The 1,153,433-nt window shown below is 41.9% G+C and overlaps 1 protein-coding gene and 1 long non-coding RNA gene across 4 annotated transcripts; both read right to left on the bottom strand.

The window, feature by feature from the left end:
- Positions 1-191,061: 191,061 nt before the first annotated feature.
- Positions 191,062-1,124,304, bottom strand: CTNND2 (catenin delta 2). 3 transcript variants are annotated; one of them, XM_053202070.1, is made up of 23 exons: positions 1,124,018-1,124,304; positions 965,169-965,305; positions 773,098-773,210; positions 619,584-619,618; positions 619,077-619,193; positions 603,715-603,887; positions 588,996-589,560; positions 566,513-566,707; positions 554,802-555,057; positions 444,335-444,467; positions 410,671-410,884; positions 361,654-361,837; positions 327,862-327,979; positions 322,090-322,275; positions 306,707-306,880; positions 293,381-293,455; positions 292,194-292,344; positions 240,364-240,574; positions 235,086-235,170; positions 209,866-209,992; positions 205,594-205,725; positions 199,597-199,670; positions 191,062-192,233 (listed from the first exon to the last, which is right to left on the bottom strand). In XM_053202070.1, exons 1-23 carry the CDS (start codon positions 1,124,052-1,124,054, stop codon positions 191,973-191,975), a joined length of 3,753 nt encoding a protein of 1,250 aa, XP_053058045.1. In that variant the 5' UTR covers positions 1,124,055-1,124,304; the 3' UTR covers positions 191,062-191,972. The 3 variants fall into 3 exon arrangements, with proteins under 3 accessions (XP_053058045.1, XP_053058052.1, XP_053058053.1); XM_053202077.1 differs by lacking the exon at positions 1,124,018-1,124,304 and adding an exon at positions 1,123,336-1,123,357; XM_053202078.1 differs by lacking the exon at positions 293,381-293,455 and having other exon boundaries at positions 1,124,018-1,124,303.
- LOC113603806 (uncharacterized) lies at positions 801,050-806,517 on the bottom strand. The gene is made up of 2 exons (XR_003425517.2): positions 804,296-806,517; positions 801,050-802,068 (listed from the first exon to the last, which is right to left on the bottom strand). It is a non-coding gene; the product is annotated as an uncharacterized LOC113603806 (long non-coding RNA).
- Positions 1,124,305-1,153,433: the final 29,129 nt, after the last annotated feature.

Genomic DNA, 1,153,433 nt, shown 5'->3' with positions numbered 1-1,153,433 from the left:
CAAACAAACAACCCTTGCTCACATGTTATGCAAACCCTGCTCTGCAATCAGCCTGCTTCGGAGTTCTTGGCCCCACAGAGAAGAAATCTTTGAGGTAGGACGTTAAGGTCCAGGGTGCCGCTGTGCTCACGCCTGTGTCTTCCAGTCATTCGTCCTCTGGCATATTTATGTAAATAGCATGTCTTCCCTAAACGCTGTATTTCACCTCATGAAAAAAAATCAATAGAAAGAAAACGAGTAGGCTGTTCGGTCTGTATTTCTAGACATGCTAATAAATGATCAACTCTCACTATATTGACACTGTTTCACAGGGAAATAGCTATTTGCGCCTTACTCCGCTGGAACTCTCGCAGAAAAGTGTGTTCCATCTGCTCCCCAGCCAAGTCTCTCTCTCTCATCCTCTTTGTCCCTTACGGAATGACTGGATATAAAGACGGGGCCTCCCAGGTTTTGTGGTGGAGGAAATCCCACAGGCCCACGCTCTCCTACTCGATACTGAGTTCAAGAAATGTCCAAAAACTGAAAGTTTCCTTTAACTCAGACGGAAGCAAAAGTTAACCTGAGCTGACCCAACTCTGTAAATTTAAAAACATCATACACAGATTCCAATATGCTGCCTGAGGCCCCACTACGGGTGCTGCGTGTTCATGGTTTCATCCTCTCAGGACCCCCAAATTTCTCAATTCTGAAATAAATTGGGCCCCAAGGTTTTCGGATACAGGACTGTGGACCTCTAGGAGAGTTACTGATGCTGTTACGTTCCAAACATGGCTGTGTGAAAATAGCCAGTGAGGCAGGCAATTCTAGAATTTTCTTTAACTGAGCTGTCCGCACAGAGCCCGACGTGGGTCTCGAACTCGTGAACTGCGAGATCACGACCTGAGCCGAAGTCGGACGCCCATCTGACTGAGCCACCCAGGCGCCCCAACTGCCTCCTTCTTTTAAAACAGAACCTCGACATGGCTGATCTCATGATTTAAAACGGGCAATAATCGCCCAGAAAAGTTTGCCCCTACTTTTGTTTGCCCCCAGGTGACTGCACTATAACTCATACCCTACAGGGACGCGTGGGGTTTCTGAGAACATGGATGTCTTTTCAGGGGACATGTGTTCTTGGGAGCTACTCTTTGGAAGCCTGGCCTGTTTGGGCCCTGTTAGACCCAGGTTTAAATCCCGGATCCAATAACTTGCGAGGCACATGGCACAGGCACGTGGACCTGTGTCCCATGTGAAAATTGGGGAGATTTTCAGTTCAGCAGGACTGTTGGACTGAAAGAAGGAGATGTGCAGAAACATGGGTTAGCTACCTTCCAGACCCTTCCCACGCTGACTTTCCTCCTCCAGCCGGTGGAGACACCCTCCGGGGACACGGCGTAAGGCAGAAGGCCTGGGGTTCACTCTTTTTCGCAGACAAGCTCAGAGAGACGGGTATGTATTTGTGGCCCACGTTTGCATATTACAGGGTGGAAAGGAATAGATTTGCAGCGAGGTTCTGCAGCCAAACCCGACATCAGAACCTCCCAGGAAAACTGGGGGCACCGCAGACAGATGAGCTGTTGGGGACCCGGGGAGTGAGGGGCAGAGAGGTCATTTAAGGACACCTGGGCGCTCCTCAGGGTGTGGCCTCACTGGTTTCGATTGGGCTGAAGAACCAGAGTCCAGATACCTGTGGACAGTTTTAAATCCGTAGCTCACTGTCCTAGCTGCACAGATGCCAGCCCGCCCCAGAGATTCAACCAGAATGGCGTTTTCACAGGTCTCAAGGCGATTTCAATACTGTCGTGGAAACTGAGGGCACTGCCCATGGACTGACAGTAAGCATACGCTCCGCCTGAGTCAGGGCAGAGGCTCCAGATGCCGCTTCTCCCGTCTGGGGACAGAGCCTCACTGAGTAGGAAAGAAAGAAACACGCGGCGCAGGACCCCACAGGGCGAGGGGTCACCAGACGTGCAGGGGGGAGAACAAACCTCACGTGTAACCGAGTGACGCGGCTGTGAAACACACACAGTCGCCCGCGTGCTCACCTGGGACTCTCCCATCCCTGGTCGTCCTTGTCTTTCTCTTCTTTGGTGTCTCCCGAATGCGGGTGCTTCTGCACGATGCGCATTCCACCAGCTTTCACTACAACAGAAACAGAGCAGGGTGTGATCGACGAGGCAACGCAAGCACCAGAGAGAGGCCCAGGGGAGCTAGCTGGAAAGGTTCGCCTCCCCCCACGGCCACACGTTAGTCCCGACGACCGGGCAGTGATGACGATTAACGACAGAGGTCAGTGTGAGGACGACGTGGCAGCCAAGGCGATCTTTGACTCCAGATCCACTTAGACGCTTTCCAAGGCTCTTGTTTGTTCCATTTGTTTCTTACAAGAACTTTGCAAGAGCAGGAGCGGACCCGGAGGATAAACCACGTGGACAAGGTGGCTGCTTGCTTTGGGTTCTTTCTGCACATCGTCTTGACTCGACGGGGTCCCCCTTAATCCCCGCCCTGTGACATTTTCTCAAACACCGATGATGCCGTGGATGGGACGATGCAGCCACAGGTGACACGGGACAGCTGCTGTGCCACGGTCACAGAGCCCACGCGGGCAGAAGCCAAAACGTCTGTGGCAGCCGTTCCCAAACTACATTGTGAAGCCTCATTGTGGGCACACATTAACTGTTTTTAAAAGTGGCCTTCCTGACACATAATTCACACACAAGCCACCCGCCCACGGGGCACAATCAATGGTTGTGAGTGTGCTCCGAACTGCTGTATGGTGATCGCCACAATCGACTCCAGCACGCCGTCATCACCCCAGACAGAAACCCCATACCCGCTAACGGCCCCTCCCCAGGCGCCCCTCCCCCCAGCTCATAGCAGCCCCTCGTCTGGCTTTGCCTGTTGTGCGTATCTGGCCTGCTTCTTTCACTTGGCATGTTTCCAAAATTCATCCATGCACCAGCCCGTGTCAGCCCTTCATTCCTTTTTATGGCTGCATGGTGGTGTTCTTGGCACGGAAGACCACATTTTCCGTGTCCCTTTGTCTGTTGGACATCCAGGTTGTTTCTGCTTTGTGCCTAGTATGAAGGATGCAGCCATGAGCGACGTGTGTCCAAGTTTGTGTGTGGAGACGTGGATATACACCTTCCCTCCCGTGGGTGCACACTTAGGAGTGGAGTAGCTGTGTTCCACGGTGACTGTACTCATCCTTCTGAGAAGGACGCCAAGCAGCTTTCCAAGGCCATGGCGCCATTTCACATGCCAACCGGTCTGTGGGTTCCCGTTCCTCCGCATGCTCCTCGACACTTGTTACTGGCTAACTTTTTCATTGTAGCCATCCTAGTGGGTGTGGAGTGTTATCTTATTGTACTTTGACTTGTGTTTCCTCAATGGCTAATATGTTAATACTTCCTTCCAAGAAAACAAACAAAAACAAAAACAAAACACCAAAAATGGGGACTCTAGGATCTGTTAGTGTGGGAAATGCTAGGTTGAACAAATTAATGCATTTCCTCAAGACAGATTTTCTTGGCCGCTAGCATGCATTGTGAGCTTTATGAGGGGCACAGGGCAGAGCACCTTCCCCAAGTTCATATGACGCCACAAGTCCCTCCCACCCCAGTAATGCTGGTTCTCATCCTTCAGGACCATAGTCCTCCACAGAAGAGTTTGGAAATGCCGGCCTTATATCCTCAAACAGCCAGCCTCCCGTGACTGTCACAGGCACGTGCTGTGGGGTCAGTAAGCCACAACATTGCCCTCAGCTGTATGGTTTTGGACTATTTAGCCCCTCAAAGCCTCGCTGCTTCATCTGCAGAAAGGGGGTAAGAGATGCATCCTGAGATCTTTAAATAAGAGAAGCTGTTGAAACCTTACCCCCGTGTGACAGTGTTTGGAGGTGGGGCCTCAGGGAGATGATTAGGTCATGAGGGTAGAGCCCTCCTGGATGGGATTAGGGCTCGTATGAAAGACCCCCAGCCCCCACCCCACCGAGGTACCCTGTCCTTTCCCCCGTGTGAGGACGCAACAAAAAGATGGCTATCTACGCACCAGACAGCCAAATCACTAGCCGCCGAACCTGCTGGTGCCTTCATCTTGGACCTCTAGACTCCAGCACCACGAGAGGCTTCTGTTGTTTATAAGCCATCAGTCTGTGGTGCCCCGACACAGCAGCCCAAACAGGACTAAGGCGGCGAGTACTTGAAACAAAGTGCAGCCCAGTGACCGGTGCTCACCGCCCTCAGGGTCGTGGTGTGGGGCTCTCCATGTAGCCCCCCCTCCTCCGCACAGCTCTGATCACAGCCAACGTGGCAGACCGTGTCCTCGGGCCCCTGCTGAATTAAGAAAAGTCCAGGGCAAGCTTCCTTATGATTCTAAAGAACAGGAAGGAGAATGTGAAAAACACGCTCAGGCTCCCACACTTGGGGGTTATTAGTTTTCAATTTCCCAGCCAGAGTTTGCGGCCTGGGCTTCAGGACGCCGACAGCACCTGCTTCGAGGCCAACAGCGCCTAGCAGCAAGCAGCCCGTCGGAAAAATGCAAAGCAGAGGGCGGGTAACATAAAGGACTGTGTCTGAGGACACATCTGCCACCAACACGAATTCTCTTCAAGGGGACCTTCTACTTGGAAAGGAGGAAATATAATCCTGTGTGGGAATTCTTCCAAAAATCTGTTTTAAAAAAATTTTGATGTTTAGTTTTGAAGGAGAGAGACAGAGCGCAAGTGGGGGAAGGGCAGAAAGAGAGGGAGACGAAGAATCCGGAGCAGGCTCCAGACTCCGAGCCATTAGCACAGAGCCCGACGCGGGGCTCGAACTCACAGACCGTGAGATCATGACCTGAGCCGAAGTTGGATGCTTAACCGACAGAGCCACCCGGGCGCCCTTTAAAGTTTTTTAAAATTCATTTCCTCCCCATATATCCCACCCTTCGCCCACACCCATTAGAAATTGATCAAAGGTACTATGGGCTGTGTTGTGTCCCCCGAGTTCACATGTTGAAGCCCTCAGCCCTGTCACCTCAGAATGTAGTTGCAGATAGGGCCTTTAAAGAGGTGAGGAAGTTAAAATGAGGCTGTCAGGGTGGGTCCTAATCCAACAGGGCTGGTGTCCGTCTAAGAGAAAGAAAGGACGCTGGGGATGCCGCCACAGAGAAAAAGTCACACGAGGACACAGCAAGAAGACAGCCGTCTGCAAGCCCAGGAGAGAGGCCTCAGGAGAAACCCGCCAGCACCTTGATCTTAGCCCTCCAGTCTCCAAGCACTTTGAGAAAACGAAACCCCACCTGTGGGATTTTGTTACAGCAGCTGGAGGTGACTAATACTCAGGCCCGTTTAAAAAACAATGCCTGACTCGTGTCAACTTGGCAGACATAACACTTTGAAACTACAGCTCACAGATATGTTCTAGAAATGGACGAAAGTGAAAAGGGCTGTATAACCATACAAAGAAAGCCGCCCATGAAGGTCCAGTCGACATTTGAAATAAGCCAGCCCAAAGCTCCACGGCTCTGTCGAAGTCGCTACACGTCAAGGCTCAGTCACCCCCCCGTTAGCACTTCATTTAATTTGGTTTATAAAAACAATGAACTTCATCAATCCCTCACAGCGTGTGTGGTGATTAATGCAGGAATAAAAAGTGGCAATAATAATAATAACTCAACACCGAGGCAGATTCATTTCCACTGGCGATAACTGCCAAAATCTACGACAGCATTTATTGTGGCTGTTTTATCGCCGTCACTAGAACTCCTCATTTGTAAAAAATACAAAGGCCAGAGTTATTTTTGCAGAAATCTTTGCAAATGTGAGTATTTTTAGGAGACATTAGGAAAAAAAGAACTCGGAATTTCTCTCAAATGAAAGAATCCCAGATGCCCCTTGGAAGCGCTGTGCGCACGTCAGGGGCATGATCCTGGAGTCAGATCCCTGGGTTCCAATCCTGGCTCTGCCCAGGTGTGTGCGTGCACACGCATGTCGCTTCGCCCGTGTGTGTGTGTTGCTGCCATTCTCTGTGGCTCGGGGTGCTCCGTCAGGGAGGAAGGGGAGACCGTGCTCTCCCAGCAGGGGGTGCGGAGGACTAAATGACTTAGCCCATGTGACACGACTCCCCCAGCGCCTGGCAGGTGGCGAGGGCTTGGCCGGTAGCTGCTCCTATTAAATGGGTTTTAACCCTCAGCATCTAGTACTTAGACCTCCATAGCCTGTGTCCTCGGTGCTGTCCTTTCCCTCATGACAGTCACCTAAGATGTAAGACGGGATGAAGGTCCAGGCTTGTGGGGATGGGGGATGGGGGAAGGGGGAGACACCCTGTAAAGCGCTCCGCTGATGTGGTCAGCTACCCAACAGCAGGACCGTTGTCAGTGTATCACCATCTAAGTGTGGAAGCTTCCGGGGAATCAGATCCCGGCTCATTCTTCAGCTTCACTCTTCCTCACCATTTCACCATACGGCTAGGTGCAGGCACCTTTCTCACCACTGGCCTCATGATCTCCCACCTCACAGGTACTGAGGGGTGGATCCTGAGGGTGAGGCGGGGGGAGCCGGTGGGCCGAGCCAGCACAGAGCAGGATCCGGCCCCGCGGCCTGTGCCCTTAACCGCACCCTGCAGGCCTTTCTCTGCTTGGACCTTCCAGAAGACAGAGAGCATCACAGACCGCATAGAAAGACACAGTGATGGCCTGGGCAGGCTCTGATTACTGCCACCAGGCTGGGGAAGACCATGAGTTTGACCTTCAAAGCTCTCTGCAGAGAGCTTCCTGCCTAAGGGGTAAAGGGAGGGGGGGAAACATCTTCCTTGGTCAGACTTTGCCAGGGGGGACATATTGAGCACACTCTCCTGTGGCCGGGGCATCCCCTCAGGGGTCGGGGTGTGCTGGCTGTAAGGGGGTCGCTGGCGGCTTTCTCTGTCCCTGCTCAGTAGCAGGCTAGAGGGCCCCACAGCTGGAAGTCGGGCAGGGGGACGAGAAGGCTCTCCCTAGGATTACTCACGTCTCAGCCCCCGTTTCACACAAATATCCCCAAAGCACTAACTGTAGGTGTCCCAGCACATCGTGAAAAGTGTACCGCACCTTTGTTCTTACCTGACAAGAGCCGCTGAAATGTTATTCGAGGGAAAGCTAGTCCAGCAAAAAGAAGGGGTCCGAGGGTCCCAGAACTGTTCAGGTGAGAAGAAAAGAAACCACACCAGAAGCCAGCCGGAAGCTGTAGGTTAGGAGCAAACCCAATAATCTCAGGCAGGGCAGGTGAGCCGGGCCCCCACCCCGCCCCCCAGGGCTGGGAGGTCAGGTGGAGATGGGGGCAAAGGAGCAAGGTCCACGGCAGTTAGCAGCTACAGCTCCCCAGGAGCGGGCACGGAGAACTCACTGGCCAGCAGTCCTGACAGGGGCTTCCAGGTCCACAGGCAGCGGCGGGGGGGGGGGGGGGGGAAGCAATGACTTGTGCTAAAAAATGAGCCCCTGAAAAATTTCCAAACTTACCCCTGATGGTTTGATCCCTAAGAGAGCAGAGAAGAATGGAGGGAAACTGCTATTCTGTGCCTAGAATCGAAGACGAAGGTGGCAAGGCCCTGACATTATACAGGGCAATCCGGTCACTTTCCAGGGGTGGAAATGAAGTTCGGGGTCATGGCGTGATGGCCAGGGCCTTGGAGCTCTGGATCAGACCTAGGCAGGCCGGGCTGCCCTCCACAGCCGTGCGCACTCCATTCTGCAACGGGGCTGTGACCCAAAGGACAAACTGCACGGTGACTGGACCAGGATGGGGACCCTGCTGGGCAGCCTGGGCCAAAGCTGAGGAGGGGGTGGGGGCAGCCACACGGGTATCCTTCAGTTTAGGGAAGCCAGTCCCTAAATGTGCAGGGAGGATAGGGTCCGAGCCTGGAAGCCCAGCAGAGAAACCTGGCACCAGCGACTGGAGCATAAGGCTAGGGGTTCACTCCCCATCCCAGCCGCCCTTGCAGGTGGGCTGGAGCCACTGAACTGGGTTCTGGCCAAGGCTGGCTACAGCAGCCAAAGAAAAGTGATGCAGTGACACGTGGAAGTCACAGGTGTGACCGTAAGCCCCCCCACCATGACCTACACCCACTGTCCCCTCCGCACAGGCCATGCCAGAGGGGGCCCCGGCCCCTGCACTTGCTCCTTGCGGGAGGGCCGCCTGCCCGAAAGGGAAACAAACCTCGACCAGTTCAGCCCGGGATTCTGGGGTGTCTGTTACGGCAGTGAGCACTATTGGACTTACTGATAGAACTGTAATTAACACTTCATACTTTTAGTATAACTGGGACTAATACAGTACTTGATAGAATAGTGAGTGTTCCCTATATAAACACAAAGATTCCCCAAGCGGGGAAGGGGAAAGCATGTCCCGAACCAAGCACGAATGCATGGGGCGTCGTCCTGAATGGAAGGAACATACACAGAGCACGAAGCAAAGTCCTGAAGAGCAAAGTGAAACCTAAACTGTGTTTTAGAAATGCTGCGTTCCACCCCGACTTGAAGCGTCTGAAAAAAAATGCAGTGACTAGAAGGGTCTTTTTTTTTTTTTTTTTTTTTCTTTTTCTTGGCATGTCAGGAGCGAAGGCAGACCTCTTCCCTGTACTCTTCCAGCATTAATCAGTGACTGGGTTGAGGACACTGGGGGCAAGCTCGGCAAATCTGTGGCTTTATGCTTTAATACAATAAAAGACAAATTAGTCTTTCATTGCTAGCAATACACTGGCCTCGGTAACATGAAAAACCTTCTGGGGATGATTTAGGGAGAACCATCACCCACAATCTTTTAAATGCATCCTTAACTCACATTTGAGTGATTGATGTAACAAAGAATTCAATTATCGTGAAGTTACTAAAAAAAGTAGTCTACTTCCCGTTTTACTTTAAATAAATACAGTCGTGTTTATGTTTCCGTACGACTCAGCTCTAGAAGGGATGAGAAGTCTACTTTTCAAAGAAAACCGTATGTAAAATTAGTAACGCTCAAAGCTATCCCATAGATGTACGAGAACTTTACTGACATACGGTTTTGGCTACCCTGGGAGATGGAGGGGAACGGGGCCAGCAAAATGTATTGAAGAGTGAGATTTTATGCACGTCGCTGCCCCAAACTCCCGAAGACAGGCGGAAATGAGTAACAGCGTGTCTGATAATTACGTTCTCCTTTCTGCTGTGGCGCACTGATCCTGCTGTGTGATGCAACAGAACCTCGCTAATTCTAATTTTGCTAATCTGTATTTGCAAGAACGCTCATAAAACGAGCCGTCTCAGCCCGTTTCTCCGCAGATACTTTGTAGCTGAGAGCAGTGGCGAGGTCTGCAATCGTTAAGACTTCATTACTTTTACCAAGGGCCCGGCCAAGATGACAGGAGCACTGTAGCCTGGGAGGTGATGCCTCCACCAGTCTTGCCCCGAAGCTGGTATTTAAGGTGGTGGTTTGCGCCACTTTGGGGAGCTACTCCGTTTTCCTTGGTCTCTCCCATAAGTACAGGAGGCATACGTGTTACCAAACTTCTGTTTGCTTTTCTCTTGTCAGTCTGTCTTTTGTGAGCAGTAGGAGGGTCCTCAGCCAAGAATTTAGAAGGGTGGAGGGAAACACTGACACCCGGTAACACTCGGCACAGGCTGGTTGCTACTTCCGCTGCTAAGATGCTACCTAAACTGGCTCACAGCCTCCCTGCATCACTACGGACTCCCTGGAGGCAGCTCAGAAGTTCAGGGACCTTAAGGATCCTGCATGCTCTGTCTGGGGAAAGTGAGAGGTGAGAAGAGGCTCGGCTTGGGAGAAACTCACTAGGGAGCTATTTATTATTTTGTGCCTGACACTGTGCCAGCCCCCCGGGGGATGAAGATCTCAGTAAGTCCCAGGCAGAAGCAAGGAGAAGAGAGGCGGACAGGAGCATGTAAGTGTGACAGTAAGGAAACGGAATGTCGTAGGGATGCACAGGAGGGTCCCTGGTGCAGACAGCAATAACGAGAAAACACAAAAGAACATGAAGACAGTCATGGGACAGAATTTTATTGTTTCTGATTGAGGATGTAGGCACAAGTCTTTGTCATCCAACTTAAGCACTTAATGAGAGGGTTCCTAAAGTTTTTAAGGTTGTTATTTGATTTATGAATGGTGCTCTTGGCTATCTTTGATGATTATTCTTTATTATAGCAGGTTTTTCTTTTTTCTTTCTTTCTTTCTTTCTTTCTTTCTTTCTTTCTTTCTTTCTTTCTTTCTTTCTTTCTTTCTTTCTTCTTTCTCTCTCTCTCTCTTTCTTTCTTTTTAAATTTTTTAATAACATCTACTCTGCGGAGCTTCCTACTCTCTGGCCGGAGTAAGCAAGCAGACCCTGAGCTTCCCCGCAGGGAACTCTGTGATCTGGGAGAGTGCGCTGAGGGGCACTACTGGGAAGCAAAATACCGCAAGCCAAGCCGTAGAAAGCAAAAGGCCCCTTTCTAACCTGCGCCCCTGGGCCAGGATGCCAGGCCCTTCCTCCGACTCTGGCTAAGAGTGACCAGTCTCAGAAAATGCAGAATAACAGTGACAGATCCCTAAGCAGCTCCTTCTTGACTGGGAACCCAAAGGCTGAAGGACCTGTCCTGAAGTCACTTGAGTTTACCTGTGGGGTTAAAAGCCCTTTGGCTTTGATCCTGATGGATGGAAGGGACTGAACTGAAGAGTGTCCTGGGCTTTCCCAGAGGAAGGTCAGCTGGCCCAACCCTCCCATTTCAAAGATTAGGAAAAGTTAGCCCCAGAGAAGTGACAGGCCTCAAAACTTAGAACCCCAGGTTCACTGCTCACCAGCACAAAAGTTGGTTCCTTGCACCTCAGGGCATAAATAAGCTATTCAGTTTGTAATTCGCAAAGCCTAGCTGTTCACAATTCACAGAAAATCAGAGTCCTTTAAGAAATTTCTCCCAGGGAGTTAACAATGTACAGTTTATACCTCTGATCTTAAAAATCTCCATATGGATATGTCTCTCCATGCAATTTAATTACTGCTACGTGGATTTGGTATCATTCCAACAGATATGCTTTAATGCCACTCATTCCCCCCGGACAGGGGAGCCATGGGCAGACTAATGCCACATAGTCCAAGGACATGACTGCAGCCGGAGGGGTTCCTTCCTGCAGAACTGCCCAGGTGAGCAGGCAGCTGGACGTGGATCCCTAGCAGGAGGAATCCAAGGTCAGAGTTATCTTTAAAAGAAATCCCTCTGAGGTCCTGTTTTTTGTAACTAATGCAATACAAATGGCCCCAAAGCCTGTCTTCCCCAAATCCCACGCCTCTTAAGTCCCCACACGGCAGTCAGCCATTTTTCTTCCCTAGTGCCAGTTAGCTTTCCTGTTGTTGAGAGCTTTTTTCACCAGTGAAAAATATTACCTACTCTGGAATGCACCTTACTGAAAAACTGCTCTGTTGCCCCTGTTGAGGCAGAGACTTAGTGTCCTAACGTGAGGACAGCAGATGGCCATTGGTCGACTCTACTGGAACAAGAATGGGCCCAAATGGGGCACAGAAAGCAGCCACGTTTCCACAAGGCTTCTGTTACTAGAAGGCTGAGTTCATAACACTAACGTGTACAGTTTAGACTCTGAAAGACCCACACACACAGAGGCGCCGGTAGCCTTTGAGTCTCTCCCTGTGTCCTTCCATATGGATCGATTGTCATTCCAGAGACAGCGACCCATTTGGACAAAGTCGAAAGAACAAACGGGAACCCTGCTCCGAGAGGGAAGAGGTGGGCCCTAGGAACTTAAAAAGTCTGCTTAGATTCGTTGTTTTTTTTTTTTTTCTCGAGAAAGCTGACTCTTTATCCTGGATTTAATTAACTTCCTTGGCTCATAAGTTCAGGATTTGCAATAACAACAAAAAAAGTCCGAGGAAAAACTTTTAAGAAAAAGCTGGATGCGAAAGAAAGTCGGGAAGGGGAGGGGGGGAATCACACTGAGTGATTAATGATAAAAATTATTTCCGCTTCTCTAGTTCTTTTATCCGCACGAAATGCTGTCAGACTACAATTAATCGTCATCACGACACGACACACATGGACTTTTCAGCGTTCCGGCTGCCCGTTTTCCTAAGACATCTGTCTGTCCCTTCTAAGTACGCACTCGGCCCAAACTTTCTCGGGGGAAGCTGTGCAAGCGACTTTCTTCCAATCATTCTGATTTGCATGCAACTCCCACGGGCCGGCGAAGCCGGGGGCGCTCGGAGCCCAGGCGGAGCCCCCGAGCGGAGCCCCCGAGCGGCCCCCGCGCCCCGCAGCCCGGGCGGACGCCCCCGCCCGGCGCCCCCTCCGCGCCCCGCGTCCGCAGGTTCGAGCCCGCCCTCGCGCCCCGCGGCGGGAGAGAAAAGTGGGAACGAGTCAGTACCGGCGGGCGGATGTCCGGCTTTCGTCTCTAGCTTCCCCTCGGGAGGCGAAGACATGATGTGACCGCGCGTTCGAGGGGCTGCGACGGCGACCACGGCGGGCTCGCGAGCCGGGAAAGGGGCGCGCGCGAGCTTGAGCGCCGGGCTGCGAGGGAGGCGCGCGCGGGGGGCGGCGGGGCCGCGCACGGAGGCAGCAACTGCGGTCGCCGGGAGGGGGCGCGGCCGCCGCGCGCCGACGTGGCGCGTCCCCCTTGCCCGCGGCTGCGCGTTGTCGTCACTGCGCCCGGCCCCGCCCAGCCGGCCCCGGCCCCTCCCTCCCGCTCTGTGCACTGAGCATGCGCGGCTGGCAGCGCCACGTTGGAAGCTGAGGCCGCGGGCGCCGGAGGAAGAAGGAGGGTGAGGGTGGGGTGTTTGCGGTTAGAGGAGGCGGGGCTGATGCTGGCACAGACTCCGACAGGAGATCGAAAGGGCCCAGCGGGAGGGTGGCCCCTTCTCGCGCCGCGCTTCACCCCGCCCCCCCGCCGGAGGGGCGGTGACGGAGGTGCGGAAACTGCCGCCGGGGTGGCGCGCGCAGGGGGTGATGCAGGTTGTCTGGGAACCGGCCCGCGGCCAGGTGTGCACACCCAGCTCACACTTGGAGCGACTAATTATGTCCGGAAATGAGACCCCACGTGGGACCGACTAGGAGCCTGAGGATTGCAGGGATTTGCTCAAAGACCCTGCATATGGGAGTGCCCCCCGCAGCCCCCAGGAGAAACACAGCGCTGTGAAGCCAGGGACCAGGACTGAGTTCTTGCGCTGCTGCCTCTGTGCGCCCCCCCCCCCCCCCCCGGCGTGCTGTTGCGATGGATCTGGGTTCTGTCCAAAGCTGATCCTTAGCCTTCGTGCCCTGCTTCGCATCACTCCCGCCTTCCCAAGCGCTTTGCAATTGCAGGTATCCTCTCCTGCACCATCCATCCCGCCTTGCCGAATTAGCGTTCAAACATGCCCAGTGGCTTCAGGAAAGGAAATACCACCGTCTCTCTTGGCTGTACATCCTACCCTTGGCAATACAACTGATCAAAGAGGTTAAACACCTCGCTCCCCCTTTACCCCTCAGCCCAGTCCAATCCAGCTGCCCCCGAGGTTACCCTCAAACAGGCATGGTTCTTTTATCAAGGTTACTTATGACCTCCATGCTGCCCAATCCGGTGGTCACCTTTCCATCTCATCCTACTTGGCCTGTCAGCATTGACCTGGCTGACCGTCCCTCTCCTCCTTAGCCTCCTCCTAACTCTGTTAGGTGTGTTGGCTTTTCTTCTAGATTTATAGACGTTTGAATATTCTAAGGCTCATCATCAGCCTTCTGTCTGGATCTTGTTTTATGGCAACATGCAGGCCCATGGGTATGACTGTCATTCATTTACTTACGGATAACAAATCTGCAAACCCATTTCTCTACCCCTGTTTCTCAACTAAGCTTCAGACTCCCACTGTCTCCTTGACCTCTGGGTGCCTAACCCAACGCTGCCCAAGTGTGCATCACAGCATATATGCATGTTCTACCCACTGGGGCTTTCTCCCCACCTTTCAATAGCATTAATAGCAACATAGTTGTTGGCCAGGCGGCCGTCATGATGTAGTTGTCATTCTTTTACATTCATTCACATCAAAACTCGCAGACAGGTGTCAGCAGCTTAGAAGAAAATCCGAAATAAATAGCAGAGCGCTCTTTTTAAGAGGTGAGCCATCACTAACACTCTAAATGGAACAGTGAGAAAATCCACAGACACTGTGGATATGGATCCTGAATGGAAAGAACCTTTAAGGATACCTAACCAATTAATTGTATGAAGATTTTCCTTTTTATGTATGTGCATGAGTGCTATGTAAAGACTCAGGTCTTAATAATTCTGAAAGAACCATTTCTAAGAAGTATAAAATAATTCTAGAAAATATTGTGTTATAGTTTAATTGGCAGCATTTTTGCCCCAAGTGGGACATAAAGCTGCATGTGAAGAGTGATGACGTCTTCAGGGGCATGTGGCATTGCTAGGGAAGCCTGGGGTAAAAGAAGGAGGCTTCTGAGGAGGGAGTCAAGCTACTCAAGGACCTTGGTGGCCCCACTGGGCTGCCCTGAGGCCTGTTCTGGGACTACGCTGACTGGAACACTCTGGAGTGATAGTCATGTCTAGTTTTACACGTTCAAAGCAGCATTCCTGATTCTCGCACCTAGCCCCAAATACCTTTCCACCTAGAATAGCATCCAGACTACGGTGTGGGGTACCTGCCTAGTCAATAGCATTACTACTGAAGAAAATGTGGTTGTGTAAGGAACTTGGCTTGGAAAAAAACCGTCTGAGTTTTTCCCAGCCTCCCTTGCAGCTAGGGGAGGGCACATTCTGCCATGGAAATGTAAGTGGAGGTTTGTTGGGAGATTTGTGGCAAAATTTTGCACGTTTAGTGTGAAAACTGCTCTTTCTCGTGTTGACCTCGTGGCTCACACTGCCTCGAATTCAGACAGCAGGTGCAAAGCAGAGCAATCCTATCGCAACCGTGAGGCAACTAAGGGCATGAATGCCATGTGCTCAGGGTGGCAGAATACACGGGCTTGAGGTTCTTGGTCGGGTGTGTGTGTGGGGGGGGGGCTCCGCAGAGCAATGGACCCGCTTCCAGACCATTTAGATCAAGTCCCTGTGGTTGGTGTCTTTACATGTGGCCAAATGCAACCCCCAGCACATGTGGCCTCCCAGGCCCTGTGTGATGGGGGCTGTGCCCGCCTCTAGGAGCTCATCTCTCGTGGCCCGTCTGGCCACCCTGGCCTTTCTGATACTCCTTGAGTGTGATAAGCCAATTCTTCCCTTTGGGCCTTAGCATTAGCCATTCCCTCCACCTGGAACTGTTTCCTCCAGATTATTCCCCCAGAATCCTTCTTATTGTGGAACCAGCTTTTCCATAGGGCCTCCCCTGCCCACCAGATCTGAAGCAGCCAGTTAGGTACGTGACTCTCATCCCTTTGTCTTCATGGCACCTCATCCTCCTCCAGAATCCCTCATCCGTCTTCTGGGTGTTAGCTGTCTGTCTCCTCTGACTAGCACTGGTTGAGTGCCAGCCCCAAAAGAGGAGAGATCTTGTCCAGTTTGCCCACTGCATGCTCAGCACCCAAAACCAAGGTGGGCACATCAAAAGCATTCAAGGGATGCCTGGGTGGCTCAGTCGGTTAAGCATCCAAGTCTTAATTTTGGCTTAGGCCATGATCTCACAGTTCATGATTTTGAACTGACAGCGTGCAGCCTGCTTGGGATTCTCTCTCGCTCTCTCTCTGCCCCTCCTCTGCTCGCGTTCTCTCACAAAACTGAGATAAATAAACATTAAAATAAAAAGCACTCAATGGATATTCTCGCCCATAACTCCAGAGCATGGATACATTTAATTTCCCACGATTGTTACCAAAATGAAGAGCAGTGAATGAGGACTATGCAGGGAATGACAACATCAGTACAGATGGCCGCTTGTCCTTTCTAACATTTGCTCCCACCGTGAACACGTTTGTGTATGCATGTGTGTACGTGCATGCGTGTTTGTGTGTGTGTGTGTGTGTGCGCGCGCTCACATGCATATGCATGGGCGTGTCCAGCCTCACCAGTCCCAGATGCCTGAGGATAAATGCCAGGCACCACCCATTGGAAAGTTTCTATATGGCCATGCACACTCAGATTTTGTTAGAGTTGCTGGGTGACTAATCTTATTTGAAGCTCACTGTAATTCTGAGAGCAAGGCAGTTTTTTACCAAGAAAAACAAAAGCAAACAGAAAGAAGAAAGGATTGTTGGGGTGATCTGGGACACAACTCTTGACTGCACACTGGGACCAGAAGCTGGATTTTTGAAGCCCCAATACCATTTTCTCCCACTGTTGGCCGCCTTCCAAATAGAGTTTTGTGAGCTATTTCCCCCTTCTTCTCTAAGTAGACTTGTCCAATCCCAAATGGTGCTGGAAGAAATGGTGCTGAATGTAAGACACTTCTTTTTCAATTTAAAATTTTTTTTTAATTTTAGATGAGAGTGTGCAGGGGAAAGGGGCAGAGGGAGAGAGAGACAGAGACAGACAGAGAGAGAGAGGGAGAATCTTAAGCAGGCTCTGTGCTCAGCTCAGAGCCTGATTTGGGGCTCGATCCCATAACCCTGGGATGATGACCTGAGTGGAAATCAGCAGTTGGACACTCAACTGACGGAGCCACCCAGGCACCCCTGCAAGATACTTCTTAATGTGAATACTGTAAGCACTGGAAAAAGCATTGGAAGAAGGAACAGAAAATGCAGACTCTCTTTCTCATGTGTGCATGTTGTACCCCGGGCTACCTCCCTGGAACTTTCTGAGCCTGTTTCCTTATCTGCACAATCCCTCAGAGAGGTGAACACTAACCTCCCCCAAGACTGGTGTGAGATCAGGATTGAGTGCTGCCTGTGCTCCATGTAGCTCTGCCTCACCACATTAACCGTCCACGAGATCCTGAGACCCAAGGACTTCTCCGCCCTCATTCATGGAGAAACCCAGTCTGCGAAAGGCCAAGCATGGGAATCGGTGGCTGGTACCTGGAGACCCAAGAGAACCCTGTGCTGGCCACCGTCCTGCCCTGTAAGCCTCAACATACCGTAGAATGTAGTGTTACTACTACAAAGGGAGTTTTCATGAGAATTCATGGAATCCATGAGCTATCCTATAGCGTATTGAAATAACCCCACCTATCAATCACTGTGGTGAACATTGCTTCTTTATTCCAGACTGGCCCGTACGTTATGTCTTCTCGTGCTGTTTGTCTGATGGATGAGAGTTTTTATATTCGTACTCACTATGCAGAATTTGTTTTCCATTGTTGATATTGCTCAGAAAGGGAGGGCAGCATTCTTGACTTTGTAACATCCAAGGTATTTCTTACTATATTATGGAGGTTTTAAATAATATTAATTTGAATATAACTTATATGACACCCCCCACACCCACATACAGTACCTGAAAAGAATATGCATGTCCTAGAGCCAAATAAAAATCATAGAACACCACACATCTCACACACACACACACACACACACACACACACACACACACACACGAGGAATCCTTTGGGATTTCATTGGGCTTCAACTTGTCAGTCACAGGGTAATTGAGAAGCACTTTGAGGCATTTTTCAAAAGTAATTTAACAGCTAATAAAAGACACGGAGGTCGATTTTAGTCGCATATGAGGTTACCCCCGGCTAAGGATGTTTGAAGAAAAAAATAAGCAGCCTGAATCTTGGCAACACATTTTTATCTGTATTTGGACGTTAGAAAATAGAAGTCGCAAAGAGGATGAGAGCGCTACTGCCGTGAATACTGATTTCCCACGGAACCACACCTGCTACGGAGGCAATTTATGAAAAGTGTGTTCCAGCAGGGAGAAATGGCGTGGGGGGGGCGGGGGCAGGGACAATCTTGTTTCCGGCTCTTTCGCAGAGTCATTATTTGACCTTGTGCCGCATTCCGTGATTGTGGTTCCACAGTGGAGGCCATAATACGAATCCTACTCGGGGATTCAAACAGTTATTCAATATTATGCCTTAGCATTTATCTCCTTATATAAAATTCTTACAAGGGTGTATGAATTGCTATAAGTACAAAAAATAAACATGACAAAGGCATCAAGAATAAAGAGGCTTTCAGCAAGATAAAATCATCTCCAGGGAGTCTGAAATTGAAGAACAACATATTTTGGTTAGCTTTTCTTTTCTTTTCTTTTTTTTTTTTTTAATCTATTCAGGATTCAGTGGTACTAGGATATTATTTTACCCTTTTCCCATTAAGAAAATTCAAAAGTTTCCTCAGGGGGAGTATGTCATTGTTAGAGAGCTTAAGTGAAAGACGAACAGGATGTTGGGGGGCTGCTTCTGCCTTTCGGCCGTGAGCCTCTGCTCACACCGTCCATGTGGGATCGGTCTGGGAAGGAGAATCTGCAAATGACGGAGCGCTCGTCTTGGGGGCTGCAGACCAAGGTTTGAGACCCAACCTGATCACACTATGTGTGGCATTGGGGAAACACTATCCTCTCTGGGTCTCAGAGCCTCCTCCCACCCCGCCTGAAAAATGGGAGTAATCATACACCCCTCTAGAATGTTTACAAGAAGTGCATGGGATCACATATTGAAGATGCTTGGTAAACTTTAAAGAACTAAATACGAGTCTGCCCAAAGCACATGACTTGTTGGAGATTTTAGAGAAATCGCAAAATAAACCTACACTTGTATACTCAAGAGGGAATGAAAGTGGAAAAAAAAAGCAAAAAGCATTTCAGTATCGTAAAAAAAGATAGTTTTGACCTCATAGCTCCCCTGAATGGGTATAGGGAAACTCCAGGAGTCCCCACACCACATTTTGAAGACTGCTGTTCGAGATCATTCTTTAGACACATTGATTTAAGATTAAGAATAAAAAAGCATTTAGGTTAAAAAACAACCACCACCCTGTAGTTGGTGGAGATGTCAGCCTTACACGATAGGCTCGAACCGCAATGCCACAGGCACCCCCTAGCAGTGGTCCAGGTTAGCCGGTGGGCACTCAGGACTGATTCACAGGTGCTGGGCCAGCCAGGTCAGATGCGGGGGTGGCGTGGGCTTGTCTTCCCAAATGATAGCTGCAGCCCCCACTGGCTGGGCTTCCCCACTCCCCACCGCTGTTTCCAGACGGGCAAAGCCCTCCTGTTGTACTGCTTGCTTTCAGAAAAGCAGTTTGAGAAATCTTAGAGGTTCGATAGCCTTACTGACACCGGTTTTCAAAAGAGCTGTTTTCACAGGCTTTTTAAAAAAAACAAACATATAATTGACATATAACATTGTATAAGGGTAAGGTACACAATGTGATAGTTTGATATATTTATATATTATAATATGATCATCACCTTAGCATTAGCTAACATTTCTATCGTGTCACGTAATTATCATTTGTGTGTGTGTGTGTGTGTGTGTGTGTGTGTGTGTGTGGCCAGAACAATTAAGACCTAGTCTTTTAGCAGCTTTGAAATTTATAATAAAGTGTTTGTGACTGTAATCGCTGTGCTATGCATTACATTTACAGAAGTTATTTATTTACTGGTTCCAAGTTTGTGCCCTTTTTCTTTTTTTTTAAAGTAGGCTTCGTGCCCAGCACAGAGCCCAGTGTGGGGCCTAAACTCATGACCCTGAGATCAAGATCTGAGCCGATGAGATCAAGAGTCAGATACTTAACCAACTGAGCCACCTAGGCACCCCAAGTCTGTACTCTTAAACATCTCCCCAATTCCTCCAACCCCCAGCTCCTAGCAACCACCAATCTTCTCTCTGTTTCTATGATTCAACTTTTTTAGATTCCCCATATAAGTGATATCACACAGTAGTTGTCTTTCCCTGACTTATCTCACTTAGCATAATGCCCTCAGGATCCAACCCATGCACATCCCATTAACTAAGGAAGTAAAAAACCTGTACAATGGAAACTACAAGAGTTTGGTGAGAGAAATTGAAGACACAAACGAATGGAAAGGTTATCCCATGTTCACGGATTAGAAAAATTAATGTAGTTCAAAAGTCCATACCACCCTAAACCATCTATAGATTCTAGGGGGTCCCTGTCAAAATTTGAATTGTTTCTCACAGAAACAGCGAAAACAATTCACAGACTTTTAAATAAGAAACGGCAGAAGATCTCAAAGAGGAGGCTATTGGCCATTTCTTTCCCCTCCAAAGCTGCGAGTTGTGCCTTCTCTTAATAAGCACAGATGTTTTGACTACTACATAGGAGATATTTGGACACCTTTCATGTAAGAGCGCTTTTTATAAACACATTAAAAAATAAAATTAATATACTTTAGAAAACCTAAATAATAGAGCAATGCCCAAAGGAGAATTTGGACACTTCTTGGTGACACATGTCCCCACTTCTTAATAATCCTATCAGCATTAGGATGATAACATTTAATAACATCTGGCTTCCAGAAAAAAAATAGATAAGGATTCTTTTTAACTGTCTTATTTTGTGCACTGTCCCTCAGTTTATGTTAGTCTGATGTTTCCCTCTTTCCCTGTTATACAGGGGTTATGGATTTTTGGAAGGAAGACCATGGAAGGGAAGCGTCATTTTCTCTCCACATAATTTCAAGGGCACATGCTATCAGTATAAGTTATCATAGGTGAGGTTATTTTATAGATTTAAGTTAATGTACTGGTAAGTTCAGCTATTTATTAGGAATCAGTGTGAACAGGGGCTAAGTTATTTGTGTCATAACTTTCAACTGATAAGCCTGTATCAATAAGCATACACATGGCTATGATTCTGGAAGATTCTGGAAGATACCTTTGGGCACTTCTTCACTTTCTCCCTCTCTCTCTCTCTCCTTTGCTAATGAGAGGAAGAGAGTTTTATTCTCTCTCACTATTCTGAGGTTAGAGTTGGCAAATAATTGCCCTAACAAATTTAAAGCCTATTTTCCCTGCTGAGGTTACCTGGGTTTCCTTTTAAGCCATCTTTCTTCCCAGTGAAGTGATTTAACAAAACCGATTAATTATTCCACTCGGGTGGAAGTATCTGTGTGTGACTTTGCAGGCTAGAGAAGGCTGTAAATAATGATTTCGGTGGGCGTCCTCCTTCTCACCATGTTTGCGGAAAAGCCAGCTCAGCTTTTGCTCAATTTTTAGGGGAAAGTCCGAGCTTGGGAAATACAATTGCGATTGATCTAGATAAGAACGAATCTCAAGCCCATCCTTCAGGCTTGGAGGGACCCTCTGGGGCACCATTCAGAGCTTTTTACTGACATAAATTAATAAACTGCCTTTGGCCATGGAAAAGATAAAAGAAAATATGCAAGCTTCCGTAGCTCGCTTGAGACTTACAACATGACCATTCATCTTCCTAACAAAGAACCACGGAGTGTTTGGATAAAGAAAAGTTACACTGAAGGGATCCCTTGCAGGGTCCGTGGAAAAGGTGATGTGACTTCACACCCACAGATAGCAGAGAGGGGTCTAGTTTTTCCTCCTTTGCACCCTTACAAATTGCACATAAATAAAAAGCAGTGCCCCTAATGGATTCATTACACAATTTGAAGCCTTGCTGCCCACCCTCTCCCTGCTCCCCTGCACCCGCCACCCCCCGCCCCCGGCAATTCTACCTTGCTATTTTTTTTCTGATACTGAAGTCTGTCCTATCCCTTTAGACCCACCGTTTACCGCAGACTCTTTCCATCCACTGCCCTCTGCTTTGATCCCAGGTTCCCTGGGATTCATTTCCAGCTTCCCCAACTTTCACTGAGCTCATTGGAGAACTGGATGTTCCTTGAGATTCCAGGCAGAAGGCTGGTGCTGCTATGGTAGCTGAGAGACAGAAAGGAGCCCTGTCCTTATCTACTCATGAGGGGGTCCTGGGAGACATGTGCTGGCCTGAGCTCTCTCCTGGGGTCCTTGTCCTCTTCCTATGATCCCAGGGGTTTAATGGCAGGGGGCGGGAGGCACAGTTGGCTACCGGGCCCTGAGGATAAATCTAGGAATCTCAAGACTCGGAAGGAGTTTATCGATTTCATAGACTTTGTTTCATTCAACAAATATTTTTGAGGACGTACCCTATGCCAGGCCCTTTTCTAGAAAGTGAAGATAAGGTCTCAGCCTTCTTAGAGCTTACATGCTAGTCTGTCAGAGGCTGAAACTGTGCATAGTGAGCGACAGACATAAGCGTGTGATATTCTCCTCTAAAACAAACTAAAATGATGAACAACTTCCCAGTTTCTGAAGCTTTGCAGTGTTAGCATGCTGGGTTGTTTCTAAACAAAGACTTCATAGACTTCCTTGAGACGCATTTTAAGAGATAAAATTCAAGTGTCATGTCATCCCCGGTTCTCCGTGCCTTTGCCGGTAAGATCCTTCAGGAAGAAATGTGGGGTGGGGAGAGGCTGTCTTGTGCTCCCCTTACCCTTTCAGGCATCGCTTATGCCCTGCAAGCTAGGGGTGGTGGCAGTCCTTTATCCTCTGGAGCAGGAGTGGGCAAATTCCCTTGTACCCATGACTGGTCTGGCTCTGGTTTCTAGAAGCTCAGAATTGAAAAATCATCACAAGCAAACCTCTTCTTGTATTAGAAATAATTAGAAATTATTTTTATGAGCATTTCCTCCCATTTACATTACCGGTATCCCCTCAACAGATGGGATTGTCATGGTTGGCCCAATGTTCTTTTGTTGTGTCATTAAGTAAAATAAATGAATGGAAGTTCTCTTCTAGGTGACTAGGTAGAAATTCATCATTAGGATGGCGAGGGGAACCTTTCAGGCAATTCCAGGCCTTCCACACTCACCCCAATGCCTCAACAGTCACACAACTTCTAACGTGATTCTAGGCGACAGGACAGTTCAAGGTCACGTGTTCTCTATTTTGGATGATGGTGGTCAATACAGATTCGATATGATTTGCGTGTGTTTACGATGAAGCATTTACTACATGTGTCACCTGAATGCCTTTGTCAGAAACAGTAACCTGCTAGCTCTACTTTTACTGCTAACTTCTGTTTTATTCTCAAATAGAATACGGGCTATTTTCTGTGACACTTGGCAAACTACGACCTGTGAATAAAATTTTGCCTGAGGTCTGCTGTGTAAATAAAGTTTTATTGGAACACAGCCATGCCCATTTGCGTACATGTTGCTCCATGCTACTTTCGTGCTACCATGGCAAGGTTGAGTAGTTGTGACAGAGGTCACGTGGCCTCCTAAGCCAAAAATACTTACTGTCTGGTCCTTGGTAGCCTGTTTGCTCACCCCTATAGACTACAGGATCAACAAAAAGTAGAAGCAAAGGGATTTGCCCTCGGTAAATATTCTGATAACGGATCACTTCGGGGTTTATGTCTAAGCCTTTATTTCTTAGGAAACGTGACACAGGTAGACCCTTCCAGAGAGTGCCATCTTTCCGATCTGTGACATGGTGACATGTGCCGTGAGGAACAGTTTATGGTGGAACGTAGGAAGACCTTGTCCCAGGGGCCACGTTGAAACTCTTCTTTGACTCAGAATATGACAGGCAGCCTCACAGATAACGTCCCCCCAGTCCCCTCCTCCTTGCGATAATATCTTTGTATAAGACGCTTCCCTCCGGTGTGGGCTGGGCCTAATGACTCGCTTCCACTGGACAGAATATGGCAACAGTGACGATTGTCGCTTCCGAGACTCGGTTATAAAAAGACTGTGGTTTCTATCTCTTGTTCTCTCTTGCTCGCCTCGTTTGCTTGCCTTCGGCAGAGCCAGCCTGGGAAGCGGTCCTGTGAGGATGATACCCGCGTGGTAGGAGACGGGGCCCTGACAATAACCATGTGAGTGAACTGGAAGCTGATTCTTGGCACCCGCCCCGGATGAGACCCCAGCTCTGTCCAACAGCTTGACTGCCTCCTCCCGAGAGGCTCTGAGCCAGAGGCACCCCGCTAAGGCGCCCTGGATTCCTACCTGCAGAAACGGTGAGATAATTAATGTGTGTTGTTTTAAGCCACTACATTTTGGAGGTAATTTGTCATGCAACTGTAGGTAACTATTACCCAGGGAAAAAAGACTGGAGCTGAATTAGGGAATGATATAGCTTTTGGGCTTATATAACTTACTCAATCTGCTTTGTTTAAGTTGAATGAAATTAGACACTATTACACAGGTAAAGTAGTGACCTTTCCAAGTGCACTGTTATTTTCCACGAGTTCCCATACCCCACCTGTTGGCAAACACTCACGGAGGCTACATGTCCTGGCCCTCGCATAGGCTGACACACTGCTCGGGGGCGGGCAGGACCCTCCGGTGGGTCTTCCCCTGTCTTTACTCAGACCTGGTCCACGGGGGCCCCTGGTGGCTGCCTGGGTGGCAGGGGCATCAGGGGGCGCTGGGAGGCTGTGGCTGGAGCTGCGTGGGCAACGGAGGCAGGACGCTGCCGCGGCTGCTTGGGCCTGGATGGAAGCCGATTTGGGCGGAGACAAATCGGTTCATTTTGTTTTCTTCACCTTTCTCTTCTCATGTACGTTCGTGGAATCTTGACGTGGGGACCCTTTCCGAATCTGGCATATGCTTAGAACGACACAGGCACGGACGCCTGGACCCACACAGACACACACGTGTTGTGCCCACACCTTGCACGACAAGGCGGAGGGCTAACAGAGCTGGAGAATTACTTCGAAGCTTGGCCGGCCCTAAACCAAGCCTCCACGTGCTGGACCTTGCGGCTGTTTTTTCAAAATGCGTATCTGGGACCTGGTCTGACCTAATTGAATCAAAGTCTCCGGTCAGCCCAGGAGCCTGTATTTATAGGGTGGCAATCTGGTCACGTCCGCCCCAGCCCCCACGGGAGGCTGCCGCGTGTTTGGTGAGTGGGAAACCTGTTTCAGTTTGCTAGGGCCGCCTTAACAAACAATCACAGATCAGGGGGATTAAACCACACAAATTTATTGTCTCTCAGTTCTGGAGGCTGGAAGTCCAAGGTCAAGGCGTCAGCGCGTCGGTCCCTTCTGCGGTTGGGAGGGAGAGTCTGCTCCAGGCCCCTGTCCTCGGCCTGCGGAAAGCCCTCTTCTCCCTGCATCTCTGTGTGTCATCTTCTGTTTACGTGTGTGAATGTTCACATTTCCCTATTTGCAAAGACAATAGTTATATTGGATTGGCTTCCACTCTAATCACCTCATGTTAATTGGATTACTTCCGTAAAGACCCTGTCTCCAAATAAAGCCCTAGGCTGAGATACCGGGGCTTAGGGCTCCAATACATCTTTTTTTTTGCGGGGGGGGGGGGGGGGGACAATTGGGCCCCTATTAGCACCCCTTTACATAATAGAGGACTATGTCATGAGTATTCCATAATGTTGAGATGATCAGAGCTACTGTTTTTGGGTGCTTACTCTCTGTGCTAAGTGTTTTCCATGCGCTTCTTAATTTAATTTAATTTAATTTTGCTTTACTTATTTTTATTATTTTTTCAAATATAATGTATTGTCAAATTGGCTAACATACAGTGCGTAAAGTGTGCTCTTGGCTTTTGGGGTAGATTCCCGTGGTTCATCGCTTACATACGACACCCAGTGCTCATCCCAACGAGTGCCCCCCTCGATGCCCATCACCCACTTTCCCCTCTCCCCCACCCCCACCATCCACCCTCAGTTTGTTCTCTGTGTTTAAGAGTCTCTTACAGTTTGCCTCCTTCCCTCTCTGTTTGTAACTATTTTTCCCCTTCCCCTCCCCCATGGTCTTCTGTTAAGTTTCTCAAATTCCACATATGAGTGAAAACATACGATATCTGTCCTTCTCTGACTTATTTCACTCAGCATAATACCCTCCAGTTCCATCTACGTTGCTGCGAATGGCATGATTTCATTCTTTCTCATTGCCAAGTAGTATTCCATGGTATATATAAACCACATCTTCTTTATCTATTCATCAGTTGATGGACATTTGGGCTCTTTCCATAATCTGGCCATTGTCGAAGCCGCTGCTATAAATATTGAGGTGCACGTGCCCCTATGTGTCAGCACTCCTGTATCCTTTGGGTAAATTCCTAACAGTGCTATCGCTGGGTCATAAGGTAGATCTGTTTTTAATTTTCTGAGGAACCTCCACACTGTTTTCCAGAGCGGCTGCACCAGTTTGCATTCCCACCAACATGCACCATTTAATTTTAACCTTCACTGCCAACGTTGACGAAACTGCTATGTTGCCCAATTTGGAGATAATAGCTGAGGTTCACAGAAATTAGCTAACTTGCCCAAGGCCTCGCCACTAGCAGATGGCAGTGCAGGGATGATGCGGACGCCATGCTTGCTTTCTGCTGTATATTCAGTTGTCCAAAGCTCTGACTGGTGCAGAAATCCTCTTGCCCTTAGCCAGTATTTGCTTTCCTATTTCCTTGGCCTAAATTCTTTGTTCTGCTTGGATGGCAGGGCGGCTGCGCTCCTCCTCATTGTCAGACCCTTGTAACTTTCTCGGCCCTTTCAAGCCTTCACTTTTCCAGGGTACACACCATGGGTCCTCTGACCACAGTGGTTCCATCTTCCCAGACCTCTCCAGTTTGCTGATGAGCACTTTACGGTGTTGTCCCCAGTGCAGTCTGGAGCTGGGCTTGGACACAGTCCTGCTCCAACTGTGCTGGCTTGTTATGCTCAGAGGAAACAAAAATCTCCCAGCTGCACGTGCATGGTGTCCCATCAGTCCAGGGCACACGCGGTTTCCGTCCTTTCTGTGTAAGTGCATCAGAATATAGGCTAAGCACACATTGCAAGCCAGAACTCCATGCATGCGCCCACTGTGTAGACCAGGGCAAAGTTATAAACTGAAGCACGTCAGGCCTAGTGTTCCAGACAGAGCGAAGGCCCTACTGTTGGGGTCGTTGCCCAGGTTTCCAGCTCACTGGGCTGTGCCAACATCAAACTCCCCGTGAGCAGGGCTCTCAGGGTGAGCAAGCCAGCAGCGTGGCTTTGCCGATGGCGTGTTTGGTTTCTTCCCTCTCCCGGGTGACTGCAAATCTCCTGTGTATCTGAAACCAGGAAGGACTTTCCTCTTCTCCATCTTACTGTCTTACTTTAGCTAACGTAGTTGCCCTTTAGGTAACTTTCGAGAGATGGTTACTGTCCCAGACCTGTGGTTTTGTACTTGGCCTTCTGAACTATTGAAGAGATTGACATCATCACCCTGAGCGTGGCCTTGCAGCCTGCCTGGTCTTAGCACTTACTATGGGACAGGTGCCTGGCTGCTTAGCCCTCCCTCTCTTCCTCACCAACAGTGATGGGCTCTGGTTCCAGGCATTGTTCTAGATCCCAGGGATCCCGGGTTGAACAAGACAGACAAGGTTCCTGCTCTCAGGGACATTCTAACAGTGGGTCAACTGGTGACAACGAAGTAAACCAATTAAGTGCATTCAGGTTGTGCGAACAGCAGTGTTGGAAATAAACAGGACAATGAGGTGTGTGTGTGCGTGTGTGTGTGCACCTGTGTGTGCATGTGTGTGGGTGTATGTGCATAAGCCTCCTCCTTCTAGATTCCTCCAATGCTAAACTCTCCAGTTTCTAATTTACACGCCATTAGCCAAGTTACATTCTATTGACCCACCTTTATGTCAGCACCCGGTCACCTGTGTCACCTCCCTTCATTTGCCAGGTAAGGGTCATGCAAAGTAAATTTTGAATTTATCCCAATTGTGGAATTAAAATGATTAAATAAGCACTCAACCACCAGACAATTACAAGTGGGTCTCGCCAGTGTTCTTGTCGAGTCCTGAATGACTGTGGGCATGGGGTATGAAATGACCTGCTTGCTAGCACCTCCCTTACGCAAGCATCCATGGAGGCAAAGCAGCACCTGGAGAGTTTGTGGAGTCGAGGAAGGGGATCTCTTTCCTGTTGCTCTGCCCCCCATCTCCTCCACTTATCCAAATAAGAAGAGAGTGGCCATCCCTGGCTTACCGTCAGATGAAAACTTGGGACCGGGGGTGCCGGGCCTGGGACTCTATCCAGAAATGAAGCCGGTGCATTTTTCTGGAGCCTCTCCATTCCTCATGCTTGGGGACCCCAAGCTGGCCCACTGAGTCAGGGGCTCCAACGGGCCCTTGCATGGGGAAAGAGGATCTGTGAGTGAGGCTTGGAGGCAGCCAGGAATGGGATCCTTATAAGAACAGGGGCACTTGGGTGGCTCAGTCGGTGAAGCATCTGACTCTTGGTTTCTGCTCAGGTCATGATCTCGTGTTTCATGAGATCCAGCCCCAGCATTGGGCTCTGTGCCAACAGCACGGAACCTGTTTGGGATTCTCTCTCTCTCCCTCATTTTCTGCCCTTCCCCCCTCAAAATAAATACATAAACTTAAAATATATTTATATTATAGAAAAAGCACTGTCGTTCCAAGGGGCAAGAGGCCCTCAGACCCTGGGAGGAGAGATGGCTCTTACCAGGTCCCTGTTTTCCTGAGGCTCAGCAGGAAAGGACTGAATATCCCAACCCCTTGCATGGAGCCCTTACTGAGGTGGACAGCCTTGTAGGCTCCTTCCTTCCTTCCTTCCTTCCCTCCTTCCCCCCTCCCTCCCTCTCTCCCTCCCTGCCTGCCTCCCTTCCTTCTTTCCTTCCTTTTTCCTTCCTTCCTTCCTTCCACATTTCAGGCGAACAATCTCATTGGAGTGGGAGGCCCTGGCCTCTTTAAACAGGCACTAGCAGACTGAACTGCCTATCTCCTGAGCATCGAGGTGATGGTGTGGGTGCTGCTCTGAGCCCAGCCCCAGGTGCCTCTGAAATCTTGCCTTGGGTTGGAGTAGTCCTCAAAGGAACCTCGCAGCCTGCTCTCATGTGGCCCCTGGATGGGGGATGAGGCTAACTTTTGGGCCATCACTGCTCTTTCCAGGCTTCTGTACACATGTCCCCACACACGTGGGGGTAGGGGCAGCTTGGCTCCCTCTGCTGCTGCCCATGACTGGAGCCCACTGTTTCCTTGGAGTTTGCTCTGTGAACCGGCTGCCTCCTTCCTGGCTTTCCCACACTGGCTCCCTCCCTTCATTGCCATCACTGAAGTTGGGGCTCCCCTCATTAACCTTCCTTTAGCCCCTGTTCTTTCCTCCTTCCAGGCAAAGGTTTCCAGCTCTGCAGAGCTCATTTCCTGTGAACCTTCTGTCCATCTTCTGTCCAAGCCTCTGCCATCTACTCTGAGGCAGAGGTGCCAGGAGTCCTTCATTCCTGATGCTTTGGACTTTGGCCAAAGCAGAAAGCAGGAAGTGAGAAGCAGGGAACAGGAAGTGAGAAGCAGGAAACAGGAAGCAGTTGTTTTTTGCTGCTTCAGGTGTCCTTCCTCTGGGGTCCAGGAAACTTCAGCCTGCCCAGGGCCAGTAAGATTAGGGAGGCAGAGAACCCTGCCCTTGGGGCTAACCTGCAGAGAATATTCAGGAAACTTGTTGACCTGCATGCTGATTTCAGCTACTAGAGAAATAACAGTATGAGATAAGAAAAAAATATATATTGAGATCTATTGTAGAAGTAATTCCAATCACGGTTACTTGAATGAACTACTGGTCATTCATGCCTATTTGTCATGGGGTAGATAGACCCTCGTGCACACTAACAGAAGTCTACTGAACTTTGAGGCAAGTTTTCTTCAATTATAAAGTCAAATCTGGCTCATACTTGCACCCACCTTCCTGGTATGTTGCTTGGGTACCATGGTCTAAAAAACAGAGAGACACTGGCCTGTAATGAACGTGGAGCAGGGACCCCACTGTGGACATTTTATCAAACAGGTTACTAGTGTTTCTTCCTTTCTGCAGTTGACACATCATGGAAAGTCTACGTGCAAATAAAAGTTTCCCGTCAAATAGTATCTCAAATGACCTTTAACATCTGTCTCTAAACCGTGCATTCTCAAAGGGGAATCCTCAAGAGAGCATAAAAGTCATACTCCTTTGTACATTGTTCATACAGGTTTTTATGTGTCAAGCACAGATATGCATCCAATACATAGATAGATAGTGTGTCTTTAACATTAAAATTTCATTGGGGGAAGGGATTTGAACAAAAATGTCTTAAACGGCTCATGACGGGGGGTGGAGAATAAAGGTTGAGAAATGTGCCTAAATGGGTACTTTTAGCATTCTTCTATTTTACAGTATTACCTTCTAATTAGTTATTCAATAGAAATGTGGATTTTCGTATCTTGCACTTGCTTAAAGTCAGACAGATCCATTGAAAGTCTGTTACTGCCAGAAGGCAACATTCTTAGCCATTGCACAGTGGCCCCCAGGAGAGTCTTCTAGCTGGGAAATCTGCCATGCTATTATAAAATAATAAGGCTGCTTATTGTCCACAGCTCGTGGAAGCAGTCTCATTATTATTTTATGGTCAAATCTCTGGCGATAATAGTACTGATAATTATAACGCCGTATTTCATGAAAGCGAGACTCCATTGATTGTAAGATGTGCCATTAAAATTTGACACAATGCTAGGATGCTGCAGACTGTCAGTTTCACTGAAGAAATGTTAAAATGTGGGGAAGTGGGGAAGCACATTTTCGGGCCAATGGAGAACAGAAATGATAGCTGATAACCTCTGACTCTTTACCACGTGCCTGGTTTATCTCACTGAACACTCTCAACAGGGTGATGCCTGTTACATATGATGACACTTATTATCCCCATTTCTTAGATGAGGACAACTGAGATTCATATAGGTTAAGTAACTTGCCCAGGATTGCACAGCTCCAAAATGTTGGAAGAAAGAATCAACTCCAGGACCCTCATGCCTTAGCCTTCTGGTGAACATTAGGCTACATCTTCCTTTACCCCTCTTCAACTCCCAGTTGCCCCAAAAAGCAGATGTACTTCAGTTCACTCAACATACAAGTTTCTAGAGGTGGCACAAAATAGAATGCTCATATCTCACAAATTCACAAGGGGCATTTTAGTTTTCAAAGGCATGCTATGGAAAGAATGCTTTGGTGCTGTGGCCTCCCCACTCCCTTCTGATCTGCTGGAATGAGAATTGACCTTGAAGACAGAAGGACCAGGGTTTGATCCTCACTTCTGCACATACCTGCAGTGATAACGTCGCTGAAAGTTCACCTTTCTGAGTTTCAGTGTCTAAGTATGAGTCTTGAAGCCTGTGCCTCATAAATCCAAGCTCTCATAGCCACATGGCTTCATTAATAAACTCCTGAAGGATGAGAAGTTAAACCCACACTCCTAATAGGTTTATAGCTTTCTGCTTGGGGGTTGCTGTCAGCGAGAGGTGTTCTATTTTTATCTCTCTTTTGCCTTTGTTCTGATTGCTATTCTGTAAATGATCTCGGCCTTCCAGAGTGTATTTAGCTCATTCGGCTGGGACACTTCCTTAATGGTATAGAGATAACCAATTGTAGAGTTTATATTGGACTAGAGAATTCGCCTCCCTCAAGAATATTATAATCTTAACTTATTGTTTGAGGCTCCATTGCTTTTGGGTAAATACGAAAATGTGTTTTTTCTTTCTCTATTCCGGTGGGCAGTTTTTCAAATGGACTGTAACAGAAGCTTCTCTGTTTGCACTGGGAGTCATCTCAGGTTTACGTTCAGAAAACCTAATAAAAATGTGAGCAGGAAACAACCGAGCTAAAGCAGGAATGAAAAGAAATTGTTTGATGAGGATTTTGCAGAATAATGGCCCAGGGCTGTCCTCACAGTAGGACTTGGTGGTTTCTTGGGAAAGGGGGCAGGTGTGTGTGTTCACCCCAGGTAATCATTCCCAAAGCTTCCGATGCCCCTTAGTCCCTTGTGCAAAACTACACACATTAGTCAGAGGATCCTTCCACACTGGCCTTGCTTAGATTTGGGTGTGTTTCCAGTAAGTTCTTCTTCTTTTCTGACTTTGTGTGCTATAAAGCTGTTTGAAGTTACTTTAAACCAGACTCAAAAAGATAAAAAAAAAATTCCATAAGAAATGGTGACTGCCAGAGATTGCCCAGTAATACTTATTCTGCCGATTTCTGGAGAGAAAAACGTTCTAAATTTGTTAACTATAGGTTTCGCCAAAAGTCAAAAGGAAGGTTTTCTCTTCCCTAATATTCTTCTATAGTTTTAGTTTGCTTGAGTAAATATTGTCAACTGAACAAATAAACTTTGGCCTGTAGCTGGGAAGGTGTTTTGGTTTTGTTTCTTCCTAGGGTTTGGCATCGTGGTCTCTGACCGGGAAGACATCTGCTCCCGTGGTTCACACTGGTGCCTCTCTGGCCCCTGAACCATTGCCGGAGCTCCTGGAGCTGTCTTTGCTGGTGTCTCTCCCAACCTGACTTTCAGTGATGTCATGCTGGTAGCTTGAAACTGACCTCGAGAGAGTTTCTACACCACAGAAATCAACAAATCCTACAAGCCAGGGCCTTCTCCCTGCCCCTCTCCCACCTTGGGAACCCATGTTAAATACTGATGGTCCTCCAGCGCCTATGGTGTCAAATCTTGGTGACAAACCGTGGAGGACACGTTATAAGTATTGGACGGAAAGTCACTGTTGGGACTACATGAGTCTCATTTTAGACCTCGAGACACCTGCACGTTGAAAGTAAGGTGATGGGGAATCACGTGTCATGCTAATGGAGCATCAGCTAACACACAAATTCAGTACAGTCACAGGATACAAAATCAATGTACAGAAATCGGTTGCATTTTTATACACCAATAATGAAGCAGCAGAAAATCAGAATCGATCCCATTTACAACTGCACCCCAAACCATAAGATATCTAGACATAAATCTAAGCAAAGAGGTAAAAGATTTCTACTCTGAAAACTATAGAACACTTGTGAGAGAAACGGAAGAGGACGCAAAGAAATGGAAAAAAATTCCATGCTCATGGGTTGGAAGAACAAAAATGTTTTAAATGTCTATATTATCCAAAGGACTCTACACATTTAATGCAATCCCCATCAAAATAACACCAGAATTCTTCACAGAGCTAGAATAAACAATCTTAAGATTTGTATGGAACCACAAAAGACCCCAAATAGCCAAAGCAATCTTGAAAAGGAAAAGCAAAGCAGGAGGTATCACAATTCTGGACTTAAAGCTACATTACAAAGCTTTAGTCATCAAGACAGTATGGTACTGGCACAAAAACGAACACATAGATCAATGGAACACAATAGAAAACCCAGAAATTGACCCATAACTATATGGCCAACTCATCTTTGACAAAGCAGGAAAAAATATCCAATGGAAAAAAGATAGTCTCTTCAACAAATGGTGTTGAGAAAACTGGATAGCGACATGCAAAAGAATGAAACTGGACCACTTTTTATGCCATACATAAAAATAAATTCAAAATGGACGAAAGAGTTAAATGTGAGACAGGAAACCATCAAATCCTAGAGGAAGTCAGAGGCAGCAACCTCTTTGACCTTGGCCGTAGCAACTTCTTACTAGACACATCTCCGGAGGCAAGGGAAACTAAAGCACACATGAACGGTTGGGACCTCATCAAGATAAAAAGCGTCTGCACAGTGAAGGAAACAACCAACAAAACTAAAAGGCAACCAATGGGATGGGAGATGGTATTTGCAAATGATATATCAGATAAAGGGTTAGTATCCAAAAATCTATAAATAACTTACCAAACTCAACACCCAAAAAACAAACAATCCAATTAAGAAATGGGCAGAAGGCATGAACAGACATTTTTCCAATGAAGACATCCAGATGGCTATCAGGCACATGAAAAGATGCTCAACATCACTCATCATCAGGGAAATACAAATCAAAACCACAATAAGCTATCACCTCACACCTGTCAGAATGGCTAAAATTAATAACTCAGGAAACAACAGGTGCTGGTAAGGATGCAGAGAAACAGGAACCCTCTTACACTGTTGGTGGGAATGCAAACTGGTGCAGCCACTCTGGAAAACAGTATGGAGGTTCCTCAAAATTTAAAAATAGAACTATCTTATGACCCAGCAATTGAACTACTAGGTATTTACCCAAAGGATACAAAACTACTGATTTGAAGGGGTACCTGCACCCTGAGGTTAATAGCAGCATTGTCAACAAGAGCCGTATTATGGAAAGAGCCCAAATATCCATCGACTGATAAATGGATAAAGAAAATGTGTTATGGATATACAGTGGAATATTACTCAGTCATGAAAAGAATGAAATCTCGCCATTTTGCAAAGATGTGGATGGAGCTGGAGTGTATTAAGCGAAGCAAAATAAGTCAGAGAAAGACAAATACCGTATGATTTCACTCATATGTAGAATTTAAGAAACAAAGCAGATGAACACAGGGGAAAAAAGAGAGAGGCAAACCATAAAACAAACTCTTAACTATAGAGAACAAACCGAAGGTTGCTGGAGGGGAGGTGGGCGGGGCAATGGGCTAGATGGGGGATGGGCATTAAGGAGGGTCCTTGTGATTGATAAGCACTGGGTGTTGTATGCAAGTGATGAATCACTAAATTCTATGCCTGAAACTATTACACTACATGTTGACTAACTAGAATTTACATAGAAACTTGAAACAAACAAAAAAAATATTTAAGTTGTTATACAGATGAACGCTACTTAAATTTAGTTGCTGGAGGCTTAGATTGGAATATTTTGTTTTCTTCAGAAATATTTTCATCAAAATGATACTAATTATACATGAGTTATATTTTCAAAAAATATATGAACAAAAGCAAGTCACTGTCTGGGAACCTGGTCTGGGGGTTTACAAGCAGGTGAGTAAGCTGGGCATTATGATTGCCATCACTGCTGCCGTCACTCAGCTGGAAGCTGTCGCTGTGCCCGTGTGTGTGTGCGTGTGTGTGTGTGTGCAAACCTGTATCTGTATGTGAGAAGCTGTGTGTGCCCCTATGTGTGTGCCTGTGTGGTAGAACCTGTGTGTGTGCACGTGTGTGCATTCATGCAGGTGTCTGTGTGTACGTGTGAGGAGTGTGTGAGCGTGTGTGTGTGCGTGTACATGTGCCCCAAAGCTCCTGAAAGCGAGTGCATATAGCAGCCCCCCTTGGATAGGGCTGGGCGTTCATGAGCCATGGCAAAGAGCTCCTCAGGGCTGTGCACGGCTTTGTGGGAGTGGCCATCTGGAAGAATATGAGGACGGGGGAGACTCTGATCACGTCAGTCCCCCTTTTCTTGCCTACTGCTCCTTCCTGTCTGTTAAACTTAACATTCAGGAACTTTTAAGGAGGAAACGGTGCCCAACGGGGAGGCAGGTGGAGGATGAAGGAGGAGGGAGTGTTAGTGCTGCCTATTTGCCTGGCAATGGTGGGAGTTGAGGGCTGGCTGTGTGTCGGAGCCTCGGGGCTTCTCTGGAAACCTCCAGCTGGGCTTCTCCTTGCTCATCAATGAAAATGAAGACTGACCTCAGGTCCCTGCACCTTTGTCCTGCGCTTGGTTGTTGTCTGGCCACTGCAGCTACTGTTCAGGCTCTCAGGCCTGAGTCATCGCCCAGAGTTAGAGATGTGGGCAGGAGCCCCGGCCTCCTCTTCGTGCCCCGAGGCTGTGTTGTTCCAGTCCTTACATGCCCTTGTTACGGTTTGCCTCTTTGCTCTACAATCCTTACACATCACTCCCGCCGTAGCTAAACCTCACAGGGATCCACTGGGGTAGGTCCTTTATAATCCCACTTAAGTGTTGGGGGAAACTGAGGTCCCAAGACACGAAGCAACTGGCCCCAAATCTAAAAGTCAGCAAGTAGCAGAGGCAGGGGTGGAAGCCAAGTTTCCAGACTCTCGGCCACACTTCTGTCTTCTCTGGAGGCCAGAAGCAATCTTTCTGTTTATTTGCAGGGTTCTAAGATCCCTAAAGCGACTCGCTTCAACGCATTTTTTTAAATATTCTGTTTTTGTTTTTGTTTTTTATTCTGAGAGAGGGAGAGAGAGAGCATGTGTGCATGAGGGAGCTGGGGGGGGGGGCAGAGAGAGGGAGAGAGAGAATCTCAGGCGGTTTCCTTGCAGAGTCTGATGCAGGGCTTGAACTCGTGAACTGTGAGATCATGACCTGAGCCGAGATCGGGTGCTTAACTGACTGAGCCACCAGGTATGCCTCTCTTCAAACCATTTTGTGTGTTAAGCATAACCAGCAGAATCCTTCCTTCCCAGGCCAGCGTGAGGGTCTTGGTGTGGGTTGGCTCCAGTTTCTTTCTTTCTTTCTTTTTTTTTTTTTTGAAATTTTTAAATGTTTATTTACTTTTGAGAGAGAGAGAGAGAGTGGGGGGGAGGAGCAGAGAGAGAGGGAGACACAGAATCTGAAGCAGGTTCCAGACTCAGCTGTCAGCACAGAGCCTGATGTGGGGCTCGAACCCACGAAATTATGACCTGAGCCAAAGTTGGACGCTTAACCAACTGAGCCACCCAGGCGCCCCTGTTCCTTTTCTTAACTGGAACCACTTGTCTGTCTGAGCATCGCTGTCGCTTTACTGCCTGCTAGTAAAAGGGAATATGATAACATTTTACAAGTTTATGAATTTCATAAATTTTTGATTTTTAGCAGGGGCTTCAGGCCGATTCCCCATCTTCCTCCCAGTAAGTCGTTGCTCTAAAGGCAGCACTTTCTACTGAATCATAAAAATGTTCACCGTGGACAAGGCAGCGACATGATTAGAATCATTGAGAGACGTCCACTTTTGTTCCACTTGCTTACTGTTAACAGATGTCAGAGCGAAGCTGTTCTTCAGCATTCCGTAAAAATTTTGACTATTGGTACTTAGGTAATCACAAAAATATGTTGGGAATAACATATTCCAGACATTATCTGTTTCTAATGGCTCATGTCCGTTTTGAACAGAAGAATGTCAAGCCTTGAAGTATTCTAGAGCTCTGTGGGGCTTGGTCGGAAAGAAGGATGTTCTTTGGTGGGATGCAAAGTATAAAATGTACTCCTTTTCCCTTTGCTTTGGGGGGAGGAGTGTTCTTATACGACACATCTCACATGTACCTGACAGCTGCTTTCTCCATCAGAGCGCTCAAAAGTTTCCTGACTCAAACTCGGAGAGAAATCTTAGAATGTTCCTCACCTTGAGGTGTTGTGGGGTCACACACAATGATGTGTGCCAAGACCTCTTCATATGTTGAGCATGAGCTACTGGATATGGTGAATGTTCCAAACCTCCTGAGCGGCCTTGTTCCAGGTGCTAGTAGCCCTGACCTTGGCCAAAGCCATTGTTCTTGATCTGCTCTTTTATTTTTTAGGTGTGTGGACGGCTATCCTCTCTCACGCAAAAATATCCCCTTGACCTCGGAATCATCAACAAGTCTCAAATAATGTCTTTCCAGTGGTCCTACTCAGCAAGCATTTATAGGTCACCAGACCAACCTGTAACCATTTTCCACATGGTGGGATTAGGATGATCTTACACATGGTTTTCTCTCAGCCCTCACAATTCAACTTGTGGAATGGATCTCAATTCCTTACCCCTCCCACTTCCCAAGCCCTTCGTCAAGTGACTTTGCTGCCCTGTTTATCAAGATGTGATATCTATTCCCCGACCCCTGAGTATAGGTCACCTTGAGACTTGCATTGTCTCAAAGACGGCAGATGGGACAGCGTGGCAGGGACCTTGCGTACTTCTGTTCTTTCTCATGCTGGGCTACTTTGCCACGAGGACATGGCTAGGCTAGCCTGTTTGACGACTGTCCCAGCCACGGCCACCCCAGAGCAGCATGTCCCCAGCCACCCTGCCCACTGATCACAGACTCATGAGCATGCCAAGCCGAGAACAGCCCGGCCCAGATCACTGGAACCACACAACTGACTCGGAAACGATAAACAGTTGTAGTTTTAAGGCACAGAACTTTGGGACATTTTGTCACTCATCAATAACTAACTGATACGCTTCAAGCACAATAAGCATTTGGTAAATATGGCTAGTACTTTCATTTTTTATTCAGCTCACCGAACAGGTCCTGGTTGCACCACAGTGACCCTCCCCTTTCCGTGTGACTTTCCTCTCCAGTCCTCCTTTCCCTCTGCTCTCTGTGCCAAGCCCGTGCCTCACAGCCCCTGAACATCGTCCACTCCCCGCTTTCCATTTCCCTCTACAGAGCTCAAGAAAACACAAACTGAAGACCTTCTTCCTAGTAGAACAAAGAGCAGACTGTATCAAATTCCTGGCACCACGTTAAATTTACATAACAAATGAACAGTGAAACGTGGCTTGAATCCCATCACTGGTGTCTGACATCAATTGGACCTCTTTCCGTGTCTTTTAAGCAGGAGCATGAACAAAGTCCTCATCCTCGTGGCTGTCCAGGCAAGCCCAAGAGTGCCAAGCACCAAGGGAAGACTGGAACAGAGTTGAACTTGGTGGCGTTGAATTCGGTGGAGAGACACCCCGTCTAGCTGGGTCTCGATCCTACCCGTGCCAGCTGCCATTCGACCCCGGCCCAGTCATCCTCTCTAAATGTGCTTCTCGCCCCGTAAAGTAGGAATAATTCTGTCTGCTCTCCTTATCTCCTACTTCATTGCAAGGATTCAATTAGGTGGCATGTGTGGAAATGCTTTGCAAACTATTGTGAACTCTGCAGTGCTATGTGAGGCACTGTTGTGATTGTTACCATTTCAGGTCCAGCAGGGAGCTTGGATCTGGGAAGAAAAGCATTGTGACTCCTGTCAGAAAAGATGCCTGGCAAACACGAAGAGCATAGTCTGGAGAAAGCTGACGAGCCCACAGTTGGGATTCTGCACTGGGGTTTAGAAACACGAGCACCAGGACGCCGAAAACATTGGAAAGAGTCCAGGGGAAAAGCGACGTGAGTCACTCCAGAACAGAAGGGCCAACTTGGGAGGGAGTCGGCAGGAAACGTGTGCGCTTTGGCTCCCGGGAATTTGTACTTGTTTTCCCAGGTTCTTCCAAGGCGAAGCTGTTTCAGGGGTATGAAACCTGCTGTGGCGTGAGGGCTGATGTACAGAGAGGGCCCTCCGGACTCTGCTCCTAGTCTGAGTGAAGGCAACAGAGATGCACCAGAGGAAGGGGAGCCAAACTCTTCCACGTGGACCAGTGAGAGTTACACGGATTGGGGTACTTTTGGCTGCAAGCAACAGACAAGCTAACAGCAACATCAGCTGGGACTCAACTCACCGCCCCTGCCCCCTCTGCTATCCTTGGTGGCCTGGCTTGTCCTGCTAGGCTGGCTTCCCTCACCGTTCAAAGATGGCTGCTGCAACTCCAGGCATAGCACACAGTTGACAGTCCTATTTTGCGAGCAGGGAATAATTTCTCAGATGTTTGGCAGCAGATCCCCCCCTCCCATCGTACTTGACCATGACTGCATCTCCCTTCCAAACCTGAATCAGCTACCTACATGGGGTATAAAATGGTAGTGACTGGCTTAGACCAATCAAGATGCGTCCTGGGACTGGAGAGAGAGAGCCTGGTCCTCACAGGCACAGGGCGTTCCAACTGCTGAACACAGTTGGGATTCTGATGGCGAGCGAGGAGGAGAGAAGCTGCTGGGGGCATCGGCCGCTAATAGCCGCGTCCCCGTGGCCCATGTGACCCATTAATGATCTGAGCCCAATTCAAGACTTGGCTGCTCAACTGACTGAGCCATCCAGGCACCCCTAATGGCTTCCGGTTTCTTAACATTAGGGCAAAATTCTTCTCCCAGGCCTTTAAGGGACCTTATGATCTGGCACTGACCTATTTTTGCTGTCTTCACTGCTCGTGTATCCACCCTCCATACTTTGCTCACACTAGATTGGCTTCGGTGCAGTGGCCATGACCTGTGTTCCCCTACCTCTGGACCTTTGCGCAGACTGTCCCCCCTCCCCCAGAAAATATGTTTGCATTCCCCAACCATGTCCCTCATTCCCCAACCCATTCCTGTTGAAATTATGTCCATTCCTAAAGCCTGGCCTGAATGCCTCCTGTAGGTCACTCTCAACACCCCCCATCACTTTGCAAAATTCTCATGATAGACATCATATTCTGCCCCACGTTGTACTTAGTGGGTTGTGGATTAACCTCCTCTGTTAATTCTGTAAAATTCTTGAGCACGGACTCTACATCTCGCTCAGCTTTCCATCTTCAGTTGAGGATGGTTAGACACGTAGTGTATTTTCACAAATATGAGGAGAATTACAATGACAGGCCAGACTGAAAACTAGATCGAAACTAGGGCCCAGCAATGAAAACAGTGTCCGTAAAAATAAGAAATCCAAAAGAAGGACTAAAAGGGAGTCAGTTCTGATATGACCCAGAGGAAGATGTGAAATCCTGGGAAGAAACCTGAACAGAAGAAAGACAGAATGACTTCCCCCTGGTATTGCTGCTGTATTTTAAAACCCAGGCTATTCAAGATAGCACTTTGGCTGAATATTCTAGAATGTTTTCTGAAAGGGAAACATTTGATCTCTGGAGACAACTCCCCAGAAGCTTTGCCTTGGAAGGCTGGCTGGACAGCGGAGCTTCTGAAGTCTTTTTACTCTGGATTGACTTGCCTTTGCGATGCTTCAGTAGAGAGTGAACAGCGGTTTTCAGCAGGGAGCAGCAGGCTTCCAAGTGCACGCGTACGCCCTGAAAACCATCTACTCTGCGGACACGTGGAAACCATTTGTAAGTCGTAAGTGTGGGTTTGCCTGGATCTGCAGGAACACAATCAAAGGGAAAGTGATTTATATAATCTCTCCCTTCCCATGTGCTTTTGGGGCCGGACTCGAGTGAGGCACTCAATCAAAGGTTAGAAAAAATAATAAGAAAACAAAACACAAAAGTCACACCTCTCCCCCCAAACACCTGCAAACTGAGAGAGAACACTTTCTTCTCACTGAAAGAGAAAACTGGGAGATAAACCTGTTAGCCACGTGAATCTAGTGGGAAAATGGGTGGATGCTTCCCCTAGTGAATCTTAAACCAGTAAGATTCGCGCCCCCCCTTTCTTTTCTTTTTTCTTTCTTTTCCCCTTCATCTGTCCATTAGCGAGGCTTGCTCGCGAGGACTTGAATAGCTTCTCTAATGATCCCCAGGCATCCCCAGCACAGCGGCACATTAAAATGCATCGAGAAGCTGAAAAAAGGGGGAAGGAGCCATAGCATCAATGTGGCAATTCAGTGGGGAGTAAAACGGGCTGACATCCCTGGGGCTCTGCTTTGTGGCTCAGCGGAGAGGTGGGGGTGCTCTGTGTCCCTGGCACATGCCTGATGGTGTTGGATTTCTGGGGGATTTCTGTTGGATTTCTAGTGTCCTGGCTGTCAAAGCCACGAGGTTTCTGGGAGGAAGGAAGTCAAGCTGGAGACGCGGAGGTGGGGATGATGTGACATTGGGGTGAGTGCGGGAAAGGCCCCCACCCACCCAGACGCTCTCACTCAGCTGCTAAGCGTCTAGAGTCCGGCTCCTGGAAGCAGAGCCTGATACGGGGAGGCTGGTGCAGGGGGTTGATTGAAATGCTCTCGGGACAAGGGAGGAAGGCATCCGGGGACGAAGGGGGGCGTGGGGGCAGCTGAGCGAGGGTGTGGGCTCCACTGGAGGCCAGCCTCAGCCCGATCCCACGGGAGGCCCTGAAGCATGAGTCATGCCCCACAGTTGGTTTCTTCTGAGGCAAGAAGGCTGGGCTTTTGTCTTTCCATGGCCACCGATCACTGGCCATGGGGGGTGGCCAGGCGGGGTGACATCCGCCAGGAGAGCAGGGATGCTCAGGAGAAGGAGCAGGAGGGAGTTACCCCCCGCAGTCGTGTCATGGGGTTGTCGTCAAAGAGCTGCAGACCAGAAGCTTCCACAACAGACATTTACTGTCTTCCAGTTCTGGAGGCCAAATCAATGTGTCTGCAGGGCTGGTCCCTTCTGAGGGTGGTGAGGCAGGATCTGTTCCAGGCTTTTCTCCGCGGCCTGCACACGGCCGCCTTCTCCTGCGTCTCCTCGCCTCATCCTCCCTCTCCGTGTCTGTGTCTCCTTTCTATGAGGAAGCAAGTCATACGGGGTTAGGGCCCACCCTAATGACTTCATTTTAACTTGATCACCTCTGTAAGGACCCGTCTCCAAGAAAGTCACAATACGAGGTACTGGGGTTAGGCGTGCAACTGGGGGATTTGGGGGGGGGAAGGAAAAACACGATTCGACCCATAACACCAGGCAGCATTCTTCTCAGCAGTGGGGGGGATGGGTGTGCCCACCAGCCCGTAAGGAGGAGCTGGGCAGGGCCCCCCAGTGCCCGCTCCACACAGAACCTGAAAAGCGAGCTCCGGAGTTGGGTCATTTTAGTCATGACCCCTGCTTTCACCTGCTAGGAAACCGCTAAGAGCCGTTAAACACAGGTTCGGTGCAGAGGAGCACTTTTCTCCACAAAGACACCATGTGACTAAGACGCAGCGTGTGGAACTGGGGGTGGGGACGGTTTGGAGGCTAAGGTGAGAAGCCAGGACCAACCAAGCTCCCCAGGTGGCCTCAGGCCAGCTCGGGAGTGAGGGAGCCACACTGTCGGGAAGCAGTTGGGGTCTCCTGCTCTGACGGGAAGGGATGATGAAAATTAGGGTTTAGGGAGAAACGGTGTCATCCCGGAGATGAAAAGGTAGAAGTGACACGGAGGAGGGTAACAAGACACCAGATTTCTCCCTGTCTGGGTAGAGCTGCCCGGCTCCCAAATTCCACCTGCTGCCTGCACCTTGGCTCCCCCCTCTGGCTCCTGTCCTTGTCCAGGAACCTCAGACCCCCGGCTGGTGACCCTCGGCTCCCCCCTCTGGCTCCTGTCCTCATCCAGGAACCTCAGACCCCTGGCTGGTGACCCTCGGCTCCCCCCTCTGGCTCCTGTCCTCATCCAGGAACCTCAGATCCCTGGCTGGTGACCCTCGGCTCCCCCCTCTGCCTCCTGTCCTCGTCCTGGAACCTCAGACCCCTGGCTGGTGACCCTCAGCTCCCCCCTCTGGCTCCTGTCCTCGTCCAGGAACCTCAGACCCCTGGCTGGTGACCCTCGGCTCCCCCCTCTGGCTCCTGTCCTCGTCTCGGAACCTCAGACCCCTGGCTGGTGATGACCGATGCTGCCAGTGGTCGCATAGATCCACACTTGAAATCTGTCCTGCTCTCTGACAGGCTTCGCACAGGACAAAGTTGAAAAGGCTGGGAACCGTGGCCACTTCTGAGGGTCCGAGGGGAGTTCTTGGGCACAGTGGGCACAGTGGGCACAAGTAGGTTTTCACAAGCTCCTTATTTGACACTGAGCAGGGAGAAACTGCTTCCCTCTTCTTTCAGAAAGAAAAGGAGCAGCGTTTCTGATCGAAAACACTTTTTAGTCTTGGGGGTTTGATTCTTGCAGAGAAAAGACACCCTTTGCAGGGACCTTTCTCTGTTGCTATTTGGTGAAAAGGAGGCTGTGGGCACAAGGGCAGGAAAGGACAGATGGAGACCACCGGAGGTGGGTAATGTGGTGCAGAGGTGTTTCTGGCTTTACAGAGCTGGCTTGGGAGCAACTTCAATTCCTTGCTAGGAGTTTAAGATAGGTAAAGTATGTAAGTGTGCATTGTGTACTATGTATCATTCCATCTAAACAAAAGTAACAGGAAAGACTTCACATCAGGAATGAGTGACTATTATTAAACGCCCAGGTTGTGCTCCCCTCCCCACCACGCCCACGGGTCTTGGCTTATAGATGTTACATTTGTGTGTGTGTGTTTCTTTTTTGTTTAAGAGAGAGCTGGGGGGTGGGGGCTGGGGGTGGGTGGTGGGGAGGGGAAGGAGCAGAGGGAAAGAACCTTGAGGTGGGGCTGGATCTCACCACCATGAGATCATGACCTGAGCAGAAGTCAAGAGTCAGATCCTTCACAACTGAACCACCCAGGAGCCCCTCTTGTTTGTTTGCTGGAATCAGGGTGCTAGCAAGGCCCCGGGCAGGGCTCTGGGTGACATCTCTCTTACAGGGTCTTAATACATGGGTTTCCCCCCGCAGTTATTGGCTGATGCCAATAGCTTTTATCCTGTAGATTCTCCAGCAGTCTGACTCTTGCTGACTCATCGTCCTTGGGACCCTGAACCTGTCCCTCTGTCTGCTGTCCTTCCTATGAAGTGGTAGGAGACTGGAGGGTCAGAATCAGATTTGATCTATTTGGCAAGGCTGCTCCTGTGTGCTGGGGTGAGCTTCCTTCCACCGGAAAGAATCAAGGATTACCTACCTGGCTGTCTGTGGTGTTGGACACTGGTCGAGCATATTCTTCTTGTTTTTTTTTTTTCTTTTATAATTCTCTAAAAATATAAAACCATTCTTAGCTTGAGGGCTGTACAAAACAATCCCCAATTGACTAAATCCATTACTTTATTAGAGATGGCAAAATGGTCTCACTCTCCAATCTTCATTTAGTAGCTGGATTATTTCTATAAAGTAGAAGTTTCTCCTTATCACCGATTTGATAACCCTGAGGGACAGTTCATTTAAGAAGGGCAGAATAAATGCTTGGATTTTTTCTCTTTACTTACTGCTTTTAATAATAATGAGTTCCTAGACTTTTCCCCAAAGAAAATCAAAACTTTAAAGAACATTATTATGAATGTATGGATTTAACCATATGTCACATGTTCTCATCCAATGTATTGATTGTCCTTATTGAGAATCAAATTTGCTGCCTTGGACCACATTGGTCCCTGATTTTTTTTTTTTTTTTGAGAAGGAGAGCACAAGCATGCCCATGAGCATATGCAGGGAAAGGGCAGAGGGAGAGGGAGGAAGAGAATCTTAAGCAGGCTCCATGCCCAACGTGGAGCCCGATGTGGGGCTCGATCCCACGACAGTCATGATCTGAGCCAAAATCAAGAGTCAGACACTTAACCGACTGAGCCACCCAGGCGCCCCCTTAATTTTTAAGATAATTTTATTGAGGTGCATAATTCACATGCCAATTCACCTATTTAAAGGATTGTTTTTAGTATATTGTTTTTACTATATTCGGAGTTGCACAGTCATCATTAAGATCAAGTTTAGAACATTTTGTCACCCCAAAAGAAACCCTGTATCCATTAGCTCTCACTCCCAGCTGCCCTCTGCCTGCCTCCTCCTCCTTCACACCCCCAGACCTAGGCAACCTCTAATAGACTTTCTGTCCCCATGGATAAGCCCATTCTGGAGAGTCCGTACAATATAATTATACAACATGTGGTCTTTTGTGCCTGGATTCTTTTGGCAAAATGCCTTCAAAGTTCATCCATGCTGTAACAGGTGTCTATACTTTGTTTCCTTTTATTGCTTAATAACACTCTATTCTATGGGTATACACATTTTATTTACCCATCCTTCCATTGATGGACATTTGGGTTGTTTCCATTTGGACCCCAAGTTATTTCATAGAACCCTAGCAATTCTCGATAGCTTCCCTGTTTTCTGGTGTGATAAGATGTTCAGACTCATCTCATACATTAATGACCCAGACCCGTAAGAGCCTATTTTCCAAGGAGTACTTACTCCCTGAAGTGGAAAAATTGAAGTCAAACTCTGGGTGCTGGGGATTCTCATTGCTATTGGGCTGGTCATTGATTCTGGGACTTGCAGCAGACAGAGATAGGAAATATTTTTGTGTATTTATCTGCTGTTTAAGATAAGCTCTATCCAGAGTTCATGCTTAAACTTCCAATTCAAAGTTTAGGGCCATTGTTTCTACTTAGCCTCATCAATCTTACATTTGGATTTTTTCTTCTACGCTAAAATTCAGGATCTCAGTGACACCAATGCAATTAATCATTTGCATTATCCCACAATGCACACATACAAATTTCAAATCACAATATCAACATTTGCAGAAGCAATATATTTACTGAAAACAATTTAAGATTTGTTTGAAGTTATTTTTGCCTTAGAGAGTTGTCACTGAAGATGTACATTCCTTTGTGTGGTTATGCTATCTCCTCGATATCATTTAAGTTCATTTGGTTCACTTTATTTTTGATTCTTAGGGATTGTTTTTCAAGTTAATTTTGTTTTATAGCTATGCTCTTAAGTTTAAATCTACAGAATAAGATTTATTCGAAGGAGTCTAGCTTTAATCTCTATCCTCTCTATTCTATTCCTTCTTTCCATAGGCCCCCATTAATGTTTTTAAAATTTTAAGTAAATTCCCATATATATTCATATTTTCCTTTTTCTTAGCCTATCGTATTTACTATTCTCCACCTTTCTTTTTCCATTTGATTATACATCTTAGAGATCACCTCATAATGGAAATCTTCCTCATTCTTTTTTTTTTTTTTAATTGTTAATGTTTATTTATTTTTGACGGGGGGTGGGGGAGAGAGACAGAGCGACAGAGAGACAGAGCATGAGGGGAAGAAGCAGAGAGAGAGGGAGACACAGAATCCAAAACAGGCTCCAGGCTCTTAGCTGTCAGCACAGAGCCCGATGCAGGGCTCGAACTCACAAACCATGAGATCATGACCTGAGTTGAAGTTGGATGCTTAACCGACTGAGCCACCATGACGCCCCACTTTTTTTTTTAAATACTGCAAAATAGGGGCGCCTGGGTGGCTCAGTCGGTTGAACATCCGACTTCAGCTCAGGTCACGATCTTGCGGTCCGTGAGTTCGAGCCCCGCGTCAGGCTCTGGGCTGATGGCCCAGAGCCTGGAGCCTGCTTCCGATTCTGTGTCTCCCTCCCTCTCTGCCCCTCCCCCGTTCATGCTCTGTCTCTCTCTGTCTCAAAAATAAATAAATGTTAAAAATAAATTTAAAAAAATACTGCAAAATACCTTAGAACTTTGTAGATGTATCTGGTTAATTCACCTTGAGTCTAACTCAATTGGACAATTGGGTTGCCCCAAGTTTTGTGCAATCTCACAAATATTGCTGTAATGAACAGCCTTTTGAATATAGGTTTTCAAATTTTTGCCAGTGTATCATTGGGTTAGATCCTAGAAGTGCGACAGGTAAAGGAAAAGCACATATTGTCAGATTTGGGGATTTTGCCAATACATTAATTCATGAAGGGTTGCAAATGGTGATATTTAAATTCCATCATTCATGTATTAGCTGGGACAGCTCCATAAAGAGAAAACTCCTTTTATCACCTTTTTGATTATAGTAAACAACAGTCCATTTAGGAAAGGCAGGATAAATGTTTGATCCTTTCTCTTCTCTTCCTTAGTTTCACAGTAATGAATTGCTTCTCAGGCATCCTCCAGGGAGGAACAACAAAGACTTTTGTGCCTGTATGTGTCATTATGAACATACAGATGTAGCCACATTTGATGTGTTTCAATCCAGTGGTATTTCAGTATAATTTTAATTTGGATTTCCCTTATTATGAGCTAGGTTGAACATCTTTTTATTTGTCTAAGAATCAGTCACATTTATTTTTCCATAAACCACATATATCTATCTATATCTATATCTAATCTATATCTATATCTGTCTATATCTATATCTATATCTATATCTGTCTATCATCTATCATCTATCTATCTATCTATCTATCATCTGTCTATCTATCTATAGATAGATGACATTTCAGTAGAGTTCTTGGCTTTTTTTCCTCTTATTTTTAGAACCTCTTTATCATTAGACATTGACTCTCTGATGCATTTTCATGTGGGTCTCCTGTCTTCTCACTTCGCTTATGCTTTTTTTTTTTTTTTTTGCCATAAAAGTTTTTCTTTTGTAATGAGACAAATCAATCTTTTTCACTTACTGCTTCTAGATTTTAAGTCTTAGTTAAGAAAGTTTTATTCACTTTGAGTTAAAGAGAAATTCAGTCATATTTTCTTCTAGAATTTTGTGGTTTTATCTTTTTTACTATTTAAATAAACACCATTCACCATTTATCCTGGTGTACAGGCAGCATGAGCAGAGAATTTTTTTCCCCCCCATGGCTATGCAGTTAGCTCCACACCACTTGTGAAAAAGTCCGTCTTTTCCCTACTGTATTAAGATGTTGTCTTTGTTGTTTGCTAAATTTTCATATCCATGTGCATCTGTTTCAGGATTTTCTGTCCTGGGTCATGTATGTTTATTCAAACACCAGTAGAAACCCTTTTAGATCATAGAAGCTTCGTAGTGTGTGTTAATATCTGATAGGTCCAGCCACCCTCCCCTCCCCTCCCCCATTCCTGTCCTTTTCAGGGTTCTGCTTGCTTGTTTGTTATTCCTTTTTTTAACGTTTAGTTTTTAATTCATTTTTGAGAGAGAGGGAGAGGAGGGGTAGAGAGAGAGGGAGACACAGATTCGAAGCAGGTTCCAGGCTCTGAGCTGTCAGCACAGAGCCTGACATGGGGCTCAAACTCACGAACCGTGAGATCATGATCTGAGCCAAAATCAAGAGTTGGACTGAGCCACCGACTGAGTCACCCAGGTGCCTGCTTGTGCATTATTCTAAATCAACTCTATAACCAGCCTGTCTCCCCAGAGAGAAAAAATTCTGATAATTTTTAATATTTAAATCACAATAAACTTATACATTAGCTTAGTGAAAACTGATTCCTTTTTGATGCCAAATCATCCTATCTGAGAGTGTGGAGTGCCTTCCTGTTTGTTCGAGACGATTCTTGTGTCATTTGGGAGTGTTTTCTAGTTTTCTTCACTGGGTTTCAGACGTTCTTTTGCAAGATTTGTGCCTAAATATTTTCTTCTTTTTGCTGTCATGAATGTGGTCTTCTTTTCTATCTTTGTACTAGTTTTTGTTTATGATATATAATGGGTATCTATTTTTCGTTGTTAATTAAAAAAAATCACTACCTTACAAAGTCTCTAATTGTCATAGTAGCTTTTCCTTTGATTCTTTTCAGTTTTTTTTCCCGATACATAAATATGAAGTGAAAACATTTTTTTTTGTATTAGCAGCTCTGAAGAAATGTTTGAAATCGGAATCTCTGAGAGAGTACGCCTCTCGTGAACCATGTGAATGGAATCAATGTAATTTCCACCACTGTTGGCAACTAGGAAAACTGTCTGCAAGGAAAGAAAATGCAGCTTTTTGAGTGTTCAGACTGGCATCTCCAAGTTATAAAGTTGGCTTTTGCGTTGCGAAAACGTTAGTTTTCTCTCCTTTCTCTGAAGGCTTTTCCTTCTGTCTTTACCCCATTTCCTTATATATTAACATGCATCCAGGAATGTCCTTCCTGCACAGACCCTTACAGCTTTTTGCTCTTTTCGATTTCTTCCTGTAGCCAGTCTTTACTGTTTGGCCAGTCTCTGATTCATTATAGTTCTCCTTCTCTCTCTTTTTTGGTCTTACGCTTTCATTTTTCGTTATTTTCTCCTTTCTATCCATTGACGAGAACATTGGAGAATAATGAGGACTAAGTAAAAAAATGAAATCCGATCCAGGAAAAGAGGTCTTGAAACTATTATATGAAAACTTTTTACTATACGTGTTTGTGGGTTTGTTCCTAGAAAGGCTGATTTTTGTGTGCAATGTAAAGCCAACAGTACGTAGCTTAGCTTATCCTGAAGATCCCAGATAATAAGAATAATGGTGAAAATCCTCATTTAGTGGGCAGCTCCCATGTGCCAGAATCTGTGCTGGAAGGTCATCCATTCACTCAACTAATATTCATTGAGTTCCAGGAACCTTCAACGTGCTGTGGATAAAGTCTGAATTCTCAGTCCTCCCTGAGCTTACACTGTAGGAGGAAGACAGAAAATAAATGACATCAGTCAACAAAATATATGAGACCCATCGTCGCCCTGCTCCTCTAGAAGTTAAAGGTTGTGGCCAGAGTGGGGAGAATATTCTTATAGGGACATTGGCTTTTGCTTGGCAGGAGTTGAGAAGCTGCTGGAGGGTAGTCTTACAGCGGACGGGTGATGTAATCCGACGTATGTGTTTTCACAGGGCAGTCACGACCCTGCAAAGTCAGTGATTCAGGCTCCAGAAATGTGATAATTTCCTGATTGTCACACAGAGAGAGGGTGGTGGAGTTAGGACTTGAAATCGGCTGCTCTTGGTCAAAAGTCCTTGCTCTATCTACTGGGAATATTTCCTTCCAAATATGTTAGTTGCAAAGTTTTTTTTTTTATAAGAATATTTTTTATTTGTATTTTGAAAGAGAGAGAGGGGGTGGGAGGGGCAGAGAGAAAAGGAGAGAGAGAATCCCAGGCAGGCTCCCATCAGTGCAAAGCCCTATGCGGGGCTCGATCCCACCAACCGAGAGATCATGGCCTGAGCCGAGATCAAGAGTCTGACACTTAGCCAGCGGAGCCCCCCAGGCGCCCCACTGGCTGCGAAGTTTTTAATCCACGCGTCTCGTTTATGCCTCCTTTCAGGCCTGCATATTTCTGCTTAATGGAGAGTGAAGTTGGATTGGGTCTGCATTCTTTCACTCAGTCCAAAAGCATTTATTCACCTCCTGTCAAGCGTATGGCAGTGTAAACTGTACTGTGGTGAATGAAAGAGGCAGAAGACAAGGTCTTGACTCTCAGGAAGTTTATAGACAAGCTGGAAAGAGAAGACAGAATTTGTCTGTAAATTATTTAAATCCAGTGATTTTTATTTTGGGAGGTTCTTACTTGTTTCATTTAACCACCTGACAGAAAATTGCTATATTATATATATATATATGTGTGTGTGTGTGTGTGTGTGTATACATATGTATATATAGTGATATATATAATATAGCAATACAGCAATATATATTATATATATAGCAATATATATATTGCTATATATATAAATATATATATATATATATATATTTATATATATATATTTTATATCTATTTTTTATATATAATTTTTATATATATTTATATAAATATAATAAATAAATATATATATTTTTTTGAGAGAAAGCCCCACCTGAGAACTGGAAACAGACAAAAGTATAGGATTTCCTCTTGGCTTTTATGGATTTTGACTTCCAGCCTGAGTACTTAGCACATGAAAAGATGATTCCCTCCCTCTCCAACCCCGAGCCTTGCGAACCCAACCCGAGATCAGAAAATCCAGCTGTGCACTGGCTGTTTCTCACCTGGTCGCCAGGAATAGAGATTCAGCAATCCCCGCTCAACTGACAATGTTGCCAGCGACACCCAAGGCCAAGGAAAAACCAGATCAGCAGCCCTGCAGCGGCGGAGGCAGCCGGCTGGGGCCCGGCGTCAGGCAAAGCAAGCTGGGCTGGCGGGGAAGAGCTTGTACCGAAGTGGGCAACAATGTCCCACGTCAGAATCTGCCCTCTCGCTTCGGTGAGAAGATGTGCCTGGGCAAGTGTTGAGTCGAGTGACTGTTCGGTTTACCTTCCGTCGCTGTGTCCATTATTTTCAGGACATGAATCCATCAGTCCTGCCCCTGGCCTTCCTGCGGGAGGACTCAGGAAAGCCTTATGCATTAGAGAACCAGCTCTGGATATAGATTGAGAACACAAGGGTTTGAGATCTACCCCTCCTGCGTTCTGCCTATAAATTAAATGTGCAATCTCCAAGAAATGATTCATGAAGTCATTCAATTTTGCGAGTAACCCACACGAGCTTTATTTAGGTCTTGCAGAGTCCGTAATGGGAAGCCAGCAGAGCTGTACCTGGGCTCTGTAGCTCTTAAAATATCCCAATTTAGAAAGCCCATCTGTATTCTGCTCGAGTTTGCCTCCCTGCTCTATGTGAACATGCACCAGCTCTCTGGCTTTACAGATTAGAATAAATCCATGACCTCTACAGGAGACAAAGATCTCCATCTTATCTAACTTGTTCCCAGATAATGCATCCTATTAAGTGGATGTCCACACCAGTTTCTTATAGCCACTATTTAATGTCCTATAGTCCTGGGATCCTTTGCTTTATCATAGCTTCTTCTTATGTGGTTGTGGGACACATCCATCCAGCCGTCCCTCTATCCATTCAGTGAATAAACATTTATTAAAAGCCTATTACTTGTCCAGTGTTATGAAACCCGGTATCTATCCCTTCCCTTTGGGAGGCTGATGCTTCAGGGGGTTCGTACTTATGTCTTTTGCTTTCCTATTGGAGTGTCTTTGGTATGAACGGTTTACAAAAGGGGAAGTCTTCCAAGGACGTATGGTTTCTTTACTGATCAAGTTTCTACACCTCAGAAATCGTCCAAGATTCTGTACTAGAAATCATTACAATCAGGAAGTTTTGATTTATTTGCAAGGAAAAATCTACTTAGTAATGGTGAATTTTCGCTCTTCTTCCCCCAAGCTAAAAAATATAGAAATGAATTTTTACAATGAGTTTTAATTTCTTTAAAAAAAAAAGTTGTTTGGACAAGTTTCTCTTGGTTACAAAAACGTGAGCAATATTGGTTTTGGGTTTTGAAATAAATCTGAAGAGGGCCTCCTGGGAGGCGTAGTCCATTGAGCATTCGAGTCTTGATTTCAGCTCAGGTCATGATTTCAGGGTCGTGGGACCGATCCCCAGGTTGGGCTCTGCACTGGAGAGTCTGCTTAAGATTCTCTCTCTCCCTCTCCTTCTGCCCCTTCCTCGCTCTCTCTCTCTTAAAAAAAAAAAAAAGAAGTCGGAAGATATGAATATCATAGTGACTACTTGGAAATACATTTGAAGCATGCAAAATGAAGCCTGCCAAATAGATTTGCACTGATTACGGAAAAAATTAGATATTTTTGTGTGTAACAATTGAATTCAAATATGGACCTACCAAAAAGTATACACGCGTAAGAATCTGGTTCTCTTCAATTCTTGTATCACTTCACTTCATTTGTCATTAAAAATGTAGTTTTACTGTCAATTCCCATTTAAATTAAATTGTGTGTGTGTGTGTGTGTGTGTGTGTGTGTGCAACTGTGTATTCAAATGCAAGTGATATAGCGGATTGTGGTAACAGAAGGATACAGAGGCTTGGGGAAAAGAGTTTAACGGGGTTCACGCTGCATGATCCTTTCCAGTGAGAAGGGCCCCAGCCCTCCCTGGAACCATCAGGCACTCTCAGTTTTCCTAACCTGTTCCTCTGTGCGTGTCACTGGCCGTACAGTGTGACAGGAGACAGAACAGAGCAGGAGCGATAAGAATGCTCTGAAATCAGAATGTGTCTTACAATTAATGTCTCTTAGAGTTGATGAAATGCAGTGACCAGTGAGCTGGAATGCAGGAGGCTTAAGGCTGACCGGCTGATCAAAAGTGGCTGTGGCTGCTTCAGCTTGGAATCCCCACTGTCCCCAGCACAGAGCCTTATACACTCAGGGTAGATTCTCAAGTACTTGTTATTGAAGACAAATATTGAAGAACTATAGCTGAAGAATACTAGATGACCGGTAACTCTAGAGATTAGAGGCAGCTAATTTAATCAGGCAAGAAAGAGAGCCATCCCTGGAGTAGATGAATAGTCTCATTCAAATACTGGCATCCATAAGTGGCCCTTGATGTACTACCCACTTACAGACTCTGCGTTGAATAAAAGGTACTCATGAATGTGTTTGCACGCTCCCTGAACTCTGAAAGTCTTTCTTCAAGCTCTCAGGGGATTCCCAGGCATGATGACTCCTGAGAAGCCGATCGGTTTCCAGGACCACCCAGCAGTGAGACAGTACCTTGGAATCCACTAGATCCAAGGGTGGAGAGGACTCCTAGGGGTCTTCCGGTGGCTTCCCCAGACAAATATGTGTTGCATGCCTCCCATGTGTGCTAGGGATATAGTGGTGAGCAAGACAGATGACGTCTCTGCTCTGATGGAACCGAAGTTCTAGAATGCTGCGTAACGCACATAAAAGCATGAGTGCACTACCCAGCATTCGGGAGGTGTGCCAGGAGTGTTCTTTTCTTTTCTTTCCAGGTAAGGTTCCCAAGCCGGAAATGGCAGGGAGGCCCTGCACCTCCCCATCCCCACTCCCATCTGGCTCCTCAATGCCTTGGTACTGTTTTCTTGTAAAAACCGTCTGTCTCGGGGCACTGGACGCACACATGTGGTTGCTGCTGAGGGGAGCCCGTCTGGAAGAAGCTGCAGCAGACGTCCGTCCATATTAGTCTAAGAAAGTGTTCCCAGTCCTTTAAGAAAACCATTACTTGGCTCACTGCAGGCTAATTGCATTTGTTCAGTCATTGTGAAATGGATGCAGATGGGATGAGGAGGCTTAGAAATACCCTACTGTTAAATCAGAAATAAAGCCACTTGTTCAGGGGACCCTATTCCCCAGGATGAGGTTTTCACCAAGAAGTGGGAAATTGCTCGGTAAATTTCTTTTTTCTGCTCAAGCAACTCTTTTAATTAATTTTTACTGACCTACTCCTCCTTTAACACACAGAGTGTGAGCGTGTGAAGAATTGGGCTTGTTGATAGGACCGTACAGAGTTGGAAGGGGAAGACGAGGGAGACGGATTTGTTCTTTTCAGTCTGGGACAAAGCCTCGGGGTGTGAGGCAAGGTTCATAAGGAGCCACAATGGATACGACGTTGTCTTATTATCTTAGTGTGTCTGTGTTGGTATAAAAAGATCTCACTTAAAAAAATTTTTTTTAATATTTTTATTTATTTTTGAGAGAGAGAGAGAGAGAGAGAGACAGCACGTGAGCAGGGGAGGGGCAGAGAGAGAGGGAGACACAGAATCCAAAGCAGGCTCCAGGCTCTGAGCTGTCGGCACAGAGCCCGACGCGGGGTTCTAACTCCTGAATCCTGAGATCATGACCTGAGCTGAAGTCAGATGCTGCTTAACTGACTAAGCCACCTAGGCTCCCCTAAAGATCTCACTTTTAAAATATGGGAATAACAACCAAAAAATGAGAATCAAATTTTAATGGGAGGAGTGCACAACATTTTGATAGAAATATGGGAGATCTTCCTATTTAAAATTGTAACATTGTTTCTTCTATCACATGAAGCCATCTTCTCTATTGGTTTGATGAAATGATGCCGTATTACTCTCTTTTCAGTAGTAATTAAACATGAAGGTGTAGTGTCATTTCGTAATTTACTACGATGTGGTAGAAATTCTAAAGGGTTTCAGAGTTTGGGGAGAGATGTTAATCCTATCAGGGAGTAAATGCTCTAGGAAAGTGTTGTTCACTAACCTCATCATCCCTTCGGAAACCTCTCGGTAGCCTGAAGAAAAATGTCCGATTGAAGCACTGTATTATTGCCTCACGTGGCCCAGTATGTGAGACACACAAGCCTATGAGGGTTGTTAGGAGCAGAGTTAACAGCATGCAGCTCGGAAAGGATAATACAAAGAGTTGGACGCTTGGGAAGAGAACTTCAGCCCAACCTACCAATTGGCTGGTCAACCAGTGGCTGGTCCACCACGTAGGTGAACTTACTTACTTCAGGTCACACAGCCACTCAGAGCAGCACCAGGACAAGAACCCCGGTCTCCTGAACTACCCCAGGGCTGCTTCCACCTTAAAAAAAATGTTATGGTCACTTCTTTTAAATGGTGTATAGGGCCTGTGATGAAAGAACCCTCTGAAGTCTCGTTAATTCCAGGTCTCTTTATGGGACAGGTTTAGGAACTATGTATTCTGTCTTCAATGATTTCGTTTCCAGTTCCAAATGGAAAATAAACAAGGTTCTTATGTTAGGGTCAGGGGATAAATGGGTTTTAATGGTTTTCTTAAGGTGCCAGAGACTTCTATCAAGAAAAAAGGCTCTATTGTGAATAATGCTGTGGTAAACAAGGGGATGTAGATACCTCTTTGAGATCCTGTCCTCACCTCCTTGAAGAATATATCCAGAAGTGGGATTGCTGGATCATACGGTGTTCTATTTTTAATTTTTTGAGGGCAACGTGGGTGGTCCTGGAAGCTTCATGCTAGGTGAAATAAACCAGAGAAAGACAATTCCTGGGGGCACCTGGGTGGCTCAGTCAGTTGAGCGTCCGACTTCAGCTCAGATCATGATCTCGCAGTCTGTGGGTTAGAGCCCTGCATCGGGCTCTGTGCTGATGGCTCAGAGCCTGGAGCCTGCTGCGGATTCTGTGTCTCCCTCTCTCTCTCTGACCCTCCCCTGCTCATGCTCTGTCTCTCTCTCTCTCTGTCAAAAATAAATTAAAAATCTTTTAAAAAATTAAAAAAAAAGAAATAAAAAAAAAGACAATTCCTGTATGACACCACTTACATGTGGAATTTTTAAAAGCCAGGCTTATAGAAACAGAAAGCAGAAATGGTTCTTACCAGGGGTGGGGGAATTGGGGAGATGTTGGCCAAAACATAGAAACTTTCAGCTAGAAGATGAATAAGTTCTGAAGATCTAACGCACAGCATTGTGATTATAGACAGCAATACTGTATTAATGTACTTGAAAGTGGCTAAGAGAGTAGATCTTAGATGGTGTCACCACAAAAAAGAAATGGCAGTTCTGTGACATGATAGAGGTGTTAGCTAACACCGCCATGGTAGTCATATTGCTGTGTATAAATGTATCAAATCAATACTTAGGTCAATTACATCTCAGTAGAGTTGGAAAAAGAAAAGAAAAAGCTAACATCGCCATGGTAATCATAATGCGGTGTATAAATGTATCAAATCAATACTTAGGTCGATTACATCTCAATAGATTGGGAAAAGAAAAGAAAAAAGGATTCTACTTCTACTTAATAGCAGCATTGAAAATGCTGAGCTGAAATGCTGAAAATGCTGAGCCTAAGTCTCTTGTGGCTTGGGTAACTATCTGTCCTGCTTGGCCTGGGAACGAGAAATTTCCCAGGAATCCGGAACTTCCCAGGGCTAACACTGGGAAAGTTCTGGACATGCTGGACCGAGTTGCTCACCGTGTCTGTGGCAGGAGGGAAATCTCTACATTCCACACTGGAAATACACGCACACGCACACGCATGTATGATCCATGGGTCTAAGCTTGGAATGTTAACCTGCCCGTTAGCATCCTAGATACTCGATCACAAAAAAATTAAAAAGGTTGTAAATACTTTGGCCAAAATCCTGTTCCAAGTTTGCAGATCTATAACTGTCTGTTCTCTGTGTCATGATTTGAACATGATGATGGCTTTATACTGCTGGCCACCTGAGATCTTCAGCACCCAAGTTTGCGAAGTGAAATTTTATCCTTCTTTAAGCTTCTCGGAGTTTTAACAATTCCGTACAGGCGATGACAGATTTCTCCAAATTGCAGCGCAGCTAAAAATTCTTTCTTCCCGGGTAGCGAAGCCCATCTGTTTTTAAACTGTGAGGGAGCTGCTGTCACTTTATTAAGCCGCTGTTTTCCTTACATTGCAGTTATCTGAAGCGACACTTCCCCCCCCCCCCCCAATCCTGTTTTCCTGTGTGCAGTAACCATAACTACTTCTTATTTGGGAAATTGCATGTGGCTGCTCCATCACTGGATTAATACACGGAGTCAATATTTTTTGCTGTATTTTGCAGCATCCCAGCGGATGGCTGTGTTTCTTGAAGATTCGCTTTATCCTCCTCTCTTTTTCCCTTCTCTTCTGCTGTAAGAGTGGGAATACTGGACATTCTAAAAATTTTTTTAATGTGTATTTACTTCTGAGAGAGACAGAGACAGAGCGCAGACAGGGGAGGGGCAGAGACAGAGAGAGAGAGAGAGAGAGAGAGAGAGAGAGACACAGAATCCGAAGCAGGCTCCAGGTTCTGAGCTGTCAGCACAGAGCCTGACGTGGGGCTCGAACTCATGAACTGCGATGTAATGACCTCAGCCGAAATAGGACGCCCAACCGACTGAGCCACCCAGGCGCCCCAATGGGCGTTCTAGTTCTAGCAGGAGGAAGAAACCAATGTTTAGAGAAAGTTTGGTTTGCAGTTTATTGATGAGACTTCTGTGAGCATAAGCTGCAGCATCCATAGACATATCTCGGATGGATGTCCATGCAGTTCTTGAAAGGATGCAGGGGAATCTGTACTCAATTACTTGACTTTTTGGTGAAGACCACTTCTTCCTGAAATTTTAGCTTCTCTCTCTCCCTCTCTGTCTCTTTTTTTTTCTGGCTTTCTGGTTTTCCTGCAGATCAGTCTACCTTTCTCTGGGCCCTGAACTTGTATCCCTCTTCTTTCCTACTTGTGCAGGTGGATGTTTGAAACATACACAATGTGAGGGGCTTTAAATATCATGTTGTGGCTGAGCCACAGTATCTGAAAAGAATACTGGTTAGGGACAGTGTCCCAGGGAGTCAGCGGATTCTACAGATAAAGTCTCAGTTTCGTGCTTTTGTTACCTTATTCATATGTTTTTGTTTTAGAGCTGTCCTCGGTTTACTTTTTTTTTTTTTAATTTTTTCTAACGTTTATTTATTTTTGAGAGAGAGACAGAGAGAGAGAGAGAGAGAGAGAGAGAGAGAGAGAGTGAGAGCGGGGGAGGGACAGATAGAGAGGGAGACACAGAATACGAAGCAGGCTCCAGGCTCTGAGCTGTCAAGAACAGAGCCCAATGTGGGGCTCGAACTCACAAACTACGGGATCATGACCTGAGCCGAAGTTGGACGCTTAACCGACTGAGCCACCCAGGCGCCCCCTCAGTTTACTTTTAATCATTGTATTGAGAAGAAAAATGAAAGACATAAAATCAAACGAGAAGTTGAGTGGTCTTGGAAGGATCAGAGAAGGTGAAACACTGTGCCTCTGAATGTTTGGGATCTTTCTCTTCTCTCTCTTGAGCCTCAGTATTTCCTTCTCACGCACCTGCTGGTCAAAGCCCACACTCGATGCTGGGGCAGAAACTCCAGCTTAGGTGGTAATTCGGGACACCCCCAGGCCAGGGGATGGACAGGAAGGACGTGGCGGCAGAGTTCTGGAGATCTGCGCAGCTTAAGAATGGCGTCTGCCGGGCAGGCAAAACCCGGGACATCGCACAGAGCAGATTTCCAGGAGAAGGAGACACCTGCCGTGCGGAGGTAATTCCCTGAGTGTGTTTGTGAGTGTGGGAGTGCGTGCCCACTGGAAAAACGAGGGTGCCGGCAAAGCGAGAAGCCCCAAACGAACCAAAACTAACACAACTACACTCATGGACTTCTTATTGCTTATTCCGAGTTAGTGCAAAGCCAAATTTCTGGTAGGTGTAGTGCGTCAGGTTTACCTTGTGGCAAATTTACTCCCCTGCAAGAGAATATTCTATGCAAGTCTAGCTCCTGCATGTGTGGAAACGCACACAGATTCTTCCAGATGGATGGACCCCAGGGATGACGTACGTTACAGGCTCAGGGTTCAAGGGCTACAAGATTCTTTACATGTCCAGAACTCTATCCACATGTCCTACCCTCCTAGGCCCGTGTTGGAGAAGGAAGGGAGATTAAGAGAAGGGGAGGGCAAGAAGGTGGGGAGGGAAGGCAAACGTCCACATTTCCTCTTTCCACCCCACCTCACAGACTTTCTGAAATGACTCCAGCCAGGTTATCCAAGGACATGGCTTCACAAGCGCTAAAAAGGTGTTCTCGTTGCACACCAAATCTCCACTCATGGCTTCAGCTGAAATCTTCACTCATTCATCCAGACCAGTGTAGACTGAGCCTTGTTATATAAATACGATGGGACACAATGGGTTGGTATACAAGGCGAAATGCCAAGGTACAAATGATGGCATCAGATCCTATCCTGTTTTAATGGGGGACAATAAAGGCACAGCCTGGACAGCAAGGGGTAGAAAAGAAAAGGTAGAGATTGTAGGGATCTCAGTTCCACTTCAAGGATCTAGCTGTGTTCTCTTCATCTGGCTTCGTTTATTGATGTTCAAGGCAAAAGGTAACCTTAAAGGTCAGCTCGTTCAATAGAGTCATTTCACAAGTGAGGATCACGTGTTCCCCAGAGGTTAATGCCTCACCAAGGGTCATCGGGCTGGTCAATGGCAACGTACAAGGAGCAGCTCTCTTGATATGCAGTCTTGTGCTCTTTTCATTGCAATATGTCATTTCCAACATTCATGATGGCAAAATAGAAACCATGGGCCACATTCCCCGCCAGAGCTTTGTGCAGAGGGCAGGCCCCTTAACAGGGATGGGAGGGGGAAGGGTAATGAATTATCAGCTGTTCCCCCCCCCCCCAACTACTTCTTCCTGTGAATCCTCCCCAGGACCCTGCATCTATAGTCTGCTGGGGATTTAACGTAGCCCTATTTGTAAACTTTCAAGTTTTTAATATTTTAATTCTGGTCTGAATTTGATAATTGGGGGGTATTTGTTGTAGCTGGATTTTTTTTTTTTTAATTCTGATTTTGTCTGAACAATCGTATTCTGCCTATCTTCCCCATCTTTGTTTTTTCTAAGGTGTTCTGTTAGGTTCCATTTTTCAAATTCAGCTGGGACATACCACTTCCCCACCATCCAACCCTGTCTCTGTTGAGTGCCCAGTCTCAAATTCAGACATCAAATGAATGCAGACCTGGGCACCACGGATCACGTGGAGAAGACATCGTCTCAGGTCAACACACGCTCTTTGTCACGTGATGGATGTGGGAACTCCGAGGCGGTTTGTTACCTTGGCACTGTTTTATCATGCAACCTTAGGCAAATAGCTTACGCTCTCTGGGCCTAACGCTCTTCATCAAAGAATGATAACAGCTCGAATAGCTCTGTTCAAGTCAGAGTTGTGAAAATAAAATGTAGATAACAAAACAAGGTCATGCATTAAAAAGTACTGTGCAAATAGTAAATACTGCATAACTGCACCCTGCATTTTCATACTTTGAGAACCTCAAAGGTCTGTTGAAAACAGTTAAATTTAACACCGAATTTATTTTAGAAAACAAGCTTTTATTTTTTTTAAAGAATTCACGTTCTTAAAAAATGAGACATCCAATCATTTCAAGCAAAGGAGAATGGTTCTGTTTTAGAATTCTCTAGTTATCCCCTGCCTTCTCGGAGTATAATTGAGTGCTATAATACTGTTTATTGCTCTCTATTCCTCTGGGTGTTGCAGTATATTGAGTAAATTGATAGAGTGCTATGAAGTAGCTGGCCAATTCTCTGGATTACAAATGAGAGGATGAAAAAGCTGCTTCACTGACCATTTGTTCCAGGGGTTCCCATTATGGGGCCATTTTGATGAGTCCATCAAATCAGGGGCATGGTGGAGTAGGCAGCCACATTCCATGGATCTCCACACCCAAAGGTATTTCCATGTTGTAAGGGCATCACAGGATTGCAGAGTTGATAGAATCATTAGATTATATCTGATCCACTTTCATTTTAAAGCCTACAAGATGGAGGTGTAGACAGACTGGGAGTCCGGTGTAGACCATAGAGCCATGGTCCTCAGCCTTGCTCCTATTGTCTGAAAGCTCTCCCAAGGATTCCAGGAGACGGCCGTAGCCCTTAGTTTGGGGATATAGAAAAATACTCCAGAGCAGTGGCCCTCAATCAAGGGGCTTTTTTGCCCCCTCTACCCTCAGCAGACACTGGCAATGTCTGCAGACATTTTTGCCACGATCGGGTGGCTAACGGTGCCACTGGCATCCAGTGGTTCGAGGACAGGGATGCTGTTAAACGTCCCACAGTGCACCATGAAGCCCCCACAACAAAGCAGTATCCAGCTCAAAATGCCAGTAGTGCTAAGGTTGGGACACCCTGGTCTAGATGAGCTGTTAACTTGGGGACTGAAAAGATTTACATCCAAAATCTGGATCTATATTCTCCATCTTTCTGAGTAGGTGAATTAACCTCTCTTTTCCCTCGTTGCTTCGTCTATAAAACGGGCATCATAATAGTGCCTGTTGCATAGGATTGTCACGGGGGTTAAACAGAACACTGCACATAAAACATAGGGACTGTCCCGTGTTGGTGTTAAATAAATGTTAACTAGGATAACTAGATGAATGTCAGTAAAATCAAATAGGGCTTGTGTCAGTGCCTTTAGGCACTGTTATGACAGCTTGGTAGGGCAAACAGACCCCTAAATTCTGCTTCCAGTACCCTGAAGGGAGGGAGCAGCCCAGCAGCTTGGAAACGCTTTGAGGACAAAGATTGTCTCTTTCCCTGCCTGTCCCCAGGATCTAGCACAGGATCTCACTAACTGGTGAGCAAATAAGTGAATGAATGGAGAAATTAGGGAAGCTCCTAGGAAAGGTGCTTCTTGCTTGAATCGGATAATAGTAGCATAACTTAAATAATAAACACTAAGGTGACACAAACAATGAACCCGAGGAACATTGTCGATGTGTGAATTATCGGAGTGGGGGGAAATGGCAGTTCGGGGGTGCGGGATGGGCACACAGTGCCCAAGAAGGGCTGAGAGTGAGAAAGAGCTAGATGTTCTCGGGGAGCCTCAGGCGCCCAAGTGTGAGCTTTCTACCCTTCAATGTCTATACAGTGGGTGACGTTGCATCCAGAAAAACATGCATCTGCCCCGCTAGCTTTCAGGAGGTAGTGCTGGCAGCTATAGGCTCAGGGCCACCCTGCTCTTGGAGACAGATGGATTTGGGAATATATGCTTTGGGGAACCTAACCTGTTTTTAAGGATAAGGTCCTTGGCTGGGAATCTCACTGAGGCTGCATATGTACTCATGTGGGAATTTGGGGAGTTAGGGCCTGAAGGGAGGATGGATGGTGAAGCCCTGGGTGCCATACCCAAGGTATTAAACTTGACCGGAGGGTTGATGTCCCAAGTGCACCGCAAGAAACAACGACAGCTAACAGGTGCTAGCATGTATCACACAGTGACAGCACACTTTGTGACAGGCCCCTTCTCATCACCTTGTAAGTATTGGCTCACGTAACCCTCAGAACAACTTCATCAGTGTTTTCCCTGTTTCACAGGTGGGCCAGCTGAGGCACAGGGCTTCAGTGGCAGTTGGTAAGAGGCAGATCCAGGATTTGAACTTCCACATTCTGTTCCAGAGTCCATGCTCTTAACCACTATGTTGCTCCTGAACTTGGTGATGGTACTGAGTACATATTATTGGGGCCCTCGTCAGCAGTGGGGAGAGTAGGGAGAAAGCTTTGCAGAGCCAGGGAGAAAGGCGAGGGGAATGAACACCGAGAAAAGGGCAGCAGGCATGACGTGGGGGAGGGAGTCCAGAGCTGTTCCGGAACCACTGACTATGGGTGGCCTGAGACACAGGGGGGCTCAAGTGTACTCCACCAGCTTTCAGTAAAGATGCCAGTTGGCTATTTTGATTGTATTTTTTAATGTTTATTTATTTACATTCAGAGAGAGCATGAGTGTGGGAGGAGCAGAGAGAGAGAGAGGGAGAGAGAGAATCCCAAGCAGGCTTTGCACTGCCAGTGCAGAGCCTGATGGGGGGCTCAATATCACCAGCTGTGACCTGAGCTGAAACCAAGAGCCAGATACTCAATTGACTAAGCCACTCAGGTGTCCCTAGTTTGATTGTATTTTACTTGAAGCTGAGAAGTTGTCAACATTTATCCAGAAGCTGGTGTGAAAGTTGTCCAACACTTCAGTGCTGAAACGACGGAACAACCCCCCAAGGAATGCGGCTCATGGTTATCCAGGCCATCCCTCTTCTAGCCTTGACTTCCACTGGGCAGCCTGTGCATTTAGTTTGGCTGTCAACTTACTAAAAACCAGTTTACTGTTTATGTGTGAATTATATTACTGAGGTTTTGACAAGCTGGGTTTACATTCTTATGATGTCAAATCTGTTGCCCATATTGTCGAAAGTTCTTCAGTTGCTTTTTTGTCTATCAGAAAGTCATTCTGAAGGGGGCATCTGGGTGGCTCAGTGGGTTAAGCATCCAACTTCGACTCAGGTCATGATCTCATGGTTTGTGAGTTCAAGCCCCACATCAGGCTCTGTGCTGACAGCTAAGAGCCTGGAACCCATTTCGGATTCTGTGTCTCCCTCTCTCTCTGGCCTCCCTCCTCTGCTTGTGCACTCTCTCTCTTTAAAAAAGTAAATAAAATTAAAAAAAAAGAAATTAAAAAAAGAAACTGATTCTTCACACAGGCTAATTTTTCCCCAATATTCTTTAGCTTCATGTGCCTTTTGTATTTAAAGCTTGAAGACATCACAAACCTATTTTGCTGTGAGGATTTCTGTACCTGATTTGTTTCTAGTTCCATTCATTGAAAAATCGATAGCTTTTTGTCTTTTTTCAGGATATGTTTGAGGTCCATCTCTCCTTTTCCATTCATTTATTTAATTCTGGCACCATACCGTGCTTTTAAATTATTATAGTTTTTAATATGTTTTAATATTTATTAATGAAAACCTTTCTCCCTCCTCTTTAAAAAATTAATAATTCTCATTGTGTTGGGCTTTCATATCTTCTTTTTTTTAAGTTTATTTACTTATTTATCTTGAGAGAGAGAGAGAGAGAGAGAGAGAGAGAGAGCACAAGCGGGGGAGAGAGGCAGAGAGAGAATCCCAGGCAGGCTCCACGCTGTCAGTGCAAAGCACAACGTGGGGCTCAAACTCACAAACCGTGAGATCATGACCTGAGTGGAAACCAAGAGTTGGATGCTCAACCAACTGGCCACCCAGGTGCCCCTTTCATATTTTCTATTTTTAATATTATTGATTTATTTATATTATATCTTATTTGTAAGAGCTATAACCAGGTAGATTATAAGGATCTGATCACAGCTTTGATGGGGGTGGATAAAGAAGCAGTTCAGAGAACTCCAGGCCACTCAGTTATGTGTCCCAAGGAGGAAAGTAGGACATTTCATATGACAAAGAACAGAAAGGAGAGCTCTTTGGGGGCTGGGTGGACACGAAGGACACGGGAGGAGGGTGTGGCAGGTTGGCTGGGGTCAGAAACATTGCGGTCAGTTTTATACTTGCTAAAACATTCAAGAGGAGGGTTTCACTGAAGAGCCCCCCACAGACATACTGGTTTGGGAGACAACATCATTCAGTGTGCACTGAAGCCCCGGGTTTGTACTCGGGGATTCCTCCCCCGAGCGCAGAGGGCTCCAGGGAGGGTTTCTGAAAAACACCTTCAAGAAGCCAGTGGAGGAAAAGGATCCGAAGAAGTAGACTGAAGAGAGATAGGGAGACAAGTGGGAAGAGAGTGGAGGCACCAAAGCCCATGGAGGTCAGAGGAAGGTGATGGGCAAACCCTGCTTCCAGTACCAACAAGACGAGTAAGGGGGAATGGCTATTTGATTTAAAAACACTGGGGCACTGGTGTGGGGTTTCAGGGGTGTGGTGCGTGCAGAAACAGGTCAGCACTGCGGACAGAGGCGAGAAGGATAAGAGACCCAGGGGCTGGTGAGGGGCAGGCTGGTCAGCCCACTGGACAGCCTCTGTCTGTAGCCACCGCATACACCTGCTGGATCGATTACAAATGGGGAGCGTTCCCATCTCCTGGGGCTCTTGGGCGATCAGTGCCTTCAGGATAGAAGTCCACCTTAAGACTACTTTCTGATATTAGCACTGCCAAGCCAACTTCCTCTTGCTTATTTTTAGCTCGGTGTGTCTTTTCCATCCCTTTTCTTTCAAACCTTCTGTATATTATATTATATATCATATCATATTATGTTAAAGTTTCTATATGTTCAGGTTTTTGTTGGACAAGTTCAACAATAATCTAAATCTGCTAAACCAATGGTCTGTCCTCAAGACTCCTCTTACTTGACTTTTCCACAAATTTCAACGATGTTTTCCACAGTTACTCACTCCATCATATTTGAAACACAGCCCGGGAGTCTGTGTGGGGAGCAGAAAAAAAATTATAGGCCTCCTGAGAGAAAGTAAATCTTTTCCATAAAGTGGCCTGTTACAGCACCCACACATACACTATTCATGTGGGTGAGGAATCCGAAGCCAAGAGATTAGTTTAAAACAGATGTCAGGACAGGAACCTTGGGATGCCCAGCAAAGCAAAGGCTAAACCAGTCTTGGGGACATTTCCACCACCCGAGAAGGTGGGAGTCCCAGGGAAGACAAGATCACAATTAAGTAAAATGCAGAACACAGGGAAAGAGATCTACTACAATACATGCACTTGACTTTATCTTGCTGGAGACCTGGAGAGCTTTTTGAATCTGAACGTCATGTATTTCTTTAAAAATGCCAAGTTCTTAGCCAGTGTCTTTTAAAATGTTGTATCTCTCCCATTTTCTCTATTTCTTCTTCTGAAACTATTTTCTAGACATGTGTTGGACTTTCTTATTTTATTCTATGTGATTCCTAATGATGTCTTTATATACGTGTGTATAGACACACATATGCATGCACACACACACACATACATGTATATATATGCAGTTTAAATTTCATTTTTATTAAAGTAATACATGTGGAATATTTAACATGCAGTTTAGTGCGTTTCTTAAAAGTTTATTTACTTATTTTGAGAGAGTGAGAGCAGGGGAGGGGCAGAGAGAGAGGGAGAAAGAGAATCCCAAGCAGGCGCCACAATGTCAGAGCAGAGCCCGTTGCGGGGCTCAGTCTCAGGAACCCATGAGATCATGACCTGACCCGAAACCAAGAGTTAAGATGCTTAATGGACAGAGCCACCCAGGCACCCCTCATGTATAATATTTAAAGCCAAATGGTTCTACAAGATTTGTGACAACATAAGGAAGAGTCTCTGCTTTACAGTAGATTCCATCTTCCAAACAACCATTTTCAACTCTTCATTTCTTCTGATATTCGCCTCTGTATTGCTATAATACAATTTCCAAGCCAGAGGAATTAGCTCTTTTTTTTTAAAATAACTTCTTTGATGTGTTCCTCTTCCTTCCACTCTCTTTCAAACTTGTCATGGAAGGTTTTCTTTCTACTGTCATATTTTTATTTTCCAAGAAATTATTTTGTTCCCCAGCTGTTTCCTTTTTGTTTGTGTCCTGTTCTTGTTTAGTGTATGTGCTGTCTTCTCTTATAACTCTGAGGATGTTATAGTTGTTTTTTCCTTTTTCTTTTTTTACTTTTTTGCCTCAATTCATTGTTTCTGTTTCCTTTTCTGTTCCCTTCACTACCCTTCCCTTCCTCTCCTTTCATCTTTTTGACACACAGAGCTTCCAGTTAATTTTTTAATCCTCAGTCTTAAATACAAACCCAGCCAAAGAGTAGATGTAGGGGCACATGAGTGGCTCAGTTAGTTGAGCGTCCAACTCATGACTTCAGCTTGGGTCATGATCCCAGGGCATGGGATTGAGCCCTGCGTTGGGCTCTACACTGAGCATCGAGCCTGCTTGGGATTCTCTGTCTCTCTCTGTCTCTGTCTCTCTCTTTTTATCTCCCTCTCCCCATCTCCCCCACTTACGCTCTTTTTCTCTCTCTAAAATAAAAAAAGGAAAAAGAAAGGAAAAAAAAAAGAGTAGATGCTTTCTCTGGAGCTGCTCAGTTTCTCAAAGGGCACGCCCTGCATTTTCCCTTCTGATTGATAGCTCTTGGCTGCCAATGTTTTCAAACTCAAATGTGGGGCAGGGACAAGAAGGGACCCATTGTGCAGTAGGCAGAATTTCATTTACTCCCTCCATTTTCAAGCACAGTCCTTGCCTGAGGTTGAGCTGGGTTCAACTTCTCCAGGGAGTTTTCTGCTAAGGAATGAGGATGAACTAGATCCAACCTCTTCTCACTCAGTCTTCCAGCCAGTTCTATTCTGACTTCTACACACACTCTTGCTCCCAGAGGTAACAGAGGCTTCACAGTGTGAACCAAACTGCATTCATGTTTTGCCAGTTTTGGCTTAGATTTGGCAGAGTTTTCTCCAGTCTAAGTGATTATTACTAATGTTTATCATTGCATCTTCTCTCCCATTGTTTGTCCTTTTGGGTTCCCGCTTTCTTTGACCACTATCATGTTAATGGAATTTTCAGGAAGGAGGTGTGATACATGTTTATGTTAAAGCTGCCATGTTTTACTAGAGATTCCCCATCCCCTTTTTAAAGAGGCCTCTTTATCTCCCTTGCTGCATTCTGGTTAACTTGTTCAGATCTAGAGCTTTTGTTGGTAAATTCTATCTTTGGTTTTATCTGTTTAGCCTGACCACTAAGTTTGTAATTTTAATGACCATATGTTTTTCCTTTTCACCCATTAGAAAAATCTGCCTCTCTCTCTCCATGTTTTCTTGTGTTTTTCATTACAATTATTTTCCTTTATCTTTCATCTATCTTCTTGTTGACACTTTTTAACAGATGTGGCTTTATGATCTCTTCAAGATTTTTCTAATCTCTCAAGCCCTTGCAATTTTTTCTTTCTTTCTTTCTTTCTTTCTTTCTTTCTTTCTTTCTTTCTTTCTCCCTCTCTCTCTCTCTCTCTTCCTTCCTTCCTTGCTTCTGCTTTTGTGATTGCTGAGTCACCATTATGGTAAAGCAGGTCCTCTTCTGTTCTTTAATTTTTGACAATGAGCTCATCTTCACTGGAGGCTTACTTCTTTCTGTGGGAGGCCCTGGGGTTACACAAGAGTCCCTGCTGAGTGTTGTAGCATTTGCTCTTGCTGGTAACCACAGGGTTCGTTGTCTGAGATTTTTGTTATTTGTTGAGATTCCTGTATTATTTGGATAGTGTGAATTTAGACCCACACTGAATATTATTTTTCACCCAGACCCTCATGTAGAGAGAAGCTACTTATTCAGCCACCTTCTTGGGCCAGTAGGAAGATATTCTTTATTGCCATTTGTGCTGGTTATTCAGCTGGAGGCTCTCAGCTTTACCCCCTGCTTCTATACTCTGTTTCTGATGCCAGGGATGGGATTCTGCAAGCCACATTTTCCCTATGCCATCTGGCTGTCTTTCAGCTTTTGCCAAAACGGCCTCACAGAGAGAATGGAAGGCAGAAGGAGAGAGAAAAGATTTCTTGTTTGCTCACTGTTCCTGAAGCATCATTTTGGCTATGGCTCATCATCCCAGTGATGGCAATGGTTCTAGTTTCTGGCTTTTTTTTATACCACCGGTGCCAGTCTCACCCCAAGATACCAATATCAGCTGGGCAGTACTTCTTCCTTCAAGCTCTGGGTCTCAGGTCTTCAGGAACCCCCCCCCCAAAGTTCTAGTTTCTAATAACCCCACTTCTGGGCAAGAACGTATGGGTCCAGACCAATAAGTATGTGAAGCAGTTTCTAAGATGGCTCCCAATCATCTTTGTCTCCTGGTTTTCATGCCCTTGTATAATCCCCACCCCTTGAACATGAGCTGTACCTAACAAACAAACAGAATGCAGCAAAAATGATGAGATGCCACTACTGAGATTAGTTCAGAAAGAGTTTGGCTTCCATCTTGCTTCCCCTCTCTCACTCTCTTGCTGCTTGCTCTGTTGGAAGTGGGCTACCATGTTTCAAGCTGTCCCATAGGGAGACCCAGTGATGAGGAGTGAAGAGAGGCCTCTGGCCAATACGCAACAATAAGCTGAGGCCCTCAAGCCCACAGTACATGAGGAACTGAATCTTGCCAACAGGTGCATGGGTAAGTTGGGGGTGATCTACCCCCAACTGACACCCTGATGGCATCCTTGCGGGGAAGCCTGAGTCAGAGGGCCCAGCTAAGCCACACCAAGATGCCTAACCTACAGAAACTATGAGATAATAAATTTTTGTTGTTTTAAGCTAAGAGTTTTTTGGGGAAATTTGTCACACAGCCATGCGTAACTAATCCTACCCCACTTCTGATAACAGAATAGCTTTTTGAGGGAGGCAGAAGGTCTCCAAAGGTGCTGGGAGTCCCAGTTGTCTCTAGTCCTCAAGGCCCCAAGACCTCTCTGGCTCTCCCAACACGGTCATTAAAACCTTGTCCCTCAGGTGTTAAGGCTCATGTTCATGATCCACATCACATAGCATCATGTCTCTGCAAGCTCCGGCTTAGTTTCTGGCAGCCTGGGAAAATTTCTTTTATGTTTGAACTTGACAATGCACTTCAAAATATTTTGTAATATCTACCCCAAATTTCCCTGTGTTTGAGGAAGAAACAGACACCCTCACCTGTCCAGTGCCCCTTATGGCCAGAAGTCCAAGGTCAAGCAGAAGAATCTGGATTTTTACACATAAAATCGGGAAGTCTCTGTATTTTAGTTCTCAATATTTAAACAGATTGATCTTTGCCAGTTGTTAAAGCACAAACTCTAGTTCATAATATGAATGATCTCCCAGGATGAATGCCATTAGGGCAATCTGGTGGCTTAATTGCTTCCTCCCTGATGACTTATGACTTGGAACAGCTACGAAAGTAGGGTATCCAAACAAATACTTGAAGGCCAAGGATAAAAAATGTTAATAATTAGTAACAGCTAGAAGCAAAGTTAATTCTCAGTGGGCCCATAATGCCAGCTATTTAATGCAAATTAACAAATGGCATTTTAATGTAAAGGACTTGAAAGCTAATATTTTAATTTTCCATGTAAGATCAATAATTCAACAAACAATAATGTGTAAGAGGAAGGAATTTAAAATTAGAGCGATGACTTTATTTCAGACATAAGTGAAATGTTATGTGACGTTTATATTTGTGGATCCAAAATTAGACCAAATTAGGCTTAGGTGCCACATGCATTGGAAGAAAGGCCTCATAAAAATGAAAAGTGCCAGCGATAGCTGATCACAAAGTGATAAAATTGGTCTTATGATGCCAAATAATGAGGCAATCTCTTTTTTTAGAAGGATTATGAAGGATAATTCTGAATTAAAATGGTGTTGTTTTGAATTCTTGGGTCTTGCCCTTTAGACAAAAGTTTAATAAATGAATAATGAACCAGAGTTCCAGTTTCTGACCTCGGTTGTGCTGGGTGGATGATTGTGACCTGAAGTGTAAAGACACACCTGTATATTCAGACTGTAGCCTCACCGTGGCCACAAGTGGCATTACTTTTGTGGCTGGTTTGTACAAGATGCCGGCGGGGGTGGGGGGGGGAGCACTCAAAAGGAGATCTTCCATTTGTGTAGGACCAAACATCTTCCCACACTTTCTCTCATTTGATCTTTAAAAAAATTTTTTTAATGTTTATTTATTTTTGAGACAGAGAGAGACAGAGCATGAACGGGGGAGGGTCAGAGAGAGAGGGAGACACAGAATCTGAAGCAGGCTCCAAGCTCTGAGCTGTCAGCACATAGCCCGACACGGGGCTCGAACTCACGGACCGTGAGATCATGACCTGAGCTGAAGTCGGACACTTAACCGACTGAGCCACTCAGGTTCCCCTTATTTGATCTTTAGAATAAGCCTGTGTGGTAGGTATTCTTAGCCTCATTTGACAGATTAAGGAATGGAGAAATTATGATTTGACCAGGGTCATGCAATTTGCAAATGCAGAATTCCTCCCGGGAACCTCAAGTGCATTACCACATTCTAAGTGGTTTCCCCATACACTTGGGTTTTTCAGGTCTATCTGGGCATTTTGCTCTGTAAAGCCATGTGAGTGGTCTTCATTATCATTTTTCAGTGTTTTCTTAAAGAATTAAAAAAATATATTTGTTTATTTATTTTTGAGAGAGAGAGACACAGAGAGAGAGAGAGAGAGAGAGAGAATGCATGAGCAGGGAAGGGTCAAGGAGAGAGGGAGAGAGAGGGGGGGTGGGGAGAGAATCCCAAGCAGGCTCCATGCTGTCAGCACAGAGCCTGACGAGGGACTAGAACTCATGAACTGGGAGATCCTGACCTGAGATCAGGAGTCGGATGCTAACCACCTGAGTCACCCCGGAGACTCTCATTCTCCAGTGCTTTAACGTGTGTTGGATCCTCCAGCTCTCCTACCTTTGTTTACCGTGTTTGATTTTGAATTTGCTTTTTACCAGACAGAATTCGAATGCAACTTTACTGACAGTGGACTGTGAACCACCGTCTTCTGGGACACACTCTGCACTCCTCTTCTCTGGGTCTTATTTTCTCTCCCCAACTAAAGAAAGAAAAATTTTTCCTAAAATATACCCCGTATACAGAAAGATTTCACATGATAAACTGTCAACAGTGGAGCACAGGCTTATCTATGAAGTTCGGGGCACGAAACAAAGTTTTTAGCCTGTCAGAAACCGTCCTGTGTTCTCTCTCAGAAACCATGCCCTTGAAGGGTAATCGCTGGCCCGAAAGCTAAGTGCACACGTTAGCTTTGCCTGCTTTCATTCTTTGTGTACGGACATCTCTTGTGACTGGCTTCTCTTGATGGATAATATGTTTAGGAAGCTCACCCATGCTGTAGGATGTAGCTGTAGATCATTTGTTTTCAGTGCTGCATAGTACTCCCTGGTGTGAACTTCAGTATTTTATTACAGTGTTATTATTATTATACACAAAATGATACTTTGTAATGGAGTCACCAACTAATAGACTAGACAAATATTCTCGAATAGCTTTATTCATCATTCCACACATGATGGGCATTTGGGTGCTTTCCCATGTGGGCTATCATTAATCGTTCTCATCTGAACATTCTAGAATAGGTTTTATGAAGAACATAGTTGCACAGCTTTTTTGGTAAATGTGATCCAAAGTTTGGATCCCCGACATTCTTCTACTGGCATAAATAAAAATATATCAAGAGTATAATTTTCCATTTATGTATTTTATGTTAATAATTCAAATCATAATTTCTGGCAAGTTAAGAGCTCTGATGGCAAACATACTTCCTTTATTTAGACTTCATCGATTTAAAATTTATAATCATTCAGACTGGAACTCAACCCACATCTCTTTTATTTATCAAGCATTTTCTTTACAGGTAATGTCAATTAATATTTCAGTATGAGATATATATTTCAAACTCAAGAGCTAGTCATCAACTACTTTAGAAATGACATTCAAATATATAACTCCTAAGGTAATTGCAAGCAGGTCTTATCTAGAAATAAAAGCAAGGTATCTCAGGAAATGTCCTTTACAATAATAAGCTTTGTTAGTGGGTCTGAGGTGGTGGTACTTTAGTATTGTTGACAATTTCTTTTAGAAGTAATTCTACATCCTGTCATTTTAAATTATCTGATTTAGATGTGGCACTGGCCTAGAGTAATAAATCTAGCTAGCATGTAAGCACAGAATACTTATCAACATGTAGACCTTTTCCCCCGATTAATCAAGAAGGACAGAGGTAATAAGGTAGCCATGTTTAAATATTCATCGAGAAATCTGTGCACGGAAGCCATGATATAAACTGTAAAGTGCTCTATTTTGGATAGATATTAGTGATTATGATATGTCCTCCTCTCTCCCTCCATCACGTTCTTTTCTAAAGGCTTCTTCTGCAGAATTATAAACATGGAGTGTGGTCATTTCCAACATTTTCTCACCAGATACCATCCCCCCAACCCTGCTTTTGTGGGTTTTTTGTTTGTTTGTTTGTTTTATTTTGTGTTTTTTTGCCCTTCTTGATAATCCAGCCCCCTGGCTTAGCAGAGTTCTTTTCTGACTAAGCCAGGCTCTCAATGCTACCACCTCCTGAGAATAAAGCTTTCTCCATCTGCTACACAGTGAATTGTGAAAAGAATCTGGTGCCTTGGGAGCACAGGAGAGAAGCATTAAATTTGCTCCGGGAGGCGGGGGATGGAGGTCATCCAGGAAGATACATCCAGATAGCGTGATTTTTAGATCAAGAACTTGGAAAGTGGATACACACGCAGTGGTGGCGGGATATGAATTAGCCGGTGTGTTTGAGGCAGAGAGGCTGTGTTTAGGATACTCTGGACGAGCGGGGCAGTGATTCTCGCCTTTGGCTGCACGTGGGAATGCCCTGCTTGATGGGTTCTCTCTTGCCACGGCAATGCGGTGTAGCAAATAACCACACAACCACAGTGCGGTAGGATGACGAGTGTTTGTTGCCCACACGTCTGACGTGGCTGGAGAGGTAGGTCCGTGAGATATAGGTTTAGTAGGATTCGTCGTATTATGATAAATCCATGTGCATAATCAGGGAATAAATACAAGCTTTAAAGGAGGCACAGCCGGGACTGGACTCCCAAACACTTGAGTTCGAAGCCTGGCTCACTGTCTCCAAGATGCCTGGTTCTTTATTCGTTGAATGGGAATAATCATAACGCTCAACTCCTGGAACTTTTCTGAAGGTTAAACTGAGATCATACGTGAAAAAGCCGGGCACAGCAGCTGGTCTCCAGTTAGCACTGCAGAGTGGTGGACTGTATTACACGCTGAGCTGGAGAGTGAAATTCTTAATCGCTCTTGAATAAGTTTTGCTCTGTAAGTTCTTTAGAACGTGGTCATTTAGGTTGGTCATTTAGAATAATACGAAGAGCATTCATATAGTGCATTCAAATTCATAAAGTGCTTTCATGTACCTTTTTCAATCAACATCATAATCTGGGTGGTAAATAAAGATGAGAAAATTGAGGTTCAGAAATGTTAAAAGTTTCACACAAGGTTATTTAGCTAATACAGCTCACAGATGGAATCCATATCCTGACTGGATTATAATCATGCTCCAGATGTTCAAATTAGAAGTTTAGAGACTGGAGTCCCAAAAAGGCACACACTGACTTTCCCTTAATTCCCCACAGAACAGTACAGAAGGCAGAATCACACAAGTGGGTTCACAGCCTGACTGTCCCCTAAGATGTCTGATCAGCAGAGATAATATTTGGGGAATCACTTTTTACATCGGACCGTACCAGGCATATTAATTGTAACAATGTCATCCCGTTTTGTTGAAATACGATGTTAACCGACTGCTGTCACACGGCTTGTGTATCACACCCTTTTAACTTCTTGAAGTTTTGCAAAGAAATTTTGTAGTTTCATCCGTGAAGAAAGGTAGATGTTAGGAATGACAGAAGTTAACAAGCATTTGGAAAGAGTAGTTTTTCTGGCTCAAAGTATCCCTGCTTAGCCATCACAAGGGTGACTTACCACCGTGACTGTACTTCATGCCATTTTAGGTTGTGGTCAAGGTAGGGCCCATTAAAGACTCACATTTTATTTATTTATTGAGGGGGGAGGGGCAGAGAGAGAGGGAGAGAGAGAGCATCCCTGGCAGCCTCCACACACTGATGCAGGGCTAGAACTCACGAACCACGAGGTGATCGTGACAGGAGCCAAAGTCGGACACTTAACCAACTGAGCCACCCAGGCTCCCCAGAGACTCATATTTTAATAGAAAATTTCTTTTCTTATCTTTTCTTTCTTTCTTCTCCGTTCTTTCTTCCTTCCCTTCCCTTCCTTCCCCTTCCTTTCTTGAATTACTGATTATGTGTGCATGTGTGTGTGCGTGTGCATGTGTGAAACTGTGTGTCCTTCCACATCTCTGAATTATAACCTCCTTGCATGGGGAAGCCACAATGCAGCCTGTCTTACCTCCCTTATCCACCACAGCCAGTGTGGATCTTTTCTTCCTACCAATGCCTATAGTTTCCTAGCAGAACAGTACTCATGGTACTTAAGCACCAGCACCAGGTAATCAATAGGCCCTGTATTTTTAGATAACAGTCACGACAGCAAACTTGTATTGACTACTTAATTTGTGCCAGGTGCTGTCTAAGCACCTTACTCAAAAGAGCTCACTTAACCCTCAAAACACTCCATTAAGAAGACAATAATTTGTGGGGCACCTGGGTGGCTCAGCTGGTTGAACATCCGACCAGCTCAGGTCATGATCTCACGGTTTTTGAGTTCCAGCCCCGCGTCGGGCTCTGTGCTGACAGCTTGGAGCCTGGAGCCTGCTTCTGATTCTGTGTCTCCCTCTCTCTCTGCCCCTCCCCTGCTCATGCTCTGTCTCTCTCTCCTTCAAAAACAAATAAACATTAAAAATTTTTTTTAAAAAGCAAAAGAAGACAATAATTTGTAAGTGTACATTTTTTCACTCTTCAATAATTTTTAAAAGGGCCTTGAGCTTTAACTATGTTCTTTTGGGGTGGTGGGTAGGGGAGCAGTGAGTTGAAACTTGGATGTGGCAGACGTGGGACAAGGGCTAAGTGACAAATTCACCAGAGGAAGAAAACTTTCCCCATCTTTGCCATCCTCTTTCCTTTGCAGCATTCGATTTAAAAAAATTCAAATATACAGAAGAGTAGGCAGAATCGTACAAGATGTATGTTCTAAGCTCAGCGATCGCTAATATTCTGCACGTACAATTAGACATATACAGTAAAACCTTGGGCTGCGAGTAACTTGTTCTGTGAGTGTTCCACAAGACAAGCAAACATGTCTAATAAATGTTAAATAAGTATAAATAAATAAATGACTTGATAAGCGAGTGATGTCTTGCAGCATCATGCGATGTTGCCGAACGTCACATGATCACCAATGAGCCAGTGGTTCCTCTCTCTCTCTGCGGGATTGTGGGTGATCATCTCCCACGCTCGGCTGCTCGGTCTCAAGCTGAGGTGTTTGGCAGAAATCGGTGATTTTTCGGAATGTTGGAAGATGCCCACAACTGGCACTGGTGTCCTTTTTGTCACTTCCAAGCCCCTGTGGACAGTCCTTTGCTTTTCCATCCGAGAGTAAGCTTAGGAATGCTTTGCTTCTTCTAGGTCAGGCTCCCTGCAGATATAGACCCTTTCCTCTGCTGCCTTATTGCCAGTTACATTAAATACAGTCTATGACAAGAGTTTATTAATACTGTACTGCAGTCAACATCCATGTGAGCGTAACCAATGGCCCCCACGCAGAAGATTCCAATAGACAGCAGTGATTCTGTTAGGGATAGTGACAGTTGTCCCACACAATAACCCTCCCTTCTCTTGTCTCCTTGACACCAGCCACGAAGGTTTTCAAAGGCGAGTGCTGGTTAATTTGTTATATTTTGTGTTTTCTTTATCATTTTGTATTATGTTACAGTATTGCACTCATTTTTTTATTGTTAATTTTATTTTTTTAAATTTACATCCAAATTAGCTAGCATATAGTGCAACGATGATTTCAGGAGTAGATTCCTTAGTGCCCCTGACCCATTTAGCTCATCCCCCCTCCCGCACCCCCTCCAGTAACTCTGTTTGTTCTCCATATTTCTGAGTCTCTTATGTTTTGTCCCCCTCCCTGTTTTTATATTATTTTTGTTTCCCTTCCCTTACGTTAATCTGTTTTGTCTCTTAAAGTTGTCATATGAGTGAAGTCATCATTTTTATGTGAATATTTTGGGGTTTGGGAACGAATCATCTGAGTTTCCATCATTTCTTATGGGGACCTTCGCTTTGATATACAAGTGCTTTGGATTACAAGCATGTTTCCAGAATGAATTGTGCTCGCAAACCAAGGTTTTACTGTATATATGTATAAGGTTTTGCTGAATAATTTGAAATTAAGTTGCTAATACCTTGGCATTTCCTTCCTAAGGGCTACATCACACACCTTCTTAAAATAAGGGCAGTATCTTACATAACCACAATGCTGTTATCACACCTAAGGAAATTAACAAAAACATGGAATATGGTCTGTTTGTTTGTTTTCTCCATCCCTATTTGTCTAATAAAAAGGCAACAGAGGGGATGCCTGGGTGGCTCAGTCAGTTAAGCAACCAATTCGTGATTTTGGCTCAGGTTATGATCTCACGATTTGTGAGTTTGAGCCCCGCATCGGGATTCTCTCTCTTTCCCTCTCTTCCCCTCCCCCCACTTGCACACTTGTGTGTGTGTGTGTGTGTATGTGTGTGTGTGTCTCAAAAATAAATAAAAAAACTTTTAAAAAGGGCAACAGAGAAAAGAATTTTGAATTTGAATTCTAACAAACTAGTATTCTGTATTTTTTGGTGATGTGTAAATATTGTAGTTAGTCTTTCTTTTTACTTGGAAAGCACTTGCTACTTTGATGGGGAGAGAGGGTAGTTTTTAATAGTTTAAAAATTGGAACTCACTCCCTTACTGAGGTAAATAGGAACATGCTCATGGTATGGCTGGGAAAATCAAGACAGAAAATTATAGTGTCAGCCTCTTAAGGATTCAAACTCTGGGTTTTTTCCCCAAAAGTCCAGTTTAATTTAGGGCTAATCAATAATTCACAGATGCAATCCCTAACCAAGAGATTTAACAGTTTAATAAAGAGGAAACCATACACAGGTCCAAAATGTAACCGTTAATAGATGGGACTTCGACGTCCATTTTCAAGACTGTGCGCCAGTGAAGATCCAATTATATCAGTGAGCTAGTGACACATTATGGCTTTCTTTTTCCATTTATGAAAGAAATCTCTACTTTTGCTGACAACAGAAAAATGTAACTTTAAAAATCTTGAAAAAATAACGTGTAAATTTTGCTTCATATTTACTTTCTCCAAGCCAATTAGTGCTTCAAGACTTTTTGTGCAGGTAAAGTTGTCTAACATTCTAGCTTTTCCTCCGAGTATTTGGTGATACTTGATTAAATGCCTGACACTTTTGCTGTTGATGACTGGATTTTTAAAATTACTTTTCGCAGTAATGATTAATATTAGCTGGTCTCTGACAGAGGTAATGTTTATTTCTTTCGTTTCAGGTTTGGAACCGTGTTTAGTCATTCCTAGTTCTCGTGGATACAGGACAATGTGATGGAACATCTTATACAAGAATATCCAGATAACCAGGAAATATGCAACCGTGGTAATCATACGGTGGTAATATTGGAGGAAGTATTAGTTTTGCTTTCATGGAGGGGCTGAACAATAGTGGAAGTGTTCCAAAAGGGAATAGATGTGATGCTAAGACGTGAATTGGAGAGTACCAACTAGATTTTAAATACCTGATATGAAATCAGGCTGCTGTCAGTTGAACTGAGTCCCCCTGCAAAATGATATATTGAGGTACTAAACCCCAGGACCTCAGAATGTGGTTTTTTTTCCTTTTTTTTTAAGAAATGAGATTTTTACAGAGGTAATCACGTTAAAATAAGGTCATCAGGGCAGACCCTAATTAAATATAACCAGTGTCCTTACAAGAAGAGGAAATTTGGACACAGAGAGACATAGAGAATGAATGCCATGTGGAGATTAAGGCAGAGATTCGGGAGACGTCTCTACAACCCAACGAGTATAAAAGATTGCCAGCAAACCACCAGAAGCTCAGAGAGGTGCACTGAATGGATGCTCTCCCCCTCAGCCCTTAGAAGGAACAAGCCTTACCAACGCCTTGGTCTCAGACTTTTAGCCCCCAGAACTAGGAGACAGTAAATGCCTGTGTTTAAGCTGCCCAGCTTGTGGGGCCCTGTGACTGCAGCCCTGGGAAACTGATACCCAGGCTAATTTCTTGAGCTGAAATGCATGAGGGTATGGGGTGTGATTTTTCCTCAGTGACTAGGTTACTACTAATGTAGTGTAAAATTTCCTTTGGGGAACTAAATAGTGTTCCGTATATTTACTTAAGGAGCCTTTCCCTTGAGTTCCTTCAGAGTTAAATTGATCGGTGGTTTTATTTTAAAGGGAATCATGTAGCTGTCCGCATGAAAATTTAATTAGAGAACACAAGTGCCTAGCTACCGATCAGTGCAATATTAGCAATGATTACATCTTTCTATTTTGGAATATTTTTGGTCTGCCCCACCTCTCCTCATCTGGGGAATGTTCCTGAGCCACAGGATAATCCCTGCTCTGCCCACGTCGTGTGGGTGAGGCTGTGAGCTCCAGCTAGTCCGGGAAGCTCCAATAAGAATTCTTCATCTCAGTGATGAGAATGCAACCCACGCTAGACCAATGTGTGTGTTCCCAGGGAACTCACCAGCCTGATCAGAAGATGTGCCCTTTTCATCAGGCATTCTAAGTCCTAAGGTGAGTGCAGACTTCTGTTTGGGGATGGATGGAAGCCGCACTGAAAATTATGGAGCGAGGCTGGGACAGGAGATACAGGCTCAGTCAGAAAATTCTTACCCCCTGGATCAAACTCTCCCTGATCAGAAATAATCTTTTGACGTTCTACTTACAGGAATGAGTCAACGACATCTCCTTTGTACTTAGAGCCATTTTGGGTTGGGTATTTGACACGGACAATTAAAGTGTCTTAATGAACCTGCAAAGCATAATCTTTAGTTTTTGACCCCTCTTGGCCTCTGGAAGTCTTGGATTGTTTCTGTGCTAGAATGTTCTGGAGCATGGTGAGCCCTCAGTAAGAGTTGATTCAGGTTTTTATCCTACATTGTCAGAATAATATCGATGTCCAAATTCATCAAAATGTCAGTGGGATGGTTTTCCTTATAATGTGGGGTGACCACAGTCGTACTTTGCCAACGTCCTTGTGACGGGTTGTGTTTTTCAACAGCTGTGTGTATTCACATAGGTCACCCCGCAGCCTGTTATGTATTACAATGCACTCTCTGCTTTCCCACTGAGACGTGGCCTCCGAGTTTCTTCCTGGTGAATCTGGGGGAGGGTTGGCTCAGGACTGCTCCAACCAGGATAAAATGGCAGAAGTGATGCTCTGTGGCTTCTGAGGCTAAGTCCTAAAAAGGTTGTGGCTTCCACGTGGCCCTCTTCCAGATGCTTTCCCTTGGAAGCCAGTCGCCGTTCTGTGAGGAAGGCCGAGCCAGGAGAAGAGAGGAGCTGGGCCCTCCGCCTCCAGCCGACATCACCCACCAGACACATGAGCGGACGGGGCTTCAGATCGCTCCAGCCCCCAGCCTTTGAGACCTCAGGCATCGTGAAGCAGACATGAGTTGTAGCTACTGTGCCTCATCTGCACCCCGATCCACTGAATACATGAACATAACAAATGGTTGTTTTCCACTAGTAAGTTGTAGGGTGGTTTGTTACACAGCCATGGTGAGGTCATTTGCGACATGTCAGAATTCCCTTTCCCGTATGTTTCCGGTGAGGGTGAGCCACAAGAGAGATTCTCCTGGACGACTTGGCCGGGGAGTGTGAAGCAACAGCCGTTGGTAGCTCACATGTGTTGTCACTGGTTTGTTGGCCCATTGGCACAGGCTGTTCTGGGGCCCGTGTCTGCTCTTCTGGGCTAGTGTGCGGTTAGCTCCACAGCAAAGGGCCAGACTTCCTGGGGACACCTGTATCGTTAAGGTTAGAGGAAACAAAAACTGACACATAATGGGATCCGGTTTGTGCTGTGGGTTTCCTTTTATTCCCCTTCCATTTGTCCCTCGATGTGCACAGTCACTTGCCTCTGGTATCGCTCACCGCTTCCTGCACCTGTTCCCTGTTTACATTAGTATTGCCGCAGTCGTCACTGAGTTGAAAATCTGAATACATTTTGAGGATGTAAATAACCCTGGAACACAAGCTGTGTCTGAGAAGCCTTTCCCAAGTGTATATGAATAGATTTCTATCCCCAATGGACCGGGCAAATATTTCCATATTAAGGAAAAGGCTTGCTTGTTTATCTTCATTTCTTGGATGACCCTTCACCCAACTTTTTAGGCCAAGACGTCTTAGTGTGCTCAGGCTGCTATAACAAAATACCAAAGACTGGGTGGCTTAGAAATAGATATTTATTTCTCACAGTTCTGAAGGCTGGTAGTCCAAGAACAGGGTGCCAGCACGATTGGTTCCTAGTGAGAGCTGTCCTTCTGGCTTGTAGAGTGCTATCTTCTTGATGTGTCCCCACATGGCAGAGAGAAGGCTCTGGTCTCTGCCTATTCTTATAAGGACACCAGTGCCATCATGGGAGCCTCATCCTCAGGACTTCATCTATACCTAATTACCTCCAAAGTCCCACCTCCAAATACCATTACATTGGGGTTCACCACGAATTTGGGGGCAGGTACACAAACATTCAGTCCATAACACAAGATAAAAACCAAATCTTATTAACCTAAGAGGACTTCTCCTGAAGGATTTACATGTTTATTCATGGTTGAGTGTCTTTGGAATTTGACAATTGAAAGAACACTCTGACTACTATACATGGACCAGGAAGGGGAGATAGAAAGACTGTCTGCAGTTCCTCCACAGTCCCTGAGGCTGATGTAAGTTGCCTTTCCATTAGTAGTATTTAGTTGTACATAATGAAGATCCCCTCATGTGCTGAGAAGCTTCCTCATGGAGAAGGAGGCCAAAAAAGCCAAGGGCGCCAATGGACAACATGCTGATGATTCAGAGTAAAACATGGCAACCGTTCAAAGCAGAACAGTCATATTCTCTCCTGGTGGATGTGCTCGGAAAAAGACATGTCTTTACACAACCCAATATATTATATTCTTAGTTCCTGATGTAGCAAGGTTCGTTGACACACTGAGAACATAAACCAAGTAGAATTACTCTTTACAGCAAGAAAGGCCAGAAAGGCACGAAGCATTGATACATTGGGATAAACTGCATATGGAATATGTTTGCCTGGGTTCATGGTGTTCCCTTCTGCTGGACCTGCCCACACCCATGATGGTCTTACAAACCTTCTGGCAACAGTTGGATGGATGAGGTTTAGAAACGTGACCCAAGCTGAGCCGATAAGATTATTCTTTTCCTTGGAGTTTAGATTTTCACCAAAAGATCCTCAATCTATGTGTGTTACTAGAATGATGTTACGGATTGAATTATGTCCCCCCAAATTTGTATATTGAAGACTCAACCCCCAGGTTGGCTATATTTGGAGATAGGGCCTTTACAGAGGTAATTAAAGTTAAATTAGGTCATAAGGGTGGGGACTAATTTGATAGGACTGACATCCTTGTAAGGAAAGGAGGAGGCACCAGATGTCTTTCTCTGTGCCTGCATGCACAGGGGAAAAGCCATGGAGGTTACAGTGAGCAGGAGCCTTGTACAAACTGAGTACAGAAGGAGAGCTCACCAGAAACCATCTGACTGGCACTGTGATCTCAGACTTCTAGCCTCCAGAACTGTGAGGAATAAATGTTTGTTGTTTCTAAGCCAGCCAGTCTATGGTACTTTGTCATAGCAGCCCAAATGGACAGGTAGACATTGGTTTCATCTGACATTAATTAATCCAAAGACCTCATCAAGCTCATACTCTGTGATGGGAAAACAAATGGAATGTTTCTCAGCCTCAGGACAGTCTGTGTGCTTTAGAAGGAAAAGTGACCAAACTGTGTGCCATCATCTGAGACAGAATACGGGGTGTTTGTTGTTTTGGCTCCCAGCTTCTTCTCCTTGCCCTGAGCAACCACTGCCTCACCATTTTCCCATGCCGTATTTGGGGTCAAGTTTGCGTAATGACTCCACATGTAAGGCAATCAGTACATTCCATCCTTCTGATCAGAATGGCTGGCTTCCCATGGTCACATGACACAAATCACATTCATCATGTCTGAGGAGGTTCAATTCCCAGTCTTTTGTTGTCATCGGGGAAGCATACTTCCTTTTCTTGTTGGCTCCTAGGTGAACAGATGATGGCACTGGAATTGTGGCAGCCATCTTGTGAGCACACGGGTCCCGAGTGAGGACTGAACATCGAGGAAGCAGAACTGAGAAATCCACAAGCAGAAGCTCCATCTCACTGAAATAGTCTGAACCTGGATCAAACCACACCTGAAGCTCCCTCTGGGTTTTCGGTTATGCGGGCAAATAAATTCCTTTTCCTGTTCCTTTTCTTCAGCTGGTTTGAGTTAGGGTTTTTGTCACTTGCAGCAGAAAGTACCATAACTAACACAGTTATTGGAAGTTGAGTTGTGGCGTCAGGCAATCTGTAAACTGGGGAGGCTGTGCTACAAACAGGCTCTGAAACTCCAGTAGGTATGTGTTCTCCTTTCTTTGAAATCATAAAACACTTTACTTCTACAATTGATGTAGCATGTATCACATATTGCCTCGAATTGCAATTACAGTTCTCAGACGGTGGGTACAAATCTCACAGCCATAAAACTCTGGTGTGCAGAAATATAACTTTCTTTATTGTTTTATAATGGAGCTTAATTTAGCTCACAAACCCTCATTGCTGCTAATGATGGAGAACTTAATTTTGCTGATTCCACGCAATTCTGTCAATCCTGGTATGAAACTTGGTACCTTTTGGGGGGAAATACCTAGCTAATTCGGGGTTCCTATTCCCTTCACCCCCTATCTGTTTTCCCTGGGGGCTGGTCTATGTTCTAGCAAGTGTGTTCAGGAGGCAAAGTGTCTGGTCTGGGAGTGACCTCCGACCTGGTGCAGACCTTTGTGATTGACCCAGCTGACCGGGCAGCCACTGCTGCCGGCCGTGTCTACACCCAGCTCTCAGCTCAGTTTCTAGAAACTCAGCCATGCCCTTCATCCAGTCCCCAGCTTGGACTGCCCACAGGTCCCTGATCTCATAGCACAGTTGCCTCCCTGCCATGCACACCAGCTCGCAACTCAGCTCCCAGCGACATCCCACTGCAACGTTTGGGGATCCTTGACTCCTTCACATCCTGCAGGAGTGAGGGAGACTTGGGGATGGGGATATGTAGGCCAGCTTTGCTCCCATTTCCGTGCTCCAAGAACCACCCGTGTGGGGGGGTCGGCTTCCCCCAATTCTTGGATGAGCCCGCTCTGTACGATGAGCCCACAATGGCTGCAAACCCATTGTGGGGTGGGGTGGGAGGTAGCTTGATCTCAAGAGCAGACACAGAACCTCACCTCCCTTCCTTGGCTTGCTTGCCCCTCTGTGAGCTCTGCGCCCCTACCCAGGAAGGGTTCTTTGTCATCCCCTTGAACTGGAGGTCAAGCTCTTTACCCCAGGCTGGCTCTTGATATTACTTGAATAATAAGGAAAACCCTTTCTTCTCCCACCGGTGTGGCTCTTACAACAGAAAATTATTGTTTCCAGGACCAGCCCGTGCTCTTGATTCCTTGAAGTTCCCCCTAGAGCTCCCCAGGGGAGAGTCCCATGACTTGTTCTGGCTGTCTCCTTGGGACCAGCTCTTCTCTGGAACCTCACAGTCTGGATCGAGTGGAGGAAGGGATGCAGGGCAAAACAGAAGACCACAAAGCAGAGCTGCTGGGAGGAAAAAGCACTCAGGGACTATTTCACAGTGTGATTTCGCTCAGTGAGCTCCGTGGCTGTTCTTCCAGCCACAACAGCGTCCTGTCTGGCTCCCTGGGGTGTGGGGCATTCACTGGCTGCCACTTTAGCCAACACTTTGGCACCCTTGCAAAGGCCAAACTCCACCCAGTGTACTGAGAACCTCAGCCAGCGGGAGGAACTTTCCAGGCTTTCTCTGTAGGCCAGTTGGCCTCTGGATGATCACTGCTCCTTCAGCCTCTGGAGGTTGGCCTTAATATTTTCCATTAATAATAGGAGCAGCTTCCTGCTACTAAATATTATTAGACAGTATTTTCTATCTAAGAATCGTAGTAGCTTCCTGCTCAAGGATCGACACCGAGTCTCCTGTAGAGTCGGCTTGGCGTGTGGTGGCCCCGGGTGGCACTCAAAGTCATCCTCAGTGGGTCGTGCATTCACCTGTGTCCCCAAATGCTAGTGGAAGTTCTGGGCCCTAGCACCTGTGAAGGTGGCCTTGTTTGGAAATGGAGTCCTCGCAAGCTTAAGCAGTTAAGAATCAAGGTGAGATGACATCAGCTCAGAGTGGCCCCTGAATTCAATGACTGGTGTCCTTCCGGGACAGAGAGAGACATTCAGAGCAGAAGAAGACCACGCGGCAACGGAGGCAGAGACTGGAGCGATGTGCCCACCAGCCAGGGAGCGCTGAGTGTGGCTGGGGCCACCAGATGGTAGCAAGGGGCGGGCAGGACCCTCCCCTAGAGCCATTGAGGCAGCATGGCCCTGCACCCCTTGGTTTCAGACTTCTGGTCTCCAGACAGCCAGAGAGTAAGTTTCTATTGTTTACACAGAAACAATGATTTGTGCTGCTTTGCTCGGGATGCTCCTTCCTGCCTTGTTTCCCTCTCCCCCGGCCCAGGGTCAGATTTTTTTTTTTTTTAATGTTTATTTATTTTTGAGAGAGAAACAGAGTGTGATCAGGGGAGGAGCAGAGAGAGAGGGAGACGCAGCATCAGAAGCAGGCTCCAGGCTCTGAGCTGTCAGCACGGAGCCTGATGCGGGCTGGAACTCAAGAGAGGAGCCGTGAAATCGTGAGCTGAGCTGAAGTCAGACGCTCAACCGCTCAAGGACTGAGCCCCCCAGGCGCCCCTCCCAGGGTCAGACATTCAGAAGGCTGTGACATTGCGGGGATCCAGAGAAGGCTCACCAGAGAGTGAGCTCCAACTGAATCCCCTTTAGAGCGCTGGTTCCCCCAGCTGCTCTGAGTGCTGGCTGCTGAAGGCTGAGCTGCCCTGCTCTCTGGGAACAGCAGCTGCGGCTCTCAGCCTGGAGACTTTGCGCCACCGCTGGAGGGAGGCCGGTCCCCAGGTGCGGGACGCAGTGGGGTGCAGTGCTGCTCCCCTCGCCTCTACTGAGACTGACTCCGGTCTCATTACTCATACTCCGGCTCCGGAACCCCCGCACCCTACCTCCCGCGGGGTCAGGCCGAGGGGCTCTCCTGCAGAGCGCGGCTCTGTTTGCTCCCCTGGCCCGGTCCTGCTGCCCTCCTCCCTCCTCTCGGGTGTAGCTCCAGTCCTCTTCTGCGCCCAGTCCCTGCCTCGGGCGTGGCTTCCGGGGAAGCTGAGCCCAGACACCAGGTAGGGACTCCCCGAGGGCGCAGACTTTCTTCCCTGTGACTATATCCAGCACTGGGTACGGCATGGCCCCGGGCAGTGGTTCTCAAGCTGTAGCCCGCACAGGGGGCACCTGGAGAGTCGCTCAGGTTCCTGGCTTTAACCTCAGAGATTCTGATTCAGGAAGTGTGGGACTGAGCCGAGAATCGGCATTTCTAACAACCTCCCAGGTGTTGCGGCTGCTGCCGCTGCTGATTCAAGGACCACACTTTGAGACCCAGTGGCCCAAGCTGTGTGGCTTGATGGGTGAGACCCGATAGGGCAAGTGTACCGGGCGGGAGAGGTTTGCGGAAATTAACTTGCATGTGAGAGCTTTGAAGCTGGGCAAAGGATGGAAAGAATCTGCGCGATGGGTGGAGAGTCGGGAGGAGGTGAAGGCGGTCCCCCAAACACTTCTGTTGGGCAGAGGGACTAGCTTGACTTAGAAAAGGGGAGCTGGGTATCCCTGGGCGTGCCTGTGCATCTGTGTGCGCACACGCAAAAGCGTGCACGTGCGTGTATGCATGCGAGGGTGTGACACAAGCATGCGGTCGCGGCCTTGTTGAGTGCTCTGAGTCACCTGGGCAAGACAGCCACCACCAGCAGCAGCAGCTCCCAGCACAAAGGGCAAGACAGCCACAGCCCCACCGCAGCGCGCGGGCGCGCACACACACACACACACACACACACACACCTCGTTCTCATGTGGACTCCTCCTCGGGTGCAGCAATCTATTTTTGTCTGAGAGCCTTCACATCCTCATTTGCAGGTCCGGGCATTTTGGGGTTCGCTCCTTCCCACCTCACTCTCCCGCCCAGCCAAGTCCAGGGTTTCATCCTGCTCTGCCTTGTCCGTGTCAATTACACAGAAGGAAGTTTTGAATTTTCTCCGCTTTTGTTGTTCCATTCACCTCTCCGATCGTTTGTTTCGTGGCTGCCGATCCTGCACCTCACAGAGAGGGGATCTGAACGCTTCTGATTCTTTGTTCCCAGAAAACCTGGGCCCCGAGCCACCACCTCTCCGCAGCCTCCACGACGCTTGCCAGCAGGTGGCAGAATGTCCATCCTTCTCGGTTTTTTAGAAGAGAGACAGAGGGGGTGCTTCGAGCCGGCAGTCCATCCCTGCGTGCCTTCCTCTCTTTTACAAATCAAAAAGAAGGGGCTTCAGTTTCAGAGGTTGAGTTAATCATATTCCTATTTCCGGCACATTCTCATCGTCACTCTGAAAAGCAGCTCTTTCTTCGCCAGTCCCCTGTCCTTCCATAGGGACTTAGAATAAGACTTAGACATTAGAATAATTAGAAACATTAGAATAATGTATTCTAAATGTTTGTATCTGTAGTGGATGCTAATGGCACCTCACAGGGACCCCTTCCGGGGTGGAGTACCTGACCCCCTACCACTGTGAGTGCAGTGTCCCTGGATGGTGGTAACTGCTCTCAGGTGGGGAAAGTCTGGGCTGAGAGTTTCCCCCACCCCTGCCAAATGACTGTCTGAAAAGCGGTACAAAAGGCCAGCCCCTTGTCTCGAGGGTGTGCCTTGCGCCCCAGCAGGCCCTGGGGATCTTTCTAGACGTTCCCCAACTCCATAGCCTCACTGAGTTCCTTCACCTGCTGGATCCTGCTTCCTCCCTGCTTTCTCCTGAAAGCCTCCCTCAAAGCATCACATGCATCTGAATCCTGTCTCATGTTCTGCATCTAGGGATCCACATTGAGACAGTGTCCACACTGAATGTGTAGTGGTGTGTGTGTGTGTGTGTGTGTGTGTGTGTGTATTTTAGCTGTTGATCTACCAGCTCACACCCTTTCCTTCTGTTTTCAGGTGGCACCCTCGGTCCAAGAGCCATCCCTGGTGCTATCCATTCATTCAGCAGTGTCCTCCAAATGCTCTTGAACCAGAACTACAGTGACACGGAGATGCGACTCAGTGGCAGCTTCCCTGGGTGCTTGTTGGGGGTGTGCTCATGTCCCCCTGGGAGCTGTCTTCTTGCCAGTGTTAAGAGAATCCTGACCACCCTGGCTGGGGTGTGGTTGGGTGAGGAGAGAACCCAGTGTTGGGACTGCAGAACTTTCCTGTTGACTTTATGCCTCTGGGCTGTGTGAGCCTCAGTTCCCTCATCTGTAAGATGGGGCAATAATACCTACCTCACAAGAGCATTGTGAAGGTTAAATATGATGAAGATAGAAAAAGAAAGAAAGAAACATGCTTCTTTCTGTTGCATGCGTATTCCACAGTGTGTGCCACCACATTCTAGCCACTTCCCTAGTGAGAAACAGATCGATTGCCTCTTCTCCATGGCTGTGGGCATGACCTCAGTGGACACCCTTGTACACAGCCCCTGGGACTTGCATGACAATTTCTCGGGATGGACAATTGGGAATGGATCCTGAGCTCCGGGCACCTGCAGACGTATCTTTACGGAGTATTTTTTATTTTTATTTTTTTTAGAGAGAGGCACAAGTGAGTGAAAGCCAGTGAGAGAGAGAGAGAGAGAGAGAGAGAGAGAGAGAGAGAGAGAGAGAGAGAAGACAGAAGTGGGCTCACCCAAATGGGCTCATGATCACCTGATGTGGGACTTGAACTCAGGAACTGTGAGATCATGATCTGAGCAAGGTCAGATGCTTAACGACTGAGCCACCCAGGCGCCCCTTATCTGTACAGAGTCTTACATGTTACTCCCCTGGAGCTGCCCTAGTTCCCCAAGAGCTGCACATGCCCAGTGGTGACACATAAACCTTCCTGTCTCCCCCCATCCGCTCCAACATCAGGGACTGTCTTTTCCTTTCCTTTTTTTTTCCTTTCTGATGATGGGTTTCCATCATCACTTTCTTTTCTCTTCCATTGCCAGTGACTTGAGCATCTCCGCATGTACCAGTGGCTTTTGGAACCTCCCCTTTTGCAAAGTACCTCCTATTTTTTTTTCCAGTTTAAAGAACATTGTTTATTCTAGACATTAATCTCTTGTTTTATACACTGAAAGTATCTTCTTTGAGTGGGCCATCTGTCTCTTTCCCTTGTTTATGGCATCCTTCATTGAGCGGAAATCCTTAAGAGATACTGCCTTCTGCTCGCATTGTCGTATGGAGATTTTGACAAAATAGCTCATTTATATTTCACCTGCCCTTTGCTGCAATCTTCCAACCATGACTCAGGCATGAATCCATAGGGACCTGGGTTAAGAGATACTCGGAGATACAGCGACCGTTTTCATACAAAGTCATGGACACTTTTTACAACTGACCCATAAATCTGGCTTTTGCACCCTGGTCCTGTCTTCCATGAATCTGAGTTCTTTTTTTTCCGGAGCTTTCCAGTCCCTCATGCATGGGGACTCCTGGTGGACCACCCAGCTGAACCCTAGAGGTGTCTCAGCTCACTTGAACTGCACAGAAAACACATGTTAGCATGCTAAGCTGGTCTCCACTACCACAGAAACAATAGGAGTTAATTCTTCGGCAGACCCTCTTGAGAGGAACTTTTCATTTTTGTGCTTCTCAGTAGGTCCCCAGTCATACACTGTTGCTCTTAGAGTAAGCAAACAATATTATAGCAAACACCCAGGTGGATATACGATGCTGAACAGCCTGGTCTACTTCCCAAAGGTTGAGAACAAAGGTTTTTATTTCTTATTTTGCTTTGGGGACTCCCAGGAGGATCTCAACAGATGATTGGGTACACTTTGGTATGTTGATGCTCCAAGGAAGGAGAAGTGAGAAGGTGACCACGCTTTCCTACATAAGTGATCGCAAGACATGGCGCATAGTAGGCTCTCAGGTAGTGGGTACAGACACGGTATCTCTTTTTTCCTTGACTGGGTAGTTCTTCCAGGGCTTAAACCTGAGAAGAATCCCTGGATGTCCTGAGCTATCAGTTGTAAGGAAAGGCTAAGTAGGGTATCTAGGGTCAGGGAAAGGACTTTCCAACAGTGAATCTCGACCGCAATGGCCGGTGAATGTGGCGGCTCCAAGCTGTTGACATAAGGCTTTCTCCTGCTCTTCATTAGCACTTCTCTGTCACTTAAGTTGGCATCTTCCACCCCACATTTCTGGTTGCCAACTGACTCCTGTCCCCATACTGTCCCTTCCCAGTTTGCTGCCCTGCGCCTCACTGTGTACGGATAATTGTGGCAAATCTATGTACATGTCAGTTCTTGTCCTCTTTATATATTCAAGGTATTTTTGTTTGGAAGAAGGCAGGAATTTGCTTACCCCTATAGAATAAGGTTTGAGTGATACTATGAAAAGTGTACAGACCCTGGGATGACCCTTTGTGGCTCAGATTCACCAGAATGTTCTCTCTCCTTGACGCGACATGGAAAAGTGGTACTTTTATACCAGCAAAATGCTCTACCTAGGTGAGTACCAATCTCTTAGCTGTGTGGGCATATTTTATGGATTTCTTAATGAGAATGAGAATTTTTGCCCAGTGAAAACACACGCTTTCCTGATCTCAGGAATTTTTCATCTACCTTGACTTCAGATGTGTTACAATCGGTAAGGAATAAAGACTGGCAGAACTCTTTTTTTTTTCCAAAGCCACATTGTTTTTTCTCTCCACTTTTTTAAGTTGTTAGAGTTCTCCTTCCAGGATCATTTTTAGCAGAAAATAGTTTACACATGTAACAAAGACTCAGGCTACTGGGCATGACTCAAATAATGACCATGGCATAAAGGAAGAACCCAGGCCTCTTCAAGGTGAGGTCCATTGTAAAACTTAGGTGGCATGGCTAAAATGCAGACTCCTGGGTCCTATATCTCCTGAGTTCGGGCGATGTAGAGGGTCTGTATTTAAGCAAACGTCTCAGGTATGATTTGAGCACAATTAGATTACACTGCATTAATTATCTACTGTGTTCCAGGTATGTTCTTGCATTGTATCATTTAATTCCATAACTACTTTGCATGGGAGCTATTTCTAACCTTATCTGATAGGTTTGGCGATTAAACTTTATAATCATGAGACTGTAAGAAAGAGTTTTTCAGATCTATATCTGTCTGCCTACAAAGCCCTCAGCCCTAAGAATAAAATCTACAGGAGAGCTGGAAAGAAGAAAAGAAGCAGTTTGCTTTTTCAGGGCAAGAAGGAGTTTGAGCTGGAAGACTGGATGTGAAAGACAACTTTATTTCTCCCACCTGAAAAGCTGAGGGTTCTCCTAGTGAGGGCCTTGTTTTCAGTCTGTGTCAGTTAGGAGAGGCTCTGTTTAGCTGCTATAACAAACACTTTTCAGAGTCTTGAGATCACAAATGTTTACTCCTCACTCATGCTGTGTATCCGTTGTGGGTTTGGGGAACCACTCTGGTCAACATAGTCATTCAGGGACCTGGTCAGTATAGCGTTGCTGGTCTGGAAAGTTGCCAGTGGTTGTGAGTGAGAGAAAAGAACACTCACGAGGGGCTTGGACGGGCAATCACATGCTTCTGCCTAAAACTAGCAATCGTCGCTTTGCTCAGAACCTATTGATCGGAAATTGTCACATGGCCTTACCCATGTCCACAAGGGACCCAGGAAGGACAATTCCACCATGTTCCCGGAGCACTAATGACCACACTTATGATCACCAGAGTCCCTCTCAGGGTGGGGACTAGGGTAGAGTAAGATGGCTGAGTTGTTAAAATTGTAATATTTTATTCATCACGAACTCTTTTTTAATATTCATTTTTATTTTTAAAAAGATTGCATTCAGATACAATTTATCTTCATGACTGACTTTTTTGGTACCCCTATAAATTTCACACCTGAGTCCCATCCTTGTGACACACTGAAGGGGGATAAAAGTATCAGAGTTTTAACTGAAATTTTGTTTTCATATTAGGGCTCGAGGGAAAAGCAATACTTAGAGAGAGGTAAGGATATAGATGACATCCACATACATATTGACCAAAAAAGAGAAGAAAAGAAAAAAAGAAAAAAAGGAGAAATACACTCTACAAGCAAAGAGAAGGCACAAAAAAAGGTCAGTTTGAGATGGAGATTCCTGCCCAAATTCCATATTTCATCAGCATTGTGCAGAAAACCTTTTGTGTTTAATTTCCCCAGTGACCTTCCAAGTATATTATGAAGACAATTAAAACCTGTATCCCAGAACCACAAAGTTTGCAGTGACCGGGCTAAGGTTAATCAGTGTGAATTGGGTGAAACAGCTTGCTCAAGTAAAATTGACTGAAATCTTGATGAGCAAAAATGGAAATTTTGCCTGCCAGTCTTGGCTCCCTTTTCTTGAGAACACGGCTGTGTAAGATTTTTTAAAGTACTACTAGAATCTCATGCAAGCTTTTGTAAGATGCCCAAGAAATTGATCGGGGTAAAGACCTAGGATATTTGCCATTTATGGAACTGTAAACATATAGCAATTTAACTGATTTTGATACTTGGTATGATTTTTCCTTTAACCAATGTCTCCCAAATTTTGTACTTATGTGGATTTCATGTGGGTGTGAATCTATAAAATTGACCCAGATTCTCTCTCAGCAGTAGAATTGATCTTTTTTTTTTCCTACGTGCCTTGTAAAACATATCCATGAGCTTGCCTGATGAAACTGAGAAGAGAATTTCTTCAAATACCCGAATTATTTGCTAAATGTGTTTCTAGTTTGAACATCTGTGGACTGTACGCGTAAATATGGAGTCAATGTGAGAGAATCTTGACCATGGTATTGCTTCAATTTTTGGTATTTTATGTTCTTTAGAAAACCCCAATATTCCTAGAGTGTCGCCTTAATGGATACGATCACTACATAATTGTCCATGAAAATAAGAAAATCTCAGGTTTTTGAGAAACTCTATGAGATTCTTGAAACACAATGTGTTATTCTCTGAATGCTTTTTGCTATCTGAAATCAAGTTTTCTTAGGAACTTGCTCATATGGTTTCCTTCTGTATCTTCATAGAATGGCTTGGCAAACAAACTTCCTATAGCTGGAGTCATTTAGCGCTACATTAATAAATCACAGCTAGTGGGCTAGCTTTTCCTCATTGCCTCCCTGGGGATAATTAGGGTCTTGGAGAGATTCATTAGTATCTGCTCCCTGGGATCAAATTTACTAAGAGGGATTCCTGTTGGCTCTTGGGGAAAGACTCATTAAATTGTAATGAGAAATGGCACTCTAGAAGATATTCCAGGTGAAGGAAAAGTGTAAAAGAAAAGGTCCCCCACTTGGGCTACCAATTATCAGAGAATGTGTCACCAGAACCTGAACAGGGTTTGAAAGGATGGGTGGGAGTTCTTCAGTAGGGAGGACCCCTTTCCAGGAATATGAGCTCAATGTCTGCAACCTTGCACTTCATGGCTAAGGCTTATCTGAGACCTTAAGATGATCACCCTTTGCCCTACTCCTGACACTTGTCCTTCCTCCTCCATGAACAAAGATAGAAGTACCTGGATGCCTAAGCAGTACCCTCCCCCCATGCCCCAAGAGGGGGCCCCTGTGTACAAAAGCCAGTCTGCTTTGCTGAAAGGTGGGACAATTCCTGAGGCACAATGTGCACTTCAAAGACTCCCTGGAGTCAGGCTGAACTGGGGACTTTGGCTGCAATTACATCTTTTGTTTGGCGTCTCCGCCCGGGTTGGTTCCACCTACGCGGTTGTGGGTTTCTGCCAGCGTCCTCAGTGAATCACTCGCGCCTGAATCCTTGGCTCAGGCAGTTCTGGGAGAACCCTGCCTTCTATATCAGAGCAGGAACTCTGGGGACGGCTGCAGCAGCTGCATGTTCCGGAAATCATAAATACTAGATCAAATGAATTTATACTGCATGAGAAAACACTCTGTAAACCAGAAAGTGTTTTACTATGTTAACAATTACGTTATAGTTCTCAATTTGTAACTATCTTTCAATACAGGCCTTGAGAATGCTTCTTCAGCTCCCTTCCTCCTCCTCCGGCCTGTCAGCACCCTTAATAACATTCCCTGAGGCTGGAGTGAGCAGGGAGTGGGCGGGGCAAATAGAAACAGATTGCTGAAATCTACATGACAAATCTCCCCTTTGCTGGCTTTGATTCATAGCTTTTGCTTGGCCCACTGGAGCTTTTCTGCGGCTCCTATCTTAGTACTTTGCTTACTGTTGCCGAGTTATATGTTACATACCCACCTTCTAAAGCCAATGAAAAACAATTTCTCCAAGGCAGTTTTTTTTTTCCATTCTGTGAATATGAAAAAAAAAAAAAGGCAGTAAATCAGGAACTTTTCATCTTAGATAGTTATTTTATCTTTTTGGCTCTGGCCCGTGGAGATCAGGGGCCAGAATCAGATAGTGCTCCTCTACTCATTCTGGAGTCTTTTCCCACTTAGGTGACATCTTGGCTGCTATCAAATGTGGCTGGAGGCTGGCCATTGGCTTGATTTAATGCTCTCTTTCACTGTAGTCCATTTGCCCCAGGCTCAATCAGCCATAAAAAATAGATCCTGTGCCAATTTGACAGCCTCTGCTTCAGAGATGTGAAGCCAATGGGAAAACTACAACAGGATGATTTTCCTTTTATTCTGTGTATTTGGAGAAATAACCATCAAATTAGTGATCCATTATAGGGGAAGGTGGGTAAAATTCAGGCCATTGATAGAATTTCCTTGGGTTTAAAAGAACAATTTCTCAAACCTTTCTCTCCCTCCTTCCTTCCTTCCTTCCTTCCTTCCTTCCTTCCTTCCTTCCTTCCTTCCTCCCTCCTTCCCTATCTGTTTCTCTTCCTCCCTCCCGCCCTCCCTCCTTCGTTCCTTCCTTCCTCCCTGTCTCTCTTCCCTCCCTCCCTGTTTCCCTCCATTCCTTCCTTCCTATCTTGGATTTGAATCTGGCTTTATAATCTGTGTGAAGTTTAGTGTGAATTCAGCGGTAAATTTGTAAAAATTTTAAAAATCAATTGGAACCACAGCTCTGTAAACTCTTCCAATAAAAGCCGCTCTGTGCCACTGCTTATCTGCTGGGAGGCAAGAGTGTTCAAGGCTCGGATTTTCAGCAGCAAGCACATGCTGGCCCTTCACTTATGGTCTGACTTTGGGTAAATTTAAGCCTATGCATCTCACTTTCTCAGATGCAAAAGGGATGTAATTATGCCTCCCGCAGTGGATGGTGGAAAGGAAAGAGATAATGTTCTAGCACGGAAAACAGCACATACTAAGCTTAATAAATGATAGGCATCATCATTAGACAAACTTGTGTAAACAAAGAAGTTTGCGTTGAAATGGGAAAGGAAAGGGAAATCTTTTGGGGAAAACGGGATTAATATAATATAGTTTCAAAGAGGCATTGGGACGGTTTCTCTGAGTCTGTTGTAGGAAGAGATCAGCATATGTGGATGTGGGTGGCAGGTGGCCGGAGGGGTGGGGTTGACGGGAATTGCCAGCTCAGGGCTGGGGGGGGGGGGGGGAGGGTTATTATTCTGACAACCTCTAGCCAAAAAGCATCCTGAGTCTACTGGTCAGGGGTGTTGGGGAAATCTCCCCAGTGTACATCAGATTCCCCCTCGAAATGCCCACTGAATTGCATCACAAGGTAGGAGTCAATGTTCCTCTTTTCTTCTTAAACACAGTCTTCCAGTCCAGTTCCTTCTCCTCCTCTTCCCTCTTTGTATAAACCTCTAGTTTAGGGAACTATTTTAAAAATAGTCCTCCCTGTCGACTACAGAGTCAACGAGTACCCATTAGAGCATGTTAAGCAGACAGTCTGCCCAAGGTCAGGATACAAGTTTTGTTGTTGGTGGTGGGGTGTGTGTGTGTGTGTGTGAACCTTTGTGTGATCTCCTTCTGTCTTGTCTGCAGTCAGAAATTGGCATCTGAAAATGCAGATTATGTTTTGTGCCCTTGTGTGGGGATCTAGGGTGAGTCTTGATGTCTTGAGTTGGAGGTGAGAACGATAAAGACCCGGGAAGATGAAAGGATACTCAAGAAGGAGCTTTGTTCCATGTGCAGAAGCTGCACTGAAATTAAAACTCTTGCACAAACACCATTGACACACGCGCGTTCTGATCCTCATGGTGGGTATTATTGGTGGAGTGAATTTCTCCGCAAATCTCTCCTTCTTTAATCCCACTTTACACATACCTTCGCTCTTATAAAAATCAGAGCCTTTCCAGAAGGGAATGCCCTGCAAACTCACCTGTCCTCATTCCTCAGGGAGAACATTTTCAAATACTAACATGCCCATGAGAGAAAGAGCAGGTGGTGGGGTGGGATGGGAGGGCTGAAACACAAATCAGAGAAAACAGTAAAAATTTGCCACTGGAAAGTCTGGCCTTTTAAGCCTCTCCCTTTTCTAGATTCAATCTTTTAAAAAGAGAGGTTAAAACATGGTACTTTAAAGGGAGAATCTACAAACTAAATCGGGAGGGAAATCCTAGAGCATGTACGTGCCCAGCCCCCTTATCACACATAAGCAAATGTTTCCAGTAAATATGTAGGTATCACATCTCTGGGTTAACTGTATTTAGGGGAAATGAGCAATTAAGGCTAGTATCAGAGACTGGACAGGGCGCTTGGGTGGCTCAGTCGGTGGAACGTCCTACTTGGGCTCTGGTTTGACTTAGGCTCAGGTCATGATCTCACGGTTCATGAGTTCGAGCCCCGCGTTGGCTCTGTGCTGACGGCTCAGAGCCTGGAGCCTGCTTCGGATTTTGTGTCTCCCTCTTTCTCTGCCCCTCCCTGGCTTGTGCTCTCTTTCTCTCTCTCTCTATCTCAAAAGTAAATAAACATTAAAAAAATAAAAAAAAAAAAGAAACTGGACAATTCTTAGCACTCTTCAAATTGATTTATTCTATCAAATTAAAAGTAATTTTAGGAATGTACAATAGCCTGATTCACACATATTTGAAAACTTTGCCACCTATTTTTCATTAACTCAGAGTGAAAAGGGTAATAAAGCAAGAAGGTCTCAGTCTGAATACAGAGGTGATTTTAGTTGATATGAAAAAATGGCCTCGTTTAGACCCACGTTTATTAAAGATCTACAGACGTTCGCTGGAGTTTGATCCTGGGTCATAGCGTGAATGTATTGATTTTTGAATCTGTGTCGGATTGTTTCCCAAGCAGAGAAATTGCATTCAACAGCAGAGTTCAAGATTTGAATTCCAAAACTCTACCCAGAGTCCAGTAAATGTCGGTGGTGAAGGTAATGGGCCATACAAATAAAATTCCCATCAAGGAAAAGCAGGCAGTGTGATCTCAACCTAGCCTGGCCTTGCAAGCTTACTTGACATCAGATACTTGGATTGTTCACATGATAAGCCTTTGCCAACATATTCTTGTCTAGAAAGAGTGCTTCCTAGCGTTTGAAAATTTTACCTTACGTGTTTTTTTATTCATTGAACTATAATTGAATACAATGTAGTTTCAGGTATACAGCATAAAGATTCCGTACTTATATACGTTACAAAATCATCACCACAATAGGTTACCGCTTGTCACCCTACAAAGTTGTTACAGTGTTATCACCCATCTAGTCCATCCACCATCCACCTCCCTTCTCCCCTCCAGCAACCCTCAGTTTGTTCTCTGTATTTAAGAGTCTCTTATGGTTTGCCTCCTCTTCTGTTTTTATCTTATTTTATTTTTCCTTCCCTTCCCCTATGTTAATCTGTTTTGTTTCTTAAATTCTACATGTGAGGAGCACTTTACATTTTATTTATTTGGGTCTTGTAAACTAAGAAAATAACATGCTCATGTTAAGAAAAAAATCCAAGCCATACAAAAGGTATGCAATGAAAAGTGAGTGGGCCTTTAACTTCAGACTAGGTTGACCTCAGTGGCCAGTTGGTTACTCTACTCCAGCCCCAGACCTTTCCCCAGAGCTAACCATAGTTACCTATTTCTTGGGTGTCCTACCAGAACGTTTCCACATATGCGATGTGTATTTTTAATGTCAAAGAAAAATGCTATACATGTTTTTACGTACTTGAAATTTCCAGTTACTTTACTTTGACACTCTTTCCTTATCAACACATCCAATTATATGTCTTTTCTTTTAACTATTGTGTGGTATTTCATTGAATGGATATACCATAATTTGTTTGAATTTTCCTTTTTAAAGACATAAACATTCAGAGTATTTCCAGGCTTCTCCTTGCCATTACAATGTAATTGACATCATCATATGTGTATTTCTTTCCCTATGAATATCAGTAGTTTGTTTATAGCTGAGTGGTATTCCATTGTTATCAATATACTACAATTTTCTCCTTTTTTTCCTGTTGATAGACATTTGTTTGTTTCTAGCTTTTAGCTACTATGAATGAGGCTGCTATAAATATTTGAGTATAAATTTTTGTGTGAACGTGTTTTCACTTCTTTTGGGTAAACACTAAGGAGTGGACTTGGTGGGTCGTGGGGTTTGTGTGTGGTCAACTTCAGTAGATTCTGTCAAATAGTTTTCCCAAGTGGCTTATAACTTTACTCACCTATCAGCACTGTGTGAGAATTTAGTTGTTCTATGTTCTTGCCAACTCATGGCATTGTGTCCTTTCCATATTAGCCATGTGTAAAAGGATTTCATTGTACTTTCAATGAGCATTTCCCTGATCACTAATGAGTTTGAGGGACCCTTCATATGTTTATTGGCCATTTGGTTATTCTCTGAATGAATGGGTTGCCTTGTCACATATTTTTCTTGTAGTTCTGTTGGTTTTGCCTGTCTTGTTCTTATTTATTTTCAGAGTACTTTAAGTGTGCTGGAAAGACTTCTTTATCAGGTATATGAGTTGAAAATATTCTCCCTCTCTTTGGGCTCCTATTCACTTCCTTAATGGCGGTTTTTAATGAACACACATTATTAATTTTAATCTATTCCAGTTTAGTCAAATTTTTCCTTGAGGTCAGTGTGCTCTTGTGCTATTTTATGAAATCTTTGCCCATTCCAAATTCAGGTGCATGTTCTCTTATGTGATCGTCTAGGCATATAACCACCGGGAATTGATTTTGTGTATGATGTGAGGGGATAAGACTCATTTTTTGAAAATATGACTATTCGACTGACCCAGCACTGTTTATGAAAAGGATCGTCTCTTCTGCATTGCTCTGTAGTGTCACCTGTTGTAAATCAAGGGCAAGCTTATCTGTGTGTCTGTTCTGTGCCCTCGATGCCGTTTCATTCTATGTAATTTGATTTAGCAAAAATAAAGACTTGTGACCTTTTTTGCATGGAAGTGCCTTGGAGCAAATCTGTACCATTAGGATAACTCTGTTTTGGGTGGAACATGCCGAGGGAGTAATTCCCTATCCCCTTTCCAGGTCTTAGGAGGGAATAAGCCAGTGACAGCTTTGGGGGAGGATGTGCTTTTGGAGAGAGATGAGGGATGTGCTTTTGGAAAGAGATGAGGGGTGGGCTATTTTAATAAGGGGGTTCCTTCAGAGGCTGTTGGCCTATTTCCAGAGCATTCCTCGTGCTGCTACGCCCCAGCACATTCCTCCCTGCCTCAAGAGAACCCCTGATCCGTGTCTCTCCAAGCCACCTTCAAAGCCCTGAATGTTCATTTTCACTGCAGACACCCGCCCCACCCCCCACATTGGGTCTACACGAAGCTTATCCCCCAGTTCTGATACCTTCTAGAAAGCCTCTCCTAATCATGCTGGCCCTTATTGATCTTTCTCTCCTCTGAACTCTACAGCAGCTATTATTTCTGAATCCCTTGTTTTGGCCTTTGGTATCGTTACTAAACATTTCAAACATGTTTCACTTGTCTCTCACGCTGGAAGCCCAGATCTGTGGGAGGTCAAAGCCCCTCTCTTACTCACAGCATCGCTCAATGAATATTTGATCCCGGATGGAAGGGAGAGTGGGCACGGAGGCAGCCTAGCACAGGGCCGCCCGGAGCCACCTGCCTTGGGATGCGGAGAAGCCGGACGACTGCTGCTTTCAGGGGATTCGGAACTATCACCCCCCCATGTGGGCTGCCTGGCTGTCCTGTGCTGCTGCTGCTTCTTTTTTTTAATGTTTATTTATTTTTGAGAGAGACAGAGACAGAATGAGAGTAGGTTACGGGAAGAGAGAGAGGGAGACACAGAATCCGGAGCAGACTCCGGGGTCCGAGCTGTCAGCACAGAGCCCGACACGGGGCTTGAACCCACGAGCTGTGAGATCATGACCTGAGCCGAAGTCGGACACTCAACCGACTGAGCCACCCAGGCGCGCCTGTCCTGTGCTTCTAACGTTGATGTCAGCTGACTGAGAACTGCCCCAGACCCTCGCCTCGTGGCTCCGAATGCTTGACTCAGAAAGACACCAGGGCTTACACGCACGGGCCAGAGCGGGGCACGATCCGGCGAGAGAATGACTCGGTTCTGACTCAGAACTCCTTTTTCTTTGGCTCTCTCCCACTCTAACCTCTTTTTTTTTTTTTTTTTTTTTTAACTGAGAACACACTGAGGGTTGAGGGGGGTGGGAGGGCGGGGAGGGTGGGTGATGGGTATTGAAGAGGGCATCTTTTGGGATGAGCACTGGGTGTTGTATGGAAACCAATTTGACAATAAATTTCATATAAAAAAAAAAAACTCCTTTTTCCGTTTTAGCTGAAAACGGCAGCAATGCTGACATTCTCCTTCCACCCAAGAGCCAGCCCACAACCGGGGAAACTGTCAGGACATGAGGGCCAGGCTGACACCACCATCTCTGGGCCGCTCGAAGCCGCCCCTTCTGCAGAGACAAACCCGCACACCTGCTGGCTGGGCTGACCTGGAAAAAGCCATTCAACAGGATCCCTGGGACGCGCAGTGGGCCTCACGTCCTGATTAAAGGCGCAGGCAGGGAAAGCTGGCGAGTGCAGGCCAAGTGAGACAAATACGGAAAGACATTCCAGTTGTCGGGGACCTGTGTCACTTGCTCCTGGCAGATGTGTTTGGATTTGCGTCCCCAGGTCTTGACGATGGTTCACCGCTTAGACTCCGCGAGGTTTCTGCCGGAATGGAAGAGGCGATCTACCTGTAGTCAGGTTTCCCTTTGGAAAAACATTTTCTGAGACGTGAAAAGTTGAGAAAATAAATAGCGCCACCCCAGTCTCCTCTTATTTGGTGATTTCTAACAAGCGTGCCGTGTAGAGTAAAACCCCCGGCCTGGTTTTGGGGAGCACCTGGGATCATTTGTCGTCACCCACCTGCTGCCGATGGCGGGCTTGTTGTTGGCTCTGGGAACGTTCCAGGGCACTCTCATTCCCTCCTGGATCTCTCTTAGGTCGCAGGCAGAAACCAGTGGAGTTAAGTGACAAGGGCATGAGGCAGGTCTGATCACAAATCCCTCAGGACTCAACGGTCTGAACTTCAAGTCTCCCAGTGTTCTCTGAGCAGAGGGAGATCGCAGGCTGTGCGTGGCGCTCCCGTCTGTCCAGATGGGCGTGTCACTCTGGGGGACTGCTCAGGGCAGGTTCACCTGGAAGTGGAATGGGTACCTGGGTACGTGAACAGGAAAGCTGGGACCTCAGAGGACGCTGCCTGCCCCTAAAAGCTGGAAAAGGGGAGGTACTATGTCCCGAGTCTGGGGCTCCCTCCTGGGCCTGGCTCAGAGGCCAAGTCCCAGCCCAGGCAACGGATGCCATGTGTCCCCAGAACGAGCTCCCCCAAGCAGTGCAGAGGTGCTAACAGAATGTGCGAGGGGTGACTTTGAGACAAATCAAATCTGGTTACTTGTGGTCTTTGGTTACAAACCAAGCATGGGAGGCCTCTGATAACCACCCCCGCTGAGAAGGAAAGGCTGGACGGGGCACAGCCCCTCAGTAACTCCCCTTGGGGCTGGAGAAGGCCAGGTTGATCAGCGGTCCTAATCAGGTGGACGGTGCCAGCTCCCCCAAAGCAGCCCCACGTCAGCCCGGGGAGGAGGCAAAGCCCGATGTGTCACTGGAGCCCTGTACAGATGGTTCTAGCTCTCATACTCTTGGGTTGCAGTTCTAGTATGTGGGTGTCAGGAGGTGCTGTTGATCTGGTCTTAGCTACATAAGAAATGTGGAGATAGGAAGGAAGGACCTGTCTCAGATGAGACACGGGGAGGAAGGCAGTGACCTGTGCAGATGAACAGTACGGCTTCTCCCAAGAGGAGGAACGGGGGTAAGGGGAGGAAGGGCAGGGAAAGAATGTCTCGGATGTCCACCATGTGACAGGCACTCAGCCCCACACTTTGCAACTGATTTCTCATCTTAATCTTTACAGTAATCTCATAAAATAAGTATTATTCCCATTAACTGATTGTCAAAACTGAGACTTGAAGAAGATAAGTAGCTTGCGTGGCCAGGAAGGGATGGGGCCAGGACAGGAGCCCAAGTCTGCAGGCATCAGCAGGTGCCCTGCCGCCCGTACGTGGCAGAAGAGAGCCCACGGGGGGCCCTGCTCCTGCCCCGCATCCCCGGCATGGTGGTCTGCCTCCTCTTGGGCGCTCTTGTGGGTCTCGAGTGCCGCGCATGGACACGCGCCTCACTCTCCTCTCTGGAGCCATTGGTCTTTCTGCTGTTTGCACGGCTCTTGAGGCTGGGGTTCGCTTTTGGAAATTCAGTTCCAGATCTCCACGAGTCACCTTGCTTTAAATCCTTCAGAAGCTCTCCTCATCAAGGGACCAAATCCAAGGTGCTTCGTGTGACCTTGGGATGATAAGAGAGCCAGAGCCAGACAAAGGATAGAGACATAAAGGGTCCAGAGTGACATCAAGATTACTGTACACTGAAAACATTTGGGTTATAGCAGATGCAGAACGAAATCTTATCGCAACGTCCCTTATCTGACTAAATGAGGGCTTCTTGGGAATTCGGCTGCCAGTACCCCTTGCTCCCGTCTTCGAGGGAGTCTGCAGTCAGGGAGGTGACTGACCTTTAACACTGTAACATTTCAAGAACATCATGTAAAAGGGTCCATCAGAACCTCCCATACACACCCACACCCTGCCAAGCGGACCTATAGACCCTGACCCCTGGCTGTTCATGGAGTCACGGCTTATGAGCAAACTCTCTCCGGTAGTCTGTCTGTTGTCAATTACTTCCCAGGCCCCGGACTACTTGAACACAAGTCGGTGAAGGAAAAGTTTTCCTCCGAGCCGAAGGAAATGCAGAATCGGATAGGATATCATTACAATGACAATACGGTTGTGCTGGGGTATAAAAATCCTCAGAACTCATTCGAGTAGTGATCCAAGTAGCTGGCAGATCACTCTTTCCTGTAGAAAACCTCACCTCTTGTTACACTTACCCTGGGTCACCCTGGGCCACTCATCACTGTGACCACAGCTTAAACTCTGTTTTTTCTCATATTGGTTCAGACCTTTTTTGCTTCTGAGAGATCTCCTTCTGGAAACACTTAAAGGCTTTGTCTTGAAGTCTTCTGCTTCTGTATTGCCTTCTGCCAGATGTAATTAAGCCCTCTTTTCTGTTCCCTTGACAATGTAACCATATAATTGCCTCATCTTGGTGTCTTTACCCATCCATCCAATTAGCCTTCTCTCCATTCCTTTATGTAGCCATCGGCCCATCCACTTACCTCTTTTCCATTTGCCCGTGCATCTGTTCATCCAACGCGCCTCCCATCCGTCCATGGAAGAAAGAATTTCTTCAAAATTCTCTCTGTGCCTGACCTGGATTTGATCTTTATGCAGATCAGATTGATTTCATTTGTTCCAAGGCCATAGAGCAGAGAACCAATTCCAGAAAAGACACCAAGAGTATGGCTCTTAATCCCATGTTGAATTTTATGTTGGATTGGTAGAACCTCTCAGCAGTACCAGCTCTGGTTACTTGCCCTCTTGACCAAGGGGGAGCAAAGAGGGAAATATTCAGTCTGAATTTTGGATTAAGAATCCAGGAATTCTGGGTCCTGCTTCTCCCGACCTACAGGACAGGCAGAATAAGTGCAGTGGAGCCCAGTACCGAGAAAACGAAGTGATTGGTCACATCCACTGAGTTTAGCTTTAGGATGCTTATTGATGTAGATAATCATGTGTATTTCACCATCAAACTGATATTCAAGTATCCTTTGTTTTGTAGTCTCAAGAGGAAATGGTCTCTGGTAAGATGGGATGAGGACAAAAACTTTAGAAAGTGACACCAAGCAGTTGGACACAGGGGAAAAAAAACAACAACCCAAAGTTTGGACATTTTAATTCATTGTTCTTCTTTAGATGTGTTCCATCGAGGAGATAAAAAGAGCATGACATAGTTTTTGACTCTGCTCTAAAATTTTCTTTATAGGAAGGGACTCCCACTCTATCTCAAAAGGTGACACATTAATGACCATGCTCCTCGTAAAACATTCGCCAGCTCTTGTTAATACTTGTCAAACCAGAAAGGTCTGGCCTCAAAATAGAACTAGAATTTCTTCCCCACAAATTTCCAAGCTCCTTGTGGGAATTGGGTGTTCATGGTTATTATGAATTACAGGCCCCATTTTTACGGCAACAATTTCAGCCTATATTAACAGATATCAACATTTCTCTAAAAGGCAGGTATTTTTATTTGTTGAAGAATCAGAGTCGTCTTCTATGACTCGGGCACCCATTACTTACAGCCTGCAAATCGAGTGATGTACAGCTCATTCTCCCTCCTCAACCGAGGTTGACTGTCTGACTATTTCATTCATTAGATGTGAAGTGGGAGAAACGCACACTTCATTTTCTTTGTGGCCACTACCTTATTTTCCCTCTTTTGGTCGGAAGAGAACCAATAAACCTTCTATCTTCAAATTTTCAGAGGAGTGCTTTCCATCTAGCTTATTCTCAAATGCTTTTAAATGGAAGAAAGGAGTGAAAACAGGCTGCTGTTTGGGTGATTTGCAAGCTCTCTGAAATTACTGTTTTTCTGCTTCATGGACTCAGTGATTGACAGTGCCTCACCCCAGATAGACAAGTAGTTGGCATTGGCTGGGATGGCGCTGTTCAAAATTACTTGTCTTTTTTTTTTTTTTAAATGCCGGTTACTACTGAATGAAAACTAGAATTAATTTTCATGGGCTAATGGTCTTGCACAGCTACAGTGTACCTGCTGAGTTTATGGACTTTGCAAATGACATTTACTCTCTCTCTCTCTCTCTCTCTCTCTCTCTCTCATTTTACCATCCCTGGTGTCTCTGGAATTTGTTTTTCAGGCTTTTAGCCCTTCCTCATATCTGGCTTACTTTGATAAGAGCAGATCAACTAGCCAACCTGAAATGTGATTTGCAGATGAGGTCCAGTGTTATATTAAGCAACTGGTGCATTGCCCTGGAGCCCAAGGTCTGCACAGAATCCCCTCTGCCAGCTATGTCCAGAGTGAGAAGCCACTGGCCCAAGGCCACTGCACCCATCATCCTTCTTTGTAAACCAAGGTTTCTCAACCTCAGGCACTATTGACATTTGGCCCTGAATAATCCTTTGTTGTGTAGAGTGGTGATGTCCTGTCCATTGTAGGATGTTTAGCAGCATCTCTGGCTTTTATTCAGTGCTTCCTGAAGGGTCACAACCCAAAATGCCTTTGGATCTGGTGACCATTTCCATGAGCATCGTCCCACGTAGTGTGAGCTATCTTGCTACCTTAGGGCCCCCCAGTGAACTGTAGCAATTATGGGCTCCCTGCACCCTGCATTTGTGCAGTTGCCTTCCTTAGCCTCAGTCAAGTCCCTACATTGGTCTTATTAATGTCAGCTTGAAATCTTGTCAAGAGCAGTAAAAAAAAAAAAAAAGCTATCTATCTATCTCTATCTGTCTATCTATCTATCTGTATCTTGCCATCCAGCAAGTGTGCAGAAAATGATTGCTGAATAACTATTTGAACTGGATATTTAAAACTACAAACTATTTAAAAAATCCTTTGGACTGGCTTCTGGATCCTGGCAAGTGTAACTGAATCCAACGAGTATTTAAATGTGTGTATACTGCAAAGTATGAGGCCAGGCATGGTCTTCCTGGCCCTGAAGGATGTTCAATGTGTATACTGCAAAGTATGAGGCCAGGCATGGTGTTCCTGGCCCTGAAGGATGTTCAATGTGTACACTGCAAAGTATGAGGCCAGGCATGGTCTTCCTGGCCCTGAAGGATGTTCAATGTGTACACTGCAAAGTATGAGGCCAGGCATGGTCGTCCTGGCCCTGAAGGATGTTCAATGCGTATATACTGCAAAGTATGAGGCCAGGCATGGTCTTCCTGGCCCTGAAGGATGCTCAATGTGTACACTGCAAAGTATGAGGCCAGGCATGGTCTTCCTGGCCCTGAAGGATATTCAATGTGTACACTGCAAAGTATGAGGCCAGGCATGGTCTTCTTGGTCCTGAAGGATGTTCAATGTGTACACTGCAAAGTATGAGGCCAGGCATGGTCTTCCTGGCCCTGAAGGATGTTCAATGTGTACACTGCAAAGTATGAGGCCAGGCATGGTCTTCCTGGCCCTGAAGGATGTTCAATGTGTACACTGCAAAGTATGAGGCCAGGCATGGTCTTCCTGGCCCTGAAGGATGTTCAATGTGTATATACTGCAAAGTATGAGCCCAGGCATGGTCTTCCTGGCCCTGAAGGATGTTCAATGTGTACACTGCAAAGTATGAGGCCAGGCATGGTCTTCCTGGCCCTGAAGGATGTTCAATGTGTATATACTGCAAAGTATGAGGCCAGGCATGGTCTTCCTGGCCCTGAAGGATGTTCAATGTGTACGCTGCAAAGTATGAGGCCAGGCATGGTCTTCCTGGCCCTGAAGGATGTTCAATGTGTATACTGCAAAGTATGAGGCCAGGCATGGTCTTCCTGGCCCTGAAGGATGTTCAATGTGTATATACTGCAAAGTATGAGGCCAGGCATGGTCTTCCTGGCCCTGAAGGATGTTCAATGTGTATATACTGCAAAGTATGAGGCCAGGCATGGTCTTCCTGGCCCTGAAGGATGTTCAATGTGTATACTGCAAAGTATGAGGCCAGGCATGGTCTTCCTGGCCCTGAAGGATGTTCAATGTGTACACTGCAAAGTATGAGGCCAGGCATGGTCTTCCTGGCCCTGAAGGATGTTCAATGTGTATACTGCAAAGTATGAGGCCAGGCATGGTCTTCCTGGCAATGAAGGATGTTCAATGTGTATATACTGCAAAGTATGAGGCCAGGCATGGTCTTCCTGGCCCTGAAGGATGTTCAATGTGTATATACTGCAAAGTATGAGGCCAGGCATGGTCTTCCTGGCCCTGAAGGATGTTCAATGTGTATACTGCAAAGTATGAGGCCAGGCATGGTCTTCCTGGCCCTGAAGGATGTTCAATGTGTACACTGCAAAGTATGAGGCCAGGCATGGTCTTCCTGGCCCTGAAGGATGTTCAATGTGTATACTGCAAAGTATGAGGCCAGGCAGGCACGGTCTTCCTGGCCCTGAAGGATGTTCAATGTGTACACTGCAAAGTATGAGGCCAGGCATGGTCTTCCTGGCCCTGAAGGATGTTCAATGTGTATATACTGCAAAGTATGAGGCCAGGCATGGTCTTCCTGGCCCTGAAGGATGTTCAATGTGTACACTGCAAGTATGAGGCCAGGCATGGTCTTCCTGGCCCTGAAGGATGTTCAATGTGTATACTGCAAAGTATGAGGCCAGGCAGGCGCGGTCTTCCTGGCCCTGAAAGATGTTCAATGTGTACACTGCAAAGTATGAGGCCAGGCATGGTCTTCCTGGCCCTGAAGGATGTTCAATGTGTATATACTGCAAAGTATGAGGCCAGGCATGATCTTCCTGGCCCTGAAGGATGTTCAATGTGTATATACTGCAAAGTATGAGGCCAGGCATGGTCTTCCTGGCCCGGAAGGATGTTCAGTGTGTACACTGCAAAGTATGAGGCCAGGCATGGTCTTCCTGGCCCTGAAGGATGTTCAATGTGTACACTGCAAAGTATGAGGCCAGGCATGGTCTTCCTGGCCCTGAAGGATGTTCAATGTGTATATACTGCAAAGTATGAGGCCAGGCATGGTCTTCCTGGCCCTGAAGGATGTTCAATGTGTACGCTGCAAAGTATGAGGCCAGGCATGGTCTTCCTGGCCCTGAAGGATGTTCAATGTGTACACTGCAAAGTATGAGGCCAGGCATGGTCTTCCTGGCCCTGAAGGATGTTCAATGTGTACACTGCAAAGTATGAGGCCAGGCATGGTCTTCCTGGCCCTGAAGGATGTTCAATGTGTACACTGCAAAGTATGAGGCCAGGCATGGTCTTCCTGGCCCTGAAGGATGTTCAATGTGTATATACTGCAAAGTATGAGGCCAGGCATGGTCTTCCTGGCCCTGAAGGATGTTCAATGTGTACACTGCAAAGTATGAGGCCAGGCATGGTCTTCCTGGCCCTGAAGGATGTTCAATGTGTATATACTGCAAAGTATGAGGCCAGGCATGGTCTTCCTGGCCCTGAAGGATGTTCAATGTGTATATACTGCAAAGTATGAGGCCAGGCATGGTCTTCCTGGCCCTGAAGGATGTTCAATGTGTATATACTGCAAAGTATGAGGCCAGGCATGGTCTTCCTGGCCCTGAAGGATGCTAAATGTGTACACTGCAAAGTATGAGGCCAGGCATGGTCTTCCTGGCCCTGAAGGATTTTCAATGTGTACACTGCAAAGTATGAGGCCAGGCATGGTCTTCCTGACCCTGAAGGATGTTCAATGTGTACACTGCAAAGTATGAGGCCAGGCATGGTCTTCCTGGCCCTGAAGGATGTTCAATGTGTATACTGCAAAGTATCAGGGCAGGCATTGTCTTCATGGCCCTGAAGGATATTATAATTTGATAGGGGTGTGGAAATGGGGATAAGAATTGACATACAAATAACTGTTGTGGTTAAATATAAGATGAAAGGAGCCATTAAGAGTTGATTGGAGTAAAATGAATGAGAAAACACAACAGATAGGGAGGAGCTAGTGAGGTCCTCCAAGGGTAGATAGTTCATGAAGATTGGACAGAATTTTAACAGAGGGAGCTTGACGAAGTGTGAACTCACAGAGAAAGTGATCCAGGCTCCGTAACCAATAGGGTAACTCACAGGAAAGTGATATAGGCTCAGTAAGCAATGGGGCTGGCTCAGCACATTGCGGTAGCTTTGGGGATTGTGGGAGGTCAGGCCAGGGAGGTAGATAGGGGGCAGGTTCTAGAGCAGAGCATTCTGAATATTGAGTTTGAGGTTTTTTTGTTTTTTGGGTTTTTTCCCCCAAAACATAATTTGCCCCACAATAAGAAAACTGTGTGTTTAAGCTGGGAGTGCCTTATCTGGGGTTGGGCTTTAGGAAGATGAATCTGATGCCAGTTTGTGTTGCTGGAATTAGAGATGTGAGAGGCTGAAAATGCAACAGAGGTTTTAATATCTGAGCCGGGTCCTCTTTTGTCCACATGGAAAGGTTTCCAGAGCAATTACTTTCCTTGTCTGCCTGTGTTCTTGAGAAGAGGACTTCTATCTTGAACGATGGAAATGACTTGAGGACTCTGAATGTCAGACGTGAGAGCCCTCAGCACATCACGAGTGTCAGAGAGCTGGTGATGAACACTTAGAAAAGAGAACACAAACAGTCTGCTTTGGTGAAGGGGATCCTTGAATTGTTGACTCCTAAAATAACACATTACTCGTCTACACAATTGCTTCCATGATGTTCGTCAGTGGATTGGAACTCCTCAAGTCTTCTTTCGTTTCTCTTTCATTTACAAAGATTTACAGAAACTTTCCATGTGCCAGGCACTTTATCAGGATTTTGGATACTCTAGTTCATTATTTAAGCATTCATTATCTAAGATTATTATTATATGCCCTATGATATATCCTATAATCATTATTATAGTCACTTCACTTTATTTATGAGAAAACCAAGGCTCAGGGATATTGAATAACTCTTTCAATGCCACAGAGGCAAAGCAAAGCTTAGGTCTGGTTTTCAGTATTTTTTCTGGATAAATTAAATGCCGTTTACTATCTTCCAGATATCAAGAAGTACCATGTCCCAGCACCTTAGATACATACATTAATTCTCACCAGAAACTCATTATTAGGTAGTATTATCACAAACTGAGGTATAGACAGGTGAAATGATTTGCCCAAGGTCTCTAAGCAGGTAACTGGTGAGCTGGGGTGAGCCCTCAGTAAGTGGGTGGGGGGTAGACACTGGAATTTGGGTCTATCTCACCAAAAGCCCATGTGTTCAGTGTGTTTGAAGGGGATTCCAATGGTCCTTACCTCCTCAGCCATTCATCTAAGGTCTCTGGAGAACCTACTGTATACTAGACACCCTACCTGTTATCACATTTCATCCTGAACCCGTGAGGTAGGCATTCTTCCTTCACAGGGTGGGAATCCAGGTCTCAGAGCAAAGGTGATTCACCAGAATCATTTGCTAGTAAGTGAGTGATTAGAAGATCAAAATCCAAGTGTGTCCGATGAGCAACACTGCTTCGTACAAAAATCCACCTTCTTCTGGATAGACCCGTGTTCCGCAGAGTTACCCTCAGTCCTCCATCTTGTTTCCTGGCTGGACTGAGGGAGGAGGGGTCGCCAGCTGCTGCGTTTCTCCTCAGACCCTCCCAGCCCCACCTCCAGAGTTGCTTCTTCCCTTTCTCACTGAGAACATTCAATGCTTAATGTGCCACACTGTGTGCAAAATGTGAAACCACTGAGATTAAAATCATAGCAACTAACTTGTGCGGAAATATTTACGACATAATGTAAAGTAGAAGGGGCCTGCAAGAAGGTATAAAAATGGAAATGTACATGCACAGATCTGGAGCAAAGGGCACGAAAATGAAGCCGGGGTTGACGCCCAGGAAATGAGTTCCCATGTTATATAAGAAAGTGCCACCAGAGACATGTTGGAACATTTTCTTTTCATGAACTGGACTCTAGTTGATAAGGAGCTGTTAGGAACTCAATCATGTCACACTCAAAATTCGTACCTTGAAGACCTAAGTCCCAACATGACTGTATTTGGAATAGGGTTTTCAGGGAAGTAATTAAGGCTAAATGAGCTCATAGGATGTGGTCCCAATCCAATATGACTGAAGGCCTTGGAAGAAGAGGAAGAAGACGAAGGGGATACTCATGCACGGAGAAAAGGCCATGTGAAAACGTAGTGCTAAGAGGTCTAGCTGTAGCTGAGGAGAGAAGCCTCCGAAGAAACCAAACCTTCCAACGCTTTGAGCTTGCACTTCCAGCCTCCAGGACTGTGAGAAAGAAAGTACTGTTTGTTACCTACCCAGTCTGTGGTGCTTTCCTGGGCTCACTAATACAGGAAGAGCTCCACGTTTGTGCTGTTGCTCTACAACAGCATGCTCTTTGGTCTTTGTGCCTTTGTTTTCCTCAGGTGTAGACGACAGATCCAGTGCGGGTAATTTATCAACTTTCATACTATCATCATTGCATCCCACTTGTTTGGAAAATTTTTGAATTAGAGTAAGATTTATCCTTTTTAAAAATGTTTATTATTTATTTTTGAGAGAGAGACAGAGACAGAGTGCGAGTGGGGATGGGGCAGAGAGAGAGGGAGACACAGAATCTGAAACAGGCTCCAGGCTCTGAGCTGTCAGAACAGAGCCCGATGTGGGGCTCAAACTCACAGACCACGAGATCATGACCTGAGCCGAAGTCAGACGTTCAACTGACTGAGCTACCCAGGTGCCCCAAGTAAGATTTATTCTTGAAAGAGAAACGTTGCAATAACACAATATGGTTGTTCACTCTGGCCTGTCAGGCAAACACTTGCTTAGATTTGCAGTTTGGATTTAGGTTTTTTTTTTTTTTTAATTGAATAACGGAGTCATTGATCTTGATCAGAAAACATAAGTGATTCAGAGTTCATATTTTAAAAAAATTTTTTTAATGTTTATTTATTTTAGAGACAGAGAGAGACAGAGCATGAAAGGGGGAGGGTCAGAGAGAGGGAGACACAGAATCTGAAACAGGCTCCAGGCTCTGAGCTGTCAGCACAGAGCCCGACGCAGGGCTCAAACTCACGGACTGTGAGATTGTGACCTGAACCAAAGTCGTACGCTCAACCGACTGAGCCACCCAGGAGCCCCAAAGAGTTCATATGTTTTGAATGAAAATATTTTTTTATAACAACAAATGGACTCAAATCCCAGTTATTAAAATATCATGGCTTCTTGGAATACCAGAACACCAAAAAGTCCACTTATTGGCTGTGTGATCTAGGATAAGAGACTCTGAATTTCTCCAAAATTCACTTTTCTGAGCTGGAAACAATGCATGTACTGCAGGTTTGTGATCAAGATGAACAATAATGTATGTAAAGGTTGGGCAAAGAGTCTGGCTCACGGAGGATTTGGAACAAATGCTTACTGCTGTTGTCTTGAAGGAGCATGAGACAGAGGGTTCTTCCAGGATGCAGGAATGCCTGGGAGCCATCCAGGCTGGAAAGTCACAGGCCTGGGGAGCCTTCCCTGAGAGCCTTGTCATGGAGCTGGAAAAGCAGCAATGAGTCTGGGGGCAGCTGTCTCTGGCAACTCTGGGCTTGCCTTGCCAGGGCCACTGTGGTCAGGATTATTTCTTGTGTGATAATTAGGCTTGTCAGGGAACTGAAGGCCAAGAGCCCAGCTGTTTATACAACTAGAAGTGAAAAACAAGGTTGACCCAGCAGAGGGTTCTCAAATGATTGTGCACTAAGGCAACACTTGGACTAATACATTTTGTCATTGAGGATGGGGATTGAGGGGGATCCAGGAAGGGAGAGTCATAATGCCTTGTTGTGGGTCAGCATTGGTTTAGGATCGGCCTACAGCAGGCATAGGGTTGCTGGGAGAAAAATATTCCTGTCCACGTTTGCCAACATGGCGAGGCTGTCTGCAGTGGCCATACTGCTCATGGGCAAGGCCATAAAGTAGGTGTTGTCTGAATGTGAACCACTTATATTCCTTATTTTGATGCCCCAAAGCCCAGATGCCTTCCTTAGTGCCCCTAGACCTCATCAGTAATTGTCCTGTCACTTAATGGAATCTCCACTGGGTCCTTCTACCAACTCTTACCCGTGGCATCTTCTTTCATTTAGCCCACCTGAGGAGTGTCTTACTCCCTTCGAGTAAGTTTCCCCCTCTTGTCAATGGCTCCCAATCTGATGACACAAAGAATCACCTGGAGAGCTCATGTAACATGCCAATGGTTGAGCCCCACCCCATGAGGATCTGCTTCCCACGAGGTCTGGGAGGTGGGGCTCGGGAGTCTGTAGTGGAACCAGCACTCTGGTCCTTCTGATTTGTAGTCAGGTTGGGGAATTGCAACTCCAGCAGACTGGGGAGATAATGAGCTCTCATTAGGTACACCAATCTCAGAGGATGCATTAGCTAACTCACTAGCAACCTTCTTAGAAAACAGAATCTGGTGCCAGTGAAAAGCTCTGAGGCTCTTCAGGGGTAGGGTAAGTTGGAGATCTCAATCGCTGTGTTCTGTGCAGTGCAGGAGGGACATACACGACAGATTAGAAAAGCTTTGCTTTCTCAAGTCACGCCAATTAAGTGGTTTATCTGTGGGGTATAGATAGTGACGTCCCGGGGACATCCATGGTCATTGCTGGATGCAATTCTCTGTGTGTTTATATTCACCCCCACTCTCCTCTACAGTGGCCAGAGCAACAGAAAATGGAAACTCAGGAAATATTGTTATCTTGGGGGTGTCGACTGGCATGAAGGGTTGGTAGCATTTTAGCTGCTGTCCCTTCATTTTGGATGAAAATGAGAGTTGAGATGGTCTCCTTTAAGCATAATTTAGGGGCTGCCTGGGTGGCTTGGTCAGTTAAGCATCCAACTTCAGCTCAGGTCATGATCTCACAGCTTGTGAGTTCGAGCTCCGTGTCGGGCTCTGTGCCGACATCTCGGAGCCTGGAGCCTGCTTCGGATTCTGTGTCTCCCTCTCTCTGCCCCTACCCTACTCACGCTCTGTCTCTCATAAATGAATCAATGTTAAAAAATATATATAAAAAAAGAAAATAAATAATTTAAAAAAGAATAACAGGAAATTCTCATTTGTAAGACTAATAACAATAATTAACAATAATAGTAATAGTAATAAACAACTTAGTGTTTTCTACCTTACTTTTGTGCTCAGCTGTCCAGCACAACAATGAGGTCATGAGGTGTTATTTTGTTGATCCCAGCAGGCTGCCCAACTGCCAGGGGCTCTGCATCTAGGCTCATACTATGCCAGAAATGCCATTGTGAAATGCTCTGTTCTGGCATTGAGACTGTCCACTCATTCACTTGCACACTGTGTCTGATTCAGGCAGCAGAGCCCCTACACTGGGCCTCGCCCTACAGGCCCCTACAGCCCCCTCCCCCCACCCCCACAAACCACAGAAATGTCTGGGGGGGTCCCAGTCGGTGAGAATCCCCACTGTCTCTCAGACTACTCCTGGCACCTGGAAATCATCCACGACCCTATGTCTTGATTCTATTTTAGAAAACATGACTACCACAGCATTACACAGATCGGAATCCATATTTCTAGACTTCACCTCCTATCGCAAAATCAGTAGTTGAAAAGAAGTTTCTGGGGCGCTTGGGTAGCTCAGTCAGTTAAGCATCAGACCTTGGCTCAGGTCATGATCTCACGGTGCGTGAGTTCAAGCCCTGCATTGGGCTCTGGGCTGACAGCTCGGAGCCTGGAGCCTGCTTCGGATTCTGTGTTTCTCTCTCTCTCTGCCCCTCCCACGCTCATGCTCTGTCTCTCTCTGTCTCTCAATAATAAATAAATGTAAAAAAAATGTTTAAAAAAGTCAGGTAATTTTGGGGCGCCTCAGTGGCTCAGTCAGTTAAGCAACCGAATTTGGTTCAGGTCATGACCTCACTGTTTGTGGGTTTGAGTCCTGCATCGGGCTCTGTGCTGATGGCTCAGAGCTTGGAGCCTGCTTCGGATTCTGTGTCTCTCTCTCTTTCTGCCCCTCCCCCTGCTTGCTCTCTGTCTCTCTCAAAAATAAATAACATTAAAAAATAAAATACCTTAAAAACACCTTAAAAAAAGCAAGAAAAGAAGTTTCTGAGGCACTTGTTCTTCTGACAGGCAGGCTTTGCAAGGAGACCAACGTGTTCTTGTTCCATATAACACACACTACACTCTCCCTTCCTTAGCCGATTCCCCACACTTCCCACACACTGTCTTTTTATTTACTTTTTTAACCCAAAAGAATACTGTGTTCCCTGCTCGCCTCATATGCACGTTGGAGGAACAACAGCACGCTGTCGGACAGAGGTGGCTATTAATACATTGTGGATAACGAGCAGACAGCTTAACCCAAGGCTCCCTCAGGGAAATAGAAAGGATGGGAGAAATAATGCCATGCTGAGGAGGGTGGGGGAGGAATATCTCAGCGAACTCATCACACAAACATTAAAAATAAAATTAGAATAGATAGCCTGTGATTCCTCAGCAAGGCAGAAGCAACATAAATTGAAAATATTATCCCTAAGCTTTAATGGCTTGTCTCCAAAGAGTGGCCTCTTTTCTTCCATCTGATTACAGCGCTCTTCCTAAAGGTCAGCCTCATGCTCGTCCACAGCCAAGATGTTTGGGGCCTCAGCTCTTCTCTCTCAGGCTAAGGTGGGCAATTACATCGGCCTGAGAGGCAGAGGTCAGTGATGAGGTCAATTCCAGGGCTCATCTTGGGAATAGGATACATAGCACCAATTGTGTTTGTTTCTATAGTGTTGGCGGCAGAGCCCAGGCTTGGAAGGCAACCTGCCTAGTTCCAAAGTCCAGCCCTACTACTTACCCACGCTTATCAGTTGCATTAACTCTTGGTGCCTCAGTTTGCTCATCTGTAGAATGGGAGTAAGGTGGACTCTACTCTATACCTTTGTTGGGGGGCTCAGGGGAGTTGATGCATGTCAAGTCCCAAAACAGTGCTGAGCACGGAGATGTTAGGACTGGTAGTTGCTGTTACTATGTTTATCATTTTAGAGACTCCGCACCCCATTTTACTAAGAAGCAACATGATTCAGTGGAAGGAGTTTGGGGGCACCACAGTGGGGATCTGTAGCCCAAGCGTCCACCCTGCCCAGATGTTTCATGCGTTTGGTGTGTATCCTGACCTTCTGGATCCCGTGTTGTCGGTCCGCAAACCAGGAACACAGCTGCCGGGCCTATGTGTGGATTTCTCTGGATTGCTGTGAAGATAGAATTCGATGCAAAATGCCCGTGGTCTAAGAAGACCTAACAAAGTATGATTTCTCTCCTCCCAATTTCTGATTCCTCTTTCTTTCCTTCCTGCAAAGTGGATCAAATCCAATTCAGGCATCAAATTGGATTGCAGACGGTCAGACACAGAGATGTTAGCTCATTGGACTGCATCGCCATCCAGCTCACTGGACCCTGTATTTTCTGGATTATTAGCAATCTCATGAGTTTATTACAGAATACTGTTCCAAATTTATGTTGGTGTCTCTGACGTGACATGTATCAAATATCAGATAGATCACTTGTCACCGTCTGGCACAACGTGTACCTATGTGCTGTTTGCCAGTTTATGTCAGGGCACCTCTTGCTTGCTCTGGATTGGAAACTTCATTTATTCCAGGCATTTCCAGGGTTGGGGTGTAGGGGAGTCAGGCTAGAGATTAGAACCGACCTTTTCCTGGAGATGGGGATAAAGTAGCATATTTACAGCAGACCTGTTGGGTGAGCCAAGGAAAAGGAAGGAAGGGGAAGGGTTGAGAAGGAAAAGGGTCAAACGCTACTCAGATCTCCATTTACATGATGCCTTCTAAGGGAAGGAAACCATGGAAAACTGTGGAGTCAGCCCGACGTGGGCTGGGCCGAGCGTGGAGAGTCATATTTATTTAGAAGCAGGTTGGCTTGAGTTCATCTGGTGAGGATTACATCCCCCACTAGGGCCAGCATCGTGCCTTCTATCTCTCATTCATCAGCTAATTCCTACAAGTGCTGTGTCCTGGGCTTGTTTTGTTCAAAATACATCTTTTTCCCCCTCAGTGAAATGGAGCAGGGTTGACAAGAAGTTCTGATAATTACTCCCTGAACAATACATCACTCTGCAGCTGAACTGTGTTAACTCAACGTGCGGCATGAATGCGTTTCAAGGGAACCTCTCTCCAGTCAAATGGCAGCAAGTGATGTGGTCACAACTCAAGCAGACATGCAGACAGGGCTGTCTGGAGCCTGGTGCTGACTTCTGGGCTGGTGAGAGCATTCGAGAAGAGCCACTGTGGGGGACCTGGACAGAGAGATGGACTCTGCTGCTGCTTGTCCTTGGAAGAAGCACAGGGATAGGCACAGAAAGGAGGGTCTTCAGTCTTTACTCATTCATTCATTCATTCATTCATTCACTGACTCATCGGACCCAGCTGACATCTGGCCAGCACATGCTCATGTGGGTCACCAGTGTTTGTAGCCAATATCTGTCTGACGGGTCTGTCCTAACTGTTGCTGTCTTTGCTTTACCAGATGTTAATTATTGTATAGCCCCATTAATGCAATTTTGTTGAGCACCCACTATTTTCTAAGTACAATGGAAAGTACTGGAAATATAAAGGTGAATGGCGTGGTGCTTGTCCTCAAGAAACATACAAACCAGTGGGGGAAAACGTAGTTCCTTAACGTGTTTTGAAATGCCTAAACTTGATAGGAGTAGAAGTGGCACCAAGATCAGTGTTTGAAGAACCAAGGGAGGGTTTTCAGGACAGGACACAGTGCATGTGGGATGTTGAAGAAGGAAAAAAAGAAGACGGAATCACAAAAGTGTGGCCCTTGTGGGAAACGGCAGGAGTTTAGGGTGGGTACGTTTAGGGAGTACCAGTGTGACATGAGCTGTGTCTGGGAAAATGGCAGATAGCATAAAGGAGTTTGAATTGATTCTTGTTAATTCCCTAAAAATTCTAAAATTCTAACCAGCAGATGATGAGATCATATTTGCAACTTAGAAAAACCTCTCTAGCTTGAGAATAGAATAACAGAAGGGCAAGAGAGGGAGACCTATTAGAAAACACCAGTCGTTCATTCATTCAACAAATATTCTTTGAATGCCTACCATGTGTCAGGTGACAGCTTAGGTGCTGGGGATATGGTAGTGACCAGGACAGCTTACAATAAGAGAGCCGAGTTTAACTAGACACCAAATAAATTTATGTTTACAAATGGCGGTAAGTGGTATGAATGGAATTCTATGATGTCATAGTCAAGTATGGAGGGGGTGGGTCCACTTCAATGGGTGACCAAGGGAGGGCCTCCTTAGGCAGTGACATTCATTTAGGGACCAAAGGAGGAGTAGAAGTCATCCTGGCTACTCTGCAAAGCACGACTGGAAGCAGAGAAATCTGCTAGGAAGCTGGTTCAGTTGTCCCTGGCAAGGAAGAGGCAGTGGCATTGGCGATGCGGGGAAGACAGCTGATTTGAGATGTACTTTGCACATGAAGTTGGCAGAATCTTGCCAATCTGGGTGGGAAGAGATGAGGCTGTGAGTCATTCCAGTGGGAGGCGGCGTGGATTTGATATGGGTTTAGAGAGGAAAATGCAGAGGGTTTGGTGTTGAATGGGATGGGAGGTAGGTCATGAAGGGTAGAGCCTAGGATAGTTTCTGATTTTCTGGCTCTGTAACTTGGATAGACAGAGGCATGATGGTCCATAAACAGGAGTGGGTCACTCCCAAGATGTGTCTGAGAAGCCCACGGCTCCTCTAGGGAGGGCTGTCTGTCTGTCTATTCAGTCGGCAGGCAAGGCTTGGGCTGGGAATTGTAGTATACAGGAACCAAAGGATGAAGGTAAATGAGTTCACTCAGAATGGGTATAAGATTTGGACGAAAGCAGCGCTGAGCCAGGTGCCCGGAATGTGAGCCAATCCTGTAGTGCTAAGTGCCATCCTTTCATCGAATATGAAGGCAAAAGCAAGACAAGAGTGGTGGCAAATTAATAACTGCACATCGATATTGATATCATTGTTTCCCAGTGACCCAAGGATGGGGGGCAGTCTTAATTTAATGCAATCCCATTCTTTTCATTGAAAGCCCATTACCTAATTAGCAATGGTCATCTCTGGGGCATGACATTAGGAGGAGATGGTTGAGGGGAAAACTTTACTTATAATGTTATAAAATTCTTTTCTTTTTTTTTCAATTTTGTTTTGCAGCAACCAAATTTACTTACTTCTTATATAAACAAAAGAATATGTATGCATGTATTATTTATTTATTTATTTATTTATTTATTTATTTATTTTTAAATACTTATTTATTTTAAAGAACGAGAGAGAGGTGGAGGGGCGGAAAGAGAGGGAGAGACAGAATCCCAAGTAGGCTCTGCACAGAGCCCAATGCGGTGTTTGATCTCATAAACAGTGAGATCATGACCTAAGCCGAAGTCAAGAGTTGGATGCTTAACCTAACCAACTGAGCCACGCAGGCTCTCCAAGAATAGAGTTTTAAATACTCAGTTACAATAGTTTGGGCTTCCCCTCACATGTTAAATAAAACATACCTGCCATAAAAACTTAAATGTTCATCTTACGTACACATAAATCCTTTTTTTTAAAGTTTATTCTTTTATTTTTGAGAGACAGCGAGAGCAGGAGAGGGGCAGAGAGAGAGGGAGACAGAGGATCTAAAGTAGGCTCTGTGCTGAGGACAGAGAGCCCAATGCAGGGCTTGAACTGGTGAACCACAAGGTCATGACCTGAATTGAAGTCAGACGCTTAACCGACTGAGCCACCCAGGTGCCCCCATACACATAAATTCTTAAAGAAGGAAAGAAATGATTCCCCCACTGCATCAGACTTCTGGTTCCTGAATTGGCCACTACAGATGAGTTCTAGTGAATTGGAAATGACCGGAGAAGAAAAGACCAAGATAATCCATACTCCTTGCCCACAGCCTAGGGCTTGTTCAGGGGCATCTGGTCATTCCAGAAATGTACTGAAACATGTTCCCAACATGTGGAGGATTGTCTCTGAGGCCACAGATGGTAGAAATCTTCGGGTGACAATGGGTTGTACGGAAGGAGAGGGGGGAGTAGGAAACCTTGCAAAGAGTGGCCAAATTCCACCTTATCTTGGGCCCGGGAATATCTGCTGCAGGTCAATGATGCATTTGCAAAGAACATTTCCTCACTGCCTTTGTGTTTAAGTGGCTCCTTGAAAAGCAAGAAAAGGACTCATGCCTGCATATGTAATGATTTCTTTCCTAATGAAATCTGGAGAACAGTCAGATCTTTTCTTCTTTAATGGAGCTTCATTGATTTGTTTACGATTCAGGGAAACTTCCCCACCAGACTCACTTCTCCAGCTCTGCTCAGGTTGGTTGTTGTTTTCTTCTTGGGGGTCAAGGATTGTTTTGATTATCTCATTCCTTCTACAAACTAAGGGAGAATATTCAAAGATTGGGACTGATTACAGAGTTCCTTTTGCTATGGTTAACACTCAGTAACATTCTTAAAGAAAGACAAAATGTGCTAATGAGATTCTTTTAAAGAGCAAGATAAAAGGAGTTTTTGCAGAAAGAAACTTGAGAGTTGGGTTTACCATTGAAGAAAAGAGGTAAAAGCAGCAGGCAGCCATCAGCCGGGATTCAACCGGAGTCCAGGATTCTCAGATGTGACTGCTTGTGGTGCTGTGTTTTAGTTCAATTGCGCGTTTTATTCTTAAGCAAAGAAAAACTGAAAGAAGCCACTTTAAAACGAGATCAGGGTAAGAAAAAGGTATTAATTCCAATGAAAGCTGTCTTTTCTCTTTGAGACATCGGCTTCTCCTGTGCCATCTTGCTACTCCGGCCACAACTGCTGGCCTTGTGGGTTAGTAGTGGGAGGAGCAATTGATGAGTTAAAGGAGGCAAAAGAAAAACCAGGCAGTTGGTTAACTGGGGTTTGTTGCTGTTGTTGTTCATCCATTCCTTTGATTTGTCATACCATGGATGCACGTTAATAAGTTGGCAAATCTCTGCCATCTCTGTGATAGTGTGCCGGAAAACTGAGGGAGAGTGGAAAAATAAATCAAAGAAAACGTCCTTTCCTTCATCTTACAGAGAGATAAATTCACTCAAAATGACTTTTAGACATTTCTGAAACTATTTCAAATGAAGTGAGCTGCTAAGGAATTGAAGATAAAGGTAGAAAGAAGACTGGATAGGGAGGAAATTAGATGCTCTTTATTTTATGATTACACATAGGAGCTAAGGGTCGGACCCTCACTCCTGAGAGATGGGTAGGTTGTGTTGAACAAGGGCAACCAAATGAGTAAAGCCTCTCTTTCTGATGATCCTGAATTAGGCCACCTTGCAGGAGCCAGAATGACAAAAGTTTGCTAAGTCATACAGCCAGTTCAGGGGACCTCAAGGTCTAGGGCTTATGTACTGGATGGTCCTGGGGTCACCAGCCTGGGAAGTGAGGTCCGGTCAGTGGTGCAAACCCTTACTAGGCGTCTCTTGTCTAGTAAACAGTTTGTTGAATGTTACAGATTCAGGTTTTTTTCTATGTGTGGGGTTCACCAGACCACATGAATTTTCCAAATTATAACCACTTGAACCCCTACTCTGCTCAGTTATGACACAGTCCATTCTTCTCCCCAAGAATATCTGAGAGGCCTTAGGAATCTCTTAGAAGTTTCCCCCATCTCTCTTGGTTGTCACTTAGCTATCACCTGGCTCAGGAGCATCCGTGATGATCCTGTGTGATCTGCTCCGACCGCGGTCTATACCGGCTCTGCTGCAAATTGCCTCCTGGGCCCTGAGAGCTTCCCTCTGGCTCCTGACACATTCTTCTTTTCCCCAGTCTCATTCATGTCCATTGGGACCTTTAACCAGTTTTTATTAAAAGTGCCAGTGCCTGGCCACCACACGCACAGACCCCAACGACAGTGACAACTTCTGCTCCCTTCAATGTATCGCCAAACCCCCAACTGCTCTTAGAGTGTTTTTGCCTTAATGTTTCCTTAAAATCATGTTACTTCGGTGTTCTAACCCATTATCAGCATTTCCCCCAGTGCACTAATGAACCTAAAATGACCCCACGAGTAGGACGTCAGCCTGAATTGTTCTCAGCCAAGTTCATGTGTTTCCTTTCCGTATTCTCTTTCAGCTTCAGGTGAAGCTTGGACTAGTTCGTCCATTCCGGCATCTCGGGGCTTGTAGTTCTTTCTCTATCACCAGGGGAGACTCCTTGAGCTGGAACACTGGTACTCACTGGCACACACAGCCCCACAGGACCAGCGACGGCAACCTCGGAGAAGTCTGAATCCACACAGAGGAAGGCACTCTTCTGAAACAGCAATAACATCTGCTGGAACATCAGCTGACATCACAAACATGTCCAGACCCAAAAGGAGCACTTGGACTACTTGTGAAGCATCTGTGGTTGGGGACTCTGCAATGATAAGGGGACATGCACAGCCTAGAGACCTGTTTGGGGGTGGACACCCTGGGACAAAGGGTTCCTTCCTTCAAAAGTACATTCCAGTTGGGAGCCTCTCGGTCTTCTCATTTGAGTCTTAAGAGTTGACGGGGCGCCTGGGTGGCTCAGTCGCCTAAGCATCCGATTTCAGCTCAGGTCATGATCTCGCGGTCGATGAGCTCGAGTTCGCGTCGGGCTCTGTGCTGACAGCTTGGAGCCTGGAGCCTGCTTCGGATCCTGTGTCTCCCTCTCTCTCTGCCCCTCCCTTGCTTGTGCTCTGTCTCCATCTCAAAAATAATAAATAAACATTAAAAAAAAAAGAGTTGAGTTCCAACTAGAAAGACTGGCAGTGGTTGCACATGGCCAGCCTAGCCATGGAACCCAAGGGGCTTATGTGCTTGGCCACTCCCAGGCCACTTCACCCACCCATGCATCCGGTATGGACCCTGCTCTAGATGACTCAGTCATAGGTGCTGCCCTCTAGTGGCTTATGGTCAAGGGGCTAGGAGTCCACAAGGGAATAGTCCACACAGTGCTCCCTGCCCCAGCATTAGCCTCCAACACTCCAGCAAATGCTGCCCAGTCCTCCTTGAGCCTCTTTCTGTTCTGCCTCGGGGAGCCTTCAGACAAACAGCCCTTGTGGTCATGGCCAAGTCTTGGTTGCTTACCCATTGCCATCAGCCTTGGCCGAGTCCTGATCTTACCTGGGCACTTGGCCTTCGTTGCTGCTGGCACAGGCCCCTCTTTCACCCTTGCCACTGTGCCACTGTCACCACCTGTGCTGGATGGACAGCTCTGCCCCTCACACAGTCCAAGACATCTCGACTCTTCCAGGCTTTCCCTTCCCTCCACCAGCACGGGTTACAAAATTAGCCATTTTAGTGTTTGCCCACTTGACCTCCCAGGAAGTGGAGTGGTGGGGAATGGTGTCTGTGCTCTGAGCCTGAGCGGGAAGGATCTCACCCCTTCAGAGCTCTGGCTACATCTATTTAGAGAATTAGGAAAATTGCCAGCACAGAGCCAAGCAGTGGTTCAGGCTGTTCCCATATTGTATGCCTCATGAGCCAACATATCAATTGCTGCCTCTTTCAAAGCATATTGTAGTCTTCTGCTTTGGGCAAGATTCTTGCCAGAGTCCTGTATCATCTCCAAACAGCTTCGTGAGTCACCTTGTGGCTTTGATCTGCAAAGCAGCACATGCTAATTGATGCATTCTATAATAACTGTAGGGTACAGTATCTGAGATATAGCTTCTATTTATGGCCCCAGAATAATTAACTTATGCAAGTATTCACTCATCGAAGGAGTCCTTATTGTAAATCTACTATGGACGAGGCCAAGTGGTATGGAAGGTGCCAATAGATGTGAGACATAGTTCCTGTCTTCTAGCAGCTTCTGATCCAGATGGCCAAGTTCACATTGAAATATGTGAAACCATCTTGGCTTCCGTCCTCACCAGCAGTGTGACCTTGGGACAATCTTCTAACGCGTCTGGGCCTCTCAGTTTCCTCAGTGAAATGGAGATTAAAAACACCTGTGATGGCGCAGCCAGCTGGTTCATTTGGAAGACCATGAGACTCTTGATCTCAGAGTTGTGAGTTCCAGCCCCACGTTGGGTGTAGGGATAACTTTAAGAAGAAGAAAAAAAAAAACCGTAAGAAAATCCCCTTTGATGTGTGCTTCCCTGAACTGTTGGGCCAAGCAGGTTTGAGTTGGTCAACACCAGAGAGCAGAACTGGACTGAATGGGGCAAAATGGCAGATTCTCTAAGACGGCCTGAGGAGGGACTTCTTAATCCCCCAGGGTGCTTAATCCCCCCAGGCTGCTTCAGCCTGCCAGTGAGCTCTTGTCCCTGCAGACTCTCCAGCATGGACCCACTGGGTCTTAGTGGAGATGCTGTAGTGAGGTTACAGGACTTACCCTAATCCCCCAGGAGGCTGTGAAAACCGCAAACAAATGCATGAAAATTGCAGAGTCTTGGTCTTTTGATTGGGTTTCTTTTTTTAAATTATTTTTATTTTTTATTTATTTTTAAAAATGTTTTAAATGTTTATTTTTGAGAGAGAGACAGAGACAGAGACAGAGAGAGTGTGAGCAGGGGTGGGGGAGGGACAGAGAGAGGGAGACACATAACTTGAAGTGGGTTCATGAATTTTGAGACCATGGCCTGAGCTGAAATCAGATGCTTAACCAACTGAGCCAGCCAGGCGCCCCTGATTAACTAGCAGACATTCCTTGGGCACCTGCTACTTCCTGAAACCTGTGTGTTCTTCCTAGAGGGAATGAGCAGATGAGAAGAGTGTTGTCCTTGTCTTCACTGTGGTGAACACTTTGTTGAGGAGATGGACACACGTATTGTGCAAGGGAGTGAATGAAAAGGCAAAGAAAGGACACCTGGAATCCAAAGCTTTGGGTTTCCACTCTGGAACAAAGCTAGTGTGTTCTTCCACGTTAGTTTAGAGTCAAGGTTTATGGGAAGAAAAATAATTTTAGTTGGCCTTGGAGCAGGAGGGATATTGTAAATGCCTAAATGAGTGAGCTAGAAAGGAAATATAATACCATGTTCTCAAATTTGAGATGGATGGACCCCATAAAATATTTCATTCTGTTCCTCCAGGGTTGGCTTAAACTTTATTTTTATAAAGCTATTTAAATATAAACATAAGACAAAGTACAGATTTTTAAGGATTATAGAGTAGCGTATTTATGAATTATATATGAATGAAACTATGAAACCAATAACATTTACATCTAATTTAATTTACTTTGATGGGTGACGTTTTCCTAAAACTAAATTGCTTACAAGGGACTTAAGAACGGGTTATCATTCTTTCTTGCCAACTTGTCAGATGACTTTCCCCAGGATGGAGCATCGGTTGAGTGACTGTCATTGTGGAAGGTCAGCTGCATGGTAATTAAAATCATGGATGTGAAAGCCTGAGGTCATCATTCAGTGCCTTGGGCAAGTTGCTTAACTTCTCTGTTCCTGCTGTCCTCATCTGTAAAACGAGGATGAAATAGTAGTGCTTACCTCTTATGGTTTCAGTAGGGATTAAAGGATGTGAAGTATGTATGTAAATAAATCATTATTCAAAGCACACAGAAGAGTGTTGTACAGAGTATTAAACAAATGCACTGTTAGTATCAATTTTGATTGTTTCAGCGTTCCTTTTAAATTATGATCTCATCTTAAATCAGTGATGCATGATCTCAGTAAGCCAATTGATGAAAAGGTGGCCCCCAATATAATGATGAAAAGTAAAAATTCCATGTAATGAAAAACGCCATCACTGCGTATTTGCCACTATGCTCATTGCCAGTGAACTGTCCCAAGAAGGTGAATCTAACCCTGGTCTCTCCCCATGCTTCTTTTTTCAAACTACGGTGAGATCTCTGAGTTGTCTGCTGCCAGGGAATTCGGTCTTCATCTTGCACAGATATCAACACAAGAACAGATGCACAGCCTAGGAGTGTGTGTTCCTACAGCATCATCTTCCTCCGGATAATGACGACATTGATAATATATCAGGAACATGAAATTCTTGTAGACCTCAGACCTTGTTTGAAATACACTATTCCCGGAACTCAGGCAAAGAGCAGATAATGTTGTGTGGCGTCATTAGTCAAGGCCTTTGAGATCTTGTCTAAATACCATTGAAAATGCCAAACGCCATTTATAAATGGTATATATATTTTTAATCCTCAGAACTTTCCTATGGCGGGAAATCTTTATGATGGGCAAACTGACATTTGAAGATTAATTTGCCAGACTTCACTGAAGGAAGGGGAAGAACCAAGAATCTCCAGGTTAGGGGCCTGCAAAGCCACTGCTCTCACCGATCATTCCAGTACCTGCCCCAGAAAGCACAGAGTAAGAAGTAACCCCTCTAGTGGAACAGAGATGACCCTGGTTTTAAAGACTGCAGCTGACTTGTTTCCCCTGCCATACTTGGCCTTCGCCTACTAGCAGGAAAGGCATTGTGTTACCCCACATCACTAGGCCCAGGAAAGCTGAACTCCCAAGTTTGAATTAAAACAAAGGGAGAAGGAGAAGCTGATTATCTTAATGCGATTCTGAGCACATCCAATATTCATTCAGGCTTAAAGAGGTTCACAGTGAGTATTCCAGAATACATGTTGAAAAGTGATAATGAACCTCCAATTACATGAAGCTTGGGTCTTATTATCATTTCTTGGAATTACTAAAACAACAAGATAAAGATTTTTAGTGAATATGAACTGGGGAATTTACAAAATAATAATAACCATCGTAATTACTGCTAACAAAGGCTATGTTGTAAAACGATATGAGGCCACTTTAAAAAGTTAAGAATTATTTACATCAATGTTTTTTGTCTGTGGCACGGAGGGTCATTCAGAATTTTCCACAGGTTAGCTTTGACTTTGTTGCTATGACAGATATTTGGATTTTTTTACTCCTCTGCCTGAAACTATTCCAACCAATGATCTCAGTGGACATCTGCTGTCTACCTCATGGTGGGAACTTGTCAACATTAAGAAAGAAATAGGAATGTGAATGGATAAAGAAGATATGGTATATTTATACAATGGAATACTACTCAGGTATAAAAAAGAATGAAATCTTGCCATTTGTACCTTGAGAGTATTATGCTAAACGAACTCAGTCAGGTGGAGAAAGATAAATACCAATGATTTCACTTATATGTGGAATCTAAACAAAACAAAAGAAACAAGATAAAACAAAACAAACTCACAGGTACAGGGAACAGACTAGTGGTTACCAGAGAGGAAGAGGGTTGGGAGGTGGGTGAAATAGATGAAGGGGTTCAACTGAATGGTGATGGATGGTAACCAGAGGTGGTGATCACTCTGTGTTTTGTGTGTGTGTGTGTGTGTGTGTGTGTGTGTGAGAGAGAGAGAGGGAGCGTGGGGGAGAGGGCAGAGGGAGAGAGAGAGGATCTTAAGCAGGTGCCACACTCAGCATGGTGCCTGATATAGGGCTTGATCCTATGACCATGAGATAATGACCTGAGCCAAAATCAAGAGTTGGGCACTTAATTGACCAAGCCACACAGGTACCCCAAGCTGGTGGTCACTCTGTAGTCCACACAGATGTCAAATTATAAAGCTGTACATTTGAAACTTATTTTGAAAAAACGATGAGGTTCATTACCATCACTCTCTTAAAATTCTGCTGTGAAGAAGACTACTTGTACCTTATCATGTGTCCCCTGAAACCTCTTGGCTAGTTTTCCTTTCTTAGCAAGAAGTAGCTAGTCACTCCATGGTTCTGTGACCGGCTGAAAATATGTGGTCAACCACACTGAAGTTGTCATAACTCGGATAAAAGGCTGGCAGTTTCTCCCCACTCTGCCATCTTTAACTTGGGTAATCCTAACAGGAAGACTGAAGAAGGTGGTGTTATTTTATGAAAGGGAAGTCTGAAAAAAAACCCCAGTTTCGAAATAAAACACACATCGTATAGGTGGTAGTTGAATATGTCTTCAGTTTACACAAGAATGATTTTATCTGCAGCATGACTGTGGGGTGTTATAACTGCAGCTGTACCGTAAGACAATGTCGCCTTTAGATGTCATTCCTAAGGATGAAAAGACAACCAAATAAAGGAGAAAATTAAGAAATTGTCAAAGAAGGACCCCCCCACCTCAAAATGCATGCTTTCCTTGGGGAGTACTTTCACACCTTCAAGGAACTGACAATTCATGGGCTGTATAAACTGTTCTAGAGCAGAAAGAACAAAGCTTCCCTCTTCTTTCCTGATGTCAGCTCAAGCCTGTTACCAATGGGGAGAGCACACCTGACTTCTTCTGAAATGTAGAAGCAGACAGCTTCAATATGATGTGGGCAGGTAAAGCGCAACGGTGTTATTAGAAAAAGAATGCCCAGAGATCAGGGTCCAGGAATAGAAGTATGGTTTCATATGAGAACATCTATTAATACCATATACTCTTTTAATAGATTATATTATATGTGAAAAAATGGTAATATTTACCATGTATACCAGGCCCCAATTCTCATGAGAATAGATGACAGGGTGCCTTCTTGTAAGACATGAGATAGGAAACAATAAATAATAGACACGTGTTACATGCACACACCAATCTCATGCATGTGTATAGCATATTGAACATGTCAGCCACACTCACGCACACAGCACATCATACGTGTGCGCACCTTATACAACACAGGTGTGAACCCATGTATTTTTATATCGTGTCACACATGTCATAGATGTGTGCACAGCACGAAACAAACATCAATCCCATGCATATGCACATCATATTATAAACACACCGATCACATATGTGAGCACACGCATCATACGCACGCCAATGACATCCACGTGCAATCGTATTATACACGTGGCAATCGCATGTGCACACCATATCCCACGTGCCACCCACATGCGTGCACATGATATTATACACACACATCAGTCACGTGTGTATGCATGATACGTCACAGCTCTGCATCACAACAAGTTGACAACCGCCTCGGGAAAATGGCCAGCATCACGTTTGATGGTGAAACACTGAAATAGGCCACTTTTGCCACCACCAACGTTGGGCTGGAGTGCTATTTAGTAAAATTAGGGAGAGGTTTAATCAGAGTTCCATATCCTGGTAAGACAAAGGCAGTTATTTTTTCGGATGATATGATTATCTACCTGGAAAATCCAACAACATCCAGTGAAAAAGCTCTTAGAGGCAAAAGGAAAACTGAATAAGGTGTCTGGTAAAAAAAAAAAGAGAGAATACAGAAACAATAGCATCTTGTCTTATAAATTAGTATAAAATAGTTCAGACACGCAGAATGGTATAAGAAAGCTACAAAGCATCTGTGTGCCCACACCCTGGCTTAAGAAATAGGAAAGTGGGCGATGGGCACTCAGGAGGGCACTTGTTGGGATGAGCACTGAGTGTTGTATGTAAGCGAAGAATCACGGGAATCTACCCCAAAAACCAAAAGCACACTGTGTACACTGTATGTTAGCCAACTTGACAAGAAATTGCATTAAATAAATAAATAAATAAATAAATAAATAAAACTGGTAAAAAAAAAAAAAGAAATACAACATTGCTGATGCAGTTTGCCTGTGTGTTCTCCACAGGTCACATCCTTGCCTCAGAATCTTCATTATGAATTTAATGTGCATTATTTTTGTGCAGCTTTAAACATGTTTGTCAAATAGATCTGTATTCCTCAATTCCATTACTGTTTGTTTGGTGCCTCATGAAGATGGCATCCTATTGAGAAGGTTCTTTTTTGGCCTGCTTGTCCAGGTCAGCATCAGATTTGCGGGGTTCACGTGAGTGGGTACATGGGCTTTTAGCACATGCATTTCATTGCTATGTGTTGTTCCAGGGAATGAATGTAGCTCTACATATCCCACCATCTGCTGTCCTAAACACCCATGTACATGTTCTCTTTTTACAAATGTGGGTGCTCCCAGGGACCCCAGGCATCTAGAGTAGGCACCAAGAACTGGAAAGAATCCCCTATCTTCACTTTTTCTAGGCAGAGACCGATTGTGCTGAGTTCATGTTTGAATCGCAGCATATACAAGTTCTCACTGTTTCACATCCTCACCCAAACACTTTTTTTATCAATCATGTTGTTTATTATATCAACAAGAAATAAGTAGAAAATGTAATGGAAATTAAAAGTCTCATTTACAGCAATAGTGATAAAACTCTTGGGAATAAAATCAACCAGAGCCATGCAGGATTTGTATGAACCACTTTTTATTATTTTATTTATTTATTTATTAATGTTTTATTATTTATTTTTGAGAGAGAGAGAGAGACAGACAGAGACTGAGTGAGAGTGGAGGAGGGACAGAGAGAGGGAGATACAGAATCCAAGGCAGGCTCCAGGCTCTGAGCTGTCAGCACAGAGCCTGATGGAGGGTTTAAACTCGTAGACTGCTAGATCATGACCTGAGAGGAAGTTGGATGCTTAACCAACTGAGTCACCCAGGCGCCCCAAAAACGGAACCACTTTTAAAAAGAATGTAAACAAAGACTTGAGTAAATAGTGAGAGATATATTTTCCTTAGCTACAAAGATCCTAAGTTGGAAAGATAAACTTTTGATCTAAATTATTCTATAAATTCAAAACTTAAAGTCATTTCCCCCTAAGTTTTTAAAAAAAGAATATATACAGTGGAACACAGTACAGAGATTCCTCAACAAGTTAAAAATAGAACTGCCCTACAATCCAACAATCACACTACTGGGTATTGCAGCATTATCTACAATAGCCAAATTATGGAAGCAGCCAAGTGTCCATCGATAGATGAATGGATAAAGAAGTTGTGGTATATATATATATATATATATATATATATATATATATATATATATATAATGGAATGTTATCCAGCCATGAAGGATGAAATCTTGCCATTTGCAATAACATGGATGGAGCTAGAGAGTATTATGCTAAGCAAAATAAGTCCGTCAGAGAAAGACAAATACCATATGATTTCACTCACATGAGAATTTAAGAAACAAAACAGATGAACGAAGGAAAACAAAAAAGAAAGACAAATCAAGACATACATCCTTAACTCTAGAGAACAAACTGATGGTTACCAGAGGGGAGGTGGGTGGGAGGATGGGTGAAAGAGGTGAGAGATATTAAGAGCACACCAATCATGATGAGCACTGAGTAAAGTATGGAACTGTGGAATCACTGTATTGTACGCCTGAAACTAATGTAACCCTGTATGTTTACCAAACTGGAATTAAAATAAAACACTTAATCAAATTAACAACAACAACAACAAAAAGAATGCACATGAGAAAGTAGCCATAAGTTTTTTAAAGGAAAGAAGTGTGAGAAGGGGTAAAGCTAGTTCTACAAGATTTTAAATTATTTTACTACATATTTAAAAGATGCAAAATTACTACATTACTGATGCAAAAAAAGATTGATCAGTGAAATGCTAACTTTAGAAAAAGACTCAAGTATATATGAAAAATGGCATCTCAAATAACTGGAAAAAATATATACTTTATAAATGTTAATTGAGAGTGTTGGCTAACAATTTAGAAATAAACAAAATTGGATCCCTACCTCACAATTTTTACACATGCACACACACACACACACACACACACATAATTCAGAAGAAGTAAATATTTTAATGCAAAAAATAAAACTAAAATGATTGGAAAAAACTTCAGGGGTTCAAAACTGGAAACCAACAAGGAGAAGACTTAAGAACAAGAAGATAAGAATCTTTAGTTCAATGATAAAACTTATGCATATAAAGAAAACCAACTAGGAAAAATATTAATAAGAGATTAACAGTCTAAACATAAAGAATTTCTATGGATAAAAGAAAAATAGATACCACAACAGAAAAACAAGCCAAAAAAAAAGGCAAGGTCCCAAACAAGCGATGTGTAAAAGAAGAACCATGGCAATTTCAATAATAAAAAATACATATTAAAGCAATAATGAGATACCCAAAGATGGGTAAGTTATGGGAAATCTGCAATATAAACTCACAACAGATTTTTTGAGGAAAATTTATATATGTTTCAAAAGTCAAAATGTGTATAGCCTTTGACACAGAAATTCTATTTCTAGAAATCCATCACCAGGGAAACCAAGACAGGAGTAAATGTGTGGGCAGCAGAGTGGGGTATGTGAGAATGCACACTGGGAGTCCACGGGCCTGGGTTTGAATCCCAGCACCATTACTTTCTAAACCTTGGTCTCCTCATGGGCACAACAGATGTGATTAATCACACCTTATGGTCTGAGGATTAAATGAAGCAATGCATGCTGAGTGCTTAACAAAATATGTGGTGTAGTATAAGTGCTCTATAAATGTTTGCTACTGTCATTGTCATTACTATTAAGGTCGATTCATATTGTGCAGCCTTTCAGGCACTAAATGATGATGCAAAATTCTGTTTACTGACACAGGAAGATGTCTAAGATATACTATTAGGTGAAAATGCAATCTATAAATAGCATTTGTAGTATGAATACATTTCTGAAATATATAAAGTCTTGTTACATCAGGGTAATGAATATTAGAGAGTAGCCATTTGATGTAAATCTATTTAAATGGGTAAAAAATTTGGGAGTAAAAAAATGAGAATAAAGAGAGGTATTTTACAGAGAACAAACTGAGGGTTGCTGGTGGGGTATGGGGGGAGGGGATGAGCTAAAGGGGTGATGGGCATTAAGGAGGGCATTTGTTGGGATGAACACCACGTGTTATATGTAAGTGATGAATCACTAAATTCTATTCCTGAAATCGTTATTGTGCTATATGTTAACTAACTTGGATTGAAATGAAAAAAGAAAGGTATTTTATGACTATCTTAACAATTAAACCTAAAACTGTTGACAAATTTTATAGTTTATTCTTTAAAAAATTTAAAATGTAAGGGTAACTAAGCAGTAATCGTTAAAATAAAGAATACTGGACTGCACTGGCAAAACTTTGCCTGCAAAGTGTATAGGGCAGAGGGAAATGCTAGTGCAAAGACCAGGGGCCAGCACTGACGCCGACATGTCTCAGGAGCAACAATGGCGCCTCATGGTTGGGCCAGGGCTGGGGACTCGTGGAGGAACGCACATAATAAACTGAGAAGAAAGGGTCTGTGAGGGAGGACAACCAAAAAAGAATGGTCACCTGGATGCCAACTGGGGGGAAGTGTCTCAGGAGGAAGAGAGAATTTAGTGCCCGGAGAGCAAGTAAATTAAGGACTGAGAAAGATCATTGTATTGGTAGCTTGGAAGCCACTGGATGAGGCCAGCTTCCCTGGAGAGGTGGTGAAGGAATTTATTGCAGTAAGAGAGGAAGTGGAGATTAGAGCAAACAATCCCTTTAAAGTATTTTCCTATAAAGAGGAGCAAAGAAATAAGGCAGAATCTGGAGATGAGAGTGATAAGACAAGGAAAGGGTGTTGTGTGTGTGTGTGTTGGGGGTGTTGTGTGTGCGTCGGGGGCGGGGGGAGATGGGAGAAATAGCAGCATGTTTGAGTCATGCTGATGGGAATGATCCGGTAAAAGGAGGAAAATTGCTGATGTTGGGAGAGAACACAGCGGCAGCCACATCCTGGAGCAGAAGGAAGGACTGGAATCAGGGTCCAGCATGGGCTGGCCTTAGCTGGGAGCACGGACAGTCCATCTACTGTGTTTCTCAAGCCTGACTGCACAGTAGAAGTGCAGGGGGACTTTGAAAAACATCACCGCCCAGTCACAGTTCAGGCCATTTAAATTAGTGCATTGACATAATGAAATCTGGCATCTTGGGCATATTTCTAGTTCTACTTTAGAATCAACTTGTGTTTTATTTGAGTATCCCATAACCAGTGAGAGAGACTGCCCAGCAAAGATTCTCAGTTGACAGGTAGTGTTATCAGGGAGGGAAGCTCAGTGAATACCAATTTCCTAAGTGATCATTTCATTTGCTGATTTTTGTGGTTATTGTTAGTTACGGCATTTACTTTGGTTTTACATATTTTATTATGAAGAATAAGAATATACCAGGATAAGAATATAAGAAGAATAAGAATATAAGAAGAATAAGAATAAACCAGGAAAAAATGATAAAATCTGGAAGGCAATGTACTGCGTTAACATTAGTTTTTGCTGGGTAGCATTACTGGTCATATTACTGGTCATATTTCTGGTCACTCTCCACTTAAAAAAAAAGTTTATTTATTTTGAGAGGGGTGGGAAGGGCAGAAGGAGCAACAGAAGCAGGCTCCACACTGTCAGCACAGAACCGACGCAGGGCTCGATCCCACAAACCGTGAGATCATGACCTGAGCCAAAATCGAGAGTTGGATGCTTAACCAACTGAGCCCTCCACTTTCCACTTTTGACAGCTTTTTTCCGTGAGCATATATAACTTTCTTTGCCAGAGTAAAACCCAAACAAACCTATTTTTATTAAAAAGAAAGAAGAAGGTATGGAAAACAGTATGGCAGTTCCTCCAAAAAATGAAAAATAGAATTCCCATATGATCGAGCAATTCCACTTGTGGGTATGTATCTAAAAGATTGGGAAGCAGGGTCTCAAAGAGATATTTGTAAACCCGTGTTCAGAGTAGCATTGTTATTCACAATGGCCAAAAAATGGGAGCAAACCAAGTGTCCATCAATGGATGAATGGATAAATAAAATGTGGTCTGTACCTACAATGGAATATTATTCAGCTTTAAAAAGGAAGGAAATGCTGACTCCTCTTACAACATGGATGAGCCTTGAGGACAGTATGCTAAGTGCAATCAGCCAGTCACAAGATGACAAATATTATATGATTCCAATCATGACGTACCTGCAGCAAACTTGTAGAAACAAAGTAGAGTGGTGTTTGCCAGGGTTTGCGGTGAAGGGGGTAAATGGGGAACTGTTGTTTAACAGGTATAAACTTTCAGTTTAACCAGGATGAAAAAGTTCTGGACGTTGGTTGCACAACAATGTGAATATAATTAATACTACCGGTTTGTATACTTAAAAATGGTTAAGATGGCAAATTTTATGTTGTCTGTATTCCACCACAGTTACAAATCTAAAGAAGTAGGAAGAAGAAGGACAATGTTAGCTAGCTGTGTCTCTGGGAAGAACTGGGAAGGTCAAGTTGTCATTGGGACAAGGGGATTCTACAGACATCCTCTGAAGGTCCTTTCTAGTTTTGACGATCTGTAAAATGTTAGAATCCTTTCTTCATTCTTGAAAAGAATTCAATTAATTAAAAGATTTTTTTTAATAACATGATTTGTAACCTATATTTTGAGTTTAGACCAAGAACACTTCAAAAGCCCCATCTGAATACAAGTTTTAAAAGTTTGGCAAGTTCAGTCACAAGAAAAAAGACAGATTTTTTGGATTCATTTTCAACGTAATCTATTTTTCCAGTCTCTAGTGTACAATGTGATTCATTTCAAAGGGGCTCTATTTCAGGCAATGTGGTTTTAAGTGGGACTTACATAAAATGAAGCCACTGCATCTAATTAATCATTCAGGAACCCAAACTTTGTAATTATGTGGCCAACCATTTCCAATCATGAGTCAGTTGTGAATCTAAATAGAATGGTTCACCCACTGCAATTACCTAAGTTCCTCTTATTGGAAGGTTGTAATTACTTTGACAGCCCTCATCACTGGCTCTCTTTCAACTTTTAGAGGATACTTCTCTTTGAGATGTGCAGCCGTATCTCTGGGCTCTGTGGTCTGCTTGCTAATTCCGTCATGGGCAGGGTGTGTGTCCCTCAGGACTGGAATCATGATGACCTTCTCATCAAGACATGAAGGTGAGGCTTCCCTGGCCCCCATCATAGTACTTGGAGTATAGACATTATTCAGCCACTGCTCTTTAGGAAGTACATTCTTCAGGGGCGCCTGGGTAGCTCAGTCAGTTAAGCGTCGGAGTTCAGCTCAGGTCACGATCTCGTGGTTCATAGTTCGAGCCCTGCGTCGGGCTCTGTGCTGACAGCTCAGAGCCTGGGACCTGCTTCAGATTCTGTGTCTCCCTCTCTCTCTGCCTCTCCCCTGCTCACACTCTGTCTCTCTCTCCTTCAAAATAAATAAACATTAAAAAATTAAAAAAAAAAAAGAAGTACGTTCTTGAGAAGCCACATCTCCAGTGTAGTATATGTTGGACTTGTATACTATTCAGACATGAGCAGCACAAGTGTTGTGAATTACAGGTTTACAGTTTGCTTGTTTTTTTCTAGTTACTGGAACTTCAAAAGTAAATCAGACTCCTAGTAAAAATTCAAATACTGCAGAGGAGTCTAAAGTCAAACTAAAAATGCCCCCAACCCTCCTAACTCTACCCCTGATGTAATAATTAACAATTAGATACATTTTCTCCCATACTCTTTTCTTTGCTCATACAAACACATATGTTTGCATATTCTTTTTATTTTTATTCTTTTTATATTATTATTTATGTTTTACCGCATCATACTAAACATGGTATTCATTGATTTACTCTTTTCACTTGACCACATCAGAGGTATTTCCTGTGGACTGAATTGCGTCTCCTTAAAAAAAAATCATATGCTGAAAACCTAACCGCCAGTGTGATGGTATTTGGAGATGACACCTTTGGGAGGTAATTATGTTTCCATGAGGTCATGAGGGTAGAGCTGCCATGATGGGATTAGTGCCCTTATGAGGAAAAGAAGGGATCACAGGTTTCTCTTTCCACCATGTGAGGACAGAATGAGAAGGCAGCCATTTTTGAACCAGGAAGAATATCTTCACTAAGAACCTGACCTTGATCTCAGACGTGATGCTCTGGCCTTAGACCTACAACCTCCAGAATGATGAGAAATTAATGTTTGTTGCCTTAAGTCACTTGGTCTACGGCATTGTGTCACAGCGGCTCGAGCAGACTAAGACAGCGTCCTTGAAAATAATGGATGTTGTTGACCTCATTCTTAGCACAGTAGCCCATGGATGGAGGCTCCACAGTGGACTCAGCCATGCAGGTTTGGAGGGATATGTCAGCCGTTTACCATTTCAGACAAAGTTGCCACAGTCCCCTCTTTGCCTACAGTCCTGGACACTGACTCATTTCTAACAGGTAATGTCCGAAAGAAGTGATGCTGGCTCAAAAATATGTGTGTTTTTTACTTTAAAAAACACTTATATGTTCATTTTTAATCTTTTTTTCTTTTTGGCAAATACCGCGGACTTGATATGGATAAATATAGAAAAATTGAAGGTCTTTGTGGGAATAGTGTCTCTCTTGGCTTAAGCTAATTGCTAAATATTTCTAAACATCATAGTAAAGTTTTAGAAAACACAAAAGTGTGTAAGAAATGATTATCTCTCGCACACCTCAAAATTTCATTACCTAATGGTAATTTAACTGCTGGGCTATAAGAGCTCATATTGGGAGTTTAGAGAAATGAAGGAAAGTGATGGCTTGGTATGTACTTATAATGATGTGAAGATGGTGATATTAACAGCCCAGGCTGACGTTTATCTGGGATGTACCACTAGAGCAGAATTTATGGCTGGTATTTATTCTGATTGATTGGTGCCTGTGCTAATCCAGTTGTCACATGTTTTTTACATCATTCCTGAAACAAATACTCTCTTCATTTTAATTGAGCACAATGATTTCATGTAAAGCTCACACCTCAGATGGGAGGTATTATCACATTTTACAGATGGATAAATTGAGGCTCAGAGATTGAGTCACTTGGCCAGACAGGCCAGGCTGGTTGACCACATGCCACTGAATGTGGTGCGTGCATTAGAGCAGGTGGCAAAGACTCCATGGAACAAAGTGACTTGGCAAACGTGTTTAGATTCTAACAATAGACCGGGCAGAGGGAGAGGGCATCCTGGGCATGGTCTGGACAAAGCCTCCGTGCTGGCAAGGAGAAAGGGCCGTTGGGCTAGTCTCCTTCCATGGGAAGACAAGTGTGGGGGTCTTTGGGATTTGGCCCAAACCTGCTTCCTTAAAGTTGTTCCTCACCACTGTGTTTCATGTCCTCTACTTAGCCCAGCAGAACTGTAGAATTCACTACTCTGCCTATATGTCTTTATACTGTAATGTTATTGGTCACACTGGCCCTCTTTCCAAATCTTTGTCTTCCTACGTCTTAGTCACCCTTCAGAGCATATTCAAAATTCGATACCCCTCACAGAGCTCACTACTATCCTCAGAGCCAGAAATAAGATCTCCCTCTTGGAGTCCCTTTGGTCTGAAGTTTGTCCCTCCCTTAAAGCAAGGACTATTTTTATCTTAAATGAGAGTGATCTGTGCACACGTTTCATGGCACTTATTCTGTTGTAAGCTCCGTCTTGTTCATCTTTGTATCATGCCTAGCACGTAGTCCCTAGCACACATGTGTGTTCATGGTGATGACCAATCTGAATATTTCAGCGTAAAGTAAATTTTGAAAGGGAATCTTGGACATGAAGTGAAGGCATCCGGCCAGAAATCTCTGGCTTTATGCAATAGTTACCAGGAGTCACTGTTGATTGTTAAACAAGGTTAATAAATACAAGTGTTAGCATAATTGTTCTGACACTGGTACATGGGGTGAATCTAAAAAGAAAATTCTATTGCCTAGAAGAAGTAGAGTAATGGGACTCACCAAGAATCACGGTGTTGAAGAGTATTTAGAATACATACAGTTCAGAGACAGTAATGAGGAGGATGGGGCAGAGGCTCAGAAGTGAGTTGGAAAGAGAAGAAACGATGAGTTGAAGTCATAAAATAGGCAAAACTGTCATAGAGAAATTGGGACTGGAGGGGAAAAAAAAGGAGAGAGAAATGAATTTCCCAATTTCCATGCTTTTCACAACCCTTAGCATTGTGCAGAGACATATGAAGTTACAGATAAATCTGACACATTTCTGGGGAGTTCATTTTGATCAAAGTTTGGGAAAAAAACATTGTTATTCTATTACAGTCACAAATATCTTAGGAGCATGAAACGTTAACATAAAATGCTAGACTACAAAAAATTTTATTTTAGACTTGGGACTTTTTGTGTTCCAAACTCAGACTACCAGGGGTTATAAATTCACTCTGCTTCTGCTATGTGGATATAATGGGAGCAGCATTCAAAAAGTGCTGCTCTAACCTTGGAGACATCCAGGTGATGTCTGCTACACAGGGGAAAACTGAGGAGAAAGGAAAAGGCTGTAGAAGGATCTTTTCCCAATGTTGGTATGATATTGTGATTTATAAGACATGTGTATTTGGTCAAGTCCCCTTCCTGAAAAGAGCTCCTATAAAGTTTGGAATTTCCTTAGTGAGGACCGCAGTAAAATGTGTTTTGTTATGTTAACGAGGTGACTTTTGGGAGGCTCACGGGGAAACCTAACAATAGGGGCCGGTAACCAGGGGGTCCAAACTTGTGATTAGAGGTTGAAGCTTGCAGTCCCTCCCCAGACCTGAGAGGGAAGAGGGGTTGGAGACTGAGTTCAATCACCAGCGGCTGGTGACTTAATCAGTCGTGTCCATGTCATGAAGTCTCCATGAAAAGCCAGAAAGGGTAGTTGGGGGAGTTTCTGGGCTTGTGAACACACAGAGATTCAAGGAGAGTCGCACACTTGGAGAGGGCACGGAAATTCTTTGCCCTTCCCCATATCCATCCTTGCGCTATGGATCTTTCCTATTTTGGCTGTTCTTGAGTTATATCCTTTCATAATAAACCAATACTCTAGGATGTAAACAGGTTTCCTGGGTTGTGTGAGCTGCTCTAGTAAATTACTTGAACCCAAGAAGAGGTTGTGGAAACCAAACTATAGACAGACTTGTGATTGGTGTCTGAGGTGGGGGAGTGGGGCAGTCTCGTACATCTGAACCCTTACGCTGTGAGATCTGATTCTGTCTTTAGGTAGATAATGCCAGGATTGAGCGAACTGCTTGGTGGTATTGAAAAAAAACACACCCTGAAGTGGGTCAAATAAGATCCTTGCATGTTACACCTGTGCTGGTGGCAGTTTCTTAGCGGACCCAGTGCACCATTCCTTTATTGAGTTTCCCCAAGTCTTGTATTAAGAATGAACACACTCTTTGGATTCTGTGTTTCCCTCTCTCTCTCTCTCTGCCCCTCCTCTGCTTGTGCTCTGTCTCTCTTTCTCTCTCTGTCAAAAATAAATAAACATTAAAAAAACAGAGGATGAGCAGGCTCAGTTCCTTCTAGAATTCCTCATGCTTACTCCTCATGCATTGGTCATTCAGTGAATACTCATTTAATCTCCAACATGCCAGGCACAGTCTGAATAGCCTCATTAGCTTGGTTCTTTTCCAGAATGCCTCCTGTCTTGTCTATACTGCTCCTAAGAGAGATACCTAAAAGTGAACCCAGTCCTCAAGTATAGTTTGGACAATTCTTACTGGGAAAGAATGCTTGCTTTCCTTTTTCAGGACATATGACTTCCGTCTAGACAGGCTAATGCTGTGTTGGCTCACAGGGGGCTGTCTCTTACTGTGATTTCACCATTGACTTGAAAGCCTGGATTTTTTTCCCCCCAGTTACTCCTGTGGATTCATGTCTTCTTGTCCTGTATTTGAACAATTGCTCTTTTGCAGAGTTGGAACTTATATTTATCTATATGACAGCTCATCCTTTTAGGCCCAGTCTGTGGTCTTATCCTGATGTGGTCCTTTTGGATCCTGACTTGGACACGAATATATTTGCCCACCCCCATGGGTTGATGGGCAGGCTTTGTACGTCTGTGTCCCTGGGCAGGTCTGGTGAAAGGTAGCCGATGAGCTGAACAGGAAGCAGTGTAGAGTTTCTCTCTCTCTCCTAAATTTTAAATTTCTAGAGGAAACTTTGTTCTTTCTGAACAAACTTAGAGCACATTTAGTACAAGCAGACTCTGTGCATTCTACCAGGGGCAACGGGAATGGTTAGAAGTCTTGCTGGCAAAACATGGGGAGCGAGCGCCCTGAATTTTTGTGAGAACAATGACTTTTAGAGGGCTGTAGATGAAACGCTGATGAAATGTGTTCTTTTACAGATGACTGACTCTAACCATGTTTGTGTGTTTTTAAATTCGATACAAGTTTAAATTAATTTCTTATCTTAATTAAAAATTCTTATCCATTACCAAAAAATGAAAAGTTCTTTTAGGTTCAGAGAAAGCAAAATAAAGATCTCTGATGTAGTAATTTATAGGCTTACTTTGTCTCTGATCCTGGGCCGTCAGCTGGATGTTAATAAACAGCGGCTGAGAAATATCCAGACAATTTTGCCTTATTATGTGGGAGACTGGCATAGCAGAAAGGGCACCAGAACAGGTAATATCAAGCAGCCACATGACCCTGGACAAACCTCCCTGGGCTTCAGTTTCTCCAGTGGCTCCCTCGTCTGTTTCATAAAGTTTTGGTGAAAATCAAAGAACATACTGGGTAAGAAAAGCACTTTACAAACTACAATCTGTTAGTCAAATGTCAAGGCTTATTCTTTAGAAACTCTTGAAATACCTACCTTATTCAGAGCCCCCACACCCTCACAATGACTGACTCTTAAGCTTACAAAGGAACATTTTAAATGGATCGCATATTCAGCTCAGGTAATAACAAAAGAAGAAAATTCAAACTGAAGACAAAGAAGACACTGGTAATTAGAAAGAAAAAATTATAAGAATGAGCAATCTGAAGCTCTTGGATTAATCAGTTTACAGTGCCAGGAATCTGAAAGTTGGTAAGCCTCTCTCTGATGATACTTCATTGAAACAAAGAGGAAGAGTGTCGGTAGTTGGGACAATGGCCAAGCGTGGTGTTTCTCTTCTTGGTGTTGTTTTCCCTTCCCTTTGCACATGGTTGGTTTTTCCTCCCCAAAACTCATTAATTTGTCTTGCCCACCCACCGAAACACCTCCCTGAAACACCTCCCTGAAACACCTATACTAACCTTTGACAATCTACATTCTTGCAAAGAAAAGGACTAGGATGAAAGGGGATAAGTCCTAGGGTCAAGTAAACAAAGAACTAAAGCCAATATGTAAAAATGATCAGAGCCATGTAAGTGGTTTGTCCGTAGGCCTTTCACCTGTTTTTCTGTTCAGAGTCTCTGTTTGTCCACATGGCATGAAGTGATTGAGTATCTTCCCTGTGCCTTGTTCTCTTTAACTAGGGAGGGAGACCCAGAGAGGCCAGGAGGCCAGCACAAGAAAAGCATATATCCAATCTAAACTGTGAAAGCTATAATGTAAGTGTGTCTCTCCCTTTTCCTTAACTTCGGGAAGGATGGAAGAAAAGTGGGACAGATTGAACAATAAATATACTCACAAAGCAAATGCCTACATCACAGCACATATCATATTTTGACAAGTTTTGTAGGCCTTGAGCTACGAAACGCTCTAAGGGTCTTGTTTTTCATTCTGTTGACTTTAATTAGGCTCCCAAGTTGGACAATTTACTGCTAATATCAGTATTATTTTTTAAAGCCAATATTCTTAACAGTTAAGTTTCCCAAACTCAGCTCAACTTCACAGATTTTAAGAAAAGATACAACCATATATTTTTGTGACGGTTTCTTAGTACCAAGTCAACAGTAAGGCCATAATAAGATATAGTAGAGCCATAACATATAAAAGGTTCTTTAGAAAATGGCTCTTTCAGAAATTCATAAAACATTTGAAAATGAGCCAAAAGGTTTCATACTGTGGAGAAAGTGGAAGATTGCTCAAAAGGATGCATTGCAGCATAAATTGGTAGGTTTAAATGAGGGGACCAGAAATTCCTGATCATCTGTCTTACTTGTCTGCTAGCTATTATAATGAATGTTCTCAGTATTTATTTGGATTTCTGATTTCCTTTCAACCTGCATGCTGAAGATTGTATTTTTAAAGCTAGAGCCCATGTACAAAGGGTGCAGTGATAAAATGTGGAAACAAGCTACCTTAGTCTTCATCCCCTCTCTCTTTCCCCAGAACTCTTAAGTCTTAGAGATTGGAAGTGCCTTTCCAGTGGTGTCTCTGGACCCTAAAGAATTTGTAGACATGTGTGAAGGGGCTCTTCTTGGTCAAGGAGGTACCTGGTCTTGTAAGTGGCTACTTGGGATCCCCAAAATACACATCCAGAGTAGGCATCAGAGAATACGGCTGGGTCTAAGAAGACATCAGTAAGATGTCTGAAATACCCTTGCCAAAATGTCTGACCCATATGGTTTCTCCCAAGGAATTTGTAGCTTCAGAAGTTTTGTTCCAGTTCGGGACTTGACTGGCTCCTTGCTTGAGCAGAATGCTAGGAGCAGCAATCAGCCATTGGCTGGATTTTGTTTCTTCTGTTTTTGAAATCCTGTTTTTTTTTCTTTGAAATCTCCTTCTTTGGGTTTTTTGTTTGTTTGTTTTTCCTTCAATTTTTTTTTTTCTGGGAACTATCCCTGTTCCTAATATTTACACATGGAGGCTTCTTGAATACATGGACTTAATACATGATCACTTAACACCCATCTTGTTTCCTCAGTTAGGGCCATTGAGTGTGTTCACCTGCCATGAAACATTTCAAGCCTAGTATACCATGTAACTAACTGCCAACTCGTGCTGATCCAGGATGGTGTGTAATTTCAATTTAAAAGGGCATCGGTATGGGAGATAAATAACATCATTAGGAGGAAAATCCGGAGCATAAAATTTCTTCAGATCATACAAAAAAGAATTCAGCTTTACCATTTTTACCAGTTTTACATTCACATATTGTGATAGTAGGGCTGATCTAGGCACGTGAGGAGAAAATGTTACAGGCACCTCCTATACTGGAAATAATCTAGTTATTAGCAAAGGTCTCTGAAAGCAGGGAGTCTACTTACATGTGTTTGTAGACACCTGCTGGAATCAGATGCTGAGAAGGTTAAGCTTCCTTTTCCTCTCCCACATTTCTTTGTCCTGTTGTTCATACACTCCTTTCTAAGGGTACCAGTTGAGACCAACTGGTTTCTCTTACTCTGAACAGGTGTCTCTATACCCACTTCTGGAAAGAAAGAGATAAACAAAAACATTAGTGATTTGCTTCTTTTGGATCTCAGAAGATAGAAAGGTCTGTGCTCTTCTGAGGATGAGAGAAGGAATGGTCAGTCTCAGAAACAACAGGACTCTTAGGAGACGCCATGTCCTGGGACTGATCATATTTTGCCAACTCAAAGATCTTGGTTGGGGCAGTTGGTTAGAAAAATACAATCTCTCTGCACAGCTGTTTGATTTTTCCTCAGCAGATGAGATGAGATCTGCAGGTAATTCCTTCTACCAATAAATAAGGATACAACTAGGTTTTGGCTGAAGTAGCCAATTGTCAACATGATGAGGTTGGAGGCTTTCTCCTGATCCTATCTCCTCCTGACTCACCACAGGCCCTGCAATTATCCCAGCTCTCTCCCTCTTGGGATAGGCGGTGATTTCCAACCCCTGGCTTGACATTTGAGTCACATGGAAAGAATTTTTAAAAATAATGATATATCTGGGTCCCACCCTGGCACTATGAAGTCGGAATATCTATGGATGGGCATAGGCATTTGATAAGTTTTGAAGTGCCTCAAGTGAATCTCATGTGCAGAGATGGCCGAGAACACCATTAATCTCTTCTTTTAAACAGAAACATTTTCTGGCAGAGGAAACACATGTCATTGTAAGTCACCGAAATCGTTGACACCTTTGCTGGAAGCATATGGCAGGAGATGAGCCTAGGGCTCCTTAGGACAGGCAGTTGAGGTTGAAGAGAATTGAACAGGAAGGTGAGCAGGGAAAATGCCCATGGCTCTGGAATGTCAGGGGTCCTAGAAGACGATGGTGAAGGTCGGGGCCAATAATAAGGAAGATTAGAAAAAAGGAGGGAGAAAAGACCCATGGAAGCACAATCCAGTGATTCCACAATTTTGCCAGGGCCAACTAGTTGCTGGAATAGGAAGGGGGTTTGGAAGATACAGAGACGGAGCTGAATTTAGTACTTCCTGTTTGGAGGTCAGATGATGTAATTCATTGTGGAGGCTGAAAAGACATAGGCAAACAGTTACCCTTAAAATTTGTTCAGCTGTCGGCATACCACACAGGGACGAACACCCAGGATCTTCTTTATTTTCAAGAGAATGAATAGTCATCATTAGTGTACCATAGTCCAGTAGCAAAAAATAATTGTTTTTTTTTTTTTACCTAAAATATAGGCCTGATAAAATTCTCTTTTGGAGTATAGTTCTCAATTTTACAGTTTTGAGTAGCTAAATCAACCATTCCTGGAGTAACTCAAGGCAGATTGGCAATTTCTTTCACAAAATATAACAGGGCTCCATTGTAACACTAGGTCGGAATGAGGGGCTCTGTGGATCCTAGCAGGAAAATCATGCAGAGCAGTCAAAAGCAGCACCAAGCAAAAAGCTAAAATCTAATGAGTCCTGCTCTCCTGATGAGAAATTTTAGAAAATCGGGACTATTTCAATAATGTGGTTGTTTGTAGATAAATTTTCTTTCCATTAGTATCAACTCAATTCATTCTTAGTTTTATCCATTTATTTTCTCCAAAATATAGTCTAGATCATTGAAAGTAGTAATTTAAGGATGCATAGTTTGTGTATTTATTTGTTTTTTAAGTTACCATCTCTGAAATCAGGATGTGTCCTAAAGTAAATAGGGTCCTGTATTAGGGGAAATAGGGTTGCTCTGCCCGGCCTTACCAATATTCTCTTTTCTCCATGTTCAAGACCCACTATTTCCAAAAGCTGTGACATATCCTTTTAATGACTCATCTCTGGTGGAGCATTCCTTGGACTCATGAATGCTGGATCTGACTCCTCAGAGATTAACAGCTACTCTGGGGTCTTGCCCTTTGTCTTGATATACCTCCCATTAGCCGGTTCATACCAAGTGCCATTGGGGAGCAGTCCTGGACTGATGTCCCCAGGTTGTGGGAGGGAGAGAGCGAGACAACTCTCATAGAAGTTTTCAAGGCATGCAGTTGGCCTCCTTTTTATATTTCAGAAATGCTTTTCTATGCTTCAGTTTAAAAGCTTGGCATTCTATTAATGTTGAGCACACAGGATCTAAGAGCTTGTCTGGGAAACCTCTCCCCGTAGCCATCAGCTTCTTCTTGGTTACCATAGTGGGAACCTTTCTCTTGCTGGGGCAGTCTGTCCATTATTTTATCGTTAGAAGGGTTTCCCCCCAAACGCCCATGATACTCAGCGTAAGAGGGGTCCCAGGGTTCCCAAGGTCTTCAGCCTCCTAAGGACCATCCATCCATATAATTACCAAATACCCAGAATCTAAGACTTTATCTAGGACAGAGTCCTGTCCCTGCTTTAAATACTTCTGAGGAACCCCAGGAATACACACTCTTTTCATTTCACTTCTCACTTCCTACTCCACATGCCTGCTTTTGACCTCTTCCACCATTTTCCATGCACCACCTTGGTGCTCCTATCCATGCTTGCAGCCCTCTTGGATTCCATCTCACATTTGGACACTGACCTTCCTTAATCCCCAAGACATGGTGCCATCAAGAGAGTGTGTTTAAAAATATTAATGAGGATTTGAGAATGACAGAAGAGAATTAGCATGCTGGAAGGACAATTTAAAATTGGATGCCCATGGCTCACTTCTCTTATAGTTCTTCAGGGCCCTGCTGGCTGGGTCCTTCATTAGTCCCCATGTGTTGCCATTTTGCTGGGCCCATCTCTTCAGCTTAAAGTCCACTTCATCATCTCTCTTCTTCCTGAGTCCCAGAGGCCACAGTTACCCTTCCCCCACTCCCATTATAAGAATCTCTTGACGATGTCTGCAATGAAGGTAGCTTTTCACATTAATAAGCAGACTAGTTAACATCTCTGTTTGAAGCACTGCATTTGGAATACATCCCAAAGTTGAAGGCTAGCACAAGGATGACAAATAGGTACTCACCTTAAAATTATTTATAGAAATTACATTGGGAACTCTTCCTATGGACAAATTCTATCTTTAGCTTTAGAAGCAAGAGAAACACATTTCTGATATTTTAACCAGATACCAATTTGTTCCCAGTTCAGGCTGTCAAATATTCAGAAACACTGGGGTCTGGCCACAGGGCTTGCCAAAATACACAGGCTCTGTGTATTTTAATATTATGCTAATAATACCAATATAATATGTTAATATTAATCATTTATAATATAATTATAATTATATTAATATATTATGTTATTATTTTCACATTAAATTAATGTAATTATATATATATATTTTATGTTAAATATAATTTATTGTCAAATTGGTTTCCATACAACACCCAGTGCTCATCCCAACAGGTGCCCTCCTCAATGCCCATCACCCACTTTCCCTTCTTAATATACATTAAAATTAAAGGAAACTAATTTTGACTTGAAATCTTCTTCCCATTATTTGCCACTTTTGCTTCTAGTTTTGCCCTATGAAATTTAGATTAGAACAAGTCTAATCCCTTTTCTATATTAAAATATGAAGAATCAACTCTTGTCTCTCCAAGTTTGCTCTTGAAGAATTTAACCTCGGTGGGGTTGAAGGAGGGCCCTTATGATGAGCACTGTTGAATCATTATATTGTACACCTGAAACTAATATTACACTGTATGTTAACTAACTGGAATTGAAATAAAAACTAAAAAAAAAAAAAGAAATTTAACCTCATGTTGTCACACAGTTTTAGCATGGAGTTTAGGACTATTTTACCCTTTGATCATTAATCGAAATAATGGAAATAGGCCAAATTAGGATTTAGGAATAACAAGAATCTTAGAGGTGAGGTCATCTTTTCTAGCTGCCAGTGATTGGTGTTCCTTTCTGGGTGTCCTTGAAAATATAGAATTTTTTTGTTAAAAAAAAAATTGAAGATATACTTCCCGAAGAATTCCACTGCAATCCTGAAAGAGTGTACTATAATCTGTATCTTTTAACTTCACTAAAGGAAAAGAGAGATTCCCCAAGTATGGTTTAATAAACTTTATTACAGTGCTCTCACATGATTTTTAAATATTTGTAATTGGTAAGATGTAAATAAAAGACTTTATGAGTTTTCTTAGAAATATGGGGCGCCTGGGTGGCTCAGTTGGTTGAGCCTCCAACTTTGGCTCAGGTCATGATCTTGAGATTCGGGAGTTGGAGCCCTGCATCGGGTTCTCTGCTGTCAGCACGGAGCCCACTTCGGATCCTCCTCCCTGTCTTTCAGTCCCTCCTCCTCCTCCTCTCTCTCTCTCTCTCTCAAAAATAAAATAAACATTAAAAAAAAATAGAAATTGCCTGTAGCTCCATAGCTTAGGTGAATACACGATAGAAAGCATACACAATACAAAATGAGGTCCATGGATTATTTATACATGTTGTTTAATTTTTTAAACCTTGGGACCTTTTGGTTATTTTTTGTTAGTGATTTTTAGCCAAATGTCACTGAGATCAGAGACAATATATTATATACTTTTGATGGCTTGAATTTTGTTGAGATGTTCTTTTTTTTTTTTTTTTAGCTTTATTTATTTGAGAGAGAGAGAGAGAGAGAACGAGCAGGGTTGGGGAAGAAAGAGAAGGAGACAGAGGATCTGAAGCAGGCTCTGTGCCTACAGCAGAGGGCCTGATGTATCAGGGGCTCAAACTCAGGAACTGTGCGATCATGACTTGAACTGAAGTCGGACACTTAACCAACTGAGCCATCCAGGCGCCCCTTTTGAAATGTTCTTCATAGCACAGCATACGAACATTTTTGGTAAACATTTCTTATGCATTTACCAAAAAGTGCACGAGTAGTGTAGTATAGTGTGTTGTTGTTTAAATAACAATTACTTCATATTTGTTAATCTTTGTTTCTTTGTATTCCTCCCCCACCCCCTGCCACGTGTGCTAACAGTTACTGAGAGAAGTTGTTCAAATCCCTCTCTATGATTACACATATGTCTATTTTTCCTTTCAGTTTTGTCAATTTTTGCTTTATGTGCTTTGAAGTTATGTTATCAGGTACATACTATTTGTTTATCTTTCTCAAACAGTGACCTTTTCTTCCTCATAAAATGTTGTTATCTCTAGTAATGCTTCTTGCCTTAAAAACTGCTTTGATATTAATATACTTACACCAGCTTTTGGGGGGTCAGTATAATGGTCTATTTTTTCCATCCTTTTCTTTCAATTATTGTGTGTTCCTATATTTCAAATGAATTTCTTTTTTTTTTAATTTTTTTAAATGTTTATTTATTTTTGAGACAGAGAGAGACAGAGCATGAATGGGGGAGGGGCAGAGAGAGAGGGAGACACAGAATCGGAAGCAGGCTCCAGGCTCTGAGCCATCAGCCCAGAGCCTGACACGGGGCTCGAACTCACGAACCGTGAGATCGTGACCTGAGCTGAAGTCGGAAGCTCAACTGACTGAGCCACCTGGCGCCCCAACTTCCTTTAATTGTTTTAAACATGTCACTGTCTTGTTTTTTGGCTTCAGTTAGTCCTATCAAGAGTCAGTCATCCATCTTGCTTTTTGGAAGATAATTTTTTTTTTTCTTTCTCTGGATGCTTTTAAGATTTTCTCATTGTCTTTGATTTTCAACTGTGGTGTACTAAAATATAATTTTCTATGTATTTTTATTGCTGTGCTTATATGATATTTTAAGTTTAGAATTTGATTTCTTTTATCAATTTCAGAAAATTTTCAGCTTTCGCTTTGTCAGATGTGACTTCTTTCCAGTTCTTTCTCTCCTTCATTTCTGAGATTCAGGTATACACATGACAGGTCTGCTCACTGGGTTGCACAGCTCTCTGTTCTTATATTCTCTTGTCTTATTTCCTCTTTTCCCCTCTCTTGGCTTCAGGATGGACATTTTTTTTAAAAAAAAATACAGTTTATTTATTTATTTTGAGAGAAAGAGAGCCTGTGCAAGTTGGGGAGGGACAGAGAGAGGAGAGAGAGAGAATCCCAAGCAGGGTCCTTGCTGTCAGTGCAGAGCCTGATGTGGGGCTTAATCCCATGAACCGTGAGATCATGACCTGAGCTGAAATCAAGAGTTGGACGTCCAACCAACTAAGCCACCCAGGTACCCTGACGATGGACATTTTAAACGACATGTCTTCAAAATCACTACGACCCTTTCTAGCTGTGTCTGTTGTTGAAACATCCCTGATATTGTTAATTTCATTTATTATATTTTTTGGTTCCAGAATTTCTATTTAACTTTTTGAATAGATTTTAGTCCTCTGGTGAGATTCTCCATATGGTCATCTGTTTTCTTGAAACCTAATGGTCAAAATTCAGGTCTCTTAACTCCCCTTAACTTGGAGCACCTGTGGGTATGTTTTTATTGTGTTTTCATCCCTTTGTTATAATTTTGTATTGGATGCTAGAAATTCACTATTCATACCCATTATGGGAAACCATTAGAGGCTCTGGATGATGTTATTTTCCTCTGAATAATTTTTTTTTTTTTTTTTTTACATTTTTTCTTCTGATATGCAACAAGGACAGGAGCATCTTCTATCCAGTTGAGGATGGAATTGATGACCATCTACTCTTCAGTCTTTGTAAGATCTGGTATATTTTTAGTTTACTCTTACTTCTAGGGTATAGTCCCCCAGGGGTCCCAACTGAAACCCTACAATATTGTCCAGGACCCCTCTACTTGGGCAGGGATTCAAGCCTAATTTTTGTTTCTCTAATGCCATGCCAATAGCTGTTTTTAACTTCTTATCCTTTTCAAGTTGTTTTTTTGTTTGTTTTGTTTTGTTTTTGTCATCTCAATTTCCATAAATTGTTTGGCCTGTTCATCTTACATTCAGAGAGTGGCTCTGACTATTATGCCCAGTTTTCTTTACTTTCCTTCATTCCAGGATCTTGGTCTCTCACGCCTGTGTGTCAAATCTCCTTCTTCCTCATGTAAAGATTCCAGTCACTGAATTTAGGGCCCACCATAAATTCAGGATGATCTCATCCTGAGAGTCTTAACCTAATTACATCTGCAAAGACCCTATTTCCAAATAAGGTCACATTCACAGGTATCTGGGGTTACGGTTTGAACATATGTCTTTAATCCACTGTACTCACTTGCACGGAAGTGTAGCAAGTAACTGAACATCGATGTCAACAAATGTGCCACCCCATGCTATATTGGAAGAACATGGTACGTGCCTAAGAATCACATGCTCCCTAGACTCTACAGCAACTTGAAAGTTTCTGGTAGGAAATGTGCCGGACAACATTTCTTACCACGCTTAGTCTCACTACGAGGCTGGCCTCACACCGGCTGGAGGAAATTCTTGAGCATCATCTGATGCAGAGTCTGGCGGCTCCTCACAGTGCTGGATGTGGTTCTATCACCTGCTGCATAAAGCAGTGATTTCGTCTACGAAGTAAATGTACTGGCAAGGCCCAGGCTCGGCTGAATAACAAAACTCAACTTCTCACCCTATCTCTTAGAAACACCTACTGTTGTGGGTTGAATTGTGTCCCTCCAAAATGCATATGTGGAGGACTTACCTTCCGGTTGCTCAGCATGTAACTTTATTTGGAGACAGGGTCTTTACAGAAACAGTTAAGTCAAAATGAGTCATTAGGGTGGGCCCTAATCCAGTATGAGTGGTGTCCCTAGAAACAGAAGAAATATGGAGATCAACATGCACATGAGGAGAATAAACACCATGTAGATAAACGAAGCCAGAGATCACGGTGATGCTTCTACAAGTCAAGGACCATGAAAGAGGATTAGAAAACCATCAGAAACTCTGGGAGAGGCATGGACAGCTTCTTCCTTAGAGGCCTTACAAGAAACCAACCCTGACGATATCTTGATCTTGGACTCCAGGCCTCCAGGACCGTGAACACAAATTTATATTGTTTAAACCACTCAGTCTGTAATATTTTTGCTGTAGCAGCTCTCAGAAAGTAATCACATGTACCTTTCTCATTTTCTCATTAGTATTCTTCTCATTAGAATGATATGGCAAAATAATAAGTGTTCAGATATAAATAATGAATATAGACAGAGATATTTTTTCCACTCTGTACATCTTTTAGTCACTCGGGTTTATTTTTCTGATAAACATGACACGAGGCTAGGGATTTGTCAGGGGCTGTTCTGCCAGTGGTCGTCAGAGCGTGTGATTTTCTCATCTCCCCAGCAATGGAAGAAGTGGGAGAATGTCTGCCGAGGCTCATGATGCATTTATCGTTCTGGAGGTTAACAAATTACACCAGTTTTGAAATGAGGGAATTTTACACACTTCATGCCATAGATTAAATTTCCGAAAACACTGCAAGGATATCTCTTACCGCCAATGATAGGTTTGCCAGTAGAGAGGCAAGTAAGTAAAACAATCCAAATCTTGCTATGTTATTTATTGTAAATTGGATTTAGGCAAGGCTTGCGGTGGTTTATAGTTGCTTCCAGGAAAAAAAAAAAGGCAAAGTAAATTCACTGCCTATTATCCCTGCAAGTTAAAGACGAGAGCTGTGGGGGAGCCAGCATGGAGATTCAAAAGAAGTAGTTATGGAAGTGGGGACCTATCTGTGACATGTTAATGTAGTGCTAGAATTAGAGCTCCACCTGCCTTTATGTGGACATGTTCACGTGTGGTAGGTCCTTTCACATACAATAAAAGGCTGCAAACACCATTTAAGGAGTTATTTATTGGCATCTGGATTTCAGGACCTGTGATGTCTGCATCACCCCCGGTGACTGTCTCATTTCTAACATCCGTTGGAACAATGGGACCAAGAACCAACAAAAAGTCTCCTGAAATTGAGGATCAGGAAACCTGGGACCCAGATGAAACTTTTTCTTGCTGACACCACATCCATAACCCCTCATCATTTCACTTTCCCCATTGCTTCATGGGAACATATAATCGTCTTTGCACCTTATTTAGCAAGAGGAGATGAGGAGATGGGTAATGGTGTTCTTCCCCTTGTTTGGTGGCCTAATGCTTCATAAATATAACATAAAAAATATAATGAATGCAATAACATACATTAATAAAGAAAATAAATTATATATAATAAAATATTCATAAGTGAAATAAAATTGCTAATGCTAACAAATTAGGCTTTTTTGGGGTACTAGTTATTCGGGTTCAAAGGCAGATTTTCTATGGTTAAGCATCCGGTGGACCCAAAAGAGCTAAGTGCTGGTTGTCCTCAAGAAAACTGCTTACTGGGAGTATCAGTAAACCATCGCCAGTTCCAAAGATGCTTTCCTACCCATTTCTTCTGCGCAGGCGTACGGTAGAAAGGGTCTGGAGGGGAGCAGAGGCCAGGGGTCTCAAAATCAGATATTTCAGCAGGAGCTTCTCCCTACACACCGGGGTTTTGAACAGGTGCCCTGAACTCTTTCGCCTGGAGAGCATGAAGTCATGACAAAGATATAAAGCAAGGTTATTGGGTTATTCGCTTGGACAGAGGAATACGTAAGTTTCCTTTTCTGAGCAGCTCATTGGAATTTCAAGCTTCTGATTCCATCAACATGGAGATACATTATTTCACATGTTAGGTACGATGTTTGTTTAAGTCTAAATTTAACTACCTGCTTACATGTACATTTTTTCTTTCTGGGGGTTATCGATCATGGTTCGTTTGAATCAGTAAAAACAGTTCTACTGTTTGGTATTTAGAAGAAACCATTCAATGCCAGTTTCTCCCAGTCTCGGTTGAAATTTGTTTCTAGAAGACCACTATGAGAGAGAACTCAGGAGTTAGCATGTTGGACGGTGCTCATGGTGGCTCCAGAGTTTCTGCCTTCAAAAGCCTTGAGCAGTCACCAAAACAGTATGTTAAAACTACCTTATAGATTTGATGAGAAACACGCCTATTTATGAGAGCTAAGGGGGGGCTGGCTGTGTTCATACAGTGCTACCCTTGGCAACAGGGATACTCTGGTAAGAGATTAGAATCAGAGAGCCCCCATCCATGCTTCTCCCAAAAGTCTTCAATGAAGTAGGTGTACTTCTTTTTGTGGTGGGTCTTTCTAAAGATACACCAGGAACAATATAGACTCGTCCTTCTGTGTTTCTTCCCCATTCCATTTCCATTTAGATAATGATTCATTATTAGCATTTTAGTACAATTTCAGTCATTACATGTTCTCATATGTTGTGTCTGTTACAGTGGGCCAGTAGCTAATGGTTCTGAATCAGTTTTTACTCACACCTTTTAGCCAAGAATAGGCTTGACTTTCATCTTGCTTCAACCTACTTCCATCAGGTCTGCCATTCATCGGGGGAATCATAACTGCTAGTAACCCCTTCCTCTTTCAGAGAAATTGAAAAATAATTGAGATCTCACTTTCCGTTGGTTCACATTGGATACTACTGTAAGACCGCTTTTGGACTGCCAGGCGCATATCCTGGCAAAGTGGTTTTATTCGAGAATAAATTTTTTTGAGAGGCAAAATGGAATCTGAGTCCAAAAATGTCTTCACTGTTATTTTCTTTTAGACTGGCGAGTTCATTGATTCCCAGGGAAGTTCAAATAGATTTGTGGTTAGAACTTCAAAGGCTTCATGTGAAAGCATGTCATTAGAACACATGTGAACACCTTGTCCCTATGTTACTTCCTGTGTTCATTGAATGTCATCACGTTGAGTTTGAGACAACTCTTGCATGTGGAAAATGTTTTCCTCTAAGTATCAGGTTACACTGTTACATAAAAACTTGTTTGGGATCCATAACTAAATAGAAAAAAGAAAACCACCTTTTTTTCATATGGTCAAATATTTTTGTTCCTTTTTAACTCCAAAGCTGATGAAGTAACTATTAGACACGTTTCCTAAAACAGAAAACACAATAAAACTTAACTTGAAAGTCTTTTCATGGTCACCATTTAAAAAATTCTAAAAGTACTTCCAAACCTTTGTCCAAACACATATTTTTTTAATGGAGCTGTCATCATCGCCTATTTATTTCTTTTGTCACTCAATATGATTATAAACATTTTCTGTATTTTGAGGTGGCCGTCCTAACTACATTTTTAAGTCCAGGAAAAATATTTCTTTATGGCTGAATAATATTCCATTATATATATGTAGTACATATGCATATATGTTGTGCACATATATTTCTTGTATATTGTGTGTATATATATATATATATATATATATATATCTTTATTCGTCTAATGATGGACACTTGGGCTGCTTCCAGAATTTGGCTATTGTAGATAATGCTGCAATAAACATAGGCGTGCTGATATCCCTTTGAATTAGTGTTTTTGTATTTTGGGGGTATATACCCAGTAGTGGAATTGTTGGATTGTAGGGTAGTTCTCTTTTTAACTAACAATGTTTAGAATTGTTGAATCACTATATTGTACACCTGGAAACTAATCTAACACTGTATGTCAACTACACTGGAATTAAAATACAAAACGATAAATAAAAAAATAAAACAAGTAGAATATCTCATTGTGCAGATGCACCATCACTTAACAGAAGGAACATGTCTTTGTGTTTTTCATTCCACCCAGCTGTCTTTCTTCCCAGCGTTGAGAATGCTTCAGAGAGCAACAGCCTACACGGAATGCTTTCTCCTATTAAGGAAATACGTTCTTGGACTGTGCTCTCTGGAGTGATGCAAAGGGCCTGGGTATTGACGGTGCTCCTGCCGTGTGCTGCTTCTCATCCCTTTGCAAAAGCCTGTGCCCATTTACAATATTATCGTGGTGGCGAGGTTTACCATGTTGTCTGTCTCTTGTGCGATAACTCTGTGATGGATTTGTCCTTTCTGTTCCTGTTTTCTTTAATGTACCTCTTTTTCTCTATCAATTTAATGTACCTCTCTACCTTTTCCTCTATCCTGGTTATATAAACATCTTCAGCGTGACTGCCTTTTACCTCTCCAATGACAGTGCTGCGTTGAGAGCAGGAAGCGAGCAGGAAGCCGGCAGGAACTGCGGGGGGGGGGAGGGGGTGCGGTGCAGGGGAAGAGCGCATCCTGAGACTCCCTGTGGAACCTGTGGAATCTTCAGTAAAGTCTCATTGTTCGCTAATGTCTTACATGGGTAATTTTATTTTTTGTTTAAATTTTTTTTAATGCTTATTTTTATTTTTGAGAGAGAGAGAGAGAGAGACAGAGCATGAGCAGGGGAGGGACACAGAAAGAGGGAGACACAGAATCGGAAGCAGGCTCCAGGCTCTGCACTGTCAGCACAGAGCCTGATATGGGGCTTGAACTCACAAACTGTGAGATCATGGCTGGGCCAAAATCTGAGATGCTCAACTGACTGAGCCACCCAAGTTCCCCATAACTTCCTTTTTAAGTTTATTTATTTTTGACAGAGACAGAGACAGAGACAGAGCACGAGTGGGAGAGGGGCAGAGAGAGAGGGAGACACAGAATTGGAAGCAGGCTCCAGGCTTCAAGCTGTCGGCACAGAGCCCGACGTGGGGCTCAAACTCACGAGCAGCGAGATCATGGCCTGAGCTGAAGTCGGATGCTTAATCGACTGAGCCACCCAGGCGCCCGGATACTTTTTGAGGAACGAGCACTGGATACTGCTTGAGGTCAGATGACTCTGAGTTGGACAACAGCCATATCTGGTCCTATGGGCACACACTCAGCCTCAGAAGCCCATTTCAGCCCACAGCCAACGATGTAGGGTTGGCAATGCTGGCGTCGTGGGAGATTCTGTATTTTGGATTTATTATCATTCTTTTCTTAAAAAATTTTTAAGTTTATTTCTTTTTGAGAGAGAGAGAGAGAGCATGAGCACGAGTCGGGAAGGGGCAGAAAGAGAAAGGGTGACACAGAATCCAAAGCAGGCTCCAGGCTCCAAGCTGTCAGCACACAGCCTGACACGGGTCTCGAACCCAGGAGCCGTGAGATCATGACCTGAGCCGAAGTCAGACGCTCAACCGACTGAGCCACCCAGGGCCCTGGATTTATTATCACTCTTATGAAATAGTTTCCTTTGTTTCTTTTCTATTTGTCCACACTTAAGTTCAGCCAGCAGACATTTTATTGGGTTCTTACTATTCATTAAGTGCTGAAGGGATGATAAAGATAAAGGTAGCTAATGCTCGTATTCTTCTTTAGAGCTTAAAGTGCTGTCCCGCGTATTAATCTCTTGCATATGATACGAGCTCTGCTCAAAAATAAATTATGTGACATTATAAGAATGCCTTGTGTAACTGACGTCTGGAGTTTGCACAAAATGAAACAAGAGCGAGAGGTGCAGGTGTTAATGTTATCGTGAGAGCAGGCTTTTAAATGAACGGAAGACAAGTTCTTCAAAAAGGCAAAATGGATTAGACTTAATGCTTTATATTAATGAAAGGATTCTGAACGAGCGGTCATGTATTTTTTAATAGACCAAGAAAAATATTCTATTCAGAAAAATAAAGAAGTAAAGTGACTGACAGCTTTACTTGCCTATTTTTGTCCCTTCCTAAATTTATTTCTTTCTGGAGAGAAGAGTGATAATGACAGCCCACAGAGGTGATGGGCACTTGGGGTCATGGGTTTGCTTTGGGGCTGCAAGGAGAGCTTTTGTTTGGATTTGCTGCCGTGGCCTGTGGGAAAGCAAGTCTGTAATTTTAGCTCTTGAAATAGTGTTCGGTTCAAGGTAAGTAAAAAAAAAAAAAAAAAAAAAGCATCTGTCTCTTCTGAACACATTCTGTTTTTGACAAACTCTTCCCAGCTTTGTTGTTCATATGCGTTTAGGTTGCATGGAGTTACATAAATGCCCTTGGTATTAACTCTTAAATTGAAGCTCTCAGGAAACATTAATCTGTGAGAAAATGAGGGCTGTGTAACAAGGATGCCTCTTCAGTGGTACCTAGGATCCAAAAAATACTTTTTGGCAATACGAATGAGACAGAGCATGCCATGATGATGTAGCGCAATGCTCTTTCTGCGTCGTTACGAGGCTGCCGTATTTCAATTTTGAAATCCGCATGTGACGCTGGTGGCGGGCTTCCAGATGGAACCCGGTGGAGGGGGACATCCTGAGGAGGGTTTGGAATTGCTTGGCCGCCTCGTAGTCCGAGAAAAATCGTCCCAGACAGCTCTGGCAATTTACAGAAGACTCTTCAAATTCAGAGAAGTTGGGTCTTGTTGAAAATAAAAAAAGGAGGAACAAAACCGACTCCCTTGTGGAGGGGAAGACACTCTTATTTACGACGTAAAGGAAACGCCATGCATGCGTTCTCTGTGGACCTTCAGAATTCTTCCTGCTCCGGGACCCCAGCACGGGGAATGACTGGTTTGTAGCCAGCGAGGAAAGCAACGGCTACACGGTTTTCTTGGCTAAGCTGTCCCTGTCTCTCTCGTCACATACACGTGCAACGGCACATGACTGAGAAGGGATGGTACCAAGTTCCTCGGCCGCCCTTGTTTCTGTGGGCAAAGCGGCCAATGCACGCTTACTGAGAGCCAGCGGTGCACTAGACGCCGTGCTGGGGTCACCACGAAGGAGTGGGGGGGCCCTCTTGTCTTGCCTGTAATGGAGAACGAAACAGCTTCATCTTGGTGATACGTTTAATGATGGGGAGAAGCAGAGGAGAACAGCGGAAGCGCCTAGTGGGGTGGCGGTTTCCCAGTGGGTGTGTCGAAGCCAGCTTGCAGGGACACGAAGACACTTATCTCCTCCCCTTTGCAGTGACTGGGTGGGGCACGGGGGGACCAGGGGGCAGGGTCTGGTCTTGGTGGCCCCTCACTTCATCTCGATCCGTTCATTACTTGGTGCCAGTCCAGTCCTATCTGGGTGTCACTGCCTGAATGGGGGGAGGTACCGTGGGGAGCCCGGAGGCCGGGAGAAGATAATGGCTAATCCGAGGCTTCCAGTTCAAGAGACAAAGTCTAGGTGGAGGCTGGAGTCTATGGAGGAGATGAGAGACCAGCAGTATGTGATGTCTAGGCAACAGTCTTTGATCCAGATGGAAGGAAGGGGCAGGGGGAAGAGAAGAGGTAGGACAGGGGCCGACAAGGGATGAAGACGCTTATGGGGAGCCTTGACTCTCTCCCAGAGTCTGAGTGGCGTCACAGAAGGATCGTCCCCGAGGCGGCCACACGGGCCGGTCTGTCGGAGGGAGGATACCGCAGATAGAAAGACGTGTGTGAGCTGAATGAGCACCGTGGAGATGGGATTCGAAAGCATCCAGAGCAGATGCGATAAAGGCCTCGACCGAGGCAAAACCATTGTTAGTTTTGCAGATTGCATTAGTGAACTGTAAAAGCTGACTTTAAAATAGGCCGGAGGAGATTGCCTGTATGAATCGCAGATAAGATCTGTCCCTACCAATTAGGGCAATTGAACGTGTTATTGATTCTTCAATTTCAGGCCACAAAGAAATCATGACATGAAGTTAGGAGACTTCCGGCTAAATTTAAAGAAATCTCTGTATTTCATTTTTTTTTTCTTTTTAACAGTGGATTTGGCTTCGCACAGGAGACTGCTTCCCTAGAGCTACACAGAAGTGTCTGACAGAGACCCATCAAAGGTGGTTAGGACAGTCAAGCTAGAAGGAAAAAGGAGGAAGTGACCTCTGTGTTGTTTCTGTCTTCGGTGAATTTATTCTTTAAGTGTGACGGTTAATCCTGCATCGGGGGATTTGTGCGTCGGCCACCAGCCTCCAGGCTGAGTTTCCCCTCACTCCCTGCTAACCAATGACTGGGACGTGGCCCACCGCGTGTTTTGAATCCTCACCGAGACCCGGGACACCGCTGACGAGTGGAGGCGTGGAATGGTGTTACGTTAGGACTATTCTGGAATGCTTCGTTTTCAGAACCTAAGGCTTGGGCAACGGTGTACCGGATTCTGCACCACACTGTAGTGAAATTTTAAGAGTCCTTGTGACCGTCTCTGATCCGTGAGCGTGAACGTCCCTCGTTTGGTAGCATTTGGAGTTTTTGTGAGCGATTCTAGTGCCCAAACCAAAGCGGACGGCCCAAGAAGAGATGGCGGGGCTTTGCTGGGATACGAGAAGCACTGTTCTCCTTGAAATCGCACTTAAAGCAAGTGCTTAAAGCGAGTGCACTTAAAGCGTGTTCTCCTTGGAAGGTCTCTAAGAACCACACAGAGCCAATTCCTGCCCGCAGAGGCTGCAACAGGTCTGACCTGAAGAGGATGGGCCTCCTGACTTCTCAGATATTTTTCAGCCTTAAGTTTTCACTTTTTACGAGCCTTTTATTCAGCCTAACACAGGATCCAACGGAAGTCAGGTTTTTGAGAATAAGCCTTTGAAATCACTACGTTGGGTTATTTCAAGAAGCTCTTGGAATAATGAAATGTTTTATTTTGAGAGCCAGGAGCAAAACACCCATCTATTACTTCCAGGTGAAGTCACAGCCCTGTGATGGTCGTTACTTACGGTAACGTGAAGGCCGTGGTAATGATGAACTAACAAGGGGGGTGGAAATGGAGACTCACCATCTTCGTTATTCTGCTGATGCATACTGTTCATCAGTTTTCGGCTTTTGACATAGTGATAAAGAATACTTCGGTTGGGGTTTAAAACGGGGGTGCATCTAGGGGCGCCTGGGTGGCTCAGTCGGTTGAGCGACCGACTTTGGTTCAGGTCATGATCTCACAGTTTGTGAGTTCGAGCCCCACGTCGGACTCTGTGCTGAGAGCTCGGAGCCTGGAGCCTGCATCTCCTCCTCTCTCTGCCCCTCCCCTGCTCATGCTCTGTCTCTCTCTTTCAACAATAAATAGTGTTAAAAAAATTAAAAAAAATAAAATGAGGGTGCATCTTGGAGGAAGATTAAGTCAAGGCTTAGTTTCTTTGCCTCGACAAGGATATGTGTCATCGTTAAGCAAGGTTCATGACCGGTGATGGGGTTTATAATCATCTCTGGAACAAGAGGTAAGTGCTAAATGGAAGTAACTTTTGACGTGAGCTTTCCACAGGCGGGGCAGGGGGTGGGGTGGGGACGAAGACTATACATCACAGAGGGAACAAGAACATGCAATATTTATCCCTTCAACAAATATTTATTGTGGTCTATTATATGCCAGATATTGTCCTAAGCTCTGGACATAGCAGCAAATTACATGAACAAGTTCCCACCTCCCTAGAAGTCCTATTCAAGTGACAGTGCTCCAAAGATACTAATCAGTATGAAGCATTTGATATCAGACAGGTGGTATCACGATGGTGAAAGGCGGTTACATGCTGGGCCAGGGAACTCGGGTTCCACTCCAGAAGCTCCCCTAGTAAATGTCTCCATGGCCCTGGCCTTGGTAGCAGCAAAGCCTCAGTCGCTCCCTCCAAATTCATCCACTTATTTCTGGGAGCAAGTACCTTGCAATGCCTCTCATGTGTCTGCACAGGTTTTCCACAGCCATTCCCACCCCATCGTTGTCGGCTTCTGCCTTTCCTGTTATGGCTCAGGTGCCCGCTGCCCATGCGATGGCCTCCTAGGTTCCTAGAGAAAACTGCACTCGGAACCCACCATTCAGCCCTTGCCAAGATGGGGTAGGAGGGCTATCACCTCTCCCGAAATTTTCATTCATCAGGACATGCCAGTTGGGCCGGTTTCCCTGCAGAGATGGCCCAAGACCCCAGTGCAGAAACTGCCCGTATGGCCTCTTTCCTTACCATTCCAGAACCCGCCAAAGGGGCCTGAAGGCTGTGTTTCAACCCGAGACCTTTCTCTTGGCTTACCTGCACAAGTCAGAGATTCTGGGAATAGGTGCCCGGGGGCAGCTCTCAGCTGATAATGGATGGGAGTTGAGGATAAATACCTCTACTTCTCGGCAACTTAGGTATTTTGCTCCGTAAATTGTGTCTGCGTTGGTTTCCCGGTCTGGAACCCTGGTCTTGTCAACTCAGGGAGACTGCTGGGCTTCTGTGGGTCCCCCTTCCTGCAGGCTGGAAACCTTCTAGGCAGTAAAGCTCAGTGCCATTGCAGCTTCCTTCTCCCACGGCCCCTGTCCTGAACCGCCTATTGTCTGTTGCTTCATTAATGCTGCCCGGTTTCCAGTTAGTTAAGGGAAACCTCATTCCCTGTGACTCCATCGGGGTTAAAAGTAGAAATCCTTAGTGTCAGCATTCAGTGAAGAAGCATCGGCTTTATAGCATAAGGTGCTGGCACCTGAAATAGCCCTGTGGGAAAATCTGGCCTTTAACCTTTCACTTCCAACATGACACAAATGAACACATAAGCAAGCAAGCAAGCACACAAACAAAAACGACAACTTGAAATGGTCAGAAGCCTGAATATAATGACTAAAACCATTAAGCACAGAGAAGAAGCATAGGAGAAAATCTGCACAGCCCCGTGGTAGGCAAAGATTTCTCAGGACACAAAAAACACTAATCATAAAATTAAAATACGGATACATTTTATCAAATCGGAAAAAAGTTTGCTCTTCAAAAGGCACTGTTAAAAAATGAAAAGACATACTACAAAGCTGGTAAGAAATATATATTTTTTTAAAGTTTACTTACTTATTTTGAAAGAGAGAAAGAGAGAGAACGAGCAGAGGAGGGGCAGAGAGAGAGGGGGACAGAGGATCCGAAGCAGGCTCTGTGCTGACAACAGCACAGATGTGGGGCTCGAACTCACAAACCGAGAGATCATGACCTGAGCCGAAGTCAGGCACTTAACCGACTAAGCCACCCAGGCGCCCCACAATGCTCATAAATGTTTTATTCATAAAGTCACCAAATTGGAACCAAGCCAAATGTCTGTCAACCAGTGGATGATGGGTAAACATGGCGGTGGATCGTGTCGATGGAATATTACTCCGTGACAATACTAATGAAGTCCCCAGGCATGTGTTAAAGAAAAACCAAAGTGGAGGCCACAAGTGGAGGGTTCCAGCGTACCCCTAAGCCAACCACCCATAGCCACATCACCAAAACGTAAACTATATGATATCCCCCAAAGGCTGACTCTGACCTTCAACAAAGTTTAATTTCTTTATGTTGGCACGGCCTTGCGGCTTCCTGGCCGTTAAGCTACAAGCAAGTAAGCTGATGGAGCGTTACTGCACAACCCCCCCTCCGACCACCCCCCCGGCATCCCCCCCCCAAACATCCCCTCCCCCCCGACCCTGAATGTAAGTTTCCAGTTACCAGTCACAGCAGAAAGCTACCTGCTTCCCCATTCAGGCTTTAGTAACTAACTGAGCTGTAACCAGGAAGAGACAGCTTCACTACTTTCCATTTTGAAGTCACCCTATTTGCCAATCCTTGTTTCCCACTCAACAAAATACCCCTATTAAATAAAGCTTCTTCTGACACATGTAACAACTTGGGTCAGAAACAGGAGGCTGAACAAAAGACATGAGTACATACGGTACAATGTTATTTCTTGAAATTCTAGAATGGGCCAAACTCATCCATAGTGTCAGAAAGCAGATCCGTGGTTCCCTGGGGTTAAGTGTTGATGGCAGATGGCTGGACCGCAAAGGAGCAGGATGGATCCTTGGGGGGGGGGGTGTATATTTTTTTAAATGTTCATTTATTTTTGAGAGAGAGGGGGGAGGGGCAGAAAGAGAGAGACAGACAGAGGATCTGAAGCGGGCTCCGTGCTGACAGCACAGAGCCCAATGTGGGGCTCAAACTCAAGAATGGTGAGATCGTGACCTGAGCCGATGTCTGATGCTTACTGACTGAGCCACCCAGGTGCCCTGGGGGGGTGATATTTTATATTTTGATTGGAGTAATGATTACATGAGTGAATATATTTGTTGAAAGTACTCAACTGTTCACCTAAATGAGTACAACTGTACTGTATATAAATTATACCCCAGAGTTCATTTTGAAAGAGTATGAAAATTGTAGTACTCATCTTTTTAGTAGCCTCAAATATTTTTGGTTATTATGGTTATTAAGAATATTTATTTATTTATTTATTCATTTATTTATTTATTTATTTTAAGTAGGCCCCACGTCCAACATGGAGCCCAATGCAAAGCTTGAACTCATGACTCTGAGATCAAGACCCAAGCGGAGATCAAGAGTTGGATGCTTTAACTGACTGAGCCACCCAGGCACCCCTATAATTATTTACTTACTGTGTTTATCATGACTTGGATGCTAAGTGGTTTTCATTAATTACTCCACACTGCATCTAAGAGGGAAACACAATTATCATTCCCATTATGTAGATAGAGAAACTGAGGCTTCAAGATGTAAAGTAAGGCAGGAAATGACCTGAGTCACTGTCACATGGGTGGAAGGCAGCATATGAGCATCTTTCTGCCTCCAATGTTCTTGTTCTTAACCGCTCTATGAAGCAGGCTTTTTTTGTCACAAAGGTTGTAATATTGCTTCCTCAGTAAAATAAAGAATAGCTCACTTCTCTAGCTTCCGCGCTCTGGGGTGCTGGCTGGGGCACCCTGACCCTTCCTCATGGCGTTGCAGGAGCGACAACCCACCCACAGCCCACTGTCCCCATTGCCGCCCTTTCTCTGCACCAGCGATGCTGGGGCTGACCGGCCAGACACCATGGACACGTGGCACTTGGTGAATTGGTCCCAACACTGCCCCAACCAGCTGGGGATCTGCAGCTCACTGCACCCGAGACCCTCTTGGGCTTAGAGAGGTCTCCTCTGCACTGACTTGTCACCTTCCCTTAGTGGTGTCATTCTTCACCTGTGGCCAAAGCTGCCCTGGACTGTCCCTCAAGCTGGCGCCCAGACCAGACTGCTGTCCTTGGAGGGACCACAGCCTGTGCTTGCAGCTCTGCTTACTTCACTGACCACCAGTAAGACCCGAGCCTGAGGGCAGTTCTCACCCCTGGGGAGACAGGACTAGATCTGGAGCACTCCTCTCCTCCCCCACTCTAACCCCTGCCTCTCATTCCACTGTCCCCAAAATGGACCGGACAGCAGCGGAGTTCTGTAGCCTGAAGACTGAGGCCACCCCCACCACCCATAAGGAATCAAGGAGCACTTTGAATTGAAATCAGTTTGGATGTAGAAAAACGGTTGCAGTGCCTGAGCACCTGAGCACATATGGACTGTGTCATCCATTTCTATATACTTGGTGATCTGATGTGCTGGTTTTGGGGAGTTTGGTAGACCGTGGAGGGATGGGCCATGTACCGTGCAGCAACCTTCTAGGTTCTAGATTTTCTAGGAGAGAAAATGCAATAGGAAGTGTTGGCCCCTTATGTGAATTACAACACAGACTCTTGCATGACTGTTTGCAATAGCTCTGAGCCCCGTGTAGGGGAGACGGGGTTGCGGGGGGGGTGGATCTCAAGGCAGGAGCTAGAGAGAGAGGATCACAACTTCTTTAGAAATGCCTAGGGAGAATTGTGTGATCCCCTAAACCTGACTAAATAAGAGACACTCAGAAGAATCTGGTACATGGGGATCCAAGAGGATTTGACCCAATATTCCAAAGTCTTCTGAACTGTTTTTCTACATGTAACTTAATTCCAACTCAAAGTGCAATGTACTTGAAATATACTAAGGTACAATGTGTTCTATGAGAATGTTGACTCAGACTTTGTTATTCCTCTCAAGGCAACAATAATAGGGGGAGATCCACATTACTCAGCTCTGCACCCACCTCCGGACCTCGCAATCTGTATCACAAACAGCGATGGAAGAAGGAAGGGAACCAGAAAGGAATGAAAGCGTCGGTGGGTACAAAAGCGCAGATCAGAAAGAGGAAAGAATGAGAGAAGACGCGTCTCTCTGCGGTTGAGGGGACTGAAGAAGGCTACGGGTTTAAGAGGAAATAACTGTGGTCTCTTGTGGGTCTGCCTTGAAAGGGGTCACACATTTTCCTTATAGGTCCACTTCCTGGCCACCCCTCCTATCCCAAACTCATTTTCACTGGGTCATGTTCTCTCTTCTCTTCTTTATTTGGTTGTTGAGAGAAGAGCATAATTCCCCTGCCATGGTAGAGGAAAAAGACAGGATTGCTAAAGAGCTTTGAGCCTAATTACCAGACCCCTTCAAGTATTTCAGTGCTTTTGTATTAGCATTCCTGAGTACCTGTTACTTTCCTCACTAGAAGCTATGTTTTAATTAAGTTAAGGCTGTCCACTGTCTCACTGTTGATTTTCATTTTTTGAATTGTGCAAGACCTTCCTGTAAGCAAGCAGAATATCCTCCGTTCACATTTAAGGTGGCAGTAATTAGGCCCAGATTTGCTGAGAATGTGGGAATCTTACAACCAAAGTGATCTTAATGGTGTTTTAATGTCTGAACTCTTCTGTCCTTATGTGTGAGGTTACCAACTACATAAAAGAAATGGCTTTGACATCCTGATGGTTATTGAAGTTTGGAAAATGCCCCTGATGGGTAGAAGGTTTGTTTTTCTTTACTAATTGAAAAACAGTTAAACCAAACCTGTACCAGTATCCACAGCGCATGAGGGTTTTTTTTGGGTCTCTTCACACTTACGTACCTTGAGGTATTCTTGGGTAAATGCTTATGTCAGAAGAAATAAAGATCTTATGGATGACAGTACCTTGTAAATCAACAAAAATTAGAAACTGGAAATTTTCAAAGGTTTATAACAGGAGACATGTCGTGTTTTCAAAGGAGAGGTTTGTGTCCTTCAAATAGAGGTACTAGTGTTTGGGGCTTATTTGAGAAGACTTCACATAAGATTTAGTCTTATGAAGAAAAAACCTGGTTCATAGAATAGAAGTCATTTTTATTGGTGTTACCTTCCACATATGATTTCTGATCGATGCTATGAGTAAAATGGAGAGTAAGCAAAAAGAAATTAACCAAAGTAATAGATCACCGTTTTTTCAGACTGTTATCTCTGTTAAAATCTTTCTTATTTTAGGGGACCACGAACAGTTACCTGGCCAATTTCTCTATCAGATGATGCTCTTGTTACCTGAATCCTACAAACTTCACTTCCAATTAAACAATACTAAAATTCTTTCCTGGCTGGTTTCTTTAATATGTCCAAGTCTTTTCCAAGTGTGAGAATTTCTGAGCAGAGACCCACCTCATTATTTTTGTGTAACCAGTCCATTATCTCAGTAGCTTCTCTGCCTGAGAATTGCACGGCACCTTTTTGTGTCACCACGGTTATTGGGAATCAATTATGCACCAGGCATTGTGCGAGGAGCTCAAGGCATCGACATGCCCAGGTTGGACCTCAAGTTGCCTTATCTGTTGAGAACAGCAAAGCAAACCAATGATTATGATGTAGGGTGGGTAGGACATAATAGAGGCATGTAGTAGGTGTCATGGGAGCTGAAGAAAGGGAGCCAAATCAGATCATTGCATCAGAGAGTCATTCCAAAAGGTGACAGGATATAGTCTGAGCCTTGAGGGATGAGTGGGAGTTGAATAGTGATATGCATTCCAGATGCAAAGGACAGAAGGTCATGAAGACTTTGGGTAATGGCCATTGATTGGAATGGATGGTGTAACAGGTATGGTAGGAAGTTGCAGGAGCTACTATAGAGGCAACTTCTGATTGTGAAGGGTCTTGAAGTTCAAAATTTATGCTGAAAGCTCTCAGGAAGGAATTGAAGCAGGGCAGCAATATGAATGGACTTCTGTTACAGAAAGCTAGATCTAGCCAAATTATAGGATATAGGTTGGGAAGGAAACCATTTTAGACAAAGGGAGCCAATGAGGATGTTGTTTCAGTAATCCAAGAGAGAAATAATCAGGGCTTGATAAAAGCAGAGACAGTGGAAGAAAAGGAAAGTGTAGGACTAAGAAATATCCAGAAAATTGAATGGGTAACTGATGTGGGCAGGGGTGATGGGAAAGGGTTTAGAATGACTCCCATTGCTGCCTGGGTGGTGGGGCCATCCTATGAATTGGGGAATGGAGAGAAAGGGAGATTTACAAAGGGTCAGAGGCATGTAAACCAGCATGTACGTGTAAGAAATTCGGAAGAGAAGTTATGAAGGTAGTCTTACACTTGAGGCTGGACCTTGGGACACAGGTCTTGACTGGACATGTGGTTGGAAGTATTGATTTATATGAAGGGAGGGAACAGACAAGTAGAGGAGATGTTTGAGGATGAGGGACATTTAGGAAGTGAATGGAGGAAGAAGAACCTAATCCAGTGCAACACCAGGAAAGGGCTTGTCAGGGAGCTAGAGGTAAGACTGGATTGCTCTGGAACTTTCATTTCATATCCCAGATGAATCTCTGTGGAGCTGACATGTTTCTCCCCACTGCTGACAACTCTGTTTCTTTTCCTCTTCTGAGTTCCTCAAGAACAATGGAAATATTTCCTTTCACTGTACAAGTCCTTAGATTTGGTTAACATTCTCTATAATGATAGGTCCTGTCTGTCAGTGACCTCACGAATATGTAGCGCCATACATCAGTGGGTCTTTCTATGTCTGAAGAAAGGCCACCTTCTTATACTTGGGATATAATTAAAATTACATTCCACGGGAACAAACAGGGCAGGCACATTTCTGATCACCAATAAATATTTTTTAAAAATGGTGCACAGTTTAGGGGAAAATTTAAACAAATAAAAACACCCAGTTACAGTTTATCTTAATGTGCTTTAATACATCTGATCTAATTGTAGAACTATTGTCAATCACTGCTCAGTATGGTGCTTATTTTCATACAAGTTTAATTCACTCTGATATGATTTTATTCCTCAGCACTTGTCTTTTATTGAAAGACCCTAAACCAGTTTTTCCAGGTGTCAAGACCCTATAGCCTTTCTTTCGCCTTCATTTTTACTGTGTGAAGGGAACTCTGAGTACATTATATGCAAAGCCCTTGAGAACAGGCATTTTACTTCTTTGTACTTCCCTAACCTTCTCTACTGGAAATTGTGAATGAATATATATGGATACATTGATCAATGAGTTGGCTGACAGCTTATCAGGGAAATGAGTGATTGGCCCTCTCACTCTTTTGCTGCCAGCTGGTTCATTTTTAGGCCCAGAAGAAATAGAATAACAAAATCACATACTAATATATGCTGGTTTATATGAACACCTCAAGGAGATCCCTTTCTGATAAGAAAGGAGCCTCACGTAAATTTCACTAATTGTTATAAGGTTTTTGCTCTCATTGGATATTTTTATTAAAAAAGTTTTTTAATGTTTATTTTTGAGAGAGAAACAGACAAAGTGTGAGTGGGGGAGGGGCAGAGAGAGAGAGAGAGAGAGAGAGACAGAGAAAGACAGAGAGAGACAGAATCTGAAGAAGGCTCCAGGCTCTGCTTAACCAACTGAGCCAGGCACCCCAGGATATTTTCTAAAAACCTGTAGTGTTGACCTTCATCTTTAAAATTCATTGTTTTTGAATACATAGAGGACTAACCAACTATCTTATTTTAAAAGACAGTTCTGGCATTTTCAGAAAACGCACCCATTCCAACATATTTAACCTGAATAGAGGAATTAAGTAGCATTCAAAATAGAAGTAAAAAAATATTTTCCATTGTTACTCAGTGTGCTTTAATATTCTCTAGGTAAATTATTATTTAAAGTAGGCATGCATGAGAGAAAGTCTGGTGGGCCCAGGTTGGATGGGGTCTGTATTAGTTTCCCATTGCTGCTATAATAAATACTATAAACTCAGTGTGTGAAAACACCACAAATCCCAGATCTTACAGTTCTAGAGATCAGAAGCCTGTCGTGAGCCTTACAGGGACAAAATGCACCAGTAGGATTGCATTCTTTCTGGAGGCTTTAGGCTAGAATCCATTTCCTTCCCTTTTCTAGCTTCTAGAAGCCAACTATATTCTCCATCTCTCTCTCGTCTGCCTTCCACTTCTACACGTGCCCTATTCTTAGTCATTTTAAGAGGACCTAAACAGGAGTCATGATTATATACCTTTAATATTTCAAGGGAATGTACAGCCTGTACATGATAACATGAGCTCTCAAATCTGGATGAGTAATGAGACGAGATAGGGGAGGATACGGGGATCTTGGCAGCCTGACAAATGTCCCATTGTGCACTCAGCAGCAGGCGTGACACCACATCCCCATCGCGGTCCCAGAGCAAAAGCATTTATTGATTTTTATGTTTAAAAATCTTGTCTGTTCAAGTAGCATATTTAATATTACAAGTACAATGGAAATCAGTTAAAACTCCAACAGACACAACAAATCCTACAATATCTTAAAGAAGTAGTAAGTTGTGTCACTATCTGTAAGTTTACTTATAAGTGTGTTGGCTTCTCAGTTATCCATCCTGTTTCTCCCATTTCTTAGTAAACAATGTAAGTTCTCTAGTCCAATTTAAGGACAATCACTCTTAAAATCATACAAAAGCTTGTTGCTGGAGAAATTTCTTCCCACACTGGTTATTTGAGAGTGCCAATTCATTTATTAGCGTTTCTATTGGGATGAAAAAGACCTCTGTTAATAAAATTTTTTAAAGTTATTTAAGTCCAATGACTTGGACTTAAGGGGATTTAAGTCCAAAATGAGAGATGCTTGTCTCATTACCAATAAATAGCAATAGAACGAGGAAATCTCCATTCATCTGTTATTCCGAAAGATTGTTCTAACCACCATGTGAAGTTTTTCCCCACCGTCCCTTTCCTGCTCCTTCTGACTCTCTGTTGACCCTAATTTCCACTTCATCAAGTGTCCAAAGTTATTATGCAGCTCCCAAACTCTCCAAAGCCATTTGATGCAGAACCTCACCTGGGCTTTCCCTTTCCCTCTATTCCCCTCCAACATTTCCATGAAACTTTGGAGATCTTACCTTGGTAGAAATGTCATCAGATTCCAGTTATCACACATTTCACAACCCAGTTCTAGCCAATGTACCTTATTCCATTAGTCTTTCTGGAATGACTAGAAATAGAATACTTTAACAAGGATTCTTTAGAGTACAAGTTTCCTAGCATGAAATAGTTGTCATGTAAAAGCTATGTTTAGTTGCCAAATAAACCTTGAAAATTCATGACGTGCGTTGGCATGTGTGAAAACAAAATACTCCAAATAACTTGTCTAGTGTCATTCAGTACCTCCCATGATATTGTTTAAAGAATCAGGGACAACCTGAGACCACACTTAAAAGATCTTTAAAAATGAGCTGTCTTCCTCAGTGATGAGCAGGCAGTAAAACATTTTGGGGAGAATCAGCACAAAATGAGGCAGAAAAGTTACTCATTTGGTATGTCAGGAGGATTTTAATAGCAAGTATTGGAAAACACAACCCAAACTTTGGCAGAAAAAGGGAAATTAGACATAAATATCTTGAAAAACTTAGGAGTAGACCTGTTTCAGGTGGGGCTTGGCTCTTTAATAATAAGTGATTAAAAAAGTCAACTCAATGTTAAGCCAGAAACGGGGAATTATTGGTTCATTTATTAAAAAACTCAAGGTGAGGCTTGGCAAAGGCGTTCTAACACGACCAGAAGGAGCTAGGTTTCTCTCCATCTCTGCCTCTGACTTCTGTTACGTTGGTTTCATTCTCAGGACTCTGGTGATCTTTGCCAGCAACTGACTCTTATCTCCCTTATTGCTAAAGAGCACTAAAGAAAAGTCTTTGTTTCACTGGTTCTGATTGAATGATGTGATCATTTCTGAACCATTTGCAGTGGTGAGGGAAGTATCATACTCTGGTTGGTCAGATCTGAGTCCCGGGGCCAGAAGCAGGGCCAACTCCACCCAGTGCACACCATTAGAGGGTAGGGGAGGAAGTGGTGCCCCACAGGAAAATTGTGCCATTATTAACAGAAGTAGTGTGAGTGGGTGCGTAGTGGCCAGAACTCAACAAATATCTACTGCACTGGAAAAGGAAACATTAGCTGGCATGTGTCTTTTTTTTTGCATGTATTTAAAGCAATTAAACTGTATAGATCAGTACAAAGTGGTTACTGAATATTCCCACAGTAGATTAGCAGGTTGGTGCTGTGGGTATTCAAGATGCCTGCAGGTATCAGAAAATGCTAGAGAAAGATGTGCCCAGGATAGGGGACAAAGCTCACCCTCTGAAAATACGACTGTCCAAAACTTACCTCACAAAGTGTGAGTCAGAGCAATGCTCCTCCTGGGCTGATTTCTGTAAGGGTTAAGGATGTCAACTCAATCTCTCCACTTAGCGTAATGCTTGGTGCAGAAGGGCTGGTGAGAAGACCATCTTAAACTTAATGAATACATTTGAAGAAATAACTCAAGGGATAATTTAAAAAAATTTTTAAGTTTATTTATTTATTTTGAGAGAGAGAGAGAGAGAGAGAGAGAGCACAAGCAGGTGAGGGACAGAGAGAGGGAGAGGGAGAGAATCCCAAGCAGGCTCCACGCCACCAGCATGGAGCCTGACACGGGGCTTGAACTCAGAGACCACGAGATCATGACCTGAGCCAGAATCAAGAGTTGGACACTTAACCAACTGAGCCACTCAGGTGCCCTAGGGATAATCTTTTTTTTTAAAAGTGTGTCTTAAGATGCACTCATGTCCAGTCAAATGGTGTCCATATTTTGGACCACACTGTGCTAGTTGAGGAAATCTCTAGCCTAATAGCTGTTCCCTAACATGTCTGAAGATTGCGTAAAGATAAGGAGATAAGGGGGTTGGTCTAGGATGAGTCTGGGAAGGGTGGACAAGGACCAGAACTTCTCAGGATCAACGGGAGAGGTGCCCTGTCCAACCTAATTCTCTGCAACTATCTTGTCTCCTGTATTTGTGCTACAAATTCAGGACTTTTTGGCCATCCTAAACTTCGAGCTGTCCTCAACTCAGACAGGTCCTGTTTTCCTCTCTGCTCCCTGGCCGTGTGCTCATGTAGTCGCCGGGCTCACCTTGTTTCCTTCCTTTCATGAACCATAATCCTGTGCAGACCTTTGTCCAAATCCTTTGCATATATTTGGTCTGGTCTTCTAGGTGTTTAAGGTTTTGGTAGGGGGTTGGCAGTGGTAAATCCAGCCTCTGCTCTTTCATATTGGCCCTGGGTATTTACTGGATGGGATCCATTGGATCCATTGGATGGGAGGGAGGTTGGTCCTTGGGAGAAACATGGAATAGACAGAAGCAGCAGGATGATCTGGTTGGCTACAGAGTTCTGACTGCTGGATGTCTTCCTCAGAGCTTCTCCTGGTTCACTGATGAATGCCCGTGGGTAGGTGTGGGTATTTGTCAGGTTTTCTAGAGGGAGGCACTGTTAGGACAGCTTTGCTTGGACTTAATCTAAGTCCAAGCCTTCCCAAGGCCAAGACCTGAACACTTGAACCCTGAGCGGTCTTCGAGGCAGTAGTGTAGACGTGTGACCTGAGTTCAACCCAACAACTTCTGCCATGGGATGTTTCAGTTGGGGAGTGAGTGACTCAAGGAGGGAAACTCTGGGCAGAATCCATTCTCCCACAGCTGTCTGGCAAGGTCCCTCCCTGGTGCAGAAGTCACGTGGATGGGCTGTGCCTTCATGGCCGTGTCCTCCGTATTCAGGCAGCTCTGAGGCTGGGTTTTAGGCACTGCATCCTGAGCCTTACCCACAATTCAGTTTCTATAGCCCTCCCAACAGTCCTGTAAACACCTCCTTTTTCTTCTCCATCAGCCAGTCGGCTACAGTTATTTGGAAAATTCAGTGTCTTGGTTGTATTATCATTTGATTGAGTAGTGGATTATCACCAAAGATGTATGTGAAAAATTGCATATTGCTTTGTCAAATAAAGGAAGGGTAAGCTTAGATAGCTTCTTCCAAGTAGATCAGAATCCTTACCTACATTCCATCTGTGTAAGTCACGGACCGATGCTGAAGACCAGAAAAAAGAGAAGGCGTTACTTATTCCAGAGCTTATCTCTTGCTCTTGTCAACTGTATTAATTTTTCAGTTTGAAGTAAAACCTCTTGTTAGTCAGTGATTGTTATTGGCTATTTTAATGACTGTGTCAGCACTATACAAATCATATATTTTCTGAACAAGTTTCCTGGCTTCATCAACATTTCCATAGATGGACGTTTGTAATCAAGCTATAGGACCGATTCGGTTGACAAATGGCTTTCTCTAACAGGAGACTTGAAACAGCATCTGGTTTCATTAATTTTGTAACTTCTCGTTCCCTTACGTTCAGAACATGTACCCACTACCGTTGTAATTCATTCTTTTGAAAGATGGGCACCCTTGGCATGGTGCAGAGACGAAGGCCATTTTTTTTTTTTCTTATGGGTAAATGCTCATCGTTTTAAGGCACCGTGCACAGTGGTGGCTTATAATCCTGACAGACTCTTAAGGGTGTCAGCTGAGCCAGGATGCTAGTGGGAAAAGCAGCTCCCAGAACTCAACTAGACAAGATGCGGTCGTGGAAGATGGGAAATGCTGTTTTAATAAAGTACCATTGATTTTGTCTCTTTTTAACAGAAAACAACTTCTTTCTCGCTTGCAATTGAAAGCATAGCACTTGGAGTTTCTGATGTGACCTGCTCAGAGCAGAGGTATATATTCAAACGTCTGAATGGGCCGCTTCACTCATCACCAAGAGAGACTTGGGGACATTTTTATGGACAGAGCAGGAGCTACGTGTGTTATGCAAACCTTTGAAAGGGGATGAGAGAGAATGAAAAAATCAACAAGAAAGTAAATGGATGGGCTGTGAACATAATAGGTGAGACATTGAACTAGCTGTTGTTTATGTTTGCAGGAAATTGAGGGTGTTTCCAGATCATGTCTAAATTCAAAACCAAGGCATTATACCAAGCAGTGAACACTTTGTCACGGTTTTTGTTGTGTGAAAAGCAAAACTGTAGGTATCAGAATAAATTCATGGGAAGGGGCCTTAGAGGTCTATCTAGTATAATACTCTTATTCTGCCAACGGGGGAAACTGAGGTTCTGACAAGAAAGTGACCTGTCCAAGTCCACTTATTAGTGAGACAGTGCCAGGCTTAGAAGGCTGCCACTTGAAGGACAGAACATTGTGACAACATTAAGATTGAGGTGTTGACACCTCTCTAATGTATCCATTGTAATGAATAAAAATCTGGGGGACAATGACAAGCTAAAGAGCATGGATCCCGCAAACAGCAAGTTGAGCAATATTCTCTGCTGATAAAATTCTTCAATTCTGAAAAGTGGCTTGGACTTCCACATCCCCGAACAGGCTCTCTCCTATCGAACACGCACCCGAGTGAAGCCCGACAAGGTCAGGTTTATGACAGTGACAAGTGCTTCGATGCCGACTCAAGATGCAAAAAGGCAGAGTTGAAACAAACAAGGTGGAATCCAAGTGCAATTGAGAAGGTCAGATGCACAGGTCCAATTCAAGGAGACAGGGTCCTGATTGTAGAAACTCTACTTGCCAAACCCAAACCAGCAAAACCCCCCAAAATAAAAGCAACTTGGAGTTTTAGTTGATTCAAGGTTAGGATGCACCAAGGGCATGATGTGACTATTGAAAACACTGAAAACGCTGAATTAATTGGGCTCAGTGTCTAAGACACCTAGAGAAAAGAATTTATAGGTGGAATGGATGCAAGGTCAACACAAGAGGGAACTTTCTAGCACCTTTTTGTGTTAGTTCGGGCTGACGTAACTTGGCATGCTTCTCTGGAAGGGTGACAACATCTGGGTGAACGTCTGTCAGGGAGGCTGTAAATTTGACTCTGCTTTGGACTCGATGGCCCCCAAGCCCCACTACAACTCAAGTATATGAGTCCAAAGGCCGACATAACTCTCCAAATCCCACAACTAACTATGTGAACTTAGACAAGTTATTTAACTTCTCTGAGATTCTCTGAGATTCTGAGATTCCTCGGCAATGTGATCAAATATTTATTAATATTTTAAACCATTTTTAATATCAAAATTTTATAAAAACCAAATTAATAGGTGATTAAAATGAATAATATTAATATATTAATGCTATATAACGTATTATATTAATATTAATAAAAAACAAGTTAATAATTTGGGGTGTGTGTGTGTGTAAAAGCATTTTATTTAAAAATGAGCTGCTTGTATAAATCAGTATAAATCCACTACCAACTTCCATCACCTGTGACAGAGAAGAGTGTGGTATTTTTCTGGGCTTGAGGTATAAACTGACATAGTATTTAAGAACTTACCCAGTTGGGGCACCTGGGTGGCTCAGTAAGTTTAGCGTCCGACTCTTGGTTTGGGCTCAGGTTATGATCTCACTGTTCGTGAGATCGAGCCCCTCATCAGGTTTTACACTAACAGTGCAGAGCCTGCTTGGGATTCTCTCTCTCTCTCTCTCTCTCTCTCTCTTTCTCTGTCCCTCCCCTCCCCTGCTCATGCATGTGCACACTCTCTCAGTCTCTCTCTCTTAAAATAAATAAACATTAAAAAATATTAAAAAAAAAAAAGAACTTATCCAGTGGACAAAGCTGGTCAGGACAACCTCTTGGCACCTGCCCTTCCACATTGGGTGATAGAGCCCCACAAACAATAAAGCCCTTAATACGGTGCTTGGTAATTTTAACGATTGGTAACATGATAATTTTTAAACAGTTTGTGTCTCTAGAGCTTTCCATTCTCCCATATCTAATAACGCATTCAGGAATGAGCATGTGACCCCACAACGGCTAATGAGATGCCCCAAGATTTTTGCAGTGGCTTGAGTTATTCTTGCTTCATGGATTTAAAGCTGAGAAGACAGACTTCCTGGAGGTTTGATTACACCTGAACTTGGATAGTGCGGCCAGGACAGGTGGAGACAATTGAGACATACAGACAAACAGGCCCATGGTAACTTTATCTGGTCCCTGAATCCAGCCATGCCTGGAGTCTGCTGACTTCTGGGCTTTTCATTTACAGGAGTAAATTAATTCCATTTTGCTTACTGAAGCCTGGGTCAGGTTCTCAGTCTAGCGTGCAACAAAGATCTGTGACAGACGCAGGCCTGGAGGGAGACATTCTCACATCTTCATAGATTTATTATTATTGCTTAATGTGAAGATTCGACCTGGCAGCCACTTTCTTCCATGCAGGGAGCTGGAGGGGCCACGGAGAGCCCTGCTTTCCTTAATCATCTCCGCTTAGAGCCCAGGGCAGCACCCGGCTTTGATACGTCAAGGACGCGTAGACCTGAAAAGTTGACTTGTTATTTTTGGTGGCTCTTGGCTTTGAGGTGGCACCTTTGAAACCACAGCTGCTGCTTCTTTAGTTCCTCCTCCAGGTGCCAAAAGCCTGATCAATAATGAATCCCTGAAATGTCTTCAAACTTAATTTAGCATCTGGCCCAAAGAGGTAAATGCCAAGCCTGGGGCTTGTGGCAAGCCAAAGTTGGAGCAAAGACAGAAATACTTGGAACTGCTCAGTCACCATGTAGACTTCCAGGAGTTTGTCTTTCTTTCTTTCTTTCTTTCTTTCTTACATTGCTGCCATCATCTGCTCGCTAATGAAGTTAAACTTGCCAAAATGGACACGACACCAGATCTATGGGGCCATCATGGGGCAAGGTTGTTAGAATCACTCGGCTCTTTCTGGTGTCAGCTTGAGGATGCAGAAACTCAGCAATCTGGTAAGTGTAATAAAGAGTCTCCTTATGAACGCCGAGGAGACAGGTAGGTCGGCTGGTCGACCTGCTCTTGAAGGTTGGAGGCACAGGTGCTGGCGAAAGCTTTACGGTCCTACTGATTTCTGTGCCTGTCAGTCACTCGGTGTCAGTGTCTTGCCCAGAGGAGCCTCTTCCCTGTTAGTGTTGTTTGGTCCCCTGCAAATGCACACAGGACCCCCACCTGTGTTTGGATATATTGGGTTTGGGTACATTGAGGTCGATGATTTCCAGGAACCAAGAGAATTTTAGAGGCTTCTTACTCATTCAAAGGACTTCTAGGAAGAGCTGGTGGGCACAAGCAGGTCCAGGTTGACGCAGGCAGAGCAGAGCCATTGAGTTTGGGCCTTTAGAGTAAGTGGCCAAGGGGTGGGACTGCAGGACAGTTCCCAGGTAGGGGAGGCTTAAGTTTCCCACTGTCCCAAAGGAGGATGCGAGCTCAGGGTCTTCTTGTCAATCTGTCCAGATGTAACGCCAAAGAGGAAGGGAGGGTAAGACAGAAAAGGGAGTGCAAAGTGAACTGTGGACACCTGGGTGGCTCAGTCCGTTAAGCCTCCCGCTTCAGCTCAGGTCATGATCCCTCAGTTTGTGGGTTTGAGCCCCCCATGGGGCTCTGCTCTGACAGCTCCGAGCCTGGAGCCTGCTTCGGATTCTGTGTCTCCCTCTCTCTCTGCCCCTCCCCTGCTCGCACCCTGTCTCTCAAAAATGAACAGACATTAACTACCCCACGACCCAGCAATTGCACCACTAGGCATTTATTCACGGGATGCAGGTGTGCTGTTTCGAAGGGACACACGCACCCCCATGTGTATGGCAGCTCTATTGACAGTAGCCCAAGTATGGAAAGAGCCCAGATGTCCATCGAGGGACGAATGGATAAAGAAGATGTGGCATATATATGCAATGGAGTATTGCTCAGCAGTCAAAAAGAATGAAATCTTGCCATTTGCAACTACCTATGTGGATGGAACTGGAGGGTATTATGCTAGGTGAAATTAGAGAAAGACAAAAATCATATGACTTCACTCCTATGAGGACTTTAAGAGACAAAACAGATGAACACAAGGGAAGGGAAACAAAAAGAATATGAAAACAGGGAGGGGGACAAAACAGAAGAGACTCATAAACATGGAGAACAAACTGAGGGTTACGGGAGGGGTTGTGGGAGGGGGGGATGGGCGAAATGGGTGAGGGGCACTAAGGAATCTACTCCTGGAATCATTGTTGCACTAGATGCTAATTTTAAAAAATAAAAAATAAAATTAAAAAAATAAACAAACTTTAAAAAAAATTAAAGAATGAGGTCAGATTCTCCATTACAATTAGATGTAATCTTACCTAAACAAATACATTGGTTTCCTGGGATTGCTATTGCAAATTACCGCAGAGGGCCTTAAAACAATAGAAATGTACCCTCTCGCACTTCTGGAGATTAGAAGTAAGAAATCGATGTGTGGGCACGGTTGGTTCCTTCCAGTCGCTTTATTTTATTCCACGTCTCTTGTTCCCAGTGGCTGCTGGCAATTGTTGGTGTTGCTTGGCCCATGGGTGCATCCTTCCCGTCTCTGCCTGCACCAGACCATGGGATTCTTCTCTGTCCTGTCTTTTAAAAGGACATGCTCTTTGGAATTGGGGCCCGCCCCAATTCTGTATGATCTCATCTCCATAATTTAGATGATACCTGCAAAGACCCTATTTCCAAATAAACTCATATTCTGAGCTTTCAGGAGAACATGACTTTGGGGGACACTAAACTCAGTAAACAAAGTTAAGGCACTTTGTTATGAAATTAAAAAAAAAATCACATTCTCCATCTCAGATTGTTGAGTTTCTGCATCCCTAAATAGGACTGGAGAGAAGGTTCACGGGCTCCTGGGGTGCCCAGGGAAGGCATGATCCTTGAAGAGGGCTGGGGGCCAATGGAAGGGTTTGCACAGAGTGCGGGCAAAAGGGGAAAGGGAGAGATGGGGGGTGCCTTCCACCCAGGACTCCCCTGGAGCTGGGGGTGGTGCACACGGACCCTCCGGGCCTGCCTTCTCAGCAGGAACACCAGCCGAGTCAGGAAACGCTGTGATGTTTGGGGAAGCAACAGGGAGCCCAGTTTCCGAAGCTGGGATGTTCGTCAGTGGCCTGCTGAATGGCCTCAGGACGAGATGTCAGCTTGCTTTCAAATACAGATCTCACCAGAGTACCCATCAAGAAGGAAGACTTGTTGCTCGAGGGCATGTTTCGTTTTTTCGACTTTTCCATAAGCTGATTGGCTTCATGGGTGCCAGCCTTTGATCCCTGTATCAGTCATCTCTGGCTGCCGTAGCCAAATAGCTGGGACCAGAGGCTTAAACAACAGAAATCTATTTTCTCAGGTTCTGGAGGCTGGGATTTGGAGGCGTCGGCCGGGTGGCTTTCTTCCGTGGCTTCTCTCCTTGGCTTGCAGGGGATCTTCTCCCTGGGTCCTCGCTTCGTCCGCCTTCTGTGCGTGTCTGTGTCCAAGTTTCATCTCATTGTAAGGCCACCCGTCGTAAAAAACAAGGTATATCGGGGTCCCCCTCAGCGACCTCGTTTTAGCTTACTTACCATTTTAACAAGCCTATCTCCAAATAAGGATACATTCTGAGACACTGGGGTTTATGGCTCCAGTATGTGAAGGGGGGGGGGGGTGCATATTTCAGTGGAAACCAATCTCTTTCACATTTTGGTACTGAGGTAGCAAAATGCAGCCCTTCTTTGTTGACACATTGCTCTCACTGGAGCCAAAGAAGCATTTAGACATGAGATGGTGGGGCCATGGGGCAAAGCCAGAGTGAGGCCTCAGAATCATGACTCAGGTCAGGAAGCGGGGGCCTGCAGGAATGGGGGGGGCTTACCTTCAGGTACTATGAGAGCGTTCTAGCCATGTGCCCTTAGAGAACCAGGCTTTAGGGATCCCTTTTGGACATTTATACCTTGACTCCTGCCCATGCTGGGAACTTTGATCCACCCCTGCAGTAAGCAGACCAGTCTGCAAATAAGCCTATTTCACTGTATATTGGATGAGACTTAAAAATGTAAGTTTCCTATTATAATCATGATTCCAGTTCAGAACAGAATTTAATGTAAGTCAGGTTAATCACTCTATGGGGGGGATCCTTTCACAAAGGATACATATATCACATCATGACATTGTACACTTTAAATATCTAACAATTTTGGCAATCATACCTCAATAACCCGGGCAAAAAATTCAAACGCTGGGACCTTTTGTTACACTTCTGCAAGGGTTTCCCTTTCCTCTACCTCCTGTTCCTTTTATTTGCATTTAATCTATCCTCCCCCACCCCACCTCAAGATGCATGAATATTGATTAACATAAATAAATTTAACAAAGGAAATCTTCTCTTTTTTTGACCAGAAACGTGTATGAGAATTTCCACCTGTTCAGAGATTTTGGAAATATACTACTATAGGAAACAAATGAGTTTATGCCCCTCCCCAAGAATTTAATATAAACTAGATTGTTTTAAGGCTTTATTTTCTGAATCTAGGTATTAATACAGTTAGAAGCCATTTTAAGACTTTTTTTTTTTTTACATGAATTCAACTATGATATAGCAAGAGCCTGATGTGGTAGACTGAATAAAGACTCCCTAAAGATGTCCACGTGCTGATCTTCAGAACTGGCGAATACGTCATCTTGCATGGCAAAACGACTTTGCAGACATAAGTTAAGGAGCTTGAGTTGGGGACACTATTAATGTCATCAGAAGAGTCCTTATAAGAGAAAGGAGAGAGGTGGAAGACAGAGAAAAGATTTGATCGAAGATGCCATTCCGCCGGCTTTAAAGATGGTGCCAAGGAACACAGGTGGCTTACAGTTGCTGCAAAAAGAAGTGGATTCCTTCCCATAAAGCCCCCGAAAGGAACACAACTCTGCCAACCCATCTTGGATTTCTGACCTCCAGAAGTAATACATATCTCTTGTTTTAAACCACTAAATGTGTGATAATTTGGTCTAGCAGCATGAACAGCGCGACATCGTTGCTGGTGATGGGAACGGTTGGCACAAAGCACTAAAGGTTGCAAACAGTGTTCTACGTCTTTATTTTTCTAAAAGAAGAAATGCGATATGTCATTTTTATGGCCGCTTTCCCTTCTCTGGGCTGTTCCAGAATCCGAGGCTTATGAGCCCTACAACACGAGTGGCCCAGGCACCGGGTCTGTCTTGTGCTACCTGCTGCTGGTCCGGGGGTGGGGGTGGGGGTCCGGGCAGAGAGGGGTGCCAGGGTGCCACCTTGTCCTCTGCTTTGCCAATCGCTCTTGAACACAGTGCCTTTCCTCAGTTCTTCTTCATTTGCGTCCACCTGCAGGCTTTCCTTTCTTCTGTCCTGCAAGCCCGCTGACAGCTCTGTCCCCACCCCAAGAGCTTCCCAACCTTCGTCCGCAGGTGCATTTCTCCTGCCGGAGCAGGGCTCTACCTCTGCTGCCCTCAACCCTGTCCCCGTCCCTGCTGCTCCACACTAGCGTGGGTGACAGCAGCACTGCCCTCCACCTGCCAGGAAGGCGTCACCTCCATGAGGACCTACCACCTTGGCGAGCTGCGGGTGGTTATCCACAGCACCGTGATCCTTGTTAGATCTGTCTCCCAAGGAGCGTGGTATCGTGACTCTTACGTGGCAACTTCAGTAAAGGTTGGCAGGATGAGTGAGTGTTAATGTTTATTCGGACAGCCACTTACAGTGTCACAAGCGGTGGTGTGCAAGAGGAGTCTTGTACAGCTCACGAGACCAGATTGTTACCTTTTCAGGAATACGTAAGCTGGATGTTGAATCCGGCCATACCACGTATCGCATTATAAAAATTTAGAGTTAAATTTAGAGTTATATAAAAAATAAAGGTAATAAATAATCAGTAACCAGCACAACCTGATTACGTTTTTATTACCTGTGCTCTTGAGGTTATTTTGTCTGCTTTATCTGTACCTTGGAAATGACGTGTTGCCACTTCCGGTTTCGAATTCACTAGCATCAAATCGGTAGTTTGAAATTGGTCGTGGCGGGTGCACTTACAGCACAGAAATTGGCAAGTGCTCTATAGGTCAAAGGGGTTTCTCTTTCTCTCTTTCAACTGTTCAGTGTAAGTATGTTCCAAATATCGCACGGGACATTACTTAAACTGAAAAAATTATTGGCTGTTTCACTGAAATTCCATTTTAACTGGACGCCTATATTTTTATTTGCTGGACCCTGCAACCTTGATTAAATGAGATCTGTGTATACATATTAAGAAGATGGAAATATTTCTTGATAGAGTCCTATTAGATTTACAAACTCTGATCTCCTCTCCTACTTACTATGGTCAGTGAAAGGGCGGGCCTACGCCGGCCGACTCCATCTTGTTCTGTGTTCTCCACCTTGAGTGACTACGTCCCGACAGACATGACCCCTTTTCCGGGAAAATCGCAGAAACCTCAGACCGTGCCTCCTCCCCTTGAGTAACCTGCTCACCTGTTCAAACTTCCTGATCAAAACACGCCCAGCGACCTGCGTAGCAGGACTCTGACCCTTCCCCAGCCAATCGGCCAAGGCCACAGCCATTACCTCACCAACTGCCCCTAGACCCCAATAAAACCTTTGTGCTTTTGAAACTCGCTCTCTCTCCCTGGTATCTCACCGCTGCGTCGGTGCAGGTAGGGGATTGAGCTCGAGCTAGCTCGAATAAAGGCTCTTTTGCTTTTGCATCGGACTCGGCTCCCTAGTGGTCTTTGGGGATCACTAATTCTGGGCATAACAGTCAGCTCTATCTTAGTATTCCTTAAATTACTTAGTAACTGGGCTAGTGACCGGATTCCCAACAAACTTTTCATCGATCTCATTTCTGACTCCACCTAAAACCAGTTTTCCTTCCACCTATGTCCATTTCATAACACAGTTTACTGACCCTTTCTCCTGGGTCCTGACCTTGCTTTGTCGGTGCCATCAGCACGCACGGACATCAGTTCTGTCATTCTCAGCCGTTTCTTTTTAGGTTTAAAAGTTCTTGGGCAAACAAGTAAAACTGCCCTTCAGAATCTTGGGTCTTGAGTGAGCAGAAAATCTGGTTGGAATTCTTCCCTAAGGGAGCTCATGGATGTATCAGGGCCACGGAAGCATCACTGGAGGACCCATTATAGCACCTGTCCGCAGGCACCTGGCAATTAGAAGCTGAAGCCATTCACCTGTATCAGCGTTTCACTGGCTGCGAATGTGCCGAGCACTCTATCTTCACAGGGGCCCAAGGACCAGTGTTGGCCAGCTCACCTCCGAAGTGTGGGGCTGGGAATTTGGGAAACAGAGAAGGTGACGGTGCCACTGTATTGATAATGTGTGTGTGTGTGGGGGGGGGGGTGTGCTAGCAGAAGAGGGAGTGATAAAGGGCCATGTAACTTGGAGACATTCCCATTCTGAAATTGTGCGTCCCCAAAGACGACCCAACACAGGGGAAAGCTGCATTATTGGTCAGTACGCCTCACTTTTCCAAACCTTTAATCACCTTCCATTTGATTCCATTTGATCTCTTTGGTTATAGATCATGACGCATGAACAAAATTGCTTAAAAACCCCAAATCAGCTGATATTGCTAGTGTACTGAGGCAATGGTATAGTTTCAAACCCGTATGAATTTGCAGCACATTTTACTTGTGATTAAAAAATAAGGTATATTAGGACAATGACTAGAAAATGTGTCCACGGAATGTCTCCATGCTTACCAAAATTGGTACTTGTGTTTTTTTTTAATTCTATTTTACTGAATTTTAGGAAAATATACTCTTACTCTAAGGAAATGATGATGTGAATATTTAACTCTACCTTGAGATGGCTTTCATCCATCCAGCCTTCTGTTACTTCTCAGCTGAGGTCAGGGGAAAGTCTCTAGAATGTGGGGGCAAGTACTTAATGGTTGTCTGTTGTGGAATATTCTGGGGAATTTGGTGATTCTCCTGTGCTCTGAGAGGAGAGCCAGGTTCTTTCTATCTATCTACTCTGCCTTCCTCAGCTTTGACTTCAGCTTTTTCCGGGCCCCTCACGGTGACAAGATGGCTGCTAAGACTAAGAATCAGGACGTGCTTCCTTGTTCTCATCCAGCTGGTGGAAACACAAGCCCAAGATCCAAACTCTTCCTTCTGACATAATTACATGGCCTTTTATCACATTTTCGTGAGTTGTATTAGTTGTTTGTAACTTCTGATAATAAAACTCATTGCTTTTGCTGTTAAGAAATATTGGCCAAAGTTTGAAAGAAGCTGAACCTATTAAGGCAAAGTGTTATCAGTTTTGTGGGAGACCGTCTGAAAAAGGCAACGCCTGTGTTTCCATCCCTGCATGCTCTGCTAGAATCTTCCCCCCACCCCATCAAGAGATACAGTCCATTTCCTTCCCTACCCTCTGGAACTGAGCAATATTTTGCTAGTGCGTTGACTAATAGAATGCATTTTGACCTTTGAGCCTGGTTCTTTCTCTTGGGACATAGACTTTGGGAACCTTGAGATAATATATAAGAAGACTGGCCCACTGAACCATCTCTGCTGGACAAGCACGTGGAGATACTTCACAGGATGCCTGAGGAGCTGAAGTTCCCCCTGCCCCAGCTAGTTGAGTCGTCCCAGACAGATACTAAGTGATTGAGCCTTTAAGTGGTTCCAGTCCAGGCTTCCAGCCTCCAGGATGATTCCGAGTGGAGTGGAGCAGGGCTGAGCTGTCTTCATGGAGCCCAATCCAGATTGAAAATTCCTGAAGAAAATAAATCTTTCTCTCTTTCTATTTTTTTTAACGTTTATTATTTTTGAGAGAAAGAGCGCGAGTTGGGGAGGGACAGAGAGAAAGGGGGATAGAAGATTTAAAGTGAGCCCTGCACTGACAGCCAAGAACCCAGTGTGGGGCTCGAACTCATGAGCCCCGAGATCATGGTCTGAGCTAACGTCAGACGCTCAACTAACTGAACCACCCAGGCACCTCCCTTTCTTTCTTTCTTTCTTTTTTTTTTTTTAATTTTTTTTAACGTTTATTTATTTTTGAGACAGAGAGAGACAGAGCATGAACGGGGGAGGGTCAGAGAGAGAGGGAGACACAGAATCTGAAACAGGCTCCAGGATCTGAGCTGTCCGCCTAGATCCCGATGCCGGGCTCAAACTCCCGAGCCACGAGATCATGACCTGAGCTGAAGTCAGACACTCAACCGACTGAGCCACCCAGGCGCCCCTACCTTTCTTTCTTTTTAAAAAAATGCTAACTTTGGAGTGTTCTATATAAAGCAATAAGTAAACAGAATGAGTCTAGATCAAATTTTACATGTGTGATTTCTATCCTTGACCATAATTAAGAGTTGTATATGAAAAAAGTCAGTGGTATTGTAATAATTTTTCCATCGATGACAACTTAGCTCATGTAGTTCAAATTCACTTTTCACATGGCCAGTGATTTAGGTTTAATTTCAATGAAGGCCAATTCACTTTGTTCTGTGACTTAACTGTGTGGTTATCTCAGCTGTCTGGTCTTAATTTTGAGAGCATGAAGACACATTGTGGCCATTTGGAGATGGACACCAGGCTTCTCTGCTGAGCTGTTCACTAAGGGAGGTTGCGGTCATGGACTGGACAGGCTCCCAAACTAGAATTTCTGAACAAAAACATCGTGTTGGATCCATGAAGTTCAGGCTTAGGGTAGGTTGGGCATATGAGAAATGAGAATAAATAGCCTGGAGCAGATGGGAGTTGGGTGGGGTATTGAGGATGACTACCCCACAGCAGTAACTGACGTGGAAGGCACTGGTTGTATAGGACGTGTGGTGGACAAACAGATGCCGGGGTCCGCAGACAGACACCCTCCTCTCGGACCTTGGAGTCCCACTGCCTGAGAGTTAGCCTGGTTCCATGGTGTTGAGCAAAGAGTGGGCCCTGGGGAATCAGGCTTTCCTCTCCCCATGGCCCCTTTGCTTCATGACTCCTAATCCTATCTGAAGCCACTGCTTGAACATCACCGTCCCAGAAAGAGCCATCCTGGTGTTATGGTCTATGGTGAAAAAGCCTCGATTTTATGTCCAGCAGCAAAATTTGCCAATTACGTGATATCACCGAGTCTTACTCCCCTCATCTCCAAAACAGGGCAGGTACCTGGTACCTTCAATACGAGCCTACCTGGTAGTGAGTGGGACAAGCAGAACATCTATTAAAACACCATGAAAGCACTAAAATGCTGCACACACTGAAGGAGTTGTTCTTAAACCATTTGTATGAGCATGGAACCTTGCTTTACAAGTTTGCTTTGCTGCCCTAAAATAATTCTTCATTCCATTTGTGATTGTCTCAAGCCAGCATCTTGTCACAATCAACAGCTCATTGCTAAGCTTCCCAGTCCTCTGCCCCCTCCCCTGCTATTCAGTCTCCTTAACCTGCCACTGGAGTTCCCCACTAAGGCCCTGTGTGGTCTCCGAATTACAATACTCACAGGTTTCTTCATTCTTGTCTTCCTTCTTGTCATCTTCTGGTATCAGTGCCCACCAGTGATACTTTCCACTCTCTTTATATGAAATTCCCCCTGATTTTGACAACAGTACACTGGTCTTGTTCTCCCCAAACCCCACCTCCAATATGCTATTGTGTACTCCTGTATCATGTTGGTTGCCAGTGAGCCTTCATCATCCCTGTGATGCTCTCCTCTCTACATCCCCTTTTCCGTGACTGCTCTATCCGTGTCATTTTCCACCTCTCGGCACCAAATCTTGCGCCTCTCGTTCAGCATCCTGGTTGCATTTCAACTGCCTGTTGCAACGTTCTCCCTGGATCTACCATCAACATCTGTAATATGTCCAACATGGAGTGGATTTTCCTTGTCAGAAAGATTTTTCTTCCTTATTACCAGTGGATTATCCCCTGCTGGGCTTCCGGTCACCCAAGCTCACATCTTAGAGGGATCGTTGGGTTCCTCCAGCACTCACCCAGCACTCACCAAGTACTGTGAATTTTACAACTGCAACATTTCATGTTAGTTTTCTCCGAGCTCATGGTCTTATGTTTTCTGGATCATTGTCATCAAAGTTTAATGTTCTTATGAAACATCTGGGGATTTTATGAAAAGGCAGATTTGGACACAGAAAGTATGGAGTGGCACTCGATGTTCTCCACTTCTGATATGCTTCTGGGTGATGCTGAGGCTGCAGTCCCCCAGATTATACTTTAAGTAACAAGGTTCTAGATTATTCTAACAGTTTCAGAAGTGATCTCTCTTGAGACCAGGGGTTCTCAAAGCATAGTCCCTGGACAAGCAACACCAACATCACTTGGGAACTTGTTAGAAATGAAAGTTCTCTGCCAGTCCCAGCCCTATGCAATCATAAACTCAATGTCTGAACAAATTGTTCAGGTGATGTGCTCCAGGTGATTCTGATGCATGGTTGGAGAACCACTGATCTATACCTTACCTGTACAGCCACCACACCCCCCCCTCCTGAATTTTTATAAAATGCTATGAAAAATCTTTAGTGTTCTATAAAATGGCTTTCAGGAGCCTCAAGTTTGTTCACAGCCTGCCTTGTCTCTCTCTCCCTGCTCTTCCCGTTCCTCATTTTAGAATTAATTTTGTTGCATTCTGTTCCCTGTCCATTCCCCATACTTTCCACATCTTCACTCGCATTTTTTCCAGGAACATCTCCAATATTGCTCATCAGAAGCCTATCCGTCCTTTAAGTTCCAGCCCAATACCATCTCCTCTGCATTGTGTTCTCAGATCGCCCACCTGGGAGTGCATCTTTTTCCTTCCTTATGCTCAGTTGTAGTTAGGACGTTGTGCATTGCACCAGAGCAGTGGTTCTGACTGGGGCTGATGTAGCCCTGCCCCAGGGGAGATTTGGAAATATCTGGAGGCTGTTATGATGGTCATAACTGCAGGTGGTGGTGCATCCAGTGAGTATCCAGTGGGTAAAGGCCAGAGACACTGTTAAGTATCCTATGCTGCATCTCCCCTATTTCTCCAAAGAATTATTCAGCCCCAAACATCAATGGTGCATTAGTGAAGACACTCTAGAGTATTATGTGTATGTTCTGTCATCTCTCATGATGGGTGTCAGCACCACCTGAGATGATGTCTCAGTTTTGCATGCACATTGTAGTACAGAGTACCAGGTGCTGATTCATCAAAGCTTTTGTCTTCATTTTATTGAGGAACCAAGCAATGAAATATTGTGAAAAATTTTAAATGTGTGATGCTAATGTAGCCACTGTTGAAGTTCATGCCAAGAATTCCATTGTCTTAACTGAGGATCAAACCCTTGACTCAAAACCCCAGTTTCACCATTATCTAGTGCGCTCAGAAATGTTGGTTGGTTGGCTTGCTTGCTTGCTTTTTTTTTTTTTTTTTTTAACTACTTCATTCTTTGTGTTTGAGGAGACCATAGGTGCAGCCTGGTTGTTTACTATTGAACTGGTGAAGACACAGAGGTCACGTGCCTGCCTTGCCAGTCCTGAACTGGGTACTCGTACCAGTTCTCTGGTTTGAAGAACACAGGCTCATAGCTTGGGAGTGTTGTCATTTGTAAGGAACTGGAGGTCTTTGTCTCTCAACTTTGTATGGCCAAGGATTGTCCCCCCACTCCCAGATCCTTCTTTTTATTTAACTCTGTGGGTTACAAAACAACATTTCGCCCAGAGAGGAGGTGATGTGTTTAAGTTCTTCCAACAAGCTCTCTCCAAGGAATGGAGGCCAGTGCACTTTCATGAAGATCCTGACCTGAGAGGTGCCACTTTCTCTCTGGAGGGACAGAATCACCAGGCAAGAAGGAAATTGGTTCTCGAAGGCGGACAAAATAGTGTCAGACAGCCAAACCTCACTTTCCAAGGGCACAGTTCTCAAGGGTGGGGGGACGGTATCAGGCCCTACAGCAGAGCTGAAGTCAGAGAAATGAGCAAAGCAAATAAATTGAGATTGGTTTTGCTACTGAATTTAAACACTGCTTATTTTTTTTAACAGCAGGTTTTCATAATGTGTGTCTTGCTTATATGAAATGGGTCATCAGTGGTTAACCTTCACCTAGTCTGCACCAAGTGTGATGTGATATCTGTGGCACCCTAATTCTTATGAACCTCTTAGGTATTTTCTCATCTAACTCACAACTGATCATTTGGATTAAAACATAAATGTGTGCTATTAAACCTGAATCAATATGAAAGATCTTATTTTAAAATATTAATATCATTGAAGGGGGTATAGTTTTAAGTGTCCCTTTAATCAGTGCTTGGTGATCAAAACTCTCAGGTGAAGAAAAACCAGGTCTCTTTCTCATACATAATGTCCAGATTTTACAAACTGTTAAATGTACTGGGCATATGTATGGTCCACTACAGGGACTGAGAGGAAAAAAAATTCTAGTTTCCTTTCCTCCCTCCTTTGCTCTGAAAAACACCATTCCCATCTCAGTAAATAATCTGACATCTGGAGGTTCTTATAGACCCAAGAGGCAACTATCTGCGGGGACTTGGGTGGGGGTTAGTATCACACTTGGTCACTTCAGTACAATGAAAGCAAAAACAAACTAAAGTTTCTTGCCATTTGGGGCTTTTATCCAATAATATCCAATTTAATAATAAATTACCAGCTGATCAATGTTTGTTGCCAAGGGAGCCTGTGGGGACTTTAGGTTATTTCACAGTTTATGTAAAATCTCACCTATCTATTATCTACATACTCATCTACCTATCTATCTGGTATCCATCGTCTATCTATCTATCTATCATCTATTATTTATCAATCATCACCACCTATCTACATCATCTTCTATTTATCTATCAATCATTTCTTACTGTCTCCTTATTTACTTCTGTGTGTGTGTGTGTGTGTGTGTATGAAAAGGAGAACAGGATTGGTTTGAGTAACTACAACACTTCTAATTTTCTTTTTCCTACCTCTACCTATGAAGCCAGAGGCTCCTGGCTGAATTGGTTCATTTCAGCTTGGCACCACATGCTGTCAAAGAATCACGGGCAGCAGAGGCATCTTTAGTCTTCCCAGGTCGAAAATGCAGGGAATTCTCGGACTCAAAGAGTATAAAGGAAAATATACAGTTCCCACTAGGAGGGCTTTTCAGCACATGCAGTCATTTCTCCATGCACAATTCAAGCCAGGAATGAGTCCTATCATTCACTTTTGGAAAAGTTAAACCAGCTACTAGGTTATGGATAAGTCATGTCTATGCCATAACCTCTGCCTCGATGAACTTCACTAGTTCACGGATGAGGAGGACACGTTGTGCTCAGTGCTAATTCTCTGTCTCTCCACAGGGGCTGGAGCATTCCTGTGAGGGAACCCACCAATGCCGAATCCAGTCCTAGAATAAACAGTGCAACAGGGTCCAACTTGCAGGTAATTTACAGGACAGTTCAAAAGCAAATTTGTGTCTCCTGCTCTATTTTGGAAATCAGCTTTTCATTTGCAAAAATACACCTGAACAAAAAAAGTTTTTTGATTGTTGCTAAATTTGGAGAAGGAACCACTGATCTTGGACTTTGAGCTGAATTCAACTATGTAGAGTGAAGGGGAGCAAGTTTTAAAGGAAGATGGTCAGCCAATTTCTTTTGTTATTTAATTTTTATTTTTTCCAAGAACAGTTAACATTTACTAGGCACCTACTGGCCTCAGTCACTTGCATCTAAGAGCAAAGCTGATTTACCCACAGCCCGTGTTCTTGTAAATGGTTAGCCTTATTTCTTAGCTCTGTTAACCACTATTCTAACATTGGCTTCAAGTTCAATTTTAATAATCTAATCCATAATGGTCCACTGCTCCCTGCCACATGAACAGAAAGTTTGGGGGTAATAAGGCGAGCAGTTTACATTTCTTGATACTTCAAGTAATTGGCCCCAAAGTGAAATTATTGAGTTGGCCATGGTTTATTGTGTTCCCAGGGCATAAAACGTGGAAGGAAATGGACCTGTAGAAAGAGGTGGTGTCCAAGAATGTGTGAATGTGTGAAAATCCTATAACTTCACTTCAACTGGCCTAATATCCTGAGTCACTAGATGGTCAGAAGAATAGATGGAGTACGAGAAGAACAAAGTGATGTACATTTATACCGAAAACCAGAAACAAAGCTTGTACAAGATGAACAGCGAATGAAGTAGCTTCTATCAAAATAAAATCTCACACAGGTCATTTTTATACATACGTGGACATACACACACCCACACACGCACAGACACACAGGCAAGAATGTGTATTTTGTAAGATAGGGTCCTTGGAAATAGACATTCTTAGCAAATATGGATGACAGATCAATTGTAATTTATTTTCTTTTAACACTGTATCATCATAAAGAAAACTGGTATAAATGAAAAAATCTATTTCAAATATCTACATCTAAAATTTTAGGCAGTGAAAAAGCACTTTGTTGACAAGGAGTGTGGAATGATGTATGTTAATTGTCAGAAACTGCTGAATGCCTTGCTTACTTGCCACAAACAAATTCACATATCAGAACGAACAATACTGCTAAATATTCCTTTTTTCCCATTTTTTTTTTTGTTAAAACATACTGGGAGAAAGAAAAGAAAAGAAAAACTGGAAATCCATACATCTTTCAAAAGTCTGAAATTGAAGCAATATTTAGAACCATAGATGAGGAAACACGGCATGGTGTAATATACACAATGCGCTTCTCTTCTTTAATCTGTAATGTACATCAAATACTTTACAACAATGCATTAACAAAAGGCAAGAAACATCTTGCTGTACAGAGGAACCCCAATGCAACTTGAAGCCTAGAATCACAACGGATGAAGAGAGTAAACAAAGCGTGAGAAGCCGTCCCTCTAAAGTGTGTGAACTACACTGTCCCTTGTGCTTAACTGCAACCTTCACGCCCCACCGCCCCGACCGTCTCCTCTGCTGCCTTCAGCCACGTTCAATATAAAGCACTTTTTATACTCTACAGCTCAAACTAGAAAGGTGTTGCACGATGTCATATTTAGGATCGTTTTAGCTTCCTATTGACTTCCAAGTTAACTTTCGATTCATTTAGCTTTCTAAAATAGCTCTTAATATTTCCTTACTGGTTATCACAGCCTTCCTACGGAACAGGCTTGAACAAACTAAATTTGCAGGGGGGAAAAAAAAAGCAATGTCTTGTGGTATGCATGCACATGCACTGTTCCCGGAGCGCCTCGTGCCGCCCGCTCCTCACACCCAGGAGTCGGGGGAGGCCGGGTAGTGGCTAGTTTCATAGTTCAGTTCACTGTAGGGACGGGCAGCTGAGTAGAAGTCGACATAGTTGCCGGTGGACTTGAGTCCCAGGTGCATGGTGTACTCACTGGCGGGAGGGCGATGGTGGACCTGGTCCTCGAAGAAGGACTCGTCGTAGTTTCTCGTGGAATTCTGAAACGGCTGGTAGGTCTCGTAGTCTTTCCTGCTGGGCTCCTGTGGGACTGGCTGTGCTGGAACCTGCACAGAAAAGAAGATCCACCTGGGCTGGTTCGCTTTCCCTTGATACAACCCCCCCCCCACGGCCAGGCACTCAAGCCTTCCATGTTAAGGGCTGGGCCGTGCCCCCCACCCTCCCGATCGGCCACCATGGCTCTTCTCCAGACACTGCCAACTTCTGATCACCCTTCCTTTTATAAGCTGGTGCCTGGGTCCATGCACTAGCATTCTACATAATCTTTTTAAAAGATTATGATTGTAGTAAAACATACGTTAACATATAATTTGCCATCTTAACCACTTGTAAATGTATACTTCAGTGGCATTAAGTATATTCATGGCATTGTGCGGCCATCACCACTATCCATTTCCAGAGCGTTTTTTAAAAGTTTATTTATTTATTTTCAGAAAGAGAAAGAATGGAGGGGGGCAGAGAGAGGGGGAGAGACAGGATCCTAAGCAGGCACCACACTGTCATCAGGGCTTGAACTCACGAACTGTGAGATCACAACTTGAGCCAAAATCAAGAGTCGGACACGTAACCAACTGAGCCAACCAGGTACCCCATTTCCAGAACGTTTTCATCACCTCAAACGGAAATTCTGGACCCGTTGAGCATAACTCACCATTTTCCTCCTTGCCCCAGCCCACGGCAGCCCATTCTACTTTCTGTCTCTCTGAATTTCACTATTCTAGACACCTCATGTAAGTCTAATCATATTACATTTGTCCTTTTCTGTCTGGCTTCTTTCATCTAGCGTAATGTCCTCAAAGGCCATCCGTATTGTAGCATGGGACAGGATTTCCTTTTTAAGGCTGAACAATATGCTATTGTATGCGTATTTTTTTTGTTTATCCATTCATCTGTGGATGGCCACTTGGGTTGTTTGCTCCTTTTGGCTATTGTGAATAATGCTATAATGAATGTGGGCACACCAGTACATGTTTGAGTCCCTGCTTTCAATTTTCAGGGTATGGACCTAGAAGTGGCATTGCTGGATCTTTTGATAATTTGAGGTGTAACTCTTCAAGGAATTGCCAAACTGCCACAACAGCTGAACATTTTAGTAGATAACCTTTTAAATTAAAGACGCATAGACTAGACGCTATAGAACACAACTAGTTGATCTTCCTCTCTTCTGCATTTTTTTCCCATTACACCTAGGTTGTTGCAATCCCAGAGAAAGAGATGGTGAAGATGTATGAGGTCTAATGGTCACTTGGGTATCTTTCCACCCGCACAGTGGGCTGTGATCAATACCTCTCTGGAGGACGGAGGCTTCCCACTGGTAGGGTCATTCCATCACACCTGCCTAAGTGATCAGAAGGTTGCACAGACAAGCATGTACTGAAAACAGGAAATCCACTCCAAATATAACATATTCAGGAGGATGAAAATATTCCCCAACTTGGTTTCCGTAAGAATTTATTGAACTTGAGAATGATGTGGGGTTATGAAGCTTTTAGTTGAGGAGGAGAGGTTTCAGTACTGTCTCGCATCCCTTCAGCCCACCTCCGTGCTCTTTGCCCTCTTGTCCTTTGCAAGTTACTGTCTGATGTAGGAGGCTTTGAAAATTTAGAGGGGTCACATGAGCCTCTGAGATATGTACAGTCAAGAACTAGTTCCACCTGTTTAGTTTCAAGGACAGTAAGACCAAGACTGTTCATGGGCTGGTAATTAACACCTGTATGTGGAGGTCTGGCTCTCCTCTTCCCTTCTGACTGCCTCTGGGGTCCCTTTTCTAGCACTATGCACCCGAAATGAGCGGAACCTCCCTGCAGCTATGGCACACAGTCACTTGTGAAGCTCTGCTCATGTGCAGTCACTGGGAAGAAGGTCTGGTGTGAATGATAGACCACTTCTAAAGAAACACAGTATGATCACCTCCAGGCAGATTCAGTAATTCCCTATTAATTGAACTAAAGCTCAGCATGGAAACATCCTATAGAAATTGGTCCTGGTTAATAATGACTTGTAATTAGCACGTTGTGTGTAAATGAATGCTTCTAATGACCTGCACATAATTCTTCTCTCAAGTAAGTGAACCTCCCTCTTTTACATGTAATTGATTTACACTAGTAATTGACCTGTTCTTCATCATAGCTGCCATTCACTATGTCCCACACTTCTCGTTAGTGGTGCTGATGAGTGAGGTTTTGGGCTACCTGTGAAACATGTTAGCCTAAGAGCCTGGCCATGAGAGGGATGTTTGGAATTAATCATCTGTAATTAAACAAGGCCAGGTCTACCAAATTACGTGGCTAGGCTGAGGCGCTCTTTGCTATCCTTTGAAGAGCTGTGTGCTATGCTGAACTTCTGTGCTCTAGCACTGTGCTGCTACTAAGCATCGAGCATACGAAGGGTAGGAGCTGGAAGATCTAGAAAAATCACACGGGGAGGGGGCTAGAGTTTACTGTGCTTTTATGTCAGTGGGTGCTATACCCAACATTTAACAAATTCCTCTTTGTTTAACCTTTAATAACAGAAGCGTGTATATATATGTATGTATATGTCTCTATCTATCTCATCATGTATCCCTCCTTCCCTATTGGGATCAATCCATCCATCCATCCAATTCCCACTTTATAGATGAAGATACTGAAGCTCAGAGAAATTAAGAAACTCCTCCAAGATGTCATGGCTAGTGGTGGTGTGAGATTGGACTGTGAATCCATGTCTGGCTGAGTCAGAAGTCCACATTCTCTCCACCACACAAACACAGTTTCGATTGAGCCAAATCGGTCAAGCTTGAGGGCCAGCCTCACTGTGTTGACCCAAGGCTCTATAACAAGAAGGGAGGCTAGTGGACAAAAGTAACCTTGGAAAAGGTCTCACTTCTTTGTGTCAGTCTTATTGGCCAGAGATGGGGAGATCTGCAGGAGAAATCACTCACAGGCTTATGGCTCTCCACAGTGGCTGCTTCTTTCAGGCTTTTGCACAACCTGTTTCAAACTTCTTACTGTTGCCATGTTCTCTCTGGTTGGTGGATGTTTTTAGGTCGGGCACGTTTATCTTGGTCTCTTACCTTGAGGACTTGCCCTCTTTAATTCATCTGTATTGGTCATAAAGTCTCTTGTCAACCCCTTTTAAGAGTTAGTTCTGTGGTTCTGAGAGTGTGTGTAAATGAACTATCCAGGATGGGTGACAGGTGGCACTGCTGTGTTTGGAGGGATTAAATTTGCTCATTGGCCTGGTCGTGCAGATGTTGACTGTGGATGCACATTCACAGTGGAGGAATGTTGGCTCTATTTTATAACTTACTCTAAGGGATAATCTGACAGAGCTCAAAATTGGACGTATTTTGAGCTCCCGAATATAAGCCTTCCCCATAGAGGAACTAAAAATAAATGCATTATTTTTACATTGTACTATTTGCATAAAGCAGACTTCTATGAAGGAAGTAGAATGATGTTCATATACAATAGTGGCATATTCTGAACTTGAGTGTCTGTTGCGGCTCAGTGAGACCGTGGCACAACCAAGGAGCCTGAGGCTGTCTGCTTTTGCCTTAAGGCAGCGTCCTTTCTGGGAAGGGGAGGTGCAACCAGCTGGCTCACATGGGGAGACTGGGCTCTGTCCTGTGGCTCCTGCTCCCATAAAGGCACCTTTGTTGAACCTTTCCTCAATAGGAGAATATTGAGTTTAAATTATGAAGGGTGGTGCCAGTTCTCTACCCCCCAGTTCTGTTAGCACAGTGAGGAAAACTTGGTTGATTCCTCACCAAGTTTGCCTACAACCTGTATTTCTTTCTAACACAAGGGAAATAGCTTCCCATTACAGATCTTCAAACTTGACCACATGGCGAAAGCTGAAGACTCAGGGTGATAATATACAATGAAAGAGGTCATGTGGTAAGGATTCACAGTTCTCAAAGTCTGGTTCAACTGCATCAACATCACTTGGAAGCTTGTTAGAGATGCAGATTACCCACCAAGTCAGAAACTCTGGGGTTGTGGGGGGCCACTGATGTGTGTTTAGTAAGTTGTTCAGGGGATTCTGGCTCATGCTCAAATTTGAGAACCACTGGTAGAGAGGAGACCAGATGGGACAAGAAGGCAGATGAACCAGGTTGGAGTCTTTTCCTTTTCTGAGCTGGGTGACCAAAAGCAAACCCTTATTCTCCTTGAATCTCTGAGGACAATTTCACCTGCTCTTCCCACCTGGCAGTGAAACTGAGGACACCAACCAGGACCTCAAGATGCTGTTTTGATGTCAACGGTAATCATTTTAATGGTGGTCATCAAAACACCAAACCCCTTTGTCTCTAGTTTAGGAACAAAAAATTCTGTTGCTAGCTAGATATATGCAGTTGAATGTGATATTTTTCTTTATCAGCATGTGATAGACTAGTAGAAGCTCAATAACAATTTGGGGGAGTTTAAGTAGTTAATTCTTAAAATGATGTCTGCAACCAGTTGATTGGAGATATAAAAACCAAGGACCACAGATGTTATTTCAGACTAATGGCTATTTCTTCTAGGAATCGTAAGGCTTGGAACTCAGTGAAAATGAGACTGGAATTCCAGGTGGTCTCATGGGAGAGCCACAGCTGAGCAGCCGCTTGGCTCCCTTTCCACTGAGTCATGGAAAGCCTGGCTTATGGCCATTGCCCTGGACCCTGACTCGCCTGCCCATGCATTTGGAGCTGGGGCCACATTCCCAGCTCTTATTGTCATTGACTCGTCTTGGAGACCTACCTCAAACCAGTTTCCCTCAGTGAATTGCTTCTTCTTGGAGATGAGTCACTGTCCAGCCTCTGTGAAGTTCATGAGGCCCAGCGGACGACTGAGACACCTAGGAGACTAGAGCGCTCAGCAGAGGACAAGTGTCAGCACTGAAATGGAACGGACTCTGGCATATTCCTCCTGGTTAAATTGTTCAAGCTGGTCTTTTATTAGCTGTGAGGTTGTGAGGTCACTCTCAACTCAGGAAAATTCCAAAAATGAAAGCATTCCATCCATCTGGAATGACTAGCCATGTCCATGTGGCCAGAAAATCCAAATTATGGAGGCTCGGTACAAGGTTGTCTCTAGAACTACCCAACTGGAAGAGAACCAAGTCCCCTCTTCTTTTGAATGGGTAGGATGGTCATACCTCAAAACAGAGCCCAAGTTTATTCCAGTAACACTGGAGTTTCCTGGAGTGTCATAATGATTTACCTTGGAAATTTTGGGGGGAAAAACAATTCTTTTTGGTGGACATTTTTAATTGCTGCTTGATCTTAGAATGGGGTTAAGAGTCTCATCATCTACTTCCCTTTGCTGGACCTTCTCAGGGACTAATGATGGCACTGAGCTGATGACACCAGGTGCTACTGTGGGACTCAGCTCAACCAGTGGCCTGTCTACAGCATCTCCCCTGTGTTGCCAAATGCTGCAGAGCTCGCACTCCATTCGGCTGGGTTTCCCAGCATTCGCCGGGGGCACCATGGCCTTGACAATTCGCGCTGAGGCTGAGTATGTTCTGGGGCATGCTGGGAAAAAGGTTACATTATGTCACGCCCTCCCTCCAGGCAGTGATGCCATCCTAGCACATTAATTCCAATTGGCTTCATTGTTCAGAATAGGCTCTGGAGAAAAGAATTGCCCATAGAGCCACTGTGGACTTTCCTGTATATCTAGGTTGCAAGCGGTGCTAGGAAACTACTGCAGCCACATTGTAAGATGCCAAGGACCTCTGGGCCACACCAGGACATTTCTTCGCTGCCAGCGCTAGGGGAATCCCATGGAAAGAAATACTGGTGTAGAATATGTTCCATTCTTGTGACGAGCTTCTCCTAACCTGAGGAAACTAAAGACAATTCCTATACTCTTGGATGCAAAGTCAGGGTCCTATCACATCCTGACAAGTATCATTAAGAGCTACAGCCAATTCTCTCACTGTACCTGATATTTGCGAAAATATAAAAGTTGTTTTCCGTGACTGAAGTTGGCATTTCCAATGCATTTTGCTTCCATTTCCTTTCTGTTCCTGCAGGCACGTTGACACGCGGACGGCTGGTGGCCACCCCCGGTGCTCTCTTGTCTAGCGCTCATGCACCTATTTATTTATTCATTGACCTCTTTGCTTTTAGCAAAGACCGGAGCTGAGGGAGGCCAAGTAGATGTTACCAACGTGTCAGGCGGGCCGTGGGGCCTGGGCATTCACCGGGGGTTTGTGAACCACACCAGCTGTCTTCCAGAATGGCTCCACATGGACTGGAACATTGAGGGCAAAGGGATAACTCCTCTACCCACCACCATTTCTCCTGCTGATGGGTGATTAGAGGAAAAGGTAATTTAAGGTCGAGGAGATACTTTTCGTGTCCTCCTCCTTCTTTTGGAAACGGCCCTGCACAAGATATTCTATCTGCTAGAAGGGAGTCCCTTTCCTTTTCAAAGATGCTGCCCCACAGGGTGTTGAGAAATGCTTAAACACAGCACATCTAACTTCCATGTCATCTAGTTATTGCGATCAAACAAACAGCTTTCAGATTTATCTTTCAGCTCATCTTCCCTGACCTGTGGCAGGAATCCCGAGCGTCAGCAGAAGCCAGCTCTAGCAGTGGTTATCAGTGGCCAACAGTGATGAGGAACAGCCGTCTTTCTGTCATGACCACTCCAGGGGCCAAATGTATGAAGCTGTCAGTCAATGGAGGAGCAAAGGCTGTGCCTTTTGCTTTGATAGCTCCCACAGAAGCACAGGGAACACGAGCCTTCAGTGAATATTTGCCAAATAAGACAAACACTCACAAACTTAAGAGCACTTCTGGACGGAGCTACGGCTAGCATTCCTCAAACTTGGACACGCACACGCATCACCTAAACGCCTCGAAAAAAGGCAGCTCTGATGCATTTGTTGCACTGGATGGATTAGGGGCAGGGGTCAGACAAGAATCTCTTCTGCCTTTCTGACAAGCTCCCGGGCCGTGCTGAGGCTGCTGGTTCCCCAACTAGACTGAATAGCGAGGCATTCCTCGACGCAGGTTATTTCATTGTCCGTTATTGCACTTGTTGTCTTTATTTTATTGGAAACCATCATGTATAATGAGCTGTATGTGAGAACTGGCTGGGTTACAGGAGCCACCTAATCCCTGTCTAGTAATTACACACTGTGTCCACTTGCGTATTTGAGCCTTTTGGTCGTGGGTCATAGCCGAGAACTTGCTTTCTACCCTGAGCAGGTGGCTGTAGTGAAATCAAAGTTTGTTTTCAAATTTGAGGCTGTTCTGGTGACCGTGGTCACCCCACGTATGGTATGTGAAATGTGAGTGGAGGAAAGACGATTTTCTTTTTTCGGTCCTTTATGTATGTTACGCAGAAGCTAATTTATTATTTTACAATTCCAGGCTCTTTCACATAAGTCGAAGGGGAAAATGAATACAAATGCGGGCATCTCCTTTACCTGGTTATGTTTGATGTCTTCGGTGGGCGCACCATATGAATTCCTATACAAAGTTGAAATTCCAGTGTTTTGAGCTGAAAGTGAGAAGGAAACAAAAAGTATTAGCAAAGAGAGCAAGATTTCAAGTGAGGAATGATGGTTATCAAGGTGAGTTCTTGCCCTGACAAAGCTTGGCTTCTCTGGGACCATCCCAAGGTCCATTGCCAAGGGGAAGAATTCGTTGGCCCTGGACACTTCATTTTACATGCAGATATTAAGAAAGATGAACAGCGATTCTATACAATCCCCACAGCAGGTGGGTTTTTTGCAATAACATTCAGACTGTCCACAGGGTCAGGGCAGGGGCAGCAAACAACGGCTATCTTGCCAGGGTGACTGCCTTCTTCTCTGGTGAGAACTGGAGGGTAATAAAGGTTTGTCTCCCACATCGAAGCATGCAGGAATCTGCATGAGCAGCTTAGGTTTGAGCTGGAGAACGACAGGAATGCAGTTTCTAATTTGGGCTCACAGAGTGCTTCCTCACCATGTAGACAGTTCGTTTCTCAAAGGCCCCAAGGATGGCATCATCTGCCTCTGCCCTGTGCTTCTGGAAGGCTGCAGCTTTGGGACCCAATAGACACAGGGCCAGGAGCCCCTCCCCCTGTCTTGTGAGCGGCCTGTGGTCTAGCCGAAAGGAAGGAAGGTCTCTTCTGGTGGCCAGCAGCTTCCAAAGACACAGGCAGGGTTTGCCCACCTGCTCACTTAGAACCCTCCTAGAACCCTCGGGGCTCATGCCTCGGGCCCAGAGGAAGGCCCCAGGGCACCACTCCCCTCATAGCCCTTAAAAGGTCATGATTTAAGAGAGCTCTGGAAAAAATTATCAAGCGTCACTGGGGTATAAAATACTCTAGAAATAAAGATGTGCTCGCTTCGGCAGCACCTATACTAAAATACTCTAGAAATAAAGAAAAGCGTTTCTTTAGTTTCCTGTGTCTGTGGAATAATAAAATAGGATATGACACACCATAGCTGTTCTCTCACAGGCACAGTTAACTCGAGACACAAGGCCAGTCATACCTATCACCCCACCCATGACTCTTACTAAAAGCACAAAATAGCTGTGCAGTAAAAGTCCTCTCAGGAAATTCAGCTTAGGAAGTGAGAGCTGAGAGCCCATTCTAGATTTTGAAGATCACCCTGGCATATTCTCTGGCTGGGCGTATGACGCTCCTCTCTCTGTACTGTTGCCTAGACCCTTGCTGTCGAATCTTCCTTGACAACCAGCTTCCGCCCTCCCCAACGCTGCTCCTCCATCCTTCCTGTTCCCCAAAGTAGTGCCACCTTGCTTGGCACACTGGATCATGTCACTGCAAGGCTTTGCCAAGGTGATTGTGGCAAAAGCTGCACTATCGGGGCCCTGTCCGATTTTCCACAGTGTCTCCCTCCATTCTTCTCTCGTCAAGGAAGCCCAAGCTATGCTGGCCCTCTTTCCTTGGTCGAGCGCGCAGAGTTTGTTTGTTCAGTTTCCGGGATGTTGTGCTGGCTGATCCCTCTCCCTGGAACTCACTCCTGCCCCATTCCCCCCCACGCCGCCCTCTGGACTGCCTCCCCTTGGTGGTGGTGGTGGTGGGGAGTTTAGTTTAGTCTCCCATCTCAACCCTGTGAAACAACTCTGCCCCCCCCGGCACCCTGTGGCTTCTGAACCTGTTAATTTTCTCCATCACACTCAACACCATGTGGTCCTAGCTTGTGGGTGAGCTTGCTCTGGTGTCTTCCTTGTGTATCACCTCCCTTCACTGCTCCATGAGGCCAGAAATCAGTATCCCCACGTCTGGGACAGTGCTTGAACTCAGTGAATGCTCCTGGAGTGAGCATTATTTGCGGAGTGAACGAATGAATGAGTAACCCTGAGAAAAGAGGCCCTCAGAGCTATGGTTTGCTGATGGAAAATGTCACATCAAGGTGAAATTTTGTTTTTCTGGGACTCAGAACAAAATGCGTTTTTTAATTGGGGGGGATCATGCACTCGTACTTGACTTGCTCCTCCTTCCTGTCATGGTTGTGGCTTCTGGGCTAAAGATGTTCCTACTGGAAGTTCTTTCCTCCTGCTCTTTGGTCCACTTCACCTGTTTATAGGAGGCTGTGTAGCTGAGATTGAACTTGTAGCTTCTGCAGACACATGAAGCAGATGTCTTCATGGATGCTCTGCCCTTGTATGTCTGACCCAAGAGCACACTCATGAGGAAATGCCTTTCTTCTTCTGTATGGGCCCCGATTTCCAACTGAATCAACATATTGAAGATTAGAATGGCTTTAAAAGGGCATAAGAGAGACACTTACAAAAACGGGCTGGACCGTTTGATGTAAAGGCATTTGGGAAGCTCAGATGGGAGGGCAAAATCCCCTGGGTGAATTTTAAAGTCAGGCCATGCAGCTGCTGGGATCACACAGCCCTCCTCTAATGCATGCTTCTGAACACGTAACGTTCCTAGGGAATCATGACCTCAAGAAATAGCTATAACCGTTCTGCATGCCTGAATGAAGAGCTGACATTGGCTTTCTGCAGGCTCCTCGGTGGCAAAAGAACACTAAGGGAGGAGACATTTCAAAAGACTCCATCTCAGCTCGATAATGAATCCAGAAGAGGTGGGTGGGGGGAGGCTGGCACAAAAACCTCGAAGGATCTTCATTTCTAAGGGCTCAGCAGAGGAGATTTTGAGCCCAGGCAAGGGCCTGCTTCACTTTAAGCTGTCCCATGCTGCATTTTGAGCGTGAAACTTCCCATGGTTTTCCCAAGGTGGAGGGAGTGTTCTCTTTGGGGGAAACGGTAGGACATGCTCTGATGTCTTAGAAACAAGGAAGATGGTAGTTCTTCAGATATTTTTCAAGGTACTATACTGTAAGTGTCCCCTGGATATTTGTGAATGAGAAAAGGTATTGCTCTTGATGTGGCGGTCACAAGAGATGTGACCTGCAGGTGAACACTGAAATGATGGGCGCAAGCAAAAGTGCTGTAGAGCAGGGGCTGGCCATTCGTCCTCTCCATTCCTATATGAAAGCTTGGCTCCCACCTGGCTTGGCTGGGGACTCACTCATGCCACTGTGGAAGGTGGTAAGTAAATGCCTCCTCCTTCCACCACCTCCTCCGTCACCACCTCCTCCGTCACCACCTCTTCCGTCACCACCTTCACCATCACCTCTTCCACCTCTTCCATCACCATCACTATCTCTGCCATCGCCATCTCCTGTGTCGTCACCGTCACTGCCTCTGTCATCACCCCCTCCATCGCCAACATCACCGCCTCCACCATCACCTCCTCTACCCTCACCATCTCCTTTGTCACTACCATCACTGCCTCTATCATCACCCCCTCCACCATCACCATCATTGCACCCTCCATCACCGCCTTTTCCATCCTTCCATCATCACCTCCTCCATCACCACCTCCTCCACCTCCACCATTATCACCTCCACCATCACCTCCTCCACCTCCACCTACTGATTACCATCTCCTGTGTTACCACCATCACCGCCTCTATCATCAACACCTCCATCCCACCATCACCACCGTCATTGCCTCCTCCAACACCACCTCTTCCATCACCACCTCCACCGTCACCATCACCGCCTCCACCATCACCACCATATTTCCACTACCATCAACTTCACCTCTACCTCCGTCATCACCTCCACCCCCATCATCACCTCCACTACCATCACTGTAGATAACAGCAACTAACTTTTACATAGAACTTGGCTTAAAGGCAACCATCCTGTATAAACGTATTGTTCAATAAAGACCTCTGCTCTTCTAGGCGTGCTAGATGAGTGATAGCGTATTTCTGAATTGTTTAAAGTACATTAGAGCAAAGATGGTTAAGCCTTTTAAACAGGTTTGAAAAATTACATATACCTCAATACTGGAATTACCAAGCTCCCTGCCATTTTCTAGGAAGATTAAACATCTGGAAACATGTAAGATTTTATTGTTTATTTTACTATGTGTGCAGGGCATGATTATGTACCATTGGAAGTATTTCAACATAAAAACACCCACATTTAAAAGCCTTGTGAGGGGTGCCTGAGTGGCTCAGTTGGTTGAGTGTCTGACTCTTGATTTTGGCTCCGGTCATGAACTCACAGGTCGTGAGGTGGAGCCCTACATCGGGCTCTGAACTGACAGCACGGAGTCTGCTTGGGATTCTTGCTCTCTCCCTCTCCCTCTGCTCTTTCCCTGCTCGTAAGCTCTCTCTTTCTCTCTCAAAATAAATAAATGAACATTAAAAAAAAAGCCTTTTGAATAATTCCACTGGGCAAGAAAGAAAAATTAAACAACAATACAGTTTCACAATTATTCTTGTAATTATAATCTCAATGGGTCATCTCAGACAGCCAGTGATGTGGCCACCTAGGGCAATAAGAACCACAAAACGAATGGGGCAGGTGGATTTGGTGTCACTACTCTGGAGTAATTGGTACAAATAAGACTCTCTGCTGAATGCGTTGGCTCTAGGGACTCAGCATTCAGATTCATAGCTTTCTTTGTTAATGCTCGGCTAGAACTGGGCCAACATTTAAGGGGGGAAAGCAGCACGTAAGAATAAGAAGGTATATCCTGCATAACGAGTTCAGGCATTAGGCTGAGACGTTCCCTGGTAGGGACTGTACGTGGAGGCAGAGTGCTGACCTGCGAGTTTGCATCGGGAGCATCTGTTTACTGTGCTTTTCTTTTTTGCAGTCATGCGCGGTTACCATGGAAAACACTGCCTCTGGGGTAAGTGCACTTACCATTAGAAAGATTTATCTTAAATGGCCTGGGTCTGGAAGACACCTTAATAAATCATCCAATTTGTCTCTTCTGCTTCCCTGCAGGTCTACACCTAAATAATATCTGAGAAACTCACACTTTGGAGATCCTCTTGATAGGAAGTTCTCAATGTCTGTTTAGGATTCTTCCCTTTATACCCCAGTTTTGTGAATGGCCTCATCCGGCCATGTTACTCACAGCCTATTTTCAAGAGGGATCCATTTCTATGTCCACGTGGCAAAAAAAGGGTGTGGAATCCCTGTTAGAGGTCCTGATGGCTCTGGAAGCTCTGCTTTCCAGGCACAACCTCCTCTACGGCAGAACCTCCAAGTCCTGTCTCTTGGAGGAGGGGAAAACCAGCACAGGGAGGAGTGTGTGGAGAGCCTGGAGGGGATGAGGAATGGGAACAGTGACACTGCCCCAAGGAGAGCTGTTCAGAGCAGAAGGGGAGTTAAGGTCAAGGCTGGTCATGAGACAGGCCAAGCAGCACATGCTGGATGGGTGGTGCTGGGCACCAATTTTTGCCTTGATGGGGTCCCAGCTGATGAGAAAGGAAAGGCAATGGGTATGATTGGGGTAGTGAGGGACAAAGAGCAGAAAAGATCAATGCCTCCGAATAGAAAGTGTGATTATTGGTTTTAATGAATCTTCTCAGGAGTTTGTCACGATAAGAGATTGGTTTCATGTCAAGAAGAGAAAATGTCTCCACAGGAGTTCTGAGGGTTTCATTGAAATCTCTTTCTTTACCGCCCCCCCTCCCTTCCCCCTCTTTTCTTATCCACTTTCCCTTCCTTCTGTTGAGAATAGCAAAGCATAGTGCACCCACCATCTTGGGTCCTCTCCACTCTGGATTATGTCAGTCAAGAAGAAAATCTATGGTGACTCCTCTCTCTCATTTGAGGGAATGTTACGAGATGAGCAGATGAGAAGGAAAGGGGTAGGTAAAGAATGAGAATACAATGTGCATAGAGAACCTTTTCTCTTAGTTATTTTCAGGTATAAGTTATTTTCAGGTATAAGAGGCTCAGTTATATTCCTCTGGCTTAATCTCGTCCCCACTTCCTGAGAATCCTTGCTGTCAAGCTCTCAAGTGACCCTCTAGCTGCTAAGTCCTGCTGAGCTGTCAAGCATGGTTTGAAGTCTCCCGGCCTGGCCCTGTCCCGGATCAAGCCACCGGCTCTGAGGAGAATACGCAAGAAGCTGAGCTCACCTGTCATGGTGTCTTTCCTGGAAGTGTGTTCTCCTTTAGTCCCGTGGTAAGTGGCATTGCTCCCAGTGGATTCATAGTCTGTTTTCCTTTCCTTGAGGCTGATCATTTCCCGAGGTGAAGCTGGGGCACTTGCTACATAAAGAAATCAAAAGGAAGACTTTGTGTGTCTCATTCTGCAGCACGGATAGCTTTTCACACCAACAGCTAAGGTCCTGAAGACATGTGACTCAACCTGAAGCAATATGTGTGCGTGGACCTGCTGATTTGTGTTCTTTTGGCTCTTGTCTTACCCCTTCCCCTTGTCCTTGTCATTTGGTGCTTTATAGTTATGGGAGCATGCAGCTTGGGGGCAGGAAATTAAAGGCGATCTCCTGAGGCCATCTTTCTTAAAAGACATCCTGATGGGGACATGACCCACCTAAGGTGCACAGGACAGTTTTCAGATGAGATCAGGCTTGCTTTCTCTGTCTCCTCTCTTCTCTTTTCCTTCCCTACCCCTCCCTCCCTCTCTCCTTCCCTTCCCCTCTTCCTTCTTTTCTTTCTTTCTTCCTTTTTAAAAATCAGGTGTTTCAGAGGCGCTGGTACTGATGCTGAAGAATGTCTGATTAAAATAAATGCGGTTTTACTTAAACGCCACGTGACTCAGAGACTGCCCTAAAGGAAGCCAGAGGAAGCAACTAGGATGTTCTGTGGGGCTGGCGTGACCCAACTTGCACAGATCAGCCTGTGGAGGGGGCTGGGGCAGGGGTGCGCAAAGACATCCTTGATGAATGCCCCGAGCAATCTCCTACCTACGCCTTGCACCCCGGACCCAGGGAGTGAGCCCTGTCATCTCTTTGGGTCTCCATATCTAAAACAATGGGTTGTAATTAAAGGATCCCTCTGGGAAGTCCTCGAGTTTTTAAAGTGCCCTCAGAATAGAGGAGAGACTAACCTTGGAGGTAGGGAAGCAAACAGAAAGAGGTCTAGAAGATAGAATGGATCGGTCGGCAGCAGGTGAACAGCCCTATGGGTGCCGAGATGGGTCGGAAGGAGTGCAGGTCAGAGTGTGTGGGTGGTAGTGAGGCAGCCGCTGTCTGTGCTCCTCAGTGACACCACTTGGCATCTAGAGCTTAGACAATTGCCCCTATCTCAGTAGAGCTCGGGTGTGGTACTCTTCTGTCCCAGATCTGTCCCCAGCCTCCATGCCCAAGGACAGTGCTTCTTAAACTTGTTTCACCTTAAGACTCATCTAGAATCCAGGGATTCCAGGACCCCACCCCAGACCTTCTGAATATGAATTTTCAGGGGGTGGGTCTAGGAGTCCATACTTAACAAGCATACCTGGTAATTATTAAGGCTAGGGGAGCTCTGGGGAACTCTTGATTTTTTTGGATAAAGCCCTCTTTGCCAGTAGTATCCAAGCCCCTTCCAGTCAATCCTCAGTATATCTTTCAGCTTATCATTCACACCCTCTGCAGGATCCCTCACCTCCAGCCCACCGGGCCTGCCTGTTCCCTCAATGTCCTTTTCTTTTCCGTGTCTGAGCCGCTTGGTGCATTTCATCAAGCTTAGTATCTCCTATGGGCAAATCCCTACGCTAGACACTGGGAACAGAAACCTGAATCATGTCACTTTCTGAACTCGAGGAGGTCAGGAAACAGACATGCAAATAAACCGGTGTCAGAGGCAGAGTGCTTAGCAGACATCACAGCCAAAGGCTGAGGAGAGAAACAGACGGGGCCGTTGCCCCCATCCTTTCCCGAGAGGCACCCTGCCTGCTTCTCAAACCTATCCAAACAAAATTGAGGCTCCCTGCTCAGCTCTCAAAACCCTGAGAGGTTCTCAATCCTGGCCTCCCATTAGAACTAAATCCTTGGAATACTTTCAAAAATACTGGTACTTGAGGGGCGCCTGGGTGGCTGGCTCGGTTGGTTACACATCTGACTTCTTGATTTCGGCTCAGGTCATGATCTCAGGGTTCGTGAGACCGAGCCCTACACTGGGCTCTGTGCTGATGGTGTGGAGCCTGCTTGGGATTCTCTCTCTCCCTCTGGCTCTGCCTCTTCCCCGCTCATGTTCTCATTCTCTCTCTCTCTCTCTCTCAAAATAAATAAACTATAAAAATATAGTGATACTTGAACCCCACCCAGAACCTGTTGGATCGGAATCTCTGGATCTCTGGGTGTTAAGTCTATTGGGGAGACAGGGAAGAAAATGGTGTTTGCTCTACATAACGTGGCTGGGCTGTGTGTATCCAGTTCCTGGGTGTTCTCAGAACATCGGCCACTGTGTCTCCCTCACCTCCTCCATCTCTGCCCCTCTCTTATCTTCAGTTCTCTGTTGTCCTCTCCCGGGAAAGTCCTTTCCCTGCCCTTACTCCTTCGTTTCTAGGTCTTCCTGCATAAAGGCTAGCCTTTTATGAGTCACTGCCAGGAAACCACGAAGGGACAATATTTTGGAGCCATTTGACCAAAGTTCTCAATATTAGCACCTAATAGTGTGCAGATGGTGGGTTTATTAAGCTACGTCAAGTGTGTAATTATCTCAAGACCTCACACACTAGTCTGAGTCGCTAGGAAACTAAGATCGTACTCCTGGAAAAATCCAATCACGCCAACAAGTGTTTGCTAGATGTCTTCAATGTGCCTCACGAGGAAATACCGGGTGGCGGCCTAGCTGAATGGCTGGGATAGCGTCTTGATAAGCCACCGCTTCTCCTTCCAGGCATCTTCCAATCCATTATGCCATTTCGCATCTTCCTAACAATGAGGGGCTCTTCACAGTTAGGGCTTTAGAAAGAACCCATCCTCGTGCTTCTCAGACTCACTGGTCTTTATCTTTCTAAGACATATGGAGGTAAGGAGTGCCTGGGTGGCTCAGTCGGTTGAGCATCTGACTTAGGCTCAGGTCATGATCTCAGGGCTCATGGGTTCGAGCTCCGTGTCGGGCTTTCTGCTGTCAGCACAGAGCCCACTTTGGATCCTCTGTCCCCCTCTCTTTCTACCCGATCCCCTCTCTGTCTCTCTCTCTCAAAAAATAAACAAAACATAAAAACAAGGATGTATGGAGGTAGGACATGTAAAAGGCCACCCCTGTGCTTCTGAGGCAGGTGGAAGTTTCTCCAGTTACACGGAGGTTTCTGATTCTCATCTAGTGGGGGACTAAACGTTAGCAGCAGTAACATCACACTAAAAATAGAAGCTTTCATGGGGCTGGGAGAGAGTGATTTATTTTAGTCAAATATTCCCCATTCATGTCTGATTTTCCTCATCATTTTGACAGTAAAGTGCGGTATAAAGTTTTATGGCAAGTGATCTCAAGGGCAGGGAAGTGCCCTTCTACCATGCCCTCCGAGATGCAGGTCTCGTAGCTCCTCACCAGGGCCAGGGCAGCAAAGAGCAAGGAGACACTCTTAAATAAAAGCCTATATAGCTGTGTGTGTGTGTGTGTGTGTGTGTGTGTGTGTGCGCGCGCGCGCGCGTGTACACATATAGATAGGATTATTTATCCATGCTTCCTTCTTACAACAAAAAAACGCAGAAATAAAAAATTCAAACTTACACTGTGAATAAAAACAATAAAGACTATGTCTCTTATATAGTAAATGATGTGCTCATATTTTGCCTTTAATTTTTTCCTTAATCTTGGGCAGTATATAATGTGATTGTAAAAGGGTATAAAGTGTCTTTATAAGTAAATAAGAACAGTTAGTTCAAAATGTAAGCAATAGAAATGTGACAAAACCAGAAAGAAAATTAAACTGAGTGACTTAAAAGTTACGGTTTTGCTTCGTAACAAGACTTTATCATTTATCAGCTGGTTTAAAGGTAATAACAACAGGCTAATCAGATATGGGGTGGTAATGAGACCCTCAATGGGATATTCAAATGTATGTCATTCTAGAGCAAGAAAGAGCATGCCCTTTCTCCACTACTCTGTTATTCCAGTGATAATCAATACAATGTTACTCAAACTATTCCAAGTTGGAAAAAGGTGCATAGAAAACCCTGATTTGCAAACATCTGACAGCTGTCTTTATTCTTGTCACTGACTAAATGCAGGTCTAACACCTGTTAGAGATTTTTTGAAATCTGTTTGAGAGATTTGCTCTGAGTCTGTGTAAACACAACACAAAGTCACCACCGCTATGAAAGAAAACAGACTCATTTGAGACTTCTAGCAAATGTCCAAGTCGGACAGCTCTCCTCCTGTGGGAGTCACCTAAGGGGTGGGAAGGAGGGCTCTGGGGCCAAGGGACAGCAGGCCTGGCTGGCTACAGGCGTCGCTTACCTGAGCGGTTGTTGGGAGACACACGCACAGGGGAGATGGAAGGCGTGCGGGAGGAAGAGTAGGGCCTTTGCCGATCCCTCTCGATGGTTGAGGATGAGGCTACAAAGTGATACTGTGACCATCCGTCCTGCAACAGACAGCACGCTCCCATTAAGTGGGGAAGGTGGAGTGATTCTTCATCACCTGACATTGCGACGTTCCAAACGCTAGATTTTGCAAAGCATTTCTGCAGTCTGTCAAAAGAGATCACTGAGCCCTGCTCGATCGATCATCAAGGTTCACAGAGACAAGTGTGAACAGAGACCCACCTTGCTCCCTCCAGACAACCTGACATGGGGCGGGCCTGCTTTCCTTCCCAAACGTTGAATAAATGGCCAGAAAATTTGAACGAAAACATGATGCTAAAAATGTTAGATGACCCTGAAACTGTCTCATCTTTACCTACCTGCTTCCAGCTCTGTCTGGCCCTCTTTTCAACTGCCTTGAAGTCTTCCAAAAGTATTTACGCTTTTTATCCCCGAGGACCAATCAGTTTGCAATCACAATGCCAAGCAGCATCTTCCCTGCCAGGCGATCCCCCATTTTTTGCTTTCAACCTCCTTGGCCGCCAACGCCCTGGCCCCACCTGCTCAAGGCCTTTAGCGTGACCGTCACTGTGTCTTCACGCCCAGATGGGTATGTTCTCTGGTTTAACCCAGGAACTATATTTTTCACTTTAGAGCATATTCGAAATGTGTCCTACCAATTAAGTCTTCCATTAAGCCTTCAGTTAATATACAAAAATGCACATGTACCATTTTTTCATTATAAAAGCCAAATAAACACATTGCACATCATATTTTGTGAATTTAGAAAGCATAAAGAAGAAAAAAAAATTGCCAGGAGTTCCACCCTCCCTTCACCCCGGCAAGAACTCATGTTCATGTATATCCTCCCAGTGTTTTCTCTTTTGTAATTCAACTTCATTTGCATCGAAGTCATATGTCAAAGGGACCTAAAACTACAACAAAGAAAAGCAGACACCTGCCTCACCCCCACTCCTGCTTCATAGAGGCAACCACTTCAACTCTTTTGGCTTTTTCTGTTTCTGATTATATTTAGATTTTTAAGGGACTCAATGTTCTATAAAGAATCGTTGCAAGCGTAAATAGACGGAAGTTAATGAAGAATAAAATTCATACTCATTTCAGTATTTCTGTCTTTGTTTATCTAATTCTTGTTCCTATTCTGTTTGGCTGGTAGGAAAAAGCCAAGGTGAGAAGTATGCTATTTTAAAAGCTATTATCTAGCGCTTACCTAGCACTACCTTTGCCACGAGGCAAAAGTTTCTCAACAATCTCATAGGCTGGATACTATTATCCCATTTTAGTCAGCCTTAGACAGTTAATGGGACACCTAAGTCAAACACGAAGCAAGTCAAGAAATATTAACACTGAAATGTGGCACACTTGTAAGTATTTGAAGGGAGACATAAAGCAAGGTTAGGGGATCAAGGAGCGTGGAGTGTGGAGATGCTGGTGTGGCTAGTTTATGGGATATGGTTATGGAATGTGTGTTGCTCTGGGACCACTTAGCATTGTAGCAGGGACCTGGAGGATGATAAGGTGCCAGGTACCGAAGACGCAGGCTGGGGCTTCCAAGCCACGGGAAGAATAGACGGGAACGCGAGTGGATGTGGGCTAAGCGCATGTGAGAGCCACCAGAAGTCCCTGTGGCTGAGGAGCGATCAAGAGGCTCCAGAAAGATAAGAAGCCTTCGGAGTGACTAGAACAGTTTGGGGAGAGCAGGGAGACCAAGGAAGAAACTATCCGTTGGACGAGGGAGACACAACCCTGGCTTGGATAGCAGCAGATGATGGGCAATGGGCAGATATGGCATCTGTGTTGGAGGGTTTGCTGATGACCTGGCTGTTGGGTGCAGGCGAGAGGAGTCAAGCTTTACCCCAGTGTTCCTGGTATGAACAACAGGGTACTGGAAGTGCTATTTACTGAGACAAGGAATACTGGGAGAGAAGTAGCTTTAGGTGTTGAAACCAACTGCCATTTGGGACAAGTTGGGTAGAGATGCCTGTTGCACATGAAAGAGAAGATACAGAATAAAGCAGAATCTGGAAATCAGGGTTTCAAGAGCGATTTTAAGGCTGGAGATAAAATTTTGGAGTTGAGCATAGAGATGTTATTTGAAACAAGGAGAATGGATAGAAATGTGAATGCAGATAAAGGAAGAAAACAGGGGACACAGGAATGAGTTCTGGGATACTCTAGTATTTAGAGGGTGTGAGGAGCCTGAGAAGGGACAGAGAGAGCTGGGAGGAGGACCAAGAAGGTATGAGATCAGGCAAGATTAGGAAAGCTCATGGGTAAAGGAGAAGACCAACCGGATGAGAGGCAGGACCAGCAACTGGCCACTGGCCTGGGGAACATGGAAGCCATTATGACTGGGGCAAAAGTACTTTCTTTGGTCAGGTTGGCAAACATCTAACTGGAGTGGGCTCCACAGATAATGAGAATTGATGAAGGGGAAGGGTGAGCCCAGACCACTTTTGACAAAGTTTTATTATTAAGGGGAGTGGAGAAATGGGGCTTGGAGAGACTTGAGTGACAAAGAGGTATTTTCATAGATCACCTGGGAGATACTGAGCATTTCATTCTTTCCTTGGGAGTGACTCAACAGAGAGGAGGAAAGAGCCGGTGATACCACAGAGGAAGCGAGAAGCTGCAGGGAATTTCAGGGAGGAGCGTGGAGAGGATTTGGGAACAATGGGCTCGTGCGCCATGGAATAGGAGGAGGACAGCCAGGTTGTGTGGTCACAGATGCAGCAAGGAGGCTGTAGATTTGGTGGCGGGAGGCTAAGGACATTCTCTCATGTTTTCTTGCATGTTCTCTGGGTGGGGTGAGAAGTGAGGTCATCAGCGGAGTGTGAGGAAGAGATGGAGCTTAGAGAACAAAAGGAAGGAGGGGGACAAAAGAGAGGAAGGAGGGAAGGTGTGTGAAATGGTTCTTAAGGTAAGTGGGGGGCAAGATGACCATGGCCAGGCGGTCTGGAGGCCAGAATGCTGAGAGGCGACTTAAGGCACGTGGCAATGAATTTACAATGAGACCACAGGTTCGCATCGTTCCTTATTTTTCTCCAGCCAAATTCAGCTGCCCTGTGGCAGGTGTGGAGTTGATTGAATTGGATGGGGGTGGTCAGGAAGGCAACCTGGAAGGAGACAGGGAGTGCAAACAGGATGTCATGGAAGCCCATGGAATCTATGCCTGGGACAAAGGAAAGTGTAAATGTTGAGGAGATGGAGAATGAAAACTAGTTGGTGGCTGCAGATCCTAAAAGGGTCACAGGCTGCTGGGGTGAGGGTACTTCACAGATGCTGGTTTTTTCCTTGGGGAGGGGCGTGGCAAATGAAACAGCCACCACTTGAGAGGGCAGCAGGGTGGCGGGTGTGGGGAGCGTGTGTTCAGGGATATCCCAGTGTCAGAGCAAGAAGAAGGGGTGGGCAAAGCATACAGGGGATTTTGCTGATAGCAGACCATGGGCTAAAGGGGCAAAGGGATGGGAAGCAGGTGAAAGGAAGGTGGGTTACTGGGGCAGATTACTGGCTATCCTGAATCTTTAAATGCTAATGGTCCAGTAACAACAGATGGCCCAAGAGTCTTGAGCGATGCAGTTGTGGTGACTGAGGTGATGAGGGGTGGAAGGCATAAATCCTCCTCAGAGAAAGGTGGGAGTGTGGCATGGTAGGTAAGGGGTAGGTGTCAGGGTAGAAGGAGAAAATGTCTCCATGGGAATTTGTGCATTTCCCTTAAATCCTCTGTCAAGTGGTGGCAAGGATAGGGAAGGGGCAGTCTTACAAGAGCACGTGCAGGATGGGAGCTATTTCAAAAGCGTATGCATCCGAAAAAGTGTATTCATGTATGGGAACAATTTGAAAAATTGTTTAAAAAATATATTCCTTTCTTTTGAAGGTAAAGCTCTGTTGACCACAAAAATCCTTGAATATGATCAACAGAGGCAGATCATGTTATGTTTGTTTCACAATTTAGAAGATACACTTTGGGGTTCCACATAGTGGTTCAGGAAATAGCTTTAATCAAAACCTTGGCTTCTTCGGTCATGAAGAAGTCACAATGCTCCACATGTCATTTAAGGTAAATAAAATATTTCCCAATAAGTCTATCAGCTAACATTTTGTATGTTTTAAGACCAAAGGAGGCGCTAGAGAGAAATGTGGCACAGTTCTTGATCTGGTTTGGTTTTACTTGGTGAGACGGCAATGGATTGCTCAACATCTCTTACAACGTCTCTTACAACAAAGCATCTTTTTGCTCAGCAGTTCAGATTCCATGATGCTTAGATGACAACGGGACCATGGAAGTACTTACATCTCAGGAAATACCAGGAAAGCGCATACTGAAACTGCTCACTCAGGAAGAAACTCTTGTAAGGATGCACCAAACAAAAGCTTTCCAATCCCTTGTAAAACCTGATTCTGGGAATGCAAAGGCATGACAGAGATGTGGCCTTGCAGGGAAGCTGTCTGTGGGTGAGGGGATTAGCACACACTTGAGGAGGATGAGGAGGATGTTTAGAGGCTCCGAGAAGGCCACCCTGCTTCTGACACTTCTGCACATAGCTCACGACTTGTATGCATGTGAACACAGAAACTTTGAAGGGAGGTCGGAGGAGGGAGCCTAGGGAACAGGGCAGAGTGGAAACCCAGTTAAGGCTCTTGATTAGAGAAGTTTCCTGAGCCACTGCAGGAGCAAGGAGGGGTGACCTGGTTACAGCTCATGTCCACCTTCTCTCTCATTCACTGATCCAGAGCGAAGGTGCCGTGACTAAAACATGGAACTCTCACATTGCTACATGCAACCATGCCTAGAAGGGACCCCACAGTTTTAACTCTGATGGTAGGAACTTCCCAATGTCATGGAAAACAGTGTATCAGATGCTAGAGATGACGGTACAGATCAATCAGTAAGTTCTGTGGAATGATTAATTACCTTGAGAAGAAATCTCATGACCCTCCAGATCTTTTAGTGTATGGTTTTTTTTTTGAAATTGCAAAATCGAACATTTTTTTCTGAAAAAATTTTTTTTTTTTTTTTGCTTTCCAAAGAAGGGACATGAAGACATATTTTCTTTGGGAAGTTATTGCTAAGCTGACATTCCTTTTATCCAAATAGCCATGTGTGTATTTGTTATCTAGCCAGCTTGCAATCAATTCATTATTCATTTACTTCCCAGGGCCACTCAGGAAGGCTTGAAGTGGTTTACATAAACACACACAACTTGGGCACATGTCTTTCACATCACTTGCCTCTTAGATTACTATTTTTTCTTCTTAACATTTTAACTCCCTGTAGACCAGATGCTTTTTCCTGAATTTTAGTCTACCAGGTGCTCGACCACAGTCCCCATTCACATCACCCCTTTGCCTTCTAGGTGTTCGATAAGAAACCTCAAGGAAGAAAAACAGAATGAAGGACAGCCACAGCAAACAGGAAAGGGCCGTTAATCCTTAATATTGACGATAAAGGACTCTTTCAACGTCTGTCTTTCGCCTCCAGGAGAATGACCGAGAAGTTGTGCCCTTCAGCTCAAGACCCAGCCAAGCTGTCAAAAAGGTGATATGATATCTGTGCCTCAAATTGGTTTTTATTTTTAACACATTAAACTTAAAACTAGAGGTTGTTCAATTGTTCCAAGTAGATAGAGATAGAAACCTGAAAGAGGAGTTCAAAGTCATTGAACTTTAAATTGCCGCCAGGAATAATCTGATTTTCTTTATCTTCTCCTTTTACTGTCCTTCTACCAATTTCAGTCTCTGTGTTAAAGTTCCCAGCCTGTTTCTTTATGAAACTGTATTATTCCCCAAGGCTACTATCACCCGTATCGGTACTTTCAATGGTTCAGAGCTCGTGAGAATCCGGGCAACGTTCTTCTTCATGGGCTCGAAACTGGTCTTCACCATATGTGCATCTGGTGGTCACTCTGTTTAGTTCTTACGCATCTTCCCCTTAAGTACTTGGAGGTCTCCAATGTATAGGAATATTAAGTTTAGGACCATCTTGTAGATACCTCCAAGAAGACTATCTGATGGGAGAGACTTCCACTAACAGATTTCAGATGAAGGGACAAAGTGGCTTCCAGATTGGTCTGCATGAGGGTAGTGTAACACACACCTGCTCCCATTTTCTTACTCTGGAAAGTGTGCAGCAGAGGTCAGCACCTGAATCTGTTAGGTCTGTGCACAAAGGCTAGCTAGAGCTCTTTGTCAAGGCTGAAAACTGCTTTTACCTGGGGCCTCTCTGTCACCCGAGAGCTGAAATGAGAAGGTCGCCAGGAATCAGCCCTTCTCCCCTGGTCTACGTGAGTATCACAATTCCTGGTAATGTCTGCCTCCATTTCTTTTCCATAAACTAAGGGCAAAAATACTCAATCAGCTTGGGGAGGTTTCAAAATAGTAATGCCTGGGTCTCAGGCCCTGAGATTCCCATTTAAATTGTTCTGAGTAGGGCCCAGGCATTGGTATTTTCAAAAGCCCCCTGGGTGATGTAGGGACAGTGACCTGCTGGTTTGAAGTTTCTGTGCACAGGCCGTGGTGACTAATAGGGATTCAGAATACGTTTTCAAGTGTTGAATCCTAGGAGGCCCTGAATGTCTGACTTCCCTGGGGAATGTCAGAAAAGGCCTTCTCAAGGTTGACGTCTACAGGAACAAAAATAGGTCCCAACCTCAGAGCCGAGAGGTGCCACACACACACACACGGCACCCCAATCACACCCGATTACCCAGCACCCACCGGCCATGTGATTCAATTTCGCATGTCTGCACCTCGGATCAGGCAGTTCCACAACCTGGCACAGCCCCTTCCCTACCTCTTCCTGACAGATCTTATGTATCCTGCACACTTTGGTGCGAGGTAAAGAGGAGGCAGGCAGTACCTGTTCATTAAATCACTATTGCTAAATGGATTATGCCTCCCAGATTTGGTGGGGGGGCCTTTAGCATTGCTATTCTAGATTTTTTGCTTCGCTATGAACAAACTACTTTGCGATCCTGCTACGGACCGCCGCGGTCCCGTCTCCCCAGCTGCGAGGTAGGGTCGGGCCTCGCTTATTTCTGAAGCCCAGGTCCCTGGGCATAGTACCTGCAACACAGAGAAGCTTAAGAAATAGTAGTTGGACCCAGTGATTTAAGAGGACTGCACTGATTATTGTAAAACAAAATGATAATCAATATCATAGGCTTTATAGCCAGCCTCTATAGTTCTTATACTCCATTGTCCTGTAACAAATGAAGGTCATCAGATCTTTATGATGTTTTTATTCTAGCTTAGGGCAACCTCATCAGTATCATCTTCTACCGTCGGTATAGCTGTCTTTTACGACATGCTTACCACTGGGCTGAAGGCTGTGTTAGTTTATTTAGGTAAAATGGCACTTAAAAAAAAAAAAAAAGGCCTACGGCTTGCCTGCTCCATTTTAGATGGTCATTTCTTCCTCAGCTGCCACTGTTTCAGTGTGAGGTATATAAAACAGCCTCCTCTTTAACCGTCTTGTAGATAATTTGAGGCACCATTATACCTGCCACATCTGGCCCCAGATGGGCGCTGATTCCATGCGTGGCTCTCAGAGCACGTACTGAGCCCACCCCCATCTCTGCCGCTTCCTGCAGCACAGAAAACATCAGCACCTGTCCACGGCACAGACACTCAGTTCTCTGCAAACACAAATGCTCAGGAGAGCCAGGAAGGAAGGGGAGAAGGGAGGACGTGTCATGTTTTCTGTTAGCTTTGCTCCAATTTCCTTTAAGGTTGGGTCCAGAAGCCCATACCCATTCCCGGACCGTGCTTCCCCAGACTGAGGGGATGGTTTTTGAATGGGTCTCCTGTGGGGACATTCCTGGGCGGGGAACACTGGTGCCCAGCGTCACTGCCCTGGAAAGTGGGATGCAGGGCACTCCGACAGGAGCTGTGGAGAGCAGTTTGGTAAGATGGAGTGAAGCTGAACCATGGGGGAGTGTTTGAAGATTTATCCCCCGACCCCCCAACTTCTAGGAAACATCCTGTCACCCAGTTGAGCCCCCAACCCCCTGGCCTCCATGCTGAATCACAGAAATGATGCAGAAGGACAGAAAGACACTGTTAGATGGAGGGGGAGGAAAAGGATGAGGGAGAGAGGTTACCCCACGTATATACTACAGAGTTTAAACAGATGGTGGAGGGGTAAATATCTCAGGGGCTGTTGAGAGGATCTGGTGATTAGAGAGAGAAAAAGGCCTGGGGTGCCTGGGTGGCCCAGTTGGTTAAGCATCCGACTTCGGCTCGGGTCATGATCTCATGGTTCGTGAGTTCGAGCCCTGTGTCTGGCTCTGCACTGACAGCTCAGAGCCTGGAGCCTGTTTCGGGTTCTGTGTCTCCCTCTCTCTCTCTCTCCCTGCCCCTCCCCTGCTCACACTCTGCCTGTCAGAAATGAATAAACTTTCAAAAAAATTAAAAAAAAAGAGAGAGCAAAAGTGGTTAGATACCAAATCCTCAGTTACATAGCTCAGGAGATGCGATTAAAGGAAATGGAATTTCACATGAATTCCCTAGAGGTCTCTGACCTCTGGAAGAAGGAACCCTTTGGAAACTAGACAGCAACAGGTGGAGGATGATGGAGTGAGTGAACACCCATCGAATGGGAAGTTAAATGGCGATGTTCCCATTGACAGCTCCATTTTCAAGGTGATGTTTGGAAGTCTTCTCTTCTATACTTAGAATTTAGATTTCATAAATCTTTTCTAATGCTAAGTGACATCTCTGACTTGGACAAAAGCTCCAATCAACAATTAACCTGAAAATGGAGAACAGTTGTTATTTCCACTGAGATAGATGGCAGTGGGAACCCAAGATACATACTAGGACACTGTTAGCCCATCTACGGTCATTGGCGTTTTTCCTCCCTTTTGAAAACAGCTCTGGAACGTCCTTAATCTGATGAGATTTTCTTGGCCTCTAAACAAGGATTTCTCAGTAGGCACACACAGACTATTTGATTCTGAAGTAACAAATACAAGTTTTTTGCGTTAGCTGTCCTTGAAGGCTCTCAGTCCATAAAGCTTGTCAATTCTAATTTGCTTTGAGTGACCTGAGATAGAAAGGAAGTGTGGTAGAAACCCTTTGGGCTTTTAGCAACCCAAGCGCAGTCGCTCATTCAAACTGGAATGCTTACAGCTTGTTTCTTGCATGCACTAACAGGACTTCTTCATCAGGAACCTATTTTTCAGATGAAAGTCAAAACATGAATTGTTGACATCCTTTGAAAAGGCAACCAGCTAAGATATTATGGCTCACTGAGGAAAAACTTGATTGCTCAACATTGTGCCAGTTTTCCAGTCATTTTTAAGTGGAATAAACCCATTAATGTAATCACATGAAGCAGAGAGAGAAGAGGTTCCAAATTAGTGGTAGTTATGCAAACGTACTTCTTATTTCAATGAAAGGTATTTTGTAGAAAAAAAGGGAAGTAGGGTATTCCGGCGGGCGTGATTGAAGCCCAGGCCAGAGTCTGCATGTCAATGAAATCTCAGCCTCCCTTTGCTGTAATAAAACAAGCTCCCATCTCTTTTTAAGGTAAAGTGTTTGTTAAAGATTCATTAAAACTAATTCCATCAACAATTCGACAACAAAACCTAGTAGAGTTAAATATTTAAACTAAATCTTAGGGGCCAAAAGGGAGTATTTGCAGTTTAATACAGAAATAAATACCACCTGACATACCAGTTGTTTTCATTAGTTTGTTTCAGCTCTGGTGCTTCTAATGGAATTTAATTAAATTGATTTGGCTACTTAAAGGTACAGTAAACACGGAGAAGCTTCTTCTATAGTACAGATTTCCCCCTCTATCCAAAAGTTCACTTGACGCCATTTTTTCCCTTATGAAGGACTTACCTTAGAACCTGTTTTCACTAAATGGAAGAAATCCACAGAGGATTTCTGCTTTTATGAAATGGAAATTGCTGCTTCACTTTACACGATTTCAGTTTACAAAAGGTTTTATAGGAGCACTCTACTTCTGGATAGTGGGGGAAACCCGTACCATCTTTTTTTTCAAAGCAAATACCAACTAAATCTATTTCAGGAATTCAATTTACTGCCATGGGTCTAATTCTGAAGAATCAAGATGACTGAGAAGACTCAACAGGCTGGAAAGAAATTTATAGAAGTTGGTCAAAGAAAGCGTGCCATTGTTAACGACCAGTAGTTAACTGGTACCAACAGAATGCAGGAAAAACGCTCAGAAAATTGAAATAAGACCAGTTCAGTTCTTTTGTTTCCCTGGTGTCCCTTCTGAGGCCTTAAAACAAAGACCTGAGGTGGATGATCTTTAACAATGCCCTCTGCGTTCCAGTTCGTGCTGCAAAATTAAATTCGGGGTGAACTGAAGAAAGTGCAGTGTTTGACAAATTCAAATGTCTCATTTCTAGTGCGCCCCATTCTGACATCTGAAAAGTCAAGTCTTTTACATCTGTACTCATCAGTGATCAGCAAGTTCAAAGCTCAGTCCGGGTCCCAACCTTGATGTCTTCCCATCCCCCCCCCCACTGAAACGTGCTGCAGACCGTGGACATGGAAGCAGGGTCACTGAACGCATCCTCTGCTAAGCTTCAGCTCTGGAGTGGGGACATTGCTGGGTTTATTTAATAAACATTAATAAGTGCCTGGCACTGTTCTGGGCACAGGGGCTAGAACAGAGGGAGGTAGCAATGGCTCCTGAGGGGGAGATAGAGGGGAGATGGACATTTAAGACATGATCACATCACATTACTTTTCTGGTAAGAGCCATGAAGAAAAAGTACAAGTAATTATAAGGGTTCTTTACTAGCCTTGGAGGGTTGGAGAGAGGGAGATTTCCTTGAGGAAGTGACCATTAAAATGAGATGGAAATAGATAGGCTTGGTGGGAGAGGAGAAAAGGCATGTTTTGCTGAGGAATGAACCTATGCCCATGCAGTGCAAAAGCCCTGAAGTGGGCACAGCTTTGTGCCTGTAAGGAAGAGCACAGACAGGAGCTAGGAGGCCAGAGTAGCTGCAAGTGACTGAGAAGAGGTAGAGGGAGGTGAGCTTGGAGAGACGAGTAAGGCTTTCTCTTGAGAGATACTGGAAGCTACTGATGAGTTTTAAATCAGGACACTGACAAGGCTAGAACTGGATTTATAAAAGTGTATTCTGAATGCTTAACGGACAACAGGCTGAAGATGGTAAAGTAGATTCCACAAAACCAATCAGGCAGCAACTGGACCAGGACTAGCGGTCCACCATGATGGTGATGGAGGTAATGATGGGAGAGGTAGCTGGACTTGAGAGATATTTAGAAAATAGACCCTGTAGGGCTTGGTGGAAAGTACAGTGGAGATAAGGAAGAAAGAGGTACCCTGAGATAACTCCCGGACTTCTGAAAAGAACCACCAAGTGGGTGCTCTTTACTGAGATGGGCGACAATGGAAGAACAGATTTGGGGGAGATATGGAGAGTGGCTTGTTGGATGTGTGGACTATTCGAGCCTGTGATCTACTGAAGTCGAGATGTCACATGGTCATTGTGTATATAGGCTTGAGTTTAGGAGTGAAGACCATGTAGAGAAATAAATGTAGATGCCATTGGCATTCAAATGTATTTTTAACACAAGGGAGCAGATGAGCTCATCTATAATGGAAGGAATAGGGAGAAAAGCAAAGATGCCTCAGGGAAGACCAGGGGCCCGCACAAAAGACTGAGTGGGAGTGCCTTGGGAGGTCAGAGAAAAACCAGGCAGGAAGGAGTGGGGGCAGAGAAGCCCAGAGGAGATCATGCAAGGGAGGAGGAGATGGTCAGGACTGCTAATCGCTCATCCAAATCCATTTCCTTTTGTTCCTGGACACACACCAAACCCCCATGTTCCAGCTTGCCTTGCAGCTTCCTATGGCTCTGTGATGGGGATCTAGCCCATTGAGGGTGGAGGGATGGGGATGTGCCATTGCTAGTATGGTGGCAGGTCTTACAGCCTTACACACGGTAGGACTCTGGGCTCCGGGCTCCTGAACGTCCACAAAGAGAAGAGCTGATCTGCCCACGTGAACACCTGTCCAGAATGGTTGCAGGAACAGGAAAATAAACTTCTATCAAGTTGTATCATTGGATGTTTAGGTTTGCTTGGCTCAGCTGGAAGCCTTCCCTGATGAACATGGACAGTGGAACTGGTTGAACACTGTGATCAGGAGCAATTTCAAGAGAGGCATGAGGACAGACATCATGTCAGATTTTGGGGGTGAGAGCCTAACACAGAAAGTGAGAAAGCAGGCACGATACATGAACTCCAAACCTTCTAGAAACGTGACTGTGAGGGTGGGAAATGTGAGGACAGGAAGCAATAAGGCAGAAGATGGAGGAGGATGGGCAGGAGAGGACATTTCTTGTTTTTAAGACAGAAGTACAGACAGAATGTGTCCCCACAGAGGAGGAATGATGATTGGGAGAGGCGGAAGAAACAAGAGGAAAATCAACAGAGTAAGGTTCTCACTCAAAGAAGATGTAATAGGAAGCATGGATATTAAGTAAGAAAAACATATTTTGGAATAGGACTCAAGAAAGAGAAGCATAAAATAAAGCAAGCAAGAAATCACGGCTGAAGTGCCATGGTGTATTTGGAAAAGTTAATCCAATAGGTAGATATTTACTTCTGTATTTCCACTACGTACAACAGAGCTTGGGCTAGAGTAGGGACTCAATAAACATGTGTTGGATGAATGAATGAAGTAACTAGGGATGGCCATTTGCTAATAGGATTATGACGATGGCTCCAAGAGAATCACATGTCGTTAAACAAGAAGGGAGAGATGATGGGGGCGTTACAGTACAGACTGGTGCCGAGAAAAAAGCAATTGATGTGTATTTTATATTTTTGATGTTGCCTATTTCAGCTTCATCACAGGGGGCTGCTGACAGCCTGTCAGGGCCACCGTGCTACAACAGAACACGGAGCAACAACAGGAAATGTCTGAGGTGTATCCACACCCCACGACCTCCGCACTTCTTCCCTGGGGTGCAGCCAATATACCTTGCACTGCTCAAGTGACAAGAAGTGTCTGAAAAGTTACTGTCCTTCCTCATTCCTCACTGAACTGGTCTCTCTGCATGGACCAAGGATTCACGGACACGAGACAGTCTTCATAATTGAAGCCAACTGGAAATTATTGTAGGAGGATTTTCAATTTAATGAAAGCACTGGGGGATCTTCTGAAGAATGTGGTTTTTGTAAATACTGGCTACCAATACCAAAAGGCCATTGGTGTTAGCCCACCTCATGTGAATGTGGTGGGGGTAAGCATCTCAGTAGCCTTCTCTTTCATTTTCCCACTTTGCAATAAAAACTCTGTTTTTTGGTTAGCCTCGTTCTCAGCTCCCCTGCAGGGAGGTATGGCCATGTGACTAAGACCTGGGAATACGGAAGCTATGCCCTCCTCTTCTCTCTTCCTCTCCAGCTGCTTGGAATGTGGACACAGTGCTAGCCAATGGTGGAGAATGAACAGAGACGGTGAATACTGATAGAAGGAACCAGAAGCCCTGGTCTGGGAGGTGTGGTGTCAGACCAGGACTGTTACACTCTTATGCGAGACAAAAGACAAAATACGGTCTTCAGGGTTAGCATGTCTCAGGTCCAGAATCTACAAGATCAGGCTGAGAATTCACTAGAGGGCACAGAGCTTGCAAGTGGGGAGAGCTTCCTTGGAGATGGCTGATGGGCTGGGCATTCCCCACTTTCTCTCTTCTGAAGCCTGGGGAGCGAACTACCCATTCAGCATGACCATGGACTCTCTGGAGGGCGGGGTTTGCAGGGACTGGTGTCTTCAGCAGATACACAGACTCAGCGGCAGAGATGGACTGATCATGGAGCTCCAACAGCTTAGATCCCAGGCCTATCCACTGCCTGAGCCCCTTCCGAGACCTGTCCAGAAATGTATATTCACAAAGCCTACGCTTCTTCTGAATCCAGACTTCCAAAACTACCTATGCTACAGAGGCAGAGAACCTGCACCCACCCTGACTTATGTGCAGTAGAGCAGTGGAATCCTGAGGCTGATGGAGAAATCAGAAGAGTTAGCTGGGGGAGGCTAGGCCCAGGCCAGGGGTTCTCAGTTGCGAGGTGGTTCTTCTGAGCAAACCACATCACTGCTCCCACGAGAGAAGGACCAACGACAGGCTAAAACCTCACTGGCCAGGCTGGGCTATGCTCGCCTCTCTTCTTCCTTCCCTTCCAGAGCCTGGTGGGTGGATGGGGTCGGGACAGGGGAAGGAACAGCTTAGGTGAGGGAGAGATAGGAACGGGGAAGAAACTGATCACACTCTTTCTGCTCAAGCAATTAAGGCTCTCATAGACATAAATAACATCATCCCAACTGCTGTCATCCACTAAAAAACAGCAGATAAGGTTCAGCTAATTGCTTAAAGTAAGAAACAAGAATGGTTGTAGACTCACATTAAGCTTAGGGAATTTTCTTGTTCCTGATTCAATCCTTTTTCCCTGCCTTTGGTCTCTGGGGTATTTTTGTGGGTTTTGATTTAAAACGTTATGGGTAAAGCCTCGTGGAAGAGTGGAGGCGCAGAGGAAACGTTCAGTTTGGGCGCCCCTCTGCAGGATTTCCCGACGTGGACATCCATCCCAGCAATAGCTATAACTTAGTCACTTCTTGTTTAGCAACTGCCATGTGCATCGATTTCCACTTTTGCACAATTGATTTTTGCTTCTCTTCCCATTTGTGCCTTTGTTTTTGGACAGATATCATATGATGAGTGTCTGAGAAGTGTCTCAGAGAGGTCAGGGGACCTCATGAAGACAGACCTTATTTGTCGATATAAACGTCAACAAGCGAACGCCCCGATTTATGGAGGAGACAGTATCATAGCTGAGTTTAACCTCTGCCTATTTGTTTCTTACCCCAACTTGACATCAAGTGATTTAGAAAAGAAAGAACCTGAGGAGTTGCGATTATAAGTCTTGAGGATACTGGGCTTGGGTTGTTCCAGAAACTGGCCGAAGTCCTTATGTCCTTCCAGTCATCTCTTGAAGAATTTTCCGGCACATTAGAAAGATTAATAAATTCCTTGATAAAATGACAGCTCTACACTCAGTAGCTTAATTTATGTCTATAGAGGATTTACTGCTTTTCCATCAACATCTTAGATACTCACAAAGCAAAAATCTAATTTTCAAAATGGCAACATGTGAAAGCCCTTCTTACCGTAAAGCTTAAAGATCAAAATTTTGAAATTTTGACACTGTTGTGTTTTTTTCTTGACAATATTTCAAAACCGCTTTCCAGTTCTCACTGGGATCCAGTACTGATTTAAAAGTTTTTTTTTTCATGTTTATTTATTTTGAGAGAGAGAGAGAGAGATAGAGTGTGAGTCGGGGAGGGGCAGAGAGAGAGGGAGACACAGAATCCGAAGCGGGCTCCGGGCTCCGAGCTGTCAGTGCAGAGCCTGACGTGGGACGCGAGTTCAAGACCTGGCCAAAGTTGGACACTTAACCGACTGAGCCACCCACGCGCCCCTCCAGTACTGATTTTTTCAATGTCTAGCAGGTGAGGATGATGAGTCCATGACTCTCGTTTGTGGCAGAGGGACCATGGGCTCGTCTGTGCATTGTGGCCTCCCCAAAGCAGTGAAAAACCACACAAGGGCTGTGTCCACTCTCTCATCCTCTATGGTCTGGACATTGGAGGAAATCTGCAGGCATCCCTCACCCATCTATAATTACTTATTGATTTCTTGTTTTGTGAGTGCAGTGATGGCAAGAGCCAATGAAATGAACACGGCAGCAGTAAGAAAAGGGAGCCCTGTGTGAGACGGGCCGTGAAGGGCATGACTCCAATCCTCCCTAAGCTCATTAGTCACTGGCTGAATGGTGCGCACAACCTGAGAGTCTATCTTCCCGACAATAAAAGGAAGGACGTTTAAAGATTCGTTTTATGTTCTGCTTCTCTCATCCCGACGGCAAGAATGAATACAATATCTCTATCCAGAGAAACACGACTTTACTCGGTTTCCAGCACAAACAATTTGGCATTCCGGGAGATACCAGCTCATTGTGAAAGATAACTGATGTTTCTGGGTGGGGGCCACGATAGGGGTACAGCTGCGAGAACACTGGGCAGTGAATATTAGTGGAAAGAATCAGTCTGGTTTCTAACCCAGATGATTGTCAACACGAGGGCGATTCTGACATCTGATCTGGCTTTGATTTGACTTCTGCATTTATGGACCAGGGATTTTAATTCACTCATGGACAGGTTGAGTGGATGCTGTTCTCTCTGGAGCCCTTCGAATTTCTTAGAGCAAACTAATAAGGCTCGGTATCGTAAGCTAAACACTGTGACCCCCTCCTTGACAATAGGGACTGTTCTCTCCCTTTCCACAGTCTGTTTTAAGAGCCCAGCGTGTTTTCTAAGCAGGAAGTCCAGGCAGAAGCAAAGCAATGCAAGAACAAAGGTACATTTCCCTCATTCCTGATCCTTTTCTTTCTGCACCCGATACTCAGAGGCATTTTCGCTGTGGTGCCCTGAGCCTTCCCGCGACGTCTGCTCCATCTCAGGATATATCTGTGCCTCAGAAGACAGAGCGGGCCCACTGTGCCTGGAGGGCCATGACTTCTCATTGAGTGATCACCTGAGGAGGGTCCCCCTGGCATCACACGAAGCTTTTCTTGGAACCCTCTGGGGTCGTCTTTGTGGGGCACAGTGGCCTCACCAGCTGAGTGCCACTGAGACCCAGAGACCAGCACATGGTCTGGAGGTACAGAGAGACAGAAATAACAAAGAGCTGCGGTGCTGAGCTGGAGATCTAAGAATGAGTCCCGCGCAAGACAGATGCCGTGGCAGGTGGCAGGGAACCTCCTGGCCGGCAACCTGACCGAGGGGCCAACCGCAAGAAGGGGGGGAATAACACCAGCCAGTGAAACCTTCAGGCTTGCTCCTTGGAATCCCTTATTAAGAGGTCATTTTGCCCTAACATGAGCGCGAGCGTGATGACCTCGTTTGCACCTTTACTGACTGAATACTAACATAGAACCGTTTAACTATGATGGAAGAAAGATTTGGATCCAAAGCCTAAAAACAATGTGCTAAATCTGGTTCACATCTGAGTCCCAGCGATAAGCAAGCCTACATTTTCAGTGACTGCTGGGTACAGAACACTTTAAGGCAAAACAGGCCACGGACATTTTAAAACCCAATCCTGTTACTGAATTTGTGTTCAGGAAGATCCAGCAAATTGGTCTTGGACCTAACGCCTCATGAAGACCAATAAAACAATGATCTGTACTGGCTAGGAAGGAGATAAATGCCAATTTTCCATGTCATTAAGCCGAGGGCTGCATACAAAGCCTTCAGACACTGGCAGCCAAGAGGGGAAATCTAGAAGTTTGGAGAACAGAGTAATCAAAGTAGTTCAAGTAAACTAAGAACCTCAAGTTTAAAAAAAGTGGAGCCATCTGGTTTATTTTTGCCCGAGGGATAGACTGGATTTATTCATTTTCTTCCTTCCGATTTTCTAGCACATAGTAGTGCAGCCTCTTTCAGGCAGTGTTTGCTCATTTTGCATGTAATTCAGGATTTTGCTCTTTAGGAGTTGGTATTTTTTTTAATGTTTATTTATTTTTGAGAGAGAGAGAGAGAGAGAGATAGAGCATGAGCCGAGGAGGGGCAGAGAGAGAGAAGGAGACATGGAATCTGAAGCAAGCTCCAGGCTCTGAGCTATCAGCACAGAGTCCGATGCGGGGCTCGAACCCATGAACCATGAGATCATGACCTGAGCCAAAGTCGGACGCTTAATCAACTGAGCCACCCAGGTGCCCCAGGGGTTGATATTTTAATTGTACTAGAGTCAGAGGCAAGTTTCACTGCCATTTCTATTAAGAAATGACTTGTGATATAAGTTCACAATGCAAATCCTCCCACAATTAATATTTGAACCAAGCAAGAAAATTGTTTTCTATAAAAGTACAAATAAATCTGGGGCACCTGGGTGGCTCAGTTGGTTAAACAGCCAACTCTTGGTTTCAGCTCACGTCACGATCTCATGGTTTTTGGGACTGAGCCCTGTGCTGGGCTCTGCACTGACAGTGTGGAGCCTGCTTGGGATTCTCCTCCTCCCTCTCCCTCTCCCCTTCCCCACTCGTGCTTTCTCTCTCTCAAAATAAATAAACATTTTTTTAAAAGTACAAAAAAATCTTTTTAGATATTGAATATTATGGCACCTTCTGCTGCAACCTTTTTAGCTGTAAGCTCAAACTATTCATAATGCTTAGAAGTTTGAATTAAAATTTTTTTATTCATTCAAATGGAAATACCTCCCAGTTATTTGAAATTGTAAGGAATGACCTTAATTCAGCCCTGGAGAAGAGGTCAGAAGGATGATTTTCAGGGTAGGTGATATAGACAATGTAGGACAAATGAAGAAGATTAGGTGGGCAAGTGGGGTGGCAGGGCATGGGCTGTGGAGGGGCTTTGGAGGGTGGGGAGAGAAGGAGGGAAAGTGACCTGGGGACACAGGAGTTCAGTATAGCTGGTGGCTACATGCAGGCAGAAGGCCAGGGGTGAGCTGGGGAGCTAGGCTGAGGCTGCTCCTAAAAGGTCTCGAGGCCTGAACTAAGATGTTTGGACTCCATCCTGAGGCAATGGGAGCCACTGGAAGGTATGGCTCCCAAGAGTCACTTAGTCAAAGTTGCTTTTTAGAAAGTCTGCCCTGCTTGCCCTTTGGAGAATGGCCTGAAGAGGAGGCAGCCCGAGGGTGGAGAACCCAGTTACAGGTCTATGGCAATCATCCAGAAGAAAGAAGCCAGCTGTCTCACGGTCATGACCATAGGAAAAAGCAGACGGAAGCAGAAGCGTGGGGCTTTCTGGTGGGATGGATGCAGACACGTGAAGAAGAAGAGAGAGCCAGCGATGGTTCCTGGGTATGGGCTTAGGTGAGGGAGGATGTAGGATGAGGAGTCAAACCCAGGAGGGTAGGTCAGTTTGAGATCCAGTTTTGTTTGAGGCATCTGAGTAGGTTATCTGGCAGGTGGCCAGATGTACAGACAGACAGACTCAGAAGAGCCCTACATGTGGGCGGTAACTGAAGCCCAGGAAAGAGTCCAGACACCAGGAAGAGGCTGTGCATGAGATAAGAAAGATCTAGACACAGGAGTGCCTGGGTGGCTCAGCGGTTAAGTGTCCGACTTCGGCTCAGGCCATGATCTCGCTGTTCATGAGTTCAAGGCCCGCGTCAGGCTCTGTGCTGATGGCTGAGAGCCTGGAGCTTGCTTCGGATTCTGTGTCTCCCTCTCTCTCTGCCCCTCCCCTGCTCATGCTCTGTCTCTCTCTGTCTCTCAAAAATAAATAAACACTGAAAAAATTTGTTTCAAATAAATTAAAAAAAAGAAAGAAAGATCTAGACACACACCCGGGGGACATCACATTCAAGCACGAACAAGAAGATGAGCCCAAGAATGATGAAGAAGCAGCAATCAGACAACTTGAGGTGACTTAGGGGACAGTGATGTCATAGGAGTCACCAGAAGAATATTTCTGTGAGTGATGCTGTTTTACGACCTCATTTTCAGACTGAAAAACACACAGGATCACAGCAGGGCCCCTTATCAGGGAAACGTGGCATGCTATTTACTAAGTCAGGGCTTGAGCTCATGTCTTCTTTTTGCCGTTCTAGATTCCACCATCCTCTATGTAGTGTTAGTCTTCAGTACATGTGACCTGCACACACACGGGTTGGCACTAAATAAAATAACAGCCTTCACTTCCCTTCTAAAACCATGGCAACTTACATTGTCATTAATGGCCTCCCCGTAAAGCCCTGTGTAACCTGGTTTACTTATACCCTTAGAGTGCAAGCTGGGGCACCAGAGAGGCATCTAGGGGCCAGGAGGAGAGAGGGTAGGGAAACCAAGGAGGAAGAGAGCTATGGAAATGTAGAAGCCAATAATGATCATGATGATGATGATGGTGATGGCCAAATGAAACCCTTGGATCCAAACATCCAGCTGCCTGTGAACAGAATGGCAGAGAGCATTTGTCAGCCAAATGGCATGAGCAATGAACAATTTTAGAACTCCCATGGGCATATGACTTTCCAGTTTACAAAGCTCTTTGATGATTACTGTCCCGTTGGGCACAATCAGCGATCCTATCAGGCATGTGTATCTGTGTTTACTGCACGGTTGAGAAAACCAAGGGGCAGGGTGGGACCGACAGAGAGATGCCCACTGTCTCCATCAAAGGATGTGATGGGTCTTTTGACGCCAGACTGGAACACAAAGGAGAAGGCGAGTATCAAGGAGGCCCAGGCCTCCCAAACCTGTAGGGCCCTGAGGACATGTCCAGATGCCTAGAGAGAGCATTCCACCAGGTAGAATTGCCACAGACCATTTTAAGAGGTTATTCACTTCTCTGGAGACTCTGCATTAGGATTGGCTGGTGACCAGTTTCAGATAAAGGTTATAAGACAACACCAGCACACCTGTGAGCATTGACAGTGAGACCTGGTGAACTGAAGGTCTGTGCGCTGTCCGTCTGCAGGAAGGCACCACAGGGCTGCCCAAAGTCAATTCCTACCTAATAGGCAGGGAGGTCTCAAGGCGCTTGCCATGTCACGCTGCTAGTGAGGGGCAAGCCGCTCCTTGGATCTCTGGCCATGTGACTCTAAGCCTTGTGCTCTTTGTACTTCACCAGGTAGAAGGATGAGCCTCCCCGGCACTCACTTGCTCTTGAACCTTATGGGCAGGTGAGTGGCAGCACCAGGGAAGCCCAGTCTCACTCTCTTTCTTCCATTTTAACTAAATTTGGAGGAATATTCTCATTTGGGGGTGCCCCCTTACAGAAAGGATCCTGACAAACTTGCACGCATGTAGAAAAAAGAGAGAGTCGTGCGAAGGTCATGGAAATGCTGATATATTAGAACTGAGCATGTCTGGCCTGGGAAGGCATGATCTCGTGGAGATGGAATGACTAGCTTCAAAAACAGGAAGGCTATCGTAGAGAAGAAAAATTAGACTTTTCAGAATGGCACTGGAGGGCAGAAGTTGCTGATCAAGAGATTCTTACTTAATGCAAGTAAGAAGTTCTGAATAACCACAGCTACCCTAAAATGGAATAATATGCCTCATTAGACAGTGAATGCAATTGATATTAAATGTATTTGAACACAGGGAAATGACTACTGGAGCTTTTACTGCCTTTCTTCTTCTAGTAAAATAACCACCTTCCTCCCGCCATAAAGTTTAGCGAGGATCACGGCTGCTCGCTTTTCCCATCCTGCCTCGTAGCTGGGTGCGGCCATGCGACTGAGTTCTTGGTGCCGGGATGTGAGCAGGAGTTCAGCACTTTTTGTATCCTTGCTTACAAGGAAGGACCTCACTGGTCCTCACTTCCCCTCTCTCTCTTCCTGTGTGCTGGAATGAGAGACGGCCGAGCTAGGGAACTTTGCCTACAAAGGCAAGGACAACAAGGCAAAGTACAGCAACAAGATGGCTCCTGGAATCACCTGCTGGCCCTGGGCCACCTGCCTACGGTTCCATGAGTGAGAAGTTGATACCTGTTCAGGTGAGCTTCTGAACACTTTTAAGTCTTTCTGTTAGAACAGCATAGCCTGCATCCCAACCGGTATAACTAGGTCTGGGAGATGCCGTACAGACCATTAAGGCATTATATAAGGGTCTGTAAACAATGATTTCTGTAATCGTATAACTCTATGTCTCCCCACCACCCCAATTTTGTCTCCTTTCTTCTAAAACCAGCTGTCCCGATGGTCCTTACCAGGGTCAAACATAAGCACCCCATTATGTCAGTGACCTCAATTTCCTAAAGTACCGAGGTCTGACGAAGTCCAGAATCATTGACCTCCAGTTTGTCCTTCATGCCTATATCAAGGGTTCATCTTCTTTTCCAATACCAAACAGCCTCTGTGATGATACAGAGGATAAAGAAGTTTTAAAGTTCTGTTTGTGGTTATCCAAACTTAAGGACTGGTTAAAAAAAAAAAAAGAAAAAAGATGGTGTATGAGGCATGTGATAAAATTCTTCTGCAATTGTTGATTTTCCTTTAGGGAAAAAAAGTCCAGGCCTCACTAAAGTTGAAGGTTCAGATAATACAAATATGTTTTGGCTCACAATGTGTCAGGGACCAAACATAATTTTGTATTGGTCAACACACCCAGCCAGAAGAATATTCTGATGTATTAAATGTGTCTCTCTATGTAAAATAAAGTCATTGAGCTAATGAAATGAGACCCTGGCCTCTGTGTCTGAGCCCTGGGAGGAAATTAGCCAGTGACAGATGGACCTTTAATTCTGTCTGATAGATATGCCATTTCCATTTCCATTTCTCTCTTTCTACTCATGTTTTCCTCTTACGCATAATGCCTCTATGTCTTACCTCCCAATTTATGAAAACTCCGTGAATTCTTCAAGATTTTGCTCTGTACTTTTCTTAGCCCTAGTGCATCCAGTAAATCTGTAGTACATATCTCTGAAACTATTGAAGTTACGAGTAATTATTCCATATTTCATTAAAAATTATTTTTAATGTTTATTTACTTTTGAGAGACAGAGATAGAGCATGAGCCGGGGAGGGGCAGAGAGAGAGGGAGACACAGAATCCGAAGCAGGCTCCAGGCTCTGAGACATCAGCACAGAGCCCGATGTGGGGCTCGAACCCACAAACTGTGAGATCATGACCTGAGCTGAAGTCGGACGCTCAACCAACTGAGCCACCCAGGTGCCCCATTCCATATTTCATTTTTACCCACATTAGCTACTTCCCACGTCTTATGTTTTCTCTGAAACTCTTCTTCCTTTAAGCCCACGATAGATGTTTAATAAACAGATTTGAAGTGTGGAGAATTAAAAGATACGGATCAGACATTTTTTCAATGATATGCAAATTGTCAAGGAAGAACAAAAAGGAAATCTATTTCCCCACTGATTAAAAACAATTCACAAGCATGAATGAATCTGGTCGTCTCACCAAAGGAGTTTTCAAAGAGAAAAGCTTTTGTGAACGGTGAGCTCTGCTATTATGATATCGAGCATAAAGGTCCTCATTTCATTTCACAACCGCATAATTTGGAAATTATTAAGAACGGCTCTTTCTCCACCTTTTTAAATCATGGGTCAACTGAAAACATCACCACGGGTCAACTGAAAACATTGGCATCCGCTTCTCCAGCTCATCCTCCTTGAATGTCCTCACACGAAACACATTTTAAATCATCTTTAGCTCTTGATTTTTAGCTCCATTAAATTCCTGTCAACACATTTTTCTCCTTCATGAAAATTAAAAGACAATTACACTTTCTGGACTGTATTACCGACACAGAAAGAAACTAAGATGGCAAAGTTGTACTAGTATTCAACAAATAACTTGTAGAGTCTCTAAAAGCAGTTCCCCTTCGATGCACATAAGTAGGGGAAGGTGTATTTCAGCAAACAAATGTTCAGGATCCAAGGGAAAGTGGAGTTTATTTGAGGCAGTAATATTTCATCGAGCTTCCGGAGCCACCGATTCAGAACGACCAGCTCCCTTCTAATTGATAGCGTGTTCTTCATGCCAAGCTGCCTGTTCAGCTGAAGGATCCTGCCCTGGGAGAGAATTCATTTGGCTCCTGGAGGAGTCCAGGAAGGAACGAAGTAGGGATTCTGGGATGTGAATTTCAAGCAAAACAAAACGTAACCCAAAACATTTGAGAGAAGGGCTTACGCTAACGTGCCAAATATTTAGAAAAGAATATAATTAATCTACAACACTCCCTTAACACTGCGTTTTGCCATCTCGGTTTCAACTTAAACACACTTGCTCTTAGCAAATAGGAAAATCTTGAAAGAGAAATATATAGGCTAAACTTTGTAAACTCGAAGTGCAAAGTAATGAGAGCATAAGGGAGATAGAAAGACCTTGGGGTAAATCTACACACAGGCTCCAACTTAGCAGAACCAGTTATTAAATATTTACTCTTTTCCCACTGGCTTAGAAAAATTTCCCTCTGGCAAGATGGGTCTTGCTCTCTGTGATGTGACCTCTTGCCGCGGCCCCACATTCCCAACCCAAGAATGGCAGGCTAGGGGATGAAGGCAGCAGTGACGTTGGCTCCTCCTTCTTCTCATGCCGGTGGCCAGAGGGTGTAAGGAGGTCCTCTCAGCAATTGTTGAGGAAGCCCATGCCCCCCACCCCAGTCCTGTTTAAGCTTTCTGAATCCCTACGGAGATCGATGCCTACGCTATTCTCCCTGTGGATTAACGATGCTCTCTTCCCCTGTCCATCCACTCAAATCTATCATGGGATCATCAATCCTTTAAGCTATCCACATTTGCTGGTCCAAGAACAACAGAAACAACTTCTGAGACACATTGTTAAAAAATTCTCCCCTTCTCACCCTAAAAGGAAAAGTTATACACCCTTTATTTACCATCACTTGGAAATGACATACAGAGCAAAATTTCTAGATGTGACATTTTTCCCTTATGATTTTACACTTGAAACCATTTTGGGGATGAATACACCCTTGCGACATGTATGATACAAACTCCCTCCTGCCTCCTGAGAGTGTGCAGGACAAATGCCTAGCCTCTGCCTCCTGATGTGCAGCCGTCATTAGGAACATCAGGCCTTTCCTGCTGGGCGGTAACTCAGGGACGGTTGGGTGAGGCACACAGGGCAGGCTGTAGGGTCTTCTCCTCGTTGCTCTTGGGCTGTGACACTTCTTGACTTCCTGAATTGCTTTTTACATTTTTTTTTCTGTCTTCTCTCCACCATTATTGTTGATGCCTGTTTTTTCTTTTTTCTTTCTTTCTTTTTTTTTTTTTTTTTGTCAAAATCGTTCAGTTCTTTAATTTTTAGTCTATTGTACAATATGGAAGCTCGGGAAAACAGTTACTTTCATTTCCATGAGACAATCTAGGGTAAGACCCTATGCATATGGGTCTGTCTAATCCAGAAGGTTCTTGGATCTTAGTGTATATTCAGGGACACTTGCTGACCCTTCTCTCCTGCTTCCTCATTGACTGTCCTGCTTTTTAGTTGTGTTTCCATCACTCGGACTGTTGGACAAGCACTTTCCATATCTATAATGTACGTGGTTGTGACCAGATATTTTGTCTTTGGGCTCAGGGTCTGTGTGAACCAGGGACCAAGAAGGTAAAGCAAATCTTACCTTTTTGTAGAGACTCCTCAGATCTCGGTACTGCCACATGCTGTTTAGGACCTGAGATGCGGCCTTGACCACTTTTGGAGAGTGTCTGATAGAGAGAAGACACGTAAGATGGTAAAAGTGGGGCAGCTGGGTTTCAGACTGACACTGACTCATCAGGATCCAGCGTTTACAGAAAAAAACCACATCCGTATGGCCTCCCGGCTCTTTCCCTCCCACCCCTGGGAGTGCAAGGGATGGTCCACCAGTCTCCAACCTTCCTCTCGTCGGCACACCCATGAGGGCAAGAGATAGGAACACAGGCAGTTTGGCAAAGAATTTTCAAAATGCAAAAGGAAGAGCAGAGCCTTGAGTCCGAATGCAAATTTAGTGTTTGACTATAAGGGGGAAAAGAAAGAAGAGAAACACACCGATCGGGAAGGGCCAGATCTGGGAGTTTTAACGGCAGTGTTGTGTAATATCTGTGTAGCAGCAAGAAGAAAAAAAATATTTTCATTTTCTCAGCTGAAGCTTGAGAGCATGTATAGTGTTGGTTCCGCATGCCTACGTGATTACAGGGAGCTGCTCTCCATTTGCCAATGGTACCACGCACAAGGGACCGGCAGCGAAGGAAGATGTGTGTGCGTGCTCTCTCACATGCACATACAGGAAGGCATAAGCATCTAGAAGTAAAGCCCTATGTACAATTAAAGTTCCATCCTGCGGACCATTTTTTTTTTGAGTCATGGCTTTAAAATCGTTATGAAACACACAATGGCTAAATATTTCGACTTTTGGGTCGGTGCCAACCTGTGTCTCCAAACAGACACGAGGTCAATAAATCTGTGTTGCTTTAATGTGATCACATTCTTGGAAGTTATTTTGGCTGGTGGTGGCGGAAGCTATTAATTAATTACCTGTAGATTCTTTATTCTAATGGCCAATTCCATAAACAGCTGCACCCTCTAGTGGCTGTTAGTGCCACTGTGGCCTGTCTCAGGGGCTGGCGCATTTTTCTATAAAGGGTCACATAATAAATATACGCCACTCGGAGGGCCATATGGTCTCGATCACAGCTACTGAGCCCTGTGACTGTACCGCTAGAGGAGTCATAAATAATACATCAGCGAGTGGATGTGGTTGCGTTCCAATAAAATGTTATTTACAAAAGCAGGCAGTGCAAAAGCAGGTGGGATGTGGCCCCTGGCCTGTAGATTGCTGACCCCTGGTCTATGTGTATGGTGACTCCTGGAGTCGGGCAGGACATAACCATTCATGAGGACTCCAAGGTGAACCCACCTGGAGCTGACCAGTGGGGCAGTGGCCCAAAGATTCCCAGAAGAGAAAATCTGAGTTGGGACCAAAAATGCCTTTGAAATAAACTGGCTTTTGGAATAAATAGAAAGTGAGCAGATGGTTAGATGGGATGAGGTTGAGGTTGGATAGGAGAGCCGGAGTAAGTGGAGGTTGTGAGGACATACATTTTGTGATGGAATTATGGGGTGTTAATACATGGTCAATTAAATGTCTGCTATTTTCCTGGGTCTTCAAGTTTGCGATTTAGACCAAGTAAGTTGAAGGTTCCTTCATCCACTTGCTTACTGGTGACAGTAACAGTCATGCTTACTATCTTTATCGCTGAGATGAAATACAATTTTGGCTGTGTTTGAAAACACTAGTTATATCATGCGTTTTCAAAAGAAAAAAAAGTAGCGTTCTCATAAATTCAATTTTTTTCACTATGAAAGATGAAACATATATACGTAACACACATATTTTCCTTTACTAAATGCATGGTTGCTAAATGATTTCAGAATTTTTGTTAGTATCATGCGCTACATGTAATATTAGGTTCCTTTGATTTAAAGACAGAGAATTTAGAGCTTTTCATGGATACAGGTACAGGTGTGTGTTAGCCTTATATAATCAATGCAGGTTATATATATATATAATCAATCAAAGGTTAAATGTTATGTGTTGCTGTATTTTATCCTTGTTAGCTAGATATTTGTCCATGACAACAGTTAAGCAACTCTTGAGGAACATGCATTAATATTCAGATAGTGGTAAGGTAGTCGAGACACAGCATGCAAAAATTCTTCAGAAACTGTAATTTTTTTGTTTCTCCTTCTTGCTTGGGTACAAAATAGAAAAAGACTACAAATGTGTAATGAATAGCAGGTTTTAACCTTTCAATTAAAATGCCAACACATCACAGGGTCATAACAGGCGAAGGTCAAAGACACATTGCTTTTTTTTTTTTTATACTTTAATTTTGACCCATCACTAGACTGATACCATAGCAACTTCTACTTGAAAGACTATAACTATTGATTGAAGGACTGAACAATTGAGTGTTTCTAATGTGACAAGTGATTATAACCTAAGCCGCAATACACAGTTCCTTACTGACAAGTAACGGTTGAGACTGTTAATGGCTTTTCTGTCTCATGACAAAATGCAGTGACACAGTCAACCCTATTTCCTATATAATTGTTAAATTTAGAAAAAAAAAACCCAAATGTACTTTTGAAAGAGATAGATGTGACAGGATGTCCATAATGGGTGTTTAAAATGACGTGAAAAGAATAACTTAAGTTATCCAGACTTGAAAATAGTAAGTATAAGATTCCTATAAGAGTCATTGATGATTATACCACACCTGATCTTCACCAACGCTGTCAAATGAGGGGTGACTGCACCGTTGGTGCAATTCATCGTGGGTGTTGAGCACAGCTACTCAAAGCCGCTGGACCCCAGAACCCCAGTGTTGGTGGTTGTATTAGCAAAACACAATGAGTTGTACAGTTCAAACAGACTATGACTGGCAACTCACCAGTCCGACTCATTAATAGCATGGCATACTTTAAATTTCTGTATATTTAGAAATAAAACACATAAATACATAAAAATGGAGAGTCTAGAGAGGCATGTTTTTCCACCTGTGCCTTATGCTATCTGGAATTTACAAATCAGGTTTGAATGAAACTTATTTCTGTTAATAATTTTTAAGGACATTTTAGGGAGGGCAGATCTGAACAAATTAACCAGAGCAAACTGCTCTCCCTCCATTTTTCAATGATTAATCCCCAATTTTAAAAACTCTCCTTTCAATAAAGAATTTCTATTTTGTTAAAACTTGTCGAAGGCCTTGGGAATCTCAGCGCCTAATGTCATAACAGAATCGAGTGATAAGTGGTGAGTTTAGTGTTAAGATTCAGAACAGTTCTTCTGGATTCCTTTTAAGGGCGGTGAAAAGCAGTAACCAAATTCAAGTGTAGGTGGGAGATGAGGCTATCTGCAGTTATAAAAACCTTGTTTTGATCCCCAAATTAGTCATTATATAAAAAAGAGGTAAATCACATGGAAGGACAGCTGAGATAAGCAGGAAAGTAGGGAAGATGCCTGACTCAACCCAGTTCAGTACTGCTTATTCAACTCGTGTGTAAATCTCGACTATTAACTTTGGAAAAAAGGGCAAGGGCTAATGAAATGAAACACATGACTTTCTTAAAAGAAATTTTCAGTCAAGTCAAAGGACAGTTATGAGATCATCTATAGTGAAAGAAACTTCCCAGTAACAATAATCAAGATTGGACAAGACCTATCAGGACCATTTTCTGGATTGGCATTGTGGATACACACTCTTTCATGGATGGTTTCCTGAAGTGATTTTTAGGTTAGTTTCACCAAGTAATTTTCTTTGACCATAGGACTGATAAAAACACCTCTTCTCTTTAAGGTCCATTTAGTGATGTATACTACAGGAAGGATGTTCACACAATTGGAAGAAATTAACACACGCCAGACCACCCTCAAACTCCCTATTCTTACATTTCAGAGAAAAAAAAATCTTTGAACATCTCATGAATGTGCACAAATAGGTCAGAATGTTTTGTGAACTATGGTTTTATTGTGTGTGTGTGTGTGTGTGTGTGTGTGTGTGTGTGCATGTTTGCTTAAAAAAGCATTGACATATTAAGCTCTTAATGTTCAAAATGGGTAAGCATTTCAATTAGAGATTCCAAAGTTCTACGGAAGCTCTATGAAGAAGAAAACCATGTGGTTTCGTGTTTATGTAGAATAGCAATCTATTTTAAGTACAATATAATAACATACAATTCAAGCCAACTATCTATATGGCACCATTACTGCATGAGTCCAGTGGGGCTTCTCTACTTGATATAAAAAAGTATTCGAATCCTAATACTAAGTTGTTGGTTGAACCTATTTGAAGGTCTTAACCAGAAACCAGAGACTTCTTTTATTATACAATGGTAATATCCTGAATCAAATGAAATAATGAGAGAGAATTTCCAAATAGTCTCAAAGTACATCCTTTACAGCCCTTAATAATGGAAGAAAAATTATTTAGCGTTTAGTTGTGAAGAAATGGGGGGAGGCAGGGAGTGGAAAGTCAAGAAGTAGACCTTGGGTAACAAAAGGTTTACCCTCTTAATCTCATTGATTACATTGAGGGATTTCTAGGAGGCAAAATTTAATTAAGGTTTGTGAATGTTTCTGTAACATTGACAGCTTGCTGATAGACTGACACCCTGGCTTCTGAAGATATGTTTTGGTTGCATGCAGCAAGATACCATTGATTCTTAAATCAAATGGGGGACATTTCCATTTCCTGGAAGTGCAGCTCGTCAGACACAGAGCCTTATCTTTCTTTATTCCACTAGTGTAGAAGTCCTTCCTTACCACCATCCCCTCTGCAGAATTTCTATTCATGCTTTAAGACTTGATTATCACTTCTTGGATGTTAGGGCAGCCCCTTCCTCAGTTTTAGACTGGAAAGGACAGGCACAGTGACTGGTTAAACTAAACTATTTGCCTCAAACGCATGGCTAGCATGGAAAGATGGCAGGTCAGCAATGAGTTCTTGGGCTCCCCACTGTGTGCTCCCTCACCCTCCTTGCATGGCTTCCTCTGTACAGCTGACGAGGGAAAGGGCACAAGGATGTGGATCCATCATGAACACCCGGGCCTGCAACCACAAAGGAACAGCAACCACAAAACACTTTCACATACTCAGGTTAAGCGGGTTGTCTTTCCTAGTGTATGCATGCTGGATTGTCAAATGTATCTCTCCAGTATCATGGCAGTCACCAAGACTACCAGTTAAAATCAGCTTTCACCATGGGTGGGAAGCCTGGAAACCATTTGCTATTTCCCTCCTCTTGAATATCCAATGACATTCAACAATGTTACCCATAACCAATGGATGCTGCGTATACTTAGAACCAATTCTACCAATACCCATTCCACAGTGATATGAAGTTACCGTCTGACTTACTTATCTCCTTTGCTTTTGGAGATGCCAACCAACTTCTCGATGCCGCCCGCATCCCGTAAGGCCTTGGCGTTCTCCATGTTCTTGGTGATCACTTCGTGCAGGGTGCAGCAGACGGCTGTCACCGTGTCATCTGACATGGCCTTGCTCGCTGTGTTGTTGCTGTTGTTCCCACCTGGAAGCCTGTGGACGAGGTCTCGCATGGCATATTTGCCTTTGGGAGAAAAAAGTCAAGGGAAGAATTGAAATGAGGCCAAAATGGAAGACGAGGGGAGAGGCGATGGTAGGAACAGGGGAGAAAAACCGAGAACACAAGAGGCCACATTAATGCATCATTGTCTGTTTCTCATCACTGAAAATTCTCCGTTGGGTCACTGCTCTGTTGGGCATGGGTCACTGAACCCATACAGAGAACAGTTTTTCCCTCATGGTGAGTGCATGGACTTTCTGATGGATGTGGGATAGAATTTCTGGGCAAGTTAGTCCATGACTGTAAGCCTAGGCTTTTTAAACCTGTACAGCAAGAACACTAATGGTACCTATCTCACAAGGCTGTTGCAAAAATTAAATGAGTAAAAGTGTGTAAAGTATGTAAAACACGAGGAGTACTGAGGATGTGGGACTCTGTAGATGTGAGCTGTCAATGGTTCTTGAAGTCAAGAAAACATATGGTATTCGAACATCACATCAAAAATACCTTGATGGGAACTACGTTGGGGCCTGAATTATTTAACAAGTCAGAGTCAAACCACAAACATATGGACAGCATGATCATATACGTAACTTCCGAGTTCTGGCCCTTATAAAACAAAGAGAAACACTCAAAGCAAGGGAGAGAGGCTTTACAAATGATGTGTAACTAGGTGTCCTTGGAACTCTGGTAACCCAATGATCCACCTGTCTTTCTGATGGGATTTATTGTCTGGTTCTACCATATAACACTTACTAATTTGACACATTCCCCTTTGTGTGAAAAACAAAGAAAATAAAATCCAACTTTGCTTCCTTAATTTGCTTCATCATTATTAATCTTGCTGCTCTCAATGATAAAGGTACTTATAATGACATCTTTATGGAGTACTTTTAGTTTACAAAGCATTTTAGGCATTACCAATAACCCTGCAAGACATTAATTCATCCCACCTGCAGCTTCCAATTCTGTTCCATTAATTTACTTCTGGAACTAAGTAAATGAGTGCCTGTAGCAAAGTTGGCTGTTCTTAAATTTTTCAGATGGAATTGGCACGTGTCCAAATTAAAATCCCTTCCTTGTCTCCTATCCCCCAATTAGACATATTCAGCTAGCTCCCGAAAGCCATTTGAAATACTTTTCCTCCATACATGTCCCTAAAGGATAGCCTCTTCTGCTGTTTAATCCTCCAGTGCGAGGTGCCTGGGGTAAGGAAAGGGAACTCATGGGAGAAGGCAATGGCATCTCCATTCCAGGCATTGATAAATAAAACATAGGCCCATATCATTTTGGTATCTGCTCTTATCCTATGTTTAGGTGGCTTATTTTAGCTTAGGCCAAAAAAAATGCTGATGTCTAAATTACTGAAATAGGAAAATGTCTTCGTTCACTTGGTGGTAGCTGAGAAGTATCTGACAAAAATGCTTTGCCTGAAAACCCCCAAGCGTAGCATATTTATTTTCTAAAGACAATATCTAAAATAGTTAGGAGAAGATCCTTTGTGCATGGGCAGTTCTCTGAGCAACTTGCTGTATGTATTTATCATTAAATCACACTCGGCTCTGGCTAAGTTTTTCCTTTTGCTGAGCTCAGCATGCCTGGGCTTCATCAGGTCAGTAACCCCCAGAGATTATATCGTAAGGCAAATCTGAGTTCCACAGATGTGAGAAGATGGATGAATGGGGGGATGGATTAAAATTTTTCTTCCTAAGGGAAGTGATAGAGGAAGGGAACAGAAAGCTATTTCAATCACTGGGCATACACGGGCATTCACGCTCCTGACGGAGTATGGAAGACTGTTTGTGACCTTGAACATCACTGAGGTTGAAAGCAAAAATGAAAAGAGAGAGAAGATTCGGCTGCAGCATTTTCCAGTTTTTGTTGTTACGGTCAGTTAAAAAGTTATCTCAGATAAATTTGAAGGTGTGTTTCATTTTGCATGCTTTCCAAATCCAAGAACGAAATACAAGGTGTCCCCATAACATTCAGGTGACACAGGCAACTGCTTCCTCCCAGAGCAGCCTCCCCCACCTGCCCCACGACGCTGTATAAACACTGTTTTCCATTCCATGGAGAATGATAGGAGTCACCGCCATATATTACCTACCATCACCTGTCAAGGAAACCCATTGGAATGATTTTATTTCTAATATTTCCAATACAGTTCACGGACATTTCACTGGACAATTGGAGATTTTTCATATATCTATTTATTAGTCTATGTGGAGGGGTACATTTTAGTCTAAATTTTTGACCATCCAAGTGAAGAAACAAATCAAGTAAAATCATTCCACAGAGGGGGAAACTTCTGGACACAGTTTGTTAATTCTCTAAAGGGCATACAGTTGTTTTAGCCTTCGATTATGCTTCTGAGAAAAGATGTCTTCTCATACTAGAACTTGAATCCTATCATCATGTGAAATTTGCATAGCAAGAATAGCTGTGTGTGTGTGTGTGTGTGCGCGTGTGCGTGTGTTCAGAAACTTGGAGGCTAATTGGGTGGGGAAAAGAGAAAACAGGAGCATAGAATAATTACAGCCATAAGTGACCTTGTGTGGCAGGCTAATAACGGAAGTCCAGGGAGGGGAGACTGCACTGGGGTTACCATGGAGGGACTGACATGGGAAGTCAGCATTCAGATTTTGTTCTATGGGTTCGGGGAGCTCCAAGACCAAGTTGATATCCTACAAAGAGAATTCTGGTACCGCAAGAAGGAAGGTTTCAGAATAGAAAGACTGAAGTTTGGAGAAACATGTAGTCTTTCTCTTGACAATAAAACTCTGTTTCTCTGAACTTCTGCTGAAATTCTGAGCATTACAGCACAAGGTGGCTTTTGCCTATAATTATTCAATGTCACATATTTTTTTTTTGTTCCCTAAGTTTCTAAACATTAGAAAGAGCTAAGAAGACTTTGCTACTACCAATAAATAAGAGGTACTCCCTCTTCTGCCCCCCAGTCAAGCTTTTGGGTCTCTGAGGTCTGAGGTTTCTTTGGAGGTAAAAGGAGTTAATCCTCAGGTGCCTGGGTGGCTCAGTTGGTTACGCATCCAACTCTTGATTTTGACTCAGGTTCATGAGATGGAGCCCTGCATCAGTAGGATCTGAGCTGACAGCATGGAGTCAGTTTGGGATTCTCTTTCTCCCTCACTTTCTGCGCCCCCCCCCCCCAGTTTGTGCTAAACAAACAAACATTAGAAAAAAAGCAGTTCTTGAGATTCTCTCTTTCCCTCTCTCTCTGCCCCTCCCCTGCCTGCACTCTCTCTCCCTCTCTCTAAATCAATAAACATTAGAAAAAAAGGAGTTAACCTTCTTTAGGAACTAATTTTTGTGCCACAGAGGCAATGAGAAAAAGTTGTGAGGCAGGTGAGCCAAACTGCAAGTTTTTCAGTCTAACACCACGAAGGGGATCAGGTCGGTTTTTGTTTTGTCTCAGTTTGGTTTCAGAGACAGAGATGGACAGAGGGAAGGTTCTTCACAGGCTAAGGAGGAGCGTGGCTGGATGCCCAGGTGGATGGCATCTCCTTAGGAACCTGGAGGAGGAATACTGGAGGTTCTTCATGGGTCTGGAATGTCAAGGACACCTGGAGACCAGCGGCGCCCTTGTGGTGCATTGGGATGCATGTGGGTGCAAAGGAGATCATAAGCAGACAGGTGTCACCTTGGCATTGAGTCTGGCAGGAGGCACGGGAGCTGAGGCCACGGAAAGGCCAGTGGCATCAGCAACCACTGCAGAGAGAGCCACTCCCCCTTTCTCTGGATTTGATTGGCTTAAAAATAACTGAATGGGACGGCACAGACTGAAAGTCACAGAATGATTCATTCATAGAATGATTCAATTAACAGTCAACTGTAATATTTTGGAACAAAAACAAGGACTTGTGACCACAAAAAGGTGGCTGTGGGTCAGGGACAGGACAGCAGCCAGCCATCATGGAGAATCCCAGGATGGAACTGACACGCGAAACACTGGTGGTGGTGGGGGAACGGAGGAAAAAGGGGTCAGAAGTCTCTCGCTGGAACAACGAGGTGGGTCGTGAAAACCAAGTGAATTTAAAACTTTTAATAATAGCGGACAAGTTAGACTCTATCGTACTTTCTTCGCACAAAGAAAAACACGCAGAATTATTTAACCTGATATGTGATACGGGAGAACAACACAGCAAGGTTCCATCAGGGAGACCCCACTGGTCATCAGGTTCCAAAGACGCCCAGATTTGTGAAACCCAAGTGGATGCCTTGGCCTGCCTCCGTTTGCAAGAACTGTGCTCCCCAGTAGCCACTGTCGTAGAATCGCATGTGAGAAAAAGAAAAGAAAAGCACGCTGCTCCCTCAGATTGAAACAAAACAAAACACAACTCCGCCACCACCAACACCACTGCCAATGAACAGATTGCTCCGTTTTGCTCAAGTTCCTGGTAGAGACGCATACGTGGGTCATTTCTTCTAAGTTACCTCGTCTCTGCTGAAAATAACACTATTTCTGGTGTGCAATTCTGGTATGAAATGACCAGCAGAGATATTATGAGTGTGTAAGAAATACCCCGAGTTTCCATCGATGACAGACTAACTGTAACCTTGTAACTTTGATACCCTTTCCTCCATGCACCTGTGTGCCTACCTGTGTCTCTGTGTGTTCCCTTTAAACACTGAAGTGTTTAAGATCTGTTGTGGGGTGCCTGCGTGGCTCAGTCCGTTAAGCATCCCACTCCTGATTTTGGCCCAGGTCATGATCTCACAGTTTGTTAGATGGAGCCCTGAGTCAGGTTCTGCGCAGACAGCATGGAGCCTACTTGAGATTCATATTCTCTCTCTCTCTCCTTCTCCTGCTTTTGCTCTCTCTTTCTTTCTCACTCTCTCCTCTCTCTTAAAAAAAAAAAAAGATTTGTTGAGCTAGTTTTCTAAATTCAGAATCTCTAAAAAATTGAAAAATAAAAATATTTCTTTAGAATGCTTCTTTCTGGAATCATCCGTTTAGAGTGTTGGGCCCACAAAGGCGCAGACGGAATTGGGGACCTGAGCAACTATGCTGTCCAAGAAGGGCACTCTTTGCAGAGCAAGTGCAGACGAGGGCTGGTGGAGATTTCATGACGGCGCCACAGGGCTCCGTTCCTGCTGGCTGCTTCTGCTCCTGGGTTGTCTGTCTGTTTATGATTCTGCTTCTATTTCCATTTCAGGACTAAGTTTATTTGTGGTATTGATCTGTGCACCACTACTTGGTTCCCCGTCGGTGACAGCAATATTGAGCAGTGCTTTGTGGTCTAGCCGCTGTAAGGTGGCCGACATCACAGAAGTCACTGGAGTCCCTTCCTACATTGATTATGTATCTCTTTTGATCATTGATAGAGTCCGCTGGATAGCTGGTCTTTGTGACGACTCACATGTCTTTCTAAACTTAAATCTCTCTCAAAGCAATGTTAGAGAAAAGATAATTTTAACAACGGCTGGAATGGAGAGCAGTGCTGGGTCAGGAACATCATGACCCCTTCAACTGAGGCCTTAACACCTCTTTGACTTCTTTGTTTCTGGGGCTGCTAAGCCTGGCCCTATGAGTTTTTGCCAAGATGCTCTAAATTTACTCTTTTCTTTTCCAATTTTTCTCCTTCTTTTTTTTTTTTTTTTTTGTGCTGTGGCAGAATACACATATAAAATGTAGCATCTTGTCCACTTTTAAGTATACAATTCAGTGATATTAAGTAAGTCTGTATTGGGCAACTATCACCACCATCCATCTCCAGAACTGTTTTCATCTTGCAAAACTGAAACTCTCTATCATTAAACAATAACACCCTAACATTCTACTTTCTATCGCTATGATTTTGACTACTCTAAGTACCTCATACAAGTGGAAGCATACAGCATATATCTTTTTTAAAAAATATTTTTGAGAGAGAGATAGTGAGAGCACAAGTGGGGCAGAGACACAGAGAGAGGGAGACAGAGGATCTGAAGCAGGCTCCATGCTGTCAGCACAGAGCCCAGTGTGGGGCTCGAACTCACAAACCATGAGATCATGACCTGAGCTGAAGCTGGACGCTTAGCCCACTGAGCCACACAGATGCCCCTAGTATACATCTTTATGTGACTGACTTATTTCACTCAGCATGGTATCCTTAAGCTTCATCCATATCGTAGCATATGTCAACATGCCTTTCCTATTTAAGGCTGAATACTGTTCCATATATGTATATACCACATTTTGCTTCTCCATTCATCTGTTGACGGATACTTGAGTTGCTCCCTCATTTTAACTAGAGTGACCAATGCTGCTGTGAACATGGGTGTACAACTCTTGTTTCACTTTCCATCTGTTTATGTCTTTGTGTTAGGTAGAAGCTAGACCTGAGTGGTGGGAGGAACACCCGGGGGCAGAGTCCCAAGTCTTTGAAGGGGAATGACAGAGACACGAGTTGGAGGCAAGGATGGTGACAAATAAGCTACCCAGTAGAAGTCCTGGGGCATGACATCCTGACCTTGTGGCTTCCAAGACCTTGGGGCTGCCAGACCAAAGAGCCAGAACAGGTGCAGAGCACATGCTCTCCTCTTCCACCTCTGCCCCAGGGTAATCCCTAGACTCATTATAATTAATTTGCATTGTGGGAACAGCCCCAACCAATGGAGGAAGGCTTCCATGACAGCTCCTCTACAAACCTTGTAGGGTCAAAAATTCCCCCTCTCAACCTGTGGAAGGAATCTCCCAAAGCACTGGAAACAGTCCCCGTTAGAGACCACCCCACTGTAGGTCACACTCCTCCCAGTCCGGAGAGACCCAGTAACACCCAATCCCAAAACACCCTAGAGGCCATTTCCACCTCATGCCCAGCTCTCCCACCTTGAGAGTGTACTTTCATGTTAATAAACTGGTTGGTGCTAATTTCCTTCTAGCTGTCATTATTCTGAGTGGAGACGCCCATGTAAATCTTGTGGGGACTCCAAGGATCGAGATCTCCATCCACATGACACAGACTCTCTCTCACCCGCAACATTTGGATCTAAAGTGAGTCTCCTTATAGACAGCCTATAGTTGGATCATGTTTTTAAATCCATTCTGCCATTCTGTTTTTTGACTGGAGAGTGTAATCAATTTATATTTAAAATAATTACTGATAAGGAGGACCTTACTTGTGTTACTTTGCTATTTGTTTTGTATATAGATTATGGCTTTTTTTGTCCCTCATTTCCTGCATTACTGTCTCTTTTGTGTTTATTTGATTATTTTTATAGTGAAATGTTTTAATTCCCTTATTTATTTTTGTATATATTCTGTAACTATTTTTGTTGTGGTTACCATGTGGATTACATTTAATACCCTGAAATTATAAAACTCTAAATTTATACCATCTTACTTCGATAACATATAAAAACTTGCTCATATGTAGTTCTACCCCCACCCTTTTCAGTGATGGACATCACAAAATTCCACCTTTGTATATCGTATGTCCAAAAAACATAAAATAATTGTTTTGGGGGGGGTGCTTGGGTGGCTCAGTTGGTTAAGTGTCTGACTCTTGATTCCGGTTCAGGTCATGATCTCATGGTTTGTGGAATTGAGCCCCACATCAGGCTCTGTGCTGACAGTGTGGAGCCTGCTTAGGATTTTCTCTCTCCCTTTCTCTCTGCCCCTCACCTGCTTGTGTGCACACTCTCTCCCTCTCTCTCAAATAAATAAATATTTACAAAACAGTTTTAAAAAATGAATGTTTTTCTTAATGCATCAATCTCTTAAATCATGTAGAAAACATGAAAAACAGGAGTTACAAACTGTCATTAAAATAGTACTAGCTTTTATAATTACCCCTTGTATTTAACTTTACTAAGATCTGTATTTCTTCATATGGCTTTGAGTCACTTTATTCCAAATTTCAGGATTACCTTTCCTTGTAGGAAAGTTCTAGTGATAAACTCCCTCAGCTTTTATTTACCTGGGAATGTCTTTCTTCTTCACTTTTGAAAAATAGGATTCTTGATTGATAGGTTTTTTTCAGCACTTTGAAAATATAGTCCATTACCTTCTGACCTCCAAAGAATCTGATGAGAAATCTGCTTATAATCTTAATGGGGATCTTTTTTTTTTTTTTAATGTGATGAGTCACTTCTCTTTTGCCAATTTCAAGATACTCTCTGTCCTAGTCTTCGGACAATTTGATTATGTGTGTCTGTATGGGTCCCTTTGGTTTATCTTACTTAGAGCTGGTTGAGCTTCTTGGATGTTTATATTCACATCTTTCATCAAATTTGAGAAGTATTCAGGCATTATTTCTTCAAATAATCTCTCTGACGCTTTCTCTTTCTCTCCTCCTTCTGAGACTTCCACAATGTGTATGTTGCTCTGCAACATTTTCACTTTTCTTCATTTTTTTTTCTTTCCATCCCTAGGATTTGATGATTTCAGCTGTCCTGTCTTCAAGTTCACGTATTCTTCCGCTTACTCAGAGCTACCTCTGAATCCCTCTAGTGAAGTTTTCATTTCAGTTATTGTAATTTTCAGCTCTAGAATTCCTTTCTTAAATTTCCTTTTAGATTTTCTATCTCTTTAATAATATTTCAATTTTATCCCTACATCATTTGCTTGGCTTTCTCCACATCAGTTTTTAGTTCTTTGAGCATCTTTAACATGGTTGCTTTAAAGTCTTTGTCTAGTAGGTCTGCCATCTGGTCTTTTTCAGGGATAGGTTTGTCGGCTTATTTTTTTCCTTTGAGCGAGCCACACTTTCTTTATATGCCTTATGGATTTGTGTGTGTGTGTTTGTGTGTGTGTGTGTGTGTGTGTGTGTGTGTGTGTGTGTGGACATGTGTACAAGTAGACACTGGAATCTTATTGTGGGGAATAAGCACAGGAATTCCCTGAGCTTGCAACGATGGAGGTTAACAAGGCATAAAGAAATAGAAAGCCACAGGATGTATGCATCAAAGATTCGGTAAAACAAGATTAGGTAAACAGGGCAAAGGCCCCCAGTATAGGACAAAGGCATAGGAATAGGAAATCTCAGGATGGAAACATCCAAAATGAGGTAAACAAGATTAGGTATTCAGGGTGGAAATGTCCCCCAACTTAGTACAATAGCAGAAAGCTGCTTTCACAGGACGGAAGGACCAAAATAGGTAAACATGTAAACAGGGCTATAGAGTGCAGCAAGGCAAAGTTGCCCAAAGTGCAGCTAATTAGCAAAAGAAGAGTGCCTTGTTGACCCTGAGGTAGCATGCTCTGTCTTTCTTTTCCCCTAGGCAGTTTAGGTAAACAGAGGTGGCACCTCGTTCCTGGTGTCAGGATTTTGTTTTGCATTGACCCAAACCCCAAACATCGCATATCTTCAATAACTCCTTTTCCCCTCATTCCCATGAATTAGTGTTCACAGTTTCATTGTCTCTTTGTGCACACCTATCATGCTTGCAAGCCTTCTGATCCTAATAAAAATGGAGCAAGGACCCTGACTTGGGGCTCTTATCTCCTCCTGAACATTAGCCTCTCTCACATTTCAATCCTGCATCTGTTCTCTTGCTGGATAAGACAGAACTCCAGACCCAGAGTCTACGACACCTTATGTAACCCTGGAAATTAGATTCTTCCCCTTCCCCAAGTTTGCTGTTTTTTTAGTTTTTGTTTTTGTTTTGATTGTTATAGGCGTCCAGAGGATCAGCCTGAGGTATAAACCTGAAAGTCCTCTCAGGTCTTTTCTGAATTTGTGCCTTTCTCCAGGAATGTGGGGGGCTGTTAATTTCCTCTGCATATGCATTTGCTTATGAATCTCCTAGTCCTTACAGTCTTGCTCCCAAAAGGGAAGAAAAATGAATTGAAGGGGAAGGGAGGGTTCCAACACTTGAAATCCCCTGGAAGTCACCTCGGCCAGAGGGGAAGGGGCTTGCAACAGTGTGAGGTGTGCAAAAATGGCTGCCTATCTCTATGTCAGCACCTCCATTATCAGAAGCAGCAGTGATCAGATTGTAGATCCCTTATACTTGGAGGGCAGAGTCCTCAATGCCCACCCTGGTTCCCACCAGCTGCACACAAGTTGCTCAGGAACACATACATAGCAGCCTGCCAAGGGGTTTGGGGTGAGGGATATGTACTTGATACTGTGCTAAGAGCTGACATTGACTGAAATTAATATCAGTATTTACCCTCCAAGTTTTCCTTGCAAGTTTCCAGCTTTCATTAGACTTCAGAGTTCCAAAATACATCAGATAGATTCTGCCAATGTGGGTAGCCAGATTCCTGGTGCTTCCTACTCTGCCACTTTGCCAGAATCCTCTCTCCACTCTGAAGTTACTTTTGATCGGTGGTTGAAGATATGAAAGTGAGGTGCTGATTTTAACGTGATTGTGTGTCTGTAGGTAAACGTGAAAAAAGCCTTTGCCCCCTTTGCCAAAGAGTGAGTGCTAGCCTTTTACAATGCTCTGTCAATAGCCATAGCTCTTTATATAATGTGACCAGGACCTTTTCTTTCTCCTTGGGGAATGACTGGCCCTCATGTATCATAAAATCTGTCACTGTATACATTATAAGGGTATCTATAAAAACAGTTTATTATAAAAGAGGAGAAAACATATGCCAAAAAATCTGTATTATAAAACTGGCTTCTGTGGCTTACAGACCAAAGAGGTGAAGCATTCAAGATGGTATTTCTTGGCTATTGAAAACGTTTGAATTCTTGTTCACATGGGAAAATTCTGAATCAAGCTGCAGTTATTTCTTGTCTTTACACACTAAAGACTTATATTCGTATCTTCTGTCCCCTGAGAACCCTTTTTGAAATTGTCTTCCCCAAGTCTACACCCCATCGTCAAATTAATAAAACTTTAAACAATGTCTTTTACATCTAAAATCATCTTAGGGTTCCCGGACTGTTGCTGGGTAATATCAAGGAGTTTTCTTCCTGACTTTATAAAATAAAGATGCTGGAAATAATGAGGGATATTTGCACTTTTGCAGGTTTTTATTTGGTTTAATACCAGTGTGGGAGATGTACTTTCATCAGGCTTCCAAGACAAAAAGACCTAGCAGATAAAAACCAGAGAAACTTGACCTCCACTTAATCATGACAAGTAGTATTATTCTGCCTCAGCACTTATGAACCTTCCACTTTGGTTAAAAGCATGATTCCTTTTGTGTTAAAGAATGGCACAGGGATGGTCAACAAGTTTTTAAAAGAAAGGTTCAATTTCTAGGTTTCAAAGATCCTAACGTCATCTTTATGGGATAAACAATGAGGTCCTGGAGTTTTTCAGTGCCCTCCCTGTCCACAATGTATACTGACTTTCATGCTAGTCCCTAACACCTTATAAAGCTAAAATTGTCTCAATTTTATTATTATTGGTTGTGATGAGTAATCACAGCCATTCAGCCCTATCATCAACGGGTGGGTTCTGGTTTTCTCTCATGCTTGCCTAAAGACCCCTGCAGGACCCACAGGTCTGTAATTGGGTCAGTTGGAAGAAACATCAAAATAGCCTGATTAAAGGGCTCCAACACATCCTCTTAACACTTGATAAAATAGAAACTAGGCTCTTGGCTACAGGTGCCCCTGCAGAAGTGATATCGTCAACCAAATGAACATCTCTCAGACTGCTAAGAGATTCAGTCAGGCTTTCCGGAACTCATTCACTTTGAAAGACTGCTAACTAACCCAAGATCAAGAGAACAAGGATTAATTACTTAGACTAAGTGAAACAAATTTAATTGTCGTTAATGTTCTACTTTGAATTGGGCATGTTAGAAGCTTCCTTATTTCTACTTCTTCTGTCTTTATAAACGCTTGATTTCACAGGTTATGCTTCTAAAAACTTGATAAAACAATCTTTAAATGAGATTTTGTTGTAATTAATCATTCAGAATTCGGAAAAAATATACTAAAAATTTGTTAAAATAGGTAAGATAATAAATTACCAGGGAGAGTTACTAATAATTCTGTAAATATAATGACATGTTGATGGGTCTTGTTTACACAAGTTAAAACAGTAGTTAAATAATATAAAAAATTGCCTTGACCAATTTATTTACTTTCTTTGACCCTAGGTTTTCATGGAGAGAACTGGAATCTCTTTCTTTCTAGTAGAGCATAACTGAAAAAATCAAATCTGTATCCATAGATGTCACAATTAAGGAAAATATAATATAATTAGGCATGACAAGCCCATTAAAAGACAAGCACTTTTCATTGGTGGAATTAATGCCTACAACCTCCTCCCAGGCTTGGCTACTGTTGTATGACCCAAGGAGCCCTGCCCTCAGGCAGCATGGCCAGGGCACTGAAAAGTCACAGCTCAGAGAGATACAGGGGGAGAGGGTGAAGACTGGCAGAGGTTGACTCTGAGAGTTCTGGGTTACTGGTCCCTATAGATGAGCTGAAAGGAAATGCAATATTTCTGCAGAATAACGTGGCCAAAATTACAAACCCAGGAGCTATATACCAACAAAACAAAAGTTAACTTTCAAGATTTATTATCATATAGGTCTAGCTTTGATAACCATACAAAGAAGTCTTTGTGAATGAATCCACGCTGCTTGCTATACCTACATCTGTGTACTGGTCAGATAAAGTAAACCATCAAAGTGATGGATGGTCACAAATAACAAAACTGCTAAGCTGACATCTTCATCATAGGAGCGGAACTTCTGCATCAGGAGGGGCTGTGAAGGAGCACCGGTACCACGTTCCATCTCCGTCATGACCATGTGCATATCACGAGCTTATCACAGAGAAGAATCAGGAAAACAAGACAAAACCAGAAAATCAACCCAGGGAAACAAATCAAAAAAAGAAAAAGTATTATGGGATGGTCCTTCTAATCCTAGTACCCCAAAATGAATGTTTGGATCATTTGTTAGCCTTTGCTGACTTCCCGGATCAACCTTCTCTCTGACATTCACAGTACCGACCTGCGACAGATGCCATGATTATCTCATGAGAACACCACTGTCCAGCATGAAGTGATCAACCAATAAGCTTACAAACCATGGTAAGATTGTACTTTTTAATTTTGTTATTATTACTATTTTTATTTTATAGATACAGAGAGAGTGGAGAAGAGGGGTCGGGGGGTGGGGAGAGCATGAGAGAGAGAGAGAGAGAGAGAGAGAGAGAGAGAGAATCTTAAGCAGGCTCCATGCTCAACATGAAGCCTGAGGTGGGGCTTGATCCCACAACCCTGAGATCATGACCTTAGCCAAAATTAAGAGTCAGATGCTCTTGAGAGAGAGAGAGAGAGAGAGAAAGACACAGAGAGAGAGAGAGAGAGAAAGGCATAGTAGAATGGGATAAGCTGGAGCCAAGGTATCAGTGGTTGCTGTGGGCAAAAGTTGAGACAAATTCTGGAAGAAACCCAAAAATTCCTTAGGCTTTTTGTCTCAAAACTATGATTTTAGAAAACAAGTGCAGCCTTATAACACATATAAGGACCTATTTCACATGCCAGGATTGATAAGCAATTGGTCTGCGAAAATGATTCAAACAAGAACTCAGCCCTCTGAATGGAAATAATATTAAACAATGCAGAATTTTATAGGTTTCTAGTGGATGGTGCACAGTTCTCTCAAGACTTATTACCGCCAAAAAAATAACCCCTTCCACCTGTTTAGAAGACAAAAGGAATTGTACCTTTTAGCACCTTGAGCTCTTATCCAGAGGATTTCACTGTGTTAGATTTTGAAAAATTGTCATACTTGTTGAGAAGTAAGGTAATGAGTAGAAATACGGACAAGGAGGTGGCTAAGATAAGCATATTTAATCTGTATAAGAATTGCTCTAAAAATAAAAGTGGCAGTTAATTAAAAAATGGCAGGAAGCTTGCTGAAGCACCTTTTGAACTGGAAATAAGATGATTTTGGGGAAATACTGAAAATGAGTCAAGCAACTGATATGACACATTATAACAGGTTTTAAATAATTTGATTAAATATTTAGCATGATAGCCAAAAAAATTGTGCTAATTCATTGTCTAATTTTAGCAGAAAGGAGGTAAAGGTGAAAACTTAAACTCACTGACTCTAGCCTCAGGGGAGAAACCTAGGAAGGCTCTTTATTTTTAGGTCAAGATTGTTATCCAGCAAAGACCTAAGAACTCTCCCAGGATGAAAATTTCAGCAGACAATAGCATGAGACACGATGAGATTGGCATTTTCATAAGCTAAGTTGGTTTTCAGGAAGAGAACCTGAAGGTAGTCCTCTGACCTGACATTGGCGCTTTGGGATAACAGTAACACAATGATTAATGTAAATAATGGTGAATTACAACACTGCAGTCCCTTGTATTGCCTTCTCAAATCCATCTACCCGTCTGCCAAAATAAAAACTAGTCTCAACAAAGGTCACAAAGACAGGGAATCAGCTACAGGTTTTCTTCATATGCCACTACTCATCGGTTACATTATAGAGTAGCTTAACTTTTTCAAGAAAAGTCACATCTATTGTTTCAATTTCTACTTAGCATTTCTGTGGGGGCATAAGAACAGCAGGTGCAATTCACAACGACAAACGAAGCCCAGAGAGATTAGATGATGTGTGTAAGGTCGCAGAGCTAACTGTCTCTTGGCTTTGGTCCCTTTCTGTGAGTCTCCCAGCTCGAAGCTCCCCTCTCCGACCAGCCCTCCTCTCTCTTGCCTCTGAGCTCTTTCCACAGGTATAATCTTCCTTTCTAAAAAGGTTTTTTGAGTACAGATTACACACAAACTACATTAGTTTCAGGTGCCCAACATAGAGACTCGTCAGCTCTATATGTTATTCATGCATGCTACACAGGTAAAATCACAGGTGTAATTTCACCTCCTGTGTGACACCTGCCATGTAATTCATCTATCCGATCAGTCGTTCTACAGTCACAGCGTAGGAGCTGTGTCTCGTTAGCTTAAACATGTCACAGACGTTCCCAATGGTAATGCACACTGAGGACAGGGTGACATCTAATAACGTGTTTGCTGATAAATCAATAAACAATTTACACGGGCTCTTTGACTACACAACGTAAGAAGACGCAACAACAGTGCTTGGCTGAGAACTGGGCTCACACCCACCCTGCGGCTTTCCCTCCTCTATGACAGATCCCAGGAATACCAGTGCTTTAGCATGCTGTGTTCTAGAAAAGGTTTCTCTGTAGCCTAAGTGTGGGAAATGCTGCGCCTGACCCTCAGAAATTTGCCATGCATAGTAGCAAAGGAAGGGCCCCGTCAGTCCTTCAGTGAGACAAAATGAAACCACTTGGTGAACTTCGTTTAATCTAGACTTTCCCAGATATCTGAATATTGTATCCGAATAAGGAAATCTTGTTGTGCATGCCACCCATTCCTGTCCCAAAGAACTGGGATTGGGAGGGACTCACCCTGGGTGGCCCTGCTGAATGAGGGCAGCCACGTTCCTGTTCCTGTTTCTATGCCTGCGTATCACCGAGGACTCACAGATCTTCAGCACCAAAGAAATCCTAATTTCATAACAACTTGACGCAATGTCGATAAAATCACAACTAAAAGAATTGCTCTAACTCTACAAAAGACATAGCCAGAGACAACGGACAGCAGTGTATTTTAAGTATGGGCTGACAGGAGTGCCTCTCCCAGAGTGTACCTTATTCCTAAATGCGACAGTCTTGTTCTGATTTCATACACCCCTTACCCTCATACTTGGTTCACAGCAGACTTCATAAATCAGAGACATAAATGTCACAGAAGGAGGATATAAATTCTTTGGCTATGATTCCCTTTCTTTGTTGACCAATGAGCTGCGTATGGAAGAGCAATTCCTAGTATAAGTTCTCGGAGGAAGTTCATTGATTGAAATTCACTTAATTTTGTTTCCCAAGTTGCTTTCCTTCCTAGTACAGAACAGCCAAGCCACGTACTGATTTCCACTAGGCAATTCTAGTTCTAATTTAAATTACTGAACTGAGCTTTGGATGCGAATGGATCTTATTTGGCTTTGGGTGATGGGTTCCTCAGGGTCTGACTTTGCTTACATAAAACCTGGCTATGGGTCATCTACCTTCATAGCTGAAATAAACCTCAGATGACAGGTAACTCAAGGCAGCTTGGGGCTGTCCGGATCATCAATCAGTCTGTCCCTCTAACGCACCTCATGGGCCCTAAATTATATGCCAGGGCCTGAACTTATCCAAATCTTATAAAATTCCTGCCTCCCTTATGCTTAGGAGACAATCTCCTTCACTAGGACACAAGAAGATTCAGAGCAGTCCCTACTAACAAAAGTGAGAACATTTTTTTACAACACTTTTTCTTTAAAAAAAAACAAAACAAAAAACTTCTCATCACTTTGAGATTGATTTTTAATAGTGTTACTTTATAAAACTTGATGTCTACGTCAGAGCATGTCTTTTACTTTCTGCCTGTGGATTTTGTTTTTCAGAGTAAACAAACGTGGCATATTTTGTATTTTTATAGTACACAGAATTCCAATTTCAAAAGAAAGAACACCAGAACCCAAAGATATTGACAAATTATTTTAATGAAAATTGGTTTGTGTTTTAGCTATCTCTCTAAATTCCCTAGGTAGGCAAAACATTTCTCGGATGAACTGTAAAATTATCTTGGGCTATATAATATACCCTGTTTTCTTTTATTAATTAACCACAGTGAACGTTTCATATGGAATTGTTGGCATTTCTGATGCGTTCACAACTCCAGTGTTCATATTGTAGGCTTACGTTGTGTGTGTAAAACTAAAACTTAAAGGATTTATACATCCAATGAGTTGAAAACTTTGGTGGGTGTGTGCTATACTAGAAAAACAAGAAATAGGAAAAGAAGGAGGTATGAAGATAAAAAATTTAAAAAGACTAGATATAAAGATAGAAGCAAATAATGAGTCTAGAAAACTAAAAATGGACCAATTTGTTTCTGTGAATCCCATTCAACCAAAAAGAACTCAATATTACATCTGAACCCAACTGACGGCATCTTTATAACAAGTGACATTTAATACTGCAAATTCTAGGAAAAGAAAAAAAAATCTGGATACTCCTTCGGCAATTTATTGTCGTGGGATTTCATTTGTAGCCAAGGAGAAAGATATGGCAAACAGAAGGAATTGCACGAAGGTTTAAAAAAGTAGGAAACTATTAGACACATTGCTCAGGCAGGTCAGTTGCCCTAAAGCCAAGCTAAGGGGCCGGTGTTTGAGTTTTCTTATCTAAACTGTCACAGTTTGGGGGAACCCTAATTGCCTATTTGTGTCGTGCACCATGGAGCCCAGGCAGGGGAGAGAGGCTGTCAGGCACGTTTGTCTAGAGTGACGGGCTCACAGACACCCACCCGGCATCGTCTCGCAGGTTGCACAGCGGGATGGCAGCCGTCGCCTGGCAGGAATCTGATTTTCCCGGCCATCTGCTCTCCCTACAGTGAGGTTTGGTGACGGGGGTCCATTCACTTGGTAAGGATGACTTCTTCGCAGTGTCACCTTCTAAAACGGAGACACGAAGTATGTCCTGCAGGCCCGGCCCAGGAACTCTGTTGAGCCTGATTCAGCATGATCTAAAAGGATGACTCAAGAGCCTACATAATGGCCTACCGACAGTTTCTCTGTTATTATTAATGATTATTGTTAGCACCATCAAATCAAACCGAAACAATCCAAACCGTCCAAATCTAAACCAAGCATCAAGCAAAAACAATGAGGAGTCTTCCCATTATAGAAATGCTTTTTATGTACACCTTGTAATCCACCAAGAGCAGTCTCCTCTACCTTCTTTGCAAGCCGATAGAAATTTCAAGTAGGCTTTCAAGCATGTATGGGCTGTTAGCTTGTCTGAAAGCATGAGGATCAGTGGTGTCTGTTGGGCCTGACATAATTCCATTAAGCTGCACGTAGTTCTCAAGGCGATTACCTTCCCACCAGTGAAGGTAACGCACAGGAGCTGAGTGATGGGAGGGGCTGGAATAAATAGCCATGTTCAAGGAAGGGAAACCACGTTTTCTCATGGCGCTCAGAATCCTCTGGTGGTTCTGTTCTTCCTCAAGGAAGCAGGCCAGAGCAAAGCTGCAAAGGGTTTCAGGACTTCAGGGTGGTGCCCCCATAGGCCACCACTGGTGACATCTGGGCTCCCTGGAAATAGTGCTTTTTTTCTTTCCTTCTCCAGTAGTTTCCTGTGATGGCTTTAACAAATTCCCACAAATGGGGTGGTGTTAAACATCAGAAATTAATTTTCTGGGGCGCCTGAGTGGCTCAGTCGATTGAGCGTCTGACTTCAGCTCAGGTCATGATCTCGCTGTTCGTGGGTCTGAGCCCTGCATAGGGTTCTTTGCTGACAGCTCAGAGCCTAGAGCCTGTTTCAGATTCTGTGTCTCCCTCTCTCCCTGCCTCTCCCTCGCTCACGCTCTTCTCTCTCTGTCTCAAAAATAAATAAACATTTAAAAAAAATTTTTTTAAAGAAAATGTTCTCACACTTCGTGGGGATGGTAGTCTGAAATCAAAGGTGTCAGCAGGAGACGATCCTTCTGGCCTCTTGAAGCTTCTGGTGGCTTCCGGCATTTTACTGGCTTGTGGCTGCACTACTCTGGTCTCTGCCTCCATCTTCTCCATGGGTCTGTGTTGTGCCCAGTTCTGTCTCTTAAAAGGACATTTACCCTTGGATTTAGGGCTCAGCTGGGTAATCCAGGAGGATCTTATCTCAAAGTCCTGAACTGAATGACATCTGCAGAGACCTTTTTACCAAATGAGGTCACATTCACAAAGTCCAGGGACTTGAATGTGGACATCTGTTTCGGGGGCCACCATTCACCTCACTGCACCTTCCTCCCCCCGCCCCCTTTGTTTTTCTTAATGAATGTTCTTTTCTCTTTTCTGAGTTCTCTCCTTTCCTTCTTCTCTTTAGTCAGAGACTCAGGACTGTCATCCTCACTGGTTTTAACCAAAACAATTCAGCGGCTCGCCCCATCCTGTGGTGAAGAGCACAGTGGCTGCCTGCTTAGCAGTTGGTGGTTCACTTTGGTGTGGAATGGGAGTGAAACCAGGGAGGTGGCTACTTATGGGCGAAATTGTGCACCACCCCCATTCATACGTCGAAGTCCTGGGTTCCACTGCCTCAGAAAGTGGCCTTATTTGGCAATGGGGTGGTTGCAGGTGTCATCAGTTAAGGTGAGGTCACACTGGAGCAAGTTATATTACCCAGTATAACTGGTATCCTTATACAAAGGAGAACTTGGACACATACAGAGATTCCCACGTGAAGATGAAGGTAGAGACGAGGTGATGCTTCTACAAGCCAAGGAATGGCCTAGATTCCCGGCAAACCACCAGAATCTAGAGGAGAGCAGGGAGCAGGTTCTCCCACACAGATCCAGAAGAAACCTGCCCAAATCCTTTAGCCTCCAGAAAGACAAGACGTATACTTCGTTTAATCTACCCAGTTAGTGGTACTTTGTTACGGCAGCCCTAGGTAGCTCAACATTGGTGTTTGGTCCGGTTTAGGACAGCTACTTTGGAGAGACCACACACAACAGTTAACTGTCTTTTGTTTTATTTGACAGATATTCACGTGTCAGCAGTCTCAGGCAATTCCACGTAATTTGGCATTCTGCTTTTAGCAAGTTCGGGAACCTCCTTGAGTGACATCCCCAGTTTCGAGGTCTCTAAGATTAGTGTCTAAGCCAAGATAACAAAAGGAAATCAACACTATTTAAATAAAAATGAGGATGTATCAGCCCCCGTAACATCGGCTGTAATCATTGTTGTCACACCCCTGGATTCTGCTTCATGGTAACCCGTTAAAAAGTAAACTCACTTTGCGTTCCCCAGAGTCAACTACACACAGACCCAGCACCGATGTGTTGGCAAGCTCAAGACTAATTTCTCTAGAAAGTTCTGAACAGCAACATAAAGCTCTGATGTTTTCATGGGGATAATCCCCAACACTACTGGGAACAGAAAATAAAGTTTAAAATTCTGTCACAAGAAGTTACTCCTTTTAACAGTCTCCTCATGAATTTTAGGAGGGTTAATTAGACAGGTTTCATTACTGCTAATACCTCTGCAGTGATTCTCTCAGGGAAGTGAGTGACTGCACAGGATCTCTATCTCGGAAATCAAAGATTACTTGCAATTGGAGCACCACATGCTTCTGAGAAGCCAGGGCGCCCCTCTACCTAGGAAATAGGAAGTCTAGGAAGTCTAGAAAGAAGAAGTCACAGGAAGGGGGCTGGGACGTTGGTTCTGAAGGAACACAGGAAATAAGTCCTGTCATGCACAGTCTTCCACCAACAGCAATGAGCGACAAAACAAAACAAGAACAATGGTTTTTGTTTTTGTCTAGTTTTTCCCATTGTGCTGGGCTCCAGATTTATAATAAGGCAAGCAATGATCCACCGAGGGGTTTCTTCTCTGCCTGAAGGAGGGACAGACTACATGTAGATTTAGGTGTAGGGAAAAATTGGAAAGCGTACATAAATACCTTGACTTTGTTCCTTGGGAGGTCAATAAAAACAGAAAAATCAGCTGATTTCATTGTGTGATACTGTGTTATGGGTCTGAATGTGCCTTAAAATATGCAAACAAATTATGTTTTCATCCTAGCCAAAGTAAACTGAACAGCACATGCCTGTGTGTGTAACTCTTCTGCTGACCGCGTCTTAGCGAGCTCCACTCATTTAGCAGACAAAACATATGCTTTTTGGGGCCCCTGCAGGTCTCGGGAGCCTCTCTCCTCCGACCAGGCGTCCCTGCTTATAATTTTATGAATATTGTACAGGAGTTCATTGGGGTTTAACTCCCTTTGTTTTTGCTTCCTGTGTCGTTCACTCCTTTGTCTGGTTAACTCTGACTTCTCCGTGTCATTTAAGAAAGAATTCCTGTTTCCCTTTCTCCGAAGCTGCTTTAGTGCCCCCTGCCCACCCTAGACGCACACCTATCTCTTGCAGGGTAAAAGGGTCTGTTGACCTAAGTAACCTCCTTGAGGCAAGGGATAAGGGTGCATACCATGGGTGCTCCTAGCACTTGGGATTGGCCTGGATCAACGTAGACTTCCACAAACACTACAGTAAACAACGCATAATCCGATCTCTACATTTGAAAAGTAACCATGAACAAACAAACCAGAACCCCACCCAACCTCGGGCCCAAAGCACCACAGACAACAGTCAGTCACCTCAACACAGTACTTAAAACGGAAGCATAAGCTGTTCCTCAAGGGAAGGTGGTTGCTTGTTTTATTTTCACCACAAAGATCTTGCATGCATGTATTTGTCAGTAATGCACTTAGTTGCCTGGGAAACCAAAAGGGTCTTTGTAGAGTGAGATAAAGAGTTTGGAAAGAACTGGCCACAGAGTGTTTCTGGGCCATGCTCTCACGGTGCAATCATGCATCTCAGGATGCACATCTTATGTGTGTGAGCTGCTAGAACCCCCCGACCCTGCTCAGTTTCTGTGGTGAGCCAACAGGGAGAGGAAGAGGTGGAGGGAGACTCAAGCATGTATGAGGGGACACAGCATGGTCATTTGTAGGGGTCCACCTGTGCGATTTCCAGCTAATGTCACCTGGTCCACCAAGAGTTGCGCCTTGATGGGTTTTCTAATTGGGGTGGTTTTAAGAATTATCGTAGGAAAGGCTAATGCTATTGGGGAGAGAGGGGAATTTTCAGGTTTCCAGGGATTCTAAGGAGATGGCTGTACAGGATCTGGAACAGTTCTCCTCAACTTGGGCATCATTGCTATTTGGTGTGCATCCTGCTTTGCTATGGGGGCTGTTGGGCTCTCCTGTATGTTGTAGGATGGTTGAGAGCATCCTTAGCCTCTGCTCGTAGATGCTGCTGGCAAACCCTCTCTACCAAGGTAAAATCTCTCCAGATATTGCCAAATATGCCCCCTGGGGGTTGGGCAAAGTTGCACCTCATGGAAAGCCATTGCTCTCGAGATTCACAACAAGGTGACTTAGTCATCTTGGGCCGTTCAAACAAAGCCCCATAGACTGGGTGGCTCAAACAACAGACAGTAGACATTTGCCTCTCATAGGTCGGATGATGGAAAGTTCAAGATCAAGATGCCAGCAGATTAGGTTCCTGGTGTTCCAGGCTTATTGGATAGCATTTTCTCTGGGTGTGCTTATATGGCTATTTCTCAGTGCATGTGTGTCCTCCTATAAAAGGGCACTAATCCCATCATAATGATCTCAACCTCGTGACTTCCTCTAAACATAATCACCCCCCAAAGGTTTCAACTCCAAATACATACTGGGGGCTAGGACTTCTCCATATGAGTTTTGGGGGGGACACAAACATTTACATGAGGTAACTGCTGGAAATAAGTGGAGGTGAGTCACTTCCTGAAAGTCATGGGATAGTTGTATTAAGTGGCTGAAAGGAAGATTCTTTTTGCTAAAGTCTCCTCATGTCTATTCTGTACTTCTCACTTTGCCTCAATAACGTCCTAAGCCCCTGGAACTTCACGCCTCATGGGCTTTGGGAGGCTTTTGTGTGATTAGGGGGGCAGACAAGGGATGTGATTTGGTGTAACTGACATAATACAAATTGCTTGTCAAATTTCCTCTCTCACTTGTCTGCAGAGCGCAATGGTGGGAACAAGCATGCAGAGAAAAATAAATGTCTAAACATGCATTGGCATGGATGGTGTATTAACTTTCAACCTGACAAATGAAAATGTAGGAGTTGACAAAAGTGTTATGATAACTCCCTTGCTCACCAGAGCAAAGGAAATAGCACCCTCCCCAAAAAGACCCTGGGGAGCCCTTGACTTTATATCACTCATAAGACATATTTAACCATCTACCAAGGCATTGCAGATATATGTGTCTATCCCCTATCTATGAGGCTTCCCAAAATCCTTTCAAGTCCAGAAATAGTTTCCATCTTCCAGACACCCAACCCAGTCCCTTGTGCCTGGTATGTATTCAATAAACAACTGGTTTCAATACCATGCGTATCAAAGTAACACAAAAAAGTGTTTTTTTCTTTAAGGAGGAAATAGCTCATCATTGATATCTTCTAGTAGTCAGTCATTCCAATTAAATGCTAAATTTATAAGGCACAAGCAATGTTACCGTCTTAGTGAAGATACATACTGTTTTTCTTGTGTGGTTACAAACAACTGTTAACAGATAATAATGCGGCATTTCAATGAGCTATTCTTAGCAACTTGTTATTTAAGTTTAAATGGTTTAGACGATAGAATTCTGTCTATATTATCTAGCCTGTGGAATTTTAACTCAATGCTCTTTCCTTGTCCCTCCCTATCAATCTCTGATATATTTCCTTCTTCTGTGAGGCCCTGTTCTTTATCCACCCAGGTCTGCTGGTCCCTAGACCTTTAAACCAAGAGCTCACAAACACTTCCCCCCAGGGAACACATTCGGAGGTATCCACCAACTCAGGCCCCAAGGCAAAACAGATCCGGGGAGACACTGAGTTATGTTCCTCTCTCCCATTCGCTCCCTCCCTGGCTCCTGTATTTCCACAGTGCTTTCCTTTACAATTCATACCCGTTGCTACGGACTGGCCTATATACTTCGTATCTGATGGAGAAAACCCTAGAAGAGAAAACTGATTCCAAATAACCTGTGTTTAATTTTATTACAACTCTACCTAAAAACTAATTTACAATAAAGTGTATTTCAGAGTCAGGGCTCTGTTACATTATAACTTTCACATATATTCCCAGGAAGAGACTGAATATATGAACAGACAATGGCCAGGCCATGTACAAAAATAGAACTTGGATCTACAACCTGCAGCAGCCTGTCCAGGAAGCCGGCCCCTTATCTTCAGTAAACCCAAGAAGCCAGCCTGCTGAAAGTCAGACTTGCAGGGAACCAGACTGCTATCCTTAGTGACATCCTAGGAAGCTGAACAATAACTTCTGTAACAATTGGCCCCAATGGCCAGTACCTGATTAATAACTAGCAGCACCCTTGACTTGGGGATCAACTTTGGACCAATCAGAGAAAGCCAAATACACACCCCTAACACATAGGATGCCCTAATTCTCATTGGTCCTCCCACTTCCCCATGCCAACTACCAATCAGGGCACATCTGAATCCTTCCCTTTTCTCTACTCTGAAGCTTTCCTTTCTGCTGCCTGCCTTTGAGTCTCGGCCAAATACAAGTGAGGGATGGTGGCTTCCCTTGCTATAGGAAGCTCAGAATAGATAGCCTTTGTTTTTTCCATTTGCTTGCTCTTTGTTTATTTCCACGCCTTCCACTTCCCCCTGTCACCACCAGCATGGGAATGTGTGAATTCTTACATACATTGTCTAGATTGGCCGGTTACTTTCCTTCCCAAGGGTCCCAAGGAAGCTCTTTAATAAAAATGTTAACATCTCTAGGATACAGCACAATGTCTGCCCAGTGGCTAAGAGCACCGGTGGGCACCCATGAAGAGTAGAACATGCAGAGAGGTAGAAAAGCTAATGGAAATTTAAGAGAATTCTGGATGAGGGGCAAGGACTCAGCCGTACTGCGGTTTGGCCAGAGCAACGAGCATGTGAAAAATGGAGGATTCCCTAGTTAATCTTACAAATATTGGGAGAGAGGGAAGATGAATCGACAAGAACCCAGACCGACAGGGGCTTTAACCACATTCGGAGCCACTTATTCAATCTGTGCATTCGGAACATCTTTTGGGATGCCTAATTCTAGTAGAAAGGAAGTGAGAGAGAGAAAAATATAGACATTTGACTCTAATAAATAAGCTTGAAGGATATATGAAAATGTTCTAATAGCTGGAAAATCAGAATTGCTAAAGATTCTCTTTATGAGAACTGAGACGTTTCCCTGTTTTTTTTAGAAACAGATTTATGGGCACCTGAGTGGATCAGCTGGTTGAGCGTTCAACTTCTGCTCAAGTCATGATCTCGTGGTTCATGAGTTCAAGCCCCACATCAGGCTCTGCACTCTCAGCTAAGAGCCCACTTCGGACCCTCTGTCTCCCTCTCTCTTTATCCCTCCCTCGCTCATGCTCTCTCTTTCTCAAAAAGAAATAAACATTGAAGAAATAGATTTTTAAAGCTACAGATCCTGTAATGTCTCTTCTCTATGAATATAAAGCTTAAATACCAACTGTCTGTTAATTCAACAGATATTGATTGATAGCCTGAGATTTTGTTGATCTTGGACTTCTTCAAAAGGCAAACAGGAATGACATGAGGAGACTATGTCCCTCCAAAATGAAGAATAAACTTCAAAATAAATTTCACTTAAAAATACTCCATTTTCACTACTGTTTCTTCAGAACGTAAAGCTGTTAATTGACTAAGCAATGTCACTGCATTATGTTTATCTTCTGTGAACTCCAACAGCACCAAAGTGTGCGCTGTTATCTGAAAAGTCTATGGATATATGTGTGTGGTTTGAAATGGGCTGAAATGGGTCTCCAGCTGAATGGCCCACTCCCTGAGAACAGAGATCCCCTGTCATACTCATCATGGCAATTTGAGAGACGGTAGTTGTGGGTCAAGAGGTGGGGACCCCGAAGCCTAAATGCTGTTAAAGTTAAATGCAAATGAATTTGGACCATCATAGCTTTGCATTACCCATGACTTTCTTTGTTCCCAGCATCTGGCTGTCTACCCATTACGAAACACAGCAATTCTCAAGACACAGGTCTCTTTTCAGGCCACAGAAAACTGAAATCCTCTCCCTCCAGCTCTTCCCTCACTGCCCCACCTACACATGGATTGGACAAGGAAGAGACAAGAGCAGCCTGCTGTCTTCATTAACACCACTTAACTATCTCACCGTCCTCATGAACTGCACTTACCATTCATTCTAAGAAGTTCTTGTCCAGGTAAATAACTTGGTTGCTCAACACAAAGACTTGTGGAAAGAACCATCAAGTCTTCAACTGAAAGCATCAACAGAGGCCTTCTTGTCGCCACTCTGAATTCCTGGTTCTACCAGTCAGAGAATGTTGGCACCTTACCCCAAAGTTTAGATTCTTAACAAGATCTGATGTCACCTTACCCCTCTAAGGCACTGGCAAAGCTCCACTGAGTGATGGCGCTTCTCACCATGGTGTGCAGGAAACTCAGCTTTGTTTTAGCAACAGGCTGTGTGGCTGATACCTGGGGAGCCAGCATTACACATGTTTGAGGACAACTTTTTCTATCCAGAAATACAAGTAGGTAAGGGCCTTTGAGGCAACAAGCCTTTTGTGCCTGCCATTCATTAGATATGCCAGAAAAATTATCGTGTAACACATAAGGTTTGTATATTTTAATTACGGGGGCCTTATTTTTGTTCTGTGCCTACGCTGCCTTTTCCCTTGTGTTGATTTTTATCTTCTTATTTAGAATAAACAAGATTCACACAGGGCACTAGCTAGTTGAGTTTTAGATTTAATCAGCCTCTCTTAAAGATATGATTGCATGCAGGCAGTTTACTCAAAGTTTCAAAAGAGAAATCAGAGCAAGAAGAAGACGATAGACATGATTTGCTGTAAGCTTACCGCCGGGCCACCTGATCTTAGATGACTAATCAACTTGGTCTCATTTGAAGCTTAAACTAAAGGTGCTTTTCTTTCTTCCTTTCTAATAATTTCTTTCCAGGCTTTGATCGTTTTGTAAGTGGAGGCAAGCTTATCAGAGAAGTTCCAGAGTGAAAAAAAAAAAAAAAACGAAAAACAAAAAATTAAAAAAAAAAAAACCAACATAAATGGTGCCATGAGTGAAATAGATGAATTTCAATGTCTGGAAGGAGAGGCTGAGCTCTTTGGTATAAAGCAAAGCATATTTAATACCAAAGAAAGAATTCAACTACACTGGATAATGCACTCAAATCCTTCCTCAGATTCCTCATCTCAAAGGATTTGCCTAAAAATGTACTTTTTACCTGAGATGTTTCATGGTTCACTGAAGACACCATAAGATGGCTCTTTTCTCGTGCGCCATTTAGACAGTGTGGCATTAATGATGTATCAAAGACAGACACGGTCACCTGGAAATACAGAGCCTCTTGACAAGTGTACAGGTACCAGGTCACGTATTCGATCTTCTATTTTGTGTTCACGTTTCTGGATTTGTTTCAAGCAAGCTTGTTTGGGCAATTAAAGCCTAGAGTTCTTGGCAGTTTCTTCCTCTTAAAATTAAGGAGTAACAGAGCCGTCCCCCCCCCCATTTTTTTTTTTAAATCAAAGTCTGCACACGTGTAGGAAAATATAATTATAGGTACTTGGGATGCCAGCTCCTTGTGTGATTCGCAGAGAGCTCATTATCGTCAACGCTTTCTCTCACTATTCCAAAATTTACCAGGGGGGCTCCTTGGAATGATAGAGATATGATGCCCAGATCTAAAATCTTGGTGAAAGGAATATATTTCTTACTGGGAAAAATGAAGCGTCTGTGTAAACAAAGATTTGTGCTACAATAAAATGAAAAACGTGCTTTGGAAAAAAGGCCTCGTCACCGTAAGCCGTGTGATAACATCCCACTGCAAGTTTTTCTTCTCTCTCTCACAGAACAGAGGCCCTGAACAACCTTTCCTTGGGAGCCTGCACTGAACCAAGAGAAAGCAATGAAGGCGCATAAGCACGTGAGTAATTACTTCGAGAACTACTTAGTGTTCCTAAGATTGAAGCGAGGCCCAGGCAGTGAGGGCCACCATGTTCCCAGCATTGTTCTAAGCACTCCGTATGTCTTCATTTATTTGTCAGGACAGCCTGAAGAGGTCAACACTATTATTATCTCCATTCCAAACATGAAGAAACAAAGGCACAGGCACACAATCTGCCCGTGGGATTCAAGCTAGAAAATGTACACCACCACTCGTCCCTGAGCCAGAAATAAAAGATAAGCACAGGAAAAAGACACCTTTTCTTTTCTTTATTTATTAAACATTTTTTTTTCAATGTTTATTCATTTTTTGAGAGACAGAGACAGAGCATGACTGGGGGAGGGGCAGAGGGAGAGGGAGACACAGAATCTGAAGCAGGCTCCGGGCTGTCAGCACATAGCCGGACACGGGGCTAGAACCCACGAACTGTGAGATCGTGACCTGAGCTGAAGTCCGACGCTTAACCGACCGAACCACCCAGGTGCCCCAAAAAAGATGCGTTTTAAAGGGACTATCAGAGGTAACATGGGAGGGGGTAAGAGACATGCTTCTTATTACTTCCCTCGAGTGCCCGTGAACCCCACCTCGTGACTGGGACCTCCCTGCGCCGACCCTCAGCCCCCAACCCTGCAGCCTGTCCCAATCCTTGCCTCTCACTCCACACATCACCTCCAGCTTGTCCTCAAAAAACGCACTTGCCTTTTGCCTGGCACTGCTTTCAGTGAAGCTTTAGAGAACCTTCTGTGTGAAAGTGGAAGGCTTGCTGGATGGTATGGTTAACATAATCTAACACTTTCTGGATGACTCATGGTTTCTGTTGGGGCGTCATTTGCTTTTCTGCTTTACAATCATGTTCTTATGGAGGGCTGTTTGCCCCACACGAAGCTGTCCCAGACACTTCTCTGTTTACGTGAATAGGAAGAGTCGTTACATTTTCATCCTCCAACATCGCCTGTTTGGTTCTAGATTCTTACGCTTAGTATACTCTCTAAGGTTAAACAGCAGACCGAGAGCCTCGACAGGCTTCCTCAGAACGATGCAAGGGCTCCGAGACAGCTATTTGGCTGGCCAAGGCCCAGCAGCGCGAAGGGTCCTATTTTCTACCTGTCGCGTGAGTGCTAGCTTGAGGTCTGGCAAGACCTAAATCATTTCTTTTACACCATTTCTTTTACACCATGGACTGAGGAATGAAAAGTGTAAAAAGGTCTGGGAAAATGAGGTTAAGGACATTGGAACGGTAGCCATAAGTAAGGCTGAACAGATACTCCTGAGATCTTGAAGGGACCCAACAGAATGACATAAAGATTACTTTAAACTGGAGACATCTGAAATACGGTGGATATAGAAAGAAGCCTTTTCTGAGCTTCTCTTATCTGACTAAAGGCAGAGCTTTCTGAGAAGGAAGACGCCATAAATCCTCTTTCTGGGCAGCTTCCAGCCACGAAGGCGCCTGACTTTTAGCACTGGGATGAGGAATTGCATAAATAAACTTTATGGAAGCCACTGTACCCTCCATTTGTGTCCCCTAGAAGTCCTGTCCTTCTCCACTCTCCCCATAAACCATAACTCCCAGCTGTTCAGTGACGTACTCAGAGTGCTGAGTCTCCCACATGCGTGTGAAGAAACTTTTGTCTTTTCTCCTGTTAGCTTGTCTATTGTCAATGAACTCGCCACCACTCCTGCCCGCCCCCGCCCCCATCACTGTAGGGGCCTTAGTTGGCTGACAAAGGTTTCCTCTTGACCATCTGAAGCCAGAAGCTGGGCCTGCATGGCTCCAAGTAGCTGGCACTGGGTGGTTGTAGAGGTAAGCCGTGCTTGGTGATCCCACAGCAGGTGGTCTTTGGCTTTAGGGAGAGAAACCACATGGAGGGAAGAGCAGAGGAGAAACTGGCCTGCCGAGGTTGGCCTCCACGTGAGCTTGTGGTGGCCAGCGATGTGTGGCAGGAAGTGCACTGGGCGTGGGGGGGGTGGGGTGGGCCACAAGCCACGTGGCTAGACAGGCTTGCTCATGGCGGGATATCTGCGTGTGGTGCAGACAGGGGAGTCAACATGTAGCACCGCCTCAGTTTGGGCAGGTTTCCTGGCTGCAGACAGAAGCAGGCTCTGTGGTCAGAGCCACACGGTGGTGGTGTGGGATCTTAGATGGCCACACCCAGAAGGACCAAGTTTCATGCTGGGACCCTGGGCAATGGAGGTGAGCCATGGGGGCCTCCCGCTATGTCTGAATTCAAATGAGATGTGTGAACGATGGCTTTCATTTCTGAGAACAAGACCGTCACATCTCAATACTATTAGTGAGTCTCCTTTTGAGAATGTGAATAAACACCTGTCACAGAATCACAGCCCCTAGCCTTGAATATGGCAATCACTCGGTTAATGTTCACAGAGCAAATTAGCTTAGAGTATTGCTAAAGAAGTATTGACAAATGAGATCGAATAAATACATTTAAATACATCCAGGCAAAATTTTAGTTTTACTCCTATGTTAATGTATAATGCAACCTGGTACAGTTCACCTAACCTATTTCAAAATGACATCATTTCCCCTCCAAATTGTGTGTGTATTTTATCACTGTCATCATCATCATCATTATTGTTATTACTTAAGTTTATTTATTTATTTTGAGAGAGAGAGCATGGGGGAGGGGCAGAGAGAGGGAGAGCAAGAATCCCGAGCAGGCGCCACAAATCAGCACAAAGCCCTATGCAGGGCTCAAACTCAAGAACCATGACATCACGACCTGAGCTGAGGTTAAGAGTCAGACATTTAACTGGCTGAGCCACCCAGGTGCTCCTATTATTATTGCTTTTTAATATTTATTTATTTTTGAGAGAGAGGGAGAGGGAGAGAGACCATAAGCAGGGGAAGGGCAGAGAGAACAGGGGAGGGAAGATCCAAAGTGGGCTCCTCCCTGAAAGCACAGAGCAGGATGCAGGGCTTCAACCCACAAACTGTGAGAACATGACCTCAGCTGAAGTCAGATGCTCAACTGACTGAGCCTCCCGGGCATCCCATGTGTGTGTATTTTAAATTCATGGGTTCATTGCACAACCTTAATGGTACTTGACTTGAGTCTTTTTAAGGTGTTAATACTCTCTGTAAATAATAATTCAGAGCTCAGTAAGAAGTAGCCCAGTAAGAGCGAAAAGGGCAGTGCATGTTCATAGGGAGAAATGGCTGACCTAGTAAGAATTAGCACAACACAACATACACGATGGTCAACCTCGACTGGGTATCAGCACTGCCTGGGGAGCAAGGAAAACACAGAGAAAGATGTTCAGGCTCCATGCTGGAGACTCAGACCCAGGGGCTTTGAGGTCAGGTCAGGACATGTATCATTCTGAATTTTCTGAAGGTAATTTCATGCTGAGCATTTTCCACTTAATCTCTACGTGTGGAATCCCTGCCTTGTGTTATATTGCTGTGACATAGGTCTACTTATATAACAATGCCTATCTTTTAATTTGCATTCTAAAAAATTGTGTGCCACTGCCCACATTCTTCTTCCAGCTTATGCCTCTATGTATAGGGATAGCGGTTCCAAAGCTGACATCCTAGGCTACCAGAACCAAAAAGAATCTTCACCGATGAAGCATCCAGAAAACTAGAGGAAGCAGGAAGCGTGCAGGGGGAATACTGATTGTTTAATGGGCTGGATTGTATGGATCATCAACACTACGAACCTGGGTCTCGGTCGTGACTGAAAAAACATGAACAATCTGTTGGAAATATGAAGTCAGAACCACCACTATTTTCCAGTTCACATGAGTCACATACATATCTAAAAACGTCTTGGGCCAAAAGTCACATTTGCTTATAACAACTCTGGTCGCATACAAAGATCCAGTTACATAGGAGATTAAGAAAATCATTCACCCATAGCCAACAGAAATTCAAATACATGAAAAAAAGCATTCAAGTTATAAGAAAGAGTATCACAGAAACTGTCTGCACCCAATATCTGTATCTACACCTGTGTGTATCTATATCCACATACAGCAATAGAAATGAAATGGTAATTTTGTGGAGGCTTACCTAAAATTGAAAAAGAAGAAGGAAGCAAACTATTTTTTTCCTGCAAAATAAGGCGTGTTTGAGTACAAGGTGTCTCTAATGGTCCTCTATCAATTAGATTCGTATCTCCTGGAAACATTCGCCTCACCACAGGCTATTGTCACTTGTAAATGTTTGACAAAGTTTCCTGCCAAGACCTGCACACAGCTGAAAAATGGAAGATAAGTTGACTACCACAGCATTGTACGAGTGGTGTCAAGGGGACATAGCTACCCCTGCTGAATTTATAAACATACTAGCAGCATTTCAGTTATAATATATTCCTCAGAAAAATAGCTTACAGGCCCTCTGAAACAATTTCTGCCACAAGGAACCCCGAACAAGACAGAATGGCTGGGTATGCTGTCCTGTTCACAGGGATTCATCAATTCCCAGAAGCACTATAACAAGGGATGACTCCACACACACACAAATTACTAGAAAGATGAAAATGTCAGTAGTAAAATATGACCATGTGGAATAATGAGCCTTAGGAAATAAAAGTAAAACAAATAATACCCAATAAGAGAGTCTAGACCAGTGGATGGAAATCCAGAGTGCTCATCAGTCAGAACTGGTTGACCCTCTCCCCGCCCCCACCCCTATATCTTTCCCTGGGGTAGATTAAAAGGCATGATTGCGTCCACTGTAGTATAGGAATAAGCGGCTATTCACAGTGCTTCAACAAGTAACACAAACCTAAAAGTGCTTCACAATATGATCTACAGATAATTCTAAAATCATTTGAACATATGTGGTTTTATATTTTCCAGTTGCACTCATGCAAAGAAAGAACATTATCTCTTGTCTGCTTTATTCAAAGAGAAGAAAAAAGAAGAAAATTATGTAAGAAACCTATCTTTGGTTAATGAGCCAAGAAATGCTTGTCTACCTGTGGCTAGGCATTTTATTTTAAGATGAGGCTTCCTGTAGCTGTTTCTGTATTTAGAGAATTAAAATAATTGGACCATGACTTTAAACATATTTTTTTTTTCACTGATGATGCACCAATTAATGTTACCAGTCCTGAGCTTCAAACATGTATTTCCAACTCCCTATGAGGCATCTCCCTCTCATGTCTAAGAGACATTTCAAACTTTCAGTCCAAAACCAAACTCCTAATTCTACCAGCTGATCTCTGTCCTTTTCCTATTTATTATTATTCCTATTCTGTGCTCCATCCATCAACAATTCCTACTGGCTCTGCCTTGAAAAATTCTTTTCCTACCCCTCTGCTATGCTCTGGTGCAGTACAGCAGGATCTCCTTTCCAGACTAGCCAGGTCAAACCTTCACTGGCCTTCCTGAGTTCCTACAGTCTAGTCTCCAACCAGCAGCCAGAGAGGTCTTTAATGCAAATCCCACCATGTGATCCCTCGCCAAAACCTTCAGAGTCTTTATCCAGGCTTAGAGGGATTTCTCACTCACCATCCTCTCTGACCTTTCCTGTCTCATTTACCGGTTGCAACAACATTGACCTTACCATTGTTTCTACCGTATTCCAAGCTCCCCTCCTGCACCAGGGTTTTTGCTGTTGCTGGTCCTTTTGCCCAGAAAGCTCTTTCTCCAAATGGCTTAATGGCTGGCTTTTGTCCATCACGCACGAGCAGGAGTTGCTCAGATGTGACCCCCTGGTAGGGACCATCCTGACTACCACATTCAACATTCTCCTTCTTACCTCACACTCCAATCCCTTAGACTAGTTTATTCACATTGCAGAGCAGAAAATAAATATTGTTAGCTTCTTTTTGAAACTGTTTCCACCCCTAGACCACAAGAGCCATGAAGCAGGAACTTTGATGGTCTACTGTGATTGGCACATAGTAGGCATTCAAGAAGGCATTCCTTCATTGGTCAAATGAATGAATACGGAGATAAATTAATTCTACACTTGGAAGTCACTACACAAGGAGAAAATTATGCTAACCTCTTGAAATACCCAGCTATTTCTTATTTCAATATCTTGGAAACTGTATTAAACAATCACATTAGCTTTTTATGGTATGGGAACTGAATTGTGAAGCTTCCGGTCTGAAAGCTGGACTTCTTTACATTAATTAGTCCCCAGGAAGTTTTAAATACTCTACTCATTGTCCCAATAATGATACTTTATATGTAGATAAGAAATTATGGTCTAGCATAAAATTTGTACTGTAGTCTTAATTAGCTTCAAATGCAATCCTTAAATCTTGGCTGGTGTTTCTCAGCACACAGTTGGCTGCTCTTCTCAATGTGGGAAGCTCTCTCTGGGGAACTTTGGCTCAAAACTGGCCCGTGTAGAAATGGCTTGTGGAAACACAGCTCACCCAACATGAAGTGCATCCTTCTAACATCAACCCTTGGTCATGCGAGAACAATGTGAAGGTCAGAGCTAGCGTTCCGTCAGGGGCACTGGTCTCCAAACTGGGCCCCCATGTGCCCTGTGGTTTCATGAAGAGTTTTCAAGGGGATGCATCATTTGGAGTTTTCAGGGAACTCATTTTTCAGCTCCCTGGCTTCCTTATGCCCTCTTACAAAACCAATCTGCTTGAAAGCACACCCATGCACACGTTCATAGCCTCCTTTCTCTCAATGAACAAAACTAAGTCTAGTTCCTCCCTCTGCCAGAATGGCCAACATTTCCGGAGTCCAAATCAAGGGTCTCAGCAAAGTGTTAGTGTCTGAGTTGAGAAGGAAACAAGAATAATGATGGGCAGTTCATCTTTTTTCCAATTCCTTATTTTCTCCAACATTAAAGGAGAACCTAATCAAGTTGTCATTTGATAGATGATTAAAAACAGGGGCACCTGGGTACCTCAGTCAGCTAAGTGTCTGACTCTTGATTTTTGGCTCAGTCATGATCTCACAGTTTGTGAGTCAGAGCCCCACACTGGGCCCTCTGCCGTCAGTGCAGAGCCTGCTTCGGATCCTGTCTTCTCTCTCTCTGCCCCTTCCCTGCTCACGCGTGCTCTCTCACTCAAAAATAAATAAACATTAAAAACTACTGATGATGGATCCCGATGAGATTTTTGAAATATATAATATCTTCTATTCCCTCTGCCTTATATATGCATGATGTTTCTCAGTATTTAAATCTATAAAGAATTGAGAAATGATTGATACTGAACCCTGTTCATTCAAGAAATAAGTAATATTCATTTTTGATTCTATGAATTGATTGGGATAAAAGGGCTCATTCATCTAAGGAATAAATTTCCAATACAATTTTACTTGTTATATTTAAAATTTTTAATCAAGATTTATTTGATTATTTATTTTGATCAATTGTACCCTGCTACTAACTAGAATAATAACTTAATCCATATGGCAATTTTAATTTAAAAACGAATACCATAAAATATAAACAAAACACTTTTTAATATGTGTACGTCTTGTTTGCTGAAAGAACGATCAGTGAGACTTTTAAGCATAAAATACATCAATCAGGGTACAATTGTTAAGGAATGTGGAATGGTCACATGTTTAAAGAGCAAAGGAATTATGTACAAGTTCTAACATTAATGAGGAACCTGCTCATATATTATTAAAAAGGATAATGCTGGACATTACTATGGTTATCAGATTTCTCAGCTTTATTTAAAACAGGGATGTGTCTTATTTCATTCTTTAAAAAAATTTTTTTTAATGTTTATTCATTATTTGAGAGAGACAGAGATTCAGAACATGAGTGGGGGAGGGGAAGAGAGAGAGAGGGAGAGACAGAATCCAAAGCAGGCTTCAGGCTCTGAGCTGTCAGCACAGAGCCCGACGTGGGCTCGAACCCATGGACCACGAAATCTTGACCTGAGCCCAAGTGAGATGCTTAACTGACTGAGCCACCCGGGTGCCCCGGATGTGTCAATTTCATTTTTTTTTAAATATCACACAGAAAGCCATATCCTTGGCCACACTTTAAATTTAAAAGTGTGAGAGGGGTAAAACAGTTGTCCAAATGCCTTCTAGAAAGTTCACAAACAAAAATATATTAACAGACCTCTGGCTCTTACTAATTACTAGCAATGATTCAAAGTCCTTGATTCTATCAACAAAGTGACAGAGACCCCCTCCAGGCCCTGTGTGGTCAACACTCCTGTTAAGGAGATTACCAGGAATTTGCAAATATCTTTTCCCATTCCACCAGTTGCCTTTTAGTTTTGTTGATTGTTTCCTTTGCTATGCAGAAGCTTTTTGTCTTGACAAGGTCCTAATAGTTCATTTTTGCTTTTATTTGCCTTGCCTCCCGAGACATGTCAAGTAAGAACTGGGTGCTGCTGGTCAGAGTGGCTAAAATGAACAACTCAGGAAACAACAGATGTTGGCGAGGATGTGGATCGAGCGGAACCCTATTGCAATGTTGCTGGAAATGCAAACTGGTGCAGGCCTTCTGGAAAACAGTGTAGAGGTTCCTCCAAAAATTTAAAATAGAACCACCCTATGACCCAGCAATTGCACTACTAGGTATTTATCCAAAGGATACAAAATGCTGATTTGAAGGGGCACATGCACCCCGTTGGTTACAGCAGCACTATCAACAGCCAAATTGTGGAAAGAGACCAAATGCCCATCAACTGATGAACAGATTAAGAAGATGTGATGTATGTATACATACAATGGAATACTACTCAGTGATGAACAAGAATGAAATCTTGCCATCTGCAACAACGTGGATGGAACTGGAGGGTATTATGCTAAGCAAAATTAGTCAGAGAAAGACAGACACCATATGATTTCACTCATATGTGGAATTTGAGATACTTCACAGACGAACATAGGGGAAGGGGAGGAAAAATAAGATAAAAACAGAGAGAGAGGCAAACCATAAGAGACTCTTAAGTACAGACAACAAACTGAGGGTTAATGGGGGTGGGGAACATGGGGGATGGGCACTGAGGAGGACACTTGTTGGGATGAGCACTGGGTGTTATATGTAACTGATGAATCATGGGACTCTACTCTGGAAGCCAGACTACATTGTATGTTAACTAGCTTGAGAATTAAAAAAAAGAGAGAGAGACTACAAGCCAGGGTGGGGAACAAGGTCAGTAGGAATAGGAAACAATAAAATGACTTCAGAACTTCAGGGGCACTATAATAAGAAATATAGTCTTTTATACTTCAAGAAAATTAAATGAATAAATAAATACAAAAAGTGGACAGCTTTTGCAGAAAAAAAAGTCTGAAATTTTCCTTCCTCAATTCAACAACAAAAAACATGTCCTTTACTCTCCTAATGAAATCAACGACTGACAGATGTCCCCAGCAGCCTTGTAATGGTTTCCTTTGGGCCATGATAATTAGGCTTGAGAGAATGAAGATGAATTTTTGATTTTTATAATTCTTTAAATTTCTAACTTTAAGAGTTAAATAAAATCCCACATGCTCTTTGCTAAAAAGAGAGAAAGACAGAGAAGGAGAGAATGAAAAAGAGAGAGAGGACAGAAAGGGAGACAGGGAGGGAGACAGAGAGGAAGGGAGAGAAAGAGGGCTGGGCAGAGAGAGAGGGGGAGAGGGAGAGAGAGAGAGAACTTCAGGGAACATCAGGGAAAAGAGGAATATCAGGGAATGGAGTCCTTCCTCAGGCCTTTATTGGAAGCCTAAGAAGGGAGGTCTCCTCTCATTCTCTTTCCATTGTCCACGCAAAGATACCAACGAGCTTCAGCCCAGTGATGAGGCTAATCTTATGCGTGTATTTGGACCCTCCCCAAATAAAGAATCTGCCAGGTCTCTGAAATGAAACAAACAAAAAAACAACTGAGCAAAGTTGAGGGCTACAGAAACATGAGAAGAGACAGTGTGACAGGAAGCATGGAAGTCACTGGAAGATGTGCCTCCACGATGGGAGGTCCAGTCCACACACCTGTCTGTCCTTCCTTCCCCACTGTCCCCCTCTCATTAGCAGGAGATTCCCGGAACGTTACTCTGCTCTCCCAGAGGATAAGAAAGACCGCACCTGACTGGATCCCCGCCCCAGGCCTGGACCCACCTGGCTTTGTCTGTTCTAGGAGTTAAAAATCCCTTACCGAAGCAACACAGAAATGCAGCATTTGTTTCAAGAAGTTCGGCAGAATATTTAGAGAAAAATAATGGAATCATCAAATTTATAGTGAAGGCTGGACGCATTTCAACCCCCTTGTTCTTGTTAGACTAACTGATTTGTTAGTCCAGTTAGACTGGCATTCAAGGGGGTTGCCTTTTGTATGTGCCACTTTCGATTTGCCCCACGCTTTAGGGAGCAGATGGGTACAGGTTACTTGTCATCAATATTGTCTCTTGTCTGCAGTTCCTTCTGTCTCCCCGGCACTGTTCTCCAGGTACGGCTCCCATTCCACACCCCCCAAACCTCTACTCCATCCCCGCCTATAGCTCAGCAGGCTCGCCTGGGGTTGCCTTTGGAGTCAGTGGGAAACGGAACAAGGCAGGATTGCTGAGATGCTGCCTTAAGCCAACGTGGGAAGATGGCAAAGTCTGAGTCAACCAGCCCGTCCCTTCCCAAGTGTGCCTAGTTACTGCCGACGCAGTCGCGTTTCTACATATGAGCTCCCTCACCCATTTAAGATGGATTTTGTTGCAGACTGTACTTAGTTACTGAATGCTTGGAATTCCTCGTCTGTTGCTCATAGATTGTCAATGTCCAACTGGCTCGTACGGTCACATGCTTAGCATTTAAAACGTTGATCCAGGGGCGCCTGGGTGGCGCAGTCGGTTAAGCGTCCGACTTCAGCCAGGTCACGATCTTGCGGTCTGGGAGTTCGAGCCCTGCGTCAGGCTCTGGGCTGATGGCTCAGAGCCTGGAGCCTGTTTCCGATTCTGTGTCTCCCTCTCTCTCTGCCCCTCCCCCGTTCATGCTCTGTCTCTCTCTGTCCCAAAAAATAAATAAACGTTGAAAAAAAAAATTAAAAAAAAAATAAAAAATAAAATAAAAAATAAAACGTTGATCCAGGGGAGGCCCCCCCTACTTTGTAATTCAACTGTTTTCAGGTAGTTCTAGCCCTTTGCCTAATGGAAACTAGGGAAGTGGAAATTCTGCATTTTCCCCTATAATGACGCTTTAGAAACAACACCCTTTTTCCTCATCAACAAATATTCTTGCCAGTTTCACCATCTACCCTACCTCTTTTTACTCACTACCTCTTCTCTCCCAGCCTGGACCAACAGCGAGAGTTGGTGACAATGGAATACGATTCCAATGTTGCTCCTTTGGGTAAATGAGGTGTCACAGAAGGGGGTGAGGCACACACTATGATGTTGAGTATCAGGTCCATTGAGGAATGTCCAGTGAGGTCGATGGAATTGCTCCTTGGGTCTCGCCATTGCCTGCCATTCCTCAGTTGGGTACATTAGCAGCCCGCCAAAAAAGCAAGGTCAAAAGTCTGATCCTCAGAGGAATCCATAACTTCTCCCTGTAGCTGATGTAGCCTCCATACCCAACCGCAAAGAGCCCCGCGAGCAACATACACTGCTCGTCACGGGTGGGGGAGGGGACCAGATGGAGGGGCATCTGAGGAATCCTGTCACAACAGATTCAAAAGCAACTTGAAGCACACGCTGCCTGGCATCGCCTCTGCATATCAAGGAGAACACATTTTAAAAATCATTCAGGCATAAGGTATAAGGTGGCAGCCAAGAAGAGTATGTTTGGGAAGAGGTAAGTAGCTTTAGTTCAAGAAAAATGGTTCTCCAAAAGGTAAGATTAACACTCCAGCATTTTTTAGTGTTTATTTTGAGAGAGAGCTTGTGAGCCAGGGGAGGGGTAGAGAAAGAAGGAGAGAGAGAATCTCTGTTGTCAGCCCAGAGCCCGATGCGGGGCTGGAACCCACAAACCATGAGATCATGACATGAGCTGAAACCAAGAATTGGATGCTTAACTGACTGAGCCGCCCATGTGCCCCCCCCCCCCCAACTCTAGCATTTCTGAAGGATGGTTTTGAGGCAGGATTACATCTCAAAGTATTAATCTGTAAATTTTCTACTTAGTTTTCTTTTCCTTTGCTTGCTAACAGATACCCTGAGGACCTTTCTTCACCCCCACACCTAGGCGGACACAATCTCGAAGAAGCTATGGGCCTATGCAGGGAAGATTTGGATGTGGCTTGAAGGATCAGGGTTTTGGGTTCCAAACATTAGCTAAGACTGGGGCTGCGGGTGGGTGGTGCTGGGGAGAACAGTACTTTCAAATCTCCCAGCGAACCACGCTGGACACATGCAGGCTTCCTGGGTGGTGGGGGAGCTCAGACACCCTGAGTGAGCAAGGGTGATGTCAACGGCAAAACCCGGCCCCCGTCAGAAGATGTGAGACATTCCCTGTGGTCTTCTAAGTACTGACCTCCATATTCAGTGTTACACTTGTGTGTGATATATTCAACAAGCTCCTTACACTCGTCCTTTTGATTAAATTTGTCTTTCAGCATAAACAGCTTTATTAAGCGGAAAGGTAAAGTGAGAATGTGCCTTGCCACGCCAAAGAAGCTCATGACATGTTCATCTGTGTTCTGAAAAACTGTACTGACACAAGGGAGTAATAATACCCACATGACGTTCCTATGCTTCTGGTCTAGATATCAATATCATTAGTGGTGATATGACCTGAAATGAGCTATTTCAAAGTCATTATTCATTACATACGATACCGTAAGGAAAGTTTGGAGTGGAATAACTTCTGGAGGAAAAATCTTGTGTTCCAATCAAAGAAATGGAATGGTCTTACCAAAAAACGCTTAGGGTTAGACTTGTCGTTATGAATTATTTCAAAATTGAAAGAAGACAGCTTTGCAGGAGATCAGCAGGCTGGTTTTATTTACGACGGGTCTTCGAGAACGTTCTCGGCCTTGGCCGTATATTACAATCTCCCGGGGAGCCTCAAAATAAGTGCTAACACCTGAGCATCTCTTGGGAGTGGGTTCAGGCGATTCCAATGTACAACTGAGATTATGAATCGTGTCCTGACAAAGTGCTTCTCGTCTGCTTTGGTTTGCATAATAAAAATAAGGCATGGAGTTCTATTTTGGGGGATGTAGGGGCGGTGGTATGCTCAGGGTGAGGAAGGAGGGTGAGGGCAGGCAGGTCTCCATTGTCAAAGATGCTGTGGTGTAGGTTAAAACTCCAAACCAATTTTGAATAATTAGGAAAATCTACACAGGGCAATGGGAATTGGGTTTATGAAAGCACAATGTATGACTTCAACCTGTTACTCAAATACCACGTGCCAACAGGGCCCCATTCGGCAGGTGCCAGCAGGTCGTTCATATCGTGGAGGCTACGAGGAGCCCTTAGCCGGAGTACTGCCCAGAGTTCAGGGTGAAGAGTGAGGTGCGGGTGCATCACAGTAAGGTGGAGGGGGCAAAGTGCCCCAGGCAGGGAGCTCCGTGCACACTGGACCCGCCATGGCACACGTGAGACACAGCGGCGAACGACACAGGAATGACACACAGAATTCAAGAAATTCCCTGAAGTACAAGGAAAGCATCGTGATGCGTCTGCAGGGATAAAGAAAAGGAAGAAAAAGACCCCTAGTTTCTATCCATTTCTATCACTGGAAACAGGAAGGCAAGTCAAAGACCAGGGTTTGGGTTAGTATTTGAGGACGAGAGAGATGAGGATTTGAATGCCCAACCTTTTGGGCGCCAGGGAGAGTGACACGGTGACAATGTCTCGTACAGGGTGTGAAGGTGGGAGGTCCGTCTTGGGCAGAACTTCCATATTGCTACCTCAGCATGGCACACACAGAAACCAGAGCACCTGCAATGTGTCGGGGTAAGAGCTCCGTGGGACGACAGCTATACCCCGTCGGAGGCCACGGATCCGGGTGGGTGGGCAGACTCAGGTGCTACCCGGACCGTGATGCGGAGGGCATCACAACCCCAGCACACTTGTCACCCATCCATGGTGCACCCTAGTGGGAACGCTGGTCCAGAGGAGCAAGTTGAAGCCTTGTTCACTACAGTATTCCCCGTGGTCCCAGGAGAGCGGCCCCTCCATGACCATCTGCTGGTGAGAGAAGCCTGTGGGTTGTCTCTCACATACCCGCTGTATTCTGACCTTGTAAGAAAAACAAGACCACTCCTAAAATGGACCAGACTCTCACGCAGAGGCTAGGTAGCAGTTTCTGGAGCTAATTAGTATTCAGTTAAAACCTTTAACCCCACCACTGTCCATGTCATGGCTACAATTTTCCTTTCGGATGAGGAAATGAAACTGTTCAAGTCTCAAAGTGAGGACCATGGGGATTTTTTAAAAAATCTTTTGATCTATCTTGCACATTGAATGCCACCTCATGTTGGTGTCGGAATACTCGTGACTCCTAATTAAAAGCAACACATTGCACATTACTATATGCCTGCACCAGCCTGGCTGGTACCGTGTCAAGTTCAGCTGCCTATATTCACTAATAAGGATGATAAAATTTGGCTCAAAGGATATTATGTGCTTTAGGAAACAAGTCACTTGTCCTTTATCGTTCCTCTCCAAAGCCATTTATTTTACCCGACATTGTTCAAAGACACTATAAGGCACAAAACTGAATAGGGAAATTTCATTTGAAATTTGAAAAAAAAACCTTGATTTCTTTTTCTGCTGCTTCATTATTGGGCTAAATGGATGATGGGGATTAAACGGGGCACTTGTTGGAAGGAGCACTGGATGCTACATGTAAGCGATAAGTCACCAAATTCTACTCCTGAAACCAATACTACACCATATGTTAACTAACTTGAATTTAAATTAAAAAAAAAAAAAGAAACGAAAAAAATCTGGACCAAAAGAAAAACAAAGTACCTCACCTTTTAAAAAAGAAATACATTTGGGGGAAAAGGCTAGGCTTTTTTGCTAGACAGTAAATGAACTTTCATGAACTTTCTTAGTTAGAAGAGAAGAAATCTCTGAATTTCACCTAAGTTTCTTGAAACAACTCAATATTTTAGTGAATCACGGCTGGGAATGATTCTTTGCTTCCTCTCTCCTCGGAAGCAAGTATCTCTTTGATTCTAGTCTGATAGGCTGAATGGATGAACTCTGTCTTCTCAAGCTTGCTTCTTCTCAAGGAGCAAACTCTGCTCTTTCTGCTTATGCTATTTCACACACCAGCATCGCAGGTCCTGGCCACAGGCTGCACCTCCATCGGCCATCTGCCTCCTGGGTCCCCAGCCTCTCTTGCCTGAGGCTCCCTGTGTCCTTCCTCCTGGGATGGCTGCCCCATCTCTACACCGTCTGCCTTCTCCTCTTGTATTGCCTCAGATGTCCTCCAGGGCAGAACCACTGACTGGTACACTCAAAGTATGGTACCAGCCTACACACTTTGTTTTAAAACCAGAACCCCCAAGTAATGGCTGTCCTTGCCTGCTCTATAATTCCTCAAATCCAGCACGATAAATACAATGAAACATAAGCCTGGATGCTAAAACGATATTCATCTTTAAACTCTTCAGCTATTTTCTAATCCACTGTTTTTAGTATCAGCGAGTAAAAATATCAATTCTTTCCACGGGATCAAAAAAATCTTTTTTGAAGCAGGCAAGGGGGAAAGATGGTAGTCTACGTGTACAAGGAATACAACTTAAAAACACGACTCTGCTAAAACCTTCTTTTCTATTTTTAGATTCTCAAGATTCGGGGTTGTCAAGACATCCGTTTCATTTCTCATGTATTCTCTTCTTAAAATCATTTTCTCCTGAAACTGGTTGGCTAGGCATAACATGAATATCTAACTAGTCAGAGTAAAGTTAGGTGGGGTTTTTTCCCTCTTTTCTTCGAGGTCTTTAAGTAGAGGTTCTGAAATTCGGATCAACCACAAATTTCAGTCAGTTTTGCCTTTTCCCCACATGGAGTATTTCCAAGGGGTGAATCATTAAGTCTTGTTTAATAAAATAATTATTGGCTCTTCGATTTATTTACAACTCCCCTTCTAAGCAATTCTTATCTGCCAGGCGCAGACACCAAAATTCCCCAACAGGTGTCCAAAGTTAATTAACGAAGATTCTATGGCTCCACTGGAAAGGAGGGCAGCATTCACGAGATTAGGCTCTTGGGTTTGGGGGCTCTAACACAGGCACCTAATCTGAAGATACCAAGTTTTGGCCAAAGCACACAGCTTTCCTGCTGCCTAGAATTTGGCTTTGTGAAATCCAGTTATTAAAGAGCCGGCAAAGAGTGCTCCAATAAATCACCTTGTCTGGGAAACCAGGCTTCCTTTTAAAATGCTAATTGAAATTGCATGTGTTTTAATTAAAACAACATCTGCCAGGGTCTGAAGAAACACGTTTGAAAAGCAGAGAAGGTAGGTCTCTAAAACGTCCTCAAACCTACTCAACAAAGTGAAGCTCACACATTTCCAGGGATGAAAATAACGCACGGCCTTCCGGTTGCATGGCGGTCTCTAGAGCTTCTTGGTCTTTTCCTAGGCACAGGTGGGAGCACCCAGGGTCAAGAACAAGGGTAAAGAAGGCGCCCTCAGTGCTGTGCAATGACTGACCTGTGAGAGCGCTGCCCTCCGCAATGGGATGCCCATATCCCAGAACGTTCTGCCATATGCAAGCCATGTACATGAGATGAGAAAATAAAACACACACAGGCACGCACACACACACACACACACACACACACACACACACACTGACCCTACAGTTTTAGAGTTCTCTGTTCTCTAGTTTTGTCCTGTGGGTACCAAGTGATATTCTCAGTAACACAGGATGATGACCAAGATGTGTTTCAATCCTGAGCCAAAGAATTTCGATAAACTTTGAGTAATGACCTCCTGAGGAATATGTGGAATGCTTCTTGGAGATGGAGACCCTGATTCAGGTGTCTCTTTATTCCCCTGAGCATGTGCTCATGATTCGAGAATTGAATAAAAATGCATCCGGAAGTTTGGATGAAGATTGGTACTGCCAGCTCTGTAATTCCACGGATGCACATCTCAAAAAATTCAGCTGTGAGATCACTAAATGAAAGGAAATGTTTACAAAGCTATGCAGCATTCAGGACAGTATAGACACAACCAAGACTCCCACCCCCCACCCCACCCCTCCAGTTTTCCAAAAGAAAATACACTTCTCCCTAGGTAAAAATGTGGCATGTAGCGGTCATTCTATTGACAGAATTCACTAACTTTTCTTTCATTCAGTCTCTATTTCCACTTGAATGAAACTTTTTATGTTGTCCTTTAAATATGACCAGCAACCGCTGTCTATAAACAGCCTACGGTGGTCAGATAAAATCTTTCACCTGAATATTTCAACATTGTGGCAAGAAAGAAAAAAGATAGGAAGGGAATGCCTCCAGGCCTTTGACCCCCCCTTCCTGCAATGAATGAAAAGGATAATCTGAAAACCCCCAAAAGGGAAGAGAAACAACAATGGATTTACTGTTTAAAGAATAATTAACCCCTAGACAAGAAATCACCCTTATTTTGTTCATGATTTCACTAGTGTTAGAAAGCACGCGATGTCCACCACTAGGTATGTCTGGAGATTTGGGGCTCCCTTCTCATCCATCTCTCCTGGGGGTTACCTGTGTTTGGAGCCAGCACACTCCTTTGAGAAATGGTCCCTTCCCGACCCCAGAGAGAATCAAATTTTGTCTGTGCTCCTTGGAGCTTGGAACCGATCGAGAACGTATTGCTTAGACGGAGGCTCAGCGAGCTGATGAAGTGAGTAGAAGGTGAGTTGAATTAGAAGAATGGATCTGGTAATATGCATGGGCAGGGCCACCAGTCAAAGGAACATTCTTATAGATCATTCCAGATGTGGTGCCCCAACCATCCAAATGATAATAGAGGGAAACAGCTGTGCAAACCAGAGAGGATGAGGTGAAGGGCCGAGGCAAACTAGGGAAGAGCCAGGTTCACGAGGCAGTGGAAGGAGGGATGAAGAGGACCGGGAGGATGCTTCCGGATCCCAGCCCCGGCTCGCCTGCCGGAAAGTGTGACAAGAAGCCACTGCCTGGGAAGCCAAGGGAGGGTGCTCTGCCAGCTTTGCCAATACCACCCGCAGGGGTGGAGACAGTCTGCCAACACGATCTGGCAGTGATCAAGGCACACAGGGAAGACGTTACTATTTCCCACCCAATCATAAGCCTTTTCCAAGGAGGCAGCAGGATGAGTCTGAGTTTGACAAGAGTGCTGGATTTCAGGGAGCAGCTAAGCTGTCTCTCTTCCTATTCCCGAAAGCTGTGGGAAGAAGCTGAAACAGACATTTCCCCCACCCCTTCCTCTCTCTCTTTGGGATTCCCCATTCTCCAGATCATTCTTTAGAATACATACCAGTGTGTTTCACCCCTCAGTGCCTTATTTCAGCACATACGTACTGAGTGCCTGTTATGGGCGGAGCGAAGTGCTGGGCACTGTAGGACATGGAAATAAACATGGTACCCGATCCCTGCTTATCATCTCACTGGGGGATGATGCAGGGCATCTACACACGAAAACCTACCAGATACTGCGAACGTAAAACTGCACGATGGGAATCTAAGAAATCAGGTAGGTGCTGCCCCCCCTGTGCTCTGAATTCAAAGAGTGGCCTTCACTGGGAAGGTCACCCCGAGCTGAGCTTTGAATGGCGAGTGGGAAGTCTGTAGGTGCGTAAGCGGGAATAATGGCGCACAAACTGGTATGGCTGAAGAGTTCGTGAAAAAGCCATTAGAAATAAAAGGCAGCGGGGCGCCCGGGTGGCTCGGTCGGTTAAGCGTCCGACTTCGGCTCAGGTCATGATCTCGCGGCTCGTGAGTTCGAGCCCCGCGTCGGACTCTGTGCTGACAGCTCAGAGCCTGGAGCCTGTTTCAGATTCTGTGTCTCCCTCTCTCTCTCTGACCCTCCCCCGTTCATCCTCTGTCTCAAAAGTAAATAAACGTTAAAAAAAAATTAAAAAAAAAAAAAGAAATAAGAGGCAGTTTGCATGGGCACGGCCTTGTATGGGACACCGAGACATTCACAGACGAGATAATCTTGCCTGCTGGAAAACTCATTTGCAGTGTCCATGTTATACTAAGTAATGGTTTTGATGCAGTCTTGATTTTCTGTGCTGTCTGCAAATGTAGCAAAACAGAACAGCACACAGGATGAAATTACTCTCTTTGGGATTATTTTCCATGGACGGATAGCAGTGGCTTAATGACCAATGTTTGCCAGGTGACAGATAGCTCTCCTGTCTAGTGTTTATGTATGCTTAAAATTTTTCTTATTTTTTAAAATTTTTTTGAGTTCGCTTGTTTGTTGGCAGAGAAGGTAGGGGTTTGGCTAAAATAAATATTGGCCATCTTTATCAGGACCTGACAATGTGCTGAAATGGATGGCATTTTGTTATATTTGTTAAAGGGACACAATATTGTTTACTCTTTTCACTGAAGGTAACTATTACCATTCTTTAAAAAAAAACAAAACAAAACCTTTCTGAATGATGAAAGAACACTTCACTCAGAAGGATAATTACCATTTTTGGAAGGCGGCCAAGAAATGTATGCGTGTCTACTAATCTGGACTACTGCCCCATGACATCATTCAGAAGGACACGAAGGTCTATCTATAGACAGAGAGAGCTAAGTAGATATACCTAATGCCCAGTGTCAGAGACAGACTCAGAATCACGAAAACCCAAAAACGGGAAGAGGCCATTCCTTTTAGATGATCCTCATTAGAGCTGAGGGGGTAGGAGGGCCATCGTCCAATAGTTTGTTGGGTGTTTTCCCAGAAATGGGAGTCCCTGAAGACGAAGCATTCCTCAACCGAAATGTGGTAGCAGCTCCTCCCCCCACTCTAACTAAAAGAACCATCTACAAAGAGCTAAACTGAAACCCCAGAACCAGCGATGGGAAAAACAGTGTTTCTTCGGGAATTCTGAACATCTTCATACATCTAGTAAGTTTTAGGAGGAAAATGAACTAGATTTTTAAAACGATTCTCTTTATTAATATAAAATGTTTTTCTTTAAAGTTTAATTTGCATACTTAAGGTTTTGCTGATTTGGGGTTCATTTTAAGACGATGGCCAGACACGGGTGCCTGGGTGGCTTAATCTTGGTTGAGCGTCCAACTCTTGATTTCAGCTCAGGTCATGATTCCGGGATCGTGGGATCAAGCTCCGTATCGGGTTCCACGCTTAGTGTGAAGGCTGCTGAAGGTTCTCTCTCTTTCTCCCTCTGCCCCTCTCCCCCACTCATGTGCTCTCTCTCTCTCATAAAGAATAAAAATTTTAAAGACGCTAAAAAAAAAGATGATGGCCAGACAGGAAAAATTTTACTTTTGTCATTTATTTAGCAAAATTTTATCAAGTCCTACAATGGATCCAGGTGCCCCTCTAGGCTCATGGGCCACCCCAGGGAACCAATAAGACAGAGCTTCTTGCCCTTAGTGGGCAAATGTTCCGGTGGCAGGGAGATGGACGAAAAACAAGATGAAGAAGTGTTATGCTATATATTAGAAGGTGACTCGTGCTGTGGAGAGAAGCAAAGTGGGGAAGGGGGTGAGATTTGAGAATAGTGGCCAGAAAAGGTTCTACCGGAAAGGAATGCCTGACTGGGATGAGGGAAGAAGCACATGGGCACTTGGAGAATGAGGAATGCAGGCAGAGGGAGCAGCATGTTCATCCTAAGGCAGGATCATGGCTCATGTGAACCACATGTGAACCAGTGACCACAGCATGTTAGTAACAGCGAGAGGGGAAAAGGTGAGTGTGGAGGGGAACCAGAGGGCTGGATTATGTACTGCTATATGTGCCTGATGAAGATTTCACTTCCACTGAGGAGGACAGGACAGGTGACAAGCTCTGGTTAAGGTTTTAACAGGGCCACTTTGGCTGCTGTGTTGAGAGTGGATGGTAGGGGGCGACGGCAGAGGCAGGTGCCATGGTAATAACCAGGTAGGTGACCTATGGTGGGAGTTTGGGGAAAAGAGCAATGAGGGTGAGAAGTGTCAGGTCCTGGAAGAACGTAGAAGAATGATCAGATTTGCTGACGGACCAGGCATAGGGACTGAAGAGTCAAAGGGCACCGCCAGGTGCCTCTCCTGGACCTCGGCAAGGACAAACCGACATTTGCTGTTGGGAATGACTGAGGAGGGACTGTGGTTAGGGGGAAAGGTAAGGAACTCAGGTCTGGAGATGTATCTGGATGCCTGCTGGACAGCCAATGGAGACGGGGGACAGACAGCTAGACCCAGAGATGTGGGACTCGCACCAGAGATACCCATCTGAGCGTCATCGGAATATAGATCTTCGACACCATGAAACTACAAAACCACCAAAGCGTTGACTGAGAAGTGACAGAAAAGAGAAGTCCAAGTTCAACTCTTGCCCTTTGTTGCTGTTCTTTGTTCAAAGTCACTGCAACTTTCTTTTCAATGCACAAAATTCTGTATAGCGTTTCCTATAAAAATCACTACTGTGATACAGTATTTAAAGTCAAAGAGCTGGCAGAGGTCACATTTCCATTCTTCTACATGGAATACACAGGTGTGTTGTTGGTTTTTTTTCTTTTCTTTTTGTTGTTGTTGTTGTTAAATTCTGCTTTTCTCATTCGAGAAAAAAAGTTATTGATTCCATAAAGCCAGTGACTTGGATATTTTCACTTCTATTTTTAAGTGACTGGCTCCCTTTCCTGGCTGGTGACATTTGATAGTAAAAGCTTAATTTAACATGGGCAATATGGAGCTCCAAATGTTCCTGCCTCAGAGAGAGTCCCGAATAACGGGCTTCTGAGAAAGAAGAGGTGTCTGGAAGCTAGAAAACCAATCAATAGTTCCCTATTTTGTTATATTTTAATCCAGCAAAAGAAATAAAACACGCAGACATACAAGACCTAGTAGTTAGTATCCAGGCAGCGGACTGATTAGCTATTGATTTTTCCTCCATTTTACACAGGAGCGACAAGATCTTATCAGAAGCCCCAGCTCTGTCCCGTCTGAAACAACTCCATAAGGAAAGGAAGAGCAGATATGCAGCGGGTAACCTTCTGAGTTAATGGCCTAATTTAAATATACAAAATCCACAGCGACACTTAAGTTCTTTTCAAACTAACTATAAATATCAAATTGAGGGACGCCTGGGTGGCGCAGTCGGTTGAGTGTCCGACTTCAGCCAGGTCACGATCTCGCGGTCCGTGAGTTCGAGCCCCGCGTCGGGCTCTGGGCTGATGGCTCAGAGCCTGGAGCCTGTTTCCGATTCTGTGTCTCCCTCTCTCTCTGCCCCTCCCCCGTTCATGCTCTGTCTCTCTCTGTCCCAAAAATAAATAAACGTTGAAAAAAAAAATCAAATTGTGAGTCTAATTTTCATGATTTATAACATAGTGCGAGCTTAAAAAGATACTTGCATTTATTAGGCAAAGATTTGAAGTCTTTTTTCCCTGTAAATAAATAATGGACAAAGGTCCACAAATACTTTTGATTTTATTGGAGGATATGATGGGTATTACGAAACGGCACGAAAAAAGTATCTGGTTTCCCGATCACAAAGGGCTTGGAACGCCATGCTCAGGAATGAGGACAGCACAAATAGACCCATGTCTCTATGTGAAATTTGTGTATGACATTTAGACCCACGCCTGGGACCCCAACTGTCCCAGGAATGGAAACTCGACCCTCTGCCCACGCTCACTCACTTTCTCCCTTTCCCCTGGCCCAGAGTCGGTACCATGTGAATCTTTGGCATGGTGGCTGGTCCAGCTCCCTGCTACCCAAACTCCAGTGACACCTGTTACCTGCACGGAGGCTTGCCAGGCTTCATGAGGCATTGACCAAAGACCCTACTGGAATCCCCTCTTTAATCTCAGATGCTCTAGCAGGAATACATTGTGCGGAGGCTTGTGTCTCTTCTGGGGGAGGGAGTTCTCCTGGTTCACCACTCCTCCAGGCATCCATCGGCCTTGGCCTGGGATCTTCCTACCTGCAGAGGGGAGGAACCAGGAGGCCTCTCCCACTTGGGCTCCTACCACACTCTGCCCCAGACACAAGCGGCCCCTTGAAGACCCTGAACTCACCACCCAGCTCCCAGCTCCCCCACCATTTGCCCTTCCCCCTAAATGTCCACAAGACCTACTCTCACCTCCTTCAAGTTTTTGCTCAGATGTAACCTTCCCACGACTACCTTGACTTTGACCTTCCACTTAAAATCACAACCCCTTATGCTGAGTGGAAGAAGCCAGACGCAAAAGCTCACATACGATATGACTCCATTTACATGAAATAGGCAGAACTGGGACGTCTGCAGAGACAGAAAGGAGACTGTGGCTGCCAGGGTCTTGGAGGACGGAAAACGCCGGTGCCTACTTAACGGCTACAGGGTTTTCTTTAGGGTGGTGAAAAGGCTTTGGAATTTGACAGATATGGTAGTTGTACGACATTATGAAAATACTAAATGCCACGGTAATGGTAAACTCTGAAGGGGTTAATACAATGTTATGTGAATCTCACCTCGATGAAAAAAAACACCGCCTCACAATGATGGTTTCCTTTACCCCATGTAAGGTTTCTAACATACCGTCAAGTTCCTGCGAATGTATATTTTATTCGATGCGTCTCTCCCTTCTCCCAAATATAAACCCCACAAGGGTGAGCCTTCCTGTCTGTTGTGCTCACTGATAAAATCTCCGAGCCTAGAACAGGCCTGGAACAAAGCAGGTCAGGGATAAACATCTGTCGAATAAATAGATGAATATACGATCTCCTTAATGCTTCATTAATAAAAGATCTCCCCTATTTCTTGAGTACCGAATTAGAGGAAGAGGAGTCTTTTACAAATAGGATTAAAGGGCCAGTATGCTCTAATCCAAAACAGATCTTCAAACAGATAGGGGAAGAGATGTGGCGTGCAGCCATTAGAGTCCCAGGTCACCACGTGGAAAGCAAACAAACAACCAGACAGAGACGTAGAGGCTCAGGACAGTGGTATCCAGTGCCGAGCACTGTGGTCGTTTTTAAGTTGCAAGGATTAGGAATGTCAACATACATTGCATTTTCCTGTAAATTCTAAAAGAGAAATCAGCTCACTGCATTTAAAGAAGGTGGCCAGCTGACAAAACGTGACCTCTAATAAATGCACTGTGTTTTGCACGTGCGGTTGTCTTGCCTATGGATTCGGCCACATGCACCTGCCAGGAAATGTTTTCATTTAGATTCTGAGACACTGTGAATTGCAGAGAACGTACCAATGAGCTCCTTGTTTCTGACGTCCAAGGCCATGTTCCGGAGTGCCGTGGCCACCGCGCACACCACACGGTCGTTATCTATTCGGAGCAGCTCCACGAGGATAGGCAGGCCTTTCTCTTTTCGGACAGCAGCTCGGATATATACTGACCACTGCAACGAGAAGGAAGGCCAAGGCGTTAGAAGCGGAGGTGGAAAACCCTAGAAGCTAACAGCACATGCAGGCTTTCAGACGGCTGCTTTATAGGAGCCAAAAAGGATGAATTATCACGACCTGGTTGTAGAATGGGCTGAATGCGGTAGGCATGTACTGAAATGTCTTAACTTTATTTTCTGCCTTCAGTATATGCAAGAGGTTTTGGGGTTAATCAGTTATTGCCACGCTTATTTCTCTGATGCTGGCATTTGCAGTCCTTGACTTGGGCAAGCCACTTGATGCTTTAAGATGCGGAGGGCTAGGACAGGAAGGGCTAGGACAGGAAATGCTAGGACAGGAAGGGTGGGCTGGTTTTTTGGTGTTAGGAGGAATAAAAAAGAACTCCAGAAAAGGTAAAAATGATAAAAAGTTGAGGACAGGTCATTTTTTTAAGAGACCTGCATTTGGAGGTGGGGCACGCAGGTGGGTTGGTGAACATACGGTCACTAAATTGTTGGCTGAATAATAAAAAGTCAATGAGTCAGAAAAAGGTAAGGGTGAGGAGAGGTAAACATGACACTTAAAGTCAAGAGTAAAAACCGTCAGATTTTAAAGAAAACATTTGGATCAAAATGTATTATGTCTGGGGCCGTTATTCAATGTCCATTTCATAAAGTAAGACATACAGTTTGTTTTGGATTGGTGGTTGTCGGCTTTAATGGAACACACCTACTTTTTATCTGAAACGTATTTGCAACTTCAGGATGATAAAGCATTCAGATTCATTTAACGGAATGCAGGGAGGTCCACGTTTTCCGGACATTCACATATATACTTCTTATTGTTGTACAGTACTCCAGAGAAGAGTGTGCACAATAAAAACCAAGCAATGTAAGGGTTTAAGAAAATGGCATTCATGACATGAAGTTCTGGATTCTGTGGCAGAGTCCTTCAGGGAACCACCAAAGGTGGGACCGAGTCCCCACCCCTCCCCCACCAGGCCCTTCCATCCCCCATTCCCATCAGGGCAGGCACCCCAGAGCTGGCTCTCACCTGTGGCAGGCAGGGAGCCCCCTCTGGCAGTGAACGTAGGGCATACGCCATGCCTGCCACATCCTCAGCCCAGCCCTGCATGAAATATGAGATTAAAAAACACACACAACTTCATCCTGTCCTACGTCAGAAGTCACATTCACATAGTTTCTTATCACCGTCAACTCACACTGTATGGTTTTTCTCCTGCCCCCACTCTGTCCTTCAAGCTCTAGGAAGCCTGAGGGGCTTGGGGAAACAGACTGAATTCAATAAAGCATCTTTTGATTGCAATGGACTGGTCCACAGCCCCACTCTCAGGGAGCAAAGAAATCAACAGTCAGAAATCCTTAGACATACAAAAATCTCAAGGTTTGGAAACTTCTCACTGAAATTTGGGTGTCTGGATGGGATATCCCTTCTGAGGGAGGGAGGCCCCTCGTGAAGACAGTACAAAACCACTTCGTGTCATCAGAAATTTCACTTGCAATGTGACATGCTGAGATATGCTTTTCATCCACTTCCTCCACTACCTGTGAACCTTCTTGTCTCCAGTGCCCGGAAAAGACTAGAAACCTGAGCTTATGCAGCCCACTCATTGTTGGCTTTCTTCCCTAAAACTAAGAAGAGAAGCTAGAAAAAAGAAGAAAACGGAAATCAGATGTAGGGTCAATGTCTACGTATTATAAGATGAACGTCAACGATAAACTTTACTGCTGGGGTGATATTCTGGACCTTTTAAGACACCACAGGGAATGTTCTCAGTCACTTAAGCAGGCTGAAGCATAAGCCCTAAAGATGACCTCTTTGGCACCTGTTTCTAGGCCCAGGATGCTGGCTCATATATTACTGATCTCTCTTAGTTCCCCAAGGCCCTGGGGGGTTGGCATTAGCATTCTTATTTTACGGATGGGGAAATCTAGACACAAAGATGTCAAATACCCTGCCTACGGGGGCCACCTGAGCCTGGTCCTGTTACTCTACATCTGCTTCTCTTTATGATGCCGCCGATACTTCCTCCTCTGCCATCACCTCTCTCTCACCTGATCCCCTGTGCTCAGTCTCCCAGACACTGCCTCGCCCTCTCCTTCATCCTTCCAAACGTAGACAGAGGGGAACCTGGCCATATCTGAAATGAGCCAAGAAAGGAAGGCTTGGACTTTGTTTTTTCTTCTTAGAAGTTCAGCTATTACATCCCTCCCATGTTGGATGGAAAGATGATCTGGTGTTTGGAAAATAATGACAATCCTTAAGCCTTCCTGGGAAGTGATTTTGGAGTAGCAAAAAATGGCTATAGATAGCCCCAAACGTGTCTGAGTTACAGATATGCCTCTTTGGCATGGGAAAATGGTCAACAACAGTGGTATGTTCTCCCTAAGTGAAAAGAGATAATCAGATAATGGATTTGACCTTACATTATTGATACACAGAAAAGAACTTTTATTTTGACACTTTTAGTTCTGTGTGCTTGCACATACAGTTGACCCTTGAACAACACGGGATTTGGGGCACTGACCCCTATGTGGTCAAAAATCTGCATAAAACTTTTGACTCGCCCAAAACGTAACAGGCTGCTGCTGACCTAAAGCCTTACCAACAAGACAAACAGTAGATTAACACACAGGTTGTATGTTACATGTATTTATACTGTACTTTTTTTATAAGAACGTAAGCTTAAGAAAGGATATTATTCAGAAAATCATAAGGCAGAGAAAATACATTTATAGTACTGATGTATTTATTGAAAAAAGTCCATGATTAAGTGGAGGTGCATAGTCCAAACTCATATTGTTGAAGAGTCAACTGTATATGAAAAATTCTCAATATTAGTTCCATACAAGATGACTCAGAATACGTTATTTACATTCCACTCAAGAGATGTTGCAAGTTTCCACAAGTTTTATTGATGTGCAAAGTGACACGACAGTGATGGTTTCTACGTAGTAATCAGTCTTGGAGTAGATCACGTGTAAGCCACGTATGTAACCTGTATGAAACCCAGCAGAAGGAGTAAAAGAGTGCAGGGGTGGAAAGAGGGAAAGGAATTCAGTAACTGGGGAATGTTTCACAGGTGCACTCAACACAGAAACATGAAGCTCGTTTAGAGGTTTTCTGGAAAAGAAGGGAGTTGCCTTGAAAAGCATGGCAGCCTCTGTTGTGCTTAGAAAGGTGTGCGGGTTGCCAAAAGTTTGGTGATAGGAACAAAGTAGGAGTACCACTGGCATAAAAACAGCTGAACAAGAGAGAAAAATGCTTCATAACTCACTGTGGCTGAGTGGCTCTTTGGGTGGAACCTTAACTTCCCGTAAACGGAATACGAGAGCACTGTGCACAGAGCACGTCAGTGTAGAGGGAAGGGCATGGACCAGGATGCCTTTAAGAAAAGTGGTCCATGAACTGAAGAGACGATGCTTGATGATTCAAAGAGAGAAGAAGGAAGAGGGGAAGGAAGGGGAGGAGGAAGGGGAGGGGGGAGAATGACAAGAAAGATGGAAGAGGAGGAGAAAGACGAGGAGAAGGATCCGGTCCAGGAGAAAAGAGCACAGATATGTTTCAAACTCTTCTTGGTGAGATGCTTTCCCAGTGATGATCCCAGGAGAGCCACGAGTCCTCAAAAACAAACTTAACACTTCAATCAACTGTCAGGCACTGCTCTAATGTCTTTATATATATTAACTCATTTAATCCCCATCTCTACCCTATGCAGTAGCCACTATGGTAACTTCCACTTTACAGATGAGGCAAGGGAGCCACAGCAAGGCTTCTCAGCCTGCAGACGCTTGGGCAGGTCTTGAACCCAGGGAGCGCTGCGCCAGAGTTGGTGGGCTTGGCCTCCATTCTCATCTGCCTCTCAGAAAGACATCTGCACTCATGGTTGATATAATCCTTACAAATGTACCAATTAATCTTGGTTTAATAGGGGATGCTATTACTTAGGACTTGCAATAAATAGCCCATCTGGCACTCTTCGAAACTCCTGAGTTAAAGACCCTTCAAGTGCTATGAGTGGAACTACTGGGCATTTCAACCCTGTCTTGAGAACAGCCTGTCCAGATTTAGCAGATCTGATACAAGAAGTTGCATATGATTGGAATGGCAAAGAGAAAGGCCTCGTTTGTGTCAGGAAAGGATGCTTCTGTGCATGTGATGTGACAGCAATTCAAACCACCGAATGCTCTTCCTTCTCCTCCTTGCTTACGGCTCTCCCTGAAGACAGGTCCGCCATTATTTGACCCAGGTGTTCTCAGGATGGGACAGAGCATAAAGCAGAGAATGTTGACTTTAAGGGTGGAAGGCACAGATGTAGGTAAAAGGTTGGGACATATCTGGAAGGGGATGAGAATAGGCAGAAGACAATTTGGCCTCTCCTCAGGCAACACGGAGCCTCCAAGTCATGGAGAGAAAGGGTCCGGGTTGGAGAGGAAGCAGGAGGTGTGAGAGCATTGTGGGGGCTGCCACCAGATGCGCCCCCAGACAAGTCGTGCTCTGTGTGAGGAGCTGACAAAGATCCCTGGAAGATGAGAGCTGAGAAGACCGAGGCTGTGCTGCCCACCCTGCTCACGGCAGTGTCTGTTCAAGAACCAGCGAAGTCCCTGCATCATCATGGAGCAGCGGCCACAGAGCCACCAGCAACAGACTTGGGGGGCAGGAAAGGGCTCCTGTGGCTCCAGTGTGGCATAGAATAGCCTCTGAGCATTTCTGTTGTCTCCAGTGGGTGGGCCATGTAAGTCAGCTGAGGAGGAAAGGCTGAGGACCCAGGGCTGCAGAGGGGGGTTAGTCGGCCAGGAGGAGAGGACACATCAGAACAGTAGGTGTGGACAGTGCTTGCCTGGGTTAAGGAGTGGATGTGGCTGCGTCTCAGGGGAGCTTACAGGTTGTGGCTATATCTCAGGGGAGCTTAATAGTTATGGGGGGGTGGGGCGGTGTGGGCCAGAAGAGAACCTTGGACCAGAGAGAGTCCTATCACCAATTATCATATCCCGTCTGAGAGCCCAACAGGACAAGGAAGTTTGTCCTGGGCAAGAGCAGCTTAGGACAGAGATGATGCCACACTGAAAACAGACACCCAATCCCTGTCCCCTGCAGGGATATTTCTGTAAGAACCCCACCCCCCCAAGTTTAGCATCAACTGCAGGGGGCAGGAGAGGATGAAGGCTGACAAACATAAATATGGCCAAGTGTTAAGCCTGAAGAGACTGAAAGATAGCTGCATTTTATTGAGTTTACCTAGAAAGGTCTAGATTATTTTCTTTTCTTCCCATTTTGCATTGGACACAATGCAAGTGCAGAGATGAAACCAAACTGAACTACACAAAATAAAGAAAATTACATGAGTTTTTGTTCCATAATGTTCCTCACTATCCCCATGGAGGATTTGGTAATAAAGTGAAGATAGGAGCGTCTCGGTGGCTCAGTGGGTTAAGCGTCGGACTTCGGCTCAGGTCATGATCTCACGGTTCGTGAGTTCGAGCCCTGCATCAGGCTCTGTGCTGACAGCTTCAGCCTGGAGCCTGCTGCCCAATCTGTGTCTCCCTCTCTCTCTGCCCCTCCCCAGCTCGTGCTCTGTCTCTCTCTCAAAAATAAATAAAAATATTTAAAAAATAAAGTGAGAAGAATGCTTTTTAACCCTTTCCACTCAGGCTACCTCAATCTGATGTGGATTCTCAGAAGCTTCACTTTTCAAATTCTCAGCCCAGCCATAAACAGGATTGATGGCTACAATTTTTCCAAAAATTTCTCCCCTGCTTAAGCCCTGGTTAAGGCTTACTTATGTTCCTAAAAGAAGATCAACACTGTAATTTAACTAGCTTTTCCCTCTTGAAATCCTAATAGTGTGCTAAATAAGTAGAGATAGTGGTTTTTTTTTTTTTTTTGGTACTTAATATTCTATTAAGAGGCTGAACCCATGATGGTGCTAAACTTCTGACTTTGTTGATTAATATCTCTATCCACATTAAATATTAATATTTTTGATGAATATCTTACAAGTTCTCCTGCTTTAGAAGCACAGTCAGCGATTAAATGGTTTTCTGTTGCGTGACGGTTTCCCCGTTGAATTCCTTTATCAAATTCCCTACGTTTCCTTTTGATATGGTAAAGAAAAGTCACGTTTTCAAACCAAATCCTTCCAAACATAATTTCACCTTTCAGATGCATTTTGGCATCGTCCAGTGTCACAGGACCACAATGTGCTAAAATCTGACAGCTGTAAATTGAATAAGTTGCAATGAATTTTGCACAGATTCCACGAGACTTTGAAATTTGTTTCTGAATTCACTTATGATGCTATGTTATTTACCGCAGTCCTTCATTCTCGCGATATGAGGGCAGAAAGTATCAAAAAAATTCTCCTTCTTCCGTCTCATTCTAACTGACAGTTTACTATAAAAAGAATGTTCAAAATACTCAGAAACTGTGTGGCTTTTGTTGCATGCGTCACATTATTCTCTCTAGTGTGGATTTCTACCTGGATTACCATGCTCATACAGGACTGTGGCTGGTGATCACAACAGGATTTATGAAGCAGCTGGTAACCTCAACCACAAGGCCCTCAAATGCTGGGGTTCGGCTGCGGTGGAGACAGGACATAGGTGTCCCCTGTTTAAATTCAGATCTTGTTGCAGGATTACATGTTTTTGTTTTCAAAGTCCATTTTAAAAAGTTGTATCTGTAATGAAGAGGGCTAGCGAGGAACTCCCTTGTGCCGTTAAACCAATAAATCAGTTTAATAAATAAAATGTTTAATTAAGGTCATGGCAGCTATTGCATACGTAAAGCGTTTGTTTGTATTTTTAAAACGTAAGTCAGGTTAGTGCAAAGACTGAATTTTACTGCAAGTGTTTATGCGATGCTGAAAATTGAAGTGCAAGCAAGAGAATTTCCTGGCGGGGGCGGGGGAAGCATGTAGATATGCTTTTGTGGTAAGAACAAATAAAGAAGGTCAAGCTCACATAAAAGCCATGGAGAAGACGCATTCACTCGACTGACAGTAACAAGTACACCTGTCCCCCTACCTCTCAGGCCGTCTCCAGGATCAGCAATTCTCAATGAAAAAACATACCTTTAACAATGGGCCTTTCTGAACACAGAGAGTCTTTTTTGGTGACTGTTATCAAATATGTCTTCACTGTGTGCAAATGGTATTTAGAAATGCCTTCTGGGCCACAAAATGTGACGCTGTTAGATCACAGGTGTGGTGTGTCTGAGAGGACGGATGCCACAGATCTTATTCTAAGAGTCTGGCACGTTCTCTAGTGACAGGGCTGTGTAAACATCCCACTGGGAAGGGGATATGGACAAGAATGAGTGTTCAAGTGAATCTGCTTCCTCCCCTGCTTTTTTGACAGCAAAGATGGTGACTGGGAAGTGTAGGCAGGGAGAACTCAGGGATTCTTTATTCAATATAACAAAATAAAAGTAATTTAATTGTTCCTCATCCTCACTTATTAGATGCTAAATCAGAAAGCTTTTCCTTTATTGCATCCTTCTTTTTTTTCTTTATAAACATGGTGATTCATGGGGAGAGGGAGTTACATCTCATATTTTTCTCTTGGATCCAGAAAACATATTATTCGGGGGACATGAAGCACAGTCTGGAGGGACTGTGCTGATACAAACCCTCTCCGTCTTGCAAATACAAGGCACACCTTTGGTTGAAGACCTGGCTAGTAAGGTACCTAAAGTGCCATTGGTTTTTACCAAGATGTTAACAGTTTTATTTTGTAACATAAATTGAATATATTACCAAATCTCTGTCCCTTCAGAATGAAGAATTTTACTCTTTTTGAATCTGGATTCAGATTACTTTATGACTGGGAATTGGTTTTCACTGTCAGGGGCCTATGAATGTAGAGAAAGCATGTGTCTACTGGAGGCTAGGAGTTGAGCCCAGATTATGCGAGAGGGACACACATGTAAGATCTTGACTCTCGTAAGGGAACATTTCTGGTTGTGGGTTTGTGTTTTTTTTTCCACTTCTTGCTGGTAGATGGTGACCACAAGAGTAGCCTTGGAAGGCACGTGTTGAAGATGGCAGAACGGCTGTTGTGAGGCGGGGTGAATTAATTCCTGGAGGGGAGCTTCCCTCTTCACACACCTGCCCATACCTGTTACATCAGAGAAGATAACTTCTGTCTTCTATCTTGAATTAGCCCTTGCGTATTTGGGACCTCTTTGCTATGGCGTTGGCATCCTTCTTAAAGGAGATCTGCTAGTGTATTACAGTGAACTCTAATCATGGACTCCTAGCCCTAAGGTGTTAGCTAGTGACGTTGGCAGTGTACTTCCTCATTCCTGACCTCTTCCTTGTAAAACCGACTCCAGGAACACTCTTGTGCCTAGTGCAGACATACACCTTTGTGTATACGTTCCTACCATAGCATCCACAATGGGTTTTGAACTTCTCGTTTACATGTTTATTATACTGGAAGGTACCAGGGGGAAGGTACCAAGTCAAACTCAGCTTCCTGTTTCAAGTGTCTTCCAACTAACGGCTCACAATCGGAGAGTAAAAAAGTGTTTACCTGATGAAAGATCATATTAGGTTAATTTTTAGAATCTAGTGGTTATTATTTAAGAATAGCACTCTCCACTGAAAGGAACTAATAAAAAGGATCAAAGCTACCACAATTTTTGAAAGGGCCAGCAAGTTGCAGCCACTTCCACAGAAACACTGTTAGGGCTTAAAGTGCTCACATGCTCCTTTACTGGTCTTTTCTAAAGCCAAACTAATCCCTTAATCCTGTGGTCCCTGTGTGTGGGGTTAGACCCTGACACGGGGCCGATGAATACTTGCTTATCCTCTGGACTGGAAGAACAGAATACCGAGTGGCAAGACCTGAGCCCCACAGCTCTGATGATGCAAGAACAGTTAACCTGAAGTTTTTGTTTGAATTCCCACTGACCCACCTGCTCAGATAATTAATAATGCCAGTTCCCAGGTTAGCCCATGTCTTAAACTGTGCTCAAATGGGGATTAGGTTCCTGATCGTGTTACAACTGTCCTAGGTATAATCTGTGCCCCTGGGGTTCCTTTAAGAGCAGGTTGTGCCTGGTAGATACCGAACCAGAATCAGTTTTATATGTAATTGGCCCCGGCAGATTCAGAATGTTGCTTCACTGTCTTCTCATTGTCATTGTTGCTGATGAGAAATCAGCTGTCACTCTTCTCTTTGTAAGGACAAGTCTTTTTTTCTTCTAGCTGCCTTTTTTTTTTAATAAGTCATAATTTTTTGTGTGTGTGCAGTTGACACACAATGTTACTCTCCAGCTGATTTTAAGATGTTCTGTTTACTACTGATTTTGATCAATTTGACTGATGCACCTTAGTACGGTTCCTTTATGCTTCTGCTTGGGTTTTCTTGAACTGCTTGGATCTGGGAGTTTAGGGTTTTCATTACATTTGGGAAATTGTCAGGTATTATTTCTCCAAATATTTTTGTTCTCTTATCTTTCTCCTTTCTCTCTCCTTTCCTTTGGGATTTTTTTTTTAAGAATTTTTTTTTTTACCTTTATCTGAGAGACTGAAAGAGAGTGTGGGCAGAGAGGGATTGAGAGAGAATTCCAAGCAGGCTATGTGCTCTCATCACAGGACCTGACAAGGGGCTCGATCTCACAAACTGTGAGACCATGACCTGAGCTGAAATCAGGAGTCAGATGCTTAACCAACTAAGTCACCCAGGCACCCCACCTTTGAGGATTCTAATTACATGTGTATCAGGCCACTTGAGGCTCATTGATAATTTATGGGTTTTTTTTTCTTTGTGTTTCATTTTGGGTAGTTTCTGTTCAGGTTGTAAATCTTTTTCTTCTGCAATAGCTAACCTTCCTATTATCCCATCCCATCCCATGTGTTTTTTATTTCATACATTGTATTTACAACTCTAGAGGTTTTATTTGAGTCTTACTTACTTTCCATGTTCTAATTAACTTCTTGAACACAGGGAACACAGTTGATAGCAACTGCTTGTCCGCTAATGTTAACTTCTGTGTCCGTTCTGAGTCGCTTTTGAATGATTAATGTTTCTCCTTATTATGAACTACATTCTCCTCTTTATTTGGTTGTAAGCTTATTTTCAACTAAGATGCCAGACATTCTTCATTTTAATCTGCTGGATGCTGCATGCTTTTTGTATTCCTACAGATATTTTTAAGCATTGTTCTAGGATTCAGTTAATGTGGAAACTATTGCTACTTTTGGATCTTACTTTTAAGATTTTATAGGAGAGACCAGGTCATATTTAGTCCAGGGCTAATTATATGCTTAGTATCAGGAGACAAGACCCTCCTGAGCACATACCCAGTGGCCCATGAAGTACGAGGTTTTCCTGTCTGGCTCTTCGTTAGGCACACTATACCCATCCCTGTGTGAGTCGAGTTTAATTCTCCCTAATTGCACGAGCTTCTTTCCTCTGCTTTGGGCATTTACCTCACATGCATTCACTGATAGTTCCCTGCTGAATATTTGAGGGGAATCCTCTGTGTGTGGCTTTCTCCTGTCTGGAACTCTGTCCTATGAACACCAGGTGCCCTGTCTCCCCAGATTCCCAGCTCCGTCTCCTAGGCTCAGTGTCTGCTGAGCTCCTCTGGAGTTCCCAGGTCTTGGGCCATGGTCTGCAGACTCCCAAGGCAGTGTGCTGGAGCAATCGGAGGGCTCACCTTGCTTGTTTTCTGTCTCTCCTAGATCACTGTCCTTCACTGACTAATGCTTGGTGTCTTAAAAACCATTGTTTGTTATATTTCTCTAGATTATTTGTTGTTGTTGTTGTTATTCTTCCTTAAAGGTAGGTAAACCTGGACCTTGTCACTTCATCTGGGCATCTTGGCTGGAAGTCCCCCCAGGTGTAGTTGTTTCTATAACTCACGGCTTTGGAAATCAGATCGTTCAATGACGATGACGAAAGTAATGCCAAACTCCCAAGAGCCAGGTTTACTCTATAGTGGATTTGGATGTATATGGCACTCACAAGACAAGTGCAGTCCTTGCTATCAGGACTAGCTACTGGGGTCTTGTGGGGAAGAAATCACTAAGTCATATGTGATTAAGGCCAGTGACTTGGTTATGACCTAGATCCTCTCCATCTCCTCCTCCTTAGGTTGGGCCCATCCTTGTCCTACCTCAGGCTGGTCATCATGTCCAACTGAATGTGTTGTCTCTAGGAGCCTGTTGATTGGGCAGGATCTTCAGATAACCTCTGTGTTTATTCTGACCCAATTCCTACCTCCTAGGCATCATGCTTCATGCACCATTTTCAAAACTTTGTTTCTTTTTATTTAAACTTTATGCTTCACATCACATCATTAACTAGAATAAGACAATTGTCAAACCATGGTTTCTACTTTTATTTGCTGTACTCCACTGATGCCTGGGTTCACTTTTACATGGTACTCCAACTGCTAAGCTCCACTTAATTCACTGTCCTTGTCAAGGCTGTTGCCCCTGACTCTAGGGACAAGTCTCAAATTTCCCAGTTCTCTTATTTTTTATTCATTTTGGCCACATGGCCAGAGATTCTGTTTCTTTCTTCACTACATCTATGTTGCTATCATGTTACCTCATTAAATATTAACAGCTTAATATCCAAGTATCTCTTTACTCTCTCTTTTTTTAGAAAGTAAATAAAATAAATAATAGATTCTTTGAAAATGGTCACATTTTAGGGGGACTCTACAAAAATATCTAAAGTATCCGACTTAATAATAAGTGCAGAATGTATTTCTATAGTTCAAACCCTAGGTTTGCATAAAGTTCAATTACAACGGAAATAACCCACAAATGCGAGCTGAAAGAGCATTCATTCACATTTTGGAAATCTCCAAAGTACTATATCCAATTGTTTTGATATTCCGTGACAAACAAAATAATTGTGCTGTAAGTGGAAAAAAAAAGTAACCAAAGTCCATGTTGACTATGAAAAAAATGTATCACTCTGCTTCTGCCATTATACCATTATTCTTTTTCTGATGCTCATAAACCAAGTAATGAGTCTCTTAAAGTTTAAAAAGTATTTAAGACCATTATGAAGATCTAGTTTGCTAGTCAATTTGTTACAGAAAAAGAGTGTGCGGGATCTTCCTATAAAGAGAAGTTATTGTTTCGCATGATGAGGTCTATAAAAAGCTGTCTCTATACAGAATTCTGGTGCTTTACACTTTACATTTCTGCTTTTGTTTGGGTCATAAAAAGTTAAGGACACTAAAAAAATGCCACTAAATTTCAACAGTGGCTGTAAAAATACATTCTTAGTACTCTAGGTTTTAGATGGTAGCACTGTCTGCATGAAACTTGATCCCATTGTGAGTCTTTAATCAATGTGTTAATCAGTGAAGACTCTTTCTTAAAAAAATCTTTTTTTTTTATTTTATTTTGAAAAGGAAGGATTTCTCTGTTTGGTTTTTGTACAAGTTATTTTTGATCTTTTAAAAATTATAACCATTTACCAGTATTTGGCTTAATGATGACCCTAAATCATCACTATGGATTGTCTACTTTCCCTTCCCACATATGTCCTTATCATTTAATATGGTGTGTTAATACATTATACAGTAAATGAAGATAATGTGATTGACTATTATGCATGCTTGTGCATTTGTATTTTGATAAGAAAACTCTTAGTAAATAAATATACATATATTTATATATTTATAACTACACACAAATATTCCTTAGCAGTCCCTTGGCCTGCCTGAGGACTACGCCATTTTTCTAGAGTTATTAGGATGGCAAATGCTTTTGATAAGTAGCGTTGACCAAACTTTTGGCCACATGTAATAACAGCCCATTGGCCTGTGGCATCCTGCCACCATTTTTGCATCTAGTGTCAGGATTGATCCGCAAGCTGTGACTTGAAGCAGCCACAGTATTCTCTATCTGAAACTGACACATCCAAGCAGTCAGGCACTATCATTTGCTCAGGGTCACAAAGCTCAGAAAAGGCAGAGACTAAGTTTGAGTTGTAACTTGAATCAAAGCCTCTTAAATTTAGAGGGAGATAAGATCGAACGCAGGGTTCATTCAAGGAAGTGATTTCCATTATTATCTCTTCCCCAGTCATGCAAGGCCCTACTCTGGGACTCCTCCTGACGTGACTCAACTTTTGAAACTTTTCTCTGGTTGAAAGCAAAAGGTAACTTCACTTCAAGTCTAGTCCAACCTGAATTCCTTCTGAGCAACATTGGGGACACCTATGGATGGGGAGGAAAGAGACAGTGATGTTCATTCCTAAGACTCTCAAAAGAAGCGATGGGTCTGCCCATATGTCAGCAGCCAGCTCCTGGGAGGTGTTGTCAGGGCTTGTCCCCAAGGGCTGGGATGTCCCACCTGAGAAAGAAGGCATTGCTGCAGCAGTGGAAACAAAGAACGACAGAGAAGACACAAGAAGGCAGATATTGGAAGCTAGAGCAAGAAGGGAGGATGTAGTTGTGTGACAATGCTGAGGACAGTATGTGCAGTGCCTGTGATACTGAGCTTCTGAGAATTCTCTGTGTCTTATTAACATCGTTTTAAAGAAAGTGAATGCGAGACAGTGATTTATGTGTCTTCCAAGCCCCAGGCTTTTATATTAAATGAAATGAAAAATGGATGGCAGAGGTTCAAACTTCCTCTCTTGATATTTTCCCCATATGCCCTCATTCTCCCATTTGACTACACTCTTCTGTGCAATAAGACAAGTTAGCTCATGTAATGGTTAGTGACTAAACTCAAGAATTCTTTGCTATGGTGAATCCTTTTCTACCCAAAATGAGGGTCGTGGAAATTTTCCATGAAAACCAATCAGGAACAGTGTGTATTTTCAAGAATTCAGAGAAAAAGGCCCTCCTAATCTCCTAATCTCCTTCCCCATTGTCCCTTCTGGCCAAAGAGACCCAGCAATACTATTCTACTCTGTAAGCCCATAGGTTAAAAATGAAAGAGGTTCTTTTCCTTTGGGGACTGGACCAACTACAACATTATAGGGGTTTGCATGGGTTTTGAAACAAGGTGCTTGGGTATTAGCTCCCTTAACAGGAAACAACAGAGCTTGGGAAAGCATCCACATGTCACAATCTCCCCTGAAAACAAAATAGCTCAGCTACACAGATAGAATGGAAAGCATATCACAGCATTTTCAATGACCATACTTACATCTATTCATCTATACTTTGTAGTGATCTTCAAGGACTCCTGAGCCCTTGAGAATTTTTAAAAGGAATACCTTTCTATGTCCAACAGTTCAATGGAACTGGTCTTTCTCTAACATCCTCAAAAACTGTATTGGAATTGCATATCTCACAACTGGATTTCTATTCCTTTCTAAGGACGTGCTCATAATTCCAGATTTCCTCTTTATGATAATGAACTAGTCATACCTTCCAGCTCCCTGCAGCCAAGTTCTGCAGGGCACCTGCCGCCCCTTCCAGCGTGTCTGCGTTTGAGCACTCAGAGAGCAGTGTGAGGTAGGGTTTGACTATTGATGGGTGCCACAGCATCTGGATCCCTTTTGGTGGTTCTGCACAGTCTGGAAGAGGTCCTACTCCATCCCACTGGTGGAAAAAAAAATAAGAGAGTAAACATTTTTAGCATTGTTACACTTCCCAACTTTGCCTCCTGTAAACACGACACACAGAAACAAAAACACACACGACGTCTGGTGAACATCGATTGCGCGCAGGGTAGTGCCTTCGTAAGCCAAAAATGACAGAGCCACTCCCGTCCACCAAGAGCTTAGGATGGAAAGTGAAAGGCTGTAGAGCATGTACATAAGTGAATGTAATTGGCAGGAGAACGCATAAGCTCTGTAAGAACGGTGTCAGCACATTGCTGTTAAAAGGAAGAGGAAATAAATTAATTTTGGTGGGTAGAGTGGACGAAAGCCAACGATCAAGGTGGCATGTCTTACAGTTAGCATACTACTAGCATAACAGAGTACATAGCAACACTCAAATGCCTTCAATTCTTATGCCTAAGTGCCAGCTGATAAATTCTTATATAACTCCTAAAATACGTATTTGTCGGACTTTGAATTCCATCGCTGCATTGTAGACATCACAAAAAGAGACAATTGCTATCGCTTATCAGATGCATTGACCTAGCTAACGGCAAATCTAGATTTTATGGCAATTCTGATCGTTCAGTTGGCTTTGAATTGGATCTGACGAATAATAAAAGAATGTGTAATTAAAAATTAAAACAAATAATTTCAAAACTACCACTTACTGTACAAGGGGATATCAGCAGACCATTAAAAATGGTAGTTATGACGACCGTGTAGCAATGTGTCTGGACAAATAATAAACGTAAAATGAACAAAGCAGGATGCAAAGCGGTATGTGGTTTGTGCTTTACAGCAAGTACAATGCGCCACAGAAACACGCATGGTAATAAAAACTCATTAACAAAGTGTTCATGTCTTTCATTTTTTCCACAGTTCAAGTTTTCTGTTCCTCTTAGGATTTTAAAAATATGAAAAATTACAATAGTGATTCTGATCTTTGATCACAAACAACCTTTGTCTTTTGGGAAAGATAAAGGCAATAAATACAATGAGGGTAGAAATGAAGTAAACTCTATGTTTAGAAAAAATACTCGCGTATTTACCTATGAGAAAAGTCCCAGGAAAACAAAATCATCCTTCACAATTTCAGGGTAGGGACACTAATTTATTTTACTCCTTATTTGTGTTTATTAATGGCTGCTTAACATATAGTCTAAATGACATATACTAAACTTCCCTGCACATATTTGGGCCCATATCTGTACATGTATGTGTGTATATATCCATGTATAAATACACAATCATAGCTGTATTTCAAAACCTGTGTTTCTTAGTTCTGAAAATTTTACTGGAGCACAAGCTTACTTCATACCCTTGGAACATAAAGATGGAAGTGTTGATAGGGAAAGTGTAAAGTTATTTAACTGTCACAAATCATTTTAAGAATTGCATTATTTTCTACGAGAAAAATTAAAAACTCATGTCTTCTTTTTCTCAATTATGCCACAGCTTAGTTTAAGCAAAGGCCAAAGCTCAGAGATGAATATCCCAAGGATGGACGTTGGACATCCCACAAAAGGTCATCTTCAATGAGAATGTCACTCAATTTCAACGTCGTAACAAGGACACTCAACGTGGGGGAATCTGCTTATGCTTTTAACCAAAGCCACTTCTAAACCATTCCGAAATGACTTTGTGCCTGTGCAAGCCTACTAATGAAACCAGTACGTTTCTTGTAAGTACAAAAAGTAACAACATTGGAAGTGAACCAGCCTTGTCACATTGCTCCTGGTTCGTTATTTGAGACGGGCTCGCTACACTGGGTAGAAAGGTCGTGCCAGGGAAAGAGACCAGTCATTCTGCAGGTTTGCTGACTTCCATGATGAAGCAGGGGTAATACTGACTCATCCAGAGAAACCAGTTTGGGGAACTGAATGTCTCTGCTGGTGCAACAGGAAAAGAGGAAAATTACTTTATATAAGCTTTTTTTTCATGGTTTACTTGGTCATCTCCTTAAAACTTTTTCTTGAAGTTTATTTCTTTATTTTGACAGAGAGAGAGACAGAGAGAGAGAGAGAGAACAGGAGAGGGGCAGAGAGAGAGGAAGACCGAGAATCCCAAGCAGACTCTGCACCGTCAGTACAGAGCCCCATGCAGGGTTCAAACGCATGAACCATGAGATCATGACCCGAGCTGAAATCAAGAGTCAGAAGCTTAACCTACTGAATCACCCAGGTGCCCCCTTCAAACTTTTAAGCTACTGTCTTCATATAAAGATTTGGTAATATTCAGAACAATCATATTATGAAATTTGAAACTCAATAGGCATGGCATTTCCCTGTCATGTAGGAAGAACTAATGTAACAGCTGGACGTGCCCAGAAGTAGTATTTGCACGCTGGTTACAAAATGCGATAGCCAAACTCTAAGAACAAAAAGGAGCTGTGTTATCATTTGCTGGGCTCATCTTGTTCTCCTTTCCTAACTTCTTCACAATAAAATAGGATAAATGGCTAAATCAGTAGACAATTTTTTTCTGCTCGGACATGTGATCTATGTAGCTCTTAAATATCTTTTATTACAATCCTTTCTTAATGGCTACAAAGAGAATCTGAAGGAAATAAAAGGAAAACTGATGTGAATACGGATAATCTTTGGTGGCAACTAGAAATGAAGTTCAAAGGGGATTCTCTGCTATTTCGGAACATTGATGGCACCCTGGTGTGTCAATACCAAAGAAAAAGAGTTATTTCAAAGCCACTCAATGTGTGTGGCTTTTATCTGGGTACATTATTTCAAACTTTTACTGAGTTAACAGGGAAAGATTTATCAATTGTCTATTAAAAATAGACTTTTACCACCTATAAAAAGACCTGAAGTCTTCTCTAAGAGTGTGCCAATGTACTTGACATTATGCTGCCTGAAAAATCAACTCCAACAGGACCCTAGGGTGATGGTGACATCAGGATCTGACTTCGGTCATGGACACTCTGCCCATGCAAACTTTTAGGGCTAAGCTTCTTCTGGAGTGAGGGTCTGTGACAAGTCATGGGATATGCAATTTTATCACCAAAGTGGAAATACATCATTTATAAGTTGAACACAAGATGCATCCATCCTAAACTTGCTATAAGACTAGCACGTGGACAGAAGGCAAGTTGTGGCTACATCTTTCATACAATCAACCCACTGATCATCCAGCTATGTAGTCCTACGAACACAGGACTGAATTTGTAAGCCTTAAGCAAACTGTTTTGGACTAGATCTTGAGGGCACATTACCAAACATTGTCTAAGAGCTTGAAATATGAGAAAAATAAAGATGCAAAATGTCATCAAGTCAGGACAGAGAATTTCTTTGTAACAAAGACGGGTCACAGTCAAGAAGACAAAATATTTCCAGGAAACTAACAGGAGCAAAGGTAGCAGAATATTTTTGATTTACTATCTGCATTACTGCCAAATTATGACATACACATGCTTCTATGTATATACATATATTTCAGTATTTACGTATCTTCATTTATCAGGCTGAAGATTAAAAATCAAGCAGAGAGTAGCTAAAGGGAAAGCAAAAGAAAAAGGAGAAAGGCCTCTGCGGTTTAAAAAAAAAATCTGGCTTGGGGGAAGTTTTCAGTGAAACCCTCCCTTATTCTTGGTAGTAAGTTTTACTTTTACCCTCGAGAGTTAACGTTCCTCAGTTTTGTGCACAGTTTTCTTTTCATCGGTTGTATTTTAACAAAACTTGCAAAAGTTCTAGAAGCCCTCGGTTCTTAGAGTTATTACTTAAATGTTCAAACTACACTTTGTACAGGTGATTCACATGTTGTTACACAGGAAAAAAATGCCAGAGAATTTATTTCTGGCATTAACACTGCCCTTACTCATTGTCTGGTTTGTAGTAATTTAGAATTTTACATATACAGTTAGAGCTCAAGAAGCGAAGAACTGAGTGCATTACACCAGAGTCTTTCAGATTTTTTTAAAAGGATAATGCTTTGGAATGAATGTTTGTGGCCCCCTTCCTCCAATTTCTTATGTTAAAAGCCTCAACCCCCAATCTGATGGTGTTTGGATGCAGGGCCTTTGAAAAGTGATTGGGTTTAGATGAGGTCATGAGAATGGAACCCCCATGTTGGGATTAGTGTTCCTATAAAGAAATGAAGTGACCCAGAGTTTCTCTTTTCCATCTGGTAAGGGTGTGGCAAGAAGGGGTCATCTGTGAACTAGGAAGAGGCTCTCAGCAGACACCAAATCTATTGGTACCTTCATCTGGGACTTTCAGATAAATTTCTGTTGTTTAAGTCCTCCCGCCCCCCCCCCCCCCCCCCCACTGTTTTTGGTGTTTTGTTAGGGCAGCCTGAGTAGACTAAGCCATAATCACAGTAAGGACTAAGTACATTTGGTGTAGTAGGATCCTTCTGATCCTTCTGGCTTCCCCATGACCTTTCCGCCATGGAGCTCTCTCGGGGACAAGCTGTCAGCAAAGCAAGGAGAGTGCGTGGCAGGATTATGTTGACAGTAAATCACAGAGCAAATCAATTGGTTTTATCGCCCCAAATAGTGCCACACTCAATAACATACCATCAGCGCTTTTCTCTACTGATCTTAAATGTGTAACTGTATGACTGACATCAATAAAGCAAATCAATCAACAGTCTCTATCATTCATTTTCTAAAACTGCATAGAATTGAAAATAAGGTATTCTCTGTTCAAGAAGGTAATGCTTAAATCTTTTTGGAAAGGAAGAGAATAACAAGCCTCTGTGTTACAAGCCAAGGAGCTGCTGATTTTTGGACCTGATGTTTCTGCTATGGTCATAGTCAGGGGAGGAGAGATCTACTGGCCACAGTTAAGAAATGTCCCCTTGGGAAGAAAGTTACACAGGTGCGGGGCTGTGTCCAATGTGTGGCTTAAACAAACAAACGGACCAACAAAAAACAAGATGAAAGCCTTTCTTTGGACTTGGTTTCCATACTTTTGTTTCCCCACGCAGCTTAAATTCTATTTAAAAGGTTTCTTAGTTGGCTGCAGTATGGAAGAGTAGAAGCCACTTTCTCCTTATATGAAGAGAATGGTGTAAGTTGGGGATAAAAATCCGAACGTTCCCAAACCAGAAAGCAAAGATGTCCATAAACCAAGACTTTGTGGGTTTTTTTGTTTTTGTTTTTAATTTTTTTAATGCTTATTTATTTTTGACAGAGAGACAAGACACAGAGCATGAGCAGGGGAGGGGCAGAGAGAGAGGGGGACAGAGAATCTGAAGCAGGCTCCAGGCTCCCAGGTGTCAGCACAGACAGAGCCCGATGGCGGGCTCGATCTCATGAACCTTGAGATCATGACCTGAGCTCAAGTCAGATGCTTACCCAACTGAGCCACCCAGGCGCCCCTTTAAACCAAGACTTTGTAAACATGGGCTTCTCTCAGGGATGGTGGCTCACAGAGCGCTCTAATTATTGCATTCATAAAAGCCCCTACTAGTGAGAAAAATTAACGAGAGCCTTTCAGCTCTTCCCCTTCTGCCAAGTTTACAACTGCCCAGCCTCCGTTCTGTCACACTGGGCGGGCTTCCACAGAGGTGCAGAGAAGGAGAGCTCCCCGAGGCTGGGGGAAGCATCTACAGTCCAGAGGTGCAGAGATACCCTGCTCCTCTCTCCATATGTCGCAGCCGTGCAAGGCCACGTAAGGAGAAGAGCTTCTCCTGCTCGGCTGTGTCTTCACAAACAGAAAAGCCTTCTTCGCCATTGCGACGCATCTCTGTTGCCCATATTTTCCCACCATTGAGAGGGCATCACCGTCACTACCCTTGTGCAGGCCAAGTTTTGTTCCGAAGGGATCTGGGTGAAATATACAACAGGCCAAGGAAACTGCGTGGATCTTCAGCAGCAGGGGAACACTGACCTTAAAATAAAATCCCACTCTTCCCTCCCAGCTGAAGGTACACCTCGTGTGTCAGAAGAGAAGATAGCTCAGAGATGTGCACTGGCAGGCATGTCCTCTTACACCGGGCTCCGTTTAATCAGGCGTCAGCCTGTACACATACTTTAAAAAGCAACAACATAAACATAAGTCCATCCTCTGTCTGCCAGTTTTGCTTGGCTTGGTTTGAACATCCGAGTTGCTAATAGATCTTCCCTCAACAGGGTTTCCTTAGCACTTCCAGCTTTTGGGGGGATTAAGGGAAAAGGAGGCAGGGGATAGAAGTTCTGGTTATGAAGAAACTCAGAGCAATGCTAAAGAGCCAGGAGAGAGATGATTCTTATGTTGACCCTTGGGAATTTTGAAGAAGAAGGTGGCTCAGGTGTGTGAACTCCCCTGGTCGCTGTTCGGAAGATGTAGATTACAGGGAGGGCGGAATCCGTGCAAAAACGGGACAGAGGTGGTGGCCAAGGAGCCGTATTTATGTGGCACACATGGTCTCTCGGCTCTCCTTGAAGACACAAAGCGTTTTGCATTTGAGAGATTAGAAACCTATGTTCAAGTGGCAGGATTCTTTTCTGAATCAAGTATCAGAATAAAGAGATTCAGGGATAGATAGCCTTGCTGATTCTCTGTCAGTCTGGAGCCAAGGGGCATTGTGTGAGGGTGACGGGCACCCCCAATTGTTTGCTCAGAACCACCCGCCCCTTAGGAAGAGGTGGGAGGGAGGCCGGCGATACTGCCCTGCTCCAGAGACCGACACGATGACACCACTGTGCTGTGCCCCACAGAGTTATCGAGGCTGGGCCACACCACCAGGCTTATCCGCCTTTTCTCCCAGTCATTGTGACGGAACCAACCAGAACACCGCTAAGACCCCTCTAGAATTCTCTCTGCTCCTAACTTCTCATCCACATCTGGGAAAACCTGGGCCAGGAACCTCTCCATTACTTCCTTTTTACTTTTTCCATTACCTTCCTTTTAAAGGCACTCTATCCTTGACATGCCAACCTGCCTCAGAGAATCCCGTAGTCTTGTTTGTTAATATCTTTGCTGATACACCCCTGAAAGATAGTCTCATACAGTGGTTCTTGACTGAAGGGATTTCATCATCCAAGGGAACGACTGGCAATGTTTGAAGACATTGTTGGTGGTCACAACCGGGGGAAAGGGGTACTGTTGGCATCTACTGGGTAAAGGCCAGGAATGCTGATAACATCCTACAAGGCACAGCAAAGCCCCCACAACAGAGAATTATCTGGCTCAAAATGTCAAGAGTGGGCAGGCTGAGGAACCCTGATCTAGTAGTATATAACAGAGTATTTATTAATGGCATGGAGTACTGAATGGTCAAATGTCAACAAGGAAAGTGAAGGGAAAGCCTAGTTTAGAGTTTTAAGTCTGCAAACTCACTAAAATCAGAAATCCAGCACTTTTTTTGCTGATGGGATATAGTTCATATGAGAGGCACAGAAGTAGGAAGAGAATCTCATTCACTCATGCGTAGTGACAAAGGAGAGTCACTGCACAGAAAGGCACGGCCGTGATTTTGCAGGCTCATGTGACTTGTTGCTTGCAGGACATGAAATACCGTGTCTTGGGTCACCAAGCTCCTGGCATACGGTGACGTGAAGCTACAGTGAGACCGAGCGGGAGCCAGCCGGGAGGAGCAAGCAGCCACCGAAATAAGCCGATGGCTTGGAAAAGAAATGGTATTAAGCAGCAAAAGAAAAAGTATGGCTCACTAATAAAATGAAAACTGGAAGAAAGAAAGGCAACCCGTGCTATTCTGAAATGAGAACTTAAAAGCATCAGGAATGTCACGAGGGGCAGATCCATCAGTGATAATAAACCAAATCCAAATGTGCCTCGACTGTCGCTGCCCTCCAGAGCGATTAGGACAAATTCCGGCTTATGTATCCCAAGCCTTGAAAAATGGACTTGGTCTCCACATTTCCCTCCTAAGGATTAATCCCTGAAAGGTGATGACGGGTGTAGGCGAGACTTCACTACACAAGTTTGTCACAGTTTGCACTAACTAAAATTCAGAAGCCGCCAAATTTGCTGCTCATCAGGGATTGGTTCCCACACCACGAGCACGTGGGTTCACGCAGCACACGTGGCTGTAGGTGTGTTCCTACCGCGTGATTCTTGGCAGCCTTTTCCACGTTCTGCTGGTGACTGCTGGCCAGGACAGAGGTCACGCTGAGGCCAGGGATAAACGAGTGCACAACAGTGCGCAGCTGGAGACAGAGTGGGTGCTGCGCTCACCCCTGTCCTCTGTGGCATGCCCAGGTGGGCAGCGGGTGCGGCCCCGAGTGCAGGTAACCAGGGGCTACGCCGTTTGCTGAGGAATTGCAAAACCGAGAAACGAATAAAAAGTGAAATTTTCTTACCATGCGCAGGTAACTCTACACAATATTCCTCCTCCTGGGGACAGAAAGCTCTTGCTGACCCCCTTAAGCATGCCACGACACCCCCTTTTCCTGAGCGAAGGGAATGCCCGAGGGTCATGGCTTCCCCACAAACACATCACACATCCCGCCTACCATGCACTTCGGGGGCTAAGGTGACCCAATGCAGACCAAAGAGGGGGTGAGTGGCAGTGATATATGTGACTTTCAATAGGGCACTCTGCTCTATCCTGTCGACTATGTGCCATTTCTGCTCCTGGACGGCAGACATGAAGAGCCACCTTGGACCACGAGGAGGAGGAATTATCCGAAAGAGAAGAACATGACAGATCTAAGAGCCTCCGAAGACTGCAGATGACGGCGGCCAGCAGCATCGACCTCCACATTACTGGGAAGGGCACTTATCTATTCTCAGGACACTTATAAACCCTAAGGACGCCTACAAAGTCTACGGGTTTGGGTGTCTGACATGTGGCCTGACTCATACGCACAGCAGTGTAGTTAAAATTGCCTTTTGAAGGGTTAAACAAAGCTGTGCATAAATATAGATAGAAGTTTTGAAAGGATATATGCCTGGTATAAATTCCAATCACAGCTCTGTCTAGGAGGGGGATGGTGGGGGCGGGGTGTCTGTGTTACTTTCATCTCGTGGCTTATTACTATTTTATTTCTGTATAACTTACATGTTATGTGTGCACGTATATACCGGTATATTTATGTTTGTTTATAATTAACATCCGTTTTGGCCAAGATAAGGAGAAACTTATTTAAAATTCAAATCTCCAATGTGATCTAACTTAGCAGTGAAATTCGTTTGTGTGCTTTGGGATACTGACCACTATTTAGCGTCACAGTCTCATTCCTGTGCATCCGTCACATCTGTGTGATGCAGTGGGCAATGTGTCACGCTCACAAAGAAGTGATACCAGATAGCAAGTCCTGAAAATCCCAGCAAACTTTTCAGGTGATGGGGTTTCATGACGCCTCACGCCATTTATGTATATCATGCGTTAACGTCCTCAGAACAAAGCATCGTTGAGTCTGGCGTGATCAACAGTGTTGCTTCTCCAGGGGTACTTTGAGACGCACCCGTATCCATTTGTTGACACAAATCCTCAGGTTTTAGATGATCATCACGATGCACAATGTTTGTTAGGTTTGGTGGTCCCTACAGATTCAGAACGTTGAGTAACATCATAAAATACAACACTGCCACAAGAAGCCAGAGAGCAGTTTGGACCAAAAGTGGAGAGAGAAGGTCCATGGAATACCCTTGGCTCACAGTGGCTCCTGTAGCCCAAGTGTCACAGGGAAAGAAATGGATGTGACTGGGACAAGTCACAGGTTTCAATGTCTACTTGACACGATGGGTAGAGGCTGCTGCGGACCCCAGACCGAGCATCACTCAGCACAGCTGGTTCTGGGTGTTGGGCTAGAAATGGACAGAAACCGGATGCACCCAGTCCCCCGTCTCAGCAGATCCACTCTCCATGGGCGTCAACAACTGTACATAACTCACAATGTGACTGGCACGACGGGGGGAGTTTAAATAAAGCCATGTGCAAGTAGATTAGAAGATGGGTAACTTTTTACTTGGAAGAAGTCCTGAAAGAGCGGAAGAGATGTTTTTATTTGATCTTAAAGGACAGTTGTCCAAACAGCAGACAGAGGGGAGGGGAAGACCGCAGAGGAGGAGCATGAGCGAAAGGTTAGAGGCTGGCCTGTGGGACAAAGGATGGGCAGGTGGGAGCCCCTGGAGGTTCCTCCAAGACATGCCCATCGTCATGGGGAACAAAAGAAGGCATTCAAGATTTTACACGGAATCCCATTACTATCGCTTTGGCGTACAAAACAGCAATGGTGGGGGGCGCCTGGGTGGCGCAGTCGGTTAAGCGTCCGACTTCAGCCAGGTCACGATCTCGCGGTCCGTGAGTTCGAGCCCCGCGTCAGGCTCTGGGCTGATGGCTCGGAGCCTGGAGCCTGTTTCCGATTCTGTGTCTCCCTCTCTCTCTGCCCCTCCCCCGTTCATGCTGTGTCTCTGTCTGTCCCAAAAATAAATAAAAACGTTGAAAAAAAATAAAAAAAAAACAAAAAAAACAAAAACAGCATGGTGGTATCATCAGTGAAACTTCCCGCTGGCCCATGCATTTGACATCTACAGCGTAAGAAAGAAGTGAACAGGAGCTTAAATTGGCCACAGCGCACTAGACCGTGAAACAAAGATGGCCGGGAGAGGGAACATGAGCACGCGAGAAGAGGCTCAGAATCGTCTTTGAATTGTCAGAGGTCTATGTCCTCACCCACGTGGATACATCTATATCCACGTGAATAAAACATTCACAAGGGATATTCCAACAGAAGGGAGAAGTTTTGAGTTCTAGGTCATCTTGCTTGTCTTGTTTTTTTTGTTTTTGGTTTTGTTTTTTTCCCCCTCAGCGGTTTCTCTGCACTGTCAAGTTCACACTGAGTGGGGTCTTGAAGCCTCAGGTCTGCTCTGTTCAGCAGCCAGCGGTATCCTGTGACTTCAAGTCCATTTTCGAGTACCACTAACCCCAGGACATCATCCCGGGAAGCTTGGCCATCTCCCAAACTGGAAAACAAAAGATGCTTATTTCTACAAAAGGTGGGAAAGTAAATACACCGATTTTGTCTACTCGCATTTCCCTGGATCCCAATCTCTGGATTGCCCGTCCTGCCCCACCGTGCCCAGCTGCTGGCACAGAGCCCTGCTGGAGAAGGTGGAGCCCCTGCCAGGTGACATGTGCCTTTGGGCACGTGATGTGTACATTGTTTGGTGGGGCGGGGGTAGGGTTCTGCCCGAAAAGGGCTAGAGAGACCAGCAATTTCTTATAATCTGGCAACAGGCACTGAACCCGGAGTCAGAAATTAATAAATTTGCAAAGCCTTTTTGGACCAAAATATGATGCCCAGAAATATTAACTACTTCTACCCTCAGGGGCTCATGGTGTGATGGTTCCAGTATGATTCAACAGCAGCCATTTCTTGAAAGAAGAGCATGAATGAAGCATATCTTTGTACCCTACATCTTCTTGAATTATTTCAATTAAGTATCTGAAGGATAAAGTTTCTGAGATTTTTTTATTATAACTAAATCTGACCTTCATAGTGTCAGAGAATTTTCCTAAGGTATAGAATAACAATGCCAGAGGTAAGATCAACATAAAATTCTGAGATATAGCAAAGCCCCAGAGGCAATCATTAAACCAATTATGATTTTTATCACTTTGGCTTCCTCGTAAAATCACTGGTTTCTCTGTCCTGGGCAGTGTCTGTTGCAGATTAGACAAACTTTCCTTGTACCTTTCTCTGGTGTCTTAAATGGAAAAAGGAAAACAAATACATTCTTATAAGCAAACACTGACTTAATCACTTCATGCTTTTCAAAATATTATTTTCTAGATGGCATTTGAAAAGATTATAAATGTAATGCCTGTTCGAAAATTTGTAAATACAAAAGTATGAAACAATCAGTAGCCTTTGTCTTTGATGTTACTGTACTTTCCCTAGAAATACATACATGTATATATACAAATACAAATATATATAAACATATAATAATGAATATATTATATATAAATAATAAAAATATATACATATGTATTTTATATTTGCATGTGATACACCTTTTGCAAACCTGGCCAGGTTTTATCAACATCATACGTATCTCTATATACACTCCCATTTTTATATCATTTTCCTCCACTTTGTATTCCATATGCTCTCTTGTCACTACATAGTCTTTAAAACCTGACTTCATGAGCAACAGATTCCAGAGACTGGATATCTGACAATCATTAAAGCTGTAAACGTACAACTTTCTGGAAGCTTCTAGATGAGTTACGCCAGTCTGCAGGCTCTGAAGGTAACCTTCTGTTCTGGTGTTAGCAAGGATGGGGATGCTTTGTCCTAGACAGACCCGAGGACATTTCCATTTCTCACCTTGCGGCAACCAGTTAACAGTGATGAATTAGGGCCTTGGTTCCTCCTCTCACTGGAGGCAGCTGGCTTTTAATTCCTTTAGACAACTTGGAATGGCTGCCTGGTTTCCCCAAGTGCAAAGCACATTCCTCAAGAAGCAAGGTTTCTCTGTTGAGACCCAGACTGGTGCATATGCCCATCCTTCCCAGCAGGTGGCGCCATCTAGACTCAGTTCTCTCCTGGGGTCCAGTCACCAGGCTGAGGGCCAACTGGATGTGAGGGCGTCTTCCTCTCCCTCTTCTTCATGCCAGATGCTGGTGCTCTCCTCCCCATCTCCAGAACTTTCAGCTGTGCCTCCCTTCCATCCGTTTTCAATGCAAGATGGCTCCTACTTTTGACTGTTTTTTTCTACTTTTGACTGAACTTGACAAAACATCCTAAATGACTTTCAAACAACCATAATTATTATCTGTTTACACCCTCACTAAAATGTTTCATAAGATACTTTTATTACGTGAGAGCACAGTTCAAAGTCTTTTATGTAACTATCACTTGACTGAAACCATGGCTTTGATGTTTCTTTATAAGCAACAATGTTCTGTATTCTAACATGGCTGTTTCAGCAAAACTTTCTTAAAGAAATCCTTTTTGTCTCCTTGAAAATATTGTGAGAAAAAGATGGGACAAATGACCCTTATAAATTTTCACTTAGACTTTTGGCAAAAATGATAAAAGTGCTTTAATCTCTTCATCTTACTCAACTTAGAAAATGGCTCATTTATGTTGTAAAATATGGCTTGAAGTACAACATTCTAAGGTGGGAAATTGCTCATCATAAGGTTCCATGACACAGCTCACAACGTGAAAGGAGGGATGTGGTTGGGGGTGAAGTCCATGAATATTTTCTTCTGACTCCTGAACTCTCTGGACCCAATCAATGCCTAATATCACCTGTCACTTGAAAGGCTTCAAGCCACGCGAGCACACATTGGCAGCATTAGAAAAAGGGTTCAGGGTCTGAGGCCAACTCTTACTAACGGGACACCAGTGACAGATGCAGGGACCATCAGAAGGATGGTTCAGAATCCAAAAAAGGACTGAAGACAAAACCTTGAAATCAGAGTGAATTCAATCTCAGTTCAAAGTTTTTTGTTTTTGTTTTTTACACCAAGGCTCATGCATTAGTACAATTTCCCAAATCTGCCTTCCAAAGTTGCCTGGGCCCATCCAGGAGGTTCCGAGTCTGTAAGTGGTGGGTAAGACCTGAGGGATTACGATCACTTGACAGATTGGCAAGCACCACATTCCTGCCCATATGCCATTCTTCTTTTCAACCTTTATTATGCTCATTCACTTTCCAGGATAAAGCAGTAAAGGGACAGGGCCCCATGGTATACAGTATTGCAGAAGGAAAGCACGAGAAGGACCCATTATACCTTTGTTAGGCCATGTTTCGCTTGTATGATAATGGAAAGGGTCAGAAGCATTATGGTCTGGCCCCCTTAAGTACTGGGTTGGAAAACTGAGGTATCCAATACTATTTGGCATAATTCCTGGCTCAGTTCAATAAACACCTGCTAGCTAACCACTGCATTCCCCTGAGGGGAGATTTTAAGAAGTATGGCTCAATCCTCTTAAAAGGCTCCTGCAATTCAGGGAGAAGGTGGACACAGAGCACAGGAGAGAAAGCAGGGTTGGGAGCGTCTCAGAGCAGCAGATCACCATCGAAAAGGCCAGAAGCACGTATTTTTAGGTTACAGGTGTGTTTATGCCGGAATGTACAGACCTAGAGGCTGTAGATGTGTCTGGAGCGGCCCCCAGGGGCCACAAAGAGCAAGAGAACTAGAACCTAAAACATGTGAACACTGATGCATTCAAGTTAAATTTAGGAATGATGTTTAAGAATGCATTCCCATGAATCCTTCCTCCAAACAAAATAGCGCCTATAACCCTTACTCAAAGCAAAATGATTTTGAGAACACTTTAAAAAATGATGGGCTCTGATCTAAACAGATACTTTTGCATATTTATTTTGAATTAAAACCTGCTAAGAGACAGTGTTGGGAGTTCTGTCCTGCTCTCTTAGTTGTTCACTCTTGAAGACAGTCAGATCTTGGGTCTGTATGACCGTTAGCAGCTGGGATATGACCACAGTGTCCAGGGGAAGGCTGGACTCATGATCACTGTCCAGGAGAGATGAAGAAACCTCAGTAGTAGGGGTTTCTGGCCGCAGCTACGACTCACACTACTCCCTCAGCTGGTGGGGGGCCGATGGGTGAGGGTTCCGTCTTCCAGAGGCTCCGGGAGAAAAGGCTGGAGACTATCTTGATTCCATCAAGGCCAAGAGTGGCTTCCTATTGGCCATTACCTCAGTGCAGGCAGCCTACTTACAGCCGCCCAAGGTAAAGTCCATCATTTTGGAGACACCTCTCCAGCTGCTCAGCTTTCTGAATTTATCAGAATTGTCCCCCAAGGCCAAGCTTCCAATGCCATTCTGTTGGAGAACTGGGAATCTGAGCCCCCATTTCTAACAATAAATGCAAGATCACATATCAAAACGTTTCAAAACATGCAGTAAAATATGTGTTGGCTGCTTAGCTTCTCTTCCTAGATCACACCTACAGTGTACCTGTGAAACACCTGCAAAGCACCCTCCTGTCCCTGGCCGGGACCTCCATCGAGGTACGAATCAACACACAGAAGAATCAGTGCCCGGGTTGGACTCTCCAAGCTGCTACCTCAGAGTCTACCTGACATGACTCTCTTTGGCAAAGTTCCTATGTTGACTGGGCTGCAGGATGTGGGGGAAGTCATTCGATGTCCCCCTGTCAGACCCCCTCTCCCCACGGGAACACTGTGCAGATGTGTTAATGATTTTAGCCTGCGTTGAAAGTACAGAGCCCCGTACGTGTACACGCAGAAGAAATATTAATGTTGTAATTAGGGGAGGGGATAATTGTGTGGAGCTGCAGAGTCGCCCACATTACCTGATCCTGGGATTTCTTTTTCTTCTTCTTCTTGCCCCAGCACCCGGAACTCTCTGCATCTTTGCCGTTGGCCTCACCACAGAGAAGCCCGTCCAGCTCATCTGTGCCCATGTGCTGTCCCTGAGACGTTTCTGCTGCTAGCCGGTATGACAGGTTCCTTAAGATGCACACACAGTTTTCAACGGTCTGGAGAACCCAAAACAAACAAACAAACAAACAAACAAAAAAGAAAGGAAAGGAAAAGAAACAAAGGAGGAATGAATAAAAACTAACCAGCATCCCTCCTCCACCCAGGAAAGCGAGTCATTTCCATATTCCTGATCCTTTCTGGATACATTTAGCTGTTGGCTCCTAAAGGCGCCCTTGATGGTCGCAGTGGAAAGAATTCAGAGAAGCCCGAGAAGGTCTTGAAACCTTTCCTTATCCAAAGTAGCTCCTTTTATAAGCAGCTGTCAGTGTGGTTGTTTTTGTTTTTGTTTTTTTAAATTGGCAAGTTGGCTAACATACAGTGTAGTCTTGGCTTCAGGACTAGATTCCTGTGATGCAACACTTACATACAACCCAGTGCTCACCCCAACAAGTGTCCTCCTCAATGCCCATCACCCATTTCCCCTGCCCCCATCAACTCTCAGTTTGTTCTCTGTATTTAAGAGTCTCTTATGGTTATGTAAGCAGCTGCCATTGTTGGTTGAAGTTCACTAATGAGTGGGGAAGAATCCACAATCGCCAGAGGTCTCGGATGGTGGCCCACTCACAGGCCACTCCCCTCTGGGGACCAGGGCTCGGCATCACCGAGATTATGGATACTCACGTTTCCATCAGCTCCGGGAGGGAGACACTAACTACTATCTGCCATCCACCAGGGCCCTTTCTGGTAGTAAAATAAGGTAGGAGATATAAAGCTGGGGGGGTCCTAGACAAGCCATGTGCTGGGATCTGCTGGGGGCATAAATGTTTCCATGCTACTGCTTTGTTTTGAGGTGGCTAGTGCTCCTGTTTCCTTAGCATAGGCATTCAACAGTGCTTGAGGACGCAGGTGCAGCTGAACACCTTAGGGCCCTTGGTCTCTGCTGCCTTGTGACTTGGGACGATACGCCCAACATCTCTCTGAGTCAATTCCCTCCTCTGTCAGATGCTCGGAATGGTACCCACATCTTAGCTTGCTGTGAGGATCAGGTGAGCTAGAGTATGTGTGTGCAGTAGGCTGAATGCCTCCCCTGCCAAGATGTCTGCATTAATCTCTGGAAGCTCTGAATATGTTAGGTTCCGAGGCCAAGGGGAATGGAGGCGGCAGACAGAATTAATCCGCTGACCTTCTGTTAGGGAGATTGTCCCGGATTATCCTGGGGGGCCCATGTAACCATGAGGGTCTTAGAAGCGAGGGAGGGTGCAGAACAGGTGTGAAAAGGCGTGACCTCTCATTGCTGCCTGTGAAAATGGAGGAAGGGGCCACAAGCCAGGGAATGTGGGCACCTGTAGAAGCTGGAAAAGACGAGGAATTGGACTCTCCCTGGCGCCTCCAGAAGGAATGCGGCCCTGGCGACACTTTTATTTTAGCCCAACAACACCCATTTGGGACTCCTGGCCTGTGAAACGGTGAGATAATAAGTATGCGTTGTTTCCAGCCACCGTGTTTGTGGTGATCTATTCCAGCAACAGTGGGAAACCTAGTGTGTACGTACTGAAGATAGTGCCTGCCCACGGAGAATGCTGTATGAGAATTCATACCGTGAACAATGGTGCACACAGCACGCTTGGGAGTCCAGAGCATGGGACCCAGAGCCGCCAGTCTAGGTTTGAGCTCTGGCTCTGCCATTTCATGGGCTGTGTCACCTTGGGCAAAGTGCTTAATCTCTCTGTGTTTCCATTTCCTCCCAAAGACCCTTCCTGCCAAAGATCATCACCTTGGAGAACAGGTTTCACACATGAATTTGGGAGGACACATACACTCAGTCCATTGCACTGACCTTTTGACCTTTGTTCCGAATTTGACGAACAGTGGGAAGAAGAAAAATGCACCCAATTCAAAAAATAATGGTGGGAAAAAAACTGAACTGAGCTAAGTTTTATTTTTAAAAGCATGCCAATTTGGCTATGGTTTCTCAGGCACCTGCTGTGTGCACCAGCATTCAAGGCAGGGAACGTGGTTCCATTTCACAGATGAGAGGGACGAGACCTGTAGTCGTCAGGGACTCACAGCAGATTGGGCCACGTCTTCCCAGTCCTGGGCCCAGCCTGGAAGGGATGGGGCTAAGTGCTCCCCTCCCACGACGGGGATCTGGTTAAAGGAAGCATGCATCTTTGACTTGACTACTGGGCGTGTGACAATCAACCAGGAAAACTGGTTTTCAGAATGTATCTCGGGAGCCTTTGCTCCATTCTAGACCTTTCTTGTCAGCTTTTCAAGGTTTCACGGCTGCTAATCCCACAGGCTTTAAGCCAACTTGATTTTCTATTTCAAGCATCCTCTCAGCATCAAAAAAAGGAACCGGCATGAAAGCAGGTAAACACAGGACGATGCATGAAAGAGAGAAAAGTCTCTCCCTGAAAGGGAAATGTTATGGCATAAGTCAGAACGATTTTTAAATCAGCTCAAACTGATTTTTTCCTTACATCAAAGACTTGGGAGAATCAACTTCTTTCTCATCCTGCTGCTCATGTTCCCTGGGGGCATCTTCGTGCCTCTGTTTAACAAATGACTACTGGGGAACACAGCCACAGTTTTGAGAAATGCTTTATGATCTACCTGTGGCTGGGGGATGGTTTGGGAGAAGCCGGAGGCGGGGAGAAAGTGGGGTTGATGGAGGGGTGGGGGTGCAGAGGAAAAGATGGGGCAAGGGAGACACAGAGGCTGAACTCATCCCTCTAGCTCAGCTTGGTGTGGGAGGGCCACCCATTCAAGCTCTTTCCTCGAAAGGAGGGGGATAGGGGACAGAAAAACAGGCAGCCACCGTCCTTCTTTGGGACGCCAGCAGAAGGCATGTGGCAGCTGGTGGCGCTGCTCTTGACATGCACTGCTGTCAACAGCACTTCTAGCTGCTCCTCGTGGTCACCAGGGTCATTTTGACGCCTTATTTTCTATGGCAAAGGGCTAATTTGGAAGTTGTCCATAGACTGCTGAACCATATGTTACCCATTCAACAAACTGTCCCGGTCACAGGAGCCGAGCTGAGAGCTTGTGTGGATTCCAGGCTCTAGGATGCCATTAGCTTTGCTGGCCGTAAAGAGAATGTGCACTCACCTCCCTCCTCTATCCTGTCACTGTGAAAGCTCAGAGGTGACCAGACAGAGGGCTGAGTGGCACACTGTGGGACCATAATACGTTAGAACTCTCTGGCACGTTCTGGCTGGCAAAACACTGCTAAGTAACTTGTGGAGTCTGATCCTTTCAGAAGCTACGGCGATCTTCCTTGTCACAAAGTCGGGGTGCCCAGGTACAATTCTATAATCAGCAGGAGGGTGGGGGCAAATCTACCCAAGCCTGGTGCTCTAGCTGCTGCATCAGAAATAGCCGCGTCTTATGATTCCCGCCTTTAATACTCCCAGGGATTCTAGGTTCCTCTTTTGAAGAGAATGTGGACATTAAAAGAGGTGATCTCCAATGTCTCCCAGGAGTCTGACACGTCAGGAGAAAGGGGTGGGGCCTCACAGCACTTCGTTTTGGGGCCATGCTGCTACAGACTACCTTCCCACCAGCGTGGGCATGGGCGGTTGGCCAAAGCAAGGGGCTGTTGACCCTTATTTTCAACTGCAAGGCCGAGACAACATTAAGCTCTTTTGGCATCCGTTACAGTAAGAGGCTCAGTGTCCCGATGCTGTAGCCTTTCCTGCTCTGAACGTTAAGACCCGCTGCACTGAAGCCTTAGTGAATTTCCTTTGGCAGCTCTTTTAAAAATCGCCTATTGTGTTAACAGACATCTGTAAATCCCCAAGACATCTTGACTGGTCACGTTTTTAGGGACTTCGTTTTCCTATCAACGATATTAAAAGTTCTAAAATGGCCGTTAACAGTGTTTACAAAAGGGGTTGATTACATCTAGAGTCCATCATACTCCATGTCGAAACTGAGGAGCACTTCACGGTAAGCTGATGGATGCAAGCATAAGTCAGTGGCGGCGATCAGATGACAAACTGTGTGCACAACTGCGGTAAACTAGTACTCAAAGGATGGGAATCCCAGAAGGCAGATCATGCCTCCACCACAGGGAGTAGGTCTCAAGTATCAGCAATTTCCTACATTTCTCAGTGGCTCCACTGTGCAGTCAAGGTTGAGAACCCCTCACTAGGTCATTCCCCATGCCAGCTGGTAACCAAAGGGATCAAACCACTCGTACCTGTTCTTTATGTGACTTTACAACTAAATTACATTACATCGTGTTTCTGATGAGAGTCCTTGTCAAAGCTGTATCTACTAAGGTGGGCTCTCAGTCCAGGCCACACATCGAATCACCTGATGAACTTCTAAGGAACAAAAATCTGAGATCAGAGGTAGACGTTCAGAGTCAGAGGGCTGTGATGGGGTCTAGGCAACATGTATTTACTAAGCAGTCCTAATTCTAACGAAGAGCTGGCATTAAAAGCCATGGGATTAAGGACCAGGACCAATTTTGCTCCCTCTGTGGGATATCTGGCAATATCTTGGGGACATTTTGGTTTGTCCCAGCTATGAAGCTGCTGGCATCTAGGGGTAGAGCCCAGGAATGATGCTCAACATCCTACAATGCACGGGGTGGCCCCCAAACACTGAATTATCCAGCCCCAAATGTCCATGGTGTGGCTCTAGAGAAGTTCTCGTTACGGTCTCGCATTTGTCACATGGACTCATCAGTAGAGTCTGTGTTTACATTTGTCACACGGACTACTTTAAAAGCATCATTAGAGTCTGTGTTTACATCAGGACATTATTACTTTGCAGTTTTACGTTCAGAATGAATCGAAACTAATCAAAAGACAAACTGAGGCGAAACAAAATACCTCCAACACTGGAAAAGCCCACCCAACTCTATTTTGGTTTGTGAACTCAAACACTGAAGAGACTCTGATGATTCACATATCACCAGCCTCGTTTATTTAGCATTTTTAAAGCAGTTACTTACCTTCATTGGGCACTTTTTAAAAAAATTTAAAAAAATTTTTAATGTTTATGTTTGAGAGAGAGAGAGAGACAGAGTGGGTGTGGGGAGGGGGTGGGGCAAAAAGAGAGGGAGACACAGAATCTGAAGCAGGCTCCAGGCTCAGAGCTGTCAGCACAGAGCCTGACACGGGGCTCGAACCCACAAACCAGGAGATCAGGACCTGAGCCACAGTCTGACACTTAACCAGCTGAGCCACCCAGGTGCCCCTTCATCAGGTACTTTTAAAATGGCATTTGAACAACTGACATTTGTAAAAAGCTAACTGCTAAGAATATAGAGTTATTCGAAGCTCAGGTAGTTTTAATAGGTCTCTTTCTTTTAAAAGCAGCTTTCAAAAAAATTAAACTGGAAGCTTGTGGGTAATGTAGCATGGAAAAGTTGATACACTCATCCGGTCTGAGTAACTTAAAACAATCCACGTTTTTTATTTATTCGTTATTGAGACTTAGGTGTCTAGTTCTAGGCTAGGATTATTAGAAGCCATCAAGAAAATATAGGAGTCCTACAGGGAGACCACGATAGATTTCAGAGTGAAGGTATTAGGCACAGCATTAGCTCTCCGTTGTTGTTAGCCGTTGCTTAGTCCCTTGGGCATCTTTATTGATTAAGATGTTTAATCTATGCAAAGACAACAAACCTTGCTGTCGATCTCACTGCTCCCCAGTGCAGACTGGATCACGTACAGCAGCGCATCTGTGAGCCCGTCGCATTCCCGCATCCTCCTGCGGGCCTCCTCTCCGGCTGAACTAACATTCCTGCAAAAGCAAAAGGGCACGTCAGCTACCTCCCTGTGGTCCCCAAAAGAACCTTTCTCCCACGCGCAACTCCAGAATGTTTACCGAGAACACGGTTTTAAATAGTAGGGATGGTTTCCACAAATACATCGTAGAACTGGGTAAGTCATAGGTATCTGCATCGTAACTTGTGCAAAGGAGACTCAGAGTTCTGAACATGTCATCTGTGAGGGTCCCGTGGCCGCGGAGAATGGGGCTCTTGGAAAGTCTTTAAGGTTTACTTCACTGACAGCTGACAAGGGAATCAAGCTCTGTGATTCAAAGGCCTCTTCTTTGAGAAATTTGCGAGAGCGTTTTTCAAAGACGGAGCTTCTGACTTACTGAAATATTTTAGAGATCTAATTTCACCTGCTTCAAAAATATACCTACGTTGGCCCTACCAGAAGTCAACTTCTAGAAATTTATTCTAGGCGCATAGGTAGGGGGTTCTGTGAAAATTTAATCACCGGGATGCTCATGGGCACCTTTTATGGGCAGGCATGGCCCAAGTTCCTTCCTGTACCAGCACAAGCTGAGCTTAAGCCAACAGAAGGGGCAGATGGTCAGGGAACAGGCAGCTGGGAAGCAGTGAGATCTTCCACTTCTACAAAAGACATGAGAAAAGCTCAGTCAAGGGTGAATCTTTGGGGTGCTTTTAGTGACTCCACCACCTGAGAGTACATTCTTCCTCTCCTACCCCTGGTTAGGATTTGGTTCAGGCAGAGAACTTCTGTGGCAAGTCATGGACAACACAGCCTGTTGGAGGGATGCTGGAGGTGAGTTAAGGGAAGGTATAAAGGAACTGAGGGAATTTAGCGACCATGGGAAGAGTGATCTCTCGAGAATGATCCCAGTGGGCCAGTGGCTCTCAAACTCGGCTAATATCAGAATCACCCGGAGGAGACTGTTGGGCCCCACTCTGGAGTCTTGGGTGGTATCAGATAACTTCCTATTTGGTGACGCCAAAGTTGAGAACCACCGCGCTGACTCTGGCTCTAGAGAGAGGGTCTGGTTGGGAAGGGCACCCTCTCTGCTGACTGCTGATGGCTGCCACATGGCACATCCCAAGAATCTGTGGCCCTGGACAGAGCCCGCAGGAGGCACCGAATAGGATGAATCTCATGCCCACGTTGTAACTGACGCAGGCATTCCCATTTCATTTTCAAAATGTCCTTCAAGGTTACTTTTCATTCTGTTTTACAGATGAGAACCCTGAGAGAGCTGCCCAAGGCCACAGAGGGAGGAGTTAATGAAGGGGCTGGGATTGAACCCAGTCTATGAGGAGAGGAAGGCAAGGCCTTCAGGCTTGATGTACAACATGGATATACTACTTTTTCTAGGAACGAAAATAAAATAGGGCCGACACTAAAATGCCAATGGCTAAAATGCTATTGAACATAAATGTTTTCTTCGATATCTAGAAGGTTCTGGAGGATGTGTTTAATGTGTTTAAATGCGGAGGATCTCTCCGCGTTTTAATCTAAGACTGGGAAAGGTTATTCAATTCAAATTAGTATTTTTGGCATTTGCTCATCTTAAAATATAAACAAAATTTCTCAGTTCCTCCGATAATATAACTAGGCAAATAGTGACAGCATTTTTAGGTAAAGTGTCAGGACTCCCCCTTGGGGTGGCCAACCCTCACTTCTGACAGGATCTCGGAGAGGGAGGAAGAGCCAAAATTTCTGCAGGAAGAAGTGGTGAGAGCTTTGCTGGTATTACTCTAAACGAGAAGGACGGCCTTTGTGACAGAGCAGTTTTAGACCATCCCTCCTTGAAATGGTTTTCACCAGGTCAGGCTTTGAGGCTGTTAGAGTAATAGGCTTGTCAAAAATCCCAATCAGACCTCTTTGGCCAGAAGAATGCTGGATGGCAGTGTGCCTGTGTGTTTTAAATCTTGCACCTATACTCTGAAGAGGTTGTTTTTCCAAAGAGAGAACGATGGAATGTAGTCTTGAAAGTGCCCGAGGGTAGCTCTGTCCACCCTAGTCTGAAGTCTTCTGCCCTCTTCCAATGAATGCTCAGTCTTGCCCTTGAGTAGCTTTATGGTGAGGGCAGATTGCCTCCTCATTCACAAATACACTTCGTAATGATCAGCCTATTTTCAGTGGTAATCAATGAACAGACAGGGCAACCTGGGAAAGATCATGAATTATCAATCGGTCAACATTATAGTTGTGAATATTAATCTAAGCAGTACCCTTTATTCTCGTTTTTCTTTGATTCTAGTCCACTCTCCTCCAAAATTAAAAAAAAAAAAAACTTACTAACTGGCTGCTATATTAGAATGTATAGGATATTGTGGGGTGCCTGGCTGGCTCAGTCAGTAAAGTATGCCACTCTTGATCTTGGGGTTGTGAGTTTGAACCCCACGTTGGGTGTAGAGATTACTTACAAATAAAATCTTTAAAAAATGTGTAAGATATTGAGAAATGAGAAGACTAATAAGTTGGGTCCCTGTAGAGAAGGGGAAATGAATGGGACACACACCCACGCACACACATATAATCACACACATATAAACACACATGTAAACACACACACACAAACACACCTCTATGATACGGAGGGGAAGAGGGAGTTACCACAGTGTCTTCAGGTATGATGATGCTCAATACATATTTTTAAACAGAATGAGGTGTGCACATGTCTCTTAATCAATGGGGAACAGTGTCCTACAACCCTCTGGGGGGTGAGTTGGCTTTTAAGCAACTACTCCTAAATGAGGGAAACACATCAGAAAAGTACCCCTGGCTTTTCACTCTGGAGGAGAGGAGAGTTTCCTGTTTCTCCTTTCCCCCCACAAAACAAGATCTACTATATCGTGCATGCTTCACTATTTAAAAATTTTTAAAAAACCAACAACATTTTGTGTGTGTAGCGATTAACTAATCATGGTCCTAAGGAAGGGACAATGAGCCAGTGTCCAACCTACAAAGTTCTACCCTCCTGTTGCACTTGAAACCATCTTCTGCCCATCTTGACCGAGGTGATTTTCACGTCTGATGGGAAACCGGTACAGCAAATTTCTATGCATAAACATGACATTCAAACAAATACTGATGGATTATTTGCAAAAAAGCACAAAGATGGCATGACAGCTATGCCTTAGAAATAATCTTTATAATCTTGATTGAACTGTCAGTTGACATGTCATTTGGAGATTTCTGCTTAAAGTAGGTTCTATAATCTTTTTATCTAATTGATAAAAACGAAACTTTTTATTTCTTACAATTAAAAGGTACAAAATCTCTTACAATCTCTGTTATTCAACTGTAACGAGTTAAGCTGCTTTATTTCCCCTCTCTTCAGTGCTGTTTGACATGCTGTTTCTCTTAGCTTCCATCACTCACTGAGCTTATGTAAAACAAATTCAATATACAGAGCCCTCATAGGATCCAAAGAGGCACTTGTAATGCACGTTCAAAAGGAACGCAACCAGCATTTCACATGAAAGACTTCATTTTATGTGCCTCCACTTCAAGATGGTCAGGATATGAACAGGGAAACTGCAGAGAAAACCAATGGATGAGATTGTTAGCAATTAGTCTATTTGAAATGAGCCCTCTCTTCTCCACACTCTCTTTGCTCTTTGACTCTCTCTTAACCATCACCACTGACTTTGTATTAGAATTATTTAGGCTGTGACCTTACTGCTGCATTGGAACCTTCTGGAGGGTAAAAGGCATGTTGCTGTCATTTGTATGCTCCGCATACAGCTGAGTGCCCAACACAGCCTAGGTGCTCAGAGCAAGGTGGCTATTACTCGTGCATTCAGCCCTCCCATCGGACAGTCAACTCGTGTGACTGATTTACCTCCGTGCGCTGTACTCACTGGACAATATTGGATGTCTGCTTCGTCAAGAATACAGGCTTCTTACACTGTGGCTTGTGCCCTGCCACTACAACCCCCATCCTGGATTATTCAGAGCAGGCTCAATTTGGGAAGGAAGAAAAAGACAACAACAGCTGAACATAACTAAACAAGTTTGAGATACGAGCTTTCTTATGACTGTTGACAATACTGATCAGACACACGGAGTGCTGGAGAGAACGGCACAATTTTGCTGCCTGGAGACAATCAGGTATCCCCGAGCCATAGCTCTCTTCACCCCCAGCTTGCAGGAAGAGTTTGGCATTGATCCCATGAACTGTGAGAACTGAAATCAAGAGTCGGACGCTTAACTGAATGAGCCACCTAGGTGCCCCCTCACACACTTTTAGCAAAACAAGGGACCAGCTTGTTGCCTTCTTCTCATTTGATAACTTCAACAAAGGTGGACCCTTTCATGCACCTGGCATGGCCTCATAGCTGGGGCTACCTAGGTGTGGAGGCACATGCCTTGCCTTGGTCTGCTCATCCATAGTGCGCTGATGGGAGCATCTGGCATCACCCGATCGTGTGGTGACACGGCCAAATGCTCAGGGCCTGGTATGGAGTCTACGAAGGAAATGTTAAGTGTTCTAGCTGCTTGTCGCCCAGAGACCCCCATCCAAGAGGGAGAGACACTAGGCGGGGAGCTGCAGGAACCACCTGGAACATGTACTGCAAGCCTGCAGAGAGGATGAGGGGTGTGCAGAGGGTAGAATGGAAGGTTTCCTAGCAACAATGACACCCTCATTTTGAAAATTTTCATTACTGCTTTTTTTAAAAATCTGAAACTATTGTAAAGGTATTCAAACCCTGGGGGAAATACATCAGTAAAAGTGAACATCCTTACTCTCTCTTCTCCCCCTCATCCTTCTGTCCAAGGAAATCACTGTCACCATTTGACATTTATCGTTCAAGATTATTTTCTACTCATACCAATAAACTGTGTAGGTATGCTTTTGCTTTTTACCATAGTGGTTTGTAAAGCACCTTGCTTGCTTTTATGCATTAAAAGCCTACCATAGCCTCTTTTCACGGTAATACCTACCTATGTACCCTATTCATGGAACAACTTTGGGCATTCCGTGTATAAATATATGATGATTTATTACCTAAAAAGTTATTACCCTATTAATGCACATACAAGTTATTTTTAATTTTTTACAGCAATAAGTAACATTGAACTGAAATTTGGAGGAGTTATGGGTTTTGTGAGATACAGTCTATGGAACTAGAAGAAAGGCTAATGGATAGATCAGTTCAAAGCAACGAACTAACCCACCTTGACTGGGTATCGACTCTGCTCCACACCTAATGCCATGTCTTGGGATAAAAAGAACACCTGGCCCTTGACCTTGGGAGCTCCGCCTAGCAGGCAAGCAGAAACATATCTTATGTGCCTAGATCTGATATCATCGGTATGAAAACAGAGGTATGAAGGATTTGGGAACCTATCTCCCTTGGAAGTAATGCCTAGATGTGTCTGGAAAAGAAACATAGGCTGAGTTGGATGGAGGTTTTACTACTCACCTTTAAGTTGTAATTAAAATCTTTGCTGAGGTTGTAATTCTTTTTTTTTTAATCTTTCAATGTTTATTTATTTTCGAGAGAGACAGAGAGAGAGAGAGAGAGAGAGAGACAGAGCACGAGTGGGGGAGGGGAAGAGAGAGGGAGACACAGAATCCAAAGCAGGTTCCAGGCTCTGAGCCATCAGCACAGAGCCCGATGGGGGACTCAAACTCACAAACTGCAAAATCATAACCTGAGCCGAAGTCTGACGCTTAACCGGCTGAGCCACCCAGGCACCCCGCTGAGGTTGTAATTCTATAAATGTGGACATCAATTGTTTTCCTTAACATTTGCTGCTGCAAGTCATAGGTTCTTAAGAAGTAAGAACCCAGAGTGTGATAAACGTTGTCTTATCAAGAAAGCATTTTATGCATATTTCGTGGAATGTACCTCCAAATTTGAAGGGCAAGGCTTAACCTACACATAACAGGCTTAGGGGTGGCTCCAGGTGACCAGAGTGTGGAAATGCTAACCAAGCACAAGCACGCAGAGGTGGGGTCTCCAGGCCACCACTCCTGGCATTAACAGAGGATAGGACCTGTAGGGAGAGGTAGCCGTCTGTGGCAAATGCCAATTCTGGTGTGTACGTCTCCATTTTTACTAAGCCTGGTATGCTATGCCAGCCCCTTGTGTTCAATAAAACCACGGTGGGCTCACGGTTCACCAAGGTGAATCATGCTGATGCTCTTTTGCCAAACCACATTACCTGTGCTAAGTCCTGTTTGCTTGACATCTAGCTGCCCAGTAGCCCAGCCAGGCTGCTCTGAACGCTGGTTAGTGTACCACCAGTGGCTCTCCTGCCTGTTGTGGCTCTGCAGAAATGTGCCATTTGTGACATCTGGGGGTGCCTGTGGTGGGGGGGGGGGGCTCCATCAGTTAAGCGTCCGGCTCTTGATTTTGGCTCAGGTCATGATCTCAGGGTTCATGGGTTCTAGCCGCACATCAGGCTCTGCGCTCACAGTGCGGAGCCTGCTTTGTGGCCCGTCTCCTCTCTCTCTCTCTCCCCAAAATACGTACGTGTTAAAAAAAAAATTTAAAACCATCTGTGACACTTGGCCAATAACCAAGAGGGGACCAAAGCAAGCCTCCCCTCACCTGCCTGGTGAATTCATTCAAGGGGCGTTTCCAGTGTTGACTTTTTGGGACGTCTTACCCAGAGAGCAGAGCCAAGGATGACAGGAGATAAATCCCTTGCCTTGAAATCTAATGGGGATTGCTGGGCGGGATTTCCGAGCTGCTGTGATCCAGTACTCTATTTTATTTTCTATTTCTCCCCTTCTTGAGCTGGCATCTATTATCCTATGCCTGTCACACCAGTGTTTGTTGGGAGAAGATGACCTATGTCTTTGATATCGTAGGACCACAAGGGGAGAAGAATCGTTCCCCAGGAGCTGTACTTCATGGATGACACCTGATTTAGATGCTGCTGATTTTAGACCTTTGGGTCGACCTTTAGGACTTGGACATGATGCTGTCCTGGGATGAGACCCTAGGATGGGATGAACGTATGTGGGATGGATGTGAATCTTTGGGGCCCAGAGGGAGGACTATGGTAGGCCAAATAACGTCCCCCCAAGATGTTTATGTCCTAATGCCTGGAACCTGTGACTAGGTTACTTTACATGGAAAAAGGGACTTTGCAGATGGAATTACGGTTAGGGACTTTATAATATCCCAAATGATCCCTGTGGACCCAATGAGCATGAAGAGCAGGGAGGATTCCCTGGCTGGTGTCAGCGGAGCGGCACAGAAGCAAGAGTCAGAGAGGTCTCACGCATGAGGCTTCAAGTCCCCACTGCTGGTTCTGACAGAGGGGGCCACATGCTAAGTTGTGAGAGAGGCTGTCAGCTCTCAGCTGATAGCCAGCAAGGAAAGGGGGACCTCGGTCCCACAGCCACAAGGAATTCGATCCTGGACACAACCTGAAGAAGCTTGGAAAAATCTTCTCCCAAGAGCCATTAATAAGGAGCACAACACTGTGGTTTTGAACTGGTAAGGATAGTGTCAGGCTTCTAACTCACAGAAACGGGAGGATAATAAATAGGTGTTGTCCTCAGTCCCTAAGTTTGTGGCAACTTGTTACAGCAGCATAGGAAACCAAGAAAGGGCATTAGTTTGTTTTACTCAAGGGTAAATGAAATTCTTCTCAACACCAACCATATATATTTCACACCCCACCCTTTTCTTGGAACACTGCTTCTCTGTAGTGGGTTCACGCAAGTTTCAAGAAGATATTTCTCAATGATCAAATAATTGTATTGTCTTGACCAAGACCAAAATGCCACCTATATATGGAAGTCAGGGGCTCCTGGGTGGCTCCGTTGGTTAAGCATCTGACTTTGGCTCAGGTCATGATCTCATGCTTCCTGAATTCACGCCTCGCCTTGGGCTCTGTGCTGACAGCTCAGAGCCTGGAGCCTGCTTTGGATTCTGTGTCTCCCTCTCTCTCTGCTCCTCCTTCGCTCATGCTCTGTCTGTCAAAAATGAATAGACATGAAAATGCACACACAAAAGAAAATAAAAATTCTTCCTTGGGGCATGCGTGTAGGGGAGGGGTCGAGGGGGTGACATATAAGGCACGTGCCCTCAACTATGCAAGGCCAGGAGATGTTTTATCTACCTCGGAGCAGACAAAAGCCCTCTGCGTAAGAAGCACTGATGTGACGCACTTTTTGAAGTGATGACGCACTTTTTGGGGACAAAAGTACTTGTTTTGCCCCATCCCTGGTCTGATTAGCCACAAGACAAGCTACCAGACACGTGGGCATCAGCTTGGTCCAGACTGCTCTCGTGCTTGGTTGGTACCTTTTACTTCTTCTTCTTTTTGTTTTTTAAAGTTATTTTTTGAGACAGAGAGAGCGCAAGTGGGGGAGGGGCAGAGGGAGAGGGAGAGAATCCCAAGCAGGACCCGTGCCCGTCAGCATAGAGCCAGATGCGGGGCTCAAACCCGCGAACCGTGAGATCATGACCTGGGCTGAAATCAAGAGTCAGATGTTCAACCGACTGAGCCACCCAGGCGCCTCATATACCTTTTACTTCAGCTGGTCTGTTACTGCGGAAGAGGCTCCTGAAAACCTCAGTCTTCACAGCTTCCAGTGAACAGAGAGTGGAGCGGTTGGTATTCTCTCCTGGGGGGATAGTGAGTATGCGGGATCCTAAGGGAGAGAAATGGGCAATGTCCTGGCTCTGTTTGAGTGAAGTCTGTAGTGGGGTCTTAAGTGGATTTCTGGAACCTTATCTGAAACACCAACCTTAAGTGCCAAATGGTATGAATGGTCAAGTTTCCTGTGCTGGGCCAAAGTAGGGTGTTCCTAGGAAACCTTTCACATGCTGAAGTGTGTAAAGCAAAGAAGCAATTATCGTTAATTTACAGGAAAACAATTCTGAGGATTCCCAGACCCTGAAATCTCCTCTCTTAGGCTTTTCTGATACCTGAGGGCACATCGCTAACACATGCACAAAATACATGAAGACAGAGCCCAGATGCTCACAGACGCGGTTCGAAGTTCTGGGCACTGGATGCCAGGACGCTGGCCGTGGTTTGCAGGGAAGGAGCTGGGTGGAGCCGTTCTTGCTGCTCTGGATCCCTGCCTCTGTCCCAGCTCTCTGCAAAACCAGCGCGGGACACAGGTTTTGCTTCTCACCCTTTTCCCCATAGAAGCAAAAGTCCTCTTTGGGTTTCCTTCGGTTTGTGAAAACGGCTACTCGTGTAGGTTTTTTGCAAAAGCAAAGTGTCATGATTCAAACTTTTGACAACTGAGGGACACCTGTATTAATATTAGCCACACCTCTGTACATTTTTATTTGGTACAAGTAACAGAAGGCTGAATTTATTTGAAAAGCTCTTGACTTCTCTTTACACATATGTGTTTCTCTTTTTAAGTTTCTTTTTAATTTGATTGATTTTTTTAAAGAGAGAGAGCACAAGTGGGGGGAGAGGGGCAGAGGGAAAGAGAGAGAATCTCAAGCAGGTGCCACACTCAGTGTGGAACCTGAGGCAGGGCTTGATCCCACAACGCTGGGATCCCACAGCCTGAGCCGAAATCACGAGTCTGACGTTTAAATGACTGAGCCACCCCGGCGCCCCTAGGCGTACTTGTTTCTTAAGGTGGCACCTTCATTACAGCCAAGTCAGAACGATTTCCAGAGAAATAAATTTCCCTTTTTATTTTTTGTCTTTTCTTCTTCTTCTTCTTTTTTTTTTTTAAGATTAGCACAGTCTTGCTTTTGGATTCCTGCTATGCACCTTACTGTCTTCTCGCAAGGAAGGCAATCTCTTTATAAATCAGGACAGTGAGGGCTCGGTAATTGCTTTGTAGAGCTGCAGGGACAGAATGCTTCAGTGGCCTAAAGACCAACTACCTACCGGGCTGGCAAGCGAACACTGAGGCTGAGCTGTCCTCAGGGCGGTGGTCCCTCTGCGTTGACACCCCAGCCACCCTCATGAACATAAGCCAGCAGAGACAGACGGATAGGCTCCTCTTCTGTCGATGATTGAACACTGTCCCTGTTAAGAATGCCCAGATCCCCGCCTTCCGGAGTTGGCCATGCAGCAGGGCGCACTGTTGCAGAGAAGCCCACGGCAGAACCAGAAGTACCTGAGTTAAAAGACACCTATGGCTGGCAAGTACTACCCAGGGTTTTAGCTTCGTGATTCCAATTAAAATTGATGGACGCCACAGAGTTAACTGCTCTAGGAAACGTCTGCCGCCAGGGTCCCGTTGGGCGGAATGACGAGGAAATCCCAGGGAAAAAAGGCGAGCGGCTAAAACCGTTAACCGTGAACCTAATCGCGCCTGCGGTCCTTTGTGGTCCACGCACATCCCGTGGTCGTTTTGTCACTTGCGCGCGGGCGTGAGCGGCGCTCACTTCACTGTGCCCTGACTTTGTAGCTACCGAGCCACACGGCCAGCTTGGAGCACCGCCACGTGGCCCCACCTCCTGGGCCGATGCCCAGCTCCGCCATGTTCCACGAACGCCTGAAACATGTCACTCTGGCACGTCTGTGGCAGGCTCTCTATGCGGACTCAGGACCAGGGAGCATCTCACGTTGTGAGCCCCACGCCTGACCTCGGTCGTGGTTCCTCTGCTTGCCACGGAGGGGGCCTTCCGTGGAGCGTACCCACTGGCACCACCAGCGGCCACGGCAGACACACCCACAGAACAAAACCGGCCGCCAGCCACGGCCCCACTACAAAGCCAACGGCGAAAAGGAAATATCCGCTCAGAATGCAAATTAAGTTACAAAACGAATTAAAAACCAGTGTTTTCTTCTTCTTCTTCTTCTTCTTTTTTTTTTACTAGCCCAAATTACTCCTTATCGACCAGGCACAACTGAGTGTAAGTCACAAAACCTGAGCTTTAAAAATACATACGCTATAAAAAAATAAATTAAAAATTACAAAAAATTAAAAAAATTAAAAATAAAAATACATACAATATATTAATATGCTGGGAAACCCTGCAAACTAGAAATGCAATATTCACTTCACCAACAGGTGGCTTTCAGGCAAATGAGCACCGTGGCTACATAAATGAGGAGCCAGGCCAAGGCCATCCAATTCCTTGTATTTTGAGATCTCTGTCTTCTCAGAAGTAGGAGAACAAATCTGACTGATAAGGGATTATAATGTCTTTTTAAATTAAATGTCAGATTGTGGGTTTGAAGACTTTCAAGATTTGGCATTATGTTCCGGACTATTAATAGCTATTATTAAATTAGCCCTTTAAACCTTCGTTTCAATTCATCACCTAATTCCTTATATGCACTCATGTAATCTTTCAATTTATTTACTTGCGGGAAAATTTTAACAAATCGTACTTCAAAGATTTATTAAAGCTGGGAATGAATGTGACTTCTAAAAGTTCACTTATCTAGATGAAGAGTTGTCCTCCAGGTGCATTTTCTGTTTTCATGATTGCTTTGATCACTCACTGATACCTTATTGGGTTCCAATAATAACAACCAAAAATCTGAAAGTATCTCCAGGGGAAAGAACTGCATTTATTCTTGTGTCTCATCCCCTCCCCGTTTCCACCCCCATCATGTTCTTGTAATTCCCCTGCCCCCCGCACCCGGTGTTTTATTCTGGGTATTCACTGTTGGGTTGGGACCAGCAGCATTTCTCTGAGTTGACTGTTGGCGATCCTTGCCCAGCAAGTTAGGGTGAGTGATCAGAACAGGCAGCCACAGGGTAAGGAAGAGAGAAGAGACCATTCCTGTTACCCCACTGCTCCAGGCTGTCTGCCTATGGTAACCATCCCTCTCCACGTGTGTGTGTGTGTGTGTGTGTGTGTCTTCTTAAATTTTGCTTTGGGAAAAGTCTCCTTAAATTTATGGCCAAATTGCTAATAAAAATAGTCCCTGGATCAAAACAGCTCCAGGCTCCTTGTGTGCAAAGGGAAAGGAAGGGATTAAAAAAGAAAAAAGCACCTTTCTTTTAATCTCTTAAAAATGCTCCCATCTCTCCTAACTGCTGTCCAAAGAACTTAGAAGTTTTGACGACTCACTGAGTAGTTTTCTACTTGGGCCAAAGAACATGATAAATGATAAAAAAAAAAAATGAAAACAAAACAGAACGCAGACTCCAATGACTTCGGCCAGAGATGCTTGTGTAGTTCTAGCTAGGTGAAACAAACAAACAGCCAATCTGTGCTTGGCCAAAGATGAATTAAAATGGCAGAGGGTATCTGTGGACAGCTCTCTTCTCTCCTTGTTTTGAAAGTTAAGTATCTAGTGTGGGGGTGATGAGTGACCAGAGCGAAAAACGACAGGAATACATATAAGCTTCTATGAGAAAAAAATATACAGAGAGCTCAGTAAACTAAGATCATCTGGCCTGTTTATTTTCTGAAAAGGAGAAGAGCATATACTTATTCTTAATTATTGAAATATGTTTTTACATTTTGAAGGAAATTCCTGGAAGACTTACTGAAAAAGTGGGTGCCAGCTTCTGGAAAAAGAAGCCGCTTAGGCATTGGCCTTAATCGCAATTTAGGAATAATTGGAAAAGTCAAAGCTGTTCGAAGAGTCTTTGCATTTTAAAACCAAGGCTGCTTAGTGCCTATGAATCTATAGTTTAATTGTCTGCCTCCATTGTTGTCACGACTGGACTTTTTCTTTGTGGTGGAAGGGAGAATTTGAAAGATGTCCCTTCAAGATTCCTGGTCTGGAGTTGTTCAGCCGAACACTAATCTAGGCACTGCAGTGAAGGAGTTTTGCAGGTGGCATTAAGGTACTGATCAGTGACCTTAGGATAAAGGAAATGATCCTGGATTATCCTGCTGGGTCCTATGTCATCACATGGGTCCTTAAAAGCAGAAGGGTCAGTCTAAAGATGTGGCTGAAGAGGGAACAGAGAGATGAGGGAAGAGATCCTGATTCTCGGACATTACTGGCTTCGCAGGATGACAGAAGGGGCCATGAACCGGGGAATGAGGTGGCCACGAGAAGCCGAGAACATCTCCTAGGCAACAGCCAACAAGGAAGTACCGTCCTCCGTCTACAACTGTAAGAAACTGAATTTGGCCAACCATCCGATTGACCCAGGAAGCAGCTTATTCCCAGAATTTCCTGAGAAAAGCCTGCTGGCAGAGACCTTGGTTTCGAACTAGTGAGACCCTGAGCAGAGAAACCAGCCATGCCCCCTGCACTTCCGAAGTAAACCACATTCAAGCTGTTCTAACACTACGTTTGTGGTAACTGCTATGGCAGCAGTGGAGAAACTACATTTGTACATTCACGTAAGACAATTACAGCCTCCCTGTGATATTTTTCCATCAACGTTCATTTTTAATTTTTCTGCTGAAGTATTTCAAAACTTTCAGATAAAGTTTTTGCATCTTTTAAATGAAGGTGTTTTTAGATGCTCTGTGACAAGACAAAATGTGGTCGTTAGGACTTTTAGCTGCCTCTCGTTGCAGGTATGGTAGGCGGAATGAGATTCTCCCCAACTCCAGGTAACCTGAGAGTGACTGTTCTTGGTTTACTACTACCAGATGGCTTGTGCTTAACACGAGTGTCGGATAACGGCACCGCTGGGTGTACCACTTTCTTTTACTGCTTTAGCCGTGAAGGGAGTAATGTTTCAAAACTCCAAGAATTATAATGCTGCATTGGAAGGTCACCTAACAAAGACACTTCGAGGAGCCTCAGAGCATCATTAAAACCAGGGCACAAGTTGGCCGCGAAGTGTTTAGTTTCATTGTCACCCTAAATATGCACTGGAATCAAAGCGTTCTCCCTGGTTATGGGACTGGGGTTACTCTCTTTGATGTCGGGCAAGTGTTAAGGTTTAAACGCTATGCACCTAACCAGCGCGGTGGATACCCCGAGAATAAGTAGAAAACAAAAAGGAAGAGTCGTGTCTCCACCATCGGCCCAGGGAGCCCATGGCGTGCTGGCTTCACTGCTCTTTGTGAATGATGGCGGTTCTTGAAGCTCCGGAAGAGACTACATAAAATGATTTCTCAGGTGAAATGTCAAGGCATCAATGCACCATGAAAATAATCTGGAATGCATAGTCTAGCAACTCCAGGTTTTTCTGAAGCTCACCCTAATACAGTTACTCTTACTATCAATACTTTTTTATGTGCGAATATGGAAAGCTTTGGAGGTCTGTTCATCAGTGAAGAAAAAATAGTTTTGGAAAAGACGGAGTAGAATTAGTTGATTTTCGCACAAGACAGAGGCAGAAAGAGGATCCTTCTATGTTAGATAAACTGCTACCAGACCAGTAGATCCGGTGATCAAACCCGACATTTCCAACAATCCACTATTTTGCCAAAGTGCTCCCCAGGAATACAACGTACTGTTTGAAGTTTAATCACAAATACCCACCATGGAGTACTTTTTGCAGAATGTACTAAAAATCAAACATACGGTGTTAGCTCACTGCGGTGCCAGAGAAACTCTGAACTGCTGCAGTCTTAGAATGTTCTTCCCACCTTCTCCATGCGGACACACCTGCAGGACCATGTGCTGGTGCCTGGCACTCTCCCGTCGGCACCAGCATTGTGACATGAGACATGGTGGACTGTGGGTCTTACAGGCAGTCCCGGCCAGCCAGCCTCAGCTTCACCCCTGCTCCCCATCGGAGCTGCGTCACAGAGGGCAGGTGGAGATGCACACCCCGAAATGGGTGTTGGTTAGCTTTTTTGATTTGGTTTCTGTGCTGGGTTTTCCTCACTAGGGAGACCCTGAAGTCTACTAGGGCTGGACGGGATGAGAATGACAATCAGGGCGACAAGCGACCTTCACAAAGTATATCTCTGGTCACAGTGACCAAGAGAAGCAAAGGAGGAGGAAATTTCAAAGGCGAAAAGGAGGTAAGAGCAAAATGGAGGAAAAGAAAAGTATCGCTAATCGGAGCCTGCTTTGGGGGTTTCCGTTAAGAGCTATTTTGTTGTTCGCCAAGATACACTGGACAAACACAGCGTTGCTCACCCTGGACTCAGTCTTTCTCATACACCTACATCCACTCAGTCGGCACACCCAGGCAGCTCTGACCGCAAAGCATCTCCAGAATCGTCCTCCGTAGCTACCGACAGGTCCATTACTGCCATGTCTTGTCTCTTAATCGAGTCCTCGTGCTTCTGCCCTCATCCCCCACCTCCCAGGAAAGTTCCTGTGATTCTTCTAAAATGTGCGTCAGCGCATCAGCCCCCCACCCCAAGACTGTCCATTTCACTCAGACTCCAAGTCCCCAGCACGGCACATGCCCAGGACAAGCTTCCCCGTTTTCACTTGGCCAACTTCTACCCATCTTTCCTTCAGGGAGGCTTCCCCTGTCCCCCCCCCCCCCCCCCGAGCAGGTGAAATCCCTGTGTTCTGTGCTCATTCAAGGTGCACCTGCACGTTCTCCCCGACCTGTATTACTTGCCTGCCGCCCGCTGGCGTCCTGTGCTCAGCTCGCAGAGCATCACACGCTTTGGGGAGTCAGAGATGGGCAGCTGGCCGGCAAGAAGGCAAGCTGCGGGGTGAACGGGCAGCCAAGCAAGCTGACAGAGCGAGAGCAAACTCAAATTAGGGGAAGGAAAACCCAGACAGATAGACGCCCGAGGCCGGCTGAGTCTGCAGGCATCAGGCAGCCCTCAGTGGCTCCGCGTATTCATCCAGGGCCGATCTTGGTCTGTGACCAAACAAATATGCATGGCTGCCTGTGATTGATTTCTTTGCTTGTCAGATAGATGATAACTTGCCAGGATGCAAGGAGACAGAAGGACTGAATGACACCAACACTTCGGGACTCCCACCACGGAAGGAAATAAAATTCAAAGCCAGCAACAGAACAGCCTCCTACTCCAGAGAGCCTCCAGCCCTACTCCACAGAGAGTTTCTAGGCAGATCAGACGACATTCTCATCTCAAGCATGTTAGAGGAATTTCAAGCAAGAGACTCTGCAGTTGAAAGCAACAGGGATTGTTGAAGAGCCCGGGGAGAGGGTTATGAACAGGGAGAAGAACATACGAGAGGTACTGTCACACCCCAACCTCAGCAGGTCCTGATTCGTGTAACATGATGTTTATGAATACTGGCATTCACTTGTAAAGGATGGAAGTACTTTATACTCCAAAAGACAGTCTAGGGGAGTAGAGAAGCTTTTGGTGTCAGAGTTCAACTCTGTTATTATCTGCCTGGCCTTGGGCGACACATTAACCTTTCTGACCCTCAGTTTCTCCATCTGTAAAGTGGGCTAACGTTTTGGAAGGATGAGATGAGGCACAGTGTGCAGCACGTAGGAGGCAGACCTATCATCACCCACCGCCCTTTCTTCCCAGACATCTCAGGCAGGCACAGGTGCCTGAGCAAAGGACAGAGAGACCTGTTTTAAGAAAGCGAAGGTAAGAACAAAACACGGGAAGATCCTAGGGAGGTGTACAGAAGATTATCATATTAGTTTCTGGAAGAAGGGAACCTCTTCTCCTGGCTTCGTTTTTCCGAGACACTCTCCAGCATCTCCTCTCCCCTTTCACCAGGCTCTCTCCCCTGTATTACTCTGCACTGGCTGCCTTAGTAACAAAGGACCGCAAACCGAGAGGCTTGAGCAATAGAAATTTGTGCTCTCATAATTCTGGACGGCAGAGGTGTCCACAGGGCTGGTTTCTTCTGAGGTTGTGAGGAAGTCTCTATTCCCCACTCCTCGCCACCCCGAGCTTCCTGTGGTTGGCTATCTTTGGTGTTTCTTGGCTTGGAAAAGCATCGCCCTGATCTCTGCCTTCACCTACACATGGTGTCCTGCCGTACGTGCCTCTGTGTTCAAACTCGTCCTTTTAGTACGGACACCAGTCAGTCATCTTGGATGAGAGCCCACCGTGATGTTCTTAGCTAATGTGCATCTAATGCACATTCTGTACACCAGCAGCCACCTAGTTTCAAATAAGGTCGCATTCTGAAGTAAACTGGGAGTTAGGACTTTAAAATATGGATTTGGGGGTACAACACTTAATCCATAACAGCCCCCAGCAGAAAGAGTGAATTATCTGACTGGGGGGAGGGCGGGCAAATCTCTGCCATCCTTTTGTCGAGATTTCTCGTTTCGTGGGGCTGATCCACCAACAGAACATCCCAGGACTGGGAAGCAGTGATGTTGGGTGTGTCTGTCAGCTCCTCAGATCTCAACTTTTCCCTGGGGCCAGTCTCAAGGTCTACACTGGCAAGGCAGTGCCATCAGTAGATCCTTAGCCTGCTTCTTGGCTGTAGGTAAGAAGGCATGATCTCTGCTCAGCATTCTCAGAGGGAAACAGACTGTCTGGCTTCCATTCACCAGTTTCCTTTGTCTTATTTATCATTTAGTTCTTAACTTAGGACAAAAAAGGGTTATGTTTGTTGGGCCCTCACGTCCTAACATAAGCCCTTAAGGAGGCATCCGTGAGGCATCGGAGGCTCATGGAGGCTTGTGAAGGGTCAAGAAGGTTTGGGAAGTTGCCAAAGGTTCCAACACCTCTTGCCCAAGTCAAGGCTTGCCTAGTCACGGGAGCCTAGCTCTTCCCACTCAGATGTGTCGGCTGCTGCTTCCTCTCAGGATCCACCTGTTAACCTTCCTTGTGTCCTGGGGCAGGAGGGGTTGAGCAAGTGAGGGTAAGGGTTACTGCAGGAGATGTGGAAACCCTGGGGCTCATCCTTTTGAGCTAAAGAAATGAAAACACTAAGTATGAGCATTATGCACCATGGTTCAGATTTCCTTCTATCCTTTTAGGCTATATCATGTCTTATTCATGTTTGCCTCTCGGGTACCTAGCAGAGTCCTGGGAATGTAATAGAAATTCACTGTACGTTTGTGTGGAATGAGAGACGTCATCCAGTTTACCAAGGTGTTGATTTGCCAAGGTGTTGATCTGCCAAGGTGTTGACTTAGCACCGGACCAAGGAGCAGATGATGAGATGGTTACGGCCATTCTCATTATTTACAAGTGGGGCAGAGGGCTGCGGTGTTTCATGCTAACAGGCCAACCCTGAGGCAATGACGTCATTGGGCAGCGCTCCACCTGGATTCTGAAAGCCCAGGCCTGCATCTGGGTTCACGGCTTCCCAACATGGGCTCTAGAACCAACTGCTCAACCTTCCTGAGTTTCAGGTTCTTCTTATTTAAAATTGGGGGGGGGGGGAGAACCCCATAATAACCTCTCCTTTATAAAGCTGTCATGAGATTTAAGTGGTGATTGGTGGTATTAAGGAGTTTTGTCCACATTTATTATTCCACCGTGCTGATCAATCAACAGTCCAATGGCTTCCTTTGGACTTTGTAAATGAGGTGGGTGACGAAATCAGTATTATGAGGAACCATGGGCAATATAAGCAAACTGCAAAGACAAAACCTGCAGACTGTAAGAAAAGGTATGACGATGAAACTAACTGATGTGGCGGTTTTACTTAGCAGAAATATCACAAAAACCCCACACTGAAAGACAAGTACATATGTGGCTGTAACCAGGAGGTTAATCTCATGTGGAAACTGGCGATCGTGCAAAGGAACATTGTCTCTGTGACCGGGAAGATTTTATTAGTCACCAGGAGAACTGAAAGGTTGTTTGCTTTGGTGAAAATTCATACAGGACAGTTCTCGGTCACACAGAAAAGCAGCCAGGGAAGGGCCACTCACTGGTTGCCTCATTCACTCACTAGTTATCAGGGATCTACCAGGTGCCAGCTATGGCCCTAGGGCTGAGTAATCCAGGATGACAATGACATTATCCTCATGTGGATGAGAATGTAGCTCTCTGGCCTTAAATACACAAGCACATGGGCAGAGATGTCACTTCAAATAGTCAGAAGGTCAGATTAAAAGCTCAGAATGCTTTGTAAAGGCATCAGGGAAGCCCTGATTTATATGGCAAGAGAAAGTGCTGGGGAAAGACTCTCTGGATAGGAGGACACTTTTAAGCTGAGATCTGAAGGGAAAGGATAAAGTCTTTCAGGTGCTGGAAGTCACATGCAAAGGTCCCGAGGTCACAAAGACCACGGTGTATAAAGCAATAGAAAGAAGGCCAGTACTGCAAACACAGTGAGGGCAGAGGGGCCCAGCGCAGGGCTGGAGACTCAGGGGATCTGTCCAACTTTGTCCACGTAGCTGCAGTGAGTTGATATCAGTCCTCAGAGTTTTAAAGCAAAAGCATAACATTCACGTAGTACCTTCCTTCTAAGGACTCATGCAGAGTGATATAAAGACAAATGGCCTTAATAATCTAGCAGGCAGAGAGAAAACTTCTCTGGAAAAAAAGGACGCAAGAAAAGGCAAATAATCTGAGAAAAAGAAAACAATCTGGGGCAGAAAATGTAATGCAGAGAAATGCACACGAAATGAGTAGGGCTATGGAAAACCCTTTGCTCCTTAAAAAGTTATATATACAAGTACCACATGATTCAGCAGTCCCTGCTGTTCCTCAGTGCATACCCCAGAGAACTGAACACAGGTACTCAAACCAATACCTGTGCATGCACGTTAACAGCAGCATTAGTCACAGGAGACAAAGGGTGGCCCCAGCCCAAATGTTTATCGACGGTCTATAACACAATGTGGTATATCCACACAAGGGAATATTACTCTGCTCTAAAAAGGAATCTACATCACAGATGAACCTTGAAAGCGTTATGCTAAGTGAAAGAAGCCATTCGCAAAAGACTGTTAGTGCACGATTACTTTCCAATGCAGTATCTAGAAGAGGTAAATTCATAAAGACAGAATGCAAATTGGTGGCTGCCAGGGACCACAGGAGGGAGAATGTGGAGTGACTGCCTAATAGGTACAGAATTTCCTTTGGGGGAAATGAAAATATTTTGGAACTAGATAGAAGTGGTTGCACCAAGTTGTGAATGTACTAAATGCCACTGAATTGTTCACTGTAAAAAAAAAATTTTTTTTTAATGTTTTTTAATTTACTTTTGAGAGAGAGAGAGAGACAGAGCATGAGCAGGGGAGGGGCAGAGAGAGAGGGAGACACAGAATCTGAAGCAGGCTCCAGGCTCTGAGCTGTCAGCACAGAGCCCGACACGGGGCTCGAACTCACGGACTGCGAGATCATGACCTGAGCCAAAGTCAGACGCCCAACCGACTGAGCCACCCAGGCACCCCATGAACTGTTCACTTTTAAATGGTTAATTACATGTTATTGAATTTTGCCTGAAAAAAATTTTAAATGACAGATAAAAAAAATTAGGGAAGAAAATGCTGGAGATGTGAGGGGCTCATGCTAGAATCAAACAGAAGGTGCCCCTTGGGTGGAGGGACACATGTGTGCCGGTCAGATTGATCCACGGGTCAGGTTAATCCGATCTCCACGGTTTATTGTGTTTCTCTGGCTTCACCTGAATTAAAGCCTTCAGAGTATAAAAGGTTTCTAAAGAAAGAGGAGGAACCTCATAGGCCCGAAGAGGTGCGAGGTAAGGGGTTCCCTTTCTCCAACAGCATCCTGGTCCCGCTGGCCACATGAGTGCGTGGACCCTCAGCTCTGCCTTTCTGAGCTGCTGTCCCTCCGGGCCTTTTCTGAAGGTGTCCTTCTAAGCTTGCAGGGGATCCTGGCTAGGTGCTTAAAAGGAAACAACAGGATAATCTGTTTCAATTATCTTCCCTCAAATAGGCACGGGCCCTGAAACATGGTAATAAACCCAGGCACCAATTCCTTTGTGAGCCTATTACTGAAGGTACTGCCTGAAGACACTTGGCTTCATCTGATTTCGGAAGCACCAGCCTCTTAATCTATTTCAGCTGCTTAGGAGTGACAGGGGTCAAGGACAGATGACATCTAATCACGTTTCCTAGTCAGGATGACAGTGCTGCGTGCAGAGGAGAAATAAGTAAGGTTCCTTTACGTTCTAGGAAGAAACTTATCAGTGCTGCTTTCACACATGGTAAGGAGAAGGACCCTTCAGGCCTTATTAGGAGTCTAAGCAAAGGACGAAACCAGTTTTCTGCAAACCACGTAAGCACTCATTCCATGCAAGAGACCATAAACCATGCTTCCCGACAGGCCTTAACAGGACAGAAGGGTTTTTTTCTTATTTGAAATAATTATTTTTTTTACAATAAGCCCCATTGGCTCCAACCACTTGACCCAAACTTGTACAAAATAGAGAGCTCTCAGAGCCGTAAGTACCAATCACAGCGACAATGCTTTCATTTAGCAGGACCCTCGTTTGTTTATATAAATTAGCCCACAATTACCAATTACATTGTTGGTCCAAAATAAGGTCAGGGAAAATGTAACCCTGGAAAGAACAATGGTCTGGACACAAAAAGTCCAGACAGGACAATTACAGAGAATTATGGGGGATGACTAATCAGCTGGCCTCTTCCTGAGTATTGCCACTCTCACATAAAACCTTTGTGCTAACACAGCTACTTTCTGGTCATAAGTTACCTTAAGAGAAATGTAATTAGTTGTTGGGATTCATTAGCTCCAGTCAGAGCATTCAGGGCACAGCATCTTCCTTGCTGGTTGAGTGCTTGTTAATGGGGAATAATGATGTATTTGTACCTCTACAGGATAATAGTGAAGGACGGAGGGAGGGTTGATCCAAAGTCCTGGCATGCCTGTCCTTTTACTTAGCAGACTGAAAAGCTGAAAAAGAATTTATGACACAGGCCAAAAAAAGAAAAAAAAAAAAAAAAAAAAAAAAAAGGACAGTAGTCTAAAAATCGAATGCTGAAGGTTGTCAATCTGCTGGCCCATGTTGTTACTACCTACTGCTTCTTGCGCTTAAATATTCTGGAGGCAAGAAACTGTAGACCCAGCATGAAATCTAGGTAGGGCTGTTCTTCTCTGCCTAAGGAAAGCATTTGAGGTAGTACTTCCAGAATCTTCTGCCAGCTCAGAACAAGAACTTTCCAATGAGAATGAAGAGATAAAGGTTTTTGTATCTAGTAGCTTCCCCAATTCTCTGTTTCCAGAACACGTAACTTCTTATGAGATGGTTAAAATCTTGCCAGAGAAGTGACCAGGAGCGCTACGACATAGGGCAGGGAACCAAGTAGTTATTCTATTCACCCCCACCTGCACCTCTGCTTCCTGTGATCCCCACCCTGCCATAGCTCTCTGAGTCAGAAACCCCACTTGTCACCTCTCCCCATCACAGCGCCAAAGGGCGATGGAGAAGAACCCACAGAATGGGCCATCCCAGTCAGCCTTGACCCGCAGCTGTCCATCAAATGCCCTGAAGCAAACAGTGATGGCTCCGTGACCAGAGGAAGTCATCAACCCAGAAAAGGGGGACAGTGAGAACAGGATGGAAATTCAAACACTTCCCATTTTTTTATTTCAAAGGGTCCTTTGGTCAACTAAGGGACAAGTGGAACTTACTTCAAATATTCTTGGTCAATTAAGGAACACCCAGACTCAAGAAGAGGAGAATGAGGGGGGCAATAGAGTTTAGAGCCAGGTTGTGCAGAGTAGAGTTGTGCGTTCAGCTCTGCACTCTGGAATTCTACAGGATGGTGGGTGGGAGGCGTGATCTCCGAGCCGGTGCTTTGGAACCGCTATTCATGCTCTCACTGGTTATGTTTCTCTTCTCCAAGAGGAATGGGAACTGGAAGCTGGAGGTCTTCACTAACGCCACTGGGTGTGGGCTAGCTTCCACGCGTGCTCCGCCTGTCCTCCTGGATCTGTCCCCATCTCTCTGGTTGTTTTGTCACAACTCTGGCAAATGCTGGCTTTATTTAGTTTCAAATAAGTGCCACTTGGAAAAGGGAAAGGAGAAATGGTATGAAAATGGATGTGTTAAAATACTGGAGAGGATTAGCACGTAAGTGAAACTGTTTAGTGAACTCTTTCTTCTTCAATTTATGGATAATAGACTTGTTTCTTTGCTTCTCCTCCAGGGAAGCCACTTCTGATGCGATGTGATATAATTTGGGAGGCAGCAGGAGGAAAAATTATATTTTTAATATCAAGAAGTTATGAAGGATTTGAAGAACGATCCAGCTCTGACGACTTGCTTTTTATTTATCAGGGAGTTAACACCCTACAACCCAATGTTTTATAGGGATAAATTTTAAACACCATTGTCTATCAATTGGAGATTAACTAAGCTTTTTTTACTTAATCATTTTTCAAAGGAAGTAATTTGTTCATACTAATGGAAAGGTTTGAATATTCATATTCTAATAGGAAGGATGACTACTCATATTGAGAAGATAAAATTTAACATTTGTTTGTCCTTTTAAAAGAAGCCCACACTTGCAACCAGATTGTAAGATACATAATTCAAAGCAAGTTTTAGTTAGATCCTGGAAATTTTCATAATTCAGTAGATCAAATTTTGCAGAAATAAGTTGTGGAAACTTTAAGAAGGAATAGCATGATGGGATATCTTATATTAAAATTTTCTATTTATGGTGAAGTCATTATGCTCTCACTTCCTCTAGCTTGGGAAAACAAAACAATGTTTGGGGCGAAATGATCCCTATTACTATTTCATGGAACATAAATGCCAGAAAGAACTTTGCAAAATTATGGTTAGTCCTCTGGGGGATAGCAATGTCTTCTGAAAGAATTAAAAAATGAATTCTTTTCTAGACTTTTCCTAATAGAAAAGATAAGAGAATGCAAAATCCTGAAGAGAGAGAAAGCTTTAAGACTACAGGATTTAACAGCGAGTCAGTTAAAAATAAACAGTTTCTTAAATGTAAAGAAAGAATGGATTAGTAAGAGAGGTAGGTTGCCCATGAAAACATTGAAAAAAAAAAAAAAGAATATGGCCTTCTGAGGCATTCTTTAGGAGAGACACGCTCCAGCTTTTCCAGTTCTGGGGCAGCCTAATGGAACTTGGAGGCAATCAGGTTGTCTTAATGACATTATGAATCACTTTCAATAGCAAACTCCAAAGACCGTGCCTATCTGCTCTCCCTTGCAACACCCATGCCTACCATAAGGGCCAAGCACATAGTAAGGACTCAAAAGAACAGATGTTGAGACAATGAAGCTTTCAGTCAATGTAACTAGCTCCTCTTGTTTGGATTCCATATTACCAAGCAATTTTCTGGTTTAATGTGACTTCTTAGTAGCTAGTCTATAGAGAACGAAAGCACTGGTAAAGAATTAGGCTTACGTAACGACCATGAAATTACACCCACTCAAATCTCTCACTGCAGGAGCATCACTGACTGATGGTCCAGCTGCTGTGCCCTGAGACTCGTACTGTTTGCCTTCATACTCAAGCCTCACTCCCCATGGGTGCTCCCAGACAGTGACCCAGCTCTGCAGCAGTGATAGGGTAAGCCTTGTCTTGGGAGATGCAAGGCTCCTTGGAACAATGACCTGGGATTAAGAACGCTCCAGTGGTCTGGTTGACATCCCCGAAAGTCTAAGACATTTTCACCCACGCAACCAACATTCCTCCCTTCTTTTCTGCTCTCCTTCACTTGGGGTCAGACCTGCTGCATCATGCATGCTTTGAAGACTCTGTTAAGTTTCTCTGGTTCCCTCTCATTTTCCTCTCCGGTGTTACCCCTAATTAAATATCTTGCATGGACTGCTAATTCTGTCTGGGTGTCTGCTTCTCTTAGGATGTGGGCTGAGCCAGCATCCTAGCCTCAGTGTAAACAAACAAATGTGTTTTGGGGCTGCTCCTTGCCTCTGCCTAATGGAACATGGTGATGTGGGAGGAACCCAGCTGAGGCATCATACAACCCGGGATTTATCTCACCTTTCCCTCTCTTACTAACTGTATGACTTGGGGCAACCTACTCTTATCCTCATGAGCATTAACTTCTTGATCTGTAAAATGGGATAGGGGATCCTACCTCACTAGATTATTGGGACAACTGTACCAGACAGTGTGCATATTAAAGACACATAAAATCACAAAGGGCTTTTAACAGATGTTAAGCCAAAGCTAATTTCCTTCTGATATTATTGGAGCTTTAAGGTCCAGTTTCTGGCCAGGCAAGGTCAAAGGCCAGGCCCTGGAGTCTGTGGCATTCAATAGTGATGCCCCACTTGAGGAAGCCTCATTTGGAGATCCCAACTTGGAGATTTATAAGAAGAGGAGATCAGGACACAGAGGCATGTAGGGAAGACCATGTGAGGACAGGGCAAGACGACCGCCATCTACAAACCAAGGAGAGAAGGCTTGAGAACCACCAGACCTGCTGACATCTTGATCTCAGACTTCTAACTTCCAGGATTGTGAGAAAATACATTTCTGTTGTTTAAGCCGCCCAGTCTGTGGCATTTTGTTACAAAAGCCCCAGCAAAGTAATACTGTATAAACTTGTTAAAACCTATTAATAGAATATAGATCTATTATTATAAAGTAATAAAGTATGAACTTCCCTGATTGGGTGACACGGAGTGAGCTAAAAAGCTGGGGTGCTCCATGGGAGGTGGGAGCCCTCGTCACCAAGGGAGCTGCTGAGGTGGATAGCCCAATTGTCCTCTCGGATGGGGCCCTAATACTCCAAACTCTTTTGGCCACCCAACTTGTTCCCTTCCTTCAAAGAAGACCTTCATTGCTGAGTCATGACTCAACAAAACCATTCACTTTGCATCCATGATAGACCCAGGGATCAGAAGTAGAGAGCTGCTCAGGTGAGGAATAACCTCTGCTTTGGGGCCAGGTATGGGAACACCAGGCGTGAGTGGGTGAGTGGCTCTCCTCTCTTCATAGCATCCATACCATCTACGTCATTCCTGTTTTAAGTCCCTGGATAAAGAGTGCTCAGTTCAGCTGCAACACAAGATTAATCCAGAACTCATAAACAAGACTTAAAAAAAAAAACTGGGGCACCTGGGTGGCTCAGTTGGTTGAGTGCCTGACTCTTGGTTTCGGCTCAAGTCATGATCTTGCAGTTCGTGGGTTCGAGCCCCTCATCAGGCTCTGCACTGACAGTGAAGAACCTGCTTGGGATTCTCTCTCTTCTCTCTGCTCCTCCCCTGCTTGCTCTCTCTGTCTTTCTCAAAATAAATAAATAAACTTAAAAAAATAAAAGAAACACTTTTTAAAACAGATTTTTAAAATTTTTTTTACTACATACACTATGCTGAAGTAAGTCAGACAGTGAAAAACAAATGCCATATGATTGCACTTACGTGTGGAATCTAAACAAACAAGTCAAGAACACCAGAAACCAGCTCGTAAATACAGAGAACAAACTGATGGTTGTGAGAAGGGTGGGTGTGGGGGGATGGGCAAAATAGGTGAAGGGGCGTGGGAGGTACACGCTTTCAGTTATGGAATGAGCAAGTCACGGCGACAAAACCATTCTTTTTAATGGTTGAATAATATTGGCAACCAACTGAACCTAGCTTAAAAGTAATAATAATTCCTCCTCTTACCTATGGCTAATGCCAGGGGCAAACCAAATAAAATAAATGTCCTTGGAGCTTTCCAGCCAGAGTGTGGTTATCAGTAGTGTTACTTGGTGAACGGGTTTTCTCAAGGTCACTCCAGAATGAGTGGACCCATGGGACCAAGTGCTCATCCATTAGATGGGTTAAAGTGACCAATCGAGGGTCTGAGTTTAATTATACTCATAAGCAAAGGCTCAGTGCAGCTCCTTTGATGGGCTTAATAACATTCTCGTGTGCACAAAGATAGATGGAAAAATTAGGGTTGTATATATTGTTGTCCTTCAGGACAAGATGTTGAAGTGGGAACAGAATAATAAAAATAAATAAATGACTCAGAGGCTCTAGGAAATGAGCTGTGGAAGTTAGCAAAGCTAGCCTTATGCAAATACTTCGGCTGGAGATAAAGTCCTAACTATGCATGACAAAACGTAACACAGCCAAACAGTATTGGAATGGAGTTGTCTTACTGAGCTGGCAGATTAAATGGTAAAAAAGGACACTTGGCAAGGCCTCACCTACAGTTCACTCTGAAATGATGATAATGGCCATGACAGGGATCTTTAGGATATTGATCTCTGGTATTTTAAATGGGAAATACAGTCATGTTTCACGCGAAATGCAGAAAGCATTCATCCTGTCCCCAGCTGCTGGAGCCAACTTCCTTAAACAATCCCTAAATGTCATGTGCCCTGCCTGAAAAACCTAGAATGGCTCCTGGCTCCCAGAATAATCCACACAACTTTCAGAAGGTAGTTTAAAGGTTGGAGGAAACGGGAAGTTGGTTCATAAATAGGAGCAGAAAACACAAAAACCAGATCCACGTGTTTCGCGTCTACCCAGTCCAGAGGGTGCACGCGATCCTTCTTTGGCTGAGGCTGGGCAGAGCCCAGTCCTGTACCAGGGATGTCTGGCCTTGCACCTGAGCTATGGAGGAAGATGGGCTAGAGAACAAACAGCTCCCTATCTGGGGAGTTTGTTCTTGTGCCTGAACACTGTTTGGGGACAGGCAGCGTCTGGGAGTCAGCTGCCATTTCCCCCTCCCTTGGCTGTGTTCTCTGGTGGCTCCCTGGATTTGTAGGCCCCTCTGGCTACTTACTAGTGTGACTGTAGAGGTTCTGATGGTGCCAGAATAAGGTACCACCCGCACTGGGCATGGGGCGTGGGGCTTAACACAACAGAAACTTTTTCTATCACAGGTTGAGAGGTTAGAAGTCCAAAATCAAGGCGTCAGCAGGGCCATGCTCCCTCTTGAAGACTCTGGGGAAGAACCCTTCTTTGCGTTTTTCTCATTTCTCATGGCTTTCAGCCATGCTCGAAAGTCCTTGGCTTTTCCCTGTATCGCCTCAATCTCTGCCTCTGTCTTCACGTGGCCTCCTCCTCTGTGTCTATGTCCTCTTATGAAGACACCATCGGGGCACGTGGGTGGCTCAGTCAGTTAAGCGCCCGATTCTTGATTTCAGCTCAGGTCATGACCTTGCAGTTCATGAGTTCAAGCCCCTTGTCAGGCTCTGTGCTGACAGTGTGGAGCTGATTTGGGATTCTCTCTGTCCCTCTCTCTCTGCCCCTCCCCAGCAGGCATGCTCTCTCTCTCTCAACTTCAAATTAAATAAATAAAACAAACAAACAAACAAACAAACAAACAAACAAACACCATCCATTGGATTCAGGCCCACCCTAATTCAGTATGACCTCATCTTAATTTAAATAGTTTTACCTGCAAAGACCCTATTTCCAAATAGGGTCACATTCTGAGGTTCCTGGTAGACATAGCTTTTGGTGGGGGGCGGGGGGGGACACACTTATTTAACCCATTACAACGATCTCAGCTACAAGGAGCTTGTCCTCGGGAGGGGCCAGTCTGACCTTCACTTTTCAGCAACCAGGCTGTGGTTGGGCAATACACGTTATAGTTGAAGCCGATCATTTCGACCCAAGTTAGGAAAAGTATTTGATTATATGTGGTACCATGAAACCATCCTCACGCAGAACTGAATCTCTTTCAAGGTCTGACTTGCCTAATTTAGGCCAAAGGAAAGCCATTTCCTGGAGGACTCCTTCATCATCAAGTGAAGAAAAAGCTAATCCAACAGCTTCATGCATACTTACGACCTAAGCCATACCTAACCTTTTACCACATTCATTTTAGGCCATATTTCAAAATGGTTTTTATCAAACAGTAAAGCTTAAATTGGGCAGTATTGGAGCAAAAGACAAACATCATAAAAGAGGAAGGGCAAGGAAGAGGGGGAGCATTAGTGTGTGTCCGGGGTGGGGGCTGGAAGAAGGATGCTGGCAGAGACGCAGTCCGACCCCCACTAATCACCGGGAGCCATGAACCCCACAATCTAGCCGCCATCATTCTTATCAACTCGCTCCTCCAACAAAATTTAAGAGATTTTTTTTTCCATTTCTATCCTCTTTCCTCAGTGACAGATGGATACTTCAGGAACAAATAGAGATCTGCTTTTGAAAAATTCCATTTCCTACCCCAAAATGAATTTTAAATGGAAAAGGACTAAGGGCATTAACTTTTCATTTTATATGTCATATGTGCTTAAATTTTTGCTATGTCAACATGATATGACATCTTTCCGTGAAGATTTACCGTACCTTTTGAGAGAAGGCAAAGGCAAGAGTCTCTTCTCTTTAGAACACTCCCCATGAGTATGGCCCCTGCTGCAGGCTGGTGGGGCGTGTGGATACCACTAGGTATTGGTACATCTGCCGCCAAAGAGAAGTCTTGAGAAGCTGGACAGAGTTTATTAAGAATGTATACAATTATCTAACGTTTAAACAGTGTTAGCGGTCCAGATTTTAGCTTAGGAAGGCATAGGCTTTCCCCGCCCCTCCTCCCCACCTTAAATTTCACTCTGATGAGCTTTGGAACATTTAAGAGTGGTACAATTTGCATTTATAATATATTTTTTTTCTTTCTGAAAAATGAAAAGATGATGTCTTTTAGAATAGCAATTGCTTAAATGCCTACCCTCGGCTTCCCACTCCGAAATGACACAAACAAATTTGAATCCTGCTAGGAACAAAAATTAAGAACACTGCTCTACATCAGTGACCCGATAAATGTACTTTTACCCACCATCAAAGCTCCTACTGGGGTCAAAAGCCACCCAGGTTAGGAAATACTATCCTGGAAAAAGAGTGGGGCCATCAGTAAAAGAGAATCAAGCCATCAGTAAAAGAATGAAGGAGCCTGAGTACTGGGGAAATAATGTCAACCTTGTTTTCTAGGGTATGTCTTAAAATACAGTCTTATATTTTTAAAAAAGGCATCCATTGCTCTGACTAATTGCCTAAATTAAGATTTAAGGTGGAGGTGGCGGGAAGGGGCTGACGTGAGGCTCCATGACTAACTGTCCACATTGCTTCCCACTCCATACTGGCAGCCTTGGGAGGGAAGAATGGGAAGTAGGAAAGAAGGAGGAAGACGACAGTTGGTAATTTGGATGGGTGTTGGCTGAGATGATGCCATTCAGTGGATGTCCAGAAGCAAGTTAAAGGAGCCAACACAAAGGAGAGCGAGTCCATCCGCCAACTGGGTGCTCAGTGGGTTGTGAGGCTTTGAGCACAGATGTGTTCCTGGCACTTCACAGGACATTGTATTTCCTCTCTGTGTGGCACAGCGGGAGCAGGCTGGACCAGGAGTCAGGATGTGAGTGCAGGTACTGGCTTCCCGACCAACTGACCATAGGCTATTGAACTTATAATAAATATGAGAATAAACAATGTATTCGAAGTAGAAGTTTCTGGTCCCTGGAAGATGGGGATTTTATGAATCAGAATGTTCATTTTCAAAGTCAAAATCTTACCTCTGTCAACAATGTATAAAATTATCCGATAGACATGTTGCCAGGTCAAACCTCGGAATGAACGAACGCACACACACACGCACTCACACAGCTCTATTCTTCAATTTCTCAACAATTCATGAGAAAGGAGAGTTTCCATTCCAACTCAGTATCAGGGAAAATATCACCCGAGGGCAGATAGCTGAATTAAATTTAACTGACATCTCACATATCAAAAATACTTAAACAGTGACTCATGTACCTTGCTACTTGTAATTTTTTTTTTTTAATTCCAAGTGTTGTTTGATAATGAATGGTAATGGGAAAATCACACTCTCAAAATAAGTTTATAAAATGTATAATTATGAAAAGGACTGAATTATATGTAACTCCTGATCCTTAAAGGTTGTGGAGGGTTTCTAGAAGTTGAACTCTATAAAAGCAAATAATTGAAAACAATCTTAATATAATCGGATGGTCCTCAACAATGCCTTAGTTTTAAAAATGATTCCCTAACAAGGAATAAGATCTAAAACAGGAAGACAGTAAGAAATCTTTTGTGCATATTTTACATTATTTTTTAAGGTTACTCATTTTCTTTGCCTTTACAGTGAAATATCCATAAATCACATGAAATGAACTGAAGTATTATCTGCCCGTTGTGACACTGAACGTGGTGTATGCCAACTTAGTCCCAACTTACATCGAATTCCTTATGCACCCACGGGCGGACAGGTGCATTTTGTTGGCCAAATGCAGCTGGCTCTTTCTTAGCAACTAAACAAGCTCCTGAAACATATACTGAACGTTCTAGCCAGATTTCATGGACTATGATAGCAGTGGTCATGACACATTGCAAAATAATTCTAACATGTTTTTATACAACTTAGGCAACTTTCAAAACCAAAGCTATAAATTAATACACCAAAGTATGCAAATGTTACACAAACTTCCTATATCTTTTTTGCTGTGAAAATTCACTGTATCGTTTTTGTATGAAATATAAATTTAGTCCATGAAAATGACAAGAACAATTGCTGAGTTTTTCTTGTTTTTGCTTTGAGAAGCACCAAAGCATCAAATTCTTTCTAAATATTTTGATAGAAGAAAATGTTCTTTGCAAAGGTACAAGTCCAGATATGATTTATAAACTGAGACAATCTGGTTGTTCATATACATTTTAAGGAGTATATTCGAATCGTTTCTGCAGTTCCCAGGGGGCTTTTGCTGAGCCTTGTTTATTTCTGCCTCCCTGATCCCTCTCTGGCAAACACCAGACACTCAGTAAATGCTCATGGTTGACACTGCTGAAGGGCAGGAATAGTGTACAAGGTAATTTCTTTAACATAAATAAAAAGCCAGGCTTTCTTGGAAAAATCAAGAATGCATACAACCTCAACAATTAAAATCTAGAACCTTCCACCATGCTAAAAACATTTGTGACTGTTCTGGTGTGCCAACACTGGTTGTAAGTTACGTGTCAAATGTTAGTTGGAATTTCTTGAACTTTGTCCACTGAGTCTTTGGTAAATTCATTTTCGCCCCTTCCCAAGGCTGTTTTCTTCCTCTCTCAGCTCAACCTGCTCATCCATGTGGAATGATTCACAAACACATTTAAATAAGAGAGGACAAATTATTATTTTCCTGTAGAAAGGCAGGGGTTTGATGAAATAAGGGGGAAATTAAGTATTTACCATATATTGTTGGGTTTTGCTTTGCCAATGACATGATAAACTCAGAAAAGTGGGAAAACCCTTAAACCTGGTTGCATCTTGACTAAGGAAACCCAATTTGACTACAGGAAATTCTTTCTAAACCAGATGTCCCCCCTTTTGCTTCCTATGATGTGTCTGCTCCTGGCCATATTCAGTGTAAGCAGCACATGGCCAACCCGCTGTATGTGTGAACAGAGAGGGATGGATAGTTTCTCTGATCTGATCCTGATCTGACCTATCTTCACCCTGCGTCACATCCCAGATGCTCAACTCAGCCAGATGACTTGCAAAGCAGACCCGTGAACCCACATGGTCTAGCTTCCTCATCTGACTTTTGATCAAATGGTGCTGAAGGTATGCTCTTAATGGAGGTGGCCCACATCCATAAGTCTAACATCTTGAATGTAGAATTGTGTTACTGTATCATTCAGAGAGAATTCTACCTGACAGAGTTCACCAAGTCTTTACTGACCATACTTCTACAATTGATTCCGAGGCACTTCTTCTATGATCCTTATTAGGAACAATGACACTCTTTAAGTCAAAGATGCTAAGAAGGGAAAAAACGACCCATAATAGTCGAAAATAACTGGACTAGAAAAATCAGGTATAAAAAGTTGGAAGTGGCTTACAGCTTTAGCTTTGGGAAGGAGTTATATTTCTTCTGGTGGGGCAGGAGTTTTCTGAAGGATAACAGAATGTAAGAGGTTATAAAATGAATGTCTCAACAGGGAGTTTTGGAGAACTGTACAGTTGGCTTATGGTAAAGCTTAGCCAGAGAAATCATGTCAAAAGATCATTATTTCGTGACCTTGAGGAACAGCAAGATCGTTAGAGGATTTCCTATTCCTGTCTGTGAATGTATGTCGATATTTATGGAGGTAGACTCACTTTATCTCCCTCTACACACACACATTTACACAAACGCACCACCCCTCTCAAGACTGGAGGCCCAGAGCATTGCTATACATATTCATGAGATAATTATTATTAATGTCACCAAGGTGATTTTGTTCCTTCTCAGTAGAGACCAGTTTTTGCCCCTGGAAACCAATCAATTGCAGGCAAGATGACAGCTTTGAGGCAGCTCAGCTAAAACAAACCTGTACATTTTACGTCTGAAATAGAGATCATTTGACTGGGTCCCGTGGGCTGCTCTTGTACTCCCACCTCATCATTAAGTTTATCTAGCAGAGATTTGCAACTTTGGTACCAAATACAGCATCCTTGGGGGCACAGTTGCCCGAGTTTGGAAAAACTGTATCCTGATTATTACCTTCTTTTCTAAGAGCAAAAGTTAAATAAAAATTAAGGTGATTCTAAGACTTCTCAAGAGATTTCTGGGGGATGATTTTTGTAAAAGGGCACTGAGAGAGAACTAGAATGTATTTGCTACTTTCATTATTTAAAAAAAAAACATTTCATACAACAGGCTTTATTAAAAAGTTATCTCTAAGCATTATGGGCTCCGGTAGTCACACAGACAAACTTTTAAAAACGAAAACCAAAATTAGTGATGCCACTTAATTAGCTCCCTACGTATATGTCATAGACTCTCCCCCTACCAACTGGCCTGCCTGGTTATTCTATACGCATGATATACTATAACATGGGAAAGAAACTACTGTGAACTATTGCTTTTAATCAAAGAAAACTAATTACTTTTGGTTGGAATGAAAATGTTTATTTTTTGCCCAAGACTCAAGAAAACATGTTAAATAAAAGACTTATAGAAGAAGATGCCTACACCTCGTCAGTACCTCATTAGAAATGATTTTTGCTAGCCTCTTACCCTTCTTCACCATGTCAACATTCATCTTTCTGGGACGCTCTGATCCTCAGGAAAGCAGCAATGAAAATTGCAGAAGCAGAAAGCATATGACAGCAGCGGGAGGCAGCAAGGGTGCCACTCACCTTAGGCATCCGGTCGCATTTCGCAGCACCTGTGAGGAATGCAGCTGTATTTTCCGATCATCCTGGAGTGGTGAATTTTCCCAGCCCGAATGGGGGATAATCACGGCATTGGTCAACACTGCCAGGGTGTCCTGGATGATTGGCATCTTGAGGGCGTCACAAGACGAGAGGTTCCAAAGGACTCCTGCAAGATACACACAAACAGAGCTTTTGGATGGCCACTCTTTTTTCTCATCTCAAAACCGTTTTCCCTAATCAAGTTAAAGTCAAGGGCAAGGCGGACTTAGAGAGTGTGAACGCATGACCTAGAGCGCACCCTTGATTTTAGAACATCTCTGAGAACCCATTAAAGGGCTGCTGTGAAAATCTGACAAGCGGGCATAAGACTTGTGACACCATTGTCTTTGTTCCATCTCGAAGAGGGTGAGGTCTGATTTGAACTATGGATACCAACCAGGCTTCTGTTCACTTTTAATACAGCAGGCCTACGTATCCAAAAATCTAACCAAGACAAAAGAATTGTGAAAGTTATCTGAGCTATGAACTAGCAGGACATCCTTGTTTTATCCAAGACCTCAATATGCACATATGGACAGTTTGATGCGGCCTCCATTTAGAAATGGCCACCAACACGCAGGACCTTATGAGAGTCCAGCATCAGGTCTGATGCTCAGCAAGGAATTTAAATTCACTGTCACTTGTGACAGCTTTGTCAGTTTTTCTCAGAAGGCAATGCTCGTGGAGGACGCAGAGAACAGGGAGCAGTAGAAAGCAGAGGGCATGTCCGCAGAGGACAGACTAGAACAGAAAGTAATGCAGACAGAGCAAAAGCTAAAGTTTTAGGACAGATGGCATGTTTTAGGGTTTCAAATATTTTTATTAACAATTTTTGATGTTTATTTCTGAGAGAGAAAGAGAAAGACAGAGTGTGAGCAAGGGAGGGGCAGAGAGAGAGGGAGACACAGAATCCGAAGCAGGCTCCAGGCTCCGAGCTGGTAGCACAGAGCCTGACGTGGGGCTCGAACTCATGAACGGTGAGATCATGACCTGAGCTGAAGTTGGACGCCTAACTGACAGAGCCACCAGGGGCCCCTTACATATTTTTAAAGGAAATCTTAAAAATAGGATTAAGTTTAGAAATGTTCGTAAGTACTACGTATAAGTTATAACATCTGAAAATGCTCTTAAAGAATTTTTTGTTGTTGTCCAAAACAGAACATATGAAGGTAAAATAAACAGAATTACATTCTGATTTTTTATGAAAGAAAGATTGTATTTTCTTCTCAAGACTAATCTAAATATACATCATCATTGCAGACATGGAGAATAAAATATTTATTTTTAGAAACACAACTTCCAACTTACTTGTTTAATAAGCTTTCAATAAATGTTAACATGAGATTGCGTTTTATCTACTGTGTTATGAATAGAACAAACACAGGTACTTCTGAAATTTGTTAGTTTTTCATGGCACATGTTGAACTCACCAAGGGCACTAATAATACTCATCTGAGTGTTGACAATGTTTGATTGTTAACAACTGAAGGAACAGTTTTAAATCAGTTCTATAAAAATGTGACTATAGAGACAAATCCTCTCAGTTGTCTTCCAAAAAAACATTTGCTGGGAATTTTACTGAAGTAAATGCAAAGGAAACAAAATGTTTTTGCCGCCCCGTATATATAAACCAATCCTTTAGCACAGGGGGTTGGCTCAAGGGCAAATCCTGCCGGCTTGTTTTGGTAAATCAAGTTTTATTAGAACATAGCCTTGCCTGTTTATTTACATACTGTCTGTGGCCTACAAGGGAAGAGTTGAATATTTGTGACACAGACTGCATGGCCCATAAAGCCAAGATCATTTATTATGTGGCCCTTTATGGAAAGATTTCGCCCACCCTGCTTTAGTATATAGACCATTTTCTATAAACTTCTATGCACATGTTTGCATTACCATTAGAATTGCAGACTGGGTACACACAAAAAAATGCTCAGTGGTACACAGAAGGTGCTCAAAAATACATTCTGATGCGGACGGATTTGAAATGCTAGCAATATTATCACATACATTTATCTTGCTTTAAATAATATATAAAGCTGCTTATTCAGTCCATTAAGAGAGATTTACCAAATTTTAGAAAATCAAAATACAGGGGCGCCTGGGTGGCTCAGTTGGTTAAGTGTCCAGCTTAGGCTCAGGTCCTGATCTCGTGGTTCGTGAGTTCGAGCCCTGCGTCGGGCTCTGGGCTGACAGTTCGGAGCCTGGAGCCTGCTTTGGATTCTGTGTCTCCCTCACTCTCTGCCCCTCCCCCCTCCCCTGCTCATGCTCTGTCTCTCTCTGTCTCAAAAATAAATAAAACATTAAAAAAATTTTTTAATGAAAATCAAAATACATTCATTTGCAGTCTTGTGAAAATTTTCTTTTCTAATAAAACAATTAGGTTTTCAGCTTTAAAAAAGCACATTACAATGAAATTAATATCTACCCAAGTATCTGAAGAAAACTTTAAAAAATATCACATTACAAGGATTGTGTCTGTTCTTCTAAGGATACAATGCACACACATAGAGCCAGAAAATATAATTTTTTTCATTCTTAAATCCCGATTTGAAAATACCAATACATGAAAATTGAGGCATATATGTTTTAAAATATGGATGGTATTTTTTTTTAAATATAATTTATTGTCAAGTTGGCTAACATACAGCATATATACTGTGCTCTTGGTTTGGAGGGTAGATTCCCGTGATTCATCGCTTACGTACAATACCCATTTCTCATCTCAACAAGTGCCTTCCTCAATGCCCCCCCCCCCCGATTTTCCCCTTCCCCCACCCCCCCATCAACCCTCGGTTTGTTCTCTGTATTTAAGAGTCTCTTATGGTTTGCCTCCCTCCCTCTCTGTTTGTAACTATTTTTTTCCTGTTATGGGTGGTATGTTTTGCTCTAAAATACATTTCCTCTAAAACCTAATTAGTAAAAGAAAGTCTTCTGCATTTTTACATGCAATGAATTTAAAAGAATCTAAAGGCATTCTGCAAAAATAAAACAATCTTTACCGTTTTCTAATAAACAGGAAAAAGGTTTAAAGAGGGGAAAATCAAAGTGTGAAGGCCTAATCTAATATCTGACAAGAAGTGAAGGATGGGACAGGAGATGTTCCAAGATAACTCTTTATTGGGCTCTTCTCTTCATTACCTTCCTCATTAATTCATTAATTAGTGTAACCTGATTCAGCATTTAGCATGGACAAAAGTTTCCTTGTTTCCATTCATCCCACCATCCAGACTGGCTCCATCCGTGTTTCATGTTCCAGACAGCTTATCATTGCTCTAGATCCCGCCTCTGAACTTCCTATACTAATTCCCATCTGCAACCCCCAAGTGCTTCCTGACCCGTGAGGGGTGCACTGGACCTGTGATTGGGGGCAGCTTTTATCTCCTCTGTTTCAATGAGGGCTTGGCCAGATGGATGTAATGCGGCAGAATTTCTTTTGAGGGGAATTCAGAGAGTTTTGGTTACATTATCTGGACGTATAGACCCGCTCGAGTGTAGAACCAGAGGTCTCTGGGGGTTATTTGAGATAAAGGTTGACATGTCTGACAGGAGTCAAAAGCGGGAAACAGCCAGAACTCTAAAGCTGTCTTGTTACAGACAGACACACACACACTCACACATACACACACACACACACACATCCATAGTCCTGGCAGACGGGAGAGAGATTACTTGAGAAAAATGGGCATATCTAGGCATTCTCTATAAAGAAATGAGAAGTCATTGTTCTGCTTAAATTTCTCTTCACTCCGTCCTCTTCCTTCTGTGCTGGCTTAACATTTTTGTTATTCTCTTTTTTGACATCCCCTTCTAATCCCGGAGCCCAATCCTTCTCGCTGGGAGTGAGCACTGGACTTAGAGACTTGCCCTAACTGACGTAACATGGTGGAGGTGGCTTTGGAGACTCAGTCACAGAAAAGGTACCGCTGCTCCCTCCAAGTTCTGTCTCAGCTTCTGCTGGTTGGAGGGGAAGCCAGCTGTCCCGCTGGGAAGCTCTTCCAGTGCTGCTCTGAAGAGGCCTACGGGGCAAAGAACCAAGGTCTCCAGCCAACAGCCACGTAGAGACTGCCTTGGGCGCGGAACCTCCGGGTCCAGGTAAGGCTTCAGATGACACAGTCTCATGTGGGACCCTGAGCCAGAACCACCTAGATTTGCCACCCCTGGAGTCCTGACACTCAGACGCTGCATGGGATCCCTTCTCTTCCCCCTCCTTTGTCTCTGTCTCTGGGCTCAGTTTTTTCCCTTCTACCACACTTTTTTCCTGGTTACCTCTCTCATAATTTAGAGCCCCTGGTTCTCTTACCCTCTTCATCTGCTGTGAGAGAACAGAAGATACAGGAAGGAGGATCCACCTAAATACTGCAACTAAATACAAAGTGCATTTTAATATAGATTACAAACGCTGATTTTTTTTAGTACACGTGCTGCCGAAGTGAGCGTGATAAGTGATTGACTTTTAAGAATGTAACCATCTTCATGTTTGCAACTTATTAAATGACCACTTCCTTTAATTTGGAATAATAGTGTCTTAGCTTCCCATTCATGCTGTAACAAGTTACCACAGACATGGTGCTCAAAATGATGCATATTTATTATCTTACAATTCTGCAGATCTGAAGGCTAAATAAAATGCATGAGCAGGGTGACGCTCCTTCTGGAGGTTCTAAGGGAGAATTCCCTTGTCTTTTCAAACTTCTAAAGGCTGCCTGTGCTCCTTGGCCTGAGGCTTGCATCACTCTGTCCTCAGCATCCATTATCACATCCCCTTCTGGGATTCTGAACCTCCCTGCCTCCCTGTTATAATGATACTTGTGATCTCCCTGAGCCCACCTGGGTAATCCGGGATAATCTCCCCATCTCAAGATCCTTAACTTAATCCCCTCTGTAAAGCCCCATTACTACCTAAGATAACATTCACAGGCTCTAAGATTTAGGATATGGACTTCTTTGGAGGGCCAACATTCAATCTACTACACATCCCCCTTTTTTACAAATTTTTTTTAATGTTTTTATTTATTTTTGAGACAGAGAGAGACAGAGCATGAGCGGGGAAGGGGCAGAGAGAGAGGGAGACGCAGAATCTGAAGCAGTCTCCAGGCTCTGACCTGTCAGCACAGAGCCCGACATGGGGCTCGAACTCACAGACTGTGAGATCGTGACCTGAGCTGAAGTCGGACGCTTAACCGACTGAGCCACTCAGGCGCCCCTTACACATCCCCTTAAAATATCGCTATGCTTAAAACAAAGTTAAACCTCTTATTACAGCTTCATGATCAGGCATTTCCCTAAACCTCTAAATTCATCTTGAATCTTTCATTCACTTATTCACTCCATGCACATTAAGGACCTAGGTGCCAGGTTCCGTGTGGGATACTGTGGATACATTACTGAAGAAAACAAACGTCCCTGCCCTCGGGGCCCTTCCATTGCTGTAACTGTAGTCATTTTGCTGCGGGCATCATGGCCATATTTCTTCTCCTTGAACACACAAGCTCCTTTGAAATTCCGATCTCTTAGACCTATGGCTCTCTTAGCCTGGAATATTCTTCTCTAGAGCTTTCCAAGGCTGATCTTTCTTTCTGCTCACGTGGTACCTTAAAGGTGCAAAAACTCAGCGAAAGTTTTCTGGATCACTCTAAACTAGCTTCCCAGACACCTGCTATGAGAGTATTTTAATTTTTAGCAGAGACCTCATCACTAACTCCTATTTCCCATTATTTGAACTTCTGCCATTTCCTCACTGTTCCTCCCCAGCAAGGTCCCAGACACGACATGAAACCAGGGGGCCTGAGTGTTCATAGCATACAGAACACATACAACACACAGAATATGCTTTGACACATATTAGGTGCTCACCATTCAGGTGCTGAATAAATACAAGAATTAATAGCTGGATGACAGACCTTTGTAAGATGACATGTGCTCCAGGCAAATGAAGCCATGATGTAAAAAAATAAAATAGCAGATATTATAAGTAATAAGTCCAAGTGAGAATACAAAATGTTATTTCAACAACACTATAACCTCCACAGAAATACAGATAATATAACTCTACAGAAATTCCACTTTTAGCTAGTAGAGAACAATTTATGCCGCTCAAAGACATTAGTCAATTTAGCATTAGAAGGCTCATCTCCCATGTTGTATCTGAGTAATTATCTTGTATTAACTCCTTGATAATTCTAAATTAGCTAAGGTAGTACTAAAATTTCAATTTGTGAAAAAACCCTGTGGAATAAACTGAATTCACAGTGATATTTGGTATCCATACAAGCTACCTCATTTATTCGTATCTGAAAATAACATAAAAATGTTTTAGTATTTTGGTTGATGGTCACCAGCAAATTTCAATTTACCTGTTGAAAATATGCTAATTTCTTTGAGGTTAAAATCTCTAATAAAATTTTTGTAGCATCTTTCCTTTAATTATATGGATTCAAAAGCTTTCCTTTAAGTATAAAATTATTGCTGTTCCAAATATAATTTTGACAGTAGGTTTAGTTGAGAAGACATTTAAATAACTAATTATGTATACTAAATATATTTAAAATATAGCTTATTTTTATTTCAGGCACAGGGTGGCTCTTTTCCCTGAGATTATCCATATTCATAAGCAGTAATTGGTTTATTAAAATTTCTTTAATAAAATCTTAATTACTTTCATTGGATCCTTTATTTTAATAGAGGGTAATTGTGTGGTTTTTTTTCCCTAAAAGAGGTAAGGGATATCTTAGAAAAAGAAACTCAGATTGACAAAAAATACATTTTAATAACCTTAAGTCTTAAATCATAATAAAATCAAACATTGCCTCTGTCTGTGCAGGCCTTTCCTATGACCCCCTCATTTGCTTTTAATCTTTAGACCTAAAACATAATCTCTGAGCATCAGTGAGGCTCAAACCAAAGAAAAATTATGCTGAATTCATTTTAAATAAACGCTTCAAAATTTATTTTAAATTCACCAGCTAATTAAAAATTAACTTAATATATATGAAGATTGTGTGTGCATGTATCTGAGTATTTGGGTGTGTGATACAGAAACTCTCAACTGTCCCTGAGAAGTCATGACCCTCAAGGTGTGGTTGTGAATTAGGATTGTGTTGAAAGTTCTTCCAGATGGTATGCGGCATAGCTTCAACAAGATTTGCACACAGCCTCATTTAATGCTTTTAAAAATAAAAGCACTGACCTCAAAGATAAAGTCTACCAAAATGTTGCAACAATAATGGGTAGCTGAAAGTAAAAAGCAACTCATGGGACTACATCAAACTAAAAAGCTTCTGCACAGAAAAAAAAAAAAAAAAAAAGAAAAAAAGAAGAGAAAGAAAAGACAGAAAAGAAAAAAAAAATAAAGGCTACCTAGGAATGGGTGAAAATATTTGCAAACCATATATCGAACCAGGGGTTATATCCAAAGTATGTAAGGAACTCATACAACTCAGTAGCAAAAAATAAATAAACAACTTGAATAAATATTGGCAGAGGAACAGAACAGATATTTTTCTAAAAAAGACACCCAAATGGCCAGCAGGTACATGAAAAGATACTCAACATCACTAATCAAATCAAAACTACCGCTGAGATATCACTTCACATCTGTTAGAATGGATATTATCAAAAAGACAAGAGATAAGTGTTGGTAAAGATGTGGAGAAAAGGAAACCCTTAGGAACCACTGGGGGAATGTAAATTGGTGCAGTTGTTATGAAAGACAGTATGGAGGGACCTCAAAAAATTAAAAATAGAAATACCATAGTATTTAGCATTCCAATTCTGGGTACATATCTGAAAGAAATGAAAATAGGTTACAGAAAAGATACCTGTATTTGGTGTTTATTGCAGCATTATTCACAATAGTCAAGATCTAGAAACAACTTAACCATCTGTCAGTGGATGAATGGATAAAGAAGATGTGGTATATATATTCTTAGAATATTACTTGGCCACAAGAAAGAAGGAAATCCCGCCATTTGCAATAACATGGATGGACTTTGAGGACATTGTGCCAAGTGAGATGAGCCAGAGAAAGACAAATACTGTATGATATCACTTACAGGTGGAATCTAAAAAGCCAAACTAATAAAAACAGAGAGCAGAATGGTAATCACCAGGGTTTGGGAGGTGGGAGAATTAGGGGGGTGTTGTTTAAGGGTACAGAAACGCAACTAGTAGATAAATAAGTTCTGGAGATCTGACGCACAGCTTGGTGGTCATGAACAACAATACTATATCATGCAATTTACAACTGCCAAGAGACTAGATTTTAACTGTTCCCACCACGAAAAGAAATGATAATTATATGACATGAGAGATGTGTCAGCTAATACCAAGGTAGTAACGTACCGTGATATATAAATGTGTCAAATCAACACCTTGTAGACCCTAAACTTCCACAATGCTTTATGTCAACTGTATCTCGAAAACAATAAAAAAAATTTTTTTAAATACGCGATGTGAATGTTACTTTGAGAAGAATAATTACAGGAAATGGATGCGACAGTCATTCTGTAGTGCATGCAGAAGAGTGTTTTAAAACACATGTAACAAAGATGGTTATAAGAGCGTGAAATAGAAGAATTTAACTTTAACATGTAGTGTTATGCATCACAGGAAATTTTACTTTATTTTATCATTTTTTAAATGATTTTTAAAATTTTTTTTTCAACGTTTATTTATTTTTTGGGACAGAGAGAGACAGAGCATGAACGGGGGAGGGGCAGAGAGAGAGGGAGACACAGAATCGGAAACAGGCTCCAGGCTCTGAGCCATCAGCCCAGAGCCTGACGCGGGGCTCGAACTCACGGACCGCGAGATCGTGACCTGGCTGAAGTTGGACGCTTAACTGACTGCGCCACCCAGGCGCCCCTTAAATGATTTTTAAAATTTAGTTTTGAGACAGAGCGAGCGAGCACGAGTGGGACAGGGGCAGAGAGAGGTGGACAGAGGATCTGAAGCAGGCTCCACACAGACAGCAGCGAGCCTGACATGGGGCGCGAACCCATGAACCACGAGATCATGACCTGAGCCGAAGTCGGACACTCAACTGACTGAGCCACCCAGGCACCCCTCCATCATAGGAAAATTGAAAAGTAATTGTATAAATTCTTTTTTCAGAAAAGTCGGATTGGATGCTGGATATAGTGACAGAGCCTTAATGAATTTTATCAATGGAATATCAGTATTTCCAGGATATAAAAATTCTCTGTTAAGATTTGAATCTTTATCTTTCTTTTATAAACCTTCCCTTAAGAGCAATCCATTTTTTGATGATAAGTGATTCCCACCACCCAATTTATAACAAATAACTACTTTAAAATAATTTTAAAATATTGAAAAAAGGGTAGTTCCTTAGGCCAAAACTCCTCAAGCTTCCAGGAATCCCAGGAAGCCCAGGAATCCCAGGGCTGACCAGAACAAACGATCTCTGAATTCCCTTCTTTAATATTTCAGGAGAGGAAACTGCAGTGACCACCGGGGCTTAGGTGAAGGTTAATCCTTTTAGAATTGGACTCACCCAATCATTCTGAGTTAAGAGTCTCACCGAGGTGGTGACGACGAGAGAGAGGGCTGCGGGGGCTGATAAATGTGTGGGGAGAGCAGGCAGAAGAACTGTACTGTCAGCCTCGAGAACCAAAAACTGTCACCCTACTAATGCCACTGACAGCTTCTAGCCCAGACATGGAATTCTTTTTTGAAAGCATCACATACACGTTACATGCTGAGAGTCAAGCAGAATTATTCTTGCTTGTTTTCAAAATAGGTACAAAATTTGGTTAACTCCAGAGGAGTGGGATGGTTTTCACATTAGCAAGAAAATCAGATCTTCGCTTTCACAAATGAGGCAAATTCTGGTTTAAGCTGATTAAATCTATGAGGGCTCCCCCTTGAGATGTCTTAACTCCTGAAGTTCTGCAACAGCTCTGTTATTGTCACAGCCATCCATGTTGAGGTGCTGTCTTGTTTCAAAGCCAAAACTGATCCCAGGAACACTCTGATATTCAAATTTTAGTACCAGCAGTGCACCTAACACGTGTAGAACAAGCTGGTATAGATTAGTTTAAACAAGAGGCCCAAACTCGCTTCAAGTTTTCATTAATAATTTAAGAAATGATCCTCCCTGTTTTCAAAGCTGGGACTAATTTAATTGAAAATGAGGTAATTTCACAGACAAAAGAGGATGACTTTTTTTGAAAGGAAGAATCAAAACTCAGGTGTGTCTATGATATCTCATTCCATTTCCAGTTGGCTTCTGTAGATCTCCAATTTTTCAAATTACATTAAATGCTTACAGTAAGGGAATAACAAGCTAGATTCCAGTCATCAGAAACGAGGCTTATCTCCAACTGGGGCCAAGCAGTGCAGCTCCTATCTAAGAAGTAAGAAGCTCTTCCCATGGTAATTTTTTTAAAGTAAATTTTAGTCGAAAATAATTTGGATGTGAACGAAACCAAAACATGCCATCCCCAACCACGTCCCTTTGGCATATGGGTCATTTTGGGAAAAAGGCCACTGGGCACCAACAGAGGTGGAAAAAGTTCTCTAGTCAGCACAGCTTGTCATTTTGTAATGGAAATTTACATTTATAAAGGAAATTTCCATTTGTCAAGATGTCTCTCTCTTCTGTACCAGGAAGAGGAGGAGGACCCTTAGCAACTCTTACAGCATCAACTTAAATATGGAAAACAAACCTTAGCATGGAACCCTATTTAACCGTACTTTTCTTAGTCACCTTCCCATAACTACTTGTTTCCCCCTCCCAGAAGCCCCCAATCCCTTTTCCTTTGTTTAGCCTAAGATGATATTTAAGCATAAGTTCTAACCACCTCTTTGAGCTACCCATCACTGGCTGCTCCCACGTGTATGTGCCATATGCAAGTTAATAAACTTCTGTTTTTCTCTCATTAATTTGTCTTTTGCCTATCTCAGTTACAAGACCCCAGCTGGAGAGCCTAAGGTGGGTAGAGGAAAAATATTTTTTCCTCCCCTATATGATGTCAATGTCTGATAGTAACCATCTGTGAAAGTCATGGGTTCATGTTTGAGCACAGCATTTTGTAAATGAGCCATAGAATACTTTATTTTTCAATTCCCGAGAGATCAAGAGTTAGGAATATAAAATTGGGCTTGCTTGAAACTATAGCCTTCCTCAATGACCTTGGAGAAGTCAGACCTTGAAAAAAAAAGCACACAAGCTGTTTTATAATCTCTGGAAACTGGCCCTGGGCCTCTTTTCCTAAAAGTGACTGTAGTTAAGATTAGGTCATTTCATCTAACAACTGTCATATTCTTCTGTGTAGTAATAAAGATGATTTCTTATACTTTGGTTGTGTTTCTTGGTAGCTGTTTGTACCCCAAATTACATGCATTACATAAAGTAACTTAAGTTTGCCTCTTTCATAAATTATTGAGGAAGGGAGGAAAGAACGGAGAAAAAGAGGGGGCAGGGAGAGGCAGAAGAAGAGACTGAGGGAGGAAGGGAGAATGAGAGAGAGATTTGAAGACATTCAGCCCCATCATATAATGATTTTTTAGGTGGGAAGTGGTATCATCATAATTTCTGGCCCTGGGTTAAATGATGTGGGGACAGACTAATCCAACTGCTTGCTTCAGAAAATACCTGCCTCTGGAAGTTCAGACTGTGAGCTGAGCAGCTTGCTTATCAAAAGTAATAGTTTGCTTATCAAAACTCATTTCATGACCCTTGCCTCTATGTACCACCAGTCCAGAGCTATTACATTATCAACTCTGCCCAATGCCAGTTGTTTTGCATCTTGGAACACCCACCTTAAACAAACTCAGCCAAGGATCTAAGGCCTTATAAATACCAGGCCCAATTTCCCTTTTGACTTCTGCAAGGTCGTGTTCTCCCTTACCATAGTAAATCTAGTAAACTTAGCTTTGCTTAGTCTACAGGTTTTTCTGGTAGAGGAGCTGACAGTTGGCAAACCATGTGAATTACTGAAAATGAGTAGATAGCTAATTTCATCTTTGGTAAACACAGAGTCTGGAAAATTCTTGGAACCGCAGGGCATTCACTAACCATAACATCATGACTTTATCTGTGTGGATGACAATGGGTGTTAAGCTGTTTGCATTTCTATTAGGTACCATAACCCAGAAGTGACAAAGCCCCATACACTTGTTGGTAGGGCCCGAGGCTGCCATTCCAAACTCTCTAGGCTTAGAGTGAGTAGGCAAAGGTGAAATTATACAGCCTTGCACAAAGATAGGGATGGCTAGCTCCTTGAGGATTTCTTTTTAATATTACAGGTAGCACATCCTCCTTACTCCTGCCAAGAATCAACATAAGGACTCAAACTGAGTTTGTGGGAGCATCCTTGGCTAAGAATCCCTGGAAATAAGATAGCTGGGGACACTCTTCTATACCTGGGCCATCTTAAAGTGCAACCTTGGTTCCTAGGGTTCTCACACAAAAAAGCTGCCTTGATGACCACATGGTGGTGGAGTGAGCAAAGAGTGGAAGTTGGGAATCGGACTGAAAGTTTAGTTCAGCTCTCACATAATCAGCATTAAAAAGAGTTTAGTTTCCAGTGGGCTATCGATAGGTGCCTACTGAATGAAAGAACATGGAATGAATGTCATTGTTGAGTCATGATGATGTTCAAGTACAAGGGTCTCACATTTTCAGATTGTGACTAAGCTAGGCATTCAAAATAAGATCACACTGAAAAGAAGAAAACTAGCCAAATATACCTAATATTTTTGCATTATTGTCATACACTAGGAGTTTTGCTATCATCTTGCATGTATTAATTCATGTAAACCTTCAACAAATTCCATTTTACAGATGATGAGACTGAGACCCAGCGAATGGCACTGTACATGTAAGTAAAAATGAAGGTCAGTAGTCTGACCATGATGCATTATGAACAATCAGACAATTGTCAGGCACGTACATCTGCTACTTGAAATTGGAGAGAGGTGATATGGCTTGCAGTTCTTTGAAGCAGAATACACATGAACACAAGAGAATGTTCTGCTTTTCATCTTTGCCCAGTTTCGTGTTAGCCTTAGGTCATATAACTTGAGAAATTTCAAGAAGTCATTTGAGTTCATAGAATGAAGAGTGTTCCATTTTGAAACAACTTTTACAAATATACTTCTCTTGTAAACCTTAATTCTGTTGACCTCTATGAAAACATGCAGCTACAGTCTTCCATGGAGAAAACACTAAACAAAAACCAGATTGAGATGAAGGGTAATTTTAAAACAAATCCTGTCCCTATCCATCACACTAATATTAAAACTGGGTCTTATTTTCCATTAAATCAAAATTGTTTCATATTGCCACTCCATCGTGATGATACCAACGGTAAACACAAGCCCTCATTTATTGAATCATTACCATGTCACATGCACTGTTTTATTAATTCTTTATCCCAACCCTGAGAGAGAGGTACTGCTATTGACTTCATTTTACAGATTCATAACTAAAGATTTAAGAGGTTACAAAAATCTCCCAAGGACAGGTAACAAACAAGAGATAAAGAGCTGGAACATAAATATAGGCTCCCATAGTCCAAATTATCTTGCTTTTTAGAGACACTCCATTCAGAGGTTCTTTTTTATGGAAAAAAATGACGACAGTGGATAAGAACATTAAGACTCAACTATTATCTCTGATCATTCTCAAATTTGTATTTCTGAGTTTCATTTCTATGACTCCAAATTTGAACTTTGTTGCTGTGTATTTTTCTCCAAACATACTTCCTTCCCCCTCACATTCTCCAAGCTAATCTACTACCCAAATCAGAGATTTGGGGAAACTTCCATTTCCTTGTGCCATTTCTATGCTTTTAATTTTTCAGCAGATATTTTACGAATGCCCCAGGAAACAAAGGACTGATAAGCACCCTGGGCAACATACTGTGAATGAGGCAGGGTTTACCTGGGGAGAGAAAATGATTGGGCTGTAGATGATAAAATCCACCAACTATCAGAGATGCTGTGCCATGAGAATTCAGGGAATAAAAGATCACCAAAGGAGAGATCACAGAAGGCTATCTGGGAGAGAAGAGGATCTTTGGTTGGCCCTTGAGGGATAAGAACAATTAGCCAAGGAGTGGGAGTGAGGCATCCAGGTATCCAGAAAAAGCAAAAGCTTGCAGATATGAAGACAGTCTTAATGTCCATGAGATCAGTTGTGTAGACGCCCATTCAAAACTTATTTGAATAAAAAAATACATTTCTCAACAATCCAAAGGGAACGACATTAGGACAATGATAGTCTAACTACCAAAATGGCAGTTTTTCTATCCACCATGGGGAAATTGAGAAAAATGCTTATGTGCAGGCTCCATCTCTGGAGATTCTGATAGAAGTGATCTTAGTGAGGGGCGCTTGGGTGGCTCAATCGGTTAAGAATCCGACTCTTGGTTTCGGCTCAGGCCACGATCTCACGGTTCGTGAGTTCGACCCCTGCCTCGGCCTCTGTGCTGACAGTGCGGAGCCTGCTTGGGATTCTCTCTCTCTCTCTGCCCCTCCCCTGTGCTCTCTCTCAAAATAAATAAATAAACTTTAAAAAAAAATTTTTTTTTAAAGTGGTCTCAGTGGGTCCTGCCACCAGCTTTTTTTTTTTTTTTTTTTTTTTGGAAGACTAGCAAGCCAGTGGAAGTTATTACATCTAAGCTATGGAGAATTTAACTGAGTTCATCACTGTCAGCTTCCGCTGTGACTTCTTTCTGAAGAACACAGAAAAACTACCTGTTCTGACAAAAGGAAAGTGATTAGTGAGCTTCCACATTTGAGATCTTTGTACTTTCATGTCATCAAGAACCGACTGCTTCACTCAATCCTTTTATTTGTTCATTTATTTGATTATTCATCCACTCGGTCAACAGAACATTCTTTGTCTAGCAGAACAACTTCAAGCCTTCGAGTAAGCCATCCCCGAATTCAGTTCCACAAACACTGGGCAATGTGGGTGTGGCTCCCCTGCAGAGCTGGGAGACAGTGAGGGAAATGGGGCAGCAGGGATTTCAGGCCTCAAGGCGTTTCATGGGGCTGCTGAGACCAGGATGGCAAAAGCTCTCGTAAAAGTCAAGTCAGGCAGAGAGAACATTCTACTCAGGGAATACAAAGAGGGTCTGCATGGCCAGATAGTGTGTGGGGCGGTGGAATGGGCCATCCACGTGCTCCCTCTGTGTTTAGCTGGATTTTCAGCAAGGTTGAAGTTAAGACTTCGAGGGTGGGTTGTAGATACTCTATGCTTTAGACTCAAGGGAACCCCTTGTGCAGTTGTGTTACTGTCTTAAGAAAACTGATGTTCAATTATGAATTCAAGGCATTTGATTCTTCCAGGTTCCTACCAACTCACATTGCTCTAAAACAAAACAAAACAAAACAAAACAAAACAAAACAAAACAAAACAAAACATCGAGCTTCTGGGTGGCTAGGTTGGTGAAGTGTCCGACTTCGGCTCAGGTCATGATCTCACAGTTTGTCAGTTCAAGCCCCATGTCAGGCTCTGTGCTGACAGCTCAGAGCCTGGATCCTGCTTCGGATCTGCATCTCCCTCTCTCTCTGCCCCTCCCCTGCTCATGCATTGTCTCTCTCTAAAATAAATAAACATTAAAAGATAAAACAAAACCCCCAAAACCCAACCGTGCCCTTGGGCTGAATCTCCCAGGCACCCAGGCCCTCCCGCGGGCAGCTGGGTTCAGGCAATGGCAGAATTGGTGAGAGAGCATGAGGAGAGAGAGTGCTGAGCTCTTTCTGCTACACACGCTCCCCGTCCTCAGCTCTGCCCACAGGGCCAAGACACTTTGTGGCTAGAGCAGCCCGTCCCCACAGCTCCTGATCTCTGGAATACTGTTTTCTCTCACTGCTTCCACGGGTGACAGTCAGTAGCCACCTGACCGCCCCTGGATCAGTCCCTTTACTCTGCCCATACCTTGGAAAAAAGGCCCTTCACTAAATTCTCTCCAGAATCCTAGCTGAGGGTGCCTTACGTGTCTGGCCAGATCCTTGATTAAAGTGGGTAAGCAGGGAACACAGACTAAAAAGGGCCCCGGACGCCATAGTCAGACATTTCTGTTTTACCCATAAGTGCAGTGGGGTAACAGTGAGCACGTAACTGTCATAATATGTTTTATTATGTTTCATTCCTTCCTGGGGCATCCACAGCACTAAAAGCCAAATATAAGACGCATTCCCAACTAGTCACCCAGCTACAAGGGTAGCTTTAAGGAAATCTTTTTCTAATAACATACGATAAAGCGTTTTAAAGTGTACAAATCAGTGGCAATGAGTACCTTCGCTAGAATGTGCAATCATCTCCTTTAGCTCCAAAATATTTCCGTCACCCCAAAAAGGGCAACTGGTCTTTAAAGACACCGTTCCGGAGGCTTTTTGGCAGAGAACAGGCTAAAATGAGGGAAGAAGTGAGCTGACCGGTGAAGAGGCCACTTGAGAATTCCAGGGGAGAGATGATCAGGTCCACAGCGATGGAAGTCGTCATGCGTGACATAGAACGTCTGGCCCGGCGGGTGGGCTGGATGTAGGGGTTGGGGGGAAATGAGAAGTTGAACAACAGAGGCGAGGAGGCCTGGAGGAACAAGAGGTCGGGAGAGAACTTGGGGATTGCTGTTTGGGATGCGTTGACTTTGAGATGCCAGTTAGACAGCCAGGGGCGATATCCAGAGGTAGCTGGATGCCAGCATCTGGAGCACCGTGGGGAGATAGAAATTTAAAGCCCTCTGCATCTGGATGGTGTTTGGAGCTGCCGGATGGGATGTGGTCACAGAAACAGAGTTCGAGGTAATGATCCTAAGCATACCTACATTTGAAGTCTGGTGGTGAAGGCTGGTTGTCACAAAGGAGAAGAGCGCCATAAAAAATTTAGCTACACACACTGTTAACCTTGGGGAAACAATGCTCCTTTTGAGTCTACGAGCGGACACTTTCCTGTTAGTTGAAGTATATTTATGATTACGATTTTTTTACATCACAGGTGATCTGAAAGGTCAAGTTCTCCTTTTCTTATGCACGTTCCTGAAATGCCTCACAGCCTTTCTCATTTAAAGGCATCTGTTTTAGGCCCACCAATGGGTTGATTGAGGACAAATGAAAACGAGCTGGCCAGCTGATCATGACAGCATGTATTCAGTGACCGTAAGCAGAACAAATGACAGGAGGGGATAAAATCACTTATTTTAGGTATTTCCCGAATCAAAGCAGTAGCAACATAAGCAGAGCGTGGCGAAGCTTGCATAATGGCAGAGCCCCTATTATGACTGCAATGTAAAGCGTGATAGGATTTTCAGAAAACAATTTAGGAAAAGCGACAATCTTGCTTATTTAAATGCCATGTGACATTCGGCATTGCTCCTTCAGGTAAAATTACAAAATTGATAAAATGACTTTTAGAGATATTGTTGGATATGTGGAACACATGTAATGCATTTATCTGTTGACTAACCCTTAGGTGAGTATAAAAACTACATTGTTTCCTGAGAATTGAAGGCGACTCTTACTGAGTCATTATGCAAATGTGTGGAATTTCTGTTTTATTTCAAACCAACTTTTTTAAAAAAAATCTTTTTTTTTTTAATTTTTTTTTTAAACGTTTTATTTATTTTTGAGACAGGGAGAGACAGAGCATGAACAGGGGAGGGTCAGAGAGAGGGAGACACAGAATCTGAAACAGGCTCCAGGCTCTGAGCCGTCAGCACAGAGCCCGACGCGGGGCTCAAACTCACGGACTGTGAGATCATGACCTGAGCCGAAGTCGGCCGCTTAACCGACTGAGCCACCCAGGCGCCCCTTTAAAAAAATTTTTTATTGATTTTGAGAGGGAGAGATAGAGAGTGTGAGCAGGGCAGGTACAGAGAGAGAAGAAGAGAGAGAATCTGAAGCAGGCTCTGCACTGTCACTGCGGGGCTCGATTTCACAAACCGTGAGCCATGACCTGAGCCGAAACCAAGAGTCGGACGCTTAACTGACTGAGCCACTCAGGCGCCTCTATTTCCAACCAAATTTTACAATGCGTCCATTTTTTGACACTAACAATTTCTCTGTATGGATACAGAATATAAGATAAACTCCCTTTTATATTACAGTTACTTTTTTAGATAAAATTTTAAGTTCCCCAAAAGTGCATGTTCTGGCATATACTTAAACATTTTTTAATAAGATACTGGGCACCTGGGTGGCTCAGTCGGCTAAGCGTCCAACTCTTGATCTCTGCTCAGGCCATGATCTCATGGTTCATGGCTCTGAGCCCCGTATTGGGCTCTGAATGGAAGGAGAGGAGCCTACTTGGGATTCTGTCTCTCCTTCCCTCTGTCCCTTCCTTGCTTGTGCTCTCTGAATCTCTCTCTCTCTTAAAACAAATAAACTTTAAAAAAATCTAAGATACTAAGAGCATTATTTTCTTGATTATAAAATTAACACAATAACCTTAAAATCTTCAATCTATTTAAAAAGGACAAAATTTTTTTTAAAAGGAAGAAAAGAAATCCACCCAAAGAGTCCACTTTTGTACACCTTTCTATGCTGCTCACACACCCATGTGTGTTACTCTACAGAAACAGAACCACAGCACACATGCTGTTTAATTTGCTTTTTGCACCTCAACACATGCCATGGGTATATTTTGATATCAACAAATATCTAGCCACACCGTAATTTTTAATGTGTGGTAGTGTTCTATTTGATGGACTCTTTTTATCCAAATGTGCATTGACAGGCATTGTTTCTAATTTGTTTTGCTGACATTAGCTCTTACTGGATGCCAGAGAGTGTTTTAAATGCTTTCCCTATATTAATTCGTTTGCTCTGAAGGTCTTTTTAAAATAGTTTCTCGGGATATGTTCCTAAAACTTGAATTGCTGGGTAAAGAGTCTGCACGTTTTAATACTGAGGCATATTGTCAAAATGTTCTCTGGAAAGACCGTACTCACGACACTTTCACCGACAGGACTGTTCGGTGGTCCCTCGCTAACGCTGCACGCCAGCAACCATTTTCATCTTTGGAGATTTAATGCCAAACATGGTGCCTCCTTCCCATCGGCATTCCTTTTAATTAAACTTCTTTTTACGAGCGTATTAGCTGCTTGCATGTGGTTTTCTGAAATGCCAGTTCATATATTTTTTTGTTATTTTATTTCCCAATTGGGTCATGCATGGGAATAAACACATAAATAAAGCTACTAAAAGCTGCAAACTTGTGAAGACCCTGAAGAATTGAGAAGCTATCAGCACCAGTATTGATGCCCACAATCACTATTTATTTTTCCTATTGCTAATCTTCATTCTTTTGTGACTCTTCATCTGCCGACACCTACAGTTCACTTTTAACGGCATCTTTTAATTCTTTTGTTTCCTAAGACTCACCTTTCCTTTTAAAATCCAGGTGACATTTGTCTTTGCTATTTCCCACCTTTATCTTGTCTCTTGGTAGGGGCAAGCTTCAACAATTATAAAGAGATTGTGTACAAAGGCTTTGAAACCTGTTGCCAACAGACATATACGTTGTTGACAATGGATATGACCATTTACACAGTTTCAAGGGCAAACTCTATTCTCTGTTGGTGGAGTCTGAGAGCATAAAGTTCTATCCATCCACTTCAGTAAGTATATTGCATTTGTTGGTTGAGGGCAGTAACACGGATAGGGTTGAAGAGTAGGATAAACTCACTTGAGGAATGAGTTCCTACTGATCTATCTAGTAATCTCCACCCTCTTCTCCAACCACACTACTGGGAAAGCCCAGTTTCCTTACCTCAGCTTGCAACAATGGGGACTCAGGATTCGTGTAATCTTAACTGGACTCTGTGGTCATGATTCTGATGCATTATTTGTAGCTTGAAATATCACAATAAGCTAACCGTTCTCACCACCTCTGTTTATCCCAAACTAGGCTACTTATTCCAATTCATCATGTCACTGCTGTCAGATTAATGCTCCCACTCCACAGTAGGGATTCATGTCCTACTCAACAACCATCTGTTTGTTCCCATAACCAACAGATTTAAGAACAAATGACACCACCAAGGGCAAATGACATAATTAAAGACCAAGGTGGTAGGATTTGCTGACATGTTTTTAAGTAAATTTGTTACATAAACTCTTACTAATAAGAGTAAGGACAATAACATTAAAATATAACCTCTCTTCTGGGGTCTGAGCTAATGAGGTCCAGGTATGCAATTCTGGACTGAATGTTATAAGCAGATGGAGTTGATAACACCTGTAAAGATGGATCAGTATTATATTTCTTAGCAAACTTCAACAAATCCCAAAACACTTTGATTTTCAGTGAGAACTTATATAAGTTAAAGTTTGGGTTCCAAGTAGAAAGTGAGTTGTAGATATTCTGTTCCTAAGACTCAAGGGAAATCCTTGTGCTTTTGTTTCTAAGTGTCTAGACAGGAAAACTGATGTTCAATGAAAAATTCAAGGCATCTAGGGGTGCCTGGGTGGCTCAGTCAGTTGAGCGTCCGACTTCAGCTCAGGTCATGATCTCACAGTTCATGAGTTCGAGCCCTGCGTTGGGCTCTTTGCTGATGGCTCAGAGCCTGGAGCCTGCTTTGGATTCTGTGTCTCCTCTCTCTCTCTGCCACTCCCCGACTTGTGCTCTGTCCCTCTCTGTCTCTCAAAAATAAATAAATGTAAAAAAGAATAGACAAATAAATTTGAAAAAATTCAAGGCATCTGGGGGTGCCTGGGTGGCTCAGTTGGTTGAGCATCCCACTCTTGATTTTGGCTCAGATCATGGTCTCTTGGTTCATGGTGAGCCCCTCATCTGGTTCTGTGCTGATTGCCCATGGAGCCTGCTTGCGATTCTCTCTCTCCTTCTCTCTCTGCCCTTGCTTCGCAGTCTCTCTGCTCATCCCCTGTGCACGTGCTCTCTCTCTCACAATAAATAAGTTAAAAAAAGTTCAAGGTATGTTATTTTCCGTTTCCTACCAACTCTGTATCTAACAAACTATGTGTAGGCAGTACTCATACTGTTATTTTTTTAAAAAAGACAAAAAAAATCTTGGTCTACTCAAGAACCGAAAGGCACTACTTATTTGAGACTGCAAACTTTTTTAATAGAAAATTAGTCAAAACATATGTACAAATTTATGTACAAAATACATGCACTGCAAATGATTAATGACAGCTTTTACCTATCAACTCCTAGAGAGTAAAAAAAAATATTTAGTTGAAGCGAGAGTTTGAGGGACATCATTTCTTTGGTTCTTGCTTAGAGCTATTAGATCTACGATATGTCCTCATTAAATGACATACAATTAATTATTAGCCAGAAATGCTTGTATCACCCATTAATATTCTAAAACAGATCTTGCGAAACAACCTTTGTGATCTTTGACATTAAGCTGTTCTTTATGGCAATAGTTAGACAGCATTGCCAATTATTTCTTCTGCTGACTTATGATTTGTGATGCTGAAAGCATATCATTAGATGAAAAGTATCCTCAATTCTATGATAGGAACACATGCACCAATTAATTAAAACAATATGTTGTTTCTATCAGATAAATGTATATAAGGTAACTCATCAATTCCTGGTAGCCACTGGTATGGTGGTGGTGAAGGTGGAGGTGGTGAAGGTGGTGGTGGTGGTAGGAGTTGAGGTGGTGGTAGTGGAGATGGTGGGGGTGGGGGTGGTGGGGAGGGGGATGGTGGTAGAGGTAGTAGTGGTGGTGGTGGAGACAGGGATGATGGTGAAGATGGTGGTGGTGGAGACAGGGATGGTGTTGGAGATGGTGGTGGTGGTGGTGGAGTTGGTGGTGGTGGTGGTGGCAGAAGTGGAGGTGGTGGAGGTGGTGGTTGAGTTGGTGGAGGTGGAGGTGGTGGTGGTGGTAGAAGCGGAGGTGGTGGTGGTGGAGGTGGTGGAGGTGGTGGTCGAGTTGGTGGAGGTGGAGGTGGTGGTGGTGGCAGAAGTGGAGGTGGTGGTGGAGGTGGTGGAGGTGGTGGTCGAGTTGGTGGAGGTGGAGGTGGTGGTGGGGGTAGAAGCGGAGGTGGTGGTGGTGGAGGTGGTGGAGGTGGTGGTCGAGTTGGTGGAGGTGGAGGTGGAGGTGGAGGTGGTGGTAGGAGCGGAGGTGGTGGTGGTGGAGGTGGTGGAGGTGGCATAAGTGGAGGTGGTGGTGGGGGTGGTGGAGGTGGTGGTCGAGTTGGTGGAGGTGGAGGTGGAGGTGGTGGCAGAAGTGGAGGTGGTGGTGGAGGTGGTGGTCGAGTTGGTGGAGGTGGAGGTGGTGGTGGTGGCAGAAGTGGAGGTGGTGGTGGAGGTGGTGGAGGTGGTGGTCGAGTTGGTGGAGGTGGAGGTGGTGGTGGTGGCAGAAGTGGAGGTGGTGGTGGAGGTGGTGGTCGAGTTGGTGGAGGTGGAGGTGGTGGTGGGGGTAGAAGCGGAGGTGGTGGTGGTGGAGGTGGTGGAGGTGGTGGTCGAGTTGGTGGAGGTGGAGGTGGAGGTGGAGGTGGTGGTAGGAGCGGAGGTGGTGGTGGTGGAGGTGGTGGAGGTGGCAGAAGTGGAGGTGGTGGTGGGGGTGGTGGAGGTGGTGGTCGAGTTGGTGGAGGTGGAGGTGGAGGTGGTGGCAGAAGTGGAGGTGGTGGTGGAGGTGGTGGTCGAGTTGGTGGAGGTGGAGGTGGTGGTGGTGGCAGAAGTGGAGGTGGTGGTGGAGGTGGTGGAGGTGGTGGTCGAGTTGGTGGAGGTGGAGGTGGTGGTGGTGGCAGAAGTGGAGGTGGTGGTGGAGGTGGTGGTCGAGTTGGTGGAGGTGGAGGTGGTGGTGGTGGCAGAAGTGGAGGTGGTGGTGGAGGTGGTGGTCGAGTTGGTGGAGGTGGAGGTGGTGGTGGTGGCAGAAGTGGAGGTGGTGGTGGAGGTGGTGGTCAAGTTGGTGGAGGTGGAGGTGGAGGTGGTGGCAGAAGTGGAGGTGGTGGTGGAGGTGGTGGTCGAGTTGGTGGAGGTGGAGGTGGTGGTGGTGGCAGAAGTGGAGATGGTGGTGGAGGTGGTGGTCGAGTTGGTGGAGGTGGAGGTGGCAGAAGTGGAGGTGGTGGTGGAGGTGGTGGAGGTGGTGGTCGAGTTGGTGGAGGTGGTGGTGGCAGAAGTGGAGGTGGTGGTGGAGGTGGTGGAGGTGGTGGTCGAGTTGGTGGAGGTGGAGGTGGTGGTGGTGGCAGAAGTGGAGGTGGTGGTGGAGGTGGTGGAGGTGGTGGTCGAGTTGGTGGAGGTGGAGGTGGTGGTGGTGGTAGAAGCGGAGGTGGTGGAGGTGGAGGTGGTGGTGGTGGCAGAAGTGGAGGTGGTGGTGGGGGTGGTGGAGGTGGTGGTCGAGTTGGTGGAGGTGGAGGTGGAGGTGGTGGCAGAAGTGGAGGTGGTGGTGGAGGTGGTGGTCGAGTTGGTGGAGGTGGAGGTGGCAGAAGCGGAGGTGGTGGTGGAGGTGGTGGTTGAGTTGGTGGAGGTGGAGGTGGTGGTGGTGGCAGAAGCGGAGGTGGTGGTGGAGGTGGTGGTCGAGTTGGTGGAGGTAGAGGTGGTGGTGGTGGCAGAAGTGGAGGTGGTGGTCGAGTTGGTGGAGGTGGAGGTGGTGGTGGTGGCAGAAGTGGAGGTGGTGGTGGAGGTGGTGGTCGAGTTGGTGGAGGTAGAGGTGGTGGTGGTGGCAGAAGTGGAGGTGGTGGTGGAGGTGGTGGTCGAGTTGGTGGAGGTGGAGGTGGAGGTGGTGGCAGAAGCGGAGGTGGTGGAGGTGGAGGTGGTGGAGGTGGTGGTCGAGTTGGTGGAGGTGGAGGTGGAGGTGGTGGCAGAAGCGGAGGTGGTGGTGGTGGAGGTGGTGGTCGAGTTGGTGGAGGTGGAGGTGGTGGTGGTGGCAGAAGCGGAGGTGGTGGTGGAGGTGGTGGTCGAGTTGGTGGAGGTGGAGGTGGTGGTGGTGGCAGAAGCGGAGGTGGTGGTGGTGGAGGTGGTGGTCGAGTTGGTGGAGGTGGAGGTGGTGGTGGTGGCAGAAGCGGAGGTGGTGGTGGAGGTGGTGGTCGAGTTGGTGGAGGTGGAGGTGGAGGTGGTGGCAGAAGCGGAGGTGGTGGTGGTGGAGGTGGTGGAGGTGGTGGTCGAGTTGGTGGAGGTGGAGGTGGTGGTGGTGGCAGAAGCGGAGGTGGTGGTGGAGGTGGTGGTCGAGTTGGTGGAGGTAGAGGTGGTGGTGGTGGCAGAAGTGGAGGTGGTGGTGGAGGTGGTGGTCGAGTTGGTGGAGGTGGAGGTGGAGGTGGTGGCAGAAGCGGAGGTGGTGGAGGTGGAGGTGGTGGAGGTGGTGGTCGAGTTGGTGGAGGTGGAGGTGGAGGTGGTGGCAGAAGCGGAGGTGGTGGTGGTGGAGGTGGTGGTCGAGTTGGTGGAGGTGGAGGTGGTGGTGGTGGCAGAAGCGGAGGTGGTGGTGGAGGTGGTGGTCGAGTTGGTGGAGGTAGAGGTGGTGGTGGTGGCAGAAGTGGAGGTGGTGGTCGAGTTGGTGGAGGTGGAGGTGGTGGTGGTGGCAGAAGTGGAGGTGGTGGTGGAGGTGGTGGTCGAGTTGGTGGAGGTAGAGGTGGTGGTGGTGGCAGAAGTGGAGGTGGTGGTGGAGGTGGTGGTCGAGTTGGTGGAGGTGGAGGTGGAGGTGGTGGCAGAAGCGGAGGTGGTGGAGGTGGAGGTGGTGGAGGTGGTGGTCGAGTTGGTGGAGGTGGAGGTGGAGGTGGTGGCAGAAGCGGAGGTGGTGGTGGTGGAGGTGGTGGAGGTGGTGGTCGAGTTGGTGGAGGTGGAGGTGGTGGTGGTGGCAGAAGCGGAGGTGGTGGTGGTGGAGGTGGTGGAGGTGGTGGTCGAGTTGGTGGAGGTGGAGGTGGTGGTGGTGGCAGAAGCGGAGGTGGTGGTGGAGGTGGTGGTCGAGTTGGTGGAGGTGGAGGTGGAGGTGGTGGCAGAAGCGGAGGTGGTGGAGGTGGAGGTGGTGGAGGTGGAGGTGGTGGTGGTGGCAGAAGTGGAGGTGGTGGTGGAGGTTTTGGTCGAGTAGGTGGAGGTGGAGGTGGCAGAAGTGGAGGTGGTGGTGGGGGTGGTGGAGGTGCTTGGTCCAGTTGGTGGAGATGGTGGTGGTGGTGGTGGTCGAGTTGGTGGAGGTAGAGGTGGTGGTGGTGGCAGAAGTGGAGGTGGTGGTCGAGTTGGTGGAGGTGGAGGTGGAGGTGGTGGCAGAAGCGGAGGTGGTGGAGGTGGAGGTGGTGGAGGTGGTGGTCGAGTTGGTGGAGGTGGAGGTGGTGGTGGGGGTAGAAGCGGAGGTGGTGGTGGTGGAGGTGGTGGAGGTGGTGGTCGAGTTGGTGGAGGTGGAGGTGGTGGTGGTGGTAGAAGCGGAGGTGGTGGAGGTGGAGGTGGTGGAGGTGGTGGTCGAGTTGGTGGAGGTGGAGGTGGCAGAAGTGGAGGTGGTGGTGGGGGTGGTGGAGGTGCTTGGTCCAGTTGGTGGAGATGGTGGTGGTGGAGGTGGTGGAGGCAGAGACGGTGGTGGAGAGAGCGGTGGAGGTGGTGGTGACAGTGAGGGGGCGGTGTGGTGATGGCTGTAGAGTTGAAGGCAATAAAGTTGAAAAGGCAGAGTTGAAAGAGACAGTAAGTTGGCCTAGAATCCAAGCCGGGTTTGTACTGTTTGAGATGGAAAAGCTCTCTTTCATTGCCCTTCTTATCCTTGCAAGAGCGTCTGGTACTCTCTACAGAAGCGTTAACGTACTGCCACCCAGGACATCTCCTACGTGCTCTCACTAGGAAAGGAGAGGCGGATGAACAGCCAGTGAAGAGGCAAGTCTGCCACTGTGGTAACCCCCTCTCTCTGGAAGCAGAAAGGGGGGGGACACAACAGTGGTTGCTAGCTGTCTGTCTGAATATGTTTGAGGCCTAGATACTAGATATGCAGCTCAACAAACAAGAGGGAAACCGCAATAGAGTTTCCAACAACGTCTCCCAGGGAAAATTTACCAAACTCCATCTATATACTGGGTTGAGCATCATGGATACGAAGATAACTATGACACTGTTCCTGCCCTTGAGGAGCTTATGGGTTAATATTCGTAATAGAAGGAGTTGAAACTGAATATCTGTCACACGGCATGAAAGGAAAATCTCTCGTATCAACATGGAGGTGGGTGTATGATGAATACGCCTCAATATGAAAGACGGCACCAGCAAATGAAGGGAAGCGCAAATGAGGAAGCCTAGAATATTTGAGATGAGAGAAGTCAGTAGAGCCTGGTAGAATTTTATCATTTTAAAAATCATACGTAACATTAGAAATGTAGAGTATATAAACTTTTGCCATTAAAATTAATTATACCGAGAGGAATCATATTTAAAAACTTTCACCTGGAAAAGAATATAATGATTATCAATCTGGTGTACAAGGGTGATAAATACAAAATATTGGAGATCATTTATGTATTTATTTATGTATGTATATATGTATGTATGTATTTATTTATTATTTTAACAGTTTGTTTATTTTGAGAAACAGAGACAAAGTGTGTGTGCATGCATGCGCATGTGAGCGGAAGACAGGCAGTAGAGACAGGGAGATGGAGAATCTCAAGCAGGTTCTGCACTGATACTGCCTGATTTGGGGCTCGATCTCATGAACCGTGAGATCGTGACCTGAGCTGAAACCAAGAGTCAGACGCTTAAGCTACTGAGCCACCCAGGCACCCCTGTTGATCTTATATTTAAATTTATCTATTAGAAAGACATATTTCTTTCAAAAGGAAAAACCTATGCTTTACTGGTCTCTGAGAACACACAACTACCATAGTTCATAGATCAAAAATTCTTATTTATAATTTTTCTCATGGAGACAGCATACATTTTATAATAATTTATTAATTATGGAGCTGGTATATTTGGTAATAAGCAATTTTTCAAGGCTTGAGTAGACTTTCTCAGTTTCACACGCCCACATTTTTTTTGGATATAAACATTTCAAGATAAATCACATAAATATTTATTTCTAGAGAGAAAAGCAGAGCACTGCACTATATTTCCTAAGATAAGGCTACCATTTTAAATATAAATTATGCCTTTAAACATATGTATTTACATACATAACACTGACAATCTATGATACCTCCAATTCTTTTCAAAAAGAGATTTTTTTGTAAGAGGAGACGTGGTTGTTTAAAACCACACTCTCACCTTTAGTCCTAAAAGTAAATTTGAGGTCTAGGGACATTTCATCTAATTTACACCCTTTCATTAAAAGCTTAAACTATTCCTAGAATAATTAAGCCTGGATAATATCTAACTTCACTCACACACACACACACACACACACACACACACACACACACTTTATACACGAGAAAACGTATTTTTACTCTAAACTGATTCTGTTTAAACAAAGTACAAGGGAGAACTTTTGGTTTGGGACCTATGATGTTAGTCTTTTAATGTTTCCTTCTCATCCCCACGTGTAGATAATGGCAATGACATGCTTCTCATTGCTGGGAATCATGACTCTGCTCTTTGAGGAGAAAACTTAGAACACTGACCTTCATGCAAGGAAGGCTGAGCCTGGGACACCAATTCTGTAACGAGCAAAGGAAGTAGGAAATATGGGCTCAAAATGGAACACATTTACTTTGAAGGTAGAATTCTAGATTAATTGTTAAAGCATTCAGAGAAAAAGAGATAACTGTGATTGGTTGAGAACTTGCTTACAAATTTCACATACTGAAAGCAGAAATGATGTTTGTGCGCCCTCTGTATCGTAGGGTCTGCACCGCGGTGCCTGCAAGAAGGCGGGCTGACTCCTGAGGCGCCAAGTGGTCCCTTGTCTGTCCGTCCCGAGAGCTCAGCTGAGCGAGACCCTCTTGGTCCCCCTTCTCTGTAGCAAACACGGAAACGGGAGTTGGCTCCTCGGGGAACCAAAGTGAGATGTGCACACGATGTGTACTGAGATGTGTACCGGTGTGAACTGGCCACTGCCATAAAGGATCCACGTGCAGCGGGATTGCCGGCTCGAATCCGAGCTGATACCTCTTGCTCACGGCTGAGTTCTGGCAGGACTGACCACTCCAGGCAGCCTGGAGGCCTGGGGCGGGCAGAGTCTGTCAGTAGGCGGGCCCGGGAGGATCTGGAGAACTCAAGCTCTGTGCAGGTTGGGGACTGGGACGGGCCTGGGCAGGTGGGGTGAGCCAGGCAGCTACTGACAGGCAGGGCGGGGAAGCCTCCTAGGAGAGAACTGGTTTGAGTGGAGACCAGGCACCATGAGCAGAGTTCAGTGATGGCGAGTGAGGACTCGAGGACCAGAACGAGAGCCATTACTTGAACTTGTCCCCAGGCCAGAGACTAGGAAAGCACAGAGGGAAAGATGAAGGAGGCTGTTTTTGTAATGCCTGGAGCATGGGAAGCTCTGTTGAGGGATTCCAGAACTGGAAAGCCAAGGGCAGCGGGGCCATGCTTCTACATCTGGGTCACACGCCGCCTCTTAGCTCTGGCCTCCTGGGGGCTCAGGGCAGATACCTGTGGGGCCACTTTGCCCAGGGAGCAGCAGGTGACACCGTGACAGCAGGCAGAGTGCTACACGCCACGCTCAGGGAGGAGCAGCAACCAGGGGGGGAACTGCAAAGCCCTGCGGAAGCCCCAAGGACGTTCGAGCCAAGCCTCGTGCAGGAAACAGATACACAAGGGAAGCTGGGGACCGCAGTCCTTCCAACGCGGGTCTGTGCCCGGCAGAGCGGTGGCCAGGCTGTGAGAGGGATGTAAATGTGTGACAAACACAAGGGCTACTTGCGTGACGTGGGTGCGTAAGCACACCAGCGTGTGTCAACGTGTGCACACGCTTGCACTGCACACGGATGCCCACACGTGTGTGTGCCAGCGCCACACCAGAGGACAGAGATGAATGGGAGACAGTTGGTATTTCAATAGATTTGCCTGCAACCTTTCTCTTCCCTCACCTGTGTCTAGGCAACTCGATTCTTCCACAGCCCACAACCCTCCAGACTCTGACTGCAGGCCACTGCCCTCACCTTACCACTGTTCAACTCTTACTGTTGGAGATCTTTCTCAAGGATTCGGGAGTATTTGTTTACAACAGGCACAGCAAAGGAAACTTGGGGACAGTTAGAGCGGAGATACAATGCCAAGAGAAGCTATGGGCTGGGGTCCTTGCAAATTTCATATGTCAGACGGACTTTCTGCAGCCTAATGATTTTTTAAAAAGTAATTTGCATAGATATAGCTGTTTCCATAGCAACCCAGATAGGGTTACATTTAGCAAAGCTACAGAGAGATGGTGAGAGGGCTCCCTGGAGGTAAAAGCACTTTTAATAAGACCCTGGTGTTTGGAGGTTCATCAGCTAACTGTAGAGAGCAATTCCTTTCCTTCCACTGACTGTGTGGCTAAGTTAATCAGACTTGCTTGCTTATGGGAGAGTTCCCATCCTGGGGTCACATGATCATTTCTTTCTTTTCAATCCCATTTTCATTAGATTCAAGTTATAAATACTTAGTTGTGCTCAATGTGAAGTTTATACATGACAATAAAATTTCACGTCTGTGTTTGCACACTCCGATAGCTAAGTTAATAGCAAGGGCAGTTTTGCAGAAAATTATTAAATTGATAAACTGCTTGAAAATCCTAAATGACCCATGTTCATCTTATCATTGTAACTGTGTGTTAAATACAAATTTCTCTTTCCTGCTAATTTAACAAAACATTAGGGAGTCTACTGAAAGCGCCATGGAAGGTAAGTGACTTACCACTGTCCTGCCTATAAATGTTCTTCATGAAAGGTACGTGTGATCGGGCATTCTAAGTGGTTACATGTATCAGAAAATGCCTCCAGGGTCAGAAGCAAAAAGGAAAGCTTCTACACTCGTTCTGTCTGAGAAAGATACCCCAAAGTTGAGGCTCCACTGCCAAAGAAAAGAAAATGTATTTAGTTTTCTTCTCTCTCTTTGAACTCTCTTTTCTCTCATTGCTGTGAGCGAGCTTGGAACTCATACAAAATTAGACACCTGCTCCATCCAGACTAGGAAATCACTTAAAAAGATAGATGCATAAATCCTCAACAAAATATTAGCAAACTGAATCTAAGAATACATTATAAAAATCATTCACCATGATCAAGTGTGATTTATTCCGGGGACACAAGGGTGGGTCAATAATCACAAATCCATCAATGTGATACATCACATCAATAAGAGAAAGGACAAAAGCCACGTATCATCTCGATAGGGGCAGAAAACGCACTTGATAAAGTATGCTATCCATTCATGATAAAAACTCTCAATAAAGTAGGCCTAGAGAGAGCAAACCTCAGCATAATAAAGAACATGTATGAAAACCCCACATATAGGAACACCATACTCAATGGTGAAGAACTGAGAGCTTGTCCTTCAGGATCAGGAACAAGACAAGGGTGTTCACTCTCATCAGTTTTATTCTACAGAGTACTGGAAGTCCTAGCTGCAACAATCAAACAAGAAAAAGAGAAAAAAGGCATCCAAGTTGGTAAAGAAGTAAACCTTTCACTATTTGCAGACTGCATGATACCATATATAGAAAACCCTAAAGACTCCACCAAAAAACTACTCAGTAGAATGGATAAATGAATTCAGTAAGGTCCTAGGGCACAAAATCAATACACGGAAATCTGTTGCATTTCTATACGCTAATAATGAAGTAGCAGAAAGAGAACAGTAAGAAAAGAATTATGTTTACAGTTGCACCAAAAAGAATAAAATACCTGGAAGAAATGTAACCAAAGAGGTAGAAGGCCTGTACTCCAACAACTATAAAAAATTGAAGGTGACACAAACAAGTGGACAGATATTCCATGCTCCTGGACTGAAGAACCAATATTGTTAAAATGTCTACACTACCCTCAAGCAATCTACATATTTAATGCAATCTTTAGCAAAGTACCAATAGCAGTTTTCACAGAACTAGAACAAATAATCCTAAAAGTTGTATGAAACCACAAAAGATCCTGAATCGCAAGGCAATCTTAGGAAAGAAGAATGAAGCCAAAGGTACTGCAATACTAGATTTCAAGATATGCTACAAAGCTGTAGTGATCAAAGCATAAAACTCCTAGAAGAAAACATAGGTAGTAATTTCTCGGACATCGGCCACAGAAACATTTTTCTAGATATGTCTCCTCAGGCAAAGGAAACATAAGCAAAAATAAACTATTGGGACTACACCAAATAATAAGGTTTCACATAGCAATGGAAGCCATCAACAGAACAGCAAGGAAACTTACTGAATGGGAGAAGATATGTGCAATGACATATCCAATAAGAGGTTAATATCCGAAACATATAAAGAACTTATACAGCTCAACACCCAAAAAACAATCTGATTTTTTAAAATGTGCAGAAGACTTGAATAGACATTTTTCCCCAAGAAGATAGACAAATGGCCGACCAGTAAAAAGATGCTCACCATCACTAATCATCAGGGAAATGCAAATCAAAACCACAATAATAGCTCAGACCTACTGAAATGGCTAGAATCAAAACTACAAGAAATACTAAGTGTTGGCAAGGATGTGGAGAAAAAGGGACCCTCACGTGGTATCTGTGGGAATGCAAGTTGGTGCAGCCACTATGGAAAACAGTACGGATGTTTCTTAAAAAGAATTAAAAACAGAATTACCACACAATCCAATAATTCCACTATTGGGTATTTACCCAAAGAATATAAAAACGCTAATTCAAAAAGATATATACACTTCTATGTTTACTGCATCATTATTTACAATATCCAAGATATGGAAGCAACCCAAGTGTCCATCCATGGGTGGATGGGTAAAGATGTGATATGTGTGTGTTTGTGTATGTGGGTGTGTAGATGTATGAGTGTGTACATACAACATACACAAAATGGAATATTACTTGGTCATAAAAAAGAATGAAACCTTGACATTTGCAACAACATGGATGGACCTAGATGGCGTAATGCTAAATGAAATAAGTCAGAGGGGTGCCTGGGTCGCTCAGTTGGTTGGGCGTCTGACTTTGGCTTGGGTCATGATCTCATGGTCTGTGAGTTGAAGTCCCACATCGGGCTCTGTGCTGATGGCTCAGAGCCTGGAGCCTGCTTTGGATTCTGTGTCTCCCTCTCTCTCTGCCCCTCCCCTGCTCACGCTCTGTCTCTCTCTCTCTGTCTCTCAAAAATAAACATTGAGAAAAATAAAAAAAAAAAAGAAACAAGTCAGAGAAAGACAAATACAAGATGATTTCCCTCGTATGCGGAATTTAAGAAAACAAAGAAAGAGACAAAACCCCAGGCTCTTAAATACAGAGAACTGATGGTTATCAGAGGGGAGGTGGGGGTGAGGGATGGATGAACTAGGAGACGGAGGTCAAAAGTACACTTATTCTGAGCAGCACTAAGTAAAGCTTAGAAATGTTGTACACTTGAAACTAATAGAACACTTCATGTTAATTATACATCAGTAAAAACTAACAAAACTAAAAAAAAATATTAAACGTCTGCTCTACCCGGACTATAAAATCACTTAACGGGCAAACAAAACTGAAACAAAACAAATACCACTACCGCTAATATCTAAGGCTTCTTCTTGTTAATAAAAGTGTTTTCTGACCGCTTTGGAATCCGTATTTCTCAGTCTTAGACTTCTGAGCATATTCCTGCCTCTCACTAACTCTCGATGGAAAGAATTTTGAGTGAAGAGTAAAACATGGAAGACAATGTCTCCTCATCTGAAAACAGATCTTTTAACATAAAACGTGAGGAATGGAAGTAGCCTTCTTACTGCTGACACTTACGAACATAAAAAGTGGTTAACTATGAAATCTATCTGGAAAGCAGATTAGAGTACGTATTCATTTTTCAATGAAGTAACCACAAAGACGGGCTTCAGAAACTCTATTTGTGAACAGACCAGGTGTGCCACTTGACAATGGAGTTGAGTTTATGAATGAAAATCCATTTTCTCAAAAAAACAAAAATCCAACATGCATGAAAACTACACCGAGTGTAGAGCAAATGGCTCTTTTTCCTAATGTGTATCTTTAGTTTAAGTACTAAATGTGTTTGTTATGGGACGGCTTCATGTGAGGTGCTGAATACCGTTATGCCTGAGTTTCTACATTTCCAAAGTGTCTGCAAGAAATCTCCAAACTTTTCAGTCGGACAGCTGTCATTTGTACCCCAAATGAATTCTTGCTCACTATGGTGAATTAATACCATGTGACCCCGGGAGCACTTCTAGTAATATTTGTTTGAGGCAAATCAAGTCACATAGGGAATTATTTTTTTAAACATTTTTCAGTGTGTATTCATTGATTGATTTAGTTTTGAGAGCCAGAGAGAGAGAGACAGGGCTCGAGTAGGGTACGGACAGAGTCAGGGAGACAGAATCCGAAGCAGGCTCCAGGCTCTGAGCGGTCAGCACAGAGCCCAATGCGGGGCTTGAACCCACAAACCGCGACATCATGACCCGAGCTCAAGTTGGAGGCTTAACTGGCTGAGCCACCCAGGCGTCTCAGGTTATGTAAGAAGTATAAAGCGGGACACCCACGACTGCTTCCTCCCCTTCCCCAGAAGAGGCGCCTGGCTTCTTGGAGGGTGTTAGATTAAAAGGCAAATATGCATGGAGACAGAAGACCAGAACTGTCTGAAGCAGGCAGCATTCAAGGAAGGTAGCCACAGCAGATATGCAGATGGCACCTACCCTCTATGGGGTGGCATGTGGGATGCCCCCACATGCACAGGAGTGACACAATTGAATTTATTCTTAGGAAAGGAGGAGCCCTTCTGTAAGCACAGGGTGTGTTTTCTGCTCTTGCTCTCATTATCTGAAAACCAAACTCCCGTCCACCTTTCAAACCCACGACAAACATTAATTTCTTCATTAAGCCTTTCCTGATCCCCTAGATTGAGAATTCCTTTTCCTCCCTGAAGCTTTTCCAGATTTTCTCAGTGCTTACTTTGTAGAACAGTTATCCACGTGGATGTACCCTCTCTCACACTTGATCGACAACTCCTTGGGGCTCGGCCATAGCCTGGCACACACAGGAAAGAAAGGTGGACAGGAAGGCCAGCTGCCGAGGACAACTTCCCTATTTCTCTGGGATTACAAGTCTCCATGGTGCAGGTCCCTGAGTTAGGAAATCATTCCAAAGAGCTTCTTCTTCGGGGCTGTCCCTCGGGAGGGTGCCGCAGTGATGGCACACAGCTTCCGTGAAGGCAAATACGCCACCGATCCTGACGGGAAGCCCACCGGGAGAGTGAGTCACTACGGGAACATGGTTGAGCGCATGCAGACGAAACGGTGGCTCCTTCCCTGCCAGGTGGAGTCTCATCCTCCGAGGGACAACCAGGAAGGAGGCTGATTTTGCACATTTCATTGGGAATAACAAATAAAAACATCTGTTGAAAAGGAAACCAGGTGTTGGGCAGGAGATGTGCACATTCTTTAATTCTCCCCTTTCCCCCAGGATCCGGTAGGGATTTCGACGTTGTGTTCATTAACACTAGTTAATGTAATTTTTGTGATAATTGTAGAGCAAATAGAGCAAACTCTCAAATATAATTAGGGAAAAGTGTTTCTAATTAACTTGTAACTCGTGAGTCGCTAAGTAGAGCCACAAATCAGTTATGCATTGTCACACCGAACAAGTAAAATACACTGTACATTTCCATCCGGGCAAATAAACAAAACAAAACGAAACGCCCTTGGCAATCCTTTCCCGTGAACCTTTACAACGTCTCAGCATTGCTCTGGAACGTAATTGTAGGTAAGCACAGGTGTGTTTCATACCATCGGCACCGGCGATCCTAGGGGTGAGCAATGAAGGCAACCTCACGCAGTCTGGGGACATCCAACATTTACCTCGAGAGCGTGCCGAACGGCGCGCTCGGATGGGTGTGCAGAGGTTCTAACGAAACCCTCACGGGTTCTGTAGGGAAACGGAGACCGTGGGAGTTGCAAGCCCCGTCCCGGTCAACAGCACCCTCGGTGACAGCTGCTTCCCTACGGCTGGCTGTCAGTTAGGGGAACGACTGTCACAGGGGACCACTGCTGCCTTTGTTAGAAGTGCCCTCACTTTCTTCTCTCTCACGTGAGCAGGCACGCTGAAATGAGAGGTAACTTCAAATTCATTCTAATTTGCAGAAACGAGAAACGAGCCGAACATTTTCTTTGGATAATGGAGTTATTACTCCTTGCAACAGATTGTTCTGGCATCTCTCAAGACATACCTGTGCCTCCCACGCCCCCATCCCTCTGCTGCTCGCTGTGGTAACTGCTGGCCTGGAGAGAGCAGAAAGTGATGTTCCTCAAACGTGCACGATCATGACAACTGCCAGAGGGTCTTGTGAAAATACAGATTCCCAGGCTATTACCGTAGAGACCTGGGGCCCAGAAATCTCCATTTGATTGGGGGAATTGGGAGATCGTTGGTAGAGTATAAAGAGAACAGGCTTCGGGAACAGAGGGTTAGGGAATGTATTGCGTGCCAGCTGGGACACTGAGCAAGCTCCTTTAAGCTTGCTCTGGGCATATTCAAGGCACCCAGCATGATGACTGGTAAGTGGCGGGTGTTCAGGAATGTTTATTCTGTCTTGAAACATAAGAATGCAAAGAATACCGTGCTTTTCAGGTTAGGCACATCGGGGAGCAATGAGAATGTAAAACACAGGAAATAACGTAACATATCAGCTCCGGAAACACCTACCAGTATCCTCCTCTATGGCATATGTAATAAAGAAGGGTTCTGATACTGATTTCTACAGTCGACAAGTCTATATTTTACCATAACATAAACTAGAACTCCTTAACAAACACTTTCGATCAAAATGTCTTGCTCACTGGAACACTTCCATCTAAGCTAACATACACCATCATTTGGAGCTTTTCATTTCTTGAAGCGAAGCTTCATTCTAAGTAATAAATTTCCATTACTTTCTAATCTCCTTAGCCTGCTCCATTTTTCATCATAGCGCTTCTTGAAATGACAGGTTTATTGTCTGTCTTGTCCACCACAACACAAGCCCTCTGAGAGCAGGGCTCTGAATTTTAAGTCTGCAACATTCCACAACAGTTCTGTTAATGGATATTAAAATCACACTCAAAGTTTTGATATATTCTACTTCTTTACATGTAAATGAACGGAAACCCAAGACCCCCTCCAGCTATGCCTTTTATTTCTGCCTTCCTCCACCTAGCTCCCTGAACACAAGCATCGCCATCTTGGCCATTAGGAAGAGGGCCATGCCCCAGGGATGGCCTATGGCTAGAAGGTACCTGGGTATTCACCAAACACCTGTATCCAGAGGACCTACGCCTCACTGCCACCCGGCACATGCTCAACAAACATGTGTCTAACGAATGAATGAATTAGACTCATAGCCTACAGACTGGCTTCAATCTCTAGAATTAAGAATGGGGTGAGCAGGAAGGTAATGGTGTGAATTTTCCAACTTGGTTAGACGTGGCCTGGCTGGGGAGGAAATTAGGAATCAGAACTAGTGCTGTGTGGAGGGTTGTAAGTTTTGCTGTTCGCCTTTGGTTATAATCGGGCTATCTGCTATAGAGAGATAATATGGTGAAAATGACAATTTAGAGGAGGCAAGAGCAGACATCTCTCTAAAGAATGTGTGAGCTATGTAGCGGATTAGGAAATGAGTTGGGGGCAAGTGGCAGACCAACCACAAACACCTGTCTCTTCTTCCCTTCGATGGAGTGCTGCGGAATTCTTCAGGCCTGCTGTTTCCTTCCTGTGGATGGAGCACGATTACTGGAGCACAGACCCTCACTCACTCTTCCCCTGGTAGGAGGAGGGACTTGTCCAAACAATGCATCGGTTGACTCAGCTCTGTCTGTCCTTCTTCCTCCTGGGAATGAGTGGCCAGAGGAAACTCTGGTTCCTCTAGTCTCCGCAGGGTATGTCCCGGGGGCTGTCAGAGGAACAGGAAGGCTTCCCTGACCCAACTGCTGCCTGTGCAATAGTGGATACGTCTGCCTAATTCCGGGCTTCATTATTAGCAAACCCGCTTGGTAAACAGGCCTAGAACCTGGCTTCCAATCTGACTTCTAAGAGTAATGATTTGATAATGTGGCTTCCTTCTTCATTTTGTTCAGAACTTGGTGTGGAAAAGAGGGTAAAAGCAAGTGTAGTAGAGGGTTCTACAAACTATGGCCTGAGGGCTAGCTATTTGCCTTTATACATAAAGTTTTATTGAAACATAGCTACATCCAATTTTTTATGTACTGTCTATAGCTGTTTTCACCCAACATAGGTAGAATTGAGTAGTTGTAACAGAGACGTTATAGCCGACGAGCTAAAATAGTTATCATCTGGCCTTTTACAGATAAGGTTTGCCAATTCCTGTTCTGGAATCTAGAGGAATGCTAGAAAGGCATGCTGCTGCCAGAGCCATGCTTTCATGTTTGAAAGCAAAGGAAAAGTAAAGGAAGGCAGGACTCAATTCTAGCCAACACTGCTGTCCCTAACACACTAAAAAGAGAGTCCAAATGCAGAAGCAAGTTCAACAGATGGAAACTTAACTGAACCTTCCTGGAAATTGCAGCAGAGGAGGAGAGGCATCCAGTGACAGCAGCCGAAAGACGTGACCGCAGGCCTGGATCCCAGGGCCTGGAACAGGGACAATCGGGCACAGAGCGGAGGTGCCCCCGGATGCCTGAGTTTCTGTTGAGGGAGACTCTGCAGGCTTTGTAGGGATAGACAATGTCAGGGTTCCACAGGGCAGCTCGGGGAAATAGCCCTGGTGGCAGAGGACTGACATGTGGCAGTGGAGGTGTGCCACACAGTGATCACACTCTGTGTGGCACTGCACAGCCAAGAAACCCAACCTCCAAAGAGGAAATTAAAAATCGAAGGTGTCAAATCTGCAGGAAGGGAATGAAGTCACTTCAGTAAGACCCGGTGTGGCGTGGGGTGGCGGCGGGGGGCGAGAGGGGGCGGTTGTGCTGTGTCAGCCTAGCTGAGCTGGAACGATGCCTCCCAGAATTCCCTTTCCTCCTAGTTTCCAGGGTAATGATGTCCACAGGAGAAACCTGCAGGCAACCTGGCAGGTGCCAGGGAAGCAGCAGGTGCTGAACTCTGACGGCTGTAGGCCCAGGGCACGAAGCTTTGCCGTGGCCTGTGTGCACTTTCATGGCCTCGCCTTCTGGGTGTGGGGCCACGGCCAGCGGCAAAGCTGCCGTTCTCACTACTTCTCCTTCTTCAGCTCTCCGTGTCCTGCAGCAGGCACGCGTGGAACGCCGTGGCCAAAGGAGCCAGGTTTTGTGTTTTTCTCATGAGGCCAATATTCAGCCAACGGGAGGCAGAAGAGGGTGCCTCTCTACCCTCACAGGTGCCAGCTGGTCTTCCTGAGCTTCCCTTCTTCATATCGAGCCTGTCATCCTGATCTCTACCTCCTGACCCACGTCAACTTCACATTCAGCACCAAACACAGCCTTCCTCAGACGTCTTCACTAGCTCCTACATTGTACCAAGTCTCACCCAGATAATAAATCCCTTTACTGTATCACCTACACTGCTCATGCTTTTCCGGTCAAATCACGGCTGAGATGCCTAGTGTTGGGGTGGCTTCCACTGCCAATATCTAAATGTTGCAAGAGGGCAGCAATGTTTCCAATTTCATGGAAGGATTAATCTTCCCTTCAACCAGTAAATGCGTGACACCAAAATCTACCTTTTGCTTGGATTTTGTCCCCTGATTCAATTTAAGCTCACCGATGGTGGACCCTGGAAATCAGGCACCACCAGACTGGCTTCTCCTGACTGACTACATCCAAAAAGATCTCTAATTACTCATCTTCCCTCAAATACTGTGGTTGGCAGAATAATGGTCCTCCAAAAATTTCCGTGCCCTAATCACCATTAGCTATGAATATGTTACCTTTTATTGAAAATGTGATTAATTTAAGACGGGCAGATTATCTTAGAGATTCACTCCTGGCGGCAGTCAGAGGGAAATGTGCCTACAGAAGACTTCTCAGAGATGTCATGCTGCTGGCTCTGACGACAGGGGAAGTGGGTCTCCAGTCAACAAGGGAAGTGGGTCTCCAGCCAACAGGGGAAGTGGGTATTCAGTCAACAGGGGAAGTGGGTCTCAGTCAACAGGGGAAGTGGGTCTCCAGTCAACAAGGGAAGTGGGTTTCCAGCCAACAGGGGAAGTGGGTCTCCAGTCCAGGAATGTGGGCAGCTCCAGTAGCCAGAAAAGGCAACAACCTACCCTAAAGTTTCCAGAAAGGAACACAGCCCTGTTGACATCCTGATTTTAGCACGGTGAGACTTATGTTGGACTTCTAACCTCCAGAACTGGAAGATAATAAACTGCATTGTTTTCAGTGGCTAGGTTTGTGGAAATATGTTGTAGCAGCAAAATGTAACAGATACAGACTTCACTGGGTACCTGTCATGGCCTTGTCTGGGGCTGCTATTGGGGTACACACCTGTGTTGGGATAACTGCTCTCAGGGCTTAGCATGGCTCCTTTTCTAAAGATGATGCATCATGGGCCAGCGTTCACACCCCTGGAGAGTCATGGGTAGGATTTCACACTGGAACAATGCATCTTTGAGGTCCTTAAAGTATATCAACAATTCCTGCGTGAGGTAGCTCTGAGCCACCTAAAGAGGGATGGAGGGACAGTGAAGACTTCTGGCAGAGGCTGTGAGGAATTGAAAGGTTGGGGAGGATGATTTTTATACTTTAGTTAGCTTAAGAATTGTAGACTTTGAACTTTAACACACAATGGCAAGAGATATTGATTTTTAGGTTTTAATTCCTTTGAACTTTAATGTCTTTGGACTCCAACATAAAAGTGGATTGAAACTTTGATTTTTAATTTCTCCTTGGGAATTTGATATTTGGAGGGGTTTATATTAAAATTCGAAGCATCTCTGCATTGCTGGCATTTCATTATTGGAACGTCTCTATTCATTTTTATCTTTGTGATGCTGTTTAATCTTATGGAAGAACCTCCAATACGCTATGTTAGACAACATGGTGGACATTATTTGGGATAAGAAATAAGTGTGGGATTTAATTTTACACTTTGGGAACACAGTGACCCTGGATTTGATTTAAATGATGTGCTACCCGCATCCATTTCAGTGCCTTTTAATATAATATATAAAATGCCCACCAGGAGTCCCAGGTCATCACCGAAAAACCCAGGAAGATAGAGGAAAGGCTACCTTGAAAAATACTTAGCTCCTGCTTTGGAGAGATGAGCCATGCCTCTAGGTGATCACAGCCAATAGGATTAGAAAAAAACAGGTTGGAGGATGCTAGTCGGGAAAATGCTTCCCCTCTATTCCGGTGTCTCTTTCCATGAAGGGTATTTAGTTAATGTTACACCCTAGACTTTTTCTGCAATAGTAAACTCTCTTGGCTAACAGACCTAAAGAAATGCTTCCACGTTGGCTTCTATCAGCAATAGAGACAATACTTAGTAATATTCACACTTTGTCTTATCTATGGAACTGTTCAGAATTCATGCAGGCAAGAGATTATTAATAGGGACATAATGGAATAAAGAAGAGAATGGAAGGAGTAACCCAGCAGATGAGACATTTTATCATGTTTCTGTAAGATGCAAACCAGATGGAGGGGAGTTGGCTGATGAAGTTGCAATGGAAGCCAGCACAGCCCAGGATGAACACAGAGGGGACTCCATGCCAATGATCCAATGTGGTGACTCCCTGTCCTGGTGGAACCTAGGGAAGATTCATGCTCAGAGAAGGCAGGCACAGGGAATGTAGAAATGAGAAGGGAGGGTACCCAAGGGTGACTGATGCAAAGGAAGCAGCTGCCCACCCTCTCATTCTCCATTCCTGCCTGGGTGCAGAGAACACTTCGCCCCCACACTGTCCACTCCTACCCAGGGGGAAAAAATACCCGGCAGCCAGAAAATTGCTGGCCCCTCCCTAAAGGGCAAATAAACAACTCAGAAGAATATTCTCCAAAGAGTTTGACTGCACGGGAGGAAAATGGAAAAGCTAATGTGGATATCTGAGCCTTAGAGAAAAGCTCTCCTCATCAAGATCCTTAAAGGATTCCCCATCACAACAGCTCATGCTTACCTGCTCACCTGAAGTCAAGTTCACAGTTAACAAGCTTCATGGGTAAGCACAGAGCTCAAACTCTCTACTCTTTCTGTCTTAAAAATGAACAAAGAATTCATCGTTTTTCTATGGTTGAGTAATATTCCATTGCGCGCGCGTGTGTGTGTGTCTGTGTGTGTGTATACCAAATCTTTACCTGTTCATCAGTTGATTGGCACTTGGACTGTTTACATAATTTGAAAGTTCACTGTGTATAAACAGTCATTCAAGTAGCATCCTTCCTTAAAATACATGGTTTTATAAATTTATGTGTAGAAGCGTATGGAAATAGCCGTGTCCTCAATTGCTTGAAACTACACTGTGTATAAACCTTTATTAAAGTAACATCTTCTTTCATCAAAAAAAAAAAATGGGTAGACAACTGGTCTCTATGCATTTAAAGTAAGTGTGCAAAATCAATGAGAAGACCCCCATATAAACAAATAGAAAGAAATGACAACAGAGAAAAGTCAGATGATTCATGATGAACAGAAAACAAACCTTAGTGCAAAATAATATCCTGATTAAAATTCCAGAATTGTTTACATTCATAGAATAAGTACAGAGGTTATAAAAAACACAAAGGGGAGTTCTTAAGATTGATATAAGAACACTGTTAATACCACTAATAGTATCTCAGTATATCCCTGCAAAAAACTCCCTCATGGGTAGGTTGAGAGTAATGTGGGATACTGAAGAGATCTCTCACCATGTATGATAAAAAGAAAAAGGGCTCCAAATTATGTAAGCAAATATAACAGAGAGGAAAAGTCCAAGAGGTCCAAAATCTGACTATCAATAATCCTAAAAAGAGAGGATAGAGAAAATGAATAAATTAAAAAAAAATAAAAAGATAGTTTTCTGGCACTGTAGATCATGACTCTTTAAACTGAAAATGTCTAATATCAGTGAATTTTTAAAAAGGAAAATACCTAGATATATCACCACAGACTTTTATGTCTCAAGGATAAAATTATATATAGAAAATATTCCTGAGAAAAATAATTTCTACCCCTCCATATCTAATAAATGTCAATCATGTATGAGGATTTAGCGACATTTTCAGAATTTCATTGCCTAAGCACCTTCATTAATTAATATTTGGAAGTTATAAAAGAATAAACCAAGAAAGAGGAGGGCCTGGGATCTAGGAGATAGACATTCCAAACCTGAAGAGCAATACAGCAGTTCTAGAGAGCAGTCATCTAATTCTGCCCCCAAAATAGAGGGTTCTGTTCATGAGCTCTCTGGAAAACCAGGGAATTAATGATAATAGAAATCATGGACAAAGTTGAGTTGATGGGCATTATAGATGATGAAGGATCTGTTAGATATGATGCCAGAAATGTACTCCTTTGACAAGGATCATTACTTTGGACCCATTGGGAAAGAAATGTGATGGCTGGGTACCACATGGATCCGCTCTTCCATCATAATGCAAAGGCTAATCTCTGGCTTTCAACTTTTCAATCAAGCTATAGAAAACCCTGGAAGACTGACTATGGTGACAGAATAGATTGCAAATACATCCAACCTTGACAATGTCAAAGTCAACTACGGCGACAGAGGTTGTGAAGAAGGGTGAGGACAGAAGAGTACTATTATTTTTATCTTATAATATGGGTGATGAAACCATGTCTTTATTATACAGAAGAAATAGAGGCTTAACCTTGAAGTTACTGACTGAATGTACTGAGGAACCAAAAATAATGGGAAAGGAAAAGGCATGAGTGGTGAAAATGTGAAAAATCCTTCTCCACCATACTAGAAAGTCAGTATGAAAAGACTATGATCATTGAATTATATAGAGTGAAATAAGCATATTATTTAAAGACATGGAATAAACGGGAGAAAACTAAAAGACAAAGCAGAGGCTAAGGCTGAAAGCCTCTGAGAGGCTGCGCGTGTCCAAAACCAGAGGACAGATGAGACAGCTGGGGACTCTTATTTTCATTATAAGCATTTTTATGCAATTTCATTTTTTGACCATATAGATCCATTACTTTGATTAAAAATACTGAAGTGCATTAAATTATCATCTTTGCCACTTCAGATCCTTCACAAGTAATTGCTTTAAAAAGATGCATTATGGGTGCCTGGGTGACTCAGTCGGTCAAGTGACTGACTCTTGGTTTCAGCTCAGGTCATGATCTCATGGTTCAGGGGTTCAAGTCCCACATCGGGCTCCGCACTGACAGCTGCAGAGCCTGCTTGGGATTCTCTGTCTCCCTCTCTCTCTGCCCCTTCTCCTCTCTCTCTCTCTCTCTCTCTCTCTCAAAAATAAATAAATAAACATTAAAAAAAAGATGCATTATGGAATGAGGCCAACAGGGTCTTCTTTATTTTAAACCTGGCAACACTATTACCCCCTCATGGTTCTGCATTTATTTGCATGGTCTTCTTTCCTGGGCCAACACATGTGTTTGCTCACATCTGGGAAAAGATGAAAAACTCCCTCGATCTGGGTCTGTAATAGATTCCTAGGGCTGCCACCGCAGATCGAGTGAACTAAACAACCGAAAGTTACATGGTCAGAGTTCTGGAGGCTGGAAGTCAAAGATGAAGATGTCACTGGCATTGGTTCCTTCCGAGGCTGTGAGGAGAATCTGCTCTGGGCCCCCCTCCTGGGTTCTGGTGTTTTCGGGCCATCTGTGTGGCGCTCCTTGCCTCGCAAAAGCATTACCCCATCTCTGCCTTTATGTTCACATGACCCCTCCCTGTGTGTGTCCGTGTGCAAATTTCTTCTCTTCATAAGGACACCAGCTATATGAGATTAAGGAACCACCCTAATCTAGTATCCTAATTTAACTAATTACATCTGAGTCACATTTTGAAGGGCTACCGGTTAGGGCTTCCACATATGAATTTGGGGGTGGGGTGTACATAGTTCAACTTCTAACCGACACGGCTTGAAATCAACGGACCTAATGCTAGTCAGTAAAATAAACTGAGGCTTATCTCTTTCATTAGTTAAATCAGGATAGACTATTTGAGTATCTGAAACATAAGATGGAAGAAAACACAGCTCTTGGAGAAGCAGAACTCTTCAGGACACTTGCTTTCAACAGAAATAAAAGTTATTTATTAGGTTTTATGGTTTAATAAAAAGTGGCTTATCGTGATTTATAAAGCATTCTGAAATCTTTAGTTGGGCATTTCAAAATGTAGGTTGATTATATCCATATTTAGAGAGAGAAAAATTATATTAGTCAAGCCCAAAGGACATGCAGAATTTGTAACCAAAGTTTATTTGGATATTTCTAGTAATTGCTAGCATATAATAGCTTCAACTGGATTTAAATAAAATTCTGATCATCTCATAGCAATTATTGCATAGGAAGAAAATTATTTATTGCAAGGCCTAATAGGCAGAGGCAGAATATATTCTGCTGTGGATAGACACTGCAGTGCAAACAGGCAGCTTTTTTCTAAAGCATGTATGTCTATGTGTTCAATGTAAATGCATGTAAATAGCTCAATTTTAACATTTTATTATTGTTCAAACAGTTTGCCAAGGAATACTCAGTAAATAATTTAAAGCTCTCCAAGAACATTTCTTTCTTCTAGTTTTTTATTGGTTATAATTTGGCACTCTAGATCCTTCTGGTTATAGGGCTTGGCTCTATCTAATCTAAAAATCTCATTTAGAAACATGCTTTATTATTTTTTTAAAAAAACCACCAACACTGTTCTTTCCAATATTTGTTTATAAAACATCCCAGCTTGTAAATATCTAAAGAGGAATTCAAAGGCAACTTCACCCTCCCAGTGTATTCTAATACGCACTGGTTTTCATGCATTTGCTAATATTCAGGGAGAGGAATGCAAGAGAAAAAGCTCCCTTGTACTGGCAGGGCTCCATCATGTACCATGTTGTTACTCCTTGCTAGACTTGGAATTAGGCCTGCTGAAGAATTACAATGGAAGTAAAGGGCATAGTTGCTTCACTACTTAAATCACTATTTTATTAATTCATGTATGCACGTCTAACCTAATTCCAAAAAGACTTTAAGGAAACTCCACACCCAAAAAACAAATAATCCAGTGGAGAAATGGGCAGAAAACATGAATAGACACTTCTCTAAAGAAGACATCCAGATGGCCAACAGGCACACAAAAAGATGCTCAATGTCACTCCTTGTCAGGGAAACATAAATCAAAACCACACTGAGATACCACCTCACGCCGGTCAGAGTGGCTAAAATGAACAAATCAGGAGACTAGATGTTGGCGAGGATGTGGAGAAACGGGAACCCTCTTGCACTGTTGGTGGGAATGCAAACTGGTGCAGCCGCTCTGGAAAACAGTGTGGAGGTTCCTCAAAAATTAAAAATAGACCTACCCTATGACCCAGCAATATCACTGCTAGGAATTTACCCAAGGGATACAGGAGTGCTGATGCATAGGGGCACTTGTACCCCAATGTTTATAACAGCACTTTCAACAATAGCCAAATTATGGAAAGAGCCTAAATGTCCATCAAATGATGAATGGATAAAGAAATTGTGGTTTATATACACAATGGAATACTATATGGCAATGAGAAAGAATGAAGTCTGGCCTTTTGTAGCAACGTGGATGGAACTGGAGAGTGTGATGCTAAGTGAAATAAGTCATCCAGAGAAAGACAGTTACCATATGTGTTCACTCTTATGGATCCTGAGAAACTTAACAGAAGACCATGGGGGGAGGGGAAGGAAGAAAAAAGTTAGAGAGGGAGGGAGCCAAACCGTAAGAGACTCTTAAAGACTGAGAACAATCTGAGGGTTGATGGGGGGTGGAAGCAGGGGAGGGTGGGTGATGGGCATTGAGGAGGGCACCTGTTGGGATGAGCACTGGGTGTTGTATGGAAACCAATTTGACAATAAATTTCATATTAGAAAAAAAGGAGGGTCCTTGTGACAATGTGACAGCAGCAGTGAAGAGCAGCTTTTATTACTCCATCCTCCAGGGCCATCATGAGCCTTGGTGCTCATCTAATTAAGTTTCTAAAACGTGGACACATTTGTCAGAAACTTCCCTTTTAATATCTAGCAGCCAGCACTACATGGGTGGGAGAGTTCCCAACAGAGCCTCCAACCATCACAGTGGGCTTTGTCGTAAGCATGGCAGTGCCGGTGTGGGTCTGCTGAACATCAGCCCCGCACGTGCAGATGTCCAAGGGTTAGCACACGCCTGATGGCCGCAGAAATTCCAAAGCATCTGAGAAATGAACAATAAGGATGAACGGAGACCGTGGGCTTAGTGTAGCAAAGCATTTGCCAGGCTTGCGGGGAGACAAGAGTCTCAGAGGAGGCGTGGAAAGAGAAAGATAAGAAAAATGGACGATTTGATGTCCTCGAGGTTAAATCAGTTAGCTGTACTAAAATACTGGATTCCCAACGTTCCCCCGGAGCCAACGGAATCCAAGCTTTCATAGCTCACCTTGGCAGATGAGTGCTGGGATGGTGCTGAAGATGAAAATGACCCTCTAAAGCTCTTTGAGGGATATTCATTTGAATCCTTTTACTTTGGTTCAGGAAGTAGAATCAGCTCTCGCTGGATCTGCATCATTGATGCTATGTCTAAACAGAAGTCAGCAGAACCTTGCTGGTTTCCAGGCACCCTCAGATTTCTGCCAGCATGGGGGTTCAGAAGGCTTTGTTATTACAGACTGGCCCGCAGCAGCAATTCCTTCCATGCTGGAATGTTCTTGCACATGCTTGCTTCTAACTTCTCTTTCTAGAGCAGTAGCTTTGCCAAGATGCTTATTGTTTTTCAAGAGGATCTACCAGGGAAACCTCAGAAGCCATGGGCTTCAACCCATCAAAATGTTTTAACAACATGTTTTTCTTTGGGAAAAGTAAAACTCATGCATGAAGTTCAGCCATGCATGATAAGTCTGTGATTCTGGAATGGCAGAAAGTATCTACTGAAGTAGCAAGCACTGTCTTTCCGGAACTGTTCAGCCCCAGTGGCTTGGATGGAGTCCTGACAGAAGACAGCATTTCTTTCAGGAGGGGAAGTGGAATTGAGTTTCAGCCTCCAGCCTTGGTACAAAGCTTTGCCAAGAAAGGAAACTTCTTGACATTCTGAAGAGGTTACCTGCCTCTGATGTTTACACACGAGGCTCACATAGAAATTTCCCATGTTGCCCAGATGCATAAAATGGGAGACATCCGGCATCTGTCAGAAGCAGTGTTTTGGAGTGGCTTCCAATATCAGAAGAGGCAGGAGCATGTTGCAGTGGACGATGTCATGGGACAGAGGTATGCTGTCATTTTCTTTCTGGTTTAAGCCATCAGTCACCTCAGCCTTTTGCATGTGGTCGAATTTCCTTGGCAATGAGGTAAGCCACCAAAGAGGGTTTGTGTTGGGGCAAATCCAAATTTCAGTAAAATCCAATTCTTTTGAAATCATGAAATGGACGCATCATGTGCACAGCACAAGGTGCTGCTTTAGTTCTGTTGGCCTCGTGCTCCCGTTGGCACGGCCTTCATGCCCAGAAGCGCCATGATGTTTTCCATCACACGTATTGAGTCCTTTCTCTCAATATGAAAGTAGGGATGGGGGTTCATAACCATAATGGCAAGGCGCATTTTCAATTATTTAACTTACCCCAAAACGGTCCTACACATCATAATATCTGATAATAATAGTTTTACCTTTAATGACCCATATTAGTTTGGTGTGAACCATCATTTTAATAGCACTGTAAACTTAACGACGATATTCTTCCATGAGGACAATTCTCCACTTAGAGAAATGAAAACAAAACAAAACAAAAGGAACTGGGGTCTAGTTCTATTTTAGCTAAGAGTGCAAAAGAAATGTGACAATAATCTTGAAGGGTGTACCTTTAAGAAAATATGCTGAGGCTGAGAGTCTTGACCTCACATTGAACCAAAATTGATGCCTCTCAGCTTGGGTAATGTATTTTCTTAAATAAACAAGATCACATATACCTCATGAGCATAGCTACAAGGAAGTTTTAGAATCAAGACAGAAGGAAGATCAGTAGCATCACGGAGGATTAAGAGACCCTTTTCTTGAGTCAACTTTGCAATCCGTTTGCCAAACGCTTGCAGGGGAACTTTGATGAACCCAAACCGGAATATCGCCAACAATATGGGTCACCAAGAGGAGTAATCCGAAATCCCATCTTGAGGCCACTTCTGTTGTTAGCATTCCAACAAGTAAAACTGCACATTTCGGAGGTGAGGGATGAGAGTGATGGCATTCACACGGATTTTACTGCATTCACACGTATTCCAAGAAAGGTACTGCTAAATGCTTACAAGTTCTCACTCTTCAAATCCTCGTGGCTCTCTGAGGCGCTACTCTAGTGATCTCCACTTTACAAAGCTCAAAAGTTCTACGTTCACAGAAAGGCTTTCTCTCATGTTCACGTTCGAAAAATTCCCTAACATGTAATCGTATCACCTGGGAACGTGGACTAGGCATACATTTTTTTTTTCAAGAAAATAACTGTTAAGTACACTAAGACCTCTCTTGTTAAGTACACTAAGACCTCTCTTCCTAGCCACGTTATAAACAAGAATATCCACCTTCCTAACGGTCACTCACGTATTTTGTCCTTTTATCAATTTTTGTTAAATGCCATTTTAATGATGACCTATAAGTATTGTAAGATGCTGAACCACTTCCAAATCAAGGGACAGAACTGAAATATGGTCATAGAATTTTAGGAGGGTAATGGTCCTGGATTCTAATGCTCTAATTTGGCTACTCCATGTGTGTGAAATTGGATGATCCGTGGAGTCCCTTGTTCCGCACATGCGTACAGGGACCTGCCCACGGTGTGAGCCCTCTGAGAGGCCCTGCTCAACCATACTTGGTTAGCACTTTTGCTACCATGCTGGATAATGGTGATTTCACCTTGAGAGGCGGGCGTGCTGTTAACAAGGATGCTCACCTGTGACCAGCTCCCGGATCTCCAGGTCGGTGGTCTTGCGGAGTAACCTCACCAGTGCTGGGATGCCGCCGCAGTTTTTCAGGGCGATTTTGTTATCGTCATTGGCCTTCCCATACACCAAGTTTCTCAAGGCCCCACAGGCACTACGGTGGACCTCCGTCATCCGGTGATCCAGCAGGTCCACCAGGAGCTGGATGCCTCCTTGTCTCCTTATCTGCAAGAGCACAGGGAACAACTTTTGCCTTAGAGAGTCAGAAGCTGTCGCCACGTAAACTAAAACAGGTTTTTTCCCCGTGAAGCTGTTGCTACAATGCATTTCACTGAACTGAATTAAAGCCCACAAAGGAAAAAGCAAGCAAACCTGTGTTCTCCTTAGATGTGATTGCCTCACTTTGATGAATACCCCAGCGGTAAAACGTCAAACATACTTCTTTCGAGTTCTAGATTTTAAGAAAGGTGATTGTAACTTCATAATGGGTGGACATTTCTCTATAAAAATATGGCACATACTCATTGCATGAAGTAGATAGGAGGACGAAAGATGTTTCTCACTCCTGAGACTTAATTACATTTAACCTCTGTCTTAACGGGCTGTGGGATTGATGTGCAAAATGTTAAAATTAGGCTTAATTGGAAAATTCTCTCAGCATTTCAAAGGAACCAGAAGCAAATGAGAAACCAGAACGGACACAAGGACTCTCATCTAAGAAGCTCAGGAAAGTAAGAAAGTCACAATTAGAGCCGGTCGGAACACTAAGACCAACGCATGTCATGCTTAACTCAGGTATTAGATTAATTAACAAAGTCACATTAAATTCTGATGTTCTTGTTAGCCAAAATAGTTTTGATTTTTTTAAAATAAGTACATGGGAAAAAAAAAAACAAAACTCCTTGCAGTATGTTTCTAGATGAGTCTTCTCGCTGTCCTTTAAGTTTTAGTCCGATTTTTAAATTAAGACTGAAACAAATGGGTTTGTTAACAGACAGACTGTTTCATGGAGTTTTCATTAGCAAAGCTGTATTTGAATATTTCTGCATTTATATGAAAAAAGAACACAGCTCCTTCAGTAATACTGTCTTCTTTTTTTGAATTCAACGTCCCTCAGGGATTGAAAAATTATGGTTTGGCACGAACCATTATAATTTGGCACTTTCCCTATTCAGTTGTCTTATCACAGAAAACTCATTCATCCCATAGATGTGCCGAGCACATGGCTAAACCCCCACCCTTTCAAAGGTGTGAAAATGTGACTTTCTTTGTGAAGCTACTCCACCCACACTATTTAAAACTGCACCCTGATCCATACCCCTCCCCGATCCAGTTCTTGTTTTCCCTTAATCCGTTACGGAATTCTTCATATCCCTTGTCAGGTTCTAACTTCTTTATTATGTACCTTGTCGGGGACTGTCTGCTAGAATCTTGGTTCTTGGAGGGCGAGTCTGCTTTTTTTTTCCTTTTCTTTCTCAGTATTTATTAAGGTTTTTTTAAAAAAAATGTTTGTTATTTTTGAAAGACAGAGAGAGACAGAGCATGAGCTGAGGAAGGGCAGACAGAAGAGGGGGAGACACAGAATCTGAAGCAGACTCCAGGTGCTGAGCTGTCAGCCCAGAGCCCAACATGGGGCTTGAAGTGAGGAACCGCGAGATCATGACCTGAGCCGAAGTCGGAAGGTCAACCGACTGAGCCACCCAAGCACCCCAATATTGATTTATTTATTTTGGGAGAGAGAGAGAGAGAGAGAGAGAGAGAGAGAGAGAGAGAGAGTGAGTGGGGAGGAGGGAGGGACAGAGAGGAAGAGAGAGAATCCCAAGCAGGTTCCATGCTGCCAGCGCAGACCCTGATGTGGGACTCGATCTCATTATCTGCGAGATCATGACCTGAGCTGAGATCAAGAGCTGGACCCTTAACCAACTGAGCCACCCAGGTGCCCCAGGGCAAGTCTGTTTTTGTTCCCTGAGGGATCTCTTACCCTACCCCAAGTGCAGTGCCAGGCACATAGCAGATGTTCAACAAATATTTGTCGAGTGAATGAGGAGGGAGACTCTATTACCTGTGACAGCAGTGTTTCTCAGATTTGTTGGAACTTGACTTTTCGAAACTGAGTAATATCCCTCATTTAAGGGGGGGGCGAATAAACAAAATGCTTTCTGTGTACAAATGTCTCCAGTGGCTACCGCAGCTCATTATACCAGCTTAGAGATAAAATGAGGGTATGCATCATTCACAGGAAGTGGGCCATCAGATAAATCCGAATATGCTGTAGGAATTACTTTCATCCACCAACAAAACGAAAACAGAAAAAGTTGCAATTCCCCCAGAACTCCTGACCTCAAAGTCCCTAATCTGGGAAACGAATATGGTGTTTCACATATGTCATGTCTCGGCAGAGCAGGACCAGGGACAGAAGAGGGAAGGACATGGGACAGGGCTGTTAGGGAGGGCATTAGCTTCTGTGACGTTCCTGCACAGCTGGTGGTAGTAGGTACAACCCAGGGAAAGTGGCCAAGCATGTCAGTGGGTCCACTAAAAATGCGAGAAGGAAGCAGCAAACAACTTTCCCCTGATGTACAGTTTTACCAGTGCTTGCTTGGTGCCCACTCAAGAGAGATAAAGTTTGTAATCACTGTGACCATGTCCCGTACATGCATCTGGGTGACAGCCACACCCACTGTATCATAATATTTCAGAAAGGATATTCCATTTGTACAAAAGTTTAAACTATAAGTATTGTTTTCTGTATGTGTGTTTATTTGCATGTGTGTGCTTTACTTTAAAATTACTTGGGTTTAATGATCTTAATAATGATGACACCATTAAAAAAGAGTTAATAAAACCATTTCTACAATTGACTGGTTATAATTAAAAGCAGTTGGTGTAGTAAATCTATCTATCTCTATATTTTAGCTATATTGTATAATTAGTATTTAATTTTTAACATATTTCCCATTCATACAACTTAGTGAATTAAGCTATTCAAATATTATTCCAAAGCATTAAAAAGGAAAAAGAATTCAAAACAAATGCAATATCAATGCTTAATGGTTCCATGCGAACACAATGTTTTCGGTGTGGCCCTAATTAATGCCATAGTTCTAAATTTATAATGAAGTCTTAAGTTTTATTTTCATCTACTTAGAGAAACACAAATGAGATGATAAGCTTTTTCTTTTGCTCTTATTTTTTTTTTTTGGCGGGGGGCCGGCGGGGGGGGGGGGGCGGTCACCAGATGGTACACATAAAAAGCTCTTGTTTTCTTGTGTTGAATTTTATCTAAGAATTTTGGAATCCTGAAGTCAAACATTAGTCAGAACTGAGTTCACACACATGAAATGTGATGGTCAGGCCCTTGGTTCTGCCTCCTCCTGTTGTCTCCCACATCCCAAAAGGACCAGGAAGGAAGCGAGAGGTGGACTTTGAGTTCTCTTGAAGGGTCTCTATCCATGGCAGGACTTCTGGGTGCTGTGGATTGCTGTGGATGGGTCCGGGTGCTGTTCTGCACACTTCCCCTCTGCTTTGTCTTTCCCCTGGATCCTGCCTTCCATCAACTTCTCCTGGCACCCGATTCTTCTTGTTTCTGCTTGTACCCAACCTTAAATTCTTATAAGACTCCAGATAAACCCATGTTAAACACTAATAAAGTACAAGTTCCCTTTGAAAAACGATTGGGGGAACTCTCGTCTTCGAAATGACACTGTATTTTCTCTCCCACTAAATGGCCAGCAATCTCTTTTCCATGTATGCTCCCCACTGGGCACTCCACACCCAGCAGGCAGAGGCCTTTGTTCTGCACCCCCCCCCCACTGTCATTCCAGGCCAGTTCACCGTCTCCCCTTTCTCACTCCATCATCCTCATGGAGAAGTCTTCCAAAGTCTACATTTAATATTTACTAAAATAGGGCTCATAAAATGTCATACCATATCATACGTATCTGATATATGTAAAATAGAATAAAATAAAATGCACAAGAAGAACATCTGCCACATGGAAGGAAGTTAGGAACTATTTATCAGATGAATGGAAGAATGGTGCGCTAGGTCATCACATGGTAGCTTCCTTCTCCCTCTTATTTTTGCTAATATAGAATAGACATTATTTTTAGAGCAGTTTTGCACTCAGAGTAAAACTGAGCAGTAAGTACAGAGAGTTCCCATGTGCCACCTGCCCCCACACATACACAGGCCTCCCCATTGTAAAACTTACTGAGTAGCAATGATGACCCTACACTGACACATCACAATCACCTGAAGCCAATGGTTTATATTACAGTTCACTCTCGGTGTTGTAGGCGCTGTACATTCTGTGGGTCTTGATAAATGTATAATGACATGTAACCACCATTACAGTATCATCCAGAATGATTTCACTGCCCTAAAGTGCTCTATGCTCCACCAATTCCTTCCTTCCTTACCCTAACCCCCGAAACCACTGATTGTTTTTTAATTTTCTCCATGGTTTGGCCTTTTCTAAAATATCACAGCTTTAGTATCGTTTGGTATCTAGCCTTTACAGATTGGCTTCTTACAGCCAGTAATACACATTTAAGATTGTTCTCATGTCTTTTCATGGCTTGACAGCTCCTTTCTTTTTAGTGTTGAATAATACCCCATTGTGTGGATGTACCACACTTTATATATCCACTCACCTGCTAAAGGACATCATGGTTGCTTCCAAGTGTTGGCAATTATGAACGAAGCTGATATACACAATCATTCGCATGTTATTGTGTAGACATAACTTTTCAAATCCTTTGGGTGAATACCAAGGAGCACAATTGCTGGGTCATCTACTAGGAGTATGTTTAGTTTTGTAAGAAACTGATAAACTGTCTTCCAAAGTGGCCGTACCATTTTGCATCCTACTAGAAACGAATGAGAATTCTTGTTCCACATCCTTGTCAGCATTTGGTATGGTCAGTTTCTTGGCTTTTGGCCATTCTAATAGACTGTGGTGGTATTTCATTGTGTTTCCTTCTCTTGCAAGGCTGACCCGTGATTCAGATTTACTTACATTAATACAAATAACTGAATAAAAACCAACAATGTTGAAATACATAAAGGGAAAGCAATAGCTCGAGTTAGACCTGGAATAAATTTCCTATCTGCTACTTTCCTGAACTTAATAGATTCAATGAATGGCCGGAAAGGCCTTTTGATACATAACCTGAGTAGACAATCTTAAATTCATTTCTTAAATGATTCTTTGCTAGATGGTCCACGTTGGTCAATTGTTCCTATGATAATAGCTCTTATTTATTTTTATGCTTTGCTGTAAACTTCAGGGATCTAGACTGAGAGATCAGTCTACAAGAAGTAAGGAAGATGGATGCCGATGAACCCCACAGCAGGAGAAATAAAAAGATCACCTCATCAAACAAAGCAAAACTATGCCCTCTGCCTGTCCTTTCAGGTTGTTTAGAGAGCGGGCATTCTTCAGCCTGACACAGACAGTCTCTTTGAGGATGAAAGTTGGGATGTGTTTGCACAGAATCAGTGAAGCTCACCCAGTGTGTATCAGGGAGAGTGAAGACAGCCTCCACACCTCTGCCATGAAATAACCCACTGTTTTAAAGTGTTTTTACAATTTAAACTCTAGACCTAAAAGTATCTAAAAATCATAAAGAGTAGGATGCAATGGTTTTCCCCCTTGTCCTCTCATTACAAGGCAGACTATATATAAGCCTTTTAAATCAGGAAGCAAATGGATGAGCAATTAAATTAAAGAAAAGAAAAATGCAGGTAATGCAATATCACCCATTGTAAAAAAATGGGGCCTTGCCACTTAATGAATTTGTTACTCTTGATATTCTCTGCATTTATTGAGAATAAACTATATTTACCAAGGAATCAGCTATTATCATTAAAATGACATCAACATCAATGAATAATTTAGAACATATCCAATTACAGCAGTGTTTGCAAGCTCAGGACAGTTTTTGTAGAATGATAAATGATGATGATGTATAGTGGGTTAAATAGTACTTTAACAGAGAATAGAATTCCTCTTGGGGGTTCCTATCTTCATTTAGAGAAATACTCTGAAAAGTTGCTTTGAGGATAGCAAGACCCTCAAGGATGGGTTATAGTTGTTCTTGGCAATAAGAGATTGCTCACCCACCCTGCAAATGAAATGGAAGGAATTTGGAATTAGCTGGGAGAAGGAGGAAGAGGTTGGAGTAAGTAGCCTTTTTTTTTTTTAACCTATTGGTGGTAAGATCCTCAAACAGCTGAGGACCTGGGTAGACATTTCCATACCTCTCAAGGATCTGCTTGGTTTTAAGCAAAGTAGATATATCTTTGGGCTTCTGGTTTAGTTCTAAGAGAAACTAAGCTGGACCTGAAACGCAAAGTAAATTTAAATAATGGACTGCAGAATTATAATATATAGTACCTCCTCTCGCTTCAGATATTTATAAGCAATCAACTCACCACGTCTGAGAAATGGTTTACCAAAAGCTGACTACAAAGAGGAACCTCGGGCTTGGTGATTTTAGTAAATTTTTAATTAACTGTTATTTTTCAGTGGGGTTCGTTTAAACAATAAAAATGGATATAGTTGTTTTATATTCCCTATTAATGTTTAAAAATTAAATAATTTTCTCTGCTTAAAAAGCTACTGGAAGAGGGGCACCTGGGTGGCCCAGTTGGTTGAGCGTTTGACTCTTGATTTTGGCTCAGGTAATGGTCCAACAGTCCTGGAATCAAGCTCAATGTCGGGCTCTGCCCTGAGTATGGAGACTGCTTGGGATTCATTCATTCTCTTCCTCTCTCTCTCTTTCTCTTTCCATTCCTCCCTTCCTCCCTCCCGCCCCCTCTCCTTCACTCTCACTCACTGGCTCTCTCTCCCTAAAGTAAAAAAAAAAAGTAAAAAATAAAAAAAGCTACTGGAAGATACAAAGTTTGTGGATCTAAAACCAGAAGCTTAACCAGAGGTACCTGAAATTCACTTTTCAATTTTAATATAGGAACTGCAAAGTTATCAGTTTGTAAAATACATATTTTACCTCACCGGATTCCACCCCTAACCTGGATAGCAAAGTCAGGTAACCGATCAATGTTTCCACAGAGTTGAACTGATGTGTGTACGTGTAGTTGATTCTGCGCAAGACAGAAGTACAACTGATAAAGGCTAAAATCTTTTTTAGTGTTAGGGTGGAAATTATTTTTGAGAATTTTGAGAGAAAATACATCTCTGCAGTCGTGCAAAATGATCTAGTTTCTCCATTCAGTAGCTGAACCAAGATGGGTTATGTTTCTTTTTCAGTTATGTTTTAGGGAGCAAGTGTATTGCAGTGTTTGGAGGGGGTGCTGGCTTTGAGGCGGAAGCAATAAGGTTCAAATCATTCTACTTCTCTTCCACCTGTGTCCCCTGAGGCAAGTTCCTTAAATGTCTGTAAAACGCGAACAAAATGTGAACCTGTCTCATGGGGTTGTTTTCAGGAGTAAATGAAACTTCAAGTGTGAATTATTTAACAAAGAGTTCAACAAATATTATCTGTCAAGGAACCACCCACTGTATTGCCTTGTTAAAGGATATTCTTAATGGACTTATTACCTGGTCAATATATGAATTAACTTAATAATATAATGACGTAACATATGATAGAATCAGTGAAAGGTATACAATTCAGAGTGATAGCTTCATAAATTTTATTTAGTGTGCAGACTGTTTATTATCTACCAGATCATTAATCCAACCTGGTGTATAACTAATGAGATTTAAAAAGAAATATATTTACTCTGAAACTCTATTCTGTAGTCATTTAAAAAAATACCACAGGGTGCTGCATCATTACCATACCTATGACATATCTTGCTAGGTACATTTTCAAGGTAAGTACAGGAATTAATCTGTATTTGAAAAAGAAGAGAAGTGCAATGGTTTGTCTTGTTATGGTAAATTAACTGACCAAAAAAAGGCATTTAAAAATAATTATGAGGTGACACTAGTCACTGGGAAAAAGAAGGTATTTTTCTGAAATACAGAGAGAATTATTAAGCACAAAGAGAGAAAGACCATCTTTTGATTTAACAGATCAATTTCTAATGGACAGATTAAAAAAATGATGCAACCAGTAACAAAAGATCCAACCAGTAGCAAGAGAAATGAATGAGAAGGTTCTAGGCGCATGTAGATTTCCCGAGTGCTCCTCCCCTGCCGTGGTACAGGGCGTGCAGTGGTTTTGGTTTTGACTCCACCTGTGTCTAGCAGGAAACTATTTGGTTTTTGAAAATCATATGGAAAATATAAAGAAGTCTACAAATACATTGTCACTGTTACTTGAATTCCCTTATGCTTCCCATTGTAAAGCCTCCACACATTTCGAGAATCTTTGTCCCCTGTACAGATTTCCAAACCCAGCTCCCATCCTGTTCAATGTGTCCTCAGCAGGTACTGAGGACCATCACTGAGGCAACCGCCTATCCCTATAACAAAATGAACATTTCCGAAGGGTGATTCTGAACATTTTTCCATTTTTTTGCTATCCTCAATTCTAGAGAAGTCGCTGATATTGTCTCAGTTATGGACTGGTAATCGGTTCCTGTCCATAACTCTGGTTAAAGAAAACCATTTCTCATGAAAATCTCTGAAATGACCTATTTTGTAGCAATTCAACATTCTGACTCCTCATCACGCTCATGATCCTGTTATTTAAAGAGATAAAAGAAAGAGGGGGAAAAGACCTTTATTTTAGTCTGAATGGGAATCATGATTGCACACAGTGACGCATTTTACAGGACACTTTAAAAAATCACAAGACACCACAAACATTACATTACCACAGTCCTTGGCCCTTTCCATCCCTTTTTTTGCTAACTGATCACGAACACTGAACTTCTCTAGCCATTTCCCTGTCTCAGAATGAAATGCAGTCAGTCGAAGCGGATGGACATCAGGATCCTGTATTGAAAATCTTGCTGCCCACCAAGGAAGCCAGTGCGGAGGCCAAAGGGGCCTCAGAACTGTCCATCTGGAAGCCGACGCTGACATTCTGCACAAACTCAACTCGGTTCTGACAACTGGTGTGTGCAAAAGGCGGGCCTCCACATTCCTTTCTAAGAGCCCCCAGGAAAGGCCCTTACTTTTCTTTTTTTTTTTTAACAAGAAAGAATTTCAAGCGATTCCACAAATTCCTTTCCTGAAGACCCCACTCAGGCACACTCACCATGTTCCAAATAAGTCTAATGGCTTCTATTATCTGGCATGATGTTTGTGCTTGCCCTTGTAGATATGGAATACAACCTCACAAAGTAGCGGGAATCACAAAGGATGCCTGAAATAAAAATCTCCCTTACTGTGCTCCAAACTGAACTCAATCAACATAATTTCGTGAACCACAATGCTACGTTCACACAGTGTTCAGCATGTCAAAGAGTATTTTAGATGAGCACATATAAATTCTGAAAACACAAACCCCGCAAGGCAGAGATTTCAACTTGGCTATTTGGAACTTGGCTAAATTATGAAAATATCTTAGAGTGTGACTAGAAGAAGCCCACAAAAATTACCCCCCAAACTTTCACTGTTGTAGTGATTAGACAGTCCCTCATTAAAGAACATTTATGGAGTGGACTGTCGGGAGTTGGGGCCGGGGGTGGACGAGTTGAACGAAGCCCCTCCCTCAAAGGAGCTCACATACCTGTACGAGAATTGGAAGTTGAGTAAAGAAACCAGCGAATGGGACCATTTCAATAGTGAAGAAGAGAGATAGCTTTATTTGAAGGAGGATGTAGCAATTTTCTAGTAATAATCTGGATCCTTAAAGATGATCCACCAACATGTATAAGGTTTAAGCCCCTCAAAAACTGGGATCCTCTCCAGGGATAAGAATCATAAAGAAGAAATAGCAGGAGAAAAAGATGGGAGTGTGCAGTCTGAGTACTGTGGTCAGGCGACACTCGAGCAGGGACCAAAGGCCATGAGACGGTGACAGCAGGTGCCAAGCAAGAGCAAGGAGACCGGAGTACAAGGTGTACTCCGGCAAGGTGGCCGGAGTACAGTGAAGGCGAGAGAGGAGATGAGAGTGATTGCCAGGCAGGGCAGGGTTAGGTCTGGGAGGCGTTAGCTGCTGTAAGAGCATTGGGTTGACCTTGAGGAACATGAGACCGAGAGCGTGACTGAACACACCTGTATGTGACATGTAGAGAGCGCACTGTCCCAAAGGCAGAAGCAGGGACACCAGGTAGGGGTCACCGAGATGGTCCGGATTCAAGAAACACGGTAGCTTTGGATAGGAGTAATGAGAGCCCAAGGGCTAAGAAATGGTCAAATTCTAGATCAAATTTTGCAGGTAGAGCAAAAAATATCACTGAAAGCATCATGACCTACTAAGATTTTTGGCCTTTAATTATAATAAACAGGTATGTGGGTAATCAGCACACAGTAGATTTTGGTTGACTGACAGATGGCAAAGCATTTATGAGAGACACAGCCCCTCGTTTAAATTTGTTTCACTGGCATTATAAAAGCACACATTTTAAAAATTGCTGTTCTTTTGTTACTGCAAACAGAAAATAATATGTTTCTAAAATATAAAATTATGCTAAATACATAGACACAATAGAAAAATTATTTTGTACCTTAGATAGCCCATGGTTATAACAAATAATGAGCATTAAAATAAATGTAATATATTCCCTGCAAAGGAGTTACGATAGATGTGTAGAGAAAACTCTCCTATGCATTTATTTTATTTTTAAGTTAAACATTTAAATTTTTGACAATTTAAACTGTATCAAGTAATTTTTTTGAGGAACCTCCACACTGTGACCCAGCAATGGCACTGCTAGGAATTTACCCAAGGATACAGGAGTGCTGATGCGTAGGGGCACTTGTACCCCAATGTTTATAGCAGCACTCTCAACAATAGCCAAATTATGGAAAGAGCCTAAATGTCCATCACTGATGAATGGATAAAGAAATTGTGGTTTATATACACAATGGAATACTACGTGGCAATGAGAAAGGCAATGAAATATGGCCTTTTGCAGCAACGTGGATGGAACTGGAGAGTGTGATGCTAAGTGAAATAAGTCATCCAGAGAAAGACAGATACCACATGTTTTCACTCTTATGTGGATCCTAAGAAACTTAACAGAAGACCATGGGGGAGGGGAAGGAAGAAAAAAAAAAAAAGAGAGGGAGGGAGCCAAAACATAAGAGACTCTGAAAAACTGAGAACAATCTGAGGGTTGATGGGAGGTGGGAGGGAGGGGAGGGTGGGTGACGGGGATTGAGGAGGGCACCTGTTGGGATGAGCACTGGGTGTTGTATGGAAACCAATTTGACAATAAATTTCATATTAAATAAATAAATAAATAAATAATGAGACTGAAAATAAACAATGATATATGTTAAAAAAATAAACTGTGTCAAGTAAGACTTATTCTATTATAGCTATAAAATTGTACAGAATATAAAATTCGCTTAAGACTTTTCTCGTCACGCATATGTCTTTTCTGTTCTAGGTTATCAAGTCACCTATATGTTCCGAAGATCTACCTGCTCATCCAGTCTTTGGTGGTAGTAACGGCCAATATTTACTGGCCTCAAAACTGGCTGGGGAAGGAATTTCCGTCTTGTTTGGCTCAACTGATATTTAGTAATACGCACTGTTGTATGTCCCTTGAGGATCTCGTGGACTAATAAAGGAGAAACTCACAGGAACATACAAGGTGCTGAGGAGCCCACAGAAGTTCATGAAACCAGCCTCCTTGGGAAGTGGAGTGGGTTAGTTAGTTCTGGAAGGCAGAAGAGTTGAACTGATTTTAAGAAGGTTGAAAACTGGGTGGGGGGGCGGGGGAGGTGCGCCCTGAAGGCCCAGTTGGGCATCTGACTTTGGCTCAGGTCATGATCTCAAGGCTGGTGGGTTTGAGCCCTGCATCGGGCTCTCTGCTGTCAGCACAGAGCCCACCTCCGATCCTCTGGCCTCTCTCTCTGACCCTTCCCCGCTCATGTGCATGGGTGCTCTCTCTCAAGAGGGAGAATAAAATAAAAAGACTTTGAAAAAAGAAGTTTGAAAACTAGTGAGCCACACAATTTGAACAGGATTAAACCCTTAAAAGTTTGGGATGCAGTAGGTCTGTACTTTTTAAAGTAGGGCACATGTATGGGAGGGTTGGGGTAAAAGCGTAGTCATCAGTGCATTAGATAGCGAGGTATCTCCTTTGCCCTTAAATTTACCCAAAGACTGAAGGACTGATGGTGTGTGGCTGGGGGCACTATTATTATTGTTATTGTTATTATTATTATTATTATTATTGGTCTTAGATACCTTATGGAGTAGAATATAAAATGTATGGGAGTTTAAAGAAAAAGCACAGAATCTAAGGGAGAGTTTGCAGAAAGCTTCTGTGGCCAACAGTCTGCAATTCCTGCAGCCCACGTGGAGGAGGGCTCTGAAGACGGATGGGCATAGGGGGCTGGAGAAGACAGGAGGCATGCGGAGAAGGGTTGTCCACCTGCACAGAACATCTCCCGGAGGCGAGGCCCAGGGAGTGCTGTGGGATGCCAAGATGAGACCAGAAAAACACAGAACAAGAAATATTTGAGGGGACAGGACATGAGGATCCACTCATAGTTCCTGAGCAGAAGAATGACGTGGGCAGTTGCGGCAACGGGGCAAGAGAATCAATCTGAGAGACTGTACAAAGGAAGACACTGTGGGTAGTGTAGAAGGGTATCTTCGATACGAAACATCCTCAACCGTTTTCCTGGCATTGGGGAATTTGTAAGTAGTTTAACATGCATATGAATTTTTCTACAACTCTCAACCATTTGCTTAAATTTGCTTTGCTTATTCCTGCTGCTCTGTGCTCTGACTGAGCCCCAGCAAGGTGACTGGTAGAGTCCTTCTTGTGATTCTCCATTTAGCTCTCCCCACAGAATCAGTGGGTGGAGGCTGCAGGGGATCCCACAAGCTGAGCAAAAGGGAAAAAACATAAGTTCCACCACTCATCTCCCTGGAGCTCCCCCCCCCCCCCACCCCTGCCAGACGTCTGTCAGATGCATCCATTGTGACCAGTTCTTTTGAGAATCCACACACTGGAACATGTCAACCTTATTTTCTCACACGTTTCTATGGAACACAAAGAAAGCTGTTACCAGGGAAAACCGTCTGCAACACGGCATCGTGAAAGAGAAGTTATTCAATGATGTTGCTCAGCTGATTCAATGTTATTCGCCCTTCATTTTGTCCATCAGCCCAAGCAGAACATCTATATGACACTTGGATCTTGGTATAATAAGAAAATACACTTGTTTGGTGCATCTGTGACCTTTTGCATTAAAAAAAAATTATGTTCTAAGAAATCCCCTCAAGGGCAATGCAGTACATCCTAAACCTATGTGTCATCCTTAACGGAGGAGACTTTATTCTAGGCATCACGTGGGTGGTTATCTCAGAAGTCCTCTCCTGGTGATTTTAGGAAGTGGGTAGTACTAAATCACACATGTCTATTATTTTATATACAGGTGTTATAATATTTGACATACTGTACAATATATAATGAATGTATGTATAATAATATGCATGTATCAATAAGTAAGTCTGCTGCAAATGTATATACCTAAAAGAGAGCAATTCGAAACATCTCTTCTTCCTTCTCCCACAAGACTGTGATGCATTCAGTTCTTTCAATTGTTTCCTTCCAATTTAAATTTTTTAGCAATAAATGGCTTTTTCTTATAACTCACCGAGAGTTGTGGGCTCCAAGAACCTACCCTGTTGACTGTCCACCTTCCAATATAAATAGCCATAGGGACTGAGGTGATTGTTATTTCTTTAACTTAATCATTCCTGTTGAAGGATCTTTAGTCCTGGAGTGCACCAGATTCAATGGCCGGAACTCCAATTATAAATAATAAAATACTCCAGCTTTACTCTATCTCAGGCTTCAGCTCTCAGCAGAATTTCTTACTTAAACTCTTTTTCTTTAAGTTTTTTACGTTTATTTATTTTTAAGAGAGAGAGAGAGAGAGAGAGAGAGAGAGAGAGAGAGAGAGAGAGAGAGAGAAACAGAGTGTGAGTGGCGGAGGGGCAGAGAAGAGGGAGACACAGAATCCCAATCCAGCTTCAGGCTCCAAACTGTTAGCACAGAGCTGGATGCGGGGCTAGAACCCAAGAACTGTGAGATCATGACCTGAGCGAAATTTGGAGGCCCAACTGACTGAGCCACACAGGCCCCCCTTACTTAAACTCTTTTAAAAAAAAATCTTCAACATATGAAATCCTAGATTTAAAAAAAAAATCAAGTTTTTGTATTTTTTGTGTTATCATTTTCTAATAATGCATTTAAAAGAGTACTGAATACATGCATGCTTTTAATTTTAATTATTTTGGTTTGCAATTTTAATTATTTAATCATTTTCAAATGAATTATGTGTATTTTTGCATACAATTTTTGTCTAGACCAAAAGGAAGGTGACAGTTATACTTCCAGCTTTTAATAGGCTGGTCGAGGCCGAGGACTTAGGGAAGAATACTGTTTTGTTTTAAAATTCTGCACACACAGTAGAATCATTGTTTTAAAACATAGTCAGACCACGTCACTCCTGCTCAAAACCTTCTAATGATCTCATCACATTCAGAAGATCCTCAACCTTGGCCTTTGGTCCTATGTGACCAGTCCCTGTCTTCCCTCTGCTTCCACTCATCGGCATTCTTTCTTCTCTACTTTTGGTTTCTGTTCTTCTGGGTTTCTGGAAGTTCCTGAGTGGCTGGAAGTGTTCTCCCAGACTCCACAGAATGGCTTCCTTTCCATCACTCAGGTGTCCACTCAACCCGATTAACCATCAAAAGTAGCCCATCTACCCTGCGCACCCCCCTCTCTGCTGTTCGTCTACCTCTCCTTGGTATTCCTCCTTTGCTCCCATTCACCACCTGATAAATTTCATATACTTACCTGTTGAGTTCTGCCCTACCCCCACCTAGAGGGATATAAGCACTGTGAGAGCAAAGATCTTGCCTAATTTGCTGAATGCTGAATGTCCAGGGCCAAGAGGAGTACCTGGCACATAGCAGGGATGGACTATTATTATTGTTATTATTATTTTAATGTTTACTTATTTAGTTTGAGAGAGAGAGTGAGAGCGTGAGTGAGCACAAGTTGGGGAGGGGAAGAGAGAAAGGAAGAGTGAATCCCAAGCAGGCTCCATGCTGTCAGCTCAGAGCCCAATGCAGGGCTTGATCCCATGAACCGTGAGATCATGACCTGAGCCGAGATCAAGTCGGATGCTTAACTGACTGAACCACCCAGGCGCCCCATACCATGTTATTTTTTTAAAGAACACATTTTTTACCCTAAGCTTCACAATTTTGAAACAAAGGCAATTTTTACAGTCCACCTGTTGGCACAAATGTCCTATGCCAAGCAAATTAGTACTTAAGAACAAAGATTTCTGGTGCCTAAGACAAGATCTTGGAATATCATACAGCTATAAATAGGCCACTAGTTCAGCAAACATTTTACACAATTAAAAAGGTTTTTCTTCTAACTCTTATCTTTTTATTTCACAAGTGAGAGTAATTTTTCCCACAAGTAAAAGCCAACACTAGGCACAAAATGCTTCAGCACTACTTACACCTGCATCTTGTTTATAGGAGCCAATGCTGAATATATTAGCTAATTATAGATATGCAGATGGCTTGTTTTCCTTAATGCAAAAAAGATATAAAATCATGCGAAATCGTGTAGTACTCATGCCCATGGCTGAATATCCAATTTCCATTAGATGAACTTGGGCTCAATGGTAGGGAGACAGATAAAAGTCAGAACAATAAGGAAGATTATTCGTAATTCAAAATCTTCACATTCTGCTGACACTTTTCAGGGTTTAGGACACTAAAATGAAAAAATCTAAATTGCAAAACAAATTATCATCTATTGATTCCTCTCTTATAGCAGAAAAATTAAATCTAGATCTTGTAGACTTAGCAAAAAAGGGGAAAACATCAGCTTTGGAAACTTTTAAAGAAAATATGAGAAATTGTGTGGTATTTATTAATATAGATGCCCATCTTTGCAGGGGTGGGGAAATGGCAAATCTGAATGAGAAAATTAAGGAAATTACGATTTACTTTGAAAATGTTGAAAGGAGATTTTCATGAGAGTTGGCGCTTTCCCAGCATATGATCAGCACGCTTGCTTTTGAGACCAAGTGGTCAAGATGAAATGGAATCGTATGATAAAGCCAACAAACTTAGTCGAAGGAAAAAGTCTTCTTAATGTGGCGGGTTGCACACTGGATGGTTGACCCTGTCTAAATGAGTAACGAATGACTCACTGTCACTGGCACCTTTTCAAAAGGTCATTCAAAAGAATACAACCTGGCCAACTAGGAAGACACGCTCTGGCACTGTGGTTTTGATTTTTGTTCTATTCAAGTTAACTCTCCTATAAAAGAGATTGGAAGGAGGCAGCCCCCAAAGGTGTTCCTTCTCCACTGTTTAGTGTTCTTGCCTCCAAGTCCTGTTACTGCTGGACTTGCTCTGACAAGGAATCGCAGGTCGGTCCCATGATTTCTTCCACCGAGGGTGAAACACCAGAGGAGATAAAGCAGGAGAATCTCAGTTATGAGGGATCCTGTTCATGCATCTGGTGGATGCCTCTGGTATAACCATACTTAAGAGCGTTTCAGCAAAACCCTGCATTTAATCAGAGTGTTGGAACAGACTCTATGTTGTCAGTGTTTTCTGAGGTTCTCCAACGTCTAACAGGGATTCTAGGTCTCAAATGTCTTTCAGGGATGCAAGCAATCTCTATTAGCAAGCCACTTGCCATTTCAAAAAGTGAATATCTAATGGTGGAGACTAAGTCAGCATGGTCAGCCTTCAGGCTGTTTTTCTGTTGCCCCTACTGGCTTTGGGCATGATGTTCCAACCTCTTTGAGTATTTGTCACTGTTTGGGGAAAGCACCTTGTACACCTTAGGCATTCACGGTTACACTCAGTACTCTTATCCACTGAATACCTAAAGAAGCTTCTGCTCTTTGGGGTCATTTTATAATATCCCCAAATATATGACTTCTCCAGGACCCAAGGAGTTCTACAAGTATTACATTTCTTATTCATTTTAGGGGTGCATCTGGGATATATTTTTCATCATTTGGGAAAGATCCCTGATTCTTCAAATTTTGTTAGTTTACCCCGTTACAAATCTGCAGAATTTACAAGCTAGTCTCACTTTGTCATGAGTTATGCCAGTTCCATTTGTCAGCCTTTCTTCTGTAAGCCCAATTATCATTAATCATCAAAGCTGTAGATTAGAATATCTTTTATATCAGTAAGTTTGAGTCCCTTCATAGGAATTCTGGTTACTGGTGAGGGAATTAACATATCATTGTGCAAGAACCGTTAAAATAGAATCTATGGTCTTTCAGGTAAAGGCAAATTGAGATTTTTTTTTTCCTTAGAAACTGGGATTGGGAAAAAAATTTCCAGATCAATGACAGCACTGAACTCTCTAGTGCCTATCGAGCTTCCTTATTAACTTGAACTATATTGGATACTGTCAAAGCCATTGACGGTATGAATAGTATTCTCCCAATAGAATGGGAGAGCCATTCTATTTAGATCCTGGTAATCTATAAAGCTAATCTAGAAAAGTTGACTGCTTTGGTCAAGTAAGTCTTTCATATAAGGAGGTGTCGTGAGCCAGGGTACCAGTCTCTACTGTCCCCATGTTAATGCTGAAATGGCCAGAACCTCTCCAGGAAATCTTTCTTGGTTTAGTTTTGAGAATGTTGGCTCTTGGCTGCCAAGGGACTCTCATGACTTTATACACTCACAACTGGCTTCCAGCATCATTTTACCACAGCTACTCCTCTCATGTGTTATGGAGCCTAAACTCACTGTGGTCTGTACATGTGCTATGTCTGGGCCAGTGGTATGAACAGTCACCTTTTGTTTTTGAACACCTACCTTTCCATGCTCCCTTCAAACAACCTTCAATTCTTTAGTACAATGGCCAGGCAAAATTTCATTGATTAAGCTCAGAAAATAGTGTTTCCCAGCCTTCTGTCAATCCAACAGGCCTCAGCATGCGTCCCCAATTCTCCTGCTCGGAATGTGACAAGAGTGACCTCCCGCCACCCTCCTGCAGAGGGCTACCTGGCCACTAGGTCCTCCTCACCCCTCTTTACACTATAATTCCTTCCACTCATATCTGTTCCTTCTGCCATTACAAGAGTTGAATTCAAATCTTTTCCCAGGATTATTGTGTTTCATGTCTTTCTTAGCCTCCATTAGGGTCTTTTGCAGATCAGTGAAGTGAAGCACAAATACCAGAAATTTTCTAGAACTTTGCGGAAAAGGGAAGAACACCTATTCGGATTTTGTTTTTCTTGAAAGACATTTAAGTTTATCTATCAGTGAACAAGGACTTATGTGGTAGGCTAAATAATTTCCCTCACACAAAGATGGGAAAATCCCTGAAACCTGTGAATATATTACATATAAAGACCCCACAGAGCAGAAGGGCCTTGGTTGCTATAATTAAATTAAGGAATTTGAGATTGAAGATTATTCTGGAGTATCGGGGGTGGGCCCAAGGTAATCCTAAGAGTCCTTATAAGATGGAGGCAGGAGGGTCAGAGTCAGAGGAGAGAGATGTAATGATGGAAGCAGAGGTTGGAATAACCTTGAAAGGTGGAGGAAGAAGCCACACAGCCAAGGAGTACTGGTAGCTTCCAGAAGCTGGGAGAGCAAGGAAACTGGTTCTCCATATAAGGCTGTGTAGCATAGCCCTGCTTACACCTGGACTTCAGCCCAGTGAAACCGATTTCAGATTTCTGACCTCCCTTAATACAGTTCTGCTGTATGAAGCCACTAAGTCTGTACTAATTTGTTACAGTGGCAAGAAAAAGCGAATATAACCTGTGTTTGGTTTCCTTCTTTTATTAATGACCATACAAACACCTCCCAGATCTAATTTGTCTTAGGCTGCCCTGCTCCATTTTTGCCCAGCTTTCCCATAGCTTATGAGTCCCCATTTTCTCGTGACTATTTATGCCAGAACTACAGGATCCAAATGCCCCCTTTATGGTAAGTCAGGCTACAGCGCCTTAACTTTCTCTTGGACATCTTCCACTTATTATAACATTAAGAAATATGACGATTTTCTTAGAGAGGGCTCCTCAAATCACCCTACCATCCATTGTTTGAGTAATAAAGATACTTTCTCCCATTTGATTTGGGGCATGGTCACAGATCAATCAAGTTGGCTCCCAGTTCTCGATATTGCCTTTTACGAGGGGCAAAGATGGGGTTGGAGAAAATACAGATGACGTTACCCTTGCGGTAAGTCTCCAACATCACAGTTTTCACCCAGGCCAGAGGGACGTGGTCTTGGATTTGGCTGCAAGCCACCACCTGTGATTAAGTCTTATTCTACTTAAACTCTGATATCACTAATATTCATTGGAGACTACTAGTCTTTGGCTCACTCTGTGTCCGTATCCCTGGCAATAATTTTTACCTGAATACTTTCCTATATTCCTTGGAAAAACTGCCTTGCTCCTTTGCCCCCAAACTTCTAGAGTCCCACTTCCATGGCCCTCTGGACATGCCTAATAATGACAGACGAGAATAAAGGAAGGCAGATTACTCTTTTAAAGAGAACATTCTACCAAGAGGTAAGTCCACTCATCACATCTCTGACACACCTGTCTGCAACGGAGATACCGGCATGCCAAGTTCAGTTTTCATATTTTTTTTATAGGTCAGATTTTATTTCCTGGTTCAAAGCCTCAGATATCCCTGCTTGTTTGGTAAGAGCCAATGGAAGCAACCTTTTTCCTTTGGATTCTAATTTTTATACAACATAATGTTGCAGATCACCTATAATCAAGGGGATAGTGGACACGTTCCACTGAAATAGTTCTTTTCCTTTACATATATAATGTTGTACGGTCTCCTACTAAGAATCATCTGGCCACCAAGATGACATTATAGAATCATCTCCTTTCCTTCAGTTTCCATGCTTGCCCCAAACGGTCTTAAGAGTCTATGTATCAATATCACTTTTGACACTTACCTGCATGGTTGATATTAATAGTGCTGTGTGTACCCCATAAGAATCTGGGAGGCTGGGGAGTTTAATCACTACCTGCTGGAGATAAGACACATTCTTCTACTTTGTATGGCTGAGTTTCTCCGCAAACTCAAGTACATGGCAAGGGGGTTGAGCCTAAATGGTGCATCTGCTGTTCTTTAGACCTTTTGGGGCATGTCCAACAGGGTCTAGGGGCTAGATTCCAGATATGTGTTTGTAGGTGGAACTGAGAGAAGGGAGGACCAGGCAGCTGGCTCCAGTAGCAAAGCCTTAATGGTTAGGAAGAGGGACAATTCTAGACAGATCGTGATTTTTAACTCTTGGATCAGTCTCCCTCGGAGTCCTACATGGACCACACAAAATCTGGAGGCTGTAATAAAATAAGTAAGTGGTCTCTACTTTACTTATTTTTAGCCATGCGAAAAAAATCAGAAACCCCCAATCAGGAGTGGTATAGAGATATTCTCACTGCTTTTGACATTTTTAGCCTTTGAAAGATCTATCACGTGTGCCATAAAAGCGATGGTTGATGCAAGGGGATGACGGTTGTCATTAGAAGGGGCAACAGTGCCTGGGAAGAGTGACAGAGTTGGGTGAAATACAGTGATAGCGTCAGGTGTGCTTGGCAGGCCGATACAGGAGGCAGCAACTGGAAAAACGGTGGCTTGCCTGTGGGTGCCGTCATTGCCTCCATGGGCATGAGGCACCTTCTCTGTCAGGAGCAGCAAGAGAGGAAAGAAATGGTGCCTTCCATGCCAGAGCTGATAGGTGTGCTTCCAAACAGAGATACCTTCCAGGGGACCACTGGAAACAACTAGTTGTACGTGTGGTATGGACAGGGTGACTCTGGGTTATCGTCATCAGCAGAAAGAAGAAATAGCCAGTGTAACATGAATTCAGAAAACACCCTTTACTGAAAGAACTTTGATAAAATTTCAGAGTCTCTGTTGATAGAGTGCTTTTCCCAGTGATCGGATTTCAGTATCTCTTGGAATAGGGTGGGGCTATTTCAGCCTGCAAACAGGGGGCCCAGTTCTCACCCCACTTCCCCAGCACCACCTGGCTGCTCCCTGGGGAGTCCCCAGACAGCTCCATCTATGAGAAATCTTAGGAAAGCTTTCTGCCCAACTGTACACGCCACCATTTTACCATTTACCAACGTGACATTATTTGTGTCCTCAAGATGTGAATGAAAACTAGAAGTGTGACGCTTATGAGGGAAACCTTTTATTCCTGGTACGCTTATCGCCTGTGAGGGTAGGAGGAATCTAGTCAAATGTCAGGATCAAGTGTATTTGCATTATACGTAAAAGAACAGGGGGCAGCTGGGAAGATGATCTTCTTCTTCCCTTGTGGACCAGAAAAAAGAGAAACTGGCTACAGGAGGTAGCAACAGAAAAGGACAGTAGGAAAAGTGGAATTAAATGAAGGCAGTGGCAGGGAGAGTCCAATCAGGTCTGGGGACGTCACTGGGATTTGCACGTAGTGCAGCTAGGAGTGTCCACTCCTCACCTCTATTTTCCAGTCTCCAGTTTCTGTCCTTCATCCTCGGATCCCCTTCATTCTGTCCACACACTAGGGTCTCTGAAAGCTTATGCACCCCTTCCAGAAATGGCTCTGCCATTGTCTCCCTGCTCCCTCTCATCTGCCTCTGCCTTCCTTGGGCCCCTGGTCCAGACAGCAGATTCCATCACTTATGCTTTGCAGTAAGGATGGTCTCCATTCTCCCCCCAGAATCCACAGGGACTGTGTGGGGAGCACTGGGTGCTAAGCAGTAGAATGCCAGAGATGAATTCCTAGCCTTCAGAACACTTTTTTTGCTTTCCCCACGAATACAAAGAGACTGGATATTATACAGTATTATTCACCCACTGTTATAATTCATATATTTTGGGTTAATGAGGCATTTGTGAGCGGTCCTGGCGAGGCTGGTCTTCTTATATACCACATTTCCAGGGGAAATACTTTGTCAATTGTAAGACTTTCAAGCAATCTTTGGAAACTGAAGGCCGCCCTCATAGATTCGAAGGAAATGCAGAATTCTTTGCATACATAAAGTTAAATACAAATAACAAAAGACCTAATGCCTACTCAGTGTTTTACTTTTTATTCAAGAGGCAAATTAATTAAAAAGGATTGTAAATACAGGAGAGCAATTTGAATTTTGAAGGGCTCTTAACAAAATAGATGTTTTTTTTCTTTCACTTATATTAGAGGTTTGGTTAAAAAGTGCACTGGAACTACCAAGAAAGAATAGTCATCTTATAATGATCACCTACAGCTTTTCTTGAAACATTAAAAAAAAAATTTGTAATGATGAAGTGCACCCAATAGGGAAGAGACGTAACAAAACATCTATGGGATAGTTGTGGTATAAAGACACATTTCTTCCAATAAGAATCTGATTTTGAGTGGCTGAAATATGGGGGATTAGAAATTTGCATACACTCTCGTCAACTGAGGCAACAGCTGAAGTCAGGGGGGCTCTTGTCCTCCATGGGATCTGACTCCCGCCATGTTAAAGGTTTCCAAGATGGTGCATCCAAGTGTGCAGAGAGCAGGTCGGTAATGCATTCGCAAGTGCCATCAGTATGAGGAGATCCACACTCTGGATTCAGAATGAAATGGAGAAATAGCCTTGGTGAAGCTGGAGAAGTAAGTAGTCAGAGGCTCAAAAAAGGGCACGTGCAAGATCATTTACTTACAGTGGATTAACAACAGAGGTTGCTGAAATAAAGGAAAGCACCGAACTGCAATGGAATCTGGGGAGGGAGAAGGAGTGCACGCTATAAGCCACGTGTGCACAGACCTGGCATGGAGGGTTCTCGTGTCGTTTGTATCAGCATCCTGACAAAACATTCTCTCTAGTCTGTGTGCCAGGAAAACCTGGAGACTGGAAGGGAAAGATCAAAAGGATGACAGGCCAACAAAACGCCTCCTCCTTGGTTCAACAGTTGAGAGATTGCTCAATAGGAAACAAAGCCAATGTTGGCAAGTCGGCAGCCCTTAGGAGCCAAGTGTCAGCAGGAGGACACAGGTCAAGGTTCTTCTGTGACCTCTCCCAGGAGTGAAGAAAAGGACGCTACCATAAAGGTCAGCTGAGGTTGATGTTGGACATAAAGCTGGTCTATGCCCCTGAAGGAAGGATTGGTTCTTTAGTTACAGATCTTCTTTTCTAAATTATGATGCAGGAGATCCCATTCAGACATTTGCCGAGAGAAAAATCATTTGCCAGAGGCCTCTGGTTAGAGCCTGGCTCCTACCTGTGATACATACAGAAATCGACTGACATTTGGATGGGTCATTTGTTTCTTTTGTTAATTACTGGGAAGGATACAAACCATTGGGGGGGGGGGGCAGGTACAAAGACAACCCATTAAAATAGAAGAAGAGCATGGCCCAAAGAAGAAACAAAGTTAAAATAACCTAGAGCAAATTTTAGCAGACGCAGCAAGGAACTGTCAGAGATTAGAAAAAAAAATACCTGCTGCATCACTGTTCCTGAGTCATGACCCAGCCTTGGAGACAGCTCTCTGACTCATCACTGTCTTGAAAAGAGAACCTTCTGTACCTGGTGGTTTTAATTAGGACTCTCACTGTAGGCTGGTTACATTTCAACACATAAGTCTGATTCCTTAACTTTCATTCACTTTTGGTTATGAAAATAGTCTCATTCCAGTTTCAAAGAATGAAGCCTATCCAACTTACAACTTCGGTCTTGGCTCCCTCCCCCTCCTCCAATATCCCACCTTCCCTGAGGACTGGACAAGTTACCAGCTTCCCCGGGCGGGGGGGGGGGGGGGGGGGGCGGGGGGGCGGGCAAGCTTCCCAGCTTCCTCCTGCCACCTTGTTCTTCCACTTTTGTTGGCGGGGAAGAGGGGGAGAAGAGAGGTTTCTTCACATAAAGGCAGACCCCAAGGCCATCTTTTTTTTTCTTTTAAGTTTTATTTATTTATTCTGAGAGAGAAAAAGCGTGAGTGGGGGAGGGGCAGAGAGAGAGGAGAGAAGGGGAATCCCAAGCAGGCTCCGTATTGCCAGCGTGGAGCCCGATGCAGGGCTCGAACTCAGGAACTGAACCATGAGATCATGATCTGAGCCTAAGTTGGATACTTAACGGACTGAGCCACCCAGGTGCCCAAGGCTGTCTCTGAACGTTGGTCTCCGTCTGTGTGACCCACAGCTATAGACCGTGTGTGGCAGGTGGCTCTGTCCCCCACTGCACTTCTGATGCCCATGCCTTCCTTCACCACGTGCTGTCTCTTCTCTCCTGCCATAGTTGGCCTTCCTTGAAGGGACCTTAAACTAGAGGAAACACGGTCCTTGCTCCTTAGATCTGACTGAACCTCTGCGCTCTCTCCCGCCCTGTGCTCTGGTGGCACCAGATAAGTCACCAGCTTGGAAGCCAAGCTGACAGCCAGTCTGGAAATGAGACGTGAGTCTTCAGTTTTCACTGCCACCTACAAACTATGGGCTGTTCCCGTCCTATGTCCAGTCTTTCCCAACATGCTTTGCTTCTCTTTCCCAGGTCTCTTGTTAAACTGAAAAAAAAATTTTTTTATTAGTTTTCTTTATTTTTGAGAGGCAGAGAGAGACAGAGTGTGTGGGGGGGAGGGGCAGAGAGAGAGGGAGACACACACACAGAATCCGAAGCAGACTCCAGGCTCTGAGCTGTCCGCACAGAGCCCGATGCGGGGCTCGAACCCACAAACCATGAGATCATGACCTGAGCCAAAGTGGGATGCTCAACTGACTGAGCCACCCAGGTACCCCTTTTGGTCAACTTCTTAATGGAAGAGGCCATCAAACCAGTTTTGTGTCTACTGCGGGAGTTTCCTGTCAAGAACTGGGCCCTCTTTGAACTGGATTCTGGTAAAGATCGACTTACTTCCTAATGGGGGACCATCCCTGCTGCTGTGTCTATTCGGTGACCCCTGGGGCCAGCAGAAGGCACTTATCAGGTGAGTCACACAGAACTGTCACACTGATGTCTGATCCCTTGACAGCGGGGAGGAGAGACCTTGGGCCAGAGAAGCCCTCGGTCTCCTCAGCACTTGGAAAAAGTCACCAAGGCCAGGACAAACCTCTGGATGGGTGATGGGGGCTGTGACAGGCGCAAATTTAGGAGGAGTGAGAAGAGCTCAAAGGGGCAAGAGATGGAACCAGCAGGGCAGAGAGGCAGAAGCACAGGACGTGGACGGAAGGTATGTGGCAGGGACGGACAGAGGGCCATCGAGCCCCAGACATCCTGGCTGTTTCCTCAGGTCCTATTTGCCCTTAAGTATGGAAGGCCACTGCATCGCCACTATTTGGTGCCTCTGGATGCCTTTGTCTCTGCTTCTCCCCACATTTTCCAAAAGGCCGCGATTCTGACTCAGCGCCCCCAGCACGGGGGCATGGCCACCAGCTGGATGCAAACGTCTGTGCAAGCGTATCTGTCCTTCTCAGCTGTAGTTCTGTCCCAGCCTGTTAGCAATACTGTCTACTTGCCATCTATGCCACTGAGGGTGACTCATGGGCCTTTCTGCTGGAAGCACTGGTCCAAAAACTCACGATTCCCCCTCTTCTATCCCTTGTCATGTGTGAAAGACCAAGCCTTCGTGAAAACGAAAAACACGTATGTTGGGCTGTCTTCATTCATTCAGTCCCAGCTTCCGGGCGCAGCGGTGCTCGGCATGGGTCCTATACCGCCTCTCCTGTGTCCACAAGAGCTGAAATCCCTGGGAAGCCTGAACTTCTCCACGGTGCCAACTCCTCCCCACGACCCAGAGCCAATCTCCATCTTCCGACCAATGCGCCCAGCCCTTATCACACTCTGTACTCTCTCCTTCCACCATGGTGGTATTTAAATGCAACGAGATCATGGATCACTCTGGAAACAGGTCTTAGAGCTCCGTGTGTTAGGGTCACTGTCTCTCCCTTTTTCTTTATGCAGACCCACCACCTGTCACTCAGCTGTTTCCTGCCGGCTGCGTGCATAGGACACTACTACTTTCCCAGTCACCCACTTCTCATGCTCCCCCTTCTGCCTCCGGGCCACTTCTCATACTGTTGTCCTGGAAGGTCACGGTCCGCCCCCTCCACCCCTCCCACTCACTGAGATTCTAAGTCTTTGTCCTTGACACTAGAGTCCTCTCAGAAGCTACCCAGACTTCTTTCAGGTCTAGTAAGTCACTTTGTTTTTATCACACTTTTGTAACCACTTTGCGGTCACTCCAAGAGGCCACCTGAGGTTACCTTCCTCCTTTTTTGACTGCCTCTTACAAGCACACCCTTTTACATGTGCCGGGGCAATCCTACCCACCTCATTTATACACTCACCTTCTCCTGATCTTTCCTATCATCAGCTACCCTCTCCTGTGGCCATTTAATGGATTCCAAAAATTGCCAAGCATTCTTTCTTGAAATGCACTGCTTTCTCAACCACTCTGCCAAAAAGCAGGCCCCGGATTTCTCTTCATTGATGGTAAGACCTTCAGCTTGCCAGACCTATGTAATGCAGCCCTGGACTGAGTTACCTCTCTGACCTCATCTTCTAGCCCTCTCTCTAGGTTCCAACCACACTTCTGGCTGCTCCTCATTGTAAGTTGAATTGTGCCAGCCAAAAGATAGGTTAATCCTAACTAATGTGACTTAGCGGGAAACAGGGTCTTTGCAGATGTAATCAAGTTAAGATGAGATCATCAGGGTGGGCCCTAATCTAATATGACTGCTACCCTTATAAGACAGGGGAAGAAACACACAGATTCACATACAGAGAAGGCCCTGGGATGTCAAAGGCACAGATTGTAGGGATGTAGCTAGAAGCCGAGGAATTGCAAGGATTGAGGGCCACCACCAGAAGCTGGAAGAGGCAAGGGTTCTTCATTCCACCCAGAGTCTCAGAGGAAGCCTGGCCCTGCCGACACCTTGATCTTGGACTTCTGTTGTTTTAAGTCACCCTGTTTGTGGTACTTTGTTACAGCAGCCACAAGAAAGTACACAAACAAGCACACTCCTGTCTTGGGCTTATCTGGTTTCTGCATGGAACACTCCTGCTCAGAGAGCTGACTCCATGGTTCTCTCTCTCTTTCTCTCTCTCTCTCTCTCTCAGCCTTCGGGCACTGCTCCAGCACCATTTCTCAGAGATGACCTTCCCGATCACCTTCTGTAAGATTGCAGTGATCCCTGCCTCCACATGCCCTCACCCCTTACCCTAGTTCCCATGCTGTGTTTTCTTCATGACACCATCTCACACGTCACAGATTTCCATCTTTGTTCACTCTTGCCTCCCAGTGGCTCACCTGACTCTAGTGTGTTCACTGCTGGGATGTCAGGGCCAAGAACAGAGCCTGGAACTTTACAGCTGATCGGGGAATATCTGCCGAATGCACATACTCCTGAGTTCCACCTCCACACAATATCAGTGTGTGAAGCATTTGGACCCGTTTGTGTGTTGTTTTATGTTGCCACACGAAAATGGTTCTTTGATTCTAACTTTCTAAAGGCCCCGTGGTTGAATCCACTCGTTTCAACAGTGGCTTGGCATACAGCCACACACAACATGTGCTTTCCATTTCTTTAGTTGACAACAGTAGATTTCAAAATGTGAATGGTGAAAATACAAGTAAAGCAGAATATATAAACCATTCTGTCTCTAACACGAGGAGACTGGTTTTACATTTAACAGTTTGGAAGAGACTTCCTTAGTTTATATTTTCAACATATACTAACAATAACCCACATTCCTTAAGCACTTATGCTGGCTGGCGGTCTATGCGCCTCCTCACTGCAGGGATGTGGATTCTCCGTGCCATTTGATGGTCTGGGAGTCTGATGCTCAGAGAGGTACAGAAACTTGCCCAAGATCCCAGAGCTAGAAAGCAGAAGAGTCAGGGTTCAAGGGCAGGCAGCGTGGCTCCAGAGCCTGTGTTTGTAACTCAGTGGTACACTCTCGACTCACACCTAGCAACTCATAGAGGCTCTTTCTTTAAAAATGCAGAACAATTTATGATGAAGAAGACAAGAAATGGCTCAAAGGTAATCAACTGAAAAGATGGATTGCACCTCCTCTCGAACTATATGAGGTAGAAAGAACCAGGATAAAATAGAAATGATGAAGGTCTTTAAGTGTAGTAGACAGGAACAAGTCAATTTTTTTTAACATATGGAATGTTCTAAATCACTCCAAATAAAATAAAAATTACGGGGGAGGGGGATGGTATGAGTATACACAGAAACCAATTTCTTTCTTTTTTTGAAACCAATTTCTGTGTTATCATCACTCAAGAAAGATGGTGCCAATTTGGAAAAATAGACTAGTGTAAATGGTACAAACACATTGAAACTACATGGATATGTGTATGCGTGTGCACACACATGCATACACACACACACACACACACACACACACACACACACACACTCCAAAGGACTGATACCCCAAATCCAAGCCGTCTTCCATTAATTCTAAGTGGGTATGGCTTAGGCTATATTCTTCTTGCAACTTCTAATTTAAAATTCAGTGTAATCACTTTAGGAAGCAGGCAGTTTTCTCTGACTCCACAGGCTGGGTTTTGTGTCACCACTGTGCGTAACACACGGTGCCATATTACCTGGTTTGTGTGCTGTTTGTCTGGTAGGTTGTGGGTTCCTTAAAAATAGGATCTATATATTATTAATATTCAATTCCCCTACCAACCTAAAATAGGCTTTGGTAAACTTTTTTTTTTCCCACTAGAACTGACAATGCCATTTCTTTAAAAACAACACCAAAAAATACTTGATTGGAGCCAGGATGCTAAGGCAACTTCCCAGAGGTGTGTTGGGAATTAGGAAAGTAAAATCAGCACTGTTTTCCTAGAGGAATCAGGCTTATTATCGAAATATGTGTTTAATATGCAAGCTCTTCAAATACTTGCGGTGCAGATTTGATAGCTGAAGCTAATTTCTCATATAAAAAGAGGTGACCAGGGGTGCCTGGGGGCTTAGTCAGTTAAGCATCTGACTTCAGTTCAGGTCATGATCTCACGGTTTGTGGGTTCGAGCCCCATGTGGGACTCTGTGCTGACAGCTCAGAGCCTGGAGCCTGCTTCAGATTCTCTGTCTGTCTGTCTCTCTCTCTCTCTCTCTCTCTCTCTCTGCCCCTCCCCTGCTCAAACTCTGTCTCTCTTTCTCAAAAATAACTAAACATTAAAAAAAAATTTTAAAAAAAGAGGTGACCAGGTCAAAACCCTAAAAATCTTCATTAGCAGTGGTCAGTGGCCATTTCCATCACAAAGAAATGAACACGGTCAGTTAATAACAACGCTCTACTAATACAGCTCCAGTTTTGTTTAAAAGGTATGTTGTTTAAAGGAATGGTCCCATGATTAGAAGAAAATACATCTTAAAATTATTTTAACACTTAAATACTTATTAATTTTAAACTTCCACTAAATTTAATTCCTTAGTTCATCATAAATTAAAACAGCTAATGTCTTTTAATTTTAAGAAGAGTCCTTCTCACTTGAAACTGTGAAAATAGATTTTTTTTTAATTTCTAGGAGACCTATTATCTTGAACGCTGCCCTACAGCATATATATTATGCTCATTTTTGGTGAATGATTGTCCACGTGCAAGTATGGGGTGCCTAGGTGTGCACCTACCTGTCCTAACGTGTGCATGGGCAGAAACAGGGGGACAAAGCAGGAGGGGCAACATGAAGAAACTTGAATCATTAGAACCCATGAGAGGCACCTAGTATTATCCCCGAGTCGATGGATAATCTTAATATTCTTAACTGGGGAGCACCCGGAAAGAATGAAGAAAGCATTTATGAAAAATACTAAGAGATTATCACCCAGGTACCTCCTAAAAGATGCCAGTGATACACGCACATGAGCAAGTTTTCACGTCAAACAACTCCAGAGATTATGTACAGCTCAATTTACTGTGACAGTCCCAACAGTCTAGGAGACAACATATATGAGACACAGTTCAAATAGTACTGACACCCGTCGGTGCCACTGATACCCCTCCCCTGAAGCAGGAGGGCAGCGACGTATCAGATGTTCATCGGTCTGTGAAAACGAGCTGCACAAACTCAGTGTGTTTGTGGCAACAGCCCAGACCCTATCTATTCTTACCCTTTTTCCTTCCCAGGTCTCTTTAGTTGTTCCTCAACCACTTCTGTTCTGATCTGCGGTCTTGTTTGTGGAGCACCCTCCTGTCTCATTTGTAACTGAACGCTCTAAGCTGGGTCCCCCACTGGCCCGCAGACTCCAGCTCGGTCCCTGGTGGTTGCCAGCCGCCCTCCCCAGCTCCTTCCCCAGGGCGCCACCCCCTCCTGGGAGGCTGCCACCAATCCAGCAAATCCACTGGTCACCAGACCAGGAGGAAAAGTTAGAAACGGGGCTTTCATCTGCTGATTTATGGAAGCAAATTCTCAACTTTGTGCCTATAATATCCGGCATCATTTTGAACAGCACTGAGTTTCTTGGCTTCATTACATGAAAACTGCACCAAGCACTGGAATGAGGAATGAGAAAGGCATGATTTATGACCCTCCCCATATAGGAGATTTAATTCTGCCTTTTGCTCAATGGTCTATCCATTGTGTGAGCAAAGTCAATACTAATAATGAAATGCAGACCGAAGGGCTAAATCAATTCAATAAAATGCAATAGAAAGACTGGGGGACTGAGTACGTTGGAAAGGCGAGTGCCTGCAGGATTAGTATTTGAACAACAGGTAATTACAAAAATCAATACTTGTGTATGAGAACATGACGGGCAGCCATCCGTCACGAAGGGAGAACCATTACTATTGGCGTGGGCCCTGAGTTAGGATGAGGGAGCAAAACAGAACTGTGCAAAATCCCTTCCAGAGGTTCCGTGTGTGTGTGTGCGTGCGTGTGTGTGTACATATGTGTGCTCCCCACGTGAGTGAAGGAGCGAGACAGAGAAACTCAGATGGCTCACTTTGGGTTTTATTTAGGCACGTGCATTGTCCCTGTCCACCGTGGTGGCAGACTGTGCCCTCGGTCCTACACCACTCATCCCTTCCTCCCCATCCCAGGCTCCCGGGGACCTGGCCAACGTTACCCTGAGGTCCTGGCCACATCTTTGGGGAATCTTTGGGGGTGCAGTGGAGCACTGACACCCACCAGATGAGCCCCTCCTCCGAGAGCCAGTTGCTGGAAGATCTCCAGGCAGTAAGAGGGGACACAGGCACCCATGGCAAATTAGGAAAATAAGCACACGTACACATGCAGACATATATAAATACATACGATAAAATAACTTGTATTTTAAATAGAGTAAAATAACTTAAAATGAACATCGAAAAGATAAAATAAAGTAACTTGAATGTTCTAACTGTTCCTGGCCAAAAAAGAATATGAATGAATGAATATGTTACCACTAAGCGGCCAGCATACATTAAGTCACTTAGCCCCACAAAGACTCCACAGTACAGGTATCGGCATCTCTATTTTAAGGGCTGAAGGACAATCGGCTTGTTCCAGGAGGCACAGCTGGTGAGCAGGGAAGCAGCACTGGGAGATGGATGTGTCTACTGGATGCCAACGCGTGTCCCGGTCCCCACCCTCCACGCCCCCGACATCGTGCCACCTCGGATCCACCGCGGGGCAGAGAGGTGCGTCTGATGGGGCCACGCCCAAGTCTGTGGCCAGCTGCCAGCAGTCACTGCTGTTGAGAGACTTTGGCCAGTCCAAGGAGCACGCAGACAGAGCCAGTGGGACCAGTGACTTCACACTTCCCCAGGCCATGCTGTCTGTACTGACCACACAACCCTTTATAATAAAGGTTCAGACTCCGCTTTTGGATGTCTGGCTTCTGATGTCACATCTGAGCAAGGTGATATGAAAGCTTGGATGCCTCCTCTTTCGGCATCAGCAGGAAGTTCAAATCACGCCAGCCCCTGTCCACACTTGAGAACCCTCACACTGGCTCCACCCTATAATCACCACAAAAACTCAAGCCAACCCCCTTTCCTACTCTCAAGACGTTTTCAGTCCCACTTAGGAGCCATGCCGACCATCCCAATAAGCCTCATTAGGTGAGTCACCCAACTTTCCGTACCTTCCAGGTGTATCACAGGGCGTCATCAATCCTGAGATCGGAACCACACTCCTGCTTTTGGGGGTGTGCATCACAACCCCCCTGATCCAACCTTACGTGAACAATGGAATAAAATGCTTCCCTGGCCTTTAAAGAAGCCCTCAAAGTGGTGACCTTGAAAAAAATGATGGGCTGTAATCCCCTAATCAGAAATCTGTCCTTCATTTTGAGTGACTCTTTGGTTTTCTATTAAAGGCATAGAAGGATTGAGAGAATTTCCATTGGGGACAGAACTCAAATTTAACTTTGCTTTATTTGTAGATCATTTATATAATTTTAATAGTATTTTTGGCATTTTTAAACTTATCTTGGATGAACAATATTTTTCTTTATGTGACTGTTGACACCACTGTTGACATTTGGGACTGGATAACTCTTTGCTGCGGTTGCTGCCCAGTGCATGTGCATTTTAGGAAGTTCTGCAGCATCCCTAACCCTACCCATAACATGCTGATAGCACCGCCACGGTCCTCTCCAATTGTGACAACCACAAGTGTCTCCAGATGTTGTCAACTATCTCTTGGGAGGCAAAAATCACACCTGGCTGAGAACCACTGCCCTTTATTCAATCCACAAAGACACGTGACCTTTCTGCTAAGTCCTCTAAGTCCCAGTGGAAGATAGAAAGAAATGATGAAAAGCCATTAGGCTATATCCATACTAATGCAAGCAAGCAAAATCTATAATAAATTGCAATTATATCTCTAAATTTCTTGTTTCCACTCTGAAACCGATTTTGACTGATCCCCAGAACTGCTCCCATGCTAGGGAGATGACTCTTTATAGCTTATCAAATTGTTTTAAAACGTTTGATTACTCAGCAGCTTAATGCAAATACTTGTCCCTTGTCTAAAAAATCAGAGTGAGCTATGCCGACCACTGTGATTTTCTAGAAATACCACGCAGCACAGTGTATATACAAAGTAGTCCAAGAACACCAAGCATGTTAACAATTGTTTACATAATGGGTGCAGACAATATATTCTTTCCTGGACCACATCCACCCGTGTTATATTCCCTAGTCATTCTGTAAATGGCTCAAAATCCTTGATTGTAACACAAAGCTTATCTATTGCCTAGAGTTCTCATCCTGTAAGTGAGTTTTCCAGAAAGGAGAGATGATATCATAGGTGACTGCAGTAATCTTGTAAGTTGAGGAGACAACGTACGATGCTTTTTATTTCTTGAAGATTTAGAGGCAAAGATAACTCCAGGGATGATACTGGGAAGAGGAAGGCAAATCACATGAAAAGTCCAGCATTTGACCATTTTGCCTGTGTTAATACTAGAAGGTATATTTGGTCATCTGCTTCTCAGTATCCAAATATTGAAAAAGAAGACTATGCATACACACGCCAGTTAATCAGAAGGTGCCATTTTGGTCTTACATATGGATCTAAATTTTGGAAACATAACTTTGGTTTTCCTATTCCTTTCCCCTTTCAACACTACTCTATAGACCTCGGTGCTGACGAAATCTACCACCAGTCGCTTAAGAATCCAAGTAGCGCTTACCTCGGCTTTAATTTTATTGTCTCCGAAACAGAGGTGCTGTAAGTAGGCTGCAGCATTAGACTGGACTGAAGGAAACTGGTGTTGTAACATCTGGATCACTTCCGGTAGCTCTGGGTCTCTCCATCCAAATTCTCTGAACAAGGAGAAGGCAGGAGAACATGAGAGAGAAATCCTACCACAGTGTTAACACGCGCTTAACCCATTTATGAAACGTACTTGAGTTTACACGGAACTATTTCACAAATAGCCGGTCTAGTTTTCATGCACGCACATTCACTTAAAAGAATCTGAAAAGACGTCCTTAAGTTGATGGCTTGGAGGTGCGTGTAGGTATACACGTACGTACGTATGCTGAACACACACACCCTATACATATAAAACCTTAAATGTATCAACTGAAGTTACATGTTTATGAAGATTGTGAAAAAAAATGACTTAAAGTGTCACATGATTTTATTAATATACACATTTTTAATTTGGGCTTAAATGGAGAATTTATAAGGTCACATTGGTTTTCTTTTTTTTTAAATTTTTTTTTAATGTTTATTTTATTTTTGAGACAGAGAGAGACAGAGCATGAACAGGGGAGGGTCAGAGAGAGGGAGACACAGAATCCGAAACAGGCTCCAGGCTCTGAGCAGTCAGCACAGAGCCTGACGTGGGGCTCGAACCCACGGACCACAAGATCATGACCTGAGCCGAAGTTGGCCACCCAACCGACTGAGCCACCCAGGCGCCTCAAGGTCACATTGGTTTTCTAATATATTGTTTCATATATTGTTTCAACAGTCTGATTCAAGGACAGCATTTAGCTAAATTATCAGACAAGAGAAAATATAACTGGATGGGGTCCAATCCAAAATCCAAAATGTTGTGATAGAACCTGATGCCTTCTTTATTATTTTCTGACTATTATCACTGTTACTGTTACCATCATCTCTTCTTTAAACGATTCTCCAGAGGGAAAAGTGGAGGAACAAGAAAAATTTATAAAAGGAAGTTCAAGAGTTGGGTTTATTCATACAATGTTAATATGTATTTTTTCACTGTACATTTTTCTCCTCCATGCTTCTTTTCACATCTGAGCTACTCCAAGAAGATGGTTGTTTATTTAATTTTAAGAAACATGCTCTGAGACATTTAAGTCCACCCTAAAACACAAGACTGACTGTACCATGCAAATGAATATTGTTTTATGATCAATCGGCTCAACCAGCTAGGACATGGGGCTAACAGGGCCAATTGTATGGATTCTATTCCTGTAGCAGGGAACCCATTTTTAACAGAGAAATAAAAAAGCAACCTCTGAGACCGCAGATAAAAAGGTGACCCCACGTGCCACAAAAGGGTACTATTTATCCAAAGGATAGGGTGAAAGACAAACGAGATAGCTTGGCAATAACCACTCTACTCCCAGAGAAACAGCTCAAGAGCATCCATCCTGTTGATGCTGGGTCAGTGCTGTCGTTGGAGAAGAGGAGTCACAAAAAAATGGGGCAGAGAAGGAACAGACAAAGGTTAAAAGCGTCCTCGTAGATTGTAACCTGTTCTCTTTATCTTTCCTTTATCACATCCCACAGAGGCTGTCAAGCAAACCTTGAAATGTGTTAGCACTCCCTTCACGGCTCTGAAGACAATCGTCAATGGGATTCCTTTTGAATTAGCTTAGTTTTTCTTGGCAAGATCAAGCATTTGATTTAATGTGCATTAAGTAGTTAATAAATTGACATAAAATTTTAGGTAGCCACACATATTTTCAAAAGGACAAATAGTACAGTAATACATCTGCTACAAACTACCCATAAGTGATTGCTGGTAACAGACAAATTATTACATTTTTTTTTTGGCTATGTGATCAAAGTAGAAATTACAGATTAAGAACACAGGAAGCTTGTGTTACTTTTTTAAGTTTAATGTCCTTCTCTCGCATGATTCTAAACCACTTCTGCAACATCGAGATAGCACCCACAGCCCCTCTGCTCAGAATAGCAGCCAAGTAAAATTGTGTTCTTTGTTCAAATGAAATAAAAATCTACAGAATACCCTATACATTAAGATTAGCAGTGTCCTATAGGTACTGGATGGCTAAGATGAATTCGGGTGAGCCTGTGCTATTGGAAAGTGATTAGTAAAGAATTCATTTGAGCCTATTTTATTAACCGGATAGTAACTGCTCTATATGGCATATATCAGTAACATCTTTGGAACAAGATCTCTAGGGGAACAGTCTGAGGGACCCTCTACACACATGCACACACACGGGTTCGTTTGTGTGGATGCATGTATATACACACGCACATGTACACACACACAGCCCAAACTCAGAGCAGATGCACTTTCTAAGGAATCATGAGCCTAGGGGGAAAAAGGCTATTCAGCTTCCCCTGAAAACTCTGGAATCCCAGACATCCCCTCTGCCCCACTACTCTTTTCCCAGACCTGTTTCTCACCTTTCACCCCGCTGACCAAGCCAGTCACCTCCCACGCACCCTTCTTCCTACCTAAGGCATCGGACTGGGCACAAACACAAAACTGATCGGGCCGCTTCCCTGCTTAAAGCCCTTCAGTGGTTCCCGCTGTCTTCGGGATAAAGACCAGGATATTCCCATGGCTCGTGAGGCCTTTGCTTGTTTTGCCATCTCCCAACTTGCCAGCCTTGCGTCCCGCTGCCTCCCTGGGCTCCCTGCACTGGCAGACATCTGGACGGTGCTCTCGCCCACCTCTGTTCTGGCACCTGGACAGCTCTGGCCCAGCAGTTTCTCACTCAAACTAAGGACCCCGGGCTCCCTGTGATTCCCTCAGGGAGGCCTTCCGTGAGTCCATCCATGCAATGCCTAGCGGTAGTGCCTCCATTTTGTTGTGGACTGCGTCCCATCGCTGCCTCCGTCTCCACACTGTGGTAAGTTCTCTGAGGCCAGGACCGCAGCCCTTTCGGTCATGTTTGCTCACTAGAGCATACAATATCCCCGGTACATAATGAACGTTACATAAATGTGCTTTGGGAGAGTGAAGGCATGAAGGAAAGAGTGAAGGAAGTATCTGGGCAGGGAGTGTTTCCTCAGTTCTCATGACATCTTTTCTCTGGCCAATTGGTCATTCTGGAACGCTCCACCCTCCCCTGACACACCTAGACAGACACACACACACACACACACACACACACACACACTCTCCATACTGCCAAACTGTGCAGTCTTTACTATGCATCAGTAATTCTGTCACCGAAACCTTCCGGTGGCTTCCCACTGCACCAAGGACAACAGCCACCTCCCACACAGAGGACTCCTCCCTGTTCCTGAGCTTCCTGCACCAAGTTTCCTGAATTGCTTCCTTCCTATTGAAAACAGTTCTGCTGTTCCCATCTCAAGATCCTGGTACTCTGGGGGAGGCTCCTCCCTCAGGTCTCTGCATGGTGCTCTCTTGTCTTGACCAGGTCTTAGTTCGTATGTCTCGGAGGGCATCTCCTAGAAGCTTCCAGGCAAACAAGCCTGACCCTTCATATCATCTTACTACCGCCATATTTCATCCACCACACTTATAACTGGCTGAAATTCCCCTCCATCGTTTTTGTTACGATGATTCATCACTCCGCCCTTTCTCTGCTGTAAGCTTCACGGGGACAAGGGTTTTTCCCACAGCATGAAGAAATTCCCTCAGCTGCCATGCTCCAATCCTCCTCTGGTGCAATGACAACATGTGAAAGTGGGGTCCCGGGGGGGGGACTCTGGGACAGAGTGAAAGGGGGTGAGGGAGATCACAAAGCCGGGTAAGACTTACGACAACGGTAAATTAGTGTTCAAAATGACTTGATGTCTCTTAGCCTAAACCAGCTTTCCAGGAATCATGCTGGAGTGGATTGTGCGTCCGAGCAGTTCGCTTCCGGTTTATTCTAACTGGCATTCCCCAGCCTTATCCACAGCAGCAGGTGCTGTCTAAGAGGATACTACTAGTGTTTTCAAGTGCCTCCCTCACTTTCACAAGAGTGATGCTAAAGGTGTACCCCCTCAACAATAAGTTGGGGGGGAACGATTTACAACCAAGTCTCTTTTTCCAGAATGGTTTTGTTTCGCTTAAATTAGATCGCTCGGATTTTTTGTTGTCCATGGAGATAGACTCCAGAGAAAGAACTGGAGGCCCAGAGGAAGTAAAATGTCCATCTCATTTGAACCAGAATTTGGCATATGATATGGTCTTGCATAAGGGTCTTAATCCTCAAGGACAAGGAGTGGCTCACAAGACAAAGATGTTCTGGAAAAGACACATACCAATAAAGGATCAGCACAGGGAGAGGTTCGGGGCTGCGGAGGGGTTGGTGGATTTGGAAAAGGTACATTCTCAGACTAGCCGGGGAATGGCTAAGAAACAGGCTGTGTGGAGGAAGCCTGCCCGGGAGGCCGGATCGTAGAGGCAGGGCTAGAAAGCAAGTTTGGGATGAGATCACGAAGGGCCTTTCACACAAATGCAAAAACGCTGTTTCTGGTCTGCAGTGACTATTGTGGAGAAGAAATCTAAGAACATTCAGATTTGTTTAGGTTTACAGAACAGCCAGAAAAATAACCTTAAGAAACAACAGGAGTGCACTAAAAGTCAGTTGCCATGGTTCCCTGTTCACACGCCTTAACTCTTTAATCCTTAAGTAGCCTTCTGTGGTTTATTTTCATTTTACAGAGGAGGAAATTTGACTTACAGATGGTACCAACTTAAGTGGTGGAGCCAGAATAAAACTCGGCTGTCTGCTTTCAAATAGATAAATTTAACCATATAACTGTGTTGGCTGCTGTAATCACTGCCTTGCAATAACGTCTAGAAGAAGGATTCTTTCTTTAGACAATGTCTCAAAAATAAATATGTTTAGGGGCGCCTGGGTGGTTCAGTCAGTTAAGCGTCCAGCTTTAGCTCAGGTCATGATCTTGCCGTTCCCGAGTTCAAGCCCCGCGTCGGGCTCTGTGCTGACAGCTCAAAGCCTGGAGCCCAGATCCTGTGTCTCCCTCTCTCTCTGCCCCTCCCCCACTTGTGCTCGGTCTTTCTTCTCTCTCTCAAGTAAGTAAACATTTAAAAAAATTTAAAAAAATATGTTTAAAAGAGTGTCCACAGCAGACTTTTGGCAATGACCTAAGACATTTTTGGTTGTCACAACTGGAAGATGTTCCTGGCATCCAGTGGGGAGAGGCCAGGAATGTGGGTCAACATCCTACAGTGCACAAGAAAAAATTCTCCATCCCCGAACTGTCACTAGAGCGAGGGCTGAGAAACTCTGGTCCAAACATGAAGTGTGTCTGATCACTTGTGTTGAGCAAGCATGTTTTAAAGTCTTTTGCTCCTGGATTATTTTAGTAGCATGGACCCAGGATTTGGTACGAGAGTAGCTAGGAAAGCGTTCCAAACTTGATCATCTGGCTTTCTCTCTTCAAGTCCCTCACTGTTTGCTGGGCTTGGTTTCCATGGATCTAATGTGGCAAATAATACCACCTATTTCATGCGATATCTTTTGAAATGACACATGAGATAATGAACGTGAAAGTGGTTGGCAAGGTATTAAGAGCAATAGATAGATATATACAAGCGACTGTTACCCTAAGATTGCTCTAAAGGACATATGTACATATTTACAATATTTATATAATGCCATTTAATTTTTTAAAAATAACCTGTTACTGATGGGTTTATTGACATTAGAGCTGATACTGACACAAAAGAACATAAAGAGAGACACTGCTTTAGCTTATACTAAAAATTCTGCCTGAAAATGTGCCACTTTGAAATGATTTGTTTTGCCCCCTACCCCCTCCAGAGGCAGAGTGCCATGGTGGGCAAAAGTTCTTTGGATGCAGTCAGAGTTGGTTCGAATCCTGCTCCACCCACCATGAACACTTTCTGCAGCCTTGGGCTCCTTCTGTCTGCCTCTGGTTTCCTGCTGAATTTCCACTGGCTGGCGTGCTCTTTGCTTTGAGTCCATCTTTCATAATGAGATAATAATTCCTACCTGGAAGTATTGGTGGGATGATCAGAAATAATATATACGAACCCCTTGGAGCAGTATCTGGCATGCAGTGTGGACCCTTGAGACATGCCAGCTGTCGTATATAACTAGACGACGGAGTAAAGACTCAGAAATAAGAACCATCTACGGTTTTCTACCGGAGCGAACTCATAACTCTCATTTGTTACTGGGCTTCATTTTAGAAATGTTAATGGAACTGGAGAATATGCAAATGTAACCTTTTCTCCATTAAAACTTGTCACATAGACCAACAATATTGTGACAAAATTCTCACTCTTACATGGACTATCTGAGTTGCTAAAATTATAAGCGCTCAGCTCAGAGCTAAATAGCAAAACAGTTTGAAATCCGTTACTATGTTATGCTGGCACAGAAACCGGAGAGCTGATGTGCCGTCACAAGATTTTATCACGTTTACTTCTGCGTTGTAACGGGCCTCAGGGCCAGAGTCTCTGGGAACTCAAAATTTGATTTTCAGCAAAGCTTCGTGTCAGAGACACCTTGCTTACTTTGATTCTTTATGTTGGAGGGACACTGCCCACTTTGCAGCCTCAGTGGTTTCCGGTGGGGCAGGGCTAAATGGACATTACTTAAAAACGTGAAAATCGGGGCGCCTGGGTGGCTCAGTCGGTTAAGCGTCCGACTTCAGCTCAGGTCACGATCTCGCAGTCCGTGAGTTCGAGCCCCGCGTCGGGCTCTGGGCTGATGGCTCGGAGCCTGGAGCCTGCTTCCGATTCTGTGTCTCCCTCTCTCTCTGCCCCTCCCCCGTTCATGCTCTGTCTCTCTCTGTCTCAAAAATAAATAAAACGTTAAAAAAAATTTAAAAAAAAAACGTGAAAATCTCCACCTCTTTAAACTTCTGAACTATAACCAGAAGTTGTATTTTTTAATGTTTACTTATTTTGAGAGACAGAGAGAGAGACCGAATGCAAGCAGGTGAGGGGCAGAGAGAGAGGGAGACACAGAATCGGAAGCAGGCTCCAGGCTCCAAGCTGTCAGCACAGAGCTTGACACGGGGATTGAACCCACGAACAGTGAGAACAGAGCCGAAGTTGGCCGCTTAACCGACTGAGCCACCCAGGTACCCCCTAACTAAAGGTTTTTAAGAGCACATCGGCTTTAACTTTGGCATCTAGAGCCATGAGGTGAGCTGTTTTGTTTCTGATGTGGTCTTGTTAATAAGGTTGGCGGTGCAGACGTGGTGGTCATAAGAACGTTAGATAGGTGGATATTTTATGACGAAACGGAAGTATTTTAATTCTTGTTGACGAACGAGATCTTATCCAATGAGAAACATATGGAAGCATTAGTGTCTTGGTCCTCATTCCTGGATATTTTGTAGCCCAAACCAGAAGCTGCCCTACATGGCTTATCACATTTAGAAAACAAATCTTTGCTTTCAGAGAAAGAGCAGCATTGGAATTATGACTGTCTAGAAAACAAGTTCAACTGTTTTCATTTGTAGAAAGAAATGGCTCTCTCCAAGCTTTACATTTTGGGAAAATGTAATTACCCAAACTGCATCAGTAGCATTAACTCACTGACCCATGATTTCTTGACCTGTCTTCTGATGGAGCAGCAGCCACTGTGCTCCTTGTAGATGTGTTCAGCTCACAGGGACTCAATGCTGTCAAGGACCACCAGCCAGCTCTTCCCTCCTGGGGACGATCTTCATCTTATCTTAAATCTGCGTTATTAATTACACCCTCTCTTTTCACAAAATACTGAGGCAACTCGCACAGACAGGTCATCCATGACGATACGATAAATGAAACATCAAGTACAAAAAAGAGGGGGTTTCAAATGTTATGAGCGTAAGGTCGACGTACTTGCTTGTTTCAAATTGGACCCTTTCCTTATAAGTAGCCCTGCCCTCAGCAGAGAAACTAATTAGGGTAGAAAATGAGTCATTCCTGTTAGTTAAATGAAAGCACAGAATCCCACCACTTCCTGCACTGGGAAATCAGGAAGGAAGAATCTGCAACTCTCTATACTTGTCCCAAGATCCATAGCTGGTCTCTAGTTAGGATCCCTCTGGTGGGCTGAATAATGTCCCCAGAGGTATCCCTCCAACCTGTAAATGTTACCTTATTTGACAAAATGGACTTTGTACATAAGAAGAAGGAGACATACCACTGAAATAAGATGCTATATTGTTGTCTTTGAAAATGAAGGAAGGGGCCATGAGCCAAGAAATGTAAGGAATGCAGCTCTCTAGAAGCTGGAACAGACAAGTACAAGGGTTTTCTCCTAAAACTTCTGGGGGCAGCATGGCCGTACTGACACGTCAATGATAGCCCAGTGAACCTGACTGCAGACTTCTGGCCTTCAGAACTACAGGAGAGTAAATCTGTGTTATTGAAAGTCATCAACTTTGTGTCCATTTGTTATAACAGCCGCAGGAAACAAATGCACATATGGCCTTTTTAAGCTGACAAAAAACCATCCCACTGGCGAGACTCCGAGGAGGTGGAGGGAGCTGCTTGGACTATCCTAAGAGTCACCACCTCCAACTCATGCCTCTGAGAATCCACCCTGTGATCGCTGGTCATGAGGTCGACTCCTCTAGCGATTTACTCTGACTTACCAACCCGCTCGTTTGTCTATTTGAAACACCCACCTCTCTAACCTACGGCCTTCACCTCTCACTGCATCCCTGCAGGCTGCCTGACTTCCTGCTTTGGCAGATTCAGCTATAAACCACTCACTCCCCCAGCCAATGTTCACGGAGTGACCACTGTGCCTCTAGCCACTGGAAATTCAGTACTGAACGCAGCAAAAGTTCCTGTCGCAGGACGCGGCTTCCTAACGGTGGTTGGCAATTCGTTATCAAGAGAGCAAAATGCATTATTTGTCAGTGTTAAGCGTGTGCTGGGTTGAATGGTGTCCCCTCAAAAATTCATGTCCACTTGGGACCTCAGAACATAACCTTATTTGAAATATGGTCTTTACAGGATATAATTAAGGACCAAGATGAGATCCTCATCTTCCTGGACGAGGACAGGCCCTAAATCCTATGGCCGTGTCCTCATAAGACACACAAAAGGACACAGAGAGACACAGGGAGGAGAAAGCGCTGTGCAGACAGAGGCAGAGGTTGGAGTGATGTGGCTACAAGCGAGGGGATGCCAAGGATGGCCGGCAACTACCAGAGGCAGGGAGAGAGGCATGGACGGTTTCTCCTTTAGAGCTTCTGGAAGGAACCCACTCTGCTGACACCTTCACTTGACTTCCGATCTCCTGAACTGTTAGAGAATAAATTCCTGTTGTTTTAAGCCACCTCGTTTGTTGTATTTTGTTACAGCAGCCACAGGAAACGAATACAGGTGTAATGGGAAAATAAAACAGACATAGGCAACACGAGTGTGTGTGTGTGTGTGTGTGTGTGTGTGTGTACGTACATGCACACACACGTGCTGTACAGGGGTTGTTACTGTAAACTCTGTGGCTATGGAAGACCTCCCGGAGAAGGGGACCCTGGAGCATAGACCTAAAGGTGGTGCATGGTGGAAGGAATGTTCCTGAAAGGGAGAACAGCGCTAAGACCCTGAAGAGGAATGTGCTTAATTAGCACGTCAGACAAGAGGGGAGAAGGCCAGTGAGGGAAGTGGCGTGGGTCCTGGGGCCACGTGGAGAGCGGCAGTAAGGCCCCAGATCACACAGGATTCGTCAGTCCTGGAACGTCTCTGGCGTCTGCTCTGAGAGAGACCAGAGACACTGGCATGTTGTGGTCCGATTAGCGTTTTTGGAGAATCACTTTGACAGTGGTTACACGGGTGTGTACATCTGTCAACACTCAGAAACTGCAGCCTAAAACAGTGCATTTATTGTATATAAATCATACTTTGGTGGAGCTGTGTTTACGAAAGGTTCCTCTGGATGCAGGGCTGAGAACAGACTCTTTATGGTGCGGATGGAGCAGGGGAGAGTTTAGTGGCTCGTGTGGGGGACCATGGCAAGGCTGCTGGTGCTGAGAAGTCGGGGGGTGGGGATACATGCTGGGGACAGGGCCAGGTGCACGCAGAGTGTGAAGGCAAGAGCCGGCCCTTCTCCCACCCTCTGCTCACGTGAACCGGTGGCTCCTGTGGCCTTGTCCGTCACGCCCTGCCCGGGGACCACAGGGCGGACTGGCCAGGCTAGGACCCACTTTCGGGGACTGGCATCTATTATTCCAGAACAAGGAGGGACACTTTCGACTAGCAAGTTTTCTACCGGCTGCTGAAGCGGAGAATCGGAAACAGCAAAATCATGAGAAAACTGCTCATTTCCCAACTATTACAGGTGCTGGGTGCCTTAAGTAAATCTTAGCCAAGCAAAGGGCTTCTTCTTGAGAGTCCAACTTATTGGGAATCAAGGTGGGGGGATAATGTAAAATGATTGGCAGAAGTTCATGCTGCTATTTACCATTTTTAATCTCATGTATTTTAAGTACCAGTGAATTTCTGCTTCTACCAAGGGCTTAAATATCCTAAAAGTCCATTAGATTGCAAATAATATTATCAATTATATGGTAATACCTATTCAGTCTCAATAAAATGCAGAATACTCGCTTTTATCTATTAATACAACTAGACATTTTCAATAAAATAGGTTCCACAAGGAAAAATCAACTTCATACACAGAAGCGTTTAGTTGCCCTGGAAATTCTAACAGGCTGTCTTTGGTGGTAATAGCCCAAGGGAACAAAGGACAAATAGTACCCATAAACGTTTCCGTGTAAGCCATAATGACTTTATGGAAAATGTTTATATTCTATGACTATGTACCCATTTTAAAATTAACAGTCCGTGATGCTTCCTAGAAAAATCTGGACCTGTGCACCTCCAGTGGGAACAGAAGGAAGGATCTGACACCCAAGACCCATGAGAGGAGGGCATGATTGTAGGATGTTAGAGCAATAGTTTTTACTCTGTCAGTATCGGCAGAGATCAGGGTTCTGCCTCACATTTATTTATTTATTTTAAATTTTTTTTAACGTTTATTTATTTTTTTTGAGACAGAGAGAGACAGAGCATGAACGGGGGAGGGTCAGAGAGAGAGGGAGTCACAGAATCTAAAACAGACTCCAGGCTCCGAGCTATCAGCACAGAGCCCGACACGAGGCTCGAACCCACGGACTGTGAGATCATGACCTGAGCCGAAGTCCGACCCTTAACTGACTGAGCCACCCAGGTGCCCCCTGCCTCCCGTTTAGATTAGGTATTTGAGAACAAGCCACAAAGGTCTTGCTACCCTCAGAAAGTTTTACTATATGCGTATTAAAGGAAACTTAATATTAAATACTATTAAAAATGGCCTAGCAATATACTGTGTGTAAATTATAGAATGGAGACTGCTTTCTTATAAACTAAATAACGGTATCATCTGACAGTTCTCTGTGAAAAGAATCTTTAAAAAAGAGCTTTTAATGATTCTGTTTCTGAAAACTTCTGAACCTCTCCAAAAACCAAAATGACACGGGTAAATGCATTCTAGAAGAACCCATCTCCAAAGATTGCGTGCTGGTCTCCATGTTTCTGGAAGCAAGAACCTGTCCCACGGCACCTGTCACGTTGTCTTTAGAATGTAAGTTGTGAGTACAGGCTCGAGGGTTGATTGCTATGCAGGGTCCACGGTGGGCATCTAGTGATATCCACTGTTGACCTTGGTCCTGGGAATGTTGCTAGCATGTTTTGCACATACGATTCCATGTCTGTCACCTCATTTTAGTTCTTCAAAGAATGACAACTCAATGTATTTCAGATAACACTGAACAGAGAGACTCCCTTTAAGGAAAATCTTACAGAATCGAAACGAAATTTAGTCTAGAAGAGGCACCAAGTGAGAAAGATGTTTGAAGGCATTCTTTAAAATGAGTAACAAATCCTCTGAAAATAGCACCCACGCATGGTCTCCTTCCAGGAGTGTTTGAGAGGCCTTTTTATGAACCAGGAGAAGTTCTAGGTCCTGCAGATACGCATTGAGTCCTGACCTCAAACCACTTACACTTTAGCAGAGAAGACAACTATAAATAAGCAATGACTGTACGTTGAAGAAAAGATATTAAAGAAATGCCAGACCTGCATTTAAAGACCATCTGGTTGCCTCTTTCCTTTTCAGTAATGCTGGATTCAAATCCATCCAAACGATGGCAGAAACATTATTGTTAACAGTATGAAATAACTATGCCATCGTGAAAAATTACAATAGTGACTTAGTATTTCCAGAATTTGTATATATGCATTTTGATGGCTTTTCTTCATATTTTAGGATGGGAGGGCACTTCAGCTAGCATTTCCCATGTCTATTGTGTAGACTGAGAAACCCAGGTCAGATTGCTTAGTGACCTGACCAAGGTCACAGGTAAGTTAGTGCATGGAACCTGGTGGTCAGTTGTTAAGGTTCAAAGCTTATTCAAAGTTACATTCGGCCAAGATATCTCCTCCCTAAGTCTGTTCTGCAATGCAGACACACTCGAGTTCCAAACCTTGGTTTGTGCCTCTGAACTGTAGTAGGCAATAATGTTGGAGCAGAATTACCTAATTGAAAAAGCATGTTGTGTAAGAAGGAAAAAAAAACAAACACTTATTCTAACTGTGTTAGGGATTAATTTCCTGATAAGCATGGGGCCATGTGCTATAAGAAGGTGGTATTCAGGGAGGGTAAACTTTTTTTAATTAAAAATATTATTTTTTAAGCAATCTACACGCAAATGTGGGGCTCAAACTCACAGTCCCAAGATCAAGAGTCACATGATCTACAAACTGAGCCAGCCAGGTGCCCCAGGAAGGGTAAACTTTAAAAAGCATGTTGCTAGACATGTCAATGTAATCCAACCAACCCTATCAGGATCGCATCTGTGGCTGGCTCTTATTGGCTCTAACAAAAGAACCCCCACTGCAGGATTGTAGGGTAGTTCAATAAGATGGTGTTAAAGCAGACTTACAGCATCTGGGCTTGTGTTAGGGGCTTTGGAGGCAGGGTCTGGTTCTGGATTGGCTGCTGCCGGGATGTAACTTGGTATCTTAAAGATTCTTAAAGATCTAGAAGGAGGGAAGACTACAGCAAGGCTCAAAACTGTGATTGGTAAAGAAAGAGCAGTCATCAAATCAGCTTGGACAGGTGGCTGTTTCCATCAGTTTTGTGATTTGTCAGTTTTCAGACATGACTACGGAGGGGTCTTGATTTTGTCTTGATCCATCATCGTCAGGGTGGCCTTGTGTGATGCTGATGGTCTGTGAAATTGCTTATGCTCAAAAGAACACCAGGCTCTCCTCTTGTCTTTCTTGGCCCCCGGGGCTGGGGCCGCCCCGTTGGGGGAGATCCAGGGGATACCAGAAAGGGAAGGGTAGGTGCCAGAGATCAATGTTCCATTCTGTGTCTGGAGAAGTGGCTCGCTGGGGGGTTGAAGTGGTGTTGTTAAGCTCTGTCAACATGATATCAGAACCACGAGTGAGAAGAGAAGAGAAGATGCTTTGTCCCCATGAAGCCACATTCTGTCTACCTCTTTGTTTTTTTGTATACTTGGCTGGTTATTTTAAAATCTCAGAGACAGCCAATCTGACCCTCGAATATAAGTACTGATGAATGACTTTGGGGTTTACATCTTCCTGCATTTTTCTGCTGTTATTCTTACTGAAACGCATCAGGAATGGCAGGAAAGCTTTTGGGTGTTGTTGCTCTGTAGCTGCTAGAAAAGGAAAAAAAAAAAACAAGCAAAGAACTATAAACAGTTGTTAGTGCCTACATCAGAAAACAACCCAAACACACCTAGCTAGGTTTGTTTCCATTTGCCCTTAAAGGAAGTATAAAGAAGCTATGAATACTTGAGCCAAGCCTTAATACTAGAAAAAGAGAACTACAGTGTCCAAGTGGCCATTCACAATTATTTCTCATTACTAGACATTAAATGCAAAAGAATTCCATGTGAAGACATTTTCTTTTATCCTACTTCACATTACTTGTTGGTCTGGATTCTTCTAAATATAAAATGTGGAAGATACATATGTGTGTATATATATAATATATATATTATTGATATATATCATATCATTATATAATTATACAATAATATATATAATATATATATATAATGATACATATATCCTTCATTTTGAGTAAGGTAACCAACAATGGATATTTATTAGTAATCCCTGTAATCCCTGCAGATCATCAGTGAAAGGGGTACAGACAGGCCAGCTATATACCATTATCCTGGAAGATTCCATATCTGTACAACTGAATGTATTAGCAAGCTTCTTTTTAAAGTGCCATCATAAAAAAAAGAAGGTATTCATTTCCAGATAACAGTGTCCCATTACCTTTAATTTCTACCCATTGATAAAGACTTATTCTCGGCTTTTGTTACCTCTAGGTCTGCCTAACTCTCAGAATGGCTGTGATTAATTTGAAAATTAATTGAAAAGTTTGCAATGAGTTTAAGGATATTTTCTATTATTGCTGCCATAGACCTTTCAAATTTAAAACAGGCAGGAAGGCCGACAGGGCTCATGGAATACATTTGATTACCAAAGAGCAAATGGCAGATAAGTATAGTTTTATTTATGCAAATAATAAAAGCACACATTTCTTTTATCGTTTTCACTAATTAAGAATTATGATTTCTTCATTAAGCATTTCTTTATTCACTAAAAGAACGGTTTAAGTTCCATGCACAGCTGTGAAATGAAGCCACAAGGAAACAAATCACTTGGATCTTGAAAAATGCTAATTTAATATCTAATTGTTTGAACCCATTTGTTTTTTCTTTGTGGGAAGTGACTGGGCAGAGCCCGACTTTATATAACTGCAGAGGTTTCCAATTTTATTGGCACACGGGGTCCTCTTCAGTTCTTCATGGTGTCCCTGGGCCAAAAGAATTGCCCAACCCCTCCATTTATTAAGGAACCCAGTGCGAATAACTTCAGAGTTGTCTATGTCCTAAGAAGCTAGCACCTTTGGGGTGCGACTCTGCTTCTCCAACCTCGGACTCAGACACTGCTGCCTCCTGTTCCTCTCGCGCTGATTTTCACATGGTGCTTGCTTCCCGTGACAGAAATTTCTGAACATCCACATCTGCAAGTTTATGACGTCATCAAAAGGAATGTGAAAACCGAATTCTGAAACTGAACCAACTCAAGTTCATGCTTCTCCTGGTGTCTGACGGATGTTTTATTTCCCTTGAAAACTTAAACTATCCTGAGGAGCCCCTCTGAGTTTGCTGCGTCGTCCTGGGGCACCTTGGAACATGGTTGGGGAACAGCGGTAAAGGAATGGTCCTTCCCATCGCTGTGATCTAAACCTCAATAAAGAATTTTTGCATAATGAGCAATTATTGGGGGAAGGGGAGATGATACGTATTGGAATAGAAAGTTTATCTTGCAAGATTTAAATTGAGAATTTCAATGAAGTGACGCAGTAGTTACGTTCAATGAGCATAAACACTTGTCATTTGGGAAAATGTTTTTACTCTTTTGTAACAGTTTTTCCTTTTGTAAATGTTTTCAAATGCATTATTTAAAGACTTTTAAAGACACAAATCACAGAATTCCTTAATGGTTTGCTATGTATTTAAAAAAATGCTTACAACAGAATTTGGGGAAGATACCAACATTTAAATCTGTCATCTGTCTTTCTATTTTATACCTTAACAAGAGTATAGTACAACAGGATGCAATGCTCATGAAAAAAATACTGCTTTGGTGGCATTGATGTTACTGAGAACATTTATATTCAGCATGCCCTTCACTGTCTGAAATTATCGTTGACGTTTTCATTCTTGAACTTGATTTTGAGAGACCTCCTTCACACCCATTTCCAGTCTTTTCTCCAGGGCTTTGTTGGGCTCTATGGACTCAGACTGCAGAAAAGGAGGTCACGTGAGAAACCACAAGCGCCACAGAAAGCAAATGAGCTCAGCGAACTGAAGACCGCTCTCAGATAAACAGGTACTCTTTCTAGGCACTCTTTCTAGATTTAATTGCACTGGAGTGATCAGAGATTCTATGGAGGTAATACTTTATCCACTACCTCTAGAGGCAATTACAGATTTCTTAATCAGGGAGAATATCTCCTTACATAGTAGGACTTGACTATAAGCCCTGACATGACTTTTGTTTGCACAAGAAGTCAACGTACTGAGAGCTCCCGTTTACTGAGTGAGTCCTGTGTGCTAGCAACTGCTCTGGGTACCTTACCCACTCCACACCACGTTCCCATCAGAGTGGCACCATCAGAACTCCGATTTTATCCACGCAGCAGCGGTGGCACAGAAAAGCTTTAGCAACTTGCCTGAGATCCCAGAGACGACCAAGCCATGGAGCCAGAATTACAACTTAGGTGGCCCCACCCTCCTAACCAAGATGCCGCACTAACCAAACAGTTTTCATTTTCATTTTTACAAACAGCCAGAAGTTGGAATGCATGTCTGTCTCTTGGTACACAGACATTAGAAGAAGGCAAAATTCATTTAATTCAGGACTACCGCCACGTCTGTTATGTATTTTTCAATGGCAACTACTTTGTTTTTATATCAAGACTTGTATAATTTTTATTTTTTTAAATTTTTTTTAACGTTTATATATTTTTGAGATAGAGAGAGACAGAGCATGAATGGGGGAGGGTCAGAGAGAGGGAGACACAGAATCTGAAACAGGCTCCAGGCTCTGAGCTGTCAGCACAGAGCCCGATGCGGGGCTCGAACTCACGGACCGCGAGATCATGACCTGAGCCGAAGTCGGCCGCCCAACCGACTGAACCACCCAGATGCCCCGGGACTTGTATAATTTTTAAATTATCAGTAACACACACACAGACATTTTATGCCATTGACTTTTGTAAAGCAAAACATTTTATGTTCAAGCAAAGTCCATTTACAACTTCAGGCAACCTCACTGTAAGGGTTCCAGGACCCAGAGTCAGGTGGTGGAACAGAAAAGGAAAGGTCTTACCCAGAGAAAGATAAATGCTCTCAACCATTTTTTTTAATGTTTATTTATTTATTTTGAAAGAGAGAGAGAGAGAACGTGCATGAGGCTGCATGTGGAAGCAGGGAAGGGGCCGAGAGAGAGAATCCCAAGCAGTCTCCACTTGGTCAGCAGCACAGAGCCCTGGGTGGGGCTCGATCCCATAAACCACAAGATCAGAGCCCAAAATCAAGAGTCCAATGGCCCACTGACTGAACCACCCAGGCTCCCCTCAACAATTCTTAAACACAATCCCTTTCTTTTCTTTCATGACCTGGTCTCTAAATTGTACTTGGTCCCACCCTGGGCCCATTCCTCCAAATTCCTTCCAAATTAGTTATGTTCTGCATTTCTCTGGCTTTTGCAAGTCACATGGGATTCATTCAATTAATGACTACGATGTCAAATACAGTGAGCTGTCTGGAGGTTTATGTCCATAAAGATTTATGCTGTTTGAGGTATAATAAATAATACTTTCCAGGCATAAAACATTTCCTAATTTGTATTATTCTACTGCCCTTTGTGTTTTCCTGTTTTAAGTTTTCCATAGGGATTGGTCATGCCAATCAAAATCTGCTGGTTGGAATTCAAGACAGATATTTTCTTTAAACAAGGTCTGATATAAAATACTTATCTTTCTGTATCTTCAGTATATTCATTTATTTGTATTTACTGGCATATTATCTTGTCCCAAAACGATTTAGTATTTTCCACCAAAATCCCCTAAAATGACCAATAAAATGCCCTCCAATTAGTGGATTCAGAAAATGACGCATGTATAAACCTAGTAAGCTAAAATCTTGACTGGGTTTTGAAAATTTACATAAAGCATCCAACTTTAATACACAGAGTGATAAACCTTACTAGTTGCTCAATAAACATTAGTGGCCGATTAAGTCTCCTTCCCCATGACTCTGGGAGGCAGGGCTTATCATTAGCTCTACTTTATAGATAAGGAGACTGAGGTTCAGAGAGCTTGAGAGACTTGCCCTTTTTTTAATTAAATTAATTTATTTATTTGGAGAGAAAGAGAGGGAACGCAAGCAAGGAGGGGCAGAGAGAGAGGGAGAGACAGAACCCCAAGCAGGCTCTGCGCTGTTAGTGCAGAGTCTGACTTGGGGCTTGAGCTCATGAACCATGAGGTCATGACCTGAGCCAATATCAAGAATCAGACCCTTAACTGACCGAGCCACCCGGGCGCCCTCCCAATTTGTTGAAAGGAAGCCTGAGAACCACCTTGGGCTTCGATGAGCCGATAGCCTGTGCTTGCTGCATGAAGCAGGGCCCGCCCCATTTAGAGCTGTGGTCCTCAGGGCTGGTTATGGGAGGTGGAATTTGTATGGGCACAAGGGAGGAATAAGGACATAGTGCAAAGGACACTGTCCTCTTTGGCATAACAGAACCAAGCACGCTTGAATTTTCTCATGCTCTTCAGGGAGTGTTTGACTTCCATTTGAACAAGCATCAGAGGTCTGGACTGTGCTCAGAGGCAGAATCTCCAGGAAGGTTTTTATCCACTAGGGTCACGGGAAGTGTGTATTTCCTCAAGTTATGAGAACATTCAGATTCATTCTATGTAGGTGGATACAAAAATAAGAAAGCAGAAGACTTGGTCTAGATTTTTTTTTAACTTCAAGTAGAAGTGTGTAAGACGTGTAAAATATTTCCTGAGTTAGGAAAAGCAGGCATCATCCCCCTTTGCAGGTTTGAGAAGTAATCCTGACTGGTTGAAATAGGACACACATTTTGATAGTCCGGACGTAAACTGCAGAAGGCACTAAGTTTAGGTGAGAAACGTCAATTCAGCTGAGTATCTTCATTTCCCAGAGTAGAGTCAAGTGGCTTAGGTAGTGTTGTTACTTAAAATTTGTATTCTGGACGATGCCAGAGCTACACGTTTGTGGGTAAGTTTTAAACACCTTTTCTTCACCCCTTATTCTACATGTGTAGAAAAACTCACTGAGTTTTTCTCAATATGCCTTGACTGATTTATGTTCTGAGTCTCCGAAATATCTGAGGTTTCAGGTTTACTGCCTATTGCGTGATTTAATACATCCTTGATGGTTAAACAGAAGGGGGAGAGTCCTGAATTAGCAAAGAGGGGGGAAGGGACGAAAGGAAACTTTACTTTATGGAGAATGAGCCATCCCAACTGCAGCAAGGACTCCCAGCCTCCTTCCTGCTACATCTGGGTCTCCTGTTCTTATTTTAGAACATCTTTCCCAGAAAGGAGAATTTGTATTTGCAGGTTTCACACACAACCCAACCAGAACTTTAGGCAGGAAGTGTGTGACAAAGAATCATCTTTGGATCCCGGCGTTTTTCATGTTTGTTTAGCAGTTGGGGATGTATCAAATATTTTTGGCAAAAGACCCTTAGAACTAAAATCACCCTATTCTCACGTAAGAAAATTCAATCTTGTCTCATTTTCTCTGAAATGCAAAATCCACAGAGTTGCCGTGAACATCGAGATTACCCAATCTAGCAGGATGCTGATGAAAGGAAGGACAGGCGTTGTCACCTTGGAGGAACACAAATATTTATGAGGGATTGCTCCTTCAAGAGCTATTGGGAAAAAATAACCCTGCAAAGAAAAGAATGATATCTAAGCTCCTCCCCATCTCTCTCCACGCCGCATGCCATCAGACAAGAGAACTGTAAATTCATTTTCCAAAGCAGTCCCGTGGCTGGAGCCATGGGCCTCAGACTCATTATCTCTTGCTATGAAAACTGTGGTATTTCCTAATGGGCTCTCTGCAGCCTGGAAAAATCCCCACCCCCAGTTTATCCTGCACACCAACACTGCTGCGAGGCTTCTCAAGCAAACCAGAACATCTTACTGACCTTCTGGAAACTCTCCACCTGCACTCTGTCACTCACGGCCCTGTGCTCCAGAAGGGCCCCGTACGTCGGCCCCTGCCTGCCTCTTCCCGCTGCACCGTGCGCAGGTCCCTGCATGGGCCTGGCAGTCTCCCTTCCTCCATTACTAACGTGGGCCATCTCCCTTCTGCTGGGAAATGCTAATCTGCTCGAGAATTAAGACCTGCAAAAGCTCTTTCCTGATGACAAAGTAGCCGATAATATCCACAGGTGATACTGGTACGTTAGCACAGATACTTAAGATATCATCTGTGGGTCACAGCACTCCGGAGACGACACTGCCTAGTCCTTGACACTACGGACCTTTCTCAGGCTTCTTTTGTGGCAGGCACGCAGAATCTGTAGCGCTTGTCCACTGAAATTTTACACTTATCTTCTTGATTGGTTCATGCCGGTTTTCTCCACTGGGGAAGTAAACTCCAGGGAGCAGGGGTCACGTCACGTTGAACTCATTGTATTGCCCCTGGTGGCTACCACGCTGGCTTATATACAGTCAGGTGCACAGTGAACGAATGAAATTAGGCCAGGATAAAAACATCTCAGAGACAAAAACAATACCGACGATAGGATGCAATACTGTATACGCAAATATCATGCAAGTGCTAACTTAATGGTTACCTACTCGCTCGCCTAGAATGCCACCCTGACCTCATTCATTCGCTCATTTGTTCACTGAGTTTTTCTTGAATGTCAGTGAAGTATAGTGGATCATGTACGATCCCTGGCCCTACAAGCTTCCATCTGGGAGGCTGAGGGTGAAGCTAAGGGGAAGAAGACACATGAGTAAGGCAGAGTTTTTGAACGTTGGGACTGTGGATATTCTGGATAATTCTTGGTTGGAAAAAGGGGGTGGGTTTCCTAAAATTGTAAGATGTTTAGGGACATCTCCAACCTCTAACGACTAGACACTAATAGCATCCCCTTCCAGTTGTGCCAACCCAAAATGTGCCAGATATTGCTAAGTAACCCCAGGGGAGTAGGGGCCAAATCACACCCCTGTTGAGAACTACTGGTTTACGGAATATTGCTGACGGTGCCTGACAGAGATCACAGGCAATGAAGCGTCTTTGGTCGTATCATAGAGGCCTCTGTCGACTCTGTTCCTGTTGATGATGCCGTCAAAAGGCAGGGCAGACTTCCTGTACTGGATGCTAGTGAGTTCTGGTCTGGAACGGTGAGCATGAAGGGAAGAGTGGAGAGGACGCGTAGTGGTCACCTCTTGGTAAGATTCCCGTAAGTTGGTTCACCTAAGCGAATGAACAGCTGTCAGCCCAGCCTGAGGCACGGAGGACCACATGTGACCAGTTGGTGGGCAGAGTGGGGACATTCCGGGAGTTCGTTAGCCACCCTGGTGGGAGCCTGCTGGCTGACAGGCCCTCTATGGCACGTCATGCCTCCGTAGTGTTCCATAAAACTGTGGTGAGAACGGATGACTATTTGATGCTGGTTCCTTACACGTAGCTCTGCAGTCTGAGCACATATTTGCAAGGAGAGGTATCTGGGAATCCCTGTACTAAATAACTCTTCTCACGTATTTTAACATCTTCATCATTCTCCCATTACCCTGCCAGACGCTCTTCTGTCAAGGAAGAGAGCTGGGGTAGTGTTTTCAGTCGTTATATTCCTGGGGTGAGTAATGCTTTTCCACTGATCTGGTGTCTCAACCAAACTTAGATTTCACTGAAAGATGCTTCCAGAGCTGTTTCCACGAGCCCCGTGACGGCAGGAAGCCAGCGTCATACCTCAGGCTTAATAGATTTCCTCTAATAAACCCCAGACATCAGAGCAGCGCAAAACCCTTCCCATCAGGGAATCCGGCGTATGCTTCAGTGTAACAAGGTCCACAGGCGACAGGCACGGGGGCTGGAGAGCTGGCAAAGCTGAGAGCATGTGGACCCTGCTCTCCTCTTCCTTCTCTCCAGAAACACACTGGCTTCCATCTGGTCGCCCAAAAACCCTTCACAACATTAACTTGCGCACAACAAGCGAATACTCAGGCACCAGCTGGGTAGGCACATTATTCAAGGTCACACAGGAAATTCTTCAAGAAGCTGAAAATGACCTGCGTGTTCCAATCCCTCCTCCCAGGCAAGGGAATCTGTTCACTGCTAATTCCTTATGTAAATAAAATGACCCAATCGTGGTAAGTTTCACTTTGTCTGCTCTTTTCACTTTCGCGTGCACACACACGATGTGTGTGTTGTTGTTGTTGTTTTTCAATTGAAGACTTTACAAAAACCATTAAGCTGTTTCCTCAGCTTTGGAGCAGGTCACTGCATCTGAGATACGGAATGTAGTAGAACAAGGAGGAAAGTCTGCATTATGATCATGACAAAGAGCAGTCATGCTTCTAAAGTTTGGTAAATAAAAACATTTAAAAAAACCAAGAGTTTTAGGTCGTATTTAAAAGTCTTCATATTTTTTTAAAATTTTTAAATGTTTATTTATCTTAGAGAGAGAGAGAGACAGGGCACAAGCAGGGGAGGGGCAGAGAGAGAGGGAGACACAGAATCAGAAGCAGGACCCAGGCTCTGAGCTAACTGTCAGCACAGAGCCCAACACGGGGCTCGAACCCACGAACCATGAAACCATGACCTGAGCCAAAGTCAGACGTTCGACCCACTGAGCCACCCAGGTGCCCCAAAAGCCTTCCTATTTTTATATTTCATAAAGTTTTGCCCAAGTTGTACGTAAACAGAAACATTCTGTGCATTCTCTGCAATCTTTTCATTCGTTTTGTTGTTGTTGTTGTTGTTGTTGTTGTTTTGCTTCCGATTTCCCTCTGCGTACAGAAGATCTGCCAAGGAGAAGATTCTTGCGCCTCTCTCCTGCCCTTCATGTATCACCACTATATGAACCAGTGTGTCCTTTTTATGGACACCGTGATGTCAACCTGGCTTGGCGACAGTACCCAGTTATTGAATCAAACACTAACCTAAGTGCTGCTTTGAAGGTACTGTGTCGATGTTGTGGACGTGGACAACTGGTTGACCTTAAGTCAACTTAAGATTACCTTTCATAGGAGGTGGGCCTCATCCAATCAGACGAAAGCCCATAAGAAGAAATCTGAGGTTTCCAAAAGAAATTCTCAGAGCAGCCGTGTCAACCCCTGCCTGAGATTCTAGCCTACAAGCCTGTCCTACAGATTTAAGACTTGCTAATCCCCACAATCACGAGACAATTTCTGAAAATCTCTCTTCTTAGTGCGCATACATATATATGTGTATATGTAGAGGCACATATATACACACACATACACCTACACGCAAACTGACATATACAAATGTAATGTACGTATAGTGTATGTTATGTATATAAAGTGTATATTTAGGATAGAACAGAAAGAAATGAGAAACTAAGAATCCTCTATCTAAGCTCTCGAACGGTGGCTGTATTTGATACAGCAGCAAGGCAAAGAGGTTGCCAGTTCCTTCCCCGCCCTGTCCTCACCTCTGCTTCTCACACCGAGAGGAGGGGTCCCTCTCCACGAATCTGGCTGGGCTAAGTGATTTGTCTGCACAACGCAACAGGGCTCTGAGGCCAGGTCGTAAGAAGCCTCGCAGCTTCCAGCTTGGTCTTGCGGGATGTTCGCTCTTAGCCGGTCCCTCTCGGATCCTGGCCCCTGCGCCGTGAGACGCCCAAGCCGCACGGCGTGGGCGTCCCGGTCAGGCGCCCAGCTGAGCTTCCAGATGGCAGCCAGCATCAACCGCGTGCGTGAGAGTGTGCCACCGCGGGGGCCGAAGGCCAGCTGCACACACCGCCTCACAACGGGCCTCCTTGGCATCGGGATTATTTGAGCTGCTCGTTTTTGAGGAACTGCAGACACAGGAGAAGCTCTGAAAACAGAGTGGCAGTCACCCTTTCCTAAGGGAAATGTACATTTCTAAGGGCCGTTTCTATTTGTAAGTCTCCCTCTCTGGACGGGGACGACAGGAGGACTCTTACCAGGAATTTATCGACGGAGAAGACCGGGACTTAACCTGCATCACAGACCTCATCCTTATTCAGCATGTCTTTCCTGATGACCGCCCCCCCCCCACACCTGCCAAGCTCTGCTCCCCACACCCATCATCTCTCCTTGTCTTCAACTGAAGGTGGTACGTGAGGCTGGGGGCGTGGGTCATCTCGGAGAGTTAGTTTCCCTGGGTCTCTCCCATGTGTGCATGAGTATGCGAGTTAATTTTCGTATATGTGCTGCGGAAGCGAGCGTGGAATCTACGCGTTAACAAACTTGTTCTTCTCTTGTGAATCTATATTTTGGGGCACCTGGGTGGCTCAGTCAGTTAAGCATCCGACTCTTGAGGTCTTGATCTCAGTTTATGAGTTCGAACCCCGTGAGGGATTCTGCGCAGACAGCGCGGAGCCTGCTTTGGATTCTGGGTCTCCCTTTCTCTCTGTCCCTCCCCCACTCATTCTCTCTCTCTCTCTCTCAAAATAAATAAACTTAAAAAAATCTATCTTTTATTACAGGGTGGGAGGGGTGTGGCAGCCAATAACTCAGAAGGACAAAGGGGACATTATTTTTTCTCCCCTACAACGTCCAGTTCTGTGTGGCCATTATACATCCCATGAGGGCACCCAGGTGAGGACTACCCAGCTAAGGCCAGTTTACCAGAGGACCAAGACACTAGGATGCATTACGGTTGGAAGCCACTACTTTTCGAGGCGATCACTGGGCGTTGTGCGGGAACAGGTAACTAACTCCGGCATGTGGGAACCGCTTCTGTTACGTTGTTCTCAGGCACCTGCCTTTGTTTCAACCAAGGATACTCTTCACACTAATTATTGAAAACACTGGCCCAAGAATTTTGAAACCATTGAGAGAACCCAATGTGTCCAAATGATGCAGTGACTTTGTTAAATTCTTTCCCAGCAGACGGGAAAAGGTCTCAGAGGAACCATGCTGAGACAGTCTGTTGTTAGGAACCCCCAAGACAGTGCTGAATGGCTGCAGCCCATCTGTGTCAAGACTGTGGGCCTAGCTCATCTCAGATGCTTCTTCACCAATATTTTAAAAGGGGCAGCACATTGTACTGCATATTTAAAAATCTTTCTGTATATTATGATGCTCTAACATCTCAAACCACCTTTCTGGTTGGAGAGAGACTGCTCCTTCATGGGTGGGTGGGGGCTAGATATTTCTTATAGAAAGCAAAGGGCGGGGAGCCTGGGTGGCTCAGTCAGGGAGGTGTCCGACTCTCGATTTTGGTTCAGGTCTTGATCTCATGGTTCATGGGTTCAAGTCCCACATCGGGCTGTGTGCTGACAGCGTGAAGCCTGCTTGGGGATTCTCTCTTCCTCTTTCTCTGCCCCTGCCCTGCTTGTGCTCTCTCTCTCTCTCTCTCAGAAAGAAATAAACATTAAAAAGAGAGAGAGAGAGAAAAGGGCCAATCCTGCAGCATGTCTTGGATATGCAAGCCAACCATTCCAGGCTCAAACCTCCTCTAGCTGGGCTGTCCACCCCAGGATATTAATTTCAAGCCAGTATTCCTTTACTTCACCATCCCAGGGCCAGGTACCAGGCAGCTAGAGGCTTAGAGCCCCTGGAATTGTTCAAACCAGCCAGCCCTAACCTGCTCACCCAGTCGTGCTTAACTTTCTCACATAAACCGTAATAACGGTGTCACAAAAAAACCCCACAGCTCCAAAATGGAGCTGAATACTTAACCTAAGTGTAGTTTTGACCTCCCCCAGAAATGTGGTCTTAACCGGTAGGAGGAATTTCTGGCCAGCACCAATGAGGTCATGGGTCACATGGGCCCCCTCTATCCTCCAAGGGAAGATGAGGTCATCCACCCTTTAATAAGACCCCCACCCCACCCCGAACTGCCCCACAGGGAAGTTGACTTTGCCTAAAGCAATCCTTTCTTTTCTTCGGCTTACTGTCTTACCCCGTTTCTGCCTATAAAATCCTCCCATCTGTACAGCTCCTGGGAGCTCCTTTCCATTTGCTGGGGTGTTGCGGGGGGGTTCTGCCCAAGTCATGAATTGTTTAATAAAGCCAATTTAATCTTTGAATTCAGTCAGTTACATTTCATTTCCTAACAAAGGCCATGGCTAAGTGCTACCCTCCTCCCGGCTTCTGCCTCCCGGCCGCTCTGCTTTCTCCCTCGTGGCCTTGCACGGTGAGCTGGGGCCTCTTGTCCCCAGGACCTGTGAGCAAAATAAACGTTGTTTTCCTGAGCCTCAGCTCTGTCTCCTCTTGTAGCCACGTCTGACTGATATCTCATTAAAGAATGCAAAAACACACACTGTTTTAAGCCAGTTAGAAACTGTCCTAAAACAGAGACATTGCAAATACTGCTTCGCTCATACGTGTCGCTCAAAGGCACTTTGCTGCACTGGGCTGGCTCGTGGAAGTTGACATGGCCCTTCCTTGAGAGATGCATCTAATATTTGCTGCCTGCAGTGATGCAGCTAGGAGTGAAGAGTAGACAACAAAGACCCGAATCAGAAGATACGGAGCAGGTATGCAAATGTGTTTTCAACTGGCTCCCTCCAGCAGAGGCTACAAGTACAAAGTGATACTTCCCGGTAGTTAGATCTCTTTGGAAGGTGTGGTCCGTAAGATGCTATTAAATGACAAGCTACCACTGTAACGTATGAAATAATGACACGTGTTTTAAAACTGTTATTTCTTCTAATGGATCTAATTTAACACCTAATATAAGAAAAATAAGAAAATATATTTATATATATCTAAGAAATATATTTATATATATTATATATGAATATAAATATGTATAAATATAAATGCATATATATATCTAAGAAATATAATACATCTAATATAAGAAAAGAGGCTTAAAAAAGGCAAGGTCTTAAGTGAAAACCCCAGAAGAATCAATACCATAATTTCTTTGAAATAGAAAAATATTTTCAAATATCATGTAATGTGGATTTTTACTATGTAAAAAGGGGACAGTCAAAAATCTGAAAAAGACGAAGGTGACAGCTAAGGATTATTGTTACAGGTGACTGTTAGGGTAGTAACATGAAATTTGGTGTTATTAGAAAGTGTAACAGATGAGTTAGGAGGCCTTTATCTGTATAAAAGTTATTTAATTCTGACGTTTCTCTCACTGAAACCAGCCCAAGACCAGGACTCTGAATATTTTAACTGTCATTGGCTCACGTATCCGGAGGGTCGGGTCTTGCTCTGTATGCAAGTTGATGGGAGGAGGGGTGGACATTTCCACTATGACACCAGCCACAGTCACGCATGTATGTACTCAAACTTCACCTGGGCCCAGAAGGGACTCAAGGTGGCTTCCTTCTCTCTGACGAAAAATTTTAAAATTAATTAAAATGAGGGCTCCAGGGGCACCCGGGTGGCTTAGTCGGTTGAGTGTCCGACTTCGGCTCAGGTCATGATCTGACAGCTCCTGAGCTCGAGACCCTCGTCGGGCTCTGTGCTGACGGCTCAGAGCCTGGAGCCTGCTTCGGATTCTGTGTGCATGTCTCTCTCTCAATAATAAATAAACATTAAAAATTTTTTTAAAATAAAATTAGGGCTCCAAATATAGAGGCAAAATGACTCACTGCACATTAGAAATAGGGTCACGGGTGTGGGGGTCTCTCCTGGCCTTTTATGTACATATCCAGGCCGGCTCTCTTGGCTCTGTGCTGAAGTAGGAAGAGGGATGGGCTTGAGCTTCTTTGCATTCTGGGACCTCCTTCCACCAGAACTTGCTCACAGAAAACTCTGTGATCTGTCGCACGCTGACACTGTGCTGGTAAGCTACCTGTGTCCTCGCGGGTGGTTTGAAATGGAGACTGACAAATACCGCGTTATAAAATCCAAGAACTCTTCCAAGGACAGAATCACTTAGCATTTTTATTTGGCTTCCCATCTCAGACATTAAAGCGGCCTCTTAGGGTCCCGGGGAACAAACCACAGACCATGTGTTCCCACATCTCTGGACAGCAGGACTCCCTGGGGGCAAATCCTCTGGGCTCCTTGGGCCCTGAGGCAGATGTAGAAAGGTGGGAACCTGCTGCGGGCTTTGGCCTTTCCAACCCACCACTAGCACTGGTAAGGGAGAAAGAAAGGGAAAGCCTGGTATCCCCTGGGTTTTGTAGCTTTATGGGCAAGCTAATGGACCCACAATGTTCCTTCCTGAAAGTCAACTTGAAATTCAAATACTAGGATTACATGCCGTAAAGCAACTCAGTGACTACCCAGACCAGTCATTGTAGACAACTACTTAAAAAAAAAAAAAAACAAAAAAAAAACAAACTAGGTCCAAGGCCTAAATTAACCAAGAAATTAGGTGTTTGAATGGATCCCATGTGTAAGCTACTCTGATCAAGTGCATCTGCGAAAGGCACCCAGGTTCACAGGTGCATTTGACATTCATGGGCTGGGTTTCTCGATTCCTCCTCTATTCCTTTCAACAACACAGATTTTAGAAAAACTGTTCCTTGAAAAAAGACCTTCCCATCAGAGTCATTTAAGCCATGTGCATAAGGCCTGCCGTGCTCCAGAAGGAATTTGTGACCCAACATTTCAGAGGCGAAAGAAACGTGGGTATAGCCATGCAGTCCAACTGTCAAACTGATTGTAGAATAATTGTAGAATAATTTAAGTATGTGTGCATGACCAGAGAGGCCCCCTTCCGCTTCAGGATGACCACTGTGAATTTTCTTTTGAACACTGGCCCCACATCTGCATCTCAACCCATCTGGCTTTGTCCCTGGCTTCTGAAACCTCACACGATATCTAAAATCACTTTTCTATGATGTCCAAGTTAGTATCTAAAACTGAACAATCAAGGGGCGCCTGGGTGGCTCAGTCGGTTGAGCAGCCGACTTCGGCTCAGGTCAGGATCTCGCGGTCCGTGAGTTCGAGCCCCGCGTCGGGCTCTGGGCCGACGGCTCAGAGCCTGGAGCCTGCTTCCGATTCTGTGTCTCCCTCTCTCTCTCTGCCCCTCCCCCGTTCATGCTCTGTCTCTCTCTGTCTCAAAAATAAATAAATGTTAAAAAAAAACTGAACAATCAAAAAAAAAAAAAAAAGAATGGTTACAGAATACTATGGCCAGAAAACAGAGTATTTACAGTTATTAAAAATTATGTTTAAACAATATATGTAATAACATGGAAAGGCACTAATAAAATGATACTCACTGAAAAATAAAACCCGAGATACAAATCTCTACAGGAAATATGACCACAATGTGCATGTACGTGCATTGTACGTGAAGGAGGGTAGGGGCGATGAGAGACAAGAGAGAGAAAGAATGGACAAGGAAACAGAGAATTTAAAAGACCAAGAAAATAAATGAACGTGGCAAGAGTATTACCGATGATGGCATCACGAGTTGTTTCTAAAATATTCTTGTACTTTCCAATATGAGCCTTGGATCCAGATCTTTATAATTATTGCGTGCCTCTGTCTTCAACCCCTCCACACTCTTTGTATGTATTTTATCTTTTCTCGGAACACACTTCGGTGTGTGCACCTGCCTCTTTCAGGGACTGCCAGCCTCTGGACACAGCGTCCCAGGTGGGGTGGGACTAGCTCAGGTGGGCTGGGTAAGGTCCCCCTTGCCCTGGACAGGGTCTGTCTATCCATCTGCCTGAATCCCATTCCCAATGGTGGCATGTCACCTGAAGCCTCAAGTTCACTTCGACACAATACACATACGCGTCCCTTTAAAAAATGTATTGCTGATAGCATTTTGATCAGTCTTTTTTTTTTTTAACGTTTATTTATTTTTGAGACAGAGAGAGACAAAGCATGAACGGGGGAGGGGCAGAGAGAGAGGGAGACACAGAATCGGAAGCAATTTCCAGGCTCTGAGCCATCAGCCCAGAGCCCGACACGGGGCTCGAACTCACGGACCGTGAGATCCTGACCTGAGCTGAAGTCGGACGCTTAACCGACTGAGCCACCTGGGCGCCCCTTGATCAGTCTTTTGATTCTTAGTTTCAGCCATTAAAATGATGGAGTGAAATACTTGTTGTAATCATTTGTTTTCATCTAAGATATATTCTAAAATACTAGGATAAGTGTCAATTTTCGAAAGGATAGTTACCTGACATTACAGGTTGATAATACTTGATATGACAATATTTGGGGTTCCCCCCAAAATATATTTTTTGACAAGATATGTTGGTAACATACATTGACGTCTTAACCCCCAGAACCTATGAATGTGACCTTATTTGGAAATAAGGTGTTTTCAGATGTCCTACAATTATGAAGTCATGCTGGATTAGTCTGAGCTCTAATCCAGTGACCAGTGTCCTTAAAACAAGGCGAAATTTAGACTCAGAGATACTCACAGAGAGAAGACCGTGTGAAGACGGACCCAGGGAGACACCGTGACCACAGAGGCAGGGAAAATACAGTGATATGTCTACAAGCCAAGAAATGGCAAAGACTGTAACCACTAGATGCTAAGAAGCAGCAAGGAAGGATCTTCCCCCAGAGCCCTTGGAGAAAGCTTGGCTCTGTTGTGACCTTGACCTTGGCTTTCTCGCCTTTGGAACTGTGGGAAAACAAACTTGTTGTTTTAAGCCACTAAATGGATGGTCATTTTTTATGGCAGCTCTAGGAAACTAATGCATTTTAAAAAGTGTCATGATATCTAATCTTAAAATCAGCCTCTGCTTAAATTATAAACGTAGTCTTGTCTTCAGAAAATACTTTTAAAGAAAATATTTTAGTTGTGATTAATGCGAAGGCTTATGCTACCCCATCTAATATCCCCTTTACAACTAATTTTCTAACAACAAAGTAACACTGGTTTTAATAAAATCATAATAATATTTAAAACCGTCCACAGATAGTGAATGCTTGCAATGTGTCGAGCATTATGCTGGGAGCTTTATCTACATACTACGTTTGTATATGCACACAACATTTATAGGCCTCTGTTATGTACACGTGTGTTTTATATATGTTTTACGTGCAAACACAAATTTAATATTCGAATCTAGGGATCAGCAAACCTTTTCTCTCAAGGGACAGAAGATAAATATTTTAGGATTTGCTGGCCATATAGTCTCTGTTGCAACTACTCAATTCTGCCACTGTAGCTCAAAAGCAGCCATAGAGTAAACATTAAAAATGGGTGTGGTTATGTCCCAATAAAATTTTATTTGCAAAAGCATTTGGTGGGCCAGGTTTGGCTCATGGACTGTGGTTTGCTGACTGCTGCTATCCCCCTTTGAGGAAATAATGATGGTTTCACTTAGTGCACAGGTGGGGGGGGGGGGGCAGAGGCTGGAGGTTTAACATCTTGTGCAAAGTCACACAGTTGATATCAGGTAGCTCTAGGGTTCTGGCCTGGCACCAAATCTCCAGAAACCAGGGTTACGATCACTCGGTAATACCGTCTCATCCCACAGGCAAGAACAACTTCATGCTTTCCTCGTAAGTGTATGAATTAAATAACGAGCTTTAAGAAACTTTCTGATACCAATACTATCGTGGCAAAACAAATGTCACAACATACTAGAAGCAACATTTCATTAAGTCAAAAAAGAAGTAGCTATACATGTTCTAAAGAACATTGCAGATAGGTTAGAAAAGATTTAGGAAGTTCCGATGAAAATTCAGGGTTATTGATTGGTTAGTGTCTCGAACAAACCACGTGTAAGAACACAACCATAATGTAAATGAGAAAAGACAAAAGATGGAAATTGAAGGAACTGGAAAAGACCTGATGCACATCCCCACATTTTCATTCATTTTCTAGCTATAAAAAGCAATTAAAGGGGTTTTTTTTTTGAGGTTTCTTGGAAACACAGAAGAAAACAGTGAGGTGTGATGTCCCACAACACAGGCCCCTTCCTTTTACTGGACAGTCATGCCCTCTATAAAGGACCTTTGAATTCTCAGTGCTTTGCTGGGTCTTTCGTTTTCCAAACTCTCTGGTAGTGTGCAAGCGGGTGTCGAGCCATTCTGCTCAGAGGACTCGTGAACACTACGTTCTCGAAAATTCACTGAAAGGTCGCTCCACATCTTCTCCATGCTTACAAACAGCACCTGTCATTTAGCTGGTCCAGGTGGCACTGATCAATGAACACGGGAAACCCACCTTACTGATAGACTTTACAAGTCGGTAGCTGAGAGGATTCAATGACTAACTTTTCCTTCGCATAAGCACAGCATCATGACCATATCTCTCAGGTTGTTAGAGCTGATAGCTTTGGAACAGAAGGCATATGACTACCACTTGAGCTTATTTTAATTCTAAGTAAAAAGAATTTATTTCCCAGAATACAGTTTTAGTTGAGTGTGGCAAATCACACTGGGACGATGGAGCTTCGCCTCATTTTTATAATTATCATAAATGCACACAAAAGCATAAATAAAGAATGAAGAATTAACTCCACAGATATACTTGGACGAGGGCATAAAGCTGCCGAGTGTTACTGCATTAACTCTCTGCTGTAATAAATGCCACAGACAAACAGAGTTAAATGGGTTAATTAGTCACCAGTGGCCATTTTAATTGTGGTATTGAAACTCCGAGACAGATGAGAGAAGAATTCTCATCACAGGGTTACCTGGGCTTTAATGGGAGAGTTGGACTGGGACAGCGGCATCTCTAAAACATCGCGTAACTGATCGCCTCTCTTCCTCTCCTTTACTTTTCATAATTAGCCGCACACTATTAAGTTAATGCGCATTTATCTACAACAATTCAATTCAGACTGCGAAGAATCTTTCTAGTCTATAATTACACTCCAGCTTAATTAGCATAATTTCCACTGCACATATTTTAATAAAGAAGCTGCCATTATGGGTTGGCTTCCCATGTCGAAACTCTTCCCGGGAACATGGCAAGGAGAGACAAATGTCTCCTGCTCAGGAATCACCACGAATGCACCCAGAAGACCTGAAGTCTACTTTCCATGAATGAGGATGTTGGGAAGGGCACGCCTCCCAAGGAGGAGATCTCATGGAAGCTTCCACACCGCCATCGTCCATTGAGGGCATGAGCAGCAGGGCACTCAGCCTCCGTAATCACCGAGGACCAGGCGATGGGTCATTTGTGTCACGTGGTGCCGGGGTTTGGCCTCATTAGTCTATAAATTAGTCTGAGGTGTGAAAACATCTCCACAGTTTACTTGGGATCTGTATCCCCAAGGGATGGCCATTTGAGTGCCTCAAATCCAGCCGCTACTAGGTGCCATAGTTATTAACTGCCGCACACAATAAATGAGACCTTTTAGAGATTTTTATTAACTTGAAAGACCCTAAGCTACTTGGTTCCTCCTCCAATGCTCCCTTGTGGGAGACCAATTAACAATGAGAGAGAGCCATCCTACATGTCTGGCACTGAAATGGCAAATACTTAGTGTGATTTAATGGCACTAAACACATTTTGCAAGTATTGCAAATCTGTCCTAATAACAAAAATCATCTGATTCAAAGGAAAATCTTCAGTTCTAGTGGCCCATTATATTTTGCATAAACATTTCACTATTGCGATGAATTTACAAAAAAGGGTTTGCCAATGTTTTTGTTTTAACATTTTAACCAAGCCCTTCATTGTTTCTATTTGTTATTCAGAAGAATGAGGAATTTTGCTCACTCTTTTTGCTCACAACTTTTAAAAGTTGGCAACTTTTAAAGGTACAACATAGAAGGAGGGAGGCAAACCATAAGAGACTCTTAAATACAGAGAACAAACTGAGGGTGGATGGGGTGGGAGACAGAAGAAAATGGGTGATGGGCACTGAGGAGGGCACTTGTTGGGATGAGCACTGGGTGTGGTATGGAAGCAATGAACCACGGGAATCTACCCCAAGAGAACGCTATACACAGTCTATGTTAGCCAATTTGACAATAAATTATATCTTTAAAAAATTTTAAAAATAAAGGGAAGTGACAGCATCATACAAGGGACAAGACAATGAGCCTTGACAATGAGAAAGAATGAAATCTGGCCATTTGCAGCAACATGGATGGAACTGGAGGGTATTATGCTAAGTGAAATAAGTCAGTCAGAGAAAGACAGATATCACATGTTTTCACTCCTGTGTATCTTCAGAAATGTAACAGAAGACCATGGAGGAGGGGAAGGGGAAAAAAGTTACAGAGAGGGAGGGAGGCAAACCATAAGAGACTCTTAAGGACTAAGAACAAACTAAGGGTAGATGGGGGGTGGGGGAGAGGGGAAATGGGTGATACGCAAGGAGGAGGGCACTTGTTGGGATGAGCACTGGGTGTGGTAAGGAAACCAATTTGACAATAAATTATATTTAAAAAAAAGAAGATGAGCCTTGAGGAAAGTGAGAAATGCCTGCTGTTGTGCAGAAAAATGTAAAAGAAGTAACCATAATGGAAACAGGTGCATCAAACCGGTGGTGGTGAAACCCAAGAAAACACTGCTTCTGATGTGCTCACGCCAATGGCAGGAGGTGGGATTCAGAGAAACTGTCTGAAGTGGGGGGTTTTACACATGCCTGACATCAGCATCTTTCTGGAAAGCCCAGGTATTCCATGAGACACAGGACGTGTCTCTTACCTCAAACATTTCTGTATTTCCTTTTCCTGAGGTATAACAGAAACTTAAAGCAAAGAAAGAGAGAGAGAGAGAGAGAGAGAGAGAGAGAGAGAGAGAGAGAGGAAGGAAGGAAGGAAGGAAGGAAGGAAGGAAGGAAGGAAGGAAGGAAGACTGAGCTTAGAGTTGTTTCAGTAAGGTACCTAATTAATTCTCTCAATCACTGAAGGGACAACTTAACAGTAACAATGAATGTATGTAAAGCATTATCACACTATTTACACCACATGGAATACAAAATACATAATGAAGGCTCATTTATATTGTCACAATATGTATTTGTTCCATACCATCAGTCTTCAACCATTTAGAGCTCATGAGTCTTGTGAATAGTTACTTAGGTTTGTACTTATTTCTTCAAAATTATGAGGTCTTTTCTTCGGAAATAGGGTTTCCATAACAGTGAACAATGTGCACCCCAACCCTTTCGCGCTTTGGTGCTGTGGCCAAGCTTTTCCGATAGTATTCTCACAGGTGTCTGAAGAGGTCTGGGATGTTAGTTAACAAGACAGACCTGTCTTCACTTCAATCATGGCACTCATGCTCCCTGTGTTCCTTTTCTTTCTTCTATCAAACTGTTTCATTAAAAAAATACACCATAGCTATGAATGCAGCCTTTGAAGGCAGCCTGCCTTGGGTTGAGCTCAGGTCCTCTAACTTAATGGCTGCGAGACCCTGGGCAAGGGATAGGGACTTAGTTTGCTCATCTGCAAAATGGGGACACACCAGCATCTAGCCTACAGACACGCAGAGGAGTGAGGGAGGTATGGGAGGGAAAGGGCTTAGAACAATGCCCATCCCAGCAAGTGATGTGGATTCACTCACCTTCCCCTGTTCCCAAGACTTGAGAGATATAAGAAAGCAACTTTACAACACTTTGGGGGCCCTTAAATCTGAAAAATGTGAAATCTAGTCCGTGCTACAAGGGGAATGCTGGAAAAGTATTTTCTCCTACTTATTGATCTTGACCAAAATAGACAGTACACGGTTTCCTCACTTAAGAATTTCAACCTAAATTTGTGTTTTGTCCATACCATATACTCAACTGGGCCACAGCACATAGTATTGTAAGAGGGTTGAAAGAATGGATCTGGATTTGTATGTTTAATACAAAGAAACACGAAGGTCACAACATACGTTTGGCATAAATGTAAATACTTACAAAAAAGGGGTCTCTTTTTGAAATTGCTGCCAGAGTTCCTCTCTAGACTTGCAGTTTGGAACCCTGCAGAATGATTTTTACAGGAGTAATCCCTCCCCCTCAGAAAACGCGGGACATCATCAATATTTACAGACACATAACATAAGCCAAAAGGCAGAAACGTTCAAAGGGAAGTCTACTTATGAACTACAGAATACAGAAATTCTACTAGTCGTTGTAAATTGTAGAACGTAGAGCCTTGGATCACGTGATTAGGTTAACCTTGGGAATGTTAATCTCTTAACAATGATTTTTCAAAAGCTGCCAAATTTGTAAAACACGGACATTCACACACATTATATTTCACCACTTCTCAATTCCTAGTTACAAATTCCTCATGATGATCTTGAATAAAATTTGTATCTAAGCCCTCAGTTTCGAGTCCATCTTCGATTCATGTTGGAACTTACTAGAATTTGTTCCCGCTAGCACAACTTCCCTAATATGGGGCTCTTTCTATTTTGCTCACAAACAAAAAGTACAATTATGGTAGGATTTTTGCCACTACATTATTTCTAAAGTTCTAGCAAGCAGCTACTAATTTATATACCCAGAGACCCACACAGTAAATAATGCATTTCTATGTAGTTAATATACATCAGCTAATAACAACTGTTGAGATACTACACAGAACAACAATGCAACTTGTCAGATATATTACCGTATTTTTATTAAGTCCTCTCTTTGTGTACAAAGGAAAACAATATGGTAAAAAAAAAAAAAATTCCAGCCACTGTAATTTTGAACTGTGAGAATTCTCATGTTTTTGCAGTGTCAGATTTCTGGCTGGTTGGAATTTTATTCAACAGGGAGACAACAGATTATGTAATGCTCATAAAAAATACAGGATCCTTACTTCAACACAGGGTGCCATTTGAAACGGTATCAGAGAGGGATCAAGCTCTTTTCTCTCTGAATCGGTGTTTAACATTATACTTCTAGACTTTCCTTGGGTGGCATTATTGGATTATTGCAATCCAATCTTCAGCCTTGTTATTGCAAGAAAGCTTAAAATAGCAGATAAGAAACCTACAATAACCAGCAGATAGAAAAAGCTAACCAAATAATAGTCTGAGTGAATGCCATGTGGAACCAAACATAAAAATATTTATCTCCATTAAATTGCAGGATGCATTTCCAGGAAATAATCTACTAATTATAATGCTCCGATACTTGGCAATAAAATAAAAAGTATGTAGGGGCGCCTGGGTGGCTCAGGCAGGTAAGCATCTGAGTCTTGATTTCAGCTCAGGTCATGATCTCACGTTTCATGGGTTCGAGCCGCACCTCGGGCCCTGTGCTGACAGTGTGGAGCCTGCTTGGGATTCTCTCTCTCCCTCTCTCTCTGCCCCTCCTGTGCTTGTGCGTGTATTTTCTCTCTCAAAAATAAACTTAAAAAAAAATGAATATCTACAACAATAAGAGGGACACGTGAATCACTGCTGTCACTATGACTTTAGCAACATTTTTCAAAAATTTTTAGCAATGAGCCACAACACGAAATATTTACACTGTAATTCAGTTCATACAGATCCAAGAGCAGACATAAATGAATGTATAATTAAGGGGGAAAGAAAGTTGTTCTCACTAAGGTAGATGCCCTTTTATATTTAAAATTTTTTAATGTTTATTTTTGAGAGAGAGACACAGAGCGCAAGGGAGGGGCAGAGAAAGAGGGAGACACAGAATCTGAAGCAGGCTCCAGGCTCTGAGGGGTCAGCACATGGGCTTGAACCCATGAACCATGAGATCATGATCATGACCTGAGCCGAAGTCAGATGCTTAACTGACTAAGCCACCCAGGTGCCCCAAGGTAGCTGCCTTTTGATAGGTTACTTTCTTTTTTGTTCTACTTTACTCTGTTTTATTCCATTAAATTATTTTCAGAATACTGTTTTTTTCTTTCTTTCTTTCTTTCTTTCTTTCTTTCTTTCTTTCTTTCTTTCTTTCTTTCTTTCTTTCTCTTTCTTTCTTTCTTTCTCTTTCTTTCTTTCTTTCTTTCTTTCTTTCTTTCTTTCTTTCTTTTTCTTTCTTTCTTTCCTTCCTTCTTTCTCTTCCCTTCCTTCCTTCCTTCCTTCCTTCCTTCCTTCCTTCCTTCCTTCCTTTCTCTCTTTCCCTCTTTCTTTCTTTCTTTCTTTCTTTCTTTCTTTCTTTCTTTCTTTCTTTCTTTCTTTCTTTCTTTCTTTCTTTCCTTCTTTCTATAAAGAGAGAGAGAGCAGGGAAGAGGCAGAGAGAGGGAGAGAATCCCAACCAGGCTCCACACTGTCAGTGCAGAGCCCGATGGGGGCCTCGAACCCCTGAGTTATGGGATCATGACCTGAGCCGAAACCAAGAGTTGAATGCTTAACTGACTGAGCCACCTAGGTGCCCCAGAACACTGTTCTTGACCAACAAAAGTATTTTACTATCCACTAAGGCACCACAATCTGCAGTTTAAACAATTTTATATGTATATAATAAATTTACATATTTATACATATATGTACAATTATGTATACACATACATGTACACATATGTATATTCAAGTATATCTGTATATATTATTATAGGAAAGCTAGACAATCATGCATACCCACTTATCAAATATAAAATATCATATATAGAGTAGGAATTGTTTGACAATTTCACTAATAATTAGGTTTAAAGGCTAAAATTAGGCTGGGGGAAAATGTTTTTTTTATTGTTTTCATTTTGTTTAAATTCCTGCATTACTCAACATTTACCCTTTTTCCTTTCTCCACACTTACAATCTACTTTTCAGAGACACGCGAAGATGATGAGGATAACAGTGATATTGATAATACTGTCTACTTCCATCTGGACACTCATGTCTGTTTTCAGGCGGGCCCATATTTTATATTCAAATGAAGAGGGGACAGTTGACTTAGATTATCCGTGGGGAAGGGTCATGTTGTCCGTCTGAGCATCTCATGTCATCTGCAAATCTGGGTCCAATTACCAGTTGTGTCCCTACCAAGGGCAGGTTGAATGAGAAGTGAATGAAAGGCAGAAATACAGAGACGGAGTACAAAGACTTCATTCTAAGATATGGCCCATCCCACTCAACATAAGGAGGAAAGGACTTACTGGGAAGGAGACAAACTGTGTAAATACAAATGCCTAAGCTGTTTGCAGAATGCAACCTAAAATATTACAAAAATAATTTCCTTCACAGCTATAATTTCCATTTGCTAATAAAGGTAAGTGGTTATAATTTTTAAAATACCAATTCCTGACAAACCCAGAGAGGGAGAATTTATATCATTTCTGCACTCAAATTTGTGCATTAGTTCAGAAAAACAGTTACAGCAACCTGAGATTATTTTCCAGAGAGAAATACGTCATTTATTCATCTGATCTCTCACCATCTACAGTGGAAAACACCACTCCACAGACACTCAAAATATTTTATAGGCATCAATAATGACACAATTTATTTGCTAAAAGCTGGGGGTGTCTGATAATGTTGTTTCTCTGCCAGCATCTAGGAGATTCTATTTTGTTTTTTTTTTTTTTAATATGTCACTTTGGGAAAAGTAAATAGTTCTCAGTGTTTTGTGTATATGTTTCAATTTTTTTAAATGTTTGTTTGTTTGTTTATTTATTTATTTATTTATTTATCTATTTATTCTTGAGAATGACAGAAACAGAGAGCGAGCAGGGGAGGGACACAGAGAGAGGGAGACACAGAATCTGAAGCAGGTTCCAGGCTCTGAGCTGTCAGCACAAGGCCCACTGTGGGGCTTGAACCCACAAACCATGAGATCATGACCTGAGCCGAAGTCAGACCTTAAATGACTGAGCCACCCAGGAGCCCCTGCATATATCTTAAAATATATCATAAAAATATATCTTAGGCTCACACATGCACACACACGCATACCCAAGTCTGGCACCCCTTTCCCAAAACAGCAAACCAAACCTTCCTTACCATGGTAATTGTTATTATTCATGGTATGCTATGCTATGCTGCCCTACTCATTCTTTTCAACGCTGGTCAAAATGCGCTAAGCTGATTTTACTACACATTCATGGGTGGTCCCCAGCTGGAAAACAAAATTGGGCTAATCCAATCAGGCCATGGGCTTCTGAATTCTATCTACATGTCAGACAGAATGCATCTCATAAAAATATCATAGAAATTCATTTTAATCACTCAGACTGAAAGGGCTAGCTTACTAAAACATATGTAAGCAAAGAATCTACTTTTATATTTTACAGAAACATACTAGAATGCTACTCATGAACACATAAAATCAACAGTGTTAGTTAGAGCAGGGTCAGTTCCTGGACCAAATCTGGGCTACCTCCTGCTTTTGTATGGCTTGTGAGGTAACAAATGGTTTCTAAAAATGGACATTTACAATAGATTTGATGGTAGAGAACACTAACTTTGAACCCAAATTAGGCAAAATGTTATCTTTCCTAAATAGCCTCATTCTTATTGAAAGACCTATATCACGGGGCACCTGAGTGGCTCACTTGGTTAAGCGTTTGACTTCAGCTCAGGTCGTGATATCACAGCTCGTGGGTTCAAGCTCCCACATCGGGCTCTGTGCTGACCGCTTGGAGCCTGGAGCCTGCCTCGGATTCTGTGTCTCCCTCTCTCTCTCTGCCCCTCCCCTGCTCACACTACGTCTCTCAAAAACGAATGTTAAAAAATTTTTTTTAAAAAGAAAACCTGTATTACAAAACATTATTAACATTTTATTGTTATATTTTGGATTTCATTAGTAATTATTTTGCAGTAGCTACATAATATTCACAATTTGCCTTTTGGCCCGCAGAGCCTAAAACATTGACCACATACCCCTTTGCAGAAGGCTTGCCAACCCATGCATTCATGAAAGCATCATTTTTAAATTGCTGTAATTATTAATATGCACACCTGTCAACTCAGATAGTGACCTGGCTGCAACCTAACCACACAGGTGACACAGGTGAGCACACAGCTGATATACACAGCAGGTGTATGCCTGACCACCTACAGAGCCTCCCTCCTTGCTGCACGTGAAAAATTTTGTCCCCCTGATTCCAGGGGGGCCGTTCCCCTGAAGAGAAGTCCCTCTCTTTAGCCAAGGAAACTCAGAAGTCTTTGTTAAAAATAACTTGGCTTTCGGTTTCATTAGACGCCATAAGTTCAGTGGAAAAATGGGCTTTTCTTGATGAAACTGCTTTTCACCTAATTCCTGCGGTGGGATGGGAAGGTGCACAGAGCTATGGCAAGAGACTTCGACTTAGTGAGCATCTCAGGAAAGGAAGTAGTTCCTAGCTATTCCGTTCTGGGGAACCGCGCTTTCGGGCACAGATAAATGGCCTATCACACCATCAAGCGTCTACGACATTTAACAAGTTCTCATTTGTTTTTACGTCGACACGAAGCATGGTTTAGCTCTCCGTGTATATTTTCCACTAGAAAAAGAAGTTCTAGTCCATCCTGATGATACACAGTGAGTGTCCCTAAAACGATGTTTTGCCCTTTTGCATACAAAGACTTTAAATTTTAGCATGGGAAAAAACACAATGTGAATGAATACATAGATTTTTCTGGGGAATATTTAGGTTTCCTGCTTTTCATTTCTACCATGTCTTACCTTGACCGCTCCCGCTCATCCACTCTCCTTTCCCTGCTGACATGAATACTTCTCTCTAGAACATACTTAGCAACCCTTGAACAACAATTCCCACCAGTGTTCCTTACTGGCTCTCATGCTAACTAGGGGATGAGCCAAGGTTACCTTCCTGGTATATTTGTGATGGTTTTACTTATCCTCTAGACAACAGGTTACACATTTATGGAAGTCATCCTTACTTTTTACAGGACATACATTAATCAAAGCCTTATTCATAAAGCCTTTAGGTTAACGTGTGGCAATTTGTATGACTGGTTTGGACCCTTATTAAAATTTTTGTTCACTATATGTCAGCTTTAGCTATAAATAATATTTTCTTGCAAAACCACCACCTTATTAAATCCCCATTTCAGGTGAACACGTAGTGAAATAAATAACATTCATCAGTTAAAATGTTAGACAAGCCCAAGGTAGGAAAAAAAACATGTTCAGTATCAAATTGCAAATGTATTTTGGAGCGTGATTAGAAAACAAATACGTGGAAGGGAATAAACAATTTCCACAAAAAAACTGACAAAAACCCAACAGGAATATAGTATGTTAAGAATTCCCCTGAGATAAGATTTATCCAAGCTTTATTTAACTTGGTTTTGCCACATAGATTAAATAATATATGATCTATCTGGAAACAGATTACAAACTCAAATAATCAAGTCTAATAGTGATGATTATTTTCTCCTTCAATAAATGTTTTGGCTCAGTTTTGCTCTTAAGCCTCTGACGGAAATGTTTTTTTTTTCAAGCAAAGATGATTTTTGTCTAACAACGAGCTGCATTTCAAGGACAAAGAATGAGGCAAAGCTAGAACCACAGATGTACAAGAAAATCTAAAATAAATAAATAAATAAATGAATATTTCTTTGCCAACAGCTAATGCACACTTCAAAAATGCTCCTATAGTGGGAAAAAAAGTACATTTTGGGCTTAACCAGCATTGGTCCTTGCAGGGCGTTTCACCACCATTAGCAACCTCATGGTGCAGGGCTGCAGGAGAGCAAAGGAGTCCAGCTATGCAAATAAATGTACACAGGGGGAGACAAGAGGAGGAGCAGGTCTCCCTAGCTCGGCTTCATAAGCGCTGCTGCAAGTGCTTTAGGTATTAAATCCCTCCATTTAGTCCTCACACGACTCTATGAGGTAGGTGCTAAGATCATCCCCATTTTACAGATGGGTAAACCAAGGCACAAGAGCACGAGTAAGTGATCCAAGGTCATGCAGCTGGCAAGCAGCAGAGGTAAGATTCAAACCCTGGCTCTCATTTTTATTTTTATGTAACTTCTCCGCCCAATGTGGGGCTTGAACTCATGACCCTGAGATCAACTGCCACATGCTCCATCAATTGAGCCAGCCAGGTGCCCCCAGACCTTGGCTCTTAATGTAGCACCCCCTCCTGACCAGTGCTCAGGATCCACAGAGGTTTGGCGGTAAAGCGAGAACAAGAGCCGGGCTTCTGACCCCTGCTCTATTTTCACTCTGCAAGTGAGTGAGATGAGCGTATGGAGACAGCGATGGGACAGAAGCCCTGGGTTCAAATCCTGCCTCCATTGATTCTTAGCTGGGTGGTGGGCTTTCTTATGTACTTGTCTTGCTTCTCGGTCCCTTCAACTATAAGGCAGGTAAGATCCAATCCATCCACCTGCCTGGGTTGTTCTACAAACGAAGGAATTCCATTGATTCCAACAAAGAGTCCAGGGTTTTAATCAGGTTAGATGCTTCATGAACATCCTTTCCCTGCCTTACACCGCATATCTTAAACTTTTCTCTGTTCCCTGCTTATTCATAAACTCCTATAGCTCTATATTCACGGGAAACAATAATTTGAAACAACTCGAATTAAAGTTTGCCATGACTTCAAATTAATCATGATTCTATTTTGTGCCAATCCATGGGGGAATGCGCTGAACAAAATGTATTTCTTCAAAAGACGTTTTACTAATTGTGTTTTCTAGTCGATTTAATGTCAGCAAGAGAAACATACAATTTGTAGACTGCTGAATATCTGATTTTAATTCCCAAGTCATCCATTACTTGCACATGATCTAAAAAATACAATTAAAGAATGGTCTCCATTGTTTCTCTGAAACGCAAAGCAACTTTATTTATATAATCATTTTAAGTGGCTTTCCAGGATGCAAAAGAATGATGAACCCCCAAACGAATCACGTCTCAAATTAGAAAACTACATGTAGGGAGGTGCAAAGGGGCCCCTAACATATCTTTCTAAGTCCTCACCTCCAGTACCTGTGAATGTGACTTTATCTGAAACAGGGTCTTTGCACTTGTAATTAAACTAAGGGTCTCAAGATGAAATCATCGTGAATCATCTTCGGACCTCGTTCCAAGGACTGTTGTTCTTATAAGGACATCATGTGTCTTCATGTGTCTCTTCTCCCCTGTGTCTTTGAAACGCAGGGGAGAAGGCGCACAAAGATGAAGGGAGAACTCGGATGGCATAACCACAAAACAAGGAATGCCTGAGGCCAGCAGGAGCTGGAAGAGGCAGGAAGGATCTTCCCGGAGAGCGCTTGGTGGGAGGGAGGCCCCAGTGACACCTTGTTTTCAGATCTCTGGCCTCCAGAACGTGAGAGAAAAAACGTGTTACTCTAAGCTACAGATTTCATGGCAATTTGTTCTGGCGGATCTAGGAAATTAATACACTGTGTTTTTGAAGAGAAAGAGAAAAGCAAGGACCCAAATCCTCTTTCACGTACGGAACAGCTTCAAAGTGCCCCCCTTGCCTCGTGTTTTCTTTTGCAGACCAGTGAGAGAAAAGACTTAAAAACTAATGCTGGAAGCACAATCTGGGCACAACGCAAAAGAAGTTTGGGTTCTACAAGCATTATTCAAGAAAACGTAAGCCAACTGTCCACTTTATCAAGAACAAACATGACTGTTTTTTTTTCTTTTTAGGTTTTATAATTTCCTCCTTTAAGGAACAGTAAATATTTGCCTTAGAAAAGAAAACATTCTGAACCCATTTGTTAATTAACAACAACAACAGCAACGTGGAAGAACTACAGAAGAGCTGTCTTCCCCAAAACCACAGGGGGAAGCCTCCAGGCACTGCCAGAGTTGCGGTGAGGCTGCCCACTTGGGGGACGCCGGCTCCCAGGCACATCCTCTTTCTGAGACACCCAACCCCCCCAACCTCTCCTCGCTCTCAGCAAAGCCCCACGTTCTCCTTTGTGCTGTGAAGCCACTGTCCTCACTTTTCTGTCCGCGTCTTTTGTCAACGACCTCACCTCCACTCCGACACCTCTGTGCTGTGCCAGCATCTTCTCCAGGAGGCCCCGCATCCCACTCGGTGCTCCCCGTGAGCTCAGGGGTCTCTGTGCCACAGCCCCCGGACGCGTCCACCAGCGGTCGCGGGCGACGTGCGAGCCGGTGCTTGTCCTCGGGTGTCATTCTACTCAACCTCTCGGCAGCACTGACGAGCTGCTCCCCCTACTCTCCAGTGTCTGCCCCCAAACTCTTCTCATCTCCCTCCTGCCTCTGAGTGCTCACTGCGCCTCCCTCAAGGGCCGGTCTCCTTTCCGGTCACTCGTTCATTCATTCATTCACTCATCCATTTGACAAAAACTCGTGGAGGGCCTAGATGTGCCGGGCAGGGAGCGGAGAAAGAAGTCCTTTCCCCACGGGGCTTGCATTCTATGGGGAGGCGAGGGGTAGGAAGGGTAAAAGTACACTGGGTTGTCCTAAGTGCTAAAGGGGAGAAGAGCAGGGAAATGACATGGAACAGGAGGAGAAGCTAGTGTCCAGGGCGACTTTGACAGGGAGGTGACGTGGGAGAGACGTCATGGTTGCTGTCATGGGCGGGACGGGGGCAAGGACAGAGCTGAAGCCCAGGATCTGCACTCTTCAGTCACTGGATACAGACGTGGTTACAGGGCAGGCGGGCACACAGGGAAATGGGTGCAGATGACAGCGAGGAGGCCAAGGACTGTGCCTGGGGCGTCCCGACATCGTCTCCCTTCTCCATAGGTGTCTCCATGTGGATTCAGGGGGTGGGGGTTCCTGCTCACAGGCCCCTTCTGTTTCCTGCACTGATTCTCTTTCACTGCTCGTCACATAAATGACGGCAGCCCAGGGGCTCATCCTGTCTCTCCCGTCCTCACCTTCACCCCCTTGACGGCCCTCCCATCCCGTCCATGACTTCAGTCACACTAGGGTGCAGACTAAGGTGACGGATATAATTTGTTGTCAAAACGGGGACACCTCGGAGCCTGGATCGGGGCGATGGAGATGATACACGGGACTTGTCTTGGGCACAGGAGAACGTGTGGTCGCTTGACTCCACGTACAAACGCCTGTTGGTTCCATAGTGTCGTGCAGAGCTCCTCCTCCTCTTCCCGAGTTGGCTGCCTGAGCCTCTGTGCTTCTCCGCCCCATGTGACGTTTCCAGGCAAACTGCGGCTGTGACGTCTCCTCCAGAGCTGTTCCTCTTACCGTCAGTATCTCCACCCATGACCACTCCAGTCAGGCAGCGGCCGGGGCCTAGAGCCTACACGGACCCGTCAACGAAGCCTTCCACCTCCACCTGCAAAATACATCTGCAGTCTGACCACCCATTACTTCCACCCCTACTACACTGGCCCGGGGCCACCATCATCGCTATCCCAGATACTGCGACAGCCTTCCTACTGGTCTCCCTGCGTTGGATCTTGCCCCTTGAATCTCCCTTCAAGAAAGCAGCTAGGGGCGCCTGGGTGGCTGAGTCAGTTAAGCATCCGACTTCGGCTCAAGTCATCATCTTACAGTTTCTGAGTCTGAGCCCTGAATCAAATGATAATGCGGAGCCTGCTTGGGATTCTCTCTCTCTCCCTCTCTCTCCGCCCCTCTCTCACTAGTGTGAGCTCAATCTCTCTCTCTCTCTCTCAAAAATAAATAAACTTAAAAAAAAGAAAGAAAGAAACGGGGCGCCTGGGTGGCTCAGTCGGTTGAGCATCCGACTTTGGCTCAGGTCATGGTCTCGCAGTTCGGGAGTTTGAGGCCCACGTCGGGCTCTGTGCTGACCCCTCAGAGCTTGCAGCCTGCTTCAGATTCTGTGTCTCCCTCTCTTTCTCTCCGCCCCACCCCTGATTGTGCTCTGTCTCTCTCTGTCTTTCAAAACTGAATAAACATTAAAAAAAATTTTTTTAAATCAAGCAAGCAAGCAAGCAGCTAGAACAATCCACCTCAGAGCTAAGTAAGATCCTGTCGCTCCTGTGCCCAACCTCTCTGATGCTTCCTCATTGCGCACGGATGAAGAGCCCACTCAATTTAAAGCCTGATGCTTCCAAGGAGGTAATTAACTTCTGCTTTTCTCTTTCTCATCCGTACAAGCAGCATTCACTGTGGATTTCAGAATACTTACATTCCAGCCGTATCTTACTGTAAATCAAAAGGGACACAGGCCACCAAGGATTAATAGTGATCAATCCCCAAGCAGGCCAGATATCAATTAGTGTACTCCAGCTGCCGTAAAAAGTACCTTAGACTTGGTGACTCAAACACAGACATAATCTGTCCCAGTTCTGAAGGCTGGGAAGTCCAAGATTAGGACTTGAGTCCTAATTGAGTTTTGGTGAGAGCTCTCTTCCTGGCTTACAGACAGCCGCCTTCCTGCCGTGACCTCACGTGGCAGAGAAAGGGAGAGAGAGAGCGCACTCTGGTGTCTCTTCCTCTTCGAAAGAGCACCTGTTCTGCCAGACTGGGAATTCACCCAAATGACCTCCTTAAACCTAATCTGTTTAAAGGCTCTATCTCCAAATAGTCACTTGGACTATGTGGAGGGGGTTAGGGCTTCAACATATGAATTTGGGGGAGGTACAATTCAGTTCATAGCAACAGATTAAAGCGTCTACTTGCACATTCTTCTTATGCTCCCCACTGCAATCACCAAATGCTTTCAGTTGTGGCCTTCAGGGGCTCTTCCTTCCCCAAGTTCTTCCCTGAAGATTTTACCCTGTCCTGCTCTGGAGACGATTAACCGGCCCAGTGTCTTCCTCCCATCCCCCAGCCCCCTCAATTGTGTATCTCCAACTCCCTGGACACAACAGTGAGCAGCCAGGGAAGGGATGTGGATAGCAGTGGGTGGAGAAAGCCTCACTCTCTACCAAGGTGAAAACAGGTGCAACAGCTTGGCGTTGGCGAAAAAGCCATTGCAAAAGAAGAAAGAAAGCAGAAGCAAAAAATATATATACGTATCAGGATTTATCTTCTTTGAAATAGTAGGTAACGTGTTCACTACACACAAAATCATGAAGATAAATCAGAATTAGTGGACTTGTAGCTAGTCAACTATTAAAAAAAAAAACACCCAAAAACCAAAAACAAAAAAGAACCCTTCAAGAAAACAAAAACCAAACAAATGAAAGAACCAAACCGTATCAAACATTTTATCTTTTTGGCCTTGTAATAGTGGCTCTTTGCTCCTTGGGGAAATGTTTCCTTCACGTTTCAGACATAATTACAGACGCTTAGTAAATTCCAGAGGATATAAGCTCAGTGGGTAAGAGGAAAGGTCATGCATGTTTACACTTCAGACTGAAAGAGGCCATGTTTCCGGAGAAGCTTTTATCAAACGTTCTTTTAATGCCTGACACTGTTACCCCATGAAAGATGTTACTGCCAGTGAAACCAGATGATCGTAGGACACGGTATTCTATGAAGCAACAGGAAATAATGGCCAATAGCAAAAACTTGAAGGATTGTAAGAATAAAGTCAACTCTTGGAGATTGGGTCTATTTTCCTAACGTGTAGATTAGTTTGCGAGGGCTGCCAGAACAAAATACCACGGACTGGGTGGCTGAACCAACAGATACTTGTTGTGTCACGGTTTTGGAGATTGGAAGTCCGAGATCAAGGTGTCAGCAAGGTTGGTTTCTTCTGAGACCTCTCTCCTTGGCTTGTAGGTGGTCGACTTCTTGCTGTGTGCTCACATCGTCCTTCTGTGCATGCGCATCCCTGTTGTCTCTCTTGTTTTCAAATATCCTCTTAAAAGGGTGCTAGTCATATTGGATTAGGACTCGCCTAATGGGTTAGTTAACATACAGTGCATATTGGTTTCAGGAGTAGAACCCAGTGATTCATCACTTACGTGCGATACCCAGTGCTCATCCCAACAAGTGCCTTCCTTAAAGCCCATCACCCTTTAGCACATCCATCCACCCACCTCCCCTCCAGCAACCCTCAGTTTGTTCTCTGTATTTATGGTTTCCCTCTCTCTCTCTCTGTTTTTATCTTATTTGTCCTTCCCTTCCCCTATGTTCATCTGTTTTGTTTCTTTAATTCCACATACGAGTGAAATCATTATATTTGTCTTTCTCTGACTGACTTCTTTCGCTTCACATAATACACTCTAGTTCCATCCATGTTGTTACAAAAGGTTAGACTTTATTCTTTACAGCAGTTTTAGGTCTGTAGCAAGACTGAGTAGAAGGTGCAGAAGTTTCTATTCCCCCTGCCCTCACACATGTACAGCCGCTACGAACTCTCCCACCAGAGTGATTCATTTGCTGCAAATGACAAACCCACATCGAGACACCATCACTGCCCAAAGTCCACAGTTTACGTTGGGGTTTGGACAAATGTATAATTACATGCATTCACCATTATAGTGTTTAACAAAGTAGTTTCACTGCCCTAAAAATACTGGTTCGTAAAGGACCAAAGAAGGTATACTTAATACGGGGACTTAAAAGGGTTGAGCATTGACACATCCTCCCACTACAAAGAGATTTTAGGGTTGGTACGGTCCAGAGAATCACGTATCCCTTCATAAAGCACCCTTTTAAAAAGTGGACCCGACTGGCTCCGAGATGATCGCTGTGGCCTCGGTTTACAGGGCACCAAGGACAGCCACTTGTGGTCAGCACTCGGACATGCACACTGCTAAGGTGTGACTGTCGCGTGTTTCCTAGGTGTTAGGAATCAACATTGACTTAGGTCACCCAAGTGGATAGGATTTACATTTCTTCTTTGAATCAATCAATTGTGATAAGAATCAGGCTTTCATGAGTAAATTTAATCTTGCGTTGAGTATTTGTAGAATAATGAATCAGGAGTAAATCTCATACTTCCAAATTATTACTTTTTCATCTTCGTTACACAGGTTTACCTACAACCTTAACTAACAACGATCAATGTCCCTGCTACTGTGTCATCCGTATATCAAATACATCTTTGCAGAAACCTTTTACTCATAACTCGGAAAACCATGTTAAATCTTGCCCCAGTATAGTACTTCCTTTTCCTCACATCTTTTCAAGATCAAAGAGTGACCAATTAACACCCTACAGATGACCCAAAAAGCTTGCCTGATTAAATCCTCAAAACCTCGCCTTAAAATCTTCCCCAAATGCTGTCCCCTTTACAACTGTTATTTGCTCTTTTACTACGCCCTTATCTTTAACCACTTGAGAAATTCTGAGCAATTTTTTTTTTTTACATTTATTTATTTTTGAGAGACAGAGAGAGAGAGACAGAGCACGAGCAGGGGAGGGGCAGAGAGAGAGGGAGACACAGAATCCAAAGCCGGTTCCAGGCTCTGAGCTGTCAGCACAGGGCCCAGTGCAGGGGCCCACAAACTGTGAGATCACAACCTAAGCTGAAGTCAGATGCTTAACTGACTGAGCCCCCCAGGCCCCCCAGTGAGCAATTTTTAACCACACTGCTTAATCCAGTAGTTAACTTGTAGATGAATCCTGTCTTTTAAGTAAGATACAGTATGGATTTTGTCCCCTCCTGTACTGGAGCTGTAATAGCTTGTCCATGCTCAGCATACAAATAAAGAAAGTCTTGGTGTTGCCTTTGATGTGAAGAGTGAAAGTCAACCAAAGAGCAGTACCTGCTTCCTGCCGTTGTAAATCCAGGACAAAAAAACAGAAGAAGGGACTTAATAAATTTGGAATTTAAAATAAGGAGACCAATTTAAAGAAATACATCTTAGGTTATTGAGTAATTTCTACAAACGATAGAAAATAATTCAATCACATATAAAAAATTCAGTGCTGACTTGATTCCTTCCTTCCTCCCTCCTTCCCTTTGTTTCTTCTTTTCTCCCTCTCTCCCTTCCTTTCTTCCTTCCTTCCTTCATTCCCAAAGATCAAAATTTGGGGAGGGGCAGAGGAAGAGAGAGAGAATCTCATGAGAGAATCCCAAGCAGGCTCCACACTTAATGTGAAGCCCTAGGCGGTGCTCGATCCCATGACCCTAGGATCATGACCTCAGCCGAAATCAAGAGTCGGATGCTCAACCGACTGAGCCGCCCAGGCGCCCCAGTACTGACTTGAATTATATAAAACTAAGGAAAATGAATCCCAGCTAAACTGGCGGTTCCACAACACTGGCCTCATGCATTTGTTCACCTCCTCCAATTAGCGTGGAATTGTGTTCCTTGTCCGATTCCCTTGCAGTGAAATTTTGGAAATGTTGGGTATCAGGACACTTCACCATAAAACTGTTCCTCTGACGTGGGGAATAAACTTAGGAATTCCTTGAGCTTGTACCAATGGGTTAACAAGGCACAAAGAAATAGAAAGCCACAGGATGTAGGCATCCAAGATTAGGTAAAACAGATTAGATAAACAGGGCAAAGGCCCCAGTACAGGACAAATATATAGGAATAGAAGAGCCTCAGGATGAAAGCATCAAAGATGAGGTAAACAATATTAGGTATTAAGGGTGGAAACGCCCCCAAATTTAGTACAATAGTAGAAAGCTGCTTTCACAGGAAGGAAGGACCAAAATAAGTAAACACGGAAATAGGACTTTAGACCACAGGAGGGCCAAGTTGCCCAGAATGGAGCTAATTAGCAAAAGAAAGGCTTGTTGACCCTGAGGTAGCAGGCTCTATCTGTCTTATCCCCTAGGCTGGCTAAGAAAAACAGATATGGCACCTCGTGCCTGCTGTAAACAACCATCTGCCGGGTGCCAGGATTCTGTCTTGTACTGATCCACACCCCTAACACCGCATATCTTCAAAACCCCCTTTCCCCCATGCCCATGAGTTAACGTTCAGGGTTTGTCTCTCTGTGCACGCCCGTCATGCTTGTAAGCCTCCTGATCCTAATAAAAATGGAGCAAGGACCCGGACTCCGGGCTTTTGTCTCCTCCCGGGCATTAGCCTCTCTCGCATTTCAATCCTGCGTCCACTCTCTTGCCGGACAAGAAAGAACTCCAGACCCAGAGTCTACAACACTCTAACGTGGAGGCGGTCACTTTGCAGAGAAAGCCCCACAGGCTCCCACCACACAGCAGAGTGAAGTGCCGGGCCTGAGTCCCCCCTCTTCTCCCCCGTGGGCCATGTCTGTGAGGGACACACGGGGCACTCTTGTGCTGTGGGAAGTCTTCAGGCCCACGGAGAGCACGTGGTACACGGCCTGCCCTCTGGGCCGTTTGATGGTCTGAAGCAGCACAGAGCTGTTAGCACCGAGCGCCCAGTGTGGGCCGCGGGGGTGTGGGCTGAGGGCGGTACGGGTCACGGTGGGGGGTGTGGGCGGTGAGGGCGCCAGTGGCAGGTCTCACTCTCAGGCTCCAGCCGACTAGCACACGTGTGTGCTCTCAGCGGGACCTCTGTCTCTCTCGCCGGCTGGGTGAGGTGAGGTGACAGCAGAAAGGAAAACGGGGCTGCCTTTATGTCACAAGCATTTGCAGACGGACAAAGACTCTCCCTGGTGGAACTTGTAGTCAGGATTCTCTGGGCCCTTTGTCAGGTAAGCCTTCACCTTGGCCCTTGTCCTGGCCGCCTCCACTTTGGGCAAGAAGCCTGCTGCCGGTTTGGAGGGAACGCCCCACCCTCGGATCGTACCTTGTCAAATTCTTCATCCCCAGTGGCTCCCAGGTGAGACGGGAGCACGCTGGCTGCCCTGAGCAAGAATCCTGCCGAGTCAGTTTGGCAGCAAGAGCCCCTGCCCTAGGTGCGGCCTCTAGCCATCTGCCATCCACTGGCCTCCTCAGCCCCAATCCCCACCAGTCTGGGCTGTGCTCAAAACTGAGCCCGATTCCACACCCAGGCCTCTCTTCCCCTACTGCAGTCGTTTCTGGATAAGATCTGCTTTTATGGTTTGAACTGCAGTCCAACTCTGGTTCTCTCTGACAGACCCCAGTCTAAAAGTCATCCTGGAAAAGGGTGGAGGCAGGCCAAAGTTCAGGGTACCTCTGGCTCTCACCATATGCTCATTAAACACCCTCACATGTACATCCTCCTTAGCCCACCCACCCCATCAGGGACGGATGCCTTCTCCCTGGCAGGTGGTCCTGCAGTTCCAGACTTCGCTGTCTCCTCTGAACTTCACAATGTTACTTTCAACAAGGAATTTTTGGGGCGCCTGGGTGGCTCAGTCAGGTAAACATCTGACTTCGGCTCAGGTCATGATCTCACGGTCTGTGGGCTCAAGCCCCACATCCGGCTCTGTGCTGGCAGCTCGGAGCCTGGAGCCTGCTTCCGATTCTGTGTCTCCCTCTCTCTCTCTGACCCACCCCCACTTGTGCTCGGTCTCTCTGCTGCGCAAAAATGAATACATGTTTAAAAAAATTTTTAAATAAAAAAGGAAGTTTTTACTACTCACACTGCTGTTTCCTTTTGTTTGTGACACATGTGGCTGGGAGAAAAAAAATCAGATTGGGCCTAAACACAACTACCGAGGTGTAATGTGGCTGTTGGTATGCATGGATTAAATCAGAAGATGTTATTTGAGAAGTAGCTTGTAAGAATCACAATCGGAAAGCCCCATAATGTGTAATCATTTTTTTAGTCTGATTCTTTTATTAAGTGAAATCTGCATTGCCTTGAACACTCTTCTAGCATGCTTTTTTCCCCTTGAATTATTTTCTTATGAGCGTCGTTATTATTTAATTTTAGGGCATTTTGTGTTGACCATCCCTGACTTTTAGGCAACAGTGCAAGGCAGGTGCTTAAGAGCATTAAGGAAGAACACACTTCACATCCTTTGTGCAATGTATGCTCAACAACCTGCTTTGAGTTTCCAAAAAGAGTTTTTTGAAGTGAAGACATGAGTCTGACAGCCAAAGTGTACTTCTTGGAAGAAAAGCTCTGACGGGGGCGGGGGGGGGGGTGGATAGGCTTTTGGAATGATAAAGAAAAACTTGGCTTTGCAAATCGAACATAAGCCTGGCTTGGAGAAGTTACCAAGAGCCTTAGATGTGGAAGTAACGCCAGATGTAATTCCCTCTCGACCGGGGGGAAGCGTTCTGGGCAAAAACCTGGGGAGAGTCCCATGGATGCTAGTGTGAGGTGCCCGTCTATACTTTCTGCCCCCTTAAGTTTAGGGACCTAAAAAGTGGGTGGTTTTCCCCTCGTCCCTTCAGAGAGTGGGCAGGTGGCCATTCTGCCACAAGCTGGCCTGACAGCAGGAGAGCTGAACCAGAGAGAGCCCCCACCCCCGAGCCATCTTCTTCCTCCCCTTCCAACCTGAGTCCTCTTTAGCTCCTGTGAGACCTGAAGCCTTATGTGCTCCCCACAGGAGTAAAGAAGGTAGTTGAGGACTGAAAGCAGGGGTGTATTTCTCAGAGTGGGGCAGGGGAGACCTGCACATATGTTTTAAACACAAGGTGATTTTAAAAATCATTAAGGATAGGGGAGCCTGGGTGGCTCAGTCACTTGAGTGTCCGACTTCAGCTTAGGTCACGATCTCGCGGTTTGTGACTTGGAGCCCCGTGTTGGGCTCTGTGCTGACAGCTCAGAGCCTGGAACCTGCTTTGGAGTCTGTGTCTCCCTCTCTCTCTCTCTGCCCCTCCCCCACTCACACCCTGTCTCTCTCTGTCTCTCAAAAATGAATAAACGCTAAAAAATGAAACAAAATAAAAATCATTAAGGATACGCACCTTAATGTAAGCGTGTATAAGACAGCATAGGTGGATGTTGGTAAATGAGGATGCCACATCCTGAAGGCAAAAGTAATATTACAAATAAAGGAGGCAAAGATACTGAAAAAAAGAAGTGCTTTTCTAGCAAGTGATATTCATATGAAGAAAATAATAATAAAGTTAGATCCCTACCTCACACTATACCCAATAGTAAGTGTGCAATACGTTAGAGAACAAATCTGAAGGGTTATATCTTAACTATTCCAATAATAAAGGAGAATGACAGTATGAATTGAGCGTAGGGTATGATTCCTTTAAAAGAATATATAAAGGACAAAATTTGAATACACTGAAATTTTAAAAGTTAAAAAATAACATAAAGAGATGCATCACAGATTGGCAGAATAGGTCACAATCTAGATAACATCAAGAATGCATAAATATCTTCTCTGTATGTTAATAACAGATTTCATTTTTTGAGCCAACCCCATTTGAGTACTTTAAATATATTAATTAATTAAGAAAATACAACACCTCTAACAAAGTAGGTAACTGTATTAGTCTTATTTTGAAGATTCAATGAAGCTACTGATAATAAAGATTAAATCTGAGCAATTTCATATGACTAGGACATGTGGGATCTTCTCCAGGTAGCCTGATTCCAGAGTCCTCACAAGTAATCCAACCGTAAAAGGGAAGGGGCTATAAACAGGTAGTTCACAGGCAACATGCTGAACACATGCTGAACTTCAGGGATAAAGTGAAACAACAGACCCATCAAGGTGGCAAAGATTTAAAAGGCTGACAACAGGAAGAGCTGGCCGTAAACTGAGAGCAGGAGTGAAAACTGGCACAACCATTTTAGACAACAAATAAAAGGTAACTCTTAAATTGGAAGATGAACGGCCCTCTGGTCCGGCAATTATAATGTCCCACATCCATCCAAGGACACACACAGAGGGCAGTCACTACTTGCTAAATATCCACTAAGAAGAGCATGGAAACCATCTGAATATCTACTAAAGAACAGAGAAATGCTCTGTGGTCTAAGTATGCAATGGAATACTACAAAGCAGAAGGATGCATGAAATACGCATACACACATCCACCATGGATAAAGCTCAGGAACAATGCTGAATCAAAAAAGTAAGTTTCAGGTGGATCTACATCTACAACCATATCCATTTCGATGTAATACGGTGCTGTTATGGTTAATTTAATGGGTCAACTTGGCTAAGCCAGGATATTCAAAGATTTGGTCAAACATTATTCTAGATATTTCTGTGAAAGTATTCTTGTAGGTGAGATTAACGTTTAAGTCAGTAGACACTGAGTAAAGCACATCGTTCTTCATAATGTGGGTGGGGCTCATCTAATCAGTAGAAGGCCTGAATTAAAAAGACTGACTTTTTGGGAAGAAGAGGGAATTCTGTCCACAGACTGCCTTCGGACTCAAAGTGCAGCTCTCTCCTGGGTCTCCAACCTACAAAATCCCCAGGCCGACCCTGCACATTTTGGTCTTGTCGCTGAAGATGTCAATGTTTAAAACACACGAGGCAGTACACGGGCACACACACGTGTGAATGACACACTTCGATCTGCATTTGACGGTGTCCTGCTTAACCATGAGTGTGCATAAAGACAGCGCTGTACAGAATGGTTTTTAAAAAAAAGTCATATTAAGATGAAAAAAGTGCTGGGGGACAGACTTGGACAATCCTGAGAGCTACCTTTAAAGTGAGTTTCATTTTTTAAGAAAGTGAATATGCTTCATCTTCTAGCACAAGAGGAGTCGATCTTCCTCAATTATAATTTGAATCACTGGACCAGTTCTGAAGACTATATAAAAGTGTTATATTAGAATAAAAACTCCACATCAGTCAGTTGATACAATCAATGCAAATTACCTATTTTCCCCAGGCTGTCATTTCTTTTATTTTTATTTTGTAACAGAAAATAATTTATATTCTGATGTGTATTAAAATTTACAATGTGTTTTTTCATTATGAATTAGAGAAAAATATGCTGTACTGGTTTCTGGACTGTGTCAGACATCATTCAGGTATGACAAATAATTCAATGCATTCTAAGTTATTATGCGACTGTAGGCAGATCCATGGCTGCAGGTGATTTCTCTTTTTGCATAAAATATCACACCAATATTTTAAGGTGATGTGGCACGGGGGCTGCCTGTTCTGTATTTAAAGTCCTATGAGATCGGGATTCCAAAAGAAACACAAACACCAAATGACACTGACACATTGCAAATCATCTACATTCACAGTCTTCTTTTTGTACAGAAACAGCTCATAAAATATCTTCTAGAGTGCCTTCAAGTAATTTCTTTAAAGATGACTTGGGAAAAACAATTGCTAATTAATTTTAACACCATGTCAATTATGTTAATAAAATTCTAATTAAAATCCTTGTGATGTAAATCAGGCTTTCTTTGTGTGTTGTGAGACTGTACGTGTGTTAGTTATTATATAGGCTAGCAGCCATCAGATAGTTATCTCACTTTATGGCGAACCTATGCAGTGGGCTTGGTTGTGTACGGATCTTTTGACACACCTAGTTCTGCCTGCCATGAGCTCTGGACAAATTAATGGAGGTAGACTAGTATTTAAGGTACCACAGGGGTAAGCTGATTGATGTTCATTATGGAAATGAAACAGCCTGGAGGGCAGAATGGGACTGAAGGTTAAGAACTAACTTGTTTAAAGGGAACAGGGAACAGAGGATGGGCAGTTTTGGACACTATCATATTTCAGGCTGATTACATGTGTTTGCACAATGAAAACAAACATAAAACTTCAGCAGCATCTACGCTGTAAGCTTAGAAGGGTTACTTGGGGGATATCAAGGACGCCGTGATTTGAGCTGCTGCTGAAAGTGGCAAAGTCCCTATTACTTGCCTGGCCCTGAGCCGGGGTCTGGGGTCACCGCGAAGTAAGACATAGACCCTTCCTTCCAGCAGGGTGCTGCCTGGCGGAGACAGCAAGGCAGGGATGGCCCTTGGGGAGCAGAGAAGTTAACACCTGGCTTCGGGCTCCTAACCTGTCATCTTCACGGTGCAGGAAGAAAACAGAACGCGAAGAAGAAATGGCCCCTCAGAAAGAGAACCCTTATTTCGATGATCGGGTGTCCAGATGGATGGCAAAGTGCTTCTCTGTACACCCACAACAGAAATCAGTGCAAGGAGACATCAGCTTGTCATGAGTCCCAGGAAAACAGAGGTTAACTGGGGTAACAAAAATCCCCTGCCTCTCCATCATACACATACAATCAGTGAACCAATCTATGCCGAGAAAAGCGAGCTCTGGAAAAAGTCCACATGGCACCTATTTGCTTATAAATCTGAAAAGTCTATCATTAGGATTTCGCACCTCTGAATTCCACCAAGGGAAGGAGAAAACATTAAAACCTAGCAGGTTCTAAGGCACTAAATCTTCCTACATGTATGAAATCACTTGTGTTTGAGCCCTCACTTCAGGAGGAGATAAGCCTGATATATATGTGTGCTCTGGAGAACCCACCTGAATGGGGGCCTCTTCTGTATGAGGGACTGGGGCTCCCGGTGCTTTATCCTGCCTTCCAGCAGCATACTTAATTTCCAGGCTGCCTTCTGCCTTCGCCAGCCACCGGATTCCTGAAGTGATCAGTTAGGAGAAGCTGGGGATGTAAATGAACCTTTATGTTCAGCATTCTTCAAAGAAAAACTAAATAATTCAAAGGAGATAGAAAGAATGGCTTTTCTGTGTAGAAAACAAATCATTCTCACTTGTAAATACAGTTTTCTATACTACGAAACAAGGGCCCTCAAGGGAATATCAGATAAATTAGTCTAACAAAAGAAGAACACGCCAAAAAATTTTAAAGCTAAAAGCTGTGATGGCGGCAGTATGGGGTGGTGGGAGGAACAGGCTTGTGTTAGGACTCAGGATCCTGATTCCACTCTGGCTGCTATTACTTCATGAGGTGGACAGCACCCAAGTCCCAGTTGTGTGACAGACATGATGGGTGCCACAGGGGGCGGAGCAGAAGCTTCCTGGTGCCGCATGGCTCCCTCTGATTTCAGCCTCTGCTCCACGGGACGTTTCCCTGTGAGCTCAGATGAGCTCTTGAGTAGCTGCCATGATCTTGTAGCTTTCTGCCTAGGGCACCAAAGCCATGCCAGTCCACCTGGCTACAAGGACACACAGTCCAGAAGTGCAGGAACTTAATGCTCCCCAGGCACCCTTCAGCCGCTGGAAGCTGGTCGTTAACAGATAGCAGCCACTCCCCACCCCCCACCCCCCACCCCCCAACCCCGGACCACTGGGGCGGGCGCTGCTCATGCTACTGAGAAGGATTAGCACATCAAGCCCTCAGTCCACCCCGTCAGCAATGACCTTGACGGGGGACCTTTAGACTACTCTTTCCTCCTTTCTTGTCCCACTCCCTGCTTTCTGGAATCGCCTCCAAAATCCACGCCCAAATCCTTGTCTCAGGTTCTGTTATTAGGGGTCCAAACGTTGGGCAGAGCCAGAGAAGGGAGAACACCAAAGAATTTGTAAGGCTGCTTGGTGAAGGCAGGGTGGTCGCAGAGAAGAAAGAACAGGCCTGGCCAAGGAAGCAGGGTGAGGAGGGTGCTGGAGGAGAACAAGGGCCTGTGAGGGAAGAAGATGCCAGCCCGAAGGTGGTCGGGATTCGCCGCGGGCTGAACATCAGCCTGGACTCCTGAGAACCCTGATGTTTCCCAAGCAGCTGAGTGGTCGGCTGACCGAAAGTCCACCGGGACTCTGGCCACAGCACCTGACCACCATTTTTTCCCCACCACTTTTATTTTGCAACCTATGGTGAAAAGTCCATTTTACTTGGCAGCTGGAGAACCTCACGTGTATGCATCTACATATGTATATCACGATTTACTAGATACTGATTGGACACGTAAATGAAGAAAAAGACCATAAAACTTCGTTCTTCCTACATGTGATGCAATGTGACATCACCATTCTGCCATATGCTCTCTCTCGCAACACTATGTTTTACAAAACTGATTTCACAACCCTTACTTAGTAGGTTGCAATCTGCAGTTTGAAAATTACTGGTCTCAATGAGTCCTCACGGGAATTTGAAGAACTCCTACCTCCTCTCTGGGGCTCCCTGTCTTTCTCGGTACAATAATGGAGTGGACATGAATGAATGATGTGGAAGTTCGCCTGCCTCCCGGAGACTTTTACGATTCTGTGTCAAATTCATGATCAAATGTCAGATCACAGACTCCATAGCCCATTACTCTTAGTAGCTAACGGAAGATGCAATATAAATAAAAAATTGTGTGTCGTGTTATTTTTTTCAGAAACTGTTTACTAAGATGTTGTGTACCCTTTTAGTAACATTACGCTTTCGTATTCAGAATTAGAATACAAATTAAAAGTCATAAAATAGTTGGGAAGACATAGCTTTCGTTCCATTTCTTGATCTCTTACATACTCGAGGCTTTTTGTCCCCCCTTCAAATCATCAGTCCTGCTTCTGCCAACACATTCTTCTTGCTCTATTGCCCTGAAAGGAACCGCATGTCTTCGTACTTAATGGTCCCCTTGTAGAGTTAAGGACAAGCCACCAGTCCCAGCTCCAGTCTGTTCCCCTTGACCGCAAGCTTTGGTAGGCTGCCTGCCCCCCCGGGGCCATGTCCCCATCACATGTCACCGGCACGGGCCTCAGTAGATCCTTAAGCGGTCATTTCTTTATGAGGCTCTGATGCCTCAAGATGAAACCTGTTTCATTCTTCTTAGCATCCGGAGCACCAAACACAGTACCTGACACAATCCTGCAAGAGACCATCAAATGTCCATGACAGGTACAAAATATATTGCCTTCTTTATTTTTACTCCGATGGTTGTGGGTGCCCATACCCTGACCTCAGGCTCTGATGCTGTTTCTCAATGAAAGAGCCACTGTTTAGTAGCACAAAGGAAAACAGGCCACATGTCGTAACTAGGCTGCATATGGTATCTCGCTTTATCAAATTAAACTTGGCCAAAGAAGAACAGTGGAGAACTGGGGAAGTGATCCATGGTCTACTCACAATAGAGCAGTTCCTCACCATCAGTGCAGTGTTCGGCACGAGCAGGGATGAATTCTCCCACAGATCAAATCCTCAGGCATTCTCCTGTATCAGTCAAAACCCTTTGGATGTAAGTGACAACAATACAAGAGGAAAAGGCAACAAGCAAACAGCAACAGCGGCTTCATCACAGCACGTGAGCGTCCGTAACAGAGGAGCAGGAAGGAGCCCCGGGGTTCCTCTCTCCTGGGCCTGTCTCTGCTTCTCTCATCTCTCCCAAGGCCACGCTTGGCTCCCGCTCCTCACCCTTTACCTCCAGAGATAAATGAGGACCATTCTCTTGGGTTCCAAGCCAGGGAAGGGCTCTCAGGGGCTCCACCTGGGGCAGGTGCCAAATCCTGATGCAGTCACTGTTCCCGGAGCATGGGATACTATGTTCGGTCACCTCTGGAAAATCACCAGAACCATGTGGCCGCAGAAAATGGCCACTCTCATTTAAAGTGCTTGGAGAGGGGTACTTGGGTGGCTCAGTCAGTTAAGCAGCCGACTTCGGCTCAGGTCATGATCTCACGGTTCATGGGTTCAAGTCCCGCATCAGGCTCTGTGCTGACAGCTCGGAGGCTGAAGCCTGCTTCAGATTCTGTGTCTCCCTCTCTCTCTGCCCCTCCCCTGTTCATTCTCTCTCTCTCTCTCTCTCAAAAAAGAAATAAATCTAAAAATAAATAAGTAAACTGCATGGAGACAGTATGGAGAAATGTTATTTTCCAGAAGGAAAGGAGCTACTACTTTGGACACATAAACTGGGGGATGTCTCCTGTAAGCTCCTAGAGAATGTCTCCATTTACACGTGGTTTCATAATATTAACTTGTAGCAATTTCCCCCCACTCGGGAGCAATGTTTCATTGTCACTGCCTAAGTAGCTTTAAGTAATTTAAATTTGCATCCTGTTTCTTAAAATACACACACACACACACACAGAGTAAAATCTTGGATTGCAAGTAACTTGTTCCATAAGTATTCCACAAGAGGAGCAAACATTTCCAATAAATTTTAACTCCATACGAACGATGTTTTGCAATACAAATAGTATGTGATGCCAAACATCACATGATCACAGCTAAGCCAATGGTTCTTTTCTCTCTCTCTGTCTCTCTCTGTCTCTCTGTCTCTCTCTGTCTCTCTCTCTCTCTCCCTTGCTGCAGGCTTATAGGTGATCATCTCCCATGCTCAGGTGCTCGGTCTCAGGCTGCAGTATTGCACAGAAAGCGTGATTTTTCAGAACGTTGGAAGGTGCCCACCACTGGCAGTGGTGGATGTTTTGTCACTTCAGAGCACCTATGGACAGTCCTTTGCTTTTCCAGACAAGAGTGAGCTCAGGAATGCTTTGCTTCATTCTAGGCCATTGGATAGGTTCCTTGTTAAAGTTCGCGAAAAGAAAAAGATTCCACTGAGCCAATAGACAGCAGCAATTCTGTTAGTGACAGTGAAAGTAGGTCCCACACAATAACTCTCCTCTCTCTTGTCTCCCTCACAATAGCCACAAAGGTTTTCAAAGCTAAGTGCAGGTTAATTTATTTTTCTTTATATTTTATATTTCATTTATTATTTTGTATTATATTGCAGTACTGTAATCACTTTTATATGAATATTTTTGGGTTGTGGCACGAATGATCTGAGTTTCCATTATTTCTCACGGGGAAATCTGCTTTGATATACAAGTGCTTTGGATTACGAGCATGTTTCCGGAACGAATTACGCTCACAAAGCAAAGTTTTACTGTATATATATATATATATTTTATCTTTTATTTTTTTAAAGGAAGTTCTATACCCAGTGTGGGACTTGAACTCACAATCTCAACCCAAAGATCAAGAACTGCATGCTCTGCCCACGGAGCTGGCTGGGTGCCCCCTGCCTCTTAAACTATATTTTAAGCTATATGAGAACAAAGTAGGTTTTTAATTTTGTGTAGAGCTACGTATAAGCTACGTAACAGGGAGCTCGTTTCACAAGAAGAACCACACTCTTCACAAGAAGACACACGTGATTGTTTCTTCTCGGCACTTTCGATGTGTGGCTCACACGTTGACAGTGCATTCTGCACTCGCCCTCCATTTCAACAATAAAAATAATTGCTTCTCTTTCACCATTGCTATTTCCACCATGTCTTGATTCCTTTAAATAACTATCACTTTTATACTGAGAATGTTTGATCTATATGCGAATGACCTCGTATGAATAAATACCCCTAATTTCATGGTGTCAGATGAAGAAATAATCCTGAATGCAACCATCATTAACTTCGGGTAGGGCTCTTAAAACACTATAAAAGGATTACATAAAGGGATCTGTTTCACTGAGAACATCTGTTTTACCCAGTGTCAGCCCTTCTACATCATTTCTGAAGTTAACCTCGTGCTTTGGTCTGAGTCTCATGCTCAGATCCCTCTTTTACATTAAGAGCAATCAAGATCTGAGACCTTTTAAAAAGATCCTTGTGGTTTCAACAGAAGGTAATATTGGTTGTTTCTTTAACTTAATATAGCAAAGCAGGAGACACTGGGCCCCTAACAAGGGACGTGGGACGGCAGCTGGTTTGGTGAAGTTTAATTAAACTGTTGATTTTTAGCAGAATCTTGGGGAATTAACATCTCACCTCCAGTCGAGTCTTGACAGATTAAGATACTGGGGAGAGAGAAGCAGGACACTTGCAGAGAAGCGAAGAGAAAGTATCTGGTATTAACCACCCCGCGGGGAATGGCGATGGTTCCTGGCGGATGTCAAGTGCTCTCCTGCCACTATGTCACTGCTCCTGAGCCACGTTCACCTCGGGATTCCGCCACGGACACCCTCTGCCAACTGAGACGAGCCGTCTAACCCCGAGAGCCACTTCTTCCCACAAATCATTTCCCCTCTGAATCCCCCTTTATTTATGTTCTCAGTAATACCACACTTTCCCATTGTCCTAGGCTACCCATTTTGTCGTGAATTGTTTGTGTTGTTTCCACATACCGTCCCGATTTCCTCCATGGGGTTTTTCTCCTATTCCCTGGCCCCAAGTTTTAGCCTTCTTGCGGGTGAAGTTTGTCATCCTGTGCGTTCCCTGTGAAGGTGCCCACCACTCTGTTCCCCAAGTATTTCCACATTCGTCTCCCTAAAGCACAGCCTAGCACCTGCCGGTTTTCAGCTCAAAGCCCCCAGTAGCTTCCCACTGCTTTCAGGAAAAACAAATATTCAACCTGAAAAAAGCCTGGTCCTCCTCCACCTGGTTCCAACCCGTCTCTCCAGATGAATCTCTGCAGTTCCCTTGCGGCTGCTGTGAAACCAGAGTATTCACTTTGCTCCAAAAGCATCTCTAGTTTTATGACTTGTCAGCTTGCCAAACCTCCTGAACACCGATAACTTGGAACAAAAATGACCTGAAAACCTGGTACACGATAGTCAGTTGATAAATGTCTGTGGGATGAATGAGAGCGTGTGTATGTAACATACAGACAAAACATTTTATTTTCTGAATGATTTTGGCAAAATCGTATCTTAAGCCCACGTTTCTCCCCAGGTCTGAGTTTACAATCGTTACATGATATGCCACCCAGATATACAAAATTTCCCTAAGTTAAAAAAAAAAACAGTCACACCCTGACTCCTGCTCCCCGACACCCCCAGCACAGATCCTGCCCCCCTTTTTCAGTTTCCACCTCGGTTCAGTTCACGGCAGCAGTCGACAAAACCAGAAACCTGGGAGTTAGTTCCAACTTCTCCTATGCACCATTTAAGAGTCATCTGCATTGCAATATACCAACAAAACAACAATACCAAGATCTCACATTTATGGAGGGTTTGCTAAACGTTAATGGGCTGAGCTGGATCATTCCCAAATGCATATGTTTAAGTCCTAACCCTTCATACTTCAGATTGTGCCCTTATCAGAAACAGAGACGCTGCAAAAAATAGTTAAGAGGAGGTCATCCTGGAGTAGGACGGGCCCCTCACCCAGTGTGACTGGCTGGGGTCCCTATAATAATGGGGCAGTTATTCCTTTATACAGAAGTAAAAGAGACATGATGTCTGTAATTTCCTTAAGTAACTTCTAAGACATATAGGAGAAACTCAAGGGATGTGCTAAGTTGAGTTCGTATGTCTGTAAATCACCTGCGAGGCATGTTGGCCATTAATAAAGGAAGTAGAGCCTAAAAGAACATAATGGCGTGGTTACGCACAGATATACGTGTGGGGAGAATACCTGGGGTTTGGCTGCCACAAGCCAAGGGGCTACCAGAAGCTACCTGAGACACCTGTGGCAGATCCTCCCCGAGTACCTTCAGCTAACTCCTTGACTGCAGACTTCTAGCCCCCAGAACTGTGAGACATTATATTTCTATTGGACAAGGCCACTCAGTTTGTGATCCTCAGCTTGGCTCTGGAAGCTCCAGTGAACTAATACATGAAGTACCGGCCAAGGGGCTAACACCCTTTTCAGACCTGTACTCATTTGCGGCTTGCAGTAGCCACGGAGTCATCTAGAGTTATCCATACAGATGTTACCCCATTTTATTTTTATTTACTTAAAATTTTTTTTTATGTTTTCTTATTTTTGAGAGAGAGAGAGAGAGACAGAGTGTAAAGGAAGAGGAACAGAGAGAGAGGGAGACACAGAATCCGAAAACGGCACCAGGCTCCATGCTGTCAGCACAGAGCCCGACACGGGGCTGGAACTCACAACTGTGAGATCATGACCTGAGCTGAAGTCGGACACTTAACCGACTGAGCCACCCAGGGGCCCCAGATATTACCCCATTTTAAAGCTGTGGAAACAAAGCCTTAAAAAATTAAGTACGTAGTGTGAGGTCACTCAGATAATAAACGGCACAAACCAAAATGGCTGTGATTTCAAAACCCAAGTTCATAACCACTCTCTTCCTGTTGTCTGGAGGGCCTGTCCTGACACTTTTCCAGGCTGGGACAAGGTTACACAGGTGGCCCTCATGTGACACCAGTATGCTATGCTGTAGAGTTTAAGATATTCATTAACGCACTCCATGGAAAGAGAAACTTGAATAAAATAATTCATTGTACTTTAGACAAGACTATGTTTACAAAAAGTCCCAGAGGACCTTATTTTTATCTAATTTATCAGATGTGTTATTTAAAATAAAATGACTCATAAACCAATCTAACATGCCTGGCTGCACATTTTGTAGTATTTATTTTATAATGCAAACAAAGTATTACTATTGCTCAAAGGAATTAAAATCGTAGCATCGCACAGTGCACAAATAAAAATTAAATCCTGAAAACATTTCAAAGTTTGTATTTATTCTTAATAAGTGTGCAACTGAGTGAAAAAGCAACCAACAGCTTAAACATTTCCTTGCTATTCAAAGAGAGGAATTATGTAAACTGAGCACAGAACATAACTGCAGCTTTCTTGAAGCATTTAGCATAGGTAAACACTATTCAAAGAAGTGTGTGCTCTTTCTAAAAAGAAAAAAGAGTATTTCCCAGGGCAGCATTGTGAGTTGTGCTATAAAATTGTCCTTGTACCCAAAGCGGTCACTGATCCAGCACAGACCAGGGCTAATCCGAAGCCATGGTTCTTAAAGTTTGGCCCAGGAACCCGGGGACTCCTTCTGGCATCTGCACGGTTAAGACTATTTCCATAGTGACACTAAAATGTTGTTCGCCCTTTCAGTTTCGTTGACATTGGCATCGAGGCTATGGAATCAGTGTCTTAGCAGGAATCAGGAGAGTGATACCACACTGTTCTCGTAGCCATGACATTCTTCATTGTCACACGCTCACAGTTGAAAAAAAAAGAAAGAAAAGAAGAAAGAAGAAAGGGCCAGTTCCAATTAAGAATGTCCTTGACACAGCAGTCAAAATTATTAATTTTATTAAATCTTGATCCTTGATTGCACATCTTTTTAATATTCTGGGTGATAAAATGGAAAACACACATAAGGCACTTTCACCTGCCGTGGTCTGTCCTGGAAAAGCACTTTCGTGTGTGTTGAGTTGTGAAATGAACTAGCCTCCTTTTTCACGGGGCACTAATTTCACGTGAAAGACTGACAAACTACAGTCATATTGAGTCTTGGGTATTGGCGGGCATTCTCCTATGGACAACAAGAAACACAGGGAGCTTCTCACTTTAAGTGAAATGACTGGCAGTATGCGATGCCAGTGAGAAAGTTTCAACTTTCATGAAAAATGAGAGGATGGGAAAATTTGAATTTAAAAATCTCTTGGTACTTGAAGACTTTCTGATGGGATTGTTGGTAGCCCCAACAAACAGGACTATAAAATGAATATAAAAATGTATCCTACATGAGATATCCACGTTTAGAATATCTGCATAATTCTCCACAGTATATGCCAACGGTACACGAGGGTAAAAGACCTTTCAAAGCACTCAAAATTTATCCAAGACAGAGCAAGGGATTTTCAGCAACACATTACAAAAAGTTCACTGCTAAAATTTACGTTGTTTATTTCAAGTGGACTTGTTTTATTTAATGTTTATTTACTTTTGAGAGAGAGAGCGAGAGAGAGAGAGAGAGAGAGAGAGAGAGCAAGGGAGGGACAGAGAGAGAGGGAGACACAGAATCTGAAGCAGGCTCCAGGCTCCTAGCTGTCAGCACAGAGCCCGACGTGCGCCTTGAACTCACAAATGCGAGATCATGACCTGAGCCGAAGTCAGACGCTTAACTGACTGAGCCATCCAGGTGCCCCTCAACTAAACTTTAAGAAACTACAACTTACAGGGTTTTGTGTGGTTTAAAATAATATCCACAATTATCTAAAGAGCTATGAAAATACTCATTTTCCGACTACATATCTGTGTGAGGCCAGATTTTCTTCATATACATCAAACAAAATATTTTACAAGCTGAACAAAGAAGCAGATATGGGAATGTAGTTGTCTTCCATTAAGCTAGACATTTGAGATTTGCAAATTATAAAAGTGCTGTATTTGGAAAGCTAGTCATTTTATTTTTATTATTGTAATTGAAATATATTTGACATACAATATTTCGTTAGTTTCAGTTGTGTGACTTAGTGATCGGATAAGTTGATACTTCATTCAATGCTATGCTCACAAGTGTAGCTACCATCAAAATAGTTATTATTATTTATTATTATTTTTTGAAGCTTATTTATTTTGAGAGAGACAGAGACAGCATGAGTGGAGGAGGGGCAGAGACAGAGGGAGACAGAATCCCAAGCAGGCTCCACAGTGTCAGCATGGAGCCCGAGGTGGGGCTTGAACCCACAATACTGTGAGATCATGACCTGACCTGAAACTAAGAGTTGGACGCTTAACCGACTGAGCCACCCAGGCACCCCCAAAACAATTACCTTAAATGAAAGATTTATATCAATATGTAATGGGTTTATTATGACTTTAAAAGTAATTCTTTCTAAGTTTATTTATTCATTGAGGGAGGGAGGGAGAGAGAAAGAGAGAGAGTGTGTGTGTGCACATGAGAGAGAGAAAGAGAGAGAGAGAGAGAGAGAGAGAGAGAGAGAGAGAGAGAGAGAGAATATCCCAAACAGGCTCCTTGCAATCAGTGCAAAGCCTGACACAGGGCTTGATCTCATGACCCGAGCCTATATCAACAGTTGGATGCTTAACCAACTGAGCCACCCAGGCGCTCCATGATTTTAAAAGTAATTCTTAATGAATATATTAAATTAAATATTGAAGCACATTTCAATTTTAATCTCTGATACAATAAATATAAATAGATGGATGTAACTCACAGTCAGAAGTTCTGAGTCCTTCTGTAACAGATAGGCATGTGAAGGGAGGGTAGGAAACCAACAAGTCTGAGAACCACTGCCTCCGAAGATTTGAGTGGGACGGGTGGGGATGAGGAAATGATGGGCCAGAAGGGCCATGAGTTTGGATTTTATCCCAGGACACAAATTTATTCCACCTTCCATTGTCTAACAAACTTCCCAAGGATCCTTCCCAAGGATTTTTTGTTATTCTCACCTCAAAATTCACAGTGATAATTGAGAAGAAATAAACATTCCATTGTCCTAATGTTGAAATACCAATTAGCACCTTACACACTGGGCAGGTTAACTAAGAAAACACAACAGCAGTGAACACAGCCCTGCAATGTCCCCTTTCTTTACTTTCTCCAGATGACACCACATTTCAAAGGTAGCAAATTTTGCATAAGGGACTATTTACTACTGTAACTGCATCCAGACGGCAAAACTTCATGCGTTACCACAGGCATGACAATTTGTAAATTATAATAAAATCCTCAGGAAATGGATGGCTGTCTTTTGTTTCACAATTAGATGCTAAAGCTTGGAAATTAATGTGTAAGTCTGGAATGTAAAATTCCTTTTCTCCTAAAGTCTTCTTCATGCTTTGCTTTAAAAAGTGTCTAAATGGATTACCTCTCATTTAGTTATGTCTCTCATCAAGCTAGTCCTATTAATTCTATGATCCTGGTTTCTGGCAATCATATCTACAAACATGTTCCTGAAAAGGAACTTTTCAACTGCTTATGCATTATTGGCACAGTCAGTGAAGATGTGCTTCAGGGCATGGTCTACAACCTTGAACCCAAACTCCACTATAATATGCATTACATATCCATCTGTGCCCCAGGTTTCTTAGCTGTGCAATGGGGCTAATGGTATATTGTACTGTGTTTTGCTAGAATTAAAACAAGCTGTATTTGGTGAACACTCTAGAACAGTGTTTGATCACTCACTATAAAATACTTGGTAAATGTATTTTCTTGGGTCATCTTCCCATTACCAGTGCACAGAAACTCTTGTGGTACAAATGCAAAAACGCTCACCCTGGATGTGAGCTGGGGAGTCTCTTCACGAACTGTTTTATCAGTGAACAAAATCATAGCGATGCATGTAAGCCAGCTCCCAGTCAACTCTTTAGATTGTCTTTCTACTTGTCTCTTTTCTTAACTTTAGCATCTATAGTTGAATCTTGAACAATGTTGGGGATAGAGGTGCCAACCTCTCCACAGTTGAAAATTCATGCATAGATTTACTTAGTTACTAACAGCCTACTGTTGACTGGAAGCCTTACTCATCACATAAACAATCAATTAACACATGTTTTGTATGTTATATGTATCATACACTATATTCTTACAATAAAGTAAGCTAGAGAAAATGTTATTGAGAAAAATCAAAAGGAGAATTCACTTACAGTCCTTACAGTAAACACTTACTGTGTTTATTGAAAAACAAGTCTGCCTATCAATGGACCCGCACAGTTCTAGCCCACGTGGTTCAAAGGCCAGCATGTATTTTGTTTAATTACCAGTGGCTAGGGGTTGAACTTTTCTGCACTGTTTTGTCTAAATGTACCATTTCAATGTTCAACTTGGGAAAGCTTCACTCCCCAAAGTGCATGTATCATTTGCAAGCACATTCCAAGCTCTTTTCATAAATTTGCTTTCAACGAGCTAAGGCCTCCATACTGTCACCCCCATTTTGCAGTTGAAGGAAACAAGGCTCAGCACAGTGAAGTCACAAAGCTTTAAGTAGCCGAGCTGAGACAGAACTTGAGTGTTTTTACTCCCAATTCCACAGAAGCCAAGGAAGCGTGTTGTGTCCACTGTGCATCTGACATTCAATTTTGAGTGGATGTCTCGACTTTTACCTGGCAACTCAGCCCTGCCCCACTCTCTGCTCTGCCTCTCCTTTCCTGAGCAGCCACACCTCCTGCCCCACCCGCCCAAGGGGTCAGACTTGAAGATGGAGAGCAGGGAAGGAGGGGGTCTGGTCTGTAGCACATTCTTCCCTTGAGGTGAGAGAGCATAAAAGATGCTGGTGGGGCACGAAGGAAAAAGAATGAACAGGACCTCACATCTCAGTACGTGGGCCTCCCACACCTGCTCCTTTGTCTGGCATCCAGTGAACAGAAGCAGCTTTGGTCCAGCTGAGACTGGAGGAGCCAAAATGAACTGGGAGAAAAACACAACAGATTCCTCATTGTGTGGTTCCAAGCCTACATGGGGACCGTGGACCATGAAGGGTTCATATCTTTACGAAACTTAGCGCAAACAACCATGAATGGCTTGGTTTTAAAGGAATTTCTCCAACGTTATGATTGTTCCTTCTTTTTGCTCTTCTTTAACACCTCAAAAAGAATAACGCACTGTTTGTTTTCTGAAGATTCATTGAGACAAAGGAAGTCATAAACCCTTAGTCTTTGCTCAGCACTACAGTAAAGGACAGTGTGCAAGCAGACCGTACATTTTTTAATTAAAATGTAACATTTTTTACAAAAATTGTCTAAAATGTACATTTTTTAATATTAAAACCACACACATGTCCACTGGAAGCCCTGCCATTTTTTGCCCCCCACAGCCCAGGGGAAAAAAGGATTCCCTTCTTTGGAAATTCAACTGTCCTAGATTTTCTCATCATCTCTCTATGGGAACGACACTTCTGGAACACGTTGACCCGTAACTGACCTGTTGTGTTCTCTTCTGCCTTGGTTTCAACTCGAACGACTGAACGTGTCCTCGGGCAAACTGGTCACAACGGAGGAGGGCAGGGAATGTCCTCAGTAGGAATGTGGGAGCTGGATCCTCAGAGCACTTGGTGTGGGGAGTTGCATGGGAATCTGATCGTTGTTGAATCTGAAATCCACACTAAATTTGCTTTCCTAGGTTTGTGTGTCTGGCTTTTTGCTTTGTAATTAGTTGGGCATCTATTTTTCGTGGTTTTAGGGGAAAAAAAAACATTTCCCCAAAGGCTGGCCGGTCTCCTCTGTCCCGAGGGAGTGAAGGGGGGGGGGGCTGTACTTCTCAGGGTAAGTGATGCACTCCTAGCGGCTGGGTATGACTGTCACCCCTAATCAGAGGGAAAACCACAGGCACAGGGAAAGATCGACGTGTTGTTCCCACAGAGCCTTCCCCTACCTGGAGATGGTTGTTCTCACCCTGGGGCTCCTCTTGGCTGAAATTCTGATGTATGTGTGCTTATGTCAATGAAAGGGGCTGTTTTCGTACACCCCACAATCCACCCCTTCTGCTGCTTATTGAAATGGGGCCACAGGAGAGAAAGGGACAGTGCACAGCCTTCTTGGGGCAGCACTGGACGTGCACAGTAAATCTGTCAATGCTAAATGTGGGAACAAGAAGCTCACCAGCTTCAGGATACCCAGGAGGGGCAGCAGAGGGAAGAAAAAGACTCCCCAGGTGTCCCCAGTGATTCTCCAGCTGCTCTCTACCGACAGAGAGAAAGATCAGGCTAAAGGGTCACCACGCCAGCACAACTGTGCCCTCTGCATCCCAGCTGTGGGAAGCTGCCTCGAGCTGTTGCTAGCAGCAGGGTGGAAAATCAGGCAAAATGATTTTCCTGGGCAAATGGAGGAGGTAAAAATGCCCAGCTTATGTCACCTGCTTCATGAGGTGTCAGCTGGCAAGTTTCAACAGTGTAGAAAGGAGTCAGGAAGGCCATTCCAGATGCCCTTTCTCTCCAGAAACCCCCATCCTTCCTCCTCTCTGCCCATGTGCCCAAAGGAGTCCTTCTTACATGTCCACACCTGCAGGGGGAGCCACTTTGAATGTGCTGTCTGAATCACTCAATCTTTAGCGGGTGGTGCATGTTACTATGTTTCTGGGTTTCATGTGTGTCTTTTCTCTTCAAGACTGGGAACATCTTGAAGCCATGGGGATGCTACAGAAACTTCCTTTCTCTCCCATGCAATGCTTGGGATAGTTCCTAGCGGTTAGCAGGTTTTCAAAAATATAGCCGACCTGAACTTAACTTCAGTTTAGTATTAGAGGTATAAATTGGGACTGGCATGGGTAAAAAGACTACAGATATTCTTATGATGGAGTTACGTCCTGATAAACGCATCATAAAGTGAAAACACTGTAAGTTGAAAATATGTTTAATACACCCACCGTACCAGCCGCCATAGACTAGCCCAGCCTACCTTAAACATTCTTAGGACACTTACATCAACCTTATATTAGTTCGGCAAAAGTCCTCTAGCAGAAAGCTGATTTTACAATAAAGTGTTGGCTATCTCATGTCATTTACTGGATGCTGAACTGGACCCGAACAACAGAGCGGTGGTATGGGGAGGGCGGGTCAGTGCATGGGCCGCTGACACTTCGTGATCGCGTGGCTGACCAGAGGCTATGGTTTTCTCCATGGCCCAGCATCACGAGACAGGATAGTCCTGCATGGTGCAAACCCGGGAAATGATCCAAATTCAAAATCTGAAGTATTGTACTTCTGAATGGGGTAATGCTTTCATATCATCATGAAGTCAAAAACGCGTGAGTCAAACCCCTGTAAGTTGGGGATGGTCTGTATTCTTCTTGACCTCAGGATATAGTTAATTCCTAATGATTCCCTCTTGTGGGTACAATTTTCTCTGGAAACCCAGGAGGGTCAGCCCAGCATGGTGGCTATGGGTGTGAGCTCGGGAAGCAGATGGCCTCAGTGAGTTCCAGAACTCATCCCACCAGCTTCGTGGCCCTGGGAAAGCCACTCATTGGCTGGATCCTCAGTTTCCTCCTTCTAGAAAACATGGATGATAAAATTACTCCTGCTGATGGGCTGGTGGGAGGACCAGGTGATATAATAGAGGCAAATTGCTGAAAGGGATGCCGGGGCGAGTAAGCCTTCAATGGATGCTAGCCATTAGTGCGTACCTGCTGGCCACAATACAGACGTTAGCCATTAGTGTGTACCTGCTGGCCGCACGCAATACAGTGACTGCCAGTCCTCACTTAGGAACACGCTCCAAGGCAAAGCTTTTCTCCTGATGTCTCTTAGTTTCCATCAAGAGGGCATAGGTGGCAATGGGACCAATCTGGCTTCACATTCTCTTTCTAACTGGCACAGACATGTCCGGTTACTCAGGGGTTCTTGCATCTCACTGTTCTTTCTAGAATGGGGATAATGGGGGGGGGGCACCTGAGTGGCTCAGTCAGTTAAGTGTCTAACTCGATTGTGGCTTAGGTCACGATCTCACCATTGGTGGCACAGAGCCCTGCATCAGGCTCCTCCTTCACTGCTTGGGATTCTCTTTCTCTTCTGTCTCTCTGCCTCTCCTACATGCGCACGCACACACTCTCCTCTCACTATAAATAACCTTTAAAAAATAAAATAAAATAAAATAAAATAAAATAAAATAAAATAAAATAAAATAAATAAATAAAATAAGATAAAGTAAAATGAAATAGAATAGAATAAAATAAAAATAAAATAAAAATAAGTAAAATAAAATAAAATAAAGTAAAATAGAATAAAATAGAATAGAATAAAAATAAATAAAATAAAATAGAGTAAAATAAAATAATAAAATAAAATAAAATAAAATAAAATAAAATAAAATAAAATAAAATAAAATAGGGATGGAGTGCCTGGGTGGCTCAGTTGGTTGGGTGCCCGACTTCGGCTCAGGTCATGATCTCACGGTTCGTGTTCGAGCCCCTCATCGGGCTCTGCAGTGACACAACAGAGTCTGCTTGGGATTCTCTCCCTCTCTCTGCCCCTTCCACACTCTCTCTCTCAAAATAAAGAAACTTAAATGAATAAATAAATAAAATGGGGATAATGGGACCTGACCTTCTGACTGTTGAGGATCAATGCTTTATGAAGACACTGTGAAATGCTGAACAAGCCCTTTTAGGTTTTGTGCGTACTGGCCTTCCTCCCACATGCACGAGTGCACACACACAGATGCCCCCTGCACACCGCCACCTCCTGGCCACAGCAGGCTTGTCTGGCCTCTCTACTCCCTCCAGGTTGCTCAGCAGTGCATTTTCATCCCCAGATAAATCTCCGATTTGGGGGATCTAGACGTATATGATAATTTTGGGCCCCTCTATAAAAGACGTAGGCCGGCAAACACAAAATTAGGCTTTAGAAAGGGATATTTATGTACAATGAGAACCGTGGCAAGGAGCAGTGGTGGGAGGGGGGGGCGTTCCTCACAAGACAGGGGCTGGAGTTTCAGCTCTAAAACTACCCCTCATCCCTCGTCAATAGGAATGTATGCCCCTTTTTTCCAACCCCCGCCCCCGTCAGTTCTGCCCTTGGCAGGTGAATTTGTCTCTTCCTGTCCACTGAGGTCAGAAATCAGAGCCTTTCCCTCTTTTCCCACATGTTTTGCACATCCAGCCATTCTCTCCATCTGCTGGATGTCTCCTCTGTGCATGTCCCACCAGCGCAAACTCAGTGAGGATAAGAGCTGAGGTCAGGAACCCCTGTATCCCCAGTTCCTTGCCGCATGCAGAGGCTGTGTTTGCCAAGCGAATGAATGAATGAATGAATGAATGAATGAATGAATGAATGTGTCTCAGCATCCCGTGCTCTCAGCCACCAGTCAGCAGTCAGAAGTCCTACCAGCATCTCTGGTCCCCATGTTTGCTTTCCCTGATCGCCTCCCTCCCTCACGTCTTTGCTCCCTTTCAGAGCTGGTGTTTTGACACACGGATGTGGATGTAGCTCTTACAATACAGACAAGACATTCTGAGCACCTTTCAAACACTAACTTCCTTCATCTTCAAAACCGCCCAGTGGGGCAGGTACCATCATTACCATCTCGACCTGACAGATTAGGAACCCAGCACACCCAACATGTAAGTGGATGCCCCGGGATCATGCAGCAAGGGAGGAACAGAGCCAGGATGCGATCACAGGATCTATTTCCCCTTCGTGCATTCTGGCACCTGTGCTTGGCCCCTTCTCCCTCCTTGGCTCCCTCCTTCCTTCCAGAATGGAGGCTGGTAGCTCCAGCTCTCAGGCTAATACTGTATTAGCTTCTCCTGTATGTCCCCTGTGTCACCTACCTGCACATACTCCCTCAGGGAAGGTCCCATGTGCCCTCAAGGGCTAGGCCACTCGTTTATCGCACCCTATTGAATTACTTGTTTGTGATTTATGCCTCTCTCTCATGCTCAGTGGCCTCTCTTCTACCCTCCCTTCTTCCACAAAGGTTCCTATCTGCCACGAGCTGGGTACAGACTTTTGGGATAGAGATACTGCAGACCGTCCCACATCAACGAAAAGCACATACATCCTGTGCACAGTGACAAACTATGGTAAGTGTCAAGAAGGAAAGGTTAAGGATGCCAGGGGTCTTTTAACAAAGAATCCAGTTTAGATGGGCAGGTGGTGGTGAGGGTCAGGAACATGGTTCTCCTGCGCAAGCCTGAGAGACCAGTAGGGTTGGCCAAGTGAGGCAGAGGGAATCCTAAGAAAATCTAAGGCAGAGGACTGTGCCCGTGGGAAGGCCTTCAGGTGCACACACGGTGGCCCCCTGGGGCTGGCCCACAAAGCAGAAGTAGTAGGAGTAAATGACACGGGGGTGACAGGAGAGCCAGGAGGGCTAGGTAAGATGCCATCTGATAGGGTATTTTTGTAAAGACGTCAGACCTGATCTTAGATGTAATGGGAAGACAATGATGGTCTGCATGGTGGAGGGCATGCTGACTTCCACACCTGAAAAATAAATCCAAGTAAAACCTTGGATTGCAAGCACCTTGCTCCGCGAGTGTTCTGCGAGACGAGCAAACCTTTCTAATAAATTTTAACTTGATGAACGAGCGAGATCTTAAAATACGAGTAGTACGTGACGCCGTGTCACATGGGCACAACTGAGCCAATGGTTCTTGAAATTCGCTTTGATTTACAAGTGCTGTGGATTACAAGCATGTTTCCAGAAAAAACTGTGCTCTCAAACACGGGTCTTACTGTACTCTGTTGTGAGAAGAATGAGATGAGCCCAGAAGTGCTCGCAGCTAGGAGACTCGTGGTGGGACAGGCAGGGGTGATGCCAGCTGGCGCGGAGCTGCTGTTGGCCATGGACGGAAGCATGGAGGGGAGATGTGAGCAAACGATGACTGTTAATCAATAGGTGCATGTAAATTAAAGAATGGCCTCTGCTTCATCTCCTACTTCTTCTATCCATCCTGCTCGATTTCTACTTCTAATATGTGGCTGATCTCACCCTGCCTGCAAGATAACACCCAAATTTCCCAGAAGGATAATCTCTCAAACCTCAGCAATGTCTTCCAACTTCCCTGTCCTTCCCTGTCACGGCCATGCCACAGTTAGTTAAGTCGCAGTGCTGAAAGTCACGCCATCTTTCTTGCTGCGTGTCTGGGGCTGTACCCCCCTCTTATCCTTCAAAGTCTACTCACCCTTCCAGGCTTGGGGGAAATGTCGGTTCGGTAGCCATTCTGATCCCCCAGTCTCCTCTTTCCTCCATCAGAATATTTTCTCAGGAGTATATAAACTGATTAAGTAAGGCACTGGGACACTGGAACCAGTCCCATAGAATTAGTGTGGGAACACACTGCATACAGTTATCATATTATGTCTATATTTGTTTCTGGCCTCATTTTCTGCAACAGATCAGAGGCTGAATCTATGTTCCATCAAATGTTGTTAGGGCATCTTTCAGGAAGACTATTAGGGAAATAGGCTCCTTGGGCAAGCATGGAGCAGATTCAGGGCTGTCTGTTTTCCTATAGCCATTTTCTAATTGAAAATGTACCAGCACCATCATATCATCTATCGGATTAAGAATCAAGCTATTTGTCATTCAGTTGCCTTGGAAACAGAAAGAATTTAGCTTTCTTGATCTGCTATCTGCTCAGAATGCACAGGCTCACCTTGGGCCCCATGAGGCAAGGCGCAGCGATCTTTAAAACGGAGGGGCGTGCTTTCATATCCACAGGTAGGCACAGGACTGCTTGGTGCTCTGATCTTTTACCATGTTGCTGAGTCAAAATGCCAAAATACCTCAAAGGTTTTGGCTTACATTGTGCCAAATGAAAGGCACAGAGAACCAAGTCAGATCTTCCATTCATACTATCCAATCTTCTGTCCATAGTGACAACGTCCACATTCTGCCTGGAAACAGAAGACTGCGACCTGCACTGGGGACAGAGCTTGCCTTTTGTATGTCACTCAAGGAGAAGGCTCATGGTCTGAGCGTGCAGCTCTCCTGTGCAGCCTGGAAGCAGAGTTTTGGCCAATGTTCTGGGACTGATGTGACTGTTCTCCCCAGAGGAGATCCCTGGCTAGTTAAATGAGGCTACTCCGCTCAGTGTGATCTTGAAACTGCTTTCCCCTTCCTTCCTTCCTTCCTTCCTTCCTTCCTTCCTTCCTTCCTTCCTTCCTTCCTTCCTTCCCTCCCTCCCTCCCTCCCTCCCTCCCTCCCTCCCTTCCTTCCTTCCAAGAGAGCGCACATGTGCGCATGAGGGAAAGAGGCACAGAGAGAGAGAGAGAGGGAATGAAACTTAAGCAGGCTCCTTGCTCAGCGCAGAGCCCAACGAGGGGCTCGATCGCACATCCGTGAGATCATGACCTGAGCCCAAATCAAGAGTCAGACGCTTAACCGACTGAGCCACCCAGCCGCCCCACAAAGCTTCTTTTCTGAACTACCTCCACAGTCATTCATCAGTCCCCAAGGTCAAATTAGTCTTTACGGCTGTAGTAATTCTTCCCACATCCTACACTCAGAAGTGTTTTTCTGCCTTTTTTCTCTGCTTTTGAGTTGCTAACGAAGTGAGAGATCAGAGGCCTAGGCCCTCGATCATACCCAAACCACAAATGGGTGCGTGTGTGCATGTGGCTGTGTGTGTGTGTGTATTTGGCATGCATGTGTGTGTTCGTGGCCGTGGAACACAAAGCAAAGGGAATCACTGGTGGAGGTGCCCTGCTGGAAGGAAAACCCTCTCACTCCCAGCATGAGACAGACCACAGGAGACCCACTTCTTTGACTGATGTGTGGTCCAAAAAAAAAAAAAAAAAGAAAAGAAAAGAAAAGAAAAAGAGAAAGAAAAGAAAAAGAAAAAGAAAAAGAAAAAGAAAGAAAAGAGGAGGGACCAAGGGGCCAAAAGGAGCTCAACTAGTTGAGTACTGCCTATAGTTTTAAATACGTTCTCACTGATAAAAATCGCATAATATTAATTCATTGTTTAATGAAACCATTTTATGCTCATTTTAACTAGAGCTCACCAAACAATTTTCTGGGGGAAAAAATCATGATTCCATAGAAGACATCAGTGGTTTGGTTTGCTTATATAATGTGTGAATTAGAGGAGATTTTTCAGAATAAAGAAAATGTATTCCTTTTAAGTACATTCATTACACTGGATTCATAGTGCTGCCTATTAAAAGCCTTGCTTTAATTACTGTACAGATGTGTAATTAGTGTTTTAAATTGTATGCCTAAGCAACATCACCTTCTGTTTAGATTACAATCACATTTTCTTTTTTTAAGAAAGCTGTCAATCGATTTCATTTGCAAACCCGCTCGTAACTTATCACATCTTGGTTTAGAAGCAGGGGTCAGCAAAGGTGCTTTACAGTGCCAGGCAGTAAATATCTTAGGTTTTGCAAGATCGTTTCTCACAATTACTCCTTCCTCTGTTGTAGTGCAGCGGAAGCCAGGGACGATACGTAAACAAATGAGCGCGGCCTGTGTTACAATAAAACTTTATTTAAAAGACAGGTTGTGGGCTGGAACTATAGTTTGCCAAACCTGATATAGGGCATGTGTGTTCTCTTCTCCCCAGGATCCATTAATTACAAACTTAAAATCAGTGAATGACTGCATGCAATGTGAAATCTATGTTACTTTTTGGAAACGTGTGTTGTGTTTGTTGGTCTGGCTCTTACTTTGGAAACAGGTGTAGCTTCATTCAAGACGAAAGTAATCAGAAGTAATTAACACAGATGAGAATCCAGGCAGCATTTGTAATTGCTCAGACCTTTCCATTTGGAGGTACCAGTCTGTTCGGATCTCTCTTCATTGACCAACATTTGAGCCCTTCCAATGGGCTAGGTCCCATGGTGGGGAGTGGCTGGATCAAAATAAATCAAACTAACTCCCATTGGGGTTCCTACCCTCGTGGAGTCCAAATGCTTTCAGTTCTTTGCTCACTGCAACACCAGCACTAAGCCGGGCCTGGTGCCTAGGAGGTGTTCAAAGAATCTTTGCTGATTGACTGAACTGCCACACCACGTTTGACACATCTAATGTGAATCCTTATCTTCCCCTCAAACTTAATTTCTCCTCTGCCTTCATTGCTTCTATTTATAACATTGTTTTCTGAGGTTTAAAACCCCAAAGTCATCTTTTGTGACAGCTCATGGATCCAACCCTTCACTCCATCCTACACGTTATAATCACTGTAATCTTCCTACAACTCAGTTCTGATTCTGTCAATCCTCGCTCAGAACACCTGGGGAGTCAGCTTTTGGTCTCAAAGACAAAGTCCGATGCTCTGCGATGTGGAATTCATCCATGGGGCCCACACTTCCCTGTCCTCTCTGTCTGACTTTCCCCTGTGACTGGTCCCAGCAGGGTCCCTCTCATGCCGCTCATACCCTGTGAGACACACAGGCACGCGTGCGCGCACGCGCACACACACACACACTACCTTGGAGAACTTGCCTTTTTCACATACTTGGAGCTTTTTCTAAGTGAATTTCTGCCTGGCATTTTATCCTTCCAGACCAACTTCATCTCCATTTCAAGACACCGCGACAATCAACTTCACCCCCACCTCCGCAGCGGAGAGTGGAGGGCCCTGACAGCGCCTGAGGTCTACAGCTCGGTTGTCCTTATCACGTCCCTACGGCCGCAGGCTGACGTCTACACACTGTTGATCGCTGGTGCAGAAATGTGACTGCTTTTTGTCTCCAAACAAACTCCCATTTGTCCCTGAGCTTCTCCTGGCTGGGCCTGAAATTTTTTTTCCATCCTGTTCAGAGTCCAGTGCTTCTCTTGTCAGAGGCAATTCTGTCCCCAAGAGGAAAATCCTCATGCTGTTCAGAGCATCTTCACCCTGGGCAGGTCGCAGGTCACTGGCAGGAAGCAGGGCTAGCGTCTCGCTGGCCTCAGTGAACTCCACGGTGTTCAGGTCAAGGGCAGTAGAAGGCGCTAGCAACAATGTCCACACCGCCCTCGGCCTTCCTGGTCCTGAGACCCTCGTCCAGGCCGCCGATACTCCGGGCCCTTCTGCAGGCATCCTGTGGAAACATCTGGAATTCCCACAGGCCGAGGGGAAGTGGAGGCTCCTTGGTGCCATGCTGCTTTCCTACTCAATGGCTTGGGTCTTCCCAGAATTCCACACGGGAGCAGCCACCAACCCCCCTCTGGGGTTTTCAAGTCTCACCTCCTCCCCACCTTGGATGAAACTCGGGGGTGGGGCCTCCCGGGCACTTTTTTTTTTTTTAATTTTTTTTTTTTAACATTTATTTATTTTTGAGACAGAGAGAGACACAGCATGAGCAGGGGAGGGGCAGAGAGAGAGGGAGACACAGAATCCGAAACAGGCTCCAGGCTCTGAGCTGTCAGCACAGAGCCCGACGCGGGGCTCGAACTCACGGACCGCGAGATCATGACCTGAGCCAAAGTCGGCCGCTTAACCAACTGAGCCACCCAGGCACCCCTCCCGAGCACTTTCATGGGTTTCCAGCAAATCCCAGACTCGTCCTCTCTGAATTTTTCAACTTGCTGATCTCTGCTTGACCTTTTAAACTTCTTTTGAAAATTCAGGAAATCTGTCCTTGGGTTCTCTCTGGATTTCTTGCCTGCTCTCTCTGATCTGCCTTCCAGCTGTGGTTTGGGGACCCCCTACATCTTCTTGGCTCCCCTGCATCGCAGCCTGGCTTTCTAAAAGCAAAGAATCTTGCTGGCATACCCAAATCCACTAACCACGTTTAAATGTCGGTTTGAAACTTAAGGCCAAGCAATGATCCCCTGGGTCTGGGTTCCTTCTCCCCTTGAAGGAACAAATGTCTTGGCTGTAATGTGGGAGGAGGCAAACCAGCATGGCTGACAGGGTGGCCAAAGTGCAAGATGTGATGTCCACTTAAATTTGCATTTCAGATAAACAATGGATCAATTTTTAGTATAAGCATCCCCCACATATTGTATGGATCACACTGTACTTAATACAATTGATTGTTTATCTGAAATTTGAATTTACCTAGATGTCATGTATTTTAATGTACTAATACAAATAATTATTAATTCTAATTTCCCAGGTTTTCAGGTTGGTTGCAGTCATAATGAGCACCCAAAGTAAAAACAGGCATCTCTAGTAGCTGAATATTCACCAGGAATGAAATACATCAGTTTAATGTTTCCAAAATTACGGTCCTCTTAGATACCACACTGAAATATAAAAAGTAGAGAAGATAAAGGGATGATCCCATATAGCAATCTCTTTAATAGAGGAGTACAGCTTTTTGCTATCATTTTACTAGCTTAAAGATACAATTTAGAGATTAGTGGAGACCTTACATTATTTTATACTCCATTATTCTAAAATATTAATTTATGAATAATCACATACATTATGCTAGCTTTCATAGCAAAAATTGCTATCGAGGAAGTTTTTACTTTAGAATTCTCATTGTTAGCACAACCTAGAAGAGTAACTGAGAAATTATAATTAATGCTATTTTCATTTAAAAGTATTTTTTTAATATAAAAGGGGCAACCTGGGTGGCTCAGTCACGTAGGCGCCTGACTTGCGGGTTTGGTTCAGGTCATGATCTCACGGTTCATGAGTTCGAGCCCCGCATCAGACAGCACAGTCTGCTTGGGATTCTCTCTCTCTCTCTCTCTGCCCCTCCCCTGCCCTCACCATCTCTCTCTTTCCCAAAAATAAAGAAAAGTATTTTTAACATACAAATATATGAAGATACATATTTATATGAAACAGAAAGTTCAGGGAGGAATAGATTCTTGTAGCTGAGCAATGGCAAATACACAGCTTTTCGACTTTTCCTTTTTCCACATTGTTCTCCAGTCTGTGCACCCCCATGCTCCTTGATCACCCAGCTTCCTAGGCCCCCTTCCCATGCTCAACTGGGAACCTGGCTTTTCTTCCCAGTGAGAGAACAAAGGCAGTCTCTCTGTTCAACAGATTTTCCAACCCTCCTCCATCTGCACCCATCTACTCTGCCTTTTCTTCTATTAAAACGAATAAAGTGTCCCACTTTCCTTTGATTCCACTGGATCCAGCCTTTCTCCCATATGCAAGAACCATACCTACAATTACCCTCTCTCTCTCTCCTGCACTAATGTTTAATCCTTCACCAATGTTAAAACATGCTGTGAAATCTCTTACCTGTCATAAAACACAGCAAGAAAACACACACACTCAGACACACAAACATCCTCTTGACCCCACACCTCCCTCCAGATACTGTCCCACTTTCCTTTCTGTGCCCTCATTTAGAGCAAAATCCCTACAAAAATAATAATGTCAATAATGACAGTAAACACCTACATAATGCCAGGCAGTGTTTTAAGTGTTTTGTGTATATTAATTATTCCAGGCAGAAATCCTAGAATTCACAATAATAAAGTAAAGGCTGTTATTATCCTCATTTTATATTTGACCAAACTGAACCACAAAGAGGTGAAGGTCATGCCAGCAGGACCCAGATGAGCTGAGGTCTGCACCAAGATAGCTCACACCCTCTCACTGAACACGGTACCGCCTCCCTGAATTGTATCTTTACTTGATATCTGTGTTCCTCATCTATATTTTGGTGAATCAAGGAAAGCAGAGTTTTACATCTCCGGCCACCCCTGTGGGACAAAATCAAATGGTTGGTTGTAGATCCCTCATCACACTGGTCCCGCCAGCAGCCTGCGGCATTCAGGATTACTTCCTCTCTACTTTCTTCTCTTGCCTTCCAGAGCCCAGCACTCTCCTGGGTCTCCTGACTTCACTCTGGGCACCTCCTCAGTTTCCTTGGTTGGATTCTCTTTTCCTCAAAGCCTCCACAAGCTGTGAGGGCTCCTGTGCGTGTTCTCTTGCTTGCCAGGAAAGTCTGGTCTGTTGGGATTTACATGCTGATGCTGCCCAGAGTTTTCTCTCCCGGTCCAACCCCTGACCTCCAATTCCCCATCTCTACTTGGATGAAAAGTAGTATCTCAAAATGGACAAGGCCTGCTTCCGCTATCCTTTCCCCCTGCCTCCCAATCTGCATTCTCTCCTGGGATTTCCCATCTCAGCAAACAGAGCTTTTTTCTTCTTGGTCACTCAGGACAAAAACCGCTCCAGTTGTCCATGCCGCCTCCCCAAAGGCAATTCACCGCCAAATGCTATGGGTTCCACCTTCAAAACACTTCAGTTCACGTACAGCAACCAGGTTTGTGCCCCAGGACTCTTGTACCTCCAGTCCCTCCGGCTCAAAGACTCTTCTCCCAGATACCTGCCAGATGACACCACCTCCTAGTTTTTTAAGTTTATTTATTTATTTTGAGAGAGACAGAGAGCAAGCAGGGGAGGGGCAGAGAGAGAGAGAGAGAGAGAGAGAGAGAGAGAGAATCCTAAGCTGACAGCAAGGAACACAATGCGGGGCTTGAACTCATGAACCATAAGACCATGACCTGAGCCGAAATCAAATCAGACACTTAACTGACTAAGCCACCCAGGCACCTCAGACATCACCTCCACCTGGTATTTGGGCCTGTATTCAAATGTGCAAAGGAATGCTTTCCCCTACCACCTTGTGTAAAGCAGCCTTCCTCTTCATTCTCAGTCGCCTTATTGCTGTTTAGTTCCTTCAGAACGTTCTATCTACTGGTATTTCTTTGTTTAACGTCATTTTCCCCTGGCGTTACGTAAGCTCCCACGCAACAGAAACTGTCCATTTTCCATACCCGGGGCCATGCCCGGTCCACGGTTGACGCTTGATAAGCATCCTTCCGATAAAGAAAGTGACATACCTACACCGTGACTTCACTTCACAAATCACAGTTCTAAGAACGCGCAGAATAGATCTTTGTAAATTAAAACGTGTTTTCAACGGACGTGCTATGTAAAAGCAGTGCCGTGAAATCATCTGCCAGTTATTTCTGTGTGCAGCACAGAGTGTGTCCGCGGCTCTATTTGATTTTTCGTTACTTGGAGTTTCTTCAATGGGCCATCGCGCTATTTTGGGAGATCGCGGTTTACTCCAACACGGACAGCGTGTTCACTCCACCGTCAGGCTCACAACAAGAAGCCACACGCGCCTACACACTGACCTGATACCAGACCACCAGCCACACTTGAAAACACATGCACGGTTCCACGTGGGCTTTCCGTTCAAGCCCCCGGGTCACAGGGCGTCGTCCACTTGCAAGAGAAGCAAATTTCCGGAGGAAGCCAAATTAACGCTCACATATGACATTTTACATAACTCTTTTTTCTTCAGTTCTGGGAAGCCAAGTTGACAGGTTTTGGCAGGAAAAGAGTTTTGGGGGAATAATCATATATTTCACGTTTGGTCACAGAGGAAGAGTCTCTTCAGCTTCTGTTGGTTTGCTTTTCACTATTTGTTTTTCTTTATCTAAATATTGTTGCCCTCGGATAAACCAGTGACTGAATTATGACTTTAAGAAACCTTTGTGGGCGAAAAATCGTACATAACACTGAACGTTTAATCAGCCCAAGGACTGAGATGGAAAAGTATCTCAAAGCGGAACTAAAAAAGGCACTCTTGGATCCCCCAAATTCTGAAAAGTGACATCAGTTCTGTTCTGAGGACGAAAGAAACAGAATTTAACATAGTTTTATGTAATCTATTTTTCAGCCTGATAAAATGAAGATAGCTCCTAAATCCTACGCAGTAAATTGTACCTTCTATGTGAAAATTCCCATATACTATCCCTTTTTTTTCACCAATAAATGCAGGGATCAGCAATGCGTCCCAAACGTCAGTTTTATTACCTTTCTAATACATGTAACATAAAAATAAATGATAACGGACCCACCACGAAGAAAAAGAGAATTAAAACAGTCTGAGCTGCCAGAAATTGGGTAATATTTTTAAAATTGTGATTTTCTACAATGTTATGTTGCTGCATTAAAAATGTATTTACTCCTCCATTTTGTCACTTGCAGGCACCATGTCTGATTAAAAAAAAAAACTTTTATCAAATCAGGATTACACTCTACACGAGGTCCACTTTCTTCTACACCCTGGATGCTGGTTGGCCTGTCATCTGGGTTCACCTCTGTGCTTTGCCCAGGGCCCAGCGGCGACCGGACACGGCTTTAGAGGCTTAAGCAACAGTGGTCAAGCAGGAGACAAGCAGCCGCGAGTTACTGCTAACATTACAACCTCTTCTGTCATGCCCACACCTGCTTCCATTTAAGAAAATCCTGTAATCTCTGCAAAAGACATCCAAAATTAGGGCTTTATCAACACAAGACATTTTGATAATAATGTAATAAAAATGTAAAGTTGGCATTGTGAGAAGTTCCTAAAACCTGGAAAGGAATACAGTTGAAAGAGAAATGATGGGAAACATGAGGTATCAGACTGCCTTATTTCAAAGATGGTACAGAAATCCAGACCACATGCACGTGCGCGCGTGCGCCCACACACACACACACACACACACACACAGCACTGGCCAGTATGTGGTCACTGATCAAGAGATTCCAAACATGGAAGGTTGGCTCATGGCACTGTCCTCCCACAACTGATCCCAAAGCAGAAGCCGGCTTCCTCTGTCCACCGCCATTTTCCACACCCTCTGTGGCCTTGGTTTGAGATACAAGAAATCAAATCTTGCATCCAGTTCCAAGCCCTTCTGAGCTCAGACTCACACGCTGCGCTCCCTCGTGGTGTCCTGTCCTATCCCTCCCCTCCACACACCTGCATCTCCCACACTGGATAACTTTTGCTCTCTACCTGTATCTTTTCTTTTCGCACAAAACTCATCGTGAACCTGACTTAGGAAATGCCCTTCCTCACGCAGTCAGCTCTAGGGGGTCTTCCCCACTTCCTGTTCTCATTAAAGCTCTTGCTCAGACTCCCATGGAATCCCTGCTTAGTGTTCTCAGAGCATATGTATTACAGGACCGAAACCGTGGATCTCTCACTTCCCACAGACATCCCAAAGTTTCTTGAAGATGTGGCTACATCTTACTTATCTCTGTAATTTTAATGTTGTCTCAGTATTCGCTGCAGAGGATCTCTTGACATAATGAAGGCAGAGTTGCATAATAATATTATATAATAAGCACTTGTGAATTGCCTCCAAAAAGACCTGTGACAGACATAAATGCATCATCCCACATGAGAGTTTCATTGAAGTGGCATTTGTGTATGTATAAAAGCAGCAAAGTTACACTGGGGTGATTAACGTTTTCAATATTTTATGCAACTGCTCAATGATATGTACTGTGAGTGGCCTCTTGAATGTATTTACTACGTGAGCTCTTTTCATTTTGACAGCTATAGGATAAAAAGGTATTTTACGATAAGCAGGAGACTTAAAAGTGTGTATGGTAAAAAAAAAACCCACAAAATTTATATTCCAAGTCAAAATAAATTTCTATCAAAGTATGAGTGTTCTTCTTTGGCTGGTAGTAAAGCATATGTATGTACTTTTTTAAGTGAGTTAAATACTTTCAAACGGGCTCATATGTGTACCTACTCTGAGTAGGGAGATACCTGCATTAAGAAAAGGCTACAGAGTATCCTGCTGAAATACTTACAGTTAGAAATTAAAGGAAAAAAGTTACAGTCTTCATGCATCAACAATTTGTGTCCCTGGTGTAGTTAACTTCAGGGATATGTGAGACACCGTTTTAGCACGTATGGTTTATTTCTGATTTCTTTTTTCACACACTCTCTTAAATTCAAAGCTTTGAGAAAGTCAATAAGTCACATGATCCATGAAGACAAAGTAGTAAGACAGGCAACCGATGACTGTGCCATCAGAAAGAAGCAGGCAACAGGTAGCTCACTATGCTTACCCCTTCTGCCACGTGGCACCATTCTGAAAGGAGCTATTTTTTTCTAACATTGTATTTCTTTTCAAAGAGAGAGAGCAGAGGTGCAGGGAGCTGGGAAGGGGCAGAGAGAGAGGAGAGAGAGAATCTGTGCTGTCAGTGCAGAGCCCGACTTGGGGCTCCATCTCACAAACCGTGACATCCTGACGTGAGCCAAAATCAAGAGGTGGATGCTCAACCAGCTGAGCCACCCAGGCACCCCCTGAAAGGATTTAGACTGAATTTGCCCTCCTTGTGTTTGAACTTACTCTACAGAAAGAAAACATCCTGGCAACTTACTAAGAGCTACCAATAAGGCTCCTGGTTGACACCTTCATATCATGTGTTTCATCCAAATACTTCATGCTGTATGTTTACTTTTTCCTTATCTTTAAGATAGTTTTAAAAGACGTTAGATAATAAAGAAAATTCTCTTTAGATTCAAATATTTTAAAACAACCACTCAGTGTCTCTTCTGTACTAGAAATAACTGTCTCACAAAGGTCTCTCTTGTCAGCTCCGATGCGAAGGATGTGATTTTTTAAGGTCCTCTCAAACTTTCCATGTCTGGAAAACCACGGTGAGTTTCGAGAAGAGAATCGGAGTTTCTGTGCACTATTCTATTGTTAAAAGTATAAATGTTGTCAATTAGAAGGTTAATGAAAGTGATGTAAAAAAAGATGCTACAAAGTCACCTGTACAATTAGTAAATGGACTCAGTGGCAGGAAATAGGTTCTTAGAGGAGACAGTGGTAGTTTAATAGACTCTTGAACACCTAAACTAGGTAATCACTAGTTTCATGCCTTCTTTATCCTAACATAAAAAACTTTTTCAAGGGCTTTTTTGGAAAGAAATGTATGGCATCTTTATGAATACCCCTTAATGTTTGAATCAAATAGCTTCATTAAAAACCTAAATTACATTAGTCATCACTCAATATCAGTAAAAATACGATGGTTTTTATTGGTCCCTATTTTTAATGTGCTGGCCAACATTCTTAAAATATGTTCCTGATTTTTTTTTCCCTAAAAGATAAATCTCAAGCATGTTGGTCTCTCATCTCTGGAATCAAACTATCGAACTGAGTGTGTGTGTGTGTGTGTGTGTGTGTGTGTGTGTGTGTGTCTAAAAACAGCATTTGCCAAGTCTTTACTCAACTGGAACACCCTTCACACTTCTTCAAGATTTCTCAAATCCTGTAGGCCCTGGGTTTTTCTCTTTCCTTTGCCTTCCTTCCATTAGACACATTGCAGATGTAGGCAGACCCTCCAGGGGGAGCACAGAGAGAGGCAAACGAGATTATACTTGAAATTGGAAGGATGATTTGAATCTTTCAGAAGTAAAAAAAGGAAGGAACATTTTGGCTGAGAGAAGAGCATGTAGAAAAGCCACTCTATAAAGGGCACGTCATCTCACATGATGGCACTATATTGGTCCGCATGGCAGATACAGGATACAGGAGCAGGGTGGGGGACAGGGTTAGAAACTTGGTGTGCATAGTTTTATTTTGGAGTGGGGATTAATTCTGTAGGTGACCGAGCACGAGCAGAAGCTACCAAGAAGGGGAATACCATGGTCAAGTTAATTTTGAAGATGGTGTTTTTGGCAGCAGGGGGGGAAGACGCCTCAAACTGAGTGAGATGGGTTGAGTGGGACCAGGTAAATGACAAGGGTCTACTTTAAGGGAAAGGCAGTGGGGGTGGACCAGGAATTCTAAGATATTTCAGAGATAAACCTGATGGCCAACATGGTCATTTGTGAGGAGGACGCGGCGGAAGACGACACCGAGGTTTTTAGCTTAGGAAGTGAAAGGCTACCTAGGGTGCAGACTCAAGGAAGCTGAACAGATTTAGCATCTTTAGAGAAAAAATAAGATGCTTTCAAGGTGCCTGCAACAATTATCCAGTAAGTGCAAACATGGCCATCAGGAGAGGAGTCTGGCTTTGGGGATACAAGCTGGCAGATGGGCCACGGGCAGGTAAGCACATGGCAACACAGAATCCTGACTAGCAAGAAACAAGATCCTCACCAAGGATGGGGTTCTAAGGAAGGAAAGGGAACCACCCCAGCAGAGTAAGCACCTTGTCTTAGGAGTGCTGAGCTGTGGTGTTGTGTTTTCAAGGTGTGGCTGAGGCCCAGGGAAGCATGCCATCATCTGGTTATTAGAAGTAGGGGATACGATGGAAATTAGCAACGCAGAAAAGGCCAGGTCCTAAGTGACAGGTGGACCAGCAGGATGCCGGGTCCTTGGAAAGTGAGCAGCCTTGTCTTAGTCATTTTCTGACTTTGGTCTAGATTGACTATAGCACTGGTGGAAAACTAAACCTTCCGGTATGGGCTCTGGACAAGCCCAGGGGACTCTTTTTGTATGCTGATGTGCTGAATACAAGAGTGATCCAAGAGAACAATAAAGACTAATGCCTGACCCATTTTATAGATAACCTTCCCCATTAGGCCGAAATCCTACAGGGTAACACTAACAAGCTCATATATACTAATATGTGCAGGTAATACTACCTGCTCAAGGCAGAACTTTGCCAAGTCACAGCCTGCTTGTCATTCACTACCACTTGAAACTGAGTAGGGAAAACTTTGAAGGGCGTATATTAAAAAGTCATCACGTGCTCTGTTCTGTTGCTGAAACTTACCAAAGAGACTTTTCCCATCAATTGCAATGATCATGCAAAGAAAGCCTTTTCTCTATTGGCATTAACGATCTAGGAAGTATTTGAGGATATTTCCCTATGCTTCTCTTTTTTCGCATAATGATGAGAAAACTCAAATGGAGCCTATCCTAACAGGGCTGGGGGCACATCAGGTTACTGGCAGGGGAGAATTTTGGCTTTCTTGAAAAGATGAAATGCCCTCAGCTTCTCAGCCTGACGGCAGTCTGTCACTGCTGTGCCCGCAGAGAGGGTAACAGGACGGGCACAGTATAGTTGGTCCATTGTTTAAAAAGAACTCCAGACACCCTCATTTGCTGTGTATTAACTGAAAGAAACCATTTGTTTTGTGGCTAAAATAAGTTTGCTTCTGAAATTTGCTAAGAAACGGGTGCTGATTTCTCAGAAAACTCAAGGCCAACTTTAATTTTTCCAGCTTTCAACCTAACACATGATCCTTTTTTTCTAAGGAGTGAAAGCCTTAAATGGAAATCAAAGTCTGAAGCACAAGAACTAACCCTCTTTGCCTGAACTGGTGTTTAACAAGAGCCACCACTATGCATTTCCTTTCTTCTGACAAACTGGTTCAAAGGTCAAGCCTAATGGAAGTCTTCAGAAGTTTTATTTTCCTTTGCAGGCTTAATGAAAGCCTCAGAGTCTGACCCAATAAAATTTAGATTGTGAAGTAGCCTCAGTTGTTGAATGAGCCTCTGTGGTTTTTCCCTTTAAAGTAACCATCTATCGGAGATTAAAAGACGGTGCCTTGAGATTTCATTGAAACAACACATAAACACATCCACACTACACATACATCCTGGCATGCTTTATTTCCTCTGACCATAGAGATCTATTAATTGTTTCTTTTGTTTGGAGTTATTTTGGCTGTTGGTCGTACACAAACTGTTCAAAACCTAGGATTATTAATGCATACAAAATGTGACAGACTGTTATTAAACATAAAATGCAATTTTATTGGAAACACATCCCTTAATGAAATGGATGTGGAATTTTAAAAACTAGTTTATGAATCCACAAATGAATATTTGTTTTATGTTTGTTTGTTTATTTATTTATTTTAGAGAAAGAGAGAGCATGAGCAGGGAGGGGCAGAGAGAGAGAGAGAGAGAGAGAGAGAGAATCACAAGCAGGCTCTGTGCTGTCAGCACCGAGTCCGAGTCTGACATGGGGCTCGAACTCATGAACCTTGACATCATGACCTGAGCCTAAACCAGGAGTCAGACGCTCAACCAACTGAGCCACCCAGGCACCCCAAGAAATGAATATTTTTTGCTAGAATGAGATAGGTCAGTACCAATCTTTCTATTTTTGGCTTTTAGAGATACAAGTATGGAGAAACTTTGTTCATGTAAATAAGCAGCAAGGCTCTGAATGAGTGGGGGGCTGGCCTTTATTTGTAAAGAAGGTGATGAGAAACCATGAGAGGGAGGGTGGAAAGGAGAATGGGTGAAGAGCAGATAGGTGTTGGCAAAGGTGAGCGTCTTGAAATGGGTTGGAATGCTCAGTGACCCTCACCCCAAGGACAGTCCACCTCAGCTCAAAAGCCAGGGGCCCAGACTTTGGGGAAACAACTCCTATTGCAAAGCTCAGAAAGCATCATGACAAGAGAGAAGAAACTACTACTGCCTTCCAGGTGAGTCTCTTTCTCCTCCATCCCAAGGGCTCCAATTTGCTGTGTGGCCCCACCCTCCGGACCCCCACGCTCTCTCACAGCTTAGCCCCAGATTCTCCATTGGGGGTGCGACCTCTGCGTAAGAAATACGAAGGCCTTTCCTTAATGAGACATAATGAAAGTGGTTGGACAACACGGAGCTTCTGATCAGGGCTCCTGAAATGTTACTGTGACATGCATCACTGAGGCATCTTGTTAACGTGAAGATTCTGGTCAATAGGTCTGGGGTTCTGCATTTCTAAGAGCTGCACACTGCAGTGTGATACCAAGGGGCAGGCGCTTTGGCTGAAGAGAATGGTCTTACGTCAGTCCCCACGCTGGAGAGGTGTGCAGCACCCAGTGGACTGAGGGCGTGCCCACTGGGTTTGTAAGGAGCACTCACAAGGCACCACCCGGGCTGTTAACTGGCTCACGACAGAGCATGAAGGGACTATGTCCTTGTTGAGGGGTCACAGGCTAGAGAAAGGGATGATGCTATCTACTGAAGTTAGGGAGACTAGATGTGGCTGAGTAGTGCGTTAGATCAAATGGAGGCCACGGGCAAAGAGAGGGGAAAGAATAAATCTCCAAGCAAGTCTGAGTAATTGTGGCACGATCCATTCGGAAGACCTCAGCTAGCTGAGACAGGCTCAGTAGGAGAAAAAAGAGACATGGGGGTGTGGCTACGGTTCGTGAAGGAGAAGGAATGTTGGTTATCCTTGAAAGACAAACTGAGATTTTCGTTTTTAGCATTTTAGAGGGAACGGCATCATCTCATAAACTCCAATACTCAGATAATAAACAACGAAAAAACTGTCTCTCTAAGACGAGCAGCTGAAAACAATCCATGAGACAATGTGATCTAAGAGTCATGTCACATCTCGTACTTTGGATGTGGTGGTTAAATGAATAAAGTCAGTCTATATATTTCTGACAGAAAGGCTCATCAAGACACATTATGTGAATAAAAGAAAGTTGCAGAATAACACAGGTGTAGTGCAATTACTGTAAAAATAAAAAATAAAGGGAACTGATACTGTGGGGGAACTGTAAGAAGAAAATGGTATCTTCATAAATCTATACTGCAACATTTTGAAAAGCGAGTTTACATTTTGCTGATCACATTATCAACTGTAGACCTAAATTCAGACTTTTGATTAGATAAAACTCTAAGCCTGCAAAAGTCAAATGATCCTAGTGCCTTATTATGCCACCAATGCCACAAGATAATAAAAAGCACATTTGCAAGGTCAAATATGATTGGCATCTTAATTCACAGCTTGGTTTCTAACTTCTGCAATAAACTGGATGCGGTATTTGCGAGAAGTTTCTCACTACATATTAGTGATGCAGACCTTAACGTGCACAGAAATCATCTTGGTGTCTTATTAAAATGCAGAGTCCCCTTCAGTAAATGCACTTCTAGTCATCACCCATGTCCTGGAACACACTTTGGACAGCAAGGCTCCAGAGAAGGTGCTAGAAAGTTTCAGTTCTGGTTATTCTAGTGTTGGTAATGTTTTAAATACGAGATATATTTTAATATAAAATTCCAAATGGGGTAGACTGAACATTTCAATGATTTGAAAACTGAAGGCATGAAACAGAAAACACAGTGATTCTTAATCTGTAGCAATGACTCCCATTTCCACAAGCGGGTATGTCCAATTTATCAAAGCACTAGTGATTTATTACATTATGTGGATTTATTCATACTTTTCATGATTTATGTGTAAAACTAGTAAAACTCTTGTGAATCCCATTCTCTATAACCTACACAAACCTTTTCAAATTTACAGAAGATAAATACACATTTGTTGACTTTCAAGTTATACTTTAAACACTATACAAGGGGCACCTGGGTGGCTCAGTCGGTTAAGCATCCGACTTCAGCTCAGGTCACGATCTCGAGCCCCACGTCGGGCTCTGGGCTGATGGCTCAGAGCCTGGAGCCTGCTTCCGATTCTGTGTCTCCCTCCTTCTCTGCCCCTCCCCCGTTCATGCTCTGTCTCTCTCTGTCCCAAAAATAAATAAACGTTAAAAAAAATTAAAAAAAAATAAACACTATACAAAATTCATCTTCATTAAAGGTACACCTCTATGGGGAAAATGATTGGCCAGCTGGACTTTGGGCTGAGAGCAGCTATCACACCCCCTAGGCCCTCCTTTGAGGACATACATGTGTAGATGATTGTAGAATCCCACCACAGCTAATGCCACTGGAATTCCCACTGACCCACAGGCAGCCCTGCCTAGAAGGGCAACGTCATCTGCCGCTGAGCTCTGTCCAGCAAGTTTTATCTTGAACACCCACTTGTGGCTCCAAACACAGCTTTTTGCATTAGTCCACTTGGACTATCCTACCAGAATTTATCTTCTCACAGTTCTGGAAACTAGAAATCCAAGATAAGGTGTCAGCAGATTTCGTTTCTCCCAAGGCTTCCCTCTTCTTGGCTTGCAGATGGTACCTTCTCACTCTGTCCTCACATGGTCCTTTCTCTTATAAGGACACCGGTCTTACTGGATTAGGGCCCTACCATGATGGCCTCATTTTAACTTAACCACCTCTTTAATATGCCTCTCAACCCCAGTTGCGGGGTTGGGATTTCAACATTTGAATTTCAGGGGACACCCACTTCAGCCCCAAACAACTTTCTTGAGCAAGTTTGAATTCAAGGCACTGCACCGTGACATACAATTGGAGACAGATGCAGACAGAAGACAAGCAGAAGCCGGGCCATTAGCAGCCCTGGCAGTCAGTGCTAAGAGACAAGAAGGAGAAGAGAAAAGAGGTCGGGGGGAAGCGGGGACAGGGAAGAAAAGACCCTACACCGCAAAGCTCTGCATGAGGGCCCAGCAGACTTCTCAGCGCCCTGCTCAGAGTTCCTGCCATGGCCCCAAAGCAGCTTCTGTATCCATGGCCGTGATCTGTTTTTCAATGAGACCTGCCTGGCTGGGGCTGCTGAAACAGCTTCCTGTCTCTTCCATACCCCTCTGGAAACTTACAACAAGCTCCTATTGACTGAGATAACCAGGAGTGCATTTTTATTCGTTGCAATTTGTAAGTTCTCATCGCAGCGAAGGAGCTAATGTTGCATATTACATACAAGCGCTTCAGGAGACAGTATGGGCTTGAATGATAGGAACGTTCCACACTGATGTACGTAAGGGTCCTGTTACATGTTGCAAGCTTTGCCTTTTTTTATTAAAGCAACAGCATGGGATCATCAAACAGGAAATCCTCTCCTTTCTAATGGACAAAAGTGAAAATTTATAGTCATTGAGGGTTGGCAGTTACTTACACAGAGCAGGTCCAGCCGGTGTGTGTGTGCGTGTGTGTGCGTGTGTGTGTGCGTGTGGTTGCATGTGTATGTACCAACACTGCTCAGCAGACACACCCCGCGTTTGTGTTCCTGATGGTCACTTCTACAATATTAACAATATCGCCTGTTCCTTTCAAACTGATTTATAGCAAATTTCAATCTGTTAATGTTTTAGTAACCTTCAAAACAAAGCACAGCAAACACATTGTAAGGCCCCCTGCAGAAACATTTCAGTTTATCTAAAAGAGCCCATGTTTTATATTTCCTCTTTAATGTCAGAAGCACTTTTATTGCAGTGTAGATGTTAATTGCCACTTATCTTAATGAGTTCTTTTCTAATATAAAATAGCCTGGCTTGAAATATAGCAGACTTCTTTGTCAAGGAGAGATAGGGACAGGAATACTATTGGTTCCTGGGAGAAACGGGATGCTTTTTCCCTGCCTGTTTTCTTTATGTTGGTTGAAAGCTTTCTGATTTAGGGCCTCTGAGGTAGGAGTTACTACCTTCATTTCCAGTGCGAGGGGAAATTAACCCCAGTACAAGTCATGAAATAGAACCTGGGCTCTGAAAGCAAAACGCACAGGTAGAAGTGCCTGAGTTATTACACTAGAATTATGTGGTAGCTCGTATAATCCGTTTCTAAAGGCAATTTTTAATAAAAATGTAGCAGATAGTTTTCATTTAAATTTGATTTAGTTTTAAGCTTATATGATTTTAAACGAGATAATTCTTACTTATTTCCTAGTTAATATTCCCATATCATCTCCTATCCAAAAGTTTCCAGTATCCAGAATGGCTGGCTGTTGGTACTCAATGAATATTTGTTGAATGGAAAAATAAATAAACTATTTAAAACTGATCACCATAAGGCACTATTTCTCAACTAATATGAACAATTTTTTTTTTCTGTAGAATAATATTGTGTCAGCTAATTGAAAAAGTTACTTCACATTCATTACTTTAACTAGTCTTATAGCTCATATATTAGGTAATATATTATTTATTTTTATTTAATCGTAAGAAAATGTGGGCAAGAGATTAAATACCTTACTTAGGTAACATATTTGGCAAGCGATAAATGGGACAGGATGCTGTGTGTGCATCTCCCTTAAAAATGGGCTTGAGAGCCCATAAAGCAGCAGAAGGCACTGTTTTGGAAGCAATCATGGAGACTTTTTTTTTTTGAATGTTAACTTATTTCTTTTGAGAGAGAGTATGCGAAAGGGGGGAGGGCAGAGAGAGAGAGAGAGAGAGAGAGGATCTAAAGCAGGCTCCGTGCTGACAGTACAGAGCCGGACACAGGACTCAAACCCACGGACCGTGAGATCATGACCTGAGCCAAAGTCGGATGCTTAACCGACTGAGCCACCCAGGTGCCCCCTGGAGCCACTTCCACTCAGTCGTCCTCCCTGGAGCCCCATCAGGTGCAACTCCAAATGGCCTTAGTTTCTATATGTCAGAAGTAGGGCCTGGACCACCTTTAGCTGGTTCTTTCCTTTTTTCCTTTTTCGGTTCTTTATATTGTGGTCAAGTATACGTAACATGTAATTTTACCATTTCAACCATTTTCAGTGTACCGTTTAGTGGCATTAGGTCCTTTCACACCTGCTGTGAAACCACCACCACCGTCCACGTCTTTTATTATTCCAAACTGAAACTCTGTACTCATTCAACATTAACTTGACTCTTCCCCCTCCTCCAAGCCCCTGGTAATCATCATTCTAATTTCTGTCTCTATTATTTTGACTACTTGGAGTACCTCCAATAAGCGGAATTATATAGCATTTGTCAGTTTATGACTGGCTGACTTCATTTAGCACAATGTTTTCAAGGTTCTTCCACATTGTAGCATGGGACAGGATTTCTGTTTTTCTTTTAAGCCTGCGGAATATTCTGTCGCACGTAAACACTTCATTTTGTTTACCCGTTCATTGGTCGACGGATGTTGGGGTTGTTTCTACTTTTTTGGCTTTTTTCTTTTAAACAAGAAAGGAGGAGGGGGGGTGTTCACAGGAGATACTGGGAGAAAAACCGATAAGTTCAGTGAGATGACCAGTCAGATCAGGCATAACAAATCATCCCACGACTCAGTGGCCGACAACAAGAATCATTTATTATCTTGCTGTTTCTTAGTCAGGAATTCAAGACAGGGAACAGCGGGGGTGACCTGTCCCTGCTGCACAATGTCTGGGATCTAAGCTGGAAGATTCAAAGGCATGACGGGCCCTGGCGGGTCTGCTTGGAAGGTGTCTCACTCACATGGTGGGCAGAGTGTTTCCCTACCCGCAGAAGTCATACACTGACACTCGCACGCCATTCTTCTGGTCACAGGCCAGCTCTGAGTCAGTGTGGGAGGGGACCACACAAAGGTGTGAGCTCCAGGAGATGCGGTGACTGGGCAATGACGCCACAGACACCAGCGTTAATTCCACAGAGTGTACCAGCCACACGGAGATTTTTCAGTAAGGATTAAGATGCGAGAATATTATTGCCGCTTTGAAATACTTGCAAACGTTCAGAAGAAATATCATAATACTAGTCATTCATTTATTCAGTAAATAGCTTTAAAATAGTACATACAGGCAAAGTAAGGTAAAAACTCAGGATTTCTCGTTTACATTCACCGGGACATATGTGAGTATTTGAAGCTAATTTTACATAACTCACATATTCAGAGAAGTGATTTCTTTCATTGTGGCTTCTAAGCCACTGATTTTCAAGCATCTCTTTGCAAACCAACTTTGCTTTTTTCATACGGTCCCTTTCATTCAATTGAAAACACTGTCCTATATTCTAAGGTTATTCCATGTTAGCTTTTCCTGTGTATTAAGCGGTGGTTGGAGGATATTACAGAATAAAAGACTGGGCACCTTCTGGCGGCACCCCAATGTAACCAGCGTATGAATTCCAAAACTGTGGGGAATTTACAGGAATGTGCCAGGTTTCAGAGTTTACAGGAAACACCTGGGGTCTCACTGTGGCCTCCTTCAGTATAGAGCGGCTGACGGTGGGCGGGGTCCCTCGCTTTAGGGGCTTCTCTGCAAATGGTCCAGATATCAAACAGAGTTTTCTTGGTGTAGTGGGTTCATCTCTGAAGAGGACCCCGCAACTGATGGCCCATGGGCCACGTTTTGGTATGAAATTCTAAGTGAGGATACACGTTTCATCTCACTCGATGAGAGGCATTTTAGCACATAAAACATTCTGTATGGCAAGAGGCTTTCCTTCTAAATTTCCCACTCTATATCTTTCTCCTCCTCCTTCCCTTCCTGTTCTTCCTCCTCCTTTTCCTCCTACTCTTCGTAATACAATGATTTGGACTCTAGACCACGCGTGGTTCGTTCAGCAGTCCAGTTAAGGCAGCTGAATGTGGTTTTCAGTAGATGAAAGAATTTAGGTTACTGGATTTGTCAAACCGTAATTTATCATGGCAATGGAAATTTCAGTTCAAAATGTATAGTATTTCTTAGTATCAAATGCTAATTTTATCTCCATAGATGTCAGTGCCTCCAAATTAATGAGCGCTATTAGCTGCAAAATACCTCAAGAAGCAACAAAAATTAATTCCCATTAGTTACAAACTGACAGGCAACTACCACCTTCCTTGTAGGACAATGAAAGTTTTGAAAGCTCCCCTTTTGGCCTCAACCAAATGTTTAAAGTCAGATGGTGAAGAAAGGCGACTTACGACATCGTGAGAAATATTAAAGCTGGTTTGTACATGAAATCACAAAGGAGATTTCAGATTCTGATTGCAGGGGAATCTACACAGAAGGCTCTGAGGATTAGTTAATTGAGATATGCTTATAATGCAATAGGCCTTGAATAGTTCCACAGTAGAAGTCGAAGATAAAGAAAGGAAGTTCTTTTAAATTAAGAACTAGTCAAGTTCTCTGAGAAGGATAGTGTACTTTAAAATGGCACGTAATTGCAAAAGGTTGAGCGGAAACATGTGGATGCCTATTAATTGCGTCAACAAACAACCAGAATGTGTTTTTCAATGTTCTGATAGCTACTGTGAAGGATCCATATTTCTGCAGGGGAAACAAATCTTGAGTTTCTCCGGTTTTGTGAATTTCTATTTTTCATTTTTAACACTCTATCAACATTGATTTAAAGAACGGATTGTTTTTAGAATGTCTTAAAAAAAAGTGGAAAAACAAAATAAAAGCAAAGCATGGTGTGAGAGAGCAGGCCGGCAGATAAGTAGACAAGGAGGAAAATCAGTACCTTGTTACTGTGTCTTTTTGCCACGTGAATAATATTGTGCTTTTGTAAGTTTTGCAAAGTCGTATCTCCAGATAAATGTGTGCAGAGCCAATAAACAGATAACTTGTGTAAAAATATACACATGTGTACACACACACACATAAACTATGTCCGTTTGTATCTATATATATACACACAATCTATACATGCAAAGACACATAATCTATGCAGCACACACACACGTGTGCATGTATACTCCCATATATGTACGTGTATGTATACACACACACACACACACACACACACACACACACACACACAGATGCCAGTTTCATTAATACAATCAAATCTGGGATTGTCAAGATCCCCCTGGAAAATGACAGTCCCTGAGGAATGACTGACCAACGTAGCTAATTCTATCACCCTGAATTTTCTTGGGTTCTCTTTCCTGGTGAGGGCTCCCCACCCCCAGGAACCAACAATGGTGGGGGGGATGTTGTCAGCACTTTTATAAGCTCATTCAATAATGGACCCATACAACATTCCTTTGATTCCCTTTGAAGCACAAAATCGTCTTTTGATTCCTTCAAACTCCCTCCAAGAACCCTAAGCAGTATCAAGTGGGAAGTAAACAGGGAGTATTTGGACATGAAATAAAGGCAGTGCACCCAAATGGAGCATTTGGATCTTGGAGCTTCCTGTGGATCTACAGGTCTCAAATTCTCCATGAGATTTCAGGGAAAGGGGGCCCCTTACTTTTGGTTCTCAACTTGTTTCCAAGGGGCACCATTTTTTAAAAAAAAAATTTTAATGTTTATTTTTGAGAGTGAGACAGAGTGTGAGTAGGGGAGGGACAGAGAGAGAAAGGGAGACACAGAATCCGAAGCAAGCTCCAGGCTCTGAGCTGTCAGCACAGAGCCCGAGGCGGGGCTCGAACCCATGAACTGCGAGATCATGACCTGAGCAGAAGTCAGACCCTTAACCAACTGAGCCACCCAGGCGCCCCCAAGGGGCATCATTTTTAATATTTACATCCCTTTTGTGCTCTGAAATAGTCTGATAAATTCTTTCACACTAAAGATGAAGAGATTGACTTCCTCTGTCTCGTTTGTAGCTTCCTGTCTCAGAGCTCTGTTTATCCTCAGTGATGGGTACAAGGCATGACTTCACCTGCAAGATCCTATACTTTTCAGTATGAAAACATCTAAATCCAACAGGTAAGACACACATCACACACATGAGTCTGATTATCAGTGAAAAAACAGAATAACTGAGAAGCAGGAAGGCACGTAAGTTACTAGTTAAAGTAACACATTTAAAGCATAAGAGTAACCCTGAAAAATAATTGTTCGTTTTACTTAGGAAGTCAATATGCCATTCCTTCGAACCACCAATTACTTTTATTTTTATTATGAGTTATCACTGTACTTACCATTGTTGGGGGCCCTAAATTAAGACTGAAATGCTTGACATTCCACAGAGTGTTGACTTCTAGGGATCCAAGGTACCCTGATGCTGGAAGGTATCACTGGAGTTAGTCTCTCCTATTATTTGGGAAAGATTTCATGATAATTTAATTATTGAATAGAACCTCTCAGTTGTTTTGAATTGGGGGAAAGACAAAAATCTCGATTTCTGGGACACAGAGTGCAGCTGGCTTTAGGCAGAAGGTTAAAGGAAAGTTCTGGGAAGAGTGTATACACTCAATTTACACTGTTAAATCGTTAGACATACAAGTGGAGTGACCGAAGATGAATGTTCTTGGCCGCATAGTGGAACCAAACTGCAGACCATCACAGCCAGCTCTGGAGAGACTGGGCAGGGGGCAGGAAACTTGACAGACAAGAGGGAGTGTGTCGGCTCTACCTAACCTGGATTTGGCTTCTTGACCTAAATGAGGTGGAAAAGTCCAGATTGCATGTAGCCCGCTCGAGACAGATGGGTTCCTCGGACTCATCCACACACCTGGAGGCCTGGCTAGTCTGTTGGGCCTGCAAGGCGTGAGCTCTTGGAGCGGCTGTGGACTGCACGCTCCCCTTCAAACTTGGGGCAGCGTCTGGTTTAGTCAGAGCCCGTGGCCTGGAGGCGAAGAAGAGGTCGGTTCTCAAGAGAAACGTCTGTTTGCCAGGAAAGCACAACACGGAGACTTCCAGCACGAGTGACGGAGTGGCCGTTAACCACGGGCTCGTTAGTACCCTGCGCGTAGTTGCTTGTGAGTCGTGACTCCGTGTCATGGCTCTTTACCGTGGGATGTCGTGGCGCTCCCTGGCCTGAGTCTGCTTTGGTATCAATGAGGTGGGGGTGTCGTTTTAGAAATGAGTTCTGTTTTAAAAGTGCACTTGTTTACTCTTTACGAGTGATTTTTAGGACAGGAGGCAAAACGAGTATCCTTGGCTGTGGGAAAAATCAACACTGGCACAGACAAGTACTGTGTGAGAACACTGCTTTCCTTTAAGCCGATAAAAGGAATTCCGGAAAGGAGGCTTTTGTAAAACAGACCAAAAAAACCATCCTTTTGCAGTGGAGTCTTCCCTTCCATCTTGCACTTTTGTTTCTCCTGCCACGAGGGCTGGGCTCTCAATTACCCCGCCTCCTTGCGCTGGGCTCCCCAGATCCCCTCCCACACTGGCCTCCCAGCTCCTGGGCTCTCTGTCCTTCCAACTACACAGCTCTGGCCTCTCTGCCTTCACCCATGTTTCCCATGGCTCTGACCCCATCCCAGGGGGTGTCTTGATGGCGGGGGGAGGGGGGGCATAGGGGGGAGGGGCCTGGTGGCTGCAGTCCCAGGGGGCGGGACAGCAGCCCCGACACAGCCTGTGATGGGCCTTTCCCCGTGCAAGGAAATATCCCAAAGATGTCAGAGTCTTAACAACTCTCATCTCACAACTTTATGAGGAAGATGACGATACCATCGCTGTTTCGCGTACACGGATGCTAAGGGCAGAGCGTCACTTCCAGGATCGCGATTGGCTGCGAATCCCTTTCCTCAGGTGACCCCCTCCACTCTCCCATTTGAGGTGAGTCTACACTGCAGGGCTGTGCAAGATCATCCGTCGGGCTGAGAAGGGAGAACATTGGAATTTCTACTCAATTATTTAATGAAACAAAATAAAGGAATGAATAACTATCATATTTACTCTATGGATTGGTCCGCTCACTGGTTCTCCCAGTCAGAGGACGGTGCGTCTTCGTTGCAAGCTGCCCATGGCAGAGCTGACTATGACCCCCCTGCTTCTTCCAGCACCTCCCCCACGGCCCCTTGTTGCTGTCGGTGCATTAGCCCATGTGAAGTTTTAGATCTTACCTAGCTTGAAACCAACCCTCACAATATGAGCAAGGCAGCACTAATCATTCAAGCACGCCCAAAGGCCAAGAAAAGAGCTGAGTTCACCCATCTCTCTCCAGCCGGAGCAAAGACCGCCAGCCCTGTGAACCAGTAACAACAGAGATACTGTGCTCAGACCTTACATGTTCAACCATGTCACCCTTCCTGAAGAAATGTCTTCATGACTAAAAATACAAACCGATCTAAAAACTTTCCATTTTGTTGTTTTATCTTTAACAAACCCTATCTCAAGTCCTATCTTCGGTGTACAACTATTTTCTTTTTTATTTAAATTTTTAAAAAATGTTTATTTATTTATTTGGGGGGGGGGTAAGGGGCAGAGAGAGGGAGACAGAGGCTCCAAAGCAGGCTCTGTGCTGTCAGCAGAGAGCCCGATGCGGGACTTGAACCCATGAACCGTGAGACCATGACCTGAGCTTCAGTCAGACGTTTAACCCACTGGGCCACCCAGGAGCCCTGTGTACAACTATTTCATAGTGTAAATAGTGTAAATGTACACTAAGGCTTGTGTGGTTGGCTGAAGAGTGTCCTCCCAGAGTTCACATCCATTTGGAAGCTCAGAACGTGACTTTATCTGAGAACAGGGTTTGGCAGATGTAATTAAGGTGAGGCCACACTGGGTTGGTGCGGACCCTAAATACAATGACTGGTGTGTCCTTATAGGAGGAGGAGAGGGGGCTGGGAGAGACAAAAGCTCGCAAGTGAAGCCTGGGGCAGAGGCAGGAGGGATGCTGCCACAATCCACGGAACAGCCGGGGCCACAAGAAGCTGGATCCTCCCCTGGAGCCTGAGAGGGAAGTTGGCCCTGCACCAACCCCTTGATTTTGGACTTCTGGCCTCCAGAACTGTGACAGAGTGAATCCTGTTGGTGTAAGCTACTCAGTTTGTGGTACGGTGTTATGGCAGCCACGGGACAGTAATACATTATATCTATACTTCATAAGAAACAGATCCTCATATGGGGTATAAGCTAACATTCCCTTCTGTATTACTAAAGTAATACATTTAGAGCATAAGAAGAACACTGAAAATACAGTGAAAACACTGCAAAAAACACTCAGTTGCTCTTCTCTGCTTCTCTGATCATGTCTGTCTTGTTCACACAGGGCCCCGCAGTCACTTTCTTTCTCACATAACTTTGAAAGCTCCTTGAAAAATGAAGCTGTTTTCATGCTGTCATCACACCCACAGAGCTCACCCTAGAATATTCCACCGGGAAGCCACATAGAACACAGGTGCCTTCAGACGGACCTGGAGGGAGAAGCCCAAAGACTGGGGAATACACGCGAGGCTCTGCCTTTGGGCCAGCTCTGGCCACTCCTGATAAAATCTCACTGAGGACATGCATGTATGTCTTCCATGTTTCCAAGGGACACGGAGCAGTGTGTTCAGTAATTATGCTGGATGACAAAACTGGGATCCAGAGATTTCTGAAGCATTGGATACTGGAATGACTGCGAACAAGAAGTGAACTTGAAGCCCCTCATTTATGTTAAAGAGAAAATTAAAAATTCAAGGTAAGAATCATTAATTTATAGCCTTACAAAAGTCACATGTGGAAAGACTACATTTTATGATGACTGTAACATTAATATTGGGATCAATATTCATAGTAGTTATGAACACGAGATAAGAATTTGGACAGGTATAGATCCAGTTTCTAGCGCTCTAGGCCTCCGTTTACCCATATGTAAAATGGGCACTACGAAGAGTTGTGCCATAGGGATTTAGGGGAGGATTAAATTAAATAATGCATATTTAAAAAGTTTAATGCTGTCGTATGATCAATTAGTCTTCAGCAAAGCAGGAAAGAAAAGGCAACAGGAAAAAGTTTCTTCGACAAATGGTGCTGGGAAAACTGGACAGCTACATGCAAAAGAAAGAAATTGGGCCACTTTCTTACACCATACACAAAAATCAATGCAAAATGGACGAAAGGTCTAAATTTGAGACCTGAAACCATAAAAATCCTAGAAGAGAATAAAAGCAGTAACTTCTATGACATCAGCCATGACAACTTCTTTCTAGGTATGTCTCCTGAGGCAAGGGAAACAAAAGCAAAAGTAAACTATTGGGACTACATCAAAATAAAAAAGCTTCCGCACAGTGAAGGAAACAATCAGCGAAAATAAAAGGCAACCTACTGCATTAGAGAAGATATGTGCAAACGGCATATCTGATAAAGGGTTAGTACCTGAAATCTATAAAGAACTTATAAAACTCAACCCCCTAAAACCGAATGATCCAATTATAAAATGGGCGGAAGACATGAACAGACGTTTCTCCAAAGAAGACATCCACATGGTCAAAAGACACATGAAAAGATGTTCAACATCACTCACCATCAGGGAAAGACAAATGAAAACCATGAGATACCACCTCACATCTGTCAGAATGGCTAAAATTAACAACTCAGGAATTGTGTTGGCAAGGATGTGGAGAAAGGGAAACCATCTTGCAATGTTGGTGGGAATGCAAACTGGTGCAGCCACTCCGGAAAACAGTACGGCAGTTCCTAAAAAGTTAAAAATAGAACTACCCTATGATCCAGTAATCACACTCCTAGGTATTTATCTAAAGAATACAAAAATACTAATTCAAAGGGATACATGCACCCTGATGTTTATTGCAGCATTATCTACGATAGCCAAATTATGGAAATAGCCCAAGTGTCCATCGATTAATGACTGGATAAAGAAGATGTGGTACATATATACAACGGAATATTACTCAGCCATGAAAAAGAATGTAATTTTTGCCTTTTGTGATGACACGGATAGAGCTAGAGAGCGTTATGCTAAGTGAATAAGTCAGGGAAAGACAAATACCCTATTAGTTCACTCATGTGTGGAACTTAAGGAACAAAACAAATGAGCAAAGGGCAAAAAGAGAGAGAGAGAGAGAGAAAGACAAACCAAGAAACAGACTCTTAACTATAGAGAACAAAGTGTTGGTTCCCAGTGGGGAGGGGGTCAGGGGATGGGTGAAATAGGTGATGGGGACGAAGGAGGGCACTTGCTGTGATGAGCACTGGGCAATGTACGTAAGTACTGAATCACTATATTGGACACCTGAAATTAATACTACAGTCTACATGTTAACTGTACTGAAATTCAAATGAAAGCTTGAATAAGTAAATTGAAATAAGATAAAAATAAAATAAAAATCCCAAATAGTTTACCACCGAGTACAAAATATAGTACTTTAATTCATTTTTTAAATTACCATCGTTATCATCATCACTGTCACAAACATTCTCATCTTACTGGCAAGAAAACCTACTGTGACCCCCAGGTTGCCCGAAGGTAATGCTTGCTCCCTTCCCGCGCTTCTGGTGATGCAGGAGACGACCGGGAAGGACACTGCAGGGCTCCCAGAGGAGGGCCCTGGAAACCACGGCTCAGGGAAGGGACGCAGCCAGCACAGAGACAGGAGCCCCGGGCATTGGGGAGGTGGTGTAAGTGTCTTCGAGGGCTGGCCTTGGGAGGGAGGACAGGCATGATCTCATGTGATTTCAAAGGTCAGGAACAAGGTCAGGGGATGAACTTATAAGAGGTGCAGGTTTTGTATCACTATAAATTAGTTTATAGGCTTGAATTATTCGAAGAATTAATACAATGCTTTCAGGAGATGGTGAGTGGCCCGTGGCTTAGAGGCATTCAAGTAGAGACTGAATGCCAACTGTTAGGCTTGCTTTTAGCCTAACTGAATAAGTGACTTCCAAATGCTCTTCACATTCAGATGGTCTGTAAATTGTGAATGCTGTATTTTGCCGCAGTTAAATAAATGATTATTGAGCATCTGAAGTGTAAACCAAGCTCCCCAGAGATCCCACCATCTAAGAGAACGGGACAATGAAGAATACCATGTAACTGTGTTCACGATAAACACTTCAGCCATGTCATGTAAGTTACGTAATAGTGTCTTAAACGTTACTAAAGAATTGAAAATTATTTTTCAAATCTTCACCTTTTAAAAAGCATTGTTGTAGTATGTTTTGTTTCCTGAGTATTCATTCATTCACTGTCTGCCGTACATGTGGTTTTGTAGTGGGCAATGAAGAAACAGCCTTTGGAAAACATTCTTAACCTAGGTTTACCTACTGATAAGATGTTTACAAGCAGCATTACTAAATAATATTTGCTAATACAACATGCAATAGTAAAATAACTTTAATCGATTCCTAAAATAGTTAAAACATAGTAGAAATGCAGTAGGCAATTCCTTAGGATTCCTTAGAAAAATGAATATTTTTTTATTATTGTCCAAATATTGTGTTCAAATATTCTATGGAATAGAAGTCTCATAGAACCAACTAGAAGGCAGGTGCAAATCTGGGTCCAAAGTCAGCATTAAAGATGTGCCATTGTATTTATTTCTGTTATGTTGAGTAACAAAAAGAAGACAGCGTTTAAGTTTAAACCAGGTTTATAATAAGTGAGATTCTTTTTTTTTTAACGTTTATTTATTTTTGAGACAGAGAGAGACAGAGCATGAATGGGGGAGGGTCAGAGAGAGGGAGACACAGAATCTGAAACAGGCTCCAGGCTCCGAGCTATCAGCACAGAGCCCGACGCGGGGCTTGAACTCACAGACCGCGAGATCATAACCTGAGCTGAAGTTGGCCGCTTAACCGACTGAGCCACCCAGGCGCCCCTGAGTGAGATTCTTTTAACATGTTTGAAAAATTGCTGGAGATTGTGCACATCACGAATTACAACATCCTGAAAAGGGATTCATCAACAAGATTAAAAGACGTTATTCCTACTACAACCTACACGCTAAGTTATGACAGGAAACGGCTAAGCCATAAGTTTCCTTTTATGGATAAGAACATTTATAGTACTTTTAGTACACACAGGTACGCCAGTCTAACGTTATGTTGTTCTAGTTATTTCATCAATCAGATTTTTAAAATAAGGATGCTATGACTTATCACTCCCAACATCACTAAAACCTCTTTCATATTATTTGATGTTAAGATTTATATTTGACCGATGTGTTTGAAAACAACAGTGTATAAAATTCAGAATTTGGAGGGCACTGAAAATATATTAGCCATGTTAACAATCCTTAAGAGATTCACACATGCAATTAAAAAATAAAAACTTCTTAGAAAACAAAAACATATGGATGTAAATTTTCTCAGGGGTTGCTGACTCTAAAAAGGAAATTAGATTTTATCATCTCTCTGTATAAAAAAGGTTTCTGTGCATTCTTTGTTGGAGTACATCACGGGGGCAGTCAAAAGTAAAAAGACCAAAGTTTTGCCTCCATATACGACGGAGCCAGCATGTGAGAAAAATGCAAGCCTTCAGAACCAATTTTTTGCATGCTGTGGTTCAGAGGAATTAAGAGCTGAGTCTCTGGTTTCAAGTCTAATGACTGAATTGGAGCTATCTTGATTTCAAATTCTTATTTTAAGGTACACTATTTTCTGGAAAGCTTCTCACTGAATAATACTGAAACTCAGGAGCACATGGGTGGCTTAGTCCGTTAAGCATCTGACCCTTGATTTTGGCTCAAGTCATGAACTCATTGGTTTGTGGAACAGAGCCCCACATAGGGCTCTGCTCTGACAGCATAGAACCAGCTTGGGGTCCTCTCTCTCTCTCTCTCTCTCTCCCTCTCTCTCTCTCTGACCCTCCCCTACTTGCTCTTTCTCAGAAAATAAATAAATAAATAAATAAATAAATAATACTAAAACTCTTCCACAGAAAAATACCCTGGTCTGCAGTAAGATACATAAGGCAGGTATTAGAAAAGAAAAGAAAGCCAAAAAAAATAAAAAAATAAAACAAAGACCACTCATCCAGTTAGCAATCAGCAGAGCAAGGAGACCGATCTCCGTAATTTCTATCACTTCTTTCATCATTCCAAACTCCTACACCCAAACACCAGGTACTACCATTCAATCACCCTCTGAAAATAATCATAAGAGACGGGAGTATATTCTTTCCTTTTCCTTTTTTTATGAAAAAATTAAGATGTTCATGCCAACACGTGCTTCCGAGTCCTAAAAGTATGGATTCTAGCCCATGTACCCACCTGCCAGCAATGTGATCTGCAATGTCATTTAACACCTCTAATTCTCCATTTATTCAAGGCACTAAACCTATCATTTTCCTTCCTCAAAGGAGAATTACATCAAAGATGTAAGTAAAAGTGCTTTGAGAATTGTAACGTGCTGTAAACATATGTTGGGAACAGCAGAGGCTTACATGGTCTAGTATTTTAATGATAAATAAAACGTTAAAAAAATTCTCTTTAAAAATGTATGTATAAAAGCTTGAAAAAAGTCTAAGGACCGAAAAGCTTTAAATCATGGGTCACAGTGCCAAAATAAACAATTCTGAACCCTGGAAGTTAAACCTATTAGTTCGAGTAAAATTCACCTGATAACAATCAAAATTTATTATTCAAAGGAAGATGCAAAAATCTCGTCATAGGAGAATCATCGTAATTTGGACTTGAATTTTAGATTTGAGACGTCTGTCAGTTAAATCTGAACACTGTGACATGTTCCCTTTTTTAAAGAAAACTCTACAAGAAAGGCATTACTGTATTATAAGCTCTATCCATTTTTGGATGATGCCAGATTATTAGTTCCTTTTGTATTAACTAAGCCATGACAATCTAGTTCTGGTTCTAGATATGGTTCTGTTTTGTTGTATATCTGAGCTGAGGATGGTGGAATGCTTTTTTTTTTTTTTTTTCAGATTTAACACATAGTTAAGGGCTAACGACTGGCGTTCTTGAAAGTAACGGCGAATTTGTAATTCATATGACACAATGGCTTACACATAAATTTTACACATACACAAAATTAATAGCCAATACTGCCTTATTTATGATTAACACTGCTTATTGGTGTTTCCCTTTTTTGGTTTATAGTGGGCATGCAGTAAATATTGGTGACACAATCCATAACTTAAAAAGGTAAGAGAGCCATAGCAATACACTGAAAGAAGAAAAAAAAAAGGTCGTAAAAATGACAGTAATAAAAAATAGAAAGGATACACCATTTAATAAAATCAAATGCATTTAATATACAGCATAAAATAAAGAGGCTAGGCTGTGGCTAGGGAAACAAGTACATTTGGTTACTTGCTAAGCCAACTTTTCCTAATATGAAAATTTAAAACCTTTCCACTGGAGATAAAATGTTTACCCTCATTTAAATATATGGTGCTAAATAAAGCAATGCCAATTCAATGATGTATTTTTCTATTTACCGTTTCCTAAGAGTTTACTACTCTTCTATTTCTGTATGTTTTCAGTAGCACGTCAAGAACAAATACTAAAGAGAGTACTGAGGTGTTGTTATCTGAAGAACATTTTACCCACGCCAGCGAAAGTACTTAAGGACTTGGGGCAGATTTCAGGACCTTTGAAACTGAAGATCTGGATAAGCAGACTTATTTCTAGTAGTTAACAGTGAGCATTTATTACAATTTATTTTTATCATGGAGCCTCCATCAAATATAATATTCAACATGGACCCTCAAAGCCAGTCTGAATTGTGCTAAAGGAGCTGTCTCAAAAAATACTATGAAATGGTCCCATTATTCCTTTTATGTTTGTAGAAGCGATTTCTTTCCCACAAAAGAATCTATGGAACTCCTCAATACAGTACATATGCACTTGTGTGCTCTATCAGAGAAAATTCCTTGAGACGAATTTTAAGTACACTTACCAGAGCCAAGTGATATGACCTGCTATAAAGAAATACCAGAAATCTGACATATCTATAGTATTCACAGATGCAGATATATATTTATGGGACTCTATCAGCATAAATCAAATGGCTATGAATAAAACATCACTAAACCAATTCTAAACTTCAGAAGTAGAGCACCACTAAATATCTCACCACTGCTGGAAAAAAGGAAGCAAAAAAGAAACACCACTCAGGAATAAGAATTTCTCTGATATTACACCCAAGTTTTTATCGACGCCCAAACAATGTCAACCTAATGTCTATTTTTGGACACAGAAAAATAAAGGTAATTGGATTTTCTAAATTTTCAATTCTGGGTATAACCCGGAAGGCATGAATACAGAAACATGGGTACGCAGTGACCAAACACGGTTCCACTGAGACAAGAAGGCGTTTAGACCGGGATACCTGAAGTCGAACCACTGAATCCCCAACTCCTCAATTTCTGTTGCACGAAAGGGAGCTGTTTCATATCTTATTGGAGAAATTATTATTTGCTGTTGAACCCCAAAAGATACTAGACAGAGACACATGATCAATAGCCGTATTCCAAATCAAACGCAAGATTATAAAACCCAGCCCCAAGCCAACCCTTTCATACTCAGCCAGGAACACGAACGCGATGGTGGGACATGCGTGGAACAATGTCTTAAGGACGCCTGCTTGGAAAACCTCTTTAGACATCGCGGTCGGGAAAAGAAAAGGATTTGTACCCACCTGGGATCCTTCTGAATGCTATCGATGGACGGGGACCTGGCCAAGGTGCCTTCGGGAGGGAGGGCGGGGCCGGATTTGCTGTACGGAGACTCCACAGAGGGACAGTACTGCAGCTGTCGGTAGGGGTCTGCGTAATTGGAGGCTGGGCCCGCGGCGTAGCTGGCCCTCTGGAAGGTGGCCGCGGCGGCGTTCTGCGGGCCATGCTGGCTGCCTGTGCGCTGCAAGGGGACGGAGTCGACACCGGGGGAAGATGGGGCTAGGACAGGAAAGTAGGGACAAAGCAAAAAATTGAGGACCTGCTCACAGAAACGGTTAACCAGGTCTAAGGCAGGGGGCGGGGGGAAATTACACACATAAGAAAAAAAAAAGGGGGGGGTTTGGAAGAATAAAAAAAATAATCTGTCATATTTGAACCAATACATTCAATGTCATCCACTAAAATGATCATTAGCATGCTATCTCCGAAATAAACCTTTCGGCGATGGGGGTGGGTGGGAAATGCATCAGTTGTGTGTTGATGGCTTCCCAATCCCCAAGAGAAGTTTTGTTCATCTCAAAGGAAAATAAAGTCTGTGTAGAACCCAAACGAAGAGGATGCATCGGGGCCATTTATAAGGCATCATGGATGGGTAGTTCTTTATTGTTCAAGTTGAGAAGATTCAGGAAGTGTTCAGGTGATGTCACATTAATTTTATTAAGAGTATAAGGCAAACTTAGTAACGTCGCGAATTTTCCTGAATAAAAGAAAGAAACTGCGGGCCTGGGGGTGGGGAGGTAGGGTGGGGCAGGGCTCCTATTTCCACAATTAGTCCTAGAGCAGTAAACACAGGACTGCTCTAGCTCCTGGAAAGCAATTCCCCAAAGATTTCCGTATGCCTCTTCTTCAACTAAAGCTGTCACAGTAGCAAGTAAATTCGGGGAAGGGTAGGCAGGTGGGAGGAGGTGCCCAACTGCAACCCAGACAAAATAACGAGCCGACCTGGCTTCTCCAGAAGCACCTGCATCTTTTCGAAACGTCTACATTGTTCTGGGAAGAGTCTCCACCAGTTATTCATGTCAGTTTGACTAGTCCCAAACTGAATTTCAATTATGCTTCCTTCGTGGATTCTTGTCAGTCCACTGCATGGCATTGTTTTTATCTGGTTCTCAAAAATATTTGACGTCTAAGGTTTAATGACCAAATACAATGCAAACAGCATCTTTCAATGTTAACAGAATGGGACCAGTCATTAACTGTTGCAACAGTTGTTAGCCATGATCAGCCGTAGACAGTACAATTTCTTTACTGGCATTGCAGATCAAAAGATATCCAAAGAACAGCCAGTGTCTGGATACAACCATTTGTATCCAGGAGTATCCAGGCTCTAAGGAGTAGGATTTCAATTATAAACAATACCCCTCAACTCTGACTACTGAGTGCTTATTAGTGGGTGACAGAGAGTTTATTTTGTCCTCTCTCGCATTACAGGACATATGAAAAAATCAAACACCCAAAAAATTATGTCACATTGAGCAAACAATTATGAAAAGAAGTTAAGGAAATTGTGCCAAATGACAAAAAAGTTATAAAGTGAACTGGAGGAAAACACTCTAATGCTGAGAACTGAGTTTTAATTAAGAGTTCAGGGCTTCTCAGGGCGCCTGGGTGGCTCAGTCAGTTAAGCATCCTACTTCAGCTCAGGTCATGATCTCACAGTTCCTGGGTTCGAGCCTCGCATTGGGTCTGTGCTGACAACGTGGAGTGTGCTTGGAATTCTCTCTCCCTCTCTCTCTCTCCCCCCTGCCCATGTGTGCTCTCTCTCTCAAAATAAATAAATAAACTTAAACAAGAAACATTAAAAAAGAGTTCAGGGCTTCTCATTTCCAATGAATTACAATATTTCACCTTACAATAATCAAAATTAGGAGAACAGCCACTGAGGCATGGTGAAAAGTAGAAACACATTTAAGAAAAACTTTCTCAACAAAAAATGTATGTATACCCTGAGGAGCGGTCTTGGCCATGATGAAGACTGTCCTGATGGCTTGTTTCAAAATGACCAGTTTAGACTAATGACCATTACGTTCAGAACCAGGACGTCTGTCTTATGTCTTTACGCATTTTCTGGAAGAGTTCTATTTTCTCGCAAACTTACAAACATGTGTAGTTAGAATTCATGTTTTAATAACGTATGAACGACGTGTTTTATATCACGATGGCAGGGGTTTAAGATTTAGGCCAGGCCTAACCTTGCTTTTAGAAGAACAAATGTACAGAGGCAAACAAAATTTCATTTTCTAGAAAAGTTGTGATAGGATAGCCAGCAGATCCAGGGCAAAAGCAGAAAACTAAATACACCTGACATTTTTCAGATAAATTCATTTTTTCCCCCTTCAGGAAAGTAATATCTACATTCAAGCTTGCTGAAAATGGTTACTAATACCAGAAAATATACCCTTTTCTATTCCAAAGTGTTAATAGCTAATGGAGTAAGTACAATGATTAACAGGAAAGAAGGACAACATGGCAGAGATCAGGAAATCATACAGAAATCTAAAAAAACAAAAACAAAAACATACTTGTTAAAAAAGTAGTAACAGTAAGGTGAGCGGCCTAACCATGCCAAAAACTCTCCAGGGACTTTAAATTGAAAGACAATATCATGAGAGGGTTTTAAAAAACAAACAAACAAACAAACAAACAAAACCACTTGCAGCAGCAAAGACTGTAAGGACACTGGCTTCAAACGTGAAAACAGGGTGTGAAATGCAGTTAATTAAGCAGAAACAGGAATAGCTCCAGTATTCCAGGAGGAAGAGAAGGCAGAGGCAGATGTAGGAATATCGCCAGGCTCGTATTTGTACTTCACTTTGGCCTGTTTGGGGTCAGGGGCAGGGAATTCATTCAGAGCCTGGCTTCTGAAGTTAGACAAGTGGGTTCCTATCCAGGCCTTCTGGCCAATTCTGGGCATGAGATGAGTGAGTTACTGAGCTTGTTAAGCTCCACCTTCCTGACTGTGGCATGAAGAGAACAAGATGGCCTCTTGGGATCATTATTTGCTTTAAAGACATGAAGGGTATTAAACATCCCATATGTAGGAACTGTGAAACAAGTGAGCTATTGCTATGTCTACCATTAACAATGTTGAAATCAACTGATACTCGACAAGGAAATTGTACCCACTGCACTGGGGGGGTGGGGTGAGGTGGGGGAGACACTTGCCACTGGCTATCAGGCTCCAGAGCTCCCGCAAGGGCTTTCTCTCTGCTAAACCCTATAAGAGACTGAACACATCACTCTCACGTTACAGATGGGAAACTGAGGCACAGAGAGATTATGTAACTTTCCTGAATCTGCCTGGTATCTAGCAGTGAAGGGATCAAGTCCTTGCACCCCGCCTCCAGAGTTTATTCTTACAACCACTGCTGCAACTGGACCAGATTTTAAACTTCAAAATGTGTGTTACTGAATTAGCTTCATGGTAAGACAATTTATGAGAGGCTTAAAATGAAGGGAAATGTCTACTAAAGGCATAGAAGATAGACAGGTTTACAATAGGAATTAACATGAATATTATAGTAAAAATTGGTAAAAGTTCGTGTGTTAATTTAGATCATTTCCCCTCAAATTGAATTTATTGAGATATGCAGAAAAATATAGGGAAAAATTCCTCACATAGAAAAAAAACCTAACTTTGTTCATGTCTATAAAAATCAAAGAATAGGGATATTCATAGTTACCTTAATTTTATTTCAAAGTTTTTTTTTTTAATGTTTATTTCTTTTGAAGATAGAGTGTGAGCAGGGAAGGGGCAAAGAGAGAGGGAGACGCAGAATCGGAAACAGGCTTCTGCACTGGCAGCGTAGAGCTCGATGCGGGACTCGAACTCACAAACCATGAGATCATGACCTGAGCTGAAGTTGGACACTTAACCGACTGAATCACCCAGGCACCACTCAAAGTGTTTTGTTTTTATTTTTTTATTTTTTTTCAACGTTTATTTATTTTTGGGACAGAGAGAGACAGAGCATGAACGGGCGAGGGGCAGAGAGAGAGGGAGACACAGAATCAGAAACAGGTTCCAGGCTCTGAGCCATCAGCCCAGAGCCTGACTCAGGGCTCGAACTCACGGACCGCGAGATCGTGACCTGGCTGAAGTCGGACGCTTAACCGACTGCGCCACCCAGGCGCCCCAAGTGTTTTGGGTCTTAGTTTAATCACTAATACCAGTATAATTCGAAAAAAGAGGGTAGACTCTGAAATCTAAGATGGGTGAACAACTTCCAGAGAGATCTTATTAGAAAATCATAATCGCATGTGTGGCATTTGATAAATGACATTTCAGAAGTTTCCTGAATCCACAGTTTAAACTTTTAGGTCAGAATAAATAGGATGCCTGATGGGAATTTCAAAGTATAAAATGAGAATTCAAGTTGGTACTGCCGAAATGAGAAAAAAAAGAGACTAATCAGTGCAAAGAAAATAATGCAACAAGGAATACAGACGGGGAGAAAAATACACTCTCTTAAAGTGTGGGTCATGCAACCGTCTGTCTTGAAGAAAACGTGTGAGGCTCAAATAGATCTCAAACTAGCCATCAGTAGTGTAACAACGCGATGCCTCGTATTTCTTTATGCACGACATGGAAAAATGACTTCGGCATCACAAATTAAATGCCCCCTTTGTGCCCTACCTGTTCAGACCTCAGCGTGGCACATGCAAACCACGGCCCCCCATTAGTGTGGATCAGCGGACACTGGTCACACCCTTAAAGACTTTCTCCTTTAACACATTGCCTGCATTTCTGTCCCATCACACATTTTCTCTTATTTGAGCTTTAGAGCTCAGCGGACCACGTCACCTGCCTTGCAGGAGGGCTCTATTCAATGGAACCTTCCAGGGCAAACATCTGAAGTGGAAGGCTCCCCGTCAGCGTGTCCAACACTCCCCTCTCTCCTCACCTGCTCCGCAAACGGCCCCTTCTCCCCTCATTGAGCTCTCAGAGCTCAGCGAGCCATGTCGCTGGTACCTTTGGGGAGATTTTAAAAGCAGCCTCTTCAGCAGCTGACTTGATACTTCACCTGACTTCTACACTGTTCACGAAATTACCTGTTTTCTTCAGAGCTACACAAATAAAGGTCTACTGTACAAAAGGGGGAAAGATGTTTTATGTGTGATATTTGCTGGAAATGGGGGAGGAGGGATCCTTTTTCATCAGCCAGACATTCTACTTGGATGATGATAGATGGTCACATCCGTTATTTACTGACCATAAAAAAAAAAAAAAAACAAAAAAAACACAACAGAATAAAATATAAGAATCTGGCACATGAAGAGATTTGGTTGCAGGGGGAATAAAAAGTGCGGTTCAACAAAAGAAGAAAAACCTTTTTTTTGTTTTTTTAATTCTCTTTGCTTTTCTGTATATTTGCATTTGCATAAATATGAAAACATAAACTACACTTACCCTTATTAAATACAAAATAGGAACACAATAATTAAATACTATTCCCTGTGCAATCTCAGAAAATAAAGATAGCTTAGGTGCCATCAGGTCCGAGAACGTGGCCATGAACTCTCTTAAAGAGAATTCGACTCTGTTATTTTAGGGACAAAGAGCTTTTAGCACTCAATCTGCTATATTCCCAGCAGTATTATTATCTAGAACTCAACTGTAAAGGCCTTCCCATTTTCTGCACTCTACACAGGCTGATCCGTGCTAAACTCAATGGGAAAATATTCCTGGGTAAATTTAATGTAATCTTCCCCCCCCCCCCATTTTAATTCCAGTACAGTTCGCACTGAATGTTACGTTGGTTTCAGGTGTACAAAACAGCGATTCAACGATGCTATACATTACTCAGGGCTCATCATGAACATAATCTTTTAACTTCAGGTATTACTGCCTTTGTGGGGAGGGGCATTAATGCAGGGGTTTTACTAGTAATAGAATCATTATTATGGTGCGGGTGTTGATGTTTCTGGATTTTACCAAAAAACTGCTCCTACTAGCCAACACTCTGCCTTCCCTCAGCTGAGCTCAGTTACACTTTTTATTCACATCTCTTTAGGTGGTTTGATATAGGTAAGCTTCTGGAAGCCCTTCTCCATTTTTAGAGGATATTCATCACCAGGTTCATTAAAATTTTCCAATAGGGTAATAATGTGCCCCTGACTTCCTAGACTTAAAAAAAAAATAACCAAGATGTTATGAAGGATCTAATTTGACTTGCTCTAGTGGAAAGCAATCACTTTTACAGTTTGAAGTAACAGCATTTAAGAAGTAATAAACTGTTTTTGTGGACTCCAATGATGATTTTAATTGAAGATGTTATTTACCTGTTAGTGAATAATAGTAATAAAGTTGTATGAATATGAAGGTGCTGTGAAATGCCTCTATACCTTTATTGAGCATTGGCCATTATTGTGGAGAATTTTAAGTTCTTTCAAAGTACTTTCTCCACAGGTGCAAATATTTTCATCCCATTCTTTTTTTCTTTTCATGTTTTAGTATTTGTCAACCTCATAGAGATAGTTAGCAGATTTTCTCCTTGCAACATACCTATGATAACTCATTTTTTATTACAAGCTGACACATTCATCACAGAAAGCTTGTTTTCTCCACTCACTGAGAAATGCATTTATCCCAAAGTAAATTCATGTGACATTCATCATGGCAGACATTGGCCATTTTCATTAGTTTAGAAAGATGCATTTGGAGGGCCGGGATAGGGGGGAGTGTCAGAGTCAAGCATTTGCGTTAATCAAATGACTCCTAAGTTGACAGTTACTGGTATGTTTGAGTTTGAAATAAAAATTTGTGCTACTTAGTTTCTGCTTAATAGACTTTATCATAAGCAAATCCATGAAGATCGCATCGTCCCTGCCTGGCTGTACTTCTTATTATATAAGCTCTGGTTTTGACAAGCCTTATCCCAGATGAAAGGTATGTTTTATTTAAACAGACATCCAAGTTAAAAGTGTGCCTCTTTAAATTTTCATCACGCAAGAAGTAAAGCTTCAGACACTGGGTTGATGTCCTGTAAAAGCAGGTGGGGATATTCGCACTGCCATCAGACTCACTGGCCTGCCTTTTCGGCCGCAGATCACACCATTCCGCCTCCCTGCACAGGGAGAGAACATCGATGGTGGCCCCTCTCATTTCCTGGCTCTACAAGGAATGAGTGGCTGTCACGTCTGGCAAGAGGATGCTTTCCGTTCAGCAGACACCAGTGCTGATTCAGGAAGTGACCCTTTTGCCTTCTCTTAGGCGGCGAGATCTCTGGGGCCACACTGCTGGCTTCTATCTCAATCCCGTCCTCAGGCATGAGGGCGTGCTGCTCTACTTTCCGTCTGCCTTCCTACCGAGAGCACGTCTGGGGCCAGGGAGGCCAGCGGGCCGTCCTCAGAACCTGCTCCCTTATGCCGGAACCGGGTGGGGCAAAGGTCTGTGGTTCTTGTCTTACAATGGCCGGGGCCCATGAGCGTGCGGGGGCAGGGGCACAAGACCCTCTTCACAACGTGCTTCCTGGCACAGCCCTGACAGAGTATCCACCAGCTGAGTAACATCCCACTGATTTCCAGTGTCGAGTCGTGAACCTTGTTTGTATAAGTTTCACCTTCCACAGTCTGGAGCAGAAGGGAGGTGAGAGGTAGGACGTTAGCACCCTGACCCCCTAACCTGTTCATAAATGTACACAAATACATGTGTGTAGGCTCTCTCACAGAAGGGTTAGGTAGCTTTGTGGTTTGGGAAGGCCTTGAGGACCTCTTTGCCTACCCAAAGGTAGAGAGAGGTCCCCATCGGAGTTGGTGTCTCCAATGGAGATTTAAATCAGCCGTCAAACGTTACAAAAAAAGGGGGTGGCCTGGGTGGCCCAGTCGGTTAAGCGTCTGACTTTGGCTCAGATCATGATCTCATAGTTTGTGGTTTTGGGTGCCGCCCTGGGGTCTGTGCTGACAGCTCAGAGCCTGGAGACTACAGCCTGCTTTGGATTCTGTGCCCCCCACCCCGTCACTCCCTCGATTGCACTCTCTCTCTCTCAAAAATAAACATTAAAAATAAAGAAATAAATCAGTCTTCAGAGTAAATAACAGGGGTGAGTGGTTATTGTGGCAGTCAAAGAGACCTGGAGAAGGCACGCAGAGAGAAGGATGGAGTTTCTTTTTTATTCTTTTAATGTTTATTTATTTTTGAGAGAGAGAGAGAGAGAGAGACAGAGAGACAGAGAGAAAGCGAGGGAGGGGCAGAAAGAGGGGGGACAGAGGATCCAAAACGGCTCTGTGCTGACAGCAGAGAGCTCCACGTGGAGCCTGAACTCACGAACCGTGAGATCATGCCCTGGGCTGAAATCAAGAGTTGGGCGCTTAACCAACAGAGCCCCTACAAATACAGTTTCAACCAAGATGAACGTTAAGAGCCAGGTTCCAGAGCAAGACTGCCTGGGTGCAAAGGTTTAAAGACTGGCTCCATACAACCTGTGGGACCTTGGGAAGGTTACTCAACATCTCTGTGCCTCAGTATTCTGTAAAATGAGCATCGTAACAGTACCTCCTTCATGCAGTGGTTCTGAGGATTTGTGAATATGTTCAGAAAATTTAGAATGATCTCTGAAAGCAGTGACCTGCTACATGCTTCTGTCATTCGGACTCACCTGCTCTTACTACAGCGCCATCTAGTAATTCCCTGGTTTTTTAGGCAAGTGCATTTGTCTTCATTCCTAAGTGTTGACTACAACAAGTGCCCCTCAATTCCCGTGGCCCACCTCCTTGATGTGTCCCCTGGAAATGCTTTAGGGGTCAAACTGAAGGAACACCAGTCAGTGCCCTGCTACCCAAGGGCTGAGACCTAAGATAGGTTTTTCAAACCACCTCAGCCACAATGGGAGCCAAAAGTCAGTGGCCCCTGAGTACTTCGGGTCTAAGAGGCCCTAGAAGATCGTCCCAAGAAATTGGGGTATTTGCTCTGGCCCTGGAAACCTCTCAAAGTTCTGCATCAGAAGTCTCCAGTATGGGGTGTGTGCAACACAGGATGTGAAAAACGACCTCCTGGGGGTGCCTGGGTGGCTCACTAGGTTGAACGTCCGGACTCTTGATCTCAGCTCAGATCATGATCTCAAGGTTCGTGGGATCCAGCCCTGCGTCGGGCTCTGAGCTGACAGAGCGGAGCCTGCTTGGGATTTTTCTCTCTCCCTCTCCCTCAAAATAAATAAACTTTCAAAAAAAAAAAATAACCTCCTGGATATGAAAAAACAATCTTAGAATGTTTCTTTATATTAATTTGTAATCCTGACTTTTACTAGATATTATTTAATGATATTGTATACTATGTATACAATTTATAAGTAAAGGGTATACACCCATATTAAAGGCATTTTCCCAAACATGTGGGTTCTAATAGAGACAGTTCCTGGGGTTGCAGGGTTAGCTAAGAAAGTATAAGGATTTGAAATGAAATGAATTAAGTGTAGAAACAGGGAGTGACCCGAGCAGGTGCAGAGGAGATAGAGCCTGTGGCTTTATACTTAGGAGCTGGAGAGAGGTGGGTTCTCCCCACCTGTCACCCCAAGAGACCATCCATGCACTCCTGGAAATGTCAATATTGTTGCATAAATCAGCAGATTTCCTCAAAAGTGCCTCAAGCTCAAAAGGGCAGGCTGGGTTGGGGTCTCGGACATCTAGATGTCACAACCTCAGCAGCTCTCTGCCAGGGCAGAGATTACTGTTACTGAGAACACCCAGGCAAACAGGTTTTTCTCCCTGATGCATTTAGAGGACACTGCTGGCTTCCCTCCTAAGGAGGATGACACCCTTGTTCGTTCATTCAGCACAGTGCTCCACTGATGGCTTAGAGCAGGGGTCAGCCAACTTTTCTACCAAGGGTCAGAAAGTAGTATTGTCAGCTTTACCAACCAGATGGTCTCCACCACAACTACTCAAGTCAGCTGCTACAGCGTGGAAGCAGCTAGAAATGATACGGGAACAAATAGGCATGGCTGTGTTCCAGTAACTTTATTTATAGACACTGAAATTTGGATTTCATAGAACTTCCACGTATCAGAAAATATTATCCATCATTTGGCCATAAACCATTTAAAATGTAATAATGATTTTTAGCTCAGGAGCACTAATCAAACGGGTGGCCAGCTGAATTTGGCCCATGTGCGAGAGTTTTCAGACCCCTAGTTTAGAGAAAATACTAGTTTTGTTTTAAGTGTGAACATCTTCCCCTGTCTTTGATCCGACACAGTAGAATGAAGTATTGTTTTCTTATTGTAGGTAAATTTTTATGAAGCCCCCAGAAGTTTATTAACAAAAGATAATTCGAAGAGCATAGGAATGCAGGACAGAGAATCAGCATATAATCCCCTTTGTTGTCAGTTTTTATGCAAATTACATATTCAACATCACAGAGGTGGTAATCCTTGCCTTTTGTAAGGGGTGCATGGAAATAAAATTGCCTTAGTTACTATTATGCAAACCAACTAATGGTTAAAAGAGCCCAGCCTCACACAGGAGTGGTTCTAGCAGGCTGACAATGAGAGAACTCCGACAGAAGAATAAATGGGTATTCCTTTTCATCTGAACCAAGATATGAATTATTAACGGTGGATGGCATTTATGATGTCAAAAATAAAAGAAAGAGTATTTTGTGCCATTCTTCTTACGGTGCAGTGAAATACTGAAATGTAAATATCAGTAATCAACCATAAAAGCAACTTAACTTGCCTGGGTTTCAAAACGTATAATTTAGTATCATAATGCAGTTAACAAAATTGCTATGCTCTACTTCGGGGTAACTGGAAGTTACAATAGTCTGAAGGTGCAGGGCCCTGTGTGCCAAGTTCTGGACCAGAGCTTCGGTTTTCCCACGACTCAGCCTTGGTTCAAGTGCAGTGTGTATCAGTTGCTGTACGCAAACCAGCGGCATACTATTTTCTAAGTTTCCTTAGCAATGTGAAGCTTTGTAACAAGGGCAGTTCTCAATATCTTAACTGTATCAATTTTATTGTTAGATGAATGCTCTCCAGCACATTTAAGCATGGCATTTAACCAGTTATTTTGCAAATGGCTACATGCTCTGGAAAATGCTTGCCTTTCTTTGCGCAGCCTGTGGTCGTGTTCAATTCAAAATATATATTTAGTCCAGGAGAGCTCTAGGGTTGACTGAATCATATGCAATTGTCAATATCTGACCTTTACACGATAATTTCACATGACTGAACCTGATAGTGCTTATGAAGCAAAGTCTCAGTTTGCCTTACAAAATAATGCGACATTTTCCTAAATAGGTTTCCCCCCAGCCTGCCAGATAGGTAGCCTGTATCATTAAAGAACACTTACCAGCATTAGGCATATGCCTTTTCTGTCCTGCATAATGACTATGCTTTCTTGGAGTACTTAAATTCATCAAATATGTTAACGATGGCACACAAAAAATTAGTTTTCTTTCAGATCGCCTGTTGGACGATCTTACAACCCCCCATTAAACTTCTTTCATTTAAAAGAGACTCAGGTACCTAAATGAATCGTATTTGGTTTCTCTCATTATCATCACAGACATTAATGGTAGAAGCAGGTCATAATGCTGGTGGGGAGAAAGGATGAGAAGGTGTGTGCACGCACATACACACACACACACACACCTTTGATGAGCTCCCGAGCAGGAACCCCCCTCCACCCCCCCCCAACCTACTACGCACAGACCACCCAGGGGGGGCTGAATACACACCTGTGCTCGTGCGGTACGTGCCCGTGTGTGCTGATGGCAGAGGGTCCCCCTGGCTCTGGCTGAGACTCCTCATAGGGGGCTTCTGATAGACACGGTCCTCATAGATGGGGTCTATGTGGTGCTCTGGGGACTGCAGGGCCCGAAGTTCTGGGCCCAGGTGGCCGTGCTGGCTGCTGTACGAGGCCCGGGACCCAGCTGAAATAAGCGAACAGGAGACATTAGGACCCAACCAACATTCAGACAGAACTTGTTTTATCAAAGACATATTTGAATTTGTTTTTTGCACAGAAATGGTGAAATCTGCAGAAAATCAAATGAATAGCATGAAATGGCAGCAATATGTCAAGCTAATCAGCTTATCGGCATCACCCAGCTGCCTTGCTTTGCTCCCAAACCTGATCTCCCTACAAGGATGATAATGATTCTGAGATAAATCCACGCTGAACAGGGCCAGCGAAACATCATTTTTCTCAGCCTAACGAATGTGGCTGGCTTCCTTACTAAAGGAATCAGGCAGACAAGTCGAACCTAAAAACCTCTTCTTATCCCATAGTCCTTGCACCTTAAATTCTGCAACAGAAATTATTATGTAAAATGATGAGCAAACAAATAAGCCATGATGGCAAGCCATCCTGATGTTGTTCCTGAAAAGTGAGCCAGAATTCGTTCTCATCAGCAGTTTCTTCCCGGACAATGAATGAACGGAAATGTTTGGACTTACAACAGCCTACATCTCTAAGAGAAGCAGATTGTAAAGAAATAGGTTTTCAAGTCACATTTCCTTTTACTCTTACCCTCCAAACTGAAGCACCTCATTTAGTCTACCTTCCTCTAAAAAAACGGTACAAGTGGCTGTCACTAACTGGTTGAATTTGTAAACTGAGTCTGCACATCGCTCGCCTTGTAGTATTTGTAAATCCTTATTTGTGTCATTTCCTCGCACTGTATGGGAGGAGGTGTTGCTTTGAAACAGTGCTGTGGACCAGGGAACCTTTGCGGACCCAAGGACAGAGCATCCTGCGAGGGCTAAGAGGTTCAGCTGACACATGGAAAAGACGATGTTGACCGAGAGCCAACACTGCACCTGAGGTACGGTCAGAATCCCAGAAGCATCATCTCCACTGGGGCAGATGGGGTGGAGGACACCGGGGGACAATGAAGGATGCAGGGCAGCAAGGAGAGACGGTTATCTCATGGCGGTGAGCGGAGAACACACACAAGAACCGAATGAGGCGGAGAGCGGACTTTTGGCAACACCCTTCGGCTAAACCTTCAAAGCCGATACCCACACGCCATGCTGGGATTTAACTGTCAGCGGCCTCTGGACAGCGAACTTGGGAGCTCCCCACTCCATTCTAAGCAACGGGATTTTGGAATTCCTTGATTTCAGCAGTGTCTGCGGGCAGCTCTATCTCTGTGTGGCCGTCCAAGGCAGTCACCAGTGGCCACTTTAGAGACAAGATCTTCAATGCTCAGTGACTCTGCACTGCTTCTTCAGGATCATGTAACCCCCAGGATTTTAATATTCTCACCGAGTATATTTGAGAAAAAGCCCATTCCAAAGTTTCGAAATTGCTGGCAGATAAATACACGTTTTATTAGTATATTGTACACAGGGCTGTTTTAAATTTACGTAAACAAAACAGAGCATTTCTGAATGATTGAGGCAGTGCTCAGAATTCTATGAATTCAGCGTTAATAAAAATTACTGAATGTTTTGAGGAAAGGGAAGGAATAGAGCAAGTTAGTTCCTTACCTTTCCCTTTGCTAGTAATTAAATCAACTCTGATTTAGATAGCGTTCAGATGAATGATAGGTTCAAAATAACTGTTTTGCATAATTAGCTTCATTGCATCTGATTTATCAAATGCCAACATCACACTGAATATTATCTCATGTTCATATTTTCCAGGAATATATTTAAGTATGATATGCCTTGAGTTCCTGCCATCAATTCTTCCTTCTTCTGGAGGCTTTCTTAATATTGCCAAAGACTTAACAAGTGTAAAAATCAAGGAAACAGTCATTATATCCAAATGTTATATAGTTAAATGAAAGCCATCCATCACTCATAGATTTAGAGTTATAACTTCATCATGTTCTTGATTCTAAGTCTCTAAAAACACCCAACAAGGGAACCACAAAAAGACCTGATGGTCTGAGTGGGGACAGGATGTGAGGGCCAGCATTTACTGGGCATGAGGAAATTTTTATAGAACCACGATTCAGACATTAATGACCAAGGGTCCTAGGCAAGGAGCAAGAATCTTAAAGCCTACCCTTAGAACTGCTTTTAATGGGTAATTGCAAAGATTGCAGGGATGAATGAAGTCAAAAAGGGAAGGACTGAAATGACCAAGGAAATGCGCAATACTTTTTAGAAAGAGATAAATCTGAAAATTTACAGATTTCAATTAAATCTGAAAATTTACAGATAACACCACTCTGCTAGTCCAGGAGGAAGCCAGCAGCACGGGGAAATAATCACGGAGCAGAAAGGGCTTGTCATGTTCCTCCACGCCACAGTTTCATTGGGTCAGAGTCCAGCAGGCACTGTTTTCATTTGACCAGCAATATGAAAGTTATCGTTTTTAGACTGATGTGCAAATAAATTTCTACATGTTAAGTTTTGTTATCTGTCGTTTACATGTAGCAGGTTAGTCCCTATTAACCAACAGATTGATTCATTCAACACAGGGATAAAGGTACTCAAGAAAAGTAAAGCAGGGTAAGGGGACAGCAGACAAAGTGTGGTGCATACTGTTTTGATAAGGTGGTCAAGAAAGTTCTTTTTGCTTATTTGACATTTCAGCGGAAAACTTCCGAAGGCCAGAGAAAGCCATGATGGAGGGAGATCCACGTGGTTCCCAGACAGAGGGAACCAGCCGCAAGAGCAAAGGCCCCTCTGTAAGAAATTCATTTCACGGTATTTATGGAAGTGATTTTATCAGTACCTATTTAATCCATATTGTCTTTAAAAAGAAACACAGTGTATGGACTCTTCATGAGGTCAGACTACAACTGGTTGTAAGAACTGAACAGATTTCCTTTTTAACTCAAAATTTCACAATCACAATAGCCACATTTATATCAAAGGGATTTGGAATATTCAGTGGAAGATCACACTTAATGAGCTCATGAGAGCAGCACAATCTCTGATTGAGATTCGGCTCAAATTTACATATATGTAAATTTGTATGTATGTATACACATATATATAACACATACATATATATGTATATACATGTGTAATACACACACGCACACACAAACAGCCTTTGAATTTTTGTTCCTTGGAACATGATTAATTCTCAAATCTTCATTTACTTTCCCAAGAATCATCCAGGGAACTCTTTGGAAGGCTGATTCCTGGACATAGCCCCGAAAGATTAGGACTTGGTCTATTGAGCAAGGAGAGGCTGTGTGCCTCTCTTAATGGGCACCCTCTCACCTCATGATTCTACTGCAGAGATGACAGTGAGAGCCCCCCTGTTTTAGATAAAGAGAGAGAGAGAGGAGACAGGCATATTCAAAAGAAAGAAAGAAATGCCTAATAAGTTGTAACATTCAATTTATCATTTCTTGCTTTCTTCTAATAATATAATTTACTACCACATTATACCAATTACTTTACCGGACAAAATGAAACAAATACATTCTGGTTTTAATTGGGACCCGTTTACATTCTTTTGGTTCTATAATATACAAGTTATGACCCTCTAATTTAGTATGAATTCACTCGCTTTTGCAAAGAATAAGTGTTCGCATGATTTCATCTGGAAATATTAATATTAGGTTCTGAAGGACATACTGCCTGCCATTATCTGTTCTTTCCAAATCTGGGAGCCAGTTTCAAATGCTCACTGGCAAAGGGGGCACCTGGGTGGCTCAGTCGGTTAGGCGTCTGACTTCAGCTTAGGTCATGATCTCACATGAGTTCGAGCCCTGCGTCGGGCTCTGTGCTGACAGCTCAGAGCGTGGAGCCTGCTTCGGTCGGATTCTGTGTCTCCCTCTCTCTCTGCCCCTCCCCCTCTAGTGCATGCACACACACACTCTCTCTCTCTCTCTCTGTCTCTCTCTCTCAAAAATAAATAAACATTTAAAAATTTTTTCAGGGGCGCCTGGGTGGCTCAGTCGGTTGAGCTACTGACTTGGGCTCAGGTCATGATCTCACAGTTTGTGAGTTCGAGCCCCGAGTCAGGCTCTGTGCTGACAGCTCAGAGCCTAGAGCCTGCTTCGGATTCTGTGTCTCCCTCTCTCTCTGCCCCTCCCCCACTCATGCTCTGTCTCAGAAATAAACATTAAAAAAATTAAAATAAAATAAAATTTTTTTCAAATGCTCACAGGCAAAAATAAGGACCCAAATGATACAGCAGTCCGTTGGCCAGAGCAAGCTGACTCAGTATTTGTGAACAGGTGGCAGAGACAGGCAGTTTCATTTCTGATCTAAACAACGGTATTCAGAGGAAGAAAAGGCCAAAGTAAAATCTAGGAATTCAGGTTTCTTGAAAATTGTGAATCCAGTTCAACATCGATGTTTATTAGTAAAACTGTATCTTTGAAGTGCAAAATAGAACTTTTTTTTAAGTTTATTTATTCTGAGAAAGAAAGAGAGAGGGAGGGAGGGAGAGAGAGAGAGGGCAGGGTAGGGGCAGAGAGAGGGGTCGGGGGAAGAGAGAATCCCAAGCAGGCTCCATGCTGACAGCACAGAGTCCGACACGGGGCTCCAACTCACAAATTGTGAGATCGTGACCTGAGATGCAATCAAGAGCCAGACGCTTAACCAACTGAGCTACCCAGGCACCCCAAAATAGAACTTCCAAAGAGAACTGTGATTTTTGGAATAGTAGCAGATTTTCCCCTCACAAATTCCCACTGAACTCCTTCTCCCGCTGAATACTCCAATATCAGCGGTTTGATCCCTGCTGATACATTGGAGTCACTAAGCAACGTGGCCAGGCAGCACGGCCCATGCAGGTAGGTAGCCTGTGCTCTGTGACAGTTTATGGCCCCAGAACAGTTATTCTGTAGACTTTGAACCTCTTAAAACTTCTAGCCCTTGATATTTGTCATTATTAATCTCAAGAGGGAAAAATGATATCAACATATAAGCACTTCTAGAAATAAAAAAGCCACTTTGGCTAGTATTATTTCATACATGTGTGCTAAGTAAATTGCTCAAAGATGCAAATATAGCATCTTAGATCTAAGGAATACTTTACCATAATAAAGACTTGTTTAATTCTTGGTTTTTGCTTTGGACTCAACTCAAAATTCCAAAATCTCCTCCCCACTCCTATGCTAATTCACTAGTTAATTTCAGTATTTAAGAGACCCCAAAATATTTCCTATGTATCTTGAGTCAAGTCCCTGCACTAAATTTCATTTGCAAATGATCATTAATTCATTGAATTAGTTAGACATCTTATCCCATGTTGTTGTAAATGTTAAGATATATGAACACACTTCCTAGACAGGCTACCAGCCATATTCCAGACCGACATTTGGAAGGGAGACAATTCATGTATATTCAATGACAAAATCTGCATTGGAGCCTAATAAGTTCAATGCAACAGGCCATCTGATGATATAAAGTGATTCTACAAAAAGTCTGTTTTGGAAACCTTTAGAAAATGCCCTTCTGTTTCATGTATTTCATGAATCCTAGATTTTCATCCGTTACGGTAACTTTGCTATCACAAATAACGTGAATGCTCATACAGTCTCTGACCAGGTACAAAACACAGGATTTATTCCTGTAACTTGATGATGCATTTTCCAATGCAACTTAATTATGAGACCGCACCACACTTTTTACCAAATGAATACTGTATTCTGTTTGGGCTCAAATACTTTCCACCAAGCATATCTTAAAAGTGAAAAATCACTAGTCAGGAAGTAGCATTTACGGTGCCCGTGTGATCGTGTCCCTTAGGATAGCAGGTGTCTCTCATTCTTTCTAGTATTTTCTCTCTTACCACGAGCATTTCTTCTCAAGCTGTTAGAAAACCAGGCTTCTTTTGTTCATTTCCTTTTGTGACAGGCAGGCACGTGTAAAGTAACGAGACAGCAGTAACGGGGAATAACGAGCAATGAGAAGTCTGTTATCTTTACATTCATAGGACGGACCACTTCTATGTTTTCTTTGCAGTGAACGGTGCATGCTTCTGCGTCTGCACCAGAGTGGATGGCATCCTATGGCAAAACTCAGAACTCTGAGTGAAAACACACTTGTCTAAGATGGTACAAATACTAGTGAAACACACCAGGTAAACTTAGTGGTGGCCTGAAGAGTGTCCTCATTATCTGCTTTTGGTTTATCTCAGGCTAGGTAAAGAGCTGCTCCAAATGAACCAGCCATGGATTTCGGTGTTTCTCCAAACACCACTGGCACGAATCTTCTGATTAAAATCTAGGTTCTGGCTCAGGTTTGGGAGAGGCCCCAAAGTTCTGCATTTTTAACAAGTTCTCTGACAATGTTGGTGTGGATGGTCCACACACGTACTGGTTGAGCCACGGACACGTACCTTGGCTGCTAGGGGGCTTCAACTTAGGCACCATACTGAAGCCCTGGGGACTGAACTGTAGATTCCTTATCTCTCCCTGCCTTACTAAGCAAACACGATTGCAACAACAAAGGTGCGGGCCAAGGGTGCAGCCAGATGCTGACCATGCTGATGGGGCCTCAGCAGGAACACTGGCAGCTGGGTCCAGCAGGTGGCTGTGCTGGCCACCGCACGCGGGCATCGTACTGGCTGCCACGGGTTGCCTGGGCCTATAGGTCAGGCTTCCACCTGTGGGCTGCTGCAGAGTGACTGATCTCAGCTGTAGGTGGCCAAGGCTCAGACACCAAGGGGCATATAAAAGCCCATCTTTCCTACAGAGGGCAGACTTTTTACATATGGGTGGCCAGGAATGCTTTTGCTGCTTTTGCTATGCTTCTAGGAGGATTCTGGGGAAGCAAGTCTAGGTTCCCTTCACTGCTTCGGTGCACACCTATGTAAGAGTTCGGTTCGGTGCTTCCCAACCTTGGGAGGACACACATGGCGTTCACCTGGAAGCCTTTTTAACAGTATTGATTTTTGGGGCCCCCTCCAGACTACTGAACTGGGACCTGAGGGGATGGGCCCAGGGAACAGAAGAGTTCAAACACTCCCCAGACGTTTCTAAGACAAGATCTAGCACTGGATGGTTAGGGGCAGGCCTGGTAGATTTGGGGCCAATGTAGGGTCTTGAGGAGTGCATGCCAAGGTTTGGTCCTCAGCAGAGCCCTTAAGACTGCAGATTTAAAATACAGAAATCTCATGGGGCGCCTGGGGGGCTCGGTCGGTTGAGCGTCCGACTTCGGCTCAGGTCATCATCTCATGATCTGTGGGTTCGAGCCCTGCGTGGGGCTCTGTGCTGACGGCTCAGAGCCTGGAGCCTGCTTCCGATCCTGTGTCTCCCTCTCTCTCCGCCCCTCCCCCGCTCTCACTTTGTCTCACTCTGTCTCTCAAAAATAAATAAATGTAAAAAATTTTAAAAAAATAAATAAAATACAGAAATCTCTGTTCTTGGATGGGTGGTGGGGGGAAAGGAGTCACCCCCCTTGGAGGGGGTGCAGGTTCTGAGCTTTGCAGGAAGGCAGCAACGCCTCTGAGAGTGAAAAGGGTACAGAATGCTTTCTGTCCACCTGTGCTATTCACTGTGCTGCAATTGACTTCCTGCTGGGAAGTCCCCCAAGTTCACAGACTGTAGACACGGACAGCCCGCAGGACATTTCCTGCCCCTCCCATCCCCTCACTTCTGTAGGTCTCCAGAAAATGTCTCTGGGTTGGACACAGCGTGGTTTTGGGAAAAGGGGCATTTAGGCTGGAAGGTGCCTGATTTCTTACATCAGGTGAGGGTGGGGTCCTTGCTGTGACAATCATGGATCCTGTGAACACGTAGGAATCTTTCTAAAAATAACTCGCGTGTAATCACAACTATTCAGATAAACGTCCCAGTGAAGCTGACAGAATGACTCCCCCAAACAGTCCATCAAGACACCCCAAATCCTTTTCAGTTGACACCTGGCAGATAAAAAATTGGGAGGGGTGAATCGTGAACTGTAGTATCTTTGTGCAGAAGGGCAACATAATTTGACCTCGGACTTGTAATTAAAGTCTTCTGACATTAACTTGTAAACAAGTGTAATCTGTGAATGTTAATTTTTACCCAGGAGGGGTCTCCTGTTTAAAATTTGCTTCGAACCCCATTTCCGCCTGGAGAGAAGCTTTGGGCAGCCATGTTCAGGGTGAAACGGACCAGGAGCCAGGCTCACCACTATCTTATTGTCCTAATTAACTACTGATGCAGAGTGATCTATGATTCGGTGCTTTATTAATTAGTCACTTACCAGAGTTTTTAATGGCCAGTCTCATATTCACACAGATACTCTTCTCTATCAACAAGGCGGATAAAATTCGATGAGTGTCATTTTATTTCTTGACAGCTGCTTCTCAATACCCCATCAGTGCAATACGCGAACAGTACATCTGGAGTCTGGTTTCAGGACCTAATTACTATGGATAATTACGGATATTTCCATGGAAAGAAGCCCGAACAGGGCGCTCCTGACCCATCTTTTTTTGTTGTTGTTGTTGTTGAGATGCAAAGCAGGACAGATAGACCAGCTTCGGCTGCGAGGGACCAGAGCTCTTCAGAATTGAAGCTGAATTTTCATTTTTTGTGTATGTGCCCCTCAAAGGGCACTGATGAAATTCTCAGTGTAAAGGCAAGGAGAAAAGTTTTATCAGACAAAAGTAGGCTTAAGTTGTTTTCTTCATTAATTGGTTTAAATATTTTGAAATATACATGAGCTAAGATGTTTTGTCAAACACAGGGCTTTTTTATCAGACTGTATTAAATATACCATAGACAGGGTGTGCAAATTCCTTTTCAAAAATTACTTAGCTTTTATAATGCAAAGTTCAGATGTATTCTTCTGTATCATTTTTCCATTCCTTTATATATCTTACTAACACCCACAGGGAGGCTCTGGTGTTAATTCCAGAAGAAAAAGATACCATGAACTTTCAACATAATTTATGGGGGGAGAAATGGCAAGCAAATTGCTTCATAGGTTACTCGTTCCCTATATTTACATTTTATAAATTCTTCGTATCAACACTTTATTACATTTTCCTTATTTTACTCAACATAATATTTGGCATATAAAAAAAGGGTTTGAGAAGAGAGATTATGCTGTGTAATAAACAGTTCTGAGGAGGATTAAAATTTTCCCCTGATTCTGTTCTGGTTAAAGGGCTTTAATAATTGTATCTGTGGGTTTTAGAATCCAATTAGTAATGTATTATATATGTATACTTATTATTTGGATATCAGTTACATTTATTTAAACGTTAAATCCCTAATACAAAGCACCCGGATGAGACCGATGTATAGTTATAACTCCCCCACCCTATTTTCAACGGTTTTCTTTATCCAAAGAAGTTACTATTAAACCATCAATTGGTGTGGCCCAGTAGTCATGTGCGTGATGGTTTTCCAGTCCAGAAATCAATCTGTGTTGACTCTTTAAGGGCAAAACAAATACTACATATTTGCTAGAAGGCTGTCAAGGTGTAGGGGGCTCTTTGGGGTCATGTCAACTATAACCAACTAATTGGCTCCGCCATGGAGGGGACTGGAGTATTATAAGCTTCTAACCAGCTGAGCTTAAGACCTGACAGTACCTGTGTGCATGTGTGTGTATGTGTGTGTGTGTGTGTGTGTGTGTGTGTGTGTGTGTTTTCTTCATTCTAAACAGAAATGTATACAGACTTCCCTTTTCTACATCAATTATTAAAATGAAGCTTATCTTGTAAGGGGGGTTTTGACTTTATCACATTGCCAGTCCATTCTAGGGGAGCTCTAAGGTTGAAGCCAGAAACATGGGGAAATGCAGATATCATTTGGGGTACGGTATGGGCATAGCACCTCTGTAATGGCACAGCACCTGTGTGCCCAGGCACCGTCTGTAACAGCAGAGCACATGCGGGCCCAGGCACCATCTAGGAGGCCCAACAGGAAAAATCAATGCGATCACGTCTATTTGAAGATATTAGCATAGCAAGCAGAAATAGGAGGGGCCACTAGAGTCTACTGAACCAAAATAATTAATGGTTTTCTTTGGGTTCTCTTTGCTGCCAAGTTTCTACCTGCAGGATCCTGGGCACATGCTCAGAATACAGACACCACAGAATAGGAATTATCTGTTTTTATGATTTCTTCTCTACAGCTACACACACAAAGAACTGCTAGCTCTCGAGGTGAGCCTGCGACATTCCTTGGAATGCTGTCCGTGCCTCTGTTAACCCTGCAACAGGAACGTAGAAAGTACAGGAAGCCACTTTCCAAAGAATCAGGAAACTCAGAGGTGAGGACGCAGACACTTTATCTTACAGGTTCTCAATATGCATTGAACCAAGTCTTTCTGGTAGCTACTGGTTAAGTTTTTAATGGTTCACTCATTCTGGGTAGAACCTGGTATTTCTCTGTATTCTCTCTGTGCTAAGCATGACTTCTGGTTACCAATGGGATATACCATTTGCACCCATAAATACTTTTACAATAGTCACTCAAAAATATTTGTTGAACGGGCTCCTGGCTGGCTATGCCGCTATGTGACTCTTGATCTTGGGGTTGTAAGTTCGAGACCCACATTGGGTGTAGAGATTACCTAAAAATAAAATCTTAAGGAAAAAAAAAAGGTTGTTGAATACCTACTAGAAGAGGCTTGGTGAGGAGTTCTGGAAAACTGAACTCTGGAAGTCCCATTAGCTGCCCTCCGGGAGCCCACAACTCCCACTATTCAAATGCTCTGCCAGGATTACAAGATACTTCAAGATACTTTCTGCTTTGTAATGTAAATAAGTTCTTTGGCAATACAGGGCACCACAACAATACATGTAAACCCATGTGGGATTAGCCTTTAGAGATTTCAGATATTTCACATTAGTTATCCACAGGAGATGCAAACTTTTATAGGTATATATAAAATACATACGCATATATGTGTATGTATATGTATAAATAAATGTATCTACGGTAATTTTTGTCATATTTACAATACATATAAATAATAAGAAAAAAACTGTAGGTTTTATGTATACATACTTTATATATATACACACTTTATATGTATGTATATATATATATATATACACACACACACATATACATATAAAGTAAACATACAGAGAGATTTTTAAAAATTACAAAATGCACCTTGGTGAGATACAGTGGCAGGTGGGATTTTGATGCAGCCTTGGTTGCAAATAGACTCCATTTTGAGAGATTTTAGGTTTTTAATTATTAAAGAGTTTTTGTACATCTACTAAGATAGCTGGTCTCCACATCACCCCTGTGGCTTAGGTAGAAAGAAAATAAATATCTAAAAGCATCGTATTTATTAAGGTGGAGCGACCAGGCAACAATCGAACTGATGCTCACGTGTGAGGTGAGTGGCAAAGCACAGATGCCCCTTTGCTTAGATTAACTGACACCTGTGACCCGCAAGGAGCGATCAGTGAAAACAGACCCAGGAATATTTTACCTTCAATGCCCTGCTGACTTGAAGTTCAGCAGCACAGAGCCTGAAGAGCAGGAGAAACCCACACCACGGGTCAGACATCAGCCGGGCTGTCCCCATTGCTGAGTGCCGGGGACCCAGCCAAGAAAACGGTCCACAGTCAGGGCGGCTGATACCCCGGCAGCACAAGAGCGAACAGTGCATCTGCAGCCTGGCTTCCAGACCTAATTACTATGTGTGTCTCCACATCTCTCCTCGCATTCTGTCATTTCCTTCCCTGATGCGGTATTATACCTAAGAGCAGTTTCCCGCGGAACTCCTATTTCTAGCTTCCACCGATCTGATCTGCAGCTCTGGGAAGTAAGTCGGGTGTTCAGGGTTCAGCACCTGCAAAACACCTGACTGCACATTACCTGGCCTGTTTCTCGAAGAGGAAAAGGGAATTGCCTGTGAGTTGGTTCATTTCCGGAAGCCCCAAAACCAGTCCCGTTTTAATCCACTTCTCTTCAAACTTCACGCACACCGTCACCCTGCCTTCAATCCCTCATGTCTCGAAGATCATGTGCATGCTCCTGGGATCCTTAATCCCCAGGTACATGTACCCCCAATGTTTACAGCAGTGCTTTCAACAATAGCCAAATTATGGAAAGAGTCCAAGTGTCCATCAACTGATGAGTGGATAAAGAAGATGTGGCTTCTATATACAATGGAATACTACTTGGCAATGAGAAAGAATGAAATCCTGCCGTTTGCAACAATGTGGATGGAACGGGAGGGTGTTATGCTAAGTGAAATAAGTCAGTCAGAGAAAGGCAGATATCATATGTTTTCACGCATTATGTGGAATTTGAGAAACTTAACAGAAGACCATGGGAGAAGGGAAGGGGGAAAAACAGTTTCAAACAGAGAGGGAGGCAAACCATAAGAGTCTCTTAAATACAGAGAACAAACTGAGGGTTGGAGGGGTGGGGGGGGGCAGAGGAGATTGGCATTGAGGAGGGACTTGTTGGGATGAGCACTGGGTGTTGTATGTAAGCGATGAATCATGGGATTCTACTCCTGAAACCAAAAGCACACTGTATATGCTGTATGTTAACTAACTTGACAACGAATTATATTAAAAAAAAAAAGTAGGATAAAAAAGGTGAACAGAACAAGTAAATGATGGACCCAAGCTAGTAACTGATGTACCCATGTCTGGCCTCAATCCATTCTCTCTCTTAACCATCACCTCCTTTATTTGTGGAACTCAATGCAATGTAGGAACTATTCTTTTTTGTCAAACTGCAATTGAACTCATTATTCTTAACTTGTTCCTGTACTTGTTCAGCTCTTAGATATTAAAATTACCCAGACTCTTTGGGACTTAGGCCAACATTCACGACTGTCAACATTTACGTGTTGAGTCCTACCTTTCCTAGTTGGCTAGCTTACTGCCCAGATGTCTCTGCCCGCCCACCCCCCCCAACCCTGGGGACATCTCTGCACCATCCTGACGGTCAATATACACTGTTCTTGGGTACCATGTTTTCCTCCTGTTTCATGCCCTCATTCAGCCAAGACACACCCACTGAGTGTTGTAAATCTCCAGGCAAGGGGGCCTATATGGAGATCGATTTTATCAATACTTGCAGGACTGAAAATATTTGATTCTGCCTTTATGTGGAAAATTTGGCTAGGTATAGAGTTTAGGTTAAAAATAAGTTTCCCCCAGGGGCATCTGGGTGGCTCAGTCAGTTAAGCGTCAGACTCTTGGTTTCAACTCAGGTCATGATCTCATGGTTCGTGGGTTCGAGCCCTTCACTGGGCTCTGCACTGAAGGCACAGAGTCTGCTTGGGATTCTCTCTCTCCCTTTCTCTCCCTTTCTCTCTTTCTCTCTCAAGAGAAATAAATAAACGTTAAAAAAATAACTTGCCCCCAGAACTCTTGAGCACATCACCTGATTGTTCTTTGCCACCCAGTATCACTGCCTCAATCTGGTGGCATACGTGTTCTTCCTCTCCAGTGGCTTTAGGGTCTTTTGCGTTGGTGCTTTGAAATTGCATGATGCAGAATGCGGAAATGTCCTGTTGCAAACATGGAGCATTTCCTATGAAGGTATAGGTCCCTCGGCTCTGAGGAATTGCTCTGTGTTACTTCCTTGGTAGCTTGCTTCCCTCCATTCTTTCTGGAACTTTCCTAAGTCTTGGATGTGTCTTCCAAGCACTATTATTGCATCATTCTTGTATTTTCTGTCTCCTTCCCTGTATGGCAACCTTCTGAGCGATTTCCTCGACTATTTCCCACTTATTCTATCACTTTTTTTTTTGTTTGGGTGGTGCTATTTTTACAGCCTATAAAGATCTTCTTGTTCTTTGATCCTCTCATGTATCACCCGGTTCTTATTTAATAAACACAAGATCTTCTTAAACCCTTCTCAGTACGGATCCAAAAGTTCTTCCTTGTTTCCTTTAATCTCTTTTATTCTGTAAATTATCTGTTTCTTCTGAGAGACAGTTCATTTTTGCTATTTTTTTTTCATGTCACTAATTCTCTCCAATTCCTCAGTAATCCTTACTAATTTATCATATTTGAGAAAGAAAAACCTGCTGGCAGCTTCTTCAACTACAGCCTAAACGGAAGTATCTCCCACTAAATGCCCCTGAGTTACAATCTGTAAGGTAGGAGGGGCATACGGCCTGGCATTCCTCCTTGGGGATGACAGAAAGAGGGTAAAGAACAGCCTGAGCCCCCTTCCAGCCCACCACCCGCATGACTGTTTGAAATAAACTTTAAGCCATCGGCAGCCAAATCGGAGTCGAACTTTCTCAGACAGCCTGTCCAGTTTCAGGAGACCACCCCCATTCTTCACTTTGGAGTAAGCCATGGCTATAGGCTTGTCATCTTGGCAGGAGAGAGAATATGTAAGTGGGAGCAAGCAGCAGACTTAAAACTGTATCAAGCCCTGACTTCCAGCGAATCCCTCCATCTTTAGCCCCACGTATCTCCCCAGCTTCACTCTGACAATTGAGCCTGTCTAAGGCTTTACTGAAAATCATCAGCCCACCTCTGTCATACTGGCACAGCAGATTCTTGGGAGAAACTTTCAACATTTTAAGTGCTCCTCACTCCTGTGTATTTTGCCTTCTAGAAAATTCCTATCACGGCTTGCTTTCGATGAGCCACAACCACTGGCCTCTGTGTTCTTGTGTCTTTGGTGGCTTACCCACTGAAATTCTGTATTTTTCAGAGGATCTGGACACAGGGGAGGCAGACACATGGACAGAGAATGCCATCTGGAACCACTGTCTGAGATAAAGCATGATCAAAATCATCAAAGCGTCAGAGACACTGGAAAAGCTTTTCACAGAACTGTAGGTAAAGATGCCACTTTCCTACAAAAGTACAAAAAAGACCTGTCTACCCCACTTCAACTAGCATGGTTGCCAATGTGGTAGGAAGGGAAGAGAAGGTATTAATTTCTGTGAATCAACAAAAGTCAGGTAGGCCTTTTGTGGCCACCTAGCATCCCAAACATTTAGTTCCAGGTTCAGCCACTAACTTACTGTAATGGGATGTTCAAATGGCAGTCTCCCTGATGCAAGTTTGCCGTGGACATAAACTGGACAGAAATCAGACACCAATAGGAGTATGATGAGACGCTGCATGGAGTGACTTCGCAAAGGATGTCCCAGTGCCATTTCTGTGTGCCCTGTGCTCTAGGAAGACGGGGGCTGTGAGACAGCAGTCAACAAGTCCAGAGGGGGTTTGCTGACGAGACTTCACTAACCATCCCCTCGGAGGGAAAGCCTGAAGACAGTGGGCTTCTGTGGGACCACTTGGATGTGAGTTCCCTGCTGGAAAATGAGGTTCCAGAATTCTGGAGGGCAAGCGGTTGACAAAACAATCACTTTGTTGGTGGAAGCAGGAGAGGGTCAGCGTGTGGGAACTGGCCTGCACTCTCAGTGTCCACTGGGGTGCAGGATACCAGAGTGCAGCCTGCAGGAGAGAGACTGTATTAAATGCAGATCTAGAAAACGGCCTGGACGGGGACTGAGCTCTGAGAGCAGGAACTACTGAGGAAGATTCTGGGCCTGAGAGGCATGGCCGGCAGGGAATGCCACAGGCTTTCTGTGGCTGCGGAGGAGACCCGAGGGAGGTCTGGTTCCGGAACCCCCTGGAAGTTTTGGCTGAGAACTGGCCTTAACCGCCTTGGAGAGAAGATTAACGTGTTGGTTGGTATCACAGGCTGATCACATTCTAATTAGTAAATGTAAACTAGAAATTTTTGTCTTGTTTAAGGGTGACAGGAAGGTTCGCAAAAACTGTTAGAGGATCACCTTCGGGAAATGTGATTTAAAGGACAGCAGGCACCAAGATCTCGTGTTGCATTGTGACCGCATCCCAAGCGTTGGGTGTTAAACACACTCATTACTTGAGTAGAGTTCATGTTTCCTTTGAGAACCTGACAGTGAAAATGGCAAAGCTTTTATGTGGGATTAGGCTTTTTTTTTTCTTTCTTTCTTTCTTATAGCAGGTGCACCTGGAAGAATCAGCACGTCACAGAATGGAACTGAAATCACCAAGTACGCAGAATTTGAGAGGCATGGCATGTGATACACTCTAAACACTGGGTTTTATGTCCACTAGGCAGAGGTAAAAGATGAACACGTCTTGACCAAAATCCTGTCCATATTAGGCCAATCTGTATTGTAATCATTGGTTAAGAACCTACATTTAATTCATTTCGTTTTTACCTCAAAATAAGCTCCTAATGTTTGGCTTAACTTTAATACCTATTTACAACTCAGATTCCTACTTTTAATAGGATTGATTTTCCTCTAACACAGAAAATGAGAGGATCATGCTGTCTTCTTTACAAAAGGGAACAAAAATGGGTACTGGTAGAGTCATATTCAGTAAGATATTGACACACTTTTGAGATACTTTTGCTTTCTTCAAAATTACTAGTTATTTAAAAAAGCTAAAAAGCCTTACACTGTATCTCTATATTCCTGGTGTTTTTCTTCAACAACAAAAAATATACTGCCTCTCTGCCTTTTCATGTATATTTAAAGGTATAGAGAAGCCACACTCAAAGTGATCTAGGTTCAAATCCTATCCCTGTCACTTCCAGCCAAGTAACCCTGGGCAAGAAACTTATCACTGAGAAACCTCAGTTTCCAAATTTGTAGAATGTGGCAAAAATCACACCTACCTCCTTAAGTTGTTGGAAACTACATGAGATACAGTTTGCAAAGTGCCTGGCATCTCGCAAATGCTTTATATTGCAGTATGGGTTTTTTTAAACATAATTTTATTCATCATCATGCACAAAATGGATATATTTTTTAAACTATAAAAAAGAAAATTAAGCCACCTATCTGTCAAGAGAAAAATGTAAGAACGTTATGCTATTTATTTAGCCTTCTTCCCCTACTATTTATTAGTGATAATTTCTGAACAGTCACATTGCGCACAAGTATGTATGTGTGGGGGGGGGCAGTTTAGACTACTAGATCTGGGAGGGTTATTCCCATGGAAGGGTTATTCCAATGCCTTCCTGTGTCTCTCTGCCTGTTTTGTCTTTTCTTTCTTTCTTTTTTTAATGTTTATTTATTTATTTTGAGAGACAGAGAGAGAGAGAGAGAGAGAGAGAAAGCTCGTGAGCACGAGTGGGGGAGGAGCAGAGAGAGGGAGAGAGAGAGAGATCCCAAGCAGGCTCCACACTGTCAGCATAGAGCCTGACTCGGGGCTTGAAGACACACACCGGGAGATCATGACCTGAGCTGAAATCAAAAGTAGGATGCTTAACTGACTTGGCCACCCAGGCACCCCTGCCTCTTTTTTCTTGTAAAAAGAAATCCTTCTTTCACTCAGTCCCTGGAATGGAGTTTTTAATGTGCAAATATGATCATGTCGGCTGTCTGCCGGAAGGATGAAATAACACAGCTTTTACTTCTCCTCTCCTGCTCCCCTTCTCTCACCACCTGAACCATCCATTTCTCCCTCCAGAAACCCTGATCTGCTGGAAGTCTCCACCCTTACGCTCCCTACCTTCTCTATTCTTGGACTTTGTTCCAGCCACCATTCCTCAGTGGTTCTGCTTACACCACTTAGCTCTGGAGCTGCAACGTCCAGGAAGCATCAACGGCAGACATCGAACACCCACCATAACATGCCCCTGCAGTATGTTCCCACAGTAACCAAAATCTGTCTTAGTCCAGCATGAGGGCTAAAACTGTCCATTCGTTTATCCGTTCTGAGGCTGGGTCTCTTGAGGGCAAAGAGTATCTCTCACTCCTCTTTGTGTGCCCAACACAGAAACTGGCACGTTTTGGGGACTCAAAAGACCTGCTTTTGTCTGAAACAAAAACGAATGGCTTCTTCCTTACGAATCCAAGTTTATATGGTAGGTATTATTAAATAATACGAGTTAACTTTTACTGAGCCAGGAAAGGGGCTAGAACTTTATACACGTTATCTTATTTATGCCTGAGATTATAGAAATAGATACTGTTGTGATCCCCTGGATGAGAGAACAATGTCAAGGTGTAATATACCTAACCTTAGGGGCCTCCCACAAGACAGAGCTAGGTTTTCACTCAGGCACTGTTCTATGATGCAAAGAATTGCAAGAAGGAGGAGGAGGCGGGGGTGGGAGGAGGGGGATAAAACGTTCTAAGAGGTCTTTGGATCCTGATGACCTAACACCTGAGAAATCATACTTTTCTAGGTTTGATCTGAATCGGGGTGTTTTCTCAGAGAGCTGGAACTCTGAGATTTCCGGCCAGACTCTTATAAAGTTTGGCTGTTGGTAAGATCCAGAGGAAAATGTGGCAGCTGTGTTCTTTACCAAGCGCCCACTACCACTGAGGACTTGAAATCCCCAGACAGACTTTGAATCTCTGGAAGTGATTGTAGCTAAGCAAGGAAAACTCCCTGGAAAGGTTCTGCACGTTTTTCGTCTCGAGCTTTCCTCCTCCCGTTGTTTCTTGGGCCACCTCCTGCCTTCAGTAGGATCTCCCCACCATCCTGCACTGAAATCATTCCACCAGTATCATCGAACAGTCTTCCTTTGTCTTGACCTCTTGATTGCACTAGACATAGTTTATTGATCTTCTAACCTTGAGACACGCTCTTCTCTTGGCTTCTAAGAAACGACACTGACCTACACTTCTGGTTATCTCTTTCTTTTGCTGGCTTCTTCTCAACTCCCAGACCTTTACATCTGTCGGGGGCGGTCAGCATTCAGTCCTTGGACCTCTTCTCTCTACACTGACTTCCTAGGTAATTAATGTCTTCTAGATTCACGGTCTTAATATCATCCACCTGCTTATGACTCCCTCATTCAGGGGCTTCTTCTCTGAACTGACCTACAGATCCAACGGTCTGAGTTACATGTGCATTCTGATGCTGACACACAGACATCACATGTTCAAAACCAAGACCTTAACATTCACTAGCACTGCCTCAATCCCAACTAGACTCTCTGTGCCTGGCTCCACCTCAGTCCACGGAGACTGCGTTCTTCTGGCTGTTGGGACTCCCTGAATCTTCTCTCTCCTACCATCACAACCTACTGTGTGAGATAATCTGCTCAGCTCCACCGTACACATGCATCGAGATTACCCTACTTTTCATGACCTCCACTGCTACCATCCTGGCTCAGGCCATCCTCTTTTGCTTAGATTCCTGCAATAACCCTGCTGACCGGCATTCTGGCTTTTGTCCTTGATCCCTTACAACGTCCTCTCCACACAGCAGCCAGAGAGACCCTGTTACAAACTAAGGCAGCTTGTGTCACTCCTCGGCTCAAATCCTCGATGGCTCCCATGGATTGGCCACAGCTGGCATCCTCAAGTCCTCAAGGCTTACCAGTCTCTCCCTAACCTCAGCTTTCACCCTGACCCGGCTGCTCACTCTGCTGACCTCAGGTCATTTCTTTGCCCTCCTTCTCTTTGATCCACCCCCACTCGACTTCCTGCTGTTCTTCAAACATATCAGACATACCCCCATTTACCAGCCTCGGGACTTGCCACTCTTTCTTTTCAGAATGCAGTTTCCCCAGACATCAATAGGGCCAGCTCCCTCACCTCCTTCACAAGGAACTCAAAAGTCACCTTTTAATTAAAGCGTTCCCTGGCCACTCTACCAAAACTATTTATCTCCCTGATTTTCTGTCTCCTCCATTTGAAAGGAGGCCGGGGATTTTGGTTGATATTGATCACTGCTGGATCCCCAGGGTCTTAATCAGTGCTGGTAGGTAAGAGGTACTTAATAATTATCGAATGAATTAAGTCATTCAGTAGCGAAAATCACTACCTATCCCGTAATTTGTACTCCCTAGTTATCAGTGACAAATCTTCAAAATCACAACCCTGAAAATCTAAAAGGTATTTGTCAGTCTTGACTTTCATGGTGCTTTCAACTAGCAAACCAGGTGGATCCAAACTTTACCATGCCAGTCAGGTACGGTACGAAGCACACAGATTGAGGTATGGGGGTCCCACTTGGTAAGAGCTCCAAGTGTCCTGCCTGATCTCTTGCAAATGTTAGAGTCTCTCCCCATATCTTTTCTGGGCCACAGTTTTCTAATTCCTAAATGGGGACTATGATCTTATGCCACTCAAGTATTTATGCAGAGTTATGGAGTAATTTTAAACTCAAGCACCACCAGCAGTAATTTGCATGAGAAAATCTTTAAATGGATATTTAAAAGCATGCATTTTAAACAAAATAATTCAAACATTAAGCATGTTCATTGTAGCTCTAGAATTAAGAATCATCAATGGCACATTGATATTCCCCCTACCCCCGCCCCCACTGCCAGGTAGCAAAAATGAAATATGGTCAGAACATCTGAGGGGCAGATGGAAATGCAGAGGCAGCAAAGGCACGTGGCATTGTTGATCCCAGGGACGGTTTCCCTCTTTCTGGCCAGCACCTCCCTACCTCCCCCCCCCACCCCCCCAACACACATACACACATCCCACATCAGATCCTAGAAACACTCATTCAAGCTTTTATAGAGAGCAAGAGATTTTCACAACATATTTACTCCTAACTTCAGGGACATACCGAGCAGTCAGACTTTCCGTCTGCCCCGTTCACACTCCCGCAAACTCTCCAACAGACCCATACTCCCCGTTTTAACTATGACGATCAAGTGGAACAATCACACGTTTAGGATATATATGTATGTATGTGTGTGTGTATATATATATATATATATACATATATATGTATATATATATATATATATATATGTATATATATACTCAGTAGGAGAAAGGGCTAAGCTCTTGGTTTCCTTCCCCAGGTTTGCACAGGGAATGAAATGGCCATTAGCAATCCCAGGGCTCTCAGGGACTCCTTGGGGGTCCTTGCCCTGTGGCTAAGGAGGACCACACAGGGCTTCCGTCTTCTACAAGTTCTGCTGCTGGTTCCCCCTCCTTGACGGATCTAGTAACTTATTGTACAAATTCATAAAACAAAGTTTCCAAGCTTATAAACACAAAGTTGCCATACATGTCTCCTGGCCACCTTTGCCATCCACACTGTCAAACCTGAGTCCTTACATTTAGAGATTTTGGTCCTGCTACTGGGTTGGCATTAATGATCATCTACCTCCACAATTCTATTAAAGACAGTGGAGTGTGTGAGAGGAAATATTTTCATCTCAGTAAGCACAGCTAACATAAATCGGGGGCAGCTGAATTCCAGCCTGCATCCTGTTACCCCAGGCCAGTCCACACCAGCAATTACCTGTGCTGAATTAAAGAAGCCCTCGGACACCTGCCTTCTGCATGCAACAAGTTCCTTTTTTCTTTTTTTAATCCTATTTATCTTGCAGTCATCTATTTATGTCAAGAAAGGAAACATATGATCATAGCATCTGTTACTAGAGTGACACAATTACCAAATACTTCCATAAGAGGGAAAAAAAATCAACAATAAATCCGGGTGAGTCGTCAGGTGCTTTAGGAGACGAAACAGTCTTTCAATCACAGTGTCCCGTCTAAGCTGAACATATGGTGCTACCAGCAGAGAATCACCAGCTCAGCCTGGTCTTTGACGGGCACAACAACTACAGAAAAGTCACCTCCTCTGAACTGGCAGAGAAAAGGTTTCCTAGCACCAACCCCTCTGTGCCTACCATAAGCAGGTAAATTCAAGGGACTTCATCACTGGTTTACTCCGTGCCCACTGTTGGAATCTATGTGTATGCAATGACAGGTCTGGAGGAATCTTTCACTTTTCCCAGTAACTAAATTTAGATAAAATAGAATAAGTTTGAAGAAATGAGAGCCATAACGAAGTAGTAACAATTCAAAGCAATTAATCCTTGGTTACTTTCTCACTACTATTGAAATCTATGTGAACTGAAAGGCTGCTTTGGGAAAAAAATATATATATATATGTATGTATATATATATAATGTATATATATACACACGTATAAAACCACCAACTGTAGGTGACTATAGGCGATCACTTGGATTCTGCGATTTTTATTTGCGTGGCTCTTTTTCTGGACATTAATCAACAGGTCTGTGTGATTCTTTATTCAATATGACTGAATTGTATGGATGTCTAAGTCTTCAGATTGGGGGGAGGGAGGGAGAGAGAGACTGAGAGGGAGAGAGCGAGGGAGTGAGAGCTGGAGAAATCAGTTTGAGACACAGCATTACTTCTCAAAGAAGTAGCTGGCACATCGTAGTTGAGATACTGGCAAAGCCTAGGGACGCCCAGGCTCCCTCTCCACCCCGCACGCTGCACACTGGCCCAGACACGCCCAGCTCGAGTTGCGCTCAAGCCGCCCCCCACCCCCACCCCCACCCCGGGCGGGGCGCTCGGATCCCGCACGCGCCCCTACCGCGCGCCCAGGTGTCCCCCGCCCCCCACCCCGGGGCGGAGCCGCGGAAGGCGGGCTGGCGAGCCGGTTACCTGCCAGGCTGCCCGGCCTCTGGAGGGTGGCCGTGGCATACAGCTCCTGCGAGTGCTTGCTGTACTGCTCGGACGCGTGGACCAGGCGCTTGGTGGGCGACAGGGTGGCGTACGTGCCGATGGTGGAGCTCAGCTGGTGGATGGGCGAGGAGGAGATGGTGGACTGCACGGTGGGGGGCGAGGTCACGCGGATCGGGGACAGGCCGGCCGAGGACACGACGATGTTGATGGGCGAGCTGGTGCTGTAGGACTTGGCCAGGCGGCTGGGCGACTGCTTGGGCGAGGAGCCGCGCGGCGCGGCGTAGGCGGCGCCCTCGGGGGCCGAGCCGCCGCGCTGCAGCTTGGTGGGCGAGCCGCCCTGCGGCGCGGCCAGCGGGGAGCCCCCGCGCGGCGGCGCGGGCAGCGTGGAGCTCGAGTAGTAGAGCGCGGCGGCGGCGGCGGCGGGCGGCGCGTCGGGCAGGTGGAAGGCGCTGCTCAGGCTGGGCGCGAACGGCTCCCGCGGCGGCGGCGGCGGCGGCGGCGCGGGCTCGGGCCCCGCCAGGTGCGCCGCGCGGCTCGTGGTGCCCTGTGCGCGGGAGAGCAGAGAACACGCGCGCTTAGCCGGCGGGAAGCCCGCCCCCCGCGCCCCCCGCGCCCCGGCGACGGAGCGAAACTCGCGCGCGCGGCAGGCCCGCCGAGCTGCCCTGCGCGCGGGGTCGGGACGCAGAGGCCCCCGATCTTCTCGGGCAGGGTCTTTTCGGACACGAGGGACAACCGGCCGGCAAGGGCCGGCCCACAACGGGATGGGGATCGCGTCTGGCGAGCGGGGCACACTGTTCTGCTTACATATCTAAGATGTTTCTGGAATAGCAGAGGCATCGCATTAGGCGCAGAAAGATTTTCAAAGGCCACCCAGCGGGGCCACCGGGATACACCTGAACGCAATCACGATCCGTTCGTTGTCAAACGAGAAATCGAGGCACTGAATCCCCCACCCCCACCGTCATTTCACTGGATACAGTTTCTGCCTCCAAAATGGGCTCAGTTGCATACTTATCTGGAGAACATCAAGAGCAAACATACTTCTCAGAGTTTATTCTGTTGCTATGGCCTTGTGGATTCTTCTTTGGGGACCAGAAAAGTTAGAAGGAGGGGAAACTATTAAGTCAAAAGAAGTACCCTTAGTCTTTCAGTGGTTTAAAAAAAAGGGGGGGGGGTATCTGGAGGAATCAGAGCCATTGCAAATGAGAGACTAAAAAAGCCTCCCTTTTCTAGATTTTAACGCTGGGAGACAAATCTTTCAGCATCTCTCTCTCTCTAGCTGTCTTTGAAGAGCCCCCTGCAGCTGTGTCTTCAAACTGAAAGCCAGTTGCCTCTCATTTATTTACAAGAACACAAAAGACAACAAGGGCTGGGGTGGAGCTGGAGAGACGGTTGGAGGGGAAAGCGGTTTCCTTGAATCTTGTCCAGAGACAAATTTGCATTCGAATGAGAACACTACATTGTCAACCACTTCTGGGCAGGAGGTCTGGGATCTTCCAGGCTTTCCCGGAGGAGCAGAAAGGTTTTTGAGAGCGGGCTGGTGTGAAAAGGGGGTAGGACTGTGCACCGAGAGAGAAGCTGGGGAAGGAAGGTTTTGAAATTAGGGGTGGGAACTGAGTGGGAAGGAGGAAGCGGGTAAGGTGGAGGGAAGGGGGGGGGCGAGAGCCTGAACAGATGCCATCCATTAAAAGTTTCAATGCTGCCTCCCCACCCGTTTTGGAATGGCAATTGGCAAGTAACAGGCGGGGCACTTCCATCCTCGTGCGTGTGCACGCGCACACACACACACACACACCATTCCATTCCATTCCAAAATTTATCTGGTTGTCAGGTTCATGGGGAGATCCCAAAGACTTAACTGAGTAAAATCAAAATTCTCTATAAACGGCAGTGGGATGAGAGGAGACAGCAGTTGGTTGAAGACACTGTGCGTGTACGATTGTGTGTGCATTTATATACGATGTATGTATTTTACATATCTGTGTATATTTTAGATCAGTCCGCTGACAAAGATTCTCTCCTTGACCAAACTCTGGTGAGGCTCCTCTGAGCTCTTTTCTCAGTTAGACCCTGGCTGGGGGCCCTTCCGTGTTCACCTCTGCTTTGTTCATTTTTAGCAAGAACCCTGCTGAGTCACTTTAGCCGGAAGCCCCCATGCTCCATGCCCGGCCACCCTGCAGATCGGACCTCCTTCCTCAGGCCCCACCACCTTCCAGGTGCCTTTTGAGCACCGGGCTTGCCTTCAGCAAGTACCTGTGAGGTGAATTTAAGTCAGAATCCCCTTCCCCCTAACGTTTCCTCTTTTCTGCCCTGTGACTCCACCCTGCTCCTTGGCCATAAATCCCACTTTTCCTTGTTGAATTAAAGGACTGAGCCTAGTTCATTACCAAGGTCTCTTTTCCTCTACTACAGTAGTTTTTCTTTTTTCCTGAATAAAATCTCTATTTACCACTTTACTGCCCAGCTCTAGTTTTCCTCTAACATCACTGAGCAATTATCTTGAATTTAACGGTAGGAGTGAAAGTAAAATGTAAAATAAACTCCATAACTTTGTTCAATGATGTGTCTCCAGCAACTAGAACAAGGCCTGATCCATAGCACAGATATCACAGATATTTGCAGAAAAAAGGGATAGTTAATAAAGCTGGTCCCAAGACTTTGACACTGGGGGTGCGGAGGGGGGTTATATGTGGAGGATGGTGGAGAAGCTCTGTAAAACTGGTGTGTTCATCCTGAACCCCAGAGATTTATCCCAGCATCATCCAGAGTCCTAAGGGTGCTGCTTACTTCCAATGTTGCTTCCATCCAGGTAGAAGTTCGGAGCATGAAATTTATACAGGCTGGGCTTCTCAAACCTGGCTTCATATTATCATGGGCAAAGGAGATTTTTTTAAAAAAATCTCTGTAAAAAATCTCCGTATCCATGCACTCAGAATCTCTGGAGGTGGAACTCAAGCATCAGGCTATTGGGGAGCTCTCTAGGTGACTCCAGTGTGCAAGCAAACAAGAGAACAAGTTATCCCAGAGCAGTGGTTTCCCAAGTGTGCCCTTGCCTGCAGTCAGAATCAGTATACCCTTCCTGAATCAGAACTTCTGGGATAGGGGCCCAGGGAGCTGTTTTAACAAGTTCCAAAGGTGATTATGGTGCTCGCTAGAGTTTACAAGCCACAGATCTAGAAGAGATTCTGATTCAGGGGTCTGGAGTGAGCCTGTGAGCCTCAATTTCCAGCAGTCTCCCGGGGAAGACAGATGCTGCTGATGTGAGAACCACCATTAAGCTGCAGACAGGGACCTCCTTCCTTCACTTTTCTTCTGAAGCTCTCCTGGGGCCTGAGCTACGTTCGTTTGTGCAGAACTCAGCTGACAAGTGGCAGAAAAGCCTACAACAGGAATTTTCTCTAACCCCTTCCCACAGGAGCATAAAGAGGAGAGAGAACCCCAGAGGCTCACAAGAGAGTTCCCTGCTTATAACAGAACAGATACTTTGAGTTATGTCTTGGATGTGTAACATTAATAACCCTATGTGACATCAGCAATGCTATCACCAAGTGGCACGATTTTTAATAAATACTAAAGTATACAAATATAAATGAAAACAATGCTATGTAGAACTCTAGGATTTAAATGTTAGACTGATGTGGCTACCAGAAAAACCCTGAACACACTTTGCACACATTTAATTTTCTTTTTAATCCGTTGACACTTCTAGTCTCAAGAGTGCTGGCTGCTAAATATTACTGTCTCAAAAGATTCCTTAAATGGCCCCTGAGTCCGTAGAAGTTTTGAGAACTGGCCTACCACCTCCAGATATTTTGACAGGCTATAGCAGCCCATTTGACAATCTCTCTCTCTCTTTTTTTTAAGTTTATTTATTTTGAGAGGCGGGAGGAGCAGAGAGAGAATCCCAAGCAGGCTCCACACTGCCAGCGCGGAGCCTGACAGGGGGCTTGAACTCACAAACTGTGAGATCGTGCCCTGAGCTGAAATCAATAACTGGACCCTTAACTGACTGAGCCACCCAGGTGCCCCATTCAAAAATCTTTTAAATAGCGTAGGATCTTGGTGAAATTTGGCCATTTTTTTACATGAAAATAATTAAAACATAAAAAAAAAATTATATGCTTTTCAAGATTGGTATTGCTCACGTTGTTAATGTTCTGTATCAGCACTGTCCAATATGGTAGGCCACTAAACACAGGAGTCTATTGGGTACTTAACATCGGCATTGGATTTTAACACATATTTAATTTTAATTAATTTGAATTCCAACAGGCAACTGTAGGTGGTGGCCTACCTCACTGGACTGACTATTGCGTACGTCCCGTTGCGGTTTTCAATAAATAACCCTTGGATGTTAGACTCCATTCTGAAGGCTGTGGAGTAATCAAGGCCTAAGAATGATTCTTTGGCTACACAAAGAAATCTGTTTTTGAGCATCAATTAGACAAAAGCAGTAATGTTTTGGAAGCTTGTTTCCACTCTTGTGTTTATGTTTTGTTCCATTCTATAATTTGTCTAGCAACTCTTAGCCAGTTAAGGATACAATATCTGTGCCTCAGATCTAGGCTTATTACTACCTAGGTCATTGGGTTAAAATAAGGCAGATTTCAACACACATAGAATGAATGTTACCCACTTGACTGTCACAGAAGCTCAATTCCACCTTAAAAGTGTGTTTACACTATAAAACTGTGAATCCAGTTTTAAAGGTAGCATTCCAAAACTTCACTTAAAACAAACAAACAAAATAAAACCAGGGATGCCTGGGTGGCTCAGCTGGTTAAGCATCCGACTTCAGCTCAGGTCATGATCTCATGGTTCGCTGATAGCTCAGAGCCTGGAATCTGCTTTGGATTCTGTGTCTCCCTCTCTCTCTGCCCCTCCCCTGCTTGTGCTCTGTCTCTCTCAAAAATAAACATTAAAAAAAAAAAATCCCGAACAACAATATCAACAAAAAACTAATGACTATTACACCTTCTTCCCTAAGGATATTTGGAAATGCAGTAAGAATTGATATAACCTTCTAATTGATGATGAGACCCTTGGGATGATATAAAACTTTTTTTACATACTTGGGGCAGACTGTGCCCTAATACTGTCTTGTAAGACAGTCCTTTGGAGAAGGACGATTTCTGCCGGGGTCTTCATTTTCAGCTCTTGGGAACAGACAACACCCAGAGGGTTACTTTGTTTTTCCTACCCCTCTGAAATAGGAGACCCACCCATGTGAAATTAACAAGGAAGTAGAACATTGCCAAATAGACACTCTGATTAAATAGTTTCCAATAGGCTGAGTTTGGTGCACACTAAATGTCTTTCCTTTCTTGCTTCCCATTATGGAAATTCATCAAGAGAAAAGTGAAACATTATTCCAGTTCCCATGGCTACTTTAAGAACATTATATCTCAAATTTAAAAAAAGTCGGGATTTGTTTTTTAATGACACATGAGCAATATATAAAATTTATGAAAGTTCTTATAGATTAGGTATTTCGTCTGCATAATAGTTTACATAGAAGTTTCAGATGGGTCAGATTTAGCAAATACTCGTTGTGATTTATACATTTATGTTTGTGTGTATACACTTATACACCAAGGCCTCTTGTGTAATTGTGGAGTACCTTTATACCTACTTTATGAAAGTGTTTAAGGGGAGAATGGATTTTCAAAGTGTAGGAAAAAGAGTACTAAAATGGGAATTTAGGCAATGTATACATTATTCCCACCACCCATTAGCCAACAGTATTCAAGATCCATGCTTTAGTTCATTCCCTAACTCAACAAACCATAAACTAGCACCTGCTATGTTCCACATACAAATGAGGACTTTGTTCTTGAAGGCCTCTCTGCGATCGTATTTTACCATGACATTATTGTGGAGACCTATCGTCATTTATACAGAATAATGCCAGGTTAACAATTATGACATCGTTCTTTTCGGGAAGCCCGAATCTCTGAAAACATGGCACTCTTGGACCAGAATGTGGCACTGGCCTCAACAGAGAGCAGAGTCACTTCCTCATCCTTTACATTTTATCTTGCATAAACAGGGTGAGGCTGGGCATGGGGGTGACGTGGGGTAGAAGTTCTCCAAACTTGGAAACTTATTTAATCCTCATTGTCTGGGGATCGGGCAGTGCCAGCAAAGCAAAACAAAACCCAGCCATGCTTCCAGCCAGTTAAAAAAGAAACTTGACAGCCTGGGCTGTCTAAGGAATCTTGACTTCAAACCACAAGTAAGCAGTGTCACTGAGCGACACAACGTTCTATAAAGCAGGCCCATGATTTATGGGAAGTCCCCGTGAAGACGCATTCAGACCTGCCAAGTTTCCTGGAATTGTCAGCGAGACCCCTAACTCTGGGTCAGGAGGAGTATTTGCCCGGAAAGCTGGGCAGCCAGGCCGACACTGTCAGGAATGGGGAACACGAGTGCTTGTTTCATGGCTTCCCAGAGGGAGCCGTCGATCAGCTGTCTGTTTTCCCCACGGGCCACATTCATCACTTTCACTTTCCTGGGATTACCATCAGACTGGTGAACCTAATAGTTCATGGTGCAGACAGTCCTGGTTGTGGTGACTACGGAGGTCCTGGACAAAAACACTGGCAATGAGAGGCGAAGCCGGTGAGCACGTTTCAAAGCAAGGGAGACACCACAGGGCCAGGGCGCCAAAGAACACACATACACAGAGACAACACTGACTCAGTGAGCAAGGGGTGGGCAGCCAGTTGAGGCAAATAAGAGAGTAAAAGCAATGACTGAATAATATTTGTTTGATGAGTTAAGAAGCTTGAATAGCGTTTAAATACTAAATAAATAGGACATGGCTTTAAGAGGACATCTTTTAAAAATGTTTTATGTTTATTTATTTTTGAGAGAGAGAGAGAGAGAGCACCAGGGAGGGGCTGACAGAGAGGGAGACAGAATCAGAAGCAGGCTTCAGGCTCCAAGCTGTCAGGACACAGCCCGATGCGGGTCTTGAACCCACGGACCGTGAGATCACGACCTGAGCCAAAGTTGGACACTTAACCGGCTGAGCCACCCGGATGTCCCATAAGATGAAGTCTCTGAAGAAATACATTTCTAAACCATAACAATCTGGTAACACGATTTAGAAATATTAGCTACATGCTATTGATTAAAATATCTGAGAGCACGGAGAACTCTCCTAGAGTAAGTCTGCATGGGGCTTTAGGTGAGCACACTCAGATGCTCAGGATGACAAAGCCGTTGACCGTCACAACTTGGAAAAGAGAAGAAATCACACCTCCAGAAAGCAGTCGCATTGAGGTATTATCAGAAATGTTCCTACAGTACAAAATAATTAAAATGAATCGACATTCCCCAAAAGTTTTGTGCCCTTGAACTAACTTACTCCCTGGGATGAAATACATCTTCCTGAGCACTACTACCATTGCCCCCCGCCCCCCAATTTTGATAACCTCTCTTTTGAAATTAACTTTAGAAGGAATGTCACTCTTTAAAATAATCCCCAAGGTAGAAAAGTCTGGTGCTGTGACAAAGGTTTGATTTTGGAAATAGCCAAATAGAATCATGAAGACCTTTGTCCAGCAATTCCCTTGAGGAGCACTGGTTTTGGTAAAAACTAACAGGAAACATAAAGAGACAGCTTCTGGTCACAGTTCACACTATCCCTGGAGTCATCACTGCTGGATGAGAACGGAAGCACAGGGTTTACCTGGCGGTGACCTTGTCGTAACAGCAAAAGGTGATACCCAGAGCAAAGTAAACTTAAGTAATTGTAACAACCAAGGAGTTGGGAAGAAATTCCTTCTTCAGAGGAGGACAATTTGATTTAAAGGACCCTAAGAGCTATAATCTCTGAGATAATAATGGAGACCGCACTCACTGCTTTCTTTTTGCAGGAGGGTCTCAAAATTATGAGAGAAAGCGAGAGCGAGTGTGAGACAAAGGGAGAGAGCACTGCTCTTGCAAATCATGTCTGTCACTCAAGTGAGAAGGAGGCACTAAGTGAGCCCTTTTCCAAGGTTTCCCAGACACTATAAAAACAGGGTGGTGCAGATTTTTGCATCCTGGGTGATGGATTTTCCTACCCTCTGACCTCCACTTAATAAAAGTATGATTAGGGCCATTATCAATAAATATTCAGAAAAGTATTTCCTATGGCCATTAAAAGTCTCTATGAATGGAAAGAAAAGAGAGAAAAAGAAAACAGTGCCTTATATAGATTTGTCTTAAAGAATATATAAGGAGGGTTTCTGGATGGCAACTTTTTCAAAAAAACTAAACGGGCCTTGGGAAAAATATACTACCAAGAAAAACGGTTTATTTCGGCAAGAGGTTCATTCAGTATTTACTTCAAGAAGCCAAATCAAATGTGTACTTAGGAGAGGAAATGTTATAGTGCAACACACACCCTCCCTGCAAGGAGAGATGTTTCACCTACTGAAGTCAGGTTAAATATATTTATACTGGAAACAGAAAATGGAGGGGGAAGATTTTAAAGCGGCGCAATGAGGAAAGATTTCCAATAGGTGGTCATCTGAAAACTATCTTAAAAGAACCGCTAGTTTCCCACAGACAAGTCAAGGAAAATCGACAAAATGGCATGATTTCTCCTCTAAATGCTATGCACTGTATATATGCTAAATGCATCCATGTAATTTTGTGTTTCCCAAGGTCATGGGTGACTTTTCTCTTCATTAATGTTACCAAACAACGACTTTGCTCATAATGAAGCAAATCGGAGTGATGTCACCCCAGTTGTCTGTATGACCCTTTTCATTCAGCGGTCAATAAATAGGTGTTTATTGGGGACTTGCTCCTCCTCTACACCACGTGGGTCTCTTTCCACTGAGCCACCATCCCCAGAGCTCTCCACCTCCTTGACCTTCACATCGTCCTGATGTGAGACTGTACCACCTGTAAGAGATGCTCCAAATTCAACAAACACCAGGGCGCTGGCCCAAGTGGGCAGATGGCATATTTATAATTACAATATAGTCTACATGAGCACTTTTAAGACATAAAAGTCGGTGCCACATTAAATAAGCAGCCCGCATCAAAAAGAAATGGCAACTTTGCTTCTGAGAAAGCTTACTGCTTTTCTAGGATATATCCACTATTGCCCAGTTTTATTCTACAAAACCAGCATACGATTCTGACTTTCCTACAGCAAGCAGGCATTTTTCTAGAATTATAAATACGCCCCTACTTACATCAGTTCTGCGGAAGAACATGAGAGCGGTGTTAAAACCTTGAGGGTCCAATGCTACTTTGCTAGTGCCCTTTATACAGGGATATACTTTCTCTCTTGCACATTTTGTTTCTTTGAGGGAAGAAATGCTCGGTGAGACTACTTCATGTTTGCACATGGGGAGACACCGACATTTTTAGAGCGACTCCTCGATGCATTTCATATAATCCACAGGGAATCTGATGTGAGCGGAAGCAGACAAGCCTGGAGGAGAGCCAGCTTCTCTATCAACTCTCTACCCACAACCTCTGTGGTACGACTGTGAAGAGGGAGGCTGGGGTTTGAGGAGCCTGATGGACACCTGGTGAACCCTGGGCCGGTCACTTGGGATATGGAAGTCAACTGTGTGTGGTTCCTACTCTGGCAGCAAAGGCAGTCTGATCGGAAGAAACAGACTCTTGTGTGACTAACTACAGGCGTTATATGTGATACAGTAGAATGATGCTTTCAAGGCCTAAGTCAGGCCATGCAGTGCCTCAGAGTAAAACACAAGGTCCTCACAATAACGGGCTGGGTTTCCAGCCCCTTTGAAAAGTACTGCACCCGCTTTAGCTTCCCTGCTGCTCCATCAAGATGCCAGGCCACCTCCTCCGAGAGCCATTCATTGCATTTGGTGTCCCCACGACACCCCTACATACAGCGACCTCTCTCCCCATCTTCAGGTCTTTCCCAATCCTTACCTTCTGCACAAGGCCCCATATAGCACACCCGGTCCCACACTTTGGATCCTGCTTATCCTGTTCTGCGTCATTTCCTCCTCACAGAAATCATCGCTTTCCAACAAACTATGTAATTTACTTACTCCCCGTGTCGATATTCTGCGTTCTCATTGCTGCTGCTGGAATGTAGGTTCCTTGAGGGCGGGGATTGTGTCTATTTTCTTTCCTGCTCTCTCCCAAGCACACACAACAGCACACGGCTTACAACAGGCACACAAAGCGTCTCAGATGCATTAAAGAATAACCCACGGATGGGGAGACTGGGTGGCTCAGTCGGTTAAGCCTCTGACTTTGGCTCAGGTCACGATCATCTCACGGTTTGTGGGTTCGAGCCCTGCATTGGGCTCTGTGCTGACACCTCAGAGCCTGAAGCCTGCTTTGGTATCTGTGTCTCCCTCTCTCTCTGCCCCTCCCCTGCTTGCACCCTCTCTCTCTCTCTCTCTCTCAAAAATAAATAAACATTAAAAAAAAAAAAGAATAGCCCATAGATACACAAATGTAACTGGGGCACCTCAGGAGAGTTACATAAAGGACAAGGTTGACTTGGAGGAGGAAGGGACGGAGGGAGGGAGGGAGAGGTTATCTACACAGCCTGATTAGAGGTTGGGGCATGGAGACTGCAAGGTGGGGGAAAGAATAACCATAAATTGGCTCATGTTACTTCCCAGAAAGGCCCTGGGGGCTGATAGATAGGGTCTTACCTTCTATGCCTCCCAGTCTCCTAAACTCAACCTAGTGTCTGAGGGGAAGGACTTCCAAGGATTGTAGTTAGGGCAACACCAGAGAATCAATATTCTATTGCACCTTTTGTGACTCATAGTTTTATCTGCAGATACGATGGGGCAATGTAGGTGACGCATGTATTGTCAGGGTCTGGTGTAGAGCGGGTGATGGTCACTCCACCAACATTTATTCTGCTGAATAAGTCAGAGCTTTTTCTTTTTAATTGAAACTAGAATCTTTGAACACACATGATACTCCTTTGACACTGCATGGTGACATGATTTATGAGCCAGACACAAAACCATTTGCTTTACTTTAGAATTACACATATTTTTTAAGACCCACAAAAAAAAAAAAAACCAAAAAAAAAAACAACCAACCAAAAAAAAAAAAAAAGAAATGTTTTTGTGTTGATTGATTATTGACCTTATTAACTTGGTCTGGCATCTGTTGGCAATAATTTGAATTTCTCTAGCCCCGTTGGCACTTTCAAACTACAAGGTATTCTAAAAATTAATCCAGCCTTGAAGAAATGAGCTTTTGCACCAGTCAGAATATTGAAAAGAATGTGTCACTGGGCTCTGAAAAACCACTGGAAGAGAGGGATTCTCGAGATAATCTAAACAAAAGGGATGCTATTGGAATGGGAAATGGTGCCCCTACTTTCTAGGTATAACGCTAAAGCCAAATAAAAATACTGTTTACTTGTTCAATGCTTCTCTGACATTATTTTGAAGTCAGAGGTCCTATAGGGTATTCAATAAAACATGACTTTCCTACTGCAGCACAGAAAAGCTAAAAGTAAATCATGGTACCAAGATCTACCACTTAGTAAAACAAATAAGATTTAGGTATTTGTCAACAGCCTCAATCCTGTTAATCAAGTGGATTAGAACAACCCCCTGCTTTGAATGTTCAGACTTTCCATCCACCCACCTGCCAGAGTAAATGAGTATGCCAGTCACTTTTGGCTCAAACCTAAGTTATCGCTTTGAACATGCACATTTATAGACGTCTTCAAACTATAATTCTGATGACTTCAAATACATAGCTTTGATATCTTTACAACTTTGTTACATTTTCTGATTAAATTTTAAAGCAGACTTTTAATGTGAGGCCCAATCCTGTCATTCTGAGTTTCCACTGTTATACTCCCATGTTAAGTACTGGATGAAAGAATTAGCTCCAAGCAGAACTTTTATAACACGGAAGTAGATAAACCGCCATACTGCTTGTCCACATTTATAGACCTCTTACTAGATCCAAGGTGTTGAAATGGTCAATAATAAAAGGAAACCTATGAAACAGTGCTGGAATCACTAGGCTTCAACTCAGTCCAGATTTTGTGCCCTGTTTTACCACTGCTTCCTTAAAATGGTGTGTGACAACATCTCTAAATGTGATGAGCTTGAATTTTCCCATCTTTAAAGTATAGATACTAATACAGCCCCGTGGTGGGCATGAAATAAGATGATGCATGTAAAACAGATTACTTCTGCGTGCTTAATAAATGGTAGCTATTAATTTTATAAGAAAGCTTTGCTTTAACAGCTAGTCATTATACAGCTATGTGTGAATTGAACTTAGAAGATGCCCACAGATGAGTTGAGAAGTTAACTGATTTTTCATTTTATATTGACATTTCTATTTTCCATGATGCTCAGCTATGGTAATACAGATTTAAAAAAAGAAACTGATTCAGTGTTTCAGCTTAAATTACAGAGGTCTTAGGTATTTATGGAAAAAAAAAAAAAGCCAAACATGAGTAATATGAGTTCAAGATATTTTTTTTTTAAAGATAGAACTTTATTGTTTTACTACCTTTGTGTCTTAGAAGTTCTAGGAGGCTGGTAAAAGCTAAATTCATAACCTTCGCAGGTTAATTTGAGTATAAAATATTCCTCATTTCTGAACGTGGCCTCTTGGACCTAGAAGTATAGTCAGATGTAAGGATAAAAGACGGTGTGTAATATAGTTGCTTGCTTCCAAAGAATTCAAAATTGAGTGCATTCTACCACAATCACTGTATCATGGTCAAAGAGAAGACAGATGAGAAGGAGAAAAATAGTTCCTTTCAAGAATGGGATGCTTTTGAGAAAAAAAAAAAAATCTACATCTACATAGTGAAATCACAGCTTCCATTTTATCTCTTAATAAAATAAAATTAGATTAAAAAAAATCTAACAATATTTCCTATGCTGACAACACCCAGTGTTTCAAACATCACATAATGAATGTTCGTAGGTAATGAAAAAATACGCAGTATTATGTATATGTGATAAATGCATGTGTGTATGATTTTTTTCTAATAAATTAAAAACCATTTTCAGATATTCCCTCGCATATCCTTGCATCTTTCTTTCAGGGAAATAGAACAGACCAGTACATTTAAAGAACAGTGATCCTGGGGTGCCTGGGTGGCTCAGTGGGTTAAGGGTCCGACCTCGGCTGAGGTCATGATCTCACGGTCTGTGAGTTTGAGCCCCATGTTGGGCTCTGTGCTGGCAGCTCAGAGCCTGGAGCCTACTTCAGATTCTCTCTCTCTCTCTCTCTCTCTCTCTCCTCTCTCTCTGCTCCTTCCCCGCTCACGTTCTCACTCTCTCAAAAATAAATAAACATTAAAAGAATCAAGCACCGCAAGGGTCACACACTGCACCACAACAGGGGAGCCGGCCAATCTTCTCAGTGGAATGTTTTATTTACCCCTCCCTTTTATTCACATACCCTGTGCTTGGCATCCCCAAGAAGGTAAAAGTCACAAAGCCACTGATGGACAAGGGTGTTGCCTGCAGGAGGTAATCGTATTTTTAACATATTGCCAGGCCACTAATTTAATAATTCAAATGCACTGAGACTTTTCAGTTCATGCTTTTCTGTGTCCATGTCACTGAAAATCAGCATCTCCCGGTGACTATACCATATGCCACTCTGGCTCGTCTTACCTCCTATCTGTCTGCAGACATTTCCAGAGGGCCACCTGGATGGCTAGGGGCTGCTGATAAAAGAGGAAAATGGCCCTGCCCTCAGGTTGCTTTCAGTTTTTAGGTGGAAAGATCCACGGATGCAAAGTAACGATAAACTGATAACAGACATGGATGGGTTTGGTCGTTGGAAGCCCCCAGATGGGTAGTGCATGCAGCTGGGGAACTGTTCCTGGCGGAGGTAATGGGGTACGGAGGTCCCGAGCCTTGGTGAAGAAAGGATGAAATGAAGCTCATCAGCTTAAAGGGCTACTTTGAAGGTGGCCGGTTCTTCATTCAAGGACCAAACATGCAGAGATTACAGTAAGTTTAAAGTAGCTGAAGAGAAGAGAGCCCTCCAATCAATACATTAATTCTGGTGGGCTGATCAACTAAAGCCTGCACCCCCAAATTAACATGTAAATAACGCTTACATCTCGCATGAAAAACAAATTCAGGTGAGGAGCTAGTTCTCTTTACCAAAAGCTGATCTCAACTGCACCTGATGAATTTGTGCTGTGAAACCACAGGAGAAAGTGTGGGGCTTTAAAGAAACAATTATAGGCACATTTCAAAATCAAACCTGACAACGTGTAACCACTCCTAAACTAATCACAGTTATCTACAGAAGAGTTCCGTGTACTTGATTATGCATTAATACTCTGTTCCTTGATACGATTATGCCCAAGGAATAATTTCATGCTTTTTTTTTTTAGGAGAAAAAATTGGTTCCAGGTGCACTCACAAACTCGGAGTGTCTGTCATATTTATATCCCATATAGACACAGAAATAGTAACGAGACACACATTCACATAGATGAGCCTGTACAAAGTAGACAGCAGGAGTGATCCACAGACATTCCTCAAGAAAATATCTACAATTCGGTGTTACTTGATAATGGTATTTGATCATTCATTTCCTTCACTCACAGCCCTGAAGGCATCTTTCCTAACTTTCCCAAGTTACCGGGCATGCCTGAAGAGGGGAGGAGGGAACGCGGTGGCCAGCTGGCAGCCCTGCTCCCCACCTGCTCCCGTGGAACCCCCGTTCCCACACGTACCTGGCTGAAGCCGTGGGCCGCACCTCGGGCTTGCGCGCCTCGGGCAGGGAGCTGCGAAGGGGCCGTGTCACCCAGGGCCAGGGTCTGGTTGCTATGGTAGCTGGCCGGATACTGGAAGGACCCTTCAGGTTTGGAATTGAGCTGAAGTGCACTCTGGGAGAGCAGGCTGGGCCCTGCATTGAAAGTCATTTAGAGCAGTAAGTGACAGCCTCAGTGAAGCAGAAATGACATGTATTATTTATTGAGAGTAGCCTAGAATTATCACACGCGCATGATTCCAGCCATCTATGCTTTGAATTCTGAGAACTAAAATGACCATATAATTTGACTCCAGCTCTTAAATGAGATTTTTCTTTTTTGGCGGTTTAAAAGTTCTCAAAAGAGTAGTTTTTTTTCAAGTGATCTCATCCTGACCTACATAGAGACATTTCTTATGAGACAAATTAGTTAATCAAGGAGTTATTTTTGGATTACACAATATCAGAAACATTTGAAATAATTTAAAAGTCTACCTTTTGGCTCATGTTAATTGTGTTAATATAATTCTATCTCCTACTTAATTATCAGGATGCTGAAGTGCTCGAAACCTTCCAAGCAGTGGCAAATTGCGCTGTATAAATAGTGATGTAATACCTCAATGCCTGAAGGGTAGACAGTGTTTAAAATATTAATAGGTCTTCAAACAATGCAGAATCCACCCTGATCTCACAGAATAAGCAGCCACTGGCTGGTTATCTTTGCCATCGCAGCCGTGTGCAGAACAATGAGAAGATACAGCGCTCAAATTGGTGTTGCTAATGTGGCTGATATTACAAGTGATGGAGATATGAGACTCAGTTCCTGGCCGTCCTATTTAATTATACTTTGTACGAGAAAGTGCGTTTTATTGTATTCCTTTCTATTTCAATGGGCTCCTTGTGAGAGTTTGCCCACTTTCTTTTTAAGCAAATGTCTTTAATCGAATGTTTTACCGACTCGTCTTGGGGGTTAAAAGAGCCTAAGCACACTTGTGCGTGTCTGAGAGGGGTTTGGGGTGAGGAGGGGGAGTTGGGTGGGAAGGACTTGGCAATACAAGCTTTCTCATGCTATCTGAACCACAGAGCAAAGTCTCTCCCTCTTTTGATAGAGCATAATTATATACACACAGACCACGCTGTAATCATCATCCACCCTTAATCGCCCTCTTTGGCTATTTTAGACAATAGTATCGTTCCTGATAAATGTGGCCAGATTTCAAGTTCCCCACTTCTTTCTTTTCAAGAATATAACATGGCTTCATGTTTCGAATGAAACCACAGATTTGACACGCGATAGTATAAAAGTGATGTATATTTCTCAAAAAGCATCAGTTCCTATACTGTTTGCCATTTAAGAACTTCTTCCGCCTTCCTTCCCTCTAATTCTTTGGTGAGAACTCTAAACAATGCAAATATACCTTCTCATCATTGGATATTGAATAATAAGCCAATTCACGGACACAGGTAAGACTGGGTATTTTGAAATCTGGAAAAAAGTCAAGCAAGGATATAAAAATGCTCCCATCCAGTCCCAATTTCATCATGAAGGGCATAACAAAAGTACAATCGTAATCCTTTTTCTTGTAATTTAGAAAATAGAGTCCCAAGCAAACAGTATATACCAGATGGTGAAGATTGCAATAGCCTGCAAAAAAATCGTGTAATCCATACTGATGGTATTATAGGCCTAATCACCAGAAATACGATGTGTCTATGGGGAGTGCAGTCAGAGTTTCATTGTGGATGCCAGGAACATACTGTCCCCACTGCTGCTGTGGCAACTTCAAGGCACCGACAGAGTCAAGAGGCCCAGGTGAGGGGCAGACTGAGGTACGAAAGAACCCCCAGAAGGAAGAAGAGCCAGGGTGATGGGGGCAGAGGCAGATGGGACTAAATGCAAGGAGAAGGAAGAAGAGGGAGGCATGGTGGGGAGGGGGACAGTTACAAACCGTAGCCAAAGGTGCTCCCCTTGGTCGCTACCCTACTGAAGATCACAGCTCAGCGGAGGAGAGTGAGCCACCGTGAGAGAGGGAAGGCCCTTTAAGATCAGTGGTCACCATTCTACTTGCCACTGGGGGGCTTCCCACAGAGACCTCCCTTGGTTACTTCTCTCTGCCCCGGAGGTCATGGCTTGTCCTGGCCATACCCCCTCCCCCATGACAGTGCATCTCCAGGGCAGTGAAAGTTGAAACACCACAGTGCCCAGACCTTTGGAAACTTCAGTAAAAGTGAAACAAAACAAAATAAAATCTTTAATTTCATGTACACAGTGAAACAATCTATAAAGCAAGAGAACTGTGAGTCCCGGTTATTTGCCTTTGAGGAAGACTGAATGACTTTGCTCTGATGAACTTTCTTGCCTATGAAGTTAGCAAGTGAAACAATTCTGTAAATTCTGAAGAGATTCATAAAATCATCACCAGAAACCTACAAATGCCTTCCAGGCAGGATATTAAAGGTAGCAATTTAAGGTCCCTTTGCAAAGAAATTTCAATTAAAAATGTGATTTATGTGCTCCTGAAATACATATCACATAATAATCAGATCTGCTCATCTTTTATAGAATCAGTGTTGTATTTGATCAATACTCAACGAAAACAAACCGAGATTCTCCATCTCCTGACTTTGTTCACACATCTCAAGCATGAAACCTAGATGCACTCTGACAAAGGTAATTGCAACAATGAGCAATGTATCATAATATTACAGCACTGACATATCACCTGGCAAGGACGAAACAGTCAGCACAATAGCCGAAACACTGTGTGCCTTTTAGAATGATTTTCCATTGCTCACTAGGTTTCAAATGAACAGCATTTATTCATTCCAATTTTAAACAGCAGAGTTATCTCAGAAGATGAAAAAGGTTAAAATTATAGGATAATCCTTAATTACTTTATAATGGAAGTAAAATTTACATATAACTAACTATTGACTTGCTTTATTAACATTACTGTGCATTGAGGTAGAAAATACAAAATTTCCAGGGATTTCGAAAGCATTCACAGTTCTGGATTTTAAATTATGATTTGTTTTTTTTTCTACAGAACTTTTTCCTTCATCAAGTCTTGCCTAGAGGCTCCGGCTAGAGGTAGTATTAGACCACAGTCCTGAGGATATGAAGCATTCTGCTGGGGGATAAGGACGATGTGAGAGGATTTCTTAGGGTGGGGGGTGGGGAGAGACTGGGCTTTAAAATTCCACCTAGGGAAATGGAATGTTGCCTTTAGGGCAATTAACTCTTCCAGAAGAAACCAAAACTATGAGCAACAGCGGATCTCCAAGTCTTAGTAGGTCACAGAAAGCAACAGCTACCCTCTGGTATGGGAAGCATATTTCCAGGGCATTGACTGTGACTTCTTTGACCATTCTGGACCTTCCCCAGGGTGGGATAGTCCTCAAAGCTGAGCCCAGGGGTCTGCTCAATATGACTCAGTTCTGGGGGACTGGGAAGAGGAGGTGAAATGATTACCTGGTAAATAGTTAAAATTCAAGATTATATGCATCCTTGATCTGATCAAGACACAATAATCTAACTGGACACAGGGGACAAATTCCAAGGGAACTGCAGAATAGAGGGACATAAAACCTTCCATTGAACCTAGAAAGGTACCTGAAGCAATGCATCTTGAGTATAATACCAGTATCTCAATAATATCTCTGTGTGCCTTCACATACATGAATTGACTAGAGACCACATAGCAATCTGTGAAAACAACCATCCTTGAATCTTTTTGATTATTCTCAGAAACGCAAACAGAGGTGTGGAGAGGCTGAAGGGTTGGTCAGCCAGTGTCATGCACTTGGTAAAATGAAGATGGGACTCAGATCCTCATCTTCTATCCCCAAGTCTAGGGGTAGGTTCTGTTTAGTATCCAAGCAGTATTAAGTCCTATACACAAACTGATATTTTAAGGTTGAAAAATTCTTCCCTAAAGAGAAGCCAATTTGTTTGCAGGAGAAAGCTCTATGCCTCGGACTGTGGTACACCCCCAAAGAACCTCTCCTTCGAGACTTCGGTATTGGCTGGGGAAGCTTGCTATCCACCGTCATTGGGGCAGAGATCAGCCTAGGCAGGTAGAAAGCTTGAAAGGCTAATTTTGTACACAAAAATTCAGACTCACAGGTTGTATTAACACCTATACTGTAATATATAGTCTGCTTTTTCCTAACTGAGCTAGAAATTCTAGAGTTTTCATGATTATATGCACTTATTCTGCACAGGTTTAAAGAGACTCCTGGAATTGTTCATTCTTGCCTTCTGTAGCTAAATATCGATCTCAGAAACAGTAACCCTTAATTCAGCTACATACTTTGCAATAACACAGAAAAGGCCAGAGACCTGCAGTGCGTTTTTCCTAAGTCATTATGTAGGTCACAGTCATGCCAATGGGGTGGGTTGAAAAGAATCTAGAACTAGAACTCAGTAGACCTCCATGTTTATAAAAGCAGAGATGATGAGGATACTGATGTGTCAGTAATAGAAGCTAACCCTCACTGAGTACTTTCTAGGTTCTGGGGACGGTCCAGAACAGCTGACATCGGTTAGCTCACTGAATCTTCACAAGGAGCCAGTGGGAAGGCACCTCCAACCATTCTGCTTGTGTCAACAGGACTGAGAGGGGCACTGAGGCCACCCAGGGCTGCCTGCAGGTGAGGCATCTGGCTTCAGAGTGTGTGTTCTTAACCACACTCCATTACTGTGTCTCTACAAATGTTAATCTTGGCAAATTTGAGCACCTATGGAGACAATGGATGGGAAAATGTTTGCAAAAGCATAAACTCCTTTACAGATGTCCGTTTTCAGTTAGTCATTAGATCTAATCACATAGCCACGTGGTCTGATAATAACAAAACCTTGATTGGGATTTGTTTGTCCCGAAAACCTTATTCCAGTACTATCCCAGGTATCACTTAATGTTTCCCTTCAACACCTCGTGAGCTTTCATTTTACAAATGAGACATTCAAGGCATAGATCATTAAAGTGGCCTAAAATAAATAAATAAATAAATAAATAAATAAATAAATAAAGTGGCCTGCTTAAAATTGAAAACAAACCCAAACAACACCTAGTCGTCAGAGCCAAGAGATGAGAAAGCAAAGCTTCCCTCTGTCCCCTCAGCTTAAAATTCATTTCTCTGTCAATATCAAAACTCATCCTTAAAGTGATGTTTAAATGTTACCTCCTTCTTGCAGCCTGCCTTGATGCCTGATGGCTCAGAGAGAATTCATCCTACCCCCACCGGGTTGCTTTAACCCTCTGAGCAGCCCAGACTCTTGAGAAATTTTAAGCATTTGACAGGGAGATTTGTACAGTATCACACAGCAATGGGTTCTCTAGACAGAGGGTAATAGGATGGAAGCAGAATTCTGAACTTTTTTTTTTTTAAGTTTAGTTATTTATTTTGAGAGAGAGAGAGAGAGAGAGAGGGAGAGAGAGACAGCATGAGCAGGGGAGGGGCAGAGAGAGGGAGAGAGAGGATCCCAAGCAAGCCCCACAGTGTCAGCACAGAGTCTAGAGCAGGGCTCAGTCCCATGAACAGCAAGATCATGAAATGAGCCGAAACCAAGAGGTGCACACTTCATGGACTGAGCCACTCAGGCGCCCCAGAATTCTGAACATTTACAATGAAGGCAGCGGGACACTGCTTAGATACTGGAGAGACTAGGATTGGGAATTTCCTGCAGTGCAGAGAAAGAAAACCCACTGTAATTGAGGAAGGGAGAGAGGTGCACAGCTGGGAGACGTTTTAAAAGAAAAGCTCACGGGGACTTAGTGACGAAGAGGGCAGGAGTGAAGCCGAGACAAAATGACTCCACCGTGTAGCTGACTGCGAGCACTGCAGTGGGGGCCGGGGAGGTTCGCACAGTGCAGAGTAAGTCTTTCCAGAAAAGCGAGCAGACAGTAATGCACTGGCGTAATCACGCACGTACCTTCTGAATCTGTAAGTTCTGAGGTGATTTATTGGGAGTTGCTAATTCTGGTCTGCTTTACTTGAGCACCTGTCCCAGAATACAACACACACTCACAGGTGAGGGTGGGGAAGCCGAAACTCCCAACGATGTGGCATTCCCAAGCAGAGAAATTCGTGGGTGTGTTTTACGGAAGGATGGGCTTAATTTTTAAATTACAGAGCAGAAGGAGATGGTGAGGATTTATGTAGTTAGAAAGGGACTCTGAGCTGGATTTTAGTACTGGCTCAAATATAACCTGGCAATTTCCAAGATCAAAGTTTGATTGCACGTGGGTGAGACTTGAGGACAGAGACGGAGCTACCAAAGTCATCAATGGTGGAAGTTGAAGCCACAAATATGACAGTTTCTAGGAGCGCCTGGGTGGCCCAGTCGGTTAGGCATCTGACTCTTGATTTCAGCTCAGGTCGTGATCTCATCGTTCCTGAGATCGAGCCCCACGGTGGGCCCTGTGCTGACAGCATGTTGTCTACTTGGGATTCTCTCTCTCCCTCTCTCTCTGCCCCTTCTCTGCTTGCTCTCGCTCTCTCTCTCTCTCTCAAAATAAATAAATACACTTAGGGGGAAAAAAAGACAAGGTTTCTAAGGGGTGATTATCAATTTAACTCCAAAGGGTCATTTTCACCATTAAAAACAAAGCGTTACTAACAAGAATGCACTAAAATAAACCATTAGAATTAGGCAATGCCTCAGACAGGCACTCCATGAATGTTCTGTTGAGGCTGTTAATTCCGGATTATCAAAGGAATAATAAACACGCAAACGGAGACAGACCCTTTCAGGACTGGACACCTGACTTTGGCAGCTTTGTTTAGATTTACGTTTGTCAGGAAGTTTAGAAACATTTACTCTTAGGCTAAATTGAGTCTGTCAAAATGATATAAAAACTTATCTTTACGTAGACCATGAAGGATAACGCCACCAAGATTCACATACATCTATAACTGACAGAATCTGCATCCATTTCTACCCTCTCATTCTCCAGTCTTTCTGGGAGGTTAAGACAGATTTGAAGGTTAAGTGTTATGGTGCTTTAAATGAGCACAAACCCTCAGAGCCACATCAACTGAAGAGAAAGAGAACATCTTGCTTTATAAAAAAAATGTTGACCAAGAATAGAGGAAATGGTTGGTGGAAATTATATAGACACATACAAATGGGCTGTTATGAATCACAAAATCAATGAGATGCTGTCAATTATTTGTAAGATTATCAAATTGATTTTAACAAGCTCATAGCATTTTGGTCATATCTAACTGCAAGTTAACTTTATAGAGTACCAATATTGACTTTTATTTAAATCGAACTACTAATCAGTTTCATTTAGAGTGGCCATTTCCTCTTTGTGAATTCTGGAAAACTTGTCAGCTTAAGCTTACTTGGAATACAGGTGGCTCGTGGTGTTAAACTAGTTATTTTCTTCTAATCTTCACTAGTAACTCTCAAAGCTCAACTGTAGGCATTTCACTGAGGAATTTCCCTGAAAATGGTAGTTAAGCCCATCCACTATTCCTAGAATTAACCAAAGAAAAAAGCTCGAGAAGGTTGTTATGCAAGGAAGCTCCGAGTGATGTGGAATTATTCCGAGGACAGGTGCGTTTCTACACTTGATTTTTAAGTCTGTCTGCAGAATGTCAAGTTTGTCTGGGCAGCTGCTTTCAGTGCGCAATGCTTTAGGTGAAAATTACAACTCTAGTGGTCCCAGGATTAGAGAAGTACTCATTTAGTTTTTAAACTAATTTAGATTCAACCAATGCTATTGTCCTAATCAGTGGGCTTTTTCAAGTTTTCCTATTGTATATGGATAAATAGAAGGTCGGTGATGTACTCACACTTATGCAACAACTCAGTTTCTTTACAGCTGTAACCAATAGAGGGGAATTAACAAAATGACATTTACCACAAAATGAACTTCAAATGTATAACTTTAGTTTAAAATGTATCGCTCAAGCATTTTATTATGCATGGGATTTTACATGATGTTATAATCGTAGAACAGTATTTTTTTATAGCTCATTACAATTCCCAACTATTTCCTTGTAAAGTTTTATCTTCAGATTATTTACCATTTAAAAAACTTAATGTAGCACACAGAGGAAAAGCATTATATATATTTCTTCATAAATTAATTGCCTAAAGATAATAGATCCATATTTCTTATTATCAAGAATTATGAAAAGAAATAGAAAATTAATAGAAACCAGTTTAGCAGGAAACAAAATTTAAAAGCTAAATGCTGAAAACTAATTTATTTATGGAGTATACTAACTTAAAGAACCAGTGTGTGATTTGCCACAAATCACAGACTTTTCCCTTAGAAATCTTCAGGGCTTGGCTGTGCATTCCGTTCAGGTCCCTAATCCAACATCTTCTCCCAACGGAGGTCTTCCTGGCCCTTTGATCATTCTTTCAAAACTGGAGCAGTTCTCATAACACTTTCATGCTTCTAAAAAATCACTGAGGACTGTAACACCACCTGTGTCCATACTGATGCAATAAAAACCCAGCGTATTATGCTTTGATTGTATCCGTTGCTGTTGCAGTGGCTTATTGTTTGACCAGGGGCAGTTTGAGTGTTTTAAGTTCTGGGGGAATCCCACAAGATGTCTCCACAAGGTATTACCAGAACGCCCCTCCTTTCACTGTCTCCTGAGAAAGAGTTTGCTTGTTCTGACTTTCTCACCGGGGCGTTCGCCTCTGTAACTTTTCTTATACTCATGCCAGTTCTGATACTTTCCTTCCTTTCACCAGCTTTTGTTCGATACTCATATTTATGTTTTGGACACCCGTGTTTTGGACACTTTGACAATTCCAAAACCCAATTTTATTTTTATTAAAAATTCCCATCGGGCTTTAAACTCTGTGCTTGATCTCAGGACACCCTACTCACACGGGTGAGAATGATGTTTTTAACGAGACATTTGCATCATGTCCTCCCTTGCTTTGGAAATGGAGAAGGAAGCCTTGGTACTTCATGCCTTTGTTTATCCCTTCGATCCCCATGTTTACTTCTTTGGAAAAGGTAGAACATGACCCTTGAATATCCATGTGATAGAAGGAAATCAGAGAAAAAGAAATTGTTGCAAACCTGACAGAGGGAGCATCTGGAAGAGAAATTAACTACAGCTTCTAGGTGGATATTACTATGTCCTGTGTGTCACCTGGGTGTTTTCTCTTGACTTTTGCTCGTACTTACCATTTCTGCCACTGTTAACTTCCTACTGGCCCCATGACACCAAAGGCAGTAAGGGAAATGGATGTGAGTGAATTTTGAAAGGAAACAAATAGATGCATGTAGTATTTAAAGATAATTTTAGACTTGGAACCATGACAAACTTCTGGAAAGAAGACTGTCATTTGCATTTCAAAAACCAAAGGCATAAGATGGAGTGATTTTACAGGAAATGAACAACCCAAGGAGCAACTCAACTAACTTGAATAAATGCATTTCCAGGAAAAGACTTGGGATCTCCAGATTCTGGGTGATAGTTCTCAACCACTGGTGGAGCAGTGGGAGCAGGAGGACTTTTAAATCCAGGTTTTCTGACTCCAAGGGTGGGATGGGCTGCCTTGTACCCCTTCTCAGAGGCTCTTCATTGGGTCTGCCTAAGGACTGGTTTCCACCATAAAAGAAAATGAAACGAACCAGTTCTCTTTCCCTGAGCGTGATATCAATATTGTGAGCCGTGGTCTATACATTTATTTTTTGATTGTTTTAGTTACTATAAAAACCTTTACTCCTAAAAGTGTTCTGCATCCTTTGGTGCCATGCTTACTGGGAATTATGAAAAGATTCACTTTATAAGGATGTCCCTCACCTTTATTGTTATTACTGCATAAGACTCGACGGAGTTATATTTTACAGTATCTTACTAACTTGATCCCTCAACAATTCTCTTGCTGCATAACGATTAAGAATAATCACAGTAATTAAATAAAAATGACAGACTGTAAATCAACACTAAATAACATATCCACCTCTGTCCAAGTATATATGATTATTCAATTTGTATTCTATCTGCTCAGAATGGTAGGTTACATGATTGATTCTTGATTTTTTTGAATATGTTCTGATTTGAAATCTCAGAATAACCGTCCTTTCTTTGCCATAACATTCAGAATATAATAAGCTCCTAAGTTTTTCATCCTCCCGAATGCTGGGGTTTTCTAGAATGTGGTGGAATTTAAATTTGTCAATATGCTCCAGATAAAAATAATTACTGTTTCAAAATACAATATTTAAACAAATTAACATTGTCTATAAACATGTAAGTCATCTTCTCCAAAGTTGTCCATTCTCTTTCTGATTTTGACTGGCAAATAGTTTCATTAATTTTTGGATAAGATCTAATCACACTTCTCTCTGAGTTTATATCTCCAAAGATACACGGATTAAATAAGGTATTTGGTCCACAGCAGTCTGGATCAAGCTGTACATTATGTGAGAAGCTAAGGTTCTATCGCTGAGGTTCTAGAACTTTTTTTTTTTCCCCAGTAAACAATAGCAATTCTCCTGATGACTCTGTGACACATATTTGTTAGATTTGCACTAACTATATGAAATGTGTCAAAAAGTCACCGGATATCAATGTGTTGCTTATAACACAAGGACACGAACATGGTATGTTGTTCTACTACTTAATGGGATGTTGTGCAGATTGCTTCTTCACTCCCACAGTCATTCTCTGCCCTTTTTGCCATGTAGAGTCTCACGAGGGCCCCTTGCTCTGTGGTTTGTGATCAGATTTGGCCAATAGTAGGCATGGGGGCATCAGAAAGCAGGAGGAGAGAAGTTAGGGTGTTTATCCTTCTGCTGCTGCCACACCTCTTGACTGCTGGTCCTGTTCCCTAGACTTTTCCTGCATGTCCACCGTGGGAAGGGCTGCCCTCTGTTGCTGCTACCTGAGCACCTCAACAGACACCTTTTATTCCCTCGATCTTGCCCACTCCTTTGCAAATAGTCCCTTAATGAACTTCTCTTCGGTTAAACTCTTGAGTAGAATCTATTTCCCAGCTGGACCCTGATACAAATAAAAGAGAAACAGAGAGACTTTTATTTTATGGCCTTCTAAACACTTAAAATTAGCCGTAATTGATCCCTGAAATGATAGCTACCTACCCAATATTTTAAAATTAGTCTCCTAGGATGCCTGGGTGGCTCCGTTGGATAAGTGTCCCACTGCAGCTCAGGTCATGATCTCGCGGTGCATGTGCTCGAGCCACGCATCGGGCTCTGTGCTGACAGCTCAGAGCCTGGAGCCTGCTTCAGATTCTGTGTGTGTGTCTCTCTCTGCCCCTCCCCTGCTCTCTCTCTCTCTCTCAAAAATAAATAAATCATTAAAAAAATTAAAATTAATTTCCCCAATTTTACTTAATTAGTCTGTCTCAAAGTTACTCGGAAAATAAAATAATAAAATGTATCTGAAGAATTACAATAGGGGCACCTGGGTGGTTCAGTCGGATAAGTGTCCGACTTCAGCTCAGATGATCTCACGTTGTTGAGTTCGAGCCCTGTGTCCAGCTCTGGGCTGACAGCGTGAAGCTCAGAAGCTGGAGCCTGCTTCAGATTCTGTGTGTGTCTCTCTCTCTCTGTTCCTCCCCGGCTGTCTCTCTTTCTCTCTCATAAATAAAGCAACATTAAAAAAAAAAGAGTAACAATACTCTTCATTGTGGTTTTTGATCCTTTGGCATAAAAGTTTTGGAAGGTGATTTTATCACCTGGGTTATTTGAGTTTTTTTGTTTTTGGTTTTGGTTTATTTTGCCTTGTTACTTTTCTATCTCAAACAACAAAGCAGGGGCTTGCAGGAAAAACAAACAACTCAAATCCTAGGAGTCTTCAAAAGATAACCCAGTACATAGTAACAGGACATAACTAATCTTTCCAAAAGACAAAAATCCAGCAGTTACCAAATACATTCCAAAAAACCCTACTGGAGTATTTAACTTTCCTGGGACAAAGACACATCTTTTGTAGATAATTTTTGAACACATATTACAGGAAACGAAAAGTGAACACTAAAAATTCATTCCATTTCTCTCATGTGTAGAGAGTGTTTCAATTAGGAAAACTCAGGATTATCAGTTGATTAAAAATTTTTTTAAGTTCCTATATTTACTCCTTTTATCACTTTATCTCTTCTACTATTTTATATTATATTACTTTATCTCTGCATTACTTTTATTATTTCCATCTTTCTAATTTCTTTGGTTTATTTAGCTCTTTTTAAGGTTTCCCCAAAATGAGTAGTACATTCTTTGATCTGATCTTTGTTAAAAATTTTTTTTTTATATTTATTTATTTCTGAGACAGAGAGAGACAGAGTGTGAGTTGGGGAGGGGCAGAGAGAGAGGGAGACACAGAATCAGAAGCGGGCTCCAGGCTCCGAGCTGTCGGCACAGAGCCCGACGCGGGGCTCGAACTCACAAACCGCTAGACCATGGCCTGAGCCACAGTCGGTTGCTCAACCGACTGAGCCACCCAGGCGCCCCTAAAGTTAAGATTGACTGAGTACAGTTTCTCCCCCTTACCCCTGTATTTTCATTATAAAATATCACTATTCTATTTGTTTCTGTGTATTTATTTTTTAAGTTTATTTTTGAGAAGGATAGAGAAAGGGAGGGACAGAGAGGGAGAGAGAGAATCCCAGGCAGGCTCTGCTCCATCAGCATGGTACCTGATGCAGGGCTCAAACCCATGAGCTGTGAGACTATGTCCTGAGCCAAAAAGTGAGAGTTGGACACTGAATCGACTGAGCCACCCAGGTGCCCTATTTTACTTGCTTTTTAAATAGTATGTAACTTTCTTTTTATTTCTATTTTTATTTGTAGATCCAAATGCATTTTCTTAATTTTACCGTGGATATATTTTATCATTTTATTTACTTTTAATTTTACTAGATTATTACCAAAGAAGGTGGCCTTTCTATACTTCTTTTTAAGATGACTTTTTTAAAAATTTTTTTTAACGTTTATTTATTTTTGAGACAGAGAGAGACAGAGCATGAATGGGGGAGGGGCAGAGAGAGAGGGAGACACAGAATCCAAAACAGGCTCCAGGCTCTGAGCTGTCAGCACAGAGCCCGACGCGGGGCTCGAACTCACGGACCGCGAGATCATGACCTGAGCCGAAGTCGGCCGCTTAACCGACTGAGCCACCCAGGTGCCCCATAAGATGACTTTTTTTTTTTTTTTTTTGAGAGAGATAGAGAGAGAGAGAGAGAGAGAGAGAGAGAGAGAGGAAGCATGACTGGGGTGGGGTGGGGGAGCAAAGAGAGGGGAGAGATTGAGAATCACAAGCAGGCTCCATGCTTTCAGTGCAGAGCCCAATGTGGGGCTCGATCTCATGAACCATGAGATCATGACCTGAGATGAAATCAAGAATCAGATGTTTAACTGACTGATGCACCCAGGCACCCCTCTGTACTTTCTAATTTTTAGGATTGTCTTTACTGCCCTATAGCTGATCAAGTCTTCTAAGTTTTCCTGGACATATATAACAAATGTATACTATCATTCAATGGATCTAACTTTTTAGATATAGTTATTACATTGGTTTGTCGATTATGTATTCCAATTTTACGTGTCTTTCTCTTCCTGAATTCTGTCTGATTCTGCACATTGAAATGTTCACAACGGTATTTTTCATCAATTTCTCTGTTCATTCTTAATAATTTTTATTTTAATATTCAGGTATTATTCTGTTTGGTACATCACGTTCACTAGATGTTAGTATGAGTTTATCACATCCTTGTAAGCAAAAACATTTTCACTAGATAATTCCTCTTTGACCTTGCCTAATGTTCCTGCATTAAATTCCACTTCATCTCACAAATTCTTCCCAATCCTAGTTTATATTGATTATAATTGCTGTTACTACTCTGTTCCTTGAACTTCAACACTTGTTTCATTAATATAAATATGTCCCTTATCAACATCACATAACTATCTTATCCTTATTACAAACTTTTTATTCTTTTCAAAGAATTCAGTGTGCTCACCTGTAGGGCTAGACTAATATACTTGATTCATCCCTCCTGTTTCAACTTGTTTGCCTCTTATTTTACTTCTCTTCCTTCTTTTTTTCCGTACCTTCTGTGTATTGAAGGTTATTCCCTCTCCTAAGCTCCTAAGATAATGTTTCTCTATTATCATATGAAAAATATGATATCAAATATCAACTCTCTCCCAAGACACACTATTTTATCTCTATTTTCCTTACTCTAACAAAGGGAGTACATGTGCCTCAAATATTAATTAAATATAAGTCAGACTACAACTACCCCTATAAGAGAAATGCATTAATTGACTGAGAGATAAGTAATGAGGCTACATTCTAAAATAGAAAATACAGATAACAAGGATACTATAAATCATGCATCTTATTTGAGAAGTTTTATTGAGGCGATTCAAATGGGTTTAAATAAATCTGGATATTCATGATGATGTTATCCTAAGAGTAGTGGTATTATAAAAATTGTAGAGAAAGTGAACTAATGTGTAAATTTAATGGTTTCAAGATAAGTATGCTATCTTATTCTTATATCTTCCTTTTAAATAGCAAACCTTGATGGGTATTCAAGGAGACTTTATTTTTTTTAATTAAGAAATGAAATGCTCCACTGATTTCTGATATAGAAATTACCAGTGTGATATATGTTTTAATGATTTCATTTTTAGCTTTTTGTGGGATTTTATTAAACTAAGTCAAGAGAATTTTATGATTTATTAAAGTGAAGCTCATTTCAATTCACAGCACTTTTATTCCTAAGCCTCAACCACTATGGTTGAAAATATATATAATTAGGAGGAGATGAAGAAATTTTAAAATATTCTGTCGAGGTTAATATGCAAATTCAAGGTGGCTACAAATAGAAATACAAGGGGCTACTGCAGAGTACTATAGCATAATACTAAGTAGTTAGTACTGCATATATTACATTGATTCTTTCTATTTTGTTGCATAGCTGTTGTACTGTTTATGATCTCTACCAACAATGATCTGTGTATGTAAAGCATTCACAGTAAATTTCAAACACTGTACTGGTTAAACAAATATATGGTGAGTTCATTCAATGTGATAGTCTAGCTAGGTGCCAAAAAGGGTATCAGAAAATTGGTGAGAATCCCCACTCTGTCAGTAATTTGTGAGAAATCTAGATTCAATTGCTGATTTAAGAGAGACTATAATCTAACGTGAGTTGGGATGGGTAATGTGGGAAGGAATTAGATGAGAGTGGAGTGAAATGGATAAAACATGTACAAACACAGGTTGAAGTCCTCTTAGATATAGCTTTTTATGTTAATTATATTATAATAAAATATACTCTTATATTTTAAAATTGTCTTCAAGCATCATTGTCATTTGACTTACTTTCACTTGTGGAATAATCCTGTGGGTCAAGTATTCCTGATTCCTGCAAGGATCTAATACAGGAGTCCACCAGCTCAAGACCTGTTGTAAGTTCATCTTCGATGTCTTTTTGACCATCTGAAACACAACATTTTAAAGTGATGAACAAACACATGATGCTCTTATTATTAAAGCTTCAGGTTACTCTTTAATAATGGAAAGTATCCTAACCAAAGACATTATCTCATGAGGTTCTCATTAGATTTCGCATTGTAATCCTTGGTCAACCAGTATCAAAAGCCAAGGCCAGCCAATTCCAGGTATCCATGAAAAACCCAAAGGTTTCTAGGGAATTGAGAGAACTCAACTATCAGGGAATCACGAGCTATCACAGGAACATTTAATTTTAGTGTCATGGTGTTCTCATACTCATTTTTATCAGTCTTTTTTCTAAAGTTCACAAGAATATTAATCAGTAGACATACATGTAGAAATGGATGTAAGTTTCATCAAGAAGCTGTACTTTACCTTGTGATTGCCAGTGAAACTGCTCTTCTGCTGAACTGTAAAAAAGAGAATACACAGATATAATGCACCGGTTAGAAACCAAGGACCCTAGACTAGAAGACACAAAGATGCATTGGAGTAGCCATGGTGGCTCCACGGTGTGTCCTTTAGATTTTTACTGAGAAGAAAGATCCCATTTTGATACAATCTTAACTGTAATCCATTTGATGTAGATCTCTTTTGATTCACAGGCACTAGCGTGTTATAAATGGACACTGTTCAGTAATTTTCAGAGAACAGCTCCTTTTTTTTTTTTTTATAAAGCCCAACCTATTATACTCCTCTCTTGCAACAGCTTTTACATAGATGCAGTCCTACCCAATTTTAGTTATTTTAAAATACGAGTCTGACTAGTTTCATATAGACTTTGTGAGATTGTCTAGGAAAGAAATAACCTCCTTTTGCGTTAAAAAGAAGGCTCGATAAATTTATTCCTTCTTCTAGACATATCACATGAGCAGTTCCTTTCAGCTGATTATTAGTTCAAATTAAGTCATTTACAAATTATAACACTTTGCCACCAATTGAATATACAGTCCCGATTTCTCGCTTTACAAATACATCTTATAAGACGACCTAGGGAGAAAGGGTTGTTCATATACACGATGTGCCAAAGACAATGTGCAGAGTTCATCTATGAAGGCGACATAGGTTAATTTTGAATGATTTATTAAATATATAAATAAATTTAAAATGTCTACATGTGCATAACTCTTTCATTACACATGCAAATACTTTCTACATGCCCCTTTTTATATGTCAATGATTGGTAAGAAATCTAGATGCCAATTACAGACAGGTATCATTTTGAGAATGATTTTCTACACTTATTTCACTAAATCTTTTACTCTGATCCAGCAGCTTCTATGAATAGCTCATCAGTTGCACAACAGCAAGTGGATTTTAGACCTTTAATCTGTACCTTAGAGGGGGCTTCTGGATATATTTACAGAGGGAAAAGGAAAGGGAATTCTGGTATGAATCAGTGTTCAGAAAAGCTGCGATCGGTATACATGAACACAAGAATAGTATCTTAAGGGACATGTGACTGTTTCCTGGGCATCTTGCCCCCTGACCAATCCATTTTATCAAACTGGAAAACAGTTGCACAATGGTGAAAACCATACACACAACTGATACATGAAATGATAACTTTACAAATTCAGTCCAATGCAACTTTTTCTTATTTCAAAAAGGTATGTGCCATATAGTGGTAATATGTTATCTATAAAGTTCCACACTTAAAACAGAAAAGTAATCCTAAGGTCAATATTTTAAAAGTTGCATGCACTGGTTCAGTTAGTAGCATTTTATTTTATTGTTTTAATAAATTTAAGTGTATGTATGTATTTATTTTTTTTATTTTTTTTTGAGAAGACAGAGAGAGAGAGAAGGGGAGGGGCAGAGAGAGAGAGAGAGACAGACAGAATCTCAAGCAGGCTCTGCACTGACAGCATGGAGCCTGATGTGGGCTTGAACTCATGAACTGTGAGATCATGACCTGAGCCAAAACCAAGAGTGAGAGGCTTAACCAACTGAGGTATCCAGGTGCCCCAGTAAGTGCGATTTTAAATAGGAATTAAAAAAATGCTTTCACAGTTGTAGTAAGTTGAATGGTGCCCCTCACCCCCAGGAGATATGTCCACATTAAATCTCTAGAAACTGTATATGACTACTAATGGAAAAAGCGCTTTTGAAAAAATATTTTTTAATGCTTATTTATTTTTAAGAGAGAGAGACACACACACACACACAGAATGTGAGTGGAGGAGGGGCAGAGAGAGAGAGGGAGACACAGAATCTGAAGCAGGCTCCAGGCTCTGACTTGTCAGCACAGAGCCCGACGCCGGGCTCAAACTCACAAATCGTGAGATCATGACCTGAGCCGAAGTTGGACCCTTAACCAACTGAGCCACCCAGGCGCCCGGGAAAAAGTATTTTAGTAGATGTTTAAATTAAGGGAAAGGTCTTCAGATGGGATCATCCCAAATCCCATGATAACTGTCTTTACAAGAGACACACAGAAGACAAGGTTATATGAAAAAGGATGAAGAGACTGGAATTAGGCATCTACAAGCCAAGGAATGCCTGGAGCCATCAGAGCCTAGAAGAAATAAGGAAGGATCCGATCCTCCTCCCGAGCCTTTATCGAGACCACAGCCCTGCTGACACCTTGATTTTGAACTTACAGCCTCCAAAGAGTTTGAGAGAATACATTTCTTTTGTTTTAAGCCACTCAGCTGTGGTCACTTGTTATGGCGGCCCCAGGAAACTGATAACAATATTTTTCTGGTACAATAAAGACGGTCTCATGTTAACCCTCTAGGATTTACTACTATCTCTATGCTGCTATGTTTCTTTTGTCAGTATCACCCTTTACTAAGTGCTTACTGTATACCTTGGCTCCTCTGATTCCTGTCAACCACAATGGTCGTTTTGGGAGATGGCGAAAACGGGCTTATTTGGCGTTAGATAACTTGACCACACGGATCATAAGGAACTCAACAAGGATTTAAATTAATCCGCCAAACTCCAAAGCTCATATTTCTAACTCACAATAAAACGTTGTGGAGGGAAACACACACTCAAGTGGCTTCCCACCGGAAACAGTACGAATAAGTCAACAGAAGTCATTGCATTCACCACTCCTCTCCTCGCAGGCGCAGCGAAGAGCGCACTTTATGCGCCTTTGCACGTAGATGGCGCCACCTGAGAGGAAGGGACAAGTGCCACTTCCTGCCCCAAGCACAGAAGGGCAGGCATGAGATTTTCATGCTCTCTCTCTCTCTCTCCTAATCCCCCACTGAGATGGGTCCCTGAGTAGGAGGGAGGAAGATTTCTGCCAACCCAGAGAAGACACAGCACGAGTGAGAAATAAACCACTGTTGTGTGAAAACGCTGGAGCCGGAGGGGGGTTTGTTTCTGTTGAATAAATGTCACACTGAGTAATAGAGACATGTGGCAGTGTTTGAGTTTGTAAGGTGTTTCTTGCTTCTCTAGCTTACATTTCCGCCGTGGAGCGCTGGGAGAAAATGTCTTGGGTCACTCTACCACAAATAAGGTGGTGTGACAGCTTTTACTCATCCTGTGAGATGTATCTGCTCATGTACAATAACGGGTGATTTTATGTGTCAGACCACACATCAGAGTTTCCTATAATATTTACTTTTTGTTCATCTCTTTCAAAAGTGTTTCAATTTGATGATGCAACAGAAACAAGATGAGACATTTTTTTCCCCTTACATTTGAAAGAATGCGGTTCGCAGTGAATATGAAACTATTCCTCTCAAAGCAGAGGAAGCTTCCTTTTCGCCAGATAAAGAGCATCAATCATTTAAAATCCTGATTCCTTTAGCACAGTTAAAATGCATTAAAAGTATGACTGATCACAGAAACTAGAAGTCCCAAGAGAGACCTGGTTTGGATTTTATTTCCATTAAGTGCTCACTTGACTCTCTGTTAGGGGATTCTATGCAATTGTATATCTTATATACTTGATTTCTTCTCCTAAAAGCTGCTTTTAGGTGGATGCTTTTTTAAAAAAGCAAACAAACTATTTATTCATCCGATAAACACAGATTATGCCTGCGTCTCACACATTCTTACTTCAAGTGTTTGGATATTATTCATGGTGAACTTTCTCCCAATTATATCATTCAATTTAGTATAATATAAAAGTTATTTCTGAAACACTTGTAACTTCCATGCATGTTCAATTTTAGAAACTAAAGTTTGCTTTCACTACCAAAATGCTCTTTTTTCAAATAGAAGTAATCTGTAAAGAACTAAATTTAATAAAGATATAGACATAATTTAGATTAGCCAGCATGTATTTAAACATAAAACTATGTACCAGTTCCAGAACCCAATTATTGTGAGAAAAATACATATTTGTAACAAAGATGACCTAACATTTAACCTTTAAATGTATACAGAAATACATCCATAAATCAGTAGTGCTAGTAAAGAGTTTAAAAACAATATATTAAAAGCACAACTCCTAATAGCTAACACATACCTCTAGCTTTCTACCAGGCAATATTCTAGTTGATTTACAGTTAATTTCCAAGACAACAGTTTTGAGACAGGTACTATTTTCCCATTTTACAGATAATGAAACTGAGGTAAAAAGATGTTCAGGAACTTGCTGGTGGTCCCACATCCAGCAAGCAGTGGAGGGAGAATTACGACCCTGGGTCTCTTGCTTCTAGAGGCCACATTCTGAACTACCATTCTATTCGCACATTTAGCGACATCAAAATTACACCCCTATGTGATAAAAGCAAAAACATAAACATAAAACCGTAAACTAAGTTGAAAAAACAAGCCATGTCCTGGGAGAAGATATTGGCAGCGCAGATAACTTACAAATATTGAAATTAAAATTACAAATATTAAAATTAAAAATATTAAAATATTAAAATTAAAATTTTAAGATAAAGATTAAAAAGGTCAAACAAAAGCAAGGTCAATATGTATACATATAGCTGATGCACAGTAGAAAAAAAATCTAGAATGTATGGTTACTGAACATACTAAAAGATACTCAAGCCTATTATCAATTGAAAGAATAAAAACCAAACACAGGCCAATTCTTTACACTCCACAGGCTGTCAAACAATTAGACAGTCTGACAATATTATGTGCTGGAGAGAAGATGGGGAACAAGAACTCTCATACGTTGCACGTGAGAATAAACCAGTCACCTCGGTGACAATGAGGCAATACTTGGTCATGTCCTATATATACAGATGCCTAATCACTCAGTAAGTCTGCTTTTAGGAAGAACTTCCAGGGAAATCTGAGCACCTATGCCCGGAACACCTCTACAAGACTGTTCACGCCTAGAGGTCAGCAGTACCAAAACAATGGAAATAACCTAAGGGATCAGTAATAGGGAATGAACAAATGTAAATAATATGATTGCATACACAGAGAACGTATATATGGAATCAACACTACTCAGCAGTTAAAATAAATTAGCCAAATACACAATGAAGCAACCTAGGTAGTTCTCAAATGTAAAATATAGAGTGGGAAATGCAAATTTCACATATGTATTACATGATCCCAATTATGTGAATTTTAAAAACATTGATTAAATGATATTGTGTATAAATACATATACATATATGTATACACACACGTATATACACAAAGGCTATTCTTTGGTTTAAGCTAGTTTTTCAACTATATGTCTGTCTATCTATTAAGTGAAATCATACAAACATAGATTAAAAAGATACACCGAATTTCTTTTTTAAAAAAAATATGTATATATTTTTTTTTTTTTTAGAGACAGAATGTGTGTAAGCAGGGAAGTGTCAAAGGGAGAGAGACAGAATTCCAAGCAGACCCCATGCTCAGCATGGAGCATGACATGGGGCTTGATCTCATGACTGTGAGATCATGACCTGAGCTGAAATCAAGTCAGTTCCTTAACCGACTGAGCCACCCAGGTGGCCTCGTACACTGAATTTCATGACGGTGGTAGCCTCTGAGGAACAGAGAGAAATGTCTGAGGTGGGTTAAAAGGGAATTTCTCTTTTATTCTTAATGTTTTATTTCATGAAAAATGAGGGAAAATCTTAACATTAACTTAGGAATGCCTTTGTTATTTGGACTAGGAAAACATCATGATTCTTACATCTAGAAATGTCTCCTTAAACGCTTAGATAAATCTTGGTGACCCAGTTCTACATAATATTCTCATTGTTGATAAATCACTCGTAGTTGAAATTCAAATAATGCAAAAAAATATGAAATATGTAAGTCCAAATAATAGAGGAAAAGAATGGTTTTAGAGATGTAATTACTCTTTGTCTCTATTTTCTATGTGATAAAAATGACAGGATCACTTCGGCTATGTCTTGATATAAGCTTAAACATTTCAAGTAAGTAACCAATAACTTTCAAGTTCTGCGGGCAAGATGTTGGGGAAAAACTAGTTGAAACCAAAGAATAACCTTTGAGCTCCTAGAGAAGTGATTTTCACCCTCATCATTTCCAGCATGATAGGATCCTTACCCACCTCCAGGCCACTTCTAATATATATAATATGAAAGTTCAGAGAGTTTGCTTAATGTCAGGAAAAGACACAAAGCAAGCCATTACTATAGCTACTCTGACTGTCACGAAGCTGCACAAATATATTTCCTTATTTTCTTTTTCAGCTTTCTGATGCCCAGAGCATCAATCCCTACACTGTATCGTGTGATGCGTTATTGCTCACAATATGACTCATAATGAAATAAAGGCAAGGAACTATGAGGGTTTTTTTTTCCCTTTTTTTCTTTTTGTTAGTTTGCTTTCAAGTTAAGCAATGTACCTAAAACATAAGCCAGAGAAACTGTTGTGAAATAAAGGTTTGCAGAACTGATGTTGGATCTTCACCTACGGGAACAAAGGCCCTTATATTTACGATGTCAGTATGACCTCAAATTGTACTCTACCATAAAATACTTCTTAGTATATGGTCTTGCATGCAGCCACCTCACAAGAATGTGTATTGGTTGCAAGATAAAATGACCTGGGTCAAAAGTCCCAAATATGTGCAAATGTGACATATTCACTAAAAATGGTGAGAAGCGGCAGCCTGTGGAGCTGAGAGGTAGGCAGCTGTTTAGTGCACTGTACCCAGACCATATTCGTTTGGATATGCAAGGAACCCTGTTCCCCCCAGAACTTCCTGTGGAGCTGTTTTTCTGTCCTTCTACTGCCTTGTGGTCTCTACGTGCATCTGCGATATATTCCCAAATGAGTGTCCTGATCTCTCCGCCATGCAACTGGCATGTTTCTTTCTTCCTTCGATCATACATCCTCTTCCCGCTCTACCTCTTCTCATTAGAAATATAATTTTACAGCTATTATAAAAATGTTCGCAGGGCTACACCACCTAGCTGGAGGACCGCAAAGCTCCCAAACCAGGGGGCCGTGTGTAGTGGCCAAGGGTGTGGACTCACAAGACAGACTCCCTGAGACGGGAGCCCAGCTTCTCTGCTTTCAGTCTGGGACACTTTGGGAAAGTGACTTAAACTCTCTGGGCAGAAATGCAGAGATTTTGTGGGTGAAATAAATTAGTTTATATCAAGTGATGTATTTTCAGTAGATCGGCGCCTGGCACTACCTGAGCAAGGACGGAATTGCTTCTTATTCTATTACACATGGCTAAAATGGTTTACATGGCCTGTAGGTTATGACCTACTCTATTTCATCCTTTGGAGCCCGCTGTGCTCTGTTGTGGGAGGGTTAAAATGGGGACAGACGTGGGGACGTGAGAACAATGGACATTAAGAAAATACCAGGCACGGTGGTGTCGTGCCTAGCCTGTTGGTGACAGCCAGTCCTGGAGAAAATGGAAACGAAGTCAGCACAAACCTGTGGTGAGCGCTCATGGTGGCTTTGGGCATACAGAACAGAGAGACGCAGCGCGGCTCACCAGGACGTTGCAGTCCGCTAGAGGTGTGGGAAGCAAGTGTGCAAAGCTCGGAGAGTCATTGCACGAGAAGGTGTGTTCAAGGCACTACTGCACACAGGACCGTAGGGCCTTTACCAAACCACTTAATCTCTCTAAACATCAGTTTCCCCATTTATAAAATGGAGATTTACTAGAATTTCCCAGAGGGATCTTTAGAAAACCAATGTATGTAAAACCCACAAAACAGTGGGGGAACACAGAAGGCATTATTTTTTTTTTTTTTTTAAAGTAAGCTCTCATTATCACATGCAGAACAGAAGGCTGAGAGAGCACAGCCAACTAATAGAAGTGAAAGTTCCATAGGTCCACCATATGCAATTCAAGTTGTCCACGCTGGGGGCCAATAAATACCATCTCACCAGTATGTTATATATAGCCTTTGTAGAATTTACATTGTCCATCTTTTCTTTTTTTCTACACTAAAGCTGTGGAGAAAAAGAGGCAGTCTGTGATTTCCAAAGAAAGAGGACTCACTTTTAAGCTGTAAGTTTTCCAAATGGTCCAGCACAAAATGCCTCTGCTGGCAACCACTACCGTTCTTCCCGTAGTAAAAAACTTATTTTCAAAACCTTGGAAGAAAATAAATCAGACCCAAATTGCTATTATTAATTTCTTTTATTTTGAGGCAAGGGAAATTCATATTCCTAAGTTAATTTGGATGGAGCTCTTGACTGACAAATTATCTAAGAAACTGATACCGCAAAATGGCTCCCATGCCGTAGCCTGGATACACACGGCTGCAATGTTTATCTCGGAGTACCACAACAATGTCAGGGTTGTGCGCTGGCCAGCCAGAGCTGAACAACAGGAAATGAACATGAATTCTGGTTTGTTTTAATTCCTTCAAAATACGGACTCCAGTTTCTAGCAACGACAAAGAATTAGCCCTTGGCTCAATACCTTAAAGGCACTATCTACACAAAGTCAAGGTCTTACCATGGGAAAGACATATTTTCAAGTTTCTCTTCTTCAAATGCTTTTCTAGTTTTGCCATTGGTTGTAGTTATATTACAAGAGGCACATTGTGCATAAAATTCAATATCAGAAGGAGGAACAAATGGTAAATTATAAACTAGAAAATTCTCACGTTATAGCTCCCTTTGTAGTTTTCTGGGAGATTTCTCATGCATGAGCTGGGTATTTTTTTAAATGCTTATGCGAATGCATCAGAATTTTACAGTTGTTGAAGCAAAATTTCTGAATGCCAGCCACATTAGACAATAAAGTTATCATAATATTTTTGTCAGTGAGCATTCCATCAATCAGAATGTAGTAAATTGCAATTGCAGATGACCAGGGATACTGTTAATGAATTAATTCTGAGATCTTGTAATATTTTGAAATGCCTTCCAAACCACCAGAAACTGAGTGGTTTATGCCGTTTCTGTGCTAAGTGTAGACTCCTGCATTATACATCATGATATTCGTAATCTCCTTTGGGGTCCCTTGCAACTCAGGGTTAGATCTTTGGTGAGCCTGATGGCTTCACTCATGAATATTGAGGGTGAATAGAGAGCTCACTGCGTTTTGCAGTCTGATCATTCATAAGTGATTTCTCAGGCAGGAGAAAAGTAGTAGGTTTGTCTGCTGACAGAGGTGGTACCTATCTGAAGGTTCTCAGATGTTCCAAGTATCAGCCTTTTGCAGTCATTCTTCCAGAATTATCCCTGTTGTTAGGGTCTGCTCAGTGAAGGGAGCACTTTAACCTTGGAGACATCTCTGGACAAAAGGAGGGGTCAAGTTTATATTTTCCTAGCTTCTTGGGCTCATGTGTGAGATCGTGTTCAGGGGTGTCCCTCACTCTTCTGTTCCTCTGAAACTCCCTGCTTTGCTTTGCTTTCATCTGTTCTTGCTTCATAACTGTGTGTCTATTACAGATATGTCAAACCCTGAGTACTGAACTTGTCTGAGAGTGAAATGATTTCATTAATATAAGTGAAGCTAACACTTCTTAGATATTTAATGGAAATTTATGCAAATAACCATTGCCTGTTTCCCAGAAAAGAGAGGTCTGAATCTTTTGTTTTTCTGTCTTTGAGTAGCAACAGATGATTTGTAAAAATAAATTTCAATTTCAGTGTCCTTATGGAGCAGAAATCATGTCATGTTCATGAACAACTCTCATGGCATTATAGGTCTTTACTTCCTTATGATCAGTAGTGGTTTTAAAAACCATTTGAAGGTTCAGTTCAAATGTTTAATGGGTGCACAAATGTTGATAGTTCATTCATAAATGCCCCAAACTAGAAACGACCAAATGTTCTGCAACAGGTGAATGATTCAACACGCTAATACATCCACGCCAAAGGGAGGTATGTGGCAATAAAAAGAAATGGATTATTGATAATATGTCCCAAATGACGTTTTGGAGGGATCTTAAGGGAATTATGCTGAGTAAAAAAAGATAAATAACCTTCTTGAAATAACGAAATTATAGAACTGGAGGATAGATCAGCGGTTTCCAGGGCTTCCGGACGGAGGGTGAGTGTGGGTGTGACTATAAAGGGGTAACACGAGGCCTTATGGTGCTGGAGGCATCCTGCGTGTCCTTGTGGTGGTGGTTACACAAAGCTACTTATCTGATAAGACTGAGCTGAACTAAACACACACACACAGGAGTGTGTGTACAACTGGGGAAAGCCAGCGCCGACGTTGTACCAACGTCAGTTTCCTGGTTGTGATTCTGTACCACATGGTGACACCACTGATGTTGCCATTGATGGGAACTGGAGAAGTTATAGGATATGCCTGTGTGTATTTTATTTTGTAACTTCCCACTAATCTATAACCATTTCAAAATAAAAAGGTTAAAATATAGGAGTGCTTGGTGGCTCAGTTGGTTGAACGTCTGACTTTTAATTTGGGCTCAGGTCATGATCTCACACTCAGTGAGACTGAGTCTCACATCAGGCTCTACACGGACAGCACAGAGCCTGCTTGGGATTCTCTCTCTCCCTCTCTCTCTGCCCCTCCCCTGCAAGCATGCACTCTCTCTCTCTCTTTCAAAACAAATAGACTTAAAAAAAAAGCTTAAAAAACAGTGTGGTTTGGTTTGGTATGCCTTCTTTTCTTTCTCCCCCTGAACTGTTTTCTCTATATGCAATATACTATTTAATTATTTCTATATAATAATTAAAGAAGAATTAAAAAGGCATTGAGAAGAGTGGAGTAAAGACAAAGGAAGGAAGGAACAAAGAGAGAGGGAAGAAATAAAAAAAGAAACCACTGCTAACTTCTGATTATCTTTTTTGTTCTTTATTCAGTAGAACTCAAGTGACTCTGCCCTGGGCTCTTTTCTCCTTTGTTCTGTGAATGAAGGCATTATCCCTGGAGCATAATATACCAATCATACTGCCCACTGTCATTCAGATGCAAGGAATAGTGCTGCTTCCAAATGAAAATTCATCCATTATATCTAAGCTCCCTGCTCATCAGGCCCCTGTATTAACTTCCATTGCCATATGTTTTTGGGGAAAATTAAAAATGGTATTTTGGCTTACAGTCCTAGAGCAAAATACAAGTCTTAATGCATTCTAGGTGAGTCCAAGAGACCTCACATGATACAATTCATTGGCTCTCTGGAAGCATATTTATTCAAGTTAGGCTCACACCTGGCAGACACACTCCCGCTCCTCCCGCCAAGTCACAGGGGAGCTACCCTGGTGCCAATCTGCTTCCACAACCCCCTACCCACTATCCCGACTCCTGGAAATTGGTTTCCTTGGTTACATCTGTCTGTGGCTTTCCGTATTTACTGTGGTGGGGAAAAATTCACACATTAAAAATTGCCTTCTTTCCAGCCAGCCCTTAATATCTGGTGTTTGAAACTGAAAAGCTGGATCAGCCTTTCCATCTTCTCCCTATCTTACCATCGCAGGGCGCCTTTATTTGTCTCGAGTCCTCTTTTGAAGAAAGAATGAGGATTTGAATGTGAGATCTCACTAAACAATTGTACTGCCTGCCAGATGTATAAAACCATTTTAAAATCCATGAATTGAAATATCTATTAATATTCTTAAGATATGAAAGCTTATCTTTCCCAGAATCATTGTTTGGGATCCTTAGCATCTACCCATCAGTTCTGCACTGGAAATGTGCCTTGAAAACCACTCCCTGCCATTGCCTTGTTGGATCTTTTTGTGTTCTCTTCCCTGGTGCTATAAAGAGCTCAGTGACTGAAGGGTAGGTGTTAACTTCCCATCCACAAGGTTCTCTCCTTGATCAAACTTTGGCTAGGCTCCTGCGAGCTCTTTTTTTGACGAGGCCCAATCTTGGGCTCTCATGACCTTCCTGGCAGAGTCTAGTTCTAACAAGGAGCCTTCTGAGCCAGGATAGCTAGATGTCCCCCCACTTGATGTCTGAGGACCCTGCATATCTCATGGGGTTCTTCATCCTCTATCATCCCCCCAGGTGATGTCTGCTCACCTGCCCTGTCTTTAGCGTGAATCTCGGTAGGTCAGTTTAGCCAGAATCCCACCACCCCTCCTTACTCCTTTTTTTTTTTTAAGTTTATTTATTTGAGAGAGAGAGGGGGAGAGAGAGGCAGAGAGAGAGGGAGAAAGAGAATCTCAAGCAGGTTCTGTGCTGTCAGGGCAGAGGCCAACGCCGGGCTTGATCTCATGAACATGAGATCATGATCTGAGCTGAAATCAAGAGTCAGATGCTCAATCCACTGAGCCACCTAGGTGCACCCCCCATCCTTACTCTTGATGGTTGCTCTGAGTAACTTCCCATCCATTGACCCCCACCCTGGTCCTTGGCTTTAAATTCCCGTTTTTCCTTGTAATATTTGGAGTCGGGCCCAATCTTTCTCCCTCACTGAAAAACCCCACTGTATTCAAGGCCCCCCTTGAATAAAGCCTGCCACACCATTCTTTTTAGTTCCTACCATCAATGCCCCACAGCCCGAGGGGAACATGCAAAGTCGCATCCTTCTGGAACCTCAGTCTCCTCCTGGGTACTGAAATAATACTCCCAGGGTGGGCTCCATGGGCTAGAAACCTTGCAGTTGTCTCAAATTACAACTGTGTCATGCTCAGAGGGCCCCCTATCTTTGAACTTGTGTTTTGCAAGTGGAATCCAACAAGACACTGGAGCATAGGCATGAGGATGTGGATATGCACAATGCATGTGTAATTCTGTTCTGTCCTGCCTCATTCACAGAATGCGTGCAGTGCCCTGTTGGAGCCATGATGTGTTGTGGGAGCTGAGCAAGACTCAAGGCGAGTACCAGGTAAACATGTTATGTTTATGACTGAGTAAGCAGGAGTGCTTGCTGACTGCCCCCAAAAGGCCATGCTTACCCTTTGAACCAGAACTTGCTTTGAAAGAAGAAGGCAATGATGTTCTAAGAACCATGAGCAATCAAGGCACCCTATCATATTCTTTCTTACTCATGTTACTCTCCTGTGTCTGCCAACTACTTAGGCTGAACATGATGACCTAGAAGGAAAGGAAAAGATATGACAATCCACTGTTCTATTTCCTTTTTTTTAAATGTTATTTATTTATTTTGAGAGAGAGAGCAAGCATGTCGGGGGGGGGGGGTGGGCAGAGAGAGAGGGAGAGATAGAGAGAGAATCCCGAACAGGCTCTACATTATCAGCTCAGAGCCCGACATGGGGCTCGATCTCACGAACTGATCGTGACTTGAGCTGAAATCAAGTGTTGGATGCTTAATGGCTGAACCACCCAGGTGCCCCCAGTTCTATTTCCATTCAGTCCTTCCTTACGCTTTAGTAAGAGAATGTTGGTAGAATATGTGCATGTTGAGAAGTGAAATAAAAATGGTTGAGGTAAATTGCACAGTGTTTCCTCTGATCTTCCAAGAACAAAATATGTATGCGTGTATGGGCTATGAAATATGAATTATATCATTTCAGTAATTTAACATATAAATTAAGCGCTCCTATATTTGCATTTAAATCTGGCAAGCACAACACAAAGATAAATGGTAAAATTCATGCTAATAGTTTAAAATTTTAATTTCTTTATTTAGAAGAACATTAAATAGTAAATACAAAAACATCATGACCAGGAGAGAGAGAGAGAGAGAGAGAGAGAGAGAGAGAGAGAGCGCGCGCGCTTGTGAGTGTATGTGTTAGGAAAAAGCTTTAGTATCTTTTTAGTACCTTTAATGGCATTCCACTCCCTGGTTTTTAAACAACAAACTCCATATTTTCATTTTGAACTTGAGTGTTGCAGATTATATAACCGGCTCTAAACACGAGTTACCACAGATTGAGATTGTGGAGATTAAATGAAAATAGACATTAAGGTCCTAGGCACAGAGTATCAACCAATCCTTCCCTGTCTCTCCTCCAATTCACTCCACCCAACTGCTTCTCTCCTCTGCCTGCAGTCTTTTCTTCTTCCTATCAATTACCCACCATGTCACTGAAGTCAACATCCTAAAGCAGAAAGCTGATCATGGAAACCAGTAGTTCAAAAGCTTTCAGTGGTTTCCCACTGCCTGTGAGATCACACCCAGGTTCCTCTCCAGAATCTTCTTGGTCTATAAGGACCTCCTTAACCCACTTTGAGGACCCAGCCTCAGCCACCTGCTTTAGATGTCCCGGCTGATTGAGGCTCTGCATCATCTGAGAGCCCAGAGCAGCCTTATCACTTGTCAAAACACACCACAATGACTTGTCTTTAATACTTTGCTAGATGATGACCTCTTTAAGGACAAGAAACCAAACAGTCAGTATTCATCTCTGTATTCCTCAGCAGAAAGCTCTTTGCCTGGTATTCACTACACATTTGTTCATGAATGAAGATCAGCACAGTTAGTACAAGTCAGGACCTTCAACTTCATATTCGGAGTGTCCTCTTGTTTCACTGAATTTTCTCTTCTTCAGAGTTGCATCGTGACAAAAAGGGACTACACTCTTTTACTATACTTCTATCATAAAACATCAGTGGAATAAGTCAGTCACCCACTGAGTGAGTGTTTTGATTTGTACAACCCCAATTGGAATAAGAACGTTCACTAATCTGCTGCTAAGCTATCAGTTACCCTATAGATGAAATGATCAAAGCACATATTTTTTCATGGTGCACCATGACAAATCTTTTTATAAAAACAACGAAGCTTTATGTTTTTATACACCAAAATTTAGAAATTACCATTTTTTTTTCCTTAAGCTCAGTATATATCTTGATTCAAGAGAAGTCCAGAGTGGGCAAGATTATTTTTCTGTGGGGGTAGGAGTGAGGGCGATGTTGACATCCCTATGGAAAATCTGTCCTTTTCAAGTAGCACTACATCTTAGGCCACTATATAATAATCTTTTTTTTTTTTAATTGTTAAATTCTGTTCATCCTATAGATTTGAACAAACTAATTTTCCTCTTCTTAATTAATCCCATTATCGTATTTCACTCACTCAAGCTTCCTATGAAATGAAACACTGTTTTCACTTATAAATGTTCTATGATGTGCTCCTAGTGATTTCTAATTGGGACAATTATACACAGATAAATCAGAACTCATCAGGGGCAGTTGTCATTAGCATGTCCCTGTTCGACTTCTGATGCCTACATGTTGGTTTAAGGCAATAGGGCATATGAGGACTCCAGAGGGAGCCTTGATGAAGAAGCTCAGGAAATTCACAGGCAGTGAGGACATCCTTCATTTTTAATTTGTTGGTTTAATCTGGCTAGAGAGGAACTGACAAAATCTTCATCACCTAATGTGCTTAATGGTCTAAATGAAATCAGTTGCTGGTGTTGGTTTAGTCCTTATTGGACCCATTTCTAAGTCATACAAGCCCCTGATGAATTACTCTAATGAGCCCTTCTCATAGGAAACACAGAAACTAGACCTTGACATTTTGTATGGATTCCAAGAGCATTACAGAAGTGAAATGATAGGAATCCAGAAAATGGGTTATCACCCCCTTCAAAGTGCAGGTCATTATCAGCATAGGGGAAAATGATACCCTAACAGGACTAGAGATTCTCTCCACTTACCCCCGCTATCCAGAATGAAATAACCAGAGAAATGAATGTAATTTTTGTTTTCTTTTATTTGTAGTTTCTTTTATTTATAGTTAGTTTTGTTTTCTTTTATTCGTAGTTGGTATTTTCACTACTGGAATGTAAAGTGACTTTTTTTTTCTATTATGAGTTAATATAAGAAAATACAAAAAGAAGTAAAATGTTGGAACACAGTATAAAATATAATAAACTGATTCTGCTAGAATCAGGGAAGACATATTCTCCTGTTTTATTGTATAAATAGTTAAAAAATAATAGTATAATGTAAGTAAGGGTGGTTTAATTTTTTTTTTTCAAACAGGCTGAAAGTCAAAACGAGAATAAAAAATCACACTCCCTTTCTTCTTTTTTGACCTTCAAAATATAAGAAAATACCAAAAAATCAAATTCCCTCAAAATTAGAATTGTATGTAATTAATGCACTATCCTGAGAAATGACTTGATTGTTGCCTAAAATGTCACTTTACCCAGAGTCACTGGACAAACACACACACCTCTCACGCCCCCATCACCACTGACAGCAACAACTTTCTTTTTGTCCTAATTTGGAAGTTAAGACAGTATTTTGTGTCAGAGAGTAGACAACAGAAATGCCAGTATTTTACCTTACGGATAACATAGGAAAATGTGAATTTTAGAATGAAATCCTGGCGTTTGCAACGACGTGGATGGAGCTAGAGAATATTATGCTAAGTGAAATAAATCAGTCAGAGAAAGACAAGTGATGTATGATTTCACTCAGATGTGGAATTTAAGAAACAAAACAAACAAGCCAAGGGGAACAAATTTTTAGAGACCAATCAAGAAACAGGCTCTTAATTACAGAGGACAAATTGATGGTTACCAGTGGGGAGGTGGGGGAGGGGTTGGCTTAAACAGGTGATGGGAATGAAGGTGGGTATTTGTCTGGAAGAGCACTGGGTGAAGTATGGAAGTCCCGAATCACTAAGTTATATGCCTGAAACTAATCTAGCACCGTATGTTAACGAACTGAAATTTAAATTAAAAAATTAAAAAATTAAATGAGAAAAATAAAATAGAAGAGAATAAAATAGAAGAGCATAGGATAAAATGAAATGAGATAAGATAAAATAAAATAAAATAAAATAAAATAAAATAAAATAAAAGCAAGCATAGGGGTCATACTTTTTTCTCCTTGTCAGAGATTCAGTGAAGAACTCTATTTTGTCATGTTATCACATCTGGTCTGTAGTTGGCTGGGATTGAGCAGTCTGACGTGCCAGTGTCCTTGACAGGTATCATCACTACTTGAAAAAATAATAATACAAATACACTACCTATTGAGGATTGGTCAGTAGAAACGCCTTTAGATAACATGAAATAGTATTAGCAGTTTTTCTTCCCGGAGGTTATGGCATTTAGGAGAGGATTTTTATGGCGTTTCTTCTTTTCTTAAGCCCTCTTTCATTGGAAGGTGCTGTGATGCTCACCTCCTCCAAGCCTGTGCTTTGCAAGCAGAGGTTAAAAACCACAAAGAGCTCCTGGAGGGGAACTCACCTAAAACCACTGTAAATCCACATCGAGGGCGAGCCCTTAGCTCTGGGACTAATACCCTGCAATGCGGCTGCTAGTCCTCATTAAACAAGCCTAGCAAGTTAAACTAGATAGACTTATGTCAGGAATGCATGTGATAGATCACAGCCACAAATTCCCACCACTTCATTCACTGAGAAGGGAGGTCTCTTTCCATCCCTTCCCTTGATTCTGGACTCGCCATGACCTGCTTAGATCATTAAAATGCAGCAAAAGTGATGCTCTGTGACTTTGAAACTTCTCGAGGCTGGGTCTTAAGACCTCTCCATTCCTGCATGATAGAATATTCCTTCTGGAGGCCAGCCTCTGCATAAGAAGTTTGACTACTTGGTGACAACCCTGCTATGTGGAAGCCAAAGCTAGTCATATGCAGAGAATGGGGGCCACATGGAGGAGCACGGAGGTGCCAGACACAGGGGTGAAGACTTCTTGAACCTTCCTTCTGAGCCTAGCTGGTAGAGGGGATAACCCCTGCAGGCAATGAAGAACCACATGAACCCTGCCTCCATTCTTGATCTGTAGCAAGTAAAATGTACTTAATGTTAAAGCCACTGAGCATTGGGTTGGTTTGAGAAAGGTTCTGGATAACCCAAACAATGCTCATAGCACAGAAAACTCCTTGGCAGTCAACGGTAGTAAAGGAAATGAATCTAATGATTAACTCTTAAATTTACAAGGCATAATGTATTTCTGCATTTTGTTTTGAACACAGAGATACTTAAACCCAAGGTTAAACATTTAACTACTTGCTTTGTTGTATCCTGAGGGAATTAATCTTCTATTTTATTGAATTCTTCAATGAATTAAAGTGAATACACACCAGCTTTACTCCAACAAATGAGTTCCTGGAGTTGAGATTTAAAAAGAAGTAAAATGTTTAGGGCCTGTTACCTTAGGGAAAAAAAGTACAGTTTGCAATGGAAATGGCATATAAAACTATGAATTAATAGTAGGTAACAAAGAAAGTATGGCAAGTTAGCATAAACTGGGCATATGATAGCATAGACTTTGTAAAAAAAATGAAGTGAACTTCACCAAGGAAGATATCTGGGTGGAAACGTGGTATGACCTTGATCTTGCAGGAAATGATAAGGAGAAAACTGAATGGGAGTATGGAGGAGAATCCCATGGGCATACTGATATGACAGGTTTCTAATAGGTGCTAAAGATGAAAGAAAAATAAAAATCAATAACTTATTTAAGTCAGTTAAACATTTCTAGACAATACTATAGCTAAGCTCCGCAGAATGTAATTCAGCCTGAGAAATAATTCTTCCCTTGCTGTGGAGGTGGTGAAATGGAGGGATGTGGGTGGGGAGTGCAATTTAAGCGGAACCGTGATATTTGGGATCTATCCCAAGGAGACAGCATGAGAGAATAAGCTAAATAAAATGATAGGCAAACAACAACAACAACAAAAACCCCTAAGCCAGAAACCAATCAACAAACAAACAAAGAAATCAGCAATTACTGCAGGGGCACCTTGCTTTGGACTTATTACTGTAATTGTGTGCATATGTGTGTGTTTTGCAACAGCGGATATCTTGATATCTTTGGTGACTCTGAAAGAAGGGGGTTGACATCAGTCATGTCATGAAATTTTATGGGGAAGAAACTGCTACAAAACAAATGGAAAGTGTGCATTTTTTCCACATCAGGTTTTTCATGGGAGTTTTATTTTAAGACTATGTTAAAATTAACTACAGTAAAACAACAAAAAATGCTCAATATCATTGCTCATCAGGGAAATGCAAATTAAAACCAAAATGAGACACTGCTTCATAGCCACTTGAATGGCTATTTTAAAAATAATGACACTACCCAATATCAGCAAGGCTGTGAAGCAACAGAAACCCCGATATGTTGTTGTAGAAGTGTCAAATTGTACAACCACGATGAGGAAAGGTCAGACAGCTTCTTACAAAACAAAATGTACACCTACTCAATGATCCAGTGAATTTAATCCTAGGTATCTTTCCCACAAATACAAAACATACATATGCTAAAACACTTGTACAAGAATGTTCTCAGCCGCTTAATTTATAATAGCCCCAAATGCGCACCAATGGAATGGGTTTGTAATCTGTGCTGTAATCGTGCTAGGCAGTGAATTAAAAGCACTATTTGTGTCATCAGTGTGATGAATTCAAAAGCTTCTTGTTCAATGAAAAAAGACAGCAAATAACACATACTCTTGGTTCCATTTCATATGGAATTCTCAAGCAGGCAAAACCAGTTTATGGTAGGAAATGGCGGTGGTTGCCTGTGAGAGCTTGGGATTGAAGTTTGCTGGGAAGGGTAATGGCTTAGCTTACTGGGGCGACTGGAAATGCATCTATGTCGATGGAGGTTTGTGTTACTTCCTTTTGTTCATTTACTAAAGCTAGTTGAATGGTGCACTTAAGATTTTTGCATTTCCTTGTACGTCAGCTGCACTTCAAAGAGGAAAACAGGAACTGGAATTAAATACTAGACTCTAGTTATTGATACGCACGCTGAAGTATTTGGGAGTGTGGTGTACTGATGTTTGCGATTTTTCTTTGAAATGCACCAACAAATAACATTAGTTACGTAACAAACAGTATTTGTTATATAACAAATCGCGTTCGACTGGATGACACATAGATGAATACATATGTGATTAATCAAGTATATTAAACTGTTAGTGGTAGGAGGCAGGTGGTGGGCATATGGGTAGTCACTGTAAAATTCTTTCAACTTTTCTCCTTTTTTTTTCATCATTAAATGCTAGAAAAGAATTACCCAGAACATTAGCAACTGGGAAAAGAATGCATTTCGTTTTCCTCGCTCAGAATTGTCGTCTATACACGCAGAAGGAAAAAGCACATTCTCCCAAATAAGGACAGTATATAACCCACTCTAACTGGACAACTGTATAGAAAATACAGCATGTTCAAGTGCAACATATACACAATCAATAAATGGCAACATGCTTGAGATTGCCTTTATCCAATTCTAATCTAAAATCAAATATTTATTTTGCTGCAGAAATATCTGAGCTTTTCAGTGCCATGGGAAGAATGTCTATTTTGGTTGATCTTCTATTTAGGTGTTGGCAAAGTTTTTTCAAGCACCTGGAAAGGGCAGGCGTTTTAGACTCTGTGGGCAATAAGGTCTCTCTGGCAGTTACTTGCCTGTGGTATAGTACAGGAGCAGTTGTACACAACACCTGAACCAGCAGGCCTGGCTAGGTTCCCATAAAACTTTATTTACAAAAACAGGTAGCGGGCCGGATTTGGCCCTCAGGATGTAGTTTGCCAACTCCTGATCTATTTGAAGAGTCACCATAATTGAATTTGTGGGCAACCCCACACCACAGATTTTATAGTATTTAGAGCGTGAACATTAGTTTCAGATCAGCTAGTAGGTCATCCTTATTTTTTCAAGTCTTGTAATTCAAATATCTTGAGGGACAGTTCTATAAGCTGAAAAGGTTTTTACAGGACTTTTAAAAAAAATTAATGTTTATTTTTGAGAGAGAGAGAGAGAGAGAGAGAGAGAGAGATTGAGAGAGAGAGAGAGAGGGTGAATGAGGAGGGGCAGAGAGGGAGGGAGACACAGAATCTGAAGGAGGCTCCAGGCTCCGAGCTGTCAGCACAGAGCCCAACGCGGGGCTTGAACCCACAAACTGCGAGATCATGACCTGAGCCGAAGTTGGACACTTAACTGATGAGCCACCCAGGTGCCCCTACGGGGACTTTTTTTGATCCAGGATTGCTGGGGAGAGTAGATCTTGTTCTCAAAATTCACTGGGAGTGAAATGTTCACATTTCCTGGCTCCCTGAGTGCTTACTACAGGGGAGTTTGGTATCCCTGCATAATGATTGGGGATGAAATAGCAGTTATGAATGTAACCAGAAGGAGGGTTGAGAGAATTGGGGTAGGAGAAAGCAGACTGCAGGATAAAGGCAAATGCCTTTATCTGCCTAAGGGCAGATCCAAGCAGGAGAGAAAAGACTCGCTCGCTCTTTCCTGAGCTCCACGTGGGTGCCGGCGAGGTAGGAGGGCCAACCACTTCTGAAACATACTTCCTGCCCTCCAGGAACTTACAGTGCTGGTGATTTTGTAGTCATGGGACCAACAGGCAACAGGTGAACGGGAGAAAAATTCACTCATTATGAAGACCCTTCTGTAAGTAGAGCTATCGGGGTTGAATTTTATTCCCAGAGACAGAGGAAGCTCACCATCCCTGGAAGTAATCAAGAAAAAGCAAATAACCTCCAGTCAGGCATGTTTATTAGAGCAATGCCTCAACCAGAAGGAGAAAACCCAGAATCTGGTGTAAAATGTCACAATTCACAAACACAGTTTGTTACTGGGAGAGAGAAAATATCAGATTATACAGATGATACTTAGTAACAGGGCCTTGTGACTCATTAGGCACAACATTTTAAAATATTTTTACTTATATCTACTTTTTCTTTTTTCAAATTTTTTAACATTTATTTTAGAAAGAGGGAGACAGAGTGCGAGCAGGGGAGGGGCAGAGAGAGAGGGAGACCCAGAATCTGAGGCAGGCTCCAGGCTCTGAGCTGTCAGCACAGAGCCCGATGTGGGGCTCGAACTCATGAACCGCGAGATCATGACCTGAGCTAAAGTCGGATGCCTGACTGACTGAGCCACACCCAGGTGCCCCATCTACTCTTTCTTTATCTAGAATCCAGCAGACTGCAATGGTCAGTCTGTCGCCAAAAGTGTTCATTCAATTTTCCTTAGGTTAGATTAGTTTATAAAAAGGAATGAAACATTTGTAAACCATCTGTCTCTTTACCTCAGGTCAAAGGTTAAAATATAAGCTATTTTATTTAGAAAATGGAATTTAGCAAAATCTCACCCATTATTTTTTGTGGACACTTTCCAAATGACACAAATGACATAGATTGCTTTTAAGCTCTTTTAGTATCCCGGTGTCGAGTCCCTTAAACATTGAAAGATAAAAGCAATAGAAGTTAAGTAACTATGACGCCTCAATTAATTGACATAACATTTTATTTTACTTCATTAGTCATGTCTTCAAATGTCAACCCACAGATGGAAATGATGGATATCTAAAAATATGGGCTAGCAACTACATCCCACCTGAGCCATATATCTTCCTTATGTCTTGAAACAAACCCATCACTTTGTAAGAAATGTTCTGGAGTACCAACTGGAAACACCGAAGCACTCCAGAAACCCAACGATGCACTTGCCAGTGTGTGAATGAGCAAAATTTACTCAACTGTCATGTCTTTTAGCCATTCTAAGACTGAGCCAACTAAACTGCTTCCTTATGTTTGTTTTATTGAACTCTGAGTTTCAGGAGACCTGTGTACACATGACAGCAATTCTCATTTTCTGTGGAAGAAATCAAGCGGACTCAACAGATGCATGATCATCTGGCCCCATCTCAATGTACCCAATCCGCACCCACCACTGTGCGAGGCACTGGGAGAGGAGTGGACAGCCAGCGGTCCTGCCCTCAAGGTGCACTGGATTCAGTGGTGAGGACAGGCTTGCGGTGGGCACCCGGTCTAAGACACGGGGCATCAGAAGCACAGAATTGGGAACCATTGCATGTGAAGGAGGAAACCATGGAAATACCAAAGGAGAGGTGGTGTGGGAGCCACAGTGCACGGGCTGAGGAGGATCTCTGATAAACAAATAGAGGGAGGGTGATCACAGCTGGGTTGGGTGCAGTGTGGGAAGAGAGACTGAGAGTAAATAAAGACATGAGTGCGAACCCAAAGGGTGGTTATGGAGCAAAGGCAATATCCTGGTAAGTCAGGAGCAAAGGAGGTACCTTCGAGAAGGAAAAGAGGGGGTGTAGTAGGAGATGGTCCCGGGTGATAAGCTGGAGCCAGTTTGTGAATGACCCCAAGGGCTAATATCTGGCTTTTTTTTTTCTGGAAAAACTTGGGCGCCATTGGAAGTTTCTGAGTAATAGGATGGCCTGATTAAAGAAGATGGTGGGAAGAATGTCCCACAAACACCTTCACACAAGTATCTCAGGCTTAGCCTTGTCAGAGGTACCAGATCTCCAACACAGCACCTGTGAGGCTCCCTGCAGGTTCAGTACAGGCTCTTCTGCAGTGTCTCAATCCCACGATCTCAGGGTGTGCGTGTGTGTGCCGTGTGTGTGACAACACGGGGAAGACCCCATAGTCCCGCCATAACTGATGCAAATGAGGAACATTAAGAGGATCTCAAAGCCACACAAAAATAGCCAGCTGCCCACAGGTAGACTGTAGGGAATATGCCCAACTGGGAGAATGGAGTCTTCATCTTCAGAGATGGTTCTCTTGGTCTGGTAAAGGCAATCACATCGAGAATATACAACTACAACAATAGTTGTAATTATATTTTTGTTTTCATTTCATTCATTCATTCATTCAATCAATAAAATGTATGAATGTCCACAACATACCAGGTACTCTTTTAGAGACTGGCTATTCAGGGGTGAACGTACAAGGAGGCGTCAGTGGGAATACAAAATCGACATGGGTGGATAGGGTGTGCTGCCTGGGAAAGGTTCCAGGAGGAGTTAGGGAGTTTCCAAGTTCTCATATATGAACCTACACACGGTGTTGAGAAAAACATGTGGTCCTATGTTAAAAATGTGTACCTAATTTCACAATCACGCTTGATAAAGGATTCTCAGTTATATGGTTGAAAGAATGTAAGAAGGAAACTTCCAAGAATGAACACAATAGTTAATCTTAGTGATCTATAGTTTGCAAAGGGAGAATGTTTGGATAGTCTCACATACAAGATGAATGATTTCTTTGCATTATCATGACGTCCTTCCTACACAGCCCAGTTGAGATCTGATGATCTAATCAATGTCTAGTAAAACATGATTTAGTTCTTTCCAAAAGACATGCTTCAATTTTAACTGGATAAGAGATACCGCACATGGTCCTGCTTAAGGGATATGGCTCTTTTATGAAAGTCTAATCGACATGTAATTCTTCTCTTTATTCTTTATTCCTTTCCCCAGAGGAAATGAACCTAGCTGCTGAAAAGTGATTACACCTAAAAGTTACACATGGTCAATGACTTAGAATAGCTTCAAGTGGAATATCTAGTGTTGATTTTGAGATGTTCATCACACCACCATGATTAGCATGTCTTTACAGCTAGCGGCGGACAGGCCTTTTCCACATACGGAACTGACCTGGAGGGAAAAGCAATGGGCTCTGTATTAAGTCTCAATGCCTGCACCAGCGAAGTCCGAGAAGCAAGGCACAGAGTCTTCAGGTTTCTGTGAGCGGCCCCGTATTTTCTTGCTGTGGAACCTCCAAGTGAAGCCCTGAAATGTTTATCCTGGTCACCGTTCAGTAGACTTAAACGGGTATCAAATCACTGCACAGAGGACTGACTCCTTGGGGATGGCGGTGGTAGGGTCTCCATAGACTGTGATAGCTGCAAAGAGGGTCTTCTGTCCGTGAGTTAGCCAGAAGCTCTGTGGCACCCTCACTAGCCAAAAAGAAATCAAATACTCGTTCCCTTTTATTTCTTTAAGCTCTTGTTAGTAGGCTCCATGGGAGAAGAGGGGATAAATGAAACTGAATAACTTCCCATGAATAGTTTGACTTCTAGTCCAAACTGGGACAGTTTTTTGAGAGGGAAAATCTACCAACGGTTATGCCGGGACCACTGTCAGAAACCATACTGTTCTTGGTAAACCATAAATTCAAAGACTCCCCTGTTAATATTCAGGTAAAAATATTACTTAGATGATTATTTGCTCAATCTAATATACCCCCCTTCATTTCTACATATTCTCTCATTGATTTTACTTACTTGATTTTACTTACTGTTGTTATTATTTTGTTGTATTATTTTTTAATGTTTATTTATTCTTGAGACAGAGAGAGAGCATGAGCAGGGGAGGGGCAGAGAGAGAGGGAAACACAGAATCTGAAGCAGGCTCCATGCTCCGAGCTATGAGCACAAAGCCCGACGCGGGGCTCGAACCCACGAACAGTGAGATCATGACCTGAGCCAAAGTTGGTCACTCAACTGACTGAGCCACTGATGCTCCCCCACTCTCTCGTTAATTTAACGCATACTAATAGTGACTTTGCAACTATTCTAGTGGGTAGAGAAGCTTTGTTCACTGCATCAAAATTCTCTGCAAACAATGTTGCATCTTATCTAAAACTTAAAAAGAAATTATGTGGATTTTTATTCTCCTCAAGCTCAATTTCTACTTTCTTAGTCATCTGGCATGTTATGATCCTAGTGCATAGGTTTTAAAAACTATTTGATAAGGCAGGCAATTTACCTTCAGAATGTTGGGATTCCTATGAAAAACTCTGGGCAAATAAAACGTTCTTCCAAATTCTTATGCACAATTATAGGATAAGAACATGTTTACTGCTGGGGATTCCTAAATGAGAAATACTGAGAAATAATCTAGCCTTATAATCAGAAATTGCAAACACTACAGTGTATTTTGATTTGCAACTACTATTTGGAAATGCGCACAATACCAGTATTATAAAATGTATTAAACAATGCTAGACTGATGTAAGAGGGTCAATATGTATACTTTTATATATTTATGATAAAGTAAGTACATCTTAGGAAAATATGCACAAACAAATTCCCTCCAGAAATTAAAATTTAACTTCCAGATAGTATGGATAAAGTTATTCTTGAAGCTCTATTATCTACAAACTTGCCAAGCTACATTTTAGATTTATATGCTGAGCAAATTCATATGCAAACAAATATAATGTGAGTATAATCATGTAAAGGAGAATATATATTTGTCAATGATTGCTGTACATGAAAATATACAAATTTTACACAAAATATCTACAGTTGTCAGAAACACTGACATTGGATTCAGAAGAACATGTTTTTATTCATCTGAAGAGCTGAAAACATAACGTATTATAATTACACTGAGTTTTTTTTTTAAGGATGATTGTTTTGCTTTGAGGCAAATTTAAAATAATACTACATTAGGATCATGTCTGGTAATTAATTTTGTTACTGAAATCTGTCACAGCATTAATAACGAATAAACTAGAAACATTTATGAATTTTTCTTACAACTATGCATAATCTTGCAATGTACACTTTCAGTTGCATAGAGCAGAGTTGATACATATGTAAAAACCACAGATCAAGCCATTTTATTAGTGAACTCATTATATTTACAGTGGAAAAAAAAAAGGAAAATTGTTCAAATCTCCAACGAGGGATGGGAGTCGTTTCTAACTGAAGTGGGGGATGTTTCGGGCAATATCTCAGCTCTATTACCATGTCTGGAGGAAAGTATATCAGTCAAACTGTCTTCTCCCTTAATCATCAGTTAATGTGAATATTAACAAGATATTTTATCCAACATGTGCTTCCGTTAGCATAATTCTTGGCCCTAATTACCTTATGCTTTTTTTAATCTTTAAATATCTGACATAAAAATTGCAGTAGCAAATAGGCCCATGCGGATTTCTAATCTAGTTTCTTCCCAAACTTGTCAGGATGACATTCTTTTATGTGCCTTCTAATCCAGGTTTTTTGGATTACTTCTTAAGATTTTTTCTTTTTTTTTTTAAATAAAAGTACTACATACGTATGGTAAAAATTTAGACATTCAGTAAAGGTCAAAAAATAAAATAAAATCACTTTTTAAAAACAGTTTACTTATTTATTTTGAGAGAGACAGAGAGCGAGCAAGCAGGGGAGAGGCAGAGGGAGGAGAGAGAGAATCCCAAGCAGGCTCTGCACTGTCAGCACAGAGCCCGACGCGGGGCTCAATCTCACAAACTGCGAGATCATGACCTGACCTGAAATCAAGAGTTGGACGCTCAACTGACTGAGCCACCCAGGTGCCCCCAAATCAAATCACTTTTAATCCTGTAAGTCGGAGACAATCACTGGGAACATTTCACTGCGTTTCCTTCCACTATTTTCTATTAACATATACTTTTTATTTTATATTTTTAAAAATTAAAATCATACTAATTTTTTTACTTGCCACTGATTTGTCAGCATTTCTTACAGTCTTTATTCCCCAAAGAAATAATTTATAATGGGTACATACTAAGCCATATGGATGTACTTTGTATATATACCTCATTATTGATCATTTAGTTTATTTCCAATTTATTTTGGTTATATATTTATTTTAATAAGTGTTACAGATATTATCATTGTACATGTGTGAATGGATATACACGTATTGTGTTAGTGAATATCTTTATAAAATTTTGATTGTTTTCTTTGAACAGATTTCTAGAAGTGGCATTGTGGAGACAAACAATAAAACTATTTTCGTGTTCTTGATTAATTTTATCAATTCTTTTCCAAAAATCAGTGTTTATAGTTAGTTTGACAATAGTTCAAGTATTGCTCCTATAGGGCTTTTTAAAAAAAATCTGAATTTAACATTAAGATTTAATTACAGGGTTAAATACAAACTGGACATTCTCAATAAATCAACTTCCTAATTTCATAGATATATGAATATATGGGAACAATAAATTACATATACATTAAGTTCAAAGAGATTAGAATGTTGAAAAAAAGACTCTGCCCTTTATACAGTACACAATAAATCTATTTTTTGCTATCCCTATTTTCCTCAAGAGAACTACAAAAGCAATTCTTCCAAATATTAAAACTCTGCATGTTTGTATGTAATTGGCTTATTTTGTTTTGCTCTGATCAAATTCAGCTTAATTTACCAAGAGAGTAACTAGATTTTTCCACAGCTTACTGTTCCCTTCTTTATAATAATGCTTATAGGTGAACATTTGACACAGAACTATTCACCGTTTAATTTTTTATGGTTTTACAATGACATACAAGTAGCTCAAATTTGAATCTAGATTTTACGAGAATGTAAAAACTCCATCAATCTCCTCTTTCATTTAGCAATAGCTTAACTTTTCTTTATTTTAATGAAAAGACATCCATGCAATACTCCACTAGATCTTCCAAGAAAAAAACCATGAGAAAGGTACTACTACATATCTACCCAACAGACGCATTTCATGCAGGTACCAGTCCTGTTACTGACAAGGTACAAACAGAACGTGTATATGTTATTAAAAAGTCTAGGTGTTGATATTTTTTCTCTAATTCATTTTTTTGTAAAAAGCATATAGATATGGATATAGGTATATACCAGATGGATTGACAAATTAGAATTCCTTGTGCATACAGAAAAGAGTTACCTAATTAGTTTGTTGAAGATTTGGCTTAGTGGTTCAATACCATGGAAAACACAACTAACTTAACATGGGACAAATAAGCACAGAAAATCAGCTGTGCTAAGACACTGACTGGAAACGTGATGCAACAGCTAAAAAAATTATTCATTCTGCCTCTGTACAAGAAGGAAGAGTGAGTTTGAAGAAACTCAAAGATTTCCTTACTGTGGGTACACTAAGAGGTTTTGGGAAATGTGTTTTCTCTGCGGCAGGCTTTCTCAGTGCCCAAGAGGCAAATATAGAGTAAATTCAGATGTGCTGTGTTCCGGCTTTGAACTTAAATTGTTTATGAAGCTTAAAAGAAGAATCAGCACGATAGTGAGGGGGTAATACATTCAATCTTATGGGGCTGCAATCACAATATACACCTGACATATACACCCAAAGAGTAAATTGGTTTATATCCACATTTTACCACAAGTGCACTTGAGGAAAAGTCATTGATGTGACAAAGAAGGCCACTTTTGTTTTAAAACAAATCCAGGGGCGCCTGGGTGGCTCAGCTGGTTAAGCGTCCGACGTCAGTTGAGGTCATGATCTCATGGTTTGTGGGTTTGAGTCCAGCATCGAGCTCTGTGCGGACAGCTCGGAGCCTGGAGCCTGCTTCGGATTCTGTGTCTCCCTCTCTCTCTGCCCCTCCCCCACTCATTCTCGCTCTCTCTCTCTCACTCTCTCTTTCAAAAATAAACACTAAAAAAGTAAAGTAAATAAAGAATAAACACTATGCTCGCTCTCTCTCTCAAAAATAAACACTAAAAAAATAAATAAATGAAACAAATCCAGACTTTGACTCTGGTCTCCAAATATATGTATATATGTGTTTCCTAATATAAGAACATGTAGAGTTAATTAAATTTTTCTAGCTAAAAATGCTCTTCCAAATTTATATCTTTATTTTCTTTTCTATTTGTCTCTGTATTTTGTTACTTGTCTTGACATTTGCACTTAAATTATATAGTGTTAACTCCAAGACAAACTAAACCAAACAAGACATTTACCGACACTCTATACAATGAGAAAACTTTACTCCAGAGGAAACATTTTTCATTTGAAATCACATAAAATCAGGTTCAAATTCGATCTGTTATTTCTCAACAGCATAAGAAATAACTTGAGTAAGACTGTTTATAATGTTTATTTATTTTTGAGAGAGAGAGAGAAAGAGCACAAAAATGGGGAAGGGGCAAAGAGAGAGGGGGACAGAGAGCCCAATGCCGGGCTCAAACTCACAAACCATGAGATCATGACCTGAGCCCAAGTTGGACACTCAACCCACTAAGCCACCCAGGTGCCCTTTGAGTAAGATTTTTAAACGCCCTGTAAGTTTCAGATTTCTTTTCTGAGACAGAATTATAAATATGAACCTTATTGGGTGGCCATAATAAAAAGCTGCATTGGATAAACATTAGTTTCCTTCCACTTAATCCATTTATTCCATGCTGACACCAAATGTTTATTGGCTGCTTAACAATGGCATGATTTCATTTACGCATATGGATAAATAAAGTGATTAATTACCCTCCATCACTGCTGCCCAGAATATTGGCTTTGTTTAACTCAGCTCAGAAATAGTAACTACAAAGAGCTAACTGGTCTACCCTGGCATTGACTTAATGCCAGACTTCAGGAGAATTAAGACATTTTCAAGTAAATAACAGACAACTAACACCTGACCTAATGCACTGTGGAAGTGGTATGGGTCCTAAATAAATTACTGGGCTACAGGAAAACTAGCATCACCTGATCACTTTTGGGATTGACGTGGAGAACACACAAAGCATTTTTGTCTCCTTCAGAACTGTATATACTGAAAAAATGTTCACAAAAATATGATTTTTCCCACAATTGCCTAAGATGACTCAAGTAAAAAACGGAAGGGAACTGGGGATCCTCATACAGACAATGTGATTCTCTAAAACACTGGTCAAATGAAATGCTCAGCACATACTAAATTCAGTTGTGCTAAGGCACCAAGTGTCTGTGCCAAGAGCAATGGGGAAATAAGGAAGTGTAGATGGGCCAGTCCATGTACCTGAAACAGCAAGTACAAGTAATTGACCAGTTTGGGGAATGTAGTGGCTTGTAAGGCCCTTGCTCTTATCCTCTCCTAATTGGGGTAGACACCGGGACCTGTGGACAACAACGCGTGGGCAAAGCCATGAGCTGCACTGAGGTCCTGTGGACAGAGCTGGGACTCAGAGGCAGGGACCACAGTGTGTGAACCATGTGAAGAACTGCCCAGAGTGGATGTGCTCAGGGTCAAGAGACACTTTCAACCCTGAGTGAGTGCGAGGGTCTGTTTGCCCCAGAAAGTAAGGGGGAAACTGCTTCCTAGAGCTGACATATCACAAACTGCGTGGCTTATAACAATAGAAATACATTTTCTCAGAGTTCTGGAGGCTAAAAGTCTTAAGTCAAGGTGTCAGAAGGACCATCTTCTCTAAAGACTATAGGGTGATCCTATTGTTCGTTTCCCCTCTGGTTTCTGGTGGTTGCTGGTGGTCCTTGGCATTTTTTGGCTTATAGAGACATCACTCCAATCTCTGCCTCCTGTCAGCACACAGCATTGTCTTCTGTGTGTCTGTATGTCCAAATGTTCCTCTTCTCATAAGTACATCAGTCATGTTGGATTATGGCCTGTCCCAATGGGGTATGACCTCATCCTAACTTGATTCCATCTACAAAGATCCTACTTCCAAATAAGGTTGGGGTTAGGACTTCAACATATCTTTTGGGGGGACACAACTGAATCTGTAAAGGAACTAAATGGCAGGCTAACTCCTCTTCTCTTACATCTCTGAGAGTACTGGGGTCCCAAAGCGGCATCTTCTAGGTGCCTAAGTGGGGACAGAGAGACTGGCTTTGCCACACAGGCTCTATTTGCTTTTCTTCATCCATTCCTAGGATCCCCACACTGATGATAACCAAACAACAGAACTGAACCCCAGTGAACCAGCAGAAAAAACACAGTATTAATAAAGGCCCACTTACAGAGTCCTGGAGGTCAGGCAAGGGGATTTTGGCAAAGTAACTGAACAGGGCTGGTGGGGTGCAAAGTATAGAAGACAACTGAACACAAGAAAGGGAGGGGTGCCTTTGTGGCTCAGCTGGTTGAGCACCCAACTCTCAATTTCAGCTCAGGTCATAATCTCACAGTCATGAGATGGAGCTCCATGCTGGGCACAGAGCCTGCTTAAGATTCTCTTTCTCTCCTCTGTGCCTCCCCAGCTAACTCACTCACTGTGTCTCTCTCAAAACAAAACAAAAAACAGAAAAGCAAAAACAAAAACAAGAAAGTGAGTATTCTACAATACATGTAGATTATTTGTTAGGCAGTAAATTCTAGAAATAAAAATAAGACAGCCAATTGTTAAAAATAAAATATCAGTTTGAAATGCAGTGGTCAGCAATTAAATGTAAATGTAACAGTATTTAAATGGAAATTTGGGCACAGGCATAAGATGGCATGGGTTGGATATCAAAGTGAGGTACAAACTTAATGCAAATTTTGAATGAACCCAGTTCTGTAACTTGCAATCAGTGATGATACTCACAAGTATTCCAGTCCTCCTCCGAGGCACATGGGAGGACTGGGATTTCCAACCCGACAGGGTTACGATAATAACATCCTTTGGCCAATGACATGGGGCAGGGGTGTTGTTTGCCACAGGAAGAAGCTTTAAGAGCCAGTATATGATTTGCTATGCTCAGAGTTCTTCTGGAAGATACTTCTGCATGCCTCAAGCCTGAGGAGACTATTTGAGGGTAATCAAGGGACTCATAATCTGTCTGAACTGGAAAAGCTGAAAAGGGCAAGAGACAGGCTGGCTGGCTGCCGACTGATAGTCTGAAGGAGAGGTGACTTGCATAGGAGTCGAGCTACACTCCAGGGCCGGTGGGGCAAAAGATGTGGATTCCTTGGGCTACAAGACAGTGAGTCAGGGTGGAGAGGCATCTTGACAGGCAGACCTCCACAGAGGGGAAAGGCTACAGGAGAGCATCACCTGCCTGCCGCAAGGGAATTGCAGGGGAGATGTTGGTGCTGGGGTGCTGATGCTGGGGAGCCAGCTTTTCGAGAACCTTCCTGTATTTCTCAACTCCCTGGTGTCCTTTCCTCCCTGTTCTCCCACCTTAATCACATGCACATGCACACATGTGCACACACACACACACACGTGTACGTGTGCACACACACCTCTGTAGGGCTCCATAACTCCCTTCCCAGGTAGCCAAGGGAAAACCCTTCATTCCTACAGGACACCTAACCTCGAAGGAGGGTGCATAGCTCTAACTTTGAATGAAGCTAGAAGTTTCGACTATTATGAGAGTAGGTATTGTAAGTATCAAATGAGACTACGTTTGAAAAATCAGGGGCACCTGGGTGACTCAGTCAGTTAAGCGTCTGACTTTGGCTCAGGGCATTATCTCATGGCTCATGAGTTCAAGCCCGGCATCGGGCTCTGTGCTGACAGCTCAGAGCCTGGAGCTTGCTTTGGATTCTCGGTCTCCGTCTCTCTCTCCGCCCCCCTCCTGCTCATGCTCTCTCTCTCTCTCTCTCTCTCTCTCTCTCTCAAAAATGAGTAAACATTAAAAAACTTAAAAAATCAAGGTAACTTCTAAAAACATCTGTTACCCAAATATTGAAACGTGAAAATCCAGTATGGCTTGGGTACTGATTGCTGAGAACAGGCACCAGCAACGTTGGAGCAGAGCCCGGAAGCCCTATGTTGTGCCTTGTCCTTGCAGGTTGGGGAGGTGACAGGGGAGGTGTCAGGGTGGCTGGGCACTGGCTGGTGGCTGGGTGAGGCTACTTGAGGCAGAGGGCTGTTAGCAACCCAAACTGAAGTGCATTGATATTTTAACCAGCCACTTGGTTGAGAAGGGCGGCCTGAAAGAGTGGCCTAGGAAAGAGTTCTCTGAATACATATTAAAGGGACAGTGAGAACAAAATAAGATTGTTTGTGACTGCATTCCATGAATCTTGACTGATGCACTAGTTACTTACATTAACTAAGTAAGCTGCTTAGACAGAGCCTGATATATACAACTGTATCATCTTCAAGTTGCCTGAAGATGTAGCTAGGGAGGAAGGAGGCAAAATCTTAATGGTGGTATAAATGGCGATGGATTAGCCCCCGTGTGGAATCACAAAATTATTTAGTTATTTTTTTGGAATCACAAAACAGTAATCTTATCCTAAGAGTGCACTTGAAAGATTAGCTATGCTGTTCAATTGTTACTGCTGTTAAAATTGTTTCTACCAAATGATTTATAACATCCAACAATAATGGATAAGTGTAGTAACGATTGATATGGGATACAGAATATCATCAGTTTGAATACTTGGTTTATGGATTTATGTGCTAAAGTTTATTAAATGATTAGTTAAAATTCTTTTAAACTTTAGTTAATAATATTTAAAAAAAAACAGTAGGCAACAGATGGGCTACGTCCATCCTTCACCATGAGCCAAGGCAGAAAAAAGTAAAAAAAATATTACCATAACATTTCAATCCCTTCAGAGAGGTGAGATTTGATTGCTTTGTTAGTAGTTCATTACTGTATTTAATTTTGTTTTGTTTTCATTTTCTTAAGTAAAAGAATTAGGTTCTGCTACAAGTACTACTATAAAAATGCAAGTAAAAGAACCTAATTTAATTTTTTAAGTTCTTATTTCACATACTAACATATCATCCACCCACCCTTATCCTGCATAAAACATAATTTTTAATCCTAGAACTTGGGTTCTGATGCTAATAAATTCCAAAGAATGAAAAAGAAAAACCCAATTGTCTAGGTATCTAAACTTTTCATTGAAAGTTAATTCTAATCAAAACACAAACAATTCATTGGTATTGCTTATTGCAAGGTCAGATACATGCTTTCTATGGTGTTATTTAAATAAATTTGTTTATTTTAAGGTTATTTACAGATATAATATGATTGCTTATGAGAGAATCCTAAGCTTTTGTCTCCTGAGCATTTCATTGTCCCTGTATATGAAAGCAAATTAATTGATCAACTGTTTCAGATGAATAGTGAATTCACAGAAGAATTCAGCATCTTTAGGCTTTGTCAATGAGCACATGTGGCCATAGCATTCCAGCCAAAAACCACATTGTTATTGGCTATTGTGATGCCAACAAGATTTGGATCAGCCATCATCAGAAAGCTCCACTCTCTTAACCATAGCAAATAGCAGGTGGCCTTGTAGAAGCCAGAAGCCATCTGAGTACTCCAGGGTGGAGGTGGGGGCTGTGCACTGAATGAGTAAAGGCATTGGGGAACACAGAAGAGCAGACCCTCAAATCACTGGGTCCCAAATGACTCCACTGAGTCACAACCAGCTGTGATGTGGTTCAAGAGAAGTGAGATATTACATTCGTTTGTTGCGTTGGTTTCTCGGTTACTTGTAGCTGAAAGCATCCTAAGTAATGTGGTATTGTTACTATTCTTTTTTTAGATGTCCTTTAGTTCTATACGAAATATTATTTCATTAATAACATTATATATGTAATAAATTACATTATTTATTGCTCAGTTACCTATTATCTCTAACCCTTACTAGAATATACTTTGCTCAAGAGTGAAGGCAGTTTCTTTTTTTTAATTTTTCAAAAAAATTTTAACGTTTATTTTTAAGAGAGACAAAGAGAGAACAAGAGGGGGAGGGGCAGAGAGAGAAGAAGACACAGAATCTGAAGCAGCCTCCAGGCTTTCAGCTGTCAGCACAGAGCCCCATGCGGGCCTTGAACTCACGAGCCAAGAGATCACGACCTGAACCCAAATCGGACGCTTAAACAACTGAGGCACCCAGGTGCCCCGGAATTTTCCTTTTTTAAAGGTTTTTATTTAAATTCCAGTTAGTTAAAATACAGTGTTATATTAGTTTCATGTGTACAATATAGTGGTTCCACGCTTCCATACAACACCCAGTGTTCATCACAACCAGAGCATTCCTTCATCCCCATCACCTATTTAACCCATCCTCTCACCTACCTCCCCTCTGGTAACCATCAGTTTGTTTTCTACAGTTAAGAATTTGTTTATCGGTTTGCTTCTCTTTTTGCTCATTTGTTTTGTTTCTCAGATTCTATACATGAGTGAAATCACATGTTATTTGTCTCTCTGGCTGACTTATTTTGCTCAGCAAAATACTTTTCAGCTCCCTCCATGTCATTGCAAATGGCAAGATCTGATTCTTTTTTATGGTTGAGTAATATTCCTGTGTGTGTGTGTGTGTGTGTGTGTGTGTGTGTGTGTGTGTGTATCTCGCATCTCCATTATCCATTCATCAATCAATGGACACTTGGACCACTTCCATAATTTGGCTATTGTAGAAATTGCTGCTATACACGTTGGGGTGCATGTATCCCTTTGAATTAGTATTTTTGTATTCTTTGGGTAGATACCTAGTAGTGCAATTGCTGGAGTGTAGAGTAGTTTCATTTTTAACCTATTGAGGAAAATCCACACTGTTTTCCAGAGTGGTTGAATTAGTTTCCATCCCCATCAACAGTGCAAGAGGGTTCCCCTTTCTCCACATCCTCACCAACACCTGTTGCTTATTGTGTTGTTGATTTTAGCCATTCTGACAGGTGTGAGGTGATATCTCATTGTAGTTTTGATTCGTATTTACCTGATGATTGGTGATGTTGAGCATCTTTTCATGTGTCTGCTGGACATCTGTAGGTCTTCTTTGGAAAAATGTCTGTTCATGCCATCTGCCCATTTTTTAAATGGATTATTCATTTTGGGTGGTGTTGAGTTTGGTAAGTTCTTTATATATTTTGGATACTAACCCTTTATCAGATATGTCATTTGCAAATATTCTCCAATTCCATAGGTTGACTTTGGTTTTGTTGCTTATTTCCTTGCTGTGCAGAAGCTTTTTATTTTGACGAAGAGAGTGAAGATAGTTTCTATTTTGTTCACTGCTGCACCCCCAATATCTACCACCCCATCTGGCACAGAGACACTCAGTAAATGTTGACTGAATATAAGATACTTTTATTGGATCCACTGAACATAATGTCATTCCAAGGTACTCATTCTCTTTACAGTTGCCAGACAGTAATGATATAAAGTTGTAGTTCATGAGATTTGGAAAGAGCCCTTCCTTTCATAGAAGTAGCATAAACTGAGTGATAGAGAATCCATTCTCAGACTTCACACAAGGCTGGTTGGTCTACACTGAACTCTACTTTGCATCAGGCCCACATTCCCTGCCTTCTGCAGATCTGGGCTTTAACCTACATACCAGGTTTACAAAATGAGTTGCTTCTCACGTTTCTGTGACATGTAGTATAAATTTCACCAGCAGGATTCTTTCTTTGGGTCACTATACATGTCTTTGGGACGCTACTGGTAAGTTCTATCATCAAGTGTACAGAGGACGTTATTCTGCATATCACCTTAAAAAATCCAAGGACTAAAGCGTTGGCTGTCTTGCCATGCTCTGCAACAGAACCGTCATGCTTCCAGTGATGGTGCCAATGGGCAAAACTTAAAGCTCTTAAAAACAACTAACACTGCTGGAGAGAGGCGTATCATTAATTATCACATCTATCCATCCAATATGTTACTATAGGGAAGTGAAGCCAGCAGACCGCCTGGTTTGCTCCACTAATGCCTAGTGCACAGCGGGCTTCTTTACACAGTCTTGTTTATCAAATCTTCAAGACAAAACTTAAAACTAAAGCAGCCATTTCATGGATACATTCTTGCATACTTGGGGGCAAAAAAAAAAATGTGTTCACTAGCCAATAGATGCATTGGAATTATTTAACCATCCACCTTGTATTGGAGGGATTCTTTAGATAGTAAAAAAAAATTGTTTTAATGTTTATTTATTTTTGAGAGAGAGAGACAGAGCGTGAGTAGGGGAGAGGCAGAGACAGAGAAGGAGACACAGAATCTGAAACAGGCCCCAGGCTCTGAGCTGTCAGCACAGAGCCCGACGCGGGGCTCGAACTCATGAACCATGAGATCACGACCTGAGCCGAAGTTAGACGCTTAACCGACTGAGCCACCCAGGTACCCCAAGTTTATGTATTTTAAAATGTAAATCAATTTTAGATCGAGTTCTGCAAACTGAAGTAAATGGTCAGTAGTTGTAACCATTTTTAAGGGGACTGTGCATATTGTCACTTTTTTCAAAGAAGAATCGAGACAATATTCTCCCCTTGTCTGTAGTTTATGAATGTTATGGGGGTCACCGTGCCCAAGCTAGCACAGAGTATTTCAAAGTATATATTGCTCAATTTTGTAGCTAAGAGTGGTATATCTTCCTGTCTCACTGCGGACTGCTAAAACGGAATGTAAGAGCTGGATGGCGTATGGACAACAGAAATTTCTTTTTCACAGTTCTGGAGGCTGGAAATGAAACACTGGGTGCCAGCATGATCTGGTTCTGGTGAGGACCCTCCTCCCAGTTGCAGAGGGATCTCTCATCGTCTTACTTGAGAGAAGGGAGAGTTCTGTGGGATCCTCCTTTTTTGAAAAAGGTGAAACACTTTATTTTTTTTAAGTCTATCTTCAGAGGGACAGAGAGAGAGAATTCATACAAACACATGCCCATGTACCAGCAGGTGAGGAGCAGAGTGGGAGGCAGAGACACGGAGGGGGAAAGAGAATCCCAAGCAGCCTCCGCACGGTAAGCGCAGAGCCCTATGAGAGGCTAGAGCTCATGAATCCGTGAGCAAGGTCACGACGTGAGCTCAAACCGAGAGCCAGACGCTCAGCCACCCAGGTGCCCCTCTGTGGGATTCCTTTTATAAGGGCACTAATCCCATCCATAAGGGCTGGCCCTTGAAGACCTAATCACCCCCCAAAGGCTCTACCTCCCAGAGCTGTCACACTGGAGTTAGAATTTCAATCTGTGAGTTTTGAAGGACACACACATTGAGTTCATAACACTTCTTTTGATTTGGGCTTCTTCAATTTTTAAGAACTTGACCCCATTTTTATTTATCTTGTAAATATCTACTCTTGGTAATTACATGTTCATGTCCTTTGCACACTATATTAGGATTTTTGTATTTTTCTGCTCTTATTTGTATTTTTTCTTTACTAAACATACCGATAATCCTTTATTCTGTTTGCAAAATGTCTAACATCTCTCTTCTTTAAAATGTGCATTTCATTCTTAGGGACGCCGGGGTGGCTTAATCAGTTAAGCCTCTGACTTCAGCTCAGGTCATGATCTCGCAGTTCATGAGTTGGGAGCCCCACATCGGGCTCTGTGCTGACAGCTCAGAGCCTGGAGCCTGCTTCGGATTCTGTGTCTCCCTCTCTCTCTGCCCCTTCCTCCCACCACCCTGTTCACTCTCTCGTTCACTCTCTCTCTCTCTCTCTCTCTCTGTCTCTCAAATATAAGTAAACATTATAAAAATAAAATTAAATGGTTATTTATTTTTTTAGAGAAAGAGAGTGAGCGGGGGGGGGGGGGGAGGGGGGAGGTGCAGAGAGGGAGGGGAACAGAGTATCCGAAGCAGGCTACCCCCTGACAGCAGAGAGCCTGATGCAGGGCTCAAACTCACAAACCATGAGATCATGACTTGAGCCAAAGTTGATGTGCAACCAACTGAGCCACCCAGGGACCCCTCTAACATCTCTTAATAGACTACTCTCATTGCCACAAGTTATCATACATGGTAGACCTAAGAAGGAAATATAAGAGTAGTCTTTAATACAAGGAGTACTTTGTTATCGCAAAAATTCTGGGATTTATAGAAACTGGAAAGAAAAAAGGCAGAAAAATATTAACTATTAACTTTAGAACCAGAGTCTCTTGTACGATACATATTATGTTTATGCATATGATACCTATCCATTTCTGGATTAGAAGTATACGTTAAGTATAATAATCATAGCTTTAAATTATATAAGCTTTTAACCTGATTTAAAAAAAGGCTTTGTAGCTCAGCTAATACAAAAGCCACATTTAATATAAGAATTGAAGGCTAGAGGCATTATATTTCCTCCACATCACCCTACTTTGCTGTAGAACCACAGCTAGACTCAAGGGCTTTAGAAACATGCCAAGTAGAGTGTAATCCTTCTCCCCAAACTGTGCATTGCCAAACACATATGCAAACCTTGGATTCTATGAAAAATTCCCACCACAATTATCTTAGGGGTGGTAATCTTACTGTAGGATCAGACTAAAATACTAACGTCTAATGGTAATCATTTTTTATGGAAGACATTTTTAACTCATTTTTATATACTTCTCACATTAGCAATCTGTTTGCCTAAATCCCATAATATGCTTATTTTAAATTTGAAACAGAAAATCAATTAAGACTTATCTTAGATTAAATAATACATGTGAATCACACACTCTTTCATTAAAAAAAAAAAAGGAAGCGTAATGGCATCTCCTTCCATTCAGCATTTTCCTTTGGTTATTTACACTCAACTAAATACAACAAGCAACCATAGCATGCCAAAGATTGCTTTCCTCTCTTGTTTGTCCCAATAGTGATACTTTCCATGGCGATTACAAGGATAATTTCAGGCATAATTGTAAATTCTAAAGCTAAGCATGCTTCAGGAGGAAACTTTAAAAATAATGGATTAGCTTATTTTAGTGATGTTATATGTTTGTGTGGATAAGAACTACTGTGTGCCTCCGGGCTAAGCACCCAGTGCTGGCATAGACAGGATGAAAGGCCAGGCTGTAGAACATCAATAAAAAAGAGCAAATGGAATTCAATATTTGCTGGTCTTTCAACTATTATGGCTGATACAGTTTTATTGCAAGTCTCTGAATTAATGAAGGGAATGTATTGGTAAATAGAAAGGCATTTCATGCTCTACAAAGGGAAATTGAGTTGCTATAGAAAAATATACCCCAAACTTAAAAAAAATCCCCTAAACAAAAAACTAACGTGACTTAACTTTTACAAAAGGCCAGGAAGTCTCAAGTTTTTCAGAAATGTAATTATTTCGGGTCATATAATTTTAACAATTTTACTCCAGAATCCACCCCCCACCCCATATATATATATAATATGACTGAAGACACTGCTGTTTAGGGAGAAGCTGGAAAACTGAAAATTGTAAAGTGGCTCCTTCCTCCAGGAAATTCACTTTCTACAGCTCAACTCTATGGAAACTTCAAGGCTTTGTTTTGGGTTTTAGCAATGAATACCATGATCTAACAATATCTTTTTTTTTTTTTTAAAGCATCATGTATCTAGATGCTTAGTGACATGAGATTCTTCAAAGTTCTACTCATTCTATCTTTTCATTCTCTGTAGCCTGTTACACCAACAATCACGTTGACCTGTATCCAGTAACACATCCAATATCAGTTGGTTTCAAGAAGGAGGAAAAAAGCTCAGACAAGAAACCCAAACTTGTTTTGAAATAGTTCATTTAAATGAAAAATTGAAGAATCTTGTCCTTTGAAACACACAGACTATGCGCATATATTTGTTTGAGTTGCACGTGTTTGAACTCCATCATAATATATGTATATTACACTGATCAACTTGGGTTGAAGAAAAATTCCTGGAGAAAAATCTGCATGAGCCTACCCTACTCATCAACAGCCACCAGTGATGAGTCCCCTGCCTGTTTCAGGTGCTTTTACATATGCAACTGGGACTCTGTCAACTACCCTGAAAAGCAAGTGACATCATCTTCATTTCACAGGTTAGGGAACTGAAAAGACTTGCCAAAGACCAGAGAGCTAGAAAGTGACAAAGGAAGCTGTAGAAAAAGCGAGAGTCCGGGGGCACCTGGGTGGCTCAGTCGGTTAAGCGTCAGACTTTGGCTCGAGTCATGATCTCACGGTTTGCGGGTTTGAGCCCCGCGTTGGGCTCTGTGTTGACAACTCAGAGCCTGAAGTTTGCTCTGGATTCTGTCTGTCTCTGTCTCTTTCTCTCTTTCTGTCCCTTCCCCCACTCATGCTCTGTCTCTCTCCAAAAATAAATAAACATTAAAAAAAATTAAAAAAAACAAAAACAAAACAAAGGCCAGGGAGGTCAAAACGTGTGCCCTCCACACTGTGCCTTTCCCTAAAATGCCACTTCTTACTTACAACAGACATACCTGCTCTACCAACACGTCTTTGACACCATCATAACCCTGGTGTCTGTGACAGTGGGTATCAGAGGCTGATTCCTAACACTAAAAATTGTCTCATCAAGACTGATAACAGCATCCACAGCACCACACGCAGGCCCTGATTGTTTTGCAAAACATTTGAGCTCTCTCAGCAGAAAGGACACTGGCAGAAGGTGAAACAGCGTCCTTTCTAGTTTACGGAGACCCGACTGCAGATTCTTTCCCATTGTCCTGCGATGCTCTCATCTCTGGCCAATTTGTCCTTGCTTATTGTCAATTATATGGAGTATAAACCAAAGAGAGGAGGCTCAGAATATCAGAGCACAAGACTTATTTCTGACAAGTAGATGAGTTTTCCATCTGGGCAAGGCTCTCTTCTGGCTGGATTATAGCACTGAAAGAACATATAACCCAGTATTACCAGCCATGGTATACTTACTCCTCCCCTCAAAAAGGAACACCTCATTAAAAACAAATTCAAAATTACACTGATGCAAGTTAAGACTTTTGCTTTTCATTAGGTAAAGATATAACATGATTCTCTTTTATATTCTTCCGTGCATATTTATACTCTTCCTTCTGAAGATCACTGTATTGGTTTCTGTTAGATTTATGTTACTCTGCTTGAAAATCATTTTCTATAGGATGACACATAACTTCCTTTAATAAACAGAAAAAGATTGTTTTATGGAGAATCAAGGCTCATTCGCTTCTGGAGCACTGCTATAAACAAAAATTTACCTTACCAACATGAACACTTTGTAGGCTTTAACATGCAGAAAAGGAGCCACAGGCCAAAGTAACTATTTAGTAGCAAATTATCTACTTGGTTCTTCTCCATATAGGTTGTTCCATATTCTCTGTAACACTTTTTAGATGACCTTAGGGTTTTACTTATAAAATATGATTAGCATAATATTTGTTTTGCTTTCAGATGCCCTACGTTAATTTTCTCTATGTTCAAATCAGATGTCATCTTGGTTTACAAAAATCTTCTGATTTCTCCATGCTATGCATTCTTAAGACACAAGTTAACAGAATATTTAGAACAGAAAGTTTATTTATTTATTTTTTGGAGAGGGGTACTCTTTCGAATTCTTTCTTACAAATGGAAATTTTCTGAATACAGATCTAACTCAATTTGCAATGGGGTTACATCCTGATAAACCCATCATAAGTTGAAAATAGAAGTGGAAAATGCATTTTAATACACTTAACCTACTGCACACCATAGCTTAGCCTGTCCCACCTCAAGCGTCCTCAGAACACTTACATTAGTCTACAGGTGGGCCAAATCATCGAACTGGAAGCCCGTTCTATAATGAAGTGTTGACTCTTTCATGTCAACTATTGAAAGTGAAAAACCAGGACGGTTGTGTGGAGACAGAAGGTGGTCAGTGTCTGGGTTGTGGATCCTGTGATCATGGGGCTGACTGGGGGCTGTTGCTACCCAGCAGCCAGAGACAGGACCAGACCACAGAGCATGGACCCAAGGAAAGATCCAAAATAAAAGTTTGAATGTGCATTGCTTTGTCAAAAAATTCTAAGTTGAACCATCATAAGTTGGGCACCAGCTGCATTAGGAAACTGAATGCTGGCACATCACTTACCTCCCATTTTGCATCACGGCACCAAAGTCGGAACTACTGAACTTGTTCTGGGTCTAAGCTAAACGGGGTGGATAGGAACTACTCAAACACTGGTAGCAAAAAGGGCCAAGTATGGGACTAAAATATGGAATTGAAGTGGATTTTAAATGCTGCTACTGAGAAGAAGAAGAGAAGAAGATAAAATCAGTATTATTTTCTGTTTGCTCCCAGGGTGAAGAATCATGCAAAGAACCTTATTTGTTTTGCCAGATAGAGTGATAACAGTTTTCTGGACCCCATTCTAGTTTTTTCTAGTTCACCTTTCACGGGGTACACACGTCATAATCACGGTCCTCCCGTTGTTAGTGGAAACAGTTTACCTGAACCCCGTATATTTGTGTGAGGCACAGTGCAATGCCTCACCCAGAGCCGGCACACTGCTACCTCTCACGATGAGCTTGATCTTGATTTAGATTTCCAAGCATTGGCTGGGAATTTCAAATTAAATGGCAGGAGGTGACCTTTAAAGTCTCTTTTCTGAGGCAGCTTAGAAAGTTCTGTGGGACTCGTTCCCTCCCCCTTCTTCCCTTTTGCCTTTCAGTTTTTGATGTGTTGGTTTAAAATCAATCATTTTGTCATTCAAGAAGGGATCACACATTTCTAGCAGGAGAGAAAATAAGGGCATGAAAAAGGATGACTTTTTTTACTTGAACTAATGGCAACTAATGCTTATCAAGGAAGGTTTGTTCTGCTCAGAATTAAAGTGATCACATATAATAGGAAGCTAAGATTTTGCTTTTCCTGTAACCCAACACTGCTTCTTCAGGCACCTCTGAGAAACAATACAAGATTACTTACACTCTATCTCTGCATAAATCTTCCCCACTGGCAATGAGAAGATTGATTATTTATTTATTTATTTATTTATTTATTTATTTATTTATTTATTATTACGGAATCTTTCATATTCCAAGAGAATGAATAATACTTTAATTAATACAATTAAAGACAATGGAACTTTCAAGCTACTCTTACGAATTCGTCTTGGCCCAGCACAGCATCTACAAGATTGCAAATCACATTTCAGTCTTTACCCACTTGGGCAAATGCACACTTATTACCATCACTCATCTAGAATCTAATTCAATCATCTGGGCAATAGATTTTAATGGGTTCTGAAACTTCTTGATGTGCCCCAAGGGAAGGATTGTATTTGGTTTTTTCCTTTCTGCATCAAGGAGACAGTGCTGGTTTTACCCATATGTAAAAGTATACTTGCCCAGTACGCTTGCTGTGCAAAATAGGGTGTGGTGAGGGGATAACAGAGACTCCTTTTAGCGAACCCCTCCAGCTGTTATGAGTATTCTATTCATAGCAACAGGAAGCTCTGCACTGATGATAGTCTCACATCAGCGGCTAGACACAGGTGCTGTGACACAGCAGAGCGCTGTATCACATGTGGGCCCTGAGAAATGCTTCTCACGCACTTAGCTGTACACGCTTCTACATTTCAGCCCCAAGACCTGGGAAGGCAGCCCCAAATATGTTCTGTTATTTAAAAATGTTATTGCAATTTATCTTTTCCAAAAATATTATCCAGAGTTCAAGGTCTAGGAACAATTTTGTACAGATGATCTCAAAACTTAAAATTTTCTAGAAGCAGAATGGCTATATATATCAGCTGCACAATGGAGAAACAATATTAATTCACCACATCATATTTGCATGACAATTGACATGTCACCGCATTAATTCATATGACACCCTCTGTAGGATAATCCACGTTTTTAAGATCGAAAGAGGTGACAGCATTTGTTAAAGGTCACAGAGATAGTGGTGGTGCCAGGACTGTTGACTCCACAAGTTGGCATCATTCCCTCGTTGTCTTCTTCAGAAATGGAAGGCTCATTGACTCCTCATTGATGAAGAAGAGGTCAGGTATATGTACCTCCTAAGGGTGATGATTGATCACTCCCAAACTGCAGGCACTTTTGACTGCCTTTCTATTAGGGCACAGGATGCTGTTTCACAGCATCTTTACCAGATTCTTGTCATCACACTGAATGATTCCAAAACCCAAAAATATGGCTGCTTGCCTGTCTTCACTGCTGGGACGTCTGCTTCCATTCCTTTTTGGCTGCCTCCTGGAGTCCACTGTTATCTCTCTGATTGTGACCCTTTAGGTTCCCAACTCCCTTAGAAACTTAACCATCATATTAACTGACGAGAGACAAAACATTACAGTGTTACTTGCATGGGCTCTAGAATCTGGACCCTGGACTACAGCCCAGTTTCAGTCCTGTAATTTACTAGCGGGGCAAGTTTTCATATCATAGGAAGAGTATGGTCCTAAAAGAGCTATTCAGATTAAATGAGTTAATGCATGTAAAAAGCCAAAGAGTCTGACGTTAACTTAGGGCTTAATAAAGAGCATCTTATTAAGTCCTTCCAGTTTTGACCTTTATTCTCTCCAGGCTTCACTGATGTGAATAACTTGAGGACATCCCTGGGAATTTGCTTACTTCCAAGCTCAAGAATGTGACTGTGGACTTCTGAGAGAATGGTGGGGCGTCTGTGTGGAAACCTTTCCGGTAGCTCCCGTGCAAGCTGTTCCATAACCCAACGTGGATGCGTGGAGAGAAGCGTAGATGGAGTTTTCACACACGGGGATGGGAGCAAAGTCCCAAACAGCTGTTGGACTCTGACTTCTATAGGAAAACTGGGAACACTGTGATCCCAGAAAATATTAGCAAGGAGGAGTTGTCCTAAAGTGCATTTCCACACGAGCCTCCTGGCTGTGGGATTCCCAGGCAGATCTGTGAATGTGAAATCCCCTAAATGAAAACTTCAGTCTCTAAGCAGAAACAGGTGAACAGACTGGGGAGGGGAACCAGAGAGAGAGCACATCCTTCCTCTCTAGTTCATTAGTTTCTCTGACAGGGACCAGGAGAAAAACAGTGCACCACAGGACAGTAATGTGCGCTCCCTGACGTGGCCATGTGCGTTTGGAAAACACCATAGTTTCTACTCTCCTCTTGGAGAGCCATAAAGCACATTAACATACGGAAATTTCTTAGAAGTCCTGCTGTAAAGCAGTGGGTTCAACTGTTTCCTGCTGATTCTCCTCTTCCTAACTTTTACTGATCTTATTTTTGTCTTATCTTCGCCCAAATCTCTGCGATCAGACTTGAGATCGTCACCGTGGACAAGATAAAGTAAAGGGTGCGATATAAGACCATGTAAAAACATTTACCAGAGTGCACAATTCTAGACACTTCAGATCTTCAGAGAGATCATTTGGATCGAGTGATTCACGTGTGTAATGGAAAAAGTCTGGGTGTCCTGATCCCTAAAACCAGCTCTTCACCCGAATGGCCAGCCGATGAAGCCCCCTAACTGCCCCACCTCACTGTATTCCTCTATAAAGTACAGATTATGGTGCTAGTCTGGCTCAAAGGTGTGTTATAAGGAGGAAACAAACAAGAGGAACAGTCAACGAAAGTACATAGAACGTGCTCAGCAGAGGGCTTGGCACAGACCACGTGGCTATTACAAGTTCCGTTTCCGTTATTTCTGTTTTACCACACAGCTGACGGAGTTACTGAGTTTATTTTTTTATTTTTTTTTTAAATTTTCTGTTTATTTATTTTTGAGACAGAGAGAGACAGAGCATGAACAGGGGAGGGTCAGAGAGAGAGGGAGACACAGAATCTGAAGCAGGCTCTGGGCACCGAGCTGTCAGCACAGAGCCCAACGCGGGGCTCGAACTCACGGACCGCGAGATCATGACCTGGGCTGAAGTCGGACACTCAACCGACCGAGCCCCCCAGGTGCCCCGGAGTTACCAAGTTTAAACTAATATTTAGTGAAACAATGCTGCTGGCGAGACAAAGAATTCTGTCTCAAGCAGAGTCCTAGATTGTCATTTGCATCTTATCGTCATCAACAGTGTGTCAGTCTTACGTTTTCCACTTCATGTAGAAAGATAAACAGCGCCTTAAGCACTGAAACCGCACCATGGAAAGTTCTACTTGGCAGCAGTCAGTGGAACAGCAGGGGCTCCTCTTACCCACCACAATATATTAAAGATAAAGATACTCGTCCTTTTTGCACTTCTTAAAAGAGCAACAACGAATAAGGTGATAGATTTAATACTGCCCGCCTTTCATGTGCTTTGTCAGCATATACAGCTAACTGCCTTTGCTCTCGGAAAGGAAAATGTTTCCAGATAGTTCTTTTATTCCTCCACAAAAAGCGCGTCTTCTCCACATACCACAAATCCCCAAATTTGCAGGAAGATGGTAAAAGAGAGCTCATTTAAAACTTCAAAACGAATGCGAATAAAACCTTGCGACCATAATTTCTAACCTACCTGGAGGACATTATGTGTACATTTGCCAGAGTGCATTTAGCCAATGCTGCAGCCTCTGTTCAATGTTTTATGATTTTACATCTACATTCAGGCCAGTATCATGTTGCAAGTTCCTGCAAACGAATTCAGAACCTGCATTCTTTCCTTGCCTCGCACAGACCTTGCGGTCTGTGTACTGATAAAAGGTCCAGTGGTCTACATCCCAAGCAATCTGACAAGGTGGCTATTCTCACACTGCAGAATTCATGCTTAGAATTCTGATGAAGCAGAACTGTTCTCAAACAATGTTTACCCATCATTCTGACAAGATCACCCAACTGGAATGGACAGAGCTCTTGGGCCCCCTTGACAACAGATTTAATGATCTCGCTCCTGGTACATTCTGCCTCCAACAGTCCATTATATGAATGCAGTCAGAGGAAGCCTCCAACATAGGTGGGACCATGGCATTCCTCACACACCGTGTGCTAAAGGTTTCCCACCTCACAGCACAGGGCGACCCCAGGAAACAATAGCCCAAGAAGAAATAGAAAATAGACTACCTAATGAAGAAAGTCAGTGGAAAATATGCAGAGAATAAAGCTTTGAATTATGGCTAATACTTATCATCTGTTTCTTTAATAACTGTCCAACCTGTTTCTGATTTTTTTATACATTGGAAAACCTAAATGTTGACACATGAGATATCACTCATATTTTAGTTCTGAGAAGCGTGTTTGTGTATAATAATCCCAAACATACACTTTCTTTTTTTTCCCCACTTGCTTCCCACTTGCTTTTTTTCCCCATTAGTTGATTACGGTGTTACCCCCAAAGGTGGCCCCTCTGCATTTTTCCACCTATTCCTGGACCTGCCCCCTCCTTCTGGCCATCCCAGCAGGTACTCTCCTTCAAGTGCCTCAGGACCTTTGCACTTGCTACTACTTTTCCCTCAGACACAGCTCATTCCGTCTCTTCTTCCTGAGAGCTCTGTTCAAATATCATTTTACCTTAACTGGCCATTTTATATATAAAATACCATCTACCCCTTAACTCTTTTCACCCTTGTTCCGCTTTATTATTCTTTATGGTTCCCTTTGCTTGTCTTGTTTACTGCTGAATCTCATGCCCCTAGAAGTGTGTGGAACAAAAGTGTCACCAAATAAGTATCTGTTGAGTGGATAAACATGAATAAATAAGTGAAGCATTTTCAGGTCTCATCTGCACATGTACTTGGATATGTATAGACAGGGCAGAAGGTACAAAAATCCCAACCTCAGCCCAAAACCCCACCATTTTGCAAGAACCTGAGACTACATGTGAAAATAAACCCAAGGCATGAGAAACAGGCCAGGTAGGGAGGAGATCCAATACGACCCAGAGTAAGAGATTGCTTATGAACCTCTCAGCTATAAGAAGCCCTCCTTCCCCGCGCTGGTTTACTCCTCAGCCTTGGTACCCAGTGTGGATGATCCATCAATCTTAGTCCTACATTTAAAACTCATTAAAAACCTGTTTGCCATTCTTCTCAGAGATTAATCGCACAAGTCCAACATAATAGCTTTTCCAATTTAAGTGCTCCCGCTCCAACATTTCATTTCAAGTGTACTGTAATTATATTGTATCGCTTCTGGCCAAGTTAGAAAGTGTATTCAAATAATAATCCTATTTTTGGTATATGGTACACTGTTAAGGCTATTTCTCATGACAATTATGCACAAAACTTGAAAACGTACTTATAAGTGTCTACTGAAGTAATACATTCTGTTTGTCTACTATCTATCTATCCACCCATCCATCCATCCATCCATCCATCCATCCACCCATCCATCCATCTCTTAAATTGTGCAGTAATACCCATACCTCCATAAGGAGGACTAATTACTTTTTTCTTTGGGTGTTTTGGCTTTTTGTTTAAACCATTTTTCCATCTTTCACTTGTGTTTTTGATAAAAAAAAATTTACGCCAGAGTTCTCAGGCATATAAACCTATGCATAAAGGAAACTTGGTTCCCAGTTACATATTTTGAGGATTCACTTGTGGTGACTCCATCCTAGCAGGGTGAGAGATACAAACCATTTCCTGGCATCATTTCCTGCTTTCTCAACTTTTGACTGACTCTGCCAGAATTCAGTTAGAGTACAAACCCCTTGCCACAGTTGCACCAGGTATAAATATATATAAAATGATATATATCTATATCTATACAGAGATATACCTTTTTTTCTTTGTCATGTAAAAAGCAAACCCTGACTCAATTTCTTGTATTATTACTATTATTAATGAATTAGAAAGCAGAAGAGGAAGATGTTTATGAACTAGAGGTTTGGCTGCTAAGCTTTGGCAGCTGGGAAAGTAATTTTATTTATAAATGAGACAGAGTTCCATTCTCAACTGATCAGTGAGGCAGGCTCTATAGAGACTGGAAAAATGCGTTCGTTTAGAAGCAGTTTTAATTAGTTATGTTGAGTTAACTTTTGTTAGCTAGTGGTGACTAGGACCTAAGATTCACTTTGGAGATTATATCTAAATGACATGATTAAAAAACTATATGGCAAACACACTGGATATTTCATTCACCAGATATTTATTGATTCTCTACAAGTGCCTAGGACTCTCTGGGTACATTTAGGGAAATTCAGTAGTTAACCAAACAGACAAATGTTCTTAATTCTGTTGTTGAGAGAGGAAGATATTAGATGGGATTAGTAAGTAAATAAATGTATAGTATGTTGGAAGGTGACAAAAGGAAACAGGGATACATAAGGTGAAGTGTTAAGTTCTAAATGAAGTATTGGGAGGTCTTCACCAAGCTGGTGAAAAGGGGGAGCAGGTGATAAGGTATGGGAGGAGAGTCCCAGGCAGAGGAAAGAATGTTTTCAATGTCCTCCAGGGAACACAGCACCCGAAGGGCTGTATGTCACCAGCCCAGGGAGCGGTGAACATCAGAAGATCAACTCAGTTGTAATAGGCACTTTGATGTTTATCTGAGTATCCTGAGAGGCAGGAAGTACTTGAACTAGAGAGTGAAAATAACTGACATAAGCTTTTAAAGATGACACTGACTCTTGTGCTGAGAATAGACTCTTGAGAATAGACTCTTGAGGAGCTGAAGCTGGGAGGCCACTCATGGGGCAAAGGCAACTCTTCAGGTGTGATAGAGCAGAGGACCTGTTAGGTAAGAAGGTGATGAGGAGTGAGTGATGCTGGCTAGATTATGAAGGTAAGGTAACAGGATTGATTGCTGGGTGGGGTATGGGGTTTAAGAGATAAAAAGAGCCGAGATTGAGTCATATACTTTGTTAACTAAAATTCTACAAATATTCAGCCATGGTTTTGATACAGGTGTTCAGTCATTGTGGCCATATTTACTATAAATACCTAACGACATGAAAGAGTTAACACCTTGTTTAGTCAGTTACCTTGAGTACAGGTAGAGACCCCCAAATGATTTCTCCTCGTGTGCCTTGTTTCTCCTAATGGAAAGGATATTTCTCTCTTCTTCCCCTACCCCACTTTTTTCTTTAGACTTCATGATCATTGTAACTGTTTTTGTATTTTGGAAGATACATTTTTCTTAAATAATTTTGGTAAAAATGACTGGAAACATTTTATATTTTCACAAAATTACTGTTCACATTGTTATTAATATGCACAACTTTTCCAAGTAAGTGTATTAAAATATTTTCCAAAAACCCTCCATCTTTAACTATGTCTACTCAATCAGAGTTTTTCTTGAAATAATACAAAATATCCCAAACAAGAAAGTAGACTGTTCTTTTTTTTTTTTTTTTTTTTTTTGCATCCTCTTACTTTCACAGTTAATGGGTTGCTCTCAATTACTGTTGATGAATATGCATGTTTTAGCAAATGGTAAAACTCGGAAACATAATAAATGCAACAGCTGTGCACCTGGGCATTCTCACAAGAGCCGTGTCCCAATTTTGAAACGAAAGGACTAAGCGGACAAACAAAAGGGAGACAGCCTTCCCGTCACCTTTATTTTTGCCAAACTGACTCGAATGAAGATCACTTTTGACTGTGCGGTTCCTGATCTGTAATTATTTCAGCAGCAGGTCCTGAAAAACTCACAGCTATCATACAACATCTGTGTCTCCTCCCAAAATGGTCCAGGCCCTAAAAATATTAAAACCAATTGAGGTGATTAAGTAAATTTAGCAGGCTGGTCCAGTTTAGCCTCTCCAAAAATACTGGCAAGGAGATGACCACATCCATCTGGAGGTTTTTTTTTTTTTTTATTACTCCTTGGAATTTCATTATCAAACTATGGGTGCTGCTACAGTCTATGGTGGCTACCTGTGCAAGGTGCTGTTGAAGACGGTATTCCACTTGAATCCGCAGGTGCAGACGGCCATTTTTGGAAAAGCTTCTCGAATGGCAGGCTTTGTGGAAACAGATGAGGGGTGCAACTAAAAATGGACTTTACGGAACTTTTAAAAGGAGACTGTTCTCTCCTATAAGCCATTCATCTGGAAGGTAGTTCATTCAGAGGAGTTACCGATTACCACTGGGTTCCAGACCTTTTCATCAGGATCTTGAAACTCATCTGTCAGTTTATTAACGAGTTCCTCCAGATCTATTGTCTTTGGGGGAAAAAAACTGAAGAAAATATGGCAAAACATACTAGCTGGTGTCTCCCAAATTCTACGCTCAAATCAACACTAGGTTATGACACATCACATGTAGAGGAAAGTCTACAGAGTCAAGTGTAAAGACTTACTAAGGACAATAAAAAATCGACTCCTCTTTCTCTTCCTTTTCCAAAGTTTTGAGTATTGCGAGCTACCCCCCTCCATTCTGACTTGAAGTACTTCAGAAAAAATCACGCCTCTAAAAATGATGACAAAAAATTTCTTGCTGACGAGCATACTATCCGCAGACTCCAGAGATACTGAGGAGATGACAGCATCTCCAAGGCCCCCGTTAGCAGTGGTTCTGTAAGACCATCACCATGAAAGTTACCGATGCCTTCTTATCCACTTGCCCTCTCTCATACCACCCAATCGATTCTTTGTGACAAGCTCATTCTGGGGCGAATGATCTTCTGCGGGTTCAAGTTTCCACACGTGCAGGTACAGCAGCAGCAATGTTATGCGGGTAGAATTTACAATGAAGAACTGTGCTATGTCAATGTTTCCAGGGAACCGGGTATCCTGAGTGTGGTCTAGAAGCAGGAGCTGGACACAGTAGAAGTACAGAACCCAGGGCTGGGTCCTGCTGCCCAGACCGAAGAGGGGGTATTGCTCACAAGGATACTCATGGACGCATGCAAGGAGCACAGGTGGAAGCTGATCCGTGAGGCTGGTGTCCACAGCATGGCCCGCAGAAGAGTTGCAATGTGTCCAAGATGTGCAGAAAGTGTCCATGGAGCCAGCACAGGCTGTGAACTCCATCAAGAGAGTGAAGACAGCTTAGGTTCTCCCGGGCTTGTCCCTGCTTTGGACATGACAGGCCAGCTCTACCGTGTGACCCCTTCATCCCCCACCTTCCTCTTTTTGGATGGTTTCTGCCTGGCTTGGCTTTATTTGGAATGAGCTGGCCCCAAGATGCCTCTCTCCATCCTCCACGTTGTGCTCGTCTTAGTACATGTCCAAGGTCCTGACATCTGTGATGTCTCTGGGGTGAGTAGCTATTGTGTTAGCCTGGCGATTTTGTCAGGCCTGGCCCTGCCCAGAATACTCATGCGTGGAAAAAGATGTCTTAACAGGTTCTGGCTTTTGAAATTTAATTTGTTTTCTCTCTGTGTTATATACATACTTAAAATAAGTAAGTAGACTAAATGAACAAACACTTTTTACTAGATTGTTTTTTTTAAAAAGATGTGTTTGGGCTCCGGGTAATATCTTTTTACTTACAGAATTATTAACGTTATTTGAGCAGGAATTATTGGGGATTTAATCTTAGTAGTAAGGGCAGAAATCCCTAAAATGAATTTCTGACCAATTGGCTTTATTGTGCAACTAACATTTCATGTTTTTAGACATTCGGAAGTATTCAGAACTTTTAATAAGTGTCTTTAAACATACATCTAACACATACATAGTACTTTCACAGGGCATAAAGATGAGCAAGTCCTGTCTGCCTTTAAATTTAGTTTGTAAAAAGAATAGGATAAAAAGTACGTGTTTGCTTTTAGTGATACTGTGCTATTCTTCCTCTTTTAACTAAGCTATGTCAGTTTCTTCTTCTTTTATCAACTCAAATTAGAGAGTTACAAATGTCTTAGCGTAAAGTGCCAAGCTGGAATCGTTATTCTAATCAACACCAAGAAACGGCAATGTCATCAGGGAGAGTGAGACTCACGGCATAGTTAACAATAAAAGAAAACTGTAGTCCTGTGGTATTTCCAGGGTACCAGGTGTCCTGGGATAAAAGTGGTCCCCAGCCCGCAAAAGAGGGAATCATGGCAACCTGAGAGGTTATATGATCCTTTGGAATCAGAGTCCCTAAGGATCTATCAGGTCTTCCGGCCAATGGAGATGAAGGTGAGAGAAGAAAAGTGATTTTTCACTGTGTGATCATAACATGGAAACTCATTAAAACAAACAGTAAGTCCACTTATGACACTTCAGGTCTATAAAGGGGGATTTCACAGGTGCTGGCAAGCATGAAAAGGGGTGGTGAAAAGGGAACCCTTATACATTGTTGGTGGGAACGTAAGTTAGTCCAACCACTACGGAAAACAGTATGGAGGTTTCTGACAAAATTCAAAACAGAACTACCATATGATCCAGCAATCCCACTCCTGGGTAAATACCCAGAGAAGTGAAAACAGGATTCTGACAAGATCTCTGCCTTCCTATGTTTACCGTAACATTACTTCATATTAACCAAGATATGGAAACAACCCAAATGCCCATCAACGGATGAATGGATAAAGAAGATGTGGTACATATGTAGAATGGAATATTAGTCAGTTACGAGAAAGGAGGATATGCTTCCAATCAGGACAACATGCATGGACCTTAAGCACACTGTGCTAAGTGAGAAAAGTAGGGCAGAGAATATGTGGAATCTATAAAAGGGAAACCTGTAAAAAACAGAGAGTAAAATGGTGATTTTTACCGGGGGATGGGAAGCAGGGGGTAAGAGTGATGGTGTTTGAGGGTACAAACTTGTAACAAGCAGTAAATAATCCATGGAGATCTAATGCACAGTATAGTGAATATGGACAATAATATTGTACTATAATTGCATAATGTGACAAATATCCCTACACGGGCAATCATGTTACAATATATCAACGTACCAAAGTAACAGGCTGTACGCTTTAAACTTATACAATGTTACATGTCAAATTTATTCAACAAAAAATAAATGAATAAGGGGATTAGGAGGTACTTATCAATCAAAAAAACTCAGGATAAAAATCTGGGGAAAGAATGAAACCATCTCAATAGTCCCACGGCGTAAACCACAGGAAGCAGTGACTCGCCAAAATAATAGCGAGCTTTCAGACAGGTGTTTAGACACTGTTTCCAAGGTGTTTGTCAGGCCCTTGACCACTATTCTGAAATGTCTAATGAGTGTATCGTCAATACTGGGGTTACTCAAACATTCCCACGAGGCTTTAACTTTAGTGACTATACTAGTTCATTTCTAGAAATTCTATTTCGTCCTTTTTCAATTTCTATGCTTTCTTCTTTTGTTTCTTTCAGTTTGCTCTGCTCAAATTCCTGGATTGCTAATCATTCTGTTTGTTGAAAACCTTGACTCCTTCATGGTGACTCATTTGTCTTGTCACTTGACATTTTTAACTCTGAGCTCACGTTCAGCAGCGTTTTCTCTTTTTTTCCTGTGGGATTTTTGCATGAGCTGCTTTGTGGAAGGGCCCTTCAGAGAAGTGTTGCCTTTGCCCATGCTGGCGCTGAAGGGCTTCCGGACAATCTCTTCAGCTTAACCTTTCGAGCTAGAGTTTCTGCACGGCACGCAGGGTGCAAATTTAGATGCTACCTTCAAATGGGTCTAGAATTTGGGTTTCTCAAGGAAGAGGGTTTTCCCCACCCAAGTGCCCTGAGTGGACCGGCTGCCCTGTTGATCCCAAACCAGTGGTCAGAGAGTTTCTAGCTTTTTCCACAGATGGGGCTGGACTTTGAGTCTCTAGGCATTGTGTAGAGATGGCTCAGCTCCCTCTTCATCCAGCCTTAAATTTCATCCTTCTCTCTGGGTGGGTATCTTCATCTGTTCGGACTTTTATAACAAAGTATTATAGACTGGATGGCCTATAAAAAATATTTCTCACAGTTCTGGACACTGGGAAGTCTCAGATAAGGATGTCAACATGGCTGGATTCTAGTGAGAACCCTCTTCTTGGCTTGCAGATTGCCACCTGCTCATTGTATCCGCATGAGGGAGCTCTGTGGGGTCTCTTTTATAAGGGCACTGATCCCATTCATAAGGTCCCACTCTCATGACCTAATCACCTCCCAGAGACCCCACCTCCAGATACCATTACACTGGGGATTAGGTTTCAACATATGAATTTGGAGTGGGGGGCACACATTCAGCCTTTAGCAACGGGCTTTTAGCATCTGGTTCTCTTTCCTCCCAGTTTATATCTGGATCTTAAACTCAGAGCCTTGCTTTCACGTTCCACTGGCTTTGATTTCTCAATTTCTGGTGCCTGGAGATACCCCTTGCTTTCCTTGGAGATTAGCTACGGATTAAATATTTTGGTCATATTTTATTGATGATTTCTAAGAGTTTCTAGTATGCAGAAAGAAGGCCAGTAGACTTCAGCTCAGTCAGCCATGTTGTTGGGAGCTGGATAAATCGATATGGAAGCAAGCACACTAAACCCAGGACCCTCTTAATTCGCTTTCAGCACAGAAAGGTGTAAAGCCACCGCATTTATTGAAGCAACAGGGGACTGAAAACCTGGATGCATTTTCAGAGAAGTCAGTCAATCAACTGACACTGCTCGTTACAAACAGAAATTATCACATCACAGAGGCTGACGAAAGTCAGCTTCTAAGTATTGTCTGGTTGAGACCAGAAAACCCACAGCCACACGGGGAGTCCAGTTCCACGGAATTTTCTCTAACGTTACAAAATTCCAGGCATGACTTCCTCGCCAGATTGTTTCTTGGTATTGTGAACACTTCCTTAGGCCCTTTTCTTTCCTTTTGTAAACTTTTTGCAACATTCCATTTTCAACTTAAAAACCATGCGGACAGACTCTTCCCTCCTTCCTCCAATCCACCCCATTTACTCAGAGATTAACTGCTTTAATTCCAATGCTTTATCGTTTTACCTTCTGCTTCCTACTCATTCTCAGTGCTGTTGCCTGGTTCGGGACTCAGCCTTATCTCGACTCCCTTTCTAAAGTCACCGCCCTGATCTATTGCTCCTTCTGCACGTGAGCCTTCAGAGGCCTTCTAGAATTCATATTTTACGACTCAATCCTTTAGAGGCCCCCCAACTCAAATACATTCCAAAACCAAAATATATTCTCACTTGCTTATAGTCCAGCATGGAATAATTCTATGTCCCACTCCAATCTTGCTCCCACTAATTTATTAGACTACATATTTTAAAATGGTTTTAGCTTTACCGAAAAAAGTTAGGAAAACAGTACAGAGAATGCCCATATACCCCACGTTCAGTTTTTCCCACTTTATAGACATTTTATAGTAGTGTGGCAGATTTATCACAATTCTTAAACCAATATTGGTGCATGACAGTTTCTCAGACTTTTTTTTTTCTGTCCTTGATGACCTTGACAGTTTTCATGAGTGGTAGTCAGATATTTTATAGAATGTCCCATTATTAGGATTTGTCTCACTTTTCTCTCATCCTAAGACAGAGACGGTGGGTTTGGGGAGGAAGACCACAGAGATAAAGAGGCAAGTTCATCACATCAGAGGGCGCCCATGTGACTTGTCACTGTTGACGTAGACCTTGACAACCTGGCCAAGGCAGTGTTTATTTGTTTTTGTTTTTTCTTTTTTTTTTTTCCTTTTCAGGACTCATGGTGCACTGACTTATATAGCTACGCGTTGGTTCACCGCACACACTTAAGAAGGCTTTCTGCAAGGTACCTCTTCTCTTCAATTTTATTTTATTACTTTTTTCCTTCCTCCTCTATTTCTACACACATCCCTGCCACAACTAACCCCCCCCCCCCACACACTCTCTAATACATTAAACATGTAACCATCTATTCATCTTCTTTTATTAGATAAAAGGTGGTATTTTTGCATGTACAATTTTAAGAACACATGCATGCTATAATGCCCTTTAAAAAAGCTTTTTTAGAAAAAAAATCATGTTTTGAGAGTGGCTGCCCCTGTTTTCATGGGCTGTGACTACCTCTTTGTCCACATCCTTGCCAGGATTTAATATTATTTGACTTTTGAATAATCCCCAGATTGATAGTTATAAAGCGGTATATCCTTCTTGCTTTACTTTGCATTTTTGATTATCAGTGTCTTAGAGTTCTCTTACCCCATGGCCAGTCAAGGTGACACATAAAATCAAGCACAACAATTAGTAGGATCTAACTTATTTTATAGGTCTTAGCATATATTTTACTCCTACCGTGAACAGTCTAATCATATCTTTTGCCCTTTCTTATTTATTTTGTGTTGTGTGTGTGTGTAGGTGTTTTGCCCTTCTAGTGCATGCACAAAACTTCTTTGTGTACTCTGGACTTGAGTCTTCCTGTCTCCTTTGTACGTTGCAATTACCTTATTCCAGCTTTCACCTTTGTTTATGAAGTCCTTTCTGAAACCAGTAATCTTTTATTTTGATGTAGTCAAGTACATCAAATTCTCTACTTACCTTTGGCCTTTGGGCATTTTGTTTAAGAAATACTTATCTTCTGGGGCACCTGGGTGGCTTTGTTGGTAAGCGTCCAACTTCGGCTCAGGTCGTAGGTTTGAGTCCCTGTGCTGACAACTCGGAGCCTGGAGCCTACTTCAGATTCTGTGTCTCCCTCTCTCTCTGCCCCTCCCCCACTCATGCTCGCTCTCTCTCTCTCTCTCTCTCTCTCTCTGTCTGTCTCAAAAAAAATAAATAAACATTAAAGAAATACTTATCTTCTTCACGGTCACCAACATAGTATTCTAGATTATGAAATTATAGGATTTGATACTGAGATGACTAATTTTTCTCCACGCAGTGAGCCAATTTTCAACATGATGCACTACTTACTTTCTAGCCTGTGACTTGTAATGCTGAGATCACCAAACACATAATTCCCTTAAGAATCCGGGTCTGATATCAAATACTAGTTTCTTCGTTGGATTATCTGTCTCGTCACTCATGAATATTCATCATAGTCAGTGCAGGTCCTAATAAAAAACCATCATTATCTAAGTTATAGCTAAACGGGCTCATGTTTTTCTCTTATCCTTATATCCACACTTCACTGGTCTCTCAAGATGGACCTCTCTGTGGATTCTTCCCAGTTGAATCTTTTAATTTAATTGTTGAATTCACTGCAAGTTCAAGCACCCTGTCTCCCCAGCAACACCGAACCCAGGAAAGCTTGAGGAGCAGAGAGGAAAAGGCAAGAAAGGATTCTGACCTCAGACATCTGAGTTAGATCTTTACCAGGGACTCACTGCATGACTACCGGCAGGTTACATCACCTATCAGAGTTTCCTTCACTTGTAGGGCAAAATAAAACAACAGAATTACCTAATATTTATGGCTACCTTCCATGTAGCATTAGGAAGTAGACAAGATTATTATCTTCATTTTATAGACCAAGTTGGAAGCTTGTCCAAATGTGCGTAGCTAAGAGGTTGGGAGGGTAGGAATTTGATCCCAGGGTGTCTAACCATGAAACCCATGCTCCTACTGTTACACTATATTCTCTTGTTAAGACTATGGGGAGAAAGAAGGCAAGCCTATGAGGTGTCTACTTCAGTGATCAGTAATTATTATTTGCCCAACTCCTGAACTATGGACTAGAAAATAATGTATCTCACAGCCTCGGCTTGCCCTAGTGGCTGTTTGACAGCATAGATGGAACACTCCACGGGGGTGGGGGGTGTGGGATAAGAAATCCACTCTTTATCTGAAAGAAAGCATAAAAACAATAATAGTTCCTTGGCAGTGAGGGCCGAAATTTTTTGCAAAGCCCTATCCTAAGCACTTGGCTGCTTTAGTTCACTTAATGCTCATGTCATTTAGATGTGACAGATACTTATTTTTCCTAATAACTAAGATTAGATTGGGTCAAAAAAATTCCCCCAATTGCTCAATTAGCAGGACAGAACTATGCTTTGACCCAGAATTGGGTCAATATTTTTTTTAATAATCTCAATGCATTTTTTTAAACATTTAATTTAGTTTTCTATCTTTTTTTATAACATTTCACTACATATTTTCTAGTCTAAGAAAGGAAATTAAATACATCAGAATGTTTTTCTGCTGCATTAAAAAGTTTCTTTCATTTTTTTTTCTTTAGGGAGAAACTGATTATACTCAGATTGCATCAGTTCCTACTGTCTTTAAAACATGTTTAGTGATGTTATCAACGTCTGTAAATAACACATTCCAGGAAGAGAATATTGCTTTTGATAAAGGTATTTACCGACAGTAAATGCTAAACAAATTGAGAGCACATGCTACTAATTAGCGTGTCCCTCTCTATCTGACAGACACATATTGACTGTGACTTTTAAAAGCTCAGACAGTTCATTCTATAAAGGCCAAAAAATGGTCCATTAAATATCGTGCCAAAATCATTCTGAGAAAAATTGATATGGGAACTTCCTGTCATTGTAAAGACTTAATTTCCAAGTAGGAGTTACCAATGCCAGAAATAAGAAATATCACTGTCAAGAAGAATAGGAATTAGGTTTAATATAGAATTAGTTCCAAAGTAAAGCCACAAGATACTGGAATTTGGTACTATTTAAATATTAAAATTGTTAAGGTGAGTAAGTCTATATGCCTGGTTCCATTTTGTCCATAATACAGGCTGCCAAAGGCACTTGTATTCTTGTCAGCATATGTAGAACAGTTCAGCCTTTAATTTATTTTCAGAGGCAGACATTATAATATCCAAAGGATATCCCTAAAACCTGTTTAATTTCTTGCCTTTAAAACTAAGTGCAGAAGAAGCAAAAAGTGTCACCGCGTGAGGCTCTCCTTTTACATAAGTACTTATTCATCCTCAGTTTTTTAGGGTAGATTCTCTTTTAATCCTTATGATTGTTGGAAAACATTGAACGTAGCAGAACCCTTACTAACATGTTAATTCTTGCTTTACAATAGATGGGATAGTCAAGCAGTATCTTTCAATAGAATGATCTCATGCTTTGCCATTGCTTTGTGGAATGTTCTTGGCAGTAGCACCACACAATTCTATTTATTTTAGCTTTTGCTATTATAAATGAAGAGAAATTTTACCTCTCGTTACTCTTTTCCTATTTTTTTCTTAGCTTCATGCATTCATTTTTCCAGAAAAACCTTGGATTAATTTTCCTTTCCTATTTTCTTGACTCATCCCTAATGAATTGTTTACCTGGGAGAATCATATTACTTTCTAAGTGTATTTTGGAAGAACTTACGTCTTTTCGGTGTTCGTATATATTACTTTTGTAAATTTCTGCATTTAGATTCCAAGCATGTTTGGTTGAAGTAACTTCCAAGAATGTTACAGGTTTGCAGCTATTGAATTTGAGATCTTATACTGTTAAATTTTCTAACAGGTTCTTACAGATAGTTAGGGCTGCTATTGCTTTTTATATTATAGTCTATTTTCTGATTTGGAAACATGCACAGTGTGAAAATGTTAGACTGACCAGCAATTCTGCTGACAGCAAGTTCAGTACAGAGAGTGGAATGGATAAGACCAAATGTTTCCTAGTCTCAGTGAAGACGTGAAGACAAGAGATCGTTACTGATTAAATTTTAGCACTGTTGTCTATACTCAAAATTTAGTAGCAAGTCAAAATCTTCAGCAGAAAATACAAAACAGATTGCCAGAACTCAAGAAATAAAGTAAAAAGATTCACTTTATAGCCAGATCTTTGGAGTATAGGGCTTAAGAAGGGAAGACAACAGCATTCTCAAAGATTTTATGGCATTCAACAGAAGCAAGCCAATGGCAGAGGAGGTGGGGAGGAGAGCAAATGCAAAATCAATAAGAAGCAAATGTGACTTGTAGCATTTTCTAGCTCACTCTGGCATTGAATGTCCACATGGTTTATTGTAAGTAATAAGCTTTCCCTAGACCAAGTAATAAAGATATAAGCAATGCCTGGCATCCCAAGGGCATCCTATCATTCGAGAAGGGGAAGGGGATACTGAGTTCTGGATGGGGTGCAGTGCCTGTGGCTTCCAGAGCAAACGAGAGAGCCCAAGCAAGTTTGCTCTCACTGCCTTCAGAAGAATTCACTGGTACCCTCAACCACAAGTGGTGGGGGTATTGGAGGGGGATGTGGGGTGGAGGGGCTGCGGATGGCTTCATTAGCACTCCCAGGGATGACATTGAGGGACAGTAAAAAACCTGTCCTGGAACACAATGGAGAGGACACAGGAGGTATCTGCACAGTCCATATACTGTGAGAAGACCCATGACTGAATCAAGAACTGAAGACAAAGTTTGCAGGGACAATTGTGAATAAAAGGACAAGGTCTGAGACCAGAGTATTTCAGAAGAGTCTCTGTGGGACCTACTGCATTCCAGTGGTCATGCTGGTGCAAAGTAGTTGTGTTGGTCCTAGTAGTGACAAGTTTGAACATGTCCCTGATCCCACATAGAGTTTTTTTTTTAATTTTTTTTTAACGTTTATTTATTTTTGAGACAGAGAGAGACAGAGCATGAACGGGGGAAGGTCAGAGAGAGGGAGACACAGACTCTGAAACAGGCTCCAGGCTCTGAGCTGTCAGCACAGAGCCCGACGCGGAGCTCGAACTCACGAACCGCGAGATCATGACCTGAGCCGAAGTCGGACGCTTAACCGACTGAGCCACCCAGGCGCCCCACCACATAGAGTTTTAAGCTCCTGCATGCACCTGTGACCAAGTCTGACTGCAGCTAAAGAGCCCTTTCTTCCTTGGTAAGCCGCAAATAGGAGTGCTAAGAATAGCATCCATGCTGGTTGGAACAGAGGGAACATAAATGAGGTACCCATACATGACCATCCGGTTTACACTGAGATTTGTCTATAGAAAAACTCTGAACATTTGTAACCTTTCTGGCCAGGTGGAAGTAGAACAACAACAACAACAATCCAGCATGGTTTGTAAGGTTCAGATTTCAATGAGTTGTTTATACAATTATTATTTATTTAATAATTCAATTAATTATTAGCTTCTACTCCATGCACTGGGCAAAGTATTGGGTCTTCCTCTCCCAACTCCCCCAAACGAGCTAGGTTTATCAAGATGTTCCAATCTATTAGGAAGAACATAAAAGGACTTACATATTGTAATTCAAAAATTTTATAACAATGAGAATGAAGTTTCAAAAATGATACTAGGAGAGCCCAGTAGGAAGAGAGCTGCTTGGATGTTACAGACTGAATGCTTGTGTCCATCCCCCAAATCATATTGAACCTCTTCCCTGCAACCCCAAAGAGGGCTCTCACCAGAATCCGACCATCCTGACACTCTGATCTTGGACTTGGAGCCTCCAGAGCTGTGGGAAAGAAATTTCTGTTGTTTACAAGCCACACCAAGTCTATGGTGTTTTGTTATTGCAACCCAAACAGAGTAAGACAGAAATTGGTGGAGATGTGAGAATCCAAAAAGCACCTTGAAGTAGGTAGTAGTTGACCTTGGCCTTGGACACTGGATAGCTTTCAAAAGACAGGTTAGAGCTTTTCCTGGAGGGTGAACCTGAGAGAGGGCACCAACATAGAAGGTGCCCTGGCATATGTCTGCTCAAAAATTATGGTTGGCTTGAAGCACCGCTATGAATATTGGATGGAAAAAATATTTTTTTTCTTATGAAATATCTCTGAAGACCATGATAACTGCAATTTCTCGGTCTTAAAGTATTCAAACTGAGCCCTTTAGATTGAGTCCTGCTAGTTCAACAAGTTGCCTATGGCTGTTTCCCAGGTCTTGTTTTCATTGTTACAAATTACCTTCCATAGTGCCCTTGAAGCGTCCTCAACTTCTGGATGTGCACACCTGTCTCTCCCCAGCTCCGCACGCTAGAGCTATACTTCTGTGCCAACTTGCTGCCACCCATTTTTGCATTTGCCCAGCAAAGCTGAGCTGTGATTAACAAAGTTACGCTGCCTCCACAGGGAGAATTTTCTGAACCACCAAGCAGACTTCTATGGAAAGTCTTTAAGGTAGAGTTTATAAATGACACACGTCTCAGGTATTACCACCATTCTCCCTTCACACTGCAAAGAAGCCAATATACCTCATGAGGTTTCGGTAGCCTGGATATTGGCAGAAAGTGAGAACTTAGGATTCACAACAGTTGTTTTTTGTTTTTGTTTTTGTTTTTGGGTTTTTTTGGTCCTATAAGACCAAGGGGCGAAACGACCTATCAAAGCTCGCTCAAGAAACTGTATCACCAGAAATTAAATTTACTCAAGGAGCTGAATGCCTAATTCTTACTGCTTTCTATCCACTCTAGAACCTAAAAGTGAACAATTAATGTCATAAAAATGCCCAATTTGGGTTCAATAGTATTTATGTGCCTCATTTGGGTGTGAGGATGCTTGGTTAGTCTCTTGCTTTCAGAAATTTAGGGGAAACACACTTTGTATAAAGAGTGAACTCCAATCAAGGCAGAAGGAACATCCAAACTTTGATGTGCTAAGATTTCCCAATGCCAGCAAGGCAAACTGAGAGCCTGAGACACAGAAGTCTGAGCAGTGGAATTTGCAATATGGCGCACAGAGTTAACTGCTATGAGGAAGTAGAGGCTGGCATGGGAAGTGGAGGCTTTACCTTCTTCCACTTTCTATATTTAAATGCAGGATTGCTTTCAGCATCTTATGCCCTATATTCACATAAAGGAAAGAAATAGATGGCTTTACGTTGCTCAACCTGGATGGACTCAAACCGGATGATTCAGGAAACTAATTAACTTGGAAAATTCACTTAAGGACTTGTAATTCTATCAACAGTCTTGCATTATTAATGACTTTGCAGAGTTCCAGGATATCTTTAAATTCCCACTTGACCATTCCATGCTCAGATATAATTGCCATTAAGAGCTATTACTTGGAAAATTTACTGGGTGCCAGACATCATGTCGTGTGAGTGACAAGCATGACTGCACGCAAACTTTTCAGTAATAATGCAAGACAGGTATCAAGGTTTCTCAGGCGAGGCATAGAAGGTCCACACGGGTAAGGAAGGTTTAGAGAAATCCCATTGCCAGACGGAGGCAAAAACAAACACAGACCTGGCTGATTCCATACCACCTTCGCATATTCAAAACCCCATTCTTCCACACACCCAACAAGCTTGCCAGTCATGGTTTCCCCCAAGTTTCTTTCTCTGTGAATAATAATCCGTTTCCTAGCCAGTATAGGGAACATGCCCCAGGGGGTGTTATTTCTGGGTGGAGCAAGAGGTATATACTAAACTCACGTGGTGGTCACTGTTAGAATTAAATTACTGTATTGCCCAATTTACCTCAGAAATGGAAAATGCTATATCAATGTAAGGTTTTAACACTCTTTATAGTAAAAAATAAATAAAAAATAATAAAAAAAACCCCAGTAGAGCCGTGCACTGTTGAAGTAATAGTTGTGTTGTTACAGTGATTTCTATGTTTGCCTTTTCCGGCTAGCTAAATTACAACATTGTACAGGAATGGAATGGGATGGAATGGAATGGGTCTTAGTTAACTCTGCCTGGCCTGAAATGAAACTTGCCCCTTTTGTATAAGAGTAGTTTAACAAAGACCATTGGGAGATTCACATTTAAGAAGAGCTGACTAAGGAAATAATTGGCCTTCAGTGATGTTTTTTTCTGCCTCGACTGGAGTCAGTTGAAAGGCAAGAAGAATGAGACTGTGCTGAATGACTTTTGTGTGAATTTGTTCTCACAGCTTTACAAGCAGATCTTTTATATTTCATTGTTTTATTTGCCAGTCATGATTTATACCATAATTATCACGATAATTGACCATTATGCACTCTCAATTCTGCAGGATGTTTTCTCTGAAAGGCAAGTATTGTTGTTTGTGTAAAAATCCGACCATTATGAGAGGGTAATCTTAGAGTAGACATACACCTATTTGGAGGGTAGACTCAACCCAAGGGAAAGTGATGATGGTTTGAATACACATCACCTATCTTAACAATATCAAGTTTATCTTTCCACTATGGTTACAACGGTGTATGAGAAATTTCTTCTCATTAGGTTATGACTTTCACTTTTCCTTAGAACATGTGGATGGGAAAAAAAAGAAAACATTGGTAAGATGAGGAACCACTGGCAAATTAACTTGTACTCTTGTGCTGTCTTGATTTTTAGGGATCTAAACCAAGCAAATAAATATGACCGATGTCAAGTAGTGAGACATTATCTTCAATCATTCAGTTTGGGGTGACAAAATTAACTCAGATTAACTCACTTGACAAAAAAATATGATTTTGGTAGAAATTAACTTGTTATTAATAAGTCTACTAGAATTATTTTTCATTACCTGCCCATCCTAGACCCTCACATTAGACTCTCTCGCTCACACATATGGACGGGGGGAAGGAGGAATATACAAATGTGCATGTGCAAGATTCCGTTTTCTTCTCCTTCATAGTAGACTGAGATTTCATTTAAATTTCTTCCACCCTCTTTTATCCATTTGTATCCATTTTATCATGGGTCCTTCTGCCTTTGCTGCGCTTGGGGACCTCTGAATTTGATCTCTATTTTACCAAAAGCGGTTATCAGAACACAGCTGATTGAATGTAACATCTTGCATTTTACCCACGGCTCTGGACTTGCTCATGCCCCCTGCACTTTCATGAACTGCGTTCCTTCCCTGTGTAAGAGATGTGAAATCCAGCAGTGTGGCACTAAGAAGATGGGAATTGCTGGAGCAGTGGCTTTTCAGCCTTTTAAGCACCGTGTCTTTGGAGCACTTTGTCAAAACACATCATACCAGCCACATCTGTTCCTTTATTTGAACCAGAGAAAACAGCTTTTCTTGTAAGATCTTCTTAAATCAGGCACATTGCTGCTGCTTGATTACTTCCCAAAGGTCTATGCCTGTGTTCCCCTTCACAGGCTCAACTTACCACCGGCCAATGATAATTATGCATTTTGTTCCACAGTCCTGTGAACTTAGCACTGGTCTTCGAATACTCTGGCACTTATCACCATTGAGATTAATTGTGAACGTGGAACTGCTTAACACACCACTGTGTGTGTTAGACTTCTGCTAAGCTGAAATCTGAACATAAAGAAATGCATACATGGTGAATTCCAGGGCCAGGAGACGCTGGATGGAAACGCTATTCTCCATGTCCCTCTCACTTAGAATCTCGCCATTGTCATCACAAGCTTAAATAGTGATGGCATTTAAAGAACACTGGGGGATCTTCTCTTACACCGAATACCGGAACAGGAAGCAAACTTGGAATTTTAATTCACCAACGCAGCTCTGAGCAAAATTGGGCAGGGCAATCATCTCCTCATGGTTTAAGATTTCCACCGGCAAAGTAAAGACCACATTAAGTTTGCGTCTCCTGTGCTATCATTTCAAGGGGCTGATTATTAAACTTTCTTCTCCCACCTGCTACGCCCATGATGTGAGTCAGGTGCTCAGATCGCTCCCTTCAGGCTCCTAGTATCTTATGTCTAATGCTGATTCAGTGGTAGCTCTTCATTCTGATGGAACTACTTAGGTTTCTGTTAACCTAAAACATGCCTTCTCTATGATTCAAAAGTAGGTGTATATGTGTGCATGTGTTTATAGGTGTATATAGTTAGTATATATATATAGTTTATAGGTATATATAGTTACAAAATAGGTGTGTGTGTGTGTATGTGTTTATAGGTGCATATATACATATTATATACATAAGACATAATAGTATATATTATAGATAAATCATATAAAAAAACAACTTGGAAGAGAAGGATTACACAGAGCCCCGTGCAGGTGTGCGGGATGGCCTGTCTAGGAGACCAGTGGGAGGGGAAGCTGTTGATGGCAGGTGAACTCCCCACACTGGCACAAGCCACACATCCTAGGAAGGTCGGTGACAGACTAGGGCTCTATTCTTTCCAACCAATAGTATGGGACATAGAGGTAGAGACAAGTCAACCGGCAGTGTTGGGCTGAGTCATGCTGGAGTCTGAGGCAAAACGAGAAATGCGCCCTGTGTCCACTCATCGAGATACACTCTCATATTCTGAACCAGGTGGCAAAAGTTAATAAAAGTTCTACAGTCAAAAAGCATGGCTAGAAAGCCCCATGCTGCCTAATTTGCATGCCATTGTCAACCTTTGTAAACCCACCAGCGGTGACACGCATGGCTGGCTGTCAAGGGCACAATAACGTAGAGGTGCACCCTACACCAGGGTCGTAAATCATGCAACTGCCTTTTTGTATTTAAAATCTCCACAAGTCATTGATTGTGGGTTGTTTGCCTTGATTTGGATTTTTTGAAATATTGCCTTAAAATAGTATTTGTCTTAATAGTGATTTTTGCCCCGCACCCCTTAAGTATCATGCCTTTAAGTAGTTTCTCACCTGCCTTACCTTAATGCTGGTTGTCCGTCAGAATTAAGAATATAGTAATAATAAAATAGAAGAGAACAAAACAGAAATCATCTGGGTGCTGCAAACCTAAGAAGACTAACTCTTCTCTGCGTTTAACAGCCACATTTGTGTGGACACATTGGGTTATGAGATGTATTACTTTCTGCTGTCATAGACAGACAAGTTGCAAAGTCACTGGCTGAGGGAGACCAAAATCAGACACTGGAATCACCGACACAAAAAGCAGCCTGTGCAAGCCTCAGAATGCACTGTTTGGAAAGATTTTAATTATGCCATTTCTTTGTGAATTCCTCTGCGTTGTCGTTTGACTACAAGAAGGGGTAAAGAATAGCACACAGCCTCAAGGGGTGGGGGAAGTGCCTGATCCATGCTACCGGTTCCCTGGGTCTGAGGAACACGACTTTGTGCCAGCTCAAAAGGTATTATAAAGTCAAGCTCTCTCCCATGCCCGAAGCCCAGACTTATACGTGAACTTGGTTATGTTCTGGCCTCTCTGGCACTGTCCTCAATACAGCAGGAATCAGCATCATGTGGTTTCCCAGCACCCTTCATCTGCACACCACAGCTTCTCAGTCTAGGGTTTTATCCCCAATACATTACATCTCTATGCATAGGAGTATAGGAAGCAAGGCCCCCTGGTGAAATGCAACCCCCCTATACACAATATTTGAATGATAAAGCATTCTGAGCATTGACGCAAGGAATGTTTAAGATTCAATGAAGAGGAATTTTCCCATGTGCCTTCAGTTATTCATTCATGAAACATAAAATAACTGAGTGCCTTTTATGTGTCAGACACAAATCTAGGTCCTGGGAATGAAGCAATGAATAAAAGGATCAAAATCCCCTATCCTCAAGGTGTTAACACTGCAGTGGGAAAAGGCTGTCAATAAAGGCACATAAGTAGAGCAGATAGTGAGTCGGACAGAGAAGGGCCAGAGAGGAAGATGAAACGGGCACGGGAAGGAGGTAGAGATGGCCTGGGGTGGGCCAATGTCATTTTAGGTTGGTAGGCCATTAAAAAAAATGTCTCACTGGGAAGGTGACATTTGAACAAGGACTTGAAGAAGGTGAGAGAGTAAGTGGATGACTAGGGGTAGGAGAGAAAGCTCCAGCAAATGCGAAGTCCTGATGCTGGAACCTGGCTGGAAGACTGATCATCTGAAGGAGAGCCAGGTGCTGTAACAAACTAAGATGGGGTGGATGCGGGCAAGAGGGATGGAGGTAGGGTCAGGGAGGAGAGAAGAAGGAGGTCAGAAGATGGTAATGGACAGAGGGGGAAGCAGAACTGTGTATGAGGATCCTTCAGGCCATTGTAAGGTCATGGACTTTTCTCTGAGATGAGAAACCGTGGAGAGATGTTGGTCAGAGGAGTGAAATAGTTTGACTCCTGTTTCTAGGCTCCTCTGGCTGTTAGGAAAATGAGTTTGCTCAGGGACAAAGATGAAAACAGGTGGAGGACGGTGGTGCTGTCACAAAGGTGGCAGAAGATAAGCAGAAAGAATGATGTGAATTCTGGATAATTTTTGAAGTTAGAGCTGATGGGTCTAATAAGTTAAACACTGAACGTGAGAAAAAGTGAGAGCCAAGGGTGACACCTGAGTTTTTGTATCTGAGCAGCTGGAGCAACAGAATTTCTGTTTTCTGGCTGGGAGAAGCAGGTGCAGAAAGTACAGGTTTGGGCTGGGTGAGATGGAAAGGTCACTTTTGGGTGCGGTGAGTGTGGGCCTAGGAGACGTCTAAGGGGCCATGAGAGTTCACACCTTGGAGTTTAGGGAATGAGGAATTCAAAAGGAAACTCTGAGCTGTTTGGAGTTCAATGGAGAGAATGAGCTGGAGATAGATATTTGGCAGTTGGCAGAGAACAGATGGCATTTAAAGTTGGAGTGGACCCAACTGGAAGACGTGGCTCATTGTGCTGTTTGGTGTTTTAAAAAGAGAATTTGTGCGCCGTTAGATGGAGCATGTAACTCTTGATTTACCATGCTCGACATCACGCTTTTGCTTTATGACCTGTCATACTTCACTCATGCACAATGCCTGTGGTTCCCCACAAGCTCCCCAAGAGTAGGGGTCCTTGCTCTTTATGGTTCAGGGATGCATGTTCTTGGCATGGAATTAATTCTCAGTAAATGCCTGGCAAATGAATGATTTCTCGTACAGAAAGTGGAAAGTGTTCAACAAAGGTTAAAGGAAAGTCAACTCCTAGGAGTACACTGGAAGATTAGAAAGAGAGGCAGGAAACAGATTCAGGAAAAACAATGTCCCAGAATGGACTTTTCACTGCCAGGCTGATCCAGGGGAAGGAAAACTGGATTGGTCATACAAGCGACTCAACACAGAGGAACTGAGAATGGTAGTTAAACACAGGCACAGAACTAGAGATCAGAATCAGTCTGGGTCAACATGGTGGTATCACCAACTGGCTCTCCCTACACATTCCTTCTGGTTGCATCTCAACCACCTTCTCCATGTTCTAGTAGCCAAACTGAGCCCCACTCCATATTCCCAAATGCTCCAAGTTCTTTTGCACATCCTTGGCTTCGACTGTACTCTTGTCCCTTCACTTCCTCTACTGTTCAGCCTGTGAACTCTCACTCAGTATTCGAAGCTGCCACCAAGAGTTGTGTCTCTGTGGCAACATCTCCCCCATCCCCCCAACTCCTGACAAGCTACAGAATCTGTCACATGGTGTCGTGCAGAGTTGATATTGGGTCCGGATTGGCGGTTTGGAGCAGTAGGAGCACAGGGCCTATGAGGAACTAGTAAATGTGTAGCACAGAATCTAGAAAACGTAGCACAGAATCTAGAAAACCGAGAGCTGGCAAATAAGAAAGGGTCAGTCTCCCATGGGAATGTGCTATAACTTAAGGGAACCCGCATTTACTCACTGTGCAAACCAGAATCTATTCCTTGGGGGAGAGTAGCCCATGGACCCCTAACATGCCAAGATGATATGTCACCCGAGGCCAACGATTTCCTGTCTCCATGTTTGATTTGGCTTTGTTTTTGAACTTCACAAAGCAATCTTTTGATTATTAATTTAATTTTTCTTCCATGACACTGTAAAATGATCACCTTTGATGGAGAATAAATATTTGGTGACAAATATACTATTTCTAGAAGGCATTTAAGGCATCTTAACTATGGTTTAAAAATGAGCTTCCTAGTTTTGGTTAATATAGTAAGTAGAGTTCCCCAGAGTCAACTGAAGTTTGGAAAATGAATAAAATGTACTCTACCAGCAAAATTAAGAATCATAACCTGAGAACTACGTGAGGAAAAAATGAGTAAGGCAGTTCTGAAATTCAATTAATCAGACAATGTACTGCCTGCCTCCTCTGTAGGTTACAAGTTTCAGGGGATTCAAAATAAATATAGAATGCTCAAGGATCTTATAATCTAATTCAGAACATTAAAATTGATGGATGTGGAATAGCAGGTCAGGCTATTCATGTGTTAGAAGATGTGTTACCAAAGAGATACATGAGAGCAGTTCAAGAAATTATATATTATTGTTATCTGCACTTCAGAGACTTACACTCAGAGAGTAAGTAGGTGAACTGTACAAAGTCAAAACGGAGTCAATGGCAGACCAGAAATTTAAACCCTGATTTTCCTCCAGCCTGTGCACTTGCTCCTAACCATTACCTTCCAGTTTACAGAGAAATTTCATATCCCAGATGCTTTTTAGCCAAAATAATTCTACATAATACATTCTGTTGTTTTAACTATTCTAGAGCATAAAGAATGACAGAGAGGATCCTTAAGTACTATACGGAGCAAGTGTGAACTCCTAAAAACTAGCCAAAAATTATTTATGAAGAGCAAAGATTCTAGTTAAAATGACAGCAAACCAGAAGGAAATGAAATGCACAATATAAACTAAAAGTGTGCACATAAAGTCAGCAACCTTGACCTTCACCAGGGGTATCTAACTCTCTCCTAGAAGGTCTACCAATACTTTCTAAAAGAGGTGTTATATGAAAAATACAACTATAACACCCTATGTTAACTATATTGGAATTCCAATTAAAAAAGAAAAACAATACAAAACCCTCACTATTGTTGATTACCTAGGAGAGATGAAAGTATCAAGTGATAACAAACAAACTTTAATAACTATCTCAAAAAAAAAAAAGAATCGGTTTAACAGTAGGTTATATGACATATACTAAAATCAATACATTATCTGTATGTTGGTGAAAAGACAACATAATGCACATTACTAGGTGTGTGTGTGTGGGGGGGGTTACCATAATATCAAGTTATAAAATGTCTAGAAATAGATGTAACAGAAAAGGTATAAGAAAAAAATATATATAGTTTAACTCTTAAATTTGAAAGAAGGTTGGGGCGCCTGGGTGGCTCAGTTGGTTGAGTATCTGACTTCAGCTCAGGTCATGATCTCACAGTTTTGTGGGTTCGAGCCCCACATCAGGCTCTGTTCTGACAGCTTGCTCAGAGCCTGCAGCCTGCTTCAGATTCTGTGTCTCCTTCTCTCTCTCTGCCCCTCCCCTGCTCATGCTCGTCTCTGTCTCTTAAAAATAAATAAATGTAAAAAAATTTTTTTTAAATTTGAAAGAAGGAGAACAAACAAAAAAGGAAACATTCCATGCAATTTGAAAACAGATTATATTCCTATATGGCAAGAGATAATATTTTTAAATGCCACTTCTTACCAGAATATATATATTCGATGCAATTTCCTAAAAACCTATTTAGATCCTTTCTTAACTTGAAAAGTCAAGTCTAAATTAATCTGAAAGAATTCAAGTTTGCTGAACTTGTCTCATACGATATTGAAAATATATCCCAGCTAGGCTGACATTTGAAACAAACAGAACCCCAAACAAGAAAATAAATAAGTACGAAAGTAGTTGAAGAAATAGGAGCCCGTTATTTTTATTTTACTATCAAATTAAGATTTATAATCAATCCAGTTAAGAGTAAATCAAATTAATATTTTGTTAAGTCCAATGATTCCATAAACAATTGAACGTACAAAAGACTATGAAAATGTTTTGCAAAGTATATAATTGTTAATAAAAAATAGTGTAGAAAGAAGCCCAAGCAAGAAGCAAAAGATAAATGGCGTAGAAAGAGGGTCAAAACACATAGGCAGGCAATTCACTAAAGAAGAATTAGAGGGGCGCCTGGGTGGCTCAGTCGGTTAAGCGTCCGACTCCGGCTCAGGTCATGATCTCGCGGTCCATGAGTTCGAGCCCGGCATCGGGCTCTGTGCTGACAGCTCAGAGCCTGGAGCCTGCTCCAGATACTGTGTCTCCTTCTCTTTCTGCCCCTCCCCCCTTGTGCTCTGTCTCACTGTGTCTCTCAAAAATAAATAAATGTAAAAAAATGTTTTTTTTTTTAATTGGAACAGTCTTCAGGAAAAAAAAAAAAAAAAGAATTAGAAATCTCTGGCAGATGGAAGGAAACATGCTCCGTGTCAGTAGCGACCAGGGAAAGGTAAGTTTATATAAGAATGAGGTATCCTTGATTGATCCCATCCAGCATTCCCCTGCCTGGCGGAGGGCAGGCAGTCTCACACAATACTGGGTTAAGTTGGCAGAACCTTTCAGGAAATCAACATGTCAGTAAACAGCGAAGAAAAAAAGTGCATGTATTTTCTGACCCAGAAATTCCTTGTATAGGAAACAAAGAAAGGAAGGCAGGAAGGATGGTGGAAGGGAGAGAAAATGAGGAGGAAAGGAAGCAAGGAGGAAGGAGGAGGAGGATGGGCAGGGGATACAGGAGAGAATGATGGAGAAAAGAGCAATTCAACAACCATCATCAGCAACCGTCATCAGTTCTTCCCCAGTAACAACCGAAATGTTCTCCTAGTATGACTGCCTTGTGAAACTCCCTGTTTTCATCTCTAATCTGAGAAAATCTTACCAAAGCTATGTACCAAATGATTTAAAATTGAATATAAACAATCAACTATTTGTTAGCTATTTTTTTCTATGTGTTGCTTATTAGTAATTCTAAATATAGTTTATAATATTCCTAAGTTATTTGGAAGAAGCTGAAACACATACTAATAACCTGAAGCTCTGGATAATATATAAAACTGCTCGATTGTTTTCATGTCTATACTTAGGTTTCCATAAAATTAATTTTTTTCTTGGTTCAGTGAAAATATGAAACCGGTTAAATGTTTTTATTCACTTGCATGTTAATAAGAGTTTATTTTCTTTATTGGAACATCCATGACTGAACACGGAATAGAGGATATAAATGGTTATGTCAGGAATAATCTAAAATAGATAAACCGAGACAAAACATGTATTTGAATTCCTCCTTACCTGTACAATTAGTTTTTATTTTGTGAAATATACCTGTAGGGTTCTCTCGCCTGTTTGGCACTTTAGCATTTGCCTTGATAACACGGAGACACAGACACAAACAATTATTTTTAAACAATGGAAATTCTCCGTATAACATTTTCTTCTTTTTTCAGAAACAAAGTACTATTTTGCTTTAAGTCTTTAAAATCTGACTATATCGTCATTTCCTTATAACTTTTTCTTTCCTACTACATATGGTCTAAAAAGCTAGCTATCTCAAAAAAAATGACTTGCTTAGTATTTCTTAGATTTCAGTCTATTTTCTTGGCTATTTCTCAATAAACACATACATGCGTGTGCACAGACACATACACACACAGTGGCTTCTAAGTTATTTTGCCATTTTTACATTCAGCCACTCTTAAGCAACACTACCCAGGAAATTATGGATCTGACATGTTATTTACCTCCTTACCTATTGAAATAAATATATAACTGTTAAAATGAAAAGTGCTCAACCATGAGCCACGTGCAATCATCCCATATGGTACCACCTTACCTCTGCCACTTAGAGAGCATTGTGTGAGATGCAGATGTTAACCAAAAATATAAATTCATTAAATATTTTAAAGTTTGTGAAACTGTACTTGATTTGACCTTTTTCATGTGTGACTTCAGCTTCTTAAGCATCTTAGAGAGAAATATGCTAGCCATGACTTTTAAAAGTATCTTTAAGGGTGTGCTTGGCTGGCTCAGACATTAGAGCATGTGACTCATGATCTCGGGGTCACCAGTTCAAGCCCTGAGTTGGGTATAGAGCTTCGTTAAAGAAAAGAAAAGAAAAGAAAAGAAAAGAAAAGAAAAGAAAAGAAAAGAAAAGAAAGGAAAAGAAAGGAAAAGAAAGAAGAAAGAAAGAAAGAAAGAAAGAAAGAAAGAAGAAAGAAAGAAAGAAAGAAAGAAAGAAAGAAAGAAAGAAAGAAAGAAAGAAAGAAAAAGAAAAAAGAAAGGGACACCTCAGTCAGTAGAATATGTGACTCTTGATCTCCAGATTGTGAGTTTGAGCCCTATGTTAGGGGTAGAGTTTACTTAAAAAAAATTTTTTTTAATTACTATATAATAAAGTTGGGATATTTTTCTTGTATAGTTTTGTGAATTTGAACAGATATATAGTCTCATCAGGATACAGAACAGTTCTATCATCGTAAAAAACTACCTCATGAAATCTCTTTAGCCACACTTGCCCTTTACCCACAACCCCTGGTAATCACTGATCTGTTTTCCATCTTCATGAGTTTGTCTTTGGAGAGTGTCATGCAGACAGTCATATATTTGTAAACTTTTCCAATTGGTTTTTCTGTTTTTTTTTTTTTCTTAATGCTTATTTATTTTTGAGAGAGGCAGAGTAGGGCAGAGTGGGGGTAGGGCAGAGAGAGAGGGAGACACAGAATCCTAAGCAGGCTCCAGGCTCTGAGCTGTCAGCACAGAGCCCGATGTGGGGCTTGAACTCACACACCGCGAGATCATGACCTGAGCCGAAGTAGGACGCTTAGCCGACTGAGCCACACAGGTGTCCCATCCAGCTGGCTTTTCTAACTCACCAAATGTCTTTGAATTCATTGAAGTTGCTCCATGTATCAAGAGTTCTTTCTTTACTGCTGGAGAGCATTCTGTGGCTTGGCTGTATCACAGTTGAAGTATTTACCCGCTTAAAGGCATTTGGATTGTTCCCAGCTCATGAGTTTCACAAATAAAGTTAGTATGCATACTCATATGCAGTTCTGGTATAAACATAAACTTTCATTTCTCTAGGGTAAACACCCAGAGGTTTGGTAATGGATGATATGGAAAATATGTTTAACCTTATAAGAAACTGCTAGGGGCGCCTGGGTGGCTTGGTCGGTTAAGCGTCGGACTTCGGCTCAGGTCATGATCTCACGGTTCAGGAGTTCAAGCCCCGAGTCAGGCTGTGCACTGACAGCACAGAGCCTGCTTGGGATTTTCTCTCTCCCTGTCTTTCTGCTGCTCCCCTCCTCCCTCACTCTCTCTCTCTCTTTCTCAAAAAAATCAAAAACAGGGGTGCCTGGGTGGCTCAGTCAGTTAAGCGGCCGACTTCGGCTCAGGTCATGATCTCACAGTCCGTGAGTTCGAGCCCTGCGTCAGGCTCTGTGCTGACAGCTCAGAGCCTGCAGCCTGTTTCAGATTCTGTGTCTCCCTCTCTCTGCCCCTCCCCTGTTCATGCTCTGTCTCTCTCTGTCTCAAAAATAAATAAACGTTAAAAAAAATAAAAAAAAAAAGAAACTGCTAAACCATTTTCCAAAATCTGTAGCATTTTATATACCCTTCTGCAGTGTCTAAGAGTTCTGGATCTTCTGCATTCTTGCCAGAACCTAGTATTGCCAGGTGTTTTGAAAATTCGTTATTAGGGGCACGTGGGTGGCTCAGTCGGTTAAGCGTCTGACTCTTGATTTCGACTCAGGTCATGATCTCATGGTTCTTGACATTGAGCCCCGCATCAGGCTCTGAGCTGACAGCACAGAGCCTGTCTGGGATTCTCCTTCTCACTCCCTCTCTGCCCCTCCCAAGCTCATGCTCTCTTTCCCTCAAAATAAACAGTACCAAAAAAAGCTTTAAAAATTTGTTATTAAATTTTAGTCATTCTTCTGGTGAGTGTGAATGGTGTCTCATTACAGTTTTCAATTGCGTCCCCTGCCCAGTGGTTAATGATGTTGGATGTTCTTCCCTGTGCTTTTATGTCACCCACATGTCCTCTTGGATAAAGTACCTGTTCCAGTCCTCCTTGTACCTTTTTACTTTAAATTTGAGAGATATTTCTTTGTCATCACTTTTCTAGATAAAATGTACAGGCTATAAAAATATGGCTGGATTAGGCAATCCGTTTGATTTTCTTATGCTGTCGACTCATCTGCCTTTTGTAAATTCAATAAATGTGCCCCAAAAATCACTGAATAGGGAGAAACATGTGAAGAGAGGAGCTTTTCAACACACAGTTTTCCTTCTTTGGGTGAAATGAAAACAGAACGAGTTGGGAGATGCGTTCCGGATAATGTAACCAAATATGCAAAGAAGAACAAAGTCGGTGAGTAAGAATGCAGATTGGCACACAGCTGCCCACACAACTTGTACATCCGCGTGAACATATTCTCTGTGCTTGCTCACTGAGGTGTCCTAACATACATTCAATTGTTATTCACTGTACTTATGGTTTTTTTAATACTGGATTTGTTGTTAGGAAAGCGTTTTTATCATCTGCACATCCAGCTGTGTATGAAACGACAACGTCGTGAATGCACACAAGACAGTCTCTGCAAATTCCGCACTAGGTTTATTGTGTTTATCCCAATGCCTTCTGGCTCCACCTGCTCTAGTAATGGCTCATATTCATTTTCTAGAAAGTGCTCCCCAGCCAGCCGCGTATCAACCCCAGCCCACACTGAAGGTGCATAAAATCCCTGATGTGAATTCATGCTGGTGGTGGTTCAGAGAAGCTCAAGATATAAAGCAAAGCCTATAGCTCTGGTTAGAGTCCCTCTTTCGATCTTTATTCTGCTAATATTCGACTTTTTGCTGCATAGAGCTTGCGACAGCATTTTTAAAAAAAAAACCTAGTCTATGAGAGTTTCAAAACTCCCATATGAAAAAAATAATGATGCATGCGTTTTTGAGGCCAGATATTCACAGTCAAAGAAGGGGGGAAATGGTGCACAATTGTGCCTTACCTATTAAAAATGGTAATACATTTTGAGAAATATGTTGACTTTCATCCTCTTTACAAAACAGAAACATTAAAACAAGATACAGATTTAGCATCCATTACTTCCATTTCTTTCTTTGCTTTTAAAATTAAATGTGCATTTTTAAAAAGTTTATTTATTGAGAAAGAGAGAGAGAGAGAGAACGAGTGGGGGAGAGGGAGAGGGAGAGAGTGGGAGAGGGACAGAGAGAGAGGGAGAGAAAGAATCATGTGCAGAGCCAGATATGGGACTCGAACCCACGAATCATGGGATCATGACCTAAGCCAAAATCAAGAGTTTGACGTTTAATAGACTGAGCCACCCAGGCACCCCTGAAATTAAATGCACATTTATCACACACTTATTTTGGGGAAAGTATGAACTAGATACTAACCAAAAGATCGAAAAGAGCCACAAAATGCCAGACAAATTCAATGAAGAACATTTAAATAGCTGAAGCCTTTTCATTTTGAATTTTATATTATAATTCTTGGGCCTGACAATAATGTTAGCTTTAAGCACCAAACAAAATAGAACATATATACATACAGACACACACACACGGCTTAAAGTTTTATTTTTCATCCCTTAGATAACCTGCAACCTCACATTCTTAAATGTTAATAAATGTATCAGGAGACATGACCACCGTTGGTCACAAGTCTTGAATAATCTCTAGTAAATTCCCTCCTTCAAATAAAATTGGCAAAAGAACACATAAAAAAAGAGTCACTGCTTATGATGGAAACCATAACCATCAAGAAATCAAAATGTGAGACGAATGACTATTAATTTCTTGGTTTTTGAAAACATGGAAAAAGTGAATGTTTTAAAAGCCCGAAGCTTTTTCAATGCCACAGAACGACGCAATTATGATGATGATTTCCACCTAGGACCCACCTGCTCTGATCCCACAAGGACTCCCTTTTCTTGTAAATGGCAGGATTTGGAACATTTGCAGTGTGGCAGAGCATTTATTATAAAGAGTGCAAGCAGTTAAATAGCACACACGTGCATCAGGCACTTTCCCAAGTGTTTTCCGTATACAATATCACTCAATCCTCTCAAACACACTAGGACGTGGGCACCATGGTGAAGACCAACCTCAAAGTAAGCTAAGACACAGAGAGGTCGAACAGAACTTCCGGGTTCACCAAACTAGGAAGGGGCAGGGCTGGGATTCCGACCCAGGCAGATGCGCGTAGAGTCCACAATCGTCACCCCGCACTGCCTCCCAGCAAGACAGAAATGCAGAACATCCTTCTAGAAATAACAGATGCTGTTCCTCCATGGGTCCTCTGGAAAGACGGAAGGCTGTCTCCAGCCTTCCTCACATCAACACCCTCCTCTTTACAAGTGCTCTGGCTCCCTGACAGAGTGGGGGACCCCTGGAGCAGTTGCCGTTGCCAAAACGGGAAGACGCTAAAGCGACGAGTCTGATTTCCAAGCAAATACCCAGTGTTTTAAATAACATTTTAGACAGAATCCAGCAATTCAGCAAGTACTTGTGATGCACTCTTTCTAATTACCATTGAACATTTGGTTCTCTCTAGACATTCTGCTGTCACCACAACACTGCTATTTCATGCATGAGAACTTGCTTAGCAAAAATATTTTCAAAAAGAACAAGGACAGCTGTCAAAAATGATCATAACCTTTGCAATGTGAGGAATCATGAAGTAAGCTGTTGAGTGTCTCTATGTGTGAAATGGAAGCGGGGCGTACCGCTTGGCTATTTACCTCAAACTAGCTTCTACACTAGTATTCTTCCCTTTGGAGAGCGCTGTCCATTCTGCACTTCCTGCTGTCTCGGCGCAAGAATGTTTCATCCGATGGTGCAAGCGTGCTTTACGCATACTTGAAGTATGTGCAAATACCCGAAAATGTATATAACGTATATGGAAGTTTGCTTCTATGCACACTTTCTGTGAACTGACTCTCAGATAGCTATATCTAGACCCTCGTTTACCAACCCTTCTTTGTCATTGAAAAGAAGTAACAGAATAACATAAAATATGGTACAATGAGATGAAATGAAATATATACTTTTATTCACACAGTTATTCTTACAATTACTGGGTTTTAATTAATGACCTCCATCGCTTTGAACCATGTGCTTAGATGACGGCATCCTCACTTGGCATTCGGAAAACAAAGGGATGGTGAAGTCAGCGCTGTTGGGCCTGAGGTCTGCAGGGTCCCTGGTTTCAAGTCTCAGGGTGAGCGGGCTGCAGAGGGAGGGGGAGAGACAACAGGCTCCCCACCCAGCAAAGAACTAGAACTTCGCCTCCCTGGGCTGAGTTTTAGACTGGACTTCTGAAAAAGATTTCACTAGAAATTTGAGATGGACACATGTGTGAAAATCTCTAATCTTTACACAGAGGGGAAAACTTCTGATCTTCAAAGCCCCTTGGAGTTATACATTTCTGTCATTTAATTCCTAAAGTGACACACTGATGTTAGAATTTATTGCGATCTTCTAAAGAATGGCATCTTGACTCTATACATCTGTGCACAACACAGAAAAGTATAATGTTGCTGCTCTAATGGAACCGAGAATCCAATTGTCTAAAAGTCAGTTACATCCATCTATAATTTATATATCAAAGCAAGACTTTGACAGGGGCTGTTTCCTTGCTTAGCTTAATTTAGGTTAACTATAAGCACGCGAGAATAATTAAAGTCCAATAAACAGAATGCTAATCCTCAGACTTTATTTTATGTGAATCAATGAGGTTTTACATAATGTGTTATTACAGAAAAGCAAACTATTGTTTTAAGAAAAATTTAGTATTTGACTTTGCTAATTTTCTCTCGAAGTCTTTAATATACGAGAAAGGTGAAGGATCTGAAAAAAGGTTAATCTAGGATAAACAGATTTGTAGCCGGGTTAATTTAGAATTATGAATGTCTGAGTTATTTTAAAAAACAATTTTAAGCTTGACATTGAAGGGGTGCCAATATCACATGATTAAAACATTTTTATGGAAAAGTCTGGTAGAATTTGTGCTGAAGGAAAAATATTTAAAGAATTGTTAATTCAGCATCCATCTCCTCAGGAAAAAAAAAAAGACCTATCTGTGGTTCTTGAGAATATATTAGTTTTCATAATATTCTCATAAGGAAGATTCTAAACCTTCCATTGGTTAATTAACACAGTTATTGCTAATGATTAGGTGACTCCATGAAGATTTTCTGACTGAAGAAGGAATGGGTATGTTGCCACATAATTCACAAATAATGAACCATGTGACTAAAGAGGACAAGTCTTCATTGGAAACAAACATTTTTTGAAGCTCCATTTTATCAATAGCTGTTACCGCATCATCTTTTTCTTTGCAAAGAAAGGGAGTTTTCTGACCTATAAATGCATATTATAGTACACATCAACTATGTATGAGGGGCACTTTAAAAAAATGCTGACATGAAATAAATATAAATAACTCTTGGGGACTCCTGGGTGGCTCAGTCGGTTAAGCGTCTGACTTTAGCTCAGGTCATGATCTCACGGTTCGTGGGTTCGAGCCCCGCATAAGGCGCTGTGCTGACAGCTCAGAGGCTGGAGCCTGCTTCAGATCTGTGTTTCTCTCTGTATCTGCACCTCCCATGCTCACTTTCAGTCTCTCTCTTTCTCAAAAATAAAATAAACATTACAAAAATAAAATAAATATAATTTTCAAAGACGTGCTGCCCCCTCCTGGTTGTTCTTCCAAGAAGCACACACTCATTCCTGAGAGCTTGCAGTCATAAGAAACGCTTCATGAAAGACTGAACATACTGAGACAAGTAACTCCAATATGTCAGTATGTCTTATTTGGATGGCTCCCACTATCTTTGGTAGGTTTCAGGAAGACTCAAGGGTAAGAAATAATTTTTCCAATTATTAGTCTAACAGTAGAAACGATCCATTTCAGAAATAGAGATTTTTCCATGTTTTACTACAGTCAATTAATACTATGATACCAACAGAGGCAATAAAAAGTAATTTTTATCGTATTGAACAAAGGGACAGAAAAGATGTCTTACACTTTCTGTTTTCAGCACTCTATTTAGACTCAAGTCTCATTTCATCATTGATTATTTCTCATATTTGTGAGTATCTTTTTACCAATTTCACTCTCTAAATGTAGGAGGGGCCAAGTTCCTCTTCTCCACTTTTCTTATAGTTCTTTACAATTTCTTTCATTATCCAAAATTAATTTTCTTTCTGGTTGAAGGATCAGTTACCCTTAAGAAAATAATCTACCCACTATAGTAACTGCAGTCGCAGTCTGATCAATAATTATAATAAGAGTAGGCCCCATGCCTTTTTAACAATTTCATTTAACTGACTCTGACTTGAAATTGGAAATCTTTTTTTGAGTCAAATGATGATCTTTTATTTATCAAAATATTTTAACAAATTGAAATATTAATCGTGGTATACTAAGTGCCAAGCATTTCACTTTAAAAACTGGGAAGCTGTCTTAAGGAATATTCAATAGCATTGTTGATATCTACGGTATTTCCACCCCTTTAAAATAATTATTTATTCAAATCAATCAGTTCACATGCCAAAGATTTAAATTGAAGGGTTTCCAAAATGCACCTGTAGTTTAGAGGAAGCGTGACCGGCCATGTGAGCCATGGACTAATTCCAAAGGACAGAAGGAAACTGACACTTAAGTCCTGTTTGCAACGGGAACTCATCCAACTTCTGACTCCAGCCTCCCTTACAGAGGACTGAGGAGGTGGGGACACACAGAGCCCATTCCCCACCCTATTTCATGGTTCTCACAGCCCAGTGGTCCCAAAGAAGCTTTCCCCCAAAGGGCACCACAAAGCCTGTAGTGTCTTAAGTCATGTCCTATGATGCTATGATAATTCCTGTCCTGGCCTCACCCATAGCCTGTCTCAATGGCTCTGCCTCATCCATTCACTTCCCCAGTGTGCTTTATCATGATTATCCTGAAATGAGAGTGACTCCTTAAACAATCCCCAGAATGCCTCACCATTTACACCCCATTTACACCTGGATATAAGCATCATGGATATTCTGCCAAGGCTATTTTTTAAATTGATTTATCTATTGTTGCTGTAAGGAATGAAAAAGTAGCAAGGACCATGCAAGTATGTGTGCTAACCTGAGGACCATGGGGAATGAATGAATAGATCTCAGAACAACCAGGCCAGAGGCAGTGGTCTTATTTCTTTGTCAGGTACACCCCTCAACCCAACCCCCAACCTCCACCTCTGTCATCCAAGAGTTCACGGTCAGAACGGTCACATTGAGAACACATTGGTTTTTAGCATAGGAGTGATTCAAGTCAATGTTCTATTGTAAGATTTCTTCCTGGGGCCAATACAATTGCAGCTGTTCTTTGGGCATGTGGTTCATGGAGCAGGGCTGTCCGCGGGAAGGGGTTGCTGGTTCTGCTGTGTCCCATCAGAAAATGCGGTCTTTCCAGGGATCACCCCTCCCGACCCCGAATGAGGAACTCAGATGAAATACTGCACATTCACTTGATAAACCTGGGAGAGGACTGTGTCACTGGGGAGGACAGAGAGTTCCCTCATTATTGTCAAAAGAGGGAATGCACCACGAATAGAAGCCTCTGGTTGTGTGTTATTTTTCAAAAGCCCTTTACTCAGCCAGTTGTTTTGAAGCCCAAACTCACTTTCCCATAGCAACAGTGTTATATACGACCACCAGCCCCACACTCCACTCGTAATATTGCTTTACTCTGGCAGCTACGTGAACTCACTGTAGGACTAACACTAAGCAGGGTGTGGGACAAGCGCTCCCCAATGCTGGCGCCTGGGAAAGATAGTGGTCCAGACCCTACACTCAGGGAGAGAGAAAGACAGCACCCCCTCCTGGGTTCCTGGATTTGACCGCCTCTCGCACCAGGCCAGGAGCTTTGCATCCACAATCCCACTATTCTTCAAACCTGGGGTCAGAGTGAGGCATATGCTCACATGCACAAAGAACTCAGGTCACATTGGGAAGGATGGGAGCCGAAGTGACCACTGGAGCTGGGGTTCACACTCATGCTGGTCTGTCTCCGTGTCTCCAAGCTTAGAAACGCAGTACGTTTGACAAGAGGAATCTCCAACCCTCCAGGGTTCTGTTCTCAATCATTCATTCAACAACTCTCTGAGTTCCAGGCTGGGTGCTTTGAATGCAATGGGGAACAAAGATATCACTTCTGTATCAGTGACACTTTAGGTCTAATGGGAAAGGTGGATGTGATCACAAAAGAACTATGTAAACAGAAATTATCACGGGCTTCAAAGGAAGGGGTAGAGTATTCTGAGCATAATGGGGGCATATGAGGCTGGGTGGTCAGTGAACATGGCTTTGGGAGTAATGCTTAAGATGATACAGGAAAGATGAATAGACTTCCATGAGGCAAAGAATCATGGGTAGAGTGGTGGGGATAGTATAAGCAAAGGCCCTGAGGCACCAAAATCGTGACGCATTTTGGGGAACTGAAAGACCCACTGGGAGGTGAAGAGTGAAGGAAGAGTAATGGGGAGAGTTTGCAAACAAAACAAAACAAAAACAAAAACAAAAACAAAAAGCAGGGTTGAGATAACGAGTATTCTGAAAGGGAAGAAAAATTTTAGGAAATAAAAGGTAGGTGACCCACATTTGGATCCAGGGGCTTCACTGATTGGACATTGATTTGTGTGCATGACTCACCCATAAGTCTAGTGTTTCTAAGCCAGAAATTAGCCACAAATTGAGCAAGAAAATTAATAACACGCTTGTGTAATATTGTAAGGAAATGGCTTCGTGATACATTGGATTATCTTTCAGCTAATCTGTACTTCTTCCCTCCCCACTGTGGTGGAGCAGACTTCTATGCTTTACAGACTTGGGACCTGGCCAGGTGACTGGATACAGCCAGTAGGAAGGGGATGTATATGATGTGAGCATCAGAGGTTCTGGCTGCCCATCGTGAGAGGCCCATGCCCCTTCCTCAGCCCAGAATCGCTGGCCAGCAAACTGATCTGAGCCGCATCTGAAGCCTGAAGAGAAGCTCAGCCAGCAAACTGCATGAATCAGGGCCACCCAGCCAGGAACAGACAAACCCTCATTCATGAGAGATGTGTACAAGTCTTGACTATGCAAATAAATGCTTGGTGTTACAGGCTACTGATTTTTAAGGTGGTTTAGCATGTAATTTTGTTGCAGTTCTACTGAATACAAAGTTTTAATACTAAAAATCGCTCTCTTTACTCCCATCCCCCCCCCCCCCAACAAACATGCACGTGTGCCCTTGCAAACACACACAGATGGGCACACGGGCATGCACAAGTTCGTTCTGCTCTGGCTCATCACCAGGCTTGACGACAGCAAGAAGAAACAGGCAAACAGTGTCACGGCCAGAAGCCCACCTGGCGCATGAACTATAGTCTGAACTCTGACAATACTGCATGATGGCTAGTTGGGCCCCCACTTTGTAACTGAATTAAAGCAGCCTCCTGTTACTGACCGCACCGCTCTATGCTTCATTATAAACCTGTTATTTTACTGCAAATTTATTTTATTAAAAAAAAAAGGTAGAATACCAATTAACCGCAATGGCATAAAAGAAATGCCATGAGCAACTAGCACATGCATGATCTCAGTTTCCAGCCTGGGGAGATCTCAGACTTTACTGGCACGTTTCTTTCTTTATAGCCAGTAAGATGCTGGCACTTAGAGCGATTACATTGCTCCCTTGTGTATAGCTGAGGGATTTTTATGTTACTATAATGCTTCCCAATTCTTAAGGTTTTTTTTTTTTTAAGCAGATCTTTTAACAGTGAGGTTTTACTACATAGACTCCAGGATGACATTGAAAGGTATCTAAAAGAGAGAAAATTGCATTGATACATTCGGCCATTGTGTTAATGGCTGAACCAGTGTAAGACCCAGATGTGATTTTTTTTTTCAGTGCATCTGATAGCTCTTAAACATTCCCATATCCTAAAAAATTAAATATATTAAAATGCAGACTTCCTGAAACCTAGAGCCCTTTACAATGTCCAGGGAGTTCTTAAAATAGCACAATTAAATATCATATTCTTAGATGGGTTTATAAAATTTACAGCTGACACAGGCTTCAGAACTCCTATAATCTAGTCTATCTCAAATTTCGTGGGTCATGAATCCCTTTGAGGATCTAGTGAAATCTATGAAATGTCTCCCCAGGAAATAATTCTAATCCAACCTTGGGATATACATACAGGGAGGGCAGATCATTCTGAAACTCACCCGTGGGTTTCATCCAGAATAACAGAACCCATCTGTCCAGAATAACAGCTCCGCTCTTGTCCTCATTCCAGAAGAGAATCGTTTTCCCTGTCTTATCCATCAAATTGCCCATCGCCCTGAAGGCTCAGTGTTGGCAGAAAGCACGGTGAGGGACCAGGCCACTGCAGGGTTACTGTTTATCAACTTGCTTCTGGTTTGTTTCAAACTTTCAAAAGCTTTTACAGAGAAGTTTACCGGGCTTCAACAGATCCATCATGGTGCTCTCGATCACTATCAACATTTTGGCCACCTTGTTTCATGTATTCCCCCCTCCCTCAGTTTTTTGGCTGAAGTCTTTTAAAATAAATCCAAGGTGCCCTACTATTTCATCCATGAAAATTTCAATGCACCCTACGTGATAAGGATATGCCATTATCCTAATTAGTAGATACTCCTAGGGCAATTAGTAAAAATCCTTCATTTCATCTTCCAAATTCATGAAAATTTCTCTTACCTTGAAGATTGTTTTTTACAGTTCATTTATTCAAATCAGGAACCCCCCCCCAAAAAACCCACATATTTAATTTGCTTGCTATATCTCTAAAGTTCTTCTATTTAACAGTCCCTTCCTGAATTCTCCTTTTATTGATTTGTTTCTAAAAGGAGTTTTTTTTTTAATTTTTTTTCTTAAAGAAAAAAAAATTTTTCGCATTCTGGGTTTGGACAGTAATTCCCTTATACTGTCAATGAATTTGATAATTTGAGCCTCTGTCTTATGATGCCCTAAAATCAGAATATCCCAGATAGTTGATCTTTAAGAATATGTCTTAAAAAGAGAGTAAGAGTCTGTGAAAATCCCCTCATTCCATGGAGAGTGGAATCAATGGAAGGCATATTTTTATCTTTCAATCCAACCTCCCCTTGTCTCTTCTGTAATACGAGCTGTTCCATTATTTCACTGATTTATTTCTCTTCTAAGAAGCAAGACTGTTTTGATAAAGAGACTTTGATTTTCCAGCATTTGTTCCTTTTCTAAATAGTAGGTAGGCTGTTATACAGTATATTCTAAATCCTGCACCTAGACAATATGCATGGAAGCATCTGGCACAATCCCTAACAAATGGCAAAGTCCTAAATATTGGTTGAAGCTGAATTGAAATAAATCTCAATTTATCACTCAAAATAACAGTGCATCAGTCATTAAAATATATAATCAATTTCTGGATTATGGTATACAAACCCTCTACAACCCATCACAACATAAACCAAGATATTCTCTGTATTGGCAACGGAATGAAAATTCTTTTTCCTATTCATTGTCACAGGCAATTTCATCTTCTAGGGAATTTTGGTCTTATCTGGTACTCAAACACTGTTACTCAAAAACAAACAAACAACAATAACAAAAAAAAAAAAAGCCAGTCAAAAAGCTGAGCACTCAAAATATAATAGCTTAGGAAGGTGACATAAGAATCTCAATTTCACATCGTATGGTTGGAGGGAAAATGAATATGCCGTGTAATTATCACCAGTCTGTCACTGTACATATTGACCAGAGGTTGTTACTCTAATAGGTACATATTCGAAAATTTGTACTGAACACCAGGCTATGAAGTATGTGATGTTACGAATCTCGGAGCGGATGATGATTTTATCTGAAGAACATAAACAGAATTAATTTTTTTGGTACTCTCTCAACTCAAATCCAAATTAGCTACTGGGAGACACTAAAGATGATTATTATTACTTATACAGACAAAACCCAATGAACCCTGATGTGAGAATCACACTAGTCAGAACATAGGCATGTCCACCATCAGTGCCTCATAATTTGTAATTAATCAACAACTGCCCTGTATTATTTTTTTTAATTGAATTCTCTTTTTCTTTCTTTTTTTTTCCTTAACTTTGTGTGCCTCTCAAGCCTATTTTGATACTCCTAGAAAGAGGAGACTGCTCTAGCGGTCACTTAAGGAAGACAGGGGTTACCTTATCATTCATTCTTCCATTAAAAAGTTGTGAAATCCCTACGGTTACAAGCTCAGCCAACCCTAGAGAAAAGAATGAAAAGGGAAAGCTCTTGTCCTCAACAGACGTGCTTCTTAGAACCCTTCTCCAACCCATTCCTGAGAGCTGAGGGGAAGCCCCAGAGCTTCAGGTGCTCCAAGGACACGGTGGGACCCTCCAGGATGGATTCTCTCCAGATAGACCCCTACTGGCCCAGAATGAGAATGACACTTCAGGGCTCTGTGTGCTCCTGGCGAGAGCTCCCACCTGGGGCCAATGAAGAGTGACAGCTAAGTCTCTTATCTGACCAAGGACTACCCACTTGCCAAAACCAGAAGTTACTGAAGCCCTGTCTCTAAGCACTGAGAGGGCCTTATAACATAATTTGAAAGTCACTATTATACTCATTAAGTTTAATCCAATTCAACAAATATTATGTAGCTACCATGAGCCAGGCTTTTAGGTACTGGCCATTTTTGTTACTTTTCTTTTCTCTCTTCTCTTCTTTCTCTTCTCTCCTCTCTCCTCTCTCCTCTCTCCTCTCTCCTCTCTCCTCTCTCCTCTCCTCTTCTCTTCTCTTCTCTTCTCTTCTCTTCTCGGTGCTGAACCACCTGATATTTTTCTTCAAAGGAACTAAGGAACGGAATCCTATAAAACCTATAATGCACAATTAGCTCTAGCTGATGGTTGCTTTGAGTTGGGAGATGGAAGACAGGTGTGGGGACTTAATATCAGCTGTGCTGGTTGTGAAGTCTAAGCAACGACTAGGCTAATTGCTTAGCTCCATGCTAAGTGCCAAAAACCATGTGTGTCTGAGAATTACTTATAAATAAGAGACATAATGTATAAATAAATTATGTGTGTATACAATAAGACAGACACACACCCACACACAAGAACTTCCATCCTTGCTTTCCACACCCTCCCCACCAGCACCGCCTGCCTCCCCACCACTATCTGTCCCGAAAACCCTTTAGGATAACCTCCCCGTTGACATTATTCGGCACAAAAAGCCCAGGAACTCTGAGCCCCCATCAGCAAATAGACCCTTATCCTCATAGGGAGGACTTCGTACAACCTCTTGACTAAATCTGCCTTCCACTCTTGCCAACTCCTGAAACCCTTCAACTGTGTTCTCCTCCACCCTATATTCATGGAAAAATGAAGAAAGCTCCAATCCCCAAAAAAGGGTGATAAAGAAAACATCATGAAAGAGAGAACCTTGAAATACAGGTAGAAATTTTATGGTCAGAAATGGAGGCGAAGGGCATTTCACACCATGGAAATAAAATGAAGAGACTACTGAAATGCAAAGGCCTAAATGTATTCTTTGTACCCTGACATCAAATCTGAGTTCTACTGGAAGTTTTCGTAATGTCCATTGTCACCGTATGAAAATTTGTCAGCTAGATTATTCCGTTCACATTAGAACCAGTATCAATGAACGAAACTGTATACAGTGACAGAAATACGGCTAAAATTGCAGCGAGGGAGTACTGATGACTTCATGGGGGTCAGTTTGCATCTGTGCCCTCGGCATCTTCAGACTGCCATCTGTCCCTCCAGCAATCACACAAAGACAGCCTGCATATGCATATGGGTATAATTTATCATAACTCCTGTGCTATCAAGTGTCTGAACAAGGTAAGACCATATTTTCCTGTTTAATAAGACTTGCAGGTCTCAGTTTCTTGGTGTCTACCACTCTGATAAAAGGTGAGTATAAGCTCTTTACTTCTTTTGGGCTATTATTCCACTTAGCTTGGGAATACCGCCTCAATTGAAAGATCAACTAATTATCTAGGTGGCCCCAAACGTCGTGGGTGACTTCTTTGAGGTTTTCATATTATTACTTTAAATTTTTGCTCTCAGCTTTTATTTTTGGTGAATTTCATAAGTCATCAACCATGTGGTAATATGCTTTCAAAAATAAGAAAATAAAAATACATCTCTGTTAGGGATTCAAATGGCAGAAGGAGATACCTACAACTTATGATATTGTTTGCATTCAAAAGCAACAGGTCTGTGCAGATTTATTGGCCTCACACAAAGACTGTTGTAGTCATGAGGGTGAAAACACACAAAGCATTCACCCAAACTCTAGGCAAGCCAGAGACAGTTGAAGATCTCAAACAATGGATTCTGCAGTTGGATTGGGCATTATTTTTCCTTTCTGGAGGGTGCAAGTGTGGATAAGCCAGTTTACAGAAAGAAAAATAACAGAAAAGAAAATAACAGAAAGAGAAATAATGCTTGCACCCTCCACTATGCCTCGTACATGTCTTTTCATGACTGTTTTGGGATAAATAAGGATGTTCTAATGAACAGGAGGGAAGACAAAATATGTAAACCTAAGTAATTCTCTCTTTAGCTCCTATTCCAGTCTCTGATCTTGGGAGCAGTTACCACTGAGATTAGTGCAACATGGAAATCACTCACTGAGGGGGAAAAAAAAAAGAAAAAGAAAAAAAACTGCCTGAATTACATCAGTATTTCCATTTAAATGACTTTACTATTACCTCATCCTAAAAGATAATTATCAAAGCACAATAGCTATGAATGACAATGCAAAAGAACCATTATATTTATAATAGTCTCTGGAAGCTGGGCTAACGTTTTCGGTACTATTTGTAACTTTTACATGCGAGTCAGATAACCACAAAGAGTGCAAATGGAGCATTTGACTTTCACATTGCGCCCCTACCCTCTTATCTACTTCTTGGATGAAATCCTTGGCAGGACACCTCTTTCCCCCACCCACCCCTTCCCCTCCCCTTCCTCCTCTTCCCCTTATCCCTCCTCCTCTGTCGTCTTCCTCTTCTAATTATTCTTACGTTGATTACACAGATCATGACTTTGGAAGTCCTTTGGTCACTATGAATCATAAAGGCAAGATAATTTCACTAGTTAAAATGTCCTGTCTCTTTAAAGAGCCTAAATTCCTACATATATATCAAACGTCATCAAGTCCCGGCTTCAGCTGGGGAGAAGACTCCGGTAAACTGAGCTGTATTTGACTTCTCTTTGATGTCTTTGCCTTGCATCTCTTTCCTTCCACAACTCAAACTGGGGGCCTCCCAGCCCTTTGGGGTCTATGAGGGTGGGAAGGGGTGAGCTGCAGAGGGGAGGCTCTGACTTGAGGAGTAGTATGACACTCCTTCCTGATGCTCTCCTAGGGGGATGGCTGTTGGCAGCTGACTCTCACTGAGGGAGACGTGTTCCCCAGGGACATCGGATGGCCACTGCCTGGACGCATCTCCCTGCTGTTCCCCCACTAAGATCCACCCCGAGCCCAGCATTAGCATCTGACAGTGTCCCTGAAGCCTTCTTCACTGAGGTGTCCAGCCCCTGGCAGGTCTCTCGAGTGGGCCTCCTTTCAAAATGACCCAGCTCTCCTCCTCAGGGTCCACATCTTCTTTTCACCCTGTAGTCCAAAGAACGCCTTCTCTCCCATCTCCCTCCACTCTGCCACCATGAGCTCCTTGGCCTGTTTCCTGCCTCCGGCTTGAGTCATCCTATAAACTGGTGGAATATTTCTTAGTAAAGGGAGTTGAGTTTTTTTCAGTGTTTTGCTCTTTTATTAGCTGAGACAATTATAATGATGACCAAGACAATAAGAATATAATCGTGTTATTAATATTATTAAAGCTGAGACAGTTCCAGAAGGATTCTCCATCTCACAAATACCATCATTCGGGGTCCAGGCTCCAAAAGATGGAATTTTAGCATGTTATGTTGAGTATATAAACTTGGTTTTTAGGCCTCTATTCTCTTGTTTACCAGATGGCTGCCTCAGTTGCAGGCATCTTTATGCAGATACACAATGTTTGGACAATGAAGAGACTGTCCTCTAGTGACCTTCTTGGTATTAACAAGAACACTCTTTCCAAAACTCCTTCCCACCCCAGAGATGAGGATCGGGTCACATATTAAGGAGAAATAGAACTACTATAATTGTATTAAACCCATAAACCCATTGGGGTTTACTACTTTCCATGAGCATCTGGATGGGTAAACATCTGAAGAAAATCTAGATTTGTCAACAAGAAGAGAGACAACTACCAGTGTCATCCAGGACTGATTTGTTTGCTCTGAATAATTCAGATAACTTAAAAAAACAACCCAAAAAACCTTTAAGTTCGCCACCCCGATAGCAGTTTTCACCCACATTAAACTCTATTTTTGATAGAAGAGGAGACCTTGTGCAATGACGTTATTCGAAATATCGTCATCACAGTTTGGGTTGAACTTTGAAAATCACTAGGAACTATAATTCATAACGGATTTTCCTGAATGTGTCATTTATCAACTGTTTCTGACTCATGAACTCCCTTTTGGTATTGTTGGGTCTGATGGGGCCAAAGATGGTGACTGGCAAGTTGGGTGACATTGTACCTATTTGTGACTGCTCCTTCTGAGGCCGCCATGAGATCAATTCACATCATCATCACCTTCCTGGCCCATGTCCTCAGCCTCTTTGTCATCTTCGTTGTGCCCATCAATGTGCCCACCCTTGTTTTTACATACTGGTGACCTGATAGCTCTCTTCTCCTGAAATCAACAGGCGTTATTTTCTCCAGACTGCCCTTGCTCTGGAGTACTTTGGTCAAGGTCCTGGTCCTGGAACTTCATCAGGAAGCACTGTGCTTTCTCTGTTGTCTTCGTTGTTGCTGCAGACCCTCCTCCCCTACATTGTTCATCCCCCACTGACTTGCAAGAAGGTAATTTCTTAGGAATTTTCCAGACAGGAGCTCTGGATACCTTTCCAGTACCAGACTGCTACTTCTATCCTGTGGACTCTCTCACTGTCCTCATAACAGAGTCAATATAGCCATTTTTTCCCCTTTACATGTTATTTATTTTTTAATTCATTTTTTAATTTTGCCTGGTTAACATACAGTGTTCTATTAGTTTTAGGTGTACAGCATAGTAATACAACAATTCTATACATTACTCAGCGCTCATCATGATAAGTATACTCTTACTCTCCATCACCCATTTCACCCATTCCCCACCCCACCCCTGACCCTTGGCTCCTCTAGTAACCATCAGTTTGTCCTCTATACTTAAGAGTCTGTTTCTTGGTTTACTTTCCTCTCTGTTTTGTTTTTTTTTCCCTTTGCTCATTTGTTTTGTTTCTTAAATTTCACATATGAGTGAAATCATATGGTATTTATCTTTCTCTGACTGACTTGTTTTGTTTAACATTATGCTCACTAACTCCATCCATGGCATTGCAAATGGCAAGATTTCGTTATTTTTTATGGCTGAGTGATATTCCATTGAATATAAATACCACATCTTCTTTATCCATTTATTTATTCATGGATATTTGGGCTGCTTTCATAATTTGGCTATTGTAACCGATGCTGCAATAAACATAGGGTTGCATGTATCCCTCTGAATTAGTGTTTTTGTATTATTTTTGGGAAAATACCCAGTAGTGTAATCACTGGATCATAGGATAGTTCTATTTTTAACTTTTTGAGGAAAACTCCATACCATTTTCCACAGTGGCTGCACCAGTTTGCATTCCCACCAACAGTGTGTGAGGGTTCCTATTTCTCTACATCCTCACAAATACTTCTTGTTTCTTGCGTGTTTTATTTTAGCCATTCTGAGCAGTGTGAGGTGATATCTCATTCTAGTTTTGATTTTTCCCTAATGATGAGTGATGTTGGATATCTTTTAATGGTTGGCCATCTGGATGTCTTCTTTGGAAAAATGTCTGTTCAAGTCTTCTGCCCATTTTTTATTTGGGTTATTTGGTTTTTGGGTGTTGAGTTGCATTAGTTCTTTCTGTATTTTGGATACTAACCCTTTATTGAATAGGCCATTTGCAAATATCTTCTCCCCGGTCCCAGGGTCCTTTTAGCTTTGTTGGTTGTTTCCTTCACCATGGATACGTTTTTATTTTGATGTAGTCCCAATATCTAGAAAAATGTTGCTATGGTTGGTGTCAGGAACATCACTGCCTGTGCTCTCTTCTAGGAGTTTTGTGGTTTCAGGTCTCACATTTAGTTCTTTAATTCATTTTGAACTTATTTTTATGGATGGTGTAAGAAAGTGGTCCATTTTCACTCTTCTGTATGCTGCTGTCCAGTTTTCCCAACATCATTCATTGACAAGACTTTTTCCCGTTGTATATTTTTACCTACTTTGTCAAGAATTAATTGGCCATATAACTGTAGGTTTATTTCTAGGTTTTCTATTCTGTTCTATTGATCTATGTGCCTTTTTTTGTGCCCAAACCATACTGTTTTGATTACTACAGCTTTGTAGTATAACTTGAAGTCTGGAATTGTGATGCTTCCAGTTTTGTTTTTCAAAATTGCTTTGGTTATTTGGGGCCTTATGTGGTACCATACACATTTTAGGATTGTTTGTTAGTTCTGTGAAAAATGCTGTTGGTATTTTGATAGAAATTGCATTAAATGTGTAGATTGCTTTTGGTAGTAGAGACATTTTATTTATTTATTTATTTTTAAAGTTTATTTGTTTTTGAGAGAGAGAGAGACAGAGAGACAGAGAGACAGGAGGAGAGAGAAGTCCAAGCAGGCTCCATGCTGTCAACAGAGCTTGATATGGGGCTCAAACTAAGAAATGATGAGATCCTGACCCAAGCTAAAATCAAGAACTAGATGCTTAACTAATTGAGCCCCTAGGCACCCTGGTAGTATATATATTTTAACAATATTTTTTCTTCCAATCTGTGAGCATGGAATGTCTTTCCATTTGTTTGTTTGTTTGTCTGTTTTCCTTCAATTTCTTCCATCAACATTTTGTAGTTTTCAGAGTACAGGTCTTTCACCTCTTAGGTTAATTTTATTTCTAGGTACACTATCGTTTTTGGTGCAGTCATAAATGGAATTGTTTCCTTAAGTTTTCTTTCTGCTGCTTCATAATTAGTGTGTAGAAACGAAACATATTCCTGTGTGCACTGATTCTGTGTCGAGACTTAACTGAATCCACATATCGGTTCTAGCAGTTTTTTGGTGGAATCTTTTTTGAGTTTTCTATATATAGTATCATGTCACCTGCAAATAATGAAAGTTTTACTTCTTCTTTACCAATCTGGATGCCTTGTATTTCTTTTTTGTTGTCTGACTGCTGTGGCTATGACTTCCAATATTATGTTGAATGGAAGTGGTGAGAGTGGACATCCTTGTCTCATTCCTGACCTTAGGGGAAAAGCTCTCAGTTTTTCACCATTCAGTATGACGTTCATTGTATGGTTTTCATATGTCTTTTATTATGTTAGGGTATGTTTCCTCTAAATCTACTTTGTTAAGGTTTTTATCATGAATGATATTTTATCATCATTATCAATGATGTTTATCATGATGTTTTACTTTGTCAAGTGCTTTTCCCACATCTATTGAAATGATCGTATAGTTTTTATCCTTTCTCTTATGGATGTGATGTATCACTTCGACTGATTTGGGAATACTGAACGACTCTGGGAATAAATCCCACTTGACTGCGGTAATTGACTTTTTCAAATGTATTGCTGGATTCAGTTTGCTAGTATTTTGTTGAGGATTTTTGCATCTAGTTTATCAGAGATAGTGATACTTCTCTTTTTTTGTGGTGTCTTTATCTGGTTTTGGTATCAGGGTGGTACTGGTCTCATAGAATGAATTTGGGTGTTTTTATTCCTCTTCTATATTTTGGAATATCTTGAGAAGAATAAGCATTAACTCTTCTGCAGGGGAGTTAATGTTTTAGTAAAAACTGGGTCTAATGCTCTGGAAGAGTCTTACCAAAATCTGTTGAATTACTTATGAGAAAGAAAATGGCAGGTGGAAAGAATTAAAAAAAAACAATCAAGAAAGTCTCTGTGTTTGAGTAATAACTCTAAGTCTCCTTCTCTTTAAAGAAAGCAGAACTGGAGGGGCAGATGCTGTATTAGGGGTGCAATTTCTATAGGATGCGTGGTGAAGAAATGCAAAGCAGGCCCACATGTGAAGTGAAGGTCCAGTTTCTCAGCAAAAAGTTAGCCAAGAAATCAACATTTACATGGTTTAGTTAAAATAAAATGTTTAATGTTTGCATGTGTCATCTTCAGGATTTTCTGTGTGAACTAGATTTTTCAATTGCCTGACCATCTACCCCCATCGCTGACTTTGTAAGAACAGAGTGCTTCCCTTGCCCTACTGTCTCCTTCCCTCAGGTTGCAGAGTCGGAAAACAAAAGCAAAACAAAACAAAACAAAAGCCTGAGGCAGAAAACAAAACAAAATCCTCTTCTCAATTTGATTTCTTCCTTTAGCCATCCTCCTGTACCTGTTTTCTTGTTGTTCAAGCCTCAAATTCTTAAGTATATTAGTCTACTACGTCTCCACATTTGCACTTCACAGCCCCTCAAAAAACTCACTCTAGGCTGGAGTCCATGAGCATGAACACCCCCAAAATTAACACTCAACAGCTTCTCACAATCTTCTTTCATCAGATTATTTTCTGGAGTACTAACAGACACCCACCAGTTTCCCTTGCTGCCTGTGCTTTCTGTATTGGGTTTTCCTCTTATTTTCCTTACTATCTATTTTCCCTCTTCTTCAGTGATGTCTTCATTGCCCAACTTACCGGGATCCTTTGCTTTATCCTCTTCTCTTCCTCTTGCTCACAAGTCTTTGATTCACGCCTGTTACTTCAACTCACACTTCTAGGGCTGCCCCAGTGGTATCTGGGTGTGCCCAGCTCAGAGCACCACAGATGGCCACTTGCAGGGGTTCAACAAAGGCTGTGAGTAAATGGTTAACTTCCAATTCTACGCTGTTAGCCCTGACTTCTCCCTAGGCTCCAAATCCACATACTTGGGGCTAGCATAGAGCAGTGGCCAATAGAGTGGCTCCAACGTTAGCAAGTTGTATGGCTCAGGGAAAGAGTCAACTAAGACCCTTTTCCATTATCTAGGATCCAGAAGTGATAATAAAATATCAGAGATGGGAAAAAATGAAAAACAACAGGTTATAAATAATACGATGTGTCAAGGGCTTAGCAAAATGCCCAGGACAAAAGTAAATCCTCCATAAATGGTAGCTCTGTTTAACTGCTTGTTAGATCCCACTTTACTGATGTCACTTCAAATTTGTCCAAAACTTAATCCATTACCTTAAATTCAAAAAGTATTTCTCCTCTTTTGTACCCTACTTCAGTAACAAAATTACTACCACTTTAGTTACTGAGACCAGTAATCAATTCCTGAGTCATTTTCCACTTCCTTAACAATCCTCACCTCCAATCAGTTGCCAAATCCTTCCCACCTTCCTGCCCAATATCTAAAAACTAAATCTTAAAGCTAAGCTGTGTTCCTTATTTTCACATAGTCACCGACCTACTTTGGCCCTTCACCATCTTTCATCTGTACCTCTGCGGTTGACCCCTCACTGGGATATTGTACATGGACTGCCTCATAGACTACCGGCCTGTAATAGTTTCCCTTTGCTTCTAAAACACCCTTAATGGTTGCCAATTATGTTCTTATATAATAATGTCTTTAAATGGCTCAGAAGTTTCAGTGGCTCTTTACTCACTGAGGAATCACATCCAGGCTTCTGAGCACTGAAAGATCTGACCTCACCCAGGTGCAGACGGGCACTTTTGAGGCCCTGCATGTGGCACCTTCCCACATTTCGGGTACTCCAGTCATGGCATTCCCTTGGTGCAGAATAGATTTTGCTTCCATTTCTGACCATGAAAGTCCTACCTGTATTTCAAGATGCGTCACATTCCTGATGTTCTCCCTAAGAACCTTTTTGGAATTAAGAGCTTTGTTCTCCATCTTTCCATGCATGACATTTCCTCAAAATTATCATAAAAGATGTATTTTTCCATGTTTGATAAGCATGTTTTGCTTCATATATAAAAATATCTATATGAAGACATACATAGCTATACAGATATATCTATAGCTTCTAATAAACTGCATGCTCATTGCAGATTTTACTTATCTTGATTTTACTTAACACAGTGGTGGATGGGTTCAAAAAATCAATGAACAAATGGATGACTGTATTCTACTCTACATTAATGTGATTATGAGGAATGGTATTTTGAAATGTGCTGTAAAACGTGTGGCAGGAGATACTCCCCAGGGTTGTTAGCCAACACTGGCTCATTTATTATGTATTATACACTTATTATAATTTAAATAAACCTTTTGTTGAAAGATCAAGATCACACTTCCAATGCGTTCGACTTAGGCTCACTTTGTGCTAGATTACTCATGTTTTCCTGTTATGGGCAAACGTCCTGTAGCAGTGCCGACTAGAGAATTATTCCACGTCCCTCCATTTCTCTACTTGGAGCATTCGCTGTCTTATGACTCTCAGTCCTACCGGGTTTGTGATAGTTTCTTTCTCTCCGTGTAAGCCCTTTGGGTACGTAGTCTAGAAATGGCGCACCTGGCAGTTTGATTTGATTCTTACTTTGGATGTAGCCGCTTTTGCCTCCACATTCACAGAACAAGCAAACTATGTCAGACTAAGTTTCCGGAGACCAAGTTCTCTCCCAGAACTTGGTATTCTTTCCCTAACAGATGCCTGGAGTCTGTTAACCTGATAGAAGTCTCAGGTGAGAAAATCAATAGCCTGGTGTTTGGGAACAGTCTCCCTTTCATATACAACCAAGGACAATCAGGTTAGAAAGCCACTCTGAGAAGAAAAAAGAAAAAAAAGAAAAAAAAAAAGCAATGCTCAGATTATTTGTTTACCAAAAGCCATGAAGAAAAGTGGTGTCAAAAGTCTCATTAAAAAGAGATCCTTGCAGAAGAAGGGTCTATCATTTGTGTCTAGGGTTCAGAAAACATTCAACACGATGAAAGTAGATGGATACACATATATGTGTATATAACGTGTAGACAGACTCTCCATGTCTAGCCATTCTCTTTCTGGATACCAACATACCATCAAGTCTGCTTAGTGCTGCCAGAGAAATGTGACTTTGCAACACTCACTTCACACAACAGTCTTTTAAAGCCATCTCCCTACCCTCCTGCTCCTCTCACTATGCTTTGTTGCACACCATTATTTCAATATTCTTCACCTCATTATGCATTATCTTTTCCTGTTATTCAAATCCCCAGCACAGACTCGTCAGCACTCCAATGTTTGTGGAACGACTACCTGAAAAATGAAGAGCTTGATTCCATCTAAACAGCTGCATTTCGAGCTGGAATAGAGCTGCTTATTTTGTACCCTGGCAATTGTTCCAGAACCCCCAAACATCTGATTCATGTAGTGACACACATGGAACACCTTTGGAAATTGCAGACATTTTCCTTCCGTGACTGACTAATCTCCCGAGCTGATCATCACGGGGGTTCTGTTGGGGGAAGGGTCTCCAAATATGTGAACCTAAGATGGCACTGTTTTAAGTGGGTCCTGCATTTTATACTGACTGACACATGGAATTTGACCTTGTGGTGGGTGTCCCGTTTTGAAGGGGACATCACCGCGGGGAGCTCTTTCAGTCATGCAGGTGGTAGGCAGGTAGGAAGTCTGCAGGTGCTCCAGCCCAAGACTTTAAATGTTGTGTAGTAACACGAATTGGATGTGTTTTTAGTTGGATGATGCCTATGCAGAGGATGAAAATGTTCTATGCCTGTGTTTAAGAGGTGTCCCCAATTGCTCTGAACAGTTCTCAAAAAATCTGGGTTGGGGTAGGCAGTGATTAGGTACCAGGGGTGGCCTGGCCCTCTCCTGAACTCTAATTAAACGATGGCTAGAAATTGGACTGAGTTTGGTCCACATAACCTACATTAGATGGTAGGAGCTTCATGAGGTTAAGCCAAAGATAAGCCAAATGGAAAATACTTCTGTGTATTGCGATGGTCTTTGCAAGGACTGGATATTTGTGTCTCTCCCAGATTCATATGTTGAAATCTCAATCCCCAGTGTGATGGTAGTAGGAGGTGGGGCCTTTGAGAGGCGAATTAAACCATGAGGGTGGAGCCATCCTAAAGGGGATTAAGTCTCTTATAAAGAGACCCAGGGTGCTCATTCCCCCTCTCTTTGCCATGCAAATGAAACAAGAAGTTGGCCAGCTAAGCAGGAAGAGGTCTCTCACCAAAACCCAACCATGATGGCTCTCTGCTCTTGGACTCTGAGCCTTCAGAACTGTGAGAAATGAATCTCTGTTTTGGATAAGTCACACAGACTGTGTGGCTTTGCTGAAGCAGCCCCAAATGGACTGAGACACTCTCCTTCAGGCTACAGGGTCCAGAGTGTACCTTGTAGAGTAGGCAGGGGATTCACTCACAGAAGTGAATGTCCTACCTCCATCCATCACAGGCAGAAAAGGAACTGAGTTTTTGAGTGGGGAAGGGATTCCTCCTTCCTTGTTGGTACAAGGGGAATGCCACATGGGTTCAGGGGTGTGGCAAAGCGGCATATGGTGCATTCCGCGCCCCCCTCCCCCCCCCCCCCCCCCACCCTATGAGGCTGCTGAGAAGCCTGGTCTGAGAGCAGCCCTACACCCTTTCCTCATGGGGTTTCCTAAGACTTGACAACCATCAGTGCTGCGGGAGCTTGAGAGCAGGGGTTCTGCCCACAACATGGAGTTGCCTGGATGGCACACTCTTGGGCATTTCAGCAGCAACAGAGGCCTGGGGCCAAGAGGAGTCTAAGGACCAGCACTGGAGGACACATTCCACAGCCCAGGCATGGAGGTCCCAGGTGCAATTCTCAGGAGCACGAGGGTCACTGAGCGGGCTAACCTCCAGCAAGTAAGGAGAGGTTAAGTCTTATGCCTGGACACTTTGGACAAATGACACAGTGGAATTGCACTCTGTCAGTAGTAGCTACTGAGGACGGTGACACTCTTTTCTCTATCGTTTTGTCTTGAGGTACTCGATTTTATATCATGGCTGTCAGGATTTAGAATTATTTTAAGTATATGAAATAATATTCTGCTATCTCTGAGGAGTTATTCTAGGGAAATAATTCAGCCACTGGAAACAGCTGGATTCTGTGACCAGAAAAACTATGCTTGTGAACATTTTCTTTTCTTAGGGACAAAACTAGGCATCTGTTTTGTAGTTAAGGTTCTCTCTTCCACATATGCGTTTAAATGCAAAGCTTTAGGCTCTGACTTTTTTCCTTGCACTTCTGTTGATGGTCTGGTAAGCAAACAATCCCCATGTTCCTGGGATTTCAGGTTGAAACTACAGATAGACAGCCGGAAATGAAGGTGTTTCCCTCCTGCTTCTGCTATGACAATGCAGAGGAAAACACTGGTTTTCTTTAACATGGCCCCAAACACCATATATCAACACATTGTCAAGTGAAATAATGTCTTTTACGTTGCACTTTGAAAAAGTTTTCATATTCATACAGGAAAAAAAAAAAAACCAGAAAACACTGTGTTACAAAAATAAATAAATAAATAAATGTACACAAAAAATTTCCCCAGGATGCAGCACAGTTTCCAACTTGTAATCAAAACTACAGAACAGGTAATGTTATTAGATTTGAAGAGAATCACTAGAAATACCATTCTTGGGGGTGACTTTAACATGACATTAACATGATTGGCCTTGGCCTTTGACATAGGTAACTTTTTGATACCTTTGACTTCTTTTAAAGCCAAAAACTGGGGTGCCTGGATGGCTCATCGATTAAGCGTATGACTCTTGATTTTGGCTCAGATCATGATCTCATGGTTCGTGGGTTTGAGCCCTGCATGGGGTTCTAAGCTAACAGTGTGGAGCCTGCTTGGGATTCTCTCTCTCCCTCTCTCTTTTTCCCTCCACTCCCCACCAGCTTGTGCTCTCTCTCAAAATAAATAAACATTTTTAAAAAGTTAAAAAAAGGACAAAAACCAATTGGCTGATTTAAAACACAAAAGAGTACTATGGAGATCAAGTAACTAAGTGTTAATAAGAAAGACCACATTTCCAGTAACTCCAAAAGGCCAGAATTCAGTTGGTTTCCCTAAGGCATTGCATCAGTGAACAGATTTCAGTTTTATTGGCTAAAGGGAACAATTCTCTGTAAATACAGGCATTTAGACTTATAAAAGGTGCTTATAAAACAGACAGGGGATGCCAGAAATTACACACATTGTGGAACTATAAAAAAAACACAACAACAAAACTATTTAAAAAGTCATCCCATAGGATATTTTATAACATTTACCTAGCTCAAAACAGCTTTATTTTTTCCCTGTTTCTCCCATCTAAGATTTGACTTTGGGGAAAAGAAAGAAAAGAAAGTAAATAATGGAAAAAAAGGAAGAAAAGCGTGAGGGTTAAAGAATGAATCGTGTAAGAGGAGCTTGAAAGCAAGAGGATATTTATAATTACAGGGTGCAGAAATTGAGCAGTAGAGAAAAGGAACTGCAAAGATATCCAAATAAAACAAAAGGTAAATAAGTAAGTGTTAAATTAATGAAGCAAGGAGGTCATGAGACTGAGGTGGCTTGAATGCCATAGTGGCTTATATAAGCCAACCAAAACCTAAGCCGGTAAATGCCTCAAGATTATGAAATCAAAACGCTAGGGACAACCAATCACAAATGGCCACCCAGGCTTTAAGCTACAGCCAAGCAATAATATCCTTTTTCCCCCTCAATTTTCCACTGGTTCCCGTCAGAGGAGTGTTACTTACTAACCACTTCTGGTTTTGTGCTGCCCTATTTGAATGGATTTTTGCTCAAATAAACCCTTAATTTTTAATAAGCCTCACTTTATCTTCTAACATAAGAAATCAGTGCTCTGGGACATCTCGGTGGCTCAGTCGGTCAGGCGTCTGACTTCAGCTCAGGTCACGATCTCACGGTTCCTGGGTTTGAGCCCCGTGTCGGGCTCTGTGCTGACAGCTCCGAGCCTGGAGCCTGCTTCGGATTCTGTGTCTCCCTCTCTCTCTGCCCCTCCCCTGCTTGTGCTCTGTCTCTGTCTCTCAAAAATAAATAAATGTAAAAAAAAATTAAAAAAGAAATCAGTGTTCTGTTTATTTTTTTTTTAATGTACAACACATATAGAATCTCTGAAGCAGGAAAAATCAAAGTAGATCTAATAATCCCTTCACACTTGTTTTGGCAAAGACCCATTTAAATTTTAGCAGAGACACAGCTATCCTTCCAAAGAGGCATTACTGGGGAGTGTTTAAATTTTTCACCTTCTCTAGACAGGATTCCCCTTCCTACCAAAGCAGAAATGCTTATTGTAATTTTTAGGAACAGAATCAAAGCTTCACAAGTTACACAAAAGAGAATTAAAAAAAAAAAAAGTCCTGCATTTTGCCTTAAGACTGGAATCTTTGCTACTTCAGTGCAGTCTTTGATGCAAACACCGGAATCACCAAAGAGCTTGTTAAAAATGCTGAATCTCAGGTTCCATCCCTAAACCAGTCAGTCCGGATCTGCATATAGCAAGATCCTCGGTTCCTATGATCATGACTTTACAAAGCACTAGTCTAAATCACTGTTCTAAGAGATGAACGGTATTTGTTTAGGTATCGGTTATGACAACTTTACTTGTGGTTATGTTTATGTAATTGGATAACCTTCATTTGTACTTTCCTTTCATTAATTATTACTAGGACTCTCTATATTGTACACACTTGTGACAGGCATTAAGAGCTGTGTAAGAAACAGAATTCAAAGGAATGAAACAGTAAATAGACTCACATTAAAATGCATTTGAATAGAAATTCTGTCTCCAGCTTTCATCATCATATCATGAAAGAGGAACACGTAGCAGAGTCTCTACATGAGAACACAGGAAACTTTGATAATGTGGTGCTATGTCCAAGAATTTGAACTTTATGATAATAAGGCCTTGCACAGTGAAAGCCCTGTGGCATTTCACGTTGTCTTGCTGAGAGCTGATTGGAGTTATGCTTTAAAGGAGTCATTACTCTCAGCTTTTCTGTCATGTTTTCTCAGAAAATGTTAAAGGTCATTTCACTTTCTTAAGAAAAAAATATCTAACATTTAATGAGTCACAGACATATCATTCTATTTGGTTTCTATCTGTAGTAGGCAAAGATCAAAACCAAAGTTTTAACCCAGGATGTGTCAGGAAATTAGAATAATTGAGCCAGAGCCACGTCTGGGGAGAAGATTAGAGGAAAGTCGTCTTAGGAGGAAGTGTAGGCTGGCAAAGGTGAGTGATGGATGTGAGTGCAGAGCAAGATAAAATCCCAGCTTCAAGTATTTCCCATTTAATTAAATTTCCTCCAAATTTAGGGGGTGATGAACAAGCCCATTTGGGGGCATTTAATGGACGGATCATCTAATTTCTAGAAATGCAGTGGACACCTGAATCTTGACCCAAGAATTATTTCAGCTTTCATTTTTCTCCTGTCCATTAATTTCCCCCTTACATACTAAGAAGTGAGCTTGAGGCTGGAATACTGGGGAAAAAAAAGACATCTCAAACAATCCTCCCCCGTTTCCCCCCATTTTGACCTCCGGTGTCCCATAAGCTTCTGCCCTTGGTCACAATGTATTCTTGGTCCCTGTCATTTTCATGAGGGTATCAGGGATCACTTCTGTATGGCTAACGCTCAGGTCTTTATTTTAAAATTTTTATCTCACTTCTGAGCTCCAGACTCCCACTTCTGAATGCCCCTGGACATTACCAAGGAATGTTCCTGAAGTCAGCTCAAAATCGTCAAGGCAAATATAGTTTACATCCCCATGAAGCAAATTTTCTTCCTGAATTCAACTCTCTTTTAATGGGACAATGCCACCTTCCTACATTCAAACCTAAACACAGAAGTATCCTGGATTTCTCTCACCTCTCACTTATTCCCCAGCCAAGGCTGGCTTCAAGGGCCCATGACCCACGCAGTTGCATAGGATACTGCACCTAGAAGAATCCTACGCTTGGTTTAATGCTCTGCTGTTGCCATCTGAAAAGTCTTAATAATTTTTTAACAACAAGAACCACATTTTCATTGTGAATTGGACCCTGTGAGTTATATTAGCTCTGCTTCTCTGTAATCTGTCCTTACATATGTCAGCTGGAATTATTTCCCTAAGTCAAATAAATATACGCAGTTAGTATCTCCTTTATTATTTTTTTACAAATCTACAATTCTGCTATCGCTTTCCCAAAGGGTACAGGTGAAAGGAGTGTCTTTGGGCCTTGACTGCCATTAATTCACCAGCGTAAATTCCCATGCATCTCTACCTCTAGACACCCTGCCTTTCAAGCGTTTGCGTCAGTATCACAGGGACTTGGACTCACTCCCTTTATGTGACACACTTCACTCATGCTTCAAGATTCAGTGTTACTGCTGTGGTGCATGGCCCTTCTTTGCCTTTCATCACCCTCATATCCCGCATCTGGGTTAACGGTATTGGCATGGAAAGTGACCACTAGCTAATCTGCAGAAGGCCCAGGGGGATGGAGTACAACAAGTCTCTTCCAGTCCTTGGTTTCTTCTGGCAGCAGGATGACGAGAACATGTGAGACGACAGGGGCGTTCAGCTCATTAACAACGCTGGCTTTCGCCCAAAGCAGCAGAAGAAAAAAAGAGATACGCTTCCCAAACCACATGTTCTCTCAAGTGCAAAAAGCTAGTCTTTTCATATAGCTCCCAAGTCTTTGCCTTATTGACTTCGTGCCTTCGCTGCACCACAAAACTCGTGCATACTTCTTTCCAGATCCCTCTGAAGGCTGCACTAACTCATGCACTTCTAAGCATGGTCCACTTCATTTTCATGGCTGCTTTTCTTCACAAAGCCGCTGGTCTACACAGGAACCCCGACCGCGATGCATCCACGGGTGGGCAGACAGGACACGTGCAAACCCGTGTCAGGAGAATCTAGTGCACTAGATTACGCTCCCGCTGTGTGCTTGACCCACCTCCTCCCTTCCACGGCTGCAGGTCTGAACAGTCCACAAAAATGCCCTCTCCTTCTTTTCTCTTTCTCTCTGTAAGGATCCAGGCATCTGAACACACACAGCTGAATTCATGGCCTGTCACCATGTTTGTTCTACAAACTAGTCCCAACTAATAACAAACTGAAATCCTTGACAACAGGGGCCGTGTCTGCTATTTCTGAATCTTCTCACATCTATTTTGGAAGATAGGCTGCATGATGTTCTGTCGGTGTGATACAGAAAGGATTAGCATTTGCCTACATCCTTGTGTTCCTGGCGAAGGTACTTAACTGCGCTCAACTTTTCTGCATCTCACCATTTCACTTCAACAATGATAATTTTCACAATTAAACCAGACACCATCTCTATTAGAGAAAATATAGCAGGTCGGTAAAAATGTGTAATTGAAGAGCATCAAATAGGCAAATATCTTTTTGGCTTTGATCTTTCAGCAGTTCAGTTCTATAGTTTTTAAAATCTTTTCGGGCACATCTTCATTTCTGAATGTGCCTAATTTGAAGCATTCATTGGACAGACACTTATTAAATCCGTACTATGTGGACTGGTCCTGAGACACATAACTCAATAATCTAAAAAGGGGAGAGATGTATTCACAAATAAATGGTAAGACAATAGAAAGTCTTGAGGCACCTGCGTGGCTCAGTAGGTTAAGCGTCTGACTCTTGGTTTTGGCTCAGGTCATGACCTCACGGTTTGTGAGTTCGAGCCCTACGTCAGGCTCGGTGCTGACGGTGCAGAGCCTGCTTGGGATTCTCTCTCTTCCCCTCCCACTCTGCCCCTTCCCTGCTCACTCTCTCTGTCTCTCTCTCAAAAATAAATAAATAAACTTAAAAAAAAAAGAAAGTATGTCTAGGTATTAAACGTACTAAAGACAAACATGTTGACCCAGTAATTCCATTTGCCATGTACTGATAATAAAGAAATAACTTGAGGAATGAAACAGTATTTAACTGCAACAGTTTTGATTGATATATTTGAAAAGACTTGAAATATAGCCTACCACATGGCTATCCATGCAAGATAGTTCAGCCTTTAAAAATGATGTCGCATAAATATATCTTTTTCTGGAAAGAAGTTAGCTATGTTCTCTCCCAGACAGCTGGCTGTAGTCACGTGAGGGATTTTGAGTTACTAACATGTTTAAGAGTATGAATACAATACAAATACTTAAAAATCGTCTTCTCTCTATGTAACTTCATAACACATTTTGGGGATGATCAGCTGTCAAGCTTATTTTATTGTGTCCTTTCAACTGTCTACAATATAAAAATTTCCTCATCTTTAAATGTCACAGTGTGACCTCAAAAAGCAACGCTGCATGAATGTGCAGTGACAGTTACACACAGAAGTTGGCATTTTAGGCATATGCACAGGAAATATTAAGACAAACCTCTAAAGTACCCATTTGCTTAGACTCTGACCTTCCTTCCGCATGAGATGCAAATGTGTACGCACACACGCCTCAGAAAATTACAGGCAATGATATTTCTACAGAATTCATTCAAATACTTTTTGCATTGCAGTGTGGAGAAGAATGTTTTCTAATGTCTGTGCCATATGATAAGAATATGAAAAGAAATCAGTCAACTTTCCTTAAAAGCAGGGAAACATAGAAACAAAATTGTGCATCTCATTAATTCACACCCACAGCATCAATGCCCTAATGAAAGGGGGCTGCTTTTCTGTGCAGAAGGATCACGGCCATCACGCTCTGAAAGTGTGTTTTTCTCACTACAACGCTTTCCCTCAAATATTAGTCCATTAATTTTCCTCGTATAATAAAAGTGACACCGGAAGGTTAATGACATGAAACCTTGCAGACAACATGAAGCTCCTATCCTCTTTCTGCTGACACAACCATAGTAACACGATTCGAAAAATTAGAAGAGAGAGGAAGAAAGAGTCTGAGATGGAAATTCAGTTTATGATGCATTTTAACCAGCAGGGTCCCCACTTCACTAGGTAGGCACACAGAAGGATACAGAGTTATTTAGTTGCTGGCTAAGAAGTTTCAAGATTATCAAGGGACAAACTAAGTGGAGTTCTACTACATTCTATAACCATAACATAGCTTTGATTTTCTTTGATCTTGTAATCCTGGACATAAAAGCAAAACACAAATACGTAATTACATAATTTTTATAACACTACAAAATATGTCTTTTTATGAAAACAGCACCCCATTAGGCTTTCAAAAAACACTCAATGTTTGAATTTCAGCAGAAGTGTATGTGTTAATTACATGGAAAATCTAAACAAAGATAAAATTTTCAGTTAAAAGGCTGTAAAATAGTTATAGAATCTATAACGGACTCTTTTAGTACACTTTCCAGAAAATTTGTTAATAGTTCAAGTCAAAAATATTTACTTAACTTTTTAAGTACAATAATCTCATTATTATTAAACAAGAAAGTGGGCAAGAGAACTGAATTTTCAGAGTCTCCACCGATATATCTCATTATAAGTAATCACATCTTAAATCGTCCCTAAAATCAAAAATAGGGATGATGGACAAGGATGTCCACTATTGCCGCTTCTACTCATCATGGTAATGAAGGTCATGGCCAGGGAAATTAGACAAGGAAAGAAATAAAAGGCATCTAGATGAGAAAGGAAGGAAACAAGACTATCGCTATTCACAGATGATATGGTCTTGCATAAAGGAAATCCTAAGAATCTGCAAAACAACTTTTAGAACTGATAATCAAGTCCAGCAAGGTTGCAGGACACATGACTAATATACAAAAAATCATTTGCATGTCTACACACTAGCAATGGACCATTTGAAAATGAAGTTAAGGACAAAATCCCACTTATAATAGCTTCAAAAAATAAAATATTTACAAATGAAGATAGCAAAAGAAATGCAAAACTGAAAATGAAAAAAACATTGTTGGAGGAAATCAAAAAAGATATAAATAAATGCAAAGATACTCCGTGTTTACAGATTGGAATGTTTAATATTGTGAGGATGGCAATACTCCCAAAATTCCTCGGCAGATATAACACAATTTCTATCAAAATCTCAGCTGTTTTTTTTCTTTTTGGCAGAAATCCATAAGCTGATCCTAAAATTCACGATGAAAAAGCAAGGACACAGAATAGTCAAATAGCCATGAAAAAGAAAATGTGGAGGATTCACATTTTCCAATTTCTAAATTTCTAAAAAGCTGCAGTAATCATAACAATGACATACTGATAAAAGGCTAGATGTGTCAATAAATGGGAAAATAAGAGTCTTTGGACAACTGGATAGCCACATGCAAAAGAACGAAGTTGGACCTCTAACCTCACACCACACAAAAATTAGCTCTCAATAAATCATACACCTACCTGTGCCAGCTAAAACGCTATAACTTTTAGAAGAAACGGCAGGGATAAATCTTCATTACCTTGGGCTAGGAAATGGTTTCTTAGATATGACATCAAACACATGAGCAACAAAAACTAAATTCAATAAACTGGACTTCACCAAAATTAAAAATATTTGTGCCTCAAATGATTCCATTAAGAATGCAAAATAACAAACCACAGAGTAGAAGGAAACACTTGCAACTCAACAATATGAAGATAAACCAATTAAAAATTGGACATAGGATCTGAGTAGGCATTTCTACAGAAAAGATACACAAATGGCCAATACGCAAATGAAAAGGTTCTCCACGCTGCTAGTCATTCAGGAAATGCAAATCAAAACCACAATAAGATACCACTTCACACCTACTAAAATGCTGAAATCAAATAAAAAAGATAGATACTAACAAGCGTCGGCAAGAATGTTGAGAAATTGGAACCCTCCCACATTGCTGCTTGCTATAGAAATGGTGCTCACACTTTGAAAAATTGCTTGCGGTTCCTCAAATGATTAAGTATGGAGTTACCACAGGACCTGACAATTCCACTCCTAAGTTTAGTCCATGATAAATGAAAGCATACCTCCACATAAACACTTGCACATGAATGTTCAATTGCATTACTCATAATAATAATAGTCAAAAATTGGAAACAAACCCAATGGCCATCAACTCATGAACGAATAAAAATATGTGGTGTAGCCACACCATGGAATATTATTCAGCCAGCAACAGGAATAAAGTACCCAGATGTGTACAAAATAAATCAACTTGGAAAACATTATGCTAACTTAAGAGGCCAGTTACAAAAGATCACATATTGTATGTTCTATTTGTATGAAAGGTCCAGAAGAGGCAAATACATAGACAAACAGGTCAGTGGGTGCCAAGGGTGGGAAGAAAAGAGAATGAGGAGTGATAGGGAACAGGTACAGGATTTCTTTGGGGATTGATGAAAATGTTCCAATATTAGTGGTGATAATTACACAAGTGTGCGAATATACTAAAGCTCACTGAAACGTACATTTTAAAGCGTGGACTTTATGGCATATGAGCTTAACCTCAACAAAGCTGTTATTACAAAATCACCTTCACAGCCGCAGACCCACTTTGTCTTCGGCATGGAGTAATGGCTACGGCTAGAATACTCATTTTGTGTTCACTGAAAAACTGTATAAATTGAGCCAGAGATGTTTTGGCTGCCATTAGAAAGCATTTAGAATGAAGACTAACTACTTGCACAATGTTGTGAGCTGTGTTTGACATTTTCTTGCTTGCAAAGTATCAATCTAATTATGCTGATGCCTCACTAGAGACGAAAGTACCATGATGATCGTCAGAGCGTCTTGCTTTTAATCATACCTACTACCAAACGATCACATTAACTAACCTAATCTTGCCATTTGAAAAGTGGGGATTTTCTTTTACCCTTCCTACCTCAAAGACATGGTATGAATTTAAAACAAGATCTACTTATTGGCATGGCACCCTTTTATTTATTTGATTTTTAAAAAAATGTTTATTTTTGAAGGAGAGGGAGACAGAGTGTGAGTGGGTGAGGGGCAGAGAGAGAGGGAGACACAGAATCCCAAGCAGGCTCCAGGCTCTGAGCTGTCAGCACAGAGCCTGAGGCGGGGCTCGAACTCACAAACCGCGAGATCATGACCTGAGCCGAAGTCGGACACTTAACTGACTGAGCCACCCAGGTGCCCCAATTGGCATGGCATTCCTACAACAACATAGTAACTTTGGTTATTAATGATAGTAACTATGCAGTGGCCTATGTTTACATTGTTCCTACTACCTAGAATTAATCTTCCACATGAATATATATTTCTTGGGCAAGTATATTACCATAATTACTTTCCAATAGCAAAAAGAATTTCAATATTCCAAGTAGCAGCAAGGTCTAGTTTCATTTTACGTTTTACAATATGTGTAAGTTCCAGATGAGATCTGCAAAATGAACACTGCTAAGTACCCAACACAAAATATGCTTAAATCATGCAATTATTCTCTTATCCCTTAAATCACTGGCTTAATTCGATCTTCGGCAATTTTACATCTACTTTAACTAAGACATATATGTAACTAACAAATCTAAGAAGAATATAAACAAGTCACGCCTTTACATCATCCTTACTGAATGAAAATACTTGCATATAAAATCAAGTTAAGGTAATTCTCAAGATGTCTAAAGTCTTCTATGACAGGGTAACACTAATTACGTGTTACTTAAATAATTTTAAGATAATATAATTTCACCCCCAAAATGTCTATGGTTTTGCTTCTTGCTTTGTTTTCTTTCTTTTTTTTTTTTTTTCTGGGCCCTTTCTCTACCTCCAAACACACATACAAGGGTAATTTTAAAAAGAGAGAGAGAGAGAGAGAGAGAGAGAGAGAACATTTAGCCCTATGCATCCTTCCTTAATAGGCCCTATAAAAATCATTGTATGGGGACACATGGGTGCTTCAAATGGCTGAGCATCCAACTCTTGATACTGGCTCAGGACATGATCTTTCAGTCAAGAGATCAAGCTCCATATGGGGCTCCACACTGACAGTGTGGATCCTGCTTGGGATTCTTTCTCCTTCTCTCCCTGTTGCTCCCCAACTCACTCTCTCTCTCTCTCTCTCTCTCTCTCTCTCTCTCAAAATAAATAAGCATTTAAAAAATAAAATCACTGTATGGATGAAGTAACTGAGGCTTGGTAACGCTAGGCACCAGCCCATTACAATATAGCTGGCAAACAGTGGAGCCAGAATTCAGCTCAGCATAATTTTATAGACCACACACGATTAGTCCATTCTTAACAGCAACCATTTACTGCTCCTTTTTACAGCAAAACTTTTCAAAAGGGCTCCACTACTTTGAGTACCATTCTTGGACTTTCAAGCTCCCCATTTCACTGACATTGGTCTTGCCCAGGTCACTAATGACTTCCATGTTAGCATATCCAACAGTTACTAGTCTTGATTTATCTTACACATCTTCAAAGCAGTATTGAACACGCCGGACAGCTTCCTTCTTGGAATCCTTTCTTCTTGGCAGTTGTGACTTAAAGGCTCTTATGGTTTACTTTTCATTCTCTTTTGTGGGCTCCTTCCTTCTGCTCAACTGCTAAGTATTAGAGGGCTACAGTCCTTGACCATTGGCCCTGGGCCTCTGCATCTACACTTTCAGGGGTAGACACAAGACACTGTTTGAAGTTATCTGGATTTTATTTCCTTGTTTACTGGCTTATCGTCTCCCCACACCAGTACATGAGCACCATGAGTCACAAAGAAAGTATCGAATAAGTGTTTTCTGGATGGATGGATGGGTGGATGAAAGGATGAATGGAAGCAGGGAGGAAAAAAGGAAGGAAGAGAGTGTAGTTCAGGCATAAACTTTAATCCCCTCTTTCTAGGAAAACTGTGACCTGACAGGGGAAGGACTGACCTTGGACTACCTCTACTTCAGGGCTCCCTTTTCTGACAAAGCTTGGGTCGCTCTCTACACTTAGCATTTCACTGCATTCTACTAGCTAGGCCCATCTGCATCAGCATTGTTGACTCCCTCGTATTACCATGGCCCTGCCCCTACTGGATCCTAGGATTAACCTAAATTAAACAGAAGAACCAGGTTACTCTGTGATGTTTGCTATGAGTATAAATCCTCCACAGGAGAACTAAATCATGCTGGACTGAACCACTCATGAAGCAGGGATGCCAAAATTCACAGAGGCAGAGTGAAGTGTGCACTAGGCCGCAAGCAAGGGTATAGTAGCAGGATCCCTTTTACAGGTGTTTCTGAACAGCCTACAGCATAGCATTGGGCCTTGATTTCAGTCACAGCAACTTGTCACCCAGAAGTCTCTCCAAGGCCTTATGTAATTTCCTTTGGGTTCTGACTGATGCCATCTAGCCTGACCTGGAATTGTGGCCCCTCTACTTTTGACTGGCTTCATCCAATGCCAACTCATCAACCACGGTGCCCCCTTGCTTTCCCTAGTCAGATGGGCAGCCCTGATCTCAGCAGCTTTGTAGGGAAGCTGTGTTATTTCATCTACCATATACCAGAGCTCAGCACCTACCAGTTTGCGATAAATAGACTGAATATAGTCAGGATTTCTGTTTAGGAGAAATGCTAATGATGACAATGATGTACGTTTCACCATGGAACTCTGTGACTCTATAAACCCGAAGAAATAAATGAAAAGGAACTATAACTCTGTGCTATTTGGTTTATAGTTTGCTTAATGTAATTTTCAGCATTTTCCTATTTTCTGTATGTTCTATTTCGATTCAGGGAGAAGTAGAGGTATTCTCCTTTGGACGTGCAAGTAGATGATGTACTTATTACCACTTTGAAATACAATAAATATTTATACCAAAGGAAAATTGGGCATACCAGAAAAATGACACAGCCAAAGGCTTTTTTCAAACCTAATATGGCCATGCATTTTATTTTTTTATTTAAAAAAAAATTTTTTTTAACATTTGTTTATTTTTGAGACAGAGAGACAGAGCATGAACGGGGGAGGGTCAGAGAGAAAGGGAGACACAGAATCTGAAACAGGCTCCAGGCTCTGAGCAGTCAGCACAGAGCCCGATGCGGGGCTTGAACTCACGGACAGTGAGATCGTGACCTGAGCCGAAGTCGGACGCTTAACTGACTGAGCCACCCAGGTGCCCCGGCCATGCATTTTTTAGTGTTAGTTACCTTTTAATTTTACTCCCTCCCCCCAGCAACTGCAATGTCAAATAAATTCTATCTTAATATCAAGGTGCGTATCAGAGGACTCTTCTAAGTGAGCCTTCCTTGATTATTCTTGAGCAATTTATTTAATCTGTCTAAGCCTCTGTTTCTTCCTTGTCATTCTTACAGAGGAATAAGGGTTGCTCTATAACCCAGGTAAGATAATTAGCACAATGCTTAAATCATAGTAAATATTCAATACATGTCTGTCATCATCAAACCCACTACCATTACCGTTCAACACATACTTAATCAACGTTACCGTGAACTTCCTTAGCATTCTTCAAAATAGTCTGCCACACATTATTAGTCTTCTAGTCCTAAAACAGTATACGGCAGAAATTAGGTATATAGTAAATGTATAAAGAGCGTTAGCCATGATTTTATCCTCTTGTGCAGTTCCACTGTGGTCATGTTGCAGCCCTTCTGAGGCTGGGCATAGTGTCAAGGGCAGCAAACACAATGGATCTCGATGTAAAACATCCATTAGGAAATGATGCAGAAAGCTACATATTCCATTACAACGACAAGTGACACTGGACACACCCCCAATAAGAATAATTTATAAGGTGTCCTTTCTTGCCCTTTACTGATAACTGATTATATTTACAAAGAACGCTGCTGTAACCCGTAGTCCGTCCAGGTGTATGAGGTGAGCTTCTTCTGGCAACCTTAAAGCACAGCGAAGAAGGGCTCATCTCAAATCAAGCAGGCACGCTGAGTGACCGATGGCTAGTAATTCCGGCAACAAGAGGTGAAAATGAAAAAAAATTAAATATTAAATAGATGGGTAAATGTTACAGAAAGAGTAATCTCTTTAATATTGTCACTCAAACAGGTTTTTGATTCTGTGTGTGTTGGAGGAGAGAAAGTGAAATTTGCATGACAGATTGATGGAGCTATAGTTTATTACTCAATCTCCGAACTATGTGGTTTGAGGGAAAGGGCCCTGGGAGTCCTAGAATCCAGCTGTACAGTCTTGACTTCATGATTTTGGACAAACCTCATATATACAGGAATTTATTTGTTTTCTTCTGAGACCTGTAGGGTTACCTTCCAGTTGTAAAACTCCAAGTTGCCAATAATAATCCCATCATTACAATCTGGTGTTTTGTTAGTGTCACCCCTCTGGGAGCACTGTCACAGACTACAATCGACTGTATTTCCCATCTTAGAATTCACCATTCTATCCAGACTCTATCTGCGGGGAGATAATATCAAATCGGCACTCACAATGAGGATTTGCTGCAGCCAGCCAGTTCCTTCTCCATGTGAATGAGACTCTAATGTCCAAAGACACCATAAACCAGTATTTCCCACTCATTCTCATCATCACCTACTCATGACAAGATGGCAGACGGGGCCAGAGCCGGATATCACATTGCATTATTCAGGACTAATTAAATCCTGTTAGTCCATGGACACAGGCACCGTTCTGATGATAAAGGTGTAGACGGAAATTTCTGGACATCAGAAAAATTCAATACGATAAATGCTGTCTCTATAAACTACTTACACATGTATACTTTTGTAGAGAAACACACATACATTTTTAATACTTTTAAAAATCAACGTTCTGTGGGAAAATGAGGACATTTTCAATGCATACTGTCCAATCCTTCTGATATCGAAGAGTGACAGTGGCTCTATGTGGCATGATGGTATGTGTTGACCTTGCTTCCCCACGTTACTTGCTACTGAATATTGAGATTAAAAAAATTCCACAGCTGATACTAATTTCACACTGAATTCACAAATAGTGGCTCTGTTCAAAACTAAATACATAACGCAATTATGAAGGATAACAACTACGTTTTCTCCGAGACCTGTGCCAGCCCTAAAGCAAATCATTCCACAGTAGCTGAAGTGTTATTTTCAAATCACATAGATTAATTTTTAAGGTGCTTATTTACGGTTTCTATGCCTTGGAAAAATAACTTCCCAGTAGACATAAAGGTAGAGAGGATAAGTAATGGAGGTGCAATTACAGAACCACCGATCCCTCAACAATCAATGATCCCGAGTGTCAGCACCCAGAACAGGACACTTCAATCCTCTATTTATATTTTAGCACTTATACCAAGTGGTATTGCTCAGGTACCCACAGGGTTAGAGGTTCAGGTGCAGAGGACCACAGGCTGGAGTCCACATCTCTTGAGAGAGGAACTCGTGACAATCCCAGGTCATCACCAAGTGGATACAATGAGATAATGGACTGGTCCCTTCAATGGTGTCTGAAAAGATCCAGTGCAGGGAAGGTGTCCTGCATCTGTGACTTTTCTGTGTGTGTGTGTGTGTGTGTGTGTGTGTGTGTGTGTGTGTCCTTTCTCCCTTTCTTTCTCCTGTCTATCTGCCAGTGTCTCTCCCCCTCCATGTCTCTGAAGTATCTGGCTGGAATGCTTCCTCTTCACATTTCCCAACCCTGTCCACCCTTATTTCACAGATAGCCTACTGACCCGGGGTCCAGATCTGCCCTCCTCGGACAAGGCCAGCATGCACTGACCTCTCCTTGCCTGCTTTTCACCTGGCACCATGTGAGCGCAGGCCAGGCCTCCACCCGCACCTCTGGCCCTGGGTCCTGGTGCTTTATCTATGTTATTGTCACAGTGATTCTTCAGTGAATTAATCCCCTGGTTCTACAAGTTCAACCATGTTTAAAAAGTGATCCCCATAAATCATGACGGGCAGAAATTTTAAATCCCTGAAGGGCCAGCTTCTTTCGCAACTACCTCAGATAAAGGTAGGATTGCAGACAGGGGAAGCTGGAAAGCCCCCGCTGGAATCTCTAACCCCTCCCCTGCCCCAAACCCCCACCCCTCCCGTACCCCACTCCTGGTCTCCATCTTCTCACGCTCCCTCTGCCTGACCCCCCTCCCTTTCAGGCACTTGGTCACATCGCCTGCCCTTTGACTCTTAACAAAACCCGCTCATTTGAATGGTTTTCTTGACTTATGACCCCTCTGAGTTCGACATAATCACACTAAAGCATTATACCAAATGTATTCTGGTTGCAAGTTGTGGAATGAAAAGCTTTTGTTCTTTGGCTCACAGAATTTCAAGCATCAGCAAACAGAGGATTTTTATTATTGTTCTGGGTCTAGAAGGACCAGCTGAAAGGAGACTCCAGTTCTGGCTGTTTTCACGGGAGGGAGCGAACGGTGACCTGGCATGCACGGGGAACCCTGTGCACAAGGGTCTTTCCCCAACAAAGCCCTCTCCAGAGGATTTGAGGCAATTCGCAGATGGGTACTAGAGACGACGATGGGGGGGGGCAGCTTTCTCAACAAATTTCTCTCCCTAAAAAGGCCACCTTTTGTTTCCTCAATAAAGTAACCCACACGCTTTGACAAAAGTACTGCCCATAACATAATAAATGTAGTATAGATGTTTTATGCTGGCGATACTCACCAGCACTTGTATCGTACAGCAAATTGTAAATGTATAATGAATTCACTTTGCAAACCTATCTCTGTTTACCATCATGTGAAGGAAGCAAACAAACAAGACTACAGTGGTGTCCTTTCACCTGAATCCTTTCTATGCTGTGTTCATTGATCCATGGCTCACAATTCTCAGAATTCTTTGAATGATATTATTTGACATGGAATTTAAACAGAATATTTAAGGTTACCTAAGTTAGGAAAGCAGGGTGTCTAAAGAAGTTGAAAGTGGTTTTTTTTTTAATCTTTATTTAGTTTTTGAGAGAAAGAGCACGAGCAGGGGAATGGCAGAGACAGAGGAGACACAGAATCTGAAGCAGGCTCCAGGCTCTGAGCTGTCGGCACAGAGCCTGACGCAGGGCTCGAACTCACTAACCCCTTGAGGTCATGACCTGAGCTGAAGTTGGCTTAACTGACTGAGACTCCTGGGCCCCCCTGAAAGTATGATTTTTTTTTAATTTTTTAACATTTATTTATTATTGAGAGACAGAGGGAGACAGAGCGTGAGCAGGGGAGAAGCAGGGGTGGGGGGTAGGGGAGGACACAGAATCCGAAGTAGTCTCCAGGCTCTGAGCTGTCAGCACAGAGCCCGACATGGGGTTTGAACCCGTGAACCACGAGATCATGACTTGAGCTGAAGTTGGATGCTAAACCAACTGAGCCACCCAGGAGCCCCTGAAAGTGGTTTTTACGTTTATTATAAAATGACCTTTTCCCAGTGAAACCAAGGAACATATCTATGGTCCTACCCTCCTCATGAGAGATAACGTTAGTGAGGGCTTCAGTGCTTTTTAGTTACAGTCACACATCCAAGATAGAATTTTGTATGAAAGGAGATTTTTCAAACTCAGCCCAACTTGGAGCACTTAGAGCACAATTACCAGTACGAACTGGTTACTGGATTATCAGTTCTCAGTAATTGCTGAGTTATCGACTAGAAACTGCCTCTCTGGAGACCCACCTTCACGAGGTGGCCCCTGGCAACACATGTGATATTTCAGAGCTAAGTTTACAGACTGCACAAAAGGACACACTGTCTTTATGCACTACGAATAACATTTTCAAATTAAAAACATATGATCATATTTCATTTTCCCAAAGAATTCAGGAAGAGGCGCAACTCAAAAATTCTGACTTAAGATCCCGGGCTTTGTAGAAAAGGAGACCCAGAATTCTGTTGCCTACCCGTGAGGTACCAGAAACCTCAAAAGCTAGAGGGAGAACAGTACTGTCATGAGCTTCATGTGAATCCGAAGATGTGTCCAACGCTACTCACGGCTGCGCTGGCCTTGTTGGTAGAGGTGCTGGTGTTCAGACGCACCCCCTCATGCCACCATGCAGCCTGCACAGGGCTGTGCCTTCAGGTAAAATCAACCAGCCAGCGCTTATCTATAACTCTTCATATTCCATATGCTCTGAAACAGGTCTAAAGATTTCAAAGACACTAGCCTTCAATCTTTAAAACAGCCCTGCTCATCAGGAACTATCACTGTCCCTGTTTCATACATAAGAAAATGAAGGTACAAAGTTAAACACAGAAGTACCATTTGAACCAGAAATTTCCATTCCAGGTACACCAAACAACAACAACAACAACAACAACAACAACAACAACAACAACAACAAAACCAAGGACTCCTACTTGTACATCCATGTTCACAGTGACATTATTCACAATAATGGTGGAAACAACCCAATAAGGGTTATTCCAATAAGGTAGAAACAACCCAAACACCCATCAACAGGTGGATGGGTAAACAAATGTGGGGCCATGGCTGAATCTTGAAGACATTGTGCAAGGTGAAATAAGTCAGACATGGAAGGACAAATAGTGTATGATTCCATTTACATGAGCTACCAAGAGGAGTCAAATTCATAGAGATAGAAGGTAGGATAGAGAATACCTGGGGCTGGGGGTGAAGGACATGCGGAGTTATTATTTAATGGGCACAGAGCTGCAGTTTTAGAAGATGAAGATGTTCTAGAAATAGACAGTGGTGATGGCTGCACAACAGTGTGAATATACTTACTGAAACTGAATTGTACGCTTAAGCATGATTAAGATGGCAAATTTTATGTTTTATATATATTTAATGTTTATTTATTTTGGAGAGAGAGCACCAGCGGGGAGGTGCTGAGAGAGAGGGGGACAGGGGATCTGAAACGGGCTTCACGCTGATAGCAGTAAGCACGAGGCAGGGCTCAAACTCACCAACTGCAGCATCAGGACCTGAGCCGAAGTTGGACGCTCAACTGACTGAACCACTTAGGCACCCCTATGTTATGTCTATTTTACCAAAATAAAGCAGAAAACCAAGGTGCCAAGAAGTGGAACTTAGGCTCCAAACCACTGATCCTGTAAATGGCAGAGCGTGGTCTAGAGCTCAGACAGTCAGGGGCCAGAGGCCACGTTCTTAGCTATGAACCCGTAGGACTCACACAGACCCACCACGTCCGCCATCAGTGCCGGCTGCGGGAATGAACAGAGACTTGCAGGAGGCACAGCGTGGCTGATCACAATTACACTGGCTCGCCTGCCCAGCCCTGACGAGACCTTGACAAGGACACCTGCAAGTATGCCCTTGGCTCTCGCCCTCCCTCCCACCCACCTCCAAGTCTCTCTGACTTGCCTTACTTCAGCTAATCCCCTAAACCTCTGGGTTCTAAAGATCACCTTTCTCATTTCTTGCATGTTTCACTTAAGATAAAAAACAGCACGGACGGAGTTAATGGCCTTTCCCCCAACATCTCTTCCTACAACACTTCAGTATGCAGCTGCGGGACATTTTTACTTGTTCCATTACTTATAGTTTCTCACCAAGAACTTTGTCACTGGATGATACTCTTCTAACTACAATGTCACTGTATTTAACATCTCATATAAATTTGTTTTCTAAATGTTACCGTATTCTCTTAAAGGAGAGAGGGTGATCTCATGCTTTATATTTCCCTTGGCACTTGGAGAACAGCGGACACAGAAATGCACAATAAACATTTGCATAATGAATGCCCTCCTCACAGGTACCCCAGGGTGTCATAATGGCAACAGTTTATGACTTGGATACCAAGATGCATTTTTCTAAGTAGAGGTAAACAGATTTCTCTAGAAAAGTAAATAAACTAGAATAATACCATGATAATATAATAATATTAACAGAATCAGTTAAAAAAAAACATTCAGTATGGGAATACATACAGAGAGCAAAGAAAATCACATGTAATAGCTCCCAGGGGACTTATCAATCAATATCATTTTCACAATTGGTCTCTAAGCTGAGGCGTCTCGTCCAGGGTTCAGAAAGAATGGATGTATTTGTTACTCCTGCAAATGTACTAGGTGTCAAATGACAACGTCATCCATCAAGGAGACATCGTGGTAAAATCAAACCAAGCCTGCCTTGGGCTGTATGCACAGAGGCTTTCTGGAACACGCAGATTATTCTCAGCACCTCAAAGCCACGCTCTTGAAGACTGATTTGCCAGCTTTTCATCTATATACTCACTTTGGGTTTATCAAGTGAAACACAGCAACCAATGATATGAAGAGCTGTTATTCACAGTAGTTGACTTACAAAAAAATGAAGTTTCTTATTAAATACATTCAGGAGTTATCCCCCCATGCTTGGAGATTTTAGAAAGTCAAAGTAATTGGAGGAAGAGGGACAGCTAGACTATAGTGGGAATCACGGTCCCTCAAAAATCACCAAAAGGGAGGTGAAGGATCTAGGGCTGGTGATAGGGCCATGTGACAAGGGCCAGGGTCCCCAGAGGAGTCTGTCCCAAATGTCCAGCTACACACTGATGCCAAACCCTGTCACCTCATCCTGAGCCTACATTAGGCAAGAGGGTCATTTCCGCCGGGAATCTGGGCCACACAGGAAATAAGCATGGACACGCCTGCTGAATAGGATGAACTCAGGTGTGGCAGGCATTTCTTTGAACTAATCTTGATCTGCCCTGAGATTGGTGGGGACATTAGGAAGCTTCTCATCACCAGCAGTGAGGTGGCCTCAGAGGTTGCTAGGGCCAAACAAAGCTGTTGGGGGCTGGCAGTTTAGGTCTTTGGCTTCAGGGGACACAACTGGGTCTCTGGTCTTCGGACAGGAGGCAGCAGGCCTGTGTTGACATCATGGAGGTGACGAAAATATTTGAGGAGAGAAACGCCAGGTTTGCACTGTGCTAATCTGGGCAGATGGGTGTTTGCAGCACATGGCAATGCAGACAACAAGGATGCCTGGCCACAAATGCAGTCACTGGCTGTGAGATTTGGAGAAGTAAGGGCTGCTTCGCCCCATCCTGAAGGACATGGAAATCAAAGCTTGACTTGTTTCCATTCACTTTCATTCTTGGGCCTTCCCAAGTGAAAACGGGACTGTTCATTAGGTCCGCAACACCAAATGAGGGAACGATGCTTCACGTGAATGTTCTATCAGGTGAGTGAAAGCAGATTTTTTTTATAGGAGACATTGTTATGCTTGAGAATGCTAGTAAACTATCTAATTTCTGTTAAAAAAAAATCAAATGCTCCGTAACACCAAAGTCTTCTTTCAGTGAAGTATATTTTATTTGTAGACATTCAGAAAGGGAGACCAAAAAGAAGGGAAATTCTTCTATAGTTCATAAATAAGAAATATACACTACAGTTCTACGTAATTCCAGCCAACTCGGATCTATTTTTAACTCTGCCTTGGTGCTCAAGAGAAACTTATGGAGAAAAAAATGATTCAATAAAAAGCAATATCCTCATGGGAGCATAATCAAATAAAGCCTAGTTTGGAAGCTGGTTTTGTAGTCTCCTAAATACTAAGCAAGCAGTGGGCTTGCTAGATCTTTAGCAAAACCATGAATATGAATGGGGACTTCTGAGTTAACCCAAGATTATGCAGATAGCTTAAGCTTTATTCAGAGCAAAACTTCAAATAGATTTAGAAATATTTTCATAAAAAAAGGTTGTAAAGAGATTAATGGTATTTTCAAACAATCTAAAATCATGGATTTGAAAGATCTTGCTTTGGTTTATTGTCTTTCAAATTACTCAACAATATGCACTTAGGTATCTAGAACATAATTATCAAAATCCTTTTGTTCTGGTAACTCCTTCATTCCTATATTATTTAGAAATAGTAATTTATCTTGAAAATTACATACTATATGCCGTAACTTTCCTTTTTTAAGCTGTACTTTAAGCTACACTGCACCCTGTATTAGCTTAGTTTCAGATACCAAGATGTTTCTATTAAATGGGCATCCTAGATTCTCCTAGAACACAACAGGTCTTTGGGTTTTAACTTTCTAAGTGTCCACCACAACGTTTTCTTTATGAAAATAGTGGGTACAATTCTTGCTTGGAAGGAAGTGTGAGATGAGAATTCCAGAATGGCTCATAATGTCTATACACTGAATATACCAATTTAAAGGCTGAAAGATTATTTTGATAAATATCAATATCCTCCTATCTTTAGAAACGAGTGGGAGAGGGGTGCCTGGGTGGCGCAGTCGGTTGAGCGTCCGACTTCGGCTCAGGTCATGATCTCGCGGTCCGGAAGTTCGAGCCCCGCGTCAGGCTCTGTGCTGACAGCTCAGAGCCTGGAGCCTGTTTCAGATCCTGTGTCTCCCTCTCTCTCTGACCCTCCCCAGTTCATGCTGTCTCCCTCTATCTCAAAAATAAATAAACGTTAAAAAAAATGAGTGGGAGAGTGGTGCCTGGGTGCCTCAGTCGGACTTCAGCTCAAATCATGATCTCACGGTTAGTGAGTTTGAGCCACGCATCTGGGCCTATACTGTCAGCGCGGAGCCCAAGGCCCAAGTTGGATCCTCTGTCCCCCTCTCTCTGCCCCTCTCCACTGGTGTGTGTGTGTGCTCACACTCTCTCTCGCTCTCTCTCAAAAATAAACGTGGGGCATAAATAATCTTGTCCCTACAAACATCACGTGGTTTAAAATCATCCAGTTTTAGACCCAATTTGGCCTCATATCCAAATTACCCAGCAGACACAAAAGTTACACAGCCTGTGTTTGTGGCTTGTGGGACTCCCCTTCTTTGCTTTCAGGCCCAGGGTCAGCACTTTCCAGGAGAGAGAAGTTCACTGCAAGACAGACACAGCAGCATTCTGTGGCAGGGAAGGTCATTCTTCAAGTGTGCCCAAGAGACCGAATCTTCAGGAGCTGGGGAGCCGTGGGGCCCACAACACATCAGACCTCAAGCCCTGAGCACTGTACTCAAAGCTCTCTAGTGAAAGATTTTCCAGAATCTGACGCTCTGGTCCCAAAGGGGTGATAGGTATATCTTGACATTGCACATCTTAACCATGACTCCATGTCTCTAGCACCCCTTTTTCCAATGGCAAAATCCACTAGTGAGGGTCTTGGTACCATTTTTGAAGGGCCCAGTGACCATTCCAAGATTAGGCACTTCTGACTGGGGTTCTCAACCACCGATTACCCAAACCTGGGGTGAAAAATAAAGTTAACTTGCAAACACACACATACAGCACCCTGCTTACACGAAGTATCTTTACAATAGATTCATCTACAGAAAATGTAACACAAGGTTTTCTCTCCTGCAAGCAATGGAAATAACATCCTGTAGCCAGAACTATCATTCCTGGCTTATTACTCCAGTGGCTGGAGAAGGGAGGGAAAATGTTGATACTTTGTTGGAACTGCACAGCCTGCATTTACAAAACGGGTCCAATCCAGTGGGGTCAGGCTAGAGTGGATGGTGCAATTGTCTTCAAAATAGCAAGGCCGGCCACAGAAAATGGGAAGAGGGCCATGGCAAAACATCAAGTGGATGAACAAAGGCAACAAGAGGGGACTAAATAAATGAATCAAATCTATGTACGTAGGGATGAGGAAGTGAAGAATGACAGCGGACTGCACCCCCAGGGTGAACTGCCATGGTGGATTTTTTAGGCATAAAATAGTGAATATTAATTATTAAAATGGGATAACTCAGGAAAGAATAAAGAATAAAATAAAAACCACCCAAAGACACCACTCATCATTTTGTTTAACAATTTTTTTGAAGTAATCTTAACATCCAACGTGGGGCTCCAACTCAAGACCCCAGAACAAGTTTTCCATGCTCTATTGATTGAGCCAGCCAGGCACCCCAACACTCATCATTTTGAAACAAGCTTTTCCAGTCTTCTTTCCTATGAATATTTTACACAGTTGATATACTGCACGTGGAAATTTATATTCTGTTGCTTTCACCAAAGATTACAATTAATATTGCTTAACGGTGATTTTGATCACTGATTTGGCTTGTCTGCTAAATAAAGTCCAGTAACATTACTATAAAACATAACTAACTGTAGTGGGCACTGTGATCCTCTAAGGAAGGACCTATTCTATCCCTCCCAAGTGCTGGGAATGCAGCTGCCAGACAGCCCTCAGCTGTCAGCCCCCCAGTGGGGAGGCTCTGCTGACAAGTTCAGCTCCCTTTCTGGACCAGCTTGCGTCCCCTGACTGGGCTGACCATGGGAGATCTAGGGTTCAACCCCCTGAACCAGGTAAGCCCTACAACCCCTCCCTAAGTCAACCAGGGCCTTTGTTGTGCCTTGTACCACACCCAACTTCTCCCTCTGCCCAGTCCCCTCCCCCACTTTTCCCTCCCCTTCCCTTTCCTTTTGCAGTGTTGACCCCAACAGCACCCTTAGCATGCCTCCTGCATGTTACCCTTCATATTGGAGTAGGCTTCCCAGGCAACCTGACCTGGAAGATTAGCATTTATTAGAAAAATAAGATTTTGAATTTCCAACTGGTTTTGAGATAGCATTCGACAAGACGATTTCAATTTCAAAATTTAAAATACTCTTTTAATCAAAAGGATTTAAAGACCTTTCAATGATAAACCAAACTTTTATTAAGCTATTGAGCACCTACTGTAGAGAATCCACCTTGCCAGCTACTGAAAATATATAGGCATAGACCTTGATCTGTAGATTCTTATGGAGATTACTGATGCGGTGTGTGTGTGTGTGTGTGAGTGTGTGAGTGGTATGTCTGGCATATCAGCAACATGTGTGTTGTATGTGCATGTGTGAGTTCAGGTGAGCAGTCTACAGAGAAGAGAACCAATTAAAATACAGTATGAAATTAGAGAAATTAATGGGAAGTAAGAAAACAAACTGCATATAAAAATATTTCATTCCATCATTTCAAAGAATTTCTATGGGCTCAAAATAACAAAGCAATTCAGAAGGGGCTTGAAGAAATGGATATCTAGCTCAAGAAATAAACTTCAAGTAACATTTCACAAAACAAATTTATGAACAAAGAGTCGAATGCTGAAGCAAAAGCTTTCCTACAAGCACCCAAGGTTTGCTGTTTTCTCCACTGATAGGAAAAAAAAAGAAGGGGGATGGATAAGCATTTGAAGTAGTCATTTTGCATAAAAGGAGTATGCAATTCAGAGGAAAAGAGGAAATTATGCTAGCAATTAATGCCTCTTTATGAAATGATAAGGCAATTAGTAGAAACTTTAACACCAGACACTAGTGTTTACAAGAAGTGGCAGCCCCAGGGGGCCGAGAAGAGGAAAGGCGGAAATCCAAGTTCACAAAGACACTTGGGGCTAAGAGGAGTCAAAAAGAGCTCACATTTACATGCATAAGAGGTCACCCATCTTCGCTAAAAATATTAAATTTATACTCTTGCATCAAATGTAAGGCTTGTAATGCCTACATAGATAAGCATCTTTAATAGGAAACACATGATAGGGTGTGCTCAGAATTCTGAGTCATCAGTGCGTGGACTGATAAAGTCAATCATACTCAGAATAGGTCCCAATGGGAATTTGGCCTCACTGACTCCTTCCACCTGGGGTAGGAATTGGTAGCCCACAGCTGCCCCAGGGAGAACATGTCTTCCCAGCAGATTCCTTGGGAATCATGAGCAAACGCCACTGGGACCTAAGACAGTGCCCACTCTTTGGTCTTGACCCCACCACAGAGGTCCAGTGGGAGCTAGGAGGCAAGGAGGTAGCACAGCCCCAGCTAAGCACTGACATCCCACACAACTCCCCTCTTCCTGGTGGCCGTGAACTTCCTCTACGGGCAAAGGTCTCCCCTTCCAACGTCAACCTCCTCACCCAAGACAGGTCTGCTAATTTGGCTTCATGGAGACATTAGTGTTATCAATGGCAGCTTCTCTTAAACTCTGATGTGTATTCAAATTACCCCAGATTTGAGATTCTATGAATCTAATAAGCTCTGGTGGTGGTGGTGGTGGGGGGTGATATTCACGGACCTGGCACTTCACTTTGAGAAGCCATGATTTAGTAATCTAGACTGTAGACAGAGGGATAAGTTTGCACACCATTACAGATAACTTCATGAATTCCCACTGCTAGAAAGAATGAATACATTCCCAGCATGCTGGCTTCAGAACAGCCCTGAATTTTACAGGATCGATCGTTTTACCCAAAAGGTCCTCTCCCTTTAGCACCCTGCTCCAAATCAACATCCACCTTTGTTTCTTAAATGTTATACAAAACAGCCTTTCCCTCCATTTTCCTATTGTTTCTAGTTTGCAAACCATTTCAACCTCCTTAATTAATTCAATGAGTACTGAACATCTTTGGAAAAATTGAAAATCCCAAGTTTTTTTGGGTAGAACTATGGACCTCCACAGAAATTTGGGGAAGAGTATATCTCATAGGATAGGATAGTTCTCTGCTATGGGTTCTAACAACATCCACTTAAAATCTGGAGTGACACCTCCCTCTTTAGAAGGTTGTTCTCAGAATAAAATGAATCGAAGTATGGGGACCTGGTTGTGAGCTAAATATTCTAAGAAACTTACAAACTAGCTTTTCCTCAAAGACTTCTGTGACAACCTGTTCTTTCTGGTCTTCTATTTTAGAAACTCTTAAACAACAACAATAATAATAAATGACATTTACTTATTATGGAACATTAATTTGTACTAATTTTAAATGCTAAAAGGAATTCTAATATAAAATGATTTACTAAACTATACTGCCTTGTCCAAGAAATGGTTTGCAATATGGTCTAAAATGTGCTTCAAAGTGTTCCAAATAATGTATAACATTGTCTTGTGTGTATGTCAGCATTATGATATGTTTTCTTCTCAAATATGTTTGTTTCCTATACAAATTTTTCCCCATAGGTGGCACCAAGCTGAGTGTGAAATTTCTTGTCCTGCATTCTTTGTTCTCCATTATAACATGAAAATTTTCTACATGTGTAATCTTGTGAGAGGCAGCTCTTCCTCTGGTTCATTCCTTGAGTATTTATAGATTGAAAGAAAACTAAAGGCATTGCTGTGTCTGTACCCTCACAGAATATTATAAAAATGGTATTTACATGTTTGATACATCTCAGTAAAATGGAGCTGGTGAAATATGAAAAATGTGGAGTGGGAAAATTACACAAATAGTAAAATATATAAAAGCGTTGACTAAAGAAGACATTTTTCTCCTGGTAGTACAAGCATGAGCCTTGGACCTCCATTACTGGGTTCAAATTCCAGGTCTGCTACTTACTGGTAAGGTGACCTAGAAAAGCATCCTGCATTCTGTGACCTTCCATTTCCCCATCTTTATGTAAAATGGGGCTAAGACCAGAACCATCTTCGTGGGCTGACTGTAAGAATTAAATGCCCATTCTATATGTAAAATGCTGAAGGAACCCTTGATCCACAGGAAGCACTCTTATAATAAACATTAGCTCTTATTATTTCAAAACACATTTAATAATTTAAAGGAGTGGTTCTCAAAATGTGGTTCTCAGATGCACGGGATCTACATCACCTGGGAACTCAGAAATACAAATTCTTGGACCCCATCGATTTCAGACCCACTGAATCAGAAACTGGAAAGGTGGACACAGGAGTCAGTCTTTGATAAGCTCTCCAGATCATTCGGGGAAGTCTCAAGTTTGCAATCCACTGGGATAAAGGTAGAATATATTATTGGCCCTTCTAATTGATACGAATTTCCAATGGTTTTCTGGCTTTGTTTTAGGCATTAATTAGTTTGAGATGATGAGGAAAGGTTGGTAAACAGCTATAAAGCTCAACTTAGGAATGACCCAAGTATCTTTCTTTAATACTAGTTCATCATTTTTATAATGCTTATGCACTATAAAATAAAATCTGCCCTGAAAGTAATAAATATCTAAAAAATAATGCTGCAATTATCCTTTTGGTATAACTCAAACAAAATTAAGAGCAAATATTGGCACTAACAATTTTATTTTAATCAAAAAACATTATGGGGTTGAAGAGAACTTATATACATTGTACAATTCATTCTGTTGAAAATCCATTCTGTCTCAGCTATGATTCTTTTGAGTTGGGCATTACTATTCTACAGACACAGAGTAAATAGTTAAAATAGTTTACCCTTTAAATAGTTTACCCTTAAATAGTTACCCTTTAAATTAGTTTACCCTTAAAATAGTTATCCTTTTTATTCTGTTTTGACATGGGAAAGTAAAGTAAGGACCAAGTGATAAAGATATTTACACTTAGGTCGGGGGAATGTAGATTCTGTCATAGGGTGGGATTCAGAAGGAGGTGCTCTTCCCAAAAGCAAGACCAAGGGTGAGATATATACTTAAAATACGGTATTAGCTTTAGTAAACAAGATCATGGAAAATATATCTTAATATCCTATATAAAAATAAAAAGAAAACTGTTCAAAATACATATTCATTAGCTTTTATAACTATTTCTTCAGTACATTCTCCTGGAAATAATATTATAGAGTGTGGAATCATAAATGCTACTTTTGCGCTCATTAATTGCCAATTTAAGATTCTCTATATGCATCCATAATGTTCCTAGAATATTCTGAAGCAACTCAAGAGCCCATCTACCACTTGGACCGAATCCAAAGAAACTCTTCCTGTGTGAGCACCATTTTGGAGCCGATTATCCATTCTTGTTCTGGTTTCTTCCAAGTAGCAAAGTAGCAGTGTGTCCAGACATTAATTCCATCCCTGGAATTTGCCAACTCACCACAGCCTTGAATTCACCAAGAATTAGAATTAGTCTCCAATTTTGTTAGAATCTTTAGAAGTCAGGTTTTTAATCTAATGGAAGAGTAAGGGAAAGGAAGAAAAATGCATGGATCTTTTCGGCAAAGCACACAAATTATGCCTATTGTGTAATAATCTGCCATCGACAGGCAATGCTCATCCAACTTAAACTCTTTTCAACACTTCTATCAACCTAATAGTCTGCTCATTTAACCAAGGGCCACTATCCTTATTAGTATTCTTAGCATATCAAAGTAAGGAATGTTGTATACACAAATGTTGCCCTGTTTGCCTACAGGGCAAAGAGATTTATTATAATATTTTTTTTCCTGGTCTTAATTTCAAAGATTAATTGTTGCCATTAATGGTGCTATTTCTGTTATTTCCCTAACACTTTCTGGATGCTGAGGAGACCAGTAATGCGGCAACTGAACAACATTATATATTCTATCTTTACTCTGTGACATTCTACCTGAGATGTAGACACTTAATGAAGAGAAATAGAAGTAATCTATTTCTTGGTGTCTTCTTAGTTACTTTTTGTGAAGAGTCTTTCCTAATCACACTGGCTGGGAACACTTGGGCCTGTGCACTCTGTTCTATAGTGCTCTCCAAAAAATTCACAGGGTGTTTATGTATCTTCAATGATAAAGTTCTCAGAAATAATCCTCAATAGTTTTCCAGTACACCAAGATGATTTTCAGCTGGCTGTCTATAATGTCATGTGAATGGAATCAAAAAGTCATAAACAGGGGCCCCTGGGTGGCTCAGCTGGTTAAGAGTCTGACGTGATTTGGGCTCAGGTCATGACCTCATGGTCTGTGGGATAGAGCCCTGCCTCGGGCTCCCTGTGCTGACAGTGTGGAGCCTGCCTGGAATTCTCTTTCTCCCTGTCTGCCCCTCCCCCACTCGTGCTTCTCTCCCTCTCTCTCTCTCTCTCTCTCAAAATAAATAAAGCAAAAGTCATGAAAAATTTTATAGAAATGATGTGTAGCATCTACACTCAATTTTGTTTTATGTTTATTTATTTTTGTGTGTGAGAGAGAGAGTGTGAGCAGGGGCGGGGCACACAGAGAGGGAGACACAGAATCCGAAGCAGCCTCCAGGCTCCGATCTGTCAGCACAGAACCCGATGTGGGGTTTGAACTCATAAACAGTGAGATCATGACCTGAGCTGAAGTCAGACGCTTCACCGACTGAGCCACCCAGGCGCCCCTATGCTCAGTTTTTTAAACCCCAAAGTTATTATTAAGATTAATTAAAATTATTGTCATTAACATTAACCATTGCTTCCTAGATGCATACATCAGGTCAGATGTATACTTCAGGTTAATCCAACTCACACGTGTACAGGTGCCCCTTGCTGTCCTATGTTCAGGCTGTGGGGGACCTGAAGATGGAAATGTCAGGATCCCTGCTCTCCAGGTGCCCTGGCCCTGGCAGCCCATGCCCATAACCCTGCACCAAGGCAGATATGAGATGCTCGATTCGTCCACATTGTGGACGCGTGAGGATTGTTCTTTGACTTGGATGTTGCTCTGGCTGACTGTAGAGCGTCTCCACAGTTGAGTTCTCACCCCTTCCTGCCGACTGCTGACTTGGGAGAGGGTTCGCCCGCCGCTGAGGCCCAGGGCCCTGCCTCGCGTCCAACTCGCGTCCCAGTTCTCTAAGACCTTGCCACACTTCTGGAAGCTGTGGGCGCTCAGCCCTAAGGAAGCATTGTCCCCATCTTCGTCTTAACCCCCTGTTTAACTTATCATTTACAAGTGGCTTAGTGATGTCGTAGTCACTCTGCTGTTGCTGTCTGCGGGACCAGCAGTGTAGACACACGGTCTGGACAAGCAAAGTCATTCAGTCTTGCAAAAATTGCCTCCATGTAATGTTGAAGCAATTAGCAAGCCATGGATGAGGCCAATGGCCAGACCTAACCTGTCAACATCTGCAGCGACTCTTGTGGCACGGTGACTTGCTCGTCTCTCTACCAAGATCACTGTCTCTCATAGATTGAACTCTGTGAAATTGCTATGGCTGTAGTTCAAGTGGATGGTCATTAGCAATTTCATATGTTTGACCTAATGTGTCTACAAATCTACTCCCTATATGACACGGCCCCGGTTTACAATGAACTGCTTTCCATGCCTGCAGCGGTGCTGCTTACTTTAGCTATAAGAAATTTCTCCCTAGACCAAAGTCCCTCTGTAGAGAACTTCTAAGTTGCTAGAATAGCTCTTTAGGATGCATACCTTGCCATTAGGTTGTGGAGTATAGGTCCTCGGTAGGGCTGTACCCGTTCCCCTTCCTTCATCCTTGTATCTTCCAGACCCCTTGCTCCTGTGAATGCTTGTAATTATTTGCAAGAGTCATTGAGAATCTCAGAAGAGGAGAAAAACCACTATGACCCAAACCTGCAGTCATGATGCCCATGTTCAAATTCCAATGTAATCCTTTCCTACCGGTTTATCCCTGTGTGCAAATGGCAATGATAATAGCTTACACTCGCCTCGTAGTTTGGTATGGGAATTAAGTAAGGTCACAGTCAGTGCTCACAACGGGTTGAATGGATACCAGCTTTTATTGTGGTTGTTCTTGCTGCTGTTGTTATTATTATTATTTCAAAATGACAAATGCTGTAAACCAGCCTCTTGCAGACTCAGAGGCCAGCCCTTTCACAGGAAAACTGAGGGCTAGACTGTGAAACAGGAAGCTGCTATCCACGAAGCGGGGAAGGCTGCTTCAGAGCAAGCGCATGGGCCCGTGTCGCTGGCTGCACGTCGATTCAGCTGGGGCACCTCAAAAGCTATGGATCCCTGGGCGCCTTTCTAGAAGAATGAAATCAGACTCCCTGAGGTTGGGGCCCAGGCATCAGCATTTTAAAAAGCTGCCCAGATGATTCTAATAGCACAGCCAGGCCCAAGAACCACTAACAGAAAACACTCCCGGGCCACACTTCACTATTACTTGCAGTAGTCTGGTACTCATTTGTGAAATAATGGTAAACAACCATAAAGAAAAGTTATTCAAAGTAAAAGTTCTTTACCCAGGTTGTCACGCCTCATCGGGAAAGTATCATTCCTGTTTCGTTTATTTCCTCAAACCGTGGCCACCACCATAACAGAACACATCTGCCATATTAAACTTGGTGACCGAAACTTAATGGCCAGAGTTTAGGGGTTAGGAAAGAAGTGTAAGTAAGCTTCTAGCCTTTAGAGAACGGCAAATATGCTTATACTTTTCTATACAGAGCTCTAAAGAAGGGGCAGGAAATGCCTCTTACCTTGGATGAGGGAACGTCTGCAGGTGCCACCTTCACTCAATGGATTCTATTATTTGACTACAGTAAAACCTTTCTTAGGGTATATGAACCAAAATGCTTATCAGCCCCTGCCCCTGCAGCTGAGTTCTGCATGAGACGAATCTCCAGATCCTCATATGCCAACATCTGTCCATTTTGTTCAGTATCAACTCCCTAAGAAGTCTTTCTGGACTTTTCCACCAAGTATCCCTCCAACCCGCCCCTGTAATTTTAAGACCATAGATATGCCATATATCTGTTTATGTTCTGTGGTCTTTGGAGGACAGCAAGTCACTATAATATCTAACTTTTTTGGCCCTCCCCAACAAAAAACAATTGTTGCTCTCTGTTAAAAAGAGAGCATGGGGCGCCTGGGTGGCTCAGTTGGTTAAGCGTCCGACTTCGGCTCAGGTCATGATCTCACGGTCCGTGAGTTCGAGCCCCGCGTCGGGCTCTGTGCTGACAGCTCAGAGCTTGGAGCCTGTTTCGGATTCTGTGTCTCCCTCTCTCTCTGACCCTCCCCTGTTCATGCTCTGTCTCTCTCTGTCTCAAAAATAAATAAACGTTAAAAAAATATTAAAAAAAAATAAAAAGAAAGCATGCTGTAGGGGCGCCTGGGGGCTCAGTCAGTTAAGCCTCCAACATCAGCTCAGGTCGTGATCTGGCGGTTTGGGAGTTCGAGCCCGCATCGGGCTCCGGGCTGGCAGCTCAGAGCCTGGAGCCTGCTTCAGATTCTGTGTCTCCCTCTATCTGCCCCTCCCCTGCTCACACTCTGTCTGTCTGTCTCTCTCTTTCTCTCAAAAGCAAATAAACATTATTTTTTTTTAATTTAAAAAATGCATGCTGTAGGTTCAGTGGTTCTGTCAGCCAAGAGCATGAGCTGTTAGAAGCTGCTTCAGAGGAAACCCAAGAGGACACTCTCATGCCTCAGAATCAGTAAATCCAATCAATAATGAATTGTATCAAATTCTAAGTCTTCGCCCTGTATCACGCTGCAGAGACCCACTGCCTGGTGAACACAACCTTCTATTGAGGGACAGGTAAATATAGATAACAGTAAAGAATGTTCTACCTATTCATTATTTCAAGGGTCCTTTTAACTAACAATCCAGATTTCTCTGCTTATTTTCTGAGTAAATGCTCAGAATAAGAATTCTATTTTCATTCTGAGCCTTCACTTTGTTTAGTTTTAAGATAAATGATTTGATTGCTAGAGCTGCTAACGTAAGTTGGTGATAGGTAGCCGCTAACAATGCGAAATGTTTCACTGCTATCCCTAACAATAAATGAAATCCCTTTCATTTATTTACATTGTGCATTGCCATTTAAAAATGCCGTTGCATGCATCAGCTTATTTCAATAATGGGAAGGTAGCGAAATGGTTACGTATTTCATAATAAACTTCAGAAGGCATATAATCCAGTCAAGTTTTTATAATTATGCCTTTAAAAGAAATGAAAAGGTCGCTATACAAGTCTGAACTCAGGCAATTTATCAGCAAACTTACAAAAGACATACTTTCCATTTTTACTCACAAAATCTTAGATACAGGAATATAATGAGGCGTCATCCCACCTCTGATTTATGTGGGTCCTACAAGACCAACAGCAATGGGAAAGAGAGGTGAAACATTTGGGGTGGGGCACGGGCTCTCCCTTGGCTTCATTTCTGAGTTTTAGTACTCACTTCTTCACCCTGGGTTTTCACATAAAAATTCAGGATAAGCAAGACATATAATTGTCAGGCATCTGCAGGACTCAATAAAAACACAGATACCTCCTCTGTGCTCTGTGGCTACGAGTAGGTATTGTAAGTAGGTGGAATCCGCTTTTACCGATGAGACTGTATAGTCCCTGCAGTCAGAATCACGGAGTTCTCTTCAGGTCTGACTTTGAAAACTCCTCAGGGACAGCCCCAGATGGGCAGGGTCCTCTTTTTGTTTTCCCTGTAGATTAAGTCTGCAAACATTCCAGACTTGTAAAAATGTTTCTTCATTGGAAATGTAATAGGAGTCAATGAGAAAGGGGGTGAGCTGTGCTTTCCACTCAAGGTAAGTGTTCTCCATATATTCTATGACGTAAACAAGACAAAGGAGACCATGGGGTTTGGGGCAGAAGATACTTCTTTTAAATGAATACTTAGAAATAAAATCCAGCTCTCTATTACTTGCATAAGTCATGTTTATAATAACTAGTTTGAGGATTTAGCATCGTCCCATCCTGCCTTGTTTTATTTTGTTATGTTTTACTCATTCGCTGATGAAATGATGTCAACAACTGCCATTTAAAGCCACAAGCTGGAATGGAGCGATCAAAACAAATTCGGCATGCATGCTTTCTCAGCTCAATCTAAACATAAAAGAGAATCATGAACATGACAGAACAGAAGCATCCTTACTCGTATGTGTTTAAGGCCATGTTTCTATTACATATGATGCTCTCTGTAAACCCAGGGCAATAATTCAGTTTGAGGTGGCCTTAAGTAAGTAGGGCTTCCCACACTTGGCAGAAGAAAATGACGCACCTTCCTTGGAAGACCACATGTTACACTCAGCCTTTATATAATTCCCACGCATGAGCTCCTAGGAACATAAACCCACAATCAGAAGTCTCAAACACAAGAAAAAATAAGTCCCTGTGAGCCAGATTCTTTGGAAACATTAAGCAGCAGAATAAAATTCGCAAAGAATGAAGTTGGTGGCATTGTCAGATTCAGAAAATAAAAACAAGTCTGTTTAATATGTTAAAGACATAAAGCGGACTTTGGAATGAAAAGTTAGAGGAGATCATCCAATATTCCACAAAAAATTTGAGTAAGAACAAACTGAACTTATAGAAGTGATTATATACTTTAAGATTAGCATATTAAAAATAGTTTAATAGAACTCTCAGGTTGATAGGATTAGAGATAGCACAACTACTTTGGAAATAGTTTGGCATTCTCTTGAAAAGTAAGATATACACCTGCTATATGATCTAGCCATTCCACATGTATTTACCCACATGAAAAGAAAGTATATGTCATACAAAGACTTGTATACTTGTTCACAGCAGCTTCATTTGTAAATAGCAAAATATCTGTAAGCAATCCAAATGCCCATCAACAGGTGAATGAATACACAGATGGTGACATATTCATACAGAAGGATAACATGCAGCAACAAAACGGAATGCACTACTGATAACCAACAAGTAAAATTTAATAGTTCTTTACGATGTAACATGTAGCAAATTAGGAACTAAAAGGAATGACCTTAGAGAGATGAAATGAATCTATTAATAAATACATTAAACATAGAAGGACACAGAAATTTCATTTGTAGCTAAAAAAAACCAAGAGAAATAAAAAACAAACATGTGCACATAAAAACTTTTACATAAGGGGTGCCTGGGTGGCTCAGTCAATTAAGCATCTGACTTCAGCTCAGATCACGATTTCACGGTTCATGAGTTTGAGCCCCATGTCGGGGTTCTGTGCTGACATCTTGGAGCCTGGAGCCTGCTTTAGATATTGTGTCTCCCTCTCTCTCTGCCACTCCCGCACTTGTGCTCTGTCTCTCTATCTCTCTCTCAACAGTAAATAAACATTAAAAAAATTTAAGGAATGTTCATAACAGCACCATTTATAATATCCCCCAAATAGAAAGCAATCTAAAAGTCCAACAACAGATTAATTAATAAAGTATGTTACAGCCATACAACTGACTATTATTGGACAATAAGAAAATGAGTACTGATACATGTACAGAATGGGTGAACCATATGATGCTAACTAAAATCATGCTGACGATATGATGCTAACCAAAAGCGCCAATCATCAAAGATTTCATACTGCATGATTCCATTTGTATGGAATGTCCAGGAAAGGCAAATGTATGGAGATGGGGAGTTTTGGGGGGTGATGAAAACGTTCTAAAGTTGATTGTGGCAATGGCTGCAATATACTAAAATTCATTAAATCGGACACTTCAAATCAGTGAAGTGAATGAAACATGGATTATATGTCAGTAGAGTTGGTATTAAAAGAAACCCCGCAGCAGTTCTTGGCGATAGAAATGAAAGGAATTCCATTAAATAAAAAAAAAGTTGCCCACTCTCCGTCTCTTCTCACCAACACAAAAAAGAAAACAAAACAAAATGAAACTTAAAAGATTTTAAAAGAAGACATGATAAAGTAATCTTCACAGATTACTCATATAAAAACCCTCAAGGAATCTACCAACAATTTACAGAAGTAGTGAAAAGAGTTTAGTGAGTTTTCTTGGTATTAGATCAACTGCACTTCCATATAAAAAAGAAACTTTTAGCAGATGCATCCTATAAAAAAGATAACATTTCCAAGCGCAACAAAAACTCTAAAGAGCCTTAGAATGAATGAGACAAAAAAACAGTGCGAGGCCTTTAAGACGAAACGCGTAAACTTCATTGAAAGATGGCACATAAAATGGACTGACATCAAGTTCATGGACAGGAAGACTCAAAATAATAAATCTATAATTCTCCCCCAATTTCCCAGAATTAGATTATACATATATGAAAACTTGACACATGAGAGAGACGGAACTGTAGGTTTTGGGACAAATGGCATTCTACTCAATAGCAGGTACTGAGACAATTGGTTATTTACATGGAAAAAAAGAAAATTGAATTTCTACCTTCTGTCATGTCAAAAAAATCAACTACAAATGAATTAAAGGCATCACTTTACAGTTAATAAAATAAAAAACAGGAAATGGCTTTAATGTTGTTTTACTGGGTAAAATTCCTTAAACAAGATTCCAAAAAGCATACATCCTAAAGAAAACACAGTGATCAACCTAGCAACACTATAAGTAAGCACTTCTGTTCACCAGAGGACACCATAAAGAAGGAAAAACATACAATCTGAGAGTTATGATACATGGTTATAATGCATTCAACCAACAAAATATTACGATGTAAGTATATTGAGAATTAAAATAACTAAAAAAAGGCAAACCACCAATAGAACAATGTGCAAAAGATTTAAATGGAAGAATAAACGTGAATATCTAATAAATGTATAAAAAGTTCTCTCAATGCAGAAGTCAAGGAGAAGCAAACCCACCAGAGCTGCAACAACACCACCAACAAAAACTCGGGAAATAGCGAGTTTTGCTGAGTAAATGGAGTAATGCATCATTCCTTGCTGAAGGGACTGTAAATTGGTACCTCTACTTCTGAAAGTTCTTCTGCATTACAGAGGAGCCTGAAGATGTTCAAATCCTCAAGGCCACCCAGGATGGGTGCACAGGATGTCTGTGCACATCCAAGAGAAACCTTTGCACACCTACACTAGAAGTTCATATAATTGTGTCCCAAGCCATATGTTTCTAAAAGCAAAACCTGCAACATCTGCAAATGTTCTCCTCAAGAGAAAGGATAAATGGATTATGGCATATTCACATGATGAATTAGGAGGCATCAGTGAAAACAGTGTATAAATCACAAGCGCTCACATCAACGTGGATAAATCTGAAAAACAGTTGGTTAAAAAAAAAGGCAAGTTGCAAAAAATGTGTAACATAATTATATAAGATACAAAAACAGGCAAACCAAATAATATTTTGCATATTTGGATGATACATGTGGGAAAATATAAAGAAATCCAAGGGAATGAATAAACACAAAATGCAGTCAAGTGTTTCTCTCTGAGATAGTGAGAGAGAGAATAATAGTAGAGTCTCCATTAACTATTAGTCAATTTCTATTTCCTTGGCAGAGTTGTGGCATTCTTTAAATCATGCACATAAAAAACCCACGTGTTCTCCATTGTATATGTCATATATTTCATTATACCCATATATGCCACTATCTTAAAATATGAGCTTGGTTTCTGAAAGTTATATTTGTATAACAATCTCACAAAATAAACTTCATTTCTTAACTAAAGTCCTATTAATAAATGATAACTTTAAAAATAGGCCATCAATCCATTTTAATACTTTTATTTGGAAAAGTATCTTATTTTATCCTTGTGCTCAATTAGCATCTCAGAATTTTATTTCGTGTGTGTGTGCGTGTGTGTGTGTGTTTACTTTTCTCACTGAAAATGAAAGAATTCCCTCTGGAAATAGTAAAGCAAGTTAAATCTTCTGTGAAAAATGATGAATCAAATCCCCTGACAGAAACACCACGAGTTCTTTTAAATCTTATTTCTTAAAATTCTCTTTTTTGAAGTTTTTAATATTTATTTAAAAACTTTCAAATATCCTATGGAGCCTTATTTCTTCATTAGTTTATTATTCCATTATTCCGATTCCATGAGTTGCACATGAAACTAAGTTCTGATTAATTTTCTCCCTCTGGAATGCTAGTTCATTATCCAAATATAATAAGTGTTGAAAATGGGCAGATTTATGCTTAAAATACACCTCTGCATCCTCAACCCAAAGAGTAATTTAAATAGAATCGAGCTAATTTAATTCTCTCTCTTGAATCTGGATCTTGCATTTGCTGTGTTAACTTAGTATTAAATAGTCTATCATGCATATAAAGGTTAGTCTGACATATGTTTTGTTATAGACACTAAGAGAGCAATTTTAACCAGGGAATGATCTGGTTATCATCCTTACTAAGTAAAGTCACATCCTCAAGGAAGCATAAAGACTGTAGGTTATTTGACAACAGGCAATTTGCCTTCTTCATCCAGAGCTATACTCCCAGTGTCTATTATATTGTGTGACATATATTAGATCAATGATTTTTATGTGCTGAATGGAAGGATGGATGGAAGGATGGATGGATGGATGGATGGATGGATGGCTGGCTGGCTGCCTGGCTGGATGGATGGATGGATGTATGGATGGAAGGATGGATGTATGGATGGAAGGATGGATGGAAGGATGGATGGATGGATGGATGGATGGATGGATGGATGGAAGGATGGATGTATGAATGGAAGGATGGATGGATGGATGGATGGATGGATGGAAGGATGGATGGATGGAATGAGACCGTGCACTCCTTCCTTATTAACAGACAACTTCACAAATCCATGCCTCTACACATTTGTCCTTATTTTGTTGACCCTAGCAACCTACCCACGTGGCCATGGGCAATTCTTCTGTGAATCAGCAACCAGATAAGCAGACTTCAGTTTGTAGACACAGGTGTCAGTGGACACCATTAGCTTCCACAATTCCTTAAAGACCCCCAATGCTTTAATAAAATGCTAGCAACTCCAGTGTTTAGGTAACATGGAGCATCTTCTCTATTCTCACCTTTATCTCTTCTTGTACCATGTTACAAAGGCATTATGCAAAGTTTATTGATAGGGGAACACAGGTGCTCCAAATTACAGTGACCTTGAGCAACTGTCCACTTGAGGGCAAATACACTCTTCCGTGGTGATGAGACTGTATCCTGAACAGTGTGATATTTCAGGCATCATGGTCATACCTCACATACATATCACTCACACATAAATTTAAGAACATCACTTTACTGTGATGGCGGAGAATGACAATAGTGAGAATACTGTTTTCAGTTAATTTGATATCATAATCACCTCCTAAATAAAGGATAAAGAAGAGAAAATATAAATAAACAACATTTCTCTGTGAAAAGGAGGGCCTTTCCCATTTGTGTATGTGACATGTGAGTCATAATTACAATATTTATATAAATTAATTCATCAATTACTAAGGAGAGAACCAGGCCTCACATAGTGAATATTTCCTCAGTGACAAACACTACGCTAATTGCTTTAAACACATTTTCATATTTAATCCTTACAACAAACTTCTAAGGTAAGTATTATTCTTCACAATTTACATATAGATCAATGGAGCTTCTCCCAATGTCACACAGTTAGCGATACGTGGAGCTGAGAATCAAACCCAAAACTGACTAGTTCAAAACTCCGTGCTGTGATCCACAACCCTAAGCCACCTGCTTAAATTAGAGCTGCAATGTTTGTTGGGCATTTATGATACGACAGGAATGCATGAGTTTCAAGAGACGGAATGAAACTGTTTACCTTAAATGAAGAATGTCAAAATGACAGAGTCCTAACAGGTGGATACCGTCACTCCCACATTAGAGAGAAAAGGTTAATTGCTAAATTTTGAATAAAGTTGGCAGTCAATTCTTTAGATATAGCTTTTCAATAAAATCTTGCTGAGAGGTACATTCTCGGATATGTGCAGAAGACGAAGCAACAACGTGTGACAATTTTTAAACTTCCTCAGCTCTTGAGGTACTAAACACACAGATGTTTGAGAAGACAGGCTTATGAATGCAGCTTTACTGTCAACAAATCAGGCAACATCTTTGCTGCCTGCTGCTAACACAGCAATCTCTTAAATTTAAAATTCTATGATAGTTTCTCCTGGATAAAGGAGAATTAGAATACATTCACATTCCATGAAATAAAAACATCAGAGATTTCCTTGTTGAAAACGGGCAATGCTTGCAATAGAAGCTAAGCTCAGTGTTGGCTTAGCCTAACAAATGTTTACATTTTTTAAGAAAAATAAATAATAATTTCACAAACCTACTCTGTCTCCTTTGACATAAGTGAGTCCGCAGAGCCTCCCAACTCTGAAATCGCTATAGGTGCTCATGACCTTGGTTTAAATCTTTTGACTTCTCCGTTGGACAAATGCTGCCATTTCTGTCACCAGCCTCCACAGGCTTCACTGCATTCTCCAAGCGGCTGGCAGAACCAAGGATGATGACATCACTTCCTTGGATAAAGCTGTCTTCCACGTTCTACTGACAACTCAACAAACCCCAGATCACTACACTGACTTGCGGGACCGCTCACAGAATGGTTACGTCTGCCTGCACCCTTCTCCAACACCAGTCTGCACCATGCGTTGGCTATTCCAACCACAGTGATTTCAAGTTGACCCCTGAATTTCTGACTTTGAACTTTACCTCTGAGCAATGCCTTTATCCCATTTTGTCTCCCACCAGTGGTTCCTATCCTTCACACACAAATATCCCTCCGTAAAACTATCCCCAGAGCCACGACTTACTCTCTTCAGAGCACCGAGAAATTCCATCATGCTTCATCTGCTTATAAATCTCTCTTTGTATTTGATTGGAAACCCCTGGAGTCCAGGAGCCTTCACATTTGAAGCACAGGAGAGCTTCCTAACCTATTAGGTCCTTAGAATTACCTCGTGAGCATTTTTCTTTTCATGGAACCAATGGTTAGTTCTTAAAAAGCCCACTCCCTGGGGTACCTGAGTGGCTCAGTAGGTTACGTGTCCAATTCTTGATTTTGGCTCAGGTCTTGATCTCACATTTGTGAGACCCTGCCCTGCGTCAGGTTCCACATTGAACACAGAGCCTGCATGGGATTCTCTCTCTCTCTCTGCTCTTTCGCCACTCAAGCTTTCTCTCTCTCTCTCTCTAAATAAATAAACTTTTTTTTCTTAAAAAAAGCCCAATCTCCCTGGTCTCTCAGTGTGAAACTGTGTTCTAGTTCCATATCTTTGCCCTAGTTTTAGCCAAACTGGAAAACATGGAGAACATCTGAGGTAGTTTATAACATACATATGTACACAATTTCTTTTAGACTGTGTTTTCCCAAATATAAAATCCATGCCTTGACCTAACTGGAGATTCTTATATTGGAAAAAACTATTTATATGAATGTACAGACATCTAGCTGCCTTCCTCTGAAGCACCAAATCTATCTGGGAACATCTTGCTATCCTCATTTCTCAATTTGATTTGTTACTCAAGTTCACATAATGTCGCCATCTTAAAATATTCCCACGCAACTTACTGCCTAAAATGAAAGGTGCCAATGAGATGAAGAACACAGGAGTGAAGACTTGAAACAAACCTAGGTACTATTCCTATTTTACAGGTATAGAAATGGAGGCCCAGAAAACCCAAATGACTTGCCCCGAGTCACTTCTTGAGTGTGTTGGTGCCCAGACCACGATCTCCTCACACACACTACCACATTCTTCCTGCTCGCTCCCCACTGCCTTTCCATCCTAATAATTTGAACACACAATGGTCATGGTGTTGAGCGAGCTGCTGTCATCCCAGTGATGACTACTGAGGTTCTTTCTTTTTAAGCGAATCAAATGTTCGTTGTTATGTCGTCAGCTGAAATATCACTGGTTTTTAATCCTCTGAAAGGAGCATACACAAATATAAATACAAAAAAGCTGGTAAAAGCTCTTGAACCCTCAGTGTCTAAGCAAAGGCAGAAGGACACACAAATGCCTTCACCAAGAGGCACTTCTAATTCTCACTGTATTTACACAAGCAGAGAAAATAATGAGCATGCATATTTTGGTCCATGCATTAATCTCTTGCTGCTCCCTGTCTGAAAAATACCCATGCAAAGAGCCACTGGCTTCTAGATCTTAATTTACTGAACATTTCCTGTCAACATGTTATCACTGCATTACTGCTCTTCATTTCACAACCACACAATATCAAGAATCTCATCTCCAGCTTGAGCAGTAGGTGCAGAGACACATTAAGATGCGCCATGTGAAAAGTTTCTTCCATTCATCATGTCAATTTCTGTGTGGTTGTCTAGTCTATAAAACGAAGGAGACAAATGTGGTGCTACCCTCATATGTCGTTTTAGCCCATAGTGAGAAAAACTATTTTATCATCTTTTGCAGAAAAATTAGGAAAGAGACTTCAACAAAAAGATTATGTGTTCTATTCATCAAAAAGGAAAAATATATATGATTCACTAGTGACAATGTGCGAGGTGATATGTGCTTTACTTACATTTTTCATTCAACCTTTGCAAAATTACAGAAAAGCATTATACTATTACAGATTTTTTTAAAAAGTGAAATTCAGGGAAATTAGTGAGCGTAGACAATATCTAAAAACACAATGAAGAAATTTAGCTCTAAACTATGCAACTACCAATTTCACTTTTCAGATCCATGAGTTAAAAAATGCTAAGGATGACAGAAAATATGGAAAATATTCTAGACTAAATTTATAAAGATTTTCAGTTCTATACCAATCAGAATATTAAATTTAAAATTAACTAGAGTTAATATTCCTGAAATATCTATTTTACAATGTAAAATCTCTAAATAAGATTTGGTATATTGTTTTTAAATATAAAGTTAAGATTAGTTTTTTGATATATCATTTTGGAAAGACCCCAGGCTTCAAAATTGATACAAAAGTGTTAACTATGGCAGTTGCTATAAGAAATACATAAGGGGCTCCCAGGTGGTTCAGTCAGTTAAGCATTCGACTTTGGCTCAGGTCATGATCTGTGTTAATGGGTTTGAGCCTCACATTGGGCTCTGTGCTGACGGCTCAGACCTTGGAGCCTGCTTCAGATTCTGTGTCCCCCCGCTCTCTCTGTCCTTCCCCTGCTTGCACTCTGTCTCTCTCTCTCTCTCAAAAATAAATAAACATTAAACAAATATTGAATCATTATAAGTATTTGACCCTTTTTTAGGACCTACATCAAATCCTCAGGACAGGTGACTATTTGTTATCCCACAGAAGAAATCTAGAAAAATGTGTTTAATATGTGATATAGACTGAACGCTTGTGCCCCTCCTAATCTACTCTACTCTGTGATGGTATTTGGAGGTGGGGCCTCTTGGATATGATTAGGTTATCAGGGTGGAGCCTTTATGAATGGAATTAGTGCCTTTATAAAGGAGGCCTCAGAGAGCTCCCTCAGCCCTTCTGCCATGTGAAGATACAGCACAAAGAAAACTGTCTATGAACTGAGAAGCAGGCACTCATCAGATACCAAATTGGCTAGTGCCTCCATCTTGGATTTCCCAGTCTTCAGAAGTATGAGAAATAAACTCATGTTGTTTATAAGCTACTCAATCTATGGTATTCTGCTATAGCAGCCTGAACAGCCTAAGACAATACAAGTAGCATTTTATACACATAAATATTAGTATAATTTGTCCACTGCAATTTGCAAGAGAATGCCTAACAGTCTGGATGTAATTAAAAGCAATAATAACATATACTATTAGCACTCATTACCTCATTTGTGTAAGAATGAATCTCAGAAATATATTCAGATAAAGGAATTCAAAATAGCTATAATTACTGGGGTGGGGGGTAGAGAAAAAATAAGCACAAAATCAGTCCAAAATGTTTATATCCCTAGGAAGAAAATGGACTGGAGACATTTAGATAGTTATTTACAACATGCATAATTTCCAACATAATTTAAGACACCATTGAAGACTGAATAACAGCATCGTGTTAAGGCATATTAACATGTGTACTTGGGGAGTAAAGATACCTGGGCTCGACAATCAATGTCTGGTCCTAGCTGCTGGATGTTGGGAAAACAAATTTCCCTCTCTGCATCTGTGTTGTTATCTACAAAATGAAATCAGACTTAACTCATAGGGTTAACTCGAAGTGAACAGCATGATCTACGTAAACCATATCCATGCCTGGTCTATGAAAATTGCTCAACAAATATTATCATTAATATTTTTTAACTTTTTAATGTTTATTTATTTATTTTGAGAGACAGAGAGAGGGAGAGAGAGAGCAGGGGAGGGGCAGAGAGAGAGGAGAGAGAAAATTCGAAGCAGGCTCTGTGCTATAAGCACAGAACCAGATGGGGGGCTTGAACTCACAAACAGGGAGATTATGACCTGAGCTGAAACAGATGTTCAACCGCCTGAGCCACCCAGGTGCCCTGTCATTAATATTATTAAAGTCATCACCAGTATCATCATCTTCCTAAGGTCAGAGTGAAAGTGTGAGACTAGGTCAACCATAACTCCATGCACACAGTACCTCAAATCAACTGGCTCTGGAATCCAGTGTGCTATTTTAACGTGAAAAGTAACTAGAATGAGTACTGAAAGGTGATATTCTGATCTGGTAAGTTCAGAATAATGTAAACCATTTGATATGTTATATATATTATATGTATATATATTCTGGAATACATAGAGACAGAAATCCTTATAAATTAGTACGACTAGTGATTTCTACCAGAACAAGAGTGACAAAAATAAGAACAGTCATAGAAATACTATATATCCATTCACTCATTGCTTCATTCAGCACTGACTGCACAGTTAGCACGTGCTGGCCACGGCTTTGGCATACGCCCCTGGCCCCTGCCCTTCAGGAATTACTTAGAAGACAAAGGAGGACAGGCAGGAGGGACAGCCACTACTTTCAGTGTCTAAGAAGGCTCAGCAAAGTCTCCGTGCAGGTGAGGACGAGGTGGTGGCTTCAACCTGGGGTGTAAGCTTTCTTGCACGCCTAGGAATCCAAAGGACACTAGGGTACTATCTAGAGGTGGCTAAGCACAGGGACCTTGGACTCTAGGCAAGGTGGGAAGGGCTCAGGGGACTGAAGACTGAGAGAAAAGGGGTCAGGAGGAGTTAAGTATGTCCCTGTGAAACCAACAAAGACTATGAATGTTCCCGCTCTTTCTGGAGTGGAGACCTGAGCAGAAATGTGATGGTGCTTCTTGAGGGCCCAGAAAGTGGTCTAGAATATTCTTAATTTATGTCAGAAAAAGACAAGACTACACTAGGAAATCCTAAAGGAATAACGGTAGCATTAAAAGGCAATCTATGAGAGACTGGGTCACTGGAGAAAAGTAGATCAGGTGAAAGATGGCAGTACAGGGCTTAAGATAAGAACAAGGCTTCACAAAGGGACTTAAGAAAATCAGGAGCATATTCTAGGTAGATTACTGCTCTGGAATTTAGTCTGGAAGGAAACAGGGAAGCAATTTTTTTTTTTAAATTGGCAATGAAAAAGAAAAACCTCTAAAATAGGTCTATAGTCTCTATATTTTTGTTTTTATTTCTGTTTTCATACAAAGAAGCCATTCTGAAAGACTTAGAAAATACCACTGCAATGTTAATTCTTATTACCAATTCAATCAATGAAATGTCCTGTTCAAATAAATCACTAGACTTTGTTGGAAGAGTAATACTTCAGCCACATGAGAAATACTGCCTAGTGTGGAAACTAACAGCTATTCTCTAATTTTCAAGTAAAAACTACTTTTTATAATATTATAGCAATATTATTATTGCTATTATTTTTTTTCCCCTGTGAGCAAGCCTGTATTCACCACTGGTAAGAATCTAGAATCCTATGGCATTGAGTGATTTTTTTTCCCTTTGGCTAGATGATGGCATTGGGGAACACGCAAATGTGTAGACATATCTTCATAGTAAAAAAAATTCATGTGAAGAAAATAAAAGTAATTATTTAATTATCCAAGCTGTGTTCTTTTCAAAATGAAATATTTTGGCAAATTTACTCCTTCTTTATCTTAAAACAATACATATAACTATCTACTTTTTTAAATATCATATCCTACAGGATAATGAAAAAATGCACATGTTTTACTTACAATTATATTCATATATGGTTTATTTCCTTAAAAAGTTCAGTGATCGTGCTTTTAAATAAATACATTTCATTGTGACAAAAAGTATGTGTCTACTTGACTAATGTTTCTTCACCTCTAACTACTTTAACTAGACGTCAGCATATTTCCTAAAATAAGCCTGACTTCTTTGTTAACTGTGGACAAGATTTTTAGACTCCATTAATAGAATTGTTGGCATTTCAGCTCACAGAAGTTAGCTAATAAAGAGAATGACCTTTGGTAACACGTATAACATTAATTCCTTTTGCATCCAGTCTCTAAGATATGGCAAACTTTTGTGGACACTTGTTTGCAAGAAATTCAATAGTTCATCTGCAGGGAAGAAAGAGCAGCTTCTTACATGGAGCAAGCAATTCATATATATGTGTGTGTGTGTGTGTGTGTGTGTGTGTGTGTGTGTGTGTGTGAATATATATATTACGTTTTGTATTTAAAAATTTTTTTAACATTTATTTTTGAAAAACAGAGAGACAGAGCACAAGAAGAGAAAGGGCAGAGAGAAGGGGAGACCAACAGAATCCAGAGCACTCCAGGCTCTGAGCTGTAAGCATAGAGCCCAAGGTGGGGCTCGAACCCATGAACCCTGAGGTCATAACCTGAACCGAAGTTGGATACCTAACTGACTGAGCCACCCAGGGGCCCCTAACATTTCGTCTTTTTAAACATATATAACTCCAATTAGAATCTTGGGTGTCTATATTATTAAAGAAAATGGTGAGCCTAAGTATGATTGCTTTATTTAATAGTCCTTATTCCACAATCAATAATGCCGCTACTCCATATTCAAATACCTCCACTTCTTAGAATAAAAGCTACAGATTATTTTAATATGTGAATCCAAACGCATATATACATGCATGAAAAATAAAATGGGCTATAGACATTCACCTTTGGAATGAAATATAGATGGTCACAGAAAAGATTTATTTTCTTGGAAAACTTTCAATAATTCAGCTTATTATAATCTCTAATGACCAACTGGAAAGCACTGTCAATATTTCCTATTACTGTGTAACAAGTTACCACTAACTGAGCAGCTTAAAACAATGCCCCATTTTTTACGCTAACAGTTTCATAAGTTTTGTAAAATTCAGATGTGGCATGGTTGGTTTCTCTGTTCAAGGTCATTAAAGGTTAGCATCAGAGTTTCTGCTGGGCTAGATTCCTTTGTTGATGTTCTAGAAAATAATCTGTTTCAAGTTTATTCAGGATGTGAGCGGAATTCAATTCCTTTTGGTTTTAGTACTGAGACCCTCTTCTTGCTGCCGTCAGTCAAGGATCACTCTCAGCTTCTAGAAGCCATGTGCATTGCTAGTCACATAGCCTCTCCATCTTTAAAGCCAGCAATAGAGAATTTAGGTGTCAAATCTCTGTAGCTTTGAATTTTTGACTTCCTTTGTCTCTGAGCTCTAGACCGTTGTTGTAAATCATCATCATCATCATCATCATCATCATCATCATCATCATCATCATCATTGTTTCCAAGAGTCAGGTGTCCTTTAAGAAGAGTCCATAAGATAGGTTCAACTCTGGTTTGCATTCAGTGTTTCTCCCATTGTGTTCTTGGGAATCAGGGATATGATTAGTCATCTATTTTGATGTCCTTAAATTTTCAGTAGCACTGGAGAAAATCCCCACACATCCTTTGCGTGAAGGTTAGACATTCTCTGGCAGGCAACCTCTCAAAGCGTCAATGGTGTCTCATCTCTAATGCTTTAAGTTCTAATGACCCTCAAGGAAGGGACACCTGATCCAATTTGGACTGATCAAGGAAAGGTTCAGAAGGATATGAGCCCTCAGCTGGGTAACTGGATTCACCGGAGGGGGTGTCCTGGTGAAAGAAGGAAGACATTCTAGATAGAAGGGATCACATGGTCATAGGCACTGAAATGGGAAAGACAGGTATGTTTATAGAAGTGGGAAAGAATGCTTCCCGAACACGGTTCTGATTTATGTATTATGTAGCTCAATCTCACCCTGTATGGGGGATAGATTTGGGCATACCGCAGGCAGAAGGATGAGCTAGAATGCTGTTATTAGAGTCTGTGGAGAGAATGACATGGGTACAGGTATAAGCAGGTCCTCAGACCAGGAGACTTAAAAGAGTAATGCATGGCCCCCAGCCTGGGAGGGAATGAATGGCTCACAGGGCTGTCAGACCATGATCACTGACAGGCCTTGGCCTGAGGGACGGGCATTAGCCAAGTAATCACAAGTGGCCAGAGTGTGGGAGTGAGCCACGAGCAAGGGGGATTTGATCATGACCCTGAATAAAGGGCAACATCTGTGTAAGTAAAGTTCCTGACTCGGATCTGGATGGTTCTGAGCAATCAAGGAGAAGATGTGAAACCAAACGCTCTCATGGGAAGGGAGCAGAATCTAACACCTTGGAAAGGACTGGGCTGGAAAGAGTGAGCAAAGCCAAGTCAGGAAGGAGATAAGGTGCATGGTGGATGTGTAGTTGCAGTAAGAAGCACCAATAATTCCTGTGTAGAAGAATCCCAACACTTCACCACTAATGCATCTGAACTCGGGAAGCTTCAATACCAACACAGATGTTTAGACAAGTCTGTGAAGCGGGGCGCCTGGGGGCTCAGTCAGTTAAATGTCTGACTTCGGTTCAGGTCATGATGTCATGGTTAGGGGTTTGAGCCCCGTGTCAGGCTCTGTGCTGACAGCTCAGAGCCTGGAGGCTGCTTCGGATTCTGCGTCTCCCTGTCTCTCTCCACCCCTCCCGTGCTCACGCTCTGTCTCTCTCTCTCAAAAATAAATAAACATTAAAAAAAAGTCTGTGAAGATGTTAGGAGATCACAACGTTCCTATTTGCAGCTACTGAAGGTCTGGCTGTTTGGACACAGTAGCTGACGTGCTTCACCAACAGGGAGCTCCAGCTTTTCCTTCTCCAAGTTCCCAGTGTTCACGCTCATGATCTGATTATTATAAAGTTGACTGTTATAAATGCATATCAACAAAAGTTTTCTTGAAAGTTTCAACTGTCAATGTGACTACCAGGGAAAGAGTCTTAGAAACCAAATGGAGAATTTCCTATCACTGATAAAAGGCAGAGGAAAACCAAACTATATTTATGAGTCATTTTTACCACTTCCACTAAAAGTCTAAAAAATATTTGGTTTGTTTCATTTCCTCTAAGAAACTCTCTTACCCCTCCTTAGCATCCCTAAGAAGTACGAAACAACATCTAAATTATCAAAGACTTCTTTACCTATTCTCCTTTTAAGAAATGTTTGTATTCTATTTTTAAATGTTTTTTGAATATTCCTTTTGATGTGCTAACTAGGTTAGTCTATCACACTTAATAAAGACCTGAATTTCCAAAGGTGATTTCTGAAGCTGAGCAAACAACTAGGTTATGACAAAAAAAGAACAGTGGAAGCTATGTATTAGACTTTCCCCCAATGAATTATCAGTAAATTGCTTGTATTATTCAAGTGCAGATTCATACACTGGAGATTTCCAATATACAAAATAATTGAGCTTAATGAAAACTGACATTATATAGCTATCTGGCAAGGAGAAATAATTAGGTAGTGTCATCTGCACTTAACATTACCATTCAATATATATTTTACACAGAACTATTGATTGTGTATCATGGCTGAGAGCTAAGAATATAAGATTAAGAATCAAAAGTTGTCATGGGATAATTTTTCTGTCAACTTTGGTAGTTCACTGATGGGTTCCATTCCAGATACCTTGGACCCAAGGAAAAGAAATCAATTCAGTCAAATCAAATGAGGGAGGAGGGAAGTTTTTAAGAATTTAAAAATTCAGCTGCTCCCAATGATAAGCAAACTGGCCTGTTTGACTCTCAGGAACAATACAGTCTCTCTGTTGGACTACTTTTTGTCATTACAGATGCCTCCACTGGCACGAATCCACAGGGCCACCGTCCTCTACTGCTTACCATTAGATGTCACAGACTTTGGATCACTTACTTAAAAAAAATGTTTTTTAATGTTTATTTATTTTTTGAGAGAGAGAGAGACAGAGCACAAGCAGGGAAGGCACAGAGAGAGAGGGAGACACAAATCTGAAGCAGCCTCCAGGCTCCGAGCTGTCAGCACAGAGCCCAATGTGGGACTCAAACCAACAAACTGTGAGATCGTGACCTGAGCCAAAGTCAGACACTTAACTGACTGAGCTACCCGGGCACCTGTGGATCACTTATTTTGCGTTTTCAAGAGTAAGACCAATTTCTTACAGGTTGGTCACTGGATGAATCACCATTAGATCAGATATCTATCTCTAATCCAATCAGAGGTTGGGCATTCAGGCACAGGATACAACATGGTCCCCTAGACCTATTTCTACCAGGGGCTGGGGGTGGATTTAATAAAATAAAAGATGTACAGTATGCAAACATAGCACACAGAAAGACTGGATATAGAAACTGACCAATAACGAAACAACGGGTTTCAAAGTGAAATAAACGTGAATTCAGTGGTGTGTATAGACCTAAAAACCTGACAGTCTTAGCTTCTCAGGAAGTAGGGGAAAAGAAAAAAACATCTTTAAGAGAAAGCTCTTCAAATACGTATAACCGTAGGAACTGGTTCGAATACATATTTACAAACATTTTTCTCCCTGACTTAGTCTCACCATCTTCAACCAGTCAACCTTCTGTAAACAATTTCAGGTAGGCACAATTCGCATTTTTTTCTTGTCCATTCTGCTTTGGTTAATCTGGGTGTTCAACAAATCTGTGATGAGTTTAAGGGGTCCCCATGTACCCATTCACAGCTACTGATAACCTAGGTACTTGGATGCAGAGGTGGATACACTTTCACATGCCCAAAATAAAGTTTTGGGATGGAAAATGATATTGCACCCAAGGAAGCTAGTCTAACAAGAGTGCAATGATTTCCTTGCAAAAATTCATCATTGTTAAACAAAAAAAAGAATGATGTTAAAAGACCGATGGCAAATGACTCTGGTGGGAAACATTCTGACTACAATGATAAAATATTTTAGAGCAATGGAGACAAGGACCTTTTTAATTCTTTTGTCAGAGCAGGTGGCTAAGAGACCATCAAATTCATGCTCCTGAGCAGAGTGGCTATAGACCCCAGGTCTAGGGATCCCCACCCTTCTTCCATCTACGAGAGGCCATGTGACTGGTTTTCACCAATGGTTTGTAGGTGCAGTGATGCAACTAGCAATGCAATTGACAATGAGGTATAGGGATGACAGAGCTCTCAAGAGAGAAGCTGGATCCTTCATCACTGTAGGAGGGAAAGCAGAGGGGCAGCCCCTGGTTACCATCCACTACCTCCATCTGTTGCATAAATGAGAAGCAAACTGCTCTTGCATTAAGTCACTGCAATGTTGGAGTTGATTTGCCACAGCAACTATTGTTTCCTGAACTAAGACTCCTCCCTAAAAATGTAGAAGGTCAAAAACACAATGTAGAACAGGACGATAGAAAAGTATGATGCATTACTGAGAAATAAAAGCTGTCTTATAGAGAGCTTCATGATTCTTTCACACATACTCACATTACACACATACACACACACACACACACACACACACACACACACACTTTAAATATGAAAACATGGTCCTAGGGTGGATCATTTATTTTGTGGGCAAGTGACTAAGTCTTGTTTTGAGACATTCTGGAACCTCAAACCAGCCGCTAACTGAATAACTCTTCTATCTATGAATTTGAAATCGTTCTACCCAAGAGAATTGCCTGTGTGGTTGATAACCGAGGTGCGATTTCACACTTTAGCATCATATATTAGCAAACAATACAGGTTACACCAAAATGTTCTCCCTTTCCCTTCAGGAACCTGCAACTCTGGATCATCTAGGAAAAGAGAACCAGACTGAGAGACTGTGCTGTGGAATCTGATTTCCAGCAAGCTGACTGCATGCAGAGCCTTCCTTTATGGACAATTATGCGCCATTTGCATCCGGGGCAGGTGTTAATTCTGTTAAAGGAGTTTCAAGTACAAATCAGGCCATTTCAGACACCTTTTGAACATCTTAAATCAGATCGGTTACAATTCCCTTCCCACATCCGACGGACTGTTCCGTTCCACTGCCAGGTTTGTGAGGAGAAGACAAACACCACACTCTACTTTCACTGGCAGCTCACAGCCCAGAACTGTAAGGAGGCAGCGTGCCCAGTACCTGATACTGCTCACGCTGCCCGTCTCTGATCCCAGCTTGCATCGCTCCAGTTGGCTGGCTACGATTTGGCGTTCTGCCTCCAGCTCTCGGGTCAGTCTCTCAAACTGTAATTCCTGAAATAAAACCACCAAAGAGATGAGTTCTATCATCTATTTGCAAAGGGGAATTCCTATCAAAGTGACATGATGGTCAAGGGGAAAATGCAATTTATCAAGATGTCAAATAGGAGAAGCAGAGGATGCTGTTGTGAAACCCAAGAAGGGTTGGCAGTTCGGACAGAGCTGAGTTCAGATCTCAGTCCTGGCACCTGCTGGCTGTAGGGCCTTGAGTAAGTTATTTAATCTTTCTTATATCGATTTCATCACCTGTAAAATGGGCTTACAATACTTATTCCATAAAGTCGGGGTGAGGATTAAATGAGCCCGCCCATGAAAAATTATTCTTTGGCTGGTGGCCAGCACCCAATGGATATTAATACTTCCTCCATTAAAATTGTAACATTCCATGAAATGTTAAAAGAAACAATTTTTCTATCATTTGGAGTACTGTGTTTATTCCCTATTGGGTTCTAGCTGCCTCTCTGTTAACTTGATCGTAATATCACTTACATATATTGTAGACTGAAGAAAAATAATGCTTATACTTCTGTAGGCTTTAAACTCCAGGAGAAAGGCAATGATACTGATCCTATACAACCTAATTACTAAATGAGTATCTTTTGAGATATTTGCTGTATCACCTTAAAAAAAAACCAATTAAACCAATGAAGAATGCTTTGAAGAATGCCTGAAATCCACTGTTAAAGGATCAACATTAACGAAAAATGATTCAATCAGTGCATCAAGGATCTTAGCTCTTCCAATTATAGGACTTTTGTACCACATTTTCACCTTTGCATTATATTTTCCCATGCACTTAAGTTTTTTACTAAACATAATTATAGCAAAGCATATATTTTCACTAAAAATTTCAGGAAAAGTTTTTACAAGGTCACATTTAATTTCTGTAAAATATAAGTTATCTGCACAGTTATGTTTTGGGTAGGGGAAAACAAAAATGCTGGAGAATACTGAAAATACAGGTTAGTTTGGAAGAATTATAACTCGCCACATCGCAGAGATGTGTCTTCCCATAAAAGTTGCATTTATTTTATTTGCTACCCTGGGACATTCTTGGGGGATACCTGTAAAAAGCGGGATCTGGCGTGTCCTCCATACATATTAAAAATGCCCTTGGCCTTTTCCACAGGAGATTTCTTTTCTGTTAACAACATTATTTTGGGGAACCAAGAGACACTTTACAAATGAGAGCTCAACTTTTCCTTTAAGGTGCTAAAACTGAGGAAGCATGTTATGGGAGCTCAAATCTTTATTCTTACATGTTCTGAAGGATGGCAAAGATGATTCATAAGGACAAAAAACCAAGACCTCTACCAAAATGCATTTTTGTGTACCTAACCTCCACTGCTTCTTCCAGCAAGTTTTACTTTTTTTTTATTTTAATTTTTTTTGGCAGTTCCTTTCCACAGAAATACACAGATTCCAGAAGATTTTCATTTCCAGGCTTTATATTTTATCCTGCATCTGTCTGTGTAACAGAAAACCAAGTTATACCTTTGGATTGATAACACGTGAAAAACAATATTTAAAGATCATGTAGCATTCTTCATAGGCACATGGAGATTCAGTATTATTTTTTTAAAGTTTATTTTGAGAGAGACAGACAGAGCGTGAGCAGGGGAGGGGCAGAGAGAGAGGGAAAGAGAGAGAATCCCAAGCAGGATCCATGCTGCCAAAGTACAGCCCGTTGTGGGGCTCAAACCCACAAAACCATGAGATCATGATCTGAGCCAAAACTGAGAGTCAGATGCTTAACCCGACTGAGCCACCCTGGTGCCTCTACGTGGAAATTCGTTATGTCAGCTGCCTTGCAAACAGAGTCACATATTTCTAGAGCTTCTCATCTCTGTGTGTAGATCTTTATTTCCATGTGGCATTATTCTCCTTCTGTCTGAAAGACTTCCTTCAGTGTTTCTTGGAATGCAGTTCTTTCGGTGGATTCTCTCAGCTTTATGTGCCTAACAAGAGTTGTTATTTTGCCCTCGTTTTTTTGTAAGGCATTTGTCCTCTCACATTGTTTCTGACAAAAAAAAAAAAGCCTCTGTTATTTGCGTATTTGGTTCTTAGTGTATCCAGTGTCTTTCTTCTCTGCCTTTTATGATTTTCTCTTTATCACTGGTTCTGAACAACGTGATCATAATGCTCCTTGATGTAGTTTCCCTCATGTTTCTTACGCTTGGGATTCACTGGGCTTCCTGGATAAATCTGTGGATTTATCATTTCCATCAAATCTGGGAAAATTTTAGTCATTAATTCCTCGATTTCTTTTCTGTTTTCCCCAGTAACACCCCTCCTTCAGTGACAATAACCAAGTATACATTAGATCATGTGGAATTGCCCCACAGCTCATGGATTCTTGTTTTATTTTTAAAATCCTTTTTTCCCCTCACTCTGTGTTTCATTTTGAACAGTGTCCTTTGGTTGTCGAGTTAATCAATCTTTCCCTCTGCAATGTCTAATCCACCATTAATCCTGTAGAGTATACTTTTATCTCCAACATTGATGAATCAAACATCCCAAGAAGTTTCCCTCGGGTCTCTTGTAGATTTTCCATGTCTCTTTAACTTAGAAATCTAGGAAATACGCATATAAAACCTGTTTTAATGTCTTGATTAGCTAATTTCTAGCACCTGTGTCAATTCCAACTGCTTGACTTTTCTCCTGAGTACAGGCCCTATTTCTGCTTCTTGTCAGGTATAGTGATCTTTTTTTGTTTGTTTTACATTTTTTATCTCAATTTTCACTTTTTTTTATCTTTAAAAATTCATAAATACAACGTATTGTCAAGTTGGCTAACATACGGTATCGGGGGTAGATTCTGGTGATTCATCGCTGGGTAGGCGGTTGGGGAAAATGGGTGATGGGCATTGAGGGGGGCACTTCTTGGGATGAGCACTGGGTGATGTCTGTATGGTATGGTGATCTTTCATAAAACATAACGCATTTTGAATTTCCCCCTTGTGTGCTGAATATCTTAATATTCCTTACAGGTATTTTAAGGCCTGTTTGGGGGCACAACTACTTGGAAGCAATTGGATACACTTGAGTCTTGCAGCTCAGCTTTGTTAGGGGTGACAGAGCAGCATTTGGTCTAGGGCTAAGTACTCCTTTACCTGGGCAGATCCTTCCAAGTACTCAACATCCAATGGATCATGGGTTTCCCAGTTCGGCTGGTCAGTGTGGACACATATTCCTGGCCCCAGGTGAGCCCCAGGTACTGTTTCTTCCCATCCTCTCAGATGGTTCCTTCCCTGCCCCCTGGTGGTTTCCTTTTACATATGCAGGCTCTCAGGTCTCAGCTGAATAGCACAAGTGGACCCTCTGCAGATCTCCAGGGTTCTTGTTCTGAGCGGTGATCGCCCTCCTTCTACTTTGCCCCACAAATTCTAGTTACCTTTACCTCCATGGACTGTCCGCACTGTCTCCCCAGTGCAGGGAGTTCTCTGGGCTCTGCCTGGGTACCCCCCCATCTTTTTTTTCTTTTTTAAGATTGAGAGAGAGAGAGAGAGAGCGCGCAATCAGGGGAGGGGCAGAGAGAGAGGGAGAGGGAACCCCAAGCAGGCTGTGCAGTGTCAGCACAGAGACTGACATGGCACTCGAACTCATGAAATGTGGGATCACGACCTGAGCTGAAGTCAAGTCAGATGCTTATGCTAGTGAGCCACCCGGGCGCCCCATGGGTCCCCCTTTCTACACTGTTGTAGCTGGGGAAATTGTGCACCCAGTGTATTTGTTCTGAGTCTCTTACGAACCACCTTTCTTCACTGCCTAAAGTTCAGAGTCCTGAAAGTTGGTGTTTCATATTCTCTGTGATGTGTTGTTTCAGGTGGGAAGGTACTGCCGGGCCCTGTTAGTCTATCTCACCTGAAAGTCGCAAGGTTTTTAAGAATTAACAAGTTTCCTCTATGCTTGATTTGTAAATGCATATTTTCTGCCTTATCTTAAAACTCCCAGTCAACGAGCTACTAACCAAGCAAATACTTATGCGTTTGCACATTCTCTTCAATGTTGTTCACTATTATTAAAAATAGATGGCTACTTTGGGTTACTTGTTTGTTTTATTTACCTGATGACTTTTTAACTGAACTGACATTTTCTTTATTAAGGCAACGGTATCAATATGTTGCCTTTTTAAAAGGTCCATTCAATAAATGTTTACTTTGTCATCGTGTATATGAACCAAGGAAGTAATTAAGTGAATTTTCCCCTGTGCTTTGCTAAGGAGTACATAGTAAATGTTAAGGCCCTCAAGGAGCAAGGAAGTTTCTCTTCTTCATCTACAATCCTATGTTTTATTAACGTAACAGCACAAAACATAAGAATAAAATTGGACACAATTTTTTATCAAGTGCTCACTATTGAGTACTTTATTTCTAGAACCATGTATAAACCAGGAATTTTTTTGTGCTGTGTTGCCAATGCATCTGGTGTCTAGAGCAGTCCGGGCACACAGAAGTTACTCAATAAACACCTGTTAGATATATGTATGTATCTGCACTGAGCTAAATGCTTTACACGTATTACCTTGTGTAAACATCATCACACCGCTATTTCCTAGATTCTGGGTTTTTTTTCCTCTCATTTTACAAAAACGTTCATTAAGGTGAAAGGCTTATTAGCCTTGGCCAGGAAAAAAAAAATTTCTTCTTTCAAAAGGAGCAAAGAGAATGAGCTAAAGAATGGCGTTTAGGAGATCTGGACATAGACAAGGGGTAATTAATTGAAGAAGCTACCTAATATTGGGTAGATGACATCTTCCACTTATTGTCAATTCTTTTGTTTTAGAGGCCATAGCAGTCCATTAACATGGTGGGCATGTGATGCCAATATAAACTATGAATTTCACTCACATTCATATTAAGACTCGTCATTTAAAGAGTTTTTATTTCTCTGAACTCTAGAGACCAGGTTCTGAAATGTCCTCCAGCCTAGCGCTCATATTACAGTCATTTCCTACTTTACCGCAAACCAAAGGGCCTCAAGCTCATGGGGAAGGGGGGCTGTTCTTCTCACAGCACATCACGGGGGTTGGGAGCTCTCAGGACCTATGCAGAGTTTAGTGTGGTTTTTATGCCTGGAATTGAAAACAGACTTTAGAATTATTAACTAGAAGAGCTGGACCTGTTCTCAAACTCAGAGACTCGTGTGGCCTTACAGCCTCCATGGTATCACCTAGGGCATTGTCACAAAAATTAGTGAGCTTCCACTCCACTGGGGATACTTGAACTGTAGTGTGGGTGCAAACATTACAGTCTCTAATTCTAACTAGATTTCATGCTTGGAGGGACAACAGGCCTCTTAGGAATGAATAACCCCATGGGTTTCTGAAAGACTTTTGAGATAGATAGAAGAGCATTCATGACAGGAATGTTGTTGACAAGGCCAGGTGGGTAGCCAAGAAATCAACTGGAAAAATAAAAGAATGTGGATATATTCAGTGAAATTTGTAATGCTGGCTGAAAGAGAATATGTGGGACTAAATTAGTTCAGTGAAGGGGAGACTGTAAGAACAGATAAGAAGAGCAAAGAAAGATCTTTGAAGGTTTGGGATTGGAGGGTAGAAGGAACAATAGAAGCCAGCAAAATAAATAGAGGAAGAACTACAGGACAAAGACCGCTAGCATGGCCTTCTTCTCGGCAGTTTCACTGCAGAAGTGATGATGTAAACCAGGCTTGAAAAAGTGATTGACACCAAAGGCAGAGGAAACAAAAGCAGAACTAGGCAAGCAGGACTACACCGAACTAAAATGCTTCCTTTCCTTTTAGCAGAGGAAATAGCCAACAGAGTGAGAAGGTAACCTATAGAATGGGAGAAAATATTTAAAGGAGTTCATTTCCAAAATACAGAAGGAGCTCAACCCAGTAGGGAAAAAAAATTGGACAAAGTACTTGAATAAACATTTCTCCGAATAAGACCTACAAATGGCCAACAAGTATATAAAAAGGTGCTCAATATGACTAATCAAGAAAATACAAATCAAAACTATAATGAGATACCACCTCGTACCTGTTAGAATGACTATTATCAAAGCAAACAAAACATAACAAGTTGGACAAGGATGTAGAGAAATCGGAATGCTTAGCTGTTCTTGGTGGGGATGTAAATTGTTGCAGCCATGATGTAAAATAGTATGGAGGTTCCATAAAATATTAAAGATAGAACTATCATATGATCTAGCAATTGCACTCCTGGGTATATGGCCAAAGAACTACAGTCGAGACATCTCTGCACTCTCATGTTCACTGTAGCACTATTCACGAGAGCCAACATGTGCAAACCACTTAAATGGACAACAGACAGCAGGATAAAGAAACTAGGTAGACACCTACAATGGAACATCATTCAGCCTTAGAAAAGAATGAATTAGCACCATCTGCAACAACATGGATGGACCTAGAAGACAGGATACTAAGTGAAGTAAGTCAGTGACAGAGGACAAAAGGCACCTGACTCCACTTATATGAGATGTGTGAAACAGTCAAACTTGTAGGATCAGAAAATAGGATGATGGTTGCCAGAGGCTAGGGAGTGGGGGAAATAGGGAGTTGTTCAATAGCTACAAAGTTTCAGTTATACAAGATGAACAAGTTCTAGCCATGTGCTAGAACACAGTGCCTATAGTTAACAACAGAATGTTGTGCACTTAAAAATTTGTTAAGATTGCATATCTCATATTAAGTGTTCTTATCACCAATAAATAAATAAACAAATAATAAATAAATGGGGCAAAAACTTTTGGAGGTGATGGATATTCTTATTACCTTCATTGTGGTGTTGGTATTGTGGGTGTAGGCATATGTCCAAACTCACCAAATTGTGTGTATTAAATATAGCCAGTTTTTAATATCAATAATGCTTAAATAAAACTGTATTGTATTTCATGGGAATTAACATTGGGATGTAGATTAAAGAAGACATTCTTTGATAAAAGAAGTTTGAAGAAAAAGCTAAGTAGTGTTAGAAAACCTAAATCTCCCCACTCTGTGGAAATTATCTTATTTTAGAGATAAAATTTTATAAAAGTAGCAGATATATGATACCAGAGTTCATTCAAATTTACTAAGAGCCAGATCTAAATGATATTCACTCCTAGAATAGCACATCATTAGGTCACATAACACATTAGTATTATAAGAAAAATTGTCATATAGTTTATAACTTTTTCCTAAAGAGCCTAAATTAATAATTAATTAATAATTAATTCCACTTAATTAAATACAGTTTATTAAATGTTTTTAAGAGGATAAAAGCATATAAAGCCTCTTGAAGGGGCTTAGCTAACTCAATGTGAAAAATGAAATCAGAAAACACATACTTACACAGTTTTATTAATTCCTTCAATAAATAATTTACTTAACAATGTACCATTGCATAAATTGGGACTATACTAACTAGATTTAAGGAAGTGGAAAACCTTAAGGGTGCCTGGGTGGCTAGTTGGTTAAGCGTCGAACTTAGGCTCAGGCCATAATCTCACAGTTGTGGGTTTGAGCCCTGACTTGAGCTGACAGCTCAGAACCTGGAGCCTGCTTCAGATTCTGTGTCTCCCTCTCTCTCTCTGCCCTTGCCCCACTAGTGTTTTCTCTCCCTCAAAAATAAATAAACTTTAAGGAAGTAGAAAACTTTAGACTGCATAGTGAATTCAGTAAATATAGATTTGCCATGATTTTTCTTTAAAAACAATTTTTTTTAAATGATTATCTATTATTGAGAGACAGAGACACAGTGTGTGAGCAGGGGAGGGGCAGAGAGAGGGGGAGACACAGAATCTGAAATAGGCTCCAGGCACTGAGCTGTCAGCACAGACATGTGGGGCTCGAACTCACAAACTGTGAGATCATGACCTGAGCCGAAGTTGGTCACCCAACTAATTGAGCCACCCAGGCGCCCCTGCCATGATTTTTCTAATATGAGAAGATAGAAAAGAGATTAGACAGAAGTGGAGAATGGACAAGATGGATGAGCTTCTAGGCAGTGGAAGACATTTTCTACAGAGTAGATCTGATTGCTAGAATCCAATGACTTAAGATTCAAACTGACCATGCCAACCACATGAAGTGGGAAGATGGACTCAGAACATATTCTGAGACTGTTTGTGTGGACTTCAGATCCTAAGGCATCAAGACTTCTTCGTCAACCTCGTCTCCTGTAAGAGTAAGGTAGAATGAGGACCGGCACCTACCAAGACACAAAATGGCGGTCCTGCACAGTCTTATGTTGCAACAGAACAGTGGTAGGCATGAAGGTGACGAGCAGAAAGGGGATGGTATTTGATAGTTTTGACCATGGTAGTGAAGGCTCCCAGGGTCTCCTAAGTGAGGCCTGTTAGGTTAACGTAGATGGGAATGGAAAACCTATTAATGGGCAACAGGTCTACTTTCCTTTAATGGCCAGCTGTTCTAATCTCCACTTCTCAAGAGTCTGTAATGCTATAATTTGGGATCCAATGATAATCAGTTTATACTTTTGTTCTCATACTTTATGTACTTTATTATGATTATCTCTTCAGTATTATGATTACTTCTTAAGGAAGGGACTAGGTCCTAAGTAATCATTTTATCTTGTGAGTAAAACTCTGGATATGTAACTGGAACTAGGTGCATGTGGGTGAACAAATGACACAAGATCCTGGTATCAAGTTCCCTGGAATGAAATTGCTAAATGGTTTGTTACAAAGTATTTTTTTTCAAAGAAGGCATTTCCTGGTCACAAGTGAAGGTGAGAAAACTTCCATAGGACTTAAAAAATATCAGCAGTTCTATGAAATGATTTCATCATAGTGTTATTCTCAGAATTCAGTCAGCTCATCAATTGCAATAAACTTGTGCGATCCTTAAAAGAGCTGTTAAAGGTTTATCTAGGTGATGTTTCTTTTGTTTAAATTTTCTTTGTTTTGCTTTTTTCCTTCTAATCAGTGCCTCTTTGATTTTATACATATATAAAAATATACTTATTTACATATTACATAATTATACATGCCTTATATATAATAAATATATAATAACAGACATAAAATATAGATATATAAAATTATATATAAAAAGATAATCTAATTGTCATCTATATTTCTAACTGTATAAGGGAAAATAACTGTCATTGTTAAATCCATCTAAATATGTACAAATTGAGGGGCGCCTGGGTGGCGCAGTCGGTTAAGCGTCCGACTTCAGCCAGGTCACGATCTCGCGGTCCATGAGTTCGAGCCCCGCGTCAGGCTCTGGGCTGATGGCTCAGAGCCTGGAGCCTGTTTCCGATTCTGTGTCTCCCTCTCTCTCTGCCCCTCCCCCGTTCATGCTCTGTCTCTCTCTGTCCCCCAAAAAATAAATAAACGTTGAAAAAAAAATTAAAAAAACATATGTACAAATTGAAGCGGGTAAAATATTTGATCAAGTTTGAAAACCAGCAGCAATTCCACCTTCTCATTTTCTCTTCTTCAGAGTCATGCACTTTTAACTCCTTTACTGATTTCTATATCCAAATCTCCATTAACTTTCAAATATTATTATTCCTGAAATTTTTGGTTATAGGCATCATCAACTGATTTCCCACAGAAGACAAGGATTCAGCTCCATTTCCCCATCTGCCATCATGCATTGACCCTTTGCCCATCTTCCCCCATGTTCTCTACATATTTTAAACTTTGATGTTCAGTAGAACAATATCAAAATGCACATGCTTCATACCATGGCTTTCTTAACACCAATATCAAACATTTTGTTTTCTCTAAATGAATGGCTTGTCTTTTTTGTTACTACTGTTCACTTGTTCAGCTGTCTATGTACTTACCATGAATCCAACCAAAAACTTCCCTTGCTTGATATCAACTTCTCTCAATAAATCCAACACAGGAAAGAACATATCAGTTCTATCCATTGAAAAAAACTCTCTTCTGGTGTCTTCCAACCTGTTCTAATCTGGCCTCTTTACACAGTGGTCATCCTGGACCCTCCCTTCACCTTCAAGCTGGGGATCTCCTCCGGCCTTCTCTTATGTGGGTTCCCTCTTTCTAGACCTGCTATTTCGTTTTCCTACTTTGTTTCCTTTTCTGGTAGAAAATGTCTCTCCAGAGAGAAAGAGAGAGTGGGAGGCAGGTTTTTGAGATCTTGCATATCTGATATGTTTTTATTCTACTCTCAAACTTAGTTCTAAAACTAGTTACAGAAGTAGAGAATTCTAGGTCGGAAATAATTTTCCCTTAGAATTTTCAGCTAGCACTTCATTATCTCCTGCCTTCCAGTGTGGCTGTTGAAAAGTGTGAAACATTATAAATTTTTATTATTTTTTGCGTGAAATCTGCTTTTACTTCTTCCCAGAAAACTTGTATCTTTTCTTGGTCCCTAGTGTTCTAAAATTCTGTTGTGATATGTCTATTTTCAGGACCTTTAGTCCTGAAATGTGAGACATTTTCAGGACCTTTAGTGGGACCTTTCAATCCAGAAACTTACATTGTTCAGTTCTAGGCAATTGTATAACTCTATTAAAAATTTCTTCATGCTTTTCTCCCTTGAAAAAAAATTTTCTTGGGGTGCCTGGGTGGCTCAGTCAGGTAAACATCCAACTTCAGCTCAGGTCATGAGCTCATGTCTCGTGAGTTCAAGCCCCGCGTCGGGCTCTGTGCTGACAGTTTGGAGCCTGGAGCTTGTTTTGGTTTGTGTCTCCCTTTCTCTGCCCCTCCCCCGTTTGCACTCTGACTCTGTCAAAAATTAAAAAACATTAAAAAAAATAGAAAAAATTTTCTTGTTGCTGTTTTTGTGTTTTTAACTCTTCAGATGTTATATACATCAGTTGACTAAGTTTCTTATTTAAATCTATTTCTTTTCTAGTTCCCCATCTCTTTTATGTTTTGCTTTTACTTTCTGGGAAGTTTCCTCAATTTAATCATCATCAGTGTCAATATATTATTATACTTTAAATTTCTAAGACCTCATTTTTGTTCTCTGAACCTTTCTTTTAATTATCATCCAATGTTTTATTTTATGTGAAATCTTTTTTTCCTCTCTCCATGATGTTAATATTATGTTTTCTTCTCTTTGCATACTTCCTATTTTATAATGATTTTCCATTTGTTTTAGAGTCTTTCTTTCATGTTCTAGGCTTTCGAACATATCAAATTCCCTGGCAGGCTTCTTCTATTTGAGAGGGCGTTCAGAGAGCTGATCAGACCCTTGGTGAAACAAGCTGGTTATCTGTGCTCTTCCAGGAGAATCAGTGGGTGTGTCCATGCAGAACTCCCAAAGATGGCTCTCTCAAGCTCCATCTTTGAGTATACACATGTGGCTGCCCTGTTCTGAAAACTGTCTAGGGGTAGAGGCTGGCGGCAGGGTGGGGGGGGGTTGCTCAAAATTTAGTAAGTAAAATTTCACTTACTCCCAGTCAACTTTCAATACCGACTTTATCACTCACTCTTCCTCATGCCCCTGAGTTAAGAGACTCTAATTTCATCCCCTCCAGATATTACACCTCTAGTGTTTGCCAACGTGGGAGAGGAACAGTCATCTGGTGTATGGTAGGGTCAGGGACTTGGGGGTCAATTGATATTTAAACAGATTTGCAAACAATCTCCTGTTTGTAGAACTATACTTCATACCCCATGTCCCCACTCTTACAAACCTTTCCAAGACTTTCCTTATAAATTAGCCTATGTTTTTACTTCTTCTGTTTAGAACTCATTTTCTTAGATATGATAAGTTATTTACCACTTTGTCTATGAACCATGTTTAATCAGTTCTAAGACTTCACTTTTAATGCTTCTGGGTTTATTCGCTCTTGAATTGGGATGACTTATATTTGAAAGTGTATTCTAGTTTGATCAGAAGCACTGTGGCCTTCTTCATGGCATGTGAAATAATTTTGAGTTGATGGCCACGCAAACTCGGTGAGATGTTTATGGGGTTATCCCTTTTAAAAAGTCCACTTTGGCAAGGGAGCAGATATTAATGCCAGAGTTCCATTTACCTTTTTTACTTGGAGGTCAGTTCCTTTTCTAAAAGAAATCAGAAACTTCAGAGCCAAGGAGTACAAACCACAGTATGAGTGAACCTCAAATGTCCTTGGCCTTTGTACCTACCATCTGAGGGGCGCTCTCAGCAAGATTATTGTAAGTTACACTGGTTGGTCCTCCTACTCCTTACCCAAGCCTAACCATATCCCACACCAGGTTCTAAGGCCTCATTCTCAGAAGCATCAATGCTAATGCAACCTTGCTAGTTCTATATAAAATGACAGAATGGAAGATCACTGCATCTCTCTTCAGGCCCTAGGATGCAGTGATTTCCAGGACCGTATTCTAGCTCGTGTCCTTTTTCCACTGTGTAGATGAGGTTTTGCTTCCCAGTGCCCCCCAGCCCTGTGTCCATCAAGGATTTATACCATCAGATAATCTTAGGTGACCTTTTCCCCCCACATCACTTTTAATTCCTGTTTCACATGAATGAGTTGATTTCATAGCCACAAACTCAATTTCATCCCACTGAGACATGTTCTGAAGCCAAATCAAAGGGATGGTGGCACACATGACAGGGTAATGATAGGAAGCCTACAGCAAAGTGTCCAACAAATCTGGAAAGAACAAAGCCATGATGTCAGGATGGAATGGAACAAATCAATGTCAACTGTAACGCGGTGTAGACCTCACTGATGAGTCAAAAACTATGGCAAAGAGCTGTCCATGGAAATTTACAAAACTGACAGATTAATGTTTTAAACAACCACAGTGTCATTCTGGGTCACCTAGCAAGACAGCAGATGACAGGAATCAGCACCCTGAAGCAAAATCATAGGCATCTTTCCAGAACGGCTTCAATAAAATAAAAACATGAAGAAATGCCTCTTTCTGACCAACTCCTTCAAGCTGCAGAATTCTATCTGCTTTGTTCTGACATTTTACCAAATGCTTTGTAATCCGAATAAAGCATGTTTACCACAGTTTACTTAAGTCACCTAAATGACAAGACTCCATGAAATAAAGAAGGCCATAGTTCTTGGTAGTTTAAAATGATGTAAAAATCCACTAAGTTTCATTCAAAAAATTAGTGATGGTATTATATTGGTGACTCTTAACTATAACATGATAATTTCTAGAACTTTTTTCCATATTATTTATCTAAGAGAGAGCACGTGAGCAGGCGAAACAGAGAGAGAATCTCAAGCAGCCTCCATGCTCAGCATAAAGCCTGATGCAGGGCTTGAACCCATGACCCTGGGATCATGACCTGAGCCAAAATCAAGAGCTGGACGCTCAATCAACTGAGCCACCTTGGTGCCCCTCTTTTTTTTTTCATTTTTATTTCTAGAACTTTGAAAATACCTAATACATAACCCAGAACTACAGAATAAAAATGTAAAGGTAATGGGGCCCTACCATGTACCTTTTGAAAAGCTTCTACTAGTAATTTTTATGCCCATATCTGTTTAGGAATGACTACTCTATTTATTATAGTAGCACATAATAATGGCAATCAAGATTGTAAGTATTTGCTTACCATGTATCATACTCTGTTAATTGCTTACATGCATTAATTATTCATTCCTCACACTGATCCAATAAGGCATTTTATTGTCTGAGACATTTCAAACTTAAAAATGTCAGGAGCTTCCCCAAAGATCAGGCAGGAGTAGAACTCAAAGGCCAGCTCTAACTGTTCAGAACTCCACTGCCTCAAAAATCTAGGATTATTTGTTCCCACCATTTTAATGGAGGCTATAGAATCGGGAACAATCCAGCCAAAATAACAATACAAACTTCCTTATTGAAGTTTGTACCATTTCATACTCTCTTCTTAGTTTTCCTTGCCTTTCTAGAAATAAAATACTGGGATGAGTATGTCCAACCACTGGAAGAATTATACTTATTGTTGTGTTCAAGTTCACAGTACAACTGAAATATTTCCTTCTAATAATGATCCTTAACTTGTAAGAGTGCCACTTTGAAACTCATATACACCCTGTGAGGGCAAGGACGACGATAAGAAGCTATGCTCCAACAGCTTTGTCTATGTTTACACCACAGTGGAGAGAGCAGCCTTCCAATATTTAAAGAGTAAAAGAGGAAGTACCAAAACACTAGGCTCTGACAAGATCAATGACTTGCATCTCCTCCAACGGATTTTGCATGTGCTGACTCTACGACCATTGCTCCAAATATCCAGTTCCTCTTCCCCACCGTTCCTCTGTTCCTTAGTTTAGGAAATATGCTTTTGCCTTTCAGTTTTATGGTGTTGAATCCCAACATTGATTCATTTAATTATCATCTGTTCTGTATGAGTACATTCCTGGCCTCACCCTCACCCCCTACCCATGACAAGAAATGACCACCACTCTCATAGTACAACAATGTTTTATTGAATTAACTTAATTACATACTTGTCTTCTGTCTTAGCACATACATGTCTTGGTGGCAGGGGTCATGCCTTTACATTATCATCTTCTTCTCACCTAATATATAGCACTCTCAATAAATGATGAATGGATGGATGGGTGGATGGGTGGATGGGTGGATGGATGGATGACTTAATGTCTGACCTCAAAAAATAATGTTTGGGTCAATATGAGAAAGTGTGCAACAGCGTGCATGCCTAAAGCACACTGATTAAGGGATCTGAAGGAATATAAAAGAAGGAATATAAAAATAAAATATAAAAGATACTTTTGTGGCATTTCCAATGCAAAATTTCTATGATATTTTTCCATGAATTGTGCTTGCTCTTCCCCCCATACTGTATGTCTTTTGTATAACTAACTTGAATTACAGAATAAGAATTATAGTAATAATTCTATTTAGAATAGAAATGTTTGAGTGACAAAGGCCAATATTTATCCTTTCTCACTCAATGCTTTGTTGAAATTTGAATAGCTAAATATTCGTACCAATGGAATAATTATATATGCTCTCATTACCATATGCCACCAGTATTGTAACCTATTGTTAGCATTTTACTTTGTTGGCTTCTCCTTTCTTCCTGAAACAAATTCTTCTTATGGTTTTCAATACACACCTCCCTGCCTTCCTTCCCACCTCTCTGGCTGCTCTTCTTCTCTGTGGATGCCTCCTACTCTCTCAAGCTACTCTTCTCATTGGGATTCTTTTAAATTTCTATTTTCTTAGATTTTTGTCCAAATAATTTCACCAATCCTCACAGCTTCAATAACCAATAATGGTGGGTACACAACTGTCCACGGCACCCACTCTAGAAAATCCACAGGTTCATGTCCAAAACTGACATCACAGACAACCTACAAACCTGTTCTCATTCTGTTGTTTTCCTATCTTAGTCCATGGTACCATCATTTACCCAAGTTACCTAGTCCCCAAATTTGTTTATGATTCTGGACTTTATTCTCCCCAGATGTGCACAATAGGTCATTAAATACCACTGTGATACTTTGATTTATAATAAGAAATATATTTGTTCTTCAGTCCCATTTCTGTCACATAGCTCCTAAAACCCTTGAAATTACCTAGGTGCTAAGAATGACAAAGGTGTCTTTTGTTATGTTAGTGAAATTCGGGACCACCCCAAAAGATGGGGAGTCGGTGGCCAGGAGAACCAGCAATGTAATTTGAGTGTTGGGCTTTCAGTCCCATACCCCAGGGTGTCCAGAAAGGGGAGAGGGACTAAAGATTGAGTTTAGTCATCAGTGGTTGATGATTTAATCATTTGTGCCTACATACTGGAGCCTCCATAAAAAACCCAAAATCATGAGGTTCAAAGAGCTTCCAGGTTGGTGAACACATGAAGATTTGGGGAGAGGGGTGCACTCAGAGAGAACATGGAAGCGCTGAGCTCCTCCCCCATACCATGTCCTATGCATCACTTCCAGCTGGCTGCTCATGAGGTATATCCTTTTACAAGAAACCAATACTCTAGTAAGTAAAATGCTTCTCTGGGTTCTAAGAGCAGCTCTAGTAAATTACTGGAACCCAATCTACAGCTGATGGGTTGGCTGGAGGGACACGTGACAACCTGGATTTGCCACTGGCATGTGAAGTGTATGTGTAGCCGGGGGAGCGGCTGTGGGACTGAATCTTCACTTGTGGGATCTGATGCTATCTCCAGGTAGAGAGTGTCAGAATTGTGGGACACCCAGGTGGTAGTAGGTAACTGCTTGGTGTGGGGGGAAAACCCACATTGGATATGAGAACAGACTTGTAGCTCCCAATTCTACCTCTCCAATCTGCCCACTATCTCCACTGCCACCACTCCGATTCTACCCCACACAGGGTGTCAGTGGGCAGTCGTGTACACACGCCTGCAAAACCCAACTCATTTTTAGAGTGTCTGCCCCTGTTCATACCTGCCTTCAGTCTGCTCTCCACAATATAGTAAAAAGCTGTCCTTAAAATATTAATGAATGTGATTCTGTTATTCATCTACTTAGAACCTTTCAGTGACTCCTTACTTACTAAAAATGAAAATTAATAATTCTTAACATTTAACCCTTCAATAGCTCAATACTCTGTAACATTAGGAGAAATATTTATTATCACACGCATCACGATATCTCTACTAAGTCTTGATATCGACTTGAGGAACGGAATGTGTTGAGAATCTGACTGGCAGTCTCTATTCACACTTTTTTTGTTTACACAGAACATAGGCTTTTGCAAGTTAATATAGTATTATTAATTTGAAATTACAGACATAACCTAAAATAGTTAAAACTTAATCCTCTCACATTTTCTTCCACACTTTACTATAGTTTAATTATAATTAAATACTCTGTATACTAATTACATACAAATTAGCACACTAGTTACTAGTCACTAGTAAACTAGTTACTCCCAAGTTCAAAAGATATTATCCCTTTGCTGGGCCATCAAGAAAAGAAAGAATATAATACTTTACAGAGTAAGAAAGAACACTTTTCTGATTCTGAGAAAAGCTTCAGGAGATACTTGCTTTATAAATGTTTTCATTTATTTTTGAGGGAGAGAGCATGCAAGCAGGGTTGGGCCAGAAAGAGAGGGAGACAGAGGATCCAAAGCGGGCTCTGTGCTGACAGCAGAGAGCCAGATGCAGGGCTCGTACTCACAAACTGTGAGATCATGACCTGAACCAAAGTCAGACGCTTAACCTACTGAGCCACCCAGGTGCCCCAGGAAATATTTGCTTTGTATTGACCTAGCCTCCAAAGTTCTCTTGACAAACTGTAAAATCTACATTAAAAAAGACCCCTCAATTATAAAATCAGCATCTTCATATACTTTCATGCTGTAACACTTGTATGGCAAAATAATCAATTTTCCCACGATTTACCATCTTCCTAACATAAAAATCCCTAATGAATTTTACTGGTAGTTCTTTGAGCTGAGTGCCATTTCAGTTTTTCAGGATGAGGAGATGACTTAAGTATCTTCACTGGCTCCAAAGTTCCAAGGAGTTCTGTCATTAGATCCCTAGAAATCAAAGTTTATCTCCAGTAGTATGGCGGACATTACTGCTTAGTATCTCTTCAGTGCTACAATATCAGATTTCTCTGGTACACAGATAAAATGCAAAAGGAATACTGTCTTCTCACTAAAAGCAACCATAGGTGAGGATTAAGCCATCAACACTTTCTTGACTGCCAGCATACCACAAGAACCCATTATTTTGGAGTTCCTATTTTTATAATGCTAAATTCCCAGGCAGAAAAATACTGATACCTTTCTAATCCAGATCTCTAATACCAACCACACACTAGGCGCCAAATACACATTAATTGAATGAACGAATAAAGTAGCAGTAGGACAACAAATATTTAGGGGCAAAGCGTTCTATAAGGTGTTGGATGACAAAGACATGGGTACAAAATTAGCTCAGGTATGGATCCTACGATGGTTAATTTTACGTAACTTGACTCAGCTAAGGAATGCCCAAATCACTGAGAAACATTCTTTCTTACATTGTCTATGATGGTGTTTCTGGAATTTGAATCTTAGTAGACTAAGAAGATCACTCTTACCAATTCTGGTGGGCATCAATCATCCAATCAGTTGAGAGGCTCAATAGAACAAAAGGTAGAAGAAAAGCAAGTCTGGTCTCTCCATGGGAGCTAGGACATCCATCTTCTTTTGCCCTTAGACTCTGGCACTCCTGGTTGTCTAGACCTTTGGACTCAGACCAAACCAACTTACATCATGGACTCCCTTCGTTCTCAGTTCTCTGAGTTTGGACTGCAACTGTACCATCAGGTTTCATGGGCCTCTAGCTTGCACACGGCAGATTGTGGGACTTCTCAGCTTCTACAATCATCTCATCCTGACCTCATAATAAAACTTTCTATATATCTCCATATATTCAATTGCTTTTCTCTCTCTCTCTCTCTCTCTCTCTCTCTCTCTCTCTCTGTGGAGAACCCTAACAGAGATTTTGCTGATAGTTTTAAGTCTAGCAAAAGAGTTGAAATCTGTATATAATTAAACAGAATATAAAGTAAAATGCTAAATTGTGATGAGATGGATACAAATTAATTTCAAAGGCAACATCCAGTTAGGGAAGATGGGAGAGGGTGAGGTGAAGAACATCAAGGATAATGGCACATACAGAAGGTGGCACCCGAGGTGGACGATGAGAGGTTAGTGGTTGGCTGTGTGAAAAGGTTGAGGAAAAGCATTATGAGTGGAAGCAACAGCATGAATGAAGGCATAGAATTAGACAAATATTGAAGGTGTATGTAAGTGTTTCAGGGAGTAATTAGAGTGTGGTTTGACTGGTGTGCAGGACTGGAGAGAATATCAGGCAAATTAGGTTGGAAGTTGTGACTTAAATAACAGGTTAATATTCAACAACGATCCTGATTTTCCTCATCCATTAAATGTGATGCACCACTTCATCTGTTTCCATACTCCAACTAAGAAATCCTTTGAAATTTTATTGAACCCATTTGATAAGGAAATAAAAACATTGAACTGGCTTTTGACATCTGAAGGTCTCCAGTGTTGACCTGAATCTCATGTTACATTACAAGCATTGTCCCGCTAGGATGTTAGTTTGCCTGTCCCTAAACGTTCCTGTCTCCTCCAGAGCTTTTTCATAATTAGGTGGACACAGTAAAGTCCTCTGGCATTCTGGACACAGTTATGGGGTCCTAAAACCAAAGAAATAGTTTCATTTCTCTTCTGCTTCATTTATATTGTTGACATTTCTTTCCTGTGTGTGTGTTTTTTTTCCTTTTTTCTTTCTTTATTATTATTTTTTTTTGATGTGCCTTTCAGAGCTCACCTCATTGCCTCCAGAGTGGTTTTTAATTGCCAATGTCACATCTACCATTGACTGAGGGGCTTGAGGTCACCACAGCGCTGACATCAGGTAAGAGGGAGTTACTATTATAACTGTACTCTAATGTAATAGTATAATGGTTTTAGTCTTTGAATAATAACAGCTGTATTATTACTCTAATTATTTTATCTTCAAATGCCCCAGAGAAGAATATAGGATATGAAATATAACTCTTTGGTGCAGAGAGGAGGGAACTAGCAATCAAAGAGTTTAAGTGAATAATTCAAGATTATTCAGCTAATGGTATAGCAGAGATGATAACACAGTGACATCTAGCCCAATGGTCTTCCCTATTCTTGATAAGGTATGCAATATGCATTTACATACTGTAGACAAGCTATATATAAATGACAAGTCAAGTCTTTCATTTTACATTTCCTCACTGCTTAGGTAGTGACAACAAAACATGAACATTCTTACATTTACTTGTTTAAATCCAAATGGCACAATGGGATCTGATTCTACTTTTCATTTTTTACAAGACTAGGCATTCAATTAAAAAAATACCCTCCTTACTAAAGTAGCTTCATGACTTGAACGTTCCAGGGTGATCCATTCCCAAAACAACTTCAAAAGATGAATATAAACCTATCTTCAAGCTGTGAAAATTCAGTTTCTTTTCCTTTTATTTTTTTTTCTTTTTGAAATTCCTCTTCTGGGAATAAATTAAGCTCAGTCTAACAAGGAATATATCCATATTTGCATCCTGAGAATGCAGCGAGAACTTGTAGGAATGCAGCATTGATGAATGTACCACTGTTGAGATAGTTTACATACACTGGAGCAAAATGAACTGTGACCAATAAATCCCTTCCATGGTCGCCACCCTTCCACCTCTCCCCAATTTGGGGAAATGTCTTAATGGACGTGCAGTATCGAGTTTGCAGGCTTATTTTCAGTCATAAAGAATAGGGTACCAGATGCTCCTGGTACACTGAATTTGTCACACTGTAGACAAGCTAATATCATTATGGGAGACCACAGGGGAAAAAATAAAAGATTCACATTTAATCCACATTAACTACCAGGAGACCCATCAAGGCAGTTGGGCTAGCTCATGATACAGCAGCTTCTAGCAAATTAGCAGCCCATAACAACTTAGTTATAATGAGCTGCAAGATCTTACACCATAAGCTCAACTCCATTAAAGTGAATTCAAGTACATGAATTCATGTACAGAGTGTAACCTTAACATCTGTCTGTGCTTAGCCAATATTTTGTTTATGCCTTTTTAGGAACAGCCAAATTATCCTTGTGTCCCCTGAAACGGGGGACTGTAATTTCCATCAGCTGCAGTGTTTACCTGATAGGGAGGGCAGAGCTAATGAACACCAGCTCCCTGGCTGCCGAGCCGGACAGCAAGCTGCCAGGATTCCAGCAGCTGTTTCGCACATATTAGGCCAATTTTCCACCAAACGCTTTTCCCTGGCTATTCAAGCAGGGAAAGCAATAGTCTAGTCAGAAATTAAATAATCAGCAAGACACGTGTATTTGATAAATACTGTAGAACTTGTACTTAGTTAAGAAAAATGACTTGAACCATATCCTACCCAACTCAGCATGGAGAACCTTCCTAGTATAATTAACTTAGGCCACCGTTTTCCCTAGAAAAGCAATGCCCTCCTTCTCTCCCCACAGTAGAGTGAATACCCTTTCGGTATGTAGGAACTACTACTATTAACTGCTGTTAATAATAATATCACTATTATAAAGACTATCATTGCTATTTTATAGATGAGGAAATGGATAACCCATAGTTAGCCAGTTGCTACATTAAGGGAACAGGCATTCAATATATAGCTAGGTATTTCCATAGAGTTTTATGTATAGGATAAATAAGTACTTATGTGAATAATCTAACTCCTTTATTCTCATTCTATCTTAGACAGCGGGTGTACATGAATCACTTGGGTGATGTTTTCCAAATTCACGTTCTTCCTCCTACCTCCAGAAACCTTAGCACACAGGAAAACAGGCGCTGCAAGTACAATTATGGGTTTTCTAGATCTTTACAAACCCAAACTAGTTCTAATCAATCAAGATGTCATGTCTGAAAAGTCTCAGAGAATTTCATAAGTGGAGGGGATCTACAAGGTCATTGAAGTTCATCATCTGTCGGTCTTGGACACTCAGCTTCGTAGACAGTTCCTACCTGGAAACTACTGGGGACGGTGGTTCAAGGTCAGATGCACACCCACTGAAGGCGGCCCAGGTCATCAAAAGCATAACATGCCTACTCATGAAAATCTAATAATTGCTTCTGATTCTGACCTCTGTTCTAGTTCTGTCTCCTGATTCACTAAAGCAATACTCTGACGTTTTCATTGATACAATAGACCCCATTATTTGAAAACCACATCTTCTCTTCCTATTTATTTTTTTCAAGTTTATTTATTTTGAGAGAAAGAGAGAGAGCAAGCAGGGGAGGGGCAGAGAAGAGAAGGAGAGAGAGGGAGAGAGAGGGAGAGGGGAGGGGGAGGGAGAGAGAGAGAGAGAGAGAGGGAGGGAGGGAGGGAGGAAGGGAGGGAGGATATCAAGCAGGCTCCACGCTGTTAGTGCAGAGCCCAACACAGGGCTGGTTCCCACGAACCGTGAGATCATGACCTGAGTCAAACTCAAAAGTAAGACGTTTAACCAACTGGGCCACCCAGACATCCCTTCTCTTCTGATTTAAACAGGAGCAGTTCAGAGGTCCTACCCCTGCTTATCTGGGCTTTCATCATTGTGGCCAGACCTCTACATGGTCTCTTTTGTTTGTTGATCTCCCTTTCCCTTAATAACCAACGTTCCATGCACTATTTCAAATATAATCTGAAAACTATCAAGTACTTCAGAAGCATCACTCATAGCACTGATATTGAACTTCCATTAATAGAACCTAACATTACATTAGCTTTCTTAACTTTGTCAAATAGTTGCCTTATAGGAAATTTGAATTCAACTATACCTTTAGTACTTTTGTTCTAAACTGCTGCCAAAAACCAGACTTCCATACACAATATATCTCTATAGTTGATCCCTATGAGCCCACAGACATGGATTCCAAATTTTCAACTTTTTGTTTTATCTCATATTTTTTTCGGGATTTTAGATTTTTCTTGAAATCTAATTTTATACCAAATGTATGCATACTTTTTTGAGATTTTATTTTTAAGTAAATCTCTACACCCACTATACCCAACGTGAGGCTCAAACTTACAACCCTGGGATCAAGAGACACATGCTCTACTGACTGAGCCAGCCAGGAGCCCCAAAATGTATGCGTATTTTACTAGCCTTGAAAACCTGCATATTCTAAAAAGTTTTAAAAAATTTAAAAGAAAACAAAAGGGGGGAGGCACCTGGGTGGCTCAGTTGGTTGAGTGTCTGACTTCAGCTCAGGTCATGATCTCATGGTTTGTGAGTTCGAGCCCTGCGTCAGGCTCTGTGCTGACAGCTCAGAGCCTGGAGCCTGCTTTGGATTCTGTGTTTCCCTCTCTCTCTGACCATCCCCCACTCGTGTTCTCTCTCTCTCTCTCTCTCTCTCTCTCTCTCTCTCTCTCTCTCTGTCACTCAAAAAATGAATGAAAACTTTAAAAAAGAAAAAAAAAAGAAAACCTGCATATTCTATAAGCTTGCTTTGAAGACATTAGGCCAATTGTTTGATTAGTTTTGTTTTGAAAAGTACATAGCTCAATGCTTTTCCACCCCAATCTCCTTTCCTGTAGACAACCATCCAAAGAGATATATAAAGACATGTCTAGTACATGTCATCAGGATACAAAAATCAACATAAGCCTTGGATTGTTTTCCAGGACCGAGATGCAGTGCACTGTGATTCCAACATTGTCTTCTTGTCCCCCTGTCTGCAGAATGCCTGGAAGTAACTATGTGTTCATTTACAAATTAGGAACAATCATTCATGGCTGTATGATCTTCTTCATTCTTGACCCTAAATCTGGAGATAAGCCAGATGGGGGGGTGTCTTACAAGGACAGACGGCTGAGCTTAACAAATGTTCCTATTTCTCATATTGCAGCTTTTGAATTGGAATGTGACCGTTAACTTCCCGACCCCGTTGAGTTGTGTAGCTCTGTGGTGGTGAAACTCCTCTGAAGTAGGGCGCATAAGACAATCGCCTGGGGTAGGGGAAGAAAGGTGTGAACTTACGGTTTAAATTACTGTTCTCATCTCTTAACATGAGCTTTTTACCTTATTTCCTAACATATGCATCTTAGTACAGTAGTACATTTATATCACGTACAAATCAATGGGCACTTTATGAATGTTCTTGCTCAAAAGACTTCCGGATCGGAGGAGTGAAAATAATAAGGGCTGGAGACCCCAGGGTAAGAGACGCACACAGGTTAGGCCAGCGACCCTGTTGAGAGCCCACCTTGGCCAATCTTCTGTGCTCCACAGCTAAAAGTTGTACCCCTAACTCGGCACCAGGGAGCCCCTAGAGGAGAAATAATAAAATCCTATTCATTTGGAAGGGATCACAGAATTGAAGCCTTTAATTTTGCAGGTAAGGAAACTCAGGTGCAGAGGGATTGAGTAGATGGTGCAGCTTCAAAGCCCTTGGGGGACATTCGAGGGAAAAGAACACGAAATGAAAGAAAATTAATACCAGAGCTGGAACTGAGTTCATTCCATCGTTTTTCTCAAAATATATCCCGATAAAGTAGTAAACATACAAACTCAAAGCCAAAAGCCACAACTGAGGAAGAAAAGAAGAAGGGATGGGAGGGTGACAGTCACCGAATACAGCCTTACACAGCCTTAGGCTCCGTATTTAGGCTGATCGATTTTCTGGGGAATGCACCAAGCACAGTGCAGAAGCATTGGCAGTGAACGTTCTGAACGTCGGCCGATCGCTCAGGGTGACACAGCCACCTTCTAACTTGAAGCCCCTTTAGAATTCTGCCTTCAGAAGTTGTGAACACCCACATTGTTCTAGGATGAATAACGCATTTCCCCAAAATAAATAAATGCTTACAGCACAGGAATATCCACTTGTAATCTAGATCTGGTAAAATGTTCTACAGATGGAAGAGGAAGTTACCGTATGAAGTTATGCTTATACATGACATCACGCTGCACCTGTGCCACAGGGATGAGAATGTCACTATTCCGATGGAGAGAAAGGCACGAGTATGCCCGTGTTTTCTTAGCGCATAGAGCTAAGCCTCTAGCCTCTAGGCCCATATTTTTTCCCACGACCCCAAAGCTAAAAGGCCTATTTCATACCTGGTTAAAAACACTAAGAATTTTGTCTCCACACAAAGCACAGATTCTCAAAGTTACCCCAAATCGTCACTGTCACTTGCAGAAAAGGATGATAAGCCAGTTGGCCTGGCTTCCTTTTGAAAATGAGAGGAAAGAGAAAGGGCTCCCAGAGCTCTGACAGGGATACACTTGTAGGGATAAACTCCTTAGGATGGGCACAGCCTCTGGGTCATCACAGGGACTCGACTCCTAGACTGCTGTTCTTTTGAGAGGAGGAGGAGTGATAGCAATCATAGTCATTGATTTATCTTCCGGTCCCTACAAGAAAGACAGCTCCATGAAGGCAATGGCTGTGCAGCTCCCTACTCCTAGATTTAGAACAGGGACTGGCAAAGAGCAGCTCAGTACATCGTGCTGTAATAATCCCTAGACCATGCCATTTCATTGAAACCAGTCTTAGGAGATGCTTTGGAAATATCCGCATCACAGATGTATTGAATTGACACACAAGGCCGTACTGTAAACCAAGCCACACAATGGCTGCAGGTGAAAGCAGTAAGGAGAGAAGGAAAGGAGGAGACTGAGGAATGGGGAGGCCACCACAAGATCAGGCTACCGTGTTCTCCCCTCCTGCTGCCTATGTCCCTCTCTCTACCTTACATGTGCATGCAAATACAGCATGGCAGAGAGCCTGGAAATAAAGAGCCTGGAAAAATACAAGACTGTGATAAACCAGATACTACTGAGCCCTCCGATCTCTTCTCACCTTGAACCTGCAGGAGTCTCCACTGTGGCAGATGAGACTGCCCCGATCTATAGGCTACCCCTAACTCTCTGCAGAAAAATTTCAAATCAACCTTAAACTTGTTCTCTCACCCACCTCATTCACAGCCAGTTTCTGCATCCATAAAAGCAGAGAGGTGGTTCTCAACTGCTCCTGGAATCCCCTAGGGAACCTCTTAGAAATGCAGATGTCCAGCCCAGACTTTGAGATGCTGAGTCAGGGAGCTGTATTTGCAATACATGCTCAAGCGGATTCTGATGCGGCATCCCATTATCAATCCCTGAGCTCCAGGCCCTGCAGGATTCTTTTTTTAAAAATTTGTTTAATGTTTTATTTTTGAGAGAAAGAGAGACACCGAGAAACAGAGTACTAGCAGGGAAGGGGCAGAAAGAGAGGGAGACACAAAATCCGAAGCAGGCTCCAGGCTCTGCGCTTGAACTCCTGAACCACAAGATCATGAAGTGAGCTGAAGTCGGACACGTAAGTGACTGAGCCACCAAGGCTCCCAGGCCCTGCAGGATTCTAAACAGGAACATGTGGATCAGTGGGTCAATTCACAGTACAAGGGAGAAGAGCCTGGAGCATGTGGCCGGAGATGCCCAGTAAAGAAAAACAGGGAGAACTATGCAATGCATGGAGGGGAGTTTCTATGAATAGGCAAAGATCTACAAAGGTTCTCCAAAATCTAAGTGAGATGGTTAAACTGAGCAGTGCCCTTGGTGGGAAGGCTGAAGGGGAGGGAGGTGCATAATCAAGTAGACTTGGGTTCAAAATCTTGCACACTTTTCTTTTTCTGTAATCTCAGACATCCCACATAATGAAATAATTACTCTGCTTAATGATTCTCATCTATAGCACAGGGACAATAGCTAACATATACGGGCCTCTGTGAGGATTTAGCGAGATGCTATAAGCAAACACTAGATACGCTCAACGAGTGTGTTAGTTATCATTCACAGTAACAAATAAAAGGCAGGGTTAGGTTCATATATGCTGAAATGAAGGCATGCAAAGTTCCTGTTTAATTCCATATACCTGGCGATTAGAAAAGTCCCTAAAAGGGAAATGTATGACATTTGGCCAATATTTGTGCACCCCGTCTGCAAAATATGCCGGAATATGCCACAGTCCACAGACTAACATCAGGTCCACAGCAGCACTAGGGCCGACAACCAAATGACCCAACAACCCACGGGCCTATGTAGGCACACACAGCCCCACAGCTCACTCAGAGTGACCCTCTGTAAGTCTTTGTCGTCTTCACCTCCGTATTTATGGTTTCCAATCTCCGGCAGAACTGCTGCATGATAATATGGGTGCAGTTAATCCTCAGCCTTAACACCGATATTTAACTACCTTTACCATTTCAAGGTTGAAGAGAGTAGAAACTCTACTAATGCTGATGAAAATTACCAGAAGTTGGTTCAGAAGAGCAGGAGGGCTTTAAACTAACCAGAAGCAGCTGAAATTCACAAAGAAGGTGTGTGTGAATAATGGGAAAGCCATGCAACAAATAATCCTATTGGGAATTACTCTCATTGGATACGTATCCAAATGCCACATTCCCCACACAAACAGCAGCTGAGGCTTAAGGGAAACAAAAAGGTTCTAACAATTGATTAGACTCATACCGAAACAAGGAGACAGTTGACCAGTTGACCAACACCTAAAATCAGTCTTTCCTCTTTAAAAATGAGCCAGTACTTTTGGAAGCCACAGACTAGCTCAACATTTTTATTCCTAGAGGAAGTAACCTTCACATCCTTGAAAAATATTTATACACTGGAGAAGGTCACTATGTAATTTAGCCACACTGCAGCATTCATTAAATTCTTAGAGCTTGCAAAGTTTATTTTTAAAACCACCAGTGCTAAGTTTAATTAAACTTGTCAAATGTAGGAAAAACTTGATGTGATAGAAGCAGGTGATTGGGTGCACAAATGACAAAAATATTCTCACTGTGATTATGCTTTCCAGATGAGCCAGCATTAGTTATGGCCACTATATGAGATGCCACTATTGATATAATTAATGCTGATTGGTAATTCTTAGGATCCTGAAAATGGGTTTTGATTTTTGAGTAGAACTTTATTTAACAGAACCGCTGACTGAATATGATCACATAAATGATCCAGGCTATTGGATCTTTTTTCTCCTGTCAATGAACATTAGAAATATGAAGAAAGAGATGATGTGAGATTTTAGAGACTATGTATAATTCTTTGTGTGTTCCTTATGCAATAGTTTGGAGAATATGCGGATAAATTACAGAACCTTAGAGACAGCTGGAGTATTACAATAACAGCCACACCGTTTATGATGGAAGCAACAGATGACTTCAGAAGCTGAGGGCAGTGGTCAAGTTTCCACCACTAGAGGCTGGGAAGAGGGGAGGACACACTGGTCTTCTCACTAAGAGTCCATCTGATTCCTTGACCATGCGTTAGGAGGGAAATTCTCAACCCCTATTCTGTGATACAGGTGACTTGGCTGAGTGTCAGCGCATAAGCAATCATAAATCTCCTGCCGGTATTTGACCACCTTCTCTCACACTTATGCTAGACTAATGAATGGCCAGTGATAAATGTGAAAATTTCTACTTTATTTTAAAAAAATCGAAAAACAACAACAACACCAAAGTAGAACACTGTATATTTGGTGCCAGGAAATTTATATTTAGTTCATCATTTGTTCAATAAATAAGGCACGCGAGGGTCTAGGTGCTGGGAATGCATCAGTAAAAATGTTAGACAAAAATCCCTGTTCTTATGGAGTTCACGTTCTGGTAGAAACAAATGGACGTGGAACAAGATGGACCAATGGGTTACTTAGAGTACCATCTGTGGTAAAGGTGGAGGAGAAAAATAATGCAAGAAAAGAAGACAGGGAGGCAATGGTTATCAAGACCCGACTCATCGATAAGGTGACCTCTGATCAGACACCTGAGAGACACGAGGGGAAGGGGGCACGTGTATATCTGGGCTGGATTCTGGTTGGGGGCTGCTGTTTTCTGTTTTCAGCAGAAAAGAATGGCAAGTGCCAAGGCCATGTGATGGTTCTACAAATGGCAAGGAGGTTCTATGCTGGAGCAAAGTGGGCAAGAGGTTACGATTTAGGAAAGGTGGGAGAGCCAGGGGTGGTAGGAGACACACGATTGAGGGGCTTGGGCGACTGCATGGTCTTTGACCTTGACTCTGCATATAGTAAAATTTTAGACTAAAAATAGTCGAAACTTTTTAAATGTTAGGATTTACGTTTCCAGAGGATTTCTCTGGCTACTATTTAAAAACTATCTTTACAGTCGTGCTTTAACAATTATATTGTGCACGTCACTGATTCTTTCCTCGTTTTGGTTTGGGAAGATCAAATAATCATATTTTAATGTACTGTATCAAGTTCAGCAGTGTTTCTGGCTCTCCTTGGCCAGGCTCCATTACAGCAGTAATTTTTACTGCATTACAGTTACAAGTTCTCATATCTTCATCTGCACCAGATTTTTTAGTTCATGGACTCTGGGAACTTCCTCTTTCCTTTTTGTTCATGGCATACAATGTTTAGTACCAGGGAGGAACTCAACATCGATTTGCTGAATATAAGGTACTGTAAGAGATAAGAATTACAAAAGAGCTATAAAACAGAACTCTAAATCAGAATTCACATGTTAATAAGCTTCTTACAGAAATACAAACACAAATCTTTGTTCCTAAACCATTTCAACAGGAACTTTCAGTCAAATGTATTAGCTATGAGTTGTAACCTATCAATATAATATCAATGATTTGGGCCAAATCTGGAATTGTCTGGGTAAAAAAAAAAATATATATATATATCTATATATCTATATATCTATATATATATCTATATATCTATATATATATCTATATATATAATATTAAATTATAAATATTTAACAATTAAAACTATTCTTAACTGTTTGCATAAAACTTCACAGTAAAATACTCCAGGAAAGATTGTGCAACTTGGCGTTTGAGGATCTTCAACATCTGAAGGACCCTATTTAGTATGTTGTCTGATGCATTCACAGCATTTAAATAGCTGGATTAAAAAAAAAACAAATTTAAAAATAGTTTAAATTTTCTTCCCATATACAATATTTATATTCAGCAGTGTGAGGTAATAGGCAATTATACCATGTAGTTAGTTAAGTTGTTATTTGTTTAAAAAACTATTTGGGTCACACGCCTATACTGTGCCCTACAGCTTGAAGACTTAATGCCACTTGAACCCATGACATTGGTGTTCCACAAAGTGTGAGTGCCTAGACACTACATTCCCGAAGTGAAGCTTTATATTTAGGCTTGATCATTTGAGTTTACATTTAGGCTGCATTATTAAATAATGGTCAATGCATGAAAAACTCTTTTCAAAGGTCAAAGTTTTAAGTAGCAATTCTCAGTGGATACCTTTGAAACCATTAATAGGTTTAGACCCATTCCCCCAAAGTGAAAAAAGGTTTCTTAGCTTTCATATGATCCAAATAAACTTTTAACTTTAATGAACTGAAATGAAATATTTACTGAGAGGTATCCCAGAGTATATTCAAGCCTTCCTTTGTTAGCTTCTTTAAAATAAAACATACCCACGCTAGTCAATTAACATACTAAAACATGTGCCCTAACATGCTCCTGATTAAAAAGAAGTAATTTCTTTATATCAACTTGGTTATTATTCGCCCTCAGTATCTGAGTTACAAAGTCACTCAAATTTCAAAAATATTAATCGAGTAGAAATTCTATCTTGTGATTGTCACAATTAAGTTGGAAATCGTTCTTCTCTTTTGCTATTACCATCCAGCTGAAAACACTAAAGATAAAAACCTGAAGACTTTGAGTCATCATGGTATTTCACTTAGAATTCTCCAGCGAGCACCTATCTCACAAATATATAGCAATTTAACATATAATTCTCACAGACTGTCACCCCAGCGACACCCCACCGTTAAATCCCCAGCTTTCCTAAATTGATTTGTCTCTTTAACCTGTTGAGTATACAAATATATTCTAAACTCTGGTGGCTACATACGTGAAACCTACGAAGTCACTGTAAATTTTGGTCAATGATTCTCTCACTGAGTTATGTGGATGAAAGCAATCTGGAAATACTTGGACGTAAAGGTTTTCTATAATTATGGGATTTGAGCATCCTGTTTACATCATTTAGAATGATCAAAACATGCAATTATTGCATTCTAGTTCTAACGCAAAGCTCATCACTGAGAACTGAACAAGCTCTTTTGAGAAAGGCAATGCAATGCAACAAGTTAGCTGTCCAATACATTGAATTTTTAGTTACTTGACACGCTGGCACTGGTTGTGCGATTTTTATGCCCTTACTCTCAATGATTAATTTCTTTCTGAGTGAGGCTCTTTATTTAATTGTGTGCCAAAGTGGGGGGGGGTCGGGTCGACAGCCCACAATTTCCAAGCCAACTTTTAATTACTTAAACCGGCATTTACACGGATAATCATAACTTTCATGAAATCTAAGGGATGTATTTACGACATACCAAGTTTTACCAAATGCAGTCATGAATCAGTTATAATGGTTCACAGATAGAAAAATGGCACATGGGTCCTTACAACTGCGTTCTGTTTAATTCAGTTATTTGGCATTTACAATTTCAACATTAATACTCTGAATAAACTGACAACTGTGAGGCCGGAGATCAATATACCTGTGTTCTCTACACGTAACTCTCAACCTGCAGTTTTACAACTTTAGCTAAAAATCATCACACAAACAACATTAATAATGAAAGCATTTAAAAAACAAATACGTTCCATTTTCACTTTTTCTTCTCTTTTACCTTTGGAAACAAATGGTCCTTAAATACTTCAAAACTGTAGTCGAGGCCAACAAGTCGACTAGTCACAAAGATGAGGGGTTACTTTTCCCTCTTTCCAGGCAGCCTTCGGGGGTTTCAGCCGTTTCTGCACCTGCTCCTCCCTCCCCGAGCCAGGGCTAAAAGGAACCCCAGAGGAGCTCAAAAATCACGAATGGAGTGGAAGAACAGTCTCGCAAAAGTCAGGATGCCAAATTATCATAGTTTAATTTCTTCTTTCACTCGCCAACAGTTTAAGAGAAAGCAAAGCAAAGAGGCATCAGAGACACCACAAGCCTAGTGGTAGCAGTCTTAAAAGAGAAAAGAATTGAGTTCAGCCAGGCACAAAGGTCTCCATGGCAACAGTGAATTTAGACCCCCATCGGCATTATTTATGCAACATTTCATCACAAAAGGACCCTCCCACTAGTCTGCCTAGCAAATTCTAGTTTTCGGATCTTTCATTTCTTTACCCTAAATCTGTATCTGGATCCTTAGCGATCTGTATCTCAACATTTTGACAAAAAAAGAAAAAAAAAAAAAAAGAAAGAAAGAAAAACCCACAGAATCATAAAATTAGTCTCAGACTGAATCTAGACTTTGTTTCCTTGGTGAATTCAAAGGCAAAGAGGTAGATTCAAGATTGCTTAGAGTTCATATTCAAAGCTGGGGTCCAGTTTTGATTTAGAAATGGACACTTTGAAAAAACATAAGTTTATTCAAATTATTTTATTTTTGAAATGAGATTGTAATTCAAAAGAAATATAAAATATGGGAAACTCTAACAAACCCGAAGACTTACAGAAAAGAGAACCTGTCTAGATGCTTGACTTTAACGCTAAATTTTATATGCTTATATCCACCCCTACCCATTCCCAGCCATCGTAGTACCTCAGAAAACTCAGTTCTGAGTCTTACTTGATTCTAGTTTGGCTGTGACTTCCAAGTATTTTAAGTACTTTTTATCAACTGTGTGGCCAAGGGACCCCATGTCCACATGTTGTGATTAGATGACCTAGGGTAAGTTATGTACAACAGAGATAGCACCCCAATGTAATGAGGTTACCATATTAATAAGATGTTATCTTATTGAGGAAATACTTTCTTCAATTCTAAAACAATATACGACTATAATTGTTAGGATAATACTTGATGTTGGAAAGAAAGTATCATATTTAGTGTTAGCTCAAATAGAGCTAAACAAGGTGACTTTTAAAAACTAGGTCTTGATTATTTTTAAAATAGTACAAGCTTTTTAGATGAAAATTCAAAAAGAACCTACTTTTATTTTTATTTTTTTAGTTTATTTATTTATTTTGAGAGAGAGAGAATGCGTGCATGTGTTGGCGACTAGCAGAGAGAGAGGAAGAGACAGAGAATACCAAGCAGCCTCTGAGCTGTCGGCACAGAACCCAATGAGGGGCTTGAACTCATGAACCGCATGATCATGACCTGAGCTGAAGTTGGACACTTAACCAATTGAGACACTCAGGTGCCCCAGTACCTACTTTATAAAGGGCCATTCTTATCCCCCACCACCCCACACCACTCTCCTTTAATATAGTGTATGTCTAAGACCTAAATCATGCATCTTGATCTAAGTCTTGATTGACTCTACGTTGTCTTTAAGACAATTTGCAAGATTGACTCATGGATGCTAGTGTTTTCTGTCAGAGCGTATTTGGTAAGATTTTCTGTTGCCTGCAACATAGGCAAATATCTATATCTCCTGGGGGCATAGATCTCCCAGAACTGGGTGTTCCTGGTGCCTCCAGAAGCACAGTTCACCTTCATTTTCCATGAGGATGCCTCCTGAGTTGCACAACTCATGGCCCTACTTAGACGGTTATACAAATTTTGTGAATACATCATTCAGATAACCTCACACTGAAAACTAGAGAATTAAAGAGCAGGCTAACAGTACTCTCTTTTAAGAAAAGAGTTCTCCTGGGAGAGAACAACTTCCACCCACATGTTAGTTCAGTTTTCTCTCTTCCATATCTATCACCTTTTTTGCTGCTTTTATTGCCTTTTTTCCTCTCTGTTTTATTTCCTCATAGCAGTCCTCTTTATTTCTGCAATATTTATGCCTCCTAATGATTTAAATGTGGTTTCATTTACACAATGGCTTTACATTTTCTTGTTTTCCCATGAGCGCTGCCTACTCTCATCATTCCTTTCATGACTTCTTAGTCTTGTCATTTCTTCGATTCTAACCTCCTTTAGACTATAAAAAAGAATATGGCTAATGTTCTTTTACATAACTTGTAGGTAATTTAATTTTTCTGGAGTTATACTCTCTTTTCATTTTGTATATTACTGTTATGTTACTTTCTTCTCTTTCTGATTTCTTTGTTTATCTTTTTTGTGTGTGTGATAATGTCAATCCACTGTCTTATATTTAAACCCTTCAATTTATTATTTCCTTGATAATTCCAGCAACTTCACCTGGGCTTGGCTTTTGCTTCATCAGATTGAGGAGAAGGGGGGGGGGGGGCTAAATATAAATGAAGAAAAAAAACAAGTTAAACATGTAGTTCTTGTAACATCCCCCATTTCAACAATATTCTCTCTTATGGGAGTTTGTCCTCCACAGGGCTTCCTGTTTCTCTGTGTCTCCTCTTGTCTGCAGAGCTCAGTGTTCCAGTGAAGGACACTGAATCATGGCCATTGCTTCTTCCTTCCTTCCCTTTTTCCCTCCCTCTCTTCCATAATTCAGTCCTTTTTCTCTTTCTCTTTCTTTCTTTCTCTTTCTTTCTTTCTTTCTCTTCTTTCATGTTTATTTATTTTAAGAGAGACAAAGACAGTGAGAGTGGGGGAGTGGCAGAGAGAGGGAGAAAGAGAGAGAGAGAGAGAGAGAGAGAGAAAATCTCAAGCTGGCCCCGCACTGTCAGCATGGAGCCCAGCACAGGGCTTGATCCCACAAACCATGAGATTATGACCTGGGTCAAAATCAAGAGTCGGATACTCAACACATTGAGCCACACAGGCACCCCTCTTTACTTTTTTTTAAATAAGATTGGTTCAATGTATGGTATCTTAAAAGTGATATCTACATTCTGTGTACCTTCTTTTTAGGAGTTTGTGGCCAATTCTCTTCTGAGTGTTACTGTAAATGGAACTATATTACTAATTTATTGCATTTTTGGTTGATTTTGCTTTTTCCAGAAAAGAAATAGAATAAACTAAACATTGTGGAATATCCATAATTAATAACTTAACCTAAATCCTAGAAAGGCACAAATGTGTGTTTTTCACAAAATCCAACAGTAACTCACAATTTAAAAAGCAATCTTTGCAAACTAGGCATATGGAGGAATCCCTTCAACTTGATAATGAAAAAAAAACTGCCTAAAAATTACAGATTTAAATATTGCAAACTCGTCCTTAAGAGATGAACGATGTGTTATTCACTATCATTACTTCTACTTAACATTGTACGAGTGGTCCTGGGTGTGGCTCTGCCCAGATCATCCAGGGCCTGCTTGGGATTCTCTCTCTCCATCTCTCTCTGCCCCTCCCCCACGCACGCACACACATTCTTCCTCTCAAAATAAAAAAATAAACTTAAAAACAAATTGTACTGGAGGTCTTCTGGGATAAAGTGAAAACAAAAAGCCAATGTACAAAAACATCCATTTTCTTTCTGTATATTGTCAATAAAGAAATTACAGGGGCGCCTGGGTGGCTCAGTCGGTTAAGCGTCCGACTTCCGCTCAGGTCACGATCTCGCGGTCCGTGAGTTCGAGCCCCGCGTTGGGCTCTGGGCTGATTGCTCAGAGCCTGGAGCCTGCTTCTGATTCTGTGTCTCCCTCTGTCTCTGCCCCTCCCCCATTCATGCTCTGTCTCTGTCTGTCTCAAAAAGAAATAAAACGTTAAAAAAAAATTTAAAAAAGAAATTACAACAATAGTAACATTTACAAAAAACATAGGAAATCATCCAATACCTGGGGATAAATCTGTGAAGGTGATATAAGACCTCCTCACTAACCACTTCCACGTCACTCCTGAAATTAAAGCAGACCCAAATAATGGTTTTACAGGGAAATATCATGCTTATGCTTGGCTGATTTAATATTGTAAAGATTTCAATCTCTTTGGATTGACAGGTTTAACAGTATTCCATTCAAACCTCAGCATGCTTTTTTTTTTTTTTTTCCTCCAGGGGTGGGAGAGGCTGAGACAATGGATAGTGGATTCTAAAATTTACATGAAAATGCAAACGGTCAAGACATACAAGGGGTCTTGAAGGAAAGAAACAGATCAATACACTGAACCTACAGATAAGAGGGCACTTTACAAAGGGGCAGAAATTAAGACCATATGGCATCCATATAAGAAGAGACAAAGACAGAACAGTGGATCAGGAGAGAATTATGACACCAAACCAGGCTTATATGTAATTTATGAGAATCATGCCCTTGCCACATACTGGTGAGATGGTGCTTTCACCTGGGTATCTACATGGAGAAAAAATGCATGACGACTCCATCTAAAAAACTACACAAAAATCGGTTCCCACGGAGCCTCAGGCTAGATGTGAAGGATTAAACAATAAAGCTTTGAGAGTAAAATATAGGACACAAACAGGATCTTACAGGAACCATGGCTCTCTTAAGTAGGATGCAAAAAGTGCTAACCATAGAAGGAATTACAGAGGTATAAATTGGGCCATTTCGAAATCGGGAAATCCTGTTTATCAAGACACCACTGAGAAAGTGACAGGGCATCTAGTGGAAAAAGATATTCTCATTCTTTATGTGTGCCTGTGTATGAAAGTATATCTATATCATCAACAAAACTCTCCAAATGCAGTCTAATACAAAAAGATAAGTGACCCAATACAAAAAAAAGGTCAAAATACCTAAACAAGCACTTCACGAAAGGGGCTGTCCACATGGGCAGTACAGAAAGGAGATGATCAACTTTATTACTCATTAGTGCCATGCAAATTTATGACTTCCAAGGGATGCCAGTACATACTCATGAGAATAACCATGAGAATGGTTAAAAAAAAAAAAGAGAGAGACAAAATATCAAATACTGAAAACTACTGGGTGTTAGCAGAACTTTCACAGACTCAGTGGAATTGTAAAATGCTGAGAGTAATTTGGTGTTTTTCCATCTCTTCTACAGCCCTTCGGGACATCCCTCTAGGTCTCTGAAATTCTACTTCCAGGTATACACTCCACAGAAAGGTGCACACAAGTACACCAGAAACATCTATCAAGATGCTCCTCCCAGCAATATTCCTATCAGCCCCACCTGGACACTACCGACACGCCCAGGAACAAGAAGAAATGTAGTATGACATCTGTGCACAATGAAATTCTTTTCAGCAAAATAAATAAATACATAAACTGATAACCAAACGCAGTGTATGGCTGAGTCTTATACACATGATCTTGACCAAGCTGTATTTCATGGTGTATCCACTTTTCTGTATGTATACTATTCTTAAAAAAATAAAGTCCTAAATGATTTCCAATCCTAGATATCAGGCATGAATGAAAACATGTACATTATGTAGCTATGAATGTTCCTGATTTTCTAAAAAAAAAAAAAGAAAAAAAATGAGAAAAAAACCATTTTAAATTCAGCTTGCCAAGTTATTTTAAATGAAAATAAAAGGCTTTTAAGTCTTAGAAGTAGAACTAAAGAATGAAGGGATCACTATTTGGTGTGGTATCATCAATTTAAAAATAATTCACTATGTTGTGTTCTACTGGACAAATGATCTGACAAAAGAAAGAAACTGCATTTTAATGTTCTGGCCACTTTTACCCACTAACTCTGACAGCACGATAAAAGAATAAGCAGCACTAATTAATACAGGAAAGCTTTAACATTACAAACAAGTGAAGACTTTGTAGTGATTTCCAAGTAAGTGTAATATGAATAGTTGTATACTTTTAGTAGAACAATCTTTAAACGAGTTTTTTGTTTTTCTAACTTGGTTCTTTCCTGAAATTTTGGCTTTTTTTTTTTTTCTTTCCCTCAGAACCAGCATTCCAGGATAAAACTCTGTAATTCTATTTACTATACCTCCGGACTCTAAGGTATAAAATTACAAATGAATGACAGCCAAATTACTGAGTCTGCCTTTCAAAGGGTATGGTGAAACTTTAGCACAAAGATTCTTTTGCAATTAAATAGTTGCAAGGAGTAATATTTTTGGGGCCAGCTCAGCTTTTCATTTGTAGTCTGTGGTTATCTCTGCTGCCCATGGCCAGGATGGATTGCAGGACATGTTAGCGTTGGGGGAAAGAAGAAGAGAAAAGAGGAAGCGAGTGACACAAACAATGCTGGACTTTTGCCTAGGGCCCTGGTAGTGACAGCTACTTGGATAAAACTGAACCCCGTGCTGCCTGCTGCTGCTCAAATGTCACTACCTGGTGTCAGGCACACTCAGAAATAGGACACTCAGTACTAAGAGGCTGGAAATGCATGAGATCACACACTAGCTCTTGAACGCCAATCAGTGTAAACCTGAACCCTGTAACTAGAAATGTAGGCTACATATACTAAATCCCATTAATAAAATACATTTTGGTGATTATTTGCCCTACCGGGATATAAACCTCTTATTTGGGACCTTTTATACTGGGCAAATCACATGCCTTCCTTCACTGTCCGCTTTAAGTTAAAGCTCATGGAATGAGAGATTAAGACCAGAGGATTGCAGGGACAGCGCTCTACCCTGGCATGAAATTAATTTCACTGTATTCAAAGCACTCTTGGTTTCTCAAATAGGATGTGCAGTTGACCATCCGGTAAAGGTTCAGCAAACCCCTTGGCATTCCTAATGCTGTCAATTATCAATCCATGAAGTTCATATGAATTAATGTTTTGGGCATAAACAAGGCTGGAAGTCAGGAATCCCCAGTTACCGAATGCATGACTGCAATGACTCCAAGAGAGTGAATTTAGAACATGATTTTTTTTAATGCATTAGTTAATAAGAGGTAGAAACACATCTGTTCTATGGAATACTTCTAAAATGCCACAGTGTACCAGTTTTATCATGAATATATGCATTTTCCAAGTAATATTAATAATAACACAGAATTCTCGTTTTTAAATGCAGAGTTCCTATTTTTAAAGCAGCCTGTCTCTTTCTCTGACACACACACACACACACACACACACACCCCTCTGCAGAATGCAACATTTTAAATGACAAAGGAGAATTTCTTTATGGTTGAATGGACAATGTCTACCATATTTTATCCTTTACCATATCTCAAGCACACATTTCAGACATTATCTTCTAACAAATAATTCAATTTATCTGACTACTAAGAGTATCCTATCTTCATCTCCCAGTATTAAGAGTAGCATTTGTTTCAATTTTTTGCATAATTAGCTTCCGTCTTTATCTGATATTCTTTAACATTTATGTAAAGTGGTGATCATGAGTAATACTCTGTCAAAACAGAGTGGCCCCTGTTTCTTGGGCCGACTTGGGTATTACGTCATTGCCCTAGGCTGAGGTGCCTAAGGAATACCAACAAGAAAACGCGCATGACTAAGCATTTTAAGTTCTTCCCACAATGTGTTTGGCTACAACATTACCCAAAGAGACTACTTTAAAAACAATTCTTTACAAAAAAAAAATACTAAGTTTCAAAGAAATTGGAGGGGCACGTTTAAAACAAACAAGTAAATACTTGAAACTATACATTTCAATATATCACATCAGAATTACATAAATATTCTGGTATAATTTCCTCCATAGGATATATTCTCCCTGGGTATTGGCACACTTTCTTACATTTAGCCTGGAACATTCCGTCCTCTAACTTAAGATTTAACTTGTATCTTGGAAAGCTAAGATACAAAGGCCAGCGGTGCACTCTCATGGTGATGGGGATTAAACAAGGACCAAAAGGCTCAAGATGATGAGCATCCCTGTAATTCTCAGATGCTAGTGCCCTCTTTGTACTTTTGCTTGCTTGTAAGCATTTTTTAAACTGAGAGCAGCATTTAAATATTTGGTTAGGGGCACCTGGGTGGCTCAGCTGGTAAAGCATGTGACTCTTGATCTCAGGGTTGTAGGTTTGAGCCCCACACTGGGTGTGAAGATTACTTAAGAATAGAGGCGCCTGGGTGGCTCAGTCGGTTGAGCATCTGACTTCGGCTCAGGTCATGATGTCACGGTTGGTAGGTTTGAGCCCCGTGTTGGGCTCTGTGCTGACACTCAGAGCCTGGAGGCTGCTTTGGATTCTGTGTCTCCCTCTCTCTCTCTCTGCTCCTCCCCCCTCTCGTGCTCTTTCTCTCTCAAAAATAAATAAACACACAAAAAAATTTAAAAAGTATTTGGTCAGCAATCTTTCATGAATTGTAGTATGCTTTATGTTCCATTTCATCATGACTGTCTAAGAACAATCTCTAAACTTGTTCTTTGTCCTGCGGTAGGGCTGGATGTGGATGGAGTAGTGTAGGAAGCTGGCCAAAGCCAAGTCCAAACTGATCTTTCCTGAAAGGACTTTGCCTGCAGATATGGTAACAGATATTACTAAACAGATGTGTATATTAAACAGATGTGAATCACAATAGGATTGGTGCTGATGGGGTTTGGAGGCAGTGGGGTCCGGAGCCAAAGGCCAAGAAAGAATTCTTGGGATGTCTTTGGTACAAAAAGGTGATTTTACTGAAGCATGGGGCCAGGACCCCTGGGCAGAAAGAGCTACCCCTGGATTGGGAACAGTGACTGATTATACACTTGGGAGTTGGGGGAGGTAAAGGCAAGGGGAAGTTTCCAAAAGCAATATCATATGCTTAAAAAGACTCCCGGGATAGTGGAGGCCTAGCTATGGTCAACCTAAGGTTGTTTTTCCCTCTAGCAAAACATGAACATTAAGATTGAGCTGAGCTCCTGTAGAAATGTTCTACTCTCCTGCCCTCAAGTATTTTTCGCTGCAGGTTATAAGCAAATTTAATTTTATCTACACTTCCTCCTGCCTTTGTTTCCCACATCAAGTACCGTATCATCTACTGAAATAATACACTCTCTTTTGAGAATTTTGAAGACTTTTCTACAATATGTTTTGATTATGTCTCTATTTCTGAACACTGCCCAAACACTGGTATCCAATAAATGGAGGCCCTGACCGAATGATACAACTGCAGCTGGTTCTAGAATTGATACCACATTTTTGAAATAAGCGTTTGTTAGGATGTCTATAAGCTTTGTTTACAGTTCTCTAAAGCTCCTAAATCCTGAGGTTGCTCCTTTATAAGTACGGCCCATCTGGAATGAAGTGATTGCTTGGCATTTTCAAAGCCTCTCAGGTCATCAGATGGACTGGATGAAAAACTGAAGCTCATTTACCTCCGTAGGTCTATGCTATGTTCTCTCGTTCTTGCCCTAGGTCCAAAATTTGGCCTCTAATAATGTTTCGCTTAATTTGCAACCAAGCACTCTGGGCTGTGGAATATTAAACAAATAACAATGAGAATAAGAAGAGCTGGCATTTTACTGGGTAAGGAACTCACCACAGGATAACAAGAACTCACTTCCCACACCCCTGAAACTGCCTTTGTCCATATCGTCACGTGGTAAGGAATAGCTCGCTTTTTTGTTTACAAAAAAGCAGCTTAAGTAGGAGTGGAACGGTACATGGTTTCTGCATCCAGTCAAATGCAGCAAGTTACTACCTCATTTTAAAGATGAGGAAAAAGATTCAGAGAGATTAAGTAATGTGCCCCAAATCACAGAGATTTTACGTAATAGAACCTGTATTTCCACAGGAGCAGTTTAACTTCAGAACTCATGTTCTTACCCACTGGAGATCCCTATAATCATTCACAAGGTTTTAAGTTTGTCTTCTGGAGTCATGCTTAAAAGCCACAGTGCCATCATGTTCTTAAGGGGTTTATAGAGCAATGAAGGATCAGATTATCCACACCTTACTCCCCACGAAGGAAGGAAGTTCTAATGAGAAATCCCAGTCCCCCCCAAATCAGCCAGGTTCCTAAGGAAGCCAGCATCCCAGAACTGTCCCCAATCTAGTCCACCTACTAAGTAATCCTTTGTCAACTATGGTTTTGCCTATCATTGTAAAGGTCATTAAGGTTGATATTGTATATAGACATTTAGAAGTTCTTTATCTGCTAACATTTGAAGGATTTAGTTGTACTTCCTTAAAAAACAGGAAACACATATCACTTCTCGCTTTAATAGGACTCCAATAGGCAGGTTTACTAGTTGAGGAGAGAGAGGAATTATCTTTTACCTACAGCCTTTTAACACATGAATTGAAGACCAAGAGGTGAAGAAACATATTTTAAGTCACCATGATAATTTACGAAAAGTACAAGACATAACCAAAACATTTTACCAGTAACGGCAAGTTAATAATCATTAAGGACTGGCTCATAAACATCCAAAGTAAGTATAGTGCCACAAAATGTATGGGGCAAGCTGATTTGGTAGATCATGAGGACACAGTGCCATTTCCTAGAAAACTGAAAGAAATAGTTTTAAAAAAGAAAAGTTAACTATCAGAGAAAATTTTATCTCAAAGAAGCATTTTATTTCTAATTCATCTTTTGGGAAGTTTGTGTCTTCTAGAACTTTTTTGTAGGTATCAACAGGTTTTAAGTGTACTAACTTTTGGATTTTTCATTCTCCCCTGCATATGAAATCTTGAACTTGGAAGCAGTAGTTTTTACCAAATAAACCTTTTTCCCCAAAAGGTCATATGTATGGCTGTCAAAAGGATTTTTTTTCTGGTTTTTTGTTTTATTTCCACTAGTTCCTAAAATCCAAAATGACTGTAAGTTCTACTTACCTATGAGGTCAATGTGTATCAAAGGTGAGATTTATGCCTGGGAGTACAATTCAGTGATGAATCCGGGCAATGGAAAAGGGACAAATGAAATATTGTTTAGCCTTTCCACTAGGGTTCTTAGGGCAAAGGGTTTATTATTTTCGTGTTGACAAATGGCACCCAGACATGGCTATCCAATTAATTGAGACTCACTGTACACCTGGGGATCTCAAAGGTACAAGTTTCTCCTGATATTCTGATGACATTCTTTTGCCATCAAACTGATACCTCAAGTGCATGCTAAGGAACTCCAAAGTTTCAAGGTCGCTCAAAAATGCATCAATGTACCCACTTTCCGGAAATCTCAAAACCTGGGACCATAAATGTTGGTTATCCAATTCTGAGGCACAGATGTGAATACAAATCTGGAGAAAATGACCTGTCATTGAAATATGTTATTCCAACTTCCAATTCTCTATCTACCATCCATGTTTTCCTCATCTGGAATTGCTGGATGTCCAAAATAATCACTGAAGTACTTATCGACTTAGAGGATTACTACCTACATTAAAATATCAGTATGTGGGTACGTTGTTGTTGTTGTTGTTGTGTGTGTACGTGTATGTGTATGTGTATGTGTATGTGTATGTGTATGTGTATGTGTGTGTTTTTAATCAGCATGTAAAAAACATTTGCTGTCACCTAAATTCTAAGCAATGTTTGAGAAACCCTGAAACTATATATAAAAAAAAAATCTGCCGATGTATAAAAGTACTGAACATCTTCTACAGATATATTAAATACACTATTTTATTTTCCCAACTTGAAACAAAATATGCATCAGTTGAACCAATACACGGGCATATCTTTTAAAATGAATACTGGCACAGGAAATTGTGTTTAAAAATTATTGGGCAGAACATTTCCAGACAATGATGTTGGTAATGAAAGGTTTGATCTGGAAGGAAATGTCAGCAATTAACTCAGCAGTAATAGCACAGAAGTCGAAGGTAATGAGAGTATTGGTGATAAAAATGCAACAGGAACAACACTGTGAAGGCATCCATGAACGCCTGTCTCCTGGTGAGATTGAAAGCTTGCAGATAAATAGCTAAAGTAAATGAAAAGAACAGTAAGAGTTCTGAATCTAAAAAATACTACCATTCGACTTGTATAAAGTGCTTGGCAAGGACATTTCTCTAGAGTAATACACTATGCAGAAGTATTGTAGAATATCTCATCTCTGAAACGAAAGACTGACAGAGGCACATGTGAATATGTATCTGTATCGATGTATGTATGAACAAGAACATGAGTACATACTTTTCACATGCACATACTGTGAGACAACACATTATCTGAGAAGTACAGGAGACGCTAGAATCACAAATAATGTGTTTCTTTTCTTTTAATGTTTACTTATCTATTTTGAGAGAGAGAGAGAGAGAGCACAGGAAGGGCAGAGAGGGAGAGAGAGAGAATCCCAAGTAGGCTCAGCACTGTCAGCACAGAGCCTGACGTGGGGCTCAAACTCGCAAAACCATGAGATCGTGACCTGAGCCGAAACCAAGAGTTGGAGGAGGCTTAACTGACTGAGCCACCCGGGCACACCCATTGCTTTTTACCATACCATAATTTTCACCATTTTTTTTGCTGTTTGTGACCTAATTGGCATTATCAGATTCTATTCAACTTTTTCCACAGTGTCTTTCTTACAGTACTATGGAAAAGGGCATATTGCTATATATGAATTTTATTTTCTTCTGCAGAAAATTTCCCTGACAGGACGAGGCATCATAATAAGCCATACAGAATTGGAACGGATTTAATTCAGCTCCTTAAAAAATAAAATTTAGATCTCCAAATTCTAATTCAGTCTGTCTGAAAAACCTTAGTCATTGTAAATTTATTTAAATCACTTTATTAGATTTAATTGTTAATATTTGTTTGTTCACGTCTCACGACTCATTAAGATTTTAATAACTCATACTTTCCTAAATGAGAAAATATACCATAATGATAACCACATAAACATCTACTGCCTTATAGTTTACAAAATGGTTTTACATAAATTATCACTTTTGATCTTAACAATCTTTCAATTAGATAGTAGTATCTAAAACCAGAACGATATTGTGAATTTAATAACAGAAAGCCAATTTATATCAAAGTTCTTATTTGGGAAGTTAAGTTACCAAGCTAATTACAAAAAAGTGCTCAGGCACTTATTAAAATACACTTTGGTAGTGTTCATTAAAGGAAGTACTTAGTGCTATGTTTCAAAACATTCACCTGAACCCCTTCAACTCCCTTCTCCCCAACCCCCAACTCTCTGGAAGGTTTTGAGCCAAGTGGCAACAAGTGACCCCTTCCATCCCCTCTTTTGTTCCCAAGGCTTTGGCAGGCAAGGGATTTCCTCCAAGGGTATGATAATTAAGTTCCCTTAATAATAAAGGCATGCAAAGCACCATGAGATTCAATTTCTCTTCCTCTGGAAATTAATGATATAATTTCTCTTTTTAAAAATCTATTTTTGTAAAATATGCCATCATAATTTAATTTTAACAATGCAAGTTGTTCATAACAATACCTAAGCATTGCCACTTCTATATTAATATTATCATAATTAGGAAATTATAGGTAGAGATATATTAGAGATATTTTTTTCATCGTTGGCACTAGGAATATCTCCATGATTTTTGTCATCCAGGAAGATTTGAGAATCCAAAGCAACGCAAATGAGTATTTCTTTTCAGGCAAGTTCCCCATGGACATGTGTCAGAATGCATAATAAACATGATGACATTCGATAGCACTATTCAAACACCTCCTTGGCAGTCGCAGCAAGAAGCCAGGGCATTGCCCTTTGGCCATGGAGTCCAGAGCATCTCACCCAGTGTCTGTCCAGATGGAAGACTGACACACTGCACCAGTGCGGGCACTTACAGAATAATCTTACAACATTCAGGTTTGAAAAAGAAGCCAAGAGACAGTTTCACATTCTCCTTAAATACTAACGACAACAACAACAGCAACAACAAAATCAACAATTTAGCATGCTGCTTTTCCTTTTTCAAGCTAATAACATTAATGTATAATACTAGAATGAAGCAATAGTTCTAGAATTATCCTGTGCCAGTCGCAGCCTACAATCAATGAGGGGGTAAATCCAGTACCTTAGGACACAGTGAGGTGACTTACTAAAATATTTTGGTAAATGCAATATAAATTACCCATTTGTTAAAAGGAAAGATGCCTTCCTGGGTTATTCTTGAACCTATAACACAGTAAAGAAGCATCTGGAAGAGGGTACTTCACAAGAGGCATCTTCATAACTACCAAATAAACTGTTGACCCTGTACGCCTTTACCTCCAAAACATAACACAAACTAACCATGAGCAAAGAAGTATAAGTGCCATAGTTTCATAAACCCATTGAACAAACTTTCACCTGCATTTAGTATATTAAGAAGGTGGCTGCCTACTTTTGCAAGACGAAAGTTGTCAATTCTAGTTTCCAAAACACAGTCTAAGTATATGCATTTAACAAGAACCACACCGGGGAACAAACACAGTCTACATTAGATATTATAGTTATAGTAACTGACAGGTTTCAATTTTACTATTCCTTGTTGGTGTTATTGTCAGGATTTCATGTGCAGCACTGGGACTCCTAAAAAACTCAGTGTGGTCCTGAGAAACCAAGATTATCCTGCCACATACCGGGAGCAAAAGTAAAACAGACTGGAGGCCCCAAAGGAGTCCAGAGTAAATGGCTAATCACAGAGGTCCCACATTTGTCTGGATTATCATGTTACGCTCATGTAAAATGTAAAACCTAGGAAGATGGGTTTCCCTAAAAGTAAAAGGCAATGTAAATAGACAGAGGCTGACTTTATGAAAGGCAAATACTGCAGAGAAGTCTATTACATAGTCCAACAAATTAGTACTTTGAGCAGTCCTTTTTTTTTTTTTTTTTTTTTTTAGCATTCGTGCATTCTTCATTCATTCAATGAATGGTTATTAAATGGCTATTTTGTTCTGAGCACTATTCTGAAAGGCAGTTAAGTAGATAGACATATCTCCGCCCTCACATAGTTGCTCTCTACCATTATTTGGAAACACTCAATATCTGGTACTTATTCCTCCTTCTAGAAAAGCAATTTTATTGATTTTTTAAATTTTATTTATTTTGAGAGAGAGAAAGGGGGAGGGGCACAGAGAGAGGGAGAGAGAAAGGATCTCAAGCAGGCTATGCTCTGTCAGCACAGAGGCAGACATGGGGCTCGAACTCACAAACCATGAGATCATGACCTGAGCTCGCAACCAAGAGTCAGATGCTCAACCAACGGAGCTATCCAGGCACGCTACAATTTTATTTTTTTTAAACAAATCAATTTACTCATTCCTATAGTGATGTACACAGACTGATTGGCAGTTTCCTTTATAATTGATAAATGTATAGTATTAAATCGTATTCTGAAACTTAAGAGTTATTTGCTAATTTACTCTTTCACATCGAGGGTAGGAATAAGAACACAGAAATTTCCTCTTGCATGTTTGGTGAGCATTCAGATTCATAGGCTGGTTCTTCTTTTACCATTGAAGTCAGTTGCTAAAATGTGGCTTACGGTGGGTCAGATTTTGGAAGAAAGGCAGCATTTCATTTATATAGCATTCAGCTGCAGCAACTCATGCCCCAGGTCTCAACAGCCATGCGGTTGGCCTGGGAAATTTACAAAGGTTCTGATTGTTAACATGAGTTGGACGGTAACCATGACCTAGACATCATGCAAAATATTTACATCAACAACAATTTTCAGCACTGCAACTAACTGCTATTGTCCCCTCTTTGTGGTGAGAGAGATTCCAGAATGGGAAGGACCATGGCAGGCCCCGGGCCGGCATATGGTGGAGTGTGGGCCAGAGCACAAGTCTGCTCTCAAGCCTTGAACCTTTCCTTGCAGATTGTTAGCCCCAATTTTGTAAGTTTCCTCCCCTCTTCTGTATGCAGTGTTTATTCTCCTGCCCCCTGCTCTGACATTCTCTGGCTTTTCAAATCTTAGTTCCTCCTCTCTCCCCTAGAAAGCTTGGGGCTAACCTCTAGACATGTCCAATGGTCTAATATTACCTGGATCCATTTAAACACCCAGGTCCCAAATCCTAGAAACTATCTCATTAAAACAGTCACATTAGTATTATCACACTGAATGGGAAATGAAGCAAGGCATGCATAATCTCAATATACCATTGGAAGGACGCCAGGGAGATTTGCATGACCATTTCATTCAGCCCTTGTTTTTAGTTTGGAGTCCTACGTTCATTCGTTCCCCCAGGGATTAGGAAATGTATAATGGGAAGTGTAGAAACCACAATCAGGTTTGGGTCTCAAGTAGTAAAGAAATGAATCCCTGCTTCCTCTTAGGCTCCTGAGTGAAGTAGAAAAAGGAATGAACAGCCTTAGGTGCCAACACTGAAGCCTCCGCATCATCTCCTCTTTCCAACCTCCCTTCTTTGTTTCCCTGGAAAAGTTTCGTTGCCACACATTGCCAGTCGTTTTCAGGCTCCTCCATATAATTTAATATTTGATGGCAATAAAAGTGCCAAAGAGAAACATTAGATAGTAACACAAAAATGATTTATATCCACTTTTGGAAAAAAGTGGTTGAATAATTAATTTGCATACCTGTGGGATAAATGCCAATGCTGGTATGATTCAGAAAGGAATCCGGAACATGTGCTCAGAGTGTGAGTTATAGCACCAGGTTTTCTTGGGGAAGCTACTTAATTGGTCTTGAATGAAGTTTCTTTATTTATAAAATTGGAATAAGATTTATTTACCCTAGTTCAATGAAAGGTTATAGAACTATATGAAATTAAAGCTACAAGTTTTGGGGGGTTGAGGGCTTGCCTAATATATTCCTCACAGTGTCTAGGGGAAAAACTCATGAGGAAAAGTTCTTTTCACTGTTCAGAGTAGAGGGTACCAAGCACAGTGACACCCTCAGAACAGACAGAAAGGGATACAAAAGGATACAAAAATAGATTCAAAGGGGTACATGAGCCTCCATGTTATAGCAGCATTTTCAATAACAGCCAAACTCTGGAAAAAGCCAAATGTCCAAAGATGTGGTATATATACACAATGGAATATTACTCAGCCATCAAAAGAATGAAATCTTGGGGCGCCTGGGTGGCTCAGTCGGTTAAGCGGCCGACTTCGGCTTAGGTCACGATCTCACGGTCGGTCCATGGGTTCGAGCCCCGTGTCGGGCTCTGTGCTGACAGCTCAGAGCCTGGAGCCTGTTTCAGATTCTGTGTCTCCCTCTCTCTGACCCTCCCCTGTTCATGCTCTGTCTCTCCCTGTCTCAAAACTAAATAAAAACGTTAAAAAAAATTTTTAAAAAAAAAGAATGAAATCTTGCCATGTACAAAGATGTGGATGGAGGTAGAATGTATTATGCTAAGTGAAAGAAGTCAATCAGAGAAAGTCAAATACCACATGATTTCACTCATACGTGGTTTCACAAATGGGGAGCAGGGAAAAAGAGAGAAAGAAACCATAAGAGACTTTTCATGATAGAGGAACAAACTGAGGGTTGATGGAAGGAGGCTGGTAGGGGATGGGCTAAATGGGTGATGGGCATTGAGGAGGGCATTTGTTATGAGGAGCACTGGGTGTTGTATATAAGTGATGAATCACTGAATTCTACTCCTGAAACCAATATTGCAGTGTATGTTAAATAACTAGAATTAAAATAAATATTAAAAAAAAGAAAATAAATAAATCATACAGAGATAGAAGCATTTAGAATGACCACAGTGTCAATGTATTCTAGGAGATGAAGATAATAGACAAGGGGGGAGAGTCACAGACTATTAGCATCCACAATAAATGAAAAAGATGGCTTCTCATGGTGATAAGTGCTATGCAGGAAATAAAATTGTCCGATGAAGTGATCTCGCCTTCATAGGAATAAATAGGGACTTGCAGGCCATTTTAAGGTTTGGATTTGATTCTAAAAAAAAAGCCACTGGAGGGATGTGAGTAACATTTTCTGACAGATATTATTTTTAAAAAGATCAATTTAATGTATTATGCTAAATTTAAGGCAAAAGTGTCGTGAACAACACAAGTTATGAAGAAATAATTCTGTTTGGATCTGATAAACGATGATCCATACAAAACATGTGGGGTAACAAATGAGGTATATATGGTAACATCTAGAAACAGCAATCGCTGTCTGGAATACAGTGGTAGTGGTGGAGGAAGAAAAGCAGAAGTGTCCTGAAATGGAGCTAACAAGACATGGTTGTAGTGACAGGAAGAATTCTAAAAAAAATTCCCCCTTCCCCTACTTCCTGTGCCCTGATTACTCAGTAAAACATTTAACTAAGTTCTACTGTCAAGGGACTTGGACTTTGAAGGTGGAGTTAAGGTTATACAAGAGTTGACCCAAGAATATACAGACTATCCTGGATTAACCAGATTGGCTCAATTTAATCACATGCACTTTTAAAAGGCCAGAATTTTCTCTGCATGGAGTCTGGCAGAAAAAGCAAGAGATGAGGCAGAAAAGGAGGTCAGAGAGATTCAAAGGCACCTTTGCTGGCTTCAAGGATGGAGGAAGAGAGCCTAAGCCAAAGAATACAAGTGGACCCAGATGCTACGAATGGCTGGTAGTCACCAGCTAGGAAAGAAATGGAAACCTCAATTCTATGACTGCATGGAACTGAATGTAGCCAACAACTTAAACTGGGAAGCACAGTCTCCCCCAGGACCTTCAGAAAGGAGTGCGGCTCTCTTGATTTTAGCCCAGTGAGCCTTATGTTGGACTTCTGAGACACAAGATAAACAGCATTGTTTTAAGCTATTAGGTTGCAATTGGTTACAGCAGCAATACGAAACTAATACAGCAATGGAACAGATATTAGATGGGAATAAAGAAAAGAGACATGGCAGGATGACTCAGCTCTTCGGACGGAGAAGGGGAATGGAGGGATCATTTACTGAGATGGGAAAGAATGACATAAGAGCATTTGAAGAGGGATAGAAAACAAAACTTTGGTTTTGAACATCTTAAGCCTGTGACATCTCTCATTCATCCAGTTGGAGGTAACAAGGCAGGTAAAAATAGAAATTTGAAGTTTGGAGAAGTGGTCAGCATCAAAGACATAAACTGGCTTTGTGAATGTGTCATGAGCATATAAACGGGGCTACGCGTGAGCGCTAGAAGTATACATAGAGTCAGAACGTCTACAGGATTAACATTAACAACATGTAAGGAAAATTAAGAATGTTAGTAAGGAAAGAGGGTTACATACTTTTATGGGTTGAATTATATCCCCAGAACATGTGAATGTGACCATAACTGAGGATAGGATCTTTAGAGACATAAAGAAGTTAAAATGAATCCATTAGGGGGTTCCCTCATCCAAAATGACTGCTGTCCTTATTAAAAGTAAAATTTGGACAGAGACATGCACAGCAGGAGAACATCACTGAAGAATCAGTGTCATGCTTGAGCAAGCCGGGGACACCAAAGATTGCTGGAAAACCACCAGAAGCCAAGGGAGAGCACAGAACGGGTTCTCTCTCGCAGCCTCAGAAGGAACCAGTACCTTGATTTTCAACTTTCAGCCTCCAGAACTGAGCGACAATAAATTTTGTTGTTTAAGCCACCCAGTTTGTGGTCCTTTATTAGAGCAGCCCTAACTAATTCACACACATAACATTGTGAAATTGACCTGAGGCAACTATACAGACATGTTTCGAACAGTATGGTTTCCATCTTTGGCATATATAATATTACCACTCATTTCAAAATAAATAAAATAGATGAAAATGTGGCAAGGAAAAATGATCCATTCTAATAATTGCAACAGTCATCATACAATTTTAGTTAACCATTTTTTAAGAACCAACAAATACATATAAATTCACTTTGGAGTTAAAGTTTCTTTTATTAGATACTAAAATTGATTGCCATTCAATTGACACAAATTATGAGTATTTGAACGTTCATCCTCCATGAAAAATTATGGAAAGAAGGATGCTCAACAGTCTTAGCTATGAACCCACTTCTCCAAGATATTCTTTGTATTTATTTAAATACTGTTTTATTTAACTTAGACCTGTTAAAAATGTCAAACTGTCAACGTCTCCAGTGGAAGAAATTTAAAACTTGGGCTGCATGTCTATGAACACAGCAGGTATCAAACCCCCTCCAACTTTAAAAGGAGCATGCCTTCTGTTATAAGCAGAAATTTATACATAATGAGGTCCCATGCAAGAAATGTGCTTAAAGTTGACACTATGCATTATAAGAAATTCTCAAGCTCATTAACAACCATAAAAAAGAACCCAAGGAAAAAATACTCTTATAAAATTTAGCACTTGTGAATTTTATCAACAATTTGCAACAAACCTAGAAATAGAAGCTGCCAGCTTAATGTATTATGCTAAATAAAATGTGAACCTACCCAGAGCAATGGAAGCTATGAAGAGTCCCGTTAAAGTCTGAAAAGCTATGATTCATAAAAAGCCAGAAACCAACATCACTGGAAAGAGAAAATTAATACAGTGTTATCGCACCCAGGCCCAAGGCATTAAACATCATCTATATGCTGATGACTCCCAATGCTTTCATCTCTAGCTCTGCTCTTCCCACTGAGCTCTAGACGTATCTAGTCAACTACCTACTTCCCATTTCTACTGGGTGTTCATTCACCAGGCTTCTCTCTAAGTTCACACATCCAGAAGAGAGCTTTTGTGGTTTTTTTTTATTTATCCCATTATCCCCATTCCATCACTCCCAACCTTTCCTCATCTCTGTAAATGGGACCATCACCAACCTAGTCCTTGAGGACAAAAACATAGGAGACATTCTGGACCAGTCTCTTTTTCCTATGACCCATGAGTGTACATCAGTGGGCTTTTGTTGGTTCTATTCTCCTGCAATCTATATCTTGAACTCTTCCACTTCTCATCATCCCGCCTTATGCCACCTAATCCGTCATCTCTAGCTTGCATTTCTGCAACAGCATCTTTCTTGGTTTCCCGCCTTCCCTTCTTGCCCCATCCCCCACTGCCTCCAGAATGTTATTTTCCACAGCAGACAGGGTTTTTCCAATTATTAATCACATCATTTCAAACCTTTGCTTAGAATGTTCCAATGGTCTTCCCATGAAGTTGTCATCATCACCATCATCATCATCATCTCAGTCACAGAGCACCTGTCTACTTCCCTGACTTGGTCTGCTTTCACTATTCCCTCTTTTTCACTAGGCTCCAAACATATGGCATCTTTCTTCCTCAGACCCCTGAAACCATTCCAGTAGCCTGGACCATTCTTTTCCCAGACCCTCACCTGGCTGCCTCCCACTCTTCCTCTGAGCCTTAGCACAAATGATGCTTATCCAGAGAAGGCTCTCCTCAGCTAGTCTTATTTTCTTTTTTAGTTTTTTTTAATGCTTTTGTTTAATTTTTGAGAGACAGACAGAGATAGAGTGTGAGTGAGGGAGGGTCAGAGAGAGAGGGAGACATAGAATCTGAAGCAGGCTCCAGGCTCCGAGCTGCCAGCACAGAGTCCAACATGGTGCTCAAAGTCAAGAACCCTGAGATCATGACCTGAGCCAAAGTTGGATGCTTAACCACCTGAGCCACCCAGGTGCCCCAAATCTCCTCAGCTACTCTTGACCAGCTGTCCCCTGCTCATTCTTCCTGCCATTGCCCCATGTGTTTTATTTTCTTCATACCATGGATCATGATCTGAAATTATATGTATTGCTTATTTATATTTTATCTTGTTGTTTTTTTGTTTTTGTTTTTGTTTTGCTTTTGCCTATCTCCCCCAGTAAGTCACTCTGGTTTAGTTTTTATTTACTTTTCACAAAATATGAAGGGTTGATCCTTTTTGATGAATATTATGAATAGCTGACCTAAGGTTACAGCTATTTTTTTTTTCCTAAAGGACAGGGAAAACATGTGCTCTTTAAGAGCATGAATTTCTTTCCAAATTAGTAGATCTCAGTTGACCCTCTGTTACGATGACAGTTTTAAATGAGTGAGAATTATTAATCACCCACTGATATCCTAATAAGAGAATGACTTTTCTTGAACTTTTGGGGGAAAAATGGTCTCTTTTATCATACTGATAATGGACAAAATTTCAAAACTTATTTTTTGATCTAATACACACTGATAATGCCCAACACTGGCCAGTGAAATAAGAGGAAGGAATGACTTGTCGTAGGTATGACTGTTTCAAAAGTCCGGGAAGATGTGTCTAGACAAAACCTGGCCTGGACACAGGTGTCCTGAAGTTTGAAGACAACCTCCAAGGGGAGGCTTGAACCTGAGAAACCCCCACCCTCACCCTCAGGGTTGGGATCTTGACCTCACCACCTACTCATAGTAAACTTCTTACACTTGGCCAGACTCTGTTAACCTTTTACCATTACAATTTCTTCCTAACAAAATCACTTTGAGAATCTTTTAACCTCCACAATGACCTCCTTTAAACATGAGGAGAAATTTAGAACTGATTTATGTGACAGCAGTTTGGTTTTAGTCCTAGTATTTGTTATGTTGATTTATGATAACAATAGAAGGGCTGATGACAGAGAGTTTTATGGTGAGTTCTGGACACAAAGTTCAATATTAGCTTCCTAGACACTGAGTTCTCCCTAAATGCACACACTGAAATCAGTAGGCCATTCCACTGGAGGGGAGCTGGAGTAATGCCCAGCCAGCCCAAGGAGAGTAATGGCCTTCATATGCAGATCCTAAGCAAAAACCCAGTGCCTTGTTTAGGTTGGGAAGGACGAACATCTTAAGGAAATGATATTCAAAATGATTCAAAATACTAAAGATTTCAAACTGTTTAGTTGAAACGATGTTGAAAATTTTATTTATAGGAATAGCTGAATGTTCCAAAATATTTTAAAAGATAAGCTGGTGATAATCAGATGTGATATTTGCCATAACCCCATAAGGCACTGGGGAGAGCGATAGCGTTCCCATATCAGTGAAGAAAAACATGCCTAGAGGAGTTAAATGAGTTTCCTGGATTTATAAGTCACTAAATCTTAATGTTGGAGGGCTATCATGATTTTGACTCTCAGCCCAGGGCACCCATCTCCCAATGAGGCACTTTCCTTCCTCTGCTTATTAAAGCACACCCTTTGGGTTCTAGTTGATGTTCCATAACAATTGAGCAATAGAATATTACCACCATAAATGATGCCTGAATCAATTGGAGCAAAAGATACGTTGGTCATCCAGAGTTCTATGTATCTCAAAGAAGCATGATAAATTCAACTTTTCATTATGAATGGCACAGTATAGGTTTGGCTATGCTGTTGCCTTGTGAGCTTTGGCTGCATATGTGGTTATGTAAAACACTCTTAAGAAGCTATCAAAGGAAGCTCCTTTGTCTGCTGAAACAAGAAGACACTTACAGCAAATAGAGTAGAGGTAGATTGGAATTGGAAGCCAAGAGTTAGGATACAAATGTAGGGTCTCAGTTGGTAGAAAAATTCTCTCCAACAGCAAAATTGGTCAATTCTACCACCTTCAAAGTTTCATTTTAAGCAAGATTTAGGACTATCATTGTTAGCCTGCACTTAGTCATGAAGTCTATGTATTTCAAGATGAGGGATAGAAGCAGAAAGATCTTCACCTGAAACCCAGAAGGCTGACCTACAGCCTGCATGGTTTCTATAAGGATCAAATATGTGCTTGGTGCTTCATTCTTAAAGGGTCTCATGACTGCCTGTACATCTCACCAATGGTTAATATCAAACTGAATAAGTTTCAGAGAAATCTTGTGAAAGTAGAAATTTGAAGAAAAGTGGAAATCACACAAAAGTAGAAATTTGAAGAAAATGTTTATGGTCTAACACTCCTTGCACATCCCCTCCTGCTTTAGCACTAATCATATAAACACCAGCTTCATATGGCAGAAGTGCATCTCTTTGTGCACATGGGCCTGTCGCCATGCTACTGAAATAAACTCATTAAGTTACACCGTAAAATGTCTCCAGGCTTCTTTCTAGACTGTCATGTCCAATGATCCCAAAACACTTCTATTTCATACAATGAGTATCAGGATACAATGATAAGGTCTTCTCAAACCCGGAACAGAGGAGGTGGACACCTCGACCAGTTCGTCTTCCTGTGCCCTATCCAGCGCACAGACCCCAGTTATCTAGTGCATCTCAATGACACGTCACTCACAAGAACACCCAGTTCTGCTCTGTAATCCTCTACAGGTTCAGTTTCTTCCACCGGACCCCCTTAACAAGCACCACTCCCCCTTGCCAGTCTGGCAAACCCTGGCTCCTGTCTAGTTCAAGGGTCAGTTGCAATAAGGAGCTTTCCTTGCTCCTCTCAAAGAAAGGGATCACCTCAGGCTCACATGCCTCAGGCAGATGTCCCACTGTGACTCTCCCTCCACTGTCTGATAGACGTTTATCTCTAACTGCCAGCCCTCTCCAAACTCTGAGCTCTTTGAGGGCAAAGACTGTATCATATTCTTCACTGTGTTCCCAATAGAAATAAGTGATCAAGGAATATCAGACATTAAAAGAAAAAAAATCCTTTTTATTTGGATTGACATCCCAGTACTAGGTATTCTTCAAGCCTAGATTGTAAGGGAAAGTCACAAAAGGTGGAGATACAGAGCTTTTGACCTAACAGCGTATACATGTGAGAACTCACGATAGGAAATTCGAAATCCCAGAGAAGGGGCACTCTGTTCTAGCATTTAATGGTCTTGACTTCGGGCATTAAGAGATGTGATTGTACAAAATGAGCACTTGAAAGAACTTTTTGTTTGAATATGAATCTTATCTTTCATTATATTATTACTCATGCCTTCTGAATCGGAAATTCTGTCTTTATAGAAACCAAAATTTTCAGAAGAAATAATTATTTTTTAAAAATAGTATTAAACAATTCAGTATCTCTGAAATACATTTAAACTGCTAATGACCCAAATAAGCAGATTTATGCCAAGGCACACTGAGTCTCAGCTATCCACATTTCGATTCCTTCAAGGTACACGTTATACAGTAAATGTGAATGTGAAGGGAAACTATTCATAGAAAGCATGGCTTTAAAAAGGTCCTGTTGCTTAATAAGACTAAAGTCCTTCCTATTTCTAAAAACAAAAACAAACACAAACAATTTTCAGCTTTCTCTAAGGGTCAATTCACAATCACTTACATTAACTGCCATATTTAATAGAGTCACCGGATTTCCGTCCTGGGTATGCCCTGTTTCCTGAACACACCCTCTTCCCCTCTGAATTCAGTGATGCTATGAATGAAATACACGTGGAGGGTGGTACCAATCTGCTTCTTTGTGACATTTGCTAATAAATTTTTGCCAATGTCAAGTTTTCTTAATCAAAATCCATTTTGCTTCGGAATTGTTTTTATTTTGTCAACATGGCATTCACATAGCAATTATCCTGTTTGAAGTAGCCTGTGTGGATCCCTTCCCCCCTTCCTACAATTATGTAGACATACACACATGTGCGTGCCTATCTATGCCATTTGTTGAAGCTTAAACTAAAATAATCTTTTTAAAGACCATCTCATTAAAATTTCTCAATGACATTTGTGAAAAATGTAAGCAAACCCTGGTGGTTTCTTCCTAATGATAAGAAAATATCAAGACCACCATGGTACACAGAATCATGGAGTTAAAGTACTGCTAGGAGCTAAGTCTCTAGAGGAACCTGAGGTCCAATCTGGGCATCAAAAATACCACACCCGACATGTTCTGTATTTAATTTTTATGTACTAATTTGATATTTCTCCTTCTGGCAATGTACTGCTTCAGAACTGTATTAGATACTAGCATGCACACATTTCCCAGAGATAACTATATGTAAACAGCCCAAGGAGCCGGGCTCTGAAGTCTTAGGTCACGTCACCTCGTTCCCACCAGCATCCCTATCCTGCCCAGCCTGGGGAGGACGAGCATTAGGTTAGACCTTAATCTGCGTGTCCATAATAGTCAGTGCCTATCTGTAGCTTAATGTCAACTATGAAGGGTCTCATCACTTTAGCTGCCCCATCTCTTTCTCTACCAACAAGACCCCATCTCTACTTCAGTACATTTATCAATCCTTTGAAAGTCTTGTTCATCTTGGCATCTACAGCGGCTCGCCAGGTTGTACTTGAAACACACATGCATTTATGAAGACCAAAACAAGATGCGTGCCAGTTGAAAAGGTTTGACTGTGCTGATAAGCTTAGAAAATGTCTTGCTTGATGAAGTACCTTTTTCCCATACTTTTGTTGTAAAGGACACTGTAATTACATTGACGGTAAACTCCTTCATACTGTGTGTACAATTACAGTTCTGATTATTTGCATGCCACTCATATTTTTTAGTGAATTTACACTGTCTATTATGTAGTGACTATGTTCAACAGATTAAATAAACTACCTTTAATTTACAAAAGTATATCATGATGTCTGGAAGGGTTAAAAATTGCGTGTGAGCTATGACTTCCGGCGAGTTTGTAGGACCACGACTTCAAACACAGAAAAGTTCTGCTGATGCTAAAGGTCTACTTTTCCTCTGTACCAAATACTGCTTCCCTTTCTCCTAATGAATTATTTCCACTTCTGTCTACCAAGATTAAGAACCCCAAGCGATACAGTTCATGTGAATCAACAGACGCTCTTCTGTTGGCTGACAGGAATACAATGTAGATAGCCATTTTGGAAAACAATTAGGCATTAACTTATTAAGATGAAATTTGATTCCTGAACATATAATGAAGAAAAACTCTTGGAAAAACGTAAAGCCAGAGACATATACAGGACTGTTCATGGCAGCACTGTTCAAAATAGCAAAAACTCAGAAATAACACAAATGCCCATCGAGGAAAAATGGATGAATAGTGGTATTATTACAACATTGAATACTCTAAGAGCAGTGAATTCAATGAACTATGGCTGGATACAGCACATAAGTATCTAAATCTGTGTTTCATCATTTTGTGGGGTGGTGGTAACAGGGGGTTGAAAGTCCAGATCGGGGAGCCAGACCAGGCCTGGCACTAATAGCAGTGTGATCTTGGAAAATTCTGTAACCTCTCTGTCCTCAGTTTCCTCATCTCTAGAGTGAGGGTAATGATACCTGGCTCAGAGGGTCTTTGTAAGAACTCATGAATATAACTATTCACAAGCTATTTGAATGGGCAATGACACTACATATGTGTTTCTCTCACTACTGGACACCATTTTGCTAGAACATATAGTAGAATCTGAACAAAATTTCAAGTATATTTAATGTACATATGCATTAAACAAATGTAGAAGAGATCGAATCTGCTTCTTACAGCATAACTATATGTGTTATATTCAACAGACTAGTTTAGATATATATTTAACTGGAACAATAACAGCAGCTATTAAACACTGAAGGATAATATTTATTAATTATGTGTTCTAAGTCCCTTACCAAACAATTGGACACTCTATGAATATAAAGAATTTTCTAGTCCTAACTGGATTAATATTTAAAATATTTTTAAAAATAATGTAAGGTTACTTATCAAATAGACACTTTGGCATGACTATAAATTTTTAAATTAAATACCAAATTTAGAAATGCTGAGATATTGCTCAGATATATATATATGAAAAATTCCAAACTGGAGTAAATCTTTGAAGTAATCTACTCAAAACCCTGATTTTCCAAATGAGGAAAAATGAGACATGGAGAAATTAACAAATAACACAAACTATCACATGAGCTGGGGAAAGGACAGTAACTGGAAAACATTATGTTCTGATTGCTAGTTGGTTTTCTGTTTAGTAGGTCATATAAACTCATTTTAAATAAGTACATCTGGGGGGCGCCTGGGTGACACAATTGGTTATGCATCCGACTCCAGCTCAGGTTGCGATCTCATGGTTCGTGAGTTCGAGCCTCGCGTCGGGCTCTGTGCTGAGAGCTCAGAGCCTGGAGCCTGCTTCAGATTCTGTTTCCCCCTCTCTCTCTGCCCCTCCCCTGCCGGCGCTCTGTCTCTCTCCCTCTCAAAAATGAATAAAAAACATTAAAAAAATTGTAAATAAATATATCTGATAATACAATAGCTGTGCAAGTTAATAATGAGACAACTGACCTCCTGTCCTATGAACTAGGGTCACGTGGTTGATGGGTCAAGATCCTGGAGGAGGGAGACAGCTTTGCAGGTATCTCCAGGACAAACTTCCTAGGTGCCAAGTCCAGCCTACCAAAGACCCTGAGGAGGGACTCTTTCTGACGGGCTTGAGGAGCAGGCCTAACCACCTCCCCAACCTCTACCCTCTCCAAACTCACCTCTGCTTTCAACAGATGATGATCAACTCATAGCAGCAATTTCTTACTTCCCTATACTTCAAAATCTATCTGAGTCTTCAGCCTCCATTCTTTCCTCCTACAGTCAAGAATTTTTCCTCCCTCTCCCTGGGTTCGTGCTCACATTTCAGATGGCTTCCTCTAGGGCCTCGCTTCCTGAGTCAACCTTACCTTGCCTTTCATTTCCAATCTTGTTCTCTCCATTGGACACTTTTCTCCCTACAAAAATGCTCACTTTTTACAATGAATTCAATGAACTACAGCTGGACACCACACATTAGTATCTAAATCTGTGTGTCATCATTTTGGGAGGTGGTGGTAACAGGGGGTTGTGTGTGTGTGCGTGTGTGTGTGTGTGTGTGTGTTGTCAAAATAATTCCACTATGACTTTTGCCAAGCATATCAAAGTGGTCCCTCTATTCCTTTCATCCATCCCTATCTTAGTCCACCGCAAAAAGTTTCTATCACTGCCACTCTACAGTGCCGCTTTGTTGAACATGACTAATGGTTTCCTAATTCCCAAGTGTGGCTGTCTTCCTGAGACTCGTAATTTCGTATCTGCAGTATATGACTGTTGATGACTCGCCCTTCTTGACACAGTTCACATATCTTGGCCTTGATGTTAATACTATCCTAATTTCTGCCTCTGTGCTATTTCTTTATGCCAATCTTCTTATCCCTGCTTGCTTCCCTTTAAATACAGGCATTCTTCTGGGTTCTGCCGACAAGGACTGATTCTCCTTCACACGTTTTCTTCCATTAATTTTGTCGATCCCCAAAGCATCATCAAGCATATCTATGTGTATCAGCCTTCTGATCCTCTTTTCCCAAATTTTCTATAAAATCCCAGAAATACATTTCCAATCATCTACTACCTCCATGGATAACCAAAGGGTTACTAAAAATCATGTTCATAACACAAATGCTCCTATTTCGAGCTTCCCTATCCTGGTTTATAGCATTACATTCTTCTTGTCATCCAGGCTAAAAACTGTGATGTTAGCTTTGATTCTTCTCTCTTATTTGCTTCCAACATTTATTTCCAAGTTCAAGAGGGTCTATCAAATATGACCCTTCATTTACCTCTAGTGACACCATCTTCATTATTTCTCACTCCTGCAGAGACATTCCAGGGCATTTCTCAGTAGCTGGATCCCTAGTGGCAATTTATTCTCATCCCATCTAACGCCCACAGGGTGCTTGATATCACAGCCTCTAAACGTGATTCATCTTTTGCCATCTATGCTGCCATTTCTTAGCTCATCCATCATTCATTCAGCATTTATGGAGTATGTTTACCGAAATGCATGCTTTGTTAAGAATAATTTTCAAGTGATCACGCAACAAACATTTATTGCACAGCTATTATGCTAGGTTCCTTTTTTTTATAGATCAGGAGCACATGAATATGAATATGAATAAAATATGACTCGACCTTAGTTCCTGGGTGTGCTGCAGATTGTGAGCCATTTCCCAAAATGGCAGCCAGGGAGCAGTACTTCCACAAGGGTTCTGGGGAAATAATTCTGGTACATACTGGGTCACAGGTGAATAAGAGTCTTCATTATGGGATTCTCAGAATCATGAGTATGCTGATGGCCATTGTAAATTGGGACTACATGTATTTCTGAATTACGAATTTTTGACTAGAAAGATAGTACTATACATATATCATGGGGTCAAGGAGAAGCACCCAGAAAATGGAGGTGGAGCACAGAATCACTAATTTATTACCCCAGACAAAGGTTTCTATCCCTGGGCACATGCAAACAACACAGACTGGCAGAGGAGACGTCACTGCCCCCATTTTATGGATGGGAAAACAGATGTCAGTGGAACTTAAGTAATTACAGTAATAGACTACAAAATGATGGCTAATCTATCTCCTAAGTCTGCTAAAAGATTTACTCCTTTGCTTTGCACATATTTAGCCATTTTACCACCTACCTTGTACCCTTATCTTTTTCTCTGTCCTTCTCTACTTAAACCTGTCAGGTTTTCTTTATCCCATTTATATCTGACCACACCAGGTACTTGGGTTTTGATGTTCATTTCACATCATTTGAAAAATGTTAAAGCATCCTCTCCATCAATTACAGCTCGACAAGTCCCTTATACAAAACCCTTGGGACTAGATGTATTTCTGAATTAAGAATTTTTGACTACAAAGATATTACTATACGTATATAATGGAGTCAAGGAGAAGCACCCAGAATCAGCACACTGAAGTTTCCACAAAAGTATGTGTCATCACTCGTGTTTACCAGGATTAATAACATGATACATAGCCTCATGTTAGTTTGGGTCATGGTTAGATTCCAAAAGGAAGAAGCTTTTAGTCACTTCTCTTTTTAACACCTCGCTGACATTATGCTGCTTATTGTTTTTAGGAAACCTCGTCACAATACCACATTCACCATACACATATATATGTGTGTATATGCATATACGTGTATATGTGTATATATACATATACACATTTGTACATGCGTATGTATATATACACATATATACATATGTACACACATGTATACACATATACATATACATATGTACATACACATACATATACATATGTACGTATACATATACACACATACACTCATAGACTGTGGAGTTCAGTGATAATGTATGTGATTTGGTAGAAAAACTACTGAAGCCTTTCATTCTTTCCATGTTCTGACCATCTGAGTTGTTAACAAAAAAAAAATCTTAATCAGTGGCACAATGCACATCAGTTTTCTTAATAATCAAATCATTCTAGCCTGTTCTAGTTAAAAGAAACATTGCAGCTATGACCCAGGCAGCACTTTAGTAATTTGATGAGCCTCCCACTATATTTCACATCATTTGCACCCTCATTTTATCAGCACATTATTTTATCAATTAAAAGCTATTTTTTTGCTAAAAATAAAATAAATTCAGTAAAGTTATTATTGATTAACTGAAAACTATATTATGCTTCTCTCCAACTTCTTGTTAGTAAATATGCGTAGCTTTAGGAGATGTTTGAATCCAAGTTAGAATCTTGCAAAATTAATAAGAGAGTCATTGTTTTAAAAAACCAGTATCTTCTGTCTGTAGTTTTCTGGTGTATGGCTTGTATTTATAAGCACTACAACTTAAGAATCTTAAAAATGAAAACCATTCAAAATATATTCTCAATGTACAACCCTTCCCTTGCCTTGTCCTAGCCATAGTCTGAAAGTACAGCTGATTTGTGGTCCTGGTGCACTATTCATTATTTAGCTTTTTTTTTTTTTAATTCTCAAGTTAGTTAATTTACAGTGTCATCTTCCTTTAGGAGTAGAATCCTCCTAGTAGAATTCATCACTTACATAAAACACCCAGTGCTCATTCCAACAAGTGCTTTCCTTAATGCCACTCACCCATTTTCCCCACCCCCAGCCCCATCAACCCTCAGTTTGTTCTCTGTATTTAAGAGTTTCTTATGGTTTGCTTCCCTCTCTGTTTTCATTATTTAGCTTTTTCAATCTCATGCCCAAGGGTCTCTGCCGATCAGAGCCTGTCTGCACTCTCAACGTGGGTCATAATTAACAGATTTTAAATTTCTGAACTTGTTTCCATGATGGCAGAGGAACTTAGATAAACATTCCAAACAGAAGGTACAAGCATTTTGGCTTAAGTAGGTATATAAAAATGACACTATTCAGAACATCCCGGTTTCTTCAAGCTGCACAAGGATCTGGGAACCTCCAATTTTTTCACTTAGCTAGAGTCATAACCCTTCTCCACTAACTACTGGTGCCATCTGTTGGTTCTCAAGGAATGGGCATCCAAATTGGTGGCCATTTGGAAATTTCACATAAGAAAGAATTCACATGACTCATCTTCCTGTTTGAACTTTGAAGTTACCACCATAGTACCCTTCTCAACGTCTTACATTTCTACACTGTCTTACAAAGCAGGACTCATTTCTTGCCGGTGCACTTTATTTGGTGGCATAGCTCATTTTCAGTTTATATTCATTGGAATTTGAGGCCAAACATAGTTTATATTTATTTTTAGGTACATTTTCAAGAAATGTTTAAAAAATAATGTACCAAATGCATTTTAATGTCAACAACAACAAAAAGTTTAATCAATGGGGTGCCTGGGTGGCTAAGTCTGTTAAACGTCCGACTTCAGCTCAGGTCATGATCTCACAGTTTGTGGGTTTGAGCCCTGTGTCAGGTTCTGAGCCAATAGCCCAGAGCCTGAAGCCTACTTGGATTCTGTGTCTCTCTCTCTATCCTTCCTCCATTTGTGCTCTGTTTCTCTCTGTGTCTCAAAAATAAATAAATGTTAAAAAATTTTTTTAAAGTTTAATCAATGGTATTTTGCATCTCAGAGAGGGAGGCAAACCATAAGAAACTCTTAAATACAGAGAACAAACTGAGGGTTGATGGAGACGGAGAGGGGAAAATGGGAGATGGGCACTGAGGAGGGCACTTGTTGGGATGAGCACTGGGTATTGTATGCAAGTGATGAATCATGGGAAACTACTGAAACAAAGAGCACACCATATACAGTGTATGTTAGCTAACTTGACAAAAATTATATTAAACAATTTAAAAATATACAGAAATAAATATAAATCTCAAAATCTTTGAAAATAGTAGCTTCTATCATTATTATTGTTATTCTTTCCAAGAGTATTATGGTATCGCAGGTGTATTGATCAGTTCTTTTTATTTTCTGTAATTCTGATGCTTTGACATCTTGGGGCCTTTCAGACCCTACAGAGACCACTGCTCCCAGGACTAGCCAATTCCTGGAGACAGTGCCTCGCCCTGGAGTGTGCCTTTCATGCGAAAATTAACTAGTCCTGGGTCCACACAGCCTGCCGTCTATTAGGCTGTCTCACTCTCTTGCCTCAATCACCCCAGAGCCGTGAACCAGACAACCTACGGCAGTTCCTGCACCACAAAGCCCACTGACATTATTCTAGAAGGTAGGCAATCCTACACCTGCTTCCCCTGCCTCCCCTGCTCCTTCCCACAGAAACCACAACACAGGTTCTTGCCCACATTTACCTGCTGCTCCGTGTGCCTCCTGACAAATCCTGGCCTCTACCTGTAAGGCCCCGCACTGTGTGGAACAGGCCCTCTCCTTCGAAACTCTCTGAATTATGAGTATCTTTTCCGTGACATGCAACCCCTGATCTGTTGAACTCATCACACCTGGATAATAATAAAACCTACATTTTAAAACTATAGGTCACTGGATCCATATCTTAATACCTGCGGCTGACTGCATCCCATGTTTGTTCCTGTGACATCACAGCCCCTCTGTATCCGGATCCTGAAGATGCTCCAGTTCCAGGTGACATGCAGCCCGGTGGCTCTGACACCCAACTCCTGGCATTTCCCGATGCCAAAGTCTACATTTGGGGCTTGAGCTGTAGTAGTCCCGATGTGGCCCCAGGGCAACTGTTTATGGCTACAGAAAACATGACTGTTGGCCAATCTCTGGTCCACTTGACCTTGCCTCCTGCCAGAGGGTCAAGTCCAGTTCGATGACCTGGTTCACTGGATGAATGTGTGCATGCTTGTGTACATACACACATTCATATATACAGTCACATGTATCTTTCTAAACTAATTCTGCCCTAGGTAAACATGTGAAATCAGTATTAAGGAGATTATGTAAAAATAAATATCAAATTTCAGACTACCATATTTGCACTTCTTAGGAAATAATTTTGTGATATAGACACACACGTATACACACACATTAATGGATAATTACTGGTAATTATATTTTAAATTGTATTTAGATTATATTAATTTATATAACACATTAATAATAAATAAGATAATAAATATATTAATAAATGTATTGAAATTATATTACAAATTTGGAGTTGATTTCATGTGTATGAAGCCTGCTATAGTTGGCTTGTTCCATAACCACCTTTAAGCACCTTCCCATCCCTTATTCCAAAGCCTTTGTGGGTCACACATATAATCTACAAACAAAATATACTCCTTTTAAAATGAAATATTCATCCTCATTTCAAAATAAAACTAAAAAAAAATTTGTCAAAGGGAGACTTTAAAATCCAATAGTCTTTAAATTGGAATAACGTGGCCTTAAATACTGCATTTATATCATCATGCTCACTTAGGGAAAAGAGAACAAAACACCTGTGCCTTCTTACGGATTTGCCAAATGTTACCTAACATAAAATCCTGGTAAGGAATAATGTGACTTGTTCCCCAAGCTCTAAATATGCTTTAAAATTATGTGTCTTTTTATATTGGAATTTATATTGAATGTATGTTTCCCAAGCAAAGATTTATCGAAAATTAAATGAACTTATTTTCTTACCAACATAAAACATGATGGCTGTATCATTGATTGGGGATAAGAGACTAGCCAGCCTAATATAAGACATCAATAGAAAGCAAATACACCTAACAAGTTTTGTAGTTAATACTGTGATGACCTAAGAAAGACCTGATGAGTCCTTTTCTAAAATAGAGTTGTCGGCTGTATTCATGACAGCTCGTAAACAGAACAGTTTTTGTCGATAAGGATTTATTCCAATCATTCTAAATGGCACAATTGGTTGAACTGACCCCATAGTGAAAATGGCTAAAATGATAATATTGCTTATGGCTCTTTTCAGTGCTTTCTAGAAAAACATGGCCTTGACAGAGGCAAAACTCTCCCCACAAAAGCATGGCTCCGAAAGGTTTCCCACATTCATACAATGGCATCTTCTTAAGCATTTATTTATATTTCGCCTACTTCAAAACAGAGTTGAGATAGTTATATCAAGGGAGGAAAAAAAAAACCCTTAAGGGAGAAAAGCAAACTAGTAAATAACACTGATACCTTTCACATTAACTTCAGAATGATTAAAACAGGTATTTTACTCCGAAACATGTAAGATTTCCACCTCTTAAAACCTTTTCTTTCATTGTTAATATTTTTAGTCTACTACAATTATGTCCTTCAAAGTAACATTAACAAAATGACAAGTTTATTTTTGGCATCATCAGAATAGTTACTGGCAAACTGTCCCCACTGAACACGAATAAGAAACTTAAATCACCCTGTTGGTCTTTGAGAATTTTCCAGTGGAAATACTGCTTCCTCCATACAAGGAATGAGACTTTTGACCTCCAGGCAGACTGCTCTTTATTTTATAGAGGAAGATGTCAAATTAGGAGAAGCACACATTCATGAATTTGCACTGGATTATTTTTACTTCCTCAGAGAAGTAAAGAAGTGAAAAGGGTATGTGACCTTTCATACATGGAGGATTTACTATGTCTTAGGGTGCCAAGGGCCTCTAGGTGAGATCTCTTTGGATCCTCAGAGGAGTCTATTGTTCTTTCTTTTTTTTAGACAAAAACACTAAAGTTTAGAAAGTTTACACGTCTTTGTTTTCAATTTAATTTCATTAATGCTTAACACACCTCTAAATGTGTTTGGCCCAATTCTATGTGATGGGGACACAAAGCAGGAAAGACAAATGGTCCCTACCCTCAGCAACTTCTATTTTTTTAACATTTATTTATTTTTGAGAGAGAGAGAAAGAGCATCCATGTGAAGCAGAGGAGGGGCAGACAGGGGGAGACAGAGGATCCAAAGCAAATTCCGCACTAACAGCGGAGAGCCCAATGCAAGGCTCAAACTCGCAACCTGAGAGATCAGGACCCTAGCTGACGTTGGAGGCAGAACAGACAGAGCCACCCGGGCGCCCGAGGACCTTATATTTTATTAGAAGAGATAGAGTAACAATTACATACAGTTTTAAAACTACACATTTGAATAACTTCAGAGAGAAAGTCATTAAGTCACTGTGATCCAGAATAACCGGAGGATTTATTCTAGCAAAGTTTTTTGAGGAGTTAGCATTAAAGCTGATATTTGAAGGAGGAGAGGGTGCACCAGTTTAGAACGAGATGAGTTGGTTCTCTCTTGCTGCAAAATGCTGTATACTCATATGTGTGTGCACTCAGGTGCACACGGGAATAATATCAGTGAGATTTATAATAGGAATTGGAATTAGGGATGAATGCCAAAGAAACCAAAAACAAAAAGAAACCACAAAACAAGACAAAAAACCTTGGAGCTCAGGAGACTGAAAGAAAATATAATAAGGAAAAGTGCAGATATTTGGAATATAATGTGATAAATTGGGCAGGAATGGTATGGAAGAATACATTGTTAGCAATTCTTTTTTTTAATTTAAAAATTTCTTAATGTTTATTTATTTTTGAAAGAAAGAGAGAGAGAGAGAGGAAGAGTGAGCATGAGCAGAGGAGGGGCAGATGAGAGGGAGGCACAGAACCTGAAGCAGCCTCCAGGCTCTGAGCTGTCAGCACAGAGCCCAATGCGGGGCTCAAACTCAGGAGCCGTGAGATCATGACCTGAGCTGAAGTTGGACACTTAACCAACTGAGCCACCAAGGCGCCCCCACTGTTAACAATTCTTAAAATAAGAAAAAAGATTGTCTTTACTGAGACAGAATATTCAGCAATATAGGAGTTCCCAGTTATCTATTTTATTCTAAAAAACCAGATCATATCAACTGCTTACTGAGAAGAAAAAGGCACAAATGTGAAGTGACTTTCTAGGTTAGAGTAAAAATATTGAATAATCCTACTGTTTTCATTTACATAAGAGACGTGGAATTCATTTTAATATTGGTGACAATGGTATCATTTTATTCACTGACAATAATTAGTCAAAATACACTGTGTAGTAGGTTGTATTTCATTAAAGAGATTTAATTTCAGGTATGATTTCTTAAACAGATTTCATTTCAAATACCAAACTAAAAGGAGACTTGAATGGAATAGAAATATTTAGAAAAAATTATTTATTATGAATGTTTTTTAAACGTATGGTATTTTTGGTGATTTTGATTTATAAGGTGTTAAAAAAAGGAAACAAAGCAAAATGATTCTTCTTCAGTTAAGGAAAATTAATGATAAGAATTTCATGACAATTCTTTTGCCTCCACCCCTAATTTTGGGTGTCCCAAATCTGTACCAAAAATAGTTCCAAGGTGAAATGCAATGATGGAACTAAAACTGTATCTATTAAATGTGCATTCATTCAACAGATATTTATTTAGAGTCTATTACTATATGCCAGGTGCTATACTTGAAGCTTCATGTAATACTATACTTGAAGCTTCATGTAATACTATAATTTAAGGTTTATATTTTAGAAGCATCCATCTGTAAAACAAAAACAAAAAAAAATCCAGCAGTAACAACAGCAAACAACAACAAAAATACACAAATTACAATCGACTTCAAAACGGACTGTCAGTAGCATGCAGAGAAATGACCACATGGCTGAAACGATTAAAACATGAATGTCAGTGACACTTCACAAAACAGCTATGAATCAGTATGTCCTTTATTGCCTTTTGCCTTCCTGGGGAAGGGATTTTGTCCTCAAAAGTCCACTCTACCAACCTTCTTGTTAGAATGACTGAGGAACACTTGTATTCTAAAACTTAGAGCAGAAGACCACACTCACACAGTGAATTCATTCTCAACCAAGGGGTAAATCCCGTTCAACAGGGAAAGGATACGGTTTTCCACAAATGGTGTAACCATATTCAAAAATTCAAAAAAGGGAAAATAACAAATCTCTATGTTACTTCACACCACTTAAAAAATGTTAATTTGAAATGAATCAGACTCAAGGTAAAACCAAAACTTACAAAACATCTGCAGGAAAATATGAGAAAATCTTTGTGACCATGGGTTAGACAAAGATTTCTTTAAAATGACACATACACATGAAGTATACGATAAAAGTATGCATATATTAAAATTGCTCAAAATCACCAATTCTTCCTCTTCAAAAAACACCTGGATGGCTCAGATGGTTGAGTGTCCAACTCTTGATTTCTGCTCAGGTCATGATCTCAAGCTTTGTGAGATCCTGCCTTGTGTTGGGCTCTGTGCTGATGGTGTGGAGCCTGCTTGGGATTCTCTCTCTCCCTCTCTCTGCCCCTCTCCCACTTGCATATGAGTTGTCTCTCTCTCTCTCTCTCTCTCTCTCTCTCTCTCTCTCTCTCAATAAGTACATTCAAAAAAAAACACTGCTATAAAATGAAAAGGGGAGCCACAGACTGGAGGAAATACTTGCAGGACACACATCTAACATAGGACTTATTTCCAAAATACATAAAGAATTTTTACAACTCAATAATAGTAAGACAGACAACTTGATGAAAAAGATTGAGCAAATGACTTCAATGAACACTTTAAAAAAAACCAAAATATACAGGGGTGCCTGGGTGGTTCAGTCAGGTGAGTGTGGAGCCTGCTTAAGATTCTCTCTCTCCCCACCCCCAGCCCTTTCCCCCACTTGCATTCTTGCTCCCTCTCTCTATAACAACAAAAAAATAAAAATTAAACATCAAAATAAAAAATAAAATATACAAATGATAAATATGCATGTTAAAAGATGCACAACATATTTAAACACTGGAGAATTGCAAATTCAAACTACAATGAGATACCATAACAAATTCCTAGAATTGTTACAAATGGAAAAGACTGGTAATACCAAGTGTTGGTGAACTGAAGCTTGCAGACTGCCAGAGGGAAAACAAAATGGGCAAGGCATTTTAGAAAACAGTTCAGCAGTTCCCTAAAAAAAAAAAAATACCCTTAGCATATGGCTCAGCCATTCTGCCTCCTGTGTCTGCCCAAGAGAATGAATACATTTCTGCACTAAAACCTGCACTTGAATGATACTAACAGCTTTATTCATACTTCATGAAAAATGGAAATAACTGATGATTGGATAACAAATACAATAAAATACTATGCAAAAAAAAAGAAAACTAATACAACACTAATGCACTCGATAACCTAGATGAATCTCAAAGTATTATGCTAACTAAAAGAAATCAGACATAAAAGATGCAATACTCTTTGAGTCCATGTATATGAAATTCTAGGAAAGACACAAGTAGAATGACAGAAAACAGATCAATGGTTGGCGGGGGAAGGGGTGATGGCGGAGGGGACTGATTTTTCAAGTGGCACAAGGGAACTTTTTAGGGTGATGGCAAGGTTTCCTATCCAGATGGTGGTGGTGGTGGTCACATGACTAAATAAATCAGTTAAAACTCGTGGAATTATGCTCTTAAAATCGGACAGTTTTATGAGTTGTAAATTACACCTCAATAAAGCCAACAAAAAATTCTAATAGTGTGTTTGCTAAGAGTTTAGATACAGACTATAAATTAATTTTTAAACTTTAGCTAAAATTACAAACATACTCTCTTCACTCCAGATACACATTCAAGAGGAATACAAGGAATGCAGTGGAATACATCCTGAGTAAAACAGTCATTTGTGTGAACACGGACATGCTCATCTAAATTCTGCTACTACCAAAGAAAGGGGGGCCAATAGGAAAGTCAGTGCAGCTTCCTTCAGCAAGGAGAATACGAGGTAAAAGCACAAATGCTAGTCGACTAGGATTTAGCCATCAGTCCCCTGGAAGTAATCAGCCTAGATTTATGGTCCAGGGATAGCACAGAAGGAGATGAATACGACTATGCTCATGACCTAGGAATCAGCTAGACTCACGTGCAGGCAGGGTCACAGGTGTCGAAGTCAGAAATAAAAATGAGTGCAAAGCCAAAATCTAGTCATACAGAACAATATGAACCCAAAAGATGACCACATACTGTATTTTAAAAAAATATTCTGCTAACTAGTATAGAATGATATCATCATTAACGATTAAAGACTGAGACAAAGTGCTAGTATATCAGATACCTACCATGAAATCAACCTTGAGACCACAATGGAAATGAACCTAACCAAAATCTGAGAAGGGCTATGGAGCTTCCCATTTCAAGCACAGCAAAGGGACACTTGTGCCCACATCTTGCGTAATAAGGCAATAACAACTTGTCTACCTTCCCCCAAACACTGAGCAGTGTTTGCCTCTTATTCCATTTGACTGCATATTTCAGGCTGATTGCTTGTTGTGGACTCCTGATTACCTTATTTAAAGGTTTTAATTGCATTGTCTTTAAAAGTGAACACTATAGCATTTGTGGTATTTAGTGATGAGGTAAAAACTAAAATGTAAGCGTACAGGTAAGTCATTTACATAATTCATTGAGATTATATAAAAACACCATCATATTAGGAATGTACACATTGCTAATTACAAAATTATATTCCATCAACCAACACAAATTGAAGACTCAGGGTGTTTAAGTCACTTAACACGTTGTTAAGTGGCTGGGTCTTGGAATGTGCTTTCAGTTTCGCTAGACTCTCTGACTTCGTCTCTGGTGACTGCCACCGTGTAATTAATGTTCTCTCTTTAGAGCAGCAAAGGCAGCAAGATTAACACTACCTCAGATATAGGAGGCTATGGCATCACATATCCAATCCACAAAAATACACTGGTGCATGCTTTTTTTGAAATGAAATACTTGCCCCAGACTATGCATTCTGCATTTCATGCAAATAGGAAAGTGGAAGTCTGAGAAGATTCACACACACTCACACACACCACTCACGAACCCATCGGTGCTTTAATCTAAGCTTTAAAAACTATGCCAGGGCACCTGGATGGCTCAGTCAGTTGAGGGTCCCACTGTTGATTTCAGCTCAGGTCATAACCCCAGGGTCGTGGGATCCAGCCCCATGTCAGGCTCTGTGCTGAATGTGGAGCCTGCTGGAGATTCTCTCCCTTTCTCCTTCTGCCCCTCTCCCCCACTCATTCTCTCTCCTATGAATAAACAAACAAGCAAACAAATAAACAGACAAATAAATAAATAATACACACTGTGCCAAATTGTTCTTTCTCCTTATTCAGTATGCTGCAGGCTCTTTCACTATTTCTGCCAAGCTAGGAACCTGTTTCATCTATTTTTAACTGCCAGGTGGAGGCGAGACGGTGAGTAAAATTTGGGTTAATTTGCAGAGGTGTTTGGAAAGCATCTGAAAAATTACTGGTGATCGCTAGGCTCCAAACCCGAGTCATGAAGAGCAAGTCCCGTAAGGCAGATCTTTTGTCTTTTTTGATAGATTTATTAGCTCTGGAAGAACGCTTAGAACCGGAAGTGTGTGAAAATGAGGCTTCTGGCCATTAGTCAAACATCTGAGGAGACTATTTGTGGGGTCCTGGAATGCTTTTCCAACTCTTATCATTTCTAACCATTCTTCAAGACCTATCCAGATATCACCAACTCTGCAAAGCACACCCCTGGTTCATTCAGGGAGAGTCACCAGCAGCTGCTCTGCGGTGCCTTGGAAGAGATGTTCTCTACTGTGCCCTTTTATTAGGTGTGAATCACAGGGCTTTTAACAATTTGTTTGGACACCAGCCTCTTCTACTAGAACGTGATCCGTAAGGTGGCACAATGTTTGGCCGGCACTAAGGTATCAATAAATACTCGAGGAGAGCTGTAGGTGAAGTCCTGCAGACAAAATGAAGAAAATTGACTGTGGGTAACAGTAGATATAAGCAGACACTTCATAACAACATGGAAATGGTATTTCATTTCAAAAGACAAGGAGTTAACTTAGAGCATCCAAATGACTTCCCTATGTAATTTCAGACCTGGATAGGGGTAGGCATTATTTGGATGACACAGGAAATTCAAGGAGTTTGCACCATGCTGTAACAATGAGTGAAGTCCTAAAAGATGAAATTTAATCAGGATAAATAAATAAGCCTAGTTTTAGATAAAAATGTTTCACAGTCCAGGATCAAGACACTGAATTATAGCATAACATGAAGAGAAGACCACAATTAATTGGAAATACTCAGTGAGCACTTCATCTTCATCAGTTGAAGGGCTAAGCAGTTTACAAGTATCACTTAGCTCAATCCTCATAACAGAGCATAATGTAGCAAATAAAAGATGAGGCAGTTGACACGGGGAGGGCTTAACTAACCTGCCCAAGGTAACACAATTAATATGTGACACAACACAGTGTGAGATCCTTGGTTCTCTGGGCATAAAGCCCTGCTCTGGACCAACATGCTACGCTGATTCTCAAATACACTAGGTGGGACGAGGCCCCCCCAAATATTAGTAACACCTTATGCTGCCATTAACAGATGTGTTATATCCAGGCTAGGGAGAATGGTTATTCTTCATTGCTGTTTGTGCTTTTTATAAAATTGTGGCTTTTCAAATTACAGCCATCTTCAGGGTGGGAAAGGGCCCAAAAAGAAAGAGTGATTATAACTTTTGAGAAGACTTAAAAGGACACAACCACCATCTTGAAATGTCCAGAGAACTGTTATTTGCAAATTGGACTTTCACTTTTCTGCATAGGTCCAGAAGAAGAAACAAGTGGTGATGGGGGAAAAAAACTGTTTACCAGTTGCGAGTGTCCAAAAACAGGCCGATGGGAAATTCCTCTACACGGCAGAGTGTTTATTTGGAGGGTGGATGATGCAAGTTCAGGGGGGCTGTACCAGGCTGGAAGATTTGATAGGTGACTCCAAAGTTCCTTTCCCATCTACAATTCTATAGCTATCAATGAGCTAGTTTGCAGAACAAATGGAAATGTTAAAACTATGATTGGTAAAGCCAATGTCAACATTTCTGAAAAATGTGTATCACCTAAGACTGAAGCCAATAAAGACACAGAAGAGACAGGACAGGTCTGTTGGGAGGACAGTGTAACAACTGTTTTCCACAGGTGGCTCAGAAAGCCCCCCCATCTTGTTCTCCAGGCTGCTCATATCACTAAAAGCGATAATGGTATTTGCTTAGAAATGATATAAGCATTTCCACCTCTAAAAGAGAACAGTTTGATGTATCAAATAAAAACTACCAGCCATTAGGAGAGACCATAAACACAGTGACCAAGCATCAAAGAACTGCTGACTGTTTCTGCGCATTTACAGTGTTTTCCATTTTGTGTTGTATTTGTAGGCATACATTGTGTGTATCTGAACACTCATTCAACTTTTAATATATAGTTTATAATGTATATAAAATGAAAAAAATAATGTTTATTTACTTTTGAGAGAGAAACAGCAAGCAGAGGAGGGGCAGAGAGAGAAGGAGACACAGAATTTGAAGGAGGCTCCAGGCTCTGAGCTGTCAGCACAGAGCCCGACGTGGGGCTTGAACCCACGAACCACGAGATCATGACCTGAGCTGAAGTCGGACACTTAACTGACTGAGTCACTCAGGCGCCCCTATGTTTAAATTTTTTAATGCTTATTTTTATTTTTTACTTTGTTTTTGAGAGAGAGAGAGAGACAGAATACAAGCCGGGAAGGGCAGAGAGTGAAAGAGACAGAAGCGGGCTCCAGGCTCTGAGCTGTCTGCACAGAGCACCATGTGGGGCTTGAACCCACGAACCGTGAGATCATGACCTGAACTGAAGTCCCACGAACCGTGAGATCATGACCTGAACTGAAGTCGGATGCTTAACCAACTGGGCCACCTAGGAACCCTTATAAAATATAGCCTATAATATATGTTTTAAATACAGCTGGACCCCAACTCAAACAGGCTACAATACATAATGCCTTAATTTAAATGTTGAAAAAGCAAACTAAAATTAAGGTTAACTTCATTTAAAAAAAAGTAGTTTATTTATTTATATATTAATATAATTTATCGTCAACTTGGCTAACACACATTGTATACAGTGTGCTCTTGGTTTTGGGGGGTAGATTCCCATGATTCATCACTTACATACAACACCCAGTGCTCATCCCAACTAGTGCCCTCCTCAATGCCCATCACCCATTTTCCTCTCTCCCTCACCCCTCCCCCATCAACCCCCAGTTTGTTCTCTGTACTTACGAGTCTCTTATGGTTTGCCTCCCTCCCTCTCTGTAACTGTTTTTTCCCCTTCCCCTCCCCCATGGTCTTCTGTTAAATTCCTCGAGTTTCACATATGAGTGAAAACATATGGTATCTGTCTTTCTCTGACTGACTTATTTCACTTAGCATAATACCCTCCAGTTCCATCCACATTGCTGCAAATGGCTAGATTTCATTCTTTCTCATTGCCAAGTAGTATTCCATTATATATATAAACCACATCTTCTTTATCCATTCATCAGTTGCTGGACATTTAGGCTCTTTCCATAATTTGGCTGTTGTTGAAAGTGCTGCTATAAACATTGGAGAACATGTGCCCCTATGCGTCAGCACTCCTGTATCCTTTGGATAAATTCCTTGTAGTGCTATTGCTGGGTCAGAGAGAGAGAGAGTGCCCATGTGAGCACGCACTAGTGGGGAAGGGCAAAGAGAGAGGGACAGAGAGAGAGAATCCCACGCAGGCTCTGCACTGCCAGTGTGGAGCCCGATGCCAGGCTCGATCCCATGAACCGCGAGATCATGACTTCAGCCAAAGTCAGACGCTTAACCATCTCAGGCACCTAGGTGTTTCAACCTCATTGTTTAATAGACGCAAAAATGAAAATGCACCTTTGTGATTTAACCCCAGTTACACTCTTACTGTTGGTCTATGAAAGGCTGCTCTTTTTCGTGTTTGCTTTTGTGTGTGTGTGTTTGTTCTGGTCATCCTGCCCTTCATCTTAATTCAACCCTCCTACATTCCCTCACAGTAACTCACAGAAGGGTATTTAATATATGTTCTTCTAATCCATTCTCCATGTGGTTAGCTAATCATATGTGTCTCCTTAAAAGAAGATATATTGTGTCTTTTAATTCTAATCGTTTCCTTTATTTCGCCTAACACCAAGCTTCTGAGACCCTGTGCCTGCTTAGAGATTGAATTCATCAGTCTGGGCTTGTGCAGAGCTCCCCATGCATCACACCTGGCTTATCCATCCCCCCGGGATCTCTCCAAACACTGCTGTGGTGGGTGCCTGCTGTATGCCTCGTGAGCTGGGAGAGTGGCCCAGTAATGTACTCGAGGGGGGAGTGCAGAATGCTGGTGACACAGAGTGCATTTCATCCAGTTCAGACCCCTGCTTCCGGAGGACTGACCAGCACGTGTGGTGGGATTCAGTCAAGACTGCAGGTGGGATGGTGTGTCCCAAATTCCTGACATTCTGCAAAATTGGTAATTTTTTTCTTAAATTACATGCACAACTACTAAGAAGGGCTTCCAGTTTCTACCTCTGAAACTTGTCTGGTGACTTGCTTTGTGCATTTTTCTAATAGAATATGCTCTTCTAAAACTTTATTAATTCTTTGATTTTCTTTTTACTTCTTTAGAAGGGGGGAGGGCAGAAGTGAAAGAGAGGGGCAGAGTGGGAGAGAGAGAGAATCCCAGCTCTGCACAGAGCCCGACATGGGGCTCAATCCCATCACCCTGGCTGGCATCACCACCTGAGCCAAAATCAAGAGTTGGATGCTCAACCGACTAAGCCAACCAGGCGCCCCTAGAAATATTAATTATGATGCAATCTTATAATGTCAACTTCTGATTTCTCTTATGATTTTTGCTTTTTAGAAAAAAAGACAGGTTCGTTCAAGAACGCATTTCCTATCTTGTTATCATTAAAATATTCCCCAACATTTTATTCTATATACTTTATAGGATTATCTCTCATAATTAGTCTTTAATACATCAGAAGTTTTATATGTTCTATCCACAGTAAACCAAATTTGCTTGCAAGTTCTATTACTTTGATCACATATCAAAGGCACATATACTCATGGAGATCTTTCTGGACTCCTGTGCAGCAGTGATCTGTTTGTATTTTCCTGAACAGATATACATGGGTTTTATTACTATGAAATTGATCTTACTATATGGTAAAGAGATTCCTTACTATTTCATCTATATGATACTTAATTTTAAAACATTCTAGTCTATATTTTACAATGTCAAATGGAAATATTCAGTTCTTGACAATATTCTAACAAGATTAAGGAATACATTGTTAAGTTACCACAAAGACATCACATATTGCCATGGATAAAGAGTCTGTCACCATGTTTACTCTGAAGTATAAACACTTATTTTTTATTATAGGAGGAAGTTTTATAAAGTTCCAGGCTTCTTATAACTAAAGTCTGATGCCAAGCCCGTTTTCTCATTTCTAAAATAAAAGGAATGGAGAAGAACACATTGAAGGTCTGTTTAAACTCTAAAATTTTTATGAGCCTATAAAAATCACCCAAGTAGAAATTTCAGTGAAAAAAGGTAATTTCCATGTCTCTACTTCTAGACAAATTTCCTAGAAGGTAGGCTTTCTTCATGCATTCACCTTCATGCCTTGTCTCAAACACAAGATCGCTCCTGTGTCGATCAACTGAAGACATAGAAACACCGTTCACCTCAAAATAGGCTACTTGAAAAGTAACAGAAGTAAAACCTACACAGGACAACGCAATCTTACATTAAATTAATACTTACCAAGGCAACATGCTTCAGAGCTGAAGAAGAGCATTTTAACGAAATATGAGCTAAAAGGATTAGACACACCTCGTCAAACAAAATTGGTATTTCTAAAATTGGTATTTCACACAGATATGTCCCTGTGAATCAGTTTTATGTAAGGATAAAAAGGTACTCTCCTATATCTAAACATTCTAGAACATTAAATATTTCTTTGTGTGGGGGCTCCTGGGTGGCTCAGTCGGTGGAGCGTCTGACCCTTGCTTTCAGCGCAGGTCATGATCTCAAGGTTTGTGGGATCCAGCCCTGCTTGGGCTCTGTGCTGACAGTGCGGGGCCTGCTTGGGATTCTCTCTCCTTCTCTCTTCGTCCCTGCGCCACTCTCAAAATAAATAAACTTGAAAAAAAGAGAAATGTTTCCTTGTGTGATCTTGAGGAGAATGGTATATCATTTTTAGTACGTACTGTTAAATAATATCATATATAATATCGCTTAAGATCATACTGGTAACTTAAAATTAGGCCAATTTCCCCCTTTGACCAAATTTTGTTTCTTCATATATTTTAGAGGATATCTATTACAGTTTTCAAACACGTAAAAGATTTTACTTTGGGGCATTAAAGTAACCATTTCATTATCACAATTTAAAAATGAGGTAACATGGGGCCCTGGGTGGCTCAGTCGGCTGAGCGCCCGACTTTGGCTCAGGTCATGATCTCGTGGTTTGTGAGTTCAAGCCCTGCATTGGGCTCTGTGCTGACAGCTCAGAGCCTGGAGCCTGCTTCAGATTCTGTGTCTCCCTCTCTCTCTGTCCCTCCCCTGTTCACGCTCTGTCTCTCCCTCTCTCTCAAAAATAAATAAACATAAAAAGTAAATAAAAAATAAATAAATAAAATAAAATAAAATAAACATGAGGTAACATTACACACTCCTGAGAATGGCTGCGATAAAGACAGATAATGACAAATGTTGTCCGGGATGTGGAAAAACTGTAACATTCGTACATTGCGGGTGTGAATTTAAAATGATACCGTCATTTGGGAAAGCGGTTTGGCAGTTTCTTAAAATTTAAACAGAAACTCACCATACACAGAAGTTACACTTCTATGAATATATCCATGAAAAATGAAAATGTATGTCCACACAAAGATGTGCATGCAGATGTTCATAGAAGAATTATTCATCATAAACCCAAACTGGAAACAATATAAACGTTCATTAACTGGCAAATGGGTAAACACAATGTGGATTATCTGTACAATGGAATACTAGTCAGCAACTAAAAGGAATGCACCACTGATCCATGCTAAAACATGGATGATGCTCAAGAGCATTTTGACACACAAAAGAAGCCAGGGGCAAAAGATTACATATGGTGTAATGCCATTTGTATGAGCTGTTTGGGAAGGGTAAAGGTATAGAGGCAGAAAGCAGCTTAGTGATTCCCTAAAACTCAGGTTCCCCAGTGAAACAAACAGAACTGGTACAAATGATTTTTAAAAATCAACGACCATTTAAAGCCTCTGGAAATTGTCTTAAAGGCATATAACGAATGGACAGAAACGTTTATTCAAGGCATTGACCAAGTCCCAGGAAAAAGAGAATCTGTGGCATCTGAACCATAGCACACTCCCCTTCCTGTGGATAAATGTCATAGAAGCTCTACTCTGAATGCCTGGGGAAAAAGACAGGGCTTCCTCTCCCACCACTTCCAAGTCCAAGGCTGTCGTTTCTTCTCAGGCAGAGAAAAATATCGGTGTTGCTTATCTCAGGACCTCTATCATGTGGAAGTTCTATCTCAGGCAAATGCAACTGAGGTATCTGGAGCAGTCTTCCTTCATCCAGCCCAATTTGTAGGGTGGACCCTCTGTCCCAGCCGGCAAGCTGACAATGTTTGGCCCTGACTGGCCTTGGTCCAGCTTGCTTATAAGAAGGAGGCACCATACTGGGAGAGGCAAGCTGAGACGACCAAGAATCACCGTCCCATCTTGGTGCCCCTCTCATAGAGCAGATGTAGCCCTCCAGAAGTGGTCCACTGTCCTGATCCCCACCTCCAGAGCATTGATGCCAATGATCTGAACAAAGGGAGAGGCACATGAAAGACCAGAGAACTCCAGTGTTCTCCCTAAGGGAATTGACTATATTTGAAGCAGAACATGGAGAATTTGAAGTCTAAGGGTTTACTGAAAACAATGACAATCTTGGTAGGGAACAATTGACAGAAGGCTGGCCGTTCCATGACAGCAATAAATGAGGAGGTAGACCAGCTAGACTGAGAGAGAATCCAGGACAGAGGCAACTATGACGACACTTCCTGGAGTTGAAGCAAATCTCAAGGACTAGAGAGGTCAAAGAAAAAAGAAAAACAAAAAAACAAAAAAAAAAAAACAACGAAAGAGCCCGTCTAAACCAAAGCCAGCCGCGAAGCAAGGGTGAACTGAGCACGTGCCTAAGGATGCAGCTTCTGAGAAGCAACACCAGATGCTAAACGGGGAAAATGAACTTCACCGAATTAGTCCAGCCAAGTTACTAAAGAAATAAACAAGCAAACAAAACAAAGAAGAAACCTAGGTGTGGTGTGTATGGGTGACGGGTGGGGAGCAGCATCTAGAATGGCTGACATATATTGCCTAAAATGGCAAGGTTTCAACAGAAAAGTTAGGAGATAGACGAAGAAACAGGGACCTATAGAAAGGACCAAAAAAAATTTGGGAACCACAGCTGAAGGAGTCCAGATGGTAGACTTCACAGACAAAGGTTTCAAAGCAGCTGGTACAAATACGTTCAAAGAACTAAAGGAAACCGTGCTTACAGAATAAAAGGATTGTATGACTAATGACTAATCAAACACAGAATATCTATAGATAGAAATTATCAAAAAGAACCAAATGTAAATTCTTCCACTGAAAAGCAGAATCACTGACACGAAAAATTCACAAGAGGGGATCCGCAGTAAACCGGAGCTGGCAGAAGTAAGATGCTGTAAACTTGAAGACAGACCAATGGAAATTACACAACCTGAAGATCAGAGAGGAAAGAATGAAGAAACTTGAGCAGAGCCTCAGAGAAATGGGGAACACCATTATACACTCCTATACATTATGCATGTGAAGGGACTACTAGAAAGACAGGAGAGATAGAAAGAAAAATAGTCAAATAAATAATTATTATAAACTTCTCAAATTCAATGGAAAACACTAATCCACAATCCAAGAAGCTCAATAAGCAAGGAGGGTAAATCCAAAGAGAATCACACCCAAACACACGATGGTTATGTTAGAAGAGGAAGACAGTGAGAAATCTTGAAAACAGCAAGAGAAAAATGACTCCTTATTCATAAGGAAATACCAATAAAATGAACAGTTGACTTTTTACCTGAAACAATGGAGGCAAAAAAACAGTGAGATGAAATATTCCAAGTATGGAAAGAAAAATAACCTCACAACCAAATATCTTATATTCAGCAAAATCATCTTTCAAAACTAAAAGTGAAATAAATACATTCTCAAGTAAACAAAAACTGAGAGATTTGTTGCCAGCACACCCTCCTTGCAAGAAATACTAAGGAAAGGTCCTCAGGATGAGAGCATGTGATGCTGGACACTATTTTAAATCAAAATAAAGAAAACAGGGGCACCTGGGTGGCTCAGTCAGTTAAGCATCCCACTTCGGCTAGGGTCATGATCTCACTGCTCATGAGTTCGAGCCCTGCATCGGGCTCTGTGCTGACAGTGCAGAGCCTGGAGCCTGTTTTGGATTCTGTGTCTCCCTCTCTCTCTGCCCCTCCCCAACTCACACTCTGTCTGTCTATCTGTCTCTCAAAAGCAAATAATAAAACATTAAAACCAAAAAAAAATAAAAATAAGAAAACAAAGAGCACCAGTCAAGGTAATAATGTACTTATAAAGGTGCAAATGCTTAATTCTTCCCCCTTCTTCTTTTAACTGATTTTAAAAGCAACTGCATAAAACAATATGTATATCATTGCAATAGTGCTATTACAGCATATATAAATATAGTATATTTGACAGCACAAAGGAAGAAGATGGGAGAAAAGGATTATTAGAGTAAGAAGTGACACCAGATGGTATACTGAATACTCAGAAACAAATGAAGACAACCAGAAATGGTGAACAAAGAAAAAAAGACAAATTCTGTAAGCATATTCATTCTCCCTTTCTTCTAAAGACATAAATTGTATGAAGTATAATTACAACACTATATCGTTGGTTTTATAGTGGAACATAGATAGACATTAACAACATCAGCACAAAAAATGGGAAGAGAAAAGTGGGCTACCTAAGAATAGCTTTTCTATAAATCACCAGAATTAAGTTAGTATAAATCTGATAAGTCAATATGTATATTTAGGCTCCAAAACAACCACTAAGAAAATAACTTTTATTTAAAAAAATTTTTTTTGTTTTATTTATTTTTGAGAGACAGAGAGAGATAGAGCATGAGCAGGGGAGGGGCAGAGAGAGGGGGAGACACGGAATCTGAAGCAGGCTCCAGGCTCTGAGCTGCCAGCACAGACCCCGATGTGGGGTAGAACCCACAAACTGTGAGATCATGACCTGAGCCAAAGTTGGACGCTTAACCAACTGAGCCACCCAGGCACCCCAGAAAATAACTTTTAAAAAGTAGTAAAAAGCCATTAAAGGAATTAAAATGTCACACTAGAAAATATTCACTTAATGCAAGAGAAAGCAGGAAGGATGAACAGAGGGACAAAAAAAAAAAAAAAAGAGAGAGAGAGAGACAGAGAGAGAGACACGAGACACACAGAAACCAAACCAGACCAAAAACCATGGCAGACGTAAATCCAACTATAACAAACTGAATATATGTGAATTATAATCCAATCACAGGATGAAGATTTTCGTGCTGGAGAAAGGAAAGACAGATCCAACTATATGCTACCTACAGAGACACCCTTTTGACTGAAAGGTATAAATAGATGGAAAGCAAGTAGATTGGAAAAGGTATACTGTGCAAACGGTCAAAAAAAGAGAACCTAGAGTGGCAATCATAATATCGCACAAAAGAGACTCCCAACCAACACGTTTACTAGCGATATGAGGGATGTTTTTAATGACAAATGGGTTGGTGCATGTGGCAGATATAAAGTTTCCAAAAATAAATGTAGCTAACTACCAAGCCCCAAAAGACACAAAGCAAAAACACAGAATTGATGGTAGACATTGAAAACTCAGCAATATTAGTTGAAGACTTCAATATCCCACTTACACTAATGGATAGACTATCTTAGTAGAAATACAGTCCAGTAGGACAGAATTAGAAGTCCAGAAACAAACCTGTGCATTTATGGTTAGCACTGAAATTCTTTATAAAACCCTTATCTGTTAGGTACAGGCTTTCTTAAAGAAGTTGAGTCGGCTTGCATAACTTTCTAGTTATGCCAAGTTTTTATTACAAACAGTATCTTGCAGCTTAAGACTTTGTTCTGTACATTTTTAAAAAATCTTCCTTTGGAATCAAATAATTTCCTGCTTTTAATGAGGGCTGGGTGTAAGGCTCTGTGATTTTGAGAAGATCGGGCCGTAGTCTGTCTTCTTACATCTGATCTTTCTGCTTGGGTAGGCACAGGGGAAGAGAAAGATGTTTCTTTATGAGGCTGCCATTGAAAGTGGGTAATTGTTCGTAAGCCACATGAACAATTTCACCATGGTAGTGGAGATATGGCCACCCCCCTCGTGCTGGTCATCATGGCACATCCAACAGCTTGAGAAACGTTTTTGTGCAAGATGGCAGATGCCGAGAGCTCCGAAGTGACATGGTCCTAGGTGTTTTGAGTGCCTTGTGAAATATGGTTACATTCTCAGTCTACTGTCCAGCTGACAGAATCAGGCTCACCCTTCTGCCACACAGCTTCCATTCTTGGGATCAAAAGATCAATCTTCTCTACCTTCAAGAAACTGTACACTCACCAGGAGACAATTTTACCTTTTGTTAAAAAAAAAAAACATCTGGGGTTACACAGCATCATATTTTTCCAGTACGCTTTCTCAGCCTCAGTGGAACTGGAACAGGACCACAGACTTACACACACACAGCCACAGAGACCACGGGTTTACACACACACAGCCACGGAGACCACAGGATTACACACACACACAGCCACAGAGACCACGGGTTTACACACACACACAGCCACGGAGACCACGGGATTACACACACACACACAACCACAGAGACCACGGGATTACACACACAGCCACGGAGACCACGGGATTACACACACACACACACACACACAGCCACGGAGACCACGGGATTACACACACACACACACACAGCCACGGAGACCACGGGATTACACACACACACACACACAGCCACGGAGACCACGGGGTTACACACACACACACAGCCACGGAGACCACGGGGTTACACACACACACAGCCACGGAGACCACGGGGTTACACACACACACAGCCACGGAGACCACGGGGTTACACACACACACAGCCACGGAGACCACAGGGTTACACACCCACAGCCACGGAGACCACGGGGTTACACACACACAGCCACGGAGACCACAGGCTTACACACACACAGCCACAGAGACCATGGGATTACACACACAGTGCCATAGAGCAGGGTGGCTGTCTCCTCTTCTTGAAAGCACTTATAAACTTCACAATAAACTTCCTTTCGAGAGGAAGAGAAAGAGAGGGAGAGCGAGTTCTCTTGTGAGTTCCCACTTCAGGACTTTGGAGAGCAGAAGCCACCTTTCCCTTTAGGTCCAAGGTGATGTAAAGGGCATAGATAAGCTCCTGTGTTTCTTCTCTGCCCCAATTCTAGGCACTATGTGTGTGGTTCATTATCAAACTCTTTTTCTGGACGGAGGAGAAATGAGAAGCGAAGATCTCATGTAAGAGAATCTGCATTCTCAACAGGATGCTGTTCCTATGCAATCTCACACTGGATTTTGAAACACAGATCAGGAAAGTTGAATATTTTACTGTTTAAGTAGGTGGTAGTTGAACATAAGATGAAATGGCCCAGAAAGCATGTGGTAAGTCACAAGAGGGTTCAGGGTGGAATTATAGGGGATTTTAATATTTAAGGGAAAACTGGAAGAAAATGAGCCATTGATGGAAATGAGAAGAATCTTGGGAAAAAGAGAAGAACAGTGGCACTGGAACATGCAGGGTGAAAGGCAGTTTTCTAAGTGTGAAACCCATGGTATCAGGTGCTTTCAATAGGTCCACAGTTAAGAAACAAAAAGAGGCTATGATTCTGGCAGCCCGGTGATCATGTGCCTTATGAGCAATGTTAATGTCATCTGTGGGCAGGAGATAGAGCCAACAGGTGAAAAGATCAATGGGAAATGAGGAATTAGAGGCAAAGAGTACACAGCATCCTTTCAAGACATTCAGTGATGATAGTGAGGAGAGGATAGCTTGAAAAGGAAAAAAAAAATACATACACAAAGGTTTTTTATCCTTTGTAAACTGAAAATGGAGGGAATGATTTGGGCGTGTTTTTAGGCAAAGAATGTGGAGAAGAGGGTAGACCGTAATTAAAACTTTGAGAAGGAAAATAGGTTATGAAGCAAGATTCATAAGAATATAGAACAAAAAGGTGTGTGTGTGGGGGGGGGAGTAAAGTGGTTAAATGGTATCTTTAGAAAGAAGGTCCCATGGCTGAGAGGGTAATGATTGGACAGAAGGGTGAGGAATTGGAGTTGCAGGGTCATCTCCTAAGGGTAAGGGGAGCTAGGGAATGGGAAGCTTGAGGGAGGTAGGATATGGAGAAGAGAAATAAATCTCACCAGGAATTTTGTTTATTATTTCCAGAAATCACTTCATGGGAGCATTATGCGATAGATGTGATTGGAAAGGAGAGAAATTCACGATTTCTGAAGGCATGTTAGGGACGAGACATTTCTATTATTAACTGCCAGGGCATTCCAAATTGCTCCAAATTCTTTCTCAGAACTGCCACAACTGTCTGGCCACATTTCAACACTCGACATGCACATCTTACTTGTAATCATCATTGTTTTGTCTTTATGACTGTACTGTAGGACATCAGTCCCGTGCATTCCTCATAGGATCTCATAATGTAGACCAGCTATTTTTGTAACCCACTTGTTTTCAGGACCACTGTCAGTCTGGCCTTGCGGACACGCTGCCTGGGACTGAAGGTCCTCTGGGTGCTGCCAGAAAATCAGCCCCCACCCCACCCTGCTCCTCAAGCCACCTCCCCTGTGCATGGACTCTGGGTTTCTCTTTCCTGTTTTTCATGTCACAGATCAAAGTTCTCACGCTAAGTCATGGCCTTCTGGGAATGGGCTCAATGCCTCATGTTCTGAGCCCTCCCAGCATTAGGAGCTGAATGCCCTTCATTCATGACTCTGCAGTCACTTTACTGGAGTTTTAGACAGGATGGGAGAAAAATAAGAAAAGCCTGCCTCTTAAATGGACACCACATATAAACCTTTGAAAATAGTCTATTTAGCATGTATATTATACTTCCAATAGAAATTAAACAGCACGCACACGCACACACACACACACAATTACACTGTTTATCACCTGGCTATAGAATATTTTACAGCTGGGGCCCCTGCCTAGCATGCAACTCTTAATCTCAGGGTCACGATTTCAAGTCCCATGCTGGGCGTGGAGCCGATGTAAACAAAAGATTTTATAGCTGTAACCACTGCTAATCTCAAACCTATTCTTGCCCCAGAATCCCTCTACAGAAAACACCAGCTTTGTCTTCCTCTTCCTCCTACTCTGGGATAAATTTTGTGAAGGGGTATGATTCTCTGCTCTATCAATCCAGATCCCGGTTATAGTAGAGACACGAAGTCCTCATTAATCATAGAAATAAGCATTTCACTAAAGAAAGAATATAGGCTTGGGGTGGGAAAAAATTGTACCAATAACAGATAGGCACCCAAATCACGCTGTTATGATCGTGTGGTCAACTTTCAGTGAGTATTTCTACTCCCTCTTGATTATTTCCCACCTTTGGGTACAACTTGGCAAGCTACCTCTACTGCCCGAAAAAGTGGAACACTGTTAACCAAAGAAAATCAGGTCCAATGGCCGAGTCTGGAAGACACTTCTGAAACACTGTAACGTGTGTCATCTCAGCAATCAGCTGGACTGCAAGCATTTGGAACAGATCGATTTCTCAATATGCGCAGAGAGTAAGCTTAAGACGTGCACGCTGGTGTTGAATGGAGCAGAAAGAAAGAGCACCGGAGGCCACATAAATATCAAGCAATGACCTTCCATTTGGAAGGTGGAGGCAATTCTTCACATGGGCTTCTCTGCATTTAGAATTTATTTCTCTGGGTTCCAAGGTACCGGTGGATTGTACAAGGAGTAAATAATATCATGATCCCGAAAGCCATGGGGGGAAAAGGGGCAACCAGCAGAAAAAAGGAGTTACTACCTTAAATAAGTGGCAATTTGGGGCGCCTGGGTGGCTCAGTCGGTTAAGTGTCCGACTTTGGCTCAGGTCACGATCTCGCGGTATGTGAGTTCGAGCCCCGCGTCGGGCTCTGTGCTGACTGCTCAGAGCCTGGAGCCTGTTTCAGATTCTGTGTCTCCCTCTCTCTCTGACCCTCCCCCGTTCATGCTCTGTCTCTCTCTGTCTCAAAAATAAATAAATTTTAAAAAAATTTTAATAAGTGGCAATTTCAGAATAGTAAGATGGCCATTTCATTCAGTGGCTCTACAGTTTTTAAAGGAGAAATAACGCCGTCGAAATGCAATCATGACCTTGGAAAATATTTAGTTAATTTTTTCTATTTCTCAATGCTCACTGAGTTAGATTTAAATAACTAACAGACAAAAAGTGTATTAAACAGAGGTATTGTCAATAAACCATTTTAATAGAACATATAATTCCTGAGTAAAGAGATGTATCAAAAGAACATCTTGCTAACAGCCCGTTTGAAAAAAAAAGACTATAGATGCCCCAAAGTAATGGAAACGTTGTCTTTTGCTCAAACTCTAGAAATATTTTCATCTTGAGAATATGCAAATCAATATCTTGCACTTAATTTACTACCAATTACCTTTCCTGCAGAATTTTATGTGACAAGCCAATCCTATTTGAATTGCTTATTTGTTTATCAAAATATCTTGGTCTAGAATTCCCTCTTTAGCCTTAGAACAGTGTTACTGAACAGAACGCTAGTGCGTACACAATATTCTGCAATATCTATTTCTAACTCACTGAATCCCAGTCCTCAATTTGAAAATTATCATGCCTTTTATATTTTAACATAAAAAAATGATCTATCTTACAAACTACTCAGGCAATCTAGTCACCAAATAATAACTGTTTGTAATACATACATATTTATGGCTCTTAAAATTATTATCGATGAGTCAGTTTTCAGACCCACTTTGGTTTCTGCTTCCTCTACTCAAGACCTATAATAGAATCACTGCAATGCGTTATCTTGAAACTGAGAGAGACCTACAAATATCTAATCTACAGCCCCAGTTTACAGATAGGACCATGGGGGCCCAGAGAGGGTAACGTAACTTGGATATAAGTTTCATCTGCTTAAGAAAAGTAATAACTTATAACAAGACAAATGTAAAATCTAATGTGAAGAAGTGGTCTCCAAAGTCTTTGATTTTAATGAGAAAAGATAATAGACTCTCTCTTTCTCTTTTGGTCAAATGAGTTAGTTTCAGATTTATGAAGTTGTGTTAAAACATTCTCAGAACGTTAGATTAGTTGAGCCAGAGGAGGGCGTGCAGTTTTCTTGTTCCCAGCTGCCCCTCTGGGAGATTAATGGCCTTTGTCCAGGCCTGTCTAGAGAACGTTCTTCTCTGTGGAGCTATAATGCGCATGCTGGGAGTGATCCATTCCCAAACATTCTGCCCGTGGCTACCTCACTAGAAAATTCAGCTCCTCAGAAAACTAGCCACACTTATTTTAGGTATTTTACTTTATGTTTGCTCATTGTTTTTATGCCTTAATTTTGGTTTCATTTAAAAAAAAATTAGCCAGAAGCACAAGCATTAGTTTAAGAAATCACTGCTATTCCAGTAATAAAATGGGTGCCTTAATTCTCCTTCTTAGCTCTGCACAAGCCCCTAAGTTGTCTGGAGCTGATTACATTCTCCGGTTCTTGAGAGTTCCGTCAAATTATAAATATACTCCCTGGAAAAAGCCGACAAGTGCACACCAGCTATCCCTGTAACTGAACAGAACCGTGGCGTCCCCCCGCCTCAACTTTGAAGGAAGGCTAGTCTCCTATTGCTTTATAAGAAAAAGAAAAAAGTGTCTTTCTCTGACCTATGACAACTGAGAAGGAATACTTGAGAAACCAAAGTGACAAAATGTCTCAATATAAACCATTTTAATCACTGGTTTTCAAAAAATGTGATTCTGCCTGCAAGGGACATTTGCAATGTCTAGAGATATTTTTGGTCGCCAAAACTGGAGTGAGGAGGTGCTACCTGGCCATGCAGTCACCAAGTGGTTAGAAGCCAGTGATGTTACTGGACATCTTAGAATGCACAGGCCATCAGGCAGAGCAAAGAATTATCCAGTCCAAAATACCAATGGTGCTAAGGGTGAGAGCCTAGGTCTAAATTCTTGCTATTCAGGCCCACCTGGGTGGCTCAGTCGTTTAAGTGCCTGACTCTTGATTTCGGTTCAGGTCATGATCCTAGGGTCATGAGATTGAGCCCCAAGTCAGGTTCTCTGCTGGACATGGAGCCTGCTTAAGATTTCCTTCCTTCCTTCCTTCCTTCCTTCCTTCCTTCCTTCCTTCTTTCTTTTCTCTCTCTCTCTCTCTCTCTCTTTCTGTCTTTCTTTCTTCCTTCCTTCCTTCCTTCCTTCCTTCCTTCCTTCCTTCCTTCCTTCTTTCTTTCTCTCTCTCTCTCTCTCTCTCTCTCTCTCTCTCTCTCTCTCCCCCCCTTCCCTTATTGCTCTCCAAATAAATAACCAAACAAACAAATAAATATTCTTGCCCTTCAGACTGTTGTCTATGGCAGTCTACCCTCCTCTAAGAGCGTCTTAGAAACCTGAGCCCCACCACAGACCTATGGTATCAATCTATAGCAAGGTGGCCAGATGATTCATCACATTAGACCATCACATTTGAGAAGCATGGGTGACATAACTCTTAGACAATCCTTAACTGACTACAATATCATCTGTCTTATAGCCCAAAAGAATACTCTTAAGAATAGGCTCACTAGTACAGCCTCCTGTTTCTACTTCAATATTACGGTTATAACCAGTAGCTCCACTGGATATTACATCGCTTGCATACAAAAACATCCATTGCTCAATAATATGGAAAACTCTATGTAGGACACACTCAAATGCACTGAGACCTCTAATAGGATAAAGCACCTTAAGAATCTTCCGGAAAGGGCTACCATATGTACCATTTCTCCAAATTATTTAACTTTGGGATCTATTTTTCCTCAGAGCATTTAACAGTCCTAAGTGTTCACAGAACACATTTTCCTTTTCTCAGCATAGGAACTAAGGAGGAACTAATTAAAGTTCAGACCTCTCTCAATAGAGTCTTGAATTAGTTATCACCTGAGACACATGTGGCTTCAACAAAAGGCAGAGCCCACAACTGGCTTTGACAATGAGAGTCTGACTACAATCCCAGAGACCCTCAGCAAGAGAAAAACGTTATCAAGGCCACGCCTGAGTAGAATCTTGCAGAGAGAATTTCTTACATTCCAGAAACATTCAGAAAAATCTAGAAAAATCTCTGCACACTGCTGTCTACTGAAAGGACAAAGTTTAGGCCCAAAGATCAATTTCCCTCATTCAGAAATCGTATTAAAAAGATATGCGCCTTCCTCACATTATCTGATTGCGTTAGTGATGCAATATTTTCTGTAATATGCAACAAGAAAAAAATCTTCAACAAGCAATTTTTGGGAACTGCAAAATAGAAAGGAAAAAAACATAAGGAATTCAATGTCAATGGTGTCTTTATTATGCACATAAATTATATGGAGTCACAAACTGTCTCTTTTCCTCACTAATTATATTAAAGGTTATTTAAGATTCACTCATGGAATAGAATCGCCATGGTGTGGACAGCTTTGAAAAACCCACAAACATTCCTTAGAAATTAGCAATCCTTGGGGTTGCAACACAGACTGAGTTCAAATCCCTTGCATTTAATGTTGATACATAGATACCTAGAAATAGACACAGCATCACATTATCAAGGAAATCAAGTACTTTTCTAACTGTGATTAGTAGTGAAGAGACAGGATCTGGAGTCATACCTATCTGGGTTCAAACCTCAACAGTCCTCCTTATTAAGGCCTGCAAATTCCCCATGCCTCACATTGCTGGGCCCATGAAGGAAAGGGCTGTGCCTTCCTCTTCAAACGCCCGTATGGAATATGACACCAGGTATGCAACACGTGAAAAACAGAGCACAGGGACTTGTGCACAATAAGGCATCACTCTGTCAGCAGTTACTACCGTTATATTTAATATTAACATTTTCAAGGCTGTCTAGTTAACTCCGATGTCATTCGCTGAGAGACCATCATTTCAGTTTGTCCAAGTCATTTTCATGTACATTATTATGAAGCAATAATGAGCCCAATCCCTCTGTCCATCAATGGTGTGATAAAAGAATGATGGACCTAATCAATTCTGCTGATTGATGGAGGGAGAAATGCCAGACCCACATTTTACTGAGTGTAGCGTTCATTCAAGAGCAACACCCCCAACACAAAACAAAAATAAAAAAAAATTCAAGGATTTTATTCAATTTCTTTGATAAGCTTTCTATGGTTTCCAGTGTACAGATCTTTTACCTCTTAGTTTTATCTCTAGGTATTTTATGGGTTTTGGTGCAAATGTAAATGGGATCGATTCCTTGGTATCTCTGCTGCTTCATTATTGGTGTATAGAAATGCAACCATTATCCGTGCATTGATTTTATGGTCCTGAGACTTTGCTGAATTCACGTATTAACTCCAGCAGTTTTGGGGAGGAGTCTTTTGGGTTTTCCATGTAGAGTATCATGTCATCTGGAAAGAGGACGGATTTATTCCTTGCCACTTTGGATGTCTTTTATTTCTTTTCATTTCTGATTGCTGAGGCTAGGACTCCCAGTATTATGTTGAACAACAGTGGTGAGGCTGGACATCCCTATCATGTTCCTGATCTCAGAGGGAAAGCTCTCAGTTTTTCCCCAGTGAGGATATATTAGCTGTGGCTGTTTCATATATTGCTTTTATGGTGTTAAGTCATGTTCCTTCTATACCTACATTATTGAGGGTTTTTATTAAGATGCTGCATTTTGTCAAATGCTCATAGCTATCAGAAAGGCTATAATTAACAACTCAGGAAACAACAGATGTTGGTGAGGATGAGGAGAAATGGGAACCCTTTTGCACTGTTGGTGGGAATGCAAACTGGTGTAGCCGCTCTGCAAAACACTATGGAGGTTCCTAAAAAAAAGTAAAAATAGAACTACTCTATGACCCAGAAATTGTGCTACTAGGAATTTATCCAAAGGATACAAAAATGCTGATTCAAAGGGGCACATGCACCCCAATGTTTATATCAGTGCTACCAACAATGGCCAAACTATAGAAAGAGCCCAAATGTCCATAATTTGATGAATGGATAAAGAAGATGTGGTATATACATACACACACACACACACACACACACACACACACACACACACACACACAATAGAATAGTACTTGGTGATGAAAAAGAATGAAAGCTTGCCACTTGCAACAACGTGGACAGAACTAGAGGGTATTATGCTAAGTGAAATAAATCAGAGAAAGACAAATATCATACGATTTCACTCATATGTGGAATTTGAGAAACTCAACAGGTGAACATAGGGGAAGTGAAGGAAAAATAAGATAAAAACAGAGAGGGAGGCAAGCCATAAGAGACACTTAAATAGGAGAACAAACTGAGGGTTGCTGGAGTGGTGGGGTGGGATGGGCTAGATGGATGATGGGCATTAAGGAGGGCATTTTTCAGGATAAGAATGGGTGTCATATGTAAGAGATGAATCCCTGGGTTCTATTCCTGAAGCCAAGACTACACTGTATGTTAACTAACTTGAATTTAAATTAAAAAAAAAAATCCAAGCGTTTACCATGAGACACAAGGTGAGTTCAAGGTGTTGGGGAGATGCTTTTCTGAATGCTGCCATGCACGTATTCAGGACTACCCTGAGTACAGGATTTCGGCAAAGGTGAGTTACTTGCGCCTCTTGGGATTCCACGTGAAACTGTAGAATAGTTTTGTTTCCCTACCGGCATTGAATCATCAGATAGATGCATTTTAATTCTCTCAGACATTTTGCTCTAATGTTTGTAATGCAAGAGTTAAATGCACACACCGGAAACTTCGCTGGTCTAGGAACAAGGAAAATAGCACTGCAATGTCCGTTCTGCTGTGAGTGCCCACGTCCCCCCCATCAGAAAGTCACTTAATCTCTTCCAGTGTCTGTCTCCTTGTCCGAACAAGAGCAAAAGGAAATCCTTATTCTGCTTTGTTCACAAGGTTATTAAAATAATTCATTTAGGTAATATAAAACAATGTATATGTTTAAAAATGATAATATTGTTCATTGATTCCATCACAGTCCCCAAAGCCTTTTCTTTGTGCTGCATAACATAATCACATCATTGTCCCATAAGGCTTAGGGTAATTGTTTGTTGTTCTCGGTGAATATTCAATTGTATGGGCTTGACATGTAAAAGCAAGGAAATTGTTTCTTAGAAGTGAAAAAAAGACACAAAGTTTTGGAAGCAACTTTGTTTCCCAATTCCACACAATAAAAAAAAATCTAGGTGTAGCTATTCAACAAATATTGACTGAGCACTTATCACGTGTCACGTACTGCCCAGGGGTTTGGACTACATCAGTGATGAAAACATACAAACCCCCCTGCCCTCATGGAACTCAGATTCTAGTAGCAGGAGGCAGAAAATAAATAATTATTATTCTGACAAATCAACAGACTATGTCCTCTTAGAAGCTGCTAATCATGTATTTTAAGCAAGAATAGTAGAATATGAGAGACAGGGAGGCTACAAGAGCAACCAGGTTAGTCAAAGTCGGTGTCCTTAAGGAGGTGACACTGAGCAAAGAGTTGGAGGAGGTGAGGAAGCCATGTATGTGGGCTTCTGAGGGTTACACTCTCCAGGAAAGGGAAGGAGCAGTGCAAAGGCCCTGAGGTAGAACGAAACTGGTATGCACCTGGGTATACAAAGTAGGTGGTAGAATTAGGCACAGTGAGCAAGGAGGAGGGGCTGGGAGGTAACGGCCAAGAGGTGACAGAAGAACACTTGCCACCTGCCAGGTCTTAACAGAGGAGGAAGAGGAGGGAGGAAGCAGGATACCTGTGGCTGGGCCACTGGGGACAGCACTTGGGCACAGGCAATAAAGGTGCGTTTTGTCTGCGGAGAGTTTAATGATAAGATAACTGGAATTCAGTCTGCTTTTCTTTTACACCATGTGCCAGCAACTCTAGGCAACATCACAGGTCAAATACACAGCCCCTACATTTTCTGTGGCTCTAAGTTCTAAATAATTGTTGTGGTTACCGTAAAAATTTAATTACATGTAATATATGTACCTCTTGCTATACAGTCAACCCCAAAAGCCTGCAGACTCAGCTACATGAGTTCATTTCCAGAGGAATTTTCTAACAGTCCCGACTGTCTGCACTTGCTTTGGGTACGGTCTGTGCCCAATACTTCATGGTCCTGGAGAGTCCTGCCTTCAGATCCAGTCAGGGTAGTACAGTTACCGTGACAGCAAAGACACTGATCAGAAGCTCTACTCCACGGAAGCATTTTGCATTTTGTTCGTAATTCAAATTTAAACCAGTTAAGTAGATTGTAAAACACAAGGTGTAATAGTGTGTGTGTGTAGGGGTGGGGGGGTGGAGGGGTGCAAATTTCAGTTCATACATGTAAGGTTTTACTTGTTATTTTCAATAACAACTTTACAATAGAAAATATGTTGGAATTGTTATTCTTATATAATTGTAACTTACTGCTAAACAGTAATACTACTCATTACTGCGAGACACCAAAAAGTAATGTTTTTTTCCAATAACTGTTCTAATGTATAAAGAAATATTGAGCTATTATTTCCTTTTTTCTACTGTAATATTTATTTTTATCTGCCTGAATATACAAAGTACAAAGAAAATTTCATTTTCTTCTTTAGGTCATTATATTCATTTGATTTCACAATTATTATTGAAAATAACTTTTTGTGGGGCTCTCGGGTGGCTCAGTCGGTTAGGCATCTGACTTGGGCTCAAGTCATGATCTCAAGGTCCCTGAGTTCGAGCCCTGTGTTGGGCTCTGTGCTGCTAGCTCAGAGCCTGGAGCCTGTCTCTCTCTCTCTCTCTCTCTCTCTCTCTCTCTCTCTCTCTCTGTCTGTCAAAAATAAATAAACATTAAATTTTTTTTTAAACTTGAACATTTAGGGGTGCTTGGGTGCCTCAGTCGGTTAAGCATCCAACACCAGCTCAGGTCATGATCTCACGGCTCGTAGGTTCCAGCCCTGTATCGGGCTCTGTGCTGACAGGTCAGAGCCTGGAGCCTGCTTCAGATTCTGTGTCTCCCTCTCTCTCTACTCCTCCCCCACTCACACTCTGTCTCTCTTTCTCTCAAAAGTAAATAAATACTAAAAAAAAATAACTTTTTGCAGAGAAGGGAATTTTAAAAGAAATGATTCATTCCACTTGTCAAATAGGCCAGTGACTGGAAGCAAGCCCTTGATTTTGTTTCTTAAATATTCAGTGCATGAAGTACAATAAAATCACTTAGTCTGGAGGCCAACTTCATTACTTTTGGCCACAGTGGGAAAGTTTCATTAATGGCCGAATCAATAAATGGATCAATAAGAAAAAATGAAAACATTGTAGATAACAGAAGGAGGAAGACCAATAGGAGTGTTCGTGCCAGATGCAGGACACGAGGACCAGTGTTACCTGATCTATATTTACGGTGATAAACTGATCTGTCTCCTTGCTGTGGGTAGTTAGAACATGTTTTAGACAAACAACCGTAATTGTTATTTCTAACTACAGTAACAATTAAATCATGCGAGTGATACCCAGCAATGTAATTTTTTTAAGTTCTGGTTTTACAAAAGCATAATGAGAGAGGACATCGGTCATGACTGTCCATCACACGATCATTGAACTTGTCCCTTCAGGCATAAAAGTAGACAGCTGAAGCTCATCACCTATGAACCACACTGAGAATCAACCTTAAAATACACACATTTGAACAGATACTTTTTATGAATACAGACATGAGAGAAGTCATTGTACTTGATGGCAGAAAACTAATGGATGTATTTTCAAACCATCAAGTGGCAAACTATTCTTTTTTTCCTGATATACAAACTTTAAGCTATAATGATTCCTTCCACATATTTATTATATCATGACCCAACAGAATACAAAATAGGCCATGTAACACAAAACTACATACCAGAAATTCTGCTCACTGTCAAAGCACTTTTTTAAAAAAGAGACATTATGATCATTTTCTGTAATTATTTATGATAAATTAATGCATATGTTAACAATTATTTTTTGAGATATCTCAATATCTCCCAATTATCATTATAGCCTTTAAGCAAAAGGGAACGGATTCTCTTTTGGTGCAATAATTAAGAGTTAATAGCACTTTCAGACACATTTTCTGTATTATTTGTGCACGTGCAGGTGTTTTTTTTTAAAAAGTAAAATAAAAGTTTCTTGAGTGTACTGAGCATCTAAATATTACTTTCTTACTGTAAAATATTCTGAAAATAAACAATATTAAAAAGAAAATCAGCAGTACATCACCTGAAAAATACAGTAGACAACTTCATTTGTATTTATATTTAATATCTTATAATAAATAATTTTCAAAATAAAAAATGGTACGAGTCAGAGAAAGACAAACACCATATGATTTCACTCGTATGTGGAATGTAAGAAGCAAAACAAACTAGCAAAGGGGAGCAAACAAGAGAAAGGAAGAGAGAGACAAAGGAAGAAACAGACTCTTAACTACAGAGAACAGACTGATGGTTACCAGAGGGGAGGTGGGGTGGGGGATGGGTGAAAAAAGTGATAGGGATGAAGGAGTGCACCTGTGATGGAAGAGAGCACCGGGTGATGTAGGCAAGTGTTGAATCACTATATTGTACACCTGAAAGTAATGTTAACACTGTATGTGAACTAACTGCAATCTAGATAAAAACTTAAAAAAATTATATCATGCTATTTACTTAGTTTTATACTCTGATTTTGTAAAATTGTTTTAGGAGATTTTTTTTTGTAAAAAGGTGAACTCCTAACACCAATATTGTTGATGATTTTGGGGGGTTTTACACCAAAAGCAAAGGCAACAAAAGCAAAAACAAAAAAAGCAGAGTTACATCAAACCCAGAAGCTTCTGCACAGGAAAGGAAGCCATCCAGGAAAGGAACTGAAAAAGCATCCTCCCGAATGGGAGAAACTACCTGCAAACCATATATCTAATAAGAGATTAATATCCGAAATAAAGAACTCATCCAATAGAATAGAAAAACACAAACAATCTGATTTAAAAATGGGCAGGAGCTCTGACTAGACATTTCCAAAGAAGATATATTCAAACAACAGGCACAGGAAAAGATGTTCAACTAAAGAAAAAGATACTCACCAATCACCAGGGAAATGTAAATCAAAATCACAGTGAACTATACCCTCATACCATTCCGAATGGCTAATATCAGGACAAGAGATAACAAGTGCTGTCAAGGATGTAGAGAAAGGGAACGTTTTTACGCTATTGGTTGGCATATAAATTGGTGCGACTACTACAGAAAACAGTATGGAGATTGCTCAAAAAATTAAAAGTAGGGGGGGTACCTAGGTGGCTCAGTCAATTGAGTCAGATGACTCTTGATTTTGGCTCATGTCATGATCCCAGGGTCATGCCATCCAGTCCCATGATGGGATCCATGCAAGTGTGGAGTCTGCTTAAGATTCTCTCCCTCTCTCCCTCTTCCTCCTACCCGTTTGCCTGCTCATTCTCTCTCCTTCCCTCCCTCTCTCTCTCTCTCTAATAAAAATAATAATAAAATTAGAACTACCATATGATCCAGCAAACCCACTTCTAGATATTTATCCAAAGACAATGAAAACACTAAGTAGAAAAGATAAATGCACCCCATGTGTTGCCTGCAGCATTATTTACAATAGCCAAGACATGGAAACAACCTAAACGTCTATTGGTGGATGAATGGATAAAGAAAATGTGAGATGTGTGTACATATGTGTGTGTATATGTGTGTGAATGTGTATCTACATCTATAACACATCATATCTGTGTCACATCATATATATCACATATCATACATGTGTACACATATAATGTAAATATATATAATGGAATATATACAACCTTCCATACACATTAGAATATTCGTATTCGAACACACACATAAACACAATGAAATATGATTCAACTATAAAAATAGAATGAAATGTTTCCATTTGCAACAACACGGGTGGAACTTGAGGGTAAAACAAGTCAGAGAAAGTCAGTAACAGTGTGATCTCACTTATATATAGAATCTAAAAAAAGACAGATTGGTTCTTACCAGAAGTGGGGCTGGGGAGAGTGGGCAAAATGGGAGTCAAAAGGTACAAATTTCAACATTATAAAATAAAGAAGGCATGGGATATAATGTACAGTATGGTGACTACAGTTGTTATTTTATTTCAAGTTTTTATTTAAATGCTCATTAGTTAAAACATATGGCAAAATTGGTTTATGGTGTAGAATTTAGTGATTCATCACTTACATATAACACCCAGTCCTCATGACAAGAGCCTTCCTTAATGCCCATCACCCATTTAGCCCATCTCTGTCTCCTCCCTCCTGCAAACCTCAGTTTGTTCTCTATAGTTATGAGTACCTTATGGTTTGCTTCCCTCCCTATTATCCCCCCTCCCCTAGATTAATCTATTTTGTTCCCTAAATTCCACATATGAGTGAAATCATATGGTATTTGTCTTTCTGTGACTGATTTATTTTGCTTAGCATAATACACTCTAGCTCCATCCACATCATAGCAAATGGCAAGACTTGATTCTTTTTGACAGCTGAGTAATAATCCATTGTGTGTGTGTGTGTGTGTGTGTGTGTGTGTGTGTGTGTGTGTGTGTATACCACTTCTTCTTTAACCATTCATTAGTTGATGGATATTTGGGCTCTTTCTGTAACTTGGCTACTGTTGATATACTGCTATAAACAGCAGGGTGCATGCGACTTTTTGGATCAGTACTTTTGTATCATTTGTGTAAATACCTAGTCGTACAATTGCTGGGTCATAGGGTAGTTCTATTTTTAACTTTTTGAAGAACCTCCATACTGTTTCCACAGTGGCTGCACCAGTTTGTATTCACACCAACAGTGTAAGAAGGCTAACCTTCCTCTGCATCCTCGCCAGTATCTGTTGTTTCCTGTGTTGCTAATTGTAGCCATTTTTACAGGTGTGAGGTTGTAACTCATAGTGGTTTTGATTTGTATATCCCTGATGATGAGTGATGTTGACTGACTATAGTTTATATAGCTATACTGTACATTTGCAAGTTGCTAAGAAAGCAGATCTTAAAGGTTCTCATCACAAGAAAAAATCATAACTATACATGGTGATGGATATTAACTAGACCTACCGAGGTGATCCTTTTTCAATATACACAAATGTCAAATCATTACACTGCACGCTTGAAACCAATATAATGCTACAAGTCAATTATACCTCAATTTAAAAAAGTAAGGCAAATAACACAAAAAAACGTATCATTTTACTGTGAGTAAACTATACATCGATAAACTGATTTAAAAAGAAAAATGATTAGTGCTGCTGGACTGCAATTTCAAAATAATAGCAGTGTTTATATGATAAATAAACTGAAATCATGGGGAAAGTAACCTGTCTTCTACAGGTGTTCTTGTCACTATGCATAAATACAGAATGCAACTCTAATGGCTGCAAAGTTTTCCATTTTAGAGATGTACTGTATTTTATTTCACCAGGTGGCTGTGATTAATCTACCCTCCTCCCCTCCATGTTTTTCTCCTCCCCTCCTTACCTTCCTTTTTCTCACTTCCTATCTCCTCCCTCTCACCTTTTTTAGCATAATTAAAATGGAATGAGCATTTCCCATGTTATGTCCAGCTTCTGTGTTCAGTTTCACATGTAGCATCACAGCCCCGATCACAATTTTCTAGGTAGTCATTATCAGTGCACCCTTTCTACAGATCATTGAAATGAGGTTTAAGGAGATTAAAGAATTTCCCAAGGTCATCAAGGAAAAATAGATAGCAAAGCTGAGATCCAAATTCAGAAGGGTCAGTTGCTAGTGGCACCTGGGTGGCTCACTTGGTTGAGCATCAGACTTCAGCTCAGGTCATGATCTCATGGCTCATGAGTTCGAGCTCCACATCGGCCTCTGTGCTGACAGCTCAGAGCCTGGAGCCTGCTTCGGATTCTGGGTCTTCCTCTCTCTCTGCCCCTCCCCTGCTTGCTCCCTCTCTCTCTCTCTCTCTCTCTCTCAAAAATAAATAATAAACATTAAAAAATTAAAAAAACAAAAAGAGGGTCAATTTCTAGAGTAGAGCCCTTAAACGTCTCACTGTGATAGATTCTTATACATACATTCTTAAGTGTGTGGCATTGTATCCTTGTCTGAAATTTTCCTTAGAATGAGTTCCTGTCAATGGTTCTAGCCATGTTAATTTAAAACTTTTGATTCAGGGAGGAGCCAAGATGGCGGGACAGCATGGAAGTTTTTTGTGTGTCTCGCGTCCATGAAATACGGCCAGACTAACACTAAACCATCCTACACACCTAGAAAACTGACTGGAGGATTAACACAACAATCTGCACAATCTGAACCACAGAATTCAACAGGAATTCGCCCCAAAAGAAAGAGCACGAAGAAACGACAGCCAGGGATTTAACCAACACAGATACAAGCAAGATGTCTGAACCAGAATTTAGAATCACGATAATAAGAATACTAGCTGGAGTCGAAAATAGATTAGAATCCCTTTCTGCAGAGATAAAAGAAGTAAAAAGTAGCCAGAATGAAATTAAAAATGCTATAACTGAGCTGCAATCACGGATGGATGCAGCGGCGGCAAGGATGGACGAGGCAGAACAGAGAATCAGCAACATAGAGGACAAACTTATAGAGAATAACAAAGGAGAAAAAAAGAGGGAGATTAAGGCAAAAGAGCATGATTTGAGCATTAGAGAAATCAGTGCATCATTAAAAAGGAACAACATCAGGGGTGCCTGGGTGGCTCAGTCGGTTGAGCGCCTGGCTTCGGCTCAGGTCATGATCTCCCAGTTTGCGAGTTCGAGCCCTGCGTCGGGCTCTGTGCTGACAACTCAGAGCCTAGAGCCTGCTTCGAATTCTGTGTCTCCCTCTCTCTCTGCTCCTCCCCTGCTCATGCTCTGTCTCTTTCTCTCCTTCAAAAATAAATAAAAGCACTAAAAAAAAAAATTAAAAAAAAAGGAACAACATCAGAATCATAGGGGTCCCAGAAGATGAAGAGAGAGAAATAGGGGTAGAAGGGTTATGTGAGCAAATCATAGCAGAAAACTTTCCTAACCTGGGGAAAGACACAGACATCAAAATCCAGGAAGCACAGAGGGCCCCCATTAGATTCAACAAAAACCGACCGTCAACAAGGCATATCATAGTCAAATTCACAAAATACTCAGGCAAGGAGGGAATCATGAAAGCAGCAAGGGAAAAAAAGTCCCTAACCTACAAGGGAAGACAGATCAGGTTTGCAGCAGACCTATCCACAGAAACTTGGCAGGACAGAAAGGAATGGCAGGATATATTCAATGTGCTGAATCGGAAAAATATGCAGCCAAGAATTCTTTATCCAGCAAGGCTGTCATTCAAAATAGAAGGAGAGATAAAAAGTTTCCCAGACAAACAAAAATTAAAGGAGGTTGTGACCACTAAACCAGCCCTGCAAGAAATTTTATGGGGGATTCTCTGACGGGAGAAAAGATATATATAACATATATATATATATATATATATATATATATATATATATATATATATAAATAACTTTTGATTCATACTTACAAATTGTCTTCAATTAACATTCTACCAAAAATACATGCAAATCCCTAGCTTTCCACTTCTTAGTACCCAATGTTATTTACTCAATATTCTATTTTATTTTTAATTATTTTTTAAAGTTTATTTATTTATTTTAAAAGAGAGAGAGAGGAGAGAGACAGAATCCCAAGCAGGCTCCACACTGTCAGTGCAAAGCTCATGACCTGAGCTGAAACCAAGAGTCAGATGCTTACCCAACTGAGCCACCCAGGCACCCCTATTCAATATTTTAAAATATTTTGTGTTCAGTTTGTCTTTTTGTTCTTATCTGCTAAGGAAAATTCCTCTTCCCTGCCTCATAATTCCTGGGCATGTCAGAGGACCAAGCCTTCTGCCCAAGCCATCTTGAGAATGTCTAAGGACGGTGAGTCTTCTGAAGCTGCATGGCCTCTTACTGTAGTCACAACCCCCAACTGCAAAAGGTGCAAACTGGTTCAGGGTGCTGTCCCTTAGGGCTCACAAAGCTGTTGACCCTTGGAGAGTCTTCAGTCCTCACATACACTGGGCTCTCTCTTCCTTCTCTCTACGGATAAGCCTCCAGGACAAGAAAGCAGCAGAGTACATGCAGGCCACAAAGTCATAAGATCCTTTTTTTCTTTTCTTTTTTTTTTAATTTTTTTTCATTAATTAATGTTTTTATTTATTTTTGAGACAGAGAGAGACAGAGCATGAGCAGGGAAGGGGCAGAGAGAGAGGGAGACACAGAATCAGAGGCAGGCTCCAGGCTCTGAGCCATCAGCACAGAGCCCGATGCGGGGCTCAAACTCACAGACTGTGAGATCATGACCTGAGCCAAAGTCGGATGCTCAACTGACTGAGCCACCCAGGTGCCCCAAGATCCTTTTTGTCTTTAATGTTTATTTATTTTTGAGAGAGAGTGCGTGTGCAAGTGGGGGAGGGGCAGAGAGAGGGGGGCAGAGGATCCAAAGCAAGCTCTGAGCTGTCAGCACAGAGCCCAATGTGGGGCTCAAACTCACAAACTGCGAGGTCATGACCTGAGCGGAAGTCAGACGTTCAACCGACTGAGCCACCCAGGCGCCCCAACAGGATTCTTAACAAAAGGCCTTCTCCTTTTTTGTCTTCTGTTTCCTTTCAGCCTTCTGTTCTTCTAACACTGCCAGAACATTATGCCTAGTAAAACTGTTGTTGTACTCATGCAGCATTTGATCCACAACTATTGTCCCGTCCTATATCAACATTTCCGCTCACCCAGCAAACTCTAGTGCTGATCACACTTGTCCTTCCTTAGCTAGACACCACGCCGTATTAAAACACTTAGCTGGCTTTTCTCAAGTACCCCCGACTCCTTTGCCCAGTTTCCTTCCATTACTTGTCTGGCAACAAATCCAATTAGGCCATCTGCCTACTTCATGTAGGAGTTCCAGCAACATGATTACTGCTGGAAAAACGCCCAACTGAACAGACCACTGTTCTGAGAAGGCAGGCTGTGTGGAGTCCCCAGTTCCACCTACCGTCCCACTACATACCCTCCTCACCCAGCCCACCAACCACCAATCACGCTGGCCGCAGTCTGGCTCCTTTGTGAACCAGTCTGCTGACGGAGCCTTCACATCCTCCGTCTGTCAGTGATGCTCCCACGTCACCTGCCCCGTACAAGTGAAAGCCTCCTTCCACTGGTTTCCATGACACCCGCTCTCCCAGTGTGCTCCTAATTTGATTATACCCCTTTCTCACAATGCTCTCTGGGATTCTCTGTCCCAGATCAAAAAAGAAACAGCAGTCTCAAAAGGGAGTCGCTTTGCAAAGCCCAGGTCACCAAACGGAGACTTAATATCTTAACTGAAGTTTCAGCCTCTCCCAGGAATATAATCTTAATTAGTCAGTCTGGAATGTCCTGGTCAGCACCCGTGAGGTAATCTGCCTGACAGACCTCCGTGTCACCCAAAGCAAGGTGACTTTTCTTGAATCAATCCACTCTGTGCTCGGAACTTCTTTGTCCCCTATACTGCCTAGACTCCATTTTGTATCGCTCATCAGGGCTCTTTCCTATCTTTCAGACAGGATGCTGCCCAATTCATGAATTGCTGAATAAGGCCAATAAGATCTTTAAAATGTTCTCAGTTGAATTTTATGTTTCAACACTCGTAACTGTTGATGATCCTTAGAGCACCGCGGTAGGAACTGTGCTAACTCTGCACTCTGGCCCTTGACAATCTTTTTCATGCTGCCCATCACTGGCTGCTTGCTTAATGACACCTCAGCTCCACACCCAGCCAAGATCTTGCTCCCGATTCTCAGCCTATCTATCTTATCGTTCATTTGCTTATTTCCTTAGAAATCCAGGTCTCTGGCTTCACCACTTGGATAAAACACAGCCGTGTTCACAATCAGAGGAAAAGGAGCTGATGTGCGTGGCTGTATCTTACTTTACCTTCAGATCTTAGCCGAGATATTGTTTTCTCTAGGAAGACTTCTACAGGCACAAAATCTAGATTAAGTGCCCTTTTTATCCTACAGCACCCTGGACTTCTCTCATAGCACTTAGCACACTGTGTTATACTTCCGTATATGATTTTCATTCTCTCTCAGTTGACTATAAACCAGCCCCATGAGGACAGAGAAAACACTAATTTTTCCCACTACTGTATTTACAACACTGCACAGTGCACATAGCAGGTGTGCATATTGCTGGGATGAACTGAACGGAATGGAATTAACTTCTACCTGGGTTCTCTCTATACACACAGGCCGCCAAAGCTAGGACGTTTGGTCCTGCCCTGTTAATCTCCATGTCTCAGCTGTCACTTTTTAGGGATGATTGCTCAGACATCTTCCTCAAAAGCCACTTTCTCCAAGGTTATCAGCTCTTGCTAATTAATTCCAATGAAGCCAATGACCCGTCCATTTTTCAGAGGAGCGGAATGTACAGCCCCATCTGGGTTCCCCTTGACACCTTACCATACTTTGAAAAGTCTTCCCCACGATTATCACGCCCCCAAGTTTATTTAGATGTACTTAGCATGTTAAATCATTTATTGATCAGGAATTTGGATTCCTAGAATTTAACTGTATATATGTATCTCTATATACATACAGAGAGATACATAGATAGATACACAGATATAGATGACTATGTAACACAATTACATGTATAGTTATATGCATAGCTGCATTCTATATATGTGTATATATAGTTATATATATAGTTATACTGTACATGTATAGTTACATTCTTTCTATATATAGCTACATTCTCTCTCTCTCTCTCTCTCTCTCTCTCTCTCTCTCTCTCTCTCTCTATATATATATATATATATAGTTATACTCTACATATATAGAATTACATTCTATACGGATGTGTGTCATCCCAATTGGTTGGCTATCCTACCGCTATTTACTGAACTCTTCAAATACTCTCCAATGATCGAAAATTTCAACTCCACTAAATGGTAATATCTCCTAGTGCCTCAGAGGAGAGTATGGATTCCAGAACCAGATGCCCAGATCCAATGTCACCATGATACTCAATATGCCTTGCGCAGGTCACTTCACCCCCCCAAACCCCTGTAACTCAGGGGTAACAGCAGTCACTACATGTAAAATGCTTCAAGGAGGGACACAAAACAGGGCTACTGTGTACAAGTCACTGTCTTCAGTTTTGCTCTTCAGCTTCATTCACCTTTTCATTGTTGAAACTATGCCACACAGTTCTTTTCTTTTCTTTTTTTTTATTTTTGAGAGACAGAGATAGACCATGAGCGGGCGAGGGTCAGAGAGAGAGGGAGACACAGAATCCGAAGCAGGCTCCAGGCTCTGAGCTGTCAGCACAGAGCCCAACATGGGTCTCAAACTCACAAACTGCGAGATCATGACCTGAACTGAAGTCGGACGCCCAACCGACTGAGCCACCCAGGCGCCCCTTCAGTTCTAAACGCTGTAGAAGGCTAACACATTTTCAGGTCTAAAAGAATAATCTCCCTGAATCATCAAACTTCTCCTCACTTCCTCTTATTAAAAAAGAAATCACTTTGCTAATCTTTTCAATTATTTTTTTAGTAAAATCTCTTTTCCCCCCTGAACATATTAGCAACAACAACTCACTATTACTCATAGTTTGCTTTGTATGGGTCAGGCACTGTGATAAAGGCTTTATTGACACAGATACTCTAATCATATGAGGTATGCTTTTTTATGACATTTGCTTCACAAATCAGGAGAATGAAACCGAGAGTCATGAAATAAGGAACCCAGGTCACCTGATTCTAAATTGTGTACCCCATGTGACTACAGTGCATCCCTTCTGTTGTGCAAACTCTTGCAGAGACTGGGCTCAGATTGAGATGCAATCTACATATTTAGTTGGAGAGAATTGACAGTGTTGAATAGTGAGTCTTCCTGTTCAGTATTATGATCATCCTTCACCAAATTATTCATTCTTCATTAAAGTTTTATACTGTTAATACAACTAATATTTATGGAGTACTTACCACACTGTAGGCACCTATTTGAATGCCTTATAAATACTACTTAGTTTAATTCTCACCATGACCCGATGGCATTGGCATCATTATTATCATTTTCATTTCACAGGTTGGGAACGATGGCACGGAGATGTCTCTTTAAATTAAGTGATTTCATATCACACAGCCAAAGAGCAACAAAGCTGGTATTTTTATTATACTCCCTTAGTTCCAAAACCCATGACTTTTGACCACTAAGCTCTCAACTACTGTTCAAATCATGGATAAAGTATATTTCTACCTCTTCATATACATTGATATCTGTGACTGGGAACTTCTCTCGTTCCGTTTTTATTTTGTTATTGCTAGCATACAGGAAAGCACTGTTTTTGCAGATTATCTTGCTACCCTGTTGAAAAGTGATAAATCCCAATCATTCATCAGTTGATCATCCTAGGTTATTTAGGAAGTTCATCAAAAACAAATCTAGGTTTTGTTTCTCATTATCCAAAATTAATCATTTTATATTCTTCTCAAAAAAAGAAAAGTTTGGGTTAGCCCTTCCTGAACCATATTTTTTCCTGAACAATTTTCAACAGACTCTGCATCAGACATACCTGTCTTACATCCCACACCAGTGGGAATGCTTCTAGTAAGAGAGCTTCTGCTATTTTTTTTTTTTCAGGTGGGTACTGTCTAATCTGTTAAGGAAACACCGGGCACTGACAGTCTTACATCCAGTCAGCTACTGCTTATCATTCCCTGGATCTTTTATTATGAAAGAGCGCCATAGCTCCCTCATGTCCTGCAAAATGAGACGATCCATTCAACTGAGAAGACAGGTACATATCACCCAATGGGGCTCTGTTTGCCACACTACGGATGTACAACTCATATTTGTAAATGAAAGAAGTGTGAGGACGGGTTTATGCCTCTTCTGTCATGATTAATCCTTCCAACTTCACTTAAAAGCATTCCGTAATAAATTACACTAATAGGTAATGTTTAAGAAAGACATTCAGTGTTCAGCTCAGGGTCACGTATATTTTTTTTTACTGAGATAACTCACAACTCAAATGGCAGAAAGCTTTGCTATATCCATTGATTATTTTCAGTCAGGGCTGAGGAAGCAAATGAGATCAATCCCAATGCACGAGAAGCAGCCCTAAGCAGCCCGTGTATGGTTGCCCAGGAAGTAAATATTACACACACTTGTGGTTTCAGTTACTGAAATGGCTGCTCATGTGGCTCCAAGGTTTCTGAGTTTCTGTTATTTTTTTTTTGTTTCAATGATGACACACATTCATTTGTTTTTTAATATGGGAGGTACTGAGTCACCGATCTTTGACTTAATTTTGTAGCAACATGGTGAAGGTTGTACTTGTAGCAGGTTCCTCTTTGATTTAGCTAAAAACAACAACAACAACAACAAATCATTTTAGCTTTAAAGTGCCACCAAGCCATTCCATTCGAAATCGTTTTCAGGATTTTAGAACGTGGGCAGAATTACAGAAAAGACAAGTACCTATCAATTGGCCCAGGAGTATTGCAGTCAAAGAAGAACAACGTCCCAAGCAAGATGAACTGGATCTTTTTAATTTACGTTCACATACGCTTGTTCAGTTTTCGTCCACAGGCATGTTATGCAGAAGTACAATCCATAAGCAGTTTAACGTCTCTGCTCTTTCCATGATTCTGTTTGCAGTGTCACCCTTTGCAATAAATAATATTACACGCCATTCAAGAAAGTAAGAGTAGTAGGGGACTTCCGACTTTTCTTTGCCACTTGCTGTATGATGAAACCTCCACTTTTGATTAGCCAGCCCCATACCATCTCTGCCTCTGTACTCACTGTTGAGCCAGAGAAAAATTCCATGCTCCTGTGGACTAGAACCACTACACAACCCCATTTTTGGTTTTCAGCATATTTGTTGAAGGCTCTCTCTTTTCTGGATTCCCTGTCTCAGCCACCACAGAGGCTTTTCCAAACCTACATCACGCTCTCATGGCCAGTGAAGCCACCAGCCCTCCATCTCAAGAGAGAATGTTTGCTCCTCCTGACCCGTGAACCGTGGAAACCTACAGAGGGAAAATTCTTTTCCATCTCTCTCTCCTGTCCAGGTAAGCTTTAAAGCAGAGCTTCATAAGATAAACTATTAACATCCCTGAATTTAAGTCTACGATCACAAACAAAAAGGAGAATGACAAAGGAGTAGCCAGATGTGAAGCCAGTAGCTTCTTACGATCCCTTGAAGGTAGATGGTGGTCATGGTGCTCTTCTCAAGTCCTGCACCCAGGGGAAAGTGGCCCCTGTGTGTCCCTCAAAACACTCTTGAAGGACGTTGAGGAAGGACTATCAGTTCTGGCTGTTGTCAGTAAATCCTCCAGTGACATTCTGGGGAGATCAAGAAAACAAAACTTGCAGAATATGTCACAACAGCTCAAAGGACAATCACAGAGGCAACTGGGAAACACTTCTTAAAAGGATTCTGTGCCCTCACCGCTTCGGTGCTGCTGGGGATGGATGGTGGCATGTGGAAAACAGAGATGCTGATGACAAAACATCAAAAGTGAGTCAGAAGAGAAAGACTCTAGAAAAGTTTTGGGAATACTTAAACAACTTGCCGAGCTTAAATTTTCATTTTTTAAGAATGTAGAATAATCCCTTCCATTTTTAAGAATGTAGAGCATGTGAGGCGCCTGGGTGGCTCAGTTGGTTAAGCGTATGATTCTTGATTTTGGCTCAGGTCATGATCTCACAGTTCATGGGATCGAGCCCCACATTGGGCTCTGTACTGACAGTGTGGAACCTCTTGGGATTCTCTCTCTCCCAGTCTGTCTGCTTGCCCCCCAAATCCCCTGTGGCTAGCTCATGCTCTCACTCTCTCTTGCTCCCTCTTTCTCTCTCTCTCAAATAAATAAACTTAAAAATAAAAGCGTGTACCACATAATGAAAACTGTATACTTAGATGAATCTAAAAGAGCTTTTCCAATATATATAAAATTTTTAAAAATTAAGTACCAAGAAAGCTTCATGCCCTGGCTGGCCTGCCTTCTTGCCTTCTTGCCTGCCTTCCTTCCTTCCTTCCTTCCTTCCTTCCTTCCTTCCTTCCTCCTTCTTACCTGTCTCTCTCTCTCTTCCTCCCTCCCTCCCTCCCTCCACCCTCCCTCTCTCTCTTCCTTCCTTCCTCTCTCTTTCCTCCCTCCTTTCCTCTCCCTCCTATTCCTCCTCCCTCTTTCCCTTCCTTCCTATGCTTCTTTTCTTCTTCCTTCCTTTTGTCCTTTATCTCTTAGTGGTACATAAAATAATGGTATGTCTTCATTTTAATGTGTCTCAAATTTTGGCAATAATTCAAATAGTGTTTGTGATTCTGACATTTAGTCACACAGTTACAGGTAGTGACAATTAGTGACAATTAGTCTAAAGACTGACAATACAAAAAGCCATTTTTCAGATTAATATCTTTTTTCACAAGTACGTTTTAAATGCCTTTTTTCATTGCCATGCTAGTCAAAATATTTTTCAAAATCATTTTGATAAGTCTCTTGCACATAAAATTCAAATACTCATAAATTCAATGCTTTATATTTGACATGACATAAAAATCTGGGTTGTTTCCTATTAACTCTATGACTTTTGTCATATAGATGTTTATAATTATCTTTAAAGTAGTTGAAAATCATCTTCTTAAAATCACCATCCAGAAGAATGTCATTTATTTTTATGATAAAAAGTAAATTTTTTTATTTTTCAAACAATTATCATCCACCTTTCATTTATCCATTCTGCAACATTTATTCTCTGAATCTCTACATCCACAAATTATAGTAAATTCCCCCTTCAAATTTTATAAGGGTTGTAAATATTACCTATTATAAAGATTGTAAAACTGAAGATTCTTTACCAAGTATGTGTAACACATATGTACTGAACACACCTTGTATGTATATGTATGTGTGTTCACACTGACACATGTCTTCACTACATGAAGTTGGTGTCGCTAACCTTCCACAGATGACAAAGAATACAATCTCTAGAAGTGGAGATCAAGACCAACAGCAAAAATAAGACATAAGTAAGTATGCATCACGTCAAGCTTGTCTGAACATCACGGATATTACAGAAGCTTGATGGTGATGGTACATTCTGAGGTCATCTGCCATTCTAGACTGGACCAGAAGGAGGCAAGTCAAATTACTGACGACTAACAAATGAACAGAATCCATTACTGGAAAGCCCATCTTTCCTCTTCTATTCTGTATTGCTGTATTCAGTGGGAAGCTCACTAAACTGAAAAGCCCTGACATCCCTCATCTTGGTCCAGGTCCTAAAAAAATTAAAGTCAATGTCTTAAAGTCACTTAAGCCCTCTCTCTCCAGGCACTTAGCTTGTAAGCTCTTCATAAACGACGGCTGATTGCTAACGGGAGGAAGTGACAAATTAGTGAATTAAAAATTTACACGGCACTATATGAACACATTTCCTGACCATGTGGCATTTTTGGATGCTAAGTGTTTCAAAAACAGGTACAAAATTTGAAATTTTATAAGCCGAGGTTTTGTGTAATAAAGAGTCACATTTTTATTTAGTATACAAAGGATAAGCAAAAAGAATTTAGGGATCTATAATGAATTAGATATTGGTGAGTATAACAGGATAGCATTTAAGATTTAACATTTTAATAAAAAGTTTTAAAAATTCATTTCAGTAAAATGTGCACAAATCGTACGCAATATATATGTGTGTATATATATGTATATATATATATATATATACATATATATATATATATATATATTGCAAATATTCTTAATAGAGTACATACTATTAAAATGGATCCCTAACTCCTGCAGAAGAAGCTTAGGTGTGGACTATACATATCCAGACACAATTCCCACATTTGCTAAATGCATTAGAGCTTTCAAGTCTTAGTGCGTACGTTAATGCAAGAGCACCACCCAGTAAACAGCTCCTTGACTGGAATAGGAATGGGAACAGGGGACATGGGAACGAGGACTCATGATGCCTGTTCAGTTGATTATCCCCAGATGGGTGGTGGCCCCTCCAAAATATCAAATGTAAGACATGTGAAGGCCAAATGAAGCTTTGGTTGTGGTCATCCTTTCTTGTGTCGGGGCTTGAAGTTTTAGGGCTTTTCTTTCTCCCTCTTTCTCTAATGTCTGCTTGTTCTCCTTACCCATCTGGAAAAAAAATGGTGGACTGATTCTGCAATTCTGACCCTGTGTGCTGTTCCAGTTTCAGCTCTCACCCCACAGTTCAGCCTTACTGGAACTGAACTAAATTTTCCATTCTTTGAATGCAACACACTTTGTTTTCCTTGGGGTCCTTCCATAGCCCCTCTTGCCAGAAACACTTCCCAACCAGGTACTAGCTTGAACAATATATAATTACTGTCTCTACACATCAAAACTAATGTAATCTCAGCAATACTCCAAAGCCGTTAAGATTATAAGGTCTCAACTTAAAGCTCCTCACCTGTGCATGCCAACCAGAAACTTCTTCATTCTGCTTCTTTTGATCTTATGTAGCATTTGATACCTTTCTAAATTTTTGTAAGTTTCTTACTCAGTTGTTTGACTTGAATATTGGCTGTGAGATCCTTAAAGTCAGGAGCCATATTTTATAAGCCATCACTGTTATTCTTTTTCTGAAATTTTTTACTTGAGTATAGCTAACACACAATGTTACACTCATTTCAGGTATACAACAGAGTGAATCAACATCTCTATACTATGTTCACCACAAGGGTAGCTACCATCTGTCACCATACAACACTATTATAATGGCATTGACTATACTGTCTATAATGTATATTTTATTCCTGTGACTTACTCATTCTATAAGTGGAAGCCTGTATCTCCTTCACCCATTTTACACATCCCCAACCTCCTACCCCTCTGGCAACCATCAGTGTTCTCTGGTATTTAGACGTCTGATTCTGCTTTTTGTTCATTTGTTCTTTTGGGGTTTTTTTTCAAGTTTATTTTTATTTATTATGAGAGAGAGATAGTGAGGAAGCAGAGGAGGGGCAGAGAGAGAGAGAGACAGAATCCCAAGCAGGCTCTGCATTGTCAGTGTAGAGCCTGACATGTGGCCTGAACTCACAAACTGCAAGATCATGACCCGAGCCCAAGTCAAGGGTCGGATGCTTAACCAACTGAACCACTTAGGCACCTCTGTTTTCTTTCTTAGATTCCACATACAAGTGAAATCATATGGCATTTGTCTTTTGCTATTTGACTTATTTCACTTAGCATAATACCTCTTAGCGTATTCACTTAGCATTAACAGCTTCCATCCATGTTGTCATAAATGACAAGATTTTACCCCTTTTTTTTTTGGCTGCATAATCCTCCATTATAATTCATCAGTAGATGAATGGATATGGACATGATATATATCTACACCTAAGTTGCTTCCATATCTTAACTACTGTAAATAATACTGCAATAAACATAAAGATACATAGATCTTTTTGAATTAGTGTTTTTTCTTCAGGTAATTGCCCAGTAGTGGAATTATTAGATCATATGATATTTCTATTTTTAATTTTTTGAGGAACCTCCATACTGTTTTCCACAGTGGCTGCACCAATTTACATTCTCACAAAACAGTGCACAAAGGTTCCTTTTTCTCCGCATGCTTGCCAACACTTGCTGGTTCTTGCCTTTGATTTTAGCCATGCTGACAAGTGTCAGGTAATGTCTCATTGTGGTTTTAATTTGCATTTCCCTGATGATGAGTGATGTTGAGCATCTTGTCCTGTGTCTGTTGGCCATCTGTGTGTCTTCTTTGGAAAAATGTCTATTCAAGCCTTCTGCCCAGTTTTTAATCACATTGTTGTGTGTGTATGTGTGTGTGTGTGTGTGTGTGTGTGTGTGTGTTGAGTTGTATAAGTTCTTTGTTATTCTTAATGTCTGGAAACATATTATTGAGTATGAATGCTGAAGATTAAATTATTTTTTTTCTTTGATGATCTAATATTTTATTTTTTTAATTTTTTTAATATTAAACTTATTGTCAAATTGGTTTCCAAACAACACCCAGTGCTCATTCTAACAGGTGCCCTCCTCAATGCCCATCACCTACCCCCCATCAACTCTCAGTTTGTTTTCAGTTTTTTGTTTTTAAATTTCTTTTTAATGTTTATTTAGTTTTGAGACAGGGAGAGACAGAGCATGAACGGGAGAGGGTCAGAGAGAGAGGGAGACACAGAATCTGAAACAGGCTCCAGGCTCTGAGCTATCAGCACAGAGCCCGACGCGGGGCTCGAACTCACAGACCACGGGATCATGACCTGAGCCGAAATTGGACGCTTAACCGACTGAGCCACCCAGGCGCCCCTGTTTTCAGTTTTTAAGAGTCTCTTATGTTTTGGCTCCTTCCCTCTCTAACCTCTTTTTTTTTTCCTTTCCCCTCCCCCATGGTCTTCTGTTAAGTTTCTCAGGATCCACATAAGAGTGAAAACATATGGTATCTTTCTCTGTATGACCTATTTCACTTAGCATAACATTCTCCAGTTCCATCCACGTTGCTACAAAAGGCCATATTTCATTCTTTCTCATTGCCACGTAGTATTCCATTGTGTATATAAACCATAATTTAAATGCTGAAGATTAAATTCTAATAACAGATACATTCACCGAACACAATCGTTCAAAACAAAAACAGCCTTAAAGACCAATACACTATGTTTTCTTTAGATTCTATAACTCCGAGCCCAATGCCTGGATTAATTATTTTTTCTTGAACAAACAGGTATATTATTTGCCTTAAGTAGTGTACTTTTTGCATTTGCATATATATCATTTATGCTAACAGCTGTAATGCATAATAATTTCTGATAGTTGCTATATGAACGCACACAACTAGATGGAGGGTAATTCCCAGAGAAGCCATCTGCATGGGCTTAGAAGGCTGGAAAAATTTAAATGGAAGAAAATAAATGAAAAAGAATAAGATAAAAATGCAGAGAGGGGGAGTTCAAAGGTATTTTTCTCACATATTTGTTTCTTCCAGATCAAACTGAATTTACTGAAGTAGTTTTTTTTTTAATTGAGATAAAATTTCCCTAAAGTGAAATGCACATATCTTAATTATACAATTTGATAAGTTGTTAAATACATACAACCAGGTAATTCACACCTGAATCAAGATGGAGAACATTTCTCTCACCTCTTAAAGTATCCTCATGCCCCTTTGCACACAACCCACAACCACTGTCTAATTTGTCACTGTAGTATATAGTTGTGCTTGATTTTGAACTTTATATAATAGAATCATAAATTAATTTTGCGCAGCATCTTCTGCTCAGCAAAATGATTTTTTGAGGTTCACTCATATTGTTGTATGTTTCAGAAGAATGTATACCTTTTAATTGATGGGCGATACTCCATTCCATGGCTGTACCATAATGTGCTTATCTATCATGGGTATTTTCATTGTTTTCTGTCAGAGGCTATTATTACAAAGCTATGAAATCCTTGTGTCACTATTTTTTAGACATATGTTTTCTAAGAGTAGAATCACTAGGGAATGTGGTAGGTAGATGTTTTTTTTTTTTAACTATCAGAATTTTCTACAAAATGGTTACCCCAGTTAGACTCCTACCTATAATCTATGAAAAGTCCACATGCTGTATTTTCCTTGCCATAAGAGAACAATCTTGTCATAGGAAAATATTTCTTACAGAGAACAGGAAAGTTCTAAGACATAGATTTTTAAAAAGTCAATTTAGATTTTTTTAATGTTTTTAAATATGCATAGTAAAAGACACTGTTAGGAAAATCAGTAGAAAAGATATAGAAATCTTATACTTTTAGCTTTTAAAATTCAATCTATTATTTATCTTGAGTTAATTTTTGTGTATCACGTGAGGTATGGTCAATTTTTCCCTACACAAATATCCAATTTTTCCTCCTCTATCTATTGCAGATTTTCCTGTTCTCATCAAAATACCTTGGTGTCTTTTCAACCAAAATCAGTTAACTATGAAGATAAGAGTGGATTTCTCAATTTCATTGTGTTTCACTGATATACATACTGCCTTTACAACAAAACCACACACATTGTTCAAACCTTCAAGATACATACTGATTTTTCATTTACTTGTATTACTTGCTAAAATCTCCAACTGCATTTTCTATTTCTCCTTTTAGTTCCATCAGTTATGGTTGCATATATTTTGAAATTCTGTTTTTATGCGTATACACATTAGGATTGTTATATCTTTCTGCCTCTAGGTAAAGACATCTTTTATCTCTATTCATTTCTATTTCCTCAAAGTCTACTTTGTCAGTGATTAATCAATTATTTAAATTAATGATCTGACACCAGCTTTTTTATGCTTACTACAAATAGTAAATAGCTTTTTTCTATTTATTTTCAAAATTATCTATGACATTATATTTCAAGCACAGTCTTGTAGACAGCATATAGTTTAGTATGTTTTTACACAATATGACAATTTCTACCCTTGAAATGGAATGTTTAGACCATTTACACTTAATATAATTTTTAATAAGGTTGGGTTTAATCTTCCATATTTCTGTATTTTTCTCTTTTGTGATGATTCATTGTAGGAACTGCGAGTTATTATGTTCCCCAATAAAGTGTGTTAATGTTTTCTCTAACAGATAGCTGAATTACAATCAGAGTATCTTGATTCTCTCAGTGGTGTGTGTGTGTGTGTGTGTGTGTGTGTGTGTGTGTGTGTATGGTTTTTGTCCTGAGTTCCTGGCACAGAAAACCCTTGGAACTTCCATATAAGGGTAATAGGAGTGTCTATTCTTCTAATGAAGAAACTATTGACAGTTCTTAGATACCTTCAGGATGGTGACTGGTTACAAGGAAGACTAAGCCTTGATCAGAAGTTTGGAATTTTAGCCCCAGCTCCCAACATGGAGGAAGAGGGCAGCAGTGGAGAGATGCTGGAGACTGAGTCAATCAACAGCAGTCAATGATTTAGTCAATGATGCCTATAAAATGAAACCTCAACAAAAATCCTCTGAAACCCTAAATGATGGGGTTCAGACAGCTTTGGGGTTGGGAAACACATTAAGGTGCTGGGAAGATGAGGCAGGCTGAGAGGGCATGAAAGCCCTCCCCCCTTCCTCTCATTTCTTGCCCTATGCATCTCTTCTGTTTCACTGTTCCTGAGTTATATCCTTAATATTAAACCAGTAACAGTAAGTAAATCATTTTCCTGATTTCCGTGAGTCATTCTAGCAAATTATAAGACCTGAGGAAGGGGTTGTGGGAATCCCTAGTTTACAGCTGGTTGGTCAGCAGTACAGGTGGCTCCTGGGGCGTGTGATTCACATGTGAAGCAAGGTGCAAACTTGCTGAAGTGAGTATTTAACTTGTGGGGTCTCCATTAACTCTGGGTTGTTAGTGTCAGAACTGAATTACTGAACACCCAGTTGGTATCCAGAGATTCAGAGAATTAGCAGTTGGGGGTAGAAAATACCCCAGACTCAGACCTGATCTTATGATTTGATAGTACCAATGTATTCTGTTTCTCTCCTTAGGACTAGGTGATCAGTTTTACTCTTGGCTGTGGTTCTTATTTCCAAATGTGGCTTTTTGCGGGGTCTCAATGGAATATCTTAGGTGCTCAGTAGGCCTATTTTCTTCTGGATGGACCAGGACTCGAGCATCATTCAGGACCACATGACCTCTGATATCTCCATTCAGCTCTGCCTTCCAAAGAAGCTGTTCTATTTACAGCCTTTTGGGGTCTCATCCTCTGCATGACGGGTCATCACATGAAAACTGTACATTTTCCTCTTCTCTGATACCCAGCTGTTCAAATTCTAGAAGTTTCAAACTCTGGTATCTGCTCCTTAACTCAGAGAGAGACATCCACGTTCTCTCCTTTGTGTCAGTGTTGGGAAACCACTTCTAGAATGAAAGCTGGGATGAATTGGAGTTTCCTCTCTTCTGTTTCTTTTCTCTCAAGAATCAAGTCCTGCACCACCTGCTGTGCAGTCTTGGAAACTAGTGCCTCATATACTTGTTCGGCGTTACAGCCACTCATGCCGTTAAGAGTCCCTCTTCTACCAATTACTTCTTTATGACCAGAAGCAGACTTCCAGTCAAACACGTGTTAAGAATAATTGTTACTACCATAGTAACAGTCTTTAACTAATATTAATGAACACTTTGAGGTGAACAGTAAAAACTAAACAGATTAAAATACTGGGTACTTGTACTAAAGTAATGAAAAGATAGATGAAATTAGATTTTGGACTTCTTTGGCTGCCAATAAAGTCTTTATTAGATTGGCAAAGGGGAAGCTTCTGAAGAATCTGAAGATGATGTGATGCTATCAACAGTGTGTGTTGAAAATTTTAATCTAGCTGAGCTTTAGCAGGTGACTGGAAATGGGATGAGATTCACATATAGAGACCAGGCAAGATGCTGCTACTTGAGGCAGTAAGGCCATAAATGAGGATGGAGGTAGTAAGAAATTTAACACAAGGATGGTAATAACTGTGAAAGTCTGTTAGTGGGTTCGTATAAAAGTTCTGGATGAATGTATTTCCATTTTCCTTTTTCTTAAGGTATTTTTTTATTTCTCCATGATTCCCGCACTGACCCAATGCTTGTTCAACGGCATATTATTTAATCTCCACATATTTATGATTTTTTTCCAGTTTTCTTCTAGTAATTCACTTGTAGCTTCATACCGCTGTGTTAAAAAAAAGATACTTGATAGGATTTTAACCTTCTTAAGTGTACTGAGGCTTGTTTTGTGGCCCAACATGTGATCTATCCTGGAGTGTTTCGTGCACATTTGAGAAGAATGTATATTCTGCTACTTGGGGATGGAATACTCTGTATATATCCACTAAGTCTATCTGGTTTAATGTGTCACTTAAGGCAGGTATTTCCTATTGATTTTCTTCCTGATTTATCCATTGGTGCAAAAGGGGTGTTAAATTCACCTACAATTTATAGTATTGCTGTCTATTTCTCCCTTTAAGTCTGTTAATATTTGCTTTATACATTTCGGTACTTGTATGTTGTGTACATACACATTTACAAATGTCATAGCCTCTTGTCGGGTTGATGCCTTTACCATTATGTAATGTCATTCTTTGTCTTTTATTACAGATTTTGTTTAAAAGTGTATTTTATTTGACATAAGCATGTCTATACCAGCTTCCCTTATGTTTCCATTTGCATGGAATAACTTTTTCCATCCCTTCACTTTCAGTCTGTGTGTGTCCTTAGCTCTGCATTGAATCTCTTATTGTCAATTTATATAGATGAGTCTTCTTCTTCTTCTTTTTTTCCTATTAAGCCATTCTATGTCTTTGACTGGAGAATATGGTCCACTTACACTTAAAGTAGTTATTGATAGGTATGTAATTATTGCCCTTTTGTTCATTGTTTTATGCCTAATTTTGTAGTTCCTCTCTATTATCTTGTGGTTAATGACTTTAATGTTATGCTTAGCTTCATTTCTCATTATCTTTTGTGTGTGTTCTGTTAGTTTTTGCTTTGTGATTACTATGAAGTTTACATAGAATAACCTATATATATGCATATAAAACAGTATAGTTTAAGCTGATAACAACTTAAACTTGAACAATTTCTAAAACCTCTACTTTTTTTACTCCCTTCTCCCATGTTTAATGTTTCTAATATCATATTTTACAGCTTTTTATTTTTGTGTATCACTTAAGTAATTATTATAACTAATTTTCTACTTTTGCCTTTTAACATTTACACTAGCTTAAAAGTGGTTGATCCACTACCTCTACCTTTACCAATAAGATTTTTATTTTTATATATTAACTCATTATTAGCTAGTGTCTTCTCTTTTCTGCCTAAAGAAGTCCCTTTAACACTTCCTGTAAGGCCAGTTTGGTGGTGATGAACTCTTTTCTGCCTAAAGAAGTCCCTTTAACACTTCCTGTAAGGCCAGTTTGGTGGTGATGAACTCCTTTTGATTTTGCTTGTTTGGTAAACTCTTTACATCTCCTTCAATTCTGAATAACAACCTTGCCAGTTAAAGTATTCTTGTTTGGAAGTTTGTTTTTGTTTTTGTTTTTCTTTCAGAACGTTGACTATATTATACCACTCCTTTTTGGCCTGCAAAGTTTCACTGAAAAATCAGCTGCCAGTCTTATGGGAGTTACCTTGTACATAACAAGTTGTTTTTCTCTTGCTGCTCTATTCAAGAGTCTCTCATCTGTAAATTTGACATTTTAATTATAATGTATCTTAGCTTGGATCTCTTGGGGTTTATTTTATTTGGAATTGTCTTGTACTTCCTGGACCTAGATGTCTGTTTCCTTCCCCAGGTTAAACAAGTTTTCAACCATTGTTTCCTCAAATAAATTGCCTGTCTCCTCTGTCTTGTTCTCCTTCTGGGACCCCTATAATGAAAATGTTATCCTGCTGGTCTGGTCTCCCATGTCTCTTAAACTATCTTCACTCTTCACAATTATTATGATTTTTTTTCTTTTTGCTGTTCTGTTTGAGTGAGTTCCACTGCCTAGTCTTCCAGGTCACTGATTTGTTCTGCTTTATCTAGTCTGCTGTTAAACCCCTCTCGTGTATTTTTCAGTGTGGCTGTCGTACTCTTCACCTCTGTGCCTTCTTGTTTGGTATTCTCTTATAGTCTTTATCTCTTTGTTGAAGTTATCCCAATGTTCATCTATTCTTCTCTTGAGTTCAGTGAGCATCTTTTGACTATTACTTTGAACTCCTTATCAGGTAGATACTTATCTCTGTTTCATTAAGGTTTTTGTTTTGTTTTGTTTTGTTTTGTTTTGTTTTGTTTTGTTTTAATGAGGTTTTGTCTTATTCTTTCATTTGGAACATATTCCTTTGTTTCCTCATTTTGCCTGACTCTGTGTGTTTACTTCTATGTATTAGTGAAACAGCTACCTCTCCCAGTCTTCAAGAAATGGCCTTGTGTAGGAAATGAACCTTATTATTCACCCTTGCCCTAGCTTTCGGTTGTCTCTCAAACTTTTGTGATAGTTTAAGTAGCTGATTTATTCTCCCAATTGTTGAGGTCCCAGTTGTTGAGGATGTGCCAGGACCTGTCAGTGTTCTAGAGGGAGTCATCTCAGACAGCACCTAGTTTCAGGCTGACCGGAAGCCAGAACCTCAAGCAGCAGCTTTTAATATAAGTAAATAATATATACAAATATAAATTCACACACACACACACACACACACACACACACACACACACAGTCCTGTGGAACCACAACTGTAGACCCTGCTGACCTCCATATCAGACATGGATGTCTCTGTCGCCTGGAAGACAGTAGCAAGAATCAGGGATTTGGACAAGTGTACTCGCTCCTCTCTGGGGGGTACCAGCAAGCTGTGGCAAGGCCAAGGTAGAGCACAAAGATGGCACCTCCCTGCCTAAGTTTCCTTAGAGTAGCATCTAGATGTGTGGTAAGCCTGAAGGCTGTCTTGTACACTAGAGGTGGGGTATTCCCTCAGCTTTAGCCGTTTAGAAGACTGTTGGGGGAGGGGCACACCCATTGCTTTAGTATGTCTGTGTCCATGCCTAACCACCTGTGCTAGCAAGGTAAAGGAGAGTGCAAAAATGGCACTCACCAGCATCTCTGTCTCTGAAGAAAGTCTCAACTGGTCCTTGCCCCTCCCATAGATGCTTTAACATTAGGAAATGAATCTCCTTCTCATATAATCCAGTCACCTATCAAACTGCCTTTGTGCTGGGTTCTGGGATAAGTAAGCCCATATGAATACCACTAAAAAAGAGTATCTCAGATCCCCACAGCCCCCCAGGTCCTCTGGAGGTAAGGCCCATTGGTTTCCAAAGCCAGACATTTGGGAGACTCCTCTGTCCCATGCAGATCTCAAGGGCTGGGATGCCTAATGTAGGCATGAACCCTGCACTCCCTAGGGAGAAGCCTGGGATCCATGAGATCCTCCCATGTTGTGTGTTGCTGTACAGGGGTGGGGTTTTGGTAAGACCACATCTTTGTCTCTCCTACCTGTCTGCATATCTTTTTATCCTTTGTTGTGGAAGCTGTTCAGCTAGTTTTAGCTATTTTTCCAGTGGGAACCATTCCATATATAGCTATGAATCTGGTGTGTCAATGGGTGGAGAGGAGTTCAGGGTCTTCCTGTGTTGCCACCTTGAACCACCCCCCACTTCAAAATTATTTTTATGTGTTGTTCAATATATGCAAACAGGAGAGTTTTTATAAAAGTACATAGCTAAATTTGCCAGCAAACTTTTCTTTGCCAGGCCATTAAGAAAGTCACTCATTATGGATACTAAAAATGGAAAGAGAGCTGCTTCCCTCCTCTTTAGCAAGCAATTACTTCCTTCCGATTAGAAAGACCAAATAAGAAAGAATTTTAGATTTCTAGTTCAGAGATACAAAAAACATACTTTTCTTTTCTTCTTATTACCTTTTGGAGGCAAAAAATAAGTTCAGAGTGAAGAGTTAAGTCCTTCTAATTGATGTGGATAATAAGAAAAGCAAATTAAGGCTTTTATTTTAATTCATTCTACATGCCTAAACATGATTGCTAGACAATTGCTTAGATAAAAGCCATCACCAAACAAATAAATTAGCCCAAATATTTCCAGTCTGGACTTACTTGAGAAGGAAAACGCTGGGGCATTGTGTCAAGACCAGGATTTGATTAAGGCATGAGTTAAAGGGAATTATAGCAGTGACAAAGGCACCAAATTATACCTAGCTGGCTTTAACATTTTCATTTTAAAGAAATGTCTCAAATCTGGTTCTTAATTAAGGCAAGACTCAAACACATCACACACACACCCAACTCATTGCAGATGGCCTCCATGCATTTGGACTTTCTGGAAATGAAGTGGTAACGTCATTGTAGAAAATATGTCTACATAATTGATTTGAAATATGAACTTTAAAACAATCAGATTATCCTAATGTTCTCCACTATCCTAATGTTCTCTGTCTATAGATTAATCTATAATACAAAGAGAATCACATTTTCCCATTAAAGAGAAAATATCCAACTATGAACTTGAGTTTCTATTCCTATTTGCCACTGATACTTTAATACACACAACTTGTCAAACAAGTAAGTTGCTTAACAGGTACAGCAAAGATATTACTGGAAGAAAGATATCTATTTCTGGAAAATAGAATGGTCTATTTCGTTATAATAACAATCAGAAAAACAACTGAAATATGATGTACTCCTAATACCATGAATTAATATTGTATGTGTTTATGTGTAACATGTATTTTCACTTAACACAGATAAAAATTATTCTTAATTAATTACTATTCTAAAATATTATAGTCTAGTGCCATATTTAGAAATGAGACAATAAAGCCAAATTTTAAACTTGCACGAAGTCTTAAAACATGTATATTTAATTCAAAGACTCTGTATAAATCAAAGATTATGTGGCATTTTTAATATTTTGAGAGAGAGAGAGAGAGAGGGAGAGCAAGGGAGACAGAGAATCCCAGGCAAGTTCCACACTGTCAACACAGAGCCTAATGCAGGGCTTGATCCTATGAGCTGTGAGATCATGAACTGGGCTGAAATCAAGAGTCAGATACTTAACCAACTGAGCCACCCAGGTACCCCCAAACAAATATTATTTCTAATGAAATAAACCAAAAAGGAGTCAAAATTTAACCTGGAAAAAATAAGAAAATAATTCTAACATATTGCATATGTAGAATAATAATATTTTAAAATACTCTCTTTTTTACCACTATATTCATTGCTAGTAACATTAAATAACTTAAATTGTTGTGTCCTTGAATTATACTAGCTTGTGGAATTAATTTTAATGATGGTACAGAAAATTTGATTGGCAGCATTCCAAAGAAACATTTCTTAGTGAGCCAAGAAGGTAGAAACCATCTCAAGACCAGATGCTGTTCCTTCTTCAAATACCATTAGCTGCCAACATATCTCAAAGCGACAGAGTAGTTAATTAAAAAGGTTTAGTCTTGAAATTCATTCAGATCTGAATGCCTCAGTTGAAGTTGCTAAAGAAAATGCTGTTCCTTAATAATAGAAATTGGTTGCTAACATTAATATCTTTATTCAAAATGTCATATGTCTATCAAATACTTCTGCACATATCATTGTCAAAACAGTGTTTGAAAAGAAAGATTATTTCTTTCTCATACTTTGAGAAGAATTAAAAAACAATTTTCAGGACTGATTGTATTAAGGAGATGTTTGAAAAATGAAAACAGATACATTCCCTTAAGTTTCATAACATAAACTCATGAATGAATTTAAAAAAATTATCACTGAAAAACATTTGCTCATTTCCTGAGTCTCAGATGGCTGAGATCATTTTCAACAAAATTATCAGCTCTAATTCATTTGACTTGCTATTTCCCCCCATGGATACTTATCAGCAAAAAGTGGAATTGACAACTTAGTTTCCCATTCTCCACAGAATGAACTGCTCCAAAAGATCTTGTTCAGGGAATGAAGTATGAAGTCGTTCTTCATTGCAGGATTAAATGTGTAATTGTAGACTGAAAGCAAATTAATTGCATGGTGAAATCATTGCTTTGAAGGAAAAACCCCAATTAAAGGAATGGCTTGTATGGATGAAAAATCACTAAAGTGTTTATATTTGATGTCACCCGGTTTTCTAATATGCAAGGGTTGGCCCACTTTAGATGAGGAATATGAGGGTGAATTGGAAATTAATCTAACCAGATTGCCTCTTAATAACTAATGTCATCATTGAGGTTTTTTGTTTTGTTTTGTTTTCAAGTTCATGTATTTACTTTGAAAGAGACAGAAAGAGAGAGCTGGGGAGGGAAAGAGAGATGGAGAGAGAGAGAATCCCAAGCAATCTCCACACTGCCAGCACAGAGCCCAATGCAGGGCTCAAACTCATGAACCATGAGATCACCTGAGCTGAAATCCAGAGGCTTAACAGACTGAGCCATCCAGATGCCCCTTAAATTTTTTTTTAATTTTTATTTATTTATTTTGAGAGAGAGAGAGAGAGAGAGAGAGAGAGAGAGAGAGAGAGAGAGAACATGCAAAATTGGGGGGGGGGGGCAGTGGGAGATGGAGAAATAATCCTAAGCAGGCTCCAGACGCTGCATGGAGCCTGACACAGGGCTTGATCCCATGACCTGGGATCATGATCCCAGCTGAAATCAAGAGTTGGGTGCTCAACCCACAGAGCCAAACAGGTCCCTCTGTCATTGTTGAGTTTGTATTTCTTATCGTGCATATGGTACCTTAGTCTAGGGCTCAATAGTGAAATTATATAGTTTACAAATATGATAATGAGAACATGGGCTGGCTGTGATCTTAGCCTGTGAATCTCAGCTTCACTACTTAGCAGCTACAAGATGGTGAGCGAGCTATTCCGAGTTGCTTCATTGCTAGAGTTAGCATAATGATAGCTACATTAAAGAATTCTCATACAGGTTGATCTCGATTTCTCTGTATAGCATGCAGCCAGTCACTTAATACACATAGAACTCCCAAGACCATGTGTCATTCTTAATACATTTCCACAAACAGAATGTTGCTGTCTTCAGTTATTTCACTTGAGAGGGAGATAGACTAAGTGATGTAAAGACTTTCTTTCTTTTCAAGAGTTGTAATTTGGTTTTATATTTTAATGCTATATGTGATATTACATGGCTATTTCCTGGATAGTTTTAACATTCCACAAGGGAAAATTTACATAATTGCACATATGTTAAATAAAAAGTATCCACTATTTCTTTTCTCTATCTTAATATTTATGCGAAATTGAGAACTGAGGAAAAAGTGGATTCAGGGACCAGCTAAGTGACAAGAGGACTCTCGCCAGTCAATTCCCTCAACCTCACTGCCTAACCCTGGCTAAATCCCTTTGCTTTGTCTTCCCAAATGGACCAGTTACCCTCATGCCTCACAAATGCAGTGTCAAGCTTAAGATGTAACAGCTGAAATAGGTCAGAAGAAAACAAAATGAAGCATATTTTCCTAGATAATCACCGCTTGGAAATCACATGTATTATGAGCAAAGAAATATAAACATGTTTTCAAAGATCTGAGCTCTTCACCATACCTGTACGCAGTGACCATGATTATTAAATTTACTTCAAACACTGAATTTGTACTATAGAAGGATGGTGATGAAAGAGGCGAGGTAAGTCCCAAACCTAAAGTTTAGGGAGATAAAGGCATGTGCACAAATTGCAACTTGAGATGAAATCATAGCCTCCAGGTCCAGCTGCACAGTTTGCGCACTGCCAAAAAAGCAAATGAAAGAAGAGGTAATAAGAGACTGAGATCTGACCCTCACTACACTGGCTAAGCTATGCACCCTGGTCTAGGGCTATGTCTTTCTAGAAGGAACATCCCGCATCCACAGGCTTTTATCAGCCCAGAAGGGAAGACAAAGGCTAGACGACCAGAACAGGACAAGTACTTTAAGACCAGGACAAAGACGAAGGAAAGAACAGCTTTTGCCTAGAAAAATCACTATACCCTTTGGAGGGGAAGTTTGAGAAACAATTTTCATAGATGGAATTATTTCAATAGAGACTACAAAATAAACAAAGTTTAAGTTTTCCCCAGATTAAGTTGGAGGAATATGTTTGGGTACAAATAAAAGTGCACTGTGATTCAACCACAAAATGCAGCTAATTGTGCTTCGTTATTGGAATTGTTTTCTTCTGCATCTGAGCAGCAGAGCCAGAGACACTGCAAGGCCTGCTCTGGCTGTTACAAAAGAAGGCAAACACTTAAGAGTCTTAACTACTCTTTTGTAATGTAAAGTGAATGAATTCTTCCTTGCAAACTCAGAGAATCTGATTTCTCTGAAACTGACACCAAGTCCACAAATCTGGGATGCAAATAAAGCTGAATCTCTTCTAATGTTTTACATGATTACCTCAAGACTCTCAGGTTATGCAACCGGGAAATCTAGGACTTTGGTCTGGGAACACGTTACCCTTTCCAAATTTTCCAAGAAGTCTGGAATTTTGATGCAGTCCACAGTATACAGGATCAATCTGATTTTCCCACCAGAATAGGAAGAAGGAGTACAGAAGCTACTTGCTGTTGATTTTTACTGTCTGTAGTTATCTCTCTCTATATATTTATCTGTTTATAGATAGAGTCCTCACTATATATAGAGAAAGATACAGATATAAATGTCACTGTTTACAAATGCACGTTTTGTGGCTTTTGCAGTCTTTTTTTTTTCAAAAGCTATTGCAAATGTTGAGCAAAGACTTATTTCAAATTGCAGTAAATAATTATGCAGATGCTTTCATTTTTATGAGTTAAAATTAACTTGGGATGCTGCTGCTTCACATTTGGGAATTCAGTCCAATCTTTTTCTCGTATTTTAAAATCTTATTCTGAAGGCTGTGTTTTTATTGTTTTGGAAGTTTTGTAATGGCCTCCAGCCAGAAGCATCAAGAATTTGGGTGGATATTTAGCATGCTGATTTACTTATTCAATACTAGGAATTTAGCTGATGTTTACATTAAAAGTGCAGTGACACTTTATGCAGGGCAGTTTTCATAACTTCAGAGAGAAAAATAATGGGATATAAAACACACACACACACACACACACACACACACACACACACACACACAATTTGATGTTAGGTAGAGGCTCTATCGTTGGTCAACACAATTCCTAAATCAGAACCACAGAAGTGTCCCAGGTGCTGGCTCAGGGGCAAGGTTTTTGTTTTGTGTGTCTCCACAGACCATAATTATGACCGAGTAAGTTCCAGATCTGGGGAAGAACAACTCAAGTTGAACTGTATCGACCAGACCTGAGCATATTCATTTCCATTTAAAAAAAAAATGAATTCAGGGGCACCTGGGTGGCTCAGTCGGTTAAGCGTCCGACTTCGACTCAGGTCACCATCTCACCATCCGTGAGTTCGAGCCCCGCGTCCAGCTCTGGGCTGATGGCTCAGAGCCTGGAGCCTGCTTCCGATTCTGTGTCTCCCTCTTTCTCTGCCCCTCCCCCATTCATGCTCTGTCTCTCTCTGTCTCAAAAATAAATAAACGTTAAAAAGTAAACAAAAAATGAATTCATATTTATTCACAGATGTTTGGGAAATAGATGTATCTAATTAGCAGAAAAAGTCATCTGTGAATTAAAATGAGTAAATGTCTCTGCAAGTCCCAAACGACTATACAAGTTGGTTAGTCTAGGTGTTGATTCTGAGCATCTTTTGAATACCAGACATAAGATAAGGTACACCAGTAGATTTTAAAGTGAAATAATATCTCGAGCTTTTTTTTTCTTAATGAAACAATCCATTAGCTTTCAAAATTATAGTGCGTGTTTAGAAAGAGTCTATTTGACACAACATGGGTCAAGTTTCATTAAGTTCTTTCTAAAGAAAGCAGAATGTTTGAGTTGATTCAAATATTCAAAGTAAGACTGCAGATGGAACTATTCTGTAAGACAGAGAACTGGAGGAAATATAGCATTTACTAAAAAAAGAAGGAGGAGGAGGAGCACTTGATCTTCTATACTCCTACTTGAAACGGGAAATTAACCAATCAGGTAAAATGAAGTGTAGCAGGATAGAAACTTTTCACAGTACCCACCCCAGCCCCTGTTTTAATTTTGTTATCCCAGTTTCGAAGCATCCACTGGCATGGACAGGAGAGACTTATCTAAATAGAGCCCGTGTTTCAGGCGAGAACAGACATTTTGGGTCCAAGGGCGTGGGACGGACAGAAGGGAGGGAAACCAGTGGTACAAGAACTACTGCGGAAGTCAGTTCTCATTGCTCCAGAGCCCCACCTTCCTCTCACCCCTCTGCATAACCATGCCCCCTCCCATTTTTATCTCTCTGTTTTTAAATTCCTTCTTCACCTGCATTTTGCATTTGTCAGTCCAAACCAGAGGTGACCCTGAAGAGGTTTGTTTGTTTGTTTGTTTTAATTTTTTTAATGTTTAAGGAGAGAGAGAGGGAGAGAGCGTGTGCGCAAACATGAGAGGGTGTCACAGAATCTGAAGCAGGCTCCAGGCTCCAAGCTATTAGCATAGAGCCTGACACAGGGCTGGAACTCATGGACTGCAAGATCATGACCTGAGATGAAGCTGGATGCTTAACTGACTGAGCCACCCAGGAGTTCTGACCCTGAAGAGATTTTTTTAATGAGATTGATTTCTAAGAGACTGTTGATGTAGCCACAACCAAAACTTTTCCCTGTGAATGAAATACTCATAAATCCATTAAATATATTTTTTTAAAAAAAGAATGGAAGTCCTATGTATATATAACATTTTTCAATTGTTTCTGTATAATTTCCCTTTTTTCTCTATTGCCTTTCAGGTATAAAGACAGCTTTATACAGTGGCATGCTTTCTAAAGAGACAGGCTTTATTAGATGTGGCAAGAAGTGTACATCATGGCTTAATATTGTCACCATTGCTGTGTTCCTCTCAAGTGGGTCACAGTTACTGAGAAGAGGTGGGAAATTCTTGGAGAGTCATAAAATATGGTGGCAAAATAAATGGTTCCCACATCCTCAGCGACGTCAATCCTGAGGGTTTAGAGCCCCAGATGATAGGGGACCAGAGTTCAGAAGAGTGAGAAGAAATGCTGTGATTCAATACAGCAGTGAGGGGCTCACACCCTGAGAATGGATGAGTATTTATGAGTAATGTAAGTCTCTGAAGTTTAGAACAACAATTAGAATACTAAACTGTCCAAACAGTCCTGGGAGGCTCACCTGCGATGCTCCCAAAAAGTGAAAGAAAACAAGATGTACATCTTTCAAGTCTCTCCAAGCTTTGCTTTTTACTACAGGAAAAAAACATTCAATCCCAAATGAGTCTGTGCCATATTTTATCATTCCTTCACAGAGCTTTCCTGTCAGTGTTAGAAGGCTCTTGAGCCATTCCTCTTTAATACAGATAAATTGTATTTTATGTTCTCTTAATGTTTTCTATTAATGGTTCTCTGCTGATTTTCTACTATTCTTGACTTCTGATTCTTAATCCCAAAGCATTTGTTATGAAAGGTACAACTCTGATTAATACTGAATTTGTTTTCCTTTTGTGTGAATTAATATACAATCAGGAAATGGTATTAATTTCACCAACATTTCACTTTCTCAAAACTATCTCTTTCTCTCTAAAAGGTAATTCAAAACTTGGTGCTCAATTAGTTGCTTCCGTTGTAAGCCAATCTCCATTTCATTTCTCTGCTGATTTGACTAACTGATTCTATGTCTGCTTTTTTGGTTTGTAGTGGTTTTTCCAGTAGAGCAACATCAGACAGACTATACTGTGATTGCCATTCCCTTGAGGCAGAGGTTAAGATGAACACCCATTAAGAGGCAAAAAAGGAAATGTTTTTGAGTAGAAATATTTAAACCTCTGATGTCTAATAATGTATTTAAGAAATGTGGGCAATTAAAAAGTGTACATGCAGTCTTATGCAAATATACATATTCAAGTTTGTTGTTTTTTGTTTTTTTCCTTTTGTTGCTATTGTTCAAAAAATGAAAATATGAAAAAAATATCAAAATTATGAAAAAGAGGGACGCCTGGATGATGCAGTCAATTGGGCGTCTGATTGTTGATCTGGGCTCAGGTCATGATCTCACAGTTTGTGAGTTTGAGCCCCATGTCGGGCTCTGTGCTGATGGCACACAGCCTGCTTGGGATTCTGTCTCTTCTTCTCTCTGCCTCTCCTCTGCTTGTGCTCTCTCTCTCTCTCTGTCTCTCAAAATAAATAAATAAACTTAAATTTTTTAATGTTAAAAAAGAACATCTAAGTAATTCTATTTGATCATGGGTGTAGTTTCCTCACAAAACACCGAAATTATCCAATGACGTTATTGGCCTTTCCAAGAAGTCCAGATATGGGGCAAAGGTCAAGTTAATCTGAACCAGGAAGTTTTCAGCAGGAGGCTGTACAGATCTTACTGATTTTCAAAATGTGTCTTTGTCCTTATTTTCTACACTTTCAACATATTACTCTGGTCCAACATCCAAGAATAGGTAGTAAACTAAAAAGAGGGAAAAGATTTCCTTATCATAGCAGGGAAAACATCCACTCTATCTATGGCAGACCATTGGAGAATTAACAAATATCAGATCAGAACTTTGACAATAAACATTCGTACATTATTTGAGCAAATCTGTAACGTCAGAATTCCCTTCACTGTCAGGAGAATAGTCTGGATAGATATTTTAGAAAACCAACATATCAGATCAATCCTCTATAGGCTGACCCGGAGTTACCTCCTACTCTGGCAGGAATGCTCATTCACTTACTAATCAAACAGCTGCAGTTTAACAAACCCATTATCTGTCAAGAAGACATTGGGTTTTCTGAGTGGTGACTTCAGAACCTCACGACTGTATTTTACAATAATACAATTGGCTAGAGCTATGGGGCTCTGCTGAGTTAAAAGAAAATTCCCCAACTAGCAATCCTTCATCTGGACAGCTCAGGAGGCCACAGTGTGCATGGCAGAGGCTTTGAAAGATTTCAAACAAAATAAGGAGTATTGTTAATGCTATAACAATCATCAGCCTCAGTTAGGAAATTAAATATTATTAAGACAAAGCCCTCTAGCACTACTGACTTCTGATATGAGCAAGTGGATTACATTTGACATGAGTTTCTGTGTCCTTTGCAACTGCCCCACAAGTTTATCTGGCTAAAATAATGCAAACCATGCGGATCATGAGAAGAGATAAGGCTATTCTTTCTTTAGTTAAAGTAACGAACGCTCTTTTAACATACTGTGGGTAAGACTGTGCCAAGTTATAGCTTAATGTAAGGAAGAAAGTAAAATTTACTGGCTCATGGAAATGTGAAGTCCAGAGTACGTGAATTATAGGCACAGCTGCCTCCAGGAGCAAAGGAGCAATGTGGGTGTGCTCCTCCTTCCCCACAATCCCTCACTACCACTTCTCTTCTGGGCTTGGTCACACTGACAGATACATCCGTTCCACGTATCTTCCACACAGAGGCAAGATGTTTACCGATGGTTCTGGGATTACCTCATTCTAAAAGTTTGAGTTCCCAGAGAAAGAGACTGGGTGGTTTAAAAACAAACGTAAACTCATTTCTCACAGTTCTGATGTCTGGGATGCCCAAGATCAAGGTGCCGGCAAGGTCAGGCTACGGTGAAAGCCCTCTTCCTGTTTCATGGCTGGTACCTTCTCACTGGGTCCTTCCATGATGGAACGGGTGAGGGATCTGTGTGGATACTTTTATAGGGGTACTAATCCCATTCGTGAGGGCTCTATCTCATGGCCTACTCACCTCCCAAAGGCTCCACCTCCAAATACTGTTACACCAAGGATTAGGTTTGAACATATAAATTTTGCAGAGCATACAATGTTTGGTCTATGGCTCTGGCTGCTCAGTATCCTTGCATCACATTCCATGGAGGGACTCTGATTGGCCTTTCCTGGAATGATGCCCATCCAGGAACTAAACCCTGTGGTCAGGGAGATGAGGCCCTCAATTGGCTACTCATGAGTCACCTCCATACCCTTGAAGATGAATCAACTATCCCAACAGAACCACACTAAGAGGCTGTACAAACGCCGTATTTCTACTACAGACAAATTACTTTTCAATCAATTTAGATAGTATTTGTTGAGTATCTACTATGGGCCAGGCCTTCTGCTAAGCACTATGAAGCCCAAAACATGGGATTTCAAACTAATGACACTTCCCATTTTTGTCATAGTTAAAGAAAAGCAATTAACTGTAGTCTCATATACATACCACCTTTAGGTCAATTATGCTGGATTATATTAGTAGCAGGAATCTCTGTAAAAAAGTCTGTAATGAAGTCAGGGACTTTTCATCCAGGTAGAACCTCACTCTCTCAGGTGCTAATAACTTTAGCCACAACCCAAAGCTTTAGGTCTAGACTTTGAAATAGTTGTTCTGATGGTGCAGTCAGACAATGGGCTAATCCAGTGATCCCTTTCTTTCCACACTCTTAGCAGCCTTTCTACTTCCTGCACCCGGATCTGTTCCAGACTCTCACATACCAACCCCTTAAACTCTGGCCTTCCATTACACTGCTGTGACTCCTACTTCCAAAATGTCTCTAAGATGTTCCTTTGGTTTTTATTTCCTCTGCTACCAGCCTTCTTCATGCTCTCGCTCTCTCTAACCTAGACTGACAGAACACCTGCTTTGTTTTCCTGCCTCCAACCCAACTGCTCTCTAACCAAGTACATACCATATGATACACCGAGGTTTGCTTTCTAAAGCAAAGAAAGAGCTCTATCCCCTCAGTGCCTGGTCAAAAACTTCAGCGATGTTTTATGGGCTCCTGAGCCGTGGGAATCACTAGATGGCTGTCAGTCACGATCCTTTGTCATCTGGGCCAGTCTACTTTATCAAACTCATATCACTGAGTTCATTTCGATTAATTTCACTGCATTCAACATTCAGGATAAACAAGTCTTTTCCAAATGCACTTCATATTCTCTGTCGTCTTTCTCTCGTGCAAGCTGTTTCTATTGCCTGAATTTCCCTCAACTCATCTCCGTGCATCCAAACACCATGTGTCCTTCAATGCCTCCTTTAAATTGTAAATATTCTAATAGGCTTTTTTGATCTTTCTAACAGGATATTGCTATTCCTTCCTTTGCACCAGAACAGCACATTCTTTGTACCTCAATTATGACCAATTTATCTTGTCCTATAATTATGCATATTTTTTACTTCTAGATTATGAAGTCTTTGATGCCAAAAACCATCTTCTCTCTATAGACATTGTCACAGCTCGAAATTTTGCTTTGCTTGGTGTATTAGTTGCTATTGCTGCTGTAATAAATTACCACAGTGGTTTAATACACTGTATGAGCTGGAGGTTGTAAGCCCAAAATCAGCTTCAATGAGCTAATGTCAAAGCACCAGCAGTGCTGGGACTTCAAGGCTCTAGAGGAGGCTCTATCTCTTTGCCTTTCTTGTTTCTAAAGGTCCCCTTTATTTCTGGGCTCACAGTCCTTCCTCCGTCTCTAAGGCCAGCAGGATAGTGAGTTCCTTCCAGCACCACCCTGCCTTCTTCTGTAGTCAGATCTCCCCTTCTTCCCTCTTATAAAACCATTCTGTGATAACCCAGATCATCTAGGATAATCTCCTATCTCAAGATCCTTAATCACACCTGTAAAGTCTCTTTAAAGTAATATTTATGGTTCCGAGGATGAGGATGTGGCTATCTTGGGATGGGTAGCTATTTAGTCTACCACACTTGATGATGACTTGTTGAACTCTACAAGTCAAAATAATATTTACAACTCATGGTGTTCTGGGCACTGGTGAAACAGGAAAGAACAGGTCCTGCCCTCATAGATCTTGCATTCCAGTGACGGAGGTAGAAATTAAACAGCTGAAGATTAACAATTTAATTAAATTGTGATAAATGTTCTTAAGTACAATTACAGGGTTCATAAAAGAGTATAATCCCAGTACGGACATACCTTGGAGACATCATGCCTCACTTCCAAACCACCTCCATAAAAGCAAATATGGAAATAAGGCAACTGCAATGGATTTTTTGGTTTCCCATAAAAGTTATATTTATACTCTACTGTAGTCTATTAAGTGTTCAATACCATCATGGCTTCAATGGACATATATACCTGGGGCTCCTGGGTGGCTTAGTCCATTAAATGTCTGACCCTTGATTTCTGCTCACGTCATGATCTCACAGTCATCAGATTGAGCTCTGCATCAGGCTCCACACTGGGCATAAAGCCTGCTTAAGATTCTCTGTCTCCCTCTGCTCCTCTCCTGTATTCATGCTCTCGCAAAAAAAAAAAAAATGTATAGACCCTGTATAAATAATAATTTATTGCTAAAAAGCACTAACCATCATTTGAGCTTTCAGTAAGTTTTAACTGCTGATCACAGATCACCATAACCAATCCAATAATAATGAAAAGGTTTGAAATATCACCAGAATTACCAAAATGGGACAAGGAGACAAGAGGTAAGCAAATGCCGTTGGGAAAATGGTGCCAACAGACTTGCCAGACACAGGGCTTTCTCAACCCTGGAATTGGTAGAAGACGCAATGATCTGTGAAGCACAATGAAAGGAAGTGCAACAAAACAAGGTACACACGTGCATTACTTATTCTGGAGGTTAGAGGAAATTTATTTTTGAGGGGAGAAGCAGTGTTTGAAGTGCAATGTGAAGGAAACATGGACATTATTAGGGCAAAGGGAATGGGGGTGGGAGAGTGTGGGAGAAGGGTCCAGACAAAGGGAACAGTCTAGGAAAACATCCTGAGATGTAAAGCCCATGGGGTGCCATACCACAGTGAGGGGGCCAGAGTGGGAAACGTGAGAAAAGAGCATGAAATAAGCTTGAGGCACCAAACCAGGAATTACAAAATGCCAGAACCTAGGGCTGTGTTTAGGATTTTTGCTCTTTATCCCTAGAGCAGTGGTTTTAGCTAGAGAGATTTTACTCCAATTCCTCCTACTCCATCCCTCACAGCCCCAGGGCATTGGTATGGAAAGAAGACATTTGGGTTATCACAACTGTAGGGATGGGGTACTACTGACATCTAGTGGGTAGAGACCAGGGATGATGCTAACATCTTAAAATTTACAGGACAGCACCACAATAGAGTTGTCTGGCTTGAATGTCAATGGTGTGGATCTTAAAAAAACAGTCTTGAAATAATGAGAAGAGCAGGCTAACATATGCACCACGTGCACCTCAAACAACCAAAGTACTGAAGCTCCTACAAGGAAAATGAGTCAGAGAGCAAGACGGGATGTGGGGATGTCCAAAGAGAGGGACGTCCAAGTCCAGGAGGACAGGACAAAATGATGGCACAGATGAGTGTGGTGGCTTTGGAGGTGGTAAGAGTGGGCATATTCAAGAGATGCCATGGAGCAAAACCCAATAGCCTTGCCCATGATTGGCCATGGAGGACAAGAAAACGGAAGGTTCCAAGAATGACTCCTATCCTTTTAGCTTTTGCAGTTGGGGAGGCAGAGATACCATTCACTAACAAGGCCAATGCTCAAGGAGGACCAAGTTTTAGAGAGAAAACCACACATTCAGTTTTGGACATGTTGAGGTTGAGTGGCCTGTGAATCAGTAAAGATTTAAAGGAAGTAGTTAAGGCTGGAAGTAAGGAAAGTGATGCAAATTAAAGCTATCAGTGATGGACATGAACTCACCCATCTGGGAAGGGCAGAATGAGATACAAAGAAAGGCTCTAGCTAAGAGTCCCTGGTGGCTCAGTCGGTTAAGTGTCCAACTCCTGATCTCGGCTCAGGTAATGATCTCATGGTTCATAGGGTTGGACTCTGTGCTAACAGCACAGAACCTACTTGGGTTTCTCTCTCTCCCTCTCTCTCTGCCCCTCCCTGCTTGCACTCTCTCTCTCTCTCTTAAAATAAAAAAAATAAACATTTAAAATGGAAAGGGAAGGGAAGGGAAGGGAAGGGAAGGGAAGGGAAGGGAAGGGAAGGGAAGGGAAGGCAAGGCACGGCTCCAGCTATGCTTTCATTCCACATTTAAAGTTGGGTAGGGAAGAAGAAGCCAGCAAAGAAAACAGAAAGAATAACCAGAAGGGTAAGAGGAAACCCAAAAACAAGTAATTACTTGTACTTAACAAGGAAAGTATTTCCAGAAGGATGGACTGTTTAATAGTATAGAATAGAATCTACAGATGAAGTAAAATGAAAATGCTACCATGTCCACAGGTGACACTCAAGAAATATTCAAAAAGGGACTCCTGGGTGGCTCAGTCAGTTAAGCATCCAACTCTTGACTTTAGCTCAGGTCATGATCTCACGGTGTGTAAGTTTGAGCCCCACATTGGGCTCTGCACTGACAATATGAAGCCTGCTTAGGATTCTCTCTCTCCCTTTCTCTCTCTGCCCCTCCTGCACTGGTACTCCACAAATATGCTCTCTCTTTCTCTCTCTCTCTCAAAATAAATGAATAAACTTAAAAAATATATATTCAAATGAATGAATCTAAGTGATTGTAGATTAAAACTTCAGAACTCAATAAAAATTTTACTTTTTTTTTTAAATCAAAACCTTGTGTCAATAGTACTGACATATGAGTCCTGCCTTTTCAGGTTACCTTTTCCTTTCTGGGCTTAGCTTCTCTCCCCCTCCCCCTAACTTTATTGAGATGTAATTGACTTATATAATACTGTGTAAGTTTAAGGCATACAATGTGTTGACTTGACTCACTTATATATGGCAAAATGATTACCACCATAGCTTCAGCTAACATCTGCACCACATCACATAATTACCATTTCTCTCTTGGGGTGAGAACACTTAAGACTTACTCTCCCAACACCTTTCGAGTACATAGTAGAGCAGTATTAACTATAATTACTATGATGTATAACAGATCCTCGGAACTTATTCATCTTACAGTTGGAAGTTTGTGCCTTTGGACCACGCCACACATTCTCCCCCACCCACAGCCCCTGGAAATCACCACTATAGCCTCTGTTTCTGTGCTTGGCTTTTGAAGATTCCATATACAAGTCAGATAATACCGTATCGGTCTGGCCTCTTATACAAACCTGATCTTCCAACCTGCTCCCCATTCTCCCCCACCCACAGCCCCTGGAAATCACCACTATAGCCTCTGTTTCTGTGCTTGGCTTTTGAAGATTCCATATACAAGTCAGATAATACCGTATCGGTCTGGCCTCTTACACAAACCTGATCTTCCAACCTGCTCCACAGTGCTTCTACTATGTACCCGCTAAAGGACTCTAAGCAAGTCATTCTTTAGGAGACAAAACATTCTCCTTCCATTTCCACTAGCGAAAGTTAATGAAGGAAGAATTAGTGCAACACAACATATAAGACTAACTTATAGTCTTGTAGTATAAGTACAAGCCAACACTTTTCATTACTACACAGTAATCATAATTACACAGTCATTTATCACCAGGTAATTACCACTGACCACTCCACGTAGATACATTTGATGTCAAATCTGATGCCTAATTCCTTAAAACAAGGCAGCTTAGACTCATCAGAAAGGCTGCTCTTGCCAGCTACCTGCAAGGGTACTAATTACCTATTATGAAAATCTACTGACCCATCAGGAAGGGGTTAATTTTTCTCAGCAGCATTCCCATGGCCACCGTTTGAAGTAATTATCACAATTTAGTAGGAAGCAGACAAGCTGTCTACACAGGAAATGAGTGAAACAGCTTGCTGTCCTTCTGTGTAGGTAAGTGTGCTGCCTGTTCGCCCCCAGGTACCTGGGAACAACACACGGACCTAGCTGGGACTTCCTGCCACTGAGTCACAGCACAAAGTCATGTCGCATCTGAATTCTCTCTGGTTTCTGTGGAGAAGACATGCACAGGTGCACTCTGGCTTAGCATGTGGCTGTTTCGTATCCCCTTCCTAGACACTCGGCTCTTTATATTAAAGTTAGTCTCTGCGTCGGAAGCCCTGGACTCCTCTACTGGGCTGGGGACAATATTTATTAGAACCAACAGATGGAAGAAAGATGACAGAGACAGGCCCAGGTGTCGAGGGCGCCCTTGCGCCCTGACGTGCAATATTCCATGGATGATCCAAACACGATTTACTCAGAACCATTTGCATATGACACTAATGGCATCTGGACATACCCATAAAAATAAGAGACTGTCTATTCTGGATGGTGAACATGTTCAAAATGAAAAGAACCCATGGAGTATACAGTGGAAGGGTGTCTGTGTGTGTGTGTGTGTGTGTGTGTGTGTGTGTGTGTGTGAAATTCAGAGAAAAAATAAGGATCCTCCCTTACCTTCTTTCTCACTAATCCTTTCACTATGTTTATAAAGGTCAACAAATTTGGTGTTATGTAAATCCTAACACGTTTTACAATCAACAGAAGGTGAACAGTACTCAATGGCACCAATGACATTACTGAACAGCTAAAATGCATCAGGAACTGTGTCAAGTGCAGGTAATACAAAGGGTCCTTGTTCTTGGATAGAAATGCAACAAATAACCAGACTAAGATGCTAAATATGTTGGCAGATAATGTGATGTTCAGAATGGGATTTAAAAATAACCACCGAAACAACCCTGCCAACTTGAAACATCCCAGAAATAAACACCTATAAATGAGGAAGAAAAGAAAGGGAGGGGGAATTGAAATTTACAAAGTAAGTGTGCAGAACACATAATAATTAAATAAGGGGTACTATTAAATTTCTCGAAACAGAATATGTAGCCCCATAACACGATTTACAACACATTCCCACGTCATTTATTTTCCAGTCGATCATGCTTTGATTTATAATATCACCTGGATTTTCTTACGGTTCAGTTTGCAGTGCTAACGTGTCATGTGCTTATGGGTTACCTAACTAGTTTCTACCATTTCGTACTTAACATTCTCTGTGTGTCATTCAGATATCTATGGGCCCACAGCAGAGATACATGGCACTGAAAAAGTCTTTTATATGCAGTGCATTAAACAGAATATCAAGTTTTCGTGTCAAAATGTAAACTCTAAAGAGACGATAACAATTTCACTGAAACCATTTTAAGTATTATGAGCACTGTACACACTATTTATCAAGCAGCAGAAAATGAGCAGGCTTCACTTACTCCAGAGATTTACTTTCTCCTTCATCACTTATTTAAACTGTGATTTATAATGCACCATGAAGTCATCAATAGAATATCTACAATCCAGTAAAAGACAATGATGTTTTTTACCAAAACCCACGTTTATCTTTTTAATGGTTCATCGCACAATTTAAGTCAGTGGTCCTCCAATTATTGAAGGCTGTCTTTGCATTTACACAATACTTTGCCAATAATCAGTATTCTTCTTTTCTCTTCTACAAGACTGCTCTTACAGAATGTTCAAAGACAGAATGAATGTATATCCTCCTGAATTTCCCACTGTGGCTAAATACATGCCAGGAGGTGGAAATGTCATGACTAAAAGGCTGCTGGAGACAGATCACCCAGCTGAAGTGAGTTTCCCATCTCTCTGCTTCAAAAAACCTAAAATCACAGAGGGTAAACTAGAAATCTCTATTGAGACCCCCTGGAGAAACAACAAACAGGGCTCCCGGCAGCATGACGGTGTATTTCCATCATCATGACTGAGCAACAGACTCAGAGTGACTCTAGGTCAAAGCCCCAATCACTACTTTCTGTGTATGCCTCCATTTCCTCGGGTGTAACATGAAGCGTTTGGAGGAAATAAACTCTGAGCTCTCGAAGGGTCTAACACATTATGACAGTCAAAGTGCTGGGATTGCGTGATTTCAGGGAAGACAAAGACACTCTGTTAAAGGGTCTCTTCAGCTGTGCCACCTCTGGTAAAAAGAACAAGCAAAGGAATAGTGCCTTTTTGTGTGGGTTTGTTTCTTGAACTATTTCACACTGACCTGTGTTCAACACACTAAAGAGTATGTCCCAGGGCATGATGGGCTTTTCACGGCAATCCCGCTTTCAGAGAGAAGTTATCTTAGAGTCGGTGTATGATGTCAACAGAACTTTAATGTTTAGACAGATGGAAGTATCTTCGCGCCAGAAAGATCCTCTCTATTTATAAATGCCAAGGTGGCTTTCAAAACCACAGTTATGATTACTATACTGACCAAGGATACTGGGAGGATTGACTAACAACTTTTTTATGCATTCACGGTTTTGATTTTACTAAGTGGGACACTGGAACAAAAAGACAGAAGGAAGACTGGAGAAGAAGCCACAGTAAGGAAGTGCAAATCACATAAAGATGAAAAAGAAGGAAAATGTGTTAGAGGCTTATCCCAAATGTCAAGTTAAAACACAATCAAGGTGGGCTATAAAAAGGCTTGATGTTGCGGAGTGTGACAGTACTGGAGTGCTTTTTTACCGCGATAGTCTTAACACGATCTACCAGTTGTTCCTCTAATTACTGTGTGCTCAGAATATCACTTTGGCAAGGCACCTTATCCATGCTTTTCAAGACTTCTATGTGAATCATCTCTTTATTCAACGGCCTTAAAGACAGGAAGATTTTCCACCTTTCTGAAATCACTTGAACTTCCTTCCTCAAAATGCTTCCTACTACCTACAGTTCAACAAGTAGGAGCAGAGAATGATCCACTCCCTCCCTATTCCCTGTTAACTGATGACCTACGGATTACTCTCATGAACGCTTCGGTAGACTAACTTACTGTTAGTAACTACCTCACTGCCTTCATCTTATTAGTGATGGAACCTAATAAAAGTGCCATCCTGTGGATCTAGAACAGTCTAGTTCAGCAATTCCATATGGTTTAGCATAGTGGATTCTTGTTTTTGGAAAAGCAGGTTATTACAAACACCAGAGCATAGTATATAGGAATATCAATACTATGCTGACCCTTAAGATACTTTTCTTCACTAAAGTTGGAGCCACTCATTCAAAGAAGGAGCAACAGATTAAGTGCACGTGTGAAGTCCGTGAGCATGGGGACCAAAGTGACCCGAGGAACACATGGTCAGCCCAAGTTGGTTCAGCTTCATAAAAAATGAAATAAAAATGGCAGCTATCATACCAAACACATGGACAGCTCACAATCTCATCCCTCGTTACTTTCTTACAACGGACTTATAATTACTTGAGCTTCTGGTTACTTGAGTGCCAGGCCATATTTGATTGTGCATAAACTATCAAACAAGGATTATAACGGCCCACTAGTTGCCGTGACATAGACTTTGAATTTTAGATTGTTCAAATAAATTCATCTAACTATGGCTTCATTTACCAAACAAAGATCATATTCTTTTTTTCCTTAACATTTATTCATTTTTAAGAGACAGAGCACGAGTGGGGGGGGGGGGGGCAGAGAGAGAGACACACACAGAACCTGAAGCAGGCTCCAAGTTCTGAGCTGTCAGTACAGAGCCCAACGCGGGGCTCGAACCCACAAACCATGAGATCATGACCTGAGCCACAGTTGGACGCTTAACTGACTGAGCCACCCAGGCGTCCCAACTAAGATCATAGTCTTAAACTCAACCTTTTACTTCCTAATATCGAAATTCTAAAGAGCACGCTTTGCATGAAGACCCTAAAAGGTTTTCCTAGGCTAAATTACATCAATACATAATACAGTAATCATTTTAATGATGATACCAATCCTATTACTACTAACTGCTATTTGAAGAACACTTGGAATATTATTGATCTCTGTTCCGAGAAACTCTATAAACATTATCTCATGTAATTCCCACACATCAAACCTTCATTAGGGTTATTTTCCCTAGTTTAAAGATGAGGCAATGAAGATCAGAGGTGTTTATCTTAAATCCTCATGCTCCCTGAAAAGAAGTTTTCTTAACATTTACATCCATCATGTAAACAAGCTTAACAATTTTTTTTTAGTTATGTGAAGGATGGCACTCTGGAAAATTCTACTGTGATTTAAATATGAAGTACCTAATAAGACACTGTGGGTAACATTGCCAGGCAAAGCAAAAGAACCTGCCAAGAGCAGGCCACTGCACTGGTTATTGTCAACAGCCTACTTGCACAGTCAGTAATCTCTCTTTTCCAGGCAGAGTTAGGAAAACAGTCTTTGGGGGCAGGAGTGAGCTGCTCATTGACAGGTGGCCGAAGAGGAGGATGTGCTGTTAAATGTATAATAATGATGATACTATTACTTATTATGAATAAGCCATATTTATTTTTATTTGTGCCATAATCAAAGGGCTCTCTCTGGAGTGTTTGTAAGCTCCAGACAGAATTCCCAGGGCTCGTATCTCTAGTTCCTCCTCAAGAGATAATGATAGTTAACGAACTGTGTGAGCGTTATATACTCCTAAATGTTAGCAAGTTTGTGTATTTCACAACATGGTTTATTATTGGAAGTAATATATATAATTTTCAATATTATTCAATAACATGTATATATATAATAGCTATGTATAATATAGTAATATATATTTTTATTTTCTTAATATAAAGAAAGTAGAAAACTCATCCAAGAAGGTAAGAGAGCGGCACCACTCATCTCCCATCTGTCCCAGAAATGTACCATCCAAGACTCTCCTTCACCTGCTTCCATATCTACTTTTACACATATCAGCCCATTTTGCCTTCCAACCTCTCCATTTCCAGTCATTCACTTGGTTCAGTTTTTTGTCTTTTTTTTTTTTTTTTGGCCTGGGCTACTCTGATAACCTCCCAGCTGGCTTCCCAAGCCCAACACCGATTCCTTCTAATGTATATTCATCACTCCGTAGCTGGAGTGATCTTCCTAGAACAGCAGTCTGGTCACCCTACTCCCTGCTCGGCATCCTTCAATAACCATCACATGGAAATACCAGACTGTCACAAAGCCGACAAAGGATCTCCTGCTGCCTCCCCAGCCTCAATTCCTGGGACCACATCTCCAGCCACTTCCCAAGTCACGGGTAGATGAAGCAGTGCCCCAAATATGCCGGGTTCTCTTTCCTGTCTAGATTCGAGGGTCAAGAGTCAGCGTACAGGCTCCCTACCACGATTCAAAGCCTACTTCTATCACCCAGCAGCTGAGGCGTGGGCAAGCTTCTGTGGCTCTGAGAGCCACAGTCTCTGCTGCAATACGAAGGGGGCAATTAGACCTAACTCACAGCTCAGCTGTAAGGATCGAATGAGATAACGCACGTAAAGCTGGCCACGCAGCGCGTGGCTCATTCCCCAGTAATACTCACGGGCCCCTATTCTGACAGCTAAGAATGCTTTATACTTAACTCCTAACAAGGGTGGGGGGAGCCACAGAGCACACATTCCAGTGAAGACAGGTAATTTAAAATATTGTTAAATACTTAGTGTGCTGGAAGTAAAAAACTCTTGTGAAGAAAGTCAAAGCAGGGCTAGCCTGGAGTGTTATTTTAAGCAGGGCAGGGGGGAGAAGACCTTATGAACCAAGTGGCCTTTGATCAAAGACATGAAGGAGACGAGAAGGTGAGCCCCACGGGCGTCTGGGGAAGCACATTCGGGCAGAGAAGGGAGCAAAGCACGGACTGTGAGGTGGGACGCGGCAGGTGAATCTCGGGACTAGAGGGCACAGAAGCCAGGCTGAAGGCTGGCATGCCTGGGTGAGCGTTGGACTGAAATCTGGGACAAGGGCTGTGGCCATGTTGTGCGGTGGTTTGCGGGCCACGTTAAGGATGCTGGTTTCACTCTACCGCTTGATATTCCTGGGAAATGTTACCCCAATCTTCCAGGCTGGGAGCAAAGCCCGTTGTCTCTGCTGCCATGGGGCCTCTGGCACCTCCACCAAGCCTCTTGGTAAAGCAGCCCCCCAGCCCCGCAACTCCCCAGGCCCAGTCACTCATCTCAGCATCTGCAGCGGTTTGTGGGGGCTGACAAGCGTGCAGGGACTGTTCAGTAAAGAATGACCGCATTTTCAAATGAAAATGAAAATGAAAAACAAGCAACACACTTTCAGAAGACCAATGAAAAGGGTCGACGCCACAGTGAGGCGAGCCTACCATAGAAGATCCTGCAGACACACGTGGAAAGTAAGCATATGTCCTCCACCGTCATTGTGTTTGAATTTTCAACAATTCCAGTAATGGGGTTCAGAGACACTAGGCTACTTCGCTAAAATTATTCTGTTTTAGGGGTGCCTGGGTGGCTCAGTCGGTTAAGCGCCTCTTTGTTTCCGCTCAGGTCACGATCTCGTGGCCTGTGAGTTCGAGCCCCACAATGGGCTCCACGCTGGCAGTGCGGAGCCTGCTTGAAATTCTCTCTCTCCCTCTCTGCCCCTCCCTGTCTCACTCGCTCTGTCTCTCTCTCAAAAATAAATAAAACTTGAAAAACATTTATAAAAAAATAAAATCATTGTTTTATAATTTGCAAAATTTTTGCATGCATTGTTTACATCTGTCTCAAAAACAACCCTGTGCTTTTCCCAGGTAAGTATCTCTTATTTTCCAGATAAGAAAATTGAGCCCCCTTCCCCAAACAAGCAGCAAATGGCAGGCTCAGTCCCCGAACCTGGGAACCCATGTCCTGTGAGGAGGGCCCCGCTGCTTGCATGGAACGGAGCAGCCGCTGAAGCCCAGAGAGCGAGCAGAGGATCCCATCAGAACGGCCGCAGCACGGCGAGCTGAGGGGGGCAGAAACACCATTAACAACAGACCCAGATAATGAAGCAAGACTCGTCGTGAGTGGGGAGACCCTCACCGGGAAAGAGGCCCATTGTGTACTCCCTAATCGCGGATGGAGCCATCCTTTGGATGGATGAGGCGGTGAGGACCACAAAACAAGGGGAGCTGTCAAGATGACTCAGACAGTATTTACACCGAAGTTACTACCAGCGGTGTCTATTCGCCAAATCACTGCTTTATTACATTGTATCTTCATCAACTTCTACACTTACGCAGCAAGGCCATGTGCTACGTGATGTAGAGCCACCGCAGCACATCCGCCAAAGACTAAAGAGCCCCGTGCTCAGATCCGGGAGAGACTGCATTTCCTGCACATGAGATCGCGGACGTGCTACTTATCTCGGTCCTGGGGCCCAGAGTTTTAATCTGCAAAGTGGGGGAGACCGTGTCTTTGTAAGAGGCTTGTTGCAGGAAGAATAATATGGTAGAATATTAAAAATGATGAAGTGTTCTATGAAGGTGAGAGATAATATAAATCTCGCTCCCTGTATATTGGGGATTGTGTTGTCTTAAAATTACATGATAATTTACTAAGCTTTGGGTTTCTTATAAAATACATATTCAAGAATCTTTTCTACCATCTAAATAACTACCGACACCTAAAGCCAGAATCCAGAATCATACTCCACTCCCATTCATATCTTTTTTTAAAGTTTATTTATTTTTTTGAGAGACAGGTGGGGGAGGGGCAGAGAGGCAGGGAGACACAGAATCTGAAGCAGGCTCTAGGCTCCAGGCTCCAAGCTGTCAGCACAGAGCCTGACACGGGGCTCGAACCCATGAACCATGAGATCATGACCTGAGCTGAAGTTGGACGCCCATCTGACTGAGTCACCCAGGCACCCACCATTCATATCTTAGCGTTTCCTTTGAGTAAATATGTCAATTTGGGAATGCCACTGGAGAACACGGTGGGACTTGCTTTTTCCCCCACATACGTTGTGTCACGGTTGCACGTAGCTAATAATCACCGTATAACCAAAATAGTCTAATAGGTGTATTATTCAGCAATGCCATTTCTACATTTTATTATAGCGCTACTTTAATATTTGACGAGGAGAAGCTGTAAGAGTTTGTGATCAGAAAGAGGTAAGGGAACAGTTACATCAAATTGCCCAGCAAGCTAAAGGAAGGAAATTTATTTCGTCCGCCTTACTATGAGGATGACTGATCCTATCATCTCTTTTCAACAGTGTCTAGTATAATATAGCGAAGTTAATTTGTCAGAACAGTGTCACCATCCCTGGCTTGAGTCTAGGATAGCGATGAACGATGTGAATGAATCGCCGTTTTTCTTCCTTCCTACACAAAATTGTGAAAATATTTAGCACCACTCACATGTCAGGGGGAAACTTATAACCTGAGTTTAAATTTTAAAAGATTATCATTCCAAGCTTGGCAATTTCCAAATTGCTGCAATTGTAAAATGACTTAAGTGAAAATGACTAAGTCAAAGAAAATTGCACTTTGATGGGGAAATAAAAACCAGCACCAGGACTGAGCTGGAAGAGAATGGAATCTAATGTGTCAGCCCGCTGGCATACACAGGACTTCCAGATCGCGTAACGGCTGACAAATATTTAAGCAGCAGCCCAGCAGTTTTTAATGTACAACTAAACATTAAAAAAAAATCTGTCAAACAATGTTATAAACGAATAAGGAAGCACGTCCATTGAAAATTGCATGGTCCTCTAGTCACACGGAGAAGTGAAAATCAAGTACGAAAGCAACTCACTCAAGAGGCCGGGCTCTGACTTAAGAAATCTGTGCCCTCAATTCTATACTGCCTTTCCAAAACGCTAAGCTTCATTATGTCTAACTGTGACAGAAATCACTGCTGTATGTACGATGGGCCAATAAGAAATTAACAACTTCACATAGAGGAATCAGAGTTTACTAACCTGAAAAATGGTGGAAAGAAAAAGGAAACCCTCAGTTAACAGAACGTAATGTCTCTGACCATGGCAACAGCTGCATTGTTTTGGCATTTTTTTTTAATAACCCACAGGACAGCGGGTCTCCACGAGATAAGGAAAAAGGAATGTGAATAAAGTGAGTAACAGGAATGAAATTATGTGTTTGGCTAACACATCACAGAATGCAGCCTTTAGTGTGAGTTTTGAAAAATATGTTTCCCCAAACACATGAACCCTCAATGGAAGCATTTCTGTTTTGAAAAGTGGCTTTTATCTTAAAGATGCATAGTCCAGACACAAGTTTTATTGTATTTGAAGGAAACTTTAAGTATGTAATAAAAAAAGGTAAGGAATCCTTTGGTTTCCAATCATACAACTGTATTTTTAAAATGTGCTTAGTGCTTTTTCCCCATACTCTACATTAACATTTTCTTTAAAGGGGTTCTGTACAATCTAAAGTTTATGTACCAAAAAAAAAAAAAAGTATAAGGTGAAACTTTGGTTAAAAACAAGTTCACTCTACCTAGTATCTCAAAAACACCAGTAAAATATTTTTCTGCCTCACCATGTTTTAGCAGATGAATATTTAATAATTCGGGAACATGGCTGCATTTTATTTTGAATTTGGAATTCTGAATTTTAATCTTGCCTCATGTTGAACATGTAATTGCCAGACACTTTAATTTGCTCTCAACGATTTTGGTGGAAATTTTAGAATAAAAGGTAAAATATTTTTCAAATAAAGAAGTAAAATTCTTAAGCCACCTTAAAAAATGTAAAACCCAAACTGGAAGAATATTGGTGAAGGATAGTATGTCAAAATGAAACCAGCCAGAGGCGTGATGAGATTGTTGCCACACTCATGAGCTCTGCTGAAATCTCCTTGTCTAGACTGTCTTATCAGGTAGCTGACAAACCAAATGTTGGCAAAAAGTCATGAGGACTGAGGAGGGTCTCCAGGAGGTGAAATGGCTCAAGAGGAGGCTGGGAGAGTGTGAGGGACAAAAGATAATGAAGCTGAGAATTATAAGTGCCATTAGTGAAATTTGGAAAACTAGACAGATGTTGAAACAAGATTTTTAGAATGTCACTATGCGATGTTTAATAAAATGCTTTCTTCTTATCGCCCTAAAACGTTAATAGAAAATCCCCCTCTCTCTTCAAAGTTTAATCCTAACAATGTCTGCCATGTCCATTTTCACCAAATGCTACGTGTAAACTCACAGTGTCCAGAGACCAAGAGCGTTTTTCAAAGTTAACTCCAATTTCCAAAGAAGAACAAGATGATGAAGAATCTACCAAAGGCAAAACGAGATTAGACCCACGATGTAATATTCACCTAAATTACTGAATCTGAAGAAGTGCTATCCTGTAGCATTGAATTCATAAAATGGAAATATTCAGTAGGCATGTGGATTTTCTATGACCAAGTCTCAGTATACCATTTTAGGTAGTTTAAATCATGACAACAGCATAGTATTTAAGAGTAGAGGTTTAGATCAAGTCAGCTTGGGTTTGAAACCTTGTTGGAGGGGACGCTCTGTTTTATCTTGGGCTACTTATTTAAAATTATTTGAATTGCAGCTTCCTTTGTGATGGGCCTTAAAAGACCCACTTCGCAGTAGTGTTACAAGATGCACATTAAGTGTGTGGCACAGGCCTTCAGAAGCCAAGAAATTTAACTATAATGGAAGTTTGAGGGCAGGGATATTTGTGTCTTTTGATCATTGCTGTGCATTTTATACACAGAAATTCTCAGTAAACACTGAATGAATAACCATCGTTATTTTAATAATTACCCCAAGACTTTTCTCTAAACTTAAGTACCAGCCCAAACAGAATCAGTAGATGCTCGTTATTAGCTACGTTCTACAAAGTCAACCCAAACACTAAATTAGTGAAAGATGAAGCATTACTCCTAGGGACGTGAAGGGTGAGGTTCCTGTAAGCCTCTGGCCACAGATTTTCATCAACCTGTCAATATATAGCTTATTTAATAGGCACCTTATTTAATACGTATTGTCAATTCACTAACATCGAACCCATGGCCAACAGCACCATAACTCATGCCTGACTGAAGCTTGTCTAACACGTATTCTCTTCATAAGGCACATCACAGCCTTCTTGCACTGAGGAGCATCACACAGCACTTCAGCACTGTGCCCGGGGGCTATTTTAAACAGCAAAATCACACAGAGCAAAAAAGCAGAAAAGTGAAGAAAAAAAAAGGCACTAAATAAACCCTTCCTTACAGTAGGAGAGCTAAAACAAGAAGGTGGTATGCCGCCTTGTTTGATCTCAGCTGGGAATGTGCATGTCCAGCAACTAAAATCATTTGCCACTCTGTGCAAGTCCCATGAATGACTACAAAAGACACATGCGTTCTGACTTGGGAGTACAAAGTTTAGAAGTAGACAAATTCATGAATATGGAATCTGAAAATAGTGAGGATTGACTGTATATCTAACAGGAAATATACGATATTCTGATAAGGATCACCCTTTCTAATTTTGTGTATCAGCACCTTTTCCCCTCTCCCTTTGTACAACAGTATCTTAAATACAGATTTTCCCAATCACTGCTTGCTGAATAGGAAAATGAGCAAGTCTGGGGGATTTTTAGTCCAGTGGAAACTACGCAACAGGACTAAGAACCTCACAACTTGTCTTACTATCTTAAATATATTTGGTAGAGTGGTCATCCAAAAGATACTGTATACAGCACATCATTCTGAAAGACGTCGCTTACAAAGGTATGGCCTTAAATGAACATTACTGGGCTGGGGAACAGTTAGAAGAAACTGAACCATGTTAGATGAGGTTGAGGAAATAGAAAGTTGATAGAAAATCACTAGCTTCAGTCAGGGACTATAGGAAGTTATAATCATAAAAAGGTCCGATCAGGAAGAGGCAGCCCAGAAGGAGGATTGCACACAGTTGACTGAAGTAGTATGTTATGAAAGATGCCGATTCTGTTATATCCTGTCACATCACTTATGGTCCATGACAAATGTCTAGCTACTGGCCTTAGAAGAAATTAATACCCTATCATAACCTACCTAAGCTATTGTTCAGTGGCAAGCAATGAGGGGAATAGATTTTTTTTGTCTGGATAGCACTATGCCCTGTGTTTTGGTTTAAAACTTCTCCTTCCTTTCATGCTCAAGAATAGAATTATTTTCTGAGCATGCCTTGGTGGCTCAGTGGGTTAAGCGTCTGACTCTTGATTTCGACTCAGGTCATGATCTCATGGTTCGTGGGATCAAGGCCCAAGTCAGGCTCTGTGCCGACAGCACAGAGCCTGCTTGGGATTCTCTCCCTCCCTCTCTCCAGGCCCTTTCCCCCACTCCTGCTCTCCCTCTCTCTTTCTCTCAAAATAAATAAATAGACTGAAAAAAAAAGAATACAATTCTCTATGAATCATTAAGAACTAGGGAAAGAGCACTACTTCTCTTTTCTTATTTTATAATGGAATGGAGAGATAACAAGTGATTAAGAGACATTTTGCCATTTATAAAACACTTTCCTATCTCTTGAGAATAACTGGAATATTTTTATTCTGGAACTATGGCACATTTATGTTTATTTCACTAATGAAGAAGACTATGCAAACTTCCTTTTACTTAGCTTTACCATGAGTTCGATGTTCTGCATTACCATTTAGTCTTGTTATTTGAAAACTGATAAAACTGATGCAAGCTTATTTAGAATAAATAGGTTTATTTAGGCAATAAATACAGAAAAGTAAGCTGTTACCCATTAATCTGCTCCATTTCTTTCTCATTATAAACCAATGTAATATTACATATATATCAAATATTAAAATTGCAATCATATTATATAGTTTTAGATTTTTTTCCCATTTTATTATTATTCTGTTTTTAATATAATTTATTGTCAAGTTGGCTAACACACAGTGTATACAGTGCACTCTTGGTTTTGGGGGTAGATTCCCATGATTCATCGCTGCCATAGGACACCCAGTGCTCATCCCGACAGATGCCCTCCTCAATGCCCATCCTCCATTTTCCCCTCTCCCCTGCCCCCCCATCAACCCTCAGTTTGTTCTCTGTATTTAAGAGTCTCTTATGGTTTGCCTCCCTCTCTGTTTGAAACTATTTTCCCCCTTCCCTTCCCCCATGGTCCTCTGTTAAGTTTCTCAAGTTCCACATATGAGTGAAAACATACGATGACATCTGTCTTTCTCTGCCTGATTCATTCCTTTTAATACATGAGTACTGTCCAGTGTCACTTAACAGTCTTCCAGAAACAGTTCACATTATCCATAATAGCTGAACCATTTAACCTTTTGCCACATTTATTGTAAGTATTTTTACACTTTTTATAGATATGTATAGTTTATGTTAAACTATTGAGCACGGATAGCTCATTTGTTAGGGTAAGCCAGGACTGTCCCTCTGTCAAGGGACAACAGTGAGTATTTTTGGATTTCTGTGTCACAAGGTCTCCAAACCAACTACTCACCTCCACCATGGAAAGGCCAAAGCTGTGATACACAGAGCATAAACATGAGCATTCTCTGTTCCAAAAATACTTTATTAGGTGCTAAAATTTGAATTTTATAAAATTTTTACACCACAGAATATTCTTCCTTTTTTTTCTTCCCTACCACTTAAAAATGTAAAACAATTTTCTCAGCCCGCAGGCCGTAGGAAAACAGGCAGCAGCTGGGTCTGGCTTAGAGCTACAGTTTGCAGATTTCTAGTATAAGCCACACTGCAAATTTAGTCAAATGCTCTAATAAGGATTTCATGCTCCAGGACTGGTCAACTCCCTTTCCAGTAAGAAGCCCCTTCCTCCAGAGGGAAGCCACTACCAGAGTTTGATCTATTTTTACATCTGATCAGCAAGAGCCATTTTCAGTAATTTGAATCAGAATGAGTTTTCATGGGTGAGATTAGTGGTATTCAGAGACAGCTTTTAACCCTTTTTTGGGCATTCAGTTTGAGCTCCTGAAGATGCTTAAGAAGGTCAGAGGCACTCTAGGAATCTGGACAGGAATTATAAGCCAAGCAACATAAGCACTAGTAGTTAACAACCAATATGGTTGTATCAGTGCCTAATAGCTAAAGATCAGCCCTGCCTCAAAGGATTCTATCTGATTTCACAGACAGTTGGATCCTCTTTCGTGCCTGTTTGAGGATCAATGCTTGCTTTATAAATGCTTGCAGGCATGGCAAACAAGGCAGTTAGATACGGGTTGTCGGGAAGTGGCTAAGTCTCACCCAATTCTAAGCATTAGCAGGTGCCACTCCACTGCCTACCATTAAAAAATTTAAAAAAAAAAAAAAAAGCTGAGCCTCAGCAATATGGTTTAATTTAATTTGGCAAAGTCTGATCCCAATTCACAATTCTTCAATAAATACTTGCTGATGTTCTCCTATGTGCCAGGAATAGCTGGGTACATAGTAGTGGGGGGAAATGGCAGATATAGTCCCTGCCTTGTTATTAGAGAAGAGGGAGTAAAAAATAAGCAATTAAAATGCATTGAAATTCTTTTCTCTTTTATAAGACCATAACGACATACTGTACTAATCACTAACATAAGGATTTCTATGTGCCAGGTACTGTCCTCAGTGAGTGCATGATGTGTATCAACCCATTCAAAACCTCAACCTTATCAGATAAGTTAACTCTGATATTATCCCCGCCTTTCAAATGAGGAAACTGGGGGACAGAGGAATTACAGAATCTCTTGACATAATACAACTTTAAAGTGGTGGTTTGGGGTTTTAACACAGGTCATTTGAAGCCAGAGTCTGTGGTCTTAATCTCTGCACTTCCAAGTGTGGTGGAGTAATTCTGGGGTCGGGGTGGGGGTTACTCCATGCACTGCCAGGGAAGACCTGCCCGAGCAGGGGTAATTTAAATTGAAGCCTGACAAGTGGGAAGGAATCATCCATGAAAAAAGACAACCATTCCAAACGGAGCATGTCTGACATCCTAAGTCTGGAAGGAGATTTCCTGGAACAGAAGGGAAGTGGATATGCCTGGAACATGGGAAGCCAAGGGATAGGAGCTTGGCATTTATTCTAAGGCAACAGAAAGCCGCTGCAGGGTTGAAAGTAGGGGAGGCACAGGTCAGATCTTGTTTTTAAATGCCTTTGGTTGCTATGCAGAAATTGATAATGAGGGTTGGGGGACGAGAGTATAAAAGGTGAGATGAGTGAGGTTGTTGAAGATCAGAAACAAGAGTGGTTTAAAGCAGGATAAACACTGGGGAGAAGAAAAAAACCACCAGAATATTTTTTTTAATTTTTACTAAAAAAATTTTTAACTTATTCATTTTTGAATAAAATGAAACATTTCGTTTTTTTTTTTTTGGCCAAAGATGGACCTACATTAACATATCATAATCACCCAAACTCCATTTTACACTATAGTTCACGCTAGAGTGGTGTGCATTCTATAGGTTTGGAAAAAGTTACAATATTCATTGTAATATTACCATACAGAGTATTTTCACTCCCCTAAACAGCCTCTGTGCACTGACTAGTTAACTCTCTCTGACCTCTGCCCCAGACAACTACTGATTTTTTATTGTGCACAGTTGTACTTTTTCCAGAATGTCATACAATTCAATCATATGGCATGTAGCCTTTCAGCTCGGCTTCTTTCACTCAGCAGTATTAAGTTTCTCCCATATCTTTTCGAGGCTTAATAGCTCAGTTCTTTTTTAGTGCTGAATGATATTCCATTGTCTGGATGGACCATAGTTCGCTTGTCCATTCTCCTACGGAAGGAGAGCTTGGTTGCTTCTTAGTTCTGGCAATTACGTCTAAGCTGCCATAAACATCCACATGCAGTTTTTTTGTGAGGACTTGTTTCCAACTACTTTGGATGAATACCAGGGAGTGTGACTGCTGGATCCTATGGTAAGAGTATGTTTAGGTTTGTAAGAAACCACCAAAATGTGTTCCAAAGTGGTAGTACCATTTTGTGATGCCCACCAACAATGCCTTAGAATTCCTATAGTTTCACATCCTTGTAAACATCGGGTGTTGTCAGAGTTCCGGAATGGTACCTTCTAAATGGGGAGCATTTATCTCGTTATTTTAATTTGCATAGCCCCCGGTATCTCGTTATTTTAATTTGTATATCCCTGATGACATATGATGTGGAGCATCTTTTCATATGCTTATTTTCCATCTACACATCTTCTTTGGCCCATTTTTAACTGCATTATCCATTTTCTTATTGTTGAGTTTTAAGAGCTCTTGATGTATTTTTGGATAACAGTCCTTTATCAGATGTGTCTTTTGCAAATATTTTCTTCTAGTCTGTGGCTTGTCTTCAAATTCTCCTGATAAATTCCCTTTTGTAGAGCCGAAGTTTTAAGTTTTAATGAAGTCCCTCCTACCAATTCTTTCTTTCACAGATCATTTCTTTGGTTTTGCATCTAGAAAGCCATCGTATACCCAACGTCATCTAGGCTTCCTCCTATGTACTCTTCTAGGACTTTTATAGTTTTTCATATATTATATTTGGGTCTACAATCAATTTTGAGTCACTTTTTGTGAAAGGTGTAAGGTTTGTGTCTAGATTCATCTTTTTGCACGTGAATGTCCAGATGTTCCAGCACAATTTGTTGAAGAGACTGTCCTTGCTCCACAGTGATGCCTTTGCTTCTTTGACAAAGATCAACTGACTATATTTATGAAGGTCTGTTTCTGGATCTCTATTCTGTTCTATTGATCTGTCTATTTGTCTATTTTTTCACCAATAAGCACACTATCTTGATTACTGCAGTTTTGTAAGTCGAAAAGTCAAGTAGAACCAGTCTAATTTTGTTCTCTTTTAATATTGTGTTGGCTACTCTTGTGTTTTTTTGCCTCTCCATATAAACTTCAAAATCACTTTGTTGATACCTACAAAGTAATTTGTTGGGATTTTGATTGGGATTGTACTTAATCTATACATCAATTTGGGAAGAATTGACATCTTAAAGATACTGAGTTTTCCTATCCATAAACATTGAATATCTCTCCATTTATTTAGTTCTTTGATTTCACTCACCAGCCCATAGTCTTCTTCATATGTATCTTGTACATATTTTCTTTTTTTATTAAAAATAATTTTTTAATCTTTATTTTTGAGAGAGAGAGACAGAGACAGAGTGGGGGAGGAACAGAGAGAGGGAGACACAGAATCCAAAGCAGGCTTCAGGCTCCAAGCTGTCAGCACAGATCCGGATGCAGGGCTCGAACTCACAAACCGTGAGATCATGACATGAGCTGAAGTCAGACGCTAAACTAACTGAGCCACCCAGGCACCCCCATATTTTCTTAGATTTACACCTAAATATTTTATTTTTTCCAGATGCTAATGTAAATGGTACTGTGTTTTCAGTAACAAACTCCACTTGCTTATTGTTAATACATAGGAAAGCAACTGATTTTTGTATATTAAATTTTGTACCTGGAAGCCATGCAGTAATCACTTATTAGTTCCAGAAGGTTTTTGTGGACTGTTTTGGATTTTCTATAGAGATGATCATGTCATCCCTGAACAAAGACAGTTTCATCTTTTCCTTCCCAATCTATATTCCTTTCATTTCCTTTTCTTGTTTTGTCGCATTAGCAAGAACTTCCAGGATGATGCTGAAAAGGAATGGTGACAGGGACATCCCTTCCATGAGGAACAAGGAAACTTAAAGTTTCCCAGGGGAAGTTTCAAGTTTCTCACGAATAAGTACAATGTGAGGTATAGATTTTTTTGGACATAGTCTTTATCAATTGGAAAAAAATTCTCTTATATTTCTAGTTTAATGATAGTTCTTACCGTGAAGATTTGGATTTTGTCAGACACTTTTCTGTATATTTTCTGCATATATTGATATTATCATGCAACTTTTCTTTTTTAGTCTGTTGATATGACAGATCACATTAATTGATTTTTAAGTGTTGAACCAGCTTTGCATACTTGGTCATGGTTTATAATTCTTCATATACTTTTTTGGATGTAATTTGGCAACATTTTGTTGAATGTTGCATCTATACTCATCAGAGATACTGGTCGTCATTTTCTTGTAATGTCTTTGTCTGATTATGGCATATGGGTAATGCTGCTGGCCTAATGGAATGAATTACAAAGTGTCCTATCTGCTTCTATCCTTGGAAGAGATTGTAGACAATTACTATAATTTGTTCCGTAAGTATTTGGTGGAATTCACCAGTGAAACCATATGGGCCTGGAACTTTCTGTTTTGGAATATTCTTAATTATTGATTAAATTCTTCATTTTTATTAGATCTTTCTCTTCTTGTGTGTGAGTTCTTGTGTGAGTTTTGGCAGATAGTGTGCCATTTCATCCATGCTATCAAATTTGTGGTCATCAAGTTGTTCATGGTATTCCTTTATAATCCTTTCAATTTCTATGGGATCTACAGTGAAGTCCCCTCTTCCATTTCTGTTTTAGAATTTGTGTCCTCTCACTTTTTTTCTTAGCCTGAATAGAGGCTTATCAATTTTATCGACCTTTCAAGGAACTAGTTTTTGGTTTCATTGATTTTCTCTATTTATTTCCTGTTTTAATTTCATTGATTTCTGTTCTAATTCTTACTATTTCTTTTTTCTTCAGCTTACTTTCATTTATTTTGCTCTTCTTTTGATATTTGCCTAAGCTGGAAACTTAGATTATTGACTTTAGATCATTAGATGCATAATATACATATATGCATAATATATGCTATAAATTCCCTCTAAGCACTGCTTTCACTCTATCCCATAAAGTACGAGATACATTGTTTTCATTTTCATACAGTTAAAAATATTTTAAAATTTCTCTTGGGATTTCTTCTTTGACCCATGTAATATTTAGAACTATATAATTATTCTTTTAAAAAAAGAGAGAAACCTTTTTAAAGTTGACACTAATTACATCAATACCTTTCAAATGAGTATCTGTGGAATAGTTTGTTATAGTCAATCACGATAAGAAGCACTGGGACAGTACAGTCAGAGACATCACTGTGATTGTACAGATAAGGGCTGGAACAAATCAGAGGCGTAGCCAAGAGCCCACTGAAAAACAAAGTGGAGAGGAAGGAGTCATAGAAGTGTGAAGTGGAGATAGGGATAGAGGGGAGCAGACGTTAAAGAAGGAAGAAGGAAGAAGGAAGAATTAGTAACTAACTGGCTCTGTGCAATAAACAAACAAGTGTGGCATGGTCCTAAGCCTTTTGCTTGAGAACTGGAAGGGTATCTGAGTCATCCAAGGACTTATAGTGAGAACGACAAGAGAAGGTTGGGGGCAAGGGAGAAATTAGATATATTATGGGTGTGCTAAGTGTAGAATGTTCTTAGGGCATGAGCAGTTGAGTGAAAAAGTCTAAATCGCTGAAGGGAGTATTGAGCCAAACTTTTGCAAAACTTCAGAAATGTAAGTGAAAACAGGGAGAAGGGTAACATTCCTCGAAGACACAGTGAGAGGGACAGAAAAGGGCCAAGATGAAAGGAATATTTAAAGAACAAGACGAGAAAGAGGAGTGTCCAAAAAAATACTTTGGACCATTTCCTCTTCCTCTTATTTTTCTCTCTCGTTAAATTCTTACCACGTGCACATATGTATAGTCCATGAGCTTCTTTCCAAAATAAAAATATTTGCTTAAGCAAAATTTTAACTAGTTCTTTACAAACTTAGAAATTATAAGGGTAAGCCTGTAATGAGCACAATACACCAGACTGTAAATTTAATCAAATTCCTACAGAGTAGTTTCCCTTTTTGGTACAGCTTCATTCTTTTACAGCAGAAGAAGTTGAGTGCTTTGTAGAAACTCCATTTCACTCATCTTGGAGGCTTTGTCCAAATCCAAATCACTTATATGTTGGGTTTTTAAATGTGCGCGCGCGCGTGTGTGTGTGTGTGTGTGTGTGTGTGTGTGTACATATCAGTATATACTGAAAGTTAATCTTTGATTTAAAAAGATTTAATTATTAATAGGAAGTCCCCTGACTTTTAGGAGATTACTGTTTACTGAGGGGTGAATGACTTAAAGAGCTAAACCTCTAATTGGTTTATTAAGTGTGACGGGAAGACAACCCATGGTGGAAATCTGCCACACGGTGACACACATTTGTGAGCTTTTTGGTATGCGCTCTAAGGGTTGCATTTTGTGGCATCCTGTTAGGTGGGCATCCTTTTTTCTGTTAACCTATCCACTCACTGGGGCCAAAGGTCAACAGAGGTACTGGTTGAGTTGAAGATTATTCTCAAATCTCAGGAATTTCTAGGCAGTGCAAAAGTGTCAGAAAGGTGAAGAAGAGAAAAGAAACCCCGACACAAGAGTCCAGTTGAACAAGTGACGAAAGAGAGAGAATGGCCTTTTTAAAACAAGTGATCTACTTGAAATTAGAACGTCGGGACTGCACTGTCAACTTATTCTGCTTAGAGAATACTGAAGTCAGTGAAAATAGAGTCTGTGTAAATTCAGCATTACTCTAAAAAGATCTCTGTTTCACTGATGTCAGACATTACCAAATGGCAGTTGTTTTAGTCAACAGATGTTCATTTTGGTTAAATATTCTGTGATCAGCTGAGACCATGCTGCATTGAATAATCTTGCATTTCTAACGGAATCGTCCAAGGGCTTTTAAGATAACTGTGGGCCACAGGTAAAGATTTCTCCTCTTTATTTGAAGGCACAGCAGGCCTTATGAGTGTCCATTCCTTTAATAAGACCTAAGTTCCCGTGAGGAAACATCCTAAGAGGAGCCCCCCAGGACTACGACACCAGCTAGGAGCCTCCCGCATAGAGAATTTCATCACTGGGTATCAGAGATGACAGCTACATTTCAACCAGTCTGCTGGACAGACACATGGGACTGACAGCTTAATGTTCAGAAGTCTGTGAACACAGTATAGATAAGTCCAAACTGAACTTAATATCAAAATCAGTCAACAAACATCTGGCACAAAGTGATTACATAAACATCTCAAAGAATTTCTATATATTTGATATTTATGTTTATTTTACTTTCAACTCAACTGCTGAAATTCTACTAGGAAACACAGAATTGCTATTGATAAGTTTATACATGATTGTATATGCAATGACAATGTATGAGGACACAATTCTACCAATTTCATTTACTATAATATAACTGCGGTATTAAAACTTACCAAAAATATACATGCATATAAGAATGAAAGTATAACAAATAAAGGAATAGTATGACCCCTTATAAAGTATATAAGCCCTCTATAGTGTAAGTACGGAATTTCTGTTATAGATCCTTGAAAAATATATGACCGCAAGTATTTGTCATCTGTATAATTTTTCACCTATGATGCAAAAATTACGCTGAGAAGGTATTTAATGATTTTATCAGTCAAGGTAGGCTGGGTTATGCTGCAGTAAAAACACCCTGGACATTTTAGTAGCTTAATTCCACAAGAGATTAATGAGGATTAATTTTACAGCGCCCTCCCACTGTATCTCTGGGCTTCGTCATGTTGCTAGTCATGGCGAACATGACACAAGGAAAGGCTTGAACAGCTCTTCTACTCTTGGGTTTGCCCTCTATCTCGAGCCTCAACACTGCTATGCGTATACGCAATGACTAGTCTATGAGATAATAAAACACAGTGAGCAGAACCCGGGTGCTCATGTGCCCCAGGTGACATCCAGCTGCATCCAGACACGTGAGCACGAAGTCAGCAGAACTGAGTTAACCACCTCAGTGCTGCAGACAATAAATGCTTATTGTTTCTCACTGAAGCTTAGTGGTCATTGGTACACAGGGTTACTGTGGTAAGGGATGACTTATATAGCTACCAATCCCCTGGGGTCTGACTTTAGTTCCTAGTTTATTTCCCTGTTTTGATGGACATTATCTAAAATCAGTTTCAACATGCATACACATGCCAATTTCCTCAATCCACAGCCCAGGAGTTACAGAGAATGCATGAAGGAAGTATTGAGAGAGTGTGTGTTTCACTGTGTTTCCTGCCAACAAAATGCCACACTGTTAAGACCAATCATTCTCCTTGACCCAGTTCTGCTTCTTCCACATCATCTAGTGCTACCTACCCACCCACATTGCCCTTCTCTTCCTCCTTCCACATACAATTGCAAAGACAATGCTAGGTCACCATGTCCCAACAGTTTCCAAAGGTCAGGGACTATTACATTGGATCCTGCGGGTGGAAATCCAAGGCAAAGGCCTTGTCTAACTCTTCTGTCTAGCTGTGAATACAATCTTTTTATATGAGGGACGTTCCATTGAGCACTCTTGTAAATCAATGAAGTTAACAGTTTCCTTCTCTCTATCCAGAAGTATTGAGTCACCATGGGGCGCCTGGCTCGCTCAGTCTGTTGGGCATCTGACTTCGGTTCGGGTCATGATCTCACAGTTCATGGGTTCGAGCCCCGCATCGGGCTCTATGCTGACAGCTCAGAGCCTGGAGCCTGATTCGGATTCTGTGTTTCCCTCTCTCTCTGCCCCTTCCCTGCTCATGCTCTGTTTCTGTCTCTCAGAAATAAACATAAAACTTTTTTTTTTTCAAAAAAAAAAAAAAGAAGTATTGAGTCACTCTTTGCCTGGGATGTTTCTTCCATTTATTCTCGCTCTAATCTTCACAGATACAAACCAGCCCTGACTTCAGGACCCCACACTGGGCCAGAGAGCCGGGTTCCCTACTTAACTTGGAGAAGAGCCTAGGTACCTGATCGTCAACTTCAGTAACCAGCTTCCCTGACACCCAGATGCTTCAATGTTATCCCCAAAACATGGCTACAGGAGAAACCTGCACAGGGAAATTCTAGGATAAAGCATTCAGGAACCACAACAGCAAATTCCAACAGGATCAGGTAGGTAATGTACATGAGCAGAGTGGGCTAGGCTGAAGCTAGATTTACAGAAACTCTACAAATTTCTAGCCAATCCTACCCAAGGAGAATGTAGTTTCAATCTTCCAAATTTTAAAAAGAAATAAAAAAGGAATGTAGTTGGCAACTAATCCTTTTTTAAAAAACTCTTAGCATGATCCAAACAATCTACATCTACATCTACATCAATATCTATCTATAACTATATCTATACCTATACCTATATCTATCTATATCTATATCTGTATCTATCTATATCTATCTACATCTGTATCTATATATCTAGGCTACAGTTTTGCTAACTTTGAATCAGGGGATAGCAACCATAAGGAAAACTGTCTTTATAATCACGAAATCTGTGAGGTATCTGAACGATGCTATTTATTGAGGGCAACACACTCCCATCTTGCCCTTAGATAGGTTTTATAGGGTCACAGTGTAACACAGAGGCACTCACAAGTTACACAGGTAAATCTGTGTTGTTACCGTAGAGTTACATCTCCTACCAACGTCAAGTATGTGTTGAAATAATACAGTGACTCCCATTCTAATGTTTGAGCAAATGTTATACTCAAGGGATTACTCTAGTTGTCTCAAGGATTTAGAGTGGAATACAACATCATCTCTGTTTTCAGGGAGCAGACGGGTAATTTCATAGGTTAAATAAATAAATAAGGCTTTCAGTTGGATTTAATTAAACTGGATTTAATTATCTATCTGGATTTCTTGTATATTTGCCAAAAAATTGGAATTTGGAATAAGTATGCAAAATATATGTTGATCAGAACCAAGTGTCTTTGATCAGAACCAATTAGTAACTAAAATAGTTAAGAAGCAGCAAAGGAATATTATCCCCAAGGGAGAAAAGTAAAAGAATTTTATCTTGCCTGACTGGTTGTCATGGAATCTTAAAACATAGCATATAGTGTCCCAGTACCTGTACTGGACTCTTCATTTCAAGTCAGGCCTAGGCCACAATCCTACAATTTCTGCATCTTTCATGAGGAGGGTATAAAAGAAGAAAGGAAATGGCTTTTGAATCAGAAATGTGAACACGCTGTTTTAATAGCAATGACCAGAAGACCAGATGTAGCCAAACTCCTTTGAAATTAATTATCTAAGAAGCCTCAACAGCATTCTTCTATCAATCTTGTTCGGGCTTGACCTCAAAGGACCACCTACAAAGGTGTGAAGACAGCTCACACTTCAGAACAATTCCATACATGGCCTTGGCTGACATTCACTTCATGAAGATTAATTAAGAAGTCTTCTCGGAGTGCAGGTGCCTACATAATGAGGACTGAAGTGACACATACCATTTTTCACTTAGGTCAAGAGATAGATGACAGAGAGTAGATGCTGGTTAACTTTAACATAGGCCTGAGGAAAACATGAGGGAGTACCTCTGATTTCTCACCTGGTAGAGAGCTAAAGGCACCTCAGCCACACAGAGGGACCCTGGACCAGGCCCTGAGCGTCAGAGATGCAGCTCAAAGTCGATTTCCAGGTGACAGCAAACACTAGTGAAGGACACTTAGGTTTGGAACGGAATGTGTTGGTGGAGTCCATTTACATCAGCTCTAATGGATGCATCCTAACTTTTAACCCAAATGCACTTAAGCTCACATCTAAATGAATACACTTCCAGCTTGTTCCTCTGGCGACCTTATGTCCAGCCTAACGATGATATAGCTGCTGCAGCTTGGTTATGGCTCAGAGTTAGGAAAAGGGGAAAAGCTGCCTAAGAAAAGTGTATTTATTTACTCGGCCCCTTTCTGTTGAAACCTGCTGAAATGAAGGAACACCATTATTATAATCATGCATAATAAAACTGAAAAATTTCATAAAAATGCAAACCCAATGAACCTCTATGGAGGATACACAAAGCCAATATGTTTCTCTCCAGAGCTTAAGCAAAAGGTAGATTTCTCTGGAATTAAGTGAGAGAATCCTCCGTATATCACTGAATGATCCATTTTCTGCAATTAAACTAGAGAAATTGTCTGGAGATGAAGCCAGAGGGGAAAAAAGAGAAAATAGCTGTGAGATTTTGAAGGGCTGGCTTTTGTCAATGGTATAGGGATAAATCATCCCCAAATAGCTAATCAACGCCTATGAGAAGCAAACAATCATCAAACTGCCATTCTGCCAGGATGGTCAGTTCCTTTGCCTCCCAACTAAGGATGCTACAGACAGTGTCTGGAGAGACAGAATGTACCTGTGCAGTGTGCTAGCCAATACTACTCCTATTACCCAATGCAAATCATGAGCCAGACCTCTAATCGAAGAAGAAAAAGAAGAATTATTAGAAAAAGAAAAGATGAAATAATATAAAGTGGAAAAAGCAAAAGGCAGATGGGAGAAACAATTCAGTAAAGTACAACACCATAGAGAGCCAGGTCCCGTTTGTGTAAAAATAGACATATATATAGTCATATAAATACAATAATATCTGGGATGAGACATCTAAAAATCTAACCAGTACATGTCTGAGTTATGAGCCAGAAGTATGAAATTCTACTCTTTATTCATAGAGATACATTTTGCTTCTCTTAAAATACCATCTTTGAAAAATTTGAGTTTAGTTTGTCTCTGGAGAGAGTAGACTCTCTCTAGGAAAATACTTCAGTGTGGTGTCAAACGTGACCCTCTACCTTATCTGCCCCTTGACAAACCCTCATCCTCACATGCTCAGCACTTCCCTGCTCCTGATCCAGCTCCTGACCCAACTTCTCCCCATTTCCCAACCAATTCCACCATGCCCAGAACTGATCCTCTACCATAGCCAGTGAATCCCTCTATATCCTTCTCCTGACCTTAATGAACAGACTCTAGGGTGCCTCCACCATGATGTCTGTTTTCTGGTGTTTACACTTTTGCACAATCCTCTCCTGTTGAGCATGGGCAGGACCTGTGACTTGTTTCTAACCAACAGAATATGGCAAAGTAAAGGCATATCTTGCTGTGCTTATACTATATTATTTAAGGTTCTATCTTGCTAACAGATTCACTTGAGAGACTCCTGGCTGGCTTGATGAGATAAGCAGCCACAGTGAGACAGCCAACATGGCCAGGGATTGTGGGCAATCTCAAGGAACCACAGGTGGGCTCTAAGAGCTGAGTGCGACCTCCAGTCTCTAACCAGTAAATAGCGTGGCTCTCAGCCTCACAGGTACAAGGAAATGAATGCTGCTAATAACCTGAGTGAATATAAAAGAAGGTTCTTCTTCAGTTGAGCCTTCCGATGAAAACCCAACTCAGCCCATACCTTGGTTGCAACCATGTGGAATATGCAGAGGACCCAACTAAACTGTATCTGGACTTCTGACCTGTAGAAACCAGGAAATCCTGTGTGTGATCAAAAACAAAATAAAAACAAAACCCTAAAACCATTTCCATTAGCGTGATCAGATTCATGGTGATAAAACATGGGCAAGCCAGGGAATAGGGATGAGAAGATTTTCTCAAGACCTGTGTTCTCCCAACATTTTTTGAAAATCACACTTATTGAAGTAACCTTCATATTCAATAAAATTCACCCTACTTAGGCATAAAAAAATAACAAATGTCTAGACTTGTACAAGCACCACTGCAATCAGAATATAGAATACTTTTATTCCCCCCAAAGAGTATCTTCCTGCTCCTTTGTCATCTGCCCCCTCCCCCGAACCCCAGATATCCAATATGATTTTTGTCCACAGTTTTGTCTTTTTGTGAATTCCTTATAAGTAGAATCATATATTACGTAGCTTTGCACGTCTGTCTTCTTTCATGTGACATAATGCTTATGAGATTCATCCAGTTGTTGCATGGGTTGATAACTAGCTTCTATTTATTTCTGAACTTGCTCACCAGGGATGCCACTCCGATAAGAAGGTGAAAAGTAGGCATCCCATGGCTATCCCCTGTGACAACTGATGACTTCAGGAACAGAGCAGTCCTGCTAGACCCGTCTTCCTCTTGATGTGCACAAACCTAATGATGTCCCTCGGAAAATCTCCCCATCCCCACACACAGCCAGAAAGACGGCACCCATCTCATTGCTGCCTTCTTAATCTCAAGTAAGCAATCCAATTGGCAAAAACCTCTAACAAATTCAATGTCTAAATGAAAAGGACTCTGGAAAATTTATTTTTACCTTTCCTGTCTCTGTAGTCCAGCAGGATATCCCTCTATCCTTTCTTTCTGTCCACCTGAAATGTGGGCCACTGCCTCAAAATGGGAACAGAGGTACAGGTGACTGCCACCATATATACTAAATGGTAGATGTTCCATTATTTTTAAGATTCAACCTAAATATAAATAGAAGTTTTAATGCTCTCTTCCCACTCATTCTATTATGGAAATCTCATTTTAAGCCGAGATTTGAGACTAGCAACAATTTACAATGACAAAGTCTATAAACTGAAAAGGGACCTCCCTAAAAATAATAATGAAAACCAGACATAGAAGGAAAGCTTCATAAAAGCCAAGAAGGTCTTTGAACACCACCACTGTGGGCAACTTTCACTAACCCTCTTGGAGCCTCCACTTCTAATCTTCAAAGTAAAGAGACAGCTTCCAGGTTTGGCTTCCGGAGGCTCAATGAAAGGCCATCTCTCCACGCAGTGAGAGGCCAGGGGCCGTGATATTTGTGCACCCACCTTGTTGGAGCTGTCTCTGGTGCTGACTGTCCCCACCCGGCCAGCTGGCCGGAGCTACAAAGTCCCAGGCCTGTGCAGGACAGGGACTGGAAAAAGGAAGTGGCACCGCCCTCACATCAGGGGAGCTGGTGCTCCAGATGTGGTACTAGAGGTGCTGCAAGTGTCAGCAGGTGGCAGTGGACCCACATCACAGCTTGTAGCAGACGTTCTCAACATTTTTTTAAAGGTATTTATTTATTTTGAAAAAGAGTGAACAGGGGAGGGGCAGAGAGAGAGAGAGAGAGAGAGAGAGAGAATCCCAAGCCGACTCTGCCCTGTCAGTACAGAGCCCTCAGCAGGGCTCCAACTCATGAACCATGAGATCTTGACCTGAGTTGAAACCAAGCATTGGAGCTCAACCGACTGAGCCACCCAGGCATCCCTGTTCTCAACATTTCTATATCCATTTGTGAGATGAGCCCCAGGGCCTCATCGTTGTGGTAGCTACCATGCTCTGATAGAAGCTATTGTTCACCAGGGAGCCTTGGCAAGAGAACTGGCCAGATCAGCAAGTTCATCTCCATTGTTGGAAAACAACTGGAGGCTCATCTCTGTTGAAGGCATATGCTAACAGGTAGAATTACGGGGTTAACTGTGGCCACCAGTGGGTGTGTACACAATGGAATATTGCTCAGTCTGGAGAAAGAAGGAAATCTTGCCACTTGTAACAACATGGACTTTCAGGGCATCATGCCACAGGAAATGAGCCAGACAAAGAAAGACAGATACTGCATGCTATCAATTGTATATGGAATTAAAAAACAAAAAACCAAAAAACAAACAACAAAAAAAACAAACTTTAAACTCATAGAAACAGATAGTAGAAAACTTGTTCCCAATGGCGTGGCGGTGGGGGAAACACAGGTTGGTGAAACAACACTACTTTCAGGTATAAGATATAGAATGCCTAAGATCTAACACAGAACACAGCAAAGTTGGTAATGGTGTGAAAAAAAAGACAGACATTAGAATTTGAACTTCAGTCTGTCAGGATTTCTGTGATATATTTTTGGGCCAATCATTGAACATTACTGAGTCATAGTTTCTAATTTGTAGAACTGATATAAGGCTAACATAAGGACATGATGAGTCCATTTATGTGAAAGAACTCTTCAAACTTCAAAGCTTATTACAAAGCTTACCTACTGCTTTTGCTAAGTGGGAAAATTGTGAATGCTGGTACAAAATAATTAAGGAAAATAATTTTCCCCCTTTTTACAACATCACAATTTATTTATATTTTATATTAACAGATCTATATGAGTAAAAGTGAGTTAGAGTTTTAATTTAATATTTCTAAATTCAGAGCTAGGACTCTTGGATCCTCAACATCTCCATAATATGAATTAATGTCTTATTGAAAATGAGTCATCTTGTGATTAAATAATTCACCTATGAGCAGGGTGCCTGAGTGGCTCAGTCGGTTGAGCGTCTGACTTTGGCTTAGGTAATGATCTCACAAGTCGTGAGTTTGAGCCCCACATAGGGATCTGTGCTGACAGCTCAGAGTCTGGAGCCTGCTTCTTGTTCTATGTCTCCCTTTCTCTCTGCCCCTTCCCCACTCATGCTGTCTGTCTCTCTCAAAAACAAATAAACATTAAAAAAAAATTCACCTATGACCACTTTGGCCGTGACTCCCCAGGAAAAAAGAAATAGATAACTGTATGTACTTTAAGGTAAATACACTAGTAAGCAGAAAAAAAGTAAAGATACAGAAATAAATATTTCTAAGAACTTTCTAACTCTTAACTTCTGTATTCTGCTAGTTCTAGGACATTAATTATGACACTAAATAATAACTCATATATGTCCAGAAGAAATACATTTAACATGATTAAAAATGTTTTAAAAGATGATTTTTCATTTAACCCAAGGAATAGTTGCGTATTTTCCATGAGTGGTAAAATGTGAAAACAGCGAGTGGAACATAATCAGCTTTATTTCATTTTTAGAATAATATAAAATGTGCCTCAGCTTATTAAGGAAAGAAAGCCATTAACCATTACCAAAGGAGGTGGAAAAGTCTCCCACAGTGAAAGGCTTTAAGAAAAGATTACATCCTGCTGCAAGGGTTTAATTGTGGCTCTCTTTAGACATTACAGAGATTTGAGTATTTCTAATAATTACAATACTCACATGACTTATTTACATACTATTGTATTTGCTAGGATGTGCCCTTCTGTACAATCTGAGTAATGATGGCTAAAAACTGGAGGTTTATTTTTCTTGCATGATGAGTCTGCAGGTGTTTAGTCCAGGAATTCTATGGTGTGGCTCAAAGAGGCTGAAGACCCAGATTCCATAATTCTTGATGCTTTCACATCCTGTGTGTGTCACCGGCCAACTCACAACTGTAAGCCACTATTATAGTTCACAGCATTGTGCACATTTAAGGCAGGGATAATGGGCAAGGGCAGCACAGCAGCCATTTTCAGGAAAGCAAGAGCTGTCTCAAAAGGCATAGTCGGTGTCTGCTTTTATTTGTCAGCTCTGTGCCTCAGACACACTTGGCTACAAAAAAAAAGACTGGAAGATAAAATTCAGCTTTTCTGTTTTTATAGCAGAAGATGGTTGAACTTGGCCAATCTACAGTGTCTGGAAGATACTTCACAAGTCCAAAGTGCTTTTATGGTAATTATTCCTTAAGGACATTAGCAGTTAGAGATAACTCCCAGGCCTAGTCATATAGAGATGTGAATTACCTCTTATCCAGTGATTACTGATTCTGCGAAAATTCTTAACTATTTTGTGACATGCTATATGTGTTTCTTAGTATAATTTAATCATGTAAAAGCCTCTCTTTTCTCTGATCTGCTAAGACACTTGTCACAATGTCAGATAAAATAAGATGATGAACGAATACTGTATTCTAAACTTGTACACAATAATGTGGGACACTTTCTGTGTGATCTTAATTTCTTTTTCCCTGCTTCCTAAGATCATATGGTGAGCTACAGAAACAATGTACAAAGTTAAAAGTTATGCAGAAGGCAAAAAGCCCAGCACACAGTTCCTTCTATCATGTTTGAAATGGTAGACAAAGTATTTAGATTATGTAAAAAGAATGCAGATAATGTTGTAAGAAGAAGATGGGCTCTTTTTAACATAGTAAGATTTTGTAAAGAACAACATTTTAATATTTGCACCCATGTTTTGTTAGTTAAAGCATCCTATAATGAAACTGTTATCTAAGTATATTTTAAAAATAGAAAATATACTCATTTAAATAAAAATAAGTGGAGATACCCCCAAAATCGTATTGGTAGATTATGACCAAGAGGTTATTTATGAAAATGCCTACAGTGTTTCACTCAAAGTCCTTGAGTGCTATGTATTCTGTGATACGTAAAATACAAAAACATTTTCATTTTATGGATTAAGCTGAACCCATAGGGATCTTTCACTTTAGTTAGGAGGGGGAGACAAACACAGATAATTGTAATACCAGTTAGAAAATACTAAGAGTCCCAAGAGAGGTCTAGGCAAAGGAGTGATGATTAACTCCTTAAGGAAACTTTACAGATCCAAGAACAATTCATTTGGATCTTGAACTGCTGGCTTCATCTCTATTTCCTAAATCACATGAAGGTTTAATCTAGAAGGATGCCCTACTTCCTGCCTGTGACTGTGCACATCTAACCAGTGACCAAATCCCAATGCCTTCAGCCCTCCCATGTCCCTGTCCATTCCCCCAGATTACCTCCTTGGGTTAGGCTACCATCTTCTCTCCCCTGGAGTCTTGTGAAAGCTCTTAGCTCCTTGATCTGATTCTCAACAAAGCTGCTGGGGTCATTTTTTTTTCCTAAAGAATAATCTGATTATAAACATTTAAAAAATTTTTAATGTTTATTTATATTTGACAGAGAGAGAGAGAGAGAGAGAGAGAGAGAGAGAGCAGGGGAGGGACAGAGACAGAGGGAGACACAGAATCTGAAGCAGGTTCCAGGCTCTGAGCTGTCAGCAGAGAGCCCAACATGAGGCTCGAACTCACGAACTACAAGATTAGGACCTGAGCCGAAGTCAGACGCTTAACCGACTGAGCCACCAAGGCGCCCCAAGAATAATCTGATTATAGCATCCCCCTGCTTTAAAACCAAAGCATCGCCACTTCTAGATGTGATATTTCACTGTCTACAAAACAAAATCAGAACTCCTTGTGTTTGAAATCACTTTCTTTCACTATTACTAGGGAAGTGGACCGATTTTCTTTAAAGAATTTTTAATATTTATTTTTCAGAGAGACAGAGACAGAGAGAGATACAGAGCATGAGGGGGGTGGGGAGGGGCAGAGAGAGAGGGAGACACAGAATCTAAAGCTGTCAGCACAGCAGTGAACTGTCAGCACAGAGCCCTACACAGGGCTTGAACTCAGGAACCGTGAGATCATGACCTGAGCCAAAGTCAGCCACTTAACTGACTAAGCCACCCAGGAGCTCCAAAAGTGGCCCCATTTTCAACATGGAATGATAGACACGGTGATCTAGAAAACTAAGATCCAAAACTGGAGAAGTAGTGATCCTAAGTCCTCTCTTCCTGGGCCATTGTATCTCCCTCACTCCGATGCCCGCTATGACATCATGCCCACTGTGACACCATGCCCGATGTGACACCATGCAGTTACAGAGTGGCACTGCCCGTCCTAGAACACTCCTGATGCGCAGAGAAAACTCCCCACCATTCCTGCTGGCAACTTCAGAGGGATTGCTGGCTCTCTGGGGACTATAGACTTCACCCTTAGATTGCCAGTCTGTGAGTTCATTTCACTGCCTCTATCCTGGTGGTCAGACACTGTAACACTAACGACTAGACAATAACAAGAAGAGAGGGTTATTTGGGGAAGCATTCATAGTCAACTGATTCTACTTCAAGGGGATATTATCCATGGAGACATGTATGGCTTTATTGTTGTAGCAGGTTCACTTACAGGTAAAAGTAATAAACATTCTTTCAGATAGTATTGTTAGGATTATTTCTTTGATTTCAGCAAACCTATACAAAAGAAATCCCAATCTATGTGACCTGTATGGTGACTAGAGGGGAAACAATTTAGGGATGTACCGGGGCTGCTTAGTTCCTGTTCTACATCTACTTTTTGCTCCTACTAAGTCTTCAAGACCCATATTCCATGACAGCACTCTCTCCTACCTGTCCAAGGCTTGGCTTCACCATTTTCCTTTCTATGCTGTCCTATAACACATTTCTGTTTTTATCCCATGCTGTTGTCATTCACTACATTCTTTCCTGCTCTACTATTTAAACTTCTTGAAAGATGCACAATTTTTCATTAATCTTTCCAGTTCTGGCATAGAATAGCTCAATACATGTTTGTTGATTGGGTGAATCTATATACAGTTGAATGCAAAAAATAAATAAATTTTCTCAAGACCCTATTGTATACCTAACTTGCTATCCCTTTACTATAAGATCTCATTTAGCATGTTTCTTACAAAGCTTCCCAGTAGATGTTCTTAAAATCCTAGCCCAATAAATCTGAAGAGATTATAGGGATTACGTCTAATATTAACTGGGTAGAACCTACAATAGTTCTAAAGAATTTATTCCCTAGCTTTGAGATAGGAATCCAGGACTGTGTCTATGTGAAAAGCTAAATACTTCTTGGAACCTATTTTAAAAATGGAGTTGATGGGTAAGTAGTTGTGAAAAAGCCTAAATCAGTTTTCTGTGAAGTGATCTCACATACAGCAAAGACAACATGAAAGGTGTCTACACTTTCTCCTTCGTTGATTTATGTATGGAATTCCTCGAGGGTTGATCTGGTTAAAAGGAACTGATGAAGATCAATCATAAACTTTAACTCTATGCGCCTTGTCTTTTCACCAAAAGCCTTAGCCTGCTCCTTCCTTCAGCAGCTACAGATGAAGTTCAGGACAGGACCACCTCATAGCTGCATCAGTGGATAGAAGACGGTTAGGATTGAGCTAAGTACTAGCATTAAAGGTTTGCTAAATTACTCTTCTTTAAAAAAATTTTTTAATGTTTATTAATTTTTGAGAGAGACAGAGACAGAGCACAAGCAGGGGAGAGGCAGAGAAAGAGGAAGACACAGAATCTGAAGCAGGGTTCAGGCTCTGAGCTATCAGCACAGAGCCTGATGCAGGGCTCAAACCCACAAACTATGAGATCATGACTCGAGTCGAAGTCGGATGCTTAATCGACTGAGTCACCTATGCACCCCTTTGCTAAATTACTCTTGGTCATGGCAAAACAAAATACAATGCAATCTGATTCCTTGCCTATTAACTTTAAACAAACCTATGAAGGAAAACAAGTTTTAATCACCTGTTATTCCACATTAACTGCACAGACATTACTCTATTCAAATATCTTTCTTATGAACTTAGATCTTAAACATGTATCATTGAGATTCACATTCCTCTTACCAATGACTGACTATGTTGATGACACTGGTTTTGGTTTCACTGGCAAGACCTAGTTTTAACTTGTAAGACACGTTCATTATGTGCAACTTACATATGGAAACATATCTGTCAGTTCCAACTAGTTTAATTCCAAGCTATATTACATAAATGTTCAGGCTTCGCTATTGCCTTTTAAATAATAATTAAAAAAACATATATTCCTGGGCTACTATAACATAAAATAGTAGCTAATATTTATTTTGTGTTTATTACATATCATGCACTGTTTTAAGCTCCCTTCATATACTCACTTTGAAACCCTCACAACTCTACGAGGTGGACAGTATTATTAACCCTAATTTAACACATAAGGAAACGGAAGCATAGAGAGGTTGAATAATGTAATAAAATGTATTTTACAATACTTTTATTTATGGATAACCTTTACCTCTTAAGCATTCATGCTTTGCCACATGCTAGCCACATGGCATCAAGCCAGTTAATTTATCTTATTAAACCTCAGTTTACTCATGTGTCAGATGGGCATTACGACTGCAGGTGGTTCCTCGTGGAAAGGATTAAGATCATGTGTGTGGCACAGGTACCTGGCTCAGGGTAAGCCATCCATGATTTTTAGTTAATATTATTATTGGTAGGAATTCAAACAATGACTTCTCGTCTTAGATCTGAAGCTTATATTTCGTGTACTGTTGGAGAAGACCTGAAAGCCCTGAGTTTCTCCAGTTTTTTACCTATAGATGCGATTAGCTAAATGTCCCCTGCCAATCAGATCATGCAATGCAAGATCAAATTAATGTTTGCAGAGCAGTCAGTAAACCGGAAAGAACTACACACATACAAACTATCATTTTCATTAAATCACCTGGGAGGAAATTGCTTTGACCTTTTATTCTGTAATTACCACTTCAGAAAGTTTCAGGGCCCTGGAGATCACATGGCTAAATGTTTTCACCTTATACATATGTATGTGTGTATGTGTGTGTGTGTGTGTGTGTGTGTGTATATATGTATGTATATATATGTATATATGTATATATATGTATAGGTATATACATATATATACATATATACATACACACATATAAATATAAATACATATTTTTACTTTATATATGTATATATGTGTATTATATGTATTTAATGGCAAAATGGTAGATAATTTTTAAAAAATAGGCTTTCAGGAATTCTTCAACAAAGCAACTCTCAGAGATTTTCTTGAGATACAGACCTGTCTCTCCAAAGTTTCATAGTCCTGCTTCTATAATTACAGATGAAACACAATAAATTTAGTGCTCCTAGTAACAACACCAACACATCAAGGAAACTTTAAAATGTTTTCAGTGTTTGTCCTTAATTTGCTGATGGATAGAGCAATGTTAAGATAAAAATAACTTTATAAAGATAATTTAAATAAAATTGTTATAGTGTGCACAAAGGTCAAACCCAAATTAAATGTAAATTCTCTTATTTATTTGAAACTCACTTTCCAATGATGCTGAGTAAATGGGTATAATTTAAATAATACTTTTATAAATTTGGGATATAAGGATTGCTTTTGCATACAGCAAACAGAATAAAGTACCACTAAACAGCTATTCATTCTGGAAATTGGAATTTAGAAACGTTCCACAATTTTCAATGTGGACATGGCTGAAATTTTCAATGGCTTAAAATAGGCTTTCAGAAAAAACCAAAAATACTAGTTTCAGAAAGAAAGTTTGAATAAGGTCATTTTTTTTTTAAGTTTACTTATTTTGAGAGACAGAGAGAGAGCACGAGCAGGGGAGGGGCAGAGAGAGAGGGAGAGAGAAAATCCCAAGCTTGATTTGGGGCTCGAACCCACGAACCATGAGATCATGAGCTGAACCAAAACCAAAGTCGGTCACTTATCCGACTGAGCCACCCAGGCACTCCTAAGATCAATTTTTTTTTTTTAGAAGCACCTGTGTGAGTCAGTCATTTATTTAAACATCCATCTCTTGGGGCTCTTGGGTGGCTCAGTCGGTTAAGCGTCCGACTTCAGCTCAGGTCATGATCTCACAGCTTGTGGGTTTGAGCCCCACATTGGGCTCTGCTGACAGCTCAGAGTCTGGAGCCTGTTTTGGATTCTGTGTCTTCCTTTCTCTGCTCCTCCCCTGTTCACAGTCTGTCTCTGTCTCAAGAATAAATAAACATTGAAAATTTTTTTAAAAATAAACATCCATCTCTTGCTTTTGGCTCAGGTCATGACCTCACGGTCATGAGATGGAGCCCTGTGTCACCCTCTGCACCATCAGTGCAGTGGGATTGTCTCTCTCCCTCTCTCTCTGCCCTTCCTCCCTCTCAAAATAAATAAACAAACTTTTAAATAATAAAAAAAAATTCATATAAGGGGAAATGGGCAAATGGTAGGGAACAGAAGCATATGAAAATAAGGTTATTTCTGGATAATCAATTCTTCTATATGAGCCTAGGGATCATGGTGAAGACAAATAAAATAAAGTTATCGTCCCATTGTTACAAAAATGGTGTGTACATAGTGTTGCTAATTGGATAGAAGAGAGAAACGAGAGCTTCGGATATTTAGATCTTTCTATTAAAAATAATATTGGCTATGGCCAGACAGAAATAGTAAACTTAGTTAGTATTTTATTTTCTTATTTTAGGAGGAGAGAAATGAGCCAGACTGAGCAATTTCATCAATACCATTTGTTGTTGTTGTTGTTACTACTGTTTATTAGAAAGGCTGGCTTACAAATTATTTATTCTTTGGGGAGATATTTCACATCTCGATGCATAAGAAATGCAAACATGCAGACACTCAGAGCAGTTCGTCTCCCACTTTCCTTAGGAAGATGAGATTCCTTTACCAACAACCTCAGTATCATTAGAGGGTTTAAAAATCAGCTCCATTCCAATAAGGAGAAATACAATTTAATATTAAGAGGTACGACTCCGCATCTTTCTAAGGGTACAAAGGACAAGAAAATTTGGATGGATTTTAAGACTGAAATAAGTGGTTTGATAAACTCAATCATTAACGTTGAAGCTTGCTGTCTTGACCTGCTTTCCTGGAGGCAAGGCAGAGGGGACGCAGGGGCACCATGGGGATTCCGAGCTCCACCCACTCAAACACATCAGTCTATAACAAGGCTGTGGCTCTGACAGCAAGTTAAATATTAGCTTAATTGTAAATTACCCTCTATATTTAATTTCCGTACGCGGGGAGGTCATGTTTGCTGTGAGTGATGGCTTAATTTATTTTTAAGGAGAACTTGAAAGGTTTTTCTTGTGATTGTATCTGAAAACAAAGTGAATGGATCTGACTGAAGGGGCGTTCTTTGTGGAGCTAAAATTGGTAGAAAAGGAAAAAAGGAAACCCCAGCAAAAACTGTCTAGAATCAATCTTCCAGACAGAGAAAGAAATGCATCAATAAATCTTTAAATGTTTTTATCTTCCTGGGAATAATGACGTTTTTAAATGAAAATCTCTGAATTTTTCTTTTTTTTTTTTTTTAATGTCTGCTTATTTTTCAAAGAGAGCAGGGAAGGGGCAGAGAAAGAGAGGGAGACAGAGAATCCCAAGCAGGCTCCGCACTGCCAAACACTTAGCTGACTGAGTCACCCAGGTGCCCCCCAAGATCTTTGAATTCTTCTAAAGATCTTTGCTGGTACTTCTCTCTCTCTTCTCTAATACCTTACTCAGGCAAGTCACAGAGCATAACATTTGTGGCCTTGATCACTTCCTTCATGTATGCACATTTATAGGGCAGTGTGGAAGGGAGCCCGCTTTAAAGGGAAGGCATTTTAATTCAAATCCCTCCCTGCGACACCACAGAGCCCCAGCAAGGTGCAAAATCGCTCATGGTCTCATCTTCATTTTAACATGCAGATTAACATAACCTTCCTCACATGCAAATGTAAGGATCCAGGAAGATAAAAAATAAAACCTCACTAGCATTAATAATGGCATGTAAGTCTTAGCTATTATTATTACAATTATCACTATCAAAAGCAACAGTAGTAGCCATGCAAAAATGAAATATCTTAAGCTTTTTGGAGACAGAATTTCGGTCTTAGATTGAATTTCCCTCTACTGCCCTAAGTCCAGGCAGACTGATTTTTTTTTTCTTTACGAAAAAGCCCAATTTAATATCCAATAGTCTCTGGGCAACAGTTTATTAACCACGGCCAGTGCAGATGTGAACTGTACTGTCATTCAGACTCATTGTACCCAAGAATATCACACGAGACTGCCAAAGGCTTTAGTGACATCATGAAGCGTTACATCTTCAGACTGTCACTGCTCTTATCTGTATAGTAATCTACTTTAGAAAGAAAGAAAGAAAGAAAGAAAGAAAGAAAGAAAGAAGGAAGGAAGGAAGGAAGGAAGGAAGGAAGGAAGGAAGGAAGGAAGGAAGGAAGGAAGAAAGAAAATAAAAGAAAGAATCATCAAGAAAGACTGTAATGGTTCCCTGTGAGTAAACCCTGACTGGCTCCTTGTGATGATTTTGGTACAAATATTCGCAAATAACTGACTTAATAGCTAATTCCAGAACTCTCCTGTTAGCTGATCATGTCTCTTCACCTAAGGAACATCTCCTCTAACCAACAACAGAAGATTGTCCAAATCACAGCTGCACATGGAGAGCAGACTTCTCTACCCTGTTCTTTACCAGGAATTCAGTTCTTGAGAGGTCTTGCCAGGAGTCAATAGTCTGCAATGCTTTGACTCACAGTGTTTTTTTTTCTTTTCTTTCTTTTTAAAGCATCTTAAATGTGTCAGAAGATACAGGGAAAAAAGTCATGGGCCTGACTTTAAAAATTTACCCATCAATTCCCAAATACATGATTTAGCCAGGATTCATCTGGTTTTAAGTGACCTGAAGCTCAATTTGAACGAGTTTAAGCAAGAAACAATGACAAAAAAAAAAAAAAAAAAAGTAATATATTGGAATGATGCTGGGATGTTTCATTGGATTTTTCAAAAAGTTGAACCAAGCATTCTGGCTTTCTTCACAGCTCAGAAAACAAGGTCACCAATTACCCAAATTTCATCTGTTAGACCATCAGCCTCTACTCAACATGCAGCGCTGGGACAAAAAGACCCAGAGACACGTGCTGATGTGTCCGTATCTATTCAAGTCACCACTCGGGGCCATCAATCCCCTGCAGATGGCACAAACCCGGGGTATCTGGGACTGTCCTCAGAGCAGGGGCCTCGGGTGAGCCTGGCAGCCACTGCCAATGTGTCTCATCTCCTACAAGTGTACTGTAGATTCCTTTCTATGAGGCCTAAAGTGACACTGCATCATTATAAAGTCATAATGCCTAAAAAAAAAAGAAAATCCTAGCAACAAAAAGAATTGCAATTTAGTCATGCACAGAGCTAATTAGTTTAAATAATGAAATCACAAATGAGGAAAGTTAACAAGGTGAAAATGCAATTTCTCACTCATTCCTTTATGTACACAGTATAAAAAGGTAAAATTCAAGCAAACACCCAGACATCTCACATTATTGTGAATAAAGAAGATAATTTACTTGGGTTAAAGTCTTTCATAATTAAATGTGAGTATTATTGCTACTGAAATATTCACATCACGAGCTTGCAACTCTTGATCTGTCTAAATACATCAAATTTCATCTAATTTCTCTCTCCACGTACAATTCCTAACCATTGTTATTTATTTTACTACCCGTTCATTCATTCAACCTAAAATTGAATCACCATCAGCTATTAAGTTAGAAAGTACTAGAGTCTCGATAGTAGAAATTCTGTTATCAAATAGACAGTTTTGGAAAAGGCAGAAAGTAGGAGGCTTCACCAAACTTACCATTAACACTTTCTTAAATACTCCCCAAATCTGAATAAAATGGGTGCATTCCTTTCACTTACATAAAATAGCCCAATAGCAGTGAAACACCAGAACTCCTGGAATGGATTTTACATAATTAATTCAACTTTGGTGGCTAAGAATGAAATTTATTACTATTGTTACTCATATTATTAATTGACAAAATAATGTCATTTTTAAAAGTGTAACCACTGCACAAGGAATAGTTTCTACAGTCCAGGAATTGTGGAAGTCCCTTTCTCCAGTATAAAAAAGAAGGGGGATATACCTCAGAGGGGTGCAGAATCACTTTCCATAATATAATTCAAGCAGTGGCTAATATCCTTGAATTAATACTTAGGACTACCCGGAATCTCCTATCTCATTTTGTGAGAATCCTAACTGGCCTAAGATTTATGTAAACCTTGGGACCTAACGTTCTTCCAGTCCTCTTTGGCTCTGAGCTCCTGCTTCTGTAGGAAAGACCTCTCCCTTCTCTCGATTACAACAATAGACCCAGGAGCACACCAGGATGAGACACACATATTGCTTTCTCTGATTTTATCCATACTTCTTGACATCAGGCATTCACCCGTGCTGGGGCATGTGTCCATGCCTGTGGTTTCAGACGACTTTTAAATCACAGCAATACAAACGACCTGGTTATCAAGAGTTCTAGACCCATTTGTTTCTTTATTGCTTTATAAAGAGTTTCATTAAGACAAGTGACAGAGGGGGGCACCTGGTGGCTCAGGTAATGATCCCAGGGTTGTGGGATAGAGGCCCCCTGCTGTTGAGCTGCCTACTGAGCATGGAGCCTGTTGAAGATTCTATCTCTCTCTCTCCCTCTGCTCCTCTCCCCTACTCATGCACGCTCTCTCTCTAAGAAAAGAAAAAGAAAAGCGACAGGAAAAATGATCTATATATTCTTCTAGAAAGTTGAAATTTAATATAATTAAGTGTAATCAGGAGCTTCAAAATACCTCTTATCCTGTCTCTTCAGCATTACGTCGCATGTGATATCCTGACCATAAGTAAAACTCTAAAGGCTTATTTGTTATGGTTTATCTTCAGCCAAGTATCCTCTTCCTCTCTCACAAACTGCTAAGGGACCAAAGAAACCCCCAGATTTACCTTTGGGTTTCATGAATTCATCCAAAGTTTGAGATTGCATATATGTTTAATTGTCAAACAAAGACTGGTGAAGAGAAATTCATGAAGCAGATACAAACTAATTAGGGAGCACAGATTTCCATGGGGTTGCACAGTGAATTTATTAACTAACATGTTTGTACAATTTGTGTTATAATTTGCACACATTCCATCATAACTCTCATATAAGACTCTTCATTTCAGTAGATAATTAAACTTAATTTTGGAGAGATGTTACATGCCTTAAAAGGGTATGTAGTAAGAAAATGCTAGAGGAATTTGAATCAAATGTACTGATGCCAAGGATATCACTTCTACCACCATATCAAATATTGGCCTAAATCCCATATCCACTTATGAATAAATCCTCAAAACAAGATGACCCACTTTACTTCAGGAGCCACTACCAGTTTACTCTGTGCCATGGCAGAAGCTCTGAAAATTTAACTTGTCTTTGACACTGGAAGAAACGTTTTGAGCCCAGTGATGCCTACTGCCCTTTCGCCAGGTTATCAAAGGTTCATCAAATGTCTTAGCTCAAGTTTTTAACTGGACTCACTACAAAGGCAATAGTTCCTAACGCTACATATTAATAATCAGTCTGTTGATAGACACCAAATTATTTAGAAGTTATGAATACCTTAGACAACTGAGAAAAGACTCTTAGCAGATACAAAAAATCTGCATATATTTAAACTATGCCAATATTTAAAAAATAATTTGCAATATTTACCTTTAGTGATGGAATACTAATTAACAAATTTTATTTACTAACAAGTGACTACCAGACCTCAAAAACATTTAACATGTGGAGGAGACTTGAGTTCATTTAGTTAAACTTTGTATCAAACTTGAGTCCCTGACAGATATTCATTCAGATTCTCCTTCATTCTAATAACTAAAGGATTCACTATTTCTTTCTTTGAATTTCTGGGCAGTTCTGATTTTAATTGTTGTTTTAGGTAATATTACAGCACGTAGTCTTTCCAACTTTTTTCATATCCCTGTTTCCTAGGATTGCCATATCTTAGTTTCATATCCTGGTCAGAAAAAGAATAAAATAGGGGTGCCTGAGTGGCTTAGTTGGTTAAGTGTCTGACTATTGATCTCAGCTCAGGTCTTGAAATCAGGGTCATGAGTTCAAGCCCCATGTTGGGCTACGCACCGGTGCGGAGAGGAGAGGAGAGGAAAGAAGAGAAGGAAAGAGAAGAGAAAACCAAAAAGAAAAGACAAGAAGAAAAAAGAAAAACGATAATATATTTTGGGCATCCTATGGAAAGGCAATGAATGAAGTTGGCAGCAAAAGGCCCACCCAGAGCCACCCAAGGCTACAGGCATCAAATAATAGCACATTTACAAGCAGCCATGGTACATTTCTGTGCTGCCACCCACTGGTCAAAGGTCGTTCATTGTTCGTTAGCGAATTTCCCAAAAAGACAGAAAAGTGATTAGTTGTACTCCTTGGTACTTCCCTAAATTTGTCATTTGCCAGCATCATTGAGGAGATTTCTTCCATGTTTGAAAGTCTCCACCTTTTGAACCCATTCTCAGGGTAGACTTCCAATAAAATTGGTCATTAACTCTAGCAATATGAACCCCAAGCCTGACCATTTTATTTGGGCCTTCCAAATATTTCAAGAGTTACCTGTCATTGAATTATTCCTTTTCAGCTTCAAGTTGCTTAAGTTTGCAACTAAGGATCATGTCTGGTACAAAACTGAATCTGCTATCTGCCAGTTTTGATCCTTTATCCTAATTCTCTTCTCAGTTGGATAACATCTGTCTAATAAAAGTTTTCTCGTTCTCCATACCAAATATTTAGAGGCAGCTCATACCAACCTCCTTCCCGCTCCAAGACAGTTCATCAGTGTTTCTCCCATCTGACGCCCCACATCACTTGCCTTCTAGACTCTTCACAGGCCTTGGTGCTGCCCTGGGGAATGCTGGGGCTTACAACAACTCATGTTTAGGAGCTTATTGTGTCTACTCTATAAACACACTGCAAATATTTTTAAATGTATTATTTAAATATTTTAATATTTATGATCCTGTAGAATATAGAATAACATATGCTATAGAATGGTTTGCCATGTGTCACTAGGCTCTGGGCTAGCACTTCATTTCAAAGAGTGACCTCTGCCCACAGGGATAACTATAAAAAAAAAAAGACATACAAGAACAAGGATGTGGGGACGCTTCATGTGGGCAGCTCGGTAAATTAAGCTTCTGACTCTTGATATTGGCTCAGGTCATGACCCTGGGGTTGTGGGACTGAGCCCACATCAGGCTCCAAACTCAGCATGGAGTTTGCTTGGGATTCTCCCTCTCCCTCCCTCTACCCCTCCTCCACTCACATGTACTCTCTCTCTCTCTGTCTCTCTCTCTCTCTCTCTCTCTTTGCAAGGTTTTTTTTTTTAAATAAAAAAATAAAAACACTGATTGAAGAAACTGAAACCCTAACAGGTATTTTATTACAAGTAAGCAAAGCATTCAGTTTTCAGCTAAAATGGAACAGAAAAAAAACCAAAATAATAAGTCAATCAATGAACGCGTACTCTCCACACAAAGACACTGGATTCATTCTCTGTGTCGGGCACTACTGTTCTTGGGCAGCAAAGCAACAGTAAGGGGGGGAGACCCAGGCACAAACCTATTCCAGAAATTAACTGATTAGTCAGTTCTCAGAAAAAGAATTACAATTTTTATTATTACTATCATTATTTTAGTAGCAATATGCATGTAATACTAAAATATTTCATTGACATTAAATCAAGTGACAACAGCGTGAGAAGGGTTGAAAAGCTCTCAGGATGATAATTTCTTTTTTTTTTTAATGTTGATTCATTTTTGAGAGAAATAGAGAGAGAGAGAGAGAGAGAGAGCAAGAGAGCGAGTGCATGAGTGGGCGAGGGGCAGAGAGAGAGTGACAGAACCTGAAGCAGGCTGCAGGCTCCAGGCTCCAAGCTGTCAGCACAGAGCCCGATGCAGGGCTGGAACCCATGAACCAAGAGATCACGACCTGAGCCGAAGTCAGAAGCTCAACGACTGAGCCACCCAGGCAATCCTCGGTATGGTAATTTCTTATCTTGGGTCTCCATAAAGAGACCCTATTCCTGCAGTATTATTAAAGCCATGTTTTTAGAAGGCATGCCCAAAGAGGGCTGAGATGCCATTCGTGATACGTGAGGGCTCCCCAAATAGAAAGAATTTACACTCTAGATTATTAATTTTCAGCATAAACAGTCTCTCGTTTTGACAGGAGGTCTACAGAAGGTAGGCAGGTGGCTGACAAGTATTTAAGCCCGGGGTATCATTTATTCAAAGTGTCTGTGTTCACTAATGGGTGGCTCCGGACACAGCCGATCTCTTGTCTGGGCAGAGGTGAGAGTACCGGTGCTGACCTACAGGACCACAACGGCACTTTAAAAGTTTCACAACAACTCAAAGATTGAAATGCCCTTGGATGACACCTCGGAGTTCTGCTTCCCAAAACAGGGCAGACAGCAGCACCAAATTGCACGCGGGATTGCTCATCTTTGCCTACAACTATGACATGATCTTAGATTGAATTCAATGTAATCCTAATTTTTTTTTAATTTTTTTTTAACGTTTATTTTTGAGACAGAGAGAGACAGAGCATGAACGGGGGAGGGGCAGAGAGAGAGGGAGCCACAGAATCGGAAACAGGCTCTGGGCTATGAGCCATCAGCCCAGAACCCGATGTGGCGCTCGAACTCACGGACCACGAGATCGTGACCTGAGCTTAACCGACTGAGCCACCCAGGCGCGCCCCAATGTAATTCTAACTTTTAATTCTGAACATAACTCCTGCACCTAGCAGACCCTCCAGGATACCCGTCTAAGCTGTAAAATGCACCCCCAGGTAACCATCTATTGACTGCTGAATGCAGCTCTTTAGAACTGGCTACTAAATGCTAAGGATTACCTGTCCTAAGCGACTTTTGTTTGTTTGTTTTGGTCTTGTTGAGTCCTTCTGTCTCCTAGTAATTAGGCAAGTGGTCCAGCTACTTCTGGAGACGCTGTGAAGAATGTGAAAATCAGAACTTGTCATTATCAAGGAGGAGGATGCTGATCTTCAGTTTTTTTACGGCAGCAGGCCATGGAGCCAGCTCATTTAGAGCCTGGGGCATGAACCTGCACATTTTCCTTTAATGACTGCAGCTGAATGACAGCAACTTGAACATGATCGATGGGCTGCCGCGGGCGTGTTTACCTGTGTCACTGATGCATGCTAGAGAAAACTTCCGTCCACACCACTGATTCTTGGAAACAGGAATGTTCAATGAAAAGAAAGCCGTGGTATTGAGCTCACAGTTCTTGTTTCATACCACATTTTCTCTACACACATTAACAATGAGGTGCGTAAATTCCTTGAATTTTTTTTTTAACATTTATTTTTGGGAGACTGAGAGAGACAGAGCGTGAGTGAGGAGAGGAAGAGAGAGAGAGGGAGAGACACAGAATCCGAAGCAGGCTCCAGGCTCTGAGCTGTCAGCACAGAGCCTGTCAAGGGGTTCGAATCCACGAACCGTGAGATTATGACCTGAGCCCAAGTCGGACGCTTAACCAACTGAGCCACCTAGGCGTGTGAATTCCTTTTGTTTAGAATCTCATTCATGATTCCTTCAGATTGCAAAAATATATTGCAGATCAAATTGATGTGAAGTTATCTGCCTCTCTTTTCCTAGTTAAATGAGAGCAAGGCAGGCAGGGGCATCATTTAACCTGACCTCAGCAAACTTTGGCCATAGAGAAATATTTTTTGGGGAGAAATATTAGACAATATATTGAAGCTCATTATTATACCTGAATTGAGAGAGAATGCAGTACAGTGAAAAGAGCACTGGATTCAGAATAAAACAAGCTAATTTTCTCATTTCAATTCTATGGCAATTTCTTATATGGCTTTAGGTAAGCAAATTAAATACCATTTTAAAGTGAGTTTCTTTGGTCACCAACAGAAGACACTGGATGAAATAATTACTAGAGTAACAGTCATTACTTATAGATCTCATGAAATAAGTTCTACATAAAGAGTTAACAGAAGTATGTCATTTATATTTTATAAAAAATATGTACATTTTAATGAAATGCAGTGTCTAACCTTTTAAAAACTTTTTTGTGATTTTGAGATACTATTTAACAATGTTTTCTTGTCCTATAGTATTTTATATGTTTATCTTTACTGTTTCCACCATATTTGGTTCAGTTGTTCTGAATACTGAACATGTTTCCCCCATTTATTCCCTCTAGAATATTCTGCTTGTTAATTTCCTACTTTGCAAACCCTGTACAAGGGCACTGACTAATACCCCTGGAGCTCCTGCTTTGTAAGTCCTGCCTTTGGCTCTTATCAGTAACTAATTATGACATATTTTCCCAGTGAGTTTGTACGGGTCTTTAAAGTCTTTCTCAAAACTTTGCTCCAGGCAGGTTCTGTCAAAGTAGACCCAATGATTTATGTACAAGGAAGTGTGACATGGCATTTTTGTTTCATTCTGAGAAAATTGAATCAACCTAGGAGATCAACAAAGATGGAAAGGTTCAATAAAATTATAATGTTAACTCACAGTGTATCTGTTTAGGTTTTAATACAATAGTGATATGAAAAATAGTCTTACTATAATATTAAGTATACGAGGAAGTATAAAAAATTTATAAAGGAAAATAAAAATGTTGTATAAATAATTATATATTCATATAAAAATCTTAGAAGGGCCCTTCCCAAATATTTGCAACAATCTCTAGCTGCAATATGACTCCCAAATAAAATTTTTATCTTCATTCCTTTCTGAGTTTTTAAACTTTTTTACAATGTGTATGAATTACTTTATAATGGAAAATTCATAGAAACTTTATAAAATATCATATTAAAATGTTCAATGTGATTTCACATATGAATATTTAGCAATGAATTCTAATGATAAATATAAAAGAGGCATTAGAAAGGCACTATAATGTCATGTTACAAAACCCCACATATTAAAAGCTTGCCTTCTTTTTTTAAATTTTTCTTAATGTTTTTATTTATTTTTGAGACAGAGAGAGACAGAGCATGAGCAGGGGAGGGGCAGAGAGAGAGGGAGACACAGAATCTGAAGCAGGCTCCAGGCTCCCAGCTGTCAGCACAGAGCCCAACGTGGGGCTCGAACTCACAGACTGTGAGATCATGACCTGAGCTGAAGTCGGACGCCTTACCGACTGAGCCACCCAGGCGCCCCTAAGAGCTTATCTTCTAATTTAGCATATAAAAGCTTAGTCCATTTTTACTTTTCCCATCATAGCCTCCAGTCCCTGAAAAACCCAACTCCTAATAGCTTCAAAGGGAACAGAACAGACAGCATCCAAACGAATTAATTCTTAGAATTTGGGGTGATTAAAAAGGTAGATAAGTATACGTGTGTCTTGAGAAGCGTTACAAAGTCAAATTTTAAGGGAAAAATTCAAAATAACTTACAGGCAAGAACAGAATATACACAAAAGAGCATGGCAGGCAGGAGGAGGAAGGGAGGGAGATGACCCATCCACATTTCCAGAATATTCACCAGTGACTAGAACTCCTAGCGCCAACTCCCAAGACCTTAGACAAGCGGTTTAGGACACTCGTTGCTCCGCTCTCTCAGGCTTCAGTCATCATTTTTGCGATGTAACAGATCCAGGATCCACAAAGAAATAGACTGTTTCATACCCAGCAAGTTCCATTAACCCCCTGCCACCTGACCACTCCCCTTCCTTCCTACCTGGAGCTCCACACTGCTACATACACCACTTAATTTCCTTCTTTAGGTTGCTGCGAATCTAAACACCTAGTCTGGTCAGCCTGTCTGCACCATGTCTGTGCATGTGATATCCATCCACAAGGCTTTCTGATCCTTGCTGACTCCAGGATCTGTCCTTCCTTCTTCCAAACCACACCCTCTACCAGGACCCAGATCTGTAGACTCCTGGCTTGCAACTTCATAGCGCAGTTCACATCTCGAAAAAGGTCATGACTGTTCCTACCATGGTTTATGTTCTAACAATGAAAGCAAGGGGGAAAATGTGCTTTCTCCCCCCATTTTCAATCTACATCTGACTTGAAACGAAATAAATTCAAAATCATCGAGCAATTCTCATTTTAATTTTAATATATGGAAAGAGTTCCACTTGTGGCACTTTGATACATAGAATTCTTTTTTCTCTGACTACATGAATATAAAGTTCACTAGTCTTTGCAGATAATCCTTCCCTATCTTCTTGACCTTTCCTAAAGGTGTTTTAATTTCCTCTTTTTCATGGATGATAATTGTGTCATTACTTTCATAAGATGCTTTCCCAAGACATAGTTTGGAAAGTGATTAATCATCACAGGTCATTTTTCACATCATGTTATCAGAAACTACTGTTCCACATTACAGTAACACTACCAATGCTGAAAGACTTGGCAATGACATGTGGCACAGAACAAAGACTAATTAAAGGAGGATTTTATAATGTGCTCTTTCCCAGTCATATGCTTTTTATACAGAGCTAATGGAATTTAAAAATTATAAATAGAGGCGCCTGGGTGGCTCAGTCAGTTGATCGTCCGACTTCGGCTCAGGTCATGACCTCGCAGTTCGTGAGTTCGAGCCCCGTGTCGGGCTCTGTGCTGACAGCTCGGAGCCTGGAGCCTGCTTCTGATTCTGTGTCTCCCTCTCTCACTACCCCTCCCCCACTCTCTCGCTCTCTTTCAAAAATAAATACACATTAAAAAAATTTTTTTTAATTATAAATAAAAGAAACTAAATAAAAATAAAGGCATGCTATCCTCACCATGAGTCAATGTAAAATATCAAGATTTCTTTAGATTCTGTGTAAGAAGAATGTTTTAAAATGCTTGTTTCGTGCCTTCACAGGACATTACCATGTATAAAGTACTCTGTGCAGTAGCTTTGCCCATAGTGGGAGGTCAGAAGTGTCTTCACTCCTACTTTCCCCTCTATTAAAAATAATAACAAAAGTGATTAAAAGCAAGAAATCTTCTGTTTTGCCACCTAGAAAATAATCAGTATTTGAAATAATGGTACCAAAAATTTCCTCTAAAATCAAGAACATGATTGCAATCCTTGTGCAAAGTAAAAACAAAAAACAAAAAACAAAACAAAAAAATAAACAAGAGAAATTACTGTAGCAATAGTGTCTAGGGTTATAAATACTGTCAAGTTAAGGAATGTTCTTATTAGTATAAATTACTTGGAGTTTTTAAGTAAATTGACTAGAGAGTTTCCTTAAATTTTTGTCTATAAGTTTTTAAATATTTTATACATTTCTATATATGTTTGTCTTCTAACTTCACTGCTAAATAGTAGAAGTCAGAGTTCAGATTTGTGTATCACCCAGGGAAGGTTAGTTCTAAGCACAGTGTTGGCATTTGATAAACACTACTGAAAAATACAATGAAATGTGACACTGGCATATACTGTTACATGCCTACAATTTCTATGTAACCTATTCATTTTTAAATGTACTTCACTCGTTGAATGATTACAAAAAACACATTTATCTGAGTCATAATTTACAAAGATCAATGAACTATATGAGTTCTAAAGGTCTTTAAAATGCCCCGTAATTTTCTAGCTTATACAAGAAGACTATTTGGATGCCAGCGTTGGAATTGTGTGATGATCAAATGAAACAACAGTTACCTGAAGGAAAAGAAATATTCTTTCAAAATGAATATATTTTTAGGAAAGTCATGGTTTTCTTAAGAGCACAGGAGTCCATGTTGATTTAAGGCAAAATACAAAGACAAGGTTACATAGTGTAAACGAATATAAATTCTTATCTAATTGTGTAGACCAGCACTGTGACAATTAAAAACAATGAAAACACATGGGCAAACACCAGGACTACTACTCTTAGGCAACCACAAGCGAACATTATTGTGCGTCTCACAGTCACACCCCTCCACGTGGGTGACGCGAGCACTGTCCCTTCTCCTGGAGACCACTGTCCTGGCATTGTCATGACTCCCCACCACCTTTCCCAGAGTCAAAAAAATTTTGCTCTCTTTTCTCATTTTGATCTCATCTCAAAGAGTCACAACCTAGGTCTAAACATTAACAATCATGACTTTCTAATTCTTGATTTTGAGCACACAGCTCTCAAGCTATCACCATCTGCACACTCACTGCGAATGCATTGTCACTAACAATTTCTCTTTCCCCGCTTCCACTCTATGTCACTTCCAAGATCCATCATTATAATGGCTGTCTTGCATCCCTCATCTCCAATGCCTCCCCTCCCCACCTCTGCTTAGCCCAGCTCACTCCAAACAAGTCCAACTCAAGCAAGATGACTGTGCTCATCTGAAGAGAGGGGAAGAAATACCGCAGTTTCCAACACCAAGCCATCGGGTGACCTGAGACCATGTACTTTGCCTCTTTTCCATTCTCATTGATGAACTGTCTTTGTTCCAAAAGCCATTCTTTTCTCTGATGCACTAGATCCATTCACTCTCATCTACCCAGTAACTTTTCTCCCTGTTATTTCCCCCCCTTTCAAGCGTCATAAATTTCACTTTCTATAAGTCACTGCCATCATCATAGGGATACCTACCATCCTTAAAAAAGAATCCCTTCATTGTTCTCACCCCTTTAAGACACCCCACGTTTGGGGCTGCTATATATAATGAATGGCTATCAATCACCCCCTCTAAGTTATGTATCCAAATCACATGAACGAAGTCATCACATGCTTGTCCTCCACCCACCCCCCCCTCCTCTTCTGATGAAGAACACTTGTTTACAGGAGAGGAAATAGGAATTAGGTCCCTCCCTCTTAATGCCCCATAGAGAAACTTGATAACTTGGAAATGAGACAGATGTGTCTGAAATACAGAAAATTACCCATAGGGTATAACATAAATCATGGTTCTATTTATGTTAATATGAAAGTGTAAAATTTACCAGCTAAAAGCAATCAAGATGGGAAATTAGAACAAAGAAATAAATCAATGAACACCTTTTCATGGAGTAACCCATGACTGCTTGGGTTCAAGGTCTCTAGGACTCAGATTACAAATATCTTAGTCATGCCATACATGTCATGTGGACACATTTCATGACATAGGGCTTGGCATGACTTAAGTTCATTCTATGGTTATAAACCAGAATTTATTTCTATGCAATGTTAACTGCCTGTCTAAAAACTTACATTATTACTCTCCATAACAACTTATTCCAATAAACTGTCAAACTGAGTGTTCTTTATACATGTATTTCTTTCGTTATTGTACTTTGCATATATAAAGTGCTCAATACATTTAATGAATGAGTAAATAAATTATGAAACCTATCACTTGGCAGTGAGCTCAGAACATATGCCTGCTGTGATAAAGAATGACTTCTCTCCTGCAGAGCTGATGTCCAAGGAGACAGCACTGGGGTAGCACATAAGAGTGATGCCATAAAATTTCTTCCTTCAAACTTTCTAACTTAATAAATAGGACTTTTGGTCAGGAAAGCTATTTCCCATTAGCACCAAAGAGGACCAGGCAAGCAATAGTCAAATGAACATATTTATAAATGTTATGTACATAATTATTAAAAATCATAAAAGACACTTAATGGCCAAAGTCAGTTTTCTTTCATCTCAGCTAATTTTTTTTTCAGATATATTTAACTTAGCTTTGGCTCCATAGATAATAGCCTAGACCTCAGGAAAAGAAATGATGCAAACCTTAAAAATAATTTAGGACGAAAATCTTCAGTGAAGAAAACAATTGCTTGTTTGCACCAGGCCACCCAAGGAAGTCCATGGACCTGGCTGCTGGTGGATCTGGCCTTAACATGGGCACATGCTGCCCACAGGACCTGATGATGCCTGAGCCTCTGATGCGGAGGCTTCCAGATCCTCTACTCGGCTTCCAGGACAGATTCTCACACCTGTTCACATTAGTTTCCTGCCACAAAGAATCTAACCTTTGCCATCCAAAAATGAATGCTGGACTTACTTTAATTATTTGAAAAAACTCTTCACAATAAGTTTTTATTAAATCCTCATCAAGGATTTGGAGAGGCCATGTTATTTATAGCAATGTATTTTTGCTTCAAGCAGCTTATCCACTCTCTCGACTACAAACATCACTATCTCAGCAGAAGTAGCAACTCCTAGTATCCAACTAATATCTATTCCAATCTCCCAATTCTCTCATTTTTGATTGTCTTCCCTATACTCTACCTCCATCTAATCGGAAACACATATGGCAACCAATGTTGATAGTTTGATTTATTTCCTCCTACACTTTTCTAGATGTTCATAAACATAAACAAAAATATTTATTATGTTGTTTTTTAAAGTCTTCATGCAATTTTTCAAAGATATAATATATAGCTCCAACTCATTTTATTAATAACTACATAAAAAGGATATAGCTTTTATATAAAAAATACACCTTGGGGAAACTGGGTGGCTCAGTTGGTTAAGCATCCGACTTCGACTTCGGCTCAGGTCATGATCTCGCGGTTCATGAGTTTGAGCCGCGCATCGGGCTCTGTACTGATAGCTCAGAGCGTGGAACCTGCTTCGGATTCTGTGTCTCTCTCTCTCTCTCTCTCTCTCTGCCCCTCCTCCAGTCACTCGTGCTCTCTCACACTCTCTCTCAAAAATAAACATTAAAAAAGATACACCTTGCTTTTCAACTTATCATTATTGTTCTATTTTTTCTATCCTAGATAATTTTTCAATAAACACCCATATACATAAAACCTTATGATCTAGGTCACCCATTTCTATACTATCTATGTCTAGGCACGACAAATCAAAGGCTACTGACACTATAAATGCCAATTCATAGCAACATTTCATTTTAAACAAAGGTTACAGCAATACACATTTCCATATGAAGTGACAAAGAATGTGAATTTCCTCAAACCTTAACCCTTAGGTAGATTACAATATATACTATTTTTTAATGTTTGTCTGTTTGGTAGATTAAAGAAAATCATTTCTATCTTGAATTTTATATCCCTGATGAGTAGAGTATAAAACATTTACATGTATTCATTGGTCTTTTGCATTTTTCTTCTGTGAATTGTTGTTCATATTTTTTGCCTAGTTTTCTATTCTGTATTTCTTTTTCTCTCATCAACATTAGGAAGCATTAATATACTAACTGTATCAACACTTCATCATATTTTTGGCACATATTTTCTCTTGGCCTATTTTTTCTACGATTTTATGTTGAATGTGTCCTTGTGTTTCTGAACCCTCAGTTATGTCCTACAGAGAGAACATTTTGGACCCACTGGATACTATAGTGATGAGTATGTTTGGTAAGGTAAAATCTCTCTACCAAAAATTTCCTTGTAACTCTCGTATACTTATCCTTCCCATGTAATTTTTACAATAGTTTATCCCAGTTTGTCAAAGAGACAATCAGCCATAAGATCCTTATTACCATAGCCTAAAGTTTATACCTTTATTTGGGAGAAAGTGATATTATTATGGATCATAGCATACCTTGCCATTTATTCCTAATTACTTTATGTCTTCTGATAAAATGCTATACTTTTCATCAGACAGGTCTTGTCATTTTCTTGTTCAGTTTATTCCTCCTGTTTTATATTTTGTCACTAGTCCAATGTTACTGGCCCAAAGACTTCCAGATCATACCTGAGTAAGAAACCGTGGCATAGACCAACTTTAACAAAGCACTATCTTGAGTATGGGAACTGGCATGAACCTTCGTTCCTTTCTTCAATTACTCCTTAAAAAGAGTCAGCACGCTCATGAGTGTGCTTTTGGTAGCAAACTCATCAAGGAATACGGCCTGTGCCTCAATTTCCTGCTTACAGACCATTTTCAAAAACCAGATTATCCAATTACTCTATTCAACTTTGCTTCGTGTACCCACTTAGTCATACACTTCCTGACCCGAGGGCACATTTTGACTGAGAGCATCATCGATCCCTTCTGTCAATGGATCTTTCCTCAGCTACTCTATTGATAGCCTGGCCACTTCTGCTGCTTATTCAGCATCCCTGAATCATATAAACCAAACACAGGATGCTTTTTCAATTTCTTTAAAAAATTATGATTTATATTCTAGCACATGCTAAAAGAAGTGAGAAAAAAATCTTGGTTTTCCAGCTTTCTTTGATTATTTGCCACCCTTTATTTACAAGAAACATACCTTTTCTGAAACAGTTTTTTTGTTGTTGTTGTTTTTTTAATCTAAGACTTCAGACTTTATTTACTTATTCATTTTAAGGCAAAGTAATGTCGGAGGAAGTAAGCATTCAGATTTTAATTAGTTTTATAGGGAAAGTTCTAAAACACATTTCTTCCAGATCTATCTCAGAGATACTGGAAAGATGAATTCGCCTTGACCCAACACAGAATTCATCTGCTGTCACACATACTAATTTTTTACACTTGTGGATATATTTTGATTGTTGATTAGACTTTATCTTTTCTAAAGACCAATTATTTGGCCTCAGCATTTAGCAGTATTAAATAAAAGGTCCATCACCAAATCTTCCAAAACTTCACCCATATAGGGAATTTTGACTGTCAAGTGTTTTTGTTTGTTTGTTTGTTTGTTTTTTACCCCCTGTGGAATATTTCTCAACGAAAAGTGCCTAAATCATGAAGAAAAACATAAAACATATTAATCCACTCTCCAATGGCAATTATAACCCAATTTTAATATTTTTATACTAGAAACCAACATTTGGCCAGAAAATCGTAAGTTTCTTCCAATGTAGCTGAGTCATCATGGGTTTATCTCAAAGAACAAGTTCTAAAGTGCTCCCATAAGTAGGTCACAAAAGTGGAATGTTTCTACCTGTTCTTTGACCGAGGCGAGGATGGCGGAGGTGGTTTCCGTTTCTGAGCCATCCCCATTGGAGGTGGTCAGGCCAGGGCTCAGGGAGCTGGTCTTCTCTGAGGTTGACGAAGGCTGGTCTGGGACAGGCATAGCTCCTGCAATGCAGAGGGACATGTTTAATGCAATGTGAGATGTCGCCATGGCAAACAGATACAACTGTCAGGAACCTTAAGCATTCCCCTTGGGAAAAATGAAAATTATGAACTACAGAGAAGGCACATGACATCATTATAGAGTAGGAAACAATACAGGTAAACAGAATCGTTTCTCCTTTATCACTCCAACCAAATTCTTAGATACACTCACAATTTTCTGTTTTGTATTTGAAGTAAGCGGAAGAAGAAATAATAAGAAGCAAAAAAAAAAGAAAAAAAAGAAGAAAGAAAAAAAAGAGTAAAGAAATGAAGTACTGAGTCTTTTAAAAAAAAAAAAAGCCAGCTGATCTACTATTTTATTTCTGTTTTACATAATTTTATTGCTTGTGTATTGGTGTATTTCCATCTCAAAGAAAATCTATTCAATATTCCCCTTTATAAGGAAATCACAAAAATAAATGATCAATAATTTAGAAATAATTAAGGGAATTCATGAATTAACATAAGAAGATTAGTACTGTGAATACTAAATACCTAGCCCACTCCACAAATATTTACCAAGTTCCCTCTCTGTGACCTACGGCAGATGAAAGCTTTTTAAAGCTGCCAAGGCTCATTTGCCACAGTTTATTTTTTCTGAGTTTATAAAAGAAAGAAGAAACTCAAATAACATCAGCTCAATTCATAAATGGACACCATTGTACAGGTTAAAAACAGCATCCCAAAAGTTATTTTTTCCCGTTATCTTTCCCTAACAAATAAATAAGACTAAAGTACTTATTATATATATAATCTAGCAGTGCTCATCAGCAGGGGAAATAATTAACCAATAACAATTTTTACCAGAGCACTACAAAATCACTATTCAAATAAAAGTCTGGGAGTAAATAAAGGTGATTTTCTTGCCTCCAACTATCATATCACATGCCCCTCCGGGAACCAGTGCTATGTGAATGTTAGAGTATTTCCTGTTCTACTGTATCTGAGCAGCCTGGGTTTTCCAGTCAACAACATCATTTTCATAGGAACCCTTGCACTGTGATATTACCTATATTTGCTAGCAGTTATTAACTAGGGCTATGCTATCTGAAACAGGTTCTATTATAGAATGTTCCTTAAAATGTATGAAAAAGGTGGCCATCTAATTTTTTCACTGGACTTTCCAAATTAGTTTTGATTTGTTGTCATTTTTTTAAGTAAAAATTGTAATAATAATATCAACGACGATTAGAATAGCACTGGAAAGATAAATCGGTTACAAACAGAATTTATAGGCAGTTTCGGGAAAATAATATCTGCAAGCAAGATTCGAGCAAAGAGTAAAGATCAAGTTAAACATAGTTTGGCAAAACGTAACCATGGCTAAAAAGCAGAAGGTATTTTAGGTGATGGATACTAAGAAGATGAAAGAAAGTGATTTAAATAATTATGGTGGTGGGGTTGAGAAGGTAATAATAAAGCACAGTTTTATATTCCATTTGCTTTCACATGTAGTATCCTGTTTGATCAAGCCTTATAATTACAAGGATTTAGATAAACAGATCAACAAATGTTGTGCCCAGGTAACAGAGCCTGGAAGCCAAGCCCTTCTAATTAGGAAAAGTGTGAGAATGGGGGAAAGGGGGGGGGGGAGGGCAGAAAGCAAGAAGAAAGGAAAATGGCAGTTCTTACATGCCAAGTCACCCCCCTTCCCCGGCCTTGCATCTCCACCTGTATCCATGTCACTGGCGTCCAAAGGGGACTCTACCTCTTCCAAAGGGGACGCCCTCAAGATGGGAAAGGATGAGTCTTACATATTTTAAATTATTTTAACTTTCATGTTTTCCAAATTTTGTCAGGCCCATGTGAATCTAGGTTTTGGACCAGCATTATTATCAATATATTTTTTGACAAAGAAATTGTCTAAAGTCTCTAAGTTATTTATATAATTGGGCCTAGAACCCGGGTTCTCTCCCTCTTTATTCCTATTTTAGAGTCCTGTGATGCATTGGCCTATTTCCCATTACCTGTGGTGCTGCCTCATAAATGCTAGTCTACACACCAATTTCTCTAAAATGTTACTCTTAAAAGTAGGAGGGTAACCTGTCATAATAAAATATGGGATTTAATAGGCATTGAATCAAGGTAAATCTTCAGGCACCGGACAACTCTGACCCACACACTGTAAGGAATAATTAAGTCTGTTTACTTCCCCCCCTTTCTCCTTACAGCAACGACAGAAAAAGTGAATGCTTCAAGGCCTTCAAGGCCCACCTCCAGAGTCACGGCCAGCCATTGTGCCTGAATGGAAATGACTGGGAATCATTTCCATGGCTCCTGATTTTTCACACCCAGATCTAATTCGACCGTTGGCCATCCCTGTGCATGAGTAAGACTGCCGGACCTCCACTGCTAATCCTTTTAGCTCACAGCACAAGACGAGAGGCTGGGCCACGTGAAGACTACCGCAACCAAGCTGTGGACTGCCTAATGGTAAGTGTAAAAAGCTTTAAGCCTTCTGACTTGGCAGTAAATCGCCAAGTGCTTTAGTTTTAATTAGAACTAATCCACCAAAATCAGGAGATATTCTGTGTTAAATCCAGGAAATCTGGAAAATGTAGAGAGACAATAAGAAAGGGAAAAAAAAACCCAACACCAAGGAAGAGGCATCCTCAGTAATTCTGCCACCCGAGATAAGTGTCTTTACGTTGGCGTATTGGTTTAGGCTTCTCTGAAAGAATGTTTTTTTCTGATTGAACACATTCTACGTAATGAGTGTTACATAATGGAGTCCTAATGTAATATTCTCGATGTGTTTTTAAGCTTTGTTCACCATCATAGCATGAACTGTGTCTTATGTCAACAAAAATTATTCTACAGTTTTAAAATGTCACGAATACTTAGTATTCATAAGGCATCATGATTTACTATCTCTTATTTGTAACTTTTACCCTACTGTTATGTCTGTGACATTTTCAATAGATAAAGTGGTGTTGATGGAATGAGGAACCAGCGCAGGTTTCAGACTTTGGAGAGCCAGAACGAGTTTCCCTGCCGCCAGGCTGGTTCAACATATCTGCCCATGAGAATGTCCCCTCCCCGCAATGTGAACAAGACTGGCCTCTATTATCTTCTCCTGCTTTTACCAATTTGATATAGAAAAATGCATCCCTTTTGATTTTTTTTCTCTTTGGCAACAAGTACAGTGCAGATTTTCCTACAGATTTCTTGATCCTACGTACAACACCTCTTATTCTCTTTATACAATGACTGTGTAGGAAGTCTTTCTATCGCTAGTCACATGCTCATCGGCAAATACCTAAACTACATTTTAGACGGAAGCATCTTCGACATGAGAAAAAGGGACAATAATGAGGGACAGATACTGTCACATGTTAGTGGGTTTGTTCTCTAGCAGAACTTGGTACTAACAAGTTCTATGTCCAGAAAATACAAAACCACAAGTCGTGCTGTGCTATACCTGCGCATGCATGAGTGTTACGGACTCAACTGTGTTGACTCATACCCCCATCCCTGGCCCCACCTCTGCCCCAAATCCATATGCTGAAGCCCTAATGCCCAAGGTGACCACATTTGGACATGGGGCCTTCAGGGAGGTAATTTAGGTTAAATGCAGTTACGAGGGTGGGGCTTCTAAGGGTGGAACTGTTGCCCTTACAAAAAAGAGGAAAAGACCAGAGCTCTTTCCACCTTGTGAGGACACAGAGAGAAGCGAGCAGCCAAAAAGAGCATTCTCAGCAAAAGCATAAGCCAACACTTCGATCTTGGACTTCTGGCCTCTAGAACTGTAAGAAAATACATTTCTGCTGCTGAAGCCCCTCTGTCTGTGGCATCTTATTATGGCAGCCTGGGGTTGGATGTTCTCAGCTTCTTTCTCTTACCTCCCCCGGGAGGCGAGTATGGGGGCACCGGGGAACTGATGTTAGCAGGCCAGTAATGGCACGTATAGCTCTCTGTGGACACCTACTTCCAAGATGAACTACAGGTGTCAGGAAAAGCCATGTGCTGCTTCAAATCAGCAACCTGGATAAACCAAAGCTTGTAAGAGGGCTGTGCCCCACTGGTGTGAAGTAAGCCTATGGAACAAAACACTATCTTAAGAACCTCCATGGGACTTTCACAGATGATGCAACAAGAAATTCAGCAAAGTTGGCTGGGATGAGAAAAATACCAAAAGCAGGCAGCCCTCATATACAGAGCATCCTTCCCAATATGAACTCTTATGACCATAAGTAATAAGATTTCATGAGGTACAAATAAATATTCTAAACTTTCATTTCCCAAACATGAGTTTGGGATATAAACGTACATGTTGTAATCTTATGTGCACTTTCGAAGGCCAAATTCTCCTGCTCTCAATTCAAGGACCACATTCAACGCTATCTTTTATTGACCTCCATCACACAAAAAGAAAATAAAATTCTTATTTTACATTTTGTAAGTATTCAAACTCGTTCCTTCTTTAGTCACTGCTGCCCAGCAACCGATGACTTTACTGGAGGAGGTCATCAAGAACTTAAATAGTTCTTGAAAACCAGTTAACCCTTAAGCTGGATCCGGCCAACTACAGGGTCCATACTCCCTCCCCTGTCCTTGGAATGAATGCGTGTCTGCTCACCTTCCCCACTACCAGAAGCTTCTCTAAGAATATAGCCTGGTGGTAGAAATGTGGTGTTAAGGTATGTGACTGAACCCAGTTAAGGCCTATAGAAACTTTTAAGATTCTGGCCAGTGGGCAGTACAGAAATCTACTTGTCCCATAGCCACCCAAGGTGAGCCTTGTAAATAAGTTCTCTTGTTTATTAAACCTGCCACCTACCAGTCTAGAGTGGTCTGCTGCCTTCTTCAGTCTCTCCCTGCCCTTGAGTATGGGCTCCAGTTTGCAAACCAACAGACTTTGACATCAGATATGGCCATCTTCAAAAAATTAACCGATGGATTCTGGTGTCACACCATCATCTAATTCAATGAGCCACCTAGTCTTCTCATGCCACTGTTACTTGATTCCTCCTCTCTGATTCAGCAATAAGCCCCTTTGGCCACGATGAGGTCATTGCTCCTCTTGAACTGGCTACCCTCTGTCTATAACCCATGACCTCTCATCCTTTCAAGTGCCCTCTCATTCTGTCACTACCCAGGCCCTCACACTGTGTTGTCATAGAGACCTGTTTCTTCCTTCTCCCAGGCTGCAGGTCCCACCTACTTCAAATTCCAGAATCTCCAAATCCCTTGCATACTGTGGGACTCAAAACTTATTTCATTAGCTAGACTTGCACTGTCCAATATGGTAGCCTCTACCAACATATAGCTATTTAAGTCTCAATAACATTAAGAAGCCAGTTTACTAGTTGCAGTGTACACATTTCTAGTGCTCAATAGCCACATGTGGCCAGTGGCTACTGTAGTGGATAGTAAAAGTGTAGATTTCCATCACTGCAAAAAGTTCTATTGATGGCCTTGATCTATACCCAACAGTCAATGCCTTGATGTAATCTTTTATCTGTAGCTTCAGTCCTTGGGAACAGGTGATGAAAAAGGATCAGCTTATAAACATGTTTTGAAGGGAAAACTGTCAGGATTACTGACAGGTTGCATGCAATAGTGAGGCAAAGAGAGGAGAGTCTAGATGATTCCAGGGTTTGGTCTGAGTGACTGGCCATTAGCCAAAATGCTAACACTGTGGGTAAAACATATTTGAGAAAATGGAAGGTGACCTGGCATATAAACTTACAACCCAAAATGCATCTATCAATGATTTTTCTTTGCTGTTAACATCTGGGTAGTTGAGACCAGCTCAAGCCAGAAACTACACTTTGATATGTATTAGGTAATGTAGAGATTGATGATTTCTAAACATTGCTTATCAAATCATTTTCTCCCCTTTTCCTTTTCTTCAGGAAGGTCCCTTTTTATCTTTTACTTTAGAATTGCTAGAAATTTCTAGAATTCTCCTCATCTTCCTTTGGCTTTAGTCAATGGTTTCAACTTAAGACTTTTAGACTTTAACTTCCTTGACCCTCACACCAAACTAACAAATGCATCCCATGCATATGCGGCCACACCTAAAGTTATTTCCTTCCCTCACATGTCCCACCCTCTTCAAGACAGTGCCCCACCCTGTTCTTGATCCTATCTTCTAAAGTACAAAACAAAATAGAGTGACTTGTAGCTTTGCCTATCCTTAGGCCTCACTTTCATAATTCTCCATTATGGTTGCAGCCCAGTGAGGAAGGAAACAGGCCATTACAATACACCAAAAATTGTCTCTCTCCCTCTCTCTCCCTCTCTCTCTCTCTCTCTCTCTCTCTCTCACACACACACACACACACACACACATATAAACTGCTTAAGAAGTGCTTATATAAGAACTGCTTAAGTTCTTGATGACCTCTTAAAATAAAGTCATATATATGTATATACATACATACACAAATTTAAATATATATATATATATAAATACACACATTTATGTATCCAATTTGATGTTTTAAATATTTATTTATTTTTGAGAGAGAGAGACAGAGCAGGGGAGGGGCAGACAGAAAGGGAGAAAGAATCCCAAGCAGGCTCTGCACCATCAGCACGGAGCCTGACGCATGGCTCCCACCCACGAACCATGAGATCATGACCCAAGCCGAGTCAGATGCTTAACCGACTGAACCACTCAGTCGGACCCCACCCCCATGTGATATTTAAATTGAATATATATGCGATTTTTATAACCTTCCACTCCACAGGTGACATGTAAGAGATCATGTAAAACCGAAGAATCAGCATAAGCATATTATTAACATTAGGTTGCAGAGAATGTGTCGATTCGTACAAACCAGTGACATGAAAAACAACACCGAACACCTCATTTGTGTAATCACTCTGATCACCAAGACCACAATTCTGTATTTGCAACTGATAGGTCACGGCCCAGAGAAATAGGCACAGCATTGTTCTCAGATGCACTCTGCATGCATAAAAATATATCCATCCCTGTTTCTTCCTTTTAAAGAGAAGTTCTGAAATACAGCTCGTCCTGGAGCACCTGGGTGGCTCAGTCAGTTAAGCGTCCGACTTCGGCTCAGGTCATGATCTCACGGTCTGTGAGATGAAGCCCTGCGTCGGGCTCTGTGCTGACAGTTCAGAGCATGGAGCCTGCTTCGGATTCTACGTCTCCCTCTCTCTGCCTCTCCACTGCTCATGCTCTCTCTCTCTCAAAAATAAACATTAAAAATTTTTTTTAAAAAATCACGGCCTGTCCTAATAACATACACAATATAATAAATAGCTGTCAAAACTCAACATAATTAGAGCAGAAACTCAATCCTTCTTGGTCTATTTCAATTCCCTGTATCTGGCTCAGTATCTAATATATAGCAGCCAGTCAATAAATATTTGTTGAGGTAATGTATGAACTATTAGTGCAAAATCAATAATGGTTGCTTAGTAGAGCATGTAACATAAGTAAAATGGGCTTTGTATAAGGAACACTTCTCTGAATGGTGTTTGAAATGACACATTTTATTTTATTTTAAGTCTATTTATGTTTATTTTGAGAGAGACAGTGCGAGTGGGGAAAGGGCAGAGAGGAAAACAATGAGGGAGAGAGAGAGGGAGAGAGAGAATCCCAAGCAGGTTCTGCATAGACAGTGCAGAGCCTGACATGGGGCTCAATCTCAGGAACCGTGAGATCATGACCTGAGCAGACACTTAACCGACTGAGCCACCGCGATGTCCCTGAAATGACACTTTTTAATTTTGACTCAAGAAAGCTGCTTTTTCTCAACCTTATTAGGACGAGTGCATGCCTTTCCTCAGTCAAATGCCAGAGAATATACACCCAGGGTTGCTGGCTTCTTAGGCAGAACCATCAATTAAGCGGGATCTGGAGCTTCCAGGACTGGATGCTACAGCTCCAAACTTGCAAATGGAATCTGGCAATATTTATGGAAAGCACCAAGCAAGGAAGAAGGAGTAGTGAGCCATAAACAGAATATGCAACTACCAGGCAAAACCAGGAGGTAGGGAAATGTCCTATTCTATCTGATAGTTTGGGGTGAAAAATAAGAGGTTGCTCACGGAATCAGAGGCATGAGGTCCCTCGTCCCTACAGTGGAAGACAGGACGGCAGAGCGGAGAGACATGGGATCTGAGTGTTAGAGTCACATGTCGAACACAAGGGGATGCGTGTCCTACCTGTGTGTGCAGACAAGTGGGAACGGTAGGAAGTTGGACATAACAACAGAGAGAGTCAAAAGTCCACTTCGTTGAGGAAGATGGGACCAACCTAAACAGCGCCACAGACTTAGGGCCCACCTGAATAGTATTCTTGGTGACATAAATTGTGTCTGAAGTTAGAAAGAAGGCTTCTGTAGAGACTGGAGAGCAAGGAGGAATGGCAGGGCTCATGCTTGGGACAGTCGTACAATCAGCTGAGTTCTACCAAAATGAGGTCAGTGAGGACAGGAGAGGGTCTTCCCTGGGTGTCTCACGGTCCTGTTTCCTAAAGCATGATCTCAGGCATTTTCACCTATGATATTATGACATTATAAACGACATTATGTCAGCAATTTATCTTTCTTTAAAAAGTTTTGGTGGGGCGCCTGGTTGGGTCAGTCGGTCAAGCGTCTGACTCTGGATTTCCACTCAAGTCATGATCTCACGGTTCGTGAGTTCGAGCCCCGCGTCGGGCTCTGTCCTGACAGCGCGGACCCTGCTTGGATTCTCTCTCCCCTGCTCGCTCTGCCACTCCCCCATTCATGCGCACTCTCTCTCTCTCAGAATAAATAAATAAAACATTTTAAGAAGTACTGAAAAGGCAGTGCTTCTGGAAAAGGGGCCTGCAGATGACGGTGCATACTTGCCCCTCCTGTCCCAGCCATGCTTATAATCTGGAGGGGAAACGAGGGCAGGCGCTTCAGCCACCTAGAGATAAGGTCGGATCCCGACAGGCAAGAAGCTAAGAGTGGGATCTCACAGATTCCTCAACCATGATCGGGGTGCCCAAACCTGAGTGAAGGGACAAGCAGAGAGAAGACAGTGTGGCTTGACTGGTGGACATTGGAAAGGCAGAGTTTGCTGGCAGAGAGAAAAGGATCAGAATGGATCTATAAAGTGAGGTAAGAAGGGCAGGAAAGGCAAGAAGCACCGGGGCTGGCAATCAGGGAGCATCGAGGGCGAGACCAGAAATACTGAGACGGAGGAAGCTGGGGGTAGCTGCCATGCTGTTGGGACTTAATAATGCTTTCATTTGCAAGTGACAGAAAATCCATCCCAAATGGCTTCAAGGAAAAAGGGAGCAACAGTCACATTAAGAAGCATCCCAATTTCAAAAACATTAAAAGATTTTTTCAATCCTGGAAGACATATGATCATTACAGCTCATCATGATAAATGCACTGCTTGAGGAAGTTTCGCGATACGAAGGTGACAGGAAGGAGGAAGGGATCTGCATTGTCGAATTGTTTAGAAAGACTACAGAGAAGAAGAAATGCACGCGTGGGACCATGAAAATAGAAACATTCAAATTAATGACCCTGCGTAACATACAAAAGTAGCCCACCCATGTATGTTTCTAATTCCACCTTTGTCTCCTTTTACAGCAGGAATGTATCTGATGAAACTAATGCTTGTGATAAAAACAAAATAAAGTTTCAGGGCTGATCTTCCCTGAAAAGTCAGTGACCCACTTCTGAAATCAATAACCATCCTAGCTCCCTCAGACACTACAAGGGATGTTTCACCAGCCAATTTCATGGGTTTGCTAAGCTAGAGGGACATTTCTCTTCACACCAGAGCAATAAAGTCTGAGATTCTATAATTACAGATCCATCACAGTAACTGTAAGCTGAGGAGGAATTGAAACAGGCACAATACCTGAAATTTTGGCTCTCCCTGAATAGGAGGAAAAGTTCTAAAACATTCTATAATAAAGAGGCTCAGCGGTAGACCGACTATTCTTCTGGCTGGAACTTCAAAGAAGCATGCTTAGCACAGCTCCCAATACAGTACTGCTCACACACAGCGACTGCCCAGAACACACTGTCACTGCCAAATGCCCCAGGCACTGGACTCACCACCATCCCCTACATTGTGTCTTTGCAAGATGCTGAACAATAGCCTCTAAGCCTGCAAGTGAAAACCAGTGTGCTTTCTCAAACACTGTCTCTAACAGCGTTTTAAACAAATGCGCAGTTGTCCATTTTGAGGTCTTCTACTTAATCACCGATTGACATGATGAAATCTGGTACCAAAAAAAAAAAAAAAAAAATCATGCCACAAAGCCACTCTGCAGGTTTCACTACTGTCAACTACCAACTCTGATTGTCACGATCTATGAAACAGGAAGTCCCCAAATGCCAGCCACACACTGGCCTGCAACATGCTCTCACTTCACAGTACTTGAAAGTGTCCATTCAAATTACGGCAATTTGCCCTTCATATTGATTCCAAATACGTATCTGCCACTCGACAATTTCTCAAGATACCAAAGAACAACCACACGTTTGTTTTTTTCCAGAATTACTATCAATGGACAACCAAAGACAAAGTCTTGCACTGCAAGTAAGTATCTGTAGCATCCCAACTTAGAAAACATGTTTAACTCATCAAAGCAGGGAAACTGTCAATCAGTGTTTTCAATTTAATTCTAGAACAGAGTTTCAACTACTCCTTCACAACTTTAGTTACTACCACTGACTTAGAAATCTTTTCAACAAATCAACTAGCCTTAAAAGAAAAACAATTACATAAGACAAAATCAGAATAGTCATGATGCTTTTTGATAGTTACCAAATTATGTTGAATATTTATGCACATATAAGAAATTTTGTAATTTTAAATGATATAATTACCTTACTATAACACACATTTGAAGGAAGAGGTAACACTTTGCATAGAGAGTAAATCTAAATTATGTGTGTAGAGGTTTCATTTTACTTGTGAAGGTTACATAGCAAAGAATCTCTCTTATTTTTTGGAATATATATTCATTAAATACACGCTGGGAGTTCAAATATCCTGGCATGTGATCAATAATTTTAAATGGATGAATGATTGGATAGTACAAAAAGGTGACTATCAATCCATAACCCTACTTTTTTTTTTTTGTCAATTTGTTTTCTGTTTACTAGACTGTTCCTATGAGTAATCATTTTTACATTCCACACATAAGTGATATCATATTTTGTCTTTCTCTGTCGGACCTATTTCACTTAACATAATGCCCTCAAGGCCTATCCATGTTGTCATAAATGGCAGGATTTCCTTTCTCATGGCTGAATAATATTTTACACACACACACACACACACACACACACACACACACACTTTATCCATTCACTCAAGTGTCTGTATCTTGGCTCCTGTAAGTCATGCTGCAATGAACATGGGGCGCTATCTCTTAAAGATCCTATTTTCATTTCCTTTCAATATATACTCAGAAGTGGGACCACTGGGTCATATGGCAATTCTGTTTTTAATTTTTTAAAAAACTTCCTAATGTGTTCCATAGTGGCTGAACCAATTTACATTCCCACCGATAACGCACCAGGGTTCCCTTTCCTCCACATTTTTGCCAACACTCGTTGTCTCTTGTCTTTTGGATGGTGGCCATTCCAACAGGTGTGAAGTAATATCTCATTGTGGTTTTGATCTGCACTTCCCTGATGACCAGTGACACTGGCGTCTTTTCCTGCACCTGTTGGCCATTTATATCTTTTTTTGGAAAAACGTCTACTCAGTTCTTCCGTCCATAAAACGACATTTAAACTATAGAATCTATCAGACAAAAAGCTGATTCCAACCAGGGAGAAACACAGGTCATCTTTCACTCTGTGAGTTGTCACATAAGTGTTATGTTGCCCTTATCACACCTAATCCATTTTACTGTAATATAAAAATATAAAAAGATACAAAGTAGTAATATAAAATAATATAGAAATATAAAATAACATAAAATATAAAAAGTAATTTCATTTTACAAATGGAGAACAACGAGGCTTGAAAAAAACAAAAAGCAAGTCCAGTCTCAGAAGGCAGAAGACAACAGTGGTTAAGGATTTTCACCCAAATAGCTGACATTTGATACTCAAATGCAACATTTCTTTTACATTGGAAATCTGATTATAAACAACACTCACTGGTTTCGGGAAAGATTTTTGTTTTGATAATTTTAGATAAATCCTTAGGTTTGGACACTAAGACACTAATTACTATGGAGATCTTGAAGAGAGGGTGCCTTCTTTTGAAAGCATCATGATGCCAACATCTTTAATGGGTTGTAAAGCCCGTTATTCTCTACCAGACCAAGCTTGTTCAGATCTCCAAAGGCAAATTTTAGCAAAGCTGTTTGAAATAAAATTCTCTATGTTTCCATTTACTGTATGCAATCATACTGTATTTTAAATCTCGGATATGTAAATAGGTTTGTTTATAATGATATCATATTCCTGATCTAAAAATAATGTTTAACATTTTGTAGTTCATTTGTATCATGTTTCTACTTTATGTTTTAAAACAATTTTTTTCAGAATTAAATTATTCTAAGTTTGAGAAAAAGTCTCTTTCCAGCATTAGGCTTCCCACCTCCTACTTTCTTCTTTCTCCTGTTTCTGAATACTTTCAACATCTCCCATGATCAGCAGGCACCACTCTTTAATACACAAGTTGTTCCCAAATGAGGTCAAATTTTTTAGTATTTAGTTATAAAATTAGTCAGTTATAAGAGTTCAAATATATAATTTTCTGGTTTTATTTTAGAGAGAGAGAGAGAGAGAATGCACGCAAGCAGGGTAGAGGGGCAGAGGGAGAGAGAGAGAGAATCTTAAGCATGGAGCCTGACAAAGGGCTCAATCCCACGACCCTGGGATCATGACCTGAGCTGAAATCAAGAGTCAGGCACTCAACTGACTGAGCCACCCAGGCACCCCAATATATTAATAAATTTAAAGCAAATATGCATAACCTCTATAAAAAGAAACTGTGGCTTTGTGTCCAGCAGAAAAATAATATTTCTGCCAATTAAGTAGGAAGCTCGTACTTTTTATGTGGCAGTATTTTGGTGCAGTTCGTGATCTTTCTGGAAGGAGAGATCCAAAAGTAAATAAACTGGATTATAATCTACTTTTTTATGCCTCTATTTTGTTGATAAACTTTCATGATCTCCAAAAGATGAAATCCCAATTAATGAAAGATGATATTTTTTAAAGGGGAAAAAGGTTTAAAGATCTATCTAATGTAAAAACCTCAGCAACGTGCAGGGATTACTAGCAGCACAGTAAAAAGCACCTGAGATTGAAGCTTTTGTTCGCCTTTTACAAAGTTCAAGGGTCTTAAGAAAATAATACTCAAAGATGAATCAACAGATTTCCTAAAAATCCCAATTATATAAATACTGTTTAAGCATATAGATCTTGGGTAGAAAAATCATAAATATTCTCTTACATTTACCTTTCCTACAATCAGGTTTCTTTCCAATTAATTACAGTATTTCTTAGATGAAAAAACAATAAACAATGAGTATCAGTATCATACCAGTCCTCACAGGTATACAAAAGAATATTACCTAATTATATGGCAGTATATTTAAAAATTTAAGGTACAATTGAATATTTTTACAAGATAATATAATAGTATTAATTGTATGCTTACTATGTACTTGACACTCTTCTAAGCTCTTCACCATTATTGACACAATTAATACAACAACCCTGTGCTGTACTTTTATTATTATACCCATTTTCCCCAAAAAGAAACTAAGGTCCAGAGAGGTTAACCTCCCCAAAGCAACAAGGGAAGAACTATTGTTGGAAGCCACACAACCTATGGTTCTCAATCACTATGTGTTGCTAATCTAAACAACATCTTTTAATACTGATACTAATTTAGAAAATAATTCATACTTTAAAATAATTCACTGACCACAGCATGTGCCAGGCTCAGCACAAGGCATTGAACACTGGATGTAAAAGAAAACTAGGAAGGGGAAGAGGAGTCATGGGGCGGAAATAATGAATATAGAAATCGGATATAAAGTATAGATCTCTATGTGGTAAATATATACAATGGAATGTTATTCAGCCATAAAAAAAAAGAGTGAGATCTTGCCATTGGCAACAACACGGATGGACCTAGAGGGTGTAACACCAAGTAAAATAAGTCAGTCTGAGAAACACAAATACCATATAATTTCACTCACACGTGACATTTAAGAAAGAAAACAAATTAACAAACAAAGTTAAAAGAGAAAAAGAAACCCAGAGTCTTAAATACAGAGAATAAACTGGTGGTTGCCAGAGGGGAGTTGGATGGGGGATGGGTGAGATAGATAAAGGGGATTAAGAGGTATAAACTTGCGGCTACAAAATAAGTCACGGAGATGAAAAGTACCGCACAGAGAATACAGTCAGTATGACTGTAATAACCTTGTCTGGTAACAGATGTGACTATTACAGTGGTAAGCACTGGGTAATGTATAGAATGGATGAACGATTATGTTGTGTGCCTGAAACACCATACGTTAATCATACCTCAATAAAAAAAAAAAAAACACAAAAATAAATAAAATGTGGATCTTTGTTGTGAAGAGGGAAAGTTTATAAATGGGAATGCCTTCAGAAAGCTTATTTTGGTGTCCCAGTGCCTAGCACAATGACCAGCATGCACTCAAGAAGCTTTTTTAACTGGCTCCATTTTGTAACCTTACCTGATTCCCACTGGGCCTGAGGTCACTTGTCCACTCTACAGCTGACTGGGGTCCTCCTGCCCTCACTGCTCAAGGAGCGGCTTCCCGGAAGCTAGCTATGTTGCCTCCAAATCCACTCATTCCAGTTTAACTTATAATTCTATTAAACATACGTAAACCAAGGAGATCTAATTGCATCAAGAGTAAGTTTTTATTTCTTTATGAATGATTTGGTGAAACTCCTTGAAGGTAACCCATTTTAAAAAGCTATGGAATTAATTATAGATGAGATGATTATAAAGAGTTTAAGGAAAAAATTATAAACACATAGAGAAACTCCTTCTTCAAAATGCTTCAAAAATGTCTTAGATTCCTTACTTGCTTTAAAGAGATGGAATGGGAAATCATAGAAGATGCAAAGAGGAGAGAGTAGGGCTGGGGAGGGCTCTGCAAGAATAGTTAGCACTCTTACGAGCAGTGCCATACTTAAATAAATGACCCAGGTTCTATAAGGTGACTGAACAGCAGTACAATTAAATTGAAACCAAAGAATACAGCTTTAAAAAGTTTTAAAAAATGATTCGCTATTTTAAATGACCTCTTTACTGACTGGTTCAATCTCCTGATTAAAAGAGTTTTTAAGCAACCAGTGTATCCATATTTATTTGCTGAGTGAGTGAGTGAATGAATGAATGAATGAGTGATTGAATGAATGAATGAACAGTAAGTAAACTGATAATTCTTAACCTATTCTGTCTGTTAAGCGATTATTTAGTGGTCTTCATTTTGTATAGCATTTGTTTTGCCTGGAATCATTTACTTACTGGATCAATTAGTCATTTATTAACTTAATTAAGAAACAAGTGGCTAGTGCTACTTGTTGATGTCAGTAATTCCACCAAAGAAAACGATGCAGGGTTTTGAAAGAACCTTTTGTTTCCATGGATTCTGCCTCTGTTCCCTTGTGACTTTATGTCTGTTCATGCCATCCACATGAGGCAGTGCAGTCTGATAGGCTGCTTTTATGAAACAGTAAGTACTCTAAGAATGATGCTAAATGTAAATTACACAAGTGACTGAATTTCAATTTGGAGTAATAAATCTACATGTCATCTGACTGGAAAACCATTATCGAATTTCTGTGTACCACATATATAATTTACACAATTGAGAAAAAACTGTCTCTCAATTAACTGTTTGAAAAATAAAATCTCTTTGAAATTTGAACACGGCATTAAAGTTCTATTGATATATTGAATGAATTGAACAAAATAGGGTGAAGAACATTAATCAAAAATTAATTTGTAGATTTCATTTTCAAGATTATACAATTCCTAGTCATGTTTTAATCACTGCATAGGTAACTAGAGAAAACTGAATAATAATGTATTGAATTTCAATTTTATATATTTAAATATGTACCATACTGCACAGATTCATCATTAAATTCAAGTTATTAGAGTTATGATATAATGATTTAGGAACAAACAACCTCAGAATAGATGATGAGCCTAGTACGAATACAACAAGCTGCTTAGCCTGGATAAGACCTTATCAAGTTGCCATCTAAGCATTTATAAGATATAAAACCAAGGTCTTCCACATACACAATTGTACACACACACACACAAAATGTAGCTTATATTGGTCACCAAGAAATCCTCCAATTTAAAATTTAAATTGACCCCGTTACTTAACATAATAGGCAATTTGGAACAGTGAACTCTACCATGATTAGAAAAATGTGGGAATTGAAAAGTCTGGGGACTGAGTCACAAATAGACAGGTGGTGCTGGTCAACTCAGTAACAGGAAAAACTCTGTTAGCCGCATGCATACGTGACTTTGAATATGTTTAATTATTTCTTACGTGGAAGATAAATATTTAAAAAAATGAAAATAGTGTACTAGTATTTGTTGGTATAACTAGCCGAAATCTCCATTTCACGTCATCATTTCCAGAAGCCACTACAATAACAACATCCATTCTACACGTTCCTTCTTGGCACAGAGCCGACAGTACAGAAGCACATGAACAGCCCTTGAGGAAGTAGCCCAAGGGACAGTGAGGACTCTCTGCAGATGTATTTTATAAATGGGAGAGTAATGAGGCATATAGGAATTAAGTTACATTTTCAAGGTCAGACCCGGAGTCTTTAACAGAGCAGAGAACGAAACCATAAGTTTTGGCTATTAGATACATACCGTAATGTCTAGAGTAAGCTCCCAATCTTATGCTCTTGAACAATGAACCAAAAGGAAGTTACTGGCACTGTACAACCCTCACGTGTGTAATAGGAAACACTAGCTTATCCAAGACATGAAATGATTCAAAAAAGAATTGTTTCAAAAAGTAAATGAAAGACGAAATAAAGGTGCATGCTATTCCCAAGTGGCAGCTTCCTTTAAGATAAATGACAGTGTTCAAAATATTTCTCCTTTGCTTGCTTTTATCATGTACTTTGTAATGACCTTGAGAGTTTAATGTAGGGTATCTTAAATTACAAGTTCAGCTGCCTTAGAATGCACCTAGAATGCATAGGAACATTTCCATATAAGAAGTACATCCTCTGTTGGGCCAGTCAACTCCAAACATTGTCCTGTGTCCTGTTTTACCCTGCTTATCTGTGAATCTGAGATCACACATTTGAATTTGCAAAGAGAAGAGAATTCACCAACTGAATCATGCCTGGACAATTGTTCTTAGTCTAGGATACAGAAGCCCTTTCCACTGGCTGTTAGTAAAGGCTCATAAAAGCCAACAGAAATAAGAGAAACACACTTTTCCTCGGAGCTGTTATGTTCTGCCCAATTACCCAAGCCTATGAAAACAAGTAAACTGATTAAAGGTCCTTCAGACCATTTCATTGTAGGATGGTGACCCGTACTGTACTGGTCATTTGGCTTATTAATGTCCCAACAGCCTATGGGTCAAATGACTAGGGCAACTGTTTTTGTAGGAGAAACAGAAGAAACACTGATTTAGCTTTAACTGTATGCCACACTTGGTCAACTGACATGACAAAAGCTTCCAAAGTAAGTGATAAAGAAGAGGGGAATGGCTCACTCCAATGCTATTTCAAACATCTCATATGGCAAATCCACTCACCTAACTTCAAACATCTTCACTGCAAGGAGAAACATCTTTAGAATGTAATTTTCAGTGCTAAAAATTAACAAAATGATCTGCAACATGTGCAGTGAAAACCTGCTTTTGTCTTACCTATAGTCCTTCTCTCTGCTTTTGTTAACTGAACCTTGGTTTTCCTGGAGGGAGTTACCCACCTTAGATTGCATGACATTGCTTGGGTTCACACTCAAGGGTTCCAATCCATGAGAGGTGGAATAACGGCCCCCAAAGTAGTCCACATTCCAATGCCTAGAACTTGTGAGGACGTTACATTACAGGGCAAGGGGGAGTTTGTACAGATGGATGTCAGGTTGCTACTTAGCTGCTCTTGATTGGGCAGATTATCCTGCGTTACCTTTGTGAGCCAAGTGTAATCAGAGGATCCTTATTAGTGGAAGAGAAAAGAAGGTGAGATGTGACAATAGAAGCAGATGAAATGATGTGATTGCTGGCTTTGAGATAGAAGCAAGCTATGGGATGTGGGCAGCCCCTCGAAGTAGAAAAGGCAAAGAAATGGATTTTCCTCTAGAGCCTCCAGAAGCAATGCAGCCCTATTAGCATGTCCATTTTAGACTCCTGACCTCCAGAATTATAACATATTATATCTGTGCTGTTTGCAGCCATGAAATTTGTGGTAATTTGTTCCAGCAACCATAGGAAACTAACACCCCATGCTTTCCTGGCCAATTGTGGAATGTCTCTAATCTAATGGGCTCCTCTTGGGATCTGAAACAAGAATAAAAAACAGTGAATTTTATTCTGTCCCTGGGAGTACTCCAAAGCCCCTGTCTACTAGTCCCTGGTTCTTATACCCCTGGAGTTCTCCTGGATCCTGCCCTTTACAAATTCTGGCTTTTGGACATTTCTTTTTCTTTTACGAGCATCTCACATAGTTCCAACAAATGCCTCTTCCTCCTCAAAGCAAACCAGTGCTTCTTAGACTTGCAATCAGTGATCCTAACTGATATATTTCATTCAGTCAGCTACCTAGCCTGTTTGTAGCAACACCATCGGTTGACTGTGCTATTAAAATTTATTTTCCAAGGGCCAGACTCTATGCTAGGCACTGAGGGTCAAGAAGTCAACAAGAAAAGCGGTTTCTACTACAAAGTGCTTACATTCTAGCTGCCAATATTATAGATACAATTCACATAAATAAAAGCTACATTCATACAGAGAAGAAGATATCCTGCTAAAAACCAAGGAGTATCATCTAACTGGCACAAACTATAGCTGTAAACTTGTCAAGATTGTTTTGGTCACAGTCACGGTCACAGTGAATATTGTAAGATCCATCCTCAAGAAGTGGGTCACCAGGAGAGCCTGGATGGCTCAGTCAGTTGAGCGTCCAACTCTTGATTTGGGTTCAGGTTATAATCCCAGGGTCATGGGATCGAGCCCTGCATTGGGCTCCATGCTGCATGTGGAGCCTGCTTAAGAACTTTCCCTCTCTCCCTCTGCCCCTCTCCCCTGCTCATGTGCCCTCTCTCTAAAAATTAAAATAAAATGAAATAAAAATAATAAAAACGCACACACACACAAAATGAGTCACTAAATCTCTCTTCAGGTAGGGCCCACTCTTCCTTCCTCCCTGTCTCCTCCCCTTCCTTTCCTCTTTACTTCCTTCCTTCCTTCTTCCGTCTTCCTTATTTCTTCTTTCCTTCAATTTACTTATATAGCAGGTGTTCATGAAGCCTCTATGTTATGCACTAAGCACAGGGAATACCAGGCAGAGAAACAAAGTCAAAAGATACTGGCGTTCTGTGGTCCTCAGTGGGGGCAGCTGACTAAAGAGATCATCTCTGCAATGAGACAAATGTTCTGACAGGGTGAGGCAGGATGGCAAGGCCAGGAGCATGCCTGGGGAACAGGACACAGCCCTACAGGACGAGCAGAAGTGGGGCTGAGGGAGTGCGGAGGGGAGGGAGCGCCAGTCTCGGGGAGCATGTGTGCTCCTCTGTCTGAGGCAGTCACACATACAGGAAGTCTCCAGGTGGCCACAGTGATCGGAAAAGTGGAGTGAAGTCCCACAGAAAAGAACCTTACAAGATATGACTGGAAAGAAAGGGAAGTCCAGGCCACAGAAGGTCTGCAGTCCACACTTTTGAGCTTGTCCTCTTTATCTTAAAGAATCTGGCAATAAATTCGAGGATCTTATACATGGGGTAATGACCTTCGAGGTCAGATTTTAATTTTGAGAACGGTCTGAAAAATATCTTTAAAAAAGGTGTAGGAATTGCAGCAGAGCCCCGTTATAAAGACTCTTGCAGTCATCTGTGTGTATGATGGGTTGAAATGAGATGGAGAGAAGAGGAAAGATTGCAAATGCCAGGATCAACATCTAGAAGTCCATTTGATGGACGTGGGTTTTTCTTTCTTTTTTTTCAATATATGAAATTTATTGTCAAATTGGTTTCCATACAACACCCAGTGCTCATCCCAAAAGGTGCCCTCCTCAATGCCCATCACCCACCGACCCCTCCCTCCCACCCCCCATCAACCCTCAGTTTGTTCTCAGTTTTTAAGAGTCTCTTATGCTTTGGCTCTCTCCCACTCTAACCTCTTTTCTTTTTCTTCCTTCCCCTCCCCCATGGGTTTCTGTAAAGTTTCTCAGGATCCACATAAGAGTGAACACATATGGTATCTGTCTTTCTCTGTATGGCTTATTTCACTTAGCATCACACTCTCCAGTTCCATCCACATTGCTACAAAGGGCCATATTTCATTCTTTCTCATTGCCACATAGTACTCCATTGTGTATATAAACCACAATTTCTTTATCCATTCATCAGTTGATGGACATTTAGGCTCTTTCCATAATCTGGCTATTGTTGAGAGTGCTGCTATAAACATTGGGGTACAAGTGCCCCTATGCATCAGTACTCCTGTATCCCTTGGGTAAATTCCTAGCAGTGCTACTGCTGGGTAATAGGGTAGGTCTATTTTTAATTTTTTGAGGAACCTCCACACTGTTTTCTAGAGCGGCTGCACCAGTTTGCATTCGGACGTAGGTTTTTCAAAACAAGTCAAAACTACTTTGGGTCAGATAATGATTTAAATAATTTATTAATAATAAGTTATTAAACTATTTCAATCAAGGGTGCCTGGGAGGCTCAGTCAGTTAAGCATCTGACTTTGACTGACATCATGATCTCACAGTTTGTGAGTCAAGCCCTGCGTTGGACTCTGTGCTGACAGCTCGGAGCCTGGAGCCTGCTTCAGATTCTGTGTCTCCCTCTCTCTCTGCCCCCGTCCCACTTGTGTTCTCTCTCTCTCTCTCTCTCTCTCTCTCAAAAATAAATAATAAACATTTAAAAATATATTTCAATCAAAAACAAATATTCAAATAGTGAGTGTTATCTATTCATTTTATCAGAATAGATCCAGTATACACTGTGGATTTTGCATGATTTCTTAGTGACTAGAGTCATCACAGAAGACAGAAACAAAGGCTTGGATTTTCAAAAAGACACACAATGACGCCAGGCTATAATATTCAATTTGGGGAAATCCTGTGGCACATATATGGGGCATTTTAACTATGTCACTCCTATAATGAGAATTCGACTTATACATGATTTTTATCTTTCCATTACACTTACTTTGAATAATTGAATCACATTTCCTGTAATAAATTATTTACAGATATTTGTGGATTCAATATGCCATTGGCTGGCTGAACGAATGCACATCCCATGGGAAGAAATGCTGGAAAGCATTACATAGGGATAATAAGGCAAGTCACAATGACATTAGTATTAGTGGCTCAGAGCCACCTCATGTTCACAGTGGGAAGTCTGGGGGCCATTTAATTGTCCCTCAGAGGTTCAGCCCACGAGGATTTGGGGAGCCCCCTACAAGTCATGGACGAAAGCCTGTCACCTATGGACTGATGTGCTATAAATCCTACTTCTCCTCTCCTCTCCTTGCTTTTTAAAATACGGTAACATAAAATCTCAAACCTACCCTGTATTATAGGGGAAGATTTGTGAGTCTGAAATATTCGTGGTGATACGTACCAGCTATGAGAAGAACCAAGAAACTGACAGATCTCTGTGGCAGGCAGCTGTGCGAGCCTGGCTCCACCCTAGGGCTGCCCCATCATGCAACTTTGGCGGGTACCATCCACATTGTTGTCTGGGGGCACACTCCTCAACATAGTCACTACTCCTGCAGCACTGGCTGTCACGCAAAGCTGAATGGGATCAGCATTGGAACAGGACAGTAAACATAGATGAGATGCACCGAGGTAGATGAAAGCATCCCTTAGAGTTGTGCAGTGCATCCTGTGCAGCTGTACATGACAGGCCAATACCGCCACTGTTTCAAAATACTTTGATGGCAGGAAAACCAGTGGCCGCACAATGTTAATTACTAAGATGCCATAGTACTGCAGGTGTGAGAGTGTGTGTGTGCCGTGTCCGTGTCTCTGTCTGTTCATATACACCCAATGAATGTCTCCAACTCCAGTTCCAAAAATGCACAGCTTGTGCCTGAGCACCTGTCTCTAGGACAAAGGACTACTGAGTCTACGCTACACTCAGGAGCCGATTTAGAAGGGAGCCACAAACAAGAATTCTATCCCTGCCGCTGAGTGAGTCAGATGAATGCCCGTTTTTATCTTACTGTCTTTTGGTAAACCTCCAGGATGATTTTAGCCTCTCTTTTACGTAATACTGACAATGGATTCCTAGAGGATGCAAATCGAGGCAACCTGCCATGAAGAATGATTCTCCCTGAGTCTGCCCAAGTTTCCCACTGACCAGACGCTGACGATCACTTTGGTAGGAGTGCCAAAGGCAGAGTGAAGCAAGCTTATTTGGCAAACATCTGATCAACACTGTGTGTTCTGTTGACAGTCTCTGTGGCCATACCCCATCTACTCCACTGTACATTCTTTGGACAGTATTTGTCAATTTAAGTAAAGGGAAAACTATATGACAGATACAGATATGACACATAACAGTCCATAGTTTTATCGGTCAATTAAAAGAACGTTCCAAGGGCACCTGAGTGGCTCAGTTGTTTGAGTGTTCGACTTTGGCTCAGGTCATGATGTCACAGCTCATGAATTTGAGCCCCGCACTGGGCTCGCTGCTGTCAGCACTGAGCCTCTGTCTTCCTCTGTCTTCCTCTCTGCTCCTCCCAGGCTTGTGTTCTCTCTCCCTCTCTCTCATTAATGTTTAAATAAACGTTAAAAAAAAAAGAGAACATTCCAATAATGTTTCACGAAATTCTTAACTGAAATATAAAAATTCTAGGTTGAAATTGCAGATTCCTTCATTTCTACTAATAATCCAAGATAGAGGTTGACGTGACTTGTCATACCAATTTTTTTCCCTAATTACAGTATGAAGCATGAGAAAACTCTTGCATGAAGCTCTACAAAACTAAATGAACCAGGTTTTCTGTGGTGTCTTAATCAGTCTTTCTGACAACAACTAGAACTATATTATGGATGTAATATACTAAGTCATGGGCAGTGAGGACCACCCACAACTCAAAGAGCCTCCTTCTCAATCAGGATATTGCTAAAGAGCCAAGAATCTGGGGTCCTAAGAATTTCCAAAGTTCATATAACCAACGAATGACTGAGCTAGACCCAGAATCCAGGTTGCCCGACTAGGCACTTAGAGTTCTCAACAGCACACTATCTCCAAATGATTGACAAGAACTCTCTGCAGTCATTTCTGAGGACAAACCAGTGTCAGAGATGAATCACGAGATCCTCCCACGAGAAACATACTAGCCCTAAAGGCCCCAATTCCTTTATGTGCAGGATCCTGGGTCCTTTCTTTGCCTTTCCAGAACTCAGCAACAGAATGTTGCATGGAGTTATTCTCCCCAGATTTAGGTTTCTGCAGGAAAGAACTCATCCAGCTAACATAATAAAGTCGATTTCTCTTAAAGGGGAGGAAAGAGCATTTTCGATGCTTTGACTTTCACACGTTACATAACGGATGTATTTCCCCTCTGAATAAAGTCAGTGGGTCTCACTCGTCCATATGCAGCAGAACACAGGGGACCTTGGTAAAAATGTAGAATTCTAAGCAGCACACCAGAAAATCAGATTTACAAATTCTGGAATTCCTTCCGGGATCCAGGCCTCGGTCACTGAAGGAACCGCCTGTCCTGTACCTCATCTTGAAAACCCAGACACAGAAACCGTGGCGAGGTTGTCTCCACGGCAACTTTGTGGGGGGCGGTGATGGTACCTCCAGAGTATCTTCCTGAAGACTGATGTCATCCAATCCCCACAGTATTAAAATAAAGTGACATGGAAAACACATTTATATTTATAGTGAACTACAATAACCACACATCAATAGAAGACACTGTCCTTTCACATTTATGAGTACAAAACTAAAATCCTTAAAGGATCTCAGTTTAATACGGTCTTTGAACGGATCACACAACGTACTTAAGGTGTATGTGACACATAAATATTAAAATACTGTGACGCTTAGCATTCTCCTAAAACTTAAAATGGAAATTTACTTTACTAATCACTTCACACAGTACCTATTTGCAGTAGCAGTGAAGTAGACACCTAATTCTATAGATTCTGAATTCTATTAATAAAAATGTAAAGATTAAATGAGATAGTACCCAGGGAGACTGTGCATGAGAAGTATACGTGTGTCAATTCACACACACATAAAATACATGCCCCGGGAGAAGGCATTCAGTTGAAATCATTACCTCATAAATGATTGATAATTATATTTTCAAATTCCAGTAATAAGATGATTTGGCCATTCATAAATATGTATAATTTCTCTGCACCAACACTGTCGACACATAATTTGTTTTCCAACCCCACTGATTTTCTCCAGGCAGATGTATCATTTCCCAATTATGAAATTAAACATTCGATTTGAAAATATGTTGGCAGCCTAATTCCAGGTTTAATAACTTTCTGTATATTTTTAGGACTGGATTCTGCTAGAACTCTGGGGAAAACGATAAAATTCTAAGTAGCTAAACATTTTAAAGGACATCATAAGCCTGCGAGAATAGTTCAAGTAAACTAACACCGTGGGTTAAATTGTTCCAAACACCCTACACTTTTGCGGTTGGCGAAGTCTTTGGAGAGAAGCCACAGTCATGTGCTGGACAAGACGAAACAGAGACTGCCTGAAGCTTATCAGGAGACGCTCCCCAGCATCCAGACTGAGGGACACACACATGCACTGACACCTGGTCTCTGTACTTTCCAAAACACAGAACGAGCATCCGTGGAATTTGATTGCAATTTTACATTCTAATCTTAATCTGAGTGCTTGGTACTGAACTAATACTACACAAAACAACGCATGATTATAATACATCAGGATCTTGAAATCCTAGTGAAGATTCACATTCAGTTTGTCAGGTGTTCTGTAGAAAACTAAACAAATAATAAAAAGACTGCTCAAGATCGCAGATACACATTTTTGATTTGGTTGAATTTTTCCCAATAATCAAGGAACTTGTGTGCTGTGATCCACAGGGAACAGGAGAGAGCTGACATGTTCTTATACCCTGCTGGACCCTTCCCCCAGAGCCAACTTTCTGGCCATGGGCATCTGACCCATGCTACCACAGACACAGTCTGACCTGGGACTGTGGATCTGGGGTCCAGTGGGGTTACCCAATCTCTCTCCGATGACTACGGCTCTACCAATGTATGGTCTGAGAATACTGAGTGCTTGCGCTTCCCATCATGTAGACCAGAGAAGCAGAAGGATGGAGAGAAAGATGAGGGGAGAGAGAAAGAATGAGAAAGAGACAGGGAGAGAGCACAGCAAGTACCCAAAAAGGAACAGCGAGGTGACTAGTATCATTGGTTTCCTGAGAAAGTCACATTCATCCTCCTGGGTAACAGAGACCCAAGCTGTCTCCTCATAAAACAAAACAAGAACTTGTTCTTTTCTTAAACATGTACGAGCTGGATTCTGTCAGAACCAAATATCCCTAATCTCCTCATAAAATCACTATATATACATGATGTAAATATATATGAAATCACATATATACACATATGTAATTAAAAGCTTTAAAATATAAAAAAGGAAAGGAATCTGAACTTCTTATCATCTTGGAAATAACTACATGTTTCATACATCCACGCTTTCAGCATTGTTTTTTAGATTCCGAAATAAATTTAAAATTTAAATTTGGAACAGATTCCATTTGTGCAGGACAGCAGAAAATAGAAAATACCAATAAGCAATGTAATTTGAAAAGAGCAGAGTTAAAATACTTAAAATACTACCATTAAAAAAACAGTATGTTTATATATATATATATATATATGTACACACACATACATATATATATATTTTTCACAATACAAACAAAATTCTGTAGTTACTTTGTAATATGCAGTCTTCAATTAATATTTTCTTCTGACACTCTTCTATATCAGTAATCATTTTATGCAATGTCATTTTAATGACTCAATCATATCTAATTAGCTGATGTATTATAATTACCTACTCCATCTGCTTTTTAGAATATTTAAGTTGTCTCCCATTTCCCATTATTAAAAGAGGTTGCAACAGAAACCTTTGCTTTCTTGTCCGTTTTCTTAAATAAGTTATTTGAAATGGGATTACTGCCTCAAGCCATGTACCATTTTAGGGCTTTGGAAACACACTGAAAAATTTCACTCCAGGGAGGTTGTTCGATTTATGGGCTCAGTAGGCACATCAGAATGCCATGCTGGGTACTGGGATTTTTTTTTTGCATTAAGTCTGCTGATCTGAAGAACAAACAGCTACATTAGGCTTTAATTACTAGGGAAAATGAACATTTCATTGAACATTTTTATTTCTTATTAAGGTTTGCACATTCAGGGCCTTTCTCCATTTTTCTACCATCATGACAGTCTTTTCTTATATGTTTTTCATTATATAGGATAAAGATGAACTATCTAACTAGCATATGTATGTATCAAGTTACTTTTTTCCTATTAGTCATCAAAAGTTCATTTTACAATGATTTTGTTATTTAGAAATTCGATGTTTTAATCTTTATTCAATCATTGACTCTTTATTATGTCTGCCTTTGATTTTCCAATATTCTATGCATACACTCTCTTAACTATTTCTAAAGTTTTATTTTTAGAATTAAAGTTATATCTCTGTTGAATTCATTTTTATAAACAATATAAAGGCCAGTAGCAGGCTTTTTGTCTCAGGTTTTCTGGTGGTAAAATTAATAATCACATAAAATTTAGATAAGAGTTCTTGACTTGGCATTCAAGGGCTTACAGTAAACTTTGAATATTTTAAATTATCTCTGAAAAACTGCATGCCTATGCATTTGTAAATTTTTCTAAGTTTCAAACTTATATAAAATTCTCAGATAGGTATATAAACTCTAAATGGTGAAGAATTTTGCTTTAAAGAGTTAAATACAGATGAAACATACAGTTGTCCTTTTCTTTAAAAAGGTGGTAAACTCCTTTTAATTTCAGAAGAGCAGACATAGTTGCCTGATCTTTTGGCCACTGAAACCTTTGTTTCAGTGAAATGTCACACAAAGCCCAACAGATAATAGCAAAGTTTCTATTAAGTCAGGCATTGGAGAGCCTCGAAATCTGCAGCAGAATTTTATAATATCTTATTAGAATATGGTTCAAGGGACCAAAATATGTGTCATGAAATTCATCTTCCTCCATTTATTTGAAGTTCTCAGAATGATTTATCATAACTCAAATTTGCCATGGTTACAGAAACTGAATTAAATCATGTAGTGGACCAGTTAAGGAAGATGCACCCTTGCCTCAAAGAACTGACTATAAGATGACCCAAGTCATCACCCTATACGAGACCCTGTGGTGTCAGTGCCAAGTTGGATTGACAGTGTCACGGAGGGAGCTTTTGTGCTGAACGGTGTCTGCCCACCATGAAATCAACCTCAAATAGCAGTGGAGGCCACTGGACACGACCCACTTAATCTGCGAGTTCACGTACCCATTGTAGAATGTAACAAGAAAAAAAGATTGCATCCGCATGTGAATTTAAATATGTTTGTAAGCCCATGCAAATATAATGATTTTTTTCAAGCAGTAAAATTCAGTTCTTTTTAGGTTTCCTACTTTGGGCAATAGTAATAATATTGCCCCAAACAGTTCATTTGTATTTAATACATAATATCGCCAATTGATTTAAAAACTATTGCAATGCAGAATCAGTTATGCCAAACTCAGCCTTCATTCCAGGTGCTGTTTTAGGACAGAGCTCTGACAATGTTGTTTTCTTTTACAACTAGTTTCCACAAATCAGGACCAAATAAAGAACCATATGAAAAACATGGAAATTTATACCCAATCAATATTAAAAGAAAGTCATTATGTAGAAGCCATTAAATTCTTTCTTTTAATACTAAGAGAATGCACAATAGGGTTGTTTTCTCTTTTTGTTTTGTACTTGCTATTCTAAACAATTTGTCAGAGGAGATAAAATACTGAATATGTTGTCAAGCAAGAAGAGACAGTACGTGAATCTGTAGGACTGAATGTGGTCAGGAAAACTATTGAGCAGAAGGCAATTCAAGTATTAGCTTAAAACAAAACAACAACAACAGCAACAACAACAACTGAATAAGCCTTAACGTTACTGTGTCTTTTATTATTCGATAAACACACAGCATAGTTCACTGGAATATATTTCAAGTCAAGTCAATTTGCTTATTTCTAGACAGAGAACAAAATAATGCCGGCTTTTGTCGGAATCACTGGTTACACGCTAGCCATGTTGATGAGCAGTCACTTAAATTGTCATTTGCAAACTGGAAATAAAATATACCTCCGTCTTGACTGAAGGGATGTGTTTTTCCAACTGTATCACACTACTCTACTTTGTGTTACCCAACAGTCTTTTTCTGCATATCGAGGAGACCGTCCCTAACAACTAATTTCAACTGCTGCAACGTTCTGACTATAATACTCCTTAGCTGGAAATGCAGTCACCAGCCCCTCGCTTCTTCCATCCACATCCATCCTAGCTTGCCTTCTGGAATCCCCTCAGGACGCACATCTCATTTGAATAAGTTGCAAGTAGTGGTCAGAAAGCATTGTTATCAAAGACAGCAAAATAAAGAGGATGAAGAGTATATGTGTGAAATATGTGCGTGACAAATAGCACTTACAAGGGTAGGGGAAAACATCGTTTTCATCACAATGTCTTTTCAGGAATTATTCCATCATAAGAAAATATCATAGAAATTCAGTGGGCAGTTAAAAGAGAAAAAAGTTTGTGTGTGTGTGTGTATATGTATATATATATGTATATGTATATATACGTATATGTGTAAATACATATATATGTAGAGAGAGAGATATATACACATATATACATATACAGATATATATGCTTATATATTTAATATGTATATATATGCTTATATATATAATATGTGTGTGTGTGTGTGTGTGTGTATATATATATCCTAAATTCTTGGAGAAGAGGAAGGGACTTGAACATTTGCATTGGAGAAAACTGGACATACAATTCTCTCTGCCATGTATTAGCTGTAGGACCTTGGAGAAGTCATGTAACTGAAACATCCATTTCCTCACCTGTAAAACTGAGAGAATGCTGAGCACTATCCTCACATGAGATGAGCTCAGGCGGGTTTAGATCTTCATACTATTGGACGCTCAGTACCTGTTACGAGTGTCCCTCCATTGCATTTTCCCCAATTCTCTTGCTATTTGATATCACTCTCCCATGGAGAATATTTCCCCATGGAAAATTTACAACTTGGGATATTTACAACTAATAAGTCAATGCAGGTAATATCACAAATAGAATTTGGTCTTTTCCGTTCCCGTAGAACTTCAGGGAGGGCTATGCGTTGTTCTCAGGGGGGCTGCTGTTGCTTGCAGGGGAGTCAGAGGGGCAAAGCGTGTGAGAAGCCAGGGTTTCCAGAAGGGACAAGGGATGGAGCATGTGTCGGAAGCCTTGGTGCACTGTTTTGAGTAGTATCCCCCAAAAGTTGTCAACCTGGAACCTGTGAATGTGATATTTGGAAATAAGGCCTTTGCGTACATAATCAAGATTAGATGAGGTCATACTGGATTAGGGTGTGAGCTAATCCAATGCCTGGTGTCCTTAATAAGAGGAAAATTTGGACACAGACATACATAGAGAGAAGAAAACGATATGATGATGGAGGCAGAGACTGAAGTATGCCGCCACAAGGCAAGGAATGCCAACAATTACCAGCAACCAACTGAAGCTGGAAGAGACAAGGAAGGAGTCTCCCCTAGAGTCTTCAGAAGGGGAATGGCTGGCCCTTCTGACACATTCACTTAGGACTTCTACCCACGGAACGGAGAGAGAACAGATTTCTATTGCTTTAAGCCACTCAGTTTGTGGTCATTTTTTACAGCAATCTTAGGGAACAAATACACCCGGGGAGTGGGAAAGACACCCAAATCTTGGTTTTGCTGTGGTCATGAAAAAGCAGGGCAGAGCACAGAGGAAAGACCTCCCCTTCTTCAGCCAGTTAGCAAGACGTGTTGAAAACACTGGGGTTCGAAATGATCACCTCCCATTCTACCAACAATGTATTGTCGATAATAGTTTCTATTAATTTAATTCCTAATCATGTGCCTCCTCTGCCGGACATGCAAGTGTTTCTGTAGGAACAGAGACACAAAGAAGTAACAGATGCAGTCTATGGACTCTAAAACAGCCACAATATGTGAACATGTACTATATGATAGGCGTATTGCTATGTTGTTTTTAATCTGCAGAATCAGAAATGGGATACCAAATATCCCAATTATTTCATAGATGAGAAAACTATGACTTAGATTGATGAACATACTCCACTTCACAAATGGCTGAGGAGAGACTAATCTGGGATTTCCCCACAAAATATATCTGACTTTAGCTACGATAGGATGCTTTATCCCAGGGAGATGTTCCCAAGTTAATCATGTAGCAAATAAAAATTGCCTGTTCCTTCATAAAGGGGGGGGGCATAATCTTGTATAGCAGAGGATAGAAATATTTTATTTTTAAACATTCTTTAGTTACAAGTCCTTAATGATAATGATCAAAATAACTGAATAATTGAGAACCATGAGGCATCCCATAATAAAAAAATTAGGTAAGTTATATTACTAGCTATCGGTGCTTCCAATAAAAACAGTATATAAAATCTAGATTGTCAAAAAGGATAATCTAGGGATGATTGCTTGTTAAAAAGTATCTTCATTAAGTAAGTCTCAATAAATATGTAACACTCATGACATACATAGGTGTGGCATCCTTTTGTTCCAAAAACTTAATTGTATAAGCACATCCTCACTTTCAGTCACTTTGTTTTAATATACTCAATGAATTGCTTAAATAAATTACCATAATTGACCTTCACATGAACAAAATGTCAGGAAACATCTCTTGGCATGTGAATTTGTCTCTCAGCTACAAATGAATCACCTTTCTCTTCAACAAACGGGGCCTTTGTGCACAATTACTTTAACAATAGCCATCTATCATTAATCCAAAGATGGCATTCTGCCATAACTACATAATCAGTTCATTGACTATTGATTACAAAACACTTCTTGAGTCAAGTTTACCTTGGCATTTTGTACATCAATGTTCAAAACACTGAATTTGTTAGATGCAATGTTCATATTCATATTTCCCATTCATTTGCTTCACTTCAGTTAACATGGTCAACTTGGTTCATGTTTCCAGCCCTGATCAAGTTCTGAAATCAGGAAAATGTACTTGGTTCATTGACCACGCTTGAGTCAAGGCTTCACTGCTGAGTCTTAGACAGAGGCAACCATACAAATGAGAAAGGGCTTCACTAACAAGCATTAGGATCTATACCTAAAGTAGAGAACCGGATGTAAGACAAGAAAACACAACAGGTATCTCCCCCTTTCTCCCTGCCCCAAAGTGTCCTGCAGCCAACATTTTTATTTTTAGTGTTCAAATGTCTGTCATGTCACAATTCACCTGAAAAATTTGGTAAACACAAACACCCAGGCCCTGACTCTCTCGATGACCCTTGGCCTTCGTGTATTTGTATTTTAGCTCTACAATTCTGATTGATTTTGATTCTGACATACCTAAGTAGTTGAGAACTACTAGTCCATACCAGTGTAAGTTTCAGCACCTGATACTTGGTTTTAAGGTTGCCCCAGAATAAAAGAATTTCAGAGCTCAAAGATCCTAATGGTGTTTATTACCTATGACATTCCTTGCACTATTTTAACCAACCAGTCACCAAATGTATCTTTTAATTTTGGAATCAAAATCTCCAGGCCCAAAAATGCGAACGGTCAGTGGATTCTCCAGGTGACTTTGAGCAGCAACCCCAGCCAGGGATCAAAGTCAACATCAATAGAGAGAAGTCATGTTGACAGGAAGTAACCTTCACAGGAATGGTGCTTTATCTGTGGTCTTCCTTTCAAACCCCATAACCTCAGTTGAATCATGATCAGAACTTCAGATAAATGCCAGTGGAGGGATATTCTAAAAAATACATGACCAGCACTCCTCAAAACTGCCATGGCCATCAAAGGTCATCAAAACATAAGGAAGGTCAGGAAAACCACCCTGCCAAGAGGAGACTAGAAGACATAACTACTACATGTAACATGGTATCCTGAATGAGATCCCAGAACAACGACGACAACAAAAAATTAGGAAAAAACTGAAGAAATCTGAATAAACTATGAATTTCAGTTAGTAATCATGTACCAATATTGCTTCATTAATTGTGACAAATGAAACACAGGAATGTTAGATGTTGATAATAGGGAAAACTGAGCGTGAAGCATATGGAAACTCTCTGAACTATTTTCTCACAGCTCTGTAAATCCAAAAGTGTTCTAAAATAAAAAAGTTTACTAAAAAAAAGTGAGAAAACCAGTTAAAGCAAAGCAACTGGCAAATTTTGATAGAATCCTTTAATTTTTTTTTTAAACTTACAACATGAGGTACACTCGCTCTCCCATCTTTCCATAGAAAGACAGGTCCCTTTGGGGTCTGGACCTCAGATCAGAAGGCAACAACATCTTCACGCGTGACCTGTGATACATGCTGCATCTTCTATAAGCGCACGTTTTAGTTAATTATCAGAGGTGTGGGGAATTCAATGTCAAAACTGTGAAACAGAGTGAGTGCAGACCAATTTTGGACTTTTTATGATTTTATACTTTTTCTTGCCTTCATAACACACCCTAACCCAACAGCTATTTTTTTCTTTTTTTTTTTTTCTTTTTTTTTTGGTATGTGGTCGTTTTATAAGCAAGGAAACCTATACAAGGGGCTTGGTGGCTTGTCTTAGGTGGCTGCAGGATGAGCAGATACATGCACCTTCCACAGATTCTTTTTTTTTTTTTAATTTAAATTCAAGTTAGTTAACATACAGAGTAGTCTTGGCTTCAGGAATGGAACCCAGTGATTCATCCCTTACATACGACACCCAATGTTCATCCCCAAAAGTGTCCTCTTTGATGCCCATCACCCATTTAACCTATCCCCCCATCCACCGCCCCTCCAGCAACCCTCAGTTTGTTCTCTGTATTTAAAAGTCTCTTACGGTTTCCCTCCCTCTCTGTTTTTATCTTATTTTTCCTCCCCTTCCCCTATGTTCATCTGTTGTGTTTCTCAAATTCCACCTATGAGTGAAATCATATAATATCTGTCTTTCTCTGACTGATTTCTTTCACTTAGCACAGTACCCTCCACTTCCAGCCATGTTGTTGCGAATGGCAAAATTACATTCCTTTTCATCACCAAGTAGTATTCCACTGTGTATATATTACATCACATCTTCTTCATCCATCCATCAGTCAATGGCCATTTGGGCTCTTTTCATAATTTGGCTATTGTTGACAGCACTGATATAAACATTGGGGGCATGTGCCCATTCGAATCAGCAAGCCACTCTGGAAACCAGTATGGAGGTTCCTCAAAAAATTAAAAATAGAACTAGTCCACAGCCCAGCAATTGCATTACCAGGTATTTATCCAAAGGATACAACAGCTTTTTTCTTTTCACCTTCCAGCTTGTATGGTAGCTCCCACTGAAACAATAGATTTCACTTTGCCCTCCCTTCCCATTGCTTTATGTATTGTTCAGCTAAATGACCTATTCATGGGAACACAACAGGCACAAACAAGCCCTTGGGGAAGAATCCATAGGTAGCCTCATGGAGAGCCAGCGCCCGGGAAGCTGCTGACCTCCATCCACATAAAATATGGGTTATATCAGTTATGAGTTGGCAGTTTTAATAAGTCACTTAGATGGAGGTCAGCTATTATCACGGCTTCTCCTGGAATTCAAATATCTACCTTGGCTATGTGAGGAATCACTACTTTTTGAGGTTTCAATATCAAATGGTCTTATTTTTTCCCAGTTACTTCTACCTGCGATCATTTGTCAACCTTCCCTTTCCTGCTGGGTGGCTGGTTTCCTTAAAAATAGTTTTGTCTACATTTATTAAATTTTCAGTGATTTTTGGTTACTTAAACCATCTAATTTCAGTTAAGAAGAGTTAATACTTGTGGATTTTAAGACTCTAACATCGTTCTAAAGTCAATCTTCCTTTCTTTAGTATTAAGGAGGGTAGAGGCCATACCCTGTAACCTATCTCCTCTCTCTCTTCCACTTTGAGGATTTGGGAGAGGACAAAAGAAGGACAAGGAAAAGGAGGGGGGGGCTTCAAGTGACTTTCCCTGTTGAGTGTGAGGTCTCCTTCCTGTAAGGGCCTCCCACTCATTAAGCTCCTGGAAAGCACCTGTGAGAGCTGCTCAGCTCACAGCATCTGCCTTGGGCATCAATAGACCCTTGGAGCCAGGGCCAAGTCCTCCAGATGATCCCCTCTGGACTTCCAAGTCACTTGTTTAGGAACACCACACCATAGGGCCCCTGGGAAGTTGAAAGCCACCCTCATCTGCCCCTGCTACACAATTCTGAGCTCCCAGGCACAGGCTGGACCCATCTCTCATACTTCCCAGAAACCAGAAATTCAACACAATGCCAGCCAGCCACCATACTTCTTTTTCATAGTCAAGTTCAGTAAGCCCAGGGAAGGAGATGTGGTCCTTCACTCTTTGCTTAGCATTCCCCAACTCTGCCAGTGACTGGCAGGACCTCAGGAAGGGAACAGCCTCCAGTCTTCACTCAGGCAGGGGGGAGTTTGCCTCTGCTCACACTGCACTGCCCCCAAAGCCACCATGCATCCTCCATCTGCCCTCTCACCTGGGGAGTGCTGAGTCTATGGTGACCACTCAATGAAACGGCACCTCTCGTCTCCCCTAAGTGAGAGCCCACAGCCAGCAAACCTGTGATGGTAGAATGTCGTTGAATCCACAGATCCCCATCCCCAAGTCCGGAAAAGTACCCACCTAGCACACCCACCCCCGGTTACACATTATCTCAAGGTATCCAACAAGGAGAGGAATGAGGAGGTTGGGAGAGGTTGGCAAAGGCTTTTCCAGGGAGCAATGACACTGGCACAAAAAGCTGACGACAGAGATGTTTAATATAGATTGTGCCTTCCTTCTCTATGACTTCACCAGGGCCAGGCCTTCAAAAAGACAGGCCAATGATGTCACCAATGGCCCAAGGCGCCCACCCAAAGCTATCCAGTCATTTCTGAGTAGGTGGAGAACAAGGACAGTAAGGTCCATGGATTTCCATGAGAATTTCTTTAACCAATAAGGGGCTCACTACTTCCTTCAAACTTAAATGTTATAACCTCCTTAATCTTGTTGCAAACCAACTGCTCCATTTTCTTTTTTTTCCCAATTATACTTATAGTATCTCATATATTTTTTAATTTTATTTTTTATTTTTTTAAATTTACATCCAAATTAGCTAGCATATAGTGAAACAGTGATTTCAGGAGTAGATTCCTTAATGCCCCTTACCCATTTAGCCCATTGCGCCTCCCACAACCCCTCCAGCAACCCTCAGTTTGTTCTCCACATTTATGAGTCTCTTCTGCTTTGTCCCTCTCCCTGTTTTTATATTATTTTTGTTTACCTTCCCTTATGTTCATCTTTTTTGTCTCTTAAAGTCCTCATATGAGTGAAGTCATATGATTTTTGTCTTTTTCTGACTGACTGATTTCACTTAGCATAATACCCTCCAGTTCCAACCACGTAGTTGCTAATGGCAAGATTTCATTCTTTTTAATTGCCAAGTAATACTCCATCGTGTGTGTGTGTGTGTGTGTGTGTGTGTGTGTGTGTGTGTGTGTATGACATTTTCTTTATCCATTCATCCATCGATGGACATTTGGGCTCTTTCCATACTTTGGCTATTGTTGATAGTGCAACACCAATATCATCCTCAATGGGGAAAAACTGAAAGCTTTCCTCCTAAGGTCAGGAACATGACAGGTATGTCCACTCTCGCGACTGTTACTCAACATAGTATTGGAAGTCTTAGCCTCTGCAATCAGACAACACAAAGAAATAAAAGACATTCAAATTGGCCAGGGAGAGGTCAAACTTTCACTCTTCACGGGTGACATGATACTCTATATGGAAAACCCAAAAGATTCCACCAGAAAACTACTAGAATTGATTCATGAATTTAGCAAAGTTGTAGTATATAAAATCAATGCACAGAAATCGGTTGCATTCCTATATACCAACAATGAAGCGACAGAAAGAGAAATCAAGGAATCAATCCCATTTACAGTTGCACAAAAAACCATAAAATACATAGGAATAAATCTAACCAAAGAGGTGAAAAATCTATACACTGGAAACTATAAAAAGGTTATGAAAGAAATTGAAGAAAACACAAAAAAATGGGAAAAAATTCCATGCTCCTGGATAGGAAGAACAAATATTGTTAAAATGTCGATACTACCCAAAGCAATCTACATATTCAATGCAATCCCTATCAAAGTAACACTAGCATTCTTCACAGAGCTAGAACAAATAATCCTAAAATTTGTATAGAACCAGAAAAGACCCCGAATAGCCAAAGCGATCTTGAAAAAGAAAACCAAAGCAGGAAGCATCACAACCCCAGACTTCAAGCTATACATACTACAAAGCTGTAATCATCAAGACAGTATGGTACTGGCACAAGAACAGACACTCAGATAATGGAACAGAATAGAGAACCCAGAAATTGACCCACACACGTATGGCCAACTCATCTTCGACAAGGCAGGAAAGAATATCCAGTGGAATAAAGACAGTCTCTTCAGCAAGTGGTGCTGGGAAAACTGGACAGCGACATGCAGAAGAATGAACCTGGACCACTTTCTTACACCACACACAAAAATAAACTCAAAATGGATGAAAGACCTCAATGTAAGACAGGAAGCCATCAAAATCCTCAAGGAGAAAGCAGCCAAAAACCTCTTTGATCTTGCCCGCAGCAACTTCTTGTATTAACTCTCATATTAACTGTTTTCACTACAGGTGTAGAAGAGGACAAGTACATCAACACACACCAGTTATTACAGTCACCAGGTGTTTTACAAACAACATCTCAACTTTCCCAGCAAGTAGGTAAGATAGAGAACACTAATCTCATTTACAGGGGAGGGAACTAAGTAGAAACACTGTTGAACTCCAGCCCAGCTGAATTTAAAAAGTCCGTGCCTTTCCAGTTCCAGGCTGGCCTTTTCCACTGTCATTCTAATCTACAAATTCCCTAATGTGATCACTCACCAAACACTGACAATTTAACCAAAGCCACAACCAAGTCCTGAGGATCCCGAGGAATGTGGAGAAATGAACTACACCGGGCCCTGTAGTCGGGCAGCCTTCAATCCAATGCTGAGAACCTCTCGTCCCCAACGTTTCACTTTTGCTTTTTATTTCACTTCATCTTTTTGCAGCAAATATTACAACATGACGAATATCTGATAAAAGCACAAGGTACTTTCTGAATATAACCTATATTAAGATGGGTTCTGAAACAAACAGCATACAAGAGCAAACATCTGCTTTTCTCTGAAATCTATTTAACAGATAATTTACACAAGGGATAATTGTGTAAAAACCCGTAAATCAGGTTTACGATTGATTTATCATCTATACTTTAAAAAGTTTTATTTGCTTTTTTTCCCTTTGAATTTGTCCACACTGAATGACACTCACAATGCACCACAATGATCACATTTGATCACAGGGCATATAACTGGTACTCACACCTCTCTCTACTTTCTAACTGATTATTTTCCTAAAGAATGTATTACTGTACGGGGCGCCTGGGTGGCTCAGTTGGTTAAGCATCCAACTTCGGCTCAGGTCATGACCTCGCGGTTTGTGGGTTTGAGCCCCGCATCGGGCTCTGTGCTGACAGCTCAGAGCCTGGAGCCTGCTTCGGATTCTGTGTCTCCTCCTCTCTCTGCCCCTCCCCTGCTCATGCTCTATCTCTCAATAATAAATAAATGTTAAAAAAATTAAAAAAAAAGAATGTACTACTGTAGTCCCGCTTTGAGGGGTATATGTTTGAAGACCTCCATGCCTGAAACCGCAACAGTACTGAACCCTACACACGCTATATTTTTTCCTCTACATATGTAACTTACAACAAAGCTTAATTTATAAATTAGGCACAGTTGTGAAATTAACAAAAGAACTAATAATAAAATAGAACAATTATAATAACATACTGTAATACAAGTTGTGTGAATGTGGTCTCTCTCTTCTCTTCTCTGTCTCTGTCTCTGTCTCTCTCTCTCCAAATACCTTACTGTACCAAACTCACCCAACTTCTCGTGATGATGTGGGATGATAAAATGCATACATGATGAGATGGAGGTGACTGAGATAGGCACTGTAAGTGCAGCATCAGGCTATCAGTGATGTGACAAGATTGGTCAGAAGGATGATCACCCGTTTCCAGCCTCGTTTGAGCACAGGTACCGAAACCCCCAGAAAGCAAAGCTGCAAATGAGGGTGGGGGAGGGTGCTAACGTACTTTTAAATTATTGCTACAATAATCCTTAAATGTGTCTATACTTTTGGATCATTTGGGTTTTAATAAATATATATTGATACCTGGGCTCCTGTCCCCAGAAAATTCTGAAGAAACTAGGCCGGAGCGTGGACTGGATTGGGGGATGGTAATTTTAAAGTGTAGCAATGTAGCAATTTTAAATGTAGCATAAAAGTACTGCTGGGGTGCGTGTGTGGCTTAGACAGCTCAGTGTCTGACTCTTGGTTTCAGCTCAGGTTATGATCTCAGGGTTTATGGGTTTGAGGGTTCCGTGCTGACAGTAAGGAGCCTGCTTAGGATTCTCTCTTCTCCCTCTCTTTCTCTCTCTCCCTCCCTCCCTCCCTCTTCCCCTCTACCACACGCACATGTACATGCACGCTCTCTCTCAACATAAATGGGTAAACTTAAAAAAAAAAAAAAGAAAACTGCTCAACTAAATACGAAAAAAAGTGTAACCTTATGATATTTAGAATTTCCTTTATAAGAAATAAGATTGAAGACCAACCCTAAATTAACCACTCATCAGGACAATAAAATGACTTTGGTAGTCATCTAAACTATCAAGCATATCCAATGTCTATAAAATCAAGCGTAAACATGTGTGTGTTTTTCATACAAAGTTTCATGCTTTGTTATATACTGCTGGACTATTTTAAAAGTGTTTACATACCACAGCAACATTTCAAAAAGAATCATTTGCTTGGGCCTAATTTAACCCTCATTTACGAACTATCCAAGTTTACTATGAAAACTTCAATATCTTCACGTTTCATTACCATATTCCATTATGATATTAGGAATGTATTTCCCTTATATGTGCTGAGCTTTCTTCTGATTACACCCAATTCACCAATATCTATGATGTTAATATTCTAGGGAGTTGAGTAAATCACACTTCTGCTTAAAGCCTAAGTTTAGAACCAAGGAAGAGACTGATGCAAGACTGAAAAAATGGACATAAAAAATTCACTCTTAGTGCTAGTCTCATGGACTTTGGAGAATGTGGCTTATAGCTGTGGGCCAGAAGGAACGCGAATACTGAAGTACATACACAGCCAGACCAACTGAGACTGCTTTAGCCACCTTAATGAATTATAAAGCAGAGCGATGCAGAGGCAGACCCCAAAGAGGAGGGAGAAGGGGATCAACACATGCCAAGTCCCTTCCCTAGGCTCCCCAATCACCCAAGGGGACATGAGAGAGGTAGCTGAGAGAAGTCAAGATTTCTCTAGTTGGTGTGCCTTCCTGTGGCAAGAGAGGTCCAGGGAACGAAGTTTCTCCCCCACCACAGGCACATATCAAGTATACTGCAGATCCGGTCATGACCTCCACTAGGAACTGGCAAATATGCACTATTATTTCGTCTTGGCGGCTCTTCTAATTTGCCACCTGCAATTATGTCTTCTGTTCTATTTCTAACAAACCATTGTCCTGCCCTATTGCTCAGAGGATTCTTCGTTTCCTTCCCAGGGCCACCACAGACAGGGAAGACCCTGAACGCCAGTGTTACCGTCCTGGTACCAGGACTTCCTGTGTGATGGCTCTCCCTGCCACCCCCCCCCCCCCCCGAGACACGGAACTCTCAGAGAAGCTGGAAGATTAAGACAGGAGATTTGTGAAGCCCCTCAGCAGGGTGCCACAGGCATGTTCCGTAGACAGACTGCATACCACTTCCACAAAACTGCTGCTTTTAAGCAGAACAGAAAAGACAATAGCTTACAGAAAACCCTGGGGATCCTGTAGATACAGGATCCGTGGATCAGTGGATACATACAGAGTTGATACTATAACATTTATTGTTGCCTTGTTGAAAATGACATAACCTATGGCAAAATGACGATAAGAGCCGACAATGAGCAGAAGATAGGAACAGACATTACTCCAAAGAAGACAGCCAGATGGCCCACAGACACAAGATGTCTTATCATCAGGGAAATACAAATCAAAACTACAATGAGCTATCACCTCGCACCCATCGGAATGGCTAAAATCAACAACCCAAGAGATAACAGGTGTCAGCGAGGATGTGGAGGAAAAGGAACCCTTGTGCACTGTTGGTGGGAATGCAAACCGAGGCAGCCACTCTGGAGAACAGTATGCACGATCCTCAGAAAATTAAAAATAGAACTACCCTATGATCCAGTAATTGCACTACTAGGTATTTACCCACAGGATACAAAAATACTAATTCAAAGGGATACGTGCACCCCAATGTTTACAGAAGAATTATTTACAATAGCCAAGATATGAAAACAGCTCAAGTGTCCATCAGTTGACATAGAAGATGTGGTATATAAATATACAATGGAATATTATTCAACCATAAAAAGAATGAAATCTCACCATTTTCAATGACATGGATAGAGCTAGAGACGATAATGCTAAGTGAGACAAGTCAGAGAAAAGACAAATACCATATTATTTCACTCGTGGAATTTAAGAAACAAAACAAATGAGCAAAGGGAAAAAAATAAGAGAGACACAAGTGATGAAACAGACTTTTGGGGCACCTGGGTGGCTCACTAGGGTAAGCATCCAATTCTTGATGTTGGCTCAGGTCGTGATCTCATGATTCAGGTGATGGAGCCCCATGTTGGGCTCTGTGCTGACAGCACGGAGCATGCTTGAAATTCTCTCTCTCCCTTTTGCTCTGTCCCTCCCCTGCGCATACTCTCTCAAAATAAATACACTTAAAAAAAAGAAAGAAACAGACTCTTAAATACAGAGAACAAACTGATGGTTACCACAGACGAGGTGGGGGGGGGTGAATGGGTGAAATAGGTGATGGGGATTAAGGAGTGTACTTGTTGAGATGAGCACAGGGTGATGTATGGAAGTCCTGAATTACTATATTGTACACCTGAAACTAATATAACACTATTAGCTAACTAGAAATAAACATTTAAAAAAAAGAGTTGACACACCTGAAAACATACAGAACATTAAACAAATGTTCATGGAAGTCAGAGACAATTGAAAAATAACAGAGAAATGGAAAATGTGTACTAATAAAAATTTTTGTAATAAATAATGTGATTTTTTTGTAATTTGGGAGAGAGAGAAAGAGCATGTGGGTGGGGGGACAGGGCGGAAGGAGAGAGAGAGAGAGAGAGAGAGAGAGAGAGAGAGAGAGAGAGAGAGAAAGAGAGAGAGAATATCTTAAGTAGGCTCCATGTTCAAAGCAGAGCCCAACCTGGGACTCGAGCTCACGATCCTGGGATCATGACCTGAGCCAAAATCAAGAGTTGGTCTCTCTATCAGGTGAGCCACGCAGGCACCATGAAAATAATTTTTAGGTGCTTAATAAATGAAATAATACTATCCTGGGGCCATTAAGGAGAAGTAGTTTACACTAAAGTAAAAATGAAGAATTCCTCAAAATCTCTCTCCTTCTAAGTTGGGTATATTTTCCTAAATAACTTCTGTGCATAAACATTTATCTTCAGTTGTTCAACGTTCTCGCAGTGTGCTAATATAATGAGCTTGAGACTCTCAGTGATATTTTTAGGGTGTATCCCCATATTTAATTTATTATTGCACAATAATTTCATTTTCTCTAAGTATCAGAAAAAAATCAGGAGCCAGAAGTCAGATCATGAAAATGCCAGAGGAAGAGAATTTTCACCCTCCTAATGCTTAGCCACCACAGAGATGTAAAATAGCTAAAACAATAAAGTCACATCAGAACAATAACATAGTTATCCTCCAGAGGTGAAATCAGATATCAATTTGTGGAATGTGATGGATGGAATGATCCCATGATCCTAATATAGGACTTTTGGACTATGCAACAGTAGGCAAATTATTAAAGACCTTGATTTTTTTTAACAAAATGCAAGTCTTTATTAACACTAATAATGTTTCTTAAATTAGACAATGATATCTTTACACACTGTTCTGGTTAAATAGAGCTAAGCAAAATTGTTATGCATATGTACACCTAGCTTAAAAAGTCTGTTGAGAGTTTAGACATGCTAAACGTTTCCAACTGTAATACCAACTCAGAAAAAGATTTGAGAATGAACATAAACCATAAGTAAAATAAGTGAAACAATACTAATAACCAGTAACTCATGACTTATACCACATTATTTATTCATTTAATTCAGCCACTTTTCTAGGGACTCATTTATATGCCACTACTTAGCCACCACAGTTGCACTAAGAAGTAGGCTCCCCAGTGATGACATTTCTAATCTCATCTGTAATCGATCTAATTATGCAGAGTATTTGTGAGGTTTACTTTTTCCTTCTTACAAGGCTGGATTTGGAGCGTCTTAAGATTTTTAATTAACATAAAGGATTATTGAAACTCCACTTAACATTTTTGACTGTTTATATTAGAAATCATTGGATTTAGCACAAATTTCCATCACTTAATAAAGGGCTCTGTGTGTGTGCAAGTGTGTGTGCAAGCATGTGTGCACATGCCCACACAATATAGACTCTAGTTTTAAGATGAGTCAGGAAGATTATTTATAGGAAGGTTATTTTATGCAGATATCTTGTGACTTGCCGTAAGAAAAGTGAAAGCAAATCCTAAAACACAGTTGAGCTTTGTTGGGGGAATATTTTTACTTCCAATTCCTATTGAGAATGTGTTCAATCATCTTTAATGTACTTTTACACTAAACTACAAAGAATTCTATTAATTAATGACTGATTTCCCAACAAATACACAGTAGATATTCATCTGTAGAACTTCAAGTTTACTGCTTTTGAAGAAGATATGCGGAAAATCTAATATTTCTCTTATATAAACCATATTTAAAAGTATTTTTCAGAAGATTTCGAAGCTGAGGTCATCATTAGCTGATGCCCACATCTAGTTTTTTTTTTATTTGAAGTATGGTTGAGATACAATATTACATTAGTTCTAGGGGTACAACATAGTGATTTGACCTTTGTATATGTCTAATTACCATCTCTCATCACACGAGATTAATATTATTGATTATAGTCCCCATGCTATACATTACATCCTATGCCTTATTTAATATGTAAGTGTAAGTCTGTACTTTAAAAATTTTTTTCTTTGATGTTTATTTTTGAGAGAAGAGTGAGAGAGAGAAACAGAGTGTGAATGGGGGAGGGACAGAAAGAGAGGGAGACACAGAATCTGAAGCAGGCTCTAGGCTCTGAGCTGTCAGCACAGAGCCCAATACGGGGTTTAAACCCACGAACCGTGGGATCATGACCTGTACTGAAGTCAGAGGCTTAAGAGACTGAGCCACCCAGGTGCCCAGTGAAAGTCTGTATTTTTTTTTTATCTCCTTTACCCATTACCCACCCTTTCCCTGTTCACCTCTGTTCTGGCTATTAACAATTTGCTTTCTTTATCTCTATGTCTGGGTTTTAATTGTTTTAATTTTTTAGATTCCACATACAAGTGAAATCATGCAGTATTTGTCTTTCTCTGACTTATTTCACTTAACATAATACCCTCTAGATCCATCCATGTTGTTGCAAATGGCAAAATTTCATTCTTTTTTTGGCTGAGTAATATTCCATTGTGTATATCCATCCATGAACACTTACATTGTTTCCATATCTTGCCTAATAAACAATGTTGCAATGAATGTAGCCATGCATATGTCTTTTTAAATTAGCATTTTCCTTTTCTTGATAGATATCCAGGAATGAAATTGCTTGATCAGATAATACTTCTATTTTGAGGGGGCATTTTGTTCATTTTTCTTTAAATTTTTATTTAAATGCCAGTTAGTTAACACACAGTATAATAGTAGTTTCAGATGTAGAATTTAGTGACTAAGAAGCCTCCATACTGTTTTCACTAGTGGCTACACCAACTTGTATTCTTACCAATAGAACATGAGGATTCCCTTTTCTCCACCTCCTCACCAACACTTGTTATATCTTGTCTTTCTGATAATAGCCACTGGGGCAGGTATAAGATGATATCCGTTTGTAGTTTTCACTTGCATTTCTCTAATGATGGTTAAGGATGTTGAGCACCTTTTCATGTGCATATTGGCTATCTGTATGTGTTCTTTGGAAAAACACCTGTTCAGATCCTCTGCCCATTTTTAAATCAAATTATTTGTTGTTTTTCTTATTGAGTTGTATGTGTTCCATATATATGCTCAGTATTAACCCCCTATTGATATATGACCTACCAATACCTTCTCCCATTCAGTAAGTTGCCTTTTGTTTTAAGTTTTTATTTAAATTCCAGTTACTTAATATACAGTGTAATATTAGCTTCAGGCGTACAATACAGTGATTCAACACTTCCATACAACACCCAGAGTTTATCACAGCAATTGCAATACTTAATCTCCATTCCCTATTTTACCCTATCCCTTCCCCCCGATCCCCCCCGGTAACCATCAGTTTGCTCTCTATAGTTAAGAGTCTGTCCTTTGCTTGTTTGTTTCTTGAACTCCACATATGAGTGAAATCATAAGGTATTTGGCTTTTTCTGACTGACTTCACTTAGCATAATACCCTCCAGCTCCATCCACATCTTGGTAAATGGCAAGACTTCATTCTTTTTTATGGCTGAGTAAAATTCCATTGTATGTATAGACCACATCTCCCTTATCTAGTCATCAGTTGACAGGCACTTGGGCTGTTCCCATATTTTGGCTATTATAGATAATGTTGCTATAAACATTGGGGTGCATGCAGCCCTTTCAATTAGTATTTTTGCATTCTTTGGGTAAATACCGAGTAGTGCAATGCTGGACTGTAGGGTTCTATTTTTAACTTTCTGGGGAACTCCATTCTGTTATCCAGAGTGGTATAAGAACCTGGTGCAATTTCATTATTTTCCTTGTAGCTTCCCAGTTTTCTCAACACAATTTATTGAAGAAATTTTCTCTTCCCCATTGCATATTCTTGGCTTCCTTATCATAACTCATTGAGCACCTATGTATGGGTTTATTTCTGGCCTTTATATTCTGTTCCATTGATCTATGGGTCTGTTGTTATACCAACACCATACTGTTTTGATTAATACATCTTGGTAGTACAGTATGAAATCTGAGAGTGTGGTTCCTCTAACTGCGTCCCTCTTTCTCAAGAGTGCTTTATCTATTTGGTGTCTTTGTGGTTTCATGCAATTTTAGAATCATTTGTTCTATTCTGCAAAAAAATGCCATTGGAAGTTGGATGAGGATTCCTTTGAATCTGTACACTCCTTTGGGTAGTATCGACATCTTCACAATATTAATTTTTCCAGTCCATGAACAGGGAATATCTTTCCACTTATTTGTGTCTTCTTCAGTTCCTTTCATCAATGTCTCACAGTTTTCAGTGTACAAATCTTTCACCTTCTTGGTTAAATTTATTCTACATATTTTACTCTTTCTGATGCAATTGTATGTGCTGTTATTCCCTTGATTTCTCTTTGTCATATTTTGTTATTGGTGTAGAGGAACACAACAGCTTTTTGTATATTAACTCTGTATCCTGCCACTTTATTGAATTCATTTATTAGTTCTAACAGGTTTTGGGTGGTCTTTAGGGTTTTCTGTATACAGTAACATGTCATCTGTAAACAGTGACAGTTCGACCTCTTTCTTTCCAATGTGAATGCCTTTTATTTCCTTTCCTTGCCTAATTGCAGTACCTAGGATTCCCATCAGTAAGAAAGTGAAGAGAGTGGGCGTCCTTGTCTTATTCTGATCTCAGAGAAAAAGCTTTCCGATTTTCACCCTTGAGTATGATATTAGCTGTGGGTTTGCCATATACGGTTTTTCTTATATTAAGGGTACATTCCCTCTATACCTATTTTGTTGAGAGTTATTATGATAAATGGATTTTGAATTTTGTCATATGCTTTTTCTGCATCTATTGAGATGATTATATGACTTTAATCCTTCATTCTGTTAAAGTGGTGTATCACACTGATTTGTAGAAATAAACTATCCTTCCATCCCTGATATAAATCCCACTTGAAGGTGGCATATGATCCTTTTAATATATTGTTGAATTCAGTTTGCTAATATTTTATTGTGCGTCTTTATATCAATGCTAATCAAGGATATTGCTTATCATTTTCTTTCTTTTTGTGTGGTGTTTTTGTGTGCTTTTGGTTTCAGAGTAAAGACTGGACTTGTCAAATGAGTTTAAAAGCATTCCTTCCTCTTCAACTTTTTGGAATAACTTGAGTATGGGTGTTAAATCTTTTTTGAATGTTTGGTAGAATTTACCAATGAAGCCATCTGGTCTTGGGCTTCTGTATGTTGGGAGGCTTTTGATTACTGATTCAATCTCCTTAATAGTAATCAGTCCTTTCAGACTTCCTATTTCTTCATGATTCAGTCTTACATAGATAGTCCATTTTTTTTAGGAATATATCCATTTCTTCGAGATTGTCCAATTGTTAGTATATAATTGTTGACACTAGTCTCTTATAATCCTTTGTATTTCTGTGGTATCAGTTGTACCTTCATTTTGGATTTTATTCTTTTGAAACTTCTTTTTATTTGGTGAGTCTAGATAAAAGTGTGTCAATTTTGTTTATCTTTTCGAGAAACTACCTCTTAGTCTCATCGACCTTTTCTATTGTGTTTTTAGTCTTTATTTCATTTCTTTCCATTCTGATCTTTCTTATTTCCTTCCTTCTACTAACTTTAAGCTTTGTTTATGATCTTCTTTTTTAGTTCCTTTAAGTGTAAAGTTAGAGTTTTTGAGATGCTTCTTCATTCTGGAGGTAGGCCTGTATTGCTAAGAATGTCCCTCTCAGAACCACCTTTGCTGCATCCCACAGATTCCACCATTGGCTTTCTGTTTCCACTTTGTTTCTAAGTATGTTTTTTCCCTTTGATTTTTTCAATAACCCAGCTGTTGTTCAGTAGCATGCTGTTTAATGTCCACGCATTTGTGTTTTTTCCAGTTCTCTTCATGTAATTGATTTCTAGTTTCATAACATTGTGGTTATTAGAAAACACGCTTGATAGGATTTCAACCTTTTTGAACTGAGGCTTGTTTGTGAGCTAACGTGATCTATCATGGAGAATGTTCCATTGGCCACAACTAATTTTTACATGTAGTTAGTTCTGCTCAATGATTATCCACCTTTTTAACCAATTAAAATGTTAAAGAATTTAGCACAGTATTCAGAATTTTCACAATCTGTTATTAAAGTTATTCCCTTACTTTATAACTTTATGTTTGAGACAGTGCTAAGAACCCTAAGGACTCTGCTTAAATCTATGAGAGTATTGCTTTCGATGCAGCAGATACCTAATGAAATAGATAAACATCACTGTTGCAAGGCCTTGCAACATCAAAGGAATATTAAATACTGACACGTTGTGCACAAATTTCTCAGCCCCTCAAAATTAACTGATCTTGTAAAAAAAAAACAAAACAAACAAAACATACAGTGCTTGAGGTCCCAACCTGAAGTCCTGTTTCAGTAGTCTTGGGTTAGGTCCCAGACAACTTTGATGCATAGCCCATGCTAAGAACCATAAATTTATAATTTAGTAATAAAAAATTTTCCTAGGAGAGATTCCATCAACTGCCGACAGGCTTTCTACCAAAGCAAAGCAAACTGTAGTAATTTTACCTCAAAACTATATTGTTCTACATTTTCCTGCCTTTACTTGTTCCTAGAATGTCCTCTGTTTCCTCCTGGCCAATACTACCCCTGCTGAAACCTTTCTTTAATTCCTTTATCCTTCTGGCTGCTCAGATAAGCCATATGGTCCGAGACTCTCCGCATCACTTGTTTTACCTGTTTTCTCCCTTATTCAGCAGTTCTTTGAGGAATTATATTTTATTCACCTTAGGTATTTGTGTTTGTTGAAAACCTGAATGAAATAAGCTTTGTGAAAAATGATGACTGCACCCTGTAACAAATGCACATGAAACAAGCACTTCAGAAGCCCTAACAGGTGACCATGGTCACTGTGAAACAACTCCTTGGACTGGATTTATGCACAGGACAGCAATCCCCTTTTTACAACTTCCACAAAGTCAGCCAGAATGAGAGAAGCATGAACAGGACAGGCAAGGAAGGCAAAAGGCAGCTTTTGGAAAACTAAATAGAGAATCATAGGGATGAATTTCATAGGTAGCAGATACAGAGCTGAACAGCAAAGAAGGAGGAAACCATGCCACAGTCAGAGATGGGGTGCTCCTTTTTGCACATGCTTGACAAATTACATTTGTAATTGACCAAAGTTAATTATTATTAAGGAATATTTTGTTGAACCTGAGGTAGTAATTTTTATTTCCACTCCAGTCATGCAATTGTCCAGTTGTTTCATGTTAATATTTTGGAGCAAACTGGGCCCAAATCAAAAAAGAAAGAAAGAAAGAAAGAAAGAAACTGTGCGAGTAATCAAAAAATGTTTACAACATTGATTTTTCAGGATTTGTTAAGTAAGCAAATATGAAAAAACACACAATGGCTTACATGATTTTAGCAACAACGTCGCATAATGACTAATCACATATTCCAAGCTCTTTCAAACATTCAAAATGTTCTTTCTAGTGCATAATTCATTTATAAAAGCAGTTAACTTACTCTTGATTTTTAAAGGCCACCTTTAAATATCCACCTTTTAAAATGTGTTTTCGTTTCAAATATATTTTCAAATATGTAGCATATTGTGGAGAGCCACCTGTCATCACAGAAAAAAATGAGGAAAATTTGAAACCTTTTTAGTCCCTAAGTTGTGCATTTTTTTCCACTAGTGGTAGTTTAAGCTGTTCACATTTATCGGATATAATTTTTTAATCTCAGTCACCATTACAAAGTATCAAGTTTCAGTAATGTTAAAGGAACATGTTCTATGACACCATTTAAACTGAATAAATTGAAGACAATGGACTGACAATGGACAATGACCGAGGCACATGGTTGCATTACAGAATCCCAACTTCTTCAGTTTATATGCTCACTATGAATCTCATATGGCCATCAGATGTATAGAAAGAGTGAAGGCTCCTATGTCAATCCATAACTAAAACTAATAAAGTTCTATTCTTTCTGGCTTGGGGTATAAAAACTGCACACACAAGCAGTATAGTAGAGCAAATATATTCTCCGAGAGCCCAACATGCACTCAATGGCATAGGCATACCCCAGTTTGGAAACCATACCGGACATGGCCCACCTGGCAATGATGGCTCCATTTGGTCTACACTTGCAGGTCATTCTAGCAAGACCTTTCGTTATCGTTCATTTCAGTGTGTATATATGGCAAGTAATACTTTCTCCTTTGTAACAACTGGAGTCATTTCAGGTAAGACTCAAGTCTTATCTGAACCACTTACATAAATGGCTATTCTATCACGTCCTGTTCTGTAGCTTGCTTTATTGACAATATATTTTGGTGTGGCGAGGCATATGGATCTATCCCATATTTTCTTAATTGTAGCACAGTGTTTCATCGCATGGTTCTGTCATCCCTTAGTTACCTAACAATGGTCATAATGGTGATTGTCAAATTTTGGCATTTGGATCACCTGGGAGACCTGCTTTGCATTTCTAACATAGTCCCAGGTGATGATGATGCTACCAGAATAGAGATACACTATTAGAATCACTGATCGGCTCTAGGAAATTGCTGGAGGATGAGTAATGCTGATGTCAAATTTCAAATAATATTGCCAAAGTGCCCTCCCAGATGGCTATTCTCCACTTTGAATCCCAAGGTTCCCACACGTACAGCTAATCCTTATATTATCCAACATTAATTATTGCCAATCTGATGCCTGAAAACAGTATGTCTTTCTAATTTGTACTTTATGAATGTAAGCAAGGTTGAACATCTCATCTTACATATATCGTCCATTTCCGTTTTTTTTCCTCTTCAAAATGTGGGACGTTAGTATATATGACTTTTGAAAATTCACTCATGTGACTTCTTTACATATTCATGGTAGTTACTGTTTGCTTCTATAGGTGTGTGTTCCCATCCATCCTTAGCTTTTTTATTTAATTAAAAATTTACTTTTTTAGAGCGGTTTTATTAGGTTTGCAGTAAAAATGAGGGAAAGGTATTGAGATTTCCCATATACTCCCGCTCTACACAAGTACATTCTCCCTTTATCCATATCCCCCACCGAAGTAGTACATTTGTGACAATGATTGAATCTAGATCAACATATCAAAATCACCCAAAGTCCACAGATAACCTTACAGTTCACCCTTGGTGTTGTATATTCACTGGGTTTGGACAAATAACTTAATTTATACGTACCCATTACTATGATCTCATACAGACTATTTTCACTGCCCTTTTGAGTCTTCAATGCTCCACTGATTCATTCCTACTCCCCCGTTAAGCCCCTGACAATCCCTGATCTTTCTACTGTCCCCATAGTTTTTGCCTTTTCATACAGCTGGGATCATTCAGCATGTTGCCTTCTCAGATTGGCTTCTTTCACTTGGCAATGTGCTTTTACGTTTACCCCATCTCTTTTCATGGCTCGATAGCTCATTCCTGTTTAGTGCTGAATATTGTTCCACTGTCTGGATGGACCATAGTTTATCCATCCACCTACTGAAGGACACCTCGGTTGCTTCCAAGTTTGGGCAATTATAAACAAAATTGCTACAAACAACTGTGTGCAGGTTTTTCCGTGGAGATAGATTTTCAACTCCTTTGTGTGAGCGTGAAGGAGAACAGTTGTTGGTTCACAGGGTAAGAGAGTGCTGACTTTTGGAAGAAGCCACCGACCCGTCTTCCAAAGCGGCTGTACCGTGTTGCATTCCCAAGGGCAATAAAAAAGGATTTCCAGTTTTACATCTTCACCACAATTTGGTGTTACAATATTCCGGATTTTGGCCATTCTAATAGATGTGCAGTGCTATCTCGCTGTTACTTTATCTTGCATATCCCTTGACTTTTAACCTTAGCTGTGAAGACTTTTTTTCTCCAGAAGAGTTAAGGATTAATATGGGCAAATTTCTCAATACTTTATTTTGTTGTCCATAAAGACATTAAATATGCAACATGAATAAACATTCCCATAACTTTACCTAATTTTTATACTCTTAAAGCATGTAGACCCTTATTCAACACAGAATTTGTTTGTGGTGTATAGACAGAAATCTAATTGTACTTCATTTTCCATATAGACAGCCAAGGATATAACATTCAGACAATTGCACTGACTGAAAAGTTAGGACTGAAAAGTTCTATATATCCCTCCCAAATATGAAATTCTTATCCAAGTAGGAGTCTACTTCTAGTCCTTATATTATTGTCTTAAGAACTTAAGGTAATTCATGTTTAAATAAAACCAAACAGCACAGGGACATCTGGGTAGCCCAGTCAGTTAAGCATCCAACTCTTTATTTTGGTCCATGTCATGATCTCATGGTCATGGGGGATCAAGCCCTGCATCGGGCTCTGTGCTGAGTGTGGAGTGGAGCCTGCTTGGGCTTCTCTCTTTCCCTCTCTCTCTGCTCCTCCCCTGCGTGTCCACTCTCCCTCTCTCTCAAAATCATTAAATCAGCATTTAAAAAGAACATAGTGCCTGTGCATGCTTTGTGTTATTGTTCTTGTAATCTTCCTGTTAATTGTCTTGTGCTGTGTTGGTCATTTATATTTACATGTGATTTACTGAATCAATTTTTTGCCACTCCTGAAAAATCTCATTGGAATCTTTGAATGCAAGATCATTAAATGAGCATATTGGGAGGAGTCCTCTCCTTCAAATTCAAGGCTTCTATAGTGAACCTTCTCATTCATGAGCTTGATACGTGTCTCTTTTTCCTCTGGTCATTTTGAGCTTATATAAAATTCAGTATTTTTCTCCCAAAACATTTTGCATATTTTTGTTAGGATTTTACCCTATGTATCTTATCATTTTATTGTTTTTATAGGTTGGATTGCATTTCTTTTTACATTTTCTAGTTGTTTATGGCTGGTATAAAGGAAAGCTATGGAATTTTGTGTTTTGAGATTATATCTGGATAACGGACTCATTTTATGAGTTATAACAGCTTGATGTTATTCTCCTGTGTATTTTGGGTATATAATTGTGAAGTCTACAAATAATGGCATGTCTCTTGCTTTTCTCTCCGCTTTTATGATGCTTAGCATTGCCTAGTATCCCAAGTATAATCTTAAATATTATAGGTGACATAATGCATAAAATTCCATTTTTTTGAAGTGTTTTTAATATTGATAAAGCTTCTAAATATGATATACCTGACTGGTAACTCCCTGAGAAATTGAAGAACACCCCTTCTGTGTTCTGTTAAGAGATTTTTTAACTTGATTTATTTTTTTTTTTTTTAATTTGAGCATAGTTGACACCCAATGCTACGTTGGTTTCAGGTGTGCAACATAGTAACTCAACTTGCCTATGTGTTACGCTGTGCTTATCTCAGTGTAGCTACCGTCCGTCATCACAGAACCCTTTTACAATACCACTGACTATATTCCCTATGCTGTGCCTTTTACGCCTGTAACTTATTCATTCCATAATTGGAAGCTATAAGAGAATTCTCCTTTAATTATGATAGGGTACTTTTTCAAGTGGATGTTGGACATCTGTGGAGATGGCCATAGGCTTTTCTTCTGATTAATATTAATATACTAGATTTCATTAACAAGTTTTTTAACATTAAGCCTTCCTTGCATATCTGAAACAAAACTCACTTTTCTGTCATTATTTTATACTTAGCTGATTGAGTTTTACATATGATTTTTGCTCCAGTGCTTAAAAGTGAAGCCGAGCTATACTTTCATTTCTGGTGTAGGCAGTGGGGTCCCGTATTGTTTATATAAAATTAAATTTCTTTAACATAATCTTTCTTTGGTTAAGCAACTCAAATTACATTGTTGCTGGCTTGTCGGCCTTTCTATCCTCCCCCACCCAGGTTACATTTCACCCACTTAGTACCAACCATATGCTTATCACTGCCTGTTCAAAGAACATTTTACTATGCAGTCCTGAAGCCCCCTGGTTTGGGTGGGAATGCCACACAACTGCAGAATGAGTCAGACCTCATGTGGTCCAGTACTGTGTGAACTGAGATCCATGTTCTCCTCTGTAAAGTGGATGGATATAGCTATTCTGCATGCAGTTATAAGAATAAGTTAATGTTCACAGAGTATCTGATATATACAAGGTTTTCTATAAATAACAAAGGTCGTGATTTTTTGATGAATGTAAACATAAACATTTTTCTTTGAATATGTCAGCCTTGATCTTTGCATGTCGAGTGATACCTAGGGTTGACATAGGAAATGCACAAACATCATTCATAAAAGAAAGCTTACTGTAGACGTATAAGAATAAATTGGTGTCAGAAAATAGATACAGATCCTAAGGCAGTGGAGGAAATGAAAACCATGTGGTAGGGCCAACAGCCCAAGTAGGCGATTGTTCTGGGTTGAGTTGTGCTCCCCCCAACCGAAAATATGTTGGGAACCTATTCCTTCCAGTACTTGTGAATGTGGCCTTATTTAAAAATAGGATCTTTTCAGATATAATTAGCTAAGATGAGGGCACACTGGAGTAAGCAGGGGCTCTTAATCCAATATGACTAGTGTCCTTATAAAAAGAGGAAAGATGATGTGAACACAGTGGCACACAGGGAGAACACCACATGATGACAGAGGCAGAGACTAGAGTGATGCATCTACAAGCCAACGAACACCTGGGGCTACCAGAAGCTGGAAGAAATAAGAAACGATTCTCTTCAGAACTTCAGAAGGAGCCTTTGCCAAAAGCTTGATTACAGACTTCTAGCCTGTGGAACTCTAAGATAATAAATTTCCACTGTTTAAGCCACCTAGTTGCTGTTACTTTGTAATGGTCCCCCTGGGCATCAGAAGCAGGGAATGGCTTGGAGGTTCAGGCTGTCAATGGAATAAACCAAGAGAAAGATGGCACAGAGCCAGCAAGAAGAAAGTGTTGATTCTTAAGTTGGATGCTATCTGAGCTGGGACAAAAATAGGAACATGAACTGAACTGTGCATCCAGCAGAATAAAACTAGAAGAGGGCAGAGAATACAACCATTTGTGCCATGATGGTGAACCGTGGTCAAGAGTAACTACAATTCTATCAGATGCTCATTAACTCACTAGGTGACGGGTACCATTTTAACTGCTAGAATATATTTGATAATGGGTTTAACAAATGTTGCCAAAGAAACACAACTTCTTGGGGCATAGTAACCCCGAACAGTTCATAATCTCCAATTAACTTTGTCACAAAAACGGTTCATGAAAAAGCATCCTGGGCACTGGGACTCCCTTGCCTTGTAACTCCCATTTGTCTCATCCATTCATTACTGCCAAACTTTCTGAGATGTAATTTCTTAATAGTGTCAATGTCAACTTTCACAACTGCATCTTCCTCATCACTCTCTATTTTATAATTGATGACAAGAGCTAAACTGATCATGATTATCCCTGATCAGAAACTCTAGATGAGCAAAATGTAGTCATGCTGGGTTTCACTCTGGTCAAACGGGATCAAAGATGTGAACAGCAATGATAAGAAGTGGGTGGCTGCATTTAACATTCTACAAATAGAATTAATTGACTTACTCTCCAAGTCATATGATGAAGCAATTCTAAATCTGGGAATGAAACCAGAATTTCTCACCATCAGTTTTCTCTTCTCCAGACCATGCGGTCTCAAAGTTTTTATTCTCCAATGATAATCAATTTAAATGACAGGACTCCTGCCAACCTCAATGCTCTAATCGCATAGTTAGGAAGGACTGATGATAATTATTGCAAGTTCTACCCTCAAAAATTGTAGGGCAATGCTGATTGGTTTAAATACCAAGATTCAATTTTCTTTAAAACATATATGCAGATATTTTTTAACTATCTAAATGTGTATCCATTAAAATCCATCATTAATGATTATTAGCACAAACTTGTTACTATCAAATTAGTTCTGACATGTGTTTTTCTTTCCATTTTTAAACAATTCAAAAATATTGGTTAACTCAATGGAAACATGAATATTTTATTATCACACGGTATGCGACTATAAGAAAAAGTCCATAGACACTTCTTCCCTGTATATTTTTGTACAAGCGTGAAAGCTTTCATAAATTTAAATATAATTACAGCAGGGGTCTAAGAGGAAGCATATCAAGGCCAATGAATTGAGTATTCAAGATATTATTCATGCTTGACATGGCTTTTTATAAAATTCTCACTTCTTGTCGCTTGGAATTTTGCTTATTCTTTCTTTTAATTATCAAATTCCATGGTTACTTCCACCAATAAAACAGCAATGTCCTCTTAAAAGAAGAATATTCTAGCAGTGCACAATGCTTCTATTGTGCTTCCATTTCCTCATTCCCTAAGGAAAGCTTCCTGGCCAGATCCCATTCACAGCCAGCAAACTCTTGCCAACAAAGACTTGAAATGATAAACTAACTCGGATAAAATGCCTAAGCTACATTTATTTAGGGGGAAAAAAGTCCACATTTGCAGAACTCTTTGATACATACCGTGACGAACCCATGACGCATTTTAAGAGAAACTACAAATGCTTTGGGTAGTTAAAAATTATCTTATGCAATCAATATATATTTTTCCACATGCTGAGCTATTGATATAAATTTTGAAAGCTAGAGATTTAGATAACTATTTTGTGATTTCTTGTTTTATTGGTGATCCTCACTTTAAACATACACCCTTGATCCTCACTCTAAACATACACCCTTCACAAGGACCCATCGAAATCCATCCTTCCGGGGCGCCATATCTGATTTTCCCCATACACCAGCTCCTCTCTGTCACCTATTTCCCATGAATGGCAATTCCATTCTTCTATTTGCCCAGTCTGAAAACTCTGGACTCATTCTTGACTCTTATTTCACACACAGGATTGGTTATGGGTTAAACTGTGTCCCCCTCAATATCTCAGCATATGGCCTTCTCTGAAAATAGAATCGAGTGAGGTGTCATTAGTTAAGATGAAGTCATACTGAAGTAGGGTGAGCCTCCAATGCAATATGACTGGGGCCCTTACAAAAAGGGGAAATTGGGCATACACACACACACACACACACACACACACACACACGGGGACAATGCCATGTGAACACTGGAATCGTTCTGCCACCAGCCAAGGAACTACCAGCAGCTGGGAAAAGAGGCCTGGAAGACATCCTTCCCTGGCACTTCAGAGGGAGCACAGCCCCACTGACACCTTGATCTCAGACTTCTAGTTTCCAAAACCATGAGAAATTAAGTTTCTGGTGTTTGAAGTCACCTAGTATGCAGTACTCTATTGCAGTGGCCTGGCAAACTAAGAATAGTCAATCCATCAGCCAAACCTACTGGCTCCACATACCCATAAAATTACTTGCAAATGTTTTTCTTCAAACACTAGGGTTATTCCTAGATTTTACTTCCCTTGAGGAAGTTTTCAACGAAATAGTGTTAGTTCTACCTTGACTCTGCTTATTTAAAAGATTATTTATTTGAGAAAGAGAGAGAGAGAGTGTAAACAGGGGAAGGGCAGAGAGAGATGAAGAGAGAATCCCAAGCAGGCTCCGCATTGTCAGCGCAGAGCTGGATGCAGGGCTCTACCCCATGAACCATGAGATCATGACCTGAGCCGAAACCGAGAGTCAAATGCTTAACCAACTGAGCCACCTGGGTGCCCCTCCAGTATTTATTTTAAATTGACTGATAAGAAATATAATAAAAGATGTGAGTTTGTTGTTTTGTTTCCTCCATCCTTGCTGGTGGACCACAGGGAAGCCTGTCCACCTGCTGTATGACAACATACCAGGTGATCACACCTTCAGAAGGCTGTGCTTTCCTGAGTCTCTCCGAGATTCTAGCCCTCTTTATTCACAGCCAAGTTTTCAATATTAATTGTTCCCCAAAGAGTTTTCCTTCTCAAACAGGAATCATCAAGCAAGTCAAATAAAGTCCTCAAAGTTATTAAGCACTATCATTTCTCACTGTCTTTTAATACATCCATTGGGTTTGTATTTTTTTAATCAGTCTGTTGAAATTTTAGTAACAGAGCTGAATTTGGAAAAAAATAGTTTATGAACTGGAAACGCAACAGCTACAGATACAAGTCACTGAGTAATTAGGTGCTAAATTGTGCACACAGATGTTACTTGCTAAAATAGATCAGAGGAGGCTTAGATCAATGAGAGTGTGTCAGAGGACTGGAGTCTTGCTGTGTGAGGATGCATTTCTCTCTTTGGTTTGCTTTGTCATCTGTAGACTCATCTCTGTTCAGGATATCTTACAAGCATTTAGAATTAATTTACAACATGGAAGCATACTTAAACATCTTTGTCCACACGAAATGCTGATTTTTCAACAGGATGGGAAGATGATAAATTGTAAACCAGCAAGGAAAGCAAGAATTATAAATACCAGTCATTTACAAAATGAGATTTTAATACTCTTTCTCCAGTGTATGCCTGATTGAAAGGAAAGGATATAATGTTAGGACCCGAGCAGGTGGGTTTTCCATTTTCCCCATTTGCATGGCCCAAGCCTCTCTGGGTAAGCAGTATCTAGTCGGGTGCCCTTTGGCATCCATAATGGTTTAAACGTCTGTATTCATTATTAGGAGGCTCAACACAGGAAAACTCATGTCATTAGCCCCTAGGAAAGAAACTAGCTATTATTCTCTTTCCAAACATTGTATTTCTACTTAGCAGTCTCATATTTTCTCACGCATTTGTGACTTCTCTCTTTTGACAAACTTATTCAACTGAGTGAAAAAAATACTCTTGAAGGAGAATAAATGTTCACTTATTCTTTCATTAACTCACCCAGTTTTGAAACAAATACAGAGTGATCCTACTGTGCTAGACAATGCCCTATAGGCTATGATCCTGCGGAGGCCAAGTAAACTTGATGCCCGCCATTCTGGAAAAGTAGACAGAGGTTACAAATGCCAAGGTCATCTTTATTTAGAAGGTCACACAAGGTCTCTAGAAGAAGTGACATTAAAGCTGAGCACTGAAAAGAACAACGGAGTCACCAAACTAACAGGTCAGGATACAAACCACACAGAAGGAATGAAATTCTAGAAACAAGATTTACCAGGCTTTAAAGAGATGAAATTTTTGTCCTATGAACAATGAGAAGCCACTGAAAATGTGGGCAGCATCTAGGAGCTGGAAAAAGCAAGGAACCACATTCCCCACTAGAGCTTCCAGAAAATAACGCAGATATTAATATACTTCTTTAAATATTTTAAACGTTATTTTCCTTTACTGGGAACTATTTTCTTGTGTGTTAGAATTCTTTTGTTCCTGTAAAAACCAGTGTGTGTTCGTGTGTGTGTGTGTGTGTGTGTGTGTGTGTGTGTAAGCTTACATTACATATTTTAATTACATTTTCTAAAAATATGGAGGAATTATATGGTTGTAAACATCTTTGGCCAGTAAGTATTCAGCAGAAATAAGAGGTTTTCCATTAAAACATACTGAATACATTCAATGAAGCATATAAAACATAGTATAAATCATAGAAAATGTTCATACCTGTATATATAATAGCATAAATATATATATGTTATAGTGTAAATAATCATTATTTTAATCTGCAGAATTTGAAGACGGTAACAAGCATTTTCATTCATAGAAGAGAATGCGACCTCAAAAATCTGAAATATCTGACAATGGTTCCTGCTTTTCCATTATTTTTTCCCTGCTGAAAGTTGAGTAAGTTAACCTGGTTAAGCCTCAATTTTTTTTTCAATATATGAAATTTATTGTCAAATTGGTTTCCATACAACACCCAGTGCTCATCCCAAAAGGTGCCCTCCTCAATACCCATCACCCACCCTCCCCTCCCTCCCACCCCCCATCAACCCTCAGTTTGTTCTCAGTTTTAAGAGTCTCTTATGCTTTGGCTCTCTCCCACTCTAACCTCTTTTTTTTTTCTTCCTTCCCCTCCCCCATGGGTTTCTGTTAAGTTTCTCAGGATCCACATAAGAGTGAAAACATATGGTATCTGTCTTTCTCTGTATGGCTTATTTCACTTAGCATCACACTCTCCAGTTCCATCCACGTGGCTACAAAGGGCCATATTTCGTTCTTTCTCATTGCCACGTAGTACTCCACTGTGTATGTAAACCACAATTTCTTTATCCATTCATCAGTTGATGGACATTTAGGCTCTTTCCATAATTTGACTATTGTTGAGAGTGCTGCTATAAACATTGAGGTACAAGTGCCCCTATGCATCAGTACTCCTGTATCCCTTGGGTAAATTCCTAGCAGTGCTATTGCTGGGTCATAGGGTAGGTCTGTTTTTGATTTTCTGAGGAACCTCCACACTGTTTTCCAGAGTGGCTGCACCAATTTGCATTCCCACCAACGGTGCAAGAGGGTTCCCGTTTCTCCACATCCTCTCCAGCATCTATAGTCTCCTGATTTGTTCATTTTGGCCACTCTGACTGGCGTGAGGTGATATCTGAGTGTGGTTTTGATTTGTATTTCCCTGATAAGGAGCGACGTTGAAGGTTAAGCCTCAATTTACTGATTCTTCTGTATGTTGCTGTCCAGTTTGCCCAACATCATTTGCTGAAGACTTTGTCCCACTGTATATTCTTGCCTCCTGTGTTGAAGATTAATTGACCATATAACTGTGAGTTTATCTCTATCTTCCATTCTGTTCCATTAATTTATGTGTCTATTTTTTGCAGTTCCATACTGTCTCGATTACTACATTTTTGTGACATAACCTGGAGTCCTGAATTCTAACACCTCCGTTTTCCTCATCTTTTTCAAGACTGCCTTGGCTATTCCAGGGTCTCTTGTGATTCTGCACAAATTTTGGGATTGTTTGAGGCTGATTCTTAAAGAGTGTTGAGTAAGTTAACTTCGACAAACCTCAATTTACTCATTTGTAAACTCTTCAGTGTACTACCATTTACTTGTAAACTTGAATAATAATAATAACATAAGATTTAAGGGAGCATTTCTAGGTAATATAAATTATGAAATATATTACCCTAAAATATCCAATTAAATGGGAAGTTATGCTTCAAATCCAATATTTCCAACAGGAGTCATCCTCAATTCATGAAAAATATTCTGGAAAAATTGGACAACATATTTTCAAACTTGCTTATATTTTGGAAACGCATTGCCACAGAAAAAGAAGCTTAAACTCAAAAATGTTTTTTTTTAACTGATATGCTATTAAACCATTGAAAACAAAATTTCTCCTAAAATATTAATAGCAGCATTCAAATCTAAGTTTGTTAGCTTCCCCTCATGTATTGTATTTTTATCATCGTTCCCTGAGGAACTTAGCACTACACACATTGAAACTACTATTGCACATTTCAAGTTGATTACATTAACAGTAAAGAAGGAATTCTTCCCTAAGAAGCAAGCCTAGATTTCAACACAATTCATGTTGTAAAATTCAAATATGTGAGATCTCCATTTTGTTTCATTTTCCTAAACAAGGTACTTATAATTATATCATTATTATTAAGGAGGCTACTTCAATGCAACTACAATAACTAGATCTTGAATTAACCATGTGCTAGAAGTAAAAGTGTTCCAAGGAATTCAAAGATGAATGAACGTATGTAGTTTGGAACAGAAATGTTATCCACAGGAGAGATGGGTCTTGCTTCGGAGCCTTCATTCACGCAGTCAAGAAAATATTTCCTAAGCATGACATTGTACCTTTTCTCCAAGGCATATGATAGAAGCACAGTAGATCTGGGTAGAAATACAAATGGTGTGATCACCAGCAAAACTCAAAATTTCTTAGTTTTCTTTAAGTAGATCACATGACCCACTGGATCAAAGGTTACTACCAATTACTTCATGTTCTAGTCACTATAAACGAGTTGTCTTTCTTCTTTCACAGATAACACCTCTACTAAGTCACTACATGACTTCATAGTTGATCAGGCAGAAGAAGTTGTGGGCTTGTTTGATGCCAGTATCTGATTCCTTCTGGTGGCTGTCTCGGTCAGTGTGGGCTGCTATAACAAAATACTACAGATGGAGTGGCTTAAACAAACATTTATTTCTCACAGTTCTGGAAGCTGGAAGTCCCAGAACCAGGTGCCAGCATATCCAGTGTCTGGAGAAAGCCTGCTTCCTCGTTTGCATGCAGATGGCCATCTTCTCCCTATCTCCTCACATGGCAGAGAACAAAGAAAATAAGATCCCTCTTGACCCTAACAAAGGCACTAATCCCATTTAATCCCAACCACCCCCCAAGGTTCCAACTCTTAATTCCATCACTCTGGGGAAACGGGTCCAACACATGAATTTGGGGAAGACACAAACATTCAGTCCATAAGGGTAGTGTGTTGAATGTTCACCTTTCTTTTCCTTAAGATGACACAGACCTGTTGAACATTAATATTTAAGATATTCCTAATTTATAGTTTCTTTTTGTTTGTTAAGTATTTCACTTGTTCCCCTAGGTGCTTATATTATGAATGGTATGTTTATAAAAGCAGTCCAGATCACTAATTGTAATCATTCCCATGTTTCCATACCAATACTGCAGCCTTCCACTCAATAATGAAAGTGGTCCTGAATCTGTGGAGAAACACTTAGGTGAACTTTTCATTTCTATAACATCATTTTATTTCAGTAATATATTGGTGTGGGTATGCGTATGTAAATATGTATATATACACATATATGTATACATATTTATCTTATATATACTATTACTTACATATGTGTATATTACTTAGTGATATATTTCACACTATATTCTATAGGGCAAACAATCAAAATAGTTGATTTCTATACACTGCACACTTATCAATATATGCCATCTACTAATATTCCCCTAATGTTTGTAAATTTTATGAATAATTCTTTGTATTGGTTTGTGCTTTTATTATTATTATTTTTTTAAATTGGCACTCTATAATGTCTCTCCAATTGGAAACTCAATCCCTCTTTTCACTTTGGAAGTATTTAGCAACTTAGTATGTGACATACATTCTGTTGCTTTGGAAACGAGTATATCCAGTTTAGACTTCTGTGCTTTTTCCTTTAGGTCCTACATCATGCATCATATGTCCTATCTTTTTAATGTCTGCCCACATTTCTCAGGTGTGCCATGACTTTATCTTCTACTTCATTGATTTAATTTCCCATTCTGTGGTTCTACCTTTAATTTCTAAAGTAGTTTCATCTCACTGGTGATGTTTTTAATCCCATATTGGTTTTGTTTACCACCTGCTTTGCTAATTTTCTTTTGTTTCGTTTTGTTTTAAGTTTATTTATTTTAAGTAACCTCTATGCCCAATGTGGGCCTAGAACTCACAACCCCAAGATCAAGAATCATATGTTCCTCCAGCTAACCCAGCCAGATGCCCCTCTTTGTTTTTGTTTGGTTTTTTGTTTTTATCTCTTAGAGCAAAGGTCTAGATTCTTTGCTGGCTTCTTATGTCTTTGTTTTGTGGTAGAATTTCATAACTTGATCTGTACATTTTTACTGTTTTCCCCCCTTTGAAGTGTGTACGTGTTTTCAGAACATAAAATCATCAACTACTAATTTTTATGAACTTCTCCCCATTTTAAGTTACATTATTTTCTTTTTTAAAAAAAATAATGTTTGTTTATTTTTGAGAGAGAGAGAGCATGAGCAGTGGAGGGGCAGAGAGAGAGAAGGAGACACAGAATCAGAAGCAGGCTACAGGCCCTGAACCATCAGCACGGAGCCCAACACGGCTCACAGACTGCAAGATCATGACATGAGCTGAAATGAGTTGCTTAACCGACTGAGCCACTCCAGTGCTGCTAACTTACATTATTTTCAATGCACTTACTTTCTTTCAGGCAAATTATAGACTTTTATGTAGAATTTAATGGGAGAAGATATAAGGTGCTATACTATACCTCTACTATGAAATATCCCCCCTCTCTATCCAAATCTCTACTTGGATAGAGGGGAGGCTTTTCAATGTTGTTTATGTGTTAGCCATCCTTTATGATGAAACAAGGTCCTAACAGTACAGATAGTAACAGATGCTATTTACGTGACACTTAAATTGTGCTACTCAAGGTAAAGAAAATGAGGCTGAAAAAGTTTATGTAATTTACTCGAAGTCATAGAACGAACAGCAAAGCAGGGGTTCAGACTCATGTCCAAACACTGCAAACATTTTTTACTACAACAAACTCCACACTAAATCACTTCCAAGAGGGACAGACCAGCATGGTAGTTTGATACAACAGCATCTTGGACTGGCTGTCCATTCAGCTACCTAGTAAGTCAAGTGAATTAATGTCTCTTGACCTCAGTAATATGTTCCCCCCACATCTGAATGATAAAATAAACCTCATGGGCTTCTGAGGTGACTTAATGATATAAAATGTATGAGAAAAGCCTGGGAGGCGCCTGGGTGTCTCAGATAAGTGAGCGTCTGACTTCAGCTCAGGTCATGATCTTGTGGTTGGTGAGTTCGAGCCCCGCATCAGGCTCACTGCTGTCAGCACGGAGCCCAGTTCTGATCCTCTGTCCCCCTCTCTCTGTGCCCCTCCCCCACTCACACTCTCTCTCAAAAATAAACACTAAAAAAAGCATGATACATATGAGGTGTTGAGTAAGTGTTGTTAAATGGAATTTAAGTCATCAAATAATTACTCACATTATAGCATATCAGTTTGGGCTTTCCCTACGTAGCCACCTGTTAGCAAATATAGAACTTTTGGGAGGAGCTGAAAGCAAAGATGACTCAATATGTTATGGCCTCTGGGCTCCTAATACCAGAAACTACCTGTGCGATTCAAAATTTTAATGACATAAAGCACCTGGGGATATACATTTCAAAATTCCATCTAGATAGGACATACTAAGCAGTCATGGAATCACACAGTATATATTAAGGAAATTATTGAGCCTTATTTAGCAGAATAAGAAACTGACCAGCATAAATTCCTTAATTTATTCATCCATGCATCAGACACTTACTGCGGTCCTATTGTGTGCCAGACACTCGGCTGGGCATCCGGGTTACAGTGGAAAAAATGGCATATTCTTCAGCCAACCGAAGAAGCTTTTATAACAGTATTTTAATTTGACTCATCTTCGGTATATGAAACAATTGGTAAAAATGGAATAAACTGAGATAATCAGGGAGAAACAATTTATTTTAGCAGAATAACACTGTCCACATACCTTCAGCTAATAGGAAGCCCAATCATTCTCATTTAAAATGAAATATTATGGGGTGCCTGGCTGGCTAAGTTGGTAGAGCATGTGACTCTTGATCGTGGGGTCATGAGTTCAAGCCCCATGTTGAGCATGGAGTTTACTTAATAAAAGGAAAACAGAAAGAATAAAGTGAGGGCTGCTGGAGGGGCGGGGGCTGGGCGATGGGCTAAGTGTGTGAAGAGCATTAAGGAGGGGATGAGCACTGGGTGTTGTAAGTAAGGGATGAATCACTAAATTCTATGCCTGAAACCAATACTACACTGTATGTTAACTAACTAGAATTTAAATAAAATCCTGGAAGAAATAATTAATCAAAATTTAGTATTATATTTAAAGTTCAAATATAAACTGGCAGACACTTTGCATTTTTTTATTTGTTTTATTTTGTTTTGCTTTTTCTTAGAGAGAGAGAGAGAGAGAGAGCTAGAGCAAGCAATAGGGAGGGGAAGGGCAGAGGGAGAGAGAGAGAATCCCAAGCAGACTCCAAGCTCAGTGCAGAGCCCAACATGGAGCTCGTGCCCACAACCCTGGGATCATGACCTGAGCCGAAATCAAAAGTCAGACACTCAACTGACTGAGCCACCCAGGTGTCCTGACACTTGGCATGAAATACATTTTGGAATTCCCTTCTTGTCCTTACGTGACGTTCAAAAAATTCAGTTGTTAACTAGTAATCAGCCCACTAATTACCTAATGAGGAAGTACATACAGTGTTTCATGACTGCTTTTCATGAGGGTGTTCTTTGTATCTACCAGTACTAAAAGAAAGAAGGTATTTAAGAAGCTAATTTCCTACAGGCATAATAAATGGTTTGGACACTTTCAAGGGTGTCCTTCCATAATTATCTTTTACTATTTTATCTTCCAGAATGAACACATTCTTTCATTGTTGTTGTTGCCCAAGTTAAACAGCACACTGGCAAAATGTCTTGGTAGCTGATTGGTACCAGTTAAGCACAGAGCTTTTGTCTAAGTTTGCACAGTGGTTTTATTTTCTGAGCCAGTACAGAACAAATGTAATAATGAGCAAACTCTTACACACCTAGGGTGAGGAACAGCGATAACTGCATTGACTAGCTACAAAGCATTGAATCGGTGATACAGTTGCTTTTGGATCTCTTTTAAATCTCAAATCTGTTTTTGGCTCTGTGTTTAATAACAAAACCCCGGCTTTTGTTCACTTGTGAGCAGCCTAATTTGAGCAGGTACAGAGATGTCTAAATTCAGTGCCAGCTGTTTCTCACCTATGATAATCGGGCAATTACAGTTTCCACTTTTGCAAGGCTTCTGGGGGGGACATTGTATCTAAAAGCGTTTGAAATGAGAATGGCTGGCACATGCCAGGTATACAATTGGGGAATCTCCACAGGCAGCAGTTGTTTTGGGCTTTTTTTTTATTTTCACATCTGCTTATATACCCTTAACTATATTATATATTTAGCAGTGAAACTTTTATCCTTAAGTGTGTCAGTATAAAACTAGGACTTTCCTATTGTCAAAGCAATCCTACAATATCAAATCAGTAAACAATAATCAGTTATTCTGAGCTGAACATTGTGATCTAAATAACAAAATATATTTTATAACAAATTTTGAAAAAATATGTCATTCTGTAATTATAGAATATTCGGAAAAGACAGAAAAAGCACAAAAAGGAAAATACTCGACACTCATGAGATGTTAATGTGTTGATGTTTTAACACTTTTTTCCCAAACTGATCTGTATGTCCCTATGTGTCTGGTGCTGAAATACTGTAAAAACACCTTTATTTATTGTTTGTTTAAGTGCACATACTTTACCAAGTTGGGTACAAGGAAAATATGATTTTAATATTACATAATAGTCCAGTATATAGCTCTATCCTAATGCATTTAACAACTTTCGATGATTAATTATTTGGATAATATTACCTTTTTACTGTTAACTGCATTATAATGAAGACCATTTTGTCAAATACGTATTCATTCAACTAGCAACATTTGAGTCCTTGGTATGGGCAATTTCACAATAAATACAATCTTTGTTCTCAAAAACTTACAGTGTAGTGGCCTAGATTTGCCCTGGAGCACCAAAAACCAGGGACCTTGACACATTTCAAGATACTGAGAACACAGAGAGAAGGAAGACAGAATTCTGATACACAAAAGGTTTATTAAGAAGGCTGTGAGTTCACACAAGGCTTTCAACCCAATTAAGACATTCTAACGTTCGCAGAACAAAGAGCCACTGAGCAACTTAACTTTGTGTTTTTGAAAGAACATTTTAGTTCCAGTTCCAGCAGGGAAACAGACCTGAAAAGTCCAAGATTGAGTGGAACAGTCTGCAGCCATCACCCAGTTACTGACTTGGTGTTGAGTGATCTTTCAGAGGTGGGCCCAACAGACACCTTGGTGACTCAGAGATTGAGGGGGTGAGAGAAAGAGCCACCCAACTGAAGGCAAGTGAAACATGAAGAGAATAACCCTTTTCTGCCACATCTGACTCCCACAGCCCATTTTTCAGGGCATTGTTGGCTGTCATTGTCTAGTGTCCTTCCAACATGAGATGAGTTTATTTTTTATTCTACAACCTGTTTCTGTTACTGTTTCAAAGGGAGATCTCAGCACTTATACAATTTTATACCAGCCCTCCTAGAATTCAATGTTTTCTGGCCAGTATCCACCTTTCCCCATCTGGTCCTGCTATATTGCTGTTGGTTTTTTTCTTTTCTCACACATTTTTTTTTCTGCTCCAGTCTAATCTGTAAAAACAGTTTTACTAAATTTTAACTGCTAACTTTTATTCTGAGGATTCATAGGAGTTCTCCACTTTTTCAAAGTCTTCATACTTTCTGGAGTAAGTATGGCAAAGACTCTGATTCAGGGACTTCTAGGTAGACGCTATTTCAAATAAAAGCCATGGTTCCTTTTTTCAGATACGTTACAAATTAAAACAAAAATGAGAGGGGTGCCTGGGTGGCTCAGTCAGTTAGGCGTCTGACTTTGGCTCAGGTCATGATCTCGTGGTTTGTGGGTTTGAGCCCCATGTCGGGCTCTGTGCTGACAGCTTGGAGCCTGAGGCCTGCTTCGGATTCTGTGTCTCCTTCTTTCTCTGCCCCTCCCCCACTCATGCTGTCTCTCTCTCTCTCTCTCTCTCTCTCTCTCTCTCTCTCTCTCATAAACTTAAAAAAATTTTTAAAAAGAGAGAGATGACTATGCTGTTATTAGAATTGCCTAAAAAATAAATAAATAACACTGACAATTCTAATTGATGTTGAAGATACAGAACAACCTAAGTCTCATTCATTGCTGATGCGACTGTAAAATAGTTCAGCCATTCTGGAAGACCATTTGGCAGCTAAATACAGTCTTACTATGCTATCCAGCAATTACACTCCTGGTTACATACACAAATTATTTAAAAATGTGTCCAGTCCTCACATGGTAGACAACAAATTTATATGATGTTGTATGTCAACTATATCTCAGTAAAATTAGCAGGGGGCGGGGGGACCTGCATGTGAATGTGTATAGTAGCTTCATTCATTGTTACCTAAACTAGAAGCAACCAAGATCTCCCTCAGTAGGTGAGTGAATAAACAAACTGTGGTGTATCCGAAGAATGCAATATTATTCAGCAATAAGAAATGAGCTATCGAGCCATGAAAAGACATGGATGAATCTTAAATGCCTACTGTTACAAGGGGAAAATGCCAGTCTGAAAAGGCTACGTACTCTATGTTCTGAGCACAGACAGTCCAGACTCATTATGGTTCAACTTAATGGTACAACAGCAACATGGGGTCAACAGAAACCATACTTTGGAATTTTGATCTTTTGGCTAACATGATGCTGGACTGTGGCAGTGAGCCAGCCAGGTGGTCACAAGGGCCAACAAGTGATACACTGATGGCCATCTGTACCCAACCAACCATTGTCCTTTTCACTTTCAGGATTCCGTAAATTACATGAGATCGCCAAAACTTTGTTACAAAATAGGCTCTGTGTTCTACGTGTTGTCCAACTGTAGGGTAAGGTAACTATTCTGAGCACATTTAAGGTAGGCGAGGCTAAGCTATGGTGTTTGGTAGGTTAGGCGTATTAAATGCATTTTCAACTCAGGATATTTTGAACTTACAATGCATTTATCAGGATGTGACCCCATCATAAGTTGAGGAAGATCTGATATTCAGAAAAAGGCAAAACTATAGGGATGGTAAAAAAAAAAAAAAAAGATCGGTGGTTGCCAAGGGTTTTGAGAGGAAAACGGGAATGAACAGTATAGCACAGGGGATATTTTAATGCATGAAAATATTCTCTATGAAACTATAATGGTGGAGACATGATAGTATTCATTTTTCAATTCATTTTCAATATGCATCTTTCAATGCAGTATTACAGCACAAGTCTGATGCTTAATGTATACAAAGTTTAAAACTCACTGAGGAGATCAGGGCATCTTGGAGTGGAATGCAGAATATGAGAAAGCAACCTACAGGCATCACAAATACGGAGTAATGTCACTGTGGGCAGTAGGGTAAAGACATGGTGACCTAAGCCCGTGTGGAAGACCATTGCTGCTGTAGGACTACAGGGAAGATCAGTTGTCCTGAAGCATTGCAATCCAGTTGTAATTTTCCACAGGACTACAGGTTAACAATTCTGCTCCTGCTCTAAATGTAAACTGTAATTAAGTAAATGGATGGCAGATGGTTTGAAGGATTTCTCTTATGTTATACACAAGCAAGGAAATAAGTAGAATGACCCATGTTGTAAGGAAGGAGACAAAAAGGGACTCACGTATAGTTTCATGTAGATACAGACTGTCACATATAGAAACACTTATAGATAGGTATATACGCTCAGTATACACATGTGTGCTTCCTTTCCCAGTCAGCAGAAAGGGCCTAAAACAAGGGTATCCCAGTAGTGAAGAGCACACACACTGTTCTCCAATAAAAGAAACCAGGGCTCCGTGGAGACAAGGCTGAGTCTAAGGACTATGGCTGGGACCGTACGAGATGAGCCTGGAGAATCTTGTGGTGCCAGAAAATAAAGAAGGTGTCAAAAACTTGACTGCCATTAATTGTCCCAGTATTTCTTTCAACAAATATGGCACCGAGGCCACTACAGCCAGAGGAATGAGGATATATAACATACAGCTCAGAGTTGTGATCTACACGATAGAATTGACTGGAAATCCGGGAAAATGCAGACTTCATCTCTAATATAACTTTAGAATTGTTAACTGTGTGATCGTTATAGATTTGCGTGTGCAAAAGCCAAATGAAAACCATGTTATGTTTCCCCTTGGGACTCAGTCTGCAATTTGCATGCACCAAGACCCATCAACACAAGCATACCAGTAGTGTCTGCATATTCCCATGGGCTCGCTTAACCAAAAGGAGATGCGTGCCACGTTTTTGTATCAAAGATATATTAACACAGCCATTATTATTAGAACTGTTAAGCCTATGAATTAACTTATATTATTCATGGTTGTGTTTGGGTGGGTTATATGCTGCTTTCTATGGTGGTTCTCACCCTTATGTTTCACTTCAGTACAAAAGAAAAACAGGAAATATTCCATTAGTAAGAAAGGCTCCTTACGATAGAAATTCTCATCAGATGTGGGGTGCCCTGGAATTCAGATGGGATAGTGTATGTGCTGCAGTCTGAAAATATGTCCCATGTCTCTGTCCAAAGGAAGGGATTCTAGAAACACGTGGCCACTTTTCTCCCTCGCCCTACTCCAATGTACCACATTACACATCATAGATTTCAAATATAATGTGCAGACTTACAGCTATTGGAGCACAGCTAAACATATTTCACTGACTTATTTCCAAGTATCTACTGAACACCCACCCCCCGGCGGGCCATGTGCCAGGAGCTGAGAACCCCTCCCTCAACAACAGAGATGAAAAGTGCCACGCGCTCAGAGCCTGCGGTCTAGCGGGGCACAGAGATATAAACAGGCACTAACAATGAAGAGCAGTAAGTACTGAGATCAATCACTGCTTCAACTAACCCTAACTTTCATAGGGAATTCTTTCATTTAGAATCAGATCCTCTTAGGACTTTTCTGCAGCTCTGGGCTTTCGGGCAGTTTCATGCCAACTGTTCTGTGGAGCTTTTCAGAGCTACCAGAAGTTGATTTCTTCCTTAATGTTTTCCCCTCCTAGCTGGTCTGTCCACCCCCGTGGATTCACCTGCACTGGTTTCTTTCATCTCTCTATTACAGGCACTAACACGGCGGAAAATAGAAATCAAAGCCATTCACCGTGGAGTTAGCAACACGAACCAACATCTGTGCATGTCCCTACCCACAGCACCATTTCCTATGCCTGATTATGACCCCATCATTTTCTTAGCAGAACCAATTATTAACTTTCACCTTTTAGAGGCTTCCCAGTTGATTATCTGTATCCTTGGAGTTATATGTGCTTCCACATTCAATTTCTTTTGGATTTAGAAAGATGCATCTACCGTTTCTATAGAAAACTCCAAGCAACGTACTAAGAAATTTCAATACTTACTGATATTTCTGAGCCAAGATAGGCATATTCACATTAAGTGAGAGAAACGATGATTACATATAACTGTGCCTCAGTCCAGGTTGGATGTTGTTCCCCAACGACTTTTCCAAGAACACCTGAAAGAAACTTTGGTTTTTGGAGCATTTTGCATCTCCAAATTACAGGTAAGGCATTGAGGACTTGCACTCGTCAAGTCTATTTGGCTCTTTAACAATCACCCACACATGCCAGGTCTGATACTGAGATTTCTTTAAAATGGTTTCATCCTCCTTCAGTTATTTATTCCCATCCATTAGAACATGTATCCATCGGAACACGGTTGACAAACATTTCAGAACTGATTTTACTGAAATGCAAAGTTCACGTTCATCACAACATGTCCGGGACCAGAAGCTCAGTGGTTATAAACTGCATCATATGCATTATTACAAAAGATGTCGAAAGTGGAAATGAGAGTATTGACAACTACCACTAAAACATCTGAAAAGATACAAAGGAAATTAACTTGAGCCCAATAATGACCCGAGTCCAATAAGAGGAGAAAGTGGTTGGAATTATCACCTCTGAGACCACTTAGGACCACTTCACTCTGTGGTCATCATGGAAGGCGGATTCCTGGAATTTAACTCCCTGGAAATGATGCAGGTTGAGCATGGAGCTCATTTCTAAATGCTTAAGCAAACTGTAAAAGCACAAGCTTTTCTGTGATAAGATGGGAAATCTGGATGGTTTCATGATCAGGATTTTAACTACGGCAACTTTATTTTAAGCCTCTTCACACAAGTGAATTCTTCTAAATGGGCTATCCATTTATTCTAGCATTCTTTGGAAATACATCACTTTCAAAGTGTTGTAAAGCCATACATCACACAATAAAACATAAAAAGATGAATTTTCAGGACATTCTAAATTCTAAAAGTATATGTGTGTCACAGTAAACTGGTGGGATTCAAACTGAGTCATCTTTTCTTAGACTCTATATTGACAAGGTTACTTCAAAAATCAAGAAAATGCTCCTAATTCCATTACCCAACTGAATTTAGTCAACTCCTTTGGATACCCTTCAAGCATGAATCTCACAAATGACGAAGGGTGAGCCATGGTAGAAATGTGTACCTTATGCCAGGGAAAGGAGGCACACATAACTGAGGCAGGGTAGACGCAGGTCTCCACGTTCAAATGATATTTCCTCAGCATCACCAAAAGTTGATTTATCACCATGTGTACACAAGGATAAAGAAAAGTTCTGTGCGATACCAACATACAGGAACAGGTCATGGTTCACGGAAGGCTCACAGTTTAGTGGCTGACAACCAGTAACAACTGCAAACAATTAAAGGCGTCTTTGTTTCAAATGCACGGAGCAATCGATGATGGTTGAAGAGCACAGGGTAGAAGAGAAGTCACTATCATCAGGGGGGAGAACGTGTACTAGTTCCCAATGGAAGAGTGGGACTCAAGGAACAGTATGGGTTACAAACACTGGCAGCAAATGAATCAAAGAAAGTACCAGTCGCTGCAGCAAAAAAACAAAGAAAGTATCAGTCTCTGAGCCTGACAGTACCCTACTTTATAAATATTGGAAAATCAAGTGCCCAGAGATACTCAGAATCCTAAATATAAGAACTAAATGCAACACCGCATGTCCCCAAGTGGAACTTTGTATTCTTTACCGTATGAAATATCTGTATGTAATATGTTATGCTTTACGCAGAAAACCCATATCGAGTACCTAGCACAGTAGTTTTAAATGGTGTTATGTACATTTCCTGAGCATTTGCTAAAGTTGCCATCTGAGCCATCATGTTAATTTGAGTTAAACTGCCAAGATTATGACATAAGCTAAAAAGCAATTAAGAATAACTATGACACTGATGATGGAAAAGAAGAAAGGCCTTCATTAAGGATGGTTGTGGAGTTTGGGATGATATTCATAATTTTTTCAAGGATTTACTAGAGTAAATTAATTTTTAGCTTAATTTTAAAAAGCAATCTGGTAAATTATAAGAAATGTCACACCACTGCCTAGAGCAATGTTTTGAAAATTAAATGTGCATTGCATTAAATTTTTAAATGTGGATTACTACTTTTAACAAATGTTGATTTCTAAATTAAAAATGGGCACTTTTTTCATTTACTATAAAATATAATTTGCAATTACATCAATTGTGTTGTGTCAGGAAAATCATTAATGTGAAAAACTTTGTTTCTAGTGCTTATTATAAGGCATGATTGTAATATGGAGAGCAACAATATTACTGGTGTGTGTATGTGGGTGCATGAGTATATACAGGTATGCTATTGATTAAAATGAAAAGCAATGAACCTCTTAAATCAGTTAATTAAGTACTGTCATGCCACTTTCAATGTGATTCTAAAATCCTCGGGTAAATTAGCCAACACCTGGAGTCCATACTTAAGGATCTATTCTTTTTTTTTTTTTTTTCTAATGTTTACTCTTGAGGGAGAGAGAGACAGAGTGTGAGCTGGGGAGGGGCAGAAAGAGAGGGAGACACAGAATCCGAAGCAGGCTCCAGGCTCTGAGCTGTCAGCACAGAGCCCTACGTGGGGCTTGAACTCACCAGCCGTGAGATCATGACCTGTGCTGAAGTCAGAGGCTTAACTGACTGAGCCACGCAGGTGCCCCAAGGACCTATTTTTTACAGACAGACATACTTTGTGACATGCAGTGGTGAAATGGTTTTTATATTATTATATTACATATGTTACTATATTTTGTATGGATCGTCTGAGCTTTGCTATAGTTCGTGTTGTTAGATGTACTCACTATAATCTTTAAGCCATAAGAAATCACCTTAAAAATGAAAAGTCTGCATTTAAAAAAAGCATTACTAGTAAAATGAGGATTTTACATTCAGCCAACAAATACTTGGATTCCCTAGGAACCAGCCACTCTTGGGGTCTGAGACAGGGAAGAAATGGAACCACAGGAACAGACTTCCTCACAGAGTTTGCAGCTGAGCTGAAATCTGACCTTGGCCTTCCAACTGCAAATGCCATGTTCTCACCACCACACAACGAGTCTGCTTAATTGAGAACTGACTACTTTGTATTAACTACAGAGATGGGAGTTAAATACTGCCTGGGGAACTTAAAATACCATCTCCAGTGCTCAGTTTAATGGGTCGGTACAACTGCTGATAAGATTTGGCTATTCCATTGCCATCGTGAGTCTCCTGACTGAGTGCACGCATGTAGCACAACTGACTGATTCTAGACTAGACTTTTCTTTTAAAGACTGTCGTGAAATAAGATGATGTATGAACACAAATAAATGTAAAGGGCTACCAGAAGTTCTCTTTGCATAAGTCAACATGCAAGGTGGCACATGCTTCTTGGGTGCATCTAAAAGCTAGATCCAGGGTCACTTGGATGGCTCAGGCGGTTGGCTGAGCGTCCAACTTCAGCTCAGGTCATGATCTCGAGGTTCATGAGTTCAAGCCCCACATCGGGCTCTGTGCTGACAGCTCAGAGCCTGGAGCCTGCTTCAGATTCTGTGTCTCCCTCTCTCTCTCTACCCCTCCCCACTTGTGCTCTGTCTCTCGCTCTCTTTCTCAAAAATAAACATTAAAAGCTAGATCGACCAAATTTCAGTTTATATTACACAGGGTCTGATTGAGTCCTGGTTTTACATTATGCATTACTTAAGTGCTAAGAAGTCAACAAAGCTTCTGATCTATTTTCATTGTGGCATTTAAAGACGAAGGGAAATAACTATTCATGAATTCCCCCCATTTCAATGAGGAGAAGATCAGATCAGTAAAATCACATATAATTTAAGGCTCAATAACCCTGCTTCTTTGTAGACAACGGATCCACAAGTAAGCTGTCTGTTATGGGCTGTTTGTGCCTCCCTCCCCCTCCCCCAAATTTGCATGTTGATCCCTAACCCAGGGTGGCTGTATTTGGAGGGAAGGAAGAGGTAATTAAGGTTAAATGAAGTCATAGGAATGGGGCCCTGACCTGATAGGATCGGTGTCCTTAATGGAAGAGACATCAGACAACTAGCTTACATGTGCTTGCTTCCTCTCTCCGTGCCCATGCACGGAGGAAAGACCATGTGACGACACAGCAAGAAGGTGGCCATCTGCACATCAGGAAGAGTCCTCACCAGGAACTGAATTGACCAGAACCTTGGTCTTGGACTTCTAGCCTCCAGAACTGTGACAAAATAAATTCCTGTTGTTTAAGCCACCCAGTCTGTGGTATTTTGTTACAGCAGCCAGAATCAACTAACTTACTGTCCTTGGATGAACAGCAGAAGCTGGCAATGTCTTAGGTTAGCAACAGCCTCAAACATGGCATCCTAAGAAAGTTATGTGGGTGATTTCCCATTCCATTAACTTCTTTAAAAATCTTCAGAAGGGGGCACCTGGGGGGCTCAGTGGGTTAAGCATTCGACTCTTGATTTCAGCTCAGGTCATGATCTCACAGTTTTGTGAGACTGAGTCCTGCATTGGGGTCTGTGCTGACAGCATGGAGTGCTTAGGATTTTCATTCTCTCTCTCTCTCCCTCTCTCCACACTCTCTCTCTACCTCTCTTTCTGCACCTCCCCTACTCCTGTTCTCCCTCTCACACACACACACACACAATAAATAAATAAACTTAAAAAAAAATCTTTAGTGAAATGGCCATCCTCATACACTTGAAGTGCTAACTAAAACATAATAAAAGCACACAGGGTAATGGATCTATCAAGTATTTATTAGACACTATCCAATGGAAGCCCCATTATAATCAAATGTTCAAAACAGTCCAATATCCCTGCCCTTGTGGAGCATATCTTCTACCAGGAAGAAATAAACACTAAATACTGAAATGAGCTAGTACAATACAGATGTCCACCTAAGTAGGAGAAACCAAGCAGAGAAAGTGAACTGAAATTGTGGAGTGAGATATCACTCTCTTAAATGGAGTGGATCAAATTGTCCTCCCTAAGATCACTGACATCTGAATGAAGATGGGAAGGCACCTGAGGGCAGGAATCAAGTTAGTTACATTAATTAGAACTGCATGTCATTATCATTACTCTGTGTTTGCAATCCTTACTATTGCAGCCCTATTTCTATTCTTAGATTCTATTTGAACATTTTTTTTAACATTTATTCATTTTGAGAGTGAGAGAGACAGAGCGTGAGTGGGGCGGGGCAGAGAGAGAGGGAGACACAGAATCCAACGCAGGCTCCAGGCTCCGAGCTGCCAGTACAGAGCCTGACAAAGGCTCGAACCCACAGACTGCGAGATCATGACCTGAGCTTAAGTTGGACGTTTAATGACTGAGCTACCCAGGTGCCCCTCTATTTGAAAATTTTTTTTAATTCTGTGGAAACATATTCTTTAGAAAAGAGGTCACTTTGGAAATACACCAAAGTCCTTCTGTCCTTCTCTAACTGCAAGCCTGGAAACTATCCTGGCCCCTATGTATCTTTCCAGTCTCCTGTTTCATATTCTCCCCAAGAGCAGACTCTGTTGGGTTCTCTCGAACACGTGTTCCCTTCCCTAGTCCATTTTTCAGAGGCCAAGGCTTGTGTGTGGAATTGACTTGATCACCACACTGTAACAAAACCTGGCATAGTAACTGGTCTGTAACCCAGATCTAACCAGACCCAAGATGTGTTTCACTGACCTCAGTGAACAACTCAGATGTGAGCAAAACCTAAGATAGGAAAATAAAAGCAAAGCGGAGTACCTTTGTTTGGTGAGAAACAAAAGGGAAAAAAGGAAGATTCCTTTCTCCAGCAGATGTATTTGGCAATGCGACATTCAGAACTGTCGTAGCCTTTGTTTTATTGATAATGGAAGAGAGCCTGGAATCAAGCTTCCTCTTAGGAGAGGAGAAGTGAATTACATAGGCATGTTGTGGAGCCCTGATCAAACCATGCTTGAAACCTACAATCCCAGTAGATTTTTCAGACATGTTAAACAATAAATTCCTATGATTATTTAATTCTGGGTGAGTTTTTTCCCTGCTTTATAGGGTCAAAGCAATATGAACTGCCATGTCCAAACACACACAAAAAAGTACACACATATGCAGATGTACACCTTAATGAAGCCGCATAATTGGGCTTTTTAAGAATCTCATTTGTACTACGGTCTTCCAGAATAAAATGAAATAACATACTTCTGCCTTAGCCACCCTGGAATGTCTTCACAACATGAAGTATTCCCTTCAATTTATCATTTTAATAGCTTCAATAACTCTCGTCCTCCACCACTTATTACAGAAGTATATTCAACCATTTCTGCTGTTAATTGGGTCTTGTATGCACTGGCACGCATATCCAAATACTTCCCTAGTGACTGATATTTTTGGTGGTACCTATACCTCATTTTATGTCAGCACCCAATTTCCAGGAGAGTCCACATCTGTTTTAGAACAAACATTTAAATAAGTGTTTTAATCAAAATGTTAACAAGGCTTTACAATGAGGCTATGATTTTCATGCTTTCCCACAAGTCACTGTAAGCACACTTACTCACTGCTCCAGGTAAATGCTGTTAATACTCTCAATAATTATTTGAGAAGTATAATCTATTAGTTACCATAAAATTGCTAATGGAATTATGCTATTGTTATAATTTTTTGATTTTTTAATTTATGCTTGCTTATGTATCTGACATGTATTTTCATCATCTGTGTATTTATTTTCTACATCTATGATTACCAGCATATGTCATTTAAAAAGTCTTTTTTTAATGTTTATTTATTTTTGAGAGAGAGAGAGAGAGAGATAGAGCATGAGCAGGGGAGGGACAGAGAGGCGGGGGGGACACAGAATCCCAAAGCAGGCTCCAGGCTCTGAGCGGTCAGCACAGAGCCTGATACGGGGCTCGAACCCATGAACCATGAGATCATGACCTGAGACCAAGTCGGACGCTCAACCGACTGAGCTACCTAGGTGCCCCATAGCATATGTCATTTTTAATACTGATGAAAGTGAAACATTTCCAACTTCAATTAGCTGCTGCCTAAAACATTTAAAATCATGCCAATGCAGATTTTAAGATGTGTGTTAAATGCATTTTTAAATCAGAATGCATTTTTGCGTACCTACACAACTAGAAATCTCACATATAAGCATAGAGACATCTTGACGTTGCAGAACAGAGTCTCCAGTGGACTTGCATTTAATTAAAAGACGTGGTAGATGACAGAAGTTCTAGTCCGTGTATGTGGGATATCACCGCTGGATGTACTCACACTATCATGGGCTGCTAATTTAAATAGTTCTATGACAGGAAGGCAAATCTGTCTCAAATTTAAAGTTTGCAAGCAGTAGTGACAGCATGGTAGGCTCATGGGATGGAGAGGAGCATAGTGTGTGTGGAAAAGGAAAGTGAATGGCACTCGGCCAGGTGAAAAGAGGAAAAGCTACACAGGAAATGATGAGCTACTGTTGGGTGAGGCTAAGCTACTTTGAATCATATCCAAGCTGCAGTTTTAATGGGCAAATGTCAAGGATTTTGCTAGAAATTCTCGGATCTCATTCTAAAAAGGACTCTGCAATGCAGCCCAAACATGGTTTTTGCCTTTGATCAAAATGAAATATCAAATGAAAGTATAGCAGCAGTAAGACTATAATTCTGGTTGTGAGATTACAATGTAGACTTATATTTAAGATTTCTAAACAAGATAAACGAGTTGATGTTTCCATTCGTATAATCAACTGGCATTAAGCTATGATTGACCAGGGCAGATTGAACAGACTTCTACTGTAAAAGGTAAACATTATTTATGAACTTATTTTTAAGCTCTTCTCTCATTTTGTAGGATTCTCGTTAATGAGAATTTTGTGGATGCCAGGATCCTACTTGCGAAATTATACCTGCAGGAATTATGCCTGCAAGTTATATATAAAAACCCAAATTCCTCCAAAATGTACGTTCATAAAGAGAGGGCAGATATCACTAAGGAGTGATATACAGCCAGATGTGGAAATGACGTGAACATTGCTATGAGTGAAATGAAAATGAGAAAAAAATTTAAGTTAACTGAAAACCATAGAAAAATATGAAGCTTCTGTACCAATGAATTAAACTTAACATTAAATGCTAATTAAAACCAAATCAAGTATGCCATTCAGGTAACGAGGCTTGTGCCAGCAATTTGTTAATACGACGGGACAAGGTATGGAGCTCTTCACGCCCTCTGAGCATTTCAGCAAAAGCCCAGAACAGGGGTTCTAATGAGAGCAGCTGAATAGTGCTGAATAGCTGCCATCAGCCTCCTCCAAGACTTGTTAAGAGGTGGGGTCCTAACTTCGGGAAAGCAGAGGGGAAGTCTCCCTCCCACCCCTCATGTGACTGATGAGATCTCCAAGGTACCCACTGAGATATAAGGGGGTACCTGCAAGGAGGAGACACAGCTTCTCGTTGCCCCCTGCTGGCCAGCTGAGCACATGAGCCCAAGAGCCCACCCTGGTATCCACATAGAGCGTGCACAGAGTGCCCTTGCAAAGGCCTGGCAGGTGTCCCTGGGCCTGGGGCCGCACATGCACCTGGGAGCTGGCACATGTCTCATGCCTGGAGAAATCTGAAAACATATACAGTGTGGGAGACTCACCATGGGCCGGGTAAGAATAGATGAAGTCTGTTCATCCTTTCTTTGGTGAGAAAGGTGTGAACTTCCCATCAGCTACCTGGGGAAAACACAAGTTGCCCAGGCCTTTCAGAGGGATCTTGCTCCAAAGGCCTGCATGCTGGGGCAAGGAGACTACAGAAATAAGATGTGCTCGGGGGTCTTTTCTGCACAGGAGAGTTTAGGGGAGAGAATCCCAGCAGTTCGTGAATGTGTCACACATGAAAAGAACCGGGACCAGGGGTTCAGGCAGAACTAGCATCTGGGATGCCTCTCCTACGGGAGGCCTGCAGCTGGCTGACATCAGTACAACGGCTCTGCCTCTAAGGCCTTCTCCCAGGGGCCCAGCACTGCAGAAGCCGAGGGCAGCAGAAAGTGAGAAGGGAGGAGACAGCAGACAGCCAGCTGGGCTGGTGATTCACCGGCACAACTCCATCCCACTGGTCGGGGTGCAGAGCGCTTTGCCGGGTATCTATGAAGGAAATTCAGAATCAAGCTGGACTGAATACATGAAAATTGTGTGTGGTTATTAAAATCAGACAGCTTCGGGGCGCCTGGGTGGCGCAGTCGGTTAAGCGTCCGACTTCAGCCAGGTCACGATCTCGCGGTCCGTGAGTTCGAGCCCCGCGTCAGGCTCTGGGCTGATGGCTCAGAGCCTGGAGCCTGTTTCCGATTCTGTGTCTCCCTGTCTCTCTGCCCCTCCCCCGTTCATGCTCTGTCTCTCTCTGTCCGAAAAATAAATAAACGTTGAAAAAAAAAATTTAAAATCAGACAGCTTCTCTCTTTGAAAAGACCGGGAGTCTCCACGCCATGTCTCCACAGAGAGGTCAGGGGATTCCATGGGGCATGTTGGAAGGCAGAGGCTACAGAGAGGCACAGGCTGTGACCTTGGGGATTTGGGCCCATTTACTACGTTGGGTACCACGATGCAGCTCAAGCAGGTCTAGGGCATTACGTAGACCAGCAGTACAAATACGTTCTTTACGCCTAAAAAAAACCCCACTATTATAAAATAAGAAAATTAATGCTTGGGAAGAAGCACATAAGCTGAAAACAGAAATTGAGGACACAGACTAAACTATAACTGCACTCAAAAAAGAAAAAGTCTCTGGAGAGTTTCAAAATTTGACTAAGGAAATATATATATATTATAGGACTTTCTTTTTTTGCACCTCTCCATCCATTATCAAAGCATATTATGTTTCAGAGGACAGAAGCATCATAAATTTGGCAGGTTATCATGGTTCTTAAACACATGCCAACTCATTAAACAACATGGAAATCTATTAACAATAATGAAAAAGTAGGAGGGAGGGACGGACAGATAGATGGAGATAAGGAAATGTACTGATTATGATGTGTCTAGACATTATTGCGAGGGCTTTAGCATTAACATAGTGATGCCCATGAATTCATTAATTCGCTAAGAGTATTAATTCCACCAACTGTGTATAAGCCCCATGAGCCAGTGTTTAGTTCCCACAGCTAGAAAGAGAGGGGGCATCTCATTTGAACTAGGCCAAATGGCTAAAGTACCTACAGTCTTCACCTCTAAGCTCTGTTGGTTTGAAGTGGCAAGGAAATACTAGAATAAGCAAGTTCAATAAAATGAGTGTACCAAAGAATGTGTGTGTGTGTGTGTGTGTGTGTGTGTGTGATATACACACATCCAAAAGGGAAACCTCATATGTCAGCTAAAACAAAGCCTTGAGTACATACGTGGTCAACTTAAAAATGGAAATGCCAGGTATTTAGTTATAGCATGTTTTCTCTCCTCAGCAGGTAACTGTAGATGAGGAGGTAATGAGCACAGGGCAGAAGATATGATTTGTTTCCAAGACTTATTCCAAGAATGTTGGGCAAGGACGTGCATTACTGACTCCCTACTTCAAACAGTGTCTGTAGAGTTGGAGTTCAATAAATAGTTAATTAAATAAGATGTGGTATATATATATATATATATATATATATATATATATATATATATATATGATGGAACATTATTCAGCCATCAAAAAGAATGAAATCTTCCATTTACAATGACTTGGATGGAGCTGGAATGTATTATGCTAAGTAAAATAAGTCAGTTGGAGAAAGACAAACACCATATGATTTCACTCATTTGTGGAATTTAAGAAATAAAACAGATGAACAAATGAGAAGTGGGAGAAAAAGAGGAGAGAGGCAAACAAACCACGAGACTCTTTCTTATGTTTATTTTTTATTTTTGAGAGAGAATGAGAGAGAGAGAGAGAGAGAGAGAGAGAAAGAGGAGTGAGCACATGTGGGGGAGGAGGAGAGAGAGAGGAAGACACAGAATATGAGGCAGGCTCCAGGCTCGGAGCTGTCAGCACAGAGCCCGACGCGGGGCTTGAACTTACGGACCGCGAGATCACGACCTGAGCTGAAGCTGGACACTTAACCAACTGAGGTACCCAGGTGCCCCCACAAAAGACTCTTAATGAAAGAGAACAAATGGAAGGCTGAGGGAGGGAGGTGGGTGGGGGATGGGCTAGATGGGGGATGGGCACTCAGGAGGGCACTTATGATGAGCACTGGGTGTTTATGTGAGTGAGGAATCACAGAATTCGACTCCAGAAGCCAGTATTGCACTGCACGTTACCTGAAATTTAAATTTAAAAAAATTAATAGTATTATGCTAGGCTTTGTGAATGTGAGAGAAAAGAAGGAATGCGGAATCTAAAAGAAACAAGTGCCTGTCTTTGTCTTCTTAATGGCAGAAAAATACCTGCGCAGCCTCAAGCTGTTTTCTCTCCTGACAACTTGTGGGGAACGCTCTCAATTCCAGCGGATCCAGTCTCTGCAGCTATGAGGCAGCAACTAGTAAGTTTTTACGACTTTCTTCTCCATTTGGGCCTCACTGAAGACACACTGAGGAGTGGAGGCAGGTGAAGCAAAGACTTCAAAAGGATTTGCCCTGTTTCTCACAGACTATGGGTGTATCCATGTAACCTACGGGCTACAGTTTTTATCGCAATACAATAAATATACTTTGAATAATCAAACTACAGGAATAACAAAAATACTAGAGTGACTATATATATATATATACACACATATGTGTATATATGTGTGTGTGTGTGTGTGTGTGTGTGTGTGTGTGTGTATATCCTCTTTCCCCATTACTATTTTTATTTTCCTGAGCTGAAGCCATTGGTCGATGAGTTGCTGGAAAACTGAATTTTACTACGATGAGGTGACTCTGGCCAGATTAAACAACTGAAATAGTCGAATGGAGTCTTTACCTGTATGTCTATCATCAGTACTTGGTATTTCAGAGTCTGACCTACCCCTCTTCCTTCCCAAGATGGTGCCCAGTTGGTACGTGAGCTGGGTGCAAGGCTAGGGGACATGGACTCTGAACACTCTGACAGCCCCTGTTGGGGTGTTGTTCACCAGCTGGGGAGCTGAGGGTTGTTGGTGCTCTCCCTCGGCATTCTGTCAGGTTTTGCTACAGAAGCTGGAGGCTGGGGAAACTTCACAATCTCTTCTCAGTCTCTCGTTAGGAAGGCTCGATTATCTTCCTTGCAACTCAGATGAACAACAGGTATTCTCAATCCTCTTGAGGGCTGGATGAATCCAGACCAAAGCAATCTTTGCTGCATTCTGGATTTCAGGGCCCCTCTGCCTGGCCTTGGCGACACCTTCGGCAAACTGTCCGGGAAGAGTCTCAGCAGACTCCTGGGCCCTGTCATGGCAGCTCATGACTTCACGCCCTGCTAAGGGGATCTCAAGGTGGCATGGGAGAGCTATGCACAAGCCTTCACTCTTCACAATTTCCTTTGATGAGACTGTTCTTACAGTCTCTCACAGCAAAGCCAGCTCTTCTCTTACTGCTAAATAAAGAGCCCTCAATAGCCCTCAGCCACTGGCTTTCTCTTTCTCTTTCTTATATTTATCTAACACGGCCCCTCCCTTCAGAACTTCTGGATGGAAGAGGGGACACAGGGCCCCTTTCCTACACTGACCGATGCAGAAGATGTGAGCTCCCAACCTCTCATCCGATCCAGATTCAGATATGAAACTCGACAGTCTAATCTGCCCATCCTTGTTATCAGTGTGGTACAGGGGATTACAGACAAGGAAATCCTTTCATGTCTATCCATCCCATGGCATTCATGATTCTGTCATGCTAAAAGATCAAGAAAGTCTACTTGAGAGCCAAAGCTGATTCTCCACGCTGGGTGTATCTAATATCTCCTTCCCTGGAACTAGAAACCTTAAAGCCCAAACAGAAGGAAGATAGTGGAATGGAATAAGTCTGCAGGTGGAAGTTAAAATGCATCACCTTTATATTTGCAAAATATTACCCATATGATATTAGTTTCTGTCCCAAAATTAATAGCACTGCCTGTATTTACAAAATGCCATGGTAAATTCGTATTGTGACAACAGTCCCAACTCTCTAGGATGTGCTCGTGAAGGGTTTCAGATTTTCAGATGAAATTCTCTTGGCCATCTACCCTACATACAGGATTTACTTTCTTGGTTTACAGAATTGTTTCAATTTAGATTCTTCCTATTTGGTCTGTAAATTAATGTGCTTATTACTCTGATATAAAGTCTTCTGTGAATGTGGCACTAAGACAGTTGTTATTTTTCTGCTAAACAAGTTTGAGTAAATCACTCAAAACTTCAGGCGTTGTATGAGGCGGGTTTTAAAGGATACTCACTCTCTATATTTGCACTAAATGCCAGGTTCAGTTCATTTGTGGGCTATTTGGCAATAGTCTGACGGCCCCAGGATTACCATGGCAACAGAAATCGTCCTCCATGGTAAATTAAGCTTTCAGAGGGCTGTACAATTCACAAATTAGCCACCATTTATTGGGCAAAATACTAATGTCTATGATATTCTCTGACAATGTTTTCCATGTTGTTATAAAAATAAAATATCTATGTATACCTTTAATTCATATGAATTTTTTTGTGGATAATATAACTTTGATCGGTTTGTCAAAACACTGTTCTCTGTTATTTTCATATTGATTTTTTTAAACATATGTAACATATAAACTAAAGGCCTAAAACTCACTTGTCAGAATTTGGTAAATGACGGGGGGGCGGGGGGGGAATGGCGCTTGTCTGGCTCAGCCAGTGGAGCATTTAAGACTCTTGTACCAGGACTTGTGGGTTTGAGCCCCACACTGGATGCAGTGATTACCTAAACATAAAATTTAAAAAAAGAACTTATTAAATGGTACACTTAAGTTTATTTGTGCCATTTTACATAACTTTTACCTAAGAAAGAAATACTAAGTCCTTCTTGGTGATATGCAGCCAGCATTAAAGTATTGATAAGTATTTAAATATATAGTGTTTATAAGTCGATAAGTATTTAAATATATAGTGAATATAGAGTACTTAACACCCACAATTTACCTTTTCTTTATTGTAAGTTACCCTATTATTTCACTTTGTCTCCATTCACAGCAACAATTTAGGAAAAGAATATGTCTAAATTAAACTGTCTCTTGCTTCTGGGGTGCCCGGGTGGCTCAGTTGGTTAAGCGTCCCGCTCTTGATTTCAGCCCTGGTAATGACCTCACAGTTTGTGAGATTGAGCCCTGTGGCAGGTTGCGCACTAACAGCACAGAGATTCTCTCTATCCCTGCCTTTCTGCCCCTCCCTGCTTGCTCTCTCTCTCCTTGGACAAATAAACCTTTTTCTAAAACTGTCTCTTTTTCTATATATGCCTCTTTTTGTGTGCGTGGAAAAAGCAAATTTTGTATGCAAATTTCAAGCATACATTTTTTACTATGGTCACCATGCTATATACACACATCTCCAGCACTTACTCATCTTGTAACTAAAAGTTGGTAGCCTCTGACCAATATCCCTCCATTTCTCCCTGCCATCCAGCCTCTGGTAACCCCATGTCTACTCTCAGTTTGAGTTCAACTTTTTTAGATTCCACATATAAGTGAGATCGTGCAGTATTTGGCTTTCTGTGCCTGGATTCTTTCACGCAACGTAATGTACCTCTATAAGGTTCACCCCTATTGCTACAAATGGCAAGATTTCCCTATTTCTTTCAAGATTTAATAATATCTAATTATGTGTGTATATACATTTATCCACATTTTCTTGATTCACCTGTTGATGGACGCTTATTATTTCCATCTTAGTTACTGAATAATGTTGCAATGAACCTGAGAGTGAAGATATCTCTTCAAGGTACTCATTTCATTTCCTTTGCATATGTAATCAGAAGGGCGGCCAGATCATAGGGTGGTTCTGTTTTTAGTTTCTCGGGAACTCTTCATTCTGCTCCCAATCAGGCTGTGCCAAATTATAATCCCACCAACTGTGAACAAGGGTTCCCCTTCTCCATATTCTCACCAACACTTGCTTTCTTTTGACTTTCTGATAACTTAGCAGATATAATCTGAACAGATGTGAGGTTCTATCTCATTGTGGCTTTGATTTGCATTCCCCCAATAATTCGGTATTTCAAGCATCTTTTCAAGTACCTGGGGCAATAATCTATATTCAGGTCCTTTACCACTTTTTAATCAGGTTTGGGTTTTTTTGTGTGTGTTTGTTGTTTTATTTTCTATTGAGTTGATGAGCTTCTTATATATTTTGGGGCTCTTAGCTCCCTATCAGATATTTGGTTGTGTTTTCATTTTGTCACTGGTCTCCTTTGCTGTGCACCAAGTTTTTAGACTGAAATAGTCCCATTTGTTTACTTTTGCTTTTGTTGCCTGTGTTTTTGGTGTCACATAAAAAATTCGTTATCAAGCCAATGTCAAAAAACATCTCCCCTATGTTTTCTTCTAGGAGTTTTACAGTTTCCGGTCTTAAATTCAAATCTTTAATCCATTTTGAGTTTGTCTTTGCACAGGTCCAATTTCATTCTTTTGCATCTAGATATCCAGTTTTCCCAAGACTTTTTATTTATTTATTTATTTTAACATTTATTTATTTTTGAGACAGAGAGAGACAGAGCATGAACGGGGGAGGGTCAGAGAGAGGGAGACACAGAATCTGAAACAGGCTCCAGGCTCTGAGCTGTCAGCACAGAGCCCAACACAGGGCTCGAACTCACGGTCTGCGAGATCGTGACCTGAGCCAAAGTCGGCCACTTAACCGACTGAGCCACCCAGGCGCACCATGGACTTTTTATTGAAGAGACTATCCTTTCCCCATTGTGTATTCTTGACACTTTTGTTGAAGATAAGTTGAGACTTTATAAGTGCAGGTTTATTTCTGGGCTACTTTGTGCCATTTGGTCTATGCGTCTGTTTCTATGCCAGTATCATGCTATTCTGTTTATTATAGCTTTGTAATATAGTTTGAAATCAGGTGTTGTGATGCCTCCCTCATTTTTTCCTCTTTCTCAAGATTGCTTTGGCTGTTCAGAGTCTTTTGTGGTCTCACAAATTTCAGGATTTTTTTTTCTGTGTTTGCAAAAAATGCCATTGGCAATTCTTTTTTTTTTTAATGTTTACTTTTGAGAGAGAGAGAGAGAGAGAGCGCGCGCGCGCGCACATGGGCAAGGGGCAGAGCGAGGGGGACAGAGGATCCAAAGCTTGCTTCATACTGACAGCAGGGAATCTGATGTGACACTCAAACTCACAAACTGTGAGATCATGACCTGAGCCTGAGTCAGACACTCAACTGACTGAACCACCCAGGTTCCCTTGCCATTGGGAATTTTCATAGGGATTGCACTGAAACTGCACTTTGGACAGTATGGACTTTTTAACAGTATTAAACTGAAATATATGACCACAGTGATTGATCTATGGAAGCTTCCGGATAAAACATGGCTCCTTTGTAAACCACAATTCAGTAACTGATTAACCGTCAGCCATTTAAATTCTATTTTCATTGAAATACACCTTTAAATTAACCAAGTGACCCAAAATAAGAAAACAAAAAATTGAGCTTAGTAACGGTGTGTTGAAAGTTTTTCCTCATTAGGAGAAGATTCCTCATTTGTCCAGTAATGATATATAATACTGATAAAGCCCATTTATGTAGCACCTAATCTGTAGCCGTAGAAGTATTTTACATTTATTACTTTACGTAAACTTTAAAAACTATCAATATGATTGCACTGTTACCTCCATTTGAAAGAGAAGAAATGGGCCTCAGCAACGTGTAGTAAGTAGCAGAAAGAGAATTTGTATTAAATCATACCCTGCCCTCTATGTTACACGTCTTCCATTCAGTTCCTTAATAAGTGTCTTGGTCTGTATTTCCAACACTATGTTTTGGAAGGTTGTCATAAATTATGGTACAATTTGAATCGAGAAGAAATATAGCCGAGAAGACATTCTGGTGACACGATTAAAAAATGATGAACGGTGTATGACTTTCAAATTCGCCAAAGCAACTGAATTCTAGGATAAAGAATCACAGTCTAAGCAAAGATTCAAACGGTACCTGGTTTGTGTCACAAATGATTGCTTCAGGATAGCAAGCAGCCTCTCTGATAGGCCCCACAGCCTAGTATTCATGGCCGGTGTAATCCCTTCTCCATGAATAACTTCCCTCTAACCAACAACAGGAGACACTGATACAATGTCATTTCCATGAATAGGTTAAAGGTTGTGACTTTGTACTTCTAGTAGACTCTCTATGGCTTCTTTGCTTGCACACAGCGATGAAGCAAGCTGTCATACTGGAGAGACCAACCTGGCAAGGAGCTGAGGGAAGTCACTGGCCAAAAACCAATGAGGATACGAAGACCTCGGGCTGGCACCTGCCAGGAACTCAGAGTCTACTAAGAACTACTGATTGAAATGGATGTGTATCTTTCCCCAGTCAACCCTTCAGATGAGACTACAGATCATGATTCAGTCCTTGTGAAAGACGATGAAACAGGAGGCCCATCCAGTCCATGCCCAGTTCCTTACTCACAGAAATTGTCAGATGATCAGTGTGTTTCCATTACTGCTAAAATTTGCATTTTTATTACAATGCAATGAGAGATACAATATCGCCGTTGAAATAATTCAATTATTCTAACTACTGATGATTATATTAAATTCTAATTTCCTTCAATCCATATCTTGTGCATAATTTTAATACTTGTATCAACAATTGACATGTATATAGAACTAAATTAATGAGGATTATGTTCAAAAGTAGAACACTGATTAATAGGAGATAAATTAAAGAGCTACACATGGTGAATATTTCAAGCTTTGATGCTTAGTGCCCTCCAAAAGGAAGATGAAAAGATCAAATTAAGGAAAACCACAAATGAAGCATGCAATTTTCCCCAATTACTGTGCTTTTTGAGTTTGGGCTGGGTTACATTAGATTATTAGAGTCAATCAGCAATTTGTTGACTCAATTTTATTCTCAAATATTTTCAAAGAAAATATCTCATTATTTATTTTTTAGCTTATTTCTAAAAGCATTACAGCCATGGTTACTGAAATACACTAGTAGCCTACCCAATTTATTAATCACCGAGGATATTTTCATACCTGAAGAGAATAAAAACCGAAGTGTAACTATCAGCCAGTAAAAAACAAAACAGAACAATTTTTTTAGCTGCTACATGGCTTATTTTCATTAAGCAAATTAAAGTTATATATACAAAATAAAAATTTCATAAGGTAGAAGGATATACTCCTATCAGTGAGAAGTTTGGATGAAGGCATAATTCATGATAAACTATAAATGTTTCTAGGCTATTTGGTACTTCTTCAGTGCCATATTATACTATAGTATTTTTAAAATTGTATCTTGGTGGCAATTATGAACGACATCCAGGGAAACGCTTACATGAAAAGTGTCGTACACAATCTGAGGCATTTCTAAACACTAAATTCCAAAGATTATATAGCTACGCTCTGTCACCAGCATCCTGATCACAGATCTCTTCATTAAAATGGATACACACGAGCATAAAGTTAAACAAAGTTTTGCTCTCTTAAGCACTTTTCACAATAACATCAATAGCAAAATAACAAAACAGTACTGGCAATATTAAAAAAAAATTGATATCCTCAGAAAGAAAATCACTAAGCCATCAAACATCCCTGATATATACTCACTCGTGAGTATGCAACCTGGATACTCAGCAAAACAAGCCAAACATAGAGTCCCTCTACCTGACACATGGACAGAAAGGCACTAGTGAGCGTTTTGTCTGTTTGTATCATTTGACTGTTGGCCTGTTTTGGATAGTCAACTGATGAGTTACAATTATTATCTCGAAGTACAGCAAGTAGGACTAAATGGCTTAAGTAATTCTTAAAATGATAACTTTTTAAAACATTGATTATACTGATAGAGAAGTACATGAAAGGTGTTTAAAGCTGCTATATCTGAGAAGTATAAAATATGTCAGGTGAGCTTGATGGAAGGTTTGGAACAGACAAGGAAGGGAAAGAAGCAGTGTAATTGCAAGAAGTGGTTATGTCGCCCGTATCCTGATACACAGGCAAAGAGGGGTGCTCCGCCGATAGATACCATTGCATTCTGAGTTCTAATAGTCTTAGGAAATATGGATAATGTCACAATTATAATGTCACCTTGTCCCCAGGTCCCTCAGGATCCATCCAGACTTGAACAGAAATGACTTATACAGAAATGGCTGTTTCTGCCAATGGGAAGTCACTCCATAAACGTCCTTAGTACCACAGTCAAAAATTCAGTCGATAGGCATACAACACAGCCCTCATGCCACACTCTGTTCACATAGGAAGTAAACACATTGCAGGGAGGTCAGCAAATGCTTTCACTCCGGGGTGGACAGAAGGGTAGGTGCTGGCAGCAGTAGGGGAAAAAAAAGCGTCTCCCTTGAGGAGGAGAAGAAGAGGTAACCCCCCGTCGTACCATCTGCAGGAAGCAGATGAAGAAAAAGCACTAGACCAAATTCCACATCATAATAAAAACCTGCTGCAGATTAAGCAGAGAGGGGAACAATCTCAATCTGATAAATAAGATCTAGAAAAAAACTTATAGCTAAAATCACTTTATGATTAAAGACTTGATGATTTCCCCTAAGAGTGAAGGCACAGTAAGAATGTACACCGTCACCACTTTTATTTAACATTATACTGAAAGTCTAGCTAGTGATATAAAATAAGAAAAATAAATACAGGATACATTGTTTCCAAAGCCAGAAATGAAACAGTAAATACTCATAGACAACATAACTGGTTATGCAATGATTTCCAAAGAAACTACATACAAGTTACTGGAACTAGGGATGCCTGGGTGGCTCAGTCAGCAAAGCATCTGACTCTTGATTTCGGCTCAGGTTATGATCTCACAGTTTGGCAATCAAGCTGCACATCGGGCTCTGTGGTGATAGCGTGCCTGCTTGGGATTCTCTCTCTCCCTCTCTCTCTGCCCCTCCCCTGCTCATGCTCGCACATGCGTTTTCTCTCTCTCTCTCTCTCTCTCTCTCTCTCTCTCTCTCTCAAGATAAATAAATAAACTTTAAAAAAAGTTCCCAAATAAGTTGCCTTAGCAAGACTGCAGGACTCTGCTTACTATAGAGAAAAAAAAATGAACAATTGGAAATTGAAATTAAAAATTCTACTCAAAGTATCAAAGCATTATGAAATATGTAGGGGTAAAAGTTATGATAATTTCAAGACTTATGCAGTGAAAATTATAAAGCAATGAAGTAGGAAATTTTTTAAATGTTATTTTTTTCATGGATTGGAAGACACAATATCATATGTCTCCAAATTAATCTTTAAATTCAATGCAATCCTAATCAAAATTTCAGCATTCTTGGCTGTAGAAATTGACAGGTTGACACTAAATTTTGCATGGTAAAGGAAAGGACCAAGATTAATAAAAAAAAATATTTTGAAGAGTGCCTCAGTGGCTCAGTACATTGAGCATCCGACTCTTGACTTTGTCTCCCATCATGATCTCAAGGTTCATGAGTTCGAGCCCTGTGTTGGGGTCTGCGCTGACAGCGAGAAGCCTTCATGGGATTCTCGCTCTCTTCCTCTCTCTCTGCCCCTCCCCTGCTGGCTCACTCACTCTCTCTCTTTCTCTCTTTCTCAAAATAAATAAACTTTTAAAAACTTTAAAAAAATTTTTTTAAAAGAAGAGCAAAGTTGAAAAACTTCTAGTACCTCATTCAAGACCTAATAGGAAGCTACAATAATTAGGGCCATGTGTCTCTTTGACATAAGAATGGAAACAGAGAAGGAATGAATAGAAGAGAATTCAGAAATACGCCCATTCATATACGTGGGTCAATTGCTTTTTCACAAATGTGCCAACGTAACTCACTGGAGATAGGAAAATCCTCTTAACAACAGAAACTTGATGTATTTTTAAGCATAACAAGAGCCTCACACCATATATAAAATACCGAACTAAAAGGATCGCAAACCTAATGTAAAATTTAATGTGTTAAAAATTCTAGTAGAAAATGCAAGAGAAAGTCTTTATAGTCCTGAGTTAGGCAAAGATTTCAAACAAATGACCCAAAAGATGTGAGTCATCAAAGAGAAAAATTTTAAACAGAACTTCATTAAAATATAAATGTTCCAGTCTTTGACAGCGATATACTGTCCAGAAAGTGAAAAGACAGGCCATAGATTGGGAGAAGATATTTCCAAAGTATGTAACTGATGAAAGACTTGTGTCCAGCAGATAGAAAAAACTCTTACTGCTCTGGAAACTAGAACAACACAACTAAAACAACTGGCCAAAGTTTTGAACAGACACTTGGCCGAAAAAGCAATCGATATACTAAGGGCAACATCTGCAGCTATTAGGGAAAAGCAAAACAAATGCACGATGAAACCCCACTACCTACCTGCTGATATGGATAAAGTAGAAATCTACTGAAACTAGAACGTGCTGACAAGGATGTGAAGAAACGGGAACTCTTAAACATTGATGGTGGGAATGGAAAAGTGCGCAGCAATTTTATAAGAGTTTGGTGATTTTTGAAAAATTAAAAAACACACTTAAGCGTATGACCCACCAACCCCTCCACACACCCCCGGCATCTATCTACTCGAGAAATGAGAACATATGTCTGGTATCTGTGTGCAGAAATGTATAGCAAATTTATTCACAATAGTTAATAACCGGAAACAGTGTACAAGTCCATTTAACTAGTGAATGAATAAACAGATTCTGAATACATCCAAACAGGATACCAAATAGCAATTTTTTATTGCACTATTGATGCAAGATACAAAATCGTATGCATTCCGCCGAGCAAAAGAAGCCAGACGTTAAGGGTTATGTACATATAATATGAACCTCTCACATGAGACCCTGAAAAAGGCAAGATTACCGGGACAGAAATCAGATGGGGTTGCCAAGGGCTGGGGACAGAAAGCAGGGATGGGGTAAGACAAAGCTCTGTGTAACAATAACTGTTTCGTATCTTACTTTGGGTGGCAACTATAACACTACACGTTTGCCAAAACTCATTGGATTTCAACTTAAAATATGAGTTTTATTGTATGTATGTTATACACCAAATCTTCAATGTATCCGGAAACAATCCTGAGTTAAAAATATACATTAATCACACGGCAGATCTACAGGACCGTGGCAGCACAAACTGAACACTTTAGTTTTAGGAGAGGCACAGAAGCCCAAAAGGAGGGACGAGAGTAGTCTGCTCTCTCCGAGCAGCTAGGGAGCAGCCCGAGGTAAAATCTAAGAAAAAGAGGACCTTGGGGAATAAAATAAGGCACAATGATGAAAAACTAAGAATCTTAATATTTGCACCATCAAAATCCTTGCAAAACTATTAAGACAGGCCCTTAGTAAACCTATGCATTTGAAAATAAATACTTCACAAAATAACATCATGATCCCTCTGCTTCTCTCTCCCCCGGGTCACCCATGTTTACTTTTACCTACAACACCTACAAGCACTGGAATCGACAGCTTTTTCCTATGCATTCCAATTTTTCTTCCCTGGATACCATGAGAAGCCCAAACAAGAAAGCGTCCAGGGTTGATTTCCCAAAATAAGATACTAATCGGAAAGGCCTCAGTTAAATCAGAATACATGAATACCCGTGTGTCCTACAGGGCCTTGAGTTGGATACCAGTGTGTGTGGTCTTTTATCACATCACAGAGAAATAAATTCTGATTCCCACACCGGAAACCAGAAGGACAGGGGCACCTGGGTGGCTCAGTCGGTTAAGCGCCCAACTTCAGCTCAGGTCATGATGTCAGGGTTTGTGAGTTTGAGCCCCACATCGGGCTCTGTGCTGACAGCTCGAAGCCTGGAGCCTGCTTCAGATTCTGTGTCTCCCTCTCTCTCTGTCCCTCCCTTCCTCACACTTCTCTCTCTCTCTCTAAAAGTAAACATAAAACAAACAAACAAACCAGAAGTAAAAACACAGGTGACAAGACCTTCCAAATCTCATTTCACAGGTCTTTCCGCTTCTCCCCTCTTCACACTACATTCCTTGTCAGAAACTGAGAACTACAGAGCATTTGAACATAGATGGACATGGAGAGGAAGAGAAGAAGAATGCACTGAGCACCTTCTCTGCGCTGGGCTCTGGGCTTATCCTGCCCTGTGCACAGTGTCCGCTCAACCTTAACGGCCCCCAGCACTGGGCCTCCTCCCTCTCAAGTGAGGCTGTAACACTCCCAGAATCCACCCAATACATAGTGGGCTCTAAACATGATAAATGGCAATTTAATATCAGTAATTGATAATCATAAAAAGATAACACCACCTTTGGAAGATAAATTAATTTACCTGTTTAAAAGAATTCATTTCCAGCCAATTGTTCTGACACAATATCTAATAGGAGCTCACTTAAATTAAATTAAGTTAATCTAATATTTAAGATAGAAACCAGTGAAGAGTCTATGTACCTCCATAAAAGTAAAATCGAAACCAGATGCTAGAATTTCTGCAGCACTCACTCCTTGTATTGTCCCTCTTAATTAGTAAAGAATCTCCGTAAGATTATTCATCATAGAATCCAGTGGATGTCATGCCACATGTTCATTCTTAGAAAACAACATGCGAACCGTATCTATTCATGGAGCACGTGACCATGTCAGAAGGATCGTGAGATGTTTCTTTAGCTGATACCGACTGTAAAATGCTCACTTTCAGAAGTCACATACCATTTTTATCGACTGTCATTCAACTGGAAATACATATACACATCTGTGTATATACGTACATGCATGTATCTATATGTACATATCCTACACATACACACGTATATGATACGTTTCTGCAAGTCCAGAGAAGTTTGGAAATTCACTGTTGTGGGTTTCCCCCAAAGCATCCACAGCCTCTCTGTAGAATAAGTCTTCGTGTAACTGTTATCAGGACTCCACCTTCTCCCTTACTTTTAGGTCTCATGTTTTTAAAATTGTATTTATTAACAGGCAGTAATGTTAACTTTTTGTGTACAGTTCTATAAACTGTAACGCATGTATAAGTTTGGATAGCCACCACCCTTCACCACAAAGACACAGAACAGATCCTCCACCAATAAATGCCCTCCTCCCTTTGTTGGGCGCCCTCCTCTCACCCTAACCACTAGCGCCCAATGACCTGCTGTCTGTCACTTGCAGTCATTACCCTCCCATAAAGACTGCATAGATGGGGCCAAATAAGAAATAAGAGCTAAACTTTTAAAACTGGCTTCTAACATGCTTTTTAAATTGTAAGTATGTAGTTAGAACATTAGTTCCAGCGATATTTGAGGAACAAAGCTGGTAACATCCCCTGACCTTAGTGCTTTTATGGAATCTTCAGCAAATTAGGTTATTTATTTTTTGTTTTAATCAGCATAGGAGAAGGCAGGAAAGACTAGTCACTGTGACATGTAGCAATGCGGAATCTCAATTCATAACCGAATGGTCATGCCACTGGCCTAGCTGCTGGATTTTAAGTAACTGGTTCCATCCGTGTTGCCTTAGCTTCTTTTAGTATGGAGATCTTTTGGAACCAATCAGATCCCTTGGACGACAAGTAGGAGGTTTTTGCTTCCGCTTTTCTTGAAGAATGCTTAATCTTTCCTTGAATCTTTTTTGTCTCAAAGGCTCAACACGTTCTAGAGTGAGAAAATAATGTATACAATTTCTGCTCATGGATATCCTCAAAGTCCAACCAGTTATTGGAATTTCGGGTCACGTTTTGGGACATAATCAATTCTGAAAACCGTCAAGTATATAATACTTTCGCTCTTATTAACATTTCCAGGCCCTTCCTCTTGTTCATCACAATAACCACTGTCTATGATCAGCTCTCACTGCCTTGAGCTCAGGCTACCTCCCAGTTACTGTCCTCCTGACTCTGGCCCCCTCACCAAGAGGGGACAATCAGTTTTACACACAGCTTCTGTTCTGAAAGTACCACTCCCATTCTTCATGCTTTCCCTCCCTTGTATCCTCATGTTCCCTTCTCGGAGAAACTGCACTTCCCACCATGCCAGATGGAGCCTCAGATCTCACATATTTTCCTCTCCCCACGGAGAAGCTTCATAAGTCTCCACAAGTCAGGCCTTCGCTTCCACCAAAATCCCAATTCCTGGGACTCACTCACGCTTCTTGGGATTCCTTTTCTGCCGTCTCCACATTTTTAGATTCCCCTAGCTGTCCTTTAAGGACTCTGGAAGCAGCAGGCACGTTTATTTTACGTTTTCTCTGCCAGATGTGAAGGAAAGCATGTTCTAGAGTAACAGTTCCCAAACAGGTGTGTAGTGAAGTCTGTGGGGAGATTTGGTAAAAATACAGAGGCCCAGACCCCCTAAATGAACACCTGCCTTTTGTTATGACTTAGGAGCTCTCCCAGCAAAGTTTCTGATACATGTGGATGTCTGAAAAAGACCGCTATGGATATGGGGTACTATGATTCAGCTGCCTCAGAAAGTTTTGCGTAAATGACGACTTAAGTTCTGTGTTGTAGAATAAAAGTCAGGCCCTAGAACAAACTGACCCAACTCATGCCCCACTTGCTGAGCCTATTTTGAAATTTTGTTTATTCTCAAGATTCTTTGCTAGAATATGAGAGTATCAATATTAAATATTATATTGCATCCATTTATGAGATAGGACTTTTCTACATCTGAATGCCTTTGATAGTGGATTATGCCTTAAAATCTGCATCTTAAAAACACTGGTCAGCACTGTGTAACAATAGTGTATCTTTCAATTAAAATTCAAAAGTAAGAAAATCCTACTCTAACTCAAAGTTAAAAGTTACAAGTCAATTAATATTATAGAAATAAAGTAGTAGAATGGTACAATATTACAATGATTGGCTTAATTCAGTCTGGAATAGTACACCTAGAAGTATAAAAGATCTTCAGTAAAATCTTGAGTCTAGACTGTGTCTAGACGCCCCTCACAAATCTGACTGGAAGACACAGACAGCTGGGAGGAGGTCTCTCAAGATGCTACAGGGTAGTCAGATTTCTCACCTGCAAGCTCAGGGCTCCAAAGGTGGGTGTCTCCAGAGAGAGAAAGTTAAAGAAAGAGACAGACAGAGCCTACGGAAACTACTAAGCTCTTTAAGACCTAACCTAGGCACTGACGAGTCTGTGGCAACATATTTGTTAGAAGTGAGTCACTAAAGCCAGTCTCCATTCAAAGGAAGATAACTAAATTTGTGGGTATGTTTGAAAACTGCCACAAAAAAGGAATTTTTAAAATGTTATCATTCTCTGAATACTGAAGTCAACTCTTCTATTTTAAATAATCTCTACTGGGAAAATTAATCACCGAAAAATCTGGTATTTCATAAAAAAAGTTGTAAGAGTTACTGCAATATTTTTGATAAGTAGAAAAAATCATAACTACATGTAAGTATTCTGCTGAAACAAACAGAACTCTAAATAACCTTAAACAAAAGGTAAATAAAACCCAACAAATCAAGGATATACAATGCATGTCTTTCCTAAATAAAAACTGGATCAATACAAAAATCTCTCCATAAAGTTGCTTAAAATGTCATAAATAATGTTTTTTATGAAATATTCATTGTTGGGGCACCTGGGTGGCTCAGTCGGTTAAGCGTCCGACTTAGGCTCAGGTCATGATTTCATGGCTCGTGTGTTTGAGCCCAGGGTCGGGCTCTGTGCTGACAGCTAAGAGCCTAGAGCCTGCTTCGAATTCTGTATCTCCCTCTCTCTATGCCCCTCCCCCACTCATGCTCTATCTCTCTCTCAAAAATAAACATAAAAAAATACCAGTATTTATGAAATATTCATTGTTTACTACCATGTGTTGAAAAACATTTTTAAAATGCGTTATGGAAGACTGTGTATCCCTCAAAATTAACTATCTCAAGTTACTGGATGGTTTTATCTATGCACTGCATCCTGAGAAACGTGAGGCTTAACTTGAATATCATCAAAACAATAAATACACCCTACATGCTTGATATTTTTCAAAGAAACAGACATTAAATGGGCAGATGATTCTCTGATTTGGAGACTCAACTACACTGCACACTGGATCCATCACGATAATTCTCTGTTCCTTCATGTTACTTAAGACTCACGAAGGGGGGCCTGGGTGACTCACGAAGGGGGGCCTGGGTGGCTCAGTCGGTTGAGCATCCGACTTCGGCTCCGGTCATGATCTCATGGCTTGTGAGTTTGAGTCCCGCGTCGGGCTCTGTGCTGATGGCTCAGAGCCTGGAGCCTGCTTCGGATTCTGTATCCCTTTCTCGCTCTGCCCCTCCCTCACTCATGCTCTGTCTCCCTCTCTGTCTCAAGAATAAATAAAACATTAAAAACGAAAAGTAAAGACTCATGGACGCCTGTGCATGGGAGGCCACGCTGTTTGGGTAAAGAGTCTTCAGAAGCAGTACCGTGAGCCTGATTTTCAATAGGAAGTGGGCACAAGGGGAAGTGATTGGATTCACAGGAGGTAATGTCAGTAAAAACTGTTTTCACCTTTAAAACAAGGAACACCCAAAATCTATTTGTCCATGTGCTATTGATTAAAGTCATTTAGAAGCTTTACATTTTAATGTACATATGTATCCCAACAGGCAGCCACTGATAAACTATAAAAATATGCTTTCACCGGAGTGGAGAAATATTTACATTAAGATAATTTTATATTAATGGTACTAATATAACTAAACTTATTTTTTTAATGTTTTATTTATTTTTAAGAGAGAGAGAGACAGAGCATGAGTGGGGATGGGGCAGAGAGAGAGGGAGACACAGAATCTGAAACAGGCTCCAGGCTCTGAGCTGTTAGCACAGAGCCCAACGCGGGGCTCCAATTCACGAACCGGGAGATCATGACCTGAGCTGAAGTTGGACGCTCAACCGACTGAGCCACCCAGACGCCCCTATTACTAACCTTATTTTAAGCACCATCCTGAGTGCCAGAAATACACGATTTCATTGAACCCTCACTACATACATCAGGCCAATGACACCCTCTCCATTTTAGATCTGAGAAACCCACTCCGCAAATCATCCAATTCTCTACAAATTCTCACAGAATCATTTCAGCTCCTTAGAACAAACAACAATGAAGAAAAGGCAAAGAAAAAAAAAACCCCTGTCAACATGCAACCTTCACCCACTGATTTCTTGCTAGTCTTTTTAGAAACCTTTTTTCTCATGCCAGTTCTTTATCAAATCTCAGCATTGCCATCAGCCTTATAAGACATCTAACCCCCAGACCAACATTAATCAATCCCAGACAAAATAGCAACAACAACAACAAAGTAATGAGACATCATTGCACACCCATCGCCACCAGCCCCATTTCACTGCAGTGAAAGAACTAATTAAATTTGCAATATGGATCACCAAAGTCAAGACGCAAATTGAGTAAATCGGTAACAATATTTACTGACCACACACTGTGCACCAGACTCCAGGACAAAACAGCTAAAGCAACAAATGCCTGTTCTCTTGGAGCTTCCATTCTAGAGGTTGAGGTAGATGGAATAGCTAAGTCAAGTCGCAGTGGTTACAAAAGGAAAAGGAAACAGGGCAAGGTGTGGAAAGAGTGACCCTGTCAGGAAAGGCCTCTTTGGGGGTGGTGACATTTCAGCCGACATGACATTATATATTACAGCTTGACGTGAAACTATCTGCTTTCCCTGGACAAATCATATAAGCTTTTTATGTCCAAGTTTCCTGGTCTGTAAAACTAGATTGGACTAGAATGGCATTTAATGGACCTCCAAACTCTGAAGTTCTAGGGCTCTGAGACCTTCTATTCAGAGGAAAGCCTGACAGTGAAGAGGCGACTCCACCAGCCAATCTGAAGACCTGATTCTAGTGGAACCAAGATACTGAGCCATCACCATCTTGCATTTCCTTATGAATCTTTCCCCTCTACGGGCAAGGCCTGCTTTCTTCTTTTTAATCTAAAAACGGTGTTTAAATAGTAAATATTTGCTAGACAATAGACACAACACTTCTTTTTTAACATCCCATGACCTACTTATCTCATAAATGGAAGTTTATACCTTTTGACCCCCTTCACTTATTTTAACTAGGCCCTATGCCCTACTTCTGACAACCACCGATCTGTTCTCTGGATCCCCAAACTTGGTTTGGGGTTTGTTTTTGTTTTTTTCAGACTCCAACTATAAGGAGATCATACAGTATTTGTCTTTCTCTGTTTGACTTATTTCCCTTAGCATAATGCCTTCAAGGCCCGTCCACATTGTCACAAATATCATTTTTTAAAATTTTTATGGCTCAATAATATTCCACTATATAGTTAGATATCTAGACATATAAATACCGCATCTTTTTTATCCATTCATCCATCAACAGACATTTAGGTTGCTTCTATCTTGGCTATTGTAAATAACGTTGTGATAAACACAGGGGCACAGTTCTCTTTCCAAATTAGTGTTTTCGTTTTCTTTGGACAAATACCCAGAAGTGGAATTACTGGATCACATAGTAGTCCTATTAAAACTTCCGCAATATTTTCGACAGCGGCTGAGCCAATTTAAATTCCCACCCACAGTACACAGGATTCCCTTTTTTCCACATCCTCATGAACACTTGTTATTTCTTGTCTTCTTGATAACAGCCATTCTAATAGGTGTGAGACAATATCTCAGTGTAGTTTTGATTTGCATTTCCCTGGTGATTAGTGATGCTGAGCATCCTCTCACGTACCTGCTGGCCATCTGTATTCTAATTTGGAAAAATGTCTATTCAGACCTTCTGTCCACAGTTGTAGGAGTTCTTATAGAGTTTGGATATTAACCCCTTATCAGATATATAATTTGCAAATATTCTCTCCCATTCAGTAGGTTGCCTTTTTCATTTTGTTCACCATTTCCTTTGCTGTGTAGAAGCTTTTTAGTTTGATATAGTCCCACTTGTTTATTTCTGTTTTTGTTGCCTTTGCTTTTGGAGTCGGATCCAAATAATCTTTGTCAAGACTGATATGAAGGAGCTTACCACCTGTGTTTTCCTCTAAGAGCTTTCTTCTTTCTGCCCTTACATTCTAGTTTTCAATCCATTTTGAGATAATTTTTGTGCATGGTGTAAGACAGCGGTCCAGTTTCATTCTTTTGCATGTGACTATCCAGTTTTCCCAGCACCATTTATTGAAGAAATACCATAGACATAATATTCCAAACAACACTAAGGAATTTTCAGGATTCCACATTGGTTTATATTGGTGACCAGAGAAATATAGTTTGGTAAACTATTTACTGTCCAAGTTCTCATAACCTGAAAAAAACACCAAAGAAATCAATTTCATGCAGAAACCCTGACTTGTGTGTGTGTGTGTGTGTGTGTGTGTGTGTGTGTGTGTGTGTCAAGAAGGATGCTATTGAGTAAATGGTAGCAGGGGCAGGAATTACATAAAGGGAGGAGGTGATTCTGAATGTAACAATTGAGGAAGCAGGGTCTTCAGGGACCTCGTAAGCCCAGTTTGATGGGTGGAATCAAATGCAACAGTACAAATGGACCAGTACAAATGCAAACTTCTATACGAAGGATTAGCAAACCAGGCGAACAAGAATGGCAATAAAGAGGCTTGCAGCAATATATATAAAGAAAATCTCCTTAGAAATTTTAGCAGTAGTAAGTAGAAGTTGGAATCACCAATAATAACAGTTTCCTCCAAACAATCGCCCCAGGTGTGTTCTCTGGACCAGCTGTATCAGTATCCCCTGGCTGCTGGTTAGAAATCAGAATCTTAGAATCCACTCCAGATGTACACAATCAGACGGGAGGTTAGAAAGATTCCCAGGTGACTGTGCATGTACCACCCCAGTCCCTTCACCAGGTCAGACCAAGTGAATCTCTCCTCTAGCTCAGAGAGACTATAGCTGCAATGTAAGAGTACCATTAATAAGACGTAGGTCAGTTAGGCCATGACAGGGGACAGGCTCAAACCTCTAAAACTATCGATCTTCTTCCAAGGCACTGGGGATGTTTAGCTCAGAATGTGCTCGCCAGTACACAGCAGCCACTAGCCAGCGACATGTAAGGATTCAGCGCTTAACATGAAGTGACTCTAAATTAAAATGTTCTGTAAGTGTAAAATACACTTACAGGCAAAAATTTCATACAATTACACTTACATACAAATACACTTACGAGGGCAAAAATTTCATAAAGAAAACAACATGAAGTATCTCTTTAATAGTGATTTATATTGACTATGTTGCAATCATATGTTGGCTGTGGTGGTTTAATTCAAACTTTAATTTCATCTGTTTCTATTTGCATTTTTTAACAGGGCGACTAGAAACTTTTAAATTGCCTGTGTGGCTCCCCCCGTTTTATTTCTACGGGACAGTACTGCTTTTAGAGACAACCAGAGTAGGTAGGTAGTTCTTTTCCAACATGTGAAGCACCACTATATGCAAGAAATATTAACTTGGCTCAGTCTGAAACCAAGGATTAAAACCAGGCCTTAATGTTATATGACCGAGGGCAGGCAATGGATCTGCTCGTTTTCCAAAATGCCCGGTAGGGAATGTCAGTCCTCCCACGGATTCATCACGGAACCGGAGAGTCATGAAAAGGTGGCATTTCTTGTCTTACAAAATAATCTGAAAATACGGCGATGAAAAAGAAACCAGAAAACCTAACTACGTCTCAAAAAATGTTGCCTCGTGAGCAGTTCCCAACACTCTCTCTTTTTCTCCAGAGAAAAATTACAGCAATTCATTTCATTTTCGCTTTAGAGGATGATTGGTGGAAGTCTAGGCAGGCAATAACATGAACAGAGGAAGTGACATCCTTGATGGCAGACGAACACTTTCCTGAAGATGCCACTTACCCTTGTTAAATGTCCTCCTGAACAAATTACACATCATCTATTAGAACGAATATTGCCACACTGACACTGTTAAGCTATCCAGCCAGACTGCTTCAGTATTGCAGAAGGAAAAAAATAAATAAGTCAAGCTTCTGTTTCCATAATGCTGATCCCAGCAACATATAATCAAGACTGCCAACAGACTTTAGCCCCCCAAAATACATCTATGTCATCGCTATGATATTGAGGATAATAGCCAAAAAAAAAAAAAAAAACCCTACAATGATCTGACCTTGAGTCCAATCTAAAGCTACAAAGTTTGGACTCACATTTCAACTAGTTCTAAGTAGTTCACTGTCTGATGCCCATTAAAGAACACAAACGATTATTTACATTCCTAAGAGATGAACTCTGACCCAATGTGGATCAATGAAGTCTCAAAAAGTAAACTTTTCTCAAGGGCTGTTTGTTTCGTTTTAAGAGAACCGGGTTTTTAAAGGAAAAATCAAAGAATATAACATTTGATATGACACAGAGAATCTGAAGAGTAGTTTGATGTATCTTTAAATTATGAAATATCAGTAACCTAAAGTGGTTCAAGCACTGCTATCTCATTTAGACTTAGAATCAAGATAACTTCATTTGGGTCCTGGTCAAATTATTAAGATCTTCACTTGCTCAGAGCTCAGTGAAGACACTAGTTGTTGTACTAACATTCTCCTCCTGGCTCCAACTTTCCAATGTTCCAAGTAAATGGAATGGAAAAAACAAGACTTCCTATTTAACCAAAGAAAAACCACATTTATCCAAAGAAAACCTAAGTGATATTTAAGAACATCTTTACAGAAATATTTTAATACATATTTCTAAGGATGTGCAACATTTCCTCAAAGACTTTTTAAAATTTATAAAGCCATCTATCTTGAATGCATTACGAATCCTCCTAAGTTAGGAATGGATAGATGGAAATACACACACACACACACACACACACACACACACACACACACAGACTATTCCGTGCCAGATTTTGAAATCTAATAATGCAACTCCTGAAGCAAACTGGGATTTGCATTTGCAAATTCCCATTAAAATGAAAGCAATCTCCCAGCTATAATTATTTCAGGCATTCTGAAAATTGGGAAATCTGTTTTAGCGTAAAGTAGCATAACCCAGAATGTCTATATCACTTTGTTTTTAATTGTAGAACTGACGGATTCATAGAGCACCTGTTGTTTACTTTAATCTCAGCCATTTTAGAGATCCCATGTTTATTCAGTTTCCAGTTCGTTGATGCCTTGATGATTTTTATTAAAAAAAACCTCAAGAACTAAATTTGTCTTCTTATTAACCATTATATTCCTCTGGGGATTACTTTTTCACTCCTAAGCCTCATGTATGGTAAGTCTTACTAGTGTCTCACTCAAGCTGCACGGGAAGTATCTGAGTCAAATTTGCTTATCACAAAGCTTGCTGTAAGTAAGAGCAGGAAGGTAAAATGAGGGAACCATCCTGTACATGACTGAGTGCCCAGGGAGCTATTGCCTTGGCAAACAAGAGCTGGAATGTACCCAGAACAGGGTCACCTAATGTGACATGGCTAAAACCCGACTCTCCAGTGGTTTAATGGTTAAGGATTGACGGAGAAATCACTGCGATGGTAGGAGAGCATATCCAAGATGGAAACCAGTTTTCTGTCCCAATTTTTAGTACGTGGAACAACCAGGGACATTGACACTGGTCTTACCAACATTATATGGATGACCTACCTGCCAGTCAGCGTTACAAAATCAGGACCTTAACGTGTCTTAAAAAACAAAACAAAACAAAACAAAACAAAACAAAACAAACAAACAAACAAACAAACAAAACCCTTCTGTATCACTTATCCTTAGCACAATGCTACAATTTAGTAGGTATATAATGAATATTTGTTCAATAAGTGAAAAAGCTCTCATTCACGCCATGGTCGCTATTAGGGACAGAATTGCACCTCGCCCCAAAATTCCCATGTTGATATCCTAACCTTCCGTATCTCAGAATGTGACCTTATATGGAAATAGGGCCATTGCAGATGTAATTAGTTAAGACAAAATCATACTGGAGTAGGGTAAGCCTCTAATGCAATATGACTGCTGTCCTTCAAAAAGGAATGCCATTAGAAAAAGGGGGACTGTCACATGATGGTGAAGGCAGATATGGGGGTGATGCAGTAGAAGCAAAGGAAAACCAAAGATTGCCAGCAACCACAGGAGAAGTGTGGAATAGATTTTCCCTCACAGCCCTCTGGACACCTTGATCTCGGACTTCTAGTTTCCAGAAATATGAGATAATAAAGTTGTTATTTCAGGGCACCTGGGTGGCTCAGGCGGTTCAGCATCTGACTTCAGCTTGGGTCATGATCTCGCGGCCTGTGGGTTCAAGCCCTTCATCGGGCTCTGTGCTGACAGCTCAGAGCCTGGAGCCTGCTTCGGATTCTGTGTCTCCCTCTCTCTGCCCCTCCCCCACTCGCACTCTGTCTGTCTGTCTTTCTCTCTGTATCAAAAATAAACATTAAAAATTTTAAAATAAATAAGAAAAATAAATTTGTTACTTAAGCCACCCAATCTGTGTAAGTTTCTTATAGCAGCCCTATAATACTAACACAAACTAATACAGGAACCAACCTATGACTTGATACTTATAAATAAACATGGAAAATTTAATTGTGAATAAAATAAACAGAATATGAAAGCTAAGAAAAAATTTTCAACGGTTGTTTTTCACCATATTTAATGTTTAGATCCCCCAAAATTATACCTAGTCTACATTTAGATAACCATAAGCAGATGATCAACTAAATTAAATGAGAACATCTGAAACATAAAGCCTTCCGAAAAAAGAAACTTCGTTTGTACACTGACACATTCCTCAGTACCTAAAATACAGCCTAGCAACATTATGGCCATAAACCATAATGATTTGTTGAATGAATGAATGAATGTCTAATACAGAGAATTATAACTCAAAATATAGTAGCAAATAGGTGATCATGCTTAATAAAATGTTAAAAACTAAAAAATGAAACTGGAAATAGGTTTATATACAAAGCAACTGTTCCTTTACAATTTCTACTTGAAGAATTTTGTGATTTCTTTTTAAATCACGTATATGTCAGTCACTAAAAAGGAAATCCTAGTAGAAAAATTAGAAATATGCCATATGTTGTCAGCTTGAGAAAAATACAAGTACAATCACATTTTTAACATTTCAAAGAACCATTTATCAAATTTTTCCCTCATGCTGTACAGAAGGCAAAGTTGCTCTGTCTTTAAGGGGTGATTAGAAATAAACAATGTGGAAATAGTTACTGAAGTTTTTAAATGAAAAGCATAACTATGCTAATATGTCCATAGATACCTTCCTTAATGAATTACTTATGCATTATACTGTCCAGGGGTATATTTTTTTAAAAAACTTTCAATAACAATATTAATTATAAGTGGGCCATTGTTAAGAATTCTGTAAAAACATTATTTTTTTTTAATGTTTATTTATTTTTGAGAAAGACAGAGACAGAATGCAAGTGGGTTAGGGGCAGAGAGAGAGGGAGACACAGAATCTTAAGGAGGCTCCAGGCTCCGAGCTGTCAGCACAGAGCCCAACGCAGGGCTCCAATTCATGAACCGTGAGATCATGACCTGAGCTGAAGTCAGACACTCAACAGACTGAGCCACTCAGACGTCCCTGTAGAAACATTATTTCATGCTTACCTTTAACACATTTTAAGATACCAAAGAGAATCCAAGATTCGTTTGGTGATGAGAACTTTTTCATACTTGTACACATAATTTTCACAGATTTCATCCTGTGCAAGGCAAATTTGCCCTTCTGTTCTTTCTACTGTTAATTTCCTTTGGTCAAAAATGAATGCTAAAATATTCACCAAATTGATTCCCTGAGTCCAAACACTGTTAGGTTCAACAGGAGTAAACACACACCGTGGTCTAAAATGATATAACTTTAAGAGAAAAAAAAAGGACATCCAGTTTTTAAGTACATTTATTGTAAACTTCCCTAAGCACAGAGAATATACAACTAGCCTAAGAGTGTTTATAGCAATTTACAGCAAATACAAATTTTAAAATTATAAAATAAAGTGTAATAAAATAAACAAAATTCAAATTAATATCAATGCAGTGTGTTTCATGATGCTATTTAGGAAAATAAATTACCACCCATGCCATCACACTATGTGAATTTTTGACTGCAAGGGAGTCAACACCCCTAACCCCCATGTTGTTCAAGGGTCGACAATGTGTGTGTGTGTGTGTGTGTGTGTGTGTGTGTGTGTGTGTGCGTGCTGTTTCTCAGGAGAACCCTGACTAATACATTCACCAATGACAATGTACATCTTTAAGGTAATATATAATGAATATCTGTACACATGGTCTATCATGGAGCAGATTTCCTGGAATATTCAAATGCCATCAACAAGATCTTGGCTTCAACTCTACCTTTCAGGAGAAGAAGTCTTTGCGTGATTGAGAGAAATGGTGCTGTGTTTTCTCAGTTCCAGTTATTTCTTAAAGGAATTTCCTAACTAGACTCTGGGCGCCTGATGGTAATTGGTTTCATCCATCCACAGTCAACAGACCAGTTGGCTTTCTGCTTCCTTGTTAATCAACACAGAGCCTGTGTGGTGATCCACTTTTAAAGTCATTCAACAGAGTCTAACCAGGACCTTCCCACAGAAGCGCTGTATTCGGCTTATAGTACTGACTCAACCAGCAATAGTGTTTATATTTCTGGGAGTTTGCTTGGCCTACGTGTTGATGCCAAGTGTTCATTTTGGCAATGGACAATTCCATTTGTGATTTTGGTAAACACAGTATGTTTCATAGGGTGCTGATCATAAAAGTAATCTCAAAAATCTCAGTCTTAATACTCAAGAGCCTAGCCAGAAAAAGCTATTTATATTCTAATCAGTGGTATATAATTGGTTAGGACAGAGGGCAGTTGAATCCATTCCACGATTTCCAGAAAGGACAAGTAAATATTTTGAGTATGGTTTCTAGTCAGACAGTCATAGTATGCTTTCTCCCACCTCAAGTCAGCCCTACGCTTTCTTTGCCTCCCCCTCTCTGTCTGTTCTCGCTCTCTACATTAAGAATTAGCTTACAAACCTTGACCTTGCTCCCTCCTTAACTGTATCCAATGTTATCCATTATTTGCTCCCTCTTTCCTTTACCTTTTTGATTCATTAGCTTTCAATTATTAGCTTCGTATTCTGCAGTGCCCACCACGGACAACTACCCCGGGCTTAGCCCAAGAATGTCACCCAGCAACTAACCTCAATATGCTACCTGTAGAGCTACTCATTATCATCAAAGGTGATTATGATTATAAGAGTCCAAAAGGGGGGGTACTTGGGTGGCTCAATCAATTAAACATCCAACTTCAGCTAAGGTCACGATCTTGTGGTTTGTGAGTTTGAGCCCCTTGTTGGGCTCTGTGCTGACAACTCAGAGCCTGGAGCCTGCTTCAGATTCTGTGTCTCCCTCTTTCTCTCTACCCCTCGCCCACTCACAGTCTGTCTCTCTCACTCTCAAAAATGAAAAAACAACAAAAAAATTTCTTGAAGGTCCAAAAGGATTAAAAAGAAAAGCGCATTCTTCAAGTTAGAAAAAAATAATAACAGAATCCCTGTTTAATAGTAATACACAAAACTTGATCCGTACAATTCTGGACCATTACTTTCCTCCCTTGACACTAAGTGATGGTCTAACAGCAACAGAGAACAATAACAAGGATCAAGAGAGAATTCGGGGCACTTGGGTGTCCCAGTCAGTTAAGCGACCAACTCTTGATCTCAGCTCTGGTCATGATCTCATGGTTTCGTGAGTTTGAGCCCCAGATTGGGCTCTCTGTTGTCAGCACGGAACCTGCTTGGGATTCTCTCTCTCCCTGTCTCTTTGTCCCTCCCCTATACTTACTCTGTCTCTCTCAAAAAAAACTTAAAAAAAAAATCAATCAGTAGAGAACTGAGGAAGACAGTGAGAGAAACTTATCTGAGTTCACATGGGGCATTTCCAATTTCCATGTATACAGCATCATGCAGAGGTAATGGCAGAGAGCTCCCTGTCCTAAAGGAGGCTGCATCAGTATCACAGGTCACAGAAGCTACGGGAAAACCTCTACATATCCTGGGATGACACAAACAGTATCAAGTTCAAAAATACACACTTAGTGAAAAGATCCTATCTATTTAAAATTTAAAACCTCAACATTCTTGCTTCAATGGAGTTTGAAACCAGTCTTTCCTAGATCTTGGAATTACACTGACCCTTTGTGGAAATAGCTCATGGTTTACCTCTGAAACACAGGCAGGTAAGAAATTTAACAGAGAGCTAAAAGACGTATGTTAGGATTACTCGTTCACAGAAAACCCAATTAATTACTCATCAGAAAGAAAAGAGGCAGCTAGAAAAGAACAACAGCAAACTGGTTTGATAACGTGTCTTCCCTTGTGCACGTTCACAGATGGAAGTTCCCGTGATCTCTCTGGGAGCCACTGCCGTGTCTCTCTTTTTCCTCTGAGTGTCTTTGTCTGGCCTGCTTCTGTGTCTTGCTCTCAATGCCTTTTTTTTTCTGTTTGAACCTTTTCCTTTTTGAACCTTTTTTTCTATTGAACATAATTGAATAATATTCCAACCTAGGAAACCTAATCAAAGCATCTTAAAATTGAGAAGGGAGTACACTTCTCGAAGGATCCATTTGTCCCCAACCTCTTCCACAGTCTCCCCATTTTACGGGCGGTACCCCATGCAGCTCCTGCTCCTGTCACCCCACTAAAACAGCTTTGGTAGGACTCCCAGGGCCTCATGGCAATTCTCGGGCCTGCCTTCTTTAGCTACCTACAGCATTTTCAGGATTCTTTATCTCCAAAGCCTTGACTAATCTTCTTGTCTGGCTTCATGAACATCATACTCGGCTGGTTTTCCTCCTACTTCATTGGCATTCATTACCTCCTCTCTGACCCCCTAAAGACACCCGCACCAGGGCTCAGCAGTCTTTCTCATCTTCTGTATTACACTCCCTTCCTGGGGGATCTCATCCTGCTGGCAGATGCTGATGAACTTCAAGTCACTATATCCAGCCTGGACCACACGCCCTTCTCCCCTGTCTTCACAGCACCGACATCTAGATGCCAAGACGCTGTGGAACTCACAACTCCTCTCTTAAGCTTATCCACCTCCCAAACCTGCTCCACCCACCTTCTTCTGCCTCTCAGTCGGTGCCCACTCCATCCTTCTCAGTTGTTCAGGTCAAAAGTCTTGGAAATCGCCCCGACTCACCTTTTCCTTCCCACCTTACACCCAAGCCATCAGGTACTTCAGCTGCCTCAACCTGTCAGATATATCCAGCACCTGGTCGTCTCTCCCCACCTCCACTGTTGACTCTCCTTAGTCTGAGCAATCCATGTTTACTCACTTGGCTTGATGATACAGTCTCCACCATAGCTTCCCTACAGTCTATTCTTACTAGAGCACCAGACTAGGTCTATGTCAGATCAGGCCACACCTTAGGTCAACACTTTCAATGCCATACAAGGCCCTAGAAAATCTGGGTAAGCATCATTTCGTTAAATTAGTTCCCTGCTGTTCTCTCCATGGCCACATTGTCCCACCTGCCATTCCTGAAGTCCACTCCCATATGTGGCCCTTCCCTGCCAGCAATGCTCTCTGCACCTGGACCTGTCTTCTCCCAGCCAGGTCCACGGTTAACTCCCTTACCTTCTCCACGTCTTGCTTAACCGTCCCTCTGCCTAACTACCCAGAAAATTTCAACGACATCCTCTTCCTGCCTTGCTCTACTCTTCTTTTGTTTTCCATAGCACTTGTCAGGTTCCAACATACAATATAATTGACTCATTTGTGCTCACTGCTTACTGTCCTTTCCTACCAGCATGGTGTTGTAACAGCTGTCTCAGTGTTTTGTTTGCTAATATATTCTACACACCTAGAAGAACGCCTAGCTCAAAGGAGAGGCTCAGTAAACACTTGTTGAATAAATGAACACTCAGAAATCTAATTTAAATATTGCACTCAATATCTGCAAAGCCCCACCGGAAATTTACAAATTTTAGTGGAAACTCGACTGAATATAAATTCCTAATATGTTGTGAAACCAATATCAAACTCTGAATTGAAAACCCGGAGCTGAGCCCGCATCCCATTCCTGCAGTTTGGTAAAGGAGAACTTCTTCAGCCTCCCCAAGACTCAGCTCCTTCTCTGTGAAATCAGGATAATGCTTCATGCTTTTTTGTTGCTGCTTTTATGCATAAGGCCAACTATGATGGTGCATGTAAAACTATGAAATCAGAAGTGCAAGATCATACGACAAGAGGACCCACTGACCAAAATAAATCTGATTAAGACACAGTCCCTTAAAGAGTGATGGTCACTAAGGTTTTCCCATTGAAGCGTAAAAATCCTCTGAGGCCCAGAAGGCAGTCTTAGACCAGATACTAACTGGAGATGCCAAGAGGATTTGTGGAGAAGCCATCAAGCCACAACGAGGACAACAGCAGTTTTTTGTTTTTCAGTTTTTTTGTTTTGTTTTGTTTTTCCCACCTAGAGAGAGATCAGCCGACAGCGGTGAGGTGTCCAGACTCAGAGCCAGACTTCCTGGGCTCAACCCCTGGTTCACCCACTTTTACTGTGTATATGGCCTCACACTAAGCGCCTAACCTCCTCGCATGGGAAAAACAAAGACAATCCCCGGGCTTCCTGGGAGGATTACGTGAACTGCTACCTGGGGGGCACCGAGACGACCCGTGTTCACCAGGAATTCTTTAGGGAAAGCAAGCGTGGGCCAACAAACTAAACAGAGTTCAACGTACACATCCTGCAGGTGAAAGCACCTTCCCTGCCAGTTAAGGGAAGGCCAGTGGGGAGGCAGTAGGAAAGCATCTTCTCTCATTAGGTGGAGGAACAAAACCGTCACGCAAAGGGGTGAATGAGACGTGCGCAACTCAGTGCTAATGTTTAACCCTGATGGGAAGATTTTTCCACAGACTTAGCACTCTCTGACTCAGCTGCTTTAGCACAGGGATACCCAGCGATCCCAGGTGACCCTAAAACAGGCTCTCTCAGTGGGATTCTGGGAGAGCAGCAGCCGCATCACCTGGTAACGTGTTAGACATGCACATTCTTGGGCCCCAGCCCAGACCAACCGGATCAGAAACTGTGGGTCTGGGACCCAGCGATCTCAATTCTAACAAGCCAGACGATGGGGGCATGAGCCAATCGGAGAACCATTTCTTCAGCCATCAACTCCCGAGAGAGAAAAGATATTGATGGAGAACTGACCTTGACTATTCAAATGCTTTATCTAAGTGATGAATTGATAGTATATGGTTGCAAGAAAACACATCTAGAAAACACAGACTGAAGACGATATTCAGTTGGAAACGGTATTTGGTTCGGCAGCACACAAAATCTTCAACTCACAAGGATCCACCGAGTGATAACTATGTGTCAGCCAGCATGCTATGAACCAGGAGGCACGGAGATGATGAAACATGGACCTCAGCCCTTGGGAGTCTGTAATATCATGAGGTTATTCAGACCCAGAAAGACTAAAAAGAATACAAAGCCAAATGCAGCTCCTGCTGTCACAAATAAGGAACAAGTGTCCAGGAAGATAAGCAAACAAGGGATGATAGCAGCAGTCGGTCAGGCACGGCAGGAGGAAAGGTGGTAACGAGCGATGTTGCTGGAGAGGAGGCTGGACATGTCATTGGGACTTGAGTGTCACCCTGAGGAAGTGGCCTTTATTACGTTCGCGGCACAAAGTGAATGAGGTTTTGAGAAAGGCCATGTTTCTCTCTATCCACCAAATCTGAGTCTGGATGACAGTAAGCAGCAATCCGAGTCTCAGAGAACAAGCAAACTGTACAGAAAAGAGAGGGGAGGAGCAGGAAACGTTAGTGAAAATGGCAAAGCACAGTCAGGATAGAACGTAAAAGAGCAGCGATGGTTAGACCTGCAGAATGAATGACTGGGGGTCAAATACAGACCCAGGTTTAAGGAAGTACGCCCCAGAGTACATCTCCCTTTCACACGTATGTGGCATGGGACATACTACACTTAGCGATAACGTGGCTGATGCTGGGCTACAGAACCCGTTCAGAACGCTACGTCTGGACGGCCATACGCTCGACCGTTATGACGTAAGTTACTGGCACAAGGAACCAAACCAGAATTACAGCGCTTCAGAGGGTCAAACCAAAATGGAAACTGATTACAGAAATCCCTTTAATATTATATAAGACTATTCTCAAATTTATCAAATTCTCAAACAATCTGCTTAGAGAGTTGAAATCAGTGAGTAAAGATACATCGATGTCCAAATTTGTTGATTGGAGAACGTGCATTTTTTTAAATTTCACATCCTTCATTAGATAGTTGTGCTTTAAAAACATTCCTGTACTACTGACATCAGGGCTAAATTTCTAAATACTAAAGCGCATCTTAAATATTAAAAACATCAGTTTTCATAGGTCAATGACCGCTACTCTCATATCATTAAATCTTGTGCAATAAAACAGACACAGAAATGAGCCCTCCAATGGAATAGAGCCCAAGAAGATAAGGACGAGCCAGTCAGGTCAAGGTGTACAGTTCTGTCAAAGATGTTTGGGGGGAACCTGTGGCAGGTGCAAAGGCACCGTGGCAGAAACACACCGGTCTGTGAGAAACAAGGAAATGCCAAGTGTGGCTGGGATACGGCTGTCAACGGGGTCACGTCCTTGTAGACCATGGTAAAAACACTCTTCCCAGGTACACAGGATTTGCAGAGAGGGTGGTAAGCAGGAGAATAATATGACTGACTACCCTCTGCCCACAAGTTTCTACTTATATTCTAATGAGTAATGCAAATTGTGTCATCTAGACTTGGAATAATGTAAAAAACTCTTGACTCATAAGGGTATCTTTGATCTTTGGGGTCAATAAGCAGGAGAGCTAATATACATTAAGTACGGGTTAGCTTACTTAGTGTCAAATTTCATAAATTTGAGCTGAGCTACAAATGTGCATATTTAATCACCACCTGTATTATTAAAGAAAAAATATCATTTCCATATAACAGAAATGATGCCTGTCTGCTCTCTTACGTGTTTTGAGATCCTACATGAGCATCCAGGAAAAGGAAGAATACACAATGTAACATACTACAATTTCAACACAAACCTTCCAACCAGGATCCAAAAAAGGCTGACAAGACCTGTTGTTCATGGTCAGCACAATGCTGAAAGGCAGAGAGAGCTTTTCTGCTGGAGCCACGCGCATTGTGGGTTCTTCAGGAACCCTTGTTTTAGGGGCCCACAGCACGTCTGGGACTTCTTACAGCATGTACTTGGTGGCTGGACTTTCTCCCTCCAAATGACTGTGTAGAACAAAATCACAGACACTGTAGCTCAAATTCAGCTTTATACTAGAGTTGCTCATGCTTGTTTCTCACGCTTGTTTCCACGTTTAATTCGATCTTCTGGTGACCAATATACACTTCTCAAAAGCCTTCTCAGACATTTTCCAGAACAACTCTCAACTCTCGTAACAACATAAACAAGGGGCATAGTTGCTTTTATTAAATACTGCCTGATAAGGATGTCATTACAGACGCACACAAAGAAACCCCTACAACTTTACAGGTGGTTAAATGCCCAGGTGATACGAGTAGGGTAAGGGGGCAGAAGGATGAGTGACATGGAGAACATGAAGTGTTTGTTGAGTGAATAAGCCCAGAATTGCTGTTTGCAAGCGGCAGGTTAGGATATAAGCAGTAAAATATCAGTATGCATCCTGTTTTTTCTAATCTTATCCACTTGCATTGCTCTCCAGGAACCCTGCATCCCCGCTTACGGATCTATTTATCACGGATGTATATTCTTAGCTCCAAGGCATTAATTATTCTATACTTGTCCACCCTTCTTGTTACCAACTTAATCAAATAATAAAAGTAGTAGGAGCAACAATGATAGCTAATAATTTCAGTAAACTCAGGTATGCCACCCCGGGTTAAGTGCTTTACACGTATTACCTCATCTATTAGGAAAACCTAATGAATTAGGCTCTGCGATGTTTCACAGTGAAGAGTGCCTCCAAGGCTGCAAAGCTAACAGGTTAGGAATACAACCTGATCCTAGACTCAGACTGTGAATCGACTGCCATAACATCTCCTTCAGGACTGTCTGCTAAGACACAGCCCCAGCTCCCTTCCTGTATGGAATCTTCGTTCTCCTTTAATGCTGCCTTCTTTTTTCCAGGAATGACTGACATAGTTCGTTTCTGTGCCACAGCTGTCATACTTAAAACACCGTGCCTAGAGCTGCAATTCACACTTATTCCACACCAGCCAAGTTCCAAATGCAGACCTTCATAGGGCAAGAAGGCTGGAAACACAGAACAAACAAGCACTAAACAGCAGCAATGCCAATAATAATGAAAACATCCTTGCTTCCATCACCATGAAGATACTGCAGGAAGAGTAAATTCCCAGTTCTTAGGGAAAAACAAAGTCCGGCATGACCTGGCTCTCTGGAGCCTCTACACGGCCCTGGAGGGCTCTGTCGGTCACCTTCCCTTTTCTTACTGGCCTTCTTCCAATCAGGGAAGGGTCCAAGCTTTCTCTTGTCTCAGGGCCTTTGCACACGCTCTGTCCAGAACTCTCCATCCCTGACTCTCACCCTTGATGATTATCTTCATCCTGCCTTTTTCCCACTTAGACTTTTTCTCAGCAGCACATCTTCCTCCCCATACGACCAAGCACCATGAGGCCAGGCAGGGTCTGTATTTTGTATGAAGCCCTCTGTCCTCATTACCTCCTCTTACCACAGTAGAAGCACGGAGACTACCGGAAACAGACAAACAGATTTTCCCCAAGTTCTTTATTTGCCGTATATGCCAGGAACTATCACAATACAGAAAAAAACAACCTGGGTAAATTGTTGCCCCATTTTTACACAAATGTCAATCATACATTGGTTCACCGTGTAAATCACAACCAGGTTAAACCTCTAAAGATACTTATGGTTCCATCAGATGATACTACAATAAAAGACTTTGTAAAACCTCACCAGTTGTACTAGATGACAAATTTGAAGTTCAAAAACTGGACTGCGCTGCGTATGTCCTGGGTGTCTAATCTGCCAGGAAATGCCAGAGGAGCAGTGACTCTGTCAGTATAATCAGTATCAGTATTTCCACTTCAGTCTCCCGTGAAAATACAAACTGCAGTACCGAGAATGAAAAAATTACTACTTCTCGCCTCCAACTCTGGCTCTCAAGCTACTTTTTTTTAAAAGCAGTGTTCTTACTCTATGATACTTGCTCACTCACAGGGGAGTTAAGTAGCAGTGATTTCATGAAGTATCCTAGATAGAGCATGTGATGTTTTGGAACATATACATGGTGTATTTGTAATAACACACAAAGTTTCTTTTTGTTTTTTGCTTTACTGTTTTTTTTTTTTTAAGAATGGTTTGTAACCAAGACTTACTGGCTATACAAATAGTTTACTCTCACGTTTGATTCTTCTGGTAAGAAGTGTTACAGATTTTAAACAAAACAGCACTCACGCTTCCTGCTATGAAACCACTCTTTGCAGATATGCTAACATTCCAACTGCCAGTCCATTCTGTAATCCCTTTTTTAGTCAATTTTAGAGTTCAATTGCGAATGCTATGGTTTTAATATTATAGTTGGTAACATTTCAAAAGATACATGATCAGTAATGTTTTACACAGAGGTTTATAACTAATTCCCTATTAGAGCTAAGTGCTTTTAAGCTCATCTGAAATTTTACTGTTCTAGCATCTTAATTGGATTTCTGATAACTGCATCTAAAAATTCCATAATACACATAAGATGTGTTCCAGTTACAAAATAGGAAAAGGCAAAAGAACATACACATAACTTTACTGCTTATAACAATTGCATCCTATGGAAGCCAGAGGTTGCTTGTTTTTCTGTTTGTTTTTTTTTAGCAAGTGCTATAATTGATTATATTACACATTTACAAAGAGGCTAAACCAAGTAATTTAGATACCTCTTATAACGTTTAATTTATTTTAGTTCGAGCAGTGACCTCAGCTACTGTGACGTGACATTTAAATACATGGCTCTCTTGGGGTGCCTGGGTGGCTCAGTCGGGTGAGCGTCCGACTCTTGATTTCAGCTCAGGTCATGATCTCACACTTTGTGAGTTTCAGCCCCGCGCTGGGCTCTGTGCTGACACTGTGGAAACTTCTTGGGATTCTCTCTCTCCCTCTCTCAAAAATAAGTAAGCAAACACGGCTCTTGAAGAAAACTGGCAAACCCCCACCAATCCAAGATCTACCGTAAAACATGACCTCTCGATAAGTACTGCTGTATAGAGCGTGGCAAAGAGTCTGCCTACATTGTCACTTATATTTCATTACTACAGCAGAATTTTTCTCCCAAAAAACCATGAGGTTTCTTTTTGTGCCCAAAGAATAAAGATCCTTCAGAAACCTCTCCATTGCAAATCATAATCTAAATAGCAGTATTACAGTATTACAGTATTACAGTATTACAGTATGCTAAAAGGTACTGAGATGTTCTTACTGGTACTGCCCTCTATGCTGCAAACCATAGAAAATAACTTGAACAGAAACACACACACACACGCACCCATTCTCAATACATACACACTCCACTTTTATGTCTACAGAATACGATCGCCAACTCTATGCTTTCATGCTTTACGTTCCCACTGTGACCTGAGACCTCTATGCTCCACTCCAGACTCCTATAATCTCCTGCCTACTGGACCCCTCCACCTAGATGTCTGAGAAACTGCTGCCACATAACGTAGCATAACATAACATAACATAACATAACATAACATAACATAACATAACATAACATAATAACATAATGTAACACAATAACATAACAATAACATAACATAACACAATAACCACTGACCTCGTCCCCCCCCCCCCCGTTTCACTGTCTCCCCTCTCACTGGATGGCAATTTTACCTGTCCTTCCAATTGCTGTGTCAAAAAAACCTGGAGTCACCTTTTATCCCCGTTTCTGACACCCCTTGCCAATTGGCCAGCAAATCTCTGACCTTCAGAACATATCCAAAATAGGATCACTTCTCTCACCATCTCCACACCACTGTCCCGGCCAACATCTCGCCTGGATCCCACTGAGAGCCTCCTAACTGAGCTCCCTGCTTCTACTCTGCCCCTCCCCCCCAACAATTTTGCAGGTCAGCAGAGAATTCTTCTAAAACGTGAATCAAATCGTGTCCGCTCTCTTCTCAAAACTCGGCAGAGTGGAAGCCAAAGATCCCTCATGGTGGTCTATAAAATCGTTGGGTTTGTCCTCCCACGGTCAGTCTGATGTCAGGACTACAATTCCTATGACCTACCCTTCCTGTCTGCAGCCACAAGTGGCCTCCTTGTCATTCTCTGAGACTATTAGGTAGTCTCACACCTAGGGACCTCATCAGCTGTCCCCTTGACTTTCATTCCCCCTAAGATCCACACGCCCCCACCTTCCTGAACCTTCAGGTCAAATGACACCTCTCAACATGGTCTACCCTGACCAAACTATTCAGAATTTCACACAATGCACCCTACCTTTTTTTAGTTTATTTATTTATTCTGAGGGAGAGGGGCAGAGAGAGAGAGAGAGAGAGAGAGAGAGAGAGAGAGAGAATCCCAAGCAGACTATGAGCTGTCAGCACAGAGCCACACATAGGGCTTGAATTCATGAACCATGTGATCATAACCTGAGCTGAAACCAAGAGTCAGATGCTTATCCGACTGAGCCCCCCAGGTGCCCCTGCACCCTATCTTTTAATACCCAAACCCTTTAACCCTGTTCTATGTTTTTTTTAATAGCATTAATCACCTTCTGTAATTAGGTGAAATGGGATTAAATGTTAACTAACAATTAAGGCTTCTTCCAACCACTGATGGAACCAAATACCCACATTTATATCATAAAACAATGAACCAACTGTTATAAGACCTTTCTCAAAGAATGCTCTATTCTAGCCAATATAAACTAGTAAATATGACAGTATTTGCTACAGTAATTCATTTTTGCTATGGCCTTTTAAGGACAGTCAGTTATGTTTTGAAGAGGTCTCCTTTCAAATGATGGAATTTGTCCAAGTATTCACTAACACGACCTTTTCCTACTTTGAAGGCACTATGGTTTTGGTTTTTTGATTGTTTTGTTTTAATTTTTTAATGTTTATTTATTATTTTTGAGAGACAGAGCGTGAGCAGGGAATGGGCAGAGAGAGAGGGAGACACAGAATCCGAAGCAGGCTCCAGCCCCCTGAGCTGTCAGCACAGAGCCCGATGCGGGACTCGAACCCACGAACTGTGAGATCATGACCTGAGTCGAAGTCGGAGCCACCAGGCGCCCCTAAGGCACTATGGTTTTGAAAGAAACTTGTATTCCACCTCCTCACCCTGAAAGCGCATTGGTGAAGTAGGGCATTAGGAAACTGAAGACATTTCTCAACGTTAGTACAAAGGAGAAGTTTTAGTGTGCTACCTCATAATCCTAAAAAGTTGACATTTTGAAGAGCCACTAAAAGAATAATCGTTTTGCTGCCACTTCACCTGCTTCCTCACTCCCCAGGCTTCCCTTAAAAAGGAGACTTTGTTTTAACAGGACCATCTGAACACAGCTTCTTGGCTATACTTCCAACTATTTCCTTTGACACGTGGCCAACTCTTCCCTTCTTCACTTCCTGACTATTCTCAAATACCTTTCCATTTATCGTTGATCCGTTTTGGAATAAATATAAGCTGACATTTATTAACGAAGGTGGTATTAAATGAAATATCAAAATCAAATATGAATGACACAGAGTGAATATGGATAATATAAAAATAAAAGTCTTCTGTATCCAATCAATAGAAAGATGAGGGCTTGGTGGATCAGTCAGTTAAGCATTCGACTTCGACTCAGGTCATGATCTCAAAATTTGTGGATTCGAGCCCCACGTCGGGCTCTGTGCTGACAGCTCAGAGCCTGGAGCCTGCTTCGGATTCTGTGTCTCCTCCTCTCTCTTTCCCTCTCCCACTCATACTCTGTCTGTCTCTCTCTCTCAAAAATAAACAAACATTAAAAACATGTTTTTAAAAAGTAAGATCAGGGCTAAAATACAGTCTAAGACCAGTGAGACTTGAGGCTCAGTGGGACAGGTCAGCTCTGATGAGAAGACTCCACAGTGCCCAGCACTCCTCCTGATCACATCTATTTCCTCATATTTCATTGAACCCATAAACTTCTACAAAAACATACACGTTTAAATCACATCTTCCTAATAAAGTTGAAAGCTTTCTCTTAAAGAGAACAAATCATATATTGATGTGCACATTCTCCAGAGAACCCCGCACACTGTTTGCAAAGAGATACTCAATAAAACCCTGGATCACCAAACAATCGGTGTTTCTTAGCATAAATGATTTATCTTTGAAAATTATTCTCTTTCCCAACTTGAGGGCTATAGATCTCAAAGGATTTTACTCAACAGGAATAAATCAAATTATGGGGCCAGATATGTCACAACGGGATCCCACATACAATGGCTTCCCTAGCTTCCAAACCAATTATTTTTGATTGGTAAGAACATTACATGGAAGGAAGCTACGAGGACAATGAAATTATTAATAACTTCCAGCAGTAATTCAATTATTAGGACAAAAGGTGTTCGTGTATGTGTCACATGGGCAAAGCAGGAGGGGAGAGAGGTTCTTTCTGTTTAGTGCTGATTTGTAGGAAAATAATAAAACCTGAGCACTGGAAGCTCAACGTAGCAATTTCTAGGTAAATACTAACGTGCTGTAAGTACATAATCAGCACAAAACTAAATCAACATCCATACTTTTAAATTTTTTTTAACATTTATTCATTTTTGAGAGAGAGACAGAGCATGAGCGGAGGAGGCGCAGAGAGAGAGAGAGAGAGAGAGAGACAGAATCAGAAGCAGGCTCCGGGCTCTGAGCCGTCAGCCCAGAGCCCGACACGGGGCCCGAACTCACAGACCGTGAGATCGTGACCTGAGCCAAAGTGGGACGCTCAACCGACTGAGCCACCCAGGCACCCCCCCCGCCATACTTTGCTGCTTCTATCAAAGCACCTCTTCTGTCCAAACTAAACCTGAGAGTATTATCATCGCATTCTTTGAAGGCAGCAGAGTATATAAAAAAAAAACACACAATCAGGGATGGTCAGATTTATGGTTGTCTGAGACAAATGGATGGTTTTACACCTCTGAGTTCTAGAATTCCCTTCAACATTCTCTATGAAATCAGAATGAAAGGTGTCTGAAATCAGCAGAAGTACACCTGAGCCTAGCATCCACTTATCTAAGGTTTAATTTACGGTCCACCTAAAACGATTCGCAGTTCTTTCAATGGTTTGGGCCTTCTCTCTAGGTTCAGTGCAAATGGATCATGAATACTGCCTACTTTTTTTTTGCATTGCTCAGGCCAGCATTGCTGCTTCCTGATCCTTCCTTGACTTCATGTGTCTTCAGCATTCACAGAAAAACACTCCTCCCAGATGAGAGGCATGGCTCCATGAGCTGACCCAAGGACACCACCAGCGAGGGCCTTCGCTGGCCTCTAATTCAAGGAAAAGAGGTGTAATTCTGAGAGGCAGAGTCATTCAGTTCTGAAGGCGGACAAATGACACTGCTCTTCTAAGAAATGTCTATTGTAGTTATTCGCTGGAAATTATCACTGTACTACCCAGAAATGTGGAAACCACACCAAACACAGGCAACCCACCACATTCTCGATGTTTACAAACCCCCTGAACACGATTCATTTCCAACAAATATAATAACCTTACAACTAAGAAAAGTTAAAAGTTTATCCAAAGTGTCCTCTTTCTTCTCTGGAACAGACGGCTGGTCGACCAGAGACTGGCACTCAGGGGGCCTTCCCCCGGCCCCACCCCTCATCCACCAGGTGGCTGTATATTCTCCAGCAGACTTGCTCAACCTTGGGACTGCTACCACCATGGGTCAGGTGCCTCTTTGTTTTAGGGGCTCTCCTGTGTGAGAAAGGATCTAGCAGCCCCATGACTCTTCAAGCCAGGTGTCAGTAGCACCGTCACCCCTCCCCTCCTGGTTGCGACAAGCAAAATGTCTCCATCAGTGCCGAGTGTCCTCCGGGGGGCAAAATCAGCCCAGATGAGAACCAATGCCCTATGGGACATCACTCACCTGCCTAGTCAGTTGTTGTTGTTAATGTGTAAAATGGGTTAACGTGAAATGGAAAAAAGCTTAATCATAACATTTCTGTCAGGAAATGGATACTCCATTGTTCTGAAATTCCTTTTACTTATTTATTTATTAGTGACTCATCTGCTACTGAGAGAAAGAGACTTCCAGGGGCTGAGATAGGAAGAACCATCTGGTTTGAATAAGGAAGTTCATTTACCAATAAAACCACAGAGAAAGGGAAAAGAGAGGAAAGAAGAAGAAAAGTGGTATAATCGTCAGCTTCTTTAAGCCTTCATCAAACTGAATCAAGTGCTGATACGATTAAGATACACGGCTTATTACTAAAGATCAGCAAAGGAGTTAGATTTTTTACTTCCAGGTTAAAGCACTGTAGGAGACAGAACAATACCCCTCAGAGATGTCTACATCCTCAACGCTGGAACCTGTGAATACTTTATGTTACATGTCAAAGGAGTTAGGGTGAAGACAGAATGAAGGTTGCTAACCGGGTGATCTTGAAATAGGGAAATTATCCTGGATCATCTCCAGCTGTGATCCAAGTGTGATCAGAAGGGTCTTGAAAAGTGAACAAAGAAGCAGGAGAGGAAGTCTGAGGGATGAGATGTGATGGGATGTGATGCGATGGGATGGCTCAGCCTGCTGTCACTGGCTTCGAAGCTAGAGGAAGGGGCCGTGAGACAAGGATGGCGGGCAGCCTCAAAAACAGGAAGAAACAGATTCTCCCCTAGAGCTTCCAGAAAGGAACCAAGTTCTGCTGATACCTTCATTTTAGCCCCATGAGATCCACGTTGGACGTCCAACCTCCAGGACTGTAACAGAACAGATCTGTGCCGTTTTAAGCCACTGAAGTTATGCTAATTTGCTACAGCAACTACGGTCAGCTATAACTGATACAGCACATGAGGACGCAGGGCTTGGCTCCCAGGGAAGCCTGAGCAAGTGACCTATTAGGAATTTACAGAAACCCTACAGTGGAAGATGCCCATATCTCAATAGCCATATAAATGGCGATATGGGACAAAGTCAACCATACATGAAAATCAGGAGGCCCGAGCTGACCTCTCTGACATAGGAAATTAAAACCCAAATCATCTCAGAGACCCACTGGGAGAATTTAAGGAGATGTTGATATAAGTGCCCAGCACAGTACTTGGCACATCCTAAGTGCTAAACACATGTTTATTGTGGATATGCTGCTGCATTTTCCCTGTGGGCAAATAGAAAAGCTTTTGCCACAGTGGAATAGTGTTTCCCGGGTTGGCCTAATGACAAGTTATACTACCACTCATGAAAAATGCACAGGGAGAGAGAAATCACGTGCCTTTAGGCCTCTCTTAGAATCTTTAGAATGATCAATACCTGTGTGCTATTCTGTGTGGTCCCGATCAATACATGATTCCAGTCATCATGAACTCATTCTGAGTCTCGCCTCCCTGACACCTTATCAGGAGCAGCAGATAAGCTGTAACAATTTTTCTGGATATCCACAAGCGCATCTATCACTGTGACAAATGCATGATGTGGCATTATCTTTTCTCCACCCAGCTTCGTTTTTAATATCCCAAGTCTGTATGGAATACCACATGATTCTGATCCAAGCTTTCATTTTAATGCCTGCTGGAGTGCCAAGGCTTAATGACCTCGCCTAGAATACTGGCTGGCTCATGCAAAATATATGGTGAAGCCAGAGATAGTTTCAACAAGTTGAGTTCTTCCAGAGAAGAACGAACTTGCTCAAGGCTGCAGTGCTAATTTTATATCATGTTGATTCTAGCCAGGGAAATCGCCCTTTGCTCAGACTTTGTACTGATTTCAGAAAAAATGTCCAATAATTATTTGAGGCAAGCAATAATTGCTGTTTTTGTTTTTATTTGGGGAAAGAAAATACAAAATCACAGACAGCATTGCAGAGGAAAAGGGACATCTCAGATCATTATAATCAGCCAATCAGAACTTTAATGAGTTGTTGAAGATTTTCTCCCTCTCCTCCGTGGAGATGGCAATTCTGGTCCATTAACAGGATGCTCTGGCACGCTGGCAGAAACCTACAGGTTCCTTTGTGAGAGATGAACAATGATCCCTTTAGAATTATTGTGTATCAGAGCTGAGACTAACTTGAAAGACCACTTTTGCCTTTAGTGACAGACAGAAAGACTCTTCATGTATTCACTCATTCAACAATTAGTACCTGTGCCCTATGAGGCCCATGCAGGTCTCAAAGAATCAGACACGGACCCCTGGATCACCCAGTAAATCAGTGGCAGAGCTATGATCCTAAGACAGGAACTTTCACAGATCAACCAATATACCTATTAAAATGCCAACTGGTGTTGTGACTACAGAAGATAATCTATTCTTCATAAACTGTAGGACTATATTAAAAACAGGGGTTGAATCTATGCAGTGCTGGACATCTAAAATGTATTGTTTCATGACATACCCCAATCAGATTCTCTTCCCCAACCATCATGGAACCGGTGCCACATGCAGGGTATCCGTGCCATCTTTAATCAACCCAGAAAACCCAGCTGTGCAGAAGGAGGAGTCGCATGAAGACAGTCCCGAGGTGGCAGGCTCTGACATTCATGATCACAAGTGACCCCGCTCACCATTCTTATCCTTTTTTTTTCTCGTCGGAATTATAAAGGGTGCCTCCATTCTCCCATGATTCTCAGCTCTACTGGGTTATTACATTGGGAAACCCTGCCACCCTTAATTTATGGGAAATGATTAGCATGACTCCTATTTTAGTACGGTCTTCACCACAAAATGGGAAGTGTGATTCATGTCAAGACTTGCCATGCTGTCGTGCACACCATCACGGACAGCTGGGTTCATGTGAAGAGGGGAGTACAAGCCCTCCGGTCTGAACAAAGGCCAGATGCCAACTGCAGTCACAGCCACAGAAAGAAGGGAAGTATGGGCAGCAGGTGTTCCTGGACTGCAGCCACAGTCTCTGCGGTGCTGTTTATGACCACACTGGCCACCACTAAGACCTGAAGCTGGACTGTCATCTGTCAGACCCTCCATGTTCCACCGTGATCTGGTTTTGGTGGAAATTCCCACCTCGAGCAGTCCCGTGGGAAACACTAATGACAGGACAGAACTACTGGTCTCAGTGTCACGATGCCCTCAAACACGAGATGAAATCCATACAAACTAAATGAAGCGAAGTAATGGCCTTTAATGTTAAACGACTGGATGGATATTCAGAATCAAGAAGATCGTGGAATTTATCTGTTCTTTAAAAGTATCCAATCTAATAATAATAACACAAAAAAATCAAAAATGGGCACAGACTTGAATAAACATTTCGCCAAAAGAAGATAGACAAATGGCCAATAAGCACCAGAAAAGATGGTCAACATCATTAGTTATTAGGGAAATGCAAATCACAACCAAAATGAGATACAACTTCATTTGTTTTTGTTTTTTGTTTGTTTGGTTGGTTGGTTTGGTTTTCCTTTCCAATTTTCTTGAAATTCAAGTTGACATATAGCATAATATTGGTTTCAGGAGAAGTCAGTGATTCATCACATCCTCATCCCAACAAGGGCCCTCCTTAATGTGCATCACCCATTTAGCCCATCCCCCCAACCCCCCCCCCCAGCAACCCTCAGTTTGTTCTCTAGAGTTAAGAGTCTCTTATGGTTTGTCTCCCTGGTTTTATGTCACTTTACTTTTCTTCCCCTTCCCTATGCTCATGTTTTGTGTCTTAAATTCCACATATGAGTGAAATCATATGGTATTTGTCTTTCTCTGACGGACTTATTTTACACAGCATAATATATTCTCATATCCATTAGGATGGCTATAATTTTAAAAAATGGGATATCAGTGTTGATGAGAATTATGACTCTCATGCAATGCTGATAGCAATGTAAAGTGCTACAGCTACTATGTTAAACAGTACAGCAGTTCCTCAAAATTAAAAAAAAAAATTGCCACGTGATCCACCATTTCCACTCCAAATATAAAAAAAAGAAAAGCAAACAAAAACAAAGAACCATATAACAAAATAGCCGAAAGCAGGGACACAGAAAGATACACCCATGTTCACAGCAGCATTATTCCCAACGGCCAAAAGGTGCAAAGAACACAAGTTTCCATCAAGAGATGAATGTATAAACCGAATACGGTCTCCATAAGCAATGGAATATTATTCACCTGTAAAAAGAAATGGATTTCTGATGCATGTCACAGCATGGATGATTCTGGAAATCATCATGTGAAATGAAATAAGTCAGACACAATAGGTCAAACACCGTATGATTCCACTTATATGATGTATCTAGAATAAACAAATTCATAGAGACAGAAAGTTGAATGATAATTGCCCATGCCTGGCAGGGAGAGGGAAGGAGGTGGAGTTATTGTTTAATGGGTACATAACTTCTATCTGGAATGATGGAAAGTTCTGGAAATGGATAGTTATGATAATCATAACAACATCGTGAATACACATGATGCCACTTTATACACTTAAAACTAGTTTAAAATGCTATCTATATTTTGCCATAATAAAAAAATATTTTTAAAAAGCATTTTGCCCAAGACGTGCATCAGAGACAAAGCAATCTGGGCCAAATATGGGCATATTCCCTTTTCTAAAGCCTGAACAGAGCAGCTAATCATCGGGGTGAAAATCTCAAGATGCTTGCACTTTAAGAACACTGGGGAGACAGACCTTGATGGGCCATGATAACCACCTGGGGAATACATGTAGGGTGATTGTAATAAGAACACTGGTCACGTTGGAATCTGTGGCACCCACCGTAACCCCTCATGGAGAGGGCTAGAGGGACAGCAGGGGGCTGCTAAGGGGACTGGGTCTACCAGAAGCCTCTTTCAATCTACAGCTTGGTTCTCATCCATGGGTGTGGCCTCCACCCCCGGAGACATTCCACAATCTCTAGAGCTATTGCTATCTGTCACAAATGGAGGGTGGGGCACTCCTGGCATCCAGCGGGTAGAGGCCAGGACTGCCGCTGAGAACCCTACAGTGCACAGGACAGTCACCACAATGGAAAGTTAGCCAGCTCACGATGACAACAGTGCCGAGGTGGAGACACCCTGCTCCACGTGAAAGCTGACCCTCGTCAGCAGTCGTTTCTCTCCGTTCAGAGCCACGGGCGCACTCCTGACCCAGCTACGCGGACAAACATACCGGAGACCCAAAGCTGCTCACCACGGAAATGCTCCGGCAAAGGTCCCTAACTTAAAAACACCTGATGATAAAAAGTTCCCTCGGCTCAATCCCTTGTAAAAAGGAAGTGCTAAAAGCGCATGAAGTGCTAAGCTTGCTTTCTAAAGGCAGAGCAAGAAAATCTGTCATCATCTCCACATCTCTGTGAGGCGCGGAGGACGTTCTTCCCGGCCTGTTGCCATCTACCCCCGCGCTGACCCAATCCAGTCATGGAGAACCAGTCCCAGGGCACACTCCCGCAAGGACTGGCGGGTACACGGAAGTCAGTGCCAGGAGGGGAACCAAATTCAGAGTCAGGCATAGAGGCTGAACTTACTATTGACCGACTGATCAAGACAAAGCTTTGGGATATCAATTAGTGGAAAATTAACCTTCAGGGGAGACTCACGAATGAGATTTCTATCTACGTCGCTGACAATGCACTGAATGTTTGTGTCCCCCCAAAATGCATACGTTGAAACGCTATTTCTCAGTATGATGGTGTTTGAAAGTAGCGCCTTTGGACAAGTGATTAGGCCAAAACAATGGAACCCTCATGGATAAAGAAACCCCAAGAGATCTTTCTCGTCCCTTCTGCCATGTGAGGACACAGCTAAAAGATAGCCATCTATGAGCCAGGAAACTGGCTCTCATCACACGCAGGATGCACTGGCACCTTGATCTTAAACTTCCCAGCCTCCAGAACTGCGAGGCCACCCTGTCCATGGTGGTTGGTTATAGCAGCTCAAACTAAGACACCACCTCTCATGTTTATATAGCTCTTCTGTAGAAGACATCACACAGAGGCAGGCATCGTTCTGTGCCTCAGTTTCCTCATCTGCAAAATGGATAAAAATAGTACCTACCCCATAGGTTGTTAGATGGAGTCAAGGAGTTAATTACATAAATGACTCAGAATAATGCCTGGCACATCAAAAGTGCCATGTTTGTGTTAATAAAATAAAGACTGTAAATAGCGCTTAACGTTAGAGGCAGCCAACTGCACATTTTAGAGAGAAGGAATCTGAGCGCCCCCCCCCAAATTGAATGTGATGCCCAAGTTCCCACAGATTATTTGTAGCCAATATTAAAATGAAAATGTTGGGTAGCCAGAAACTGAACATTCAATACCACATTCAAAGTGTTCTTGCCAAGAAGAAAAAGAATACTTGAAAACTTGGCGGGGGGGGGGGGGGGGGGGGAGGAGGGGATATTTTAACATTAAAAATATTCTTCACTTTATATTAATATTGCACGTAATTAAAAGCAGAGTTAAGCCCACAGTAATTTGAAATAATTAACTAAACCTGTCAATGTCAAACAAAGGTCTCTGAAGTTTTATGGCCAGAGAAGAGTCTTTATTCTCGACTCCACACTAAAGTGGATGTGACACAATAAAGTAATAGGACTAGACTACATTAGTCCTAGGATTGTAGTATTGGTTTCATGACTGTGACATTTATATCCAAAACCTCCAAGTAGCTCATTCCCTTTATCACTTTGAAGAGAACCTACAGAATACATTCAACACGGCTCATTTCATGGAGTCCCTTCTTTTTCTTCACTGTTTCACTTCCATCAGAACTATCAGATTTATAACAACCTGTATTTAAAAATAAAAAGAAAAAGATGGTGACATTATCAGAAATTTCACTGACAGTTATCTTTCTGGTACCTTCTAGAGGCTTTACTCGTGTCTCCACATGATCTCCATGGAATATGTTGCTCCTCCTTGTGATGTTGTTAACACTGTAGTAATTTAAAATGAAGCAACTCTTCACCATTCATTTTGAGCAAAAAAGATTAGATAAAAATAAGACTCAATTATGCTAAGTAAGAATTTTCTCTGGCAAATTTCCCATTCTTTAATTAGGAAGGAGAAATGATTAAACACTTTTGGGGGAGGGTGGGTAAAGAAACAGCACAGTCTGATTTGATCATTCTATTTCCTGCAGAAACCTATTCATTCTTACATAGTTATTCAACAGTCTCACATACCTGTCCAAAACTCCTAGGCAATAACAAAAAAAGCAAAAAGTAGCTCCAAGATGTTTACAGTGTTTAAAGCTGAGGACACTCACCGCAACTATTTAAAGCTAATCAATATCATGATAACCACCTGAAATGCCCTGAATTGACACTTTAAGATGGAGACAATTACTGTACAAAGTGGCCATCTTCTCCAAACAAAATGATCCAGCAGCCAGCAGGAAGTGATCTACAGTGTGTTTGCTCCCACCACCCAGGCATAGACAAGAGATGTATCCTGGGAAGGTTGAGGCTTCCTCTCTAACCCCTATATATTTATCTTTCAAAGCAAATTGAATCACAGAAGATTTTATTGACTATCTATGAATTTCCCACTTTATCATAAAGTTCAAATCAATATAAACATGTTACATATAAGTCACCTCTCCATTCTGAACCAATTAAGAAAGACTGGATGGAATTAGAAATAAAGCCTCTGCTTTACTGCTGGCAGAGTTGAACTGAAGGCCAAAGCCAGCCACTCCATACTTTCCAGCAACTGGGCAAGGATCTGGAACAAAGACTCCCTGTGGCACACCTGCTCAAGAAGAAGGTGAAGAGAAGGAGAACATGAGCAGTTTGACAGGAGCCTTGTGTGGAATACTTAGGATTAACATGCTGGTTCCACTCATAGATCCACCAGCAGGTGAGACCCCCCCCCCACTCGTAGCAAGAATAAGTATACGTAAGAGTCCATATGAGACCATCTACTAGTAACACCTCCACAGAGGTGTAGGAGATGGGAAAACTAACACAGACTTAAACTAATCCTTTCTTTTTAAAAGCTACTCTTTTGGAAGATTTCTAGAGAAATAATTCATTTAGATTTAAGAATATGGAAGTGTTTTACTATTTTTAATAATGTGTGTGTATTGTACATGGGGAAAAAACTATGGTAACAGCAACTGGTCTTAAATTTGATATTCAGGTAATAGTAATTAGTCTTATTTGACAGTTAGTCCTAAATTTGATAACTCGTCTGAAATTTGTTATTCAGATTGCATTGTTTTAAATTATGATGTACAGGGGCGCCTGGGTGGCGCAGTCGGTTGCGCGTCCGACTTCAGCCAGGTCACGATCTCGCAGTCCGTGAGTTCGAGCCCCGCGTCGGGCTCTGGGCTGATGGCTCAGAGCCTGGAGCCTGTTTCCGATTCTGTGTCTCCCTCTCTCTCTGCCCCTCCCCCGTTCATGCTCTGTCTCTCTCTGTCCCAAAAATAAATAAACGTTGAAAAAAAAATAAATTATGATGTACATGAAAATTATTTTATTTTCTAGATCTCATGTGTTTTTTATAAGCTATTAGATTCACTTTTACTACGCATCCAAGGTTCATACTGTTATCCATATTGGTTATTTTACATCTTCCCTTCCCTCTGCACTCTCAATTATTTTGTGACGACACAAGAGTCTTCTCTGCCCCCCCACCATTTTTAAAATTTAAATCCAAGTTAGTTAAAATATAGTGTAATAATGATTTCAGGAATAGAAGTTAGTGAATCACCACCCATTTACCCCACCCCCCCACCCAACACCCCACCAGCAACCCTCAGTTTTTTTCTCTGTATTTAACAGTCTCTTATGGTTTATCTCCCTCTCTGTTTTTGTCATCTTTTTGCTTCCTTTCCCCTATGTCCTTCTGTTTTGTTTTTGAAATTCCACATATGAGTGAAATCATATGGTGTTTCATAAGTCTGACGACTTTTACTTAGCATAATACACTCTAGTTCCATCCATGTTTTTGCAAATGGCAAGATTTCATTCTTTTTGATTGCCAAGTAATATTCCATTACACACACACACACACACACCCCACATCTTCTTTATCCATTAGTCAGTAAGTAGATATTTGGGATCTTTCCATACTTTGGCTATTGTCAATAGTGCTGCTATCAACACTGGGGTGCACATGCCCTTTTGAATCAGCATTTTTGTATCCTTTGGATAAATAACTAGCAGTGCAATTTCTGGCTAGTAGGGAAATTTTTTGTTTAATTTTTTGAGGAACCTCCATACTGTTTTCCAGAGTGGCTGTACCAATTTGCATTACCACCAGCAGTTCCAAAGGGTCCTCCCTTTCTCCACATCCTCTCCCACATCTGTTGTTTTCTGAGTTGTTAATTTTAGCCATTCTGACAGGTGTGAGGTGGTATCTCATTGTGGTTTTGATTTGTATTTTCCTGATGATGAGTGATGTTGAGCATCTTTTCATGTGTCTGTTAGCCATCTGGATGTCTTCCTTAGAAAAGTGTCTCTTCATGTCTTTTACAGATTTCTTCACTGGATTATTTGTTTTGGGGTGTTTCGTTTGATAAGTTCTTTATAGATTTTGGATACTAACCCTTTATCTGATATGCTATTTGCAAATATCTTCTCCTATTTTGTCCGTTGCCGTTTAGTTTTGCTGATTATTTACTTCACTGTGCAGAAGCTCTTTATCTTGATGTGGTGTCAATAGTTCATTTTTGCTTTTGTTTCCCTTGCTTCTGAAGACATGTCAAGTAAGAAGTTGCTGCAGCTGAGGTCAAAGAGGTTGTTTCCTGTTTTCTCCTCTAGGATTTTGATGGCTTCCTGTCTTACATTTAGGTCTTTCACCCATTTTGAGTTGATTTTTGTGTATGGTGTAAGAAAGTGGTCCAGGTTCATTCTTCTGCATGTTGCTGTCCAGTTTTCCCAGCAGCATTTGCTGAAGAGACTCCATTTTTTTCTGTTGGATATTCTTTCTTGCTTTGTCAAATATTAGTTGCCCATATGTTTGTGGGTCGATTTCTGGGTTCTCTATTCTGTTCCATTGATTTATGTGTTCTGTTTTTGTGACAGTACCATACTGTCATGATGATTACAGCTCTGTAATACACCTTGAAGTCTGGAATTGTGATGCCTCCACCTTTGGTTTTCTTTTTCAACATTACTTTGGCTATTCAGGATCTTTTGTGGTTCCATAAAAATTTAGAATTATTTGTCTTTGCTCTGTGAAGAATACTGGTGTTAACTTGGTAAGGACTGCATCGAATATGTAGACTGCTTTGTATACTATCGACATGTTAACAATATTTGTTCTTCCAATCCATGAGCATGGAATGTTTTTCTATTTCTTTGTGTCTTCTTCAATTTCTTTCATAAGTGATCTATAGTTTTAAGTGTATAGGTCTTTCACCTCTTTGGTTAGGTTTATTCCTAGGTATTTTATGGTTTTTGATGCAACTATAAATGGGATCAATTCCTTGATTTCTCTTTCTGCTGCCTCATTATTGACATATAAGAAATGCAACCAATTTGTGTACATTGATTTCATATCCTCTGACTTTCCTGAATTCATGTACCAATTCTAGCAGTTTTTTGGTGGAGTCTTTTGGGTTTTCCACGTAAAGATTCTTCTCTTTGCAGGGAAACATTTTTCATAGTCAATGTGTAAGAACTACATAGAAGATCACACATTTCTCATTTCATTTGACAGTGCTATTTTCTTCTAAATATAAAAAATATGCTTCTTGCATTTTCATTTTGCTGAAGATATCTGGGTCTGAAAAAGAACAACTTTAGTATTGGTTTTCCTACTTGTGGGAAAAGTATCACAGGTTTGGTTAAACTGTCATGTTTGCATACAAATATATAAATTCTCCATTTTCATGACAGCCATATGATGGCCGACACAGATTTCAAGTGCTACTAGTCAGTGGTGAATACTCTGTTGAGCACTTTTATAGACTTGCTTTAAGGAGAAATGGTGGGAAAAAACAAACTTTGCCATTTATTAACCACATACTGAAGCCCTATCCTATTTCTAAGTTAAAACAGCAACCTTTAATGATAAAATTATCTCATTCTTATGACCTCTTTGTGAAAAACTTATCATAACCTCCACACTACACAAAAACATGGTGTTAATATCAAATGTCACTGAGCCAGTAAAGTACAATAACATTTACTTTAGGGAACTAGCACCACAATCCCTCACCCAGATAACCTGTAAGTCAAAGTAAGTCTCATCATTAATTTTCAAAGGAAAGTATAACCCAGACACCTTTTAAGTTAGATTATATATATATATATATATATATATATATATATATATATATATATGATTAAGTAGATGCTTTCAAACAATTTTTAAAAATATATAAATGACCTAATCCCAAAGTGGTTCACACAAGTGGAAAACAAATATTTTGAACCTCTTACACTCTTCATGGCTATATCTTTCATTTTTGTGAGTAATTTGGAAATAATTTTCCTATAGAACCGCGAAGTTCTTACCCGTTTAGGGACAAAGGTTTCCACACTGCTAAATCATGCTGGTAGAAACCTATGTTCTACTGAGTTTCAAACACTCGATAGACACGAGTGTTAACCTATTGGTGTATCCAGTTCTCTAGCTTCACAAATATCCCCTTCACCCTGAAGCCTCAATGTTCACTTGAAGTCCCACATTCACTATTAAACTCGTGCAAGGGCACTGCTTCTTATGGCTGTTACTCTGAGAATACATAACTCAATCAAAAATCTTCAGTATGTTGGCAAGGAAAAGTGCTGCCAAAGCATCTCGGCACTTCGGATTAGTGAACTGAGCAGACTCCGGATTTTACTAGAATCACCAGCACGTAGAGTTTTCAATCTGTGAACATTAGCAAGAAAGCAATCAAGATCATCAAAGCCAAATGTTGGCTCTCCATCGGGTATGATTTTACTTGCACAGCAGTCTTAAGGGAGGATATTTGATTAAAAATTCAGTAGACTAAATCTTAAGGTATATAAATTCTCCATTTCTATAACAGCCATATCATGAATGACATTATATAAAATATTTAACTTGCTGCTGCTCATACAAAGAAACATAAGATGAAACAGTCAAGAACCGTTTCCTATTTCTATTCCCTTAAAAGAACAGAAAGTCTGTGTCATGTGTCTAATTATATATTTATAAATATATGGATTTATGAGTTTATAGATAGCATACATAACCTTTCAGCTTGGTAAATCAGATTACAAATGCATTTCACAGGGAAGAATCCCACTTAAAAGTCTAAAAGGTTAACACTTAATCACAGAGCTGATATCAAATATAATCATATTCATTCAACAAACCATGTGTGCACATACACACGTGCATGTACATACACATGTATACATATTAAAATGCATATACGTATTTAAACAAAGTATAGAAAGATAATTCTGCATAGAGAGTAAAGCTGAGAAACAGTCAAAAAGCCTGATCTGGATAAAAGGTTTTATCTTAAAAACATACTGCAAATTCATATGCATTTAACAATGCTATGGATTGAACAAGTGATCAAAGCCAGCACTATTTTACTCCGCACTTTTGCCATTTTAATTGGCATCGGGTTACAAACGTTTTCTAAAGTTTATTATGATGTTTCACTGTTTGCTTTTAAAAGTAATCTGAATTGTCATTATAAATCAAGCCTGAAAGCAATATGCTGTATTTGAGATGCTGATACTTAACCCAGAAAACTTGCTGAAATCTGTCTATACCACGAGCACTTTCTGCAGACCTACAACAAACAATCCTAAAATTTGTATGGAACCACCAAAGACACCAAATAGCCAAAGCAACACTGAAAAACAGAAACAAAACTGGCAATTCCAGATTTCAAGCTATATTACAGAGCTGTAGTCATCAAGGCAGTATGGTACCGGCACAAAAACAGACACACAGATTGTAGTTTTTGATAGTTTACCTTCAGATTCCTTTGGGATGTGTATATAAACAATCATATTATCTGCAAATAATTTTTAAATGTTTCCTCCTTTTTTCGCATCCCTTGCTTCTTTTGTCTTGTCTTATTGTGACATCTGAGGGCTGACAAGTGGTAGGGGCAAATAGTATTGTTTTTTATTAAAATGATACTATAAAACTAGGATTTCAGTATTATTTAGGTTAAGAGTATTCTCCAATTCTTAGTTTACCACGAATTATTAATTATGACCTACTATTGAAATGTATCAGTTTTGAAACACTGACTGAAATCATCATTGGTCTCTCCTCCATCTGTTAATGTTGGCAATTACAGTAGTTGCTGGCTGGTGCCTCCCTTGTGCCCTCAGATCCAGCCCTCCACCTTCCTGACTCGTCCAGCATCATGAGGTTACCCTGCAGGCAGTGTTCTGTGCATAAGTAACAGCACGCTTCCAGCTGAGTTTAGCCAATGGGAGGCCCTGATGAGAGGCTGGATGCAAGGAAGAGAGCAGGAGACAGAACATCACTCTCCCTTCCCTTTGTCAAGCAGCCTCTCAGAGCTACCGCATCCCCTTCGTGGCTCTATGTCCCGCTGGATGGTCCTCTCCTTCTGGGAAATCCAGGCATAGGATACTGGTGGCACTGCCTCTTCCTATCTCTCACGGTCATTGTTTCTCAGTCTCAGTACTACTGACATTTGGGGGCCAGACAATTCTTTGTTAGAGGGGGCTGTCCTGTGCACGTAGAATCCCTCGCCTCTATACACTAGATACCGCCAGCACCTCCCACCCAGTGATGACCATCAAAATGTCTCCAAAGATTGCGAAGTGTCCTCTGGTGGAGGAGAGGGACCACACAGGCCCTGGTTGAAAAACACTGATCTAGGGGCACCTGGGTGACGCAGTCAGTGAAGCATCTGACTTCAGCTCAGGTCATGATCTCATGGCTCGTGAGTTAGAGCCCCACATAGGGCTCTGTGCTGGCAGTCAGGAGCTTTCTTGGAATTGGGATTCTGTCTGTCTGTCTGTCTCTCTCTGCCCTCTCCCCCTTCTTCTCTCTCTCTGTCTCTGTCTCTCTCTCAAAATAAATAAATAAACTTAAAAGAACAACAACAAACACTGCTCTAGGCTAATGGGAGTCATGCTTTGAGGCAAGTCTGTGAGTTACTTCCCTGACTCCTTGTTTGACTTCTCAGCTTTTCTCTCAACTATGTAACCAATCTCCTATATTAAATCCTCTCTGTTGTAAATACTGAAGTGGTCTGTGACCGATAAAACGTATTCCTATTACTAAATCATACTTAGGAATGACTGTAGTATGCATCTTTGTAATAGTTGTCTTTTAACTGCTTTCTTTCATTTTACTCCATCTCCTTTTTTTTCCCTAATATCTTAACATGAACACTTAGCTAATTCATTATCAATTATTCTTCTTTTCTAATATATGCATTAAATGCTAAAAGTTGGTTTCTATGTACTACACTAGATACACTCTTCAAATTTTGCTATTTTGTTTTAATTGGCATTCAGTTAATTTTCTAAAATTTAATTATTATGTCTCAAAAGTTAACTTTGCAAAATAATTTTGAATGATCATTATAAACTAAGAATCTAAGAAATAAACCATCTTTAATTTGTAAAAGAAGCAGATTTCAAAAGATAAGGAAATAGTTTTTAAAGCAGATCACCAATATTTGAATATGTTTGTAGATCATCTCCAATATTTAAAGGATCTATTATTGAGAAGCTCTTGCTTCGTATCAAGCCCCAATCCACAGCTGGAAAATAAGAGATTTAGGGGGAAAAATCCTCATTTTCAATAATAATAATTATGATCTTCATCATTTGTCATCATATTCTCTTTTGAGAGTATCACTGATCTTTGAGACAAAGATATAATAAGAGAATCAAATGAGAAGGACTAACACTATTGCATTTGGGGAAATGCGCTATAGTAAAAGGCAAGAAAAAATACAATTTCAAATTAAAGACATCGAATTGGAATAAAACTACATATAAATCCACCTAATATCTAAAAATATGTAAGCACCAAAGAGTAGCATGCAAACTTGAGACCTTCCGTGCAGTGGAATCAAATAAATGAATCCTGCATATAAGAAAAGAAACACAGAAGAAAATTATCTTCTATTCATGCTCTCTTTTTTAAAACTGTTTTATAGAATAGCTTAACAATGTTACACACACACACACACACACACACACACACACACACAGGGGCATACACAAAGGAACTGAAATTTTGGAAGTAATAAGGGACTCTCAAAAATGTGATTCCATCCTTTCTGAATTGTTTTTCATTTTATACCTGAAAAACTACATTAGTGTGTACTAACAAACATGGTGTAACAGAGTTATAAAAAACACTATTATAAATATTACATATTTTCCTCAGGTCTGTTCCCTAAAGAATTTCTTCTCTGTCTTCTTTGCTCTCTCTCCTTACCAGTATGTGTATTTCTTGTAAAAGGTTGCTCACTTGTCTCTGGGATGAGATCCCCAGAGAAAAGGTCAGGTCCAAATAGGGCAGGATTCATTGCAACCCAAGAAACAGAAGGAATTTGTACTTCTGTTTACCTCCCACCTTCAGGAGAGATCAATGCTTAGAGAAGAAAGCAGAAGCAAATGTTGGTCATTGTTCAACCATCCAGATCTCAAATAGTACAATTCCATCAGAAAACTCCTCTAATGCTTGCACACCTGCAAAAGTGACAACTTATGGCCAAACCCTGAACTGAAGCTTGTAGCCTGGAGATCCAGTGACCAGGAAATTCAGTGTCTACATCTAAATTATATTAAGAGCCAATGGAGTCTGCTGCTTGTGACCAGCTACACAGCACTGACACTCCCTTGGTCCTCCCCAAATTTCCTCAGACCCCAAAGGAGAACACTGGCCCACGGGAGCAGGAAGCCAGTGGATGCAGGAGCACACTTCTGCAAGGCGTGAGCAGAGATGGGGGCCCCCGGGAGTTTCGCCACAAGCCTGGATGTCTCAAATTAATAACATTTTTCGGTCCTGTCTCTGCAATTACACTGGAAGCTTTTTCCAGGGCTCTTCAAGGCCTCCTCTCTCTTTGATTGCCTCTGCCAGCTCCAGCCACCCGGCACCGAGGAGCTGCCCGCCCAGTAGCCTGTGGTTTCCATGGAGACAGTGCCGCATGGAAGGGAGCGCAAGAAGGATGCCAAGGGGAGCAGCAGAACCTGACCTGAGCATCACCGACCCCTGGGGTCCTCGGGACAGACGCATAAGCAAGGACAGGAGGGCCAGGGAGAAATGACAGGGAGTCAGTATAGAACAGAAAACAAATGGATATGACAAAGAGAGACATTTAAAACTGGCAAGTGTCTCTGGATACGATGCACTGTTTCCACCAAAATAAAATGTAAAAATCAGGTCTTCAAGTTTATTTTTAAAAAACTGTGTGTGTGTGTGTGTGTGTGTGTGCGCGTATACAGGAAAAGTTTTATCTGCCTTCTCTTAACATCTGGGAACAGTATTTCTAGACAAGTTAATTTTCATGGAAATACTGAAAAACAGCAAGACTACTTTGGAGTGTGCTACCATTTCATTTGAGCACATTATCATAATATTTATTCCCAATCATGATTCACGCCCTATTCTGTGCCATCAATGAGACTTTGACATTTACTTTTTTCACATTTTTATACAAAATCCTCAGTTTTTATTTTATGTACAAGAATTCCAAAGCAATATTTGTTTTACCAATAAAAGCTGTAGGCTCACAAATAACTCCTACAGTGAAAGTATTTCTAAGCTGTCCAACTCTCATTCAAAGGCTCCACCAACATTTGTGTCCATGCTGTATTTAGGGCTGTTCACCAGTGTCCAGATTCTCCCCACCCAGGGTATATGGTAGGACTGGCTTCCCTCACCATTTAAGGTTGAGCATGGCCACACAACTCACTCTACCTGATGATACAGGACTGAGTGACAGATGACTCAATTTTCCACTCCCCTTTCCCTACTTCAATGATCATGGAAAAATTCACTAAGAAGCCAGATCCATTGGCCAGGGGCCCGGGGTGCCTAGGATGATCCAAGCCTCCATTCCCACCTTTCACCAACCATGCTGAAGATGTACCAACTTTTACTCTTTTAAGCTGCTGAAATTTGGGTGCCATTTGTTAAACTAACTTAACTGAGCTTATCCTAATGAATACACAATCTCCTCATTCAATCATAAAAATTTTAATATATCAGGGGCACCTGGGTGGCTCAGTCGGTTCAGCATCCGACTTCGGCTCTGGTCACGATCTCGCTGTTCATGAGTTCTAGCCCCACGTCAGGCTCTGTGCTGACAGCTTGGGGCCTGGAGCCTGCTTGTGAATCTGTGTCTCCCTCTCTCTCTGCCCCTCCCCTATTCACTCTCTCTCTCTCTCTCTCTCTCTCAAAAATCAACATTAAAAATTTTTTTTTTTAATTTTAATATATTATACTCCTTTGTCTGAGGTGTCCACAGGTTCATCACAGATTGTCTCTTCAAAGTCACGGTCTGGCAAGTTAGCAGATGATTGCTATAAAAGGCGAAAATATGAAATACTCCACAGTAAATGAAAAACAAAAGCTCTGTAAGAGTCCACTTTGGGCCGAGGTTAAGACTAAAAGGTTTGGCATAAGAAAGTGGCATTTAAGATAGTGATGTTGAAGAATTAATAAACCCAAAAGAAAGTCTCTTATTACAAGGAAAGTGTTGGAGTCTTAAACATACACTAAAGGCTCAACAACTATTGTAATTATTATTGTTAATATTATTAAAGCAACAGAATTTCAGATCTTATCATGTCCATAAGATTCTACATGGGGACATCCAGTTAAATCTGAACTACAGAAAAACAATTTTTTAGCATAAGTGTGCCCCATGCAACATTTACGGGACATACTTACACTGGGGAAAAAAAAAAAAAAAACAAGCAAAACTATTGATTATCTGCAATTCGTACTTTACTAGGGATCCTGTATTTTCATTGCTAAATCTGGTAACTCTAACTCTAGGTACATCCTGGGGGCTGTGCAGGTTGCCTAAGAAGGCCAGAGACAAGGCATCAAAGTTTTCAGTAAGACAAATGATAAAATGAAAACTAACTATATTTGTTTCTGGTTTTGTAAACGGGAGGAGGAAAAGAGTCCTATTAAAATATTTGTTAAAATATTTTCATTTGGGGCCGCGTGGGTGGCTCAGTCAGTTAAGCATCCAACTCTTGATGGCAGCTCAGGTCTTGATCTCAGGATCGTGAGTTCAAGCCCCACATTGGGCTCCATGCTAGGAGTGGAGCCTACTCAAAAAATATGTATGTATATATTTTGTTTGTTAAAATATTTTCAAAACAAAAGATGACAATGTCCTTGGCTTCTATAAAAGCCACTACACAAAATACATTAAGGGAGATATTTTGCCACTTATGAGTTATCCATATCTAATGACTGTAAACATCATCAAACAAAAATTTTCTTTTTCATTATTTTTTCTATAATTTTAAGAAATTCTGTCCTTTCTCTCACCTTAACCATAAATCCACAACATAGATGATAAAAAATATTTTACGCTGATTTAGTATTTAACAAGTAGCTAATAAATCAATTTGAATAACAATTTAAAAATATTAGGACAACATCCAAGCCTATTAAAATGAGACAGAAACATCCTTTCCTTTGCTGAAATCCTTTAGCAGGCATTTTAAAAACTTACAGTGTTAAAAATTAGATATAAAAGATAAATAACTTTATGTTTTAGGACCATTTTAGGTTTACAGAAAAATTGCAAACATGGTAGACAGAATTCCCATATACTCTGCACCCAACTTCCCCTATTATAAACACCTTACATTGGTATACTTGTTACGATTGATGAACCAGTTTTGACACATTATTATTAACTAATACTTCATTCAGATTTACTTAGTTTTTTCTTAATGTCCTTTTACTATTCTAGGATCCCATCCAGGACACTATAGCACTTTAAGTCTTAATGTCTACTTGGGCTCCTCTTGGCTCTAACCATGTCTCAGGTTGTTCTTGTTTTTGAGGACCTTGAAAGTTCTAAGGAATACTGAACTAGATATTTTGTACAATGTCCCTCATTTGGGACTGGCCTGATGTTTTTCTCATGACTGGATGAGGCCTATAGGTTTCAGGGAGGAAGCCACAAAAGTCACATGCCATTTTCAACCCATCAGATCAAGGCTTTAAGCTGGACTTTCTTAAATAATAATTTTTATAAATTGCTTACTTGTGTTCTTGGAAACTAAAGTATATTTTAATGTCCTCAATTTAGTATTACCAGCATATCCAGTTTGAAGTAAACGTTTGGACAAGACTGAGGAGCTTCAATTGTATAAATCAATGGCATTTTTATATGACTTCGAACATCATTTAGAATGACCGTATGACATTTTAAAGTGCAAGAACCAAAAATCATTGAAAGTTAGAAAAGAGTCTCATGAAAATATGAGAACATTAATTTATTTTGTCCTTTAAATAAATAAATAAATAAATCCTATGTAGCTTAAAAACCAAAATTACAAGCTTATAGCTAGGCTAAACACACACACACACACACACACACACACACACACACACCCCAGTAAAATCATTGATAAAGATAAGAGTAAGTATCTAGGGCAGAAAGTGACAGCCTGCATCCCACTCCCTGGGGCCAAACATACCAGCTGACAGTTCCTTAAATTTCTCCGGGATTAAAGTTAATTCTTTCCAGTCCTGCCAACCTTAATCCAATCAGTGGTTTCCCCCATGAGCCACAAGTTGGCACATCTCCCTCAGTACTCATAAACACAAGAGAATTTGAATCCCTTATTTGTTATTAACCGACTAAATGGTGAACTGAAGAGGAAAAAAGTATAGATGTTATTTTGCAATTATTAATTAACTCCTCGATTAACGAGATCAATGATTTGGCTTCAATTGCCATTTTTGTAGGTCAAAGAAAGTTGCATGTCAGCAATTTCACATGGATCTACCTAATACTCTCAATGATATAGCAATGTAGGCCTGCATTTCCCAGGATGACTTAAGTAAAAACCTTCTCAAGACATGTACTGCCCTTGGTAAACAATCAGGTGAGGGCCCCACTTCTCTCTGAATAAGGCTCCATGCCAAAAGCTGACACTGTTAGCATGCTGAATGTCAACAGGTAAACACTGCAAGGAGCCTGCTACCTTGAGCTGAGCTCCTGAGGTGACCAGCATCTAGACAAGGTCACAGATGACACCTTCCTTTCCTGTTACAAACTCCCAAACTGCTCTCCATGACTAACCTGTCAATTATTTTAAGACATCATCTACAGAGAAATTCGTAAGCTAAAGGTGCAGAAATATGTAGCCAAGACAACAGGAAACAATTTAATCCATATTTTTGCTTGAGTGGGTAGCAATAACTTTAAAATTAAAAAAAAAAAGAAAAGAAAAGAAAAGAAAACCACCCTAAAATACTCCTGTTACTTAAAAGGAACTTCCTCAACCTAATGACACTAATTCAATAACTTCAATCAAATGTGCTATGTGGAGGTTTTGTTTTTCAAAGACAAATAATCTGACTAAAAGCATAGCTAATTTAAATAGAAAGGGGATTTTGTGACAGCAGAGTCCTAACATGAGACATGAAAGTGTGTAAAAGCAAATACTTATTTTTCTGTTAATATTAACTCCAAGTTGTAGACATTTCCTGTATGAGAGGAAATAGAAGCAAATATGCAATTATGAAAATATCACTCTTGAAGTCACATAAATTGGCTTGTGATATTTTAATATGTAGCAGTTAAAAAAATCCACATCCCTGAAACATTGCCATTTATTCTTTATTAAACAAGTCACAAAATTATCAACATATAGCATTCAAGGGCTTATGCCAAGAGTAACATTTAGATAAGGCTGTAGTAATTCAAAATAATTTACTTTTCTTTCAGTTGACAATATTCCAAATCATAGACAGTATCTTCAATTTAAATATAACAGGGAATATTAAATAAATTCACCTTATGAAAATAAATCTACTTCTGATAATCCTATATGATCATTTTTCCCATTTTTGCCTACATTCATCAATACTTTAAGATAATGTCTTGACAAAAGAATATCCTGGAAGTTCTCATCTAAATCAACATTTCCATATTTCATACTCCACTGCTTTAAGATGATGAATACTGTTCCATGAAAAAGTAAACTTTGTACTTTGTACAGTTCTATTTTTTTGTTCTAAAAGTAAGTTTAATGTCCTCCTGCAGCAAAATTCCTGGCATATTTGTATCCTATTTACTATGAGCTAATCTGCCTTTGAAAAACAGCCTACCATACTTGAGGATGCCAGGAAATCCTATGACAGCTGACCTGTTAGGCAAAAGCATTATATTAGATCCACACATGGAAACGCATCAGCTCTTACTAACTAATCATCGTACTGGTCTCTGACATTCATTCAGTGATAGATGATCTGTCTTCTATCTTGTCTTCCATTTCAACATACATCTGTGATATGATTCAATGATTACTGCGTATTAAAAATTTATCCTACATAAGATCGCTACTCGAAGCCAGGCAGACATTAATCCTTGCAAGTTCCTCCTGCTACTATATCAGTATAGGATGAATTTTAAAGTCTTTTTTTTTTAAGCTTATTTATTTTGAGATAGAGAGAGAGAGCACAAGCAGGTGAGGGACAGAGAGAAGGAGGGACAGAATCCCGTGCCATCAGCACACATCTGGACATGGGGCTCAGACCCACAAACTACGACATCATGACCTGAGACAAGATCAAGAGTTGGACACTTTACCAACTGAGCCACCCAGGTGCCCAAATTTTAAAGTCTTTTTAATGACCAACCTTCCAAAAGGTTGTATTCAAATGGGAGAAGACGTGAAAATAAACTTGCAAACCAATAAACAAAGGAGATGCTTTCCAATTCTCTTACATGTCGTGAAGAAAATAAAATGGTAAGTGTTAGGTGAGACACCAGGAGAGGATCAGCTTTAGGGAAATGAGTAGGGGAGACAGAGAGGTGGCCAAATTGGCTGGACTGCAGCCTAATAAACCACTGGGAGAAGATGTAGGTGAGACAAGACAGGAAGAAGTTGAACCTTTTTCTTGGCATCATTGTGAGGCTTCTAAACAAAGGCAAGATATGAGAAGACTTAAAAGGAGACGTCCGGCTACTGTGGAGGGAAACTTCAAGGAAGCACAGGAAAGGCGGTGGGGGGGGGGGGGGGGCAGCTTGCTACACAAATCTTGGTAAGAAGTGACAGGAGCTTGGATCCACATCTTTAAGACTAAAGGTGGTAAGAGATGGAAGGGTCAACCAAGACGAGGAGCATCCATGTAATTTTTAAAAATATTAATGAAAAACTTTGGAATAGCATATGTTAATAAATATAAAAATGTGTATCTAGGGGGCGCCTGGGTGGCTCAGGTTTAAGCATCTGACTCTTGATTTTGGCTCAGATCACGATCTCAAGGTTCATGAGTCTGAGCCCTGCGTTGGGCTCTGTGCTGATGGCGCGGAGCCTGCGTGGGATTCTCTCTCTCCCTCTCTCTCTCTCTCAAAGTAAATACAGAAACTTTATTTGTTTTACATTTTTTACCATTCATTCACTTTTGACAGAGTGAGAGCAGGGGAGGGGCAGAGAGAGAGGGAGACACAGAATCCAAAGCAGGCTCCAGGCTCTGAGTTGTCAGCTGTCAGCTGTCAGCTGTCCCTGACGTAGGGCTCAAACCCACACACCACGAGATCATGACATGAGCCGAAGTGAGAGGCTTAACCGACTGAGCCACCCAGGCGTCCCTAAACAAACTTAAAAAAAAAGAAAAGAAATATATGTCTAGGAATTCTACCTAGCAAATTGTTCTGTGTGTCACATTCTATAATTTAGAAATCAAAGCCAAAGACTTAAAGTGAACTAAAAAATAATTAAAAATACCTTGAGTAATGACCCAGGTTATCAATCAGTGATTCTCATTCATTTAGGGATCAATTCAATATCAAACACCCCAAATCTGCCATCAGATGTGGGCCTTCCTGGGCATCGAGACCTTGCTATGCTCTCTGTCATGGATAGAAAGCTTGTATCCCCACAAAACGTGTATATCGAAGCCTTACTCTAATGTGATGGTGTTTACAGTTGGGGCTTTGGAGATAATTAGGGCTAGATTAGGTCATGAGCTGAGGTCCTCATAAAGGGATAAAGGATCTTATAAGAAGAGGAAGAGAGAAAGATACATGAACCAAGGAAATGCCATGTGAAGGCACAGAAAGATGGCAGTCATCTACAAGCCAGGAAGAGAGCTCTCACCAGGAACCGAATCAGCAGGCACCTCGAACTCAGACTCTCCAGCCTCCAGAACTGTGAGAAATACATGTCTGTTGATGACGCCCCCCAGTCCACAGTATTTTGTTATGGCAGCCTGAGCTAAGACTACCTGGTATAATGTTTTCATTTAGTGAAGTCCTTCCACCACCACAAAAGACAAGCCCCTGGACATTTTCCTGAACTTCTGCAGCTGAGGGAAACCTGGTGTGTCCTTACCTTTGGGTTTAGTAATATTTATGCCACCCAGCATCTACTCAGCGCTACAGAGCTGCCTACAGACCCACTGTCAAAATGTTCTACTGTCTTCTTCTGGTGAGCCACACACACCAGCTTCACAAATTCTGACATCACAGTATTCTCTATAATCGCGTACATCTGCATATCACAACACTTGACCTCTCACCCTGCATCTATACTTTCTAGCCTAATATGCACGTGCAGCCTAGCTTCTGAATGTGACGATGGCAAACATTTCCACGTGCCTCCAGAGTCACCGCAAAGCGTTGGGCACCACACGCATACACCAGGACGACCCACCTGCCTTCACTGTCCTTCTCAGTGCCTTACAATGGATGTGGAAGCAGCCCTACCTCGTCTCAAATGCCTAATGATACCTGTCTTCAAAGATGCATGAGTAGCAAACACACAGGTAACAAAGATCTACTTACATGAAAATTATGAAGCAGAAAATCTGAAATTACTCCTACGGTACACAGGCAACATCTTAATGTAAGTCACGGGCATACATATTGAAAACTAATAAGGTGCAACAAACAGGAAACAGAATTATCCCTCAAAGTCCACAAAGCAATTCGTTCGAAAAAGTAAGAAGAAAAAGCAAGGACACCCAACGCCTCTGTGTAAGCATAAAGGACAGTGAGAGAAACTGAAAATAACTCAAAGTTCAAAAGCAGCTTCGTTGGGTCAGAGCTAAAAACAACCAAACAAAAAACTCATCTGGCCACCAAATCCTGAATCCATTACATCTCAATTAGCTCCAATGAGAACTGACTGCAAGGAACAGCATGTATATTCAAACTCAGACGTAGTATCACCCAAGCAGCTTCTGAGAATAAGCAAAAATGACAAAACCTACTACTGGTTCAAAAATCTGTTACATTGTGTTCAAAATTCTCAGCCTCACGTTCAAAAGTTGAAACACAGGGGAGCACTTTGCCGGGACCAACAAGCCACACAAGCCAAAGGAGTAACTTTGCTTGTATTTCCTCCCACACCCTGTTAGGCTGAGACAGCACTGTATCAGGTTATCACCCCGCTCTCCCACTTGCCAACCTGGAGAGAATACAACCACTGGTATAAAATGTGTACTTTGACAAGCCGCCGGGAAGCCACATAAAACTCGGATTATTACACTGTGCAAATGCAAAGCATTTATGCTTCATACGGAAAGATCGCGAGTCCTGGGAGCAATTATATAACACGTTTTCACAGACCTGGCACTCAGAAGGCAGGGAAGGATTTCAGAGAAGTGACAGGAAATAAGGTGTGCTCGGGGATGGCATGCTCAGCTTGAAGTCCAAGTCTGAAGAGGACAGAGATACAGTCACTTTTCAACTAGAGAAATAGGCTAAACCACCGGGGGGGGGGGGGGGGGGGGGGGCGGGCGGCAGGTTATCCGACCCTGGAGCAGCAGGTCATTTGCTGCTCTGTTTAACGTGTACGTATGTCACTTGCTACTCTGTGTAACATATAAGTATAACATATCATATCGCTTCTTCCAACCTTATACTTGGCCAGGTGTGTTGACTGAATGGATTAGTCCACGAACAACTGACCAGCCCATCGAAAAACATTCTGTTACCAAAAACTAGTTGAAGCTTCCTGCTCCCTCTCACTTCTTAAAACGTCCACAGTTCTTCTCAGGTGTTACTAACCCTCCACCCCTCTATCAGAAGCCACCAGAACATAGTCTTCTGTCTCCACAGTCTGTATTTGCAGATGAAGGAGGGATATCACCCAAGGGTCAGGTTCCCCGAGCTGTCCCCTTGCCCCATATCCTCTTACACCCTGTTTCTTTCTGGGGTTCACATGGACAAGCTAAGAGCGCACCATGAACCTCTCAACTGCTACAGCCAGAAGCACAGGATCACTGTACAATTCATCACACAACCTACCCGAAGCTAAATTAAAAAAAACAAAAACAAAAAACAGAACCGTCTCTGAAATTGCTAGAAGCCCAAGCAAAACCACGATTGACTAGCATCTCCCCTTGAGTACCTAAACCTTTACTACTAAGTAACATACTCACTGAAGGGATATAAACTTCCCTTCTTTACTTCCTTCAAGTTTTGAGACCAGGGAACAAATTAAAGTTTCGTTGTTGTTGTTGTTGTTGTTTTCATAAGTTTACACACGATTTCTTCCTATTGGCAACCAGTTAGAGTGATAAGAATCCTCTGAAATGTTGTTCAAAGGATTTAAGGAAATATGCTCAAAAAAAAGAAAAATGGAAGCCAGCTTCAGTTCACACCTCTAAAACTGTCCTGATAAAGCCTTCCAGGCGCCAGACTCAGCAGCCCACCAGGAGAGAAAATAATATTCTGGGGACATTTCTACAGACTTCAATCCCTGAGGAACAATAGGGCTTCATTTTCACTCCTCCTCTTTTAAGCAGGACATATCTGTGCAGAGAGAAAAAAAAAATAGAACTTTTTTTTGAGCCAATTTGGCATGACATAATTTTTGAAGTGGTATAAAGAAACAACAGGAATTATTTCCAGTGGTGGATAAAGGAGAATTCTTCCTCTAAGTGAGGTCTAAGCTTGGAATGTCACCGCATCTTGACAACCATTAGGGGACTGACCACTTCATAACCATGTTCATAATGGAGGTCAGAGATTTAGTTTTACAGACAAGAAAATCTTTTGGTCCGGTCCAATTCATCAACAAAACAAAACAAAACAAAACAAATCAAAAACCCTGAAGCAGATCAAAAATTTCAGGGAATGTATTTTATACTTAAATGCTTATTATGATAGCATTTCCGGAAGCATTTTCACATTTATTATAGTATCACATTCACAAAAATACTGTAAGTGTTGACCCTAATAAGCGAATGAGAAAATAGTCTCAGATGCAAGGTCAGAAGACAGAACAAAAATGATTTCATGATTTGGATCCCAAATTCAGAATCCTAATTCAGCGTTCCCTCCAGAATTCCAGTGCCCAAAATGCACTGAAAGAAACCAAACAGACCCTAGTTGATGAACCAGTTTTGACAATGAAAACAAATGTATGTATAGCGCACAATGATTAACACATAGTGTTTACTATGTGCCGATTATTATCCGAAGATTTGAGAATCAATGATAAAAAGACAGATTACCGGTGTGCAGTGGGGGTGGAAAGAAGCAAGGTCCTATGTGACCAGAGAGAAAGGTGCATGTACTAAAAGGTACACATATGATTTCATAGGGAAATATACATATGGATCTATATTATCCGTGAAATAGAAAATCATATATTTGCCTAAGAATGTCACCCTTACTCTTCCGAAAGAACTTGAAACACTATTTCAGCGAGGCCACAGTGGGGATGACAACAGCACACACACAGGCCTTCCACCTGTGAGCCCCAGACCGTGGCAAACACCTGGCCCGTCATACACAGGTCCCTAAGCCTGTGCAGGTGCCTAATTATGCTTCCTGTGGAGCAAGCAAAAGGCAGAATTAGAGAAAAAGATGTGTCATCTTTATTATTTAACAGTTGAGGGGCGCCTGCGTGGCTCAGTCAGTGAAGCATCCGACTCTTGATTTCAGCTAAGGTCATGATCTCCCAGTTCATGAGTTCGAGCCCCGCATCAGGCTCTGCACTGACAATGGGGAGCCCGCTTGGGATTCTCTCTCTCCTTCTCTCTCTGCCCCTACCCTGCTCATGCTCGCTCTCTCTCTCTCTCTCTCTCTCTCAAAATAAACAAATCAGCTTAAAAAATTTTTTAATAAAAAAAGGAAGAGTAGAAATAACTAAGGTGTTTGAGATTCACAAATATACTAGCCTCTCTGCTATGTATGTGAGGTCCATAGTCTCTTAATCTGCCTTCACAACAGCCTGAAGACACAGGAGTTACCTGCCCTCTATCAACAGTGGCACTCAGTAATAACTTACCACTTGCTAATAGAAAAATGGAACAGTTGAGATATGAACTCAGTCAAGTCAGAATACAACTATTAAATACTCCCTCCACCATTTGCTCCATTACCATATTTACTACTGGGACAAAGAAAATCGGGGAAGGTACAATGCTCCCTTAAAGAGGGACTCCCTCCCCCCAGGAAAAAGGAATACATTTAACTACAAGCTTTAGAATTATGCTTTAAAAATAAGAATAAAATGGTTAATAAATTGATAAAACCTGGCAAAGGTAATATAACTACTATAGACAAATAATATAAAACAATGAGAAATGAGGCAGATAAACCAACTCAGAAATGCGCAAAACATACAAAAAGACAATTTACAAAAGAATTAGGACAGCGTCATCAACTTATGTAATATTTAACCTCAGCCATAGTCACAGAGAGGCAAATTAAATCACAGGAAAAACACAATTTTCCTCCTAATTGGAATTTGTTTTCGCTTTTTTTTTTTTTAATTAAAATACCCAGTTGTTGAAATCATGGAGAAATTGGCACACTCCTGCCTCGCTGAAGGAAATGTAAATTATATAACCTTTCTGGAGGACAAATTGACAACATCTATCAACAGCCTTGAAAACATCCAGTTCTAGGAAGTAATCTACAGAAAATAGCCTGATGAAAACTATGTAGCTTTAATCACAGCATTACACATACCACCAAAAAACAAAAATGCCATCAATCTCCAAAAATAGGAAGTTATTTAAGTAAATGATGTTACATAAAGGTATGGAAAACAGACACTAAAAATGAATACAAATCATATGAAAAAAGCAGCTTTATGTGTTAAAAAGTAACAAAACAGAATATGAGGGATCTTCTAAATTTAAAAATGTACATGGATTTGCATTCTGCTAAAAACAGTCATTTCTGTGGCTTGAGATATATGCATGAACTTTAGCTTTGTTTCATCACTACTATATTTTCAAATTTTTAATTAATCCACATTACTTTTGAAAACAGAAAAAAATAATAAAACATTATTCGAAAAAGACAAAATATTTCACTAATATGCTGCACAGCTCTCAAGAAGACACCAACTTGCTAAACCTACTCAAAACATCTCTTAACTTTAAAAACAGAAAATGTAGGTGTAGAACTGAACAGAATATATGTAATATACACTGAATGAAGGATGCGCCTTGTTAATTTCAGTCAGGCATTCAGCTAATTAACAAAATTTATCCCAAAGCAAAAATACAATATCCTTTTCAAATTTAAAGGCATACTTTTGTTCTGTGTAATGATGTAATACATAATAAACTATTATATATTTGGTGGAAAGACAATATACAATGAACAAAGCCCTTGAAGCCTGTCATAAACATGATGTTCTTGTGTTTGTATGGGTGTGTATATGGGTATGTGTGCTGGGTATCATATTCAATATAGGTTTCTGCTTTCCTTCTTAACCTTAACCTTCTTCTTAACCTTCAATGTCATGGACACTCCCCGCTGTCTTAGAAGAGATAACTCTCAACTGTATAATGTTCCTTTGGGTAGAGGTGCCATAATATATTTATGCATCTACAGTGGATTTAACATTATTACTTTTCTCCAACCCAATTCAAGCCAAACAGTCTGATCCACACACTACAAGCACCAGGCTTCTTGCATCACCTTCTATGACCTGGGTACATGTGACATGATTTCTATTGTCTCTGAGACTTTTCAGATGACGCCCATTTCACCTTTCTGCCTTTCTGGAAATCTTCGTCCCACCTCCTTATCCAGTAACCCAAAAAAACAAACAAACAAACAAACAAACAAACACCAGAGCCACCAGCGAGGACCGTGTTAGAGACAAGAGACTGAATCTTGGCTTTTTTGTATTTGGGAGACTTGGATTGCTGCCAAAGAAGTTATTCTTCTGAGAATTAAATTATTGCATTGCTGAAGGTAATGACTGCTAGGTTACTCTAATGTTTGAAAGTCCAAACAAACTATTTGAGAGAGAAGAAGAAAATTTATTTTAAGAAGTGAGCTTTCTTAAGGTTGAGTAGTCATGCTCGGAGTCAAATAAAACATCACATTTCCTTAGAAATTCACTTTTTTCTTCTTGACGGTGTCCATTATTGCTTCTATTAAAAGTTAAAACATTAAATGCCAGCCAAATTCTAATTATCTACACTGAGGTAGAAAGTGCTGTCAATAACAGCTGGCATGGATCAGCATTTATATATGGTTTGGGAAGTCACATTTTGACACTGTCCCTTTTATGCCCAATTCTCACCACTTACAAGGCCACCCAATTATTGGCAGTCAAAGTCTAACGTGGAGAGTAGGGAAGAAACACTGAGAATGCGTTATTTTAAAGTTGGCAATACATAAATCAGCTGAATTTCATGGACCATACTCTCTATAAATCAGCCAGGGCATCAGATAATTCCTGATATAGTGTCAAAATACCATAAAATATTTAAAGAGCTCAACTTCTAAGCAAAATACTGTGGAAGCTATTATATCCAGAATTCTACAACCAGAATTCTTTATAAAGCATGTCAATGAGGAACACTTCTTTCCTACTTCTGATATTTCCTTCCAGGTAAAGGGAACTTAATTCATGTGACACTATGGCCTCTCTCCATACCTTCACTTCCTCTGTTTCTGAAAAATAAAGGAAGCAGCTTGGCTAGTTCCTTCCTTCTTCCTCTAAAGAACTCCCTGCCTGCAGAGAGTCTAGGCTAGGCTCCAGGGCTCAGAGACAGCTCTGTCCCTGTGGGAAGGGAGGAGGGGAGAAGGCCAAGGCCCTGGGATGTCATCTGGCATCACATCAAACTATCTCTAATCAAACCTGATTATTTCGTCCACGGTGGCTACTCCTTTACTTCTTTTTCTTTCAAAATATCGACTTTTTCAGAAACTATAAGGGTGCTGGGATAATATTTATTGGGTTTCTTAAAGACCCCTGACAATCCACATTTTGGCACGTGTTATAATTTAAGGTAAATGTATAGCTTTTTGTGGTTTATGATGTTGAACATTTAAATGAAAAAAGATTAAAATAAACATCGTAAGATTACTTAAAACCACAAAAACCCAAAGAATAAACTAAATAAAACATGCATACAAAATGCATTTTTCTTAATATACACCTATTGGATCAACTTTCTAATGACAGTAGTGATAATCACATCTATTACACACACAAAAAAATGTTCTTAATGAGAAAACTCTAGCCCTTACCTATGCGGGATAAATGTATTAGCTAATTTCCACGGTGGAATTAAATTCCATCTCTTCTTCATCATCTAATGCTACAAATTAAATATACCCTTTAATAGTGTATTCTGTATCATGCAAAATCTGTAGACATTTTGACACTTAAATCCATTTAACCAAACATAATTGGCTTACCACTCACTTTGAGCCAAAAACCAGAAAGGTCTTTTATTATAACATGTATTTTACTCTGGTAACATAATTGGCAGTTCCCACAACAACACATAAATTTGAATATAAATAACTATATTTATTGTCAAAATGTTTTTCTGACTTCAGATAAATTAGTCTCCTGTTAAACAGGTCACATCCTGTAACAAATCCTAAGATCCATCCAAGCTTTAGTATGGTAAAATTAGGTTGCTCAAGATCACAGTTCTCCTGTGATCACAGCTCTATAGGAGCTCCCATAACCAAACCCAAAGGAGTAGGACACTTTACTAAAGTTACTGAATTAGATGGCAAGTGAAAATTATCCTTTAGTGTCAACAAGATACCACAACACACATTTTATTTTCAGAAACTTGATTTTAGTGGTGCCTGGGTGGTTCAGTGGGTTGAGCAACTGACTCTTAATTTCTGCTCAGGTTGTGATCTGATGGTCATGAGATTAAGTGCCGAACTTGGAAGCTACTTGGGATTCTCTCTCTATCTCCCTCTGCCCCGCTCCCCTACTCATGCATGCTCGCTCGCTCTTTCTCTCTCTCTCTCTCTCTCCCTCAAAATAAATAAATAAACTTAAAAAAAAAACTTGCTTTGAGTGAGGAAGTGGGGGTGAGTGAGTCTTCTATTTACATAATAAATTTAGCTGTTTAATGTTTCTTTATCTTTGTTACAATGACATTATTATGGGATTCATGCCCTGTGGTTCCAAACAGAGCACGTGTTTAGTATCTGACTTCACAGAAAGTGAGGTTGTATTTCCTAAACTGTCTATGATATTCTTTGTATAATGTGAATCTTTGTAGAAAATTTGATCTTAATCAGGTGAATAATATAAACATTAATAGAGAGTATCAAAGTTTTATAATTTCTGACTCTGATTAGAATCTTTTTTATTAATAATAGTGCTGGTAGATACAATTTACTTCTCTTTTAGCTTAACTAATATATATTTTAATACTCAAAGGACTGGTATGCTGTAGACTAGAAAACTTGGTATACTTTATATGCCAAGCTACATAATAAAGTAATATTACAATAAGAGTAGGGAGAGAATATATCCATTGAACACTTTTGTTAGAGAGGGTGGTAGACTATAGAACATATTTAATAATACATAAATGATTTGTAAGACATATTTAATAATACATAAATGAAGCACAACTATCCACCTTAATATGCAGATATATATCTCATATGTTTATGCAAATGCTCATAATGTGTAAGCCACCTGTGCTCTTACTTACTTGATCCTGAAATCAATCTTTTCAGATATTCTGTCCTGTTGTGCCCATTTTACAGCGGAAAAAAAATGAGCTAAAGTCTGAGTATCACATAAATGGCCAAGGACACAGCTGAGAAGAGACAGACTGGGACGCACCCAAAGCCAACACTCTCTCCACATCTCTGCACCCGCATAAAACAGAATCCCAAATAGCATTACACTGTAACATAAATATATTTCATTATTTTACACATGTGTTTTATATACAATATATACATACAATATAACACATACACACACACACACACACACACAATATTCATTGTAGGTCAGAGCCCAACTTTTTCCTCTAGAAATGTATTTCTGATATGAAATGACAATTAAGGGAATAAGAAGTTTCAATAGATATAATTCAGTTTACAGATAACTTTTGAGGAATCTCACCAAGGGATACATGTGAATATGTGTCTAAGATGGAAAGCTTCCAGGAAGTACTATTTCATTTATTTAGTCATTATTTCCAATTTGTCAAAAACTAATTGATATAGAGTATAGCTTCAATATCCTAATATAGCTAAGACATTTCTTACAAATCAATTACCATGATAAAGAGCTTGAGAGCATACTTAACAGCTACGTGACCAAAAGATAAACAACTAGAAGTGTCATAACTACACATTTTTGCTATGAGTTTTAACATTTTTAATGGACTAAAAGCACAGTACGATCAAATATTTCTGAGTTTCCTCTGTTAGAGGTACTGTTTGTGAATATAATTAGATTCATTAAACCCAACCAGGCAGTGTATTAATCAGTAGGCTAGACTGGCAGACAATGTGATAGAAATGATTTACTTATGACATGTTTAATATTTTACATTAATACAAAAAAAAAATCAGAAGCCAGCAACAAATATCGTGAACTGCTCCCCCTCAAATTAACTTTTCACCCACACCCACATAACACCTCTCACAGAGCTTTCAGAGTACTGAGAACACCTTTGGAATATGGATGATGAAAACCATCATGGAAGCCAACTGAAGAATCTGGCTTGAAAACGTACTTCTGACCTGAGAATCCGCCCACCAGGACCCACTGTACCACACCTTCAACGGAACTACTGGATTTAAGAATATATGCCTGACTTCTCTTGGTATTTCGTGCTCTGACTGGTAATTCAGAAGTAATTCAATCCCCGAATGTCGTGTTCCAGTTTAAATGCTCTCAACTATCTGGCATCTTTCAAAAATAACAATCTTCATTAAAAAGACACTTTCAGGAAGAGTAATACTCACAGCACCCATTCCCCATTACAGAAGTAAAAATAATGTTCACATAGAGAAACAATCATAAATGGATGTTCAAATCTTCTGTGGACAGTCATGAGAAAAAGAAGGAAGAAAAACATTTTTGGATGTCCAAAACGCAACAGTTCTAATTTTGGTTCAATTGTCTTGTTAACCAGATACACTAGTCCATACCAAGCACACCTGACTTTATGGACAAGCAAATTACAATAAATTAGCTTAAATGCAGTTTTGCTGTTTTCTTACATAAGGAAAGCCTGATGAAATTCCTCTAGAGAACTCTCCAACGGTACTACATAAATGCGTACTGTATAAAAGAGAATTCTGATAAAGCACCGTGGAAAGGAGCACGTTCTACAATATTTTCAGGAGAGCACTGCATTCTCAATTATATGTCAAAAGTAATGTTATATTTGAGAATATGATATCTTCATTTTTAATTTTAAAGGTCATTATGAAAGTGATATTATCCTCAGAAATTATTTAACAAACTATAAATTGCATTTTCCAACTAATTTCATTTGAAATTCATTTTCTCACCAAAGAACCATTTCACTGGGAGAAAGACTTGGCTTGTGTTCTACTGTGGAAGATGTGAAGTTGATGGAAATATTGTAATTCGGCAGTGCATGACTTTTATTACAAACAATGAAAACATTAGTGACATCTATAATGATTAGGTTGTACAACTACACAAACATTCACGAAATTAAATAACTCCTTTCCACAAGACTATGACAATTTTATTAGAGCAACAACCTCATGTACGTACTACAATTGCCATTCAATCAGGTACTATCGTTTTCAATCTACAATATAACATGAAACTCACATATACAACACACGTAGTTTTACTCCTGCTCACCGGCACCTGTCTGCGTACACACATAAGCACAGAACAGTATCCACTCGTCCTTTAAGAATCACATTTAAAACTGAACAGCAGACTCCAAAGGAAACGAAAAAAATCTGTCTCCCTCACTTTCTGCTTCTTCTTGAAAGAAATCTTGTATTAAAACAATGCAACGAACACAATGGTGTGTTCAAAGTGCTTTTGGAAAGTTTTCTAAACATGTAGAAGGTGAAACTAACAGGATCCAGGTAAAGCTAATCACACCGTTCAGTTAACTCAAGCGGTAGAGGGCTTCCTGCAACGCTGACCCCTCCTAGCTGTATAATTACAGGCCTCCCAAATTTCACCGTCTAACTCCAGATACAAGCATCTTCATTCAAGTCCTGAGATCCTGTGGCCCACAGAGCAGGAAGGATGCCACTTAACCTTTCCCCCAAAAGCATTAAACATGGATTCTGCATGTGGCAAAGAGAATTTAGGGCAGTGTAAAGCACCCAGTCCTCATCTGAGGATGCCTACCCCTATGTGTCATACTTCTCACAGAACGAGCCCCCAAAATCATGCACAGGTTCATCCTTGTAATTCTACATGAGTCATATCAAACACTTCTCCATGGGATTTTAGAAGTGCTGCGGCTTGAAAGCCTTTTAATCCTGTAGGTGAATTACTAACTGCAAAGAGCTGAACAGGACTACCACCGGACCCTGAGCTACTGATGGAAAGATGCACAATGAGAGAACTCCTGGGTAGTTGGACCACCTCCCTATTTTCATGGAAGTCGTTGCAGAAGCACCTTAAACACTGGTCACATAGTTCCGAAAAGTGACAATCTATGCATGTCAGGCCCGACAGTCTGCTTGTACCCTATCCCTTTTCTAAACCAACACATTTGCTTGATAACATTAGGCATGCATGTTAACAACACCTTTCAGGGCCAAAGCAAATTAGATCAGTTCAACCCAAGCACATAAGGGGAACAAAACATCTTGGAACCACAGCCTGCCCTTCTTTTTCTTTATTTCCACACCCTTCCCTACCCCTGCACGTACAAGGAAACACAACTTTAGGCATCTGGGAAGTAGCTGTCCTTTGTTGGAATCACACACACACACACACACACACACACACACACACACACACCCCAAAAATCCCCAAGACTGCTTTCCTACCACACGACCGGGGAGGCTGCACCACCTCTCCGGTGACTTAATTCTGAACGTAGTGGCTCGAACCAGCTGAGCAGCAATCGATGAGAACACATTACACACCAGAATAAGAGGAAGGTCGGCGAAGAGAAAAGCAGCGTTGCTTTTCAGCCATTAATTACCGATCCCCCAAATATCGCATCGCAGTCTCCCCACACACATGCACAGCGTTCCAAACCTGGGTTTCAGGCGGCGCTTTCCAGAGCCTCGCTATCTATTGTCAGGACGCAGAAGCCCCCGAAACCTGTGAATCGAGCTGAAAAGGCTTCCTCTGAAACCGCTAAATATAGACCAAAGGGGCTCTGGGGCTGGCAAGCAGCGGGAGACTGAAGAAACGGCCATGGACGCATATGACTAAGTATTTCCATTTTGTTCTAGCCAAACATCGTAATGACATTGAACATAAGGGCAAAAGACTAGAGGGAAGTCCTCCCCACCCCCACCCCGTCTTCTCCGTATATTAGGGACGTCATGAAGGCAACGGGTATGTTCTTGAGGGTGGCGGGGAGCAGTATTGTTGATGTTGCCCTATATACGCCTCCTCCGGGGGAGAGGGGCGGCAGGGAGGGGGAGCACGCAAGAAGCCACTTGCTAACCGCTCCGAGAAAGGCACTAACCCTGGTCCCCATTCCAGGCAGAGCCGTCTTCCGAGAGGGGACCGGGCGCGATCGCGGTCCTCCCTCGGCTGGCAGGACCGCGCAGCAGTCGCCGCCGCCAGCCGGCCGGGAGCAGAGGACCAACCCCCCACCGGCGGCGAGGAGGAGGAGGAGGAGGAGGAGGAGGAGGAGGAGGAGGAGGAGGAGGACGGCGCCCAGGAGGAGGATGCGCCTGGCCCCGGCAGCCCAGCGAAAGCAACTCACCGAACGGCGCGGCGCCCGACTGCTTCCTGGAGAACATGCACCCGCCACCAGCGACAGCTCCTCAGTCCGGGAAAAGGCGTGCGCGCCGCCGCCCGGCTTCAGGGCAAGGTCCTGACCTTGCCCAAGTGCAGCATCTTCCGCTTTTGTTGTCTGAGCGCGGCCGCGGGACAGGCGAGGCTGGCGGGGAGCAGGGGCGAGCGCCGCGGGGGAGAGGCGGCTCCCGACGCGAGTGCGCGGCGCCCGGCCCGGCGGCCCCTCCGAGCGCGGCGAGCGCAGCGCCCCCTGCCCGGCTCCGCGGGCTGCGCGGGCTGCGCGGGCTGCGCGGGCTCCGCGGGCTCCGGGCTCCTCCAGGCTCCTCGGGGCTCCGGGCGCCGCCGCCGCCGCGCCCGGCGCTCCGCTCGGCCGGCTGCCGCCACGGGCGCGAGCCTGGGGCCGCCGCGGCGCCCGGCGCCGAGCGCTCCCGTGCTGCGCCCCGCGCGCGGCCCGCGCCACCTGTGCCGCCGCCGCCGCCGCCGCCGCCGCCGCCGCCGCCGAGGGCGAGGCTCCTCCCGCGGCGCGCGGCAGCCTCAGCCTCCACCTATGCCTCGGCGGCCGGCTCGGGCGCCCGGCTAGTGAGGAAGCGTCCGCCCCGCCGCCCAAACCTGCCCTGGGCGCCGAGCATGCCCAGTGCCGCCGCGACCGCGCGGCGCTTCGCCGTGCGCATTCCACTTCTCCTGGTTTTCGCGGCAGCAGCAGCAGCAGCAGCAGCAGCAGCAGCAGGGGAGAGGGGAGGAGGCCGCGGGTTGGGAGAGGGCCGAGCATCCTGGCGAACGCGCTGCCGGGCCTCGAGACGGGTGGCTGTTCGCAACCTGGCGAAAGCCGGAAGGGGCCCGGGGAAGGCCTGGAACCCCGGGTTGGGCCGGTTCCTTGGTTCACGTGCAAGAAGCCGACAGTTTATTGTGGCGGGGCAGATGCCGGCCTGCAGACAAAGGGGCAGGGGCGGGAGGGGGGTCTAGAGCAGCTGGTGTGCGCCTTGGGGGCAGGGGGCAGGCTGAAGGTGCAAGCCACTGGGTGCAAGGGGGTGTTCTGAAGTCCTGTTGTTCTAGAGCAGAGAACGCGGGACATCCATCTGCGAGACGCACCACAGAGCCAGTCCTGTTTCTGGCACCCCCAGCACTTAGATTAAAACATGTTTTCCGCACATGGGAGAGACTTTCTTCTTGACAGAATCCCTCTGGTTTTGAATCTGGAACGTATGTGAACTTAACTGCGAGAAAGACCTTTGTCCAGTCTGGAACTTGAATAGACTGCGGTGACGAGTTCGCCTCCTCTTGAGCCCCCTCTCGTGTCTTCCTACTTCCACACCTAGGCACCTTCTCTTCTCGTCCTCCTCCCTCCACCCCCCCCCGCCCCTTGCCCAAGCTAAACTGGAAACCCCCCCACCTGTCCCTTCTGCATAGTTTTCCAATGGATCCCGCATTGCTCTCTTCACTTTGAGATTGGTTTTCCGTATCTCCCCATGGTTTGACTCATTGACTCCATTGAGACTTCTCTGTGCCTCTCTTAGTGTGAAATACAGCAAGTACAATCAACGTCGTGAACGATGAAAGGACTGTTAGAAAACAAGCCCCAAGTTATGTGCCAAGAAAGTCCTCTGGGCCTTCACCTGTGTCCCTGTTTCAGGTATCATGACGGGGCTTGCCCCTCCTGCAAAGGACTTGGGCGGGCAGACCGCAGCCCACCCTGGGCCAGAGGCAAACGTTTCTCCTAATCATGCCACAGCTCGCCGTCCCTGACCCTGTAGATCCCAGACTGTCTGAGGCTGTGATCTTCTCTATTCCTCCCCTCCCCAGAGCTGGTTTCTGAGACACAGATAAGCAGGGAAGAATACAGGAAATTGTCATCAGAGGGATTTGGGGGGCTTATGATTCTCCCTGGCAAAGTGCTTCTCTTTTGTGTCGAAGAGATAATCCAAGGAAGTTAAATGACTTGAATACTTATCCGGGGCTATTCTCTGTTGTACTTTGGAGCATGCTAAACTATCATTTGAAGTAAATGCAAAGAGAAAAAAAAAAAGTTTTAGACAGGTTAAATAGGTAGAAATAAACGCAAGGAGCAAGAGTATTAAGACAAGGACTTCGGACAACAGTGCAAATGTTTGTTTTTAATCCTCTCAACCCAGGGTTACAGGTGCCCACACAAGCTTGGTCTCGCCTCCAAAATTAGAGCTCTGGTCTGGCTTCAAGTTTTAGAGCCAGCTCCATATTAAAATACTCCCGATCCCTGTGAGAGAAGACACTGCAGGGCCATATTTCAGCACACGTCGAACTATATTTTTTATTTTAGTCCTCAGAAAGGCATTCAATTACTGCAGAGAACTTGGTACAAGACAAATTAGCAGTACTGTATCCATTAGGCTACATTATATTTTAAAGGATGCTCTGTTCTCACCTTAGCTTTGGTCGGATTTTGGAGGGGAAAAAACTTTTTTTAACCTGTACTTCACATCTTTTAATTCAGGAAGTCATGGTGGGGTGGAGAGGGAGGTGTTAAGAAAAGGTTAGTTACACTTTGGATTAAATTTAAAGTACATGCATAAATTTTATCCATGGGAAACATATGTGTCTTCTATGCCTATGTAGATCTAAGTTAAGAAAATAATTTTTTATAAGTGTTTTAGAGTTATTTTTTAACTGAGCCGAGGCAAAACCTATTCGCTAATTGTAATCCTTGGAAATGACCCGGAGGCAGTCCCTATAAACTTATGTAGAGGGTAGGTGAGGTGGGTATTTAAGAAGGGCAGTGATGCCCTGAACAGTTTTGATTTGCTCTGTGCCCAATTTCATTGGTAAATTATGATTTCTATTCATCGAAAATCACTTATAACTTAAGATATTATTAAATGCACAATTAGATAATATTGAAACATGAAGTCCAATGATCATATGCAGTGTAGGTCTGGGAACAACTCACTGCTGCCATCTTTTGCCTCCTGCGTCTGAAAGTTCCTGTACAAAGGAATGTTCTGAATTCCCTGATTTCACTAGGAGACCAGGAAATTACTGGCTTATTGTTTTCAAATTACTGCACTTGACACGAAGTGAAACATTTTTGTTGTTCGTTCTGTTTCTGTATCCAAAGAGTTCCAAGGCGCAGAAATCATCTAAATACTAAATGCTGTATCTCTTGATTTTTTCAATCAGTTTTCAAAATTTGATACAAGTATGTTTTTATATGCCACTTTTACTTCATTTTAGACATAAAACCCAACAATTCAAAATATTTTTGCAAATGCATGTACTTTATAGTTCAAAATATGCCAATTTTAGGAGACTGAAATGCTTGGTTCAAAGCAATTTCAATCTAGCACTATAGATTCTGGTTGAGGTTCAACTAGAAAGATAATATTCTTGTATTTTTTAAAATGATTTACCCATTGATAAACAAGTGGAAATTTCTCACGTTGTAAAATTAAACTATGTGAGTGATTGTTGTTGCTGCCCAGCATTTAAATGGGGGAAATAATGACACTCTTTTAAAATTTACAATTTACAATTTAAATTTAGAAGTCATATCATTATATATATTGTATACACACATTCAGGAGAATAGTAAACAGTGCTTGTTGTTGACCATAAAAGATATGCATTTGTTACTGGACAACATTGTTCTGTTTTCAAAGACTTTCAAAGGAGTTATAACTGTTTTGAATTAACCATTTTAGTTAAGATCAATGTGTGGGCCATTTCAGAATTTGCTGGGCAACTTCACACTTTCACACAGACTTCTTTTGACTACTGCTGCCCCTCATATGATGCTTTTGCTAATTCATTCATTCATTTATCAGACGTTTGTCTACTGTGGTTCAGACACTAGCAAAATTTGTGGTATCGGTAGCAAACAATAGACAAAATGACAGCTCCCGATCCTCAGGGAGTTTATAATCTGTGGTTATGGGATGAGAGAAGAAGAGGAAACACACAGAGGAGGCACTTAACGCTCAAATATTTTCATTTCTTTCTGACCGTCTATATGGTTTAGGGCATTGATGATCCTTTATTCAATCCTTTTCTTCAACGATTTCTCATTGTTTTTGCCTCTTCGAGGGAATCTGTTTTGGTTTTGGTTTTGTTTTTTTAATGCCAGGACATAGGTGGCATGGTGAGGGGATAGGCCCTAAATGCTGAGGCAGAGGAAGGAGAGAGATAGAGACGGTGTATTTGGAGAGAGCCAGGGTTCTTGGATTTACAGTGGAGTGGAATACATTCACTCTGAACGGAGTCAGACCGAATGAAGGCATCAGAGACCAATGAGGTGTCCAGTGGCAGCCCTACATCATCAAAAGTCACAACCTGGTACCAAAACATCGAAATTCAATGTAGGCTGCTCAGGCATAGAGAAGGTCAAGCATCATTGATCAGAATTGGACAGTGGGTCAGAAGTCTAAGTGGACAGGAATTGACGGATTGCATATACAGGAAGAAGACATCAAATTATAGAGCTGGGCACAGAATCTTCATAACAAATATTAGCAGCAAGGAGAAATAAACTTTGTGCTATGATTTAACGTGTCAGCAATGCTTATAGATTTAATGAGCTTCTTCCACTGAATGAAGAAATTGACTCCCCAGATTGACCGGCTTGGGGCCTATCGACAGGAACAGGAAGCAGCAATGGCAAAAATAAGACCCAAAGAATGGAACGGGGGCATTCTTACCAAATTTATGCAGTCCTCCTAGATGAATTTTAAGGCAGACTGATTTAGTATTGAATTTCATCAACAAAATTTCAGTTCTTAGACCAAACATCTAGGTTAAGGATTCTTAATGGAATCATTACTGCCTCCTCAGGAGGTAGTTTAGAAATGTGTGAAAGGGTATTTTTTTTTTTATTGTCATTAACATTCAGCGGTCACAAGCCACACATTCTAAACATTCTGCAGTATATGAGACAATCCTACAGGAGGAAGAATTGCCAGTATCCTTCATGGCTTTCAAGGGTGCTAAGAACCTGTTCAGAAGTATGTAAGCTTGTAACAGGACTCCATTTTACATGTAGACAAGAAGCATTTTTGCCTGGAAAAACCACGGTGATATAAATTACCGAAAGATTCAACCTTGTTTTGATCAGAAATTGACCAAGGCTGGTTCACAAAATTAAGAACAACAACTCACCAAAAGAACACTCCTGTATCCGTCTTTTTTTTTTTCTTTTAAGTAGGCTTTATGCCCAGCACGGAGCCCAATGTGGGGCTTGAACTCATGACCCTGAGATCAAGACCTGAGCTGAGATCAAGAGTCAGACACTTAACCGACTGAGCAACCCAGACGCCCCTGCATCAGTCAATTTGTGTAGTTCTCACTATCACAGTGATGCTACATACAGGGGTAAGGTTAGCTCTTCTGGCCTGGTTGTGACCAAGCGTTTACACAAAGAGGAACATAATCTTCTATTTTAAATAACTTTTCTTTTATTTCATCTTTATATTTTTGTTGGGCATACTATAGGCCCTTAAAAACCAGTTAAGATCTCTTCTTCTCAGGATGGCAGAGTGGGCATCACGGGACACTTGTTGTGAAAGTAGAGCATTGGCTTTTTTTTTTTCTTCAACGTTTATTTATTTTGGGGACAGAGAGAGACAGAGCATGAACAGGGGAGGGGCAGAGAGAGAGGGAGACACAGAATCGGAAACAGGCTCCAGGCTCTGAGCCATCAGCCCAGAACCCGACGCGGGGCTCGAACTCCCGGACCGCGAGATCGTGACCTGGCTGAAGTCGGACGTTAACCGACTGCGCCACCCAGGCGCCCCGAGCATTGGCTTTCAATAGGTTTGAGAATGAAGAACCTAAATGATTCGATTCAGAAAAATCAATGGCATATATTATGATCATTTGTACTGTAGCTCCAAGAAGAAACACTGGGTTTATTAACAAAAGTTTGGATCCTATCACCAATCCTTGATTGTTGGGTAGTCTGTAAAAAATAATAATTAATCACATAGGCAGGTCTCAAAATCTGCACGCATAGGGTGAATTCAAAAATTAACGCTGATTTTTGCTCAGTCTTACAAACTCAGCTTGAGCTTCTTCCCTTAATTCTTAATATTTGTCCCCATCACTGGGGCACCTGAGTAGCTCAGTCAGTTAAGTGCCTGGCTTCAGCTCAGGTCATGATCTCGTGGTTTGTGGGTTCAAGCCCTGCCTTGGGTTTCAGAGCCTGGGGATTCTGTGTCTCCCTCTCTCTCTGCCCGTCCCTCACTCATGCTTGCCGTCTCGTTCTCTCTCTCTCTCTCAAAAATAAATAAACGTTAAAAAAAATATATTTGTCCACATCACCGTCTTATTGTGTTGTTTTGCTTTAGAGCTTTGATTTGGCTTTTTAGATTCATTTATGTGCTACTTTCTCAATTCATTCTTCTGATTAAACTGAAACATTTTGATGAAAGCCCAAATCACCGCTGATTGCCAGTCTGATGTCTATCCTCCCTATCTTCCTTTTGTACAAGACCCGAATTTGATCCAAAGCAGCATGTGACCAGCTAGAAAACACTTCCTGGCCTCTCTTGCTGCTAGGTGTATTCTGGCAGACAACCGGAGCGGCTGATGAAGTGTTCAGAGAGGTTGGCTTTTGTGAAAGGGAGGCTCTCCAGTACTGCCTGTTCCTGCCTCCTTCCTATACTCTGAAATGCAGTCTTCAGGCTGGACGTGGACCTTGCCACTTGGACCTGTGAATTGTTCCTGAGAATGAGAGCCACAGGCCAAGACCAGCCTAAGACAGATGAAGCCCAGGATACTAAGAGTTTCCTGAAGCCGTTGCAACAGCTTGAGACTGCTGCTCCCTGAGCTTATCGGATAAAAATTAACCTTTATTTGGTCAAGCCTTGGTAGCTGGATTCTATTACGTGCAGCCAAACACAATCTCTGATGCTTATGTTGTCTGTAATCATCCCCCTCTGCTTCCTACAGCTGTGACACTTTATTTCCCTCCCAATATATATTCTATGAAAATTTTTAAAAATATATTGAAATGAGTATATGAATGTGCTCTAAATCACATATACTGGAAGAGAATGATGTAAGATGAGATTTGTATCTCCCTTGAGCCATAAATGAAGTCAGTTCCAAGCTTTGAGTCCACCCTATGTAACTAACTGACTTTTACACTGTTTCCAAAAGTGAATAACTCATTTCCACTCACTTTAATGTTGACTCTGAAGGTTGTAGAGAGTGCACACTCTGAAATCAATTTGCTAATTAAAATTATCTAAAATTAAAAAAAAAATAGTTATTTTTGAGAGAGACAGTATGAGCGTGGGAGGGGCAGAGAGAGAGAGAGAGAGAGAGAGAGAGGAAGGCAGAGAATCCCTTGCAGGCTCTGCCCTGTCAGCACAGAGCTCGACAGGGGCCTCCAACTCATGAACTGTGAAATCACAATCTGAGCAGAAACCAAGAATCAGACACTTAACCGACTGAGCCATCCAGGCTCCCCCTACTCATTAAAATTCTTAAAACTCTCATCTTCTTACCTATAAAATAAGCAAAACCCTCCCCTCAGATTGTTGTGAGAAATAGTGAATCAATCCGTAGTAAACAAATAGCAACATGCCCTGGCACCTAGTGACCAGTTCACAACTTAACGGTTAATACTAGTGATGATATTAAAACGCCCTCTTCCTTCTGCTGTGTTAGCTTCTTGCTACCCTAAAGCACGAGTATTATCTGATTGCACGTACCTTGTTCTGTCATCAAGACACAGAGGCAACACCACATTGCCAATGGATACTTTTCGTATTCATTCTTTACCTAATGAGCATCAACAAATTACTTTCATATGCAAATACTTATATCTTACAGGCTAATGATGAGAGTTTATACTGATCTTCATTTTGTACACTGGCTGTGATTATTGTTTTCACTGAGTTTCGAGGAATTCAGGTGCATGGCATCTACACCAGGTCAAGTGACTTTCCTATTTTTGTATTTCATGATGGTATATTCCTTTATGGGCTTTGTAAAGCGTCCTGTTATAAAGTATGCTGTTTAACTTGTACAGCTGTTCCATACAATTTACCCATTTGGTTTATCTGTTGATAATAATGTTATCAAATATTTCCTATATTTTCTAATATTCTTTCCACATACATGGAGTATGTACATGACTAGCTATATTTTGTATTTCCAGAAATCACATTTATTTATTTATTTATTGTTATTTTTTTAAATTATTTTTAATGTTTACTTATTTTTGACACACAGAGAGAGACAGCATGAGCAGGGGAGGGGCAGAGAGACAGGGAGACACAGGATCCGAAGCGGGCTCCAGGCTCTGAGTGGTCAGCACAGAGCCGGACGCGGGGCTCGAACCCAAACCGCGAGATCATGACCCGAGCTGAAGTCGGACGCTTAACCGACTGAGCCACTCAGGCGCCCCTATTGTTATTTTTTTTAATGTTTATTTATTTTTGAGAGAGAGAGAGAGAGACAGAGTGTGAGCAGGGGTGGGGTAGAGAGAGAGGGAGACACAGGATCCGAAGCGGGCTCCAGGCTCCGAGCTGCCAACACAGAGCCCGACACGGGGCTCCAACTCACGAGCTGTGAGATCATGGCCTGAGCCGAAGTCGGACACTCAACCGACTGAGCCACCCAGGTGCCCCTCACATTTATTTTATTTTCATCTTTTTCAATAATGTCAGAAACAAGGACTTCTGAAGGAATTTTCTGAATAATTGAACATTATATTTGTGTAAATATTTTGGTGAGCATTTAGTTTTGCTTATTGTAAAAGTAACAAATTCTGAATCACAAATAAATTAGAAAATTATGAAAATTATGAAAAAAAAATTATAGTCTCATCACCCAGAATGAAAACAGTTTGGTTTTTTATTATAATCCACAAATATACATCCTCTTAGTTAAAATTATATTTCTGTAACTTCCCCATTCTGTTTTTCATGACCACACTTTCCTATTCTAAGGTTAGATCATTCTTTATACAGCCAAGTTTCCATTTTATACATTTTGGCTGTTATTACATAATCTCTCCCATGGTACATGGAGGTTGAATGAAGATTGTTTTTCTCAAATCATTTGACATTACAAACATCCCAATTAAAAAATAGACCAGACTTCTATTTCTGGACAGAATGGAATAGCTTGTGGCAGCCCAATGTTTCTGCTGAAAATAATTAGAATTCTTGAATAAAAACAAAAATATTTCTCTAAAGCAAGGACTGGAGGAGCCAAGATTCCAGACGGAAGACGATGCGGAGCTTGAACTGACGCTGTGTATCTCCTCTTTCCCTGGAACCTTCGCCAATTTTGGATACAGTGAAAGAGGCTGAGTTTTGAGTCTAGCTGGGCAGGGGTCCACTGTTTGACACACAGATACGAGTAGAGGTTTTGTTGGTCTCATAGGGCTTCATATTGACACTTGAGCAAGGTCCCAGTGGGAAGGGAGGAGCAGAGAACTGACCCCAACACAAGGCTGGTGTTCCCCTCAAAATTTTGCAACTTCTGAAGCCCCACAAGGCTAAAAAGCTAAGCAAAAAGTCTTTGAAGATCATAATATAGTTTTAACAGTCTTGCTGTCCAGAGGAGGGAAAAAAAAAAGCATTTGCATTCAGGACCTTCCTGAGTAGTGACCTTAGGAGACCCATCAGGTTCTCAGTGAAAATTCCTAGAAGCCTGCTCCCTGAGATCCAGGGAAAACAGAGGGAGATGGCCACTTGTCAATACTGTGGCCTCAGCTCAATTCAGCTCAGCCCTTGATTGGATCAGAGGTGAGCAGGACGTCTAAGTACCTACCAGGAAAAAGTGAACCCTTTCAGGAAAACTTCCTCAATGCTTTAATGTGCAGGTTCCAACACAGAAGTCATTATGCAGGGATAGGACCAAATGACCAATAGCCAACCAACAAATATATAATAGAAATAAACCCACAGGTAATCCAGATATGGGAATTAGCATATATTGAACATATTCAAAGTAATAATAATATGTTCAAAAGAGTATAAGGATGTAGGAAAAGATAGAAAAAAAAGACTAGAGAGGATGGAGAAATTCACCTGAGAATTAGAATCTAACAGAAAGAATCCACTGGGAATTACAGAATTTAAAAATATAAATGAAATTAATTTTAGTAGTAAGTTCCATGTAACCCATTATACACAAAATATTGAGTGCGCAGGTAACACTTGACAAAACCAACCTATGCTGGGTTAGAAAGCAAGCCATAGCAAGTTTGAAATGATCTGAGCACTTCAGAGTATATTCTCAGACAACAGTGGAATTAAAACAGAAATCAATAACTAAAAAAAAAAAAAAATAGCAAATAGAAAGTTCATCCTGTTAGGAACTTAATCTATACTATTTCAAAATAAATCTACTTAAGAGGGTTGAATTATTTTCACATAAATGGTCAACAACATATATATCAAAACCTGTGCCATGCAACTAAAATAGCTTTTAAAATACCTATAAAATTTATGATGCCATGTACAAAATATATGAAACACAACAAGTTGCAGCCATTGGACAGCAGCTAATGTAAGGCCATTATCCGTGAGAGAGAGGAAGCATACAAAGGGTACCTACTTTTGTGTAGGCTTTTTCCCTGGGAACATTTTCTGGGATGTGGTGCATTTATATCAGATGTAAGAAAGAGAAGCAATTACACTAGATAGAGAAGGAAGAGATTAAAGTTTGTTTCTTACTAGGGTGGTCGGGATTTAGGAGAGAAAGTACTGGAGAAGAAGGAGCCAGGGAGAGGGAAATCCAGAGAGATTCCCCAGAGTCTCCACCAAGATGCCAAGAAACTAGGCAGAGAACAGCTGCTTGGAGGCAGGGAGCTGAGCAATTCTGGAACATGCTTAATGCTCTGGAAAGTCTGGTGGCCAGGATCAATCAGGGTGGAGAATCTTTATGAACAAGTCAAAGATTGAGTTATCAGAAAGGCCATCTAACAAGACTGTGTAGGCTGAATTGTGTTGCATCCAAATTCGTATGTTGAAATTAACCCTCAGGGTGACTATAGTTAAAGAGCCTTTACAGGGCACCTGGGTGGCTCAGTCTGTTAAGAATCCAACTCTTGATCTCTGCTTTGCTCAAGATCTCACAGTTTGACAAACAGAGCCCTGAGTTGGGCTCTGCTCTGATAGTGCAGAACCTGCTTGGGATTCTCTCTCTCTCTCTCTCTCTCTCTCTCTCTCTCTCTCTCTCAAAATAAATAAATAAACATTTAAAAAAGCAAAGATAGAGCCTTTATTTTTGTTCTTGTTTTATAACATTTTTAATTGAGATATAACTTACATTAGTGTAAGTTTTTCTTTCTTTTTTTTCAATTTTATTTATTTTTATTTTTTTAATACAATTTATTGTCAAGTTACTTAACATACAGCATACACAGGGTGCTCTTGGTTTCAGGTGTAGATTCCCATGATTCATCGCTTACATACAACACTCAGTGCTCATCCCAACTAGTGCCCTCCTCAATGCCCATCACCCATTTTCCCCTCTCCCCCACCATCCCCCATGCCCCTTCAGTTTGTTCAGTTAAGAATCTCTTATGGTTTGGCTCTTTCTCTGTTTAAAAACTATTTTTCCTCCTACACTTCCCCCATGGTCTTCTGCTAAGTTTCTCAAATTCCACATATAAGTGAAAACATGGTATCTGTCTTTCTCTGACTGACTTATTTCACTCAGCATAATACCTTCCAGCTCCATCCACGTTGCTGCAAATGACATGATTTCATTCTTTCTCATTGCGAAGTAGTATCTAAGTTATTAAAGAAATAACTAAGATTAAATGAAGCCCTAGGGATGGGGCCCTAATCCAATAGGACTTGTGTCCTTACAGGAAGAGAAAGAGTCAGTAGGGATGTGAGCACAAAGAGAAAAGGTCATGTGAGGAAATAGTGAGAAGACAGCCATTGGCAAATTGAGGAGTGAGACCTCAGAGAAACCTGCCCTTCTGACACCTTGATTTTGGACTTCCAGCTTCCAGAACTGTGGGGAAATAAATTTCTGTTTTTTAAGTCACCCTGTCTGTGAGATTTTGTGTGGTGATCCTAGCAAACTAATACAAAAAGTAAAACTAGCCACACTTTAGGTTGACGGCTATGAACCTAGAAATACGGGGGGGGTGGGGGGGGGGTGGAGGGGGACAAAACAAAAAACTGTAATAGCTCTCTTTAAAGAAAGCCTAAAACAAGGCCTGACAGATCAATGTATTCCTCTGATACTTTACTGTCTGCCAACCTAAAACTCAATTCTTTTTGAGGAAAAATATTGTAACTCAGTGCCTCCTTAAGATAGTATCTGAAATTCTCAGAATATAATAAAAAAAATTAAGTATTTAGCCTCTAGTAACACAAATATATTGAAATTAAAGGAAACAAGATCTATCATGCCAAAGGCAAGTAGAAGAACACTGGAGCATCTATATTAATATCAGATAAGGAGAAATTTCAAGACAAAGAGAATTTACTGAGACGAAGGGGAACACTTCATAATGATCAAAATACTAGAATTGAATGCATGTTATGCCTTTTCTTGTAAGGGTGACAAAATGGGAAATTTGGAAAAGGGGGTAGAGAAGGCAAGTCTCCTCGTATATCACAGTCATCTTATGGGGGATATAAATTTTAGGAAAAAGGCATATATGGAAATTGATCATAGGAAAAGTGACGTCCTTAAACTGAATGGTACCCTAGAAAGTCAGTAGGCACCACCAGGAGTAAAAGTGTCCCAGGTGGGGACATACTGGCTTACCAATCAAGCTTCCCTGGCCTTTTCTCAGATCTCAATTCCTAAACTGGTTGGTGGGTAGATGGATGTTGGTTACTTCATTCTTTCTAAGGTATGCTTAAAAATTTAATCTTAAAATTTAATCTTAAAATTATTGATTATGCATGTGGTTATGGAATATCTATAATACCTATATATAAATATGTAAAATACCTAAAATATGAAAAATATAACCAGAGAAATTAATTTTATAATGATATACGTAACAATTAAAACAGCTTTGCAGGGCCAATATTCCTCTATCAAATTTGCTAAGTCTTCTTCACTTACTATATTCAGTGTAGGTTAGGATGCAGAAATGCTAATGCACTACCTATTATCGTAACATTTTTAGTGGTTAGTTTGCAAAATACGTCAGGATTTTGAAAAAGATTCCAAACCTTGTGTATGTTATGTGAAATGTTTGAAAGACGTATTTTCTTTTTATTAAGCAAAGCCTGGGAAACACAGTTAGACTTTTTTTCGAGAACTCAGAGCAATAACATAAATGTTAACGCATTAAGATACCGTGATAGTTTCAGGTATCGTTGCAGGACCTCTTGCCCGGCACTGAATGACCCTGACCTCTGGCCTTTTAGCCATATGCAAGCAAGAGCTTCTCCATATAGGTTACTTGAGTGCCTCCACTTTCACGTTATGCACACATGTGTGCACACACACGCGAAATGAAGATACGTATCTCCTTTCCTAACAGAGTCCCTGCACTTGTAGAGATCAGAAAGCTTCCTTAAGACTTTTCTACCTTTATTTTTACAGGACATGCAATACAGTGTTTTGCAAAACACTTCCAGACAAAAAAGTATGAAAAATCCTGAGCAGGATGATTTTGCTGTGAAATGGATTTGTGGGGTTGTTTAGCTCATAGATGTCAACCTGGAAAGAGGCCACTCAGGGATGTGAAAGTGGCCTTGGCTTGTTTCCTACCTGAAGCTGATAAATGTAAATGAAGGCACAGAAAGCATAAGAACAGGTTGGACACGCAAGAAAAGAAAATCAAAGACCTGAAAGATAAAGCATGAAGTCTCAAAACGTACTTAGGATGATGAACACAGTGTTCAAAAGTTAATGAAATGAAGAGAAACACGGGGTCCTTTCCTTAGGTTAGAACAACGGCATGAACAACTTTCTTGCTTGGGAGGCCACAGATTCTGCACAGTGACCCCTGTACCAGGCTGCACGGGCTGCACCTCATCCTTGGAATATAAGTGTTCACTGAGCCAATTGCTTCCTATCTCATCTGATCTGTATAGTGAAATTTTTTGCCAGTGTCTTCAAGGGAAGATTGGCTTTCCTAACTATTGGAAGCTGTCACTGGTCCTATTCAGAGAGGAGTGTCAGTAACTCCAGCTAATCTAATGCCCCACCTTCCGGGAGAGCCAGCTTTATTCTAGTATCACTGGACATGAAAATTAAGCACTGATTACAGGCTGCTGTGTCCATCAGACTTCTGATACCACCCAGAACCCTATGTCGAGTCATCTGGGTTTTTTTCAAGTTTATTTATTTATTTTGAGAGGTGGGTAGGGAAGGGGCAGAGAGAGAGGGAGAGAGATAATCCCAAGCACGAGGTGGGGCTCGAACTCACAAACCGTGAAATCATGACCTGACTCATCTCTAAATGAAGAGTGGGGCACTCAAAGGACTGCGCCACCCAGGCGCCCTCCCCCCCCCCCATAGAGTCATCTTGGATGTGATTCTCGGCACTGCTGTCCCCAGCAGCCACCAAAAATTGAAGTCCTCTTTGAATGACTTTGCTTCTCATTAATTGCTACCTTCTCATAATTCTGTGTACTCCTCTGGAATTTTCAGCCTAACACAATTAAACCCTCCAATGTCATTATTTTTAAATTAATTTTAATACTATTATCAAAGTTCATTAATTTGTATCAACTTCTCTTAAATTTTTTTTAACGTTTATTTATTATTGAGAGGCAGAGAGACACGGAGTGTGAACAGGGGAGGGGGCAGAGAGAGGGGGAGACACAGAATCTGAAGCAGGCTCCAGGCTCTGAGCTGTCATCACAGAGCCCCACATGGGGCTCGAATTCACAAACTGTGAGATCATGACCTGAGCGAAAGTCAGTTGGTTGCCTAACCAGCTGAGCCACCCAGATGCCCCAATTTGTATCAACTTTTAAGAGAACTTTCAGGCTAGGGGCGCCTGGGTGGCTCAGTCGGTTGAGCATCCAACTTTGGTTCAGGTCATGATCTCACACTCCTTGAGTTCAAACCCCAGGTCGGGCTCTGTGCTAACAGCTCTGAGCCTGGATCCTGCTTCGGATTCTGCGTCTCCCTATCTCTCTGCCCCTCCCCTGCTCATGCTCTGTCTCTCTCTGTCTCAAAAATAAATAAAAACATTAATTTTTTTTTTAAAAAAGAGAACTTCCAGGCTGATATTCATCTATTAAATTTTGTAATTCTCACTCTTTTCAATTGATGTATTCTTCTTCATTGCACATAAATTACTTTTATTTATAAGCATTGTTTAACTATCAGTATACTAAAGTCTTGGAAAAACTTAAATTTCAACTCTAGCAGATAAATCTACAGTAGCTATTGTTCTAAAATAGGAGTATTCGACCAAATTGTGCTTATTTAATTCAGTCCACTCTATTTAAAGCTAAAATCTTTTAGAGCTTTCAGCAAAATGTGACAATAGGTCATTAACATGCTTTGTACTTTGAAGCTTATTTCGGATAAAATTTTGTCAGAATTTTAATTTCCCTAATTTATTAAAAAGTTTTTCAGGCTAGGTGCAGCTGGGTGGCTCAGTTGGTGAAGTATCCGATTTCGGTTCAGGCCACGATCTCACAGTTGGTGAGTTCGAGCCTTCCGTTGGCTCCGTGCTGGCAGTGCAGAGCCTGGTTGGGATTCTCATTCTTTCCTCTCTCTTTGCCCCTCCCCTGCTCATGCTTTCTCTCTCTCTCTCTCTCTCTCTCTCTCTCAAAATAAATAAGTAAACTTTAAAAAATAAAAATAAAATTTTTTGGACTAGATTTTAAGTTTTGATTCAATTTGCCTAATATACTGAACAGTAGTTCCTTCATCTATTTTTACTGTGTTCACCTCTGTATTTCTAAATAGGACTCTCTTCTACTAATGCTGGGTTTATTCATGTTGGGTGCCATCTACCGACTGCTTGTAATGATACTCAGGGGCTTAGCTGTCTCTCAGCCATCACTTTCCAATTTCACTTCCTTGGACCACTAATTCATTCATTCATTCATTCATTCATTCACCATCTCATCAGATGGTTACTGAATGCTGGTTCGGTGACAGGCCATGTTCTAGAAACTGAGGATATGACAATGTTAGTTCCCTTGTAGAACTGATATTTTGGAGGGAGAGAGACAGTTAACACATAAATTCATTTTCTCATATCATATCACCAGTTAGCAAGGGGTAAGTTCTCTGAAGAAAAATAGAGAAAGAAATGGAGCTAAAGATGAAAATAGTACTGCTTTTGTTATAGTATTCAGGAGACACTTTTCTTAGTAGGTGACATTGAATACAGATTTAAGTACAGTCAGAGAAAAAGCTTTGTGAGTACCAGGATATGTATATCTGTCTAGAAGCACAAGGCATAGCAATGGTAAAGCGTTCAGGAAGAGGGTTTGTAGAAAATATAAGCAATGGCCAGAAAGCCACTGTGGTAGCCAAGGGTGATATATGGAAGAGCATTTAGGTCATGGAAAAGGAAAGGTTATTGAGAGGATGTGGCCACTGTTTGACGCGTGAGCTGGACCTAGGCAATCAGAGGTTCTTCATCTTCTCCCCTGTCTTGGAATGTAAGCTCTGCCCACTGTCCCCACACTAGGAGCTCTTTCAAGGATGCAGCCTGGGGAGAGCATGTCGTTGTGACCATATGGACTGAATACATAACTGCACACAGCTAAGGCATCTTTATAACCCTCTAAGATTCTGGTGGGCAGATATGGAGATCTACTTGTCTTGGAGCCCACAAGACAGGCATTGCAGGGAAGTTCCGTTGTTTGTTAAATCTGCTACCCACCAATCTGAGTGGTCTGCCTTTTTCTTTGGCTTTTCCCTGCCTTCCACGCCTGGGGACAAGTTTCAGATTTCACCATCCTGATTGGGATTAGTCTCCTTAAAAGAAGAGGCCAGTGTGCTAGCTGGCTCTCTTTTTGCCATGAGAGGACAGAGTGAGAAGATAGTCATCTATAAACCAGGAAGAGGACACTGCCTGGGAACAGAACCATACTGGCACCTTGATCCTGGAATTCTAGCCTAAGAAAGTGTGAAAAATAAATGTTTATTTTTTTAAGGTCTCCACACTATGATAATTTGTTATACTAGCCCAAACCAACTATGACAGAGGCCATATTTCCTCTACTCCTTGTGTTGTAGCAGTAGATTAGAGCTTAAAATTCTTTCCTCTGTGGGGAAACAACGTAAACTGTACTTAATAAATCATGGGGGAAAGTAGAAATGGCAGCAAGGGTGCTGGAATCGTGCTATGGGTTCATTAAGGTGTGCTCCTTCAGGACTTTTTGGTATTTCCAATCGCTGTCTGTGGCTGATGGTGACACAGGGAGGCATTACCACTGGGAAACAATTCTCCAAGAAGCTTTCCATGTTTCCGTGCAATCGGGGCTTTCTGAACAACCGTTATGGGCAACCTGGCTTAAAGGATGGTTGATGGAAAACAAGACTTACAAGTTAGAGATTCTGTATGGTCCTAGAGCCATTTGCTTACATTCCAACTTAGAGACTTTCTCCTCTTCTCCCTAGAGATTGTTGGCATTATAAAGTCGAAGTCTCTGCCTCTCTTTCTGGAGGGATGAGGTAGGATAGCCACTAGATACATGTTCTGAGTTTCCTAACTTTGACGTTCCTGCGTGTGCAAGTGATACCAACCAGCATTGCCTCGCCCTGTGAGCATGGGAAGCCAGCACTGAGGCAGCTTTCATTTCACCCCTTTCATTTCTTGTCAGGGTAAATAAACATAGATATAAAAACATAATAGATTCACATGGCAATTCGTCAGAATTAAAATGCCTCCGAGAGATCAAACTTCGAAACTTGAAGACGAATTCAAATTAGCGAATCTGGATGGACACTGATGAGGGGACATTGAGGACCATATTCAATGCCAAATATGTATGATATATTAATTGTACCTTGGGAACAGGTTTGGGATTAGCCAGATTAAGAAATCACTGTTCATTCTGTTCAGGAGATCATGAGCGAAACACACCTGGAAACATCCAGCCGATTAGAAAATGAAGTATACAAAATATATAAGAGGGTCTATGACAAGTTCATGTACAATACAAGACTCTTGGGGGATGTTTGCTTCATGTATGTTATGGACTGAATTGTGCTGCATCCCCCAACCCTGCAAACTCATATGTTGAATTCCTAAACCCAGCACCCCAGAACATGACTATATTTGGACATAGGATCTTTAAGGAGGTAATTAAAGTTAAAATGAGGTCATTAAAATGGGCCCCAATTCAATATGACTGCTGTCTTTATAAGAAGAGGAGTTTAGGGGCACCTTGGTGGCTCAGTAGGTTAAGGGTCCAACTTCAGCTCAGGCCATGATCTCGCAGTTTGTGAGTTTGAGCTCCACATCGGGCTCTGTGCTGACAGTTTCAGATTCTGTGTCTTCTCTCTCTTTCTCTTCCCATCTCGAGGATTCTCTCTCTCTGTCTCTCAAAAATGAACAAACATAAAAAAAGTAGAGGAGATTAGAACACAGACACATGCAAAGGGAAGACCATGTGAAGATTTAGGGAGAAGATGACCATCTAAAAGTCAGAGAGAGAGGTCTCAGAAGAATACATCCTTGCCAACATCTTGATCTCAGACTTCCAGCCTCCAGAACTGTGAGAAAATACATTTCTTGTGGCATCTGGATGACTCGGTTGAGTGTCTGACTTGATTTTGGTCATGATCCCAGGGTCATGAGATTAAGCTCTGTATTGAGCTCTGTGCTGAGTGTGGAGCCTGCTTAAGATTTTCTCGCTCTCTCTCTGTCTCTTTCCCCTGCTCAATCTCTGTCTCTCTAAAATAAAATTAAAAAAAAATGCATTCTGTTGTTTAAGTCACCCAGTCTGCAAAACTTGGTGGTGGCATCCCTAGTAAACTAATACAGTAGAGATGAGATTATATCATACAGAGATCTAATTATGTTCTCTCTGGCATTGGTCACTAAACCCTAAAAAAAGAAAGGATTCTGAATCTCATGAACAGCAGTTTGGAAGCCCTGAAACCAGGTAGGGCATCTCTGGATGCTGGAGACTGCATGTGGTGTTTGATGTAAGAAGGCTCCCCATATGGATTACTTTAAAGCCCATTCTGTTATTTGCCCAGCTGAAACATTCCGGTAAACCTATGTGATCAGAACAGATTCTGTGGGGAGTGAGACAGCATTGCCCCATGGGAAGTGGATACCTGCTTCAGTTCTGTCAAGCTGAATCTTGACTCCATGTGTTTCCTTCTCCATTTGCAGAGAAATGCAGAATTTGCAGAGCAATGGTCCCTAGTGAAAACCCCATTAACAAATGCTATTTGGCACAAGAGACAAGGTAAAACTTTGGGGAAAGTCAAGTAATAATGTGCATATCTTTATAATTTGGGGTATCGTAATTTCACTTTTATGTAAGAGAAAAATGGATTCATAAATCACACAAATGGCTACATGATGTACAGAAACTTAGAGTAATGGTGATATCCAAATAGAACTCTATAGGGGAAAATTGAGCTCTTAGCGATCAGGTTATGTGGCGAGGAGGGAAGATAGTGAACAGAGGGAGGATCCAAATTAGAAAAGGGAACATTACCAACAGCCACGGATCACACAGTAACAGCAAGAAACAGCAACCTGACTAAATTCTCTAATTAGTGCTAATAGTTGGTTGTGGATCATTCCTTTGGACTTTCTAAGTAGACAATTGTATTGTTAACAAATAATCACAGTTTGATGTCTTCCCTTTTGAATTTGTGTACATCTTTTTAAATCTCATTGCACTGGATTTCAATGCTTCTAAATGTTTGCCATCAAATATGATGTTCTGTATAAAGATTTTCCTATCAGATTTTGCATTACGGGGTCACAATTTTCCATGTCATCATTTCTCTTTGTAGAGAATGCCCTTCCTCGATGCCATTTCCTCCCCCTGATTTGGTTGTCTGGGTCAATTCTTCCATTTCTTTAGGATCCAAGACAAAGTTCTAGTTTTCTTTTTCTTTTTCTTTTTCTTTTTTTTTTTTTTTTTTTTTTTTTTTTTGGCCAAGTGTTTCTTGATGTCTTCAGGAAAATCCTGCATCTTAACAAATTAAAAATGCCAACTAATTTTTAAATATATACATTTGAGATTCTTATCAATATGTTTCCATGTTCCTGGAAATTGAATACCATAATAAACTCCCTACCTTTACTTGTCAAGTGAGAGTAATAAGGAATGCGGGCATTGTTGGGAGTGAGGGTACAATACTCATGGCAATTAGGCACGTAGGGGGTAGACTTTCCACTTCATGGCGAGCAGGACTTTGAAACATGACCCTTTTTTTTTGTATTGTTTTGTTTCATTTCTCTCTTGGGCTTGAAAACTAAAACTCTGGATTTTCAGAGTTGAAGAGAAAAAAAAAAAGCCAACATATTCTCTAGTAGCATTTAGGGTTATGGCTAGGATTGGGGTTAGATCCTCAAACTTTTTTTTTCTACAAAACTGTTTTAAAGAAACTTCACTCTTTACACGTGTGAATAATCATAGAGCGAAGAAATGGGTTTAGACTGTGGCTAAGCAGAGTGTCTGCTTGAAAGGCTACCTTCCTATAAGACTAACTCGTAGGTGAATCGCTTCCAGTCCTTTACATTGCAAGGGGTTTTGTTTCAAGGCTACACTGAAGGCTGTGGGCACATCACTAACATGACCAGTACCAGAGCACAAGCACATTATTTTGAAGATATTGGGGTCAGGCAACTTGTTGACAAAGTTTCCATTTGAGAGCAAAGGGGAGTGTATTTATGACATCGAAACTCATCGTTCTGCTAACGTGGGAGGAGAACTTGTAATGCTATCCCTTATCGTGGAGACAGTATTATCTGGAAGCCTGACCCCGTGTGTGGATGCAGTTTTTAACACCAATTCTCTGTAATTTGGAAAATGGCTTTTGCAGTCTTCACCAATATGAAATATGAGCCTCCTGCCTTGAAATATTATGTGCCGCCAACGTAAACACCATATGGGTTACCAAGATGATTTAGGACAGAGTTGTGCTCCTGTATAATCCTGGAAGTCAGATTTTCCTTTGAGCTAAGAAATTTTTCCAGTGACTTCGTGAAAACTCATAGCTCTGTAGCCCCAAAATTAATTTTACTGAATGCAAATTGTATCTTAGTAGAATAATTAGAGGTAAATATATTCAAGAAAATATCAATACTAACAACATAAAAGATAAGACTACATAAAACTACAGCTTACATATTTAGAGATTTCCTAACATTTTGTATATTCCTCCTAGTTTCTTTGTGTCACACGTCCCCTAACCCTTTTAATGATCAAAGTCAGTGGCCCCAGCCAAGATAGTGACTTCTTGTAGTGGGTGGATAATGTTCCCCAAGTCTTCACATCTGTCTAGAAGCTCAGAATGTGACTTTATCTGGAAATAGAGTCTTTCTAAGCGTAAGCAATGAACTTAAGGTGAAGTCAGACCCGGTCAGGGTGGGCCCTACATCTAATGGCAGTTGCCCTTGTAAGAGGAAAGGACATCCAGCCACACACAAGGAAGAAGGCCACGGGAAGATGGAGGCAGAGGTCAGCCAGATGCAGCTGCGAGCTGAGGATTGCACAGAGCCATCAGAAGCCGGAAGAGACAAGGAGAAATTCTTCCCTCGAGCCTTCAGAGGAAGCAAGGCCCTACTGACACCTCGATCACACACACTTCTAGATTCCAGAATTTGAGACGCGACATTTCTGCTGTTTTAAAGCCACCAGGTATTCAGTAGCGTGTTATGGCAAAGTGAGGAAACTAAGTCATTTCCCTTCCTCCCGGAACAGCCTGGAGACATTGACTGCTGGCTGTGGTTTCTGGCGGACGTGTTCCCTCTATGGCACCAGGGCTTCTAAACCTGAAGAGCCCAGCATTACAGAGAGAGAAAGCACGGTTTGTAAGCGGAGACTACCATGGTTTGCTCCATGATTCCTGACCCATGTATTTTTCTTCCCAGGGACGCAGCAATAAACACAAGCTTTTGGCTCAAAGTCAAGACCGTGTCCTGGGAAAACAGCAGCCATCCTTGGGACACTTCACCACAGAGCTGGCACTTTGGTTGTGCCTCCACCAACCCATTCCAACACTCCACCTCCCAGTCACCTGTGGGTCAGTTCCATGGAAATGGCCCTATTTCTGCACCTCCTCTGCTACCAGGTGGCTCCCATGGTGACACTATGGTATATGTGATCTCAAGCTGTTACAGTGGTGCTGGCCAAGGCTCAGGGAGGGTGACCCCCCACCCTACCAAAAAAGGAGAAATAGAACAATATAAGAAAAAGAATACTTTTTCCACCAATTATAATTTGAATAGAAAGAATAGCATTATTTTTATAGCATGTGTTTTCACAGACATTTGACAAAAAAATGCAAGACGTTTATATTATGACTTTAATTATCTTATTAGATTGTGCCTTGTTCACTCCCCCTTTTGGGACGCGCTGTGAGAGCAAGAGTTTTATCTGGTCACAGTGTATGGAGTACACTCTAACCTATGCTTGTGAAATGAAAATTGCTCTAATTCAAGTCAGTCAACTTTCATTAAGTGACAGTGGTGTTGGTGGGATGGGGAATTGTCCATTTTAGAAATTCCATTGCTTTAGAAAATAAGTTGTATTCGTTCTCTTTTTCTGTACAGCGGCTTTTCACAATACCTTGTGGCTTAAAACAACAGCAATCCTTACTGATCTGTGACAGTTTCTGCAGGTGAAAAAGTGAATGGGACTCAGGGGGACCGCTCATCTCTGCCCCAGGTATGAAGTCTCAGATGGAAGAAGTAAAGCCTACCTATGGCTGGGATGATTTGAGGCTTATTCACTCAGGTTTGATGGGGGCTGTTGGCCGAAACCTTAGCTGGCACAGACAGCTGGGACATCTCCACGTGGTCACTCTAGGTGGATTGGGTTTCCTCACAAGATGGCGGCTGCTTCTCTAAGGCTAAGAGCGCAGAATGCGAGAGAGCGCACATGTGCGAGGGTGAGGAAGGGGGTGTGTGCTCTTGGATGACGTTGGCTCAGAAGGAAAGTGGCATCTTGGGCTGGACTCTGATGGTCTGGGGAGTCAGAAAAAGTTTCATCGAGAGGAAACGGGCCGCTCTGGGCTCTTGTCTGTAGGAGGAGTGACTGTCCCATTGTAAGAAGCTCTGTAGGACAGAATCAATTCTTTTTGTGGCCATTTTGGAAAACACACCAGTACCATAGCAATGAGAGAGCCCACCTCAGTGTGCATTTGCTATATGCCTGACCCTATACTGTTCTAAGCACATTCCTCATGGGATCCTGACAGAATCTCCATGAGACAAACACTGCCATCCATTTTTCCACTGCATTTAAGCAAAATCACATGTAAAGATATGCTTAACATAAAAATATCACTTTGGCTCAGATCACGATCTCATGGTTCTTGATTTCAAGCCCTGCATCGGGCTGACTACTGCCAGCACTGAGCCCACTTCAGATCCTCTGTCTCCCTCTGTCTCTGCCCCTTCTCCATCTCTCACTTTCTCAAAAATAAATAAACATTAAAAGAAAAAATGACTAAGAATGTGTATACTTCACACATAAGAAAAAATATAGAATATTAGTGGATTTTATTGATAAATTCATAAATAGCCTTGTAAGACTGCACATTATTTTAAAAATTCAAAATTAATGATACGGAAATACTTTCTTTGTCTTACTTATGTATTTATTTATTTATTCCAGGTTTATTGAGATATTAACAGATAAAAATTGTATTTATTTAAGATGAACAACATGATGATTTAATATATGTATATATTATGGAATGATTATTACAATCAAGTTAATCAATCCATCCACCAAATCACATAGTTACCTTTCTTTGTGTGTTCAGTAAGAATACTTAAGATCTCTCTCAAGAAATTTCAAAACCACAATACTAATTGTCCTCCTTGTGCTCCACATTAGACCCCAGAGCATATTTATCTTATCAATGGAAATTTATGTCCTTTGACCAATATCTCCCCATTTCCCCACCCCTCAGCTCCTGCCGACCACCATTCTATTCTCTGGTTCTATGAGTCTGACTTTTCTAGATTCCACATATAAGTGAGATGATATCATATTTGCCTTTCTGTGGCTGATTGATTTCACTCAGCATACTGTTCTCTGGGTTCATCCACACTGTCACAAATGGCAAGATTGCCTTCTTCTTTTTTATGACTGAATAATATTCCATTGTATGTATATACATTTTATTTGTCCATTTTTCCATCAGTGGACCCTTAGATTGTTTCCTCTTCTTGGCTATTGTGAATAAACTGCAACAAACATGGGAGGGCAGATATTTCTTTGGGATACTGACTTTTTTTTTTTTTTTTTGAGAGAGAGAGCACATGAGCTGGAGAGAGGGGCAGAGGAGTGAGAGAGAGAATCTTAAGCAGGTTCCATGCTCAGTGTGGAGCTGGACACAGGCTTGATCCCACAACCCTGGGATCACAACCTGAGCTGAAATCAAGAGTTGGATGCTCAACCAACTGAGCCATGAAGATGCCCCTGAGATACTGATTTTATTTTCTTTGCATATATACCTAGAGTGGGATTGCTGGGTCATATGATATTTCCTTTTTTAAATTTTTGAGGAACCTCCATACTAATCTCCACAGTGGCTATATCCCTTTTTTCCACATCTTCACCAGCACTTGTTATTACTTGTCTTTTTTTTTTTTTTTGTCTTTTTGATAATAGCCATCCTAAAACGTATGAGGTGATATCTCATGGTGGTTTTGATTTGCATTTGCCTGATTAGTAGCATTGAGCACCTTGTCACTTACCTTTTGGCCATTTATGTGTCTTTAGAAAAATGTCTATTCAGGCCTTTTGCTCATTTTTCAGTCAAGTTATTTGCTTTTATACTATTGACTTGTATGAGTTCCTTAATACATTTTGGATATTGTCAGATAGATGGCTTACAAATACTTTTTCCCATTCTATAGGTTGCCTTTTCATTTTGTTGATTATTTCTTTGGCTGTTAAGAAGCTTTTCAGTTTTATGTAGTCCCAATATTCTCTCTCTCTCTTAAGCCTATACTAACATATCTGATGTGGAACACAAATGATGCAAAGGATTTTTTTTTCCCAATTCTATCACTTGATCTGTTAGAAATCAGCTTATCTTATGTTTATTGAACTATGCATAAAATCTTTGGTGTAAAAGTTAGATGACCAGTAAATGCTGATGTGAGTTTGTGAGTACTACTGTATCAGCATGCTTGGAAGAATCATTAATTAGATAATCAGCACATAGTTAGCATGGTAGATGGCTACTATGTAAGCACAGCTCTTTTGTGATCAATAAAAGTGAAAATTCACAACTTTAGTTCATGTGTAATGACCCAAAACTTCTTGGGTTCTGTTATGGACTGACTTGTGCCCTGCCCACCCATTAATATGTTGAGGCCCTAACCCCATGCGATGGTGGTCAGAGATGGGGTCTGAGGGAGGTCATGGTGAGGTCATGGGTGAGGGCCCTGAACTCATGGGATCCATGTCCTTACAAGAGGAAAGGGAGACACTAGAGAGCTCTTGCCCCCTCTTTCCCTCCCTCTCTCTCTCTCTCTCTCCTACACATCCACACCTGAGCAACAGAAAAGCCATGAGAGAATACAAGAAGATGGTTGCTGCCTCTAAGCTAGGAAGAGAGCTCTCCCCAGAAACCAAATTCTCTGGACTGTGATCTGGGACTTCCAGCCTCTAGGATTTAAGAAAATGTTTCTGCTGATTAAGCCACCCAGCCTGTGGGATTTTGTTATGGCAGCAGAGCAAATATACATTTCTTTCAGGCTAATCAGAATAACTGGGCAATTGGGCCAATAATCTCTCATTTACGGGGCAAATATCAGTCCTATTTTTCAAGTACAATTTTCTCAAACTTAGAATTCATGATTTCCATTCATATATTATATAACAATAACTAGAAAAATATGAATTGGGGGTCGAAATAGGAAAATAGAGTCAAAGTGGGTGGCAAACAGAAGTAGGGTTTTGCAGAACACCACGAGAAAGGAAGCTGCATGAAAAGCAGCAGCGACTTGGATTTGTGTTTCCAACTAACAGGTGAGTGAAAGGACTTAAAGAGCTTATTGTTTAAAAACCTGCCTATTGTTGCTGGAAATTCAAATTGAATGGGATCGTTATATAATTTACTTATTGACCTGCTGTCTGATGTAGTGACTTCATTAACATATTAATGCACCTTAACCAACTCCTCATCCCTGATCTAACCTCTTTCCACCCTCCAGGTATGCCTTGTGCTCAGCAGACAATATTCTCTGAGTGAGGCTCGGCCACATGAGGCTCTGACGTGAGGTGTGCTCTCCTTCCCTTGAGCTTTGCTGCGCCATGATGGCTCCGGAGCTAATGGAATCCGATATTACTTCAGTTCATCTTACGCAGTCGATTGGCGGGCTGGTCTTTTTAGCCACCGAAGCACGTGAGCCGGAATGGATTGTGAGCTGGCTAAAGAAAACAATGGTGAAATTGCTCATTCATACCACACTACACATAAAGTATAAGAGAATGAAACAGACTTCGACGTCCCCAAGTTGTTATTTTCATTAAAATGAGTAATGAGTGGAATTTAAAGTTGAGATATTGTTTAGGTGACAGAGTAAAGTTAGGAATTGTGATTTTAACTTCATATTGAAAGAAATATGTCACAGGCTTAAATGACATGCCTAGAAGTCTATTCTGTGTGTAAAGAAATACCAAATGAACATATTTGTTGCTAAAGTGTCAGACTACATTTATATGTAATTTCCACTGATTTCTCTTCTATTCCTTTTATCTCATGAAACAATCCATTACATCCATGGGTACTACTCCCCTGCACATGGTGTACACACACATACAGACACACACACACACACATACATTTCTTGCATGTGATAGATAGTGACAGACTTACCGTGTGATCTGACGATTCAACCCAGGGGCCTAGGACTCTAGGTAAGAGGACCATCTCTTGGGTATGCGAGAGAAATGAAAATATGTGTCTACATGAAGACCTGTATATAAATATTAAAACTAGCATTACTCATTATAATTAAAAAGTGGACATACCCGATGCGCATCAAATGAGAACCAAAATGTAGTCTATGCATACAACAGAATATTAATCAGCGATGAGAGGGAATGAAGGGCTGATACCTGTCACAACATGGATGAATCACACTCACATGTTAGGTGAAACAAGCCAGACAGGGAAGACCACATGTTGTATGATTCCATTTATTTAAAATGGAAAAAAAAATAGGCCACTCCAGAAAGACAGAATGTGGATTAGCGCCGCCTAAAGTGGGTGAAGGGAAGGGTAATGCGAAGTGACTGCTACAAGGTTTCCTTTTGAGGTGATGGAATTTTCAATATATTAACAAACCATTGAACCGTGTATTTTAATGGGTATATTTTATGGTTTGCCAATCATATCTCGATAAAGCTATGTACAAAATAGTATGACACCGTGGCTGCCAAAAGCGAAACTCAGTGGCCCTGTATTAAAACAGGATTGCTATCTATGGCCTAGATAGCAGTGATTCCCTTAAATTGCCCCTTACTTTTTCTATCGCACTTCTTCCCAGTGAACATTCCCAAGATCGAGATCCAGATTGTGGCAAGAGCAGCCTTGGTCAGTGCTCGAGCTGCTTCCCCATGGAAACACCCTCTCCCCGGCGAGCAGCAGTGGGGAAGGTCTAATATAGGTAGGTCCCTGAGAAGTAGAAGGAAAGGTGGTACATAAAGGAGCTGTGTTACAAAATTGGAAACGATTGTGGTTTTATATCAACAATTATAATTAGGGAATTGCAAACCAAAATTTCAAAATTATTTCTATAAGCCACGACTTCACTATGGTTAATGATTCTCCTGGACAATGAGAGAATAAATGGGTGACTTAAAATTAAAAGAAAAATTCTAAACGCAAAAACAAAAAAAGGAAAGAAAAATTCTGTTCCTATGTCAGGAGATGTTTATGTTGAAAATGAAAGCATCACAGCACACTTGTAGGAATTTAATGTTATAATTAGATTATATTTTGCATTTCTTATGCAACAGGTTGCTCTTGAAAGCAAATAACAAGCATAAATATTCAATAATTCAAAGAAATCTTAAATTATTTACTTCACTGGGTATTACATGATCAGAAATTATCTTGTGTCTTTGTTACCATTTGTAAAGATACCTGACAGATTTTGATACAAATAAAAAGTGTTTGCGACTGGAAAGTAACTTTAGGAAAGACTGTGTGCGCGTGCACATGCGTGTGTGTTTTAAATAATGGAGAAATTAAGTGAGTTTCTTAGGTGTGAAAGCCCCAAGGTCATCAGAACCATTAAGTAAGTGACAAAACGAGCACAAATGCCAGTTCTCCTGACCCCATTCCATCAGGATCTTTCTTTTAAACGTAAAATAAACCAGCTGAACTCAACTACAGAGATGACAGATGTTCTAATTCTGAATGAGCCTTTTGATACCTGTGAGTAACAAACTTATTCAAACTGAACCTAACATCCCTGACTTTTATAATACCTCATCAAACTTACATGTTTTTGTGAGGCTGAAATTATTACAGACACATGTGCTTCACAATAGATACATCAAGTATTACCTTTAATTCTACTATTACACAGAAAGAAATCTGGGCTCCACTATAGAGACCAGCTGCATGACCAGAGGCAGCTTACTAACAAATCTACCTGAACTTCCGTTTCCTCATGTTTCAGAGAATAGCAGCAATATCTATTCCATCACATCATGGGGGGAGGATTCAAAGACTCAAGTGCTTTCAACTGTGCTGTATGCTAAGTGCACTTTAACTTGTATTAAAAATTATCAATAGCATTATCACCATCATTATCAAGGGATTATTTACTAGATCCTAATGTGCTTGTTGCCTTCCATATCCTGTCAATCTAAATTAGCTTGGGAATAAGGATTTCAAGATGATCAAAACTTTGGCAAAATCCGGAAGACCATCCTTTACATTCATACATTTGAACTTGGTATACAGTGAACATTAGATCACATTTAATAATTTAAAAAATTATTGTGTGAGGGAGTCTTTTTTAAAAAATAGACTTCATTGTGCTTTGAGTTAGGTGAAAAAAATCCAACCAGGAAAAGAAAAGCTGTTAAATGTTTGTATCTTTTGATTAGTATAAATTACATCGAAAAGACACACAATCAACAGGAACGCTTGGAACACATTGTAAATGAATTAGTATTGTACTTTTGCTCACAATTCTATAGCAAATGGGATTACTGAAAGCAAAGGGAATATTTGACAGACTTTTATTGCTAACATGGATACTAAACCAAGGTCTATAAAACTACAACAGTTTATAAATAGATTTTTTTCCTCACACAAATTTATTT

The sequence above is a fragment of the Acinonyx jubatus genome, chromosome A1 (assembly GCF_027475565.1).
Source record: "Acinonyx jubatus isolate Ajub_Pintada_27869175 chromosome A1, VMU_Ajub_asm_v1.0, whole genome shotgun sequence".
Lineage (NCBI taxonomy): Eukaryota > Metazoa > Chordata > Mammalia > Carnivora > Felidae > Acinonyx > Acinonyx jubatus.
This window is presented reverse-complemented; position numbering and strand designations above follow the sequence as displayed.

What these genes read in the sequence shown, in the direction of transcription:
- CTNND2 (XM_053202070.1), bottom strand. Translation starts at nt 1,124,054, where the DNA reads ATGTTCTCCAGGAAGCAGTCGGGCGCCGCGCCGTTCG. An exon ending in GGGCTCCCTGCCTGCCACAG is followed by an intron (nt 292,345 to 293,380) that starts GTGAGAGCCAGC and finishes TTCTCGTTGCAG; the next exon opens with TGGTCAGTATATATCCGAGC. An exon ending in CAGAAACAAGGAGCTCATTG is followed by an intron (nt 240,575 to 292,193) that starts GTACGTTCTCTG and finishes TTTCTCCCAAAG; the next exon opens with GCAAATATGCCATGCGAGAC.